Here is a 1,153,433-nt window from a genome sequence, read left to right on the forward strand (position 1 = left end):
CCCATAATTTAACCAATATCAGAAATACTTTATATTTAATGGATGATGTGTTTTTAATTATATTTATGTTCAATGACCGCAAGATTACGCTACACTCAAAAGTGGTCTCAAGTGGTCGGTGGCCTCAAGCTTAAATTGCATGTGGGCAAAATGCACGACCGGAAAACAGCATATACGCTAGAATTGCTTTTTTCTTTTTTAGCAAAAGAAAAGTTTTCATTGACAAAATAAAATTTTCTTTTAAATTTTAATTCCGCTTAATAAATTTTATCAAAACCTGCAGAAAACTGTGATATCGCAAACGAAAAAAAAAAAAAAAAAAAAAAAAATCATGTTCGCATTTCTTTTTTGTCTTAAAGCTAAAGTTTGGTAGCGATCAGATATTTTTATTGGTCACACGTTGTAATTCAAATATATTGACAGCTAAAGATTAAATTTTTAGACTGACATTTATTTCAAATAATTCCAACATGTTTAATTAAACATTAACTAATTTAATTTTAATTAAAACTAAAAAATTCTGAAACCTTTTTGAACTTTCGGAAAAAAAAAAAAAAAAAAAAAGAAATTTCAAGTGGGAGAAAACTCGAAAATAAATATTGAAACCTAGTCTCTTTCTCTTAGTTATTAAATTTTTCTTTTGATACACAAACAAAAATACATATCAAGGCCATGCTTAGATATTTTTCAGCTGAGGCAATGAGATAAATTTGCGCCCTCCCCATGATAAATTCCTTATATATATACAGGGTGTTTCAGCAATTCAGTTACAAACTTCTAGAAAAGATAGAGTATACTTAGACGATGAAAAATCACATAGCAAAGCATGGTCGAAAAGGCTTTCCTGGCGCAGAAGTGACGACACAAAACACAAGAAACGATGTACACGAACAGGGTGAGAAAACATGTTTATTATGTTCAGTGCGGCCAAAATGTTGGGAATGTTAAATTTTTGCACACCTTAACAGCCTTGAAGGACATCTCCACCTGAATGCAACGTATCCTTAACACTAGATCAGGGTAAACAGATAAACGTTTCGATGTTATTAGAAATAACATTGGATCTGCAGGGTGGTTCGGTGTGTTGGCCAGCAATATCGGTACTCCTCACTTGCATTGACAATGGTCTCTGGGGGTACGTCAGGACACTGGGGTACAAAACTGCACGCATGGTTGCAGCCGCTGGGGAAGTCCAGGAACGCCAGGTATTTTTCAGAGCATTTGATCTGCCATGCGTAGGAGGTGTGAGGCCCTGCATCATGGTCGAGGTCGTAATTTTGATGTCATAAAATTTAATTCTTTTTTGATGACAATTATCGTTTTCTATTTTCATTTCTTTGTTTCTGCTGTACTAAACATAATAATAAACATGTTTTCTCACCCTGTTCATGTCATTCGTTTCTTGTGTTTTGTGTCCTCGCTCTAAGAAAGCATTTCCAACTATGCATTGCTGTGTGATTTTCTATCATCCAAGTGTACTCTATCTCTCCGAAAGTTCGTAACCAAATTGCTGAAACACGCTGTGTATAGTAACGATTTTGAATCACTAGTTACTTAATACTTACTTAAAATACTTGAAATCGCAATTTTATATCTTCATAAAAATTATTAGTTTTTAAATGAAAAAGCTAAAATAATAGCTTTGTGGTAAATGCCAAATACCCAAGCAGTATAAATAGTCATATCTGAAGAGTTTTACTCTAACATTCAGACATTTTCTTATAAGGGAATTTTTCTTGCTTTTAATGGAGAAAAATAATCAATAATTCTTTTTTCAACCTCTTTCAAAACTCACTTGATTCCTTCATTAATTTTCTATAAGGCAAATTGCCATGTCTGAAAGTTTTTCTTGATCAGTGAAGATATTACATATTTTTTTATAATTTGTGTTTTAATTAAAACTTCTCTCACCGTTAACAAATAGTACAGTAGGTTGGTTTATTTAAATATGGCAAAGCACATGAGTGGTTTCTTCAACAGAGATTGGTGTTTTTGCTATCTTAATATTAGCCTCTGAATCAGTCCGGAAGTTTACTGTAACGCTTTCACAAAATAAATTCCAAATTCTAATTTTTTTTAAATTTATTTTATAAAGCCGGTATGTTAATTCACAGTTAAATACCTTTGCTGCTTATTTATGTTGACATTACGCTGCGTCAAACGTAAACCCAGAAGCACCATCTTGTCCAAGAAGATTATCCAGAAAATGGGCCACGAAAAGCACAGATATTGAAAGAATTATTAAGAATGTAATACTTTGAAATTGCCACGAAGAGTGTTAATAAAATTTTGTTACTTTAAAAATATAATATGTTGAAAACAGTGATTCTTGATGCGTTCTGCTTAAAGCTGAAAATTAACAATCTTAATTCCTTTTTTAAATGAACTTCTAAACTTCCGTAACTAATATGGCACCCTTTCTAGTTATTCATCTGAGAGGATAAGGATGGGATGGGCCAGGATAAGGATGAGGCCTTACTTGCCGTATCCTTATCCTGGCTCTGTTATATATAGTTGTATGTAAATAATTATTAACTTATGGGGTATTTTCTCTCGCCTTTCAGCATGCCTTTGTGGTGTAACGGTAGCACACTCGACGCGTATTCCACAGGTCTAGGTTCGAGTTCCGGCGAAGATATTGCCCGTTTTTCACGTCTCGTGCTTAAAAAAAATAACTAATGACTTTACAGTAGCACTCAAACTAAAAAGTGTTGGGCAATAATTCGTCACCACCAGGATAGGACAACTTGGTTTCCAAGCCCCCAGTCACCCTTTAAAAAGGGAAGTACATAAGCTATTTCCTCCTTCCTTCCAACACGGCTTCGTGGTGTACCGGTAGCACACTCGACGTGTATTCGAGAGGTCAAGGTTCGAGTCTCAGCGAGGGCATTGCACATTTTTCATGACTCCAGCTTCAACAAAACCTAATGATTCTAAAACCGTTTTTATTTCTTACTACAGTTGGATACTTGATGGCGTTTCAATTCTGAAGTTTGTAGCCTTAAAGACTAGTTACTAGAAATTATCTTCATTGCTGACTGCACCTGTCAATCGGAGGTTTTTCTTATTAATTTTCAGCATTGAAAAAAAAGCGGTTCCTTTATAAATGTATTTCCAAAGAAAGCGATTATTTTCAGTATTAAAATTCATTATTGAGTTTATTTATTTTCTTACTGGCATGTAAGACTAAAAGTTGATAAAATCTGTATCTTCAAATCTTTGAATAATATTTATGCCATACTGTATATAAATGAACATCATTTATAGATTTTCTGATACGCTATTAGTTCGTTTTTAATGGCAATAAAAATATTGTAAATTCAGTCTTCAAAATCTTCAAATCTTGAAATATTTGCGACATCGCATTTGCAGCAAATACTTATTCGAATTGCATTCGCAGGCCACATAAAATCGCTTTTGAGGCAGCTGTTTGAGACCACTGGTATAGGTGTGATAACTCAGCACGTCACCTCTCTGGAACTGCGCTGCGCCGTGCATTGCACAACGCAATCCCAGACTGTTTGTGTACTGATGTGGTGTTCATAAAATCTTTTTCAAACTGAGGATTAGTTTCGTTAGGTTTATGATAAAGCACTCGAAGGCTATCTGCCTAAGGGAAAGAATGCCTTCGTGGAGGGCTATTTAAGTGGAACTGGCAGCCATAAAGGAATGATCATTGCTAGCATGTGAGATAGTTCATCATCATTTCACTCACAATCATTTTCAAATTTGTCATGAAGGTCCGGAATGGTCACATGCCTTATTAATAAATATTTTGTTTGTATTTAGCTTTAAATATCAAATTGTTTACAGTTTAAATGTGACGTCATGTTATAGTTTATGAAAATAAAATATCCTTTTCAACTTGTATAATGGTTGTTTTCTTTCACGCACAAACATATTTTTTATTTTCACGTGCAATCGGATACTTTCCATATTAATGGAATTAATTACAATTCCATATCAAAGCTATACAAGCTATACTTTTCCATATTAATTAAATTTTACTGTAGCCTTTTGGAAGCCAGTGGAAAAATTAAAAATTTTCGAACCCTTTAAGAAGAAACTGGGATTAAAGACAAATAATATAACATGTGATTATTATTATAATTTTTGCTTTTAATTACTGCCGCGCTTAATTATTGTCGCCTGTTATTGTTGCCGCGTGTAATTATTGCCGCTTTTAGCGTTAATTACGTAAAATTTCTTAAGAGTTTAAAAATTTTATAATTTGTTTTTTTCACGTACATTATATGTATGTGTGCGTATGCTTTTTATGCCATATATTTGACTCTAAAGAAAGCATTCATTCAAAGTGTGATTGAAATTATTTAGCTTCGTTTCCTTTAATTTTATTACTCATGACGAGAAGATCGTTATAGATCTAAATGTGAGTTCAGAGTTTTCCAAAATATGTAAGCACATTTTCAATGTGAATGAAAGTTAAAAAAACATGCTTCCATGAAAATGAAAATATGGAAATGTTTAATCTAATATTTTACAGGTAACGTATGTATTTAATGTATCATAACTTATTTTGTATCACAAGCTAGGAAATGTTAAATAAAATTATACTATTTAATATATATTAGCAACCATATTACATAATTAGAAACTACAATGTCAAAATAATTCTTATCCTTAATATTCTGTTACCTCTGAATAGAAATTATCAAAAGACATTTGCTGACCTTCACCTCAATGGATGGAGTAAGCTGAACTCACTCCTATCTGGTCAGTATGCACGGACATTAAGTCATTACAAACTCTGCAATCGGATAATGGAATTACGCTTTCGTATATGAAAATTCCGTGGGAAATATATTTTTAGGTACCTTATAGTCTCCTGCCTTTTTGCAAATTTCATGCATAAAATCTCAAAAACCGTAAATCTTCTGAGATTAGTTTATTCTCCTTATGCTAACAACCAAAATTTTATACGGAATAGCGTAATGTTTCATCGCATATCGCCAACTACCCAAATATGTGAGGCTGGTTTTCCGTCAAAAGTTAATAACAAGATTATACACCAGAGTATTTCAAAGTTTATCGGTTAATTCGAAAGCTCGTTACAAAGGGAATGGCCAAGACATAATCCTTTATCGAACAAATTTTTGCTGAGGGGAATTGGATCAAAGTTATGGCATATATTTTAAAGGAACTATTGCTTCTAACTTCATTGCGGTTGAATATTAAAATTCTGGATCCAGAGAAAGAATATTATTAGATTTACAAAATGAAAGAATTTGCTGAATTTCTTCGGGAGAAGTCTTCAGATATTTTCCTTATTGAAGTCTATTACAGAGCCAAACGAGAGTTCGTTTTGGTTCCAAATATTTACTATCAAGAAACTTTATGAGGGCTATTTTAAACAGGCCTACTTTTATACTATTTCTTTTATTATAATTTACCAGTTCTTTTACTTTAGCACATTAGCACCTATATTTGAACGTACTGTACCTTTATTTGAACTTGGATTTAAAGAACTTATAAATATGTTTTGTTTATGATTAGGTATGTGTTGTTATTAATTAAAAAAAAATTAGGGAAAACAAAATTTATATAAAAATTTGAATTTTACGAAAAGTATACTATTTTCAATATTATCACTTATTTTTCTGTGGAAAAATTCGTAAATGCTCCATGGTAGAAATAAAGGATTACATTAATATGATCATGGATAAATATTTTATGACAGTTGACGTACCAGGCGGCCATCTGCTATTAAAGATGAACTTTGATATAGCATCAAATGCTGATGAATTGACATTTCCTAAGTTTGCATTCGACGCACACTTACCAGAGTTATACAAGGATATTAAGGGGCTTCATACACCTTAAATCCCTTATGATCGTCGAATATGTGACTGTTGCAGAAGTGAGCTATTTTATTTATTTTAAAAGCAATTACTTCCAACTTTTTACAACCGACTACATAATATAGCTGATTTGGAAACTAGTAGCCAAAACGTTTGTGCTGCTACAAATATTTTTGTAACTTAATCCGCTTTGTGACAAAATTGTTCGTCATGTTTCCACCTTGTGCGCATGATATTTTAAAAAATGGCTGAAGGTACATACTTGAAATTTGATGGAATGCTTTATATGGGCACTATTTTCTAACTGAACCAAAAATCTGATGAATATTTTAATATGAAAAACTTTTATGAACGAAAACATTACAGATTTTTTTAATAAAATACATTTTATAAACTCAATTCCAAATAATATAAAAATTTAACATGAAATTCTTAGAATTTTTGGTTCACAGTAGTTTCCAAAAGTTATAAAAGCTATATATTAAATATGGAATTAAATTATGCAACAGAATGTTTTAAACTGTGCGCACAAGGTGGAAACATGAAGAAAAATTTTGTCACAAAGCGGATTAAATTATAAAAATATTTGTGGCAACATAAACTTTCTAATTATTTCTAACTATTTCAGAAAGCAGATATGTTATGTAGTCAGCTGTAAAAGGTTGGAAGTAATTGCTTTTAAAATAAATATGTTATAAGAATTCTTGCAACAGTTACATATTCGAAGATCTTATGGGTTTTAAGATGTTCGAGTCCCCTTAATAAATTTGCAGCTGTAATATCTAGTAGATAAGAAGTATCTATATTTAGTAAACATATTTTTAACACAGCATGTAAGAAAGGACCCAAAGTTATAATTTGATCATATGTTTATTCCCTGTTTCAATAATTTTAAGTAGTATTCTGATAAATAACACCAATAATCGATTTATATTTGTACTAATTTCCAAAATCTAGGTGTCGAACGTAGTCGAATACCTAAAAGAGAACAAGTTGTTTTAACGTACAAACTGGACCTTACCCGACATCGAACAGACTGCTACCCTTGAAAGAGAATAGTTGGCAATAGCTATAATTTTCTCTCATTTCTCATTGAAATTAAATTTACACAGATGTTTCCTATTATCATAGATGCTACTGCGCGAATAGTTAATTCCAGTAGAGCTAATGGGTGTAAGACAAAAATGTCTTTTTTTTCCCAAAGCAACGGAAATTAAGTAAAATGTGTGTAATCTTTATTTGCTTGAAGTTTAAATGGGTGAAGGATCCATCGATGAATCACGTTTTCTCTGATTACGTGAAGGTAATCACGATTATTATTTTCCGGATGTAATATCCTACAGTGATCTCCTAACTGGATCACAGATGAGAATACAGTATTACCTTTTTGAAAAATATGGCCACGTGAATGATTAAAAAAAACTTGTTGAAGCAATTATTTCAGCAAAAAACGTGCGTTAAAATTATCACGAAATTTGAATAATAATAGTATAAGATATAATCTTGATAAGATTTATGTAATAATAACTGGATCTGTATAAATAATAATAAGACGTAATGCAATAAGATAAACCTCAAAGTTAAAAGATCTCTTTTTTCCCCACAATGAAACGCTGGAAATGTCAGGAAAGCGTATTAATAATTCTAATATTTTGTAATTAACGTGAAAGATAAAGTATAGATAAAATCAAGGAAAATTTGCTATCTAACTGATACGAAGAAGATAAATAAAGTAATAAAATAAAAGTTTTACTTGGCTTCTCTACACTTAGTCATTCCTTAAGTAATGCAAGATATGCATGGTTGATAAGGTCACACTGGATAAGAAATTAAAAGTAGATTCTACTTTTAATTTCTTTAGCCAGTGTTACCTTATTAGTATTACAAGCGTTTCGTTTCATTACGAATTAGAAAGTTCGTTAAATATATATTTAGATACTAATTAATGAAAACGGAAACTGGCATCTTAATTATGCATTGGATTCCTCAATTGTGCAAGCTAATTTTCAACAATGGGTTTACAGCTTAACAGACATTTTCTTTCAGAATAACGGTGTAGTTAAATAAGATAATGTAAAATAAGTGAATAGATAATGCTTTGACTGAAGTGCGTTTAACATAAGTCTGCGTGGAATGTACATATTGTAATATACTTTGCAGCGTAAATGAAGAGAAAGGAAAGGAAAAAGGTATTATTGTACTATAACATAGAGCCGAGGCTATATGCAAATAATTCTTCCTTTCCTTTTTGCGACAATGAGAGAAGTTTGGGAATGAAATGCTTACTTACATACCTTAAGTAGCTCGTATTTCAGAAGAGGTCATTTTTTGCACTGACTTCCTTTTCCTTGCCGCTTTGCTTGGCTACAGACAACAGACTGCCAACTTTCTGTTTTCTTCATCTCTATCTCGAAGGTCGCTGACTGCTGTCGGTTGCAAAAATATGCAGGAATTTCGGGATATACGTTGGGCGCTTTTTGAAGTAAGAAAATAAGCAGTGGTAGTGAAAGAAGTGTGTATGTATGTCAGGAAAGTTTCAATCAGTAGTTCTCTGTTCAAAACCTGTGTTGTTGACTGAATATCTGCTGTATGTATTGACTGTATTATGTAAAAAAGAAGAGGGAGAGTGAGTATTGAAAATTTCTTTTCAGAATTCAAGCTTGGTGAAATGGTTGAGGCGAGTGTTTTCTGAGATCTAGTTCTAGACATGTTTTTTCATTTTAAAGTGATGAAAGAAGTTAAGAGCTTTATGAGGCATTAATTCCACCGATTTTAATAATTTAATTAATTACACAGTGCCAAGTGGCTTAAAATATTGTTAAATATTAGTCTAGGTATAAATTATCCCTATTGTTATAACAGACATGGCTAATTACTGAGCCATTAACTACGTTATTAAATAAAGATATAAGGGGATTCTGCATTTTTAATTTGCTTGAGAAAGTATAAAACATTTGATTATAAAATAACATGAGGTGTTTCGGGAACGAAATTAAATTGCATGAATATCATATGTTGGAGTAAAACTGAGCGTGTTACCTTTTGATGTAAAATTTAAGATATGTACATAAAATAGGTTAACGTATTTTAAAGTGTTTGATAATATATATATGTTTTTGTTATTGGCTCATTATTCTGCTTGGTGTATAAGGAATTGTTATATGATCAATAATAAATTAACATTTTTCTTCAAAGTATAACAGGCTGGAATTTCATCTCTTAAAATTAACGCGTTGCCCCAAGTACAGGACAGCTTCTTCTCGAAATTGTTCTTTTGAAAAACATATGTGTCTTACATAATACTAAAGTATGATTACTCTCAGTATTTGGTATTGTGCGAAATATATAGCGATCTGTAATTATTATAATATTATGTGTTTGTCACTGGCAGTTTGATTAGCATCTCACATTTTTTGGGGGGGTTACAGGGGAAAACATATCAGTCGAAAACGATGCGTAAAAAACAACGCAAGGCGAAAACGTTGTCGTACAAAACAGCGTAGGAGAAAACAAAGCAATGAAAAATAAACATCACAGATGTAAAACAGCATTGTCGAAAATAAACTTCGCAGTTTTAAAAACATCATAGTCTAAAATATCGCGGTAAAAAATAAAGCACCTACAAATCATCGCACGACAATAACATCGCAGTCATGTGTTTAAGTTGTAAATACCTGCATAAGATTTGTGAGGGCAAGAAGGAATGAGGAATATTTGTGATTTATATTTTTGCAGAAAACTTAAGAAGGAAACTGAAGCATTCAGTAACCGAACATGAGTAGGAAACTAATGCTACTTATAACGTGTGACAAAATTGTATAATTTGATAATTATACAATTATAATTTAGCAATTTTAATATAGGTAACCACATGTAGTTACTCACCTTCCATTATTTTTTAATCTTTTTCAGACTACATTTTGCACGAAAAACTAATAAATAAATAATAAAACTTTACAAAAGAGATTAATTAATTAATGACTTTTATTAGTTAACCATATTAACCGTTAACCGTACAGTTTTATTAACTGCTACACCCAAAATTACTTTTCTACTTCTTTTGAGCTTTTGAACTTGTTTCTTATTTTTTCAACTTGTTTCTTATATTTATTAGTTAATTAAAAAACATGAAATACAAAAATAAAAATATTCGTCATTCGTTCTTGAGCTCATAAATAACTATGGGAATATACAAACTCTTAAAGCCTAAATGACGCATTTTCGCAATGTTATTGTCATGATTTGTAGGTGTTTTAATTTTTACCATGATATTTTCGAAGGCGATGTTTTTAAAATGAGAAGTTTTAAACCGATTTATTTTTTATAACGATGTTTCAGAATTGCGATGTTTTCTCCTTGCTTTGTATTCTCCCACAATGTTTTATACAACGACGTTTTCGCCTTGTGTTGCTTTCCCCGCCACGTTTTCGTTGACGATGTTTTCGGTGGACACGTTTTTGCCCATAACTAATCAAAAGACTTTTATTTCAAGTAACTTTACTTTTTCATGACTCCACGTTTATGAACTGAAATTCACAAATATTAACGTTTGTGAAATCAAATTGAATTAATTTCTATATATTGTATAAAAAATTAAAAGAATGGTTTTTAAAAGAATAATTCAGTAACTTCCTATAATATAACAAAAAAACATTAAATGATTCCACAGTTTATTATTTATATTAAAGCGTGCTCGGATGAAATTGTGAGAATAAAAATTTTTATAAAATTCATTCATTGCCGAATTAGGGGAAATATTGTAGTAGTGGTTATTTCTTTTCCTAATCTGTCATATAATTTGGTTCAGTTCTCGCATTGTTGTACGTTAACACTGGGAAACAGTGAACACAATGTTTTGGAAATGGATTGTATTTGAAATAGATGATAATTACATTCTGGAATGAAACTACAGGCAATGCAAATTTACTGAGAAATACTTGAATTTCTGTTGCACTTCCAATTTCGGTTACTTTGATCAGAATAATTTTAGCTGCTACTGCAGTAAATCCAGATGTAGGTGCAGGGAGTTTTACGGGTCCCTGATTATTAAATCTTTGAAATAATGCTAGATTTGGAATACTTGTTGGAACTTTAAATAGATATTTGACAACTGAAATTTGCCTTCATAAGTGTTTGCCACATTTACGACTTCAAGTTGAATACAATGTGTAGGTAAATAATTCCTCAAATATAACCTTTTAAGAAATGTTTTCAGAAAATCATGAAGCATTATTAAACAGAAAACGACACAAGTGTGGATAATAATTTTTCATCTTATATAACTTTATTTTAAAGACTTGGCTACTAGTACCAATCCTCAACAGCATATTTTTTTGATTACTTGGGTATGAAAATTGATGCAACCTAAATTTGTCAGAATCTGGGAAACTATACATCCGTATACTCCTTGAGTTGTGAAACGTGACTATCCCAAAATGAATATATTTTGTGCTATATCAGTGTGTACGGTCCATTCTTCTTTAAAGTATAAAAATTAGACATGAAAGTTACTTAACATCGCTACGCGACTGGTTGATTCGCAACTTACTACAGAGAGAGAGAGAGAGAGATGACTACATTCTACAACAAGAAAAAGGCGTTCCCACACTAGCATCATGCTGCACACAGGTTTCTAATCGAGAACCTCCCAAACCGATGGATAGGCTGCGAGGATTCACTTATCAAGTTGTCACCCATGATCACCGGACATAACTGTTTGCGACTTTTTTCTGAGGTGGTTTGTGAAGAACCAAGTGTATGTAATCTACTAGCCACAAATCTAATCTTCAGGAATGCATCAGTGTTGCTGTCAACTCCTTCACACAGGATACGCTTCACAACGTATGATTGAACAGGGATTACCGCATTGATATTTCCATCATACTAAATGGAGGGCACATTTAGTCTTTGATGCAAATGAATACCACCTAAAAATTTTTAACTTCATGTAACTAGTTAAAAATTCGGACAAAATAGTCCTTTCGGTATTAAAAGTATACCCTTTCGAAACCGGGAAGTGTTTTTGTGCTCACAGTTCATATATTGGGTTATATAAAATGTCTCCGCGGTTTTTTGCCTCTAGATGGTATTGATGCCTATATATTCGACAACACTCACCCGATTGTCTCAAACGAACATATGCTTAAAAGGTGACATTCAGCTTCCATTGTTTGTGAAGATAGTTTTCTAATTCGTTGCTCGTGTAAAACGTCATATTGATTTGAAAATTGGTGAAGTAACGTAAGAAATACGCTATGTGATGCTTCTTTTACTATAGAAAAAGATAACAAACGCTGCAAACACATACCTCAAAATTTGTGAAGTGTACGGTGAGAGTGCTGTGAGTAAACGAAGGATACAGGAGTGGTTTGCTCGATTCCTTTCCAGAAATTTCGATGTCAAAGATGCACCTTGCTCTGGTCGGCCAATGACTGAAAATGCAATTTTGCAACTGGACGTTTTGAAATTTTGGAGTAAAACTGGCATGCAAGCTGCAAGAAATAGCGGAGGCACTAAACATCAACCATATGACAGTTTGGATCATTTCAAAAGAGCAGGCTACAAAAAGAAGCTCGATGTTTGGGTTCCACGTGAGGAATTCTTCATTATAAGCTGCTGCAACCTGGCGAAACTATCAATTTGGCCCTGTACTGTGTATAACTCGAACGTTTGAACGATTTAATCCAGAAAGAGCGACCAGAATTGGCTAATAGAAAGGAAGTTGTGTTCCATCTTGACAATGCGAGGTCACACAGATCATTGACGACTCGGAACAAATTGATGGAACTTAGTTGAAAAGTTTTGATGCATCCACCGTGTAACCCGGACCTTGCGCCGTCTGACTACCATTTGATTCAGTCTCTGCAAAACTCTCTTTATGGTAAAAAATTGGCCGACCGAATTGCCGCTGAAAATCACTTGGCCAAGTTTTTCGATGATAAACCATAGAAGTTCTACACCGAAGGAATTATGAAGCTACCCAAAAAATGACAGTTATAGATCATAATGGTCAATATGTACTTGATTGAAATTTATTTCTCAAAAATGCATAAAAGAACACGGAGAGTTTTTATATGGCCCAATATATATACAATAGTTTAGAGAGGTAAATTTAAGATTATTAAGCACTAAAGTATAATTTTGAGTTGTTTTGCTTTTGTTTTAGTTTCAGTGTTCTTCTCGCTAGATTGTTAGTCACTTTAGTTTGATTTTAATTATTATTTTTAATTATATATTTATGTATATAGAATTTAAGAAAAAAACTGTTATTAATATTTCGAAATACTTGGTCAGCAATTTTAAACTTGTTCAGTTTCTTCCTGCATGCTGATTAAGATTAGACATACGTTCTTGAAACTGAAGCAATCATAATAATTTCCCAAATCAATATTTTTGTTTTCATTTCTTGCAATCTGTCGTAGATTATACACGTATAATACTGAGTTTGAAAATAATGCAGCATTTTCATTTTAAAGTAATAATGGCAAATATATTTAAATTAATTTCTTAAGAAATCAGGTATTTTTTAGAAAGCTGAAAGCAGTCTACGTATAGAAAAATGCATTAAATTATTTTAATATCTGCTGGAAACAAATCTGGTAGAAAAATCAGAGTTAATGATGAGAAATTATGATCGGTCAAATTATCTGTGATTAAGATGATCTTAAAATTAACCACGACCTTAAATTAGTAATTTATGAGAATTAAATTGTATGGAATAATGCGAAAATCTGAAGAAAATATAATTAAAAAGCACAATACTTTTATTGTCTACTTTAAAAAAAAAGGTTTTGAATCTCACATAAAATAAACTGAAAGTCTTTGTATCCATTAAAATAATGGAATAAACATTGCACACCAAATTTCAAGACATATTTATTCATCCATTTAGTACAAAAATACACAGAATTTGAATGTCATAAAAACATTCAAGTTCCATAAACATAAGGTATATACATTTATATTATCCAAGATAATAGTGACATAAAATTTGTATTCTAATCTGTAATTATTACACTTCTTTTAAAAAATGTACGTATTATAAGAAACGTTTTCCTGCATGTAATGTATGAACAGGTTATTAAACAGGACATTAGAAATTCAAATATATACATGATTTTACGCTACACTATTTAAGCTAACTTCTAAAAAATATGGTAACACTTAACAAGATGAATTCTTTCGACTTCACAATAAATGAGATGTAACTTGTTTGACCGTACAGATTTCTCCTTTATTTGGTTAAACAATAACTAGATGAAGATGAACACGAAGTTTCTTGTCTAGTTTCATAAATGTTTTCATTTGAAACAAAGCCGCCACTTCTAGTTAACGAGGAAAAGCAAATTTTTAGATATCAGACAATTTTTAAGTATTCCAAAATGAAAAGCAGAAAATTCAAAAGAATATGGTGAATCAAAGTAAACATTTTGACTCAAATGTAAGCATTAGAAGTACTGTGATTAAATGTTAATTCAGTCTTGATGTGAATGTTTGCGGGTATATTTTATATTGTCCTACGTCTGCAAAGCATACAGCAAATGATTAAAATTATTTTATTGAAGGAAAAAAGCTTTATGAAAAGATCCAAACTCGTTTTACGTTGCCATTAATAAATAATACTTGTCTGGAATACTGAGAATATCAAATTAGAATAAATACACGTATATCTCGTAGTTTAAGAACTTAAAAAATATATTTTCAGTACGTTTATCTGTATCATGTTACAGTTCTAAAATGGTAAAGTAGGAACGTGTCGAAAAGGTTTAATGTCGGGCAAAATTACTAAAGCTATTAAATGGTTAAACGTTTTCTCAGAAAAATCAGCCAAGTATACGTTATTTTTAATTTATAATGTCAGATATGGACAGAAAAAAAGGAAAAATTCTAGAACTAGAATTTTTGAAGCAGTGTAACTAAATTATCAAATGAGACGCATGCTTGACTTCACTGATTTGTTTAATGGATGAAATTAGATCCTCACGACTTTAGGTCATACTGTACCATATATTAGCCAGGTCCAGAGGCATCAGTAAAGAGCATCTTTCTCTAAAAAAAGAGCGAAAAACATTGAGGAAAGAGTGAAAGTGAGGCACCTCTTGAAGACAGTGAACAAAAAAAAAAATCATGAAAAGGAAGTTATTTATTCTATCGCAAATCCTTAGACATTTTGATTTACTGATTAATTACTGATCAACTGATTATTTACTGATTGCTGATTTTTTTAGATTATTGATTACTGATTGCTTATTTTTTTATTATTGATTACTGATTGCTGATTTTTTATTATTGATTACTTATTGCTGATTTTTATATCATAATTTTAGTATTGACTTCTTCAAATATCATTGATTATGTGCTGAAACCTTATTACTTCTTCCATAATTCCAGCGTATTGGACTGGGAAGTTTACAATAAATAGATATTCCAAATCTTCGTTTGACAAATTTATATCAAAAACTGAATACTTTCAGTTATATTTTCTGCAAATGCCAAACTTATATTATAGACCCAACAGTTTTAAAGTTCATAAATTTATAAAATTATGTGTCAATGCGAATCGATGCTTATTAATAATGTCCCATTGATTATCACAAAAAATCATGAATAATTCTCAAATTTCATTTATAATCTGTAATCGAAATTTCTTTGCAATAAATGCAAAAGATAATAATAAAATGATGCAAGGAATTTCATGTTAAACTATTTTAATGCCATTAATTACAGCGAGACTCTTGTCTTTACAGAAGAAATAAACATTGCATTGCTGAGTAACTTGCAATGGCTCGCACTTCTTCAGAAAACAAATATGTCAAATTCTATAATCTCTCTCTAATGCGATTACTTTCAGCCTTTCAAAGATAACAGATATACTTGAGCCATCTTTCTGTTTGATTATTCCATTGATCATACTGAAAATACGAAATACAAAGTTTCGTCCTCCGTTCTTTTGCATCTCTCTATTTGGAATGATCTCTAGAACAGCAAAAATGGAATTTACGAAGAAGAAACCGAATAGGAGCTGTCACTTCAAATTCTCTACAACGCATGCGTGACAATTTCCTGTCTCTTAGACGAAGCATAGTACATAAATACTTTCAACTGTAAACTTTTAGAGCATTCTCTCTTTATGAGGGTAAGATCTGTGATTATCACGTAAAATGTGCACACAGGCGATAAAAAATTAAGAGCAAAACGTATACTGATATTTTTTGGATAAATCTCCCTTAACATTCGAGTACGCCCGAAGCTCGATTTTGATAGATCTCACACATTTACATGCCGTGGTTGGTGCTAAATAGTGTGTATGCGTTTCTTACAACATCGTATAAATCACCATTGAAACCATTACACAATATTAATACCTTTTGTATTTTTTTAAGATTGAATTAAAAAGTAATGACACCGCCTCGATAATTATGCAAATACTGTATTGTTGCAGGTTACAAACATAGTCCCTCAATGTTATCAACAACTGTGTCTACCATCTTCTGTCAAATTACTGGAAGGAAATTACTGGTATGTCATCAATGCGTCCATTTCTGTTGATGATCCGCTGCAATCGTCTATAGCACGGATAACCGATTCTTTGTTGCTAATAACTAACTCTGTACTTCTATAACCAACTCTGCTGTATTGGAAATTTCGTAACGGTTCTTTCAAGAGGTGATAGTCACACAAAGTCACATCAAATGATTACGACAAACACGGTCTGATAGAAAGGTTGGTAAGGCAGGTGTTTCAGTACACGCCATCGCCACCGACCGGAAGATCTAGAACATCGCTCATGCTAAGACATCGCACATTGTCGTGGAGGATGATAAGACCTAAACAATCAGCGTGTTGTAACTATCAGGTTGTCACCTGTAACAATCAGCGTTCAGCTCTTAGGAGCAAACGGCGACATTTGTTGGTGGCAAATCCCGTCTTCCTATATCACAGTGCGTGGTCTATTATGTAAACGATGCCACGAAACTATTGCAACGTTAGCGATGAAAGATAATGAAGCATCCGCCATATGCATCTGATATGTGTCCGTGTGGCTAGGATCCCTTCGCAGTAAGGAAAGAACTACTGTGAGATATTCATTACAAAAGTATGGAGGGTGTTATCCTTACATTAGGATGGTCGCTGCAAGGCATAAGCAGAGGTGAGCGTGCTGATAGTATCCTCCACCTTCCAGTAATTTAGTAGAAAGTGGTAGACATGGCAGGTGAATATATTGACAAATTGTGAGTGTTTGATAATAAAGTGATATCGGCAGAACGTTTGACCCAAACTTTATATCTAGTGGTAAGAAGAGAACTATGAAAAGAAAATGTATCACGCTTGTCAGATCCGAATTTCGTAAGTGCACATCCGTGTCGCAATCAAGGAAGAAGTTTCCACATTGGACAAAGAAGCTTGTAGTAGCAAGATCTGTAATGCCATGAGAATTCCGTGACCAATTTCGCTATCAAGAAAATTATTTTGCCTTATTTGTTTTTCAAAAAAGTAATTAAAATTAGTCAGATATTGTGGAAAATCTTCAGTGTACGTTCAAGTCATATCTAATGATCTCGCATCATGTAAGTGGTAAAACGAATCTAAAAGGGGCAGGAATACATATTAGAAAATTAATTCTTATTCTCTCACACTGCGAAATTTAATTTGAAGATTTTTCATCTCTTAAATTAGAAAATTTTTGCATATAAGGGCATTTGATTACAAAATAGTACTAGTCGCTAACAATAATTAAAAACCGTTCCAATGATTAGTCAGAAAATGTGTTTCTCTGCATATTTGGAATAAGGAAAAGTATAGTTGTCTAAATGTATTGAATGTATTTTAATTGTGCAGTTTTAAATGTATTATATTTTACGATCTGATGAGAAATATCATAAAGATAAATTTAATGGTCATAAACCTATATTGTCTGTGGGCGTTCACACGAAATTTATTATTCGAATTTATTACTTGGTATGAAATTTAAGTTTAATTGAGTCTGATATATGATAGACTGATATTCTGATACTCAAATAAATCTAGTATGTTATTTTAAGCTTTAATGGGTAAATGTTCTTTCTTGTTACTAAATTAAACATTTAGTTATTTAATTTTGAATTTTACTTTTTGACTGTAGAACTTTAGATATTGAATAAATGAATGGAACTATCTCTGATGATATTGGTAACCGTAAAGGCTTCAAAAGCTGACTTGGCTGAATAAAAAAAATTAATTTTTTTAGCATTACAAAGAACATTAGAATTTGGACATGTTTATGTACATTAAACTCACAATAAAATTACGTACTCTAGATTATATACACTGTTTATATCCATTAAACACAGTTATAACCATGATATTTTAATATAATCAATTATAAAAGTTTTCCATGTTTAAAATTCATGCTACAGTTAGATTTTGTATTGTTCAGATTGAACTTACTTTATAATATAAAGGTATACTTTTGCTTTGAAGTAACAATTTCCAATTTTATTTTGAAATAAAAACCTGTATTACCTATTGTCATGTTTTATCTATGAATATAATTTTTAATTTTTTTCCCAATTTTCAATTTTCATTTCCACGGTTATGATATTAGCGTACACTTATGAAATTGGAATATTTAATATTTTTGTGTTCTTTGAAAGTAATTAAAATTGATATAATCTGCATCTTCCTGCCCTTTCAATGTAATATTTATTAGCCCAGAAGTTTTATTAGTCTCGAAACACGATTTTGCGTTCATTCACTTTCTCTTCCACTGTAAATGCATTTTTTCACTTTTCTTTCAATTATATGTCCATTCGGCAAAATGTAAGATATTTATTTTTTAAATTGAATCTGTCTATTATTGATTAACAAACTGAGATATTTAAAAGCAGTAGATGCAGCTCTTAAGAATATTATTTTTTGTAACTTTTCAATCTGATTAATTAAAAAATTCATTTAATATATAATATGGTTAATCAAATGCATTAAATATATTTATAAAATTATGTTATATATTTGTTCACTTTCAAATATATATTCAGATGATATATAACGTTCCCATGTTTATCTATATTCATATTCATCTTGTATCCTATAAAATGTTTCGCTATGTCACCCGGGTCATGTATTGATGAATCATATTAAGATTTAAAAGAGCCCATTAGGGTGACAGTTAAAACATGAACAGATGCAAATTTTTTTCTCCAGTGATTTGTTTTTTTCTGCTGCATACATGATATAAGAAAGTTGAAGATATTTCTCTATAAAATACAGTGAAACTCCGTTTAAGTGGAACTCAATTAATCGATATTCAGTTTAACCGAAACGGTGAAGAAAGGTAACGTTAGATGAGTGCCTCCAAAAAAAAAAGGCATATCGAACATTTTTATAATCATTTTCTCTCATTATCTTGCATAGACATTAGGTTATTTCGAAGCAGGAGAGGTGCAAAATGAGCAGCGCCCACGCTGGGGTTCGAATTACGGACCTTTCGAATACGCGCCGAGCGTGCTGACCATTACACTACAAAGGCATGCTAAGAAGGCGGAAGAAATACCTTACATTACCCTTTAAAGGCGACTGGGAATTAAGGGACCCAATCGCCAAATCCTGGTGGTTGAGAATCATCATCCACCCCCTTTTTTTTAGTTCGGACGCCACTGTTATTTCGAAACAGGAGAGATGAAAAATGAGCAATGCCCTCACTCGAACTCTCGAATACGCGCACGGACCTCTCGAATACGCGCCGAGCGTGCTGACCATTACACCCCGAAGGCATGCTAAGAAGGCGAGAGAAATACCTTATTAATAAGCCGTTGCATAAAATAAGCAAAAGGTCTTTGTCTGTTGCATGCAAAACTAGCAGTCCATGAAGTCATTGTCTTCGAAATGATAGCCACGCATTTACTTTCGCTGGGCTCGCACAACTAGCCAAACGAAAAATAATGCCTAATAGTAGAATTTCGATCTGGGTTTTTCGAATTTCGGCAAATGGACCGGTTGCATGAGAGACTTCGTCGTTTTAAGCATGAGTAAAGCAAATACGAGAGAGTTTCTTTTCTAAGTCCTTCACTAAGACATCCATCTTTTTACGCAGATATCCCTTTATGTAGTTTGTTTTAAAAAATTAACCTAAACTCATCTACTTTCTTTGATTGATTCCTTCAACTAAATTATGATCGCAAGATGCTAAAAGTGTTCTGCCAATATGAATAAGTTAAGAAAAGGAAAATTAAAGGTTTCAATAAATGAAATGAAATTTTGGAGTAAAACGCAAGTGAATAATTTTACGCTGTAAAAGAAAATTTGATGTTAAACTGTTTATGATGTTGACACTTGAACAGTTCATGATTTCTGAAACTAGAGACTTTGGTATTTTATATGGAATATTATGATGATGCATTATTTCAACGTCATCAGGAATTTAATATGTAAAAATAATAATGTTCATAATAATGAAAATTACATTAATTATTTTTATAATTGCAGGTCTACTGTACTGCCTTTATGAGATTTTATTGAATATTTAAAGTTTAAAAGTAAAATTTTGCAGTTAATTTTACGAAATTCTGTTAAAAATTAACCTTACTATCTGACAAATAAAAAAACTAGTCACTTTCTTTTCTCTATGGAAGACAGCGTGACTATATATCATCGAAAAAAGAAGTAATTTCGAAAATAGCTCTCACTTTAGTTCCGTAAAAGGACAGTTGTACGGCACAGAAACGCTAAAACTTTGAGTTATCAAAATTGATTTTCTTCTTTTGCTGACTTTCAAAGTTAAGAATTTTTACTTTTTCATTTCGCTGCAAATGTTTTGAGCTGAGAACGCACAACAGCCTTCCTATCACCACTTATTCAATATGTCATTCAAATGTTAAAAAATTAATAACGGTTTACGTAACCTTGTATATGAATATTGTTGTTTTTGTATTCTCTCTTATCAAAATCGTAGATCGGGAATTTAGAATATACTGAATACAAGATTGTATTGCATCGCTAGATATAGTGTGCTACAAAAACTGAGCTAGCAATTAAATAATATGCAGTCGTGTTTAAAATAATAAAAATATGAGGAAATTATTACTTTTCTCAGAATTATTTGTACGTTTTATTCTTAGCAAGGATATTGATACCTTCTATTGCTTCCAGCTTAAAACTAACTTCTAGCTGAAATCTCTTTTCGAACTGATTTTCTATTAAGTATTTTAGCAGCAGGACTTTGCATTTAGAATTACTGCAATGCATTCACATAAAATCTACTCATTACAGACTATGTTTTTAACAGCATCATCTAGGTTCTGTTTTAACCCACTGCTATCAGAAAAAAAAAGTCTTAATGCAGCTATTAATTCTAACATCTAGCGACAGTTCAGATGCAATTAATCTTTGGAATTACTACATAGAGATTTGTTTCAGGAACGAGGAAACAATTTACGCTCTTGTTTGCCGATCCAATAATTCCTTGGCAACGTTCATTTCGCGTTCGTGAGCAAGAACAAATCGGATTCTAATAATGAAATGAACAAAAAAAAAAAAAAAAAAAGTCTGGAATAAATCTGGTTCTAATAATGAAATCTTTGGGAACGAAAATACGAGAGCAAACTAAAATTAATTAGGACACCATTGTTTTACAACACTTTCAGATTCAAAACAACGCCTGGAAATTGTCATTTATTCTATCTTTCAACAGCAACAAAATTATTACAAACTCCTCTTTTCCCTTAAAGGAAAAAAAAAAACCCTCTTCCCCAATTTTCTTTTTAGGGAAAAAAGTTATCTTATGAACTCAGCTTCTGCTGGGTTTTTCGTATCTCAACAGAGAGCTCTAGAAGTCTGTATAATGAGAAATTAACTCTTAAATCAATTAGAAACAGTTCATTTAAATGTAAGTAATGTGAAATAAAGAGAACAAGAAACGATTTTAAACAAGGTTCAGAGCTAAGTATACTTTGTAGTGAGTCTCTGACTGCTTCTAGTTATGTTTTTGGCATTTATTCCACCTTTAAAAGTTGCGCTAGCATGATGGAAAAGACATTTTTGAAGTTTTGAATTCGGCATTTTTTTTTTTTTTTTTTTTTTTTTCCCTCTGTGACATTTATTGAAATGTGCATTGGAATGCTCCCTTCTCTTTTAGCGGACGCTTGGAGTAACTAAAATGTGCAAAGGTGCCTTAATTTAAGAGTGTACTAAAGAACATGTGAGGACTCTAATTTATTGTAATTAAGTTTTACATTTTATTGCTGTCATCGCATTTGATGTCGCAGATCACAAATTATTTCATGTATGTACTGCTACGGTGGCTTTTCTTTCGAAGACCTTAAGATCTTCGAACTACATTCAGAAGTTTTTAATATAATGTAACGAAATGCCAAGCTGCGGTACGATAGCTTGTTAGCAAGTTTGGATACTTTAAAGCTATATGACCTGAGTTCTCAGTATTGTTACGAAATGCCCAGGTGCGGTAAGATAGCTTCCCCGCAAAGCGGGGTTAGGGTTGTCATAAAGTGACAAGGAAATGCAGGGTTGCCAGATTTGGCTAGAAATCGCCCGTTTGGCGACACAAATCAGCAATATGCCATAGATAGGGCTAGAACATTCTGGAACGAATTCTTACCTGTTTTCCCGAGAATATTCTCGAAGGCAGGGTAAAAGCTATATATTCTCTGGCTGCATGCGTAGTAAGAGAGTATCGAAAGTATGTTGAGTTCAGAAATTAGCTTGAGAACGACCGAATCGAGTCGGGAGCTGTACTTTAGTGCTTTGCCGTGAAGTTGTCTTCCCTGTTGTAGCCCGAAGGCTGTGTTGTTGATTGTTTCAACGTGTTAATGGTAGTTTTTCGACTACTGAAACGTGTCTTCGGAACTCTCCAGTGTAATACTGGCGAATAGATTTTGTTTTGATTCTTCATTGTTATCATCAATTACTCCAAATCCACGAACCCGAAGAACGCAACAAAAATATTTTTTGCATTTGTGTCCTTGAAGTTTATGGATCTCTTGAATTACTTACTGAAAGTGTTGCCTGTGATTCGCTGCCAAGATATTGCTATCCTATGGATTATGAGCAGTCATCACATTGGTATCATAGGTATCAATGTAAAATGTTTGTGGAGAATAGTTTGTTTCGTGCACTGAATACCTCGAAAATACACGAAAATTATAACTTCATTTCAGATACCAGGAAAAAAGCGTATACCTAGTATGTTTTATAACTGTCTTCAAAAGTGTTCAATATTTTACTGCAAAGAAGTCATCTTGAAGCTAATGACTGCATTAGTACAAGAGGACAGACACCTCCTTTAAAAATGTTAATAGATGTAGCAGAGTAAAAAGGTGTGACATTTTGATGATTTAAAACGCCTGTCTAATCCAAAATTACTCATAAAATGAATGCAGAGGACTGCATGAATAACTTTGAAAATATAGAAGATATTCAGGTAATATATTACAAAATTTCTTATTAAACGTAATGCACTATGAATTTATAAAATTATAAATAATTCACTTGCTCATATTTCATGATAGAAGAGAGACAGTTCAATACATTATTAATCAACCAAATAATACTAAATATATTTCATTCGTTGTAGATGCTGCGAGAACATATTATACTAATCGAAGATATTACAGCATTGAAACTAAATTAGATATTTAGATATTTAAATGTTTAATCTTTTAGACAGCATTAGAAACTTTTAAAGAAACTAATTTTCAGTAAATATACGCATAAAAAATATTTGTCATTGTATACTGCGTAATATCTAAACGACCACAATATAAGTAAAGAAACAAATATTTAGTAGCAATAACTAGGATCCGACAAACAAATTAATATTTACTTAATCATTTCTGGAGCACGAATTGCAGATACTACGTACTACTAATATTTAATAAGGGTATAAAAACTTTAATGCAATATTAATTGCAGTTTTTGTACTAATAAATAAAGTTATCATGTTTTAATCTCATCAGCATGCAATTTTTTATACAAAGAAATTCCAAACGTAAACACGCCCTATATGTATATGCTCCTAAAATTACTGCGGAAAACCTTCATCTTCCTGGAATTCAAACAGTTCAAGAAATGGTATCTTCTACATCTTTCATCATCTAGGACATATCACATAATTTATCACATCAAGCAAACCAACTTTAACTCATTCTTCAAAGAGTCTCTTAAGTTAAGACAGTTATTTCTCTCAGAATACTTTCTGTCCTTTCCAGTTCTGACCTTCAGTCTGAAAAAAAGTACAAATTTATATTTATACATGTATATCTATTATATATATATATATATATATATATATATATACATATATACAGAGAGAGAGAGAGAGAGATTAAATATATATGTGTAGTAAATGTATATTACGTAAATATGTATTTAAGTAAATAAATCAAATATTTATATATATGTATAGTGTGTATATAAAGAGGGCCAGTGGCACAGTGGCTATACGATGGCTGCATTAAACCTCAAAATTAACTATTCTAGATTTTATGTTATCCACCCTAACTTCATCCCTTTTCCCAAATTCGAGATCCTTCTATGTAACATAACAACCTAAAATTAATAGCAGCTTAGATATTCTTAGGCATCTACTCAGTATAAATACTGATTAGATTGCAAACAAGTACGTCATTCCTTTTCGTAACTTCTACCCTGCAAACAACTCTACACCGCTTATGTTGTCCTGTCTGAAATGCTTAAGTCATACTTTTCAAACCAGTATAAATATAAATTATCGTATTTAAATATTATTGGATAAATTCCTTGTCTTTAAAAATGATCTGATGTGAATTATAATGGAATAAAATCATGTTTTGAAACAGCCACGTCTGGAAGTTACCGGTTTTTGCATCTATCTCTCTAACTGCACACAGAAAATACTATATATATATATATGTGATATTTCGGCATCAAAGTTCAGGCATGGTTTTTGCAGAGTGGTAAGGCTCATCCAAATAAAGAGGAAGTTGATTTAGCTTTTAATGGTACATCTTTATTCCGAAAGATAGATCAGGCAGCAGCGAGATGTATAGCACAGAAGGAAAGGCGAGCTTCTTACGCAAAATGGTGCGCATTCGTTATTTATAGTAGCGGTTACGTAATAGGCTAGCAAATTCTAGAAGGTACCGGTCTAGAGGGAAGATTCTAAATTGCAGAAAGTTAATTAAAGGTTGCGTGTTTGCAAAAATCAAAGCCATCGTATTTTTTATATTTTACATATATATATATATATATATATATATATAGTATATAAAATACATACATTAAGTAAACTTATATATATGTATATGTATATGTAATATTGTGGTAGTCAGGCACATTAATGATGAAGCTTGGCATCAGACCGAAATGAAGACACTGAAGAATTTAATTTTAAAGCCCCATAAGCCCCATATCTTTATTCAATTCAAACGGCAGATGAGTATTCTTTTAGATTAAATTCTCCAAAATTACATATTCAGTAGTGATTTACTAAATAAGACCACTCTCATGGAAGATCTTCCAGCGGAAAGCGCAACTTAACGAACTACCCCCGAGAGCGGCGATCATTTGTTGTAATCCACAATGGTCCCCACTCATTATCAAGCAGGCACGAGATCATGTTGCAATTCTTCTGAATTATAATAACTCCCAGATTATCCTATCATCCGTCTACAGCTCTCCACCAGAAGACATCAGCAATGCAGTAGATAGTATATCAGAAATACACAGAAAACATACTACCATTCCTCACGTAATAAGTGGAGACCTAAATGCGCACAACGTCATTTGGGGATACCCAAATACCTCACCGAAAGGAACAGCGTTAGAAGAATTTATAATGACAGCCAATCTACAGTTAATAAATACTCAGAACGCCCCACCGACGTTCGACAACTCATACAACAAAGGATGGCCTGATTTAACAATAGCTACAAGTAACATAGCCAACAATATAACAGATTGGAGGGTCATAGACGACGAGAGTTGCTCTGATCATAAATATATCCACTTTGCAATTAATACCGACACAAGCATCACTATCCTTAAGCGCTACAAGATCCCAGGCAATAAACTGCGTGCATTAACAAAGGCTTTCTCGGATACCCTACAGAGTGAAGAAGAAGTAATAGACCAAATAAATAGCCCAGAGGGATTAGACACTTATACAGATCATCTCCTCAATACATTGCGATGTATTTGCGACAAGCTCCTGAAGACTCGCACTGCTAAACGCATACAAGGCATATGCTGGTGGAATAAAGAACTACGCCAATTACGGCAAAAGTGCAGAGCCCTAAGACAGCGTCTCCGAGGTGTAATGGACGAAGCCACCAAAATGGCATTGCTGACCACATTCCGCAGGGAAAGGGCGCATTATAAAAAATGCATACTACGAGCCAAAGTCAATAGCTGGCGGAAATTTTGCACAGCTAATACCAACGTCTATGGAATCCTGCATAAACTAGCTACAAATAAAGTTTACAAGCCTGACCAGCTTTATGCCCAAGCAGCCAATAACTCAGACACCACCAATCTTGCAGAAACCACAGCATCTGCTATCCTTAATGCAGTTTTCCCAGCAGATAACCCGGATGATGATTCAACAGAACAACAGAAGATACGGGACAACCATTCCATTCCTAACACACCAGACGACATTCCCTTCGACTCAGCTGAAATACAGCAAATCTTCCGTTTTCTTCACATAAAAAAGGCTCCGGGACCAGACGGTCTAGACTATGCTATAATAAAGGTGGCTTACACATCCCGCCCTACCTTCTTCGAGAAATATTTCAGCAAGCTCTTAAAATACCAGATCTTCCCAACTGCTTTCAAAAAAGGAGAAGTGGTCCTGTTCCTGAAGAAGCAGAGATCCCCAGATGACCCAAGCTCGTTTCGGCCAATTTGCCTACTTTCGTCTCTGGGAAAAATTTATGAAAAATTACTGGTAAACAGACTTAAATTCCATCTCGAGCAGACCAACTTCCTCAGCCCACGGCAATACGGGTTCCGAACTGGCTTGTCAACCACGCATGCCCTGAGTCATCTTAAAGATAGCATAGAACAAAATAGAGGCAAAAATCTTCACACGGCATTCATATCACTGGACCTGCAAAGCGCCTTTGACACCCTCTGGTGGCCTGCTATAAAGCAAGCACTTAGAGAGGCACAATGTCCTAAAAACATCTTTAACATCATCACGGACTATCTACATGCACGTAGCCTCATAGTAGCCAACAACAATGGCCTCACTATCAAGCGGCAGGAAAGAGGGTGTCCACAAGGCTCTTGCGCCGGTCCGTTGCTCTGGATAATCACCTTTAACTCCATACTACAACATGAATGGCCTTTGCACACAGATATTATAGCATACGCCGACGATGTAGCCCTTCTGGTGTCTGGCCGCACAAGAGATGAACTGGAACGGAATGCCACAGAAACCTGCTCGATATTCACGGACCTATGCAATAAACTTAAGTTAACCATCTCTCGGCAAAAGTCCGCAGCCATCGTAATTCCACGTCCTGGCACAAATCCCACAAGACGTCCATGTATAAAGCTACTGGGCAAGAACTTAAAAATAACGAAGACGATTAAATATCTAGGAGTCACTTGGGATCAAAGACTCACCTGGTTACCGCACCTCCAAGAAATACGTACAAAAACATCGACCATCGCAAGGAAAGCCAGGCAATTTCAAGGGAGAAATTGGGGACAAAACCCCCATATCAGGAAACTATTATATCTGACAGTGGCAGAGAGAATAATTCTCTACGCAGCAGTCATATGGGCACAACCAATGAACAGCCGAAAGACCAAGCTACTGACCACAATTCAACGGCCGTTTGCATTAAACATCTGCGGAGGTTATCGCACAACAGCGTCCAGCGCCGCCACGATACTTGCAGGCCTGCTGCCATTACACATAAAGGCAGAGGCAGAGGCTACCTATGTACGAATCACTCATCACAGACAAAAAGCCACATATGCAGGAATTACTTTCAGAACAACAGACTATGAACTCCCTGGCAGTGTGCAACACATCCACCCTGCCATCAAAGGTAGAGGGATCCATGTCAAAATCCAACATCAGCCATCGCACTCCAGACAACGCACTTCCTGTGCGATTACACAACTGTTCACTGATGGATCAAAACATGATCAGGGAGTGGGCTGCGCGTTTGCTCACTACGAACATGGCACACTAGTAAAGGAATGGAAAGGACATCTCACTAACAGCAATAGTATTTTCCAAGCAGAGGCACTAGCAATATTGAATGCGCTACGACATGCCCTCAACCTTTCCCTTACCAATGCGACTTTTATAACAGATAGCATGTCAGTGCTACACGCACTCAGGGATCATCACCACACTTCACCCATCATCATAGATATACAGCAACTTTTACGCAATAATCATCAAGCCCGCTTTAACATGGTATGGGTAAAAGGACACTCCGACAACGAAGGGAATGACGTCGCAGACCGACTGGCTAATGAGGCTGCCAACAACATCCACGCTCAAACTATAAGTGCCCCTACCCCCGTCTCACACCTCAAGAAAACTCTGCGTAACATCTGTAAAGAAAAGTGGCAAGAAGAATGGAATAGTGGCGACACAGGGAGAAGGACGTATAACTTCCTACCAAAGGTAGACACGGAACGTCTTATAACAATAGCCCCACTGACACAGTACATAACGGGTCATGGCCCATTTCCATCTTATTTTATGCGTCATGGCATCTCAGCATCTGACAATTGTGTCTGTGGCATGCTAGGTTCTCCCGAGCACTATCTATTTGACTGCAGTCTAACAACAAACCACCACTTACCACATCCAACGAATGATAGAACACTTTACTATCGTTTCATAATCAAACACCCACCAGCTATAAGGAGCATCTGCGCAGTTGTACAGCAAATCAACGCCCTAGGGCAAGACATTTGCGAGCCACAGTAACATGGTACTGCAGACAATGTACTCAACTATTAGATATTCGCAGTATGTACACATTCTGTAATACACATTCCACATTCAATTTCGAGCCTCGTGTTAACATCTGCTTTCAATAGCCACCAACTTGCAGATATAATGTTACTGACATGTTTATCAGTGTGAAGCACTGGGCACCCAATGGAATGATGTGTTATCGTAAATCGAAATATATAATATCCGTACAATGCACGAATGTAGTGTATGCAACGAAATATGTAATTCATGCAACAGAAGCCCCTAATGAAAGTATGTACATTATGTATTATGGGAACTGAGCATATTTCCGCACAGCACTACTGCTTTACGCACACCTTACTATGTCTTATATGTTTCCTCTGAGTGTAATATTTGCATTTATGTGCTCTACGTGTTTCCATATGTATTCTATGTGTCATGATATGTATTTTCGTGTGTGTTTCTATGTCTTTATGTTACGTAATTACGAGTGTGTTTTTATGCTTTTACGTTTAATTTTGTATATCTATGTGTTTCAGCTTATATGAGTGTTTTAGTGTTTTAATGCTATCCTTTATATTCTTTCTAAGTTACTTTGTGTTATTAACAACGTCCTATGTAAAAACTACCCGACATCTAGCCCCTGTATGGCCATGTAAACTCCTGGTGCAGCCTCACGGGGCTCCAGCGAGTTGCTTCTTCGAGATAGTGGAGGACGTGGGACATATGCCTGTTTACCTATGTTATACGTCAGGCGTCCCCGTCCTCCGTCACCTGTCACCTGTCATACCATTCGAACAAAGGGATACAGATGGGAAGAGTGGCAGCAAAGGTCTGCCAGCAGCAGGAGGAGAAAGCAGTCTCTGACGCAAAATGGCGCGAATTTCTCATTTATAGGAGCGGTTACGTAATATGCGCGAATGTTCTCGAAAATATTGGTCTAGGGGGAAACATCCTGAAATTGCGGAAAGTTAATTAGAGGTTGCCTGTTCGCGTAGAGCAAAGCCATTGTACTTTTTTATATTTTACATCCTCCCCCCCCCCTCAAAACGAAAGGCCTGTTAGAGTAGAGCAAAGCCATCGTACTTTTTTTATATTTTACATATATATGTATTAAGTGAATAAGGTAAGTATACATACATATTTACATTTAAATATACATATGTAAGATAATACATAATAATAAGGGTATATATATATAATTAATATGTAATAATAAATAAAATATTCGAGAAAGTACTAGATATTTAGCAGGAAAAGATAACAACAATTATTCGTAAAAGTACATTTTGAATTTTTCTCATAAATTTGATTTAAGTTTTGCATTTACAGGATACAGAATTCAGAAGTCATTTTATTGCTTTATCATTAAGAATAATTGCAGACAGTGTCAAGATAAAGATTGATATTGTATCCTCAAAGAGAACGTATACAGCCAGAAAAATCCTTACATTGTTCTTTGAATGATACATTCACATCCAAAAATGACTCGATCTATCTTTTCTTATGCTTCGATTTTCGAATAGATATGTATGTATGTTCTTTACAAGTCATTATTCACAATATACATTTTTTGTTGCCGCCAATAATCTTCATAAAACTTCACCTAAATTTGAAACCACGTTTTTCTTCCCGTGAAGAAGAATATTCTTTCTCGCTAAAGTACTTAATCCAAAATGAAACGTTTTAACGCAAACCAATGAAGCAATAAAATATTGAATCGCATGACTGAGAATTTGAAATGTAAAATCACATGATAAACAAACTTCTTGAGTTAAAAGCGATATATTTTTTATGATAATTCTCAATATATTGTAGTTTTTTCCCTCTATAATTATAATACAAAATTATTACTATTTCAAGTGCTTTGTGTTCTGCTTGCAACTTCTGGTATCTGGAAATAGGTGCACGTTATATCTATAACGCAAGAAGATATTAAACTAGTATAAAATTAGCATTAGATCTAAAATATTGTTACTTTGCTTGCACAGTGCGTAAAAAAATCCCCCCTTCGTATCAATACATAATAAAATATCCATGCATTCAAATTGAAAAATATATTTCTGAATAGGAAAAAAGAATAAGATTGCAGGAAGGAAATCACAAGAAATTTAATAATATGCAAGAATGAGTTTGATTTTAGGGTTCTTGCTCATGAATAAAATTCGCTGGGCGCACTTTTTTTAAAAATAGGAGTGGAGTACGTATATGTATGATATTCTTGCATTTGTATAAATATATATTCATTTTTATTATTTATAAAAAATCATCTGAACAGGAGAAACGGTGTACAATAAAACAAAATAAAACTAAATACCTAGGAAATCGACAGAAGATATAATCAGAAAGCTCAAGATAAACATTGCTACATGTGCAAAATACAAAGAGAAAGATGATCACTTACATAGACAGAATCTGAAGCATTTGTAGTCGTATAACAACAAATCCTAAAATGCGTAAAAACACGAATCCTTGAAATTCAGTAGGTAAAAGAACTGAGCTGAAATGCAGAAACGTAACTGTTGATATGCGCAGGAAAAAAGAAAAAATGTATGCGTTAACATGAAAAGAAAATACATTTCTGCACAGTTATGAATATTTGCAGTAGAGGATATTTAAATGTACTCAAACGAAGCAATTCAGCCTAAAAAATGTAATTTGCAACAATTCTGAAGATTCTACTTACAGCAATATAAATCAGAAAAGAGGAAATGATTAAGAAACGAGTCACCAGATCTCAAATCGAATTTCATTTTTCATCTCAGAATATTGTTCCAGAAAAATATGCCACTTACCGAAAACTGAAATGACACAAATGATTACTTTTGCGACAATACCTCAATTTTGCTGTCCTTTTTCTTCTTACAAACCTTCTGTAAACCCCCGACGAGTAAGAAAGGACGACGAATAAGAAACTTTCATCGTCACATATAGTTGATTCTACAGGAAGCAAATTGCTCTTTCGCTCGCGGCGACAGCAATAGGGTATTGAAAAGTACTCCGTTTAGGCAATTCCCAAAAGACTGCGCCAACAGATCCAACAACTCGAAAATATGTAGTAGTTGATCTTGGTATTCATAGCCAAATCTGCATATAACGACGGGTTTTACAGTTTTATTTGTGTCCTGCAGGGTTCTGCATTCTTTGAAGATGGCCCATTTTTTCGAAAACCTCTTTTTTCCTTCTTTTCACAGCATGAAGTTTTAAATTGTTATGCAAGAAAGTATCCAATTTAAACTTTGCATTTTTCTTTCTAGTTCTGAGCAAGAAATAAAAGTGGCAAATAAAAAAAGTATTTTGGCGTTCTTTTGCAATAATACATTGCCAGGTACAAAATTGATTTCAACCTCTGCATTCTTTTGCATTTCCTGTTCAGGAAAAGGTTTTTCTTATTTTGCAAACGTAATAATCCGTGACTCCACTTCCATTCCGAAAAGGATTTTTCTGCGTAATTCTTTTGATATTTCCATTTTTTGGTCGACAAACTTTGGAAAAGTTTCCTCGCAGTTGTTTTTTTGGAAAAAAAAAAAAAAAAAAAAGAAAAGAAAAGAAAAAAGAAAGAAAAAGAAAAAAAAGCGGGGGGGGGAAGAACTATTACAAATTTTCGTAAGATAGATTATTTTCATTGCCGCCATATTTTCATCCAAGCTGCATTCTAAAAAAGCACGCTCTTTAAATATAAAAATTTACTTCTAAATTGCTATGTTTTTTTTTTCTTTTTGTAAATCGAAAATGTACTTCCGCATTTAAGAAAGCGGGAATTCTAATATATATATATATTTATATTTCAAAACCCTTTTATTCAAAGAACAATAATAGATTCGTATTTACTGAGACATATTAAAATAGTTTAATAACTTAAAAGGTGAAGATCTTTATTCGACAATTATTCTCTGCTCTTATATTGCCTTCCCATGTTCTTTAAGTGCTTGTATTTTGAAACTGCGTATTATATCAAAGTATTCTATTACCATGTTTTTGTACTTAACCATTATAACAAGTTGTTACCATTATAACATAAATCATTGGAACCGAAAAAATACCTGTTTCTTTGATTTTTTTCAGAAAGTGGAAATATTTTAAGAAAGAAAAGACAAATTTCACCGTATGTTGAAGAAAGGAAATTTCCAAGATTCCTGATTTAGCAGAAAGCAAAATTGACGCTGTATTTAACGTGGTTCAGGCAGCTTAATAACTTTACTTATAAAATAGATGGTACAGGTTATTTCGAAATATATGAATACCCAGTGATTATATACGAAATTTGTTTTCCATCTTTCTTTCAATTTTGAAAACACAATATTCAGCTTAGAAAAATTCCTCCTTTTCTCATCTTAAGAAAGAAATTTGAAATCGATACACGTCTTCGAATCAAGCTACAAATTTTAAAATTTTTTCAAAAGCTGTTTACCAAACTCGTTAAAACGTTTTAGCTTAAAGACATGGGGAGGCATATAAATGCAATTTCTTCATATTTTACTCTAAAGATAAGGATTCTTTAGCATCACATAGAGCAGCGTTTCTTAAAGTGTCAGTTGTGACCCCAGATTGAGGCTGCAAAGCGAATTGTTGATATTGCGGAAATTGAATTCAGATATATGAATTTAAAGAAATATTAGTCTCAATCCCTTCATCATCTTAAATTTAATACATTGCATTGTCTGTACAGTGCAATTATAAAATCGCAATGCGTACATGGTGAGCTGCAAATTCTATTAACATGTTAAAAAATATCATTAAGATCATCATAGTAATGGTGTTGCATTGTCATTTCAGCACATAAGTTATTTCAGAATCAAAATATGGCACAATTATATAGTAAGTAACCTCCTGTGCAAGATAGATATGCGGATAATAAGGCCGGCACCGCTGCGACTAGTGCAGTGGTAACATTTTTCAGTTGTAGTTCAGTTGCTTCTGTTTCCTGGCAATAAGTGTGTACGTCACAAGAGGAATACAATATTATATCTTACTGTTTTATTCGACTAATCGTATTGCTATTGTATTTATATTTTAGAATGAAAACCATTTTGGGCCATGGATAAGTGGCTGAACTTGAGTACCAAAAGTAGCGACGCGGCTGGTAATACTATAAAGATTCACCATGTACGCATTGCGATTTTATAATTGCACTGTACAGACAATGAAATGTATTAAATTTAAGATAATGAAGGGATTGAGACTAATATTTCTTTAAATTCATATATCTGAATTCAATTTCCGCAATATCAACACTTCGCTTTGCAGCCTCAATCTGGGGTCGCAACTGACACTTTAAGAAACGCTGCTCTATGTGATGCTAAAGAATCCTTATCTTTAGAGTAAAATATGAAGAAATTGCATTTATATGCCTCCCCATGTCTTTAAGCTAAAACGTTTTAACGAGTTTGGTAAACAGCTTTGAAAAGTCTTTGAAAAAATTTTAAAATTTGTAACTTGATTCGAAGACGTGTATTGATTTCAAATTTCTTTCTTAAGATGAGAAAAGGAGGAATTTTTCTAAGCTGAATATTGTGTTTTCAAAATTGAAAGAAAGATGGCAAACAAATTTCGTATATAATCACTGGATATTCATATATTTCGAAATAATCTGTAAATTAGGATCTAGTAACTAGAATAAAGCATTAATATGTACGAAAGAAAATATGATGAGACTTCTTCAATTTGGCTTTGCATTTTTGTTTCAAAAACTGTAATGATAATGAATAACGTCTTTGTTTAATTTGTAAATTAGATTTTGTCTACAGAGAGTATGAAACCATCAAAACTGAAAACATATTTTAAATCCAAGTTTCCTTTGCACGCCAATAAACTAAATATTTTGAAACTGTGTAAAAACTGCAAATAAAACAAATATGTATTATGACAAATTTATGACTTTTAGCGAAAAATATATACCCGCTTAGTACGAAGTTTCATTTCTGAGAGCTAAAAATATAAATCCATATACCATTGGGGAATATATTTTATTATCTGATTAAAATGGTAGAAAAATTATTAAAATGGTAGAAATATTTCACATAATAGAAATGTAGTGATGAAATTATTGGGAAATTGTTTTGTCAAGAGATATTTTCGCCAATGGAATTTCTGAAACAAGAAATGATCTATTCTTAGAACTTAGCACTCGATCTTAAAAAAAACCAAACTTTACAATTCAGTTGGACGAAATAACTGCTATTTCAAAAATAGTTGTTAAAATATGTCATATATATTTATAAATATATGTTGATGAAATATTTTTCTTTTGTTGTCCTTAGGAAGAATACATTTAAAAAAAAAATCTATATTAAGGCTGACGATGTTTTTAAAACTGAAGGTTTAAATCGTAAAAATTGCATTCGAGTGTGCACAAATGGTGCAAAAGTGACGAAGGTGACGTATATTCTGTGTATTGGTTTTAAATCATTTATTTAAACGACTGGTAATGATCAAGTAGCTTTTATACACTCATCGAAAGGCCCTTGGAACAGACTCTGACTCATGAAGAAGCCCTTGCAACAAACCAGTTAGCAATTAGTTCAACGATGTGCTTCAGGATGCTATGAAAATTATCAGCTATATTAAAATCTATACATTTAACAACCGTATATATTCAAATATCTGTAAATATATGGGATACGAATGAAAAAATTCATTATTACAGACGGAAGTAAAATGGATATCAAGAGAACGAAGTTTAAGAAGATTATTTTATCAAAAGACGAAATTATTATATGTATATCCGTTAAGCAAACAACAATCTGATATTGCTGCTTTTTTTCAAAACGAATTATGGCCATCAAAGCCGTGTAGTCAAAGCTCTCATTAGAACGTTTTGAGAAACTGAATGATCTCCATTTGTCTCTTCAAGGAGAAAATAGCAATACATTTAATTCGAATGATTTGCAATTTTACTTGAAAAAATCAACATTTGGAACAAGTAATTTTACTTAAAAGGATGGAAAATTATTCATTCGAAATGTGTTTAAGTTAATAATCAAATTTATAATTGCAAACAATAACTATACAATAACTATAAACAATAACTTCAGTTGCAAAATTTATTATAGAAAATTGTAGAAGTGAGATTTTGCAAACACATTATATTGAGTTTTGATTTCAAAAATCATTATGTTTGATATTAATGAGATTATCAACCTGTCCTACATAGCCCAATAGGAATTTGTTGGGCTATCAAGCCACTTAAACCTAAAACATGAGTTTCCTTACAAAACGTTCACTGAATTCTGGATCGGGTATAGAACTCAATTTTCCCCAATTTTTGAAATGGTATTAAACGTTTTTCTACCCTTCAGCACTACGCACTTACGATAAGTTGCCGTCATAGGCAAGTGCCCGCCATAAACATACCATATTACAAGTCTTCTTAAAACAGATGATCTAAATCCATGACTGGGCACTCGCCATCATAATGCAGACGTTTTGCAACATAAACATAATATCAAAATTAATCCTTTGCACTTTTTTTTTTTCTGTTGTAAATTGCTGGCTGTAAATATGGAACCCGAAATGCTACTCTCTTCAGAATGTCTACTGCATCACTGCGAACAAATGCATTTACGTAGATACAACAACGAATATCCTCCAGACGTTTTTCTTCACAGTTTAAATAGCTTTTATTTTAGGGAATCTTTTTTGTTTTTTTAACCTTTGACGGACAAAAGGCATGAAATGGCCTTTCATTCAAACGACCACAACCGCTTGAAATAGCCGAGATTGTGATGTTGATTTCTTCCCTCCTCCTAACGTATGCAGTGGAAGGTGCAGTTTCCCCAAACTAAATGTATTACACTGGTGGGCAAAACTTAAACAGCAGGTGTTTTATTTTGATATAAATCCACGAGATATCATCTGAGAGACATGAAATTCAGAAATAAGAGACAGCATTTTGTATTTAAACGATGACGAAAGCATAATTGCGCAAAAATGAATACAATGCATACAGTATGGAATTAAACAAAAACAGGCTTTATTGAACTCATCGTTACACATGATTGTCTGTATAAGAGGAAGAACAACAAGCAGATGTTCCTTAGTACGGGATATGCTCTCCCCTTACTACAATGGTTGCTTCCCACACTCAGCACCAGATAGTCCAACAGATCTTGAGGTGAGAGTGCCCATTCCTCAATCAGCATCTGTTTCAGTTGTTGGGTGCTCGCCGGAGGATGTAACCATGCCTCAGGGCGTTTCCCCAAAGCATCTCATACATGTTCTATGGGATTTAAATCGGGGAGTACGCTGGCCAATCCATTCGAGTGATATCTTCACTTTTCAGTAGCTTCTGAACAGCAGGAGTCCGGTGTAGCCATGCATTGTCATCCATAAAAACGAAGTCTGGTCCAATTGCACCTCGGAACAGACGCACATATGGAAGGATCACCTCCTGACAATAGCGATCTCCGGTTACAGAACTTCTGTCGAAAGCGTGGAGCTCTGTCCGCCCGTTCAGCATAAGTCCTCCCCAGACGAGATCTTCAGGACACCGTAATGATCTCTTTCCGTGATTAAACCGTGATTTGAGATTAAACCATGTCCTTACCTCTCTCCAAATAAGTTGGCATTGAGAATCGCTTGGGGCACTAAAACGACTCTCATCCGAAGGAGGACACGACTCCATTGATGAGATGCCTAGTTTTTGCGCGCCTTGCACCACTCGAAACGGTGGCGCCGATGGCCAACTTCCAAGGGATGCAGCATTCAGGACAGCGGGCGAATAGGCCATCTTTTTAGAAGGTGTCTGGACACAGTAAACCACGACAATTGTCGCCGGTTGCTGCACACAGTTGCTGAGCTGTGGAGCTTGCTGACTGGTTTTGGGCTCTTTTCACCTGTAGGACGATATATCGGTTATCTGCTGCAGTTGTTGTCCTGGAATGGCCACCACCAACCTTTCTAATAGCTATACCTATGGTTCGGAAGGCTTTCCAAGCCCGCGAAATGACACTTTTGTCGACTTCGAAATCTTCAGCCACACTGGTCACACTACGCCCCTCCTCCAGCTTTCCCATCATTCTTCCACTTGTGAAGTCATCCAGATGATTTCTTCTAGCCATATTTCACGAAAGATGTCACTTGTACTTGCAGCGAATGTCTTTAATTGCGTCTTTAATATAATAATAGTTTAATAGTCGTTCCTTTTATGGTAGTCTCGAATGGAGCGCACGCGTTTTGCGTACGATCACGTAGCCTGTGATGTTTTTTTCCAGACATTTGCATCTGCATGACCTTTATATTGAGTAGCGTGTTCACTGTACCGATAGCAAGAACCCCTTTTCTGCAACTGCATGGTTATCTGATTAAAATTTGCATTGTTGCTTAAGTTTTGCACACCAGTGTATTTTATTGTAGACAGCTTATCTTAAAAGGCTAATCAAAGCTTCTTTGTTAGGAAGTAGAAAGGATGTCATGTGAAATCTTCAAACCTCTTTGTGCCTTAATGGACGGGGTCGGGGAAGAAACAGAGGGGATGGGTAATGGACGAAGACGGGCATTTCGATATTTTAAGCATACAGGATACCGAAAGCTTCTGTTTTCTAAAGTTAAATACAGCATTATATACATAATATAAAACAAGCAGGCATCATATACATTTGCTCGGAAAATGCACAGTTCACTAACATCGAAAAATATTACAACAAATTTATTCTCATGCATAAATTTTCATGCAAATGTATTTTTAGTTTTTGATTTTATCTCATACGGTTGCTATAAAGCGAAAAATCCTTTTAAGTAACTGGATAAACGCGTACTTAATTAAACCAAAGTCTGCAGATAGCTGTTAACCTGTCATTCTTGCTGTAGTTTAATGAAAAACCTTTGTAATAAATTATTTATATAAAACAGCTTTCTCTTAATCTTAATATATCCGAAATATTAAGTGTAATATATACGTTGATATACCGATTCGTGCTGTATTTGAAAATTAGAAGTATGTGAATTTATTAGAAATACGAAAAACTATTTTTAATTTCTTCTTGCGCATAACTTACTTATATTGCAATAATGTTTTGTTATTTTATTTCAGTAATTAACAATGGATAAATGGGCCCAAATATTAAAAAAGTGTGCTTAGTGGAAGATTTTACAAAAGAATCCAATTCATGAGCTTACATTAACTAGGGGAAATAAAAACCATTCCAGTAACAGGAATCCATTTCGAAATAAATTTAATAAAACGGCATTATTTTTTTATCATTGGACATTTCAGAATGTGATAAAATATCTTCGTTTACATTAACTGATAAACATAAATGAGTTGATTTCATAGTTTCAAAGATTTTCCCATATATATATATATATATATATATATATATATGGGAAAATCTTTGAAACTATATATATATATATATATATATATCCCATACATACGTATGTCGAAAAAGGCTGAAAAATTATTTTAAATATATTTTAAGAGAAAAATAGAGATTCTAAAGCCAAATTTTACTTGCCAAGTCAAACATCTGTTTGTTTTGCAGTGCTTGCCGACTGCTGCGCAGAAAAACTGCTGGATGAAGTTCCCATCATTGATGTCCTTTCAGGGATGGTAGATAATGTCTGTAGTGGCAATGATTGCCTCTCATACATTTTACTTTCTTCAGCGGCTGCTGTGGGCCTATGAAACTGCAAAGTAACCATTTCCACAGGTTGTTGAGGTATTACCCAGTCGGCAGTCGACCATGGAGGCGTGGAATCAATATTCTATGTGATGAAAAATTGCCTTTAACAATGCTAACGTGCTAGTATATAAAAGTGTCAGCAAAAGCAAAAACATAAATTCCTAACAGATATATGCCTCGATTTAACATAAACATACACCTCAAGTCAGTGTGTGCATTCATTCTTGATTCAGTATAAGATAACTGCTGAATCAAAATTCCTTCCTCAGTACAGAGTGCAACTTCTAAGGAAATTCCTACACACAATTTTGGATAAATTAATTTGAATTTGAATAAAATGGAAAACTACGTATATTATTGTGTTTTTAGAATAATGAAAGTATGAGCAATATAATAACTTATTTATACAAAATTTCAAATTATTTATTTAAAATACAAAAGTGTAACATAGAAGTACCAATAATTCTGAAGCTTTTCCGAGAAAGGATACAGAAGCTGAATACAGCTAAAAAATGTTTCCTCATTTAAAATAAAAAGCTTTTGAGGTATTTTTCAGCAGGCCTTCGTGTTGTAACTGAAAGCACTTTCGACTCGCATTCTGTAGGTCTGGACTTCCAATCCCAACGAGGGCAGTGTAGATTGCTTCAGCTTCCTATATCGAAAACCTAATGACTCTACAAGTGGCAGTCGAACTAAAATGTTGTGGACAGTAAGTCATCACCACCAGGATTTGGGGACTGGGTTTCCTTATTTCCAGTCGCCCTTTAAAGAAGGGGGAATATATAAAGAATTTTCTCCTTTTCCGCATACCTTCGTGGTGTAACTGGAAATACACTTCTTCTTTTTCGCATACCTTCGTGGTGAACCTGGAAATACACGCAGAGGTATGGAAGTGGAGTACCGGCGAGAACATTGCGGATTTCTTCAGAATCTCGCATCGTAAAATCTAATGACTCTGCAAGCTAAAGTTACATTAATAATCTTAGCGCAATTGTAATTGTCACATGAAATGAGAAAGGCATCTTATAGGACGAAGGATGTAGCATTTGATTAATGATTAGAAGAAAAGATTATGCTGAGACTACATCAGACTGAAAAAGATATTATTGTCAAAGCCTGCAAACGCTACTCAGTGAGTATAATACACTGATATGGATTATGTACTTAATTCATACTGCTTATATGAAAGCTGGCATTGAGAGAATGTTACTATACGCAGGATGTTTCGAAATCGTAGTTACACGTATAATTGCCTCTACTAATGATTCAAGATACATGTTTTAATAAAATAGAGGTTTCTCAAAGAAATATTAAGAATTTTTACATGGTCTCAATAGAAGAAAACATTGGAATACCAAAAATATTTATTATGCTCAAGTAAGCTAGATTCAAAATGTTTTGTGTGTATATGGGCAAAATTTGCAGAGATCACTTTAATTAATATTTGGGGCCAGCTACATGTTTAAGAGCAAATATTGTTATTCCCACACCTTTTCTGAATATTTCAAAAATTCTTAGCAAATACTTTCCTCCTTTCCTTGCGTAAGAGCTGAGAAATTTGAACAAATTACGAATGAATTTTGGGGATCGGCTTTTGGCTATTGAAGAGATCAAAATAGATATTAAATGTAAAATAAAAAAAATATTATTTTGATTTTATAAAATTTTAATGTACTTCAAACGGATTCTGAATATCGGTATCGACTCAGATGTTTCTAACAATTATCCATGGCCTCTCTGCTAGAGACGAGTCTGACTGGATATTTTCATCCGAAATTTGGCTGGGCTTCTTTCACTAAGGAGCAGACACGAAAAAAAAAAAACGTTTTACTTTTGATTTTGATTTGCAAAGACTTTTGATTGTTTGAGAATGGTTAACCTGAATAAGAATGAGAGTAAAATTCTCTACGTAACTGTCGAAGCCCTAAATGAGGCACGTATCTTACAGTCAAGGTAATTAAGAAAGAGAAAAGTTTATTACTAAAAGTGTTCTTTTTTTACGATACGTGGAGAACACGACGTGGAGACAAACTGGCTTAAATGACAGGAACGGGCAAATCATTTCGTGATGCTTTAAGTCTATGCCATACTTCATCAACCGTATAAGCTGAAGAGGTGTGGCGGGCCAGTCTCTCAGCAACCCATGACCAAATGTTTACAATGGGTGACATATATGGTCACCCGGCAAGCCAGCGACTATGTGATGATTAATAGGTTACTGATTTTATGTGCTTATCATGTGTATCGAAGAAGGTCAGAACACCACGTGCAACATGTGATCTTGCATTATCTTGTTGGAAGATGGCGTCTGAGGGTTTCGAAGATAGGACACAACCACTGGAAGTAAGATGTCAGAAATGTACTGATTTGCATTGAAATTTCCGTCTATCTGAACTATAGATATGCGTCTCGTGTACCCAGTGGATGCCCAGATCATCACACCAGGTGCAGGGCATCTATGCCGATATCGAATGCAAGCAGCCGACGTGCGGTATCCACGGACACTCCGGACACGTATATAGCCATCAGAATACTGCACGCAGAGCCTGGACGCATCTGAAAAGGCGACAGTGTGCCCTTTCTATATCCAGCTTTGTCGTTTGGCGCACCAGAGTTGCCGTCTGTCTCTCTATGCTGCATTGTCACAGGAAGACGAAGTAATGGTCGCCGTGCTGACAGTCTATACTGCTGCAAATGTCGACGCACCATAGGAGCTGATACTGGGCATGTTGCAAACATGCCCATTTCCTGACTAATTGTCCTTGATGGGGTCGTACAGTTTTGTACGGCTCACGACACAATATCTCTGTCCTCTCCAGCGTTAATCATGGGAGGACGTTGAGATCATGCATGTCGTTCATTATGACCCCCAGCAACCTATTCATTCCATATTCACATGACAGTGGTTGGATGTCAACCAGTGCGATGGGCGATATCACGGAACAATAATCCACACTCTCAATAGGCAACGATCCTGCCTCTATCGAATTGCTTCCTCTTTTTATTCGAGGCATAACACGATATTCTGAGCAAACTCCAACCTTACAAAGCATTTTCCAAATGCGAAATCGTTAGGCTTAGACTAGATATTATACCGAACTACTGCTGAATACAATGTTGCCGGTTCCTGAAATGAAGCCCGAAGGCACATGTCATAATGAGCACAGGATGTGGAGAAAATCTCTGGAGAGAAATCTGATGCAAGGGAAAAAGAAACACGAGGGCGACCAAAAGGTCCAAAAGCCAAACAGAGAGAATCAGACAAGTACCTCAGAGCCTGACCAGACTGAGAAAGAATAATTAAAAGTTATCCAAGGATCAAAATGTAGAATGATATGTACAAGATACTGTTAAGATACAATATACAAAATGCAACTTACAAGAATAAATACAAGTACAAGATGCCAGACAAGAATTACAATAAATACAAACAGCAGAATTACAAATGTAGAGACGAATTCTATATTGAAGAAAAATCAACAAGAGTTGAAATCAGATAAGTGGAATGAAAAATTCACAGCACAACTTTTCTCTTTTCTTTTATGCAGTTCATTTCAGATGTCGTTTATCCCTCCTGCGTCGTCTAAAATGAGCTGAAATACTAAAAATTTGCATATCCCAATCCCAACTTCTTCCTTTCATGTGATTTTGACTTCGTAAGATTATTCCTTCCTGGTGTTGCAATTTTAATGAGTCTTTAATTTTCAATATCCGTTTCATTTCAACAGACAGAGAAGCATGAAATAGTTTTTCGGATACGGTAACAGTTAAAGTAAACTTATCTAGTTTTATATCAATATATGTTTTCAAATAAAATATCGAATCTTTTCCAAAAGGGCTGGTAGTCCTCTAATTTAATTAAGCGAAACATTTAATTAATGCATACAGTAACCACAATTGAAACATTTTAGATGACTTAAGAACCGAAGTAGCTTAATATTCTTAGGTTTTTAGATGACTGTAAAACAACAAAGAGCTATTTGCTTTAGAAAAATATTAGAACTTTAGTAGCAATGAAATTAAATGCATTCAAAAAGTTAAAATATATAACAAAACGTATTTTGACTTAATATTTGAAACATATTTTAAAAAAATAATTTATGATCAATCTGAAGCACTTAGTGCATATTTTCGGCAAAGCAGTTAAAACTAAAACATCATACTCAGTGCGTCCACAAAATATCAGATTTTATTCTAAAACTATAAGAAATAACTGCAGTTTCAATTTGTTTAATGACGCGTAGTTTTTGAATATAAAATCTGCAGATGCTCGGATTCTGTTCATTTCATCTGACAGCCAAATCTTTCTTTAAATTCAAGCTTTCCTTAGTATGAAAGTGAATACTAAAGGATGAATAAGAGCTCTTAGAAACATGCCTTCATCTTTGCTTGAGGTAACATTTCTTGCTCTGAGCTTAAAGTGATTGGATTCCAGTATGAGCTCTTGGGAGAATAAGATGCTTTCATCCTGTCTTCTTCTTCAGATTTTGCCTTTTCACTGAAGACAACCACATCTAAATGAAAAAAAAAATATCTTATTACAGAATTTTAATCATAACTACTCTAAAATGGATTTCCTTTCCCATGATTAAAATTGATACTCAAGATAGATGAAAGTTTTTTATTGCTAGCATATACTATTGCAATATGTATATCAGGCGTCCGCAACCCTTTTTAGCTGCGGATCAAAATCAACTAAAACATAAAGAAGAAGTTTCCTCCAGCCTACAGATCAGTGGTATTTTCACGGTTTTTATTCTAGCCCTTGCCTTTTTATTTTAAAAATGTTTTTCATTGAAATCTAAATTATAATTTCGATTTTTTTTAAATGGTGGTGGTTACCAATATACGCTTAAAAGTTATTAGACACTCGACAGACACGTAAGTACATACTCTTCTATTACTTTGTATATGTATATTTAATTTTTTCTACAAAAAATTAATACACTATTTTCAACAATGGCTACGTTTTATTGCCACAGATGTTTCACACTTAAACACATGTATTACATAAAATTACTTTATTTTGAAGTGTTTCAATTCAAAAATATTTTAAGCTTATTAAACGTTGGAGGAATGTTTTTATTCTCTATATTTGCTATAAAAGTAATAATTTAACTTATTTTACCATTTTATTTAATATTAGTAAATGTACTTATTTACAATCGCATGCTATCTCGAAAAGCGACGTTTTCAATAAAAAATTATTACACTATTTTCAACGATATCGCGTATTTTTAAAGTTTAGAATATTTTGCTATGATTAATGGTGTTCTTGAAGATGGCAGACGACTGCAAAGACCCTCTAACAATTGCGCCACAAAAAGTCGCTGTTAACTGTAAAAATACTGCTAACAGTTGCGTCCGTCTACTAAACTAGCACCTAAATATAAGTTATAAGTATTCTTGATCATTGATGAATTATGTCACTCGACTGGATTGGTAATCAAAATCCTCTCTAAATTTTGCAAAGCTATCCAAACTGAAAGCATCAAATCTCTGAATACATAATAAAAGTATTTAGAAATACACCTAAAATTTATTTATTAATTCCATATTTTACTTAAATAATGTATGCCTTGTTTACAGGAAAATATTGCGTTGCTTTTTCGAAATGCTTTATTTATTTCATTCAACAAAGCGACGTATCTTAGCCCGTTCATATTATTGTAAGTATCTGTATTTACTTCCCGTTTCATTGTATCGTTGCTTTTGTGCACTGTTATGAATATGGCATTTTTTTCAGTTATTTGTATGTTTGTTATTTTAGGATAATTGTTTTAGGATTTATTTTGTATTTGAATTTGTGGCCGTATATTTGGTATATAACTATTTATTTCATTTACAGAAATATGGATCTTTCAGTTCTGAGTCCCACAAGTTTTAAATTCCAAAGATAGCACAAAGCAAAAACCAAAATATCAGCAAATATGCGCCTTGGTGACAATTTTCATCGCCACATTGGCGATATTTGCCTATTTTTCGAGATCCGAGAAACTCATTTCCGAATCTCTGCGCGCTTTTTTTTCCGAAGCTTCCAGAAGCTTGCACTATACCATATCTGTTCTCGTGCAACACTACATAAATATGGCTCCCAGAGCTATAACGAGTTAGTTGACTCTGAGAGTTAGCGATTTAATTAGAGTTAGTTGAATTTCTTTTTAGATTTCTTGACGAGAGATTTTTGAGAATTTACGTTAATTTTCGTGAGAAAGGGAGAAATTGCTTAATATACACATTCGCCTTAAGCTATTTAAAAATACATCAACGTATCTGTAGCTGGGAACAATGTGCTGTTCATTAAATGACAGATAATAGAAATGTGTCTTCCTATTTAGTTACGATAAACGAGATACTGTGGTAAGCATGTACTACAGAAGATAATTTATTTGCTTATCCTATATTACACAGAGATGAAAAATGATAAAATTGAACTCTGTGCAAGAAATATAACGCATGATATAAGAAATATACTTTACTTGTGAAGCTAGTCTGTGAAACTTTACTAGAAAAGAAAAAAACAGAAAAATAGCTTCTACTGCTAGACCTTTGTCAGCATTTGAACACGAGTCAAACGATCGGTGTTCAACAACCTTATCCATGAGGTTACTTGTGGAACAATACGTGAAAATTGATTGGAGGAAATTAGAAAATAAATTCAGTAATTGAGAAGGGCAAGTATTTCTAAAGTCTGTTAAAATTTTAATATTTTGTTTGTGTGTATGCTAAGCTTCAGGGAAAGTTTCTTTAATGTCAAGATTTAAATTCTTAGTGTTTTAATGTCCAGTTTAAAGTTTTAATAAAAGTAAAGAATTTTTGTAATGCTAATTACAGTGAGCCAAAATGAGCCAAAAAGGTACTGCGGCAGAATAAGCTTTCAGATATTTTTTGAAAAGAAAAATATTTAATTTAGACGAAATACTTTCATTTCGTGCCATATCTTAGAGCTAAGGGAAATCGAATTAAAAATTAAAATAAAATAAATGTTAAATTTTACACTTGTGGTCTACATGGGAACGAGGAAATAATGGTAAAAAATAAATACTAAGGAACACAAACACATTACCCTCCCCCTCCCCCAAAAAACTAAAAAAACTATATAAAATTTGCTGTAATAAGGTGATGGATTCATTTTCTTTTCATGAATTCAATGAGTCTTGTAAGAGTCTGAATGAGTTTATGTATTACATAAGATTTTAATTCAGATTTGCTTCATTTTCTCCCATTTTTTGATGGGTTTTGTTTGAAGTACATTTCTGTTAGAAATTCTGACTTCATTAATTTCATTAATTTTGTCACGGAAGTGAACCTAATTATGCTCAGAAGGACTTAAGCATGGACTAAATCGAAGCTTTTTGATTGCATGGGGATAGGCATACAAAGTCCACCAGTTGTAAATATGAACATCATGCTTCGGTTGTTCATCTTGATAATGTTTTAATTCGAAAATATGTCCATATTTTTAGTTCTACTTGTATATTTCATATTTTGTTTTAAAATATTCAGCTGCATAAAATTACCAATTTTGCCTTCACTAAAATGTCGAATTGAAACGCCACAAGCACCACCATATAGCCCAAGACCATTTGGTTACCTGTACTATGTTATATTGAAGAAATAAGATTTTTCATTTAAAACTAACTATTGGTTTTTTTTTGTCATGTTTGGTTTTCCATTGGTTTTTGTTTACTACTATTTTTTTTTCTTTTGATCAAAAGCAAAACATTAAATTTACTTTCACCTACAAGTACAGCCTGAATTCCAAAACATTGTAAGGCTTTTATTATTTATTCTTAGTGAACTGTAATCATGCTCTTCGATGCGCTTTATTAAGAAATGATTTTCTTCTAGCTATTTAGTCATAAAAGCTGTATCTTTTAAAAATATTTCTAACAGTTTCCACATTACTAGATTTGCTGAATAGTCTTTGGCTTATATAGTCAAATTAACTTTAATATTTCTAAATAAAAATAATATTTGGAATTATAAGTAGTATTTCGTAATATATAATTCTTATGATCCATGTTTCTTCGCATTTAGTGAACATTCTTAGATGCTTTGTTTGTGGTTTCATTTTAAAAAATGTTTTATAAGATGCAGTCGATTTGCAGTATTTCAAAAGTAACTTGAACCATTGATTTTATTTTGAACTCAATAGCTCAGCTATTTTCTTTAGCGATTTTACACTATTCCAACTAAAACTGTAAGTTTGCTTGCAACAAAAGAATCTGTTGCTTCGACCCATGTTGACAAAGCAGCTTCTAAATTTTAATTATATCTTTTACACATTTAAATCCTTGTTCTAATGTTTTACAAGAAATGTCTACTAGAATTCTTTCTTTTTAACATTTGAACTGCAGTGTCCCAATACATTTTTTACCTTAATTTCGTATTTAAGGGAAATGTGTTTAAAATATCTCATTTATACATGAGTGCTATTTAATATTATTACTCGTAATAGATTTAGCTTGATACTTCGAAAACATTGAAAAATATTTCGCTTTGTAGCTCAACTTCTGTCAGTAAATATTTGAAAGTTCCTTATGTCTCAATACATTTGCTCAGTCGCTCTACCTTAGTTTAATTCTGAAGAATACATCTCACATTTTATGTATATGTATATTCTGTATTTTTATTATTTGTATTAGGGCAGCTTTATCCTTCGAGGGCCTAATGTTTCCTCATCTGTATCTTCAATTTGTGTCTATTTTTAACCAGAAACATTTAAAAAAACATAAAAAATGCAGTATCAATAATATAATTTTTTGCCGTTCAGAAACTTCAAAGTAATATCAAGGGAATTAATGGCTCATTAGATGCAATAATAAATAATACACTATTAAAAACACAGAGTGAAAATGCAACAATAACATGTCAATTATTGGTATTATAATTTCATTAATTTTTGACTTCTTTTTTCTGAAACGATGAAATTGTGATGGTAATTTTATGATATATATTTTACACATAAAAGTCATATTTAAAACAAAACGCATATTTTTAATACTGATACGCATTCCATATAATCAATATTTTTAAAAGTATCAGTCTGAATATTATATGAACTTCAATGAAGTACCATCTGATAATCTTTAAACGTGCATGTGAAATAAATTCGTAACTTCATTATGTGCCCAAATTACAACAAACTTTTTCTGTCGTTACAGTGTTCTATTTTAGGAAAAGAAAAATGTTAAATTTGCATTAAAATTCGTTTGTAAAACTCCTGTTTTAAACAAAATTTGGATTTAATATTCCTCGAAATATCCGGGATAGATAAAAGCGAACCCAAGAGAGGTATCATGTAGTGGTGGTACCAAGAAAGGTAGCTCTTTAAATTTCTTAAAAGTAAGCAAAGTTTCGCTTTTATAGCCTAATTTAGAATAATTTAGAATTAAAATACATACTTATCTTTCGCTTTCAAATAGCTAATAATTATTATTCAAAATAATTAATAACTGAAATGATAGCCGAATGAAGCACAAAAATATCGCAAACCAGATATATGCAATTTTGTTTCAAAATTCTTTTCAGAAACATATATAAAACGAAACCATTTTCAAATTCTGTCCATTTATTTAATTTTAATTCTTGTTGGCCCTTCTAAATTTTATGTTCTGATTCATTCACTGAAGGATGTAACACGAAATTGCATTTAACATTCTTCTAATGCACTTACTTCGTAAATATTATTAGAGTTTCATCTGAAATTGGATTAAAAATGCAACTACTAAGTATTAGAAATCTAATTCCAAAAGTCCTAAGACGTATTCCCCTTCTATGCTTTTAAATTAGGGTTTCATTTCATTTCAGTTTGCTTTGCTTGGTTTCTTTTCTCAGTGCGGTTATAAATTTATTCTGTCTGCAGTTTCATAAATATATGGATGAAAGCAGTACATGAGCATTTTAGAATTACTTAGAATTAGCAGATTGGATATATTAGAAAATACTGTAATGCATTTTATTGTAATTTATTTTTCTCTATAAGACATCAAATGTTGTTTTTCTTCTTGAATTTTCAACATCGTATATAATTTCGCTGAGCACATGAAAATAATAAACTACCAACTAAATTCAGGTAATGTTTTTTGTTCTTCAGGAATTCCAAATAGCTGATGTTTCCAGACTTCAACATATAAATATTTTAAAGGGCTAAAATAATTGCGTTTGTACAAAAAAGAACTCAAGCATTCATTAGAATTTACTTTCCAATTATACAATAAAAGTGCTTTTGATGAATGCTCTAGCTGGAGATATTCCTTTTATTTCGGTTTCATAAGGGAAAAGAACAAAATAAAACACAGCAAAACAAAACAAAAACCACCCTCTGTACTAAGAAAATTTTTTATTTAAATTACAAAGAAGACACCTTTCAACAGACTCGTTAAAGTAAATCTGCAATCATATCTAGTATCTACAAGCTTTAATGTAAAATAAAATATTCATAGGATGTGATAAATTTATCGTGGGAGATGTTGCTTAAATTTGCATAAAAGGGAAATTATTTATTAATTTGAATTTATAAAGGATTGTCATTTTGAATCAGAAAGTTATTCTGAAACTTAAGTTGTTTTTATTAAAACAAGACGCTGTTTAATACTAAATGGGCTTAGATTTTGATTCTGAGACATAAAGATTTATCGAAATGGACCGTATATTAGAGAACAAGTTTCCATAACTGCTTTTCTGAAAACCGTATCTTTTTGGTACACTCGTATTAATACTTAAAAATATATTTAGGTGTTATATTAAATATTCATTTATATACACATTCAAAATTTACGTTTACGTAGTTTGACTTCTATGTTCGATACGCAGACCATTTGGTTACGAAGTGAATTAGAAAGAGGTGGCGATGTAAGATGCACGGTGAACGCAAAATGGGGAGTTGCGCAATGCACCATTCTATCATAAGATGATGGTTTATCTTGACCAAACACATCTGTTTATTGTTCATTGGAGTAGCAGGCAGCAATACAGTCAGTCATATGGATGTTCGTCACGTTTACACAATCTATAAGTAATGTGTCTACGAGTAGGTATAAAGGTTTAAAGCAGCAAAAATTGTAACTAGAGAAAAAACAGATATGATCAGCCATCAGTATCGTGTTATGCTTGCAAATTTAGTACCTTGATCACAGAAAACTGACTTATTCTTCCGTTTTATCATTATCAGTCAAGGCGTTATCAGAATTGGCTTGACATTTTTAAATTTGCTGTGAATCTATATAAGCCATAATAAGCGATGTTTGTGTGTCATAAAGATCATGCAAATTCGTTCCCAAAGCCGATTTGCATAAAATCGGTGCAAAACTGATTTCGGGAAGCAGAAGGAAAACTTCTTTTCCGAATTAAGTTACTAGTGGACCGATTCATAAGATGCCTAAACGTATGTCGAGTACTGTGTGGGAGAGTTATTTGCACACTTTTTTCTACATAGACCTTGTATAGAAAACTATGTATGTAGAAAATTACATTTTAATTTGTTATTAAAATTTATGGTACTACATAAAAAGTTCAGTTGTCCCACACAACTAAAAATAATTACGTTAAAAGAAATATGGCTTTTTACGCTTCGTTTTCGTATGTCTTTTGTAATAATATTCAGCATACCTAACTTATGTATAGGGGGGATGGAGATCTGTCTTCCAAGCTTAAATACCATATCCTTTGCAATTAATAGGTAAAACATCAAGAAATCTGCTAGTACATTGCGGCCATTAAAGCACTTGTATTTCAAGAAATTTTCATTTTATTTTTACATACGAAAAATGGCCTCCTGTTCTATTCTATAGCAGCATTTGATATCAAATTTGGACTGAACAGGCACACAATAAAGAGTGAAGAAATTTTAAAAGGCAGGCTCATTGCCAAGTGATAGTTTTCAATGGTGCATATCTTCAGCAATAAAACCCATAATGATTATGTTCTTTAATTAAAAGAAGAAAAGCATATGGGAACTATTTGCCTAAGAGGAGAAATGCCTTCACAAGGACATTCTAAGAGAGACTGAATGGTATTTATTTTTAAATTAACTACATCCCATATCTTAAGCTTGGAGATATTTCTTACGAAATCGATTGTGGTTACTGCCTCTGATAACCACTGGTCATTAAACGCACGCAAAGGAATTTTTAAAGTTTTTTTATTATTTCCTGACCGAAAGAAAAGCATTAAGTAATTCGGAAGATCAATACATAGAAAGAAAATAACACTAAGCTATTCAATACTTTTTGAAAAGCAAAAACGATCAATTTCATTTTCCATCGTACCATGGATTTTGAAAACGTTCACTTAAGCAAAAGTATTAGTTATTAAAACGTTTCTAAAAGCTATGCATTTTGCTGATAAGAGGAAAAATTTATCAACCCCCCTTTTTTATACTTTACGCTTTTTCCAAACCTCTTACTTTGATATTTGCTTGTTTCCTCGCGAGAGGCTTGGAAAAAAGTCAAACGGGACTTTATTTGCGGGAATACCGCAAATTGCTTTTTGTATTTTTGGCAAGAACGTACTAAAATGAAATTTCATGGCCTACCTTTCGAAAGATGCTGAATCCTGAAAAACCCTTTATTCAGATAAAATATTTTATAAATATTTTCCTTGGATTATATATTTGCGAAAAGAAAAAAAGGGAAGTAAAAAAGTAGAATATATTTAAATTCTAGAACTTGATTTACTACTATTTCAGAAGTAGGTTTTTTTTAATAGTAACAGCCTTACATTTAAAGATAGCAATACCGTTTTGGTGGTTACTATTAACATGGGTTATAGCAATTCAAATTTAATTTTGCATGAATAGAAAAAAAATATGAAAACTACTTTTAAAATGGACTTGTTTTCCCCTTGACATCGCACAAGATAACAACGTACCCGGACTAATAATTACTACAGATTTTGTAAATGATTGCAGTATATTAATAACTGTTTACCAACTGTAAATCTGTCAATATCTACAGAGCGATGACTATCTATTCTCACGCAGCCTTGCTTAATTAACTAATTAACAATTGCCGTTACTTGATAATTATGCCGTTATACAAAGTCCACGGAAGTTTTCGAAGAGCCATATTTCCTTAAATATTAATCCTAGACGTAGATTCTCAAAATAAGGTAGAAAATGGGTGATATGAAAATACTTTTAATATTGTATCTGTGAAAGTTATGTAAAAAAAAAAAAAAAAAAAAAATCTGAAATTTTTCAGATTTTAAATTACGTCCAAAGGGGCGTTTTTTTAACGTTTTGAGTGTTACCTTTATTTATTAAATATCATGTTCTTTGCACTTAAACCATAAAATTCAGTTCAAGAGCAATATCGCAAAATAATGTTAAATTAAGCATATCTTTAGAATTTCCGATATACACAGTCTCGCGAGCTGGAGATAAAAGTATTTTTTTTTCTATATAACGTTGCCATTTCTCGCTTTTAAAGCATTGAGTTTGTAAATCAAAAATTCGTTAAAGTTTTACAAAATATAAAATCTATAATAAAACAAATTCCAAATTTGGGATTTCAGATGCCCATATTCGCAGTAGGATTTCGTCATTCAAAATTCGATGGCTCTACCATTGTTTTATCACAATGCGAGAAATAGACAATCATTTATGCAGATTTTTCATTATTTAATTTCTTCAAATATAATGCAGGACTCTAACATTTTGTGGCAACAGTTTGAAAAGTGAACCGACGTTTATAGGAGTCCGACGCAAAATCGCAAAACGAAAACAATAGTCCTTCAGGGACAAAAGGCCCTTTGGACTAAAAAATTTTGAGTGTACCGAATTAAGCCACTATTCCACATATTTTGTAGACGAAATGCATGATTTTGTAGCTCATACTTAAGAAGCTATAAAAATAAAGGCTGCGTTTTAGTGGTAACCAGTTCTGCATTGAGTGAAATGATATCCTTTATAAAATTTGAAGCTGACTCCTTAAAAATGCGTAATGAACATAACAATGTGAATTCGAATCATGAAGATATGAAACGGTTTAGTTTTTAAGTATTTAAACTTGCATTGGATATTTTATAGGAAAGCATATAAACTGTCAGAAATGCTAAATCTATATAACTGTATACTCTTTCAACCTCGGTGCTGAATCTGTAGTTTAAAATTCTCAGTTTTTTCGTAAGAAATATTTTAATTACATAACAAATATCAACATTTAAGGAATGAAAATGACTGTTGTGACCTTTATTAACTACTCTTCTTCAAAACTTCCATTTTAAAGAAAGGGCAGCAGATCCCCCCCCCACAAAAAAGACTCTTGGAATATGTGTCGCAGTAGCAATAAGACAAAAATAAAATTCATGCTAAGTCACTGTCTTTTCTTTTTATTAGCCCAAAGAAGCGTTAGTCCACAAGGGCTATTAATCTCAAAACGCGATTTTGCGTTGAATTCACTATAAAACTCCGAATCACTTTTCAAATTGTTGCCACCAAATATTATTGCGATGTTTTACATTTAAACAAATTAAATGATGAAGAATTTGTATGAATGTATGCATGTTTTTTGCACTGTGAAAATGCAACGGTATCTAGAGCCATCAAATTTTGAATAAGTTCGGGTGAATGACTACCATGTTCGGGTATATCTGGAATTCAGAATTTGGAATTTGTTTTATTGTACATTTTCTATATTTCATATTTTGTAAACTTTTAACGAATTTTCTATTAAAAAACTCAATAATTTCAAAGCCAGCAATGGTAAAACGTATAGTGTCATTTTTTTTTTTTATTTCAGCTTGCAAAACTGTCTCTCGGGAATTCTAAAGATAGGCTGTTTTTAATTATTTTATTGTGTATTTCAAATTTTGTAAAACTTCAACAAGTCTTTGAATTTATTCGAATATGGAAGCCCGAATTTTGAATTTCCAATTTTATTAACAAATTCAAAGATTTTAAAACAGGCAATAGCAGTACTGTAAGGAAAAACACTTTTTTTTTTTTAATCTCCAGCGTGCGAGATACAAAAAACGCCCCTTTGAGCGTAATATAAAATCTGAAAGCTTTCAGATTTTTTAACATTATTTTTCTAAGATTTGCTTTTATTATACCGTTTTGAATTATAAAAAAACGAATGATACTTTTGTTTCCTTCTTTGAAACGAGAAACGACTGCAGAAAAGAGCAATTGAGATATTAACTATTAGCGAAAAATACAATACATGAAATCTTACGAACTATAAGTCAATGATAGTGTTAAGATTAATGAGAATACTAGTTTTAATCCTGGAATTTCATTTAGAAAGGTATACATGTTATATTTTGCAGCAATTGCGAATCTATATTAGTTATGTATTGAAATATTTCATACGGTATAAATCAAAGTACTGCAAGTCATTAAATCGTATTTAAATGTTGTAACTTCATACCTCAATATTGTTCCGTTCTCGGTAAATTAAACGAAAGTACATTTAAATGTCTTATGGATACAAGATATATTTTCTTTTACACTTTTTAAAGTTGCACTTTGTTTACTTTAAAAGGATACAAATTTCTTAAACTGCAACCAAGGACAATTGAAATAAGACGATAAGAAAGTTATAGTGCTTTTCCAGCGTTCTGTACCTTTTATTAAAAGAAATTTTAGTATAGAAATACAACTGCTCGTATACGCAAAGCTTTAAAAGAAAGTGCAGCGTTCAGATCTCCTAAATCTAGTTTCCTACCTTCCTCATATCAAAAACAGCAGAAAAAAACTGTTTTAGGGTCCAGGTACGTTTTATCAAGCGTAGAGAAGTGTTCTTTCGAAAGATTCTTCTTTCTCAACGTGTTCATAGATTTCTCTCTGCAATCTACGTTAGAAATTTTGATCAATATCTTTGTGCTTTTCCTTATTTTTTATATTTTTAAGCCTCACTCGGGTATTTTTAATTTTTTTTTTTTTTTTTGTTTTTCTCCTTTTTATGTATTGAAATTTATTTTGCTGGGGAAAGCATGCATTCACAATATACTTTCTGCATTGAATTTATCTACTAGTAACAAAGAAAATAAGTTAATTCGCACTCTGTTATTGAATCTACGCTAAGTATTAATTTATATATTCATCACCTCATGCTTGCTTTTTCATACTCATTCATTCAATAATATTTTTATTCAGAAGAAAGTAAGAAAAAAAAAACTTGCACTAAAATTGAATTTTCAGTAACCTTCTAAAATAAGACAAGAGATAATAATAAAAATAGCAGAAGCGCTGTAAGTTTCATTTTAACCAACACGCTCTTTTGTTAACATTCTACAAAGGAGAAAAACACCAACTAGGGAAAATGATGTTCAAAATTGCGGGCAACCAAGATGAGTATTTTATTTGTACAATGGCGGGCGTTACCATTTCGTGTTCTTTCGTTTAATGTTCTTACCTTATTTAAAACGCCTCTCATTTATATATTCTGGTAGGACAGCCGACATAATAGGTGTACATGTTAGATTTTATATTGTCAAAAATAGGTTGATTAGAAACATTTACAGTATAAATTAAAATCACACGGTTAAAAAAAAATGTATGATTTCTTCTTTAAAAATTTTGTTTATGCATACTGCAGGGGATGAGAAAAGGAAAATACAATTTAAAAATATTTAAACATTTAGGATCATATTGCTTATATAAAGATAACGGTTTCAAACAGGTTATTTAAGCCAAGAATCCATCTTGGTTATTTAACACCAAGAATGCAGAATTTTTTTTTTTTTGAAAACTAAAACACACTGATATTTAAGTTTTAAAATAGTGCTTTTCTCTTGCTTAAAAATTGCAGGTCATGCACCTACAGAAATACCTAGGAACAAATGCTTAGTCTGCTGAAACATAAAGAATTTTATTATTTATTTACTTATGATTATTTTAACAGCCGGCAAGATGCTGACTGGTAATTCGCTGGGAATCATAACCGACCTCACTGGTCTATTAGCTGTCTCATTAGCTGCCGATACTCAGGATACAGCACACAAGTGGACAGATATTATTTATGTAATCGAAAACCCTGTATATACATACTCATAGTATCCAAATTCATTTTTAACATAAGTTAAGCACAAACTATGAAGTCTTATATATGACGTGAATTTTGTTTCAGATTGCAGTAATCATCTTCCGCTCACAGTCATACAAGTTTGATTGACAGTGAAAAATACCTCTAGATGTGCACGCTTACCTGTATAAGCATTATTCAGCTGAAGATCAACAGCTTACTGGAGATGAAAGATTTGTGAGAATCTCTAGAACCGCATATAGCGTATATCTTACTTTTTATGGATAACTTAGCATTAATTTTGCTTAAACGTACATATCTAAAAAATGTAAAATTTTGACAAAAGTGTAATTTTAAAATTTAAGATCTTTATAATTAAATGGTGTACGATTATGAAATTTTAAATATGTATTTTAATAACATTGATATTATATTTCGCTTTTATATCACAATCCAGTCATTAGAAAGTTTTCGTTCCTTTTTTAATAATTGACTGATCTCTTATTTTTGATTATGCTCAGTTGATTTTCTTAAATCCATCTCCAAAGAAGACACTGTTTTTCATAATATGGAATAAAATATTTCATATATTGTCTTTTAAAATATAGGTTATGTTTTCTAGGTGTATTGTTCTTGCTATTAATAAAAGGCAGTGATTTAATATTAGAAAAACATATTGATGTTTCACATTTAAATTAAATAAATAAAAAACTGCTTTTTAACTTTGTAAACAGTTGCAAATATTTGAATTAACAAAACACTTAAGGATTTAGAATTCTTGTGTCCTAATGCATTTCCTGAGCTCAAAAGTAAATTTTAGTGTTTATTTAAACTGGTTCTTAATAATACAATTTTCAATAATTCTCAATGATTGCATTAAACTAAGAACGCAGTTAAGAGCTAAAATATTGCGCAATTTGTGAGTAGCGTAGATCACAAATAACTTGCATAAATTTGTTGAAAAATATTCACATTGTATTTCGTTTCTAATAGCTTTCTCGTTCCATGGGGAGAGCTTTAAGGGGAAGCAGATAGTTCCGTACGTACCACTTACCCTAAATGCTGCACTTCTCCCTACCGGCTTAATAAGGATTCAGCATATCTCAGTGTCATTCAGACATGATCTGTATTGTATGAGCTGCTAATATGAAATAAAAAATAATACTCTTTCAAAATAAAAACTTTCCAAATAGCATATATACATTTGGCAACGAAGAGTTAATAAAAATCCTGTTCTGTGAAGAATTTCATTGGTAGTTGCAGTGCTTCGTAAATTTTAAAACAGTGCATAAACACCATCTTTGTTATCTAAAATACATATTTTAAACAGAGACTTTAAGTAGTAGATAAAGTCGTAAAAAAAACTGTAAACCATTTGCGAAATTAAATATATAGGGTGTCCCTTAAATGTTGCGACAAACTTCTGGGGGAAGTAGGGCGTATCATAAGGATTAAGAATTGTATAAGAACCCATACCCGGAAATGTTAGGGGTAAGTGGTAGCAGAGGTAGAAGATGGGAAAGAAAAAAAGAGAGTGATTAATTTGAAACATTTATTGTACATGGCTACAGATGGTGTACGACAGCTTGAATAATAGAACAGATGCTCAAAGTTTGCATCATCAGACGGCAAACATGCCTGACACCGATGGACCGTTGATTGCCGGACATGTTCAAACGCACCGGGAGTTTCTGTTTCTTTGATTGTAGCTGCTGCGCAGGCGAGTCTTGCCACGAGATCCATTTCAGACACAACAGGATCGTGATACATAATATTTCTGATGGTTATTTACAGAAATAAATCAAGGCTGGATAAATCCGGTGAAAATGAGGACCAGGGAATCGGTCCACCAAGCCCAATCCATCTATACGGGAATGATCTGTTCAAATGGCTACAAACATCCAGTCCAAAATGAACAGGCACCCGATCACGTTGGAACCACAGGTTCACAAGCTTCGTATAGCGTTCCATGCGTTTCGTACCGCTCGAATGAGGCAACCCTCACTTTCCTAACTCTCCTGTACAACACCTCCTGGCGGCGTGCAATGACGTTTTTGGGCTGTGCAATTCTTAATCCTTATGATGTGCCCTACCTCCCACAGAAGTTTGTCGCAACATTTACGGGACACCCTGTATATACATACCCATAGTATCCACATTCATTTTTAACATTTGGAACAATGACACAATACCATTAGGATTTCAACGCGAAGGTTAAAAGAAATTTTGATATCAAGATGATAACTGAATACAAAGAAACCAAGTATTGAATACAAAGAAACCAAGTATTGAATACAAAAGAAACCAAGAATACAAAGAAACCAAGTATTGAATACAAAGAAACCAAGTATTGAATACAAAAGAAACCAAGAATACAAAGAAACCAAGTATTGAATACAAAAGAATACAAAGAAACCAAGTATTGCATGAAACGTTCCAAATAAATTATCAAGAATAAAAATAAAGAAGGAAAGGAAAAGTCATACGATTTAGTAGTTTTGAGTTTAAAGTCAGTTGAGTGTAAATATCCAAATAAATAATAATAAGAATAGAAATAGGAGATTTCTCTGAGAACGCACGATATTCCCTAAAAATGTTTTATTTCTTATTCAGACTAAATTAAAATGAAATTTGAAAGAATATTTACTTAGCGGTGGTAGCGTTTTAGATTCTTATAATGGAATTCCCAGAAAAACATGAATATACCTGTGAATATATTCAATAAACTGATAAATATATTAAATGACATAGAATCATAAGATAAATCCCTTTTCTTTAATAAATGTTTTGCATATTATTTGGTAAAACTTCATTAGAAGTTCTGATACAGCTTACGCTTATAATCAAAAATACTTTTAATTAATAAAGTAAAAAATTATATAGTTTTTACAATAATTTAAATGGAGGATTTTCGTTTATAGATTTACTTGAATGTTAAAGAGTGACACAGTATAAATATTTTTTTCAAATTTTCTACCCTAAAGCAATTTGCCTTGCTTATTTGTGCTTATTTGTGAAGATTGCACTGATATCTCTATGGGATGCTTATATATAAATTAATTCAAGTTTTATTATGCATATATCTGCAGTACATTATTTTCGTTTGGATAATGAACGATCTTTGTTTAGCTTTGAGAAAACTTAATCTTTTGAGGCTTTTAAGAGCTCTTTTACAGCATATTTTAGGTTGAGCTACGCTTTCGGGACATCAGCTTGAGTCGGGTTTCTTTCTCGAAAGGAAATTTGCACGAAAAATGAAATTTCGAAATATATGAAAGATGTGTTTTTCAATGCAGAAGAGCATTTCAATGACATATATCTGAAATGTTTTAGAGGCATTCTTTTCCAGAAGATTAAAAAATATTCCAAATTAGAATTGTCTTGAAGTCTTCGAACATTCTAGGAATATGCCTCAAAAGTCATAAATTATTTCCTGTGATATGTCAGGAATATTCCACATCATTTGGAAATTTTCCAGGAATGTTGAAGGAAGGTACTGAATACAAATGGAATATTCTGAGCTGCATGAGGCGAAAATATAAATGCAAAAATATGTGGATAATTTGATTGCCATTATTTAAAAATAAATATTAATATTTTTCAGTTTCCTTAAATTTCTTACTTAAATTAATTCTGGAGACTTTAGTGATTTATATTCTCACTAATATACCTTCTGGCAATAGTAAGAGAAGTGGCGTGGTTTTTCGTTTTTACCGTTCAGTTATTTAGTCAGACTTAAGATAATTGTCTCAGTTTGTCAGTCAGTAAAAGTAATAAACATTGGTAGACACATTAAACAAAAAAATTAAGACATTCACTAAAGTCTAAAATTCCCTGTTTCATTTCTTCCTGCTGTTAAACTATAACATTTGTTTTCTTTTCTTACAATTCTTTTACATCTGTCTACTTCAAACTACAGTGCGTCCCTTAATGCACAGTTATGACTTTAACACTTCTCTTCTTTGGTACGAATTCTGAAGCTTCCGGGTTATTTGCTGCCTCTTCAATTTTGAAAAGTTATAAATGCCTTGGATCTGCATTATTTCTAAAATATGCACTCTATTCATTCATCAGGAGATTCTTTAATTTAGTATAAAGAAGCCCTTTTTTATCCTTTATGCGTTGTTTATTATTATGATTTAGCAGTTTTGAGATTAAAGTCAGTTTAATTTCCCCGTTACAAATCAATAATCATCGGTTCTTCGGTTTAAGCCATTTTGCTCACGAAAGTTTTCATAGGAATATGTACTTTATGATAGCAAGGGAATCTTACATTCTGAGAGTAACCCATGAGATTATTTATGTCTTTCGGTCTTGAACATTGCGTGAGCTGAAAACAACAGCCTTTGAATAAACATATTGCACGTATGCTTTATTGAGTAGAATCTTCTTCCCCTAACTCCTGTTATTGTTGTTTTCGAGTTCATATTTCATGAAGAATGATTGCCAGAGTCTCATATATGTTGGACATCTACTTTCTACCCCAATTTCGAGGGAGAGCACTCCAAAGGTGATCCGATGTTCTCCCACCAAATCCCACAAGCGGACTTTCGGCTCGCCGTATATTTAGAGCGTCCTCATTCCGCAAAGACACTATACCAGGGGTGGCCAAAGTGCGGCTCGTGCATATAAAATATATGTATGAAATATGGAAACTAAAACTATTCAGTGTCCAAAAAGAAGTAATTAATTAGTTTAGACGCTTTTTACAAATTTATCAGGGATTTCTTTCTATTTAAAATCTCCTCTACTACTTCTATAATGATGTAAATATGAACTTGTTGGCTTTTAGAAAATCTAGATGCGACTCTCGAACATTCCTGAATTTAAACGTGCGGCTCTTGCTGACATGAAATTTGGCCAACTCTGCAGTATACATTTACAAACATCGATCGATATCTTCACCGGCATGAAAAATATTGTTTTTTCCATAATGATGTAACTACACTGGCCTAAAACTTGATTAATTTATATATGTTATATTTAGAAATATATGGCCAATATTTATTTTTTAATGATCATTCCATTATTTTGTTGTAATTTTTACAAACACGAGCGTCATAATTATTCTCAAAATAATGCTACTGATTTCATTATATTAGTCATTATATTATTTTGTTTTAAAGCCAAGAAAACTCATGTATCAAATACCGCTTGCAATACTTTTAGAACACGGTAATTTTAAGAAGCAATTAGATGCTTATAATATTTCACTGTAAAGTAAATTAAATTTAGCAAAAGTGCAAAAATCACTAGCATGTATTATAAAGGGGTATTTCCAAGTTATATATATATACTATATATATCATAGAAAAATTGAAGCGTTAGTGGAAAAGGAATGAAACAGAACGTACCTGGAATATTTTCTCTGATTTTTTCCTCTTCTCTTGAACATGTACAGCCTTCAGAACAAGAGTCGCCAGATTTCTCAGAATTATGAGCAGATCTGAAAAAAAAAAAGAAGTACTAGCCTAGTAAACAACCCTGACTTCTGGTAGATATAAAAAATTTGGAAATCTAAACCTTAAAAATACAGTGTGTTTCCTCAAATGCGACTTGTTGACAATTCATAACACTAATCAATCCCAATATTATTTAGGTATTCGCACTTGTAACTCATAAAAATTAAATTGGGATTAAAATTAAAAATAGTGCATTTCTACTATCACGCAAGTAATTTCGTTTCTTTAAAAACTAATTACTAATTCTTTTAGAACCAACAAGGCGTATTTTTAATTTTGTAAACCATCACTATTAAAAGGTATCAAGAACAAAAGAAACATCGATATTTAGTTGCGAACAGTTCAAATGATTTTAACTATGGAAGAATGAAATTTATGATCCCACATTTCGAAATCTGCAGAATAATTGTTCTATGAAAACAAAAACTTATAACTATTTTGTTAACAGAATTTAAATTATAAAATTTAAAATTCCTCTGAAATTTGAGACCTGGGTTAATAATATTTATTTTTATCCCGAATGGGCGTTAATCCAGAAGGGCTATTAATCTGGAAACGGCATTTTACTTCGAATCATTCTACACGGCTGTAGCACTTTCCAAGTTGTTACCATCAAATATTATCCCCTTGCATTGTATTTAAAGCAATTAAAAAATGAAGAATCTGCATGAATGTACATATGTTTCTCGCAATGTGAAAAAAATAGCGATACCTAGAGCCATCAAATTTTGAATAGCGTAGTCTTCCAGACGAATGTAGGCACCTGGAAGCCTGAATTTTGAATTTCGAATTTGTTTTATTACATTGTAGAGACATTAGGATTTTTTTGGAAGTAGAAGGCATGAAAAATGAGCAAATGCCCTCGCCGGGATTCAAACCACGAACTTCTCGAATACGCGCCGAGCGTACTGACCACTACACCACGAAAGTATGCTAAGAAGGCGGGAGAAATATCTCATAATCTATTTCATATTTTTTAAACGTTAACGAATTTTAGATTAAAATTTCAACTATTTCCAACCTAGCAGTGGCAACGCATTGTACGAAATGAAATATTTTTCTTTCCAGGTGTGAGACAGTCTATTGGAAATTCTAAAAATATGGTGTTTTTTATATATTTTTAGCCCAAAAGAGCATTAGCCGTAATGCTCTCGAAACGTGATGTATGTGTAAATGAAATTTGTCTTGTTTTTTATTTCTTTGCTCCTGTTGTTTATATTTTATTTTTAGTGAGAATAGCTTCTAGTGTGAATGTTTTTATTTTTTAAAAAGTAAAAAATAACGGTCGCAACCGGTATTAATCTAATTAAACAATTAAGCAGAATACGTAGAATTCACGTTTGATTTTGGACTAGAACAGATAATACAAAATGTTTTAAAAATATTTCAGCAAAAGAAAATAGACTTCCTTGCATTTCGCCCAATAAGTTCATGCATGCTTCACGAGATGCTTTCCAGTAAAAATATTTTTATTTCTTTAAATTTGAGACTTAGATATATGTAATATATTTACTTTAAATTTTCGTGAAAACTACATAATAAAATTAGTAAAAGGAAATAACATTTGAGAAAAAACAATAATTTCTAATTATTATAACAATTTATCAGGTTTACAGAACCTCAGAATGAAATAAGTAGATACAGAAAAAAATCTCTTTTATTCCTCTGGTTAAGAATCTCTGATTAAGAATACGTAGTATACTTACTGGGCTCCGTGAAGATTATTTCGTATCAAATTAAGTTCAAAGTGTACCACAATTACTTTCTCTTATTATGCAGATTTTTAGTAATACAGAATATCCTTCTACCACATGTATTCTTATGGTATAAGAGTTAGCAAATTGCTCGTCCAGCTTGCAATTGCTTGTTCAGATCTGTGACTTAAATCTAGGCATTAATTTAAAATTTAATTTTTTACGTTTCCTTTGCTCTGTTATACCTTATGCTGTCTGCAGCGGCCCCATATTGAAACGCACGTCCAGGTGGCAAGTGAAAGACTCTTGGCAACAATCACGGCGAGTGCACAATTTTCCATTCATATGTTTCGGTAGGAAATATCTAATTGTTTCTGAGAAGGGTCTCGAACTAATGTGAGATGTATAATAACTCATCACTGCATAGATTAGATCAACTAGGGTCTCGTTTCTGTCACTTGTTGCATTGTCGAAGTCTAGAATAGTGCCTTCAAGTTGATTTAGTCCTGTAAGAATATGAGCTGAGAGCAACAATAACTTCGTTAACAGTTTTCGCAATATAGAACTTTAATACACCACATTTACTACGAATTAATAAAATTTTCTTAGTCTGAAAATGATCATAAATTGTGCAAAAAGTTGTAATAGATTAGCACGTACTCAAGCAATGTTTCGACAGTAATTGTCTTTTTTCGTGTATTTTCAAATACTGTTTTATTGATTATTTTATATAACATGAGTGAAAAATATTTTGTTCTCTGGAGATGCTTCCGAGGTTGTTAAATATTCCTTTATGCTTTGCTTCACTGGTATTACTTTATATTAGACAAATTTAATTAAACATACAAATGATTCATTGTTACACAATTCTTATGCATTGTGTTTTATAAAAACGCAATAGCTCGTCTTCTGAGTTCCTGAAATGCTGAAAAGCGCAAATACGCTTTTGCAGCTGAGGGTGATGGTTCGATAAAACCATCGAAACTAGTCCTCTGAAAATTTGAAAATGTACCACTGATTTTTGTTGTTTGACTTCTAAATTCATACAAGGTAGACTTTAAAAGAAGAACTATCGGGAAATTATCTTTTAGCCTTGTGAAACAAAACAGAAATCAGAAGAAGGGTGTCTAAGATCCTTTTATTCAAACTTAAAATTAACAAATGGCCCAACTTGGGTTACAATAAGACAAGCACTTCTGGCTTTACAGAAGTATGTAACAAACAGTAATTTCACGGTGTGGTGGAATAGCCTAACGGCTCACAGGATAGTTTAATGGGCAGGCAAGACTTTGGTTTGTAGAAAATCGGAGAGACAAAGCTAAATGGCTAGAAGCACTCAACGTCACAGCGTCAAATCGCTAATAATCACAGCACAACGAAGCCTGGAATAGGCAGACAAGCCCTCAAACTAACTTCTGAAACTCTTGCTTAAATAGCACTTCTTTCTACCTTAATTCGGAATACATTCTCGCTATCTCATTCACATTCTGGCATAAAAAACGTGGGTGAAAAGAGAGTAATAGGAAAGTTCTTTCAACTTAAATGAACTATTAGTTAAAAATAAATAGATAGATCTCACAAACTAAGGCTTAGCATTATCTCTAATCATGTAAACGTCTGTCAATATTCGTATAATTCATCAGGAAGGGCATAACATCATATACGTTATCTCATTAAATACATGATTTGGCGTCATCAGGCTGATATTTGTATTAAACGACAGAGGAAAGCATCTGCACACCTCTGCACATTCAATATGTAAAGTCAATATCAGTAATTTATGTTCGATTATTCAACGTTATTTTAATATTCATGAAAAGGCATTAACTGTGATCTTTGATATTTGTTAAGCAAGAAATTTTAATTTACTATAATGTCACCCTCAAGTGCAAAATCAATTTTCGTGATAATTTAATACTCATATTTAGAAACAATTTTTATACTCACATATCAGTAACAAATGATCAGTTCTAATAATTAACATTTTATGCGAAATTAATTTCGTGTTTTGTATTTCTTATGTCAAAGCCTTTCATGTAATTAAATAAGATATCAAATGTATTAAATCTGTATTAAAGAAATAGACAAATTTTCTAGTTTTCTTGAAAAATGAAAGTTCTTCCACATTTAGTATTTTGGTAGGTAAGACAGACTTCGTAATACAGCAAGTTTTTACATGATTCAACATATATGTATACTTCAACAACTGAACTTCAAAATCTCAGTTTCGTTCATTTACGATTCCGTTTGGTTAAGAGATACATTGACTGTAACAAAACACTTGAAGGTTGTCCATATATGTATAGGTACAGGTAAAAGTATGGGGGACACCAGCGATGTACCATGGGTCAGTTAATAATTCCTTCCCATACTAACTAATTATTTAAAAAAAGGAAGAAAAAAGGAAAGAAAAAAAGAACAATATTGCGAGCTTTATAAAAATTTACAAAGAAAGGTTGAGGAAATGAGCAATTGAAGCTTTCCAAAGGATCTACAGTTCACCTACTATAGTACATCTTGCAATCTCATCGTACCCCCGTATCCAGTATTTATTAAAAATAATGATTTAGGACATAATGAGATAACAATATAGATTCAATATAGTTTTAAATTCATAAATTAAATAACATCTGTTTTGGTGTATTAATAATGACATATAAATATAATTTATATACGGATATACATAGTAAGATAAATAGGATAAATACAGAAACACCATGTTATAATTAGCTGTAATAATAATACTAAAGAGGTGTCCATGGGATTATTACGGCTATAAAAGGTTACTGCAGTTTATAAATTTCACAAGTGGAGTCATTTTTTACATATTCATAGTATGCCCATTAATCAAAAATCCAACTCCGGACGAACAGCTAATATCGAATTCACGCGACCAATTGGGGGCTTTATGATCCTGGATTTTTCATTCCTCGTGTTGCTTAAATCTTTCTATACTATTAAAATATGCGAGCGTCTGTCTGTCTGTTTGTTTGTGGTATCATTGAATAGAGGTATCCCCGTATTCCAAAAATTCTTGGGAAGCCATTTCCACCAATCTAAGCTTTGTACGACTTTAATCAGCCGATATATTAATTAAAACTCTGAAAGTGCTAAATTTCGACCTCAAATGCTCCATTTTAAATCACAGAGTTTCTTAATTAAAAAATTCGTCAATTTTACAAAAAATGAATTAAAAACAACATTGCCAAACGTTAAATATACTATTATTATATAAGGTCAAGTTCTGACATTGAAAAAAGCACGCGATTTCATGTGACGACATTATATGTCAAAAAGTTTTCGTTAATGTCAGCATTTTAAATAAACAGCTGCTGCTGGCGAATGTTTTTGTTTTAAATTAAGAAAATTGGCAAGTATGTTGCCACGTTAATCCTTTCATTAATATTGAGAAAAAGTTGTTATATTACATTAAGTTCATATTATGACGTCACACGTTTACCTATTAACCTGAAATATCCAAAGTTTTGTTTCCTGGTTTGGCAACAAAAAATTTATTTACGAACTGGTTATGGCTTGGAAAGAATGAATTTATTTAACTCATATTGAAATGCTTCTTTGCACTTTATTTTCAGGTGTACACAGAACTTATAAATTTTGCTTTGGTCTCAGCTCAGGTCAACTTTGTATACAATACATTAAATTAAGACTTCATTTTATTTTCAGTTTTTGAGAACATAGAACTTATACATTTTGCTTTGGCCAAGGCTCGCTTATATGTCGAGCTTTAAATTCTATCATCTCCAAATCATCAATAATATTCAGCTTTTAAAATGGGGATTTCAGCGAGTATATTGCCTAACTGTGTCAACACCTAAATTAGCCTAATGTAATTTTACTGACTTAAACCATAAACTTTTTTTACATATCTAACGCAAAATATGAAAAATAAATTAACTTCCTTTTTATTACCCTTTATTTGAAAATTCCAGACGTGTAAATCTTTTTCCGTATATTTGTTTTCACGCCGAACACATATTTATCCAAATATGTCCATTTCAGAAATGCTAATCATACCTAAGTTTAGCTTCCTGAAAAAAAAAAAAAAAAAAAAAAAAAAAAAGACTAAGACGTTAAAGTTTCGCAAAACAAAAGTGGAATGTAGCGGAAATTAATAAAGCTCTCCCGCAGAGCGTGACTATGAAATTATTAGCAAGAATAAAATGACAGTAAAGTAATCTGCCTCAGCATGATATTACGTTACGTGAGTGACATAGGAATGAAGTTGCACGAAACGAAAACTTTTCCCTAAACTCCGTGAGGACGAAAAAAATAATTTTTCGCTGTTTATTATTCTCGAGTAATAGTAGAATGTCAAAATACGTAAGTGAGAAAATGCACCTAGAAGGAAGCCTTCGTTAGTTTTCTTAAAATTGCTGGAAATAAAACTATCTCTAGGAATTTAAGGAGCCGAGTACGAGAAGAAACTGAGAATTATCTAGCCGCCGAGAAGCTTTCTCAGAGGACGAATGTGTACACCGTTAAAATTAATAGAAAAAGTCTGTTTGCTTATGCATTTCTACCACATTATTTTCATACTACATTGGTTATTTGAATTGGCTGCTTTGTTCTGCATATAAGTCTTTGGATTGTGCTAGGAATATATTACATATCGTCTTCTTGGGCAAAGGTTTGCTCTTTTAATATTTTCCTGGAAATATTTTCTTTTTCCCCAAATGCGTTTCAGCGTAAGACGATTCAAATGCTTTCTTGAAAATTCTCTTTTGAAGTTTTACTTTTTAATGCTAGGGTGGTATTATTTTTAGAAGTTTTTCTTTTTCTTTTTTTTTTTTTTTTTTTTTTTTTGGCTAAAGATAATGAAGTTCTTTTTTCTTTCTCGATGTCTTCCCTCACGAAAACCGTCACGAACAGGAAACCGAGTTAAAAGATAAAAATAATGGAAAATAAATTCTTTTAATGCAAAAATATTTATGGAATGTGACAAGTAATAAAAATTTAAAAGAAGTTTATTTTTTAGGATTTCAGAAATAAAGCTTAAAAAAGGTAATCTTATGAAATTTGTAGCTGTAATTCTATTAATTCTTTACACAAATTTTGTGGAAATTAAATTGAATGTGCGGAAATTAAATTAAATTGAATTTAATTGATTAAATGTGTGGTCTAGCAGCATTTCAAAAATATATGATTTGAAATCAGAATTATGAATTTAATTAAACACTTTTACACTAGTTATGCAAATATTAGTTTCACATGTTCTAACGCCAGCGTCTTCACTAGCTTTCGTTTTAGAAAAGGCAAATTTCAGAAAGGGCCAAATGTCCAAACAAAAGAGTTCTATAACAAAATTTATAATTATTCCTTCTCTGTCTGATACATGTGGGGTAAAGAAAATTTTTAAAATGCTAAGCTATCTTTGACATTAAATTTGCTAAAATTAAATACGACAAAAACGAAAGTAATTAATACATTTTACTTAACGTACTGACTAAGGATACTGCCAAATCAATATGAAAGCTTTGAGTGCGAATCTCGGCAAACGCGCTAACAGCATGAAAGTTTTCGTGTTTTTCTCCATGAACGTGTAATGTGTATTCGATCCAGTTTGCCTTAGAAAGCCCTATATGATGGTATCCCTTCCCTTAGGTGGATAATCCTTAAATGCTTTGTCATAGTCAAATAAACTAAACAGAATACCAATTAATGACTACGGAAGCCAACTCGCTAGAGAATCGCATGTCTTACAACGAAACGTTATATATAGATTGTTATAAAAAGTGCATACAGAATTTTGGAAATAAACAAAAAAAGCTGCTAATTATATAGGAATGAGAAAACGTTTGAGGAGAATAAACGTAAATAACACTGATTACGTTTCTTTTATAATTTCTGAAACAAGTTTATTTTAAAAAAAATCCAATGAAAATTTCATTTTCCGATCACAAAGTATATATTACTAAGCATATATAATTACTAAGTAGGCAAGCCCAGCAGATGAGCGGGCTGCGACCAAAGCAAAATTTCAAAGTTCTGTGTAAAGAAAATAATTTATAAAATCATTTCTCTATGAATAAAACCAATTCATTCTTCCCAAGAAATAACCAATTCATACAAAAATTTTTTGTTGCCAAACCAGGAAACAAAAAACTGACACTTCAAGTTAATACGTAAAGGTATGACGTCATGATTTAAATTTAATTTTAAAAGTTTTTCTCAATAAAAATAGTGAATAGTGGCAATAACGTAGTGTGTCAAGTATCCTAACCTGAAAATAAAGCTCACAACAACTGCTATTTATTTAAAATGCTTACATTAACGAAACATTTCCGACATACAATGACGTCGTATGCAAACGTGTGCTATTTTCAGCATCAAAATATTAACTTATAATAATATCTACTATCAAATATTAACTTATAATAATATCTTATAATAATGCTACTTGCATTTCATATTTTGTAAAACTTACAAATTTTTGATTAACAAACTCTGTGATTTAAAAACGAGCAGTGGCAACACTTTTCGAAATAAAGCATTTTTATATCCAGCGTGCGAGACTGTTACTACTCGAAAAATGATGCGAAAATGAGTGTTTTCAGAGTTTTTAATTAGTATTTTGGCTGATTAAAGTCGTACGAAGATGAGAATGGTCGAAATGGCTTCCCACGAATTTTTGGAATCCGGGAGTACCTTTCTCGAAACTCAGCTCCCCGCGATTCCCGAAGACGTGATGTTAGAAACAAACAAACAAACACACAAACGCGCACAGATTTTAATAGTATAGATTGCGGTTTGTATTGAATTATGATTAATTGAAAAATTTTCAGTTAACTGGGGATTATAAAGTGTGTAAAACATTAGTAAAATTTTCAGTACGATTTTTAAGTATCACAAATAACGTACAATATTTATAATCTTCTTTATGATGGTAAGCAAAGTATTTTTGCATCACACAAGGACGTGTTTTAAATCTAAATGAGTCTTAAAATTTCAGCACTCGTGAAACTCATATTTACGATTAACTGGATTTGTACTTTCATGAAGGTTTCATGAAGCTTTGGATTAAGTAAATTATGGGTCGCATGCATATTTTTCATAAATTAATGTTGCAAACGTCTGAAGGAGATAAAAAATTAGATAACATTTTGATAGCAAATACTATTTTCGTTACCAATAATATTAATAATTCCTGACCTGAGAATACAGCTTTCCTAGCACATAAATGTACTCTCTCTTCACCTAATTTTATTTCAGAGCACACAATTGAAGCATTCTGTTGGATAAGGTGTAACAGACACTCAAGATATGTGCAAAAATATGTTTTCCTCATAAAAACCGCCTTCGTTTAACTAATGAATTTTACGCCTAAAGGTGGAAAAGAAGTTAAATAAAAAAGCAGTAAAACTGTTTACAGAGAAACTATCTTTCCTATCTTCCGAAGATATAAGAAATGCTTCTCTTAGCCCTTTAAACAAATTCTATTCTATGTTTATTCCTTGGAGAATTCAAACTTCAGAAATGCATTAAAAGAGAAATGTTGACTTAAAAGATAGCATTCTAAACGAGCAGGTATTGTTTTTCGAATATTGTAAAAATTCTTAAATAAATTTACCTTTAATTATAGTTTATGAGGCTATTTTTTATTCTCGAATGAATTTAACAATATAATATAATATTTTAAATATAACATTGGCTAGTTTAGTGTTAATTACAAATACATCAGACGAATTTAGTAAGTAATTTTAAATTAAAAATATTCGTTATCCAATATTTGGATCAAATTTAAGTCCAAGTACTTAAATTTAAGACAAATTAAAGTCAAAGAAAGGAAGAATTGAAGTTCAATGCATTGATTAAACACTACAATGTAGAAATAAATACTTAAATAAGTACTACTCAAAAAAATGAAAAAACATTTTATAAGTGGCACTTTGGTGATAAATGGAAGGAAAACATTAACTTAAAAATTACAAGAATAGAAAACTAATTTTGTTATTCACTTCTATAAACTTTGAAGCTAAAATGTGAGGTGAATTTAAGTCATTTGTATGGATGAAATGCAACAGCAGTTTGAATTGCATTCAAAGAAAATTAAAGAGACAGGGACTAATATTCTATTCGTTTAATTCAATATATGAAATCGAGCAAATATGTTTAACTATAAACATTTTGTGAAATATATGGTACTTAAAATATTAATATAAAATAGAATCATTTTAATAAAAAATACTCGAATTTAGGGGACTTTATAATGATCTTTTAGAGCAAATCACTGTTTTATTTAACCACAATGCATACTGATCAGAATATACCTATTTACGGTATGCAACTGTGGTAGGTTTTTAGAATTTTTTTTATAGAACGTTTTCACTCGTGATTCAGTTGAAACTTGAATCCTGAAAATTTATTTTTTAACTTAATTTTTACTTAAAATTTTGCCAATGAATTGCATATATTGGGTTGAAACATAAGCAATGGCCGCTTATGTTGTGTTTAAAATTTTGTCTCAGCTAATGTTTTTTGAGAATCTTTCCCTCTACAAGATGACGTATTTAAGGTTTTTGTCTCAGCTAATTTTTTTGAGAATCTTTCCCTCTACAAGATGATGTATTTAAGGTTTTTGTCTCAGCTAATTTTTTTGAGAATCTTTCCCTCTACAAGATGATGTATTTAAGGTTTTTATCTCAGCTAATTTTTTTTATTTTTTAAGTCATTAAAATGGAGTGTCAAGTAGACAATAGGCATTGTCGACACCTTCTTCTTTTGCGTTTAATCGAGGCGCCAATGCTGCAGAAGCTGGCCGAGAGATTTGGGAAGTGTTTGGAGAAGGTGCAATGCCTAAACGAACTGCAAGAAATTGATTTTTCAAATTCAAAAATGGAAATTTTGACCTCGAAGACGCTGCTCGTTCCGGACGACCAAAGAGCGTTTGAATCAACTTATGCACGAAGACGCACGTCAAACCACTCGAGAATTAGCCGAACGAATGGGTTGTTAGCAAATGACTATAGTTCGACATCTTGGGTTTATGGGGAAAGTCCAAACACTCGGATATTATTGACTAATTTATTGTTTTTTGTTTTGTTAAAAAAATTAATTAAAAAGCGACCATTGCTTATGTTTCAACCCAATATTTTCGTAATTTATGAGATTACTATTAAAAAATTCACATATACGGCAACCATTTCTCTTTACTAAATTCTTTTAGCACTAAATGTCTTCTTGAAACTTTCATGTGTCATAATTTATCCCAGGTGTTGTTTTCTACAGAAAGATAAAGCCCATAAAACCCATAAAAAGAAACAGAAATTCACCAGATTTTTATTTACGCATTACAAATGTATATGCAATATGTCTTACATTATTCAATAAACATACTTCCAAGCATTAGCCTAGTTTAGTCCTGAAATTTTGAAAGACGGTATCAAGAGTTTTTAGATTTAACAACGCATGATTTCTTTCGTTGAATATACTTCAAATACTTTTTTTTGATATATACGTTTATTAACATTAACAGTGGTGGAGTTCAGGGAATGCATCAGTACTGTTGTTATGATCATTCACAGGGTTGCTCGATTTTCAAGTCTACAGCATCAAATTAATCTAATGACTCTACATGGTATCATAAAAATACTACATTATCCATCAACAGCAGAAGGGAAATTTGTAGAAGGGACTCAATCCTTCAAACGTTAACAGCAACAGGAATTGGCACTAAATGTTTTAAATAAAATGAAGCATTGGTGATTCTGGCCACTATTGACGAATGTATGCTTTTACATATATTTATTGCTATGGACTTAGATCAGATATATTTGTTTACGACATGATAAGTCATTTAAATCTAATCTTACGTGCAATGTTTGAAGATCATTACTGAAACTGCGCTTTCTTTCATATGTTAAAAGAAGAAGAATGAAACTCAGGGCTACTATAAATGTTTCATTTAATTTCAAAACACTGTATTTTTAGATTTATTTCACATATAATATTAAGAAATTCACCTTGTAAATATACTATGTGTATCGCCTACTTGGCACAAATCCAAGAAGACGAAAGCCTACTATGAGTGATGAGACTGCGAACAGCGTTCATGTATTGGGGCAGAAGGCCTATTTCAACGACCAAGTTTTTCCTACGCCACTTCGTGATACTGATACAGTCTAGAGCAGGGGTCAGTAACGTAATGCAGCTCCCGAAAAACAAGTTTAAAATTGTCCTTTGTTGAAATACCTAAATTTTAAATTTCAGATATTTGGGCGATAAATATTTGTAATTGTAATGAAAAATTTTACTAAAAATTCTTATTTTATCTTAGCCATTTTAATAATCTTACTTATGGTAGGTTACAGAACTTCTGAAAAAAATATTAATCTTGGAGACATCTAAATAAAAATATATGTCAAGAGGAATCACTTTTCGACTACTAAGATGCATCTAATTCTGCATACAAGTAAACAATCCGTTATTTCCATTTTATTCATATAGTGTGCCCAACCACAGTGTGCTGCAATTTACACCTTTACATTTACATTTTCCGTAACCTTTGTTTACACATAACCTGTCATAAACAACAAAAAGATGAAGAAAATATTGCTTTTGCAATGATTGGCACTAAGAAAATAATATTATTTAGTTGATTATTGTATTTTAATAACTTATTTTTAGCTCTTACATGCTCTGCAACAATTAAAATAATTCAAAGCAGTTTATATCATCAGTCTGTTTATGTAACGTGAATATGAAGCAAATTCGCTTAGAAATATCCTCCACAAAGGCATCACTCTCCTTAGATAGATAGTCCTTGTGTGCTTTGACATATCCCAAGAATAACGTAAACTAACCCAACCTTATCAGTCTATATATCTGTTTGCCTTTCTCTTTATCAATATATGCCTGTTTGTGCGTCAGGCAGTATACTTTTTGTTAAATTTTTAACATTTTTCCTGTTTTCAAAATTTCTATCATAAATTACCAGTTTATCACTGACCCTGTATATGCTGATAAAAGCTTGAAATGAAATATTTGTAAAGCACCGTGTTATTTTTTTAACAGAGAAGCTTGCTAATCTCCAAATAGTGCTATGTTAAATGGAAAGTATAAATTTTACCTATTCGCGGTTACATAAATTTGTATGCAGAATTTACATATCCAGAATTCAGAAGTTCCGGACTTCATGACTTAAAAGTCTAGAATAACAGATTTAATACAGAAAGAAGTTATGCTTCTAAAATTAAGAACTGAAAAAATATGTAAGCAGTCAAAACTTTTAACTTGTTCATCTCAAACTAATACTCCCGCCAAAATATTAAATTCATCATGTCGATTTTAGCAAAAAATGTGTTAACATTTCGTTCGAAGTTTGTAAAGCAAATTTTAAATTAAATTGCTCTTTGGCAAAGGAAATGCTTACGCAGATCAAAATGTATGGGAAAATATAAGGAGGAAAAAAAATTATCCTATCATATGAACAGACTCTTTATCCGAAAAATGATATGGCGTATAAAAATTTTCATGTCACTAAAATAAAGTGGTTTTCTCCTCCTTTTAAAAAGAGTAAATGATCGCTTGTTGCACGGATTACATTACGCTTTTGCTAGAACGCTAGCTGTTGCTTAAGAAAAATATCCCACTTTGGAAATTTTATGGTAAGGCTACTGACATTAACACTATTTTCAACAAGAGTACTGACATTCCATGAAATAACTAGATTAAACATGTACAGAAATTAATGTATAAAGATAGCGATAAGGAAAAAATATTTGTATAAAATTATCTTTTATTCATAGCACTAACATTTAACTTTTTTTAATGTATTACCTTCAAGCTGTCACTCGATTTCGGCATGTTTAAACAACATTTTTCATTTGCTTGTGCTACAGATCTAAATCCATTAATGGCTTATCATCTCTGTTAGTGACATACTTATTTTTATGTAGATAATCCAAGTTATAGACATGAGTTGCCTATTACTATTGTAGAACGCTAAAAGAAAGATACAAAAGGTCGAAATGTGAGTTTGAATAATTTCACTTCTTAAAGTAATTACAATTTTTAGTTCATGATCCATTAAGCAATAAACTATTATCTTAATACTTTGCGTTACTTCAATAAAAGCCGATATGGTTCTCTCCTCGAAGATCATCAAGCGAAGAACAATTTGAAGAGGCCATTTGAAGTAATATCTTAATTATCAAGGCTTACGTCAGTTCACCTTTCAGCAAAAATCTCATTACACTTTAACGTAAGTGATTGTGCTTTGTTAAAAATTGAAAATTTCTCACCGCGTTTAAGCGTTACTTGGAAAATCATTCGGGTTTAGAGCTATACGAATTTCTTTGGAAGCGTTTGCCTCGTGTGAAACATGATTTAATGCTGTATAATAAAATATAAAAAATAAAAATGAAAAAAACAAAATTCTGATAGCTTTCAGATTTTATATTACGCCCAAAGGGGCATTTTTTTAACGTTTTGTGTGTTACCTTTATTTAATAAATATCATGTTCTTCGCATTTAAACTGTAAAATTTAATTTAATAGAATATCACAAAATAATTTAAGAAGAGCATATCTTTAGAATTTCCGATACACGGTCTCGCGCGCTGGACATAGAAATGTTTTTTTTTTCCTTACAGTGTTACCATTGCTTGTTTGAAATCGTTGAGCTTGTTAATTAAAAAATTCGTTAAAGTTTTACAAAATATGAAATGGATAATAAAATAAATTCCGCATTCCAAATTTGGGCTTCCAGATGCCCATATTCGAGCGGAGGACTATTTATTTAAAATTTGATGTCTTTAGGTACCGATATTTTTTCACAATGCGAGAGATATACATGCATACATGCATATTCATCATTATTTAAATTCTTTAAATATAATGCAGGATGATAATATTCGGTGGCAACAATTTGAAAAGTGAAACACCGTTTATAGATAAACGCCACAAAATACCAAATCGAAATTAATAACTCTTCTGAGCTAACGGCCTTTGGGCTAAAATTTCAAATATAAAAATAAAATTAAAAGTTAAGACTTCTGAACTTTGTGAGCTCGATTCTATGCAAAAGGTTTGGCTACATGATTGGTGTTTATGTTAAATCTCTATATGTTACGCGAATAAAGTTACTTAGCCTTAGAAAGCTCTCCATGAAACCATCCATCCAGTTATTTAAACAGCTTAAGTTTCCTTTGACATATATAGATAACAAAAACTAACGAAATTAAAAAAAAATTCTAAGAGATAAGCTGCTTCAAATATATGAGTCGAAACTCTGCATTGTTTCCTTTGAATTAAGTTAATTGTCAAATTTTTGCATATTCTTAAACTCACACTGGAAAGCTTCGATAATTGTTTCTTCGCAGTGATCCCTTTTTAAGAAATATTTAATATCGCATCTCGGTATTTGTCGATGTATTTAATACCATATCTCGGTAAGTGACAAAATCATGTACTACCACTTTTTAATCTTCCAGAAACATCTCGGCTTCTGTCCTATTAGAGTAGATTCGATTATTAGCTTTTAACCGCAGAGTTTAAATAAAGGTGAAGCATGTTTCTCAGAAGTAAAACCCGTAGTTTTTAAATAAGTTTATTTATACAACCTCTTACATTGCTTATTTTAAATAAATTTATCCATTATTCACTTATTGTTTAAATTATTTCATGTAAATGAGACAGACTGAAATTTGTTGGCACATAAGCAGAATTTATTTCCCAAAATTTATTTTTCCTTCTTCAGTTATGGAAATAAAATCATGCAAATTTCCGTTTTGAAGAAGGTAAAGACGAAAGTTGATGAATCGCTTGCAATATCAGTCAAATTATTGCCGTTTAGAGACTCATTATCTGGCATTTTCTTTTGTTACTTAAACATTCTTGCACTAGGAAATAAAAATTCGGACAATAAGAAGGGAAATGTAGGACTTCGTGTTATAAAAAGAAAAGTAAAGAAGGAAAACAAAACAATTTCAGGAAGTAATAATTATTTATGAATTATTTACACACAGTTTTAAATAATATGTAAGCCATATTAAAAGAGCTAAATGTATAATGCACATTTTAAAGAATAAAAGCACAGTGATATGGGCATTTGATCAATGGAGCACGTAGGTTTTATAATTTATCGTTTTCTTGAAACAGACCATATTTACAACTATTTTAGATCAATTTATTCATACAAAATGCGTTTCTAAAATGAAGTGTGCAGTTTTTGCCTTCGAACATTTAAACAAATTAGATCTAATTTTTACCTATAAGAAAATAAATGTTATATCCCTAGCACTCTGCTACACTACTTCATCGTTAGAAATACGTTCCAAATATCAAACGCTAATATTTTTATTTGGAAGTATAAGATATTACTCCCACCTACTTGGCATGCCTTCGTGGTGTAGTGGTTCTGCACGCTGGGCCGGTATTCCAGAGGTCCGTGGTTCAATTCCTGGCGAAGGCACTGTTAATTTTTCATCTCTCCAGCTTTTACAATTACTTAATGTCTCTACAGAAGAATGAAATTAAATTTAAGCAAACAGAAAAATTAGTTTTGCACTTACTTTTCATTCCCTTGAGCAGAAAGTGAATCTAGGAATAAAACATAAAAGATGATTTTGTTATCGTATGCATAACATTATCGTACACATTTATAAATTGTACAGTAACGAAACGAAAATTAATTGAGCAGAAAGGCATTCTAGAATTAAAAAAAGGATAATTTTAACACCATACCTATATTCATAAACGCATGTATGTCAATTAAAAAAAAATCATATTTGTTCGATTCTATTCAAAACTGATTTACAGCTTTTAATGCAATTTTATATTATCGTAAATTGATATAATATAAAATAGTGTATTATATAACAAGCGTGACCATATAACACATGCATGGTGGTACATAAAGGTTATCGGAGCAAGAAGGCCTATAACAGAAGTGAGAAGATCGAATAAAGGAGACTGTTAAAAGGGGTATGGATCCTTCTAACAGTCACACAGCTCTAACAACGTGATTTTATACTAGAAATGAGGCCATTTATAAGATCCTGTGACATTCATTTCCATTCAGGCGGCAACGCTGTCTTTTGGTCTTTGACGTCTGAGGGAAGGGAAAGGTCAGATGCAATTGTGTTTACAAAGGCGACCGAGAAATGCTCTCTATGGTGTAAGTCAGGAGATCTGGCTGGTCATTCCATCGGAAAAATACCCTTATTCTCCAGAAAATCATCCTCTAGATTAGCCCTACGTCGACGAGCGTTGTAATATTCATTTGAAACAAGCTGAGGCTCAACTTCATCCTGGGAAAGATGAACATAGGGCTTCATGGTCTTTTATGTTTACAAGAACTGCTATTTATGTGCTGCTGTTTTCTGCGCACCAGGGAGGTTGATTACAACATTATCGAATTCGGATCAATCATCACTAGGGCCTGTTCCCTTCACAGAGGAATTCCGATTCAGCCTAACCCAGTAATTCTTGATATACTGTCATTTGGGTAGGCGTACCTTTATTAAACTCCAGTTTTACAGATAATACGAGAATTCTCTTGAATTTCAACAATAATATATTAATAAAATTTTCTGTTTAAAAGAAAAATTCCTATTCTTTTAATAATATGAGAAAACTTGTTGAAAAGAAACGAAAGAACTATTGGCTAAGTTTGCCTTCGTGTTCCAAAAATGAAATACTTCATTTTAATTGTTTAATGGTTAAAAATAAAACGTAAAATAAATTAGTCGTTAAACAGAAGGAAATATGAGAACAAATTTTAAAGAGGGACATAAAATTTAAGAAGACTAAATTTTATGTCCCTCTTTAAGTCAATGAATAAGTAGTAAGTCAATGAATTTTTCTTTTTTGTATAATAGGTTTTTTACAGCAAACGTATTTTACGGTCATTATTATATGCATGTAAAGTTTATCAAATGAAGTTTTTTGAGAGATATTAAACCCATAACTTGCACTTCACCAAATCTGAAATATTATTGTAATCAGAATTCAACTTGTATATAATCCATTTTGAGAACCGCTTTGCTTTTGACTATTTAAGGTTCCAAAGTAAAGCTTTTAATCCAAATTATCAGGTTAATTTTTATAAGCATGTGATTACAATATGTTTACTATAATTTACAAAATGTATAAAATATACGTCAAATAAGAGTGATCGTTAAATGCACGTATATATATATATATATATATATATATACATGTGTGTAGGTGTATATGTATGCAACAAAGAGATAAAAATCATATCGAAAGTATATTATTTAAGAATGGTAAGCTATTGAAAAGAAAGGCATAAAGTAAAAATCATATGAAGCAAAAACTTAGGGGGGATTAAATAAGAATAATTTGGTACAAAAACAAAACAACAACAAAAAAAAAAAAATCATATGATATCGGTAATGTTAATTCAGAAGTCAAACAGGTACAGGTAGAAGCTAGGCCAGCACCTCCGTAGTACTACAGGTAATTGAGGTATTGCTGAACCTAGCTAATCAGCGTTATATTTTCAGCGTTATTTGAAACTATAACGCCGATTTTTGTTGTTTGACTTCTGAATTAGTATTTGTTCGGCGTGTTATTGTGTCTTAATCAGTAATATTGACAAATTCTTGGTCTTTTTCAAGCAACAGCAGAAACAATTGTTAGCAGCACAGCATTTCTGAATTATATCTCAATCAATTGCAAAAGAAAAATAACTAAATGAAATTATCTTTTAAATTTAAAACAAAAATAATTAAATCAGAACATATTTTTAAAAAATTTAAAGATTTTTTTTTAAAAAAAAGTTTAATTATTTTTTTCCCAGAAAGCATTTGTCGAGGTATAACCTACCCCAACATGACAGGAAAGAAAATATACACCTAATACAAGTAAAATTAGATATAATTTAAACAAAAAAAAAAATAGTAAGAAAATAACTGAAGGAAAACAATAAATTACTTATTCATTGTCTTTCTCCAATTATTTTCCTAACATTCTTAGTTTCTTAGTATTAAATGAATAATTTAAATTACTTTTTTGTGTGCTTCTGAAATGATTAAAATAACTCAGAAACGTAGCTCTGTTGATAATATTATGGCTGCTTTTTGAAAAAAAAATATGAAAGAATTATCAACTTTTATTTAATTTTTTGCTTCTTTGCTTTCATATTAACTTATTTCTATTAAAAGTTTCATTCCATGATACTTCTTTAAACAATTTTTCATTTACCCCTCCTTACGATTCTGAGATATATATTTTGTCCCTTTATTACTTACTTTATAAATTTCGCAAGATTTTGAGTGTCATTAATAGGATGCGTTTAATTAAATACGCTTCAATGCCCTTATTTTTAATACAAATTTGGAAAATGGATCTAGTACTCAATTACCGCAAATTCTGACGCATCAATAATAATAATTTTCTTTTCCGATGTGATATTTTTTAAACTTATCAAAATGTTCTTTTTGGTTATATGGTGCACTTTCATAGAAGCACGGCACTAAGATCTTCAGATTTTTGGTCAAAAGTTATCAGTTCTTTCAAAGTTATCTGAAACATTTACGTTTTTCTTTTATAATTAATATTTATTTCCTTCCCATCTAACTTCATTTAGACATTTTCAAGATTTTGAATGCTGTAAAACAGAAATGCATTAACAAGAAGACATTAATTATGTTATAAATCAACTTAAAGGTCTTCGAATATTTGAAAGACACAATAATAACATATGAAATAATTATCGTAAGAACAAATATGTTTAAGGAAAGACGTAGAAGTTAATTTAAGTTTTTAACAGTTATTTTAAGTTTAAACATACTTTACTGTCTATTCTCGCTTCCCATCTATTACTCTTTGCCAGATTAAGTTTTTGGTGTCGCATTGTATGCAAATGAGTTAGAAGAAGTATTTAAGGAAGGTTCACCTTACTTCGAGAGAGAGAGCTTGGAAGGGTCTGGGACTTTTCGTCACACAACTCTATTATATCTTGTCGTATTATTTATTCTCTGGCCGATATTTCGGTCGGAGCCGTTTTTTGAGGTACTGCAATTTTGAACAATTTTTCGACCACCGTTTTTGAAGCGTTAATGACCTAATGCTTTTATTGTAACACTATTATATGCATACAATACACCTAATTATAAAACCGAGAAAAATCCTTCCAAATAAATTCTTTTCCGGCAGAAAAGTCATTAATTCTAAGTAATATTTTAGTAATTCTAGAAGAGGTGTTTAATTGCAAAAGGTTTTTTTTTCTTTTAAAATTTAAGACAGCCAGAGGCATACAATAGGTAAACAAAATTATTAAATTAAATAGACTTAATAATATAATATGGCAATATATAATATAGGCATATAAAAAGGTATTTCTTAAATATATGATAGGTAAACAGAATTGGTAAACTAAATCAACTTAATACAATAAGTTGAGTTAGTTTACTAATTCTTATTACGAGTTTACTACTTAATATAATAAGGCAAGATATAGTACAGTCATGTAAAGAACAATATGTATTGACGGCGAAACGTCCCGACGTCGAAACGGCCATGTCGAAACGGTCACGACAAAACGGCCACGGCGAATAGTCCCATTCCCAGCTTCAGCTTGGAATTGCTTAGTGGCGTGTGTTTGCCTTCAGACTACTTCCTTATTTAATCTCCTAAGCTCGGCCGCATTGTACGTGCCTGTTGATAATTTACGGCTAGGTTAAATTAAGGGCCAACTAAGCTAGGTATTTGTGTCTAGCTTCGGCTAAGTAAGTTTAGTTTAGTATTAGATTAATTTCTTATTTTTCGTATCTTGATTTGAAGCCCAAATGGAGACTTTCCTGTACGCCTGAGAAGGAGCCGTCTGCAAATATTTCGTTGAGTGAATAAAGGGTATTTTAACCCATCTCTGGACTAACTACTCGTACGTTATCTACTAGGAACTCGGAGATAAGTCACTCCAAACTTCAGACAGTTCCTCTACGTTCAGCACAGACCAAAAAGAGAGAAATATTATAAAGACATCAGACAGAAAGTACAGACTAACAGTTAAAAGCAGGGGAATAATACTATTTTGTGTGAGACGTTCGCAGTTTAGTAGCATCAACGAAAATAGAACACATGAAATATCTATTGTTCCTCTCTCGCTTCAGTTTTCATGCACAATTTGCTAATTAATACGTTTTCATAGGAAAACATGTAACTGTTTAAGCATTGTGACATATAGTTTCATTAAAAAAAGCTCAAAAACAAAATAGGTACCTAAGAGTTTTGCTGCTAAATGAATCCTCTTTGCAATGATTACAATAACTTACTTTCTTTATTACACTAATTTGCATTAACTATTACATTATACCAATAAATTTACTGAAAGCAACTGAGAAAAAATTGTATTTAATGAAATTACACATTTACAGATAATCCTTATGACAAAATAGACGCGTTTCAGATATGTCATTAATATTATTCATAACATAAAGTTAATAAAATGTTTTAAACACAAATTGTAAAAGTTGGCTTGGCCATATGAAGAACTGGCATACCTTTACTGCTTCTCCTTGATAGACGTAACTTGAGCACAAGTGTGATTATTAAGCCAACTAGAATTACACTACCCGCAACAGCAATTGCAGTGAAGATGATAGGGCTAGAGTCTATGTCCCATACATCTCCTAGAATATATTAAACATCACTGTTTCGAAAGCTTTTGTTTACATATGAAAAATATTAAACAACTTAATTTTGCAGATAGCACAAACATCGTGGATGTGCTATTTACAGTAGCATTATTAGAATAGCTAGCCGAAACAAAGTGACAGCGTAAAATGTCTTTATGTCGAATTTGTATATTTATCCTCTTTCATTATGCGAGAAAACAAGAAAGTGATTAAGAAAAAAAAATATATTAAAACTTTAAATAAAATTTCGAGTTTTTTTTTTTTTACATTCATGGATAATTCCAATTTACACAGGGGTAATTCCAGTGTTATTTGCGAACACAGTGTAGATAAAAATGTTTAAGCATTCATTAATGCTTTTTCTATAGTACTGGAAATGAGCAATCAAGGCTCTCAATAATAAACTAACAAAATAACTACAGCAAATATTGACCACAGTTAGGGATTATGGAAAATTCTCATTTTATTTCACTAATGATGAGAAATAATTTCTTTTTGACAAAATTTGACTTATTAATCGCACTCAAAATTTTATCTGAAATTTATTCAAAACTGCGTATGTTTTGACGTTAGGACGTACTCGTGCTTCTAAAGTAAGAAATTTCGAATGCAAATAATTAAAAAAACTACAAATATGCAGAAGAATATTATAACTGTTACATATTCCTCAAAACTTAAATTTCAGTACATTGCCATGTAGACTAGAATTTTCTAATGGTTATTGACGCATTAATCACTAATGTTTTATTTTTGTCAAAATAAATTCTGGATTATATATAAATTTAAACACAGGATTATATTTGATGCATCTGCAATCGCAAACAAATCTTGAAAAATTAATTTTTTTAACGTTTAGATATAATACCTTCATCACACGTTCTGAAATAACTCTTTAGAAAATAATAAAGTAATTTCAAGAATCACAATTTTTAAAACTTAATAAAGCTATGAGGAAGTTATACAACTTGTATTAATTAGTTACAATTTCATCGTCAGTGTATTAGTGCTAAAAAAGAAACGAACCAAAATAAATTTAAAGAATGAATTAAGAAAAAAAAAAGAAGATTATTTTTAAGAATGAAATACAGAAAAAAATAGCCTTTTTTAATAATAAGCTTTATTAAAAATAATTTAGAAGAATGAATACTAACGATAAGCACAGGGTCTAGCACTAGTCAAAACCTCTTTTCGGTTAATTCCGTTACATATGTCATCAAATGAAGTATTTTGCTTTTAAAATGAATCATATGAGCCAATTAACACATTCTCTCTCTCTCTCTCTCTCTCTCTATATATATATATATATTATCGGCAAAGTTTGAAATCCGGCATTCTTTAGAAGGCATAAGCACTGCATATAATGCCTATGCATTGTATATATGGGCATTGTATATAATATCTAAATCTAGTCGGCAATATATGAAACGCTTCATATTTCACACACTTCTTAGGCATTCTATGCAATGCCAAATAAGAAACCGGGAAAGTATGAAATACATCTCTGACTCGTATATAAATACAGAGAAGCAGCTAGGAAAAGTAATGGAAAGCACTTAGGCAATGGAAAAAGGTGAAACTAAATCAGATTATGCAAGAAAAAGAGCCTGTTGCAAAAAACATGAATGAAATTATAAATGTTAGTGGATTAAGACAACATGATGAAGACATGCTTAGCGAAGAGATTTCCGTTTCTGATACCTATTTGTGTATTTAAAGGAAACGAGTCATGCATTTGCATACAAAAAGTGTTATAGAAATATTCAAACCTTCTGTGATCATGCTAGTAAAATGATGAAATGGATATTTTGTGCACCATTTGTTTCAAAACTGAAAATGCTATTGAAAGTAAAATAAATTCTAATATAAATCTGAAAACAAAAACCAAAAATAAAAAAATAATTCGGAAAAAAAATCGCACTGCTTCTTTGGGGACTACTGAAGGAGTTCCTGTTCCTGACGAAGAAAAGGGGCGGGGGGATTCGAGCAATATATTTGTAGTCGCAATGAATGTGACAGAGGATAGTTTCTACTTACTTGGAACTTCTGAAGGAATTTTAAAACAAATGCATGTGAGATCACAATTCACTTTAGAAATTGCTTAGAATCGAAGATATTCCTCAACACGAAATTCCTCTCCGGTCAGTTGCAAGTGTTCAGTCCAGTGGAAGCCGCGATGATTCGTCAAATGTATGTGTAAAAATACGAAATGTCCTTGCGGGGAAAATGTAAGGAAATATAATTCAACATACGTATTTTGAATATTTTTAATGGCACTCTCATTATTTTTTTATAATAACATTCGTATTTTTGGGTAATGCATGTCATTTATATGATAGCCTTATCAGGACCTTTTTCGTACTTTGCCTAAGTAGCCTTTGTCATTCTATTTCGTACTTTGCCTACGAAGCCTTTGTCATTCCGATGGAAGGTATGTAATAATTATCATGTTTCATACTTTGGCTAAAAACACCCGGTATTTTATACAATGCCTAGGCATTTTACAGAACGTTTTAAACTTTGCCGTGAAAGACCGAAATTGAAGAATGTCAACTTTCACCGGAGAATGTTAACATTCACCAAATACGTTGGTGAAAGATCGGATATTGCACTACATTCTTGTATATTCGGACCCTCACCGGTGTATGTCGACAATCACAGATATGCTCTGGTGTAAGTCGAAAAGAGAGGTCACAAAGAGTCATAATAGTTTAAGTTATTGCAATAAATAAGATTTGAATCACATAATTTAGTAAGATTTTTATTACTGTTATTTTATTTTATCATTTAGAATGTACTGTATAATTAAGTAAGTTTTTAACTTCTATTATTTTCCTTTCTCATGCTGAATGTATTGTGTGTTTTAGGTTCTCATGTTCTTAAGTTCTTATTTCAAGTCTCAAGTGCGTTTATTCGCGACTGAATTACGGAGAAGAAAATATAATATTGTTGCGTGCGTACGGGTTCGTTATGAAATGAATGCACAAGTCCGATGAAAAATGAACAAAAATTTATTATTATCACAACAAAAATGCTTAAATTTTCTCAAATTATCATGCAGTATTACAATATCTCACACTAGTTATCTTTTAACTACTCAAATGTACAATAGAACGTAATTCAAAACAGCTAAAGAACGCTAATCCGCGAATTCGCTACAATCAACAACAGCAGTTTTCTAAACAACAACAAACTAAGCAACTCCTACAAACTGAGATGTTTTCCTCCTTTTATAAGATTTTAAAATCACGCGCTAGAATTTTCCAGTACTTTCTCGAAATCAAAAAGAGATATTTATTTATTTAATGCACGCGCTCTTGTATTTTCAATTTTCCGGCTTAGCTTTCTTTTAATATTCGTCACGCGCTGCACTGCGCGAGAAATAAAACCATTTAATTTATAATTGAACTAACATTAGCTTTTTAAATACCAAATTCGTAACACTGCCCCCTTCCCAAGGACTGCACGTCCCGGGCAGTACAATCCCTGGACAGGAAGCTAAACTTACAACTGTGGCATAAATGCATTAATAAGCATTACATTACAATAATAAACAACATGAACAATAAATGCAATACATAAAACAAATCAAATGCTATCAAATACAAATCAAATACACATTTAAAAACAAAATGGACCATGGTCTTATACTATTTACAATTATTTACATTATGTACTATGGCCATAGTAATGAGCTAACCTGTCGTAATGAACGACTTTAGGTTTAGAGTTCGAAGACTTACGAATTCGAACCACGACGTCATTCAGCCTGTTTAGGACTGTGTACGGCCCATCCCAAGGTGACTGTAATTTCGGACAAAGTCCTTTCCGTCGAGTCGGATTCCACAACCACACCTTGTCTCCTTCGTGGAATTGATGTTCAGTAGCTCTTGTGTCGTATCGGGTCTTCATCTTCTCCGTCGCCAAGTTGACTCGCTCTCGTGCAAAATTGTGCATCACTTCAAACCGGGCCTGGAGATCTTGAATATATTCCTCAGACGATGAAGGAGCATCCGGAGGGCGGCCAAACAATAGATCACAAGGCAGACGAAGGTCACGACCGAAGAGCATCTGTGATGGAGAATAGCCGGTAGTCTCGTGGACAGCACTGCGGTAAGCCAGTAAAAAGAGTGGTAATTTCTTGTCCCAGTCCTGTTGGTTTCTGAAAACCACTAATGAGAGGTTATTAAGGATGGTTCGATTGAACCTCTCTACCATGCCGTCCGACTGGGGATGCAATGGCGTCGTTTGAGTTTTGTCAATGCCAAGTAGTTTGCATAGTTCTTTGATTACTGCTGAGGCAAAATTCATTCTCTGATCGGAATGTAACTGAAGAGGCACTCCGAACCTGGAAATCCAGTGCTGTATCATTACCTCAGCTACTGTGACTGCCTCTTGATCAGGAATACGATAAGCTTCAGGCCACTTGGTGAAGTAATCAATGACAACGAGTATGTATTTGTTGCCATCAGCAGTTCGTGGCAGAAGTCCCAGGATGTCAAAGGCGATACGTTCAAAAGGCGCCCCTACGTTGTAACGTTGCAGTCTGCCTCGGCTGCGTTTCCTCTGTCCTTTCCGACCTGCACAGGCATCGCAAGATCGGCACCACTTTTGCACGTCATTCTTTGCATTATTCCAGTAAAAGCGCTCACGAACTCTCTGTAAGGTCTTCATAATTCCAAAGTGACCACCTGTAGGGCTGTTATGTAGTTCTTTGAGGACATCAGGAATGCGGGATCTTGGAAGTATCAGTTGCCATCGGAACGTCTTCCCATCATCCGACTCGAATTTCCGGTATAAGACGCCGTTTCGAATGTGAAGTGAATCCCAGAGTGCCCAGTATTGTTTTGTTGTAGGACTACAGATAGAAATGTCCTGCCATGTAGGTTTTCTGCTTGATGACTCTATTAAATCAAGTATGGGTTTAATGTCGCGGTCTTCCAGCTGGTCTTTCCTGACTTCATCATCACTCCACGGGTCTCGATCAGCCGATGTTGATGTTGTAATTTGTCTTGCGACCGGAGTCAGCAGCTCGTATTTCGCTTCCACCCTGGAACAATATCCGCAGCTTCCTTGGCAAGGTCTTCTAGACAGGGCGTCGGCGTTTCCGTGTGATGATCCCTTACGATGACGGATAGTGATGTCATATTCTTGGAGTCTCTGTATCCACCTGGCTATTTGACCCTCAGGATTTTTGAAATTTAAAAGCCAGGCCAATGAGGCATGGTCCGTGCGGAGGAGGAATTTTCTCCCGTATAGATAATGATGGAAATGTTTTACAGCTTTGACTATGGCAAGCAACTCTTTCCTTGTGACACAGTAATTCCTCTCCGGTTTAGACAGGCACTTGCTCCAGTAAACTACTACACGTTTTTGGCCGTCTATTTCTTGGGACAAAACATCACCGACACTTTCATTGCTCGCGTCGGTGTCGAGAATAAATGGTCTGTCGAGCTGAGGATACGTCAGGATTGGAGCAGATATTAAAGCTTCCTTTAAGTTGTTAAATGCATCCTCGCATTCCTTTGTCCACAAGAATCTTTGCTTGCTCTCTGTCAGCTTGTGAAGTGGTCTTGCGATGGAAGAAAAGTTCTTCACGAATCTCCTATAGTAGGTGCAAAGCCCTAGGAAGCTTCTCAGCTGATGGACATTTTCGGGACGCGTCCAGGATTTAACCACTGATACCTTTTCAGGATCCGTGCGCACACCTTCTGCAGAGATGACATGTCCCAGGTAAGTCACTTCCTTTCGAAACAACTTGCATTTAGCGGGAGTCAGCTTCAGATTGGCCTCTTTCAGTTTCTGAAGCACCTTTCTAAGATTTTCTAGATGCTCTTCAAAACTCTTTCCGACGATGATGATATCGTCCAGGTATATCAGACAGGCTTCGTAGGAAAGGCCTTTCAAAACAGTTTCCATAAGACGTTCGAATGTTGCCGGCGCATTACACAGTCCAAACGGCATCACTTTGAACTGCCAAAGTCCTTGTCCCGTAGTAAATGCCGTCTTTTCTCGGTCATCAGGATGGATTTCTACCTGCCAATACCCACTCTTTAAATCAAGTGTTGAGAACCACTTGCTTCCAGAAAGTGTGTCTAGAATGTCATCAATTCTAGGAAGAGGGTAACTGTCTTTCTTCGTAACCTCATTCAACCGGCGATAGTCAACGCAAAATCTTGTTGAGCCGTCTTTCTTTCTGACGAGAACGATGGGAGATGCCCATGGACTCGCTGAAGGCTCGATGACATCGCCTTCTTCCATATCTTTTAACAGTGTTCGCACCTCTTCCTGTTTAGCAAACGGTAGACGTCTTGGATGTTGCTTGATCGGGGGATGATCGCCAGTATCTATTCTATGTTATGTCAAACTAGTTCGACCCACGTCAGAAGACGAGCGGGAGAAAACAACTTGAAGATCTTTAATGACGCGATCGGCAGCATTTTTCACTTTATCGTTTAATTGTGCATTCTGCAATAACTCCGATGTAATGCTCTCTGAGGACGCGGATTCTGGGATGTTACTCTTTCTTTCAACGCTGGTTACTGGAGTACATGTTGCAACCACTTCACCTTTCTTAATAACTCTCGACTTTTCAGTTACATTGGCGACTCTCACCAATGAACGGGATAACCGTTCTGGATAGGTCGACGAGTGTTGAGGCTACTAGTACTCCTTTTGGGATATTACAGTTATTGGGATATTCTATGATGCCGTAGCGGAAATTTCTATTTTCGGCTATGGATCCAGGAAGTAAAATTTCTGTTCTTGCCGGTATTGTGATATAGTCTTGTGCTATGATTTTATGGACAGATTTAACTACTTCATCATTAACGAGAAATAACGCTATGTCCTCAGATGTAGAATGCAATTCGTTATTTTTAAAATCCAAGGAAAAATTGTATTTCCTTAGAAAGTCCAATCCGAGTATGCAAGAATCAGTGATCTCTGCTACATATGCCGTGTGATGGTAAGCGGCACTTCCAAACGTGATGTTAACATATTTTTCCGTCGATGTCGATCTTCTCACCGGACACAGCCTGGAGGGTAACGCAGGGCGGCGTCCAGATAAGTTTTTTTCCTAGTTGTTGAGCCAAATCTTTTCGGATGATGGTGACGTTGGCTCCTGTATGTATAGTCATATTGCACGGAACTCCATTAATATGTCCTATTATGAAAAGTCCATTACTGCCGCCTCTCACTGCAGAAATCTGAAGCGCTTTAAACGGGGGCTTTTCATTATCTGGCAACCTCCGCCCCGCGAGATGGCGACTAATTAGTTTCCCTGCTGCTTGTTAGAAGCGGTCTTAACATCAGTACCCTGGGGTGTTTTGCAGTTTCGTCGTATGTGTCCTTCAGCACCGCAGTTCCAGCACGTTAAATCGTCAAGTCGAGCGGTGACTTGATCCCCTGGCTCCTGGACTTGAGCAGCTCTGACTGGGTGGCGGTCTCGAAGAGTGGCTTGCTGGGCTGCCTCAAATTTCATGGCGTACACTAGAGCACTTTTTAAATCTTTTAAATCCGCCATTCGTAGAGCTTTCTGTATTTCAGTATCTCGGATGCCGTCGATAAAGTATTGCAAGGACAGGATTTCCCTTGTTTCTGTCGGGCATTCCGAAAAGGCGAGATGGGACAGCGTTTCAACATCCGCGGCGAGCTCCTGAAGTGTTTCGGTAGGCTTCTGTTGACGAGATTTTAATTGGAGCCTGCTGTAGTCTTTTAAACACTTCTTCCCAAAGCGCAACTCCAAGGCGCTGGACAGAGCTTCGAAATCTAACCTTTTGTTTTCGGGAAGAGTCTGAAGGATATCCGCTGCGTCGGCTCTTAGAGAAGCGGCGAGATGACAGGCCTTAGCTTGAGAAAACCCATCCATTCGCATCCGCCACGATAGAAAATTGTGTCTTATACACCTGCCAGGAGGTTTTCCCATCATATGTGGATAGCTTCAGAGGTGGACGAGCAGGCATTGGTAAGAATTTAAAATCATCACTCCTGCTCCCTGCCGACGCTACGAATTTCTTTAAAGTATCCATTTCTTTGGCAACTGCAGAAACTCTCTCATCAATTTGTTGTTCGATTTGGTGTTGGACGGCACAAACTCTTCCTTCAATTCGTTCCTCTACAGCAGAAACTCTCCCTTCTATATGTTCTTTTACAGAAGAAACTCTTTCTTCTATTTCTTCTTTCACCGAAGAAACTCTTTCTTCAATATGATCTTTTACAGAAGAAACTTTTTCTTCAATATGTCCAACTTTATTTTCAACTGCGTCAATTCTGCCTTCCATAGCTTCAAATTTATTTTCTATTATGCAAGTAATTTCTCTTTTCATTTCTTCTTGTCCAGCTTGAACGGCTTTCATTTCGTCCTGAACGGATTCCTGGCCCAATTTCATTTCCTCTTTAATTTCTTCTTTAAATGAGGCAAAGGCTGATATTAACTGCCTGAATTGCTCTTCCATCGCTCTTGTTATTGGCATTCAAATCCCACCGCTGCCACCAAAAATTGTTGCGTGCGTACGGGTTCGTTATGAAATGAATGCACAAGTCCGATGAAAAATGAACAAAAATTTATTATTATCACAACAAAAATGCTTAAATTTTCTCAAATTATCATGCAGTATTACAATATCTCACACTAGTTATCTTTTAACTACTCAAATGTACAATAGAACGTAATTCAAAACAGCTAAAGAACGCTAATCCGCGAATTCGCTACAATCAACAACAGCAGTTTTCTAAACAACAACAAACTAAGCAACTCCTACAAACTGAGATGTTTTCCTCCTTTTATAAGATTTTAAAATCACGCGCTAGAATTTTCCAGTACTTTCTCGAAATCAAAAAGAGATATTTATTTATTTAATGCACGCGCTCTTGTATTTTCAATTTTCCGGCTTAGCTTTCTTTTAATATTCGTCACGCGCTGCACTGCGCCAAAAATAAAACCATTTAATTTATAATTGAACTAACATTAGCTTTTTAAATACCAAATTCGTAACAATATTGTTATATGTTCAACATTCACCATTAGTACATGGTGAATGTCGACATTGACCGGTGTAAGTCAAAAATAAGAGTATTTGGAAAATATTTCGGACATACACCAAGAGACTATGTGAATGTTGACATTCGCCGGTGAAAGTCGACATTCTACAGATTTCGGTCTTTCACCGTAACATATATATAAACCAGATTTTGCTGTTCTTAAGAAGGCTTCGTTTATGAAAGAAAATTACAATTATTCTTTCAGTTTTATGTATTAAATGTGACTTTATTAATAGCAATGAAAGTGAAATTTATGCAATTTTACAATTATTCTTTTAATTAATTTCACAGATCGTCTAAGCTTTATTAAAACTATATTAGCATTTTTTATGATTTCTTTATTCATTCTAGAAGTGAGAGTACGGAGACTGAGAATAATGTCAGTAGGAAGTTGAACTTTCGAATTGACTTCTTTTCCATAGTTTTCATAGTCCTAAATTGAAAACGATTAAGTATTCTATTAAACTTTTTTTTTTTTGCTCTACTGAATCATTTTCAGTTCATGTAATGGTAGTTCGATCATGAAATGCTTAAAGATTTCATATTACCTTAAGCATTAACTTAAGCAAAATCGGAATCCCATTAAATTCTAAGCGTAATATTAGAAGTGTGCAGAAAGGATTTTAAATTAGTACTTACGTGTGATGAATTTGAAATTGCTCACAGAATATATCAATGATTTATTTAATACCATTTTAAATTACACCATTTTTTACTTACAGTACAATATCTATATTGCTTTTTAACGATTTCTTTAAAATATATAAAATGTTTAAATTTATTCATTGTGTAATAATAATTATTATGAATCATTTTACTCATCGCAGAAGTAATTACTATTATCTTTTATCATAGTGCAATGATTATTATTGTGCTAGAACAATAATCGATTGATTTGGTTTCCCTGCCACCAAAATTTGACGTTGTAGTAGCTATATTATTTTAGCTTCATTTTTTGCTTTAACTATTTGCTGCAAAAGAGAACAGCCTGGTTTACGGGAATTTAAAATAAAAATTATTTTTCATGAGCAAGAAAAATATTAATTGAAATTACGACAAAAATAAAAAAACACATAGTAAACATTATAATCCATATAGTATATTAACGTCCTACTACATGATGCACCAATGCTTGCAAGCTTGCTAAAATAATGGAAAGTTTGACATTAGCTGAGAACAACCAAAGTAGTTGTCCAAATTAAAGTATACACGAAGAAGAGAGGTGAACAGGTTTCAGATTTTCTGTGTATTGGCCATGAGAAAAATGCGAGATATTAGGAAGTTCTGGAACGGCTGTCGGTATGGAACATACATCTCAAAGAATGCATTGTATAGCTTAGTTAAGTGAACAACTAAAGACGGCATATGCTAGGATAAAGCTCAATACAAGATAATAGTAGAAAAGAAACTGTGCATCAGGGTTGGCTCCATAATGAGTTAGAAAAGATATCTTCTTATAAAAATTTTCACATTTTTGGGGCGTTGATATTTGATTATAATAAGGATTAAATTATTTAAGCAGTTTCTATTTTTTAATTTATTAAATATAATAAGAATAATTTTTTATTCTTATTCGTGTGACTGCAAATACATTTCAGAACTGTAATCGCTATAAAGTATGGCTTCAGTTGTTTTATCGAAACAACTAGTTGTTCCGAATGATATATTGGTTTCCCAGAAGAAATTACAAAACAAATATGATACAAGATATACAAAACAAATAGTATATCTTGATACTAAAATTACAAGAAGGGGAAGCCACTTGAATCGATACAGGGACATTCTATATTTTAAACGTTATTTATTCATCTTTGAAGACTTGATATTATTTCTAGGTTAATCCAATTTCTTAAAATACACTAAAATCGTACTGCAAATTATTTTACTCGCCGTGTTCTCTTAACTGAAATGTAACTCAAAAACGCGTTCTTGTTCTAAATTGGAGACCTCATTTTTTCGCTAAAATATTGTTTTAAAATTTGGTAGGTAGTTATAAACATGTATTTCGATAGATGAAACTTAGAATGAGAAAATTGAGTTCAATTGTGTTTCTACATAGAATAATTAAACTGTTTAAGTACTAAATGAATCACAATATTGTTGTTGTGACTCTCCTCGCTTGTTTATATCCGAGTAAGCCAACGAAATGCGTTGCGTCAAGGAGGCGAGTTTGCTTCTGTCGTTGGCAAAAGCTCTGGGTGAAATCACGACTTTGTTCAGTTTCTCCTCTCAATTTCGAAGCCGAGCACCTACGGCAGACGGCTCTGAGAGGAGAGGACTTTCGGCTCACTGCAATTTTAGAGTGCTCCCATGCCTCGCAGACACTATACATTTACAACCATGCCTTCTCTGGGATGGAAACTCGGGCCCATAGGTGCGGCAGTCAGAAGGCGGCTCTACACTAGTAAATACCATGTATATGAACTGCGTAACTATTATTCATCGCGTATAACTGAGCGATTTCTGTTTAAGCCTACATCCACTACAGTAATCACTGGTGTGTCGGAAAACATATAGGTGACAACTGATCTCAAATTTCTTCTAATTTTTCTTTTTATGTAGTAAAAAAATATCGAATTTAATTAGGAAGCTCAGCTTTTAATATAAGCAGAGTTAAAGGAATTCGGATAAAACACATGCTCTCGTATAACATTTACTTACAAGTTAAAAGTTTTTGCTAAAATGTGAGCAGGGATTTATGACCAAGGGGAGGCCTTATTTTTGAGTAAAACGATATTAAAAATTTAGCTTTACTTGATTATTTTATGTTAAGTAACATATCATGAGTGATTAAAGTATCAAATTTAATCGTTCATTAAAGAGATCAAATGCTTAGAATGTAAATTAATTTAATTAATTTCTTTATTTAATTAAAATATGATATTAAACTTCAGCAATTCCTAGTGTATGATTAGTTTGATATTTATGGGTGTTTAAAACACTAATATTCATATTTCCTATATATTTTCAGTTCAAACGTATATAAGGTAATTGTACTGCATCTCTAAAACTATACCCAACATAGCAAAACTGATTCCCAGCTTGAAAAAGATGTCACAAGTATATACAAATATGTACATGCAGATATGTATAAGTATATATAAATATATACCTGCAGATATATATATATATGTAAAGTATAAAAAATAGAATGGCTTTGCTCTACGCGAACAGGCAACCTCTAATTAACTTTCCGCAATTTAAGATCTCCCCCTAGACCAGTACCTTCGAGAACATTCTAGCTTATTACGTAACAGCTAGTATAAATAACGAATGCGCGCCATTTTGCGAACAGAAGCTTCCCTCTCCCTGTGCTGTTCGAACCTACGCTGCTGCTCCCATCTTCCTCTCCTCTAAGACGCAATAAATTTAAAGTAATTTTATTTAGTAACGAATATTGATCTGCTTCTGAAATTGAAATAAAGATATGGAATAGTAAAAGTGAAATCCTGTGTCTTCTCTGGATACCGCCTTAACACTCTGCTACAGAAATTCCTGGACTTTGATGCCAAGCCTCGTCATTCATGTGCCACGACTGCCGTATCATCACAGAAAAGATTACATACGCTATTATATTCTGTTATTGACAAATACTTAATAACTCTCCATGTAAACGCACAACAGTTGATGGTAAATCAGAAAAGAAACACCCTGAAAGTTAAACTTAAAATTAATAAAGACGCAACCTTGTATTTGAAGTAGATTTAGACAAGAAAACGCAATCGATTTCGAGAGCAAACAGTTCCCTCTTTGTCAGGAGCAAAGACATTTGCAAAACAGAAAATAGTTCTATATATGCCCTATTGCAGTAAAGCGAACAGGAAGGTAGCGCCATCTGTCGATAAAAATTCTAATTTGCCAATCGATTAGCCAACTGAAGTTTCGTATCAAGGAACATGATTCTTATCTCCGAAACATCGAAATTAACAAATTTTCCATAGCTACCCAGAGTTGCCAATTAAATCCTAAATTTGATTTTGGATCAGCAAGAGTTATCCAAAAAACTTCTTTCATTGAAATGCATTTACATTTTTTTGAAGCTTTTCACATTCACAAAGGTTTAGCTTGTTTAATTAATCTAATCCAGTCCTACCTAAGGCTTTTAAAATCCTATTCAATTAATTTTTAAATTTTCAGTACGCATTTCGCCGCAGAAGGCGCAACCTTTCTGTTCGCTTTGCAATAAATATGACTAGGACCGTTATGTCCCTTGCTTTTCGACCGCGTCTGGCATGAGAGGCTTATTTTTAAGCTCATTTCTGCCGATTTGGACAGAGACCTCATCTTGCTGATCTACTTCTTTATTAAGGACAGAAACGTTTTTGTCAGTATTGGAAGCGACAAGTCTGAATGTCAACGTTTAAATGCTGGAGTGGCCAAGGGTCAATCTTAGGTCCAATCCTCTATTTACTTTACGTCGCCGATTTTTCAAAGTATAGTATGGGCAATAACGACTTTCATGGATGCTATGCAGATGATACTGTGTTAGCTGCTACTTCTCTTAGAGCCAAAATTGCTATTTCTAAATTACAGAGCATCATCCCTGCGGTAAAGCATTGGTGCACGAAACAACGAATTGCAATCAATGCACAAAAAATCGCAATTACTCATCATTCGAAAGAAAATTCCTAGGACTTTTTTAAATATGACTTTAAAACTTTTTGATATTGATATGCCTATTGTGAGAAAGGCCGTTTATCTTGGTGTCGTCATTAACAATGAATTCAGCTGGAAAGATCATGCGACTAAGGCAAGAAGCAAAGCTATGACCGCACTTACTAGTATTTCTTTTATTATGGGAAAAATCTCCAAGTTAAACTTGTCCAAAAAGACGCATTTATATACGGCGGTTATCCGTCCTATCTTCTCGTACGCGTCTTTGGCTTGGGCGGCGGATACTCAAAGAGATCTTCAAAAATTGCAAGTTCTCCAAAACAAGGCCCTGCTTTTGATGACAAGCGCACATTATTTTGTCTCAGAGGACACACTTTACAGACTTAAAAATTGAACGCGTCGAAGAACTTCTTCATCGCACTAACAGCAGTTTTTTTGATAGAGCCATTAACTGCTAATATCTTTCTCATTTTAATATGTTCGATTATATCCCACTGCAAGAGGATTGTAAACTTAGACCGTACGCAGCACACATTACGAGGAATGCTAATTTCCACACTTAATTACATCTGAACATGAGCGCCTTGTATTTGTATGTATATATTTATTTTGTCTGTTTTGTATCTTATTATGTACCTTTCTTATTGTATTTTTATGTATTCTGTAAATAGCTTTTATATTTTCTGTGTACTGTTTCCTTTTTACATGTACATGTCATGAACATACACTCACTCGTTAGACTGCGCGATACCAGCCTCCCCTTGGGCTTTCTCTTCCTCTGTGACGCATGGTCACCCCCTTTTACCTACCTCCGACGCCCCTTTACTTCGGCCGGTTTCTACTGTCATGTGCCCATGCGGCATATAAGTCATTTGGCAGGACACATCGCGCTTCGCGCGATGTCCCTGACATAACTGCACTGATTGATTAATTGATTGGTGCCCTCTGCTATTCAGCCTTGCAAATTATTTTGTTGTTGGTGAAGAAGGATCTGTTTGCCCTCGAAATCGATTGAGTTTTTTTTGTCTAAATCTACTCCAAATACAAGTTTGCGTCTTTACTAATTTTAAATTGAAGGTAGTTTAAATACATAAATTTATTTATGTGTCATAAAAATGTTTGAGATTTAACCTTGATGTCTTCTAATTTTAAGTGTTTTGATTAAAAAGAAATGTAACTAACAAGAAATGTAACTAACTCAGATATTTTACGATGGAAGTTTTTATAACGATGTAAATTAATCTAAAAAATATAAAATGTGGTGTTGTAAATGATGTTACTTTGGGCATACTAATCTAAAAATAAAAATATGGTATTCTAAATGATGTGAGTTTGGACGTACTCCACTATACTTTTGAAAATTCTTATACATCGTTTCTCGCAGAAAGGCATAAATATTGTTTTAGTTTCTTTGCTGAGAAAATCAAGAAAGTAACCGCTCTAAATTCCTCCCCCCCCTCCTATTTTGACTTTGCAACTTGTGTTGCCACAGAAATGGAAGAAAAACAATTATTCTTCGCTCACTTTCATAATTGATGCTTGAACAAATTCCATGCTTATTCTTTTATTAACTGCAGTTTTTCTAGTAGCATCATTTATCAAACTAAATGATTACCTGTCACATATCATAAGAAAAGGGAAAAAAGTTGTAACTGATTTAAAAGACTAAAATGCGTAAAGTTTCAGCATGTTATAAATTTTTGACTCAATGGCAATAATTTTAAATCAAAAACGTGAATGAGTTTTTACACTATTTTTTTAACAGTAAGAACCACCACCATCGTGTGGTAAAAAATTAACTTTCATTGTCAAAAAAAAAAAAAAAAAGAATTGAAATTAATTTTTTTTAAATACAGAATTATGTTTTCGTAGTCATTCATATAAACCTGGTGCCTGAATGCATCTTTAAATCAGGTTTAACTGATGAAGTCAAACTTTCAAGAACATGTATAAAGTGCAGACATGGCGCCAGAGTCAGTGAAGATAAATATGAAATAGAATAGCTTGATTTTTTTCCATTTTTGAAAAGACGCGATTTTTTTGTCGAGATGAATTTCATACATGGTGAAAATAGCAGCAGGTACTCTTTAATTGCTAAAGTTTGTTTGAATCTCTAAATACGAAAACGGGAATGATTTTTTACACAGACTTTACAAGTGGCACAACATCTCAAGAGCTCTTCATTGCGTTTGTCTTAACTCATTACAAAAAACAACCTAATGCGATCACAGGAACAGCGTGCCTTTCGCAAATGTATACTAGTAACATGTGCAAGATATCGGTTTTCAGCCCAGGGAGCTTCTGTAGATAACTTTAAAAAATGAATTCGATTTTCATACTGTAGCAGTGGATTTCAGGCTGTGCGAAATTGTCTTTCTCGAGATATATTAGCTATATTTAAATTAAGGCGACATATTGCAGCGCTGTCTGTCTAAGGGAAGGGGTTCCTTCTTTGGAGTGTCTAAAAGACATTTTCTCTTTTTTACATTACGCATGGAAAAACAGCGAAAACCGCATTATTCGCAACTATACAACAAATACCCACGGTTCAAGCCATATATTAATAATTTGAGCCGCATTTTTCAGTTCTTAGATGACATAATACTTTGGACCTACTTTTTTATTTTTAAATTTCTTAGGCTCTTTCAGCAAGCTTTTATATTAAATAGCATTTTCCGTGTCCCAGCTTTTTTTATAAATTCCAGAGCTATACTGTATTTTCTGACAGTTCCCAGTTTTATTTAAAACATTTTTTGGTCATTATCCCACACTTGTCTTTGACAATGGCTATTAGTTCAAGTAGCATCATAAAATATAAAGTAAAGTTTTAATTTTTAATCGCACTTCAATTAGAAATGATATTTCCAAAATATTTTATAAGTACAGAATATTTCATACGTATGAAACTCCGCAATGTACATAATCTTTTAATAATTATTATATCGATGCTATTAAAACATTGCTGCCGGCTCTCAGCGTGGTGGTTAATCGAAGCTGATTCCGGATCGGTAGACTGAGATATGAATCAGGATGAGGCATGCACTTTTACGATTGTATTATCTTTGTGAGCCGGAGGCGCGTTTAATCAATTCACGTGAATGCCCTCTTTCAGTATCTGTAGTAAGTGAAGAGAAGTATGACCACGAGACCGTCATAGACATAGAATTAAGAGCAATGTTGGCTAAGATTTAGAGTTTTCTCATATTATTGGATTATCATGGAATGTTTAACTCGTAATACTAGTAAAATATTGGTAAAGAATTTTACAGAATACGTGGTTAAAATGGTTCATTTGTTCTGCCTGAAATAGTTGATGTTTACATTCATAATCAAAGCTGTATTTATTGAATGTTCTTGATATCGTATTGACGGCTAAAATCAAATGCATCAATCCATATCTAAGGCATATATAAGTAATCCGTTTCTTCTTTAAATTAAGTTATTCTTAAATACATTGATGTAATGTAAAGTTATATAATGCTCCCAGTTTAAATTCGAAACCAAGAAAGTGTTACCAGAATATTTACTAAAAATATTTGTTTTCTGAATTCGCTTCCATATTAAAACATACCATCTTCTCTTTAGGAAACTTTTCTCACACATATTAGGCAATTAGATCCGTTGGACTCGCGTAAAGTAATTTTTTTCGTAATTTCCTGCACTTTCAATCTTCTTTTTGTTCCAAACATTATCTACTTAATTTATAGAAAATTTTTAATTTATCATTGCATTTAAAGGTCGTTTATGAACTGCATATTATGCAAATGCATCTATATTATCCTTTCTATTGCCTTTCCCTGTTTTAAACCAATGTAAAGGGCTCCCTAAAATTCTTAATGTCATAAATTATTATTTTTCTGCACCTATAACAATAATATTTGCTATGAAATTTTCTGAAATCCCTGCAAGGTACTGTTTTTACATTACAACTGTTATTTTATAAATTAATAATGATTTTTTTAATTCTGTCCATGTTGTTTATACACATTCACCTTGAAAACAGAGACTGTTATGAATTTTTTTGCCAACACAATACTGTACAAATAGAGACTTTCTTTTTGATAACCTGTTACAGCAACAAAAGGGAACGTGAAATATGACTGTTCTTGTCTGTAAACTCATTTTTACTCAACAAGTCGAAAGTATTGAGTATGAAACAACTTTTTGTATTTGTATATGAATTTAGTTTACTTGCTGAAAAACCTACATACACCAAACAAAAGATGAAATGTGATGCGTTATAAGAAGTAAAAAATAAAGGACAGAAGTTTAAAATTCTCTTTAAAATATAACATTTTAAGTGGATTTCCAAATTTTCCTTTCTTTTGTTTAAATACTTCAAAGTTTTTCAGGAGAAACAAATTTTATTTTTTTGGCAGGTGTTTATAAAAATTCTCGAATATAAACATTAGAGATTATGTTATAGCCTTATTACATGCAGCGACGCAAGGCGCAATAAGAAAGTTTTCTAGCCTCAACATTTGCGTTCAGCAATTGATTTCGCGTACACAGTTGCAACATTTTACTACGTTGGGAAACAATTATTAACATTAAGTCGGCAGTTACCTTTCGCGTAAATTAGAAAAGACAGCAACCAATCATAGAAAGATTATGTGTTAGCATACTTGTATTATATTTCTGAGAATTCGCTTGCATTTCTGACAAGAATATTTTTTTTTTCCAGAAAGTTTCTTATACAGTCCCGCGTCTATAGATCTAACAACCATTTTACGAATTTTTTGGTGAACTATAAAGATATTTGCGATGCAGCATTATTTGCGGTTTTTTAGAATTTCAAATTGCAATTTTTCACATTCCAGATGGTCGATTCTCAAGATGAAAATTTAAAAATAATAAATGAATAGGCATGTGAAAAACCTATATTTACATGCTTCTATCCACGTATGAGTTTAATTTATATACATAGGTTTCATTTAGAACTCGATGAAAAAAATCACATAACATATACCATATTTTATTGACTGGAAAAGAAGGAAACTGAAACATTTCTTAAGTATATTTCCTAGATGATCAAAGTTCAATGACGAAGTTGTCATTCTAACAACAAATCATTTTGCCCCGCGTACATGAGAGTATGTAGTCATCAACTACAGCCACAACATCGTTGATACAACTGTAAAATTCTTGGAAGTAGAGAAAGAGAGTGGAGACACAAAGATATTATCTTTGATAATTTCGTATAACATAAGCATATTTCCTAGATGATCAGAGTCCACAGACCAAGTGGTCATTCCAACAATGAACGATTTCGTCGAGCGTATAAGAGGTTATCTAGTCATCAACTACAGCCACAACATCGTTAACACCATTGCGAAAATCTTGAAAGTAGAGAGAGAGTGGAGGTATAAAGATATTATCTTTGATAATGTCACATAGCATAAGCATATTTCCTAGATGATCAGAGCCCACAGACGAAGTGGTCGGTCCAAGAATAAATGATTTCGTCTCGCGTAACATGAGAGTATATAGTCATCAACTACAGCCACAACACCGTTGACGCCATTGTGAAAAATCTTGGAGGTGGAAAGAGAGAGTGCAGAGACACAGATATTACCTTTGATAAATTGTTCTCCTGCCGAAAAAGGAATACATGGTATTTAAACCAAAAATTCCTGTTGTCACAGAATTAAAGCATTAAGCCAGCATGTCGTCGTCCCTCAGTCGCAAGATTTGGCGCCGCCCATTCCAGATAGTGGTCAGCGACGCTGATTGCCGTGCTGAAAGGCCCGGGTTCGAATCTCGGAAGAAACATGGACGGTCGTAAATGTATAGTGTCTGTACGGCATCTTGGCATTCTAAATTAGCGGACAGCCGAAAGACCTTTAGAGATGTTGGTGGTAAGAAAAGAGGTGTGGGAGTTCTTCGGAGCCGCCTCTGGATTACTCATCTTCAAAATTGGGGTGGAACTGAACAAAGTCGAAGTGTCATTTGTATGGTGCTCAAATCTGCTGTCAACGACAGGCGCAATCTTACATTCTTTGCCACGATGCTTTTGTGGACTTGTTCTGATATTACTGTCAGACATGTGAAATAAGTCGCAACAGCAACAAGATTTAGTTGAGAAACTTCCACAAGTAGTCTTTACATTTGTGGGAGATTTAGACTGAGATACTTTCGCAAGTGATCTCGGTGATAGTCTCTGTTAGTGAGACGGACATCTGTCCTTAAAGAGGTTATTATCACGAATTTCATTCAACCGTGGCGTCAGGCAGTTTTCTATGTCCAGGTATATATTATCAACTATAGATCTTTATTAAATATAGATACTGAAATTTTGTGAAATATGTAGCGTATGCAACTTTACCCTACCTACTACACTTTGTACACTTACCTACACACTACTTCACCTTATCTACTTATTACACTTTACCCTACCATAAAATGCATTTAATATTTTTCGACTGTAACTATCAATACCCTGATCATGAATTAAATGTTTAGCATATATGTGGCAAAGTAAATGACGGAAACAATAATAATCTGTTATAACAGTTACATATATCCAGTTGAATTAACGTACCGAAGATAGTGAAAAGTTGCGATTTTTGTTTCAGACGCCTTAAAAAAGCGCAAACAGCTTTATTATTTTATTTTAAAGTTGCAAATTTTATAAAATATTGGAGCAATAATTTTAACAAAACATCAATTAGCATATTTTGAATTGGATCAAAATTTCATAAACGCACAATAATTACAAACGATTTGCTTATTCAGAAATATACAATATTAAAAAGTTAGCTGCAAACCTGATGCTAACTGAAGGTTGAAAACATGCATGTGTACTTGATGGCGCAGCTCTGCTTTTATGTCTTTACAAAATTTTAAAATGCTTTCAAATTTTCCAAAAAGTTTTCTTTTGGAAATAAAAATTTCAGGAGTAATATTTTTTTTTTTTTGGATCATGTATGGGAGTTTAACAGCTATTTTAACTGACATCATTCATTTTGAACGTACGGAATAAGTAGTAGTTCTCTCAAACCAGTCTGGAAATTTCAAGATTGGTAAACATTTCTTGTAAATAAATGTGCTTCCTCATAGCATGAAAGTTGCGTAGAAATGAGTTATAATAGCATATTGTTTAAATTCTTGGTAGTATTTATAAGACAGGTATGGTTTTTAGAGGGTAATTTGAAAAAAAATAATCTTATATTCTAAAAAAAATATTACATTTTATTTTTCTTAAAAGGCTGGAAACTGTAGGTAGAATACATGCTTCCCTGCATAAAATAAGTCACATTAATAACACAGTCATGTGCATCGTTAAACTCTTATACAAGCTATATGCGTTTATCAATAGATCTTCGAACTGAACTGAAACTACCTCGGATAATAAGCTTCGATTTGGCGTCTACACCATGCACATTTTTGAAGACTACTCATTTCAATTAATCTTCAAATTTCAAAATGATAAGTGTCTTCAAAGGCAAGCATAGATATCTAATGTATTTTATCAAAACTAAATAAACCCAATTTAATCTAATTAAATAAATAAATTCAATTTACAGAACAGTTAGTTCCTTAACGGTTTCCAAATTGGATGAAAGAATTAATACCATTATCAAAATGTTAAATTTGGGGAAACTATGCACTAAAAAAATACATTTGAGACATTTTACATCTTTTTTATCAGAAAATGATCTTCAATTGAAAAATTATATCAAAGAGCATATAATAACCCTCTTAAAGAGAGTCCAGGGTTGTTTAAAGAATACGTTCCAAAGCGAAGTGAGATGAACAACTGAATTCCATATGCTTTCAATGAAATGTTCTTTAGCATGCTAAAAGATTATCATTCTCTGACAAGTAACAACTTAGTGATTATATTTTTTTAACTTGATTATTTGCTGTTTATTAAAAATATGGTATAAAAATAAAGTAGTAAAATATATTGCGGGTGTACTGGAGAGGGGAATGGAGGGTCATAGGGTTTGAAGGGGTACGTTAGAGGTACTGTTTGTTTAACATGTCTAATTATTTACAAGCATATAAAAGATAAAATGTTAGAAGACGTTGAATGTGGGAAATACTACAATATTCTATATAGCTTTTGAAACTTCTTTTTATATAGCTGTCTGGATATATTCTAGCAAGCGAAGATGATTATTATATTACATATGCAGCATAACTTTACCCATAATATAACATTTAACAGTTTCACTTGAGCCCAATTGCTTTTACTAATATCATTACATCACCACGGAAAATATAAACATACCTGTTTAAGAACACACTACAGCAGAAGAAATATGTTGCGCATTTTTCAGAAAAAAAAGCGTATAGATACATGCATGCATAAAATATTTCTTTCTAGTAATATTTACCTTCAACTGTCGAGATATTTTGTGAAACATTTGTTTGGACTTCAATGATCACAGGTTTGCTCCTACCGGCGTCATTGCTGACATAAATGAAAGCTGAATACGTCGTTCCCGGGTTTAGTCCTTTTACTGTGAACTCAGGAATATCGGAGCTGAAGTTCTGCAGAAGTTCCCCGCTCGATGTGATTTCAATGTAGAAGTACTCCATAAGTCCTGCACTGTCTTCAGTAGATGCGTTGCAAAGGATTTTTATAGAGCGATCCATTTGATCAGTGACAGAACAGTTGTATACTGGATTCGGAGGTTCTGAAAAGAGTGCCGCCAAACTTTCTTACAGGTGAGTCTTGGTAATTCATTACATAATTTAATACATAAAATAATCTCATTCATAATTTCTATAATAGTAACTGCTAGTTAAATAGAACTGAAATTGTATTATTTTGTAAATAATAGGTGCATACTGTGATGTTACAGCTAAATACACTGATCATCAAAATTAAAGTATAATGAGAAAAAATATGATTAATGTTGCAACCAATGCCCAATACTTAAATTATTTATGTTAACTAAATACAATTGAACACAAAATTGCACTCCGCGCGTACGTTAGCGCCGGAAATTTGCAATTTCGGTAACTGACAATGTGGTGCGCAATCGACGTATGTTGGAATTTCGGTCTGTAGCAATAAAACTGTATCAGATAATATGATGCTATGTATAATAGCAATAAAACGATATCGGAAATCACATTCACTATGGTTTAAAGTGAATGTGGTTTCTGGGAGTGAATAGTATTCAGTAGTTATGGCCCAAAGGCATCATTTAAGTGAAAGACAAAAGTAGTGAATAACTGTAGAATAGAGAGAGCTCAAACTCAAATGGAGTTCGCACAAGACTCTTGAATATATCTCAATAGTCTGTGTCATATAGCAGGAGTTTGCACTAATCAGTAACTTTTAAGCACTAATCAGTTGATAGACAGCTTGGTCAAGGGCCAGCAAGAGCAACAACTGCATCAGAAGACCATTTTCTGTCGTTGTTGGCTACAAGAAACCGTGAAGGGACTACATGGGAATTGGGTACCTTCAGACAGGAAATTCGAATTAGCCGTTCTACTGCTGCACGAAAGCTTAACGAGGTTAGACTGCATGCGAAAAAAATCAATGACCTGTGCCTCACTTGCACCAACATCCAGTGGGGACCGTTACAACTGTGCTGTTGTCATGTTCAATGAAGCTGAGACGACAGGCTTGGATATTGTTATTATCCTTTATTCGTGATGACCAGTGTAGAAAGAAAGGCATGGTCATCCAAAAGGCAAATAAGAAATTTAGATTTTGGTATCCGGGAGCTGAATCGACCTGGGTATCATGTGAGAAATCAAATCGTTTAATATACCTAATTTTTATTCAAAATTATTAACTGTATTTGTTCCCAATTAAGGAAGATTACGAAATGTACGAAATATCATTCTTGCAATTTAAGGATATGTCGTCATCGTATTTATTATTTTGAAGTTATACTGTATTCCGATACTTATGTTATAAATATTATCGTAATTTAGCAAATGACTGGCGAAGTAAACTGAGGATTTCTTCAGTTTCTTGATAGTAAAAAAAAATATTATCACTACAACAGGCGCTCAATATAAAAGGTGGTGGTGTATAATTCGCTTACAGTGCTCGCGTCTTCCGTCAATGGAATGGTGTATAATTCGTCACCATTATAATTTAACGACTGGGTAACCTAACCCCCAATCGCCTTTTAAAAAGGGGAGTATACGGGGAGATTTGTCCCTTCTTTCGGCCTGTTTTTGTGGTGTAACTCAAAGCACTCTCTAAGCGTATTCGAGAGGTCCAGAGTTCGAATCGTTTAACGGCGGATTTCTTCACTTTCCTGGAATCGAAAAAATTTTAAACGACTTTACAAATGCTGCTAGATATCTAACATTAGTATCGATTTCAAAGTCGTAAGATATCGGCTGTTTACATAAAAGTGCTTTCAACTGCTTGTTCAAAGCGGTATCCATCCACTTCGATATTTTGATTTAAGGTTAACAGATGATGTTTGCCTATAATACAGATCGATAATTATTTTCTTTCAATATAATTTCTTGAAATTATATTTACGCTCGTGATACACAATTCAGAAATAAAAAAACAAATTTAAAGCAAAATTTAAAAGCATAAAAAATTATCGTTGATAGAAATAAAGCTTAATAATTTAATATTTTCTTTAAAAGATTTTGCGTTGATAAATTTCGTGATTACGCTTAATTTCATTATTTTGCCAATAATGCATATTTTAATTTTTTAATTAATATGAAGTTAGCAATATATTAATTAATTATTATAATTCTGAATTAAATATGTAATGATGTTTTCCTTACTAAATTAGATTTTAGAAATGTTACAATATTTTATGAGAATATGAGATTAAAATTTTACGGTATCAGAAATTTGAATTTTAATAATATGATATTATAAAGCAAGTAACCAATTTTAAGATTTTAAAATTATTTTATTTAGGGAAGGTTATTAACAAATACTATGGTAATAATTAAAAATTTGTGTTAGTTTAAAAATTTGAATTAGTTCTATGAATTTTGCAGTTATTTTGAGAATGATAAGAACATATAAAGTAAATGAAATAAGATTAAAAAATTTGTACAAAATATGGTAAATAATGTTAAAAACTGAGGAATGATTTTATGCAAAATTTGAATATGTCAAGATAAATTTTAAAGGCTCCCACCTCATAAAAAATATTAGGTATTTCATACATAATTTTTATTAAGATTTTTATATGTAATGGAATAAGGTTTAAATCTTTTTTAATATAATGGAATAGTTAAAGCAGTTAAAAAAGGCCACTTGCATTTATAAGGAAAGGGTTCCTTTGTATGTTACTACCAGATCACTCGCTTAAACACTTGTGAATTATTACATCAATTAGTTAATGTGGATTTGCACAAACTGGTGGATATGTTTGTATCTGCAGAAAGCTGTAGGGTCTTCCAGTTTTGTGTAAAATAAAAAAAATAGAAATATAATAATAGCAATAATACTATGATTTCAGTAATAGTATGAAAAATTATTAAAATGCAATTTATAATAATGAATATTTGTTACGTTATAAAACTTAATTCAAAAATAAGTAATGGATGGAGTAATGATTATGGATATTCCAAACTTAATTTGGACAAATTACTTTCATAATTCACTCTCTGTCAATTTCAAATAGATACATGTTTGGAATATCACTTTATATATCAAATTGAAATATATCCATTTTTCAAAATGAATATACTTAAAAGTTATAGAAAATGCCAATAAAGAAAGCTGAGTTAAAATTAAGATAATTAAAGTGTTTTATATCTGCAACAAAGTAAATTTCTAAAAAACGTGAAATTTATTAGCCATCAAGATATAATTTGCTCTAACATGATCAAAAAAATCTTGAGTTAAAAACCGGAAAAAATTGTTAAATCAAAAGTAATCTGTCAGCAATTTGCAAAATTAATAAGTAATTTAATAAATGTTTTGGCAAATAAATCTAAAGAAATGTATTTTATATATATAAACATAAAAAAACTTTTGCTCCGGGGAAAAAATCAAGAGCAATGTGCTAAGCAAATAAAACTTAACAGCACTGTGTTAAATAAATATTACGTAAATTTTAAACAAATGAAAAAGCAGAACAGCTAAAAAATTTTATAAATAAAAGGCAACTGTTTTGAAAGGAAAGTTATATGCCTTAAATATAATACGTTGGAAACTGAGAAAAATGACAATGAAATATTCAATTTAAATAAATTAATTTGAAAAGAAAAGTGAAATTTGAAGGGGAAAATAGTGTACATAGTTGCCAGAAACATGTGGTTTAATCCAAAGGTGTAACTCTTGAGAATTGTCTCAGAATAGATTTTAGTTGCAGTTGTGAAGCTACAGAAAAAGAAACATAAAATACAATGCTAGAACTGAATGGAGTTGCAATAATTTTAAGTTTCAAAAATCAAAATGTGGTGTTCAAATTGGAAGTCGAATGAACATTAATTTCGTAAAGATAAATAATTTAAACAAGTATGAAAATAGAAAAGTAAATTAGAAAAACATTTTAAAATATATTTATTTGGAAAAAACCTGATAGTATATGGCTTAAAAATGTGAAGGGAAAGCTATTAAATTTCAAAATAAAAAGATGTTAATGAATTTATTTTTCAGTGTATAAAATGTATGAAAAAATCTTTGGGCAAATAATATAGGAGTGGATAAAGTTTTGGAAACGGAAAAAAAAGTAAAACGTTTTCCCTGTTTAGCGTATAATAGGACTGGAATGGAGATGGCCATTTGTTAGTAACAGAGATATAGAGGCTCTAAATTCCTCTATCTCTGTTATTACCAAGTACAAATCTCTGTTATCATTTACTACATACTATACGCTGCGTATAGACACTATACGTTGCATAGACTATATGTATAGACGTGTACTTATAAACGTACGTATAGACATATGTATAGACTATACGTATAGACACTATACGTTCTATAGAATGTACGCGTATATATATATTAAGGATAATTAAAAGAATATTATGATATGTATTATGCAGGATATTATTGCTCTCGAATTTGAAACCTGAATATAATGTACTAGCATATGTCACCTAAAAGTAGTGTGTCGTTTTAACATAAGCAACGCAAATGCTGTACATCGTTTGTTACTCTAATTCTCCAGCAGTGAAAATTTAAAAAAAAAAAATGTTTTCTAGCTCTAACACAAAAATGAAACTTATATTAAACAGAAGCACTTGAAAAAGATTTCTGAATAAATGAAAAACTTACTTAAAATAACTATTTTGTTTTATATGAAGAAGTACTCTGAAGATTTAAATTTCATAAAAGGAACGCAGTATATTTCAGCGAAAATTTTCTTTTAGTCCTTTAACTATGCAAAATAAAGTACGTTGTCAAAAATTTAATATTGGCATTTTAAAACATAAAATTTTATCATAAATGGTTTACGAGTTTTCGATCTTCGTGAAAGAATTTATACTTTCTCTCAAATATTGAAAAATCAAAACTCAAAAATATTTACTTTTCATCTACCATATTCAAAACACGGGTACTTACGAGAAAACTAAAAAGCAGAGCTAACATACTATAGATCCTGAATTTACTCTTATTCCAACAACAAGTTAATCCGATAACATAAAAAATAAGCTTCGACCAACCAAAAATTCTACGGCTTATGTATTAACAACAACGTTTTGCAAATCTGACGGGAAAGAAAAATTGTAGAAGTATTTGTCGAAAGCATATTTCAAAATATGTTTGTTGAATAAAAACGTATCAAAGGCCGAATCAAATGAAAGTTTTCATAGTACTCTATTGATACCGATGCAGTTAATATGATTTCTGGTAGAGGCTTTGGTTAATGTGATCATGATGAAAGCAGAGTTATATAGTGAACACACACACACACACAAAAAAAAAAAAAAAAAAAAAAAAAAGTAACCTGTGATTTTAAATTAAATTATTATACAATAAAAACTAAAGATACGAGCTAAAATATCAAGTTTTCCCTAAAGACTTTTTTAATAAACAGTACAGTAGAAACTTAGATCACCAATGCCTCTGATAGCAAACAAATTATCTAAACAGAAAACGTTACGAACGGTTCCGTTTGCTTCGGCTCGAGTATTCGCCTCCTGTTGCGAGTGGTAAAAAATGAAGACATGGAAAAGTTATTAGAGGCGCATAAAAATAAGTTCAACAAGAAAGAAATAGAACACTTCAGAAACAGCAACACAAGACATGTGAAAAATGTATCTTCATAGAAAGAGGAAGGAAAAAAAAGATGAAATTTATGTTTCTTGAAATTTGTTCAAAAGGTATAAGATGCAAAGTTTCATTCAATACTACCACACTAATAAAGCAGCTGCAATACCATGTGCACTTTATACTGTGTTAGACGAGTGATCTCAAATTGGCAGTCCGTCTGATGTATTCGGCTCCCGAAGCAACTTTACGTGGCCTGCAAATGCATTTCTGCTATGAATTTGTTTTAAATACGGTGCTTACAATTTTACAGACACAGAGATATGGATTGAGCTTATGCGCGCGACTACTGTTGAAAACAAAAGAGATAAGAATGAATAAAGTCTGCGCCACTAAATATTTGTATGCTAAGCCACGTGCCTGGGTGAGGTAAAGTGGAAGGACTCCCATGTCGTTACAATCAAAAAATATAGCTCGCCATGCGACACTTTGTTGAGCATCAATATTCTGCTACTTCCAGTTTTATTCCTTTAAAATTGTACTTCGGTTATACAGGTTCTTTTTTTTTAAACTGACACTGCTCAAAGCATCTGTAGTTCGATCTACTACTTTGAATGCCACCAGATCTGCCATGGGAACTAATGGCGAAGAAAAAAAGGATTCCGTGAAAATTTTTATCTCCAATAGTTGCCGGCAGGAGAAATTGCCGAGCAGTTCTAACTGAATATTTGCATGAACGAAGGTAAAATTCAAAACTACAAATGCTCGGTTATGTAAACAACAACAGCGACAGTAATTTTGCTTACAAAGATAATGGAAAAACACTCAAGGACATTCAGAATGTAATTGAGTTCCACATGCGTCTCACTCTACTTCAGACCGCGTTATTTGTAAAGTTGTTTCATTTTCATCAATCTAACGCAACCGGCGCCCTTCATGAGATTAGAAGTTTTAAGAACCCTCTACCAATTCATGACTCAGAAGTTTGAAGAAACAGTATCCTTAGCAGTTCGCTTTCGTACAGAGCGGAAACTGGTATCAGAACGTATAGCTACTGATGTCACGTTTGGAATCATTGAACGGCACTCATGAGACCATTGCCTGTAGTTGCAGTGCCCGGGGAATGGCGCGACAATTGAATTTGAATGATTCAGCGGTACAGCAAGTCTTCCACGAAGTTCTTTACTTCTACCCAGAAAAGAAACGATTAATGTAGGAATTATGATAAACTGATAGCATTTGCACTGACATTTCTTTCCAGGATGGAAACGATGCTTGGACGTGGAAAATTCTGTGAAGAAATGAGGCCCATTTTCACCTAAGTAGGACTGTTAACACTCATATTTTTTTTTTTAATTTTGGCATCCGAATAATTCCATGCGACTCAAGAAATCTCACTGCATTCTTCAAATGTTACTTTTTGGTGCGGCTTCACAGCCTACTTCATCAGAGGATCTCTCCTTTTTTACAATATCACTGTAACAAGACCACAACCTGTACATCACCACGTAAAGTAGTCATGATATACTAAATAGTTTGTCATTCCTCGTCTTCAGCAGAAGTAGTTGCTGTAGCAGGTAACTACATGGAAATGTTTATAACTTGTGAATGTCACTTTCATACGAAATTTCATCTATCAGAAGTTACAAATAAAATTGTAGTAGATATTTTAGTTAAGCGATTGATTCGTGTCAGAAGAGTAAAAAATGGTCGAGGAAGGGCATAATTGTCAAGATAGATGGGAAAGTATGTACTTTTATGATATTTTGGGCAATAATGTTCAGGTACGGTAATGTCGAATAAAATTTTGTCAATTTAATCCGTTTGGAATTATGATAAACCTTTTTGTTTTAGACTCAGTGAATTACATAGATTTTGTGTTACAAAATTTTCGCGATGGATTGTTGTAAAGTTTGAATAAGCACTCATCTGTGGTTTAGGAATAGAATAATCAGTGTTATGTTAATTCCTACGAGAGAAAAACGGTTTCGGTTTGGAACATTTCAAATGACAAACAGTCTTCAGAAATGAATTAATTTCCTGATCCGATATTTCACTGCATTAATAAAGCGAAACGCAAATGTAAGAAGTACTATAGGTTTGAGTGTGGAATGGCATAATCTGAGAACAATGAATCAAGATGAAGCACCGTCATGATTTTTACTGATGATGAAAAATAGCTATATTTCTAATAAGTAAAATTTACTTTTATTTTTCTCACCAGTATCCAGGTAAATTATCTATTTTTTCAGCATCTTACGGGTTCTTAAAATGATTCATGAAGTATAAAAACACTATATTTTATAAAGTAAGGTGAAAATATTTCTTGAAACGAATTAAAAATATAATCATACAATTAAAAATATTTGATGTGAGATACTCTTATGACACGACACATATTCAAACGCTTCTCAAATTTTGCCCACGCTTGCTGGAAGATTTCACTGTTGGTGGTTACAAAAGCAGCTGTAATACGACCACAGAGCTCACTTAATCTTGGTATCAAAAGATACACAGAAACATTATTTAATATACCTTCGAAATAAAAATTGATTTGGTGAAAGATCCGGAGACTTTGGTCGTTATTTTAACAGTATTCCTTCACTTGCCCAATTCGGAAAAAACCATTTAATAACATGCGAGTTTGTCACTAAGGCAGAATTGTACCTCACTGTGCCAATAACGTACAGTTTTTCTTTACTGGAATATGCAATTTTATGAATAATCTTTCTTTCGAGGGGAAAAAAACACAACAGACACAATATCAAAATGTTAAGTATCATTCATAGTATACTCTCTAAAAAAAGTTCATATAGTTTTATTTGTGAAACAGCCCAGAAGAAATTAACTTCGGTGAATTCCTTTCCTATTCAACAGCAGTATGACATATTTCCTTTCACCAAATCTTTACCATTGTGACCATTTACCATTTCGCACAAAAGAAATTCGTTTCATCTGTAAATATTAAATAGGTGGCAAGATCATTATGTTGCAGTGGCTCTTGCATGTAATTATAAATTCATATCACTCTATATAAAAATTTGTCTCTAAATGTTGCAATATCTGCAAGCGGTAGTATTTTAGTTGCAATTTCCGTCGCAAAGTCTTCCAAACTGTAAACTGCGTGATGCAATGTTCACGGCTAATGCGATCAATATGTTTCTGTGGATCACATGCCAGACATTTCCTATTTTTCCCACAGTTTCATTAGAAATATTCTGCCTTCCAGCGTCCTTACATGGGAGTCGACGTGGAGAACTCTGCGAAGCTACTGGCTAAGGATTTGTACGTCAGCAGTTTCAGCAGACCACGGGGGAATATCATTCATGAATATAGTGGTTCCAGAACTCTGGGTTAAATGGTTTATATGGTTTTACTTTGGATTAACGTAAGATCTAGAAATGATAATTTTGTAGCTCGGTGTGGGATGGCACCGAATTTGCTAGGTAATGCCCTAAAGTGACGGGTAGTCAGTGTAATACTGGCAGGCAGCATATTGCCGGCCAGTCATATTTCTAGGTCGGAAAACTCCCACCACTGTGAAACCTGAGAACCAAGAGTGGTGACCCCACGTGCTCACGAGGTAGTGGATGGGAGCATTGATTGATGACCCGCCCCTTGCCGAATATGGGGGTTATTCAGTTGGGATTGATCCTTGTAGTGCCTTATGATGACGGAACACGTAATCAATATTATTATTCTTACCTTTACAAGGCAATTAGTATCCTTGAACTACTGATACCAACGTAGAAAGCTGTAGTGGATTAGTGAATCTATATTGCACTGATCATATTTGCGAACAGTAAATAAAAATGTAAAACACGGGAAAATTCATGAACACTCCGACTTTTCTAAAATATAAAACGATTTCTGCCATAAATTAGCCGATTTGAAAAGGTAACTCATATCTGCGACACGTTGAGTTGCAAGAAGGTTCGTAAAATACAAGTCAACATTTCAACATATCAGAGAATTAAATAATTAACTTTGTAGAATAGAAAACTAATTTATAATTATCTTTCTAATATGTCACATAAAATACTGAAAAATACATAGCAGTAACTGACAGTTATTTCCGAGGAAAGAGGCGATAATGAGAAATACCGGATTGTAATGAAACTTATCGTTGCAAGATTAATGAAAAAAGTAGAATAAATGTGATCATAGAAAATATTCAAATAAATATTGATCACATTTGGACGATACTATTTAATATGAATATTTACATAGTAAGAGCTATATTAGGCTTATTTGTGGAATTATAGCATTGACAGTTACGGAGCTGTGATATTTGGTTTCAATGTATGCCTTTTATAAAAGTCTGTTAGATAAGTTTATGTTAATTAATATAAAACGTCTCCCGTAAGTGGCTCGATTCTTTGGAAGTTATTCAAGGTTATTAAAGGTTTTTTAATACACCTCTTATCGAAACATTTCATATAACAAAGCATTATATCAAAATTGTTTGAACTACAGTGTTAATATAAAGAAGGAATATAAATGATATAGCTGCTTCAATATTTTTAAATTATGATATAATTATGAGGGTAGTTTTAGCATTGCCATTGAAAGTTATCAATCAACAGATATTATACGAATAAATTACAAACTTAATTTATCAAAGTTGAATTCCATATTCGTAAATTTTGGAATACTTATTTTACCTTTTTTGAATTACGTTACATAGATCTGAAACTTCGCATTGGATTTTGTTCCTTCTTTGATTATAAATATATTAAATAACAGATCTTTGTTGTATTTTTCAACAAATTCCATTCATTATGCTTTGTATGAACTTTCTTTCTGCATTTATTAATATTTTATATCTACGTATGAAGCTGAATTGTAATACAGAGAGAAAAACAGCATTATGTATATTAAAAAAGGCTCTGCTTGCTTTTAAAATCATTATAAAATTATTCATATTATACAAAATTTGCATGTAAGGCACTGAACGCTTTATTTTAAACTCATTAAAATATCTCGTTGATGTGGTTTTTTGCTGTGAATGAAAAGAAATGATATCTTTATTTTAACAGAATTCTCTCACTATTCTCATAAAATTTAATATTTTATTTTGCAAATCTACCGTTAGCATTATATTTAGGATCGATATTTTAAGAAACAAGTTCTATATCTGCTTTTATCCAATATTCTCTTTAAATATATAGGCAAATTTCATCTTCAAATAGGCTACAGAAATATTTTTCTCCATTATCGCAGATCCGTCATTTGCCAGCTTTCATGTACATGGAAATCAGTTTTTTTCCCTGTAAGAAGCCCAACATGGTCATTTTCTGTCTAGCTAAGAAGAATGATATCGATATCACTAGTCTTTCGCCTGGAATATCGAGAATTTCTAAAATCGGTTTCTAAAGAAAATCGGAATTCATTTGAGAAAAAGAATGCGCTTCAAACATTCTCAGTGGCTGCATTTAAGATTCAACTGAAAATACTGTGAATAGTCCATTTTCTGAGGAGGAGTAATTGGTAAGGAAATATTTTTCCAAACTTGCATGGACTTCTGAAACTGGTAGAAAGACACATGAGAAGAATTTGTCTCTTCCGAAGCTATAATAATTTCTGATGAAAGGAACAAAAAGGTTTTCTCTGTTACATTTAGTTATTGTAAATATCTTTTTTTCCTTGTATCTATAGTATAATTCCATTTATCCAGGCTTTCAGGCTTTACATAAACCACAATTGTAGTGACTTGGATGTAGGATATCTTGACTGCTGTTCCCAGAATAAGCAATATTAAGCTTTTTTGTACTTTATTTTAGGTGCATTTTAAAATTTCGTTCGATCTGAATACTGTAAAATGAAAAAGGACTATGATTTATGCTTTTAAAAAGTATTCCTATTTGTAAGGGTTATTGACTATCAATTTATTTCGTATTTTTAAATCTTCCTTGCATTTTTACATCTTTATATACTCCACCAGGGAATGGAAATTGACAGAGTTTAAATGATGACAGAGACAGAGAGTTTGGCAACATATGTCATGAGCCCTACAATCCCGATTCAACTAGTTGATTATTGGTGAATTAACTTTCATTTATTGTAAGTGAGAAGACACTAGAAGCCAAGTTTTTTTTTTAAATCTGAGTTCTAGTTAATTAAACTACTATTGTATTCTCGAACTCCAAGCAGTATGAGTTAAGTTTTTGTTAGTAACCTTAGTTGTAACTTCAAGCCGAAGTCTCAGTAAATATTTTGGTAAATTCTGGTACTTGTTATGAATTTGTACTGCAAGAGAGTTCAAATTCATAACAAGTACCAGAATTTACCAAAATATTTACTGAGACTTCGGCTTGAAGTTACAACTAAGGTTACTAACAAAAACTTACCTCATACTGCTTGGAGTTCGAGAATACAATAGTAGTTTAATTAACTAGAACTCAGATTTAAAAAAAAAAAACTTGGCTTCTAGTGTCTTCTCACTTACATAAATGAAAGTTAATTCACCAATAATCAACTAGTTGAATCGGGATTGTAGGGCTCAGATTCATAACAAGTACCAGAATTTACCAAAATATTTACTGAGACTTCGGCTTGAAGTTACAACTAAGGTTACTTCTTCAACTAAGGTTACAAATTCATAACAAGTACCAGAAGTTACCAAAATATTTAATGAGAATTCGGCTTGAAGTTACAACTAAGGTTACTACTTCAACTAAGGTTACTTCAGCTTGAAGTTACAACTTAGTCTTAAAATGAAACGAAAATTTGCCTGGAAGGGGTTATTAGGTTTTAGAATGGTTTTATTATGTAATTAAAATAAGTCAAATTTGAATACTCGCTTCTAAATTATTTAAATGAATATACATACTGGGAGCAGAACGGCCTACAGTTAGATGCGAGTTCTGTAAACGTTAATGTAAAAATATTCACTTTTTTTAACAAGGTGACTCTAATGTTTAGTAATGGTTAGATCCCGTCGAGCAATGACAGGATTATGGGTAGCGAAATGAGATGGTGCCACTTGAAAGTCAAATGTTCAAAAGGAAGAACAATACACAAGCCAGACTCACTTTACTGCTTCAAACTGCTTCCCGTTTCGAATACACGCAATCTTATCGATGTTGCTGCATTAAAACTATTAAAAGTACGTTTACGAAATTTTTTGGATGGTACCTTTTGTACTCCAACGCTTCGGCGGCAACAATGCTATACTGAAGTCATATCTCATTCTGGCAATCATCAGTTATTCCAGCTGTCAATAAGCATTTGCAGCATTGGAGAGTGCAAAGCAAACAACAGAATTGCAATTGCGACTGGTAGCTACACAGTTAGAGTTATCTTTGTTAATGACATACACTAAGACGCATGACTCTTATTTGAAATGAAAAATTTCAAATTTCAGATCAAATTCGAAAGTTTCAGGTTTAATACATTATTCTTCATTTCTCTATAGAATGTACAGCACCCACTGCATTTACTTATAACGTTTAACCTTAAAACATCTTTTTTTCATTATTTTATTAAAGTTGAAATAGAAATTTCATATGTGTTTAGACAAACAAAATACAATTTTATAACTTAATTTTGATGACTCTGAAGATATGTTTTGAATTTTATTTTAAGAAACTGTAAACATTTCAGAAAAATATATAAATTGTGTTTGCAAAAGAATACTTAAAACGAACGTTATGCCCTTAGTTGCGTCTCAGTAAATCTTAGCTTTCAGGCATGAAAAATATAATTATCTGGAAATTTTTGTTATGAGTTCGGATTTCAGTTAGCCTGGAGATTTGGAGTTCTATTGCAGTTTGTGTATGCTCATTTTTATCTTGTCGTTTATCTTCTGTTCTCTTGCTTTATCTTGTTTTTCAATTCTTTGTCATACTATTAGTAATTTAAATTAAAACAGATAAATGAAACTTTTAGTTAGGAAATAAATGTCCAAAATTTAATATCTGTAACAATCCACTTAGAAAGTAAAACGTAGAGCAAATTAAATTAGTTTCATTAAGACATAAAGTGCTTTAAATTATTTAAGTAAACTCTTTTACTTATTGGCAAACTCTTAAAAACAAAATGCTCTTATAAGTTTGTTCTGTGCTTCACAAAATACTACTAAACAGAACATGTAATGTGAAAATATGCTGACCATACAGAAAATGTCAGATACGCTGCTAAAGCCTCTATAAAGTAATTTTTTTTTCTGGTACATGAAGCAGATTTATATGTACCCTTCACTTATACCGTATATGATACAAATTGCTAATGTTGTATACGATAATGTGAAAATAAAAGTCATGCCAATTTTCGTACTCAGCGATTTGACGTTTAACTTGAGAAAAGTATTTTAAGCAACACTGGAAAGAAAAGTAGTAAGTCGTTAAAAAGGCTAACGAATATTTGTTTTATTCTCTCCAGTTATGTAATTAAGAGTGCAGTAAATAGTCCAGCAACTAAAGGCGCAGCGAATTTAACCAGAAGATTTCAATTTTCCTCATCTCATTAATCTTTCTTGAAATGACTACAGATTAGGATTGTGATTTATATTTTAGATTCCAATGTTTAGGATTCTGCATTATTACTATATCCAAACAATTAAAATATAGTAGTAAAATTATTCTGAAAATCTAAACATTTCAAGGCAATTTTATTACCTTCAAACCATTCAGCATTATTCACAAGTCGAAGAAATCAAAAATCTAATACTAAAGTAAGTAAGTCTTCATCAAGCTGACTTAAGACAGAAAATTCTACATCCGTTTCTGACTCTCATATTAAGAACTGAAAAAACTTCCAATTCAGTTAAGTTTTTGAATGCCCTCTTTACTGAATCTTCAAAGTGACGAATGTAAACATCTAAACGTAAACAACGTACTCAGCGAAATCGCTTACTGCAAGAATTTTAGAGTTGCTTCGAACCAGGTGGACATCCAACCCCATATAGTGAACATATTAATACTAGAAATAATTGCCAGTGACAGAACATAAGTGGCCATACAGAGTGAGACCATTGAAACAAAACTGCTGGAAAAAGAATTAAATGTTCTCCTGACTAATAGTATAACTGAAGAATGCAAATGTCCATATTCCAGTTCTGTTGTGTTGGTGCCTAAACCAAACGGTAGCATAAAACTTTGCTTCGACTATTGCAAATTGAATGCCACTAATGTTGTAGAGAAGCATCTTTTACTGCACATGGACGATCTTCTCACAGATGGGAAGTCCATGCTCCCTAGTCAAACAAAAAAGTGATGCTTTAAAGAAAAAGAATCATCCTGATTCTGCGCAGTTAATTGAATCATCTCGATTCAGTAAAGTTTGATTCGAATCCACCTGATTCTACGTAATTTTGAGTGAATCATCCCGCTTCAGCGAAGTTTTAAACAATCATCCTGATTCTGTGCTGTTGGATGAATCATCCTGATTCACTAACGTTTGAGCAAAATCGCTGTATTTCAATGCAGGTTTAGACGAAACATCCCGATTCAATGAAGTTTTGGAGAATCATCCTGATTCTGTCCACTTAGATGAATCATTCTAATTCAATGAAGTTTGAATGGAATCACCCTGATTCTATGCAGTTTTAAATTAATCATTGCGATTTAATAAAGATTTCAAGAGTTATTAAGACACCGCGCTGTTTTAATAGAATTTGTGCAATTTTGTGCAGTTTGGCGGAGAGATAAGAAAACCGGATGATGTTACCCACGACCTGAGAGCACAAATCGAGAAAGATAACTTCGTAACTGAGATAACCTTATATCACAAAAGATCTGCACATTTCAAGAGACAATGGCACTGTAACACCTCTCCGAAGACAAGGCAGATCAAAGAACTACATTGCTGGCTGTTTGCCGAAAAGTCATACAAACCGGGGGGTTCTGTAATCCAAAGGTTTTCAAGAGCGTAGTCATGGCAAGACAGAATCAAAAAATAGTAAACGACAGCAATAAAAAAAATTAAAAGAAAAAAAAGATTTTTAGAATAACAGTAACTGACAAAATATATGAGGATAAGCAACGTTTTAAAAGATATTGAAGAGGAGACACGGAAATAACGTTTCAAAAGGTACTGAAGAGGACAGACGGTGATGGAGAAGTGTCAAAGTTGGAACAGGAGCTCTGTGGGTGTCTCCTCTGACTTTAGGCTTTTACACGATTGGTAATTCTTTCTTTTTATAATGTGATTAATAAAATATGAATGAATTTTAGCAATAAAGTCTTCTCTTACAATACTACCTTCAGCGTAATATTAGTATTAAAACAGAAGAATAAAATGTTTAAGAAACTAATTATTTATGGTATTTTGGCTATAACAATGTGTATTCTTTTATTTGGTGCTTATTTCATTCTTTATTGTCTTGTTCATTAATTTTTCATGTTATTTCGCGAAAACGTTCAGTTACAGATTTCATTAGTGTAATCAAGTATTCCAGTTCATACGTAGAAATTATTTTTCATTTTTATTTCGTTTCATTAAAAAGTTCAAGGTTTTAGTTCATCACAATTAAAATTTAAATTTGCCTGTAAAATCAGACTCATTTAAATTAATTGGATGATACGTCTTGACTTCATACAAGAAATTACTTTTGTCAAAACATCTGCTTACGTGACAATGAGATACGCATAAATTCGTGGATAGTGTCAGGGCAATTCCCCTAGAGGTAAAGCGCGATTTCTCAAAAAATTCAAATAATCACCAATATAATTTATTTTATATCTATTCTAGTGTGTGTCATGAGTGTAGTCTCTGCGATAAGCCAGAAGAGGTGAACGTGTAAAACATTTCTTAAATTTTGCAAGGAATCGATCTGCACATATAGTTTTTAAAGCGAGCGTTTATATTAAGTTGTCGGAGGAGAATAACAACATATAAAAATGTAATGTGAACATCACTTACCTTCTCTAACGGCTTATTAAATTAAGCACAGTTTTTGCTGCAGTTCATTTAAACGTATTTTCCTGAATTCCATTAAATATACATTTCTCAGTCAATCAGTTCAGTTCTCGCTTCGCGGCAAGGAGAAAATACGTAAATTCATAAAAATACGAAACAATATGTAAATCAACGCTTCATTAAAAAAATGTAATTACAGAAAAACCTAAAACATCAAAATAGAATTAAAAAAAGTTAAAACACTTTTAAAATTTAAATTATCGTTTAAATTAAATAAAATTAGCCAGACAGATTTTTCTGTGCACAACGGTTTCGGCCCCACTCGGTAAAAAGACACTGAAGTTGGTACAGAAATTAAATTCACTTTGCTACTAAGTTTCAAATATAAACAAATGACAGCATCATTAGGCTTAGCGGAATTTAAACAACTTTAATATTGTTAATAGTTCTTCAACTACTGCATGCAGAATAAAAAAAGGCATAAAAACCTTAATCGGAATATATGAACAATGTAATTCAATCACTTTAAAAGAAAAATTGCGCAATTCACCAGCATATAAGACCAAAGGTTAACTTAGCTCACTTACCAGGTAACAGATTGGGTATATATATATAGATATATATATATATCTATTTATAGTTTTGGGTATATATACGTTTTGGGGCGGCTGATTGCAACTAAAAATGGAGGTGCACATCTACATATTATAGCAGTCCTATATACAAAGTTTCAACGTTCTGAGGCTACTCGTTTTTGAGTTATGCGAGATACATACATATGCACGTACAGATGCCACGAAAAATTCTCTTCTGAATCCATTTTAAATCAATTTCACAATCTGTTTTGGAAAAAAGAGTCCTTTATTCTATCCCGTATGTGCATATGTAACGCAAAACCATCCTTCAAATGGAATCGAGAGCGGTCAAAATGGATACTTTCGTTTAAATACAATACCCGAAAGTTTTCACGATTACAGTACTTCTTTTACTTCGCACAAAGAAGTAAAAGGCTAAATGAAACTGACTTTCAAGTATTTTAATTTAGTTTTATATTTAAATTACAAGCAAATTTGAATTTGAGTGTCATAGCTAGAATAGTAGCAGAACACCTGCTCTCCCCCTCCCAGTCTTCCACAATTTGAATTTGTACTAAAATCTGTGCCGTCCGATTTGATCTGAATGCAGTTTCAATTTAAAGTCATGTTTACCTTTTAATGACTGATATGTTATAAAACCACTAATCTCACAAGTTTCATGGATCAATGAATGTTAACGTTGCAAAGCTATGATTTTTCGCAAAATAATTTGTGCGTAAGCGAACTAGCGTAACAAGTCCTCGATTTGAAACCTAAAAAAAAATGAAAAGTAAAGAATTATTCGTAGAAATATTTATTTGTGTTGCTTCTTTATTACTTAAAATATACCCTTCATGAAATTAAATACCTCCAAGAAAGGAGCTTAGTGCATTAAAGAAGAAAAAAAAATATAATTTTGAAACTCTTGAATCGACCCCTCTTTTCGGTGGATAAATCCTATCTTCTGGAGATCGGACTTGCTAAACCTTGACGCCTGTAATAAATGGGTCTTCCGGACGACGAAATGTTACCGGAGAGAGTTGGGGTGCTCATAAATAACCATAGGGTACACACCTGTTATTAATGTGCATGCTATTCATAACGACGCTCGTTTTCTAAGCGATTTATAATGAATAGTCGCAACAATATTAACCCGTTATTTGAAGATACGAGCAATTGTTAATTTGCGTCAAACTGGAGCAAACAAAGCTAATTTTCTGTGGAGATGTTCAACAGAGAAAAACATTTATATGATTTCTTTCACTTAATTTTAGTATTCTTCCGTTTTTGTACTAGGAAAATAAGTCCTAGTTTTGTTAAGTTGTAAGATAGAGTTAGTTTTTCTGGAGTAATTTTTTATCTCCGTATATCAGAAGGGGGAGGGAGCATAAATTATTTAATTTTCTCTCCATCTTAATTGACTGATTTTGCATTACGTTCGCTTTTTCTTCTTACATATCACGATGTAATTATGATTTGGACATCGAGTGGAAAATAACACATATTACATTTTTTTGCCAGGCAAACGCTTTCTTTTCAACATAAAAGTGATCTTAATTTGCTTGATTACTCATTCTGTCGTTTTATTTATATTAAATTATATTTAACAGCCTGATGATGATTTACATACTAAATACACAATAAAAATCATGGAGAAGGGGAACAACTGCTTTTTTATTTCTTTATAAATAAGCAACATTTTATTTTTTACTTTGCTTTTATGTACAATAGATGCAAATTGCTCGCAACAAAACAGTTTATTTTCTTTCATTTCCAGTCACGAATAAAAATAATTATTATAAGGTAAAATAAGTGAACAAGTAAAGAAAAACTACAGCTCAGTTCTAATTTAAATAAACTAGTTAAACGTTATTAAAATGTTAAAAATGCTTTTCGAATAATTCGGGAAGAAAATTGCTATTCTCAATTCACAGAAGAAAAAAAAAAGTGAAATTCCTTTTTGACAACAGACCTGTAATCTAAGGATATAGTAACAATCTAAAATTATGGAGATAATGAGTGTATAAAATGGAAGGTATATCCAGTTGCAAATATGATTAAAAAATAATGTATTTTGGAAAACCTCTGTACTACTTCTCATAAAGAAAATGTAACAAAGGTAATTTGGAATGCTTCTTCAGAAACATAACAGAATTTTAGGGAAAAAATTCTTTTTTCTAAAGTGGAAGCCAAGATGTCTAGCAGAAAAAGCGGTATTACAAATTATTGAACAAAGTTATGCTGCTTGAAAAATTAGGTATCGTGGATCATGAAGTTCGATTATGAAAGTCTTGTAAATCCCTTACGATAACGTTAAATATTGAAATTCGAATCAGCATAAAGCATCAGCTAAATTAGAGCAGTGGTGTCCAACTTTCAACTTAGCGAGCAAATTTTGAATTTAGAAACATTTTACAGAGCCACAATTATGTATTGAAATTTTAATATTTCAATTATAAATTTATGTACTCTTTATATTACGTTTTTATAATTTCCGTAAGATGCAAATTAATTACAGGAAAAGCATATTTTAAAGTGAAACGTGTTACAGCACATCTTCTGCGAATTTAGTTTACAGTTATGCGGTATTATGACTTAATTCATGCAATCATTCGAGTGTTCGTTTTTTATCCTGAATCTGAACTTTGAGTTTAAATATTTTATTGTTGAAAAAACTTGTTCGAAACGGTAAGTTGATCCAAAGCAGGAATTTAATCTTTGAAAATTTATTCTTTTTTTTCTTTTTATCTACATAATTTTTTTAAAAAAATTTAAAAAATCATAAATCTACCAGTTAAGTTAGTTTATTAAATTAGTTAAGTTTTTGTTTCTAATTGTAGATCAGACTGAAAATTAGTTATTTCCATTTCTAGATCAGTAGAAGTTCTCTTGCCATATTTCGGAAATATTAGAATCAACAAATGGATTTGAAATGAATAAAGCAATAGCTTTATTCATTTTTTTTTGCAAAAATCAGAAAAATCTAACTTCAAAATCATTATTAGGCTTGGGGTACATAAGTAAAAGCTATAATTAATTGAAACATATTGATAAAAGCCCTGATTTGGATTGTCTGATCACGGTAAATCATACTATCATACTACGGCTATTTGATTAAGAAAAGAGATGCCTTCTTCTAGAATTTTCTGAAGGAAATTGCCTAATTTTAATGTTATGCATGGTGAGAGTAATAAAATCACCCAGTAGTCAGCCTGTTGACCGGAAATAGAGATTATAAATATCAGTTTTCAAGTGTCTTAACTGTTCAATTATTGAAGAGATGGAAAAGAGCTTAGAAACCTAGAATGGAATGGTTGTTGCTTTTACACTGAATATATTCCATATGGATTCTATAGGATAAGTATCAGGGTGAACTTACTTAATTTAACGATATTAATCACTCCATAACATTTAAAACATGGAAACAACTAGCAGTAGCAGTTATGCTAAGATTTAGTGGAAACTCAGAATAAAATATTATATTTGTTTTCTATTTACATGAAATGTTTGAGAAAATCTTAGCATATTTATTGAATTATAACAATGAAAAAATTGTTACGCTCTGCGGGTATGTGAATTTTTAGTAATTGATGGTAACAGTTGATGGAGAATCCAAACACAATTTATTCGCTAGTAAGCATTATTACAGAGTTCCAACGACACGTTTACAGTCGTCGAAAAACTACGATAAACACGCTAAGAAAATCAGCAACACAGCGTTCAGGCTAACGGTAAAAACAGCTTCACGGCAAAGCACTAAAGTACAACTCCTAAGCTAATCTCAACTCAAAATACTACTACTCTCTGGACTCAAGATACTCCTACTCTGCGTACAGGCAACGTATATATAGCTTTAACATTCCTTCGAGAACATTCTCTAGACAGCCGTTACGAATGCGTTTTAGAATGTTCTCGCTCCTTCTGTCACATCGCCAAGTAGATGATTTCGCACCAAATCTGGCAACCCCTCTTTTCTTTAAACTTTCTTGCAACCCCAACCTAGCTTTGCGGGGAAGCTATCTCACACCAGCTGAGCCTCTGGCAGCAATATGAAGCTTAGTTCAAATATCCGTGTCTTCATTACTATATAAATTGTAAAATAATATTTCAGAAACGTTATAAAATGCGTTTAGCTATTATTTTAACATTTTCAGGTCTATTTAATTGCTTAAATATAAGATTTTTTTATTAATTAGCAAACTTGGCAGTGTCGTTATTAGAATGACTGCAGACATCGTTTACATTTCATATAAAATTCGACATTTTGAGTGAGAACTCTAATACACAGTGTGTACCTACTAGTTTGACAAATATATATTAAATCTCAGTTTGAAAAAGCCCGCCAGTGGCCATGAGCTAATGTCTTTGATCCTTGATAGTTCGACCCGGAATCAAATCTGGGTAAACAGACCGCATAGCGCTTTCATAATTTTTTCTATATGTAACGCGAATACAAACTAGACTTACTTGGAAAGATGTCTACAAAGGCATTCTACACTTAGGTAGATAGACCTGGAGTACCTTGCCATAATTTAAATAATCTAAAAGCATGACTCAGTAAAAAATATATTTTCTCTTCTCTTACTGAAGAACACATAAATGGACACATTTATATAGCCTTTAAGCAATGCAAAGGTGTTTCGTTTAACCTTTTCAGTAAATCCTAAGCGTACTTGAGATGCTAAAGTTTATTGCTTGCAGATTATTCTGATAGCTTTTCGATTTGGAAATAAAATATAAAAAACTATATTAAATCCTTTAGTTATGTCAAACCGATTCGAAATTCAAAGTTTTAAATATACTCGAAATAAACTAAAGTGATAATTTTCCTGTAAGAAATCACAATAGTTTGTAAAACCTTTTTAAGCCACCAAATTTATCAACCTTATTCAATTAATAGTTTTAAGTCTTTAAATCAAACAACACTGATGATTGCTAAATTGGTTTACTAAATATTACCATTTTTTTAAAGTTTAGAAACAGTAACTGATGGCGATACTATACGATGCACAGAAAAAAAGAATCTTTTCTTTTGATATATGACAAATGCCATAAGCCATTATTCTATTTCCTGCACTTATTCCCCTTGGGCTACGTGAAATATGACCTCCTTTTTGCCTGTTCTTACCTGAAGGAATAAGCAGTATATATTACGCAGCCTCATGCCCTATCTATATAGTTATTTTGGAATATCTTATTTATTTGCGTTATTTACTGCAGCTTGAAACAGGAAAACATATTTATTTCCAACTATGTTTAGAGACGAGCTATATGATGCTTCGTTTTGCTCCAGATTTCGGAGAAAAATTGAGCATTTTTTTAAGAACAAAACAATAATTTTAGTTAAAGCATTTAAATATTATTATTTATGCGCGTCATAAATGTACTGTAATGTTCAAAAAGCTGTATTTTACTGCAGATAAAGCCACATACACGCGTAATTTTATTTGGAGAACGCAAATGAATCACACTAGACAGATCATATTCTCTTCTGTAAATTAGTTAAATGTTTTTGATAAAATATATATTTGATAAAATCTAACACGTTTTGCTATCTGTTACAACGTGTATTTCGTATTTGTAATATTGTTTTGGAATTTTCTGGATTCTTTTCTAGCTCTTCTATTATATAAGAAATTTCAACCCTGGTGTACACTGAGTTCAGTTAGTATTGCTTCAGTCATCATTTATCACTTAGTTTAGATATTATACATTGCTACACTTTAGAGTAGGTATTGATTTATTTTAGGGAGATATTTTCAAGTGAAATTGTCCTCCGTGTTCTTGATTTTTATGGTGTAATTTAGATAAAAGAGGATAAATTTACATATGAATTCAAACTTTTGCGAGGGATACCTACTGTAATAGTAGTGATGCAAGCCTTTCTACTTACTGATTACCATTACAGAGCCTCTGCAACATATCGTAGGCATTTGCTTTGTAGGGTATTATAGTGCATAAGTCTTCTTCAATTTTCGTGGTTTTCCCCATGTGTAACATGTATACGAGACAGTTTCCCTTAGAAAGTCCTCCACGAAGTCATCCCTCGCCTTCGGCAGATAGCCCTCGAGGCTTTGCCATAATTACACACACATAATACACAGGTCTTCTTCAAAGTTCGTTAACCTTATTTAAACTGACAAACTAGTTATCTCTCTGTTTTTGAAATCATTATACAGTCCTAAGAAGTTTTCGCCCACCAGCGGCTGAGCGGTAAAGTCATTGAACACTGGTAGTTCGGTCCGAGCTTCGAATCCCGCGAACGGGATGGCTGCATGGGCGTTTTGTTTTCGTTGTTTTCCCCATGTGTAACGTGTATACGAGTCAGTTTCCCTTAGAAAGTCCTCCATGAAGGCATTCCTCCCCCTTAAGCAGATAGCCCTAGTGTGCTTTGCCGTAATTAAATAAACCAAACCAAACCAAACCTAAGAAGTTTTCTAAGTAACCGTTTTACTTAAAACTTTGCTTTAACAACTCCACATCTTGTGCCTACAATTTGAACCTCACTACTGAAACAGAAACAGGGCATTAAATAACAGAAAACTGAACACTCTAATTTAAACCGTTCTGTGGCCGGTGACTACAGTAAAACGGTCCTAACTAAGCACTGGGTTCAAAATTTCAAGTTCACGATCTAACTTCGGCTAGAAAAATGGCTAATGCCGGAATGTTATCTGAACAGAGCTGGGTGGTGGAAAGTACAATTGCGAGCGTAGTTTTCAAATGCTCTTCATGTAAAATTTTCAATAACTCCGCTTTAAATAGTCTAAACTCATTTGCATCCTGGCTAATGAAAAAGAGAAGCTATAGCATAGATCCAAATCATTAACTTGAACATCAGAATTTAAAGTAGAGATATTGGTGTCATTTACTCAGAGATTAGTTTGGAATCCGAAAGCGCAACATCTCGCGGCACAGTGATGCAAAATTATAAAGTGAAAATAAAGGAATGAAATTTCATGATTACAATACGCCTTACACAACATACATGAATACCGAATTCTACTGAACAGACATATGCTATTACTTTGATACATGTTATTCCACAGGAGAAAGACCAAGATTAAGAACGCCTAGTTTAATCGTTCAGACTCCAAATAAATGACCTCATTGACTTTAAGTAAACACTTAAGACGTGCTACGGTGGCATTGAAATTGCAATCGTAAGGCAAAATCCACGAAATGCAACTACTTGTTTATTTAATTTGTGCCTGATTTATTTAAATTCCCATAATTAGAAATATGAACAAGCTGTGCTTCATGGAAAAAGATTGGTAAAGATTTCTGATTAGAAAATTTCGAATATACTTGTATTTTCATTAGTGATTTTTCTCTTTTACTTTCTGTTATGAGTCAATTTTTATAAGGAAATACAGACATTTCTCAAACGTGCTTCTGTCATGCTTTGCTTATTCGACCGGTACACCGAAGAAATTGCTTTCGAATGCAGATGATGGCACGGGACACTTTCCAATAATAATTTTTTCCTTAATTTATAATGTTGCAAGCAGAACCATGGATGAACTTGTACAGAAACCGTGCACATTTTACACATTAAACCTGTAGAATGATAAATATTTGCTTAGTTTTCAAAAATAAATGTTTTTCTTTAAATCTTTATTGATTTGGGGGGATATCGGATATACAGAAGTAAACCTTTGGTAATATTATATAGTTTTAACGTTAGTTTCATGATATGCTATGATACATAGTATTATAATATTAAATATAACGATTTTTTTCTCAGTAATAATGAACTGTATTCTAATGCATAATAAGAAGAGTTTTCAGAATTTTTAATATATTTTGATTGACACCATTTTAAATCGTGGTTAGAACATAAAAATATAATTTAAGATTTCAGAAATTCAAATAAAATTTAGGTAAATTTGATGAAGCTGAAGAAAGTAAGTTTTTACAAGTAATTTAATCTTAAGTCATAAAAACAAATAATAATTTTTTAAAAGTCAATTCCTACTTAGATCAACAAAGAAAAATTAAAGAAAAAATTAAAACCACCCAAAAATTTAAAAATTTTTAATATGTAAAATACTGTATTAACATCAAATGTCATCCACTACAAGTTTTAAAAAATTATTTGAACTTGAGTGGATGAATAAAAAATATTTTATTAACGATTGAAAATTTGAACAAGATATAGAAAGAGTGTGAGCTAATAATAGGATTTTAATAATAAGATGAAGTTCAACTATATTAACCTCCTGAATTTGCAATTAAAATTTATTTATTTGCTGCGAAAACACAATCAACAGTAGTATGTTTAAACTAGGAAAGCGAAAACGTAGTATTGTTTATGAAATATAATTTTCTTTGTTTCGTGTTATAATAATTACATAACGGGTTAAATCACTTATATTTCTCGCACTATCTTTCTAATTAAAATACATTTCTTAAGACGCACACATCTCAGTAACTTATAAATGCAAATATCCAATAACCTTATAAATGCAAAACTTTAGCATTCCTTTTCATCAATGAAAAATCAAATGCCGTTTTAGTAGCAGAATTGCCCACATAAAACCTAGGGACTGTTTTACGTAATGACGATTCTGATGGATTGTATGCAAATGTTGCATATATAAGGTGGTTTAACTGTGTATAAACTATACGAAACATTTTATATTAGCGAGTTTTTAATTCATTCTTAATCAATTTGTTATGTAATGTATAAGATTTTTTAAAGGCATTTCATTATGTGCCAGTCGACGCGTTTTCCCTAAAGCAATATGAAATACCTCAATTAATGATGAGCGGAATATGGAAAGCAGAAAAAAAACATTTCTGTAGGAAATTGATACTGTACCCCTCAGTTATCACGTGATTCCTCTACGCATGTTATATAAGATAGCCCCACAATTTAAAAGAAGTTTAGATTTCAGATTTAGAGATTCAAATGACAATTGATATTGGAAATTACAACTTATCATTAGGGTTATAAATTTTTCGTGCTCTACTAAATTTACGTTTACCCAAGAGTTCTTAGAGAATTCTGCCAAGGACAGGTTTGAAGTTTGAAATAGTCACATTTAAGTTCGCAAGTTATCACCAAATTGTACAATTTGTAGCAATTCAACATGGTTCTAAAAAATAAACAGTTTTTGTACACCTTCATGCAAAATCAGATTAGAAGTGAAAAACTAAATTTTAAAGCTAAGGTTTGAAATGTGTTCTCCGTTTCTAAGTGTGTGCTTAATCAATCATCACAATAATGGCATTTTTTTAAGTAAGGAACTAGATAATTGATTTTTGGTGAAGTGAGAAGTTATGGAGATGAAAAATAAGAAAATATTACTTTGTTTAACCAAGCTTTTGTGTCTTATCTTTTAATTTTTAATGCGTAACATATTTTATAAAAAAAAACTAAAATAAATATAATTATTTTTAAGATAACCACTCGCGGTTCAGACAATTTTAATTTTCTGGAGGAAAATTTGCTTTAAGGAAGTGACTTCAGTATCGATTATTTTATAATGTTTATTGTTAAATAATGTTTATTGCTTAGAAGTGTCATGCAAAATTTCACGATTGGTTGGTTCATCAAGCTGCTCATTTTTAACATATTTCCATTCACTAATTTCGAATTTTTTGCCAAATTCCGAATTATCTTACTATCAATGTTTAGCGCCTGTGAAACAGCAAGTAAGATCCAGACAAAACATCTCAGACCTACTTACTTACTTTACTTTCAAATGTTACATTTGGCTAACCCTGAAAATTTCAGGGCGTATTTAAATGGAAAAACCACGCAAAGTGTTACCATGCCTATTCAGACACGTTATCTCGAAGGATGACAGAAAGGAAAATCTAGTCAGTTAATCTAACTGTTAGATTCTAACATTTGAAACATTCTACAAAATACGGAAATTACCTCTTTTATGCTGTTTTCTTCCAAAGGAGAAAGATAAGAAGTAATACTGAGCTTAGACTATATATATAATAGGTAAACTGAATTTAAAATAGAAGTTTTTACTGAAAGTTGTATAAGCAGGCGTAAGGCGGAATTTTCCTTACCTAGAATTTTAGCAGGAACTTTGATACCTGGAGACATTTTGGATCAAATTTAGAGACAGTCGTTGAAAGAAGGAAAGGTGAACCGTTGTACGTGGCTTAAAGTGACAAAACGAGTATCGCATCACATAAATTATGCATTTCACATTAGACACTTTCAGCCGCACATCCACAGCTGACTACATTCTGTGAGGTATATGTGTATATGAGGAATGCACAATATTTATAACGTAATGTTCATAAATCGGATGACGCAAGTTTGCGATCACTCCACCCTTTGTAATCATTACCGCTTACATCAAACTGTCATTATCAATAGTTGCAGTAATGAATGGTCGCACTAGAATTGCATGTGGTGACTATAAAGGCAAAATTTAGTGCAGAATGTTTACTTCGACTCTGTCTTAGCAAGAATGCTCACAGACTGAGAATACGGATTCGAATCCATTTATCCCTACTGAATTTCCACAGTTCATCTGCCGCTACTCGATATCCATAACCGTGGTTTGGGATGCCATTAGCATCAACAGCCTTTGTACATAATATGTGCAACAGCACGACACGACAACAGCACGACATTTTGGCTGAGACTGTACTACATGTTCTGATACATTTTCATCTGTATCCAGAATATTAAGTAAATTTTTTCAGCAGGATAAAACAAGATCATACTTAGTTAATATCAAAATGGATTCAATGTTTCGAGATGATTTCTTAGCGGCACTATGCTCAGAACTCATGACAATCGAGAATGAATCAAACATTGACCAGAGGCGATCGTGAATCTTTGAGACCTAATTTGTTAACATGTTCTCCTACACTCTAACAATTTTGAAAAACAAAATTTTGAATATTTGTTAACGTTGCATACGTAGTATCCAGGATATTCTCCGAGTACTCGCTAAACCAATGTCTCGCATTTCTGAAAACTGTATGACCCAAAATTGTTTCCCTCTTTTGTACAATGAATATTACAAGAATATGTAATTGCTTGAAATCAAAGTGATTTTAGAGCTTATTTCTACAGCTGTATGACACTGATAAACGCATTCGAAGCACTTTAATCTTGTTACACTTGCTCTTTGAAGCAATGTAAATATTCATCTTTAAAGATAGTAAGCTCACATCTTACCGAATAGAATACATGTATAATCAAAATGTGATTCAGAATTTAATTTTTGCACAGTATTTTATTCCAATAAATGGACAGAAAACATACTAAGATTTTTAAGTAAGCATAATCATAACACTAATACGTTTTAATGTGCTATCGCTGTTTTCGAGATGCATACAATCTCCATTTATTTTTATCCAAATACATCTGCGTCCAATTACGCAAAAACACCTGCCACAAAAACTTTACTTCTAGATGTAATCTAGAAGAACGTCGCTGAAAAAAGGAGGTGGAAAAGCCTTAAATTGAGTCTGCTTCAAAAGGGATTCGCAATCTAAGGACACTGCCAGTGGAAAATTGAACTTGTATTTTGCTTTATAGAGTAGCGTCTTGAAGGTTCTCAGTTTTTTCAATATAAAATTATTTAATTTGTCGGTTTCCTCATTCTTTTTGTTTAAGCGGCACATCGAGGAGCCTAGTGAACTAAGTAGCGACTTATCGCTGAGTTGAAACAACTAAAAACGTAAACTCGAAAAGAGTTAAAATAGCCTTTATTTTATTCAAATAAGAATAACAGTCGGCCCTTTCTCGGGATTACAGGAAGCCTCTACTCGGGCTTTAACTCAAAATCAGGAATAAGAAACTAAACTATAAACAACTAGACGAAATTTAGCCGAAGCTAAACACAATTATCTAACATAGTTGGCCCTTTAATTTAAACTAGCCGGCGAATATCAAAAGACACGTAATAATACGGCCGAACGTAACAGCTTCAAATGAGGCTTAGCTTGAAGTCAAACACATGCTACTGAGGATTCCTAGCACTCTCTAACGAAGCAACCTGAACCTTCCTTAAATACTTCTAACTCATTTGCATTCAACGCTGTTCTAAAATCTCATTCTAGTAAGGAGTTGTAAGTGGAAACAACAATTGATCGGAAAGGTTTTCCAAATAAAAATAACTATTATGATATTAAAATATACCTTACAAATTAATTCAACATGAAGTTTTAATATTTATTTATTTTTAGGAGAAATAGATGTCCTTCTAACCTTTATTTACTACATATAATTAGCCCAATATTGCTAGCAAAATAACATTATCTGTACTAATGATTTTTTAAACAACATTTCATTTTAGGAAATTAATACCTAGAATTAAACGAGTATAAAAGACTTTACATGAGCATCCAGATAGCCGTTTTGATGATAAATCTAACTAACATTTACAGGTTAATCCTACTGAAATAGAGAACAAAATTGGGAGTAAGTCTGTCTAAATGAATTCTAATCTTTAATTCTGTAACAGCTGGCAAGGGAACGAGACTGGATTCATTAGCATTTAAAAGAACGTCGTAGAATGAGTTTAGATCTTACTATTAACAAAAGCAATAACATTTGTAAAAGCATCAAAGAATTTGTTGATGCATTTGCATTTAACCCAAAGTCTCCAATATGAGCACGTTTATTAACCACGCACGCATACCGCAATCTCATTCAGCTTCAGTAAAAGTCTTCGAATTGAGATTTAATCTCTTTTAAAAACCTAAACCGAGAATCAAGACTTACTGCCAAGGATTGCTTTTTACTCTTTGAGGAAAACTGAGCGATTTACTTAAGAGCTACCTAGGGAAATAGTATTTAATTTGAATAACAGAGGAAGACCATATATCGTTCAAATTACAGTAGCTGTTTCTTAAAAATGAAGGGAACAAAAGAAAAGAGAAATTACATTTTACGAAGAGGATTTTGAAGAATCATTTTCTTCAGAAATTCTTTATCATTTTGAAGAATTCTTTAAAATTTTAAACCAACTCATGTGAATAAACTACTGGAGGTTTGCATAACAGCAATGATGAAATTAATAAATATATGGTTACAATTGAATAAATGAACATGAACAAATATATCGTACGGAAAAAATATGTGTTTCAGTCTTTTTAAAAAATGGTCATAATGAGTTTTTAATTATGAGTCAGGGCCTTTGTTCCCTGAGGGAACTATTGTTTTCGTTTTGCGATTTTGTGTCGAATCATTCTGAATGTCCGTTTCACTTTTCAAACTGCTGCCAACAGATATTATCGCCCTGTCTTATATCTGAAGAAATTAAATAATGAAGAATCTGCATAAATCTATGTATGTTTCTCCCATTTTGATAAAACAACGTAACCTAGAGCCATCCAATTTTGAATAACGTAATCCTATTGCGAGTACGAGCATCTGGAAGCCCAAATTTGAAATTTGGAACTTGTTTTATTATTGATTTCATATTTTGTAAAACTTTAACGAATTTTTGATTAACAAACTTAAGGATTTCAAAGCGAGGAATGGCAACGTTGAACAGAAAAAAAAAAAAACATTTTTATCTCCAGCGCGTGGGAGTGTGTATCGGAAATTCTAAAGATATGCTCAATTTAAAATTATTCTGCGATATTGCTCTTGAACTGAATTTTATGGTTTAAGTGCGAAGCAAATGATATTTAATAAATAAAAGTAACACACAAAATATTATAGAAACGCCCCTTTGGACGTAATTTAAAATCTGAATTTTTTCAGATTTTCCTTTTTAGAAATGTTCTTTTAAGAAATCATAACATTCCTCTTATTTAAATGTTAAAATTATTTTGCTTTTCATTACAAAATCCTCAGTAATTTCATTACGTAGCTTAAACTTTTATTAGAAATTTATTATGTCCCTACTTCTCCTTGTTCTCTCTTTTTCTTCCTTCTTTCTTTAACCTTGCTCCTGGTTAAAGAGTAAGCCAGAAAAAGAGGAAAGTTTCCCATGGCAAATTTTTTGGCTATCTACGAGTCAGAAAACAGTCAGCAGTGACAGACAGACACAGGAAGTAAGCGTCTTGCCAGTGATTGATACCCTTTTCGTCTACCTTTTCAACCCAGCTGTTCTGAGTGTTACAATTTCTGTGATCTCTCATATATATATATATATATATATATATATATATATAGAAGTGACTGTGGAAGTTTTATCCCGGAAAAATCAATGGATGAAATACATAGTATGATTTGATAGCTGTTAGCGTCACAAACTCGAAAGCAAACCTATGTGAATCCTTTGGTTAGATCTAGTATAGTTCAGTCTGTAATTAATTGCTAGAGTTTTATTTATTTTTTCTTCGTATTGCAAATAGCGGCCTGATTGATATCCCTTTTGTTAAGTTACATGTATCCTATCATTTTTCAGGGATCTAGTTTTTAAAATCAGTATTCATTGCTTGAGGTAAGAAAACGGAATAAATCACAACTTACGTCATTTTGTGTAGAGCACCGTTAAAGTAAAGAATCAGTAGCTCAAATATACAGATAATTAAAAAGAAATAATAATAAGAAGAAATCAATAAGAAGCATACTTAAAAGATATTTTTGACGAACATATAGCTGTACAGTTTTGGATTATTGGCTGTAACATATTTTTATCTTAAAACTGATGTTTTATCTAATACTGCTTTTTATTTGAATCGTTGTGAGCTGCCTGTGATACCGTTTTATTACTTCAAAAAAGCTTTAGTTTTTAACACATTTGTTCGTGGCTATAGTAATTTCCTCAAAGAAGATTCATTACGAAACAGAAACATATATGTATTAAGCATTTAACGTACTAAGTAAAGATTAAGGAGATATTCCAAAATACTTTGTACTGTTCTATGGAAAACCTCTACAGCATCAAAATATTTCACTAATTTTTAACTTTGAGAGTTTATGTATTATGATTAAATATATCTTCACATAATTAAGTATATATAAAGTGATGCATTTTCGATTAATAATTTAAAAAGTAACGTTATGAACTCCAAATATTTCATATTACGTGTTTACCTAAACTTGTCCCTTTACACACGTGACACATACATTTTAATAGTGCCCTTTGTGTGCATGTGTGATAGTTATTTGGGCAACACAATGTCTGGCAAATGACAACTTTTTAGTAATAACCTGCTCACGACGATTAACGACACTTTGCATGATATGGTCATCCATGAATATATGCTTAATTCGTTCTTTCAGCTCATGCAGCCTTGCCCCTCTGGTTGCATAAACTTTATCCATTAAATGTCCTCAAAAGCATAATTCTGAAGCACTTAAGTCGGGAGATCTGGCGGTCTATTGAATGTTACCGAAATACAAAAGTATGTTTGCAGTAGACTTCCATCATCTTCCGTCCTTGCAGTTTTATCAACTCTAATTTTCCAAGAATTTCCGACAAGTATCCATTTGACAGACACAATACTTCATGCAAAGTAACAAAGGCACAGAAATGCAGTTGTAAATTCTAAGGGGCATGTATGTATATGAATAAGTGTAGCAAATAAGATGATATAAAATATTTGCAATTTCATTATCTCTAACGCCGAGGAAATTATCTTCAAAGTAGGTATTAGAAAATGTTCCCCACTTTATAAAAAATGAAATAAGTTTATATTTTACTTAAAAAGATAGTTATTAAAATCATATTTTAAAATAAAATAAATAAAAAGCATCAGACACACAAAATTAAAATTTTGTCTCTGTCATATTACATTGAAAATGATATATTACAATAATGTTCGTTGTTCGAGAATACATATATATAGTATATGTTAATGCATCAGAAATTATGAAAAAACATATAAAAAATTTCAGGACCTAAAAACTGCCAGGAATTTAATAAAAACAAATTAATAATTCGATATAGAGAAGCCAGCCAAACTACCTGAAGGTAACTGAAGCCAATGATTTAGATATACATATCTCCTAAATTTTACCCTGCATTAGTGTACAATAAAGGGAGTTACTTATCTTACATTTCATCATGTATTAGTTTATCTTAAAGTTGTAGAGACATTTGGTTATTTTGAAGCAGATGACATAAATTTGAGCAATGCCCTCGCCGGGACTCCAACCCAGGCCTCTTGAATACAAGTCGAGAGTGTTACTGTTACACCACGAAGGCGTGTAGAAAGGAAGGGGAAACAACCCTATATACTCCCTCCTCAAAGGACGACTGGGCATTAAAGGACCCTGTCGCCAAATCCTGGTGGTGAAGAATCATCATTCACCACATTTTAGTTCGGGCGCCATTGTGATCTATTGCAATTAGGCCATAAGAATTTTTCGAAGCAAGGAGACATGAAAAATAAGCAAAGTCTTCCCCAGAACTCGAATCGAACATGGACCTCTCGAATACACGCCGAGTGTGCATTTGTTACACGGCATGCAAAAGGAGGGAGGAAATATTTTATAAAGTTAGTCAACTAAATTTCAGATCCTAAATTTTATCATGTATTAGTTTTGTTCTTTAAAGACTGCCCATATCATAAAATATATCATTTAAAAATATAGACACAATCGTATTATATTAAGAATTTCACTACATTTTGCTTTGTGCAATATTTATTATCCTTTGCTTTACGTGCTTAAATTTTGCATGGGAAAGTTACTTATGCAAAAGCCATTTCACGGTTCGTATACAAAGAAGTAAAGATAATATTTCTTTACGAAAGAGCGTAGCAGTGTTTCACAAAGTCTCAAATGCATCTCGCATATTTTACATTCCGCATGCAGGTACTTATCAAAATGTTTTCTCTAAAGGCTACTGAAAAGTTTGAATTCCGAAAATTTCTTGTGCTGTGAGTAGAAGTGCTGTGCCATTTCTTATGCGAGGTGATAGGAATATGTAATTTTTCTTGCACAAATAGTAAAATAAATAAATTAGAAAATGTTATTTTGATATTCGTATGAAAATAGAATTTAACACTAATTACTTTTTGCTAGTTATTGAACATTTTACTTTAGTCATATTTATCTATCTATTTAACTATATATCTCTAACTAAATATATATATATATATATATATATATATAAAGAAGAAAGTCTGTGCGATTGATTGTCCTCTAATAACTAAGTCACTACTATAGCTATTGGCGCCAAACTTTCTAGGATTTTTTCTGGGTCGTGGAAAAGGTCGACGTCCACTTTTTTTCAAAAAAAAAAAAAAAAAAAAAAAGTAGCTAAAATCAGACATATTAATTAAAAACTCGGAGAAATGATAATTTGGCTCTCATTTTTCCGAGTGGCAACAGTCTCACAAGCTGGAGTTGAAAATTCTATTTATTTTGAAAGTTGTTGCCACTGCTCGCTTTCAAATACTAGATAATAGTTTCTTAATAAAAATTTCAAAGTTTTACGATGAAATAAAAATAACATTGCCAAACATTAAATACCTTATTTCCGATTCCAAAAATTCGTGGGAAACCATTTCGATTATTCCCATCGTCGTACGACTAAAATCAGCAGAAATATTAATTATAAACTATGAAAGCGCTAATTTTCGCACTCATTTTACAAAATGGCAACAGTATCGCGCGTTGGAGATAAAAATGCTTTATTTCGAAAAGTGTTGCTACTAACCACTTACAAATCGTAGAGTTTGTTAATGAAAAATTTGTAAGTTTTACAAAATCTATACATATAAAGAACAATGTATGTTTGCGTGTTTGTTTGTTCGCGTTATTGATTTCTGATCCATTATGATCAATGTTTCGTCGCATTTAATCGACTAAAATTGAATATAGGTGAAATATTGGACGGAACTTGAGATTTTACGACCATTTGATTAGAAAGACAAAAATCATTAAAAACTGTGTGCCATTGTTGCTGATATAATGCGAAAGAATTAGCTTATTTTTTTATCGAAATTTTTATGTGAGTTCCATATCCCATCATACTGAAAAATGTATGACTACAAATCGTATTTTTTTGCATCGTTATTAGAGAGGATAACAGCGATATCGTTTTCTCTGTTATTAGATGCATTATACTCTAACTTAACTGGCATCGGGTACTTCTGCTAGTATATAATATATATGTAATATGCATACGACAAAGCCTCAAGGGATATCTGCTTAAGGGTAGGGATGCGTTCCTGGAGGAGACAGTGAGGGAAGCTGGCTCGTATACATATTACACATGGGAAAGAACTTATACCTTCCTGAGTGAAAGTGAGTGGGATTATGGCAAAGCATCGAGAGCTATCTGCCTAAGGGGAGGGATGCCTTCGCGGAGGACTTTCTAACGGAAACTGGCTCGTATACACGTTACACATGCGAAAAAACGGAAAACCACGAAAACGCCCATGCAGCCAGTCTGTTCGCAGGATTCGAACCTCGGACCGAACTACCAGTGCTCAGCGACGTTACCGCTCGGCCGCTGATGGGCTATACCTTCCTGAAAAAAGAAACTATACCTTTCTCACGTGTCATCGGGGGGGGGTGCAACGAAACTAGTAAATAAATTAGCCTGTTATTTTTGAAAATATACGGCAGGAGTACAAATAATAATAAAAATAATAATAAGTGCATTCAAATCATTAGCCAGTAAAAAAGCATAAAAATATAATAATTGTTTTCAACTTAAGTGGATCAAGTCCAAAAACAAAATTTATAAAACCATAAGCAATCCAACATGTGAATAAAATAATAATCTATGAAAATTTTATCTAAAAAAATATGAAATAAAAAAAGAAGAGTTATTTCTTAAAATCTGTAACTTTAGAGCAACAAGCGTTTTAATTCGACTAAGTTGAAATATTATTAATTCGACTTGGCCAGTAGAATACTATTACTAAGCTAACATGTGCTAAGTAATGAAATTACATAAGCTAAGAATTTTAAACTGATTATTAACAATAAAAAAAAATTATATTGTAACATTAATTAAGGTGTAATGAAAATGAATAATCTGTTAATGGAAGAAATCGAATTACCTTAATTATAAATCCTAAAGGAACTCAATTAACAGCCAAAAAAATTGGAATTCTTTTAGGATTTATAATCTTATTATTTCTAATCTAAATTCATTTTAATCTGCACATATATTTAAGTGTCTGTAAGCAATGCTCATTAGTTTTTGAAATTAGAGCTGAATATTGATTACTATGCATTTCGGGATTGCTAAGTAAAGCAATAGATTTTTCTGATTTGTTGTTTGCTTTTGTGCTTCTCGTAAAAGATGCAAACACATTTTTTGCTTTCTAATTTGCTCATTTGGTAACATGCCAGCATGATAAGAGCTTTGAAGTTCTGCAAATAAAGCGCTGTTATAAAAATAATTGTCTTCTACGATTTGATATAAATAAATATCATGGCTAGATATAACAGAAAAAAGTTTTTATATGCGTTGTATTATTTTAGATAAAACTCTTATTATAGTGATCACTTGACTGACTAGTCACTGAGCTGAGAAGCGGCGCAAAGGCAAATTAATTAGGTTTTTATGCGCGTTAGTTGGAAGTTACGGGAGTTTCAACCGCGAAGATGTTTCGTCGTATGCTATGAATTAGCACGATGGAATTCGAATTTTTCACTGTATTTGGCGAGTTGAAGTTCTCAGCCCACGTGACGTATGTAAGAATCTCACTCAAGATAAATGGTTTGAGATTTCTCTAAGTTCTATTGAAGGTGTACGACACTAAGTCAAACAGAATACACTAAGTTTTAACGACGAAACATATACTGAATCTATAGTTTTCCTCGAAAATCTGTTCCAAGTACGCTTACGGTTTATAATATACAGTCAAAATTTAAAATGCTGTACTCAATCCTGATTGTATACGTATCGTGTATACATATACAAATTTTAAATATCAAATTTAAAAGGTGTAGGAATTATATCATAATATATCTTTTCATGAAAATTTATTCAGAATTTTAAGTTCCGGTTCATCAATTTTAAACGAAGTGTAATATGTTGTTCCCATTAATATAAAAATATTAAATATTAAAAGTGAAAAGTTTGAAAGTTTTGAAGTTTTAGACTGTATGTCAATTCTAGCGGAAGTACCCGATGCCAGTTAAGTTAGATTGAGAGTAATGTCTCTAACAACAGAGAGAACGATACCGCTAAAATCCTTCTTAAAATCGAAGCAAAAAGTGCGACTGATAGTCATACATTTTTCAGGCTGATGCAATATGGAACCCATATAAAAATTTCGATAGAAAAATAAACTAATTCTCTCTCACCTTATCAGCAGTAATGTCAAGTAGTTTTTAACGATTTTCGTCTTTCTATTCAAATGGCCGTAAAAGCTCAAGTTCCATCCAATATTTCACCTATATTCAATTTTAGTCGATTAAATGTGGAAAACAAATCGATCATAATGGATCAGAAATCAATAACGCGAACAAACAAACAAACATACGAACAGACATTCTTCTTTATATGTATAGATTTGCTAAAACTTACAAGTACTTATTCAGAGGTCAAACAACAAAAATCAGCGTTATATTTACAAAATTTTCACAGGACTAGTTTTCAGGATGGTGGTTCGGTAAAACCATCGAAACTAGTACTGTGAAAATTTTGTAAATATAACGCTAATTTTTGTTGTTTGACTTATGAATTAGTATTTATTCGGCGTGTTATTCTGTCTTAATTACAAGTACTTGATTAACAAACTCTACGGTTTCAAAGCGAGAAGTAGCAACACTTTTCGAAAAAAGCATTTTTATCTTCAACGCGTGAGACTGTTGTCACTCGAAAAAATGAGTGCGAAAATTAGCGTTTTTAGAGTTTTTAATAAATATTTCGGCTGATTAAATTCGTACGGAGATGGGAATATTCGAATTGGCTTCCCACGAATTTTTGGAATCGGAAATAATGCATTTAATGTTTGGCAGTGCTATTTTTATTTCATTGTAAAACTTGGAAATTTTTTATTAATAAACTTTAGGATTTGAAAGCGAGTAGTGGCAACAACTTTCGAAATAAATAAGATTTTCATTTCCAGCTTGCGAGATTGTTGCCACTCGGAAAATGAGGGCGAAAATGATCGTTTTTCTAAGTTTTTTATTAATCTCTGAGTTTAGTTATTTTATTTTAGAAAAACGGTGAACGGCGACCCAGAAAAGAATTGTAGAAAGTTTGGTGACGATAGCTATAGTACTGACTGAGTTATTAGAGGACAAACAAACAGACCGTCTTCTTTATATATATAGATAGTTTCTCATTAAGAGCTGCATGAGCTTCAAGTAAAGTTCAACTTCTGGTTGTGTAATTTTATCCCGTATCTAATCAACTCTTTATATGAATGGAAAAAAAAAACCTAAATGCGGGAAATAAAAAAAACTTTGAAGGTTTCTTATAAGAGTTATCGTCGACGAAAAATCATGACAGACAGACGTTATCGCAATAACTGTAAAAGCTTGTTGTGGGGAGCTTAAATCGTGTTTATTAGCTAAAAATTCTCTCTCAAATTACCCTTTTCTCGTATATGTATACAGGTTGGCGGGAGGTAACAAAGTAGTCTGAGATATGTTATCATTTTTCAAGCCAGCACTTAGGGTATGACATGAGTTACACCGAGTAACATACTTTGGAATAGAAGAGTTGATATATATACACGCGATGAAAGATATCTCTAGAAAGAATATAGATCAGGATATATATCCTCATATATATTGATTCCGCTTTTTCCTGAATAAAAGATCAATATTTTTTCGGATAGCTCTGGAAATGCTTCACGCTTTTATGAGGTAAATATTTTTATGGGCATGGTTCACGACAAATTTCTATAATAAAACATATTTAAATTATATTAGTAATGTAACAGTTATATATAATAATATTTTTCGATGCAATTACTTAAAATCATCAGAATATTTTTAAAAAAAAGCTTAGATGTTAAAACAGTCAGTTCATTGCTAAATTTTATCTAAAATTCCTGTTTTAATTTATATAAATGAGAAAAAACATGTTTAAAAATGAATATAATGAGAAAGGTAATAGAAACATTTTAAGACAAGATCAAAATTTTCAGATGCACTTACGAATCATATAATAAAATTCTATTTTGTTCTACAAATATCAACATAATACCTGTTTTACGAGTAATTATACTCGCCGAATCTTATTAATAGAAAGTGTATAGATACTTGTAAAGTACAGTCTGTCTATAAGAAAAGCTCGGAGAAACGAGTCTTGACCCATTTTTTGTAGGGGTGTCTTGAAGACGAATGATAAATTCTTCCCCCTCAGCAAACAGTCGCCAAAAACAAAATAACAATAAAGCAAGCCTTGATTCGCTCCTATTTGAAATAACTCTGTTGCTATAGCGACCACCACCCACCAGACACTGTGGCGGGGCTCTTCTCGTAGACAGACAGTAGTAGCATACGGATTTTAACAGCTCGGTGTTATTACTGGCTTATCAGGCGTACATATACAGTAATATATATATGTATGTAACTGAACAAATATTTTTGTTATATTTATACCTTCATATACTTTGAAATTCATTGATTAATGTAATTAATTTTTTTATTAAATATATATTTTGTTCGTTTCTCAGAGCATCGTGACGTAAAGCGTAACTGTATTCTTTTTGGTAATCTGCCAACATTAGCTCTGAACATCTGTAGCTGAATGCAATGAATACCGTAAAGCATATTCTTGCTTTTCTATTGTCTTAAAAATGATATGTAATTGTAATCAACCACGCATGAAGTTATTTGCTACGTATTTCACTTGTGAGATAAGATGAACATCCGCTTTTCCGGGTGAGAATTAAAATGAGCACTTGTGATAATTTATCTCTAATTACTTACAATGTATTTTTTTAATTTATACACTGATTAATGTGGCTCATCAGCGGCCAAGTGGATATAACAGCTGATAGTTATACTTGAGTTCAAATCCTGGAAAATGAGCTGTTGATGTGTTTTAGTGGTGTGTTTTTCATGCGTAACGTGAATACGAGGCATTTTTTCCCGCAGAAAGCTTCCCACTACAACATTCTTTTTTTTTACGCAGATAGCTCTCCTGCGCTTTCGCTTTAAATTTTACTTTCCTGCGTTTTTCAAACTGCCTTCACGTTAACTGTGATTTTGATCTAACTGTAAGCATTTCGGTATTATACCCATAAATTAGGAGAAGATCAGCGTACCGTATTGGCATAATTTGTGCTAGAGACGAAACTTCCACTACTCATGTATTATAAATTAACAAAATTAAATTAAAACGTAGAATTATAATCTAAGACTACACATAAGATGTACTAATTTAAGCTGGCTGAAATATTTTACCGGCGTGGATTTTAAAACATTGACTAGCGAGATGTTAAACCCGAATATAACAATAACATAGAGCTGGCTAAAAATACTAATAAAAAGATGCGATAGCCTGAAACTCGAAAGATCCAAAGGTTGCAAATTCTCAGCTTAAGTACACAAAAACCTAATTTGCATTCTAGTGAAAAACACAGAAAAAAGAAGCTATAGTAAATACTTAAACCATAATAACTGGTTAACTACATAAGATTACTTATAAGTGTAAAATTTGAAAACAAAAATAAAGGAACAATTGCTTTATTTTCTACTAACTAGTTTACAACGACAAAAATAATTGATTAATTTTCAAGAATATTCTTCAAATGTGCGTTAAGTGATGCATAAATATAAAGAAGTAAATTTTCTTAGAAATAGAATATAAGAAACACCATGTATAATTTAAAAAACTAACAAAATTCAGAGATTAAATCATGCAAAGCTTGTAAAACATTTTGTGCAAGCAATCAGGACTCTTAATTTAAACTTTGTTTAAGTTTTTAATTTCTTTAGCTAGAATGCATAAACAACCTCAGATATTAATGCAAGCATTGAATAACATTATGTGTAAATAATTTGTAGTTCAAAATTTCAATGTGGGTACGAATTTCATACTTAGTATGAAAATCTATTTACAATGTTGAACTATGAGGTTTTAAGAAATAAACTGAAACCCTCTTTCATTACTGCCATTTTAATGATTTAATTAAAGAAATCAAGACCAAATTAATCTTCCTTTAATTAGTCTTCCTTTATCCGTTTTTTAAATTTATCCTTAGAAATAAAGTGAATATTGCTGCTTCTGAAAATTAGGTTTGAAGCATCAACCACTAGTAACTTACGTTAAAATAGACTCTATAACATGCGATGCGAAAACAAAATGAGTTATCAGAATGGGACGAAACTGCGTATCCGCATACCTTATGATAGGATGTGCACACGATTAACTTTTGGTGCCCAATGATTGACTATTTAGAGTTCCAACGCATTGCAATAGTTGTATTGATAGTTGCAGGTGGTATTGGTAGTACATATGTATTCTGCTATTTTAAATCAAACACTACACGCGCTGGGCCCAACTGAGAAGCCACCGTATTAGGCCATTGTATACAGTTGAAGATCCTGGAGAGGTAGGAAATTTGCTAATCATGCTACCGCTCCAGGCATTCTAAACCTGAGACTACAGGCTTTAAAGGGCTTCTCCCTAGAAACTGATTAACTGAGCAAGAGGGGTCCTCTCTCGCAGCGCTCGGAGACCACGGTAATGGCAACATTGAAAACATAGAAGTTTGACAAGAATGCTGGTTGTCAAGCTGCTACCACTAACTAATGCTGCTACCACTAACTACGCGGGCTAGGATCGATCTCCTGTAGACCAACTACATCAGAAGGAGTACAGAGTTATCTTTCTCCTCACAGGTTCCGAGTCTTCGCCAATACCACTTAGTCCAGTCGTATGATCCTATTGGATTCAGGAGCCGCCAAGGTCATAACTCTTATTTCTTTGTGCCAAGACTGCCAAGATACAGTTCCGATCCAGTAAAGCAAACAGCTGCCGAGAAGGCAACCGAATGGTTTGCAAAACAAAGGGCATTCTAATGTTAAGACATAACGTCCATGCAAATGCGGTTTCTGTCGACACACGTGGACTGAACCAGTGTCTTACAGACGAGTTGGCAAAATCTGTGAGCAAATGTCATCATATGATAGAGGATGTGCAATTGAGCTAAAGGGTGGGCTAACTGATCAGATATTTGGGTCGAAGCAATGCTTTGATTCGATGATGTTAGCTGAAATGGGTTAACCTTGAGCGTTAAGAAGGTAGCGGTCGACTGACTGCGATGACAGAACGTCAGGGCAGAGTTCGGCCCTCACAGTCTCTGACGTGTCCTTATCAGTGATATGACCTGTAACCGGGATATCAGTAACTGCAATGACCATTGACAGTCGACTCCACGAAAGGGTGCTGAAATCACAAAGGCCATTGCGCCAACTGTCCTTTACTGTTGCACACCGCCAGGTACATTCCAGTGGTGCCAGATGCATTCGACCTGGGATCTCACGGACTGGTGTATTGTTTTCAGTGTTACGTCCCGCTTCGAATTTAGCCTAGTGGACCACTGAACACCTGTCTGTCTAGGACAGCGGTGGAATAATCATTTGACTGTCAGCCACCACACAAGCCAACATTAAGAGCTATGGATGCATTTTCTCTTGACAGTTGTCGCTTATTTTTCACTTTGAAATTTTGATACCATGCGTTTCACAACATTTTAAATTATGAAATAGATATATTTCTCTTCAGAAAGCACAAATGTAATCCTTCAATCTACGGCTTGTTTACACGACACGTTTTGAAAAAAGAATATATTTAATAGCAGTAGAAGATATTTCTCATTTAAAGTAATAGGCTGTTGGCAGAAATTTTTATTCCGACATTTTCTTTTTCAAATTTCTTATCGGGATATTTCCAAAAATGTATAAACACCTTCTGTACGTCGACGCATTACAATTGTAACACTTCCTTGGCTGGCGGAATCGCCAGATCTCTTTCTAATAAAGCACGATTGGGCTCTTATGTGAAGGCGTCTCAGACTGATCGCGCATATCAGTCTCGCCAATTATAGCGTGCATGGCAAGCAATCTCGCAAGAAAACATCCACCAACTCAGCAACTCTGCCCAATGGGATGACAGCTTGCATCAGGTCCAGAAATGGACTAACGCAACATTATTTGTTTTACTGCTCTGGTAGCTGTATTTCCTAAATAAACCATTCAATTTCCATGATATTGACAACGCTTCGTTTTTATTACATGCAATGCATCACATCAACCAATTTTCGTTCCACTCCGATAACTCCTTTTTGGTGCGTCCCTTTTTATGTTATAGAGTGTATATTGTTACCGTGAAAGACCGAAATTGGAGAATGTCGACTTTCACCGGAGAATGTCAACATTCATCAAATACATCAGTGAAAGATCGAATATTGCATTACATTCTTGTACATTCGGACCCTCACCGGTGTAGGTCGAAAAGAGAGGAGTATATGTACACGCTGTCATTGCAAAAGGAAGTGTTCCACAAATAAATGCAGTTGTAAGAGCAAGGGCCTCTTGTACAATTCAAAGTGTCATAATAGTTTAAGTTGTTGCAATAAATAAGATTTGAATCACATAACTTAGTAAGTTTTTAACTTCTATTATTTTTCTTTCTCATTTTGAATGTACTATGTGTTTTAAGTTCTTATATTCTTATTTTAAGTATGAAGTAAATGTTTTTGGAATTGAATTACGGAGAAGAAAATATAATATTCTTATATGTTCAACATTCACCATTAGTACATGGCGAATGTCGACATTTACCATTGTAAGTCAAAAATAAGAGTATTTGGAAAATATTTCGGACATACACCAAGCGACTATGTTAATGTTGCCATTCACCGGTGAAAGTCAACATTCTCCAGATTTCGGTGTTTCACCGTAATATATATATATGAACTCATATAACTACAGTTCCTTTCCTTTAAAATTTTGAAAATGTTTATTATAGTTGTCGATTGAGATGTATGAATATTTTTTGTAATTATTCCCCATTTATCTGAACAGTATTATGCAGAAGAATAGCTATTTAAAATCAGGTCTGTTAACAACAAAGGTACTTTTAAGAGATCTGAGTTCGAAAGGAAGCTTACTTGTATGTATACATGGTTGACCCTAATTCCTAAAATTACATTTGTTGGTAAAATACGTCAAAAGCTACAACGGTGAATGAAATTACAGTAATATTCAAGAATTCCGTGCGAAATACTTTATGTAAATATTTTCATAACTTGGTTTTATTTAGATCGATTTTATAAATCTCCCAAATTTAAATTCATAAAAGCTACAATATTTATTATTATGTAGTAACAATATTGTAAATTTTGTCATACGCTTTTTACTTGCAGTCACAATTTATGCACTTGCTGCTTCACCCTTGACGTTTGGCTCTGTAGATACACACACTTCTAGGAATCGTCCGAACCCTGCACTAGCTTCAAATACAAGCCCTGTGCCTGTGATTCTCTACGTAATTCTTTATAAAGACCTAACACCTTCGCCTGGATAGCTACAAACTCAACAACGTCCTCTTCTGTATCAGACCCTCTATCCAGTGGGAGAAGAGTTGCTTTATCTCTTAAATCCAGCCCCGTCTCTTGTGCTGGTAATGTTTGTGCAAGTCAACGTTATCGTAACTTTCTTGTTTTCAGCAATGTGAAATTTATCTTTTAATTTTATATTCACTGTTAAATACTATATATCTTGATATATCGCTTTCATGCACACACATTATTTTGAAGTTTCTTTCTAATATCATTGAATGACATTTATTTTAAAATTTTTATTACCAGAGCATACGATTCTTTGTGTCTAATTCATTTTAAAGGGAAATAAACGATGAATACTAATGGTGATGAATATGTGACTAAACTTTCCACGAGAATATTATTTGAGTGCAAGAAATAGGGACTGCAGAAGCAAGATAATTGCATATAGAATCCGTATTTTAACTAGTTTAAATCTGAATGTTACGGCACTTGTTAACGTAACGTAACTGCGAATGAGCTTCAGTCGCGGCAGATGGGGTTAATACATATTTTAAAAGAGATATTTTTGTCGAATTGAATAACGTTGAAATTTTCAGGATTTAACCCAGGCAACTGTACTTGTTAGAAGTCTCCGAATATTGAGACAATGTATTTTTCAAATTGAAAACAACTGTTTATAAAATCCCTCAGAAAGCAAAAAATGAAAGAAACATGAAGCTGCACAGTATTCAATATGTTTTTTAATGTTTAAGTTTATTTTCATAACATTCTATAAACTAGACAATCCCCAAATTTTTTGTAACACTAAATTAATTTAAATTTATCCGCAGGTAAAATTTAAATATTGAAGCGTTGATTTTATTTAAAAATAAAATAAATTTCTTGAATTTAAAGTTTATATTCCATTACGAAAAGCTTCTAAAATTTTATTTCATAGGTGATACAATAAAAATAAGCTCACCTGAATTCCTAAATGCATTTTTAATAGAAATTTAAATTGCTCCTATGAAACAAGAATTCTGTGTGTAACTACATGTGATCGTTGATCTGAAATTTATCGTTTCAGAAATATATTTCTGAGATTAAAAATATAATTTGTTCCTTATATAATAATAATGTTGTGAAATTTCTTTAAATAATGTATTAAAACATATTTTAACTGTGCAAAAATGTTTTAATTGGAAAATGGCTAAATAATTTTAAAATCGGATGTGGAAGTCACACGACTTCCTTGTACGGCCTATAAAATTATGCATATTTTTCGCTGCATTTCACTTGATCATAGTTCCTCGAATTTCGTTAGAGACATGTTTCTCATTCAATCAATTCAGATCTCACTTTGCCGAAAGTCAAATATACATAAAACTCGAAGCATTTACATTAAAAACTGTCAAATACAGCCAAACATAAACCAATAAATACAATTAAAAACAGTGAAAAAAAAAACAATTTTTCCAATTAAAATTAGAGTTTCTGCGCAATAGAAAGCAGTTCGGACAACGGGCAGGGAGCGAAAATTGTCGGTGCATAAAACAAAGATAATTTTGGATTCCACTTGGTATAACGCTCTGAAGTTAGTGCACCAACTGACGTAATTTACTAGTCTACAAAGAATTTCAAATGTAATCAAATTCCGACTTTGTTAGGCTAATAACTCACCACTAAAACTTTAGAATTGTTGATAATTATACAACTGCTGCATGCAGATTAACGAAAGACGTAAAACTCATAAACGGAACATAAGAACAAAGTAATTCAATCACAAAAATGCTCAATTTGCCAACATATAAGAATAAAAAAACTAAGCTCACCGAGCCGGGTAACGAAGTAAGGATATACGTATATATGTATATACGCTTGTTGCGGCTGGTTGCAACTGAAAGGGAGGTGAATAACTACATGTTATACCATTCCCATAAAATTTCAACGTTCTAATTGTTATTCGTTTTTGAGTTATGCAAGATACATACAAACATACGTACAGACGTCAAGAAATTGCTTCTGAATCCATTTTAAATTCATTTTACAATCTTGTTTTGGCAAAAACAGTCTTTTATTCTATGTGTACTTACAGATGTGACGCAGAAACATAGCTCAAATGGATTAAAGAGCGGTCAAGATGAATATTTTCGTTGAAATTCGACACTCAAAAGTTTTTGCGATTACAATGCTTCCTTTACTTTGTACAAGGAATTAAAAATTAAAAATATTGTGCGTGTTGTTGACAACGTTTATTTTGAATTCAGCTGACGAAACCCACAATTATCCACCCCCTTTTTCATTTTGATACAATTAAATTAATTAATAAAATTTTGATTCTATCAACAAATTAAATTTGTATACTCTTTATAAATATGAATGTACTGAGTTCTGCAAAACATTCTTCTTATACTGCTTGTTCGTTATCAGTAATTTATTTAAATAATGCATAAGCGATTGACAAAAAAAGAACGTTTTAGAAAACCTCTAAATAACAAACGTATTCTACTAATTACGGTAATGTTTTTCGTATAAGAACATAATTTTTATCAATTAATTACGATATTGTTAAAAATTAAGAAAATAATAAAATAAAAATCTAATGATGCTATTTCTATTTGTTGAAACGCTAATTGTTTCCTCTGGGAGTTTATTACGCAGCTTGATGTTAACTGAGCTTACATTTCAGAATTTTACTCGCATTTTTAATAACTTAGAGTTTCGAAAACCTATCTTTTAAAAAATATCAGAGTGAAATCAGTTTGGATTATTTAATTCGAGCAAATCTTATCTCGTATAAATTAAATGGAAGGTAAAGAATATTTTCAGTTTAAAAGGTTTAATTAATTTGTGAATATATCGAACAGTGCATAATGTTTTTTTTTTTCTAAATTAAAATCTCAATTCTTACTTTTAATACTCTTCGTTATATAAAACTTAATTACCGATAATTATTTTGTGTTTTAGCTTCATAAATTTCAAATATTTATTATAATACATTTTGTTTCCTTAAAGGAAAAAAGAGAAACTTTGACTCTAAAAAATGAGAGTGAAAGTAATTTTTGCGTACACGACAGTAATGTGAAGAATTTTAGGTTTAATTAAGAACTTTTGTTTCAGACGGCTATTTTTTCAAGTGAATCTATCTTCTGATAATGATTATGGCAAAAGGCCTTTGGGAAAAGCCTGTAATGCAACGTATATTTAAGTAAATGCATGGAAACTATGGAGATTTTGTAATAGATACGTCTTGAGAACAGAAAACAACAGCAGCTAGAACAAGCGATGGATATTTTCTGAGTTCTGCAATCTGAATGAATGGTAAACTTTAACGTTTCCAGCATTTAAATACAATATCATAGAAAATTATAAAATACAAACTACTCTTCAGAATATATTTTTCTCAATGCATTAGTTTAACAGATGAGAATCCATCCAAATATTGCATATTAAATAGTAATGCAGAATATTCCAAACATGAATTTAAATTTAACGCAAACGTAAAATGGGTTATAACCGACGGAAAATTTAATATTGAAGCAAACACAAATGATTCGTTATTTACCATAGCATTTAATTATTAACGCTAAAAATTAGAAAAATTTAAATTATGGCAGTTAATTACATGAAAGATGAAAAAGACTAAAAAAATCTTGATCACTTTTAGTCTCTTTCACGTAGAACACAAAGCTCCAAAATCTCTTTCACGTAGCAACTTTAAATAGAAGATAGAACTTAGCCTTTTATGACCAGCATAAATAGTAAAGTATCTGATGTGGACACCACATGAATTCCTTCTACCGCCTATTAAATTACACACATTTTCTTCCTGCACTTCATTTAAACGTATTTACTGAATTTTCGTTACAGATATATTTCTCATTCAATAAATTCGCTTCTCACTTTGTGGCAAGATAGAAATACGTAAAAACTGAAAACATATTCATGAAAAATTGTAAAATATGGAAAACCTTAAAACGCCAAATATAGTTAAAACAGTTAAGAAACAATTTTCACAACAGAAATTAGAGTTTGTAGGCCAAAACTAGCAATTTGAACAGCGGGTAGGAAGACAAAATTGTTCGGTGCACAAAATTTAATGTTAACTTTATGTCCCTCTGAGCAAAAAGAGCACTGATGTTGGTGCACCAACTGACTGGTAAATTTTACATTACATTAAGAGTTGCAAAGGCAAACAAATTGCTGCCTCATAGCCGCAGCGCCTCTTAAACTTTTAAATTGTTCATAATTCTATAATTATTGCATGCAGATTAACTAAAAGCATCAGAATCTTAACCGAGACATAAGAATAGCATAAGTGAATTAATTTTAAATCAAAAAACGCACAATTTACAATTATATAAGAATAAAAGCAGAGCCACCGAGCGGGTAACAGAGTGGGAATATATATATGCTTTGGGTGCGGCCGATTGCGACGGAAAAATGAGATGCACAATTATATCATAGCAGTCCCATATACAAAATTTGTTCTCAGGGTATTACTTTTTGAGTTATGTGAGATACATACATGCGTAGTTCATAACAGACGCCACAAAAAATTTTCTTTTGAATCCATTTATTTTACATTTTGGAGAAAAGTGTCCCTTATTATGTCAGTACGTACAGATGCCACGCAAAAACATCAGTCAGATGGACTGATGATGGATGTATGGGTCAGTCAAATGGAAGCGGTTAAAATTTCGGGTATCTTATTTCAACAAAATTATTTTCGTTGAAATATTATACCCAAAATGTTTCGGGACTACAATGCTTCCTTTTCTTCGGGCAATGAAGTAAAAATAATACTTCTAGCTATTAATTTGTTTCAGCTACTAAAGAATAATATTAAACACGAAAAGTTTCCTTTTCCAATCATATGATAGAGTTAAACAAACAGACACATAAAAAACAGAATACCAGATAGTATAAATAAATGGTAAGCAAATTACGCTTATTACGATTGAAACCCAAATTCCCAATCTTTTCTAAAGACCCTGCATTTACAAAACAGTTAATTTATATGCTTACGAAACCATATTTTATTAAGTTGAATACGCGATAAATGACAAATGAGAAATAAGTCCATGGAAATGAGAATAAATACATAGAAATAAGAATAAATGCATGGAAGGATTATTGACAGAAACCCTCAAAATCTATTTTTAATTGAGTACTCTTGCAGCTGCTCTTAGTTTTACTGCTTTTTCCATTAAAATGTTTTGATTTTAATGCTTTATTTATTATTATCTCATTTCTAACGGGAGTGTGTTATAAAATAGTTCAAATAAATAATAAAATGTCTTTTCATAAAATCAAATTAACATATTTAAAAATTTCCACCTGTTTTCCTATTTTTTTTTTCTATTTTCTATTTCCTTTCCTATTTTCATTTTATACTACAAGAAACTTTCGCATCTGACCAGATTCTATTTTTCGTTTCTTGTTTCTCATTAACCATAGTGAGTGTTGCATTACAAGCATCCCTAAATTTAATAGGAGCGGAAGTGATATAATAAAGGGTCCCGTGAGATAATAAGGGTCATATTTCCAATTAAAGAGGAAATATTTCGTTCAGTTTCCTGAACAACATGTTTGCATGACGCATCCCTGCGAAATTCGATTTCACAGCCTTTGTTTGAGTATCACATGTTCTCATTTCCCTGACATAGGATATCCCTTTCAATTCGCCTTCATTACGGATCTAGAAGTCTAGATGTTCAATTTGGAAAATTCTACATAAATAAAAATGAGTTACCCACAAAGTTAAAAAGCTATTTCTGGCTACTTAGAATGCCTACTTTAATGTTAAGAAAATTCTATGTTTTTTACTTATAATTTTTTGAATTCAAGAATGATAAGATGGCGAAATCAGAAGAATCTTGAATTATAAGATAACCTAAGATTTTATCTTGCATTATCCTATAATCCTAGCAACTTTGGCAGGCCTGAATACCGGAAGAGATCTGCCATAACTCCGCGTAAATGTTCAGTCTTGCCCATTCGGCCGACACCTGTATTAAATTAATTTACTATACCACTGCATTACACATGCATATTACGAATATATGAAATATCAAATTATCATTATTTAACCCTTAGGCTCTCGCGCGCGTTTCTGAAACATTAAGACACTCGATAAGTAAATATAAATGTCGTAAAATCCCACAATGATTTTGTTGCAAGTAGGAAGGACAGAATTTAACAAGCATCAGAGGAATAAATTTGAGGTTTTAAAATATAAATGTATTTCCTATGACCTTGAATGTTTGTAACAACCCGTTCTCATTTTAACTTTTGACAATTTTTACGTGAATTCCCTTCCAAACATATTTTTCACAAAACAATAAATATGTTTGAGCAAAAATACCTTTTCTATTGCGTGCAGAGTATTTTGAAAAGTACAATGGTGCCATCGTTTATGTTTAAAAATATTGAGCGCTAGATAAAATTTCTCCCATACCTATAAATTACTCCCAGAAAGGCCAGATAAGAAAGAGATCATGAGATATATATTTTTCATTTTCACATCTGATAAATAACTTTATACATTAGAAAAAGGCACTGGATAATGTGTGTTTGTTTCTTCATTCTTCTTGTTATACATTGAAATTCTTTCGGCCTGAGCATAGTTTATATCACGATGCCGAGCTTAGGAGTTAACAGAAGAGAAATAGTTGTAGGAAATTTTTAGACATTTTACGTGTTATTGCTTTTATGAGTAAAAAAAATAATTATGACAGCACATGTTTGTAGACAGGGACCTAATTTTTAAACAACATGTTACCCTAATTATTGTTTTAAACTACGTGTTACCCTAATTATTGTTTTAAACTGCATGTTACCCTAATTATTGCATATTGCCCTAATTATTGAAAAATGCTTGCAATTTTTCTGAAAAAAAAAACTGTTTCTATGGTACCCAAAGAGAAGGATTATGAATAAGTACCCCTTTTTCGACTTTAATGTTAAAGAAACTCTGGCTTTTTAATTAGATTTTGAAATCCATTTCGAGAGTAATCAGACATGGGTCTCTACATTTCGGTTTGGTTTGCTTTTTTTGATTATGACAAAGCACTTGAGGGCTATCTATCTAAGGGTAGGGGTGCTGTCGTGGAGGACTTTCTAGGGAAACTGACTCTTATACTTATTACGGAAGGCTAAAGCCTCGAAAACCTTCATACAACCAGCCCGTCCGCCAGGATTCGAATGGCCTGTCGAACTACCAGTGCTCAGCGACTTTACCACTCGGTTGTTTTGGGCCTCGTTCTCTGTATTTCAGAAGTGGGATAGAAAGTTTTAGCAGTTGGAAGAGCGTTTATCAGGAATTCAAAATTTATTCGGATTACGCCAAGAAGGTACGTAATTTAATAGACAAAAGAAACATATCAAAACATATACATTCAAGACTGTAATAAATCTGGCTTACTTAAAATTTACAAAATCATGTTCATAGAAAAAATGAAGCATATCATTCAAAGTATTCCCCAATCGCCAGCGACTCGATTATCTTTCTCTTACTTTAGAATGTAGTACAACTTAAGTCTTTTTTAAACGACTACGAGAAGAATTCCCAATATATCAATCGGCATTAGTGTCAGGCCCCTTGCGTGATCTATCACTAATTGCATGTCCTCTTCGTGAACTCTTAGAGACATTTGATAACACGAGAGACCCTCTATAATTCATGATGCTTCATTTGCATTCCCAGAAACAGGATTTAAAGGGATCTAGACCTCAGATTGTGTCTTGAAGTGTTGAATAATTAATAACCAACGTAAGTTTAGCTCACAGTTTCCGAAGCAGCATGCAATTACATCAAAATTTCCTCGCGATGAAACTGGGAAATAATTCAGTGGTACAAGTTCTGCGTGTCCCGAAGAAGTTTTACATATTTATGAGGCTGATAATCCGAATCACCAGCCGTGAGTGAGCATTCCTTTAGAAGTCATTTGACATTATATAAATGTTTTCATTTACCTTAGATTTGTATCATTCTCTACATGAGGAACAGATGGCCTACTTTATATTCCTTATAATCTCAATTTCAACATGCATTTAAATAATGTAGAGACATTTTAATTTATTAATTATAAAGTATCTAATAAAAAATAAATTCGCAGCGTTCTGTTAAGATTTTAATAGTAAATTTAAGTTTTTAAATATAATTAAAGAACTTATAAGATTTCTAATATCGTTCTCTAGTTAAATATAATCAACAATCCGAACACTTAGTATGGATAAACAATATTTTGCATTAGAGGTGAAAATAATCAACAATATGCCATAGATATTATGGACAAACTCTATTTTCGAAATTATTGATATTTATACAATACACGATAATCATTACGGAATGAAAAAATGTAGAAATGCAAAATAAGCTGTGATATTTTACTTAAAAGATGAAACTAAGATTGTAGGTTACTCAACTGAATGATAATTCTGAAGGTTTAATTAAATCATTTTGCTTTATGAGAATATGCCATGTTATGGGAAAATGAAATCTCAAGATAAATAATGATTTCTTTCATTAATTCAAAGCTCGAGAAAATATGCGCAATTTATATATATATAAAGAAGAAAATCTCTGTGTTTGTCCTCTAATAATTCACTCACAACTATAACTATCGTCGCCAAACTTTCTACGAATCTTTTCTGGGTCCTGGAAAAGATCGACGTTCACTTTGAAAATCTGCTTTATTTCGAAAGTTGTTGCCACTGCTGGCTTTTAAATCCTAGAGTTTTGTTAATAAAAAATTTCTTAGTTTCACGATGAAACTAACTAAAAATAGCATTGCCAAACATTAAATATTTCCAAAAATTCGTGTGAAGCCATTTCCGCGATTCCCATCTTCGTACGACTTTAATCAGTCGAAATACTAATTTAAAACTCTGAAAGCACTAATTTTCGAAATCATCTTTCCGAGTGGCAACAGTCTCAAAAAGACAAAAATGCTTTATTTCGAAAAGCTTTGCTCCTGCTCGCTTTCAAATCGTAGAGTTTGTTAATCAAAAATTTGTAACTTTTACAAAATCTATACTTTTAAAGAAAAATGTATGTTTGCTTGTTTGTTTGTTCGCGTCATTGATTTCTGATTCATAATGATAAATATTTTGCCACATTTAATCGACTAAAATTGAATATAGGTGAAATAGTGGATGGAACTTGAGCTTTAACGACCATTTGATTAGAAAAACGAAAATCATTAAAAAGTGCATGCATTGTTGCTGATATAATGAGACAGAGTTAGTTTATTTTTCCATTGAAATTTTTTATGCGGGTTCCATATCACTTCAGACTGAAAAATGTATGACTATGAATCGTATTTTTTTGCATCGTTATTAGAGAAGGATTACAGAGGTATCGTTTTCCCTATTGTTAGATGCATTACTCTTAATCTAATTTAATTGGAATTGAGTACTTCCGCTAGTTTTAAATATTCAAACATAAGTTAAATATCAAAATATCAAATATACTGCTGTTGATGAATATTTTATACCTCATAGAGTATTTTGAAATAAATATGTCCACAAGGAATAAGATAAAAACGATATGTTTAATTAAAATATTGCCTTCACAACACATAATTTTGTATGGGCAAATTTTCGTCATAAATTTGTCAGAATGTATTGTACACACAGCATAAATTATACGAAAACAATGATATTGGTCTTAATAACTATTGTACTTGTCTAGATCTACACGTCGCTTTTCAATCGGAATACATTTTTATTTTCAGTAATCCTATTTGTCGTTTACGATTATTGGTACTAAGAATCATGGACTATGAAAGCATTGTTTTGAAAATGTGAGTAATTGGCCAAAAATTAATTTCAAATTTCAGTTGGATTGTGCAAATTTTACGACTAAATTCTCCATGAGAGATAGTACTATGACATCTAAATTAAACGTATGATTACATTTCATTTCGCATCACCTTTTTCTTATCGTTTTCTTATCAGTCACCAAAATGACATTTTTTGGATTGAATTGAAGTAGCTAGAAAGGTTTTAGAAATTATAATTAGTTTGTCTGTATCGCATGCGTCAGCATTTCTTATGCGATCGCTCTCTGCAAAGCAGCTGGCTAGTTAGTGAGCTGAAATAATCTCAACCTAGTAAACCTTTTTTCTTGATGGGAATTTATTATTATTTAACGCGTTCCTTAAAACCAGATATACACAAAACATGATACTATATATCGACAAACGGTATCTTTAATAACGTAAAAAACAGTGTAACCAGATATCTCTCAAGTTAACCTGAAAACTGAAACACTATACTTAAAAATATTTTAAAATATTTTAACATTATTCTTTTAACAATGGTCGTTATAATTACAAGATTTTTGCTGTTATCAAGAAGTAAAGATTTAACTTTAATAAATTTTAATGCTAGTGAACCTAACAAAGATAGGACAATTTCTAAATTTAGGTTTTATTTACTGTTTAAAATATTCTTTACTAAACCGTTTGAAGTGTATTTTTTTTTTTTTTTTTTTTTTTCAGAATTGTATTTTAAAGCGTAAAAGTGAAACATTTTTGCATGGATGCCATGTAAATTTTGGAACACTTTTAGCACAATTGTAAAAATCTAAGCAACATTATTTTATAATTTATAAGCTAAGCTAATTAAATTAATAATTTTCTATACCTATGTTGCATTTCAAGTAATAGAAGAAACAAGTAATATAAACACAAATGAAAGTCAATTCCTACTTCAGTCAAGAAAGAAAAATTTTATTTTAGTTACTTTTTATTAATATTATTAACATTTTTTCGTTTCTAATTTATGAAGCTGATGGCGGTCTATAATTTCTCATGCTATCCATGTCTTGTAATGCTTCATTACTGCAAGGAATCATTACGAAAGCTATGCGATAAGTTATGTGTTTAATTATTATATATTTATTACATTACTTATATTACATTACTGACAAGGCCATCTTGTTAACTGACAAGTAACAGTTACACGACAAATTACAATTACCTTCACTATTGCAAGGAACCATTAATACTGGCCATTTAATGTTGAGCTAAGTAGAATTGACTTTAATTTTTTTATATTACTTGTCAATTAACAAGTAACAAGATGGTCCTTGTAAGTAATATAATTTTTTTATTCGAGCAGTTCAATATAGAGTTTTAAAAAAATCCACTACAAGTTATAAGGTATTTCTCCCGCCTTCTTAGTAGTTTTCTTTCGTAGTGTAGTGGTCTGCAAGCTGGGGAGCGTATTCCAGAGGTCCGTGGTTCAATTCCCGGTAAAGGCGTAGCTCATTTTTCATCTTTCATGCTTCTAAAAATACCTAATGTCTCTACAGGGACTCCCGAACTAAAATGGTGGTGGATGATGAATCTCCACACCCAGGATTTGGCGAATGAGTCCTCTAAAAACGCCAGTCGCCCTTTAAGAGGGGGAGTATGTAAGATATTTCTCCCGCCTTTTTAGCGTGCCTTTGTGGTGTTGTGGTCTACACGCTGGCCGCATGTTCCAGAGGTCCGTGGTTCGAATCCCGGCGAAGGCGTTGCTCATTTTTCATCTTTCATGTTTCCAAAAAATATCTAATGTCTCTACAAAGTATCCACTACAAGTTTAAAAAAGTGTATTTGAACCTGAGTGGATGAATAAGAAGTATTTTATTAACGATTGAAAATTTGAACAAGATATAGGTAGAGTGAAAGCTAATAGTAGGAATTTAATAAAAAAACGGAAGGGTGAGAGAAAACAAAGTGTACTACAGCAGTAAGCGCCCAATCTGTCCTCTGTCATAGCCGTTAAATCCATAACTCGAAAGAATATCACTAATAACTTTTTTATTGAGCGAGCAGTGAACCATTTCAATTAAATCCAAGGGTCTCGAAGTAATCATGCGACATGACCTGAGCCAAAAACACAAAGAAGAATCGGAGATAAGCCCCTTTCTGTCGAGCTGATGCCTGCTCTTTAGAAGAATTCTTTGGCTTCCGACTTTCCCGCGTTTATCAGGCTCAGTCTTCTTTATGTGTGGCTATTTAATTGAAAGGGTTGGCGTGGCATACTGAGAGAAACTGCTGGACGGGGAAAAAAGCTAGAAGCTTTGAGATAAATAACATTAATCTTGACTTTTTCTATTGTATTATGGAGGAAAGGAGTTACTTGTTGGCATTAAAGCGTAATGAATTGAAAATAATCGCTAGGGAATGGCACAGTGAAATTTTTACGCATTGTAAATATTTCCCAACTTCATAGTAGCAAAGAAACGCTGTTAAGTAATACACTGTTCATTTTACGCGTAACTTCAATAAATCTATACAGGACTGGCTAAGTTTAATTCTTAACTTCCCATCTTTGTAAAGTTTTGTACTAAAGAGTACTAAAACTAAAGAGTTTTGTACAGATAAGGATCAAAGCTAAACGTGCAACGTTTTCTAGCAAACAACTTAATTTTAATTCTCACTTGAGTTCACATACTGAAAGCAACCAGTTCTGATTCAACATCCTAAAAAAAGAGTTCAGAATCTGCCACCTTTCGCGGTCCAGACACAATGGTCAGTTTTTTTTAAATTTCTCCACCGAGATCTTCACCAACATCATTTGATTCTCGAGGAGTCTGAAAACAAAGCAGCATATAATTTATCAAGAAATATCTCCAAATGATTGATTAATATTTTTGTTCAATCTTCTAATACTAATTGTAAGCAATTAGGTATATAATATCAAATTACAATTTTGTGGAGACCTCATTGCAACTCTTGAGTTTCTTCCTAACACTAAACCAAGCTCCATCGGAACAAAATCCAATTTAGTAATTTGCCGAATAGTTTAAAAATATTCATATACATTTAAACGATTAATTATAGATACAGGTAGAAGCGGGCGAGAGACAAAAAATTCTCTATTGGTTATACAGGTATAATAATACCTCCTCAATTATAGTACAGCCTCGCCCTAACTTTGAAGTTATACCCTGGCCAATAAATGTAAAGAAGGAAAGCTTCCATAGATATACAAGTTTGACTTCTGTTCCGCTAAATCATAAAGGGAAGAATTTTCGTCGCCAAATCGTTAGGTGTACAAGAAATAGCGGAATATCAAAGAGCTCACAGGAAAACCAAAGAACGTATAAGATTCTTTTTTTTGACAAAACGTTTCGTGTTAATGTAAACTCGGATTTTCGTAGATGATTTTAATCAAAATAAAAAATCCTTTAATTAACGTCGATATGGCGGGGAGGGGGGACTTTAAACTAACTTTTATTATATATAGAAAAACCTATGCTCTTATTTTTTCAAAAACGAAAATTGCTAAAAAATGTCTGAAAAATATCCCTAATACTGTAAGTATAGGAGATTCAGTTGCTGTATTTTCTTCACGCTTTTCTCCATTTCAAATAATGAAGAAAATTTTTAATAAACGAAAGAAAGGAATACAATTATGCTTCAGTATTGAAGAGATTTTGATGAATAATTCTAAAAGTAAAAATGGAATAACATATTTAAAATAATAAATGCTCACGAAGATATATATGAAATTACAAAATAAGATACGTATTACTGCCAATGATTACGATAATGTTAGCCTTCCATAAGTTGCAATGGAAAACTGAAAATATCAAGATATTTTTTAAGATTCTTCATATATAGCAAGAACAACACTAAAACTTTTTCCCGAAGAAACCCAGCCTATTCTCCATCATACACACCGAGTCACTGAGCATTATGAAATGATGCTGAGTGACTCGGTGTGAATCGTTTTCTACATTATAAAAATCTGATGTGTACACCACATGACTTCCTTGTACGGAATATTAAATTATACGCATTTTTCCTTGCATTTCATTTAAACTTATTAGATTGAATTAAACCTACTTCGCCGACAGCGCATGAACCACAATAGAATAAATGACTTCTTTAAAATTCACTTTATTTACCATAGCGACACTCTGGCGCTAGGTATACTAAACAGTATTATATTTCGTTCATATTATAACTCATAATGCACAAAATTTATACCATTTAAAGAATTATCTAATCGTTGCCACATGTTCTATTCAAATACTATAATAAAGCTAGAACTATGTATAAAAGGAATTAAGCAAACAAAACAAAAAAGAAACAGTTTTTGACAGACGATTGAGTATTTCTCATTCAATTAATTCAGTTTTCACTTCGCGACAAGGCAAAAGTACATAAAAACTCAAAATATTGTATTAAAAATTACGAAGTAAATCTTAAATGCTTATTTCCTCGAAAAAATTCCAGAAAGGATTAAGCATGATTTAAATAATAAATGAAGGCGTTATCTTTGTTGTTGCGAAGCTAAGTTTCTCTAGATTGGCAACAAATCCGCTATCCTGCTGTTTCAAATATAAACAAGAGCAACGGCCGCCATCAAAAACATTTTTAGGCTTAGCGGCACTTAAACAATTTTAAAATTGTTGATAATTCTAAAAATATTGCATGCTATTTACTAAAAGCATAAAAACCTTAACCGGAAGATAAAAACAACATAATTCAATCATTTTTAAAGCAAAAAATGTACAATTTACAAATATATAAGAGTAAAGAAACGGAGATCACTGAGCCGGGTAACAGAGTGGATATATATATAAATATATTTATATACGTTCGGTGCAACCGATTGCAACCAAAATACGAGGTGCATATCTACATGTTATAGCAGTCCTATATACAAAATTTCAACGTTCTGAGGCTATTCGTTTTTGAGTTATGCGAGATACGTACGTAAGTACGTACGCACGTACGTACATACGTTCGTACAGACGCCACGAAAAATTCTCTCCAGAATTCATTTTAAAGCAATTTTATAATTTTTTTGGAGGAAAAGAGTGTTTTATTCTGTCGTTACATACAGATATCACGGAAATACATCGTTAATTTGCATTTGAAAGAGGTCAAAATGGGATATTATCGTTGAAATATGCTGCCTGTAACTTTTCGCGATTACAATACATCCTTTTTACTTCGTACGAAATGAAATTGTGATTCGTTTTTTAATGTAATTTAGTAACTGAAACATTAGATGGTCCCATAGGAGTGACATAAAATGTTACTTTGGTAATATTATTGCCACATCAGTAAATCTAAAAGCGAATTTCTAAATTTTCTAGAGTTCATTTTCTTAAAACTGGCTGTGCTAAAGAGCGGAAGATTTGAACGATGATCATTATATCCATTGTTGAAAAGTAAGTGTCCTCCTCTAATATGCTATTTTTTTAAGTGAGCATATCTTATTGATTATCAATACCTGAAGATGTTTCTGTATTAATGCGAATTTAAAACATATGATAAGAGTGGTTAATCTGTAATTGATCTTTCTCCTATATCTGAAAATATAGGTGCTAATATCTATATTATTCCGTTTCTTAGTATTTTTAACCATTCTCTAAAATCGAAAGAAAGGGATACTGAGTAAGAAGTCATATAATTGATTTTACATATCTAAAACATGAAAACGAGTCGCATTTCCAAGTACGTATCTATTTCATGTACCTAAACTGAATCATTTAAATCCTTAAAGGAACTTCCTCAAATGTATATTCATAATGTATGTCTTCATTGCTTACTAGATTAAAGAATATTTTGTTGTGGACAACACGTGACTTCCTTGCACGGACTATTAAATTAAACACAATTTTTGCTGAATTTCATTTGAACTTACTTTCTCGAATTTCATTTAGAGATGCATTTCTCGTTCAATTAATTCAGCTCTAACTTCGAAGCAAAGCGATAAAATACATAAAAATTCGACACATTTTTATTCAAAAGTGTAATATACAGAACATTCCAGAACACTAGGCACAGTTAAAAAAATTCGCGATTAAAGTCAGAATTTTCTACGCAGAAACATGCAAGTTGGCTAGCGGTCAGGAATACAAAATTTTCGATACAAACAAATTGAAAGCTAACGTTTGGTCCTAATGGGAAAGAAGACACTGAAGTTGGTGCATCAACTGGCTTAATTTAATACTCTACTAAGAATTTCAAATGTAAGCAAATGACGGCCTCGTTAGGCCTAGTACCACTTAACTTTTAAATTGTTGATAACTCCACAACTTTTGTATACAGATTAAATAAAGGCATAAAACCTTAATTAGAATTTAACCTTAATAAGAACAACAAAATTCAATCACTTCAATCTTAAATTACATTTTAAAGCAAAAATCTCAGGTTTCAAATTCATATTAATTAGTCAAATAATTCATTTTACAAACGGGTTTGGTAAAAAGATTCCCTTATTCTGTTCGTATGTAGAGACGTCAAAAAAAAAACATCCTTCAGATGGATTCAAGATTGGTCAAAATGGCGTTTTCCGTTTAAATATGATACCCGACATTTTTCGCGATTACAATACTTGCTTTACTTCGTGCAAAGAAGTAAAAAAAAGAAATTTGTAAGAAAGTAAAGATATTTCATTCAGCAGAAGGATTCCAGGAAATTAAAAAGCAGGCAAGCGAATACATATCAGCCTGTTTTCTTGTTCCTCTGTACGGAAATCTAGTAAATTCTTGTGTAGCTGGTAACATTGCCGTTAGACATCAATATCTCATAACTAGTACCTCCACTGGAATTTTGTTTTCATACAGCAAATACCTTTATAAGCGACACGAAAAGGAAAATATGGTTCAGCATTTCTTTTTTGTGTCTTTCAAAGGATAAAAACAAAATAGGACAGAATATTTTCCCAATCTGATAGTTAATGGAAATATATTTTTACTCTTTCTGAATTTAGCTTGTAGCTTTAAATGAAAATGGCTGAACTCAAATTGTTTGCATTAGGAAATGTATAACAAATTGATAAAGGGGATAACTTCAATCATGCGATTTGAAGAAGATGCATATTATTAATCTCTCCTGTTTAGGTTATTACCATTAGTAAAGACATTTAAACTCACAGTGGTTCGTTTTTGGAAATACATAACAAAATATAGGACGTTATAACAACAGTTTTATTCAAAATATTACAACAAATGTATATTATCACTTCCCTTAGAGAATTTAATTTACAACCTTTAATGAGGGTCTAAGGTGTATGGGTGTTTTAATGGCTTTTCCTTAAGTGTAACGTGGATACCTGCCAATTTTCCTTAGAAAGACCTCCACAGCGCATCCCTCCCTTTCCATATAATGCCTAAGGCAAAGCATGTATTAAGTTAAGACACAATAACACGCCGAATAAATACTAACTCATAAGTCAAACAACAAAAATCAGCGTTAATTTACAAAATTTTCACAGGACTAGTTTCGATGGTTTTACCGAACCTCCATCCTCAGCTGCAAAACCGCAAATGAATGATTTTTGAACGCTGATTTTTGTTGTTTGACTTCTGAATTAGTATGTATTAAGTTAAAAAAAAAGAAAAAAACTTTGATGAGGTAATTGGTACTGGCATTGTTTACGTTTGATAATGCGTAAAAAATTGTCAAATATTGGCAATATCTTCAATTTACGCTTGAAAAATTAAAAATTTAAAATGCGATATTTTCAAAAATAAATTAAAAGCTTTGAGTATTTAAGAGTTAAATTTGGTTATCTGTTGCAAAGTTCGTATGAAAAAAGGCACAATAAACTACTAAATAAATTTAAAAATTTCAATTTAAAACACATGAATTTAAAAACAAATTTGAAACTATAATGCTTAATCTTAAACAAATCATTAACTTCACTGAATGACTATCGACATTAAAAATATTAAATTTTCTCTTTTTGCATTTTAATCTAATTCTAACCTTACTACCGTATTCTTTAATAATATTAACTCCCAGTATATTATATAGAGTGCCGGAATGAATCAAATACACAAATATTTTTTTAAATAACTCTCACATGTTTCTAATTTTTATAAGTCCTTTTCGACTCACCTAATGTTAAAAACGTTAAAATGGAATAAACTTTGTTTGGTAAATCGCCTTCAGGTTTAATTTATATTTATTTAAGGAACAGTTTCTTATCCTGCAGTTGAAGTGCGTCTACTTCACAAGATGGTTTCTTCGATGTACTTTGACGCATTTTCCTGAACGATAATAAACCTGGCTAGACATTTCAGAAATGCTGCTTCGTTTAGATTATTCGTTATGTTTTTGCTAGTTTCTGAGTTTATAAAATAGTTTTCATTTATGATACGAATATGAAGTTTCATGTTTGGAACATTTCATCTATAAAATCTATTAGGTTAATAATTATCTGACGTAAAGCAACTTTTTAGCCCCGAAACTGTAAATATAATCAACTCCCAATTAACAGAGAACGGATAAACAAGTCCTTCCCTAAAACAGAAAACGTTATGTGTTTATAAAGGTAAACTGAAAAAAAAAAAAAAAAAAAAAAAAAAATAGTATCGCAAACTATCAGAACAAAGCAAATTTTCCAAGAGAAGTGCAAGAAGGAGAAGAAAATGCTTTGCATAATAGCAGTGATACTTGATGATGTCACAACATTTAGCAACTGTTTTTATTCACAACAGTATGTTAACTATATACAGGGTAATCAGCGAATAAGCCCTGATTTCAAAATTAAATATCTCTACAACAAAGATCGATAGAATTATGCGGTAAACTGTACGTTTATTAGCAAAACTGTAAAAATGGTATAGAAAAGTTTAGAAAATTTAGTTATGAAAATCGTTAACAGATGGCGCTCTAATCGCAATGACCTATCAATAGCCTTTAAAAATGTGCTTTGAATTCGATCAGTACGACTGTTGGCTAGTGAAAAAAGGCTAGCGTAGAAAGTGAAATAATATATTCCATTGAACAACGTGTTTTTTTGGTTCTGGAATTTCACCGATTAGAACACAGTTCTACGGTAACACGTCGCAGGTTTCAAACCCGATTCAATGTTCCAGTTGGACCCGATGCGGAAACCATTCGCATGCTCTTCGCGAAATTTGAACGGACTGGGAGCGTGGCTGATGATCGAAAGGGAAATGTTGGGCCTAGGCAAACTATAGTCACTCCTGAAAATGCAGCCAAAGTTTCTGGAATTGTTCAGCAAAATCCTAGGAAAAGCATCCGATGGATGGCATCAGAGACAGGTTTGAAGTACACGAGCAGGCAAAAAATATTGAAGAATAGCCTACGGCTGTTTCCATACAAAATCCAAAGTTATCAGGCCATACCCATGAAAGCTGTGCAACAAAAGGTTGACTTTGCGAATCAGATTCTAACAATGGTCGACAACGACAGATTTGATGAGAGCTGCATCTGGTTCACAGATAAGGCACATTTTCATTTGAATGGAATCGTTAATAAACAAAACTGGAGATTTTCGGGTACCGAAAATCCTCATTTGTGTGAAGAGAAAGCACTGCATCCGCCTAAAGTTACTGCAAGGGCTGCGGTATGCGCCAGAGGCATTATCAGACCATTTTTCGTACGCGAAACGATAACTACTGAAAGTTACATTACAATTTTGGAACAATTTGTCAGCACTCAACTAGCGTTGGAGGATCGACCAGGTACTGACTGGTTCATGCAAGATGGGGCTCGACCGCATCGAACAGATAAAGTTTTTCGCTTTCTTCATGAATACTTTGGAAATAGAGTAATTGAGTTAGATTATCCGCAATTTACTGACACAGGAATAGCTTGGCTTCCATATTCTCCCGATCTGAGTCCTTGTGACTTCTTTCTGTGGAGCGCATTGAAAGACACTGTCTATCGAAAAATTCCCGCTACTCTAGATGAGCTTAAATCGTTGATTGGTGTTGCATGTGATTCCATTTCCGTCGAGACATTGCAAGACGTGATGTCAAATTTCATTGTTCGTTTAAGCCCCCTCATTGTTTTGAATGGTGAACATTTTGAAAAAATTTTATTTTGATTGCAAAGGCTGCTTCATTTTATTTTTTTTTTTTTTTACTCCTTTCAGAGAGTTAATCTCCATCTGTTAAGAATTTTCGTAACTAAATTTTCTAAACTTTTGTACACCATTTTTACACTTTTGCTAATGAACGTACAGTTTACCGCATAATTCTATCGATCTTTGTTGTATAGATATTTCATTTTGAAATCAGGGCTTATTCGCTGATCACCCTGTATAATCGTGAATATATACATATTGTTACGAATTTTGTACTTAGATAGGTAATTTTAATAGAATTAGTAGTAAAATTGGTTTATTTTTCTGTGTAATGAAGCTCGAAACAAATTTTAAGAGATAGCTATGCCGGAAGAGTAAGAACACAGGTACAAGTGCATTTAACATTGAGTAAATGGGTATCTCGGTAATTCGGCGAGATATCGTCAAGTTGTCATTCTGTTGCCAAATTTGGCCATAAATCCCAAAAAGTTGCCAAATTTGGCGAACATTTGGCGACAATTTCGTGCAGTCCCTGTATCATCGTAATAAGTATTGTAACTGAATGCATGTAAATGACCACTATATTAGCTGTAACCGTAATTCTACACACTTATTGCTGTAGAAGATTGGTGCACCAATTGGCGAGTAAAAACTAATGCTAGCAAATCGCAACTTTTAATCCTCAGCAAAACCAAGTAACACATTGTTTTTAATGAACTCTTCCTTTTCCCAAAACCTGTTCCTTTGGTCAAAAAGGCTAAATATTTAGGCATCATTTTTAATCAAAGACTCACTTGGTCCAACCACCAGTGTCAAAAAGCAAGGGCGTTGGTATCATGTGCAGATTTCTCCCTGTCATTGGAAAATACTCTTATCTTAGCTTGCGTACTAAGAGGCATATCTACACCACCTGCATTCGACCGATACTATTCTATGCTGCTTCTGCTTGGAATATAGTTACTCAAACTCAACTTCATCAACTGCAAGTTGTACAGAAAAAATTTTTGCGTATTATATCTGACTCCCACTATCTTATTCGTAATGAACCTTTGCACAGAGATTTAAAGCTTGAGATAATTCCAGGATATATCAAAAAATCCAATAAAAAATTCTTTACCAAAGCCGTGCAATGTGACTTCGTAAATTATTCTCAAGTTTTTAATTATGAAATTTTCTTTGAAGATCGTAGCATCCGTCCACTGGCAGCGCACACCTTCATGGGCGAAGATGACAACTTTATCACTTAGCTCCTCATTTGGTAGCTGTTTATACTTCTAACGCATCTGATTTTGCTTGTTGTTTTTCCGCTGTTTGAAGATACTTCTTTGGAAATTGAGGTAGCTGATGTTGTGTTGTATTATGCGTATTCGTGTTGAAATTGTTGTGTTGTAACTTTGTAGTTGTATTATTGGTTGTTGTAAGTATTGTTGTGTTGTAACTTTGTAGTCCAGGTTTCTATTTAGTTGTATTGATTGAGGTAGTATTGAAGATTTTGAGTTTGTCATTGAAGCCAGTATTGTATATTATACTTCTCTTATTATTGTCATTGAACCTACATTGTCTTGGATCCTCCTGGAAACCTCTGCTCGCTCTTCACGTTTTGAGAACTTGTCTGATAATGATTGTCTTCCTCCTTTTAGTATTTCTCTCCTTCCCCCCTTACTCCGTTTACTCTTCTGAGATTGCTTCTACGTCCGGAATTTATTATATCATGTGCCCTAGGGCTTTATTTCAAGAACTGGCAATATTGCTTTTCGCAATAGTTCGGTATAATATTGAGTCTAAGTCCACACTCTTCTTGCTTTCCACTAATTTTAAGAAGCAGAAAGTACTATAAATATCTCGTTGCCCGGAGAGAGAACATATGAGTCCAGCTGCTTAGTTATTGTTGTTTCGAGTTGTTTAGTTCTACGGAAGCTGAGATATACGAATTAGCTATCTGTTACAATGCGTTTTACATTGCGTTGCTTTTAACGTTGCTAGTAGTTTGAAGTGTAATTACTGATTATTTTGTCTGCTACTGTGAACACTAATACGAATATTTCTGTGGAAAATTTCAGAGTTATGAAATATTCCTTTTGATAAAAATAAATTTTTATTAACCTATTATCGAACGTGTAAATTCAATCTATTAGGAACCCGTACGCATGCAACAATATTGTTAACTCATCCTTTAAAAATAAATTCTTAAGTTAAGTGTGCAACTATTAGTCTTTTGTTTCTCATCGATTCTTATCGAAATACAAAAGTAATATAAATAAAAGCGTTCGGATTACGTGGTTTTCGTGGGTTTACCATGGGCATCGTCCCAGGTTAATCGGTATTTTATTATTCCATGAGCTAGGATCGTGAATCTAAAATATGAGTCTTACTTTCATTGTTGGTGTGGAAGCATTTCAAGAACTGAACATATACACGACTCCGTTGAAGTATTAATTTAGAACTCATGTACATATACAGTGTTAACCCATTAACCGCCTAAACTACAAGGAATGTTTCTTTTCTCATGGAAATAATAACAAATATTAAATTAAGCATTTATAACATAAATTTACATTGAAAATAAAAAAAAATGCTCTTACCTGTGGAAAAATCGAGTGTTGCGTTCGCGCAACGTCAGCGGAATAAGACTAGTGTTTAGTGAGTAGGATTGTACTCGTGTGATGTTTTTTTGAGTCGAGCGCAGGGTTACTTTTTAGCTGTGTAACGTTTTATAAATCTACAAATCACTTTACTTGTAATTAATTTAATATAAAAATATACATTGTATTTCTTTTACAAATACAGATTATTTCAATTGAAAGATTCAAGCATGAAAAGCTTGATTACAACCATGATGTAAAGCTACTTTACATACTTTGCATCTATAAACAGTCTGGCTATGGTACTCTTTACAACAAAGTCTTTTGTTATCAACGGACTTTATTATAAAATGTCTACCATCTTCATGCAATGGTTTTTGAATGCTGAATTTACTAGGTCTTCCTGTTGCTGATCTATTTCTGGCTAATTCTACATTCTCAATAGGAGTTTTCAAAAGGAATAATGCATTCTCGCGTCTGAAATCTAAAGATTATTATTCCAGTATTATTATATAATATTTGCAGTAGTAAAAAGTGGTGATATTCAGTAAGTTTAGATACGGTCTCACCTCATATAATTTATCAGTATTGTCAAATGTCAAAGGCAAGTTCTGCTTCATATTCCTGTACTGCAAAAGATTCTCGATTCTCGTACAACAGGAACAGAAATGTCCTCATCAAAAGACCAATACATTTTTTTCTTGAGGTAAAGATTGATATCCTGTAAGCAATAATATTCCAATAAATCTTCTCATGTAGGCTGCAGAGGCAATAAATTCTGGGATTTTTTTTTTTTTTTTTTTTTTGCTGAGCGTATATATTTGTCTGTTCAACGAGAAGAGAGTAAATGTCTAAACCAAAAAGAAAATCGAAAATCTTTGCACTAGTTTTGCCTTATATTTTGTCTTTTATAGTTTCTCTTTTAAATTTTTCTTCATGTTCTTACTGAGACATAACTAACAATTCCTTTTTTTATCCACTTCAAGATTTCAATCTTCTGCTTTTTAAACTTTTTAGTATGACTATAACTGCTTTTAGAAGGCTGAAACTTACTTCTTACATGAATTTCAACTTCCCCAGCAGTATCATTTGGTAAAATATCATTATCATTATTTAAAACATTGCCATTCCTTTCTTCTTCGTCAGTAGTTTCTGCAATTTCTGGGGAACAACAACACTATCAGTTTCATTCTGGTCATTATTAACATTATTATCATCTGTTTCTTCATCAAAAAACCTTTGAAGGGTTTCTTCTAATGTAAGATACCTCGTTCTAGGCATTTTTAAACAACCAGAACATCGAAAGGAATGAGTGAAAAATGAGATTGACTACCCGTTTCCTGCTGACGTTGCGTCAGCGCAACACCTGTTTTTCCTTCCTTCCCAACATAAATATAAACATCTTACTGATGTAATGTTCTGAAAAACGGTGACCTTGACTAAAAATAGATCATTCATAAAGACGGCGATTCTTTGGTTAAATATTTTCCGCAAAAATACCCGGTCGAAAATTTTGCTTAAAGTATGAGGTTAATTACTATAAACAAAATGATTGATGAAGGCAAATATTTTTTTACAGAAATAATCTTCATAATATTCCCTACACAAAATCATCTGCTGGTATAAAATATCTTAGGTAGTATACGCATTTATTTTGACCGTTGCGTCAACGCAACACCAGCGGCTAATGGGTTAAGGCATTCTTAGCTTAACCGTTAGTTGTAACAACCGTTGTAATAACCGTTAGTTGTAAACATATACCTGTAATTTAGGAAAACAAAAAGTTTTAAATAACATAAATATTTAAATTTGCATTTTAAATATTAAACAATGTGTAAAAATTACAATATCTAATTTTTTTTTAACAATAATAGACTTTTAAAGCAACTTGCATATTCCTTCCTTGTTAGGGTATAATAAGATCGGACACCGAAACCAATTAAAAATTCAAAATAACTGAATGTAATCTGACTTTATATTAGAAAGAACGATGTCTACATTCAAAGGCAGTGGCTTTCTTTCTTTCTTATTTGTCCGTGTTTTCTGTGGAATAAAACATGTAAATATAGTAAATTTTATATTACATACAAAACTTTTGAGTTACACTCTTTGAATCACATGTACCAAGAATTTAAAAATTACATTTTTAGTCCAAAGGGCGTTAGCCCAGAAAGGCTATTAATTTTCTTTTGGCATTTTGCGTTGATTCACTATAAACGGCGAATCACTTTTTAAATTGTTGCAACCAAATATTAGAGCCATCTATCATATTTGAAGAAATTAAATAATAAAGAATCTGCATAAATGCATGTTTGATTCTCGAGTTGTTATAAAACAACGGTAGCTAGGGCCATCAAGTTTTGAATAACGTACGTCTCAACCCGAATATTGGCATCAAGCCCAAAGCAGGAATTTGTTTTATTAACTATTTCGTATTTTGTAAAGCATTTGTGAGTCTTTGATTAAAAAACCCAACAATTTCAAAGCTAGACATGGCAGAAGTGTACGTAAAAAAAATTTATCTCCAGCGCTCGAGACTGTGTATCGGAAATTCTAAAGACATGGTCTTTTTAAATTATTTTGTGATATTGCTGTTGAATTGAGTTTTACGCTTTAAGTGCAAAAAATTACATTTAATAAATAAAGGCAATACACAAAACGTTAAGAAAATACCTTTGGGCATAATATAAAGTCTGAAAAATTTCACATTTTGTTAATTGATTATAATAATATCCTTAATTAGTTGTATATAAAATTAAAATCGTTTGACTCGCATGCAAGAACTATATTAGGAGATTAACAAAGTTTCAAACAACAAAAGCGATAACATTGAAATAACAAATATAATTATTATATCCAGTTTGGTATGGTTATATCCAAGTGTGACAATTTTGTTTCAAAATTTGCTACATTTAGCAGTTTTGTAATTTATTTTTAATCGCATTTCATCAAAAATTTTATGATCGTTAAAACAATATTTTAAAATAATTTATATATTTGATTAAAACGGGATAATATAGAAAGTTTTCATATGTTTAATTTTATATTAAACTAGCTGTTACTCGACATGCGTTGCAGTGGTACTTAAGTAAGTGTTTGTGTTTTAATTCTGTTACGAAATTTTTTCTTTATGCGTAATTTGTATGTTTCGATTGTCTTGTGTCACTTGATGCCAAGGTTGATAATGGTTCGGGTGATGAATTTAATTCTGGCAATTTCCCTTTTCCACCTGCGCAGCACATTCCTGGTGCTTCATTCTTAAATTTGATAGCTCTGCAATACATGCATATTTTATCCCAGATGGATAAAATATGTTCCAAAGTTCCAACGTTCAAGTGTTCAAGTGTTCAAGTGTTCCAACGTTATGGATAAAATATGTTCCAACGTTTCAACGTCCAAATGTTCCAACGTTCACACTTGGATAAAGGCTCGTAACGGAATGCACCAAGATTTAAATAAGTGCGCAGTTCTCGTTTGTATCGAGCGCTGCATATAATAACGTTTTCAGGTCTTGCTTTCCGTTGCGCGTCTGTTTCAGACGAACAGGCCTTGAACACTGCGTTCTCGAACGATTTCCAGTCCCTTTGCTTATTCGTTTCTAAAGCTCATGACCCTTTTTTCTTTCATGCTTCAGGTGTAGATCGAGCAATCCATGTTCGTTTTGGTAGCATAATTAATTTCGCAGCGAAAGTAATGCTTTGTGATTACTATTACACATTGAAATTCAAAAAGCGAAGAAAATGCGTGTAATGCGTGAAAAATTAAATATTTTGCGCTTTGCTGAATGATAACACATTTTAAAATATTTTTATTTGGACAGTGGCAACACATTTCTCTTAAATAGTCGAGTTTGTTTATTAAATTGGATACAAATTAATTTAATTGCCTTTTTCCCAATGACAACGCAATATTTTTACTCCGCCGAGTTTTCTGATTAAATTTGAAACATATACATCTTACGCTATGCAGAGTGCCAACGCAAAGTATTTAAATCACTGAATTTTTAATCAAAAGTTCCTTAAATTAACATAAAATATACGTTCATAGAATGCGGAAATGAATGCAGATCCCATGGTCTGGATTTTTAGAAAGTTTACACAGACAGTGAGTGACCTGCTTCTTGTTCTGAAGGTCGAGTGTAGCAAGTTTCATAGAGATCGGAATTAAACTGTAGATTTGAGTAAAGGACAAAACAAACAGATATTCGATTTTTACTTTTTTCATTTCAGATTTTCATTGCTTTCATTTTACTATTCTTAAGCAATAAATACATTTGAAACGTATAACCTCCAGCTATATTTGCAATTAATAATTCCTACTAATAACTGATTATTATCGTTTGCTGAAGTAAATCATTTTAAATTCCACACCATTAAAAATACAACGTACAGAAAAAATATTTTCAATGACGAGGAAAACAATTTTCAATACTCGTTTTTAAATTGATAACATTTATCACTATAAAAAAAGAAAAATGAAAATAAAATTCTCTCATCAATACCTGCAGATTCAAAGTTTTTCAATTTAGATTTTAATGATCTGCGTATAAAAAGATTGCAGAAAAACGTCATTCCCTCTCCAATTAAAATGAATATTTTTATCCAACATGTATTAAAAGTATATTCCGAATAAATAATCTTATTTAAATTTTAAATTCAGAATGCATGAAAAAACATTCAGAAATTAGTTTATTTTGTTAAGTCGAGTGAAGAATCGAATGAAAGTTTCGGAAAGGAATTCAGGACATAATTCAAGCATATAAATATTTTATGAGTTTTAATTCAATGGGTGAAAAAAGTACTAATGAATAAAAAGTTTAAAAAATTTATTTTGATAAAACTCAAGTTAAAACATTTTCAATTTTTATTCAGCACATTATTTCACAGAAGTTTTTTTTTAATTTAATTTAACTTTTTGAAGCTATTGTATGTTATGAAAAATTTTAATAATATTTTAAGTATGTAAGCTCAAAATTTACTCTATTGAAACGTTTTTGAGAAAAAATATGAAAATATTATAAGTATTGCATTGAATGTTTAGCTGACAAAATTCAGAAGAAAATAGAAAATTTTCCACTACAAAATCATAAATTAATAATTATTAATAATTATTAATTATCAATTATTAATAATTGGGCATAATGCACTTCTAATCCATAAGCTATTTTAAACATATAGTTATTCAAGTATATATATATGACTTAGGTGTAATGGTATATATATATATATATATATATATATATAGGACTTAGGTGTAATGATATATATATATATATATATAGGACTTAGGTGTAATGGTATATATATATAAAAGACTTAGGTGTAATGGTGTAGTAGAAATATTGATAGATGTTGATCCATAATGAACAGCCACTTGGCAGGTGAGGAAGATGAAATATTCATTTTTATTTCTTTTAGCATTTATCACTACAATTTATTTAGTACTCTAATCGTACTTATTCCCTGAATATTTACATTTTTAGCATAGGAAGAAATCAACGCAGTAGCGTCTTAGTGGCAACATATATATAAGCGAAATATATATAAAGGTTAACTATGCCATATTAGCGCCAATATGGCAGCTTATTATGAGAAAGTTTTCGATTCAGGAAATTTTAAGTTCTGAATTACCTTCGTCATCGTCGTTATATAAATGTCATATGATATAAATTAATCTAGAACTGACGCAGAAATGTTTTCACCGTCCAGAAATGTTATCATTATTTTTAGAATAGACAGGAAAAATACTCAAGTTAAAATGAAGAATTGACGGACTATTGCTAATTTAAGTTATAATTTTAATTTAGATATTTTTAGTTCACATATGTATCTATGAACCCGCTTGGTGTCGATAACAATTAAACATTGAAAAGTGACCCAAGTATTAAATTATTTATTGAGGATTTCCATGTATTTTCAGTAAGATAATATGAAATGTTTTGCATTGACTTAGAATCCCCCATATCGAAAACGGAGATTTTTCATAAAATTGTCTACGTGTTTAGGATCAACATTAAGAAAATGGAATCTAGCACATTCCAGACAAAAGTACGTATCTAAATATACACAAAGCATGGGTCCAGCCGTTTAAGAAGCATAGAATTTGTAGTTACGAAATACAATTGTCATTATTATTTGTAATATGCTGACCATTTGCCTATGGCAATACTAATCCTCCTCTATTAGCTACACAAATGACTCTCCCAAAACATGCAAGTATTCAAGATCTTGATAAATGTTCATTGGCGTTTAGTAGAATCCTGCAATATCCTTCAACTGGCATGAAATCCTCAATGGATGATGCTGTTCATAATGTTTTGTCAAAGTTCAAATGAGATCGCATTGTTTGTGAGTCCGTACTACAAAGGAAATTCCTTGTAGTATTGCTATTCAACACTAGTCAAGAGAAGGTATTGTATAGTCAGAATGTATTGTATTTAGTTAGAGTTAGCCACAACGTTTACATAGATTTTAAGCATCGAACACTATTTCTGTATGTGCCCTGGGTTGAAACGCATCCAACAGAAATTTCTCAGGCTATCGCACACGCGTAGCACATTTATTGTGCACATGGGATAAAAATAATCCTTCGGTTGAAAAAAACAAATAAATAAATAATAATAATAATAGTAATAAAAATCTCAAAGATCCTGCACGGACTTATTTTTATACTTACATTATTGAATGACTTTGTCATTATTGGTCTTTTCGCCTTCGGGTGAAATAAAGTAAAGGTATTTAATAAATAAAGGTAACACACAAAACGTTAAAAAAAGCCCCTTTGGGTGTAATTAATTTTTTTATATAAATTTATCTATTTATTTGCAGTTGCAACTCTTCTCTAACATCCGTGAATGTTTTTGATTTCCGATTGGAAGAGGATTACTTTCCAGAGCCAGATATTCCATTTATAAAACCAGAAAAATCAGTCTCCTGACGACTGTACGAGTTGAGATTATGGAAGATTTCGTGATTTTCTTGATGATTAAGAAAAGATTCACCAGCTTTCCAAAACGTCAACCGTAATGGCGTATATCGATTCAGAGGTAGACCTCAATCCCAGCTACAAATAAATATCTAACATAAACCAATTTATATATGGCAAAACAGGAAAATGGAGAAACAATCTTCGCCTACTGTCATGCGACAAATGTTAATGGTCTTGAGTCCAAATAGCTATATCGCGGTTCACATATTCATATTCATTTCGCGGAAATAATATCGATGAATTACGACGCCCACAAACTAACTAGAAATTTCAGCAGTAAATTAATTTTCAGTTACCGAGCGCTTACAGATGAGCCTTTTCATTAAACAAATAAATCCTGCGTTTACGAGCGAAAAGTGGCTGAGATTAAATGTTATCTTTTCTCCAGCGGCACAGAACTGCTTTTTTTTGGAGGGAAACACTTTCGTTGATTATTGGAAGACTCTGGTAAAATTAATCCTTGGGAATTTAATGCTTCCAGGGAATCAAGTGAGAGATTCGTTAGTGATTTACACCTGCAGTTCTCAGATAAACAACCGGAGAATATGCAATTTATAAATGAGAGTTTTCTAATTACTTTATCAAAATTACTTTCAATTTACCATTCATTAAAAGGACATAAATATTAGTATCATCAGATTTAACTCATATCTTAAAATACCATAAGTTATAATTTCGATTTTTGATTTATACAGGCTGGCTTTTTATTTGCGAATTAAAATGATTTTCGTACTTACATCACATTTGTATATATTATTGTACTTTCATAATATAACTGCAAATAATGCTTATAAAATACTGAACAAGTTTGCTACTCTTTTGTTATCGGGACCGGATTCAGAAGTGTATGTATGTATGTGCATATATGTGTATGTGTATACACGCACATATATCTATACATGTACACCTACATCCATACATACACATATGGATGCGTACGTAAACGATATACATGCACACATGAACACATAGATCCATACACACATGCATACATACATACAATTCTGAATGCAGGCCCGATAACAGAAGAGTACCAAAATTTCTCGTAATTCCCATTAACCGTTCATGAAAATAAGCAACAGATCTAAATCAACAAATCAGAAATGGGCGGAACCATTTCAGACAATAATTCGTATTTCGAACAAACCACACTAAATATTTCTAGTCTTATTTAGTGAGATTATAAGATTGAAATTACAGAATTTGAAAACCTAGAGGGATTTAAAAATTCTAGTTGAACATGGGAATTTCCAGTTTGATAAATCATGTATGCTGTAGACGTTTTACACGACAAAAAACTGAAGAAATTCGCAATACCTTCGCGAGATTTAATTTCCGAACATCCCCAATACGTGTCAAGCGTATTTCCAGTTACACCACAAAGGCACGAGGGAACAAGGGAGAAAATTCCTGTTTTATTTCCCCTTTTAAAGGCTAAACTGGAGATTCGAAGACCAAATCGCCAAATTCTGATGATGAATTATCGTCCACCACCTTGGGCGCTGCGGTAGACATTTTAGAATTTTTCAAAAGCAAGAAACTGAAGAAATCTGCAATTGCCTTCGCCGGGGTTCGAATTCTGGATCTTTCGAATACACTTCGAGCGTCCTACAGGTGAGACCATAAAGGCATGCTGAAAGGAAGGAGAGAATACTTTATAATGTTTAAAGGATCTAAAGAAGAATAGTTAAACAAAGGCTATTGTGGCAAAATGAAGGAGTCAATAACTATGTGAAGATTTGCTGTTGCAATAAAAACATTAACTGACTGAGGACGCCATTATGAGAACATGGGATCTTCTAGTAAAGAAAATTTCTTAAAGACTTTAAAGGTAATTACTGAATTCTAAAATTTGAGTTGAGTATTTCTTTCTTTCATTGGAAGCAGCTCAAAATATACAACGCCTTTCTAATCTCACCAAATTGGCAGAATAACCTTTTTCTGATGCAATTAGCTATCGATACGATTTGTGCCGATTCATCATGACTAGACCATGAAATGTTTCTATTAATCTTGTTGTAGATAGTCAATTTTTCATTACAAGTGGTGATTCATATCAAAAAACGGTTGCATTACTTTTTTAATGGGTGTCGCAAATATTGATTCGTTGCGTTAGGTTAATTTCTTTCAGTTCATGAGGAATTCAAATATCGCGCATCTTGACGAGTCCAAGTTAGCTTAGTTACTTTCAGTTCTTATGAGTGATACATTTCTGATAAATTTTAACTTTTGGCAATCCCCTGCATAGTTATTTAACTGTTTGATTAAATTATAGCTTTAATTTTATAATTACCAAATTCAGACGGTCGGCTAGAAAGGTGATCATCATCATAATGAACTCCCAGAATGAAAGGTTTTAAATCAATTCTGACCCATGCGTTTTGTTAAGCAATCAACACTATGAACTTAACATATATGTTTGTGAGTTTCAGCCGCTTTCTTGCCTTTATGAAAATAAAAAGTAAAATATATCAAAGATGTTTATTTTTGCACTCCATGTTAAAACTAACCGTAAACTAACAGTTGTAAGCAAAAATACAAGGAATTTGTTTCTATAGCAAATTAAATGTTTCAGCTGCCAAATTTCAAAAGACAAAACATATAAGATTGATAAAAGAATAACTAAACGAAGATTAAATATATGTATTTCTGCACACAGAAATCACTTTTCTTGTCAACCCAATAGTTATAGCAATGCATGTTAGGTTATTAATAGAAATTTTAAAAGCTTATCGATAGGCTGGTCTTCAAAGAATGATGATCATCGAAGTTTAATAAAATTACGGAAAGAAATAATTAATACTTTACAAAACATCAAAATGACGGCATTTAATAACTTATAGCTTCACATGCTGGAATTTCTAGCGATTCTACTGTATTTATTCTTAAAAGTAATTCTACTGTATTTATTCTTCTCCCATTTTTCCCTTGACATTTAGTCTGAAACGTACAAGAAATAATTCGTGTTTTTAAAAGTAGTTCGAATTTTGAATCATATATAGCATTTCTAACCTCAGATTAAAATGCTCTAAATATGACTTTAAATAGCAAGGTTATCTGTACAGTATCATATGAATCCCGTGAAGAGATTTAAATGACCTACTACGACTGAGGGGAAATTACAAGACCTATGCCTGTTGCATAAGAATAACCCACCCGTTGATACCTGCAGGGTTGACGTAGAAAACACATGGATTCCTCTGAGGTCCAACAGTGTTCTTGCCCCAGCAGAAGATTATGCCGAAGTCCAGTTCAGATCGAGGGATATAATTAAGTACGCTCCGGGTAGTTGATCCATGAATAGGTATCACTTGTTGATCACCACCTGCAGAAGTGCCATTGAATTCCCATCGAAAGTTGACATCATCTGGATCCGCTTCAATTTCACATGGTATTTCGACAGGATGGCTTAGGAGTGCCGAATAGTTAGACTCTTGATCAGGTTTGCACACAGGAGAATCTGTAAATAGAAGGAAAAGACCTTTTATATAGGAAACTGTGTAATAATTTCACTATTTATCAACAATCGGAAATCTGCAGTTTCTGTATAACAGGTTAAACTGGTAACATGCTAAATTGATGTTTACACGTTATAACACGTTAAACTAATATTTAAGTACATTCCTGGTAATGAAGTTTGTACTGAATAGAGCCTCTTCATGAGTCCTCTCTCGATGCGGGAGGAAGGGGAGGCAACGTGAGAGTGAGCTATCCATGAAGGTAAGAATAAACTTACTTCCTACGTCCATGGAGCTACTAAATTTAGTATATTAAAGAACCTTACCAATGTCGCGGCTAAACGGGCCCGATCTTCCCACCCTGAGCTGGTAACTCGCTACGTCCCTATGTTGGGAGTGGACAGTATGGAGGAGATCAGCTGCTTTCACAGAAACCAGAATCATCCTCTACACAATGATCCTTTAGGCTCGTCAGGGACTGTAAAGGTACTGTCAAGTCTGCCTCGGGCGATGTGATTGCTACATGTCACTATAGCTAACAATGGTCCTTGAGGGCTTAGGCTTCTAAGAAGCGGCTTTTAGTGCGACACGCTATAAAACCTATGCATAGGCTGCTTTTCCTGGGTCAAGGTGGATCTCGTTACCAGTGCACTTTAATAAATAGAAGTACGCCCGAAGGCAAATTGTAGAGCATTAAATAATCTGCTTCAGCTATAAAAGGAAGGAATGGTGAGACCGGATGCAAAGGAATTAATAGAAAATATTAAAGTAAGACGATGCTGCTACTGCCAGCAATCTGCATTAGTTTAAACTGACTGTATTTATTTAATTTACTAGATATTTCTTCCGTAGATCAATTTCATCCAGAACGATAAAGACGCGATAACATTTAAACATAAAGTAGGAGGAAATAAGCTATTCGTCTTGTGAGGTAAACAAGTGTGAATGAAATAGGGCATTTTTACTAAAACATTCAGGCAAGCTGGTATTAAAATGAGGTCATATGAAACATGTTTTACTAATGTAAATATGGAAATAAAGTTAGGATTATTGAGAAAATATTTTTCGGTGATAAGTATTAAGAGAGAGAAAAAAGATACGGCGAAAGAATAGAAAATGGAAGTATAAAAACACATTTTAGATTTTACTGCATATTCTTACACAAAATATCGAAGAAAACATCAATCGACATTCGAATTTCTTTCTACAATATATATATATATTAAAAAAAAAATAAGCTAAATGAATCGACAATTGATTGAATAGGGAACTGCAAGTATGTAATTTTGAAGGAAATTGATATCATTCCCGTTGCTTAATGATAAAACGTTCTTTTATTAAGCAAGGAAACATACATAATATCACTGCGATGAGACTCATTACTTTAATACGATTTAGCATTCAATTTTAATGATCTAACCTTCAATAAAATGATGCAGCCAGTATTTTTTTCCGAAATTCATCCGAATGCTAAAATATTGATACTATAAAAATAATACAAAATGCAATGTATGATTGTCCTAAAGGCCGATTGTGAATGCCAGTTTGTTACACTTTTGAACGTGCAGAATTTAGGTTTTTGATGAAGATAAATTCATTGGTGGAATTCATTAGCTGTACCTAGCACAAAGTTCTTTTGGAACGCGAAGGGTACACACAGTTAACGTTTTAAGTCACTCAATGCATGTGCAACCCTGTAGTATATTTGATTGGGGACCTCCAACACTTCCTCAGTCATTTAAGAAAGAGGCCCACCAGCGGCCGAGCGGTAAAGTCGCTGAACACTGGTAGTTCGGTCCGAGGTTCGAATCCCGCGAAGGGGCTGCTGCATGGGTGTTTTCGTGGTTTTCCCCATGTGCAAAGTGTATACGAGCCAGTTTCCCTTAGAAAGTCCTCCACGAAAGGCATCCCTCCTCTTAGGCAGATAGCCCTAGTGTGCTTTGCCATAATTAAATACACCATACCACACCACCATTTAAGAAATCAAAGTATGGTTGGATATCGCACAGAGTCGAAATGCAGAAGCTATCATTGTTTGGCTAGGAAATTAATTTTTCCTTCAAAATATATGAATAACCGAGCAAAATAAGTGTAAAAGCTAAACTGTTCAGATTACGGCTAAAAACGTAATTACATCGGAATTAAAAAAAATGTGCGTAAATTTAAAAATTAGGGAAATTGACTGGAAGGAGAGCTCACTGGAAAGCAGATGTACATTTAAAATGATGCGTTTAGGGTCACCTTTAAAGAAATGAAGAAAAAATTGAGTTTCATATTATTAGTAATTGATTTTCTCTAAAACATGAATAGCAAAATTTTTCAGATAAATGAAATGCTTTGAAAAAAATATAGCAGAAAAAAATCAAGAAATTCTAAGCATCGATCCATAAAGATAAACACGTATATTGCAATAAAAGTCCAATTAACGAGAAAAATAACTTATAGAATTGAACAAATACCAAGAGCAATTATTTGTTAAAATATAAGTATGCTTGATTTATCAATGCTATAAACGTTTTTAAATACAAAGATAAGGAAGAGCACGAAAACTTTTCTGTAATTTAAATGTAATCTAAAGAACATTATTGCACGTAATTCTGAAAATATACTCTCAGTTTCCTTGTTTAAAGTAGGATATAATAAAACAGAGAATTCAGATACCATTTTTCAAATTCATTAACAGTTAAACAAAAAACTTTTATTGCACATGATAATCCAAAATATTAAATTCGACAAAGCAATTTCAAGTATAGTGCACATCAGGATAATTTAGATCTTCAATATACATAATTACACAGGTAATTAAACGAAGCACAACACAGCGAATTATTATTTTAAAATTATAAATAGAATTTCAAAACCAACTGAAATATCTTTTTTTAAAACATTTTTAAACATACCGAAATAAGTATATAAAATTATACAATTATTTTATTTTCAAGAGGTTAAATTTATCATTTGTTATAGAATATATTCTTAATTCAATAGTATCTATATATTCTTTTAGTAATTCCTCCAACCGAAATCAAGCTACTTTGGGGAACCAAAAAGTATTGCAAAATTAACCTCATAATAACCTTAGGGAGGAATCATAAGTAGCGGTTATATCAGTTCTTTGTGCTTAAACTCAGGTTTTGGGTTATTTACACCACGTTGTGACTGCTGATTAAATATTTTTAATATTTAAGCATTGCATTTAGAAATAGCTTGTGCTGATCTTTTTAAACAAAGTACCGGCAACAAACTTATCACACCTCTACGCACACTACTGCAATTAAAGTAAACGTTCTGAAAGGATATGTTTGCTTGGAAATGAATCGCAAGTATAGTACAACTCTAACTATCCGAACCCCTTCTATCCGAATTGCTTTCAGAATTTAAGGAAAAAATTAAGAAGGAAAGGTTGTGCTGGACAATCCACGATTTCAGACATTAAATGGACCAAACCTACACTTTTAAACTTCTAGTCACTGCTTGAAAACGAAGCCGAAAGTACTTATAATTCAATGCAGAATTCAATTAAAGAAATTCAATGCAGCAACAAACAAAATTTTAGATGTCGTTTTCAAGTGGCTTTTGCAGCAACGTTCTATGGAAAACCCAATTTCGGGTCCGATTCTTTGTGAAAATAGCTCAGAAGCTTGGTTGTTCATCCTTTAAAGCAAGTAACGGCTGGCTACGAAATTTTAAGTGCAGGCGCGGTATCCGTCAAACAGCTTACTTTGACGAAGATGTTCAGCAAGCAATGACTTTCAGCACTTTGAAGAACTGTACAGTACGCTATAAAACATGTTACGCAGAAGTGTTGCCTGCTCATATAAATTAATTAAAACGTCTTTTTCTTGAAATTGTGAAGAAAAATATTGTTTTCTTATCCCATTTTCAACATACAGTACATACAGTAATTATTTAAAGTGTATGTAGACCCTTTCTTCAGAAAAAATCTAATTATCCGATTTTTTTTATTATCCGAATAGGGTCCGGTCTTAACTGATTAGGATAATTGGAGTTCTACTGTATATGGGATGGTTAAATAACGTCTTTAAATTGCACAATCGAATGCATTTGCTTCCTTGGAAAGGTTGCAGTTAAATACAGATCTTTTAAAAGTATACGTGATTGTTTACCATTAAATTAAAATAAAAGAGCAAAGTAAATTATTCCGTGATAAGAAAGTTTTCTTATTACAACATAACCTGGAGTCTTCCACTTAAAAAGCATTAAAAATCATAGCAAGTTTTAATAGCACACTAAAAATCTTTCGTAATTTAGGCTTTGTGATTTAAATTAATTTGGCGACTTAACGATGCGTAGCACGAAAGCGTTCGTGTCGCAGTATTAGTTAGTTTCAGAGACCCGCTTTCACAATTTCCAGTCTTGTGGGACCGGTCACATATTTCAAGCTGTAACATGTGAATGCGTTATTGAGATGTTCACCTTTCTCAATCTGTGGCGCTAAATGAACTAGAGGTAAATTTAACATCATTGAAAAAATTCTGACGTGTACACCACATGACTTCCTTGTACGGAATATTATACGCAATTCTCTTGAATTTCATTTAAACATATTGAATTAACAGTTAACGAATTTTGAATTAAATCTACTTCGTCGATAGCGCATAAACCACAAGAGAATAAATGCACTCTTTTAAAGTTCACCATATTTATTTACCATAGCGACACTTCAGCGTTATGTTCACTTAACAGCATTAACATTCATTTTATAACTCAGAATACACAAAAAATATATCATCTGAAGAATTACCACAAGTTCTATTCAAATACTGTAATAAATCTAAAACGATGTATAAAGAAATTAAACAATAAAAAGGAAACAGTTTTTCACAGACGATTCAGCGCCGCTTACCTATTGCGCATGCGCTACTAATTAATTCAGTTCTCATACTTGGCGGCAAGCCAAAAATACATAAAAATTCAAAATATTTTCATTAAAATTTGAAAGCTATAGAAAAACAAAAAAACACCAAGTACAGTTAAAAGAAAATTAAAACAAAAATTTTACAAATAAAATTACAATTTCAACTACAAGCTAATAACTTAAATGTTATTTCCAGAATTAATTAAGCAATTAATTAATTAATTCGCAATAATAAAAGAAGACGTTACTTTGTTGTTTCGAAGTATAGTTTCTTTAGATTGGCAACAAATCTACTATTCTCCTGTGCTTCAAATGTAAACAAACATGGCTGCCATAGTAATTAGAAATTAGGCTTAGCCGCACTTAAAAAACTTTTAAATTGTTGATAATTCTAAAAATATTGCATACAGATTTACTAAAGGCATAAAATCATTAATAGGAAGACGAGAACAGCATAATTCAATCATTTTAAAGCAAAAAATGCACAACATATAAGAATAAAGAAACTGAGCTCATTGAGCTGAGGAACAGAGTGGAAATATATATATATTTATATGAAATGTAATTTCTCATACATTATTTGCTTTGTGCAGCCGGGACAACAGGAATGAGACAAATTTTGGAATATAAAGTGGTAGGTTTATTTTAGCATCAATCTCATAAGCGTTTCTTTTCGTACCTTGAGCAAAAGCCCTATTTAACCCTATGTGTGCGTCACAAGGCTCATCCAATCAGCGATATTAATTGAAATCACGAGGTGACGCTATCTTCTCATCAGGAGTGTTCTTAAGGACTTTATGTAATATGACAGATTTATGAGTTTGGCGATTTGGCGGGCGCCAACAGGTTAATATATTTTATACTAAAGAAAGGATTTCACCAAAATTTAGGAACAGGGATGCAATTTAGGTAGAGAATCGCCAACACATTATTAAGCAATATTATTAGAATTTAATTTAATCAATTGATTTAAAAATATCATTATATATATATATATATATATATATATATATATATACTTTCGGTGCGGCCGATTGCAACCAAAATGGGAGGTGCACATTTACATGTTATAGCAGTCCTATGTACAAAATTCCAACGTTCTGAGGTTATTCGTTTTTGAGTTATTCAAGATACGTACGTACAGACGCCACGAAAAAAATCTTTTCAGAGTTCATTTTAAATCAGTTTTATAATTTTTTTGTTACGGGAAAAGAGTCCTTTATTCTGTGCCTTACGTACAGCTGTCACTCAAAAACATCGTTAAATTGCATTCGATAGCGGTCAAAATGGATATTTTCGTTGAAATATGATACCCGAAATTTTTGCGATTACAGTGATTCCTTTTTACTTCGTACAGGAAAGTAAAAATAATAAGTGCATAGCCACAGCAAAAATAACAGTAAAATGTTTCGCATACCGATTTCGTCTTGTAAATTGAAGCAAGAGCTAAAAAAAAGGTAATACTCTAGATTAGAGATAAGTTACGCAAATGCCGCATTTAAGCTTGGAAAGAATTTCCACTAATAAGGATTTCCATTACATCATTAGTAAAAGACTGGGTAAAGCTGTTTTAGAAATAAGATGATTCTTAAAAAGAAATCTTCCCTTAAGCATTCTGTTTAATCATCATTAAGTGGTATATCGTGATTCACGTGAAATATCATTACAAAATAACACACGAAGAGCTATTAAACTGTACAGAGCTCTTTTGATATGTTACACACACTTGTTTGAAATCCTTTTTATTTAATGAAATGAACAATCCTAAAGCTCACTAAAGTCTGTATATATTTAATTAATACGAGTAATTATTGCGCTATATCCTAAATTTACGAAAAAATAACATTTATTGGTGCTTTCTTAATTAAGATTTTATTCAAAAGCACTATTTAAGCGTTGCGTCGATTCTAACTGAAAGGAAGTTTCTAATATGGGCTTGCAATTCAGCTATCTGTAAATATAATTGCTCTGCATCTAAGACGATTGATTTGTGTCCGGAAGAATAACAGTTTATTTTACAACCACTGCTGTTTTAAATGTTCAGATAATAATTCTTGAAGGTTTTCTGTAGGTTTGAACTTGTAACGGTCCATTCATTGGTATGTTATTTTTTTCTGTCACTAGAATGAATACATTTACGAGCATTTTCAGAGTGATAAGCATACTCAGTGTTAGTATTTGCTGCAAATGTGTCTCATCAAAATGAATTCAAAACTTGGTTTGAGACGCGATCAAGCTAGAGAATGCCTATACGAATGCCTGTAAATCACAAAATACAACGTCTTGAACGCAGACGTAAATATATTTGGATCCCTTTAGAAAAAAAGATTAACAGTTTTGAATTTAATTAAAAATTTTACTTCAATTTGCTAGGATTGTTTTATTTGATTACAGCAAAACACTCAAAGGCTATCTATCGAAGTAGAGAGATACTTTCGTAGAGGATTTTCTGAGGGAAACTGACTCTTATACACGGTACACATGGGTAAAATATAAAAGTGCCCATGCAGCTAGGCATTCATCGGATTCGAACACTTGACCGAACTGCCAGTATTCAGAGACTTTATTGTTCGGCCGAAAAACTCATTTCTAGAACACTCAAGAAAAAATTTGTGAAATACCAATGTGCACTGCGAAAAAAAAAAAAAAAAAAAAAAAGGGGGGGGGGTAGTTCTTTATCTTCCTTCCTCCTAGGCCGAATGACGAAATTCAGCTTGCATTTTTCATGTCTCGAAAGCGTGACTTAGGATATGTATTAGATTATATATAGCATTGTTTTAATATAGGTATTTTGACACAAAATCGAACTTTTTCTGAAATGACATGCCAATCTTTTATCCATCTTTCGATTCTACGACCCAAATTCTGCCGAGTTTTATATATATCGCACGATTACCTTTTTAAAGTTTAGATCTCAAAGTTTTAGCTCCTCAGTGTTAATGGAATTTGATATGTATTTATTAATATCTCTTTTTTATTAAATTTACTTGATTTCTTCTTCCAGAATTCGAAATTTAGGTTTAATCCAAATATAATTCACACATAAAAATGTGTATTTTTTAATATTTAAAAAAAAATTTTCGAAAACGATTTGTACTAAAGCCTATAAAATTTTTAACATCTTCTTAAAGTAGATATAATTCTAAGCATATCTACAAAAAATTAGAGTTTTGTATTCAAAATTTCCTAAGATATACGTGAATTTACATTTTGTCGTATTTTGGAATTTAGCTTATTTAATATAAGCGATAATAACAAAAACGTGGTTTACGCACTTTGTCAAAATTATTTGAAAGAATGAATGATGGACCTTTTTTCCTTTGGTGCATCAATGAAAAAAAAGAAAAGTAAGTAGGTTACTATAAACTAAGTGAATTAATCTAGGCGCAAACTGAAAAATGCGCCAAGATAATTTTTTTAATTTCTCCATAATATTCTCACCAAAAATTACAAAATTTAATATTTAGGCATAATTTGAGTCGTAAAATCGAAATATGGAAAAACAATTATATGTTATTTCAGAAAAAGTCAAAATAAATATGTTAGAATAATGCTATATATCAATCTAATATATATCCTAAGTCGAACTTTCGAGATATCAAAAACGCAATTTGAATTTCGTCAATCGTCCCAGTAGAATTTAAGATACAGAACTGTCCCCCCTTTTCCCCCGCAGAGTACCATATGAGGTATGTACTCAGCAATTAAATAATGTTTCTTAGAAATTTATGACTGATAAGCGCTAAAATTTCAAATAATTCTCATAAGATGAAATCATTCTCCGTAACCGTACAATATATATATATATATATATATATTTTTTTTTAGATTTAGCCCGTTAAGTATTTATCAAATGCAATTTTCGACCTCAAAGGTTGGCAAAGGTAACAATTGTACATTCACACTCAAAAATTTGAAAGACCGAAGAGAAATATTATAGTTCATAGAAATGTTTAGATGATAGCCCAGCACGCAGTATTTCATTATCCATATTAATTATTATTTTATAACAAAACATGCAATACCTATAAATCATGAATCGGCAGAAAGTCTCATACTTCTAGATCATAGGATTTCTAAAATGATTCCTTTTAACCCTAATAATAGGGGCACGGTGGTGAATTTTTAATCACCAAAGTATCCTTTCGCTCTTAGGCTCCATGTGCTTCTTGGTTACAACGATACAATAAATAAATAACACAAAATTTGCATTTTAAAAGTATAACATAATTTTGAATTGAGAAGAAGTTAAGATTTATAATATAACTTTGTAAGGTATACCCTAATTTTATAATAGTTATTTTAAGTTTATACCACTTTCCTATCTCTTCTAGCTTCAGCTTGCCATTCCTTACCAGAATGAGTTTTTCGCGCGTTTATCGCGTTAAATGCAAATGAGAAGTAGGAAGTGTTGAGGTCAAGGTTCCACTGACTTCGAGAGAGAGAGAGTTAGGATTTCTGAATAGCGCGCGTTTGCCTTATAGCTATGCCTCACTAACGTTAGGTTCGCCGGCAACAACGGCGAAACTGATGATTATATCCATATTCGTTTCAAAAGCGATATTCGTAGTTTAAACACGAGAGATCCGGGGATCTTGGTTGCCAAGCTATGCGAATGCCTCGACCAGTCGCGGCGGTGGAAATTTCGTCGTTCGTATAACCAGCCATCGACTCGGCAATCCAAGATAGAAAATATCATTGGATGCGAGGGCCGACCCTTTCAATACTATATACAATGTCCCCTTTTGCGTTCGAATATTGATGAATATTGCTTATATAGCTGCGTTTTAGCACTCCTTAAAGTTTTGCACACTTGTTCACAGATTCACTCACACAGATTCCCCCTATGTAATGGATCTGCGAATAGGTGCGCAAGCAAAACCAACACTCATCAATGCGTCTCTTGAAGTGAAAGTTTAAAAATACAAAAATAACCATAAAAAATTAAGGAACAAAATGTAGTACACTGTTAATATACAAAATGTTAATATACAAAATCTAAAGACGTGGTCATCTAAACTTCTCAACGCTGTGCCAACTCCTTATTGTAAGTGATAATAAATACATTTAACAATGGTATCAACAACGCTCACACTGCCACCACGTTATTACAATCTGACCGCAATGTAGCTTCACATTGGTGCGTTTGCCCATAGTGTCAATGCTCATTATATCATATGCATTTGGAAGAGTATTGTGATGTGCATGCACCATCCTACCTACGGGGAATTCTGTGCGATACGGAGGGACATGAAATAAGGGGAACTAGGCCATACAGAACTAGCCATACTTTTTATAATATTTAAGGCTACAATTCATTTAGAGGTTGAAAATTGGAATGTACAAGAACGTATATTCGCACATTATTGAAATGTAGAGAATGACGTTTGGTCTTGTGCTAAATACGCCTGTATAATCATCCATACCGCTCATGAAAGACAATTCGTATTAACAGCAGAGTCACAACAAAAATTTCTGTACTTTTTTATGCATCTACAAATTACAATATACAATAGAAAAACGAAAATACGTTTCGAAGCATTTTCCACGAGAAATCACCCTTTATGATTATTTGTATGACGGATTATGCTCTCCATATTCCTGTGTCTAAGTATAGGTGCATGTGCATGCATACATACAAAGCTATGAGTAATATAGAGTTATTCATTATTCTTTCTGTGTATAATTTCTAACAAATCATTACTATTAGCCCAAAAGGGCAATTTGCCTAGGAATATAAATTTCGTTTTGGCATTTTACGTCGTCCACTATAAAATGACGTTTCATTTTTCAAGTTACCATCACCAAATATTAGAGCCTGCATCATATTTTAAAAAATTAAATAATGAAGAACCTGCATGAATATATGCAAGTATGCGCCGCGCATAGTGAATAAACATCGGCAGGTACCGATGTTTATTCGCAATGTGAGAAATGTTAAATAATGTAGTCCTGAACTTGAATATGTGCATCTGGAAGCCAAAATTTGGAATTTGTTTTATTATCTATTTCATATTTTGTAAAACTTTAAGGAATTTTTGATTAACAAACTCAACGATTTCAAAGCGAGCAATGGCAACACTGTAGGAAAAAAAAACATTTTAGTTTCGGTGAGAGAGACTGTGTATTCGAAATTCTAAACATATGCTTTTTTTATATTTTGTGATATTGCCTTTGATTTGAATTTTATATTTTAAGTGCGAAGAACATGATATTTAATAAATAAATGTAACACAGAAACCGTTAAAATAGGCTTGTTTGGGCGTAATATAAAATCTAACTTTCATATTTTTTTCCTAAATTATTATTATTGTTAGCTAGTTTTAAGTAGCCTTTCATGTCCTGGCTTGCTCTGTCAGCAGGAGAAAATTAGTTTTAGAATAAAATAAAACCAAATTACCTATTTTTAGGTACCGGTAGGGTGACAAAAGAATACTTCAGTAGAAGAATCGAGGTTAGATCGTATAAGATTAGAAATTGATAAATAACTATGTAGAATTATTAACTCATATCTTGTATATCACCATGGTCAAAATATGATTAATAATACCGCGTCTTCATAGCCTTGCTCGAGGAAGTGTCCCAAACCTTTCACTCGATGAGTGTGAGATTTATTAGACTTGCCACTTGATTTGCTAACTTAGATGAGAAAGTTGTCTAAATTAGAGACTCAGTTTGTTAGTTAAGTCTATTAATATCATGATGCTACTTCTTATTGGTGTAATTTATTATTTCTTTGACTATTAGCAAGGGATTTACATTTATGCCATGTTTAACATACAAACAGTTTTCTTTTTAACTTTTACTATTTAACTAATTTTTGGTTTTAAAATCTTGTAACTGTTGCAGCGAAAGTGCTACATCTGTCAATGCATTTTCTCTTTTCCTTTCTTTCTGTATATTTATAATTTATTTACTAAAGTAATATTGATTATATTATCTCCTAAGATAAAGTTAGTAGAACGTATCTGAATGAAGTAACGTAGAAGTATGAAATTTAATCCCTAAAATAATATTTTTAAAGGAACTTGAATTTAAATCATGAAAAATAGAAATGGAAACTTTTAATATGAAAATTAATAAACCAAGTAATTATCGTCATTGATCGGAAATTTGTTAGTACGCTCCCCTACTCCGCCAAGTTTGTCCCACGATCTATGAAACACTTTGTATATTTTTTTAAATAAAAGCAATACTTACAAAAACTAATAATGAAAATATGCATTAATCATTTTTGACAAACTTCAAAATGATTTCTCATGAATTACTTGCCGATGTTGGCCGCCAAGACTGAAAGTCACTTTGCCAGAAAATTCTAAATTGACTTCTTGTCTTAAATCTCGTATGTCTCATTTTTGAGATGATATATACTCACATAAATATGAACTTCCTAACACACTTTATTCAACTGTACCAGAGAAGATTATGGAATGCATCCTTCGATATATAGTCTTATAAGGATTTATATTATTTTCACTAATAGTTATTTTAATTTGTTAGCTATTTTTATAACTTCTTGTTTCCCTTGCGTTTCCTGGCCAGAATGTAAACCAGTTAGGGTGAATGAAAGCGCATTTAAACTGAAATAGCGAAAAGGTTAGTCAGAGCTTGTGTTCACTATTGAGTGCGCACGCTGTTATTTCTACCAGCTGTTTGAATTCTGAATCTCGGATTCGCATTCTTGTCGACGAAGCTTAATATCACGCCGGTGTAGGTTTCTGAGTCACTATGCTAGGCTAAGTTAATTTGTGTAGTATTACAAAGGCTACACTCAGGCGCATTTCGCAGCCGGAGCTATTGGAGCACTACTCATGAGTTTCCTTCCATGTAGCCTATTACTCACGGTGTATCTGAATGGCCCAGCTCTTATAGCTGCAATGATCTCCTTTGACTACACGCGTTTTCTCTTTCTTTTAGTAATCATTCACAAATAACGGCTCTAAAGAGCCTGTTGTGGCACATTTTGGGCCTTGACCACGTTTTTGGTCTTGTCGGTATATGTCACCAGATTCTTGATATGAACATTTAGCTACTTTTAAGTCTTTACATGTCTGTGTCAATAGCTGTCTTATTTCTTCTACTCAGTCAAATGCCGTCTCAATGATATGTTTAATTTCCACACGTGAAACTTTTATGCAACCAATTGTGTAATCCTTGAAATTAAAAATTTCATAAAGCTCCTTGCCCGTTGTTTCAAATGTGCAATTGCGTTTCGTGGGCAAAAGAATGAGCTCAATAATTTGCAAATTTTTGTATATTACGTATTCTGTGCATCACGACTTTTGTGTATCTGTGTATCACTGTGTATTTCTATTTTTCATGGACTTACGTATTTACTACGTAATAACGATGATCTTGCGGCAGCAGGCAACTGCATTTTCTTGGTCTTCGCTTAATATAACTGACACAGAGTACCTTTTTATAGTTTCTCCTTGAACTGTTCTCGCCAACTTACTTCTAGACTGAATCGTAACAGAAAGTATTCCTTCTATTATCAGTGATTTTCATCCACTAAATAGGTCTCCGGCTAATAAGCATAAATTCTCTAAATGTAAAACAATAATAATCTGTGGAGGTACGACGAAACTGATTGCTCCTACAGACTACTGATTAACGATTGATGGACTAAGTTCCGATGAAATTCTCATTTATTTATCTAAAAATAGCAAACCATCAACAGATTTCGAATTGTATGGAAGAAACTGGACAAGCAGTCAAAAGAGCTACTTCCGACTCAGTTTACCTAACTGTAAGCTTTATATATACTAATTAGTATATATAAAGTATATACTTTTGTAGCTTTATATATACTAATTAGTACTTTAAGATGGCAATTTTTATGTGCAGTTAGATCGGAGAATTTTTTCAAATTTCATTATCGCGATACGAATTAGTGGCCCGAGATAATCACTAGATTCCTTTAAATCGCATACGCTGTCTAACGGCTTGAAGACCTCTGTCTAGAGTAAGACATGTTTCGTGCTATATTTGCAGCCGCTTTATTAATTTCAGTTGCTTTTATTTTATTTTTATTTTGAGCGCAAACGGGTGGTAGCCCTGAAGGTGTATTAGTCTCAGAACTGCATTTTATGGCGTTTCACTATAAACGTTGAATTAATTTCTAAATTGTTGCCACCAAATATTATATTTAAATAATTAAATAATGAAGAATCTGCAGGAATATATGTATGTTTCTCGCATTGTGATTAAACAACGCATTGTGATTAACTAGAGCTATCAAATTTTAAATAACATAATTCTCCACTCGAACATGAAACCTGGAAGCTCGAAATTGTTTATTATCTGTTTCATATTTTGTAAAACTTTACGAAATTTTGATTAAGAAACTTAACGGTTTCAAAGCGAGCAATGGCAACACTGCCCGAAAAAAAGAACATTTTTATCTCCAGCGTGCGAGACTGTTTATCAGAAATTCTAAAGGTATGTTGTTTTTAAATACTTTGTGATATTGCTGTTGAATTGAGTTTCATGTGGTTTAAGTGCGAAGAACATGATATTTAAGAAATAAAAGTAACACTAAAAACCTTAAAGAACGTCCCTTTGGAAATAATATAAAATCTGTAATCTTTCAGGCTTTTTTTTACATTTTCCTTTTTCCTTTTTTTATTTTGTTTGATTTTATTTTTATATTACATATTTATTTTATTTATAAAAAGCATATCAGTAGGTATTGTATATAAATGTAAGAAATTTCGATTTCAGTTTATGAATATTTACGTTAATGATAATTTATTATTTATTAGGGCAACATAAAAATTAGATTTGATAAAACTATTAGTTTTATTTCTGCACCTTTTTTAAAGAAATATTGTAATCGGAAGCATATGTTTAATATGCGGCTGAAGATCGATAGATATTTAGTAACACAAATTCTGTTACACTTTTTTTTCATGAACGTTGCATTCTGATTTAGTGATTCACGGATGCTGATTATTTTCCTGTTTTAATAAAACACATTTTAGGAAATATATAATTTCATTTTTATTCTGATAACTGCAAACGTTGATTAAAATAAGTATTGCTGAGTATATAGGAAAACAAGTGATTTGTTTCCCTCTACATAACTACTTATTTCTATTAAAATCCAATTTTGGTAATCTTATGAATACCTCGATGAGTAAAGCGATTAGATTCTGAAATTTATTATGATATTTACAAAACGTATCGTTCCGAAAAAAAAAAAAAAAAAAAAAAAAAAAAAAAAACTGCTGTAATTTAGCTCAACGCTAAGTAAATAATTACACTGTAGTCTACGTTATTCATTACCTCTATCCTAAATTTGCTTAGAAGCAACGAAAATTTATCTCCATATAATTAGCTTAATGCAATAAGTAATTGAAGCCCAATCATTGAATTAATATGATTAAATATGAGTTTCGTGCATTACAATTAAATATACGAAACTTTATAAGATCTAAATTAATGCATAAAAGGCATTTTAAAAGGCATACATAGCATTTTAAAGGATTTCTATTTTGGTTGTTAAATTCTTAAATAAATACTATTCATGCTATTCAGTGTCCGAAGTTATTTACGTTGATAAAATTCAGCAAGGAGGTAAACAGTGGAATTAAATATTTTAGCAGTTCATTCTAAACGGTATAATCACGGCAAAGTTAAATGCACTTAATTTATTTTATAATGCATAGCAGGATGCCCTAAATTCATAGCTCACTTTGCTTAGTGGGAAGATTTTAAATTTAAATACCTCTTAATAAATTAGGAAAATTTAAATACCTCTTAATAAATTAGGAAAATTTAAATACCTCTTAATAAATTAGGAACAACGTGAAATGAATATGGTAATATTTATTACTGGTACCCGAAAGTAATATCCTGTATTTAAACAACACTTATATGAAACCTTCAGAGCTCTATGTATAGGATCATTCAAGTGGATACTGACAAAGAACGAACACAAGCTGAATTTTGTGAACGAGGTTTTGGAGGCATTAGGTTTTTTTGGGGGAGGGGGGAAGCAGGAGAGATGAAAAATGAGCAACGCCTTCGCCGGGAATCGAACCATGGAGTTCTGGAATACGCGCCCACCGTGCAGACACCACATCACGAAGGCATGCTAGGAAGGCGGGAGAAATACCTTATAAGGTTTTATTTCCAAAGGACATGAATTTAAGAAAGAACTGAGTGAGCTTATTCGTGTAAGAAATCGATATATTCATAGACCATCTTTACGGATGAAATTTTTAACGTAAAGAAAAGAAATAAAATCATTTTATCTGATAATGCGGCACATGGTTGTTCAAACAAGGTTCCTTTGGGTAACCCGAGAGTGACGGTCTATTTCTCTTCCAGTTGAAAAGAAGTACCACCTGAAATTGTATCACAAATGACTCGAAATATCGTAAACAGGTGTGTCCAGTTCAAGAAAGCTTCTATGCATTCCTCGGACTAGCTAGAGAGGTGGTAAAAAATGAACATAAGCCCTTCTCCTAGACTTCTGGGCTGATTTTGGGCTGAGTAGATTTGTTATGTTGAGAAATTATCTGATAGCGTTATAAAAAATTAGGTGAATGATTTTATGATTTATGGAAAATCTTAATTTTTATTTGATTATGAATTACTTATTTTAAGGCTTTAATTTTGGGGAAAAACAGATGCTTCTGGGAATATTATTTAGTTTAAAAGATTATTATTTATTTTCCTCTATTTGCAAATCTTGTACAAACTTTTATTCATTGTGAAAGAAGCAGGAAAGGGAGGCAATTTTTGCCAAGTCATGATTTCGCGCGCCTTGTCCTTTAGAATGTTCGAGAAAGAATTTTCATTGTTAGTTGACCTTAAGAGAGGAAAGTACGTGACGGAAAGGTCAAAGGTTGCTACTTGTCTTTCAATGTAAGTCATTCAGGTTTTTGGCGATTGAGGGTCCGGTTGTTGGCTAAGTGAAGAAGGGCGCGCATGCGCGATCACCCTTATTTCCGCATTCAGGAGTTGAAAACGAAGATTTTGCCATAATTAAGGGGGCGATAAGTGAAGCCATAGTGGGAGCCCGTTTTGTGAAGGAGATGAAGGAAATTCGAGTTGGATACACACTTACTCTGGACTGACTCACTCTTGGACTCGCTGACTTTCGGGTTTGCTGGACTTGTGGACGTTGCTCTTGAAAACTGGCTTGAAGGAAATTCGAGTTGGATTCTCTCTCTTACTGACTGGCGGGTGGAACTTACTTGGGACGTTACTCGTGAAGCTTGCTCTTGGGATGAGTAAGAACAGGCGAGCCGTAATTGCACCTGAGGCTGAAAACCCTCTTCCTTGCGGCGTGCTGGTAAAGAGGCGAAATTTGAACGAGTTACCTGCGTGTTGACATAGGACTTTCAGGACCAAGCGGACAACCGTCCTGGGCAGCAGTGCTCCTGTTTCTGTTCTACAGTGAAAAAAATAAAGTACCAGTGTCAAGATGAGTCCGGCCGACATCAACGCTTGATAAGATACTAGTCTTCCACTTCAAGATGTCCCCTCAAGATAAGTTTTATTTCTTTGGTGTGTTTGAACTTTAGGCAAGCTTTTCAAAAACGTCCTTAGCAGTAAAAAAAACGTCGAATCTAAAATTTAACTCTCAGGCCTTAAATTGTTTCCCTTTCCTTTCATTTAAATTACCAGACAAACCTTAAGTTTTTTTATGAATTTAAATGAAAAGACTCTCAGATGAGGTTAAGATTTTTCTTATTGTGATGTAATTGAATAAACTGATATTTAATCTGGAACCTCTTACAGTATGTTTTCTTTATAGATTTAATATGAACTTTTCCTTTATTTCTTGTATATGTTTTTCTTATGTTTTCGATCCTCTCACGGCGCGGTCCCGGGATGCATTTTTCTCACAACGCAAAAATGCTGTACACGGTTCACTATACGATCACTACCTTTCACGGCAATTAGTTTCACATTTAACATTTAACATAATATGAATTTAAGATATGACATTGGTCAAGATGTCTTTACCAGATAAGTAATTTTTTTTTGGATTGAATTCTCACGGCAACTTCTATATAACAGATTAAGCCAATGTGTCATATTACACCATGCTGTGCATTATGTTTGATGAAAACTGAGATGATTCATTAGGTAATGTTACTCTGCTATCGTAGGGCTCAAATTTCTCTAATAAAAGATTGAGGACTTTATCTGCCTGCCAGGGTTCTTGATACACTTCATCCAGTTAATGGGCAAAGGGTAAAAAAAGAAAGAGATAAATGGTAACGTAACTCGAGCACCAACCAGCCGCTTTTGAGGTTACTGAAACTCCCAAACCATGATCCTCTTATGATAAGAAAACTCGAATAAACAAATAATCCTTAATTATGTTGTAAGCTGAAAATGGTATTCAGAATTAATCGCTAAATTTAATAAACACTCTTCAATACATAATCTGATTGAGTTAAAAGATAGGAAACTGTAAAATTAATGGAAATTATTCTCGATGACAATAAAGAACACTTTGATAAGGATAGGCAAACTTTTCCCTTAATGTTGAATTTAGAGGTAATTATGTTTCATTTAGTTAATTATTCATACAAATAGCTTGCAGCTTATCTCCTGCGCTCGATATTTAGATTCAAATATTCCATTTTTAATTACTCTAGGGAGAAATTTGATTAACATGGATATATATTAGAAGAGTGTATCCCACATAACGTTATATGTAGTGAAATGAAGCTGTTTAAGCTTTACAGATTTTAATCAAATTATTCTCCTGCTATCTCCCTCGGCTACAATATTTTATTCAGCATGTGTTTCTACATAATTTGAATCTCTCATATTGATTTTAGCTGCTTTACAGGCCTTATTCAGTTTTGTTTTTATGCTGGCGTTAATAATAGAATACAGTCAGATGTCTTTCTGGCACTTTACCGGATAAAAACCTGCCACAGATTTGCTGTTTTTCGAGTGAATTTTATTTACATTTAGTGACTTTCAGCAAGTTTAGAATTTTAAATTGTCACCAGTTTTCATACAAAAACACAAAATGCATAAATTGAAATTGAAGGTTTTATATAGTAGATTTAGTAGAAACCAGTAAGGATGCCAAGTCGATGCCTACGAATGATAATTTTGAAGACCAATAAATGATATGTTAAAGAGCATATTTATTTAATTACTTGTAATAATATAAGGGAAAATTAGCTATTTGAAGGGTTTTTTGCAAGATGGTTGATTTAAAATTTATATTTCATGTATTTTTACTAAAAGATAAAGTATGATCAAATCTGTGAATCTCTTAAACTTAGTTTATATTGTTAAGTGCTTAGTTTAAACTTTACGGCCTATGATTTATATTTATCGTAAGATTTTCGCTTTTATATAAAGCGAATAATCAATCCAAATATCGCTATGTTTCAAAAAGCCAAAACTGAAAGAACACATCCCTAAATAAACAAATTTTAAAAATTAGACTTTAAATCAATATCAGTTTAGAATACTATGTTTCAATATTCACTTTGTCATATCTTCAAATTTCTAATTGTGACAATCACTCTGACTAAATGAAGATATATTTTTTTAGACTGACATTAAATTTTGAATTCTGAAAGAAGGTTTTTTTTTGGCTTGTTTAATTGTGGCAAAGCACTCGAGGGGAGAGTTGCCTTCGTGGAGAACTTTCTAACGGAAGCTGGCTCGTATACACGTTAACATGGGAAAAACCACGAAAACATCCATGCAGCCAATTTAGCAATGAATCGGTAGGAGAAGTTCAGCGCGCAATAATACCTTTCACTGAATAAGAATTACGTGAGCAAAGTTGAGAAAGGTTAGGATAGGAGAAAGTGTGAAATTTCTTGTGCAAAGACTGTTACACTCTGCAAAATTTAAACACTACTGTGGCGACTTGGGGTGTAGGAACAACGTCAGGCATGCATTCGGCGCTGAACTTCAGAGGTTGGTGTGAGCCGACTATATGACCCCATTAACATTTGAGGGTTTCTGATGATAATGGTGGACGTGGTGCTATACTGATTAACCATTATGGTTAAGGGAACGTCCCCCGCCCATGTTCCCCGTTCCTTGTCCTTGTGAAGCTAACACTTTGAGACCTAATTTTTTAAAAAATTACTTGAGTCACGTTTCCGAAACTTGAAATTTTGGCATCATTTGAGGCGTATGATCGCAATGTGGAAAACAATCGGTGTCTTATTTCAGAAAAAGTGTGATTTTATGTCAAAATAACTATGTTAGAATAATTCTATATACATAAATCTGATATATACAGGGTGCGGCAACGTTCATAGCGTAATTTGACTTGCATAGTACAGTAACGTACGCAGCGTCTATCTCGGCAACATTTCAACTTGGTAAAGTTCCAGATGGAACATGGTAAAGTTCCAGATGGACGGACTAATACGACAGAGATTTCCAGGTGGAGTAATTTCCCGTTTTGGTGACATTTCCTGGCCGCTTCTCTCACCTGATCTTTCATGTGCAGACTTTTTCCTTTGGGGTCGCCTAAAGCAAGAAGTTTTCCTAACACGTTGTGCCACTATTCCTGAGTTGAAGGATCGCATCAGAACCGCCGTCGGCAATGTCCCAGGGAATACGTTACGCCGAGTAAGCTTCCAACGCCGCCTAGATGAATGTGTTGTGCAGAGGGGGCATCATATTCAAAAAGTAATCCAAGCAAAGGACAATGACTTACACATTAGTAAACTGCATACTTTTAACTATTAATTGACATTTGAGGTAATAAATAAATTATATTTACTGCCTTATGGTGTGTTTTTACTATCCTACTATGAACGCTGCCGCACCTTGTATTATAAGTAGTGCTTTCGGGACAGGAAGACATAAAATAAATTTTGTCAATCGTCCCAGCACAACGAAATATATGTAAAGACATTAGAATTATTTGAGAGACCTCACATACTCCCCCTTTTAAAGGGCGACTGGGATATTTAAGGGACCCAATCGCCAAATCCTGGGTGAGGAGAATCATCATCCAACACCCTTTTAGTTCGGGCGCCACTGTTTAGACATATTTTAGAAGCAGGCAAGATGAAAAATTAGCAAACCGCCTTCGCCGGGAATCGAACCACGGACCTCTGAAATACCGGCCCAGCGTGCCGAACCACTACACCACGATGGCACGCTAGGAAGCTGGGAGAAATACCTTATAGACACATAGCTCTCCAATTTGTTTTTGACAGAATGTACATTTTATTAAATTTGTAACAAACTTAAATCCTTACGTAAAATTCTAAGCCAATAATAAATATGATTTTCGTTGCCGATAATTTTTTAAAAATGTTTTCAAGATAGCCCTGATTAAAATGTTTTTAGAACTTATAAAAGTATTGTTTAAGTTCGGTGCATATAGGCGCAGATTCTGATCGCTGTTTATAAGTACGTTTTGCATCACAGAAGCCGAGATGCAGAAGCAATGTTAATAATTTCTATAGCATCATCTATAGAAATGTTAAAACACTAAAATATTTTATGTAAAGAAATTTAATTATTTTATGACACTTGAACGTCTCGCTCTTCCCCATTGAATGAAAGCGGTTTAGTTATGTATTAATTCCGGCAGGTATTCTTTTTTTTAGGGGGGGACAGGTTTAGATATTATAAAGCCATATAAAAATGTTTTACAGGGCATACATAAAGGTTTAAGGTCATATATAAATATATCTATAAATATAAATACTAAATGGTAACTAAAAAGCCGTAACTTAGTTTACAGTTCACGGTATTAAACAGAAAGCGCCAATAATCTTGAATTTGAAGTGATCTATGAATTCTGTGAAAAGAATGCAGCAGCTGAAGGAAGATCTGGGGATGTAATTTGGATACATCCAACGACATTTGCATCTACACAGCCACGGAAACAAATCTTGTGTGTGTGCAGTGTCATGCGGCCGTGCATTCTTTTGTAAATAATATTTTTCCTCTCTCTGTGTGTTCGCAAATCTCTTTCCTGATAATAACGAGAACCCGCAAAACGTAACTGCATTTCTCAATGGACTGGTGCCAGAAGTATAAAACCCAAATGCACAAAATCATGTTACTCGCATAACTGTTTTAATGCGAAGGTTTCCCTATGGCAGAACAGTTTAAGGTAAATACATTAAAAAAGTTTTGTTTAGCCAAATTCTTTCTCTTTTACTAATTTATTTTGGTTTAATATTACAAAACGGTTACTGCTTTATGGACGTACATCGTGTCATTTACTTGCACGTTACTTTCACGGAGAACCACTGATTCGTTAAAATACAGTAACACAGATTTCAGAATAATTCTTGATCTACTTAATTAATCAAATTCGTTTAATCTCCCCTTGAAATCTGCATATCAGTTCAGCAATAAGAAAGCACCTAGCGGAATATTATTTAAAAATGATCACCGTTTCACTTCACAGCCGCCATATTTTAAATCCGATAAAGAAAGGAATGTTAAGGGGTTAATATTCCAGTTTCCATTAGACTATATTAGCCTAATTTACTTTTTAATGTTTATAAAAAGTTTAGAGTCACAAAATTAAATATTTTGAAACTGGTATTATCATGTAAGGTAGGGGTTCCCAACCCTGTGCCTCCGAGCACCATGTCGCCCGCTGATCGCTTAACATGTACTCGCCGCTGTGCAATGGAATTAAAAGTGTTTAGTTTTCAATAAAATTTTATGTGGAAGATTTTTCACTTTTAATGAAATATAAATTGCTTCCAAAGCAGATACTAGCACAAAGCGAAATGCGACCGATATCTTTTTATGTGCATATGTTATTAACTCTATCCAAGTATAAATTCACCATGAAAAGTAAATAGTTCCCGCCATCCAACAGATAATCCAGAATTTGCTCTCAGCAACAAAAGGTTGGGGACCCCTGATATAAAGTATTATCACTTTCCCTCTTGCGTTCTGTCGAAATGTTTACTGGTAACGCATTTGGTTATTTCTAAGGAAAGCCGTATTTCGAATCCTAGCAAAAGCATACCTGATTTCTCACGTCTTTTACTCAGAATAACCTAATAGCTCTACAGTTATGCTGATTAAAACGATACGTCGATGCTTCGTAAAGCATTAAATTACCACAAAATATATTCATCAACAGTTTTATACCAATTCTGTTTATTTAATTTTTATTGTTATATTTATTTGTGGAAATCAAAAAGAGTGTCAATCAAGAAGAGATATATTTTTACAAAATATATGGTAATATGATTAGCTCTTAATGCGAACTCTCAAAATGCTAAATTATTATGCTTATTCAATGCTTTTATAAGAATTATTTATTTACTAAGTCACTTAATGTGTGATAGTAGTTCAAATTATGCATGATTTAAATAATAATCCTTATTATAATTTACTAACATTTCCCTCGTGACAACTTACTATACGATGCAAAATTTTATATCCGATTCAAAACGATTCACATATCAAACAGTTTCTGAAAGTCAACCCCTGAAATGAGCATATATAAAGGGAAATGAATAATAAAAGTAAAATACAAGTGACATTCATCGAAAACTAAGTATGATGGAATATTTATTGCCATTCCCAAACAAATCTAATTAAACACAACTCGAAAGAATCGATAAGAAGTAAAATTATTCTCTAGATGAATCCAACTAATTAAAAGTAGAGCTCCCCGGAGAGAACAAAGGGGTGATGGTCATTATTTGATCGAAGATACAGTCACTGCCCCTGCATGCACTGGCGCACTTGGGAAACTTGATTTTAGCCGACAGACGTCGAATAAGGATGGTGGTAACGTTAATTTAGAGTCATCCAAATAAAATACTCGGGAAATTTCATAAAAGGGAATGAATGCGAACTTTGTATTTGCTTTACATTTTCAATTAAGGCAGTAAATATTAGAAAGACCGCTTTTAATTTTATGGCATATTTTGGTCTATTCAGAATGTCAGAAATGGTTAACAGGACTTAATATTAAAATCTGAAGGTGAAACTAAAGAAAGAGTTAGTCTTGGAATCTTTATCTATACATATAATAAAAGAAAGAGTCTGTCTGTGTGTGTGTCTTTCCTTGGCGCTACGCGTAAGCTAATAGACCCACGGCTACGAAATTTGGTACATACATGCATCTAGACAAGAGCCAGTGCACCTCGAAGCGAGGTTTTCGAAATTCGAATTCGAATTTTTTCTATTTTATATTTTGTGACGAAATCGCGTCATTTTGAGACATAATGAGCTATAGGAAAGCGAGATTTTACTCTACACGCTCCATTTTCACATCGTCACGAAACGTAGGCACTTAGCTATTTTACGAACTTAAAATAAATAATTTCAATGTTTCAATAAATCGATTCAATACGAATCTGTTTAACAAAGTGAGCTTAATACCTTTTCAACAGCATTTTTTTCTAAAAAAAGTTTATTTTTAAAAACATACAGTTTATTTTTCTTTGATTTTTAGACACGTTAAACTTTCATCCTTGCGACTGCTTTTACAAACAGAATTTTGGAAAAATTATAATATTTTGTATTTAAAAAAAAAGTTAAATGAATCTTCCGAGTACACCTCTCACATCTCACATCTTTAAAAATGTGATTTTGGCAACAACTTTCCTTTCTTATCGTTGTTGATAGATTTTTGATAAAATCGCATCATTTTAAATAGTTTCAATCTTTTAGAAACATAGGTCTGGCAACAATTTTTCATCGTACTTCTTATGTCATTGTTTTTAAGAAATTGGGATATTTCATTGTCATTTTTTTATATATATAATACATTTTTACTGAATTTTTTTTTTTTTTTTTTTTTTGATAAAGTTGTTCAGCGGAGTAAAATTCTGCGCGGAATTTTTTATTTTTTGAGTTTCTTTCATGTTATTTTTTGCTTATTTCACTGTTTGTAAGATATTGAAAAGTTTTGCATGACTTTCTTTTCTTCAACGGAAATATGGTTAATTTTTTATTAGGATAATTAATATTTGTATTAAGGGATATATCTTAATTCATTGTAATTTTTTTCTCTCGAAAATATCACTAATTATACTTTGTTTTCCAGAATGTTTTGTATTCTTTTATGCTATTTATCGCTCATTTCACTGTTTTTAAGATATTGACAATTTTGAGTGATTTTTTTAGGAAACAAAGTTCTTAACCTCCTTTGTACCATTTGAGTTCTTAAGATTTTGCAAAGGGAAGTTGGTTAATTTATTTATTAGGATAATTAAAATTTGTATTAAAGGATATTGCTTATTTCATCGTAATTTTGTTATACGTACGAGGGCAATCCCAAAAAAAAGGTCTCCTATTTTTGGGGGACGTGGAGAAAGTTTTAATACGGTTGTTGGCAACACTGTTGTGAGTGGTGCCTTCTCCACTACCACATAAGCACGCAGGCGCTTCGCTCGGATGCTCAGTCTTGGCTTGGCAGCCATTCGAAATGGAGCTTCCGATAAACGTTACCGCCAAGTGCAAAGTGCGCGCAATTATTCGATTTTTGAACGCAAAAGGCGTTAAACCAGTTGAAATTCACTCAGAAGGGCAATTCAGAACCGGAGAAGAGGGATGTTGAGCAAGGGTGTAAGCATTCTCCACGACAACGCCCGTCAAACCGTCGATCTCCTGCAAAATTTTGGTGAGAACGTCGTCACACACCCACTCTACAGTCCGGACTTGGCACCCAGCGATTTCTACCTGTTCCCCTAAGTTGAAGGAACATTTGTCTGGACGGCGGTTCTGCTCCGATGATGAGGTGAAAGATAAGGTTCAACGCTTCCTGAAGGGCATGGCGGCAAGCTGGTATGACATGGGCATTGTAAAACTGCCACAGCGTCTGCAAAAATGCATCGACCGAAAGGGCGATTATGTTGAAAAATAAAGCATTCTTCAATCTTTAAAGTGATGTAGGAATTATAGAAAATAAACGGTTCTTTGTATACTAAAAATATAGGAGACCTTTTTTTTGGGATTGCCCTCGTAATAACTTTTTTTTTATGAAGTTGTTCTACGGAGTAAAATTCTACCCAGTTTTTAAATTTAACGTTTGGTGTTCCCTTCAGCCATTTTTCCGGTATATTTAAAAGCCAGACGAAGGGTGGCAGCGAAGCTGCTAGTATATGATAAAGTTATGATGTATTTCTCCCTCCTTTCAGCATGCCTTCTGGTATAACGGCAGCATATACGGCGTACATTCGAGAGATCCATGACTCGAACCTGTTCATTTTTGCTGTCTCTTGGTTCAAATAATCTAATGACTCCACAAAATTAGCAAAACGAAAACAAAAATTCTGCTTCAGACATTTTAATAAAAATGTACATAAAAGAAATTAAGCTTGCTATGTTTTGAATCTAAAAGTGTACTTTGAACAATATTCTTTACATACTGGCCTTTTAATAGCAATACAAATATGCAGTAAATCACTCAACTTAACGCTTCTCTGAGTAACGGTGAGATCTGAGTAACGGTCTCTGAGTAACGGTAACTCACTAAAGATAGGCTTTCACAAGCCATAAATAAACGCAAAATTCACAATAATTCGTTAAATAGTGATTATATTAAAACGCCTAACGTTGATTAAATTCTAACGAATTCCAAAAATTTTGACAATCAGCAATAAAAAGTGGATGGTTTGAATAATCGAAGTGTTTTTCCAGCTATCACAATGCGTAATTGGATATAATAAATCATATCCTTACACTTGATTCAAAGAAAATTTCACCGCAAAGCCAAAGGTAATAACGGTGAGCAAATACTTAAAAATGTATCCCGAAAGAATATTTTAGCGGAAAAGCTTCAGTTATTGTAAATCGCTTAAAAGGAATTCTAATAATTCGAAACGACGAATAAATTGATATTTAAATTATATTTATTCTATTTAACAGATATTTTAATTAAAGCTTAATCTGAGGCCAGAGAATTAGCTAGTAAACTTGTTTTAGATTAAGTAATGAATTTAGCAATTGATATACTTTATGCTAGAATAAATTAGTGTCACTTTTGCATTATGAAACACGGCAGCGTCAAAAACAAACGATATATTGGCGAGATAGGATTCTACTTATGTTCAGATGCAGAAGTCTTACAAAAATTTTGTGCTAAACTTGTACTTGTGCTTCATTATTTTTCAGCATGTTATAAGGTATTTCTCCCGCCTTTCAAGCGTGCCTTGGTGGTGCGGTGGTTTGCACACTGGGCCGGTATTCCAGAGGACCTCGTTTCGTTTCCCGGCGAAGACATTGATAATTTTTCATCTTTTCTGCTTCCAAAAAATACCTAATGTCTCTACAGTGGTAGAATTAAAAAGGGTGTTGGATGATGATTCTCCTCACCAAGGATTTAGCGATTGGGTCCCCTAAAAAACCCAAGTCGACCTTTAAAACGAGGAGTATCTAAGGTATTTCTCCCGCCTTTCTAGCGTACCTTCGTGGTGTGGAAGTCTGCACACTGGGCCGGTATTCCAAAGGTCCGCGGTTCGATTTCCGGCGAAGGTGTTGTTAATTTCCTGCTTCCGAAAAATACCTAATGTCTCTACAATGTTACCTTCTTTTATGGAATCTATTCCTGATAATATTGCCTAATAGGTAAGATTGAAGATACTTAAAACTTATAAATGAGTATCTTGTAAGTTCTTTATTTTAACATTTCGATTTCAGTGTTGGTAAAGACGGTTAACTTTGATGTGTGTTATATTTAAGAAAACTCTCTAAGTTGTTAAATAAATATTTCATAGTTATTCTAACTTTTGATTCTTTAATAAAACTGTGCTAAATAGAAGATACTGTACTCAAACGCCTAAACTGTGTTAAATGCACAAACTATCAGCTTAGCAAAGCTACGATAAAGGGGAAAAACCTTTTTTCTCTTTATTGTAGCGTTAGAATTCTAATCGAATACTCATTCGTTGGAATTTGATTCCTAATATTTTCCAAATATTTAATGTTTTATTGATAAAGAATGTGTCAAAATTGATATTTTAATTATTTTAATTTGATTCCTAATATTCGAAAAATTTCTTTGATAAATAACCATCTGTCCAAATTTACTGCATTTGATTTTTTTCAGATTTACAGTAAATACAGTCAGTAAGATACATTTAATAATTTGCAGTAACATAAAATTCGATATTCATCGACGAGCTTCGTATATTCATCGACGAGCGTCGTTCTAATCATATTTATTAAATGCTGAAATGATAGTGTTTTACGCTGCTTTCTTAAGCGTTTATGGACGCATCGTGAACAGGAAACAAGTTTTTTACCTCGTAGAGACTTTAGGTTATTTTGAAATAGGAGACATGAAAAATAAGCAATGCCCTCGCCGGGACTCGAACCGCGGACCTCTCGAATTGCTGACCACTACTCCAGGATGACGTGCTAAGAAAGTGGGAGAAACACCTTATATACTCCCCCTTTTAGAAGGCGACTGAAGATTAGAGGATCCAATCGCCAAATCCTGGTGGTGGAGCATCATCAACCACCACCGTTTTCAGTTTGAGCGCCACTGTAGAGATATTAGGTTACTTCGAAGTAGGAGACATGAAAAGTGAGCAATGTCTTCGCCGGGACCTCTCGAATACACGCCGAGTGTGCTGACCATTACACCCCGAAGGCATGCTCAGAAGGTGGAAGAGATATCTTACAACCTTTATTAGAGAATTTAGAGAGATTTCTTAGCAGTATGCTTACCTGTCTTTTTTTAGCTCTATAGCTTTACTTCAGAATTTTAACAACCACAGTTTTTCAGTCATGCTTGGGAAAAAATATGAACTGAATTTAAAAAACATTGAAGAAACGGTATATTGGCTACACACGAGTTTATAAATAATTTGAGACAGCGCCTTTAGAGAAAAAAAAGTAAGTTTAGATTCCCTTGGTAAAAGTTGGAGTAATGTAATAAAAAGAACAATTTAATGTCTGTTGTGAACTAACGGTTACGAGCGTCCATCTGTAGTGAGAAAAATTCTGTTTCAAGGAAAAGGACAATACTGTAGCTTACCTCTTGTTTTTATATCAATAATAAAAAGGAACGTGCTTTTTTATATACTAACATCGTTTATCTTAATATACCTTTTTTATTTCTCAAATATTGGAAAAGCAGGAACATGAGTTTCCGGATTGTACTTCTTCATTATATCTATGTTACAGCACTTTCCTTTTAGAGGTCATTACAGAAGTTACAAAAACAACATAAAATAAAAAAACGAAGGAATCATATAAGTAAAATAAAACACTGTTTTTTGAAAATTCTTCATGCTTGTACATGTTTAAAAGGCAGAGACATGAAAAGAATTTAGTGTATCTGGATTTACTGCATTAAACTCATATCAGAGCTTATTTTTCAGTTTACACAAACTTCACGTGTGTGTTGGAATAATCAGCTGTTTAAAATCAGACGACTGGATTGGCCAATTCATATTATCTATGACCCGATCATGGTCATGAAACAAAAAAAAAAAAAAGCCTGTCACTTGAATGTCCAGTGAAAATTCTATGTGTTATTTCTCTCAGAGCTATTTCTTCTCGAGCTATTTCTCTCAGAATGTCATCACAAAGGCATAACTTTATTTGGCAGATGCTATCGAAGGTTTTGCCTTTATCAATAAATCAAACAGCCAAACCAAGCCTGATATCTTGGACTGAAAGTATATTAAATTTAGAATAATGCATTAAAATATTAAAGGTGTTTTTTCAGTTCAGCTCCGAAGGTCAAGTATTCAGTTCTCTACGATTTCACTCTGACAACGAAACTGTCTATGATTCTGAACAGGCACTCTTTAAAATTTGAATAGCAAATTTTTCTCTAGTTTCTAGACAGAATTTGCAAACCTGTACTTCGTTTCGTATAGATGAGTACCTCTCAGTGTTACCGGTGTTTAATTTGTTGCTTTCTTTGTCTCCTTTTAACTTGTTATCTTTTAGGTTAAAATAACAAGCCGAATAATGATTACTGGAGAACCCAAACAAGAATTAGTGTAGTATTTGTAAATTTTGCAGTCCTAGTTTCGGTAGTTTAACTAAAAAACCGTCTTCTTTAGCTGCCTAGGTGCAAATTAACGCAATAAGATATGCTGATATTAAAAGATAAAAATTGGCTGGACAGAAGGTAAGCTACTAGCGCCATCTATTGATGTAACAAGCACATTAAACAAAATTTTCTTAAATGCTGAATGTAAAGATAGATTGGAATTAGGATCGTTATGTAGAACAGAAAGATTTTCTTGAATGAAATCCTCTAGAAAATCTAATTCACCAGGGAAAGATGTTTTTTGAATAATTTTGGCTGCAGAAAAATGGAAAGTGTGACTTTGGAACCAACAGTGCTGGACAACATAAGACTTCTGTGTTTCCTTTTTCCTAACATATGCTTCATGTTCTTGAACGCGGTATTTTAGGATTCTCTTAGTTTGACCAATGTAAATGAAACCACTCTGTCAAAGAATATTGTATATACCCCATTCCATATCGGTTTTGAAATGTCTTTAAGGTTTCAAATCTTAAAACTTATATCCAGTAATGATGTATTCATTCTACGCGAATTTATTTCTTTATCGAAGAAAACAATTTATATATAAAATTACAAAAGGAAATTTAATCTTCTCTTAAAAGTTTCTGACAATTATACTTTAATACGCAACAAGAAACACGGATTTACAAGTACTTGATATATTTATTGTTTATAATTTAATGTAAATAATTCTAGTAAAAAAACATCATGCATGCTAATTTGAACGTACTGGAAAATATTATCAGCATATGTGTAGATCTAAAGTCACACTGCAGTCTTCCTAGATTTCTTCCCTTGGCATATGCGATGCAGAAAAATCAAACGGCTTGTAATTAAGAACAGAAATTCCGTAATTAATGCATTAATTTACAAATTCTCGTTTGCTCAGAGCGGAATGTAGAAACAGCAGATAAAGTTAATGAAATCATTTGAAACACTTCTGATTTGGGATGAAAATCTAAGAGATAACGGTTGCCGTGTAATTGAATGAATATAATTTTGGATAATTGTATTCTTCAAGCGTTGGAAAAACGCAGCTGAAAGTAAACATGTCTATTCATAGGGTATTTGTCTTCTTAATGTATTACACTATAATTTTTAGCTTATAAGATGTTAAAAAAATTCCTTTTATCCGATAAATTAATTCGATAATTATAATTAACAGATCTTCCCAAAATGCTTATGGAAATTCCATAAAATGATTATAAAGTGCATACTGTTAAAATTATTTTATCTACTCATAAGTCATTAAAACAGGCTATATCTGAAATAAATGAGTTAAAGTCAATAAAGTTATTTGAAAGACTAATCTGTATTCATTTATGGAATGAAGAAGACATAAAATTTTGATCTTAGCCGAAATTCGACTACAGATGTTTGCGCTTTTTTTTTCCTTTTAATGGTTTTATTTAATTTAATGGATAAATTAACCATTTCACCTTTCCCCGAGACAAACTAATTGATTTGAAAAGTGCCGTTTAATATCAGTAATGGCACTTTCTCATTGGGGTTGATAGTGGCTTGGATCGTTACCTTCGACAGAGACTTGTCCCTTCGTGTTTTTCAACAGCCCGCAAAGCAGGAAAAATGAGAAGCGACTGATGACTTCACTGGTCACACTCTCTCAATGTCAAGTCTGTATTAGGATCACACAAAAAAAGTTCACTTAAAAAGACGGGAAATAGAAACACTCTTCATCTCTTCTTCAGCTGACATTGCAAAGAAAGTACTGCTCATTTGTAATCGTGCGTTTAGAGAATCGTCTTTACTTATTTTCAGATAAGAAATTAGAGAACACAAAAAACATTTTTTCTCGTGCATAAGGAGACGATATTCAACATCCTAGACTGTGGCAAATAGGTGGTTTTGTAAATAGGTTTGACAGTTAGTGAAAGGGGCGAAGAAACGTTTCTAAGGCCTGTTTGAGATGCAAACGGTTTATCTTTGTAAAGGTTTATCTTTTAGGATAAAGAAGGAAATGTTTGAATTTCGTAGGACGGTGAAGTGGTTAATTGGAGTTCTTCAGTTAGCAGTATTATTAATATATTATGGCTTTAGTTCTAACATGGCGACATCCAGCTTCATTGTCCTGCATACAAAGACTTACATGGTTATGCATAGAGCAGAATTAGTTGAAAAAAAATGAGATTGGACTTTGAAAGTTTTTAAATAGTTAAAATTAGGATGAATTCTTCAATTAGAGTACAGGTTGTAAAAAATGTGGAAGTTTTCAAAGAAATCAAATTCACCAGATAAAAAAGTCTAGTGAATTTTCGATAGAAACATAATTGAACGACTGGCTGCTGCCGAAACATGCTTAACGATGGAACGATTTTGTACATTTCCTTTCAGAGAAAGATATTACTTTTTCCTCCACTTAACTCTTTGAAGACCAAAGCGGCCTTTCAATCAGACGATAACAACCGCCCCAAACGGCTGAAATTCCGATGTTGTTTTCTTCTCTTCCCTAAGGTATGCAGTAGCAGGTGTAGTTTCCCCAAATGCATTCTATAAGTTTACTGCAGACAGCTTGCCCCAAACAGATTTATTTATCGCTTATTATCTTATTTGTTAGAAGTACAAAGGATGTCATTTGAAATGTTCACTCTTCTTTATGCGCTAATGGATGCAGTGGAAAGGAAATTGCTGTGACTCTCGAAAACCGTTTCAGTTGGTTTGGTATTTTAACATGCGAGTTAGCGAAGGCTTTGGTTTTCAAAGAGTCAAAAGAAACTGAAAGCTTTCAGATTTTATATTACAGCCAAAGGGGCGTTTTTTAACGTTTTATGTGCTGCCTTTTATTTATTAAATATCAAGTTCTTCGTACCTAAATCGTAAAATTCAGTTCAACTGCAATATCACAAAAATGAGCATATCTTTAGAATTTCACATACAGTCTCGCGCGCTTGAGATAAAAACATTTTTTTTTTTCTGTATAATGTTACCATTGCTCGCTTTGAATTCGTTGAGTTTCCTAAATTCATTATAGTTTTGAAAAATCTGAAATAGATAATGAAACAAATTCCACATTCCAAAGTTGGGCTTTCAGATGCCCATATTCGAGTGGGAGGACTACTTATTAAAAATTTGTTTTCTCTAGGTAGCCCCGTTTTTTTTTTTTTTTTTTTTACAATGCGAGAAACATACATACATTCACGCATATTACTCGTTATTAAATTTATTTAAATATAATACAGGACTCTAATATTTAGCAGGAACAATTTGAAAAGTAAAACGCCGTTTATAATGAAGGGCCACAAAATGCCAAAACGAAATTTACAGCCCTTCTGTGCTTACTCCCTTCGGACTAAAAAAAATAATAACTTGACTAATATGTTTCCAAGAATTTAAACTTGTTTTATAATATTTAAATTTGACTCTCGAATTTAATTAAAAGAAATGGAAGCAACATGGAAATTGAATAAACGCCTAATGTGACATATTTTCGAAGTTCCCAAAATTAAAACCGCGCAGATAACAAAGATATCGCACAAAAGAGATGACTTTAACGTGAAAATGTCATTTAGGTTGAAATAAGATTTTAATAAAACCTTTTTTTATTAATTAATCAGAGAGAAGGTTCTTCAAATGCTGAATTTCAGAAAACTATGTCCTTGAGTAAGATCATATTATGAAGAGACAAGAAACAGAAAATTAAACCAGACACATTTTATCTAACAATTTAGAACATATAAAAATTCTAAACTATAGAGAAAAAAGGATAGAGATAAGAAATGTAATTCAGGAATAAATTAATGAATGAGGAGATATTTGCTGAATTCTCTGAAATATTAATATCGTTGGTTTATTTTCCCGTCTCATTTTTAAAAAAATGTATTTAAAAATATTTATCAGTAGAATTTATTAAATACATTTTATGACAGCAAGAAAGACACATTTATTAAAAATTATTTTAAGTTTAATATTCCAGTAATTCAGAAAACACCTTTAATTTGGTTTTCTTCTTTCTTTATATCTTGTCATTTTGATTAATAAATTAATAACAAAAACAAGTACTCCTTTTACAGTTTTTGTTCACATTACAAGCGTTTAGTCACTAAAGTTATTATTACTAACAATGGTTTCTTTCACGATTGTTAAAAAAAAATAATAATATAATGAATATAATTTAATAGCTAATGAATATAATTTTTAATTTTATAATTTTTATTTTAATTTCTATTAACTTCTATTTTCTAACGTACTGATGTCATATTGACACCGATGTTGTTTATATTCTGTACACATTTGGTATATTTGATTTAAATTTTTTTTTACAATAGCACGATAGAGACTAGCTTCACTAGTTTCTTAGACAACGCATGTAAAGATAATTAGAATTAGAAAAAAGTATAAGATCAATTACTCTGAGATACCCATATATCTTGAGAACTCACGCTGTTGATAATATGGCATTTTTAAAATATTAGATGTAAGTTCTAATGAAAATGAAAAAAAAAGCATGTTTTATTTTTAACTGCGCTAATTTATATTTTAAATTTAGGTATCATATAAAATAGGTACAGATAAAATATAGAGTTATCACTTCCATCAGGTTATAAATACATTTCTCCATAAACGGAACTTTTTTTTGGAATTAATTTCGATATTAAACTATAAATAGGCATATAAAACTAAACAAAAATTTGGATTGCTTTATTATTGCTGTCAAAGAAATTAAAAAGCTACATTCTGTAGCTACTCTAATGAAAACTAAAACTGAAAAATATCTTATTCTTGAGGTTAAGGACGAAAATAAATTGAAGTTTGCTTCTAGCGTCGGAGACAGAAAGGGGTTTTCCCCGTTGAACAAGGCATTGAGTAAATATGTCTTGAACTAAAAAATATTGCCAGCAATTTAGTCAAAAACCAAGCGTGACCCCAATTCCAAGCTCTCTTCTGATCATTCTTTTGTCACGGCTTGGATTTTGCGTCTTTTTGATATGATGGATGAAGATGAAGAGGACAGGAGAGCCATTTGCATTATTAAATATGCATTACATCTCTGTCAAGAAATATTGGCATCTCGATTCTCTTAATTTGCATTAATAGAACGTATCGAACAACCTAAAATACTTCAAAAGAATGCTGTCTTTAAACTGTCGATTAATAAGTGACGCAGAATAAAGCAATATAAAGTAATATAAATCAACGTTATAATTTTACTGAAAGCAATATTTTTTAATGCAGCATATCGTACTTTGAACAGCGAATTTTAACTTTTGGAGGGAATTAAATTTTTTACTCAAATTATATTCTAAAGGAATATTCTTATTCTTACAAGATAAAAATTAACATTTCTTCAGATTTATATATTTTAATTTGTAGACCCTGAATAATGAGCATGAATTAAAGTTATAATAATATTAAAATATACATTTTTATGAAACTTGAATTAATAACCAATTTTTAGAGTGCTTTCTTAATTAAAGTTAATTTAGTACACCAAATACTTAAAACATAATATCCTAAATGTTTCATATAAACTGGAAATAGAAATAAATTTTAACTAATTAAACGGAATTATGAGCATAAATGTCTTTTTTTTTATTTTTTTAAAGTCAAAACATGCTTTGGTTAGATTAGGTTATTTAATTACGGCAAAGCCTCGCGGGTTATCTGCCTAAGGGGAGGGATGCCTTCGTGGAGAACTTTCTAAGGGAACAGGCTCATGTACACGTTACACATAGGGAAAACCACGAAAACGCCCATGCAACCAGCCCTTTCGCGGTATTCGAACCTCGGGGCCGAATTACCAGTGTTCAGCGACTTTACCGACTTTACCGCTGGTGGGCTGTCCCTGAAGGACTATTATTTTCGTTTTGAGATTTTGTGTAGGTTCAATATAAATGTTCGTTTCACTTTTCACACTGTTGCCACCAAATGTTAGAGTCCTGCATTATATTTGAAGAAATTAAATAATGAAAAAATCTGCATAAATGTATGTACATTTCTCGCATTGTGATAAAACAATGGTACCTAGAGCCATCGAATTTTGAATGACATAATCCTACAACAAATATGGGCATCTGGAAGCCCAAATTTGGATAATTTTTATTATAGATTTCATATTTTGTGAAACTTTAATGAATTTTTGATTAACAACCTCAAGTATTTCAAAGCGAGCGATGGAAACGTTGTATTGAAAAAACATTTTTATCTCCAGCGCGCGAGACTCTGTATCGGAAATTCTAAAGATATGCTCAATTTAAAACTATTTTATAATATTGGTCTTGAACTGAAATTTATGGCTAAAACATGATATTTAATAAGTAGATTTTTTTTTCTATGTGTTAGGTTTTTAGTACTTTCTAAAAATTTAGTTAAGATAAAAAGAGTAATAGATGTGGAGAAAATGGTAGCTTTTTAAGAAATTGTAAAGTAAAAGTGGATGAAAGAAAGAATTTTACCATACGTTAGGTTTATAATAGGAGTTTGAAGAGACGATTTATGCATGAATGCGTTGTTTTTAATCCACTCCTCTTTAGCCCCCTTCAGTGCGGAATGCTTTAATAATAAAAATTCTTATTTTTATTAAAATACGTAATTTTTATACTTTTATTATTTTAAAGCACATTTTGAATATATTATTAGTTTAATCAAATCAAATTAATCCGAAACTTATGTACATTGTATAACTGGATTTTTAATTAAAAGTAATTAGTTATAATAATTAGTCTATAGTTATAATTTTAGTGTAAACAAGTACTAAGCCATATTCGTTTTTTGAATGCCATATACCATTATTAAACGTTTATCAATCTCTCTTCTACTCGGGTGTTAATATATTTATATATATATTTTTTTCTTCCCAAAAGGGTAACATATTGTAATGACAAGGTGTCTGTTGTTTGTAAATCATATATCATTCTTTAAATCTTCATATTAATACTAATTCGGAAGTCAAACAACAAAAATTCGGTATGTTATTGTGTCTTCATATTAATGTTTACAGTTTTTCTGTATTATATTTATATGTGTAAAAATAAATGCAGCTGCCTTTGATCTCCTTCTAAATGTGTAAAAATCATGTACACAGTCACATATTGAAAATAAGCGGAAGTTGCACATCAATAGAAAAATGACACAGCACTACGAAATCCTATTAATTTTTCAAAGAGAGTATTTGACACAATAGTGAGAGTTACATGGTGAAAATGGCAGACCTCACTGACTTTCAAAGAAGTCTCATCAATCATAGATTGTAGGCTGTATGGTGTATTGCACACGAAAAAATTTGAAAATAAAAACATATCCTTGGAAGAAAAAGTGTGAAAGGGATGAAAGCAGCTTTGAAGAATAGGAAGGAACCTATTTACTTTAACGATAAAACGAAAAATATGAATAGTTGAAGCTTATCAAATTAATAAAGATAACATCTTGCAGACTTATAATAGTTTGCTGAAGAATAATGATTAACCCGTAAAAGGGGGAGGTGAAAAAGTTGAACATAACAAGGGACGTGCGGTCTCAAAGACCGAGCATTATAATAAATTTTTAAAAATCGTCTTATTAAAATATCATCATGATATTTCACTTAGATGTTCTTTGAACATTTTACTCTGAAAAGAAAATATGTTTTTACACTTTAAAGTGAAATTAAAGTTTTCCCAGAAAATTTCCCCATAGCCTCAAATTTTTCGATGAAAATCATATGCTGCACTAAATTCTATAAAACTAAAAATAAGAATACATCTATTTTGAATTAACTATTTTATCTATATTAGTTAATATTCAAAGCAAATTTTAACTGCAGAAAATTGTATGTAGCACAATACAGAAAAATTTTGACAGTACCTAAAATATCAGTATTTCACTGATTTTCTGATAGTAAACAATTTAGTTTTCGTCTTCTTTAGCACATTCATTGCATAACTTTTGCGTGCATTCCAAGCAAACAGGGTCTTGGCAAGATAAACATAAATATACTGTCTTTCATTTCTTGCTTGGGGGGCACAGACGACATATTTTCCTTGATTTTAATTTTGCTTCTTTTGTGTACTGCTCCACATCCTTAGACTCAGCTTCTTTTCCTAAAATCCGCTTTATCGTCAGGCGCAATTCTCGGTTTATTCTTGGATTTTTCCCTCTCGTGTGTAGTAGCGGTTGGACTAATTCTCCCGCTAATTCTTTCGAAAACACCATTCTGGTCATAACAGGGTTTTGGTTATAACCTTGGTGTAAAATGTATGCGTTTACTGTACTCATATCTACTATCCGGTAGAAAAGAGCCATAGGCCAACGCGTTGTTCTCCTATTACAGGAATGGACAGAACATTTTTCATCTAAAGCATCAACACTACCTTTGGTTCTGTTATAAAAACCAATTAGTTCAGATTTCTGTGTTTCCGAGTCTGTTTCTATCGAATGATGCAATGATGACATCAAAACCACTGCTCGCCTTTTTTTTTTTTTTTTTTTTTCGAAGAAATTTTCTTCACAGTCATCTTCTTCACTAAAATCACTTCCAACTTCGTCTAGAATTTTTTACAGTTCTTCTGCATAACGTGGATCAGAAGGATAAATGAATCTCCGCGGACCTAACTTCAGAGCCATGTGGTCACTACTGCCGAAAATTGTAACACTGAGAGGGAGGAGAGGTCTCACAGACCTCTCTAGAAGAATTTCAACAGATACACTTGCCAAAGCATTCCGATAAGAAGGGGTCAGAAAGAAGGTCAGGAAACGTGAAGCTAGGGGAAGAATCCATTTACTTGGACAAAGCATGCAATTGGGGTGATGGGAGGAACATGTGGCGCGGTCCGTCAGACCGCACGTCCCCTGTTACGGGTTAAAAGTAATTAATCATTATTAAAACTATTTAATGCAATTAATCTTGAAGCACAGCTGTGACAAAGTTTAGATTTTAAATCGGCACAGTGACTGGAAATTTTTACATATCCAGACTTTCCTTAGTATTGCAACAACTAATTTCATCGTTTCTGATCATATATAATCACAATAATTTTATACAATTTATTAACATAACGGAATACTTTACTTATTTCAACTTATCACACGATTAAGTGTATATAAAGCAGAAAAAAATTCCCATGTTTAAGGATCTAATAGCTTTAAATATGCGCTTTGCTATGAGGAGATTTTAACGTCCTATAAATTATTGCAGCAGTTTTGGGTTGAAAATTAAGATTTCATTCTAATGAAAATTTATAACAAATATTTTAAACAGTGTACAAGTTAATGAAGATCTTAAATACCAAAACGTCATATTTAAATTATGCATATACAGTTTATAACTTTCAAAACACTGCTGATGAAAAGGCTCAAACAATATGGAACAAATTATAACATTTATTTTTGTGAGAAAACCTGAACAATGATAAGCTACTCTCTTCTGCCATAGGGCTAATAATCTCAGGGGTTGTTTCCTAACTAACCAACTATCTCAATTTATCACTCACCCTCAAGCATTAACTTTACTGTGGTAGCGAGTTATCACCCTGAACTTAAACCGAAAAACTTAAACTATCTGTCGAAACGACAGATGCCTAAATTGCAAATATTCATTTTTCTTAGCACTTGCGGGTGACTTTAAATAAGAGAAAAACAAGGTGGCCTCAACTTACTTTTACTTCTGAAAGAATAACAATTTAACTGGATGCAACACCAGTACACCTAATTGAAGCTGCAATTATCAACACAGAAAGCAAGGAGAAAACATCGCAGTTCTAAGAAATTGGGGGATAAGACATGGTCGTAGTAAAACAAAGCCGTTTAAAAGCATCTCAATTTACAGAATTTTAAAAATTTAAACGCATATTTGCATAATGATTTGTGCGCACAAGAAAGAATGGACAATATTTTTATTTATGTAGCTCATATTTTGACATTAACTAATACGTTTTTACCGAACAAGCGGGAAGAAAATTTAAGCATTCAAAATCTGAAAAAAGTAGAAAATTTATGCTACATATAGCTGTTAACAGAAATTAAAACATATACAGTTAATTATTAAAGGTGGTTATTTAATTAATTTCTTTTATAAATTTGGATTGGTTATGCGAATATGCATTTAACATTTAAAGTCTAAACACATATCTACGATGTGATCATCGTCATGCTATGATTTGTAAATTCTTTATATTACTACGTTATATTTTTACTACGATATATTTTTCTACTTCCATATTTTAAAACTACGATATTTTTAAACCGCTTTATTTTCGACAATTGTATTTCATAACCTTATGCAGCGATGTTTTCCTCTTGCTTTCTTTTCTGCACGACGATGCGTTGTTTCTCTGCGACTTTCCATCAGCGATGTTTTTAGTGGGAACTGAGCCAGACACTCTGCATCCTACGTTCACGCTCACCAAAACCGTGCCTAATGTCGGGCAATTGCTTTTAATCTAACAATAGCTTCTGTGATAATGCAAGCCAAGTAGGTATATCCAAATGTGTGTACTGAAAATTATGCCGGCTACAATTCTTACTCTCAATTTAAACTACGCCGTTTGCCCTAAAACCTACATAAACCTCTGAACTAAATGAGTACAAGACGAAACGAGGCATAAAGAAAAAACTTAAAAAACAAATATTAACTTTTAGTTAACTCTTTCGCGTCGAGAGAGGGCACAATCTCAATTCCCCAAACATCGAAAACGCCCGTATCTAAGAATTTCTCCTGGAATGCTTTTCCTGCCCCCATGACAAGTTGAATACTACAGCGCTAACAATAGCCTTACTTAAGTAAAGCAAGAACTTCTTTCTTCGACGCTTTGACACTGTGTGAAGTTCCCCCTTGGAACAGGATTGCAACTTCGGGCATCAAAAGCTAAACACTGACAGTAAACAAAGGAAAGGAAGGAACAAAGGAAACAAGGAAGCTACTTTTAGTAGCTTCCTTGTTCAAAAGAATGATTCCTTCAAAAGAATGATTGACATGTGATTTAACAACACCTGAAAGCAATGAGTAATGCAGTAACGTGATGGGGGAAAGCACTGGGTAGGAAATTATTCAGACGTTTCGGGCGTCCAGCCGATGTCTCAACGCTCGGGCGTTTGGGGCGACTTCGATGCGAAAGAGTTAAGGGAAGTGTTAGGACGGCTTGGACTTCGATAAGAAATCATTTTCTTACTCAATCAGATTGCCGAGAATAGAATTAAATTTATTGATCTAGATTTAAAAGTTCTGTTCTACAAGGTGATGCAGATAGTGTGGCGAGTTATATTGTTTCGTTGCATAAGATTATAACAAATAATTTCCTTTTGTATGCCGTTTAGATAGGTAGTTTAGTTAGTACACAATTAGGTTGTTTAAAAAGCATGCAATGTGCAAGTTCTGCGTTATAACAACAGTGAAATACGTAAAGTAGACAATTAAAGTGACAAAACACACATGTAAGTCTCGCCGCCAATAAATGATATACGATGTCTTAAGCTTTTAATATACCATTCCGTTTATAAATTGTTTCACACATTTCTGAATTTAATCAAATACAGTCTCATATAGGAAGCACTGACTAATATTTTGGCATTCTTAACCGTGGCTAAGAAAAAGGTATGAAAAAGAAATCATTTTACTAATTTTGGTCAGATACCTGAAAAGCAGTTCTTTTAATTAATTCCATGACTCGTGAAAATGTTAATCACCTTTTTTCGGAGATGCTTAATTCTATAACCGGCAAGGCCCTATATATATACGGCCTAGAGTATGTTTTGTGATATCTCTAAGAACGTATATATACGTGCATATTAAAATATGGCAAAGAAACTAAGGCAATATATTGAAGGTACATGGCGATAGCGACGGAAACATTACAGGATAACATAAACTCGGAACATTAGCCCCGATGTTTCAAGATTTTGAAGTTTTCGCGGAGAAAGGCATTTTTCAACATGTGCCTACAAAATCATCATGTGACTTTATTTTCTAGAAAGAAACTTTTTAATTAGACATACAATTAATTTTCTAGAAGCAAAAAAGAAATCTCCGTATACAATTGCGGAGTATATTATTAAAATGCGGAAAATTCTTATTACTAATTCAGATTAAAATTTGCTGCTCAAAATTTAATATAATAGAAAATCTTAGACAAGATTTTTGAAAAAGAAACGAAGCTCACGAAAGTTTTTTTTTTTTTTTTTCCTTTTATGTAGAATTTGATAAACCTATGCATTGCTAGCTGCCATCTATAGAATAGTTTATTAAATTTATGTATTAAATGTTTACAATTGAAATTTTCTTATATTCTGGCCTTATTTAGATGTTTTGACTTAGCATATGCACCAGTAAATAAGGACTTTTACAGGACGCATATAATCAAAGGCCACACACTGTAAAATATTCGATTAGAAATATACGAAAAATATTAATTTAATTTCTTTGAAAATATTATTTTGCCCTTGAATTTCACAAAATTCATTCATGAGCTAAATAGTAATACAAGCACGACTTTTCCTAAAATATTTAAAAATGTTTTTTAAATGAAGAATGACGTGATCAATTTAAAGAAAGTTTTTATACAGAAGATGATCAAATAGCTTTACAGCCAGGAAAATGTCCTCCAGTAACTAATGTTTGACAGTAAATGTTAATCAAACAAACTATATGGAAAAAACCTTCGTTTGATTTTATCTACTATCAAACCTTCACAGGAAAGCTTCTATTTAATACTTGCAGAATTACATAAAAAAAAAAAAAAAAAAAAAAAAAAAAAAACTAAAACCAAAATTAAGTTCTCTATTTTTTATTTAAATGTTTGAAGACCCTATTTAACGCTACAAAAATTAACACTGATTTATATATTCCTGAAGATCTTTAAAAGCACTCGGTTTAAAATGTTTTAAAATAGTCGATAAATGCATAAGTAATTGTTTTTGACTCACCAATGATTACGTTTCGATTCATTATGTTAGGTTAAGATAAAATACTTTAAGCCTATGTGCTAAGGAAAAGATGACTATACACGGAGGACATGTTCAGTCGTCGAGCAGATAACACCATTTGAAACTAGTAGTTCAACCGGGGATCATGTTCTGGCAGCATATCTATTTCAGTGATTTTGTTTTTAAACGTAGGACGTGAAATCCATTTCCCTTAAAACATTCTCCGTGAAAGTGGTCCACCATCCTTCCCTTCCCTAAGGCAGGTAGCGTTCTTGGCCTTTGCCACAAACAAATAAATTCGCGGCTTCCCTCCTCTTCGGCAGACAACAATCCTGCGGATTCCTTTAATTTAATAAAAATTTAAATCCTTAAATTGGTAAACTAACATCTGAGTTGCGATGTAAATACTGCTCGTATTTCGTAAAGATCTCCATGCAATTAACTCCTCACCGGGATTATTCTTGTGGCAACAACATATGTGACTGTGACACGAAGGCATCTCTACATTAGCCACATCCGATCTTTATAAATTATCATAATCTAATACATAAAAATGTCTCGTAGATCAGATTCTTAGGAAAGCTGGCTCATATTAAGATCTACCTCAAGTAAAAAGCTAGAAAGTATTAAGTTCTACTTTAGGTAAAATACTATTGCGTGCGTAGGGGTTCATAATAGATTCAATGCACACAGGTCCGATGATAGGAATCAAAAACACTTCAGAGTTATGGAACTTTCCTCATAAATACTATTCACAATAACACAGAATAGTGATACTTCAAACTACTAAGTCCATTAAACACAGCGCAATGGAAAGCGCAGTTAATAGTGAAGCTAACTGGAGATAGTACTCGGAATTTACGCTGAGCTAACAGCTAATAGCAACAACTGAGAGCAGATTTCCTCTTCGGCCTTATATAGATTTCACTCGGCCGCCGAGATATTTCTAGTATTTTCTTCTTCTCAAAATTACTGGAGGGCAATATGAAGGTCGCATTACGGTTACAACTAAGATCAATTACATTTATATAATTACAATGCTTATTATGGTGATACATGTACCCGAGCAAAATTTCACAAAATGGGTGCCAAGTTTGGCGACTCTGGGAGATTTTTCGCCAAATTTGGCGACAAAAATTAGTTTGGCAAATCGTCGCCTGCTTGGCGATATCTCGGCAAATTTACTCAATGTTAAATAGACTTGCCCCTGCATTCGTACATTTCTGGCATAGGTTATCTGTCCAGATGTTTTCATGTTACATTATACACAAATATACAATAATTCCACATATAACTGCAGTAAATTCATCTATCTAGGTACAAAATTCGTAACAATAACAATACAAAAACGTTCATATAGCCAGCCCTTTCGCTAGGATTCGTCTTTTGGCGCAAATACTAAAAAAACGGTACAAAGCCGTTGGAAGGATTCAAAGCATGTTGCTGCCACAAAATGACAGCATCTTTTCTATCATTCCTGCCCCAAAAGCTTTTGTACAAATAAATTAATTTTATATTTATTTCTTCTGGATCTTGTAAAATATAATTTTAAAGAAAAGCTAATAGGAACCAGATTTTAACCATTATCTATTCTCTAAATTATCATAATATCTATTGAAAATTATCAGTAGTAAAATAAAGTAGGACTTTATAAGACAAAATCTAATTTTTTAAATGTTCACTTCAATAAAATTTAAAACAAAACTTCCTTAAACATTATGTATTGGTTTCCTAGAAACGTAAATGGTCGTACCAACTATAATTAACAGATAAATTTGATTTCAATACTTAATAAAAAAAGATATTAAGAATGTTATGCGTATTGAGGTGTTATCTACTACGCTGTTTGCTGAAACTGCTTGGGAAGATCAATAGCAGAGGACTCTGGATTGGTGTTAAAGATTTCTGCTGTTCTTTACTCAGAACTATTTATTTTCTCGCGATCGATTACTCCATTCAAAGCTACTACTGCTGCCGTAGCGAGAAGTGCTTTAAAATAAACATGTAGTTTCTATTCAGTTTCTTAACCAAATTAAGTAACTAGTAAATGGAAGGAACATATAAAATAAAACTAAATAAAAATCTCCTTATTTTATCTACGACCCCACAGACTTGTAATAAATGTGTTTACTTACATTCTTACTTCTTGGTGTACCTACTCTAATAATTTACTTATTATGTTTTAGAGTTACTTCAGTTGTTAAAAACGAAATTTCTGATAGAATAATAAATGATACGTTTTGCTGTTGCAGGAAATTGAAAATAGATTTAATGCTAGCTAAAAGAAAATAGAGAATTGCTATAGCAAAGTATCAACAGCGATTCTTTCTCGGCAAATTTCTATTAAAAACATCAAATTGCTTTGCAAGATCATGAATTGAACAGAATCTTTGTGAATGGGCTCGCTAGAGAGTTTTCTCATGTGTAATGTGAATGAGAGTCAAGCACCCTCATAAAATGCCTTCAATAAAGGCATCTGTCTCTTAACGGATAGTCTTCGCGTGCTTTGACTTAACTATATAAATCAGCCGGCAAATGAGAAATCAGTTGTTTAACGAAAAATCGAGCATCATATATATTTTCCCACTAGTCAAGGCAAGGTATAAAGGAACATGAACATTTGTATATGCATTTCCTAGGGATTCTGTTTCCTAGGGCAAGGAACACTTATACATGCATTTCCTAAGGATTCTGTAGATTACAAACTTCGCTCTGTCTCTGAAACAAAATGTATGCAGTGAAAAAGGTGTAGTTTTAGATTTAATCCTTATAAAGGAACAAACTATTAAAGTAATGGAACTGACAATAAATTATTCCAAGCGGGGGATAGGCTATAGACTATTTAGTTTTCCTTTTCAAGAGCTACATAGATTATAAATACGTTTGCAAAATTTTAGTCCAGACGATTTTGATTAGCGGAGCTTGTCACAAGGAGTTTTGAAACACATTTTCCTGAGATCGCACTTTTGTATCCTACAGAAGCCTTTCTTTTAATGCCATATCGGCGATAAATAGATATCATTCAAATCAGCTACAAATCCACAATGTATATAAACTGTATCAAGATTTGTTAACAGTATGGATAAGACAAAGTATCAGATAAAGCTATGTATTTACGCCAAAAAAAACACACTATTTAATTTAAAATATAATTCACGTTCAGTCTCCTGCAATAAGTAGAATACTATGATATTGAGATATTTTAACTCCAGATTGTTAATAAATTTTCTTATGTCTGTTTTTTAGTATAATATAATATATTAGTATGTTGATTTATATAGTATAAGTTTCTGCTTTTCAGATCGTTAATTAATTATTCAATGCCTTTTATTCATTATATTACATTTTAGTTAAAAAGAGATGCAAACGACATGAAAATAGGTATGAAAAAGAATAAAAAATTACTAGCTATAAATAAATAAATGTGGTCAAAATGAAAAGTACGCGTAATAACATATTTACTAAATTCTAATAAGAATTTCTTAGAATGTCTAAACATTACACATCATTCCTGAGTTTCTGTCAATGGTCACTGCAACGATTAAATAATTGCCATCAAACAGTTAAAAGATTTCTGTACACAAATAATCGTTGCAGTTTTGTTTATAATAGGTACATAATAAAGCTAGCACATTTGTAATTGAGCTGTGATTTTCTGAAACAGAACACAAAATCAGACTGAGCTATGCCCAAAGAACAAGGATGAAAATAGGAAACGTTAAGGAATATTTTTGTCAAAATATCTCGAACAATGACAACCTTGTGACTAAGGGCATAACTATGAAGACGAAAGCGGGTGCACTGTACTCGGTACTCTGACTTCCCGAAGAATTCTTTCACACCAAGCATTTCCAATCAAATATAGTAAAGTAGTATTTTGGCGGTTCTTTATAAAAGGTTTAAATGAAATTTATTCTAACCATTTTTCTTGCCATCGTATCCATTGCTTCACTTTTGATTTCAAATAATGTATATTTTTGGCTTTCGGAAAATAGACTGATTTAAATTCAGTTCTTTTCCGTTTCATTTGGGAATCATACTGATATACTTAAGACCAGTGCTCTGTTTGTCCTTCAGAATAATTTCCGTTCTTAGATTAGCAACAATTAATAGGGGAACATAAAATATGTAAAATTTTTATTGGCTATAAAATGGGAAATAAATTATGTAAACGGGACCAAAAAGGCTCTGGAAGAAAATCATTCAGTCTTCATTTTTAAATTTAATTTATCTTCCCCATATTTCTCTCATAATTTATAAGAGTATCATTTTACAATATATATTTCCAATAAATGATTGCAGAAATGGGTATTAAGAAACTGACTGAGCTGATTGTACAGCATGATCACGTTAGGACAGTGTAGGAAACGTGCAATCATATGACGATATGCATCAGACAAACTTTCCCTTTTAATTTGCAGGGTAACGTTTTACGTCACTTGTATGATCTGTCTTAAGGATACAAATCTTACTATAATTTTGAGAAGGCTTTTAAAATATATCATCAGTTTTTTTGTACAACTTTTAATAATGCTATTTATAAAATAAATAAGTTATACGGTTTCATCGTTACAAAATAAAATGCTATAGTTTCAAAGACTCGTCCTGCCTTACAAGCTAAATGCTAATGTTAATACGTAATGCTAAATAAAAGATTGGTACTTGCATCGGCAAAGTTAATGCCACCTTAAGCTTCTGAATTATTTTACTAGTCGTATTTACATTCATCTCTAATTCAAAAGACAAATTTTATTCGAGGAAATTTAGCTCTGTAAATCAATTATAGAAAGTTTAATGTCTTTCTTCAAAGTTTTAGAGCGAAGATGGTAAGAGTCTTTAGAACACACAAAACCAGACAAGTTCAAAGCCATACAAGTTAATTAAAATCTATTATTATTCACAAAGAATGATCAAATGAAAATCTTTTAATATATTGGCACGTAAGGAAATGAGCTACGAATAAATTCTTAGACTATTTGAATAGAACATATTATGCTTCATTTTAAAGAAGACATAAGCTATTTTGGAATAGATAGAGATTATTCTATTGAACATATTCTTCACAGTAAATTGAAACAGATTGAAGTAAATTAATTGAAACAGATTGAAGTAAGATTCAAGTAAATGGTATGCTTTTCCTTTGCTTTTATCCCTTTTCGATTTACGGCCTTTTGGAAGCTAAGTTATTTTGCTTTAAAGTTCCAAGTGATAAATTATCTCATAGAAAATCGCAAGAGCGTAGAAAAGGTGCATTTCTAGAAACAATAGATAATGATGTCGACAAAGATCCAAACAACTTCTTTCACAAACAGTTATATTAGAAGTGTCTTTACATATTCTAGTACGAAGCTGTTTTATTGGACTCATTTAATGCAGATATCTCTTTTCTCAGTAACCTTTGGACTCATTAGTCTCATGGATGATTTTTCTTCGTATCAATGACAGTTGTCAACATCCTCTGAGGAATTTTTGTCGCCCAAGTACTGTAACTGTTGTACCCAGTTTGAGGCAGATCATTAATCATTTTAAACATTCATTGGGTGGACTCTCACACAGTCAGCAATAATTTATGAATTAAACTGCTTCACAAATCACATTTTAAGCCTGTTTTGCACTCCATAATTATTTTAACATTACTCCTTCTTACGAGATCAGTTACTGTGAATTAAATTTCAACAAATTACGGTGTTCACTGGCGAGTTGCCGTAATTTAAAAGAAAACGTTAACATCCTAATGGAAGAAAATATGACTTCTGCAAATTATATAGATTTGCTATAGAGATTAGATAGAATAGATATATTTAATATAAAATATTAAATTGCAAGATTGCATTCATGAGTTATGTACAAACAACTATCATAAATATTTAAAACGAAGAAACACTATTATTGTGATATACATAAAATTAGTTCTTAAACGTTCTTTGTGAAAAAGAATAATAAACCAAGTAGTTAGTAAATACTACAATAATTTCGAAATGTAACTCCTACCAATGTTACTTTTAGCCAGGCATGTAAATGAACGGAAAACCATATAGTAGTTTTAAATATTAAATTGCAAGATTGCATTCATGAGTTATGTACAAACAAATATCATAAATATTTAAAACGAAGAAACACTATTATTGTGATATACATAAAATTAGTTGTTAAACGTTCTCTGTGAAAAAGAATAATAGACTAAGTAGCTAGTAAATACTACAATAATTTCGAAATGTAACTCCTACCAATGTTACTTTTAGCCAGGCATGTAAATGAACGAAAAACCACAGAGTAGGTGAAAACGCAAGTCTAAGCGACAACCCGCAAAATAAATATAAGATATATTTCTTATCCACTATATCAATTTGAATTCTCTATAATGGTAGCGCTGTTTTCTACGCAAAAGACGATACCTAGAATGTTCATTCGACTGCGGTACAATGATTTTAGTTTGTTTGACAGACGTCCATTCACCATCTTCAAGGAAACGAGCCAGCTCTACGGAAGAATTGTCCGGCAGAAGAATGGGATAAATTAACACTATTGTTGCCTGGGGCTTTAAAAGGGCGTCCATAATCACCAAGAGACCATTACAAAACTAATATAACTACGTCGAAGGAGGATCATATGATTCATCTTTTTGCTTCACTATCCGCCATTCAAATTAACTTATAAACGCCTTTTAGATGTGCGGTGTCACCACATATCGATAAAAGTGGGTAGAAAATGCTGAAATTCATTGTCAGTTAACATTGTGAATACTACAAATGAATTCTGAGCATCAAATTCACCGCTTATCTTGGTTTCATAGTCATGAATATTGGACTTGAACGTTTATGGCCCAACACTTCTCATCCATTACGAACTCACTAATTTATAACCACTATCACTCTTGGCGTTACTGTTTAGAAAAGCACTGTACGATACCCCTCACCTTCAGTAGCCTTTCTCAGCATTTTAACAGTTCATTGATATTTCAGTAAAACTCTAACCATATTGTACTGACAGCACTGTCACATCTATCTTCTTGCAGCAAGAATCTCGCAGCGAGGTAATGTCATCTAAACACGATGAACGTCTCCAGAAATGTTAGTAGTAGAAAAGTAGCTTTACAATACTTCCTCTGCCTGCTAGACTTCTAGATGTCTTCTGAATCGAACATTAGAGAGATAATACAGAACAACGTTTACAGTTATTTCGCAAGATACGTGAACATAATGAGCAGTTATACAACTGCAACACCAAGAAGGTGTGGTCAGCAAATAACGTTAGCAGATTTCCTTGTCATTGTCCATTTCAAATTTGGTCATGATAAAAAAAGTGCTTTATGTACGCGTAAATTTTTAAACAAAATATATTTAAATAATTTCATTTAAGAAAAATATTTGTAATTTATATTCACACCACTTTTAAATCTCCCATAACATGTGTGCATTATGTAACTTATTATGCGCAGATCAACAAGATAAATTACAGTTTCTGCCCCTTTTGTCATGTCCACATTTAGTGAGTATTAAAAGAAATTTCGTTTTCATTTAGAATTCTTAGAAAAACAGAGCTGGAATAATAGAAGGTTGTAGTAATAAATTGCACTGCAGGACGTATCTCAAAGTATTTTACTCAGCTGTTTCTTCATAAATAATAAACCTCTGCCATATGTACAACAGGAATATATGACATTTAAATATGTCAAGCTCGATAAATTATAAAGATTTCAGCATTAATTTTCACGATATTCAATTAAATATAAGACTGGCATGCATTTATCAAATCAGGTAAGCACGCCAAAAAAGACATAATTGTTTTAAACGTAGACTGTTTTAAACCGTAATGATACGTACATTCAGTACTATATCAATTGCTGGCCATAATACTTGCACCTTATTGTAATAAAAATGTCATTGATGATTTGTGGGCCTGTGTGTGTCTGTTCATGTGATAGACGTTATTAAAAATTCCTTTTGTGATCAAAGGAATTCAGATGTAAGCAAGGAACGTTTTAGGGCAGAAATTGTCCAGTTTTGTACCAAAGATTACGTTTTAAATATCGGTGTGGCCGCGGGCATATTTTTTTCAAGTAAATTTATAGGTTGACATAATTTGTATTACACATAATATACAAAAATATTCAAAACTATAATATTTTAAACTATAAAAACCTTCCAAAATAAATAATACAGACCAAAGTTTACAAATTCTTCAGTTTACAGTACGTTGGCGTAAAATAAAGTCAATATGATATTCGGCGTTGCATTAAATTGGTTATTGCGCCATAATAAGGGTAGTATAATAATATTCTTCCCCGTAAGCAATCATCAAGATGTTTATCCAGACGTCGAGATCAGTACTTTGATTTTCATTGTTGAAAACAGTGAATGTCACAAAATCCAACACATACTTGATTGACTCAAGTATCTGGAAACCGTGTCTCGCATAATGCTCTTTTCAAGACTGGAAATTTGTCTCTGTCAACTATATTCCGGAAGTTTTCATCATCAGATGCACTGGATTTTAGGACAACATCATTTTGAAGATACACAATTTCTAGCTCTAGTTCTTCCGTACTTGTTTGAATAAACTCGGCAATGTATGCAGTTATTTCAGTTGCATTTATTTGGCAAGTGAGAGGATTGATGAAAAAATGAACATTGCTCAATAACATTAAGCTCTTGAAATCTTGTTTTCAAACTGATCTTGAAGTAATTGACGATTGAAGCCAAGTCAGTTGTCTTCATTTTTGATATAACTAGTTCAGCAACAATATACACTGCTCGACATTGAAAATGCAACACCAAGAAGGTGTGGTCAGAAATTTATGCAAATTTTAGAGTAGATGCACGTCACTGAGTAATGCGAATGGTGTGAAATGCGCAGCTCTCGGACGCACGTGAAGTAAGATATAAGGAAAGGAACGTGCAGAGTGGGTAATATTCATGTCGTTATTTCTGCCAGACGAATTATCAAAGAAAGTTAGTTTTTGTCCCGGAGGATACGTGTCATAGGAGAGAATGCCAGGCCGCCGTCAACGAAGGCATTTCAAGCAGATAGAGGATTTTACGAGGGGTATGGTAATCGGACTGAGAAGAGCGGGTTGGTCCTTACGTCAAATCGTAGCTGATACCCACATCGATGCGAGCACTGTGCATCGGCCATGGCCAACATGGTTGGAACAAGGAAATGTGGGAAGAAGAAGGGGTGCAGGTGCAGCCAGAGTGACGTCAGCACGCGTGGATCGACGCATCCGCCGGCAAGCTGTGGCGGTCCCGCAAGTCACTTCTACCGCGATTCTGCAGCATGTGCAAGATACCCTGGATATTCCCGTGTCGACTAGAACCATTTCCCGTCGATTGGTTGAACGCGGCCTGCACTCACGGCGTCCATTAAGAAGACTGCCATTGATCCCACAGCTTTGACGCTAACGTCTATAATGGTGCCGAACTGGAGCGATGTGTATGACAGAACGGCGAAACGTCGTGTTCGTCGTGCCATACGTTTGTGGCGTCGACGTGGGGACAGATCTAATCCGGCGCTAAATGTGGAACGCCCCACCGCGCGAAAACGTGGCATAATGGTTTGGGACGCTGTTGCCTATGATTCCAGGTCACCTCTAGTTCTTATTCAGGACATTATGACGACCCAACGATACTTGGATAATGTATTGCGGCCGGTGACAATCGCCTACCTTCAGGGGCTGCCTAATGCAAATTTTCAGCAGGATAACCCCCGACCATACAGTGCTCGCATCTGGCAACATGCTATGCAAGGTATAGAGATGCTTCCCTGGCCACCGTACTCTCCTGACCTGTCACCAATCGAACATGTGTGGGATGTGATTGGACGCCTTTTGCAAACTCTGCCCCTGTCTCGTTCAGAAGACGAACTGTGGCAAATGGTTGAAAGGGAATGGAGAGCCATCCCTCACGACGCCATCCGCACTCTTATTGACTCTATGCCTAGACGTGTTTCTTCGTGCATCGCTGTTCGCGGTGGTCCTACTTCCTACTGAGCCGTATAGTATAGTATTGTATAGTATCTACTGTATCGTATTGTATTGTGGTATTGTATCTACTGTATCGTATTGTATTGTGGTATTGTATCTACTGTATCGTATTGTATTGTGGTATTGTATCTACTGTATCGTATTGTACTGTGGTATTGTATAGTATTGTGGTATTGTATAGTATTGTATAGTATCTTATATCAGTTGGCTTTTAGTACAGGTTAAATATGTTAATTTTTATTCATTCTAATCTTTTAATTAGCTTTTGTATTGTATTGTATTGTAATATTGTATAGTATTGTATGGTATCTTATATTCGTTAACTTTTATTCAGGTTAAATATGTTATTTTTATACGTCATAATCGTATAATTATCCTTATAGCATGTTTTTACCACAATACCACGGGATCAATTGTATTGTACTGTTATTGCATTCTATTACTAAGTGTGGTACGAGTCCTGTACCATAATTGGTAGTAACCAATGTATCGACCTTTGTATATCTTAAACACAGTTGCATGCTAAATATATTTTGTAAAACATATTCCTTTTTCCTAACTATTGTTGTACTATAGGGATTGAATGCGTACCGAGATCAAATTATATTGTACGCTACCTACCTCTTCTGTTTCATATCACTACCTGCGGTATTGTAGCATGACTTTGTCATAGCGAATATCTAATTTATTACACTGACTTTCAATATGTTGCTTTGTCAAAAATATGTACTTGACTATGCAATGTATCCCGAAGATTTGCTTAAAAGAGCTGTCATATGGAACGGTTATTTTGTAAAATCTTGGAGAAGGCTGTGGTATTTTTAATTAATCAGTGTAAGCATAATATATGCCATAGCCTGTCTATTGCTTGGAGATTATTGGAATAGTATCCGTTAAGTTTCTATTAATAGGGTTAACTATATTATCAACAACCGCACAGCAGTAAACAATACAATTAACCATCCTTTCTGCATCTACCCGAAGTATTTTGATTCTTAGACTATGACAGATAAAATAGAAGCCTAAAAATATGGTAGACAGTTATTTCTATGCTTCATTATTTAACCACAAGCTTGGAACTTGTTTGACAGACTGTTGCTCCTCCTTAGTTATGGTGAACTGAGAATATATTGTAACTATTATTACTACAGTAATAAGCTGTTTTATATATTCGTTGATTTTTTTTTTTTTTTTGTTTGTTTAATATTGGAAAAATTTTTTTAATTCGAGGAAAATGATAAAATGTGTTATTTTTAACGTCCTATTGAAAAAGTTGTAATTTAGTTTGAAAACTAAATATACACTGTGAGAGGTCCCATATTATTTTATCTTTCTCCTGCAATTGTAAATTCAGAGTTTGCAAATGTTCCATGACATAAGTCAAAAACATTAAGTCTTGTAACCACTCTTCATCGTCAAATTCTGAATAGGTTATTTCCTTTTCTTTTAGAAATGCAATTATCGGATCAAACAAATCTACAAAACGATTTAATGTGTTACCATCTAACAATGGAAAAGAAATTAATGTCATTTGTAAGTTCTTCGACCGTTAATTCTTCAAGGAAATTTTTGAATCGTCGATGATTTTTTTGCATTGGTGCGAATTTAATTTACAATGTGTAACACTGTTTTCATAACATCACGATAATTTTAATATTTTGTAACGAGATGTTCTCGGTGATTTATGCAGTGAATCGGTATGAATTGTGGAATTTGAGAATCATCTCTTAAAAGCCCAATCAGACCGATTTCTTTTACCCAACATTGCCGGAGCTCCATCAATTGCAATGCTTAGAAGTTTATTAAGAGACACATCAAAAATGTTTATTATAGAATCTAATGCTGTAAAATCCTAGTATACGGTGCAGCCTTGGCGCGAGTTTGAAAATTATCGCCAACACCAAAAATGATCCAATGAACGTCTATATATATATATCCTATATACACACATAGTATATGTATATACTCGTATATGTACCGTTTATACTGCTCATCATAAAGTCGCCAAATCCCTTGTGCACCGGATACTAGGATTAAACCTCTAATACATTTTTAATATCTACACCGCGGGTTGATTCTTGAAGTGCTACTAAATAAAATAATAATAATTCTTCCTTAACAACGAAGTCAGGTGAAACAAAATGTATGAAAACTGCCAATTGCGGAAGATCTGTGATATCTGTCGATTCGTCAAGTGCTAAGCTGAATGCAATATAGTTCTTCAAATCATTTTAAAAATTATATTCAAGAGATGTGTTCATTGCAGTTATGTGTCGTTCGGTTGTGTTTTTCGAGATGGGAATTTGCGAAACAACTTTCTGCAATGCTGCATTATTCGGATCTAAATCTTTAAGTACATCTTCCAAGTTTTTTTTAATAAACTCTCCCTCTCCATACGGGCGTTTTGCACGAGCAATATTCCAGCCACATTATTAGCTTGATTGCTAAAGGTCATCAAAATTGAGTGTCGTATATTTAAATTTGATTTTAAATAAGCAAGTTTATCTGATCTTAATTTGAAATTTGGTGGATACTGATTAAAAAACTGAGGATGATTAGTTTCATAATGCCAACGTAAATTGCTAGCTTTAAAATATTTGACCTTAGAATTATAAATAACACATAATGCTTTTCCGTTATTGTCAATAAAAAAGAAATTCTCCTCCCACTCATTATTAAAACTTGAGACAATATATTTTCTTGCTCGTATTTTCTTTGTTTTTTTTTTTTTTTATTTTTTATTTTCGTTCTCTCTCGTCATTTTTTTAAAAGAACTGGAAATAAATAAAGAAATTTAGAAAATACGAGTTTTGCGTTATTAAAACAATAACAACACGTGTTACACACTAGGAAACAAATTATAGTTAACTTACCAAAAATCTCAGATTACAAATTATATCTGTAGCAAGAGTGATACAAATTGTTTACTCCAGAGCACAATGTCAACTATCCGTTGCAATGAAAGTTTACAAATTCAAAATCAGTCTAAGTCGGTCGATTACGTAGATCGTAGTTTGTCATTCATTGAGAAGCAATCGGCCGGACAAGGCCTTGACTCCCATATGTTTCTCATAATTCACGAGGCAGTCGAAGGGGAAGAAAATCCGACGAACGGAACTGTTACGCCTTTGTTTATGTTCGTTCGCGCAGTTTTCGTCATTCTTAACTTGGAAGGAAATGGAAGGTCATTCTTAACTTGGAAGCATGTCATTCTTAACTTGGAAGGAAATGAAGTTTGTTACAACGTTGCACTTAGTCTTTCATATTGGTTGTCAGTGATTTAAAAGACATTTTAAAACACATACGGAACGACACAAAAATGAAAAGGGAACTCGGGTACATTTATCGAGAGCCCCAAATAAGGCATCAAAGAGCCGCAGGTTGGCCACCCTTAGCATATATAATGAGTTTTTGCTAAAGTTGTTTTCTTAAAATAACAAAATTATTTTTAAGATTATCATGTTTTTCCTACGAAATATTAAGAAATGAATTAAGACACAATTTTGGGAGTTGTGCACCGTTAGCTTTCTGTTTTTATTCCTGTCACATACCTGTTTGTTAAAATTTCAAAACTATGAAGGAATCATGCAAACAAAGACTAATGTAAATGGAATTTAAAGCTGATTATAATAGGGAAATGATTCTTATTTCAGAATGAGGATGCATATACATGGTCTGAGCAGTTTCTCAAAAATGTAATGTTAGCCGTGTAAATAGACGGGCATAGAGAAATGTTAAAAACGCGTTGGATTATGTGACATTAGTAAACGTTTCATAAAAGGTTTCGTTGCCTCTTCGACGACAAAGTGTGCGATATAAGCAAGTTACACGGCCTGAAGCTTTAGCTTGCATGAAGCATAATGCTTCATTGATGCTCGTGTAGAAGCAATTAACTCAAAAGTACCGAGTAAGTCGTATATCTAGCAATCAATGGACCCCAAAATATTACGTCAGCAGGGATTTATGACAATTATCCCGCATGATAGTTACGGACGAATTGCACTTTGATTTCCAAAGTTGGCAAAGTTTTAGAGCATTGCTACATGCATGACATTCCCAGCTTCAATTGATCCCTGGCGTCTATTGCACCATGGACTGCACGCATGCAGTTCTTTGCGCAGAACTGCGACTGCATCAAAACCACAGATTCTGCTACTACTGTAGGTTCAGTAACACAATCAATGGCATGCCAGTATGCAAGAGATAATTGGTCCTGTTTAATTCTGGTGCAAAATAGTTGAATAAATGTTAGATGATCCAATACATGTTAGAAGGTCTAGGCAAAAATGCTGCATTATCAAGCGTCATGACCGTCAGATGTGATGATCTGGGGCACTACTGGATATAATGGGCGACTTCATCGAAGAACTGAAAGTACTTTCATCATCAGCAGCTCCATTAGGGTAATGGAACTTGAAGTCGTACTTTTTATCCAGTGCATTCCTCGAGGTATGTTTAAAAACAGGATAATATCCGTGCGCATATTGCTATTACTGTTTATGATTTCTCAAACATGGTTGACACCAATACTTCATTATTTTATACATTCACCAGATATCTCGCCATTTGATCACGTTTAGGACTTCATTCAAAGGCAATGTGCTTGCGACACATGTCTTGCAACCAGTACGCATCAATTTTGCGGTCGGTTAGAACAATGCAGAATGCTATTTCTCAGGTCATCATTGCAAACCTATTTGAGTCAATACCACGAGCAATAGGAACACTTATTGCAGAGTTGGCAACTTCATCAAATACTGATGTGGAGTCTTTGATATTTTTATATTACTTTTTAAATTTATTCCTATTCTTCTATCACTTCATGTTAGTACATAATATAAATTTCATTTAATTCTGATGACGCTATTGTTATATGCCAAATTTCGGCACCAAATTTCGAGGGTCACGGTACCAAATGTTATATTTGGGTTTGTTGATAAATGTTATATTTGTTTGTTAGTTGTTGTACCGCAATTGCTATTGTGTCGCAATAACCCGTAGTATTCTAGCAAAGAACTGAGGGTAAGATGCGTGAACTAGGAAATAAAATATAAAATTTAACTTACCCCAAAATGACAACATTGACTCGTTGAAACAATTCACAATTTATTAATTAGCCAGACTGTAAAAGATATATATAAAAAAATATCGCATTGCCAGACATAAAACAACTGATACAAGGCGCACATGAAGCTGCTCGTGAGTAACAGATGAAGTCCAGACAAATCGTATTTCATCCGCGAAAATAATGTCCTTACGGGAATAGCACATTTCAGTAGAGTTATCTACATTAAAGTTGCTTACGTTTTTGATGAAATTAATTCAAATGCAGTTACAGTTCTAAGTCTTAGACCACGAGAATTAGCACGTGGCTCTGTGACTTCTTGAAACGAACAAAAGTCTGATGAAATTTCGCGCAAAATATCTTTTCGTCACAAAACATTATCAGAAGAAAACATCATTCTCGAGAAGCTGCCTTCCAGGCAATTGACCAAATAAGTTCCTTTAATATGGATTTAATTCGATGAGACTGCAAAGATGAAAAATAGAGCGAGAAACTGGTTTCGTCCTTCAAACTCGCCTCGTGGTCAGTCCCGGTTGCAGTTAACATCTCATGTGGAGGCTTGCCTTCACAGCTATCATTGTGTTACAGTTTTATAATCTCAGGAGTATATTTAGGTTATTTTTTTTATTTTATAACACAAATAATGACCTGGCGTACTAGATGTGAATTATAATCTGATAGGATAAATTACATTTCATTTTTGGTTTCTCTTTAAAGAGATTTCATTTTCATTTTCTTTACCTTCAATAAATTCAAATATTCGTCTCTTTAAAGAGAAACCAAAAATGAAATATAATTTATTATGATATTTCTCTTGAATTGCAGGATATACATAGCATTTTTTCTAGAATAGAAAGCCTGAAACATGAAATAACAATTCAAAGATGTATGATTTAAGGATTAAAAAAATGAAAAAAATACTGTTTCAATCTTAAACAGAAAAAGTAGAATGATCATTAATTTCATTTCTAGACTAGCAAGAAATCATTTACTGGAATAGGGGAGAAAAGGAAGGTAAAGAAAATGAAATGTTGAGTTGTTACTCCATTTTTTTTTCAAATGAATTCAGTGTGAAAATAATTTAATTTCTCAGAAATATTTTCGAAATACAAAGCTGTGTTGTTACGATAGCTGGTGTGTTATATGCATATATAAACCATAAAATGAGCAAGAAAACTATTATTATTAACAACGTAGTTGATCTAAATGCTAAGTAAAATCTGAGTTTATGTCTATAAATGACCAAAAAGCCATTTGCTACATTTTTAGGCGTTTAACACATTCATCGCTGCAATGACGCTCTTTTGTTTTGTTGTTGTTAAATTTCGGGAAAACGGAATAGTTTGGACTGGGATGACGCTGAAACGTAAGTTAATAAATCGCTAGAACACCCAATAATGTTAAAAGAAACTTTGCCTAAAGAACGAGTTATCCCTTTGCTAGCACTTTAGGAATATTATTGGAAGACGAGATATCTCGTCCGTAACAGTGAAAGTGTTAACACTTCTGTATTTATTATTCTAGCTTTATTTAATCATAATGTCCAAATCATATATTTTAAAGCATCAGGATTAATTTCATTTTTATACCAAATTTAATAATGAATAGCATTCTTTATCTAAAAATTCCAAAAATTAAGGATGGCTCTGGCTTAGTCTTATGACAATTTTCAGCACACTTCGTTCCTTACATATTCAATTTTGTAACTCAAATTTGTACAACAAAGAGCAATTTAATTTTTTTAATTTGATCCGAAAGATGCTGGTAATATTAAAAAAAGAGTACAGAGGAAAGAAGTTACTAGACAAAACACATGACTCTGTTGTTGCAATAAAATTAATTACGCTGTTCTGCCTTAGGACTTAACTTTTATTGAGCTAATAATAAGACCATATAAATATTCAAATGAATCGCGCTCAAATTGGTTCATTGTGTGTAAACAAAGAAAACATATTAGTAAGAATTAAAGAATTAAGAGCTACAGGATCCTTATACGAAACAATATAATTGAAAGAAACTCTTTACGAATTGGGAAATGTTTGATTTAGTAATAAAGTTACACTAAATATATCTCATGTGTTGTAATGTTTAACTAAATAGGTAGAAGAAGGATGTTAGAAATAAGTATAATGAAGACTTTTTCTTGAACTTCTTTCAGCTGTTTCAGAATGACATAGCAGTTTCTCATCGAAAACAAATGTCTTCTGAAAATGTAACGATTAGCACCGCACTTCCTATTTCTGATGAGCATGGATGGCGTTGAAATGGAAAATAAAGCCCTAAGACTATTGAATAAAATTCTTTAGAAGCATGTTTACAACACGAGTTGAATAAAATTCTTTAGAAGCATGTTTACAACACGAGTGTCTTCTTCCTAATGGCTATACGCACGCATGTTTCCCAGATCTCACCTTACTGAGCACGAACTAGAGAAAAAAAAATTCTCATTTAAATATTTGTCTAGTTCTACTGAGCTGGAAGCTTTCAAATTAGTATCTAAATAGATATTTCAATTAATATTGTTGCATACTACAGGTTCGTGAATTTGAAGAAATTGATTATAACAACTTGATGAAGAACCAACACACAATTTATTCGCCAGTATTACACAGGACAGTTCCAAAGACACGTTTGCAGTCATCGAAAAACCCGCTAAAGCAATCATTAACACAGCATTCGGGATATAACGGTGAAGAAAGCTTCAAAGCAAAGCACTAGCATCACAGCATCACAGTTCTCGACTCTGTATCTCTATTGCTGGAGTCGATTGCTCTCAAGCTAATCTCTTAACTCAAGGCACTCAAGATACTCCGCGTTCAGGCAGAATATATATTGAACCTACCTAAATTACGTTGGTAGGTTGGTAATTTTCAAGAATATTCTTGAGAACGCGTTCTAGAATGTTCTCGCTCCGTGTATGGTATATCGTCAATTTTGTAGCCAAATATCGACAAATGGGCGATTTTGCGCCAAATCCTGCAATTCTGCCTTTTCCTTCAACTTCCTGGTAACCTAAACTAAGGGGGGGACTATCTTACCGCATGTGTGCATTTCTCAACAATATATTTATATACATACTTGAACATTCCCTTAAAAAAGAAGTCGTTCTTCGTATATGACTGGATTTATTTCAAAAATTCCCTTAAATTATAGTTGAGGATTAAAAATCATATAATAATATTGAATATCCAAGAACACTTTGCGATAAAAGAAAAATTTCGTAAAATTATTTTGAATAAAAAATATAATTTTTGTATTAATTATTTGAAGAAAAAAACTTCCTACTCAGTGAACTGATTTCTTGTTTCGTCATATCAGAACATAATTATACAGACTATTTTAATGAGTGCACTTCACGACTAAATATTAATTCAACAAACAAAAGATTGCAACAATTTCACACGAAATCTCTTCACTCACATTTACATATTAAATACTACAATACTATATTTCATTATGGAATTTCAGTAATTTGCTATTTGATGTTACGTACGAATCCATAAATTTATTAGTTTAACTCACATACAGTAGAAAACAAAAATGCCTATGTCACGTGCTGTCTACTGTTTTTAAATAGCAGTAATCCTATCGTTTTGAAAAAACAGTCTTTCGTGCTTCAGAAAATTCATTTAAGAATACTAAAGGAAAGCAATACATAATTCAAAACTAATTTTCGGTATTCATTAGTTTTGAATTTTGTTGATGTTGTTTGAGTTATGTATTTCACGAAACACGTAACTATATTTAGGATATTACGTAACTATATTTTGAAATATTTAGGTTAATAAGTCTCTTTATAGTTTTTGGACCATGCGAAATTTGGATGAACAGAATTTGGTTCATTGCAAAATGTTTAGATAATCACTTTTTGAAAAGTAGAATCAAATTATTTAATAGGATAGGAGGCAATTCCTAAAATTGAGGTGTCTTAAGTACTTCTCAATGCACATTTAATATAAGTTATAAACATCAAAAGTTAGCAAATATATTCGCTTGCTTAAAATTAAGTTAATTAAAAATAAAAGCTTAATTTCCTTATACGTTTTCATTAAATGCAAATGTTTCTACAAAATTAATAATTTCTCTATGAATGCATTATTAAATCAGATCTTATGTATAATATTCATGACAAAACTGATAACTTCGAAGAATAGTATATTAAGGAAAGCGTAAGCAAAATGCTATACCAGGTTTTGCGGATAATATTTACTTATTGTATTGAAGGCTTATTATATGTGATTGAATTAAATCTGTATAAATCATGGAATCACATAGAAAGCGAAAATTGGTACTCACATTGTACTCTCAGATACACATGGTTGCTTTCACCCTGGCCTTCACTGTTAGTTGCAGTGCAGCTGTATCTTCCTCGATTATTCCTATTGACCTTTTGAAGGACTAAAGATTGATTACTGATGACCACACCAGCTGTCAAATTGTTCTGCAAATCGTATCCCTCGAATCGCCAGCCAGTTTCGGAAACCCAGGGATTAGCTCGAATATTACATTCGAAATAAACATCCATGTCTTCCAATATATTAGAATGACGAAGTTTACTTCCCAGTCGTAAGTTTAGCTGCGGCACATCTACAAAAAAGGAATCAAATAAAAAGGCTTTATAGTACCAAATAACGGAAATGTTAATGATGTCAATGTCTTTTGATTAATAACATACACAATTAAACTCGCAACTGATTTTTATTATTTTATAAGACTTCTTCAGCCATATTAAATTATTGTAGTATTCAGATATAATCAATAATAGTAGTATTCAGATGAGTAAATATTCTTCTGATTATAGAGACATGCTTAATTAGATATTATACCAATCCACAAGTACACACTGATGTTAAAAAGATAGGTCTGCGAAACACTGACAGTTTCGTAGAAAATTTGATGTCCTCTGGCAGGAAAAGTGTTTCTAGAAAATGACTTAAGTGTTTTCTCCATTAGTAATAAACATATTTGAAGTTTTCTATGAAAGTATTGGGTCATTCCAAAAATTAATGCAGTTATTTTTAAATATTGAAGCTAAAAGCTGGAGGTCGCTTGTATAAATTACCTGCTTCAACGTACTATAAAAGCAGGTAGTAATTTTATCTTCTAATCTTAGTGAAGATTTTTGAAGAGTGCAATTCGATTTTAAACTTATGTTTTCAAAACTAAATGGGAATGGAAAAGGGCATATTTTACTTTCCGAGTTAAATTAGATAATTATTAGCAGAATTATAAATACAGTACACGTATATTGGACAATAAGTTTAAATGTCAGCGGTGGCCCCCTACAAATTTTGAACGAAAACCTACAGCCCTAGAGGCCAACATGCCCCTTCGTAAAAGATGTATGTAGTTCGAGAAGCACGCCCCAGAAATCCTAGTGGAGCAAATTTCCTTTGTAACTATTAAAAACTAATATAGAATTTAAAAAAGTGCATTTTAGGTTATTGTTTTTTGTTGTTTTTTCCACAGCTTTAGCTGCCATTTGCCATACAGTTGGTAAAAGTTTTCCTGGAAATTATAATTAACCTCTAACGGTATAATGTGCTTTTTATTGATTGCCAAAATTATTACAGTATGCTGTTTATTAGTGCAAAAAGTTAGTTAAGGTTCTTAACGAACGTTGTGACACTTTTTGCTGATAATCTATTCTTAATTACATAATTATTACTATATAAACCGCTGGCTATATTCAGAAGTATTCGTAAAAAGCATGAAATTCTTGCCAAGAGCTTTCGCAATTATGCTTGTTAATATAATCATCATTATTAGTATAATTGCAAAAAGATGTTCTCAACAACAAATGTCATGCACTTAAAGCTACAGATGTTTTCTTTAATATGGCTTCCCCTTTTTTTTCTATCTACATACAAGTATAACATTTATGAGAGAGAATAATGACACATCATTCTATTTTTTTGTTACGTGAAGCTGCAATGACAAAATCAAGATTTAATTAAATATAAAAATTAAGATCTTTACTTATGTGTTTGCTAAAAGTAAAATCCAATAACTGAGTATCAATGTAATTAAGTATATGAATTATATGCAACGGATCTGTAATAGGCAATCAACGGTAACGATAATGCTTGTAGTTATATATATGATCATAAAAAAATAAACAGCTGAGAATGATGATATTACAAAGATGAAAGAATATGGATACATAAAAAATTATAAAATCGAATATAATTTACTTCGATCTTTCTTTCCTTCCTTTAAAAACTTACACAGAATAAAGGAGATCCTTGTCAACAAAATTATGTACTCATGCTATGATATTATATTACCTTTAGTACTCTTGCATAATATCTCATTCGTTTTCTACGCCCGATTTATGCAAAGTGGCATTATAGTTTCTTTTGAGATAACAGTTTAATGGCAAAGCGACATGATTAGTTTTGATCATGTGATGTTGGGTTAGAAGTAATAGATGAAGCCTGTTATGACTTTTTTCCCTCTGCATTAAAAGAAAAGGATACTTTCAACCAGTAAAAACCATCCCTCTGGCGTCTTGTTTTAGTGTGGAGAAATTAGTCTCAGTACGTTTTGATTAACTTTTGTAATAAATGAACACAAAAATTAAAATAAACCATATCTTTTGCGATATTAGAAACTGAAATATTATCTCTGTTCTTATACGCCTGAAAGAATAAGTATATAATGAAGAGGAAACTAATAGTTAAATTTGATTACTTTATTATGTAAAAATTTATACTTGTCTTAGTAAAATAATGTACACTCATCTCCATAAATTAAGGATAATTCGGAGTCACGTGGAAATCGAACTCTAAAATAAATATATCACCTGTAAAATCACTACACACATCTTCAAGAATCATATGGAAATTTCAGGAAATTACCAGATGACACCTATGGTACGTCACAATGACGAGAGTGTAAGAGAGTGATATATAAGGAATACAGGCAAAGAAGTCAAATTGTTCGCAGGCGCTTTATAAGCATTTCAGTGCAATAACCGAATAGTTATGTCACAGAGGACGCATTTGGATGATTTTTTACGTGGTAGAATTATCGGCCGTCTGGAATGTGGGCGTACCCAACTGGAAGTATCAGACGAACTTGGAATTGCCCAGAGTGTCATCTCCAGGCTTTGGCAACGGTTCCAAGATGATGGAAATGTGAGTAGACGTTACAGCACTTGTCGCCCCAGAGTTACAACGCCGAATGAGAACCGGTATTTGGCATTTACTGCCAAAAGAAACAGGCGGAGCACAGCAGCTTTCTTCAGCCACTGGTACAATTTCAAGGCAGACCGTGTACAGACGCTTAGGGCAGATTGGTCTATATGCTCGTAGACCTGTCCGATGCGTTCCACTTACTGCAACTCACTGTCGCCTGCGGTTAGCCTGGAGTAGAGAGCATGCATTGTGGACACCGCAACAGTGGGCTTGTGTGATGTTTTCCGACGAGTCTAGGTTTAGCTTGCAGTCTGATTCTCACCGGACTTTCATATGGAGAGCTCCAGGTACCCGTTACCACCAAAAAACATCACTGAACGACACCGTTACGGTGGTGCAGGAGTGCTCGTTTGAGGTGGAATTATTCTGTGTTCCAGAACTGACCTGCATGCTCAAATTGGAACCATGACAAGCCAAATCTATCGGGACGTCATTCTGGAACAATATGTACGTTTGTTTCGGGGCCGCATGGGCACACAATTTGTGTTTTATGGATGACACCGCCCGTTCTCACCGTGCAAACATCGTAAGCGAATGCCTTCAATCGGAGGATCTCACCCGTATGGACTGGCCAGCATTCTCACCGGACATGAATCCAGTAGAGCACGTGTGGGACATACTTGACCGACGAGTTGCAGCCCGTCAACCTCCTCCTACATGTCTACCGGAACTTCGGAGAGCATTGCTTTTTGAGTGGTGTAATATCCCCCAAGATCAGATCGATAATTTGATACTCAGCATGCCTAGGCGTTGTACGGACTGTTTTACATTGTCTGGGAAACATACAATGTATTGACAATCATGTATGTACTTATTGACATTGAATGTATTGACTTATATTTCGACTTGATTGAGGCATGTGCAAGGAATAAATGAATTGTTTGATTTACTACGCAATGAACAAATGGGACAGAACATTGAGCTTTCATTTATATTATAAAATTCATACAAGAGACTCCCATCTCAAATTATTGCCTATATTTTATTTAACGTATGTATTTAGAGAACATTTATCGGAATATTTTAAAATTTGTCATTTTGAGTGGTTTGTAAGGTTTAGATTTCAACACTCAGATTTAAAATAGACTATTTATTAAATAATTATTCTTTTTCATCGCAGCGTTAAAATAACACTTCATACGATAAGCTTCAACTATTTCATGAACGTTATTGGACATTAACAACGTTTTCAAATGGTTGAGGTTAACGACAGGATAATTATATAGCGCAGAACAAGAAAGTAGCTCGTCTTAGGATGTATAAGAATTTTTAAAAATTTGAATACTCTGAAATTGAGAAAATAGTTGCAAATTATGCAAATTAATATTCTTTATTAAGTAAAGAGTGATATATTAAATGTGCTTGTTTACAGAATCTAATGACCGAAACTATTTTGAAGTACGAATTTGCAGGAATAATATTTACAACTCAAATATATTGGGTCAGTCCAATAAATTCTTGCGCATTTTTTGGTAAATTTTTAAATAATATAAAAACGCAATTTAACATTTTAATCAATTATATATTTTTCTTCATTATCTACAATGCCTCGCCATCTTACGGGCAAATGTTTTGTGCCATTGCTGTAGAAAGACTCTGGTTTTGATGCAAAATAAACTTGAAAGTTCATTTTATACATCCTGTTTAGGATTTAATATTTTTACCAGTAAAAAAGAATTGTAAGGCAAGAAATAAGTGGAAAATCACTTGGGTCAATATATGGGGAGTAAGCAGGATGTGGCAAAAGCTGTCAATTAAATTCACTAATTTTTTGTAGCGTTGTTCGAGCCGTATGCGGTCTAGCGTCATCATGATGAAACAACACTTTCTTGATATTCACCAATTCTGGGCGTTTTTAGATCAATTTGGAGTTTTGACGGCAAAGTTGTTCACTATAAACTTCTGAATTGATGGTTTGATTTGTTCTAACAGTTCAAAACGTCCTGAACGGGTTTCATCATAATTGCTGCTTTTTCTAGCTCTAAATTTTTAAAATCATTCCTGGGCTGTCCTTACACTAATAGTGTGTTCAACATGTACACTATTAATTTTTATCGCTGCAAACCTGGCAGATTCACCACACGAAAATAAAAAATGTAGCACATCACGTTTGTACTGATTATCTATATTCATCTTCTATGGGTACTAAAATGCGTTCGATATTTACGAAAGTTGGTGATGAACTGAATAATATGTTATTCAAACGATAACAAGTTTCAACACTTTCAAAATTGTATTCTTTTAGTAAATGCGTCATAGTGATTTCCACGCATACTCTTAATGCGCACGAACTTATGGACTGACCCAATAAATAACACATTTTGCACAAGTTCTTGCACAGAAGTTTCCAGAAGACTAAATATCGTTTTAATAGTCGCTGATGGTATAGCTTGCTCTATGGTTTCATAATTTCCTCCAGAATTTCGGAAGTTGTGTTTAAATAACTTCCACATTAAATAAATGAAACAAGACTTCAAATGTTACTCGACTGCTTACATATGGTTAATCATTCCAATTGTTCTTTCAAAAGTTTGTCGTCACTGCTTTTAATTACCATTTATTAGTCTATTTTAACTTGCCTCAATTAATTATCCAATCCCAATCATAATATCAGTCCTGCCTTAACTATGCCATATTCGAATTAAAAGTTTATTTAACAGCAATAGGTGTCACATACATTCAATATTATATAAATATATAGAATATATGTCACATGCATACAATATTTACATAATATAATAAATATTTATAATAATCAAAAAATAAAAATCTGCTCACATTACCAGATTAATGATGTAACGCTGCTAGCCATACCTGACTAGAAAAAAGCGTATGTATCAAGCTCAAATTCGATCATATACTTAGAAAATCTATTGTGTAAAGCTCCAGGTTAGGTAATTATTACAGCTCTATTTTATCCTCCCTTCTACGAAATAAAGGAAGTATATCAATCGCGAAAAATTTCGGGTATCATATTTCAATGAAAAATTAACTTCAACCGCTCTCGAAACTATCTGAACGACGTTTTTGCTTAACATATGTACGTGTGTACGTACGAACAGACTAAAGGGCTGTTTTTGCTAAAAGGGATTGTAAAATGGATTTAAAATTAATTCAGAAGATATTTTTTCTTGACGTCTGTACGTATGTATATATCTCGCATAACTTAAGCACAAGTAGCCGAATAACGTTGAAATTTTGTATATGGGACTACTATAACATGTAGTTGTGCACCTACCTTTGTCGTTGCAATCGGCTGCACCAGTCGAACATAAATATATATTGTAATCATGAAAAATTCCGGGTATGGTATTTCAATGAAAATTTCCATTTTGATTGCTATCGAATGCAATTTAACGTTTCTGCACGTAAGGACTGAATAAAGACTCCTTCCCCCCAAACGGATTACGAAATTGATTAAAATGGATTCAGAAGAGATTTTTTCGTAACGTCTGTATGTACGTACGTATGTATGTATGTATGTATCTCGGTTAAGTTTTTTATGTCTTTAGTTAATCTCATGCAATAGTTGTAGAATTATGAAAAATCTGAAAGTTGTTTAAGTGCGGCTAAGCCTGATTTTTGGGTACCATAGCAGTCACATCTGTTTACATTTGAAACTTAGCAGAATAGTGAATTAAGTCAGTTTCTGCCGCTTCACTTTTTTTGCCAAGTGGGACCAAAAGTAAACTTTCACTTTTGTGCATCGAAAAATTTACTTTTTTGCCTGCTGGCCGAATTGCTTCTTTTTGCTTGAGAACTCTAATTTTAATTGTAGAATTTTTTAAAACTGTTTTAACAGTATTTGGTGTTTTATTTTTTTCAACTTTTAATGAAGATATTTTGAGGTTTTATGCATTTTTGCCTTACTGTGAAGTGAAAACTGAATTAATTAAATGAGAAATCTATCTCTAATGAAATTCTAGAAAATACGTTTAAATGAAATGCAGCAAAAAAAGAGTATAATTTAATGTTCCGTACAAGGAAGCTATGTGGTGTCCGCATCAAATTTCTAACTTAGCTAACATGCTAAGAAAATTACGCGGCTCTGTTAAAAGGAATTCGTATGTAAAATTTCGTATGTATGCATTTATTGCAAAAAGCAAATACATAGCCTAACTGCTAATTTATTAAATTTTTTTTTACAAGAGTCAAGTATATCCTCAACACATGAAACTAATTCCGTTAAAATCTACCTCGTGTTTGGCGCATTATACTTATTTTTGGTTTTGCGCCAATAATCTTACTCTCACTCACACTCAATTCCGATAAAAATTCTTTAAGTTGAGCCGTTAGATTCGCTCGCGATTCTTGGGCTCGGGGTTTCCCTGATGTAAATTATTCATTTAGTAATGTTTATCAATTTGGTTATACATAGACATGCCTCTAATGTTTGTGAACAGAGGGAAAATACAAATAAAATTATTTTCAGTTTTACGAAAATATATGCTTGTTTATATAAGTGAGTCTTTTGGAGTATAAGGTATTTTCTGCTTCGTTCCTGCATGCCTTCATAGTGTAGTTGAAAGCCTACTCGAAGAGTATGAGGGAGGTCCAGGGTCAAGTCCTGGCGAAGACATTGCACATTTTTCACGTCTTCAGCTTCATCAAAAATCCTAACGTCTCTCCAAGTGCCGACCTAACTAAAAGTTGGTGGACGATAATTCGACACCACCATGGTTTGGCGAATGGATCACCTCATCACCAGTACCCCTTTAAAAGAGAAAGTATATAAATTATTTTCTTCCTCCTTCTCTCCCCAAAGAATGTTGTCAAAAGTAAGAAGCATGCATGAGGAGGAAACGCAGCTTGCATTTAAATTTTAAAATAATAGAACATTTACAGCACTCCAAAGTATAGCATGATTTCGGTAAACGTTTCCTGCTAAAGAATACTTTTAAGAAGATAAATTCCCATTTCGGTCGTCCCGTATTTTTTGATACCTTGAAACAAGCTGCAGGGAATACGTGGATTACCTGTAATCAGGAATCCAAAGCAAAATTACTTGGATAAACAAATGAACTTCAGAAACATCGCTGTTTAAAAAGAAGGCCAATAGAAAAAAAAAAAAATAAATAAATAAATAAATAAAAAAAATAAAAATAAAAAAAATAAAAAAAATAATAAAAAAAATAACTAGATAAAAAATTAAAAATAAAATAAAATAAAATAAAATAAAATAAAATAAAATAAAAAAAAATAAAAAACAAAATTTGAAATGTTTCAGATTTTAAATTACGTCCAAAGGGGCGTTTTTTTAACATTTTGTGTGTTACCTTTCTTTATTAAATATCATGTTCCTCGCACTTAAACCACAAGATCCAGTGCAACAACAATATCGCAAAATAGTTTTAAAACGAGCATATCTTTAGAATTTCCGATACAGAGACTCACGCGCTGGAGATAAAAATGTTTTTTCTGCACAACGTTGCCATTGCTCGCTTTGAAATCCTTGAGTTTGTTAATCAAAAATTCGTCAAAGTTTTAAAAAATAGGAAATCGATCATAAAACAAATTTCAAATTTCAAATTTGGTCTTCCACATGCTCATATTCGTTGGAGGATTACGTTATTCAAAATTCGATGACTCTATGTACCGTTGTTTTATCACAATACGAGAAATATACATACATTTATGCAGATTTATCATTAATTAATTTCTTCAAATATAATGCAGGACTCTAACATTTTGTGGCAACAGTTTGAAAAGTGAACCGACATTTATGAGTCCGACGCAAAATGCCAAAACGAAACTAATAGTCCTTCGGGATTCAAATCCCTTTGGACTAAAAATGCTTGAAACACATTATGAGGAAACGGCGAAAGACAGTTTAAAACCATCTTAATATTATATCCGAAACTGCATAGATTTAGCACTAGATTTCTGCAATAAGCTAATGCTGTATATAAAAAATGTATACATGAGATGCTTACATCATAATTAGAAATCTTTTTCTCATCAAAATGAGGGTTTGTAATCCAAAATCCTTATTCTGCAATAATTATAAATTATAATTTTAGACTAAAGAAATTTTAGATCTATAAAAGTATGTCTTTCAAACAAAGAGATGCGTAAGAAATTCATTAATTTATGTTCCAAACTATATTTTTCACTGAAGAAAAATAATGCTGTCATATTGTGGCATCTAAGTTTATGCTTTATTAAAGAAACGTTAATTTAATTTAATTCCTTTTTTATGTCTCTTTTCACTACGATGTTCGGTTTTTCCAGAATTTATGAAGAGTTCGAGTGGCAAGCAGTTTTATTATAAAATGTCGAATTTTACTATAAGAGTGTAAGAGTTTTAGCCTGCTTCTGTTGTTCTGATGATGGGAGAAAAGCCTGTTCTTTGCTGGGATTATTTTAGGCTGTAGTTCGATCGTACTTGGAAAGTGCGTGTTTGAAATTCTCTCACGTATTTTATAGTATCTGCATACGTTAGATTCCTACCCCTGAATTTATGTCCTTCGTGAAAAGAAGTTTTCTGTTAATACAAGGACCAGGTTGGCTGGTAATTTTATTATGAACAGTTTAATTTAATAACACACAAGAGGTGAAGTAGAATAAACTTAAAGTGTTTAAATATATGTCTTTATATTTGATGATATAATTTACGTAGTGATAATTCGATACTCAGAACAAACGTAACACCTTGGTTTTATAGTATTGGACATCGCAAAATTAGTTTAAACTCATACCAGGTGTTACAATATATGCATATATGTCTGAGTGTGTATGAGTGTGATATTATAGTTTTGGCGGAAGTTGAAATCAATTCAGTAGCAGTCGTGGTGGAGACAGAGATAGGAGATAGTCTGAAGATGTTGGGTACTTGGAATGATGGAGTTAAAGCTAAAGTGGAGAATTGAGCACATAATTTATTAATTTCCTAGGACATATTCTTGATTGATTCAACATTGTGGGTGCTATAAGCACAGCACAAGTTCTATATATGCAGCTTACATATTAAATAGCAAAATACTGGTAAGCGAGAGACCTGGCCCTTTTAGGCATAAGCAAGCAGGAAAAAAGGATGCGCAGTTGGTTGCAGTGGTATATATAGCTCGAAAAGTCTTTATCTGAATCCCGAACAGCGATTGGGCAACAGTTCACAACAATGCGGATTACTGCAGATAAGAGATGCACAACAGAGACCTTGAAGGGGGTTGTATTTAAATTGAAATTGGAAATCAAAAGGGCTTTTATTATGAATTTTTTTTTTAATATCTAACGGCGAAAACTTCTGGATCTGCCTACGTAGTTACCCTACTGAGACAAAATTTCAAGTGTGAAATAAAATTACCAAAATCGAAAACAAATTAGAACATATAAATAAAAGCGAAATCACGAATCTTCTGAATAAAAAAAAAATCAGAAGAAAGAAATATAATATTTTTGATGACGTGATGTAATTATTAACTGCAAATTTTATTCATATATATGGCAAAGATCGACCCAATGTAAAAGTATTCCCACATCTATTGCATCGCAAAGCAATATCCTGTGATTGATTTTTTGTTTTATTTGTTTTTTTTTTTGTACTGAATTTTAAAAATACATTCGCTGTTCATTGTTTTAATCCATTATTGACTAATGGAGTTTCGCTTAATTTATTTGGCATCAGGAAATGAAAGCAATAAACCTAAAGTCATACCAGACTTTGTTGAAAAAATCGATAGAGATAACATTTTTAGAGCGAGGGGGATATACATTTGAACAAAAAGGGTAAATTAATTTTATTCTTCGCGTTTTTTTTTTTTTTTTCAAATGTTATAGCATTAATTTTTTTTTCAGTGTTTTTCCAATTGATGAGCCATCCTTTTCAATAAAACTGAGCCATAAAACCTCCTTGCTGTTAGGACAAATGCTTTGGCAAAATTTCAATTCTATATCCTTTTGAAACCCAGAAGAAACTAGCTGAAATTAATATTTATTTATACTGTGCTCGTCAGATAAATTTTCATATTAACAATCAAAATAAGAAATTTTGTTTATATTAATATTAAACACTTTAAAGCGTTGATGTTCAACGGCTTCCACTGACTTTTTTTTTTTTCTAAATGTATAATGTATTTTCTCCGATTTCTTGGCATGCCTTAATAGTATGGGTGTCCAGAAGTCCTCGGTTCGATTCCCGGTGAAGGCGTTGCTAATTTTGCATGTCTATGGCTTCGAAAAATATCCTAATGTGTCTAAAGTGGCGCCCGAACTAAAAGTGTGTTGGATGATGATTCTCCTCACCCAGGATTTGGCGATTGGGTCCCCTAAAAACCACAGTCGCCCTTTAAAAGGGGGAGTACATAGGTATTTCTCCCGCCTTCTTGGCATGCTTTCGTGGTGTGGTGGTCTGCATGCTGGGCACGTATTCCAGAGGTCAGCGGTTCGATTCCCGGTGAAGGCGTTGCTAATTTTTCATCATCTTCGAAAATAAATCCTGATGGCTCTACAAGTGAATAAATTTTCTTTACAATGTCTTCAGAACAAGCATAATTTTATTTTAATATAAACACCATTAATGTATATTTCAACCACGCATACGTCTTACATCTTTTTATAGTTTTGTAAAGACCTTATTTTATTCTAACCAATAATTTTCAGTTTTGCTTTCCTTTCCCTTCTGATTTCAGTTTCTTGCCGTAATGTAAAATTTTATGACGTAGTATACAAAATCTAAACCAGTTCCAGAAGCAGCATTTAAGCTGCGTTTCAAGACTCCGAAAAGAGTATAGTAGCGGAATAAGTTCCGAGATTATGCTGCGAGTTTGAAATTAGTCGATATTAGACACCTATCAGTTTATACTGATATTCCAGGCTCGGCTTTGCTGTGTGCAGCCGATTTAGCAGTTTATATAAGTTAGTAAGGAACCAGTCATTAGCCATTTAAATTTATTGTGATTCGTTACATTTTTATTTTCTCTTAAAATTAAGTTAGCCACAAGTGGTGGTAAATTATCAGCACAGAGTGCATACATCTATTTATTTTAGTTCAAGAAAATGTTATTTAAAAACAAAAAGTTATTAAAAAGGTTAATAAAAATTTATCTGCTGCAGTAATTATTCTTCAAAGATGTAGCCAGTATTCGCTACTTCGTCTGCTACGTAGGGTCTACATTGTATGCTTCGAAAAAGTACACATAGACTCTGTTATTGCAACATCATAATTTAAATAAAAAATGTGATCCGTATAAGCAATTAAAGCACAACTTCAAATCTTTAGAACAACCATTTTTCTTTACTTTTAACAATACCAACGTTAAAGAAAAAACTGGTAGCTATGGTAACGCTTTGTGACTGCGCAGATAGTCTCGCAGACGATTCTCAGAAACGATGTGCTAACACATCGCAGCGAAAATACAAAAATTTTAAACATAATTTCTGAAAAAAAAAAAAAAAAAAAAAAAAAAAAAAGCTTGTTCTCTTTTTTTATTTTACATATTGAATATTCTTGTTCTATAGAATTGTGCTTACTATCTGTCAAAAATAGTTTTTCAGCCATCAATAAATGAACAACATATGGAACGGATCTTGACACTTTACAGATATTTTAACACATTTAATTTTCGTTTCAGCTTTGCATTTCCGGCTCTTTCTAAAGTAAATTACAGCTGTGTAATCACGAACAGTCTGAGCTTCACTTATCTGAGTAATTGTTCTACTAAAAGTTATTACAATTTGTCTTATCTTGACCGCTTAGGAAAGTTTGCTGTCGAGATATATTTTCACATGATTAGTCCATTTACGTTAGTCACAAGTCACATTATTTTCACATTATTAGTCCAAGGGGCAATTTGCCCTGAAGGACTATTAATTTCGTTTTCTCATTTTGCGTTGAAATCTATAAACGGCGAATTACTTTTCAAATTGTTGCCACCAAATATTATCGCCCTGTTTTATATTTAAAGAAATTAAATAATGAAGAATCTTCATAAACGTATGTATGTTTCTCGCATTGTGATAAAATAAAGACATCTAGAGACATAAAAATTTGAATAACGTAATCTTTCATAGAATATGGGCATGTGGAAGCCCTAATTTGAATTTCAAATTTGTTTTATTATCGATTTCATATTTTGTAACACATTAACGAATCCTTAGTTAAAAAACTAAGCGATTTCAAAGCGAGCAATGGCAACACTGTACAAAAAAAAAAAAAAAAAAAAAAAAAATCTCCATCGCGCGAGTCTCTGTATCGGAAATTCTAAAAGTATGCTCATTTTAAGAATATTTTGTGATATTGCTTTTGAAATGAATTTTATGGTTTGAGTACGTAGAGCATTATATTTAATAAATCAAGGTAACACATAAAAAGTTAAAAAACTCCCATTTAGATGTAATTTAAATTCTGAAACTTTTCAGATTTTTTATTTTTTGTTAAATGTTTTATTCATTTATTTTGATTCGCTAATTAGCAAACGTACATTATTTTATTGTTTTCTAATGTGTTATGATAGAGAATTGATATTGCAATATTACCAATATTGTGTATAAACGCTGAAAATTTTTACGATAGTGAATTACCGCTCTTTCAGCTTTAAAAAAATGGATAAGATTTTAACATTCGCTTAATGGTTATGTTTAGTAATAGAAAAATGCGCCAGCTTTCTTTTGATATAAGCGGTTGAATCACTGCAGAAAGTTAGATTTGGTTACCTCAATATAGAAAAGCTCCGACTTGGACTGCCTACTTTAGGGAAGGGATACCATCGTGGAGGACTTTCTAAGAGAAACAAGCTCGTATACATAAAGAATAACCACTAAAACCAACTCTGAAGCCAGCCCGATCTAACAGTATTCAACAGTCCTAACTATTCAGGCACTGATAGGACAATCATTACAGAAGAGGATATAAATGACAATATTCTTATTTAAAACTAAGGAAAAACCTTTAATTTGACGTAGAGTAAAACTGTATTGAGGGCGATCAGACACAGGTTATAGAGTTTTATCTAACATACAGGCAAAATTGAAGTCGCTTTTATTTTATTTTATTCCTTAATTTAAAATTTTATGTTATGTCTCTTTCAAGTAAGTATACTGATGCTTGTAGAATTACCAAAAAAAATTAATTTTTCCTATGAGGTTTACTAACAGTTAAAATAGAGAAAAACCGTTTAGGCTACAGTAGCTATAAAACCTATTGCAATCGAAATGTTCTAAAATGAAAATAATTAATTAAAAACTCAAAAATTAAAACGGCATAAGTTTTGAAAATGATGAAAATGAAAATATCTGCATTAAATTAAATTAAATAATAAAATAAATAATAATAATAAAATAAATTTAAAATAAAATTAACTTTCTTAATAGCAATTTTTATTTCTTGTTGTTGTGACCGCACATTCTAATTAAATTTTTAAATCTGTATTTTTTTAAAATTGTATATATACAATGCTTTAATTGGAAATTGCTCAAAGTGGTAGAATTTTTTTTTCTTTTCTCTGTTGAATGATTTCTTTAACATATTATTTCACAAAGTCAAAATGTGGAAAAGAGTAGTTTTAATCAATTATTGTTTCGAATGAACCGAATATATATAAACTGCGTACTATATCCTAGAAAGGAGACGTTAGCAATATATGCTTTAATAAATTTAAAACTAATCTTAGTAACTGCAATTACATGAGAATTTCTTCTTTTACTACGCTGAAGAAAATGGTTTATAATTCTGTTCCTTTATTTCAATTCTGATTAAGAAATAAAAAATATAAATATTAAATCAGATTCGAATATTTTCAAAGGAATGTTTTTAAATTAAAATGCGGTACATCTAAGTAATTAATATATACATTAGTAACATTTTTATCAGGTATACTTTAGGTTTAAAGGTTTCTAAAATTACCAATTAGATGAAATTATATCAACCAGATATATTTATTTATTTCTCAAATGCCAGTTACATTGGCCGTTAAACTCCTTGCTTGACAATAGTGCTGAAATCTACAAGAAAAATTTGTCAGTGCTTCACACTCGTCCAAATGTTCCGTCATTGGCCGTCCACTATTACATAAAACACATAACGGCGAATAAGCTAGTCCAATGCGAAATAAATGATGTTGTAGACATTCATGTCCCGTCAATAGTCTAAAAGATGCACCCGCAACTGTTAGCCGGGTGGTCAGAAACAAATGCTGGGTTTGTTGAGAGAACACTCCAACGCTTGCCCTCACAAAGCCTGAGTGGCAAAATCTCTAAAAGGCTTTTGATATGGTAGCGATGTAAGAAGCTTAGCCCCTTTTTCGCAAGCATATCAGCCATCTCATTCCCATAAATACCGCAGTTTGAAGATACCCATTGAAAAGATATCTTTGGGAAAGTTCTTCTATGACTTCCTGACACTGTTGAACGCATATGTTCTTACACGTTTGGTAAGAGGAGATGGCCTGTATTGCTCAAGTCGAATCAGACAGTAAAACAGGCCTCCTGAGCGAGCTCTGTCTCAATGATAATTGTTGGAGAGCTACATGAATGGCTTTATGTTTTCCATAAAAGTGAGTGGAGTAAGCCCCTACAGATATGTAGAAACCGAAGAGCTTGCTAAAAACTCCAGCTCCAGCCCCCTGAACCCTATCGGTTAAAGAGCCATCCGTATATGCATGTACCCATTCCTCAGCCGGAAAAGGTTGCTCAATTGTTTCCAAAGTTATAGTTCTTATTTGCTCTGGACTCATTTCCTTCTTATCTACTTTCATTTCGGTCCAATCGCACATCAAGGAAGCTATAATCCAAAGGATTTAGCAAAAACAGCAGTGCCGGTTTCAGTGTTCTTATATGATTGCATTGTTCTAGGCGAGAGACACACTGCAGAAAGCCATTTTGTGTCTTCAGATTTCGTTGCTTATTATAAACATAAGTCCTCCAATGAGGGTTACTTGGTAGACGAATAAGTCTCTGGAAAAGGATGAAAGCATTTTTTTTTAATAAGGTTTGTCATTGATTGGTTTCAACCAGATATACTGCGAATTAAGTCAGTTAGATATAGAGGGTAAATCTGAAAAAGACGGGCAGAACTTTACGGAATGATAGAACGCAGCTACACAAGCAATATTCGCCACAGAATGTCTCGGCGGAACGCAAAAGTGCCTGGTGTTTTCGTAAATACAGGTCAGACCCTGTCGCGCAGGTGTGAAGCCTGCATTACAGTTGGCAGAATGTCTTTTGAGCAGTTTCAGAAGCATCTCCTTTCATTCTTATGCTAATTTTTGACACATTTTTTTTCCAATGGCGGGTACTTGCCTATAACGACATTGGCCACTACTAAGGCCAGAAGGGGTGGCCATTTTATCGTGGAGGCACCTAATAGTCAGCCACCGTTACCTTCTATGAAGGGACAGACAAATTTACATCCATGCCTCCTCCGGCATTTTTAAAGGTGACAGTGCAAAACTACGTTTCAGCTTTCCACCGATTGCACTCTGACCATACATTCTGTGACGATTATTGCTCATATAGCTGCGTTTTATGCCTCCGGTAATGTTTCGCTCACTTTTTCAAATTCACCCTGTATTATTAGAAATTATGTAGACTATTAAGAAATAATATACCGATTTTAAATTTCTGACTTTGTTAAGCACTGCACATTTTGAATTTTAATGCAAAGTTAAAAAGTCGAGTAAAACTGCAAAAACTCTGAGATCGGCAGTTTTCTCGACCAACTGAATAATACATTAAATATTTCATACGGCGCAGAATAGCTACATTTCGCAGAACTGGCAATTCGTGAGGATAAGTGTGGGTAATAAATATTTTGATAGCAGAAGTTAATATTTTAAATAGAAGTAAAACAGTTTGATAGTGAAACGTAAGGGAAGAATATTTGAAGATTTAGGATACAGCCATTTTAACGTCAATAATGAAAATTAACTTAGGCGCAAATTTTGCCTTTAAAAGTTAAATTTAAAAGAGTTCGAAGAAGAAGAATTATATTATCAGTGTCTCTTTTCTTCAAATTCTTCTTAAACTTTACTATCGGATATGAATCACTGGCACGCAAGTAGAATTTATATTAAACTTTTAAAAGTTTTCTTTTTATCGGCCTCGGAGGCGTATGGCACCGATAAATCGAAGTTTACTTCATCGGTTTATGGGCTGTTGAAGAACCCGATAAAATTTTATCGCGACAATCGCAGAACAATTACTGAATCCATCCCGTTATCTAGGTAACAAGAAAGTTGATATTGGCAATAAAACGATACATAATAGCTCAACTCAAAGTTACTGGGAAAGATTTCCTTTATTGTCGATTTTCAGTGCGGAGTTGTAAAATGAGAAATAGATGGATTTGTCACGTTCACATTCCTCATTCTTTCAGTAGGAGGGCCATGAGATGTTTTCGGATTTCTTAGAAAATCATTAAAAATATCAGTCCTGTACGTATACAAATGTATTATGACAATACATTTGCATATGTACAGCAGAAATAGCGCTACTAAAACTAATTCAGCGTAAAATATTCTTTCTTTGAGTAAAAAATAAATTTGTGCTAGTTTTTATTACCCTAGCTAATAATCGTTTCCCTTATTTGTGATACACATACTATTTCAACTATAGTTCTAGAAATTTCGTAGAGTTACTAATTAGACTAGATTTAGTTATTACTAAAATATTTCTTTCTGACTGCAAAAGATCATATAGCTTAGATCTGCAGTTTTTCAAAGATGTCATTTTAACAAAGTTTGTATTGGAAGGAACACTAAAGAATCCTATTTTGATTTGAAAAATCAATAAAATTTTAAAATGTGATATATAATCATAACGGAGTACATTTAGTTGAACACTTCAACATCCGTAGTTAGTCACGAAAAATTCATTTTTGAATGTAAAATAAGGAGACATGAGTAGTTTATATACGATGCATTTATGCCATTACTTCGTTATTTACTTAGGTATGATTTTTCTCTGTTTTAAATCGATTCACAGTTGAGCTGTAAAAATTTAGATTTATATTTAGAATGTAAGGTTGTACCTAATTTTCAGTTAAACTATAACTCATTTGATCTTCTTATGCTGCAGAAGTCTTTACACATTAAATTTAGAGAATTCAATTAATGAATGTAAAAGAGAAGAAGTAGGATTTAAAATTTACATATACTATATATACATATAGAATTTCTGTAGATACATTACGATTTTTTTTTGGAAGAAAGAGAGATTGAAAAATTAGCAACGCCTTCGCCGGGAATCGAACCGCAGGCCTCTGGAATATGCGCCCAGCATGCAGACCACTACATCACAAAGGTACTCCAAGAAGGTGGGAGAAATACCTTATATTTCTTGTAGACATAAACTTAAATTATACCAATCTAACCAAAGCTCTTTATGTGGTCTTCAACTAAAAGTTCATATTTGTACAGAACAAATAAATAGATTAAATGCCTACTACATCGGAATCTAAGCATGTGCAACCTCTGTCATAAGTACTATCAAAAAGCTAGAAAATATTTACTGAAATCAGGGTTCATGATAGGTGGATGTACCATGAAAATATGTTATTAACATTATTGGTCAATTTGCCGAGCTTGTTTTCACTGATTTACTCTTTCATTCTCAACTTAAAACGACTTAATTTGCATTTCCAGTGCGGCTGACGGAAGAAATATAAGTTCAGGATGGATTTAACATAACGATTATGAGTTCATTAAAATAAATATTACAACAAGATCTAATATAGCGATATGTTTAATGTTAAACACGGTAATGAAGAAACTTCTGCCTTGGGATAAAGTGTATTTTCTTATTAGACACTCAAAAAAGATATCCCTCATTAAGTATGAGGAACACTTTAAAGAGAAAAATGAAACACTTACAAAATTGTAAAGTGTAAAGCCAAATAAATTCTTTTGTAAAGAGAAAATGAATGTACTGATTTCCGTTTTCATATACACTCATTTAAAGCAATAATAAAGAGATTATTAAAATTTTAGGTAATCTGTAACTTGTACGTTTGACCATAAATTCCATTATTTATTTTTAATGCTTGAAAATCGCATTTCTTATATAGATGTTTTTCATATAGCGCATTTGTAGTCTGATGTATACAAAATATGTTTTATTATCTGTAACAATTGTGAATTTATGTTCATTTTTACTTTCGAAAACCTTAAGTGTTGCTTAAATGCAATGAAACGTAATGTTCTGTTTAATAGACGCATTAGCTAGTTTATCAATCAGCTAGAAAACTTATCTGATCACATAAATCAGGAACCATATATTATACGCATTAATTGTACTCTTGGAATTCTACCAAATGCAGTGGGAGTAATCTGATTATCAAGATCAGGTCTCGTGATGAAGTAATTAAATGTATTAGCCTAAAACTATATTTCGTTTCATTCTTGTGTAGAATCACTTTTCAAATAAAAAGACGCTACCGCCAAATGTTACCGTTGTTTTTAAAGAAATAATTTAGCAAATATAAATAGTACAGCAAATATTAAAAAAAAACTGTATCACAACGTTTAACATTAGATAGGTTAATTTTTTAAATTTTGTGATTTTGTTGTTAAATTCTGTGTGGCAAAACGAAAGAAGTCGAATGTAATAAATAAAGCTAAAAGAACAAATAAAAAGTTATAATTTCATTATGAAAACTGAACATTGTTTTTTGAACTGGTAAAAGATTTGAAAAAAGTGCATGACAAAACCTAACGCTCTATCTGGAATCTTCGAGATTTGCTGCTATTAAAATTTTTGTTATCATTAAATCATTGACTTCTCAATCCAAAATATTCTATGAGGATGTACTATGATCGATGAGATATTTTTATATGAAAGCATGAGAAAGGATGTGCACAACCAAGAACACCCATAGTTACCATTTTGTGCTGTTTGGGAGAACAGAATAATGAAAACCGAGTATTAATAAAGGCCAAAATAGGTTTTGAACACTATGCTGCATGAATTGCACGAATATTTCTCAAATGAATAAGCAGAATGTAAATTAATCGATTGATAAGAATAAATAAAGTAATTGTTTCCTTTCTAGTTATGTAATGTACTATTTTGAGAAATGATAGATATTAACAGTATCTCCTCATTTTAGGAAGATTAAAAATGAATTCTTTAGCAACATGCAAAAATAAGCAAATAGTGGAATTACAAAAAGTATATTAAAAACGCTAAAACTGGTAATAGTGGACATGAATCTAACTTCGAAGCCATATATTTCGTTTAAATTTGCCCTTCGAAGTTTTCATTAATATGAAAAATATTTGACATTTATTACACTTTTAATGAACAAACTAAAACGTAAAATAAGCTTATCAGCATATTGAAACTAAATGTTGTACCAGTCCTTAAGCAACAGACAAATTTGAACAACTGCTAAATTATAGGTCATAAATGAAGCTGGGTTTGTGTGTTTGTTGGAAACAGCCAACTCGTGAATAAATAAACAACAAAATAATCGTTTTAGTAAAGATAATCAAGGATCATACAACACTGCAACAAATGCCAAATGCATGTCTGCTCTTTGAGAAGAGAATTTTATGTCATAAAATAAAAAATTAAGTAGTCCATGAAGTGCGTTTGAACTTCACTCCCCCCCTAAAAAATTCAGAAATTCGACCTTTGAAATAAATTGGGAGGCTAAATTTTAAAAACAGAAACATTTTATATTAAGAACCTTGTAAATACGATTATTATTAGAAATGAAAAGATAGCCTATTATATGTAAAATATTGAAGTGGACAAATGTAAGGTAATTGTTATTTTTGACCTTTGGTTATCTGTGGTCGAGACTTTCTAAAGTCACTTTACTGAATTACTCATAGACCACAACCTGTGTTTGTTACTCATAAACCATAACCATTTATATCAGGTGTAATGGATCAATTTTTTCATCACCTTGGCAAGTATTGAACTTTCATCATAATTGCCAATTTAGTAGTTTAGAATATCTTTAATTTGTATTATGGCAAACTACCATTTCTAAGCATGGTATTAATCTTAGAGAGTTTAGTTGATTTTTCAAACTATAGAATTCATTCGAATAAAGGAAGATTATATCGACTATTTTTAAACATATATATATTTCTTAATTATTTTACTTCATTTTGAATGATGTATTCAATTGATATAAATAATAAGGTATCTAAGAGATAACACAGATTATGAATAATCTTGTTACAATAAAAAAAAAATAGCGATTCGATGCATTTTACAGATGCATCAAAACGATGCATTTTACAGAGCTGATCTTTTTGTTTCTCAATCTCGACATAAAATTCACCAGTTAATTTTGCTTAAATCTTTTTTTTTCTGCTACTTTCACTTGCCAGAAAATCAGGCAGTGATGTTAGCAACAAATTTTAAAGAGATGGAACAATTAAGAAAAGAGCCAGACATATTTTAAGTTTATCACAGGAAGTAAGAGTAAATTTTAAAGCAGTGATTACGTAATAAGGTGATTACATAATAAGATAACAATTTCCAAAAGCATGAGTAAATTAGTAGTTTTTATGTATATATGTCAGGAAACAACAAATTACAAACTACGAAACTTATGTGAATGTTTCCAAAAAATATTTAGTATGAAACCGATGTTTTAGTGCAGTTTCAATTTCATTATGCAATTTTATGCAATTACATTCTACGCATGTAATCGAAAAACCATATTTATTTTAGAAAATTAAAAGAAACTAAAAGGTAAGTTATAATTCATTCAACCGTATAACTATTAACTACCCAAATCTCGTTTCCATTTTTTTAAAAATTTATTCTATTTTTCAGCTTATACGTGTTTAAAAGTAGTCTACATTTAAACATTCGAAATTTAAGTATTCATCTAACCCTTCTATTCTATTTTGCATTTTGATGTAGAAATAGAGTTATGAATTAGAAATTTAATCCTTTGAGGTTCAAAGCTTTCGCTCACTTGTTTGCTTGCACAACTCAAATTCCATATCAGATTTGCAACAATTTCTTTCTACCGTTCATTAACGAATAAAGAAGTATGAAAGTTTCAAATTATATCATTTCTACGTGCAAACAAAAGACCTGTCTTTAGCCGCTGAATGTATACAAAGCCACGCGAAAAGTTCCTTTTACAACGCGTCAGTCCACAATAAAGATGAACTGATACAATGCATTCGGGAAAACTGCGCCTTACGTTATTCTGTACTTTAAGAAAGGGTTAGAAATAAAGCATGAGATCGTTCGGACGGCCGTTAGTCGTTTGAACGAAATGCCATCCTGGACGCTGTAGTCGTGGAAGAGTTTAACTACAATCCAGAAAAGCTCGTAAATATACTCTTGAATTAAAAACTTCTCACCGAAATTCTTTTTAAAACGTGTTATTAATATTCTGCTCGTCAACTAATATTTTATGTTTCTTCTTAAATTTGAGAAATTAAAAATTTAAAAATCTAAATCTCTATGCTACTTTCCAAAACAATTAGTCCTCATTAAATATACAATTAGTTCTCATTAATTATAGCGCTGGAATATTTTTACGTGATACGTATGCTCATGTCTACCAGATAGGAGTGAAGATTCCAAGTTAAAACTGTTAAACTTATGTTTGATGTTTGAAACAATAAGTCGTATGGTTATCATTAAAATTGGTAACATTTAGATTTACTTTGATGTTAAAGATACTTTTCCAAATTTGGTCGATTATTTCTAGAGCTGATGAATAAAGTTTAATAAAAATCTGTGGTGAGTTTAGCTAATATAATAAAAAATCATATATCATGTAAATGTCAGCATAATCATGCGTAAAACTCAACGGATAGGATGGCATAAAATAGAGGTTTGAAGGTCGAATATAGAAGGACAGTAAAAGGTGATATAGCCTTCTATGACAATCAAAATTCCACAAAATGTGACTTCGTATTGGAAATGATGCAATTTATGAGACCTTGTGGCAGTCCATCCCAATTCTGCAGCATCACTGTTTTCAATCCTAGAGGAATCTGGGAGGGAGTTAAGCGAGTTCAGATTGTACTTACAAAAAACGTTAAAATCATTTTTTTATAAGGTTTAGGTCTTATTTGCTAATCCATACGGCTAATAGCATTACTTCATAGTGTAAGGATCCTAAGTTTTACTAACGTTTATTTTATTTTAAATCTTTACTATCACTTCTTATTTTCTACTTCCGGCTAGAATTAAAAGCTTTAACTTATTTATGCAAATTTGTCTTGCTAACGCCAAGTACTTAAGTTGTGGCTTTTTGCCAAGCAAGAGAGAGAGAGGAAGGAGTTATTAGAAGCAGGCCACTTGCCATAGTAGTTTTACTCGGTTGATGGTTGCCTTCAAGGCCAGAGGTTTAGTCCTCTTGAAAATTTCAAACGTATCGTAGTTTTAGCAGCTCTCTGTACTACATACGGATTTTGTTAAATAACGGCCAATCTTAAAATTAGGCACTTGTATATTAATCCAAAGTTAGTTTTAGTTAAAGTTTTAGTTAGTAGTTTTATATTCTTACGTTCAGACCACAAGTGGTTGGTCTCTGTATTCCGAAGTTCCGGAAATCGCTGTAAATATAGAAAAATAAAGGGTTTTGTATACCCTTCCTGTGTGTATTGTCTACTTCACAATTTATTGAACATAGCTTGAGTAAGCTCCCTGTTCCGAGTCAAGACAGTTCATGTTTCCAAAGCAAGTAAAGAGGAACACAAGTCCTCATAATAGAAACCCGTCCACTAAATTAGCCATAGGTATCCAAATCAAAGCGTAGCCGTCTATAAATACAAAATTAATGCTAAATGCATTTCTTAAAGGCGAACATAATGCTGTCACATTTGTTCTGTTTGTAGAACCCTTGCTGTTTGCGTTCAAGAATAAGAAAGTTCATTTATCATGGCACTTTTGGGAGGGCAATTGAAATCCCAGATCCGTCTAGGACAGGAAAATAGTCCGAGTACTCGAATAAGTCCTGAAATTCCTCTAGTTCAAGAAATAATGGTCCATATGTCAAAGACAATTTTACAACAGGACGATTAAAACACCTATATTCCTAAAGAGGCAATAACTAGGATAAAAATAAAGTCAATTAGTGATATAAACATGCTAGGCAATGAGCTTATGATGCTTTCAGATAATACCAGGCAATGAGCTACCAGATTTCTGAATGAACACATCTTGTCCTAATTAATTAATTTAATCCATAAGTGGCATAACCATCTGCAATCAATTTAAGGAACACAAGTGAGTGTGCAATGATTTGTAACTGTTTATGTAAAGACTTTCTTTTTGTTTTCGTAATATAACTTTTTGACCTACTATGGTTAAATATATTTTGAATCTTCAAAAATGAAGTTGCAATGGCTTAATATGATTGTTGTGTTAAGGCAGTAACTTCTGATTTGTCTTTGTCACTTACGTAAATTGGTGTGAATATATGTTATTTTCTGATTTATTTTAGATAATAACTTTAATTGTAATAAAATTAGAAATTAACTTTAATTGTAAATATGCTTTGTAATATCTTAACGGAGTTTCAGAAAGCAAACATCAATCCTTTCAACTCAGCATGATTTTAGAATTAAAATTTCATTGCAAGAGTCAAAACTGCTAAAAGCTTATTGCATGAGTCGAAAACAGTGGGAGGCAAGATAACGATTATTGAAGGCTCATGATAAGGAATTTTCTCAAGGTTTCAGTTTTATTTTTTCAAAAATATTTGAGATAAATGAAATTTCTACTAACGCAATATAAGAAATCTAAAGCAACATTTACTTCTTTAGCGCTATTTACTAATACTATTATTTACTTATTATTATTATTTACGTGTTCCGCCCTAAAGCACTACACGAAAGGGAGGGATGTCTTAGTGGAGGACATTATAAGGGGAACTGGCTCGTATTAACACGTTACACATGGGAAAAACAACCATGCAGTCAGCCCGTTTCCGGGATTCGAACCTAGGACCGAATTACCAGAAGTCAGGGACTTTACTGGTCGGCCGCTGGTGGGCATTCTTTAGCACTATTATGTCACTGGTTAAATTTAGTTTAACACAAAAACACCTATGATAAGACTTTAAAACGCAATAGTAATGCAACAATTCATATTTACAAGCAGTATGATAAACAGATTAAACTTTGTAAGTTAAATTAAAATCGTGTATACGGTTGAACCATATGCACAAAAGCAGCATCTGCTTCCTATAATTTAATTCTGTAGGATGCCAAATACATTATTTTAAAGAATAGGAAATTAAAGAACGCTTTCTGAAGTATCAACACACTTTATTGGCATCCATCACTTGAAATCACACGAAGTGCTACACATAGTGTTAAACACATCAAAGTATATTTTTATATCATAACACCGGGATCAACTTAGGCAGAAGAGCTATTTAAGTCAGTTCTTTAAGTAATTTGTTTGGCTGGATTTACAACCAGTGAATCCTTCCAGTGAGCAGCATGCACGCTCAGAATTTCCTTTTGAAAGTTAGTAAGCATAAAATTGAAAGGAGAGTTACTATTCAAAGATTTATCTCCTTTGATTGAGTATACCAGTCACTGAATATAGGTTTAGGCTGCAGCCATTTTTCATTCTTTTTGATTTACTTGTATTACTTGTTCTTTTTCATTTACTTGTATAGAAGATGGGGAGTCACATTCTCAAAATATAGGATCCTCTGCTGCTGAAAGGAAATACTGCAGAAATGAAAACGCGCAAAATAATTTAATAAAACTAGATATTAGTAGTTTACCTAACATATTTACGCTTCCAGAAAATAAAAACCACGAAGCTGTAAATATCAAGCAGAACAGACAAATAGTATTGTTTTGTATTTAAAAAACGTTTTAACCTCTTTGCAATTGCTTGATGTTTTCTAACATATTTCAGCGTGATGAATTCAAATAGGACATCATGTAAGTTTAAGACAACAAAGGATAAAAGCTTATTTTTCGAAACTATTGCTTTTGAAACTATAATTTTGTTTTTATAGCTTTAAGAAGCAAATGCCCTGTTTGTAAAGAATTAATGGAAAAGAGATATTTTTGTTTCGCACTAAGATTTCGCATGCTTTATTTTTCTTATCAGGCATATCATTTTCACAGGAAATATCATTTCCATGATGTAATGGTTAGCATGCATTCAAATATTCCATTTGCATAAAATAAACAACATTTACACGGTCAAACGTTTTTGCTACAAATTTCACTGAAGATTTCACTGATGATCTTCATAGTATTTTGAAATAACATTCCGCTGCATCTTCAGACATTTTAACTTTTACAGTATAATCTAAAGAAGTAAAAGGAAATTCATTTACAAAAAAAATGCTTTTAAACGTATTTCGGACAAAGCGACTTGTTACTTACAATATCAGCTGTATTTAGTAATCCCTCCTTGACCATCGCGTTAAATATCACAGATAGCACAACTTCTTATTTCATATACATACTTTGCTTTATGATGCTCTTATACATAATTTTATCAACATATTTATAATTGCCCTATCAGAAAAATCTCCTACTTCAGTCGCAAAGAATTATCGTATTTACCCTGCGTCTTGTAAGTGATAACCATGCTCAACTGAGAACTGGAAGATGTATGATCTGAATGTTGGCGAAATCATATGGGATTTTTTGTTTCCTGTCTTCGAAACATATAATGGTCTCTATGCCGTAACATAGAGTTTCTGTTTAACCCTTTCCGGCACACTACCTTTTAAAGTTGGAGTTTTGATTAAAAAAAAAAAAAAAAAAAAAAAAAAAAAAAAAAAAAAAAAAGGTAGGCAGTCTAATTAGGCCTAGAGAAATACACAAGTAAAGTTTTGTGAATTTATCGTTTTAATTATGTGGGTGCGCCTAAAGTGGGCACACTGATTGAATAGAGCTTCGAAGAGAGTGCTAAAACGAGCATTGTTGCCAATGAACTGACCGATGAGATGGGCAGAAACAAAGAATACAGACTCTCAGTTGTCCTAGATTATCGGTGAGAACGATCTGTATACATTTAGGGTTCGCCGTTTGATTTTAGGCAAGATTTCAAGGTAAAAATTTAAAACTAATATAGAATAAGGAGATTAGCATACAGCTAAGAAATAACATTGAAATTCCTTTTCAAACAATTCCTTTTATACCCTAAAAAAATCCGAAAGATTTCTTCGAAAAATGAGGGTGTTAAAAAACTAAACATGGCCAAAATACATGGACTGGTTTGTGTTGAGCTGCCATCTACTATAAATAAAGAAGGTTCAGAGTAACCTATAGTAACCTAAAAATCCTTTTTCATTAAATTTTTCTGTGCGTACAGAAGGAAAGTTTTAGGTGCGACCAGACCACACACATTGTGCCACAAAGGGTTAAAGAGAAATGTGTTGCACTGCTGGATACAAAATATTTTTATATTCTATATGCACGTTCGTCGCCATTCTGCGAAACGTAAGATGTTTCATTTTTATTTTACATTTTATATCTCTGTTACTGGTTAAATCTCTCTGTTCCTGGTGATTTTTGTAGCTGCAGATGCAAAAATACTCCTATGAGCCTGAATATTCCGCACACAATGAAGCAAAATTCGGGAGCGAAATTCATGCACGTCCACTACGTTCAGCGTCGAGTTCTGAAGTATGCCTTCAGACAACTGTAAACATTGCAACCCGGATTCCAGTCGCAACATTCATCTCACATGTGAGCTGTGATACTGTAGCAGCCGTGTGTCGCCAGGCGGAATGTGCCAAGTAACGATCCTCATTCTTTGTTATGGATCTTAGTCGACCATGGCCAGGTCTTCGCAATATAGTTCTAGTGTCCTGAAAATGCTTCCACAGATTTTAGATGGCACTGGGCATTACACTGAGTTCTATAGCCAACACGTTCGTGGCGACTCATTTTACCTAATACCTTATAAAATTGATCCAAATTTTGGGTGAAACACAAGAGACGTCGCGAAGGAGTACGAGAACACAAACCGGCGAAAACACCCTGTCACATTCACAGATTCGCACGCCTACGTTTACGGATTCGACTTTGAATATCTGCATAATTTTTCGGCGACGTAATTATTATGCTTGGCTTAATACTTTTCTCAAAGTAGACATAATTTGCATATTCTGTTAACTTTGCCCACGAGTTTATATGAAACATTAATTAATATGAATAAAATCTCATCAAAAATATAAGAAAGTTTTGTGGAGTGAAAGAAGTTTGCGTGACGCACTTTCGTTTCCCTCTTGTTTATCAGAGAAAGTTTAATACAAATTCTAAAGCTTAAAATAATAGGATTTAGTGAAACAATAGAATAATCTACTGCAGATTTATGAAAATGCTTCCCTTTGCCACTTTTTCGAGCTACTTTTATAAATTTGGCTATGTGCTTTTAATTTGAACTTAAACTGTTTCAAACTGCTCGACTTTACATTCAAGTCTGCTTTTTCTTTCTGTTCCATCTTTTTTATAAGAATATATTCATAAATCATAAAATATTAAACATTCAGATATTTTTATTACTTTGTTAGTTATTTTATCTTACCATCTGTAGTTGACAAATAAATTAAATGGGGTAAAAATAGGGAAAACTTTAAAAAAGATAATATAAAATTATATTTATAAATTATTAGTAAATATTATACTTAATTTACCTTTTACCTAGGTGGAAAATTGAATCTTAAAGCTAGGCGAAACATAAACTTTCATATGCAAAGGAGGATATTTCATGTAGCATAATTTAGAAAGACTTCTTTTCATCTGTAAACTCTTATTATCCCCATTTCTATACAGAATGAATTTAGTTCTGAACTGAATCTGGTGATTAATTTGAAATGTATTACGATATTTATGGTCTCTCTTTTTATATTTTTAAACATTTATATGTTTTTGTTTATCCAAATAGAATGAAAGTATTGCCGATTGCAGAATGTACCATTAGTCATCACAACAAATAGTTCTTGCGTTTCTATAAAAGAGTTCTTAGAAAGGTATCAGTTTATAAAAGGAATAGAAATCTAAGGGGGGGAACTTCCAAAATGAACATGCGGAAATTTTAATATTAGCTTCTGGAACTGTTTGTTACCTACAGTGTACATCTAACTTCCAACCATCTTCTATTGCACTTCCTGGTATCGCTGGATTATCTGCTTGACAGTATAAGAACTTCCCATTGTCGTCACTCGTCGGAGTAATGGTCAGTGTACTAGTTGTGATATTTCCTTGCGCCAATACTCTGGAAACCGCACTTTTCAGTTTATAACTTCCTTTTCTCCAAGAGATGACAGAAGGTGGTCTTGAACCTTTCGCTTCGCATTCAAACTGAACAGTTTTCTTGGCTGATAGTTTCTTGCGCTTCCCCTTCACATGGACCGACTGTGGCCTGACTGAAAAACATATGATTATGTTATAATTGCAATGCACGTTAGATGACGAACAAATAAAAACTTTGAAATTACTTCTAAAACATATCAAAGATATTAAGTACAAGAACATAATCAAATTAAAAGTTATTAAAACGATAGTTGAAGGAAATAATAGCAAAATTTGTTTCCAAAGTAATATAAAACATAATCTTTTAAAGAAGCTGGCTTCGCACACGAAAACCACTGTATATATTTTGCAGATATAAAGTATTTTCTCCTTTCTGCATGCTCTCATGGTGTAACGGTAGCACACCAGGTGCATATTCGAGAGCCTAGACTTGAGTCCCGGTGAGGGCATTGTTCAATTTTCAAGTCTCGAATATTGAAAAACCTAGAGACTCTTTAGTGGTCTCCGAGCTAAAAAAGGATGATTTTTCTTCACCACCAGGATTTAGCAATCGAGTTCCCTAATGCCCAGTCGATTTTCTCCCACCTTTCTGCATATCTTCGTTATATAATTGGAAGCATACTCGCCGCGCATTTGAGAGGTTCAGGCTAGATTCCCGGCGAGGGCATTGCACATTTTTCAAAATGTACCAAATACGATTTTGCAAGGGCCTAGCAAAGTATATTAAATTCTTTTACATTAATATCTTTATAAAGTACATTAATATCTTTATAAACTTCTATCCATTATAGTAGCTTTCGTCCGACATTCCTGAGGGGGGATAATCCTGCCGAAATTCGAAGCCTGCCGAAACGTCTCAGTCATCATGAACATTAAAACGGTCATGTTCAACCAGAATTTTTAGTGTTCGTCATTACAAACACAGACGAACGTGCTACACTACACAACTGACAGTTGTTGAATTTCAGTAAATTTTGAATTCTGTTTCACTAGAAATTTCCTGATTATACAATGTATTTTCATAATAGTTTATTGGTTAGATTTGATCTTGAATAACACATTTTAACACATCTCCGGTGAACAGCTCATATTTGCAGCTTCCACTATTATATGTAAGACATACTTTATTTAATTTGTAATACACGGTGGGCCAAGCAAGACCTACCAATGTTAAACACAAATAACTTTTTTATTTTTTGATATAATTATTTTTTTCTTTTTGTAGGTTATAATTGAATTTCTGGAAATTTATTATGGAACCAATGCAGTACAAAACAACGTGTTAAATTATCGAGTTTTTCTATTCTTGTCAACGATCAATTTTATGACGCAGCGTATCGGCAATATTTTAATTCAGGGGATGGAATGCCGGAAATGATTTCAGCAGCTTATAACAGAACAATGATTGAAAACATTTTGAGGTCAATAGCAGTGCAGAATCCTTTTTTTTTATGGGGATATTTAAAAACCAAAGCGTATGTTAATTAATCAAAGACTGTAAGACAGCTGAAGCAGAATATTCGAGACGAAATACTGAGCTTTCAACCAGAAACTTTACGTAGTGTAATGGAAAACGCTTTAAAAAGAGCCAATCCCTGTACTGAGATAAATGGTGGACATTTGTCTGATGTCATATTTTATACATAATTTCCATTAAGTATATTTAATGTATAAAAATAATCAAAATAAATGATTGTTACAAGAGTTATCCGTGTTTAACATTTAGTAAGTCTTATTTGGCGCACCCTAAATTAATTAAAATAAATTATTTTTACAAGAGTTATCCGTATTTAACATTAGTAAATCTTATTTGGCGCACCCTGTAGTTAGGAAAATCTGGCACACCCTGTAGTTAAGAAAATCAGCAATTTTTATGTTCGGGTAATTAAGTAAGAAAATTTATATATTTGTTGTTATATACTCGTATTTACTGGGCGTCCTTCCAGCAGTCAGATTTTGCAGACACAATTCGTTTAGAATTTAAATTGATTACACAAATTTAAAGGAAATATAAATTCCAGTTTAGTTCTTAGTTCCATTCTTAGGCATTATCCAGTTTAGTTCCATTCTTAGGCATTATCCAGTTTAGTTCCATTCTTAGGTATAAGTCGCAATTAATGATTTCTGTCATACATGTAAAATATTTTAAAAATATCCTTTAATGATTTTAATGATTCTATCATATTTCACTTTATATCTGCAATTTTTTTAATCGTAAGCACTACATATACTTAATAAATATCAATCAATGCGAATGTTAGCAATAATTAAAATAAACATCTTGTGGTTTTTTACGATATTCTCTAATGGATTTTAGCTTAATATTAAGCTAGCTAAAAATTAATACATGAAAAAGTTTTTATTTTAATTACGAACCACGCTGGTGGTCGGTCATAAATGTAACAAAGTAACCATACCTTTTAATCTCGAGTTAAGTAAAAAACTCGAAAGTTTCGTGGCCTTTCTGAGTGTGACTGAAAAAATTGGAAAGGCAGAGTTTTTTCTCCAAGTTTTTTTAATCGATATTTTCCCGGTCGCTATTTTTGTAGCGGATAATTATTTTATAATGAACTTTTTTTTTTTTTTTTTTTTTTTTTTTGCAGGCAGTTATATCTTACGGATTTAGAATGATGGCATTTATATAGGTGTTATGGAAGATTTATAAAAAATGAAATTTATTGTTACATATCTTAGCATTTTTCAAGTTTTATATTTTTTAAATTTACTATTTTTTACTCCCTGTTTCTCTACTCGCAAGAAATTAAATCTGTCTAGCATATTTCTGGAGAAATAGATGTTGGCTTTTTTCAGCTATATTAAAAAAAGCTGGAATAATAAAAAAAAAAAAAAAAAAAAAAAAAAAAAAAAAGTATCTTTTGAATTTTAAAATTAAATCCAAGGATTTTTATTCATACAAGAACTTGAGAGTATTATGCAACTTCCCTTGCAACCTTCACCAACTGAATTCACTCTAAATAAACGTACAACATAATAGTCTTTATTTCTGTAACAGCGAACTGAGGGCTTGATTAGAGCTAATCAATTATGGGAAAGCACACGAGGAGTATCAGCCTAAGTCGAGATATGCATTCATGGAGGACTTTTGAAGGAAAACTGGTTTCTATTCTCACGTTACACACAGAGAAACCCACAAAATCAACAATGCAGGAGAATTTTCCAAGTAATCTGGCTCATATCAGTCTTGCGTATGGATAAAAACTCAAACCTACTCATGTAGATATTAATCCGGATATGAGCATCTGTTGAACTAGTAATATTTTATCGACCTTACTTAGTCCACTGATGTGTAATGAATTCATATTCGACTTTCATTAAAAATTTACTGCTGCTTTACAGCCTTCTAGAAACTGACTATTCTCTACGTCCCATACTCTTGTACTGACATTACTACTCACAGGGCCTGGAATGTTTTGAATTATTCTCCGGAATGTTATTGAAGCAAGCTTTATTAAAAAGATCTGTAAAAATGTTATTTTTTTTACTTTAAAAAAGTTTAAGTTTTATTTGAAAGAAAAGTTAAATTACTACTACCACTGGGCTATCTGTCTTAAATCGGCATTTTGTTGTACTAATCGTTTCACTATGAAGCGCAAATCACTTTTTAAATTGTTACCACAAAATATGATCGATCTGCATTATATTTACAGAAATTAAATAATGAAGAATCTGCATGAATGTATGTATGTATGTTTCTTGCACTGTGAAAAAGCGACAGTACCCAGTGCCATTAAATTTTGAATAACTCAATCTTCTACCCGAACATGTGCACCTGAAAGCCCGAATTTTGAATTTCGAATTTGTTTTATAATCTATTTCATATTTTGTAAAATTTTCACGAATTTTTGATTAACAAACTCAACGATTTCAAAGCGAGCATTGAGCACCTTATGGAGGGGGGGAAAAACATTTTTATCTCCAACGCGCGCGTGACGCTTTGTCGAAAATTTTCAAGGTATGCTGTTTTAAATATTTTGTGATATTGGTGTTGATCTGAATTTTATGCGGTTTAAGTGCGAAGAACATAATACGTAACGGACAAGTTAACTCACAAAACGTTAGAAAAGTCCCTTTGGGACTTTTTTAACGTTAAAGTCCCTTTAGTAATATAAAATTTGAAATATTTCGGATTTTGCTATTTTGTTGTTAAAACTTATTTCTAAAATATTCCAAATTGAAAATGGCTCTTAAAGCCTTTTCTAGAAAAGTGCCACAAACGCGCATGCCTTATGCTTTAGTGTAAAATTATCAGAACGCATTTTATATAAGTAGCTATTTATACTCGTAAAAGTACTATTGAACTCGTAAAAGGAACGGTTTCGTCTTCTAAGTTCTGATCAAGCTGATTTGTTTAAACCTAAACATTACGTTAAGAAGCAACTTCATTCTGAATTAAAATTTAAAGAACCTATCGTTGGTTATTAATATATTTTTTTTAATTTTCTTCATTTTTGCGCTTTACAAAACAGTGGTAAATAATTAAGGTCTGCAAAAAAAATGATGCACAGTTTATAACACAGTTTATAACAAAATAGTTTATTCCCTGGAATCGCGAAACATCGTGACTAAGTAATCTAGCGTGTGAAAAGAAAGTTTAAGTCAACGCTGTAATAAGATTATATCTTATTACAGCTTTATTCTAAAATAAAGCGACGGCTGTCACGAACACAGAGCGTTTTCATATATTTTAACAATTTTTATTACAGCTTAAAAGAAAATAATTGTTTATGTATTCTAAGAATAAGGAATATTAATTTTCTTCTTTTTTTTAAAGAATTCCCCTGGATTTATTTATGTTACTGTGAAAGAAAATACTGTCGACATTCACCGGCGAGTGTCAACATTCACATAGTCGTTTAGTGTATGCCCAAAATATTTGCCAAATATCTTTGTGGCGACATCATTTGCGTTAATGAAGCACCAGATGTGAAACTGCTCGCCTGCAATTTTCTTTTCGCCAGAGTGGCCTCCGACCAGAAAAAGAACAATGACTTGATTTCTGTTTGTATTATTCTATATCCAAAAAATGTAAATAAATATTAATTTTCTTGGAGTGAGAACGATTTTTAACATTTCCTATGTTCCAAACTTCCACACTGGTGACCCGGACGTGATCCAATTCAACTTATGAAGTGTAAGATGGAAAAAGAATGTACGATATTTCTGTAATATAACGAGATGTCATTAACATTGTACGCACTTTATAAAGAGTCACATGTTGTCGAATATATATTACAGACAGCGTCGTAAGCAGCTAATACTTACCCAATGTTCCGCAGTTTGTTTTCTAAGTTTGACAGTGGACTGAGTGATAGTTTCGATTTCGAAGTGCTTCTGGTGCACATGGATTACATCAAGAATTCATGGTTTGATTGTTTCTTTATACGTTTGCGAAATATAAATTCCGAGCGTACGTGGGACGGAAATACTTCTGAAATGTCAACTTTAAAAACTAAGTCAACTTTAAAAATTTTAATTTTGTTCTATATTGTAATATATCTTCAGCGGTAGTGAACGCAATTAGAATTTTCAGAATGCATCAATTGTGTTAAGAATAAATGAACTAGTTTTTACTAAGCAAACTTTAGTCGGAAAAGCTTAAGCTATAAATAAAATTAAAAATTGGATAAAAGTAGGTGTACTTCCGTTAAGCCTAATTCTACTATGGCTGAAGGAGATGAAAGTAAACAAACCGAAACTAATGCAATATCTGCGACTGCTGCCAAGATCAGCATCCAAATTCCCCCTTTTTGGAAACCTGACCACAAAATATGGTTTCTTCAGATTGAAGCCCAATCCCGAAATGCTGGAAGTACTGCTGATCAAGCAAAATACGGTTATGTACTCAGTTCTATTGAAACAGAAACATTGTCACAAATCTCTGATATTCTCACAAACCACCAGACAACGGCAAAAAGAGACTTACTGAAATGTTTGCCGACTCTGAAACACAGAAAACCCAGAAACTTCTGACCGAATTAGAATTGGGTGATAAGAAACCATCCCAACTTCTTTACGAAATGCGTAACTTGAGGCTGAGAAAGTACCAGATGAATTTTTGAAAACATTGTGGATGCAACGACTATCACTTAATAGCGTAACAACTATCAATAGAGAATAAGTCAGTATAATATACTTTTGCAAGTAAAATGTGAATTTGAATTGATATAATGCATCAGTTAATTCAGATACTTAAATGCTCATTTCCATGACAGACAATTTGAATTTCATTGGTTTTTGTGTACAGTAAATTGATATTATTGTTGCGTGCGGACGGGTTCGTTATGAAATGAATGCACAAGTCCGATGAAAAATGAACAAAAATTTATTATTATCACAACAGAAATGCTTAAATTTTCTGAAATTATCATGCAGTATCACAATATCTCACAGTAGTTATCTTTTAACTACTCAAATGTACAATAGAACGTAATTCAAAACAGCTAAAGAACGCTAATCCGCGAATTCGCTATAATCAACAACGGCAGTTTTCTAAACAACAACAAACTAAGCAACTACTACAAACTGAGATGTTTTCCTCCTTTTATAAGATTTTAATATCACGCGCTAGAATTTTCCAGCACTTTCTCGAAATCAAAAAGAGATATTTATTTATTTAACGCACGCGCTCTTGTATTTTTAATTTTTCCGGCTTAGCTTTCTTTTAATATTCGTCACGCGCTGCACTGCGCGAGAAATAAAACCATTTAATTTATAATTGAACCAACATTAGCTTTTTAAATACCAAATTCGTAACATTATTTATTTCGATATAAAACATTTGTTTAAATGTAAAGCAATGACAATTCAAATCTATGCTGTTAAAATCTATGCTGTTTGGTCTTCCACATGCTCATATTCGTTGGAGGATTACGTTATTCAAAATTCGATGACTCTATGTACCGTTGTTTTATCACAATACGAGAAATATACATACATTTATGCAGATTTTTCATTATTTAATTTCTTCAAATATAATGCAGGACTCTAACATTTTGTGGCAACAGTTTGAAAAGTGAACCGACATTTATGAGTCCGACGCAAAATGCCACAACGAAACTAATAGTTCTTCGGGATTCAAATCCTTTTGGACTAAAAAAACATTTGAAAGGTTTTAGATTTTAAATTTCGTCCAAAGGGGCGTTTGTTAACATTTTAAGTGTTACCTTTATTTATTAAATATCACGTTTTTCGCACTTAAACCATAAAATTCAGTTCAACCGCAATATCGCAAAATAATTTTAAATTGAGCATATGCTTTGGAATTTCCGATACACAGTCTTCCATGCAGGAGATAAATTTCTTTTCTGTACAACGTTGCCATTACTCGCTTTGAAATCCTTGAGTTTGTTAATCAGAAATTCGTTAAAGTTTTACAAAATATGAATCGATAATAAAACAAATACCAAATTTCAAATTTGGGCTTCCAGATGCCCATATTCGCAGTAGGATTACGTCATTCAAAATCGGATAGCTCTAGGTACCGTTGTTTTATTAGAAATATTCACACATTTATGCAGATTCTTCATTATTTAGTTTCTTCAAATGCAATACAGGGCGATAATATTTGGCGGCAACACTTTGAAAAGTGATACAGCTTTTAAAGATTTCACCGCAAAATGCCAAAACGAAAACAGTAGTCTGTCATGGACAAAGCCCCTTTGCACTAAAAATAGCATTGCCAAACATTCAACATATTATTAAATTTAATATTATACGTCAGGCTAAAATAATTAAGACAGCACGTTATTGCCTCGTTCATTCCTTTATTGATATTGGTGTTGGTGTATTTAATTATGGCAAAGCACACTAGGGCTATCTGCCTAAGGGGAGGGATGCCTTCGTGGAGGACTTTCTAAGGGAAACTGGCTCGTATACATGTTACACATGGGGAAAACCACGAAAACACCCATGCAGCCAGCCCGTTCGCGGGATTCGAACCTCGGACCGAACTACCAGTGTTCAGCGAATTTACCGCTCGGCCACTGGTGGGCACCCTTTATTGATATTGAGAAAAAGTTTTATATTACATTAAATTTAAATCATGACATCATACGTATTAACCTGATGTATTACATGACATCTGTACATAAGGGCAAAATAAAAGACTCTTTTTCCCCAAACGAGTTATAAAACTGATTTAAAATGGATTCAGAAAACATTTATTCGTGTCGTACATACGTGTGTATGTGTCTCGCATAACTCAAAAACGCGTAGCCTCAGAAAGTTCAAATTTTGTATATATGACTGCCATGACATGTTGTTCTGAACCTCCCGTTTTGGCTATAATCGGCCACACCAAAAGTGTATAAATATATATAATTTATATATATAATACATATTATAATTTATATATAAAGATATATAATAGTATATATAAATAAATATAATACAGAGTGGGTACTCTGTTACTCGGCTCAGTGAGCTCAATTTTTTTATTTTTATATATCGGTAAATTGTGCCTTTTTTGCTTTAAAAATGATTGAATTACGTTGTTTTTATCTTCCAGTTAAGGCTTTTATGTTTTAGTTAATCTGCAAGCAATAATTGTAGTGTTGTCAACAATCTAGAAATTGTTTAATTTCGGCTAAGCCTAATTTTTTACCATAGCAGCCATATCTGTTTACATTTGAAACTTAGCTGAATAGTAAAATAGTTTTCCTGAACCTACTGTATATTTTTGCAGAACGGAAACAAAAGTAAACTTTCAGTTTCATGCAACGAAAAATCTACTTTCTTCCGTGTTGGTGAATTGCTTGCTTTTACGTAAAAACTGCAATTGCAGAAATTGTTTTTTAATTGTTTTAACTGTATTTGCTGTTTTATGTTTTTCTATACCTTTCAATTTTTAATATAGATATTTTGAGTTTTTGTGCATTTTTGCCTTGTCTCTAAGTGGGAACTGAATTAATTGAATGAGAAATATATCTCTAATGAAATTGGAGGGAAAAAGTTTAAATGAAATGCAGCAATACGTCTAATTTAATATTCCGTACAAGGAAGTCATGTGGTGTACACATCAGATTTTTTCTATATATTAACTTGCAATACTTCATAGAAAAACCCAACAGAGGAAACATATTGGCAATAAAACTATTAATTCCAATAACTAATAGGAATATTTAAGTAAACTATCTACTAAATATTGACACAAGAATTGTAGATAACATTATGGAATACGAGGTATATGATGTTCAGATATGTAGCTGAAGAAATATTACCTCAGCAGCAGTCCGTACTTTTACAAAACTAAAACTAAATAAAATCTCGTAGTTCTTTTGACAGACTTCATTTACTATCGGTCTCTGCTTATTGTTTACCCCAGATTTCTTTTTGAATGCTATTTTATTTCCGAGGTATTTCTTGCTTCTCTCTCTGTCAGAGGAGTTTTAACAGAAAAATAAAATTTGCTTCAATCGGAAATAAGATATTTGTTTTCAAGCAGAAATGACAAAGTACTTCAACTTAAAAAAAAAGGGAATTTGGAACGACAATCCGCTTAGCTGAGTTTGTAATTCCAACCTAAAGCAAAATTTTTAATATATTATTTTCTGTTTGAAATACTTATTAATAGCTAATACTTTTGAAAGTGTAGTAAACCTATATATGTCTTTCCTATTCGACTGCCATGATCCTTTTGCGCATTAGACTCTGCAATGTAAGTTTTCAGAATTTGGATATTATAGCTTAATCCGAGCTCAGATGCGTAACGCTGATGAGCTGTCTACGTGTCAGTTTAAAGACCTAATTAGCCGTCCTAAAATGACGTTGATGTTGCAGTGATACCATAATCCTGATGAGAGTTCTAGTGTGCCATGGCACGATTCTAAATTATAGTTGGATCAATTATATTATATATTGTTACAGAAATTGTTATGCCGTAAATGTGCTATTCCGAGTTACAGAGTACCTAATTCCCTGTCTATGTCGAATGTCATTATAACATTCGAAATGGATGTGTTTCATAAGTCTGTTCAACACACAGCATTTGCCATAATATTTAATATGTACTTCCTTTATGTTTATCGACAAGCAAAACATAATGAAGATCATAAGTCTCTTTTTACTTCCTTGTACGAAGTAAAAAAGAAGTATTGTAATCACGAAAAGTTTCAGGCATCATATTGTTGCGTGCGTACGGGTTCGTTACGAAATAAATGCACAAGTCCGATGAAAAATGAACAAAAATTTATTATTATCACAACAAAAATGGTTAAACCTTCTCAAATTATCATGCAGTATTACAATATCTCACGGTAGTAATCTTTTAACTACTCAAATGTCCAATAGAACGTAATTCAAAACAGCTAAAGAAAGCTAATCCGCGAATTCGCTACAATCAACAAGAGCAGTTTTCTAAACAACAACAAACTAAGCAACTACTACAAACTGAGATGTTTTCCTCCTTTTATAAGATTTTAAAATCACGCGCTAGAATTTTCCAGTACTTTCTAGAAATCAAAAAGAGATATTTATTTATTTAATGCACGCGCTCTTGTATTTTCAATTTTCCGGCTTAGCTTTCTTTTAATATTCGTCACGCGCTGCACTGCGCGAGAAATAAAACCATTTAATTTATAATTGAACTAACATTAGCTTTTTAAATACCAAATTCGTAACACTGCCCCCTTCACAAGGACTGCACGTCCCGGGCAGTACAATCCCTGGACAGGAAGCTAAACTTACAACTGTGGCATAAATGCAACTGAGGCATAAACATTACATTACAATATCAAACAACATGAACAATAAATGCAATAACTAACTTAAACAAATCAAATGCTATCAAATACTAAATACAAATCAAATCAAATACTAAATACAAATCAAATACTAAATACAAATCAAATCAAATACTAAATACAAATCAAATACTAAATACAAATCAAATCAAATACACATTTAAAAACATAAAGGACCATGGTCTGATACTATTTATAATTATTTACATTACGCACTATGGCTATAGTAATGAGCTAACCTGTCGTAATGAACGACTTTAGGTTTAGAGTTCGAAGACTTACGGATCCGAACCACGACGTCATTCAGTCTGTTTAGGACCGTGTACGGACCATCCCAAGGTGACTGTAATTTAGGACTCAGTCCTTTTCGTTGAATCGGGTTCCACAACCACACCTTGTTTCCTTTGTTGGATCTATGTCTAGTAGCTCGCGTGTTGTATCCAACGACTTCATATAACAGGTAGACGGCTCACCGACAGAGAATTCGTCTGCTAGGGTGTCTCCAACATATACCACGTGACTAATGCTCTTGGCGCTCTTGGGGAGTGATAGCTTAAGCTGTTCATCGCCAGTTTGGCCCGCTTTTGATTTGGCAGGTAGTACTTTTTATTTCCGTCTGCTAGCAGTCAGCAGACAACGGCCTCGAATTAGGTTGTTCGATTTTTTACAATTATATTTAGATACTAGGTGTACCCGCCCGGCGTTGCCCGTGCATTTAGAAAATGCAGATAAGTGAATAGCGCAGGAATAGTAGTGTAGGACATGTAGACTGTCTCTCTCTCTTCCCCCCCCCCCACAAGCTACAAAAAAGAAATGAATTGTAATTAATCGATTTAATGTATCGTCAAAACAGCAAACTAACGCTAGAATAAAGAAATCAATTGTTACAATCGAACGTTATTTGAAAACAAATAATAATATCAGTGAGTCAAAAAAACCGTGATTAATTAATTATAAATAATTTTTTTAAAATTTTTCTAATTCAAAAATCGAAAATCGGGCTTCGAGGTCTGGTGGCCAGCCCCTTTGTGCTTCCGTATAAAAAATTCCAGGTCCCTGCGTGCGATAGATTTGGCTGGAGAGCTCGGTCAGACAGACAGACAGACACATTACACTTGCTTTTATTATTATAGATAACTTAACCCCTTTTTTCCTGAATATTTTATCTATATTTTTAATAATTGCTTTAAAATATTTGCACCATTGTTTAAGATGTTTAGGTTAAATAATTTTAGGAAGAAAATCTAAAATAAATAATAAAAAATTGAGATGGGAACTTTAATTTTTAATAACGTTAAAAAATTAATTGCACTACTGTTATAATATTTGAGAAGGTAAAAAAAATCTCTTTTAATTTTAATGCATTGCATCCTAAAGAGAAAAAGAAAATCACATTGTATTATATGTATTTATGCCATTGATTGCCTTTCTTTTCTTGAGATTATATTACTGGAACAAAATAATGCAATCTTAATTACTGATTTCCACACTCATGTGTATGTCAAGGGGGGGATCAATACATCTTATTAACTATAAAAAATATTTTATATTGAATATGTATCAAACGGTAACAAACTTCAACTCAGTATTTATTATTAGGATGAAAACGATATTACAGTTAAAAATTCTCTCACTCTCCTTTTTTTTTAAATACTATCTAAAATATGGTAAGTTTTTCACATCGCATTTTTTCAATTACAATAAATTTCTAACATCATCGTAGATGAGACAGAATTATAATCCAGATTATTTTTATTTTAATTGATTTTATAGAAAATAATGATAAAGCATTGAGCTTTATAAAAGTAATCTGATTTTTAAAATAATGCTGTTTTACTGTTTATGTTCAATGTTGCATGAATCAAGATCTTTAGCTTTTTTTTTAACAAAGTAAACATATCGCACAATCTTTTCTCAATAATTTAATGCTAATAATAGCGTTTTTCTTTTTTTATCGCAGGCAGTAGTTGTTTATGAAATCAAAACGCGTACGACTTGGCGAAAAAAGGTTAACGCCAATTGGCGCAGCTTTCTATTTCAACGGAATACACGGAAAAAAACATATAAAATTCAATTATTTGTAAAGGGTGATTCCAGTAAATAGTGTCACAGTATTTAATACATTTTGATGCTAATAATACATGCTGAAAATGTCATATACGGAGGCAATTTTCTTATACAATATGGCTGAAACTTTCCAACCAATTCAACAGAGATAGTAAAATGACAAAAATACTGAAAATAAAATAATAAATCATGCAGTTTTAACTTACCTATGAAAGGTTACAAGTCCTCCTTTCACGAAATTTTCTTTACATCCGTAGGCGCTGCAGCGAATAACCATTTTTACTTAAATTTTATGTGACCAAGCAGAGCAGCAGTCTTTCGTCCCATAGAAAGCAATGTAAAGTATTTCCGCACTTTCGGAATTCGCGCAGCAGTCACGTGACACTAATGTTGGAACCGGTTGAAGGTTGCAATACGCTCTCTACCAGTATATTATCTCGTTGGTTGTATCTGGTCTTCACTTTCTCCGTTGCCAAGTTGACTCGCTTTCGTGCAGAACGGTGCATCCCCTCAAACCGGCCCTGGACATTTTGGATGTGTTCCTCAGGCGATGAAGGCGCATCCGTACGGCGAGCAAACAGGCGGTCACAAGGCAGACGAAGGTCTCGACCGAAGAGCTTCTGAGATGGAGAATAGCTGGTAGTCTTGCGTTTCTTTTCGACCGTAGCATGATTTCGGCGGCTTCCCGAGCTGGGTCTTTCGGACAAGGCGTCGGCATTTCCAAGTGAGGATCTCTTCTGAGGATGGATAGTCATGTCACCAGATGCTGAAAGCAGTTTGTTGTTTTTCAAGTCTAAGGAAAAATTGTATTTCCTTAAAAAGTCCAATCCGAGTATGCATGGATCTGTGATATCCGCCACATAAGCCGTGTGATGGTAGGCGGCACTTCCAAACGTGATGTTTACGTTTAACTTCCCAGTTATGTCGATCTTATCACCAGACGCAGTCTGAAGGGTAACACAAGATGTCGTCCAAATAAGTTTATCTTTAAACTGTTCAGCTAAATCTTTCCTAATGATGGTAACATTAGCTGTGTCAATGATCATATCGGAAGGAACTCCATCGATATTCCCATTAATGGACATTCCGTTACTGTTGCCACTCACTGTATAAATTTTAAGCGCTTTAAAACAAGGTTTTTCATTATCTGACAACCTCCGTTCCTCGATATGGTCACTAATTTGTTTACTGCGTCGTTGCTGGGAAATGGTCTTATTTTCCGTACCTCGGGATGTTCTGCAATTTCTTCGTATGTGGCCTTCAACTCCGCAGTTCCAGCATTTTAGAATTAGTTTCTTTTCACTTATGTTCCGTCTCAAGCCACTGACTTGTCTGGTAAAATCATCTGCTTTATATTCCGTACCCTGGGGTGTTCTGCAATTCCGCCTTAGGTGACCTTCACTACCACATCTCCAACACCTTAGAGCCACTTTCTTCTCCCTCCTACTCCGTATCAAAGCGTCGACTTGTCTGGCTAAATCATCTAAACGAGCCATCAGTTGATCCACTGGCTCATGGACTCGCACAGCTCTAACTGGGTAGCGATCTCTATTAGTTGCTTGCTGGGCTGCCTCGAACTTCATGGCGTACAACAGAGCGCTTTTTATTTCCTTTACATCTGCCATTCGAAGAGCTTTCTGTATTTCAGGATCCCGGATGCCGTCGATGGAATATTGCAGCGACAGGATTTCTCTTGTTTCTGTCGGGCATTCCGAAAGGCGAGGTGGGACAGCCTTTCAACATCCGCGGCGAGCTCCTGAAGTGTTTCGGTAGGCTTCTGTTGACGAGATTTTAATTGGAGCCTGCTGTAGTGTTTTAAACACTTCTCCCCAAAGCGCAGCTCCAAGGCGCCGGACAGAGCTTCGAAATCTAACCTTTTGCTTTCGGGAAGAGTCTGAAGCATATCCGCTGCGTCGGCTCTTAAAGAAGCGGCGAGATGACAGGCCTTCGCTTGGGAATCCCATCCATTCGCATCCGCCACGATAGAAAATTGTGTTTTATACACTTGCCAGGATGTCTTCCCATCATATGTGGATAGCTTCAGAGATGGACGAGCAAGCATCGGTAAGAATTTAAAACCATCACTATTATTCCCTGCCGTCGCTACGAATTTCTTTAAAATATCCACTTCTTTGGCTACTGCAGAAACTCTATCATCAATTTGTTGTTCGATTTGGTGTTGGACGGCACAAACTCTTCCTTCAATTCGTTCCTCCACAGCAGAAACTGTCCCTTCTATATGTTCTTTTACAGAAGAAACTCTTTTTTCTATTTTTTCTTTCACCGAAGAAACTCTTTCTTCAATATGATCTTTTACGGAAGAAACTTTTTCTTCAATATGTCCAACTTTATTTTCAACTGCGTCAATTCTGCCTTCCATAGCTTCAAATTTATTTTCTATTATGCAAGTAATTTCTCTTTTTCATTTCTTCTTGACCAGCTTGAACGGCTTTCATTTCGTCCTTAATGGATTCCTGGCCCAATTTCATTTCTTCCTTAACGGATTCCTGGCCCAATTTCATTTCTTCCTTAACGGATTCCTGGCCCAATTTCATTTCCTCTTTAATTTCTTCTTTAAATGAGGCAAAGGCTGATATTAACTGCCTCAATTGCTCTTCCATCGCTCTTGTTATTGGCATTCAAACCCCACTCCTGACACCAAAAATTGTTGCGTGCGTACGGGTTCGTTACGAAATGAATGCACAAGTCCGATGAAAAATGAACAAAAATTTATTATTATCACAACAAAAATGGTTAAACCTTCTCAAATTATCATGCAGTATTACAATATCTCACGGTAGTAATCTTTTAACTACTCAAATGTCCAATAGAACGTAATTCAAAACAGCTAAAGAACGCTAATCCGCGAATTCGCTACAATCAACAAGAGCAGTTTTCTAAACAACAACAAACTAAGCAACTACTACAAACTGAGATGTTTTCCTCCTTTTATAAGATTTTAAAATCACGCGCTAGAATTTTCCAGTACTTTCTCGAAATCAAAAAGAGGTATTTATTTATTTAATGCACGCGCTGTTGTATTTTCAATTTTCCGGCTTAGCTTTCTTTTAATATTCGTCACGCGCTGCACTGCGCGAGAAATGAAACCATTTAATTTATAATTGAACTAACATTAGCTTTTTAAATACCAAATTCGTAACAATATTTTAACGCAAATATCCATTTCCATCGCTATCAAATGCCATTTAACGATGTTTTTGCTTGATATCTGTACGTAAGGACAGAATAAAGGACTCTTTTCCCCAAAAAAATTGTAAAACTAATTTAAAATGAATTCTGAAGAGAATTTTTCGTTGCGTCTGTGCGTACGTACGCATTTATCTCGCATAACTCAAAAACGATTAGCCTCAGAACTTTGAAATTTTCTATGTAGGACTGCTATAAACATGTAGATGTGCACCTTGTATTTTGGTTACAGTGGGCAGCACCAAAATTATATAAGTATGTGTTTATATATATCCATTCTGCTACTCGGCTCAGTGATCTCAGTTTCTTTATTCTTATATGTTTGTAAATTGTACATTTTTTGCTTTAAAAATGGTTGAATTATGCTGTTCTTATCTTCCGGTTAAGTGTTTTATGCCTTTAGTAAATCTGCAAGCAATATTTGTACAATTATCAACAATTTAAAAGTTGTTTAATTGCCGCTAAGCCTAATAATTTTTATCACGTCGGCGAGAAAGTAAGCATCGCAATAACAAAGATAACGCCTTCTTTTATTCTTTCTTAATACATTCTGGAATTTATTACAGGAAATTAGTGTTTAAGATTTATTTCATAATTTTCAACACAGACATTTTAAGTTTTTTTGTATTTTTGCCTTGTCAGTGAGAACTGATTTAGTTAATGAGAAATACTGAATCGTCTGCGAAAACTGACTTTTTTGAACCTAGGGCTAGAGTATCGCTATGATAAACAAATATAGTGAATTTTAAAGAGTGCATTTATTCTATTGAGGTTTGCGTGCTATCGCCGAAGTAGATTTAATTCAATCCAATAAGTTTAAATGAAATGCAAGAAAAAATGTGTATAATCTAATATTTCGTACAAGGATGTCATGCGGTGCACACATCATATTTTTTTAAGTTAAGTCTCTTCTCTTAACTAAGCATTTTAACTTCCTTGTACGAAGTAAAAGAAGTACTGTAATCGGGAACCGTTTTGAGTATCATATTCAAACGAAAATATCAATTTTGACCGCTCTCGAATGCATTTAAACCATGTTTTTGGGTGACATCTGTACGTACGGACAGAATAAATGTCTCTTTGCCCCCAAACGTATTGAAAAATAAATTTAAAGTGGATTAAGAATTAATTTTTTTCGTCACGTCTGTAGGTATGTACGTATGTATGTGCCTCGCATAACTCAAAAACGAATAACCTCAGAACGGTGAAATTTTCTATATGGGACGGCTAGTCCATATCGTTGTGCACTTCCCTTTTAGGTTGCAATCAGCCGCACTATATATATATATATATATATATATACACCCACTGTATTTGCCGCCTCTTGCTCAGGCCTTTTTATTCTTACATGTTAATAAACTGTGCCTTTTTGGCTTTGAAAGCTAATGAATTATGTTGTTCAGGTTCCGGTTAAGATTTTTTTATGCCTTTAGTTAATCTGCAAGCAATTGTTACAGAATCATCAAGAATTTAAAAGTTGTTTAAGAAGTATTAAGCCTAACGTAGCTCCCATTTATTTGCATTTGAAGAATCTTAGTAGAACAGTAAATTAAGCCAGTTTTTGCACCTTCAGTGTCTTTTTGCCGAGTGAGAACCAACAGTAAACTTGTACGAAATTTTTTAACTAGCTTAACTGTATTTAGCGTTTTATGTTTTTCTGTATCTTACAATTTTTAATGAAGATGTTCTGAGTTTTATGTATTTTTGATTTGATGTGAAGTGAGAACTGAATTGATTGAATGAGAAATTTATCTCTAATGAATTAAATCTAGTTCGCCGACAGCGCATAAGCCACAACAGAATAAATGCATTCTTTAAAATTCCCTCTATTTGTTTATCATAGCGACATTCTGGCGCTAGGTTCACTTAACAGTATTATATTTCGTTCATATTATAACTTAAAATGCACAAAATTTATATTATTTAAAGAATTATCTAATCGTTGCAACATGTTCTATTCAAATACTATAAATAAAGCTAGAACGATGTATAAAAGAAATTAAGCAAACAAAACTAAAAAGAAACAATTTTTCACAGACAATTGAGTACTTCTCATTCAATTAATTCATTTCTCACTTTGCGACAAGGCAAAAATACATAAAAAGTCAAAATATCTGCATTAAAAATTACGAAGTAAATTTTAAACACTTATTTTTAGGTTTATTTCTTTCTTTATTTTTTTAACTGAGAAGATATGGATTCAGGTTAATTAATTTATGCGGAGAAAGTTTAAATACAATGCAAAACTAACACAGCATGCATGTATTAATGCTCTATTAACATATTTTATTTCTTTTTCAGTTATGATAAGTTATTTTTAGAGAAATCTTTAGTTATGATAATATCGGGCGATAAATAATGCTTAAGATTTCTCTTGTCATCCAAACTGAGTCTTAGGGAAACTGTTTAGCTCATAAAATTTGAAATAGTATTTTTAATGTTGACATGAAAATAAATTATTTAAACTGGGTTATTCTTATTTGCCTCCATGCAAGTTTAAATTTGAAAAAAAAACAATTCTCAAATTTTGACAAAATGACTGGAGAAAAGTTGTTTTAGATTTCGTAAATCTCAAAGTTTATTGAAAAAGTTATGTTTCTGATGCTAAATAATTATAGCATCTAACTTGCGAAAGGAAAAATACGTTTTCCTGATAATGAAAAGGCAAAAGGATGCACTTAAAATACATTTTGTTGAAACATGCTAAGTGTTAACAATATTTGTATTATCTTCGGTAAATATATAAGTTTAACATATATTTAGAGTAACGCTTGTCAACTATTATTGATTTATTATTGGCATGAATGTTTCTTCTCGATACAAAATTGATTAATCTTAGACCGTTTGTTAATAGTTAAGGATATGTAGATCTTGTAATGGAATGCATAATTAGATGCCATTTAGCTACGTGTTCCACAAATCACTCAGTTTTTCAAGAGAACATTTTAGGTACCTATACTTAAATAAGGTACAAGTGTTTCGCTACCAACATTATGGTATGATTAGACCAATGTTGCGATCATCCGAAGAAACTCAGTTCGGGGGGTTAAGAAAGTTCAGTAAAAAAGAAAAATCCAAGAGTTAAAGAGTTTTCTCACTTTCAAAAACTGTATATTTCATTATGAATAATAATATAAATATATAATTAACTAACTAAATAAGTAAAAATAAAAACAAATAATGATAAATTCTTTGACAGCTAAGCAACTTGTTCCAGAATTGGATGTGTACATTGTTTTCTGTAGCTATTTTTATGCTTCTATTCTGAATATTCGATTCTTTTTCTATCAGAAAATTTCGGGAAAGTATTATGATATTTTGACTCTATAAAATATTTTATAACTGTATAAAATGTAACTCTATAAAATACTTTATAACTGTTTACTTTTACCTAATTGCGGAAAGAAATAAAATTAATTTATTATAAAATGTTGGCAATCTAGTTTTAAGCTTTCATTTACGCTAAAGTATTTATAATGAAAGGTTAAAAAAGAAATTCGATGTGAATGGACAGTTTTTCATTCGTGTATTTGTTAAAATGCTTATGAGTGAAATTTGTGCTAAAAATATCAATGTACTAATTCCTTTAAGCTGAATTGTAATAATTTATTATAGAAATCCATTTTCTGTACCTCGATCAGTTTAAATCACAGAATTCTGCTCATGTGTATCTGTTTAACTATTATTTAACTTAAAGTTTTTGAAGCATGATTTTGTTTTATGTATGAGCAACAGGATATATTTTCAGAAGTTAATAAGCTTAAAATCATATGTTATATATTTGTTTGGTTTATTTTTACGGTACTTTATATTGTAAGTTGCCTTTTAGTTTTATAAAACAGGATATCTCTTTAATTAATATTGTACTTCGAAAGTCACCTTTTCTAAGTTAATGCAGTGTAGAGTCATTAGGTTACTTTGATGCGTAGGAAACGTGAAAAATGTGCAGTGCCCTCCCTGGGACTCAAACTACGGATCTCTGGATACGCGCCGAGTGTGTTAACCATTACACAACGAAGGCATGTAGAAAGGAGGGAGAAAATACCTTATAGTAGTGATTATCGTAATAACTGTTCATCTTAGCTTTGGTAACTTAAACAGAGTATCAGCTCAGATATGATAAATACTTTTTTGCATTATAATTGTGGATTATCTGGCTAAAATAAGCTTGATCGAAGGAAAGATGGGCACAAATTCAGCAAAGGTTTTCTAAAAGAAATCATTCTTAATTTTCAGACACACACACACAATAATAATAATAAAATAAAATAAAATTAAAATTAAAATAATAAATCACAAATTTTTTCTTTTACAAAGAGTAATAAATTGTGAAAACTAACCGCCTGTAAGACTGAAGCGAATTAATGTACTTACAGTTGATATCCAGTGTCACAGAGGCTTCCACATGAGGTGAGATGTTGTTATTAGCTGCTTGACATGTCAGAGTTGCCATCAAATCCCGACGCTGTAGTTTTTCTATGTAAAGCTCATTTCGAGTTGTACCAAGAGATGGCGTTTCATAACTATCATCAATGATTCTTCGACCCCTCCACCACATCAGAGAGGGGGGAGGCTTACCTAAAATGAACAAAAAAGGAAAAATGAATTTGCAAAATTATTCCAAGTCAGTATAATTATAAGTCAGGTCAGCTTCAGATCTGCATATTTGTTTACAGCGACATGTAACTTACGTGAATCATATTTTTATTTATATAAATTCATGTGAAGATGTTGGAATAAAAACAAAAATTCATTTGAACTGATCTTAGCCAACGCTGTTGCATATTCGCCACATTTATATTAAACGGGAAGTTCTTACCTGCTTTTGGAGTGCTGGTGATTTCAAGGTATGTTAAAAAACTTGTACAGCATGTCACTGCACTAAATTTAATTGCTATTTAAATTAATTAATCTAAGAAATGTATTTCATATGTTTAAGAAATTTTTAACGCAGTGGTATTTTGTACAGCGCAAAAGACCTAATGTTAATCTTTCCGAATGAAAAATCTTGACTTTGAATATAAATGTCTAAAGATGCGCAATAAGCCAGCAAGCTCCTGACAATAGCTGAGTACCATAGCTTCTGACATGGCAATATAAAGCCATAAAGTATTGCATACTCTAACGGAGGAGAGTATCTAAAAAGAATCTAGCCATCACACAGTCCTTGTCATACTTGACAATACCGTCTCGCGTCCCTGCCGCTCCTGAACAGACCTCCGCAGAAACGGTGGTTCTATAGTCCTGTAAATCAGCTGTTTTCCTCTATACAGTCCACTCTCAACGTACGGACAGAGCGAGTGACCAGGTCGAAAAGCTGAGGGAGGGATGTCCGGCCTAATTATCCGCATAAGCAGGACAGCTCACTCATGCATTGTGAGACCCTTCTCCCACGTTGAGAGAGGGTCTATGGAGAGGTGTATAGATGCTCAAATAACAGCACTCACTTTAATCGGATAATGCAATATAATAGACCATCGCAAATTTGTGCTTTGTGAATTAGATGACTCTCTCTAAAACTAATCAATAGTTCTCAATACATATATAAATATCGTTACTGAATGTCATTTCTCTATGGAAGCCGCCTCCAAAAAAGTGTCTGTAATCGTGAATGGTTTTTCAAGGAAACCTCACTGCAGTTTTATATCCCAAGTTATTAAAAACTGAAGTTATTTGCAGCGGAATTTCTTTCTTAAATTATACTTACTCCAGGCAGAAAATTATTTAGTAAAACTTCGCGAAATAGCATATAATCTATATAAAGCAGAAACAGAAATTGTTTCTCCATCTTCAATTCCTTAAACCGAGAGAAATGCACTCTGCTCTAGGATGTCTGGTGTCATTGTTCGTTTCTCCCCTAAATCCTCAGTATATATATATTTAGAAAACGAGTGTCAGCTCTTATATAAGATAGGGGAGAAAACAAACCCGACAGTTTTCAAAAATGAATAGTACAGTAAATAAAATGAACTCGTTTTTATTCATGTTAATTTGAATTATAAACTGCAGTTTAATTAATAAAAAAAATACTAAAATAACTAAATAAACAACAACAACAACAACAACAACAAAAAAAAAACTTAAAGTCTTTAGATTTTATATTACGCTCATCGAGTTTTTGTTTGGTGTTTGTGTTACCTTTATTTATTAAATATTGTTGCGTGCGTACGGTTTCGTTATAGATTAAACGCACAGATCCGATAAAAAGTTATAAAATTTGTTCTTAGCACAAGAAATAAAAACAAATTGCTGGAATTTTTCCTCAGAGGTATTCGTACAACATCACGCAATATAATCAGTAGCTATATTTTAAACTACTAAAACGAAAAATAGAACGCAAACCAAAGCACAGGGAAAGCTAATTAACCTCACCGCGAATTAGCTACAATCAACAACAACTAAGTAAACAATTGAAATCAGATGTTTCTTTCCGGCAATTTTAGAGCTTTTTAATCGGGCACGAGAAGGTTCTGGTAATTTCTGTTTTATCGCGGTTTCTGGAAAGCAAAAGAGTAGAATTACGGTTACAGCTAACACAGTGGTCAATTACATTTATTTAAATTTAAATATTAATTAAGATATATCTATCGCGTGCTCTTGTATTTTTACTTTCCCGGCGTAGCTTTCTGCTAAAAATATGACTCGTGCTGCATTGCACGGGGATATAAAACAATTAAAATTATAATTCTACTAAAAATAGCTAACTAAATACGAAATCCGTAATAATATCATGTACTTCGCACTTCAAACATAAAAGTCAATTCAACAGTAATATCATAAATTAATTTAAGAACTTCCGATACACAATCTCGCGCTCTGGAGATAAAAAATGTTTTTTTTCGTACAGTTTGCCATTGCTCGCTTTGAAATCGTTGAGTTTGTTAATCGAAAATTCGTTAAAGTTTTACAAAATATGAAGTAGATATTCAAATTCGAAATTAGGGCTTCCAGATGACCATATTCAGATTGAGGATTACGCTATTAAAAAATTGATGGCTCTAATGGCTCTAGATACCGTTGTTTACAGTGCCTGGAGCATAGAAACATTTATGCAAATTCTTCATTATTTAATTTCTTTACATACAACACAAGGAGATAATATTTGAAGGCAACAATTTGTAAAGTGATATAGCTTTTTAAAGGTTTCAAAGCAAAATGCCAAAACGAAATTAATAGCCCGTCTAAGCTAACGCGCTTTGGGCTAAAGCTAATTGTAGTACAGAAATGTAATTTCAAACTAAATGTTAAAAAAGACAGAAAATCTGAGAGGTTTCAGATTTTTAACGTCGGATCAGAAGATTTGTTAATGCATTTCATGCTTCGCTGAGTATCACGATTAGAAGAGTTCTCCTGGACTCACTCCTGCTAACACAATGTTCTTCGTACTTCAGCTTTATTATTAAACATCGCTTACTCCAGATAAAATACAAAAGCAAGACAGAAATTATGATAGAAAAAGTATGTTATTGTTGTAATTGACATAATTGTGTTTAGATTAAATAAAAGCATGCTTGCTCTGAAAATAGTACAAAGAAACTTTACTCAGAAAAATGCTTTTTAATGGTAGCCGTTACTTACTATCTCTTTAAAAAATTCTAATATTAATATAAATATGAATTTTATTTATTTCTGATTGGTTACTATGAAATTTTATCAGACCACAGTATAAAGAAATATCCATTTAAACTAGCCTTTTTCTTGTATTTCCAACTTTAAAGCTTTAAGAATTGAAATTTTGCCAAAACTTTTCTATTAACAGTTTTATAGTTCAATGTTATGAAAACGGATGGGCTCATCAGATGGTCTGGAAAAAAATTAACGCTATAACGTTTGCTAAATATAAAAAACATAAAGCATAAAATGTATTTATCCTTTTTGTTCAAATGCATACCCCCTTCAAACTGAAAAGGTACTATCTTTATCGATTTTTAAAGCAAAGTATGGTACGACTTTAGGGTTAATTCCCTCAGTTCCTGATGTCAAAGAAAATGAGCGAAATTCCATTAGTCAATGACAGATTAAAACAATGAACAGCGAAAGTATTTTTAAAATTCAGTATGAAGAAGTATTACTTTTAAATCAGAGCATATTGCTATGCGATATACATGTAGTATGTTTGTGAATGGATCATTTGCTAAAGGTACGGAGAAAAATTTGCAATGAATAGCTTCATTCTGTTATTAAAAGTATTAAATTTATTTCTTATGAATTTTCTTTATTCAGAAGATTAGTAATTTCGCTTTTATTTTAATGTTCAGATTCGTTTCTGATTTTCGTGATTATTCAGCCCTAGAAATTTTGTTCCAGCATTTTAATTATGTAGGTAGGTCCAGGATTTTCCGTCTTAGATAACAAAAAATGTTTCGCAATAAATTACGCTTACATGTACATAAAGGCAGTACTAAGTAAACAAATTTAAAAATTTTGTTGGGGCAACAGCACGCGTTTTTTAACTGTTTCCTCTGATCAGTTTTTTGACTAAAGACGATCTTAATCTCTAAGAAATAAAACAACTCTTGGATAATGTGTGTGCTGACTCTTCTCCTTCCAATGTGAAAGAATGAGTACAACAATTTCGCATGGGCCGAGAATCTCTAGAAGATATTTTTTTTTTTTTTTTTTTTTTTTTTGTTTAAAGTCATCCTGCGGGGACAATGCTCTCGCATTGATGTATTGAAATCCGGGTGCATATTAAGTACAAAACCAAAACATCAAACAATTTTTGCTAAAACAAATATATATTCATAAACGTATATAAGCATTCAAGAAGTATATGTGCGCTGTGTGTGTGAGTGTGAATGTAATGAAAATGATGTAGGAATGTTGGAAAGCGAACTGCATAATTACGTCTAACTGTTTTGTGCTATCTACATGTAGATCTTCACATAAACAAAATCTCAACAAAATGGGTACCCCGCCTTGTAAACTAACTCAGCTATTCAATAAGAATTAAAGGCTCACTGTAATTCAAAGGCAACAATGCGAGTTTAAGGAGCTTGTTCACTTACAACTCACATTTATCTCCAAGTGAATATTACTTGTTCTCGAAACCGAAATCTGATCCTCGCGAAAAGAGATTTAATGATGAAAATGGCGTGAAAAATGCAGTTATGGAACACTCTGACGACAAACATTCAGATAACTCTTGCAGGAGTATGGATTTGTTTATCAAACGAAACAATTTGACTATTTCTTTTAAAAGTACATCAAGCTGTATATTTGTGGATGTAGTTCGTATGTGCCATTAATGTTCTATGTACATGCGTACATAAAACATTGTTGGCATATCATTTTGCCAGTCCACTGGATTTTTTTCTTATAATTTAGTAACGAAATCTGGCAAAACGTTTGTTCAAGCAGATCATGCAAAAATGTCTCCCTTGCAAAATTTATTTACAAAAATATATATGCACGGTTTACATTTAATTACTCTTATGTATGTACAACATATATACGTACGCAAAAATTTCAAATTTGCAATTTTTATAACATCAACAGGTGTAAGAAATATCATCATTGACAGTAATAATGTCATTCGGTATTATAATTTTGAGCTGAAATCCAGGTGTATATTAAGTACAAAACCAAAACATGAAACATATTTGCTAGGACAAAATATATTCATAAAAGTATATACGTATTTAAAAAATATATATGTGCGAGTGTGTATCTGTGTGTGAGTGTGAATGTAAAATGAAAATGATGTAGAAATGTTGTAAAGCTAATTACATAATTACGTAAAACGTAAATGTTGAATTCGTAATGATCAGCAAACTTGGCAGCCGGGTCTGATTAAATAATCATTTTTATTTCACTTGACATTGCGGCTAAAATTCACTTGGAACTCTAATCGTGCCTATTTAAGAACAATAGTATTTTTGATACTATTGCGATAGGAAGAAAAGCAGAAAGCCAGCGTCTTAATGGCAAGAGAGCTAGAAGGAAAAGTGCGCAGTATCCAATATGGCAGCTTATTAAGAGAAAGTTTTGGTTTAAGTTCCAAATTAGTTATGCAATCAGCGTTACTAAGCCATATTTACGGGTAGGTCTAGACATGACGTACTAGAGAGAAATTTGTATGCGTAGTAGATGCTAAGAGAGAAAAATGTAAATATCTAAAAAAGAAACTAAAACATTGCTAATTTAGCGGTTTATTAGAAATTTATTTTCTTAATTTATGTTTAATACATATATATATATATAGATAAAAAAAACACAAAGATTTCAGATTTTAGCGATCACCCGAAAGGCTTTGTTAATGTTTTTTGCGTTTTCGCTGAGCTCAGAGTCTACCAGCTTGCTGTAGCAATCATTCGTACTACTATTTTTTTTTGTCTTTTTAATTTCTTGCACGAAGTAAAGAAAGTAGCGTAATCGCGAAGAATTTAGGGTATCATATTAGAATGAAAATATCAATTTCGTTTTTTCTCGAAACCATTTGAACAATGCTTTTGTCTGACATATGTACGTGCGAACAGAATGAAGGACTGGTTTTGTAAAAAAGGACTGCAAAATTGACTTAAAATGGATTCTAAAGAGATTTTGCCTTGACGACTGTACGTGCACTGTGCCAAAAAAAGGGGGGGCTGTTTTATATCTCCCGTTCTACTGGGCCGATTGACAAAATTCAAATTGCGCTTTCTATGTCTCAAAACGCGACATAGGATACAGATTAGACTTATATATAGCTTTGTTCTCACATAGATATTTTCACACAAAATCGGACTTTTACTGAAATGACATACCAATTTTTTCATTTTTCGATTCTACGACTCAATGTCCGCCAAACTGTCAAGTTTTTTAAAATTCGCACGAATTTAAAAACTTAGCTCGCAAAATTTTAGCTCCTCCATGTTAATTGAATTTGATATGTATTTATTAATGTCTCTTTTTTTATTAAACTTACTTTTTTCTTCCTTTCATATTTCGAAATTTACGTTCATTCCTAATACAATTCGTCTATTTTTGTAATTTGTTTTTAAAAGTTGTATTTATAAATAATTTTTATAAATTTTTCGAAAAAAATTTTGAATTTTAACCAATGAAATTATGGCGACATCTTAACGTAGATGTATTTTTCAGCATATATGCAAAAGGTTAGATATTTTTATTCAAAATTTACTAAGATATGCGTGAATTTGCATTTTGGCTCGTTTTGAAATTTGGCGTATGTATTATAAGCGATAATAATGAAAATGTGGTTTACAAACTTTGTTAAAATTATCTGAAAGTATGAAAGATTACTTTTTCCGATCGTACAAATGAAGAAATAGGAAAGAAAAATAGGTTGCTATTAATTGAGAAGTTCGTCAAGTGAATTATTCTTGGCGCAAGCTGAAAAAAATTCGTTAAGATAAATTTTCAAATTTCTCACCTAAATTTAGAATATTTAACATCTAGGCATAATTTGAGTCGTGGAATAGTAATATGGAAAAAATGGTATGTTATTTCAGGAAAAGTCCGATTTTGTATACAAATTCCTATGTTAGAACAAAGCCATATATAAATCTAATATATATCCTAAGTCAGACTTTCGAGACATGGAAAAAGCAATTTCAATTCGTGAATCGCCCAAGTAAAACAGCAGATGTAGAACTGTGTTTTTTTTTCCCCGCAGTATCCCGCAGTAAATATGAATGTATCTTCTATAACTCAAGAACTAGTAGCCATAGAACGTTAAAATTTTGTATATGGGACTTCTATAACATGTAGTTAGGCACATCAGTTTTTCGTTGCAACCGCTGCAACAATCCTATATCTATATATATAATGCAAGGGCATCTATATATATAATGCAAGGGAAGGCAAGGGTTTCTAAATTACTTTGGATTTATACTCTTAATTACTTTAGCAATAGAATGAATAATTTTGTTTTTTAGTCGATTTGCTTACTAAATTTCTCGAAATTCTTTTATAGTTAAATTTCCTTTTTAAGCAATTCAATACTTTTGGTTTTGAATAATTCTTTACACATGTCAATATGGATGACGAAACACGAGTTGAGTGATTAAAAAGTTAAGTTTGGAGGCAACTTTTCCTTGAGAAGGTCTGTCTCCTGCCTGCCCAACAATTATTCACTTTATGCAAATTAATTTAGTCTTAAAAGTTTTTTAGGATTAATTTTTTGGATTATTAAATATTTTTTCATATTTTTAGATACTCGCTCGTAATTTACATATGCTTTCTGAATTTGGATGATATTGCAAATTAATTCGCAACAATAATGAATATTTTATTTGTATACAGTTGAATTTTCATAATTTAAAATTTAAGTTATCTTTATATATATATATATATATATATATATATATTCCCACTCTCTTACTTGGCTCGGGAAGCTTAGTTTCTTATTCTTATATGTTGGTAATCGTGCATTTTTTTTGCTTAAAATGTGATTAAAATATGTAGCTTATCTTCGGTTAAGGTTTTTATGCAATTAGTTAATCTGCATGCAATAGTTGTAGTATTATCAACAATTTAAAAGTTGTTTAAGTGCGGCTAAGTCTAATTTCTTTTTAACCATAGAAACCATATTTGTCTACATTTGAAACTTATCATAATAGCGAATTAAGTCAGTTTCTGCACCTTCAGAGTCTTTTTGCCTAGTGGGACTGTTTTGTGCACCGAAAAATCGGCCTTGTTGTCCGCTAACGGAAATGGATGTTTTTGCGTAGAAACTCTAATTTAAATTGTAAAAAACATTTTTAATGTATTTGTTTTAAATGTATTTGGTGTTGTATGTTTTTCAGTATTTTACAATTTTTAATGAAAATATTTTGAAAGATATTATGAGTTTTTATGAAATTTCGTTTTGTTCTCAAGTGAGAACTGAATTAATTGAATGAGAAATATATGTAATAAATACAGAAAAAATATGTAAATTTAATAGATCATACAAGAAAAAGATGTGCTATCCGCATTAATTTTTTTAGCTTATTGTTTTAAGTATCATTTTCTTTGCCCTTACACCTTACACTATTCAACAGCAAAATTATACAAATTTTAAAACAGTACAGAAGGATATGTTTATGATTCCAGATGCAATGTTCAGTGTTGGCAAATATTTTTCTCATTTTTCAGTATTTTATCTGTTCATAATATCAATGATAAGTTTTTTAGTAAGATGGAATATAAAACTTTTTTTTTATTCTTTTTATTATCAACGTTTTGTGTGCTAACTTTATTTATTAAATAACACATTCTTCGCACTCAGCAGCAAAATTATAAAATATTTAAAACTAGCATATGTTAAGAAATTCCCTTGGATAGTTTCGCAGAGGTAAAATTCATACCATGTTGCCAATGCTCTGTACAAAAAATGAGACAACCGATAAAAATATATAACGTCATTCTATGGAACTATTGAATATTTTTAATTAGATAGATCGTGAATTAAATGTATTTTATTAATTAAATCAATCCGATACAAAAGTAAAAAATGAATATTCTCAAGAGCTGCATTTATTGCTTTGAAATAGCTTAGTTTGTTAATCCACTAGAGACTGATTTAATTTGAAAGGTAAATATCTTACATTTTGCCGAATGGCACCAAACTGGAATGAAAAGTGAAACGAAGCATTTATAGTAATACCATGCAAAATTGTGTTTCAAGACTAATAGCCCTTTTGAGATGGTAATAGTATTAATATTCTAAAATGTCAAAACTTTCCGTAAACATGAATTATTATTAGGCCGCAACACTTTGCTTAAATTATGTTTTCCCAATATTTAATGCTGTAATGTATCAATTAAGTTAACAGCTCATAATATAATATAAAATATTGATTTACCATTATTTAAGAATATAATCTGAAGGGAAGTTTCAATAAATTACCAAAGAATTAATTTTAATCAGTTAATATACGAATTATGTTTTCTGAAATCTTCTATACCCATAAAGCTAGTAATTACCCTTAAGAACACTAATTGTGTGACCTTTAGTGCAGCATACACTGAAACTTTGACACAGAACATAAGTGCTCATGTAGATTTATATTGTAGCTTTCACGCAAAGCGGTGCAAAACTTGAGTTGCTAAATATTTTTGCTTTACAAATTAATTCATTTAAATCAATAACAATAATAGTTATTAATTAACCAAAATGCTCTGAATAAAAGAACACGTGCTGGTTATGAATATCTCAGCTTTGTAAGGTGTTTGCTAAAGATTGGTATTTATCGAATATAAATGAATTTAAAATTAACAAAACGTTTTATCACTTCCATTATATAGGATGTAGAATGGGATATTTTATGAACACTGAATGCAATCTAATTCAGTTGTTCATACATCGCTAATAGTCAGATTAACCCTTTCGCCGTCCTCTCCTGTCCGCGAAAATCCCCCCCCCCGCCCAGCAACCGTCTGTTTTTCATAGCGTGTAATGTTGTTTTCTCTGTACATCATAACTTTCCATACATGACTTTCGTAGTGGATGAATGTCAATGAATGTTAAGTACAATTATAAGGAAATAAAGCATAAGGGAAAAATAATAATTTCTCTGCTTATCTCTAATAGCAGGATAATTTGATAACATCTGATCCAGGCAGTCCACTCCTCCCATTTTGTTGTAAATTTTACAATTATTGGCTTTTTTACAGTTCTTTTCCGTGTTCCAACATCAATCATCGAGTTATTATGGACTGTACTCATCAAACGTATATCTTTCTTGTCTTTCCAATTCACAATCAAATTTTTCTCTTTTCTGCTGCGTAGACGTTGGAGCTATCACTGTCTTGTATCTTATGTAAAATGGTTCGAATATTCATAAAACCCGGGGCAAATTCAATTAGAAATAGAATACCTGATTAGTGCTACCCTCTAGGAGGTATTAAAACAAACAAAAATAAAAATTCAAACAAGTAAACATTTAGAAAGCGTTTTAAACGTTTAAAAGTTTTAAAATGTTGAAGAACGCTTGAGGCGCGTTACGGCCGTCCTGTGGAAGTTCCACTTGAACGCGCTAGACGTGTTACGGACGACGAAGAGGGTAACGAAGAAAATGGTCTATCAGATTTGAAGCTGACCTATAACGTTTGCTCTCAAATAACCAGATAAAATAAGTTAAGCAACGTTGTTTTCAGCTGGGACGAGCAGAGAACATCTTCCTCACTGGTTGAATCCACTACTTCTACCGCATTAAAAAGCGTTCCTAAAATGTACACATTAAATATCTCAGTAACCCAACGGTGGACGAGCGGTAAAAGCCGCTGAACAGTGATAGTTCAGTCCCGGCGTTTCGTGGTTTTTCTCATAAGTAACGTGGATATGTGCCAGTTTTCCTTAAAAAAACCTCCACGGGGCATCTCACCCTTTCCGTGTAATGCCTAAGGGCGGAGCACGTAATAAGTAAAAAAAAATTCCAAGTAAATTTTGCATTTATCCCGTTTAATTAAAATTGGATAGGTACCCTTTTAACATCAAAGCTCTGTTTAGTCATATGGAGTCCTGCTTCAAGCTGCTCTAAAAAACCATACCTTCTTCATCAAAAAATAAGAGCGGCACCAAAATGCTAACCTATAACAATGCCTATTATTAATGACATCATCTACTGAATGTCTCATAAGCTGATGATTTAAAATGATAGCTAATGAAGAAGAAATTTGTTTTAAAAGTGATTGTTGAAAACAAAATGATCATGTGATCTTTGGCGATCGTCCGTTTGCAATCGTCTCTTTTCTTTTTTCCCAGCAGGCCTTGCGAGAAAAGTTTATGTTAAAAATCTTTAGAATTCTAAATGTAACGTAGACTTTTTTGCTTACTAGGTTAGTGTATTCTTTATTCTTTTCATCAGATTACCTGATTAATTATGCTTGGCTTATAATTCACTCTAATATGTTTATGTATGAGATATGTTATGAATTAAGATTAGAAAAACTTGAACAGCACGGTTTTCATGCGAGAATCTCGTTTGAAGACCATCGTTTTCTTCAGTGTAATGCAACATTATTTTTTCAGTGATTAATAAATCAAAATTATAATACAAAAAATTGAAAAAGAAATAAAAAAGAGAAAATAATGAAAAAAGATATCTGAAAGCTTTCAGATTTTATATTAGGCCCAAAGAGGCGTTAATTTAACCTTTTGTGCGTTAGCTTTATTCATTAAATATCATGTTCTTCGCACCCATAAAATTAATTTCATCAGCAATATAACAAAAAGTTTAAAAGAGCATATCTTTAGAATTTCCGAAACACAGTCTCGCGAGCTGGAGATAAAACTGTTTTCTTTTTCGTACAGTGTTGCCATTGCTCGCTTTAAAATCGCTGAGTTTCTGATTCAAAAACTCATAAACGTTTTACAAAATATAAAATAAATAATAAACAAATTCCAGATCCTAAATTTGGGCTTCCAGATGCCCATATTCGGGAGGAGACGTACGTTATTCAAAATTTGAGAGTTGTAGGTATCGTTGTTTTATCACAGTGCGAGAAACGTATATACATTTATGCAGATTCTTTATATTTGATTTCTTTAAATGTAATACAGGGCGATAATATTTAGTGGCAACAATTTAAAATGTGATTTGCCGTTTATAGAGAACAACGCAAAATCCCAAAACGATATTTATAGCCCTTCTGGGTAAACTGCCCCTTTAGGCTAATAATGTAAGATAACTGGCTAATAAATAAACTCTGTTAAAATGCAACATGCAAAATCATAAGAGTCTTTCAAATTGGCCAAAAACCGAAATAAAGCTGAGTAAATTTGCGACAAAATTTATAGAAATTACAAAATAATCTGGTTGACTAGTCTTTGCTTATTTCCATTTTACGTAAATGGTGCATTAGCGTTTAAAAACACAGAAGAACAAAAGCGTTGTAACTCAAAGTACACAAATTCAAATTGTAAAACTCAATATACAATTTTATATGTTAATAAAATGTTGGTTTCACTTTCATTTCTAAAGTGTACATAAAATAATCACAGACAATACATTTCTATTAATTTAGATCAAAAGAGAATTATTCTGAGAAAACGTACATAGTGGGACAAATGCTTGGCTATTCAAATTTGAGATATGATATAATATAAAGTTAATTATCTATTTATTAATACATTAAATTTATTGATGTAATTACTGATTTAATCGTAGATTAATAAACAGTTGTAATATTTGCGTGTACATCGGGATACTGAATGATTTGTGCCTCTTTATGTTCCTAAATGGCGCAGTTTGCTTCAAAAATGTTTACTTTATTATCTATTCCAAACATCATTATGAAATAAGGAACAATGTCTTTATTAGTAATAAATTCGTTTTAATGTACTAAGTTTTCAAACACAATTAACATGAATAAATATATACCATCGTAAAGTTTATGATACTTAAGTAAAAATGCATTTTCTTCCCGACATTAATGTGTTGTGATTTATTAACATTTCATTTTGACACAGAATGTGTTGCATTTCTTTTCAACAGAATATACTTGTTCAGAAGTCAAACAACAAAAATCAGCGTTACATTTTCAGAATATAACGCTGATTTTTGTTGTTTGACTTCTGAATTAGTATTTGTTCGGCGTGTTATTGTGTCTTAAGAAAACTTTAGTATTATTTACTTGGTCAAAACTTTAGTATTTTATTCCAACATATAACACTCTTATATTGCATTGTCCCCATTTCTTCATTCTATCGCCTAAAAGAAGACATATTATGCTCTAATCATTCACATAGATGTGTGTAAACGAATTTCTAAAGATACTGAAATTCAGATCATTAAGATAACTCAGAGATGTTTCTTAAAATATTTTGTAATCGTTTTTGGTAACTCAGATTTTTGCAGATGTTTTCCGAATTTAATCCTTCGCGTAGGTTTCAAATTTCAGAAAGACTCTAAAACTTTTTATGGGTTACGTTATTTGAAAATGACAAACTTCATTAGGTCTGCATACAAAAGAGAACGGTTTTCAAGGAGGATGTTCTAAGAAAAACGTTTCCGTTATCAAGTTACATATGACGAAAATCCCACAACCACCCATGTAACTAGTCTTTAGCCTGCGATCAAACTACCAGTTTGCAGGGTCTTAATAACACGACTGGAGAGTTACAAATTGCGAAAAAAACGATACCTATAGTCCAAGTTTTGAATAACATAGTCTTCTACCCGAGCATGGCCAACTGCAAGCCCGAACTTGGAATTTATTTCATTGATTATTTCATGTTTTGTAAAACTTTATAAAGTTTTTGATTAAAAATCTCAACAATTTCAAAGCGAGCAGTGACAACACTGAATAACACATTTTTATGTGCAGCGCGCGAGTAAGTCTATCGGAAATTTTAATGATATGCTGTTAGGTATTTTTAGCCCAAAGTGGCGTTAGCTCAAATGTCTCGAAAAGTGTATGTGTCTATAAATGAAAGGAAAACGCACCTTTGGGCATGATATAAAGCTGGAAGTTTCAGATTTATTTTTTTAATTTTTATTGATTTCAAATCTATTTCTTTAATTGCGGATATAAGTACTCTCTACTTACCCGGATACTCTTAGAACTTATACAGGGTGATTCGCTACCAGACCGACAAACTTTCAGGGTGCATAGGGAGTACAGAGACGACTCAGAATCACATAGGGATGCAAGGTCGCAAATGCCGTAGTTTCGATCTATGGTGCAAAGAGGCAAAGACAAATAACAGAAAGAGCATCTCATTAATGGGACAGGAAACATTTTATTGAAAAGTTGTGCTACAACAGATGCTCAAAATTATGGCCAAAAATCGTCAGCCAGCATGACAGTAGCACTGCATGAAATTACTTACATTCTGAAAGATTCCTCCCGGCAATCTTGGGGTAGGTGGCGTTGAACGGACGGTTGCGTGAACAGCGATCTTGCTGGAAATCGTTATTTGTTATCCGTTTTCCGAGGTAGTAGGATGAACGCGTATTCAAACGATGGACTGGTCGACATGCTGATCGTGTATGGAGATGCGGATTGTAACGGGCTAAAATGCCGCTTGGCTGTTGTACCAGGAACGTTACCCGAACAGGCATGCTCCGCATCACAAGGCCTTCGCAAGTGTGAATAGAAGGTTACGTGAGATTCGTTGTTTAACGAGAGCTACAATGAATCAACAGCAAACGACAAGGACACCTGACAATGAGGAGGCGGTATAATGCACAGAAGACGTCTGCCAGAAGACAATCCAAGTACGAGTACTCGAGCGATAGCTCAACAAGTGGGTTTGTCTCAATCCATTACCTGAAGGATACTCGCAGGAAAACAAATGAGCGCATACCATCTTTATCGCACCCAGTCATTATATCCTGAGGATTATCCACTCCGGAGGATGTTTGTTACATAGTTCCTGCAACAGTGTTACAGGCAGCGCATTTGCTGCGTCCTTATTGTTGACGGATGAAGCATACTTCACACATGATGGAGCCTTCATTCAGTATAACGCCCATGTGTGGGCTTTGGAGAATCCTCTTCGTACGCAACCATGTGCATCTCAAGAGCGTTTCTCGATCACTGTTTGGGCCAGCATTCTTGAAGATTAACTCATTGGACCATACCTTATGCCCAGTCCATTATTAGACGGTAGGGCATACCTGATCTTCATGCAACATGGTCTTGCCCGAACGTCTTGACACAGCACATGTTCCTCCATCGTTGTGCCGGCACGACGGGGCTCCTTCACGTTACACGACTGACGCCCACCGACACCTCGACGTAACCTTTGGACAGAGAGGGATAGGTTGTGGTCCGGTTCATTGTCCTTCTAGATCACCGGGCCTATCATGTATGGACTTCTTCTTCTGGGGTCACATGAAGAGTTTGGTGTACGAGACGCCCGTTCCTTCAGTTGAAGACCTCGCCGCTCGTATATCTGTAGCTGCCGGAAGGATACGTTACATGTCAGGAATCTTCCAGAACGTAAGGAATTCCATGCAGCTCTGCTGTCAGGCCTGCCTGACGACTTCTGGGAGTAATTTCGAACATCTGTTGCAGTACAACCTTTTAATAAAATGTTTTCTGTCTCATTTACGTGTTGCTGTTTCTGTTCGTTTTCCCTGCTTCTTTGTACCGTTCACAACTACGGCATTTGCGACCCTGCATTCTATTGTGATTGCGAGTCGTCCTCTATCTCTTACACACCTTGCATGTTTGTCGGTCTGATAGCAAATCACTCTGTATATAAATGATTCCCGCTCATTCAGTAGCCGTTACTAATCAACGAAACGTCAGTTCTGCTTCAAGATCCGGACTTATTCGCAGATCATTAATGATGAATTTTTCCTACTTGCATTTCTGTTTATGAGTCTTATCTAAGCGGTCACTTGTGGGACGTAAATTGCAAAGAAATAACACAGTAGTTAATAGCCATGAAGTTTTTCTAAGCCTTCATTTTTAGAACATTTGGAGAGTCTAATTTTTACTATATAGTTGGGCTCTTTTAATTTTCCCGCTTGTAATGTGTTTCCTTGGATATGAAATTAGGAAATCAAGCACCAGTGTAAACTAACAGATCCAACCAATGATGTAAAATGATCCTAAAACTTGAAAAAGATTTGTGATTTTACTGTAAGAAAACTAAGTAACTAGTATTAGTTTATTATTAAGATTTTAACAATTCGTTTTATATCCGAGTTTCTAAATTAAGGTTTAGAGTTAAGAACTTTAAAATCTTCCTCATTTATATTTTGCAAAATGAATATTGTTTTACTATCATCTTCACAGTCAAATGTTGCTTTGAAGGGGAAATAGCATTATAGAAGCATTTATAAAGATACTGCTGTGTAATTTACTTTATTTGCCACTGCATTTTACGAATAAATAAGCATGAAAGAATATAACAGAAACAAATACTTAAATCCAGATTTTTAGTGAAAACATTTTTGCTCATATGAAGATTGATTATGTACTTACATGCTTGAGAATACATTTGTGAATTACTGCATAACTATGTGTAATATTTATCAGAATTACTAGCAGTAGCACTGCATTATTAGTATTGTAATGTATAGTATTATAATGTATAATAATTGTATAATTGGTAATGTAATTAGTATTGTAATGTATAATAATTGTATAATTGATAATGTAATTAGTATTGTAATGTATAATAATTGTATAATTGGTAATGTTTCTATTATTCATCGTAACATACACTGTAAAGTCTATGTGTGTACTGTTTCAATACATTATAATACTAATTAGTATTATAATGTATTGAAATTGCATAATTAGTACTCTAATGAATAATTGGTAATGTATGAATTGTATAAATCAGTATCGTAATATATAGTGCATGCTGCAAAATTAGTTTTTAAATGTATTATAATTGAATCATTAGTATCGTAACGTATTGTAAAAGTAGCATGTTAAAAAAGCCCCTGTATGGCCATGTATTTATATTTTTCTCAGATATCAACAAGCACTGGGACCCGGGTAGTTGGACGGCAGCGAACCCCATTGGCGGCTCTGGATAATGGCGGACGTGGTACTGTACTGATTAACCATTAAGGTAAAGGGACAGTGCCCACGTCCTCCGTTACTTATCACTTATCATATGAAGATTAACCGGTTTCTTATGAAGGAAGTTATTTCTTTAATTATGTGATGAATTCACATAAAAGCTTTTATATAAGTTCAATTTACATTCAAAAACTTACGCCGTCAGATTTATTCTTTTTATTTCAAACGTGCATTTATAAAACTGTCCAATATTGAATCTTAAATATGGAATTTAGTTTATATCTCTCATGTAATTATCTGAAGTTATAAAGTTGAATAATTACGAAAATTCAAAAATTCGGCTCAGCTATTAATTTGCCTGATTTAAATAGATGATATTATTAACAAAAGGATTTTTGGTTTTTCAAAGAGATCTCAAATTTAGTAACATGTTCCTATTATTAAGTAACTTTCCATCCGGCTTTATTCGCAGATCATTGATAATGAATTTTTCATACTCATATTAAAATAATTTAATTTACATTACAGTGACTAGCATTAAATGAAATCCTAAACCAAAAATATTCAAGAAAAATTAGCAGCAATCGAAGTTGAGTTAGTCATAAATCGAAGAAATTAGATTCAAATTTATTATAAATAGTTTTATCTATGAGAAAACACCAAATCTATATATATAAAAAAGAAAGTCTGTGTGTTTGTTCGCTAATAACCCAGTCACTGCCATAGCTATCGTCACCAAGCTGGAGATGACAATCTGCTTTATTTCGAAATTTGTTTCCACTGCTCGCTTTCAAATCTTAGAGTTTGTTTATTAAAAAAAAATTGAGTTTTACGATGAAATAAAAATAGCATTGCCAAACATTAAATACATTATTCTCGATTACATAAATTCGTGGAAAGCCATTTCGACTGCGTACGAGTTTAATCAGCCAAGATATTAATTAAAAACTCCGAAAACATTAATTTTCACACTCATGTTTTTGAGTGGCAACAGCCTCGCCCGCTGGAGATAAAAATTGCTTTATTTCGAAAAGCGTTTCTATTGCTCACTTTCAAATCGTAGAGTTTGTTAATAAAATAGTTGTAAGTTTTAAAAAATCTATATATATACATGTAAGGAAGAATCTGGAAGAGAGAATATATATTAGGAAGAAGGTCTGTTTGTGTGTTTGTTTGTTCGAATTATTGATTTCTGATCAATTATGATCAATGTGTTTGCACATTTAATCGACTAAAATTGAACACAAGTAAAAGTGAGGTATTTTATAGAACTTGAGCTTTTACGGCCATTTGATTAGAAAGACGAAAATCATTAAAAACTGCATGCCATTGTGAGAGAGAATTAGTTTATTTTTTTATCGACATTTTTATGTGGTTTCCATATCGCATCAGACTGAAAAATGTATGACTACGAATCGTATTTTCTGCATCGTTATTAGAGAGTGATTACAGCACTATCTTTCTCTTTGTTGTTAGATGCATTACTCTCAATCTAACTTACTGGCATCGGGTACTTCCGCTAGTACAAAAATAAATAATAACAGGTGATTAATGCAATGCAGCAGCCCCTTCTGATATGAAACTAGAGAATCTAAGAAATTGAGTATTTCATGCATTTTAGGATTTAAAAAGGGTCATTTTTAGTCCCAAAACAGACATAGCTGCGGTCATTACTAATAACGAAACATTAGAATATTATTTTTTAAAAAACGGTTCATATGTTAAGTCATTGAATAAACCTAGAACATTGAGAAAAAGAATATTCATTGTTCGTACATCATGAATGTGTTTTAAATTCACTCCCTACTAACAGCTTCTTACAAAAATTATTCTTTCAATTCATATTTCAAGTTACTAGAGAAAATGATATGGAAATGTCAAAGTATGCAAAGTATGTCAAAGTTTGTAGAGTGGTGTGTGTTAATTTTAAATTCAGTAGGGGCACGATCCCGATTTTCGCGTGATTACATCAAGAAATTCAGAAATGTTCGAAAGTTTAGCGGAAATATCATCTCTCATAACAAAACTTGAAATACAGAAATTGGGCGTTATCGTGTTAGAATATAAGTGGAATGAGATAATGTTTTATGTAAAATAGCTGCTATCACAACAGTATAAAACAGCTGCAGAAAAGGATGCCTGTAATGTCACAATAAATTTACTAATCATATCTCTTACTTTGTGATAATTGGCTATTTTTTTGTAAAGATGGAATACAGTTTTTCAATAATATAAGCTGTCCAAGACAGCACGGTGGCTCGTCTAAAATGCATATGAAGAAAGACATTATTCAGATGCTTTTAAGAATGGTAGAAACGCTGGAGCAAGGATATGTGCTCGTTAGAGTCAGTTTAGAAAAGATTAGTAACTATCCTTTAATATAGATTTTAGTTGAAACGTGACAAGTCGTTAATTCTTATTGTGTCAAATAAAATAGCAATAAAATATGTTAAAAAGGCCATTTTGAAAAAAAAAGACTATTTATAAATTTAATGATACGGAACAAAATTACATTAAACGAGACGTCTTTCAATTTTTTGGCTTAACAGTTATAATGTATTTTAAATTTCGATTTGGTAATGTCAAGATGTTTTATCAAAAGGAGTTAATATACATTAAACTAACAAAATTCAGTTCTAGTTTAACGAAAATATTTCGGCTACTTGCAATTGTAAGATGAGATCAAAATTAGAAGTGAACAAAATAATTTTAGCTTTTTCTTAAGACATTTACAAAGCGAGAGAGTAACAGATGATGAATAGACTGAAAGTATATCAGAATATAGGATTTAATACCTTCTCCTCCATTTCTATGTAAATAGATATAAAGAATTTTCTGTCCACTGAGGGAAATCTGAAAGATACATATAAGGGTGAAACGAAACCATAATGGAGATTCTAGCGTATTGTTTCTCAAATCGATGCATCTTATATTCTCAAAATGTTAAAGGTATGAATAGGAACGGAGCTAGTTAAAACACACCGAAGATTTTTTTTATTATCTCCAGAACTGACCTTTAAATCCTGAAAATTCTACCAGTTTCAGGTAGAAGGAAAATGCAATTGTTTTATTCTTGAGTACTTACAATGAACATACCATCAAGCCATATCGATCATATCTACATGTGTATTCGAAGGAAAATTTCTTACACCACCACGTATGATAAACTAGTCATTAACGGTATATGTGCGGATGGTTGCACGTAAGAGATCGTAAGAATCGTTTTGACAGATGCTTTCTTTTGTAAGCTCTAGTTAATGAGGAAAGAGACAATTTCGGGGATCTCTATCGAAACATTTATTTTGAAAAAAGGCTAGAAGCAAGATAAAAAAATTACCAACCCTAAGGCTGTGACAATACTGATTTTGAATAATTTACTCCAGCTTTTAAATTCAGTTGTTTATTTAAAGCTTGTCTAAAATTATGTTCTCTATAATTACCCCAAGAAGAATATTTTTCACTTCAAGTATTTTAAACTATGTCCAATAACAAAAAGAAGTTTCATAAAGATCTGAATCTGAGAGGTATGAAAACTGCAAGATTACATAAATGTCATTGAATAAAGAATATCTAGCTTATTTAATTAAAATTTAACAACAGAATAAAGCAACAACTGGAAATAGATAAGAGTTCTTAAGATTCAAACAACTATCTAATTAGTTCCAAAAATAAGTTTATTTTAATTTAAGAATTAAAATGTAATATATTTTATTAATTCCAATTAAGTGCTAAAATTTTAGCAGATGCGTTACGATTTCATTAACCTATCGCAAAATAATTGTAATGTTATATAAATAATGATTTATTTCGAATCTCGAAACTTCTATTTGATTAATATTCAAATGTTTCATTTATATTCAGATATAAAGCGAAAAAATATTATTATTCCGACGCCAAATGAAGCGCTCTCTGATAAATTTTAATACTAGGTATAACGAATTTTCTTTGCATAAAAACTTGAAAGACCCAATTAAAATTGGATCACTGATGGAGGATTTTGGGAACTCGCATCATCACGAGATACAGTTTCCTCATAATTTAATTAAATATTTCTGCTTAGAACTAAATTGCATTTCGATATTATTTTATTTTAGTAACTCGAGCATTCGAAATAAAGCAACAGAGTATAATTCAGTAGTCATATGTAATCAAACAAGGAATTAAGTTACGCTCTGAGGAATAAATAGAAAACTTCTCCAAATACGAATTAAGATTATTATTGGAATTGTATGCGTCTCGCGAACTGATTCTAATAAATATGCGGAGTAAAGGATAAATGTGTGCAAAGAAAACAAACATGTTAATTACGAAAAACAGAGAATTTTATTCACAGAAGATAAACAATAAATATTTCTCGTATTTCTCAGAAGCGGTTTATTTTATGCCTATATTACGAAGATTTCTACTCTCTTTTAAGAATATGCACAGGAAAAAGAAAGGAAATAATATTTCATTTTTACCAAAGATAGAAACGAGTAAAAAAATATAAAGCAGATTTAGTAGTATCAAAATCATATAAGATGGCTAGAGTTTTAAACTGCATTTAATTTAATGATCTCTAATGAAATGACATAGATACAACACAAAATTCTTTAGGCAATTATTCTATGGCCCTAGTTTGAAGCAACAACCAAAAGATACAGAGAAATCTTAGGTTAAGTTATTTGAACATGAGAAGCTGCATGAGGGATATATAACTAAAGGAGAAGGGAAGTTCCTTGGAAGTCTTTCTGAGGAAAATTGGCTGGTATTCATGTAAAACGTGCGCTAACCTACGAAAAGCACCCATGCAGTCAGCCTATTCGCTAGGTTTCGAGCTTCAGTCGAATACCAGTATTCAGCTGCAGAGCCAAGCCAAGAAAGAGGCAAATTTAAACGATTAAGAGGGGCGCCAAATTAGCTGCGAAATGTTTTTAATAAATTAAAAAATAAATTATTGTCGTTAGCATTAAATATTCAACTTAGCATGTTTGCAAGTGGAAATGTTCTTCACTTGCAAACATGATTTTTTCTTAGTCGATTAACCAAACCAAATCAAAAACTTCATTAACTATTGATGGTTAAGTATTTAAAATTAAACAGAAGAATCGTTGTGATGTATTTTATGCAATTTTCAGTTCGTTATCATTACTTTATATTTATACAAATTTGAGTTTGATTTAATGCATCAGTCAAGTCATTAGAATCAATCAAGTCAATGCATCAATCATGTCAATCTAGTCGTTAGAAGGGTTGAAACTTATAACGTCTTCAACCGAAATTTTACATGTCTTCGGGAAATTTAATACTGCAAAAATAAAACAGATAAATAAAGCCTTCAATAAAAAGTTCTAAAAATATAAAAATTGCAAGCTCAAGAGAGGGATCAAATTCCGGCGAATATTTTGGTTGCACTGGTTTTTCTGTGGTTTTTCCATATTGGTATCTAAATGCGAGCCATTTTCACATAAAAATGTGCGGCCACCAGCGGCCGAGTTTAAAGTAGCTGAACGCTAGTAGTTCGGTTCAAGGTTCATATCTCGGCAAACAGGCTAGTTGCATGGACATTTTTGGTGTTTTGCCCATGTGTAACATGAATACAAGACAATTTCCCTTCGAAAGGCCTCCATGAAGGCATACCTTCCTTTAAGCAGATAGCTCTTGATTGCTTTGCCATAATTAAATAAACCAAACCACAGAAAAGTCCTTATCAAAAGGATCCCTTTCTCCTCAGACAAATAGTCCTCCTATGTTTTGCATATTAAATTGAGCAAACAAACGTAATAAAAGGACTGCTTTTTCTTTACGAAAATGAGGGAAAATATTCTTGAGAAATCTGAAAATTTACGATTAATTGACGAAAGAAATAATTTTATCAGAAAAATATTTTTTTCTCAGCCGAAATGAGAGATATTTTAGTATCAGAACTAAATGAGATATCAAAGATTAAACGAGATAGCTTCTGATTTTCAGATTAATACTGATGAAAAATAATTGCGATTGGATTCAAGGACTTAAAAAAGGAAAAGAAGCTTTTAATCTAGCATCTGAATATTCAAATGATATAAATGCTTCAGAGATATTTTATCAAAAGTATCTAGTTTTGCTATTTGAATAATTTCACGCTATTTCAAAGAAACCATGCTATTTTAATAATTCTGGTCGCTAAAGCAAAACTAGATATTTTAAAGATAATTAAGCCACTAAAAGCAGTTTAATTCATAAAAGTAGTTTTGAATAAAAGCAGTTTAATTCAGCCACTTCTGGATTCGGAAATTACGTTAAGAATATTTTCAACATTGCCAAAAACTAGCGTTAGAGTCAAAAAAATGCAAAATCTTCTCTTGGCCTTTAAAAATTTCAAACATCCGCTGTGTACCACATAAATTTAATAATCAAGTCCATTTTATTTCATTAAAAGAAAAAAAAAACACGACGGAGGGAAGAAAAGGAAAACATAACAGAAAGCTTGCATATTAATGTAACGCTTTTTACTTCCTTGTACGAAGTAAAAAGGAAGTGTTGTAATCGCGAAAAATTTCGGGCATCATATTTCAACGCTATCCAATAAATTTAATGATGTTTTTGCGTGACATCCGCAAGTAAGGACAGAATAAAGGACAAAAAAATTATAAAACTTATTTAAAATGAATTCTAAAGAGAATTGAACAATATTTTGACTCTAATATTTTTGTTTATATTTTTTTGTAACTGCAGCTTCTGAGTAATATTGCACGAGCTTCAAGCAGATGTAATCGTTTTCTTTACTCTATAGGTTTTTTTTATTCATTATCTATTCATATTATTATTATCTATGTTTTGTAACAGTTTATGTTTTCAGAGAATGGCAACATACAATGATGTTCTTTTTTAGAGAGTTAAGTGTAACTTTTGTTTTCATCATTTGAGAGTATGAATAAAAGAACTATTTAATTTTTGTAGAGTCTTAAATAACTAAAGAGTTATAGATAGTTATTTCCGAGTAATAAATAGTTCTTGAGGTAACAAATTTGGTGAGGACGCCAAATTTTTGAACATTTGGCGTCCGCTGACAGGACTGTTATCTGTAAGTAGAATTCTTTCGTTTATTTATAATGGATGTTTTGAAGTGCAAACGATCTCAATTTAGGAGATTGTTTACAAAAGCTGTAAATGATTTTGAGAAGAATGAAAATGATTTATCTTTAGACGGAAAAATTTCGAAACTTAAATTAGTTGAGGAGAAAGCAAAACCTATGATTGAAATAGAACAGACTTATAGAGAAGAATTGATTAAAATTGAAAAAGATGAAACCGTGCTAAATAACGAGTTTGATGAGTCGGAATGCTATATTGATAAGTGGAGAATGGTAGAAAGTAGATTAGTTTCGTTTTTAGCTGAAAAGGAAAACGGTTCTGTTGTTAATGAAAGTTTAACTCAAAATGCTACTATTCGTTATCTTAAGCTTAAACTTCCGATTTTTGATGGGAATATTAAAAGCTGGTTGGGATTTTGGGGCCAGTTTAAAAAGATCGATAATGATCCCAATTTAGATGATCATGATAAATTTGCATATTTATTGCAGTCCATGGAAAAAGGGTCATCTGCTGAAGAGTTAATCAAAAGCTTTCCGCCCGGTGGCGAAAGTTATAGTAAAGCTTTAGAACAACTGCAATCGCGTTTTGGGAAAGAAGACCTTCTTATAGAAGTCTATGTTAGAGATCTACTTTCGTTAGTATTATTAAAAAACTCTCAGCAGAAATTTTTATTACGAAATCTCTATGATAACTTAGAACGGAAACTAAGAGCGTTAGAAGTTCTGGGTGTTGCTAGAGATAAATATGCGGCGATGTTATATCCTTTAGTCGAATCGTCATTGCCGGATGATACATTAAGAGCATGGCAAAGATTCCGAGTTATTAAACGCAGTCAGAGAGAATCTGAAAGTAGTGAGCAAAAAGAGAAAAGTGCGTCAACACATCGCATGGATTTAGATGGTTTGCTTTCATTTTTGCTCGATGAAATTGAAAGTGAAGAGAGAGTATCTATAGCTACTCAGTGCTTTACTAAATATCAGACACATAAGCCTGGGAATGCTAAACACTTTGGTTTCAAAAACCGTTGAGAGATTTTCCAAAACACCTTCTGCTTCTACTCTAATAGCAACATCTGAACAAAATTCAACTGGATGTATTTTTTGTGCTGGAAATCATGCATCTGGTGATTGCGTTAAAGCAAGAAAGATGACTTCTGAGGAAAGGCAAAAAGCAGTTCTAAATAGTCGCAGTTGCTTTTTATGTTTAGACAGAAAACATGTAATAGCTAAATGTAAAAAACGAACATCGTGTGTGATTTGTGGGATAAAACACCACATACTTTTATGTAGAAATATCCAAGCTGAATCAAAATCTCCAGTTCCTGTTAGCATGAATAAGGATGAAAATACGGATGCAGTACCTGAACGAGATGAAACCCTCGCCAATTTGGCGAGAACAACAAATGTGCTTTTGCAAACTTTAACGGTTACATTGAAAGGGCGAGATAGAAAGCGCCAGGCCCGTGCTATTATCGATTCAGCTTCACAGAGATCTTATATTTTAAAAAGCACTGCAGATGAAATGAAATTTGAGAGTACATCTAAAGAAAGATTGAGCCATTCATTATTTGGCGGGTCATGTACTGATGTCATAAACCACGATGTTTTTACAGTGTTCTTGTCTAAAACGGATGGAACTTATCATTGTAACTTCAAAGCTCTTAGCCAAGATATTATTTGTGGAAGTATACCACCAGTTGCTAATGGGGAGTGGATTCAATAGCTTAAAGAGAACAATATATCCGTATGCGACGATAGTAATGGACCAATAGAAATACTTATTGGCGCTGACATTGCAGGGAAGTTGATGACCGGAGGATTTATATTGCTTCAGGCCTTGCTGCTATAGAAACAAAACTTGGTTGGACTCTTTTCGGGAAAAATGGTATGCGTGAGATCTCGGACAATTCCGCACTGCTCGTCACATCCATGTTGAATAAGGAAATATTGATATCCGATCTATGGTCTCTAGATTCTCTTGGAATTCTAGATCCATCAGAGAAGAAAAGTAAACTGGAACTTCAAGAAGAAGCAAGAGATCATTTCTTGTCTTCTGTAAAGGTGAACGAAGAGGGGCGTTTTCAAGTCAGCTTGCCATGGCTTGATAACCATCTACCGTTAAAAGATAACTATGACTTAGCTGTAAAGAGATTAGCTTCTACAGTAAAACGACTAAAAGCTGAGAAACTTTATGATGCTTATGGAGAAGGTTTTAGTGAATGGGAACAAGAAGGCATCATAGAAGAAAAACCAAAAAGCGAAATTGATGTAACATGCCATTATCTACCACATCGACACGTAGTAAAAGAAAACAGTACTACACGAATCAGGCCAGTGTTTGATGCCTCGGCCAAACAAAAAGCATCCCCTAGTCTCAGTGATTGTCTCGAAAAAGGTCAGAACCTTATCGAACTGATTCCTTCAATTCTTCATAGATTCCGAATGAACAGAATAGGAGTTTCTGTAGATATACGAAAAACATTCTTACAAATAAGTCTCAACCCTAAGGATAAAGACTATCTAAGATTCTTATGGTATAGAACTGATGGAAAACTGAAGTATTACAGGCATTGTAGTGTAGTATTTGGAGTTACAAGCAGCCCTTTCTTGCTAGTTTCTGAAATTCACCATCTTCTAGAATCCACTTTGAAACAACTAAATGGAAACCCAAAGTATAAAGTGGATATTATTGAGCAATTCAAGAAGAGCTTTTATGTAGATAATTGTTTAGCGAGTGTGAAAAATGATTTAGAATTCCAACAATTCATACAAGTTGCATCAGATACTTTAGCTACAAGAAAGCTAGAATTACGTGGTTGGGAATATAGTGACCCAACAGATAATTCCTCTAGTACCACAAATGTATTAGGAATGATTTGGGAACGATGTGGAGATTACCTTTGCCTTAATATTACTAACATCACCTACAATCTACCAGAAATTTTGTCTAAAAGAGAGATTTTAGTTACTATACACAAAATATTCGACCCTTTAGGAATAGCTTGCCCCGTAACTCTTGTCCCGAAACTTTTACTTCAGCACCTATGGGAAGTTAAGTTATCTTGGGACCAAGAAGTTGATTCAAATTCAAAATCACAATTTTTTAAATGGTTGAATGATTTGCAGTGTCTGGAAAGAATGAGAATACCAAGATGGTTAAACTGTGATCGTGAGATTGAAAATATCTCACTTCATTTCTTCAGTGATGCGAGCAAACTTGCATATTCAGCTGTGGCTTTTGTTCGAGTACAAACAAGAGATTCGGTTCAAGTTCATTTGGTGCAAGCTAAAGCGAGAGTTGCACCCAGCGGAAGGAAAAAGACAACAATAGATCGATTGGAACTTCTTGGAGCTACAATATGTGCACGTTTAGCATCCAGCATAATACCTGAATTTCAAGCTGATGATATTTATTTTTGGACAGATTCGTCTACTGTGCTAGCTTGGATACAGAGAAATGAAGTATGGGACGTATTTGTTCACAACAGAATTAAGGAAATAAAGCAACTGACTTCTGTTGAATCCTGGAGGCACGTACCAGGATCACTGAATCCTGCTGATTTGCCCAGTAGAGGATGCTCTGCTTCTTATTTAATTAAATCCAGATGGTGGGAAGGACCTAAATGGCTATATTTATCACCTGAAAAGTGGCCAAAAGAAGATTTTAGTGCTGATGAAGAAGAAATAGCTCTTGAGAAAAAGAAAAGGATTATTTCGTCCTTAATAAATCTTAATGCTAGTGAAATAGTTGCTACTAGATTCTCAAGTTATCGTAAGACAATCAGACTGGTAGCGTGGATGTGTCGTTTTGTTTACAACTGTAAACATCAAAACAAGAAAAAGGATGAACTTACTGTATCTGAGTTAAATGAAGCAGAGAATATCTTGATTCGTTTAATACAAAATGAATCCTTTAATGGAACAGAAGATAAACGGATTTTAAGTCTTAATCCATTCATTGATTGTGGGATCATCAGAACTAAAACAGCAATATTTCAAAAAGAAGATACATCTGAGTTCAGAACTCCTGCTATTTTGCCAAGTGATCATCCTCTTATAAAAAGTTTAACAATGGAAGAACATAAGTTGAAAGGACATGTTGGAGTTTCTCACGTCCTAAATTCCTTAAGAGAAAGATTTTGGATATTAGCTGGAAGAAGAGTCGTGGCATCCGTTTTGAAAACTTGTATAACATGTAAGCGTTATTCAAACAAAAATGTTAACCCACCAGCGCCACCACTTCCTAGAGATCGGGTACAGGATGCCTCAGTATTTCAAATAACTGGCATAAATTATGCTGGACCTATATTTCTAAGAGACTACAAGAAGGCATGGATTTGCCTATTCACTTGCGCAGTGTACCGTTGTGCTCATTTGGAACTGGTTACATCTTTAACGACAGATACATTTCTACAGGTGACAGGTGACGGAGGACGGGGACGCCTGAAGTTTAACAGAGGTTAACAGGCATATGTCTCGCGTCCTTCCCTGGAGTTTATTTAACAGTTATAAGTGTGGATACATGGCCATACAGGGGCAACTGTTTAACATCTGGCATTTGAAGTACATTTGAATTAACATACAGGCACGGTAAAAAAAAGAAAAAAAAAACTTAATAGGTTATAACAAAAGAAGAAAATTAAAAACCTAAAAATGCTGTTCAATTTTCTTCTGCTCCCTATGCAGTCAGAGATTAGATGGTAGAGCATTAAAGTGCATATGTCAGCGCGCAAGTAATGCATGTAAGCCCTATTACTCTGGTTGACAGAGGTCTTGGCCATATGCTGCAATGGTGGTTATTATTTTGCAGATTTTATTTATGGCCGCTCTGTTTTTGGCTAGGAACTTGTGAAATGCTGAGATATTGGCTGGTATCGGGAAGTGGAACTGTTCCGTGAGTGGGCACTGAAAGATGTAATGATCCGGTGACCCCTCACCCCCGCAAACACAGCGATCCGTGGTTGAGATGGTGCGGCGGTAGAAGTAATCCGGGAAGGGACCATGACCAGTAAGGAAGTTGGTAAGGGGAGCAATTGCCATAAGGCGCTCCGTGGTTACTTTTGGCAAGAAGCTATGCGCTCTTCTTCCCGTGTCGCCCTGATCCCATTCTCTTTGCCACCACTGGATAGCGGCATTTCGCAGTTGACTTTTGAGGAAAGATGGTGGTGCTGATACTGATATCGGTCTGGCATTTTGGTTCGAAGCAGCCTCTTTAGCGAGTTCATCCGCTGTCTCATTACCCATGTTACCTGCATGGGCTTTAATCCATACTAGGTCAACATGTGCGTGCCGATTATCTTTTAGGATATGCTGCAGTCGTATGATCAGTGGGGAGGCGTGACTATGTTTGTCAAGAGCGAGCAGTGTCGACATACTGTCTGTATAAAGCTGCACATGTGTGATGTTGTTGAGCGCCACGTATTCAATGGCAGCTGTTATGGCAACTGCTTCTGCTTGAAAAATGCTATTATTTGGTTTGAGGTACCCTTTCCAATGGTGTGCAGCATGGCCTTGCCTGTAGTATATAAAGGCACTACCTACACCCTCAGCAGTTTTCGAGCCATCTGTGTAGAACGCGTGCATATTAGGGTTTCCTTCTGGTTGACTTCGTGACGGTTTGAGGATAGTGTGAATGCCTAGTCCCTTGTGTGCTGGATGCGTGTGGAGAGGAGTACATGGATGTTCGTAATTTGCAGGGCTATGTAAGGTGCCTGCAAAGGTTGCGTCTTTCTGTAGATGTATTATTTTAGTATATGTGGCCTCTAGCTCCGCTTGGATATGAAGTGGTATAATGCCTGCCAAGGTGAGTGCTGCATAAGTTGCAGTGGTGCGGTAGGCTCTGCATAAGCCTATGGCGAATGGGCGCTGTAGTGATAGGAGTTGCTTAACCTTGCGTGCGGTCATGGGTTGTGCCCATATAGCTGCCGCATAGAGTGCCACCTTCTCAGCTACAGTTTTATAAAGTACCTTTTGAATGTGGGGATTCCGTCCCCAGTTCCGGCCTTGGAACTGTCGTGATCTGGCAATTGCAGATGTTTTAATTTTTTGTGCCTGGATATGCGGAAGCCAAGTCAGACCTGGGTCACATATTACCCCAAGGTATCTTAAAGTTTTTACGACCTTAATATTCCGGCCTTGTAGTTTGATACATGGGCTACGTGTTGGATTTGTACCCTTTCTTGGAAAGATGATAGCAGTGGACTTTGTGGTGGATATTTTGAGTTTTAGATCTTTGCAGAGGTTGGCAAAGATAGTGCATGACTCACTGCCATGGGCTTCAAGCTCAGCGCGTGTGCGGCCTCTGACCAGTAATGCCGCGTCGTCCGCGTATGCAACTAACACAGTATGTTGTGGCCACCTTTCCTCTAAGACTTTATTAAAGGTGAGGTTCCATAGCAGAGGCCCTGCACAGGACCCCTGTGGACATCCTCTCACTTGTGTTATTGAAACAGTACTACTGTTGTTAGAGATCATCAGTTGCCGGTTTGCCAGATAGTTGTACAGAACTTGATAGATATTTCTTGGGCATCTTGCCTCTCTGAGGGCCTGCCTGATGGCAAGCCACCAGAGGGTATCGAACGCACTTTGCAAATCTATCGATATAAAAGCCGTCTGATAGCCCTGCGATTTGTTCTGAATTATGACTTCATGGATTCGCTGCAGGGCATGAATGGTAGAACTGCCTTGTTTGAAGCCAAATTGTCTTGGGCTAATGCTACAAGCGTTTCATCGTTTTTCTGCTAGACGTGGGAAGCCATCCATAATTTATACTGATAATGGAACAAATTTTGTTGGAGCATGCAATGCACTTGCTTCAATCGATTTCAATGAATCAATGAAATTGCAAAGAAAGGAGCTAATGAACGTATTATTTGGAAGTTCATTCCCCCAGGCGCTCTATGGTGGGGTCCTGGTGGGAACGCTTCATAGGAATGATGAAAAGAATATTAAGAAAAGTTCTTGGGAGAGCCTGCCTTAGTTATGAGGAAATGTGTACTGTTTTGTGTAACTGTGAAGCTATCTTAAATGATAGACCTTTAACAGTTGCATCGGCTGATTCAAGTCTCACTTCCATAACACCTGGAAATTTTTTACGAGAAATACAAAACTATTCAGTGCCAATTGTGAAACATGACTTCAATTGTAGCTTTTATAAACGTAGATTGCGTTATATCCAAAATGTTAACCAGGTTTTCAAGAAAAGATTTCGCCAGGAATATCTAGGAACTTTGAAAACAACAAGCAAAAAATTCGCTAGAAGTTGTAAATTAAAAGAAGGAGACATTGTCTTAATTGGAAGCGATGACAAAAGGAGATTAAATTGGCCTCTTGGTAAAATCATACAATTATTTCCAGGTACCGACGATGAAAGTCGACGAGCCAGAATTAAAGTGCAAAATGAAGAAGTCATAAGAGCTGTACAAAATATTTATCCTTTGGAATTATCAACTGCCGAGGAACTTCCATCGAAATTCAGCGGAAGTGAACGATGCGAAAATATTTCGGTAAAGCAAACTCCAATTGATGATGTACCTGTAGAAACAAATAGAATAATCCATACCCATTTAAAATCGCCCACGATAACCAAATCAGGAAGGATAATTAGAGTTCCTCATCGATTGGACTTGTGAGAACAATGTTTAATTTTTTATTATTTTGCAATATTCAATCCCGAATTTCATACTGCAAGGTGGGAGGATGAACAATATTTTGACTCTAATATTTTTGTTTATATTTTTTGTAACTGCAGCTTCTGAGTAATATTGCACGAGCTTCAAGCAGATGTATTCGTTTTCTTTACTCTATAGGTTTTTTTTATTCATTATCTATTCATATTATTATTATCTATGTTTTGTAACAGTTTATGTCTTCAGAGAATGGCAACATACAATGATGTTCTTTTTTAGAGAGTTAAGTGTAACTTTTGTTTTCATCATTTGAGAGTATGAATAAAAGAACTATTTAATTATTGTAGAGTCTTAAATAACTAAAGAGTTATAGATAGTTATTTCCGAGTAATAAATAGTTCTTGAGGTAACAAATTTGGTGAGAATTTTTAAAAAAGAATTTTTTTTTTGGCGTCTGCGCGTACGTATACGTACATATCTCGCATAACTCAAAAACGAGTCGTCTCAGAACGTTGAAATTTTGTATGTAGGACACGATTAGAGAATTCTTCAAATGATATAAATGTATATGCAGTCTGAGTTAAATATGGACGAAATGTAACGCTGTTAAGTGAAGCTAGCGCCAGAGTGTCGCTATAGTAAACAAATATAGTGAATTTTAAAGAGTGCATTTATTCTTTTGTGGTTCATGCGCTATCGGCGAAGTAGATTTAATTCAATCCAATAAGATGAAATGAAATACAAAAAATTGCGTATAATTTAATATTCCGTGCAAGGAAGTCATGTGGTGTACACATCTGAATTTTTGTATTAATCGTAATATACTATTCAAATAACTTGAGTGTAATTTTTTGAAATTTTTATTTTTATGTATCGAAAAGGTACTTTTTAATGTTTTCGTTTAAAAATTATAAATTATTATATGTACTAATTTTCTGAATGAATAAAGTTATGATTTCAAAGTATTCTATGAGTTAAGGTACGATTTTGTATAATTATCTCTGTTGAACATATATATATATATATAATTTAAAGTAAAGTAGAAAGAACAAACGATAAAAGACCTATGTAGTCAAAACGTTTGCGCACTGTGCTGAAAAATTAAGGAAATTAAAGGATAAATTCTAGTGCTCACGCTAATATATATATATGCTAGAAATTTTATCCAGGTTTAAATAATACGTTTTTGTGTTAATCAATATTCAGTGTTAAAGGAATTGTTAATGACAACTTTGCTCAAAGGACTTCAAATGAAGAATGTATCGTCATACTCGTACCATGTTTTAGAGACGAGGAAATTTGAGGATCGGGGAAATGTGGAAAAATATACCATTTTCTTCCAAAACCGACCTTGACTATTTACGTCTTTTGATAGAAATTTTACACCACAAAAACATGAAAGGGGCATACTTTGAAATTCCGATTCACTCTCAGAGAAGACTAGGGAGAGCAGACACGAAACGCAGTGGCTATAACAACATATTGGGATGAATTATCGCTTACCATTCTTGTCCGGGGGACCAGATATGAAGACTGGATCAGTCAGAAAGGGCACGTCTTTCATCACTTAGAAATCTGTATTTGCGACTTATTGGGTCGATGTACTGAACCATTGTACGAAAACTACACATGTTGAAATTTCGTTAATTACTTGTATTCTGACCACAAAAACTCGATTGGGAGAAAAATTAGATAATAAAGCGTTTAATTTTCCTTAAATGGCTAATATTGCCCATTATTTTTAATTTGTGCTCCAGCTGTATACACGAATTTAGCAAAACGTTTCTGAGAAAATTATCTCTAGCTGCATTCTATCCGGATAGCTGAATTACCAGATCAATGTGTTCATCGTTTCATTACCAAAAAACATTTTTAAAAATAAAACGAGATAAATGTCTTCTCATTTCATGGATGCTACAAAAATAATTTTTAAATTGAGACTTCCCGTAACATCGTGTAAAGAATGAATAGGTGTTCGGGAAACTGAACTAGCGTATAGTCTCAATCCAACATGAATTAGTTCTATAATCTGAATCTAATAAAAGTGAGTCGTTCATGTGGGTTGGAACAATATCTAATCCAGGTTTAGCCGCATTCGGTAAGCTCTCAAAACGCTGGAAGCATAAGCTTTTACAGAGAAAAGTATTCTGGAGCTGCTGCGGTTATACTTGATTTAAACGTTTGCTGAGTTCATTGGATATTTTCGACATTACAGGTCGTTTGGAGATAGAAAACCTAATAAAATAAAGATGAGTGAATTTTAAGTGTTCAGATAGCATGTGACGCAAGGTTTCGAAATGTTCAGTGAGAGCATGCGATGTTTTGTTCCATTGTGGCAAAATGAGTTCTGCTACAAAGAAAATGACATTTCGCGAGATCTGAAGTAGCATCTGTGGTATATGTATGACATCTAATAGATCTGGAATAGCACCTAATTGCACATGCTTTCTTAACCCTTGAATAAGTTCATGCTTCGAAGGGCTTGTGATGTTTTTATCCATTATGAACAGGGGTTCTACTATAATAAGAATAAGTCACAATACCGCAGTAAATATCTGAATGAAACAAGTCTACATATTTTATAAGATTTAAACTAAGAGGTATCGCTTTTATCGAGCAAAGCTACAGACAGAACGAAGGTGAAATTATTCATGAGATTGGTGATTAATATTTTAACGGTCAAATAAGGACAGTGACAGCATTCATCAAGTCTTCCCTTTGGCAGTGGAAATCCTCCTTGGATTCCAAGACTGATTTTGAATAATTGCAATATTAGCAACATAATTTAAAGCACCAATGAAGATTTAATCAAGAACTGAACGCATATTCAATATGCTATTTTCATTTTCACAAGTGAAGAACGTTTTCAGAGAATATCTCAGAAACATAAAGTTTACAATCGATTGTTAGTCAACAAATAGATAAATAAATGGAGCAAGGCACTCCTGTTAACCAAGTATACCTAAAACTTCAGTATTCGTTTCTTAGAAGGAAGGAAAAGTTTTTTTTATTTAACTGTCCGATTTATTCTTCCGCTATTACATTTATTTCGAACTGTTGATGAGAGCCAAGCAATTTTCAACTGTGAATTCACTCGATGAATTAGAAGCTGTTATCTCGAGAAGTCAATTATTCTTGTCTAAGATTTGTTTTCCAGAGAAATAGACATTTGAGAGAGTTTTCAACCATATTGTATGAAATGACAATGATACTTCCAATTTCCATTCCATCCTCACTTATTAAAAAGATTACTTTTGAAAGCAGACTTTGCGATATTCTTCGAAAAACTTATAGATAAAATACCGAACTTCACGGCATAACGTAAATTATAAATCTATTTTTATTTAGTCAAAATTCTTAAATAAGCTTTAGCATATACAGATTCGATACTGTCTTCAATTCCTAACATACAGGGTGGCATAAAAATAGCACAAAGTTAAAAATTATATGATTCGAAAGCTATACATAGTAGCACGATGCAGAATTCTCAGAAATTAATGAAATTTTTTCATAACAGAAAATTTTACTGCCAGAATATTTACATATTTCTTTGAAGTCAATGTAAAGATACAAGCCGGTATGTTTGGTCGTATTAAAAGATTTTATTCGCCATAACGTGACGGGAATTGAGGTGAACACTCTTCGATAATGCACAGTGTCGTACCACGCCTGACGGCCATTCTCAACATTTTATCCGTAACTGCGTTGCAATCTTTGCTCTGAAATTAAAACTTTTTTGGAGCTGAATCACAACCATTGGTGAAAAATATAACAATTATGCGCAGTAAAATATTTTGTTATTAAAACATATCCCACGATTTCTGTGCTTTTCTGTGAAACCTGCATAGTAATAGTGTGTATAATTTCCGAGGTATTGAATTTCTTTCTCTGTTACTTTTGAATCACCTAATATATCAAATTAACCATCCATATATTACCAGTTTTAAGAAAACGAATGCCTTGCGCGTATTGACACATTTTTCTATTCTGAACATTAAAAAAAAAAAAAAAAAAAAGATGGAATATCTTAATATTTAATTTAGCAATTTAGCAATAGAGACACATTTTCTATTCTGAACATGAAAAGTAAATAAATATATGCAATATCTTAATATTTAATTTGGAAGTATTAAATATTTTGTCACGCTAAGTTCTGAACCATTCAACGTAAAAACTATTTAAATTTTATCACAGAAAAATGTGAAATTTATGAATTTATTCAGAACGTGTTTTTTTACTGTAGTAAGAATATTTCGGGAAAGCTCTTTCTTCTAACAAAAAAGCATATCTAGTCAATTTAACATTTTAAAATTTATGCTTTCCATAGTAAAAGTGATTTAGTATTACTGAGCATCTATGAGTATTTTCCATAATAAATTTTGTTCAATTTGTTGACAGCTTTCTTTAGGGCTAAAAGCAATCCTCTAGACGAGGCAAACGTTCAAAAAGTAAAAAAAAAAAAAGTGAGACTTGTAACGAATTAAATATAAAACGGAACACTGATACGAAAATACTTCATAAAATTTCTATTTATGTGGCATAGCCAGATTTTATATATTCAATTAACTTACTCGGAGAAGAAATCATTTATTCAAATTCGCTCTCGAAGTTCTTTATATCAAATAAAAACCATCGTTTCTGAAAATATAATAAAGAACGTATCAAAAGCAAGTAAAATTTCTATTTTGAAATCTTTTGGATAAAAGATTATGTAATTTTCCTAGCAAGAGTTTATTTTCAGCGTCATATTTTATGTACAAAACTATTTATTATTATTATTATTATTATTATTACTATGAAGATGATTCTCCATCATTGTAAGCGAGTCTAAAGAATACTGGCAGTCTGTCATGCGTTCGAACCCAGGAAAACAACTCAACGCACGGTTGGATTTCGTAGGCTTCTCGATGTGCAGCATGAATGCCAGTCATTTTCTCTTAGAACGTCCTTCAGGTAGGCACTCCTCCAGTTATGCATATTCAAATAACCTATCCTTATTTTTTTAACAAGAGGAATGGAAATGTATTCAAAATATCAGAACACTTTGGTGATATAGGCATAGGCTCGAATGTGTTCCTGTTTGTATTTATATAAATAAAGTGGATAAGCATCCATAAAAGAAACATGTGCACACTTCTGATTTATATCTATTTTCATGGTCTACGATATTATCAGTGTGTGTCTGTATACATATACACACTATGTGTCTACGACATTATGTGTTTGTATGTGTGTAAATAGGTGATTTCCAATGGCAGAGAACTTGACAAAATGAGTAAAAAATAAACACAAATAATGAAATACTAAAAAGAAAGTAGTTGTCTAATTCGATTTCTTGCCTTCATGTACCGCTCGACCAACGTAGCCAAACAAAGAGCTTTTCAGTAAAAATATGGTGGCCATCCATAAGAACATGGTCACCGCAAATGGTACAATAACGATTCTAAAAGAGGTCAATTTTAAAGAGGCGTTCAGCCAAACAGTCTACTGCATTAAGAGTCTAAAAATGGCAATGGCCTCACGGCGGGGCCAGTCAGGTATGATATTTGGAAGCAGTTCGTGCCCTCAATTTCTTATGATGTTAGTGAGAAAAAGAATTCTTGATAAGATTTTTTATGGTGCAAAATGAGACATTGCTACGTGTGAGTGTAATATATCCTATCTTCGCCAGCACGTTGAACCTATTCATTGCCAATTAGTCCACAGTGACCCGGGTTCCACTGAATAAAATGGAGACAATGGAGTTTTCCGTCTGTTCCATTTTTGTATGGTTAGCTGACGATCCAAAACGTACCAGGAGCAAGCATCGTGAGTAAAGCTAGAATCGGAGAGAATGACGGCCTTTAGAAATTTTTCTCAGCGATTACCAGTTGTTTCAGAGCTATGCGTGTAGCGGAAACCTTTCCAACAAAGGCTGTTCGAAAACTTCCAGTAGGGGAATAAAATGCTAGCAAGTCACAAAAGATTCTCTTCGCCAGTAGGTCAATAGAAAACGAGCCGTCAATATAAACTCTTAGCCAGTCATTCTCAGAGTACCTGTTGTTTAAAATCTGCACAGCGAGGATGCAAAGAACTTCAGGAACAGTATCGTTATTTAGAACGAAGTATTGAAAATTCTAGCCACATACATAGATGTGTGTATTTGAATATACTTCAAACAAAAGCTTTTATGTACGCTCCCTTTCTTACTTAAAATAAAAACTTATAATCAGAGGTTTACTGATAACACACTGGAAAATGTTAAGATGACTAATGATCTTTAAATGACTTTTATCTTCAGATGACTGATTGTAGTAACCTGCTTTTAAATCTGTTCCTCTCATCAAAAACCATGTAGGATATATAGCGTATAGTCAGGTTGTACATATTTCGTGTAGGACTTTCTATCGCTTAGAATCATAAAAAATACAACTGAAATTATACTGCGTTTTATGAATTTGAATTTCATTGGCACTTATACCACTCTCACGCTGGGAAAGTACAATACAGGTAACCTCCAGATATGTAGTGAATTAAGCTACGAAATATATTTTTTAAAGTAATGGAAATGAAATAAATCGCTATTAAACACTGTTAAAAACGCATTTTATTATAATACACACATATATGCATACATACAAACATCACATAGACGGTTTATCACTCCAGCTGACAGCTAAGAGTTTTGAGAGAAATCTCAGCAATGTTCTACATTATGTTTTGCAATTTGTATGAGAAAAATGCCGAAATCGAATGACAACTAGAGGAAAAGATCTATTCAGACGGATAGTCGAACTATAGAAATAATGGTTAGTGGTCATACTAAAATCATCACAAGATGCTTGTACAATACTGCACCAGAAAGCAGATGGCCAACAACAATACAGTTCAATTGATCTAAAGTTTCTGCTTTGAAAGCTATCATGGTGAATATATCAGCAGTAATATAGGCCATACGACTATTCTCTTCAAAGATGTGTCTAACTGTTTTAGAAGCAGTGACAGATGGAGGTTGCTGCTTTTTAGAATGAAGTTAAGCGGCTGTGCTATGTATGGTAGGATGACCCCTCTAATCTTTATGTCTAATACACTTGTGTTAATTTGGTCGTAGATCCAATTATACAGCTGTTTCTAATGAAAGCGTCCAAGAGCCGTTTTTCTATGCGATACCAGTAATTTGAAAGCTACACACACTATGAAATGCCTACGTGGTTTTGATATACTACCTCGGTCTGATGTATCTCCCAACGTGCACGTGTAACATATCATTGATCGGTTGCCAGCTGTCATCGTGACATAATTCCTATATTTCTGAGACAATGATTTGTCACTTCATTGATAGTATTCCAGAAAATATAAGCGCGTGTATTTCCGTGTGTGGTAATCATATTCCGTGCTGAACAAGGAAAGAGTTTCCAAATTTTGATCATTTGCGTATTATTAGTCCGCTTATCAATTCCAATAATTCCGTATTTCTATATTCTTTTTTCTTGGGGTTGTACGATTTCCACAAATAAAATTTCGAATTTTAAGGGCTTACCGAGATCTTAAAAATAGTGCATTTTTTTAATCTTTTACAAAATAAAGTTGTAAATTAAAACTATTTCAATATTATTTTATAAATTCTGGCATAAGTTGTTAGATAACACGTAGATAATTCAGAACATTACACTTATATTAGCAGCTTGCAGGAAATTAGCCCTCAACTAAGCAGCTGCGAAACGAATTTTATCCACTCGGATATTATCCTATCCTCTTAAATAAAAATGTGATAATAATATATAATATATAAGAATAACTTTTAAAATAAACGCATGAAATTCATTACCAAGTAGCAAATTTCTTCAAAGCATGTAAACTGACTGAGTTCAAAAATTAGTCTCAACATGCAATAATTTAAGCATATTTAAATCGCTTATTTCATTGTTCTTCCATTTTGTGAATTCCGTGCTTGTATTGCTATTATTATGCACTTAAAATTAATACGCCATTACTATTATTCTTTGAATTTTACTTTAATTAATTTGGAATTCTGAAAATGTTTTTAGATTGAAATGCTTTTGAATCTTTATAGGGATTTACATACAATACATAATTAAAATTATTACTGCTTTATATTATGCATTTAAAACAATTTAGATTGTATGCACAGAGGTTCGATGATGGGTTGATAAAATTTATTTTACCAAAAGAAACTTTTAGCGGTTTCGGAACTTTCTAAAAAATAGTCGTACAATGTTTCACAGTATCACAGTGTGCAATCACTTCAAACTACTAAGAAAGACAGAACAACGCAATGCATAGCGCGTCTAAAGAGGAAGCTCACACAGAGATAATCTCAATACTCCAAACTTACGCTAAACTAAACGCTAACAACAACTGAGAGCAGATGCTATCTCGGATCCTATATCTTATACTTTTCGCCCGGCAGCTGAGATATTTCTAGTGCTTTCTGCTTCGCGAGATTACTGGAAAAGCATATGAGGGCCGAAACGAGTTACAGTTAAATCAATTACAATAGCTAGTACAGTTATACAGAGATCGGACCAAAATTTCACTTAACGGTTATCACGTTTGGCGACATTTGGCGATATCTCGCCAGATTTGGCGACAAAAATTAGTTACCAAAATCGTCAGTTTAGTGAGATAGCCATTTATCTCAATGTTCAACAGACTTATCCCTGTATTCTTATGTCCGGCAAAGCTTCGTTGCCTGCAGACTTTTGATGTTACATTATACGGAAAATACTACAATTTTAAATATAACTTCACTAAATTTATTGACATACATATAAAACTCGTAACAACGTTTTAGCATTTTCAGATCCCGCAGATTACATTCTCATGGACATTTAATCACTTCAGCAAGTTGAGAAATTGAATCTAATGCCTTTAATCTCCATTTCCGTTTCTTAAAATTTTCCTTATCCCACTTAGATAAAAAGCAAAAACCTATTTTCCAATATAATGGAAAGAAAAACTTTTCCTGTTTTCAAAAGCAGTTAGCTGTAGTAATCACACGGGAAAAAGAAGAATTAAACGAAAGCACTTTTGATTGAGATGAAATATCTTAAGAAGTATTTTTTCTCGGTACTTTCTTTAGAGAGGCTTTTGTATTATTTCCTTAATTATGGAGTGGAAGAAAATCTTTATTAAATGATATATTTCTTATAAAATGATTAAGGAAAATAAACTGCAGAATGATAGGCTAGATGTTTTTCAGACAAAATAACAGCAGAATCTGTAGCTTTATTTCCTTACTTTGGCATTCAGTTAAGCCTAATGGAAAGTAATGCAAAATGCCATTTTACATTTGCTATGCTTTAAATCGATTTTTATTCCTTTATTGTATTCAAATATTCATACAAACACTAACTACATTTTACAGCATTCGCGAATATATTTTTATCTTATTGATGAAATGGAAAAATTTTATTTCTGATTTATCTTGCAAACTAGTGTTTTTAAAAATAATTTTTTTTTTTTTTTTTTTTTTTTTTTTTTTTTTTTACATTTGCTGATTGGTTTCAATGTAATTCACAAACCGCCTAAGTAATGTTTTTCTTAAGCTATAGTTTTTAAAATAAAAAAGTGGAATTAGAAATTTCATTTTATATTTGAAAATGCTGCTTTACAGTCAAGATGCAATATTTATTTTTCTCTGAGTCTCATATATATACGGTTGGTAATTGACATTTTTAGAAGCATTAATTTATAAATGTTTATGAGTTCGATCGAAATTCTATCGAAAATTTGAAATCATTTCATTACATTCGTTAAAATTTTAATTTTTACATGATTACGTAAAAATAAACTGGTGAACAAAATTTAGAGATAGAACACTTTACCCCATATATCTTGAGAAATACTGGATAGAAATAAATGAAACTAGGTATGGTTATAGTTTATTGCATGAAAATAATGGGTGAAAAACAACAATGAAAATGTCATTCATTAGCATGAGTTATGGCCAAGAGTCCAATGTGGTCCAAACTTGAGGTTGAAAGATGGCAGTGAAAATGTGGTTAGTATGATGCGGGGTCGTCTCTGACAGACAAACAACACGCACAATGAGTAGTCATGCTGATAATTAAAGGGTTTAGGAGTGCTCTGTGGAAGTCGCACTTATTTCTCCAGTAGAGCAGTTTTTAACTTCTGAATGGTTCTGGATGGGGGTTGGAATATTGCAATCCCCTCCCAAGAGCATCTCATGCAAGTTCAGTATGAGTAAGGTCAGAAGATTTGGCTGGCCAATTCAATCGGTGAGTTCCAGATGGTCATCAACCAGGTGGGCCGTATGTGGTCGTGCATGATCGTCCATAAAAATGAACTCAGGGCAAACAGTAGCTCTGTAAAGTCGCACATAGGGTTATAAGATCACCTGCCTGTACCTCTGGTCACTCACGGAACCAGTGTCAAACACATGAAGTTGTGTGCGGGCATTTTGCACATGATCTCTACCCAGACCAACACTCCCCCACCACCATACTGATCCGTTTCCATGATGTTGCTGGGATGGTATCGGGTCCCAGGTTTCCTCCATATCAATAATTCCCGAGAATCAGGTTGTCGACTGAATCTGGATAATTATCGATGAAGAGGCGTTAGCGCAATAAAGATGTGGTCAGTGTTGGTGTTTTATGCACCATTGTAAAAGCTCGTTTTGTGGAAGGAGTGAATGGGATGCAAATAGCGAGCTTTCTGTCATACAGTCCTGTTTCAGGAGCCTTCTGGCAACTGTCTTCCTTGAAACTGATATTCTTGAGTCAGAAGCGAGGTAACGAGACAGTTGTGTGACTGTAGACTTCATCTGGTGTTTGGCTGAAAGTACCAAATACCGGTAGTCATTGGTCATTGTGGCTCTCGGGCAAACTTGTAGTGGTTTTCTGTATACTGTCCCGTTGTTTTTAGACTGATTCCACAAATTAGAGATGACACTTGGCCAGTTCTCATGCAACCTGACCTTGGGACTGGCCCTGCTTTAAGCCTACCCACGATGCTCCATCTCATACCTTCGTCTAAGCGATGATATGTACTCATTTAATCTGAAAAACAGCAGAAAAAAAAATTATTCAAGAAAGACTATAAAAATCTCTTCTGTGTATCAGCGCGTAATGAGCTGTGCAGCTGGTTGTGGAATTTTATACTTTCTGCTGGCGTAGCGCCACCAGCGCCACAGTGACATTTTATGCCAATCAAATATCCAGGTTTTGTGTTGTATTTTAAATGTGAGCAAATGTTTTCCATCTTTTAATTTTGTCCACCAGTGCAGATTAAAACAAAACAAAATCGTATTTTTATGTAATACAAATTGAATCGTCATGAAATTCCCCCTTTTTTTTAAATTTTTTAAAACCTCAACATAGTTAAGGCTGTAATATAAAAGCAACACATAAATATCTGTATTTTTTAGCTTTCAGTGTTCTCTATTTTGAAATAATATTTTGAGTTAGTATTAGAAAACATAATAAACCATTAAAATACTTTTTTTCTGAATGAATGAAGGTTATTTATTTCAGGTTTTAATTTTGATAATTTTCTAAGAAATTATGAAACTTTTGTGGGCCTGTTCTCGGTTCGTAAGTGTTTAACGCTTTCAGCTGGCATTTAAATGCGTGTTCTTAATCTAGTCCAAGCACAATGGATTCTTAAATACTACTGGCTTCGAAAAATATGACAGTGTCTGTACTTTCAGTTTTGAAGTCACATTAGAAGTTATAATAAATACTTGTAAAGTACTTTAATAATAAATTGTAAAGTACTGTAATGTAGCTTTCTTTGAGACGTTAATTATTTCATTTTACCTCAATTTTTGCGTATTTATATCAACATAATTTATCGACTGTAAATTTTCGCTTGAACTTCCTTTTCACATTTGCATAGTTTTGCTCTGTTCTGTTCACAAAAATATATGGATAAAAATGATTCATATAGTGACTTGAATTACAGATTTTATTAAACCAAACTTAAGCACTTATGTGTTTTATAAGAAAATAATGGATGACTAGTAAATGAGCCTAAACAGTTCTTCGATTTTTTTCAGATGAAATCCACCCTTTCCACTAATAACAACATAACCTGCAAATTTTCACACAGATTTGATGTTACGCCCTCAGTGCCAGCAAAGGAAAAGTAAAAGTACTCAATGAAAAATAATTTAATGCAAATATGCTAGAAAGTGCCGACTTTTTAGCTTTTAGTATTGAACGCTTTTATGAAAAATTACTCCCCGCCTAAATGTATAAGTTTAATTCATTGAACGTTTGCAGAACATATGACAGGATTACAGCATAAATGAAGATGATGATTTCTAGTAAAGGGGATACTAATCCATTTACTCCATGTGTTCGTCAAACGTTCAAACGCAGAACGAAATTCTGTTTTGATATGTAAACTAATAACCATTACGAATAATACACAGTTAAAATGATAGAATTACATGCAAACAACGTATTAATGATAGATTTTATGCGCAGTATATGTCCGAATGGTTATCAACTAACAATTAGATTAGGGAATGGGGCCAGTCACTAAGGCGTTCCGATTGCCTTTTTTCTTCTAGAATTGGGTTCTTAACCGGGGAGGGATTCTCCCACAGTAGGGAATTTCAGAGTTTCAGAGGTGGGGAAACGCGTAAAGCCTTTATTTAGCTGTTAGGTATTTAGCTTCAGTTTATGAATATATATTAAAAAAAGCTGATGTGTACACCACATGACTTCCTTGTACGGAATATTAAATTATACGCACTTTTCCTGCATTTCATTTAAACTTGTTAAATTCACGTGAATCTACTTCGACGATAGCGCATAAACCACAATAGAATAAATGCACTCTTTAAAATTCGCTATATTTGTTTACCATAGCGATACTCTTAACAGCTAGCTTCACTTAACAGAGTTACACTTCATGCATTTTATAACTCAGAATGCACTCAATTTACATAATTTAAAGAGTTATCAAATCGTTGCCACATGTTCTACTCAAATACTATAATAAATCTAAAACGATGTATAAAAGAAATTAAGGAAACGCACACAAAAAATAAGGAACAGTTTTTCACGGACGATTCAGTACAGTAGTACCTCGGGATACGATGGGTTCACGATACGATGTGTTCAAGATACGAAGTGGAATATCGCAAATATTCGTGCTCGCGAAACGATACGCTTTTCGCGATGCGATCCCAATATCTCTTGCCGCTTGAAATTGTTTTGAAATTGGCGCGCTACGGGCAAACCTCACGCGTCACTAAGCAAGCCTCAGTAAGCCTCAATACGTCACTATTCAAGCTGTTCTGGTATTGGTCGACGTGACGTCATCTTCCTTTCTCTATAAATCCTGTTCTCCTATTGGTCGGCATCACGGCATCGTAGGATACCGAGTCCACACAAAGCGTCGATGTGATATCGTTCTCTCCTTCTCGAGACCGCGTGGCGTTCGTACAGTTCATACGATATTCTTGTGATTGTGTGATCGCAATATTATTTTGTGATAAACTTTATTCGCCATGGGTCCTAAATGTGCTTCTAGTGCTGGTGGTGATAAGGGGAAAAGAAAGTCATTGATAACCATGGAAGCGAAGTTGGAAATTATAAAAAAATACGAAAGTGGCATGCGCATCATGGCTATTGCTAATGCATATGGACAAAAAAAATCGACGATTAGTACCATTATAAAAAATAAAGAAGCCATTAAAGCTAGCAAGTCTGCAAAGGGCGTTACCACCTTCTCATACAATAGAACTGCCCTTAATGACGAGATGGAGACTCTTCTGATTTGGATAAAAGAGAAGGAAATTGCTGGTGATACGATAACACAAGCTGCTATATGCCATAAAGCCATTGCGATCTTTGAAGACCTCACAAAAGCCCAGAGAGACGAAGGAGGCGAAGGGACATCAACACAAGAGGCCCCAACGTTCAAAGCATCTCATGGGTGGTTTGAACGATTCAAGAAGAGATCGGGGATACATAACGTGGTCAGGCATGGGGAAGCTGCCAGCGCCGATGAAAACGCAGCGCAAGAATTTATCGACGCCTTCAAAAAGTTAATCCTCGATGAAGGCTACATCCCTCAACAAGTCTTCAACTGTGATGAAACGGGGCTTTTCTGGAAGAAAATGCCCCGTCGTACATACATCACAGAAGAAGAAAAGAAACTTCCTGGACACAAACCCATGAAAGATAGGCTTACACTTGCCCTATGTGCGAATGCCAGTGGGGATTTAAAAATAAAACCCCTACTGGTATACCACTCAGAAAATCCTCGTGCCTTCAAGGCACATAATGTGTCGAAGGATAATCTCGCCATCTTCTGGAGGTCCAACGGCAAAGCCTGGGTCACGAGGCTTTTATTTGTTGAGTGGGTTAATTGCTGCTTCGGACCTGCAGTGAAAAAATATTTAGAGGAGAATGGTCTTCCTCTAAAATGCCTCCTTGTGCTCGACAATGCCCCTGCTCATCCTCCTGGCCTTGAAGAACAGATACATCCCGACTTCGACTTCATCCCTACTGAAGAAGAAACTGTGGATGATCCTGCTCCATTGGAGGAGATTATTTCTCTGTCAAAGTCTTTGGGGCTTGTTGTCGATGAGACTGACATTGACAACCTACTCGACGAGCACAAGGAGGAGCTCAACACTGACGACTTTCAAGTCGTCAGTGTTGCCAATGCCAAGGAGGAGCTCCTCCTCCTCCTTGGCATTGGAGGCGATGCAAAATCAGCGATCTTTAAGAGGAACATCATTCGAGTGTTGAGGAGGAGGTGGAGGTGGCACTGACATCTACGGAAATAGGGGAAGCCATCGGTTGGTTTGAAAACTTAAACAGTTTTATTGAAAAAAAGCACCCAGAAAAAATGCGTACAGCTCGTGCAATGGACAATGTGAATGACATTTGTATGAGTCATTTTCGAAACATTTTGAGGAGTCGTCAGAAACAGGCTTCTTTAGATTTCGAAGAGAAGTGCCCCAGAAAGTGAAGAAGCGAGTGTTTCTAGTAAGAAAACTGGAAAGGAAAGTGAAGACGATGATGTAGACGATGATGTATCACCTCAAATTTAAGTTCAGTTAGTTAAAAAAAATAGAAAAGCGAAAAAAAAATTACAAAATTTTACATAAGAAATTTAATTTTAAAAGAAATTTAATTTAATTTTAAGTTTACATTACTGTGTCTAAGTTTTATAAACGTTGTGCGCAATTTATCAGTGTCGTAATAAAAACAATCCCTCGCTGACTGTACAGTACTTTACGGTAAGTGAAATTAATTTTTCTTTTTCTTTTTTATTTACTTATAAGGTTATTTAAATTTATAAATGTGGTATAAATGTTTATTGTGTGTATGTGGTACTTAATATACTATTTTGTGACTAATTATTATTACGTATAGACGATTTTGGTGTTTATATATGGGGCGTTGCACGAATTAATTAAATTACATAAGATTACATTGTTCATTATACGATTTTTTACGATACGATCCCTGTCCAGGAACGGATTAAGATCGTATCGCGAGGTACCACTGTATTTCTCATTCCACTAATTCAGTTCTCACTTCGCGACAAGGCAAAAATACGTAAAAACTCATAATATCTATAAAAAAAATTACGAAGTAAATCTTAAAGCACTTATTTTCTAGAATAAATTCCAGCATGGATTAAGTATGATTTAATTCGCAGTAATAAAGTGTGCAATTACGGAGCGTACATTTACGAGATATCTATTTATGAAATGCGCGTGCTCCTGTGTTTTTAATTTTTCGGAGTAGCTTTTTCTTCAGATAAGTCTCGTGCTGCATTGCACAGGGAAATAAAACAATTTTAATTAAAAATTCTACTAAAGTAGCAAAATGAGTAGAAAAATCGTAACAATAATATAAAATACATTAAAGATAATCTGCTAAATAAATATATATGTATTTTTCGAGTCTTGAAAAGGAGCAGTGGGGAAGAATATTCTACGAATGGTCAAAGGGGTGCATAGCTTCAGGTAGAGTTATTGATAACATATTTTAAGCAATTTTTATAGAAATGAGAAGATATTTTATGTGTGTATATGTCAAATTCTGATTCCATATTTTACAAAAGCGTTAATTATATTCATTTCTTGTTTGACGTTCTTTGAATGCAGATTTGAATGCTAAACTTAAAAAGCGAGATATGAGTCTCCTTAAAACCATTCCAGTTAAAAAGGTTAGAATATTAGAAGTGGCCCTACCATTGTGTTGTATTAATATCAATTGCCTGGGCACGTGAAATAACCAAAAAACGGTAGTGTAGCAAAATGTAACGCGCAGCACAAGAATTTGACCAAATTTCTCTGTAGATGTTTATTGCGTTTAAAAAATGGTATTAATAATACTAGATCATTTAAAACAATTTTATGAGCGCATAAAAATGTTTCGTATATTTAATCAAAAACATCTGTATAAAAGTTAATCAGCTTTAAATGATTTAAATGCCAGAGCTAAAAAGCTTAAATTTAAAAACTAATAACTATAATATATTTAGGAGCTAAAATAATTCAAATAAATATGTTGAAAAGCTAATAGCTAAGAAATGAAAATGAGTTGGCAACATCGTATGCATTTCGAAGTGCTTAATAAAACGGCTTTTAAGTTCTATTTTAATTCCGTGACGTGAAATTTTATTTTATTAAAAATGCTATGTAAAATTAAAACCTTCTTTTATAAAACGATTCCTTTTCAGAATTCAGTTAATATTATATCTATTTCTGGAAACTAAGCTTTTTAGACACATTCTGTTTGTGAAAGAAACATTGCAGCAGCCATACTCAAGTGAACGTTTCTTGATGAATAAAAGTGACTTTACATTACAAGCTGCCGATTCAGACGGAAAGCGTGTTATTAATATACCTGAAAAATGCATCCAACGCATAATATAATTTTTTTTTCACTTTGAAGAGCGTTTACATCCCTAATTTTCTTGAAAGTTTCAGCATGTTTAGACAAAACTTCACTTCTATGATAAACCTCTTAGCATCATGATCAAGAAATTGTTGGAAGTCTTAAAGAAAAGGTGATGACATCGTAATAACATTCGCCTTTATTTTTCACCGTCTTCAACTCAGTTCTATATCTTATTAAGCAAGTGAGCCAATAAAAATATGGATATATTTACAGTGTCTGTAAAATCATCTTTTTCGAAAATTAACTTTTTAACATACTTTAAAATTAAGGTTAGAAGGAAAGTATTAATATGCATTTTGTTTTTCGTTGAATTTCATCCTGAAAGTTGCCTTGGAGAAGACAATCAATATGCAAAACAAAATCCAAGCGCAAAAGATGTAGCTATACATGAATTTCATAAACTAAATTAATGCACAAATTCGGAAAATAATTTGCTTGAACAAGCTGCTCACAGAATTTATCCCCAAGCCCGATTTAATCTTCTGCTCAAGTTTTGAATCAAATCTGAAATTACTTGAAATGTTCATAAGATATATTAAGTAGCTTAACATTTTATCCAAAAGAATATTTTCTCATAGAATTTAAACATTTTCAAAGAGGTTTTTTTTTTTTTTTAATTGGAATTAAATTTAATCACAGGATTTATCAATTCTTATACTTCTAAATAATGATATGATATCCTTCCTTTTTTTTCAATCCATACTTTTACATTTTAAATAACATCGGATTTTCATTATCTAACACTTTTTGTTTTATTTTTACTTCCTTGTACGAAGTAAAAATGATATATTGTAATCGCGAAAAATCTCAAGTATCATATTTCAAAGAAAATATCCATTTTGACCGCTTTCGAATGCAATTTAACGATAATTTATGTGAATGAAGGACTCTTTTTCCTCCCAAAAAATTATAAAACTGTTTTAACATGAATTCTGAAGAGAACTTTTTGTGGCGTCTGTGTGTACGTACTTATCTGGCATAACTCAGAAACGAGCAACCTCAGAACGTTGAAATTTTGTACGTTAAAATTTTCTAACATGTAGCTGTGCACCTCGTATTTTGATTGCAATCGGCAGCACAAAAAGTACATAAATATATGTATAATTTAACAAACATTCTCTTTTCGTAAAAAGCAAATTTAAAGTTAATAAATTTAAATGAAATTTAATGTAAACAAATCAATGATTAATTAATTATTGTTGTGAATTAATCTACAATATCATTTAAATTCTGAGAGCATATGTAAATCAAGTGCAAGTATCAAAATCCATGAATAAATATAAAATTAATATTCAAAAAATTATTTAATCCTAAAAAAATTATTTATAAAAATTCATAAGTGAATGAATGTTGAGCAGGCAGGAGACAGACTTATCAAGGGGAAGTTGCTTCCAAACCTAACTCTTCAATCATTCAATTCGTGTTTCTTCATCCATGTAGACAAAGGTAAAAGTCAAATCCAAAAGTAATACCAAATGAGGTAAATTACTAACAAGAAATTTAACAAGTGGAATTTAGAGAAATTAGCAATCAAAAAACTAGAATTAAGATCAAAAGGTTAATAAATAAGAGTACAAAACCAATTTTTAAGAAAACCAAAGTAATTTAGAAACTGTTGCCTACAGAAACTTCCCCGACACGAATTACGCATATAAATAAAAAAGAAACTAGATATTATATATAAAAATAACACATAAATTATACTTAAATAATACCAAATAGGTAAGTAAATAGTAAGTTTTAATTTAACTTACCAACTATATTTGTTGTTGTACATATATACAACAACAAATATAGTTAAAATGGTTGAATTATGTTGCTCTCATCTTCCAGTTAAGGTTTTTTTATGCCTTTAGTACATCTGCATGCAATATTTTTAGAATTATCAACAATTTAAAAGTTGTTTAAGTGCCGCTAAGCCTAATTATTTTTGCTGTGGCGGCCATGTTTGTTTAGATTTGAAACAGCAGAATAGTAGATTTGTTGTCAATCTGGAAAAAGTAAGCTTCGCAATAACAAAGATAACGTCTTCTTTTATTATTGCGAATTAATAATTGAATGAGAAGTACTGAATCGTCTGTGAAAAACTGTTTTTTTTTTTCCGGGGGGGGGTTGCTCATTTTCTTTTATACATCGTTTTAGATTTATTATATTATTTGAATGGCAACTATTTCATAATTCTTAAAATGATATAAATTTTGTGCATTCTAAGTTAAAAAATGAATGAAATATAACGCTGCTAAGTGAACCTAGGGGCCAGAGTGTCGCTATTGTAAACAAATATAATGAATTTTAAAGAGTGCATTTATTCCATTGTGGGGTATGCGCTATCGACGAAGTAAATTTAATTAAATCCAAAAAGTTTAAATGAAATGCAAGAAAAAATGCGTATAATTTAATATTCTATATAAGGAAGTCATGTGGTGTACACATCAGATTTTTTTAAATATAAGAACTGAACATAAGACTTTACCTTTCATTCAAAATTTGTTGTTTTACTCTGAGAACTAAATTATTCATTTTATTGTAACGGGAATTAATTTTAGTTTGACTTTGTTACCTAACCATTAACTTAATGAATTAACTTAAATAATGGATGATTTTTAGTATGCTTAAAAATTTTAAATAAAACATATTCAAGGAATATAACTTTTATTTCACAATAATTTGTTAAAAATGATTTATTTACCTTTGCAGGCTTTTGAATGAGCATGTGGTTAATTGCCACAAGAGAATTTAGGATAGCTTGTTATTTATTTTTTGGTTTTACCAAATTCTCGTACTACAAAGCAGTTCAAATATCAGAATTAGCGCTCGAGTGCTCTTGTTAGGTTAGAGGTACAGTGCTCGACTGCCCCGCCACAGACCCAGGATCAGATCCCAAGGTCGTTTATCATCTTTAAAGGCACACAAATCTCGTGTGTTACAGCATTTCTCATTGTCGCTAAGAGATGGCGACATTACAAGCCACTACATTCGAGTAACACCAAGAGAGCGTATTACCTCGTGATTACTATAACTGCTTGTAAATTGTATTGTGGTGAGGGGGAAAGCAGTAAGAAGAGTAGTAATTTATTTTTACTTGTTACCTGCTCCACCCTTAGGCTTCACACGGAAAAGGAAGGATGTTCGTGGAGGTCTTTTTAAGAGAAGCTGCATCTTATCCAGGTTAAAACGGGGAAAACCACGAAAACAATCATGCAGCCAGCCTGTTCGCCGTCACTCGAACCGGAATTACCAGTGTTCAGCGGCTTTCACCGTTCGGCCGTTAGTGGGCGAAGAGTAGTAACGAAATACACTCTTAATGCCTTTTATATGGCATTTCTCTGTTTGATATGATAATTTTTGTTTAAGGGCAGAGAAGTCCACTTTGATTAGCCTTATTAAATATTTTAGCATTTGTATCTTATCAAATAATGCTTTAAGTTTGTGTTTTGTCCAAAGCTCAGCTATTGACTGAAAAAAGTTACAGAATGGACGAATCCTAACATGACTTAATCAGCTCATGAAAGAGAACATATTTCAAGGACGATCTGTAATTCAAGGAGAGGAAAGAGATATCACAAGCTGTCAATACTCTGCCGAAGACTGAATAATTATATTATAGTGATAATCAGCTTTTATTAAATTTTCTATGGAACGCAATAAAAAGCATTTCCAAAATAAGCACTCTCCGGTTTTAAGTATCTATTCGAGAATTAAACTAACAGTGTTTTACGCTATTCTTCCATTCTAGGGTGAATTTAATAAAAAGTTGGGAAATGCAATTTAAAATATTTAATAAAATTGGCTAAGCAGATTTAATGGTTATAAAAAATTGTATTCAATTCAGAAATGTATTAGAAATTATATGTGCGCAATTGAATTCAAATATGTTTTAAACTTAGCATTGTGACGACAATAATATTAATCAAACATAATTAGAAGTCGACTTCCGTTCATTTCTTGAAAGTTTTTTTCCAAGCTTCCTGTTTATTCCTTGAAGGCATGCTCAAACGATGCTTAAGAAATATACTCAGATTTTCTCACTTAGTCTGTTATTGGCTCAGTTATTGTTTCATACCTTGTCGCTTGTATTATCCATCATCTCGAACAATTTATCTGATTTATCTTGACAACAGTTGACAGGTGAAAGAGAAACTTATATATCTACTGCGTGGTGGTTAGTAGATGTCACATAATGCTAACACAAGATGGCAACATAGATGGGCATTTCAACAGCTAAATAACAAACAACAACAAAAAAATGCTTATTTAACGTTATTATTGAAAACTTGGCATTACGAGAATTAATCATTATATAAAATAAAAATTAAATAACACAAAATGATTTTTCATGTATGAAATGATGATTTTGAATGTGTATGTATAAGATACTAAATCTTCAGAATCTGGAATAATTTCCTCCTAAACTGATCAAGTAAAAACACAAGCTTAACTTTTATATTTTATGTATAATATTGGAAAAATAAGGAAGCAATTAAAAGCAGTTAACTCTATTATTAACGGATCATAGATGATCTAATATTCATAGGAAGGGAAAATATAAAGATTCGATGCTTTGAGGGAAAATGCTATCGAATTTTTTAAAAGAAACGGATGATCAGTAGAATGAATACAGAAAGAATTCAAATCTTAAACTTATCCATGCTCTAGGTGAGGCAATATTCTGTGCATGATGAAGAAAGTCTAAATATTGGAGACATCGTTTTTATCTTAAGATGACGAATAATCCAAATGCTGAATACTGGTTATTCAGTACGAGGTTCGAATTCCTCCAACGGGCTAGCTGCATACGAATTTTCGTGACTTTCCTCATGTGTAAAGAGCATAAGCGACAGTTTTACTTAGAAAGTTCCCCTTGAAGGCATTCTTCCCTTAGTTGGATAGCTCTCGTGCTTCTCCATAATCAACTAAAGCAACTAATGCTAGACAACATTCGATTTTTGATCAGTATTGCTTTAGAAGAACTGTATACTTTCAAAGGAATCTCTCATGCGTTCTTCTACTGCCTTAATTAAATACTACATATAATTTCAGTAAGTATGTAAATGAAGTGTACTTAAACCGGTATCCATTTTAAAAGGTATTCTTAGTAATATCAAATATAATAGAATATCTCTATTAAGAAAACGAGTATGCTTCTGATGTCAGACAGCTACAAACATTAGAATTAAGAGAAAATTGTGTTCGTTTACATCATACAAGAGACAAGCATAGAAATTTCAATTCTATATCCCAGTTAGTAGACCAAAATTTGGAGTCCTTCACAACGATAGCTTATTTAATTTCCCGTTGGTCTTCGCTAGTAGAAAAATTGATGAAAAATTGCTTTTCATCCATTAATCATCCTGAATAATTATTAAGCGCATTAAGACTTTCAACAATAAAGATTTAGAAGACTTTCCTTTATATAATTCCAGTAAGAAATTAAAATGCAGTGTTTATACGCAAGCGGATACAATGCATAAAATATATTCCTTATCTTCATACAGAAATAATCAGACATAATGTTGTTAACTATTTGCTTATGACTAAAATGTCTTTATTTTCTATGTATGTTAAATTCTTAATATGATTGAATTATTAATTATTCATTAATTTAAAATGCATCGTAAAATAATCTATTTGTTTTTAAAATGCAGTTTAAATTTCAGTGCAATCGTACTATAATAGTTTAAACTAATTTTCTTATAAAAAGTACCCTAAAATATAACATGGAAATTAAAATGAGAAATTTTAACTGAACTTTTCTTGGAGCATATTTAAAGATTTTATTAATGGAATAGTTTTTCACTTTGAAAACTTAAAATTATTAGTCAATTTGTAATAGAAGTAATATCCTCTCATTTAACAACAGAATTGTCATATTTCCTGAAAGAGCTTAATTTATGTTGGTCGGCTGATAAACATTTAAGCATTTCAAACAAATTTACAGAAACTTCCAACTCCTAGCAATAGAAATCAGTGGATACCTATATTAAGGAATAGATGACTATACAGGGTGTTTCGTAGATCATACAGGGTGTTCATAGCACTTGGACTATACAGGGTGTTTCATAGATCATACAGGGTGTTCATAGCACTTGGACTATACAGGGTATTCATAGCACTTGGAGGGGTGGTGGTACTAAAACATGCATTTTTTATAGGAATGTAGGGTCTAAAGTGACAGGTTAAGGCAGGAACGCAATAAAACGACACGAGAGGAAAATGTGTTTATGTACAAAATCAACGCAAAGTGCTTCTTGTGGCAATACATTCTTCACAATAAATGTTCAAAATTGAGACCACCAGCAGTAATACATGCTTGGTAACGTCGCAGAAGGAATTGACGACCATTTGAAAAACGACAGGCATTTCGCGAACGCTTGCAGCCTCAACGGATAGTCGTGCAACGGTCCTCCAGTGAGTCAACGGGAGTCTCGTAAATGATGCTCTTCAGATGGCTCCATAAAAAAAATCCAAGCTGCATAAATCTGGCGAACGAGATGGCCATCGAACGGGTCCACCATGGCCAATCCATCGGCCCGGAAATGTCCCATCCAAGTAATTGCGGACCTGCACGTGGTTATACGCTGGTGCACCATCATGCTGATCACGAACGACAGCCGGAACATCCTGCAGGAATTCCGGTAGAACCTCTTGAAGAAAAATATGATAACGCAAGCCATTTTTACGTGCAGGTAAGAGGTATGGGCCTATGAGGTAGTCGTTAACAATACCCGCCTACACATTCACGGAGAAGCGAGTTTGGAATGCATGTGGCTGTGAGCCGTGTGGATTATGAGTTGCCCACACGTGCATGCTGTGGCTATTGAAGATGCCGTCCTGTGAGAAAGTTGCCTCGTCCGTGAATAGCACATTAAGGAGTATATATTATAAACAGAACTTCATTGTCTTGTTATATTTTCATTTAAAATTACAATTGAGGAGGTACAAATTATAACAGTTTCTATAGCAAATCCGTTATGCGAGAAAAGCTGTTATTTATGTACTTCAACTTAATTGAATAATTTTATACCTGTCTCTACATATATTAGTTATATCTGCTTCCAGAAAACTTCAAGGCCATACGCTAAACACACTTATTTCCTTTTCCAACGCATTTGTATTTTTGTTGCTGGTGTACTGTTAAGTCTATTTATAGCCACTTATTTGCAAAAATAAATAATAGCTCACATAAAATAATGCATTATTACATATACTCTCATTTAAAAGACACTGAGTCTACTCTTCCAGCTCCTTCTCTATCGCTTTACCAAATAAGGAGAAACACTTTTCGCATTCTTCTAACATGGAAATAAACCAAGAGTGCTGATCACAGTTTATTCAATAACTACATTAAGATGATGAGATTTATTTTCCGCAATTCCACCAAATCATCATTTTCTTTCATTATAAGCGCAGTACTCGAATGCATAACAATAACTCCTCATTTAAGAAAACTATTATTACTTTCCATGATGTTTATACTTGATGATGGAAGAGTTTGCGAAATGGTGGCTGAAAATGCTTCCATTCCTTACTTCTTTATTGAAGATAACGAGTAAGATATTTTATGCTGCATATCAGAAACCGCTACTTAGAGAAGAAAGGCTGAAATTCTTAATGTGCTGCTTCTGATTCTGTTTTGAATTGAAAATGTGATTTACGTTTCGTTTCAGAAGAATTGTCCAAAGTGATGCCATGAAAATTATTTACCCGCACTGAAGCCTTGTTATTAAAGCACAAATTGCTCATTATAAATTACATAATGACTTCCCCAAAAGAATTCGTTGAAAATTTTATATGATATATTCCTGTTGTAGTGTTTTCTATTTTATCTAATCTTATAATATTCTTTAAAGTGAAGTGTTTTAGTAAACCTTCCAATAATTAACTCATTTTATGTAAATACGGATTTCATTTATTTGTATGCCAAACATTTAGCCATTAAAATAATTTAATAATAAAGGCTTCCCTTTCTTACAGTTGCAAGCTTGTTTCTCCCTGGTGAAATGCCAATGTTTTAGTCCAAGAGTAAAGGATAAGAAATAATTAGCTTCGAAATCCGTAAACATTTTTCACATACATAGGCAAAGCGTAAGCTTTTTCACATAAGTATTTGGTTTGGCTCCTTTAAACTCTTGTTTCCTGACGTCTTGAGGTTCTAACGTATACTAAAGATTCAAGCTGGCAACAATACTTTAATAACACCATTATTAAAGTTCTGAATGCAAGTTGACACCAAAATGGAATTAAAAGAACAACTTAAATAATCCTTTATTATTAAGAAAGTCATTGTCAGAGTATTTTCTGTTAAACAAAATCACAAAATTCATAGCCTTAATATAACTTTAACTACTTATATAATTGAATCATTTATTTTTATTTCATTCTTTGGCATAATGTTCATCTAGTCTCAAAACGGCATTCTGCATCGGTTCACTATAAACGGCGTATTACGTTTTAAATTGCTGCCACAAAATATTACCACGCTGTATTACATTTAAAGAAATAAAATAATGAAGAATCTGCATAAACGTATGTATGTTTCTCGCACTGTGAAAAAAACGACGGTACCTATAGCTATCAAATTTTAAATAACGGAATCCTCCGTCCGAACATGGGCACCTGGAAACCCAAATTTTGAAAGTAAAATTTTTTTATGTATTTCATATTTAGTACCTAAAGTAATGGGTACTGATATTTGGTTAACAAATAATAAAAATTAATCAGCCAAACAAAATTATAAAACCATATGTTTACACTTTCTGTCCTGTACATGATCTGTGTCAAAAACACAAAACGATTGTTACACGAATGAATTCTTCACTGTTTTCGTGGAAATTTAAGAATCGCCATGGCTCTTATAATTACTTTAAATACAGTTATTATTTACGCAAAAATACTTATTCACCCGGATATTTTTTTCAAATATTTAATTACTATCCATAGTTAGAAACACGAGATAAATTTTAAAATATTAATACATTGTTTCGTATATTTTTACGAAATATGTTTCTATTCAACTACCAGCTTAGTTTACGATTTTGTGAAGAGCGATTTTTCAAATTAGAAATCATTGTTCAGAAAATGGCTTTTATCATATCTAAACTAAATGTTAAAATGAATTGTTTGTTCACTGGTAGTGAGTCGTTTTCAAGAGTTTGATTGAATATCTTATAATAAGCGGGTAATACGTATTGAAATCAAGCTATAGAAATTTCCATTAAATATAAGGGAAATTTTCAGTTTGGTGAAACATGTTTCAGAAGTTCAAGTAAACAAATCATTGAAATGGGGGAATTATAACTTAAATGCTGCCATTTTGAAGTCCCCTTATATATTTTGCAGCATTTTAAAACATCGTACAATCACATTTACTGTTAAAAAGTAATATTAGAATAAAAATTTTAATAAAATATTTAAAAATATTATATTACACCTAGAAGTGCGTTTTTTCACGGGCGACTCCAAAAAGGATTTGAAAAGTGATACAGACATTCGACGCAAAATACTGTTAGACATTTTAACTCTTTGTGTTGCTACGCTACTAGCATAGTACCAAAAAGAAACGAAAAAAAAAAAAAAAAAACTCCTGCATAAAATATACGTTCCTAAAGATGGAATCGATGTTAATGTTAATGGAACGCTTTGAAATCTTTAAGTTAGTTAATAAACATTCTTTAAAGGTTTACAAAATATGAAAAAGATAATAAAACAAATTCAAAATTCCCAATTTGCGCTTCCAGATGCCCATATTCGAGTGGAGGACTACGTTATTGAAAATTTGATGCTTCTAGGTACTGTTCTTTTTCACAGTGCTAGAAACTTACATACATTCCTGAAAATTCTTAATTGTTTAATTTTTTTAAATATAATGCAGGGCCTGGCAACAATATGAAAAGTGATTCAGACTTTTATAGCGAACCAACGCAAAATATCAAAACGAAATTAATAGCCCTTCTGGACAAATTGCTTCTTTGGGCTAACAAATTGTCATAACATGTTCATCATGAAAAACCATCAGCATTTGATGAAGAAATGTCGTATGTGATGTGTGCGGTATAGTAATTTTAGGATCACCATTCATTGACGAAATATCTGCAGTTATGTGCTGATTTAATATAAATTAAATCATTGCGAAGTAAACAGCTTAGAAATGCCAGGATAGGTTAAGTAATATTTCAGCTTTTCTGGTTGTCATTTACGAGCAACGATACGTCCCTTTCGATGTAGTAATTTGTCTTCATATTCTATTTCCCAGAGTTACTGGTTACGAATATGTAGGAAACTCCCTCATCCCCTCACAAAATCTATTACCCAGATGTTGTCAGTTAATATTTCGTCGGTTGAAATGATAAATGAATATAAACATCCCGTGGAAAATGAATTAGATTAAAATTTAATTTCCGATGCTTCATTAGTGGAAATGATCGAGGTGTATTTTATGAGGTACATCGGAAAATCTCCCTAATATAATCTCACATAAATAAGCCAAAAATACTTTTCTACATAAATAGTTTTGACTGTTCAAGTGGAACAGTTATTAAACTGTTTCATCAAGGGACTGTGATATATTCAAAATGCGAAAGTACAGTTATGTATTATATGATTACAAAGTACCAAATTTAATATCTTTTGTGTGTGTTTGAGACTCATCACACTTTTCTGACATTAACATCAGAGGAGCCAACGAAATTCACCGTGGCCAGAATTGTGCCTGTTTCTTGGCACGAGCCTTGAGCACCATGCAGATGACAATGGAATTTTGATCAGTTCCGCCGACCCTATTTTGATGGATAGCACACTGGGGGATGGGTCCGAGGATCTCCCACCCCTCTTCGTTTGCCATCAACCTCTCGAGAGGACGTTTGGCTCGCCGCATATTTAGTATGCCACCATGCTGCCCAGACACTATACATGCAGACGTCCATGCCTTCTTAGGGATTTGAAACCAGGCCCTTCAGTACGGCTGTCAGCGTAGCCTAACCGCTATTCCGGTTGGGCGGCTTAATATCTTATAATTTCTATAAATAATTTATATTCTTTAACGAAATAAATTTACAGCAGAATAAGTCGAAATGTCTGGCTATAAATGTTGCTATTTATATTTGGTATTTTCAGTGTTAATGATACTTCAATCGTAATGCTGTTATTCAAATCTCATAAAAGCTACATTTAGTGCAACGGCTAAATGTAGCTTTTATGAGACACACGATCATTTTTGACACACGATCATAAGCTAATAGTGTGGGTGACCAGAAGAAAAAGCTGCATCTTTTGCTAAGTGTACGGATGTAACAGCTTAAACAATAACAGGGCTACTGAAGTAACAGCTCTACTGGAGCAAGAGCTTTAAATAATAAGAGCGCATGTGTCTTCCAGGTACTTATTACTTAAATAGCTACAATAGTGTTACAGACATTTATAATTTGTTAATTAATACTTAAAGCACTGTCTGTGAACTGGCATGTTTTGATACTCTACCGAAGACTGTCGACATTTTCTGATAATTTTTACGTTATTCATAATGTGGACTTGAGAATTCTTTTTGAACTTGAATCAGACTGAGTTTTCATTGGCTGCGATTTGCACATATTTCCCTTCTAAGACGAAGGAACGAGCAACAGTCCTTTTTGTTGTTCTTTTAAGTGGCCGGACACTTGCAACGTAATGCATTCTTCGGGAATAGGCAATACTCATCGGTCATACAGCCGTCTCATGTTGCTCATGGTGCATTATATATGGCGATCCACTGTACAGAAGAGAGAAAAATGAAGTTCTGGTCCAATTTTGTTGAATAATAACTCCACTGAAAGGATTTAAGAATATCTTACTCCTCTTTCTCTAACACAAACCTTTTGAGAGGACTTTCGGCTAGACAATATTTTAAGTTTCCGTTGCTTAACAGATAAAATGCACTTACAAGCATGTAAACATTCTTCCTGATTTCGGATTCCAGCCCAATGATATGACATTCAAAGCGCTAACCATTATACCGATCGGGGCGAAGCGCGAAGGATAATAGTTTTATTTGGGTAAAGTTACTTCGCCTTTGACTGTGAGTCGAGCAGAGGAAGTCTCCAAACGTAAAAGGCACTTTGCTTCTGTGTTACTGAAATCACATCAAACTTCAGAAAGAATTAGTTTGAAATTAAGGGTTTTAGACTTCAGCGTTTATTCCCGAATCTCAGGGCATTCTGTATAGTACACTTTGAAAGGTATCGAACAAAGGAAGGCCTCACTGTCAACCAGATTAAAGCTTGCTGCATTGCAGAAATCATAACTAGCTTTTTGAAAAATTTGCTTGAAATTATGCTTCAGAGCTGACTGTTTATACCTAAATTTTCAGTGATAACTGAATTGCAGTACTTACCATAGATATCCTGTTCTATGTAAGCGCCTCCTGCAGCCAAGCAGTAAAATCGCTGAATACAGGTAATTCGGTCCAAGGTTGGAATCCCCGTTTTCATGGTATTCCCCATGTGTAACGGGTATACGAGCCAGAGTTTCGTTAGAGAGATTTCCACAAAGGCATCCATCGCCTTAGGCGGATAGCCTTCGAGTTCTTGCCATAATCAAGTAAACAAAACAAAACAAAAACACCTGTTTTATGTAATTTTGTTCTAATGTTTGCGTGCTAAACGCTAAAGAAACGGAGCAGAATATACTGATATATTTGAGGTGAAATCTTTAATTAAAGCACTGGATATGAGATGTGTGATTATTTTTGTCAGAAATTCAGAAAATAATTTAAAATTTCATTGGAATATATATAGCAGTCTTGATTTATCCAAATAAAACTGCTTGTCATGATACATGTAAATATTTTGTGTAAAATGTCCCACTCACCATACCAGTGAATCTGAGTGAAATTAAATATAAAGAATAACTCTTTTATCAAATACTGCTGGACTATTTGACAAAAACAGGAACTCTAGTATAGTGAGTTAAGATTAGCATAGACCAAAAATATCAAAAATTTGCTGCATTTCGTTTGTGTGTTCAAACATCCGGCTGTCTTTTAATTTTTATAAATTTTGGCATTAAAAATGAGAAAGTAGTAAAAAAAGGCGTTCATTAAAATTATAAGAGAGCAAATAGCTTTATTTCAACACGGAAGAAATTTCCTTCAGGTGCTTAACATTGAATTAATACATAGCAAAATTTTCTTGCACAACAATGCACAGATGAAACTAATAAAGCTAGAGCGAAGCTTTATAATAATATTTAGAATTTCTACCAGAAGAGTAATTTAGCTGTGATTCTAAGTAGATTAAGCAACGCTTCCTGCAAAATGATGCTTTTGTGTGCAAAAATTAACTGAATCACTTCATTTTGGGGCAAATTTCTAGGAAAGATTTTCCTTCTTCATATAAACTAATTTTGAACCTAACGTTATTTCCATGAAAAAAGCTCTGTTTAATCTGTTTTTCTCAACAAGTGTAAAAATTGTAAGTCTTCTTCTGTGACTAAAAATGAAGGCTTTCATTGCGAACATTATTATATGATTTCCAGTAAATTTCCGCAAATTAACATGGCAGTGTTTAACTTTAAGTAATCATTGCACAGCCGGTTCTTCTGTTTAATTGGCTCACCAGCGGCCTAGCGGTAAAGTCGCTGAACACAGGTAGTTCGGTCCGAGGTTCGAATCTCGCGAACGGGCTGGCTGCATGGGTGGTTTCGTAGATTTCCCCATGTGTAACGTGTATACGAGCCAGTTCCCCTTAGAAAGTCCTCCACGAAGGCATCCCACACATTAGGCAGATAGCCCTCGAGGCTTTGCCGTAATCACACACAGACTTCTGTTTAATTAGACAGCAATCTGGTTTTGGTTTGGTTTGTGTGATTATGACAAAGCCTCGAGGGATAAGAGAGGAATTTTTTCGTGGAATACTTTCTAAGAGAAACAGGCTCGTATACACGTTACACACAGGAAATCTCGGATAGAACTACCAGTGTTCAGTGAAAACCGCTTGGTCGCTGGTGGGACACACAGCGATGCGCGAATAGGTAATATGTTTGGTGCGTATTAACCGTACTCAGACCGAGTGATCAAAGATTTTTATCAAATTTTATTAAAGCTACCATGTAGACAATGTTTATCTCAGAGCTTTTGTAAGCTGTTTGTGCTCTGACTAAAAAAGTCTCTATTTTAAGTTATTTTCTAATTTTTCATTTTTCGATGCTGCCGTTTTCTTATGATTTCAAATTCCAGTCTATTAACTTAAAGAATAATAACTTAATCTAATAGCATTTATTTATTTAAATTATTAATTATATTTCATATAAACATGGCGAAAGGAATAGGGATTTTAGTGCTGCTCATTAATGAATGAAGCAATATTTTTGGAATATTGTAACTAATTAAAGGAAACGAAACGCCTCTGTTATAATGCTGATCGATTTAGCATTGTTCCGAACACAACGTTGTTTTTATATTGAATTGCAGATATCATGGTTGTAGAATAACACATTTTTATTAAGCATATTATATATTTTTGTTGTAAACATATTATGCAATTCTCCATAAGTATTAAAATATTCTAGCCATTTAAGCTATGTGTATGTTCTTAACAACATGTCCTCCGAAATCTTAAAAGAAATATACATGCACGCATCCTCAAATGGGCCCAAAATTTTAAATAGGAAAATTTCGAGGAAAAGAGATAGGCTAAAAGCCCCAGGAGTAGTAGTTAAAGCCATAATCTCCGAAATGCGCCTTTCCTCATAAGTATTTTGTTAATTACGGGACTGTTTTTGGAGGTAAGCATTATTTTTTAAAAGAGGTGAAGAAATGCAATGTATGATTTTATTATGCATAGGCAGTATTCGACTGTTATGAAATAATTTGTTACATACTTTTGCCTTTCAAATTTGTTGCCGTTTACTTAAAAAATACATAAAGAAAATTTCTAAAATGTACTATGGAAGAAACGTGTTGTTATATTATGTAAATATTTGGCATTTTCACTAAACAACCTTACACAACACAGCTATCATTTCACGAGGTAACTATCAGTATAAAGCTGTTTCATTTGGATTGCAGCAATTCTCATATTAGATTGAAAGAAAGCCGTATAAGTAAATCTTAGCATTAATTAAAAGTTACAATTTCTACTAAACCGAAAAGCTTTCGTAAGCAGGTAAAAACATTAAAATACCTTAATATAAAATTTGAAAAAAAAAATCTGAACTCTTTCAGATTTTGTATTACCCCCAATGGGCATTTTTTAACGTTTTGATATGTTACCTTTATTTATTATATATCAAGTTCTTCCCACTTAAACCATAAAATTCAATTCAATAGCAGTATCACAGAATATTTAAAGGAGCATACCTTTAGAATTTCCGATACACAGTCTTGTGCGCTCGAGATAAAAATGTTTTTTTTTTCGTACAGTGTTGCCATTGCTCGCTTCGAAATCGTCGAGTTTGTTAATCAAAAATTCATTAACGTCACAAAATATGAAATAGATAATAAAACAAATTCCTGATTTCAAATTTGGACTTCCAAATGGGTGTCGTTGTTTTTGCCTAGGGAGAAAAACATTGAGACATTCATGCAGATTCTCCATTATTTAATTAATTTCTTTAAATATAATGCACGGCTCTAACATTCGGTGGCAGCAGTTTGAAATGTGAAACGGCGTTTATAATGAACCAATGCAAAATTGCAAAACAAAATTAATAACCCTTCTTGGAAAATTGTCCTTTGGGCTAAAACTACTTGCTCTGGCTTTTCGGGTTTATGTTATATGATGGACCAAAAGAACAATTTTGCATGTGTATGTTTTAATTAAACGGATACAACTTGTTATTCCAAAATGCATTTAAAGCCATAGTTGATTTTATACGAAACTTAGACAAAGATTTGTGAAGGAACTGGAAACTTTGCTTTTACAAATTTTAAAACTTAACTGATATAAACACAAGAAATGTTATACTATCAACTCTATAATAATTCTTATATACATGTGTCACTTAAAGAGCATTTCTGAAATTCCATGACTGTTTCAGTGCAGACATTAGTATTCTAGTATCGTAAGTATCTTAGATTTGGTGACATACTAAAACCGAAATCCCATATCTGCAAACTGATCACGATCAATAGTTAAGATATTTGGGCGGCAGATACAAATGCGGCTAAGTCTCTATATGGAAGATATTTTTATCTGTACTACGGAAACTAAAATCACACGAGGAATGGTATTTGCGTCAAAGAAAATAGGGTAGCAAAATGTGGGATGCATTTTGTATACTTTTAGTGTCTTCCAGCATATGTAAGGGAAAATAGAAGCTCAGAAAACCATAACAGCATTGTCCCAGAAATACGTACTATGAGTTTTTTTTCCACGAAAGTTGGTATGAAATTTCTCACGAGCAAGGTCTCAATAAAATGTGATATTCGTAAATATTTTGCCGATATCACGACTAAATTTTGAAAACATAATTAGAATGAAATTATATTTACAGGTACATGAAATAGGTATTTTATATAAAATAAAGAGTACATTTTTACATAAGTTCTGATATAGTAATTTTTTCCGAGTGCCCACCGGCGACAGAAAGATAGATAAAGTCTCTCAATATAGATTGGTCGATCTAGGTTCGATTCCAGACGAACCTGGTAATTCAACCTACGTTCGATTTCTGGCTGTACGGCGTTTTCGTAGCTTTACACATATGTAACTTAGAATTAGATGACAGCGAATGTTTCTTAGTAAGTCTTTTATGAAGGTCTTAGGCTGATAGACCTCGAGTACGTTGTCATAATCAAATAAACCAAACGAAATATTCTTTTTCTGGCAACATTTACAAAATTTACAAACAGTTAAGAAAGTTTTGAAATATTTTTTAAAGCAGGTATTTCAACAACTGCTTCAAAAAGTCTCCAAAAGCAAAGGGACTCATTTTTGCCATCGATCCGTATACGGACAAGAGCAGTTTCATACTGAGGAATATTTGTGTATGTAATATAAAATGGGTAAGACGTGTATGAGATAATTTTGTAGATAATGATGATTTGAAGATAGCAACATTTTAGTGTGCGTAGGAGAGGAGACACTAATTATATTTAGTCTGACCGATATGGTTATAGATGTTACCAGCATACATATACGATGCGTAACCAATGGGTTGAATGTGGACACCAAAAATAGTTGTACACTCACGACATAATTCTAATACTTGATGAATAAGTTTCAGGACACGTATTCTCTTTTACACATCACTATGAGTGCAAAAGCACCCTATATTTCTATATACAAATCATCAACTTTCAAGACAATAGAGAGTGCAAAGAAGCAAGGAGACACTCAGACCTACAGAGAGTAGAAAAAGCAGGTGAATAATTCAGCTACTGGGGTATTTATAAAATTGGATCCTTTGTTTAAAGTTTGGACTGCGACTGGAGAAGAGCTTACCGCATTGCAAAATTATAGATGATATAATGCCGATGAGCTTTCAGATATGACGCAGTTTAAATTCCATGGAGGAGACGGGGCCAAATTAAAGTTAGTAATAGTCTTTCGTATTTTACAGCTTACATATATATGCACATTTATGTACTCGCTAAAAATATCAACAATTAATATTCTGTGGTTTGATTCCATTGAAAACATATTACAAATCATTTGTGAAACATATTAAGCTTTATGAAAAGAATTGGCAAAGGAACGATTAACTGTTTCAAAACTACTGAAAGCCAAATTTCAAATAAGGTAGAGTATTATTTACCAATGATTGAGAGCTTTGTTGAAATATGAAGTCGTGTGATGGAAAATAGGTTTACTAGTTATGTTATAGTAAAAATTATTTTTTTTAAGCTTGATAGGCTATTATCTGCAAACTTTGTCTTAGACAGTAAACGTTAAATTTCAGAAATCGGATTTTTTCTCATACTGACTGAATTAATTTTTATCTATACAGCATTAACTTGCTAATTAATTTTACTTTCACATTTATTAACTAAAGTTCATATATTTTAAGCCCTTAGGAAAAATATAGTTTACTAAAGTAAATAAAAACGTTTTTTTAAAAAATGAATGAATAATATATTTAAAATTTGTATGCCGTTGTTTTCAATTTTTTTTTTCACTTTACGAATTTGCGTAAGTAAATTAAAAAGATATTTTTAATATTGCGCATATTTAAAATAAGCAAAGCTTTAATGACTTTATTGTATATCCTAGAGGAAACATTATAGCAGGTGAATCTCGCTTTAATTTTGTTAAAAAAAGACGGTATTCTAATATTTAAGACTAAAACTTTTACATAGTTTAATTCATTCTGATTCATTGTTCAAAGGAATTTATGCTGAAAAATTATAAAATTGTTTAAAACTGCATTAGCAATAATAATATCGTTTGAAAAATAGTTAAATATATTTTGACAATAAAACATATTATCATGCCATTGAAAATCATGTACTTTTCTAACCTTTATTTTTTCTTTAAATCTTGCATCCAGATTTTCGCAAATTGATAATCTCACTTCTCGCAGAATTTATCGAATATCATCCACGAACATTTTGGGAGATATAGTTTTAATTTACGTAACTCAATATTTTTTGTCAATAACGGACCCTCAGCTGACTTCGGTTTGGCTACTACTAAGGCCAGAAGTGTTGATCACTTTATTACGGACGCGCCTACTAGGTGGGCCCCGTTTGCCTCCTTTAAAAAGGACGGACAGTTACAACCATGCATTCTCCGGGATTAAAATCCGGGCCTTTTGGTATAGTAGCCGGCTTCCCTAACCACTATACCATCTGGGTGGCTTAAGTAACTCAATTTAATCTACGCTTATCTGGGTTTTTACTTTCTTGTACAAAATAAAGGAAGTATCGTAATAGTGAGAAATTTCGGGTATCTTATTTCAACGACAGCTCTGGAATCAAACTGAATGATTTCTTTGCGTGACGTCTCTACATACCCTGCTAAAACTGCCCCATAGAAACCAGTAAAACTTTTTATGGGTACCCAAAACTTTTATGGGTTTCTATTGACTTTTACTGGTCTCTGTGGGTTTTTCTTACTGGTTTCAAAATGTCCCATAGAAACCAGGAAAGCGTTCTACTGGTACCTATACAATTTGACTTTTACTGGTTCCTATTGATCTCTGTGGGTTTTTCTTACTGGTATAAATTGACACCCATACAAACAATATCAAGTCAAAACATTCTACTGGTTTGTATTGGTTTATATTGACTTTTACTGGTTTTCTTACTGGTATCAATAAAAAAATAAATCTTCTGTTGGTTTATATGGGTCTATGCTAATTTTCTATCTGACGTTAATAGACTTCTTGTAAACAATAAAATTAATAGAATGAAAATATGATCTCTTTAACACCATCAGAGTAACCTGGAAACACAGGTGCTCGTTTTAGAGAGGGCTTTTACTAAATATGCTTATTTATTTGATAAATAATTTTTTTGGAAACAATAACAGTAATCATATACACCACACACAACGAGGTACTCGAACTGTATACGGACTCAACTAAGGATTCTTTTTCCAAAATGAATTGTAGAATGGATTTTAAATCGACTTCAAAGAGATTTTTGATGATATCTGTACGTATGTATGTATGTATTTATCCAGCATAACTTAAAAGTTAGATAATTATAAATTAAAGTGGCCATAAGCAGTATACAATATATTTATTACAGTTGGATTATTATACATATATATAAATGATTACTTACCCCCTTCTGCCTGACAAATTAGGTGCAAACTATCGCCTTCATTATAAGGTCCAATAACAGCACTTAATACTTTTCCATTATAGTCTTTTATGATGGGAGCACCCGGTGGAACTGGAAAAAGAATATTGAATTATTCGTTTTTAAGGCACGTACATAGATTTACGAAATCATACTAGTACAGAAAACAGCAAAAATGAATACAATGATTTCGGTTATTAAATTTTCATGGACATGCAGTTAGATAATTATAAATTAAAGTGCCCATTGTTTATTTGCCCCATTTGTGTGCTTAGGTCAATATTTTTTAACTGCCCTAATAATCTAAAAATGCTACACAAAAATTCAGGATATCTTTTGAATTTATTTCTTTAGTCTACGGGGCAAAATGAAATTGAATTCAAAAGGAAATGTTGGAACGACAAATATTCTGTATTGAAGACTAAGCGACTGTCATGATAAAAGGGACTAAATAAAGTCTTTTCAGGTAATCTTTTCTGAGTTTACTTCCATACCGATGCCTTCCCTCCCAGATGAAAAAAAAAATGTCAGTTTTTCTGTTAAACGTTTAGAGATGGGTAATAATATCTTCATTAAGAACTTGCGAGAAACTCCAAGAGTATCAGAACATTATTATCGTACCGCGATATATCATCTGATAATTATAGTTATAATGAGCTTCGGCAATCCAATTCCAATACAATGAACATGACGTTTTTTTTACTTCATTATATGAAGTAAAGAAAGTATAGTAATCGCGAAAAATTTCGGGTAGCATATTTAAAAAAACATCCATTTTGACCGCTCTCGAATCCATCTGAGCGATATTTTTGCGTGATATATATTTGTACGGACAGAATAAAGGATATTGTTTCCCCAAAACGGATTGTAAAATGGATTTAAATTGGATTCAGAAGAGATTTTTTCGTGATGTCTGTACTTACGTATCTCCCATACCTCAAAAATTCGGAGAGCTCAGTTTTTTTTAAAATTCTTATATGTTTGTAAATTGAATTATCAGCAATTTAAAAGTTGTTTAAGTACTACTAAGCCTAACGAAGCCGCTGTTTGTTTACATTTGAAACTCTCAGTAGAATAGTGAATTAAGTCAGTTTCTGTACCAACTTCAGTGTTATTTTGCCGAGTGGTACCAAAAGTAAACTTTCAGTTTTGTGCACTGCAAAATCCGCTTACCTGCCCGCTGGCCGAATTGTCTGTTTTTGTGTAGAAGCTCTACTTTTAGTTGCAAAAAATGTTTTTAAAATGCATTTGATGCTTTATGTTTTCCTGTATTTTAAAATTTCTAATAAAGTTCAAAGTATTTTTGAATTGCCGCGAAAGGATAATTGAATTGATTGAATGTGAAATATATCTGTAATGAAACTCGAAGAAATAAGTTTAAATGAAATGCAGTCAAAATTGCGTATAATTAAATGGACCGTTTAAGGAAGTCACGTGGTGTCCTCATCAGATTTTTTACTTATAAAATCTGACGGTAGGCTCTCTCTTTTAGTTTAAAGAGCGTCTGGTGTTTAGAGAGTAGTATTACTAACGTAATTGTGAAGATGTTATAGAACAAATAAAACAAAAAAATGATTTTACACACACATACATTATAGCCGACAGTTTAATTACATATAATTATAACTGTAATACAACATTATAACTGGCTAGTAAAAAATAATGATAATATAATCTACAAATTGACAAAACGATTTTATATTATATATGGAGTTTATTCACGATAGGAATTTTATACGTTTACAATTGACAGCAGTATAAATGAAAGCTGAAACAGCAATATTTTATTAATTCGGTTTTATTCAATTAAGACATCAAAAAATGCTGAATAGTTTTCTTAATATATATAATGAACTAATACGCATTACCTTCAATTTTTCGTTTCGAATTATTTCAAATATTACATGGTTAAGTCAAGTAAGTGAATTTCATTTCAAAAATACAGATGAACAAAGCTTATTGTAAGTCGGGAAACTTCACCAGTTCGTAACATACTGCGCAAATTTAATCATCTGAGTTTGAAATTTCTCATAAATATACATATCTGTGTATATGAGTTGAGAAATTTCAATATACCATACTTACATATATGCATGAGCTGTAGGTCGATGTTATGTTGGATGGGTATGTTTGTATTCTCATATTCTTATTCTAGCTTTTCAGCACAGGATTTAGAAACTTCCGATATGTGGTATGAACACAATATGTGAATGCACATTTTTGTAAGTATAATGAATTATACTGAAATTCATTAATTTAATTCCTTGAAAAATATAATATAGCTTAAATTGTACCGCTTTTCATCTGTTCTTTTTTATGTGATATGTATCGCAGTTAAAACACTCTCAGAAATGTTATTAATGCATCACATATCTTTCTCCTCTCCATCTTCAAGGAGGAAAATTGATAAAAACAAGGGGAATAAATGAATATACACAGTATATGAAAGCTTCAGTTTTATAAGTATGCATTTAACGACGCTCAGAGAAACAAAACTGAGCAAAAAGGGATAATGACTTATTTCGTTTCATCTTATTTCAAAATTTTAATCTTTATATTACTTATTTTGTTGAAAAAATACGGCAGAAAGAAAACATAATCACTTCGCTGTAAATCTAAGAAAACAAATTGCATCAATTATTTCACATTTAATTGAAACAATAATTAATCACGAAGGAAATAATTTTCATCCTTTTAAAACTACATTAGCGATGCGTCGCACCATTAGAATGAAAGCGCATGAAGTGAATGATGTCATGTTTGCTTCCAATTAGTTTTGTTTATGGATTTGTAATTTATTGCCTTACTTATGTTTTAACTTTTACTTTTCTGTACATATTTATAGCTCTTTCTAACTGAACCCACATGATTCATGTTAACAGATGTTTAGTAAATTCGTAGATTATTTTGATATATTTCATACGACTAAAAAGTCCTAAAGAACTTATTATAGCTTCGTTTTGAAGTAGGTAACGCTAATAACCCTTTTCCAGTCGGAAATGGAGATAATGAATGACGCGAGGATAACTACGGTCTTTCAGAAAGTTTCATATTAAATCTGAAACACTAGTATTTTCCAAACCACAGGTTAGTTAATTCAATTTACCTGCGCATTACTGTTTACGCTAATGCTCTTCGAATTCAACATCCCGAAATCGACTTCATTTCGGCACTTACTCAACCGAGGAGTTTGTATGGCATCTGAAATCCGATCATGACCGACTAAAGGCATCTGCACTCGAAAGAACTGCTGGCAGAGCAGTTTTGATGGGCTAAATGACATCCCCAGCTCTAATCCCTAAAGCTTTCTTGGCCATTTAAAAGGATGATTTTGGCGGAAGTTTTGGACTTCGGTTCTTTTCGCTCCGTTAATCACAGGGAAGAAAAATGTGGGCTGAAAAGGAAAATATTAACGCCTATCTGTACTTTCTCTCCTTACTACGTATATTCCCTCAGAAATTCCTTCCTTGACATTGCTATTACAAAACAAATATTAAAGTTATTAAGTAATTAATTTTTTTCCAGCTAAACAACTATATTATTATTTATCACTTTGATATGTGTTCATAATTAAGATATTTCTGAACGTATATTTATAGGTCAAACATACGGTGTTAACATTTTCATTAATGAGAGTTTTTTTAATGAACATTAGATAGATACTAAATCTTATTTCATACTAATAGCTGTTACTTTTAGGATAATTTTGCCTGCAAATTTACCAATGTTCATTTAACATAATGTTCAATTTTCTTTTTTTATCATCTATTCTTTGTTTTTATATTTTTCTTTTCCTTTATGTATTCATATTGCATTAATATACACGCAAGTATTCCTATTTTTAGACTGTCTATCTGTCAGTTACATATATAGCTGTCTAGGAGCCTATGTACGATTTATTTATCTAAATATCAGTAAATTCTGTACATATGCAATGAGACTGTGCCATTACTTTAATAGTATGACTTGGTGAAACAGAGTTGTAGCGGATTGACGACGGCTTTCTGAATTATAGCTTGAAGAGACTTCTTTGCATAGTAAAAAAGATGACACTAGAAAGGTGACTTGGCGGTAAATTCCACACATAATTTATTCCTTGATAATGCACATCATCACTGTGGGTGCGCTATGCGGCCCCAATTTTGTACAGCTTACATTTCTTAAACAATAAAAAAAAAATGGGGGGGGGAGTAAACTATGCGTGGCTAGCGGCAATGCGACGGAGCGGATTGAAAAGCAGAATCTGAGCAAAGGAGAGGGAGTTGCAACTCAGTTACCATTTTATACCAAATTCCACTCAGATCACATGTCCAGATGTTGAGTTACGGTTTCATCGATAAGTGCGCATCAGAACTGCAGTGAGTTCAATTAAAAAAACTATTGCTCTTTTACTTTTAGAATGAAAACGGGAGTAAAAGGGCTATTATTAATTTATTATTTGAAAGATAGATATTTTATATTTTACATATAAATATATATATATATATATATATATGTACTATGTATCTATCTCTCTGTCGTCCAACCGGTATAGTGGTTAGCGTCGCTGACTGCCGTTCCCGGGTTCGAATCCCGGAGAAGGCATGGATGTTTGTAATTGTATAGAGTCCGTTCGGCATTTGGGCACTCAAAATATGCGGCTAGCAAAAAGTCTTCTCGAGAGGTTGGTGGTTGAGAAGGAGTGATGGGAGATTCTCGGACCCGCCCTCCCGGGGTGTTCTCCCCGGGGGGGGGGAGCTGAGCTAAATCGCACTGTCACCTGTAAGGTGCTAAAGGCTGTTGCCAACGGCAGAGGTATCTTGCGCTTCTTGTCACGAGGTATTTCGTGGCCTTGGGTCAGACAAGTGAGCATTAGTCAACAACAACATATGTCTCTCTATGTAAAGTGGACCTCGGTCAATGGGCCAACGTCCTATGGATTTCTTTCCCTCGAGAATAAATTATGTTTCTCGTTTGAAACGAATGGCGTGTAAGGACGCAAATTCATTAATTTCCTTTAAAAAAAGGGCATTTTTTAAAGAAAATAAACACTTCATTTATAATTTTGTTTGAAGAGAATACTTTAATTTTTTTCTTGAAAGGAGCCTCACAAAAAATTTCGCTCTTTTTTGAACTCTTGACAAGTAATGGGTGTGTATGGCTATAGGTTCAGAGTTATAAGGAGCTGGAAATTTGTGCATGGGCTTGGGAGTTCACAGAGGGTGAGAAACCACAACCAGAGCATATTATACAGGAAAATATCTATCATAGCAATCGAGCTTTCTAATTTGTGTAGCCGAGGATTTTAATTTTGTAACCTTAATGTGAAGTATATTTTAGACGAAAGAATTGATTATTTGTTAGAAAGAAGAGTAAAATTATTGAATTCATTAATAATAGACGAAATTATGTCGATGTTGGCAAGGCATTTGGATTTCGGCGACTTTATGACGTGCTGTGAATTCTTTATAGACATGAGGAGCAAAATGACTTTTATATATACTTGAAATAAGTGAGACTTCGCAATCACGAACAAATATCGAGAGTAAGAAGATCCAGTCTTTAAATCTGCATGCACGTCAGCGGGAAGAAACACTTTGGATAGACCTGAAGTAGGCGAGACCTCCGAGGTCAATAAATTGTATTGACAGTTAGAAGACTCAGTCTTTAACCACCATTACAATGACATATTCGTGGAGATTTACAAGAATGAATCCATTCATGTAAGTAACTTTGTAACCCGCATCATACTGCAGATCTAAATACTTTTCACTTACTTTTAGGAGGAAAGTACAAAATGCTGCTCGGTTAAAAGGTTAATAGCTTCATATTACATAATATAAAAATTTCAATTTACGTTGCAGCTGAATGCAGGGAAATATCGGTAGCAGATATACTTCAAATTGTATACTTAACAAAATATGCATATTTTACTAATTCGGCATATGTTCTACACATACAATATAAAATCTTAAATTTTGATTTAATAAAACCTTCATTACTATGCTGAAAGTTTTATCACACAGTCTCATCTTTCTAATCTTGAAGAAATTTGTAAAAGGAAGTAATTTGAAATCCATGAACATCATGAAATAAGGCCATAAAAGTCTAAAAACGTAGAAAAAATACACTCCAGATGTGCAAAAATCAATATCTTGCAGTTACCTGGGATAGAATAAATGAAACGTTGTGGTGGATATTGAAGCTTATCTTAAAATGCCACATCTTCAAAATTCAGTTTTTGTTTTTATCTAAAATACAATAAAAGCTATCTGAGTAAATATGGTGGAGGCGTTTCATATAAAAACATCTTTTAACTTCGGTGAGAGCATTTATAAGCAGTCACAGCAAAGCAAAAACTTTATGCCCGGGAATATTTATATTCTCCACTTTAAATCACTAATACGTAAATTTAGGCAAAATCATTCATTCGAAATTCACTTAACCAGATATGGGAGTAGTTTTAAATAGAAGAAAATAGAAGTATTGAATTAATTAAGCGCAATATATTCGATTTGCATCAATAACCTATATCATAATAAATTAACAATTCCCTTGTAAAAATTAGCGCAAATAAAGATAAAAATTATTGTTTATGAAGAACAAAAGTATGATGTATATTGATTCCAGTTTATACTTTTCCCATCCTTCTTGTGTTTATTATCACAGTGTACAAAATTATCTTTCTCATAATAACAACCTAAGTTAGTTGAGAGGCCTAAAGTCAATTCCCGCACACTGCACCCCAACAGTGTGGCCCGCCACTCAAAACCTAATCGTTTGCGTATCTTTGTCCTCTACGCTATTGCAACAGTATCGTCCTCAGTGTTGGAATGGACTAAATGACCGATATGTTCGGTTTTATTTTCCAATTTATTCAGCATGTACCCGGCAGAAAAAAAAGAAGAACATCTATATTTAATAAAAAATAATAACTTCCTTATAGTGGTTCAGATTCACAGCCTAGAAAGTCACTTGCATGCTTATTACATAAAGATAGCGTTCAGCTAGTATTTACAATCACAGAATTACAGTATTTACAAACAAAGCTTAAATAAACTTGCAGGGAAATGTCTGCCTGATTTTTTCCCTATCATCAGTTAACGAAACGGAAAAAATTACAAGATGAGGTTTAAACCCTTTAGTCAAATTACAATGACTGGAGCTCAAAAAACACGTGATAAAGGCATGAGAATAGCGGATGCCCATTTGAGAAATAGTAAGGTTTAGCCTACTTTTGCTTATGATCAATCAGTCCTAATTGTACATCTTCATGAGCAATCTGATATTTAATTTCTTATTGCAATGCTATTACTCACAGCTTCTTAAGTGCTCTTACATGTAATTGTTTTGAATTCAAATCTTCTGTTATGCTGAAATGATGTAAGGAATAAGGAAATTGTAATTATATTGCATTTATTTAATTCAAATGAAAATGAGACAGATGATGAGAAAATGTACAAGAATAAATTTTCCACAGTAAATTGGTAAAACGTGATACGTGAAAGGGTACTATTACATTATTGGAACCGGTTTCAGAAATGCAAGTATGTATGGATGGATGTTTTCATGTTTTTAAATGTATATATGTACATACACGCACATACTGACATACATACGTGTATACGTAGATACATTTTTAAATCCGGTCCTGATAAAGAGAGTACCCGTAGAAGTTAAGAATATATATTAACTAATATACATAATACCAAACAGTGCCAGATTTACGTATAAGCTGCAGAAGCTATAGCGTAGGACCCCACTTTCTTGGGGCCACCTTTAAAAGTTGTACTATATCCTATATTAAAAAGAAAAATATCTCATATCCATCATAAAGGGCCCCAAATCTCAAATAGCTTAGGATGTCAACAAATTTAAATCCGTCAATGATACCAAACAAAGAAATCATAAATCTCTTGTTTTGCTCTTAAGGTCTGATAAATAAATTTAGGGGCATCCTTTAAACTTATTTTCGGACAATTATTTTCTTAAAGAACCGATTTCATGCAAAAATATAGAATTAAAATCCAGTAGAAATTTTCAGTCATGTATATGTAAATGCATGATTATTATCATTATTTTTATTTTATTACTTTATTTTTTCTGATTTATTTATCTTTCAAATATTGAATATATTAAATAAATTGAAAGCAGTTCAGGGCAAGGCGCACATGTCACGCCAAAGAGGCGAAAAGCGGCTGCTTGCTACAAAAATTCCAGTCTCAAGTCATCACAGTTGTCTGGATGTAAGAGGGGAGAATGGAAGAATTCTGTAGGTAGGAAACAGAACAAATTGCGAAACTACTAATATTTCTCGATAGGAGGATATAATATAACATTATGTTTATTAATTACTAAACATTTTGTGGTATAAATACCATCGAATATAGTTTACTCATATGATGACAACAAGTTCTTGAGTTAGCAGCATTAAGTTACATCATACGACAACTGAAAATTTAAGAAGAGCGCATTGGAGAAAAATTAATCATAAGCATGGTACTCTTTGGCACAAAATGGGGACCTATCAAGTTAAAAATAATATTTCAAGGACTGATATTTTTTAAACTTACTATTTTATTACGTGTATTCAGACATTATATATGCATTCGATTGAAGGTTACATATATCGCAGGCAACTTTGAAAAATTATGATTAATAATTACCTGATTATACCATATATCTTCCATGTGAAACTGAATTAGATATGAAAAATGAAACTAGGAAATGTAACTAACGTTGAAAATCTGAATTTCTAAAAATGTGGAATCAAGTTATAAAGAGAAACTAGCTACTGTTGTTAAATTTTTTGTATCAGGAATCAGTGAAATAATATATGAAAATAGTGATGTCAGAAACAACAGCTAAATCAACGTGAACCAAATCATTTCTGTACTCAATGTGTGCAAACACAATCCCTTTCAGCTAAACCATAATGCCAAAATTCCCTAACAGTTATTTTTATTATTGCTACCCTGGAAATTTTGTATTTATTCGCTGTGTGAAAAACTATTGGACTTTTAACTATTCCCTGCTTTATTTTTACTGTGGATTTCTGAAGCTCGGGCGACTTTGCTCTAGCTCTCTAGCTTGGATATTGTTATACTTCTAGTGAAAACAGGTAAAACGTTTGTGAACGAGAAAGCGACAATTAAACATAAATTATTACTTTTGTCATGTTTTTTGGCGCCCATCTGGTGCTATAACCTCCTTTTTATGACCTATCTGTTTCTCGCTATGTATCGCTAATGAAGAAAGTGATAAAAAATTAGTTCATGTTTTGGTAAAATTTCTAGAATGTTTTTGATTTGACTGATTAGTGGCCCAAAAAAGTTTGTCTCAAGTAATGAAACTTTTTTGTAACGTCTTATCTATATTATTAATATTTTAATGTTTTCAAATGGTAATGCGTGATAACGGAATTCATAACTAAGAAATTATTATTCGATTCTATAATAAGAAGCGTTAACTTGAAATAATACCATTTTTTATTTCATAATGGCAATTATCTACAAAAGAAACAACAGATCTACCAACAAGAAGTAAATACTGCTTTTTCACTATATGCTAATCATAGAACAGTTTTCTTTATAAAAACATTATTTTATCAGAGAGAGGAAGATTTTACTGAAAGTATTTACCATGCAACGTACTCAAAATATTATCCCAAACAAATTGAAGTCAAAATTTCATGTTAAATCCAATATTAATATCAAAATGCCAAGGAATGCGAAACCATAATTAATTTTTATACTTGATGTGTAGGCATAACTTATACTTGATAACTTGATGTACATTAAAGGCATAACTTATAATAAAATAATGGCACTTCGTTAAATCACAAACGTGCACAATAGGTTCTTATCTAGTTTGCAGTTATATATCTAGTTAAAATATTTATCAGAAATGAATAATTACAAAAAAAAAAAAAAAAAAAAAAAAAAGAGACGAGTTTTTGAAGATCTTTCCTCAGAATATTCCTTTTCTATAAAATTTGCTGTAAAACATAACATTTAAGTATGCCCGCGCTTAAGATGAAAATAAAAGCAATATTTATTCTTCAGAACTGAAAAGTACACCTGAACCGGAAACGAATTGGGAAAATAAAACTAGAAAACTTGGAAAGAAATAGCACATCTCTGGAGTCGTTGGATACCAATTCAATTGATTATTCTAATGAATATAACTGTATTTGCTACATCTCGATTTAATACATCATTTGTCCGTTTTTCATTCGAATGTTTTGCCATAGTTCAAGTCCACGCCAGCCCCCCCTTGCTTCCAAAGGTTTTTCTGCAGGTTTCTACAGAATACAGGTATTTGAAATACGATGAATTATATTTAAATTCTCTATCATAGAATTATTATGGAGTAAAAATGAAATATATTTTTATGTTTTCGAAATAATTTATTTCACTTATTCAATCACACAACCCCTTTATTCAATCACACAGAAAGATATCCATCTATGTCATCATTCCATGCATTATTAATACCATTGATACCATATCAATACATACATCTGTAATCATTTCCTACATTATTAATACCATTGATACCATATCAATAAATAAAATATTAATACCATTAATACCATATCAATATATACATCGATAACTCCTAGTATTCGGTACTGCCTTGGCGCGAGTTTGAAAATTGTCGTCAACACCAAAAAGGCGTGTTTACTGTTCAACATACTATAACCAAAAAAAGTCAGCAAATACCGTAAGCTAGGATTAAACCTTAAAGGTAAAGCAAAAGTTTCTGAAAAATAATTTATAAAAGAAAATCAATATTTCTCTGAGCTTGGAAACATCTCTTGAAACACACTTGAAACACTAGTTTAATTTATTAGACGGTATTTGACTGCAACTAGAATAGTACCCATGAAACTGCGTGAAGAAAAATATGATGTTCTGCAGTTTTGTCAGAGCATTTATCAAGAAAACTTACTCAGTTTCTTTCAAGAGTCAACCCTCTTTGTCTGCTACATCTCTTACATAAGAAATAAGAGACATTTTCAGGCAAGAACTTTACATGTAAGGTATGTTGTATATATTACCGATCCAAAGCACTGAAAGAAAACCCATTTATGTACAGATTCGTTTAGTAAATACATTCCAACTGCAAAAAATGAATCCATATTGAGATGATGGCACGTATATTTTATCTGCACGCATCCGTTTTCCTAGGTTCGCGTAGTATATGACATGATCAAATGGCTTGCTGGAAAGGCTATAAAAAACAAACATCAAACCCCCGCAGTTTTATAGCAGCAGCATTTGTGCGTAAAATAAATAGGTAGTGTAAACGAAGAAGTTACTCACTTGCGTGACCTTCACGTGACTGATTACTTAAAGGATTTTAATTTGAGTAAAAACAGGAAATGGGATTAAAATTCAAATTTGATTTTGTACTAATGCAGAAACTTCAAATAAAGTTCCAAAATTTTTAGCATTTGCTATGTGCTATATCCTTGAGACAGGGATCCTCGCCATACCTTTAGACGACTTGAACAAAAAGCTTCATTTATATTTTCAAAATTAACACTACATTATGCAGTGGTTCGTTTTTTCCAAATTGGTTACGAAAATTCCTTAGTTTATTTTCATGGTATTTCAATATTTGCAATGCATTTTAAGAACAAAACTAATATATATATGTATGAAAGTTTTCATGAATTTCGTTTTAAATTAACTGCGCTGGTCATCAAATGTCACTGGTCAATTTGAAAAAGAAAATTTCGAAAAACGCATAGCTAATGAACATCCAGTGTATAGAGCGGTTATAAAATAACTTGGCCGACTAATGAGAATCCCTGGAGCACTGGAAATCTATCCATCCATTGCAACTTTTGCAGGAACATTTAGGATGTATTGTGGTGATGGGCCAAATGTTATGGCAAAGGTTATGTTTGCTATATAAGATAAAATTTCCAAGATTAATTGCTTAATAAAGGTTATTGAATGTGTCCAATAAGCAAGTGAAATCCAATTAAAATCTAAATCTGTTGCGTTGTGCCGTTAGAGAAGGCATTAAACTTTTAAAAGCAGGGAAGAAATTGAATCTCAGAAATAAAATCCTGAAGCTAAATCCTTTCCTTGATACAGAAGAAATTCTCAGAGTCGGTGGTAGAATGAGAAATTCGAATCTTTTGGAAAACAGAAAGTATTCAATCATTCTTCCTAACAAACATCAGGTTACTGAATTGATCATCAGACACTTTCACGAAGTGAACTAACATGGAGAAGCTACATTGTCAGCTCTATGACAAAACTATTGAATCCTTAACGGCCGAGAAATTGTAAGGAAAATAATTTGGAAATGTATAAAGTGTTTTAGAAACAACTACTGCCAGTCAGATAATGACCGATCTCCCGGCTTCTCGTGTAGTGCCGGATAGGGCATTCTCGAACAAAGGTCTCGATTTTGCAGGTCCATTCCTGATTAAGAATAGAAAGGGAAGAGGTGGAAAGACACATAAATGCTACGTTTGTATTTAGACATGCTTCACCACAAAAACCATTCATCTAGAAGCAGTCAGCGATCTAGCAGGGGCATTTATAGCGTCTCTCAAATGATTTGACAGACATCGGAAAACACAAGAAAATCTTTTCAGACAGAGGAAGCAACTTTGTTGGCTCTGAACATGAGTTGAAGAGATACTTGACTAAACTTTATTCAGACGAAGCATTTCAAAACTACCTGACTAATGAAAATGTTCAGTGGACCTTCAATCCTCCTGCAGCGCCTCACTTTGGCGGCCTCTGGGAGGCTGTTGTTAAGTAAATGAAGAAAATGAAGATTCTCTTAAAGAGGACTGTTGGAACACAGATTTTAACTTACGAATAATTCTACACTCTAATTACTCAAGTTGATGCATGTTTGAATTCCAGGCTAGTAGTTTCTATCTCCTCTGATTCTGAAGACTTTAGTTCCTTAGTACCTGAACATTTCCTAATTGGAACTACTTTAACAGCAATTCCTGGGCCTTATCTTACTAATAATGGATTAACTCCTGCTGAAAGATGGAAATTGACTCAACAAAATTTCCTGAGCTTCTGGCAACGCTGGTCTAACGACTACCTATCCCAGTCTCAAGGATGTACCACATGGTTGGAGGATAAACCAAATTTAACCATCAATGACTTAGTCTAAATAAAAGATGACAATGTGCCTCCTCCTTGGACGAATAGGGTGCCGATGGAAAAGTTCGTGTCGTGAAACTAAAAACTTTATCGGGCGAAATGAAGCGTCCTATACATAAACTTTCCTTGCTACCATTAAATGACTAAGACTTTAAAATTATGTATTCATTTTTTTTTGTTTTACTATTATTAATCCAGTATTGTGTTTCAGATTTAGAACATGGGTAACTACAGATTTACGGTAATTCAGCAGTTTCATATTAATTTAACTGTTTGTCTTGCACTCTGGAGAATTGTAAGTATCTTTTACTTGTAATTTCTTGTACTAAATTTAGTACTATTATCTGAATTTAAATTTGTTTATATGTGCTTGTTATTCTACATGATTTCATTAGTGAACATTTTGATATACTTGTTTAAATCTAAATTAAAAGGTTTGATATTAATGTTATGATGAACCAATTGTTAATCGAGGCAGAGTGTGTTCTGCTTTTAATAGATTAATAGATGGCGCTATCATCGCGCCAAAAGTGTATGAGTTAATTCTTGTAACTCAACGTATTAAGAAGTGTATATACAAGCGTCGAAAGGACTAAACTCCTGTAGCCCCACTCTTGAGTATGTATCTATATAGTGCTGTGTATTGTGTTTAACATCGTAATAAATGTTGTGTGCGAACTTTGCTCAACCCTTGGAATAACGTACCGACCACATATAGTCAGCACCCTGTAACCACACCTCTAGATTCTTGAAGCTAATGCATATGACCGCTCACCATGTTTCACAATGTTACAACACTCTGCATCATGGTTCTAATTCTTTATGTTTTGGCGGTGTGTGTAAAAAAAAACTGAAAACATATTGTTAAATAGGAGACATTTTGAAATTGACACGGCGTGGCCGTGAGAAGAAAAACGAAGTCGAGCAAAAAAATGAAAACGCAATTAAAGGTGGACTATACCTTCGTGTATCGGCAGGAATTATCTGTACTTGCTTCTTGATGCTTTTTTAATTCTCAGTATATGACACTACATCAATTTTCGGTGAAATCAAAATTTCATGCTTGCTTTATATTTGCCTTTAGTTATCACTAAAGCTCATCTTTCGACCAAATAACAAAATATCAAGTTAATTCTAGTTAAACCGCTTTCATCAGTTCAAAATATTATTGCTATAACTCATTTGTATTTTTAAAGACTAAGCTTCGTAAAAACCAACAGAATAGTTAAACTGTTTTGCATCACTTGTATACATTTTCCGACTGCTGTTAATTTATGAAAATGATTTTTAAGAAAGTGCGAAAATCGACAAATTTATGCAAACATATTCGGAGCTATAATTCCAGATTACATATTAATGAAAACGGCGTAAAAATAGTTTTGCGAAGCTATTAAATTTGATTATAGTGTTAGTGTTTTTAAACCTCCTTAAACTCATAGTTAGCACAATGTTAAGAAAAATATTTTTCAGTAGATATTTAATATTGTTACTGGCAAAAACTTACTTGAAAGCACTGCCAAAAGTATTATTTACAACTAAAGAAAAAAAAAAAAAAAAAAAAAAAACGATTTATCTAATGAATTACATGCACTTGAATAAAAGTTATTTTTAGCAATGTCTTTCTTCAACAGATTATTGAGTTAGCAAGCAGTGCTTCTATTTTACGGTAAACTGGCATAAAGCGCTGCCATCAAAGAATATAAAGACAGTAAGCATTATTCTTTTTTCTTACGTATTTATAATCTTAAGAGCAGATGGCTTTTAAATCTTGTAAGATGTCTTGTATGTTGGTTAACCTGTTATTGTGATTTAAGTCCTTACTATTAACTTATTACCATCTTCTTCAAAAGAATGTAAATTAGGTTTCTGCGTATTTAAGGTGAAGATGAGGTTTAAAGGTGAAGACTATCTTTAGCTTTAGAGCTTCTGGCAACCGCGTCTTGTTAATATTCTTGCCAGCTCTGCTTGAAAGTTAAATTCTAGCTTAGCATTTCGCTAGACGATGTTTTAAAATTTATGCCGATAAAAGGTGTTTGAGACAGTTTAAATTAGTTTACTTTATGTGTAGACTTAGACTACGTTTTTACATTTGAACTTTTTTACGTAATTTCAAATGTTTCAGACGTAGTGGAAGTTTTGTCTGTAGTGCAACTTGTGCCTATTATGGTTCATTTAAGATTAAATAAAAATGTTATTCTAACCTTGTTGAGGATTTTATGAGTTGTTTAAGACGTATCGATAATTCGCTATTAACCTAGTAAGACAAGAACGAGTCTATCTTCTAGTTATCATAAAAATTCTACAATATAAATACTTTATTACCGGTATGAAACAGGAAAAGAGGTGCATTAAAATTTAGTAACAAGAGAATTTAATTTTTAATTCCAATTTAATTATTATAAGAGAAATTAATCTTGAAGGTATAAGAAAAAAAATAATTTAAAAATGAAATTCTATTTCCAGGAAAATATATATTATAATATTCTGCGAGTTCAATTTTGTACGAAATGAATAACTGCAAGGAAAGAGGAAAGAAAAGAGAAAAATGTAAATGATTTAAATACTGTTACAAATTTTGTACTTAGGTAACATTTTTAGTAGAAGTATAAGTCAAATTGTTATATTTCTTACGTAACATGAAAAATCTAAAGAGAAGCTATGCCGGAAAAGTAAGAACACAGCGGCAAGTGCATTTAACTTTGAGTATCTCTGTAATTTGGCGAGAAACAGCCAAAACTCACAAAATTTGGCGGCATTTTGGTCCGGTCCCTGTATTACCTAATATGTATTGAAATTGAATAAATGTAATTAGCCACTATGTTAGCTGAAACCGTAATTCCATCCTCGTATTGCTTTCCACTAATTTCGAGAAGAAGAAAGTACTAGAATTATCTCGGCGGCCGGTTGAAAACTATTTAAGGCCGAAGAGAGAGCATCTGCTTTCAGTTGCTTAGTTATTGTTGTTGCGAGTTGTCAGTTCCGCGTGAACTCAGATATACCAATGAGCTTTGTCTTTAGACTCGCTTTGCATTGATTTGTGTTTAACGTTCTTAGTAGTTTAATTTGTAACTTGTACTTTGTGATACTGTGAACACCTGCACGAGTATTTCTGAAGAAAATTCAGGAACTTTGAAGTGTTTCTGTTGATAAATTAAATTTTATTAACCTATCAGTAGACTTGTACGCATTGAATCGATTACGAACCCGTACGCACGCAATAATATTTTTTTATTCTTATTTTCTGACTGAAAATTCGTAAAGCTTTACTTAGTAGCTTCAGAAATTTTATTTTGCATTTCTTTTCGAAAATCGGATTTTATACTAATAACTGCAGCCTGGCAGTTGTACTTAAACGTTTTAATTTCTAAATGTAACGAAAACGCATAGTTGAAAAGGATAATTAGAATAATTTGTTACACGTAGAGATTAATAGCAAACAAGAATAGAATTACTCTCCTTTACTCTAAGGCAAAATAAATTCTAATATTCTCCATAAATATTGTTAATATTTCTTGTTCTTAAAGTACTTCAAACTTCCTTGCTAAAAATTTAATTAATTTTTGTGTAGCGGGAATTGTGCCAAAGCACGTTTCATTCATTCTACATCACCCCATTCTGAATCCAAATTCTGTGCATATTGATTTTTATGTATGTGTGTTTTGCATAAATATATTGACTTTTCTGAATTTTGCCTATGTATGTAAGTATGCGTAAATATCATAATATTTTCACAACTCTTTGACACATTTTTTTAAAAAAATAATAACGAGAGGATTGTTTTATGCAGTTTTATTTATGCAGGTAATAAAGTTCAGTCAAACTAACTATACAAAATAAGCAGTTTAATGGTTGTATAAAAACAGGAATCCACAGTTTAAAAACATAGCGCATTATAAGCGCAAACTAATGTATTATATTGTAATAATGCAATAAATATAAGGATCTAGCGAGGAAGCCAGCCAGATGATCGGGCTATGGCCGAAGCAATATTTATAAAAATTCATGTACTGAAAAACAGAAAATAAAAAGAACTAATAATTTAATGTGATGCGTACAAAGTTGCTAGCTGTGATGAAAACAAAATGTATGAGTTCTATGTGCACTGAAAAGAAAGTAGAAAGTGCATAAAAACATTTCAGTATGAATGGAATCAGTTCATTCTTCCCAAGCAACAAACAATTCGTAAATAATTTTTTGTTGCAAACCAGGAAACAAAAACTTTGGAAACTTCAGGTTAATACGTATAGGTAGGATGTCATGGTTTAAATTTAATGTAACATAACACCTTTTTCTGAACATCAATAAGAGAATTAACATGATCATAACATACCATATTAATTACGTTAATATGAAACAAAAAAGTTGCTAACAGCAGCTATTTATTTAAAATGCTAACGTTAACAAAACATTTTCGACGTACAACGACGTCACATGAAATCACGTGCTTTCCTCAACGTCAGAACACGACATTTTAAAATAATAATACCAGCGGGCAAGCTCGCCAGCCTAGCGGGCTGAAGCCCGCTTTCGTTGGCCTTTATTCGAAAATTGGACCGAACTACCAGTGTTTAGCGCCCGCTTTATTCACGTATGCATCCACAATTTCTATACAGTAGATTATTAGCAGTAACAGATTTATGTGCATTGTTTCTCTTGAAGTTTACCACGGGCTGCGCCCGCTTTATTCACTTACGCATCCACAAGATACTGCATACACATTGGACATGCGGAAAATCGTGAAAACAGCCATCCAGCCAGCCCGTTCACCGGGATTCGAAAGTTGGACCGAACTACCAGTATTCAGCGATTTTATTAATGCTGCGCTCACTTTATTCCCGTGTGATTCCACAAAATACTGCATACACGTCACACATGTGAAAAATCACGAACATATATTTAATGTTTGTCAATGTTATTTTTATTTCATATTTTGTAAAACTTACAAATTTTTTATCAACAAATTCTACATACGATTTGAAAGCGAGCAGTGGCAACACTTTTCAAAATAAAACAGATTTTTTATCTGCAGCGTGCGAGACTGTCGCAACTCGGAAAACGAGTGTGAAAATTAGCGTTTTCAAAGTTTTATTTACTAATATGTCGGCTGATTAAAGTCGTACCAAGTTGAGAATGGTTGAGATGGCTTCCCACTAATTTTTTGCTTTACAGGCGTACTTCTCTTGAAACTCTACTCCCCACCGTTCTGGAGGAGATGATGCCACAAGAAAAAAGAAAAAAACAGACGGAAGTTCTGAGATATATTAATTTAAAATATCTGGCTTTTAATCTTTTTTTACGGTTTTTATTTCGCATTCAAGAAATAGGCAAAATCTCAGCCTACCATTATGTAAAATTTTATTGCTTTTGAATGTGGTCTGACATAGATCCCTCTTTAAGTTAGGTAACTTAATTCAAAAGAAGGATAACTAACAACCTTTCAGTCACAATAAATAGTCACATAAACCTCAGTGTTTTTTCAGTGCATTAACGAATGTTGATATTTTCAGCTCCGAAGTGAAATTCTATCATATCATTCGCACTGTCATGCTATTAACGAACTTAATCCATTTGATTAACATCATCCATTATGCAACCATTGTGCAAATGACGCTTCGAAAGAAATATCTCAACTAATACTTAATCACCTAGGTACACGTCCATTCATTTTTCTTCTGCCTCATAGTTTACACTGAGTTTCAAGGCCTCTCAAAGGAACTCATTGTTTAAAGATATTTTGCAAAATAAACCTGAAGCTCTCATCTTTTGAGAAAATGTTTTTATATTCTCACAACTAGGTAAAGACAATGAGAATCAACAATAATGGAGGCCTCTTTTCTCTGAAGATGTTTACGCTGCATCCAATAGAGAAATTATTTTGTGTGTATATTGTTCAGATGTTTCAGAGCCACTTTCATGGTTATTTGTTTAGTGAACTAATTCTCTGCTTACAAAGATTACCATTTTTTTTTTCAGAAATTACAATTTTGTTTTTCAAATTAGGAGTAACATTTTTAAAACAATACAAAAGCAAGTTTCTTTCCTGTCTTTGTTCATAGCTATTATACTTATCAAATATAAAATGAAGATATATAAATAAATTCCTTTTTTTTTTTTTTCTTTACATTTAGTTCCTGTGCTAGACATTTTCATCTATATAACTTGGAAGATATTTTAAGAAATTCAACAAAGACTTGAGAAAAGTTAGTGAAATTTTAGGAAACATTCAGTTCTGATCAAAGATTTATTCATAATTATAGTCGCATGCTATTAAATATAGGGAAAAATAAAATTACATCCAGGTAAAACAGAAGTTGTATCCAGTGGAAAATCGATTACGTGCCAGACGTCTCAGTTATTTAAATTCTGGATCTCGTGTATTTCTACTCTTAGGTATTAACTACTTGAGGTGTTGCAAATATATACGAGGGTTGGAACTTTAATAGTGGCAACTATTTATTTACATGGAATACAAAAGTGATTCATGTCACCATGTTTTACAGTCCTTCAATATAGTCGCCAGCATTGTGTACAACCCGTTTCCAACGATGTGGAAGTCGCAGAATACCTGTAGCAGTGCCTGTTTTGTTGATAGTTTGAATGGACCGGTCTACTGCCGCAAGAATCTCGGGAACAGTTTGGAAGCGAGTGCCACGAAGTGGTTTCTTCATCTTAGGAATTAAGTCATAGACACAAGGGCTTAGATCTGGGGAGTATGGTGGATGGTAAAGCACTTCCCAGCCCCATCGCTTGAACAAATCAGTCACAACTTGCGCTGCATGCGGCCGAGTATTGTCATGCAAAATGAGAGGAGTGTTCTGCAGAAAGTGTCGCCGTTTTTTTTCTCAAAGTTGGTCGGAGATTGTGCTTCAAAAATGAGCAGTAACACTGCGCAGTGACGGTCTGCTGTGGGGAACGGTATGCGTTAGGATGACACCACCACAGTCGTACACGAGAATCACCATAACTTTCACATTGCTGGGGATCTGACGAAATTTCGAACGTCATGGTGACCCGTGATGACGTAATTCGTTTGATTGGCGTTTCAGTTCTGGCTGGTACAATCGGGCCCAAGTCTCATCCAGCGTAATGATACGGCGTAAAAAAGCATTTCTTTCGCGCTCATAGCGCTCCAGGTGGGTTCGGGCAGCATCGTATCGTAGCCATTTCTGCATTTCCGTCAATTGATGTGGAACCCATCGTGAAGCAATTTTTCTCATGGACAGGCGTTCCTTCAGAATGTGCAGGACAGTCGTATGCGCTAATCCTGTTTGTCCGGCCAGCTGATAAATCGTTTGGCGGCGATCACTATCCATTAGTGCGGCAACAGCTTGCACGTCTGCATCGCTGACACTCGGACGACCAGGCCGCAGCATGTCTGCCACGTTTTGGCGTCTTTCATTGAATGCTTTCACCCATCTTGCTACGGTTCTGTAAGGCAATGCAGATTCCCCGCAAGCCTCTTGAAGCCCTTGATGACACTGTCGTGCTGTACGATCTCTGGCACATTCAATTTTATCCAAAATTGTTGTTCTTGTTTTGAAAACATCCTGACAACACTTACTTTAGACCGCGGGCTAATACAAGGATTCGTTCTTCACGTCACTCCGCATGCGCGTGACGTAGGCAGGACGAGTCTTTTTGCTGAGAGGTAATGTAGGTATGTAGTTTACGTGTGGTATACGCGATATTCTTTGGTTTTGTTGCGTAGCGTTTTTTGAGCTGTGTTGCCACTATTAAAGTTGCAACCCTCGTATAATATATTCAGGAGCAGGAATTTTGATGGCGTAAAAGTGTTGATCCATAGTGACTAGGAAATTGGAGGCGAAGGCAGATTAAATCTTCAGTTTAATTTTCAGCAACATGTTGCGTCTACACTCAAGTCGGCATATTAAATGTGCCTGTTCCAGAAGGCTTACATTTTTGATCGATTTGCAACAAAAAGAAGAAGCAGACAGACTGCAGTCCAGCTAAGGCAAAGCGTAGAAAAGAAAGTGCGTAATGTTCAGGATGAAATCTTAAGTCAAACTGAGTTAGTTTTGGCTCTCAAAACATTTTGATTGCATAGTTAATATTGCTGTAAACTTATTATTGGCTGCTTGAGTTTTAGTTCAATTTACATCACCAGAATTACCTGAGAGTCATATGACATAGATTTTTCTCGAAATGACGCAGTGCAAATGCAAATAGGTGTTGCTATTTTTAGAATGGAGAATGGAAATTAATTTACGCTGCTAATTTAATCTTTTAAATATTCTTTATTTTTCTTACATATTCCCGCCCCTCAAGAAGAAAATGGCGCAGGGACAGAGAAACATTTTTAAAGAAAAGGCGTTAATGCACTAGCAAATGAAATAAAACATTAAATCCTAAAATTTTGATCCTGTAAAGTATAATTTATAAATATCAATTTTTTTAAATAAATTTTTCAATTTTAGAGTCCTATTGAATTTTTCAGCATTTCAGTCCAAAAGTCTGCTTGTTTGAGAGCTCAAATAGTCATAATTCTTCAGGTAAGGTTCTTGTTATCATAGAATATCACAGAATGAAACTTTTACATAATCATTACTTATAATTAAATGTAATGCACATAAATATTTATGATACTAATTTCCATAATGACAAATTATATCCTAACACCATAAATATAATAGAAGTAACAGTTTCAGAAATTATGGTTTCACCGTTATTATCTTTAATTTACAATTCCTGATTTTACCAAACTGGAAGGCCTCGCAATGCTTCGAAATAAACATATCCATCAATAGGGCTGTCCTCTTGAGCTAACCAGTGTGTTCTTTGCATTGGTGACCCGGGGTGCCTAGGCAGTTACTTTAAAAGGCCTCCGTTCCTTGCGTAAGGTAACTGGCCTTTGAGAACTGCACTAATACATTCCACAATAAAAAAAGTATAATAATATGAAAAAATTACACACACTCATAAAATGAGAGCCTTCAGAGGATAAAAGGAACAACTGTAGAGAAGTAATTATAAGCCTCTGTTTAGGAACCAGTACTCCCTCAACATACTCTATACTTAACCTTTAAGAGACGGGGCAGTTTGGAGAGGTTTCACTTAAAAAGACGGGAAATCAAAATGCATTTCTACCCCCTTTTAGCCTGCCATTGTAAATGGAATCTAGTACTCTTTTGCAACTTTTCCTGTAGGTCGCCTTTGTTAATTTTCAGATAAGGGATTAGGGAATAATATAAAAGAATTTGTTGAATTTGTTCTTTTTTCTGCTGTTTCTTTTCCCTAAAGTAGGGAAACAAATTATAATGAGATTTTGTAGCTAAATAATTGTCCTATGTTGGAATATTAACTTTTGACATTGCGTTCATAATGAAAATACGCCTTAGCAGCAAATGCACGCCTATAATGTTTCTAGTTTATTCCGTTTTTATTTGTTTCATAACTGAATTTAGTTTAGAATTTCATGTATTAATTAACATTTTTAATTTATGCTCGAAAATGATGTTTAACTATTTGTTTCTCGTATAAATCGGCAGTTCGCTTTTATTTGTTTCCAAGCATTATGTAACAGCTTATATTTATATATCAAACAAATCCCGTTGTATTTTTCTTATATTCGTTTAATTTACCTTTTTCATTAGTATTCTTTCTTATTCAGTTTAATTTATTGATTCCCCCCCCCCATTGTATCGTAAGTTATTTCATCTTTAAACTACATTATTGTTCATTGTTCTTTTTTGCAGTTTTGTGATAAAAGCTTTTTTTTCCTTCAGCATTTTTTTTTTTTTGAAATTATTTTCCTTTACTTTAAAAACAGATTGTATTGATTATATTTTCATTGCATTGCACTCCATTGCATTTTGCATGTTTCAAACAGCAATATTAAATAAATAAGACACAATAAAAATTATTTTTGTTGTTTGACTTCTGAATTAGCAATACAAAAATTATAAAAAGAGGAAATATAAAGAAAAAAATACATTTTTAATGACACTGAAAAGTTGGTGAAATTATTACTAATGTCAAATTGCTAAGATTTCACTGCTGAGGGAAACGAAAGAGAATTTACGAAACCCAACAGTTGGGAGACGCGAAGGTTATCTCGCATAAGTGGCAAGGGAGGTTATTCGGACAATGACTATATCCGCACCCTGAAGGCTGGGGAAGGGGAATTCGCTGGCCGACATTTCGGCCACAGCCGTCTTTTTGAGACAGTGCAGCTATGGCCGACATTTAGGCCACCCGTCTTTTAAAGGTTAACACATCACCCATAAACTTTAACATACATTTACCATAATTTAATGTTACTTATCTGTACTAATTTCACTTATTTTTTACATCTACTTATTTTTTAGAATAATTATAAAATTCGTGTTAAAAATTTTCAACAAAATTTCAAAAATATAAAAACTTATCTTCTTAAAAATATAGCCTTCCCTAAAATAATTAAAAATCTAAGAATTCTTTACTTGCTTTACTAAATTATTAGAATTTAAATTTCTAATATTATTAATCATATTTTTTATGTCACAGTATTCTTTTTTAATGTCCAATTTATTAAGGGAAAAATATTATTTCGAAATGTAGATTCAGTTACGCAATAGCAGAAGCGAAAATAATTTTCTGGCACCAAATTTAAGTGTAAATTTAATCCCATAATTGGAAACTTATTCGCATAAGAGCCGGATCAAGATATGCAGTTCGATGACCTTGAAAGCACTGGAATGATTTGCTTTTGAATTACGTTACACGTATTAAATAACCGCATATGCTGGATTAATATTCGATGCATGGATTTTGTCTTCAAATACACTTGATTTGGCACGATTCGGTGTAGTTGATTTGCTGATACCAGGTTGAGCACATAGATTGACGGAGCCGTACATATATTGGAGATTAGAACATGAAGGCATTAATTAACTAATTCGCTTTCACAGTCGTAGCCACAATTTGGATGATAACACTTCTCTGAAGAACAGGCACACTTTGATGATTTAAAACAATTTTTTTTCCTAAATACACTGCTCGATATTGAAAATGCAACACCAAGAAGGAGTGGTCAGAAATTTATGCAAATTTTAGAGTAGACGCACGTCACTGAGTTATGCGAATGATGTGAAATGCGCATCTCTCCGACGCACGTGAAGTAAGATATAAGGGAAGGAACGTGCAGAATGGGCAATATTCATGTCGTTATTTCTGCCAGACAAATTATCGAAGAAAGTTGGTTTTTGTGCCGGAGGATACGTGTAATAGGAGAGAATGCCAGGCCGCCGTCAACGAAGGCACTTCCAGTCCCAGACAGACGATTTTACAAGGGGTATGGTGACCGGACTGAGAAGGGCGGGTACGGATAGCTTTTCATCTCTTTTTGCAATTAAAAATCCAAGGCATTCTTCGCCTATTATCTCTGCCATTCAGCAGGAATTGCACATGTCCGGAAATTCTAAAATACTGATGGCCTGGACAAAAGGTCATGCAGATAACATTGGCAATATCCAAGCAGACTTCTTTGCAAAAATAGCTGCCCAAAAAAGTATTGATCATATTGGTGAAATTGAAAACCTAATGGTAAAACGGCCAATTTCGTATTTTAAAAAGGAAATTTTACTCAAGACTATTTCTGCGTGGCAAACAAACTGGGATGACTCCGACACAGGTCGTCGTACTTATTTTCATATTTCATATGTTGATATACATAGACAGGTTACCAATCATCATTTGGTACGTTATATTACAGGGCATGGACCCTATCCAGTTTACTATTATCGACATGGGATTTCAAATACTGATATGTGTGTATGTGGTGAACTTGGAAATCCTGAACATTATGTGACTCAGTGTCCTATTACACAAGATTATCACATTCCCATACCAAATACTAACACTCGTGCATTTTGTAAGTTTTTAATTAAACAAAAATACTTAATTAAAAAACTGATCAAAATTATGGAAATACTTCATTCCTATGGTACTGACTTGTGCTTGGTAACATAATTTACAATTTTATTATATTGTACGCATACATGTTAGTGTTAATCTACTATTCCCATATGTCAACTTATCACATGCTTGGATTGGTATTTGTCTCATTGAATCTTCGTTGAATTTTGTTCAATAAGAATGTTTACACACACACACATATATATATATATATATATATATTATTTATCTTTGTTAGAAGTACCATTTGATATATGCATTTACTTTTCTATTAATATCTGGATTATTTTAGTATTTGAATTTGTATTGTATAGATCTTATCGATTGTATTGGGTTGTTTTCTCGATATGTCTTTAACTTGTTATGCATTTATAATTATATCAGTATATATCTACTGACTGTATTTGAATATGCATTGCATAGATATTTTAAGAATAACATTTTGCTTTTGTATTGGTCATATGTTCGGATTTGAGTTTATTATTATAATTATATTTTAATACTGGTGGTATTTAAATTGCAATACCATTCTGTTGTACGAATATGACTTTCTTTTGTATAGTATATCTATATCTAACATTGTATACTACTACTCTTTAACTTTATGTTTTGCATTGATATGCATAGTCCTTTAACTTAGTATTGTTTTGCACTGATGGTTCATGAAATATTAACATTTGTAATTACATACTCGTGTTTGCATTATATTGTACTGTTGGACTTGTATTGTATTATACAGTCTATTTATATTTACAATCTCATTATGTACCAATTAATCACTGTATTATAACTGACAGAGAATTTCAGTATTTTTATCATATGTACTAATATTTGAAGCAGTAGTCCTTTAATTTACTATTATTTTGCACTTATGGTTCACGAAATATTTGCATTTGTAATTGTATCTTACTTTTTACATTGATATTGTACTGTTGGACTTGTATTATGTAGTATATTAATAATTGCAATTTCATTATGTACCAGTTGCACATTGTATTATAATCGTCAGAGAATCTCAGTATTTGCTATCATATGTACTAATGCCTGGACGGTTGGGTGAGCGTTGTATGGAGGGCGCTTTTGGTCATTTTAACTGCCCTCTGGATGGTCCGAGCGTTGGGCCTCGGCTTTTGGTGCTGGGCGCAAATGTGGCTTTGGCTCTAGACACTGGTGGGCACGGTGCAATACCGATTAACCATTATGGTAAAGGGACAGTGCCCGTGCTCCCCGTTACCTACCTACCTACCTACCTCACATCGCAGCTGATACCGACATGGATGCGAGAATTGTGCATCGGCCGACAAGCTGTGGCGGTCCCGCAAGTCACTTGTACCGTACTTGTAAATCAGTAGAAAAATGTTTAGATTAATGCATTATTTTAGATTAAAATATAGCCATTTAACTTTCCAGCACGCGCGCTATACACAAAATTTACGACAAATTCGGTTTTTAATGCAAAATTTTCGCATATCGCAGCTGAGACGTCTGAATGTCATTTCTATTCCTCCTTTCAACCCTTCCCCACATCATGGAATGTGCCGAAACGAAATCATATGACATTTTTTGTCTTTTTACTGGACTTTTGCGTTTCGTGGCAGCTTCTTCGTAAAAGTTACGACACGCGTGGTCGTGGAAGAAAACATATTTTCTCAAATATTTTGTAATTTTCTTTTCTTAATTGACGTGTATTATTTTAATTTGTATACATTCGAGTCTATAATTTTCATATCGGTTTTCATAGTAAAAAAAAAAGAAAAATATGTGCAACCAGCTGATTTTGCTCGCATTTTTCAAGAATAAGCTGATGAAGAAAAAGAAGACAAGGAAACTTTTGGATGTGAGAACAATAGCACTATTACGTGAATGGAAATGATGGCCTAATTTGAATTGTTATATATGATAGAAATAAAAAAAAGGCAACGTGTAAATGCAAAAGAATTGTTCTGAAGTGATGGCACTGGAATTGAAATAACAAGAACTGTGATGATCTACAAGAGATTTTTATTTCTGATAAGTTGTCTTCGTTTCGATGATAAGTCAACATAACAGAACAGATGAATATTAAAACTAGCTTGGAATTTAAGATATAATTATTAAATAATAAATTTCTTAATTTGTATAATGAAATACATCATTGATTTTCCACTTTACTGATTTAAACGTTTAAAAATAATTTACTATCAGTTAAATGTGACATTAATTGTATTTTGCAGTAATGAAGTTAATATTTTATGTAACATGTTTTTAACAAATTTATTATCAATATTCACTCATTTCTGTCATTTTTCTCGCCAAAAACGATAAAATAACACATATCGTGAAAAATAAGACAAGCGCATGCTCATGTAAAATTCCCAAGCGCGCATGCTGGAAGGTTAATATCAATTAATGTATTCTTTTAGATCCAAACGCAAAATCAAAAGTAAAGCTCTTAAATACAAATTTATACATTTTTACTTCCTTGTACGAAGTAAAAGGAAAGTATTGTAATCGCGAAAAATTTGACGCAGCATATTTCAACGAAAATATCCATTTTCACCGCTATCAAATGCAATAATGATGTTTTTGCCTGACATCTGTACGTAAGGACAGAATAAAAGTGTATATATATAAAACTGCTTTAAAATTAATTCTGAGGAGAATATCTGTACGTACAGACACCACGAAACTCAAAAACGAGAAGCCTCCGAACGTTGAAAATTTGTTATGTAGGACTTCTATAACATGTAGGTGTGCACCTCGTATTTTGCACCTCGCAATCGGCCGCACCAAACGTATATAAATATATTTATATATATATCCACTCTGTTACCCGGCTCAGTGATCTCAGTTTCTTTACTCTTATATATTTATAAATTGTGCATTTTTTGATTTAAAAATGTTTGAATTATGTTGTTCTTATCTTTCGGTTAAGGTTCTTAGTCCTTTAGGAAATCTACAAGCAATATTTGTAAAATTATCCACAATTTAAAAGCTGCTTAAGTGCGGTTAAGCCTAATTTTTAAATAACATGGCTGACGTGTTTGTTTACATTTGAAACAGCAGAATAGTAGATTTGTTGCCATTCTAGAGAGACTAAGCTTCGCAACAACAAAGATAACGCCTTCATTTATTATTGCCAATTAAATCATGCTTAATCCTTTCTGGAATTTTTTCGAGGAAATAAGTGCTTAAGATTTACTTCGTAATTTTTAATATAGATATTTTGAGTTTTTATGTATTTTTGCCTTGTCGGGACGTGAGACCTGAATTAATTTGAATGAGAAATACTAAATCGTCTGTGAAAAACTGTTTCTTTTTTTGTTTTGTTTGCTTAATTTCTTTTATACATCGTTTTAGATTTATTACAGTATTTGAATAGAACATATGGCAATGACCATTCTTCAAATGATATAAATTTTGTGTATTCTGAGTTATAATATGAACGAAATATAATGCTATTAAGTGAACCTAGCGCCAGAGTATCGCTATAGTAAAAAAATAGAGTGAATGTTAAAGAGTGCATTTATTCTATTGTGGTTTATGCGCTGTCGGCGACATAGATTTAATTCAATCCAATAAGTTTAAATGAAGTACAAGAAAAAATACGTATAATTTAATATTGCGTACAAGGAAGTCATGTGGTGTATATATCCGATTTTTTATATTAACATGTTTAATTGAAAATGGTGATTTATATACAATTTTATGTTTAATGCCAAAAAGGAAATTTAAAATTAAATTTAATTAATTACTTTTTCAAAATTTGAAACCAATATATTTATATAAAATATATTATGTTTATTATTTTTCCGGTTTTTGTATTTCCTTTTTAGATTTTAGTATTTCACATTTCTTTTACTCTTCTGACTTTTGGTTAATTTCAGATATTTTAGGGAATTTTGAAATTTTTCATCTTTGTGGAAATGGTTCGAAATTTCTTACTTTTCGTCTATGTATACATCAGTTTTAAGTAATAAGTTTATTATTTTATATTCTTAATTATTTATATATATAAGAAAAGCAAAATAGATTATATATTATATAAGATTATATAAGATTTAGGTAATAAGATTAGGCTATTATATTTTTAAATTCTTAATTATAATTCAATTTATGTATATAACATATACTATGTAGGTATATTTTAAGCATGTTAAAATAATTAGTGTAATAATATTAAGATTTTTTTCTTTTGTTTGGAAAGTCCTAATTTCACCTAATACTAATTTTATATGAAATTATATATATATGAATTATTACATTTCTTGAATATAGCACTAAATTGTTTTTGGTCCTTTAACATTATTTGCAGCAATCTTGTGTGCTTAAAATAGCCAATACAATGCACGAACATAAAATAGAATTTTCGTATGTTTTTATTCTCGCGCAGTTAGGTACATTTTCTTCATATATCAGAACTAACCTTTCTAGATCCTACAGACAATTTGTTTAATGCTAAGCTATGCATTTACTGCATCCTGCATTTCTTCAGTGAGAGATGAACAAATATAAATATTTTTAACGGTTTTCGATATCGTTTCACGAACCAGCAAAACTATTCTTTACTTAAATTATACTTCCCATTCTTCATTTAACTTTGGTTAGCTTCTTTTACTTAGCTAACAAGGGAACTATTTTTACAAATTGATTATTGATGTTTTCTTAAATGTTAAAAATAAGCAAAATTTCCTAACCTGAAACAACAGAAATACGGTTAAACAAAATTTATCCCTGTTCTGACAAAATAAAATCCTCGGAACTTTTGAAGGGCAGGAAAATGCAATTAATTTTTTCAGCAAAACTCTTGTTTTATTTACTATATCAGGTATTACAATGAAATTATTTGCGACAATTACACATATTTTGTCCAAGACGCGTGGGAAAAAAATGACCACTTCTGGTGGTTAGTGTCAGTGACTACTGTCCACAGTACACATCCCTACAAATCAGTCATGGAAACAGTTTTTCCTTTCAAGCAGAGTGCCACTTTGCATGTGTTGCCTTCTCACACTGTTCTTAGAGGTTGTTTCTTTGTGCTGCAGAGTGCCCATTGTCGTGATGTTGTCTTCGATGGCTGATGCTTATTTTCTTGAAGACGAATTGTTGCATCTATTTACTGGCTTCTGTTTCTTGATTGCCATCTAGTGAGCTACAAGGGAACTTCAGAAACGGTAAGTCTTAAAAACCACTTACACGAGTAAGTAAGACGTTCAATAGAAAAGTGGTTACTGTACGTAACCACCGCATGTCAAAGGGTTAAAGGATGAAAAGAACGTAATTGATTTAAAAACAGTCCTCAGTATTTCCACTATGCGAAACATAAAATCTTAGCTTCGATACCTAATATTCTTCGCTATCCCTCACGTAATGAATTCTCATGTCGCCATTTGGCAAAGAATCAGATCTCTAATTTATTTCATGATTATGTTACGTAAGATCCATATGACATAAATAAATTTGACATAATAAGTGACGCATTTTAGATATTTATTATAAGCAGTTTGTAAAGGACAGAGAGTGAAAACATCCAAATTTAAATGGAACATAAAGGGACTTTTATAAATTAAAATTAGAATTTCCCTTTATATATGTTTGTCTTACATATATGTATCTACAGCCAAGACGTTTTGCAAATGAATTATATTTAGTAATTAGTATATTACAATCATAAAATGTCACATTTAAGATAATTAGATATCAGTATACCATGGGAAAATAAAGGAAAATTTATTCATCTTTTAATTGAATATTATAAGTAGTTAGAGAACTTCAAATGGGTATGTTTAGCTTTCTTGATAAATTCGTTTCGTTAGTATCCGCAAGGTGAATTGAGCAAAATATATTTTCAGTGATTAGTTTTTAAAGATGCGTATTAATTTTCACTTAATCGGAGCCGTTGATAATATTCCTAGCTCTGAAATTCTGATGGAATAAATAAACTAAATTTTAATGATTTAGAAGATAAGCGGACTTCGTATAGTTTGATTATTACAATATTCTTGATATGGAATACAAAATTCATAGAGACCGTTTTGAAGCATTTAATCTATTCCTCCTTCAGATTTATTACATGCTTTGTTTCGTACATGTAAATCAAACTAAAAGTTCATTCATAAATGTTTATTTTGAAAACAGATCACTGTTCAAACAGCACCTGCTCTGAATTTGTTAGAGCAATTTTGCAAATCTCAGCAAACAAAACTGCTTTTAAAGATATTTCTACGCAGCCAGATGAATAAATAAACTATTATTCTCATCCAAACGGAAGTTCCACATTTTCTCAACAAATGTTAAATGAGTTTGAAGTTTTATTTCGAAATACAGTCTAGTAGATATTTTTGATTGATAGCGGTTCGAAATGATAACTGAAAGACAAAACTAATGTCCTTGTTTTTCATCTCAAGCTTATAAAAATCATTATGAAGTAGGAAAATATGTTATAAAATAGAAAGGGAGAAAATATATTATAAAACGCCTTCTTATCACATACATTTTTAAATAGCACTTCAGGACATTTTTTAAAAAGATACTTTAGAAATGTAGCTGCAAAGAAAAAAGAAATTAGATTAAATATTCTACGGGTTTCGAAAACATTTGGTCTAACGCCCCTTTGGGCTAAAAGTGTTTCAAAACAGCATATCTTAGAATTCCCTTTAGACAGTCTCGCGCGTTGGAAATAAAAATGTATTTTATTCCTACAGTGTGTTGCTAGTACTTGCTTTGAAATTGCTGAGTTTCTTAATCAAAAATATCAAACATATAATATAACAATTTCGAAATTAAAGAATGGGGCTAACAGGTGCCTATATCGGGGTGAAGAGCTACGTTATTCAAAATTTGATGAGTCTAGGGATCGTCCTTTATTCACAATGCAAGAAAAATGCATACATTCATGCAGATTCCTCATTATTTAATTTCTTTAAATATAATATATGGCGATAATATTTGGCGGCAACAATTTGAAAAGTGATACAGTAACTTATAGTGATTCGACGTAAAATGACATTTCGAGACTAATAGCCCGTTGGTTTTTCACAATGTGTGAGAAACATAAATATTTAAAAGAAGAGTCTTCATTATTTAGTTTTTTAGTAAATATACAGTGCGATAGTAGTTTGTGGCAGCAATATGAAAAGTGATACACCCTTTTATAGTGCATTTTAATATCTCTTCCACTTTATTTTGGTAAAATTTGCCAAACAAATACAATTCTTTTTTTTTTTTTTTTTTTTTTTTTTTTTCAGGGCTATTCCACGATATGAAAGCTCAACGCATTTAACACAATTACGTACACTTTCTCATTTACAGGAACAAATTACACTCATATCCATAAATTAAGGATAATTCGGAGTCACGCAGAAATCGAACTCTAAAATAAATATATCACCTGTAAAATCACTACACACATCTTCAAGAATCATATGCAAATTTCAAGAAATAGACAAATGACACCCATGATACGTCACAATGACGAGAGTGTAAGAGAATGATATATAAGGAATACAGGCAAAGAAGTAAAATTGTTCGCAGGCGCTTTATAAGCATTTAAGTGCAATAACCGAATAGTTATGACACAAAGGACGCATTTGGAGGATTTTTTACGTGGTAGAATTATCGGCCATCTGGAATGTGGGCGTACCCAACTGGAAGTATCAGGCGAACTTGGAATTGCCCAGAGTGTCATCTCCAGGCTTAGGCAACGATTCCAAGGTGATGGTAATGTGAGTAGACGTTACAGCACAGGTCACCCAGAGTTACAACGCCGAATGAGGACCGGTATTTGGCAGTTACTGCGAAAAAAAACAGGCGGAGCACAGCCTCAGACCTGTCTCGTCAGCTCTCTTCAGCCACTGGTACGACAATTTCAAGGCAAACCTTGTACAGACGCTTAGGGCAGATTGGTCTATATGCTCGTAGACCTGTCAGATGCGTTCCACTTACTGCAACTCACTGTCGCCTGCGGTTCGCCTGGAGTAGAGAGCATGCATTGTGGACACCGGAACAGTGGGCTTGTGTGATGTTTTCCGACGAGTCCAGGTTTAACTTGCAGTCTGATTCTCGTCGAACTTTCATATCAAGAGCTCCAGGTACCCGTTACCACCAAGAAAACATCATTGAACAACACCGTTACGGTGGCGCAGGAGTGCTCGTTTGGGGTGGAATTATTCTGGGTTCCAGAACTGACTTGCATGTTCAAATTGGAACCATGACAAGCCAAATCTATCGGGACGTCATTCTGGCACAACATGTATGTTTGTTTCGGGGCGCCATGGGCGCACAATTTGTGTTTATGGATGACAGCGCCCGTCCTCACCGTGCAAACATCGTAAGCGAATGCCTTCAATCGGAGGATATCACCCGTATGGACTGGCCAGCATTCTCACCGGACTTGAATCCAGTATAGCACATGTGGGACATGCTTGGCCGACGAGTTGCAGCCCGTCAACCTCCTCCTACATGTCTACCGGAACTTAGGAGAGCATTGCTTTTTGAGTGGTGTAATATCCACTAAGATCAGATCGATAATTTGATACTCAGCATGCCTAGGCGTTATACGGACTGTATTGCATCGTCTGAGAGACATAAAATGTATTAGCAGTCATACCAAACATGTAATATTGGTTTTTTGTAACTAATTTGGTTTTTGTAATTTGCTCCAGGGAGAAAAAATCGCTAATTTTTTAAATAATATGAAACATAAAGCATCTTTTTTTGCTCTTTACCTTTTGTTTAATAAATAAGCTTTACAAATAAGTCAAATTTGTTTTGCTTCTAACTCTTTCTTTGCCTGATTATGCATTATTCTTAATTTATGGACATAAGTGTATTTTACTGATATACTTTACAGACCTCCATTAATGGCAATGGATATGCAGTTTCTCAATTGAAGAAATATAATAAAATGTGAAACAAGGCGTGCAATGGTGAATCTAAGAGATAAGACGCTTTGTAATTTTCTAAAACATTTACATGTAGTGCAGGGTCCTTAAGAACTTAATTAGGAATCTGAGAGGAATTTACGAAATTGCATATATTCTCCGTAAGTTATAATTCTATTTTTTCCCTTTACTATGAATGGGAACTTTATTTCAGATACAAAGTTCTCATAAAAACATAAGAATCTCGTGCCATATCTGAATTATTCAAAATTTGCAGTATTGAATTTCAATGCAATTACATATAGACTAATAAAACGAAAAGATAAGGGATGTTATATTTTGAAGGTATAGTTCTTTCTTCGGGCAAAGATACAGTCTTCTTTCCGTTCAGAACTTTATCGTTATTTACCTTTGACCACTGTTTCCATTTTCTTCGGTTAAAATAATTTGTAAACCTCTTTCAAAAGATAAATTATTATTAATTTTATACGAAGCTTCCTACATTTAATATAAAGTATCAGTTTTAGTTAATGAATATAAATTAAATCACAATAATTATTACTCTGTCACCGTAGACTTGAAATATTGAGATTAGGAATTTATTTGTGTTTTAAAACTTCCTTTTATTCAAAAGAGTATATACATGATCTTATGACTATATGATCTTATTCATATTTGAAATGAGCGCAGTTATTCACAACGGCAGAATATTTGCTCTAAATAACTGTTTTCTTTTTTTGCATAGGGAAATTAAGAATGTTTTCAGCGGTAAGGTTTACATGCAGTTTTGTTTCTATTAATTGCAACAAACAATAATACAACTTACCAGATGTTCGTGGATGTTTCCATGCAAGTAAAATTCATGCGACATACAAACAATATACCGGGAGCGGCCAAATTTCATGTCGGTCAGAGCCGCGTGTTTGAATTCAAGTATGTTCCAGCTTCGAGTAGATTTTCCAAAAGGCAGAAGTCCATATTTAGATAATTTAAATGTATTTAAACAAATTTCAAATGGAAAGAAACGGCTGATTCTAAACAATCATTCATTGAGAGTTTGCCTTCATATGATGGTGAATCGAAGACAACGCGAAATTTTGTGGTGACTTTGTTTTCTCTAATTACAGCTTGATGCGGTAAAAAGTACTCTTTTTCAGTTTTTAATTCTTCAGCGACATTTAAAAAAATATTAACCTGTCTCAGCTTTGTATGATCGTGAAACTTCGGATTCCTCTAAAATATGCGCCACACCTATCCTAATTGTTTTTTTAGCTACTTCAAAATCATCCTGCAATTCCCCTTATGATTATTCCATCAACCGCAAGCCGTATATCTGTTGTACTCAAATATAACGAATTCTCGAAAATTTTTTAAGGTAGTATCAACTTCTATGTTATGACTGTCATTAGATTTGTTAGAAATTGTTTCGAATTGCCATAAATTTGTCATCAATTTGGATGTCAAATAAGTAACTATATTATTTTTAACTTTGATTTAGTTGAAAACCATAAAGGTTTGCTTTGCAGTGGGTACCGACACACTGTGGATTCCGGGATAATGAAATAGGTGAGTTCCTGGCAAGGAAGGCAACCAAAATTGCTCATATAACATATAAACCAGATCCGTTTTATACCATCAAAAGGTTAATTAAAAACTCGTTCAGATGGAACTATTGGAAAAGCATCAAAGATGCAAACAAAGACAAGAAATGGATTGAGAGAATCACAAATATTCTGCTATGGCCAAGGGGACAGGTTTGTTGCGACTTTCTGGCTTGCTACTGGGCATGATTGCCTCTCCAAGCATCTATATCGCATAAAAATTCTGCCAAGTCCTCTTTGCCTATTGTGCAATATTCGCGAGGAAATGGACGTAAACCATTTGAGTCAAAAAATGCCCTGCACTGGGCTCGGGACACTTGTGGGAGAAAAACTGGAGAGTTCGGCACAAGATGAACAATTTATAGTGAAGAGACATTAGGGTTTTTTTTTTCGGGGTGGGAAAGCAGGAGTTGTGAAAAATGAGCAACGACTTCGCCAGGAATCGAACTGCGGACCTCTGGAATACGCGCCCAGCATGCAGACCACTACGCCACGAAGGCTCGCTAAGATGGAGGGAGAAATACCTTATAATAGACTTACTGTAGTTTTAATAGACTTTAGTTTATTACCTGTTCCTTCTGTTTGTATTTTTGACTACAGTTTTCTTCTAATCTGCCACTGGAAAAAAAAAATAACCTTGTGTCAAATTGTCGTGACCGTTGATTGTGGATTATAGTCATCCGTTATTTGGCATGAATCATCAAGTAAACTTGTATTTTTTAAAACGTTTTTATACAGAGTAATAAAACACAATAATTACATGTCACATATACTGCTCACAAATCTCTTAAGATTTTCTTTTTTAAAGAAAAACTTCAGCGAGTTCCGTTGAAGTTTCCGTTTTGCTGTTTTTGGCGCCCTCGCTCTCTATTAAAGGGCACCAGTGCCTCACACAAATTCTATTGAATATTAATTGTTTCTGATGAATTCCATGTGTTTTGTATTCCGCTCACCGACCACCCCAATCTATTTTCTATTGCTAATAATGATTCGGAAATTCGGGAGACCCTTCATGTAAAGCATCCGCAAGCATCCATCCCTCCATTCGTAGAGCATCCACGAGCAATTCTAATTTCTTAAAATTTTCTTTACAAAATTGTTTGATACAACCAGTGTAATATTTGTTTTTTTATTTTTGAATAACGTTATAAAGAATAACAAGAAATGAAATAATTACGTTTGGACATAGAAAAGTTTGAGTTTACTGACCTACGTTATATTATTATTTCTGTAAATATGGCTTCAGTATTTTTGTTCTTTATGACGTTGCGTTTGGGATGGCCCAGCAGCGTAGTTAGCCGCTGCATTTCCCCTTTACTATTTTAGGTGTTTTATGCGTGATGCGTGACACATGACTAACAGCTACTCTCTGACTATAAATACTTGTTCGAAACCCGGTCACTCTGCTGACGAATATTCATGCTTCTTCTTTAGTTTACAGTTCGTTTCTGCACTTCAGCGGTTTTAATTTGCTCTATTACTTTCTTGGTCAACGCTAGAAATTTTCCCATCAAGCAATGTATTTTTACGGGGAAGTCTCCTCTACATAATTAATAAATCACATTTTTCTTTGATAGAGACATAATAATAACATACAACTATTTGACATCTCTGCTTTTGAAGTAAAAATTAAATAAATATACACATTTTTAAAGTGTTAAACTTCTGGATTTTGTTACTAGTTTTCTCTTTTCAGGTTCCTCGCGAACCAGGAACCTGATTATTATTCGAATGAATGCGCAACTTTACATCAGTTTGCTTGAATACCATTACCTATCTGATAAAAGAAAAGCTTTTAGTCTTAAAGTTTAGTATTGTACTTCATTTTGTAAATTTCTTTCCATTTGCCCTTTTTGTTGTACCATGAAATTGAATCAATCGTTACAAAACTTCTGAATTAAATTAACCTAAAAACCAGAAACATGTAGTTGCACTAAGCTATTTTTAAAATAAAATCTAAGTGCAAGTGTTTCTCTTCGAAACTGCGCTATAAAAAAGAAAGTAGATCCCACTCTTTCTCTAGTTACTTTCGAGGATGCATTCTCTTTATTCTTTTATACTTACGCCTACTCAGGTCAGCTAAGAGATTATTTTATTTCTAGATCCCCTAAGGGCAGTTTTCGATAAAAACAAAACTAGATAGCGGAAGCTCGGATATTGTCGCATGAAGGAAAACAAAGGCTGATACGTGGAAACCAATTTTTATTTTCTTTACACTGGGCTATCTTTGTACAAAAGAATGTTAAGATATTTAATTCTTAACAAAGAGGATTCTTCTTCTTAAAGTAGAATTTGTAAAATACATAAAAGGGAAAACGTGGTGTCTCAGCGGGATTTAGCGGCATTCAAATGTACACGCACAACACATATATATTCTTTCTGATTACGTTAACAGTATTTTAACAGTTTAGAGTTATTGAGAAAAAGAGGCATCTGATTTTCAAAATTCGTGAATGTAAGAAATATGAACTAGAATAAATTTTAAAATTAAGTAAATTTCAAGCTTAACGTGTGTCCATTTCAAAGGGAATTCAAAAGCATAATTTTAGATTGGTTATTTTAAAAGTGAAATGCATTTCAAGAGTAAAAAAAAAGCATCGCTTTTTCGCGATACAAATGTTTTTGGATATATGTCTTAGCGCAAACTATGTAAATATAATGAATATATACCGCCTTTTATTGAAATATCGATAGTTTCAAGCAGAGTTTATTAAACTGTGGGTCAAAACGCTAACGGGAACCCAATTGGGGTCGCCAAAAATTTAAAAAATTTTTATATTTATTTAATTTATAATAATAATTTTAGTTACCAAATATTTTTACATAATGAATCTGAAAATGGATAAGACAATACAGACAAAGGAAACACGAAAAAGTTTCGAGACCATTTTTTTACCATAGAAACGTTCATTTTACTTTCAAAATTAAAGTTATTGACCTAAAACTGTTATAGTATATTACAGTACAAGTAAAGAAACTGATAGTTTCTCTCACGCATGCGTCCGATTTGCACAATCCTTATGGGGTCCCATAAAAATTTCCTAACTATTATAAGACACCAACAAATTTAAGAAACCCTGATATAAAGGAAGAATTGTGGAAAAAAATAAACGAGAGCTAGAAGACTGTGGGAAGAATTATCATCAAGTCTTAAAAATAACAAGTCCAAAGAAGGGTATTAATAATCTTTTCACTCAGTATAAATCTACAGATGAACAGACGTGGATATACACAAAAGCCAACACTTCTGACTTAACTCAAGCAGGTAAAAATTTGCCGTTAATGTCGAATAATTCAAGACAACAGCGTGGCGTTCAAGCAGCCATAACACGCTCAGAAATCGCCTTCCAAAACCTTCCCTTAAATACTACTATTTTCTACAACATTTGCATGCACGCACGCTAGCTTTTTAATATTCTGGCAAAAAAGCGTGAATGAAAATGAGACTCAAAGGAAAGTTGTTTTAAGATAAAAATTATCTGTCACATAAATTAAATGAATCTCCACAAACTGTCGAAATAATTTTTACACAAATAATGTATAAGTTTTGAAATATTGGAAATGCGTTATTTATATCTTCATATAGTTTTTACTACTTTAAAATAGTTTTTGCTACTAAAAATACGCCAGAAAAGCATTAAACTAGAAATACTTTTAATTTTTTATTTAAGCAAGTAACTTTACAAGTTGACGAAAGGGGAATCCTAAAGTTTGCAAGTAGATTTCTAGAACACGAACTTATAAGATTCCGTGAATAAAATATTTTTTTTTTCCAAAAGAAACTGTTGTTGTTCAACGGTTTTCGTAATAATATACATAGAATTGCTGATCATTTAATCTGCTAACATCAGGTTGCTTTTCCTAAACCATAATGTTTATGTTTAGTTAAATTAAAAAAGCAAATTCTCTCTCTTCAATTTATGTACTACTCCTACATTATGATTTCCAATTTTAAAACTAAATAATTCGGTTTAATTATTTTAGTATGAGAGTCATGATGTTTAGATTGTGCTTTTTATAATGAGTATAATATATTTCATGAAAATAAGCAAAGGAAATGAGCCAAAGTAAACTATATGTTTCGTAATTTTTACAATTTTTTCATTTTTACTTTTTTTTTCAATTTGAAAGTTCTTAACTATGAATATTTTCATCGAGCAAAATAATTTCATAATTGGAAGTACCCATTAGCGACCAAGGCTTCGAAACAAAGGCTGAGTAATAACTTTTTGTGTATGTTTCATATTGTTACGTTTTCTTTTCTTCTGACACCATATGTTACGTTATTTTCTTCCTTCACGTTCGTACGGGGTTTGTAGATTTGGAGTGAATAACGACGACACTTGATGAAGTATCGAAACACACTTTATTTACCAATATTATCAGGACAGCTCCAAAGCACGTTTTACAGTCGTCGATGAACTACTATAAACACGCTGACACGATCAGCGACACAGCCTTCATGTTATCAGGCTATCACGGTGGAGACAGCTTTACTGCAAAGCACCGGAGTACAGCTCCCGACTCTGCTTGGTCGTTCTCGTAACTCCATGTACTCTCTAGACTTGCAATGCACTCGACGATACACAAGAGTATAGCTAATATTCAGCAGTCTAAGACAAAACTCGACGATGCATTAACTCGCGATACACTAAAAGACTCTCTCGATGCACTCGACGACCAACTCGGCGCTAGACTTCGAGACATTCGCTCAATGACTGGCTATCAGCTCGCTAGACGAGGCACACACACACATACAATCCCTCTCGACGCAGCAGACTCTCGATACTAACTGACTGCGGACCAGCAATGTTTATACAGCTTTCGGCTTGTGTTCGAGAACATTCTGGGCTAAACCGGTAAGAATTCGTTCCAGAAGGTTCTCCATCCGTCCATGGTATATCGCCAATTTTGTCGCCAAATGAACAATTTCTCGCCAAATGTGGCAACCCTGCTTTTCCTTGCCATTTTATGGCAACCCTAAATCTGCTTTGCGGGGAAGCCATCTTACCGCGCCTGTACATTTCGTAATAATATAAAACGTTGTATATTTTAATCGGATTCTTGTACAAAAATGTCTAATTTATAAGCATAACTGTTGAAAAATCTTATGTAAACAGTTAAAATAAAGAGGAAGGCATAAAATTTTGAAGAATAATTATACAGTCATAGTTAAATCCATCTCTATGCGCTTCCAAGGATTCATTTATGATATCAAACTGAAATTTTCTACTGAATGTGGTGGTAGCCCCCTACATGTAAACCTTCACTGTCATCTGGCTTTCATTACTTTTCTACGCATTGATTTCGAGACGAACTGATACCCATGTTTCAAGAACGAAATAAGGTACAATACCAATGAAATAAGGCAACTCTCTATTGCTATGTAGATTAATCACAATGATTTAAATAGAGCAGTTACAGACTGCGCTATCCAAAGCAGCGCATTTGCCATAGACTCTCACACGCAAATTCTGGAAACTGTTAACAGGCATAAGAGGAATTAAGACACCTAATTGTAAAAGATACGCCTAGCCGTCATAGTCCACGGCAAATCTTGTATTTGAGTTAAAGGGTGTTAGAAGCTTCAAAATCTTCAAAAAAATGGTGATATGGGATTTTTGAATTTTCAAATTCTCTACACGTTTAGCTCTCTAAAAATACTATACTTAAATCTATATGAAAATTACTACTGAAAAAAAAATCTAGTTTTAATTTATCATTGAATGCTTTGATAAATGATAATTTTGACATAAAAAACGCGTTTCTCTCCAAATGTGATTTTTTAAACTCGACGAACCATTTCTCAGAAACTACTGTTCACACGTATGTAAATGTTTTTGGATTATTTATTATGTTTCCTAATATTTACTGAAATGAGCTTTTTTAGATAAACTAAGAAAACAAATTTTTACAATTAATTTTGTGAGAAAAGTGCTAAATATTACTATGCCTAATACAATATTCTATAAATTCGTCTGAAACTCAAAATGTTTCAAAAGCTCATTTAGGTATAATCAGATAGGTGTACTTTAATTACAGAAAAAATTGCAAACTCGTATCTATAGCAGATTTTGAGGAACGGTGCATCGAAAATGGCCATTTTAACATTGTCGGTATAAGAGGTTCCGACTCCCCTTTAACTACATGACATCATGGAGAGGTGCCTACCAAGCAATTCGCTACTGTGCTTAACTGTTAGATAGTATTGTTAGTAGCTAGTAATAGCATTTTAAATGGTAATCTCGAATCAAACATTTCCTATCCCTTTTACGTTTTAGATTCACAGCAACTGGCCTATAAGTTAAATGTCAGTAAACGTTCGAAAGGCTTCACGAGAAGTAGACTCAGTCTAATATAGAATTATGATCTACAAAACTGAACTTTCAATCAATAAAAAATATACGCTTTGCTGTTAAATGCGGATTCCGATAACTTCTCGAAACGTTTACGATACTAATGAGAAAAGAGGAATGTCCGACTGTAGCCACTTGACTAGTTAGCTTGCTGTAGGTAACTAAGATGGCGAATTGGCACGCTGAGCAATCCATCTTCATAAAACTATCAAAAACGCCAAGATACTAAGAATCAGATCATCATACCGACACTATATACTGTTCAATAAATAATTACAAAAATCCATTATACAGGCTCTCATGAATTTTCAAAAACTTGCGAAATTTTGAAATAAAAATTCACGCATGGAATTTAAAAATCACTAGTATTAAAAAAAAACATTTTTTTTTCAAAATTTATTTACGTATTTACATTAAAACAATCATTTAACCAAAATATACCTAAAATGAATTAAAACTATTTCTGTTAGAGAAATGCCAGTTATTTAAACATACTAGCAATGCACAAAGCTTTTATTAATTTAACAGCTTCAAACAGGGGTTCCCAGGGGGTCGGTATTGATCCTCTGAGGCTCAATAGGAATTTAAAGGAGCTCATTGATAATCAAGGGTTTGTCTGTAGGTTGATAGAGTACATATCGGCAATTAATCGGTATAATCAAGATCGCACTAATTACGAAACAATTTACGAATAAAATTGATAATTATTTTTTATTAACACCAAAGTATAACATGTGGTAAAGAATTAATCATGTAAAGTAAATATAAGGGAAATAATGCACTAAAAAATTTAATGTTCGCTTCCAAGACAATGAAATTTTGCCAGCACGCCTGACAGAACTGTTAAACCACAATATAGCTTATCTTGATATTATGGTGCATCAAGAGTTGATTGCGTTGAAGGAAAATGTTCAAACACATGTCTTATTCAAAACACATGAGAACACTAGGTTTTGGAATTCAAGTCATTCAATAAAAGTATTCTTAAATAAACTTGGAACAGAATCAACATTAGTGAGTTCTCCCTCTTCTTATCAGTACAAGCAGGTAATATTCAAGTCAATAATTTACTATGCAAAAGAAGAAAAATGTTGAATATTTTTGATCGAAAGGGTTTGAAAATTAAATAAAATACTTTTATGCCAAATATTTAAAAAAAATGTTTCTATACATCAAGCGCAGCCGTCACATTGATTAAAATCGAAATTTCCTCGAATTAGAATTTGCGATTTTATTTTTAATTTTGTTTTTTATTTTTCAAATTAAAAATAATAATAATGTTAACAGATAACAAAAGTTAAATCCAAAATATGATTTTTCAAACGTTTTATTCACACCTTTGTTTAATTGTTACCTTTGAGTTTTTAATATGCAATTATATGTTATGATAATGTTGTATACTCTGCAGATTATAGAGAAAAATGTGAAGGAGGCGATTGGGGGAAAAATCAGTCTCTAAAAAAAAAAAAAAAACGGTTACATACAATATAATGATAAACAGAAAAGGTAGCATTGCTTAGTTTCAAATAAATTGTGGTGAAAACAACGGTCTAAATATCATGTATTTATACTCCCACCATACATTCTTCATTTCAAAAATTAAACCTTTCTCACTCCAAAACACTTTGCGATCATTAACAGAAGTTTAAATACCAGGCATATTTAATTCTTCCTTTATACTCATTGTAACAGAATGTTATATTAAGAAATCTATTTAGTTTATTTAGTTTCTGTATTCTTCATGCTCCTATTTTTCGAAATCTTAACGAATGCAAACTGAATATGTCTAAGAGATGAGATGCAGTTAGGTAAGAGATAATAATAATTTGATTAGCTTGAACATACTTTCGTGTATCCTTCTTAAGTGAATTTTCCTTATCTGGTGGCACGAATAATAATCATTTCTAATTAGAGTTTGGGAAATTATAATTAAACTCTTTATAACTAGTGTGGCACACATTGCAAAGTTCATGTGGTTAACTAGTGGCTACTCGAATATCCTTTCCCACTTGGATTATTTTAATGGTTATTGCTTTTAGTTGTTAATTTGTGGGTTTATTTGTGTATTTAAGTTGTATATATATATATGCAGCAGTATAATAATAATAATAGATAATTAGCAAATTGAAATCCAAGCAGTCAGTATCGAAATTTTTAATAGCCAATGAGAGGGATTTCAAATCCAAATCACTTTTATTTTCCATTAATTTTCTAATATTTTGGAATACGAAACGTTCCCCTTTTGCTTTCCTTGTTAGCTAGCCTGCTGCTTCGTCTTTATTCAAATTATATTTTCCGACATGCAATGGTATCGATTTAGTACTTCAAGTTATTTTGTGCTGACCTGAAGAAAAATATATGTCAAGTATATGTATATGTGTGCGGGTGTGTGTGTAAATAAAAGTTTTCTAATTAAGTAGAAACTGTATCAATTAATTTCTCATATTTCTAATATTCAATTGGGTCTCATTAATAATCACAGAACATCAGTTTTGATTTAAATGTTTATCGCAAACTGTCACTCTAAGCCAAAGGCTGTTCACAACTCTGTTTCACAGTACCATTTCATTTTCAGTTTATAACGAAGTGAAAATAAAAAATTAACCAAACTTTCATTTAAAAATTACGCAATCCCTTCCTTGTTTTTCTCTACTCAACTTGCTGACACCAGCTGCTGTTTTCTCCATCCAAAATTAGTGGTCATAAAGGTGTAGAAAAAGTATAAATGTGATCAAGAATGGTCTTGCTTTTTTTGCTCCCGTTTAGCTAAACCTCTGTCAAAAATATTTTACTGAGAATGAAAGGTTTTTAAACAGCTACAACTGCATCTAGTTCTTCTTAAATCAACTTCTATCGCTTATAACTACGCCATCGACTATTTTTTACGTATTGATAAGAATATGAGGCTATGACTTGTCAAACGACGTCAACAAAATAGGTGGTTTCGTCAACATGAAATTTGTTCATAAACATTGAAATGATCTAGAAGTTGATGTTCTAAATTAGTGAGTCGTAAAGAACTCGATGCAGTTGTAGTTACTTTTTTTACTCTTGCTAAAACATTTTCTATACACATTCATGTAGGGTGGGCAAAACTTTAGCTCTACCTTGATCACATTTTTTCTTTTTCTACATCTTTAGAACAGCTAATTTCCGCTGGAGGAAACAGCAGCAGATGTCAGTATGTTGACAGAGAAAAAGCGAAAGAGAGAAAATCTGAAGGTTTTTAAAATTTTTATTTTCACTCCGTTTTGGTTGATCTTCTAAATTCCAGTACCAGAATTTAAATCTATCATAGACTGAAGTGTTGTGTAAGTGCTTGTGCCATTAGGGTTACATGAGACAGATGAGAGAAGGAGTAACTTTGGAATGATGCAATTCAGAACGATTTATTCTAAGAAGTTGTGGGGTTCCAAACTTCTATCTCTAACAGCTAAGTGTAGGAACCTCCTGGAAAGGTAAGCGAATAATCGCTTAAGTTCGGAAGACAGAAACGTAAAACTCAAGAACGATTAATTACCTTTCATTTCTCAAAATAAGAACTTAGCAGATGGCTCCTTCAGAGCGTACAGCAAAGCCTCCACTTGGGCTTAAACTTAAAGTATAATAAGAAGTAAAACTTAACTAAAACGATATAGCCGAAGTTATCAAGATTTCTAAGTAGTTGGCCCCTAAATATCAACTAAGCTGGTGGAGCTCTCAAGAGCTTGAAATATGGCCGAGTTTAGCAACAGCTTAGAGAGAGTGTAGCCAAGAGGCGAACAGCAAAGCCTAGTCAGTAGCACTAGTCAGTAGCTCTGGCTCTCTAACGAAGTCAGTGGAACTTCGACCTAAATACCGCTCTTACACATTTGAATTAAACGCGATGCTAAAAGCACATTCTGGTAGGAAATTGTAAGCTGAAATTAGGAGGGAGAGGAAAGTAGTTTTAACTAAAGGCAACTGTTAAAAACATAGGATAAACGTTACACAGTTACTAAATTTTTAAGTTGGAAATAGAAAATAATGAAATTAAAAAGGAACATTAAGCGTTACTGCACATTTGCATCAAATCTGTTTGCCTTTACATATATTAGGTTGCTATGTAATATAATTTTCCCTTAAATGTTTTTAATGGTTCATAAATCATTCGTATAATGCGAATGCTCTCAAATCAAATATAATAATGAACTATTGAGTAAATAAAGAAAATAAATGTCAAGTAAAGATGAAACTTTGAAAGATGTACTAAGCACGATATTTAAATTAAAGAAATGTAAATGAAATACATCGCCATTTGATTTCGTACGACTGATTTAAGTCAGAATTTACCTGAAACTCTATAAATCCTCCCTTTATAATAGGAAATGCATTTAATATTACTAATGAAGAATGAACTATGCAAGTTTAAAGTTTTGTTAGATAAATTTTACGATTTCGGAAAAATATTCAAACAATATCGCCAAAGTTTTAAAGAAATGAAAAATGAGTGCAAAATCATTGTATATCATATTTCATAAGATAGTTTTCTTTTATTCATGTGAAAGTTAATGTTCGCCCAAGAAAGGAAACTGAACTATATTCGAAGAAGAACCTATAAATTTTTCCCAGCATCAGCTATACCTAAGAATAAATGTCCGAACCGTCTTAGAAAGCGAAAATAAAAGTCAATAGCAGTCGAAGCTGAATGACATTTATTGCAAAACGTATTGCGCGCAACCTCGAGGGAAAACCTTGGCGATTTCAATAAAACAAATGCAGATTGCTACAGCTTGCAGTAAAAGAAAAAGACTGGGCCATGAATCTTCCATAGTTATATTGCTTATCTGCTATTAGAAATCCTCTCGACAACAGATAGACGGATTATTGAGAAAAGACAAAAATCACATTAAGTATCACGAATGAATTGATAAATAACGCAAGCGATCAGTTTCGAAGACAGAAAATGCTATTCTTTCATCAACCGAATAATAATAATGCCATCAATCGCTCTCGGAAACCATTTATAGATGTCATGAAAGACGTCAAATACCCAAAATAAACAAAACTATTTGGAAGTTCCATCGCTAGTGCATTCAAAATGGTCTTCAGGTCCAAATAACGAAAAATAAGCCTTCTGCATGGTTACTTTATAAAGGATAGTGTGAATTCAATTCATCGATGCAGGCTAATTTTGTGTGAATAGAAATAGTACGAATCATAGTGAAACTTCTATACGTCAGTCCCACGATGACCATGTAGTTCAAGATCGCTTAATACTACGAGTTCGACCGGATTTTGAACTCAGGCGAACGGGTTGGCTGCAAGGGTGGTTTGCGTGGTTATTCCCTTAGAAAGTCCTCCACGAAGTCATTCATTTCTTAGGCAGATAACCTCATTTGCTTTGTCATATTCAAATAACCTAACCTCGATAAACTAAACTCTAAGAGAGCAGGAAACAGTCTGTATAATTCTAAATTTCGAACTATCGAGATTTAGTGCCAAATACGTTTAAACACCTGTATACATAAAAATATCTTAAGAGGAAAGAAAAAAAAAAGATTTTTACATTGTTTGACGACGAAAATTATTTTGATACATGCGAAGTGTTGAAATACAATGAAATCAAGAGATTTAATTTTGAATCACATATACAGATTGGAAGAAATAGATATAATGCGTCAGACATTTCATCTTTCCGGTGGAGAGTTGGATGGTATTTATTTATCCATTCTAAAGTTACAGCGAGATTTCATTTTTCCTTGTATTTAGCTATAATCCTTTTTCTTTAAGAACATGAATAATACGATTATATTACATCAAAACATCAATACCATTAGAGTAGCAGAAGCAATATTTTAATTTTCTAGACAGTCTAACCTCTTTTATCAGGCCATCAAACGTATATTAGCTTGTTTAAAATATTTTCCTGCCTTATTTCTTTTAATTACCTACTGTTTCCATTAATGATATGATGATAAAAACGATAACGTTAAAGAAAATAATTACGCAAATTTAGCTGAAAGATGCTGCTTATCTGTGAGAGCAACTACATAAAAATTGAAACCTTGAAAACGCCAACTGCATCGTTTTTCAGGATTCTACAAATGCAGTTTAGGAAAACACTACCAGGATCCTTTGAGACCGTTTATTGCATGCTTATGCAGAATGAAGTATGCTGGTTTCGTAGAACAAAAGTTTAGACAGAGGCCCATAATCTAAGTCGTCATATATGCATTTTAACTATTGTTAGATTATGTATTTTTTTAACAAAATTAGAAGTTATTTTAAGTAAACAATGTCTACTTACAGTAGACATTGTTTACTTAAAATAGTTTTACTGTTTACTTAAAACTCTGTAGAGATATTAGGCGCTTTTTGAAAGCAGGAGAGATTAAAAATTTAACGACGTAGTTGTCGGCTACTAAGTTCATATGCCGATTTTATATTTGCTTGTGTGATGCTAATTTTGCAATAAAACATATGTTTTTAATTTGTATTATTTCTTATATACCATGAACTTGCCCCTTATTGAGATATACCGAAGTATAGAGCAACAATATGAAAATTCGTAAAGACATAAGAGAATACTTGCATTCAAAATGATGACTACTAGCTACAATACAATCCTTTAGTCTATTATTGTAAAGATTGTTGAAAACTTTGAGGCATTTCAGCCGAAATTTAATTACTAGCAGCTGTAATATATCATAATATATTGTAGAGAAATTAGGCATTTTTTGAAAGCAGAAGAGATGAAAAATGAGCAATGCCCTCACCAGGACTCGAATACGCGCCGAGTGTGCCGACCATTACACCACGAAGGCATGCTAAGAAGGTAAGAGAAGTACCTTATATACTCCCCCTTTTAAAAGGCGACAGGAGATTAGGGAACACAATTGCCAAATCCTGGTGGGGCAGAATTATCATTCACCACCGCTTTTAGTTCGGGCGCCACTGTAGAGATATTAGGCGCTTTTTGAAAGCAGGAGAGATTAAAAATGAGCGATGCACTCGCCGAGACTCGAGCCACGGAGCCCGCGAATACGTGCCGATTGTGCTGACCATTACACCCCACATGCATGCTAAGAAGGAGGGAGAAATACCTTATAATATTAGAACGTAGAAAAAATGTTACGTCATAACCTTAAATCTTGAACTAAATACACAATATTCCCAAACGTCTGTACAAGAAGTCACAAAAACCTTTCATTGAAGTACTATTTAAAAAAAAATCTGAAAGCTTTTAAATTTTTTATTACGTCCAAATGGACATTTTTAAAAAGAATTATACGTTTAAACGTTTCGAGGGCGTTTGTGCTAACGCACCTTTGGGCTAAAAATATTTTAAAACTGCCTATCTGTAGAATTTCAGATAGACAGTCTCGCACGCTAGAGATTAAAAATGCTTTATTCCGTTCAGTGTTGCCATTGCTCATATCATAGTTTTTAATAAAAAATTCTTTAAAGTTTTACAAAATATGAAATAGTTAATAACCAAATTCAAATTACAAAATTCGGACTTCCAGGTGCCCATGTTTGGGGGAAGGACTATGTTATTCAAAATGTGATGACTCTAGGCACTGTTGGTTTTTCACAGGGCAAAAAGCGTACGTACATTCACGTAGATTCCTCATTATTTAGTTTTTTTAACTACAATACATGGCGATAATATTTGGCGGCAACAATTCGGAAAGTTATTCGGACATTTAAAGTGATTCGATGCAAAATGCCGTATTTAGAATAATAACCCTTGTAAGCTAACGCCCATTTGGGCTAATAATGGAATCTTGCGTTATCTATATTTTGTTTTCCTTATCTGTTATGGGGATAAATTCTTTTATAGGTTGTAAGAATTATGTTAATTTTATTAACAGTTAATTTTTAAGTTCCTTTCCTGTTAAATTCTTAACTTCAACTTACTACTTCCGGCCAAAATGTGGTTTTGGAATCACTCTGAATACTTAATGAGGAGGAGCGGTATTTAAACAGCGAAGTCTACTTGCAGAATTAGAGAGAATCAGAGTTTCTGATTTGCGCGCGTCTGCCTTTTGGCTACTCTCTCACTCAAAGCTGTTATTACGCTCGGCCGTATTCAGGCCCTTTTGAGCTTTGTAGTCAAATAGAGTTAAGGGGGCCAACTCAATTAGAATTTTGATAGCTTCGGCTATATTTCTTTAGATAATCTTAGTTTTAGTTTATTTCTTAGCCTCTTAAGTTCAAGCCCAAATGTCGGCTTTCATTGTACACTCCAAGACGGAATTTTGTTAAATCTTATTGGAATAATAAAGGGTTAGTTACCCTTCCATCTTTTTGTTTCTTGTCACACAAACTCAAGCGATAATTCGCTAACTAGTTCTTAAGATTCGTCACTTTCTACAGTGACTGAGAAATAGACTAGTGAGAATTTTACAAGATAAATAATTAACGCTGTCACAATGATTACATTTTTTCCCCTCTAACTATACTTCTACTTCCAAAACTCTTCAAAATCATCTGCCATTTAAACTCTCATTAGCAACAGTTATTCACTGATACATTTAATTTTCTAAAAGTAACACGTCGTTATAGAAAAAAAGCTTGAACAAGTCTAAAATTTGCTGTTTCCGGAAAATAAATATTTCTTTAAATAAATACACCCTCTATGAACTGGTCTTTAATAATATTAGGGAAGAAATCCAACTATTATTTGAAAAATAAAATGAAAAAAAAAGAAATATATATGTGGAAAGCACACTCATCGACGACTGCTGTAGCAAATTCCCAGAGGTGTGACGTCAGCTGATGCCAGCATAGCGCAGCTTGTAAAGCAGCGGAGACGACCACTGGGCCTTCTGAGAACAAGATGTGTTCCCGTGAGCAGGGCTAAGGATCCAGAAAATGATTCTGAACAGAAGGTTCCCTGTAAGCCAAGCTGACGATGCTTGTCTATAGCTATCCATGCATGAGGGCAGACGTGCCTTGACTGTATTGAGGATTTCCAGTTATGTCCTGGCAAGTGATAGTTCTGCGAGATTTAATCATTATGTGAACTGTAACTGCGTCGAGTTTACCGCATTGTGGGGTTACGCTTATCTAAATCAATTTCATCTACCACCAATCATATGTTCATTTTAATCATTTTATTATACTTCCATTCAGATTAGTAAAACAAAGTAGTATAGTTATGTTTAACTCGTGCTCAATGTGCGTTCTTCATTTTTGGATAGCCCCACATATATATGGGAAACATGTAACATGAAAGACACTTAATTGACAATAAATCTTTAAATTTTTTATCTAAATATAATTACAAGCCTCTTTACACGCATGCTTTAAATTTACCCCATTGTCATTTATAACTTAAACAAAGAAATTTGAGTATAAATGGTTCACCTTCCTTGTGCGCACTCACTTTCGCTGCTTACTTATGGCTAAATAAGTCACAAGTCTCGTTTTGCTATATTTCTTTGTTGTTAAAAATTGTTACTGCGTAGTTCAGAGCTGTAGGGCGCAGATTGGCCCCATTGTGCGGTGCCATGTAATGAGATATGCAAAGAGACATGTTTATAAGAATCAAGAAGTAATCAAGCGATGTTCGGATTATAAAATGATTAGTGATTCTTTAGAAGTTACATCTATTAGGACGCTCCTAGAATGCTCACCATTTCCAGTTAGCTACAATGCAGCAGCTATTTACTATCTGCTTCCATCTGTCTACCTATCTATTTATTTAGCTATATGTCATATTCTGTCAGTAGGGCACACACACAAAGCTTAGAAAAATGGCGTGAACTCTTCATTTAATAGCAGCGGTTACGTAACATGCCCGAATGTTCTCGAAAGTACTGGTCTTGGAGTAAGATCTTGAAATTGTGGAAAGTTAATTAGAGGTTGCCTCAATCAAAATCGTAAAAAACAACCTTATATTTAGCGTAGGTATAATGAAACACTCAATCGATTTCGAGGGCAGCTAAAGGTCCCTCCTCATCAGGAGAAAGAAATACATAGAAAGAAGAAAATAGGAATCACAGAAACACGTGGTGCTTATCAGCACTGCACGTGGTTATAACTAGATTTTTAATCAGAGTTGCACTGGCCGCCTACTTTTACTGAGCCAGGCTGTCTGATCAAGCATAAAGAAATATTAGCGAAGTTAAAATAGGGAGCGAGGGGCAAATGCACCTTACGCTCAAAATCTGAACTTCAAATAATCGATTGAGTGTTTCATTATACCTACGCTAAATATAAGGTTGTTTTTTACGATTTTGATTGTCACATTAGCGTGTTTCTCTTCTAGTCTAGAGGTTGCCTGTTCGCGTAGAGCAAAGCCATCCTATTTTTTATATTTTGCATCTTCTATCCTGTCAACTTTTTAATTTGTCATATTTTGGCAGTAGGGCACACACATAAAGCTTGGCATGAAATGATGACACAGAAGAGGTTAGCCGTTTTGGTTCCACATGTTTATTCAATTCAAATGTTAAATCATTATTCTTTTAGATTCCTCAAGATTACATATGTGATAGTAATTTAGTCTGAGTACGATTAACTTTAGATTTACTGCGTCATATTATTCAAACAAAGAAAGATAGAGCGGCGGCAAACAGATGGTACAGCGGCAGGCGGAGAAAAGTAATCTGACGAAAAATGGCGTGAACCCTTCATTTATAGCAGCGGTTACGAAACATGCCGGAATGTTCTCGAAAGTACTGGTCTAGGAGGAAGATCCTGAAATTGCAAGAGGTTAATTAGAGGTTGTTCGCGTAGAGCAAAGCCATCGTATTTTTTATATTTTACACATATATATATATATGTAATAATAAATTGGCACGATGAGAGAATTTAGGAGAACCATTCATTAATAATCTTGGCTGGAGTGGGATCTTTTGGCTGGCTTGGGAGAGGGATAGAAGACAGAAGGAAATATATTTGTATACGTTATCGTGAAAGACCGAAATTGGAGAAAGTCGACTTTCACCGGAGAATGTCAACATTCACCAAATACGTCGGTGAAAGATCGAATATTTCTTTACATTCTTGTACATTCGGACCCTCACCGGTGTATGTTGATCACAGATATGCTGTGGTGTAGGTTGAAAAGAGAGGAGTATATGTACACGCTGCCATTCCAAAAGGAAGTGTTCCACAAATAAATGCAGTTGTAAAAGCAAGGGCCTCTTGTGCAATTCAAAGTGTCATAATAGATTAAGTTGTTGCAATAAATAAGATTTGAATCACATAATTTTGTAAGTTTATAACTTCTGTTATTTTCCTTTTTCATTTTGAATGTACTGTGTGTTTTAAGTTCTTATATACTTAAGTTTTTATTCTGAGTCTCAAGTGCGTTTTTTCGCGAATGAATTACGGAGAAGGAAATATAATATTCCTATATGTTCAACATTCACCATTAGTACATGGTGAATGTCGACATTGACCGGTGTAAGTCAAAAATAAGAGTATTTGGAAAATATTTCGGACATACACCAAGAGACTATGTGAATGTTGACATTCGCCGGTGAAAGTCGACATTCTCCAGATTTCGGTCTTTCACCGTAACATATATATTAAAAAAGCGTTTAGAAAGGCGCGATATAGTTTACTGTTAATGTTTATTTTACTGATATATTTTACTGTTAATATAAAAAGTGGATTCTTATGGTGTTAATTTCGAATAATTAAGTTGACATGTTTTATATTATATATAAAATATGTACTTGAAAATGAAGGAAAGTTACTTTTTTAGAAGAATAGAAGAAATAAAGTTTTTTATGAGAACTAATATTTCTCTTTGTTAAAAAAAATGAATCCTTCCCAACGTTAAGAAATAAAATTTCCATAAAATATTACTCCACATTCGGCGCAAATCCTTCCACAAATCCTATTTACTAGAACCATGATCTACCTGCGTTATAAAAACATAATCCCTTGGAAGATCTGCATAAAAACGTATTTTGACGGGAAAACGTTTTTCAATAATGTGTTTAGAATCATTCAATGATAAGAAATAAATCCATTTAAAAGTATAGTGTAAATTATTCAGGAGTAATTTGTTAAGTATTAAAATTTTACTTAGATTTAAAAGCAAAACGAGTATTTATACGCGTATTAGTAAATAACACAGAGAAATTCTTTTTTTCTGAAAATTAGTCAGTAGCATCAGACATTCTTTAATGCTTTTAATCATGGAAATTTTATTCTTTCTAACCTTGGAACTTTCTGACTGTATTTGAATTTTTTTTTCAAGGGTATAATTCTTTGATTTTTTTTATTACTGCCTTCTAACAGTTACACATTTGTTTGTATTATAGATTGATGGTATACTTAAACATCTCGAAGGATTGATTGTTTTTCAGTTTGCGATCTTGCTTCTTGACAAAATAAATAAATAAATGCTTCTTTAGGAAAATATTTGTTTTAAAACTTTTGTGCAAGCGATTATGTGCGAAAGCGATGACATAAATACGCAGCTATTTCTTTAATTAAATAATAGAGCATTTCTCCCCATGGATGGTGGTAATTTACGATAGAGTAATATCGCAGCACTTTTTTCCTATAATCTAATTTTTAACCAGCTTACCGTATTTATTCGGGTAAAAGTCGCACTGTTTTTTCCAATTTTTACATTGTGAAAGTCTAAATGTAACTATTATGCGGAGAAATCTACTATACAATACTGTACACTATAATGCTAAAACATAACTGGTATAAAATATACATTATAATAAAATTAGTAATTTACCAAATGTTTCCAGATTATGCGCAGTTTATTAAATAATATTTTCGTCAGTTGCATACAAAAAAGAGGCATTTTTATGAAAATATTTTTATAGATATAAAATTCAAAAATAATCTTTGAGGAAATTTTGATAAAAATTTATATTAACGTAATACATAATAAATAATTTTCACTGAAGGTATCAGTATTTCTGTTGTAATGTGAATTGGTGTCTGAAAAATGAACGAATTCATTAAATTTCAAATGCTGGTGTCTCAGACACTAATAATATATTTACGAATTTTTAAATGTAAAAAAGGTACACTTTAATTGTTAATTCTTCACGGCGTTAGACTGTAATTTGAAGTCGTATTTGCAATTTAATAATAAGCATTTTTAATAGTCTATTTTATACACTTTTACACACTGAAGAGAAAAATTTTAAGACAACACATATTGTTAATATTTCAGTTCCGATAATGTTTCCAATATGATCAGTATATCTAGGCAAGTCCTGTTTCTTTTTCAGGAAACAGCGAAAGAAGAGAACCTAACTCGTGCGCAAACTATTCGTAAATCGTCAGTTTTAATATTTTTTACCCATTTTTTCTTTAGTAGCATATTTTTATTATAAACGTTCTATGAAGGAAAACGAAAATGTCATCTCCAAAAAGCATCTTGTAAATAATTATCAATAAAAAGGGAAAATAACCTGTTAACCTCTTTGGTGAGCCCCCAAAAGCAAAAGAATTAAATATATTTATAGTTAGTATATAATGTACAGTTAATATGCTATATATATATATATATATATATTCAAATAAAAAATAAATGTAATTCTTATGCACCAGCGAGAACATCAGCGGTAGAGCGGTAAAGTCGCTGAACACTGGTATTCGATTCCAGACAAACCATTGACGTTTTTGTGTTTTTTCCCATGTGTAAGATGGATACGAACCTGTTTCTCTTAACAAATCCTCCAAAAATATCTTCCTCCCTTTAGGTAGATAGCCCTAGTGTTCTTTGCCATTATTAAGTAAGTCAAATCAAACTAATAAATCTGTAGGTAAATCACGCGCTGTGATTCTATGTTAATAATTAAAAATTATAATTAAATATTAAAAAAATTCAAAAATTATATTCAGATACAGCAAATTAGAACAAAAACAAAAACGTTTAATAAAAAGTAGAAAAATTACATTTCTTAAGTCATCTCAACGAAGATAAGTGCCTAGAGAAATGCTATATATATATATATATATATATATATATAAATAAGAAAAATAAAGAATATGTAAAAGATTAAATTAGCAGCGAAAATTAATTCCCTTCTGATTCTAAAAATAGTAACCTCTATTTGCACTGCGTCATTTCGAGAAAAATTTACGTCATATGACTCTTACTTAATTCTGATGATGTAAATGAAACTAACAGCCAATAGTAATTTTACAGCAATATTAACCATCCAATCAAAATGCATTGAGAACCAAAACTAACTCAGTCTGAATTAAGATTTCACTCTGAACATAACGGACTTGCATTCCACGCTTCAGCCTAGCTAGACTGCTGCCTGTCTGCTGCTGCTTTCTTGCTACAGAGTTATAAAAAATGTAAGCCTTTTGGAATAGGCACATTTAATATTCTGACTTGTGTGTAGCCGCAATATGTTACTGAAAATAAAACTGAAGATTTAATCTGCCTTCGCCTCCAATTTCCTAATCATTATGAATCAACATTTCTACGCCATCAAAATTCCCTTCCTGCTCCTGAATTTATTACATATATATTAACAGATTGCAAAAAAAATTCTGCTGTATTGAAAGAAAAAATATTATATGCGTGAAAGCTACGGCATCTGCAGAGCGACTCAAAGCTCGCAAATTTGAGTGAGTCTGAATTCTTGAATGTTGTTCACAATAGGTCTTTTGCCATAGCGGTACATAATTCTGATCACATGTCACGGCGTCAAGTTCTAGTCCTGAAGCCATGAGACTTCTCATCGCACTTCTGATTCTTACCATAGACGTCGCAACAAGCAAAATTTCGCTCAAACTACCTACAGCGTCGCTTAGCTGCGAGATATAATCATCACGGCACTGCGGCTGCCAAAATGGCAAAAATCTGGGTTTCCTTATGAACTTATTATTTAAGGTAGTGATATTGTCCAACAATTCACTTTTTACTAACTGTTAGAAGTGTTTCTTTCAAAGAATTCGCTCAGAACCAGGAAATTATGCAAGTTTAATGGCTGTAAGGTAAAAATGTTAATCTTAACTGTAGGATTGTTTAAGTTTTCGCCATGTCACCTGCTGTGCCTCAATAAGCATTATTTTCTGCTGTATTCATAAACCTGAATTAATTGCTCTTCCCCGGCAAGTGTTATGTTTTTGTATTGAATCATTTCGAAAGTTCCGCATGTTTTTCAATTTAATTAAATTTCATTAATTATTTTCATTTAATTATTTTCTTATTACTGTTACAGAATGATTTTGATCAAAACAGATGTTTAAATATGTTTTTTCTGTTTAAGTTTTATAATTATAGAATGTGTAGTGGCATAATTTTTCATTTAGTGCAATGTTAAAAATAGAGAACCTAAAAATTCCTTTTCGTCATGCGATGCTCTGAATTTCAGATGGGGGAAAAGGATATTAATCAGGCTACTAGTAATATTTTCGCTGGTTATAAACAAAGTGATATTTAATACTGCTTTCAAATGTTATCATGGAAATACCAGCCCCGAAGATAATACCTTCTCTGTATGACCGTCTTCTGCAAACAAGGACCTATTAAAAGAAGCTTTGGCTAAAAATTCAAGTTATAAAGTTCAGGAACTATTAAAAAGTAAATATTCCAAAAAATAAATTATACGATTATTTGAAGAACAGTGCGTAAGCTCCGATGACGTATAGGTACCCGATGTTTTAATATAGCAGAATAAGCTTTCTTGAGTTTTGGCACCTGCTTTTTTGCTGAAAATAATCAAAAAGCGTACTTTTAAAAGCGTTGATTATTGCGGATGAGAAGCAGCCACTATACAATAATGTTACAGGAAAAAGGATTACGGCATAAGCCAAAAGAACCTCCTTTAGTAACACTGAGATGAAGACTACATCCTCAAAAAATAAAGCTTTCTATATGGTGATTGATGACATAATATCAGACAAGAATTCCCAAAAATACTGCTCCGAAATGGCAGTTTTGAAAGCAGAAATCGAAGCAAAATTCCCAGAAATGCCCATCTTCGAGGTGTCTTCTTCCACCATGATCATGCTAAGCCCCGCGTTTCGATGAATGGCAAACAGAGTGTGTGTGTGTGATTATGGCAAAGCCTCGAGGGCTATTTGCCTAAGAGGAGGGATGCCTTCGTGGAGGATTTTCTAAGGGAAACTGGCTCATATACACGTTACACATGGAGAAAACCACGAAAACGCCCATGCAGCCAGCCCGTTCGCGGGATTCGAACCTCGGACCGAACTACCAGTGTTCAGCGATTTTACCGCTCGACCGCTGGTGGGCCAGTGGCAAACAGAAACTGCCTGAGATGTTTAGTGTCAATTCTTACATTCACTAGAACTTGCCGCCTTGAATTTTCATCTCTTCAGATCACTCTTAATGCATGGTCCCTCAGGACATTTGTCCTAGGGCTCAACGACTATACAGTCTCTATGCTAATCCATTTACAACTAATTTACGTATCACTTTTTGTGTTTCTCGTAGGAACTCGAACACACTGATTTACCCAGGGGCCCATAGTGCCGTTAAGATGGCACTGCTTCATACTACTTAAAAATTCTCTGAGTAGCCTACAGTTCACGTTTTTGGAGACTATTAGGCAGCACGAGATAATATCTTTACCAATAAACCAACAGACTCTGAGTGATGGTAAAAAATCATATAAGAAAATGGTGTTGATGGATACGAAGAACGTTTCTTATGTTTTAATACTGTTTCATTAGTATTTATCATAAAAAAAGAACGTTTCAAGTGAGCCGAAATTTAAGATGATGTAGGCGAGCAGATGTTTAGTTTTGAACGTAAAATCCTTTTGTAAATAATTTGAATCTTAGTGACTAGGAGAAATAGCTTGATCTTGTCATATTTGTTATTTTATGTTATTATTTAATTGTAAACAGTCAGGAGTGGATAAATAAGTATATATTTTATTTTATGCTGACTTTTGTCTTGACAGTTAAATACCCGTTTATTAAATAATAGTTAAATAACTGTCAAGGGCAACGACTGGCTAACATAACAATATAACTGTTGTTATCCGTTAGATTGAATATTTAGCTTAAGTTTAATTTCACATCACGGAAACTCTAAGCCTCTGGCTTAAGTTTCAAATTCTTATACGGAATCTACATATAGCGTTACGTCTAGCCATACACATATCCTGGAAAATTCGATTTCTGTTTTCCTGTATAGTATATGTAATCAAGTAGGAATATCATAAGATTTCACGCCCCAATACCATAAGTTTGAATTTTAATTGAGGCATAGTTATGCAGACTCTTTAATTAGAATTTTGAATAGGAATTAACTACAAGAATTAAAGCACAGAAAATGTAATATGGCAATACATGTTTCCTAAATTCGTACATTTGCATTCCTTGAATTTGAAACTAAATCAAGTCCTTGTAACAAATCATACATTTCCTAATTTCGGTTGAGTCCAATTACAGGTTAATCCTATGAATAATTTCTATTTACATTACAGAACTTGCAAACTGAAAAACCATTTGAAACTTTAATTAGTTTATGTTTTCTTGCATAACATAAAATTAATGGGGTAACAAAAGTCTATACAAAATTTATGCTGTTTTATAGAATAATTCATGAATTCATGAATGCATGAAAACTGTCAAAAGGATTTAAGAAAAATTTTAAAATGATTTTATTTAATTTGATTGATCAAAGTGTAGAGACATTAGGATTTTTTCGGAAGCAAGAGAGATGAAAAATTAGCAACGCCTTCGCCGGGAATCGAACCACGGACCTCTGGAATACCAGCCCAGGGTGCAGAACACTACACTACGAAGACACGCTAGGAAAGCGGGAGAAATACCTTATGCAAGATAATATTTAGCAGAAAATCCTGCACAAAAGCATTACTATAGCACTTTTAGAACTCTTTTGATTGATTCTTATTTGATATGAACATCAGGTTTCTGAGTTACATAATTTTACATGCATACGTCTTCAAGATTTAATCTCGTTTTCTTTGACATTTAATTTTCAGAAAAAAAATGAAAGTATATTTCTTGAAAATGCAAGGACAAAATGTTTGGTCTGCTACTATTGTTTTTACACAGCAACAATTTTATTGTATGAAGTACGCTCTTCTAAATGATACATTTATTATGCATTTACCAAAATACACAGTTGTAAGATGAGATGAAAAGTAAATTGCTGCAGATATGCTTTTATAGATCAGTACCATTTATTAGAGAAATAAAAGTATATTAATTCTGGACAAACATTACGTACCAAAAAATAAGCAAAATGTTTCTGTAAAAAGATATACATTCGAAGGAACATCAGATAAATTGAATGCGCAATACATACGTTTAGAAGTTACTTTTCTCTTCTTAATTTACATAGCAATTTCTAATTCTAGCTAGAGAACTATGTCTTTAAAACCAAATAGCTTTTAACTATAGGACACAGATGTATACGGATAATAGTTATTTTTTTTCACAAACGTGATAAAGAAACTCTAATAATTGTACATTTGTAAGAATTTTCATGCTCATCATAACTAGTTAGCCTAGAAGGCAAAGAAGAAGAAGAGATGAAAACTATATTAGCTATATGGAAGATACGAAACGAATGGAGTGATCATGATGGTTTTACGAGGCGCTGTGTTTTTGTCCAAATTGTCCCCATGATGCCATTTTTTTTGTTTTGGTAGTCTTTATAATGTTTATACCGATATTAAGCACTAAATTTGTATATGTAGTAGTTATGGTTAATTTTAATCAAGGTTTAAATAATGGCATTTTTTTTTTTTTTTCAAGAATATCGTTTTCTGTTTTCCACTCTTTTTGTTTTCTAAGACTCATATTTTATAAGCTTTTTATACCTGATTTTGTTTATTTTTTCTGTATTTTGTAATTTCAGTTAGAAGTTAAATGTTCTTTTGATGTCCACTTCAGAGTGGATTTGATTTCTAAGGAGGGAAATGTGTATATATATATGTATGCAAGGCTTTTTAATTTTTAAATATAATCCTTGAAGGTATTTAAAAAATGTTATTTTTTTTAATTCGGCTAAGCAATTATTAAGATATTTCGGGAATTAAGGAACAAAATCGCGTCTCTGTAGAAAAGCAGAGATTTTCTACCATCATTCCATTTCTTTCATTATGGATATTTTTCTAATTAAGAATTTCCCTTCCTTATTATTCATTGCCTTCAAGGCTTGCCAGTCATGAAGGAAGCAAAACGTTCAGACAAATCTGCTTACTTTCACACCCCGTCATACACACACACACACACACATATATATATATATATATATATATATTGTAGAGACATTAGGTATTTTGTGGAAGCATATACGTCATGAAAAATTAGCAATCGCCTTCACCGGGAATCGAACCGCGGACCTCTCAATTACGCGCTGAGTGTGCTGACTTATACACCACGAAGGCACGCTAGGAAGGCGAGAGAAATACCTTATATATATATATATATATATATAGCAGTGCGACTAAATTAGGGTTAGTAAGTCAATTAGGTAATGGGCAGTGGCTGCCACAGAACGAGCATCGATTCAATACGTTTGCGGAAGCAATTCTACGAGAATTGCTTGCCAAACATCGGATAGAGCCGTCCGTAATTCAGGAAAGGTCTCTAGTATTGTGTGATGAGGTTTAACACCATTCTCCAAATCATATGGAAGGTTCTCAGCAGCTTTCAAGTCAAGACTTCTAGGTAGCCAATTCATGACAGAGAAGTCAGAGCTCATCAACCAGACAGTAGCGAACCGAGACCTATGAGAGGTGCAGTTATCGTGTTAGAATACTCCATTTCCGTGTGAATGACAGGAAAACATAAAAAGATGGAGCTGATCACCCAGTAACCCTACGTACCGAGCCATATTGAGAGAGGTTGATACACGTACCAAAGATCCCAAATACTACGAAAAGCAAACACCCCAGACCATTATTGAGCCGCCATGGCCTTATGCAAGTCCAACCTGGAATGCAGGATCTATGGCTTAATGAATCTGGCGCCATATTCTCAGTCTTCTATCGGAGTTAAGTAGTCCGAACCGAGACTCATCACGCCACGTTACTCGTTTCCAGTTCTCTAGAGTCCGTTCTGTGTGTTCTCTTGCCCAGGCAAGACGTGCAGCTCGATAGCATGCACCGAGCAATGGTACTCTCGTAGGTATACGGCTTCCGAAGTACATATGGTGAAGGGAACGTTGTACGATCTGTTTACTGACTATACGACCGGCGCCCTGATTCAGATGGGTGGTAATTTGAGCTAATTTTTGTCTTCGCTGCTTACCTATAATACGCCTCAACCGTATCACAAAACGCTCGTTCAAGGTTAATTGTCCTTTGCAATTAACTGGATTGTTAGTTTCATTTCCCACTGCCCGCGTATTCTCGGTATAGTCTTGGCACTGCCGACCTCTGATGATTTCGGAAACTGAATTGCCCATGCATCAAGAGCCTAGTGTCTCTTTGCGATCGAAGGTGGCTTAATCAGAATTATTACTCATACTTACAGTTGAAACGACTGATAAATAACATACATCGTACTAGCTATATATGCAGTTACAACAACGCCCTCTAACGTAAGCATAAATGCGGTGCAGCGCTATAAACTTTATATAACCATATCTATCCCTAATTCATTTTCAAAACAATGTCCTGCGCAAATGCTGTAAGACTGACATAAAATATTTATTTAATTACGTTAAATTATGACTAAACAGGGAAAGAATAATTAAAACTTTTAAATTTTACAATTATTAAAAATGTTAATAAAAATTAAGTTAGTGTATTCTAATAAATTATCCTTGATTGAGTTGAAAAAGTAATTAAGTAAATATATAAAAATGCACAAAATACGAAATATAAATACAAATTGAAAAAAGCTGTTAGTCATTGTCAGACTCAAACGTTTTCAAGAGGTGGAAGAATTTGCTCACAGATACTACTGATTTTGCTGGCATTACTAGTTATGTTTCTGTTGGCTGTCAATTAGCTGAGGCACCGAAATTAATTATTTTAAATCATTTAAAATAATTAATTTCGTTTTTAAAAATTAAAAACGCGACATCTACAAAACCAGTATGCCGAAATAAAAGTAAACCAGTTGTATATTTTCAAATGCAGAATAAGTCCAATAACCCGATTTTCAGTAGTATGCAAAAGAATGTCTCAATTTCCCCCCAAAAATATTCCATACATAAAGAATGTATGGAACTTTTTTGAACAACAATGGCACAATTTTTTATTATCAACAATGACACAATGTTGGAATTGATACAGTCTGAAATAAATTAAATTAAACTTTCAGCTAATTCAATTATTTTCGTATCAATGTACAAAAAGAAGTTTTGAAATAAACTAAACTGAAATCCAAGCTGTAATCTAAGGAAAAAAGAAACGGACCGTTGCAAACAGTTGGTTGAAAAAATCAATAAAATTGTAATACAAGGTTACTGTTGGGAACTTTTAATCTCGTCAAGAAATATCGGCGAAAGAGTTTCAAACACTTTTAAAGAATAGCTGTCATTTTCAAATGGGAAAAGTAATTAAATTCTGGCAAAAGCTACGAAAAATGAAAGGCTATTTTTTAGTCAAAGTAAGAGCTAGAATGTGAGAAAAGAATTAATAAGGCAAATTTGTCGAAAATTACAAAATTTACATTTTATACAGACCACTATACTTTCTCACACATTCTTCCTAATTCCTCCTGTTTAACACTTTAATAATTAGCCCACAACTGTGCGAGGACGAGAGAGAATGAAGCAGTGGTGACTGAAATTATGATACCCGGGAACTGTTTCGAGACACTAGGTCCGCTTAGCTATTCGGGACATACGTCGGTTTTGGTGTCAGCAAGATGCAGCAATTGAACATGTAGAGATATCGATTAACTACCTAGATTTAACCAATGTTCTTTGTGTATTCGGTTCCAGTTTAAGTATTCGACGCGTTTAGTGTATAAACCACGATTGGGGGAAAGCTTGATAAATAATTCTCATCGGCCTTTGAGAAATGTAAATTCATAATCAATTGCCTTGTAATCATACTTGTTTTTCGTTAACGAAATTTAAACACCTGCCATTTTATAATATTAAAGGCGTTTTTCGGCTACTAAAAATAAAAAAAAAAAGATGAGTAAATAATAAATAAAACAATTAATAAAGTTAATTTAAAAATTCAAATAAAAGGTCTGAAAGGTTTTCAGATTTTAAATTACGTCCGAAGGGGCGTTTTTTTAACATTTCTGTGTTACATTTATTTATTCAATATCAAGTTCTTCGCACTTAAACCGTAAAATTCAGTTCAAGAGCAATATCGCAAAATAATTTTAAAATGAGCATATCCTTTACAATTTCCGATACAGAGACGTGGGCGCTGGAGATAAAAATGTTTCTTTCTGTACAACGTTGCCATTGCTCGCTTTGAAATCCTTGAATTTGTTAATCGAATGTTTTTAATGTTTTATAAAATATGAAATCGATAATAAAACAAATTCCAAATTTGAAATTTGGGGTTCCACATGCCATATTCGCAGTAGGATTACGTCATTCAATATTCGATGGCTCTATGTACCGTTGTTTAATCACAGTGCGAGAAATATACATACATTTATGCAGATTTTTCATTATTTAATTTCTTCAAATATAATGGAGGCTTCTAACATTTGATGGCAACAGTTTGAAAAGTGAAACGGACATTTATAGTGAATCAACACAAAATCGCGAAACGAAAAAAAATAGTCTTGCAGGAACCAAGACCCTTTGGACTAATAAAATAAAAAGCGGAAAATAAGTATATGAAATAAAACTGTATCACAGTTTGTAATTGTTTTCGTAAAAAGCATAAAAGTGACAAAAATGAAGAAATGTCGATTGAAAGTAGTGGCAACCATTTTATTAAAAATAATAGGGATGCATATTATTTTAAGCATTTAATAACATACGTTTTAAAATAGCACTATTAACTAATTGCTCTCATTATGAGATAAAAATATAACGAGAAAACCCATATTTTTAAATGAATATTCATTTAAATTAACAATAATGATGCTGTCTATAATATTGTTTTAATTAAAATCACTAACTTGAGTTTGATCCTAATAATTTGTTGCTGACGTCTGTATAGCACATCATTAAAGTATCTTCACCTAATGCTGCAACCGTTTAGAGTAGACCTGAATTAAAATTACCATATCATTTTGTTATTACCAGTTGTTATTCTTGATTTCTTTGTGAAGTTTGCATATAAATAGATAACTGATAAACTGAATTATTCAGACTGGAAATATATTTAAATTTTGGAGATTAAAGCTTTCCGTTGCAAAGCTGTTGAGTGCCTTTCGCTAACAATATAAACAGATGATGAAGATCTCTTTGTAGGATGTTTTAAGTTAGTTCCATAGCTTACACTGTCTCGGAATGAATCGCTACCATCGGGGAGATAATTGATTTAAATGAGGTTTCTTAACATGCTATTTGCATACAAATTAATCCGCTAGGTTGTTATATTAAAAGGAGGGTTTGAAATATTTGATGCGTAGACTGCTCGAAAAAGGTACGTAAAGGCTAGGTTTCCTTATTCATTGATTCTAAATACGTAAGAGCAATTACAATGTATCTTAAATTAATTGTAAGAAATTTATGAAGACAATTTCAACATTATATCCGGAGGACGCTGTTGAAATGAGAACTCCTGTTCATATAGTAGTTTACGAGAATTAAAATAACGTTTAGTAAAATATTCAAATATTTTAATTAGTTAAAACCATAGTATTTCGTATTTTTAAGTGCAGAATACTTCGTAAAGGTATTCTGAACACGAAGGACAGCTACATATGTAATGATAAATATTGTTTTATCCAAAAATACTATTAATTGCCGGATCGGGCAGATTTAGGTTTGCTTTTGCTACCTAAATTTGTTCTCAGAAGCTTTGAATTTAAGATAAAGAAATACGCTTATCAATTCAGTAAATTCAGTCTCAAATATCTCCAAGTGTTTCGGAGTTGTATTTATCGCTAATGAAAATATAGTGAATATATACTTAATTGCAAATGGTAGTCTTCGCAGTCAATTGTTTCGGAGATAGAATGAAATCGGATGTTTCACAGTTAAAGATGATAACATCAGATATTTTGATGATACTACCATAAAATTCCGAATATTACATTAAGAATTATAGAAGAATACTGTGTATTGAACGTTTTTAGATATTTTAGTTTATTCAGTTATAGTATACCATATACTTCCGAAGACACATGCAGTGGTTGAAACACCTAATTAGGCAAATAAGTAAATGAGGAAATGGCGCATCAAAGATATAAACCATGCATAGAAAAAAAAATTAAAACTGTAATCCCATTACTTAAAATAACTGCAAAACCTGGAATTACTCCAGTGGCGAGAAAAATTAAAACATAATCAATGGAATTGAGTCTGGTTCTACTTTAGAAACTCGCGAAATGAAAACTAAATGTAATGAAATTTTTAAATAAACACCGATATTTGAAGCAAAAAACACACAAAAAAGTCGTATATCGTGGATAAATCGTGAATCAATGTATGTGAAAAAACTTTACCAAGTAAAAGATAAAAATCTGAAAGAAAAAAAAATCAGTTCTTAATTTCTAATTACAGTCTAACAACACCTAGAAAAATTTACAAATAAAGTTTGAAAAAGTTAGTAAAATATAAAAAGTATAAAAGTCAATATTTTTGAAAAACTGCAATCTAATCTTTCTATGCTAATCCAATTATAACATCGAAATAATTCCAAAGAAATTAGCATTAAAAGACTTAATTATGCAAGATGTAGTTGCTCATTTATTTCATTGGATCGCCTGAGCCCGAGGCTTGCAAAAAGTTTATGTCTCAGCTTATGTGTGGAAAATCCTCGAATTCAAGACTACAAGCAAGTGGAAAATATTTATTTTGAGTTCTTTAACAAAGGTAAAGACAGAAGCGCAAATTTGATAACGACTGCTCGCGTTGTTTATACAAATTTGGGTAAAATATTTACAGTAGTAAGTTCCATTCATCTTAAGCGTATGTAACTTCTTGTATTGTCCCAATTAAACAAATGGACTTAAAAAAGCTCTCAGGCTCCTAAAAGTGTTCAGTGTAATTTACATCCAGGAATTCTGATTAAGGTCTAATCTCTGGTTATCCTTCCTTTTCCAAACCACAAATCATTTAAAAGATATAGCGAAATACTTTCTATTAAATTTAAAGCCCTACTATGGACTTTAGTTTTCTGTATGCATCTATTATGTTTCTCTGTTACCGAGCATTTAAGGAACTACCCTGAAAGACATGCAAGTCTGGACAGCGTCTTGACTTTATTTCTCTGCAAACCGCGAATATTCTCCACTCTAAACAGGTATTTTCCTAGCATTCTGCTGCGAGTGTGTCTTGTCATTGGCTTTCTCCATATAATTAAACGTTTAGGGTCGATCTATAGATGGTAACATCCAGTTCAATTCTTACGACTATGTTGCCCACAAGTGTTAACTTCTTCGCTTTGCTAACAAACAGAATATATTCTCCTTAAACACTTCAAACGCCCGATCTGATGAATTTTTTATTTGAATAAAATGTTGCTGAGAAGTAAATTACCTGAAAAATTAGCAGGTGCTTATTTAACTGAAATGAATATTTTTACGTTATATCTTTTGTTATTGAATTACCGCTCTCCAGTTTCGTCCCTTGGTCGATTCATATCAATAACAGCAACACCATAATGCAGAGCAGCAGCAAGGGTTGAAGTGCTTATGCTTAATTAAAGATGGACAAAAGTTTTCTAAGGTAAATTTAATACTTAGACAACGAGAGCGATTAAAAACTCATTCAGCAAGTCCATAAACGAATGAGCCATAAATTAAAGTGATGCGGGATAAAACGGAAGTCTCGGAACGCTGGACAATCGTTCTGGGCGATTTCATAATAGTTAAGCTGAAGTTTAAAGAACAAAAATGGTGAATCTTCTCCGTCTAGTGGCTTCTTTCATATTAAACGTTGTTATGTACATCTCTGTAAATGCCAAAAATAAAAAAAAAAAAGAACAAAAATGAAAAAAAAAAAAAAAAAAGAACAGAAATGAAAAGAAAAAAAAAGAACAGAAATAAAATGAAGAAAAGAAAGAACAGAAATGAAAAGAAAAAAATAATCGCTGAAGCTTATTTTGCTGTCATTCGTCTATTACTCTTCCCTTCGAAGAGATGCAATTGTCCTTCGACACTGATGCACCTCGGGGACGACTTTCTTCTAGATGACGGAAAACGTCTATTGCCTCTCTGAGCTGTTTTTGGATAAGATATTCTGGGGCACACTTAGCGCTTACGAGCGATTTTGTCCGGATTCCATTCTTGTCATAACGAATATGTAAATATTTTCTTGTTATAAGCAATACAGCGATAAAAATTTACTCTGACTGAGAATACATAGGGTGCTACTTTGGTAGACGGTTGCATCCAGTTCAATTCTTACGTTCAATTGCACAGATTTTGGCGATTTTTTTTGGCGAGCGATACGACTTATGATAAACCCATTGCTGGGCAAGTTATTTATGGTAATCGATACTTTGTTGTCATTTTAAAAAAATAAGGCGTTTTATTATGCATAAATTCCGTGTTTTAAATATTATTTATGGATTCTAAATATTAAAAATAAATTTAATTTTGCCTTTTTATTTGAAATAAAAATTTTATTGTTTATAATATTTTAAATAATTTTATGTTGTGGATGATGTAATCAATGACGTCACCTTCCTTTAAAAGTAATTGGTTTTAATATCTATAAATTTAATATAATGTTTTAAACATTATTTATGGCTGTTAACTATTAAAATACATTTTAATTTTGCATTTTTTTAAAATGATTTTATTATGTATAATTATTTAAATAATTTTAATTCTATTCTTGATGTAATTAGCTTCCTGATTGATTACAGAATATTTTTGCATTACCGCGCCATTTAAAAATTTTATTAGATTAATTCCTTAGATTAGATTAATTCCTTAGATTACATTTTAAAAGTTATATTACATTTTTCAAATTTTTTTCATTGATATCTTAATTATGATTCCGATTTTTTGTGGTACTTATCAATGTATGGAAGGTTAAATACTCAAAAAATTTAAGTACATATTTTCCTTTTACTTTTATACCTCAAATTTTATTAAAAATTAACACACTATTTTAAAAAATTGCCGAGATATTTATTGCTACATATGTTTTACTGTTAAATAATAATATCCTATAAAACTTACTTTAAAGAATTTGGATTTAAGTACTACTTTAATTCTTTTAAACGTTGGTATGATGATTTTAATTCGATATTCAATTTAAGTAATATGTTAATTCTCTTAAAAGTTGGTATGATGTTTTTAATTCGATATCCAATTTAAGTAATATTTTAATCCAATTAAACATTGGTGCAATGTTTTTATAACTGTGTTTTTATTCTATTTCTTTGCTATATGAAAGTAACAATTTAACCTTACTTTAGTATTTTGTACTCATAGTAAATGCATTTATTTACATTTGCCTGCTATCTTAAAAAACAACATTTTCAACAAAAAATTAATCCATTATTTTTAACGATATCTATTTTTTTAAAGTTTGAATACTTTACTATGCAAAAAATACGTAAAAACAGCGTTTTTCAAGATGGCTAACGATTGTAAAACCCGCGCCAACAATTGCGCCAACGTAAATCGCCAAAAATCCGTGCAACCGTCTACCAAAGTAGCACCATACATAACTAGTACCTGTTACGTATAAGGTACTTTTTGCCTCTTTCCTGCGTCTGGTGTAATTCGAAGCATACTCGACGCTTATTCGAAAGGCACTGCACATTTTTCGACTAGTGTATTCCGAGTACGCGGGACTTCATGCAAAAATTTGAATAAAGGAACTCGAACTTGGCACTTTTTACAAATTTGCTAATTTGTCCTTAGGAAAATTAAAAATTCATTTTTTTTCAGACTGTTCTTTCATGCTTTGTTCTAGATGAGATTTCTTGGATTTTAACAGTAATAAAAACCAGTTAAAACATCATCAATTTAATACTATAATAAAATTTAACACTTGTGAGGACATTCTTCATGACTATAATTACACTCTACATATGTCTCAAACATTTTATTTTAGCAAAATATTTTTATAAAAGAAATGAAAATCAAGAAAATCAGAAAAAAAAAGCTACTAAGAGAATAAACTATGTCTTACGCCGTTTTCTGAAATTGCGAATTTATTTCAAGTAAGTAGTTCGCATCCTAATGGAAAACCCTGCTTTGAAAATACAGCAATTTTTTAGCACACTAGAATCATGCTCTGGCTTTCTTCATACTGATGTCCCGTGGGATGGAAATTCTTATTCATATTTAAGAGAGGGGGGTATGTGGACAGAACAGTCATATTGGAAGAAAGTTTATACCGTGGACGGAAAGCTTCTTTTCCTTAAATGACTGTTTCTAACAAAATTGTTTGCATCTATACATGACAAATATATATTAAATTTAAAACGTTGCTTGAAAATATGAATATATATTTTCATTTTTATGCTATAATGATATTTTTCAGCATAATTTAATATTTTTTATTATGAATAAACCATAAAAGTTTTTAGAGAACGCAATAGTAATAAAATTATTACCTTGCAGAGACAGTAGGTTATTTTGAAGTAGGAGACATGAAACTTGAGCTATACCCTCGCTGGATCTCGAACCTCGGACCTCTCGAATACGCGCCGAATGTGCTGACCATTAAACTACGAAGGCATGCTAAGAAGGTGGGAGAAATACCTTATATACTCCCCCTTTTAGAGGGCGACTGAGTATTAGAGGACTGAATCGGCAGATCCTGCTAGTGGAGAATCATCATCCACCACCTCTTTTTTTTTAGTTCGGGTGGCACTGTAGAGATATTTGCAAATCATTTATTTAATTTGTTTTAATTTACGATTTAATTTTTTAAATTTTATTAATTTATATTAGTAAAATATATAATTGTTTTTATTTACTGTGTAAGATTAATTTATATTAAAAGTTAAAAAAAATGGAAAAATTGCTGTTGCTTCCCCATAGGCTTATTATTCTTTGAACTTACGAAAACAACAACTTTCCTCTTTTTTGTAGAAGCAAAAAATTAAATATATAAATAATGGGAATAAAAATATAAAGGAATCCATGCATCGAGGTATCTAGAAAATTTTAAATATTTCTAAAAACAGATATATGCAATTTTACACCACGAAGGCTCGCTAAGAAGGCGGGAGAAATACCTGATAAAGTAAAGCGCCATATATTGATAAAATTTTGTATTATTATTTTTTTTTTGTTTGTTTCGCCAGAAAAATCACCCCTTTTTCATATATATCCATAGTCACATTCCGGGTCATTATTTTGACCAGTGGTTCTTTCTTTGCAGCCTTTTGAAAGTGGGACTTTAGTTATAAACACCCTATCTATAAGTAAAACGGAAAGTCCTGAAAACTAAAATGTATAGTATTTGAAAGTAGTTTGAATTATTATTATTATTTGAAATTTTATCTTAAAATAGTACAGTTTTCTGAGTTTGCTGTTAACTTTATAGCAGCTTTTTACATTCTTAAATATTGTTCATAACTCAAAGAACTCCTTCATAAGAATTACACAGGATTAGTCAATTACGAATTACTTCTGTGGAGCTTCTAGCAATTTTACGTGAAACACTCTGAATTCCGCACAGAACCAGCTGAAAAGCAATCCTATAAAAGACTTAACTCTTAAACTTCAGTTAAACAAAATAGAGTTTACCATAGCGTTTTATCCAGTAAATGTAAACACACCAGCTATCAAATTAACTAACTTTATTAAACAGGCTATCTGAACACGTGTTTGAAAATTTAATCACTAGTCAAGGAAATTTTCGTCTGTTTTCCCTTCTGTACTATTTTGAAATTAGCGGCTTATATGATTTGAAAGTCGTGTCAGGTTGAACTTAAATTCCATAACTCTTTAGAAAATTAATAAACTTAACCACATGATACGGAATATGTTCTACAAGCGCTCGAGGAAACGCCGGAATAATTCAAAGTACCGAGCCTGAGTCAAGGTTAAAAAATTACTAGCAATTAAATTTTATTTTCCCCTTAATCATAAATGCTAACTTTGTTATTAATTTGGCCACGAATTGGTATTATATGTATCAAGAAGTATTCTTATACGTAAATATTTTGAAGAAAAACTTTCAGAGATGTTTACTGTCTTCATTTTGCGGATTTCCCGTCCTAACAAAATGGGAAATTCTGCACATTAAGGAAAGATTTGTTTCAAGCCTCGCGCGCAAGCGATCAGGTAAAACAAATGTACAGCTATATCTTCAAAAATGAAGTTAGTGCTTTGTTAAATAGCTGGATAAGTCACCGAGTGGAGTTAATTTATGATAAAAAAATGTTCGATTTTTCATTTTGTTTTACCACCGAATACGAACACTTCATTTTAAATATGATTTAATGTTTCATATATTTAATATCTTGATAGATTAATTTCTTATTTTTGTATGCCGTGATTACCTTGCAGTTTGCTTTTATTCCTATTCATGTGTATATGAAATTTTCTTAAGTGCACATCTTAAAACTTTATGAAATTTTATTGGTAAACGGTTCAAGGTAACAGACCGCAATCTGAAACATAAAGCCTACAGTTTTAAATATTTTATTTTGCTATAAAATTACGTGTTTAAAAAAGGAGTATAAAATATAAGTGTTTAATGAAAATATATATTTAAAAATAAGTTTTTAATTGTTCACAATTCTATTTATTCCTTTAAAATTGCTAGAATTATGTGGCTTTGGTTTAAAAAAGAACAAATGGAAAAAATATGTCTTAAATGTTTTTAAAAACATCTCTTTCAGAAAGATAAAATTATTTCATGATATTTCAGCTTATGCATATTTTAATGCTTACATATTTTAATGCTAAAGTTTTTCCAGTACTGGGGAATGGTTGCTGGATGACTCTTTTATTACTCTGTTTGGTTCTGTAAAATTTATTTTTACAGAAAGGTGAAGGACGAAAAGTTATTGAGATTCTTTTGAAAACTTTATTAATTATTTTCCATTATTTCATATGCAGTGCACACTTTCTTGTGCATTTTTATTGGAATTTATCTAATAATAACTTAATTCCACAGTTACTTTTACAATAATTAGTAAGTAAATCTATTTCAAAACCTATCAGTTGTTAGTGTCTTCAGTATTTTGCACAAAATTCAAAATACCTTCAAAATTTTCATTTCGACATTTATATAAAATCTTATTTCAGCTAATAGAATGTGTCCTTTGTGAAAAAACAGGATGTAAATACCAGAACTAAGGAATAATATGGAAGTAAGAATCATCAAGTTTCGAACTACAATGAAGTCCATCAGTTTGACTCATTGAGTACTGTTACTCAAAGATGTAATATGTAATATTTATACTATGCACACTCGGTCGCAAAAGTAAATTCGGAAGTATTCTAAGATGATGGTTTTATTACCTTCTTTACATTTTAAATCAAAATAAGTATTAGAAGGCATTTAATTTGTGAGATTGCTCTGACTGTTAGTGAAAATTACTGCCTGGAGTTTTAAAATGAATATTTCTCTGTGAATAAATAAATATATGAAAATCAGTTTCTCAATTAACTTACCGACAACGGTCACGGATAGAGCAGAATGTTGAGTTCTAGCTTTCCTGAAGTCTACTCTACATCTATACAATCCTTCATCTTCCAGTGATACTTTGTCTATTTGTAGAACGGCTGGCTGAGGAACTGAGCTGAAGTAAGCCCTTCCTGTTAAAGTTTCACTTGTAGCATGCCTAGCTTGACCCAGTTGGCCTCTTCGTGCATCTAAACTGTAAATAGGTGTAGCTACCTCATCCTTATACCAAAGTACTAAATATACCTCATCGTCAGAAATCGGAGATGTAATGTCACATGGCAGAGACAGGCGCCCTCCCGATACAGCTTGCATTGGGACAGGTATTTCTGGAAGAAACGAATTTGTTAGAAAATCAGTAGTAAAACGTTAAAAATTTTAAAGTTGAAATCTTCGAAATTTCACTTCATGCAGAGATTTTAAATAGTAGCAACACCAGTAAAATACTTTGCTAAATAATATTATTAAGGGATTATTTTGATTTATACTAAAATTAATTTATGATAGCATTAAAACTTGAAATTTAATCGTTTACAGAAAATTACCTTAAGAAAAATAATCCTTATTTTGTTTAGACGGTGAAAAATTACAACATTACATATATTATGCAAAGAAACACATTTATGCAGTTTTACAGCAGCCTGTAACTGTCGTAAATGGTTTCAATGTAACATTCACTTACATGAAAATAAGATTTGATGCTTTGAAAGAATATATTAACGAAATAGAAAGCATATTAAAATTCCATGTTAGAAATTTTAGTTCCAGATAGTTTTAAAATAAAAATATACTTGCAAAACGAATACACAATGCATTTTTACTTTGGTTGCCTTAGTGGAAGAAGGATAGTGTCTGCTTCTACTAGATGTGCTAAATACTGTCTAAGATAAGTGCCACGTTTTAAAATGTTAACAGATGAGCAAATTCAACCTTGAATTTTCCCGTCTTATTTATTGAATTAAAAAATAAATACTTCATTTATATAGAAAAAAAATCGTTGTAATCAGTCGGGGTTTGAGTAAAAGAATTAACCCTTTGAAAGCCAAAACGCCCGAAAAGCCTTTCATTCAAACGACCACGACCGCCCGAAAGAACCGAGATTGCGATGTTGTTTTCTTCCCTCTTTCTAAGGCATGCAGTAGCAGATGCAATTTCTTCGAATGCATTGTATCAGTTTATTGCAAACAACGTGCCCTAAAAGGGTAATGGAAGCTTTCTTTCTAGGAAGTAGAAAGGATGTCATTTGAAATCTTCACATCTCTTTGTGCGTTAATGGACGGTAATGGAGAGGGACGAGAGTTTCTGTATTCTAAGCATACATGTTAACGAATGGTTTGGTTTTTCCAAGAGTTAAACATTCTTAAGGACATCTATTTTTATTTATTTCGATTACATATTTCATACTGTAAAACCCACTGTTCACTGCCATTGCATAGTATTTCTTCCCTGATGTTTTCAATACTTTACTGTAATTTCAGGAATGGTTTTTAATTCCATGTAGTCACCAAATGAATGTAAATATTCAACTAAAATATAGTTCGGATGGTTATAATAATAAACCAACGGATTCCGGACCCTACAGATATATCTAAATTCCTAAGAGTTTCGAATTTTTTTATTCTTTTAGGCATTAGATCTGAAATAAAACCTACTTTTAAACCTTTTTCTTTCACTTTTTTAATATCTTCGATTATTTTGTTGGAAATTTTACTTTTGAAATACCTCCTTTCCAGGAATATTTTAAGGCTAATCCTCTTGCTGTTCATTTATCATATTTTGTAAAGCCCATATAAAGTCAAGATTAAGCATTTTTGAGAAGGTTCCGAATCCAGAAGTTTTTTAACGTACCTGCCGTTGCGCCTATGGCACCTAATGTTTCAACTTTTGCAGTCACTATTTAGGCAAGAATTAAAAGAGGCGAAATCCTTCGTCTTTGTTCTGATTGTTCCTTGTCTTTGTTCCGTAGCTCATCTCTGCTTTATTAAGTTATTCTTTCTCCATTTTGAATTTTTTTTTGTATGAGTTTTGTTAAAAATATACAAAAATTAGGTGGCTCGTCATGTGTGAATTTTAAAGAAGCACCTTTTTCATTTTCATATGCTGTTCTCATATTTTCTCCTTGATAATCAAAAAGATAAATGCTCATTTTAAAATCATGTTTTATTAATATGGAAAGAAATTTATTATAATGTTCTTCCACAAAATCATTATCCACTTTTCCATTTCTTAACAAGTTGTTATCTGATTATTCTTTGCATTCAAAACCTTTGCAAATTTTTTGAATTACCTTCTTTAAAAGATCTAATCTATTTTCTAAGCCCTTACCGATCAGCAGTTTTGAAGAACCTCTTATTTTATGTAAGCTTTCCAAACACATCTCAAAAACATTTTCTTTTTTACCATTATCTTCTGTAGTAGATCTCTTTCCTGAATTTCAGCTTGAGTCAAATTTTTAGCCAGAGAAATTTGGCTATTCAGTCGGCTTCTTTCTTTACCTAATCTTGTTTTTAAGTTACTGTCTTCCATCATTTGATCAAATATTTTCATCATTAAGAATAGTAAACAATTCTGAAAGTAGATTTAAATTATACTCTTCTAAAGAACCAATATCTAATTCTTTATTAAAAATCAAGTTTCAATTCGTACATTTTATGGCTTCTAAAATCTTTTTCATGCTTTACTTTCTTTCTTCTTTTTAAGTATCAGCCCACCAGCGGCCGAGCGGTAAAGACGCTGAACACTGGTAGTTCGGTCCGAGGTTCGAATCCCGCGAACGGGCTGGCTGCATGGGCGTTTTCGTGGTTTTCCCCATGTGTAACGTGTATACGAGCCAGTTTCCCTTAGAAAGTCCTCCACGAAAGGCATCCCTCCCCTCAGGCAGATAGCCCTAGCGTGCTTTGCCATAATTAAATACACACACCAAATACACACTTTTTAAGTATCATTAGTTTATAACAAAAATAAATTTACTTTATTCTAACATTCCTTTCTATACAAACGTATACCGAAAGAACAGATCAAAAAGATAAATAACAAAAAAACATACAAATGATATCTGTATAATCTCTATATATAATAAAAGAAAGAGTCTGTGTGTATTTCGTTCGTGCTGCGCGTAAGCTAATAGACCCAACGCTACGAAATGTGGTATATAGTAGGTGCATCTAGACAAGAGCCAGTGCGTCTCGAAGCGATTTTTTCAAAATTGGAATCAGATTTTTTTTTTAATTTTATCTTTTCGATTTTATTACTTCATTTTGAATATTTCCATTCTTATAGAAATATGGTTTTAAGAACAGCTTTTCATTCAATTGTATGCTGCTGGCTGTTGAAAATCAGAACTGTTGCCATTTGGAAGAAATGAGGGCGATAATTCTCTGCAGTTTTTAAATTTAATGTTTCTCTTGGATACTGGACGTTTGTCGAGAGAAGGCAACGGGAAGTTGGTTAACTTATTTATTAGGATAATTAATATATGTATTAATGGATATTACTTATTTCATTGTAATTTTGTTATATGTTATATGTTTTGTTATATGTAATACATTTTTTAAAATTTTTATTTTTAAAAATATGTTTTATGTTGTGCTGTAGAGTAAAATTCTGCGCAGTTCTTAAATTTAACGTTTGGTGTTCCCTTCAGGCATTTTTTCGGTACATTTAAAAACCAGACAAAAGCTGGCAGCGTAGCTGCTAGTAGATCAAATAAGACATTATGATAAAGAGGAAAACATTACAAGTCCGAATCATACCCTCTCATGTCTATCCGCCTATTCAAGCTTGTTTTTGTAGGGGAATTTATATCGGGAAAAACTAATGCTTTAATGAATTCACTTCGGAAAATTTTAAATTACGATTAACAACGCTGAAAATGTACATGGAGAAAAATATTTAGATTTAGTTTAAAAGTTTAGAAGTTTTAAGGATATTGAAAGAGAAGATATCGTATATTTAACAACCGGAAAAAAGTTACAAAAAATTGTTAGGAAAATATTAAAACCATTTTTTAACAACAGATGTCTTCTGTACAATTAGCAGATTTAGATACGTATAATTAGATAGTATAATTGTATATGATTATTTCCTTGCTGAAGATCAGACAAATTGAATAATGCATAAAAATTAGACACAAAAAATACGTCCATCAATTATCTAGTGCAAGCTTATTACGTTTTCCCTAAACAAATAAGGCTGCACTATAATTACAGATATTTTATACTTTTTGACAATCAAAAGAAATGCAGTAGGTCATGCAAGAAATCGATGGGAAATTAGGAAGAGAAAAATTTACTGAAATGTACAATAAGCATATGAGGAAATCTATAAATTATTCATGTTTGATTTTAAAAATCCTAAGATGAGACGCAGAAAAAATGTTCATACTTAATTTTTAAAATTTTTTATTGGAAAATTAGAATCTCTCACAAAATTTTCTAGCTCAATTATTGATGGCTTTTAATGTATAATTTGTAAATAAAGTCATCTGTAATTAAAAAGTCAATACGAAAGCTTTTGGAATTGCTAATTCAGGTAAGTATTTTAATTCTTTGTTTGTTTTATATGTTTCATACTTTGTTTGTTTCATACTAGAAAAATTATATTACGTTTGTGCAACGCTCAAGGTGTTCCCACTCATCATTTATTATCGCAACATAGTTGTTCAATATTCTAGCTTACAAGAAACTGTGCTTCAGCCAGTATATCACAGGTTAATTGTACAATGTTGAAATTTTGTGTATGGGAGTGTTATACACAAAACTTCAATCCGCTTTTTTAATGCAATAGGCAGAACCAAACATGTATATATACCCACTCTCTTACCCGGCTTAAAATATTCCTCATCCGGCCTTTAGTTTCGCAATCATTGGTCATAATAATGTGCTTCCAAGTACAAAAAATATTTGAAATCACGAAAATATTTATGTTTCGGCAATATCAAATTAAAAAAAAAAAAAAAGCTGACAAACAGCGAAATCTACTTTTTAATGCGACCTCCCGGTTTCTGAAATTTGGAAAATTTTACTATCGTTACAAAAAATAAAATTGTAAGAAGTTCACCTTGTTTTGAGGAATTGGTTAATAAGGTTAGAATAATTCGAGGAAACAAGTTTAGCAAAAATTTTATAGTATAAAATAAAATAAAAAAGTAGGCGTTCAAGGAAGTTGTGTTTTGTCCACATCTCATTTTTTAAATTTAGATCATTATCTCATAATTTATTTTGGAATTTAAGTTTCAGGTTCTACCGGAAAAAAAACGTCGTATCCAAACACTTCTCGACAAAGGTCCAGTATCCAAAAGAAACATTAAATTTAAAAACTGCACAGAATTATCGCTTTAATTTTTCCGAGTGGCAACAGTGCTGATATCAGCAACAATGGCTGCGTGCCATTGTTGCTGTTATAATAAGAAAGAATTATCGATTTGATGCGATTTCATCAAAAAACATAAAATTTAAAAAATCTCATTCGAATTTTGAGAAAATTGCTTCGAGGTGCATTGTATCTTGTCTAGATGCCACCCTATGTACCAAATTTCGTAGTACTGGGTCAATTGGCTTACGCGTAGCACGCATGAAAGACACACCCCATACACAGAGAGACAGACACACCATTCCTTTTATTATATGTATACATATATTGTAATTCTTATGAATTTCGTAGCATTTTACGCATCTTTAACGGTTGTAATTAATTAGTTTTCAATTATATCTCTCAATACATATATACACATAGTGATTTGTACAAAATTAATAAAATAAATGGTTGCATATTAAGAAAATTAAATTTAATATAAATAGAAAACTTTATCGTTAATATTACCTTACGTTTTTGATAAAGTATTCTTAATGCGATATTCACAGAACTTAAAATTTTTAAATTATGGGAAGTTCAACTTAATATTCGACTCGGAATTTAAACCTTTACTAATTACACTTACACTTTCTATTTGAAACTAACGCAGAATTGCATTAATTTAAAATACAATGGTTTAATTTCAAAAGACCTGAAATTGAAGGTCAAATCCATTAACACCATTTGTAAATATGTCGAAACTATTTGACGAAGCATAGTGTATTCGAAAGATAAACTGAAGCACTTCGACACCGCCTGGAGCGAAAATTCTGCCTAAACAGAATGCTACATATTCCAAATAAATATTAAAATATAAAGCAGTATGTTTCTTATTTTAAAAATATGGAAAATCATTCACATATTTCTATCCGTTCAAGTAAATGTTTTCATACTTTTCTGTTTTTAGAAAATTATGTTTATTCTCGTAAAGGAGAGAAATATTGTTAAAGTTTATATTTTTAATTTTTATATTGTTTTTACAAAGAAAATGTAACGTTTTTATTACTATTAGCATTTCCAGGTGAACTTATTCTTATCGCTCTTCCAGTTCTCTGCATTTCATGTCTTGGGGTGAAAGAATAAGCATACCGAAGAAGGTGTTAGTACGAAATAAGTTATTCAGGCGTTAATAAGAACATATTTTCGCTAAGTTGATTCTTTCTCCTCTCCCTAGTTGTTAGATATTTCTTAATTTCATATGAATATTCAGAGTTATCTAATGGTTAGAGATAAATTTCAAAATCGTGCTAGTGAAAGTTCGGGTTAGAAAGGGAATAGATGATTTATGTATTTCTCTGCATTTCTTACAAAATTAGCTTTCAGATAAGCTAAAATAGTCAAGAACTAATAGCCTGTCTCCTATTTCTAAAACGAATATGAGTTAATATCGGTGTTGCCGTACAGCATAATTAAATATAAGAAGCATGACTATTATATTACAAATTACAGATTCAAAGCTGTACATATAGACTCAATTTTTCAATTACAGTGCTCGAGAATGAAAATGCAACACCAAGAAGGAGTGATCAGAAAGTGATGAAATTTGGAAAAAAGGCAGAGACAGCAAGCAGCAATAAGTGATCTTTATTTCAAAATGATAGTCAGAATACAGAGCGAGAACGGCATTGGCTCAGTAGGATTAGGATTAGGAACGGGGAGCGTAGGCACCACCCCTTTACCGTTATGGTTAATTGGTTTAGCGCCACGTCCTCCAATATCCAGAGCAAGGCCAGAATTAGGCCACACGTGAGACTCGCACCAGACGCCCAGACCCAGCACCCTATTCATCCGGGTAGCAGTCCAGCCGACCAAGTGCTCCCGAGGAATACTCTAAGCCAAAATGCCGGGTCCACTCTTAATTTGTTTCCAGGAATAGAAGGTACAGTGCAAAACAAGGGCAGAATCTTTACATAGGTTAACATACAATTACATATTTGATCACAATAAGATTATAGAATTATGATATAAAAGATACCTGGTTATCCGCCAAACAGTATGTCTATTACAATAACATACATATGCAAAATTTGGTTAAGAGTAGTAACAATTTGTGCGGCTACTCGTATTTGACAAATTACCTTTTAAATATAAATCTTACAATTGCACTTATATGTGTCATGTTGTTTAGATATAGATTACAAAATATAAATATGCAGACATTGAATATGAGTTATAACAATTAATAAATTATTCTGCAAATTAAGCGCTATTCACTTTGTACATATTACTGTTTGAAATTTAAATCCTACAAGTACGCTTATGCGTTATGTATTCAAATCATACATGATGCTGCAAGGATACATTACTAATATTTAACTTACCATTACATATACATAAACACATGCACATGTAAACTCCTGTTAAGAGTATTGACAATTTGTACAGATTATGGGCTACACGTGTTTGGCGTATTACCTATTTTTAAAAATAAATCTTACAATTACACTTAATTATGTCATACAAAATGGTAAAAGATTACAAAATACAAATTGCAATTATTGATAATGAGTAGCAGCAGTTTTATGCATTATTCTGCTGATTATGGGCTACTCATTTTTACATGTTACCGTTTTAAGTTTAAATCCTTCAAGTACATTCATGCTTTGTAAATTCAAAACGCACAAAATGCTACATAGAAATATTACAATTACTTAATCAGTCACTGCATATACATATACCAAATCATATGTTAACCTATTACTAAGTATAGGGACAATGTACAGATAATGGGCTATTAGTATTTGACATTTTACCTTACAGGACACTTACAAGTCTTACAAGGACACTAATTTGTGTCATACAAATTAATTAAGGAAATATTATACAAATATGTAAACATTGATAATGAATAACGACATAATCAGTCATTGTATATGCATATACCAATACATATGTTAACGTTTTGCTAAGTAGAACAAGAGAGTGCTTTGTGATACTTCATAGCACCACCGCCACATGGCAATATTACATTATAAACACTGAAAAAACGAAATACCACTCATATATACCGCACACATTGAAATGGACTTTTGTAATTGGGCTAAGACGATGTGCTTACTCATAAATTTTCAAATCTTTTGACAGATACAATTATTTATATACTTGCATGCTATACCATACAGAGCTTTTTCATTAATTGAGTATACATATATACTTAATCGTAACATGAATTTGCATAGAAACATTGGACATACGAAAACATAGAACATTGGCTATACACAAAAATTGCACGTTAAATCTTTATAAAACATGATACTTAATCATTACCTCTTAATATAATGCGCAAGGTTATTCATGCACCATACCAGTTACTACTTAAAAGGAACATAATACTCAAGCAAAACATAGTTGAAATATTGATACACATATTATTCTCAATTGCAACATTACTTTCCTAAAAGCAAAACACTTACTTTTGTTTCATTATATTACTGCTAATAGAAATTGTTACTGTTAAAAAATACTGTACCATAAAATACTACATAGTTATATTAAGCAATTAGAACGTAATATCGCATAACTTAAATACATTACATTGATTCCACATTACAATTTTTCTTTTGAACTCAATTAGAACATAATAGAAAATGTTACTGTTAAGGAGAGAGATGCGTCTGTAGAGGATTTAGGGGACAATGCAGTATGTTTCTTATTTTAAAAATATGCAAAATATTTTTAAAATATGCAAAATATGCACATCTTCCTATTCGTTTAAGTAACTATTTTCATATATTGCAGGTTTAAAAAATGTTGTTTGTTCTCGTAAAGGAGAGAAACGTTGTTTAAGATTTAAAACAAAAATTAATTTTTATATTCTTTTGACAAAAGAAAATGTAAGGTGTGTCATACCCCATGTGTCATGTTGATATATTTTCCAATGTGTCATATCAACATGACAAATGGGGAAAACCATGAAACATCCTATGAAGCCTGTCTATTCGCCGAGGGATATATCCCCTGTTGAACTATCAGTGATCAGCTGTTTTACCACTCAATTTCTAGTGATATGTCTGTTTAAAGAATAAGCGCTGACTAGAATTAATGCAAACTCACATCCAACCCTAAAATTATTCGGTTTCTGAATACCGTCATATCAAAGTATTTTTCTGATTAAATTATACGTGTTTCAAATACTTAATAAACTGATACGAAATAAATTAGGTAATCTGTACCAAATTTGATTATATTAAAATAAAGATCCATTGAAAAAATTAAAACATGTTTTGTTGCTGATGCGATAGAAACATCTAGCCATCATTGAGGAGATTTATTTAGATATTCTGGGAAGCTATTGAATGCCCCAGTTGACTAACGCTTGTGGAATAAATAACTCTTTCAACATTTCCAATAGTTGAATAACAAGTGATGAATACTTCTTTCAACTATTTTCAAATCACTAAAATACAGATAATCTGAATTAAAATTAGCAAGAAAAATAGGCAATATTTAAGAGTGTATGTCGATTTAATTTTGTTACTAAGTTGAATATGACTCAAAACATGAAAATATGATACAATATTTACAGTAGTTATCAAATTTAATTCCATGAACTTTTTGTAACTGATGCTGCGGAAATATGTGAAAAATATTATCTCTATCTCCATTTTTTTGCTCCTCTCCGTGATCTCTGCAACTGTAGGATGCGGTCGGTATCACTGATGCTATGATTGGTCAATTTTGATACACTATCACCCTTGTGGAACGAAATGGGGTATCATATGAATGTCTTCTACGTCAGGAAATCTGGAAATTTGGAATATTGGTGAAACACCTAATAAAACTAATTATCTGCTATTCCACGAAAACATAATTTGGGATCGGTTACATAATTTATTTGTCTTGAAATTTTAAATATTTCACGGAATTATCCATAACCCTGTATGTATAGTATCGCAAAGATTTATTTGAAACTATAATTATCTCAGCTTATTCCCATGGGGTAAGCTGCTGAAAGTAGTATAGACAAAAAGTGAAAGATTTAGAAACAATTCCACAAAGTCCCAAAAAAAAGCGAAATTCAAGACCAGTAAATTTCAAAATTCTCTATAAATATGTGAAATTAACCAATGTCAGAAGAATTAAAGAATGTGAAATGCTAAACCCTCTAAAAATACAAAAACACACTAAGAAAAAATAAATAAAAATACATTTCAAATTCAGTAATATGTATCTAATTAATTTCATTTTGCTTCATTTTACATTTACAATTTTTACTAGTGGAAATTACACTGCATCGGGGAGGAATTCGATATTTTCAGTGAACTATTATAGTTAAATAATTTTGAATGGCTAATCAGCTAATTTCGGATAACAGAACCGCAGTGGGTTTCAACAAAGGGGGGGGGTTTAAGTTGAATCTAATGTACCTCCTCTTGAAAACGTTATATCGGATTTGATTGCATTCTTCTTCCACTGTATGTCTTTGTATTTATTTTTTGTGTTTTTTATATTTTTCGAGGTTTTATTATTTCACATTTCTTTAATTCTTCTGACTTGGTTAATTTTACATATTAACAGGGAATTTTGAAATTTACGGGTATTGAATTTCACTTCTTTTGGGTCTTTGCGGAGTTGGTTCTAAATGTCTTAAATTTTCTCTCTCTCTCTCTTTCTCTCTCTCTCTCTCTATATATATATATATATATATGAAGCAAGGTAGTAATTACAATTTGGAGCAGCAGCTCTTGGTAACTTTTAGGCGAGCTTACTACATTTATATATATATATATATATATATATATATAGTGTAATTTTTGTCTGACTCAAAATGTTTCGAAGTAAGTATGCATAATACTGATATTTTCAGAATAAGGAAGAAAGATCTCTGCATATTACTCAGTTTAATACCTCATCCATTTATGTCTTCCCTTCCATAGAAATATATCCTTTTCATAACAAAATCTGCCCCAAAACTGCATTCATTTAATTGGCTTTAGTTATAACTAAAAACCTTTCCAAAGAAGTTATAAATCTTTCAAGAAGTATGATTCTAATACTTCAGTTCCTAAGAATTAGTCCGAAAGATCTTCATATAAATGAAATTCCCTGCTTTCCTTGAGATATGAATATTCATTCTTCAGGAAGTTCCCAGCGCTATTAATCTTTCGAAGTTGAATTAAGCAGCAAATAAATATGGATCTTTTCTCTAATTCCAAGCTACTGCTTGCAAAAATAACTCAGCGATGCAATGTGTTTAATGAATCTTTTACACCAAGATCAATACCACAACAATTTCTGTATAGGATTTAGTATTTGTCAATTAAGCGCTACGGCAACGCTTCCTGAATAGGCCGATAAAAATAACCCACTTGCAGCAAAGCTCAATACATGGCATAAAACACAATTAATTTGTACGGTGGAGGTTTCGCTTTTAACGTAAAGTTGTTATCGACGTCAGCTATAAATAATTCTGCTTTCTATCGATTGAATTCCTAGGAGCTTGTTCAGTCACTCGTTCCGATTGAATATAAACTTTATATTTGCTCTAGAGAGAATATCGAATGTTATTTCTTTCTGAAGGATCAGGGTTGGATGGTTAGATTTAGCGAAGTGTGTCTTCTCATTTGGAAAGAAAGCACTGAACGCTATTGAATGTTTGCAGAATGGAAAACATTCTGATAACAATTGCTAATCTCTTTAAATCAGAAAGAATTCCTTTAAGGGAAAGAACAATTCCTTAGAATATTTTAGCCACGGTAAGAATTAGTTTTCATAAAAAACACGGTCTCTTCTACCCATGAATAAATAAAGAAACGAAATTAAATTGAATAAAATATAAAAAATCAAAAGTTTAAATAAAACATTCATTAAAAAAGCCGTTAAGAAAACTGAATAAATAAATATGTTATAGCAAAATAAAAGGAAATAAAATCATCTGTTCTGTAGGAATCATACCTCATGACAATCATATATCACGAGCTTAATAAGCATGATTTTTCTATTGTTGTATTAGCACTTCTAGTGCTGATATATGACGACATGTTATATTCATTAGCAAGCAAAGAGATCATTGAAAGTAATATAAGGAAAAGAAGAATCCGTAATAAATTGATTGAATACGAAAATGAGAGCGGGGGGAATTATGCACATAGAAAGAGAGATACATCCTCGCTATAGAAAGTGGTTCATCAGTGGACCAAAGGTTTCATTAGCTACATCCAGTCCTATAAGACAAATTGATTATCTCTAGAAAACTGTAAAATTTGATAAATTGGTCGCAAAATAATTAATTTACACTGTCACATCTACAAAAGGAGGTGAATAAAAAATTTCATTGTTTTAAATAAAGTTCACATTAAGAGTTAGCTAAATAATTTTACAGGGTAAAATTGCTTAGTATAAAGATAAATTTAAGATTTTTCCTTTGAATTTCTACTGTTACTCAAATTTGTAAAAATACTTTCTTTGTATGTACCTAGACTACATAATATACTTGCAGCAAAGCTCAATACGTGGCATTGAGCTTTGCTGCAAGTACTTATTCATGTCTAAATAATATTTATATAAATGAGTATTTATATGTGTTTATATGCCTACCGTCTGTACTTCTAATGTTCATCTAATGTTCTTTTAATGCTATAATTTTATTAGATACAGAATACATCCGCAGAGTTAGCAGCGATTCCTTATTAGGTTAACGCTAGGGCAAGAACCTATTCCGGGTTTCTATTCTGTTCTGTATTTTCAAAACAAATTTTATTTTCCTAAAACCGAATGTTTTAGTACAGACTTATTGATTTCTTAAAGACAGAAGCTTCTAACGTTGTTTATTTAATTATATATAATACGTGCATCACTATTCTAAACAATCTAGGTTTTTTTTGTGGTAGTGGTTGTCTCAATGATGATGACTATCTGAGATGGAGATTATTGATTTTTCTATCTTAAATAATTCTGATCAAGATTCTTGGTGCCTGTTGGAGAAATGTACCTAAATTACACAGAAACATACCTGAAGTAGAAGTGAAATATATTCGTGCATTTGTAGTCTTTGAATCTTTAAAATCTTTTCTCAGTGATTTATAATCAGTTTTGGTTCTCCTTAAATTTACGATGTTGTTTACACTTTATGTGATTATTTATTATTGACTGCTTATTAGAGTTATTTTTAACTTATAAGGTATTTTCTCCCTTTTTCCAGTATGCCTTCGCTGTGTAACGGTAGCACACTCAGGCGTGTGTTCAAGAGGCCAAGGTTCGAGTCTCAGCGAGGGAATTACTCATTTTTCATGTCTCCTGCTTTAATCAAAATGCTAATGACTCTACGAGTGGCGCCCGAACTAAAATATGGTGGACAATAATTCGTCACTATCAGGATTTGGTGATTCAGTTCCCTAATCCCTCGTCGCTTTTTAAAAAAGAGGGAGTATATTTTAAGGTGATATATATTTTCTCCCTCCTTTGTAGCACGCCTTTATGGTGTGATGCTAGCCCACTTGGAGAGTATTCGAGGGATCAAGGTTCGAGTCTTGGCGACGGCATTGCACATCACGTCTTTTGCATCGAAACATCTTATGTCTCTGCAAACTGTTTATTTAGAATATTTTCAAGCCTTCAGTTTGTGGTTTTCATATTTTTTCTTTAATAATGCGTTCGAATATTTACTACACATCACTTTATTACTTCAAAAATTTATTTTTGATTTCATTTAAAGCAAATATATCTATTCAATTTTTCAAGTTTACTAACCTGTTATTAAACGAAATTAATTAGCCTTTTACCGTCTTTGTTCCCAGCGCATCGTATGTTATTATGCTTCAGTCTGTCTTCGAGAGTTCACCGACCCGAATGTGATACAGAACTGAAATATCACTGCATCTGCAAAGGAAAATTTTTTAAAAATTTTAAATGCGCATAAAAAACTTTGAATGCCTTGTAGATTAAGTGAGTGGAGTGTCTTGAATGTTAAACTTTCTGTTGTGATCGTTATTCCCTATTGCATTCCAAAGAAAAATGTGCTTTATTACAACGCAGGTAAAATGTTCAGAAATGTTTACACAGTGCAAGCGGCTTAACATTTTGCATGTATGACAAGAGGATATAATAAGGTCTGTTACCAAAATTCTTAAATTTTCTATTTCAGTATTCTGTGAAAGTAATTAAGTATGCAGATATACACAACAGCAATAAGCCACGGTTCTCAGGAGCCCAGGATGCCTGCCGCTCCGAACGTCATTACGTCATAGATGGCATAAGAAGAAAATAAAACGGCCGCTTGATGTGTTGCCGGTACTGTCTTGGATCACGTGAAACCCGGATGTGATGTAGCCATCTTGGATCTAACCTGATATATAATATAGACCAGGACGCTAGGCGTGACAATTTTACTGTTTGTGACAAGGATAATATGGTTTCAAAGTTTTATTTTTGTGGCAACGACGAATTTTTTTCGGCTTGTGGCATCGACCTCTTGAATCACATGCATAGGATGGCATTAATTTTAATTTATATTCCTTTGTTATTTTTAATTTTTTAATATATCATTATTTTTAACTATTTAATCTGTAATTATTTGCAACTGAGAATCTCAATATTTAGTATGTAGAGATATTAGGTTATTTCGAAGCAGGAGAGATGAAAAATGAGCAATGGCTTCGCCGGGATTCGAGCCACGGACCTTTCGATACGCGCCGAGTGTGCTGACCACTACACCACGAAGGCATGCTAAGAAGACGTGAGAAATACCTTATGTACTCCGCCTTTTAAAGGCAGACGGGATTAGGGGACACAGTCGCCAAACTCTAGTGGCGGAGAATCATCACCCACCACCTTTTTTAGTTCGGACGCCACTGTAGAGACATTAGGTATTTTTGAAGTAGGAGGCAAGAAAAATGAGCAATGCCCTCGCCGGGACTCGAACCATGGACCTCTGCTGACCACTACACCATGAATGCATGCTAAGAAGGTGGGAGAAATACCTTATAAGTACTTAGTCATTTTTACTCAATTTCGCTTTTTATTTTAACTAATAACAACAACTCTTTCATAAATTTTATAAAGCTAGGTTTCGAACTGAGAACATCTCTCATGAGAGACGCTTAAAATAATTTAAGCTCATTTTGTTTCATTTGACTTTGCAAAAAGGTAAACCTAAATAATTTAAATTACCTTCTGAGGATTCAGGAGTTAAAATTTTCATCGTAGAATAATTTCAATTTCTAGGAAAATGATTTATTCAAGCTAACCTTACGCTTATGACACTGATATAATTATTTGCTAAAATGTTTCAAATGCTCTAATCTCTGAAAAACTACAAGTACTATAACCTGTATCTTGTAATATAAGCTCATCATATCTTATTATAAACATATATTAAGAGATACTTATGAATGTAACATGAGATAACCTTCGAGCACCTGGAAAATGTGTTTCATTGAACGAACAGAGCACTTACACCTTCTTAATTTTAAAGAGATATTATCCGTAAGTGCACAGGAAATATTCAACGCGCGTGAATAATTAGAGGACATGTGTTCGGATTAATGTGTAATATAAGGGCGAAATTTATCTGCACGTGAATTTAAAAGACACTAACTGCTTATCATTTTAACGCAATTTAAATGATGTGCGCAGTAAATGTAAATTAAAGCAGTACTGAACAATACGTTATTAGGAATACATTTCAATCATGCTAATACATATTAATTAAATCTACGTTTTTAAATGTTATTTATTAACATAATTCTAGCACTTGATGCTAAATGAAAGCCCAAAGATTCTTTTTCTTTAATTGATCAATTTCTTTTTAACTTTAAGCGAGACGGACTTTATTAAATTCCTCTCGCTTAAAGTTATAGAAGTATATTTATTAAGTTCTTTACTTTATTAAGTTCAAGAATAAAATATCTTCAAATCCGAAACTTAAATACTTATTCTTTATGCATATTTAATGGTTCTTTGATGCACGGTATTTAATGGTTCTTCTGATGTTCCGTAAATAAATGATGCACGATTTCTTAAACAAAAGAAACAACGAAGTTTTAAAATTAAACGGCTAAGACACAAGAACTAAAGCCTTTCACTAATCAACTAAAAAATACATTTATTCCCATAGTAAGAGTATTTCATTCTGAGAAAGAAACTCATTTTTCTTAGAGAGAGATTTCATTTTTAGGGTACTACAAACTCATTTTGGAATATGAAGTGAAGAATTAGTTCTCCTGCTTCCTTTACGCTCCTGTACTTTTTTTACAAGGAGGAAAGTTTTAAAATGAGATTAAAATCATGTTTACCAGCTTCTTAATAATAATGTCAAACAAACAGATTCAGTAGCAATTTTATTATGAAAAATGAAAATACAAGTTTCTGGTTTCGTTGCCTAAACACACGCTTACTACGCCATGAAATGTTGTTTACTCCCCTTTCTGTTGAGCATTTCTTAATAAATTCTCTTTCTTGAGTCAGCTTATAAGACAGCGTAGAATCAAATATACGTGGTTTCCAGAAACTAGCATCTAATTTAATTATGATTCCTAGGCTGGAGGTGCTGTTAAAAATCTTAAAAAAAGAAATTTAATTTACATAGAGGAAATTGCTGGTGGATGTACGTTTTCGTTATAGAAAGTGCCAATATCTCTATCAGCACAGGGCTCTGTGTGCATGTGATGCTGCAAGTTTCTTCCATTAGTCTTATTACGAACACATTTTTATGTATGTATCTTCGGATTATGAAGAGTGTTCCTAACAAAATGTTTAAAAGAAATTTTATTTCATCATTTATCTCATTTAAATTTAATAATGTATACAATGTATAACTGAGGCCCACGTTTCATTAGTCAAAGATTTCTTATCTTCTTTCTTAAGAAATAGGACTTAACGTTTTAACAATAAGTGAGAGAACAAATTTCACTGATAGATATAAGACTTGATGCTTGAGTAGTAACATGTATTATGCCTGAAATCCAACTTTCAATCGTACACAAGTTTATATAATAATCATGAATGTGACTTTAACTTATAAGGTAGTTTTTTCTCTACTTCCAGCATGCCTTAGTGGTAATGTATTGCATAATGTACGTATTCGAGAGGTCCAAGTTTGAGTCCTGACGGGAGCATTGCACATATTTTATGTCTCCTGCTACAATAAAACCTAAAGACTCTACAGTGGCGCCCGAACTAGAAAGTTGGTGGACGGAAATTCGTCACTACCAGGACTTGGTCGTCACGTGATTTGTCACGTCTCCTTCATTAAAACAACCTATTGACTTTACAAAAATATATAAATTGATTTTGAATTCGTAAGCTGCAAAATGATATATTTTAATCTTAATTACTTAATGATGATTTAAAGAGTGATCTTATTAAACTATAACCCGGTTACCAATGCAGTAGTCTCGACCTACATCTTGCTATATAACACTTGAAATATGTAGGCTGAAATGGAGGGCTATGATGTAAATATTTAGTTTTTGAAGGGCGCTAGTTATGAAAGTATATTTGCTTAAAAAATTTACTATAATTTTATTAGTTTTAAAAATTTAATATTCCAGATATTAAATTATTTTTAGGCGTCGAACTTCTATAAAATGTTTGATAATAATTATGTAATATTAAGAATTAAAATTTTTAGATCATATTTTTTCGGGAGGTTTAAGTTTGAGTATTTTAAAGATCCTGACAAAAAAGGATCATTATTTTTCTTTTAAAGAATTAAGTATTGTCCTTTTCAGTAAAAGTATAATTTCGAGCCAAAGGTAATGTAATAAATATTTTTTATTAAATTCAATAATAAGAATTATTATTATTTCATTTAATAAAAATGGTAATCAATTGAAATTTGTTCAGTTTATGAAAGTAAATGACACTTAGTGTATTCGTAATTTTGATATTTGAATATTAACTGTGTTTCTCATGAAATGTCAAGTTTTTAATTCAAATGAATTCTTGTTGGGTTTATAAAGAATAAATATTTTGCCACTCTGATTACTACAGTGGTTAGTGTTGCTATCAGCCGTATTTTTCGGCCTGGATTCAAGTACGGAAGAGACTTGGATGTTTGTAAGTGTATGGTAGCTTTGCGGTATGAGGGCACTTAAAACAAACGGCAAGCCAAAAATCCTCTCGAGGGGTCTGATGGTAGCGGAAGAGGTGTGGGAGACCTTTGATCAGCCCTCTAGTGAAATTCGTGGTGAAATGATCTTAAAGGATTAAGAAGAAACTGGGGAAAATCGTAATCTGAAATAAAATCTCCCCAACACCCATACCAACCGGAGACGCAGTCTTTGCTCTCACCACAATAATGTTTGTGGACTTGTTCTGATGTTATTCGCAGGCATCTGAGATAAGTCACAAGTCACAACGAACATTTTTTACCACATACATAATTTTGAAATTTAATAATTATCTGCTTTTCTCAAGAAATGCTGAGGATAATTTTACTTTAAATTTAATTGAGCTTATTCAAAATAAAAACATTTCATACAAGTATAGTTTTGATATCAGACCATTATCTGCTTTGCTCATGAAATGTGTTACTCCTTTTTGAGCTAACTCAAATTGAAGTTTCGTTCGAATCCTGTCCAATTATATAAATGATATTTTCAGCAGAGAAAGTTGTTAAATTAAAATACAAACTTGATATTACTCAAGAAAATTTGAAATCTGAGATCAGATGTGCAGGTAGGATAATATTGGAATAGCAATAAATAGAATGAATCAGAAACAAAAGTTTCAATATATCCCATATATATGTTTCAAAGATCATAAGTGTTTTTCCAAATAATTACGAATATTGTTGATATAACATGTGGGTTGGAATTTTAATAGTAGCAGCTATTTAAATACTATTGACGAAAAATAAACACCTTTGTGAAACATTTACTCTATTTCGATAAGGAGTCATTAGGAGTCATTTCTCAAGTCATTAGAAGCTGTATATAATTTTGTATCAATGTATTTAGCCTCTGCAAAACACTTGTGACAAAATGTGTTCTTTTAAGAGTTTGGACGGTTTCTTATGTTAAAAATGTTTGAAAAAACTCAGAAACGAATGCCTGTAACTGATTTCTTAAGATCTTAGAGCTTTAACCAAGGATGGATAACTAGAATTATGGAATTAGGATGAATAACATAGTATTTCTCAGTGTCCAGCGAACACATCGTGGCAAAAACATCGCAAACTAAAACTTCGCAGCGAAAACAACGCAGAAATTAATGACGTGGCGCAAGGGTTGATGATATGTAAACAACTAATGATATGGCGTAAAAGCATGACTTCTTTCCCATAGAGCTACAAGTATATTTGAAGATCACCTGATCTTAGACATATATATATATATAGTTCTTAGACATATATATATGCATAGTAGAGTTGTATTATTTAAGTGTAACCCCACGTATTTGTAGGCCCACCAGCGGCCGAGCGGTAAAGACGCTGAACACTGGTAGTTCGGTCTGAGGTTCGAATCCCGCGAACGGGCTGGCTGCATGGGCGTTTTCGTGGTTTTCCCCATGTGTAACGTGTATACGAGCCAGTTTCCCTTAGAAAGTCCTCCACGAAAGGCATCCCTGAAAGAAATGAAATGGCCATCATTTCTGCCCTTGTAGTGGCGCAAGGCTAATGGCTCCAGGAAGCATAAAGACCCCGGCCGTTCAAAAAACAGTGCTTGCTGCTATAAACAGATTAACTTTGAGTACAAAATAAAATATATTTACAGTTAAATTATTTGTTTATTTACATTTTATTAATGTTCCCACGGTTATAGAAAACGGTTATAGAAACCGTGGGAACATTTTATTAATGTTCCCACGGTTATAGAAATTTCAAAGCGTTTAATTGGCTATCAAATATACCATATATTCTTATTCGGCAATGCTGTATAAAATAGCTTGCTATATAAACTAGACAATAATTTTAAAGGCAGCTCAGGGAATAAAGGATGTATTGCATGTAAGACAATACCAAAATATCAGGAAAGCAGCAGAGAGCAACATGTAGGTATAATGTAAAATGCAAGCTAAGTACGCAATGTTGGATTCAAATCCAGGAAGCATGCCTCTCACTCTATACGCTCTAATGCTTCATCTTCAAACCTTTGGCTCACAAGAATAGATTGACAAGATCGAGCGTTACCACCCACTGGAAGGCACGAGCAAAAGTCTAAGATTTCATTTCAGCATAAAAGGAGGTATTCTGGCTGTCATTAAGTTAACTTAGTTCATTTAAAGGTTAAACGTTAAAAAACTTGTACCGCTTCCAGCAGAATGAGATCTTATTGGGACATTCCAGGTTCAGCGTAATCTCCAGTTCAAAAGTCCAAACGCGTAAATGAGTGTCTTCAAATTGTATACATCGTTCTCTTTCCGACTGTCGCTAAATTTCGGAGATATATATGGAAGATATTGCTTCACCTGTTATTGATAAATATAGGTTATTATCAGAAATCGTAGATCATGACCTTTTCGACCAGAGAATTTTTGAACATTTTTCATCTCTTAGACAAGTAGGAAGAAATGTATGTAATTACGCTTCTAATCAATCCAGTGATGAAACAATGATTTATTAATTTTGACGAGCTTCCAATCTCCTTGCAGTTTATCATGCGATCTTTCTGTTTAAATCGTGAAACTGAATCAATGATTTAACAAACCAACCTGAAGTGGATGCAGCAAAGGTTTCCTGAACAATTATTAGAACAGTACAACTCCAAAGAAAATCCAGGTTCATGCGATTGACATAGACTTATGTTTTGACGTCATTTTTGTTCTCTCATTTCACGTGACACGTGATTGTCATCTATGCAAGTTTTGACTGTTAATTTGTGTTTCAAAATGATTTCTACAATTGTTTTCCCTTGTCATTCTTTGAACAGATCTTTTGAGAACTGAATAATATATCCTCTTTCTTTAAAGTAAAATATTTTAACAAAAGCGCTTGTCAAATTTTAGGTAATGTTGTAATAGTTTGATATTTTTGAACTGTTTTACAAGAAAGGTTATCAAATAACATAATTATGTTACCTGTAAAATACTTCCAACAAATCTAAATGACATACTATGGGATAAAAATATGAATACAAAAATATCATAATCTTTCTCAAGAGAGATTGTGAAAAGCAATCTTAATGTATGACATTACAGATTATGCTTATTGATTTGGATATAGTTTCTGAGAAAGCATATAGTTCGACATATAAAAGTCGCTAATCTGAGAGGAAGAAAATAGAAAATTTCTGTGGCAATAAGTAACAATCATAAACAAGAAATACTTACATCAAAAATTCTGATTTAAAGAAAACTGTATATTAAAGAAACATCAATCTTAAGTGTATTTCCTCTGAAGAAAATAAAGAGGAAATCAATAAAAAATTTAGAAACGTACTTCAAGATCAACTGAATGAAAAAAAATTAAATATATTTGCAGTAAGCAGTTGTGCGAAACGTTTTTTCTTCAGGGCATCGAAAGTAATAAACAACACTTGAAATAAAAGACTTTGTTTTCATGATATAGAATAAAAAAACAAAGTATTTTAAACAATGATAAGGATACATTTAAAACATATTAATTCCGTACAAATATTTTTCCGTGTGTAACAAAATGGCACAAAATCATAGAGAGTTCAGCCCGAAAGAAGCAAATATTCGATGGTTTCCTTCTGTTTGCTTCATTGCTCTCTTAATTTGTTAACTTAGATCGACATTTTAGTTTTCCCTCCCTGATGTTTTACATAATAATCTATCATTTGTTTATTATTTGACAATGAAAGGCATACTGAAGAAGCGTAATTTATTAAATCCATAAAATTAGATTATTGAAAACGAAAAAGGGAAATGTACCTCAAATGTAAACTAAGTATTACATTATACTTCTTCTTAGTTAGAAATAAAAGTCGTGATATCGTAAGGTTGCTTCTGACGTTAGCTTTTAGCTGGACGTTAGCTTTTTAGCTGGATGAAGTAATTAAGTTAAGTAACTGGGATAAAAAAAAAAAACTTTTTATCTATGTAAATAGAGTCTTGAAACGATTTCTTTTCCGTACAAACAATTCAAGAGGCATTTGTATATAAACCATTCCCGTGAAAGTCTTTATCTGGTTTTTGCTTTCGGAAACATTGATCTTAGAAGTGTATCTTCAGTTACAAAAGTGCTTTAATTGACGCTATGATAGATGTTTTCATAATTTTAAACTGAAAAATAAAAATATATAAAATGAGAGATCTAACTTTTATACGGTTTCTGGTCCGTACGCTTAAATTTAGGAAAATATTAAACTCATTATTAAAAAACGTAAATCCCGTACGACGAAAATTTACCCAGATAGTTGATATTATAATCGTAATCTAAATCAGGTGTCATACACAAACTAAAGTGTAAGGTGTTTGTATCTGTACGTAACCTAAAAACCAAATTTAAATTTAGAAAAAGATTTCCTTTGTTAAAAGTTGAAGTGCTGTGCATTTTTAGGAAGATTATTGCGAGAAATATTGATCAATAGTTTTTTTTTTCCCTAGATTCAAAATGGAGATCTTGTTTGAAGAATCTTCCAGAATCCCTGCTCTAGAATACACTGGTAGAATTCAGTATTTTCACATAACCAACTTGTAATATTATTTGGATTGATTAGGAAATAAAAACTAGTTTATTTCTATAAAATAAGAGGCATGTTTTTAAAGTTAAGAACTTTTTTGAAATTCCTGCGTGGCAGCGCTTGTGTCGACATTCTGCGCATGCGTGCTGGCGCCATTAAAAAAACTTTCGACCGCGTTTACGGTATTTTTTCAAAATTAAAAATGGCTCCGCTGATTAAAAAAATTCTGTCGACTGTTAAATACGTTCCCGTGATTCGTTTCCTTAGTGCTAAAATCGTGAAAGCGGCTGAAATACAGTTTAGTGAAGTGTACTGAGAAACCTTATGAATGATAACATCGTACGGAAAGGGGTTAGAGCTTTTAAAGATGTTCATGATGATGAAAGAAGTGATCGAACTTCTGCCGCTACTGAAGATTATATAAAGAAAGTTGACGGACGTGTGAAACATAGCAGACGCTTTACGATTTAGTCATTATTTGATAACTTCCCTCGGGATTTACGCACGCTCGGTATGTCACGCTGCGAACAAAAATGTTGATTCTATTGTGGTTTATGCGCTGTCGGCGAAGTAGATTTAATTCAATCCAATAAGTTTAAATGAAATGCAAGTAAAAATGCGTATAATTTAATATTCTGTACAAGGAAGTCATGTGGTGTATACATCAGATTTTTTTTTTAAAGAGTTAGTATGGGAAGGCATTACCAGTTGACCTATGGTACATCGCTGGTGTCCCTTTACCTTTACCTTATAAAGTTTTATTTACAAAGAATTTATTTCTTTTTATAGTAGTGCAATTACCAAAGTAATACGTAAACGCCATTCAGTTATATAAACAGTAAAATTATTTCATGAATAAACTTAATAAAAACTGACAAGACCACTACATCCGTGGCCATTCTTTCAATGCAGTAAAACTATTAAGCTCTACAACTCTTGAGAAAATATTTTGTTCACGCTTTATATATGCATTTTTCAAAGCAAGAAGGAAACTAAGAATTTATCACATTCTTCTCAGATGTTTGAAGTTGAAAGCGACTGCGACTTATAAACTGCATAAAACTGCGTAGATTAAGTTTGACAGCTCCTTTTATGGACTTCATATATTTTTGAATAAAAATGTTTTTTTAAGTTTCAATTTAAAATGTAATAAATATTTACAATATGGAATGTTTATTTATGTGCTGGGAGTGTAGAAATCAAAAGAGTGTATCATTCGATTGGAACCTCATGAAAATAAATCGATTTCCCCTCAAACGAAAAAAATACTGAGCTTAAAAGAATTAACTTCTCCAACGTAGGAGGCACTTTTGGTACGGAGATTATAAATAATGTCTGATATCACCGTCTTATTTAATTCAGGAATGAGGATTTTCTTTATTGGAAAATTCTATAGAACAGAAATAAAATACCAACTGCATTCAACCTTATTTTAGTCATCAAAGGCCGCCTTCTATATTCATACATTATTTATTGAAGTTTTAGATTGAACAAGTTATAAATAAAAGATGTGTATGCTACAGGGTATAGTTCCTTCGCCTGCTTACGGCAACATTGTTATCATCCGAAGTACGTATGATTTCATAACTTTTCTTTATTTACTTGAGACGATATTTGAGAAACAAATAAACAGCTCGATTACAGTTAATAATATATTAACTACAAACAAAAATAATATCTAATGCCACGCCGAAATAAACCCTTAATATGAAATATTTACCTGATAAAGAAATATTGATAAACAGTCATATAAAATGCCTTATATTTATTTTATTTAATACGCTATATGGTAGGTTGAATCTTTCCTATGCTTCTTCTATGTAGTTTAAAATTGTCGTTGGAGGAAAAGCAAATCAAATGAATTTAAATAGCGTGAAACTATCTAATTTAAAAAGGTAACTTTTAGCATGTGAAGACATTAGGTATTTTTTTGGAAGCAGGAAAGATGAAACATTAGCAATACCTTCGCCGGAAATCGAACCGCGGAACTCTGGAATATGCGCCCAGCGTGCAGGACACCACACCATTAAGGCATGCGCAGAAGTAGGGAGAAATACCTTATATACTCCCCCTTTTAAAGGCGACCGAAGTTTTTAGGGGACCCAATCGCCAAATAGTGGGTGGGCAGAATCATCATCCACCACCCTTTTAGTTCGTGCGTCACTGTAGAGCCATTAGGTATTTTTTGGCAACAGGCAAGTGTAGAGACATCAGATATTTCTTGGAAGCAGGAAGGATAAAAAATTAGCAAACGCCTTCGCCGGGAATCCAACCACGGTCCTCTGGAATATCGGCCCTGCTTGCAGAACCACTACACCACGAAGGCACGCTAGGAAGGCGTGAGAAATACCTTATATACTCCCCCTTTTAAAGGGAGGCTGGGGTTTTTAGGGGAACTAGTCGCCAAATCCTGGGTGAGGAGAACCATCATCCAACAACCTTTTAGTTCGGGCACCAATGTAGAGGGATTAGGTAATTTTTGGAAGGAGAAAAGATAAAAAATTAGCACACGCCTTCTCCGGGAATCGAACCACGGACCTCTGGAATACCGGCCCAGCGTGTAGAACTACTACACCACGACGGCACGCTAGAAAGGCGGAAGAAATACCTCATACAAAATAAAAAATTAGCAAAGCCTTCGCTGGTAATCCAAACGCGGACCTCTGGATTACGCGCCCGGCGTGCAGACCACCACAGCGCGAAGGCATGCGAAGAAGGCGGGAGAAATACCTTATGTACTCCCTCTTTTAGAGAGCGACTGGGGTTTTTAGGGGACCCAATCGCCAAACCATCATCATGTGGAGAACCATCATCCAACACCCATTTAGTTCGGGAGCTACTGTAGAGACATTAGCTTTAATTAGATGCAGCAGAGATGAAAAATATGCAACACCTTCGCTGGAAATCAAACCGCAGACCTCTGGAATATACGCCCAGCTGTAGATCACCACACCACGAACCTATGCCAAGAAGACGTGAGAAATACCTGATAAGCAATTTAGATCTCAAACACCATCACCCTGATAAATAACCGTCAGAATATGAGAGTTATTGCTTTATAGTCTGACGCTTATCTTATTGTTGACCAACATAATAAAATTTACGTAGTAGTTTTAATATTAATTACCAGCAACGTAAAGTTCAACAGAAATCTAATTTTCACGACTTTTTGTATTATTTTGACATTAATCTAACATTTATTTCTATAATGCTACTTATACAGGATATCATTTTATTAAATTCGTTCATTAGCTTAACTTTGTAAGGGGTGTTGAAACCCAAAATCTTCAAAAAATTGTAATTTCGGATTTTGGCATTTGCAAATTTTCCACATCTTTATCTTTTTAAAAACACCATTTTTTAATCTCTATAAAAATTAGACCTATAAAAAATTTATTTAACATTGTCAGCATAGGGGTTGCTGATACCCTTAAGTATATAATGAACGAAGTGATCCTAGAACGTAGCAATGCAAAGTCATTGGAAGAATTTCTGGGATTATTATGCATATTGCCTCGGATATTATGCATACAGCTCTCGTTTATCACTTTGTAATATACTCATCTGTGATATCATCTAAATCATCATCTATAAAATGAAATTTCTCGCGATGGACAACGATAGTCTCCAGATATCGTTGTACATATGTAGAGTCATTAGATTATTTCGAAGCAGGAGAGAGGAAAAATGAACAACGCCTTCGCCGGGACTCGAACTACGGACCTCTCGAATACGCATCGAGCGTACTGACCACTACACTATGAAGGCATGCTAAGAAGGTGGAAGAAATCCCTTATGCATCTTTGAAACTTATAAATGTTTTAAGATCATCCTTACTGAAGTTGAGCTCTGTCGCATGTAATTATCTCGATGATTAGTGTGCCTGGAATACACCCACATTTCTAATGGTTAAACAATGGATATCCACCAGACTTCGCAACATCCACATGGTATAACGGCATAAATTTATTTCTAAAAATCTAACTTGATGAGTACTCGAAAATCAAATAGGATAGATATGGCCATCTATTTTATTTCTATTCTATCTTTCCTACTTTATATAACGTTTATATAACAGACATCTATGCATAAATTTATCAATTAGCGTGATGTTTGCCAATAATTTCTGCCTCATATATGGTCTCGTAAATATGCTTATGAACCACTAATTAGATGAATATTTGTCATTAAGAGGAGTTACATATTAGACTTCGTACAACTTGCACACCTTGTTAATGGATTTGTTTACAATGTGCAGAACAATTACTTAATGGATTTATAGTGGAGTTTAGCCTACGACCGAGAATCATGAAGATTCGAGATAATTTTACATTGATATATTTGATTAATGATTTCTTAAATGTTACTAAAATCACAATGCATTATACAATCTCTATTTTCATAATGTCTCCTTACAATTCAGACACATGTATTCAGCTACAAATATGCATGTAATTTAGCATTTTTTAAATATGTAATTCATATAAAGAAGATTGTTTCTCTCTCTTTACACACACACACACACACACACACACACATATATATATATATATATATAACATCAGATTTATATTAATTTACCTTAATTGAAAGTCTGATGTAATTCCTAAAGAGCTTCTTAAATTTGAACACACTTATTAATGACATTATGACTTTCAACAATTTTATCTCATCCAAAACAGCAACATTACCTAAATTATCTAAAACTAAATAAGACCATTTTTTTAAATTTTTCTACTAATAAACTTATAAATTGGAACTCCAACATAACCAAAAAAGGTATTGCAAATACTGTTATTAACCAAATTAACAGATTAAAAACGTTTATACTGAAATACAAACACAAAAGAAGAAATTCTAATTCACACAAAAATTTTAAAAGATAATGAAATTCCTTTGAAGTTTGTTAATAGTCTTTTAAAGAAAACTGGAGTAGTCTACACCCTATAATACTTTTTAAAATATGAATTTTTTATCTGAAAGCTCCAAAACAGAAGGATGTTTTAAAGGGTTTATAGGATTTTGTTTATTTTTTATTTATTGTTTTCTAATTTTTTCTCTTAATTACCATTCTATTACGAAATAAACACCTTATGTATTCAAGATCGTCATGATAAGCTCATGATGTGAAGACTTTTTATTTTTCTAATTTTCTAATAATAGTTCCTTTACTTCCTTTTTTGACCTTTTTCTCTAATTTTAAATAACAATTTTAAAAAATCTAAAATTCAAATTTATGGATTATTCTACTCATATATATAAAATAATTACTAAAAACTTTTTGAGCACTGTTTTGGCACCTTTTGAGTTTATTTTTTAAAGAATAATTGACTTTAAAATTTAATTATTTTAAAGTCAATTACAATAAGTTTTACATATTCTATATTCCCATTATGTGTTTTAAAAGAGTCAGAATTTACTTAAATTCCAATCAATTTGTAAAGTTCAGAGCTTCGTGTTTTTCATACATGAGCGAGAAGAAAGGAAATACTACAATAGTTTACGCAAAGTACACTTCATTATTATTTCATTTGATATCAGCAATTCAATTTAATGTTATACATTACGTAAGTTATTAAGTCCATTTTACTATATATGTGTTATCCAAAAATCGCATTACAGCTCTGAGGTTTTGCTTCATTAATGGTTTAAGATAAATATGGTAGAGTATATTACATGTGTTCTGTAGAGTTTAATTGCGGATAGGTGGTAGAAGCCCTACTGTAATTTAGTGCTATACTCTAATCTGCGAAGAAATAAATGCCTTAAGTAGATTTGTTTTAGTGATTCTGAATCTGTTAATTTTTTAAATGATCGAGATCAATTTCAACTCTTTCACTTGAGAAAATGGTTGCAGATGGTGACAAGCAAAATAAATTTTTGGGCAAATGTTATATGAAAATTTTTAAAAATTTTTATTTAATTATCTTTTATATAAACATATTTAAAACGTCTGCAAACATTCTGCAACACATCTATGCAGCCTAAATTCACATCTGATAATATAATTATTGATACACTGAAAGGTGCCCCCCTCTGGCTGTAACTCTTAAAAGAACCCAAACTCAAGATACGCTAGTATACAGTTATTTCATATTTAATTATTCCTGCACAGTAGACAGAAATATTGACCTCACACATGTTTATTGCTTTCTGAGTTGAGGTAATTACACGTCGATTCTACTATTATAGTAATTTATATAATGCTTTCAGCGGGTGCGGCAACATGGCACAGAAGAAGACTCCAGACATTCATATGAAACACTGGGACCCATTCATTTGACCCACTTTTATGCGTAACTATAGGATGATCTATACCAAAGAAAACAGCACAAAGCATAATCTTTATAATTGACTAATCTTTCTTCAAGCCTACTGGCAGCACTACCAATAGGCTACCAATAGCACGTCACTGAAATTCATTCAGTCTTCTTCATTTAGTCATAATTTATTTTAGCTAATCAAAGAACACATAGAGTCGCCTTTCAATTGTTTTATTAGCATTTAAAGCAAATCTACTCAAAGGCATCAGCTTCAACCAAAACATGATCAGGATATCTGTACAGAGTAAATATCCTAATTGATCTTATCGTATCACATTGGCACATTTTTATCTACACCCGCAAAGAACTTGACCAAAAGAACATGAAACACACACATCCAATTCCAGAACTTGCATCTACTGGGCTTTTGAAAAGTAACATACTGTTATTAAGTTAAGTAGTTTATATCACCTCAGGTAATTTCTGTAAACTAATCTATCATTAAGTCATTCTAGTTATAAATAGCAAAAGGGCTAATAGATTACTAGCAAATAAAATTCTGCATTTATTCACAAAGTCCAGTTATGGAACACAAATTCTAAGAAGTATGTTGGAAAAAATCAAAAAATTATGAAAAATGACTATTTTGCAAAAATACAGTATAGTAACTAACTGTATAAATAATACTGACTTTGGATATTAAAGAAATGAAACGTTACGTTTACATAACGTATACGTAACGTTTACGTAACGTACGATTACGTTACATATTGTTGCGTTTTTCTTTTCCTTCTGACACCAGTTGCTACGTTATTTTTTTTTTCTTCACGTTCATACGGAGTTCGTAGATTTGGAGTGAATAACGACGACACTTGGTGAAGTATCGAAACACAATTTATTGGACAGTATTGTCAGGACAGCTCCAAAACACGTTTTACAGTCGTCGATGAACTACTATAAACCCGCTGACACGATCAGCGACACAGCCTTCAGGTTATCAGGCAAACACGATGGAGACAGCTTCCTGGAAAGCACCCGATTCTGCTTTCCGAAGTACGGCTCCCGACTCTGCTTGGTCGTTCTCGGAACTTCACGTACTGTCGAGACTCTCCACGCTGCAACTCGCGATGCACTCGACGACACACGAGCACAGCTTTCGACTCTTCGGTTCAATCGTTTTCGGAGCTCAACACGCTCTCTCGACGATGCACTAACCGCGATGCACTAAGAGACTTCTTCGGTGCACTCAACGACCTACTGGGCACTCGCTGGCCGGCTATCAACTCAATTGTCTCCGCACGGACTAACTAGATGAGACACTCGCACTCTAGAGAAGACACACTCACTCGCCCTCTCAACGAGGTAAACTCCTGACTGCGGACTAGCAGGGTGTATATAGCTTTCGATTTGTGTTCGGGAACATTCTGCGCTAAACCGGTAAGAATTCGTTCCCGAAGGTTCTCCAACCGTCCGTGGTATATCGCCAATTCTGTCGCCAAATGTGCGATTTCTCGCCAAATATGCAACACTGCCTTCCCTTGCCATTTTATGGCAACCCTAAAACTGCTTTGCGGGGAAGCTATCTTACCGCGCCTTTACATTTCGTAACAATATATATGTGGCGTTCTGACAGATACTTCAACTTCTATTCATGAGTACTTAATATATTCTTTCGTTATAGGATTTTGTCTACTCTTATTTTCTTTAATTATATCCTGCATTAAGCACACGACCACCAAGAGTGGTGACCTTTTGACTGAGCACGCTACTGACAATGGATTTTCAACGACCCTAAGTCACGTGCATCCAAGGCATTCTGAAGAACTGATTAAAAATAACAACGAACATGGACATTAAACGTATGTTACAACGTACCCCTTCAATTATTTCTAGAAGTATTGATATATATTGCTTGTGTTTTTTTTCATAGTCGTGCATATCATCGCAAGGAGCTTCAGCAAATCATCAATGTGATCTGTTCCGTTCCGCTGACTTCGCCAGTCGTGCAATAATTCTTCGATCATTCAACTTTTGTGACAAATGTGATACAATAGTGATTTTCGCTAAATGTGATACATCAGTAATTTTTCTGCAACGTGCTACGGCAAAATTCTTCCCTCAGTGTTCGAAAGTAGTGAATTTTTTTCCTATGTGCTACAGGAGTGATTTCCTTTTTCCTTCGAAAGTGCCTTAGCAGTGTGAAATGGTGATTTTGTGTGTGCGCAATACAAAATGAACGCATCATTTTTTATCTCAAATAGGGGTTTCTTTTCAAATGCATTTCGGTAAAATATTATTTGTGTGTGTAATTGCTGACCCTGTCTTATTTGTGTGTGTATCGTTACGTAAATTTTTTCTGCATGGTTAAAATATTTATTGTTATCATGGTAAAATATCAATAGTGTATCCTCATGCTACAATATTTGTGCTGTTAAGTGTTTATTAATTAAAGTGAAAATTATCTATCAGTATGTCCGACGATATTCCACCAGGGCCATAAATCACACGCGTTGCGGTGAAGCCACAGCCTTTTTGGAAAAATAATCCTTCATTGTGGTTCACTCAGATCGAAGCACAATTTTCTAGCGCTCGCATTAATGAGGATTCTACAAAATTCAACCATGTAGTTGCAGCAATTGAGTCTGATATTCTGAGTTCAGTGCATGACTTAATTCTCAAACCACCTGATTGTGATAAATATTCCAAACTGAAACAGCGGCTCATTGAAATCCATTCAGAAAGTGAATCTTCAAAAATACGTACTTTACTACAAGGACTTGAACTTGGAGAACAGCGACCTTCATAATTGCTGTCACGAATGCATTATCTGGCAGGAAGCCATTTTAGTGACGACTTGTTGAAGTCACTATGGCTTTCGCGTCTCCCTAATAACATACAAATAATTCATGCTGCTTCCAATGAAGATCTAACCCGTTTAGCCGCAATGGCTGACAAAATTAATGAACTTGTTACTCCAGCTTATACCAGTGCTGCTAATGCTGCACCTTCCAGTTCATCCCTCGAACAACAAGTGGCTGAATTGACCAAAAAAGTATCTGAACTCTCTACAAGTCTTTATGCTTCACGGAGATACAATCGATCAAATCAGGGCCCACGTAATAAATTTCGTGCCCGAAGCAGGATTCGATCTCGTCACAATACTCGAACGCAGTACAAAGAACCCACAAGTGGCATATGTTTTTATCATATGAATTTTGGCGCTCAAGCTCGCAAGTGTGCCCCTCCATGCACTTTTGAACAAGCGGGAAACTAAATGGGCGGTCTTCTGCTGGCCAACAGAATGTCCGCCACATCGACAGAATAGTATTGGCTGATCGTTCCACTCAGTTATGTTTTCTAGTAGATACTGGAGCTGACATATCAGTGCTCCCGAGAACTAAAACAAATGCTCACCAACTTAATAAACTTGTACTGTATGCAGCCAATGGTACCCAAACTGCAACCTACGGCACTAAACTATTGACACTTGATTTAAACTTGCGCCGGACTTTCAACTGGCCTTTTATTATTGCGGATGTAACTCAAGCAATTATTGGTGTCGACTTCTTGACACATTTCCACCTTCTAGTGGATGTCAAGAATAATTGCTTAATTGATGCTACAACTCAGCTGACATCACAGGGCCAAGCTTCTCACATATCGAACGTACCTACCAACATAAGTGTTGTATCGGGCAGCACACGGTTTCATCGGTTATTAGCAGAATTCCCTGACAGTTTAAACCCATCCAAATCAGGGCAGCATACTCATCAGCCAGAAGTGTATCATCACATTGAAACACATGGCCCACCTGTATTTTCCAAACCTCGTCGTCTTTCTCCAGAGATGCTAAAAGCTGCTCGCAAAGAATTTGAATTCATGCTAGAACAGGGAACCATTCGCCCATCTAAAAGTCCATGGGCCAGTCCACTTCATATGGTTAAACAGTCTAATGGTGACTGACGGCCTTGTGGAGATTATCGTCGACTTAATGCCGTCACAGTCCCTGACAGATATTCAGTCTCACATATCCAAGACTGTACCCATCTTTTTCATGGAACAAACATATTTTCTACCCTCGATCTTGCCAGAGCATATCATCAGATCCCAGTGCATGCTGAAGATGTGCCCAAGACCGCAGTGACTACACCATTTGGTCTCTTTGAGTACTTATATATGCCATTTGGCCTTCGCAATGCTGGCCAAACATTTCAGCGTTTCATATACCAAGTACTGTCTGGCCTCGATTTCTGCATCCCATATTTTGATGATATCCTGGTTGCATCTACAGATGCGGAAGAACATTTTCAACATCTTCGTCAGATTTTCACTTGCCTTAAAGATCATGGATTAAAACTAAATCCATCCAAATGTGTACTTGGTCAACGCTCAGTTTCCTTTCTTGGATGTCTTATCACTCAGAATGGAGTCAAACCTTTACCGGAAAGAGTCAAAGCAATTAACGACCTACCTCAGCCCAAAACCATCTCTGAACTGAAGCGTTTTCTAGCAATGTTAAATTTCTACCGACGCTTTCTGCCAAATGCCGCAAAAACAGAAGCCTGCCTACATGAATTTCTGAAAAATAGCAAAAAAAAAAACGATCAACGATCTGTCCCTTGGACTGAATCTGCATCTGCAGCATTCGTGCAATGCAAACACGATCTGGCAATTGCAGCCACACTTTCTCATCACTCACCTAGTGATCAGCTCTCTATAATGGCAGATGCATCTGACACGGCCATAGGAGCAGTGCTTCAAGCCCATACCACTAAAGGACTTTCCTCAATGGCATTCTTCTCCAGAAAACTTACTACTGGAGAAAGGAAATACAGCACATATGACAGGGAGCTACTTGCCGTGTACTGTGCTGTTAAATACTTCCGGCACAACTTGGAAGGACACGACTTCATCATTTTCACCGATCATCGACCATTAACCTTCGCTTTTAGAAAAAACTCTGACTCATGTTCTCCTCGTCAGCTTCGACATCTGAATTTCATCGCCCAGTTTAGTACATATATCAGATATGTCTCTGGTACTGATAATTGTGTCGCTGATGCCTTGTCTCGGGTAAACAATATCAACCTCACTACCCCAGATTTCTCTGAAATTGCTAAAGCTCAATTGCTTGATGAGGAACTCTAGAACCTAATCTCTAATTAACAAACCTCCCTTCAGTTACAAACGCTGCACATTGATCCAACGCTTAAAATTTACTGTGACATAGAGAACAATAGAAAACGTCCCTATATTCCTGTCAATTTTAGACGTGAAGTGTTTAATGCCTTGCACAATTTGGCACATCCTGGAATCCGTGCCACCAAAAAGCTGATCGCAGACAGATTTGTCTGGCCAGCAATGAATCAAGACATCACAGAATGGACTCGTTCATGTATTAGTGTCAACGGTGTAAAGTATCCCGTAATACTCACAGCCCCATTCAACAATGTAACCTTCCAGCAAGACGCTTTGATCATGTGCACTTAGACTTGGTTGGCCCATTGCCTCCTTCTAATGGTTACACTTACCTCCTCACTTGTATTGATCGGTACACAAGATGGCCTGAAGCCATTCCTATTGAAAATATATCCTTTGAAACTGTAGTTCGAGCATTCATCTCCCAGTGGCTTTCAAGATTTGGCATGCCTACCACAATCACTACTCACCAAGGCCGACAATTTCAATGTCATTTGTTCGCATCCCTCACCTCTCTTCTTGGCATTCGCCATATTCGCACAACACCATACCATCCATCTGGAAATGGGATGGTGGAACGCCGATCTCTCAACAAGGTCTGAAGTGCCACAGTAGCACACACTGGACAGAAGCCTTACCCCTAGTCTTGCTTGGTCGCACAGCATTCAAAGAAGACATTGGTAGCACTTGTGCTGAAATGTTATATGGTGCAACCCTCCGTCTGCCAGGTGGAGCAATATCTCGCCAACCCCAGCATCTTCGCATAACCAGCCAAGCTATTTTGTACATCCTGCGCTTGAGACATCTTCGCACGTATTCGTGCGCAACGATGCAATTAAGCCAACTTTAACACCTTCATATGATGGTCCATTCAAAGTTGTCAAACGAACACCGAAACATTTCACCATCATCTGCAATGGCAAACAATCAGTGATTGGAATCGATCGTCTCAAACCAGCATTTCTAATGCAAGATCTAACAACTTCCTCATCAACATCACTCCCGGAAGAAAGCTTACATCCCGTTAAAGAGCAACCTAAAACTACCAGATCTGGAAGAAAGGTTAAGTTTAACCCAAAGTACTTATAACGTACCGATGGTACTTGGGGGGGGTACTGTGGCGTTCCGACAGATACTTCAACTTCTATTCATGAGATGGCGCCACGTGTAAAATCCAGTTCTTAATCGGAGCAGCAAAGCGACGTCATTACTCACTCAGACTTCTCGTTAGACAACTGTACGCGACGGTAGCATGAACTGTGTTCCGAGCTCTGCGTTGATCTCTGCAATGTAATTTAAATTGTAATTTAGTACTTAATATATTCTTTTGTTATGGGAGATTGTCTACTCTTATTTTCTTTAATTATATCCTGCATTAAGCACACGACCACCAAGTATATATAGCACTTGCCATGAGTAATGTCGATATTGAACACCTGTTGTTTAGATGCTCTTCTATGAAAAATATTGTTCTAAGATTTATTCCAGATATTGCTAAATTTAATACTCTAAAGGATCTAAGTAAAAATATAGTGACTAAATTGAAATTGTCAGATTTCATAAATTATGTATCTGTAAATGAAATGAATTTATATATTTATTGTGTTTAAAATTTCCCTGTCTGTTTAAAGGAAAACTAGAATGTTTATGATATTCTGTTATTTTATTTCTTTGTATATGTAAGTAACATATTTTTATGCATGCAAGTAACATGTGTTAAATTTTACAAAGTATGTAATAATGTGCTTTTGTGTGTGTAGCTAGTAAATCTCACCAGCTCCTAGACTTTAAGTTCATATTTTAGTTGTTTATTCTATTCTAAGTTATTTCAGGTAGTAAGGTGGTAATTCTACTGCTTAATGAGCCTGATTTAGGCCTTGTTTTAGATCTCAATGTTTCTTTAATTAAATAGCTCCACTAAGCCCTGTTAAGCCTCTGTTGGCGGTACAGTTCAACCAGTCATATATAGCACTTATAAAAGTATGAACACAATTAAGGGAATTTTGTCAAGTTACTTAACAATTAATTCTATTTTGAAGCGACCTTTCCGATTACTCTCGCTTTCAAGCCACAATTTTTTTTCCCAGAATGTAAATGAGTTAGCGCGCGTGTTTTCACACGATGGAGAAAGAAGTCAGTATTTAAGGGGATGTTTTGGAAGATGAATTCAGAACGTGTTCTGCCTGCCTGAAAGCAATAAAGTTATCTTTGGTTTATTAGTGATTACATTTCTGTGGCATTGAGTGCTTTTAGCCATTAAGCTTGTTTACGCTGACTTTTACGTATCACAGACTACTTCCTAGTTAAGTAACCCGTGAAAAGCCGCTAGGCTAACTTAAATCTATTCTACTTTAAGTTACTTGTTACTTTTTGAGTAAAGCCAAAAGTGCTGCTTTTTGTAAGTAAGAGTCGGTGTCATTTGTGTATATTGAGTTAATAAGGGGGGCTTTAAATCCATTCTCTGGACTTTTCTTTATACAATTCTTCATATAATTAATAATAATATTTTATATAATATTAATAATATAATGTTATATAATTCTTTTATAATATTTCTTTAATTCTTTATACAATCCGTTAACGTCTACTTAGTTTATGCTCGCTAAGAATAAAAGACGTTGTACGTTTATCTTTCATTTTTATGCGTTGTGCTCATCTATCTCTTTATATATTCCCATGTGTTAACATAGTAACGACAAAATGCGTCTTACAGTTACGTAAACTACGTATATGTTCTTTGGGGTTCAAAGCATCTCTAAATAATTTTAAACTAGAATGGAATCTAACGGTGAAACTTAAACTATTATTTTTATGCTTGTGTAAAGGCTCTCGTTTTCAAACTACAAATTTTCAAACAAATTTAATATTAATCGCATAATTTCATTTTCTTTTATTGCTTACACTTGATGCCTATGAGGCCCAGAATTAGTTGAGTATCAAGCAATGTTTTAAATGCTATCATTTAATTATGAACAGCGGAGTAACAGAAGTGATGAACTGTTGAAACTTTCCAACACGGAATCAAATTCTTTCTTCGGGTCACATCACATAGTAATAACTTTTAGTCGATTATTTCCAGAAGCGTTCTCAATTATACCATCCGTGTGGAGGTATAATTGAGAACGCTTCTGGAAATAATCGACTAAAAGTTATTACTATCAAAGACGATAAACTGGTTAAATTCCGAATGCCTCCAAAATGCATTAATGTTTACCGGTATATGGAGCGCGAAAATGGTCTTAAATTTTCTACGATTATTAAGCAGAACTATATTTATGAGACTGGACTTCAAGGACATCGATCAGTGAGAATTACGCTAAGGATGTAACGCCCAGAATATATTAAATTAAAGAATATCTAAAATGGGTCCCGGAAAGGTGACGTTTATAATTTTTGACAAAATATTTTGATCTATTACAGTGATGCCATTCATTATGTCAAATAGCCTAGAACTTAATTTCATCCAACAATGTCGTAACGTGTCAAAGAAACAAAGGAGAAGACATTAATGTTCTGTGTATGCTTTCCTATGTACAGAACCTTGCTTGTGAGGTTATAAGGTTTTCTTCCCTCGCCTTCTAAGAGTTTGCGATTGGGACCCTTAAAACTCCAGTCTCCCTTTAAAAGGCGAAGTATATAAGATATTTCTGTCGCCATCTTAGCATGCCTGCGTGGTGTGGTGGTCTGCACACTGGACGCGTATTTCAGAGGTCCTGGTTCGATTCCCGGCGAAGGCGTTGTTCATTTTTCTTCTTCTCTGCTTCCAAAAGAAATCCTAATGACTCTACAAGGTAGCTTAAAAATGATATTTAAAAAACAAAATACTGCCCAACCTTTGTTCAACTACTGGGTGTTATTTTATTCTACAGAATAACCACCAAATACAGAATTAAGCGTTTAGAATGCCACAAAGTAACGGCAGTGGATAGCTTAAGCAACTGCCAGATTTAACTATGACTGAGCATATGTCAATCGGATTCTAGACACCTAAGCACCTGCATTTAAATTTGCAGATGAAAAATTGAAATGCTTACGAAATTTCTAAAATAACGAGCTTCCAACTTTAATCTAACAGTGGTGACCTTCGTTCAAAACATCTCAAATATGTCAAAGTATAATTAATGAAAAAAGAAAGGTGCAATACTTGTTTATTCAGTACAAGGGTGTTTCACTTAAATTCTTAACCTAAATTCTATTTCATATATATTTCTTTAATTTTCAGTTTAATTTTCCTTATTTTGCATACCTCGTATTATTACTTCCTTGTACGAAGTAAAAAGGAAGTATTGTAATCGCGAAATATTTTGTGTATCATATTTCAACGAAAATATCAATTTTGACCGCTATCCGAATACAATTTAACGATATTTCTGCGAGACATCTGTACATAAGGACAGAATAAAGGACCCTTTTTCGGCAAAAAAATTATAAAACTGATTTAAAATGAATTCTGAAATGATTTTTCTTTTCGTAGCGTCTGTACGTACGTATCTCGCGTAACTTAAAAAATGAGTAGCCTCAGAACTTTGAAATTTTGTATATAGGACTGCTGTAATATGTAGATGTGTAGCTTCCCTTTTGGTCGCAATTAACACCGTTACTCGGCTCAGTGAGCTCAGTTTCTTTACTGTTAATTGTTTGTAAATTGTGCACTTTTTTCTTTACAATTTGATTGAAATATGCTGTTCTGGTTACGATTTTATGCCTTTAGTTAACCTGCATCCAATAATTGTGGAATTATCAACAATTTAAAACTTGTTTAAGCCCAATTACGTCCTTGTTCCTTGTTCTGGGACAGTTCTATATCTCCCGTTCTACTAGACCGATTGACAAAATTCAAATTGCATTTTTCATTTCTCGAAAGCGCGACCTAAGGTATGTATTAGATTTATATAATGCATTTTTATAACATAGGTATTTTGATACAAAATCAGGCTTTCTCTGAAATAACATACCATTTTTTCCATAATCGATTCTACGACTCAAATTGTGCCTAGAAATTAAATTTTATAAATTTGGTGCGAAATTTACGGAGACATTCAATAATTTATCTTGGCGCAATTTCTTCAGTTTGCGCCAAGAATAATTCACTTGGCGAACTTCTTAATATGTGGCAACTATTATTGCCGTGGCCGGTAATATGTGGCAACTTTCCCTTCCATTATACCGGAGCGGAAAAAAAGGGCACCTCGTTCCTTCAGAAAAAGTCCAAATTTGTGTCAAAATCAAATCTAATACATATCCTAAGTTGCGCTGTTGAGACATGGAAAACGCAAATTGAATTTCGTCAATCGGCCCAGTAGAACGGGAGATATAGAACTGTTCCCTTTCTATTTTTTTCGGAGTGTACCTATACATATCGAATTCAAATTTAAAAAATATTCAGAATAAAAGAAGTTAATTTATTTTAATAAAACGTAGAGCTAATTTTTATTCCAATTTGTTAAAAAATATTCTATCTTAGTTTATTTTCTTTCCAATGCGGCCCCGCAATTTTTTTTCCTTTGCAATGCGGCCTTCAAACGGTCATAGTTTAGACAACCATGTTCTAAAACCTTCCCTTAAATACTACTTCTTTCTGCCTCATTTGAGTACACGCACGTTGTCTTACTAACATTCTGGCAAAAGAGCATGGGTGAAAATGAGAGACAATTTTTTTTAAAATAAAAGTTAACTGTTAAAGTAATTAAATGAATCTCCGCAAGTTTATTGCAGTTGATTTCGCGAGTCTGCAGCGTAAATCATGGGAATCTCTTTCAGAACTGGGAAAACCCTGTGGAAAATTTTGATGAAGATTGACAAAATAACACTTAACAAGTTTAGCCAAACTTCCATTTCGCCAGTTAGCTCCTATCTGTATTATAGGGTTTTTAAGTGTGTTGTTTCGTTTACATTTTAGTTTGTAACAGCCATAAATCTGGATTAATAATGTTTATTCTAGATTTTTGCATTTGAATGTTATTTTATGTAAACTATAAATCTCAAAGATTTAGGTTTTTAGGCCACGTAATGCCAAATAGTTTACACTGCAAAAGTTACCTTCTTTCTTTTCAAAAATATGTTACTTATGGTTCTCCAGTAACAAGTATTTTACTAAAATTATCTCATTTCAATAAAAATACACATAAGTTTCGAATGTGCAAATTACATTTGTCTGAAAGGTTTTTCATGCTAATCTAATAATAATTAATATATTAATTATTATTAGATTAACACCACAGTGTATTTTTTATGTAATTAAATTGTTTTCAGATTTGCACGCGTCTTTCAGAAGTGCATATAGATTACATAATAACATCTCATTAGCTATCACCTTCAGGGAAAGAGCGTTTTCCGAAACAATTTTGTGAAAAAATTATGCTGTACTTGGAGAAAATTACTGTGATGATATAGACTGTCACGGCGAACGCGATAGTATACGATATAATTTCTAAAGTTAGCCCACGATATGAAATTAGCTGCTTAAAAAGAATATGTTATAAAGTTTAACACATTAAGGTAACCTAAATTCATTAACAGGCAGCTTAAAATCTTAAACTGAAATGTAAACATGGTTTATATTTTCCACTAAAAATAACTGTAACGCGTCACTTACTAAAAATGGAAGTTACAACTAGTAAAAAATCTTTGTATTATTAGGAAAAGAAGAGAAAACGATTTTCTATTTTCTGCGGAGTTTCTTCTGTTTTCAAATATCAAGTTTATCGACTTTCAAATAAATTTTTTCAAACATAATTTTTTATTGAGATAATTTCTTTCCAAGAGAACGCATTTTTAAATTACTTTTGCAATGGCTGGCATTTTTTATTTGTCACCCTCTTTGCAACGCAGCGATTTACACGAGGAAAAAGAAGTAATTTAATTAGAAGCAAACAGATATTACAAATTGTTGCGCCATTGTTTCGGGAAATCTCATTCACTTTTAGAGTGTATTATCAAAGGCAATAGCGAAAGGAAGATTAAAATAGTACGAAGAGAACATCATTAAAAGTTGGACGAAGAGGGAAAAGAAAAAAAAAAAAAGTTATAAATGGATGACGCCTGAAAAGTAACACCGCAATGTTCATTAAAAATAGAAGGCAATCCGCAAAAAATCCTCGATCAGGAATAGTATGCATGAGCAAGTCTCATTTAAGTTGAATAAATTGCTAAAGCATTTTCCTTATTATCATTTTTATTGGTTGCAGCGAAACTGAATAAAAAATTACGACTCCGATTTTAGCTTCTCTTTGGAGGGAGAAAAAAATTGCTGTCCGTTGAAAGAATAAAAAACTGAATGACTGCCTTTTACTCCATGGAAAGGCAAATATCAAGTTCTGTTTTATTTGCTATATAAGTAATGCGATTTGAAACGAAGCACATTTTGGAGCATAAGCTTCAATTGCTCTGTCAAATGGAAAAGAAGCCTGCAAATTATTAATCGTTTATAAACTTCCGCGAGATTTAAGATTTTAGCTGTTATTGCCAAATAAAAAGAAAACAAAAAATGCTTTTCTCCACATCCGCATATAATGAAATTCGTTGACAAGGTACACGTAAAAAAAGCGTTACCTGCCTATTCACTTGGGTTTTCAAGTTAGATAATGAGAATATGTTTTGCTTGCGCAAATTTCTAGACGAACATTATGAAATCATTTCCCATGAATAAAAGATTAATTAGTTTAAACTGAATAATAAATTAAATCTTTTCAAAACCACAATATTTCCCAATTTCTGCCTCGTCTTTGGGGGAATTTAATTTGCGTTTTTGCTTACGTATTTAACATACAAATCTTTATAGTAAAACTTTATTTGCCAAATTTCAAATAGCTGGATAGTAATGTTAATAGAAGAAGCTGAAAATTTCATTGATTTATATTAATTTTGTTCTTAAACTTAAACAAAAGTTCAGAAAATGTTGCAATTAAAATTATGAATCACTAGTTGCAGTGACGAGTGTTAAGTAATAAACCTTTAATATATCTTAACTCTTTGAAGGCCAGAACACACGAAACGGCCTTTCATTCAAAGGACGACAACCACCTGAAACGGCGGAGATTGCAATGCTGTTTTCATTCCTTTCCCTAAGGTATGCAACAGCAAGTTCAGTTTTCTCAAATGCATTGTATCAGTTTATTGCAGACAGCTTGTTCTAAAAGGCTAAAGGAAGCATCTTTGTTATTAAGTAGAAAGGATGCACTTTTAAATCTTCACACCTCTTTGTGCGTTAATGGACGGAAAAGGGAGGAAACGCACGGGACGGTAATGGACGGGGGTGGGCGTTTCGGTATTTTAAGCATTCAAGTTACCGAAGTTTTCGGTTTTCTAAGGGTTAAAACGTATCAGTAGAATACATACAGCAGATGTTAAATCCAATTTTAAAATATTGCCAATAAGACATGAAAAGTAGTGTTCTGTTTCCTGAATAGGATATTAAGTAATAAACACAAAAGCTGTCCGTGAATCGATATTATTAGCATTTAATGGCTGACTTTCTCTTGATCGTAAATGAAATTTCAAATTTTCCTATTATAATATAATAATATTTAAGAACAAAATGTTTTTAGTTAAAGAAACGTGTCATTATAAAAGCTAACACGTCAGAACAAGTACATTTTAAAATTAAGCACCCTGAGAAAGTTTCTCATTATTATTTATCCATCAGCTTTAAGCGTTTTCATTTCTACAAGAGCATGCTATTAAACACACAGAAATAATAGCATCAAGTTCCAAGTAAAGGATATTATCTTATCAATCATATTAAACCTCAGATTACCAAGTTTTAAAAGTAATCTCTCCTGTACAAGATGAGATATATTCGCATACAATTTTGACACAAAATTAACTAACTCGAGTGACTGCGAAACCGGTTATCAAATTATATACCGATAAATTAAATGTGAAATTAAACGTGCAGTAAAAGCTGCACTTCAGGATAGTATTCAGATCAGGAAAATAAAGAAATATAATGCTACCGTCATTCAGTAAGGTATTAAATAGAGAATATCCTATTATTGATTAACAATGTGGGAAATTCAACTTAGAATGTTTATCACATGGTGACGGTATAATTAACATATGCATAATACCATGTCCTCCCATATTTTGTCAGGAGAAAGAGACCTTAGGTTAATAATCCTCAATTTTAGCAATTCCTAAATTCCGCTGAAGGGCCGCTTAGCAACTAACTGTTAATGAATTCTTGGGAACTTTTCTTTGTTTTGACCTGTAAAACGAACTCAAAATAGAAAGTAAAGGCACTGATAGTCATATAATTAAACAGTTTTTAATTTAAATTGGAATACGTTAAGTTAGATAAAAAGTAAATTCGTATTTATATCTATCAGAAACCACTTTCTGGGAAGAGGCTTCGAATAGAATTCTTAAAACAACTTATCAAAACAGGATGTAAATGTTCTACACATGCTAAGATTTTGATAAAGCGGAGGAAGCCAATAGCAATATGTTATTACGTTATTCAATGAAATTAATATTATAAATCCAGTTATTTACGTAGAACTTTTGCCAAATTAATCATATATGGAAATAAACGCAGAAATGTAAAACATTGTCAAGAATCCACTATATAACAGAAAATTTATATATAAAATTTAATATGGGCAAATAAGCTTTCGGAGGAAATAAAAAGTTCACAGCGTGGTGGAATGAAAATCAAAGGAAGAATTTACACAACACCATGAATTTCACTTTACGTTTATCAAGTAAGTAGTAAAATAAGATTAAATAAAGGAATTTGTGGAAAGGTAATATATGACCCTAACCAAAAGCATAAATTTCCGCAGTCAAGTGCAATTCGAAAAATGATATTTCTAGAAAATTCATCCTGTAATAATACGGAAGTCGAAAATTAAAGAATCATTTTAATGACTCCTTTTTCAAATCCTTAATGTAATCGTGCCTTTAGTACAAAAGAGATTGGTATAAAATGGTTAAGATCGAGTAGATATCGTATATTTTGATATGAAGGAAAGTTGCAATAAGTTTGTCTTTTACTAAGAAAATTATAATTTGTCTATTACTTATTTTCATCCTTACGGCTTTTCATCTTGAATGATGATTTTAGCCTAACAATCTAGTCCACGAGTAAAGATTCAGTTTTGAAGTTCCTCAACACACAGTAAAAGGTATTAGGGAACCCTCACCCACCTCGGTCCTTTCTCGCTTTCATTGATAATGTATGCATTCTTTTTACCTGATTTTTCAAAAAAAAAAAAAAAAAAAAAAAAAAAAAAAAAAAACTAGCGTTATGTTAAAGAGAAGAACACAGACAGACATATTGCGAACATGCTAAAAAACAAAATTCCCATAAGTAGTCCCTATGCTAGCTCTGTAAAACTATGCCGGAAAAAAAAAAAAAAAAAAAAACAGAAAAAAAAAACACCGATCGGTTTTAAAGCATCGCTTTTGGCTATTGATTACACTAAGACACAATTGAAAGAAGCTCTTATCTAAAGATTCAAAACACTACCCTCATCTTAAACGCGCACAAAACTAATTTACATTCTGATGAGATATACAAGAAGTTGAAGTGGTAGTAAACATTTAAATCGAAACAAATGGTAAATTAATTTAAACGCATTACACAGTTAATGAAGTTATGCTGCTAGTGATGCGTTCATATACGCTGGTCTATCGCATAATAATTCCACACCCTCCAACAATTTTAATTGGTTTACTTTTTAAGCTGTCATTATTACACAGAAGCTAGGTAATTAATGATATTTCTGTAAACATACAGAATGAGTACCTTATAATGAACCTAAAAAGAACAAAATTGATGAAAAGCGTAAAAAAAGCATAATTCCCTTCTCATATTACTCACTACAACAGGGTTATAAATCAAATGGAAGGATCTGACATTATATGCGATGAGAAATGTGAAAAAGCTTTATGCACTGACTTCGAATTCAGAGGAAAGAAAACTTTTCGAATAAATAACCATCAATTTTAACACATATTTAAAAGCTTCAGTTAACGTTAAAGACAGAAACAGTAAACTGAAGTTCACTTTTGCCTTTTAGAGGAAGCTATTCAAATGAAGTATTAGTCGCATATTTCATTCAGTTAAAGGCATTAATTAAGTATTCAGTAGCAGTGTGTGCTAAGTTTGAATTTAGACATTCCTTAGAGAGTTGTCTGAAACATTAATAAGGCATTTAGTTAGGGCTAGACAGATATAACATATTTAAAATTACTACTCTGGTTCTTTTCTTTAGAGTCTTAAAGCACTGCAAAAGCTTTAACTTTGTTATAAAACAAAATAGTGCATTTTGTTTCTAATTTTAGATTGGGATTTAGCGTTTTAAATGTCTTATATACTTAAGAAATGTATTTTTGTTTAAGTCTTCATCTAAAATCTTACTTATTTTTAGGAATTGCTTAGAATATATATATTCAACTGGCATTTTCTACAACCTGTTGATACAGCCATCGTCGTTTATCAGAAAAAACGAAGAAAAGTGAGAGATTAATGATAAATGATTTAAAGAATGAGATAATAATGATTAAAGTGGCCAATTTGACTGCTTCCTTTAGAACTGTATATGTGTGTTTAAGGGAAGCTTCAAATAAGAAAAGCATCTGAAATAAAACTGAAATTGAAACAAATCTCATTGAAGGCAAAAATGTGATTCGATCTGAAATTTCGCCTGGGGATAGATATGTTAAAAAGAAAAAGAAATGTGACATTGCTTTCTGCATTACAGAATTTTGAAAATAGATTTTGAAGACTTCAGTTTATAAGGTATTTATTTTATCCTTCCTACTAACATGCCTTCGGGGTGTAACGATAGCCCGCTCGGCGCGTAATCCAGAGGCCCAGGTTCCAGTTCCAGCGAAGACATTGCATATTTTTCATATCTCCGGCACCAAAACCCGAAATGACTCAACAAGGTAACTCTTTGCGTTTATAATATATCTTCTACTACATCATCAGTTATTATCCATGTTACCTGAGAGCTTGCGAGAGAAATAGACGCTATAAAAACAAAAACAAAAAAAAAAAAAAAATCGACGCACCAAGAAGGAGTTGTCCGATGGAGACGAAAATTTGTGGATAGGAAGATTATGTACAGAATAGAAAATGATTAAATTTTCAGAACAAAATAATGGTTTATTTCAGAGTTATAGTTACAACGCAACGAACTTAATAAGATGTTGACCCACCTCTATACTGGACACAAGCTGCCACACGGCTTGGCATAGACTGATAAAGCTCTTGGATGGTCTCATGCGGTGTTTCTTGCCAAATTTGCTCCAGTTGTCGGGCTAGGTTATCAACATTCCCTGGTAGATGCAGTCTTTTTCCCATTATATCCCAAACATGCTCGACGGGAGACAGATCTGGCGATCTGGTTGGCCAAGGAAGTGTTTGACAAGCTGTAAGATAGTTTATAGCAACACATGCCGTATGTGGTCTGACATTATCTTGCTGAAAATAAGGACAGGGTACTGCAAAAGGAACGGTAGCAAAACAGGTCTCAGAACGTCGTTGATGTACCGCTGTGTTGTAAGTGTGCCTCTAATGACGACCAAAAATGTCCGGCTATCAAGGGAAATGGTACCCCAGATAATACCTCTCGGCTGAGGGCCTATGTGGCATGCAATAGGGAAAGCAGGACCGTACGCTGCTCTGAGCTTCTGCAGACACGCGTTCGATGATCGTCACAACACATTTGGAAGCGGGATTCTTCGCTAAAGGGTATACGTCCTCAGTAAGCATCATTCCAACTTAATAGAATCAAACACCACTGTAATCTGGCTCGACAGCGGTCAGGCATGAGTGGCAGGTGGCGTAACAGTTGGTATGAGCGTAGATTTCTCTCTATCAACCGTCTGTGAATGGCCATGGTGGACACTCGTGTGCGGGTCGCATGTCTGATGGTTGATAACGATGAATCAGACGCTTGAGAGCTGATCTGACAATCACTCTGTCCTCCCGATCTGTTGTGGCTCTAGGTCGACAGTTACCATCATGACGCTGAAATCTGCCATTGTCCACCCATTCTTGCCAAAATCTGCTAATCACAGCAGCGCTTTGACCCATATGACGAGCGATTATCCGATGTGCCCAACCTGCTTCTTTCAATCCAATGATATGACCTCTTTCACACTCTGACAGTTGCTCGTATTGAGCTCGAAACCTGAGGCGAGGTATTTTTTCAGTCATTGAAAGATATCCTAAATCGCAATGCAACAGAAATTTACAACATCAGTTCAAGAACAGCTCCTTATATACATCTACTGGATGCGCAGTTCCGCTGCGCAGGAGATCGCACTATTCATTTATTGGACACCAAATTTTAATCATTTGAATTTTTGATCAAAACATTTATGCGTACGAAATTTCAAAGTAACCGTATGATTCATTCTTGGTTCCTCGATATTTTTGCTATAGAGAGTATATAGAGTTACATTATTTAATGAAAATATTTTTAAATGGACTTTAAACTCTTACCTAGCTGAAATATCCTCAAGATACAATAGCCTGTTCATGACGTATTTTTTGGAAGAATATGGACACTCTGTTTTCGGGCATGAACCACACAAGAAGTAAAATGCGAATAAACGTCCTAATTGAACATCTTGAATACATTCTCCACAAGTGATTTCCTGTCTCTCAAACAACGTATACAAGTAAAATGATGCTCAAAATGATGTTCAGTTTTTCAAGTTAAATATATCATGTTCTGGTATCTTTTAAAGTACTTTTTGCAATAAAAAGTAAATGCAATTTTATCTGACGCAATAATGAACCATATAATGAGGCAATTAATTGTATTAATTTCTCTACACAATCTTTATGCCATGTGTTGAATCACTAAGATTATGGCGACGTATATTAGGGCTATGTGCCTAAGAAAAACTATGCTATCGTGGAAGACATTCTAAGGAAACTGCTAGTATTCCTGTTGTGCGTGAGCAAAGCCCTGGAAGCTCCCATGCAGTCCTGACGTTAGCCAGCATTTGAACTCAGTTAAAACTACCATTATTATATAATACTATCTTTCGACAGCTGTTGGGCCTTCTATATGCATGTACTTCGATACATCGTTTCTGTGCCGTGATGTCGAAAAGCTCACGATATGGAAGCCCAATATGGACGGCAAGAGGAAGCATGGACACCCATGATTTTTGCTTTAATTTAATCGTTGCGATTTATTGTTGATTTAAACATTTTTTAGAAAGAGAATGCATTTTATGTTATCTTAATTCTGTAGGTATTAGGTTCATCGCAATATGGAACATGAAACATGTACAATTCGTCACCGGAATTCAAATTCCAGATCTTCCGATTGCTAGCCGAACGCGTTTCTTATTACACCAGGAAAACAGCCAGTAAGGAGGGAGAAAATACCTTACATAATAATGTACAAAAATATGGTAAAAAATTCTGGAGAGAAAATTATTTAATAAATTCAAACTCCATTGGATCTAACTGGAATCGACAGATTTATCGTATATAATTGTCGTTTTTGTATTCAAAGTCAGTTTGTTTCCTTTCGCAACGCTAAAGTAATAATGAAGACTGGCCTCCTTAAAAATGAAGCTTATTATCGACAAGCATGTGAAAAATGTTTCGTTAACGACCATATATTCAATTTCAATTTATTATCTCAAACCGTCTAGTTTCATTCACGTTAAGTTCACATCTTTATATCAACAACTGCTCCAGAATGTTTCAGTGACAACACTTTTTAGAATGACTTTACATACACTTAGTGTTTGTGAAAAATGCAATACCATGAATGAACTGTCGGAAATGAATGAAATTTATTCCACATATTACTGAGAGCGGTACAAATAAACGATGAAATTTACAAGACCCCCCCCCCGAAAAAAAAACCCGTCGGAAATTAGTACTTTGTGTGTCCGCCATGCTGAGCAATGACAGTCTGTACACGTCGTAGCTTTGAATCATACAAGTTCTGAATGTAATCCTGGGAAACAACATTTCACATGGCTTCGACTTAACGCCAAAGTTCAGCTTTAGAGTGTGCCTCACAGGATGTACGAGCGAGTGTGTCGAAGAAAGAAGAGGACCTCTGATTCCACAATTTTCCTTACGTAGCGATCATTGTTGAGGTTGCCAGCAATTTGCACTAGATGGTACCGAGAATTATACCCTATAACACCGTATGCCATGATGCTGGGCGTTTGTACGGTATGACGCTGGCTTACACACGGAGGGAGCAGACGTTCCATTGAAATCGGAGGAGTTTGTGTTTCAGCGACAGGGGAGTCCCGCTTAGAGGGACCTTTTCACGCAGTTGATGCTGCAGTATTCTGCGAATAACTGTGGAGATAGACAATACAACACGTGTAGCCGTGCCCCAAAGTTGTGCCAATACTCTAAAGGACGCTGTACGATCCGCACAGCCATGCGGATGAGATGTCTGTCATCTCGTGCCGTAGAGTTATTGCGCGGCCAACTGCCAGGATTTTGCCTTGCTTGTTTCCCTGCTGGCCATTTCTTCCAAACACCCATCACTGTTGGTTGTTGTCACATCATCATTATGCTGCGATTCGAAAATCCAAATTCTCGCATATCGACGATGCGGTCTCGTTCGAACTCCGTTGGTTGTTGGACTAGCACCCTCCACTGTTAACGAGGCATACTGACTGCTAATTAAATGTTCACCGCAGACAGAGAAGGATGAACAGATTTCAAAGCAACTTTACAGATTCTTAATATACATGGAACAAGCAGTTGTGTCTCATTCCAGGCATGCGCAATCGCTTTGTAATTGTAATAATTTGCATGTCTTAACTCACTTTACTACAATTTACATAATTCCTTCATGGTGTTGTAATTTTCAAAAACATTAGTGCATATTTGTGCTGTACTGAATCAATAAATCTAGCCACAGATATCTGCCAAAGTTAAATTTTCTGCTTCTTTTCCTAGTATATCCTGAAATGTATGCTTTCTTTAAAAGTGGATTCATTTATAAAATGGAATATATCTGTTGTGGCGTAAGCCAGAATATTAGCTGCTTTTGATCCCTGCCATTAATTACATCCATGTTGCGCTGATTGACATTGCTTGAACCAATTTAGCTCTTTTTCATAGCTCCAGTTTATATTATTTTGTCTATTTATTTTTTGTGATTTTCAATATGATCCAATTCATAATTAGAACAGTCAAAGAAACTAAATCAATAATCGCAGATTTTTTATCCGGAAAATTCGGTGGAACATTGATAAATTGAAATGTAAAAGACCAGAAAAATATTGATTATTCAAAATTTTAATTTATTGAGAAAATTTGACATCGGTTTTTAATTATACCTTTAGGCATTCTATTCGACCTGTCATTTTGTGTCATCATTGTTTAACGACTTATCATTGCTTAACATTTTACTCTCACTTGAGGTTGAAGGTGACTATGAAAACTATCTTTGCGCCTTTGTATCGTGTAGTTTGAAACCGTTGTGAATCGTATAGGCCTTGTTCTCTATCAACAAAGTTTTGTGTATTGAAAACTTTGACCATCGCTTAAAGAATTCCAAAATACTGGTACTATTACCATCGGGAACAGGGTAGTAACAAGCACAGTAAAGAAAGCCGTAAAAACCTGAAATTATGTGAACGAAACTATCATAAGACATTTTAAAGTAATTTAATACCATAAGATAAAAATATATTTTTTTATCATAGTACTAATTGTAGTAGTAGTGGTCGATTTTATGGCGCATAAGCTGAAAGGCTATTATGCGCCAAACACACATTAAATACGTTTCCTATTTTTTGATTGTAGGTCTCTATAAGGTTTTCTGTTCTAATAATAGCTGTTTTTACATTTTCAATTAGACATTTGATGAAGGTCTGTTGCAGAGGAACTTATGGTTATTTTGACACAGTCTAGCTCAAAATGATTGTAACGCACGGTTTTAGAGTAAAACTTTCTTTAGTACAGTTACTGAAGAATTTATTTATTACTTTTAATCAAATGTACACAGATGAATGCCGATTCTGAAGTATCCCTTTTTTACTATTTATCTCTTGCATAATAATTCATAGGTGCATCAAATGTATGAAAGTGTGTTTTTTTGTGAACATCAAATATCCATAAATAATGTGCTTAGAGCCTCCTTTTTATTCATGCTTTGATCTGATTTGGACGAAAAGATAGAGAGTCTGTAAACGTTTATCGTAAGGCAGAGCATTTTTCATGTAATTTGGAATACGTTCCCGATATACGCCTTCTTTACGTGAACTTTGCGAAAAGAACAGATGCGTTATTGCTGCGTAAATGAAAGAAAAGGTATATCATACTTTTCTCTACAATTTATCAGGGAATGGGCTGTTTTTATTTCTTTCCTCTCAACTTTCCGATGTCGCTAGGAAATAACTTTTCTCGTTTGCATATTTTCGTGCCAGTTCATATTTTTAGAAAATCCATTTGTAAGAGGAAAACATGTATCTTCGAACAGCGCCATTTTCATTTCTTGTTTTTTAATATATAGAAACTGCTTTTTGAACCCTAAATTTTAGTTTTACTCCTTTCTTCCGTTTGCAGTTTTGGTTTACTTTAGCTCGAAGGTATTTTTGTTTGGTGTCTTTTTTTGCTAAAGTTAAGGTTCCTCGCTTTTGAAGAATATGTATATACCTTAAAATGTATTTACTGCCTCAGGTATTTCAAACAATATTCTCCAGTGTGAAAGGGAAAAAAAAGCTTAGATAAAGCGGAGATGAAATATTTTGTGCGATTTGCTTTAAGAAAAGTATTATCTAAGAATACGCAACATTCTTATCATAGCAAAAAATAGCAGACTTGCTATGTAACCATTATGCGTAATTTTTAAAAGCAGTTCCAGTTAACTATTGAGCTCATACTTTTACTAATAATTTAGTTTTATAATGAATGCCTTCCACACATTCATTACATATGTGCAGTCTAAAATTAATTATTGGAATAAAGATGGATTCTATAATAATCATTAGTTCACAAGATTCCCATTTACTTTTCTGTTATAAAATAATTAATTATACTTTACGTAGAATGCTATTTTATGCACTAGAAAATTTATAAATCTAAAATATGCCTTTCTGAAAATACGTTTCAAGAAGATAAAAACACTTTGTATGTTTTTCAGTATGCTCTATTTGTAAATTTTCGTCACTTTAAAAAAATTTACATGGCTAAGCCTGCGAGGAGAAATTTCGTTAGTATGTAGTCATGTTTCAAGTGTTTCGAAATATGTAGCATTTGAAATGGAATGTGAGGCTGTATAAAGAAAATGTTTAAAAATAATTTTGAAAACATTTCGTCACTCATGCATTTATGTTGACGGCATAGAATACTGTAAGTTATTGTATCTTTGTTTTGCTATCTCTTCAGATTAGTGGATTTCAAAAGTGAGAATTCCAGCATTAACGCGGTTGCTAATTTTTAAATGCGAAATTTATTTGTGATCGTTTCTCGTTGTTTGAAGCTCTAAAATAATGGTAAATTGACCCTTGCTCAAAGTTTGCCTTTCTTTCTAAAATAAAATTATAAATTATACAGCATATAAGAAATATAAAGCATATAAGAATTACGCAAGAATTAAAATGAAATGAAATTCAATAACATGCTGGAAATTCGAGAACAAAGAGCTACTTAAAGTGAAGTACAGAGATGTCTCTTTTTTTACCATTATACCTAAAACATATTTCATTAAAAATAAACTACACTGACATATTAGTGTATATCGGCTCAGATTATTACAAGTACTAGAGCTTCTTACTGGTATTTGCCGCGGAGCACACGAACACAACAGCATAGAAGCATAAACACAGAGATTTCGTATAAAAACTGTAGAATCCCAAGGCGTATCAAGGCGATAAATTATTTCGCTGACAGGCGTTTCGTACGCCAGGCCATAAATTGCGGTTTGGTCTCAAACCCAAAAGTTCTGCAGGAAAGCTTGAGGTACTGAAGAATTGTTTCCGAGCGATGGATGGTTAGGTGTTCCCCTTGCCACCAAAACTTCTGTTTCCACGTTTTCTAGTCATGATTCCTATGCTTTGCGATCACGGACTCTGCATATCTGGATGGTCTAAAGTCAGAATTTTCATTCTTTATATTCTTTTACTTATTTATTTTTCGTGCAATTATGAGATAACTTTGTATTAAAATATGCTCACGTTCTGTTCAAAAAAGTTCTAAATTTATGTTTTGTCAGAATTTCTGAAACAAAGTCTATAAAGATGTAAATTTTAGCTACCAGTTAACACTCAAACATCTGCCTGAGTTTACTTTGAAATCTGAACTTTAGATTTGAGGTTCCAGAGACAATTTTGCGTTCCCTTATATTGTATTGTATTTGTTTACTTAAATATCCGAATTTAAATTTTAAGAAAGTTAAGAAAGCTTAAATTGTTAGAAGGAAATAAAATATTTAGTAAACCATTCTATCTAGAAGTTATAGCAAGCAAAATATTATAAAACATATCCAATTCTTCTTGCCCATGTCAACTTAAATCGTGAAGCCGACTTTCTTTTATACAAATAAATCAATTTTGCTGAAGGCTCAAATGATAAGATCATTAATTGTCAATTTATCAGTCTTGTTGATAATTGAAAATTGGAGATATGTAGCCAAAATTACCTAGTCGCAGGCAAGTGAGAAGAAAAGAGTAGAAACGTAATCCTTTTCTCACTTTACCTTACGTGTGCCGACCCCGAATACCTTATTCTCAAATTTTAATCTTTCGGTGGCCTGAAATGAAAAGAAAAATATGGTACAGAAATGTTTAACAAAGCGTGCTGGATGCTAAAGCATTTCAATTTGCTATTAATTAAGAAGCATTTTATTTATTCAATCGTCGTCTTAAAAGTTTGAAAAGCAAACAGAGAAAGAAGAAATAAAGGATATTAATAATGTCATATAGTAATTGCCTCGGGAAAGAAGTGATAACATTTTTAAAGTATATGATTGCATTCTGTGATTTGTGCACTTTTCCTATTTTATGAACTTGACTTTTTTAGTGCTACATCTAGCTAATTTAACCGCATTCCAAAAAAGGTTTTGTAATAATTTTTTGTGAAAAATTTACAAAGGATTCAGTTATTTTCATGGCAAACTTCCACGTGGCAATTGCTCAGTAATTGTTATTTTATGATAACTAATACATAACTTACTGCTAATTAATCATGATATTATAGTTATCGATTTTTCCAATACAGAGGCAAATGAAAACATTTGGTAAACTAAACGGTGCTTCTGAATCGAATATTATATTCAGGATGATGTATGTTTTCGACTAATGCCTTTAACTCTCTGAATCTACTACTATATTAGAAACGATGTTTGATTGAAGACCCTAACAAAGAAATGGGAAATGAAATAACCTCACTTGAATTTAAATTAGCCGTTAGTGCATTTAACTCCTTCACATCCAATCCGCCCGACACGGCCCTACATTGAAACAACCAGAACCGCCCGAAAACGGCCGAGATTGTAATCTTCTTTTCTTCCCTCCCCCTAAAGTATGCAGTAGCAGGTGCACTTTTTCCAAATGCATTGTATCTGTTTACTACAGACAGCTTGTCCTAAGAGGTTTTTTTTTAATCTTTTGTTTGATTGCGACATTTCGTTGTTGATTCTTTTGTGGTACAGTGTGCTTTTAAGCTTTAAACAGCAATAAAAGAACAGTTTAAAAATTTAAGGATTATATTTATTTTTAAACAATTTATTCCTTCCTATAAAAATAACGGAAATAAAATCTCAGTCGTGATCCTAACAAAGCCGGAAAGGCTTGTTGATCTGACCTTCAGAATAGTTTTATAAAGGACGGGGTCAAAGGCTAATGGAATCTTTGTTAGAAAGTACAAAGGATGTCATTGGAAGTCTTCACGACTATTTTCTGCTTTAATGGACGGGGAGGGGAGGAAATTGCTGTGAAACTGGAAAAGTATTTCGGGCGGTTCGGGTATTTTGAGGATACAGCTTTGCAAAGGGTCTGGATTTCAAATAGTTAAGCTGAGGGTTTTGAATTTTAGTAGAGAGAGCTTCTGGCAATCGCGTTTACTGTCAGTATATTTTCGCGAGCTCTGATTAAAAGTGATATATCGGTGTTAGCATTTTCGCTAGCAGATGCTATAAGTTGTGCCCCGGTAAAATGCTTTATCCGGCTCATTCTAATGAATGTATAGGCTTAGGCTATGTTACCAGCGTTTGGATTAATTAACTGTTGTTTCTTAATATAAATCTGAATATGATTGAATGAATATATGGAAAAAATTATAACTTTAAATCATGAACTAATAGCTGTAAAATATAAAATAACAATGCAGTCATAACAAAGCAATGTAATTTATTTTACACTTATATATTCCTTTACATGAATATTTTTCTGGTTTATGTTTATACTCATGTTTATGTTGTATATAATTTCTATGTATAAATTGTAAATTTATATTGAATGCTATGCATAGTTTATAATATATATACTGTATATAGATGTTACGTTTATTATATATATAAACATATGCGTTTGGTATATATATATATATATAACAAACGGATTTAAGTCTCAAATAGTGCAGAGGAACGAAATATGTATTCGAGACTTCCCTTGGTAAATTCTTTTTGAAACGGTAAACCGAGAAGATTAATATTTTAATTTTTTTCACTTTTCTCTACTAAATTTCATATGCTTATTTTTCTCTGATGCTTACATGGATTTTTAACATTTATTTTAATCTTAATTTCATAATTAGGATTTGACGGATTGAAGATTCACGTCCACAATATTTACTTGTTATTACTATTTTTTCTACTTTTGGACTATTATTGTTATTACTATTTTTACTATTTTTACTACTACTATTTGGACCGATGTTGATTTGATGCAACTATATATTCGAGAAAGTACTATTTGTAATGGATTGAGTGATCACCCTATATATCTGGGTGCTTTATCGTTGCATATTTTTGGAAATTAAATCATTTGATAAATCTTTTGAGTTGACGCTGACAACATTTTGTGGTGTGACACGTTTTCGGCAGACAGTGCATAAAATTAGGCTTATGAAAAAAAAAATGACAGGGAAAATAATGTTAGAAATATACATTTCTTTCTTCATTTCTTGCACCACAAAATTTGCTAATTTTGACATAACATCGACCTGAAAAATAGTCTTGGTAGAGATAAGCTGCTACCTTTCTTTTATCTCTAGCCTTAAACTTTCGGCACAGCAGAATGGCTTTTCCTAATCTATCTCAATTTAACCGGGATCCCTGAGATCCCCTGAGATAATTATAAACACAGATCTTCCCTTAGCACAAACTTATAGACAAGAATTCGCAACCGTATTGTGATGGGAAGGCAGAGAAAACGCTTCAAGGTTCAAATCCGTAAAACGGTAAGACGTTTTGAATATTTTGAAATATTTTAAAATTTTAATTGGCTATGTACTCTTGCAATGCATGAGTTTGAGCTGTTTCATGCCCGTGTACTTGTGCTTTACATTTTAAGCAAATTTCAACGCAAGTTAAACTCTCTTTGGCCAATATTTTTGCAAGATGTGTACTTGGTTTTAACTTTTCATTCAACATTCAAACTGAAAGTTTAGCTGCCTCTTTCTACAAATACTTTATTTACATATGCTAGTATCTTTTTCGGTATTCAGACACCAAGGCTAAAGACCAAGACACCATTAATATCGGCTAAAAATGTGCTGCAATTACACAATAAATAAAAATGTTTTTGAAGGGTAGCAACAACGTTAGTAACAATGCTAGTAAAATAGCCTTCAGTTAGCTTTCTGACTTTCGGTGACATAGTAAGCATGTACACTAAAAAATTTAAATAAATTAATCTTGTTTATGTTTAAATGATGGAATCTTTGTACTGGTCTTCTAATGGAGCTGAAGGAAACAATTCTTGCATACTTCGCTAAGTTTAATTAATTAACCCTAATTTTTTTGCCCTTGAATTCCTCATCGTCATTAATTAACATAAACGTATGCTCTAAGAATCAGCGCTCATTTATTTACGAACTATATTTCTTACTATGAGAAACAGGAAAGGAATTTTAAAACAAATCGAAAAAGAAAATGATTTTGATTAAATAAATAATCTGTATTGTTAGTTAATTTATTCTATTTATTTATTTATTAGCAACATAAACACAAATTAAGAAAACAAGGAGAGAGAAAACTATATAAAAATCGGATAAACATTGCTTTGGAGAAAGAAGTCTCTGTTTCTGCAAAATATCAGCGACATACATGTTTTAAAAACAGTCATACGTGATTCAAATTAGATATATTAAATTAAATTACAGTTTTCAAGTTATAATGTTTAGTTTAATTTTTAAGGCTTGTAAAAGGATAGGAAAAAAGTATAAAATATTATAGAATTATATGGAGGGAATACTATCAGGAAACTAATGTTATCTGTAAGTTGAATTGTTACAAATTTTCGAGTCATAAATTAGAACACTTTCCTGCCTCCATATTAAGAAAAAAAATTACATTATAGTTGACTGTATCTTCTTAATCTTTAACTGATATAGTGAAATATGTATGTTTAATAGGCATGTTTGTATCTGTGAAAATTAAACGAAATTAATCGTATAAATAGTTTAAGATTTTATATTAAGATAAAATATAATCAGTATTGTAACTGAAAGTAAGGAAGATACTGATATATGACGTTATAAAAAAAGGGTATATCATTAAAGTAAAATTTAATGCTCGTTCCCGGGGACATGCACAGTAATATTCGTGGGTATGTTTCATTATTTATCTTCAGGAATTTTGAAATTTTTCTCATTTAATTTCATAAACATCAGATATCGAAATACCTCTGCCTCGCATCAGTGGGAAAATCTCCAGAGAGACTTAGCTTGTAAGTTCAAAATTTTGAGTCACTCAAGCAGCAATGAAATCTGTATCCTCTATTAGAAGAAATCAGCTAGTGTATTTGCTAATTACTTAACGTATTTTAATTGGATTAATTAGCATATACACTCTTTTACAAAAATATAGAAGCGCCAAGGACTTTTGCGAAATTTGGAATGCAAAAACATTTTGATCGAACATGCAAATGATCAAAGTTTCAAGGCAAATGAACAGGAATTGCGATCATAGCGCGCACTTCTATTGCGCAATTCGCAAAGTATATTGGTTATTTCAAGTTATTGCTTTATAAACTGAATGTCTTAAAAACCTATCCTTATACATCCGTGGAATAATCTTCAGACTGTCAAAAGTAGTTTAGCTTCGGCGTAAAAAAGAGCCTAGCTAGTGTATGAGAATTCGTGAGAAAGGAAATTTGGAAGAATGATAGAAAACAAATTGTGGGAAATATGTATCATAAATTTTATTATTTTTGGCATTGATTTTTTAATTTATTCGCTTAAAAGATTAATCAGACATGATATTTTGCAACGTATAATAATACATGCTGTTATTTTTACTTAAAATTTCAATGCATTTTATTTCAGTTTACATATACAATACGTTTATTAAGTATATAACGCTATTACTACTTACGTATATAATACGATTATTACCTCCGTATGTAATACGATTGTTAAATTATTCCTGTATTTATACTGCATAATTCTGCCTGCGTAAATTTTACACTTTGTTAAAAATATAGGTTTTATTAACATTTCATGTTAATAATAATTACAAATTAATCGAAAAATTGTATTTTAATTAAAGATTACATGAGAAAACTTAGGTATTGCAGATTGGGATGCTCCCATTATGATAACCATTTTGCTTCTCAAAGTCAGCTTCACTCAATTCTCAGTTTCAGTACATTGCTGTTACGGGAAAGCAACTTATACGGTGTATCAAGATTCAGTTGTTAAGTGCATCAGGATTTCTCTACCAATGCCTACATTCAAGCAAATCTCATCATTGTTTTTTATACCGAAGTAAATCATCTGGTATATTAACAAATATGTCATCGTCATTTATAGTCGTTGAAATGTTTCATTGGAAAATCATTTAGCAAAAATAATTTCGTTATATATATATAATAGACAAATTTCAACAGAAAGAAATATAGAAAAAAATTTACATTATTTCAGTGGCTAAAATAGACAAGTTATTATTATTATTATTATTATTATTATTATTATTTTATCAAAGACGTTAAAAAAAGGAGAGAGAGAAACTGCAGATAATGAATAGTTGCAATGTGATCGAAATTTCGTTGATTAGTTCAAGCGCATAAAATGTGTTCCTAAAACATTTTAAAGGAATTTCCTCAATAAGTAGACTGGGAGAATAATATGGAATAATATAATAATATGGAATATAATATGGAATACTCAATAATATGGAAGTACTGAAGCAATTTAATCAATAGATAATGGAATTTTAAATAACGATCTATGAAATAAGTTTGAATTTAAGTCTAGTGATATGAAAAATTATCACTGTATATAATTCTAACTTCTTTTAATGTGTTTCGATTTGAATGTTTAGGGCAGTAGATTACAGTAATAGTATTAACATCGTGATAATAACAGCTAAATACAACGTAAGCTATGCAACCGTCATGTACTCTCAGTCCTCGTTAACACGAATCCTAAGGAGACAAACAATTAGGTATTCTTATTGAAAAAATTCGTGAAATTCGTGTTCGCTGGCGTATTTGGTGTCAAATTTTATTTTTGGAATAATATTTTTCTATATTATTAACCATTGACAGTATTACATACGTACTACAGTACATTATATACGTCGTCATAGAAAACACTACTGTGCTACGTTAATTACTATACTGTAACTTGAAAGAAAATGTACTCCCAGATAATTTTCCTATGAAACATTTCTGCATTTTTGCGCTGTCGCAGACGGGAAAGGAATGCTTCGTAAGTAACTGTACGCGTGACTTCTGCGAAACTAGCGGTCAATTCGGATGTTGCCGGAAAGCATTCGAAAGTGCCTTAGGCTTCTAACACTTCCTGGCGGATGGGCGAAATAATACTGTCACCTTCATTTTCTTCTGATGGCATTTCGTTTACCTCAAACACAACTGCTTTTACATCAGATTCCACATAAGCCCACACGGAAACATCGTCATCTGTACAAACAAACTCTTCAAAACTAACACCTGGATTCGCAATAACTTGTACAATATTCCTTTTCTCTGGTGAAGTAATACCGTTATAACCACCTAACTCGTCAGCAGCATTAGCGTCCTTATGTCTCCAGACTCTGCGAAAACAGATATGTATGTGTTGTGATGACACGGATTTCCAAGACACGATGCAGTGATTCCTTTTATTGCATCAAACACATTCCAAGTTAGCGTTTCCGTCACTTTTTAAGCAGCGCAAACAAGAGCTATCGGAGGTCGTTTGCGAATGCCTTGATTCACAGGCTGAAGATAGCTTGTTGCATTTGGGGGGACAGTGAATTTTTGCATTGGTTAAGTTCAAATTATGTTTGTTTCGGGCTGTGCACATATCTAGTGTTATAAGAATGTGTCTATCCTGAGCCACCATTCGACTCTCCCTCCCAAATGCAAGAACAAAGTAGCCACTTAAATGATGAGTTATCGATCCAATTTTTCTTATAGTGAAGGTAAAACACTGTATATGCCCTTAAAATAACGTGGTTTCTAGGACTTACTGACCACCACAGTACGGTGGTCAGCTCTGCCATCTGCAGTAAATACAATGATAATTGTAAAACAGTGTTTACTGAATGCTCCACTATGGAACTTATCAAGTTTCATTCCGAGGGTACGACTTACTAAAAGTTTGTAAAATAGTCCCGTTCCATTCGTATTTGCGAGCATACATTTTCCTCTTAGTTAAATTTATATAACCAGTTGTTTGCTCCTTCTACATCAACAGCCTATGCTACACCATAAAACTACTAATGCTGAAACTGTCTCTTTTTCAACCGTTACAGCCAATCAGTGGAACACCTGAAATATTGGATGTCTAAATTTTGACATAATTACAGATTTACTAAAAGTACACTGGAAGCGTGCGTATGGTTGAATCATTCTAGAAATAAAGTTTTGACACTCTTGTACTTAGCACTGCGAGGTTTTTAAAATTTGTTACCGGAACTCAATGCAGAAGAATTAATAATTTTTCCACGATCTTTAAACTCTGTAGATAAGACCAGTTTTACCAATTCCATATTTTTCTCCGATAGTACTTTTCTTCAGTATACCACGGTATACTTTCTCTTGAACTTTAAGTTTTGTTTGAAGTTCTACGCCTGTCTGCTTCCTCTTGGCTACACATTATTTAAATTTTAACTGGAAGAAAAAAAAACATAAAAAAAATTTTTTTTGAAAAACATTGACATTTCATGCTGAATGAGAAATTCCAATGACGCAATGGTCGTTTGGAACAGTTGTTGTGATCTAACTAAAATAGAGTTTTTAACTGCCAGAACCTAGTAGAAGGGCGTAGTAGCTATTCACTAAGTTCTTGTTGCATAAATAACGACACCAAAAAGGGTTAAAATACCATTTTATTTGAACTCAGGTTATTTCCAAACAGCCCCTCTTGGGCGTACAGGAAGCTTACTATTTTGGCTTGAAATTAAAATAGAGTGTGTGTGTGTATTTAATTATGGCAAAGCACACTAGGGCTATCTGCCTAAGGGGAGGGATGCCTTCATGGAGGACTTTCTAAGGGAAACTGAAATTAAAATAGAAAATGCAAAATTAAACCACAGCTAAGTAGACTAAACAGCCTAAGCTGCACAAAGTTGTTACGGCGCAGTTGGCTGTTATCTAAAAACCACCTAGGTAATACACACACACTCTCCCTCTAGCTGTCTAACTGATCTACCTCAGACCTCAGCTTAAATATTAATTTCTCCCCTATTTTGCATAAAGCGTAGAACTGAAAACTCATTATGGTAGGAAGCCATAGGTAGGAAAATAAGAACGTATAGGAAAGGCTGTCTTAAAATAAAAATAACTATAAAAAATAAAATAAAACGCTACACAGTTAAGGTCCATTTGCCATGTCAGAGTTTCCGGTAACTACATATAGAATGAACATTCACATACATTAGTAATAATTGAAGTAGGTGTGAACCCTATAATATGCATTGGTGCTTAATGCTCCAAACATAATGTATCTTACTAGTCCGAATAAAAATGTAACTTTCTTTTTAAATACTCTCTTAAAACCTACCCCTTGTATGTAAAACATTAATCAGATGAGTGGGTCAACGCCTGGTACATATTTTTATCTTCATCTCTTCTTTTTATCTTCGCCTTTCTGAGTCATATTAAAGAAGAATCTGATGTCACTATAAATACTGAAAATACAGCTAATTATTTAACGATTAAAAATAAACACTGAAATTATTAGCTAATTTAACGATTAAATATAAGCACTGCAAATATTAACTAATTTAAAAATTAAGAATAATTAAGTACACAACTCATGCATTAAAGCTCATTCATTTACTATTATCTTAAAGATAACATCAAAGAAGCTCTCAGAATACAAATCATAAAATTATATCATAATAATAAGGCCTATAACATCCTATGGATTGTATTGTTGGAATGACAAAGGTCACAGTTTTAAGTATATATAGATAACAACTTACCTGCCTTCCAAAATAAATTTTTAAAACTTGGGATTCCATTTTAAATTCTTTACACAGTTTTGCCATCTACAGCTTCAATCAATTAAACATTTTAATATTTCCAATTTTTCTAAATACCTAAATAGCATTAAAAGTATGTTAACAGCTCGTATGAACTTCGTGAATAAACATGCTCGAACAGCCAAAAAAGTTAACATTTGGAAAATTTTTACAGATACAGATACACGGACTTTTGTGATATTATCATCAATTTTAGGAACACTTTTTACTATATTAATTTCCAAAATTAATTACATGCATCTGTAAAAACAGTTCCCTCTCAGGAACAATTTATACAGATATAGATACCTGGATTAGGGGGCTACTTTCTTCGGTTTATAGCCTCAATTTCAATAATGTAGCGAATATAAGGGAAAAAAAGTACCGCAACACTTAACACTCTGTATATGTCAGCAATTATCTCCTGACTGCGTCAGTGACACACATATTTGTGTTATGTCGAGAATTTCAATTATTAATATGTGTTTCAAATTATTATTATTCTAATATTTTTATTTGTATTCATGTGTATTTTAATCTGGAAAAAAAAGTATTCTTAAGCTCTTAAGGTTTTATTTAACTCATTATTCTTGAGTAGGAATTGTAACAAGGGCGAGAGACGGTTGCGAACACACACATCTGGTTTATGGCCTTTCCAACAATGAAGGTAGTAGGATCTTTTCAGCTAATGCGTGGGAAACGGAAATCGCTTTGTTTAAAGTTTGCAGTTTTCTTACTTCAAGACAGTGGGTGTGGCTAATAATTGGATACTCGTAAAAGTTAGTTTCGCTTGTTAGTTGGGGGGGGGGTCTATTTCTTTTCTCACGTTATATGTGCAGATGTTTTCGGATTTCATTGTCAGATTTTCTGGTGTTTGATTCGTCATGGGTGTGTCATTTTCTCATTTTAGATAACTTAAAATTCCTTGATTGGTAAGATTTAATTTTATGATTTTTTTTAAAGCCTATGAACTCACAGAGGCGGAGAAACCGAGTTTTCCTGGGTGCTTGCACCCGGCTAGAGTTCAATATTCCGATTCTGATTTTCAAGAAGAGTAAGAGGAGAAAAAGTGGGAGCTTGACCCTTCGGGTCTTGCTTCTCGCGAGCCGCGTGAACAGCCGGCAGAGGGTATGATTTTTCTCTCGGCTTTTAGCTGGCGAGAATTTGCGTTGGTATAAGGCATAGAGCTCAGCAGAAGAATTTCGATTTCTCTTATCCCAAGAATTGTTCGGCAGATTCTCTTGGTGATCCTGACATCCTGATGCGGTATTCTTGTTTTTACCGGCTTTGACTTCCTAATTAGATTTTGTTCCAAAGGTGCTCTACGCTTATGGTGAGTTTCGGGGCTTCCAGAATGAAAGAGACTCGTGTAGGACCCTTCTAAGGTGTGCATTGCTGTTTATTCTGCCTGTGCCAGCTGCGTCGTTTTTTTTTTTCATCATTCCATGCTCTGGAATTTATTTATTGTAAGGACAGCTTCAATGGTGTTGCAACCAAGTCATCTTTAAAATTCGCAAGAACTGTCTGCCTCAATTAACGATGATTTTGTGAATAAAGGACAGCAGTAATAATGTGGTGCTCGAGTAAACTTTGGACGCGGGACGATCTGTTGAACTCTCTAAAACTCCGATTAATCTGTCGATGATGGCATTCTCGATCTCTTCGAATGGTCAACGCAATGAGTAGGACGATCTGTTGACCTATCAGCACTCCATATTAATCAGTCGATGATGGCGTAGGAGTTGAATGTATGAACTTCACCCTGTGAGTGAATTTTTTTTTCTGTCTTTTGTTTTTAAATTGTAACCGAGTAATGATACTATATTAATATACGGTACAACCGCCTAAATTGTGAGTTATGTAATGTTAAAAAAAAAAATTTAGTACACCTAACATGAGTATAAGATTTAAAATGATATATATGTTAATTTACATCTTAAGGTTAATTTGTAGGGGACTGATCAGTTTACCTAGTTATCATATGTTTGAATATTCTAGAAATTAATAAATGTGTTTGATATGTATTTTATGTTTCATTTGTTTAATTTAGTGTAGTTTCTGTGGTCTGTCATGTCCCTCCATTTGTTTGAGCCGTGGGGCTTTTAAGAAACATGGAGTTTACTTGAATTTGGAGTTATTGATTTTCCCTTTACATAGGTTACTCACAACGCAAACCTAAAAAGTTAAATTGTACTATACCACTATACGATTGATTGATTGATAGATATGATATACGATTAATTGATAGATTTACTATACGAATGTTGATAAGAATGTCGATATGATATATGAATATTATGAAATAGTATTTGATATTTAATTTTTGATTTTTTTTTTTTTTTTTTTTTTTTTTTTGTTAATTTATCTGGCACCACAGTGAGTCAGTTAAGTATAAATTATAATGGAATAAAGTATTTAAAATAGAAACATAATTTTTTTTGGATATAACAATGGTGCCGTGACCTCGCGACTGGCAAACCACTATAAAATTTTTTGCGTATATTATTTGAGTATTATTTTATATTTGATTTCTATTTTGTGTTTATGTGTATGAATATTACAGTTTTGATCATAAATGATGAAAATTTTTTTGCGCTCAGCTAGATGTTTGATCCATTTATCTTTTAGTTTAAAGTTTTGGTGAGAATTGCATTTGTGTTAATGTGTTGATTTTGCTAATTGCACTTTAAATAATTGCTTTGTAGATTTCTAATTTTAATTAATTGATTTAATGTCAGAGCAGTATTTTTTTTTTTTTTTTTGTGTGTTCGAGAAATAGTATTTTTTTTTAACTTCATGAAATGTGTTAATAGATTTTATGAAATTTGTGCCTAATAGAATTGAGTTAAAAATTTGATTTTGAATTTATTTTTGGAAAAATCTGAAATGTTTGTTTCTTAAAGTTAATTTTGGTGAGATTTGTAAAGTTGCGCGGGACAGTGATTGTTTATTTAGGGATTGATTGAATTTTTTTTTTTTTTTTTTGGAAGTTAGTTTTCAGCGGGAGTGAAGTTTCTTGTTTAGCTTTTCTGAGTTTGAGTAATTGAATTTCTACTTAGTTTGTGAATTTTGTGAACATTTATTGCTGTCTGAGAAATCTGTAAAAAAACAGTAGAATAGAGAGTTTTGCATTCTACAGCAAAAATTTTTTTTTGAATTGTGAATTTTGGAAAAACAAAGATTTTTTTTTTTGGAAAGGTAGAGTTGGTTTTGTTTGAAGTTTTGGAAATGTAGTTAAAAGCTATTATTCTTACTCATAGTTTTGGATTTCGAGTAGTTTTAAAGGTTGATTCATAGTGAGGTTATTTGTGAGTGGTCTAACATTGGTTTTAACAGTGATTTTTTTTTGTTTGTCAATTTTTGAGCTTAATAGCTTATTGTTTTGATTTTGAATTTAAATTTTTTTTCTTTGGCTGAACTTGTTGCAGTGTTGCAGTAAATTTAAAAGTGGATGTGAAATTCGTTTGGAAATTTAAACATTGATACTAGTGGAAGTGAAATTTGTTTTGAGAAGTTAAACTTGATTTTGTGGAAGGAGAAATTACTTATGTGAGTTTAGTGTTGTGAAGATTTGAGAAGTATTTTGATTCGATTTTGAGATTTTTAAGAGTGATTAACTCCACGGAGTTTTGTACTGAGTTTCTGTTTTCAAGTTGGTTGTCTTTCAAAAACTTTTTCTTTTCTGGTTTCTGGTTATACTGTGTGGTTACTGAAAAATTTGTGATTGCTCTTGAGGCTTAGTGTATTTCAAGGAGTTTTGTTTTGAAGTGGTTTAAGGAGAAGTATAGAATTGGGTTTTGTGAGATTTATGGATTTTGTGATTTTGAGTTAAGATTTTTCTGTGTAAACACTTCCCTCTTGTCTGCTTTTGCATTTTTGTGCCTGCAGTTTTGTGGTTTTGATGTGAAGTTGTCATGCTTACGATTGCTACCTAGAGTGCAATGTATACTCTTCTTTTCTTTAATTACTCTCCAGGATCTAGACTTTGAGAACATTGGGGCAGCATTGTTTTCTTTAAAAATTGTGGCAAACCCTTTTGTTGGACACTTTCTTGTTTACGTGTAAATTCTGTTTGTAACCTGCTTCAGTTCTGTCTGTTGAATTCATTTTGGCTATTTTCAGAATTTGATTTTTTTTTTTTTTTTTTTTTTTTTTTTTGGTTTGAGCTTGAATGGTTTATGAATTTGATTTTTTTTTTTTTTTTTTTGAAGAGTGTTGGTTTTGTTTTCATGAAAAGAATAGTTAAATGTTTTTCTCAGTATTTTACAACTGGTTTGGTCTAGGAGTTGTTTGCATTTGGTGAATTTCTTTGAGTTTTCAGTTTCGAGTTCTTGACACAATAGTGCATTGTTTTTAAGGATTTTTTCGGCTGGTCCGAATTTTAATTTCCTTGTTTCAAGTAAGATTGTCTAAATTTTTTTTCCCTTTTTGCTTCTAGGTGCACACTAGATTCTTTCGGCTTAATTTGTTTTTTGGTCAAGTTTCTCTTTTCCGTTCCTAGGGGTGTTCTCCGTTTGTTTCAACATCTAGTTCAGCTCAGTGTTTAATTCATTTAGGATTTTTTTTTGTCACTGTTGGTTGAATGAATTATTAAGGTGTAATTTTCCCTCGCTGGTGATTTTTTTTTTTTTTTTTTTGTTTGTGTAATTTTATTAACTGGTTTTGCAAATGGATTTTTTTTTATGACACTTCACTCTTGTTGCTGTTTCATTGGTTATATGAGTTGCATTTAGATTTTGAATTTAATTTGTTAAACTTAATGCTTTGTTAGTAAATTTTTTAATTTTTTTTTATCACTGCTCTCCGTGACAACTAGTTTTGAGTTGATTATTTGTATGGCACTTAACTTGGTACTAGTTTGAAATGCTGTTCTGATTTGTTTTGAAAAAAAAAATTTGTTCCTCAAATTTTTTTTTTTCCCTGGTGTGTGGGGGAATATGTTATGTCGAGAATTTCAATTATTAATATGTGTTTCAAATTATTATTATTCTAATATTTTTATTTGTATTCATGTGTATTTTAATCTGGAAAAAAAAGTATTCTTAAGCTCTTAAGGTTTTATTTAACTCATTATTCTTGAGTAGGAATTGTAACAAGGGCGAGAGACGGTTGCGAACACACACATCTGGTTTATGGCCTTTCCAACAATGAAGGTAGTAGGATCTTTTCAGCTAATGCGTGGGAAACGGAAATCGCTTTGTTTAAAGTTTGCAGTTTTCTTACTTCAAGACAGTGGGGGTGGCTAATAATTGGATACTCGTAAAAGCTAGTTTCGCTTGTTAGTTGGGGGGGTCTATTTCTTTTCTCACGTTATATGTGCAGATGTTTTCGGATTTCATTGTCAGATTTTCTGGTGTTTGATTCGTCATGGGTGTGTCATTTTCTCATTTTAGATAACTTAAAATTCCTTGATTGGTAAGATTTAATTTTATGATTTTTTTTAAAGCCTATGAACTCACAGAGGCGGAGAAACCGAGTTTTCCTGGGTGCTTGCACCCGGCTAGAGTTCAATATTCCGATTCTGATTTTCAAGAAGAGTAAGAGGAGAAAAAGTGGGAGCTTGACCCTTCGGGTCTTGCTTCTCGCGAGCCGCGTGAACAGCCGGCAGAGGGTATGATTTTTCTCTCGGCTTTTAGCTGGCGAGAATTTGCGTTGGTATAAGGCATAGAGCTCAGCAGAAGAATTTCGATTTCTCTTATCCCAAGAATTGTTCGGCAGATTCTCTTGGTGATCCTGACATCCTGATGCGGTATTCCTGTTTTTACCGGCTTTGACTTCCTAATTAGATTTTGTTCCAAAGGTGCTCTACGCTTATGGTGAGTTTCGGGGCTTCCAGAATGAAAGAGACTCGTGTAGGACCCTTCTAAGGTGTGCATTGCTGTTTATTCTGCCTGTGCCAGCTGCGTCGTTTTTTTTTTTCATCATTCCATGCTCTGGAATTTATTTATTGTAAGGACAGCTTCAATGGTGTTGCAACCAAGTCATCTTTAAAATTCGCAAGAACTGTCTGCCTCCATTAAAGATGATTTTGTGAATAAAGGACAGCAGGAATAATGTGGTGCTCGAGTAAACTTTGGACGCGGGACGATCTGTTGAACTCTCTAAAACTCCGTATTAATCTGTCGATGATGGCATTCTCGATCTCTTCGAATGGTCAACGCAATGAGTAGGACGATCTGTTGACCTATCAGCACTCCATATTAATCAGTCGATGATGGCGTAGGAGTTGAATGTATAAACTTCACCCTGTGAGTGAATTTTTTTTTCTGTCTTTTGTTTTTAAATTGTAACCGAGTAATGATACTATATTAATATACGGTACAACCGCCTAAATTGTGAGTTATGTAATGTTAAAAAAAAAAAAATTAGTACACCTAACATGAGTATAAGATTTAAAATGATATATATGTTAATTTACATCTTAAGGTTAATTTGTAGGGGACTGATCAGTTTACCTAGTTATCATATGTTTGAATATTCTAGAAATTAATAAATGTGTTTGATATGTATTTTATGTTTCATTTGTTTAATTTAGTGTAGTTTCTGTGGTCTGTCATGTCCCTCCATTTGTTTGAGCCGGGGGGCTTTTAAGAAACACGGAGTTTACTTGAATTTGGAGTTATTGATTTTCCCTTTACATAGGTTACTCACAACGCAAACCTAAAAAGTTAAATTGTACTATACCACTATACGATTGATTGATTGATAGATATGATATACGATTAATTGATAGATTTACTATACGAATGTTTATAAGAATGTCGATATGATATATGAATATTATGAAATAGTATTTGATATTTAATTTTTGATTTTTTTTTTTTTTTTTTTTTTTTTTGTTAATTTATCTGGCACCACAGTGAGTCAGTTAAGTTTAAGTTATAATGGAATAAAGTATTTAAAAATAGAAATATAATTTTTTTTTGGATATAACAATATCCTGGTCACGGCACCATAGATATATCCAAAAAAAATTATGTTTCTATTTTTAAATACTTTATTCCATTATAACTTAAACTTAACTGACTCACTGTGGTGCCAGATAAATTAACAAAAAAAAAATCAAAAATTAAATATCAAATACTATTTCATAATATTCATATATCATATCGACATTCTTATAAACATTCGTATAGTAAATCTATCAATTAATCGTATATCATATCTATCAATCAATCATTCGTATAGTGGTATAGTACAATTTAACTTTTTAGGTTTGCGTTGTGAGTAACCTACGTAAAGGGAAAATCAATAACTCCAAATTCAAGTAAACTCCATGTTTCTTAAAAGCCCCCCGGCTCAAACAAATGGAGGGACATGACAGACCACAGAAACTACACTAAATTAAACAAATGAAACATAAAATACATATCAAACACATTTATTAATTTCTAGAATATTCAAACATATGATAACTAGGTAAACTGATCAGTCCCCTACAAATTAACCTTAAGATGTAAATTAACATATATATCATTTTAAATCTTATACTCATGTTAGGTGTACTAAATTTTTTTTAACATTACATAACTCACAATTTAGGCGGTTGTACCGTATATTAATATAGTATCATTACTCGGTTACAATTTAAAAACAAAAGACAGAAAAAAAAATTCACTCACAGGGTGAAGTTCATACATTCAACTCCTACGCCATCATCGACTGATTAATATGGAGTGCTGATAGTTCAACAGATCGTCCTACTCATTGCGTTGACCATTCGAAGAGATCGAGAATGCCATCATCGACGGATTAATACGGAGTTTTAGAGAGTTCAACAGATCGTCCCGCGTCCAAAGTTTACTCGAGCACCACATTATTCCTGCTGTCCTTTATTCACAAAATCATCGTTAATGGAGGCAGACAGTTCTTGCGAATTTTAAAGATGACTTGGTTGCAAAACCATTGAAGCTGTCCTTACAATAAATAAATTCCAGAGCATGGAATGATGAAAAAAAAAAACGACGCAGCTGGCACAGGCAGAATAAACAGCAATGCACACCTTAGAAGGGTCCTACACGAGTCTCTTTCATTCTGGAAGCCCCGAAACTCACCATAAGCGTAGAGCACCTTTGGAACAAAATCTAATTAGGAAGTCAAAGCCGGTAAAAACAGGAATACCGCATCAGGATGTCAGGATCACCAAGAGAATCTGCCGAACAATTCTTGGGATAAGAGAAATCGAAATTCTTCTGCTGAGCTCTATGCCTTATACCAACGCAAATTCTCGCCAGCTAAAAGCCGAGAGAAAAATCATACCCTCTGCCGGCTGTTCACGCGGCTCGCGAGAAGCAAGACCCGAAGGGTCAAGCTCCCACTTTTTCTCCTCTTACTCTTCTTGAAAATCAGAATCGGAATATTGAACTCTAGCCGGGTGCAAGCACCCAGGAAAACTCGGTTTCTCCGCCTCTGTGAGTTCATAGGCTTTAAAAAAAATCATAAAATTAAATCTTACCAATCAAGGAATTTTAAGTTATCTAAAATGAGAAAATGACACACCCATGACGAATCAAACACCAGAAAATCTGACAATGAAATCCGAAAACATCTGCACATATAACGTGAGAAAAGAAATAGACCCCCCCAACTAACAAGCGAAACTAGCTTTTACGAGTATCCAATTATTAGCCACACCCACTGTCTTGAAGTAAGAAAACTGCAAACTTTAAACAAAGCGATTTCCGTTTCCCACGCATTAGCTGAAAAGATCCTACTACCTTCATTGTTGGAAAGGCCATAAACCAGATGTGTGTGTTCGCAACCGTCTCTCGCCCTTGTTACAATTCCTACTCAAGAATAATGAGTTAAATAAAACCTTAAGAGCTTAAGAATACTTTTTTTCCAGATTAAAATACACATGAATACAAATAAAAATATTAGAATAATAATAATTTGAAACACATATTAATAATTGAAATTCTCGACATAACATTTGTTTTTCTTCATTTTTATAGCTTAAGCTGTTTAACAATGTTTAACTACATTTTCACTAAAATATTGTGTACAATGAAGATTTTGATTAATTTCGTGAGTTTGTTTAATTTGTTAATATTGCTGCTCATTGCTGTGCAAAAATATTTTAAATAAAGCAATAAAATAATTGAACTCTTTTCGTTTACTTTTTATTTAATATTATTCATTTATTATTGAACTAGCTTCGTCTGGCTTTTAAATGTACCGGAAAACAGACGCCCTCTCGACAAACTTGACAAACATCGTGTCCAAGTACCTCTCGACAAACGTCCAGTATCCAAGAGAAACGTTAAATTAAAAAATTGCACAGAATTATCGCTCTCATTTTTCCGAAAGGCAACAGTGCTGATATCAGCAACAATGACAACAGTGATATATCAACAACAATGGCTGCAAGCCATCGACTTGATGCGATTTCTCAAAAAACATAAAAAAAAAAAAAAAAAAAAAAAAAAAAAATGGTTCGAACTTTGAAAAATTTGCTTTGAGGTGCATTAGCTCTTGTCTAGATGCACCTATATGTACCAAGTAGCGTAGCCCTGGGTCTATTAGCTTACCCGCAGCACGAACGAAAGACACACACACAGAGAGACAAACAGAATCTTCCTTTTATTATACGTAGATATTTCTTTTAATCTTTGCTTAAGCTTCCTCTAAGGTCCAAAATGTACATACGACTTTAACTGCTAACTGTACTAAGGCGAAGCGTTTCCCGTGAGCGGCGTGCAGCCGGAGAATAACTGACCAAATATACGACATTTCATTTTTTTTCTCGTTGCTAAGCAACGAATGAGGTGTGAGGTTTCTGCAAGTGTTGGACTTATACGATAGAAATAGTTTCCGAAGCCAGCCAAAGCCTTCGCTTATCGCGCATTTACGTCTATAGTCTACAGTGATAGCTTGCGTCGGATACACATATGTGCTCATAAGACCACACAGACGGGTTTTGATGGACGTATAGATGCGAAAGTTGGATTTATTTTTATTTTTAGTTCTCCCATTCTCATTACCATACAATTCATACCGCAGCGAATTTCACGCGTTCACTGCTTATTTTATTCGATAGATAACTGGGGGCTTACCAGTTAACATCAGAAACATTTTTCTAAATTTATATTTAGTTTTCAGTTACAATATCAAATATCTGTGTCAATGTTCATCACGCGAGAGTAAAATATTTTGTGTTTGTTTACCATAATGAGTAGAAGATATTCCTAAATATAAGTAGTATATAGACCGAAGGAATGTATCCAAAATTAGAATCCGTAATTTACACAAAACTAATTTCTTTAAATTTAAAAATACCAAAACATGAGTATTTGAGTGATTTAAGACATTTTTGTAACTAAATGTATAAGACCAATGTTGGCGAAAATAAAGGCGGCGTAAAGACTTTTTAATCATTCATTTGCCAATTCTGTCCATAATTAAAAATTTAATTTAATTTTGTAGTTTAAATTTTCGTCGCGCAAAGTTTAGCCAAATATTTGCCTTTCCAGGTAAAATCGTGAAAGAGTTAGGAAACGGAGCATTAAAAGTCTTTGTCTGGACATCAAAAACACGCTCGGTACCACAGTGCTTTCCATTTCTAATACATAAAAATTAAGAAAACGACAACATATAGCAATAATTGCAGCCTCAAATGAAAATAAATAGACTGACAGGTTGTAGAGTCAACAGGTTATTTTGAAGCAGGAGGTGTGTAAAATATACAGTGCTCTCAAACCTTGGAGTTCTCGAATACTCGCAGACTGCGCTACCGTTACACCCGAAGCCATGCTCGAAGAAGGGAGAAAATAACTTATATAACCCCCTTTAAAGGGGGTTCCGTAAAATATATACAAATCAATTTACGTGCTTAAGAAAAATGATAGTGCTTTCTCACAAACAATTAATTCTTTAAAAGGAAACTTTCGCAAAGAAAATTCTATCAATAAAGTTAAATCTTAAATATAGCATTTTCTAACTAATAAATCATATCCTAGATATCTAAGCATTACTATAAAATTATGATTCTCCAACAGCTAAGACGAAATGATCAATTATCAAGTAAAATCTAAAGATTTAATAATAAGCGACTCTAAATTAGCACTTAAATGGTAATCAGCGAAAATTGTTGGACATGTAAAGTTTTATCCTGTTTTCTAGAAAAGGCTTGGGATTCACGCCTCTCGTACTCTATAACATCCTCCCAAATTAGATGCAGTTATGTACTACTGGTTGTACAGATGTTGAATCAAAGCATTCAGTGCCCTGTTCTCAGAACTACAGAATAACTAAATCCTCTACCTATGAAATCGAGCCGCCGTCTAATCCGATACCAAGTGCCTCAAATAAGATTGAATGGAAACATTTCGGTATCCAGCGGAATAAAGTGATGTTCCACCCCAGAACACATGTCAGTGGAACTAATTTATTCTACCGAGTAGCGCGAATAGACAGGTCTCAATTAATTCTCAAACTCCTGCCAATTGAAGAGTATAAGAGTAGACAGCGACTCTCTTGTTTCAACAGCGAAACACCATCAAGACTCGCTCTGATAAGTTTGAGAGCTTCGAAATTTCGAGAATGTGGCAATTTTAGTGTCTGTCAACGCGTTTGGAGAATAGTCTGGAAATTAGCATCATTTTTAGTAAATCTGATAGAAAACCATTTACTAAGAATATTTTCAAAGAAAATTGTAATAGCTAGGAGATCAAAGTAATTTAAAATTGCTTAAAAATCTATATGTGATTTGATTACCACAGATGTGTCAAAATTAGGAAGTAGATGCATTTTTCTGGTCTTCTAGACAATTAATTAATTTACGAAAAGATGATACTAAAATTGCTGTCGCTCTAACGTAAGTTAACATTACGCGTACTTGTTTTGCTACGAACTCGGATTGGGATTCAGTATTAATATATGCAAAATGAAGTATTTGCATGTGCTTGCTTCATAATATATGTAGTTTATTTACTTCTTTAATTTGCTCTGGATGAGAAATTAAACATAACGAATTATGATTCATTGAAAGGAGAAAATTATTCAAGTAAACATTTATTGATGCATATTGATCACAATTGTGTCAGGTATGATCAATTACTATTAAAATTTAAATATTCTAGTTAATGTTACTTTCTCTTCGTTTTTTATTTTCAAGAAGAAATTAAAACTGATGATTGCATTAAGTATTTTCTCCCTCCCTTCTCTATGCCTTTGCGGTGTAACGGTAGCACACTTGGCACGTATTCGAGAGTTCCAGGTTCGATTCCCGGTGAGGGCATTGATTATGTTTTCCATTTCCTACTTTAAAAAATCCTAATGACTCTTTTTTTCACTTCTCCAGCGTCGGAAGAAACCTTATGACTCTACAGTGGCGCCTGAACTAAAAAAGGTGGTAGATGATAATTCTTCCTCACCAGGATATTGCGATTGGATTCGCTAGTCCCAAATCGTCTTTAAAAGGGGAAGCATATAAGGTATTTTCTCCCTCCCTTCTGCATGCCTTCGTCGTGTAACGGTAGCATACTCGGCACGTATTCGAGGGGTCCAAATTCGAGCCTCGGAGATGGTATTCCTCATTTTTCCTATTTCCTACTTACAAAAGTTCTAATGACTTTACAATTGTACCATATATTTAAAAGCAGGTGACCTTAATCCTCAATCCTAACTTGAAAAATATTATATAGTGTTTCTCTGTTAAGAAAAGTTTTCAAACTACGAAGAGATGGGGTTCAAGTGCTTTCAAAATATATAAAACTATTTGAAATGCCTGAAACGTATACGCAGTTTCATTATCACAAGAAATTTAATCATTTCAGTATCGCCATTTCCCCACTGAAAATACACATGAATTTCACACAATCGCATCTTCTCTCTCGTAGATTTTTCAGATATATATATTATGTATAATTTAATTTGCTCTTACGTCAAAACCATAATTACGCAAATAACTCACATATTCTAAAATCCTAGTTGTGTTGTCAAAATAGTCAAAGTAGATTAAGATATGTGAAAATAAATTCAAATGTGTCTTTGTATCGTAATTCCTAATACAGAGGTCATTCCTAGCACGTTCTATAACTGAATATTATAAGACTTCGGATAAATAGGTGGAGGTCTTAGATAGGATTATATACATAACAAATAAAAACTTTTGCATAGATTTCAAGGAATGTGCTAAAAACGTTTCTGAGAGATCATCAGGGGCGATAAATACAGTTTGCTCTTAAACAACCTATGCAGTCTACTTTAAGATAGAAATGCCTCATTTAAAAGATTAAACGTTGAAATCCTCGTGTATCGCAATAAATTATAGTAAATATAAAGCTGATTCAACGTGCGCCTTAAAGAAAGCCCTGCTAATATTTTTATCTCTGAAAGAAATGTAATTTTGCAAATACAAATTGGTTCGTAGTGCGGAATTTTTTTTCTTTTTTTCTAATTGTAACAAACTAAAGTTTTAAATGTCGCACTTTCCACAACATAAGACGATAAATTTTTCCTGTTTTCGATGAATTGCCTTATTGGAAACATGCTTGTCTTACACGCCCGGAAGAAAATAGTCACAAGATGTTAAGGTTCGTATCATTAATCTCTCAAACTTATGTATCCTTTTTTTATATTTGTTTAATATCTAAACTTAGCATCTTTAATTATTAACATTTTTGATGGATGTTAACATTTTCATAATTAAAACTTGAAATGCGTGTTTTTGTTTTCTCTTGGCAATTTTTTTTCAATAGAATGTAAAGTTGGTGCCATGTCAGAAGGCTTTATTTATCATTTGTATTATAAAAGAGCACTGCTCATCAGTGAAAAAAAAAAAAACTCATTCATTTAATTAATAAATTCATCTGTACTCTTGAACCCAAATTTAAAAGAACAGTTTTTTTTTATTTCAATGTGTATATGTATGTATATTCATACATATTTATTGTAAAAAGAACAAACGATAAGGCCTTTCAGCGTCCGAACTAAGATTTTTCTTTTAACCTTTATATATATATATATATATATATATATATATATATATTATACTGATACGAAATGTACAAGCGCGGTAAGATAGCTTCCCCGCAAAGCAGTTTTAGAGTTACCATAAAATGGTAGGAGAGGTTGAGGGTTGCCACATTTGGCTAGAAATCGCCCATTTGACGACATTTGGCGACAAAATAGGCGATATACCATATACGGATGGAGAACCTTCTGGAACGAATTCTTACCGGTTTATCCCGGAATGTTCCCGAACACAAGCCGACAGCTATACAAACCCTGCTTGTCCGCAGTCAGTGTGCTTCATCGAGAGGGAGAGTGTGCGTCTCTCATCGAGTGAGTATGTCTCGTCTAGCGAGTCAATCCCTGCGGAGTCGATCGCGTTGACAGCCTGCCAGCGAGTGCCGAGTGGGTCGTCGAGTGCACCGAAAGAGTCTCGTAGAGTATCGCGGTTAGTGCATCGTCGAGAGAGCGTGTTGAGCTCCGGAAACGACTGAACCGAGAGTCAGGAGCTGTGCTATGTGTGTCGTCGAGTGCATCGCGAGTTGTAGCGTGAAGAGTCTCGAGAGTACGTGGAGTTCCGAGAACGACCAAGCAGAGTCGGGAGCTGTACTCCGGAAAGCAGAGTCGGGTGCTTTGCAGGAAGCTTGTGTCCACCGTTATTACCTGACAGTGTGAAGGCTGTGTCGCTGATTGTTCCAGCGTGTTTATAGTAGCTCACAGACGACTGTAAAACGTGTTTTGGAGCTGTCCTGACAATACTGACTAATAAAGTGTGTTTGGATACTTCATCAAGTGTCGTCGTTATTCACTCCAAATCTACAAACCCCGTACGAGCGTGAAGGAAGAAAATAACGTAACAACTGATTTCAGAAGAGGAAGTGAAAAAAAAGTAACAATATGTATATATATATATAAACACTTTTAGGTACTGCCGATTCCAATAAAAGTAAATTTGCACAACTGGATGTTATAGCAGTTCCGTATACAAAATTTCAACATTCTAAGCCTTCGTTTTTGACTTGTGTAAGATACATACGTCATGAAAAATTCATTTTGAATCCGATTTACAATCCATTTTGGAATAAAGAGTTCTTGTTCTAATCGTAAGTTCAGACGTTACGCAAAAATACGTAAGAATGTGTCATACGAAAATAGAAATATTTCGCTATTATTACAATACTTTCTTTATTTCGTACAAAGAAGTAAAATACCTTTCTTTGCCTTATGTAACTTAAATCTCGCAGGGCTGTTAATAATGATGTAATTTAGAATATAATTATTAAAGGTGAATTTATATTATATATGTTATTTCTATTCTAGCTTTTATGTTCCGGTTTTAATCACCTGATTTAAAAATTTCACACTCTTAGCAGCCGTACGATAACTGCTTTTGAAAAAATCACCAAAGTTCCGTAAATTAAATTTGATATTCTGAAAATTATTTATCGATCTTTGCAACTGCGTAAAGATCAAAATTTTGCGAAGACATGTTTTATTCTTGAGCCAAAAATCTGAGCGAAAAATCCAGAGGAAGGCAAAAATCAATATAAATAAAATTTAAAGTGAAAAGTTGTGTTATATGCTTGAAAAATGTTAAATAAATACGTTAAATAAAATGGCGTCAAAAATTAATTCCGATTGTGAACTAAAAATTTAAAATCGCGAATAAGCAAACAGAGAAATTAAATTACATCGTTTAACTACATGTTTTTAGAATAGCCTAATGCATGCGAGTGTAAACTATATATTTAATAAAACTATGTGTGAACTTTTATTTACTTTAAAAATTAATTCTAAGGGATGGAATTTTGCTTAGGTATGTAAATTGCAGCCTACTACAAGTATTTATTTTCAAAATTTATTGAATACTGAATACTGCTAGTTCGAGACAGGTTCCGATCCCTTGAACACGCTGGATATATAGGATTCCTAATGGATTTCCCATTAACAGAGTACGACATATTAACGAGATATTTTCCGTAAGTCATTTATGAAGGCATTTCACTTAGGTAGGCAATCTAAATAATTTAATTATTCTTTTTCCTGCAAGCGTGAGATTCTGTTCAATATATTTAAAACTGATATGTATACTATTTTATTTTACAAAAGGGAAACTAAAAAAAAAAAAAAAAAGAAAAGAAAAGAAACGATAGTTTTAGTATTTTATTTTTATTCTTAGTAGTTTCATTTCCATTTCAGTTTGTTCCTTCATTTCCATTTCATTTCTTCTAATTCTATCTCTTTCTTTATTGCCCTCTTATTCTTAGTTAAATTTCGTTTTAATTTAAAAGTAAAGATTTAGCTTTCTGTTTGGCGACACAATGAATCGCTTTTCTTTATTTGATGTGTAATCCTCATTGATGTGATAAACTGTAATTTATAATTTTTAGAGTGCGAGGTCTCTTTACTTTTTCGTTTCATTAATTTTTTTTATAGAAGTGCATAAAGGAATTCTAATTCTGACAGCCTAATCATAATTGAGTAAAATAACCACCGTCGTAATAGCTTCATAAGAATTAAAACTTTAATTTCTAGTATAGTAGAATTAATGTATTATTTTTTGATGGTAAAATTGGTTACTTGTCTTCTGCAGCAGAACTGCCGACCAAGTCCATCGCTCTTCTCTATTGGTGAAGAATAAATAGTAATCGAAAGGCATACTAGCGAGAAACCAATGTTTTACGATCTCACTTACCTTGTATTAATACATCGAATTTTTCCGGCAAAATATTCATTATGCTATTTCCTATATTTCATCAACGGAGAAAGTAGCTATAGTTTATGTTTGACGTGTTATTAGTTGCAACTGGTGATTTGTGGTCACCCAAAAGAGTTTGTTCCCTGGCAGTGGGTCGATAAAATGAGTGCCAAGTTCGCTTGGGGACTACACACCAGGGGTCCTGCGACAAGCCGACCACTTGTCCAGGCAAGATGCACAAGCACTCCGGAGCCTACAGTCTAGAAAGGAGATATCAGGGAAGTGGCCGACCATGTCTCTCTAAGGGCTGTTTCTGCCGCCGAGTTTAGTTTTTCAGTTTAGAAAGTGTTTGTAAAAAATGGATTTTCTAGTACATTACGAATTGCTAGCAAAATCTTATTACGTAATAAAAATAGAACAATTCGGTATATTTAGTAATAAATAGGATTTTCCCGAACGTTTACAAATATTGCTATTTTAAATAAACTGCGTGTAAAATTGCAATAGTTAATATATCTGTACATATATTAAATAAGTTCTATTATGTTATTTTCTGAAATAAATTGCTGATAAAATTCTATTAAATACTATAATAAAATATCTATATAATTAAATAATTTGCGTTTTAATGCTATTGAATGAACTATCTATTTATGGTTGTTTACCGTATTCAATTCCGTTTTCGTGGAATTTTACATTTTTCAACAAATCTCACATTCCTGAGGCTGATTTGCGCCAACGCAAATTCCGATCACCAAAGCCGCTACAGAAGATACGCATCGAATATTGTAATTTCATTTTAACTTTAAACATTTCTTTGATTTATATTCAAATTTCCCTTTTAGTGGGGAATATATTCATCTCATTTAAAATGTCTAGCGCAGTAACAAGAAAGATCAAAGGCATTTCAGACCGGAAAAATTGTACTTCAAAAAAGAGAGAGAGAGAGAACGTTTTGCACAAAATGGATTTGTTTAGACTATTTAATATCGATATGAACTCTTTTGGAAAACAAATGCAATACGTAGAGATATACATAGGAATATGCAAATATATTTAATATCGGCACATTTTATTGCGTACTAGAAACTTTAAATTATGCACAAAATTTATATATTTCAAATATTTTCTTTTTAATATTGAGAAAAAATAAATATTTGACTGTAAATCCTTCGTAAACTAAAATCACAATTTTGACAATATTCGTGGTTTCTTTGGAATATTTTATCTTATCAATGGTGTGTGTATTGAGAATACGGCAAAGCACACTAGGGCTATCTGCCTAAGGGGAGGAATGCCTTCGTGGAGGACTTTCTAAGAGAAACTTGCTCGTATACACCTTACAAAGGGGAAAACCACGAAAACGCCCATGCAGCCAGCCCGTTCGCGGGATTCGAACCTTGGACCGAACTGCCAGTGTTCAGCGATTTTACCTCTCAGCCGCTTTACCTTATGAATGCTATTGCTTTAAATAATTAAATTCTGCTGTAGAGTACTCATAGATAAGTGATTCATAGATAAGTAAATAAAGTGATATTACCTGGGACAGCTTAGTCTCTTAACCAAATAAGTCTGCATTTCTAGACTAGAAGAGAAACACGCTAATGTGACAATCAAAATGGTAAAAACAACCTTGTATTTAGCGTAAGTATATTGAAACACTCAACCGATTTCGAGGGCAGCTAAAGGTCCCTCCTCATCAGAAGAAAGAAATACCTGGAAAGAATAAAATAAAGGGAAAGGAGTCTCAGAAACACGTGGTCCTTATCAGCACTGCACGTAGTTATAACTGGATTTTTAATCAGAGTTGCACTGGCCGCCTACTTTTACTGAGCCAGGCTATCTGATCAAGCATAAAGGACAAGAAAAATTAGCGAAGTTAAAAATAGGGGGCAAGGGGCAAATGCACCTTCACGCTCAAAATATGAACTTCAAATAATGGAAAGCAACCACTGAACAGATTTTTATACCCTCTGGTAGTACCAAACGCGAGGAGGTAACGCCATCTATCGGCAAAAATAACTGAATTAAGATAGTAGAATTTTAAAGGCATTAGGAAGGACTGGACTGGACTTCAAATCATTAACTAAACCTGCTAAATCTTTGTGAATATGAAAAGCCTCAAGAAAATCCAATTCACCTATGGAAGAAGCCTTTTGGATAATTTTTGCAGACCCAAAGTCAAAATTATGGTTAAATGTCCAACTATGATACGCTATTGAAGAATTGTTAATTTCGCCTTTTCTGACATAAGATTCATGTTCCTTGATACGAAACTTCAACGCTCTTTTTGTTTGGCCAATATATTTTAAACCACACTGACACGATATACCATAAATTCCCCAAGAATTTAAGACAGAAACGCAATCTTTTAGAATCGAAGGATGAATTGTATTAAAAGGGGAGAAACCGACTTGAAAATTGAATTTCTGGAGAATCCGTGCAATTTTATAGCTAACAGAAGGATAAAATGGAAGCACGACAAGGTCATTGATATTATTTCTAACAGTGGAATGTCTTCTTTGGGAATCTGAAAATGTTTTAACGGCTTTAACATTCTGAACATATAAACGTGCATTTTTAATTTTTGTAAATATTTTAAGTTCATTTGATTTTTTTGTTTGTGAAATGTATAATGGTTTGAAATGGTTTTACTATTTTTATGCCTCATTTTTACGTAACTGTTTTGATTCCCCTTTTTCATCCTATTACATTTTTGGCCATGTATTTTGAACATGAATGCTTATTTCTTTTATGAAGTTTTAGAATTTGTGATTATGAATCCAGTGTTGCAGGTATGAAAATAGTTCAAGCAGAAGCTTAGATATCGGCAGAAACTGGCCTTGGGGGTAATTTCTGACGCTAGGTTGGGACGTTTGGAAATGTTTTCCATATCTAGCCTACTAGTCTCAGTCATGAAGCCTTTTTATAAATTGAAAATGCTATTACAAAATTATTTAGATCTCAGCAAACTACAGTGAAAAGGAAACAGAAGCTACCGTAGCTGTTTCCACTTTAGCTTTAAAAAATACTTCAGGTGTACATAAATATATATTTGAGGTTCAAAACAACTTATTACCTTTTTTAATTCTAATAATGAGTTATCAATTCCAAATTCAAACCGTCTTCCTCTTTCTTCTAGGTTTATCTATATCAGAAATGTGTAGTAGAGTATAATCTTCTGATGCCAAAAATTCCACATCATTGCTTGCTTCTTCAAACAAACCAGTGATTTCCTTTTCCCTTAATGCGTTTATTATACGGATAGCTTTCTGACAGTGTGTTCAAACATTTTTGTCATTTGTGCGCTGCAAAAAAAGAAAACGTTGTTTGCCGAGAAGGCAGAAAAAAGTTAAAGCAGAGCATCCGATCAAATCAGAAACATCTGCCATTACAATAGCAAACGAGAAGGAAACGCCGAAACATGTCTTCGCGGTAGAAATAGGTTTTCTTTCTCTTGGCGATTGCTTTGATATGATATATCTCCTGTATTGTTGGTATGATAACTGGAAAAACGTATTTGAGTTATATATATATATATATACAGAGAGAGAGAGAAATTAGCTGTATTTTTCTGCATAGCTACAGGCACTAACTTGCTGTGAAATGCATATTGTTCTAGAAGTCATTAATATTTACTTGTTTTACAGTGTTTTTTATTGCTAAGCTACCTGATGTTTAATGAAATTTTTTAAAATACGTGACACAAATTTTTGGTAACTTTTTAGATCAATATCTTTTTTTATATAGCATTTTAATACAATACGTATTTCAACACAGATTTCAATGTGGATGCATATTTTGAAGAAATTAAAATATATGAATATATGAATCAAACGTATATTTCAAAAGTTTGTAATAAGAAACTTTAATAAATGCATCGAATGGTTTCACAAAATGAAATAGTAGCAAAAATCAGTTCTTTTAGTAATTCGTGATATGAGAATTGCATTATTTAAATGAAATCTGGTTTGATATTAAAAATCAAGTTTAATTCCTTCACGAAAGATATGTGACGAAAAGAAGTGTTTAATATTAATAATATATAAAATAACAAAAAAAAAAAATTCTGAAAGCTTTCAAATTTTATATTGCTCCCAAACAGGTCTTTTTTTTAGCGTTTCGTGTGTTACTATGATTTATTAAATCTTCTTCGCACCTAAACCATAAAATTCAATTCAAAAGCAATATCACAATCTCGCACGCTGGAGATAATTTTTTTTTTCCGGTACATTTTTGCCATTGCTCGCTTTGAAATCTTTGAGTTTGTTAATCAACAATTCGTTAAATTTTTACAAAATATAAAATAAATAATAACACAAATACCATATTTGGGCTTCCAGATACTTATATTCGGGTGGACACGTGCGTTAATTAAAATTTGATAGCACTACGTACCGTTGTTTTATCATAACACGAGGAAAATACATACATAAAATACTTCCCGCTTAGTTTCTTCATCTATATATGTAAAGATGAATGTTTTTGTATTTGTCCTCTAATAACTCTGTCACTACTATAGTTATTGTCGCCAAACTTTATACGATTCTTTTCTGGATCCTGGAAAAGGTCGATGTCCACATTTTTCAAAAAAATAAATAAATAAATAAATAAAATAAGCTGCAATCAGATTGTATTAATTAAAAACTCGGAAAAACGAAATTTTCATCTTCATTTTTTCGAGTGGAAACAGTCTCGTAAGCTAGAGATGAGAATCTGCTTTATTTCGAAAGCTGTTGCCACTACTCGCTTTAAAATCCTAGAGCTTGTTAATAAAAAATTTCTAAGTTTTACGATAAAATAAAAATAGCATTGCCAAACATTAAATACCTTATTCCCGATTCCAAAAATTCATAGGAAGCCATTTCGACAGCGCATGGCTTTACTCAGCCGAGATATTAATTAAAAACTCCTAAAACATTAATTTTCGCACTCATTTTTCCACGTGGCAACAGTCTCACGCTTTGGAGATACACTTTATTTCCAAAAGTGTTGCTACCGCTCGCTATCAAATCGTACAGTATTTTAATCAAAAATGTTTTAATTTTACAAAATCTATCTATTTATATATATATGGAAGAATGTCTGTGTGTTTGTTTGTTCACATTATTGATTTCTGATCCATTATGATAAATGTTTTGCCACATTTTTTCGACTAAAATTGAATATGAGTGAAATATTGGATGGAACCTGAGCTTTTACGACCATTTGATTAGAAAAACGAAAATCATTAAAAACTGCGTGCCATTGTTGCTGATATAATGAGACAGAATTTATTTTTCTATCGACATTTTTTATGTGGATTCCATATCGCATCAGACTGGAAAATATATGACTATGAATATCGTATTTTCCGTATCGTTATTAGAGAAGGATTACAGCGGCAAAGTTCTCTCTGTTGTTAGATGCATTACTCTGAATGTAACTTAACTGGCATTGGGTACTACCGCTAGTATATTTATACAGGAAAAACGGTTATTTCAACTAGGCTGTAAATTGATATCAGAGAATATGAAATTATAAATAGGCTTGCGAATTATTGCTGCATGTTAAGGATAAGAAGGACAGAGGCATTAGAGAAAAAGTGCAGTTTTATCAACATAATTAGATGCAGACACAGAATATTTTTGTCTCAGCAATGTTATTGTATTGTCTTTTGTAAATACATGCATTATATTTTACTTTAATCTGCATTAAATTTCATATATCTGTTTATCCTTAGCTATGTAACAATCTCTCTTTCTCTGCATATGTATAATTTTTATCGAAGACGTTTTATTTGATTCGTCCATTCCATTATTCATTTTAACAGGCTACGTAAGTATTTCGTTTAATAATCAAGAAATTATTGAAATATACTGAGAGGAAATTATGTAGGGTGGAAAAAAATTAAGAACATTTTAGTATTCAGCATCTCCCATCTCCCGAAGCTTTAATGCTGTAAAAATGTTTTTAAAGTGTTAAATTACGTTGTTAGTAACAAACAGTTAAACCTTTAATCTTAAAAAAATTCAGCTACATATTTCAATACTATCTGTACAGTGACTGCAACGTCAAATAATTAATTTTACATGTGCATCAGTTTGTGCTATTTATTATAAAGAAATGCTATATTTTGCTAGAAGCTATTATATTTATGCCATCATAAACAAAAACAAAAAAAAAAACTTCACAGATTTATTTTAAGCATTTGACAATTATAATACTTTAAGAATAGCTTATTGAAAAATTCCTTAAATTATAATTATCAGCCTTAAACGTTTATATAGTAAAAAAAATGACAGACTCTGCAGACAATTATTCAAAACTACTTCAGCCTTCTTACATGTGCATTTCATTTAAAATGCAGAAACCTAATTTGCAGACTCAGAAAAGCCAAAATAATTTTCTAAATTTTAAATATTCATTGTCTTTCAGAATAAATAGAGCCATACATTTTGTATTTACACATACAGTAAGCTACTTTTAAAACGTCTGTCCATTGTTCTTAAGTTCTTGATTCTGCCAGAATGATAACCGCTTCAAGGTTTAGGGTAAATACTAGGTGGCCCCTTTACTTCTACATAACATAACATGACATAATCGCTTGAAGGCCCTCAAATCACTTCGATCCTCAATAAATTTCAACATTTAAAGCATTGATAAACAAATAATTTCAAAACAACATATGTTTAGTATTCTATAATAGCTCTGTGAAAACAATTATAGTACCGTGTTTGAAATTTAATGTAAATGTTTACAACTCTTATTAAATGAAAGCTCGAAATATTCAAGATCACATTAATACTGTAGAGCCTGCAGTTCAGCTCGGATTGGATGAGACACAATGATATTTCATATCCATCCGGTTGCCTTAATAAACACCAAGGATACCAGCTATTTATAATGGAGATCATTTAATCGCTCCAGAGATATCACGATATGATTAAATTCTACATAGTGCATTATATAGAATGTATGAGGTTATTATACAGATACAACATGACATTATCTGAGTTGGTACCATGCATTATCACGGAATTCAAGACAATTTAAATCGAAAGTAGGTGCATTTACTGTGAATTCTGGAAGTACTGTGTTCATTATTCTGGCTTTAAGTATACATACGTAGATATTTATGAATGTGTTTCTGTGAATATGTGTGTTTATAGTATATACATTTGATTCTCACCATTTCAATAATAAAATAGCGCTTTGAATAAATTTTAGAAGAGCAATGATTGAAATGTTGCTATGTTTGCCAGTACTAAATACTTTCCAGCAATTGCGTTGTCATATAAGAGCAAAGGTTAGATAAATGTATCACTAATGTAAGAAATAGTGTGGCCTAAAACGGCTGAATGAAGGTATGAAGGAAAATTGAATTTCAGCATAATTAAGAAAGAAACGGAGGTTTATAAAATAAATCTCAAATATTTTATTTTGTATTATTTTAAAAATACATTAATTTTTATTTTACATTTATGGCATCTGCCAAATAACAAAATTAAAATGAAATGACAAAGCACCAAGAAAAAAATTACTATAACTTCTTCCAATAAATTATACATATTGTGCATAATGGAAATTGACTTAGTGCTTTTCAAAACAATTACGAAATCCAATATTCCTTCATTGACTGGTTGAAAATTTATGGCTATAAATTAAGAAATTATTATGTAAGTTTGAATTCTAGAATATAGTAAATTTAGTGCTGACAATTTAGTAAAAATATATGAAAATACACTTTTATATATAGGCCCTATACAAAACATTGTCCATAAAAAATCATTTATACGCAGCAAAATTAGACAAACAGAGATAAAATTCAATTTCAATGCACAAAATATTCAAGATATACGTAATTTATCCCAGTTTTGGGGAATATTGGATTACAAGAAACCAGGATTTATATAATAGTGCTAAGCGAAGGTATGCATGTTATATGCTCCGCAAACGTTTGCATAAATGGTACTGTTGCGTGCGAACGTGTTCGTAACAGATTGAATGTACACAGTTCCAATGATAGGTTAAAATTTATTTTATCAAAATACACACTTCAAAGTTCTAAAATTTTCCGCAGAAATACTCGGAGTTCACAGTATCACAGAGTACAATCGATAGTTACGCATCCAACTACTAAGAGCGTTAAACCCAACGCAATGCAAAACGCATCTAAAGAAAAAGCTAACTCGGATATCTCAGTTCACGCGGAACTAACAACTCGCAGCAACGGCTAAGCAACTGAGAGCAGATGCTCTTACTTCGCCCTTAAGTAGCTTTCAACCGGCCGCCGAGATATTTCGAGTAGTTTCTGCTTCTCGAAATTACTGGAAAATATTACAAGGGTGGAATTACGGTTACAGCTAACACAGTGGTCAATTACATTTATTCAATTTCATTACATACAAAGGTGATACACAAACCAAACCTAGATGTCGCCAATTGGTCGCCAAATTTGGCGACGTTTAGTGATTTCTCGCCAAATAACCAAGATACACACTTATGCAGTGCCTCTGAATTCTTACTTTTCCGACTTAGCTTCTCTTCTGAGTTTTCCTGTTACAAAAGAAATACAACAATTTTACTTATAATTCTATTAAAGTTATCTATCTAAGTGAAAAATTCATAAAAATATATTACGAAGTTCTGGATATGTTGAAATTTATATTGTATATTGTCACCAAAATCTGTTTCTTTGCAACGGGCAAATGTGGCTAAACAAATACAATTTTTACACGTTTTTTGCAGACTACAAAACTAGATTTTTTAAATACCTTTTGCAGGATATGGAAAAGTTTTAGAAACACTTTTATACGAAGAGCTATTTTCTCCACCTTAATGCTGTAACTGAATGCATGAAGCTACGTTATGCAATAACATGCATACGTCACACTATACTTCATTTAAAACAAGGCTTAACATTTTTTTGCCTTTTCATCTCTCTCGGACCTTGAATGCAGCGAAGTAATCGCAGTGTACGCCAGAAATGTATACCATCTCATATAAAATAAATTAAAGTTTAAGATTCTAGTTCAGAAATCATTAAGATGCCAGGTCCAGTCGTTGAACTAATACTGCACACAGATTTTCTCGGAAAACTGCGCTATCTTGTATGGAAAGATTTGAAAACATGTCTATTATAAACTGTAATGTTTCTGTTTCTGCTTCTTTAAATATTTACAAACAAATCTTTAATATTATGCAATTATTTATTACTATAATATATAAATAAATATAGATATTTAAAAACTATTTAGGACAAATTTTGAAGATCCATAATTATGCCTTTTAAACTGAGATTTCGCGTTTTGACTTATAAAGCAGAGCTACCGCTAAAAATTGAAACCGAAAAGGAAACCTTTCATAAACTTAGAGTGACTGGTTTCCAAAAAAATGAATGCTGTATTTATTCATTTTGATTAAGAGAAGAATTTTATTCCTATTAGAGGATATGATTGGAAACATAGATTTGTTACATTTTAGTAAATTCTATCGGATGACCAAAGTATCGTTACTTGACATTCTTTATCTATAGAATTTATATGTTGAAGATTTTTGCCAAGCATTTACACAAATTTTCACAACAATTACTCCTGGTGATAGAAAACTAGTAGATGGTTTGGTTTGATTTGTTTGATTAAGGGTAAAGCACTTAAGGGCTACCTACCTAAGCGAATGAATGCGTTCCTGGAGGACGTTCTAAAGGAAACACTTTACATATGGGAAAAACACGAAAATGCCCCTGCTGCCAGCCCGTTCGCCAGGAATCGAATTCCTGACCGAACTACCAGCATTCAGCGAATTTATCGCTAAGCCACTAGTGGGTCCTGGAAACTATCAGAACTCGCGAAGTCAAACTTAAGATTTGCACTGAAAATTATTATTATTATTATTATTTTTTTGGTGTAAAAACATTTTGACTTACTTTATTCAGATTCTTTTGAAATTTATTTATTTTTTCTGTTTTTTCTGATTTTATAATGCACTAGCTTTATTCATGAAATGAGGGGATTGCAGACGATTTTCACAGAAATAGCAACTGATGAAGGTTTACCTTTTCGAGGGATTTTATGATCGTAACAGCTGCAACCATAGGATATTACGGTGTCCGCCGATAACATCGCGGCAAAAACATCGCGGACGAAAACATCGCGGAGAAAACAACGCAAGACGTAAACGTCGTGCTACAAAACATCGTGGGAGAAAACATCGCAAAAAGAAAACATGGCAGTTCTAAAACATCGTGGTACAAAACATCGTCGTCGAAAATAAAGCGGTTCAAAAACTTCGCAGTTTGAAAACATCGTCGTCGAAAATATCGTGGTAAAAAATAAAGTATCTACAAATCATCGCATGACGATAACATCGCAGACATGCTTTTTTTCAGGTTTTAATAATTGTAAATAGATATTCCCATAATGATTTGTGAGCGCAATGTATAAAGAAGGACAATTTTTACTTTCACATTTTTTATTAACTAGAAAATTTTTTGCTGAAAAAGTAAGAAGGAAACTTAAGCATAGAAAATTAAATGCGTTTTATAGATTATACTTTTCATGAAAAATGACCAGTAAAAACTTCATAAAAATTATTTATTAATGGCCTTTGTTAGTTAACTATGCCGGTTTAAAATTCTATTAAGTGCTATAAGTTGCATTAATTTTCTATGCTTAAGTTTCCTTTTTATTTTCTCAGCAGAAATTTATTAATTAATAAAAAATATGAAAGTAAAAGTTATCCTTCTTTCCATCTTGTGCTCACAAGTCATTATGGAAATATCCATTTACAGTTACTAAAGCATGTCTGCGATGTTATCGTCATGCGATGATTTGTAGATACTTTATTTTTTACCCCGATATTTTCAACGACGATGTTTTCAAACTGCGAAGTTTTTGAACCGCTTTAATTTCGACGACGATGTTTTGTACCACGATGTTTTAGAACTGCCATGTTTTCTCTTTGCGATATTTTCTCCCACGATGTTTTGTAGCACGACGTTTTCGCCTTGCATTGTTTTCTCCGCGACGTTTTCGTCTGCGATGTTTTCGGCTGTAACCGGATATTACGGAATGGAAAGTAGATAGATTTAGACTGGATATTCGAAATCATGCGCGCAGCCTTTTCCAGAATTTAGAGATCAAGCAACAGATTTTACAGTCCTTAAAAAAATTTCTAATCCTATGTGCATAAAACATTCATATGCTGCTACTTATTCTGCATAGCGCAGAATTGCCATTTACACTGTTTTACTACTGCTTATGCATATAAGTGTAGAATAATGAAACTTATGCAATCTGAAAACTTAACGAATTTTCCCTCTCAAAAATAAGAAAGTTGTTGATGTTGTAACTCGTACTTCCAAAGGATTCTAATATATTTTGCGACTTACAGAACGTTTTCCATCTGAACTTCACTTAGTTACGGGCAAGCGACGGAAATTGTATTAGCATTTTTCAGAGCAAGAAATATATCTAAGAATTTTTTTTCTTTCGTTATTATTTAATAATATTTTTTTAAATTTATGTATCAAATAAACTTACTATTACTAAATTTCTCTTTATTCTTATATTCTGTGTGTGGGGAGTAAACACTTCACGATTTAGTAGTCTAGATTTGTATTAGGTACATAATAATTGAGCCGTTATATTTCTGATAACACAAAAGTCTCAGATTGTCTGATTGTAATGCATAGACGAACAGATGATACCGCAAATCTCAATCTGCAGAATAGGATATCCTATTCATTTAAATAAGCGTTATCTCAATTTGAATTTTAATCTACGGTTGAAAAATCTGAGCTTACGCTAGAGGGCAACGAGGTCACATTGTAGAGTTCTGTTTATTTTTACTGTTAGTTATCTTACTTTATGAGCCTTTCCGGAATTTTCTTATCTCCTCTCCCGTCTTCTCACCAGGGTGTAAATTAAGTAGCGTGAACAAGAGTATTTAAACTGTTTAAGCGCAAAGATTAAACAGAGCGCAATTTCGGTATTGTGAGCTCACGTTTGTTATTTTCTATCGGTTTTAATTTTCATAGAGGCTACGCATTCTTGCCATCGAGTTAGTATCCTGCCGGTGCATACATTCTGAGACAACCTGTTAGTTTAAATTGAATTGTGCAGTCTAGCGCTACTCTTCACCTTTATATATATATATCGTGTTACATTATCGTTTAAGTTCTTTCCGCAAGTGGTCGGTGATTTGTTTGTGAGCCCTTAAGTAAATGACATGTGTTAACTAATTTGTATAAAATGATATTTTAAGCTCTCACCCTGGTTGTGTTCATCTTCACGCCTGTGCGAGAATTCTCAAGGTACAGCACTTCAGTAGATCTGGTTACAATTTTGTGATAGCGAAACATAGTAGACCCTGCAAGATGAATTGTAGGTTTTGCCGTTCTGATTCATTCAAAGATTACAAACAATTACCAAGTATGGCACTATGTAGGAGAATGTGACTTCGATAACATAGACCACTTAGGTCATTCCAATTGTGACCGTATGGAATGCGTGCCTCCCTATACGGCATATCCAATTCCTTATGGATCTAACAAAGATCCTTTAAAATCTGCATGCTACTGCAATGTATTAAACTTAGGTTTACTTGGAAACTTGCAACCTCGTCTAGGATCTAATGAGCCATCGATTATTTCCGCATACCCTTGCAGAGCCTTTCTGATTACTAAGGGCCAGATATTGTTGAAAATATACTCTTATTAAGACAGTTTTATTGAGAGCTGTTTCTGTGAGTTTCAGACCATCAACTACACTCGAATTCCCTTATAGTTTTACTCGAGTTTAACTGAATCTCAGGAACATCTGGGGAAAATATGGTATTGAAGAATCAGGGTCTGACTTCTAGCTTGCACTTCTCTGGGGCTTGATGCAGTTGTTCGTCGATATTTACAATGTATCATTTTCGTTAATAAAGTTCTACTACTAAAGAAAAGTACCTGATCATTTCATTATCGGCAGCACGTGTATGTTTAACGATAAATCAAATTGCATATATATATAAACCGAAAAATAGATTCCTGAATGTAAAAAATAGAAGTCCCTTCCCCCGCTGTACCAAAAGGATTGCAGTATACAGATATCAAAATAATATTTTAAACGTTTTAATGCAAAATCAAAAGTGTGTTCTTAATATCTTCCACTGAGATTTTATTTAGCAAAATGTTATCAATGGACGGAAAATGAAATTCAGGAGCTGTAATAAAAGCGTTTTCTTTTTTATGCATTACGAAAAAACACAGTTTTGCTTAAGGCTACATCGCATTACTCAGGATTTATCGATGACAAAAAATCGATTTACCTGAAGCCTTATAAACGAGATACTCGATGCCTTATAAACTTATCATACTCGATGCCTTATAAACGAGAAAGGAAAAGATATCTTTTGTCTATATTACTTCTACGGCAGCATTCATTCCATGATATTCATGGTGTATAATATCCCATTTTCGAACAGATCCATTTCCTCATATGTTATCATTATACTGATGCTTCCATTTCTGATTCGTTACGATGTTTTGTACTTGGTTAAAACCTTCTGGCTTTTGTTTCTCATGTTTTGTTATAAATCTTGCAAAATACTACTCAAAGACATATTTCATTAGGACTTCCCTTAACTTTGAACCCTTTTTATACTTTAGGTAAAGTAAAAACTTTTTATATAATATTTATACAAACCTTTATTTTATCAAGTGATTTTCTGAGGTGCCAGTTAGCCAGTTTTGCTAACACGGAGTAATGACTATATTTGGAGTAATCACTCCGAATTACTTCGAATATCGGACTCCTGAGTCGGATATTATTCGGAGTTACATGATTAATTCGGAGTGATGACTTAATTATGTAATTCGGAGTAATGACTTTTAAATTTGTTTTTTAAGAAAATGTTTCGAGTGATAATGGCTGACTACACAGAATAGTGCAAATTCACTTCAGACCAATACAACCGTACCATTAGAGACATGCTCTGTGTATTAAAATATTGATATTATAAACAGTTATATATTCTGAACCATTTAGTAACTTTCCGTTTTCATGATTTGATACAGTCGGATTTATATTTCCAAAAGGCGTACGTTGAAAAGTAGAAATACAGATATCTGAGTGTCTTAAGTTGAAAAGCGACTGAAGATGAGCTAGGGATGACTGAAGAATGAATTAGAGTGTCGAATTTGGTTTGGCGTAAGGTTCTATGAAAATAATTGAAACACATTTATGCAGAAATGTGGTTAATTATTATAGATGCACGGAAAGAATAGGAAAAGAGATAAAGGGATATAATGCGAGTGAAATTCAGACCTAATAATAAATTAAGTTTTTAAAGTTAGCTTAGCTGTTAATCATCGCTCCTGTTTATTAACGACAAAGAACCAATTTTAAGTAAAAACATAAAGACAGGATTTTTTGGGAAAGCATGACGTTAAACGGATATAGAAAAACACTAGAGAGCATTTTTCTAATCTCCTGCGATATTGCGTAGTTTCAGAAATTGGAAAAAGAATGAAACTCATAATAGTCAATAAGTATTAATATGAGGTTTACAGTAATGAGAATAATAATCAATAAAATTATAGACTAAGTCTTCCTGAATCCCTTCCCTCCTCTTCCTCCGAAAAAGTTCTTAAATTATTATCAGATCTGATTGCTATGAGCTGCACTGGTATTTTCCAAAATTTTCAAGAGGCGCTTGAGCACCCGAGTACTAAGACCTCTAAACACTGGTAGCTTGATCCGAATTCGAATCCCCGCGAAAGAACTGGCTGAACGGACGTTTCTGTGCTTTTTCACATGTTTAACGTGAATATATGCCAATTCCTCTAAGAACGTTTTTACGCAAAGGCATAGAGGCAGAATTCCTGCGAGTTGCTTTATCTTAATAATTAATCTAACGGCTGGATTTCGAATTTAGGAAGTTAAAAAATTTCTTCTCATTCTCCACTATTGTGTAGAATTATACTCGGCATTCTGTAAGGATCCTAAATTTTACCAACGTTTATTTTATTTTAAAACTGTACTATCACTTCTTATTTTCTACTTCCGGCCAGAATTAAATGCTTTAACTTCTTTATGCAAATTGTCTTGCTAACGCCCAAGTACTTAAGTTGTGGCTTTTTGCCAAGAGGGAGAGAGAAGGAGTTTTAGGAAGTAAACCGCTTGCCACTGCAGTTTTACGATTTTTCACTCGGTTGCTGGTTGCCTTCTTGATAATTGATAATATTCTTGATAATTTTTGATAAAGGCCAGAGGTTTAGCCTTCTTGATAATTGCAAACGTATTGTAGTTTCAGCAGCTCGGTGTACTACATACGTATCTTTTTTAAATAAAGGCCAGTCTTAGTGCTAGGCATTTGTATACTAATTCAAAGTTAGCTTTTATTTAGAGTTTTAGTTAGTAGTTTTATATTCTTACGTTCAGACCACAAGTGGTTGGTCTCTGTATTCCGAAGTTCGGAAGTGCCTGTAAAGTATTGAAAATAAAGGTTTTCGTATAGCCTTTCTGCTTGTGTCGTCTGTTATACATAAATCTTGAACATACTAGCTTGAGTAAGCTCCCTGTTCTTATTCGGGGCATTCCATATTTCCAAAGCAAATCAAGAGAAACACAAATCCTGACAATTCAAGAGTGTTTTAGAAAATTTAATTTAGATTTCATGTTTTTAATCCATCCACCTTATATGATGACGCTAAACGTGATATGTGCCAATATTTTAAATGCATTTGCATAGGGAATATGACATAATATTCAAGAAGCGTGGAAATTTATTGAAAAACAAATTTTAAAAGTAACACAATATTGCAGATAGTTAATTGTTCTGAGGAAAAAACAATAATATCTTGGGAAATAAGTAATTAAATTTAAACAGTATTAAGACATAAACATTATGAAGACGGTATCCTTTTCCTTTCTATGGTTTAAAATGATTAACGAAGAAAATACGATCAAACGAAAGAACTTCCAAACGAATCTCTTCAAGGACTACAATGACTAAGACTGCCAAATATGCTGATAATATTATCGAGTGCACCACAGTATAGTAGAACTGAAAAGATTTTAAATTAAGAATCTATCGATACGGGAATGTAGGGAAATAAATGGTAACCGAGAGTCTGAAACTGTTTTTAAAGAACTCCCGAATTACAAAGGCCGCGTAAAAGAACACGTTTATAAGATGGAAGTGAAATGCATTTCGTTGTTTCATTAAACACCTGCTTAGAATTTATTCAGTCCTAATCAAACACACTGATGCATGACGCTGAGAAAAAAGAAAGAGCTTATTTGATTACTAATGTTTAAGAATCAAATAGCTGTCTTGTATTACTTTAGTTTGCTTTTGAGAGGAGTAGCCTGATGATTTTACTGTCTTAAGCATACTTGAAAATGGAGTTATATATCGGCAGTCAAGGGAATATATGAATGAAATGTCATTATTTTAATAAGGAGAAGTAAACGTGATTTTAATTTTTAACAATTAATTTTCCCCTTCAATGCACAATGCAGTTAAATGCACAGTTTTGTAAGATGCAGTGCCTGCTTTTGCTTAATTTAATTCTAAAATAAAAAAAACAGTATTTTATTTAACCATTTAATTAGATCTAAATATTATGTTTTCCATTTGTCTTGGTGATAAAAAATGCTTGATCCTAACATAGGAGGAAAAGAATCTCAATCTCGCAATTACGAAAAATATTAAATCATCGACATCCATTATCCTAAGGAACTATGGCATTTCTAATAAATAGACTAAATTACTTATTTTTCAGACTTAAAATAATAAATTATATCTTTCTATTGTGAAATAAATGTATTACTATATGTACAGCGCAACATAATCATTCAGGTTTGGTGCGCCTCAAAAAAGCATTCAACCAAATCATTGTTTTAAATAAATTTGGTTACTTATCTGGAATACATATTTCAAATCGCATTTGATAACTTTCATCATGTACAGGCCTAATAATAAAACAGAAAGTAAATAATTATATAGAAATTGCAATCTGGTCGTATCATATTATAAGCTCACACCTCATTATTACATTAAACATTTGTTATTATAATTTAAAAATCGTTAGTACGAAAGTATAACAGGTACACATATATTTTGACCTAATATATATACATATATATATGTATATGTATATATACATATGGCCACATTATAGGTTGACCTACTAATTTCAAAAATTAGTCCCCCGGAAAGATATAAAACGTTGAAATTTATATTAATTTATACTTAAAATGCGGTGTTCAAGATGTTAGAAAAATATCTTTGGTATTCAATTATTGTAAATTAACATAATGTGCAGATATATTACGTCATTTCATAAAGAAAAGCTTGCTTATTTAATACATGATTACGCATTTATTTCTCTGATCGCTTGTGCCCGAAATTTGCAACAATTATTTCTCTGAAACGCTAGTTCTTTCTATTTTGTTAAGATCCAAAATCCGTAGTTTGGACAGCGCAAGGGTATTTGCGAAGACGTGTTTCAGAATTAATTGTGCGAAATAAAATTACATGGTAATTCATTATGAGAATTCTGTTGAATGTACTTTATAAATAAAATACAAAATATATTGATTAGTTGTTTGGTTTGTTTTAATTTATGTGATTACGGCAGTGCCTCGATGGATATCTGCCTAATCGGAGAGATACCTTCCTGGAGAACTTTGTAAGGGATACTGGCTCATATACATGTTACATGTGAGGAAAACCACGAAAACGCCCCATGCAAAGTCAGCTCGTTCGAGGGCTTCGAATCTCGGAAAGAAATACCAACGCTCAGCGATTTTATCCCTCGAACGCTGCTGGATTATATTGATTGATGAAATCGTATGAATGGAACAGATGAATGATATTTGCAAACAGGAATACGTCAGAAAGACTATACAGATATTTATATTTTTTATTACCTCCTGTTTACTGTGTCTGGATAATAATAAAATAAAAACATATTAAAAACATTCCTAAAATTCTGCTCTTAAACGATGTTTAAATTTATTATTCAGTGTGGAAAGACTTATTTGGCTCGGTAGCCTATAACTTTGGCATAATAAAGTTAATCATTAATACAAGTTATTCGGTTTTGGTTTTCACACACTGAGCACATTAACTCGGCTGAATGCATTAATCTGCTACATAAATGACGCGTGCATGTTTAGTTAACGGATTCGGGGAGAAAATGGAGAAACGAACGCTGAGTAAAGAGAAATTTTCATCTTAAACTTTAGTCCGCTAGTTAACGTTGAAAGTATTTATACTTAATGGAATGTCAATATCTCAGAATATTACCAAAAGCACGCTTTGTTGAAACCCTTACGAAGGAAGAGGTCGGGTAAAGTTTGCTTGATTTATCCGCCTCATTAACAAGCTGTTCTATTTTAAGTCATCCAGCTTTCTGAAATACTTTGCACGCAGTTTCGTTGCGTCTAAGCAGCGCGAAGCTAGTTGTGTAATTTTGGGACAAAAGACAATAGATGAAAGACCATCACAAAATTGGGGAAAGAAAAAAGTTCCATGCTTTGCATTTTGGTGATCACGCGATTATGCTTAGCAGTATCAATCCTTGTCACAGGTTAGATGCGAATTTGCCTTGTATACTCTATTCTGAATAAATGTTTCTTGAAAATTAAGGAATGTAATGAAGAAGTTTGTTGTTAATATGACTAAATTAAATTACAACGTATTATTTATTTAACTCGAATTACAACGAGAATGTGATTTATAGATTTAATTGCTAATAATTCACATAGTTAATGTTAATAATTCACTGAGATAATGTTCATTAATCTTACAAACTAAATGCATAATATAATACAAGCTGGCTGCGGTCAAAGTAAATTTTATAAGTTCTATGTACACCTGAACAGGAACTGTATAAAAACATTTCAATATGAATGAAATAGGTTCATTCTTTCCATGCAACAGCCAATTCGTAACATTTTGTTGTTGTTGTTGTTGCCAAACCAGCAAAAAAAAAAAATTGAATTAAATCAACTTCGTCGGTAGCGCATAAACCACAATAGAAAAAATGCACTCTTTAAAATTCACTATATTTGTGTACCATAGCCACACTCTGGCACTAGGTTCACTTAACAGAGTTATATTTCGTTCATATTATAACTCAGAATGCACAAAATTTATATCATTTGAAGAATTATCTAATCATGGCCACATGTTCTATTCAATTATAGTAATAAAACTAGAACGATGTATGAAAGAAAATAAGAAAACAAAAGAATAAAGAAACAGATTTTCACAGACGATTCAGTATTTCTTATTCAATTAATTAAGTTCTCACTTCGCGACAAGGCAAAAATACATAAAAACACAAAATATATGTATTAAAAATTACGAAATAAATCTTAATAAACACTTATTTCCTCGAAAAAATTCCAGAAAGGTTTAAGCATGATTTAATTCGCAATAATAAATGAAGGCGTTATCTTGGTTGTTGCGAAGCATAGTCTCTCTAGATTGGCAACAAATTTACTATTCTGCTGTTTCAAATGTAAACAAATATGTCAGCCATGTTATTTAAAACTTAAGGCTTAACCGCACTTAAACAGCTTTCAAATTGTTGATAATTGTACAAATATTGCTTGCAGATTTAATAAAGGCATAAAAACCTTAACTGGAAGATAAGAACAACATAATTCAATAATTGTTAAAGCTAAAAATGCACAATTTACAAATATATAAGAGTAAAGAAACTGAAATCGTTGAGTCGGGTAACAGAGTGGATATATATATATATATATAGATTTATATACGTTTAAGTGCGGCCGATTGCAACCAAAATACGAAGTGCACATCGTTTTTGAGTTATGCGAGATACATAAGTACGTACGTACAAACACCATGAAAACTTCTCTTCAGAATTAATTTTAAAGCAGTTTTATAATTTTTTTGAGGTCTTTTATTCTGCCCTTACGTACAGATGTTACGCAAAAACATCGTTAAATTGCGTTCGATAGCGGTCAAAATGGATATTTTCGTTGAAATATCCTGCCTGAAACTTTTCGCGATTACAATACTTCCTTTTTACTTCCTACAAGGAGGTAAAATGAATTAATGTGGCAAAACATAACGTCAATTATCCTAACCTGAAACAAAAAATTTGCCAACAGCAGCTATTGATTTAAAACGCTGACATTAATGAAAATGTTTCGATATACGATGACGTCACGTGAAATCGCGTGCTTTTTTCAACGTCAGAATATGACAATAAATTTAGTGTTTAGGAATGCTATTTTTGTGTTATACTAGCTTATACCTGCCCGCTTTGCTGAGGGCACTATATTTGAATGTGAACCTAGACTTCTTATAAAGACGAAATGACTAATTTCGAATTCAAATTTAAGTCGGGAAATATAGTGCCAGTCAGTGAATCTGTCATACAGATTTCCACATCACCCATGTGTCTCCATTATTAAATTATTAAATTATCGGGATGCTTTCCCATTATTTAACGTGGTGGGATCCCAGTATGCCTACACTACGAAAAATTGCCAACATAAAACTGAGGTTTATATATATTTAACTGTCATCGTAAGTTTCAAGAAAATAAATACTGTTATCTTTTTTACCAATTATAATTATCTGTTCTTGATTTTTTATGTATGGCCATTTTTATAAATAACAACAACATTTTTATTTTTCATCACAATAATTTATTTCTCTTAATAATAACACTTATTTTCATTAAACTTATGATAACAGTTAAATAAAAATGTTATTAATAAACTTATCATTTAAATGTTGTTTGTATTCATTGGATAGATAAAAGTTATTTACCAATTTAATAATTTTAAAGGAAAATGCATACATTGGCAACATTATATTCCATATCTAGTTTTGGCAACAATAAAAGGAAATTCTGAACTAGGATTTGAAAACCAAATGCATGAGAAACTTCTATTGTGTAACAAAAATCCGTTTTGGACAGGATTTACGTAAAATCCATTTTTAGTGCTCGTCTACATCGTTGAATGAGTAACTATGCAAAATTCCAAGTCAATTGGATGTATAGTTTTCGAGATCTCCTGATGAGTCAGTGGAATTTCGCTTATATATATATATATATATATATATATATATATATCTGTAAAACTTATAAATTTTTATTAACGAATTCTCCACTTTGAAAGTGAGGAGTGGCAACATTTTCCAAAATAAAGCAGGTTTTAAGTGCAAGCGGGAGAGACTGTTGAAACTCGGAAAAAATGACTACGAAAATGAACGTTTTAAGGCTTTTTAATTAATATATCGGCTGATTAAAGTCGTACGAAGATGAGAATGGTCGAAATGGCTTCCCACGAATTTTTGGAATCCGGGTATACCTCTCTCGAAACTCAATTCGCCATCGTTCGGTAGGAGATGATGTCAGAAACAAAGAAACAAACAAACAGACTCCCATGGGTTTTAATAGTATAGGTTAGTTCTTTCATGCTTGCATGCTAAGGAAGCAAGAGCATGCGTAAATAAGGAAAAATGTACACAAAGAATTCTGCATTAAAATTTATGTTATTTAAAAGCATATGAAAATCTTAACTGTTATAAATTGGTTAATCTTGTCAATTATGTAACACTAGCAGTTTTGTATCATGCTTCTCATATAGCTTTAAATATGCAATCACGTAACTGATTATATATGTGCGCATACTAACTAATCATATGATTAGTAAAACATATGTTTTTTCATAAAACTCAAACAAATCATAAAGGGAATTTCAACGGAAATGAATAACTTTTATTAATTTCGGTAATATTGACAATAATTTAAAGGTTATTGCCAATTTAACTTCGAAAAATCTTTTGTCTAATACATACGTCGAAAAATAACAAGGAAAGTCCACAATGATCAGTTTTGACGGCTATCGCAGCAGGTCTTTTGATCTAGTATTACAAACACAAGTTCTTCTTAGTGATTTAAATAAGCCTTAAAATCTACTTACTCATAGCGAGTAAGAAATGTAGAGCTGCAATGTCTGCATCTTTGTAAAGCGCTGAAAGTAAAGAGATTCATTGTAAAGGGGCGTTTACATTGAAATTGTGCACGATTTACTGTTAAATATTGACGTGAGGCGTAGATAGAGATTTTGAATCATTTCTAAACAGTAAAGAAGCTATTATGACAAACTGAGTGAGTTTGTTCCAATAATAACTAAAATAATTACTGTAAAAAAGTAAGAAAAAAATGCATTTTATGATTTTGATGAATCCAGGTCATATAATTTATGGTCCATCTAGAAATTAATAATAACTAAAATGAACCTATTTGTATAAACTTTAAATTACTTGGTTTGTTAATTAATAACAGAATAAGTTTTGAAGAAAAACTAAATGTAATCTTACGGTTTGTTGAACTGCAGAGCAATGTTGCATGGAAATTAAAAATATTTTAATTCAGGCAATGGCAATACAATTCGTTAAAAATATTTTAATGGAATATACATAAAGAAATGAAGATTTAAAAAATTATTCTTTCAATTGGACAAGAGTAAGGCGTATTTAAAATATCTGATGTGGACGCTACATGACTTGTTTATACGGCCCATTAAATTGTACACACTTTTTCATGCGCTTCCTTTAAATTTATTTCCTCGAATTTCATTAGAGATATATCTCTCATTTAGTCAATTCAGCTTTCATTGAGTTAAAAATACATAAAAATTTAAACGTCAGTTAAAATTCTGTTACAAATGAATAAAAATTCAAAATACCTTCATTAAAGATTTCGAAATAAAAAAAAATTAAAGCACCAATATAGTTGTAACATTTAAAAAACAAATTTTATAATTAAAATTAAAATTCATATGCCAATATAAGGAGTTCGGACAGCGGTCAGGAAGACAAAAATTTTGGCGTAGAAAATTGTTCGAAGTTAAATTTTGATCTCACTGGGCAAAGAGATACTGAATTTGTTGCACCAATTGACTTAATTAACTATTCCACTAAGTGATTCAAATGTAAACAAATGGCATCCTCTGAATCACTGAACCACTGATATCAGAACCACTGAAATTCTAAACAATTCTACAACAATGGTATGCAGATTAACTAAAGGCATAAAAACCTTAAACCGGAACATAAGAACAACATATTTCAATCACTTTTAAAGCAAAAATTATACAATTTAATAACATATAAGAATAAAAAACTGGGCTGAACGAGGTGGCAAACAGAGTGGAAATATGTAGGTATATATATATACCTACATATATATTATTATTATTATTATTATTATTATACGTTTGATGCGACTGATTGCAACGGAAAAAGCAGCTGCATAACTAAATATTATAGTAGTCCTATATACAAAATTTTAAAGTTCTACAAATATTTGTTTTTGTGCTAGGCAAGATACATAACTACGTACGTAGATACAGAGGTCACGAAAATATTCCTTCTAAATCACTTTTGCAGTCCGTTTTGGAAAAGAGTCATTTATTCAGTGCATTCTTACAAATATCGTTAAAATTGATTAGAAAGCGGTAAAAATGGATATTTTCATTGAAATATGATACCAGAAATTTTTCTCGATTGCAATATTTCCTCTAATTATATAAGGAAGGAAAAAAATGCATAACTGTTCATTGACATGTCTGTAATATTTAAATGAGTTTGAAATAAAAGAACGCGTTTTGCTTCATATCTTACTGCCAAATCAAAACTGCTCTGCATCTTTAATAAATCATGTCTTGATTAAAGGCAAGAATAAATTTATTATTTTCCCTTTAAAAGGAGAAAGTAATGAATTTTGTACTTTTAACAAGGCATCAAATTCTAACTTAAAATATTAATCATAAAACACTTATTTTATTTGCTTTTTATAAAAGTTTAAAGTTAAGAGGCTTACTAACTTACCTTTAAAAATTATTTATTTTCACTTAACTTTATTTTCCTGACTTTCGATATTATTACTAAAATGATTCTTCAAACGTTATCCAAATTAAAAATTTCTAGCGTCAATAATATGCTAATTAGTTGTGTTAAAAATATCTACTAGCTTTAATATTTGTAAACGTATATTATACTTCTAAAGCATTTTCCTTACATTTCATTTCCTCTTTTGATGGTTTATTTTATAATGGGTTTTACTGTTTATTAATTTCAAGAATTAGATTGTTTACTACAGTTTACTTATTTTAATGATCCCTTGCAATCTAATGATAAAAGGAATAATAAGAATCATAAGTATATGTTAAACATTTTTAAATATATTTTGACTTTAATATTTTCTTTCTGATTAAACATTGGAAAGTTACACTTTTACATAAAAAAGTAGTTATTATTATGTTAAAGTAGTTATTATAATGTATTTTAATTAATAAAATATAATAGAAATATTTCACTACAGCTTTATTCATTTAGGAATGAAATTTGCAGAAAGAGAAATTTGCATTAAGACATTTTAACGTTCCCTCTTCATACTGCCTGTTTACAGTTTTTAAATTCATTTGCATATCTTCTCAGATATAAAATTTTGTTTTATTCAATCATATTTGTTTATCTGCTGTTGCATTTCAGCATTCTAACCGTTTTATACAGTGCTTGAATCTCACCAGACATTGTAGATTTCTATTTCCTAGGCAAAATAGAATGTAAATATGCGAATCTCCTCAATGGAACTCATTTGTGTTGCAATGAGACGTCATATTTCTCAAATATTGTATTGCTATTTCGCATTAATCCAATACCGTATTGCACTAGCTGATTTGTTGCACGAATTTGCAAAAGAAATTAAATTTTAAATGGCCTTCTAGTTTGCATTTTGTGTTACCTTGTAGAGGTTATTTCAGTTTAAAACAGTTATTTTAATTTTTAAACATGGTTTTTGTCTATTCTCGTTTCTCATGTATTATTCCTTGACAGAATAAGTTTTTGGTATCTCGTTCCATGTAAACAAAGTAGGAAGAGTATTTAAAGGCAGGTTTTGCGTACTTCAACAAAGCACCTTAGGAATCCTTAGTGGACCATGTTTGCTGTCAGGCTGCTTCGTTGTTTAAAGCTAACTACCTTATATTCATCTGTTTATAATAAAAGGCCAACTACGTTAGATAATTGTATAAAGTTTCCTATTTTCTTATTCTGATTTAAAGCGCAAGTGGAAGCTTTTCGTTAAGCCTCGAAAAAAGGGCCACCTGTATTATTAGTTTGAGATAATAAAGAGTGAGTTTAACCCTTCTCTGGACATTTCATTTACACACTTAGACCCAGAGATTAGTCGCTACATAGTTGGACAAGGTTTCTACTAAGTTAAACATAGATGAAGTAGACTAGAAGAGAAACACGCTGATGTGACACTCAAAACCGTAAAAACAACCTTGTATTTAGCGTAAGTATATTGAAACATACAATCGATTTCGAGGGCAGCTAAAGGTCCCTCCTCATCAGGAGAAAGAAATACCTAGAAAGAAGAAAATAAAGGGGAAGGAGTCTCAGAAACACGTGGTCCTTATCAGCACTGCACGTGGTTATAACTGGATTTTTAATCAGAGTTGCACTGGCCGCCTACTTTTACTGAGCCAGGCTATCTGATCAAGCAAAAAGGACAAGAAAAATTAGCGAAAAATAAGGAGCAAGGAGCAAATGCACCTTCACGCTCAAAATCTGGATTTCAAATAATGGAAAGCAACCACTGAACGGATTTTTAACCCTCTGGTAGTACCAAACGCGAGAAGGTAACGCCATCTATCGGCAAAAATAACTAAATTAAGATAGTAGAATTTTAAAGGCATTAGGAAGGACTGGATTGGACTTCAAATCATTAACTAAACTTGCTAAATCTTTGTGAATATGAAACGCCTCAAGAAAATGCAATTCACCTATGCAAGAAGCCTTTTGGATAATTTTTTCAGACACAAAGTCAAAATTATGGTTAAATATCCAACTATGATACGCTATTGAAGACTTGTTAATTTCGCCTTTTCTGACATACGATTCATGTTCCTTGATACGAAACTTCAACGCTCTTTTTGTTTGGCCAATATATCTTAAACCACACTGACACGATATACTATAAATTCCCCAAGAATTCAAGACAGAAACGCAATCTTTTAGAATCGAAGGATGACTTTTTTTAATAGGGGAAAAACCGACTTGGAAATTGAATTTCTGGAGAATCCGTGAAATTTTATAGCTAACAGAAGGATAAAATGGAAGCACGACAAGGTCATTAATATTATTTCTAACAGTGGAATGTCTTCTTTGATGGGAATCTGATTTTTTTTTTTTTTTTTTTTTTTTTTTTTGATAAAGCCGTTAAAAAATGTCGTCATCGGACTTTTAAACCTAAACCGTTTTCATTGAAAAGAAAGTCTGTAAGACTATTTGTGACATATAAACATATTTCTGCCATCGTATATTGCCCTGAATAATTAGCTCATTGTGTCTGTTTTTGGAAGAACCTGTAGCTTGAGAAATTTTGAATATGAGTGGCTTTTTGGCTAGCAAAGTACTTTCTTTTTCCTCACCTGTTTCACAACTTGCTCTTAATGATAAAGGAAAGCGGAGAGCTGCCCTTGGTCGGTCCGGTTATTTTTCTTTGCTTAGCATTTCGTCTCTTATCAGAAAGAAAGAGAAATACTATTAGATTTAATATATTTTAATATTTTCGAATGTTATTCTTCTGTCATGCACCTTCCGTGCTCTTTCCTACATAGAGGAGGCATGAGTATTTACGTTACTCTAATAACGAGTAAATCAGAAATAATGAATTAAATGTATGTAATTGAAATGCAATAAGAGCAGTTGTTAAGCAAATAATTCATGTACTATTTGAGGAACTTTCTGCTCCATGGATAATGGCACTTTAAGCATTTGCTTCCGGAAATTATACTGAGACGTAGCATATTTATATCGATTGCTTTCTTCGCTCACATTGAAATAACATAAATTTTGTATTTAACCATCTCCTTCGTAATGAAACAAATATTCCGCCTTTTTGTGAGTACATTATTCTTAAACACAACAGTGAGAAAAAAGATACTTAAAAACGTATATTTTGCTTATTCACACGCTTACAGAAATGGGCTAAAAAGTTATTTTTATTTTGTAAATGTTTCTAAATAAATAAGAGGTTAATATGTGTTTGGAATGTTATCCCGGAGGTGGCACTTATCATAAATGAAAATCCCTTAATATCAATTAAAATTCTTAATATAACATTATTGCTTACCATAAAATATCTGAAAGTTTAATCTTGCACCAGTAAATCAGTAGACAAAGCTGTTGTCGCTTGCAATGTCCTATTTTACAATTATTTAAACGGCAAAAAAAAGGCAAGAATCAATTTTTTCGTATTGTAACATCTTTATTATGCTTTCTAGCGCTCGGTAACTCCTTGCTGATTTCAGTCATGACAACACTTCATGCTAAGCGATGAATGAAGTAAAAGTATTAGTAGTTATTAGCTAGTAGTAGTAGTTGCAGTTATTGTGACCAATAATAATTGTTGCCTACAAAGCGATTAAGTGCTATGTTAACCGCTAATGATTTAAGTTCTCGTTGAGCATGTTATGTCTCTATAGAAGTCAGCTTTCTAAGCGTAAATATTGTAATTTTACCTTTAATTGAAGGAATTCAGAAAGGTCAGTAAAAGATCAGTTGCTTTAAATAAAAATATCTCCAATGTCTTATATTATTAAATATTTCATTTCTGATTCCCAAGAATCAGTCAATCAGTAATTTGTTTGTAGAGGCATGTATATATCTCCCATATCTCAAAAACGAGAAGTCTCAGAACACTGAAATTTTGTATATACGACTGTTATAACATGTAGCTGTGCAACTTGTTTTTTGGTAGCAATCGGTAAGCAATAGGTAGCAAAAGCATACATACATATACTTTTGCTACCTATTGCAGAATATATATATATTCTGTTAATCGTCTCGGTTAGCTCAGGTTTTATATTTTCATATGCTGGTTAATTGTGCATTTTTTTGTTTTAAAAGGGATTAAATTGCGTTGTTCTTGTGTTCCGGTTAAGGCATTTATGCCTTTAGTTAGCCTCCATGCAGTAGTTGTAGAATTATCAACAATTTTAAAGTTTTTTAAGTGCTGTTAAGCATAATGAATTCAGTTCTGCACCTTTAGTGTCTTTTTGCCGAGTGAGACAAAAAGTAAACTTTCAATTTTGTGTACCGAAAAATCTGCCTTCTTTCCCACAGGCCGAACTGCTTGTTTTTGCATAGAAATTCTAATTTGAATTGTAAAAATGTTTTTAACTATTTTAACTACATTTTGTGTTTTATGCTTTTATGTATTTTACAATTTTTAATGAAGATATTTTGAGTTTTGTGTATTGCTAAGAATTGAGAACTGAATTAATTAAATGAGGAATGTATCTATAAAGAAATTCCAGGAAATAACTTTAAATGAAATGCACCCAAAATGTGTTTAATTCAATAGACCGTACAAGAAACTCATACGGTGTACACACCAGACTTTTCCCTAATATGTTATTAAAAGAGATATTTTAACAGAGGAAATTAAAACAATATTATTAAATTAATAATGGCTGTTTTTCAGTATAATTATTGCGTGTGTAATGTATTTAGAACTTTGTTCCCTGTTAACAGTAATGAGCGGTCAGGAAGCAGCTAATAGAACACTATGGTGTGAAAGATTGCTATGGGGAAAAATATCACTAAGAATGGGCTCTTAAGCCTTGCATCTGTCAAGATATTATTTCTAGACAGAACAGCTCCCTGGCTGCATTCCTAACATACACAACGTACATCGATCAGCACTTCGGAACAATCCCCAAGTATTTTTCTTCCATTCTATTCTTATCTGAGTGAAGAAAACAGTAGAAATCCCTAAATTATATAATTTATTAAGTTGGGATGGAAACACTTGAAGCGAACCCTCTTTTAATGTTTTGTAGTAAATACTTCGATCGATCGATTTAAAAACTTTGCTGCAAAATATCCCTGATAACAGAGTTTAAATTATCCATTTCCGATAAAGGCTATTTCACTTGACATTGATCTACAATCTCCACACTTGAAAAAAAATCACAAAGAAAGCTTTTCCTAATTTTCCTTTCGCAATATATTTTACACAATTTACACTGATTGTGAGATTAAATTAGATGTTGAAGTAAATTGGAGATATTGATCCCGAATACATGAGGGAAAATATCCAAACTGAAGAATGTTACCAATGTAATTTGATTTTAGGTAAGCAAAACAAATTGAGCAATTTTATATCACGATATATTTACATTAGAGCACATCGTCAGAGCTACTAATGATATTTTGAAGCTAAGCTAACCACCATCGTTTAAGGCACGTTGAAAATAAAAGTAAAAATAACTGATGTATAAAAAGTTATGTTTTATTTCCTTTAATTATGTTCCACAGTAACAGGTATAGGTAAAGTATAGGGGCACTAGTGATGCACCATGTGTCAACCAGTAATGCTTTCCCATACGAAAAGGTGTACAAGTTGACATATGGAACGTCGCTGATGTCCCCCCCCCTTCTGAATAGCATGAACAAAGTGTTTCATCTCGAATACAATTATTTCTACATCGCCCTTGCATGTTTTTTGTGTACGAAAAGAAGTTTTTAACAGCGCAGAAATTAAGAATGAAGAAGGCTAAAATAAAGATTAAAACAGATGATATTTTACATCGGTTGATGCAGTATCATTTAATTATTGTGCAACCTGATTGCATGGCTGAAATGGAATGCACGAAATATTAGGGTGATTAAATTTTTTTGTTTAAGATTCCTCCTCACTCAGTCAAAGAAACCAGAATCAAACAAATGAAGTTATGCATATTCGAATTAATGTGAAGATAATCTAAGAAACATAAGAGTTATTGCTTTACCAAATAATTCCTTTGAATAAAGATAAAATTGTAATTTTTTTTAAATTTCAGGTTATGCAAAACTATTTGACGACAATTACTTTATAATATTGACACTTTTGGTGAACATATTCTATGACGTACTGGCTTATAATTATTATTCTACGTGCAAAAAGCCAGTAACACCACAAACAACCATTCCATCTAGCTACTTGTCACAATAGATGAAACAAGACACACATTATTCAAGCTCAGTTATTTGAAATCAAATAGGCGTTTGTAAATTAATGAAAAAACAGGAAGTTATACAGTCATTCGACATTTGCGAAACTGTTTGATGCGTGTTACCCGTAGAGTATTCGTAAGATTATTTTGCGTATTCTTTTGAGGGTCTTACGCAATGTCAATATTCATTTGCCTTTAGGTAAGCAGGAGCTAATATCGTTCCTAGAATCTGCGAAAATTTTTGTTCGCTTTTCTAAGCAACACTAGTGTTTGATTTCCAAGAGATAATATTTTGAACTACATAAACGTAGTTGCCAGGCGGATAGTAATGCACGATGGAATTTAGTTCCCATGGTGCCAATCATATAATTGTTGAGAAATATATTCCGACTTAGTGATTTTTTTTATTGTGAAACAAGTAGGATTTGTATTTTACAGTTTTTCTGATCGATGCGTCTAGTTAAGCGATTTAAAGTTTTGAACATAATACGATACGGAAACACATTAACATATTTTTTCGGTATTACATCAATACCCATTCCGATATGTACATTCATATCAATGATTAGTATATTAGTGAAAAAAATAATAAAAATAGTAGTAGAATATGTACGAGGTCTTCTGAGCAAAGTTATGAATACAGTTTGAAGTAAATTAAAATTAATACCTCAACCATCTCAAGAAATGGTCAGGGAGCGATCGAAATAAAAACAGTGATTTGGAATTCAAGGGTGTAAACCTTAACCTTTTGAACGTTTATGAGCCAACTGGACTTATTACTGAAAGTTTTGCTTGATATTCATCTCTGGTGGTAATACTGACATGTATTATTTTAGAAATTTTTAAAATAGTTATATATCTTCAATTTAAACTTTAACTTTTTAAACTTCTGTATATCAAACGGACTTATAGTTGAAGGTTTTGCTTGATATTAATACTAACCTGTAATATTTTAGAAGTTTTTAAAAGTGTTGTATGTATTCATCTTATAATACTTAAGGACGCTTAAAATTAACCAGAAATTTACCCAAGAAGAAAATGCGAGATTGCTTAAGTGCTTTTAACTAGCAGTTATCGCCAACATGCAGAAAAATTCACAGAAAAATATTATATCTAACTATTTTTGAAACATTATAAATTGCCGGTATCTGTATATGTTAGAAATATAGTCATTTTTGAGATGTTTGCTGGTTTTTTGCACATTCTAACTGCTCATGCATATGTGAATATAGTGCCAAATCTCTTTTCTGATCTGGTGTCAAATGCACACTTGGAAAATATTTCCCATCAAACACAAAAAGAGTACGCAATATTAAATTTTGATTTATATCTAATATAAAACAAATCTTAGGACTTTCGCACTGAAATACTGGCTGGAAATCGTTCAACTAAAAGCAAAGCACGGATTATTACTATTGCCAGCCTTTTTAACTTAATATGTATTTGCTATAATATCCTAAGAAAACAGGCTAACTATTGCCGAAACGATAATATAAATCCTATATTTATTTTAAATGTGAAATACCTGAAAACGAACGCTATTTTGATTGCATATCCGGGTTTCAGCGATTTTATTTCTTAACCTTTTAACTGTCATGCCCGAGATTATCTCGGGCACAGCACTGGTGTTCGAAAATGTCACGCCCGAGTATTTCTCGGGGTAATTTTTTTTTTTTTTTTGAGTGCATCGTATTGTCATACCCGAATATATATCGGGAGATGTTTATTTCGGCTGCATTTGGTTTTTCCAATAAAACAATTTGACAATTTCTGTACCCAAATCATCAAAATAACTTGCCAGTTAAAGGGTTAATTAATTCATTTCAGGTTTTAGCACTTTGCATTGAATATTTTGTGCCTAAAAGGGATCATGTTCTGGTATTCTTATGACATTACAATTCTATTAACTTATCACATGACAGTTCTCTTATTCTTATTACATGTCATGAGTTTAATATACAGTTTAGAATTTGCTCGGATCGAAGAAAAGGAAAACATTAATTCCTATATAGTTAAAAGATCTTCTTAGTTTCATCTTTACTTCGGATTTATGAATCAGTTCACAAATTTGCTTTCATGATTTAGATTTAGAATTAGTTTCGAACCAGGACACTTGGCAAGCGAGTTTAAAATAACAAAGTTCTTTGAAGTTATAAAAAAATTATCAAACTCTATTAACAGAAATCATAATTGCATAAAATGAATTAAATGCAAAATAATAATAGATCCCTTGGATGCCTACAAACAAAGCTGGCAGAATATAAATTATTCAAGTAAAGCATATTCACAGATACATTTACTATTAAAATACAGCTCATTGTGTGGTTAACCAAGTATAATTTAACCATGGTTCGAGCAGAAAAGAATAAGCTAAATGCAGGGATTTTTCGTGCTTTATGCCATGTGTTATATAAATGAAAGACACTTTTCTGTAGAATATCTTCTCCGATCTGCAACCTTTCTTTTAGTAGATAACCCTTATACATTTTGTCGTATCAAGCATGCAGAAACACATAATTTTTTGTAATACAGTGAATGACCCGAGATGAAGTAAGGAGGCGCTAAGACAAGAAACACTAACAAGTGGAAAAAGAAATTGTTCAGTTCAGTTTGCAATGAATACAAAAAAAATTTAACTAACTGTAATACAATGTCGATGCATTGTTATCGTAAGTCCTCGATGATACCAGACATAACGTTGAGTGCAGTATGACACAAAGTCTGAGAGGTGATCCTTAGCGAAATCAGATTGAGTCTTGTGCATACCCATTTAAGATGCCCCTTTAAGAAGATTTTTAGCAGTCAAATCCAGCGACAAGCCAAATCCCATGATCAGGATGAATAAGCGATAAGTCCATCTCAGCTAATCCATTGGCCTTCACAACCGACGTTCAATTAATTACGCACATTTTCCAAATTGATCTGGAACCCCATTATGCTTAAGCTGCACTAACGTTGGGGTATGAACCCGGAAAACACATTTACTAAAGGATTCGAAAAAGTTGATAAAAAATAAGAGACCATACCTCAGGACAAAGGAACTGATGCTTATCTTTTATTTAGTAAACGGTAATCTATTTTCTAAAACAATTCAGTTGTTATTAATCTCATATGGATGATGATAGTGAGGAAGGCTTGATCAAACTTTTCTGCCTAGTGCGAAACGCTCTCTTTTTAGATTGTTGTATCAAAAACTTATGTTTGAATAGTCTCTTCAGCATTTTTTTTGTTATAACTGACTCTTTTGTTATAACTGATTCCTCCAATTTTAGAATACTTCCAAAAAGTTAATTTATGATCATATTTATTGCGATTTATAAAAAGGCTCTCTTTTGTCTTGCAAAATTAGAATTTCCTTTAGGAAAATCCTTTAGGAAGATTGATATTCTTTCTTAATATGACAAATATGTAAAATAAACGTAGCAGGAAAAGAGTCGCAATTCATTAATTAAACGAATCTAAAAATAAACGATTTAGACATTCCTTTTGTAACGTTAACGTTCCTAAATTTGTAACGTTTGATTTAATTCTGGGTTGGTTATGTTAAAAAATATAAATGAGCATATCTTTAAAATTTCCGATACACAATCTCGTGCGCTGGAGATAAAAATATTATTTCTCCGTAGAGCGTTGCCATTCCTCGCTTTGAAATCGTTGAGTTTTTTAATCAAAAATTCTTTGTTTCACAAAATATGAAAATGTCTCACAAAATATGAAATAAATAATAAAACAAATTCCAAATTAGGGCTTCCAGATGCCCATATTAGCTGGAGAATTATGCTATTCAAAATTTGATGGCTCTGGGCATCCTTGTTTTATCACGATGCTAGAAACATGCATACATTTATGTAGATTTTTAATTATTTAATTTCTTTAAATATAATACAGGGCTGTAGTAGTTCGTGGCAACAGTATGAAAAGTGAATCAACGCAGAAAGTGAATCGACGCAAAATGCCAGAAAGAAATTGATAGCCCTTCTGGGCTAACGCCGTTTGGGCTTAAAGAAAAAAAAACCGCAAGACGCAGATTAATGACTAGACGACTTAGTTTCTGATCTAAATTAGTTAAATAAAACAGACAAAAGTTAACGCATTTACATAAACAGGTTTGTCACTGATAAGAAAGAAAATACAAAAAATTACAATTTATTTGCTTAATGATCGCTCAACATTAAATTTCACGAACAACTTGGAATCATTGTAATTCAAGGTAAAATCTAATTAAAGAGATAAAATTATTATCATTTTTGGTTAATAGAGAAAAGAAGACATGTACTGGCATGAAGACATTCCTCGAAACCTTTTTTGTAATAAGTTATTCATTCAGTATTATCCTTAAATGTTTTCACTGATTATTCAGTTGCTTTAGCAACTATATAGCTTGTAATATCCTAGCTTATTTGGAAGTTTTCGAGGACTAGAATATTGAAGAACTGTGTAGCGATTTATCGCAGAGTTCTTATATGCAAATGACAAGTCCAAGGAGCGGTTAATTTACCCTTTATTCCAACTCAAAATAAAATGAACAAATGGATCCTTTCTGGCTTAAAATAAGCATCCTTGGGCTTTAGATCAAAATAGAAAATAAGAAACAAATCTAATATTAACTAAACTAAAAACAGCCGAAGCTACACAGAATTAACTACCAATGCTGGCCCTTATTTAAGTTCACCGGCTGATAGTAGCAGGTCCGTAACAGTACGTCCGAATAATAGTAAGTTTAGACTACAGTGCAACCTAGAGATACGAGTTTAATTCGTTTCAACATTAAGCTCGTATAGCGAATTTCTCGAATCTAGAGACAAACTTCCCCATTGAAAAAAAATGGAAATCCAGCTAATTCGCTCCGCACCCCAAAAAATATCAACATAAAAGTAATTTTTTCTAATAAAAAACAGTGGTAAATAATATAACCATAGTTTACCTTTATGGCAGATTCTGACAAATGATAGCTTCCTACACCGACCTTTGAACTGCTTCTCGTTAATCCACACCAACACCTGCTTCTCAACATCTTCTAGGAGTTTGGGACGGTGCTTTGAAGCAACGGTAACTCCTTTGGCCTACATCAAGTTTCTTAATTTCTTCCTTCTTCTTCAGAATAGCGCAAATAGTCGATGTCGAAAAGCTGCAAGTTTTCGTCAATTCCGTCATTCTTACACCACGCTTGTTTATCTATTTCTTTTTTAATTTCAATAGCCACGGCTTCCTTATTTTTCTTTGCAGCACTATCCGAGGCAACATTCTTCTTGGGAGGCATCGTGAAATAATTATTTTCACGTTAAATATAATCAACAATTGAAACACAAGCGCACAATAAAGGCAAAGACACCGAGATCAAAGAAAAAGAGATCGAAGACACGGAGTGATCTGGCGAGGGGATTCCCCGAGTGGAGCTGGATCGGGAAATGGCGTCACACATACCAACAGCTTGGTTCATTGCTCGTTACTCGAGTCAATGCTCGTATTTAGAGACAAATGTTTCGCTCATACTTTTCTTGTATCTCGAATTTCTCATATATAGAGGTGCTCGTATCTCGAAGTTCCACTGTATTAGCAACAACGTGGCCTGAAGGCAGAACATGCTCTCCTAATGTTCCAATAGGCTCTTCTATTGAAGGGGCGTAGACTTCAACTTAAATATTGGTTTCTATCTCATTTACATAAAACCTAATTCTTAAAACTCATTCTGTAAGAGTAAAAACTCAATCAGGATGTTGGAGTTTTCATTTTTGAATTTAATAGTTAAAAACACGTTGCTTCTTTGCATACCGCCTATTTTTCTCTTGCGTACCACCGTTTGAGAACCCTGCTCTATGGTATTTATTAGTGTAGAAGAATGTGTGCGATTAATTGAGCATATTAAATGAAATACGTTTTCACGAATAGTATAAATACTTGATTTTGATGCTAGAAATTATGTTTGCATAAATGGCATTAATATTATGATTGGTAAATCTTCAATAAAACGACAAGATACCGAGCTGGCGGTAGAGCTCACAGACATGTGGCCAGAGTTTAGCTAATTTTACAGTTCCTTGTATGATGAGTTACATACATTAACACCTACATTCCTGCTAGAGATATAAACATTAAACAGAGTTTGCTTCACTATGCATGATTTTAGTTAATAGTAAGCCTCTGTTGATAAATATTTTTATTAGAAACAACTTTTAGAAGGTTTCTATTTGTTGAATATAAAAAAGCGTCCCATAACAAGCATTAAATGCGTTTAATGCTGTAGCAAAAGTACTAATACACTATATTTTTTACCTTTATCAGAATTTCAATTTCCTGCTGCATTTAGAAGAAAAGTAACTGTAATTTGCTAATTTTTTTTCTAGATAAAGATTTTAAATTCAAACATTTGGACCAAAGAATGATCATGAAGTATTTACGTTAATTTTCAAGTAAAATAGTCTTGATTCAGAAGTCAAACAACAAAAATCAGCGTTAATTCACAAAATTTTCACAGGACTAGTTTCGATGGTTTTACCGAACCATCATCTTCAGCTGCAAAACCGCAAATGGGCCTTCAGGTCCCGATATTCGGGTGGAGAACTACGTTATTTAAAACTTGATGGCTCTAGCTACCGTTGTTTTTACACAACACTCAAAGAAATCAAATTTGGTGGAAATAATTTGAAAACTGAAGCGGACATTTATAGTGAACCTACGCAAAGGGCCGTTTTGACACTAAAACCCTTTCTGGACTAACACCCGTTTGGACTAAGACTAACAGTTAATCTTTAGTTTTTGAAAAGCCGTATTTATTTAATTATAGTACTGTGCAAGGAAAAAGATAAAGGAAGTTCGATAAATTTACACTTATGAGTCGTACTTTGAGCAAAAGACGCCAGTTATTTTCGGGAGTTCAGAATTTGTCCCGAGTTTTGAAACTCCTGCTTATTTATTAACTGAAAAATCTTAAACTGCCACTAGTTATTTTTATTGCCTTAATTTCTAAAGAAGTAAAATGATATTTGAGCATATCAGATTTGTAATTTTGGCGTTCTCTTATAATTTTGGTGAATTAGTTTGCTTAAGAAAGCCATAAAGTTTAAAGCCATTCCCATATCAATTGTCTAGGCAAGCACAAATTCAGTGGATTGAGGTATAAAATCTTTTTCTTATAACTATAAATGCAATATAGAAACTTTACATAATTCTAAAAGTGAGTCCTAAACCTTGAAATAGTTCTGCAGAGTTTGCTTTTGTGCGAATACAGTTAATGCATAGCCAAAATATTCTGCTGAATACTGCGAGTGAAGTTTTCCTTAATATTTTAAGTAAAACGCATCAGTTGCATATAGGTATAAGAAAAAACAGAAAACTGAATGAGAAAATATTTTTGGATGTGTTAAAAATAAAAATATTAGATGCAAAAAAAAACATATCTTACCTTAAACAAAACCCTTATCATACAAACGCATGAATAATAGTTCTGCGATGTTTGTAAAAAAAAATGTTGGAAACGTATAATGATTGAGTTCCTCCCCCCTTGGAGGTAATGGAAATTCCATTACAGAAATCTGAAGTAAGGAAAAATAATAATTTATCGTTATTACGTTTTTCTAGAGAAAAAGAAGTTCCATCCGCAAAAAATCTCTTTCAATGATTTTAACTGCGAAATATCTTAGTATAGTTATATTTCTTAGCAGGAGGAATATTTTGGTAAAGAAATTGCTCTAAACCACCTTTCAGTGCAACCGCAATTTAAATAAGCCATCTTCTTCCTGTTAGAAATGCATCCAATTCTCCCTTGCACTTAATGGAGTAAATATCCATTACAAACTCCATTTTTATACCCTAGAGATATTTCTTAAGCCTTCGTTTAAAGCGAGATCTGTTAATCAAGTGCACTGATCTAGTAGTACTCTCGCTTTATCCCTTCTGCCTTGAATAAATCTTTAATTACAATCATGCTCCTTCAGAACAAAATACGATAATTGAAAAGCGCTCAAAAGCTTTTTCGTGAAGAGTAGTAAGTATCAAAGTGTAAATTATTAGACGTAAATAGATAACCTAAGAATATATTATCTAAAATTGGCAATGAAATTACATTAATTCATTTTATACATTTATTATGACTTTCACAGTGTCAAAAACAGCGGTTGAAAGCCATCCCAATGTAAACTAGTTATTTGTGTAAAAAATAGTTGCATCTGGAAATATAGCATCCCAATGTAAACTAGTTATTTGGCATTAGATTTTAATTTTGAACTTTCCGTTAAAATAGATATGATAAAGGTTCATATCAGTAAAAATAGCATTATTCAAGTGCCACAAATAGAGGCTATTCGCACATTTTTAGTCCAAAGACGCTTCGTCCCTGAGGCACTATTGTTTTCATTTAGCGATTTTGCGTCGAATCACTCTGAATGTCCGTTTAACTTTTCAAGCTGTTGCCACCAAATATTATCGCCCTGTATTATATTTGAAGAAATTAAATAATGAAGAATCTACATAAATGTGTGTATGTTTCTCGCATTGTGATAAAACAACGGTACCTAGACCCATCCAATTCTAAATGACGTAATCCTACTGCGAATATGGTCATCTGGAAGCCCAAATTTGAAATTTGAATTTGGTTTATTATCCATTTCATATTTTGTAGAAATTTAACGAATATTGGATTAATAAATTCAACGATTTTAAAGCGAGCAATGGCAACATTGTACAGAAAACATTTTTACATCCAGTGCGTGAGACAGTGTGTAGGAATAGATATTCTCAATTTAAAATTATTTTGCGATATTGCTCTTCAACTGAATTTTGTGGTTTAATTGCGAAGAACGTGATATTTAATAAATAAAGGTAACGGACAAAATGTTAAAAAAACGCCCATTTGGACGTAATTTAAAATCTGAAACTTTTCAAATTTACTTTTTTTTAGACCATTTTCATTTTATTTACAGAAATATTTTTACTTTTATGTTCTAAATCTTCTATCTGATAATGCTTATTCTTAGCTATCTTTATACACCTTGATTTCCAAGACAATAAAACCTTTTATAGTATCGGAAGAATTATTTTATCCCATTGCTCTCAAACAGTTTTGCAAAGTCTGACGTTTTTCCTTTGTAGTTGACAGCATTACCTATCGCAGCTTTAGATGTCGAAAACAAATGGCTTTCACAACGTTTTTAATAATCAGACACGAATACGTTTCTTCCGAAAGAGCACAAACGTAGCTGTCCATTCATTCCTTCTTTAAAAGTAATATTTTGCATGAAAACAGAACTGTCAAGTAGAAGACGATACTTTATACTGTCACAAATATAGCTATAGTTAAAAACAAATTCTAATCAGATGTTTTTAAAGCAAAGCAAAATCGTGTAAAAATGTGGGAACAGCTTTTGTAACTTTTTATATCGTTATACGTTTTATTGAAATTCACAAACATTTCGGACTTAATTGTGGCTTCATATTGTTCTTCCTTTGCTTAAAACGAGTTTTAAACGGAGATTTCGACACTCTTTTTCCAGAAAAATGTATATCCATTCTGTTACAAATGTCAATGGATTTTAATTGAAGAAAACTTAAAATTAAAGTATATGTATTAGTTTTATGGTAGAAATGAAATTACTTATCTATTGTTCCTTAGTTAAAACAACATATATTAATAAGTTTAAAACAAGTTAAAATTATTTAACCTGAAATATAATTAAAATATTAAATCACTGGTTGATAAAACTGCGTTCTATGATATAATAGAACCTTCAAATTATATTTGAAAAAATAAAAATCTGAAACCTTTCAGATTAACGTTTTGTGTTACCTTTATTTATCTTTATTTATTAAATATCATGTTCTTTGCACTTAAACCATAAAATTCAGTTCAATAGCAATATAGGAAATTAATTTTAAAATGAGCATATATTTAGAATTTACAATACACAGTGTCGCGCGTTAAAGATAAAATATGTTTTTTTTTTTTTTTTTTTTTTTTTTTTTTTTTTTTTTTCGTACGGTGTTGCTATTTTTCGCTTTTAATTCATTAAAGTTTTACAAAATACAAAATAGATAATAAAATAATTTCAAAATTTAGGCTTCCAGATGTCCATATTCGGGTAAAAAGAGACGTTATTCAAAATTGGATAGCTCTAGGTATTGTTTTATCACAATGCGAGAAACATACACACATTTTTGCAGATTCTTCGTTACTTAATTTCTTTTAATATATTTGGTAATAACAATTTGATAACTGAACCGACATTTATATTGAATCAACGTAAAATTCCAAAACGAAATGAATAGTCCTTTAGGGTAAATTGCACATTTGGACTAAAATTAAAACTCTTTTTCGTGAAATATAAAGCTACAATTAAGAAAACAAAGCACATCAGTTTCGCCATGCCTGTTGTAAGGATCTTAAGTTTTACTAACGTTTATTTTATTTTAAATCTTTACTATCACTTCTTATTTTCTACTTCCGGCCAGAAATATAAGCGTTAAGGTTTTTATGCAAAGTTTGTCTGGCGAACGCCAAGTATTTAAGTTTTGGCTTTTTGCCAAGCGAAAGAGAGGAAGCAGTGAGTCGAAGCAGGCCGCTTACCTTAGAAGTTACGCAGTTGCTGTTTGCCTTCCAGGCCAGAGGTTTTAATCCTCTTGATAAATTTAAACGTATTGTAGTGTTCACAGTTCTCTGTACTACATACGCTTCCTGTTAATATAAGGCCAATCTTCCACGTTTATTATTCTAAAGTTACATTAGAGTTTAGTTTTATTTTTATACTTTTGCGTTTTGACCCCAAGTAGCAGGTCGGTGTATTCCGAAGTACGGAAGTCATTGTAAATAGAGAAAAATAAAGGGTTTTGTATACCCTTCTTGTGTATCCTGTTCTTGTGTATCCACAGTTCTGAACATAGCTTTAGTAAGCTCTCTGTTCCGAGTCAGGTCCTTGCATGTTCCCGAAGAAGGTTAGAAGGAACATTAAACCTGATACTGTTACAAACGAAAATAATGTGATCTGGACAAAACAAGGCTTCCTTATTCTGCCTATTAATTATACACGTTGTTTTCTACACTTCGTTTAAACGTATTCCCTCAAATGATTATAGATAAATTAACCACTACATCAAGGGAAGTTGAATGTGACATAAAAACTACATATTTTGAAATTAAATAACTTGGTAAATTTTTGACATTCTGGAGCCAAATTACCTGCATTTTAATTTTTTCATGACAAGTGTAACATTTTCCCAAATAATATAGGTGTCATAAGTAGAAACCAGGAGACCATATTAAAATTGAGGTTTCAATATTTCTCCATATTTTTTTTTTAAATTTGACATTGCAAAAAATATGACTTTTTTAGCATTTAAAAGACTTCTGTAGTTGGAAGTATATGACTACAACCAACGATTGCGAAAATAAAGGCTCGGTCATGATTTTTAACCTGGGTAAGGAATTGGACATATATGTGCATGTATATATATATAAATATATATTTTTAACAAATTTGTATGACAATTTTATGCATATCCATTACTATTGTCCATTGCTAGTAAAGTAATTTTTCCGTACCAATTTGACTTATATTTAATACTTTTAAAAATACTGTACAAAGTCCGAGATCCGGACTCGTCTGGATTTCGGCGATCTCGGATTTGGGATTTTTCCGGATATTAAATCATCAGTTTAAATCTAGTAAGATGAAATGTAGAAATTAAAAAAAATTAAAAATTTGAAATCATCATTTATGAAATAATAAAGCATTTATGATGTAAAGGGTAACAAATTTTACAAGAAAAGAGCTTCATATTTATTTGTTTACTTTAAAAAACATTTCTTTTCGATGTAAGTTGTTTAAGTTGCTTTGCTTTTTGTGCTAATACTTTCTCTTTACTTCTATAAACAGATATAATTTCTTGTTCAGTTATTAAGTTCTATTGTTCAAATCTTGTAACTTCTGTGTTGAGAATTCCACTCACTTGTCAATCGAGTTTTTTTTTATTTTTCATTAACTTCTCTGTCATATTCTTCTCTATCGGTAGCAGTATTTTCTGCATCTAGAACCATACTACAAATTCCGCAGTTCGTTAATTGATTGATGATTGGAACATTGTCATCGCAATGGAAAACTTCTGTTAACTCATCCTCATTCCTAAATTTTGCCGCCCGATGCGGCCATGAATGTTCTGGCGCGTGGCTTCATGTTTCCTCGCCAACATTTCTTAGCGCATTTAACTTGAATCTTTAATTAGATAATACTCTTTGTTATTCAATTACTAATATAAAAAATTCTTTAGGCATCACTGCATGAGTTATCATGTGTTGATAAACAGGCGGTGATTAAAGAAAAATATAATAAATAATGATCCGCCAGGTTGTCGTCAAGAGTATAAAATATTAGTTGGTGTAAAATCGACGATATTTCTATGTAGAATGTTTTGGTTTGAGATGTATGTCAAGCAGATGCGCAGCTACGGAGTCAAATTATTGATCATACAAATTTACTCTAAAATATTTATTTCTTCAATAACGAGGTATTTCCTTTCCTGCCGAAGTGAGATTAAGACTCGGGACTCTCCGCATGTTTTATTATGAGGAGGAAGAAAAATCAAATGCGCATGCGTAAAGCATTACCCTTCCCCCGAAAAATCCTCAAAATAAATGGTTAGCGGTGTGCTTGAGGTCCGGATTTTAGATCATTCCGGATATTGGACGTCCGGATCTCGGTCTTTGTACTGCATTTAATACTAGCGGATCTATCCGATGCCAGTTAAATTATATTGAGAGTAATGTATCTAACAACAAAGAGAACGATACCGCTATAATCCTTCTCTAATAACAATGCAAAAAATACAATATGGAACCCATACAAAAAATTTCGATAGGAAAACAAACTAAATCTCTTTAATTATATCAGCAACAGTTTTTAATGCATGCAGTTATTAATTATTTTCCTCTTTCTAATCAAATGGTCGTAAAAGCTCAAGTTCCATCCAATTATTTCACCTACATTCAATATAAATTGATTAAATTGGCAAAAAATGGGATCATAATTGAGCAGAAATCAATAACGCGAACAAACGCACAAACAGGAGTTCTTCTTTATATATATATATATATATATTGTAAAACTTACAAATTTTTATTAACAAACTTTACGATTTGAAAGCGAGCAGTAGCAACACTTCGAAAAAGAGCATTTTTTCCTCCATCGCGCGAGACTACAGCCACAGGGAAAAATTAGTTTTTTCAGAGTTTTTAATTTATATATCGGCTGCTTAAAGCCGTACGAAGATGGGAACAGTCGAAATGGCTTCCCGCGAATTTTTGGAATCGGGAATGATGGCAATGGTATTTTTATTTGTTTAAATGAATGTTTGGCAGTGCTATTTTTATTTTATTGGGAAAGTTAGAATTTTTTATTAACAAACTCTGCAATTTGAAATCGAGTAGTGGCAACACTTCTCGAAACAAAGCAGGTTTTTATCTCCAGCGTGCAAGATTGTTGCCACTTTGAAAAACGAGGCCGAAAATTAGCGTTTCTAGTGTTTTTAATTAATATCGCTGATTTAAGCTATTTTTGGTTTTGGAACAAGTGGAATATACTGAATCAATCCTGTTCATTCGGAATAAGCAAGCAACTTGTTTGATCTGCTGTTGGATGACGAATTTCAAACGGATATCTACAGTTCCTTGGTCGAGGAATTTTAATTTATTTATATTAAATATTAAATATAATTTAAATGGAAAATATACTATTTCGCTTTAGGTTAATTAAAAAAAACTTAAAAACAACTAAAGTAAATATTTTGAAACATGACTTGAATTCAAAATGCCTTCGAAAAGTCTGATAATTTAGGAAAACACTTACTGATTAACTATGAAACCGTCAGCTAAAGTTCCAGTCTCACTCGTAGTGCATCGTTTCCTATCTTTGCGATGCTCTGAAATTATTAGCTTTGCAGATTTTGATATGCATTTTGTTTCAAAGCCTAAGCCATAGAATAACGTATTTACTACTGATCATAAATACCGTATTTACTCTCCTATTTTTTTCATTTGCGTACTTTTCCGTTTAGCTTTCAGCACGAAGTTCTGGAAGAATCTTAAGTAAGTAACTTTCCCTTTCGTTAAGGGGTTCAAAAATTCAACTTCCCGAAATTTTAATCCTTTGAAAGCCAAAGTGCTCAAAACAATCTTTCATTCAAACGACCACAAGCGCCCAAAACTACCGAGATTGCGATGTTTTCTTACCTCCCCCTAAGGCATTCAGTAGTAGGTGCAGTTTCTCCAAATCATTTTTGCATCAGTTTTTGTACACAGCTTGTCCTAAAAGGCTAATGAAGTCTTCTTTGTTAGGAAGTAGAAATTATGTCATTTGAAATCTTCACGCCTCTTTGTGCGTTAATGGACGGGGAGAGGAGGAAAGGGACGAGACAGGTAATGGACGAGGACGAGCCTTTCGATATTTTAAGCAAAAGTATTAGTGAAGGTTTTCTAAGGGTTAAAGTGGATTCGTTATCATAGTATCATAGTTTTAGTTTTACTTATTAAGTGATCCAGGTTTTTTTTGGTGTATAGGCTCTGATTAATGAAACAATAACATTAATAAAATGCTTGAAAAATGTGAGGATAACTAACAGCTATGATGGAGTAAAGATCAGTGAAGACAGATGTAATGGTGAGGAACACGATAACAATGGTGACAATGGTGACAAAGTGCAGACTGGAGCAAACAACACAGATAGCAGTTCCAGTGACATTAAAGGATTTAAGATGTAGAGATTGGCAATGGACAATAGTAAGACACAGGGTGTTGAAATGTAGATATCTTATAATTAGATATTTACATTTCAAATCAATCAAATATAGATGTTTCATAAGATATTGATTATATAAATATTACTATGTACTTTTATAGGAATGTATTTTCTTAAATAAATAATAAAGGGACACTTATTGGTAGTTTATGCATGGCACATTCTATATGTTACGTTCTTACCATAACCGCCTTCTCTAGGAATTAAATTATTCGCATAATTTCCCCCCTCTCGATTTTAGTATGATGCAATTTGTAAGAAAAGAAAGGAAAAGTAAATATGGTAGCACAATTCCTCAATGATTATCGATCATATTCGATTTTGTACGTCTTAGCCTAAATACGTAGTGTATCCAATAAATATTCCCAGTGAGGTCATGAAAACTATATTTTACAAATTTTAGGCTACATTAGTCTTACTCCCCTACAAAATAATTTACATTGGCACCTATATATTTATTCCATCTCTATTTCCATTATTCAAAATATCTACGGAAATACCCAGGCTTTTTATTTATCCTTGTGGCTTCACGTTTTTTATCTTATCCGAAACTATCCCAGTGCTGCCATCGCATGACTAGGTTACATTCCAGGAGCGAAAAGAAACTGCAGGAAGTCTCGTAAGAAGGGAATGTAATCGAGTGAGATGCTCGGGCCAAAAATCTCTCAGAAAGAAACTACTAAATATGTAAATACATGTCATGATGCAGCAGCCAACCTTCATTAACGTACCAGTTTGGCCGCACACGATGGTCAGAATTCATCAGGAGCTTGAAAACATTCACTTAGAATGCAGCATTTACTCTTTGTTCTTCAGGATAAAAAATCATAGTGGATAACTTCGTGAATGTAAAAAAAAAAAAAAAGAAAAAGAAAAAAAAAAAACCTTTGATTGGCTTTATTGACAATTTTTTTTTTCGTTCGTAGTTTGTTCTTATTTCCTTTAGTGAGTTATCTCCTTAAAGTCGTCATTTCTTAAATTTCTTTCCACGGTTCATCAAAGCTTTAAAGTTAATTAGTAGTTTCATCCATTTACAAATATCCACCATTGAAAAGGGTGCTATACAACGTCTAACTGTATATTTTCTTTGGTTGATCTGACGGTTACTGGCAATTCAGTGCTTCAGTTCGCATATTTATTGTACATATTATGAAGATGCGTAGCATCGGTAACCTTTTACGTACTATCAGGTGTGAAACACTTAAATATCATTTTTCCAAAAAGATACACAATACTTGTTCCATATATATAATAGAAATTCCATAGAAAATTATACATTCTGAAATAAATTCTGCTACAGAACTCTGATTGGTGTGAGTCGTACATTGCAAATTCGGAAAGCATTTTTTTAACTCCAGTTAGAAAGAAATAATAGCAACTTTTCAAAGCCATTTTATCCATAAATTATTTGTTCTAACATCAAACTAATTTTCCCGTTCTTATGTGGATTGCACACATTTCAACTGTACATAATAGCGATGAAGGACTAAGCTATAATCCATGGTTAGTCTTAACATTTTTATGAAACTTCAAGCGGAACGATTTTAAGCCTTTTCCTCAATAGTTTTCCCTATATTTTGGCGAAAGAATTGTTCCACCCAGACAGCCGTTTTTCAGCTTGATACAATTTTCAGATATGAAGTTTCTGAAAATTGTATCAAGAAGCTAGTAAAGACTTCAACGACTTACGGGATTAGCAAACCTGAGGAATCAAATATCATCTACCGGAGTTTTGGTACACGAAATGTCCAATACACTAGCATGATATTATAACTACATATAAAAGAAAAACTTCTAAAGGAAAATTCGAAAAATCGCCCACTTATAAAACTTATAAATATAAAGGTAAGATATTTTGTCGAGCAACCCTAGCCGGTGATGGAATATTATTAGCCATATTTTTAGATAATTATTTACAATGTGAGAAATGTGCTTTTAAGTATTTATATTTGAACTGCACTTCTTATAGTTCACGATATTCATACCTATAGCTTTCACCTATGTCAAAATTCAGTTATTAAATAAATTTGGTAAGTTTCTCTTATGTTCTGTCTTAGAAAAAAATCTTTACTATGCAAATTACCTTTTCCATTTATCAGAGACAATACATTTCATAACATTAAATATTAAGGAACTAATACAATACAAAAATTTCAAATAATTAAATATAATTAGCTATCGATGATGTGAAATATTGACACTAAAGATAGTCTTCAAAATCAGAATAAGGATTTTCACGCCATCCTGATATTCAAGCCAAGATTTACGAAAGAACAATCGATTCTGAGGCAATTGCAGACGTCCGCGCTAATTAACTGTTTGAGCGAAAGCTCGTCGAGTAACAAATAACTAAAGTAGAATTCAGTCGAAAAGTGTACCTTTTTTGTACTAATACTTTCGAAAATGAATAGATTTTTCTCCAAGATACATCAAGTGAAAACAAAAGCCTTGAGGACCAGTAATTAGGAGAGTCCTATAATAATAAGGAAGGTTGAACGCAAAGAATTGAGTTTGTTTGTTAGAGTGTCGCTAATAATGTGAGGTAGTGAGAGTTTATACGAAATCGAATTCTGGAAAGATAGTTTTTTTCTCTACCTTTTGTATTTTGCAATTATTGAAAACAGATTAAATTCTGGAACTAAATTACTCAGTAAAATGGCTTAAGGATTTAATTTGCTTAAAAATGTTCAAAGTATGAGGCAAAATTGAGACATTTAAGTTCATTTCTAGTTGAACTGTATCGCTATTGTAAAATAACAGGAAAAACGTGGAATCTTAAGGTCAGATCTGAAGTTAGATTTTTAAGTATTTCATATTTACACAGAGCACAGTTATAAATTTTAAACCGTGGCAGTAAGTGTTCTTTAAAGACAAAAATGGAATCAGTTTTCTGAAGTATTTAACTAAAAGAATGTTTTTGAATACCTCGCAAAGAAAAAGGCAATTCAATTACAATAAATTGCATATTTCGACGGAAATGCTTTAAACAGAGACAGACTGGAACTACATCAATATTACTTCACTTTTTCATCTGTGGAGATACGTTATACTTAATTTAGCGTACCCTGTCAGCCATTTAAATTGTTACGAAGCAAAGTGTCTTCAAAGAGTTAAATAATATTATCTCTCTATTTACTATCTATTGTCAATAATACTATCTGATGATTCCTTAAACATAAAATAGAGTAATTATTTTGTGACAGGGCCTGCAACCGCCGGGGAAAAAATTCCGCACCCGTTTTTACCAGTCACACAAACTTTACAGCAATTATCCATGCTTTCAGTGAGGTGATTAACCATTGCAAATGCTAGCAATGGGCATTCTTTTATTAGGGCAGTTCCTAGCTCTCTGATACTGGTTGAAGGAGGTAAACGTGCTGATAAAGCATGTTCAAGATCAGAATACCATGGATATTTCGTATGAGAAAGTAATTGTTCACGATATTGGATTCATGCTAAAGGGCATTATTATGCATACGAAGGAAAGAGGGACCAACTGTTGCAGCGTTGAGTCTCCCAATGGGGTACAGGTCCTCATGATGATACCGCCCATAACGAAACCATCTTTAGAAATAAATGTTCATTGGGTGATATATCCTATCCCGAGGACCTTCCACTCTACACTATGATGCTGCCACCTCTGAAACTTGATTTTCCATATATCCTGGGCCTGGGTCTCTGTGCTTGCTCTTTTCCGACCATTAGAGGTTTATCATCTGATTCCAAGGCAGATCTGGACTCGGCTATGAATAGGATGTTGCGCCAATCTGAGACAGTCCAAGTGAGATGTAGACGACACCAGTTTAATCTTGGCTATATGAACTGGGCGGTCCGTGCAGCACAAACACTTCATATTCGAGCGTACAGTCTCTTCATTGTGACGCTGGTAGATATTCCTTTTTCATGGGATACTTGATGTAACATTTGTAGAAGTCGCTTGTTGAATCCGCTTGGCTACTGTAGTAGTACACCGATCTTCAAAAGGAGTAGAAACCCTTAGTCAGCTGGGAACTGGTCTCTGGACATTTTTTTTTGACTTGTTTGCTATTATTTACGCAGTCGATAAATTGACGAATGTACGACTTCAAAGAAATGAGCAACATGTTTGATTGACTGACCTGCTTCATTGCCTCTGACGGCAGGCCAGTCCATAGAAACAGGAATATTTTCAAAGTTAATCTTAGGAAATTTATAAACACTTTATGTCAGCATTTAAATGAAACTCTCCTCAAACATTTTCAGACTGTTGGCATTGACAACGACTGCCTAGTTAGCATATGTTTGGTCAATTAATTGTAACATATTCTATTTGCGTGCTTCCATTTGCATCTGTAGTGAATTTTAGCTACTCAGATATAATTATGCTTTCGATAATTGCTCATTTGAGTTGCGTACTTACGTTTTGGAAGCCAGTGTACTATAATGCAGAATTACTCAATTTTCCTTAAGATGCATATCCCTTTAGCAAGACAAGAGCTCAAATTTTATTGCTCGTGATCAAGCGTGATTGGTAACTTAGGAACAAAATATATTATTACATCTAACAATAAGACTGAAATGAAAGACAAAAATGACTTTAAATTAGAAATATAAGAAAGAGTACAATGATTTTTGATTTTGGTGCATTAAAAACATGCAAAAAAAGGTGGTAATTTCTTAGAACGGAATACTTTTTACTCAGTTAAATTTAAATTATTCTACAATTCAAAATTCGTTCTATAATAAAAATTCCCAGATAGAATGTTTTTATCAACATTTTAAATATCTGCCATTCGTAACGAAATTATGTTCCAATGATAATAGCTCTGCCGCAATAGGAATTAAATAATTCAATTTTTTAAATGGGAATATTAATTTTTACTAAATTATACAACAGAAAAAATATTTACGCCTTTCCCAAAGCTTACAGAAATTGAATTTACAATATTCGAAACAAAAAAATGCATTTTGAGACAAAACTTAGTCTTTAATGAGAAAATATTAGTCAGGAAATGCTTTTGAAGTTTATATAAAAGTGTGTCGTTTTTTAGTACTGTTTTTAGTAATTATAATTATATTTTCTAGGGTTACATGGAATAGATAAAATATTTTATGAATGTTTGTTAATCAGCCGCTGAATATGTGAAATATACTTTACTACTGTTTCATTTCTTAAGAGATTTAAGAGTAATTTTAATTATTTCCTTTGACTTCAACTGCCGTGACATTTATTTTCGGTATAATTCTCACAGACCGCTTTAAAGAAACGCGTAAAAATACATATTTTATGACTTTTTAAGGAATGTTATAGATACTTTATGCATATTTATGGAATTCTAGTTCATTTAAATCAATATATTTTAATCATATATCATTTAATTTTACGCAGTTAAATTCATATGAAAAATGACTATTTTCTTCGTTTTAAGGAACAAAGATTTTTTAGTCATGTATGAAAATATGTGACTTTATTAAGTATTACTGTCAATTAAACCATGATTCTATAACAAAGAATTTAATTATTAATAAATAGTAGATTAGAATATCTTTGTCTACAAGGATGAATCATAAGATGCTACACAGTCAAAACACATTTTTGAGACAACTGGTTCCTTGCATTCTAAACATTTGTATGATGTTTTTCTCTTCTTACAAGGTGAGCAAAGACTACATGTTTTTCTTTCTTTTAATTTTTCTTGATTTGATAGATCCAAGTTACCTTAATTTCCAAGGATTCTTCTAATTGTTACTTTCAGTTCCCTTGGCAAAAAAAGTGGAAGTTATCCCAGCTTTCAGATGCGGTTTAATAAGTTGATTAGCTAATAAAAGCATAATTTTTTCTTTTAAGATTTGTAGCATCAAGATATGATTGGAACAGCTAAATTCCAAGTATCTTTGAGCTCTACTGTAGAGCTTATTTTTGCAGCATGTTTCAGATCAAGGAGCTGCATTATTGTGTTATACTTTGGTATCGTACTGCCCGATTTAGTTTTTTTTTTTTTTTTTTTTTTTTTTTTTTTTTTTTTTTTTTTTTTTTTTTGCAACATTTGAAGTGCTTTTTTCCATAAAAATTATCATTTTGTTCACAGTCATTAGAAAAATTATGATATTCATCTGCATAAAGCTCAGATTCACTTTTGCTTTCGCTGTGAATATTACGTGATTCTTCAGAATCAGATTATTCTAAATAAAAAATATTGTTGACAGGATACTCAATTTCTTTTCAGTGAGATATACGGGACGTTTTCTTGTCAAATATGAAGCCATACCGAAAACAAGCATCCAACAAATAAAGTCTATCGTGCACTAAAACTGGTACGTATCTTCTATAAGCGGTCTCCGAGACTGCTTAAAAAGTAAAAAAAACATGTACAAGGACCATTATCCGTTTTTAGGAGTGGAAACGACAGTTAGAGAATCCTCAGCGGTGTCTTAGACCTCTCACAGCATTTAAAGGTTAAACAAAGCAGTTATAACGAAGCGAAACATGAAGCTTGAAATTCTTTTATTTCCATAGTTCAGAAAGTAATATGCCTGGTAAAGTATCACCAAATGGTATGCCTTAAAAATACATAAATTTATTAAATTTAGGACTATTATCATTGAAGTAGTTTGAATATTCATAATTTTCTAGGTTTTATAATGCATTTGTAAAGGTTTCTAACCAAGAAAAGTGTGATAGTCTTGTTAAAGTGTTGATATGAAAACTTTTACTTTTATGTGTAGTTCGAATAAACTTTAGATAAGTACTTCATTCAGATTCTTCTGTTAAGAGCACACATTACACATCAATGTTTAATTTTGAAGCTCAACTTTTAAAATTCTCCTTTCATTAAAATTAATAAAAAGGAGCAATAATTTTTTTTATATATTCTATCACAGATTTGTTATGGTATGTAAATGCCTGAGAGTGTACAGAAAATTCTGTAGAGGAAATGTATACGCAAGCACAAAATGGTGAATAAATGAACGCTAAATCCATTATTGCACTCAGAAAATGTTTGCGATATCTCCAATATCGACATGACTCGAATACTATCTTGTGGAGGTGATAAAACTGCAAATTATACATAACAGGATTTGCAGGCATTTTCTGAATAGGCTGTTAAAATGTTTTGGCTATATGAGAATCTGGAAAATTATTTTTGTATCAATACGTGCTGGAGTATTGAAAAGGGAAATTTGGGCAACATAAAAGTGAAACAAAAAAATGCACATCTTCAAATCCCTAATTCAAGAATGTTTGTTTACAGCTAATAATTTAGATTCAATGTTTACAAATTCAACTGTTGTGTGAAAAAGGATCCAACAGCAGATTGCAACGTGATAGTGATTAAGAATGCAAGAGCAGGTAACATACATACTTGTAACTGTGCATGAAAGTGATCCTACAAGGACATTAGAAACCACACCGACAAATGGCCAGATTCCATGGTCACATTGTTTGAGAAATATAGCTTCTACGTCTACATGAACGAAGTAAAACGAACGTGAAGCATGATCTAATAACGCAGGAAAAATGCAAGATTTTTAATAATGGCTTTTGGAATGTGCTTTAACCATTCTATCTATTTTAATATAATTCTCGGACTGCTCGCAGCAGTGCCACCTAATTCAGTCCTTTTCTTTCTTTCTGTACATTTCGCAGGTAGCTTGGCTTGGTAGCTTGCTATGCAGTTTTCTATATATATATATATATGAAACACATATTTTCCCCTAATAAAATATCTTTAACCTACCGGTAAATGGCAACAGTCAGAGAAGATTTTAAAAGAGGATGATTTAGAAAATTAAAGAAAAAAAAAAATAAGAACCCAACCTTCGGTAGTTAGAGATTCGGCGGATTTTTTATGGACAAAATTTTTCCTCTTGTTCCAGAGTCAATTTTTATGTTACTTTTTATTTATTTTGGCATGTAATTCTTTTATGTAGTGCTTGTATTTTAATTAAATTTACGTTGTTAAATGTTCAAGTTTATTTTTAAATTTAAATTGCATAACTTACAATTCTCAGCTAGCCAGTAAAACAACGCTCTATATGTACATTTACAGAGCCATGTTGTCTGAGTTCTTGGACCTTTCTTTCAAATTTAATTAGTATATTATGCATATACAGAGAGAGAGATGGAGGCATTTCTAATGCATTTTATCATTTTAATTTATGTAAATATTTTAATAGTCCCAGGTATATTTAAATCTTGTTATTGCATTAATTTATTTTCTTCGCATATACAGCATACTTCCGAATTTGATTATTTTCTGAGCCTGATTTCATTAATGACGTCTTAGCAAATTACGTGAATAAAATGTTCTCAAGTCACAAATATCTCATGAATACTGACTGGATTATTCTATGCATCTCTGAAGGAATCTGTATTGAATGGTTTTAAAATTTAATACACATGTTCGGAAAAGTATGATTTGCTGAATAATTTGCTGTAATATAAATGAGCATGATTTTTTGGGTTATTCGTTCTTCGTCTCTCAAATGAGCAAAATAATATATAACCATTAAGTACTTTAAACTTCCCAATTAACTGCATCTAGAACATTTATAGAAAGAAATTAGTGACTCTTTATATTTTCCCATTGAACTCAATGCAGAATGGGAAAATTTCCGATACTTTCAAATGATAAAAAAAACGAACTATACTAAATAATACAAACTAAAATAATACAAAATAAAAAAGTCGAACTATACTAAATAATACATTACACACATTAAATTGGAATTCTGTATCTTGTACCTTTTTCTGTCTGGTTAATATTTGCGTTTCTCATTGTAACGTTTTTAATAAAAACATATAAATTAAGCAGAAAATATATAATTAAATTAATTTCAGAGAAGTTTGTTTTTATTTTTTGTTTAATGTCTTGTCTGGCAAAAAAACCAGACACTTTAAACGGTATATATTTTCTTGGAAAGATATTTGAGGGCACACAAAATATATTAAAAAAAAAATGTTTAACTTTTTTCTCTCCTCAGTTGTAATATTTTTTCATCTTATTTCTCCAATACTCTGGACAAATTTCCTTCCTTTTCCTTAACAGTCATTCATTAACAGAATGAGAGATAAACAAAACCATGGAACATGGTGCATTATATCATTGTACCCACAACAAATCTATCCAAATAATTCGTCATTTATCAGAGCACTACTCTCAGATAAAATAAAGATATTTTTAAAAAAGGAAAATAAACACCCAGACAGCATTTACAATAACATTGTTAATCTGATTCACGAGAAAAATGCGTGCCTTCACTCATATCATTTAAATAAGTGCCTTATATTTTACACATTCTCTGAAAGCCTGAGGATTAGGATAAACATTACAAATATTGCTATACTCTCCTGCTTTATTTGAGTTCACACATTGAATCAAAAAGCTGATTTTCTCACCAGAGTGGCTGAGAAGAATGAAGTAAAACTTCCTTTCGCGAAAGGTGCATGAAAAACATGTAATTAATTCTTCTCAAAAGGATTTACCTTAAAACGAGCGGGGCAATATATATCAAGAGACACGATTCCATAAACATTTTCCCGTTTTAATATTTTTTCCAAATCCTTCATTAATACTCGTATCAACGTTAACATTTCAGATTATGATTGCTTCTCCACATATCTCTGAACAAAATCAAAATGAGAGAAATATATCAATGAGTAAAGAGAGGGTCTTGAGTACTCATATGTCCAGTATGAGGGCATTATACCATTCCATAACAGAAAGAAATCTTAGCCTATAGAAATATATTTAAGGGCAGGTCCCTTCAAGATGTAAATCGCAATCATCATTAGACAAATTACCGCCCTAGAAAAGGATACTGTGAGATTGTACAAACATTAGGTTAATTGGAAAAGCTGGAGAAATGAAAAATTAGCAACCGCCTTCGCCGGGAATCGAACCACAGACCTGTGGAATACCGGCCCAGCGTCAAGAACCACTACACTACGAAGGCACGCTAGGAAAGCGGGAGAAATATCTTATAAGATAACAAAAACAGTAAAAAAAAATCTATGACTGAGCGCTTTTTTTTAATAACCATTAGCGTTCTGCCAATACCAGGGCAGAAATTGGTGACCATTTCATTACGGAAGCAGCTAATAGACGACCGGTGTTGCCTCCTATGAACGTAAGAACAGTTACAACCATGTTTTCTCCAGGGTTCGAACCCGGGCTCATAGCTACTGCAGTCAGGTTCACTAACCGCTACACCGAGTAAGCGCAAACAATAAAATATTATCGAATATATATATAATATCATCACCAGTCAATTATCACACAAATAAGCATCGCAGTTCAGTATACTCAATAGATTCACTCTGCCTCAAAACAACATAATAGTGGCTAAATTCATATAACGATATACATATATCATATTCAGGAAAAATACTGTTATTAAAGAAGAATTTTGTTTGATATTATGCCATGATTCCTTAGCTTCCTAAAATAATTCTTAGAGCAATACACCTCCAGTTAGGTATCATATGAGGAATATATATTCAACCACCATCAGAATGGAAACAGTACCTTCGTACAAATACCCAGCACTATATTCTTATTTTATAATCTTTAACTTAGATAACACTCTGAACTTAGTTATTAACGTTGCTATAACAATAGATATTCTAAACAAACATCTCATGATAGGCAGTCTGCCATCACGTTTTATTAATTCTTGATTTTAATTTTTTATTTCCTCGGAATGCATAACGTGGATGAATTCTGAAGGGAGAAATTTATTCGCTAGGGAGATGTTTTCCTAAAATTGTGAATAATAATAACATAATTAGACTGAATTTTACTCACTTAAAATCGCATTTGACGGTTAAAAATAAAGAATGGAAGAAAGCATCGTTAGGGAAATATTATGAAATATAATCTTACACCAGCGTTTCCAAAAAAGAGATAATAATAAAATAAAATGTGAACACTTTCAACCAGGATGGAAAAGTTTACAGCTTTTTGAAGTTAGTAGAATAGATATTGTCTTGTAGCTGGGGGAAAAAAAGGAAACAACATGTTTGTTTTCTCTGGTTGTAGAACATCTTTTATCGACTGCGGTTAATTAACCGGTGTTTTGAAAAAAAAAAAAAAAAAAGTAACTTTTCTTTTATTTAGTAACTTAGCGGCTTTATCCTTCGAGAATAAAGAAAATATGCAAGGGATTAAATTAAAGTTTTATTTTTATGATTTGTATTATTTCCAAAGTTGAGTACATTTTGCAACATAAATGTGATATTTTATTATCGTAGGTGACCTGTAATTGGGATTAATATTGTTAAGTGTTCAGCTTTAGAAACACTGAGTATTATTAACGCATTATTTTACATACTTCACAAATCAATATACATAGTTTTAATGAGCATACTAAATAAAAATAATGAAGTTTTTCTTAAGAAAATGTTGAGTATTATATAAGTTGTATGATAGGTGCTTAATTCTAATTTTAAGCAATGAATATAAGCATTGATAATGTGACAGATTTGGTTACATGAAACATATTAATAAAAATATTCGAAATTTAAATTTTCTATCAACCCTATACAAAAAATGAAAATAGGAAAAAAAAAGATTACATAACATTTCCTTATAAAGAAATAAATCAAAAAATAATATTTTATATGAATGAAGTTACCTAAGTTATCATTAATTATAAATATTCGACTATAGTGTTCTCATATGTTTCTGAAATCGTCTTCACCCTTTAGAGGCCGAAACATCGGATACGGCTTTCTTCCGCAACCGTCCGAACCACCCGAAACTGCGATGTTGCTTTCTTCCCTCCCCCTGAGGTACGCAGTAGCAGGTGCAGTTTCTCAAATGCATTGTATCAGTTTATTGGATCAGTTATTATTGTATGAGTTTAAAGGATTTATTTGTGGTTTCTTATCTTTAGGTTGCGCGTGACATTTGAAATCTTCACACCTCTTTGTTAATGGACGGGGAGAGGAGGAAATTGCTGCGAAGTTCAAAAGGCATTTTGGTATTTTAAGCATACAGGTTTCCGAAGACTTCAGATTTCTAAGGATTATTTCCAGTGCCAATATCTAAGGGATGACTTACTGTGTGTCCAAAAATTATTTAATTGGTAGCATGTATTTCTAATTCCCCGTAGAAAGCATTAACATCTGTGAGTTCAGCCGCTCTTTCTTTACGAATATTTTTATGTAACAAAATTTTTACACAGCAAGTTTTATAACTTATTTTCTGCCGTTAAAAATGTTTTTAAGTAACAAAGTTCCGTTTTTTATAGAAGTTATATTACTAACCGCTTTTTATGATGAATTATTTTTGTTACGATATTTTTGTAATGGAGTTTTATAAAACAAATTACATTCCGCATCTTAACCTTAACAATAAGCACTTCTTCAAATTTCTATTCAACATTTAAAAAAAAAATCAGTTTTAATATGTTGTCTTGCTTTTGTCAATTTGATAAAATATTAACTTTTGTTGAACAGAACTTTCCTTAGGATCATTGGTTTTATGGAGAATAGATTGCTTTATATATGCAACCACATCAACATTTCTTACTCGATGTTAAACAGAAGTAGAAAAGAATAGAAATTCCAGAATTAAACACAATAGCAATAATGCAAAGATATATATTTCAAATGTATCGCATACAAGGAGATAACAAAAACTAAATAAATCTGCAGCAAAGCATTTTAATAGAATGAAATCTTTTGAAGGAAACGAGAATTTTTATAAAAATGAAAAGTTTGACATTTCTATCACCTCGATATATGTCGCGAGTATTTACTTTCTTAGAAACAATAATGTAAGATTTTTTATGTTCCTTCTCTTGTTCAAGTACTTCCAAAATGAAATTTGGAATCTTCCATTCTTTCTTCCTTGATATTAAATCTGTGGCATGTTTTAAATTTAAGCAGTTGCTCATGGTTCACTAAATTTTAAAACTGTGTTCGAATTGATTTGATAATATAATATTACAGAAACATGATCTTACTGAAACAGATAATCAGATTATAAAATTCATCTCGATTCAAAAGGAGTTCGAAATTTCTGTATACACTATTTTAGACTTGGATGTGAATAAATCTATACTGTAAGATTATTTAAGTTAGGAAATACTTGAATCGTGTGTGTGTGTGTGTGATTATGGCAAACCCTCGAGGGCTATCTGCCTAAGAGGAGGGATGCCTTCGTGGAGGACTTTCTAAGGGAAACTGGCTCATATACACGTTACACATGGGGAAAACCACGAAAACGCTCATGCAGCCAGCCCGTTCGCGGGATTCGAACCTCGGACCGAACTACCAGTGTTCAGCGACTTTACCTCTCGGCCGCTGGTGGGCACGGAAATACTTGAAATTAATTTATTAAGAGCAATTCGTGCGCTTTTTTATTTAGGCTTTTTATGTGCCTTTTTGTTCCATAATTCAAACTGCCATGTGTTTCATTAGATTGTTGTAATTATTTACCAATATCGCGGACACTAAAATGATCAAAAGTCAGTAGTAAAATAACAGTATGATTAATTTTTAGAATCTGACGTGGCCACGAGATGACTTTCTTGAAAGGCCTATTTAATTGTCCACATTTTTTTCTCGACTTCATTTAAACTTATTTGTCCGAGTTCCATTACATCTCGAATTCCTTTTATCAATTCAATTATCGGTTGGCGGCAACGAAAAACACATAAAATCTCAAAATATGTTCGTTAAAAATTGTAAAATATAGAAAAACCAAAACACCAAATACAGTTAAAACAGTTTTTAAAAACATTTTGCAGTTAAAATTATTGTACACAGAAGCAATCAATTAATCTAACGAACGGAAAGACAAGATTTTCGGTGCATAAATATTTAAAGTTAATTTTGGGCCACATTAGATAAAAATACAAGGAGTTGGAGCACCAGCTGACTTTATTTACTATATTACTTAGAGTTTCAAATGTAAACAAATAGCTGGCACGTTAGGGCTAGCATAACTTACATTTTTAAACTGTTGATTATTCTACAGCAATTGCATGCAGATTAAATAAAGACATAAAAATCTTAACTGTAACATAATAGCAATATGATTCAATCACGTTTAAGGTGAAAAATGCACAATTTACGAAAATATAAGAATAAAAATGCAGAGCTCACCCAGCCGGGTAAGTGTGTGTGTGTGTGTATATATATAATGAAACTGTCGTTCGATGAAACTACATGAATAATTTGATTGAGAATGCGGCACGAACTTGCATTGAAATCTTCGGTGAAACAGGACTTTTCCCATGACTCGCTGTGAAGTGTTCACAAACCCGTGTAGATTTCTTCATAATTAGAATTTCCCGAAGAATGTAATGACAGAACCATTTTGGAGGCATCAAAATACGAACGCTGAGACATAGTTGCGGAGGAATACTATTTGCGTAGATACCTGATGCTTAGAGCGAACATCCATTATAAAGAATAAGCAGTCGAGATGGATTTAATTTCTTTTTTTTTATTAAAATTCTCATTTTGTGGCCACAATTCACTTGACACTCTACTTGTGCCTATTAAAGAACATTTACAATTTTGACATTATTGCCATAGAATCGAATATAGCAACACACACATGATTGCAGAAAGACAAGCACAAGCAAAAGTGACGCATCAGTTCTTGGAAAGAAGGCAGGGAGGAAAGAAAGTTTTAGTTTTTAGTTTTGGTTTACAATTTGGTGATTGGTCAAGAGGCATCTGCGCTAAGGGTTACGTAAGATCGCATGATTAATTTGAATGAGGCAGTTTAGATTTACAGCGCTACTTTTAGGACAGAACGATGATGTTCCCAAATGAAATAAAAAAATAAAAGAGGTTATAGTGAATTAAATTTAAAAGTTTGCTTTCCTATTTTTATATTACATATATATATGTAATATATTATATGTAATACTTACATATATATATGTAATATATTGAGGAGCAAGAATTTTGATGGCGTAGAAGTGTTGATCCATAATGACTAGGAAATTGATGGAGAAGGCAGATTAAATCTTCAGTTTTATTTTCAGTAACATGTTCCGGCTACACACAAGTCGGCACATTAAATGTGCCTGTTCCACAGGGCTTACATTTTTGATAGATTTGTAGCAGAAAGGAAGAAGCAGATAGATTGCAGTGCAGCTAAGGCAAAGCGTAGAAAGAAAGTGCGTAATGTTCAGGATGAAATCTTAAGTCAAACTGAGTTTGTGTTGGTTCTCAAAGCATTTTGATTGGATAGTTAATATTGCTGTAAAATTATTATTGGCTGCTTGAGTTTTAGTTCAATTTACATCACCAGAATTACGTGAGAGTTATATGACATAGATTTTGCTCAAAATGACGCAGTGAAAATAGATGTTGCTATTTTTAGAATAGAGAGGGAAAATTAATTTACGCTGATAATTTAATCTTTTGCATATTCTTTACTTTTTTTACATATATATATATGTTTGGTGCTGCCAATTGCAACAAAAACAGAAGGTACATAAATAGATAGTAGACTAGAAGAGAAACACGCTAATGTGACAATAAAAATCGTAAAAAGAACCTTGTATTTAGCGTAAGTATATTGAAACATTCAATCGATTTCGAGGGCAGCTAAAGGTCCCTCCTCATCAGGAGAAAGAAATACCTAGAAAGAAGAAAAATAAAGGGGAAGGAGTCTCAGAAACACGTGGTCCTTATCAGCACTGTACGTGGTTATAACCGGATTTTTAATCAGAGTTACACTGGCCGCCTACTTTTACTGAGCCAGGCTATCTGATCAAACATGTAACACAAAGGACAAGAAAATTAGAGAAGTTAAAAATAAGGAGCGAGGGGCAACTGCACCTTCACTCTCAAAATCTGAACTTCGAATAATGGAAAGCAACCACTGAACGGATTTTTATACCCTCTGGTAGTACCAAACACGAGGAGGTAACGCCCTCTATCGGCAAAAATAACTGAATTAATATAGTAGAATTTTAAAGTCATTAGGAAGGAGACTGGATTAGACTTCAAATCATTAACTAAACATGCTAAATATTTGTGAATATGAAAAGCCTCAAGAAAATCCACTTCACCTATGGAAAGAAGCCTTTTGGATAATTTTTGCAAAATCAAAGTCAAAATTATGGTTAAATGTCCCACTTCGTTTTCCAAAATGCATATTTTCGTCAAGTTGAAGGATTGGCTATGGGTAATCCTCTCAGTCCGGTACTTGCTGACATTTATATGCACTATTTTGAGATGAAATTATTTGATAAATCATCTTTTCGTCTTTGGATTCGGTATGTTGACGACACTTTCGCACTTTTTGACGGTTATAAAGAGGATTTATCCGATATTCTACCTATTATGAATTCAATTGATCCAGCCATCCAATTCAATCTTGAAATTGAATCCAACAATGCCCTCCCCTTCCTCGATATTCTTATAATCCGCAATGAAACTGATTTTAGCACCACTGTGTACCGTAAACCCTTTGCAGTTTGTTTACCACCCCATGCCAAGTCATGCCACCCTGTTAAGCAAAAAATGGCTTCTTTTTACTATTATGTATTCCGCGCGCTTAAAGTTTGTTCCTCTGAATCTTTGCCTACCAATGAACTTAATTATTTGAGAGCAGTTGCGACTGACCGTGGATTTTCTCCCGTGATTATTGATAAAGCCGTTAAAAAATTTTCAGATTCCCATCAAAGAAGACATTCCACTGTTAGAAATAATATTAATGACCTTGTCGTGCTTCCATTTTATCGTTGTGTTAGCTATAAAATTGCACGCATTCTCCAGAAATTCAATTTTCAAGTCGGTTTCTCCCCTATTAATAAAATTCACCTTTCGATTCTAAAAGATTGCGTTTCTGTCTTGAATTCTTGGGGAATTTATAGTATATCGTGTCAATGTGGTTTAAGATATATTGGCCAAACAAAAAGAGCGTTGAAGTTTCGTATCAAGGAACATGAATCTTATGTCAGAAAAGGCGAAATTAACAATTCTTCAATAGCGTATCATAGTTGGACTTTTAACCATGATTTTGATTTTGGGTCTGCAAAAATTATCCAAAAGGCTTCTTCCATAGGCGAATTGGATTTTCTTGAGGCTTTTCACATTCACAAAGATTTAGCAGGTTTAGTTAATGATTTGAAGTCCAATCCAGTCCTTCCTAATGCCTTTAATATTCTACTATCTTAATTCAGTTATTTTTGCCGATAGATGGCGTTACCTCCTCGCGTTTGGTACTACCAGAGGGTATAAAAATCCGTTCAGTGGTTGCTTTCCATTATTTGAAGTTCAGATTTTGAGCGTAAGGTGCATTTGCCCCTCGCTCCGTATTTTAACTTCACTAATTTTTTCTTGTCCTGTATGCTTGATCAGATAGCCTGGCTTAGTAAAAGTAGGCGGCCAGTACAAATCTGATTAAAAATCTAGTTATAACCACGTGCAGTGCTGATAAGGACCACGTGTTTCTGTGACTCCTTTATTTTTCTTCTTTCTAGGTATTTCTTTCTCCTGATGAGGAGGGACCGTCTAGCTGCCCTCGAAATCGATTGAGTGTTTTAATATACTTACGCTAAATACAAGGTTGTTTTTACGATTTTGAACATAAATAGATGTTATAACAATTCCATTTACAAAATTTCATAATTCTTTGACTAATCGTTTCTGAGTTATACGAGGTAGGCACATACAAACGTCAAGAAACATTCTGATCTGTTTCCATTTTCAATCTATTTTACAATCAGTTTGGGCAAAGAGTCATTTATACTGTCCGTGCATAAATATGTCACGAAAAAATTTCTTAATAAACTACAATAAAACACTTTCATCATATTAAGCTCTAATGAGCTAGTGTTTCTGATGTGAAGTTTACAAATACAGTTTATACATAAACACCTTCAAAATTTCAGAAAGATCTTATGCATGCAACGATCTTAATAACTCGGTCCACTACTATGGCCCAAATAAATACAAACAGAGACCTGACACATACCTATATATGGTTCATTAGTAAGTCTCGTTAATCATTTTTTTAATAAATCGTTAACGGGCAGAGCTAGTTTCGCCTAATTTTCTACACTTGCGTAGAGGCCTAGTTTCGCCTAATTTTGTACGCTTGCGCGCAGGCCAAAAGAAAACTTTAAGGAAAGTTTTTATTTTGGTCAATGTTTTGGTTTCAATAAAAATCAGTTACACTGAATCGAAGAGCATACACCTTTAGTCCAAACTGTTTATCTTTGGGATTAGAGACCAAATAAAATTCTCAGAATTGGTACAGTCCGAAACAATCATAAGAGAAATGGGCTTTTATTGGCAAGTTTGATTGAACAAGTTGAATGTCCTAAAATTAATATGACATGCAGAGTAATGAAAGACTGAAACGATGTAATTGCAACAGGTGATGAATTGAGCTTCCTCAGAAGTCGCTACGAGGATCTTGTCATCGCTAGAGGCTTCTCAAATGGCTTTCTTGGGATGAACTTACTTAGTTCTTTCTCAACATGGCCCTGATTTACTGGCTCTCGACGTCTTCTTAAAGTTCTTAAAAATAAAGTCCACGGACAAAAATGACAGAAAAGTTGAAAAATAGTTGTATCAGGTTTGATAGGGCAGGTTTCAATATACCTACTAAAGAGAGTAATCGAAAACTTCAAACTCAGTTTTTCACTCCCTGATCTTTTCAAATGGCAAAGTTGGGCTACTTTATGTTTTTTTTTCCTTTATTCTCAAGTGTGAAACATAAAACGTTTGAATCGAATATACATTCTTAGAGAAGAAAAAAAAAAAAAAAAAAAAACGACGCACCACGAACGCAACGCACCGAGAAGGTGTAAAGCAAATTGGACACAAATTGATATGCATATAGGTTTCAACCGAAAATGCAAAATTTTACATTTTGGTTGCCAATGAATGAACGGTTGTAGCTGCAGCGCATATTATCTCTGCAACTGGCAGGATATTAAGGAAGAGAAATTACGATTCCAAGTCATAAATTCTTCACGAATTTCATTCCGCGTACTCTGGTAGACAGTAACTATGCCTCGCATACAGGTGAACGAACGATATTTTGAGAGAGGTCGTGTAGTTGGGTTCAAAGAACCCGGTTGGTCTTATCGGCGAATAGCTCAACATTTGAGCAGGAGCGATGCCACTGTTAGACAGTGTTGGCAGGAATGGGTGAACCATGGCGGCACACAGCGTCAAGAAGGAAGTGGCAGGCTTAGAGAAACGACATAATGTGAAGACCGAGCAATTGTCAGAGTGGCACTTACAGCCCCAGATGCATCATTATCATCGATTGTATGTGCAAATAGTGCTTCAGTGACCATTCATAAACAGCTCACAGAAAAAGCGCCCCTTGCGCCGACTACCATTGACCTCTGTACAACGTCAAGCCCGTTTGCAGTGGTGTTGGGCTCATTCGCACTTGGAATGTCACTGACTGGAGTACAATAGCTTTCAGTGATGAGTCACGCTTTGAATTGAGCCGCGATGACCAGCGAAGGCGAGTCTGGAGACTCCCCGGACATCGGTGTAATACCAACCTGACTGTCTTCTGGCAGACAGGCCGACAACGAGGAGTGATGGTCTGGGGTGCCATTTCATTTCATAGTAGGACCCCTTTGATTGTCATCCGTCGCAACCTTACAGCACAGCGGTACGTGGACGATGTTCTAAAGCCCGTTGTGTTACCCTTCATGTCACGCCACTCTGGGCTTACATTTCAGCAAGATAATGCCCGCCCCCACACTGCACATGTTTCTACTGCATGCCTTAATGCTTGCCGAACATTACCTTGGCCAGTAAGGTCGCCGGATCTCTCTCCTAGTGAGTACGTTGTTTGGAGCATTAGGGGCAAGGTCTCCAATCAGTTTGGGATGTTGACGATCTAACGCGCCAGTTGGATAGAATTTGGCACGATATCCCTCAGAAGGACATCCGCAACCTCTATCAATGGATGCCAAGCCGAATAACTGCTTGCACAAGGGCCAGATGTGGACAACCGCGTTACTGACTTTTTTACTTTGTGGAGCTCTATCCCTTCAAAAAATCATCCAACATTTCTCAAACTGTAATCATTTGTTTTTCTGTACATGTATATCACTTCTACCGATTTTCGTCCCATTCGGATAACTCCTTCTTGGTGCGTCTTGTTTTTTTTTTTTTTTTTTTTTTTTTTTTTTTGTCTAAGAGTGTATTTTTCTGTTCCAATGCTATTAAATTCTTTTTTGTTTTTCGTTGTCAAGACCCTCAAACTCCCAGGAAACAAAAATTCTGATGCGTAGCGCTTTGTATTTAATACTCTAATTGCATACATAACTCGAATAAAAAGTGCAGTTATAACTAATATTAAAAGTGGTATAAATTGTTACACGCCATTTAAATCAACATGCGTAAATAATACTTCAAAAATGTTTTAAGTAAATAAATTTAATATGCGTAGCATTTATTTAAAAAATATTACCTCGTTAAAGCCAATCCGAGAGAATAATTTGAATCATTTATCCTTTCGTAATTTATGAAAGATTTGGAAATAAAGATAATAATAAATACTATTTACAATTCTTTAAAGAAATAAATGCTAGATATATTTGTCGAATGAAATAATTGCAGATCCCAAAACTCTTGAATTAATCAAATACTTAATTACAATCTATAATTTTTTGAATAAGTAAATAAAAGAAATATTTTTCTATGGAGTAAAATAATAATTGTTATACTAATACTGGATTAGAAAAAAATACTCAGTAAGACAAAAAATACTCGTTAATAAGCAAATTTCATTAAGATTCAATATACTTGATTAGTTCTGACGCATTAATTAATTTTTCGATTAATAATCACAGACAAATACTGCATACTTTGTGCAAAAGTTATTTACATTGATTTTTACATTTTACCGACAGTTCAGTTAAAGAAATTAATAGAAAATTTCTTGTAGATGATTTCTTTTATTTTCATTAACTCAAGATTCTGCTAAAGTACATTTGACAGACTCTGCCTTTTTCAGATGAATCTTATATGTCTAAGTATCTCCTTATATTCTATTACTTCCTCATTATTGGATTAAAAAAAAATGAACATTTAATTAGATTTTCGTAGAAGTGTCTTTAACTCAAAGAGTGAAGGAAATAATTTTAATGCTTTATTCCAGATTTATTGAAATATTTTATTCTTGGTTTGTTTAATTAAGTAATGAAACATCACTAAGATTTCCTTTTTTACGTGCTTTTTCTCCCACTATTGATTCGAAATTTACAACTCCACCGTTTCTATTATGATACTAAATCTGATTTGATTTTTGAGGTTGGCTTATTATGTGTTCTTCATGTGATCAATTGCTGGCCAGGGAATCGTCAAAAATTGAATTTATATATTTTCGATTCTATTAAATGAATGACTTGTTAGCTATTATAAGATAGTAACAAAGCTTTTAGAGTTAGGACATTCTAACAATCAAATGAGATGAGTAACACAGGATAACAATTAAAAAAATTAAAAAATAAAAAAATCCAGAGCAATACAATTCATTTGCGAGAAAATAACGCAAGGGTATTGTATTTAAGCAGATATACGACGAAAGCTTCAATCAACAAAATCAGGAGGGGATAGAAGAATGGCCTTTGTTGCAATCCCATGGTATACCAAAAGACCAGAAGACATACTTATGTTCTTCTATATAAGGTAGTACCGTTAGTTATTACTTTTGCAAGCAATGGGAAAGACTGTTGATCTAAGCGAATTTGATCGAGGGCAGATTGTAATGGCCCGAAGATTAGGAAGGAGTATCTCCGAAACTGCACGACTGATGTTGTTCACGATCTACCGTTATTAGTATTTATGCAAAGTGGATAATTTACGGTGAGTTGATTGCCAAGATTTGGACGTCTACGCGCCGTCAAAGAAAAAGACGTGTGAGACTGTTCCGCTCGGTACAGCAAAATAGTGTCCAGACAGTGACTCAGCTAAGAGCCGAATATGATGCACGTTGAAGTGCAAGTGTTTCTGAACACACAAAGTTCACTGGACACTGTTTCATATGGGACTGAGCAGCAGATGTCCTACTCATGAGCCATTGTTGACCAAGAATCACTGTCAACTACCCCTGCAGTGTGCCGGGGAACATCGAGGCTAGAACATGGGTAAGAGGAAGACAGTTGTCTGGTCGGATGAATCACAAATATCTCATTCATCATGTCGATGGTTGTGACAGGATTCGCCGTCTTCCAGCCGAACAGTTGCTCCGACCCTGTACAGCAGGTCATACACAGACTGGTGGTGGTGGTATTATGCTTTGGGGGACGCTTTCACGAGGGCTTTGGCCCTTTTATTTGTAGTAGAAAAAGCCATGAAAGTTGCGGACTATCTGAACATAATTGCTGATCCGTTGCACCACTGCCTGGAGTCTGTCTTTCCAACTGGAAATGGAATCTTTCAGTAGGATAACGCCCCATATTAACTCACCAGTTCTTAACCCGATAAAGCATATTTGAAATGTCATGGAGCGAAAGCTCACAGCTCAAACTCCACCATGTCGGAATATATCGATTTTCCGTCACCGCTGCTTAAATATTTGACATAACTCGTCTCCAGTCATCTCCCGAGAACTTGTTGCATCCATGTCATGGCTAGGTACAGCTGTTTTACAGGCCAAAGATCGCACAGCCCGTTATTGAGTACGTGTTCAATAACGTACTCAATAATAATGTTTTGGCTCTTCAGTTTATATTTCTTCAGAAGTTTACTGCACACACGGTACATATAAGTGGGGTGTTAAGTATGGTTATTTTCCACACAGTTATGCGAAGTATCACACTGTAATTTAATAGTTTAGCTACTCGGAAGCAGATCGCTTCCAGATGTAGATTATACCATTCAATATTGGAGCAACATCGCAACTTAAGACCGTGCGATATCTCCTAATATTTTCTAGCGTTTGAACTTTTTGAACAGTTTTTTTTATATAAGTAACAGCACTGAAGGTTTATTTCGTGTGTGGATGGAGATGTAATTTGAGCTCTCTTTTAGTGTTCCTGTATGTAGAACATAACATACACTGGTGTGCAAAAATTAAGGACGAGACGGTTTTTTCAATATAACTTTGTAAAAAGCTTTCCAAATCAACACATTTAATACCGTAAGATCCCCAATACTTAAGGACATGAGTAATGTAAGCAACACTTACTAAAAGAGATATCAGAGGGATGAAAAGAAGCTTTATTGAAAAAGTAGCATGGAGCGCAATGCGACTGAAGGCCGAAACATCCCTGTGATGGGTGTCCAGCAAGAAACATCCGGTCTTTAATAGGGGATACGATCTCCCCTGACTGCTAGGCAGGTTTCACAGCGTCTGCCCATGCTGAGAATGAGGGTGTCAATGAGTTGTTGAGGCATTGCTGCCCATTCGTCGTGCAGCGCCAATCGAAGCTCCGGAATCGTAACTGGTGGTAAGGTACGAGCTGCCAAGCGTCTGCCTAGAAAACCGCATACATGCTCGATGGGATTGAGATCCGGAGATCGTGCCGGCCAATCCATACGTTCAATATCCTCACTCTCTAAGAGCTGTTCGGCAGCTACTGTGCGATGATATGGTGCATTGTCGTCCATGAAAAGGAACTGCGGACCCATAGCGCCTCTAAAAAGACGCACATATGGAAGAAGAATCTCGTTACAATAACGGGTCCCGTTGACTGAACCTGCGTCGAAGATGTGAAGGTCTGTACGACTACCAAGCATGATGCCTCCCCAAACGAGAACACTGCCACCTCCATACCTGTCCCTTTCAATGATGTTCGAGGGATGATTGTGGCTTCCCCGCTCTCTCCAGATGAGTATGCGATGAGAATCGCTACTCAGACTGAATTTGCTCTCATCTGTAAAGAGTACTCGTCCCCATTCATTGTCTCTCCAATTCCGGTGTTCCCCGCACCACAGAGAATGCCTTCTCCGATGGGCAGGCGTTAGAGGTACACACCGTAAGGGCGTCGTGCAAACATACAACCACCATGCAGTCTTGTGGCCACGGTAAAACGCGATATCGGTCGTCCAGTCGCCTGTGTCGTGTATCTAGCGATTTCTCCCGCTGTCTACCGCCTGTTTCTTCTGGCCTGTAAGGCAATATACCGGTCATCTGCGGGTGTGGTTCCTCGTGGACGACCACTACTAATTCCCCGGATAGCTGTTCCTGTAGTTTGAAATTGTCTCCAAAGTCTTGAAATGATGTTGTGAGCAATTCCGAACTCTGCAGACATACGTGTCACACTGCGGCCTTCCTCCAACTTCCCAAGGATTCGATCTGGGGTAAAAGCATCCAGATGTCGTCTAACAGATTGATTATTCGCCATTTCTTGCTGAGGCAGCAACTCGGTGTGATTTTAACTGCTATACGGCGTGCAATCTCTTTGCCAGAAATACTGATCTTACACCGACAACATGCTTTATACTACTCAGACACTCCCCCATTACGTCTACCTGCATATCTGCGCATGTGCTACCGTACATCACTTTACTTAATCTCCTGATTGGTCTTTCTGTCCGCTCTGCCTCTTCGTTCAGCTGATATGCTAATTTTTAGACTTCGTCCTTAATTTTTACACACCAGTGTATATTACTGTATAGAAATAGGTCATTTAAATAGGAAAATGTTATATTTCAGTAAAATTAAATCTATCTTAACTTCATTTCACTCCTTCACTTTTTTTTTTTTTTTGTCAGGGTGTTAATCTACTCATTATTTTTTGCTAAATACACCGAAGCTCATCCACTACTGAAGCACTCATATATAACGTTATCAATCGGTTCGATGATGCGTTATTTTGATGACGAGTAAACTAAACAGAAACTTTCGAAATTTAGTAAATGTAATAATTTTAATTATACGCTGAAATATTTACATAGTTTCAAGAATATATTCTGAGATTTACATAGATAAATTACAAATGTTCTATATGTGATCCGTTCGGAACACGATGGATATCATTATAACCGTGAATTTCGTGCCAAACAAGTTTCTACAAGCCAAATTTAAAGCACGTTTGTGAAGCATTCTTTAACATTGTTCATAATGAGAAGCAAACGCTAGATCCTTAATGTTTCTCTAAAATGTAACACATATTGTTCGATCCACTTAGTTGGCTAATATGAGACAGAAATGTATAATGGTCTCTTAAAAGATCAATCCAACATCAAGGTAGATTTGGGTCTGTATTGGATTCTAAAGCGACGCATCGTCACAGTAACAATATTTAGCTCTGCATAGCCAAGCACACAGAAAGCTTTATCTGTTTGACACAGACAGCATTACTTGATTGACGTAAAACATGTAATGTTGAATCTCCAAAACAACAAAAGAGTTGCAAACTCCAAGACTTTCTTACTAAAATAGCTCTGAATGTCTCCTTGTAAAAACAAACGGTTTTCGGTTTATACGAATTTAATCTGTCTATTTCTTTTGGTTAATCCTATATAAACAGTAAAAATACGACCAAGATCAAAATGAAATATAAGGCACAAAAATAAATTATAACTATTTTAATTTATTGAAGCATTTTTAATCAATGAAAATAGTTAGAACAAATTTCTAAACGGTTCAGTTCTTGAAACACATTACATTATTAAAAAAAAGAATATATACCTCTTAAACGCAAATATAATAGTGAAAGATCTATTAATGGCATACTGAAAAGAATCATTTGTTTTTCTCAGTAGAAAGTATTAGTTAATAAGAAAATGAGCAATATTTGCTTAACCTAAATGTTTCCTTTTGCTCCGAAGTTTTGATCTAACTTCTTTTGATTACCCAGAATTTGATGGCTTATTCTTAGGCACTACATGCATTATTTTATACAAAATGGCCCATCCAGTAATGTACTATAATATTTATATCCATGATAGGTGTTTGAGTAAGTAAATAAAGTGGTTCAAATCAAAATATATAGATTCACATTATTTTATTAACTCAAAAGTGCTATGACTCTCGAAACGCGATTTTGCATTGTTTCAATTTTAATTCAAGTCTGTTTTAATTCTGAAACATGTAATATAGTTACATTTTAAATTTAATCTGTCTGTTACTGATGGACAAACTAACCTATTTAAGCCTTTGCGGCACAGTCTGAACACACCTAAAAATTTCCTTCTGTATGCATAGAAAAAATGAATGAAAAAGGATTTACAGGTTACTATAGGTTACTCTGAACCTTCTTTATTTATAGTAGATGGCAGCTCAAGACAAACCAGTCCATATAATTTAGCCATGTTTAGTTTTTTAAGACCCTCATTTTTCAAAGAAATCTTCCAGATTTTTTAGGGTATAAAAGGAATTGTTTGAAAAGAAATTTCTATGTTATTTTTTGGCTGTATGCTAATCTCCTTATTCTAGTTTAAAATTTTTTCCTTGAAATTTTGCCTAAAATCAAAAGGCGAACCCTAAGTATGCCCAGACCGGGCTCACCGATAATCTAGGACAAATGAGAGTCTGTATTCTTAGTTTCTCCGCATCTCACCTGCCAGTTCATTGACAACAATGCTCGTTTCAGCATTCTTTTCGAAGCTCTATTCAATCAGTGTGCCACTTTGGGCACACCCACAGAATTAAAACGATAAGTGCTATCTTCACAAAATTTTACTTGTGTACTCCTCTAAGCTTAATTAGATTGCCTACCATTTTTTTAATAAAAACTTCGATTTTAAAAGGTAGCGTGCGGGAAAGGGTTAAAAGCAATAGACGCAGTTTTTAAGAATATTATTTGTTTTTAGTTTTGAATCTCATTCAATAAAATAAAAATTTATTTAGTTGCTGTTCGATTATTCCACATGATGTAGCCGCAGGCTAGACCAAGTCCAAAAGCCCAAGAACCTTCAAAAAATCATAACCAAGAAGAGGACTGATAAAAAGCTCGATCCTATAAATACCTGAACAGTTCAATATGTGATCGGGACAGAACTGCTCTGAGCTGCAGTTGGTGCACGTCAGATAGCTCTTGTTCAAATGAGAGACACCTGATATGCTCATTTGCGAGCCTGCTAATGGTAGACTTTCTTTCCTTCCACCGACAGCGAGGCAGCCGATCCACTGGGACAGTTAGCATATCCGGCAGATAGCCCCGCTGACGGAATTAACATGGTCCACAAATGGTAGACTGAATAATTACTAATGGTAGACTGAATGAGTATCAGCCTTGACGGCAAGGGTACCTCCTGGAGCTTACCTATTATACCAAGGCTGAATCAGAGAGATTTTCCATAGCTGCTGACTTGAGATTTCTATCTTGGAGCAAGTCTCAGAGAAGGTCAAAGAAAGATTTGAAACCGACGAGTCAAAAGCTCCATCCTTGGTCAAAAAGGTCTGCAATTTCATTGCCCACAGATCGCCTCATCGCGGCGAGGAGATGGCACTGGGGGGAATGGGTGAAGTACGTGTCGGGTGAGCATTCTCCTGGGAGAGCCATCCAAGGCATCAGAGGCATTACTTTATGCTCAGCTAAGATCTGGTAGTAAAGGAGCCAATTCAAACTTCTGCCTTTCGGTGCTCCTGATCCTTGATCTACAGAGGTTGTCTCAACTTTCCTTTTAAAATGAGCTTTAAAATGTATTTAATTCATGATATAGCTAATTAAAAATACTAAATATTTTATGGGATTAAGTTATAACAAATATTCTCTGTTCGTAGAAAGCAAATATAAAGTATGTCTCCTGCCTGCTCAACAATTATCCACTTAAGCAATTTTAAGGAATGATAAATTCAATTTTTTACAATAATATATTTTTCATTGTTTTAGATAAGTGCAATTAATTTACATATTCTCTTAGAATTTAAATGATAATGTAAATTAGTTCGCAGCAATAATAACTATTTTTATTTTTTTTCCCTTCGCAATTAAAATTTCTCAATTAAATTTTAAATTTTAGCTTTGTATTTGCTTTATACGAATAGAGAACTTTATATTCGCTTTTTACAAATAAAAAATATTTGTTAAATTCAAATTTCATTCCTTGTAGCAATGGCGAAAGAAATTTATTTAATTTTAATTTAACTTTACTATTTTCTTGTGAAACATATATATATATATTGCTTCAAAAGAAAAGTAATGTTAAGTTTAATTTTATTTTAAATTTTAAATAATTCTCTTACGCCATTGCTGCAAGGAATGAAATTTGAATTTAACAAACGTAAATTTTAATTTCGTAAAAAACAAATTAAAATTAAAATTTAATTTAAATGAAATTTAATGCAAACAAATAAATGATTAATTATTATTTCGAACTAATCTACAATATCATGTAAATTCTGAGAGCAATATGTAAATCAAGTGCAAGTATCAAAATCCATGAATAACTATAAAATTTCAAAAATTATTTAATCCTAAAAATTTTATTTGAAAAAATGCGTAAGTGAATGATTGTTGAGAAGGCAGGAGACAGACTTATCAATTGATCACAGACAGCAGCTTTACACTCAACTTAACCTTACATTAGCGCCCTCTATTTAAAGTTTGCAGAACACAATACTTACATCACTTAGTTTGGCAAAGCTTCTCCACCTCCCATGTTAAATTAAAACTTACTATTTTCTTGCCTTTTTAGTATTATTTAAGAATAATTTATGTAAGTTTTTTTATAGATTTATATGCATAATTCGTGTAAGGGAAGTTTCTGTAGGTTTCTGGTTTTCTAAAAATTTTGTTTTCTAGTCTTATTTTTTAATTCTTTTAAATTTTTAATTTTAATTCTTGTCTTTTAATTGATAATTTCTCAAAATTCCACTTTTTAAATTTCTTTTTAGTAATTAACTCATTTGGTATTACTTTTGGTGTTGACTTTTACCCTTGTCTACATGGATGACGAAACAGAAATTGAATGATTAAAGAGTTAGGTTTGGAGGCAACTTCCTCTTGATAAGTCTGTCTTCTGCCTGCTCAAAAATCATTCACTTATGCATTTTTCTAAATAAGGTTTTTAGGATTAAATAATTTTTGGAATTTTATATTTATTCATGGATTTTAATACTTCCACTTGATTTACATATGTTCTTAGAATTTAAATGATATTGTAGATTAGTTCGAAATAATAATTAATCATTTATTTGTTTGCATTAAATTTCATTTAAATTAACTTTAAATTTTAATTTGCTTTTTACGAATAGAGAACGTTTGTTAAATTCAATATATATATATAATTTTTTAAATGTACAGACGCTATATAACGTTCCCTAATTATTCTAAATGTATATTTATCAAGTATTCTATAAAATGTTCCGCTTTTCTCCGCTGATAAACCATATTAAACATTAAAGAGCCATTTTGGGCGAACGTTAAGATCTGAACACATTGAAATTTTTTTCAAGCATTATTGGTATTTTTTAAATTTAAATTAAACAGAGATTTTTTTCTGTCAAGTCAGTGTCCAAATTAAAATTTTAAATTAACTGTCCCAATATATAAGGAAGGTACCTAAATGGATAAGAAACTTTTTTTGAAAATTTCATTTTGATTTATTAGTCATTGGTGAAAATATTAAAAAACTTAGTAATTAAAAGGAAAATGCACGTATAAATGATTTTTGAATATAAAAGTCAGTTGCAGTAATCTAATTCGTACCCTAAGGGCTTCAATAATTTACTGGTTATAATGTTAAACTATCTCTGATGCACAATTTTTAGGATTTAATTAATCATATCTCGACTACTAAATGTTTCATTTAAAAATGTTTCTAGAATAGTAAAAATGCATGAAATCACAAATTTCTTCCATGAACTTACTGTAAAATAATTATAAATCCTCTTCGAAATTTAGCACAAAATTAACAGTTGATCATATGCTGTGCTATTGCTGTTATAATCTTCAGCTGATACATTTGATTAAAAATATACTTCAACGGATAATATTGATAGATAAAAGATTAAAAATTCAATTACTGCAACCTGATGTGGGCACGAAATTCGAAGCTGAACGATGCATGCGCTAAGAAATTATTGCGGACTTTAGGTTTTAAAAATTCTTTATAGAATCATGAAGTAAAGTAATAAAAAAGATATTTCAGAATTCAGTGAATGGAAGTGAATTCAGCGAACACGAAAGTGTTTAGCTACGACGATGCCGTGAAGGGCCTGAGTTCGAATCCCGAAAAAGGCATGGTTGTTTGTAAATGTATTTTGTCTGTGCGGCATACAAGCACTCATATAAGGCGAGCCGGATGTTTTTTCTAAAGGGGGATACCCTCGGACCTGTGCCCCCTCCGGGTGCTTTTCTTCAAAATTGGGACAGAACTGAGTCTGACTGTCACTTGCATAATGCTCAAGGCTCTAGCCAACGACAGGTCCAGTCTGGTACTCTTTTTCACGATAATAGTTCGTGGACTTGTTCTGATTCAGACAAGTGAGATTAGTAACAACAGCGACAAAAACAATTTTTTCTGACAATGAAATAATCTTATTTACCAGCCAATATATAAAATATTATATATTTATCTCTCTCTCCCTCTCTCTCTCTCTATATATATATTATATTAAATCTACATTTCTCTGTGTTGTGCTGCAAAAGATAAGTATCTATGTTCCATGCAATATTTTCCATTCGGAAATATTTACATTTTATACCTTGGATTGGCAAATGATGTCAAGTGATAATAAGAGTTGTGACTGCTGTATCACATGAACCGTAAATCAGCAGAATCTACATCGTAATCTGCATGTTATCTTTACAGCAGGTAGAAATAAGAACAAGACACCAAGTTAGGCCCTTCTTAATTAAAATTTAGTATAATTATTAATTAGAATAAAACCATTGATGGTAGAGGAACTAAATAGTATAAATTTGGCAGTTTAATCTCTATCAACGTAAGTTAATCATAGCTAAAGAAACGCAATTACCAATTTCAGTATTACATTTTACATGATCTTTTCCATTTCGTAATAAACGATACAAATGCTTTCTGTAGCTTTTTCATTTTCTTTCATTTATTTTAATTGTGTTTTAGTGCGTTCATATGCCCACTTCAGGAATGAAACTCCACATTTTCTATGTAATAAAATTGCTGAAGCTTTAAATTAAATGTAAACACTAGAAAAACGAGTACAACCCTTGTATATTTATAGTATAAAGTTGAAAACTTTATGAAAACCTGGTTCTTATATTGCAGACAAATTTAATCTATCTCGAAAGTTAGATATTTTATAGAGCTCATATTTAAATTTCTAACCAGTTATTTTATGTTAATCTCGCATGATATTAAAATTTGATAGAAAGAATAGACTATTTAAAGGAAGCTTTCAGAGGGTAAATCCGGAGTGTGTTCCGCCTGCTTGAAGCCCACGTTGCTAATTTAATTCTCTTGAGAATTGTATTCTGTAGCGTTGACTTAGTTCTAGCCATTACGCGTGTTACACCGACTTTAGGTCAAAGCCAGATTGATCGTTATTCCAATTGTACATTCTTTAGACTAAACATGTTGTCATTCGTTTTAGTTAATCCATTATCTTTAAGCATAACTGTTGGCTCCTGCAAGCACGAGCTGGGGCCGTCTGTTAATCTTTATTTGAGTTAAGAAAAGGGTCCCTTACACCCTTCCCTGTCTCTGTGGTACTTACAAGACAAAACAATAATTTACCACCAGTCTCTACAAGAGTTAGTCCAGTTTATGCTACCTAAGAAGCCGAAACTATAACATAAATTCTTATATTCAGGTTCAAATGGTCTATTTTCAGTTACAATATTTGGCATCAAGCATCTAATACACTACAAATTCTTGTAATGGATAGCTTCAAACGTAGCTCTGTGTAATGCAACCTTATTTGCTATTCATAAACACGTCAGAATCTGCGTTCTGCCTACATACTAAGTGGTTGTTTGGATCGAGGAAATTAAATGCCTTTGTTCAAAATGGCGTAATACATTAGCCATCCTCTAATGTATTTGAAATTAAGTTCTGGAACGATCAGCGACGCAGTTAACAAATTTGTCTAGTTAGAATGATACATGAACTACTTTTATCCGGATTTTAAATAACATGTATTATATTATGGGATGAATTAACATAAATTTATAGGTGGTATTTTTTATGTGTTGTTTGAATTAATTTATTAATTAATATATTTTTAGGGATTTATAGAATACAATAAGACTGGAGTTGCTACCATAATTATCATTTTATTCCTAGCTTATCTTTAACACCTGTTAATCTGTCTACCTCACTGAGATTTCATACCCATAGTAAGTGATGATGTAATTAGGTTACTGCATGGTTTATTTTCGGGAAAAATTGGCATTTTGTCTGATAGTTGCGAAGAATGATCGTACCAATGCAGACCATTTTAACCGAGATTATAATTAAAATTAAGGAAGCATAAAATTCCATCTAGTATTTACACCGAAAAATAAATTTGTATTTTCCAGCAATTAAATATTTTATAAGCTCAAAAGGGCTCGTGTATATAAATTAAATATAAAGCTGCGTTTTGTACTTATCGAAGGTTATGTTCGGGGTTCGAATCCCGGCGAAAGGGTTGGCTGCATGAGCGTTTTTGTTGTTATCCCCAAGTGTAACCTGCATAGGAGCCAATGTCCCTTAGAAAGTCCTCCACGAACACATCCCTACTTTTAGGCAGATTGCTCTAGTGTGAGTCAAAAATGTAGAACATTGCAGTAGTTAGAGCCGTAGAGTGAAGAAAGCTAAGTGAGCAAAAAAAAAAAAAAAAAAAAAAAAAAAAAATTACTAGTATCTATTTTATGGCAATATGTTCCAATGGACAATCATTATATTTCGAATGTGTTCTGGTACAAAATAAGTGATTATGCAGAAAATATAACATACTGCTGCCGAACGGGTTGCTGATGTTATCAAATAATAAATAATTCTTGTAACTTCACAACCAAGCTGATGCTATATTTTACTTTCTGTCATATTTAGAAATCTAAAATGTTAAATTATCCATTGTGGTATATTATCCACACATTACCTATCATGTAAATCTACGGAGGTGTGTCACGTCTCAGCGATGACGCGCTACGAACGTTCTGGCTGATAAGCCAAAATTCATCCGCGTCTGACAATAATTATTCCCGTGCTTGAGTTCAGAACTATACGATTAAGGGGGTCCATGCATAAAACTAGATTTTGCATTCAAAATACACTGAAATACTATCTTAAAACTGTTTCAAAATTTTTTCTTCCCAAATTTATAAAGTATCACTTAAATTTCTATATTTCTAACAATCTATTTTATGTTAATTTACTATCAGCCTCATTTTATTTCTCTATGCCAGAATGTAAATTTATAGTGGGCGCGGTATTCAAATGAGGTAGAAAATAAAGAGGATTTAAATGAGGTACAAATTAAAGAGTACTTTTTAAGGGAGAGCATTTCAGAGCATGTTCTGCCTGCTTGGAAACCACGTTGTTGATGTCTCGATTTAGTAGTATGCGGCGATGAATTATACTTGCCTTTGGGCTTCTTTACGCACATTCTTTACCAGCGGTCAGAGCCAAATTGCGCGCTAGTTGTACTGTAAAGCTGCTATTTATTCTTAAATTTCCTTAATTTTAAGGGGACTCATTCACCTTAAAACCCATAAGATCTTTGAATATGTGACTGTTGCAAGAATTGGGATAACTTATTGATTTTAAAAGCAATTACTCCGAACTTTTTACAGCTGATAACATAATATAGCTGCTTTCTGAAATAGTAATCAGAACGCTTGTGTTGCCCCAAATATTTTTATGATTTAATCCGCTTTGGGACAAAATGTTTCGTCATGTTTCCCCCTTGCGAGCACAGTTTAAAACATTCTGTTGCATAATTTAATTCCATATTTAATATATAGCTTTTATAACATTTGGAAACTACTGTGAACCAAAAATTCTAAGAATTTCATGTTAAATTTTTATTTTATTTGGATTTGAGTTTATAAAAAGTATTTTATTATTAAAAAATCTGTAATGATTTCGTGCATAAAATTTTTTAAAATTAAAATATTCATCATATTTTTGGTTCCATTAGAAAATAGTGCCCATATAAAGAATTTCATCAAATTTCAAGTATGTACCATTAGCTATTTTGCGCGCAAGGTAGAAACATGACGAAAACGTTTGTCAAGAAGTGGATAAAATTTTAAAAAATATTTGAGCCAACACAAGCTTTCTGGTTATTAGTTTCTAAAGCAGCTATATTATATAGTCAGCTCTAAAAAGTTGGAAGTAAATGCTTTTAAAATAAAAAAAATAAATAAAAAAATCCCAATTCTTGTAACAGTCACATATTGGAAGATCATAACAGGTTTAAGGAGTATGAGCCCCCTTAATTCATCCATTATCTTTGATTTAAAGCCAGAACTATTTGTCTCTGTAAGCAAGAGTTTGTGCCGTCTGTTAAACGTTAAGTGGGACTAATAAAGGGTCGTTTTCACCCTTTTGTAGTCTCTGTGGTGCTTACAAGACACAGTGAAAATTCGCTACGTGTATTTTACAGTTTTGGTCTAATTTTATGCTGCCTAAGAAGGCCAGAGAAATTCAGAAATTTGAAATAAACTTAGGGCCATATATTCAGATATGCAGTATATATATAAATGTACCTATATATATTAACATATTGAAATATAAGAAATATGCATATATATATATATATATATATATATCCATACATCGATAGGAATGCAAAAAGATGCTTCGGCAATGAATAAATGCACTACAGCTACACTGAAATGTATAATAATCAAAATATACGGCAATTCTAGTGAACTCTCCGGCTTGTATGCTAATTTATGCGTTTATTAAATAAATAATTAAATACGTAATAGACATGATCGTAATAATTCGACCTAGGCAATATGTCCATTAGATCATATTGCCTAGGTCGCCTTTTTCAGTATGAAAAAAAGATGTTGCATCGTGTATTTATGCATATCGACGTAAACTGCATGTACACTTTTAGTGTTTTCCATGTTCATTATATTTTCTAAAGAAAAAAAGTATTATTTCAGTAGAAAACTTACCAAACGGGAAGAAAACTTGAAAAGTAAGAACTTACCTGTAAAGATATAAAAAAAATACTGGAGTTAATTATATTCAAAAGGTGTATTACAGAACAGAAAATTTTTATATAAAGTATCAAATGAAAAAAATGTCAATGATTTTTTATGTGAAACTGATAGCGGAAAAAGTAAAATTTTACTACGCAATTTTTGTGCCAATTTTTTTAAATTTATTTCTGTTGCATTTCTTAAGTCAATATAAAAATTCTATAATTTAAAAATATCTCTGCTTAATTGAAAAGCTCGTTAATCAATTATTGACTAAAATGATTTCTATTCATAAATATATAAAAATGCTCTTTATCATAGTTAAATACCTGTTACGTAAAAGAACATAAACTTGAGTTTTGAATTTATAAATAAACATAAGGAGACGAAAAGCGTTTTTCATCAAGAAAAAATTCCTCTTGTATTATGGGGCCTTTGAATAGCGATCTCACGCTGTTGACTATTAATTCGTAGGTGTGCACATGAGAAATACCTTTTACGTTTGTAAAATAAGCAGGAGGAATTCATATCTGTTCCTGAACACGAAATGATAAATACGATACCATTCTCTTTAGTTCGGGCACCAAATAAAGAAACAGGTGGAAATTGGGAACTAGCAGTCTTGAAACACTTATTGTGCTTTTAACAGAGGCAAACACAGGACGTTCGAATAACCAACTTGAGTACTGCCATTTAACGGACCATTACGTATTATTAATTACTCTCAAAAATTTGTTCTTTAGGAATGGGAAAGGGTTGACATTTCAACAAAGCCAAGTTAGAATTTTTCTACACCTTCTGAAACACTGAGGATGAGAGATTCGCCACCATTGTTGTATAGTTCTTCCACGAAGATTTTATCAGACATTGAAGCGAGCTATCTTTAACTGAATATCATCATCAAAATAGATTTTATCAGCGTATTCAAAATGTAGTTAGTTGCCAGTACATTAAAAACTAAATACGCTAAAATTTCAGAATGCATTCTTGGCGATGGTGCAAGCAACACCTCAAGAAATCCTGCTCCCAGGCTCATATATCTACGACGGGTCCAAAAACAAAATACCATACACAACAACTAGTTACCAGCTTAAGCTAACTGATTAGAGGATAATTTGCTGCTTTTAGTACCTCTTGGAGAATGCAAGAAATTAAACTAAATCCTTTTCATATGCTTCTTCTAGTCAATGACAGCAAGATAATTTGTAGAACCAAGTTCGAGTCTCTGTTAGGTTACTTGAATATTTGAAGAAATCCTGATCCCAAATTCATAGATATTTTATAGAAGTTTTCTTATGGTTAAAGTATGCTGAAATTTAACTTTTATTATGAGGATAACTTAATATGAATCTCAAGGTGTATTTCAGTCCTTTTAAAACGTCATAAATATATCTGCAACGGTGTTTCTGCAAAACACAATTAAGGTACCCTTTACAACTTTAAGAGTGGCTAATTAATAACACGTTTGAGTAGGATTAGCCATTAAATACACTTTAAAATTTATATTTTTATATATATAAAATTAATATTTTTAAAGCTAGTATTTACGCTCCATGTTACAATAAATACATTTTGAATATCCCAGTCCTATATAAATATTGGTAAAGTGAATAAAAATTATAATAATTATTATTTATACAATAATAAAGCACTTTACTTTTTTGTACAAGGGAAAATATGTTTGCAGTTGCAAAAATTAAATACTCAATAGCATGTCATCATTTGTTAAGAGATGAAAAATAAATAATATAAATCGAATCACAAATGAGCAGTTTTTAAGATCAAGTTTCAAACACTTACGCAGATTATGAAATATTCAATATATGAGTTATTTTATCCCTCCTCTCTGCATGCCTTCGTGGTGTAACGGTTAGAACACTCGGCGCGTATTGGAGAGGCCCAGATAAGAGTACCGGAGAGGACATTGCTCATTTTTCATGTCTCCGGATTCAAAAATAACCTAATGACTCTACAGTGGCGCCCAAAATAAAAGAGTGAGGATAATGATTCTTCTCCACCAGAATTTTGTGTTTGGGTCCCCTAATATTCAGTCCCCATTTAAAAGTGGGAGTATATAGTATTTTTGCCCTCCTTTCTGTATGCCTTCGTGGTGTAATGGTTAGCACACTCGGCGTATATTTCAGAGGTCTAAGTTCGAGTCTCTGTGAGGGCACTGCCCATTTCTTGAATTTCTTGACATCAGAAAACTCTAATGACTCTACAAATTATGCAGAAATCTTAATATAAAGCAGCTTATTCTATATACACACGAATCTTAATTTTTCACGCATTTAACAATTGACATTTTTCAAAGAAACGAAAATTTATTTTGCATTTTATTGATTATGGATATAAGTAAATACGTAAAGTTCTGTAACTCGCTGCCTGTTTCGGATAAAAAGGGAAAGTTAATTCATTTTAGATCAAAAGTGGTTATTTCAAAAAAAAAAAAAAAAAATGCGCCGTTTGTCATTCAAAACACGCTTTCTACTCTCATTATGCCCCGCACAACCTGAAATCACACTAATACAACACTCAACGTTTGCGAAGAAGGAAGAAAAAGTTCACATTTACTCTTCCTGCACTTTTAACGACCAGCATCCAAGAGTGCTTCATTGAATCGAAGAAGTCCCAAGGGCAAATAGTTCTTAAATTACTTTTCGTTCGTCAAGCATGTTTTCCACTGTACCTCCCCAAAGTGAGATCTGTCATTCCTCCCGGCATCATTCCTCATTCATTCATTTGGTGAAATGAAAAGGGGACTTACCATAAATTAAAAATGAGTTTGCATAATAAAAAAAAAATAGGAATATCCTTAAAATTAAGCCAAAAGTTATCGAATGCATTGTTAGTAGCAATGAAAACACAAGTAAATGGACTTCCAGCTATTGACCTATAAATTAAAATTTTGTTATACACATTTGGTTAAAAAAAGTGATTCTAAACCAATTTCAGGAGTGCAACAGCACGATTATTGGCTTAGTGCATAAGACCTCTTAAAATGTTCCTAGTAAAGGTGTAGAGACATTAGGTATTTTGGAAGCAGGAGATGTGAAAAATGAGCAATGCCCTCGGCGGGAATCGAACCACGGACTTCTGGATTACGCGCCTAGCGTTCTGACCACTACGAAGGCGGGAGAAATGCCTTATAAAGCATCTTTTCCAAGGGAATTAGACTCTGAAATTATATGCTACGAATCACAAAGAGTTCCTTTGCAAGAGTAAAGACTTTATTGTAAACAGTGTCACACCGAGGTAGTCGAGACTACATGTTTTAGGACTTCACAATTCGCTTTACGTACTAACACAAGTGAAAAAAATATTATCATGAAGAACTATTGTATAAATTTTAGGGACCCCTAAAAATAGATGTTATATGACCATGTTTTTTTCAATGGCTGGAATCAGAGCAAAATAATACAATGTGTTCTTAGAATTACGCAACCTTTGAGTATACCACATAAATTACCAATATACCGAGTTACATTCACAGTGTTTTAAATGTAATACTGTATAATATCGTAAGAATTATTTGAGTGCATTTTCTGAATGAGATACTTCTTTGCGACCTGTATGCTTAAGGTAAATTAAATTAACCATAGAAAAAAAAGGAAATGCTTTTTTTAATGCAAAAAATAGCTGCCAAATCTTATTTTTGACCCTTAATCGTTTGATCATTTTTTAACCCATTGATATTTTTAAAGAAATTCATTTGTTGCTTATTTTCTTATCGTTTGTTTTTGTAATTTTTTTATCTAGTTAGTATTTTGCTATTAAGCAAAATTTGCTTTTTTCATGCACGGAACTAAAAGAAAACATACTTTACTAATTTGCCTTATTTTAACAAAATTAAAAATAGCATGATAAAATGTTCCAAGCATTCTTTTCCTCTGGGTTCTTTTCTGATACGTATGCTTTTTCCTATTATTTTTATAATTTTGGAGATGAAAGTTACGAGATATTTCTTCATAGCTTTGTAAGTTTAAAAAAGAATGATTTTAGTTTTGAGCTGTGCATTTCCAAACTTACAGGAGTGGCGCATTACTGTTCCAAATATGTATTTATAATAAAATGTCAGAAAATTATTTTAAATGTTTTTAAAATTTAAGCAACTCCTTCTAAATATTCTTACTGTATTAGTAAGCTAAAACAACAGATGAAGTAAAATAAAGTCTAACCATAAAAACAAACAAAATACTGCTTTCATTTATTATTCTTTACGTCAAATAGCAATGCTATTTATCCATCTTTGTATTTATATGACTGACAAGTGATGGGCCCTATGCATAAATAAGATAGAGATTGTAACTGTCAACAGCAGAAGTTATCGAAAGAAATACAGATGCCGAAAATGAAGAGCATGTTACAGAAATGTTGCTACCTGAATAATTATACTACTAGAAGATTTTAATATAACATAAACTCAGCGCTATGAGGATTTCTTTGTTTTTATCTTGAAGTATGTTTTAATTTTTAACAATGTGAGTCTATGTGTATGAATTATGTGTATATCTAATTGTGTGTGCGCGTGTATGAAATATGTGTATCTATTTAATTAGAGTGTGTTTTTATTTTGAGCATTTGTTTTCAATAATAATTGCATTGCTTCTCATTTTAATGAAAACATACAGTTTTTTAATAATATTAATAATATAATCTCTAAAATAATTGTGCTTCTTTCTCTATTTTCTCTTTCTTCTTTCCTTCTTTTTTGTGAAATTTTTTTCTTTTTATTAAAAGATCTACTGCAATTAACTGTACACAGCTTGAAAAGGACAACAGTGTTTAATTACAGTAAGTTATCAGCAAATTAAAATAGTATAATTAGGGAGCCAACTAGTCAAATTTGATTACATGATCAAAAGAAAAATATATTAAATGGTTCTAGGAAAAACAAATGTTGGGTGATAAAAAAATAAAATTTCAGGTTTTAGGATAATTAACAAAATAAATATTGTTAAAAACAGCTGCATATGTTAGATTCTTCTCTGTCGTAAATATTTATAGCTTTTAATTTGAAAACACCAGTGTAGGGAATTTCACATTATCATTATAGAAACTCCAAAATTTAAAATTTTGCAGTTAACAAAATTCAGTATTATACAACCTTTAAAGAGTTCTTTTCGTCCGATGAATATGATTTTAAGTGATAAGAATTATGAATGTTATTGTATTATTAAGTTTTAAAGATTATGAAAAGAATTCGTTGCCAGCTCTGCTTCTTATGTTTTATGAAAAATAGAAATTTAGTAGACATTAAACTAAAAATTTAATATTCGCATATTTTGAATAAAAGAAGTTACAAATGACCAAAGTTTTCATTCATGAAAAGTATGTCTTATTTCATTCAAGTTTTACATTTTCTTGTATCCTAGTAGATTTTATTAACAAACATTTTTAATATTCCTGTTTACAATAACTTATCGGAACATATGACAAAAGATTTGCTTTCTACATCTTTGGCAAAATCTCTGTGTAATAAAAATCAGTACATTACGAGAAATCCGCTGCTTTTCGAAATAACTTCTAGTGAAAAGAATCAAAGAATTCTTTATCCAACAGGAGTTAGCTTTATCAGCAAAGCAAATTTTCACTCTTAAATCAAGTATAAATCGGAAGGAAATATTTCACTTTGTTAAAAATCTGCAGGAATGAAACTTTCAGCTTCAAGAAGAAGTAACTGCAAATCAAAGGCAAAGTGGAAACAAGAATGTAATCTGTTCCTATCTAGGGCTAAATAATCAGCAAGTTGGGGTTTTGAAACATAATCCTATAGAAATTGTAATACTGAGTCTGAAAGCTAGAAAAGTCATGAAAATCAAAAGAAGTTGCAATATGGTCCTCTTATGATAACTTTGAGCTTATCATTTGGGATAGGCCTTAAAATGTAAGAATGAATGCTCTTGGAAGAATTGAGCATAAAAGTTTATGTTAAAATGAGTTGTTTAAATAGGTACAGGTAAATGACAGAAAGAAAATTGATACGCTTGCAGGCTAAAATTAAATGCAGATTTTTGAATTTATCTAAGAGGTTTTTGAACTTATTTTAACTCTACTTTACATTTATTTCACAGGAACTCTTGCAACAAATATTTTCTTCAAGAGATTCATTCTATTTTGCCAGGATACCAAATCCGAGGTGAAGAAGAGGTTTCTTTGGACTTGTTTCAAAATACAGATATTTGCGTTCAAGTAAAAATCAAACCCTTATAAAACCGAAGCCTTCGCTAGCCTGTATGCTTAAAATACCGAAACGCTCGTCTTCGCTCATTACCTGTCCCACCCGTTTTCTACCCTTCCCACCATGAACTCAAAAAAAGGTGTGAAGATTTCATATGACATCAATTCTACTTCCTAACAAAGAAGCTCCAGTAGCCTTTTAGAACAAGCTATCTGCATTAGACTGATAAATGCATTTGGAGAAACTGCACCTGCTACTGCATACCTTTGGGGTGGGAAGAAAAAAAAATGGCAGTCTTTGCAGTTTGAGATGGTCGTGGTTGTTTGAATGAAAGGCCATCTCGTGCGTTTTGGCCTTCAAAGGGTTAAATACAATTTCATAAACCTAAAGCAAAGGAGATAATACAAAACAGTCTGACAGACTTGGTTCTATAAAAAGAAAGTAACAAGTTAACATTGAGAGTAACAAGAGAATGCCTTTCCAATTAAAGTTCGGAGCACATTAACAAGAAAAGGGTAAAAATGCTTTTAATTTTTTTTCTTTTAATAATTTACACAATTCCATGAACTGAATCTTGTACAAAATTATGTATATGTTTTTCCGTTGAAAACTCTGAACAATAATTTTTTCTTCTTTTTGTCGTGCCAATGCTTTATTATATGTTATGCTACGACATTCAGTCAATTATGAGTTCCGATTGGCAATACATGCATTTGGCGGAGCCCTTAACTTTTCATCGAGTGGTTTGGAAAATTTCCAGTTTTCAGTGGTGTTTTCAATCGATGCGTATGATCTTCATCACTTTTATTAAAACATGTATCTATTATTACGTAAATACAGAGCAACATAGAAATGGCATAGGTATAAGTCGTATTATATCTTTATATTTTTTAATAATATTTCTGTTTCATGCAATTTATAATATAGCAAATCCAAATAATTTATAACATTTCAAAACATTCTTTAAAAATGTTCATCCTTTTTCAGTTAATATTAAAACATATTTCTAACTCCACATATTACGTATTTCGACTCACTGACATAATTTCCTTATTTAGAAAAACATCTTCTAAGTCTAGTTTAACTTTGACAGAATTGCACAGTATTTCTAAATGTATATAATTTGCTCAATCGCACTAAGTTTTCTTTAATTCTGATGCTATTTTTTTATTATGATAAATATAGCACAATAGCATCCATCAGTGTAATAAATACGTAGCACTGGAACTGTGTTAAAAACCCAGAAAAGCAACTTAATATGCAAACGAGATATTTTTATTATATTCTTCCGCCTTTTTCAGATCCAAACCAGCATTAGTCACTTTGTTTACAGTTGCAACCAAGCATTTCAATGATTTTGCAACTGTCGTTTGATTTGGCGGAATTAACATTAAAAGTCTTACCCTTTGCAACATTCGAAACAGTTCGTGTTTACCTTATATGTGTATTTGAAACAATTTCCCCACTTGAAGCCAAACATCCACCTTTTTTTTTCATTTTTGTTGACAAAATTACCTATTGCAGCTTTAGATATCAAACAGCTCCTTTTTAATAACTAGATGAGAATACTTTTTTCGGAAAGAGCACAAACATAGCTTTCCACCCATTGCTTCTTTAAAAGCGCCATTTTGCATGAAAACAAAACTGTCAAGTAACGCACGATAATTTATATTTCCCAAAATATAGTTACAGTTAAAAAAATGATTTCTAAGAAGACGATGTTTTTATAGCAAAGAAAAATCGGCTAAACATGTTTGAACAGCCTCTGTAATTTTCTTTTTAAAAGTAAACTTTTGTTAAAATGGTTATCAGAAAAATAAAAATTTATAATATATAATTTAAGAACTCCAAAAATTCCTATATCCTTTAACTGAAATGTGATTAAATAAACTTTTCTTTAATTCTGTCCTTTTCCGCTTGTTTGCAATTAATACACGGATACAATAGAATGCATAGTAACATATTGAGGTATACAACTGTACAACATTTGTAGTTATTCCTGAGATGTAAATTTTACTCAGTTAATAATTATAGTTTAGTAAGAAAATTTGAGTTCCCAAATCTTGGTTACGAAGCTTATTATTAATTTTCATTATTAGAAGCGTCCTTTTCACAGTCTCTAATTTGAATGCTAAACATAATAATGGATGAATAATAGTTGCAAAATTTGCGGTAGGATTATAGTTAAATAATCTTAAATAATATTATAGTTAAATAATATTCATGAGTTGAAAGTTTAGTGCTACTGATTTTTTGTGATTGTTTAATTTCTGAATCACATTTAATTTCATTACTAATTCTTTTTAACCATAAAAATGGTTTTCAAAACGTACAAATTTAGTTAATCCTAGAAAATCAGACAATGATATTGGCTTTAAATTAAATATTTAAAAAATGTTAAAATTGATAATTTTAAAATTAATAAATACCAGTCGCATTTTAAGGTGAAATACGGGAAAAAAGTATTTTTTAAAACTTATTAATGAAACTAATTCAGAAGTGAAACAACAAAAATCAGCGTTATATTTACAAAATTTTCACAGGACTAGTTTCGATGGTTTTACCGAACCATCATCCTCAGCTGCTTTTGGCAGGACATGAAATTCATTTACCGAATGCAGTTATTCTCCTCGAGATATTAAAAAGATACTTAATTACATATTTAATAATTATCTATATTTAAACTGTTGGAAATAGAAGAAAATATTTCATATTGCAGAATTGCAAAATATAAACAAAATACACAAAAGATATAAAATTTCGAAACTCGTGATGATTAATGAATGTCATGAATTCGAAATTATGAAGATCTATGCAAATATAACAGTAAAAGTAAATTTTAATGCTTATTTGAGTAGGGTGTCGTTTTATTGTTATCTGGTAGTGTCCAGGTTTCTGTTTTCTGTGTTATGTTTAGAAATAACAATTTTTAATTTTGAAATTTCTCGTTTGATTTGAATTTAACTTCAAAGTAAATCTGAAATAACTTTATTAAGATCAAAATGTTGGAAATGTATTTTCAAAGACAATCAAATTGGGCAGATAAAAGATATGCGCGCTTTTAAGGATCAATCAATAACCAGCGAACGGAAAGCTATTTTTAATAACTATGGAGCAGGTAATACTGCCAACTAGAGAGAATGCAGTCACAAACTGAGATAAAATGAGTATATCTGCCCTTTTTCAATTATCGTACTAAATGCGAACTGCTTCGTCTTCACGATTGCCTAAAACCAAGATATGCCTGTCCTCTGCTTAGAAAAAGTTATGCTCTACATTTCACGCAATACATACAGGGTAGGGCGATTCCCATAATCCTGCATCCTCGATTTTGTTACCTGAAACGATCGCTTCATCAGAGTAAGCGGTGGGCTAACATTCGTTTTGATCATGCCATGCCTTCTTCTTTTGGGTTTACATACGCATGTTTATAACCTAGCTTACGGTTACAGCAATTTCCCTAGCAAAGCTTGTTACATTAAACTTCACTTCCTTGTATGATGTCTAGGGAAATACTTGCAGCTCCGTTAAACATAGTTTGAAATTTTGTTGCAATATCTCAAACTTAAAGTTAAAAAACTAATAGGAATTTCTTACGAACAATGTAATTCTCCCATTAGTAGTTATTTATTTAAGTTTTAAGCAATTCTTTACATTTTATGTTTTAGGCCACTAATGCACTAGTTAACTGTGTGGAGACATTAGGTTTTTTTGCAAGCAGGAGACTTGAAAAAAGAGCAACACCTTCACCGGGAATTCAACCATGGACCTCTGGAATACGCGCCCAGCGTACAGACCACTACACTAGGAAGGCATGCTAAGAAGGCGGAAGAAATACCTTATATACTCCTATTTTTAAAGGACGACTGGGGTTTTAAGGAGACCCAATCCTGGGTGTGGAGAATCATCAACCACCACACTTTTAGTTCGGGGGCCACTGTAGAGACATTGGGTTAGTTTTTGAAACAGGAAAAAATGAAAAATGAGTAACGTCTTCGCCGGAAATCGAACCACGGACCTCTGAAATACGCGCCCAGAGTTCTGACCACTATTCTACGAAGGCATGCTAAGATGGAAATAGATTATAACTGCAAGATATGATTTAATCCTACATAGATTTACATGATTTATTGATATTTATCACCTATACTTATGGTCATTATGAGGAGATTACAGTTATAACTGTGTTGGTAGGAATAAAAATAAAAGTGGATTTAGAATTTTAAATAATTCTAATGGGCAGTAAATACAGATGTTAAATAAATGAGGAATGTACGTTTAACTCATGCATAAACTCTTGAAATTGGCTTTAAGGACTGCATTTCTTCATAAAATGATAAAATAACTATTACTTTCTACCCATCCTATCTCAGATTAAAAAATATATGAAGTGATTTAATTAACTGACTCTCAAAAACTAAAAAGATGTAACAAAATCTATAAAACTTAATTTAAATTTTAATGCAAGCATTTAACTTGTATTTCACCTTTATTTTAAAATTTGTAGGATGTTATAAAACTTATCTTGAAAAGTATTCTTCCATGGCAGTATAATGACGGGTATTTAGCCCTTGTATTGCAAAATAAAACTATAAATTTATAGTTTTTTTTAGAGTTTTAAAGGGAAGATTTCTGTTATAAAATGTTTTTCACATGTAAGAAATTGTTCTTACATTAAATACGTTTAAGCATCTTAAAAACGTTCTATTTCTCAGTTAACTGCTTTTACATAATGTTATGGTCAACACTACCCAAAAAAGAATAAAAATGTAACTGATGATAGGAACAAATGCAGGAGCAGTGAAAACAATCTGAAATACCTGTGAAATAAAAATTTTTGATTGCCTTATTACTGAAATTTGTTAACATTTCTGTTTTAAAGTGTTTCACTTGTATATCTAAATAATACATAAAAATGAGACATCATATGGAGTTTTGCTACTTAACCACAAAAGCACCAGTTGACAGCTCAGTTTTATGGTTGGCATGCAGACAATTAATGCACTGGATTAGGTCTCAACCTATTAAGATATACGATATGTCGTGTTTCCAAAATATGCTTTAAGACTGCGCAGTGGATCATACAGAGAAATATCATTTCTGATAGCACCCAAAAAATCAGAACACTTGCCGAAGAAATCAGAACTTAAAAAATCTAGGAAACTAAAACTTTGAATGTAAATAACTGATATGTCTACTACCGTAGTATAACGGTATGATCAAAATTCCAATCATATAAGAAAATTTCAAATTGAAAACTTCGAAATTCGAAGAATCAGAGAATCCCAAATTTTGAACTTCATGGACTTCGATATAGGAATGAATTTTGAATTTCGAATCAAAATTCATTCCTATGTCGAAGGCTTTACTGTAAAATAAGACTTTCTATGAATTCTAAGTTAGCGCATGCTGCTATGTGATGTGTAAATTTATACGAATTTCAATCCACATGTTTTATATATTGTAAGAAGCATTTCTGATTCAGAAAATGACTACACAGCTTTTACCCATTTTTTTAACTTAATTAACTAAACATATTCCTGCTGAGCATAGCGCACTGTAAGAAATTATTATTGTTCTGTTTGTAACAGGCAGTATTATTAGAAGATTTTTGCTTGATATCTTTGCCAGTCTTCTATATGACAATCCTCTCAGTCCGGTACTTGCTGACATTTATATGCACTATTTTGAGATGAAATTATTTGATAAACTATCTTTGGATTCGGTATGTTGACGACACTTTCGCACTTTTTGACGGTTATAAAGAGGATTTATCCGAGATTCTATTTATTATGAATTCAATTGATCCAGCCATCCAATTCACTCTTGAAATTGAATCCAACAATGCCCTCCCCTTCCTCGATATTCTTATAATCCGCAATGAAACTGATTTTAGCACCACTGTGTACCGTAAACCCTTTGCAGTTTGTTTACCACCCCATGCCAAGTCATGCCACCCTGTTAAGCAAAAAATGGCTTTTTTTACTATTATGTATTCCGCGCGCTTAAAGTTTGTTCCTCTGAATCTTTGCTTACCAATGAACTTAATTATTTGAGAGCAGTTGCGATTGACCGTGGATTTTCTCCCGTGATTATTGATAAAGCCGTTAAAAAATTTTCGGATTCCCATCAAAGAAGACCTTCCACTGTTAGAAATAATATTAATGACCTTGTCGTGCTTCCATTTTATCCTTGTGTTAGCTATAAAATTGCACAGATTCTCCAGAAATTCAATTTTCAAGTCGTTCTCTCCCTATTAATAAAATTCACCTTTCGATTCTAAAAGATTGCGTTTCTGTCTTGAATTCTTGGGGAATTTATAGTATATCGTGTCAATGTGGTTTAAGATATATTGGCCAAACAAAAAGAGCGTTGAAGTTTCGTATCAAGGAACATGAATCTTATGTCAGAAAAGGCGAAATTAACAAGTCTTCAATAGCGTATCATAGTTGGACTTTTAACCATAATTTTGATTTTGGGTCTGCAAAAATTATCCAAAAGGCTTCTTCCATAGGTGAATTGGATTTTCTTGAGGCTTTTCACATTCACAAAGATTTAGCAGGTTTAGTTAATGATTTGAAGTCCAATCCAGTCCTTCCTAATGCCTTTAAAATTCTACTATCTTAATTCAGTTATTTTTGCCGATAGATGGCGTTACCTCCTCGCGTTTGGTACTACCAGAGGGTATAAAAATCCGTTCAGTGGTTCCGGCTGAGAAAACGTTCTCTGATCGGGTAGTGTATAATAAAACTTATGCACAAGCTTTAAACACCGGCCTCGCTCCTGAATTTCTAACTGAAGCAAAACAAGTTGCAGCTGAGCTACGTATGCTTGTCTCTGCTCTAAAAGAAACTGGATTTACTCTGATGGCAAAATCAAACGTATCTCAAGATCATACTCATGCAGCCCCTGTTAATGGCTAATTACATGAAAAAGTGTACTCCCGTACAAATAATGATATGGAATGCCTGCGGGCTACCCACCAAAATTACTGAACTCCACCATTTCTTAAGTGAGCATGATATTGACATTGCAATCATATCAGAAACTCATGCAAAACCATGCCAACGCCTGAGAATTGCAAATTATAATTCATACCGCTGTGATAGACTTTCACACAGAGCTGGTGGTGTGGCAATATATGTGAAACGTAATTATGCATCTTGTCTTATATCTGATTCAAGAAATTTTAATTGTGAGCAAACTACTGTGTGTGTCACTCTTCCTGTGTTTAATAACATCAATTTTTGTGCTGTGTATAACCCTCCAACGAATAGACTATGTGATAATTTTCTAAATAGCATTCTACCGGATGACATACCTACCCTTGCTGCCGGGGACTTTAATGCTAAGCATATAGACTGGAACTGTCGTCGAACAAACCTAAATGGTAAAATTCTCCATGAATATATTTTACAGCATCCGGTGGCGCTACATGCCCCACCAGAATACACGCGGCTTCATAATAGAATTGAATTTTCTGATATACTAGACATTGCAGTCACTACAACGACTATCCCCGTTGCAATGGAAGTATTTCATAAATTGTCCTCTGACCACCTCCCAGTAATCGCAACATTAGGAGTGACAAAAACTTCTGAGTTCTCTACTAAGCGAATTACGAATTGGAATCTCTTCAGCAATATCATGAAAAATTCACCTCCTCGACTGCAAAATCTCAATACCAAACAAGGCATAAACACCGTAATTAATGCTTTAAGTGAAAGCATTCAAGGTGCAATTAAGGAAGCCAGTACTGAAATTACTAATTGTGATAAGGCTTTCAGACTGCCCCTTAATATACGACAGCTTATGAGAGAGCGAAATAGACTCAGGAAATGTTATCATTTAACGTGGGACCCGGCTCTTAAACGTGAAATAAATCGTAAAAATAAGCAAATTCAGAAGGCCATTAAAACCTTCAAAGAAGAACTATGGGATGATAAAATGTTAAATCTGGATTCTAGAGAAGGTACATTCTGGTCTTTAATCAAAAATTTTAAAACTTCCTTCACAAGTAATCGACCCCTCTATGACAGAGGTAATATTGCCATCTCCAATCAGGAAAAGGCAGAAATCTTCGCAGCACACCTCCAAGAACAGTTCTCGCCAAATGATTGGCCAAATGACTCTGATTTCGAATTAAAGACCCTCCTACGAGTGAGGGATTGGCTCAACGCCCCTTCAGTCAGACTTTCAATTAAATATGCCACTCCTACTGTAACGACTAATATTATCAAACACCTGAGACAAAAGAAATCTCCAGGAATTGATGAAATCAGCAATACGGCAATTAAAAATTTGCCGCCTAACATCATCTGCAGCCTGACAAGTATTTTTAATGCTTGTCTTGCTCTTTCTTACTTTCCAACACCTTGTAAAATTGCTAAAATTATTTTACTACCTAAACCGGCTAAAGATCACACCCGACCAGACGGATATCGTCCTATTAGTCTACTGCCGGGCTTAAGCAAAATTTTTGAGAGAATTATCCTGAATAGACTGAAACCATATTTTCAGCATCTTCCGCCGGAACAATTTGGGTTCCGTGCTCACCTGTCAACAAAGAAGCAACTTGTCCGAATAACCGAATTCGCTGGTGCAGCTCTGCACTGCAAACTTAATGTTGCTATACTCATGCTAGACGTGGCGAAAGCATTCGACCGCGTCTGGCATGAGGGCTTAATTGCTAAATTAATTGACCTTCAACTGGACAGAGAACTCATTCTGCTAATCCATTCTTTTATCAGGGATCGGACATTCAGAGTCTCGGTAAAAAATGAATTATCCAGCACTAAAATAATGACTAGCAGTGTTCCACAGGGTTCTGTGACTGGCCCTATACTCTATCTATTCTACGTTTCAGACTTTCCGAGATTGCATTTAAATCATAATTCTATGCTAGCCTGTTATGCAGACGACACTGCCCTGGCAGTGAAGTCTGCTAACATCAATCATGCTATTCGGAAACTCCAAGACACTATTCCCTCCATAGAACAATGGTGTGGATATTGGAAGATACGAATTAACGCTCAAAAATCGCAGCTCCTACTCATAAGGAAAAGGAAGAAAAATGTTCCGATCAGGCAAAGTGTTTATCTTTTTAACGAGGCTGTGCCTATCGTGAAACAAGCCAAATATCTGGGCATCACCATCAACGACAAGCTCACATGGCAGCATCGCATCCAACAAATCAGGGATAAAGCGATTAAAGTCATGAAATGTTTATATCCTATGATAGGGAAATATTCAAAACTTTCGTTGGACAAGAAACGACTTATTTATCTAGCCACAATCCGACCCATCATGACGTACGCTTCGCCAGCATGGACTACCGCTACGAAGGGTGAAATCCAAAAATTACAAGTTGTGCAAAACCAATTTTTAAGAATTATCACAAATGCACACCCATATGTGAAGAACAAACGTCTCCATGAAGATTTAAAAATGGATACAATAGTGGAATATTTAAGAAGAACTAACACGGCATTTTATGACGCCGCTAAGGAGTGCCAACATATGGACATTTTCAACCTATTTCACTATGAAATTTTACACGAGGACAGGCACCTCCGTCCATATGCCGCTTTTCTACTCAGTGGAAACCAGGATTTTCCAACATAATTTGTGTTTTTAAGTATGTAGTACTCTGAAAAACTTATTTGACTTGTAAATAATGATGTTTAGAAATATTAGCCGGATGATCATGTGATACACACAGCCACGCCCACAAGATATTACTTATATTTTTCCTGTATATACTATTTTACTTTTTGGAATCGTATTTTATTTTCTGCATTTATGACTGCAACACACACCTTTTATGAACTGATTTAGTACTATTTTATGTATAACTATTGTAAAACTTCAGATTTACAGCGCTACGATGCCTGGATACCTCATCGCCAACCAGATGTCTTATCGCTCATCACGTGACATTGGTCACACCCCCTGCATCTGCTGTCCTGTCTCCACGAGAACTACGTTCGGCATTTCCTTACCTGCAGCGCTCCTAGAAGCACCAAAGTTCGATAGCCGGAACACAACGTGCGATTTCGCAGGTTAATCGCGGCAAATAAAGCAAGTTGGAGTTGAAGCTTTCCATTATTTGAAGTTCAGATTTTGAGCGTAAGGTGCATTTGCCCCTCGCTCCCTATTTTAACTTCGCTAATTTTTTCTTGTCCTTTATGCTTGATCAGATAGCCTGGCTCAGTAAAAGTAGGCGGTCAGTGCAACTCTGATTAAAAATCTAGTTATAACCACGTGCAGTGCTGATAAGGACCACGTGTTTCTGTGACTTCTTTCTAAGTATTTCTTTCTCCTGATGAGGAGGGACCTTTAGCTGCCCTCGAAATCGATTGAGTGTTTCATTATACTTACGCTAAATACAAGGTTGTTTTTACGATTTTGATTGTCACATTAGCGTGTTTCTCTTCTAGTCTAAGTGTTAAACTGTTGGAAAGTTGAGCACCATTTCAGCCTTCTCTGGCGAGGCAGTCGGCCTGCTCATTGAAAGAAATATTGACTTGCGCTTGAATCTACTCTATGGTGCAGGCTTTGGGGGCAGCTAATTTATTTTGCTTATGAGCACAACAATGCTCTGGGCGAGTTGAGAGTTTCCCTTCTGGATTCCCTGGGGCGCGGATCTAGAATCATGCCTCCAAGGTTATAGTGTAAAATCTTCCCCATTACAAATCAGTAACTTCTCCACGAAGACCATTTTTGTTAAAACGTCATATTGATTAATGTATTTTTCTGAACTGTCGGATTTCGAAATGGCAAAGCGATTTATTTCGGAATTGCATTACTCGCAGTAAAATCTTTTGGATTTTTGATGAAATGTTATTTTATAGTTCGTAGCATTAGACGATCTAATTATTTAGAGATTTTAAGTAAGACCCGCTTAATGTTCTAAGTGATATATCGAGACAAAGAACAAAAAGAGAAAAAAAGGTAAAAAAGAAAAAATATTATATAATCATATCGTAATTTCATATCAACATGTTAGTAATTCATTTTAATTTCATTTTGGTGTTACACTACAAACAAGCACCAAGGTATTTCTTGAAATAAAGGTTTTGGTTATTTTTTCTTCGCTAGTGTATTTACTATAATTATATTCTGATTTAAGGCATGTTTTTTATCAAAACGTACTGAATTTTATATTAAATTTACATTTTTGTATGGTCAAAGAGAAAAAAGTATTAAAATATAAAATAATAAATAAATATTTTGTTACCATAGCACACTTTATATTACATAATGATAATTTATTTTAATTTCCTTTTTGAAATTACAGCACAAATGAGTACTAAGGTATATGTTCAGGTAAAAGCCTTGCTTATTATTTCTTAACTAGTCTATTCAGTATAAATTAATTATGATTCAAGACATGTTTTTAATAAAACTTACTAAACTTTATATTAAATTTGCATTTTTGCACGGTCCCAAAATAGCTGAGAATGAAAGCTTTTCCCCTCCTGCTATCGAAAACCCAGGGGCGGCGTAATTAAGGATTTCTCCTGTGATCAATTGGAGGCCCCATCTTTTTCCTCCGTCCTTCCCAGTAAAAAGTTTTTATTTATCCTCTCTTCTCGTGTCATGCTCCACCTTTCAGTGATCGAATGTTTTTGTTAGAGAGGAACTAAGTTTTGATTATTTTCGCCACTTGTTCCAGACTTTTCCTCACTTAAGGAGAGCATAGCGAACAAATTAGTTTTCGGGCCGATGTTTTTGCTGCCCGCCGAACATCGTTTTTTCATCGATATAGAATGTCAAAATGCGTGTATCGGTATTTCCTTTGAATTTCAAAAATGCATTAAATGCGGTTCCTTACCTTGTTACTTCGCTATCATTTAAAACTTAAACCACTATGTTTGGAATATGAATGCCATACCGCTTATGTTTGCAATAAAATAATAAAATGCAAAAAAATGCCAAAGCAAATGTGTTATTAATTTTTTGAATAAAATCAATACTTATCTAAAACCTGGAGTGCCAAATAACAAATTTTAAAATTAGAGTTCTGAATTTAATTCTCATTAAATAACTTTTTCAACGCGGCTATAAATTAACTTTAATTGCCTTCTCATATGTAGTTTAGAATTTTCCGTTACACTACATTTAAAAACATACATCTAAAAAACAAATATTCCTCTTCTTCAGAAGCAAACTATTTTGCTTCTGACGAAGAGAAACACATGTCCAACCACTATCAAAATCGGCATAGCTTTATTCAAAATCTACGTCAAACTAAGTTAATTTTTACCCCAAAGGAGAGCCCAGAATGAATATTAGTCTCGAAACGACATTTTGCGTCGAATCACTGTAAAAGGCTGTATCACTTTTCAGATTGTTGCCACTAAATATTATCGCCTTGCACTACATTTAATTCGGAATTTTTTTGATAGTCTATTACATATTCTGTAAAATTTTAACGAATTTTTGATTAAAAAACTCAACAGTTTCAAAGCGAGCAGCGGCGGTACTGTAAGGTATAAAATATTTTTATCTCCAGCGTGCGAGATTGTCTATTGGAAATTCTAAAAATATGCTGTTTTTAAATATTAAATCCAAAGCAGTGTTAACCCAAATGCTTTCGAAATGTGTATTTGTCTGTAAATGAAAAAAAGCCCGTTTGGGCGTAATATAAAATATAAAAATTTCCGGTTTTTTACCTTTTATTTTTTACCGTTACCATGCGAAGTCTACATAAAGTTGCAGAAACAAAGATTACATGTTTTTGCAGAGGTTATAGTTTTCCGTACGAATATTTGCACCTCGAAGTTCGAATCTATTTCGAACTGAATGAAATCTTGATTAATAAATTCATTATTTGAATGAAAGCACTAGCAACGTTGTTCGAAATAAAACATTACCTCCAGCGTGCTAAATTGCTGTCATTCGACAAAATGTGAGTAATTATCTGAATTTTAATCGGCAAACTCCACTATTTATAAACAATGTGAGACCTGAAATAAAATACTTCTTCCACGAGCGAATATGTTTATGTTCAATAAAGCGTATGAGATATTTAACTGCTGTTGAGCAGCAAATTGAGAGCAAAAGCAATAAACGCAGTTCTTACTTTTTCTACTTTTTAATCTAATTGATGTAAACGAAAATGCTTTAAATCATGGACTACCTATTTAGGAATCCCTAATATGTTTATGAAATTACACTAGCATTGAAATCATAGATATATACATAGAAAGTATTTTTTATGACAATTCTTTCAGGCGACTGGCCTCGCATGTGGCTACTTTATTAAATAATGAAGCATCTGTAAATATGTTAGTTTAATTTCTAAAATTAAAAGTACTGGAGCCCTATGAAAGACAGTCAGGAAAAAAGAATTAATAATCAAAATTAAAACTGATTAAATTGCGAAGAGATATATAAAAATTTAAAAAATATTAAATCAATAATAAGCAGTTAAAAATAGAATAAAATAAGGGACATTGTCTTCTTTAGGGCTCCAGCTGGAATTATAATTTCCCTCAAAAGTTAAAAAATAACTCAATAAGACTTCGCTTAATTTAAGCCCTGAATATGAAGTATAATGTGCTTTAAAGAATGAATAGAAACAAAAGTCATTCTTTTTTCCTGCACACGAATGAAAAATGCTAAAATGGTTTATTATAACATTTTCCAAATGAAAAATGTTAAAACCGTTTATTTATTACTAACGATAATAGAGAGAATTCTAGAAATAGTATAACAGTATGGAAGGATATTTTAGAGGAGATGTGTAGGTATGAAAACAAATAAAGAAGATTCCAAAACTTTCAAACCACGTTCCCCTGCTGATAATTCTAACCATTAAGTATAATATGTTGCGGGGAAAACACTAGATTTTTAAGGGTAATTTATATCCAAAATAAAATTTACTAAATCAAAAAATACTTTTAGATGAAAATTAGAATTCATTTGCATTCTGTATATATGCATGCATGTGTGTATATGTGTATGAAGTACGTGTGTATGTATGCATGCATGTATGTGTGCCAGTTTTGCCTTATTTTAGCTTTGACCTGTAAGTTATTTCTCTTTCACACGATATAGGGTTAAATGGCGCAAAGTTGCATGCTCATCCCTCCATATTTACATATGTACATGTTCACAGATTTATAACAATGTATTTTAAGTTAGACACATAAACGACAGACTGCATGTTAGTAAAACTGAGGAAAAAATGCTTAAATTGTTATTGCTTATATAGTTGTAATTTTAGCTTCATGTTCTAGACTTCCACGTAAAAAATTAACGATTTTCAATTTACGAAAGTAATAACTGCATATGGTCCAACTGAAAGCTGATGTTTTTATTACCATACGATATATTTAGCTTTGCTCTTCTTAAATTCTTTATTTACTGTTAAGTAAAGCTAGAGCGAAACAAGGGGTTAAAGAAAGATGCATAGTGGCTCATGGCATGGTTTGTTGTGCTGAAAGCTCTAGCCCCTTCGAGCCGGGTAGCGAAAACGCGCGCTTATCGCGGTGGCCGGCAGTGTCTTCCGCGAGCGTCTCTCCAGGGCCGAGGGCTTTCTTGTTACTAAGCCTAAATCCATGAAATTTCCGAAGTATCAACGCATTGTTTAATAATGCTCTATAGAGTATTTAAACGGCTTATGCTTTATAGATATTTATATATATATTTACTTTAATTACCTTATTTCTTGTTTAAATGCATGTTTTACACATTTTATTTTAATTACTCACCATTTTAAGACTTTTAACATTATACATCTGAAAACTAAATATATTACTTAAAATTCTCTTTTCGTATGAAAAATTTTAAAACAGGGATCTACACACAGTCCTACGTTACATTCCTTGAACTCGTAATAACTCATTTGCCGTTTTGGAGGATTTTTCCGGGAATGTGAACAAACGAAGCATCATCGTCTCATTTTCTTATCAGTCTCTTCTGAACAAAATTTTGGAAAATGTCTTTCAGTTAATCTTTCGGAATCAATATCAGAATATCAGAATTTCAGAATCAATATCTGAAATATTTTGCATCATTTCTGCTATGTCATGCTCTGTTAAACATTTTCGACGCTTCGACATTGAAACGGTAAAAACAGAAAGAATTCACGTCTAACAAGATCTAATTATTTTCTAAAAACTGAACTGTAAACCGAAATACTCAACGCTTTAGCGCATATAAAACTTCTACTTACAATAAACAACTACCACGTGCGAATACAGTGCGATTTAAAGAGACGTCATAAATCACGCCATTCGGAAACATTTAGTTCCCCGTTTGTTTATATAATCAAAAACACGTGTATGTGAGTCATGCTTCTCTCATTTCGAGTAGAAGGTCTAATGTACATGTATCGGAAACCATATGGACATACAGTACCGTCTTGTGAACAGAATCTTCTTGTGATACAGAAATTATAGTTTGAAAAACGTTCCAAGGTACTGGCACAAATACGTGACAGTCGGTAGTAAACGCAACAATGGCACGCCTGCGTGTCGGCCGGTAGATAAGTGTGTTCGTTGCTGGCACGTATACGTGACAGTCGGCGCGAAGATGCTAGAAATCAGTAGTCAGTGAAGATTTTGTCTTCAAAATCATTACTCATTGTGCCATCTGATTTAAAATAAATCAGTTTGCCGTTTCGAATTTTTCTCCTGATCTGCAAGATAAAAAAGGATTTCGAATCCATTGCATTTACAGTTCCGAACTCAAAAAATAAGTAGGAGAAATATTTTTCACTTTTTTCTTAACGTCATTTTTCTACGTCTAACACCTAAAAAGGAATGCATTTGCTGAAAAAAACGGCATCATTCTCTGTACCGAATAACCACAAAGAAAAATGGTACAGAGAATCTTCTGTACCAGATAAACACAAGGAAAAATTTTTTATGAAACGTAAAATCCATTTACCGTTGTCTAAAGTACTATAAATAGTTTTGCCAGATTTTCCGTCGAAGTGTTAGATTAAATTAATGATATTTCATCGAATTAAAAGAAATTTTTAATATGTAAAAATCAACTCTACCATAACTACATTTTAAACTAATTGAAATTTTGAATGTACTAAATAACTGGTTTTGGGATTCTAATTTAATATATTAAACAATGGGAACAATTTGGATTACCCAACGGGTGGAGAATGGGATATATGTAGTCATTCATATGATTGCTTCAAAAGTCACTTTAGAAATCTTTTTTTGTTTTGTTTTGTTGCTGTTGTTTTTTAATTACCTATGTTAACTTTCATCTTTTCTAATTATATGCGTGACATGTAAAATGCGTCTCTGGAATTTAGATTTTAATATGTTTTTTTTGGAAACCCTTCGTATTGCTGAGATGATAAACCTTTTTTCTATGTACTATCATCTAGAAATGTTTAATTAGTGCTAGCATAAACTCTTATGGCTTCTTTTTAGATGGTATTTAGATTTTATATGTCATACAATTGACATTTTTATTTGCTATATGCATATAAGAGGCTATCTAAAAATTATGCAGTCTTTTTATGGAGAAAATATATTAATTATGTGACGGAATTGGGAACTTATTCCTCTTTAAAATAGTCCCCTTGAAACTCCACCTATTCTTCCATTGACTAAAACAATTTCTGAAATGTTTCGCTTCGAATGATGCTCATCTGTGCCTTCGAGTTTTGCATTAGCTCTTCTCTACTCTCAAAGCAGGATAATTTCAATGCCATCTTCAATTTTGGAAACAACCAGAAATTACAAGGAGCCATGCATGGTAAAAGAAAGTTTGGTGAAATAATAAAATTTCATGTGTCGCCAAGAAAGTCTCGATCAAGTGTGATGAATGTGGTGGAGGACTGTCATGATGCAACTGCCATTTTTTCGCTGTTCAGAGGTCTGGTCTTTTGCTCCAAACTACGGCACGGAATTCGGCGGAGAACTTGTTGATAGCACTCTTCTTTCCTCCCTGTGCGTATTTGTGATGCATAGTTCCACGGATATCAAACAAGACAGTTAGCATCTGACTCATCTCCAGTATCACTGTGTTCAGAAATTCAGGATCAGTGCTGTGAGTGTTCGGCTGATCCTGCGTAAGCTCAAGACGGAGTTCTTCGAGTTCCGCTGTTTGCGCACAAATTTTACAGACATTCTTCGCATGTTCAAATTAGTCCGTAAAATTTTATGTGTAGGATCTTTACTGATCCCAACCTCTTTTACAATTTCTCCATACGGTCAAACGACGATCTTTCTGCACCAGATTCCCCACCCTCTCAGTGGTTTGTACCCTTCCAGAACGCTGGTATTCAACAGTGATGTGCGGCCATTTTCGAATCATTTGAACTGCTCCTTAATTTGTGTAACCCCCTAAAATCGTCTTCAAACACCTGGTGAATCTCATGAGTTATTTTACTTTGAGAATCTCCAAATCTTTGACAAAATCTCATGCAGTATCTTTTCTCAACTCATTCAGTCATCTTAAGAAAAATAAAAAAAAAAAAAAAAAAAAGAACGCGGCAACCAAGCACCCAATGGCCGATTCGAACATGCGCATTAAGCTGTCTCCTTACACTTTGCGCAGCGTCGCCACCCTACTTTGGGCAGGAAGTTTAAGGTCGGATACCTTTTAGATAGACCTTGTAAATGTAATTTAATGACATCTAATTCAATATACTAACGCAAAAACAGTGAAAATATCCATATTCCGTATTTTCTAAAGCTCTACTTTATAATGGTATTATATGCTGAATGAATATTACAGCATTTTCCTAAACGAAACATACATATATTCTTAAATGGAGAAATACAATAATTTATTAAAACATAAACTGGTATTTTATTTATTAAAGTATCTTATCCTTTCCCGTACACCATTCGTATTTTAAGGCCATCCATCTTATAACTTTTATATTAATACTTATATGTATACACACATATATTTAATGCTATAATTAAACTTCGTATAACAGCTACGTTTAAATTTTGAGAAATTTCTTAACAGAAAAACCTTTCGCCATTTTTATGCAAAACGACTGAAAGCAAATCAGAGGATCCTTACATTTCTTTCAGTTCGTATAAAATACAATGTGCTGCTAATGCAACCAGAAAACTAAAGAATAGCCCTTGCTTCGATATTTTTTCAGAGAAAGTTTAATTAACTCGATGATCTCATAAGGTTATACTCGATCTAGTACTGGAAATTTAGTCTTGTAATCCTAAAAGACATGCAGCGAAGTATCGCTATGTCTGAGATAGTACGACAAAATTTTACGAATGTATTAAAATAACCATTTTATTAAACTCAAATTTTAACAAAAATGAGCCTGCCTCATGCTACAGATAACTAGAGCTTGTGGAATACAAATAATTAAAAACAGTCAGATAAATTTTAAACGTTTATTACTAGTCTGCTATTGCACAATTAAATACTAAGCTATTAACTGAACAATTTAACGGTGCGTAAGTTTAAATTAGCGACAGTGAGAGAATACGAAGCCTAGGTATTTACAACTAACTAAAGCTGGCAGAATCTAACTGTGGAGCGAAAAAGCCTGAAACAACTTCACCTTAAACCTTTGAAAACCGAAATATATGTGACGGCTTTCATTCAAAGGACGACAATCGCCCGAAACGGCGGAGATTGCGATACTGTTTTTTTCCCTTTCTCTAAGGTATGCAGTGGCATGTGCAATTTTCTTAAATGCATTCTATCAGTTTTTTTGCAGACAGCTTATCCTATAAGGAAGCTTTTTTGCGAGGAAGTAGAAAGGACGTCATTTGCAATCTTTACACTTGTTCCTGCTTTAATGGAGGGAGGGGAAGCAACGGATGGGACGGGTTATGGACGGGGACAGGTGCTTCTGTGTTTTAAGCTTACAGGTTAGCAAAGGCTTTGGTTTTCTAAGGGTTAAGTACACTACCAACTAATTTGCATTGGGGTTTGCAATACAGAGACAAGTAGTGGAAGTAAAAATCGAAATCATAACAACTGGATAGTTTAAAATAAGAGCCTTACAAACTGGGAAACAAAATCTTTGCTATGATCTTCTGTATCATTACTATAAAAAGGAAATATTTTCTTTAAATCAAATATATTGCAGTATCTGAAATTTATTGTAAAGTTATTAATGCATATCTGCTTTTAAAGAAAGCAGATCGATCGACTTACAAAACATGTCGCATGCAAAAGAAACAAGACACTGTATTAACTGAAGTACAATAAAATTCACACAAGTATTTTTAATTGCATTTAAGTGTTGTTGATAAATTTTAAAAACATAATAACTACACTCTTAAAATTCTATGCAAATTTTAAACATAACTGGATTCATTAAAAAATCTTCTATACGAAACCATTAAAAATATTTGCATTTGAAACAGATTCTAATATGTGTCTGCATCATTACAAAATTTATTACTTCTATGTCTTAATACCTAATTTCCCTTCTCATTTTATTTCGGTTTTATAATTAGTATTTGGAGCTTCGTGATTTTTCACCTGTTTTTTATCTGAAAATAAATCTATAGTTTCTCAAATGCATTTCTAGATTATTCCGGAAATTTTCCAGCAACTTAAACATATTTGTATGTTTAAGATATTTGCAATACCTATAATTTATAGTAAAGCAAACTTCTCGGCGTCCTTACGGGGACTTATTTTGCTTATTCACAGTATCGTGTTTGAGAACTGTCTACCTAATGAAAAGATATGCAGCACTTTAAGCAAATATTTCCCTAAGGAAACCTTATATGCATTTAACACAAAAACAAGCAAGTTTATGTGCAAAGTATATACCAATAATTTTACCCTGGAAAGAAAGAGTAGAACACACAGTAGCCTTCGCTCGCCTTGGATACAGCCCAAGAAAAACTAGCAGTATTTTGTAAGGTTTAGTTATATGGCACTGCTCAGCTTGTAGCTTTTAACTTGAGCGCAATACCTGCCAGATTATAAAAGTAATTATTTTATCTCGCAGTCTATATTTATAACCTAAGGTCTTCAGTAATATCACATATAAGTTAATTCAAGTTCGTAATAAACGTAATAAATTTGATAAACTAGGCAACTGTTAAGTTATCAACATAGCATATCAAAAAGGAAATTTGCGGTTGCGAAATTTAGAATGAAATTTATTCGCACCCTATACCTACAGTTCCTGAAGCATTTCTAAAATATCTCCTACATTTTCTCCCGCCAACCGAGAATATCTGTGAAATGTAGCAGCTGTGAATTATCATCCCCCCATTTCATCGCACCCGGACTTAAAATGGTTGAACATTTCGTTCAACCACTTTAATATGATTAAAGGTTTGCATGACCATATTTCTCGTTTCAGCTGCCCTCCAAATAGGCTAACTGAATAGCAAGAATATAATTTCTTTGAATAGAAAAATGATTACACGCTATTTCATTCGGAGATTTTTTATTTTTGGAAAGTTTGACGAAAATTCTTTTGTTTACGCGTCGTAAAGTTTAAACTGTTTTTGTTTCTCTACTTTTTTAACTCTGTTGATCATGTAAACGGTTAACCGTTAGATCTAAATAAATATGTAGTTTAAATGTGTCAGTCCTCTTCAAATTTGTTTGCTTGTTTTATTTCCTTTGTTCGGCCTCTAAATCTTGCCACTAATGTGGCGCAAAGTTTCGCTGTTGTTTTAAATAAGACCTTTAATGTGAGATGGTTGCATTTTAAAAGTACTTACGGTATATATACATATATATTGTTATAATCTTTATTATTATTAATTTATTTACTTATTATATATTTTTATACATTTATTTATCGTAAAATGTATTTGCATACAAGAATGAGCCTGAATATATATATATATGGTACTGGTAGACATCTGTACTTTAGCATTCTCCCATCTGAAGGCATACTATATTTCTATGGGGTTTCTACTTTTGTCTGAGATGTGTCGCAAATTAGTCTGATTAGATGTTGGTTTGTGTACTTTAATCTCTTGCGTGCTGAAGGTTAAGGGGAACATTATTCCTCTTCCCCTAAAGCAACTTCGGGCCTGAGTATGATTCGCCCCTAAGGGGGATAAAACTCTCCTACAGTATGCCATATCAGGGGATGACATATAGATTTTATCATACATATGACGAAATGGGGGAACCATTATTAAAGATAATTTTTATTATCCCAGAGGAAAAATTTGCCCTAAGGGCTATTAATTTCGTTCTGTCATTTTGCACTGATTCAGTATAAACGGCGAATTGCTTGTTGCCACCACATATTAAAGCCCTGGATTATATTTGAAGAAAACAGCGGTACCTAGAGATATCAAATTTTGAATAACATAACTCTCCACTCGAATATGGGTATCTGAAAGCCCTAATTTGGAATTTGTTTTACCATCTATTTCACATTTTGTAAACCTTTAACGAAATTTCGATTATCAAATTCAACGATTTCAAAGCGAGCAATGGCAACACCATACGGAAAGAAAATACATTCTTCTCTCGAGCGCAGGAGACTGTGTATCGGAAATTCTAAAGATATGCCCTTTTTAAATATTTTGTGATAGTGACGTCGAACTGAATTTTATGGTTTAAGTGAGAAGAACATGATATTTAATAAATAAAGGTAGCACATAAAACGTTAAATAAAACGCCTCTTTGAGCGTAATATAAAATTTGAAAGCTTTCAGATATATATATATATATATTAATTGTTTATTTATCGTAAAATATATTTGCATGCACGAATGAACTGAATATAAGAGCAGCTCACGTATATGAATTTGGTACAAACAGCTACTTAAATAATCTAAAAGCTTTGATATTAAAATGTGCGTTAAATATGTTTCTCTTAAAGTAAACATTCAGCAATAATTGACAATATAAGTCAATACATAGGGTCACTGTAAATTCTTTCCGAATTTATAGTATAATATTTATAATAAATGCATTATGTTATTGCATTTATCATAAATTCAAGTGCTATGTTATATTTGTTATGCTTGGCGTTAATATAAATCAGGTAGGGCATTTACTGATGCATGCAATGCTTATTACAGCTTAACATTCGACAATATAAACCGATTGTAAGGATTATTATTAGAAAGGGAAATTATCAAACAAGAACCTTTACAGATGTGGTGAAACAGATGCTAGGAAAATGACTTCGTTTGTGAGGGGAAGCAAGAGGTCATTCGAGATAGTCGCTTGAGAGCGAAGTTGCGGACATACCGAGCACATATGGGGTGCATAAAAACTTGGATTAATTCTATACGTAATGATGTGCAATTGTTTGGATAATAATTTTAGTTTTTGTAATGTGAGTTTTGATACTGCGTTAAGTAATTATAAATCACCGCACATTTTCTTAATTCGTTAGTATACAAGAAGTATATTTAGTAAAAGGGTTTTAGTCAAAATGATTCCAGGAATTATATTGAAAAGTATTGCGATAAGGAAAATATATAACCGTATTTTCAATAAATGATATATTTTTCTTTATTTCTATCATTTAATATAGAAGAAAAAGTGGTTAATCATTTCTGTCTTTCATATGCGCAACGTATCTAGGGAGTAAAATAGTTTTGGCATTGAATTTGAAACAAATCAAGAGGTTGAACTAAACACTTTTATCTCTGTTTAGACTTCTACGAATATTAATTTTAATACCTATTGTATTATTCTAAAGTATATTATGTGTCTAACTATTTATATACTTTATTATATAGAACTGCAGGACACTTTCGCAGAAATTATTTGTTGGAACAAGCTTTTATTCCTTTCTTGCAGGTCCTTGAGTTTCTGAAATGATCTCAGAAAGTGACCTTTATTATCAGATTTCGCGCAAGCTAATGGAGGATAAACAGCAGTTATTCTGTCTGGTGAATAAATGGATATTAATGAAGAGTCACACTTGTCTTCCCAGCAAACTGCTAGATGATAGTTGACAGAGTAAAAAAAAATAATTTTGATTCTAATCTTTGGATCTGTTATAGTGTATCCCTATTCTATGAAACCAAAGAAAAATATGCCCGTTTAAATTTAGACGATATTTAATTGAAAATAATCATAGGTTTGTTTTAATTTAACGCCGTTTAACATTTGACAGTTGCGTCGGATTTAGTAGAAAAAGATCAGTCCCTAAAGTTTTAACGCTTACCGTATCTTAATTTAATTGTGGTTATAATTATAATATATTGGAATTTTCGGTTTAATCCTAGTATACGGTACACACGGGATTTGACGACATTATGATGAGCAATAAACGAATCATTTTGGTGTTTGCGAGAATTTCCAAAATCGCGTCAAGGGCGTACCGTATACTAGCAGTTTACCGAATTTCCTTTTTAATATATATTGGAAAACATTATTTTGACATTTATTTCAAAATTTTATATTTCACTCGAAAAGCTTTACGTGCAAGTGTAGGGATAACTTCGCAGAGAGTTTTTCAAGAGAACGTTTCAAGGGTTCGTACTCTTTTCGAAAATCGCAAAAACTCTCATTTAACCAATAAAAACGCAGCTCAGGGGGAGCTACGAAAGTCATACCATATTCCTCACCCCTTCCTACATTCACAAATCATAACACGAATATGTACTTACAATTTTTAAAGCCTTTTTTCCCTGTTTATTCCTTATTATGATTTTCTATTCCATTCCTATCTCTTCCCTATTTTTATTATTTTCCTTCCCCAATGGAGGGCCTTCAGCCGACATCAGCTTGGCCACTACTAAGGTCAGAAATGATGTTATTTCATCATGGAGGCACATAGGTGGGCCACCGTTGCCTTCTATGAAGGGACGGACAGTTACAGCCATGCCTTCACCAGGATTCGAACCCTGGCTCTTTGGTATCTCAGTCGGCTCCCTTAACACTATACAGTCTGAGCGGTCTATTCCCTATTATATGTATTCCTATATATCTCCTATTATATTTCTTCCCTAATCAGCGCTTGATTGGAATCGAGGATGGAAATAGAACTGAACCAAATTCATCTGGAGAGAAATTACTTTTCAACAAATCTTAGGTATAAGTATGGTATAAGTAGTATCACATGCTTAGCTGCATGTGATACTACTTATACCATGTCAGCATGCACCAGGGAATGAACGAATTTCTTATAAGTCCAGTTGAAATCAAAAATTTAATCTCCTTGAGTTCTGTGTAGTCGCGGATTTTAACCAGAGGTGAATAATGTTTCCTTATTTAGTGGATGATTGTCTGAAGTCCTGGAAGTTTTTACCTATTCAGCGCTTGATTTGAATTGCTTTTGATATCATAACCCTCGATCTTTTACTGGCTACAAATATTTACTACAAATCGTTCAAATAATCCATATACAAATCAAATACTTTACAAATCATTCAGAAGACTTACACAGCTATTTTTTCGCTTAATGTTTTTAACCTTCAGAATACTTAGTAGCGACGGCTTGTGATCGTTTTTAAATATTACAAAGTTGTCTGAATTTTACTTCTTAATTTACCATAAAATTTTATTGATGTTTAAACTTTAAAATGAATTCTCAAATTTTATAGATGAAGTGAGAATTAGCATTAAATTGGTATAGTTAGCTCATACAAATCCATCATGAAAATAGTATGGACATTTTGAAATGTATAGAATCACTTACTCATACTGATTATTTCATTTTATAGTAATGTATTTTAGTGAAGAATAATAAAACTGCGAAACTTTGCATAGCAAACAAAAATTGCCTTAAGGTAAAATTTCATAGTGAGAAAGTATCCAAGACCCATGCTTACGCATCAGAAAATTATTAAAATAATATGTTTCTTGAGATTATTTTGTGTCAGTTTTTATTAAACACGCAAATATATACTAGTGGGCCAAAGAAAATGTATAAGTTCTACATACACCTGAAAAGAAAATGCATAGAAGCATTTCAATATGAATGAAATCAGTTCATTCTTCACAAGCAACAACCAATTTGTAAATAATTTGTTTGATGAAAAACCAGGAAACAAAACTATTGGACTCTTCAGATTAATATACGTATGAAGTCATGATTCAAATTTAATGTAATATAGCAACCTTTCCTCAATACTAATAAAAGAATTAACCTGGCGTTAACACAGAGTGTCAATTATTCTAATCTAAAACAAAAAGGTGCCAAAAGGAGGTATTGATTTAAAATCCTGACATTAACGACAAAGTTCGACATACAGTGACGTCACATGCAATCACGTGCTTTCATTAAAATCAAAATATGACATTATATAATAACATATGCTTAACAAAGCTATTTGTATTTCACGTTTTGTAAAACTTACAATTTTTATTAACAATTTCAACGATTTAAAAGCGAGAATTGGTAAAACTTTTCGAAATAAAGCATTTTTATCTCGAGACATCTGCCACTCGGAAAAAGGAGTGCGAAAATGTTTTCAAAGTTTTTAATTAATATCTCGGGTAACTAAAGTTGTATGTAGATGAGAATTTTCGAAATATCTTTTCACGAATTTTTAAATTTCCGCGGTTACCTCTCTGAAACTCAACTTCCCGGCGTTCTGCAGTAAATGATGCCCAAACAAACAGAAGATAGAAGACTCTCAATAGAGAAACCGCATAATCATTTAGACTTATGTATGTATGCTCTATTGATAGGTACTATCGACCTTCTGCAGGTCAGCGGCATTTATTATAACAATAATTATAACAATTTAGAGTACATGTTACATTACAATTGACTAATATACAAAACATAAGTAATTAGAAATGTTTAATACATAATGTAACGTTAAACTTAGATAATTTAAAAATAAAAATAAATTTTAAAAGTTTAAAAAATCTATATATAAAGTCTATGTAGAAATAAACATATATATGTGAAAAATCCATATGTAGAAGTCCATATCTTGTAGAATGTATAAGAATGTTCATATGTAAAATATTTATATTGTTACGATATGTACAGGCGCGGTGAGATAGCTTCCTCGCAAAGCAGTTTTAAGGCTGCCATAAAATGGCAAAGGAAGGCCGGGTTGCCACATTTGGCGAGAAATCGCCCATTTGGAGACAAAATTGGCGATAATCCATGGACGAATGGAGAAACTTCTGGAACGAATTCTTAGCGGTTTAGCCCAGAATGTTCTCTGGAATATCAGTCAAAAGCTATATAAATCCTGCTGGTACGCGGAGAGTTAATTAGTATCGAGTGTGCCTCGTCGAGAGGGCGAGAGTGTGTGCCTCGCATAGAGTGCGAGCTAGTTAGTATCGAGTTGGTGTCTCCTCTAAGGAGTCAATCCCTGCGCTGTCGACAGCCAGGCAGCGAGTGCCGAGTGGGTCGTCGAGTGCACCGAAAGAGTTTCGTAGTGTATCGCGGTTAGAACATCGTCGAGAGAGCGTATTGAGCTCGAGAACGACTGAACCGAAAAGTCGGGAGCTGTGCTCTGTGTGTCGTCGAGTGCATCCCGAGTTGTAGCGGGGAGAGTCTCGAGAGTTCGTGGAGTTCCGAGAACGACCAAGCAGAGTCGGGAGATGTACTCTAGTGGTTTGCCGTGAAGCTGTCTTCATCGTGATAGCCTGTTAACATGGAGGCTGTGACGCTGATCGTGTCAGCGTGTTTATAGTAGTTCATCAACGACCGTAAATACGTGTTTTGGAGCTATCTTGACAATACTGGCCAATAAAGTGTGTTTCGATACTTCATCAAGTAGTATTGTTATTATTCACTCCAAATCTACGATCCCCGTACGAACGTGAAGGAGGAAAATAACGTAACAACTGGTGTCAGAAGAATAGAAAAACGTAACAATATGTGGTAAAATTAATAAAGTAATAAAACAAACAGACAGTTGAGCACAAAATTTAATATAGATACTTCCCTGTGTATAATTGTATGAAATTAATTTCTAACAATTATCTGAAAGCGCGGATGTTTTTCATTTTAGGAGACTCTTTCTGTTTCTTTTATTCTTAATTATTTGAAATTCCGCATGTAATATAAAATACTTATGTAATTATATAGAAAATTTAAATCGCTAATTTCCAGTTTTCACTCACCATCAAATTACGGAAAATATTGTTAACCAACTATTAATTACTTTTGGCTAAAGTTACATTTGGCCAACAAGATAACATTATTTCTTATTTAGAACTAAATTAAGATTCTTGTCAAATCCAAATCATTGAGAAATGAAAGTGAAAAGTAGTCAGGACTATATTTGAAAGTAATGCTTCAATTGACTTTGCTTGATACTGGAACATGATGAATCTTCCTTAATCTGTTGCAGGAGATGAGGCAAAGTTACGTGAGTGGAAATTGTGTGAAGGTCGAATAGGCAGTTAGTGTCATAATCCAGACAGCCAAAGATTTATCAGCTTATAACACTCTCCGATTAATTTTGTAGTTTTAGGCTCTTCTATTGCCACTTGCTTATATATTTGGAATGTCACCTTTAAAATGTCGTAGGAAATGACTTTGGGTTCTCTGGAATGTTTAATTTCATATCAATTTATTCACAAATAAAGATGCACTTTTAAAAGCTTAATAAATTATTTCATAACTTTTCAATTTGGCAGATCGATATATCCATCTACATACTATGCTGTTACATCTACATCTACGTTTTTTAACTTACATGCGGTTAGTCACAGGTGGACCTGCTATTTTCCTCCTCTGAGTTGAATTTAATTTCGAATAACTATCACGAGTTCCTCTACTTAACACTGGGACTTCAGACCTGTGGAGCCAATAATCTTAAATAAAAATTCGAGATTCGAAAATTCGAATCTTCGCACCTTTCTCATACTTTGAATCTTTAATTTCTAGGCTTAATCCACTAAATGTATTAGCTCTTTGGAAGAATTTGTTTTATTTAATACTAGTAAAATATTAATTTAGAAAAATGACGTGATATTTTTCCAGGTTCATTACCTAAATCGTGTTAAGGTTATTGCGACACTAAATTCTACACTCCAACACAGACTGCTTTTTACTGAATATTTAAAACAAATATATTTCTGATTTTTCGCAATATCTAAAAAAATTAGCATTAATACGCGTTTATAATTTTTATTTTAACTCTTAAAATAATCCCCCCTTTCAACGCATCTTTTGATTTAAAAGAGTCTGGAAAGTTATGAGCAATTTGAATTATTATTCGAATCTATTTAAATATTATATTGGGTAAATAATTAAGGCTTTGTAATTTTGTACATTCATTTTGTAAATTTCATTTTTATCTACTTAGAAGACTATACACAAGTTTAGCTCTAAATTTGTTTATCATTAAACACAATGTTCAAAATGTATTATAATTAAAAACATTTAATCTTAGAGAGCAAAATCAGAGCAAAATCATTTAACATTTTTTTTTCTTTTTCGTGTTGGTCGCATATGAATGATTAGAAAGTTTCAAAACTTAAAAGATCCGAAAGGCTCCAAAAACTTTCAGAATTCGCATTCGAGAAAATACAGGATCCGGGCCAGCTGTAGTTTTATTGATTTTATTGCTAGTATTATACCTCGATTTATTCTACTCTGCTTGTACCGCATCATTGATGGTATTCAAGACAGAATGTAGTTTAGAGGAAAAACAGTGACCTTAATAATGGTTACGAGATTCGCTAGTTCCTTAGCCGTGTGATAACAGCAATCATATTACCTTTGCAATGAATTGTTTTCGTTGTTTAAGGTAACCGACCTTGTTCGAAGGGCTTATTTTCAAAATTTTTGTTATATTTCTGAATTTATGCGGCTTTTTATAGGATTGCACTCACACTTAAATTTACGCACTAGAAAAGTGTTAAAAAGTTCATTATTTTGCAAACTTTATACAAAAAAACTTAAAATTTTACATCTAACAAAAAACATCAACCATCACTGACCAGAAAATAATGATGATAAAAACATATTTTTGACGTTATGTATATTAACCATAAGCATACAGCGAAGTAGAATAACTAGAAAATATTGATTCACTAATAATTTATGGATAAATCTGTTAGCCAACATACAAAAATTTAAAAAGAATACAGACACTATTAAAGGAATAATTATATAGTTTAATTTCTCTAAGATTAATTTTTTTTATTTTTAGTCTGCATAACGTATAATAATATATTAACTCTGTATACAGAATTTAAAGTGGTTCTTTAAGGAACTTTTAGAGTTATGATGGTTGTGTGAACATAAATCATAAAAAACAATTATCAAAAATCTCATTTTAAGGTTTCACATTAACACTACGTGACATATTTACACAAGTACTCATGTTGCTAAAGGAAAATGAGAAAATTTATAATAAAAATACTTTACGAGATTCTCTAGACTAATTTAAATGCTTAAACATATTTGTTTAATAAATAACATAAAAAAGGGCGAAAACTACATTGTAATTCGCCCCTTGCACTTCCGCTATGGCAAGGAATAACTTCCGGTTCGCCCTCTCTCAGAAAAACTTGTATATCTCCAGATCTAATAGGCATATCAAGAAAAGAAAAGTTGTTTTCAATAGCTACAAATGTGACCTCTAAAAATTTGAAATTATAAAAAATTAGATTATTAGCCGAAATCGCCTTTTGATCGACTGTCGGTTGGTTACCGTTAATATTTCAGCTTTTTCAACTCTTTTAGAAGATTCAAGCTCTGAAATATCAAACAGTTAAAATTACATCTGCAGAATAATCAAAATAGTATCAGCTTAAATTTACAGCAAATATTTCTGATTTAATGATTGAACGGTCTACCAGTAAACTTATGAAAACTTTAAGTAGCAGTATTATTAAAATTAAGAGCAATCACAACTGCAAAGATGAGTTACATTTTACTCTTTTAAATTAACATAGATATACATTCTGACAAATGGCAATTCATATTTTTAAACGTAGGAATACGTTCGTCAATGACGGTCTCAGGGTCAAAACACATTTAAAGACGCAAAACATGTATTAGTAGAGCGTTTAGATCCAAAACCCCCAAAAGCTATAGTTTTCGTTTATAGATTATTTGATAGCGAAACGAGACAACAACACAGCATAATCAAAATTTAGTGAAATAATTATTGAGCCTCAGTAGTATCTAAAATGTAGGCAAAAATACACAATATTTTGATGATATTACAAGTATACAGTCACGAGTTGGGCTATAGCACCTTTCAGTTCTCTGTTGGAGTCGATGGCAAGCAGATGTGGGAGCAACATACTGATTTTTGTTGAGCAAAAATAAATGTAAAATACCAAAAAAATAAAGGCGCGCTAAGAATACATTGCAAGAGACGAGCAGAAAAAATAATAAATGATTTATCGAAATAAGATGATAAGGAACATTTAGCTGTAAAAAGGAAAGCTCGTAACAAACGATGTTATAAAAACAAGAAAATAAAATCGACTTAAATTATTAGTTTTCAACTAAATCAAGGTCCTTCAGCTTCTTCGACTGTTACCAATAATTAATTGTCAAGTCTGGGTGCACTTCTTCCAGATGCTTGAAGAGAGATTCTTCAACGATGTCTGTCAAAGTTGATCAACTTCGGACACGATGTTTTAAAATCTTTGGATCAAATGAAATCAAATGAATAAAACTACGAGTAATACAACAGTAGTACTACTAGATGACAATAAGCATTGCATATTGGTGGTAATCCATTGCCAAGTTATGATACAATGTTACTTGTTAACTTAAAATGTAATATTGTGCAACCTTTATGTGACACCATGATAAAACACTACGTAAAAATGTCTGATAATACGCTAAAATATTGTTAGTACGAAGTATAAATCTATACTTTCAACGCATGCACTAACGTGTTATGAATAAGGAACTCTGTTATAAGTTGAAAGGAACTAAATACCATGCTCTTCACATGAGCCATTCTGGTATTGCGGCCGTCATATCCAGGTAACCACTAGAAGATCTTGGGTTCTGTTCTCTGCAATTAAAGGGATTGATTTTTATTACTGCTGCTTACATACGGAATGATTCCTAAATTTTATTGCACCAAAAATGTTCAAATCATGTCTTTTAGTTTGTTAAGTGATTAAGAAAATCGAGTATAAAGTATTCTTTACAAAAACAGCCATGCACTAAAGACTGAAAAATGTGTAGAGCCGGGGTCCGCCGATAACATCGCGGCAAAAACGCCGCGGACGAAAACGTCGCGGAGAAAACAACGCAAGGCGAAAACGTCGTGCTACAAAACATCGTGGGAGAAAACTTCGCAAAGAGAAAACATCGCAGTTCTAAAACATCGTAGTACAAAATATCGTCGTCGAAAATAACGCGGTTCAAAAACTTCGCAGTTTAAAAACATCGCGGTCGAAAATATCGTGGTAAAAAATAAAGTATCTACAAATCATCGCATAACCATAACATCGCAGACACACTTTTTTCAAGCTTTAATAATTGTAAATGGGTATTCTCATGATGATTTGTGGGCGCAAGATGGAAAGAAGAATAATTTTTACTTCCATATTTTTTATTCACTAATAATTTTTTGCTGGTAAAGTAAGAAGGAAACTTAAGCATAGAAAATTAATGCAACTTATAGCACTTAATAGAATTTTAAACCCACATAGTTAACTAACAAAGATCATTAATAAATCATTTTTTAGAAAGTTTTTACTGGTAATTTTTCATGAAAAGTATAATCTAAGAAAGATTAGAAAAAGGAAAGTAACTGCATGATCTTAGATATAAGAAAATTGCTAACTTAATTATGAGATTATATTCTTCACTTTTGTTTTAATCTAATATTCTTATTGTAAAAAATATTTCTTGTTTTGTTTTACTTTATTCGTAAAGTGACATTAAAATTTTCATGCACAGTATGCAGTCAGTTAAATTAATGTCGATTTGCTAGTTATGATGAAAGTCAGCTATATAACATTTCAGTAGTGTTTGGATTTATTAGATTATGCCAAAGCACACTACGGCTATCTGCTCAAGGGCTGGGATTCCTTTGTGGAGTACATTCTCAGAAACTAGTTCATATGCACATTATACTTCAGGAAAATCACGAAAATCTTCACGCAGCTTTTTTTTTTTTTTTTTTTTTTCGTGTGTGTGTGTGTGTTTAGTTTTTGTTTTTTAGAAACAATGTATATTTGCAGTGAACCTTCTTGGTGACTATCTCCCTAAGACGAACAATGTTTTTGAGAATAATAAACATAGGTTTTAATCATTACGCAATTCACCACATCCACACAAGATTAAAAAGATATGGAATTTTGAGTTGTCGCTTTAAATTGGATTGCTTACATTTATTTTTAGATTTAGACTTTTCTTATTAGCACTTTAAAAGTATTATTTAATTTTTCATATACATTTTATTCGAAAATTTAGTTATTGAACTTACAGTGACCAACTTCTTAAGACAATTTTTAATGTTTTTTTTTTTCGTGTTTCTTAATTTTCAGAATATTTTAATTTATGCACTCCAGAAATCTGTAGCGAAATAAAAATTAATATTTCTTGATTAATTTTATATTTCCTGATTATTTGTTGTCGGAATTCTTTGCGTAGCAACTTTGAAGCGACTAATTTTTCTTGTAAATTTTTAATTAAAGATAAAATTTAATCAAATAAAAATTTAATCAAATTTCCTTTATATAATTTTCAAGGATGAAAACTGCACATATTTTACATTGACTTATTATCAGTTATTTTCAGTGACTGAAACGTTTCAAGTACAATTTTTTGTACTTATATGGCAAACTGTTTGGAATAAGAAAATGTAACATTATTATGCATCATTTTAAATGCTTTAGAAACATATGATTTTGAATATCAATCATAACTAAAATTTAAAATCCGGGTTTGCTTCGTTGTATGATTATTTTTTAATTAAAGTAACCAGAAAGAATATTTTTTTAATAAATTGAAAGTATTTAGTGCTTCTACGCATTAAAATATTGGAAAAAGGTGTCTTGAAAAAAAGGCATGTTAATTTCCGTATTTTACGTTTTAAATCAAACAAAACTATCTTTTTGTTTTAATAATTTTTCAAATCTTATAGTTTTTCTTCATCTGTAATTAACTGTAGTTTTAGTTTCACAGCTCATAATAATAAACAAAGATATACTGTGAATTAGCTAAATCAATGAGAGGTGTGTTATTAGGTAAATGTAGAATGCAGTTTATCCATGTACACCACTAATAAATAACAAATCTACTAATTGCTCGTCTGATTTCTTTACCTCAAGGTTAAACATTTTCTTCATCTTTCACTTCAAAGGGAGGAAAAAAGGCTTCTCTATCTCTTTTTCCAGCCATACAAACTCTACTACAATGCTCATTATTGCATCTGCATGAAACAAAAGGAACAAAATGTTGCATATAAGTTTACAACTTCATGGAGTTAACCGTTTTTTATATGGGATATGCGTTGTTTTTAATATTCATGTAAAGCTTAATTAGCATGTTGGTTGCGATTCATACTATGTATTTATACTTGTACTCTATTCGAATCACATGCTTTTTTGAGTGCTAGATTGCTTTAAATTTTTTTTCTTTTCATTTTATTATTGCAACATGGCTAATTTTTATATAAAGATTAGTGGTGATGATGCGTATATAAGAGGACTACATATAGTCCTTATTCATTTTTGTATAGTGTCCGTATTTAATAGTCCTTATTATAATACATATTATAATAATGCATTTTAGTAATATTTACGAAGTCTCATTGATCCTGTGACACAATCACTTTCTCCTTGAACGTTACTTTTGCAATAAATTTCGAATGTTTCAGTTTCATCATAGAAGGGGAATGTTTTTCATACTGAATTATTTTTTATGGATATTTAGCGCTAAGATTTTGGTACGAAAAATGTGAACTGAATTTTGTGCTCTAATTTTCCATTAAGTTGGACCAAAAATTCTGGGAAATCCTCTGGTTATTGAAAACTAATACATATAAAAGCAGAAGATAGTAGTTTCTCTAAATTGTTTTAAATTTCTTTTAAACGAATGTCAAATGCTTCTGCGATTAATATATGCTTAAGTGTAATGGTTAAGAGTTGCTATAAAATTATAGCTCATAGGAAATGTAGAATTATAAAGCAATCAGATAATTATGAATTTTCTCATCTGTAATTGAATTTTCTCAGAATTCTTGAATCTTTTTTTAGTATTGAGTCATCTATGATTGTTTCACTAATGACCTAGCTAACTACAGTGTTATCAAATGAGTCTTACAAAAATGCATGATATTATGATGCTTAAAATCATTTTAACAATATAGATAATGGATATCTGGTTACATCTTTGTGTAAGGTCTTTCTGATTTGTATATAAAAACATTTGCGTTATATTTATTTTATTGACAAATCTTTGGAAAGCAGACGTAAAAATCTGATTGACTTAAGGCCTTTACATTTATGACTTAAATGAATGTAGGTCTTTATACCGAAAATAGTGCTAGTTTCATAACTCCCTACAATTAAACATAATATGAATTTCTTGCTTATGTATGAATTTGCCCTTTCAACGACACACACGTAATTTGAGTTTTTAATTTTCTTTCTCCAATCAAAGAACAAATCTCATCAAAGAACAAATAAATTCAGCAACTTTAACGAACAAGATTTCTAATTTTTCTACAATATTCATTTATTACCAATTATGTATAGAGCTTAATTGCAAGAGAGAAGACTAGAAATGTTACTCTTTTGTTTGCTCGCTTACCTGCTGTAAAAATATCTGAAAGTGGCATTTGAGGGTAATTTGAAGTTTTTACTTAACATTAATATAATACACTTAAACAAAATCAAGTAATGTGATATACATTATAGAAGATATAATTTTACCAAATAATTACAATATTATTTTTAAAAAATACTGGTGTAAATAACTTATTTTTCTTTCATGTCTTTATTTATTTATTTATTTTGTATCAAATTACTAAACAAACTGCGTACTCTTGACTGATCTTACGATAAAAGGTGTGATTCCTGGACTAATCATCCAAAAAATTTTATAAATCATTTAAATTATGAAAAAGGTTAGACAGGAGGCAGGCAGCTGAAGAGCATTCGATATTCCCGTTTGAAAAGTAAAGAAAATATGTATCATTTCTCATTTTTGATCTTTTTTTTTTTTTTTTTTTTTTTACATGAACCAACCTTTTCACATATAAAATAAATAAAGCTTTGAAAGCTGCAGATCTCAGTAAGTTCAATCTCAGTGCAGATTTCAAAAGTTCTCTTGATGCCCCTCAAGTTCCATAACAGACATAAAATTTCCTGTCAAAGGCATTTCTCGTGAATAAAAAATGCATTTTTATTTTAACTAAATATGTTTACTTTTTGTTTATTTGTATTTTTCTATTGATTAGTTCTTAAATGTTAATGTTTTTTAAAGAAATCGAAAGTTGATTAAAGAAATCGATATATTCATATGCTGAAAAATTTTTTCCTATGCTATTCACATACTCATATGGTTTTTTATATTGAAATAAGTACTGAATACACAGTGAAATAGGTTTTTTACATTCATATACAGAAAAATTCCTCGGGCTGTTCCTCGGGCCAAACTTAAGCAGAAACTTCGTCTGTAACATTAAACCACCAACGTTTTATAAGACTCCCATCATAAGTCATCTATTTTATGAAGCAGTATAGAGATTATTTGTTGAATTATATAATCACCTTATATTAGTACTTATTTCTCAGATCAATTTATATCCAAAATTGCATCCTGAAAAGTTCGTTTAAAATAATCTGTGCTACTTTCAGATTTTGCAGTGCGTCAGGAAATAATATTTTGACTCTATATTTTAAGCAAAAGTTGCCATTCTTAATTTTATACTAATTTTATTCAACACACTGCTTTATAATCCACTCTTTTTACGATTTTGAAGTAATTATCAAAATTAGGTGTTATTGAATAATGAAAAATATTTATGGCACCCTTATAAAATTTAGCGTAGATATTTCAGCCTTTTGTTTAAAATTTGTAGCTTAAGAATAAACAATAATATTACTTTCCTTCATTTCGTTAAAAGGTGATATCATGTCAAAACTTTGCAAATAATGCACCATCTATTGATGCAGTTATAAAAATTAATTAAAAATTAATAAATACTTCATTATATACATTTAAAAAAATTAGGAGAGCGAGAAAACTGCAAACATAGTAGAAATTTCCGCCTAAGTTAGAACTAATATTTAATATTGCTTCAAAAATATTTGCGATTAAGCTATGCATCGCAAACCCTAATATTGTGAGAATATATTTCTGTAACAAAAGACCGATGTTTATAGTGTTACCCATTACAGAAAGACAGGAAACTCTCTAAATGCCTTTCATATTTATCAAATTAAACTTCCATTTATATATTATTTTATAGCGGCCGAGCGGTAAAGTCGCTGAACACTGGTAGTTCGGTCCGAGGTTCGAATCCCGCGAACGGGCTGGCTGCATGGGCGTTTTCGTGGTTTTCCCCATGTATACGAGCCAGTTCCCTTAGAAAGTCCTCCACGAAGGCATCCCTCCCCTTAGGCAGATAGCCCTAGTGTGCTTTGCCATAATTAAATACCCACACACACTATACCATTTTATATTTAACAAATAAAAAACTGCTGTTAAGAATTTTTAACGTTAAATTTACATTATTGTCATATAATAAATTATTTTTAAAATTATGTTATATATCAGTATTGATCAAAATTGAAAGGACTAAGGATTTAAAAGCAAATCGCTTACTCAGTTTTCAAATTTTCTTCCTTTTAAATATGCAGAGATACGTAATAAAATACCGTATTTTCTCAAAACATAATGGTGTCATATATAAGCAAGTTTTGTCTTTTAAAAATGTTTCAGAAAGACCAAAGGGGCTTGCATATAAGATGTACTCGCGTATATAAATTTGATATATCAAAGTAAGTTACAAGAACAGCCATTAAAAGTCTAATCTTATTATTTGAGATAAAATTAAGTAAATATATCTCCCATGGTTTTACGAGTTAAAAAAAAGAAAGAAGTACTCAGCTAGGATAAATAACATAGAAGGGAACTGCACGGGAAAAAATAACATGAAAGACAGTGTTATTTAAACCTGAATGAATTAATATGTGTTATTTTCTGTCCTGATAAATATTTTATGTAGGTTTGCAGTAATTAAGTCTTTTAATTAAGTTTTGCTTAATTAGGTTTTCGTTACATTGTGTGGAATTCGACCATTTAAGGTAATGTGGATTACCTCAGGTAACAGGAAGTGAGAATAAATGGGCAACTGTAATTATTTCATAAAAAAATATTAATACGAAAATCTATTGCAACTGGCATTGTTATGGTGTTCAAAAAAAATTATCCTGGAGAAAGTTAAACATGTTTCCAGAAAAAAATAAATATTTCTGGAAACTGTATGTTTATTTTCTTATTTTTCCAAAATTTATAGCAAATTATTTAGTATCATATCATAAATATCACCGCAAGTTTATATAACTTTTAAAATAAATTAACATTATTTATCTTTTACATAAGAAAGTTGCCTTACATTTAATAAAATATGTTATACAGATATACTAAATGTGAAATATTCTATAAAAGATATTTAAATTTAATAGAATTAATCATGCGATTGTGTTATGTGGATAATCAGATATAAATTTAAACTAGGTTTTTGGAAAATTGTGCAATATGTATATCAATGTAGAGGTTACGTCGATTATTTTTTTAACCGTTTTCGTCGTAAAGGCCAAATAATATTTCTAATTCGTAAAGGCAAAATAATATTCCCAATTCGTAAAGCCGTATATCATACTCCTAATTAATAATAATCCGTAAAATCATATTCCCAGTTCGTAAAGCTGTAGATGCTGTTTTAAGGCCGTAGATGTTAGATATATCATCATTTATTCTTTAAGGGACTGTGTATAATTCTAAATTTCATTTTGTATAAATTAAATTTTTTAAAGATTTCCTTTTAATTTAGAATTAAGATTAATTAGATAATTAAGATTACATTTTAATTTAGAATTACTTGGTCCTGTTATTATATAGATTTAATCATACAGGAACAGACATTGTGAACACGAGAAACACAAAGAAAGACAGTCGCGTGGGCGTTTGTTGAGCAATCGAAAGCTTAAATACATTAAACCGTGAAAGCAAATTTTATAATGTTTGTGAGTAAAGAACGGAAACCAAATTTTTAAAGTTATTTTGACAGATTAAAACATGTTTCAGGAAAATCTGTATATTTCTGTTATTGGTCTGAAGAAGTATTTAATAATAAAGAAATAAATGCATATTGCACAATTCTGAAAACACACTGCTTAAAATTTATATAATTAAAAAAAAATATTTAATTTTGGAAAATCTTGTTCCTCAGATTCTAAACATTTTCCATTCTCAGCGACAAAGTTTAAATTTATGTTTTTATCATACGTATAATCGGGAAGTTTCACCTCCTTAATCGAACTACATGGATATCCCATTTTATTGAAAAGAGATTAAAATGTTGTATTGTTAATTATTCGTAATGCTGAAGCTTGGCCAAAAAAGAAAGAAAAAGGAAAAATGTCAATTAAATCTATATTTTAATATAATTCATTCATGAAATTATATATCAATTAAATAAATCTGTATGTATGAATACATGTATGCAAGAGAGGCAAAGGGCTTTATCAAAAACAATGAAGGAAGGACGATCTAAACATGTTTGGTAAACTCTAAACTAAACTTTTCTGGGTTCTCTTTTTAAACTGCATGATAGCTGAAAAACAAACAAATACTAAGTTAAGAAATGCTATTTCTGTCTGTACGTGAAGCATCATCATTATTGACCGCAATTTTCAGCTGTCTTTTATTAACCAAATAGTCTTATGCGCCAAGAGGGGACAGATCCCCAGGAGTTAAGCTTGATCGAAACACCCACTCCCACGGTTGACTCTCCCGATAGTAAAATTAGCCGTAACTCGTCCCTCCCGCCCCCATGGAGACAGCCATGGAGGTAAGAAAGGCCATGGAGTTCCTACCTCCATGAGTTCAGCCGCTTAGCTTGTTTTTCAGTTCAATACTCAGAACTAAAAGCTTCAGGCTTTAGTTTCCCGAAAATTTCCTAATTGCTTTCATCTTGCATACAGATTGCTGCAGTTTCCAGCCAAACCCTGATTCTCACGTCTCTTTCGAAACAAATATATACTACTCTAGATGAAAGAAAAATTTCATTTTATGAATAAAATAAGTTAATATAAAAAGCGAAGCTAAATCATTTACTAAAAAATGAACTTTTGTAAAAAACTCATAAATCAATATTCTGAAAATTTTAAGTGCGGTGAAATATAGCATTTAATTCTCTGCCTTAACTTTTCAGTGACAATGGGTTATATAAGTCTCAGTAGATGTTTAAAGAAGCCTAGAGGGAATTACACGCATCAATTTACTACATAGTTAATGTCCCACTGGTAGTAGGCATCATTTCTAACATACCCACTACAAAATTGTCGTGCGCCTCTTCTTATAGAGGTTTAGTTACAGACTGTCAATTTCTGTCAATGTCATTTGTTTCATTTAAGATAATTACCAAGAATACATAAAAAAATCAAGTCAGTTGAAACAAACAAATAAATTGGGACTAAAAGGGTTAAACTATTTAACTCCTCAAAAAAAAAGTATTTTTCCTTTCATTTAAATATTTTATATTTTTACAACTTGTACATCCTTGTTTTTGAGATTCTGCACTATATCATACGTAAAATTATAAATTTTTGCTCATAAAAAATTCATAGATGAGTCTATTTGAATTAATTGTGTTTCTTACATCCAAAAGCTGTTTAATATGAAGACGTATATTAATAGAGTTTTATAATATATTTCAGTGGGAAATATGCACTAACATATAACAAGCATTAAAATAATTGAGTCACAGGATCAGTAAGAAACCACGGTTATTACCAAAATAAATAAGGACAATATACGATATAATAAAGACTACAAAAATGAATGAGGACAATATTTAAAATAAATAATGACTATATACAACTTCTCACACTCCCACACCATCGCCACTATATAAAAATTAAACATGTTGCAGCAATTAAAGGAACAAAAAAGGGGGAGTCTGAGCAAACCAGTGCTCCAATAAAAGCATGTGATTCTAGTATATACAAGTATTAATATATAGTATGAATCACAACCAACATACTAATTAAGCCTTGCATGTATATTAAAGAGAACGCATATCAAAGTATAAGAAATGGCTACTCCATGAAGTATAAAGATCAAAAAGATATTTCTGTTTGATTTAAAACGTAAACTATGGAAAACATGCCTTCTTTAAAGATACCATTTTCCAAAATGTGTTAGATATTTTAGTTGAATGCGTAGAACACTAAATACTTTCATTTTATTGAAAAAATATTTTTTCTGATTATTTTAATTAAAAAATAATCATGCACGAAGCGAACTCGGATTTTAAAATTTAGTTATGGTTGATATTCAAAATCATATGTTTATAACACATTTAAAGTAACACATAAAAAAGTTACATCTTCTTCTTATTCCAAACAAATTGTCATTTAAGTAAAAAAAAATTGTACGTGAAACGTTTCAGTCACTAAAAAAAAGTCAATGTAAAATAGGTGTAGTTTTTATGCTTGAAAATTATATAAGGGAAATTTGATTAAATTTTTATTTCGTTAGATTTTATCTTTAATTAAAAATTTACAAGAAAAAATAATCGCTTCAGAGTTGCTAGGCAAAGAATTCCGACGACAAAGAATCGCCACAAAATAGATTCTCACTCAGAAATAGTAATTTTAATTTGGCTATAGATTTCAGGAGTGCATAAATTAAAATGTTTTGAAAATTAAGAAACATGGAAGAAAAACATCAAAAATCGCCTTAGGAAGTTGGTCACTATAAGTTCAATCAGTAACTGCGAAATTTTCGAATAAAATGTATATGAAAAATTAAATAAAATACTTTTAAGTGCTTAATAAGAAATGCTTAAATCTGATTTTTTTTTTAAACCAATGGCGGGCCCTTTTACCAATGGTGGCCGACTTCATTTCGGCCACTTATAAGAAGTGATGGTCACTCAATTATGGAGGCACCAAATAGGTGGGTTACCTTTGCCTCCTATGAAGGGACGGACAGTTACAACCATGCCTTCTCCGAGATTTGAGCCCGGGACCTTTGCTATCGCAGCCCGGCTTCCTATACCGTCTGGGTGGCCTAAATCTAAAAGTAAATGTAAACAATCCAATTTAAAGCGACCACTAAAAATTTCACATCTTTGGTGAACTTGCATAATAATTAAAATCTGTGTTTATTGTTCTCAAAAACATTGTTCGTCTTAGAGAGATAGTCACCAAAAAGGTTCACTGCAAGTATACATTATTTCTAAAAAACAAAAAACAAAAAAACAAAGAAAGCTGTGTGAAGATTTTCGTGATTTTCCTGAAGTATAATGGGCATATGAACTAGTTCCTGAGAATGTACTCCACAAAGGACTCCCACCCCTTAAGCATATAGCCGTAGTGTGCTTTGACATAACCTAATCAATCCAAAGACTACTGAAATATTATTAGCTAACTTTCGTCATAACTAGCAAATCGACATTCATTTAACTGACTGCATGCTGTGCATGAAAATTTTAATGACACTTTAAGAATAAACTGAAACAAAACAAGAAATAATTTTCACTATAAGAGTATTAAATTAAAACAAAAGTGAAGAATATAATCTCATAATTAAGTTAGCAATTTTCTTATATTTAAGGTCATGCAGTTACTTACCTTCCTTTTTCTAATCTTTTTTAGAATATTTTTTTCATGAAAAATTACCAGTAAAAACTTTATAAAAATGATTTATTAATGGCCTTTGTTAGTTAACAATGTCGGTTTAAAATTCTATTATGTGCTATAAGTTGCATTAATTTTCTATGCTTAAATTTCTTTCTTACTTTATTAGCAAAAATTACTGAGTAAAAAATATGAAAATAAAAATTATCTTTCTTTCCATCTTTCCCTCACAAATCATCATGAGAACACCCATTTACAATTATTAAAGCCTGAATAAAGCATGTCTGCGATGTTATCATCATGCGATGATTTCTAGATACTTTATTTTTTACCACGATATTTTCGACGGCGATGTTTTTAAACTGCGAAGTTTTTGAACCGCTTTATTTTTGACGACGATATTTTGTATTACGATGTTTTAGAACTGCGATGTTTTCTCCCACGATGTTTTGTAGCACGACATTTTCGCCTTGCGTTGTTTTCTCCGCGACGTTTTCGTCCGCGGTGTTTTCGCCGCGATGTTTTCGGCTGTAACCGTAGAGCCTTACATTTTACAAAACCAGCATAAAACATGTTTCTGAAAATTTATAAGCCACTCATTGCGCTGTTTTCTTTTATATGAATACTAATTACTAAACATTACGAACTGAAACAAGAATAAAACTGGATAGAATCTGAAGCTAGAAATCTTGGATTTTTTAAAAATTTGAAAATAGTTTAAAAATACACACAGTAATATGTGTTAGCGTATAAATTATGAAAAATGTAAACTATTACTAAAGCATTCCTTTTTTTTTCGAAAAAGACGGATGACCACTTCAGTTCAATAGTATATATCCGTATGTCAGTTTCTCAGTTGTAGTAGTTATATTACAAGGCACATTAAATTATTGTTAACAGAAGTTTTACGAAGGCCATAAATAGTTTTTTCGAGAGAGTGTCTTGAAGAACCTACAAGACGTTTTACCGGAGGAGACGGAAAAATCTAGAAAGACTTTTAATATGATTATTTTCCAATAACTGCTCCGGGATCTAGGGTTTGTTTTCAGAAAAGCCATCTTCCGCTTTATCTTATCATTGTCTTTCGAACACTGGTATGCCAAGGCGAATTCCAGTTCTACGTGATGTGTTTCCAATAATCAACAAAATTTTGTCCGCGAGTTAATTTAAAATATCGCCAGAGAAATATTTATTCGGAGTTAAAAATAAATGAAAAGATGCCATTTTTATTTTCCCCATATAACGTAATAAATTGTGTGAAATATAGATGAAATAAATGTGTTGACTTTTATAAATAATCATATGCCACATACTCCTAAATATGCGTGTAGATATGTATTTTATATATACATATAATGATATAAAAATAAATGTAACGCCTTTTAAATTGCGCATATTATACAAAAGTTAAGACTTTCAAAGAGAAATTCAAAGTTAAACCTGATTATCATTGTAATTTATGCCCCAGCTCCATTAAAGGTGAATACAGAATTACATTTAATCTAATTTTTAAATTGTAGATCATCAGAATAATTAAATTAAAATATATTGAAGAAGAGAAGTAAATTTGGTAAAAACAATCTTCTGTTTGTCAAACATGATCTAGCAGTTAAAGTAAACACTAAATAAAATTACATCCAATATGAGTTAAGAATTTTTAGTAAGATTTTAAATTGTATTTACTTTAAATGCTAGCTCATATTCGATAGACAGGTGATGGAGGGAGATCTGAATCAAATTTTAACCTTGTTTCAAACCAAACAAGTTTGGCAGAATCTTTTTTGATCTCTTCTGACGTGTAGTAAATCCAGACTGACAAGTTTCATTAAAAACCGTGACCACAGGCTTTCATTGAGCATTCATTCTGGAAACAAATTACTTTTAGGTGGCTACAGGATTTATATTAAAGTGTAATGGTTTGTGAAAACGGAATTATTTCTAGCTGCTTTCAGTGGTGAAACACATGTCACCTGTGGACTCAAGAGCAATGGAAGAACATCATTTGAAACGACAAATTACGTTTTATGGTGTAGCATTAAGTGAACACTATTGATTAGATTTAGTTATTCCCATTGCGAAATGCGAAGAAGGGGGGAACTATGAAGGGCGCTTTACTTATCTTAATTTTCATGCACTAGCGTTTGGATTCTAACCCTAAATGCTAAAGTCCCTGGCATAGTTTTGGACAAATTTGTTTTACCCACTCTGAGACTACAATGTGGAACTGGCTCTTAGGATTTTCAGTTCAGATATTCGTAAATACGAAAAAGCGGTATCTACATTTTTGTGGACATAGGAGTAAATGAACTCGTCTGACAGGACCAAAGTTGTGATATCACTCTAATCGAGCATCGCTGGATGAGTTCCGCTTAATATTTAGTTCATACAGCTTCTCCAAATGATGCTATTCGCCATATTCAAGGCGAAATGGAAGGCTTCTGATATCTCACAACATTTAGTGAAAGGTTACTCGAAGGCTATGATAAGTGAATGTCGGATCTACGACATACTAATATTTTACAAGCTCTGGTTATTCCAAGAGATTCTAATCATTATTGTCAACTTAATTATGCCATTCGTAAACTGAGGATCGCGTCCTCAAACGTGATTGCAGAGCGTAATTTGGGATCGCAAAAATTCAATTCAGAGACCAAGATATTTATGAGTTGTTTCACTGACTATCTGCTCACGGCAAAGTACTACGGTATTATCTGTCCAATTAGAGGAACACATTCGTAGACGATGTTGTAAAAGAAATGGGCCCGTATTCAGCGGTTAGTAATTGGTATATATCATAGTTTGTAATTACATGAATTGTGCTGTAAGGCAACAATTTATAATAGTATTATGTTTATCATACTTGTGCAGTCAAAGTTAATGTCATAATAAATTTAAGTTTAATTTAAACCTGTGCATTTATTTAGGTTTTTTGGATTTAATTAAACTGTATCTGTTGTGATGTCTCTTAAAGATAATCTGAGGCTTGATAAATATAAAGAAGAAAAAAAACCTTTACACCACTACATTTCTAAAATGCTAAGAATTTCGCTATGAAGTCTAATAAAAATAATTCTGAGAGCTGTAAATGAACAGCCGTAGCTGCTTAGAAAAATTTATATTGCATATGGTTTCGTAGATGAATAACTAGGTTAAATTATTCAATCTGTAATTTTCTCTTGTGTAATAATTCATAACGAATTCAACATTTTATCAATAACAAGCAATTTTTTTCGAAATGTGTTACTTTTCTTAAAATGCTAAGGAAAAGTATAGTATAGCTAGAAGGGGATGATTTGGCCCATACAACCACTTACTCGTAGTCAAACGTCCGCGCGGATAGCTATAAATTCCCCTTTAACTTTCAACACTGAGTACGTATTTCTGTCTAAGGAAGATGCAAGAAATTTCGTCTTCGTCTGAATTGTAAACTCTTCTGAACTGCTTATTACTGCCGATATCTCAGCCGTCATGAACCTTAACGTTGCTTAAAATTTTGCGTGACTACAAATTTTGACACTTTTGGATATGTGAGACTTCTTTTCGAGGAAAACATGACTGTACTTTATAGTCTTTTCTTCGTTAGTTGAAGGGAGCTCAAGAAAGGATTTGAATAAATAGAGATTATTATATAACTAACTTGAGCGAATTATGTATTTAGAGGCGGCCTTCATTTTTTAAAGTTAAAAATTTTTTGTACGTGAGGCAGAAAGAAGATTTTTTCATATTTTTCAAATTCGGAATGAAAAAATACAGCTCCCCCGTGGCTTACGAACTACTAGCTCCAAGTTTCGGAGTTCTTCTCGTCTCTTGAACGGAAAGCTCTATATTGGGTATTGAAAAGAAAAAAAAGAAAAAAAAACGCGCTAAAGAGAGAAAAAATAAAGAATTTAGATTTTGTCTTATTTGAGGTTTGAGAAGTCCTGTGTCCCGTTGAGAAACTCTTTTTTTGTCCTCTACCCATTTGGTTTCGCCGTGGCTCATTAAGATTCGGTGCATAGACAAATCTTTGTTCTCTGGTACTTTTTGCATTCATATTTTTCGAATAATCTACTATTTTAGATATAAATTATGTTTGTATTAAAAAGGATCTATAATGTTGTGTAACCAGTGGATGAAGGGATAGTCTGTCCAGCTATTTCTACATAACTTGACAGAAAATTAATAATTTTCTTTTTTAACTATATATCCTGACCTTATGTTTATTTTAATAGTGGTCGATCCCATGTGATCCGTAGTGGGGGGGGGGATCTAAAGAATCTGAGAAACATATTGCGTTTAGTCACGAACTTGATTAATTATGTGCATCTGAAATCACGACCTGAATTATAATAATTGTACTTGAACTAGTGATTGAATTATTTCATGTGTGGATTATTCTTGTTTGGTGTCTTGAGGGGTTTTATATTTGTATTTCAATGAAATGCGTTTGCGACTATATCTAGAGTTTAGGAATAATTATGTATTAGCATTGTTATTATTATTAATTTATGAGATTTACGCGTTTCTAGTAAAGTCGGAAATTTATAACATTTTTAAAGGGAGATGGCATATTTAGAATTTTGAAAGGAATTGCATTTTACTTCCTATAAAGAATATGTGTTGATTTTTTACGAAGGCACCAGAGAAGAAATTACCTCACTTTATTCTAAGTTATACTGAATTTGAATTTTTAATTAATTTAATTAATTTTACAACATGGATTAGTTTATGAAATTTAGTTTAAATACAATAACTAGTTTCTAAGTTTTAGATTATAAGTGAGATTAATATTTTTTCCAATTAATATTGAAACCATAATATTCTTTTCTCGATTTCTGGCTTCATCGCACTAAAAGTATTATAGTTACAACGGATGTTGTAAACTGTAAATAACTGTAATTCATGTTTTAGTTATCGGATGCACAATTTTCATGTTCTTTTTCATTTAAGCAAAATATAATTATAAAATATTTTCTCCTTCCTTCCAGCATGCTTTCGTGGTGTAACGATATCATAATCATCACGTATTCTAGAGCTGCAGATTCGTGTCCCCAAGAGGGCAATGCTCATTTTTCATGTCTCCTGCTTCAAAATAAACTAATGACTCTACAGTCGCTCCTGAACTAAAAGGTGGTGGACAATAATTCGTTAATATCAGGATTTGACGATCAGCCCCCTAATCATCATTAGCCCTTTAAAAGGAGAAGTATATAAGGTATTTTCTTCCTCCTTACAGCATTTTTTCCTAGTGTAACGGTAGCACACTCGGCCCGTAGTCTAGTGGACCAAGTTCGAGTCCCGAGCAAGGCACTGTACATTTTTCCCTTCCCTGCCTCAAAAATCCCTAATGACTCTATGTTCATGCATACGATGAAATCTGTGTAATTTACATTACTCTGTGTAATTTTGAAGTTCTAGACTAGCGGACATTCAGATAACAAAGATGTTGCAATCAAACTCGTACGTCTTACTTAGGTAACTAATGAAAATAGAAGATGACTTTTCGATGATTCCGAGAACTCTTTGTTTAGGAGCAACCACTTAGTTTCTTCTCTTAAAACGATCTTCGATGTAGAAACGCAAATAAGTACGAGTGTTTCCTCCGGTATACAACTAAGATATATCGTTGAGCGGTTTCAACCTTTTTAAATTTTTTGCTCCACCTACTTTAAAAAATATTTTTAAAGGTTTTCCATCATCTCGTTTAATACTCGTTTAAAAGCACAAACATGTCTTTGGTCACAAGTTGACAGATAGGATTTAATGGATGACGGTCAAACACAGGCCACTCTAAACGCATCACAAGATTTATGGCTTCTATACCTACTAACCTTCATGCATAAGAGATGTCGCAAAATGTTTCCCTGCGTTTTAACTGCAAAATGCACATTACTTTATTAGCATAAATCCACAGGTTGCACAGAGGTAGCACTTACTCTCCCAATACTTATCTCCTTCAACATTGTTAGCGGTTTTCAAACGTTACGTTTTGACTACTTACGTCTTTAAAAATGTTGCACTTTAATGAACAATGATTAACGAAACATCATGGAAAAGCACCGCTAATCAATTAAATTAGTATTATAAAATTCCATGCTTGAAATTTTAAAACTTTTTTAAATAATAAAGCTTAATGTTCTAACTACTCGTTAATTTATACCGAATTCAAGAGAGGAATTTAATACTATTTTCTAAAACGTGTGTGACAGGCATTTCAAAAATACATTCGATTTCAAATGCCGGTTGTGAGTTTTCAGAAGCAAGAACATAAATTAGGGCTGAAACTGTAAGTAAAATTTCTGAAATTTATATTCATGTATTTGCCTTAATCACCCATAACTTACTTCGTAAATGACGACGTTTTAATTTAGGAGTTTTCGAGTTCATGTCAGTCGGACGTAGCGCATTTTTGGCAGCTACATTTATTTACATCTGAGACTTAGCAGAATAGTGAATTAAGTCAGTTTCTGCATCTTTAGTATCTTTTTTCCGAGAGGGACCAAAAGTAAACTTTCAGTTTTGTGCACCGAAAAATCTGCGTTCTTGCATACTGACCGAATTGCTTGTTTTTGCGTAGGAACACTCATTTTAATTGTAGAATTTTTTAATTGTTTTAACAGTATTTTTTTTTTTTAATGTTTTTCTACATTTTTAAAATTTTAATGAAGATGTTTTGATGTTTTGAGGTTTTATTTATTTTTGTCCTGCCAGGAAGTGAGAACTGAATTAACTGAATAAGAGAATGAATCTCTAATGAAATTGAAGCAAATAATTTAAAATAAATTGCAGCAAAAATGCGTATAATTTAATATTTCATAAAGGGAAGTCATGTGTCCTTTTTAAATAGAGAGATACTCTCAAATACAACTCCAAATTAATACCGGGATAGAAATATGTTGGAAGTAAAAAAGATAAAGAAATATCTCTCGTTATGTTAAGATATAAATTTCGATTCTTTTTACTGCTGTTTATCGTTGACATTTGAAATTCCTTTTCCAATATTTTTCATACTACAAATATTAATATCTCTTCCAAATCTCAATTACACTTCTCTTTCATCTCTAGCTTTTTAAACTCCCATTTATCATCCACTTTATCTAAACGCGGGAAAACTTAATTAAAGAAAGGATTATGCTCTTCTTTATGTTTTACACCAAGTTCAGCTTTCTTTTACCAAACTTGTTCAAAAGAATTTGGCAGCTTAATAACCGAATACAAGAAGCAGTGGTTTTGTCATCTTTATAGTTTTTCTTATATAGCTCACAATTTTTAACGGGAGTACTGTTTAAAGTGTCGCTGGATTTTAATCTATTGGATTAATAACTTAATTATGCTTTTGAGTTTTCACAGGTGATTTATTATTTTGCACATCAAAGGAAACCATTTGAATGAAAAAAGTTCGAATGATTGATAATCGTTACTCAAAAAAATTTTCCAAAAGGAAGAATATTTTTTCTGTAATATTGAAGCTAATTATTTTTACTATTATTAGTTTTGTTAATAGATTTAATAATTAGAATTTTTCTTATTTCGCAACTATTGATTCTTTTATTGTAGTAGAAGCTAACTCAGAATTTTTTGTGTTAACCAATTATGGTTGATGTAATGAAATCAGTCATTGGAGTATCAAAGATGACTTAATGGTTTATTAAAAAGTGTCTTTTATTTGAAACTATACGTTTAGAAAGCTACTCTTATGCAAAACCCGACAAATGGAAATCAGTTATTGAGCTTTGGGACCTCAGCGAAAAATGCCGTGCCCAAAATAACATTGTAAGCAGGTTCAATAAACATTATTTAACCTATTTTACATAAAATAATTCGAAGTTATAGCTAGAAATTTTATTTGAGATTATTTCAATCTTCCTTTAAAATTATTTATCACTAAATGACATAACTCTGCATTTCTTGTGACAGCCAACTGGGAGCTTGAAGAAAAAGTGTGACCATAAGTTTCGGTTAGTCTATATTTTAGAGTGTCTCTTGAATTATCGCCAAGTTGTTTCATTTATCGGTAAATTGTTGTTTCATTTACGGTAACCTGAATAGTTGAATGTTATGGAAACCCTATTATGACGTGATTGGTTGCGTAATTGCGGTGAATTTGACTGATGGGAAAATATTTGGAAGGGATTATTTCTGCGTTGGATGTCAGTTAGGAAGTACGTTGCTTATTCTGTGCTGTACACAGTAAAATTGCTGCATTTGAAGCCTTTAATGTGAAATTTCTGTACGATTTGGAATGAAAGGGAAAAAGCCTTAATTGACTAGTGTGTAAATGAAGGTTTACTTAGTAGTCATTATAAGTGTCCTATTTGTGCGAAGGAAATGCTTATGGTCGAACGTAAAGATCTTTCAGATGGCTTTGAATGGGTTTGTCGCAAGAAACGTTCATGCAGAAATGCCACCGACAGTCCGGCACTATGGAGCGGAGGATATTTTTGACTCTTATTTATGTGGTGACAGCAGTACGCATATTCTAGTTCAGATAATGTTTTTTAAGTTTCTGGCTGCTGTTTTGTGTGCCACAGACTGAAGACAATAAATTTCTAAATATGGTAAGTCGATATTTCCATTTTGTAGTGCGTTTAAGGATAAGATCTAAACCCTTTTTCATGTTATTCCATTGTGTTTTAAAATGCAGTTTATTGAGTTAATGTTCAAATTTGGTCATGAGTAGCTTTATTTTAACATTATATGACGTAATCATTCTCCTAAATTTTTAAGTGAAAATAGATGGATGTGTACATGAACAAATTCAAGGAAGTGCACAATGCCGAGTTTGGGCAATTCTCCGATGTTTTCTTAAGTTCAAATATATCGATGTGTACATAGACACTGAGTCTGTGCTAATCTTGAAATCTGCCTTGTAATTTGAATTGATTGTTGAATTTGGTGAATTTGGCATTGAAAATTGCCATTGGCATTGAAAAACTGAAAATTGGCCAATCGCCAAATTCACCAATTTTCGCCAAGGGATACCCTTAAATGTATTTTTAACCTAAGTATCTTTTTTGCAGCGCTCTGAAAGGCTCGTAAAAGATTATTATTACTTTTTGAGGATTTAAGACGCATTTGATGATTTTTTCTACGTATGAGCACCCACAGTATACTAATTAAGTGACACAATTTATTTATTTCAAAGGCATTGATTTCAAAGGCATTGATATTGCGTAGAAAACGTATTCAAAGCGACTTACAAATTGTTATGAGCTGATTATTTATTTATAAAAAAATTTTGAAAATATAGCGTTTTTTGTTTGCTGTTGTATATCCAGTAAAACTGCCACCAAGCCGGTATAATTGTTAGTGACACTAACTGCGTAACATGGCGCGGGTTTGTATCCAGGAAAAAATATGGTTGTTCTTGACCGTCCGTTCATACGAAGCAGCTGTGGTCACCTATTAGGTACTTCCGCAATGAAATGGTCACCACTTCCCGTCCTTATAGTGGCGCAACGCTAATGGCTGTTAAATAAAGCGCCCGGCTATTAAAAATATCCAGTAAAAAGCGTTCTGCATTTATTTTTCTTAGAAATTTCAGTTTATACGTTCTCTGTTTTTCTTGAATGTTATCGAAAATAACTTTTGGTATCCCCAATCATCGTTTTACTATATAATTATTGTCGCAAGCTCATTTAAAATAACATTAGTTACTAATTTCCTAAACTGGCAAACACTATTTTCTTAAAATGGGAAAGAAAATCTCCTATAAGAATCTAACTCACCTGAGCCAAGGAGGCTAGGAAAGTCACCTTACAAACAATTTAAAATTAAAATTAGACGGAAAATTATCATTCACACGAGCTTTGGAAAATATTTGTATTGTTACGAATTTGGTATTTAAAAAGCTAATGTTAGTTCAATTATAAATTAAATGGTTTTATTTCTCGCGCAGTGCAGCGCGTGACGAATATTAAAAGAAAGCTAAGCCGGAAAATTGAAAATACAACAGCGCGTGCATTAAATAAATAAATATCTCTATTTGATTTCGAGAAAGTACTGGAAAATTCTAGCGCGTGATTTTAAAATCTTATAAAAGGAGGAAAACATCTCAGTTTGTAGTAGTTGCTTAGTTTGTTGTTGTTTAGAAAACTACTGTTGTTGATTGTAGCGAATTCGCGGATTAGCGTTCTTTAGCTGTTTTGAATTACGTTCTATTGGACATTTGAGTAGTTAAAAGAAAACTACTGTGAGATATTGTAATACTGCATGATAATTTGAGAAAATTTAAGCATTTTTGTTGTGATAATAATAAATTTTTGTTCATTTTTCATCGGACTTGTGCATTCATTTCATAACGAACCCGTACGCACGCAACAATTTTTGGTGTCAGAAGTGGGATTTGAATGCCAATAACAAGAGCGATGGAAGAACAATTGAGACAGCTCATTAGTGCTTTTGCTGCATTCCAAGAAAAGATGGAAGCTGGCCAAGCATCATTTAAAGAAGAGATGAAAGACTCTGTTACAGCAGAGATTAGATCCGTTAAAGCAGAAATGAAATTGGGCCAGGAATCCGTTAAGGACGAAATGAAAGCCGTTCAAGCTGGTCAAGAAGAAATGAAAAGAGAAATTACTTGCATAATAGAAAATAAATTTGAAGCTATTGAAGGTAGAATTGACGCAGTTGAAAATAAAGTTGGACATATTGAAGAAAGAGTTTCTTCGGTGAAAGAAGAAATAGAAGAAAGAGTTTCTTCTGTAAAAGAACATATAGAAGGGAGAGTTTCTGCTGTGGAGGAACGAATTGAAGGAAGAGTTTGTGCCGTCCAACACAAAATCGAACAACAAATTGATGAGAGAGTTTCTGCAGTTGCCAAAGAAATGGATACTTTAAAGAAATTCGTAGCGTCGGCAGGGAGCAGGAGTGATGATTTTAAATTCTTACCAATGCCTGCTCGTCCACCTCTGAAGCTATCCACATATGATGGGAAGACCTCCTGGCAGGTGTATAAGACACAATTTTCTATCGTGGCGGATGCGAATCCCAAACTAAGGCCTGTCATCTCGTCGCTTCTCTGAGAGCAGACGCAGCGGATATCCTGCAGACGCTTCCAGAAAACCAAAGACTTGACTTCGAAGCTCTATCCGGCGCATTGGAGCTGCGCTTTGGCGAGAAGTGTTTAAAAGACTACAGCAGGCTTCAATTAAAATCCCGTCAACAGAAGCCCACCGAATCACTCCAGGAACTCGCCACGGATGTTGAAAGGCTATCCTACCTCGCCTTTATGGAGTGCCCGAGAGAAACGAGGGAAATCCTGTCCCTGCAGTACTTTATCGATGGCATCCGTGATCCCGAAATACAGAAGGCTCTCCGAATGGCGGATGTTAAAGATTTAAAAGGCGCTGTAGTGTACGCCATGAAATTCGAGGCAGCCCAGCAAGCAACTACTAGTAGAGATCGCTACCCAGTTAGAGCTGTGCGAGTCCATGAGCCAGTGGAACAACTGATGGCTCGTTTAGATGATTTGCCAGACAATTCGACGCTTTCATACAGAGTAGGAGCGAGAAGAAAGTGGCTCTAAGGTGTTGGAGATGTGGTAGTGAAGGTCACCTAAGACGGAATTGCAGAACGCCCCAGGGTACGGAATATAAAGCAGATGATTTTACCAGACAAGTCAGTGGCTTGAGACGGAACAGAAGTGAAAAGAAACTAGTTCTAAAGTGCTGGAACTGCGGAGTTGAAGGCCACATACGAAGAAACTGCAAAACACCCCGAGGTACGGAAAATAAGACCATTTCCCAGCAACGACGCAGTAAACAAATTAGTGACCAAATCGAAAAACCGAGGTTGCCAGATAGGGAAAAACCTCGTTTTAAAGCGCTTAAAATTTATACAGTGAGTGGCAACAGTAACGGAATGTCCATTAATGGGAATATCAATGGAGTTCCTTGCAATATGATCATTGACACAGGAGCTAATGTTACCATCATTAGGAAAGATTTAGCTGAACAGTTTAAAGATAAACTTATTTGGACGCCATCCTGTGTTACCCTTCAGACTGCGTCTGGTGATAAAATCGACATAACTGGGAAGTTAAACGTGAACATCACGTTTGGAAGTGCCACCTACCATCACACGGCATATGTGGCGGATATCACAGATCCATGCATACTCGGATTGGACTTTTTAAGGAAATACAATTTTTCCTTAGACTTGAAAAACAACAAACTGCTTTCAGCATCTGGTGACATGACTATCCATCCTCAGAAGAGATCCTCACTTGGAAATGCCGACGCCTTGTCCGAAAGACCCAGCTCGGGAAGCCGCCGAAATCATGCTAGGGTCGAAAAGAAACGCAAGACTACCAGCTATTCTCCATCTCAGAAGCTCTTCGGTCGAGACCTTCGTCTGCCTTGTGACCGCCTGTTTGCTCGCGGTACGGATGCGCCTTCATCGCCTGAGGAACACATCCAAAATGTCCAGGCCCGGTTTGAGGGGATGCACCGTTCTGCACGAAAGCGAGTCAACTTGGCGACGGAGAAAGTGAAGACCAGATACGACACGCGAGCTACTAGACATAGATCCAACAAAGGAAACAAGATGTGGTTGTGGAACCCGATTCAACGAAAAGGACTGAGTCCTAAATTACAGTCACCTTCGGATGATCCGTATACAGTGCTGAACAGACTAAATGACGTAATGGTTCGGATTCGTAAGTCTTCGAACTCTAAACCTAAAGTCGTTCATTACGACAGGTTAGCTCATTACTATGGCCATAGTACATAATGTAAATAATTGTAAATTGTATAAGACCATGGTCCATTTTGTTTTTAAATGTGTATTTGATTTGTATTTGATAGCATTTCATTTGTTTTATGTATTGCATTCATTGTTCATGTTGTTTATTATTGTAATGTAATGCTTATTAATGCATTTATGCCACAGTTGTAAGTTTAGCTTCCTGTCCAGGGATTGTACTGCCCGGGACGTGCAGTCCTTGGGAAGGGGGCAGTGTTACGAATTTGTTATTTAAAACGCTAATGTTAGTTCAATTATAAATTAAATGGTTTTATTTCTCGCGCAGTGCAGCGCGTGACGAATATTAAAAGAAAGCTAAGCCGGAAAATTGAAAATACAACAGCGCGTGCATTAAATAAATAAATATCTCTTTTTGATTTCGAGAAAGTACTGGAAAATTCTAGCGCGTGATTTTAAAATCTTATAAAACGAGGAAAACATCTCAGTTTGTAGTAGTTGCTTAGTTTGTTCTTGTTTAGAAAACTACTGTTGTTGATTGTAGCGAATTCGCGGATTAGCGTTCTTTAGCTGTTTTGAATTACGTTCTATTGGACATTTGAGTAGTTAAAAGAAAACTACTGTGAGATATTGTAATACTGCATGATAATTTGAGAAAATTTAAGCATTTTTGTTGTGATAATAATAAATTTTTGTTCATTTTTCATCGGACTTGTGCATTCATTTCATAACGAACCCGTACGCACGCAACAGTATTTTTATTAGACGATTGGTTTTCAAATCTGTAGATTAATCTTGCCATATTACGTCGGATAATAAAACGTTATATTTCCTGAAGGATTTCAAAATATTTCCTGTAACATTTTAATATTGCTTTCACGGTGGGACAAAAAAAGCTACTAATAAAAAGAAGATTTAAAAAAATTCTGTAGGCCATGGCTTCTTATTTCCTAACATCTCGTTTCTTCAATAAGTAGAACTGCGAAAAGAAAAATCAACGGCACATTTCAAATATCATAATACTTCCTTGCCGTAAGTATACGAAGGCTCCCTTCTCTGTTATTACTCCATCTTCGCATTTTCCTTAATTTCACTCATTTCCTTTTCGCCCATGCGAAATTGTAATGTGACTGTCATTTCCTAGTGACAGAAGCGAATGAAGCAAAAAGCAGCCCGTTTAAAAAAATAAATAACTCTTCCAAATCAGTGTTCGTTTTCACATGGAGTTGCTGTGATCAACTGCCAAGGAAATTCTCTAGGGAACATGGATGGGCGGAAAGGAAAAGGATGCATTCAGGAGGAAGGAGGTGGTGGGGGAAGGGAGAGATTGAATTCCCGCCGGTGATAGGTAATAATTCAGGAAATCATTGATGCGAAAGTAACGGACAAATTACGCTACTAATTTGGAAAATAAGCGCCTAAGGTGAACGCAAATGTAAGTTACTGCGATGTTTTGAAGGATGAGAAAGTTTTTATATTTCCTTTTCTTATTAAATTTATTCAACGCGTTCTTCGTAAGAGAGACGAGGGATTCGAAAATAAAAATGAAATACGTGCGTGTAATTGCAATGATATGCAGCGAATAGAAATTTGAATATTTCATCTGAATTACGTTTAAGTGCCTCGGCATACATCTAGAGCTAGACAGAAGAGAATGAAATATGAAACTAAATTTCACAAGCGGCAAATTAGATTTAATAAATTTATGACATCAAAAAAAATATTAGTTTTATTTTTCTACAGTCTAATGAAATTAAACAGCAAAATGTAATACAAGCACATACATTTATTTCTTCAACGGTAGAAACTGTTCGATTTTCCTCATTTGCATTTCTCTTATATGATCATATTGATTTGACACTTCTTGGAGAGTTTCTATTCCCATTTATTATAAGAAATTTTCTTGTATAGCGCTTTTCTTCCAATTTATTGTAAATATGGAAGAATATATTATCATATCTTTAAAAGTCTGAAATAATAGTAAGCTTATGCTAGATTTGTTTCACGTTTTTCTGAGAGTAGCGATACATTATAGTTTTGAGAAATTTCTAGTTTTACTCACATTTAACGTTTTATTGTAGAACTCTTTATTATTGCCTGTAATTACAGAAAAGTGACATCAAGCATGTGCTTCTAAGAGTGTTCAGTTCAGTGAAATATATGTATATATATTAGTCTGTGCATATTTTAGTATATAAATGTGGGCATATATATATATAAATGTGTATATGGTAATGAAACAGACTTAGAATCATCGATGTTGTGGAAAAACTGATGGCACAGATAAGTAGAAATATTGATGATGTAGGAACGTCGACTGCATATCCACAGTGAATAGGAAGAAGCTGATTATACTCGTACTTTCATTTTTATTTCAGTGAGCATGTTGAGGCCACAAACACCTTGAAACATTACTTATACCTATTCAAAATATTTACATTTTTGAAAGCTTTGTTGTAAGAGAAAAGCAGCAGGTAGCAGTTCAGATTGGCCGAAGCATAGAAAGCAAGTGCCGTTGTGTTTAGCATAAAATTTTAATTTAGAATCAGTTAGTTTTCGTTCACAGGGCATTTTGATTGGATAATTAATACTACTGTAAAACTGTTATTGGTTGTTTTAGTAGTTCTATTTTCAATGTCAGTGTTATATAAGAATCATATGACATAGAATGGTCTCGAAATGAGGCAGCGCAGAAGAAGATTTTTATTTTTAAAACAGAGAGGGTAAATTAATTTAAGCATTGAGAGCCTATTGTTAATTTAAATAATAAGTTATCTTTTACATATTTTTAATTTTCTTACATATATATCATAAAATAAATTAAGAATTTAAAAATTTAATCTACTCTTTGTATACTGATTCTATTTTAAAGACTAATGCTATTTTAAGCTGAAAAGTTTTGATTAGTCACATAGTTTAAAATTTAATTCCAAAATAATTTAAAGTATAGAACATAAACATACGTTTAATACTATCTTGATAAAATCATTAATGAATAACGTTAGGAAAACTGCTTTGAAGTTATTTAAATATAAATTAATTCTACGTAGAGAACCACGTTTTTTTTATCAGAAAGAACAGACTTATTTATTTGAAATTTATTGAAAATGTAATTGAACTTTTCTTTTACTGGATTGCTTCCACAAAAGCCTTCTCAACATATTTTGCTCTTAATTGACAGTACGTTAAGTCCTAAGCCACGAAATACTTTAGCTAAAAAAAGGGAAAAAATTAATAAACAAATCTGAAAGCTTTCAGATTTTACATTACGCCCAAAAGGCGTTTTTTAACGTTCTGTGTGTTACTGTTATTTATTAAATATCATGTTCTTTGTGCTTAAACCACAAAATTCAGTTCAACAGCAATATCGCAAAATAATTTTAAAATGAACATATATTTAGAATTTCCGAAACAGTCTCGAGCGCTGGAGATAAAACATAATTTTTTTTTTTTTTTTTTTTTTTTTTAACATAGAGTATTGCCATTTATCGCTTCCATATCGTTGAGTTTCTTAATTAAATGTTCTTTAATGTCTGAAAAAATATGAACTACATTATAAAACAAATTTCATGTTCCAAATTAGCGCTTCCAGATGCCCATATTGGCTGGAGGATTACGCTATTCAAAATTGGATGGCTCTCGGTACCGTTATTTTATCACAATGCGAAAAAATACATACATTTATGTAGGTTCTTCATTATTTAATTTCTTCAAATATAATACAGGGCTTTAATACTTGGTCGCAGCAGTTTGAAAACTGAATCAACGCAGAAAGGGAATCGACGCAAAATGCCAAAACGAAATTAATAGCCCTTCTGGGCTAACGCCTTTTGGGCTAAAAACCCCCCTTGAGGCATTATAATACAATGAACGATTTTCTGATTAAACATTAGAGCAAGTTTAATTCAGAGTTTCTGCTATAAATCTGCTGCTAATTTTAGTACTTACGTTTTAAAAATAGTGCTCCTTACAAAGGAGCAGGAGGCATTACATTTAAATTCTGATCCGAGACACAAAGTTTCAATAACAATTTTTGTCATTGCTCTAAAATTAATCTGCTAGTGAGAGTTCCGTAAATATCAAGTCTGTATATTCATATGAGTCATACAAAGAGGGAAAACTCAATTTTTTAAAATATCCATTACACTTTCATAATTCAAAAACAAAACATAATAGTTTCATCGCAAAATTCATTAAGAGATGCGTAATTTTATCCCATTCATAGTCATTCATCGCCAGAAGGAGCAGTTTCTAAATTTCTGCTTGAACGTTTGACAGATGCATACTAAGGTGATTCATGAAACGTTATTTAAGACAGAAATTCATTTTTTAATATCTCTACAAGTGTTACACGTAGCATTTTGTATTTTTTTAAGTTAGTGTGCTGTTGTGACTTATCTCACTTGTCTGACAGTGTCATCAAACCAAACCGACGAATTCATCGTGGAAAGGAGCGCAAGATTGCGCCTGTCGTTAGCAAAGCCTTGAGCACCATACAGGGGACAGAACGAATTCGCTCAGTCTCGCCCTCCCCCCCCCCCAGTTTTGAAGGAGAGCACCTCGGGAGGACGAGCCCGAGTGTCTCCCACCTCTCTTTCCCTACCACAACCTCTCGAAAGGATTTTTGACATAGACCAAAGGACTTGTTAAGTTTCATTACACTCTCGCTGAGCTGGCAGTTCACCAATGTCTGCTACTGCAATTACTCCTATTAACATATTTTTGACATAGACCAAAGGACTTGTTAAGTTTCATTACACTCTCGCTGAGCTGGCAGTTCACCAATGTCTGCTACTGCAATTACTCCTATTAACATATTTTTGTCTTTTTAGCTTTATTATTAAGCATCATTTTCTTCGAACTTACACCTAGTACAATTTGACAGCAAAATTCTAAAAATCTTAACAGAAGCATGGCTGGATATGCTTAGAAATTTTTAGACGCAGTGTTTTGGCATTCCTTTTTGTATTTTTTGTTCACTCTTTACTCAATTTATCATAACCGTGTTCATTTCTCTCAGTAAACACATTTGCAAAACTCGATTTTTGGCTTTTATCGTTAATTTTTTGGATGTTAACTTTCTTTATTAAATATCCTGCTCTACGCACTTACGCAACATAAAATTTATTTCAACAGAAAAATCAAATAATATTTAGAAACATCATGAACTCCCGGTAGACGCAGTCGGTCACTGGGGATAAAAATGTTTTATTACGAACATGTTGCCATTGCTCGCTTTTCAAATCATTGAGTTTGTTAATAAAAATTCATTAATGTTTTACAAAATATGAAACATAGAATTCAAAATTCGGGCTTCTCAGGTGCACATGCTCGAGTGGAGTACTACATTACACAAAATTTGGATGCTCTAGGTACCACCCTTTCTTAACAATACGAGGAAAATACATATACAGATGCATGAAGGTACTTAATTATTTTATTTTTTTAAAATAATGCTAGGTGATAATATTGTTGGCAACAAACGTGGTTCGCTGTTTATAGTACGTGAGGTGATGTAAACTCTCTTTTCGAGAGCAAATAGCACTTTCTGGGCTTTAAAACCAAAGAAAAAAAAGAAATTTGAATCATGCTATATTATTTCCAGTCACTAGAACAACCTAGAATAAAATAAGTCTTCTAGGACCTTTTTTTTAACACCATACATTTATATTTAAATTTATTATGCCTCTGAAACAGGACCCGCTGGAGAGTCAAGAAGATCTATATTCATCAAATATAGAACAGTTGATACATTATTTTTTAACAGAACGATCATGAAATAAAACCAGTGGAATCTGAGGTTACTAAAACAAAAGTTTTCTCTTAAACTCAGAAAACTCTACAATAAGAAAAGAGAAGAAAATACAACTTCAATAATACAAAGAAGTCTGGATTCCTTTAAGTGTTATAGAGCAAAACAATGTAGCTTTGAAAAAAAATGGTGAAAATTCAACTGGTGAAATGGTCTAGTCGTTTGAAAATGAAGAATCACCCTTGAACAGCACAATGAAGTTGCAATAGATATAATCTTTGGCAGATAAAACAGAAGGAGAAAGCATGTAGAAAAATTGTTGTTTTAAAATATGCCAAAGGACACTACTTCGGATTTTATTTTAGGCGTATTATACAATTGATTAACCACAATAGATATCTGAAGTTTTTTTTTCACATTTTGGTTTTCCTTTAATAATAGGAACATACACGTTAGTATGACTTAAGTCATCCCTACGTTTTTGGGTGCTAATTGGATTCAGATTTTTTTTATAGACAAAATTAAGCACTTTTGTTTAGAGTATTAAATTTTAAAAAAATGTAGATTTTTATTTGGAAAATTACTAATATGAAAACTTTTACTGATTAGTCTTGCAGTTTCTATGATGTTACTGAATTTGTTTTATACATGAAACTATTTGTAATTTTTTTACATGTAAAGAATCTGAAAAATGTTTTACATGTGAGGATTTGGAGGTACATTTCTTTTGTATTTTGCTTTTAAATTTAAATAATCATAGAATATATTTCATCGTAATACGAAGGTAATAATGGGCTGTTACGCAGGTATACAAGATAATATTTGATAAAAAAAAACACCTGATCCGAGATTATGCAACTCTTTATTTCGAAGAGAAAAAAGTGCTAGTACACAGTATAAAGTACTCCTGATGGACCGTATAAAAATGCTATTTATGAGTATATAATTGTTATTCACCTGAACTTCTGTATAGGTTTATGTTTCAATATATATCCAACATTTTAGTTGACATCATATAACCCTTTGATCAGCTTGCTTTAAAAAAATGCAAACGTAGCTTTACTAACCACTTGAATATTTCGAAATTCCTATAATAGCAAACTATTTTTAGTTTTGAAGCATTAAATATGAAACAAGTCGTTTTAGTAAAATTAAAATGTGTTTTTAAAATAAAAAGTTAGTTTTTAGTATATATTAGCGGTAGTAATTATATATTAGTGGCTAGTATTAGTTAATTAATATTATCAGGTTCAGTGTTCCTCCTTACTTGCTTTGGGAACATTCAAAAACCTGACTCGGAACAGGGAGCTTACTAAAGCTATGTTCAATAACTGTGGAAAGTAGACAAGATACACAGGAAGGGTATACGAAACCCTTTATTTTTCACTCTTTACAATGATTTCCGGACTTCGGAATAGACCAACCACTTGTGGTCTGAACGTAAGAATATAAAAATATTAACTAAACTCTAACTTAACTTTGGAATAACAAACAAGGGCCTCTGAGAAGATTGGCCGTATATTAACAGGAAGCCGTATGTAGTACAGAGAACTGTTAACACTACAATACGTTTAAAATTATCAAGAGGATTAAACTTCTGGCCTGGAAGGCAACCAGCAACCGAGTAAAACTGCTAAGGCAAGCGGCCTGCTTCTACTAACTCCTTCCTCTCCCTCGCTTGGCAAAAAGCCACAACTTAAGTACTTGGCGTTCGCCAAACAAATTTGCATAAATAAGTTAAAGCTTTTAATTCTGGCCGGAAGTAGAAAATAAGAAGTGATAGTAAAGATTTAAAATAAAATAAACGTTAGTAAAACTTAAGATCCTTACAATATTAGTGGCTCTTTAGTAATTATATCTTAGTGGCTACGTACCTACAGATAAAACACATAAGAAGGAATAAATATGTGATTAACATTAGAAAGTATCAAGGAAGACCTTGGAGCTAGGAATCTTGAACAATATACGATACTGTATCAGGAGAGGAATATCGGAGTCTTTGAGGAAGCAGTTTTATGTGCTGACCTGTGTATTTTAAAATCACGTAGAGGAAAGGTATTTAAATCCTTCCGGTCCTCTCAGAAACTCCAGAATCCAGCCGCAAAATTCCGTATCATTACCTCGAAATATTGGAACTTGGAACCCCACACATTTTCTCCTACAGCAGTGTGATGAGTGGCTGAGCCAATTAGAAGGAAAACAGAGGGTGATTGGCATCAGTTGTCGAGTGTGTGTGATGATTAATTTGTAGTTGATCTTAGAATTAAGCCATCGACTGAAAACAGTAATTTAACGATTCTAGGTGGATTTTAATATGTATTGCTTAAGACTCCAATTTATAGCAGATTTTTCTGAATTTGATAGCTGCTTTACATCTTTCTAATCTAAAGAGAATCGAATACAGATTGGTGGATCGCAAATTTAATGTGCCATGAATTATGTATAACTTATATGCCAGATGTAGAAAGAAGAAGATTTGAAACAAAAACTTCTAAAATTTTTTTTTATGATTTTAGTTAGAGTTGAACAAAATAATTTGAAATGTTCAGCTTGATTAGCTTAAACATTGCGATGATGAGGAATCGGTTTACTAGTTTTCTGTAAGTTCAAACATTAATCTAAAACATTACCAATAAACCGACAATTTTCCAGTAATTTGGTCAATAATATACTGCAATATGATCATTATACTATATCCTTTTAATTTTTCTTAATGTGTACTACAAAACCTCTTGTAATGTAAAAACTAAAATAAATAATCTACAATCAGTGACCTTATACTTTTTCCGAAGAAATGTAGCATTAAAGACGATAAAAGCGTGCTTCTGAAGCATTTATTACAATTTATATATCGTTGTTGTTACACTGAAATTCATGCACATAAAACCAACAAAACAAAAATTAGCCTTATATAAAGATTTAGAGTCATTAGATTATTTTTGATGCTGGAAAAGTGAAAAATGTGCAATGCCTTTGCCAGAACTCGAATCTGGACCTCTCGAATACGCGCCGAGTGTGTTACACCACGAATACATACTGGTAAAATCCTTATATACTCCTCCTTTTAATTGTGACTGAAGATTAGGGGACCTAGACGCCCAATCCTGGTTCCACCACCGTTTTTAGTTTGGGTGTCACGTAGCGTCATTAGGTAATTTCTAAGCATGAGACGTGAAAAATGTACAGCACCCTCATCGGGGCTCGAACCTGGACCTTTTCGATTACGCGCCGAGTGTGTTACTGTTACATCACGGATGCATGATGGACAGAGGAAGAAAGTACCTTAAAATGTTAAAAAATATTTGAAGCTTCATTAAAAGGAAAAACTATCAATATTTTGAGTTATCGGTTTTATTGTGCTCTCAAAAGAATTGAAATTATGAAAACATCGAATTTTTAATTAATCTTTCTGGTTTGCACTTGTGAAGAAATTCAGATAAATAACTGAACAACAGATGATCCTGATTTACAAGAAACAACCGGTCTGAAGAACCTGTTATTTCAAATTATATCGACATCAATTTCTGTGTTATCAATGAAATGTAATAGAGTTGATTTTAAGGTACCCCTTGTGTTATCGCGAAGTTTTTTTTCATTTATCGCAAGTTGTCGTTTCGTTCATCGCCAAGTTGTTCTATCATTTATGGTAACGTCAGTAGTTGAATGTTATGGAAACCCTATTATGACGTAATCGCTTGCATTATTCTGGGAAATTTTGAATCATGTGGTGTTTTGCAAGGGTCTTTGTGGTGTGTGTTGCTTAGGAAGTACATTGCTTGTTTCATTGTTTAGATGATACAATGGCTGAATGTAGTAAGATTAATTTGCAGTTACTGTACGATTTGGAACAAAAGGGGAAAAGTGCATTAATTTATTATATTAATAGTGTAAATGAAGATTTACTTAGTAGCCATAGTCCGGAACTGCGTAGTATATTTTTGAATCTTTTATTTTTGTGAATTTCTGTGGCGACGCCGATATACGAATTGTAGTTCAGATAAATTTAGGAAGTTTTTGGATGCTGTTAAGGAATTTTGTGTGCGACAGACTGAAGATGAACGAATTTCTAAATAATGTAAGGGAATTTTTGCTATGTGAAGTGTTAACATACATAACAGGTTTTTCCTTTTTGTGTTATCTTATTGTTTGGTTTAAAATGTAGTTTATTGAGATTATGTATTTTTTGTTAGCCACTACTGTAGAATTGGGTACTCCTTTGACTTTTTAAGTGAAAATAAATCAACGTGAACATGGAGAAGCTCAATGGAGTGCGTAAAGCATAGTTTTTTCAATTCTCTGATGTGTTTTTAAGTGAAAATAGGTCGATGTGTACATGGATAAAGTCAAGGGAGTGCACAATGCCATTTTTGTGCAATTCGGGGATTTTTTTTAAGTAGATCGATGTGCACATGGATACCGAGTTTGTGCAATTCTTTCACTTGTTATTTTGGCTTGCGGCAATTTTTGCGCCAAAAATCGCCGCTACGCAGGCCAAAATAACAAGTCAAAGATATGCACAAACTCGGTATCCATGTACCGCCAAAAATTGCCAAGTTTCGCCAAGGGGTGCCCTAAAATATAGAACTTTTACCAATATAGTGATTTGATATTTATACAACTGTTGCGATGAGTAAGTTTTTACTAGGAAAAGAATAAAATAATTCTTTAAAGAATTATTTTATTCTTTTCCTGGTAAGTTCCTAGAAACAACCAAAGTTGTTATATACCTTCAGGAACAAACTATGGCAAATATATAAATGCATAAATAAAAAAAAAATAAATCACATTTTTAGAGAAAAAGTACATTAGCAAGAAAAAATAAAGGACAAATATATTAAAATAGCATTTGATTTTAATATGACTACAAGAACAAAAAATATTATTACCAGAGACAGCATTATCGTAGGCTGGCGTATTGTGCAAAGAAATTAGATTTTAGACCAAATAAATATAATTTTGAAAACTTATGATTCCGTGGACTTAGATTTTATGAAAAGTTTTTAAATTTATAAAAAAGCTTTTAAGAATATAAAGAAGAATTTCTTAGTGTATTGATGCTGTTATGCAACAAATTGCATGCATATTATACTTCATAATTTGACATTTTATTTTCAGAATGTAATTAATTTTGACAAACTTTAGTTTCTCTTTATAAGTTTTAAAGAAGATATCTCTTTTGTTTCATTTACTGTTATGTTTTTAATACATATGTTGGAGGAAAACGGCAAACCGGTTTAAAAACCCAATTTTAACAAATTAATTATAAGTGAAATAACCGGCAAATTTAGAATGCCTAGATGAGATGATTGACAAAACTGAGGATTGTTAGTGAATTTTTGACTGAATATCTGAATTCAGTTTAAAGATAGCGTTAGAAATTGAACTGACATTTGAGGTGCCCAAAAGTCTGCTTCTAAGTGTAAAAAGACGCATATTTATCTGCAGCTATTTTGAAGCTCCCAGCGTTCAGCTATTAGTGATTCAGATATGCCGAAGATGAAATATTTTCTTCCAATAAAGCATGTGGGTTTTGCCAAACACCCATTAAGATAATCTAATATGCAGTTCTTTTCGTTATATCTGCGTAATGTAAGCTTCTGTGAGGAAAATGTTATTATTCTTGGAGCGCTTTAACCTTACGTTTTCACTGAAAGGATAATCTGTGAAAGTTAATTCTTTTAATGGAAACTGAATAAATAATGTTCCCAAAGTTTTCCGAATTTTGATGAAAGTATGAGATAATATTTTTATTTTTATTTAGCTCACCAGTTAACTATACACATAGAGTTTTCGGAAAATTCCTCTGTCTTGATAATAAGAACCAAAATTAAATATTTTCGTTATTTAATGGTCAGTTAAACAGAGGAAACGAAGTAATTTTAACGAACGCTGAAATCATTTATCAGAAGGAATTTACAGATATATTAGAGATTATTCAAAAGTATAGTGCAGCAAAATTCCATCACTACTGTAAAAACGCAAGTGAAGATATACATGAATTTAACCTATGGCGATTAAAATTGAATAGATGAAAAAGGCTGTATATATATATATATATATTATATATATATATACAGCCTTTTTATTATATATATAGAATATATATAATTATATATATATATAGAAATATGAATATATATATATATATATATATTCATATTTCTAGGAAGCATAGAAGAAGAATCAACTTGCAGTCGTCGTAGCTGAGAATGAAGATTTACAAATGAAGATCATGAACTTGAAGGATTTCCACTTTCACGCATATAAAATCATCTGCACAGATGTTTTTTCAATCATAATGAAATCCGAAACAATGATTCAAACATAACGAAATACGACAAATTTCTATGTACATTGATTCTTAAAATTAAGACACAAGCAGTTTAGATGAATAAGCAAAATGTGGAGCTTTTAAGAAGGTGGAAGCTAGGAAAAACGTGACGCAATTTATTTCCGAGCGGTACTTGTACAAAGTACATGCGAAAAGTACTCTAAGCTGTGATTGGTTAATTTGAGGTTGTTATATAATCATCGAAGATTCTCGAATTCTGGAGAACAGATGAATTTAGTGGGGAGAGCACCAGATTTAGAATGTTAATTTTGAGATCGCCAATTATTTTCTTTTAAGCAGCCATCGTATTTATTATAACTTACATACACACACACACACATATATATCTATATAAGCAAAAGCAACGTATGACTTAGAGTGTTTAATTTTGGCAAAAATTTTAATTATAAGTATGTAGGTAAGACTTATATGTATATATTGTATTATATGTATGTAGGAAAGAATTTAATTATAAGTATGTAGGTTATGATACGTTTCATATGGTAATGGTTTTAGTCCAATAATCCTAACAGATGCGAAGCGAATTATTGCTATGCCTAAAATAACGACGAAGTTGTGAGAAAGTTCAAATAACGTTTTAATGAAACATAATATAAGATACAGTTGTGTGCCCTTGGCTGTTATATAACCACAACTCGTGGGGACGAAACTAAACAGAACAGTCATATTTTAAGTTAAACCCCGAAAGTAGACAGAAATTACGATCCTAGAAGCTGGTTCCTTTTTCTACGGAAGCATCAGAATTAAAATGTCAGCAGCGACAAAAAGTAAAGCCGTATAATTCCAACTAACAGAGCTGGCAGGAAGCGCTCATTCGATGCCAAAAGCATGCTATATTTTAAAATGTAGAAATATCAGTTTAAATACTGACTACTCATTTGCATTCTGGTGAGTCATAAGAAAAGGAAAAGTTATAGTAAAGGCTGAAATTATAAATATCTGGTTTTTTTAACATAAAGTTCGATACAAGTAATCCATAATAAATAAATACTGAATAATAAAAAAGGAGAATTTCTAAACGATTCTTTCACTTGAGTTTGTTTTAACTGACTTTGTTCAGGGTTCTTTGAGCATAATATAATCGTTTATGTCATTTATGACTTAGTTATATTTTCTGATACCTTAGTAATTTCTCTTAATTACTAATGGTGTTTATTTTTTCGTTATTTTTGTTTTGGATATGAATTCTATATACTTAATCAAATGAAATTTTTCGTTAAGTTGAACTTCTTTAAAATCAAGCTAAAATGTTAGTATATTTTCCTGTTAATTTTTTACAGCTTATTCCCCTTTCATATGTTCTTACATTTTCTCGGAGTAAACGTGAATTTGAGATAACAGTCCTTGGTAGGTTAATCGTTTTTGGCTAGTTGGATGTATAATAAATTCATTATCAAGAGATATTAATGAATTTTTTTATTAGTTAAGAAGTTCATATATTATAGCTTTCAATAACTCATTTTTTTAAAAAAGATACTGCTTTAAATTGAAACATAAATTAAATATATTATGGCCAAATGGCAACAGAGCAGAGAACGTATAATATCATGAACCGTGAGGACGTTAACAATTAAAGAAATAATTTTCTTTGAATGATATTAATTGCCAGTCAGCATAAAAAGTAAATATGTTGATAGCACATGAAAGGTTACGCCTTCTAAAACTATGAGGTGCCGCTGCGAAGATTTGTTACGTTAAAATCGGAACGAATCTTGAAATATGTTGACTAATTTTAACTCCGTTGAATGAAACCATATTTCAAAGATGCTGTTTAATAAATAAATATCCTAAATTCTCTAGATCCATTAGAGCAGTGGTTCTCAACCTTTTAACTAACGCGTATCATCTAAACAAAAATTGAAAACCATTACATTTTACAATGATTATTTTTCAATTTCTCAATAAAAGTACTTAAACGAATATTTTGCCAATTGCACAGCCTATTGGATATTTATACTAAATATGCACACATAAAAATATTAGACTGAAAAATGGTAATCTAAATTTCACACTAAATTTTAATTTTAAAATTTAGTGTGAAATTTAGATTACCATTTTTCAGTCTAATATTTTAATTTTAAATTTCTAATTAATTCTAAAATTTTAATTTTAAAATTTAGTGTGAAATCTGGACATTTTTAAGTGAGATCAATTTGTTTTATATCTGGTCTTAGTACCCTTAGTTTTAATCGTAAATTAGGATCCACTTTAATATTATTCTGTACTTATTTTTCAAGTATAACATGGAAGAAAATCCTTGTTTACCCAAATAGGTTGTGAAAAAAGGCATGAAAATGTAATAACTTTATTTGAAATGCCTTTAAATAATTTATTTTTGGTTCAGCCAAAGGTTAACAAGTGTGTTATTTTTGAAACAGTTAGTTAAATTTCGATCACAGAAAATTTCTTTCAGTTTTCCTTTTTCTTCACGAGATTTTTAAATATAAGAATTAAAAATAATTTGTCTCTTTGCGTACCACCTATTTTGCTCTTGCGTACCACTAGTGGTACGCGTACCACCGGTTGAGAATCGCTGCGTTAGAGGTAGCCTTCATAGTATAACGGTAGCACACTCGGCGAATATTCGAGAAGTCTAGGTTCGAGTCCCGGCGAAGACATTGCACAGATCTCTTGCTTCAAAATAACCTAAAACATCTACAGTGGAGCCCGAACTAAAAGTGTGCTGGATGATGATTTTTCACTATCAGGATTTGGCAATTGGGTCCCCTAATCACCAGTCCCCGGGGAGTATATAATGTATTTTCTCTTTGTTTCCAGCATGCCTTCGTGGTGTAGTGGTAGCACACTCGATGCGAATTTGAGAGGTCCAGGTTCGAGCCCCAGAGAGAGAGCATTGCCCATTTTTTTTTCATAACTCCTGCTTCAAAAAAAAAAAAAAAAAAAAAAAAACTCTTGACTCTACGAAGCTAAATCTCTGTATCTGACTCAGAAAAATCTGGAACAGCATTCATGAATCAGAGTTTCAGTTCATTATAATGCTACCTTTCTCATTAGTTTTATGTTCTGATGATTCATTATGAATCCAATAAATTCCAAATCAGACACATAACAGTTCCACTTCTTCTCTCTCTCTCATTCTATATAAGTCATGTTGTCTTGACTGTTTTATTTGTCAGCCGTAATTAAATGAGGCACTTCCGTATGTAATATGCACAAAGTATTTAGAACTCTAGGAACAAATAATCCAAGTCTGAAAGGACTGAGCAATAACTAAGAACCGAATCCTACTGTGAGCTTCTTTTAGCTTTCCACTCGTAGTGAGTGGAGAGGAAAAATGCTTTTAGCGAATTAGTTGCGCCAGTTGCTCCAATGTTTGCGGTCCGTTAGTGACACGTCTCCTCTCCAGTGTTCATCTTTTTCCCATTATGCAATTTATTCCCATTCTTATGGTTCACTGCCTTCTGTGTGTGGCGATGTGGACCCCTTGAAAGGAAAACCGCAAACTGAATAGTGCGATTTGTTTGCCTAATTGATTTATCGGCAGAAACTGAATGTGAAACTTGCCGCATCTGGTTTCCGTCTTTCAAGTAATTCACTTCTTTATTTCTTTAAAGCCACTTGAAATAGCCTATTGATTACTATTACGTATATATAAGAACTGAAGTAGCTTTTCAACGTTTTGAGTGTTTTTGAAGTCTCGGTAGTAGAATCCTAAGTGAAAAAGGTTAAAATAAAAACAGAGGAAAGGAGGAACAATTTTCTATTTTCTGAACTGTAATTGCTTTACTTTCAATGGTTATTTATTTTTGGTCGTACGATTTACCTTTTTATAGGAAAAAAGTAATTTTATGGGAATGAAAGCTATTGCTGCTTTTGTTACTTGACTAAAGATGCATATTAGAGGATATATATAAATGAGAAGAATTCAATTAATTTTTATTAGAATACAAGTACTTCTTTGAAATATTATTATAAGGCAAATGTATTCTTGTATACCGAAATAAATAATCATAAAAGGAATTACAATCTCATTGTAGTTTATTGCAGAATTCTTTGAAAAAAGGGAATGGAATTTATAATATAAATTAAACATTAGAAAATTATTAAAGAAATTAAAAAGAGAGAAAAAATCCTTAAAATTTCAAATCAATTTCCAAAAAATTACGGAAAGAAAATAAACAAAAATATCATACATTTGAATGCATTTGAAGATAGACAGGACAATAGACCTTTTGCAAAATATCAGAGTGACAATGACTTTAAAATTGCTATATAACACTAAATTTATCAAACATGAGTAACTGACTAGTATAATATATTTTTAATAATAATAAATTTTTGTAAAGACTACTAGATTATGCCCACTAGCGGCCGAGCGGTAAAGTCGCTGAACACTGGTAGTTCGGTCTGAGGTTCGAATCACGCGAACGGGCTGCCTGCATGGGTGCTTTAGTGGTTTTCCCCATGTGTAATGTGTATACGAGCCAGTTTCCCTTAGAGAGTCCTCTACGAAGGCATCTCTCCCCTTAGGCAGATAGCCCTCGAGGCTTTGCCGTAATTAAATAACCTAACCTACCAGACTATTCCGTATCGTATTCAAGATTGCTGTGCTATAACTCATATGAAATTTTAATTTTTTAATTTAAATTTTAACAAACACGTATAAAAGTAAAAAAGGAAATTTAAAGCCAAAATTAAAGAAGCAAATTTAAGGCCAAAAAAATTTTAAAAAAAATATTTAAAAAATGTGTAAACATATAAAAGATTTAATTCTCGAACTAATCTACAATATCATTTAAATTCAGAAGCATAAGCAAATCAAGTGCAAAACCAATGCATGAAAATAAATTCACTAATTTAGCAAATTAAAATTAATCCAAACAATTTTTTTAAAAATGCATAAGCGAATGACTGTTTAGGAGGCAGGAGACAGACTTATCAAGGGGAAGTTGCCTCCAAACCTAAGTCTCCAATCATTCAATTCGTGATTAGTCATCCATGTAGGCAAGGGTAAAAGTCAACGTCAAAAGTAATACCAAATGAGTTAATTACTAAAAAGAAATTTAAACAAGTGGAATTTTGAGAAATTATCAATTAAAAGACAAGAATGTAAATTAAAAAATTTAAAAAATTAAAAAATAAGAGTAGAAAACCAAATTTTTAGAAAACCAAAGTTGTTTAGAAACTCTTGCCTACAGAAACTTCCCCTACAAGAATTATGCATATAAATCTATAAAAAAACTTATATAAATTATACTTAAATAATACTAAAAAGGCAAGTAAATAGTAAGTTTTAATTTAGCTTACCAACTAGTTTGTTTTGGGGGGCTGAAGAAGCATTGCCAAACTAAGTGATGTAAGTAGTGTGTTTCGCAAACTTTAAATACAGGACACTAATGTAAGGTTAATTTGAATGTAAAGCTGCTGTCTGTGATCAATTGATAAATCGGTCTCCTGCCTTCTCAGTCATTCACTTATGCATTTTTTCAGATAAAATGTTTGGATTAAATAATTTTTGGAATTTTATAGTTATTCATGGATTTTGATAATTGCACTTGATTTACATATGCTCTCTGAATTTAAATGATATTGTAGATTAGTTCAAAATAATAATTAATCATTTATTTGTTTGTATTAAATTTCATTTAAATTAAATTAAAAATTTAATTTGCTTTTTACGAATAGAGAACGTTTGTTAAATTGAAATTTCATTCTTTGCAGCAATGGCGTAAAAGAATTATTTAAAATTAAATTTAACATTACTTTTCTTTTGAAGCAATATATATATATATATATCCACATCAGTATATATATATATATATATATATATATATATACTGATGTGGAAAACCTAAGCAACAGGTGTTCTTTTTGGCATAACTCCGCGGCAAAACATCTGAGAGACATGAAATTCAGAATTAAGAGACAGCATTTTGTATTTAAACGATGACGAAAGCATAATTGCTCTAAAAATTAATACAATGCATATAGTATGGAATAAAAAAACAGGCTTTATTGAACTCATGTTATCGTTAGACATGATTGTCTGTACAAGAGGAAAAACACCAAGCAGGTGTTCCTTAGTATGGGATATGCCCTCCCTCTTATTGCAATGGTTCCTTCGAATGGTCTCTCCATATTCAGCACCAGATTGTCCAACAGATCTTGAGGTAAGAGTGCCCATTCCTCAATCAGCATCTGTTTCAGTTGTTGAGTGTTCCCCAGAGGATGTAATCGTGTCACAAGCGTATCCCCAAAGCATCCCACATATGTTCTATGGGGTTTAAATCAGGGGAGCACGCTGGCCAATCCATTCGAGTGATATTTTTAGTTGTCAGTAGCTTCTGAACAGCTAGAGTCCGGTGTGGCCGTGCATTGTCATCCATAAAAATGAAGTCTGCTCCAATGGCACCTCGGAAAAGAAGCACATGGGGAAGGATCACCTCCTGTTACAGACACCTCCTCGATATCGGTTACAGAACTTCTGTCGAAAACGTGGAGCTCTGTCCGCTCGTTCAACATAATGCCTCTCCAGACGACATCTTAAAAACACCGTAACGGTCTCTTTCCCTAATGTTACTGAGATTAGACGTGTCCCGACCTCTTTCCAAATCAATTTGTGTTGAGGATCGCTTGTGGCACTAAAACGATTCTCATCCGTAAGGAGGATACGATTCTATTGATGAGATGCCCAGTTTTTCCGCCCCTTGCACCACTGTAAACGGTGATGCCGATGGCAAACTTTCAAAGGGATGCAGTGTTCAGGACGGCAGGCTCATAGGCCACCTTTGTGAAGGTGTTTGGACACAGTAAACCACGATAATTGTCGCCCGTTTCTGTTCACAGTTGTTGAGCTGTGGCGCTTGTTGACTGGTTTCTGGCTCTTTTCGTCTGCAGGACTATATATTATTATTATTACGGTTATTTGCTGCAGTTGTTTTCCTGGGATTGCCACCATCAACCTTTCTAATAGCTGTACCTATTGTTTGGAAAGGCTTTCTAAAAGCGCGAAAAGCCACTTTTTTGATTCCAAACTCTTCAGCTATACTGGTCACACTTCACCCCTACTCCAGGTTTTCGATCATTCATCCACGTGTCAAGTCATCCAGATCATTTCTTCTAGCCAATATTTCACGAAAGAACTTCCTGTACTTGCAGCGAATGTCTTTAATTGCATCTCCATCTTTCTTTTTTTTGGTAATTTCGAGTTGAGCGCGCCGACCGTACGCGTTCTGCGTACGCTCACGTAGTCTGTGACGTTTTTTTCTTGATATTTGCATACGCATGTCCTTTCTACTGTCTTCTGTAACTTTCTACTGTACTTCTTTCTGTAAAAGTCGAAACCAAAAGTAAAAAGTGAAGAATGTCCAAAAAGAAATACCAATAAAGTGGTACCCTTAGAAATTAGCATTTAAGAATTAAAGTTCTAAAAGGAAAATACTAATGAAGTCTTTTGAGAAACAAGCAAGTAAAGTCAAGTATTAAATTAAACTTTTTTTCAAAAAAATTAAGTTAAAAAAATTATAAAAAATAAAGGTAAAATCCAACCATAGATACATGCAGAAATTAAATACAAATGTTATACAACTCCAAAATTCTGTTTATTCATTTTTAAAAATATTGATTAATAAAAAAAATTAAGTTCACTTATATTTTAATCCTCAAAGGAAAAAAAAAATGTATCTATTTCTTTCCTAATTCATGTTGACATACGAAAAACGTCTACGCACCAGCTTTTATTTAAGGTTATGTTATTCACAGTTTTATATCAAAAAAAAAAAAAAAAATCGGTAAATTGGTTTATTTTTCCTCTGCATATTATTCCCGATATTTCTAAATCGACATTATTACATTTTTCCCTATCATTTTGTTACGTAGGAAATGCTGACATTCATTAAGCGTAAAATAAACAAATTATACATTCATAATGCTTGAAATACTTTTCGATTTACTCTAAGAAAATTCATAAGCTTTCATAAATACTAGCTTATAACTTATGAGCCAATATTAATGCGAAATGGGAAAATTGCAATATTAATTCTCTTTATACCGAAAACTCATTATAGTTTATTTAGTTTTTTATTTTTTTTTTTTCGAAGTTTTACTTTAGTCTAATATTTTACGCTAAACAAGAACATTACTTGAGAATCTTGTTTTGATTTTAGCGCCGTGTATAATGTTCATAATATTTATAATATATACACTCAAGAATTGTTGCATAGTTGGACTTTACATGAAGTTAAATAATTAAATTAATTAAATTTAAATAATTATGGAATTCATACACAGAGAAATTCAGAAGACCTTTACGCTTTCTGATACTATGTACTGCAGTTTAAATTTTTAAATAAAGCTTAATAAATATCATGGAATCATAATTGTTCAAACAATTTAATAATTTATCAATTTACTATGTGCAAACAAAAATGTGAATAATAAAGATTACAGTATTATTAGAATTAAGTCAAAGTTCTTGCACATCAACCGTTACAAATGTTCTAATGAATGCTAATTATGGGCAGTAGAAACGCTATCTCATGGCACTATCCTAAAGTTTGGCACACTGTATTGATATTCTCACATGTACACTATTTAAATACCACATGTATACAGTCACTTCTACTCGATATACTCTGCCTACAGGCAGGGTTTATATAGCTTTTGGCTCCCCTTCGAGAACATTCTGAGGTAAACCGGTATGGAATAGTTCGAGAATGTTCTCTCTCCGTCTATGATATATTGTAAATTTTGTCGCCAAATGGGGAAGTTCGCCCCACATCTGGCCACCCTTCTTTTCCTTGTCATTTTCTGGAAACTCTAAAGTCGCTTTGAGGGTATGCTTTTTTACCGCAGCTGAGTATTTCGTAACAGTATGATAGTGTCCAATCGTGCAGTTGTTTAGACATTTGTTAGACACTGAGTTTATTAACAAACTCTTCAAAAGCATCCAAAATTCACATTTTCAACAAAATTAAACATGAATCGTATTACAAAAGACCAGAATATCAATCATTTATAATTACATGCAATGTAATTTGATAACATTTTAAATAATGCTTCTCGAACAAAAATAAATTCAGATTTAGGATCAATCTTTTTCTGCTCATTCTTTGCTTTTAAGGAACAAATTACATTCCGATTTAAAATTAGTCATTTTGAGCTTATTCTCTACTGACGCATACATGAATAACAGCAAAGTGAATGAATCCAAACAAAACTGAGAAACTTCGGAAATAAGAATGGCTATTAAATGTGAAAGCAGTACACATAATTAGGAGCAGTTCATGCTCAGTGATATGCTTCACTTAGTTTCCTGTATAACGTATTTCACTGTCACAACATAAACCTCGCAGAGAAACACTGCATAGGGTAGCTAATGGCCTGTTAAACTGTGGACCGGAGACATAAACAAGAATGTCGTACACGATCGGGTAGGATTCCATTTCTTCAGTGCATTCATGCAAAGATCGTTAAGATGGCTTTCCTTCACAACCAGAATCCTGTCGTATGGCACAAGGTGAATTTCAGACTTTCGTACTTAATGATCACTGTTTTCCACTCCAGAACTTTTCAACTGGCTTTGAAATGAATTATAGTTCTAGTTTAAAATTAAACCCCAAGATAACCGAGGAAGGAAGAAACTGCTCGAAGAAGAGAATATATTTCGACCGATGCATATCAAGAGCGATTTAAATGTAATTTTGTAGATTTCTTTTTATTTCAAATTTCATCACATTGTAGATTATGTAAATAATATAACGTTATCCCCACACATGTAGAACATCATTCACATACACTAATTGGATGGAATTAATTTATGTAAAACATTTCTCCCTTGTTTTCAACAAAACACAAACTCTCAATAATTTTCAATAATAAATAACTTTCTTGCAGCAAATTTTTAAGTTTTTATTAACACGCGTAAATTATTAACCCAATAGCCCATGGAATATTTAAAAAAATATATAAACATTAACTGAAGTAGAATAGATTAACTGCATAAGTATTTATAAGGAAGATGCATTTACAGAAAAAACTCTGTAAATAGCTACACATTGCCAGTTTTAAAATCCTTTTCTGGAATCGTTTCAAAATCATTTTTAAGAAATGTTTGTTGTTTCTACAATTGGTTTTTCCTTTATTTTCAAACGATCATTTTAGCATAAAACAATATAAATTAAAAAAGAAATATTCAAAAAATTCTGAAAGGTTTCAGATTGTAAATTACGTCCAAAGAGGCGATTTTTTAACGTTTTGTGTGTTACCTTTATTTATAAAATATCCTGTTCTTTGCACTTAAACAGCAAAATTCAGTTCAACAGGAATGTCGCAAAATAATTTTAAAATGAGCATATTTTTAGAATTTCCGATACACAGTTCCGCGCGCTGGAGATAAAAAAGTTCCCCCCCCCCGCAGAGTGTTGCCATTGCTCACTTTTAAATCATCGAGTTTATTAATAAAAAATTCGTTAAAATTTTACAAAAGATGGAATCGATAATAAAACAAATTCCAAATTTCGAATTTGGGCTTTCAGATGCCCATATTCGCAGTAGGATAACGTTATTCAAAATTGGATGGCTCTAGGTACCGCTGTTTTATCACAATGCGAGAAACATATATACATTTATGCAGATTTTTCATTATTTAATTTCTTCAAATATAATACAGGGCGATAGTATTTGGTGACAACGATTTGAAAAGTGATACAGCCTTTTATAGTTTTCAAAGCAAAATCGAAAAATTAAAACAAAAGTTCTTCAGGACAAAGCCTCTTTGGATTAATTAATGGATATAGATAATAAATTAGCTCTTAAGCACAGGTTTCATAGTCTGCTATTTCTTTGATTTCATCACAAACCATGCACGTTAAAAAACGTAAAAGTCCCTAATAAATCAGACTGGATAGAATTTAAAGCAATAAACAGAGAGTGTTATTCTGTACAACGTTCATTCACGAACAATAATGAACTTACATCTATACAAATATAAAATCACAGTTTCTTTTGCAAATAAACACTACCGCCATCTATTGGAAAGCTATATATAATCATAAACGTACGTATACTATCATAAACTTATATACTCGTACTTATCTTCAAACAACAAAATAATAAAAACCGATTAAAATAAAAGAAAAAATCAAACAAGGTATGGGAGATAATGTTTGTACTTCAAGCTGTCAGATCCTATATTATTTTTGTTGCCTCTTCTTTAGTTAAACTAATTTCGACCAAGGGATGATAAGATAAGAAGCTTTTATAGCATGTTGGAAAAACTATGAAAGACGTATAGTTTTCGAAATTTTAACATTTTGTTCAAAAACGTTGAATGTTAAAATAATCATAAAGAACTTTTCGAACAATGACACTAAAATAACTGTTGAAATATAAACTTTCTTTTTATAATGCATAGAAAAAATTCATTGTAAACCGATAAAAGTATGAAATTGATTTTGTGGTTCGTAATGCACGAACGAATACGTGAAAGAAACTCATCCCTCTCTGAGAACAGATTATTTTAACACCAGTTTATTTAATAACTAAAATTCTGATTTTTACATTATTACTAAACTACTTCCTTAAAAATATGTATGCCAGTCTAGCTATTTTACAAGAAAGCAAATAATACGTATAACAGGTCCACGCATGAAATATATAAACACGTGTGTATAAGCTACATATTACATATAATTCAAAATTTACGTAACTCACTAATGATTACTAAGGAAAGTTATTTTGCTTGATTTTTAAGTCTTGAATTTGCTACACATGTTTTAAATCATGACTAAATGCGGCATCAGGAAATAATGCACAAGAAAAATATAAGAAAACTACATTAACATATAAGTCATATTTCAGTTTGGGTTTAAATGAATTTCTGCATTTCAATATTGTAAACTTAGTTTTCTATTAACTTGCAACTAATAATAAAAACAGAACACATCATAGGAATTAGCCCATCCTGATGAATATGCTACCTAATATACTTCAAATAAATTCATAATATAATTCAGAAAATAAAAATTTGATTTAGATTTAATATTTTATTTTTTTATCCTTTACTGCCTTTGAAATGAAAATTGAAAACAATATTTCGGCAGCTACCTAAAGCTTTAAAATTTAGAAAGATATTTTTGCACAATGATCTTCTCTATGCTTTCGAATATCTTAAATGAATTATAATATCAGATAATATAGTTTTATTAGTTACAAATAATTACATACTTTTATGTATTAGATTGTTGGAGATAAACACGAAATTTTTTCCAGACTTTCAATACTCATTTATTCAATTAATTGTATTAAATATTCATTTAGACATCTGCTTTCCTATTTATAACGTACAATGGGCTTTATTTTCCTTTAGTACGAGAGCGGAATCACGTTTAACACGGGAACAAAGCGTCTATGACAATCCGTTGCCTTATATTTATATGCTGAAGTAGATTATTCTGTATGAAATTTTAAGTACCAACACACAACATTTGAGTACTGTATAGGAAATTTAATGAAATCGTCTTTATTGTTGACTTTGATGCTGCAAACCTTACATTCTAAAGACTGGGTCGTATTGAATATCACTGATGTCCATAAACACGTATGTTGAGCATTGCATAAGCTGTAAGCTTTTTATATAATCTTGAATGCGACAGAAATTTATTGGAGAAAATTTATCATTGACTTAGCATGTTATAAATCTTTTCACGTTTTCAACATTTTCTAACTGGAATTACTTTATTAATTTACAGAATATTCTAAGCTCTCTTAAGAATTAGTGATTATACTTCAACATCTAACGTGGCAAATAAGAATATATTAAATATTAGAATTAGATTACTGTACATTAATATTATAATTAAAAAATTAAAAATATATATATTTTGAAATATATATATCACATATACTCGTAAAACTCGACTATAAAATGAACATCGTAATAATGGTGTTGTCATAACTTCTCGATCCTCTTCTCTCTTTACATTATTAAACATCATTGTAACAACACTAAACAGTCAGAAATTTCCTTCAGAAAAGATATAAAGTCCATTACGTACCTTTTTGAATGGTTCTGATTTAATTTTTATTATAATATTCTCGTACCCCAAACCGAGAAAAATATATCACTTCAGTAATGTTTTGCTTCATATCATTAAATGAAGATTGAGTACCGAATTAGTAAGAAAGATTAAATCGCAAGGAATGATGTCTTCCATTAAACTAAGCAATTGATAGTTTCGTTTTTCCAATTTTATCGTATTGGAAATAATACACAATAACTTTAACCTGCACGTCTTTTGCAACAGGTCAGATGTTTCATTCTAAATTAATCATTTGCAGTTATTGAATCAAAAACATGTAATGTAATCGATGAAATGTACTGTGAAGCAGCCACTAATAAAAATATTCGTTCATAAAATTTAAACATAAATAAAATATGCCTACTTATAATGTCTTCCCAAAATCGTTATTTTTTACCATTAACGCTTTGTAGCTCTGAGTAAATTATCAACTGTGTATTGCTCCAGACGTTTAAGGAAGAAGTGTAAGTTCTTGTGACTTTTATTTTAATTAAATATAATATTACGCTAAACATTATTGCAAAATGATATTACAGGTATTACATTCAGCCGATAACATGGATTTGATTTCTGGAGCTGTTGTAAATAGGATGAATATTCTTCAAAAATACCTTATCATTCATTGGCTGTGCTTAAACTACTGAACATTGGGCTGTGTATGGAACTGGATCTAAATGCCCAAGTTAATTAATATACTTTCATCCGGCTCAGTTGGAACAAAAATACATACATTTGTTTTATTTTGGATAATTTGGAACACCTTTTTAATAAAAAAGTTGTGTCTTGTGTGTTTTGTGGTAGCAAATTCGATTTATGCTTACAAATATTTTCTTTGGTACAAAACCTGATTGGCGTGTGTTAGTCAACAATCAAATAGTTTACAAAGAGCTCTTAACCAGACATTGTTAATTTACATATAAGAAAAAATAACGCAACCGTACGTATAATTTTCGTTTAACTTGTATCCAAGGTAGCTACCGATGATTTACGCGTCTTAAGCCCCTGCACACAAAGAAAGGGACGTGTCTCTATCTTCCGTTCTAATAGGCCGATTGACGAAATTTAACTTGCATTTCTTATATCTAATCTTCTTCATTTATCAAACTTAGGACGCATGTTATATTTATATATAGAATTTTTCTAACATAGTTATTTTGATAGAAATTTGGACTCTTTCTGAAATGATATACCTATTTTGTTATTCAAATTTCGACTCTACAACTTAAATTATGCCAAGGTTTGTAAAAATCGCAAATGTAGTTTTAAAAAATTAGCTCTTAAAATTTTAGCTCCTCAGTATTAATTGAATATCGTAAGTATTTATTAATATCTCTTTTCTTATTAAATTTACCAGATTCCATGTTTCCCATATCGAAATTTAGGTTCAATCATAATAAAATCCGCAGTTGTTTCCTGATTTGCTTTTAAAATTTGTATTTTTTAGTAATTCTTAATATAAATTTTAAATAAATTTTTGGAAAGATATTTTGAATTATAACCTCTAGTTTGTAAAACAAATTAGAATTTGTATTCAAAATTTCCGAAGATATATGTTAATTTATATATTAACGCGTTTTGAAATTTGACATACTTGTTAGAAGTGATAATAACGCCAAATATGGTTACGCGCTTTGTTAAAATTATTTGAAAGATTCCACGATGCACCTTTCAGTTCCATACGTGTACAGTGAAAGGGAAAGAAAAATCGGTTACTATAAATTAAGAATTTCGCCTAGCGAAATATTCTTGGCGCAAACAGAAAAAAGTTCTACAAGACATATTTTAAAATTGCTCGTTAATTTTCTCATCACATTTTACCAAATTTAATATTCAGGCATAATTTGAGGCGTAGAATAAAAATATGGAGAAAATATAGTTACGTCATTTCAGAAATATCCGATATTTTGTCCAAAATCCTGTGTTAGAACAGTGCTTTCTATAAATTTAATATATGTCCTAAGACGCGCTTTTGTGACATGAAAAATGCAAGTTAAATTTCGTCAATCGACACAGTAGAATGGGAGATATAGAACTGTCTCTTTTTTACTTCCTTGTACGAAACAAAAAGGAAATTATTGTAAACGCAAAACGTTTCAAGCAGCGTATTTCAACGAAAATATGCACTTTTACAATGTTTTTGGGTGACATATGTACGTAAGGACAGAATAAAGACTCTTTTCATCCAAAAAATTATAAAACTGCTTTAATATGTACTCTGAAGAAAATTTTTCTTGGTGTCTGTACGTACGTGTACGTATGTATCTCGCATAACTCAAAAACGAGTAGCCTCAGAACGTTGCAATTTTGTATATAGGGCTGCTATAACATGTAGATGTGCACCTCGTATTTTGGTTGTAATCGGCCACACCAAACGTGTATAAATATATATATATATATATATATATATATATATATATATATATGTCCACTCTGTAGGGTTTATATTTATTTTAACTAACATTTATTTTAAGTTTAAACTATCTTTCCTGTCAAGCCTTACTTTCCCCTGGAACTGCCAATGCCAGAATATGTAAATAATTTTAGTAGAACGCGCAAGGATTCAAATTATCAGCGGAAGTAGTATGATTTAAATAGAGAGGAAACAAGTTCGGTGTGTGATATTCCTACTTAGCGAGCGCGGAGGTAGTTAGCGAGAATTGAAGAACCCCGCGTTGCGGCCTATGTGCTTGGCGGGAAGTAGTGGTAATCGTTCCAGTGAGCTTCAAGTCTGCTGAATTAGCAGCGGTATTGTAAAACGCGGTGAGTTAGTTATTTTAGAGAACCTCGTAGTTAGAATCTTGTCTTTAGTTTCTTTTCAGGTTATTATTTTTATTTGACTGCCGAGTTGGCACCGTCTGTAAGCGTCAAGAGAACGCAATTGTAATTTATTACGTTGAATAAAAAGGGACTTAAACCCTTCACAAGGCTCTATCTTTTATAAAAGTTTTCACAGTCACCTCTTGGTTGCGTGCAAGTTGGAGGCGCGCAACGTTATATTGGCGCCCGAACACTTATCGAACTGAAATGGCCGAAAACTGGATGGAAGCCGCTGGACAACACCAAGAAATGACAAGTCAGTTTGGATACCTGGTCCAGACTTTGAGAGCGTCAATCAAGCCAAACGTCTATTTCGACGGAAAATATTCGGTGTCCGTATTTTTAGAAGGTCTAGAAAACCACTTTCAGCTCTACCCTGTGCTTGAAAGACAAAAAGTTGCCATCGCCACATCAGCACTAAGAGGACAGGCCGCGCTATGGTGGAAAAACATAGGAAAATTTCTACTAGGTGAATTTGGAAGCCCGGCATATATATTTGACAATTTCAAAAAATCGTTAGTAAAGGCCTTCCCCATAGTGAAAGGATCGCGCACGGCTGGAAGCCGAACTATATAGTTTCTATCAACGGGATACAGCACAATTGACGGACTTTATTTTACGAAACATCAAGCTAACGGATATGCTGTATGGAAAAAAAACACGATGCGGAGATAATTGAAATAATATTACCAAGATTGTTACCCGCTGTCCAAGACTACTTTGAAATTAGAAACCCAAGCACATTGCAGGAACTTTTCGAATTGGCGGTGAAATTTCAAAATCGCAGAATAGCGGAAAGAGCGAGAGGGGAAACATATTCTCAAAGTACCCGAAGGAAGGAGGAAACCAGAAATGGAAATCGCTCGTATGGGGGAAAGAACTATCAAGCTAACGCATCGAAACTCGAAGGTCAAGGCCCAAAAAGAAAATTTGAAAATAAGCATCCGCGTACCCAGAAGACACAGATTGAAAGGAAAGCTTTAAACGACTAGAGGGGCCTGTGAAAGGGAGGGTCCAGACCCCGGAAGTTTTAAAAAAACCCTCAAATAGACATTTAAACACGGTCATCGTAAAAAATTCACAGCTACCAATTATACAAGTCCTGGTTGGCGATGTACCAGTAGAAGCCCTCATCGATACAGGAGCAGAAGGAAATTTTATGAGTGAAAATTTCTTTAAAAAGAATTTTTATAGGATACGGTTATTTAAAACCAGAAATACGGAAATTATAGCGGCGCAAGGAAAAACATGTCACTGCATCGGGAAATTATCATTAAACTTACAGGTAAAAGAGGAAAATCTCAAAGTATTAATTTTTGTGGTGAAAGACCTACAACACTCTCTTATTTTAGGTATGGACTTTTTAAGGGCCGCTAGGGCCAAATTAAATTTTCAAGATAGTTCCGTGGTGTTGGAGATGGACCAGAGGGTGGTGGAACCTGTAGAGACACCTGAAGTGGACCTTAGCCATCTGAATGACCATGAAAGTAAAGCAATACAGCAAGTGGTGAGTAATTTTTCTCATTTGTTTTCAGAAAAACCAGGAAACTGCCAAATCGTGACTCACAAGATTCAATTAAATGCCGAAAAACCTTGTAGGACTAAACCGTATCGTTATGATAAACAAAAAGACCTAATCATCGAAGAACATATTCAGGAGATGTTAAAGAATAAAATAATAACGCCCATAAATAGTGAGTACGCGAGTCCAGTCGTACTATGTAGGAAAAAGAACGAGTTTTCTCCTTCGGATAAAAGGGCTTGGAGGTTTGCAATCGATTACAGAAAACTAAATAGTATTACTAAATTTCCAGTTTACCCTTTGCCGGTTATAGACAAGATCATTAGACAGATCAAATCGACAAGATATATGTCTACTTTGGACTTAACGTCTGGCTACTATCAAATAGCTATGAGACCCGAAGATATACATAAAACCGCGTTTATAACAAAATCGGGCACTTATGCATTTTTACGCATGCCCTTTGGGTTGTGTGGGGCCCCATCAACATTCCAGAGAGCTATGGACATTGTTCTAAAGCCTGTCCTAGGAAAATCAACTTTAATTTATCTAGATGATATAATTATAATGAGTAGTACGTTGGAACAACACATTAATGACCTCGAACAAGTTTTTAAATTATTAAAAGAGGCCGGTCTTACAATTAACGCCTCAAAATGCAAGTTCGCAACTAAAGAACTTAAATATCTCGGTTATAAAATTTCGCAAAAGGGTATAGAAACGCAATATTCAAAAATAAAAGCTATTAAGAATTTCCCACCGCCCAACACCGCCAAGAAACTTTCTTCTTTCCTTGGATTATGTTCTTACTATCGATCTTTCATAAAAGATTTCGCTAATATTGTTGAACCACTCTTAGTAATCAAAAGAAAAAAGAGTAAGTTTACGTGAACAGCGGAAGCTAACACAGCTTTTGAAAGATTAAAAGAAGCGCTTATTAATGCCCCTGTTTTAAAATTCCCTGAGGGGGAAGAAAACCTGGAAATTGCAGCAGATGCGTCAGACTATGCGGTGGGTGCGGTTCTTATGCAAAATAACCATCCGCTGGCATTTTTTAGTAAAACATTGAATCAGACACAAAGGAATTATACAGCTACAGAAAGAGAAACATTAGCCGTATTAATGGCTGTACACAAATTTCGAGTTTATTTCGGCAAATCGCCAGTAACAGTCTTTTCGGATCATGCGGCTGTTGGTAGACTTTACTCGGGAAAAAACCTAACGCCCAGGTTAATAAGATGGGCTTTAAAACTCCAAGAATATAATATCACAATAAAATATAAACCGGGTAAGGAAAACAATGTAGCTGACGCACTTTCTCGTATAAAACTGGACGAGGAAGGTAATGAACTTAAATGCGCTGTGTTGACTTCAAAAATTTTAGATTCTAGAGATACGGTTATTACTGAACTGAAAGCTGATCCTGAATTTGGAAATATGTATGCTTATTTGAAAGACCCCGAAAGCTTTGAGCATATAGATATCGATGCGATAAGAAATAGAGCAAAAAACTATGAAATAATAGATAATTTATTATTTTATACGAAAACAACAAACGAAAATCTTGGGTATAAGCCAGTCATCCCAGCCTCGCTTCGATTAAGCATTTTGAAGGAGTTGCACGAAGAAAAAACAGCGGGCCACCTCGGGGTCAGAAAGACTATAAAAAGGGTACGCGAGGCGGTATATTTCCCGCAATTATACAAAATAGTAACGGCGTATGTCAGGTCCTGCAATCAATGTCAGTTAATAAATGATATTAATTACAGCCCGGCCGGGTACTTAAATAGCATTCGCGCTACATTTCCGAATGAAATTTTAGGCATAGATCTTCTTGGTCCCTTCCCCCAGAGCGAGTTAAATAAAAATCGTTTTCTTTTAGTAATAGTAGATCATTTTTCAAAATGGATAGAAATTGTTCCACTTAAACGCGCGTCAGCGAAAACAGTCGCAAATGCATTCTTACACAGATACATTTTAAAATACGGTGCACCGATAAAAGTCATTAGCGATAACGGAAAACAATTCATTAGTCAAATATTTGAAAACATATGCAATGGACTTGGCATACGCCATATCAAAATGGTTCCGTATAGACCACAGGCTAACATAGCAGAAAGAGTTAATAAAAACATAGTAAAAATAATTCGCAGTTACGTGAGCACACATCACAAGCGCTGGGATGGCTACATAAATGAATTAGCTTATGCTTTAAGAACGGCACATCATGATACTACGGGAAAAACTCCAGCAGAATTATTCTTAGGCCGAAAATTAATTACGCCTTTAGATAAATTATTCTTTGTGCAACAAAGAGAGCAGGAGTTTAAACAAAAAGACGTGCAAAAGCTAATTGATCAGGCACTTAAAACCTCGGATACGGCAAGAAATAGGCAAAAACTATATTACGATAGAAAACGCCGTGAAGCAGATTTTAAAGTTGGGGATAAAGTATTGAAGCGGAAATTTTCTTTATCAAGTGCCCCAGACAATTTTATGGCAAAGCTAGCTCCAAAGTTTGAAGGCCCCTATGTAATTCAGGAAATCAAAGGAGTAGTCTTATATCTTAAGAACGAGAGAGGGGAAATCTATAAAGCAAGTCCCGACCAGGTGAAAAAATACTATAATCCAAATGATTTTGAAATCCTTAAAAGTTTCTTGCAGGACTCAAGTCTAAACGAAGTAGAAGAATCAGAGACTACAACAACTATTCCACCACCCAAGAAACAGAGAACTGAAGAGAGACCTAGCACTTCTACAACCCGGACGTCGGTATCAAAAAGAAAAAATAATTTTCAAACTCCAGCGTTTAAGAAAAACAAAAATACAGATACACCGGGTAAAGAAACCGTGGTAAAGAGAAAAACACCACCTACAAAGGATAGCAGGAGAAATTACACATCAAGGAGAACGCGCACACGGCCACAGAGTCAGATGCCAGCAAGGTCGCCGTTCCGGAAACTGAAACGCCAACAGGCGGCACAAAAATACGAGGAACAGAAGAAATTCAAGAAAGACTCCAGACCGGAGGACGTCAAGACCAGCCGTCCCAGGCAGAAACGGAAAGGCCAGCAACCAGACGATTACTCCGTCAAGAGGCCAGCATGTAGAGGACGCAAAAGAAAAAGCAACGTGGACGACACTCGGAGATCAATAAGGAGAAGATTGACATCCATGAAACCTCTAACTTGGGATCAATTTTGCCAAAAACGGATGACGGAGTTTCAAGCATCGAAAACTCAAAGATAAGTTAAAACCTTCTATAAATTTTTTTCTCTTTTGTTCCGAAATGTTATGCATAAGTACGAAGTTCTATGTTTTGACGTCAATATGTCTCGGTTGAGACTTAATTTTGTTTTACTTTATTTAGCTAAGGCAAAAGTATTATTTTCTTTAAGTGTAAAAGCTAAAAACAAGCATTTTCTGTTGGTCGAAAGACTAATTCTGTTATGTTAAAGCCAAAATTTGGCCGAAGATAAAAATAACTTCGTATTCTTGTATTAATAAGAATTTTAGTTTCAGTGCCGTCAGCTTGGCGAAGAATGAGTAAAGTAAAAATTTATTTTCTCTTATTCATTTTATGGTAAATTGTAAAAAGCATATGTATTAAAATTTTGTAAATGTACGTAAAACCTTGAAGGTTATGTAAAAGTAGAATTTAGTCTAGAAGCATAAAATTGTAGATGCTAAAAGTGAATGCTTAAAAGCAATGAAGTCAAAATTTAAGTAGTAAACTGTAGATAAAGTCATGCTTTAGAGCGAAAGCCTGCATGTTTAAAGATGAATGAGGGGGAAGTTAGAATGAATGTGTTTTGTAGGGTTCTCCACCTACATTTGAATTTTTAAGAATATTAAAGTAGCTCATTGAGTTGTAGAATGTCGAGTAAGGTGTGTCTATTTGGTCGTTGAATTCTAAGAAATCATGGTGGTTAGGGGAAGTGTTGTAAGACTAAAACACGAATATTCCCGTTTGACACCACACACGGTGGAGAGCCAGGGTAAAGTTAAATTAATGCTTGAAAAATTGAATGAATGTGAAGTAAGCAATAACTAAGAAAAACGAATCGTTTAAAAAAAAATTTATTGTGTCAAGAAAGTGTAAATTATAATGTATGTAGAAAGATACTGATACTTATTCCTTCCAGATGCTGGAAGGAAAGACCAAGATTGATTGATGAAGTCCAGGAAAACTTGCTGTAAGAAGAAAGCTTTGTAACGATCAACAGAATTTTAGTATACAAATGGTTACATAAGATATTTTTTTTTTTTGTGTGTAAACGAGGTTCTCGCCAGTTAGTTCAGAATTAGATAAACTTACAACAGGTCGTTTGTAGGACCTGCTTCCAAGTTTTCCAAATTCTGGCAGCGGCAAATGTAGGGTTTATATTTATTTTAACTAACATTTATTTTAAGTTTAAACTATCTTTCCTGTCAAGCCTTACTTTCCCCTGGAACTGCCAATGCCAGAATATGTAAATTTTAGTAGAACGCGCAAGGATTCAAATTATCAGCGGAAGTAGTATGATTTAAATAGAGAGGAAACAAGTTCGGTGTGTGATATTCCTACTTAGCGAGCGCGGAGGTAGTTAGCGAGAATTGAAGAACCCCGCGTTGCGGCCTATGTGCTTGGCGGGAAGTAGTGGTAATCGTTCCAGTGAGCTTCAAGTCTGCTGAATTAGCAGCGGTATTGTAAAACGCGGTGAGTTAGTTATTTTAGAGAACCTCGTAGTTAGAATCTTGTCTTTAGTTTCTTTTCAGGTTATTATTTTTATTTGACTGCCGAGTTGGCACCGTCTGTAAGCGTCAAGAGAACGCAATTGTAATTTATTACGTTGAATAAAAAGGGACTTAAACCCTTCACAAGGCTCTATCTTTTATACAAGTTTTCACAGTCACCTCTTGGTTGCGTGCAAGTTGGAGGCGCGCAACGTTATAACTCTGTTACCCGGCTCAGTGATCTCAGTTTCTTTACTCTTATATGCTTGTAAATTGTGCATTTTGTGCTTTAGAAATAACTGAATTATGTTGTTCTTATCTTCCGATTAAGGTTTTTATGACTTTAGTAAATCTGCAAGCAATATTTGTAGAATTATCAACGATTTAAAAGCTTTTTAAGTGAGGTTAAGCTTAATTTATAATAACATGGCGGAGATGTTTGTTTACATTTTAAACTTGGCAAAATATCGGATATATATATACATCATTCGTTTATACATGGTTCTAGATTTATTACAGTACTTGAATAGAACATGTGGCAAAGATTAGATAATTCTTCAAATGATATACAATTTGTGCCTTCTGAGTTATAATATGAACGAAATATAACGCTGTTAAGTGAACCTAGCGCCAGAGTGTCGCTATGCTAAACAAATATAGTGATTTTTAAAGAGTGTATTTGTTCTGTGGTTTATGCGCTATCGACGATGTAGATTTACAATCCAATAAGTTTAAATGAAATGCAAGAAAAAAATGGGTATAAATTAGTATTCCGTACTAGGAAGTCATGTGGTGCACAACATCAGATTTTTTTTTCCTTTTTTTTTTGGGGGGGGGAGGTGCAAGGTAAAAAAAAACTGATTGGAACCCCACGTAAAGAATCAAACAAATGGTCAGTAAAATAAGCACATCTAACTAAATATGCTTTACAATTCTTTAGTAAGAAATAATATTTCTTTGTTGTTATGTGTTACATTTTTTAAAAATTCTTGCTAATCAGTTTAAATCAATATTAATTCTTCAGCGTTGCTGTTTATTGTCACAATTTGAATCGAAAATGTGTGAAGGGTATAGTTTAATTTAAGTAAGCAGATTAGTGTTTGATTCGAATTTCAAAGCAAGAATTATCTTCTCCTGTCCACAAAAGTACTGGGATGAACACTCATGTACTCCCTACCTGCAGCGTAAAAAAGCAACTTCTGTTAATTAGCCCAATTTCAAAGGCGCGAGCTTCTGTAAATTAGCCTTCTATGCTTTATACCTTCGGTTCGGTTTATAACACTAAATATATTTTTAAAAGTTTATTCATTTTTCAAAACTGAAATCATTGATAAGCCGTTTTGAAGCTACTGAAAATGACACAAGGGTATAAAAATAAATTATAATACTTTTGCATAATTACTTGAATATCTGAAAATAATAAAATCCAGCTCGCTCTTGATAAATAGAAAATAAAAATGTAAAATCAATTTTCTCTCATAAACCTGACAGAAAAAACATAACAGAATATCAAATCCTTTAAAAATTTGCTTCCTCAACATAATAAGCAATTTATGTATTCGGTTTAAAATTATTTAAATTTGCCTCAAAATCCGCAGAGAGATTTTCAAAATGTACATTTTGCATACGAAAGAGAAGAGAAATGTAAAATTCCTAGTTCTGCATTCGATTGCTGAATCCTTTCATGTCCTTACTACTATCCCCCAAAACGCTTGAAATTTCGAGTTTCGAGACATGTTATTCAACGGCACGTTTGGGAAGAGGATTTACATTTGGTTCCATTCATTTAGACACAAGCGTTTCTTTTGAATTTACATATACTTCCCATCTTGTAACATTCGAGGAATTTCGGAACTAAAACAAGTACATATATTTTGACATATACTCAAACATCGTTACATATACCGGTACATTTTTATATGTACCGGCTAAATATCCTATCGATTAAATGCCCGCGACAAATTTCGATCTCTCCTTTATTTAAACGAGCACACAAATCGTCTTTCTCATCCCTATGATTTTCTGTATGTATTTGTGTAGACAACAAATATTTGTTACGGCTGAACTGAGTTTCAAATAAATCTCTACAGTTTGTAGACATTAGGATTTTTTTGACGCGGAGAGACATGAAAAATAAGCAATGCCCTCGCCGGGACTCGAACCTCTGGCCTCTCGAATACACGCCGAGTGGGCCGGCTATTACACAATGAAGGCATGCTAAGAAGGCGGCAGAAATATCTTATATACCCCTCATTTTAAAAGGCGACTGGGGATTAGCAGACCCATTCGCCAAATCCTGGTGGTGCAGAATCATCATCCACCACCGTTTTTAGCTCGGGTGCCACTATAGAGTCACTAGGAGTATTTTGAAGCTGGGAGACGTGAAAAATGAGCAATGCTCTCGCCGAGACTCGAATCTCGGACCTCTCGAATAAGCGCCGAGTGTGCTGGCCATTGCACCACGAAAGCATGCAAAGAAGACGGGAGAAATATTTTATAGTTTAACAAATAAATGTAATTCCTATTTATTCTAAGACTGTGAGAGCTATTATGTTTTGCTATCATGAAATGTTAACTAGATCTACTGGATCTACTTACGTTTATACCTTACAAATTCTTGCACAGTCGTGAACATGAAACCAACAGGGAAAGGGTATAAAAGACCCTTTTATTTTTCACAAACTAGTTAACAGACGGCACGGACTCAAGTGCTTGCAATCAAAGCACAGTCCATTTGCAGTGAGAACTTAAACAATAATGTAACAATAAATTAAAACGTTAAAGGTGTAGTGCTATACTACACAATTCAATTTAATCTAACAGGCCGAATCAGAAACGTATACCGGCAATATACTAACTAGATGGCCAAAATGCGCAGCTGCTACTCAAATTAACAGTTGAGGAACAAAATAGCAAACGTGTGCTTTCATTAACGAATTCACTACCTCTGCATAACATATTCGTCCCAACGGTTTAAATACTCTTGTTCACCTACTTCATTTGCATCCTGACAAGGAAGGCGAGGGGAAAATAAGAAAATTCAGCAAAAACCATAAAATTAAAATAACTATTGGTAAAATTAAGTAAGACCCTACAAGATCTTCACCAAAATTCTTCATTTGTTTATCATTTGTATATCAATTCTTCATTTGTTTATCATTACAAAGGCAAAATCTCTGTAGTGATAATTCTATTGTTTAGACTTTTACTAGAATTATAATTTTGAGATGAAACCAACAGGGAGAGGGTTTGTCCCGTTCGCTTTATTACTTTCATAACAATTATAACTATCTTATATAAAATAAATCTGTTATTCTTCTCCTGTTTGATAATTTATCACCAAGTATACCTCTCATTTGAAAAACTATTTTTCACAATAATAAAGTCCATAATAATTCATAAAATGTGCAACATCAAATTCACAGCAAAATTAAGTTTGAATATTTCCTATTTCAACGGAAAATTCTGCGTTTTTCTCTCCCACATTTACTATCAGATGTTCCATAAAATAATTAATTTTCTTTAAAATTGATCATTACGAAGAGTAACATTTCAAATTATTTGTAGTATTCCCTATATCTTGCTAGATAGTTACTTAATTAGGTTGCCTTCATATCTTCTTCCACATTTTCCTAATTAGGAAAATCGAGAAGGTTATTGGCTAGTCATTCTTATCCAACCAATTATCAATAGTGTAGCAGATATAAGTTTCTGACCGGCATTATTGACACTTAAATCTTGATCTCAATGCAAACTTGTCCGGTAAAGGGCAAAGTGTAGCATATCTGATTAGTTATCTTCTCAGGTTTGTACATGGATGATTCTGTCCTCCGGAAGATATGTCAATCAGATTCTTGTGGAAAGACATTTGACAATGTTAACTAATAACACATGCGAAAATCAGCTGCAATAAATATCTTATAATGGCATTTATCTACGCGTTACTCATATGAGCTGACAGTCCCGTTTTCCAGAAATGACTCTTCTTCTTAAAGTTCTGCATATGCTGCAAAACATTTGGAGTATGTTAAGTTTAATTAAGGGGTGTTGGAACTCCAAAATCTTCAAAAAGTTGTGATTTCGGATTTTTGCATTTTGAAATTCTCTACACTTTGATCTTTCTAAAAATACCATTCTTTAATCTCTATGAAAATTAGAACTATAAAAAAATCTAGTTTTAATTTGTCATCTACTGCTTTGATCAATGAGGATTTTTACATAAAAACGCGTTTTTCTCCAAACGTGATTTTTTTATACTCGATATATCTTTCCTCAGGAACTACTGCTCACATGTATCTAAACATTTTATGGCTTATTTATTAGGTTCCCTAATATTTACTGAAATTAGCTTTTTGTGATAAACTTAGAAAAATTTTTTTAAAATTTTTTTGTGTGAGAAAAGTGCTAAATTTTACTACGCCTAACAAAATATTCTGTAATTTACTCTAAAATTCGAAATGCTTCAAAAGCTCATTTCAGTGTAATCAGATAGGTATACTTTAATTACAGAAAAAATTTCAAGTTTGTATCTACAGCAGATTTTGAGAAAAGGTACATTGAAAATGACTAATTTAACATTGTCGGTATAGGGGTTTCTGATACCCCTTAAAAGTCTATGTTTCATTGCACAATTGAGAGATAAAAAAGAGTTTTGAAATTATGAAAACTGCTTCACATTAACAGCTTTATTAATTTAGAAGTCAAACAACAAAAATCAGCGTAATATTTGCAAATTTAACGCTGATTTTTGCTGTTTGACTTCTAAATTAATATCTATTTGGCTTGGAATTTTAACTTAAATTAATAGCTAATAGCTTCTTTAATTAATTATCTGGATACCTTTATTTAAGATATTATTTAATGTTTATTTGGATTTCATATTTGGTCTAGATGATGCATGAGCAATTGGCTGCTTTAAGTGATTAATACACTGAAGTGACAAAAGTCATGGGATAGCAATATGCAAATATACAGATGGCAGTAGTATCGCGTAGAAAATGTATAGATGCGAAGTGCTTTGGCAGGGCTTTCATTTGTGTTCAAGTTATTTATGTAAAGAGGCTTTGACGTGATTATGGCCGCACGACGAGAATTAACAGAGTTTGAACGCGGAATGGTAGTTGGAGCTAGACGCATGGGTCATTTCATTTCAGATAGCGTTAGGGAATTCAACATTCCGAAATGCACAGCGTCAAGAGTGTGCCGAGTGTATCTAATTTCAGGCATAACATCCCACCATGGACAGCGCAGTGGCTGACCACCTGCACTTAACGACCGAGACGAGCGACGTCTGCGTAGAGTTGTCAATGTTCACAGACAAGCAACACTGCATCAAATAACCGCAGAAATCAATATGGAACGTACGAGGGACGTGTCCGATAGGACAGTGCGGCGAAATTTGTCTTCCTTAGGCTATGCCAGCAGAAGACCAACTCGAGTGCCTATACTGACAGTACGACATCGCCTGCAGCGACTCTCGTGAGCTCGTGAGCATATCGGTTGTCCCTAAATGAATGGAAAACCGTGGCTTGGTCAGATGAGTCATGATTTCAGTTGGTAAGAGCCTGGTAGGGTTCGAGTGTGGCGCAGACCTCACGAAGCCATGGACCCAAGTTGTCAACAAGGCACTGTTCAAGCTGGTGGTGGTTCCATAATGGTCTGGGCTGCTTTTACATGGCATGGACTCGGTCCTCCCCTGCAAATGAACCGATCATTGACTGGAAATGGATACCTTTAGCTACTTGGAGATTACTTACAGCCATTCATGGACATCACGTACTCAAACAACGATGGGATTTTTATGGATGACAATGCGCCATGTCACCGGGACACAATTGTTCGCGATTGGTTAGAAGAACATTCTGGACAATTCCAGCGAATGATCTGGCCACCTAGATCGCCCGACATGAATCCCATCGAACATTTATGGGACATCATCGAGAGGTCAGTTCGTGCCCAAAACCCTGCACTGTCAACACTTTCACAATTATGGACGTCTATAGAGGCAGCTTGGCTCAATATTCCTGCAGGAGACTTCCAACGACTCGTTGAGTCCATGCCACGTCGAGTTGCTGCACTTCGCCGGGCAGAAGGAGGACCGACAAAATATTAGAAGGTATCCCATGACTTTTGTCACTTCAGTGTATATTGCATCATATTGACATTTTCGATTTTCCTTCTTTGTTATATACCAATAAAATTAACTTTTGTTAAAGAATATATTTGAATTCACAGATATAATTCGTAATGAATTTAAAAAAGAAATAAATATAATTTTGCACAAAAACATCTTTTTTATGATTAAATTAATTGGTTTCACTGATATATATTACATAATATAAGTTCTAGTAAATATAACTTATTCATCTCCAACCATCTCAGTTCTAGTAAATATAACTTATTCATCTCCAAGCAGCTGAATGTAAACACCAAAATAAACTATTAAACCTTACTTTTATCATTTACTGAACACCAACCATTGCATGATATTATCAAATCTCATAGAAATTTAATTCTCTTCATATAAAGGTATTATAATTTTTATTAAATGCATTTGGGAAAGGGGACATATTATGGAGCTACAGGTAGTCAGGTAGAAGTAACCTATTTGAACAAAACCTTCCATTCTTAATGTAACAATTTAGAGGAAACCAATAACTTTTAAAAATTTTCAAATTGATTATAGTGTATTTTGATCATTTCCTGAACAAACTACGTATGACTACGAGACTAAAACATGACTATGAGAATATTATTGCACACTTACATTAAGAAGAATATACTAGACTACTCAAATGAAACATAAACCAGTTTTGTATTATAATTAATAAATGCAATCGAATTTAAATAATAACAAAATAAGCTTATATTTATAACTAAGCCTGAGTGATTTTTCTGACGCAGCTTATACATGCAGGACTATAAAAGCTACGAATCACTAAATTCTTTTTACTTCCTTGTACGAAGTAAAAAAGAAGTATTATAAACGTTTCAGGCAGCATATTTCAACGAAGATATCCATTTTGACCGCTATCGAATGCAATTTAACGATTTTTTTGCATGATATCTGTACGTAAGGACAGAATAAAATACTCTTTTCCTTCAAAAAAATTATAAAACTGCTTTAAAATTAATTCTGAAGAGAATTTTTCGTGGCGTCTGTACGAACGTATGTACGTACGTGCGTACGTATCTCGCATAACTCAAAAACGAGTGCACCTCGTATTTTGGTTGCAATCGGCCGCACCAAACGTATATAAATATATTTATATATATATCCACTCTGTTACCCTGCTCAGTGATCTCAGTTTCTTTACTCTTATATGTTTGTAAATTGTACATTTTTTGCTTTAAAATGATTGAATTATGTTGTTTTTATCTTCCGGTTAAGGATTTTATGCCTTTAGTAAATCTGTGTGCAATATGTTTAGAATTATCAGCAATTTTAAAGTTGTTTAATTGCCGCTAAGCCTTTTTTAATGGCGGCCATTGATGTTTACATTTGAAACAGGAGACTAGTGGATTTGTTGCCAATCTAGAGAAACTTAGCTTCGCAACAACAAAGATAACGCATTCATTTATTATTGCCAATTAAATCATGCTTAATTCTTTCTGGAATTTTTTCGAGAAAACAAGTGTTTGAGATTTACTTCGTAATTTTTAATATAGATATTTTGTGTTTTTATGTATTTTTGCCTTCTCGCGAAGTGAGAACTGAATTAATTAAATGATAAATACTCAATCGTCTGTGAAAAACTATTTTTTTTATTTTATTTATTTATTTATTTTTTTTTTTTTGGCTAATTTCTTTTATACATCATTCTAGCTTTATTATAGTATTTGAATAGAACATGTGGCAACGATTAGATAATTCTGTTCTTTAAATGATATAAATTTTGTGCATTATGAGTTATAATGTGAACGAAATATAATACTGAAGGGGAGTCAACAGTTTTGCGCAAAACAAAAAGTGAGAATTTTACCTGATTTTCGAGTTTTAATAAGTCAAATTGTTTTTGTCTTACATATATGAAATTTTAAAATTTGTCATCTTTACACATAGATGATTATCTTTCTTGATTTATTTTACTTAATAGTGTATAAGAATTTGTTTTATAAAGAAAAAATTAACTGTATTTTCCGAAAATTTAAAATTTGTACTGAAGCACTGCGTGCAAACTAACAGTAATACAAATTTAGTTACAGTAATAATTTTTAAGTGAATCTAGCGCCAGAGCGTCGCTATGGTAAACAAATACTAGAGTGAATTTTAAAGAATGCATTTATTCTATTGTGGTTTATGCGCTGTCGGCGAAGTAGACTTAATTCAATCCAATAATTTAAAGGAAATGCAAGAAAAATGCGTATAATTTAATATTCCGTACAAGGAAGTCATGTGGTGTACACATCAGATTTTTTTATAAAAGTTATCAAGAAATTATCAAAAAAATCGTGCTTAGCACTAGAATATTTTTTGCATTAATAATTTAAATTGCTTGCTTTTTAAAACGAAGCCTGCTTTTGCATTCGTTCTTAAAGATAATAGAATACGATTCTGAGGTATTTTGGAAATCACGTAATAAACTACACGTAGTGAGGCTGAAACGTAGTTTTTTAGTTACGCATGTTTGTTTCTTTATCCCATAGCATTGACTTTCATTGCTTCTATTTCTCGGAGAGAAACGATAACATTGAGAAAAGTCTGCAGTTTCACCCGAACTCAGATATCAGTATACTTGTTTTTTTGTTCGCCATCGGATTTGTTAAAATAAAAAGTATATTTGAAATCAATTTAGAAGAACAGGATAAGACAGGAAGAAGTGCGCTAACTCTAGAACATAGAAAATACATGTATATTCTCATTGCACTTACTGTACAGCTCCATCCGAATTTGAAAGGAAGACCCCTAAGGGATGATTCCGAAGATTATCACCTCTTTATCCGATCATTAAACATCTCCAAAGGACTTTAAGTACTTTAAGGCATTCATACTAAAAGTTAATATCCATTTGCAAACACTTGAGCCATCACCTATATTCGAACCTTGGCCCAAAGTTTCGGCGCCTTACTTACCAACTATACCAATAACGGCTGATCATCAAAATGGCAGACGAATTGACGTTCGCAACTGCTGTTTCGGTATAAACCGATTTATGTAGTACCCTTAACCTAAATGTTTCTTCTTATTATGAAGAAATCTACAGGAACTTAGCACGATGATAGAGAGCAGCGTTCCTCAATCTGTGATTACTTAAACCAAAAGTGTCAAACCAAAGCCTGCCTTTTGGTCCTTCTGCATTTCCAAAAAACAAAATAAATTTTTAATTAGTTGTGTACATCACGGTGTAGCTAAACATCTCAGAGTCTGGAAATTATGCACGATAATCGTCCGTCACTCTTACTTCCAAGCCTGAGTTTTATGAAATTTATTATCGGTTACCCTGGCTACGGACTTCCCACTCAAGCCATGGCAAAAAAAAGAGATAACTGTAAGACAATATGACTGTAGTTCTTCTTACCAGAATACTACATCCAAACAAAGAATAGGTATGAAAAAATCAGTAGGTTCATCAAAATCGTTAATGTGAGAACCAATATTAATTTTATGTTTAGTTAATAAATTGAGGGTTATCCAAACTCTAACAGCCTTGCATTATTAAAAACAAATCAAAATGTTTTTATATTATGTTAATTAATACCAATATACAATTGAATGAAATTTAATTAATTGTATTTTAGAAATATACGTCTGCTGGTAACAAAAAAGTGCTAAAAAACTGGTTTTCGAATGAGGCAAAAGTAAAGTGGTCCTCGCAATATTTTAACTTATAAAAAGCGGTTGCCACTTGAAAAGAAATTTTAGAAACACTGATGTAAGAGCTAAGTTGCGACAAAAAGATAATTACTCAATATTTCGAGAGTATTTAATATAGGTCAAAGCTGTTTTAATTCTCGTACCGTAGTTATAAACTTGTCACCTTTCCGTCTCAATCTAAAACATGAAATGGTTAATTAATACGTGTGGTTTTCCATTAAATATATACCACATTTAAATAATTTAAATTTCTAGCATTGAGTAAATATTTTAAATATAAAACAATCTTGATAAAGAAATTAAATGATGATAAAGAAACTCGTGGAACTTATTTTTATTTTTGAGACTTATCTCTTGTGGTTTTCAGTATTTTAGATGATTTCCTTTTTTACTTCCTTGTACAAAATGAAAAGGAAATATTGTAATCAGGAAAAGTTTCACGCATTATATTTTAACGCACATGTCTATTTTCACTGCTATCAAATGAAATTTAACGATGTTTTTGCCTCACATCCGTGCGTAAGGACAGAATAAAGAACTCTTTTTTCCCCAAAAAAATTGTAAAACAAATTTAAAACGAATTCTCAAGAGAATTTTTCATGGCGTCTGTGCGTACGTACGTACGTAATGTATCTCGCATGACTCAAAAACGAGTAGTCTCAGAACATTGAAATTTTGTATATAGAACTGCTATAACATGTAGATGTGCACTTCGTATTTTGGTTGCAACCGGCCGCACCAAAAGTATATAAATATATGTATATATATATCCACTCAGGTTTTTAATTCTTATATGCTTGTAAATTGTCAATTTTTTGCTTTAAAATGATTGAATTATGTTGTTCTTATCTTCCGGCCTTTAGTAAATCTGTATGCAATATTTTTAAAATTATCAACAATTTAAAAGTTGTTTCAGTGCAGCTAAGTCTAATAATTTTTTCGATGGCGGGCATTGCTTGTTTACATTTGAAACAGCAGAATAGTAGATTTGTTGCCAATCTAGAGAAAGTAAGCTTCGCAACAACAAAAATAACGCCTTCTTTTAATTTTGCGAATTAGATCATGTTTAATCTATTCTGGAATTTATTCTAGAAAATAAATGTTTAAGATTTACTTCATAATTTTCGATACAGACATTTTGAGTTTTTATGTATTTTTGCCTTTCGCGAAGTGAGAACTGAAATAAATGAATGAGAAATACTGAATCGTCTGTGAAAAACTGTTTCTTTTCTTTTCTCTCTTTTTTTTTCTTTATTTAATTTCTTTTGTATTTTAGATTTATTATAGTATTTGAATCAGATTTATTTGTTTTAGATTTATTATAGTATTTGTATTAGATTTACCTGTTTTAGATTTATTATAGTATTTGAATAGAACATGTGGCAATGATTAGATAATTCTTAAGATGATACAAATTTTGTGCATTCTGAGTTAAAGAATGCCATAATAGTCGGTGGTAATGTATATATTTTAGCTTTTTTCTTATTTAGCCAAGATTTTACTTCATTTTCTTTAATTATAGATTTACTTATTACAATGCGGTATGAACTTTGTTCCTGCCAAAGCAGGGGGAACTTTGTATGTAAATAGTTTTTACGCTTCTGAAACGTTTCAATGTACAGCAAATTGTGTTTTTCATCATTCCACTTTCCAATTATTGCTTATCAGAAGAATAATTTTTATGAAATTTTAAAAATGCCTTACAATACATCCTGCAAGAGATGGCGCAACCAGAGCTCCAGTCACCTAAACTGCTTTTCATCCCTACTAATAGATGGCGCCACACGACGCCTCATTTGTTCAAAGTTTACTTATTCTACGGACGGTGCCACAGGAGCCGCTAGTAATCTCTGAGTTCTAGCACAGCATGTGCACAAATACTTTCATATTATTGGATACAACTTACTCGAATCCTCAAGCATTTAAAAGTCAAGTATAATATATTGGTAAAGGCCGTTATAGGTCGATTGCCTCTTACTATGTGATGAGGCATAGATATAGACATAGTTAAAAAATGATTAAAATGTAGCGCTGTTAAGTGAACCTAGGGCCAGAGTGTCGCTATGGTAAAAAAATAATGAATTTTAAAGAACGCATTTATTCTATCGTGGTTTATGTGCTATCGATGAAATAGATTTAATGGTAAGAAATTTAGTGAATTTCAAAGAGTGCATTTATTCTATTAAGATTATTTATGCGTTATCGACGAAGTAGATTTAATTCAATCCAATAATTTAAATGAAATGCAAGAAAAAATACGTATACTTTAATATTCCGTACAAGATAGTCGTGTAGTGCACACATCAGATTTTTACTTCCTCTACGAAGTAAAAAGGAAGTATTACAATCGCGAAAAGTTTCAAGCAGCATATTTCAACGAAAATATCCATTTTCGCCGCTATCGAATTCAATTTAACGATGTTTTTGCGTGACATCTGTACGTAAGGACAGAATAAAAGACTCATTTCCTCCAAAAAAAAAATATAACTGCTTTAAAATGAATTCTGAAGAGAATATTTCATGGCGTCTGTACGAACGTATGTACATACATATCTCGCATACCTTAAAAACGAGTAGCCTCAGAATGTTGAAATTTTGTATATAGGAATACTATAACATGTGTGCACCTCGTATTTTGGTTGCAATCGGCCGCGTTAAACGTATATAAATATATTTATATATATATATATATATATCCAATCTGTTACCGGGCTCAGTGATATCAATTTCTTTACTCTTATATGTTTGTAAATTGTGCATTTTTTGTTTTAAAAATGATTCAATTATATTGTTCTTAACTTCCGATTAAGGTTTTTATGCCTTTCGTAAATCTGGAAGCAATATTTGTACAATTATCAACAATTTAAAACTGTTTAAGTGCGGTTAAGTTTTAAATAACATGGCGGACATATTTGTTTACATTTGAAACATCAGAATAGTAGATTTGTTGCCAATCTAGAGATACTAAGCTTCGCAACAACAAAGATAACGCCTTCATTTATTATTACGAATTAAATCATGCTTAATACTTTCTGGAAGTTTTTCGAGGAAATAAGTGTTTAAGATTTACGTCGTAATTTTTAATACAGATATGAGTTTTTATGTATGCCTTTTCGCGAAGTGAGAACTGAATTAATTGAATGAGAAATACTAAATCATCTGTGAAAAACTGTTTCTTTTTTGCTTAATATATTTTATATATTGTTCCAGATATATTACAGTATTTGAATAGAACATGTGGCAACAATTAGCTAATTCTTCAGATGATACACATTTTGTGCATTGTGAGTTATAATATGAACGAAATATAATACTGTTAAGTGAACCTAGCGCCAGAGTGTTGCTATTGTAAACAAATATAGTGAATTTTAAAGAGTGAATTTATTCCATTGTGGTGTATGCGCTGTCGACGAAGTAGATTTACTTCATTTCAATAAGTTTAAATGAAATGCAAGAAAAAATGCGTATAATTTAATATTCGGTACAAGGATGTCATGTGGTATACACATCAGATTTTTTCGAACTTGTAATACAGAAATCTGATGAAAACTGTGGCTTCTAGGTAATACAAACTTGGTGTTTCTTGCTTTCTATAATAGAACTAAAGTGATATCCCAAAGTTAAGACGCTAAATATTATACATCACGCAGTTAAGGTACTAAATACCACTTATCTGGAATACTTAAATAACGGGAGGATTTTAGTTAATATGTAAGATTTGAAATTCATATCGTTATTAGAAGCAAATATTTGATTTGTAGAATATTATAATACAAAAGTCTGATCTGTTATTTCACATTATGCTTTTCTCCCCGATCCAAACTAAAATTTTACAAATTCGTACGAATTTGTTCGGAAACTAAGCGAGCCGATAAATAATTTATCCACAGGTTATGATATTTGTATGTTTTACAAAATGCCGTTAACTATTCATTTTAATTCTAATGAAAACTCGTGTTAATATAATGGCAGGAGAATACAAACGTATTTTATAATATCTGGAAATTGCCGTATGGCAAAACTCACTCGCATGCTTCTTATTTGTTCTTTTTTGAAATGTGATTAATTTGATATTAATATCTATCATGCATTTTTATATTTCGTCTGAAAACCGTAAGATTTCATGCATCAACCGCACATAATCGATTAATATTACAAATGTTTCATTAATATAAGAGACAGTCCTGTGGTTGTAAATATACCATACAATAGCCCCTTAGCGATAATTAATATCTGTCAGTCTATAATACATTTCTCCTTCAGTATCCTGAACACAATGTTTCGTGAGAATTCGTCAGACATGGATTCTGCCATTTGCATAAAGCAATTGGAAACTTCCATTTATCAGAGAACACTATTTCGCGTACAGGTATTCAATTTTGCCGCAGTATTATATAATACAATAAGTTATTGGTGCGCTGTTAGTAGTTGAATTTGGATAAAACTAAAGTTTCCCACACCAAAGAGACAAAGAGGACATAGTGAAGTCCTTGTGCTATTGTCAGGGAACTATTCGAAGTTCCTATACCACAGCATTTGATCTATCAATACTCGGTCTATTTGCCTCCAAGGATGCGTATTATTACACAAAATTCACACTGCTGTAATTTACTGAAAATTATCGAAGGTCTTTGTCATACGATGCAAAAAGTAATTTTTAAAATTTTGAGGGAGAGTGAAATTGATTTATTTTCATATTCTTTTAAATCAAAATTTATTCACATTCTTCCGTTTAATGTGAACGATTTCATATTTTTATGCTTCTAAGCTCAAGAGGGATAAGGTAAACACTAACATTATAACATTATACTGATGAGAAGAGACATATTTCTTTTGTATGAGAAGACTTCCGTGTATATATATCTATACATGGAAGTCCTCTCACATGTTGTCCTTCAAAATCTCAGAAATAAATTATTTTCTCACATAACATTATATAGGCAACGTTGTTGTTGTTTTTAATAATATTGCTTGACTGAATCAGATCAAGTCCACGAAATTCATCGTGACAAAGAGTCACGATTGCGTCTGTTGTTGGCAACAGACTTCTATAGGTGACAGTAAGATTTTGCTCAGTTCCGCCCCCCCCCCCACTTTTGAAGGAGAGCACCAGGCGAGGGAACGGGTCCAAAGGTCTCTCACCCAACTAAACCACCAACCTATCGAGAGGACTTTCGGCTCGCCACATATTTAGAGTGCTCCGACGCCGCAGAGACAGTATACATTTACAAACATCCGTGCGCTCTCCGGGATTCGAATCCGTCCTCTACTGCAACGTTGCTAACCACTATCCCGTTTGGGCAGTTAAAGTCAACGTATAATTATGAAAGGCGGTATTGCTATTAGATGTACAGAAATATTTGTAACGACGCTATATGCAAATATTATTATAATGTTTGTAACATAATAATGGTATTGCTGATTTAAAAAGCAACAATGTTTGTAATGATTTCTTTTATTCTCGAACAGCAATTTAAAACATTTTTCAAGCGTAGGGCAATCTAAATGATAATTTATGAAATTTATTCATTTATTATTATTAGTTTTAGTCATTTATGCCCATTGCCAATTTATGCAAGGAGTGCACTAGAGGTTTCCGAACTTAACCATTAATAATCCGAGTTCACTGCCTATGATATTTGTCGAGGACATACAAAATGGAATATATTTTCACGTAATATAAATTTATTTTAATGAAAAAATAACTGAATGAAACTTATACAAATATATTTAGTATTTCATATACTAAATTGTAAAATTGTGGTATACATGAAAAATTATTAAGTTTAACTTCAATGTTCTTTAACATAAATAAGAGTAGAATTCGTCCTGTTTGATTAATATATTTGCAAGAAGATTCCTCAAATCATACTGTTTAATAAGAGTATGCCACCTAACAATAATAAATAATAATAGTTCATCCTGGGTTCGTTCACCGACAACTGAGTTATTCCATTGCATAAATCCTTTGGCTTTATGCAATGGAAAATCTAAAGCCTAAATACTTCGATCTAAAGCCGAAATGCTTCGATTGTTTTATTTTACTAGATAATCTAACATAGCATGGATTAGGTAAAATGCAAATGACAAGCGAAATTGAATAACCCTAAGGAATTGCCGCAAATAGTTTTCAAACTTCGAGAAGGAGAGAAGAGACAGAAGGCAGTTTCGAATTATATAACTTTAATTAGCTGTGTATTTAGGATAACCTTTTGTTATTTGACACATTTTTGTCCTCCGAAGCATACAATTAATAAATATAAATTTACAAATTTTGCAAATTTTGTAATACGAAAATCGAAATTAATGTATAATTTATCAGTAGAATATTAGGTGAATTCTAGGTGTCTACCGCAAACATCGCGAAAGAGAACGTCGCGGAGAAAACAACGCAAGGCGAAACAGACGTCGTATAGAACAGGGTTTCTTGAACTGTGGGTTGCCAAACATTTTAGCAGTTTCGATATTTCTTTAACTTATTATAATAACTTTACAATTAAAAAATATTTTTAAACAATGTATCTGAAAATAGATATAGAGGAGAGAATACAGACAAAGTAAAAACCGAAAACGTTTCGGCGCATTCTCTTTTTAATATAAACGTTTATTTTCCTTGCTTTGCACGTGGCGCTGTCATTTCGTCTGTTACTTATTTAAAATTTCCACATTGTTCTAAGTTTTAAAATTAAAGTTATTGACCTAAAACTGCAATAGTCTATTACAGTAAAAGTGAAAAAAATTGACAGTTTCACTCACGCATGTGTCGGATTTGCGTAATACGTATTGGGTCCCACAAACTATTTATGGGGTCCTGGGGGTCGCGAAAAAATCTCAGTGATATAAAGGGGTCGCGACTCAAAAATGTTTAAGAAACCATAGTATAGAACATAGTAGGAAAACCAAAAGCAAAGAGCATCGTGGTTAAAATATTGTCGCCGGAAATAAAGCGGTTCAAAAACTTATGAGTTTAAAGCATTGTCGAAAATATCGAGGAAAGAATAAAGCACTTACAAATCATCGCGTGATGATAATATATATGCGTTTTCGAATCTTTAAAAGTTCTAAATGAATATTTACTCATTTGTGATCTTACTTTTTCTAATTTACGTTAGACTATATTTTTCATGAAAAATTACCAGCTAAAACTTGATAAGAAAGATTAATTTATTAATGACCTTTGTTAGTTAACTATGTAAGTTTAAAATTCATTAAGGGGACGGTAGACTTTAAAAATTAATTTATTTAAGTTTTCGTGTTTTCAACAAGATATTTTACACATATACATATTATAACATCAGTTTATAAAATATATGTTCAAAATTTCAATTTATTTTAAATTAAAAAAATTAAAACAAATAATTCATTACTTTAATTGAAGATTAAAAATGCTCCTTCCACTCTAATTTTCAATAGTTTTTCCTTTGAGTTAGTTATAAAGACCTAACAAGAGTTTTTGTGTATCCGTTATTGAATATAATGGGTAAAACATTTCTTTAAAAGTATAAAAAAGCCCAGTTTTCGGAAAAAAATTTAATAAGTTTTGTTAAACATTATCACAAATTTAAACTTCATAATAACAGCATATCCAAAAATGCATACATAGTTCAATTGTAACATATAACAAGATAGTTTCTTCCAAATATAATGCATTTCGAACTGCAAATGAGTCGCATGGAGCATTTCATTTCATACGAACAGCGAAAAAAATGTGTTTCTAAAAACCAAATTTAAAGTCCTTCTTCAAACTTACCTTTAATACATGGTCATGAGAAACAGCAAATTAACTTCAAATATGAATTTGTAAACACTAGATAACATTTTCTTATCATTTAATATTTTTAATCTCATAATATTAAATATGACAACTATAAGCATATCGCAAGTTGGTATGTGATTAAAAGTTATAGCGAGAAACAATTTATGCATTATATCCCATGAAACTTTTAAAATTCACCCGCACCACATGTTTTACCTTCATTTGTCACGTTTACATTGTCTTTTAATGCCTTACAATATTTTTTACTATTTCTGTTTTTCTCTAAGTAGGTAAACTCCTCTTTTTGCTTTGGTTCAAGCGACGTTGATTCCCCTTTTTTGCAACAAATAGGGAAAACGAGTTTGTTTCCCCCTGCTCTACGTGTATAGCATTTACATAACCAAAGTTAAATTCATTAATAGTTGTCAATACCTGACATTTTTCTAGCCTTTTTTTTAGAAATAAACACTTATATAAATTATAACTGTTGAAATACATTTTCTCCGAAATTTAAAGGACAAAGTTTACATTTTTTACACATTTTAAATGTTTATAACTTATTTAAAAATTAGAATGTTTGAATTCGGTATTTTGCATACGATGTAGTTACATATGTGGAATATTACTAGAGTAAAAAACCAAATTCAATATTTTGGTTGATTTTTTTAGCTATAATTTGTCCTCATTTCCAATTTTTAAATGCTTAAGTTTCTTTATTACTTTTTAAGCAAAAGTTTATTAGTTAATTCAGAAATATTAAATATAAAAGTAAACACATTTCTCTTTACTTCATTTGGTAATTTACGACTTTTAAATCATGGAAAAGACATGTCTGCAATGTTATCGTCGTGGAATAATTTGTAAGTGCTTTACCTTTTACTAAGATCCTTTCGACGACGATGATTTCCCAAGCTGCGAGAAGTTCTTGAACTGCTTTATTTTGAAAAATGATATTTTGCGCCCTGATGTTTTAGACCTGCGATGTTTTTCTCTTTGCTTTCTTTTCTCCCATGATGTTTTGTAAGATTGCGTTTCCGCCTTGTTATTTTTTCCGCGATGTTTACATCTGCAATGACTTTGATGTTATGCTTTCAGCTGTAACCAAATTCTAGAGTGATTGACTGCGAATATTACTTGTTATTGCAATACAAATTACATTAATGTTAAAATATTTAATATGGAAATTAGTTAGCTTAACATTTTGTCCGCAAGTTAACTGCTAAAATGCTTGAAACTGATGTACCGTTTCATTTATATAATTGCACAGCGCTGTCAGAAGTCCTTAAGCTCCCAGGAATATTATGATTAATTAGTTGTTATAATAGAAGTTATAAGATATTTCTCCTTTGCTCCAGCATGCCTTCGTGGTATGAAGGTTGTAAGGATTATGTTAATTTTATTGACAATTAAATTTTAATTTAAAGTTCCTTTCCTGTCAAATTCTTAACTTCAACTTACTACTTCCGACCAGAACATAGTTTTAGAATCATTCTGAATACATAATAAGGAAGAGCGGTATTTAACCGCGAAGTTCTATTTGCTGAGTTAGAGAGAATCAGAGTTTCTGATTTGCGCGCATCTGCCTTTTGGCTACTCTCTCCCAAAGCTGTTATTACGCTCGGCCGTACTCAGGCCCTTGATAGCTTCGCAGTCATCTCGTGTTTAAGGGGCCAACTGTATTATAGCTTTTGTAGCTTTGGCTATATTTCTCTGGTTTAAAATTACTGTTAGTTTATTTCTTAGTCTCATAAGTTCAAGCCCAAGTGTCGGCTTTTATTGTACACTCCAAGACGGAGTTCTGTTAAATCTTATTGAAATAATAAAAGGTTAGTTACTCTTCCATGTTGTTGTTTCTTGTCACACGAACTTAAGCGATTATTCGCTTAGCAGTTCTTAAGATTCTTCACTTTATACAGTAACTGAGAAATACACAAGTGAGAATCCCACAAGGTAGCAAACTTGTTCCGTATTCGAGAGGTCCAGGTTCAAACCCCGGGGACGGCATCTTACATTTTTTACGTCTCCTCTTCAGAAACGCCTTATGAGTCTACAGTGGTGCCAGAAATAAATGGTGGTGAGTAATAATTCGTCACCACCAGAATTTGGCAATTGGGTCTCCAAATCCCCAGTCACTCTTTAAAAGAGAAAGTATATGCAGTATTTTCCTCCTCTATCCCGCATGCCTTCGTGGTGTAACGGTAGCACATTCGGCGCATATTCGACAGGTCCGAGTCTCGGGGAAGTCATTGTATATTTCTCACGTCTCCTGGTTCAAAAATCTTAATGACTCTTCAATGTATAAGAAAAAAAGCCAGCCTAAACTTAAAATGAATCAAAGTTAATCTTAAGAAAATTAAATCTTTTAGACTTAATTATTTCTGTATTTTATACAAAATATCTACGCATATCAAAAGAATTCCCAAATATTCAGAATAATTTTTCTACTTGAGACCTATATTATATGCTCTAGAAATGTATCCAAGCTTTTCTTTTGTTGAATGTTTCCTATCTTAAGAATTTTGTTTTGTTTTGATTAATAATGTAGGATTATTATCATTTAATCTAGTATAAAAAACAGTGTGTTGAAAGTTAAATATAATGCAAGGTACGTAACTAATAAATAAATAAAATCCAATTTTGAGAGAAAATCTTTTGTGAAACATATTGTTTCCTATGTCGACTTTTAAGTTATTTTGTCTTCGCTTGTGTACACATTAAATTGCTCTTGGGGATTCTCATGGTAACATTTTAAACCATTTAAATTACGTTCCTACAAACTATTTTTTTATTTCCCTTAATCTCTCGTCTGTTGTAAGAGTCAAAGTGCTTTGCAACACCAATAAAATTTCCTAGTACAATGTTATATTTTTTAAGTTAAGATTAGTGAACGTTGAGCCTTTGTTATTTAATATTTTAGGGACAACTTTCATTTGATGAGGAATCCAATTTAGAAGAAAACGCTGAATTTCTTTTATTCAGGCAATTTGAGCAAAAGAATATTTATGAAAAGGAATGAAAAATAGTGCACTTTTACAGTTTCATATAGTAAAATAGAAATTATTTTGAGCATTGTATGGATGGAATCCAAGGATAAAAACGCTTACATTTTTCATAGGCTGTATTTGTAATTAATTTTATTTGAATTTCATTTTATGAGATTTGTTTAACGTGTATTAAGCTTACGGGAGGTCATTAAATTAATTTACATCAAAACATTAAATGCCTCTCTTTAGTATTTTTACTTATGACTCTTTTTTGCTTAGTACTTTTAAAAAGACCCTCCATTAATTAAACCTTGTAGGGTTCCTTACATTTTTTTTTTTTGTTTACGATGAACGCCGAGGAACCTAGCGAACTGCTTGGCGACTTATCGCTGAGTCCGAATAACTAAAGATGCAGACCCAAGACGGGTTAAACTACCCTTTATTTCACTCAAAGTGAGATCGGCCCCTCTCTCGAGCTTACAACAAAGCCTCCACTCAGGCTTAAACTCAGAATAAGAAATAAGAACTAAACTATAATTAAGTAAGAGAGACTTAGCGGAAGCTAAACACAAGTACCTAACGTAGTTGGCACTTGAATTTAAACTAGCCGGAGAATATCAAAAAGCGCGTAAAAATACGGTCTAGCTTACCAGCTTCAAGACTGACTTAGCCCGAAGGCAAACACGCGCTAATCAGGATTCCTAGCTCTCTCTCACGAAGGAAGTTGAACCTTCCTTAAATACTTCTTCGAACTCATTTTCATTCAAAGCGATTTAAAAACTTATTCTTGTAGGGAATTGTAAATGGAAACAAGAATTAATAGGAATAGAACTTTAAAAGTAAAATAACTATTATAAAATTAAAATATACCTCACAACCTATACGAGATTTTCATCAGCTCTGTAACTAATGTAAATTGTTTTTAATGCTGTAATTGTTGTTTAATACGGTTACGGTAAAAGAGCTTAGGACCTCATGAATTGAAATTTTAGGGCAAACTTCATTTTTAGTTCATTTTCATAGTAAAACGAATTTCATATCAAATTGTCTGTTTAAAAAACAAACATAACAAAGCACTGCTTAAAAAATGAAACCGTGTGCTGTCGGAAATTTTCTGTGGAACACAAAATATAAAATCCACCTTTACCTCCCCAAGTTTCGATCGACGATGTTAATCACCTGCACCAATAAGAATATTCATGTAGAAATGCAATAATAGCTCATATTCACACCAATTTAAACAGCGAATCAGAAAGGCATGAAATCTGCTTGACCAAATCCTAATGTTAACGAGTTATCGACTCCCTTCATTTACGTTCGGGTGCTATTGTAAAGAATGTATATGTTTCCCATGGAACAGGAAACAAGAAAAAAAAAATCACTGTGTCCTCCCAGTGTTAAAAATTACAGATCTCTCAATTTCAACTTGGACGTATTAAACACTTACACAAAATGACAGCTCAAGTGAGAATAATATACTTTCATACAGTCAAGTAAGTAATGAATTAAACAATAAATATATTCCAGTTATTATCATGATATTTTTCATTCAATTCATCAAGAACTTCCTTCTACTGATTAATGAAATTTTCGCGTTTCGTGTATTGTAGGAATTGTATATTTAGTTACGAAAACTTACATGAAAACTTAAATGCTAGATAATTAGACTTGAATGCAATGCACCAGGATTTAAGGAAAATTTCAAGATTTATTCAAAAATGTATATATATAGCCCAGGGGTCTCAGAGCTCAAAAACCACCATGTCAAAATATCTCGACATTGTGTAATCGCCGCTGCTTAGATATTTCGTACAATCTGTCTCCAGTTATCTTCCAAGTACTTGCTGCATCTATGGCAAGGTGAGTTGTAGCTGTTTTGTATGCCAAATTTCGCGCAACGCGTTTTTGAGTAGGTGGTCATAATATTTGGGCTCTTCTGTGTATATCTTATTTTAATTTTCGTAATCAGCTCGATGCGCATTCCGTAATGCACCACGATAATTAACTGATTAATTGTTTTAACTGATCGATAATTATTCAATACAAAGAAATCGCTTAGGATTTAATGAATATTTGTATTATTATTGTTCTGTTTGCGAGACCAATGCCATATGCTGTCCATAAAGGATTTACCATTGAATGAGACTATTTTCGAAATACATTGTATGTGGAGTAAACCAGAGATAGCTTTAATTTCATTACATTCGATTATTAAACGCTTTGTTCTTTTGCTTTTTTCTTTTGTTGTTGTTGTTGTCGATTAAATGTTTCCACACAATGTTTCGTGTTTCTTTCGTCCAGTAAAAAGTACTTCACGTTTTCAAAATTTATAATAATTCTTTCATTTTCCAAATTTCTGAGTATTTTTAACGTATAATTTCTTTCAATCTATGTATTGAAATTAAATTTCTTATTCAATCCTCTTGATTTTTTTTGTTTTTTACATGCGATGTCATCGAACAGTAACGCCTTAATAGAAAGTATTATAGTCACATGTGCTATAAAGAACATTTTTGAACACTGCTTATTTCTGCAAAATTCATCAATATCTCACCTTTGGACACATTAAATAAATTTAAATTTTACCGAGACCTCCGTAAGCAAAATTTACTGACTTGCCTTTCTTTTTCTCACATCGGATAATGAAATGGGCATCTCTGACTTAACCTACTACTACTTCCGGTCAAATGAAGAACAAATTTCAGAACGTCCAGGGAGCTATGCGTAAATGCAAGTCCATTTTCACTGTACGTTAAGAAACTATTTACAGTAACCTTTCACTTTTAAAGAATATGGATATACAAAACTGCTATAGGTACGGTGCATGTGCAAATGGCCAGAATTTCATCATTGGTTGTATAATCCCACAGCATGAATTGTGCAGCTCCGTGCCAAGTCTGTAGTAGGAAACCCCATGTTCGAAATTCGAGAGTCTCCCACGCTCTTCTCTTATTACCAAACAGATCCACTGAACTTCCGACTCGCATGTATTTTGAATGCCTCCGTTATCGCACAGGTGCAATGCACTTACAAATATGCATGTATTCCCTGTATTCAAACCTTGGCCTATAGGTACGGCATAAAAGATAGGTACAGTTTGAAGCAAGGACGGCCCTTACGTATTTTTGTAGGTATGTTAGGTATCGCTGAGGTTTCCAAACAGTTGACCTTCTATTCCAGTTCCATAACATGACGTCCCAGGGGTCGGTCCCAGGCTCTCCTAACTCTCTTTTCCTCCCACCAATCTCTCCAACGGATTTTCGGCTTTTGAGTGCCCCCTTGCCCTACTAAAACTACACACGTACAAAATCTAGGCCTTTTCCGGAATTCAAAACCAGACCCATTAGTATGGTAGTCACCGTCAATAACTACTATACAGGTTAGATGTCAGTTTTTTTTTTCTGTTTTGAATAACAGAGCGTTTCTGTAAAATCTTCGTGGTTTGAAATTTCTTCTCGGAGGTAAGGGTACTTGACAGTATCTTGATGCAATAATACTTTAATTGATATATGTAAAGAAAATCTAATTCGCATGGTTTGGAATATATTTACATATAAATACTTGCACCATTACTGTAATTGTGAAAAGATGTTAAGAAGATTATATACGTAACTTAATCGAGAATATTATTTTCAGTGTTATGCAACAATGAGTTATGGATATATTTTGAGGTTTCAATCAAATGTGGTTTTTCAAAAATTATAAAATCTATTTAAAGTTTTAAATTTTAATTTATTTTAAAGGCATTAAGGGGACTCGTACACCTTAAAACCCATAAGATCTTCGAATATGTGACTGTTGCAAAAATTGGGATAACTTATTTATTTTAAAAGCAATTACTTCCAACATTTTACAGCTGCCTACATAATATAGCTGCTTTCTGAAATAGTAATCAGAAAGTCTGTGTTGCCTCAAATATTTTTATAATTTAATCCGCTTTGTGACGAAAGGTTTCGTCATGTTTCCACATTGCGCGCACAGTTTAAAACTTTCTTTTGCGTAATTTAATTCCATATTTAATATATAGCTTTTATAACATTTGGAAACTACTGTAAACCAAAAATTATAAGAATTTCATGTTAAATTTTTATTTTATTTGGAGTTTAGTTTATAAAATGTATTTTATTAAAAAAATCTGTCATGTTTTCGTCCATAAATTTTTTTAATATTAAAATATTCATCAGATTTTCTGTTCAGTTAAAAAATAGGGCCCATATAAAGAATTCCATCAAATTTCAAGTATGTACCATTAGCCATTTTTAAAATATCATGCGCGCAATGTGGAAACATGACGAAACATTTTGTCACAAAGCAGATTAAATTACAAAAATGCTTGTGGAAACACAAACTTTCTGGTTACTAGTTTCCAAAGCAGCTATATTATGTAGTCAACTATAAAAAGTTCGAAGTAATTGCTTTTAAAATAAATAAAATATCCCAATTCTTGCAACAGTCACATATTTGAAGAGTGTTAAGGGGTTTAAGGTGTATGAGCCCCCTTAACAATTATAAGCAAGTTTCATAACCTTGACATATCCGCTCTAAAAAGCGGAACTGAAACATGTTCTCTATGCATATTCAGATAATATAAATTACGGAAATACATAACGGGAGGAATATGTATATGCTGAGAATCGCCTTTCTACTCACCCCTGTTACGAGCGTTTGTACCGAAACTATCACGTATCTTCTAAAGGCATATTCCTTGACGCAACCTCGTGCATTCTACATGGAAGTCATTCCACTCTTAAATGAGATACATAAATGTCCCGTAAAGTAATAGGAATCCATATCCTCCTTCAAGTCTTTTCCCCTTTACTTCGGACCCCCCTAAACGGGAAATTTCCCAGAGCTGTTAATCGGTCCGCAGATCATCCCGTCTCCAGATATAGCTTAGATGGGAATGCATCATCTTCTACCTTAATCACCACGATGGGAATTCTGGGGATCATTTACGGTAGGGGAACATTAAACGAGTCATCTCTGGTCACGTGGGCATGTAAGTTCCAGATATCTTAGCGAGAATAACACGTTTGAACAAGCTGCATCCCATAAAATAGTTATGGGTGTAGAAAATGGAAAAATAAAAAAAAAGTCACTTAAATTGAGTTCAAGAAAAGCGTGTTCTTTCCATTTTTTAACTTTCTTTTTACATGATTTTGATTTCGATTAGAAATGCAGGAAATGAAACGAGAATGGAGCGGAGGTAAGTAAATTAAAATCCTATACTTTTGACATTTCGAAGGAAAGTTTTATTTCGTAATCTAACAGAAGTATGCCACCGTTCAATATCTTAGTTTTTTAATATAGCACCGCCAAGCTTCGTAAGATATGAGAGCTTCTTGAATGAAAACGACCATTATTTGTATCATAAAAATTTTTGTAATTACATTTCTGCTGCATCGAATATCAAGAAATCAATTTTTTAAATCTCAAAGAAAGAAGGCAATGAAATCCAGATAAATAATCTTTACTGAATCGTAATTTGCCCTGCATTCTCAGAATAAATGAATTTAAAATTTCACGAATGTATAAAAAGTACTAAATCAAAAATGCAAAACAGTGCATATCACTCACTAAATTCAGTAAACATAATCAAATTATACATTAGAATCGAATAGAAATTAAATTTAAAGACAAATGTCTAATTACCTGAAAGCTGATAACAATATACCAATAAGCCAATAGGCATATGTGATATAATTCAAGATTGTAATTAAGTAACTGGTTGAAATTTAACACTAAATTTAGAACTTTTAAATTCTAGAGTTTTAAAATTGTTTAAATAGAAGTCGGGCGTATACCAATTATATGGCTGTTTCATATATAATTCTAAAAATGGACTGTAAAATCTCTTATTATTCAAGTAAACTGTTATAATTGATAGTGGGATTAAAATAGTAATTGTAAACGAAGAATATAACCACTGATAAAGAATAAGCGATACTTCTTTGCTAAATGCTTGTCCAATAAGGTTAAAATATCCGCCTCACAGAAAAATTTATCAGCATGTTCAAAAATGATTATATTTTTTCTCATTACAGTGTGAGGATTTATTAAGTTACTTATAAGTTAATTTTATTTTGAAACAACTTTCTTAATACTGTCGCTTTCAGCTCATGCTTTCTTGCCAGAATGTAAATTAGGTAGCATGTGTGTATTCTAATGAGACAGAAAGAACTTATGGGAAGGTTTTTTAAGGTGAATTTAGAGAGAGAGAGAAAGAGAGCGTGTTATACCTGCCAGAAAGACAGGCTGGTATCTTTTATTTACTTATCTTATCTTAAAATTCTGCGGCGTAGAGCGGTTATAGTCCTTATGCTTATTTACGCCGAGGAGCCAGAGCCAGCCTGTGAGTTAGATGACATGTGAAAAGCCGTTAGGCTAATTTAATTCAATTCTATTTCAAGTTATTGTTACTTTTGTCTTAAGCCAAAAGTGTTGTCTATGTAAATATAAGTCAGTGCCATCTGTAAATAAAATTGTGTAAATAAAGAGTCCTTCACACCCTTTCTTTGGACTTGTCATACTTAAGACTTATGGATAATTCCTTACACAATCGATTGACGTCTAGTCAGTTTATGTTCGCTAAGAGCACTAGACTTTGCAATACATTACTTGAAGTTCAGATGATTATTTATTCAAAAAAAATTGAAGGACTTACGTTTCACATGTATAATACCACATGTAATCTTATAAGAAATATTAAGCACAGAGTTTTACGAAAATACTTTGAATGGGAAGAACCTTTCATGAACAACTAAATAAGCTAAGTAACTAAATAAGTTAAGTTAAACAGCTTTAACTGCGACTTATTAGGTTTTTTAATTATGAATTTCCTTTACATATTGCATCCGTAGTCGTTATATAATCTCCGTTTTTGTTTTCGGTTGTATAATCTCTCCTGGAAAATCGTAGACCCCTGTGACGTAGGCGGGAAGGAATAGTGTGAAGTACTACCGTAATTAAATATTTTTACCTATTCTAATACCGTATAATAATCTGAAAATATCATTTTCGTAATACAAGTGTAAATTTACCTCGTAATAAGTATAATATTCATACTTTGTACGAACGGTATACTAGGTAATTATCTTGATATTTCTCATTTCCATAAGTGTAAATCGTTATGCAAGTAAATAAGCACGTTGTCTAAATGTAATTTCGTGTAATAAGACCAAAAGGTGATTTTGATGGCTTTAGAGACATACGCAAAAGTGACAATGAGATTTATATGCACTAAATGTATTTCAGCTTTTAATCCATTCTTAAATCCACAAGTTACATTTTATGTGTAATTAACACTTCAAAGTCTTCAGAATTAGTTTATACAAATCATACAATTTTTATGTGATACTTTTATGCCGCTTTATTACTTTGCATTAATTTATTGCATAATATTCTACTAATGCTTAATATTATTTAAATTTTGGTATTTCTTGCAGAATACAAATAAGTTTCATGATATTTTGTTGAGTAATTCATTTGAATAAAACCTCATTCACGATTTATCTCAGATAAGTATGCTCAACGATTGAAAATTATTTAAATTTGATTTATGTGATTTAATCTTGATTTAAAATCGGTATCATACTTTGTCAAGTTTTATAAAAGATAGTAATTACTTTTATTAAATAACTAGCAGCTTCGCTGCCAGCCTTCGTCTGGCTTTTAAATGTACCAGAAAAATGGCTGAAGGGAACACCGAAAGTTAAATTTAAAATTTTACTTTGCAGAACAACTTCATAAAACAGTTATTACGTATAACAAAATTACAATGAAATAAGCAATATCCTTAATACAAATATTAATTATCCTAATAAATAACTTAACCAACTTCCTTTTGTAAAATCATAACTAAAATGGTATAAAGGAGGTTAAGAAATTTGTTTCCTAAGAAAATCACTCAAACCTTTTCAATATCTTAAAGACAGTGAAATGAGCAATAAATAACATAAAAGAATACAAAAAACCAAAAATTCTGAAACGCAAACTATAATTAATGATATTTTATCTTATATTTTCAAGAGAAAAAAATTACAATAAAATAAGCTATATCCCTTAATACAAATATTAATTATCCTAATAAAAAATTAACCAACTTTCCGTTGAAGGAAAAAAATCATGCAAAACTTTTCAATATCTTAGAAATAGTGAAATAAGCAAAAACTAACATGAAAGAAACTCAAAAAACAAAACATTCCGCGCAGAATTTTACTCTGCAGAACAACTTTATCAAAAAAAAAAATAAAAAAAATGTATTATAAATATATAAAAATGACAATGAAATATGTTAATCTCTTAAAAACAGGTGACATAAGAAATACAACTGTTGCCAAACCCATATTTCTAAAAGAATGAAACTATTCAAAATGATGCTATTCATCGAAAATCTATCAACAACGATAAGAAAGGAAAATTGTTGCCAAAATCACATTTTTAAAGATGTGAGATGTGAGAAGTGTACTCGGAAGCTTCATTTAAATTTTGTTTTCCAAAATACAAAATATTATCATTTTTCCAATTTTTTTTCTTTGTAAAAGCAGTCGCAAGGATGAAAGTTTAACGTGTCCAAAAATGAAAGAAAAATAAACTGTACATTTTAAAAAATAAACGTTTTTAGAAAAAACCCCGTTGAAAAGGTGTTAAGCTCATTTTGTTAAATAAATTCGTATTTAATCGATTTATTGAAACACGAAATTTATTTTAAGTTCGTAAAATAGCTATAAGTGCCTACGTTTCATAACGATGTGAAAATGGGGTGTGTAGAGTAAAATCTCGCTTTCCTATAACCCATTATCTCTCAAAATCTCGCGATTTCGTCACAAAATATAAAATTAAAAAAATTCTAATTCGAATTTCGAAAAACTCGCTTCGAGGCGCACTGGCCCTTGCCTAGATGCACCTGTGTACCAAATTTCGTAGCCGTGGGTCTATTAGCGTACGCGCAAAGCGAACGAAAGACACACGCACACACAGAGACAGACTGTTTCTTTTATTATATGTAGAGATTACACTTATATGTAGAGATTACACTTATATGTAGAGATTACACTTAGAAGAAGCATTAAAGATTTTACGATGTCATCTATTACTCTTTAGTCAGTTAAATTTTGCAAACAGTTAATCTCCAAGTGAACTAAAGACAATTTAAAATTTACTAACATTTCTGGAAACAATTTTGAACAGGATTAGGCTTGAGATTAGTTTACATTTGCTTTGTATATTTGCTTATTCATGTTAAAGCTCTAAGTGATTAGAAAACAATTTTAATAATAGCAAAAATCCTTATCTATGCTCTCTAATTTAAGAGACATATTAAGGAATACTTCCATTTTCAGTTTAAAGATTAATTTTATGCCAGTTGAACAAAAAGGAGTTTTCTAATTTTATTTCTTACCACTGAATGTAAATTTCCTCTTACGCGTTTTTAAACTTTTGTATGGATAAAAATATGGAATGATTTGCGAAAACACATCAGATTTGCCTTCAAAATTTGTGTTAAGGAAAGATAATTCTTAATGTCTTCCTTTTCACAAATCAAAACAGAAGATTGAGATAAATATCTCTTTACTCTCAACTGTTGCTTTGAAGAAATATTTCTGCTACATCAGAGCAATGTCATTTCATAATACCAGATGTAATCGTAGGGAATAAAATAAATCCAAGATTACTGTTATAAGCAGGAGAAGAAATTGAAGTGCCGTAAAATGTATTTGTAACCATGCATTTGTGCTATTTCGGCATTTACATAAGTAGTCAGAACTTACGACAGAAAGCGATATTAAGATCTCATTTGAGTAAATGTGTGATTTCGAGTAGGATCATTATTACCGTCTTTAAATGACAATTTTAAATAAGATTTTGAAATATTTAAATAATTCCAATATAAAAGTAACAAAGTTTTGCATAATCAGTGCTTAACATTAGCGCCGAATTAGCGAATAAAATGTATCACGTGCATTAAGATATCCGAATACCTGCAACACCCAAATTTAGGAAAATAATACAAATAAATCTATTATTGGTGTTATTTATCAGAGTACTACTTAAAATGATAGAAACAGATGATAAACATATTATCAAAATATACTTTTTTGTTTTATTCTTACATTTTGTATTAAAAATGTTTCAAATTTCAAGATTACTAGAAATGTTCCCACGAATTATTTATCAATATTTTACTTTTGTTTTTCACTTATTCGTGTTAAATTACTGTACTAGTACTTTAAGTTAACGATTTTTTCGTGATAGAAAAAAAAACAAAAAATAAAGTTTTTCAAAAAATAGGTATAGTGTTATGCGAACACAAAGAGAAAGGGAAAAAAAGTGTTATCGAGCAAGACGACTTAACTATAAAATTAGTCTGGTCGCCGTCACTTAATAACAAATAGAAAAGCTTAAAATCACCTTTTCAACATGACCAAAAGTATCCGAATAAAATATTTCCATTTTAAAGTTGTAGAGTCATTAGGTTTTCTTGAAGCGGGAGACGAGAAAAATTTGCAGTGCCTCTCGGGAATCGAATCTGAACCTCTCGAATACGCACTGAGTGTGCTACTGTTACATCACGAAGACATGCTGGCCCGAAAATGATGTTGACGAGGCCCGCCTGCGACAACCTGTGGAAGAAGATCAGTATGCAACCGCTCTAGAGCTTGCTAAGGAGTTAGACATTAGTGTCATGTCCATTTGTTATGCTTCGCATAAACTTGACGTACTAATTTAATCGCTGGGTGGCGCATAAGCTGACATAAGCAGATAAAGACATACGTGTTAGGACTTGCACTAGTCTGCTCGAATATCAATACAAGGACACAGTTCTGAGCCGCACCATCACTTGAGATGAAAACTGAATTTAGCGTAACAACACAAGCCGAAAAGGGGGTTGGTCTGCTCCAGGGAAGCCCGTCGGAAGCGTCGCATGTGATTGACTAACAAAAAGATCATTCTTTGTATCTGGTGGGATTGCCGTGGTATTTATCCACAAAGAGTATTTGGAAAAAGAGAAAACCCTTGACAGTAAGGTGTACAGCGAGATGCTAGTCTGTGTTAACGCTGCTATCAAGGAAAAACGCCGAACTGAGTTCCGGCGCAAAAAGATCCGTCAAGATAATGCAAGACCACATGTATCTGCATTCATCGGCTAGACTCTAAACGGACTCGAATGGGATATTTTGCCACACCCACCATATAGCTTCGACATCGCTCCTTTCGGTATATACCTTTCTTCACACCTGCAGCTACATCTTGGTGGTGCTATTATCTATTCTGCACAGGACATCCAACATGAGTTTGATCTGTTTTTGGACTCGCGGCCACTCAGTTTGTGGGTCAAAGGCTTTGATAAACTACCAAAACTTCGACAGAAAATCATAGATTCGGCTGGTGATTACTACTCGCACTAAAGTTACTACTTCATGTCCTTTTTTAAACTTTATAAAGAACGTTTTGTGGCGAAAAATGTTCATTACAACCAGATAAAATGTAATAACAATTATTGTTGATTTCGTGGAAGAAAGCTGACTTTTCAAAAGGAATAAATGTTGTTCCATAAAAGTTCACAATAACTGGTAATGATTGTATTTTGTCCCTTTACTATATTTGAATAAATCCTTTTTTTCGCAAGCTTAAAGAATTCATTCAAATGTGGAAAGAAAACGAAACCCGATCATCGCCAAAAATGGCTATTCAACTGTTAAGATAAAGTACCTTAGATTAACTCTCAGTAATTGTTCATGTAAATGATCTTAAATTAACACTTAGCAAGTGTTTATGTAAACGGTTTTTCTCATCATTCAATCATCTTAAAAAATATCAATTTAAGTACATCATAATATAAACCTCTTCTAAAAGTTCAGAGAAATAAAGTACATTTTCTGTTTTCTTTTACAAAGTTGTGATATTAAAATGGCCTGGAAATTAAAAAAAGAGATGGGAAAATTTATATATTGGAAGTATGCAATAAGTGATGTTAAAAACGTCTTTTTATTCATTATATTAATTATATAAGCGTTAAGAAAAACAAAGCCTGTAGCATAAGAAATTGAATACGGAAGACGAAAAGATCACATATTATGAATGTCACGGAATATTTAAGAGTGTCATTGACATGAGCCCCCGATGGGAAGAAGCCAAGAAGGAGACCAAAGAAGAGGAATACGGAAGATGAGACAGAAAAGGCTGGGCAAATGAAGAAATGCTAGGTAATTGACATTAACCAAGGAGAGCAAGAAGGATAAAACTGAAGGACTGGCACTTATTTCCATATGTGGAAAAAATAATAATAATAAGGATTATGATAAACGTAAAAGATCATTAAGAGTTAGTTACATTATTTTGAAATTATTGTATTAATTTTGTTAATACTCATTACGTTGATGTAAAGATAAAACTAATATATTACATGTTATTATGATAAATGGGCAAGAAGCAAATGTTATAACTGGCAACTTCACGCGCCACATGGCTAATAATTTAATAAAAAAAGTATGTGGCGGTTTAAAATGGCGCTAAACCTAGAAAATATAATTTGTAGATGAACCTGTAATCAAATCAAATAAAATCCAGTAATTCAACTCCAGTAGTACTTAAGCTACCTGACATTTCATCTTTAAAATGAATTGTGAAAGTTGCACTACATAATTTTGTTCGACAACAGAGTTTCGAAACATCAGATTCTAGTGGCACACATAAATTGATTTATATGCTTTGTCTGGCTCCTTATGAATCAATCTTTTCTAAAAAGAAAATCCTCTGGCTTATTAGCGAAGCAGCTGATATATTTTAAACTATGATCATTTGGAATGTTCCAGGAGAATCTATTAGTAAGTGAATAGAATTATTAATATTTATCAGCCTTGCTAAAAGAAAAGAAGTTAGTATAAGTAAAAGAAAAAAGTAAACATCCAGAATTTTGCAATATAATTAATATACATGACTAATTTGTTAAGTTTTCAATATGCGTATTTTTAATTGTGTCATTAAGTATTCTTTAAAATTAGTAAAAATTTGAAACGGTAATAATAATTCTTCGATAAACGGACACCGTGTGCACTTCGTTTTATCAATAATTAAAAAGTCTGATGTGTACACCACATGACTTCCTTGTACGTAATATTAAATTATACGCAGTTTTTCTTGCATTTCATTTGAACTTATTTCCTCGAATTTCATTATATTTCTCATCCATTTATTTTAGTTCTTACCTCGCGACAACGCAAAAGTACATAAAACCTTAATATATATTTATTAAAAATTAAATATTATAGATAATTATAAAACACAAAATACAGTTAAAACAATTAAAAAATATTTGCAAAATTCAAATTAGACTTTCTACGCAAAAACAATCACTTCAGCCAGCGGGCAAGACGGCAGATATTTCCGTGCACAAAACTGGAAGTTTTCTTTTGGTTCTATTCGGCAAGATGACACTGAAGTTGACGCAGAAGTTGACTTAATTCACTATTCTGCTAAGTCTCAAATGTAATTAAATATGGCTGCTATTGTTAAAAAATTAGGCTTAGCCGTACCTGAACAAATTTTAAATTGTTTATAAAACTAAAACTATTGCATGCAGACTACACAAGCTGTTTTAAAGCTGTCAAACATTTTACAGCGAACTCTCGATTTCTAAGTTGACATTTTAGTATTCCGTACTGAATTCAATTTAATTATCCTTAGTCTACAAAAAGAAGGTAGGTTTTGTTATTACTTGATAGTATAAATGTTGTTTTGATAACGCTAAACCTTTAAGCACAAATAGAGCGGATTACAATCTGGAAAAACAACAGATTTCGTTCTGAAAACTAGTCATGGAATAAACTCAATAACGTTTTATACATATGTTATGCATAGTAATCAAGACAACAATGGATAGTTTCAAAATAGCAGCATTAGAATCAGCTTTCAGTTTCAGAGTATGGAATTCAGATAATTGACAGATAAAGGTGCGAGCTTTCACGTTTTGTACTTTACATTTACTTACATTGTCTTATTTTCAACGTTTTCAGTAATTTAAAGTGTTTTTAATTGTGATCTGTCCTACTGAGAAGAACTGTAAGAGCACTTTTGCGCAGAGTGATCCAGAACTTTTAGGAGTTATTTTTAGCCCAAAGGAACGTTAGCCCAGAGGAGCTATAGTCTCGAAACGGCATTTTGCGTCTAATCACTCACTATAAATGGCTGTATCACTTTTCAAATTGTGGCCACCAAATATTATTGCCCTGTTTTATATTTAAAGACATTAAATATGAAGAATGTGCATGAATGTATGTATGTTTCTCGCATTGTGGAAGAACGACGGTACACAGAGCCATCAAATTTTGAATAACATAGTCCTTTACTCGAATATGGGCACCTGGAAGCCTAAATTTGGAATTTGGAACTTGTTTTATTATCTATTCATATTTTTTAAACTTTAACGAATTTAAGAAACTTTGCTATTCCAAAGCGAGCAATTGCATCACACTGTATGGAAAAAAATATTTCTCCTCCAGCACGCGACACTGTCTATCGGAAATTCTAAGGATATGCTGCTTTTAAATACTTTCATCCCAAAGCGGTGTTAGTCCAAATGCTCTTGAAACGTGTACATATGTGTAATTAAAATAACACCCCCTTAAGTGTACCGTAAAATTTGAATCTTTCAGATTTTATTATAACTTTAATCTAGTTTAATAACTTATTTAAATGATGTAAATTTTTTTGTGAAAAATAAACTTTCTTTCGGCTTTTATTAGTTCGGTATGCATCCAATCGGTATGCATTCCGTAGTACATAGAAGTAACAATATTATTACTGGCATGAAAAATTAAATACTTTGAACACAGGATAATTTTTTATCTGCATCACGAGGAAACTTATTATAAAATTTCTGTTTGGGTTAACTGTAATTAAATACACAGTTACTACTTTCATGCAGCATATATTTTAATAAAAAGAAGTAAACACTTTGTAATTATAAATGGCTTGAAATATCCTTTCTCTTAAGTGCAATGTAAGATGCTTGAAAAAAGCAAACATTAAAGAATAAAATGCAATTATTTTTATTTAACATTTAAAATGAAAACAAAAATTGATTCTGTTCGTTGTTAGACTTAAGTAGTAACTCTGTCCATGCATATTCTGTTACCGGCAAAAAACTTAATAAAGAAAGGTTTTTATTAATTAATGAAGTGGGTGAATATTTTTTTTTCCTCTAAACAGAAGTGGATGAAAAGACAAAACGTCATAAGAAACATCAACTTTCCAGACTTTGGCAGCACAAACCCGAGAAATAGAAATCTGAAAATTATGAAAAAATTAAATTTAATCTACAAAAAAGGAGAAGTGAGTTAATTAAACAAACTTGTATATAATAAAATGAAAATCTATGCCCTCACTTCTTAAAAGGAGACTTAAGTTCAAGAATATTGTTACGAATTTGGTATTTAAAAAGCTAATGTTAGTTCAATTATAAATTAAATGATTTTATTTCTCGCGCAGTGCAGCGCGTGACGAATATTAAAAGAAAGCTAAGCCGGAAAAATTAAAAAATACAAGAGCGCGTGCGTTAAATAAATAAATATCTCTTTTTGATTTCAAGAAAGTGCTGGAAAATTCTAGCGCGTGATTTCAAAATCTTATAAAAGGAGGAAAACATCTCAGTTTGTAGCAGTTGCTTAGTTTGTTGTTGTTTAGAAAACTACTGTTGTTGATTGTAGCGAATTCGCGGATTAGCGTTCTTTAGCTGTTTTGAATTACGTTCTATTGGACATTTGAGTAGTTAAAAGATAACTACTGTGAGATATTGTAATACTGCATGATAATTTGAGAAAATTTAAGCATTTTTGTTGTGATAATAATAAATTTTTGTTCATTTTTCATCGGATGCATTCATTTCATAACGAACCCGTACGCACGCAACAATTTTTGGTGTCAGAAGTGGGATTTGAATGCCAATAACAAGAGCGATGGAAGAACAATTCAGGCAAATGATGACTGCATTTGCTGCTTTCCAAGAAAAGATGGAAGGGCCCGTCAACTCCGTTAAGGAAGAAATGAAATTGGGCCAGGAATCCGTTAAGGAAGAAATGAAATTGGGCCAAGATTCCGTTAAAGGAGAGATGAGATCCGTTAAAAAGGAAATGGAAGCCGTTCACGAAAAGTTGGAAGCTGGTCAAGTAACTTTTAAAGAAGACATAAAAGCTGTACAAGAAAAGATTGAAGCAGGTCAAGACGAAATGAAAAGAGAAATAACCTGCGTAATAGAAAGTAAATTTTAGGCTATGGAAGACAGAATAGGAGCTGTCGAAAATAAAGTCGGGCAAATTGAAGAAAAGGTTTCTTCTGTCAAAGATGAAATAGAAGATAGAGTGTCGGCTGTGGAGCAACGAGTCGAAGGAAGAGTTTCGGCCTTCCAACAACAAATTGAAGAAAGAGTTTCTGCCGTCGAACAACAAATTGATGATAGGGTTTCTGCTGCCGTCGCCAAAGAAGTTGACAGCCTAAAGAAGTGCATAGCGACGGTAGGAAACAATTCTGAAGGTTTCAAATTTTTATCGATGTCTGCTCGTCCATCTCTGAAACTATCCACATATGATGGGAAGACATCCTGGCAAGTGTATAAGACCCAGTTTTCTATCGTTGCGGATGCGAATGGATGGGATTCCCAAGCTAAGGCCTGTCATCTCCCCGCTTCTCTGAGAGCAGACGCAGCGGATATCCTGCAGACGCTTCCCGAAAATCAAGGGCTAGATTTCGAAGCTCTATCCGGCGCTTTGGAGCTGCGCTTCGGCGAGAAATGTTTAAAAGACTACAGCAGGCTCCAATTAAAATCTCGTCAACAGAAGCCCACCGAATCACTCCAGGAACTCGCCAAGGATGTTGAAAGGCTGTCCCACCTCGCATTTACGGAGTGCCCGAGAGAAACGAGGGAAATTCTGTCGCTGCAATATTTCATCGATGGCATCCGGGACCCTGAAATACAGAAAGCACTGCGAATGGCAGATGTAAAGGATGTAAAAAGCGCTCTGTTGTACGCCGTGAAATTGGAGGCAGCCCGGCAAGCAACTCTTAGGGATCGCTACCCAGTCAGAGCTGTGCGAGTCCACGACCCAGGGGACCAATTGATGGCTCGTTTAGATGATTTATCCAGACAAGTCGATGCTTTGATACGGAGTAGCAGTGAGAACAAAGTGGCTGTAAGATGTTGGAGATGTGGTTCTGAAGGTCACCTACGACGGCATTGCAGAACACCCCAGGGCACGAATAATGAAACGGATGAGTTGACAAGACCAGTGAATGCTTTAAGACGGAATAGTGGTGAAACAAAACCGACCTTAAAGTGCTGGAATTGCGGCGTTGAAGGCCACCTACGAAGGAACTGCAGAACTCCCCAGAGCACGGAAAATAAGGCATACGATTTAAACAGACAATTAAATGCCACGGGAAGGAAAAGGACTGACAAGAAGCCAAAGTGCTGGAACTGTGGAGCTGAAGGCCACGTACGAAAGAATTGCAGAACACCCCAGGGTACGAAAATTGAGACAATTTCTGAGCAACGACGCAGGAAACAAATTAATGACTATATCAAGGAACGGAGGTTTCCAGATAATGAAAAACCCTGTTTTAAAGCGCTTAAGATCTCTATAGTGAGTGGCAACAATAACGGACTGTCCATCAATGGGAATATCGATGGAGTTCCTTGCAATATGATCATTGACACAGGAGCTAATGTTACCATCATTAGGAAAGATTTAGCTGAACAGTTTAAAGATAAACTTATTTGGACGCCATCCTGTGTTACCCTTCAGACTGCGTCTGGTGACAAGATCGACATAACTGGGAAGTTAAACGTAAACATCACGTTTGGAAGTGCCGCCTACCATCACACGGCATATGTGGCGGATATTACAGATCCATGCATACTCGGATTGGCCTTTTTAAGGAAATACAATTTTTCCTTAGATTTCAAAAACAATAAGCTGCTTTCAGCATCTGATGGCATAACTATCCATCCTGAAAAGGGATCCTCGCCTGGAAATGTCGACGCCTTGTCCGAAAGATCGAGCTCGGGAAGCTGCCGAAATCATACCAGGGTCGAAAAGAAACTCAAGACTACCAGCTATCCTCCATCCCAGAAGCTCTTCGGTCGAGACCTTCGTCTACCTTGTGACCGCCTGTAGTCGCCCTACGGATGCGCCTTCATCGCATGAGGAACACATCCAAGATGCCCAGGCCCGGTTTGAGGGGATGCACCGTTCTGCACGAAAGCGAGTCTACTTGGCGACGGAGAAAATGAAGACCAGATGCGACACAAGAGCTACTAGACATAGATACAACAAAGGAAACAAGGTATGGTTGTGGAACCTAATTCAACGAAAAGGACTGAGTTCTAAATTACAGTCACCTTCGGATGGTCCATATACAGTGCTGAACACGAATGACGTCGTGGTTCGGATCCGTGAGTCTTCGAACTCTTACGACAGGTTAGCTTATTACTATGGCCATAGTACATGATGTAAATAATTGTAAATAGTATCAGACCATGGTCCTTTTTGTTTATAAATGTGTATTTGATTTGATTTGTATTTAGTATTTGTTTTGTATTTAGTATTTGATAGCATTTGATTTGTTTAAGTTAGTTATTGCATTTATTGTTTATATTGTTTGATATTGTAATGTAATGTTTATGCCACAGTTGTAAGTTTAGCTTCCTGTCCAGGGATTGTACTGCCCGGGACGTGCAGTCCTTGGGAAGGGGGCAGTGTTACGAATTTGGTATTTAAAAAGCTAATGTTAGTTCAATTATAAATTAAATGATTTTATTTCTCGCGCAGTGCAGCGCGTGACGAATATTAAAAGAAAGCTAAGCCGGAAAAATTAAAAAATACAAGAGCGCGTGCGTTAAATAAATAAATATCTCTTTTTGATTTCGAGAAAGTGCTGGAAAATTCTAGCGCGTGATTTCAAAATCTTATAAAAGGAGGAAAACATCTCAGTTTGTAGCAGTTGCTTAGTTTGTTGTTGTTTAGAAAACTACTGTTGTTGATTGTAGCGAATTCGCGGATTAGCGTTCTTTAGCTGTTTTGAATTACGTTCTATTGGACATTTGAGTAGTTAAAAGATAACTACTGTGAGATATTGTAATACTGCATGATAATTTGAGAAAATTTAAGCATTTTTGTTGTGATTATAATAAATTTTTGTTCATTTTTCATCGGACTTGTGCATTCATTTCATAACGAACCCGTACGCACGCAACAATATTAAATTTTACGTATTCCTCTTCAGCTGTGGATATAAAGCATATGTATGCATGTATATATATATATACGTAAAATATAACAAAAAATACGATGGCTTTGCTCTTTGCGAACCAGCAACCTTTAATTAATTTTATGCAATTCAGGATCGTCCCCTAACCCAGTACCTGCTAGAACATTCACGCCTATTACATAACCTCCTCATATAAATGCTGCGTCATAAGTTTTCTACATTTTTCTAGAAGCTACTCTGTTACATAACCATTCATATAAATGCTGAGTCATAAGTTCTCCTAGACAGATGCCTTCTCGCCTTCGTCCTGCTAACGCTTCCGCTATGTTCCTCTTTATTTGTTAGAACGTTATGATGTATTAAAGTTTAAAGTCAGTCGTATCTAATAGTTCAATTACTGAATAAGTTATTTGATTAACTTCATCTGGAAAAAGTCATCTGCTATAAATTAAAATAAAGATATGCTTTCTGTTAAAAGTGAAAAGTCCTGAGTCGTCATTTTTCTCCGTACCTCAATCATCCTAGCTTCGTCAACCATCTGCAGAACGTATAATGGAATAGCCTCACCATTCGCCCACGATGTGATGGAATAACGGAAAACATTACAGTTATTAATTAGCCGGCAGGATTTATCCTCTACGTGGGAAAAAAGCTCCTGGATTTATTTACAACGCGCTTCTAAATTCAACAGTGGGTCAAGGACAGTGTGTGATCGTCTTATGCTTTTGCTTCTTTTCCGGCGGTGCTTAAGTGTTTTACTTCGGCTCCAAAGTTATGCGTTTTATCAAGTGCTTCTAAATTGATTTATTTAGTGTTCAAATTGATGTGTATGCGAAGTCTTAAATTCAAGATTTTGTGATTGGAATGTTAACACGCTCAAAAACGGCAAAAATGTCAACTGATAAGAAAGAATCCGTAGCTATTGTGGATACAATAAAATTCCAATTTCCTATTTTTGATGGCACAAGTACAAATGTTCCAATAGACAAATATCTTCTATTGTTTGAAGAGAAATGTGCCGCAAAGAACATTCCAGAAAAGGAAAAGAAATTTGTTTTCTCAGAGTGTATTAGAGGAGAGGCTTTAGCCCTCTATTTACGTGATTGTTTAGATAAAGACTGGGACAACATAAAGGTTATTTTCGAGACATACTTCACAACATCGGAATCTGTTACTTTTAGTGATTTTGTGTCTTTAAAATACGAGAAATTTAATAATATTGATGTTTATTTTCGTAATAAGTTGAAATTAGGAGCCAGCTTGAAACTAACAGATTCCACAATGGTGGAAGCACTTACGGAAGGACTTCCTGAGCCTCAAAGAATGCTGTTAACAGTGCAAAAAATAGACACACCGAAAGACTGGATTACTCTTGCTAGGAAACTGTTTCCAGTTAAGATGCCGTTAGATAGTCTAGAAAATAGTAATTACCAATTTGTTTCTCCAAGGCAAACTGTTCCGAAGTGCTATTATCCTAGACCAGTGCAAGCCACTCCTTATCAAAGTTTTCGTAGTGTGAGACCTTTTAATTATCAACAAGTGCAATACCGACCTCTACAGTATGCGTATCGGCCAATTCGATATCCACAATTACCTGCTATTAATTATAACACGGTTCCTAAAAGAGAAGTTAAAAAATGATATTACTTTAAAGTGAATGTCCAAATTGGACAGGAAAAAATTCCCAGTATTATTGATACGGGATCCCAAATTAACGTTTTACCGTTAAAATATTTTAACAAAATTGGTGATAAATTTAGAGAAATTTCATTGAAATCTCATGATAAAATATTTTCAATATCTAGTCAAGTTCATATAGAGAAAATAATCAAAGTAAAGTGTAAAGTAGGTAAAATAGAAAATAATGTGATATTTTATGTAGTAGATTCAAATTTGAATTATTTATTGCTTTCATCACCATGTGTTTCATTATTTAAATTACAATTGAATTTTCATAATTATGAAGTGTATCAGCTTGGAAAACAGGTAAGTAAAAATGTTAAAGTAGACAAGTTTTTCCAAAATAATTATATATGTAAAAATGATATCAGTGCTGAACAATCTAGTAAATATTTTGATAATAGCGAAAATTTTGTATGTAAAAATGATCTTAGTTCTAAAAATTGTGGTCATTATTTTGAAAATAGTAAAAATTCTGATAGTAAATTACAGAAATTGTTGAATGATTATAACCATATATTTGCAAAAAGTAAATATGATGTTGGTTGTATAAGGGTTGAACCTCCCAGAGTTATATTAACTTCTGAATTACCAATAGCCTATAGACCATATAGAGCATCTCCTAAAGATAATAGTGAAATTAAAAAACAAATAGATGAATTGTTAAAAGCTGGAATTATTAAACCTTCTTATAGTCCTTATGCTGCTCCTGTAACTTTAGCTTATAAGCAAGACAAGCAGTCCAGAAGCAGATTGTGTATTGATTTCAGGAAGCTTAACCAAATTACTAAAAGTGATTCTGAACCTATTCCTAGAATTGATGCTGTATTAGATCGATTAACAAATGCAAAAATCTTTTCTACATTGGATTTGGCATCAGGCTATTGGCATATAAAATTAAATGAAAAGGATACTGAAAAATTGGCATTCACTACAAATTTTGGACTGTATGAGTTTACTAGATTACCTTTTGGTTGGAAAAATTCCCCAGCTGTTTTCCAACGAGCTCTTAGAGAAATTTTAAACAAATATCAGATTCAATTTGCTTTAAATTATTTTGATGATATTATAGTATTCTCTCCAAATTTTAATAACATTTAAATCATCTTAAAATAATATTTGATATATGTGAGAAAGAGAATATAAAATTAAAACAATCTAAATGTAATTTTGCTAAAGAAAAAATAAATTTTCTAGGATATGAAATTCAAGCAGGTAAATACCAACCCAGTAATGCAAATATAGAGGTTATTAAGAAATTGCAACCCCCTAAAAATATCAAAGAATTACAAAGATTTTTAGGAAGTATTAATGTTTATCATAAATTTATTCAAAATTATGCTAAAATTAGAGCCCCATTAACAAATTTACTTAAGAAAGATACTCCTTATAATTGGACTGATGAATGTCAAAAAGCTTTTCAAAAATTAAAAGATGCATTGATTTCTAGACCTATTTTAACTTTGTTTAATCCTAAATATCCCTGTCATGTATTTGTTGATGCGTCCAAAGAAGCTGTTGGTGCTGTTTTAAAACAAGAACATCCTGATGGTATTTTACATCCAATTGCTTTTCATTCTAGAAAAATGTAGAAAACTTATGACGCAGCATTTATATGAGGAGGTTATGTAATAGGCGTGAATGTTCTAGCAGGTACTGGGTTAGGGGACGATCCTGAATTGCATAAAATTAATTAAAGGTTGCTGGTTCGCAAAGAGCAAAGCCATCGTATTTTTGTTATATTTTACATCTTGTATTTATATTTAGAATTTAAAATGCATTATTATTTAGTATTTTTAATTGTTTATTTGATAGTGTGTATAGCTCGTATCTCACAACCATCGTTAGAAGATAATACCGTAGCTAATATAATAACATTTACACACAAATTCAAGGTACGAACTGTCGTTCGGAACATAACCCGTTCGTAAGGTGGGAAGGGTATCCGTACAGGCAAGAAGAGTTCATACAATTTAATTTGATTTAATTTTTTAAACGAACTTATAATTTGTTTTAAGAATAGTAACATGTATATAAATTTAAAAGGAAGAAACATGGAATACTATGGTTATGGAGACAATGGCAAAAAACAGTGATTGAAAAATTGCTAAAATATAAATTCTAATTGCTAAAAGATAATAAACTGTAAAATACCGACAATAAAAAGTTATAAATAATCGTAGGACACATTTAAACCTAAAAACGAATTTTATACCTAATGCCTAATATTTGCATATATGTAAATATGCTCACAATTAACCCTGTTATTAACAAAGGTCTTCTTATCTCCAGTCTTATTATGCGCCTATAGAAATACACCTCATATTAACTTGCTTTCTTTCTTTTTTGAATTTCAACCCGAAATCCTTTTTGAGAATAGTTTTGCAGTATTTTTAAAAAATGATTAACAATTTTATCTTAAAACTTAGCGAAATCTTAATTAATCGTTTATAAAAATAATAATAAAATTATTTTAACTTTCATACTTTTTTTTGCTAGTGAAGCAGCACTCTTTCCGCTTTATTTGTTGGAACTTTTAAATTTAAAAACGTTCAACAAACTACATTTCAATTGTATATAATCTGTTGTTGAAAACTTGCAATTTCAATTTACAATTATATCTAAATCTAGTCAGTCACGTCAGGGAATAGGACTATAAGGATATTCGTTGATGTGGTGACCTTCAAAGTTCCATTTTTAATAAAATTTAATGTTGGGCAATTACTTATTTGCATTTTAAGTATTTATCCCTTTCATTTTAGATAGGATTTGGTGCTTACTATATAACAACATATTAATTACCAAAACACAATCAATCCACTGGTAATTAAGGTGTACACATTTTTTTCAGTCCAACAATATTTTACAATTTCTGCTCTTTTTTAATCTTTAGAACCTGTTATGTTTTTTGTCATTACCTTAGATGCGCCGTTCTGTAAAAGGATTTATTTCTTTGGCATTCCATATTATTAATTTTTAGGATTTAAATGTTTAATTTGTATTGCATAATAAAATTTCCTTCATTAAGAAATTTTTCTCTTCACTTTTATTTAAAATTGAGATGAAATATCTTTCCACAGATAGTTTCCTATTGCACATTATAAATTAAATATAATTGCAAAATAAGAGATGCACGTGTTTTTTCGCTTCAGGGCAGTCACGTTTTGATGAATGTTTTAAAATTTATTTCATAATAATATATGTTTTTACTTCCTTGTACGAAGTAAAAAGGAAGTATTGTAATCGCGAAAAGTTTCCGGCAGCATATTTCAATAAAAATATCCATTTTGACCGCTTTCGAATGCAATTTAAGGATGTTTTTTGCATGATATCTGTACGTAAGGACAGAATAAAAGACTCGTTTCCTCCAAAAAAATTACAAAACTGCTTTAAAATGAATTCTGAAGAGAAGTTTTCGTGGCGTCTGTACGAACGTATGTACGTACGTACGTATCTCGCATAACTCAAAAACGAGTAGCCTCAGAACGTTTAAATTTTGTATATAGGACTACTATAACATGTAGATGCGCATCTCGTATTTTGGTTGCAATCGGCCGCGCCAAACGTATATAAATATATTTATATATATATCCACTCTGTTACCCGGCTCAGTGATTTCAGTTTCTTTACTCTTATATGTGCGTAAATTGTACCTTTTTTGCTTTAAAAATTATTGAATATGTTGTTCGTATCTTCCGGTTGAGGGTTTTATGCGTTTAGTATATCTGTATGCAATATTTTTAGAATTATCAACAATTTTAAAGTTCAAAATCGTAAAAAACAACCTTATATTTAGCGTAGGTATAATGAAACACTCAATCGATTTCGAGGGCAGCTAAAGGTACCTCCTCATCAGGAGAAAGAAATACATAGAAAGAAGAAAATAGGAATCATAGAAACACGTGGTGCTTATCAGTACTGCACGTGGTTATAACTAGATTTTTAATCAGAGTTGCACTGGCCGCCTACTTTTACTGAGCCAGGCTGTCTGATCAAGCATAAAGAAATATTAGCGAAGTTAAAATAGGGAGCGAGGGCAAATGCACATTACGCTCAAAATCTGAACTTCAAATAATGGAAAGCAACCACTGAACGGATTTTTATACCCTCTGGTAGTACCAAGTGCGAGGAGGTAACGCCATCTATCGGCAAAAATAATTGAATTAAGACAGTAGAATTTTAAAGGCATTAGGAAGGACTGGATTGGACTTCAAATCATTAACTAAACTTTTTAAATCTTTGTGAATGTGAAAAGACTCAAGAAAATCCAATTCGCCTATGGAAGAAGCCTTTTGGATGATTTTTGCAGACCCAAAATCAAAATTATGGTTAAAAGTCCAGCTATGATACGCTATTGAAGACTTGTTAATTTCCCCTTTTTTGACATAAGATTCATGTTCCTTGATACGAAACTTCAACGCTCTTTTTGTTTGGCCAATATATCTTAAACCACACTGACATGATATACTATAAATTCCCCAAGAATTCAAGACAGAAACGCAATCTTTTAGAATCGAAGGGTGAATTTTATTAATAGGGGAGAAACCGACTTGAAAATTGAATTTCTGGAGAATCTGTGCAATTTTATAGCTAACAGAAGGATAAAATGGAAGCACGACAAGGTCATTGATATTATTTCTAACAGTGGAATGTCTTCTTTGATGGGAATCTGAAAATGTTTTGACGGCTTTATCAATAATCACGGGAGAAAATCCACGGTCAATCGACTGTTTACATTTGAAACAGCAGAGTAGTGGATTTGTTGCCAATCTAGAAAAACGTAGCTTCGCAACAACAAAGATAACGCCTTAATTTATTATAGCGAATTAAATCATGCTTAATCCTTTCTGGAATTTTTTAGAGGAAATAAGTGCTTAAGATTTACTTCGTAATTTTTCATACAGATATTTTGAGTTTTTATGCATTTTTGCCATCTCGCGAAGTGAGAACTGAATTAATGGAATGAGAAATACTCAATCGTCTGTGAAAAACTGTTTCTTTTTTGATTTGTCTGCTTAATTTCTTTTATACATCGTTCTAGCTTTGTTATAGTATTTGAATAGAACATGTGGCAACGATTTGATAATTCTTTAAATTATATAAATTTTGAGCATTCTGAGTTATAATATGAACGAAATATAATACTGTTAAGTGAACCTAGCGCCAGAGTGTCGCTATGGTAAATAAATAATGTGATTTTTAATGAATGCATTTATTATATTGTGGTTTATGTGCTGTCGGCGAGGTAGGTTTAATTCAATCCAATAAGTTTAAACGAAATGCAAGAAAAATGCGTATAATTTAATATTCGGTACAAGGAAGTCATGTGGTGTACACATCAGATTTTTTGAATTAAATTTTAGCTTCGTGTTAATCGCTTGATAGTATTTCCGCAACTGCATTTTGTCGATTTGTAATTCAGAAACGCCATACTATTCATAAATCTCTTAGTTGCTTTTCCTTTATAAAGAATAAACAATATTCAGATTTTGTTATTTAATTGTTTCGTTTTTGCTTTAATTTGCATTCATTTACAACACTGATTTCCAAGGTTATCCTTGTTTTTGTTGTTGTTGTGACTTATCTTGCTTGTCTGCCAGTAACTTCAGAACAAGCCCAGCATCAGAACGAAATTCATCTTGGCAAGGAGTGCAAGATTGCGCCTGTCGTTTGCAAGAGCCCTGACCGCCATACTGGTGACAGTATTACTCTGCTCTGTTCCTCCCCAATTTTGACGAAGGGCATATTTAGAGTTCCCTCATGCCGCACAGACACTATACAATTACAAACATCCATGGCTTTTCCGGGATTGGAACCTGGGCCCTTCCGTACGGCAGTCAGCGTCGCTAACCACTATCTTGGTGGGGTGGCTTATATTTTCTTTAGGTGTAGGCGGCGAGTGCAACTCTGATTAAAAATCCAGTTATAACCACGTGCAGTGCTGATAAGGACCACGTGTTTCTGAGACTCCTTCTCCTTTATTTCCTTCTTTCTAGGTATTTCTTTCTCCTGATGAGGAGGGACCTTTAGCTGCCCTCGAAATCGATTGAGTGTTTCATTATACTTACGCTGAATACAAGGTTGTTTTTACGATTTTGATTAAATTTTCTTTCTTTATTTTAAGTAATTTGCCATTTTTTGTAGAATCACAATTCCCTATTTAATTTTATTCACAAAGATTTCGTAACATTTTGAGCTACATGATCAAAAATCAGCTGAAAAATTTGTTTTGTTTAATAAAACAATACTTTCTATTTTTGGGAAAAAAGTGTTAGGCCCGTCATCTGCTTTTAGAAAGTGCTTTCGTTTCACATGCAGTATGCGTTCGAGATCGTTGTCGTTGAGGACACATGTAAAATGTTAAATTTAGATGATTTTATTTAGAGATATCAAGTTGTGTAATTAAGTAATTGTTTTTGTTTTATTACGAATAATACGTTCGACTTCGCTAAATGTTGATATTTGCAAAGACGTGAACATTAAATCAAATAAAACTAACTTGCATATGATGCTGATAAGTCACGTTATCACTCACTACTCTAAATATACCCAAAAGTACCATAACTAAGCATATGAAAACAAAAATAATAGAGCAGTATATGCCTAATTAAATAAAAATCTATGATCTATAGTTCACAGATTAGTTAATAAAAAATATAAAAGCTTATTTCAAAACACAGCATCCAAAACAGGAATTCTAAAACTTTCCTAACAGCAAAAGGAAGTATAAGCGCAAATATAAAGCTAAATTAATGTTAAAAAATTAAAATGAATAAAAAACACGTGAACATAATAGTGGACACAGTTTAGATAAAATTAAGTTATTCCGTTTTTAAAGGTAAAATTTCTCCGTTATAAAATTAATTGACGAATCCAAAATTTAGTTATTTTTAAAATAAAAACATTACTAAATAAAAAAAAGCTTCAGATATTATATTACTCCCAAAGGGGCGCTTTTTAACGGTTTATGTGTTCCCTTTATTTATTAAATATCGTGTTCTTTGCACTTAAAACATAAAATTCAATGCAACAGCAATATCATATATTTATAAGCACATATCCTTAAAATTCCTTTACATAGTCTCTCGCGCTGGAGATAATTTCTTTTTGTACTGTGTTGCCATTGCTCGCCTTGAAATCGTTGATTTTCTTAATCAAAAGCTCATAAATGCTTTACAAAATATGTAATAGATAATAAAACAAATTTCAAATTTGGGCTTTCAGATGCCCATATTCGAGTGGAGACGTACGTTATTCAAAATTTGAAGGCTCGAGGTACCGTTGTTTTATTACAATCCGAGAAACATACATACATTTATGCAGATTCTTCATTATTTATTTTCTTTAAATATAATATAGGGATCTAATATTTGGTGGCAATAATTTAAAAAGTGATTCGTCGTTTGTAGTAAATCAACGCAAAATGCCAAAATGAAAACTAATAGCTCTTCTGGGCAAGTTGTCCCTTTGGGTTAATTAGGTAGTTTGAAATATATGTATAATGTCGTGGGAAGAAGAAAGCAAGAATTATAACCTTAATTGTAAAAGACCCATGTAATTCAGCAATGCCTTTAAAAAATTAATTTACAAAATCGAACGAACAGTGACACACGATCTAAGAAGAATACAAATAAAAACAAACCATATATGCTAATGAAAGTTTGAACTGGAAAAAAAGTACAAAGTTATGTGGAGAGAGAAATCAAGTAATATTTTGAATAATCTTACATAACAGAATATATTTTTCACAGCAGAACTGTGGCAGGTATCATTCAAAGCATTGAATATATCAAATAACTCCGCTAACTATGACTGAACATAAAAGATAATTCATATTTCTGTTAGTCATTAGAAAGATATTATGGAACGGATGTCAAATTTGATTTAAATAAAATTAAGAAAAATTCTCCAAGGGTTTGTTTAACGTATTTCACCGATGTTCGGTTTGTCTACCATTGCTGAAACAATGGGGATTTTTGTGATAAACTATTTCTTCTCAACCAAGCCTCGCTTCATAATGATCGGTCATAGCCAAATCATGAATAATACAGCTGAGAAGTTCTTGTAGTTCAGAAAGCAGTGGAAGCAAATATACAAATCTGTCACAAATTTCTGAAAGAAAACTTTCTTCTGGATTTAAATTCAACATCTGCAGTTGCTAGCATTAATATTATATGTACACTATTAGCCTTTCTGATAAATTATAACTGAAATACTCTCACAAACCATCTCCAAATTTGAGACAGTTTCGATTGAGATATTCTTTATTTTCATTCAGTTGTGGCTTCAGCCTAGTTTTAAATATCGCAAGATATGTCCTTCAAATGACAGACAGATGGCGACTGTACCAGGAAAGGTGAGTAGCGTTCGAATGTATACAATACATAGAATAGTGTTTGAAAATATTCACTTTCACTTCAGTGAAACATAACTTGAGTTTGTATGAATGACTATAAGAATTTTAATTTTCACAGAGTTATAGAGAAACACCTATATGCGGTTTGTTCTAAGAGATGGAGTACGATCCCAAAATAAAAATCCAGCACATATCTCTGAATTCCTTTTCTATTTCTGAACATGCTGGCTGTAAGGCGATTAAACAGTTTTTTCTATGTGTAGTATTAACATAGCTAACCCTCTTCAGAAAGTCGTCTACAAAGATATTCTCTTTGAGAGATATAACCCTCGAATGATTTGCCATTATAAATATAGATTAACCGGAAAAGCATTCAAAGCAGCATTATCTTTACGGTTACCAAAGGAATCGACCTAATCTTTTGTTGCTATGCGAGATTTGAATTCATGTAAATAAAGCAAACAAAATTAATACAGTAGCTTGGAACTCTTGTAATGCGTAAGAATATTCGGTTAAACTATCGAAATTCTGGAAATGAATGAAACATTAATCCAAAATGTCAAGGAAATAATTAATCTAACGAAAGTACAGAATATATACCTTAGGAAATTTAACGTACTTTTGTTTAATTTCATACTACAATAGTAGGACAACAATTACATAATCTTGTTCCCTTGTATACCAGAAACGTGGAGTGACATAAGTTAATTAGCAAATGGGATACTAGAGTGGAAAATAAACGTCCTACAACTTAAGTTTTAACTAAATTAAATTTACGCCGAACCAGAAAGCATATCCAGACGGCAAAAAATAATTCCTCCTGTAACCTAGTTTCGGGAGGCTACTATGCAGGAGGTAATGGGGACTGGAATGTCAGTGGAGTGTATTATATATGTACAAGAGTTTGAAATGTGAAGGGAAATTTTTAAAATGTTTAATTAACTATTACAACTCCTCATTCAATGCATTTAATATATCTAGTAAGTTATATTTGTTCTTTTCGGATAAATTGTTCAAAGGAATCCACGTTCTCTTTGTTAAAATGCATTAAGATTTAAAATAGAATACATTTTACAAGAAAATAATCATAGAAAATAATCTTGTATACTTTATGCTAAGTTTTTATTCAAAATAAGTTATTTAATCAAAGAACATAGCAAAAGTATATACGTCACTATAAATGGTCTTTATTATTTTTCAGAATGAGTCTCATTACACCATAAAATCATAGTACACCAATCATCCCAAATACTTTAAAGGTAATAAGTTTAATTTCTACACATGCTGACAAATTTAACATCGCCTCATATTATGGCATGTAATTATGATTGATTACATATCCTATATTGAAGTCCAGAAAAATATGTAACACAAACTTTTTATGAACATAAATACAAACTGGAAGTGCGAGGTATTTAATATAAGATAAATATCTACATTTGAAGCACTCTTTATGGTTAGTGATTTTTCACTCATAACACTTAAGAGCTTTGAACAAAGATGAAACACATTTGTGCAGAAGTATGTTCAGTATACAGCTTGTTGACATACGTTACCCTTCTCTCAAAGCACTCCTTAAAGAAGTGGTTCCACATGGTGGAGCACCCTTTCCAACATCCTGCATAAAGGACGCAACTATATCATCGGGGATAGGAAATGACAGTTCGCGCGAGTGTTTCGCAGCTTTAGGGAATAAACAGTCACAGAGGCAAGCTCTATAGTGTAAGGCGGATAAGTCATTTCTCAATGAAATGAAACTTTAGAAAATTCCATTGCCATTACTGTGATGTTCACTAAGTCTTTTTCGTAATGGACAATGATTTGACTTGTGATCATTATTCCTGAAACTTCATATCACGACCGTTATACAAACGTTTACTACCATTCAGCAGCATGTTACGACGGCCCGCTAGCGATGCTGTTACAATGTATCCTGCTCAGATGGAGAATATAGCAACCAATTGTTCTTCTTAATTCCGTTCTGTCATGACTTGTGTTGATAGACTGTCGTCTTAAAAGACCAATTTGACAGACTTCTCTTTCTTCAGGGGTTCATAACAAAGCCTGAGCATTTTTTAGCTTATTGCGTTATAGTAATGAGTTGTAGCGACCATCACTTGTTAAAAGATTGCAAGCATATTCTTTTATCAGTGAACACTTTTGTCTGCATTTGCTTCGTTACCATTACGTAGGAGATTTGTATATTGGGTCATATAAAACGTTTCCGAGCTTTTCTGCCACTAGATGGTATTAATGCCTCTATATCCGGCAACGCTTACCGATTGTCTCATGTGCTTAAAAGCTGACATTCAGCTCCCATTGTTTGTAAGGATAGTTTTCTAATTCGTTGCTCGTGTAAAAAGTTATATTGATTTGGAAATGGGTGAAATATCGGATGAAATACGCTATGTGATTCTTTTTTACTATAAAAAAAGTAAAATGCTGCAAAACCATGCCGAAAACTTCGTGAAGTGTACGGTGAGAATGCTGTGAATGAACGAAGGATCCAGGAGTTGTTTGCTCGATTCCGTTCCCTAAATTTCGTTGTCGAGATTGATAGGAAAATGTCCATTATGAGCTGCTGAAACATAATGAAACCATCAATTCGACCCTACAGTGTGAACACCTCGACGATTTGAACGGAGCAGTTCAAAAAAGGTGACCAGAATTGGCCTACAGAAGGAGAGTTGTGTTACTTCATGACAATGCTCGGCTACATACATTTTTGATGACTCGGAACAAATTGATGGAACTTGGTTGGGAAGTTTCGATGCACCCCCAGTATAGCCAGCACCATCTGACTACCATTTGTTTGGGTCTCTACAAAACTCTCTTGATGGTAAAAAATTGGCCGTCCGAAGCGTTGCTGAAAATCACTTGACCAAGGTTTTCGACAATAAACCACAGCAGTTCTACACCGTTGGAATTATAAAGCTATCCGAAAAATGGCCAAAGGTGATAGATAATAATGGTCAATACGTAGTTGATTAAAACTAATTTTCAATAAAGAAATCTTTTGTTAAAAAATGTACCAAAGAAACGCGGAGACATTTTTATGACCCAATATAAGGTTTTTCGAGCAGTTGACTGCAACAAAGACATCATTTAGGCTTGTCTCATAGCAATAAAAATGGCAATTTTATTTTCGCCATTAACTGTGTTAATATAAGAAACCAGCGGACTGTGCCTGGGCAAAGTGGGCGTCTAACACACTCAAAATTATAGTAATTCTTGGTACAAGAGAGAAAATCTCAAGACATTACGTGAGCAGAAACCATCGTGAATAATATTATGTTTGGAACGATCAGAATGTAAATCCTATAATTAGAATAATGCTTAAAGTCTGCAGGTATCAAGCTAAAAAATCCCCTAACTACTGGTAAGTTTATCATAGCATTATTTATTTTCACAGCATTATTTATGATAGAATATTAAGACTTGTTTTCATTCAGCAAGAAGTATAAATCTGAGCAATGTTCTCAGGCTCTCAGAACAATTATTAATATGAACTAATTTTGGATAAGACAGGCCTTTGTAAAATATAGAAACTGATATTAGTACATAGTATTCAATATTGTAACTTTGCAGATTTCCCCACTGTGATTGTATATAATTCCGTTTGGTTCACCTCTATAGTCGGAAGCCATTTTTGCGGTGCACTCGCTCACTCACCATATAGGAAACGCTGTGACTCATTTTTGCCACATTTTGAAGCATAAACAAAGACAAATTTGTTTTTGACTGCACTTAAGAAAGTATAAATGTTTCGCCGCTACTATTGCCGTTGGGGCTAAGGATGTATTTATCTGTCGCTAAATATCAACGTACATTCTGTATGAAAAGTAACTAATCAAATAACAAATTATTTTGATACATTCTTGCTATTATCCTAATCTCTGGAGTAATTTTGTAACATCGGCAAGGGTGTGTCCTAATTTTATATGCAACAAAAAGAAGCCGGTGAAGAAAATCTTCTTATGCCGGTGAAGAAAATCTTTAACTGCTTTCTCAAAAACTTTTATTCAACGGATTTTCCAATCATAAGAACACACCTCTTAAATGAAATTTATTACTATAAAACCCATAACATTCAATGGAAAGTTTAAAAATATTAATTTTCTTTCATCGAAAAAACGTGTTGATAATGGCTGGCAATTATTAAAAATCAATAACAACGTAACAACGTAATTTAATAACAACGTGAAAGTGAAATTGCAACTTGTGCTTCGAATGAGTTTAAGTTAAATTACGCTTTAATGATTTATCAATAACAAGAAAATAAACTAACATTTCATGAAAACAATTGTATGGAATTTTTAAGAGAAAAAGATTTTTATTATATTTAAGCCTTATATTTTACATTTTATAGCAAAATCATGGAGTAAAATAAAACAGAAATGCAGTTATTACAAAGAATGCATTATGGAACCTACATACAATTATTTAAGAGCATTATTTAGTAACGGAATTAAAATGCGTGGTTTTCTATTCACGTTAAAAAAACGAATAACAAAAAATAAATAAATAAAAGGAAAATAGCCTTGCTGTAAAAATACGAAAACTTGATTTTGTTACTACATTTTAGGTGATTTATGAAGAAAAATTCATATGTTTATTTATATTCATTTCAGTGTGAATAATTTTTAAATCCATTATAATCAGAAAAAGAATCATCTCTTCTTTCAACTAATTTTGGCATGTGCAGGGTTGTTAAGTATGCTTAATGCTGGTAGTTTAGCTTTGGTTTAATTTCAGGCACACAGGCTGGGTGCATGCATTACCTTGCATGCCCCCATATGCAACATGAATAGGAAATAGTTGCTCTTAGAAGATTTTAAACGAAGGCCTCTCTCTTCTTGCAAGAAAAACTTCTCTCCTTTAATACCGGTTTTTCGGAAACCCATATATTTTCTGAAACCTTATATCACAAGTTAGAAAACCTGTGTAGTTTTAAGGGCAGATGGACATGAGTTTAAGACCTACAGAACCCACAAAGTATCACTGAATAATGTATGGATGGACATATTTCCGTAATCCCGTCTCTATTTCTTGTATGTTCATGCATTGTCTACTTCCGAAGTACCTGATGTTAAAGTACTACCAAAAAAAAAAAAAAAAAAAAAAAAACTGGTACCTGAAGGATTTACGGGAAAGATCTAGCCTCTGGATATTCATTTTTTCATACACTACAAATCTTTTGTTTGCTAAATAAGGACACAATCATTATCGAGACACAGGAACACATTTGGCATCGCGATATTTTTATAGCCCTGCAGTCCTTTTCACTATATCATTTCAGCGCTCTTTGCTTTAAGAACTTGATTAAGTATGCTTTATATAAGGGCAGATTACTTGGACGACGAACCTGGAATGTATGCCAATGGATTATTGCTTCGATTCATTGACAAATGATGAGTGTGCAAAGTGTGAGTCTAACGCTTTTGTAAAATGTGCCCATTGTGAACTGTCTTTCTGCCCGTCTCACTGTTTATGTTATGAATTGCACTGTTTATTTTATAAATTGTCTTTTGTAATAGATTTTGTCTGAAGTCAATAATAAGTCACATATTCAACATACCAACGTATAATGTTTCTTTTCAACGAGTTATTTCTTCTTTTATATAGAGATCCTCACCTTCTTACCTGATACTTTATGGTCTTATAGCTCCTAAACGCTTGTCCCTCTGCAACTAAGATTTCACAGTTTTCCTACCTGTGACATAAGCTTTCAAAAAATCTATGGGTTTTCGGGAAATCGGTATCAAAGGAAAGAAGGTTTGCTGTTTAGGCACAGAGCTTTCGTGAGCATTGCTGTATCCATAGAGTTATTAATCATTAATCAAGAAATTAAACCAAATATCATACCCCAAAGAATCATGACATTGTCATATCTCTCTCATTATTCTTAAAACTACTACAAGTGTAAAAATAGTCTAAGCAAAAACTGTAGTATCGAGTATAAACGTTTCGGCAATTAAAAAATAGCTAAAATTAAAATACATTAAAAAAGCACCGATACTCTAATTTACTACAGCTTCAGAATGGCTACTACAATGGCTTCAGTACGTTCACGAAAAACCTTCCGTCGAGTTGATCTGATATTCACAAAACTGAACTGTAAATTTGTTTGCAGTATTATGAAATCCATTCTTAACACTAAAAACATAATGAGTCAAAGGTTTAGGATGAAAATTAATTATTTGGCAAAGTATTTAATTATCTCGATGGGAACTTACTTTTGCAATTCCAAGAAATAAATAAATACGAAATGCTACCATTTTATAAGTAAGAAAGAAAACTGTTTCTTCTTTAACATAATGTATATTGTGTGAGCATAATGTGTGCATACATTACCTAAAATAATAAAGGTGGATTTATTTTAGAAAATAGAGGTAATCCGAAACTTCTGGGATGTTATCCGTAAATGTACCGTATTTATCCGTAATGCGTGAACTTCCTAACATTTCATACAAAAATTAGTTGTATAATGTACCGAGATCACAGAAACACCGCGCACGGTTTCTCGCGCATATTCTCGAAATATCATTGCGTGTTTGTTTAATCGAATACTGCAAACTTATTTAATCGAATGTGCGATCTGCCTAGGGAAAACTTCCTAAATGAGTTAAAATATGTTAAAAGGATTTACTTTTGCTACAATTTACCGTTATATATTCAGTTTCATTGCGAGCTGAATTATTCATATCGAAATATAGCTCAGGGATACACGCTTTTACACTTTCCCTTACGCATGAACTGTTAAATAAATGATTTAACACAAAAATAAGTTCATTTTGACAGGACACTTAAAAATGCATTCCAATATATGATTTAGCCATCTGCTTTATAAAGGTAATTTTGTCAACTTTACATAGGCTCCCATTTGGACCCTGGTTTCACTTGTCTGCAATATCATGCGTGAAAATGTCTTCGAAGAATGATGATTCATTCACGAAAACATGTTTCTAAATTGCAAGCAAATAGTTTACTTTTACTGAATATTTTATGAATAATTAGATAGATTATTAAATAAATCGAAAGACTTAATAACGGTAACACGCTTGTTTAGCCCTAAAATAGAGAGCTGTAAACCGTTGATCACAAGCTACTGATAATTCGTGATCTCATGGATTCACAGAAAAATTGTTTTCTTTTATAGAAAGAATGACTCATACTTCATATTGCTGTTCCGAATAAGGATATTTTCAGATGGGGTGACTGCTCTTCTTCGGAAGTAGATTTGACAGAATTCTAATGCGAGCCATCCTGAAGGGTATCCTCTCAACTACACAAGGTATATAACATTTTACCTTAACAGAAAAATATTAGATTTTTGTTTCGAATATCATTTCGAGAAGAAGTATTTCTCCTTCTCATGTCAGTCCTCACTTTTGATATTAGAACTTGTTTAAAAACAGCAATGTACTTAAAAATATCTATTTTTCTATATTATATATTTCTATATTATATATATTTCTATATTATATATTTCTATACTATATCTATTTCTATATTATATAGATTAAAAATATTTATATAATATAGAAAGACTTAAATATATCTTAATGACTGCATGTAGTTCGGAACATAATGCATAAAACATTCAATTATGTAAATTAGGCTATTTTAAGCTATTTGATACTTCAGTGCGTTGCTTAAATTATGATAATTAATTGAAGTAGTATATGCTGTATGTTTTACAGGAAATCGGATGTTATAGTTTAATTTAAGTTTATACATTACCTATTTGTACACGCAATAATTATTGTCCATAATAATATTTCAAACCAAAAGGTGCATTTAAAGTATCCTAATGAGTTAATTAAGGCTCATCTGAAAACGAATTAAGAATGCCTCCCTCATCGTTATATTGATAACAACGCTAGCTGCTGCGTCACTGGGCCTTCATTCGAAACCCAGAGAAGGCATGATGTGTGTAAGTTTCTAGTGTCTGTATGCATGTCACATGTATAGTGTTTGTTTACTTAAATTATTGGATGAGAGAAAGTACTCTTAAGCGTTTTATGGTAGAAGAAGACGGTTTGGAGACACTGGAATTTGTCTAACGGCGTTTTCTCACTGAAACTTAGGGGTAACTGTACAGAATGCGAGGAACAACTGTGAAATTACGGTTCAAACAACTGTGAAACAACTGTGAAAACAACAACTATTCAAAAAACTGTGAAATTACGGTTTACCGACCACTTCTTCCTGCCTTTCCCCTGCTAGACAAGGCTATTTAACGAACGTAAAGGTGATAAAAAATTTTCATTCAAATGAGTAGTTTGTATTTCTTTAATAAAACATGATACGTGCAGTTGGAAAAAATGAAAATATATGTACACATGGTTTCGTTCCAGCTGATCGATTGGCCAGAAACAGAATCCAAATTTACAGCTTCTCGATGTTTCTTGCAAAAAGGGTATTTTTTTAACATTATTTTAAAGACAAAGAGAATACCAAAAAAGAACAAAATCTGCTTGTGGAAAAAAAAAAAAAAAAACTGTGGCTGATTTACTTTTCTCCATTCGTAGTCTACTTTGATTCGAGAAGATGAAGAAACAACTTTTAAATAGAGGTTTTAATCTATCTAACTATGCAGTCACATCTCATTTCTACACATTCACGAAGGAAATTAGCTAAATTCTGCAGATAAATTGCTAAGGAATTTTGTTTATGATGTAAAGAAATTTATAGCAGTCCCTTTTGAAAGACATTAGAACCTATTTTTTTCATAAAGGGAACTTACACAACAAAAATATAAAGCTTTGTCTCCAACATTATCTCGCTTTCTTTTCTAAATTTATATTTTAGTATGAACATGCATAAGAGCCATTGGTGAAATCTTCTTACATAAATTAGAAGGCTGCACTTTCGTGATCAGTAAAAAGAAACTGAACGCGGAATACTTTAATATTGCCTTGATTAATTTCCTTGGGAGAAACATTTTAATCTCTAATTGTTTTCTAAGCGCACTACTTTTTATCTTCACGAAATGCAACATTGTTTAGCCAAACTGGAATATTATACTCATAAGATATATATTAAAGCGATTTTTAATTAAAAACAGTGGTTTATCGTTTTCTCTCATTATTACGAAATTCGTGAATTATTAGATTACTTTTATTAAACTGTTTTATTCACTTGCTTGTTGCTGGTACCCAAAGCTCATAAATAACTTGGCTGAAGATTATATAAACCAGTAATATAAGAACAAATTTTAAAGTCAATTCTTCTTAGATCAACAAAGAAAATCTTAAAAATACCAAAAAAATTAAATAAAAATCATTAAATTAAAAATTTTACAAATTTTGAATATATTTTAAAAATGCGAAAAAACTGTATTAACATCAAGTGTAATCCACTACAAGTGTAAAAAATATATTTGAACTTGAGTGGATGAATAAAAAGTATTTTATTAACGATTGAAAATTTGAACAAGATATAGAAAGTGTTTGAGCTAATAGTAGGAATTTAATAAAATGGAATATTATTATCGATCACATATTACCGAACATTGTAATATGTGCAGTAATTTCCGCATTCAATAACTACCTGTTTATTTTAAAACAGGGTTACTTTTTCCTGAGAGGTATTATACGAATCGTTATTGACTATTATTCTGAATTTCACTGAAATTATGAAAGAAGTCAAATAAGAAAAATTTTTCAGAGGAAATATTGTAACCATGTGACATCTTTTAGCAAACATGCATGAAATTAAAACATTTTACATGGGACATTTATAATGAATGTCGAGATCAATAAAAGCCTCTGTATGTACTATCACTAAAGAGATTTTTAAGATGAAAAATATATGCAATCATAACGTTAAACATTTTCCTGAAAGTAATGTAAATTTAGCCACTTTTAGATGATGTGAAAGACGAAAGGCATCGATTTCAATTGGAATAAAACTTGACTTAAAATACCAGATTTCGAATTACAGCTATTTTACAAAAAAACTAATATTACTAAATTATTTGATTTTTCAAAGTAGAAACTAACCTTTAAAAATTTGCGTTACAAACGTTAAAATGCCAGTTTTCTATAAAGCTACAGATTGCTTTCCTTGAACTTCGCCCTTCATTTATACTGGGTTGCTAGGAAATAGATAGCGGTATGTTTGTTTTGGTATCTGTCAATCTTACATTTTTTTCCTTTGAGATTTAGCAGTTTACACGTTTAATGTGCTACAGAAACAAATTCTGAGCATTTTTATATTAGTTTGTGCAGAATTCGTCATCAAAGTTAGATGACTGATTAGAGTTATTTTTTTGCGTAAAATTAAATTTTATTGCCCATTAAAAACCCGAAATTTCTTTCTTGACGACCCGATATTCTGATAGTTTATAAACTAATAATTATTTATTTCTTGACTGTACTAATTTTTTTTTCCTCGTAGCCTCGTGATTTTAAAAATATTTTATGGTAAAATACTTCATGCTTTAATAAAGAAAGAAGAAATAAAACTTAAGAATAAGATGATCAAGGCGATTGATGATTGCAAGATGATAATAGAAGTTATTGGGTTGTTTTATTCCCTTTTTGTAAAACTTAAGCGCCTGAATGATATTGAAAATTCATAGAATTATTTATAATTACTACCATTTTACATTGAAATTCCTTTTGACCGCACATAACACTCCTAAACAAGTTTCCTAAATAATTCTTCTGAATGACTTGTTATGAGCTAACTTTCCCCAGAAAGGAGAAAAAATTGTGTTTATGCTAGTCGTTATTTTTATGAAAATTAGTGTGTATTTTCTGTATTTCAGAGTTCAACGATAGTTTTCTTAATACTCTAGTAGCTGCAAAAGCGAAGACCTGTGGCCTTTAACAAAATCATCCAGCTGAACAGACAAAACAAAAATTGGATCGATATATTTTTGAAAGTTTATCGTAGATCTGAAAAAACGTTTCAGCCTTAAACAGTCTATCTTCTTCATAATTCTGTGCAATGGGATGAGTAATTCAGCTCACGTTAGATTACACGTTGCTATCAAATTCTTGCTTTTACAGTAAAACCCTGTCATGTTTGATGCCATTTCAAACCAGGAATATATAAAAAATCGCCGTATGAATATCAAAAGTCACCCCATGATGTGTAATTGGGTTTAAATGCTGCAAACTGTGATTTGCTTCCAAAACATTTGAAAGTGTTTTGATATTCCAGTTTAATTGAAGACGTTATCATCATAACTTAAGAAACAGTTCACTTCCTCGTATCGATTTAAAAAATAATACTTAGATTTAGAAAATCATTATTCGCTACATAAATGAAAATGGTTTTTATAATTATTCCATATTCATAGAAATTTTATTAAGAATCGGGAATTCTGACCTATAAGAGCCCGTCTTTCTAAATACAGAAAGGCAAGAGATTTTTATGAGTTTAAAATTTCTTCGTGATGGGATTTTGCAGTACTATCATTAACATTAGAAATAGGAGTATACTAATAAAGAAAAGGACTTTTTTAGTCATTTTTCACGATACAGACAGAGAGAAAAATTTAAACTCCGCATATGTTTATGTCATAACATATCACATAAATAAAATTTCTGTAGTTTAAAGTACAATTTTTATTCATACGTAAAAGTAGAATCACGGATATATGAATAATCATTAAAGAGAACGTGCAGTTCAATCAGTACTCAATTTTTCCAGTCCGATAGGAAAAAAAAAGAAAGAAAGGAACAGTTCTATATCTTCTGCTTTTACTGGGTGGGCCGTTTGACGAAATTCAGTTCGCGGCAACCTGTTTTAATATCCTTTACATTCTGCACGAAAGCAGCAGCGAAAAAGAAGGTATCTTTTTTAATTTTCTGCATATATTTTTACTTTAGGTTATATTTTTAACCACAGTTGTTATTTTTAGGCATTTTTTTCCTTTTCTGAATTTCATTTTTAATATTTGAGCTGCGTGATGCCATTATAGTTCTTCAAATTAAAAAACAATTCTATTTATTCATTCGCATGTGTGTGGAAATAAAAAAGACGCCCTTTGAACGTAATACAAAATCTGAAAGGTTTCAGATTATTTTTATTCTTTTTTATTATTTATTTATTTTATTTTGTATTCTGACTCTGCATAAAATGGATCCGCTTGATCTAAACCCGAAGTTATATTCCATTCCATAGAATTAATAGTTAACAAGCAATTAATAATTAAACCATTAATATGTTACTAACCTTTAACAAACACACTAACCCAATACATGTGACATTTCATTAGAATGAGGAGCCAAAATGGAGTGAATTCAAATGTGATAGGGGATGCTAAAATTAGTAATACGTAGGTGTTTCTAGAAAAGTCTATGTTTTAAATAATAGAACTTATGCACGGCCAAAAAAGGATGAAACCTACAATCTTGCAAAAGCAAATATACACAAGACAAATATATTCCCTTTTATACTATTTGTATTATTTTTTTTTTTGTTCTTCTTTAGCTTACATACTTTTAGAACAATAATCCAAAGTAACCACGTAAATCGATTTTAATATTTCTGTTAACACATTTTCTTCAATATTCTCAGAAAGTAACCAGATTAAAAATCTTTCATCTGCTACCATTAGGATCATGCGGATGCTGTGGGAGAATACAATCCTAAATTATCTCTTCCGCCCATGTTCACGAAACTTTTGGGTGCTTTTATTTGTGTTAAATATTGACGAAGCATATATTCTTTCACAGAAAAACTGCGTTATTTTGTGGAAAGAAATCCTATGGAATTTAGAAGAATTGAGTTTTAATTGAATAAATTCCTAGACAAGCTGACAGACACTCTATGATATATCTATGATATATCTATGACTCAAACATAAAATTTGATGTGCAACAAACATATTTCAGGCAGCGATTTTTAGTGAACGCAGAATAATTTCTTGCATTTCTGAATGATCATTCAACACTTTTAAGCGCTAACTGTTCAAGCTTGGTAAAAATGATCAAAATTATTGAAAGAATGTTACATATAATGGCATTATCAGCTACTTTCTGCCAAATATTTGCATACTGAGGGGTGGTCTCTTCGAAAAGGTTGTCGGTGTGCAATATTTCAAGGATTAAAAAAAAAGAGATTTCTGAAATATGTCTGTAAAATGTGAAGCAAACGTTTTTGCATACAAACCATGTGCCACGTAGTTCCTGATTGGATTCGTAATAAGCTTTGGCTGTTCCAGTTTGAATAGATACTTTTTTCGCTGGCTCTGAATGGCAACACGGAAGTCAGTAGCCGTGGATTGTTTTAGCGAATGCTAAGTGGCAACAGTCTGAATTTTGGAATTTGCTTTCGATTTGTTTGATGCAACTTGATAAGATATTAAACAGATTCTAGATTTGATTAATTTGTTTCGGTATTCTATTAAATTACATCTTAAACCAGATTGAGTGTTGATTTAGAGAGAAATATAGCTGAACCACATATGTAGAAATTTAGATGCGGCATTTAAATTCATCGTAAAGCATTGTTAGTACGCAGCGCCATTATTGTGTATTTAAGGATGATCTTTGTTCCAAGCTTTTCTTTATGCTGCAATGGTGAGCACGATTTGCTAGCAGCTCCAGCATCTGTAGTCTAATTGAGGGCATAGGTGATGTTTCACACTATGAAGATCTTAACACATCTGTCCGAACAACAAAACCTTTACTTTCACAAGAGATAACACGGCTACCAAGAAATAATCTTGAACCATTAAGAGATTCAATCAACTCCATTTACAGGCATACATCATCCTAGAATGTTGCTTTATGTATGTAAAACATATGTTGTGTTCCATTCTTTAACATACGGTACTTTTCAAGATTAGAGCACAGTCAGGCTAAAGAAGAATTTGTTTCACTGTAAATTTAAAGGAAATCTTTACAATGTTTTGCTCTCTTACGATTCTCAGCTGAAAGTAACGGCAGAAATGGCATTATATGCAAACAACGTTTGGTCTTTATTGCGGTTTTAGTTCATTTTAAGATGAAATAATACTGCAATTCAATTCTTTTCTCAGATTGCCAAAAGAGAAAATTTATAAAATAACATTTAATGTCAGATTAGTGTGACACATTTAGTTTCTCTCTGCTTCTTTTGTATGCTTTATTCAGTCGACATTATCCCTTTTTGTATTAATCCGATGCGCAAAAACACTCAGCTTCTAAATTAAAATTTTAAATTCCTAAATAACTAAAAACATTAATTGTACACCACAGTACAGACATTTTTGGAGCTAAGTGCAGAAATGTGAAGGTTTTAAAGAATGTGTACAATTAATTCCATTCTTCCATGAAATTCGCTCTTAGCATATGACGAGTTACTAACCTGAGATTAACATACTGCATCCTGCCTTCCTAAACATGCTTATATAAAGTCCGATTTTGGCGGGACAGTCCCGCTGTTGGAGGACTGCCCCGCTTTTTAGAAAGCATCTGCATTTCTTTTTTTAAATGTACTGTAAAAATATATTAACTATTATTTATTATTTATTATACTAAGTATAAAGAAATAAAAAATACATAAATAAGAAAATACATAAAATGCATGCAGAGTAAACTAAATTAGGCGATATAACGAGTTAGATTTACTCGGTGGTGTTCGATCATTGTCGTTACATCTCGTCGAGGAATATGTATTGTTAACGGAGGAGCAGCTAGCATTAGCTGAAGGGCTATTTGCTTTCCACACCATAAACCATAATCAAAATTTTAGATCAATTGATTGTACGTCGCAAATGATCCAAAACATTGTACGACAAAAAATTTGCATTCGCGAAGACAAAACCGAGGCAAATATTTGTAATGTTTTTTCACTATATTCGTTTTCACAACTGCAGAAAGAATTAGATTAATTCACATTTATATTCATATATTATGATGCTTCCAACCACAAATATTTAAAATTATTTCCTACATGCAAATGTTAGACTTTTTAATTCAGAAACAGGAATTAAAATTATAATTTTATTTTATTGCCGGGTGAAACTTCATAAATAATTCCTGATTCAATAAGTACTATTTAAAAATATTGAACAATAAAATTATTGCCTATGGTGAGTATAGCACTAACAAAAATTTTGGTGGAAAAGCTAGAAAGAGGCATCAATAACGTTTTTACGAAATTTAACGAACATTTGAATCAAAAAATTATTGGAGTACGTTGTGCTGCTCACATTCTACACAAAACTATTCAAACAGCATCTGACTTACTTCCAGTGGATCTTGAAAATATTATTGCAAACATTTATTCGTATTTTTATATATGTATTGTGCGTGTTGAAAGTTTGAAGGATTTATGTGAAAGCGCAGAAATCAAATATAAAGAATTGTGGGACATTAAAAGCGGAGATGTTATGGGAATATGTGGTAAAACCTTTTTAATATATTAGTAACCATTTTCCGAAAAATAATATTTGCGAAAATGATCTTTTTGTTAAGATGCCATTGGTAAAAAATACGTTACTGAAGAAAACATTAAATGTTGGTTGTCTGCAAATGTGGAAACAGACAAAAAATGGACGGAGTTATTCCTCTATTTTAAACAGAATAATATTCCTTAGGAAAATATTTTGAAAACTGTAGAACACGCGCTCTCGCTTCCAGGAACAAAGGCAGCAACAGGACTTTTTTTTTCTAGCATCAATAAAATATAGACAATTGAAAAAAAACGCAGTTGAATATTAAAACTTAAAAATCTGTATTAAGGGTAAAATATAATTTGATCAATTCATGTGAGAAATTTTACGACATTTTAATACATGATCCGAATCTTTTGCAAAGTGTTCACTCGGATAAAAAATATGACAGTGAAAGAAAATCTTAAATGTTTTAGGTAAAATTTTAAATTAATTAAAAAGCATAATATTCAAATTATAGTTTTTACAAATATTTTATAGTTATCAATTGTTCATAATAAATATATTTTTGTATATTTATAGACAAGTATATGAATGTATACAATAAAATACATTCTTTTTTGAATTATTGGTCTGCTTTCATAACTAAATTACAATTCTCATTTCATTCCATTTGTCCCGCTTTGTCTCAATGAAAATGTGGTCACTTTATGCTTATAGCTATCAGTTTAAGTTAAATTATCTCTGCTCTGCATAACTTTGCACTGCATGTTTTTTTCGAATCTTACCCAACATTTTTCTAACAGATTTTTAGTAGCGGAGGCATAGCTCAAAATTCTCGCCCCTAAATACTAAATAATTTTTATCACCTTGATGCTAACGTCTATATTTTTGCTTTTCATTTTTGTGCCTTTTCTAATCTTTTATCAAATAAAAATTGCCATAATTACCACATCCTCTGCAACAGCACCACTGAAGAACACTAGTTCGATCCCAGTCCACACGGCTTAACAATTTGTGCGTATGAGGTTTCTTTATATGCACTGATCTGATTCTAACTGATTTCAATGAATTAGATTTATTAAACGAAACCGAGGAAACTGATGTCGTAAAATTTAAGGTGGTATGTGGCGATTTAAAATAATGAGAGCTTTCACCGTAGGTCCCCACTTCGAAAACATTTACTTCTCGATCGTGCGAAAGGCAAACATTTTAAAACTGATTATGGATTGATGTCTTAAAAGAATGTGAATTATTCTTTCTGACTGCAGAATTTAAACACAACGTTTTTGCTCAGAAATGTTTCCAGCTCACAAATGGCTGACTGAGGAAGGCATCTGAACACTAGTAACTTAACATTGATTCGAATTTCGGCCAACATGATTGTTTCCGTAGTTTTCGTCAAGTTGATGTTACCGTGAGCTAGTCACTAATAGAGAATCATTCACGAAGACTACATTCTCTTCAAGTAGACAGCCCTCGCAGCATACTTTGTGCCTAATTGATTAAACAATGAAAAATAGATTGTGGGATAGACTGAAAGGATACAAATCATTTTTCACCTAGCATAAAAGCCCAACATTAGGAAACGTCTCGCATTTCGTTGTTTTGTGCCAAAATCACGATTCTGCAACTTCTGTTTCTCCTTGCATCATCCCTCGTGTTATTGTTCAATGTTTAAGTTAATTACCCGTGCTTACCTTTCTCGTTTCAATGCAAAGAGAAAAAGGAAGGGACTTTTCTGAATAAATGAGAATGAAATGGGTACTGTACAATTTAATTGATATGTATTCCATTTTAAATATCGAAAAGAATATTGAATAAGGACTAAGATTTTCTGTAATATTTCTCTCTATGCAAATTATTAGCTTATAATATGAGGAAGTTTAAAGCAGTGGTATATTTACAAAAACCACATCATACGAATTATTACTTCATAATCTATTCAAAATCAACATTAAATCCTGTACATTTCCGCTAAATATCATCGGCATTGTTTGAAAAGTTTTCTACTAAAATATTAATAGCTGCTTTAGGGATGATATTTTATTTTAATCGCTTGCTGAACTGTGATTATTTAACTGAATGCACCTAAAATTCTAACTTTGTTCTGAGTAAATGCATTAATTTTACATTTACAGTCACTTTGACAGAGCTTTATTTGATAAATGGATTATGCCTGTGTATGTAAACAATTTAATGCTCTAATAGCATTCTTATCAAGTATGTTTACTATGTTAGTTGGCTTTCACAGTAACAAGAAAAAAGAAATTATTTTATTTATCGACGAAAAAATTAAGAATAGTGCTTACAAATAAAACAAATACAAAAATACAAAACGCAAGGATGTTTTGCATTAGTCTTGCTTTACATCCTAAATTAAGAAACTTCTGTTAAGTCATCACTTTAGCAAACATTATTCAGGCCTTTTAGAGGCTGATAAAGCAGAAAATTATGTATCTTCGTCAGGATTCTCAAACTCTTGCTGTTTGCTATAATAATCTGATACTTGCGAATATGTCTTATGGTTAAGATGTGGTTAAATGTTTCCATTAAATCAGTTATATTAAAATAAGTTAGGAACATCTGACTGTAATAGTCACCACAAAGGCATGAAGAAAGGAGGGAGAAAATATGCTCCTCCTTTTAAAGGACGACTGGGAATTAGGGGACCCAATCGCCAAATTCTGGTGGTAAAGAATTATCATCCACCACCTTTTAGTTAGGGCGCCACTGGAGAGTCATTAAGATTTTAAGCAGGAGGCGTGAAACATGTGCAAAGCCTTTAACTGGACTCGAACCTGGATCTCTTAAATACACACCGAGAGTGCTACCCTTACATTACGAAGGAATGCAGAAAAAAATATATAATATTGTTCCCTTTTTAAAGGGAATCTGGTTTAAAAGAACCCAGTCACCAAATCCTGGTGGTGATGAATTATTGTCTACCACCTTTTGATTCGGGCGCCACTGTAGAGACATTAGGTTATTTTGAATCAGAATTTATGAAAAATGTGCAATGTCCTTGTAGGGACTCGAACCCTGGACCTCTCAAATACGCGTCAAGTATGCTTCCAGTTACACCACGAAGGCATGCGGAAAGGAGAGAATAAATACCTTATAAGATATAAAAATAAATTACAGAAAGCTATATCTATTTTTATTTCAGTTTATGAATTATTTGCACACTAATGTGTGAGTTCATTATCTTCTTAACTAACATTCGAGATGAGCTAAACAGATTGCTGTTTATTTAATGGCTGCCCATCATGGGAAGGGAGGTCTCACTTCTCCTTTCTCTCCTCACTTCTCACTTTTCTACCAATCACAGCTATCTGTACTTTTGCAAAACAACACGTCGATGTTTCAAGCGTTTCTCTTTATGGATTACAATGATTAATATATATTTTTTAAGAGCGTCCGTTCCGAGCCATACCTCTGTAATTGACACAAAGCATTTATTTTCTTTGTTTATAAATTTTTCTTTGCAGTATGCTTTACTATTAAAGGAAGGCACTCCGTTATTATTTTTGTTTTACGCTCCTAGACGTCCTAGTTGGCTATTCTGAGAGTCTTAGAATTTCAGCCATTTGCAGAGAACACATGAACGCACTATTCTTCTTGTCAGTACACATGCATAACTAAAATTACTTTTCTATTTTCTAAGCAGTTTTCTTCGTGATTTTTATTTCATTTTACTTATGAGCATATTATCGAACATAAAAGCCAGAATCATTAGACCGTGTTATTTAAATGGTTATGTCTTTGTATCCATTCATTGTCGCTCTATGTATTGGCCTTCAAATGATTGCTTTAGTCACTAGGTACTGAAAATTACAACATTTTTATCAAATCTAATGTTATTTGAATATCATTCTAAAATAATCTATCAGTTAAAATACGACAAATATTCTCTCAATCTTCAGCTTTTAAGTAATATCTTACTTATCTCCTTTCTTTAGAATAACCACAATGCACATACCTTTAATGTTTTTCAATATTTACTGACGAATATGCTTTTTAAACACTGGAATTTCACTTCCAGTGAGCTTTAAAATTAGCAATGAATCAGCCTTGTATTTAGTATAGATTTAGACTAAAACCTGAATCGATTTCAAGGGCAAACACGTCTTTCTTCACCAGGACCAAAGAAATTTAAAGAGGGATAGGTTTGCCCTCAAAATGGATTGAAGTTTTTTTTTTTTTTTTTTTTTTTTTTTTTTCAGAATCTACGCTAAATACGAGGCTGTTTCTCTACTATATTTTCTAAATTTCACTTTGGCGTGTTTCTCTTAATAAGCCATGTTTATGAATAAGAATAAAAGCATAATTTTGTGATATAATGTTTTCTAAATCGATGAAATAGAATTGTTTCATTCGTAAATAACATCTATGCTTAAATAGCCATATTCGTCGTTATACATTTCTCCTAATTTATATTTATGTTCTAAATCATAATTGTTGTACAGAAAAAATTATTGATAGAAGGTATTCAACATCTGTAACTAAATTATGATCACAATGTTTTTCAAAAACGGTTGAATATTCTACCCTAGTCAGATGTTGTGGAACAAGTTACATAATTCAAAAAGGATCATTTTAATATCAAAATGCGTGGTTGTTCTTGTTTTCATAAATCTTTAGACGAGTTGCTTATCTGAAATTTCAAGGGCTATTCTTTTCTACTTTTTGCACGGTTTTGATACAATATTCATACATTCTGTAATTTTAAATAAGCATGAAAATTTAGAATATTCAGTAATTTATACTACACAGGTATGACATTTTTTTAATTTTAATTAATCCCAGTCGTACTTTTAATTATTTTTTTCATTTGCATAAAAGAAATATATTGCCAAGTATATTTCAGTGTAATTTTGCCAAATATTCATTTTAATATTAATTAAGACAAAACCGTTTTTTCGAAGAGGTAAAAAACTTGCTGTTTCCTCAAGAAGTGATGAGATTACTTTTCTCCGAAGATCCACTTATCAAGCTCATCCTCTTACGTTATCAGTATCAGCTGCTACTTTATTTATCGGAAAACTTATGTGGGCAGACCGCCAGTTTTCTTCTGGTTAATGTAGGTTATCTGATGGACGTTGGCCGAAATAGTTCCTTTGCTCAGATATCCATTAAAGCGTTTAGCAACTTGCAAGTAAACAGAAACGCTATCTTCTGCTCTGACATATGATACATTTATGGAAGAAACTTTAATCCAGTTAGCTACATTTTGAAGTTAATCGAAATAAAAAGAAATCATGCATTCGGATCATATTAATCGGAAAAGTATTAAATTATCAGTAATTATTACATCAGTAAAATATTATATATTACATATATTCAATTCTATTTTCTCTCCTTTCTTTAAGCATTATAACTTGGAAATCGGACATTACTGAATTTTATTACGGGGTTTTATTTAAGCACCTCTCTGACGGTTTCGGAAGAATATACTACAAGTTTTTCCTATTCAGGGAGTAAATTTATGCTGTCCTTGAAGAAGCGAGACATATGATGAAATTATTCTGAAATGCAGAAGCAGTGTTATTTAAATGATTAACAGTGTAATGTTGAAATTGGCTTTATTTTAAATTTTAAACTATATTGCGTGCAGCAATAATTTCAATTTTTAATGCTAAGCCATTAGAAATATTTAAATCGTAATTAGCGTCAAGGCACATTGATTGATAATATACAATACAGAACGTATTAATAATGGTAAACGACCGGACGTTTTCTGGTTAATATACATTACCTAATCAAAGTTAGTCGAAGCTGTTACTTTTCACAGATCTGATGAAAGCTTCTAGATACACGCAAGTAACAGAAAAAATTCTTTTAGATGTATTCTTTTATATATATTTTCTTTCTGACTGCTGTACCTTCTTAAATTTTATCTCTATTTCTTGTACATAAAATACTTAGCTTAAAAAGGATGACAATATATTTTTGTCACGGTGTAGAGACATTAGGTATTTTTTGGAAGCAGGAAAGATGAAAAATTAGCAACGCCTTCGCCGGAAATCGAACCACGGACCTCTGGAATACCGGCCCAGCGTGCAGAACCACTACACCACGAAGGCACGCTAGGAAAGTGGGAGAAATACCTTATAACGGAAAGCTTAAAATATAAAAGACTGGTGCTAGAAATCGATGAGTCATTACGAGCCACGTTATATCTCGTTTGTCTTACATATTATTTATAGATTTGCCAAGCGAGTCAGTATGTCTCTTTGTGTGCCAATATGATTTTTAGGTTCCATATTTTTCAACGGCAACTAAACTGCTAATAATACGCTAACCGTCTGAACAGCAACTTGCATATAACAGCTGCAGTGTTATTTACAAGTTAGATATTTGCTTCAATATAAACGGACACATATATAAATTTATCCTCCATTTCTAAGGGAGTTATACGAACAAAATTCAAGAAACGAAACGGAAAATGAACTAAGAAAAGAAAACACTATTTGCATAATGAAAGGTATATCATGATATTATTCTTATGCCATGCCACTTTGCATATTAGATAAGTGTCCCTGGATGATGTATAACTAAAATTCGAAATGAAAGTGGAAGAAAGAAATTTATGAAAAAACAGCACGCCAAAAATACAATTAATAAAGACTTGTCTATCTGCTGCAAAAAGAGGGGATATTCTAGATTGTTCAATAATCTTCTTAAAGATGTAGATTCATTCGGTTATAAAAATGCAGGAATGTGAAAAACATGCAATGCCCTCGACGGAATTCGAACTCCTGACCTCCCAAATACACGTGGAGAATGCTTCCAGTTACACCACGAAGGCATGCAAAAATGAGAGAGAAAATACTTTAATAAGATAATGGTTTTACCCGCGGCTTCGCTCGCGGTGATGCCCTTAAATAATTTTCTACTCCGCGTGGATTTTTAAAATACACTCCATGTAAAATTTCAAAATAAAGAACATTCGAGCGCCTTAAAATGACAAACAAAATTTTTTATCGCACGCAGTAAAATATAACGAATATAAAATGTAAATGCAATTTTACAAGCAACAATAACAGAAATATATAACACTAATGAATAGATTTAAAAAAAAAATACGAACATCAAATATATCATAAAAGTCGAAATGTTGATAATAGTTCCAAGTCGGTTAGTTAATTAGAAGTTATTAATTTAAAAATGATTTTCCACATGTAAATCCGTGAATTTTAACTTTTCGCTAACGGTCGACCAGATATCACCCCTCCCCTCCGTCGCTTTCGAATCGCAGCCTGTCAACAAAGAGTTAACAATAGCAAGCGGAGTATTGTTTCCTGTGTAATTAAGTTGGAAATAATTAAGCGACAAAAAAAAACAGTTAGAGCACCATTGTTCCTAACATTCATAGAGCGACACAAGGCTCTAAATTTCGAGAAATTAGGATAACTAGATCGAAAGTTATAATTTTTATCACCAATTTATTTTGCCCAAACGGAAAGACTTAAGAAAAAATCCCTAATGTCGCTACTGAGTTGCATTCAAATTAGCGTTTTAAGAGTTTTTAATTAATATTTCAGCTGATTAAAGTCGTACGAAGTTAAGCATGGTATCGACGGATTCCGACGAATTTTTGGAATCAGCGGATATGTGTCTCGAACTTCAACTAATCGCCATTCCATAGATATTTGTGAAAGCATAAATTGGCGCGTAGCCAAATCCCTTTAATAGGAGAAAAACCTAACAAAGTAAGTGAAAAAAGTAGGGAAAACATAGTTTTTAATTAATATCTTGGTTTATTCGTCGAAGTCGTACGAAGACATTTTATAGCCTGTAACCGTTTTTAATATATCAAAAATATTTGTTGAAAATTTCATGATGATCGGTTGAGTCATTAAGGCGTGAAAGCGTAAGTGTAACAAACACACAAACAATTACGAAACGATCTGTAACACCATTATTAGTAAACAAAGTAAATCCGTTTGATTTATTTTGTTTGATTATATCCATGATAATGAACCCCGTATACACCGAGTCTTAATTTCACTACCGAACTTCCTTCTGCACGAAATCAAGCAATAAGCCTTGACACATTTTGACCGTTGTTTTAGGCTTAACTACCAATTAAGTTTAATTTAAACAATCTACTATCTTCCACGTCACTTATATTCATTCACAGTAGAGGTTTATGCAAACTAAAGCAAGCGCAAGAGAGTTTGAAAGCCAACAACGTTTTGCTCATGCTTTGTTCAGGAACAAAATATTTTGCTGTTCGCGAGAGGTATTGTCGATCAGGATTAGAATGTATCGGAAGCCGCATCGATTTCAGTTAACCCTTGAAGATGGTAAGTTCATCGTCAAAATGATAACTTGAATACAAATCTAAGTGACTTTCCTTTCAGAATTTGATTTTGCAATTATAATTTTCAAGGTTGGCTACCTAAGTTAAAAGTTATTGTTGAAACGTAACTCGTTCTTTAGGATTAATCCATTAGGAGTGTAAAGGTAAAGTTCATTCGATTTTTAAACTTGTAATTATGTTAGGTATTTGTTGCCAGGACGATAATACCGAGATCTGGAAAGGAATTCTGTGACAATTAATAAAAATTTTATTAAAAATAAGATTAAACAATGTTTTATCTTTTCTTTAATTTATGCCACAAATATTCGCTCAGTTTAGAAAGTCATGCAAATAACAATCATACGAAACAGAGTATAAAAGGGGGATCCGTCGCTCACACCACATTGCGTAATACTCATACAACGACTACAACTGATAGCACGTTGCGTAAATGCTTTTCTTGCTGTAGCGTAGAATTTAATGCCAATGCGTATTTGTAGGAGGTGTTTCTGTTTCCTGTTCGTGTATGGAGAGTGTGATTTTACGTGATTTTTCAGAGGAAAAATTAGGTGCATTTTTTGAAAAAATTCATTGTAGGGTATGTAATACTACGATGCAGGTAACTTCATTCTTAGCACAATCGTTTCGAAATTCTGCAATCATATCTTTAGATGTAATCTACCTGGTGTGGTCAAATAATATTTTGTCGAAATATTGGCTCGAATTTGGCTTTTTCGAAATTTGGTCGAAATTTGGTCGAAATTTGGCTTTATGCGAAAGTTGACTTTAATTAGATCGATAATTCGCCGGTAGCAAAAGAAATAACGTTGGGGCGAATAACGTTAGGAAGGTATATTTGTAAGACAGGTTTAGGTAGGTATATTTGCAAGACTTTCAACATCTTGGTTGATATGATTTAGAAAGACGAAGAGGAAAAAAAATATCTGAAAAAAAAAGAGTATAAGAGAAAAAAATATATGTGACTTGGGAGCATTCAGTTGATCAATGTTTACAAGTAACGTTTTGAAAAAACAGTAATCAAAAAGGATAATCGATAAAAATCAAAAGGATAATTAGATAATCGTGGGCTTACTACTTTTAAGATATTATGCAATTATAAATGTCCATCATATATCTCAATTAGAGGTTTTAAAAATTTTTAATGCACTATACATAATTGATCAAGTAAAATTTATATTTCATTTGCAGAGATTATGAAATTTAAAATAAACAGATTTTAATTTATGCTTTCTGCAAAAGACTAAAGGTATAAAACAAATAGAAATAAATAACATGCTATATCTTTCAACAATGTGGGAAAATAAGATCTAAAGACCATTAATTGCTCTAATTCTCTGAGGAGTTTATTGGCAGCTAACAAATGTCCAAAGATTAACCCAAAGAGGTGGAACAAAATCTCTAATAGGGATTTGTATCTGCCTTTCTAATGAGGCGCATATTTTAAGTGGATCCATTAAAGGGGGGCTAGCAACATGCCTCATTACTAGAACTCTGTTCATAATTAGAAGCTTGTAGCAATGCATTTAAGGTAAATTACTGCTTCTGATAATCAAAATCCCCTAAAGATTTGTTGCGTTAGGTAAGAATTTGTTTACTCAAAAGTAACCTTTCATGCTATTTAAAAGTAAAAATTAGTGTATTAGAAGTTCCGGCTAAGAGTTAGGTTATACAAAGTCTTTTATAAGGGAATGTGAATAATTATAAACGGAATATTTTAGCTTCTTTTCTGAGATAATTATTAAAAACGGCACATACACGCTCCAATCTCAAGCTTTAATTTCTCATACGATTATTCATACGTGCTTACAGGGTATGCATTATTAATTTCCAACTAACGTTTTGATCTGAATTGATTATTTGCTTGCATTTAGAGTAATTTATTTATTTATCATTTTGACGTCCTGAAATTTACTATCACGAAACACCCTTGGGAAATCTTTGTATAAATCTTTTTAATTAACATAATATTAGTTCATTTTTCGTTAAGACATTAATCCTAACAGAAATATAATTATTTATTTTGTGTTAAAAATATGTATTTCTTATATTTCAGCAAATTTTTGCATGAACGAAGATGCAACCCTTTTGATGTTGCTTATTAAAACGTAAGGAATATTCATTAAACTTGCATTTTTATGTTAGAAACATTCAAAAAAGCCTGTTTAAACTACAGAATAAATCTGCAAATAATTACACCAAAAATGTGGGAAGATGTGATTTAATGAATGGAGATTATATTTGAAAAAAAAAAAAAGAGCGTATACGACTGGAAGTATCTATGAGAAATCATTATCTTTTAAAACCTACTCGCCTGCATGGTCAGTGGCCTAATATTGTTAAAAAAAAAGAGAACAAAGACATGCATAGATTTTAATAAGTGCCATTAGTTTAATTTTATGGGTAAAGCAAATAATTAGCAATAATAGAGGTGAAGGATTGCGTTTATTGCTTTGTTATCACTCTTTCTTTTTTAATGACTAAGAGGCAGAACAAGAAAAAAAGAAAAAGAAATAGGAAGTAGGAAACCTGTGAATTTCCCCGTTGTAATTATTCGATATGATGTCGAAATCTCTCAATCGAGGGACGATTTTGAGACTTCTTTAACCAATCTGATCTCGACTCTAATAATTGTTTTTTTTTTCCTTTTTTTATTATTATTTACAATGTCGGAACTTATTATTCTAGGCGTTAGGCGTTGGGCATTACTAAAGCCGGAAGGAGTAAACACATTTATGGAGGCTCCTAATAGGAGCGACACGGTTGCCTCCTATGTAGGGACAGGCAGTTTACATCCATGCCTTCTGCGGGATTCGCATCTCGGACCTTCGATATGACAGTCAGTGTCGCTACCCACTTTCCGTTTGTGCGGCATTCAGACAATCTGAAGTGACGCGAGAGAATACGTAACTTAGAAAAAGTGGAATAATTGCTTTAGGCATGAAAAAAAGGAACTTTTGGAATTCTGGTTTAGGTTGCTCTGTGCAGAAAGAAGCGAACAGAGGCTGCGAAATGAGAAAGACTTGAAAATGTGGTGGATTAATAATCTCTTTTTACTTTCTTGTACGAAGTAAAGGAGGTATTGTAGTAAATAAAATTTCGGGTATCATATTTCCACGAAAATATTTCCTTTGACCGCAATCGAATGCAATTTAACGATAATTTTGCGTGAGATGTGTATGTGAGGACAGAATAAAGGACTTTTCCCAAAACGGATCGCAAAATGGATTTAAAATGGATTCAGATGAGATTTTTTTCGTGACGTCTGTACGTACGTACGTATGTATCTCGCATAACTCAAAAACGATTATCCTCAGAACGTTGAAATTTTGATATAGGACTGCTGGAATATGCAGTTGTGCACCTTCATTTTGGTTGCAATCGGCCGAACCAAAAGTATATAAATATATGTGGATAGATAGATATGTAGCTACTCTGTTACTCGGCTCGGTAAATTCAGTTTTTTTTATTCTTATGTAGGTAAATTGTTCATTTTTTGCTTTAAAAATGATTGAAATATGTTGTTCTTAAGTTTCGGTTAAGTTTTTTATGCCTTTAATTAATCTGCATGCAATAGTTGTAGAATAATCAATAATTTAAATGTTGTTCAAGTTCCGCTAACCCTAGCTTAGAAGCCCTAATTGTTTACATTTTAAACTTAGCAGATATGTGAATTAAGGATGTTTCTGCATTTTCAGTGTCTTTTTGCGAAGTGAGAACAAAAGTAAACTTTCAGTTTTTTGCACTGAAAAATTTGCTTTCTTCCCCGTTGGCCCGAATTGCCTGTTTTTGCGTAGGAACTCTAATTGTAATTCTAAAAATATTTTTTAATATTGTTTTAACTGTATGTGGTATTTTATGTTTTTCTATATTTTCCAAATTTTAATGATATTTTCAGATTTTATGTATTTTTGCCTCACCGGGAAGTGAAACCTGAATTGGTTCAATTATAAATATATCTATAATGAAATTCGAGGAGGTAAGTTTAAATGAAATATATCGAAATATGTGCATAATTTAATAGGCCGTAGAAGGAAGTCATGTGATGTCTGCATCAGATTTTTTATGAATATTTATGACATGTTCAATGTTTCTAAAGTAATATGTACTAAATGCATGTAAAATGAAAAGAATTCATGCCTAAGATTATCACTTCATCTTTGTCTTCTCCAGAAAATGAACCATTTCTCAAGAGCGCAAGATCACGATTTAAGTACAAAACTTTAAACCAGCTCTAGTTCAAAGTCAGATGTTCAGCTTTTGTCAAATGCTCGTTTTAACTATGTTGTCATTTGATTCTTCAAAGGAAATAACGTTCCGGGTTTCCTACAATGTGACTAAGAAATATCATCACACATATGATGTAAAAGCTGTATCATACTGTATACCCTAGAAAGAAATGTTCAGTGCCATGTTAAACTTAAAATAATTCACGCTCCTGAGCTAATTTAATTTGTCATAATGATGAACATGGAACATGTTAACTACAATTTAGCTGAATTATAGTTAACATGGCAAAATTATTGTGTGGCCATGCTGCAGGAGAGACCTGATTTGAATATAAGCATGGTAGTATAATCGAACTGTGGAACATTAGAGGTTCGAAATTATCCATCTGGATAGGAAAACCTCCTTAAAGAACATACTGTAGAGAGGACGTCACAACTTTGGTAAAATTATGAAACCGTTTGGAACAGTTTAAGGCAAGGAAATTTGATTGCTATTGCTGTTCAGTTTGAAGACTTCTAATGACACTATCATTACGAAGCCATAATTTTAACTCACATTTCTTTCAATGTGGCATATATTTACTCATTTTGTACCAACTTATTTTAACAGCTCAATTAGCGGGCAGTCACATTTTTAAGAATACAGTAAACATCTCAGGAAAAGAATAGCATTTCTATGATCACGATTTCAAACGAATGGAATTTACAGAATAAAGTGCCGGTACAAGAAAATACGTTATGGAATGACATGAAATATAGCATCAACCAGTAAATTTTCTAATAAAAATCCAGGTGTGCACTTTTAGAGTTTGAAATATTAGAAACAGCAGTGATTTTCTCAAAGGATTCAACAGCTGTGTTTAGGTAGGAAATTCAGATGCCTTAACCACCTAATATTTTGAACGATAACAGAAGGAGAAATATACTTTTGCACTGATTATTATTTTTCAGAAAGAAAGTAAATGTCTAATGTAGCTCGGGAAACATTTCAACAGTTACATTCGTAAGGAAAGCTCTCAGTTGAAACATAATGAGCAAAGTGTAAGGAGCCAAATATACCATTTTCATTTACTTGATGGACCTTTCGAAAATGAAAGGGAACTGCAATCAGCAATGAACTTTATGTTCTTCTTTCCTTGAAAAGTGAAAAGTACACTGCTTGTAAATATAAAAGTAACTCCCACAGTCATTTGAAACTACATGTTTAAATTGATTTTCTACATTTGTGCTTCCTGGGCAATAAAAACACAGCTGACAGTTTAATGTTTTATTTTCCTCTCCACTGTATTATTGCCAGTTCTTAGAGAATTCCATTGGTATTTTGTGAGTGACTAGAGCTGTCAAATAAGTACTCATAGTTTCAGAACAAATTTAGTAACACTTTTTAAACTGAACTACATTATTTTTAATTTTATATCCAGTTCCTTTAGTTCTTATTAGTGTATAGTTGTGCTTGAAGAAAATAGCTGCTCAAATTTTACTAAACTCAAATACTTTGGGAATATTTCATAATATTTAGCTAATATATCCAAATAATAGAAAATTGTAAAATAGATAGTTGTAGTTATAAGGTATATCTCCCACCTTCTTAGAGTGTCTTCGTGTTGTAGTGGTTCTGATCACTGGGTCGGTATTACAGAGGTCCGCAGTTGTATTCCTGGCGAAGGCGTTGTTCATTTCTCATCAATCCTGCTTTAAAAAAATGCAAAAAATACCTAATGTCTCTGCAGTAGCGCCCGAACTAAAAGGGTGTTGGATGAGGATTCTCCACACCCAGGATTTGGTGACTAGGTCCAATAAAACCCTAGTCGCCGTTTAAAAAGGGAAGTATATAAGGTATTCTTCCCGCCTTTCTAGCGTGCCTTCGTGATGTAGTGGTCAATACATTGAGCCGGTATTTCAGAGGTCCATGGTTCGATTCCCGTCGAAGGCTTTGCTAATTTTTCAACTTGCCTGCTTCCGAATAAATCCTAATGTTTCTGCACTGGCGCCCGAACTAAAAGTGTTGTCGGGTGATGATTCTCCGCACCCAGATTTGACGATTGGGTCCCCTAAAAACCCCAGTCGCCCTTTAAAAGGGGGAGTATATAAGGTATATCTCCCAACTTCTTGGCGTGCCTTCGTGGTGTAGTGGTTCTTCCGCGGTTTGATTCCCGGTGAAGCCGTTGTTAATTTTTCATCACTCCTGCTTTTAAAAAACTACCTAATGTTTCTACATAGTAATTTTAAAAAGAAAAAAAATCTGCTTGGTTTGAATTAAATAATGCTGTTTCCATTGAGTTCATCTATTTGCTTACAAAACTGTGAAGTATAGCTCTAAAAACATAAAAGTTGCATTAATTTTAGCTTTTTAATTTTAGCGCTGTTGAAACATAAGTTAAGAACATAAATAAACATACTACATTATAATATTAATTTAAAATGAGGCAATTATCTCTCCTTGAAACTTAATTGCTTACAATTTCTCCTCTGGAATAGGCCGAAAAATAAAACGAAACTCATCATGATCATGATATATAAGTTTCTCTACTCTCAAAGAATAGAAAACTTCATTACCAGTAATCGAGGTTGAACAAATCTTTTTGATAATCTTCGAACGCTTATGTCTCTCTTTCGAGATATTTCACAAATTTTGTCAAGTTGATTAAAACTTGCTTCAGTTTAGTAAATTTGATAAAGAGATTGTACATAAAACAACGTTACAAATAAAAATCTTTTGGAATGGAAGTTTAAAATCATTGAAATCGGCTGTAATTCAAGATTCTATGAGGAATGAAAATTACCTATGAATTAGGAAATACTTAATGTTCAGGATTAAAATTAGTTCAAAGGAATCTCAAAATAACCAGGAATTATTAGCCCAAAGGGGTGTTAGCCCAGAAGAGCTGCAGTCTTGAAACGGCATTTTGCGTCGAATCACTATAAACGGCTGTATCACGTTTCAAATTTCTTCCATGAAATATTATAGTCCTCTATTACTTTTAAAAAATTAAACGAATGAATTAAAAATTAAATGAAGAATCTGCATAATTGTATGAAAGTTTCTCGCACTGTGATAAATCAACGATATCTAGAGCCTCCACCACCCGAACCTAAGCATCTGGAAGCCCGAATTTTGAATTTTTTTTATTATCTATTTCATATTTTTACCCTTTAACGAATTTGTTATTAAGAAACTCAACGATTTCAAAGCGAGCAGTGGCCACAGACTGCGGAATTATTTTTATCTCCAGCGTACAAGACTGTAAATTCTAAAGATATGTTGTTTTTTAAATAATTTTAGCTTAAAGGAGAGTTAGCCCAAATGCCCCCGAAACTCGTATGTATATGTAAATGAAAGAAGTGCCCCTTTGGGCGTAATATAAAATCTGAAAGCTTTCACAATTAAAATTATATACTATTCAAATTTATTTATAGATGTTTTATTTACCTCAGCTCCCACAAATTTTAACAGCAAAATCGAGATTACTTCAAATATGCCATAGCTACAACGTTGAAGCTTTGGAAATATAAGAGAAAGTCAGTTCAAACAAAGAACTTAAGACTCAGAAATTTTAAGGTTTACAAAAATGCAGCGGCTAATTCAAAGATTTCAAATTCGGTAAAATTGCTGGCTTTTAATTTAAAAATATGAGATCAATTTAAAAATAATCATATTTCTCTTTGGAAGCAGAAAAAGAGCTTATAATAACTTGGAAAAATGGAGTAAAAGAGTTAAAATACGGAAAGAGCACTAAACTGGAAAGCGAAACAGATTTTTCAGAAACGTTAAACAGCCATGTGAATGCGGATATATAAGCGGATTAATTCTATAAAAGATATTCAGTTGCTACATTGAAATTTCTGAATAAGAGTATTAAAGCCTGTGATAACCGTCTATGTGTATCACTGGAAAATTTCAAGTCTGCAGTTATAATTATTAAAATAACATATTATGCAGACTGTGACACTGATAATACTTTCGCATTTTTACGAAATGAAAATCATGTCTTCTTTTTTATGTACTATAAGTGGATTAATACTAGATAATACTCAATTACTACTAAAGTTTGTAACACCCACAATGTATAACTCTGTAAATTTTCAGGTCGGCAGTTATAATAATCAAACCAACATATTATACATTCTATGGATTTTTTATCTGTTAATAATACTCGTAATATTTTAGCGTTTTTCGCATTTTGGACGAAACGGTAATTATGCGCGTTTTTGCGATGAAACATTACACAAACAGAGCAAGATAATCATCAAATACTTCTCCAGATAAGAATTTAAATACAATCAATGCGCATATTGCTTCAGGCTTTATAATAATAACTATTAATTTTAAATAAATAATCGTATATAACAAACAAAAAGGCAACAATTTTTAAACCAGTGATTCTAAACAGATATCGGTACAGTGCAACTTAGTAATTATATTTCAAATTTACTTAAATTATATAAATAATGCATTTTAAGATTTGCACATTGCTTTGTGAGAAATATGACCAATTGTTAGCAATTTTAATGAAATCTACGCAAAGCGTTTTCAAAATTCATCGGTGAAAGAGGCAATAAAAAATACAGGAAAAGCTCTTGACGTGTTTTTTCTAGGAATGCTATGGGTTCCTTAAAGACTTCCCCAATGCCATTTAAGACAAACTAATAATTTTCATTACACGCACACACATAATACTTTAATAAAGTACATACGTTTTAAGGCATTGTCTTAAAAAATTTGTTTCAGTAACTGATCGATCACTATCGCTTTTTTTCTGCAACTGCAAAATATAAAATTAATTAAAACTGAATTTTCTCTTTATGAATTTGCTTTTTTTCTTCATTCGAAAACAGTGATTAACTAATTAACTAAGTAGCTCAAATCAGCTTAATTTCTGTTATTTCTTATTCAGAATCTAATCATAATTTAGATAAGAGCCTTATATTGCAAAGCTGTTTGTTGATCAACAAAAAAAAATAAAGAAATAATACTTCGAAAATGCTCAGTAATTACCCTAAATAGGGAATTTCCAAAATTGAATCGGGATTCGCGAAATTAGCTGGCACTCTGACAAAGGTCTTCTACGACTTATTCCTAACTTAGCAGCTCACTAAATGCATTTAATGGCAAGAAAGTTAAATCAATTCCCCCCGAACTGGAAATCACAGTAATTATCCCTATGTTTCTTCCCTACTGAGCTAGTGGAGCCACTAATGCATGGGTTGGATGTAGAAACAGCTCTTCCTCAATGCCCTGTTAATGAGCATGAACCCTCGGAAAAAGCTATTTCTGATACTTGCACTCCATAGCTTTTGCAATTAAGGACAGACATTGATTTTGTGTTCTGAATCCAGAATCAGAAATAAAGCTCCAAGATAAGCTATAATAAGGCTTCAGGGTAAAGCATGTTTTTTTCTTTCGAATTTTCATTCTAACTGTTAAGTTTGCCCATACTCGTTTCCATTACAGACAAGAAAATAACATTAAAAATTTGCTAAACTATTTGTAGAAAAGGATTTAAAAGCATCTTCAGTTGTTTACGAACAGACAATTATTTTAATACACTGAGAAAAAATAGATATTTATATATAATATCAATAAATTTTTTCGTATTTTGAGCTAAATACACTAAGATTAATACCATTATTTCTTAAATTGTCATTTATGTATTAATTAATTATTATTTAAATTAAATATTTAATTTTTGTGTAGTTGAATGTCTGTATAATGCCTCAATGTTTACTGAGTTTTGTATAACCCCATGCGAAATAAACTGGCTGAATAATTTGCATTTTATTCTCTCATCATTGGATTTATTTTATATTTTGCACCATTCCAGGATTTAATTTATTAATGACCACTTTAATTTCATTTCTTGCTCTAAAATATGTTTTTATTGGAAAATTAATTTTCATGAATTCATTATTTTTTCAATTTTTATACTCAACTACTTAGATTTTGATTCATTACTTGATAAAAGGCATTTAAAAAAATTAATTATATCACAAATGTTTCCTATATATATATATATGTATACATACTTTAAATTTGCTTTTTACGAAACGAGAATGTTTGTTAAATTCATATATATATATACATACACAAATTTAACAAACATTCTCGTTTCGTAAAAAGCAAAATTGTGTTATCAATTTATACTATATTAAACTTAATGTATCGAGTCCTTGCTTTAGTTTCAGAGCGTCGTTTTTCTTTTTTACATTCATACAACAAATTCTAGATATTTTGGCAGGAATTTATATGTGTATATAAAATCCTCTATTATATATATATATATATATATATATCTTATACATATCACGCGCATAAAATATTCCTCGGTAAGTTTCCTCATTTCCGTAATAGAGGATTTTATATACACATATAAATTCCTGCCAAAATATCTACAAATCTTGCCAAAATATCTCGAATTTGTTGTATGAATGTAAAAAAGAAAAACAACGCTCTGAAACTAAAGCAAGGACTCGATACATTAAGTTTAATATAGTATAAATTGATAACACAATTTTTAAAGTAAAACGAAATGCTGTATATCTTGTAACATCTCATAAAGAAATTAGTTCCTTTATAGTCCGTGAACTGGTTTGAGCTTACTTGATATATTCTTTACTTTAGCACACGTAAGTGCGCACATACACGCACGCACACACGCACATCTATACATTTGCGTCCGCAATTATCTTTACATGCATGAAATCAAGGATTTCGCAGACACTGTGAACTATGATTTGATGAATTTGTGTGGAATGATGCATAGTATCACAACATATAAATTCAAAGCAAAAAAATTAAGAGCACTACATATGTTATAAAACTGTAGTATGAAAATTCAAAAACAGTAATAATGTATTAACAGGAAAGTTCAGAAATCTCAGAAAAAATAAAGCTTGTGAATTTAATATGGATTGTGCCATCCCCTAACTTGCACGCATATATCGGAATGTGCTTTTATGTTGTTGGAATAAATTAGAAAAGCCTATCTTCAGTATATTTTCTACTTCAGCAGTTAATTGTAAAACCCATAAATTAATAAAAAACCTACGCATCATATCGAGATGCTCTCGAGACACGCGTAAATGATCATTGTGTTGAAACGTCATCGAACAAAATACGCGTTACTTCATCAATCTAATTATATGCTTAACTTTACCTAATTATATGCAAAAAGAATCTTTTGATTTCAATTAAGAAGATTTTTATTAATTAGGATATGTTTAAAACCCACAAAATAATAAAGTAATTTTAAGGAATGCATATAATTCTGTATCTATGAAAATGCAAATTGATGTTAATATACAATTATTTGCGGAATACCTAAATAGGCTCTGCTATCTCCATAAAGGAGAGGTGCTGTATTTGGCGCTAATCCTATAAAGACGACAATTGAAATTACTGCTAAAAGGATTGACAGAAGGCAATAAAAAAAAAAAAAAAAAAAAAAAAAAAAAACAAGGGAAAAAGGCGCTTTCTTCTTCAACGTACATTTAATCGATCTTCTATGTCTGAAAACGTACGTTAAAACTTGTGTCCATATAAATGCAAACTTTAGGTGCTGTATTGAAAACTATGATTTTTATGGAGAAAGTTTCAGTAAAAGACCAGCTCATTTTCAGTATGCACCTTTCTGGTTTTCCTGATATCGCTGCACCCAGGAGTTTTAAAACAAATATAAATATTTTAATTATCAGAAAAAATTAATAAAGAAACTAATCATAAATTCATCTTTTAACATAAAGAACTGAAATAAATATATAGGAAGAAATATGTATTATACCTGGAAGCTTGAAAACTTTTAAACATTGGTTTATGTTTATTAGTTGCACGCAAGGGAGAGTAAAACTTTTGATGAGGGAATGGAAGTCCTATTTAAATGTTTCTCATATAAATGTGTGGGTGTATGCAGTGGAGACCTCCATGGTGTATGCTTATTTTCCGGTAACATATGATACACAGTGCAGTTAAACTCTAAATGAGTAACGCCCAAAACTGTTTATGTAAATATTTACTCCCCATGGAATTGACAGTAACTCTAAAAATAAAAAGATACTCTTACTTATTTAATTTATAGGCATTATGCTACTCGAAATAAATACTGAATGTCAGTCCAGAAAGTTTCAATTTTTTCTCATGCAAAATATTTACTCTTTGGATTTTGAAGTGCAAAATTTTAAACTATTCGTTTATAGTTCTACAGTACGTAAATACTGGTGTTTGAAGTTATGTAAATATTGACACTAGCAAAATTGTTTAAGAAAGTTACATAGTATAATTTGATATTTTTTATTATGAAATGTAGAGGTAAGTCAGGATACCTTAATGGTAGTCTGAAAAAAAAAGGGATACTTTATGATCGTTAACCAATCCACTTATGAAGAAATTTCAAGTTAACCTTTCAAAATTGTGTTCAGAGGTAAAATTCTTAGTGGCAAAAATGGTATCTGACAATAGAAACTGGATAGCTTCTGTGCTACATGGACTAAACTGCCGAGTTGTTAGCTGTAATTAAATCGAAAGGACTGAAAAAAGTATTAAGTATCTACCTAAAAAGAAACTAATAATTTCTGAGAAGATTTAGGATGAAAAACTGCGACCTAAATTTAGTATACTCGACTCAGATAAAGTATTTAAAGTAACATAAAAAGAACTTAGTTTTAATTTTAAATATGGTTGATGATCTATCTTAGTGCGGTCATATATATCAACGACTTCTATTGGGAGGCTTCAAGGTTTTAATAAAAAATATAGACATAGAATGGGTCCAAGAAATTTCTCCTCCGCATTATTCGTGCTTGCCGGACTGTTAGTTTTGAGGCAGCATTCTTTATTTCTAATCTTCCGCCTATTGATTTAATGATTTTAAATGATCTGGATGTTAGAGATAGACTTCTTAATGACAATCCTTGCAATCCCTTAAATGGAATGCTTTCATTTTCAGATTTACCTCATCCTTCAGACAGAAACCCTCTCACAGTTGTTACTATGATAATGGTGTTTTCACAGAATATAGTATTATTTGTTTCTCAGATGGTAGTAAGTGAAATGGAAAGGTTGGCCTTGTCTGTGTTATTTATGAAGATGGCAGTGAGAATGTTAGTGTCCAATATAGGATCGTTAAATGAATACAAAACTTTTGTCGTAAGAATGAGACTTAAATATTTTATTTGCACATATTCACTTTTTTCTCTCTATCTCTTCTACTTGATATACTATTGACTCAAAAACTGGTCGTGGAAATTCATTCTTTATTACACGCGGTTGGACTTACTGCAGATATACATTTTACTACGTTGGAGGCCACAGTGGTATTCTCGGCAATGAGAGGGCTGACCATTTGGCTAAGCAACCAACTTATCGTGATATTGATTTAATATTATCTGCTCTTAAGTCTTATTGGAAGCATGTGTCTTGGAAGAAAACTGTGGTTTATTGGAATGCTGAATATCTTGCTTTTTCGAAGGCCCAGTGGACTAAGAGTTTTTTTCCAAGTGTTCTTCGACGACTTAAGTGTAGGCGGATTATAATCTTACTCAGATTTTGACCGGTTATGGGAAATTTGAAACTTACTTTTCTTCAATATTGTTACTAGCGGATTCTATGCTTGCAGCAATGCAGTGAAAGATGTGGAACATTATTTTATTGCGTTGCAGGTTGCATGAGACTGCCAGAAGTGCATTTAAAGGGACTTTAGAACAGCTTTCTATTTGCTGGTCTCCTATTCATGACATTGTTAGGAGTTCAGAGGCATTTGCAGTCTTGCGCGACTTTACTTGGTTTTTGAACTTTTACTATTATTATTTATATGATTAGATTTTTATCTTATATTTGCCATTGTATTATTTTGCGTATTGTCTATGTATGGATTTTACGTTATATATTGATGTTTTATAGTGTTGATGTATCAGGTTTCCTTTCTATCAGCATTATTTTAAAGTATTATTTCATCTTCATTATTATTGTCTTATGTAAAGTTGTTTCTTTTTCTTTTAAAGGAATATTAAGTACATAGGTTAATTATTTATGATATATTTTAGTATATTTATTATAATAGTACTTGTAGTTTATATTGTTTTATTCTCTCTCTCCAGGCCTAGGTTTAATGCTGTTATTGTTTAATGTCTTGTACTGTGAGTTATTTATTTACATCTATAAGCTTCGTGGAATACTTCGTGGAACACGAAGAGATTTGTATTTGCTTTCTTAAATTAAAAAAGGGTATATTGAATCCTTTTGATATCATATTTGAATGCAAGCTTAAACAAATTCTGTATAACATGCAGTGGATAGTTTCAACGTGGTATTAAGCTGACGCATTCAACTGAATTTGTTAGAACGCAATTCTTACGAACCGTGTCTCAAAAGCTAAAACTAATCCGCAGTCCGCAAACTTCAAGCAATTAAGTACTCGTGATTCCATAGCGATAGCGAATGTGAAAACATGAAGCAGCTTAAACATATTTTACATATTTTGTTATGAAAGTGACGTGGATAAAAATTCAGGAGATATGGCAATATGAATGTTGTTAATGTCAAAACCACTCAGAGAGATTATTAATTGTAATATTTACAACCAAATATCAATATATAAGATTATAATGATAATGTTCATTTATTATTTTATGCAAATCATTTTATAGACATAATTTTGTATGACATTTCAATTTAATAATTTTGGATAACATTACAGCCGGATCTAAAATTTTGCATGTTTGGGCCAAAATTAATATATTTTGGCGTTGTTAGCACATAAGTTGTATAATTTAAAGTTTGATTATTTTTCATTGATTCACGCTTTTGTCATATATTTGTGCATGGACATTTATATGAATCATACTAAAATTATAATTTAAGAGATCTGCACTTTAGAAAGATTAATAAGTTACAAATATTTTACTACTTGGTAAATAAAAAATCTGATGCCTACACCACATGACTTGCTTGTAAGGAATACTAAATTATATGTACTTTTCGCTGCATTTCATTTAAACTTATTTCCTAGAATTTCATTACATGTATATTTCTCATTCAATTATTATGTTTTCAGTTCGCGGGAAGACCAAAAATACATAAAACCTCAAAATAGCTTCATTAAAAACTAAAAATTATAGAAAAAACATAAAACATGAAATACACTTAAAACAAAAAAAAAAAAAAAAAAAAAAAAAAAAACATTTTTACAATTAAAATTAGAGTTTCTACGCAAAAACAAGCAAATCTACCATTAGGCAAAAAGGCAGATTTTTTAGTATACAAAAAATGAAAGTTTTGGTTCCACTCGGCAAAAAGACACTGAAGGTGCTGAAACTCAATTCACTGTTCTGCTAAGTTTCAAATGTAAACAAATATGCCTGCTACGGTAAACAAAAATTAAGCTTAGCCGCACTTAACAACCATTAAATTGTAGATAATTTTACAACTATCGCATGCAGATTAAATAAAGTCATGAAAACCTTACCAGAAAGATAAGAACAACATTATTCAATCATTTTTAAAGCAAATAATGCGCAATTTACCAACCCATAAGAATTTAACAAAAATGAATTAATTGAGCCGAGTAACAGATTCGGTATATATATATATACTTATTAATGTACTTTTGGTGAGGCCTATTGCAACGAAATAGGTAGGTGCACAATTGCATATTATAGAGTCCTTAATACAGAATTTCAGCATTCTAAGACTACTCGTTTTTGAGTTATGCGAGATGCATACATACATACGTACGTATGTACAGACGCAACGAAAAAATATCTTCTGAGTCCATTTTAAATCAGTTTTGTAATTCGTTTGGGGAAAATGAAACCTTTATTCTCTGCTTACGTACAGATATCACGCAAAAACATCGTTAAATTGCATTCGATAGCTGTCAAGATAGATATTTTCGTTGAAATATGATACCCGGAATTTTTCGTGTTTACTATACCTCCTTTACTTCGTACAGGTAAAAAGAAAAATATTAGGTCTATTACAAATTAAATCTGTAAAGTTTTCTTAAAAATATAATATGAAATTAAAATATTATATATTACAAGGCTTTTTCATTAAAAATCAAGGACTGTACCATGTAGGAGGATTTAATCAAACGAGTCTTGGCTTTATATCAAACGGTAACAGGAATCTAATATTAATCTGAATCATACCTGATACATAAAACCCAGCTGCATACTAACCCAAAGTTAAACTGTAAAATATGCTATCACGTTTTTATTTGAATGTAATTTTTCGAGGAAAATATTATATTATGTTTTAGGCCCGCAAGCATTCAAAGTTAACGAGCTTTTAAATTACATGTTTATATAGCTAGTTTGCATATGTTCCTTTTTATAAATCACAAACTGGCCTGAATTTTTAATACTCTACAAAATAAATATTAGAAGTTTCTGTTGCATTAAACGAAGAAATGTGGGAAAAAATCAATATACTGAGTCATTTTAATCAATGTAAATAAACAGGACCAATCGCTAAACGAATAAAATGAAAATATTATTTTTATTAAATTAACACATTTTCTGTTTGTTTGCTTAGAATATTGTGAAGTAAGTGAACAAATACCAAGATCCCAAAAAGAAATGGGATAACATCTTTGAAACCTGCTGTTCTCTTTTGGAAATCTCATGCCTCATTTTAGAAATCCCATGCCCAAGAATAAATGCAGTGGCGAAAGAAAAATAACTCCTATATATTGAGAAATCATCACCATTTATAACCAGGAGCCATCGGTAGCAACTCCTTCGCGCGATAAGTTTCATCCATCAAATGCATCTGAAAATTCGACCCTTTCGCATGGTAGGAGGAACTTCGAATCACTTCTTTCGTTGCATCATCCACACCCAAACCATTTTTCAACACCAAATGCACACCACAGAAAGACAATAAAGTTTTGGAATACCTGCAGACGAATTTCACCACGAAGACGAAGCGAGAGAACACTAAGTTAAGTCATTTTCTTGGAATAGTTTTGTGAAGCTTTTCCTATTTGGGCCTCATCCCTCTTTCCTCTCTTCTTCTCCTCTTTTAAATTTAGAATTCTTGGTAAATGAGATTTCTTTCTTTATTCATTAGTTCTGTTCAGGTTCTGGCTAATATTTTCATTGTATTCGCACTTGTGTTTACTAAAGTTTGTCTTTCTGTTACGCATGCATGTGCTTTATCTCTTCAAACAGAGTTTCGGAATTTTTCAGAAAGCGATTTCGAAGTATAAAAGGGTGTTGATTATTTAGTTAAAAAATTTTTAATTTTTTCCAATATTCTTCTATGTGCTTTTTCATTCCGTTTAGATGCATGTTGTTTGACATATAACAGCTTTATTTATTAAATTCTCTGCGGTTTATTTATTAAATTCAGAGGTTTGGTTGTGGTATATTCTAAAATATTCTTTATTTTTATCACTTATGATTATGGCGTTATCATTAATGTAAGAATTAGAATTAAATGATAGCATTATAGAAACTATAAAGAGTAATATATTTTTGTTGGACTCCATTATCCTACACGGGTTCCACAACGATCAAATGTTTTGCTATAATCAAGTAACCAAAGTGTATAAGTTACTGCGGTAACAATGATAATAATTCCAGTACAATAAGAAGAGTTCAATAATGGTAAGGCAAAAGCAATAGGATATTAAAACAAGGTCAAAACTGTGTTTCAGTAACGAGTCTAAAGCAGTAGCCTAATAAGAACACTATTTCAGTAACGAAATGTCCAAGCATACTAATACCCTAAAAGCTCAATAATAAAAGTATAAAGCAGTAGACTTGTGAGGATTTATTTAAGTTATTTAATAGTTAATTTTAGTTTGAAACAAATGATTACTCTTGCTTTCAACCCCGTTTTCTTGCCAGAATGTAAATGAGGTAGGGCATGTTTGTTCAAATGATGTAGGTTTTGGAAGAGTAAGGGAATGTTTTGGAAGCTGGGTTTAGAGAGAGAGAGAGAGCGCGTATTCTGTCTACCAGAAGGCCACCTTGTTATATTTAATTTGCTTGCGATTAGATGTCCGTGGCATTAAGTGCATCTAACCATTATGCTTCTTTACGTCGACTTTCACGAGTCAGAGCCTGCCTGCGCTTTAAGGGATATGTGTAAAGTCATTAGGCTAATTTAATTCTATTCTAATTTAAGCTACTCTTACCTTTTGAGTAAAGCCAAAAGAGTTGGCTCTTTTAGGTACGAATTGGTACCATCTGTGAATATATTGAGTTAATAAATAGTAATTAACACCCTTTCTCTGGACCTTTTCGTACTTAAGGATAATTTCTTACACAGTCTATTGACATCTAGTCAGTTTATGCTGTCAAAGGTACGAGGCGTTACAGCCTAATAAGAACACTGTAATAAGAATAGACTACTAAGAGAAGTCCAAAAATTATAATCTCATCTAAAGGCAGAAAACATGCTGTCTGAGGTTTCATGTACCTGGTTAGGAAATAAAGTAAAGATTTAGTATTGTTTAAATGATGTAACAACATATCTTCGACGATTAGTGATGTAGATAACACTTTTGTAGATACTTTTTAACTTTGTATATCATGACTGTATTCCTATTCTGTTCAGTTAATGTATTGATACTATTGTATGAACCCTAATGTTATGAAAAACGCTAAAGGAGGCTGAGAAAGTTAGAGAAATCAATAAGCAGTATAAATCGGCACATGCACTAAAAATTAACTTAATGTTGCTCTTCATACTTCTTGCTTATTATTGGCTTCTTTAGCATTTATTAAGGCTTTATTTTAGGGGAAATTTTTGCTTCTATGCATGAAATAACTTGTTGTGTTGTAAATATGCATTAAGCTTCTGTTACAAACAGACTATACAAGCTGTAATTAATACATTTAAATAACACATCAAAATTAGAAATACATTCTAACATAAAATGACGTTCTGAACAGTGAAAAATCTAAACCTAAAATAAATTTTTTCACGGAGACGAATCAAAGAATATATAAATGTCGGATAAACAACTGATGTAAGGAACATACTTTGTTTTATATACTTCAGCCGACAACAGATTGATCATCCATCCTAATATAGTGATTATTGCATTTTAATAGCATTTATTGAACTAATTTTTCGACTGCATCCAGCCTTCACGAAGGAGACGCACTTCAAAATTGAAACTTCATTGTTAACTGGAATGAAATTCCTAATATTATTGCTGGCAACTGTAAAATCTGAAGCAGGGGACGTTTGTGATTTGAGCAGTTTAAAATTCAGAATGTTTCCATTTATCTTATTTGCTACTCAACATCGACGTAACATTACGAGTTAATCAAAAACACGTTCTTTTTTTTCACAAAATAAATTACAAGATGCATAATTTTATAAAGAAAGTTTTGGAACTTCATTTGTTACCAAAACACATAACTACACATGATAATGCACTCTTCTTCTGAAACAATTTCAGTTGTGAAATATTAGATTATTTCTAGCGCAGATTTCATATCCGGCTACTAAAACTTTCTAAAAGGCAATACATTTAAGATCACCTCTTTCTCTTTAATCATTCTCTTTTACACAATGAGGCAAAAACTATTCAAATTAGTGATAGTCACCCTAAAAAATAAGAATATTGCTTATTTATTTTTCGTACATCTAGTAAATCTTATTTAAGAGTATAATAGTAGTTGATGACAATCTTAGAAATTTATATTCTTTTATATCATGTTTCCATCTTGGAAACATCCAGCTGAAAATATTATTTATTAAAAGACGTTTTGAAGTAATTATCATTTTTCATTCGCAAAATATCGAATAAAAAACAAAGTTTGCAATATAAAATAAATTATTATTTTTTATTGTGCACAGGCTTCCTTAGCATTAAATTACGAAGAAATAATATCGAAGCAAGTAAATTTTCTACCATTCATTCTTACCAAATTTAACAGCTTATATTAAAAATATGAAACTTTTACGTTCAATAAATTTGATACTCGGTTACCAGTTCTTAAACTCTTATATATTTAGCCACTTCTTAGCTCAAAAGTTAAGATGGTAATTTTTTTAATCTTGTGATTTAAAAGATATATATATATATATGTATGTTACACACACATACATGTGTGTGTGTGTGTGTTATAAGAATTAATTAGTCACTGCGAAACAGCGAGGAATTAATACTGAAAAGTATGAATGATAACGATTATCAAAGAAACATTGTTTCTACTCTCGTAATGTCTCATAAGGATGGTGCTGTGGCAATTGAAACAAAGTACAGTTTTGACTCGCAGTACATATTGTTACGAAATGTACAGGTACGGTAAGATAGCTTCCCTAAAAAGCAGGTTTAGGGTTGCCATTGCAATAAACTGGCAAAAAAGGCAGAGTTGCAACATTTGGCGAGAAATCGCCCATTTGGGGACAAAATTGGCGATATGCCATGGACGGATGGAGAACCTTCTGGAAAGAATTCGTACCGGTTTAGCCCAGAATGTTCTCGAACACAAGCCGAAAGCTATATAAACCCTGCTGGGAGTGCGAGATAGTTAGTCAGTCCGTGCGGAAGCGATCGAATTTACAGTCGGGCAAAGCGAGTGCCGAGTGGGTCGTCAAGTGCATCGAAGTGTTTCTTCGTGTATCGCAGTTTATGCCTCGTCGACAGAAAGTATTGAGCTCCGGGGGGGAACGACTGAACCGAAGAGTCAGGAGCTATGTTCTGCCTGTCCTCGAGTGCATCCCGAGTTGTAGCGTGAAGAGTCTCGAGAGTACGTGGAGTTTCGAGAACGACCGAGCAGAGTCGGGAGCTGTACTCTGGCGCTTTGCAATGAAGCTGTCTCCACCGTTATAGCCTGATAGGTCAAAGGCTGTAACGCTGATTATGTCATTGTGTTTATAGTAGTTCTTCGACGACTGTAACGTGATTTTGGAGTTGTCCTGATAAATATTGGTTAATAAAATGTGTTTCGATATTCCATCAAGTAGTGTTGGCATTATTCACTCCATATCCGCACGAACACCGCATATACGTAACGTAAGAACTGGTGTCAGCAAGAAAATAACGCAACAATATACTATGTAAATGTGAGAAGAATAAAGAAGCTATAACATTGACAATCAGTGTGAGTTGCGTAATATATGAGTCACGGAATAACAACAGAGAAACAATTTGAGAAATTTCCAAGTAAGGAAGAGAAAACCAAAGTGGCTGGTCTATTGAGAAAAAGTGAAAGGAGATATCAAGTATGTTCATTAAAATCTGGAAGTTTTTAAAGAATTGCTTGCTTTTTTATAGCTTAGGCGCGTGCTTTCTTTTCGTCATTTTCACTTCTGTAAGCGAAGGAGAATGTTCAACTTAATTTTAGAAACTTATCATTGAAATAAAATATGTTTCGAAACTTGTCATGGAAACTTAATTTTCGAAACCTGTCATGGTCTCTAAGTGACTGTGAGCTGAAGTTTTATGATTGTAACTTCTTTTTAAATTTGCCCACATTAATTGCTTTATGAAAAGGAATACTTAAAATTGGAATTTTAAATATTATAATGAATAGACATTTAGTTAGCATTGTAAACGACTTCCTCGTTTCATACCGATTGCCTAAATTAGAAGCACGCCCGATCAATAATCGGTAAGTGCGGAGTTAGAATCCTGAAGAAGGCACCTCTGGTTTCTTTAAGTCATCTCGCTCCCAGAATTTCTAAATGACTCTACAAATAGGTCTAAAAAGCGATGAACGGTAATTCTTCAGCTTCTGGATTTAGCGACTATTTCTCTTTTACCTAGCTGTCATTTAATGGGGTAATATAAGGATATTTTTCTTTTCCTTCCTTTCCTTTTTATGTTATAATTAGAACCAAATCGCCTGACAAATGAAACTCTGGGAACGGCAGTACTCATTTTCTCTTTTATCATCTGGAATAACCTAATAAATAAATAGAGTAAGTTATGTAATAATTCAAACATTTATTTGAAATACAGTGATAAAATTTGCTTTCATATTGTTTAGTAAGTAAAACAGAATTTATTTGCTAGCTGACATACAGATTTATAAATTACTTTACTTTACTTACACTATCTATAACAACTTTTCTTATTAGGAACATTTCCTGAAATTCCTTAGGTTTTAGTTAATAAGAATTTTCGACGTTGTTTGTTGATTTCATCTGATATATGAATGTAATAACCGGCCATAACTGGCCTCTTGTTCAGAGTCTTCAGAAAGCGGTTGAATCGATGTGAAGGACCATTTATTTATCCTTCCGCATCTGCCATACAGCTTCTTTCTCTTTTCATCCACGTGTCTTGGAATACTTATCCTATCTTAAAATAGCATTTTTCATCTTCTCGTCACCGTTGGTTGTCAGTTGCTTCCTGAGTTTCAGCTAGATTTCTTGTTTGCGATCTTTTACATCAATAGATCTGATACTTCTGTCATATATCTCCGATAAACCAGAATTTCTTACCTGACAGAAAGGCTCGAATCTTTAAAAGTTGCAAAAAGTATTTTTATCGCTATTTAGGTTTTCGTTGAAACATACGCGGTAAAAAAAGGATTTCAGATATATAAAACATTTCGCTCTTTCGATGCGATTAAATGCCTTTTAAACAAATAGTATATTTGATACCTTTATGTTAATTCAACCACATGAGCTTATTTTTTTATATGCGATGCATTCTCAGATTTTGCTCAACAGCAGAAATTTAACGATGTTAAACCTGCCAAGAAAAGCAGGTATTGGAAGAAAATATTTCTAAATCAAGTATCAGCATAGCAACAGGTAAATGACAATGCGTTTTTTTTTTCTTAAAACAAATGTATGGTATACGAACAAATGTGAAAACATAAAGGGCTATAGTCGCTTATGTGGTGTTGTGAGTAAATCACTAACTAAATATTTCCAAGTATCACATCAAAGTTACGTGTGCCCAATATTTACTGGCTTAAAAAAAGATATTTCGTACATTGCGTTGTAACTCTAAAATAGAGAATAATAAAATTACTTCACTTACCCACAAGCACATATGCATGAGACTTGCGGAGAAACATTTCTTTTCTCAATCTCTCTTTATGCAATTAATCAAACGTTATCTGGATTAAATATATCAATTTGATAACATAGCACACAAAAACAAAACACAAGAATATAAGAACGCCGCCGTCTAGTGAAGATCGAAAGCAACATTTATATCTTATTTGATCGTTCACTTTACATACTGGAAATATTTCCACGGTATTCTACACACATTGCAGATGCTGCTTTATATACGCTTAGATTATTCTTTTTCATATACATTCTTCTGGTCAGCACAAGGTATCGACCATGAGGAGACGAGCCGATGACAATAGCAGCACTTTCTTGATGCGAAATACACATTAACAAGTTACTCGTATTTCAAGACGGGTTAAATTTTAGCATAAATATTTCATAGCTGGATTAATTTTCAACATAATCTTTCAGGATAATTTGTGCAATTCTCATGCTGCTTCGCTCCTTCTCCATGAAAAAGACATCATTCCATGAGAGTGAGATATGAGAGGGCCACAGCCCCGCATACTTGTTCGAGACTTAGTCATCAAAGAGAGAGAGCTGTTTGGCGAGTATTATCGCATGACGATAACATCGCACACATGCGTTTTCAGGTTTTGAAAATTGTAAATGCATGTTCATATAAATATCATACAGCGCAAGAAGAAAAGTGGCATTCGTATATTTGAACGAACTAATAAATTTCTGCTGAAAAAATAAGAAGGAAACTTGAGCATTTAAAAACTGAAAATGGGTGGAAAATTAATGCAACTTAAAAAGCTTAATATAATGTTACATTTATATAGTTAATTAACAAAGGTCATTAATAAACTAGGCTTTTTTCTAAAGTTTAGCTGATAATTTTTCATGAAAAATACCCACTAAAAATGCTTAGAAAAAGGGAGATAAATAACTCGATGAAGTTACCTGTATAAGAATTGCTTAGTTGATAATCAAATTATTTTCTTTCAAATTTCTTAATTTGATATTGTTTGAATGAAAATTACGTATTGTTTTGTTTCCGTTTATTCGTAAAGTGTCATTAACAATTTCATGTATAGCGTGCAATCAATTGTTTGGATGTCGATTTGTTAGTTATGTTACACAGTTACATAATATGTCACTACGCGATTTGAAGAACGCATGTCTGCGATGATTTGTAGGTACTTTTTTTACCACGATATTTTCGACGACGATATTTTTAAACTGCGAAGTTTTTTAACCGCTTTATTTTCGACCACGATATTTTAGAACTGCGACCTTTTCTCTTTGCTATGTTTTCTTCCACGATGTTTTGTAACACGATGTTTTCTCCTTGCGTTGTTTTCTCCGCGATGTTTTTGCCGCGATGGTTTCGGCTGTAACCCTTTGTTGAATGCTTTCTAAGAGAACATGCTCATGTCGCGTTAAACAAAAAGTACCACAAGGAAACATCCATACAGCTAGCCTGTTCACCTAGATTCGAAGTTTGGTCAATGTACTTGAGTTCAGTGGTCTTAGTCATTCAATTTAAAACTATAGTGAAATACACTAATTTGAAATTGAAGCCTTGTTGAGAAACACAAGGTAAAAGCAAAGATACGTTTCATGGTAAAACCATCAAATCAAAATGAAAAATGTTTTTAACATCAAGATGTTTCAATAAACAACATCAAGCTGTCCCTTAATAGTCAATCCCAGAGAAATAAAATAGTGTAAATAAGCAATAAAAACGACCTTGATGTCCGATAACCGTCTACAGAAGAATTAAAAAGGAGGACAGTCTCATTATAATTCTGCTAATTTTAGATATCAGCGTAACATTTTAAAGCATATTTAACCTTCGAAGAGCAACTTTAAATATAAAGCTCTAAAAAATATAAATCACCATAAAAATATGTCGAAGGTTTTCTTAAATACAAATAATATCTGCATCTAACACATCTCGAAGCTTAATATTTAGTGTTAAGTAAAATTAAAATTATCGTTAAAAATAATTTCAATTTTAGAAACTTCATTAGTTTTTGTATTTTTGTGTTGGAACTTTAAAAAAAAATTATAAATGTAAAGATACAAACTATATTCATCAAGAAAGTATTTTATTTTTTGAAACTTATATTTCTGCTACAAAATTTCCTCACAAAAAGATTTGATTTTGGATGCAGACAATAGTGGAGATCAGAGTTTTTTTAACTTTTTTTCAGTCGCAACCCCTTTTCATCACTGAGATTTTTTCGCGACCCCCAGGAACCCATAATATTTACACAAGAATTGCGCAAATCCGACACACGCGTGAGTGAAACCGTCAATTTTTTTTCACTTGTAAGGTCATTAACTTTAATTTCTAATTTTAAGACATAGAGCAATGTGAAAATTTTAAATAAGTAACAGACGAGATGACAGACTCACGTCCAAAGCAAGGAAAATGAACGTCTCTTTTATAAAAAGAATGCGTCGAAACGTTTTCGATTTTTTTATTTTTTTTCTTATATATGTATTGTCTTATCTTTATCTATTTTCAGATACATTGTGTGAAAATATTTGGTAATTGTAAAATTATAATAAGTTAAAGAAATATCAAAATTGCTAAAAGTTTTGGCGACTCCCTGAGGGGCTCGCGACCCACAGTTTAAGAAATCAATTAGCTTAAAAAATTATCTTATTTTATTTACAGCTATTGGATGTTTTAAAATTTAGTCAAATCGTAATATTATTTACATATATATATATATTTCTTTCTTGCTGAAATTCAGAATAAATAAATAAAATTATATTTTAGACAAATGATTTAATAGCCTAATGAACAATGTTCGTTCAAATGACATGTAGACTTTTTAATCTCCTCCTAATTTATATACACAGATAAGAGAGGTAATTCTGCTATTCTGAAATCTCAATATCGAGTTTTCTCTGCGAAAAAGCATAAATTATGATCCCCAAGAGACGCTTTTATTACTTTTATAATAAAGTGTGACTGTATGTGTGTGAGGATATTTTCGTCCAAAGTAACTCTTATGTCAATCTTATAAAACCAATCTTCCGCATTTAAACGCTTTCTGCATCCATGTATGTTTTTAACAGTTTTTAACGAATGTCGATATTCACAATAAAAATCTGAAAGTTTTTCATTTGTATACACATACAGGTTCTGAAAGTGTTTGAGCTAAATGTTCCTTTGTGCTAAAATATTTAAATACAGCATGCCCTTAGAATTTCCGATAGAAAGTCTCGCGCGTTGGAGATAAAAAAAAGGTTTTCTCGTACAGTGTTGCCATTGTTAACTTTGAAATCATTGAGTTTGTCAATACAATATTTGTTAAAAGTTTACAAAATATTAAATACGCAATAAAACAAATTCGAAATCCAAAGTTACGGCTTTCAGGTATCCACATTCGGGTGGAAGACTACGTTATTCAAGATATGATGGCTGTAGGTACCAGTGTTTTACACAGTGAGAAAAAGATGCATACATTCATGCAAATTCTTCCTCATTTAATTTGGTGGATAAAACTTAAAAAGTGATTTAGAATTTTATAGTGATTCAACGCAAAATCCCGTTTTGTTTAAGAGCACTTCTGGGCTAACACTCCTTTTGGCTAAAATCATTTCAGTTTTAGTATTTGAAACGTTTATACTAATGCAAACAACAATTGCATTTTAGTGAAAATATATAGACCGAAAGTGATACTTTACTTGAAGCTTTGAATAAACTTTCATGAATAATTGTAACGTAATCCCAAACTTCCCAGATTTGGTATTCAAAACTCATATATGCATATATGATTCATATTCAGCTGTGATCGAGAGCAACATATTCGAATTTGACTATATATATGATAAACCGGGTGTGGTACTTTATTTGGAACTCTTAACAAATTTTCATGGAAAAATATAGAATCAATATAATAATTTCCACTAAAATAATACAGCTATTTCTATTCCATTTAGATATGATATTTGTCTAAGTTAAGCCATAGAAGAGAATGATTTTATAATAATGTTTCATTTGAATAGCCGCAAGTCTCTTTCTATGTAGATATGTATGTTACCAGAAAGTAAGCTTGTTATTCTGCTGTACTGTTGATGACGTCGAGGCACAAGAGCAAATAGCAAATTCGAAAACACCTTGTTCCTTTGCTTCATACTCAATACATATTACTCATTATTCAGCTTAATTTCAAAAATTAAAAAAAAAAAATCTGAAATCTTTCAGATTTTATGTTTTTATTTACACACACGTACTTATTTTGACATCGTTTTGGACTAACGCCCCTTTGGTGTAAAAATATTTAAAAACATCATAGCTTTAGGATTTCCAACAGACAATCTCGCTGGAGGTTATAATATTTTATTTCGCACAGGGTGTTGCCACTGCTCGCTCTGAAATTGTTGAATTTTTAATTAAAATTAAGTTTAAAAAATATGAAATAGATAATAAAGCAAACAACAAACTCCAAATTTGGACTTCCACATGCCCATATTCGAGTGGAGGATTACGTTATTCAAAATTTGATAGTTCTAGGTAACATTGTTTTTTCACAGTGCGAGAAACATACATACATTCATGCAGATTCTTTTTTATTTAATTGTTTTAAATATAATACAGGGTGATAATATTTGGTGGCAACATTTTGAAAAATGATACAGGCGTATATAGTGATTCGATGCAAAATGCCGTTTCGAGCTAATAGCCTTTCTGGGCTAACACTCCTTTGGGCTAATTATGTAATTTATTTCAAAGTTGTGTAAATATATTAATTTCAAAGATTTATAAACATATTATAAACACTTAATTTTCTCTAATCGAAAACCACTTAAATAGGCAATTATTCAAATTCCCGATAAAATACACTTTAAAAAAGCATAATAAAGGGTCATTTGATTATGTTGATATGTATTTAAAAAACATGCATATGGCCATTAATTCCCTATATATTCGCATTACAGAAAGTTTTGTTTATCGAGCAAAAAATGAGATTTTGTTTATAATCGGAAGTGACACTTTACTTAAAATTCCTATATTTAAAAACATGGAACTGGCGGGAAATTGTGTGTTGGCATCATCAGATCTTTTCACTTCTTTACGTCTTTCACCTTTCATGAAATATTTGTTCTTCAGTTGCATCATTAATTTCCCTACAATAAATCAATATATTAACGAAATGCAATGTAATTTTAGTTTACATCCCTCTAGAGTTTCCTCTAATTAACTAACGAACTAACGAAATTTAATCAGACTTAAGTAGCAATGAATAGTTTAATGATTTGTATATATAATCAATCATTTATTAATTAAATATTCCCTGTGGTTCAAACATCATTAGCTGTAATTTTAACTAAACTGGAAACTTGTTAAAAGAACGGAAAATTTCAGGGGGCAGCGGGCGATGGAGGGGAGCTATCCATTAAATTTATTGAACCAGTCATACCTTTCGATTATATTGCAGTTTATTTCGGTTTTCATAGCAGTTCGTTTTATAGAAATAAATGTGCTACTGTGTTCCTTATGGTGGTTAGAGGAGTTGATCGCCATATCGGTGAAGAAGGATTCCTATCCCATAGGAAGCAATGATGTTTGAAAATGTGAGCGTGTTTTGTAGCATTGTGGTACTTAAAAGCCTTCAAGCAGAAATTTCCTCGAAAAGCTGGTAGTAGAAAAGAAAATTATAAGACCTTTTGGGAATCACCTTCTCAATCCATTTTTAAAACTTTTATTCTGTCCGCAAAAACAGATATCAAGTAAAAACATCGTTCAGATGGATTCGAGAGTGGTCGAAATAGATATTTTTGTTGAAATATGATACGCACATTTTTTCGTGATTACAATTATTTCTTTACTTCGTAAAAGGAAGTAATACAGAATTAGCTATGTCAAATGTAAAAAAAATATCGTTTGTATTAACGCATATTTATCACAAACACATATTGTAGAGACATTAGGTTATTTTGAAGCAGAAGGGATGAAAAATGAGCAACGCTTTCGACGGGAATCGAACCGTGAACCTTTGGAATACGCACCCAGGGTGCTGGCCACTACACTACGAAGGGATGCTAAGAAGGCGGGAGAAATACCTAATAATATTCATGAAGAATTAAAAACATTGAACTTGTAGACGAAGGTTGTTAAAATTAAAATTCAAAATTATACTCAAACAAGCATCATAAAAAATCTCAATAAACTTGGCAGCTAAGCAGAATTTGTGAGAAAATTTAAAGACTAAAATTTATCACTAAGGAATTTTGATTAAGAAATGTTGTGGATTTCTGTGTTCTCATCGCAAATGTATAACTATGAAAATATTTATGTTTCTAGAAAGAGGTAAAAAGTTTATTTCAAGCTGGATCCAATTAAGAAAATCGACGAATAAGCGAAGTTATATAACTTACGTAACAAAGAAACAGAATTATCAATCACGAGGAAAAATATGCATATATAATATTCAAAAAGTAGTTAAAGTAATACCGTTTTCGTAGCAGTACTTTAATTTAAACTCTTTTCCTAAAAATTTCTGTGCAGTTTGTTTTAAAACCAAACTAGAAACAGTAAAAGTATTCGGTTTGTTTCTGAATGTTTTTGAATTGACTGCTGTCTCTAAAAAACTAAAAACTAAAAAAAAAAAAAAAAAAAAAAAAAAAAAAAGGAAAAGAAACCATGAAAGTGAACTAGTGTTTCAAAGAAACTATAAATATATCTTTTATAAAAATTTATATTTATTTTTGTCGATTGCAAATGTTCCAGAATAATAGCAAAAAATGCAGATTGTTTTCAATTATAAATGTTTCCGAAGCTAAGTAAAAATATAATATTTTCAGTGTTTTATTTTCCGTAAATACACTCTTTTGAAAAAAAAAATCGGAGCACCAAGAAGGAATTTTGCGATCGTGACGAATTTCGTATGCAAAGACATTTTGATCAAAGTTTCAAAGCAAATGAACAGGAACTGCGATCATAGCGCGCATTTCTAGTGCGCAATTTGCAAAGTATAAAACCAGTAACAGAGGCGGAATTTTTTTTTTTTGTTGCTGCCATTGTAATTCCATAAAGAAACAACTAAAGACGCCATTACGACGATATCGAAAAAACCTTACAGACAACTAAACGACTCTGAACGTGGTCGCATTGTAGGGTTCCGTGAAGCTGGGTGATCATATCGAGCATAGGCCGCCACCTGCAGCGTGCAGACACTGCTGTGCAAAGATGTTGGCAGCAATGGTTGCTAAAAGAAAACTGCCGCCAAAATGAAGGCTCTGTAAGACTAAGGATCACAAATGCAAGGCAAGATAGGATGATTGTTCCCCAGGCCCGAACCGCTCCAACGGTATCATTGTCGACTATTCAACACACTACAGCCACATCTATACCTCCCGTGGTACCGTCCACCATCTCACGGCGCTTGTCTGAAGCGCCGTGAGACGCTCACAAATACCTTTAAGACGTTTACCTTTGACCCCACAACATCGGCAGAGTCATCTGGAGTGGTGTCGTAGCCGATTATCATGGCTGCCATCAGAGTGGCATCGTACAGTTTTCAGCGATGAATCCCGCTTTCCTCTTGAAGCAGATAACCACCGTGTTCGTGACTGGAGAGGACGGGGCCAGCAGTTCCATGTTTCACAAATGCATACAGCCATAACTCCTGGTGTGATGGTGTAGGACGCTATTTCTTATGAAAGCAGGCGATCTTTAGTCATTCTCCTAAAAACTTTAACAGCTCAACGATCTAAAAACGTTAACAGCTGAAACTTTAACAGCTCAACGCTATGTTGATACCCATCCTGCGATCGGTTGCATTACCCTGCTCATACTAGGGCCATTTTCCAACAATATTATGCCAGGCCACATACAGCTCGCATATCTGTGGACTGTCTCCGTGCGGTTGATACTCTTCCTTGGACAGCAAGGTCACCAGACCTTTCACCAATCGAGCATATCTGGGACATAGTAAACAGCCAGATTCTTGCACCATAAAATATCGCAGATCTGGAGCGACAACTGATGCATGCCTGGCAAAATGTGTCCCAGGATGTCATAAGGAACCTCTACCACTCCTTGCCTCGACGAATTCAAGCAAAAATTGCCGCCAGGGGCGATTCGACCAATTACTAATTTGAACAATCAATGAGTGATTGTGAGCCGTGAAAGGTATTATGACTTTGATTTTTAATCATTTTATTATCTGTCTATAAATTCTACACACAATTGCATCAAAAACAACCATTTCCTTCATGGTGCTTCGATTTTTTTTTTTTTTTTTCAAAAGAGGGGCGTATTTAAAAAGTTTCTTTTATCTTAACCGTTTGCAATGATTGTATATTTTACTGGTTTGTCATGCCTACGGCTGTTGAACTGTTCAAGTTCTAAAATGCTATTTTTAGTTCGGGAAGAAAGATCTTTTCGAAGAGATAAACGTGAAAATTTCCATTATGAATCATCTTATTAGAATAAAATCAAAACTTATTACAGATTCACAACATTTTTATTACATAAAATACACATTATTATTATTTTGTTAAAGAAAATTTTAATTTTTACACTCAGTATTATGTTTTCGTGAAATAATCTTGACAGGATGTCGAAATTAAGATATCTTGAATTTCTGATACACAATCGCACTTAGATATACATAAAAACTTAAAACGTTTGTGTGGTTTGTTTTATTTGACCATGGGCGCTCATGGGCTATCTGCCTAAGGAGCGGGATGCTTTCGCGGAAGATTTTCGTTGGTTAATTGACTCGAATGCACGTCAAACACGATGAAAACCACGAAAACGCCCGTGCAGCCAGGTTGTTCGTGGGATTCGAATCTCAGACCGAGCTACCAGTGTTCAGCGACTTTACCATTTGAGAACTGGTGGGTACTTTTAATATTCCTAGAATCACTTCGAATTTGCATTGATATTTGTGGATGATTTCAGAAATGTAAGTGATTCTACTTATCAAGTCAATCTAATAATTCAATCTAATAAGGAGAGTTAAAAAGTTTGCAAACATTTTTGAATTTTAAGAAATTTTATTCTTAAAATATGTAGCACATTTTTAAGAAAATTAGAATTTCAATTATTCATATATTCTTTGAGATGGATTTAAATAGGTTCACTCAATGTATTTAGGGAAGCGGCATTATGAAATAAAATTTAAGGTTTATTTAATGGGCAGAATTTTAGAAAAATGTACCTAAATATTAAAAAACTCATCTTGAGATAAACGTAAAAATGAGAATCATCGGTCGTTCAATATATTTTCTTCTGATTTTTTTTTAACTTTTGCTCTGTAATCCTGTAGTAATGATGGCTGTGCATTTTCACGATTCCTTTTATTTTGTCATTTAAAGAATCTTGTTCCCCGAGTCATTTCATAAATCATTGTTTCGACTTTGTTATATCCTCTCTTCCAATTTTGAACGATTTTACATTAAGAAACCTATTTTTAAAAGCATTGATCCAGGATATGCTTAATTTAATGATTCTTCAAACTCAGATTTCTGATTTTTTTTCCCAGCTAAAAGCCTTAGTTCTGAGCAGAAATTTTTACACGTAATATTTTTGACATAAGCAGAGAATAATAATTAGAAAAATATTGATAAGTTTGAATTAAATGCTGTTTAAAAGGCACTTCTTAAAAATGTTTCTTTAAAAAACAGGTATATCTGTCTTAATTTACATCGTTTACCTTGATTAACAAGCGTCACGTACTTCAAACGTAAACATCTCGTATATTTTTAAAATCAAATATATTACCTCTATTTTTAAAAAGAAAATTTAAAAATTGACTTTTTGCAACCAAAAATGTCATACTCCCCTTCAATATACTACTTTAAATTTGCATCATTACGTGCCTTTCAGTGGTAGAACGAATAACACCGCTTAACACTGATAGTCTGACCGTGACTTAAATCTTGGCTAACGGGCTTGCTATATGAGCGTTTTCATATTTTTCCCATATTTAAAGTAAATATGAGTCAGCTTTCATTAGAAAAGTTCTCCACGAAATTGTCTTCGTTCTTGAACAGCTGGCTTATAGGGAGCTTCACCGTAATTAAATAACCCACCTCATAATTAAGTTTCATCAGCATGCTTGACTGAATTCATATAAAAGCACTAATTTCAAATTGCATATTGTACTTGTCGGTACTGTATTATTATGAGGTAATACGTTTAAAAATCTCCCGCAATAAACGAGTGATAAACTCTCGAAAAATTATTAGTTGAGATACAGGTTTATTTTTTGCACAGAAAAAAACTGTTTGCCTTTATGTTATTTAGTGTAACACAGATCTCCGATTATGTTTCTCAAATCGAAGGCAAAGATCCAGGTTTTATCAAAAATTCATCTATGAAATCTGCTGTCCTCTTTTAAAACCAACTCTGATTATTTAACCCTCACTGGTTAGACAGAACAGACAAACTCGATAGGAAGTATTTTACTAACTGTTTATATATCGAAGAAACGAAATAATGTATATTCGTATCTCTACACAATCGTAAAATGTAAACACATTAAAAAGTATAAATTAGGCTCTAACAAATCGACAGAAATGTTTGCTGAAGCATTATACAAGCGAAATCAAGTACAAAATCTATGTATATGGTATTCAACGTTTTGAAGCATATTTTGCATATATGAACAATATCTGAACTTTTTATCAATCTAATTAGATTTAGGCTGCATTTTTCCTAATTTGTACAATTAGCTATATTCATTAAATTCAAAGGATTTAATACAATACTGAATACAGCTTAATACCGAATACGAAACATTATACACTATACAGAACTAACTAACCTATCTCCTTATTTAAAGTTGGAATTCTATTTTAATTTAAAACCATAATTCTTAGTGGAATAACGTTTAAATTAAAGAATTTCAAAATCGTAATGTTATCAAAAATCAAAAGAATTTTAATTTCTCTTTTTAATTGTATACACTGTATACATACATAGCTGTATGCAAACATACACACATATATGTGTACACAGTTATTTTCAACAAAATGTTACAATCGAAGTTCATCGAAAGGAACGTGATCTAGTAAAACTGCATAAATCGTTTGTGTAACGATAGAAATATTATCCAAGCTATAGCCTTTTTACTTCCTTGTACGAAGTAAAAAGGAAGTATTTTAATCGCGAAAGGTTTCAGGCATCACATTTCAACGCAAATATCCATTTTCACTACTATCGAATGCAATTTGACGATGTTTTTGCGTGACATCTGTACCTAAGGACAGAATAAAGGAATCTTTTCTCCCCCCAAAATTGTAAAACTACAAATGAATTCTGAAGACAATTTTTCGTGGCGTCTGTGCGTACGTATGTATGTATCTCGCATAACTCAAAAACGAGTAGCCTCAGGACGTTGAAATTTTGTATATAGGACTGCTATAACATGTAAATGTGCACCTCGTATTTTGGTTGCAATCGGCCGCACCAAACGTATATAAATATATTCACCCTGTTACCCGGCTCAGTCATCTCAGATTCTTTACTATTATATATTTGTAAATTGTACATTTTTTGCTTTCAAAAATGATTGAATTATGTTCTTCTTTTCTTCCGGTTAAGGTTTTTATGCGCTTTTCTGGTTAAGGTTTTTATACTGTTTTGCGGTTAAGGTAACCTTCGCGTAAGGTTGTTTTTTTCTGATGTTCCGGGTATGATTCCGACCTAATTGGCTTATATTAGGGCTAAATGGCCGAGTTTGTGTCGATTTCTTTCTTTCAATTGGATACGTCGCAAAAGTGTCTTTAATAAATTTGAGCAAAAAGTTGATACGCGATAATGTTCCATTATTTTTTTATATATAATATGAATGCATTCAGACACATAATGTCTAAGAAATGGAGAAATATCTTTTTGTAGTACTTTTTGAGTCGTTTTCGTGTTGTGGAGTACGCTATGATAAATCCATCGCTCATATCCTTTCCACCCATTTTTTTATTATAATCAATCACTAGCTCCGGTTTCTTTATTATTTTCCTTTTCTCTGTTTCTATTACGTTGTCATTATTTACAGTACTTAATAAGTAAACCTCCCTCTTATCTTTCCCTTTCATTAACATAATATATGCATGACGAGTCTACTCGTCAATACACAAAATCGAGCCGTTTCTCCATAACGAGTATACTCGTCAATCACAGTTAACTGGTTAATAGAGATTTGATTTTGCGGCGTGGAATGCTTCTAGCCATCAGGCTTGTTTCGCCAGTTTTCTACAAACCAGGGCCTTTCCTTTTCCTTTCCAATTTTATCCTGGGAGAAATTAGGATAATCTTACTACATTTGATTTTGGTTCACCATTACTTATTTAAGTCAGAAGTGTTGGCGTGTGTAAAGCCAAGTTGAGTCATTGTTACTTCTTTTTGTTCAAATAAAATGGTCTTACACACCCTTCTTCTAAAATTTTTATGTCATACGTATTGAAGGTAATTCTTCTATAGTCTTTTTAGAGTTCGGTAGAATGTGTTTCCTAAGAACACCAGACTTAATAAACATTTGTGCCTAAAATTAGTTGATACATATAATAAAGTAAATTATGTTATAAGTTTGTGGTTAATCACATTCACATAGTAATCGAACATATTAATAATGTAAAACTATACTCTTTCATCTAATAAAATATCGGGTACGTTCAAATTATTTGTTTAAATATAAAAACAAAATACTATATACGCATTGCTAAATATATGCTGAAATTTAATTATAAAAATTTTGTTATATATCAAAAGATATTCAGTGTATTAATTCTTTCCAAATTTCAGTAATATTTAAAACTACTTTAAAACCTCTTGTTACTGATAATAACAATAATTTCAAGGTTTAGATAATTTTTTCATGAGATACGCAGTGAATAATTTATTTTTAACTACAGCATTTAATTATTTTAACGTTTACTCATGAATTTGTTAAAATTATCCTTTAAATAATTCAATCACATATCCTTAGACCGAAACTCTTCAACACCAATTTTATAGTTTTTCACATATCAATTAGCAATAACCTAGTAGATATTAAGTTTACATTAACACTTACATTTACATAAAAAATCACATATAGTATGTTTCAACCTAAAATCGGCTATCACTCTTTACGAATATATAGCTAAACACGAAAAACATTCAATCGGTTTATTGTCCTAAGAGTCAGTAAAAGGTTTCCAACATTTGCAGATGCCCAGTAAAAGAAACTCAATAATATATTGATGAGAAAATGAACAAAGCTGTATGTAGATTACTTTTTTTCTTCAAAGCATGTATAAACTAATCAGAAAATGCATTTGCATTAAAAGAAACGTATGTAGAAAAGTTATACATCTACGGTAAGGAGAAAGCAAATAAGTGTTACATTATTTACTTAAAAGTGTTACATTAATTACTTCAACTAGATAAGCAAGAGGAGGTAATTACCCTTTTGTGATTTTGTATTGGTGTAAAAAAGGTGAAATTTATCTCTCTCCCTTCAAAACTTTCGTTGAGAATAATACTTAACGAACGTGCACAGTTTTAGCGAAATAGTGTTTCCTAAAATAAGACACCTATATGAAAATGGTAGTCTCAAGGAAAAATCAAGTAAATAATATACACAAGTATATTTCTGTTATTGCATTATTTAAAGGTATTAAGAGTTCTATGATTTCTAGAATTCGAATGATAATAATGGCGTTTAACATAATCATGAGATAGGAATTGTGAATTCACAAAAGAAAAACTGGAATAATATTAAAGAAGAAAATTCTAATTTTTAAATAAAATGCGATCACAAAGAAACGATTCTGCACACTTTTTTACAATTTTCTTGTGATAATCCTAATGGTAGCCATTACACATTCGTAAATTTGAATAGGCAGCATTTATCCGGCAATGATAGAATGAATACTTTCGGCTGCAACAGTGTAATTATTGCCTTCCTGATATTTTAACTTAATACGTTATCGCAAATTATGAATATGAAATATTAAGATACATGTTTACAGAAATTGTCGCCGGAAATGTAATAGTTTTCAGTACTTGTACGTTATAACAAAGTTAACGGGGAATACAATTCAGAACATTCATTTTAAAATAAGTTTAAAAGGGATCCAGATTTGGTATTCCTGCATTCTCCGTGAAACTTGGTGTTTGCCACCGACTCTGACTAAGGACTATTCAACAGAATTGTGCCGTATTATTTTGGATTTGAAATTTGTTGGAAAAACGTTTCTGTACATGGGCCTTGGTGGTGAAATCTTTTCACCACCAAGGCACATTTACTAAACGACTTTTCACCTTAAAGGTGAAATCTTTTCACCGTCAAGAAGCATTGTTTATGTTCACCTAAATATATTGTTGCATGAATGCCAATAAATTTATGTAATAATACTGAAAACAATTATAAACACTACTTAATACGTAAAAATAAATAATAACGGAAACGAAACCAACAGCTTGCTGCAGTAAAATGGAAAATGGCTGCAGTAAATGCTTCATTGGTTAATCCATGAGAAAATATCTTTTCAAATTCGTTAAAAAATTTTCTTTTATTTAATATTTAAAGATGAATTGTAAATAATTAGTGTGCAGGAAGCTTACTCACTTTATAATGGGCTATTGTTCATTGCCTACTGTTCATTCATCAACATTACATGTATCGAAAACTTGTATTTAGGTTGGCAATGCTCTTTTTATTACATTAGATGTGATAATGATTTTTTTGTTTCTCAAAATTCTCAAGCATTGTACGAATTCTGCAGCACGAATACTCATCATCAACTACTCATAAGAGAAAAAATACTAAAGGAAAGTACAGAAGTTAGGCTCTCTGAAAACAGGAGAATTTAATTCAATGATGAAGACGCTTTTATCAACAATGCATTAAAATATTGTCTATTCCCATAAATATACTTACGAGTATACAAACGATACGTTGAAGGCCGTTCAGACTGGGTTTTATCTGAGCTATCTCAGTCTGAATGGGAACACATGTTCATGTGTTCACGTGTACACATGTTCAGTTCCATGTGTCAACAAGCTCCAATATGCGTGCAGTTCAGATTTTGAACAGAAAAATTTTACGACAATATCGTACGAAAGCAAAGTATTCAGAAACAGATTATATCCGATGATGGATAACTAATAACTACTACACATAATATATTCATGTTATATCAAGTTTACTAGATTTGACAACAGCCTAATATTCCATCAGGAAGGACTAAAATTATTTCAGTCAATCGGGTACATCAAGTTTACTGTATTTAATGTATACAGTGTATCATATTTTATTTGCAAGTAAAAGGTGATTTTTTTCAACCCTATAGAAAAACCTAGTATTTTACTCGAGTGGACTTCCTTCTTTCTAGATAAATAAGCGAGAAAAAATTGCTTAGCTTCGTTTGAAAAGAAAAACACGTTAGCAATATATAAGAATTTCTGTTTTCGTTTCCTCGTAACCTTATCCGAAAAGGATCGCCAGCATCGTTTACAATTCTTTATTTTATTTTAATCAGAAGAGTAAAAAATGTAAAATAAAATCAATTTAAAAATTCATGCAACATTTGTTAGTTTTGTTGTTCATATTCTGCTTCTGAGATATCTTTGAAACTTTTTAAGGATAAAATAATCCGTATTTTGTTTTAAGGTTGATTAGCTTTCAGTTTTCCTTTGGTAAAAAAGACACTTTTTTATTAAAAGGCTTTTTTTCCTTTTTGTACATTTATATGAACAATATTAAAAAAATAAATGAAACTTTCAGGATTTCAGGCTTATTTCTAAAATAAAGTTTTAATCTAAACCGTAAATTTATTAAAAACATAAACAAAATTATGTAAAAGAAAGAGAAAAATTTAGTGAACATCATTCAGTTTCATCTCTTAGAATGAATTCATATGTGGTACGTTTTGAAAGAAGCATGATTTTGCAATTTATAGTTTTTGCTTACTACGTTTTAATAATTTGTAGCGACAGTTAGTAATAAATTTCTTCATATTTTTGTGTCATCATGAAAACACTTGTGAATGGAAACAATAAATGATACATTAGTAAAGCGTTTACGAAATGTGATCCTTAGATTTAGCATGCTCAGATGAACTGCAAATACTCTTTCAATGCAGATACGTGCATGAGGCTGGAATTGAAAAGATATGCTCTGTTGAAAACTTTAACATTTAATCTCCAGTAAACCGTCTACAGCTTATTTCATTCAGCTACATAAAATACTTGTAAACGAAGCAATTCTGTATCATAATTTGCGTCTTTGTTTCGCCTGGTTAATATATGATCCAGTCAATTAGCTGCTATCGCGATAAGCGGATTATTTGTTTTCAAACTTACAAGGCTTATACTTGCAGTGGCAAAAGGGAAATTAATTACTTTGACTTACGTTTCGCCCCCGTTTTACATTTTTAGTACATTTACTGCTCTTTGACCCTCCGTTCTTTCAAAAAGTTTCAGCAACTTCTATTACTGCTTTAAAATAAAAATAAGCAAAATATTAATTAAATAAAAACAACAGGACTCACAAATCAGTATATGATTTAAAAATTGGTTTTTCAATAAGATTTCTACATATACTAATGCAGCTTGAATAAAATCCTGAGCGTTTTTCTAGAGAAATTTTATCCAGTTTTTAAATTGCATTTATGTTTGACAATCGCTTTTTTTTTCATAAATGAACTCGAACTACTCAACAATGAATATTGAATGCAATAAACGTTATTACTGTACTCTACCTGAAGACGAGTTAAGATACAGCGTTTCTAAAAGAGTCACAGTTATATGATGTCACATAACGTCTTTTAAGACTTTCATCGACATTGGATGATCTTTTTATATACTCATGAATTCTGGCCGTTTTATAGTCATGTACCACAGACTTTCAGATCTAAAGTTTCGTTTCACCTAGGCCTTTGATAGACGCAGAACTGAGTAATGATCCGTTTCGCAGAAATTCATCAAAATATAACGATTGCTTCCATCTTAAGAACAGCACTGTTCTGTAAAAGAGCCATTAAAATAATGACTATGCACAGTCATAGTGTGATAATTCAAATAACTCCAATGGCAAAGGCCATGTATTAATAGTTACAGGTACAGCAACCATGTAGTGACCAAAACTGCAAATAAATTATCTGCATAATTATTTGTTTTAAATTGTCTTTCGCAAATGCATACACTTTTGCAGAACTGTACGTTTAAGTACAAAAATAAAACTTCTATGTATTTTTAATCGCTCTGGCTATATCACCATACAGCACATTTACTTTTATGTGTGCACTTTAATAACAATGAGCCACGCATAATGCTATTCTTTCGTGTAGTATACGGAAATTTTATTTTCAGGTTTCACACGTAATTAATATATATAATAGAAAAGTGAAAAGGACAAAGCAGTGTTTATGGCGTAGAACGTAGCTCCACATTGAAGAGGAAGAATTCTGATTCCAGAGAATGCTAAAATGTCAAATCTGTAATGACTATGAAACTTGGCAGCCGAGTAAAATTAAATCCTCATTTTTATTCCAATTGACATTTACGGTCACAATGCACTTGGCACTCAAATCATTCCTATTTCAAGAATATTTACATTTTTGATATTATTGCGATAGAAAGAGAACACACCTAAATAGCGTCTTTATAGGAAGAGAGGGAATAGCTAAACAGCGCATTAACCCAATATGGAAGCTTACCAAGAGAAGGTTTTGTTTTAGGTTAGAAAAGTTTCACTTCTTAAAAGTTTGAGTTAAAAGTCTTAAAGTCCATTTCCGAATTAGCAACGCCTCCAGGCTTTACACTTTTCATCAAGCTACTTTGATATCTTCTACTGCTTATAGAAAAGCATCGGATTGATCATAAGCTAATCTTGCTGTAAGAATATAACTTATCTAAGAAATGATTCTACATCTACTGAAGCGGTTGTCACCCATTAAAATACATACAGTGTCATATCGACTTTTAGCAGTGAAAGAGCAACATCGCAAGCTCTTTTTATTTTGATTCCCCAAAAAGGATAAAAGTACAAAAATCCTCATATGTCGCTTAGCACAAATATTTTGGCAGCAGCTTGAAAACAGAAAACTTCGCGAATTATCTTGAAAAAGTTAAATTCCCGTAGACGCAGGGCAATTACCGATAACACGAGAGTTATTTCAAATGTGGAAAAAATATTACAATTCTCGTTGTTTCAGAACAATTTACAAATGTACTATTTCTTCTTAAGAATAGTGTTTCAACATATAACATATTCAGAGCTGCAGTATAAAATTGTAAAATAAATTATCCATTTCCTTGAGTATGAGAATTAATTCTTAGTCTAACTTAATTTCTAATTCCGCATGTAAAACGTCTTTGCTTTTTCTGCTATATATTGTAAAATTTAAAGAAAACCGTTTAAAAAAAGTTTAAAACATTTTTAAAAAAAAGTATTGATATTTTGGCTGCTTGAATCCATATAGTGGAAGCATAAATTTTATCTCTGCATTGAAACAAATATCTTCATGTTTCCAAATTTTATATCTTCACTTATATAGTACATATTTATATCGGATTATTTACAACATTGATAAAAGATAACATCAAAGAAATACTAGATGGTTAATAATGATTAATAACTAAAATTTTATTATCTGTTCAGAAAACCGCTTCGATAATTTAAAGTCAAAATTGTTTATAATTGAAATTTAAATAGTTTGAAAGAAAACAGAGCCTACTTCACAACATTGTAAAGTTTACATTATTGTTAAAGTTACATAATAAACATGTTTCGCGTATGTTAAAATATGTCTTGTATACTCCTTTTTTTCGTCTACTTTCCCAAATACGTCAAAGAGAGGTAGGATTAAGAATCTAAATTTAAAGAAGTAGTACGCGGTAAAGATATATTTCTATTTGTATTCGATTGAAACAATATTTCCATCAGTTGGCGAGTTTATCCTTTGTTTTGAATATTAAATAATTTTTCTTAAAATTATTCGAGCTAAACATTAGAATATAATTTGAATATATGAACAGTGAAACGTGCATTCTATACCGTGTGTTATTTCCGGGAGAATTTTAAGTCAATCTGCATTTGTTATTGCAGTTCTGTACTTCAAGCTGAAGCCATAAAAAATTTTAACTTTCTTTTTATGTTGTGTTTGGTGTTCTGTTGCATTTTTTCAAATATTGTCAGTTAAAACCGGTGCGAAAATTCGTTTGGCAGGCTAGACGGTTAGACTACTAGTACTTAAAATTAACCAAAGTGACTATAACCTTGCAACATAAGTTCAAGTAACAGATAAATGAATAATACAAAGTACATCCCCAATTCTCACAAATTATAAAAAAAAAATAAAAAATCGCTGTAAATATCTAATGTAAAAATAATGGCAAATTGAAGAATCGCTGCAAGTAATTGTTGTAATTTTATCTACCATTAAGTATCAGTTCTGACTATTAGCAATTACTCTATATTTTTATTGGAAATACATTTTACACATTTTGACTTTATTGGAAACGGATACCCTTCCACAGAAGCAAGAAAGATCTTACAGTGTATAAAATATAGCACATCGCGATTTTATTATTCTTTGGAACTCTACTCAAGACGTTAATGATCTACATTAATAATCGCAAGACAAAGAGACCTGTACCAATAAATCAAGCGGAATCATTTTTTAATTACGTTACTTAAATTCCTAACAGATTAAATTTTAATCACTATGATAAAAAAAATACAGAGTGACAAACAAAATAACTAAGCTAGGAGAAGCCGTATGACACTGGTTTACCAACATTTCCCTACTGTGCGACTAGTCTGATATTTTACGAGCGGTTATGAATAATTTTTTATCAAATTCTAAAACATAGATTCTTCAAAATATACCTAGAGAATCAGAGGCTTTGATATTTATGTACAAAATGTGTTTCTTTCAAAATCGCTAGGGGTCATTCGAGACAGCATTAAAGTAGCTAGTTTGTATTGTATTTTATGTATGTACGAGCGGCAGGGTAATCAAGATACCTAAGAGACTGGGCTATTGAACATTCGAACTTTGTTGATTTACCTCGAATGTGGCAAATCAAGGTGGGAGGGTGTTACGTAATGCCATCAATAAACTTCGGAAGATATCCACGAGACAGTTTTATGAATACCTTTATTGAATCGACACGAGACTATTAATGTTTTAATGACGCGAGTTTTATGTATCCTTTTTTGGGGGGATGGCATCAGTTTTGGCGTTGCCATCCACGTTCTAATCCGTGTTTGCTTAGTGATAGAAGTGTTCTATGAATTTAATGTTGATATGAATTGAATTGAATTATTATATTATATTTGTGTTCTGTTTATTGAATAATATCCTAGTTCCTGCTTTACTTCAAAGAAAACTATGAAAATGCTGATGTCGAGTATTAATAAAAGTGTTTATTCGTCAAGAAGCATGTGCAGAATTCAAGTAGATAAGATTTATTTCTTTTTCTATAAATATTGAAATTGTAAACGGATATTCTAATAGTAGACTCACTGTGTCTAATTATTATTAAGGTTTATATACGTATATATTAAGAACCTGTGCAGAACAACCGTTGACGGGTAGTCTCGGCGTAGTTCTGATATTTTTTGGTATTTTCGTTGCACTATCATAACTGCTTAACTTTTCATTAATTCACATCTTAAACTGAAACTTGCATGCAAATATCATACCATAATTTTATTATGATATATATCATATCATAATAAATGATAAATATAATAATAAAATTATGAACGCTTATGGAATCTATTTATTCCTTATTTGAAGTATTTAAATTCATTTTATAAAATTTTAATTAGCATTCGTGTAACATTGTTCAAGGTTTTAAACTTAAATTTGAAAATTTCAGTTAATCTTTTCGTTGTTATCAAAGTAACTATTATTAAAAGTATGGCATACGTACCTTTTAAAGTCAATTAAAGAACGTATTAAATTTTTCTGACTTCAAGGAAATACCAAATAAAACTAAATAAAAATGTTTGCTCAATACACATTGCTTTCAACTGCAGCTGTTGTAACAACTTATATCTGCTTTTCCCAACTCATTGAGACATGTTCATATTTTACATCCATCTTTTGACATCAAATATAGTATTCTTTTATCCAATTCCAACTCTTTCATCTCTATTGATAATTCTGAATGTCCAGAAATTCTGTGTCCGATTCAATGGGCAGAACTTTTGAGACAATTCCATTAGGCTTATCGTCAACTGATTCGAAAGTTTGGGAAGTTTATTCGCCTGAAAATTTATATTCTTTGTTTCCTTCTCTTCGTTATATCTCAGTTTCGTTTGATATCTCTTAGCTGGGGTAGACGTTTCCTGGAGAGTTTACGAAATCTTAAGTCATAGCTTATGAAACAGAAATTCAAAGAATTGCTGTGATTATGTCGGAATGTTACCGTTCGATTTTAAGGTTTAATGCCAAATTTCTTTATAGCTTTTATTTCTCGCTAAAGCTAGTTTCTATGAAAAATACAACGTGATTACTTTCCTGGAGAATTATATTTTACTACTAAAATTTTTTGACAGACCGTGTGGGAATTACATAATTTACTTAACAAGTTATTTTATATTTAAGCAAAATTCCTACCGCTCGTGGTTTCAACTCAAACTTTCTTGCCAGAATGCAAATTCTGCAGAGCTCGAGTATTGCAATGACGTTAGTATTTAAGGGATGGTTTTGGAATGTGAAATCAGAGTGTGCTCTGCTTGCCTGAAGGCTACACGGGGCTATTATGATTTTCTAGTGACTAGATTTCTGTGGCGTTGAGCCATTCAATCTTGCCATTCATCCTTTCTTGCCTTTCAGCTTGTTTACCCCGCTTTTACGGGTCAGACCTGTCTGCGATTTAAGTTACCTGTGAAAAGTTCTTAAGCTAATTTAATTCTATTCTATTTTGAATTACTTGTTATGTTAGCTTTCAAAAGCACCAGACGGAGCCATCTGTTAATATATTGAGTTAAATATTCTTTACCGAATTGCTTGCGCGATATTAAAACTGCGAAGCCATCAGGCTAACTGTCAGGCTAACTTAATTTTAAGTTATTCATTACGTTTGAGTTAAGCGCAAATTGTTAGCTTTTGTAAGCACTAGTTGGTGCCATATGTAAACTTCATTTTTGTTAATCAGTTGTTCTTTACATCCTTTCTCTGGCTTCGTCATACTTTTACACTTAGGAATTAGTCTCTGACCAAGGAATTCTCAACCGGTGGTGGCACGCAAGAGAAAAATAGTTGGTGCGCAACGAAGAAAAGTATTTTTAATTATTAAATTCAAAAATTAAAAACCTATTGCATCCTGATTGATGTTGATAAATTTACGAGTGTCTCTAACACTCGTAAATTTATGCGATCTGAGCATTGTTCAAGAGTGGTTGTGATAGTACTTTGTAGTGGTGGTACTAAAGGTTTTCAGTTTTTGTTTAGATCGTACGCGCTAGTCTCAACCACTAGAGCAACGGTTGAGAACCGCTGCTCTAAACAGTCTTCCAACGTCGAGCATAGTTTATGATAGCAAAGATTATGAGACGTTATAACCATAAAGATTTGAAATCATTATAGGAGTTCATATATAATTCGAACAATAATGTTGCGCTTTTCTTTTCTTCTGACACCAGTTGTTACGTTATTTTCTTCCTTCACGTTCGTACGGGGTTCGTATGGATTTGGAGTGAATGATGACGACATAACCTAATGAAATATTGAAACACAACTTATTGGACAGTATTGTCAGGACAGCTCCGAAACACGTTTCTACAGTCGTCGATGAACTACTATAAACACGCTGACACGATCAGCAACTCAGCCTCCAGGTCATCCGGCTATCACGGTGGAGACAGCTTCACGGCAAAACATTAGAGTACTGCTCCCGACTCTGCTGGTGTTCCTCGGAACTCCACGTACTCTCGAGACGCTCCACGCTACAACTCGCGATGAACTCGACGGCACACAGAGCACAGCTCTCGGAGCTCAAACCGCTCTCTCGACGATGCACTGCGAGACTCTTTCGGTGCACTCGACGACCCACTCGGCCCTCGCTTCCCGGCTGTCAACTCGATCGACTCGCTAGACAAGATACCAACTCGATACTAACTATCTCGCACTCTATGCGAGGCACACACACTGACTGCGGACCAGCAGGGTTTATTTAGCTTTCGGCTTGTGTTCGAGGATATTCTAGGCTAAACCGGTAAGAATTCGTTCCAGAAGGTTCTCCATCCGACCATGGCATATCGTCAATTTTGTCGCCAAATGGGCGATTTCTTGCCAAATGTGGCAACCCTGCCTTCCTTGCTATTTTATGGCAATCCTAAAACGGCTTTGCGGGAAAGCCGTGTTACTGCACCAGGACATTTCGTAACAATAATAACAGTTTTAGTCCAGTTAATTTGTTTTCGATTTACTCATTGCGTTTAAATAATTGTAAAAATGCAGCGCATCTTTTTAATTCTTTCATATCCTTGCTATTATCACTCATGGATTCTACAACATCTGAGTAATTTTTTATTTCTCAGTTTGTTAGGTGTGGTGATACGGGCGTGATCGCCAAAAGTGTCGATATTAAGAATATCAAGTGCAAATTAATTTTGCGTAAATACTTAAACTAAAATTTGGTGTTTAGTACATTGCTTAATCATTACTAAATAGATTAACAAGACTTACCCACTGATGCATGCATGAGCCGATTATTTTCTTTTTCCAATCTCATATTTATTTCAATACACATACTTTCTGGATTAAATAAGACACATTTATCACACATATATATAAATACTCAAATATCATAACTTAGATACACGCAATGCGATAACTCAAATGGAATGTCCGTGGAGTGCCGAGGCGTGACTATTCGCGCAATCCTGTTCCATCGAATAATTTTGCGGTTGAAACGTGGTCAATTTTATCTTCGTATTATCGCGCTGTCTGGTTACACACTTATAAGCTCTTCTTTTTTTCTTTTTACATTCATATTATTTTTACACACGTCATCACGTTTGACACATTGCTGGTCCAGCACATCTTGAAGTCGAACAGTTACTTATATTCTGCTTGCGCGTTTATTTTATGTTATTCGCGTCAGCCGGACTTAGTGAGTCTCAAATCAAACATCTACTTTAAGTACTGGATTTCTTCATTCTGCTTCTTTCTCGGCAAAATTAGACAGGAACAAATGGTGACTGCTGAGTGTGTGTGGCCCGAAGGCCCACACACTCGCTAAGCTCGACGTCAGGCAGCAAGAGGGGAAAAAGGAAAAAGAGAGAGACAAACCAGTCCTTCCAGTTTTTATACCTTTCGACGCACGTGCTCGCGCGTGATAACGATACAAGAATCGATGTAGCCACAATGTTCTCACATTCCCTCCGGCCGAAGAAAAAAAAATTGTCCCATCACTGGACAAATGAAATCCCTCTCTGCTGGACACACTTGAACTTTCGTCTGCATTACATACACATTTCACACCAATCTTTACGTCATTTGCAAAGGCACTGCACTTTATCATTTCGTTGGCACTCCATACATTCCTCATTCTATGAACACAGTTGAGCTTTCGTATGCACTATCACACATATTTCACGTTAATATTTCACATTGCTTGAAAAAAAAACACAGCACTTTAAACATTCTGTGATATATATTTTTACATTAGTATTAAAATTTTACGTACTCATGCATGTCTACTCTTACCTAAAATATCACCACAGATGCGATTCCAGGCAATGAAAATTTGGCACTTACGACACATAATTTACAATTCACATATGATTAAATATCCAATAAATCACTTAAACTAAGAACATTTGCATTATCAATTTTGATGGAACTCCTCTTAACCATTGTTTACCTTATTTCATTCTTTACATTTTAGAATCACATTCACTATTTCATTACATAGCTACTTTTATCATTTGATCATATTCATTTTACATATACATTTCATATACCAATATGTCATGACATTGTTACAAGCTACATTTGTATTAGATCCACTACTAAATTACATACCTTCAATTTGATTCAGCAGTAAGACAAGGAGATTTGAACCACACTTTTTTTTTTTTGAATCTGCTACTTAGTAATCAATGAGACCCTGCATAGTACAATTCAATTCTTCTGGTATATGGACCAGCCAACTCTACCAAAATCGTGCAATTAGCGCTTTATTACACTAAATTGACCCATACCACACATGATCATCATTCATTATCTAGCTTGTACACATACTACATTCTTATCATAATCACAATGTCTTTACATTTTTTTTTTTTTTTTTTTTTTTTTTTTTTGATTTGCTGATCTACAATTAACAATTGTGTTACACTCCTAATCCTCATTTTGTGTTGAATCTACTCTTGAAGGCTTTTGTAAAAACAATTTACTTACGTGAACTTTAGTGGTTTTATTATCTAATTGTATTATATAATTATCATTTCGTAGCTTTTTAATGATCTCATATGGCCCCTTGTATTTTGGATGTAGCACCCTTCGATCAGTAAATTCCTGCATAAAAACTTTATCTCCTGATTTCAATTCTGGAATTTTTCTCCCTTTCAAATATTTTTTTGCACAATTAAAGTATTCATCCTCATTTAATTTTACTTGTTGCTTATCTCTACTCAATTGTTCCTTTATTCTTTTGGAATATTCCTGGAAATCTTCTGCTAATTTAAGAGGATCATTGCTATCTATGGGAGTATTTAATGTTCTACCGAAAAATAGTTCTGCTGGTGAAAATTGAGTTACAGAATGTTTAGCATTATTATAATACAGTTTAAACATCAGTACTTTTTGTGGCCATTCAAATATTTTGTTTGATATTGCTGCAACTGATTCTTTCATTACCCTGTGAACTCTTTCAATCAACCCATTGGACTGTGGATAATAAATTGAACTTTTTATGTGTTCTATTTTAAGCGATTTTAAAAATTGAGTAATTCTGTGGAACAAAAATAGGAACCGTTGTCTGATAACAAAATTTTTGGAATGCCAAATCTGGCAAAATAATCATTTAAAGATTTTATGATGGATTGAGAAGTGCAGTTGTTTAACGGAACTGTTTCCAAATATCTGGAATAATGATCAATGATAGTGAGTACATAAAACTTATTATCTATGGATCTTGGCAGTTTACCAACTATGTCTATAGCTATCATCTCTCCAGGAGCAAGATCTTTCTTAGGAATTAGACGTGGCAGAGTGTTGTGAGGTCTAGACTTATTTTGTAAGCAATCTGAACAATTTTCTACAAAACTTTTCGTATCGCTGTACATACCTTTCCAATAATACTTTGCCTTTACAAACTCATATGTCTTTTGAATACCAAAGTGAGGCGCATGAACTGTCTGTAATACATCTTTAATTAATGCCTTAGGAATTAGAATTTTATTCTGGATACTTCTGTCTTTCTTTCTCATATTTACAGGTTTTAATTTTATCATTACTACATCTGTATGACTATCAATAAAATATTGTTCTACACTTTCTTTTTGGTTATCCTGTATTTTTTTTATAATTGATTTTATGTCTGGATCACTTTACTGTTTACTAATTATGTTTTGAATAGACAAATTATCATTGGTCTTAAATATATTTACATTGTTTACCATTACATCCTCTGAAACTCTTGAGAAGTAGTCTGCTGGGTTTTTTTAAACCAGGAATATGCTCCATCGTGTATTGAAATTCCTGTAAATATAACAACCAACGTGCTACAATATCTGGCTGTTTGTCAAGAATAATATGGAAAGTCAGAGGTTTAGCATCCGTTAATATTATAATTTTTTTCCCATACAGATGTTCGTGAAATTGCTTTACTGATCTGAAGATTGCATAAAGTTCTCTCCTAATTGAAGGATATCTAGCCTCAGCAGGTGTTAAAATTTTTGAGTAAAATTGTACTGGGAAAAACTTTTCATCAGTTTTTTGCATTAATATGCCACAAATGGCTGATCTAGAAGCATCGGTTACTAAATATAAAGGTTTATCATTTTCTATGTTTTTTATTGTGGGTTTTTCTAAAATTAATTCTTGTATTTTATCTAATGCATTTTGGCATCTCTCGTTCCACACGAATGGTATATTCTTTCTTGTTAAATTTACTATTGGCTTGACAATTTCTGCATAATTAAAAATTAAGTGTCGAAAATAATTTACCATGCCTATGAATGTTTGAACCTCTTTCACATTTCTTGGCCTAGGAAATTTGGATACTTTCTGAATATTCTCCTCTGAAGGAGCAAAACCATTCTTATTAACCGAAAAACCTAAATACGTAATCTCTTGTTTACATAACTGCAATTTGGCTGGGTCTAATGTTAAATTAAATTTTTTTAACTTCTCAAACACCTTTTGTAAAATAATTACTAGTTCATTTATACTGTTAGCTGCAACAATTATGTCATCTAGAAAATATTGTAAATTTGGACCCTGCAATTCACCTAAACATTTTGATATTAGAGTATGGAAATAAGCAGATGAATTTTTTGCACCAAAAGGTAACCGAGTTGGTTGAAAATTGCCAAGTTCCGTGCAAAAGGCTAATTTTTCTTTATCTTTCTGATCTAACTTTATTTGAAAAAATGCTGACTTAAGATCTAGCACACAATAATAACTTTTACCTGCTATATTATGCAAAATATCTGAAATCTTAGGTAGACATATTTGATATGATTCAGTTATGCAATTTAACAATCTATAATCTACTGCCATTCTAAATTTTAATTTGCTAGGATCAGTATTAGGTGGTGCTTTCTTTTTGACAAAAACTACTTGAAAACTGTAACTCGATGTCGATGGCTCTATAATACCTGCTTCTAACAATTTGGCTATCTCCTCTTGGGCATATTTTTTAGCAATGCCAGGAATAGTGTATGGTCTAGTTTGAATTGGAAAGTTATGTAATAAATTAAATTGTGGCACGACATCATCAGTCTCACCCAGAGTGGTGTAAGATTTTGAAAACACAGCTGAATTTTTCATGAGCATTTCAATCATCTTATTTTTTTGTTCTGCTTCTAAATGACTTAAATCAAAATCATCTGGGCTTAATTCCTCCTTTCTTAATTGTTTAATTTCTTTTAAAGTTATATGGTTAATCTGCAAATTTTGTTGCTCTCTAGGTTTTTCAAATTGTTTTTCTTCGACTTTATATACCTTACCAATCTTTTCACCCTTTCTTAGAATAATTGCGGCATTGGAATTGTTTTCAATTATGGTGAATATATATTGCCTGTCACTTATCTCATGAATTGAATCAGTCACACCTATCTTGCCCACTTTTCGCCTGTCTGGTGAGAACATTATTTGCTTTTCTTTCTGCATATTAATTGGAATGCTTAACTTTACTATCTCTGCTGTATTTGGCGCAATTCTGGTATTCAATACTACTCTTACAATACCCGACTCCTCTGGTCTACTATTCTTGTCTACCTTTTTTGCATTAATATTAGTACAGTTTTTTCTTTTGTCCAAAAGATCAAAATATGTGTTATCAATGATTAACTGACTTTTATCTGCATCTATAAGTATCTTATTTTTTGAATGAAATCATACCCTAAAATCATTTGATAATTTGTGTTCCAATTATGTTGTGTAACAAAAAATTGGTTGGCAAGCCATTTATTTCCTAAACGAAATTTTAAGTTTACAGCAGATACATATGGGATAGTAGCATTATTTAGCGTATGTATTCTTACAGATCTGCTTAAGTAATGAATCTTTGTGTAATTTTTTATTACTTGCAAGGTGTCTGGCTGTATTAAGCTTAAATTTGCACCTGTATCAAGTAATGCTTCTACCACAAAGTTGCCAAATTTGATTTCTATTACTGGTAATTCTGTGATACTATTAGTCTGGCAAGAAGCTACCAATTTTTGTTCATTACTTTCTTTAATTTTGTGTCGGAATCTTTCATGTGTATTTGGCCTATTTGAGTTCCTTATTTTTTTATGGGCACTTGAGTAATACTTTGTGTATCTGGGAGATCTGCAAGTACCCTTCATTAGTTTAAATTATTTGTACGAGTATTGTATCTTCTGTATTGTGGCCTATTTCTATTACTGTTCTGTAGTCTATTACCTTGCGTGAAAGCATACCGACTATTATATCTATTCCTTCTATTGATAAAGTTACCCCTATAAAATTTTCTTCTCTGGTTGTTTCTAGCCTGTCTATAATATTGAAAATTATTGTTTGAAGGAAAATAAGGACACTCTGTAGTCCAATGATTCTGTTGGTAAATATGACAAGACTCTCTATTACTACTACTTTGTGTAGCATTATTTTCTAGGCTAGTTACATTGTTTACACTACCATTAGGTAAAATTTCATTGATTTTTTTTGACAAATCCTCAATGGCTCTATTATTTTGCATTTGTTGCATAATTAATGTATTTAATTCAGGTGAAAAATCATGTGTCTGTGAGCTATTACCAGAATCCTCCAATGCTTTTTCTATGTTCTTTGCCTGTTTAACAACAGTAGCAAAATCAATAGGTCCTAGTTTTTTAACCTCCAGTCTTAAATCTGGTCTGAGAGCTTCTAAGAATTTTGAAAGCATTGCTTTTTGAGTGAGGTTATGTACCTCTTCACTCGAACTAGGATAGCACCCAAAATATTTTGTGGCATAAGTATTCACTTTCTCCGCTAAGTCCTCGACTGACTGATCTGGGGTCTGTCTAATTGAGTTAAAGTTATTTTGAATTGTGTCAAATGACCGAGATTTTGCAAATTTTTTACTTAGTAATGCTTTTAAATCATCAAATGACATATCTTTACACGATTCATTATCAATTACAAATTTTAATGCTTTACCCCTCAATTGAATTTTTAACAGCAAACTTTTTCTGTTCTCATTCCAGTTCTCTAAATTTGCCATTTGGCATAACTGATCTAAAAAAAACGTTATATTTTCGTCATGCTCCCCTGAAAACGTAGGCAGAGCAGTAGCCAGACTCATATTCATTACATTATTTTTCTTAGCCATTCTGAATCAATTTACTATACTTTAGTACCACTCTAAATTACTATTATTATTACTTCTAATGTATAGTACATTCATAAATACACTATTGTAACTTATCGAAATTTTTCACATGGATACAAGTTATTATATACTCCTTACCACACAATATGATAAACATTCAGGAATAATTTCTTAAATACCGACCAATTTTGAATTGATATTACCATTTTCACATATCTATTTTTTATCATTAAATTATTTCACATTAGCAGGAAACAGTCATATGGAATTCTATATATATATATTTTTTTTTTACATATGCAATTTTCAACTTTTTCTTAATGATTCATATCAGATAAACACAAAATTTAAAATTTTATCCAATCATTACTAATATTCACCTATTTGATATCAGACATCATCACAAAATTCAAAATATTTAAGCAATTATCAAACTGGAATCACATGTGTAGTTATATTTTCAGGCATAAGCATAAAATGGTTCTCTACCTGAAATGAAACAGTTAAAACTTAATTTCTCATTTTTCTTTTTTTTTTTTTTTTTGTCACGGCACCATAAATGTGCCTTTATTATTATAATCCTGGTCACGGCACCATAAATGTGGTGTTACGGGCGTGATCGCTAAAAGTGTCGATACTAAGAATATCAAGTACAAATTAATTTTGCGTAAATACTTAAACTAAAATTTGGTGTTTAGTACATTGCTTAATCATTACTAAATAGATTAACAAGACTTATCCACTGATGCATGCATGAGCCGATTATTTTCTTTTTCCAATCTCATATTTATTTCAATACACATACTTTCTGGATTAAATAAGACACATTTATCACACATATATATAAATACTCAAATATCATAACTTAGATACACGCAATGCGATAACTCAAATGGAATGTCCGTGGAGTGCCGAGGCGTGACTATTCGCGCAATCCTGTCCCATCGAATAATTTTGCGGTTGAAACGTAGTCAATTTTATCTTCGTATTATCGCGCTGTCTGGTTACACACTTATAAGCTCTTCTTTTTTTTCTTTTTACATTCATATTATTTTTACACACGTCATCACGTTTGACACATTGCTGGTCCAGCACATCTTGAAGTCGAACAGTTACTTATATTCTGCTTGCGCGTTTATTTTATGTTATTCGCGTCAGCCGGACTTAGTGAGTCTCAAATCAAACACCTACTTTAAGTACTGGATTTCTTCATTCTGCTTCTTTCTCGGCAAAATTAGAGAGGAACAAATGGCGACTGCTGAGTGTGTGTGGCCCGAAGGCCCACACACTCGCTAAGCTCGACGTCAGGCAGCAAGAGGGGAAAAAGGAGAAAGAGAGAGACCAATGCCAATGATTTGAAAATTACGGAGTTCCTATGGTTCAAAACCATTTACCTCCTCATCAGAATTAATAAAAGCGAGCAGAAATGGGAAAAAATTTTGCATAAGTGAGTTACTTGATGCACACTAGAGGGAGCCACTGGCTCAAGAAAGTTTAGGGATAGAGATGAGATAATAAAAACTTAATAATCATAATATTTTTTATAAGCTTTTAGGTTTTATAATTTTTTTGTATTTAATATTTTATACTTTTTTTGGTTTTTATAAATTTTTGTACACAATACAACACTAAAGCAGAAAGCGGAGAGGAAAGATTTTAAGATTAATAGGCTCATTGGCATGTGGCTTGTGTAGGATAGTGCAAATAATAAATATGAACGCGTTGAAAATATTCATGGGCAGATTTTAAAAATCTGCGGGAGATGTGATTCTATGCGAACAGATTGATAACTTTGCTTGAGGATCTTGGTTGCAGGTAAAGATGGTAATAAGCAATTATATGGCAGCTCGCTGAAGAGACTTCCTTCCTTCATGGCGCGGGAGCTGGTACTGATGTAGAGAGGGCGTGTCTTGCCCTTTTAGATGGAGGGTAGATGCCGAACTCTCGGCCAATCACGGCTCTTGGTCTCTTCTGTGAGCTGCGAATAGCAGGATCGTAGGCTGGCATCTGCTGAAGTGCTCGGTTATCAATCTGTTCAATTTTGAGGAATAAATTTTGACTATGTTTTTTGATAAGGTAATCAACAGGTTTAATGTTAAGGTCCGAGTGAATCACATCTGTACGGACGTACCAAGCTGCGTTTAGGGCCATACGTAAGGTTTTACTTTGAAAAGATTGAAGTTTTTTCACATGAGTTTTTGCAGCAGTACCCCAGATTGTACATGCATACATAAAGACAGGTCTTATTATGGAAGTATAGAGAAGGATTTTGTTTTTAATTGACAGATTGCTCTTTCGAGCTAAAAATGGGTAAAGTTGGGCTCTGGCACCTTTTGCTTTGTTGAGAACATTTTCAATGTGAAGGCGCCAGGTTAATTTTGAATCAAGTACAACTCCTAGGTACTTGTAAGAGTTTGACCAGGGAACATAGTCGTCAAGGAATTTAATATTAATGGAAGGGTACGGGAGGGGGCTACGTTTGAATATCATAGCAGCACATTTGGCAACATTAATTTTTATTTTCCAAGTGATGAGCCAGTGCTCAAGGCTAGAGAGATAACTCTGAATGTTTTGGACTAAGTTTTCCAGGCGTTTGTGTTGAGCTAGGATGGCCGTATCATCTGCATAAAGTGCAAGAGTGATACTTGGTGATTTTGGTATGTCATTTATGAAAATGTTGAACAAAATTGGGCCTAAAAGTGACCCTTGGGGGACGCCGCTTAGTATAGGACGGGGTGTCGAAATGATAGAATTAACTCGTACAGAAAAAGATCTATTAGTGAGGTACGAATTAATTATATGAATTAAATGGGCCGAAACGTCAAGTCGTATGAGCTTGATAATAATTCCTATATGCCAAGTCCTATCAAATGCTTTGGCTATGTCAAGAAATAAAGCTCCAGTAAGCATTTTGTTACGAAACCCTTCGTGAATGAACTCCACTGTCCTCAGCAGCTGGTGCGTGGTGCAGTGTTTTGCTCGAAATCCAAATTGTTCATCAATCAGAACGTTGTGATTTCGGAGAAAATCATTCAGGCGTTTAAGTAACACAAACTCGTATATCTTGGATAACGAGGATAGGAGGCTGATAGGTCTATAATTTTGAGGGTTAGAAAGGCTTTGGCCTGGTTTTGGAATAGGCACAATAAGTGCTTGTTTCCAGCTTTGAGGAAAATAGCAATGCTGTATCATAAAATTTATAAGCATTACTAAGAAAAATAGATAGTGGGTGGGTAAATTTTTAATCATACGATTAGAAATAGAGTCCATACCAGGGCCTTTTTTGGGTTTGAGCTTGGTAATGTATTCACTTACCTCGCTCATGGATGTGTATTGTATTTCTCTCGCAAAAGGCGAGGAGAGGAAACGTTCAATATCTTGTGGGAAAGAACTTGCGCTATTCGCAAAAATTCCTTCATTATGTGGTGTAAATTGAGTTTGAAGAGAATCCGCAATTAATTCGGATTTCTCAGCGTCTGTGTGAGCCACCACTGCGTCCTTAGCTAAGGACGGAATGTTAGATTTGTGTTTGCGTAGGCGGGCTGATGCGCGCCAAAGACTGTTATCATTGGTCGTTAGGGACTGAATGTAATTCGTGTACTGTGATTGGAAGAAATGGTCACATGATGCCTTGATCTCATTTTGGAGAGCACGGAGTTGAATTTTTAAGCCAGGATTTCTATTTCTTTGCCAAAGTCTCCGTACTTTATTCTTTTCTTTAATTTTGAGTTTAATTTCTTGAGGTATTTTACGAAAATTGGGTCTGAGGGTGGGTTTTGATACTTCCTTATAAGTATCTGTTAAAATGGTCGTTAAGTGATCAACTGCCGAGTCTATATCATGGCTGGATTTAATTTCAAGGGAGGGCAAACTTTTACTTTTAAGTTTGAAACTAAAATTGTCCCAGTTTGTAGAGACGAGTGCCGGAGAATTTTGATTAAAGATAGTGCAGTTAAGGTCTATGATTACGGGGTTGTGATCTGAGGATAAACAGTTTTCCACAGTCACGTGATATCCAAAGGGGATGTTTCGAAAAAGTGCCAAATCGATGAATGAAGGGGCACCCCGTGAACCATATCTAGTAGGGGAATCCGGCGCAATAATTTTAACTTGGGCGCACTGAGCCCATTTTAGAAGGCCACGACCAGCAGGGTTTGATCTATGGCAACGCCAATGCTGGTGGTGACAATTTAAATCACCAGCTATGATTAGATTGTTGGAAAAGGTGAGCAATTTGTTAAAATCAACCACAGGTAAATTTCCACCTGGTGGAAGATAGGCAGAGATCATTACAAGGGAGGGCGAATTTTGAATGAAAATTTCGATGATTGTTGCCTCGAGTTTACTCATACTCGGAGTGTCAATTCTTTTGTGTGGTATTGAATTTTTAATATAGACACATGTGCCACCATGATAGACATCACGAGTATTAGAAGCTTGTCTGTCATTTTTATATAATGCATAATTTGCAAGCTTGGGAGCTCTCCCTGGCTGGAGTTTGGTCTCTTGGACAAAAATAATGTCAAAATCCTTCTCTTCCACATAGTCTCGAAACTCATGGAATTTGGATAGAATGCCATTTGCATTCCAAGTGCATAGTTTTAAGTTTTTCAATCCTTTCAAGGTATTGAATTTTACTGTCTGGGGATATCAGAGAATTGGAGAGTAATATAACTCTCAAAGATGTAGTAAGCCGCGTCAGCACCAGATGGAGCCACTCTGAGCTGCGGTAAGGCGTTTTTGAATGCCAAAAGAAGTCTAAAGAGAGAGACAAACCAGTCCTTCCAGTTTTTATACCTTTCGACGCACGTGCTCGCGCGTGATAACGATACAAGAATCGATGTAGCCACAATGTTCTCACATTAGGTTAGTTTTCGAAACACATGTTGCAATGAAATCGACAGAAATTATGTTTGCATAATTTTGTATTTTCAGCAGTTCCATGTATTATGATATTCTTCATAAGAACGACTACGTTTTTCACGAGAATCACAGAAGTTATAATTGCTAAGATTTTGTTTTAAAATTTTAAAGAGCTGTAAAATATTTTTGCTCTCAGAAATTTTCGAATTTTTCTTTTCGAAGTCAGTTGTTTTATGCGTATTTTAATCTAATCTAATGATTACCTTCGTTGATAATTTCTAATAGAATTGCCAATTAATCTTTGCATAATTAAACAATAAAAAAGTTAACGTAGTGTTATAATACAGCTGACGCCGCAATTTTGTGAGAATTTGATTTAGGAAATGCATTTATTCTTGTAATGCCAGTATTTAAAACTAATTATAATTAAAAAGATTTATTAAAGGCAATTTATTTATTGTGTTTGTTTATAAAATATTGCGCAATTTTAATAAAATGAATTAATAAATGTTTTTTAGCCTAAAGGGGCAATTTGCCCAGAAGGGCTATTAATTTCCTTTTGGCATTTTGCGCTGATTCAATAAAAGCGGCGAATCACTTTTTAAATTGTTGCCAGCAAACATTAGACCCCTGTATTATATTTAAAGATAATAATGAAGAATCTACATAAATGTATGTATGTTTCTCGCATTGTGATAAAATAACGGTACCTAGAGCCTTCAAATTGTTAGTAACATACGTCTCCATCTAAATATGCGCATTTGGAAGCACACATTTTGAATTTGTTTTATTATCAGTTTCATATTTTGTAAACATTTATGAGTTTTCAATTAAGAAACTCAACGATTTCAAAGCCAGCAATGGCAACACTGTATAGAAAAAAAAAAAAAAAAAAAAAAAAAAAAAAAAAAAACCATTTGTAGCTTTAGCACGAGAGACTATGTAAGGGAATTTTAAGGATATGCTCTTTTAAATATTTTGTGATACTGCTGTTGAATTGAATTCTATGGTTTAAGTGCGAAGAACATAATATTTAATAAATGAAGGTAACACACAAAACGTTAAAAAACACCCCTTTGGATTTAATATAAAATCTGAAAACTTTCAGATTTTTCTTAAAGAATTAATATTATAAAACTTTGTTTTATTTCCCATGGACAGTAATCCTTAAAGTAACTAATAAACAAAATCAAAACAAGTTGTGAATTGTGAAAATTAATTGTAAACCAATACATCTTGTAGGGCGAGACTGATGGTGCTATTTTAATTCTTATTTTCATTTTAGACAAAAATAATTACATCGATTAAATGTTTCTTTCATTCTAACTGCTATTTTCTTTCTTATTTCTATTCTAACTTCTATGTTTTGTTTTCTTTTCTTTCGTTTTTTAGGAGTCTAAAAATATTTTATTAGTGTTTAATAAGTTAGTTTATTAAACTGTAGGCTTGCGATTTTAAGACACACTGAAATACGAGTATTAAATAGTTAGAAAAACACAGATATTAATGTAATGTGGGTTTCGAGAAATATGTGGTTTCGAGAGACACTGGTGATTGTGGAGCACAAAGCCGATAACAGCCACAAAAAGACAATGGATATTATTTTAGGAGTGCTAGCCATAAGGAGCCTAACATGAGTTTTTTAACATTAAATAATTTACTTTATTAAACCATATGAGTGCGTGTAACAGGGACGTAAATATTTCAAAAAAATATAGGCATTAGCGCAATGTTGGTTTCTCAGAAATGTACAGAGAGACACGGAGTTTCAACAACGAAATATTCGCTTGCCAAAATGATTACATCCTTCACCGGCAAATGGTGCTGTAGTTCTCCTGTAAATTTGTATACACTCGTCACCTGTTTTAAATAATAACAACAAAACTCAAAATTTAATAACGTAACTGAAAATGGAAGACCTCACAGCTTTCTCTGAATACAAATATATCCATCAATTGGTCATAACTGACTGATGTATTAATTCACCAATGACTAAGAGGTACTCCAGTAATTACTTATAAAGTCCTCAGTTTATTGCATAAGATAACTGGCCTTTTTGAACTCCACTAAACATTCCATTATATTAAAAAAAGACTTAACACTACACTTAATTACATATATTTATGTATAAAATAAATTCAAAAATTAAACAAAAATCTGAAAGCTTTCAGATTTTGCATTACTTTCTGCCCACGAAACATGGTTTAAACAATACCATATTACTCAAAACGTAGTCCTTCGTTCCTTGGTGCATTTTATATCAGGCTGCATCATGTTGCCAACAGTATCGGAACTCTATGACGTATACGCACTCATTTATCCGCATGATACAAAAAAAAATATATATATATATATATATGATTTAACTGAGGTGGCAAATTTCTTCCTATTTTTCAGACTCCAGTTCTGATTCTTGTGTGCTCATAGCAAATGTTCTAACGAATAACTGAGGTGAAGTCGCATATTTTATCAATATCCGAGTACACACTTTCGTAAAATTAAATCTGATAAGTTCATTTTAACGGCGGGCCCAAGCAGTCCACAGACGTCGGCCACTACTAAGGCCGAAAGCGATGGTCACTTTTTTATGAAGGCACCTAATAAGTTGACCAACATTGCTTCCTCCGACGATTACGTGTTACCATTATTCTTCATCTATCCTATAATGTATAAGTGCCATTTTCAGTATTTCATTTCCATTAACGTATAAGTGTTTAAGTGTATCATTTGTACTAATATATATGTATAGCCAAGTAAGGTAATACACGAATATTTAATTGTCATCATTCACACTGATACACAATTTTCATTCTCAGTGTATCATTTCTGTCAACGTATAGGTGTGTATGTATCATTTTATTGATGTGTGTATAGTCCAGTAGAATAATGTATGATTATGTGTTTTCATTTATCGCCATCATTTGTATGTGTTTATGCATATCATTTCTAGTAGTTTATGTATAGTCATATAGGATGACACACGATTACATGTATTCATGAATTGTCATCTTCTGCATTATTGCACCAGTTGCGTCAGTGTTTCATTTCTTTTTAATATATAAGTGTTTATTGTTTGCCTATCTCATTAACCACTTAGACCAATATACATTTGTATCCAATGTACACTGCCACCTATCCCAAGCATTCAATATTACACTGATGGATCTAAAATAGATCAACAGACAGGCTGTGCCCTTGTAGCCTTTCATAATGGTCAGTCAATTTATCAGTGGCTGGGTCATCTCCATGGAAATAATAGTGTATTTCAAGCGGAGGCCCTAGCCATCCTCAAAGCAGTTCAACACTGTAAAACAAGTGGTGCTATGGAGGCAATAATTATCACTGATAGTCTTTCGTCGCTTCAAGCGATTCAAAACCCCAGACATTCTTCTTCGCTTATCTCGGACATCCAATGTGAACTTCGTAATCAAGTGGGAAATAACATCACGCTAGCTTGGACTAAGGGCCATGCTGGGGATCACGGTAATACTTTGGCAGATAAGTTAGCCAAATCAGCTGCCGAAAATACCGATGCCGAGGCCGAAGAAGTGATTCTTAAGTGGCCAACATCTCACTTAAAACGAGCTCTTCTTTTAAAAGTTATATCCCAATGGCAACTAGAATGGGATACTGATGAAACTGGTCGACGAACGTACAATCATATTACGTATGTGGATGAATGTCGTCAGATAACAAATCATCAACTAGTAAGATATATCTCGGGGCATGGTCCATTTCCAAGCTACTTTTACAAGCATGGAATTGCAAATAGTGAATATTGTGTCTGCGGAACTCTAGGCATACCTGAACATTATATTACTACATGCCCGTTAACGGAGGAATTTCACATTCCTTTCCCTGTGGATAATCAACTAGCATTTAGTAAATTTTTAATTAAGCAGAAGTACCTTATCAGAAAACTCTCAAAAATTATAGACATTCTCCACAGTTATGGATCTGATCTATGTCAGGTTGTCTAATGTTAATGGTTTTTTCCTGTTTTCATAATACAACTGTATTCTTGTACACTCCAGTTGCATTCTTGTCTGTTTACATAGTGTTTTCATAATACAATTGTATTTTTGTACACTCCAGTTGCATTCTTGTCTATTTACATATTATAACTATATTCTTTCTTTTTAATAGTCCCAGTATTGTTACAAATATTATTAAAAATTGTATTGTATTTTAAATGCACTATAAGATATTGCACAATAAGTATTATACTCGCAACCTCAAACTATACATATGGTATTACTATCTTACTGAATTACAAGCTACATATTAAGTATTCTAATCTGGTTATATATCAAAAATATTGTATCGGGCATTGTAATAACTATTGTATCAAACTATTAGCATTGTATCATATTTCATTATAATTACAATATACAATATTTGCACTCTAAGTACTGCATTATATTCTAACTAGTCTATTAACTTAATTTACTTATTATTTTAATTCTTGCATTAATTATTGTATTAAGTTGGTAGTTATGTAATATTATGTTGAGTTACAAGCTCTACCCTAAGAATAAGTGATGCAACATATTGAAATTATGAACATCGTATCGCTATGTATGCTTTAGTATGGAACTGTAAATTAAATTCTTTGCAATACAGAAACTGGATTATTAGCATAACGTTATAAGTAGTCTTGATTCAACTTGGCGTTAACTATTTTATTGAATTACATGCAGAATTTTAGACTTTAGATTTCAGATTTAGTTTATTGATTATATTGAATTATATGTCGTGTTTTGCATATTGCACAGAATTATTAATATTGAATTGATCATAAGTATTTTTATACATTATATTGGTATAACTATATTGTTGCATTGTATCGCATATTGCACAGAATTAATAATATTGAATTGATCATAGGTATTTTTATACATTGCATTTGTATATATATACTATTGCAAAATATGTCTTTTTATCCTCAGTATTGTACTGAAGTGTTGATTTTGTGTATTGTATACAAAGTATTGCATTTAATTCGCTTTAGTTATTAAGAACATTGTCTTATAGGCATCATACTATTAAGAATAAATATATTGTACTTCTTTTTATACCCTGAGGTACGTATTGAATTAAATATTGTATTAATTATTTTACTGAACTAGCAATTATGTTAAAATACTGTATGAAAGTTAAAGTAGTATTTTGGTCTCTTTTTGCTTTAAATATTCCATTAAATTATAAATAGTATCATAGACGTAGCTTATCGATTTTATACTGTATCATATGTCTTGTATTGCATATTGCATAGAATTATTACCAATTACTTGACAATATGTATTTTTCTACATTGCATTTGTCTATATACTGTCACATACTCTATTTATTTACTCTTAGTATTGTATTGTACCTATTGTTGTGTCTTGTATGCTAACCCTGTAAGCATGTTAATTTACCTATTGTATCACATATCTTACGTATTTGCAGTACATTATATTATATCGTATAACCGTATTGTATAATATATATATTAAATTGTGAGCTATGTATGGATGTGTATCATCTTATATGAAATTGCAATGTTGTGAGCATCGTATACATAATAAAATTGCACTATAAGTCCCCTGCAATACAGGAAATGTGTAGTTGGTATCGTAATATAAATAATTTTGCATTAACTTTTGTAATTGAATGATATAGCATCCATTATCTTACGTATTAGTTGTAAATCATATTGTACTGTATAATGTATTATATAATATATACATTAAATTGTGAGCATAGTATAGATATGTATCATCTTGTATAAAATTGAATTATAAGTTCCCTGCAATACAGTACTGTGTAATATATATTAAATTGTGAGCATCGTATAGATATGCGTCGTATAAAATTGCACTAATATAGGAAATATACAGTTGGTATAGTAATATAAATAGTGTTTTATTAACTTTGCATTAACTATTGTATTGAACAATATGGCTTATTGATCTTATATTGAATTATCTATCTTGTCTTGCATCTCGTACAGAATCATTAGTATCGTTTTACCTTGTATTAGTATATATCTGTATATGTGTATGTATGTATATATGTGTGTATGCGTGTATATATAGTTGTATAATGTATCCTCTTTACCTTGCATTGGTATTTATATAGTTGCATAATGTATTTATGTATTGTATCCTTGCTTTGTACACTAACTATTGTATTGAACTTACCATCAGTATTAAGATCATTACATCATCGATATCATGCTATCAGCATTATTATCAGCCTAGTATGTAGCAGCAGTAGCAGTTTTGTAATATTTAGCATTGTATCAGTTTGTAGTACTGTTTGTAAGTATTCTAGTAGTAGTTTTGTAGTATTGTAGTATGTAGCAGTAGTAGTTTTGTAATGGTGTTTACTCCTTTGGTTTTCTATTGTTATCGCTATCTGTATGTGTTTTGTTCTAATTATGTCTATGTGATTCTAGTATTTATTCAAAACTGGCACTTGCACCTTTGTAATCTTATGCTTTGTCAAAACTTCAAATGTACCCTTTATTTATCTATTTATTTTTTTTTTTGAGCCCTTGTCTGGCCATGTATTTGTTGAACTTTGACTCAATAAATACTAGGCCCGGGCGGTTGGTGTGAACATGCTTCTGGGGGCTTCTTTGGTCTTTTGGACTGCCACCTGGATGGCCTGGTCGCTGGGTTTCGGTGTATGGTGCGAGGCGCCTGTGTGGTCCATCTGGCTCAAGATAGAGGTGGACGTGTTGCATATGCCAATTAACCATTACGGTAAAGGGATGGTGCACACGTCCCCCGTCAACTATTAACTATCAACTGTATCCAATGTACCTATACCATCAATGTACCTATGTATGAAACTTTTTATTAATTGTATACTGAAGCATATATATGCGCACGCCCTTGTTTGGCCACGTCAATACCACATATTCTCCATTAATATATTCCCGATGCAGCCCTTTCAGAAAGTCGCCAGGGTTGTGTTGTTCTAAATAGGTGCGGGTACCTGACGACACCCGATTTGTCATATTAAGCCGTCCGGGTGTCCGGGCCCTGCATTCACCTGTCACCTGTCCAGGATTCAAAGCTGGGCTCTTCGGTATGGCAGTCAGAGTCATTTACCACTTTTCCGTCTAAGCGCCAAACATAGACGCTGGCCACTACTGAGACCGGAAGCGATGACCATTTTACTATGGAGGCACTAATAAGTAAACCACCGCTGCTACTTATGAAGGAACAGACAATTTGCATCCATCCTTTCTCCGGGATTCGAACTCGGACCCTTCGTTATGATAGTCAAAATCCCTAATCACCTTTTCGTCTGAGCGTCAAATCTGATAAGTACTGTGATATATAACTCACTAAAACTGAATTTACAAGCAAATGGATCTGGCACGTACTATATAGAACAGCTTTTGCTAGATTATATGAAAACCTAGATTTATTCCACTATGTATGAAAACAAATTGTATGCTCAAGCTATCAACTATTGTGATTAGAACTTTAACGAAAGTGGAAAAGTTGCAGGTTTAGGAGACGACGTAAAACAGCGCTGCGAAAAAATCAAACAAAATAACTTTTCAGCAGACCTAAGCTGATGTCAGTTGAATGACGTAACGAAAAACACTACTTGTAGGAAAATAACCCCCGCAAATTCATAGCTAAGTGTCCTCGAAAAATCTGTGTAGTTCATCAGTTTAGCAGAAAAAGTTTATTGTAGTTAGAACTACATACAATTCATTTCCGAGTAACTGCACAAAGCAAAAGTTAAAATTCGTTCCAAAACTTCGGATAGGCAATTATAACTTTTCTAATAGACCACGGGACGCCAGATGCCAAAGTCGTATTCCGTTAGTTAAAAAACACCCTTCCCGAGTGCTTGAGAATTCTGAATAATTATAATGACATAAAATAATTACTTTCTGAGGAAGCTAATTGATTTTCTTCCCCTGAATTTCTAAGCAATTTTAAAAAACTATAATTAATGAAACTCATTACAAAACATAGAAAACTAATATCGATAGGTTTTCTTACTTCGGAAAAAAAGTAAAGTGCCATGAATTTATATAAATTATTTCGATTATTCTCGTTCATGCATAAAATTTATATAAAAATAATAATTTAATATTCATCAAAATTCTGCAGTTATTTAATTTCAATAAAATTGGTATGCATTTCAAAAACAACATGCTGACCATTAAGAAAAGCAACAAAGGGGATATTATGTGTCCGAAACAAAGTGATGTTTCGGACATCACTTTGTTTTGCATTTTTCCCCTAAATTTTTTAAAATCGAGGTTTTGCATTTTTCCCCTAAATTTATATTTAATTTATCGCTAATAATAGTATTTAAAATTGCACTCTTTATATTTTACGTTAATTTCGAATTTGATATATTTTAATGCTCGCAGAATGTTGGCATAGTTTTAAGGAGTGTAAAACTGTACCGCCTGCACACACTTTTTTTCCTGTCTTACATTTTTAATATCAAAGCATAACATTTTAAGAAATTAAATAACTGCGAATGTAAAAAAAAATTCGGTAAGTTAACAAATTTTAATCCCTTGCTAATAAATTAAGAAATCTTGCGTATATCATGATTTTATAATACTAATACTTTGTAAATAAAAATCAGTAAAGTAAATATATTGTATACAGAAAACAAGGGTGATAATAAAAGTTTGGGAACATTTAATCAAAAAAAAAAATAAAAAAAAATAAAAGCCACCTGAACAATTACCAAGCAGTACCTGGTATATTACATGATCGTCGTTGAAAGATTTATCTTGGTGTATGGCATCGTGAACATGTAGCATATTGTACATATCGGGAATCGCTCTCCAAGTTGAAATTTGAGTCGCTCATAAGAAGTATAATGTTTTATTAAGGTATGGTTTCAAGTAAATTCTCAGTACAGTTTAGGCTTGACGTGAATCAGCCCTGAACTGCATAGAAGCTGTTCGTATATAACCAGCGATAAATCTTTTGTTTAGATATCGTGAACCTTTAGTTTTGTACTTACTGCATTTTGCTAAGAAAATTGATGTCAGTTTAAACAGCTAGAGCAGAATGCTTCTAATTCCAAATGATAGAAGCTTTTTTTGGGGGGGGGGGGTGCTTTGTAATATGAATGTTGTGTTCTTCCCTTTTATAACCCCCAAAACGACATTATTATACAGCACATTTCACACAAAGAAACTATGATGATGGAATTCTGGGGGATTCTGCAGGCAGGATGTATTCAGCTATAAGTGCCTCAAGAGCTCAATATTCTTCCAAGTATCATCTTACACATTAACGGTGGCTTCCAACTTACTATGCGGGATATCAACATTGCTCATCTGTCACCATTTCACGCTAAGATTTGCATATGGAAATAAATCCCCTATGGCAACCGTGTCATCGTGTATTTAACAAGCTAAGAAAGCGGACTTCTGCTACGTATTCCCTGAACTAATATGCAGCTAGCTTGTGAGTCGTTTCGTTCGAGCTACAATGTACGAAAGCACTCACATAGCACAAAAGAACAAAAGGTTACTGAGGTCATGCTTATGTCCACCACATTGGTCATTTGTAGCGTGCATAGAGCTTGCCATGTTTACTGATAACAATGATGGAGAACTCCAAATGAAAAGACAACATACGTGTCATTTGTCGAAGTTAATCTGAAAATGGCGATGGAAATAAAAAACAAAAGCTATGTATTTCTGTACAAAACCCCAAGGCATACTCATCAGCCCTTGAAAACGTACGTAAGGAAATCGATATAAATGTCAATGGGAGAAATGTACATAGAAACAATGAAGTCCCTTAAATGCACAAGCCATCTCCTAGATAATTCAGTGTAATGGTAATTACACATCAATCAAATTCTTCAGAGAAAGAATGCATCAAATCTGTAATACAATAAGGAAAGCAACGGCTACCTAATGGCTGGTATTCTCGTGGAGGTTTACGATCTGATCACAAACAGTGGTCCAGCTTAGCTCTCTGCACAGGATTCGTAGCACGGGTTTGCCAAGCAAAGTAATCTTTTTGTTCAAGCTTATTTCTCATCTTAGTAGACAAGAGTCTAGTAACCTTGCTTCTAAAACGCATCGAAACTTCGAAGGTTGTGTGTGTAATCGGTGATGAATTCACACATGTTAAATACTAACATTTGTTTTGTCTTTTAAAGACAGTAACAGTCTCATTGTTTAAATGCGAAAGAAAACAAAGTATCACTTTTCAATTTGCAATCAAACGCATTACTACGATTAAATTTTGATTGAATTTACAAGAAAATGTTGACTAGTAAAGTTCCTTTTAAACATATTGAAAAAATGCATTTCCAACAGAATTAAATGATGAATGAAATGCTGATTTAAGCAATTCTGATATTGTAATACAAATTACATATTGTAACAATTGTAATCATTTCCGATAACTATGAAATATAAAATATCAAGAAGGAAACATATTTAACAAAATATCTTTGGACATAATATGTAGTTAAAAGCTGCGTGGCTATAATCTAACGACAAAAATAAATTTTGTCTGAAATTGGAATGGATTAAAATTAACTAAGTCGAAATTCATGAAGACCATTTGCATCTCCACATGCCAGTTTTCAGCGCGATAACCCAGAAGATGTTATTTTACTTCTTTTTCTCTAAAGCTTTTCTCTTTGGAGAGAATTGGTGGATTTAAGCGATGGGATTTTCCAAAATCACTATAGTCATGATAGTATGTATACCTATTTACTTATGCTCCTAACAGTTGCTCTATCTAGCTCTTAATGAGTATAATATCGAATGAGCTCGTTAAAAATAAATTAGATTGGTTGAAGGAGCAGTCAGTGATTTGCCAGAAACTCCAGCCCAAATGTTTTCATTTCAGAAACGTGGTGTTATCAATTACGATAGACGGAACTCAAACTTTTAACGTTATTATAACATTACTTTTAATGTCAAAAATAAAGTTTAATTTATTGTCAGAATTAAGGCAAAAGTTAAAATATTTTTCTATTATTAATTAATTGGAAGAATATAAGGTGCTAATGAAGCATTTTTCTTCATTGCCTAGCAGAAAGGTAAGAAAACAAACTATTCGAAGATATAACCATACCTGCGGAAGATTTACTCAGAAAGACATTAAAGAGCAGGCAATTAATCGAAGTCAATGAAGTAGAAATTTCAGGCAAACACAATTTCGGGGAAATAAAATGTAATCTGCTTTTATATTAATGATCCCAGATTTGTCTTTCCTTGAGGTTGTATAAATATATTTTGATAAAAGTTTCTACTAGAGAAACTACTTTCCTGACTTCAGTCACTACTGGACTAATGAAACCCATCTTGATCTGAAGAATTCCTTTAGACAATAGTTACTCTCTGGATGAGGGGGATATTATGTAAATGAGAGCAGAAACATTAGTAAGAAATGATGGATGACTTGGGGTGTCGGTATTTCTCCGCTGGAGTCATTCTTCTCTCCTAGATGTAGAAGTGTGGAGTTGTTTATTAAAGATAAAATTCACTTCTTCGGAAAACAACTTACGAGCCGACGGAGCATTACTGATGCACCGTTTTCTTTGTTTCTTTGTCTCTCTTTCTGGCAGTATCCGCTTTTCTTATGCCTTGGATCGTTATGCTTTGAAACCTTCCCATTCCTAGATGGCACCCCAAATCCCAGCTACTTATGCCTGTTATGATTTATATTGACTGAAAGTCTTTTAATGAAAGAAGCTCTACACTTAATTGATATGTCCTGCAGAAAATTTCACGTTTCAATTGTATTGCAGTCTTTTATGATCCTCTACTGGAATTTTATCGAATTAAATAGAGATATAGATGCACAGTTAAAGTTTAAATCATTTTATGATGAAAAACTTTTCAATGAAATACACCACTTCTTACGATGTGCTTTGTCACATCAAAATTGTTGTTCTCTGTTCAGTTTCTTTTTTGTACCTTATTTATTGTTTCATTTAGAAATCAAGAATGAAATTCAGTAGATTCAAAACTAACGCAATTACATCCTGAAATATTATTTAACAAATTTAATTATTTCTATTTTTTTTCTAATTCTGAAGCTCTTTTAATTTTTAAGCTACAGATTCCTTTCCAAGACCATGTGTCTGTTTATCGATTCATTAATGACCTCTTAATCAACGTCGTGACTTAGTTTGCTTTAGTCGCACATTTTAAAACACTTAGCTGTGCATCATTATCTCTTGTTAATAAATTATAAAGTTAATAAAATAATTTTCTTAATTTGTTACTCATACGGTACTGAGCTAAATTTAATTGCAACTATTTTCGACACAATTAGTCCTTTTGTGTCGGAATGAATATTAAGTTTTCAAACAAAAGAATAATTTTATTTAATATTATATTAAGCCATAATTACGTATTATTTATTTTAGTACTTTCATTTCATCCAAGATTTAATCTAATAATGTTAAACTATTGATTATCAAAAAAAAAAAAAAAAAAGACTTTATTGCACTTTTCGCAAGTCCGATCCGTTTTCCATATTTAAGGCCTGTGGACAATGTTCAGCGAAAATGAGTAATTTGGCAAGTCTGACTTTAAGTCTGATGTCAGTTTGATGAAAATAGCAAGTATTTTTCACATTTCAAAAATAGCATTTATAATTTTATTTTTTTATTTAGCTAAAAACATTTTACATTTATAAATATGTGTTTCATCTTCTAAATGTCACTGCAATTCATAAATTTAACTTTTTAATTCTAATTATATGTAAAAATATTGTATGTGTTATGTGTTAGTGTTAGAACGTTTTAATGCGATGCTAAACATTACTAAAAATCTTAAGCATTGTATAAAAAGTGACAGTGAAGATTAAAGTTTTGAACAGGTATAATTGAACTTTAAAGTAATCCAAAATTATTTGAAAAAAGTAAACATTTATGATGTGTGTATCTTCGCCTCATGTGAAGAGGTTGTATGATAGTACTGGTTACATATTCATTTATTTCTTAAATGTTTACTTTTCAGTTTTATACGTATTTGTTTCTTCTGAATTCAGTGAAAGATTCAGTGGTTTTTTAAAGAATAACTATAATCTCCTTATGTTTATCTATAACTTCTAGCTCGCCCCTTATATTGGAATACAACAAAATATTTTAGTTAAAAATCAAAAATCAAAAGTTAAATATTTTTAATCTCAATTTTATTAAAAAACGAGCGATACCTAAGCCTTGAATATAAAGCATTTATATCCTAGCCATTATATTTTCCACTCATGAATGACGCTTTGATATTTATGATGCTGAGTAAAAAGAAAAATGTCGTTGAAAATGTTCCGATTATCCATATCATTTTTTCATTTTCAGACTTTAAATTTTTTGCTTAAATTAAAATTAATTAAAATTAAAATTTTTGCTTTGACAAATAAGTACGATTTTTATGCTATAATGCAGTAATCTTATTTATTTATTTTCTGCTGGTGACTACTATTTATCTGAATTAAAAATAAAAAAAAAATTAAATTCGTGAAAGAAGACGCACTCGCTTAGATAATCGCTTCAGTATCTTCAGATTTCTTTCGTATCTGAATGAGAAAGCAAAACGGTAAAGACACTTAACATTTTGGTAACATACAGGAAAGCTCACTGATGCTAAAAGGACTTGAAAAGGAAAAAAAAAAAAAAAGAACTATACTTTCACCCAACGTTTCTTATCCGTACGCTTAAATTTAGCGTGCATCTTAAGCGCTTACAATTCGAATTCATGAGTGAAATTTCATATGGTTTATTGGTTCGATTATAAGTTGGTTTGTTATGGCAAAGCACGTTAGGAATATCTGCTTAAGATAATAAATACCTTCGTGGAGAGCTTTCTGAGGGAAATAGGCTCCTAGCTAGTTTACCCACGCTGAAAGCGACGAAAGCGCCCATGCAAGTAGTCCTTTCACCTGGAATCGAACTCAGATCCAACTACCAGCGTTCAGCGACTTTACCGCTCGGCTGCTGGTAGGCAAGGTAAAAATTCAGAAAGGTAATTATGTTTAAACGGTTTTTTCATCTCTCTTATTTCGCAATTATGTTGATTATGCAATTATTTGATTTTTAATTCTTTATTATTAATTAACTGGTTGAGAATGTTTAATAAATTATATGCACTCAATATTCTCTGCTTCTTTGTTCTATTTGATGTTCTCTGTTCCTCCATTATATCAAATATATTCTTACAGAAAACCAACTGTTTATGTAAGTCTTTATCTTGGCTTTTTACAAACTCTCAACAATCCTAATTTATTATAGGACTTTTTAGTGTCTCCTACAGAAGAAACATTTAATCAGAATAAATTTTAATATTTTTTCCGCCTAGTATTCAAGAATAATTTTGAAATAATAAGAGATGCGTAAATTAAAACAGCAAATTAATTGCTTTGTGATTCTTCGTAACTTTAATTTCATAAAAAGCTAAAAATTGTAGCACAGTTACTCAAATTTGCAGCAGTAGCTTTTCGAGTTAGATTTAAAAAAAGCTTTTTAATGAGAGTTTTATATAGCATATTGCAGTTCTTAGTATAGTTTTTGTCAGTACTTAAAGTTGAGTTGGAAAAAAAAATATGTCTGAAACTGAATGATTGTAATTAATTTGAACCACTTTTAAACCATTCAGAGATCTAAAGTAGAACATAAAAGATTATTTTGTACTTAACATTAGCTTGAAATAACATACAAAACGTTTACGAACCTCTTTAATTGAAAACTACTAAACGTATTTTTAATAATGTAATTGAATAGCTATGTATGTATTTGTTATACCTAGTGGGTATATAAAATTGCATTCTTGTAAACTTAGGCATAAACCATGCGTTCCAATCCTAGAGTTACATTATTAACACCTGAAGCCGTGTACTATCGTTTCCGCAAGATGGATTTTATGTTTTGGCCAAACATAAATGCTTACCACTTCAACAGCAGGAAATATTGTTTGCCAGTTTCATGTGTAAGTGATCTAAAGAACAAAAGGACAGGTATGCCTCTAATATCAATCTTTTCTTCCTTATGTGAGCGAAAATTCATTAACGTAGTATTCCTTTATGGCAGAATAATTTCACAGCATCTTTCCTCCGCCAATATTCACAGCAGTTTTGAAATGTATGATTTTATATTTTTTATCTTGAACTTCCGCTGATCCTCGCTTAAACTAGCAGATCTATTATATTATTTAGCTTAAACAGTCTTTATGCGTTAAATCAGAGTCTGAATACGAGGTTCAGATTACAGATTTTAAATATTAAAATGTCTGTAATATATTTCAATGGGAAGTATCTACAATAGCCGTGAACGGAACTGAAAGCAGTAATTTAAAATTTAAAGTAGTTTAGTTTACAAATCTCTACAAAGAAGCTCTGTTTACTTCATTTTACGTGGCCTGAATATTTTATTTCAGTAACAATATTTTTAATCGTATACATACTTTCTTCACGTTTTTAATCTTTTAACATTTGAGCTTCTGATGACGAAAGGTAAAATAACAACTTCACTTTTTAAATAATCCTACAATCGTTCTCTGGGAACATTTCACCGAAACTTTCAGAACTGCTGGCAGAACATACTAGTATCGTCTACCGGTAACGATAACTACCGAAGACCGAACGGAGCTGTCATTAATTGACCGTTGACATTGCCAGACGACAGCCTGACAGCTTCGTTTTAGCCGACCACTGCCTCTAGAGCAATTTTATCGAGATAAATAGCCTATACTCGTTTAGCAAAGAAGATGCTCTATGCCCTATAATATATGTGACACACTTCAGTAATACCGGAGTGTATATTGGCTATAAGCATTTAATCAGCTATTGACCGTTGCTTAACTAAGAGGCAATTAACATACAGTATATCTATCGTTTTTATTCTCTATTATATGGCTGTAAGGTATTTTATCTCTTCTTACTAGATAGCTTCATGATGTAATTGGAAGCTCGTCCGGGTAGCATCAGGAGGTCAGGAATTCAAATCCTAGTATTAGAACTGCATATTGTTCATGTCTCTTGCTAAAGAGGTTTGTACAGTGTAGTTCTGTTTTGTTTGTATTCTGAGCAAAATTACTCGACACAATAACCCAGAATCTCAATTATTTTCTCTTTTTTAGTATACAAACTGATTATCATTTCCCCCTATCGAGTAAAACTATTGGTCACAGTAAGGGCAATTATTTCTACATCGATAGGCACAGTGAAGTACATCATCTTAGTATAGGGTGCCATGATACTAAATAAGCATTCGCTAAGGTATGATTTTATGGAAGAGTATAACAACGCAAAGCTATACGAATACACTACAGCCTTGATGTCTTAAATCCTATGTCAGGCTGTTCGCTATGTATAGCTAGCTCCGTAAAGATAAGTATATTTTTGGGTAGTTAAACGCATCATATATTTTTCTTAGTAATATAAATATATTTTCAAAGTCATAGGGCTTGGGACTGCTTTAGAATTTTATTGAAAATTAGGTTAATCACAGGTTGGGATAGTAAACGATATCTTAACACATTGACTGCAGCTAAATCAGATAAAATATTCTGGGCTATTTTTTAATTCTAGTGTTTTCTTATCCCATTTACCCCAAAAATCAATCTAGTGCCTAGTTATCGTTTGAGCTCGTTTTTTTCGTTTTGCTTTCTTTATTTTCACATTTCCTTTTAAGTGTATCATTCTAAACCTCTACATATTTTGTATTTATAAACAGATTACATCTTAATTCATCGTAAAGTAGCACAAGAGTTCCTTGTCTTGACAATAAAAATTATTAAAATTAGACAAATAGTACGTTACAGTACTAATAGTAAAACAGCAACAAAAATCAAAAATGAACAACTGAAAAAGTGAATATATAAATATATTAAAACATGCCACTGGTCTTGTACTCTTCCAATAAACAACGCAACTATTTTTAATTTTAACTGCGTTATCATACTCAAACATAAATAATAACTACTTAAAATTTACAGCAGTAAAATATGTATTAAATATGTGTATGTTATAACAACTCGAAAATCAACAAAGCAACTTTCTAATGCCGAAGAAATAATTTTAACAGCTCGAATAAATATCTGTGTTTGTGAAGCAGCGGCAACTCACACGGCTTCAAGCAAGGAAAACTTGGGAATCACATTCGAGGCACATGGTTCCGAAAAGTAAGGCCACTGCGAATCATGCGCAAGACAGTCAAGGTGTTTATGACTGTAGTACGTGTGGGATTCTCCCGGGAAGAGCTGCTCGAGCACATAAGCAGCTATGTATATCTTCCATGACATGAAATTATCGGTATTGATGTAATATCGCTTTTATTTAGTTATTTTTCAGAACATGTCACTAAAAAGCTGTTTTTAAATATGAAAATAGATCTAACTAATTAAGAGTACATCAATAAAAATGTTTTCGTTAAAAAGATATTGAATCTAATAACCTACTAAAATTTTAATCCCATAAATAAGTTTCTCCAGCTTTACAAAACGGAAGTAGTAGGGCCCCTTAAAAGTCATGTTCTTATTGTAGTACCGTCTGTAGGACTTTAAAGTTCATTTAGTGGTTCGGATAATTGTAGAATACGATCGCAAAGTGGTAGATCGCGTATTTCATTAATACCGAATCATCGTTTATTGAAATAATGGATTTTTAACAAGACAACTGATCAGTCATATTAGCATCATGATACATTGCGAGGATAACTGGAGAGCTTTCGAGATAGACATGATCATTTTCAGTATCACCTTTTTCAGAAATCTTGAACTTCAGAGACTGAATGTGTTTGATAAATTTTGCATATAATAAGAATTTAATGTTTGTTTATTACAGATATCCTTCCCTGTATGATATACATTTGAATCATGTTACATTCAAATTCGCTATATTTTTTTGGGGGGGGAAGTTCCTTTTTACTTTTTACTGCTACAGTATCCTTTTTACTTTTTACTGCTACAGTAATTTAATATGATAACCTACAATTAATATGAAAATATTTTTTGAATTCCATTCGCTTTCAGCTTTTGCTACAAAAAAGGTAAGTAATTTTGTAGAATAATCTGTTTTAAGATGATGATCACTTTTTTTTTGTTTTGTTTTTAGAAATATGATAACCAAAGCATAATTTTTAGAAAATGTGCTCCATTATTTTAAACTACTTCACACAAGAGTCTACGTCAAACAATGAGCTCTTAACACGAGAAAAAGCTATTCTTAAGACAGATTTTTTTTTCCTGTTGGCCGTTAAAAAGTAAAACAAATAAATATAAAAAAACAAAAAAAAAGCATAAAGGAGAGGAAAAAGTTTGATTTTTTTTAAAAATTTTATTCGGGAAATATGCTTTTCCTTTGCGTTCACTTATTGGTAGCTATTTAATTTTCATTATGTTCTTTTTTGTAGCCTTTCGAAGTTTTTTTTTATCAGTGCCTTCGGAAACTTCTAAGTTTAGAAGATTTAGGATGAAAAACCATTTGCTTTGATGTACTTTTTATACGCAATTTTTACAATTAATTTCATGTCCAAACGTTTTCTCTATCATAAACGCAAATTTTTTTCTGATTCTCTTCGAACTGCAAGTGCACACTAAAAAATCATTACAAAAAGGTATATTTGGAAGTAATATTCTATAACAACCATGCTCATTTATTATTTTGTGATTTTACAGAATTGAAATTGTCCTGTATAACTGCAAGAGAGAGATATTAACTTATTGTCGCATTATTTTTTCTGATATGATTTAATTTTGCATTGAAGGAAATATATCCATAGGGTAGTGTATTATTATAATTCATTTTCCCTGGAAAAATATGAACAAATATCCATTTATATATATAAAATGCTGAATCATAAAAATATACTTAAAGGAACAGAATTCTTTACTGGCTTAGATTTATGAACCATAACTGAAGTTTAGAAACGACCTGCCCTTTTTTCCTACAAAAGGGTTTTCTTTCTAAACACCAAAATAAAACATATTAGTTTTAAAATTATTTTGTTTTATTGATAAAATATGGGCAAGCAAAGTCATTTTATTACGCTTTCAAATATCCGAAAGTTTGATGTGCTATTAATCAAGTAGCGTTTCAGTTCAAGCTCCAAATATTGCTATCAGGAGAAAACATATTTTAAAAAGTTAGAAGTAATTCTAGCGAACAAAACAAATGTGCCTGAGTAATACAAAAAGGGGTGTTTTTTCTTACTAAATATCAGGTTATTAATTGATTTTCTGATAATTAATGTTATGAAATAAAAACTGATTTAACCTTCTTTTCTTTTTTTAAACCACGAATTTATTGATTCGGCTACAAATACAAACAGCAAGTAACGATGTGTCGATATTTAGATTTTCGCGCCAGCGAGGAGCAGGGAACTTTGTCTCGAATGTCAGAGTTTTTTTGCTATCTGTTTGCATGCTCCTTAAAAGCTCATTACGAATTTTAAGAAAATCGATTGCACTGTTAATAGCTACAATAAATTAAAATGAGCTAATTAATTTTTATTGTGAGCACTTCTTGCACAATCACATAAGAAAAAACTTTAAACATGGTACTGAAGAAATTATTCTAGGAAATTTCTACATGTCTTCTGCGTTTACAATCATCCAAGAAGGAATGATGACAATGCAAATAAAGCAGTAATACAAAATGTGTTCAGAAATTATTTGAGCTTTAAAATCTAGCAAAACAAAATTAAGAATTTGAGGTCGTAAAACAAAGATGTGAATCATGAGACAAACGACAACGCACAATCAACGCCTGGACTGAGAAGGTTAGAGCAATTACGTATTGGACACTGACAGTCCTCCATCTTACAGAACACAAGGTCTGTATCTTGTAGATCACAAACATGTGTCATTGAGATGAGTTTCATATGTGTAAAGAACTTTAGTAAAAATTTAAACTCTTGCATTTTCCAACAGCTACTGTAAAGAATTTTAGCAGACATCGCAACTGCTATTTCCACAATTCACCGATTTGTAAATACCTTCTCATAGGTGTTGACTTTTAACGAGATGAAACTTTCTCATAGGTGTTGACTTTTAACGAATTTTTAAAACTACAAATTACAAATGGCGAAAATGAACAATACGCTAATAAACATGGGATATTTCATGGAACATGAGATATTAGTATTTCAGCATTTGATTCATTATAATATGTTAAAATGTTTCCTCTGCATTATTTTTTGCTGAATCTTTACGATAAGCCTAAGCCACACAGCGCCGAAAATGCATCTGTTTTACTAATACATATTTTAATCAAATACACACGAAAAAAAGCGTATGATACAGGCATATATTTAGTAGATAAGCTCATATATTGCCAAAATAATATAATAATATTTTCAGAGCAATTCTGCCTGAAAATGTTTTAATGTTGCAATAACCTTCACGATGATGATTCACTGAATGATATATTTTCTCTTTTATGTAAAATATTTACTTACTAGAAATAAACTTCCTTTCAGAAACAGATTTTAATCGGTTAATTTGATTATGACAAAGCCCTCAAGGGCTATCAGCATTATGCTTTCGTCTTTCGTGCGGACACCTTCGGGAGGGCTTTCTGACAGAAACTGGTTCGTATGTACGCAACACATGTGGAATACACCGAAAACACCCATGCATCCAGCACGTTCGCAAGAATTCGGATCTACCTTTCCGAATACACCAAACATATACCTATCAGCCACACATTGTATTTACTCCAGTATTACTTATATATACGAACTGTGATTTACCAGTGTGCATCTACCACCTGTTACTTGCTCTACAAATTTAGAAATTTGATATTTTGAAACGATGTTTTCGCTTCTTTAATAAATATCTTGAGAGTTAAAAGATTAAAGATAAAATACGCCTGGCTAGGTTGTTTACGAACACTCAAGTGGCGACATTTTACAATGAAGTTCTGACAATTATAAATACTTCAACTATTAACATAATAAAAAGAAATTTGTTTAACTCGAAATTAATTCCATGTACTAGAGAAAGAGTTTTGCTAGAGGAATAAGAACTTGTAAGTGATAACATATATTCTTATAATACACATGTCTTAATTTTTTTCTTGAAATTCTTACTTTTAGATGAAGGATAATTGGTATTCAAAGGAAGCCGAAACAAATTATACTTCGATGTTTTCGCATTATAATTTTAAATTTTTAAGTTAAAATTTCAGAAACATTAAAAAAATAAACAAATCATAAAGCCAAAATGTGCCATTAAAAGAAACTGGATTCTTCTCTGGGTACACAAATTTCAATCTAAAAGCTGAAATAAAGCCAAGGTAAGAGTTACAACTGGGGTGCCAGTTTAAGAAATAATCTTCCAGAATAAAAATTTTTAGAACTTAAAATCTTTTATTGAAAATGAGGTTTTCAAAATGGCAAAGGCAAATTATTAAATACAACTACTGTTGCATACATAAATTAATCTCATTTGGAAATTTACGCACTGACTTAATAAAAGGAAGGACTTAATTTTTCAATACGTAGCTGTGCATCTATTTCATTAAAACACTTCTGCACGACAGTTTGTAACAAATATACTTCTCAAATTTCTATGTGCTTTATCTGGCAGGGCGTGAAATCCGCAAAATGTAAGCAAAGAAGTCCAAAGCGCTTATCATATTAGTTTTAATGTATACTATTTCAGAAAAAAAAATATCCGCACATATAAGGAATTATAGCATAAACTTATGCCACCTATAGCTTTCCGCAATGCATTTATTTCTCTCAATGATTTCGACTGCAATGCATTAAAACATTCCTAAAACAAATATGTTGCAGATATGTTTAATACATACGTAACAGATTTAATTTCAATATTCCTTAAAACTCACTTGAAGTATTATAAAACTATTCCGTGTTTAAATTATACGTTCTGATAACTGCGTTTTTAAAATAACGGGTAAAGAGAAAGCAAATCTCAATGAATGACATTAGAGTATAATGTAAATCCTATTGGACTCCAGAATATTTGGCGCAGATTTTAAAACATTTTGAAATGCCTGATCAGTTTCAAGTTTGCTTTTGTAATCTGAATTTGATTGAAGAGAATCTGCGCTTCTTCCACGAGTGCTTTGTTGTTGTATTTCAAATGCAACTTGTATAGCTGTAACCAAGCAGAAAATAGATCGTCAACCATTCACAGCAGCTTTCGTCAATGGTTATCCTTAGTGTAATTTGCATGGCGTGAACTAAAAACTAAAAAAAAAGTGTTTTATGTATTACACTACAGAAGGCATTAAAATACTATATTAAAAATATATTTTATTATTATTATAAATTTCATGTTGGCATATTTGTCTTACATCTTTTAAAATTATTTTCTATTTAGTAAAATGTATATTTTATATTATTAATTTTGCAGAACAGCGGAGAACTGATCTTGTAATAAATTGTATTAGAGTTAAAAGATTAAAGATAAAATACGCCTGGCTAGGTTGTTTACGAACACTCAAGTGGCGACATTTTACAATGAAGTTCTGACAATTATAAATACTTCAACTATTAAAATAATAAAAATAAATTTGTTTAACTCGAGATTAATTCCATGTACTAGAGAAAGAGTTTTGAAAATGAGGAATGCATCTCACAAATGCACATGATGAATGCATCTCACAAATTAATAGAATTTGTTCAATACATGCTTTCAGTATCTTTCAAGGCTTTCATTTATTTATTTGGCAGCAAACACCAGCAATATTTGCAGAGGGAGAAAATGAACCTCAGGTTCACATGCAAGGATTAATTATATGTTATGCAACTTTATTTTATTAACGTCTTTTAATACAGATGCATGCAACTTTTTTTTTTTTTTTTATTTTTGAAACTCGTCTACAGCAGCTTATAGTGTGTATTTGAAAAAGAAACATTCCTGTCCAAACTAGGCTGTTTAAAAATAGCGAGTGCAACGGGTATTCAGAGAGAATGGATTGACAACACTTGAGCTCTATTTCCATAGCTTTGCAGCAAATCCTAGAAAACGCGCGTTGCTAACTTTTGTACTTCTGGAAATTGATGAGTAACCTGGTTTACCACTTAACGAAGATGCTAAGAAGGTGTTTTGTAGGCGTGGTTTTAATTTTAAACGTATAAGCTTACATGCTTTGCAGTATATTCCTACGGCAGCACACCACTTTTTTTAACTAATGCTTTGGTTTTGTAGCCTACGTATAATGCAACAAATATTCAGTTGAGTGTTATCTTTTTGTTATTAATCTATATTGTAGCAATAAACGCGAATAGAAAGAAGTAGTAATAGAAGAAGCTCAAAAAAGCTCTTTGAGAATCTTTCTTTGCACGTACTTAAACTCCTCTATTTCTGCAGATCTCTAGGTAAAGTACATCATAGTGTATTCCACGTTCGTGTAGCAATGCACACCGTTAGAAAATCGCACGGGGAATAATGAATTCCGCTGTCAGAACACTTAATTCTGTGTTCAAAATTTGATGGCTCTGGGTTATCCCATTTTTCTACAATGCGACTAAATTTTAAAGATACAGATATTGCGTTTTGCTAAGTGGCAACATTTTTTTTTTATATGACTGAGTTCCTAATTAAATTGAAAACTTAAATATATTTCTTTTTGTAGAATGGCAACACAAACCTTTTAAATAGCTGAGCTTTTAATGAAAAGTTTATTAAATTCGAACAAAGTGCGAAATAAATTTTTAAAAAAAAATTGAAATTCAGATTTCGAATTGTACGTGTTCGGTTGAAAACCTATATGTGTTCAAAATATTATGGCTTTAGATGCAGTTGTTTCCCCACTATGTGAGGAATATACATACATAAAGACTTTTCATTATTTAATAGCGGGCCCACCAGCGGCCGAGCGGTAAAGTCGCTGAACACTGGTAGTTCGGTCCGAGGTTCGAATCCCGCGAACGGGCTGGCTGCATGGGCGTTTTCGTGGTTTTCCCCATGTGTAACGTGTATACGAGCCAGTTTCTCTTAGAAAGTCCTCCACGAAGGCATCCCTCCCCTTAGGCAGATAGCCCTCGAGGCTTTGCCATAATCACACACACACACATTATTTAATAGCATAGGATATTATGACAAAATTAGGACAACTCTGATTAATGAAGCAAGTTAAGGATGGGATTCTGAAAGAAGTTTGATAGTTGGTAACTTCTGATAGAGGCAAAATATACAATATTCATTATGTTATCACCATATTCTTTGTGTTATCACCATATTCTTTATGTTATCTTTATGTTGATTGGAAGCGATGTACTTTCAGGGGGACTTTTACGGGACTAAAAATGGAGAAAACGAGCTTGTGAGAGATTTGGACCGTAGGGACACTCTCTCCAATAGACTTCCAACAATGAATTCAATGTCTAAACATTTTGTCGTAATTGTATATCGTAGCTCGAAAATTAGAAAAGATAAAACTCCAAAGTTCCACCGGTGAAACCTTCCGTATCTGAAATATGAAAGCCGCATACTGCTCTGCTTTAAGCATACGCGTCACTAGCGGTATTAATATATGTACCTGATGTTCCATTCTCCATTCAAAATTAAAAACCTACATGTTTACCTTACCGCCCAGTAAGGTTTCTGATCTTTCTACATACAATATATTTCCTATTTATATTCTCAATGCCATCCAAAGAATTTTATACGCCCTAATTAATACCTACTTTTAATAACAGAAGCAATAAAAACAGAACAACCAAATATTAATAAAAGTTTCATAAATTATTTAAATGTCTAAAGAAATATTCGCAAACAGAATGATGAGATTAATAAGTGAAAATATTAAAACTTAATTTCAACAGCATTTTAAATCAGAGAGTTCCAAACTCAAGTCTTAAGTACCCCCCTTCATCGATATAGTTGATGCTTTGAATATTGAAACTGAGCAATGTTCAGATTGGTTATTTTATTTGCATTAGTTTAATAACATAGTTTATTTTTTCATATTCCCTTTCTCATTGAAATTTCCGTTATTAATTCCTTATCTCTAATCTCCTTATCAGATCTCCAACTATGAATATGAGAAAATATATTGACGGGTTTCAAATGCAATCAGTTTTGAGTAAAACTGAAATTATTACTGCTTCTTTCTAGCGTTTCAACCATTGTGAGCATATTGAAGCAGTATTATAATTGCCATGCACAGGCTATCAGATAGTTATTAATGTCAGCGGAATGGTTTGCGAAATATCATTAATGGCCGACACAACGATCATTTAAATCATCATGTTTCTAAATTATTCTCTAAATAGGTCACAAAGATTAGCGTTGTTGAAGCCCAGAGTTCATGGCAAATCTGCATTTTTACGACCAATCTATCAAAAGTCATTAGCTACATTTAACAGCGCTTTCTAATGGCTGTGAAATTTTCGAAACAACGTAAAGTTACAAAAAATTAGCATTTAAAATTTGCACTTAGAACTTTTGCATCAAAATGAAATATAATGATTGGATATAATCGTTGTACAATTATACTGGTTGAATAGTTCGTGATACATTTAAAAAAGAGACTTTAGTCCTTTAGTGAAATGCAAATGAGTTCACTTCAATTTTCTCAACTTCTGAACATTACCGTTTACAAAGTGAAGGAGTTTTTGCTATGTGTGTGTGGGTGGGGGGGTTAAATAATATTGTTAAGAAGTTCAGAAAATGTCCTTTTTCGTAAGTGTAGTTAATGAAAAGGAAGGATTATTTGAATTTTATTCAGAAATGCTTCAAAATAAATTTTATATTTTTATGCTCCAATACATTTTTAAATAAGAAGATTAGGTAAAATGTAGTAGCAAAAAAAACTTAGATTCACTGTAAAACTACGTACTTTTATAATGTCCTCGCTCATGTCATATTTGAACTTTGCCTTTTGAAAAAGAAAAAATATTAACCGGTATAATCTATGTACAAGTTGTTTTGTCTTTTATATCCTACGTTTAGCAGTACAAAATATGAAAAATGCCAGTGTTTTTCTGCTATGACATAAACAGTGTCTTTTACTTAAGATACTATACCCATGCTTTTGTAATCTGCAATATACTCATGTTTTCGAAATCACCAAACGTCATTTATTTTGTCAAATTAAACACTTCGACTCAACCTGTATGTGTACTTGGCATAAGACATTAAAGGCAGCTTTAACACCATATTATACTTCACGTGATGCAGAGGGATTTACACATTTTTAGAACGGTTTCGATAAGGAATTTAAAAAAAATATGAATGTTTTGGAATAAACATTTCTGTTTATTCTTTCATCATTTGAAATGAAAAATATCGTCTGCTACTTTTTATTCTTCTTTGTAAATTTCCCATGCAATAAAGTAGTGGATTGATGTATATGTTTACGAACTTTCTGAACAGTAATATTTCTATTCTTTAACACGAAAACATTATGAAAGGTATGGTTTTGAAATTTCTAAATAAAAAATAAGCAATATTATTGATCCGAAAAGGGAAAACGGTCATTCATTACTTCTATATTGAAATAAGGCTCCAAACGAATACCTGAAAAACGTGTGTACTCTTTCTGATATTTCTGATGTGAATTTGTTGGCAACAAGAGAAAATCAGCGGATGCATAAATTAGTTGCAGTGTTATTAAATACATCTGTAGCAAAGGTAAATAAAATAATAAGCTAATATTTAAAACTTCAAAAAGATAAAAACCATAATGTTGACCAGCGTTTGCCCAGGGGTGTGGTTTAATGCAAAACAGTTTGTAGAACCCTGTATGAAAACTATTTAGCAGGAGATAAAGGTAGACACATTACGATCCTTGAGGAAGCATGAATTTACGTAAATGACTGCGAGAAGATAATTGACTTAACTATTATTAAACACAAAGAGGAACATATGTGCACTGCGAAAACAAATGAGACACTTCTATATCTCCCGTTCTCCTGGGCCAATTGACGAAATTCAACTTGCGTTTATCACGCCTCGAAAGCGGAACTTAGGATCTATATTAGATTTATATATAGCAGTGATCTAATATAAGTACTTTGACATGAAATCCGGATTTTTTACTGAAATGACATGCTAATTGTTTTCCATAGAATTCCGAAGAAACAAAATTGATTCTTCGACTCAAATTATGCAAAAGTGCCATGTTTTGTAAAAATCACACGAGTAGTTTTTAAATAATTAGCTCTCAAAATTTTAGCTCCTCTATGTTGATTGAATTTGGTATAAAGTTATTATCTCTTTTTTATTAATATTATTTTATTCTTCCTTTCACATTTCAAAATTTAAGTTCATTCCAAATAAAATTAGCCCATTTTTATGATTTGTTATTAAATTTTGTAATTTAAAATAATTTTGATATGTTTTTCAAAAAATGTATGAATTATGATCTATGACATTTTTACCATCATCTGAGAGTAGATATATTTCTAAGCACACCTGCAAACAATTAGAATTTTCTATTCCAAATTTCCGAAGATATACGTGAATTTATTTATTGGTGAGTTTTAAAATTTGGCATATTTGCTGAAAGCGATAATAACATCAAATGTGGTTTAGGCACTTTCTTAAAATTATTTGAAAGTAGGAACGATGAGACTTCTTTCCCACTTCAAAAGGAAGACGTATCCAGGTATTGCATATATAACTTTTCAGCGTGTTCTTGCGAAGTCCTCTGACATTTCATTTACTATTACTGTTCACTTAGGCTCTTGGAAAGAGCTCTTTCTAAGCTCAAACCCACCACGACTGATAGACTTTGTAAAGTAGTGCGAGAGGAATAGAAATAAATATCCTTGGAAATTTTGGAAGCCCTTCTATCATGAAAATCACAATGAAGACTTATAAATCCGAAAAAAACGCAATGAGAACGAACATTTAAAAGGAATTCTTCAAATTTTAAAAACTGATTAAATAGCCCTACAATAGTTCTAAAAATGTGTAAACACACTCTGTGCAAAAATAATCTATCTCCCTGGGAAAGAGTTTGTCAGAAAAGCAATTTTATCACCTATCGTATTAGAGTTGTAAGTTTTTTTAGATAGGAATACTGTCCTAATGGGGAAAGAATATCAACCATGGCTAATTTCATGATGTCATTTTTTACACGTGACAGCTGATAACCTTAAATCGCTTCCACGTCTTCCTTTTATTTTGTTAATTTTAACACAGAAATCTACCTAATGTTTAGCTATGGGAACAGCACATTTCTTTTTCTTGTAGAGCATATATAAGACAATGGATATTTAGAATTCATCAATACGTTTACTTGCTAAGATGTAGAATTACACAGTTAGAAGTCTCGGTAAAAATATCCTTGAATGATTACCTGCAGCTGAAGTCATAAATACCCAGAGCATTTGCCAACGATTCTAATATGCTTAGTAACTATAATTGGGATGTTATTAATAACTAAACAATAGTATTCGAAATCTAAATTTGCATATTTTACACTTCAGATTTAGGTTAACGTATAAAGGCATGGTCTATAATCAACGAAGGAATGAGAGAAAGTTTTTCCCCAGCAAAAAACGAAGAAAAGCTATTAATATATTTAAATAATTTCATTTTAAAGGGGAAATGCTGGTAAGTGAAAATATGGCACTTTATCCTTTTGCACTCCAGCCTAATGACTCAATATATTACGCCAACAATTGCGTTCAATTTCCTCAATCGGCTCAGTAGAACCGGAGATATAGAACTTTCCTTTTTAATTCAAAGGAGCTTTGTCCCTGAAGGACTGCTGTTTTCGTTTTGAGATTTTGCGTTGAAAACTTTAAAAATTTGTATCACTTTTCAAATCTTTGCCGCCAAATGCTATCACCCTGTGTTATATTTGAAGAAATTAAATAATGAAGAATCTGAATAAATGTATGTATGCTTCTCGCATTGTGTTAAAACAACGGAACCTAGAGCCATCCAATTTTGAATGACGTAATCCTACTGCGAATATGGGCATCTGAAAACTCAAATGTGAAATTTGGAATTTGATTTATTATCGATTTAATATTTTGCAAAACTTGAACGAATTTTTGAATAAGAAACTCAAAGATTTAAAAGCGAGCAATGGCAACACTGTACGGTGAGGGAAAAAAAACCTTTTTATCTTCAGCGGCCGCGGAACTGTGTATCGGAAAGTCTAAAGATATGCTCATTTTAAAATTATTTTGGCGACATTGCTGCTGAACTTAATTTTATGGTTAAGTGGAAAGAACATGATATTTATTAAATAAAGATAACATATAAAACGTTTAAAAAACGCCCCTTTGTTCGTAATTTAATATCTGAAACCTTTCAGATTTTTATTTTCGCAGTGTACATATATAATATAAAAACTAAGGTTGAAACAATAAAACAAAAATATTTTTCCCTTAACTACATTCCATATAATACGTTTTAATCATCAGCAAAATGAAAATTTTATGTTTTGTAATTGGACATACTGTGATATTTCTGGAAATAATCTTGTACTCGAGATTCGCCGGAGAAACTATGACGAAATTCACTAGTTTTATGTTTTTCTCATTTTCCGATCTGTTACAGAATATGACAAAAACGCTCAAGTAAGCGTAGCAAGCGTGTCACCTTAGTGGCGACATTTGATTTAAAATTTACATTTTAAATATCACATTGTCTGTGTCAACGTATAACAATGTGTTAAAATAATTTCGCACGCAGGATTTTGGTTAATTTTAAACATTTATTCTTTTAGTTAAGTAGTCCTATTTCTTTAAAAACCAAAACAGATTTAGAAATGTTCAGAAATTAAATTATGCTATATGTTATAAACACATACATACATATTTATTGCATTAAATCATGATAAAATCCATTTAGGTAAAAGTAATTTGTAGCTACATGTAAACCGAATTAAAAAAAGAAAGACTATCAGAATTACTCTTACTTCCCTGGCAGAGAATTACTCGTTCCATGACTAAATTATAATCACGAGAATAATCTCATGATCCCCTCATGACTCTTCGAAAGAAGTTTTAAACTTACCCCATAAAGTTTTCTGCACGAAAGCTATCCAACTGATTATAAATGGAGCATGCAGAAACTAGAAAAATGTGAGCAGGCGTCGCATAACGAAACGTTCAATATTTAATCTCTTCTATTATTTTACCCTGATTTGTAAAATCCCCTTGTTCTTCTTCTTTTACTCTGTTTTGTTTAATCGTTTCTTCCATTCTTTTATCCCTATTAAAAATACCTATAACAGAAAGAGATTTGTTCATTTCCTGCTCTTAGTTAGCTAAGCTTCTTCCATATGTTTCTTAACTCACATGATCATTTTTATTAGCGTTGCCAAATGTGTTACCAGTGGTTTCTACATTTGGGAATTATGCGCTTAACTTACTGCATTCAAGCGTCACAGAATATATTTAAGTGCATTAACACGGGCAAATGCTATTAAAGTGCATGCATGATTTAATAATTTAATTTTATTGAAATATTCAAAATTATGCAACTATGAAATATTTTCATCACTTCCTATTGCCTGGGCGAGAGCCACAGTAACTTACCGAAAGACTTTACTAACGAACTAAATTTTCAGAAGCATAATATTTTTGCTTAATATTACATTGCTTTGGTTTATTTAATTAAAGCAAAGCACTCGAAGGCTATCTGCCTAAGGGAAGGATTGCATTCGATGAGGACTTTCTAAGGGAAACTAGCTCGTAAAGACGTTATAAATGGGAAAATATATGAAAAATGCCCAAGTAGCCAGTCCGTTCGCTGGATTCGAACCTCAGACCGAACTATCAGTGTTCAGCGACTTTACCGCTCGGCCGCATGGTGAGCGCTTAATATTTAGAAGGAACGCTGTTGTTTTCGGTGATGTGGACACTGGGACTTCAGTTGGAATGTCTAACTATCTCCCAAGGTGTATTTTTGGCTGGATATGCTCGCCCCGTGCCTAATATCGGGAGTTTAAGTTGGGTCAGATCGCGTAATGTCATTCAGTTGACGAGGCGCTCATAAACTACGTTACGTTACCAGGGGAAAGTGATAATTTATTTCTTTATTACTTAAAATAAACAAATGCTTTTTAAAGTATTCCTTTTATTTTAATTTCAATAACATTATACTTTTGTTAAATTTTTAAACCAACTCTAGCGTTTGTCCCTGCATTTCTAAGGTAATATAGTATAAATGGAGAAGTATTAAAATTTTAAAAATATATATTATTGTGTGAATAAGATTAACAATGATTGAATGTATGGCAAATTGTGTGTTACAATGAATTATCGTAACTATTATTTATTCTTTTTTATTAAATAGGTAATTTATAAAATACTTCCAGCAATACATTTGGAAATCAACACATTTTATAATGTCAAAAACATATGCAAATGAATTAAAATAACCAGCATTTCCAAATCTTATTAACCCATTAACCGCCAAAACTATAAGGAACGGTTATTTTCTCATGAAAATAATAACAAATATTAAATTAAGCATTTACAACATAAATTTACATTGAAAATAAAAAAAATGCGCTTACCTGTGGAAAAAGCGAGTGTTGCGTTCGCGCAACGTCAGCAGAATAAGACTACGGATGTTTAGTGAATAGGATTGTACTCGTGCGATGTTTCCTTTGAGTGCAGCACTGGATTACTTTTTAGCTGTATAACGTTTTATAAATCTACAAAGCACTTTACTCTTAATTAATTTAATATTAAAATATACAGTATATTTCTTTTACAAATACAGATTATTTCAATAGAAGGATTCAAGCTTGAAAAGCTTCACTACAAACATGATGTAAAGCTGCATTACATACTTTGCATCTATAAACAGTCTGGCTATGGCACTCTTAACTATGAAGTCTTTTGTTATCATCGGACTTTACAATAAAATGTCTACCATCTCCATGCAGTGGTTTTTGAATGCTGAATTTACTAGGTCTTCCTGTTGCTGTTCTATTTCTGGCTAATTCTACAATATCAATAGGAGTTTGCAAAAGGAATAATGCAATCTCGCGCCTGAAATCTAACAGAGACTTTATTTCCAGTAGTAGAAAGTCGTGATATTTAGTAAGTTTAGATACGGTCTCACCTTATGTAATTTATCAGTATTGTCAATTTGACTATTGTCAGCTAAAGGCGAATTCTGCTTCATATTCCTGTACTGCAAACGTGGTATCAATTCTCGTACAATAGGAAGAAATGTCCTTATCAAGAGACAAATAGATTTCTTCTTGGGGTAAAGAAGGATATCCCATTAGCAATAATATTGCAATAAATCTTCCCATGTAGGCTTCAGATGCAATAAATTCTGGAAGATTTTTTTTTTGTTGAGCGTATATATTTGTTTGTTCAACGAGAAGAGAGTAAATGTCTAGACTAAAAAGAAGATCGAAAATTTCTCCAATAGTTTTACCTTGTATTTTGTCTTTTGTAGTTTTTGTTCTATCTCTTTCTTTATTTTCTTCCTGAGACATAACTGACAGTTCCTTTTCTATCCATTTCAAGTTTTCAGTTTTCTGGTTTTAAAATTTTCGTATGACTACCACTGCTTTTAGAAGGCTGAAACTTACTTCTTACGTGAATTTCAACTTTCCAGCAATATCATTTGGTAAAATATCATTATCATTATTTAAAACGTTGTCATTCCCTTCTTCTTCATCACTAACTTCTGCAATTTCTGGGAGAACGACAACAACATCGCTGTCATTCTGGTCATTATTAACATTATCATCATCTGTTTCTTCATAAAAAACCTTTGAGGAGCTTCTTCTAATGTAAAATACCTCGCTATATAGGCATTTTTAAAGTAGCCAGAACATGAACCAGAACATCGAAAAGAAGGAGTAAAAAAGGAGATTACCCGTTTCCTGCTGACGTTGCATCAGCGCAACACCTGTTTTCCCTTCCTTTCCATCACAAATATAAACAACTGATCGATGTAATGTTCTGATATACGGTGACCTTGACTAAAAATAGATCACTCATAAAGACGGCGATTCTCGGCAAGAATAACAGGTCGAAAATTTTGTTTAAATTTTGCTTAAAGTATGAGATTAATTATTATAAATAAAATAATTGTTGACGGCAAATATTTTTTAGAGAAATAATCTTCATAATATTCCCTACACAAAATCATCTGCTGGTATAAAATATCTTACGTAGTTATATTTATATACGCATTTATTTTGACCGTTGCGTCAAGGCAACACCGGCTAGTGAGTTAAAAACACAAAAAAATTTTTAACACTTCACTTTGTCATTTCGATGACCAGCTCAGTTATATAATATGTGTTAAGTTTCAATATGTTTTTATGCCTTATGCCTTATGCCTTATTTTATCCTTCTCTATAGGTGGCGCTGTCCTCGCGCTAGATGTATGTACACTCTTTAAAAAAAAAAAAAAAAAAAAAAAAAAAAAGAGCCACCACGAAGCACTGAGAAGATATAAAGCAAATTGGACACAAATTGATATGCATACAGGTTTCGACGGAAAATGCAAAATTTTACATTTTGGCTGCTAATGAATGAACAGTTGTCGCTACATCGCATCTGACTGCGCAACTGGCAGGATATTTAAAAGGAGAAATTAGAATTCCAAGTCATAAATTCTTCACGAATTTTATTCCGTGTACTCTGGTAAATAGTAACTATGCCTGTCTGGTAAGACAGTAACTATGTGTACCCCGTGCGTAAACCTTCATGGCAGAAACATATAATTCGTGAGACATTTCCTCTACTTGAGTGTGATTATAGACGACAGATTCTCCTGGCTCTCTCACATGAAGGATCTTAAAGAAAGGCTACATAAATTGTCTAATACAATGCGGAGAACAGCTGCTGCTAACTGGGATGTCTCCTCACAGATGCTCAAAATATGGTATGTCACCGTCGCTGAGGGCATAGTTCTTCATGGCGTTTCCATAAGGGGCGTCAATGTCACGATTAACATGCAACATGCATTGAAGTCCGTGCAAAAACCATTTCTTCTAGGCATCTGCAGAGGATTCCGTACCTCTCCTACAACTGCATTAAATGTATTGGCTGGACTTCCACCCCTGCACTTGATAGTACAGAGCGAGAGTGTTGTGGTGATAGTGATCAGACTAAAACAAGACGTTACTATTTGGAGTAAGACTTATGTATCCTCGGACTACGAGAATCACATTGCCCACTCTCCTTGCCACCCTGCAGATTTCGATATAGAAGCAAACTGTAATCCTCCAAGTGCATTACAATCATTAGCCGTATATACTGATGGCTCCAAAGAAGAACTCGGGACTGGCAGTGCCTGGTGTGCAATGGATGGTGACCACATATTTCATTCCTGGGCTAAGAAGCTTCATCCCAGTAACTCGGTGTTTCAGGCAGAACTTACAGCCCTAAAGGCAGCTCTGGACTTTACTGCTAACAACGGCAGGTATAAAGTAATTTACACAGACTGAATGTCAAGCTTGCAGGCCATGGAAGGCGGCCGCCGTAGACATCCCATTGTCAGAGACATACAAAAACTATTAATTTTGATTCCTGCAAGTCTGAGGCCCCAGCTACAATGGGTTCTGGCCCATACAATTATTAAAGGAAATGAAGCAGTGGATATGACTGCGAATGGACCCTACGTGAGTAGCATTGGTGTGCTCGTTCCGCATTCGTACCTGAAAAGTACTCTCAAATGTAAACTAATGAAGCAGTGGCAAAACTACTGGGAGACAAGCACCACAGGCAGAAGACTGTATGATTTCCAACCAAAAGTTAACCACAATTTAAATAGCAGTTCTTCGCACCTCACACAGTATCTGACAGGGCATGGCCCATATATCTTCTATCTTCACAGATTTCGCCTAAGAGACAGTGACCAATGTATTTGTGGCAGTACTGGTGACCCAGATCACTATCTGTTTGACTGCTCGCACACAGGGAAATCACATTTGAAAAGACCAACTGCAATCAATATGCCAGCATGGTTCAAGAACACAATTAAGAATAAATATGCGCTCAGCCGCATTAGAGACTGCACTACCATTGCTAAAAGCATTGCTGACAACCTGGAGTGACTTCTTTCCTTGGACACCATGCCGTCAGCAGCCTGCTCTGTACATATATTAATTTACTTAATGTCTTGTGTTTTCTTTAGTTTGTTTTGCTGTTTTTAATTATATTTAATATTATGACTAATCCAGAACTCATTTAATGTATTCCACAATTTGTAATGTATTTGGTCATCTTTACATCTGTACCTGATTTTTATAGCACATCCTTAATATAACTGTATTCCTAACATGTACGATAATAGTGAAAAGTGTTCCGCTTAGTCTAAGCAGTGCCCACCATGCACCTTCTTTCATGTTCTGGTCCTTACTTCAATGATCCTCGTTTCGTGGCCAATCCACGGAGGACACAGTACTAAGCTCTTTATTTATATTTATTCATGTATTTTTTTAATTCCATCGACGAGATCCAACAGGCTGAAAAGCACCTAACCCAGTGGGCCAGCTGTTCTGTCGATGGTGAAAAGAAAGTAACTATGCCTCGCATACAGATGCTCAAACGATATGCGCAGATGTTAGAATTTGAGAGAGGTCGTGTAGTAGGACTCAAAGAAGAAGAAGCGGGTTGGTCTTATCGGCGAATAGCTCGACATTTGAGCAGACGATGTTGGCAGGAATGGGTGAAAATGGTCGCAGACAGCGTCAAGAAGGAAACGGTGGGCCTAGAGAAACGACAGAATGTGGAGACCGAGCAATCGTCCGAGCGGCACTCACAGTACCAGATGCATCATTATCATCGATTGTACGTGCAACTAGTGCTTCAGTGACCGCAAGGTCCATTCCTAGACGGCTCACACAAAGGGGGCTGAGGTCGCGGGACCTTTGCGCCGACTAACATTGAACTCTGTACAACGTCAAGCCCGTTTGCAGTGGTGTTGGGCTCATTCGCACTGGAATGTCACTGACTGGAGTAAAATAGTCTTCAGTGATGAATCCGGCTTTAAACTGAGCCCCGATGACCAGCGAAGGTGAGTCTGAAGAAGCCCCAGACAGCGGTGTGATACCAACCTTACTCTCTTCCGGCAGATAGGCCGACAACCAGGAGTGAGGGTCTGGGGTGCCATTTCATTTCATAGTAGGACCCCTTTGGTTGTCGTCCGTCGCAACCTTACATCACAGCTGTACGTCGACGACGTTCTAAGGCCCGTTGTCTTACCCTTTATGTCACGCCACCCTGGGCTTACATTTCAACAAGATAACGCCCGCTCCTCACTGCACATGTTTCTACTGCCTGCCTTAATGCTTGCCGACCATTAGATTGGGCGGAAATGTCGCCGGATCCCTCTCCTATTGAATACGTTTGCAGCATTATGGACAGGGCCCTCCAACCAGCTCAAGATGTTAACGATCTAACGCGCCATTTGGATAGAATGTGGCACGATATCCCTCAGGAAGAAATCCGCAACCTCTGTCAATCGATGCCATGTCCAATAACTGCTTGCATAAGGTCCAGAGGTGGACAAAAGCGTTACTGATTTTTCACTTTGTGAAGCACTTCAACAAATCATCTAATTTTTCTCAAACTATAATCATTTGTTTTTCTGTACATGTACACGTTTTAATTTCGTTTTTCTTTTTGGCAACAAATGTAAAAGCCCAAGAGACGCAAGAATTCAGAATTCCATGAAAATTCCAATATATAAAAAATGCTACTCGTGCATGATAAAATCTAAACATTATTTAATTTGTACCCTTATTTATTTCCATCAAATTAAGTGTTTCTTGGTAGCTATAAGTATATAATTCAGTATAAATCTCATTTTTTTAAATCAAGTCATTACAGGTAGCTAAACGTATAATTCAATATATCCTCAAGGTAAGCGTTTTAATAATTATTCACTTTTAAACTTACTGCCAAACAATATGAAAGTTTAAGCTAAAGATGTTAAGCCGCAGCAATATGTAAAATGTTCTTCTATTGTTTTCGACTTTTATTGTAATTTGCAGACTAGTCTGATAAATAATTATAATAACAACCCATTGAAGTTTTAATATAATATGAATGTTGTCTAAGAATTGATTAATTAAAATAATTTCTCAAACGATATATTATGAAATCCACATAGAAAATATCTAAATTGCTTTAAAAAATTAGATAGTTCCTATTTCGCATCACGATTACTAAAATGCAAACATGCGAAGCATTCCGCAACACTGCAATAGTATCTCTTATGAACCTAACAAATGCAATATTATACTTGAAATATTATGTTATTTGTTACATAAGAACACTAATAAATAAAATTTTATAATAACTTAGAATTACATGTTTTGTGATTCATTTTCATGTCTGCCATGATAATATTCGTAAAATGTAGGAATCGGTTAAAAATATTCAAGCACTAATTTGTAGGGTGAAAGAATAACAGCAATTCACCATCCTGTGTGCCTCATTACCCTTTATTTATTTAATATCATGCTTTTAACAATTTCGTTAATATTTTTACATTATTCGGCATCTGATGAAAGCATTTTTATTCCTCTTGAGACATTAATCACATTGTATGATATATGAAAGAATCTCATACCTAATCCTTACGTCAAATTCTTTGACCTCCCCATATTTAACTTTGGCCTCATGGTGAAAGACGGTAAATACCGCAGCTCCTGTAATAAAACTTCGCAGAAAATAGAGCAAAGGCTCATGGGATTGATTGAAGAAAATTCCACCTTTCAAAGAAGCTCAGAATGCTTCTACATTTCCTTCTTAAGTAACTCAGGATTACAGAAGAGACTTGTCAAGATAGTTTAAAAAGACATCTTCTTGTCTGCTTGCAGACGCTATTTACTTCGATGTTTTAGAAGAATAATTAATGTTAATTCAGAAGAAGCTGAATGCGATATATTAAATTTGCTATGCTGTCAGCATTTTAAAAATTGCTATAAAATACACTTGTTTTTAAAAATGTCTCTAATAGTCGCTAAAATTGTTTTTCTACAATTAATTCTTGTATATTTTCATTCTTTGAAAGGAAATTTCGCCTCGCGTTTTAAGAATATTGAAAAACAATTCAAGCTGAATTTATCATGCACATTTCTTTTATTCTAATACGATCTGAGCTTTTGAAATCAAATATACGAATAGAAATGTTCTACTTAAATAGCGATATCATTATTTCTGTAACTAAAAGCATGTCACAAAGAGTTTGGCAGACCAAGAAAAAGCAGAAAAGATGACATCTGAATTTGTAGTTTTTTCCATTCCGCAAAAATATTTTGTAATTGTATTTAATAGTATCCCTACACATATTTCGAATACATGCTAAAATTAACTCTTTTTTTGCCCAGAGGATCTCTTTTTACCATGCAAAGAAACTTAAAATTAAGATGTAGTTTTTCTTTTCTTATTTAAATTATAATCTTTGTTTTCTAATGTTTTATTGAAATAGAATTCCTTACATTCTGCAGCGATTTAAGAAGCATTTTAACCAGTTTTGAAGGAACAAAAAAGAGGCGAAGAAACCAAAAGAAGATGAATAAAATCGAAATCAGAAAACTTGAAATTACTGTCTAGCGTATCAAACAAGAATTTACCACAAGGTTAAAAGCTAAATTGAAAACTAAAAATAAATAAATAAATAAAGAATATAAAATACCATAAAAATGAGTGTGGTGTGATATACCAGCCTAATACATGACGTCAGATAGCTGCGTAACACAGCTGCAGATATGAAAACTATTTTAAGTTGCATAAATTATAAAATAATTGTATTTTTTATTTATAGCAATTATATGATTATTTAGAAAATAAAATAAGAATTTGAAATGGAAAATTTATTGCTCTTAAATCAATCTGTTTGTATGTCAGTAATACATTGATTAGATTTGGAAAATGAATCAAAGATTTGTCCAATGTAAAAAACCTCAAGACTCAGCTATGCGCGAGGGTCCATGAAAGATAAAGTATTTTGAGCAGAAACGTTTTATACCAAAATTGAGAAGATTTATTTGCTATGCATATGATTTCGTTTTTAAATTTTCAAATATAAAGACATACAACAGATGACATTTTAAAAAATACTTTAAGAATGATTTCTAACACAAAATATCTCGATTACGTAAAACCCTTTGGTTACAAACACGAAATACGGGAGCTTAATGAATCTTAGAATGCTATTTAAATTTTTGTGGTCCAATGTACTCGAAAGTTGTTTCACAGTGATAAAATGGTATTCAGAATTTTGTACGGAACACGAAGTGTGAAAGTATTTCACATAACCATGAGCATGCTGCAGCAGTTTTGTTAAGCAATTTAAATTAGCTAACTTCTCTTCAGCATATGGTAACGCTAGCTATCAAAAATGAGTTTTGAACAGAAAAGATCCTAATATGTCTGATCACGTATGCATGCATTGCTCATTCGAACTTTTCACTATATCGCTTTCTATTGTTCGTGATAAAATACCGCGGATGCAATTTTTTGGTAACATAGATAAGTAGATTTGTTTATGCGAGGATGCCTTAGTAAACTTCTAGTTTTCTAAAACATTATATTTTTATAAAGTAATAAGATATTTTCTCCCAACTTGCCACTTGCGATCTTGTTTTAACTGGAAGCCTGTCCGACGCACAGTCGGGAGATCAACAGAGCAAAGGCTCATGGGTTCTGATACTGGCAAAGGCACTGAGGATTTCTTAAGTTTCCCAACATCGAAATATTCTAAATGATTGTATACGTTCACTGTAAGTGGCGCCCGAACTGGAAAAAAAAATATTGGTGGATAATAATTCGTCACCAGGAAGATTTGGCGATTTGCCTTGCTTTGAAAAAATTATAAAAGGCTCTACAAAATACTAATTGACCTCGACTTCTGCATTCTGCATTATAATAATTTCGAAAAGCTTTTGCTTGCATTTTCATGCTTTGATAAAGCGTTTTATCAATAAGGGATTACCTTTAATAAAAGCATCACATCAAAAGATATAAATGTTTCCTTGTAGATAGTAATTTTTTTAACTATTTCCGTATTCCGTATTTAACTATATCCGTATTATACCTGTTTTTTTTTTTTAATATTTTCTATAAACTGAGTCCAAATGTATGAAATTACTTACTCTTTGGAAATTTTTACCTTATAAACTTTCAAGGTTTTCTTATGTAATCGCTCGCTGACTTTAAATCTTCAATATAATATGCGCTCTCTTGTTAATGTACGGTGTCACTAATATGAGTACACACAGTGCGCTTTGCTCAGTTAAAAAAAAAACGCGGTCAACATTCATGAGTCCTTTTTCATTGCTGTCTTTTAAAGTACATGCTGTTAAAGTTGCAGTTTTAAGCTGGCAGATCTTGGGATTATTACTGTGATAACATTCGAGTATATAACTGAGAGTTTCGGTTTATTAATTACAGATAAAGATATATGACTATTAACATAATTTATATACATATTAACCTAATATATATATATATATATATATTCTATTAACATAATCTTTGAAATTCGGATAAAATAGTTTCTGAAAAATCAAACAAATTTGCCGCTTGAAAAATAAAGCAGAATAACGACAATTTATGCTAATTATGGTTTGAAATACGGATATCAGGTTTTACATAGGGAAATAACAATGAATCTGTTCTATGTGTTCTGTTCTAGCAGCCTTACAAAGACAAAATCTTTGAAACACTATTAAACACTGCAGTACGTTTTTATGGCTGTTTAAATTATGTTTTACTGAAGTATATCAATGCAGTATGTATAGAAATACTGAAAATTAATTACAGAAAAAAGAAATATTTTATAAAACATTTTACCTTAAATCTGAATGAAATAAAGTAAACTGATTATTACATGTTGCTTTTTTTCTAAGTGGTTATTATTTTAATTACCATTCTGTGCCTCATTCATGCCCATTAAGCTAGCTTGCTCAAAAATATATGAATGACAAACTAAACAAAAGAATGTTAAAAAATGAGAATATCTATGAAAAATTCAATAAATTTATTAAGATTTAATGTGGTTTTAGTTATTTTAGTTACATCCCTTTATGATGAAATGATTTGTTGAGAAGCATTTAATTAATCTCTTATGAAAGATTTGCTTTCAAACTCCACGAGAAGTGAAGTGAACTTAATAGCGTAGAAGTTTCGTAAAGGAACATGAATCTTATGTCCCAGAAGGGGAAATTAACGAGTCTTCGACAGCCAATCATAGTTGCTAATTGAATCACAATTTTAACTTCGGGTCTGCAAAAATTACCCAAAAATCTTCTTCCATTGAGGAACTAGATTTACTTGAAGCGTTTAATATTCACAAAGATTTACCTTATTTAGGTAATGACGTTAAGTTAATCCAACCCTTAGTAAAACAGTTAGAGTTTCTTTAACTTAATTTTTCAGTTTTCATTACTTATTATGCCGACAGATGGCGCGACCTTCATGTTCGCTTTACTGCAGTAGGGTATAAATAGGAGCATTATTCTTCCTGCTTTCGAGGCAGATGGCAATTTTGTCCTCGGAATTGATTATGATTTTTGTCTAAATCTACCCCAAATATAAGGTTGTTTTTTAACTAGTTTTAAGTTTCCCTTTGGCATGTTTCTCTTCTGTTTTAAGTGCAGGCTTTGTTTGACGTAGTTTAACGAATTACGTGTGTGCTTTCAGCGTGTTATGCTATTCACTGAAGAGGAGGTGAAGCTTAAAATCTCATTTTGAAGAAGTAACCAAACTAATTATAGTAGTAGGGTTTTGAATTTTCCAGGCTTTGAAATTGAAATTTAATAGTTTGAGTACACTTCTTAGGATGTGCATTCATAGAACAGGTATTTTTTTAATAAATTATGTATGTATAAGTGTACTTGCGCTCGATAGAGATGGATGGCGAAATATAAGGCGAACTATTTGGGATTTTCGTATATTTTCGAAAGACTGAAATCGAACTTATTTAATGAGCGTTGCGTTTAATTCTAAAAGTAATGTTTAATTTTTGTTAGGGTAAAGTTCCAATGTTTTTAATTATAAATAAATTATTTTAATTTGAAAAAAATAATGTTAGCAATATTTTATATAATGTGGAAATTAATTAAAATGTCCAGTCTTAATATATGATGTTACAAAAGTTCAACCTAAAGCAAAATGTTTACTGCCTAATTTCTCTATAAGGCTAAATTAGTAAAATATTTAAAACTATTGTACGTACACCATTTTCTCAGGCATCAGGACATTCTTTTACAGGTAATTAAACGCATACTAAGATGTTACAAATTCTTGCATGTTTGTCAGAGGTTACGCATACGGAATTAACCTGGTCTTAATTTAGTTTCTACTTTCCCGGACATTAAATTTTAGTCATCAGTGTAAATGCATTTGAATTTGCCCGTGAGATTTTCATAACGTCTCTTAAATCTTGCGGACTGGGCTTATTCTGTTTTATTCACAGAGCATGAAATTCGAAAAGTTCAGCCTCAAGTAAAATTAATTATCTCTTTTCAACATTCTATCGCCTTTAATTCCATCCCATCCTTTGCAGGCGTATTTCGGTAATGACAGATTAATATAAGTGCTTATAAACTGATTAAAGTACGTGCGTTTTCTCTAAACTGCACGATAGTATCAAACTATAGTATGTTTTGCATTATTTTAAATGTGCTACTATACAGCAATAATGTAATCCTTCTCTATTTTGCCTCAAGCTGACACAAAATTTACTATGTGTGTCAGTTTGCTAACTTAAAATCAATAATTAAGAACTCAGAGAATTATTTAATATTGGCTAAGCGTATTGGATTCTATTTAATTTTACTAGTAGTTATTTTATTTTGTGGGCCTTTCCTGGATTCTCTTATTCCCCTCGCTATGATGTAAAGGAGTTAAGATGAACGAGAGTATTTAAATTGTTGGAGCGAAAAGGTTAGACAGAGCGTGATTTCACTGTTTTGAACACACGTTGTTAGTTTCTAACAGCTGTTAACCTTAATATTAACTATGCATTCTTGCCGCCAAGACATTATCCTGTCGATGCAGGTTTCTGAGTCAACCTGCTAGCTTAAATTGCATTGTGTAGTTTCTCACTACTCTTTACCTTTAAGTTTAGTGTTACATTATCTTTTAAGTTCTCGCCGCAAGTCCGTACCATCTATTAAATATTTTGTGTTCAATAAAAGGGTCTTTCACTTCCTTTCCTGAATGGTTTGTTCATCTTCACGCCTTTGCCAGAATTCGCAAGAATCACACTTAGGTAGATCTAGTTAAATTTTATGATAGCTAAAACAACTAGATCTTTCAAGCTTGTAGAGACATTAGGTTAATTGGAAAAGCCGGAGAGATGAAAAATTAGCAACCGCCTTCGCAGGGAATTGAACCAAGGACCTCTGGAATATCGGCCTAGCGTGCAGAACCACTAAACCACGAAGGCACGCTAGGAAGGCGGTTGAAATACCTTATATACTCCCCCTTTTAAAGGCGACTGGGGTATTTTAGGAAACCCAATCGCCAAATCCTGGGTGAGGAGAATCATCAGCCAACACCGTTTTAGTTCGAGTGCCACTGTAGAGAAATTAGGTTAATTGGAAACCCCGGAGAGATGAAAAATTAGCAACCGCCTTCGCCGGGAATCGAACCATGGACAAAGAACGTCTAGGTAGAAAAGGAAAGGCTCCATAGACGAAATGTAAACCAGTTTGTCTTTTACGCCGCTAGAAAGAAGAGGGAAAATTCGCCAAGTGATTTGGCGACGGAAAGTGTTGGCGAGAATTTCCCCCTCTGTGATGTACTGGATCTGGCCAAGATTTTCCTCCTTCGCGACGTGTACAGGAAATTGAGGAACAGGGTTAAGATGAATAACAAAATTAGTGGAAGTTTCACTTTCACTGGCTGTTGAACTTGCATTATCCATATTGCAGTTTGATGTCTGATTTTATATCCGTCAATATGAAGGGGAAAAAAAATGGAGTCGCACAACTTTAAACTCTTCATAAACGTGACTGTCGAACCTGTTCGAACTTCGACATCAGCTTCGAGCTTTGGCGCCTTTTGGCCGCAGATATTTCATGAATGCGTAGCTTTTTTTTCTTTTCGTTCGAAGGGAGCCATTCCTGCTGCTGCGAAGTTTCCCTTCTTTAACAATATTTATATTATATTAATATAACAATTTAACAAATTCTTTGCCACGGATCTCTGGAAGCGTGCAGAATCACTACACCACAAAGGCAAGCTAGGAAGGCGGGAGAAATACCATATAAGCTTTCGCAGTCTCTGCTCAGGAAGCATAACTTCGTGCGATACTTACTACAGGAAATTGGCTAGTAATTTTACCACCTCGTGTTTGGTTTGCTAGGATTTATTTAATCTTTCATGGGTTTCATAGCCTTAATGATCAGTACGTCCAGCCTGCGATTTAAAAATTCATGCTTCGAATTCTGACATTTTGACTTTTCACATTCCTACTCTAAAATTCTTAGTACTGTTTGTACTACAAATTCATCTAAAAATGCTGAATTCATCAGTTTCGTAAATGGGAAAAGATATCTCACACTACAATTAGCATATGGTAAGTTCTGGTCATCAATAAGTAGCTCTTTTTATAAGACTGCTGATACCTATCTGAGGGCTGAAACTTTTGAAAAATCATAGTTCTGCTTAAATTTAACTTATACAATACGAGATCGCTATCTTTTTTAGAATTTCAGAGATCTGTTTAAATACTATTTGATTTGATACAGAAGACTCTGATTAGCTTTTACGATCTGCACATATTGAGGTAAACCGAACTACAAAGCAGACTTGATTTGTCAAAGATTGAGGATGAGACCGTATTTTAGCTAATGTGCTACAGAAGTATCTAATAATTTAACTGTAACGTGAATTTCAGTCAGGGAACAGATACAAATCAAATAAAACATTTTAAAAGTGCTGTCTGTTAGAAAAAAAAAAAAACTAAGCATTAAGCAGGAAATTACAAATAAATGTTACAAATAAGTAGAAAATAAATTACAAATAAATATCAGTATCTCTGTGGATCATAGCGATCACAATTTGAGATTCTTTTCATCTAAATATTGAATCTCTGCCAATCAGTAAAATAATTTTAATCAGCGCAATTAATTAATAATTAATAAGAAATCAAAAATATAAAACAAAACGAAATCACGAATCAAAATCAAATATGGGATGTTATATGCTTTTATATCGCATAAATATAGTTTATACGTAAAACTTGAAATTTACACTATAAACTCTATTATAATATATATGCTATATGTATTTATACTATAAACTAAAATTGTTTGGAAAACGTTTATAAAAAAACAGAATTACCCCATTATTCCATTGTTATTTCGAGTCAAAACTTCTTTAGAAATTATCAAACATCCGTATCAGTTTTAAAGCTAATTTTTAAAGATAACACTGGCTTCAAAATACGAAAGAAAAACATCCTCTAGCAGTATGGTGAAGTCTAAGTGAAAATTGTTATCCAATATTATCTCAAAAAGTGTATCATTACAGTTAAATTATTTACACTGGTCAATAGAATTTTTTTTCTTTTTGCCTTAGAACAAGTGAGATTTTTTTTCTATGTACTCTTTTATGCTGATTTTATATACGCACTTAAAGTTTCGCTATCAACTACTTTTTTCAGAGCGTTACTGGATATTATGTGAACATTTCCAAAAATGTGAGGATGAGCTCACGTTTCCATTTTGCCTATCTATAAAGAGAAGTTAAAAATCGAAAGAGGTATTACGTTTTGCCAATAAATGTCACTGAACACTTAGAGAATATATTCCAAATATTATTCTTGTATTCATTCGAATAACTACTGAAAAACTTTGAGATAATCTGCGAATTTACAAATAGAGAACCAATGCTCCGAAACGAGCTAATGAAAATGATATCGGCGCTGATTGGTCGCTCATCTCGATATAGGATAACAATATAATTTAAATTTGTAAGAAATGGGAAATATTCAAGCAAAGTATATATCATGAATGGGTAAACAATTTTAATCACAGGCCAAATTTAGTGCAACAAGCAGTCATGAGGGGCAATAACGCTTGTCTGACGATCTGTTGCGGTGATCTTGTTGTTTGCCAGAATGTTATAGAGTGGGAGGAAAAGACTCCCTGTACATATTTTAAAACATATACAATTTAAAATAGGGTTTTATGCGCTTAATTTTTAAATAAGTCCCAGACAGCGGTTCACATTCTGGAGTACTGATGGGTTAATGGCAATCGCTGTTGCGCTACCACGTGATATGCTCCTATTGGTCATTAAACGATTAACATGCATACTGTTTCATCTTTAAACAAAATTTTAAGTGTTAAATAATCTTTCCTTATGTTCCCTTTTCTGATAATTTTTAACCTCAGTATTTATACTTCATTACTTAATTATCAAACTAATGCTACTGTAATTGATAGAAGTAGGAGAGAATGCACATGCTTTCTTGCATATCTAGCGTTCTCAGCTTAGAGCAGCAATAAATAAGTACCCTAGCTGCGTATTTTTGTACTTAAGAGTACAAATAACTGTCGTTGAACAGGCTTTCTTAACGGGGTGGGTTAAGCAATTAAAAAAGTCGCATTCGCCCCCAGGGTCGACTTTTGCTCTTCTTTTATATATGCAAATGACACTGTATCTTCTTTTAAAGTATATGCAAAGGCACACAGATAAAAATCCGAATCTAGGAAGTCGTGCCACAGCAGAATGAAACCATTCCTAAGATTCGTAACATTTTCCTCTACACGATATTATATTGCATGTAAAAATGTAAGTGTACTTATTGCATCATTTTGCCGGCACATATGGCCGACCAGCGGCAGAGCGGTAAAATCGCTGAACATTAGTAGTTCGGTATGAGGTTGGAATCCCTCGAATGGGCTGGATTCATAGGCATTTTCATGATTTTCTCCATGTGTAAAGTGCGTACGAGTCAATTTCCTTTAGAAAGTCCTAAACGAAGGCATCACTCCTCCTAATCTGATAGCGCTTTGCCTTAATCACATAATTCTTTCTGCCATATACGATGGGGAATTTATGTCACTCATTCATTGTTTATGATATCAGAGTCCGTGGATTTCGTATTTGTTGACTAGAACATAATAATGTGTAACAATGAACTGTGAAAAGAGAAAATGTTGGTTTTCGAACTGAAGAAGAAAATATTAGATTTGATGGAATTCTTTGAATATTGTGAAAATTAGAGGAATATGGCTCCGAAATACTGAAAATCATATGGTCCTTAAACTAACGCGTGATGAAGGATAGTCTGCTTGTAAATTAAAGCAGTTATTCTGAAACGCAATAAAATAAGACATGGCTATATTTAATTTGGAATGCATGCCATTTTGTCATTTTTTCTGAAGTCTCATAACATAAACATACTTCTTTCCAGTTGAAGTCTAAAAGTTTTATTTATTTGTTCCAAAGTTTAATATTTGTTTATTCGTAGGCTTAGTAGGAAGAATTCTTACTTCAGTTTTATCCGCGTACAGAAATTAAATGTTCTGTAGTTAATCCAATTGAATTGTCGAAGAAAAATGTAGCAGAGGATTTACCAAATCGGAAATATAATAATTTACCTACTTTCTCTTACATATTAGGGGATTTCATGAATTTCTTAATTAACTGAAAAAAAAGCATCGACTAACATTTTGGCTCCCCTCTTCCAGAAAAAAAAAAAAAAAAAAAAAAGAAAAGAAAGAAAGAAAAGAAACACGCAGTATTACAATGATATTGCGTTTGAAACTGTTGCATAAAGCGATTAAAAGTAATATAACAGCATATTACAGAAAAATATTCTTATCATTCTTTAACAACAAACTTAATTAAACAGAAGATTTAATGCATAGACGTTGATTTTACTCCTCACACATTACACTACATTCTTAGTTAGGCAGTATTACACAATACTTTGGTAAACTGCTAAGGAAATACTTTGGTAAACTGTTTTTAATACAATAAAACGCAAAACGTCAAGTAAAAGACATCTGGAATTACACAAGACACAGAAAAATTAGTTTTTGAAATTTTGAATTTTAATTAAGGAGAAAGCATATTTGCATATAAGAAAAACAGAAATGTGCTGACATTTGAGAACATTTTGATTACGTATGAAAACGAAGTAAACGCCAAGTACTGCTCATAGCAGTTCTTTTCATTAATTCTGTACACAAACAAACTAGGAACCTTTTTTATCCTCTAAAATGAAATTTCAGGTTGCGGTTGGCTATTAATATTCAAAACTAATTAAAACATTAAATATTTACTCAAAAGCTTCAAATTGTACCTTTATGTATGTACAGCATTTATCAAATATTTACTCAGAAATTCTTTACGAAGATACTTTACCATCACATGAATATAAAATGTAATAGGTTTTAATTTTTACCTTAAATTATGTTTAATAATAGTTATGAAATGTAACATGGAGGAGCACTGAAGTTATTTTAAACTGAATTGAATTGCTTGACGTAGAGAAATTTAGTACTTCACTTCAAAATAGTGTGCAATTATTATACTAAAATGAAAGTTCAGATTACTTACTAATAATTAATTCCAGAATTTTAAAATTTACTTTCAAGCTTACCAAAAATAAATTTTCATATGTTTCTACCGTATCTAACATTGCATTAAAGGCCTAAGAAATAAGAGTTTGTTAATGGTGTTTTCTGGTTTTTCTGGTTTGTTAATGGTGTTGTCTTTTTTGAGCCCAAAGGCCGAGCCAGGGGCTGAGCGGTAAAGTCGCTGAACACTGGTAGTTCGGTCCGAGGTTCGAATCCCGCGAACGGGCTGGCTGCATGGGCGTTTTCGTGGTTTTCCCCCTTAGACAAACAGCCCTCGAGGCTTTGCCATAATCACACACACAAACGTTTAACCCAAGGGAGCGTTAGCCCAGAAGGTCTATTAGTCTCGAAACGAAGTTTTGCTTCGGTGTTCATTATAAACGGCGTATTACTCTACAAATCATTGCTACTAAGTATTATCGACTTGCATTATGTTTAAAGAAATTGAATAATGAATGTCTCTCGCATTGTGTAATAACGGCGGCAGCTACAGCCCTCAAATTTTGAATAACATAGTGCTCCACCCGAACATCGGCCATTGGAAGCCCGAATTTTGAATTTGCTTTATTGTCTATTTCATATTTTAAAAACTTTAAAAAGAATTTATGAATAACAAATTCAAAGATTTCTAAGCGAGCAATGGCAACACTGTACGAAAAAAAAGAAATGAAAAATAAAGCATTTTTATCTCTAGCGCGGGAGACTGTCTATCGGAAATTCTAACGATATGCTATTTTCAAATATTTTTAGTCTGAAGATATGTTAGCTGAAATGCTCTCGAAACGTGTATGTGTGTAAATTTAAAAAACGCCCCTTTGGGCGGAATATAATATCTGAAATCTCTCAGATTTTTTTTTTTTTTTATTATTATTATTTCCTTACAATCTGTAAAATAATAGACTTAAACTGGACAAAACAATAAGTAAATTTTTGAGTTCTAAATTATCAAGCTCACACTTTGATGATCTTGAGCAGAATTTTAATTTCTTATTTTAAAATGAACCTTTTGGTGATTTTAAAATTCCCGTTTTTCTTCAATATCAAAAACTTTAAAATTATAATTTCAATCGTCTCGAAGTATAGAAAAGTGGTATTCTGATATGATGCGTAATTTTGAATTTGCGAGGAATAAACGTTATTTACCTGGTTTTGCTTTAGAGTAGTGACTGCATCGAATTGGCAATACTAAGGTTTCAGTTTCCGTTCATGGGTGAAAGATGAATTCCTCTATTTATTTTTCTGGAGAAACTGGAGATTTTACACTGGGAGCTTAACTAAAAAAATGGTTCAGAAGATAACTCGTCATTCGAAATGAAGGATAAATCTTCACTCTTTCAATTAGGCCTTATTTCTTCTTTTAAGTCCCCATTTAAATGCAAAAAGTAATAGTGGAATTTGAAAGTACTCATTTGTCATTGAAAGTAGTCGTTTGACCCGTGTTAGCAAGCATATCCGCTTAGTAAACAGAAAATCGTTGGGAATTCAAATTTGCCGCCAAATGGCGATTAATTTTCAGCATTCTTTCTCAGTTTCACGTTAAAATTCAGTACTCTATAAACTTTTGATGCAATACACGTATCGGAATTGTAAAGTAAATTTAAATTTTAAAATTCTGAAAAAATTTACCTTTCAAAAAAAAAAGAAAATGGAGATTTTATACGCTATTTTTTATAACTGATGAAATAATATAAATGGATTAATTTTTGCTTACGAAGCTTTAAAAACTAAGTTTTACTTCCCGCAGCTGTGATGTTTGCAGCAAGTATGAGATTTAATAAGAATTAATGCTTTAGAAATCGGAAGCATGCTTTAAATGTTAAGAAGGAAAGCTATAGCAGTTCAGGTAATGTATGTACGACCAAATGGGTAGTACGTGTAAATATTTAGCATGAGAGAAAAATAAGGATGAAGTTTAAAAGGTAGTATAAATAATTGAAATGTTTAACTTTTATCCCGGAAGATGAAAAAATTAACTTGTATAATGCATTTTAAGGCCTAAAAATGTTCCTTTGCACTCCTTTAAGAACTGAAAATAACTATTATCCATTGCAAAATTCTTTATTGGTTTATAAATATGAGAAAAAAATTATTTCCTTTAAAATGTTATAATTGTAGTCAAAGAACTATAAATGCTAATCCTGTCTTTTAAGAAAATGCAATACGCATCACTTATTATTTCTTTTAATTTTATAGTATCATGATTTTAAATATTCAATATACATATATATGTCAAATTTCAGCGTATATTTTATGATATTGATAGTTATATAAAAAAAAAAAACATGAATCACTTTCAAATGTATAACTTGAATAAAAGATCACTGAAGCATAGATATTCCTGATCCCAAAACGTTATTTGCATATACGAATAGGTATAGGAACCCACAGTATAAAGGTACCTAGTTTTCGATTCCTGTAGTAAATAGGTTCAGATGAGAAAAGTATATTGCTCAAACTCTGAAGAGTACTTTGCAAGTTTTCCTCCGAGGAGACACGTTTACTACTGGATATACTGCCGAAAGAAGATATTGACTCAATCTACTTTAATGAGGAGATGAAAAAGTGCTTGAAATCCTTCGAAAGAGCGAATTCTCTAGGGCCTGATAATGCCTGTTCAGGAGTCTTAGTTGAGATCGAAAACGAAAGAGAAACTGACCTAGATGCGTTCCTACCTTTCTTAGGCTCTGGAGACGTGTTTTGACTTGCAGACTAGCTTAAACGTAGGGATACTAAAGAGAGGATATTTTGAAGATGGATATGTCTTTGGAGATGAAGCGTTATAGCAAGTTTCAAAAGATGTTAGTTAAAATACATTTTGAGATAAAATTATAGAAAAGCAAATTCAGAGTTTTAACCTGCTATATTCTACAGCAAGTTTATACTGTATAATTCAGTAAAAATGTCATATATTTTCGAACCTTTCAATTAAAATTAGGAAGTTCTAAATTAACTAAATATTTATGTACATAATAATTAATTCACAAAATTTGTATAAATTAAGTTTTAGAAATACTGCAGAAAAGGTCCCAGAAATCATAACTCTATTTAATAAAATTTCTAATACTCTTGACATATTTTTTAATAATACTTTTTATATTTCGAATTCAAACTTTTACTGTGAACGTAGAGTAATGACTGGATTGCTGAGCAAAATTATCGGCTATCCTTCCGGCCATCTGAGAGAGAAGAAAAATTGCAGGTAATTTCTATCCAGGAAAAATTATAAGTTTGATGTTAGCATGTAATATGTTTTGATTTGCAAATAAAGGAAGTACGACACGTTCTACAGATCTCTGGAATATCGAAAGATAAGTTTATATAGATAAAAATTTTACAAATATCTAATTTTGATTGTGAAAATGAGAAGTAGAAAGATGTAGTCAATTCGTTGATCATGTTTTTTAACTTTCATGAGTTAACTTTAATATTTGCTACAAGAACTAAGGGATTAAATATATTAAAACAGAATTCTAAGCTAAGGTTGAGATTAAATTGACTCGCAATTTACTGGAATTCTTCAGTTATGTGTCACAATATATTAACTAAATCTGAAGCTTTAAGATAAAATATAATTGTTTAAATTCAAGCTTGAGTTGGCTCAAGTATATTGGAAGACGGAAGATAATACGAAGCTAAAATGTTGCTTAGTTTTTTTTTTTTTTTTTTTTTTTTTTTTTTTTTTTTTTTTTTTTTACGTACGCATTTTCTTATAATAAATATTTTTCCATAGGAATTCCTCTAAACCTTTTTTAAGCATGCTATTTAGGTTTTTCACTAAATGAAAGAGTGTATTGAGTTAGAAGAAGGATTTCAGTAACAAAAAGTTGTTGAAGTTCAAAACACCAATGAATCTAGTCATAGGCCTAAACTGCTGTAATCAGAATACTAAAAACGTAATTATTATGAAAGTTCAGTTTAAACAAAGCGTATGTTTCGCGAAATTTGGTAACTATATAGATTTTAATACTTCCATAATATTAAACGCCAGCAGTTTTAAAGAGAATGCATTAAGTATGAAGGGAAAATTAAGGTGTTACGCATTTTCGAGTATTGATATTAAGAAATTGTCTGAAGCGAGAATACAGGGTTTTTAAGTAACAGTTTGACTATTTTTTTGGATTATGCCTTTTAATGCGTTATATTGCCATAGAGCGCTAGCTCGCTCTTTTTTGTGTAACTTCAAAGAATTCCTAAGACAATCTCCCAGATTGGTTTGGTTTATTTGATTACTACAAAGCACTAGATGCCTATCTGCCTAAGGGAAGTGGTGCTTATGTGGAGAACTTTCTAAGAAAAACTTGCTCATGAACATGCTTATGTTTCGTTATATATGAGGGAAACGGTGAGAACGCCCATGCAGCAAGCCCTTTCGCCAGGATTGGAACCTCGCCACCGAACTAGTAGCAGTATTCAGTGCTGGTGAGTTTTCTCTTAGACTGAGCACAGCAGTCAGAAAATAGTCACATTAAAGTGCCAGAAGCATTTATATGTTCTATTTATCTTAATTTATCCAACTGTCTAGAAAAAAATTAAAAATGTAGAGGGGGAAGAGTAAGCAAAATCACGCATAAATCTGGACATGATTGAGGTATTCCTTAAATAACGTATTGCTTTTATTGTGAAAACAAGTACAGAAAACAAATGAAAATTACCGAATACAAATGCGCAAAAAATTAGAATTCAGAATTTAATGTCATAATAATATTGTTGAATCAATGTAATATTCTATTTCATGTGTTATTATTCAATGTTTAACCAGACTCTGTTTCCGTGACGTCGACAACGTCTAGAATCACGGGTAAATGCGTTGCTTTAACCGAAGTTTTAATTTTGAGTATTTATTTCTTTTAGATTAAAAACGAATGTATATAACTTCAGATCGCTTGCAAAATTACAAAATCACGAGATAATTTGTAACAGTATCTTGTTCATTAATATTCTTAAGAGACCTATTAAATCTCATAACACACACCTCAAAGAAAATCTAATAATATTCTCCTCAGAAAGAACGTCAGCAAAGTAAAAATAATGCAAATCGAAATGTCTCAGAATTCAATAAAAACAATTTCTAAGAAGAAAAAAAACTTCAATTTCAGTGCAATGTGCATGAAAATCGCTCTGCTGAACAAAGCTCTTAGGTTTCGATCTTTTAGCAATGAATAAAATATTTCTCATGCAACTCTGCCATTTTATCTTCTTTCTTCTAAGCTTCTGTCTGCTTCTTCCAACTATGAAGATTCTGGATATGCTGAAATAAGCAATTTTTTAATATAGCTTAGATTCTCAATAATAATGAAGTGCGTTTCTGATGTATTTAACCGCTAGCACCCAACAAATCATCGTAAATCAGGAAAAAAATATTCATCGTATATGAGTTACAAATGCATTGTTAAATTACAAAACATTATGGAAGTAATTTGAGAACCATACTACTTTATATAGCATGCATATTAAGTGATTTTAAAATATTACCCGCAGCGTCTTTATTAAGTAATAATATTACGATGAACCATATTACATTGCTTACACATTTTCTAATAGTAAAAAAAAAAAAACATGTGTTATTTATCATGAAAGGTGTGTCTTTTGAAGTATTTTGAAAAAGCAGAATCAATTATAGACAATTTAATTTTCAGTTGTTCCCAAATTACAATTTAAAACTGGATAATTACGAAGTAAAATTTCTTTAGCTCTTCAAATTCAAATATTAAAATATTTGATGAATTAAAAATACGCTTTAGGTATATTTGAAATATTGTTTTAAACTATCTTTCGAATAAAAGCAGCAAAAACTTTGGACAAAATAAAACGTTTCCTATTATCTTCTCTCATGCTGACTGTTAATCATGTAAGTAAGGTTAAAGTTTTGAAATATTAAAGAACTTTTCAGGGCTTCAACTGAGCTATTGTGATCTGAATTTTGATTTTGGATTTATATACGTTAAATGTAGGATGATGAAATGATTATTTTTGCTACGTTTACAACAAATAAACATTCCTCTATCTAAATATAACAAATGTTACTTCTAAGCAAAGGCACTTAATCTTAGAGAGATGTTACCTTAGTTATTTTATTACTTAATAGCAAATATGTTTATTTCTATATTAGTTTTTAAGCTTTCGATTGAAAATAAATCCTTTAAAAGAAATAATTAGCTATCTAAAACCGCATTAAATTACATTTATCTTAATGTTAATTATGTTTCAAAAAACTTGTTTAATTAGTTTTTGTTCTTCATAGCTTGACTAACTTAAAAAATTGCTTACCCATTTCAGTTGGCAAGTGATCATTACCATCTACCAAGGCTTCAAGAGCTGCCAGCTGAGATTTTGTCATTGATGCACACAGTACAAATAAGAAGAACATTTTACTACCCTGGAAATCACCCATATCAATCAGAACCACAATCTAAAAGTTTTTCTCACTTATTATTATATAATGTTAAAAATTGCGCTCTCTTTAAAAATTCAAAACAAACTTTCCGCAAGCGATTTTATGAAAGTTGTGATTGACGAAAAATATTAGAGCACACTGAAAAAGTATTTCTCGCATTTAATAGCTACTGTCGTCCAAGTTTTCCGGAACAGTTGTGGCAGCAGTCCTCTCACTTACTCTAACAGAGTGCGATGTGACAGAAATTGCATGTTGGAGAAAAGGGTTGCAGGGAAAATAATTTCCCGGCGCCAACAACGGGCAATAGCTCGCCAATTTTGGTCGGTGAGCAGATGTGCAAAGATGACTTCTCTGTCTCTTCTAAATTTCTCGTTTCATCTCTTTCGGAAAAACTGTTCCTTATTTTGTTGTTTTCATACAGTTTTAACCGTCTAGACATGAATGTAATGGCATTTGTGCAATTTCAACTGGTATGTAGTGTTAGGATGCAGTACAATTGGGAAAATAAAATGTTCTGTCTGAACCATGTTTACTTAAAAAGAAGATTCCAAACAATGAAACTCGGACATATTTTTGATCATGAATCAGTTCTATTTCCACACGCTTCGGTTCACGAACCAAGATATTTGCTTGGACGTTACGACCGAGGGTTATATAAAAATATAAGTTCCACATTTCTAAGAAAGATAATTTTTCTTTATCGTCATATAAATTTTATTTTAAACTTATTTTTTCAACTTCGTAAAAGCTAATGCATACGTAAATATTAGTAATCTCCTTAAAATTAAAATAATTACGTGAAGAGAATTTTAAAACATTTAGTTAGACGAAGAAGCCTTTAAAAAAACAATGTCTTGCAGTTTATGCTTCTCTTCAGTTTTTATAGGTGTAGGTAATGAAAGCAAAATGTATGATATCACAGTGGTTTGTAAATCTTTCGAGTAATGAATTTTTTTACAGCATTGAACTTTCTTTTATTGTTACACATTATTCATTAATTCTATATTCAAATTAATATCTGGCGTTCACACTTTTATTATTTATAATCATAATAAGAATGTGTACGCTGCTATGACTTAGCGGTTTCCATTAATTTAGTTCTTTCTTAATACTCCAAATTGATTACAAGGTATAGTATATCATTTCATATTTTCATGTTTTTACTTTGCAAGCTCATTTTATGACGGATTAAAAGTTTTCTGTAAATTTTAATATATGAATTTGTTCCACCATTGAAGATCATAAATTTTATTTTCTTGCAGAAACATTAAATCATGATTTTAGCAATATGTCAGAAATATGTGGGAATAGATTTAACCCTCTTTAAGACATGCTATGTTTCCTTCATGCATCAGTTATCCCAGAACTTAGCACCTTCGAGTCTCGTAAATAAATTTTATAAATTTTAACATAACTGGCGTTTGCTAGTGTTTTGAGTTCCATTCACCTGAGACCTTTTGCCTGCTGCCGAGATGTATGATCCGCCACGTGTCAGAGAAATAAGGATATAAAACTACTGTTTCTTTAGTCATTGTGTAGAGACATTAGGTTACTTGGAAGGAGACATGAAAAATGAGTAATGCATCGCGGGGACTCGAACCACGGATCTCTAGAATACGCGCCGAGCGTGCTGACCATTACATCACGAAAGCATGTAAAGCAGGTGGGAGAAATACCTTATATACTCCCCCTTTTAAAGGGCGACTGAGGATTAGGAGACCCAGTCGCCAAATCTTGGTTGTCGAGAATCATCATCCACCACGTTTCTTAGTCCGGGCGCCACTGTAGAGACATTAGGTTATTAAATGAGCTATGGCCTCGCCTGGACTCGAGCCAGGCATCTCTTGATTACGCTCCGAGCGTGCTAATCATTAAACCACGAAAGCACGCTAAGAAAGCGGGAGAAATACTTTATAATTGTTAAGAACAAACTGTGTAATGTTTATTAGTTCTGACTCCTTCAGCATTTGGATAGCTGTTTTTTCAGTCTTCCTATGGCAGTTTTCTTGCTCGAACATCATACTATATTTCAAGATAAATGTACAACTGTTTGGTAACCATCTCAATCTTCCAAAAATATGTATATAGCTATATATTCTGTTAGCACGGTTTGGCTATAGATATATTCTTTTTTTAATGGAATCTAGAAATTCCCGCCCCCCCCCGATAAGGCTATTGCTTTACATACATTTAAACTAAATACGTAAATAAATAAAAACGCTTTCATGGTATTCAACAGAATAATGCAAAACACTCGACGTCTATCTGCTTAAGAACACAAATGCCTTTTTGGAGGACTTCCTACGGGAAATGGTCTCACAATTATGTCGCATATGAGAAAAACCGCGAGAACCAGACTGTTCATCTTAATGCGAATCTGGGTTGAGCAACCATTATACAGCGGACGTAACCATTCCATGACCAACTATGACTGGAATGTTCTCATTACTCCTTCTTAAAATATACAGCTAGGTTTCTCTTTCTTAATATCTCATAAATTTCGGAATAAAAGTATGCCTAGCTTCCAGTCCTTATTTTGTGATTTTGCCCAAATTCCTTTCGTACGGTATCTAAGAAATAGCTCCTACCATGCATTCAGTGCACATAATTTACTACAAAAGTACTCATTATTCTAACATTGCAGTTCCCATTCCAGAAACATCCTATTATGACCATAAATTTTCTTCAGAATGTTATATTTCCGACTGTATAAAGGTAGTTGATGCTGGTTTTTGCTCTCCTGGCGCATGGGATATGTTATTGGGTTCATTCTGTGCAATAAGGTATTCGTCAGAAAGTTTTCACTCTCTCCATGTGGCAATGTTGATAGCTTTCCTTATCGACACTTGTTCAATAGCAAAACTATTGCCCATTTCCAAAAATCATTTACATCAAATATATTTTGTATTTAGCTATATTCTTCTGCATGAAAATAAAACGTTTTCTTGTTACTCCTAACAAAATCTTCCATAACAGAGCTTTGAATATCATCCAAGAATATATACAGGCAATATTAATTTTCTGAAAATAATCGCTCATTTCGTTAGGATATGTATATATGCCCTGGCATGTAGCTCATCCAAGGTTCTACAGTTTACTAACTTTTATATTTCTATATTCATAAGGAAAAATAAGATTGGACTCCTTTTCTAAAGCACATGCAAAGATAACCTGTCCGTAAAATATCACATAATTCGGTTCTTTGCTCATTTCCTAAGTACGAGCGTTTCCACTCCAAAGGCAGAATAATTAACAGCAAAAAATGCATTTTTGTTAGTTCTCAAGATGTTCATCACTGCCAGTTGCTATCTTATTATCATCTCGAGATGTGTTTGTAGTTAAGGCAATAATAATATAACTCTTATCTATAAAATAACAAATACAGTGAGACGGTAAACTGAGAACAGAAGAGATGTATCCCTAAAGGCCCGTTTCCACCATTGCGTATGCGTTTCTCCAATCAGTGAGCGAATTTACTTTGATTGACATCTGCAATCCGGTCGATGTTCGATGACGGATGACGGACGGAAAAAGTTCAACAATGTTCAACTTCTATCCGTATGTCTGCGGACCCCCCCCCCCGGGAATCGACGCAGAGCACTCTGTGCAGTACTAGCTAAGACCTGTATCTAGGAAGTCTCGGCCACGGGGGTATAAAATTTATGAACTTGGCGGTTCCCGATGGTCCATGGGTTAGGTCCTATACTCACTCTTCATGGGCCGGGAGGTGCAAGTCCTCATCCACCAGGGTATTGGTACCCAAATAGCAAACTGGACCGTTGAGAGTCTGGTCACTGCTGTCCTTGGTATTCCATGTAAAGCCTAAGGAGAGGGAAGCACATCTCGCGTAGTGCTGACAAGTAGCCAATATGAACGGCCAGTCATCGCTCCAAGTTGTCATTAGCCCACCCCATCATGGTCTCGGCCTGTCCAGGACGGTGGTTCTGACTGGCCCGTGTTTAGCGGTGGGTTTTGCTAAACTTGAGTGTTTAGCTGAATGGAGCCTAAAATCGTTGGTGTCTCGGGGATGTGAAACCCCGGGCCCAGCAGGTGTGTTTAAAGTCATCTCATTGACTCTTAGTAGTATTCTGTGCCAGTCCCCGAATGTGATTAAGTTCACGGGCGGTGGTATAGATATTAGTTAGTATGTCTGCGGAAAAGTTGGGGTCACGTGGTAAAAAGGGAGCAATCAATTGTTGTCATCAAAAATTAATGGCGGCTGAAGAAGCGATGAAGCTGGATCAGGGAAAGAATGTTTTGCTAAAAAAGTATTTATTTACAGCAATCTACTAAATTTAGTAAAAAAAAAAAGAAACGAAAAGAAAGAAAAAACTGCAACTACAGTACTAGTCCGTATACAACAGTGATAACTGTGAAGAAAATCAGGGATAAACGACATAATTCCAAGTCCAGGAAATAACACAATTTGTCCTGACAATTATTTTCCAATCCTACTTCTGCATATACAATTACTTCTAATGAAAATGAACGTCTGACTATATCAAAATGCTATAACAAATCAGATGAAGCATTAAACGATCTTTTTTTTCTTTTGAAACAGGTAAAAAACTAATAATGTGATTTATACATTAAATCTGATAGCCTTTTAAAGCATTCTACTCCATTAAAAAGTATGTTAAAATTGTATTTCTCTATTTATAAATATACCTTTTTCGCTAACATATGTTTGTAAGCACATCTTTGACTCGGAATATATTTTTAGCAGTCCCTCTGACTTCATTTGCAACGCCATTTTAAAATTATATTTTTGTACGAAATGCCCTATAAGCTGAAGAACAAACCCTGCTAAATATTTTAGACGATAGCACACTGAAATAAGATTAAAATAAAACGTAGTTTTAAGAATTCACTTACTTGATAAAGTATATAAGCTAAAATTGCTAACCAAGTTCGTGTGATGGAAGCTTAGTGGTAAAGCTGACAGTAGTGGGGGGTGACTTTTTGGGGTCGTGAGTTCGAATTCCATACTTTTTTTCCCGACCTGTCTGCAATTTTCTTGGCTCCGTGGTCCAATTTAATCTATATTTGTGTTTTGTAATTTATTTCTTTATTATGTACATTTAATATAATGTTTTATTCATGCTCTTATTTACTTAAATTTTCCCCGCAAGAATTTATCTTAAAAGTTATAATGTAACACGAATTTAAAGCATACTCCCTCTCTCTATATATTTTCTTTCGGTTCACTTTAATGTGACTGTACATACATGTGCTTAAACTTTGGGATGTTTCCAGCTCTACTGCGCAAATATATATAACTGCATATAACTGCGCACAGTGCATTTTTAAATAAACGAGGTTTCTAATAAATTATCCAGCTATGACATTGAAGAAATTGATGCTAAAATTTTATATATTACCTGTTTTCTCTCGAAATTTGGGTATATTTAAAAAATATACGATCTCATATGGCAGTCAGCGGTACACAAGCAGAGCAAATTTTGTGAACCTTTCTTTACAGTTTCTGTGTATTTTTAAAATGTCAACTATTTTTAAAGGCATTTAACTTTTCTATTTGTTTTGCAGTAACAGTACATTTTAGTTTTAATTATATATTATTTCATTAATATTTAAGGTTTCTAGAAACGCAAAGAATATTTTTTTAATTACTTCAGCTTCTATGCAGTTAGTAATGTTCATAATATGCATTATAACCTTACTTATCTAAAAATTACTAGCGTACGTACTTAACTTTCACAGTTCATAAACAGAAATAAAATGTTTCCAATAACATGGAATTTTAGTATTTAAGAGTCCGAATCTTGTAAGTTAAGTACAGAGACATCTGGTGGCAATAAATGCAATGGACCACCGAACTTCCGTTCGCTTAAATCCAACGCAAATAGTGTAAACGGTCTTCCGTCTGCGTATGCGTTTTTCTCAATGACGTTACGCGTTCGCAACGCACTAATGGAAACGGGCCTTAATGTTTAAACCGGGCGGATACGCTTACAAATTATAAATATTTTATGTTTCGAATGTGCTGTATTTTTTATCATCTAATCCGACATTACCTTAAATTTTGACAACAAAAATTTGTCAGTGCACTAATTATCCCTTTGGAGTCCAAGCTTAACATGTACACTTGTACAAATTGACAGAAATATCCTAACGAAATATGTTAACCAAAAACCTCCTCCATCACGACTTTTTAACCCTTTGATGGTCGCAAACGAGGTGATCTCGCTTTTAAAATACGCATCGCAGTGGGCGAAAACGAACAAGCTCGAGCTACAAATTTATGACTGACAGGTATCGCGCGTATGTGAGAAGAAAGAATTGCCTGAATTGTTAAAAAAGCAAGCACTGGTGTATTTTTGCCAAATTCTCGCAGCATTTTTTCCCGCTCAAATTTTAGCTAATGTTTAAACATTTTCGCTACTTTTTGCCGCTGAAAACACATATTTTAGCGAATATCAAATAATTTATGCACATTAAATAAATTTTGTAATTATATCAAAACTTTGAACTTATTTTAAAAGGAATAAATTGAAACGAAAAGAGCACATAGCATTCTCTACAGTAATACTAAATGCCTCTCAGTCGTTCTTCTCGGCAAGTGAGGCGGTAACAAATTCCATTTGTTGACCTTCTAAATTCATGTAGTGAAAATAATTAAATCTACTTTTATGTGTTAATTTAAAAAAAAATAAAAATTTTACTCATTCCATTGTTTTCCTTCCAAACGTTGTAGTTTAAATACAGTATAGGATATTATTTTTACCGACTTTTCAATCACCATCTATGTGAAATTTGTAAATTTTGTTACAACATTCTAGTTTTTACTCTAAGCTGAATTCGATCAAATTGTAGAAATTTAAATTCCGTTAAAAATTTTATTAGACACTATGTTTTTAGAAAGCATTAAATTTAGAGAGTTATCACGGCAAGCAGAAAAATTATTTATAAAAATGCTGCAGCATGTCTTTCATTCCGTTCTGTTTATGTAATGTAGTTTTATATAGAGAGATCAAGAATAAACGTTATTTACTTCATTAAAATGAGCACAAAATAAGGAGGTTCGAAGGTACCTCTAGAAAGTGATCATGCTCTCATATACATAACTTTCACGTCAAAAGCTATGTAATTGTTCGTAGCCATACTAATAAGACATTTTCTCCCTTCTTTCTGCTTACCTTCCTGATATAACGCGCATTAACGGGCGCATTCGAGAGGTCCAGGTTCGAGTCCCGGGGAGGACACTGCTCCTTTCTCATATTTCCTGCATTAAAAATATCCTAATGATTCTACCGTGGCCCCCGAACTAAATGCTGATGGAGGATGATTCTTCACCACCAGGATTTGTCGACCGGCTCCCCTAATCCCCAGCCACCCTTTAAAAAAGGAAGTATATAAGGTATTTTCTCCCTCCTTTCTGAGTGGCCTTTGTGGTGTAACGTAGCACACTCGGTTCGTATTCATTCATACATTTTTCATGTTTTCTGCATCCAAAAATATCCGAATGACTCTATAATGTAATTTTTAAGCATTTCTGGAAAGATTAAGCAATCATTTTGCCGAAAACCAATTTCCGACCAAGAAAATGAAGATTTTAGAATAAAATGTTTTAAAAAATTCAAAAAAAAGTTATTAAATAAAATGATGCATATGTATGTGTGCTTGCATATATTATACACACACACACATATTTGCATAAACTACTGACTACCGACTGTTTTTCTTTTCTTAAAAAGGATAAAAATATCAGTGTAAGGACAAAATGATGGAAAATATATATATCATCGAATGACGTGATATGATTTTGAAATTTTTTATTTAATTTTATGCTGATTTTGCTTCTTTTTTCAGCTGCTGCAAATAAATAAAATGATGCCACGCGCATTAACGGGCGCTAACTGCTGCTAATACTGCTAACTGCTGCAAATAAAATATTTAACCTTCATATAGCAATTCATTTAAAAAATTATCTTAAAACAAAGAAAATGAATTTATTGATACTTTTGGGGGGGTGAACTCCGAAAAACATACATTGGGGTAAAATTTGTCCCTCGCGTGTACGAACGTAGCGCAGCGATGCGCGTGTGCTGAAGGGTTAAAGCACTTGTTGCTAAATTGATGTACCTTTCAGAGTCATAACATTTTCTTACGCTATTTACCAAGTTATAACAAATTAGTTTTTCTCAGGTACGTAATATCATTGTATTTCTGTCTGATAATGATATGTAACTTGCTATCAATAAATATATATATAAAGATTAGTTATTTATATGATTCAAAAACATGTAAAACTAGCAAAAACGAGTTAGAGAACAAAAATGAAGAACTCATATTTAAATGCCGGTCACATTTGCATCCACATAACTAGTAACAAATTTCTTGGTTCAAAAAATCTAAAATGTTATTCAAATAAATCCAGAATTATTTAAATAACAAAAATATTTTCATTTCAATTTTATTAAATCCAATTCAATTTTATTAAAGCCCGTAAAGTTGATTAATATATTAAAACTTTGAGTGACAGCCTTTTTAATTCAATTAAATTTTCAAGATTAGTTTAACGAAACTAACAGTCTTCTTTGCAATAATATTTTCTGAGAAAATGATTCCATAAACTGAAGCTATGATAATGGACGTTTTGAAAGTAATTGGGCAGCTTGAATTCACCTAGCAAATATTTATACATTCCAGTTTTATTACAAAGTCAAATTGATAAAGTTACTTAATTAAGTTTTAACATGACTGAAAAACCCGATATTAAATAAATTAAAAAAAGAGAAAACCTCTTTGATCTTAGTGTTCTGTTCTTTCATCACAGGAAAAAATAAAAGAAACTAAACAAGGTTTCGAATTTCTGTTTCAAAAACAATGGTTGAAAAGGAGATTATATTTTATAGAAAGCAACTGATTGACAAGCACGGGGCAAACTGGCAGAAACAACAAAAGTAGAGAATATTTGGGATTGAAAAATCTCTAAAACCAATTACTTAAAAATGGGAAAGGGGAAAAATTGCTTTTGGGAAATGAAAACTGAGTGGGTGTAATTATAGAATGCAGTTTTCAATCTTTTAGAGTTAGTCTGCATTTCTATTAAGTTGCAATAATATAGTTTCAATCAGTTGGAAATCTATCAGTTGGAAATCTTACACTTAATGATTTAATTTAGCCAATATATCATTAATTACCACATATTTCCGATTCACTTCATCTAGTTTTGCTAAAGCTATCCAAAGCATAGGCAAACTTAACAGTTACACAGAACAGTTAATGTTGCAGATTGTTTAATAAAAATGAAATGCATTTCTCACATTCAGGAACAATTACCTGAAACGGTGTAAATACATACGCATTTTAAATAATCGTTCTATTGAAAAAAGGAATAATAATTAAGGTATAGCTATTTTAAAACTGTACATCTTGTAAAATAGGCAATCAGAATGAACATAGCCTCGTCGTTGCTTGTTACGCACAAAATTGTTTCTTATGATACGTCCTTTTATCCCTATGACGCAGAGTAGGTCAAAAGATCGCACTCGGACTCGGGCTTTTTCATTTGTTAGAAAAGTCCTTGGATTTTGAATTCGGACTGTTTCTCGCCTAAAGCTTCCAGCAGCTCGGCCTTTTTTTTTTTTTTTCTATATCTGGTTATGTTACATGTGATGTATTTGAAATCAATTAACTATTTGAAGGTAAAACTGAATATTTGGCCATAGAAATAAACTTACGTTTGAAACTCTCTTGACGAATTTTTTTGCACATCGTCCACAGGCATATTTTCCATAATGTAGGTTAAAATAATATGCCGAATAATGAATTTTGGAGAAGTTAAACAAAATCAAAGTAATGTTTCTAATTTCCCAATGCTTGATTCGATGGTTTAAATACAGAACCATCTTTTCTCTTGTCTAAATGCGAATGATCATTTGCACTCAGGCAGTTGAAGAAGATGGTTCTTTAAGAAAAGAAGATGGTTCTTTAAGAAAAGAAGATGGGTTATTGTTTAACTTCTCCAATAATAGTTCCCGTATTCTTTATGACAGCAATAAATGCTTTCATTTCCTCTAATGCTACATATTTCCAATTTTTAAAGGTAGAATGGTCAGGAAGAGTTTTTGTACTAATAGCACGTTGTGCATATAAAATTGCCTGCCAAATTGTCTACCAAATAACTTATAAAAAATAAACTAGAGTACTCAAAGGAGGTTCAGTTAAATTATATATCTATGGGCCACATGTTTTGTATCCAGTTGAAAAATCAAATCGTTCAGGAGTAATGTCTTCCTCAATGATTTGTTGTCAATTACTTGTAGAGGTTATTTTAAGTTTCTAATACTTATTTTAATTTTTAAACATGCTTTACTATCTTTTCTCCCTTCCCACCTACTATTCCGTAAGAGAATATGTTTTTAGTATCGCGTTACATGTAAATGAGGTAAGAATTAGTATTTAAAGGAAGGTTTTGCTTACTTCAGCAGAAGAACTTTGGAGCCGTTAGGCTGCTGTTTTGTTTAAAGCTAACTACGCTCGGTCGTATTGAACGTGCCTGCTGATATTCTCCAGTTAACTTAATTAAGGGCCAACTAAGTTAGATAATTTTGTACAGCTTCGTCTAAGTTCATTTTAGTTAAGCATTAGATTAGTTTTTTATCTTGAAGTTTAAGCCCGAGTTTAAGCTTTCTCTGAAAGCTCGAGAAAGGGACCATCCGTGATCTGTGTTCTTTAGTTTGAGATGATAAACGGTGATCTTATCCTTTCTTTGGACTTTCTCAAATCTTTCTCTCGATTCTCTCAAAATCGTAGTTAATGGAATTAAAATGATTTAAATGATACTTTTATAAATAAAAGCGAATAACATATTTAGAGAACTTAATTATATATAAAACACATTTTTACAAAATGTATAAAATAGAAGTTATCCGAGAAAAAGTCATTTATTCATCTTCAGTAGCAACATAAACAAAAGTTTAACATCATAGGAAAAAAAATCATAGAAAAAAAATTACTTAGAATAGCGCAATAGAATTTTATCCGTAAAAATATTATCCCTCCTTATCATCACCGTCTTTATTGTCATCCTTGGTACTTATCATATAGTGATGTAGGTACCAAGAATGTCATTGCTTTAAAGGCGAAGTCTTCCAAGCAGAGAAGGAGAAAATAATAAACTTGAAAAATCTACATTCAAGCGCATGCAGTTTGAACTTGCTATGCTATTAGGACCGGAAACAAATGCCTTAGTGTAAGAGTTTTAATTTGTGGAGCACTAACTATTTAAATTTATATCTGAAAACGTCTTGGGCAAACCCTTTCATTTTTAGAATGTCTGCTAAAATGGATTCAGAGATTTAGAAAATGTGAGATAAGCTTTCTTCTGCTTTAAAGAATCCGCTTTTAACTCTTGGTATTGTCACTGAAAACTAACATTAGTAAGAAGACAACGAATGAAGTATTAATGGAAAAATTCATCCCTTTTCGACAAATTTGGAACTTAATTTCATCTTTTGTCGTTTTCATTTAATTCGTAACATATATTTATCGTCTACGTTACATAAGAATTATGGGCTGCAGAATGAAGACATCACGTGATGCAAAGGTTTTCCACAATGATCATTAAAAACCAATTTGCTTTTGTGTTCTTTTATTTTATTTGACGTAATTTCTTCTGCGTTTTCTAAGTGTTTTTAAGGAAACAAGAGCTCTGATTTGAATAATAATTTTATCTCGGCACGCAATTTAGTGGACTATTTAGGAATTTTCTAATAACCATTTCACGTAAATATCATATAAATCTACCAATTTCAGACTAATTTTTATTTATTTTAATATTTGGCGTATGCTTGCACTTATGAAGTTTGATAAATAGTGCAAATATAATGAAAAACATTATTCTACTCTATATTCTAAATCAAATTATCTTCAGCGACTTATCATTTTCGTTATATCTTTAGACTCCAAATTTTAGTTACACCTCGATATTAATTCAGGTCTTTGTCCAGAAGTAGAATATCTGTTATGAGTATTCAATAAAAAAGGCAAAGGACTATATCCACATCCACTTTTATCCAAATATTCTGCCATCTACAGCTGGATAAAGTTTACAGAATGCCCCATAAAAAGGTTAAATTGCGATAAATATTTGAACCGAATCAGTTCTTTTCTACATAAATAACTATAGGTTGAATTGAAATAACTATAGGTTGTCCGAGAAAAAAAAACAGACGCGACGATGTTTTAAGGCGTATTCGGGGCATTAGAAAAAAGTGCTGGGACATTGATCTGTTTAGGATATACCGAATCCAAAGTTCTGTAAAGTCATCTTGAAAAAACAGAATCTGGAGCAAAAGTTATTCAAAGTGTGTGGAGCAAAGAGGATGTGGAACAAACAGCTCACAGTGTGAAGTAAAAGGGAAATTAAGTACAGATTAAGAATATACCTACTGCGTACACATAAACGAAGCTCACAGATTCGATATAAATCGAGACAAACAAACAACAATCAGAGTGTGAGGGATATTACTTTCATGAAATTCCGACTCATGGACTAAATCACTGTCACACAATAAGTAAACAAAATTCTTGCAAAAACAAGTTAAAGTAACATGCGCATATATCAGACTTTATTCTTTACGATGTACAATGAAGATGAAATACGTGTTACGTTATTACAAAACATATTGCTTAACATTATTGAAGGATGTAGACAACAGTGCATAAGTACCACGTATGTCGTTCCTGCATAATATATCGTATAAAATAGTTAAATAGACGATACTTTTGCATCCTTTTGTTATGGATTGTAATACATGATGTCGTTCGAATGTTTTCAAAGATAATTTGCGAAGTGAACTTTCTCGCAGTTTTCAAGGGCTCCTTTTATACAACTCATTTTACATGGGCACATAAGAAGAAATCGATGAGCTGTCAGACGATTTCATACGATATATAGACAGATGTTAACCCTTAACTTCCCAATTTTTAAAATTTCTATGAAAAAATTATATCAGCTACTTCTTAAGTAATAATAAAAGGAAAAATATTTAAAAAAAACTAAGCAGTTTTAAATTGAATTTCAGTGATTTTTTTGTTTGTTGCAGAAGTGCAACATTGCGCAGTAGTGCTGTAAAATTACAAAACTTTTTTTTATATGAGGATTTTATTATTCATTGTTATAAATTGCTTTAGCCTTACATACAATGAAAACTTTTAAAGCAGTTATTGACTTTGTTGTAAAACGTCCCCTACTTTACACTTTTCGCACTCAGTTTGAGTGTAGCTCTTGCAGTTTGGAAACTTGCACCGTATTCTTTTCTGACCATTTTGGCCAATGATTTATACCATCTCTACGAATGTCCTTACATGGAACGGATTGGGCAGTCCCTTTGCATCTTTTAGTCTGAGACATTTGTTCTATTGAAGTATTACCAGGTCTTCCTCTTTTAGCATTTCGATCGTACCCCATTTTGCATAAGCATGATGCAACTTCAGATTTGAATTTTTGTAAATTCATTAGATTTTTTTATTATTATTTTTATTTTTTTCAGATTTCTTCATTGTTTCTTTAATTTGATCAAATCCAAGCTCTTCTGACCAGTATGCTCTATAGTTTGGCAGGTGAACTAGAGATGCATAAATGTAAATACTCAAACATTGATTTATTTCATTCTCTGATATAGTCAAAGGATTACTTGGAATCTTTTGAATAGCATATCGTTTGCTGTCTTCATAAATGTTACTTATGATCTCTTCAGTCCATAAATATTTAAAAAATTGGTACGTAGTGTCCAAATCCATAATTTCTCTTGGGAGCGTGTCATCTCCATATAATTTTATTACTTCTCCAATCAATGAAATGTTTTGATTTTTCCATAAAATATTCTTTGAAAATGTTTTATTATTCTTAACAGTTAAATTTAAAAAAGGTTCTCTGACTGAAATACAGTCATGAATGGTAGTTTGTTTTCGTGGTTTTTCCCATGTGTAACTTGTATACAAACCAGTTTCCCTTAGGAAATCCTCCATGAAGGCATCCCTCCCCGTAGGCAGATAGCTCTCGAGGCTTTGCCATAATCACAGACACACACACTGGCTGAAATATTTCTATCAAATTTATTATCATCATCATTGGATGTTTTTATATTCTGAATTGTATTTTGTGAAACAACACTATTTCACAGTCGCTATCCGAATCATCATTAGATAACACACAATCAGGTAAAAAATGAACATCACCAGCAGAATTTTCAAGACTATCCTCACTTAAATCACTCAATTCGCCCAAATTATTCATATATCTAGCAATTTCATCTTGGGTTAGTATACGCTTTTTGGCCATGTCAAAATGGTAACCAAAGACTAATGTTGCAGACGTGCAACATATAATTAAAATCAAATTTCTTTCAAAATTTTTCTATTAGAAAATCAAAATTTCTTTTAAATGAACATAAAATGTTTAAACTTCTTACCTGGTAATCTTTTTCGTCAATAAACAAGAGGAAGCATCAAATATAATGGATTCTTTTTACAGCAAAAACACAGTTCTTGAGGAATCAGAGATTTTTTAATTGTTGCGATTTCTGGGGAAAATGTGCTGCTATCTAGTGAAAAATTTAGCATGTATTTCGTTGCAGTAACCTTTTTTTCTTAGATAAGTGATTTGTAGGTAATTAAAAAAATATTGAGTCTGTTAAATTAAAATAAATCATATGTTGCAGAAATGCAACAGTGGGAAGTTAAGGGTTAAGATGGTTAAGAATATGTTATGGACATCCCTACATTTCTGTAGCTACAGAATGACGGTACAGGATTTTTGTAGTCGCATATCTTCTGTCTGAAGCTCTGTGCTGAAAATATTCCAAGATCATTTTATTCCTCCAAACCACCTGAAGACAATATGTAACATTCCTGCGCTTATTTATGGAAACCATATATCGTTTGCTTTTAATAATTATAAGAATAATTTTAGTATAAGGTTAGATAGTACTTTTCCATGAGATGCAAAAAATGTTTGAAATGCTGTTTGTTTTACTATGTAGTTATGTCTATATATCTATAATTACTAACTGATTCTTGATATTTATATGTATTTGTTTACTATTACTGCATTACTACATTATATTCTTCAGCAAATTTCCTTCCATCCGTTTCCGTTAGAGTACTATGCACGTGATTTGCAATTAAGTGCATGTGGATCGCGAGATTTGAACATGGCAACTAATGCTGACGCTCGGAAAAAATGCAATAATAATCGGGTTGTAAGGATTATGTTCATTTTCCTAACAGCTAAATTTTGCGTTAAAGTTCTTTTCCTATCGCTTCTTAATTTCTACTTACAACTTCCGGTCAGAACGTAGTTTTAAAATCACGTATGAATGCAAACTGAAGAAGAGCGGTATTTAACCGCGAAGTTCTACTGTCTTAGTCAGAGAGAATCAGAGATTCTGGCTAGCACGCGTCCGCCTTTTTAGGCTACTCTCTCTTAAACTATTATTACGCTCGGCCGTACTTTAGGCCCTTGATAGCTTCGCAGTAATTAGCGTAAAGGGGCCAACTCCGTTACAAGTTCAATAGCTTCGGCTACATCTTTTTAGTTAAGATTAGTTTAGTTTAGTTCTTAGTCTCTTAAGTTGAAGCCCGAGTGTCAGCTTCATTATACAACTCTAAGACCGAGTTCTGTTACATCTTATAATAAATAAAATAATAAAGGGTTATTTCACCCTTCTTACTTGTTGTTTTCTATCCCACGAACTGAACCGATTATTCGCTTCTTAGTTCTTAAGATTCTTCACACTCAGCTGTAACTTAAAAGTACACAGTGCAGAATCTTACGGGGTTATAAAACATAAGATGTTCCCTAATAAGAATTTCTTGTCTAATATGTAAAAGTATTAAATCGCTTTCTTTCTTCATAAAATTTTGTTTTTAAGCATTTAGCATTGATAAATGTTTTGGTCTTAAATATTCAAAATTTATTCGGAACTAAATGAAGGCGATTTCAGTTATTTTCAACTCAAAGAAGGACGGCATTCATTCCGTTGAAAGAATAAGAGAAATATGTCCTTTACCATGAGTAATGCAGCTCTAAGCCCGGCTACTTTAAAAAATTCTAGAAAGTCTTTCTCTGAAAGCAGCGAATCCTTATGCATTTTGTAAGTTAAGAGCATAGAAATATTGTTATACTCTTTTGTACAATAAGTCTCGGATAAGGGAAAAATCGAATATTCTCTGAAGACATTCAAAATGTGAAGTTAGGTTCTATAATATATCTTTTAGAAGAGTCAATACACTCTGTTTTCTACTGTTTATAATTTATTTTGCATTTATGTCAAAACGTTTTATTTTTGCATGAACAATGTAGACCACTGATCTTTACGTAAATAAATAAATTTATTATAAATTCAATCTAAAGAAGCATAATCAATTTATGCAGTATTTTTTCTTTCGATGAATGGAACACCACAATTTTTCGATTCCCTGCAACGAAACTGCCATTTGCTTTCCATTTCTACGATAAAGATTTTATTCAGACAAAGTAAATATAAATCCTTAAAAAAGAAACAAATCCTTAAAGAAATCTTTTCATTGATCTGAGCACAATGGTCTCAAAGAGAGAGAATGAAGATAAAAGGAAAGCGAATCTTACTAGTTGTATTCATAGACTTGATGTTGCATCTTCTGTTTGATAAAACCGAGGAAATGTTTTGAATTGTTTCTTTTATAGATATCATGTCCTACTCAATTTTTGTTTCTTTTATAATCACCTCATATCAGTATATTTGAATAACTTAAATAATCTGATGTTCAAGAAAAACTTATTCAAACAGAAGGTATAGTTTGTCAGGAAATTTCATCAGAACAGTAATTAATATTAGATGTCATAAATAATTCCATACGAAGCAGTTATCAGAACTCAATAACTGAAGAGAAAGAACGGGCAATATGTGAACTTCAGATTATAATGTAAGACTTTAAAATATATTTCAAAATTAAAGTTAATAAAAAAAATTAAAGCCTGAAAATTCATAATTTTTTCTGCTTTTTACTTGAAATAAGAATACTATGACCAAAGGCGAACAAGCATGATAAAATCTTCATTACTGGTTCAGGTAAAATACTGATTATGGTACCTGGTACCTTAAGAACCGCTTCCTAATTTATCATGATAGGGGCAACTTTAAACGTCTCTGAGATTTAACAGAAATAAATGTCATAATGTTGTTATCAGAAACGCTCTATTTTTTACCCACATATATATCTTCACTTTTATTTGTGTCTAATTAAGTTTTATTTATTTAAAACCTACTATTAATGTTATATATTTATAATAACCACTTTCATAATTACTCTCACTTAAGGGGAAAATGATTAAATCTTAAATAATTGTAACTTAGAATTTAAGTTATTTAAAAAAATGTAGTTTTAAGTTACTGAAAATAATTAAGGCTATTATTAATTACGCATATGTCGTCTAAAGAGAAAAAAATGTATGATCTTGTGGTTTTCAGGAAATATTTAAACTTTAGAAAAATACAAGGAATATAAAAGTTTAAAAAAAGAAGAAAAATATAATAATTATCAAGCTTATTTTTCTGCATAATTCAATATGTAACACAAGGACATAATAACGACATTTTCACAACTGTTGTAAAAAGGTGGAATTTGACGAACATTTAGGCGTCGTTAAAACGCCGTGATACGATGCTTTCACAATTAAAATATCACCCACAAAAGACGCAATAACGACGTCTATGCGACAAAAACCTCATCTGCAAACGTTTGGTTACAAAACAGTGGAGTTTCGCGAACATCTGGGCGTCTTAAACACGACATATTGCAACGTTTTTGCAACACGACTCGCGACCAGTTTGCAGAGTCGTTACGACGTTGCCGTTATACTTGGGAATGGATTGCAAACTTTTTCGCACTGTCAACCGAGGAAGGTCACGTGACACCTCTTGAGCACTTGTCAAAGATTATTCGGAAACGGACGCTGTTTCGACCACGGCAAAAGCGACTTCTTTCACAGGTTCATCTGATATCCTTTTGTGTCCGCTTCCGCGCAGCTCAGACAACTCCCCATTCCCTTCAAAGTTAGTAATCATTTTTTTTCAAATTCTGCCACGTTATACACCGTTTTGTAAGCAATAAAGTCATTTCAGATGTGCATAAGCCTACTGCATTGCAATATTCTCGTAGTGCAGTTTGAAAATTACTGCCTTTCTAATAAAACGATTTGATCAATAAGGCTCGATCAGTAAGGTTCTTTAGAATGGTTTTACAGCACTTACTACTGGCTTATTAAAACGCTCCAAAGTTCCATAATGTCCTTACGACACAGTATAAAAAGAGCCATCTATCTGTCGAAATTTAAACTATTAGTTTTAATTGCAGATTTTTTCCTATAGTCCTTATAACGTATATACTAAGTTTCAGTGAACTAGAACGGAATCTATATAGGTCTAAAAAGGATATCTTTAATTACATTCCCTGTGCTTTTGAGGTGAAAATGTTTCATTAAACGTCTTACAAACCAAAATAAATCCGTATTTTCTAATGTCTGAATAGGCAGTTGAAACAATGGATAATCTCGCTAAAAGTTGATATTTTTCATCCATATCTAGCATGTTAAGAAGAATTGCTCTAAATGAATGAAATGAGCAAGAATAACAATTACAATTCGTGTATCATAGTAAATTTGGGTATAACTTACATATTTAGAGGAAGGAAACTTGTCACGATTTGGATTTAGCTGTCCAAGTTTCGTAAGTCTCACTATTTAGATTTAGTTGTCCAAAGTCTCGTACGTCTCTCCACTCGCTCTCTCAGTGGAAGGGAATGTAGGACATTATTTCATTCCCCCTACGTATATACTAATGATTTAAATGGTTACCATGACGCTATTCAAATTGAGAGATCTGTATTTAGATTTCCGATAAAGACATAGTTGATATGTGATGTTTAGTGCTGCGAAAATCTGTTTTGTTCCTACAATTTTGCTTTTCCGGTGTTCTTGTTAAATCCATGATTATCTCTTCTTTAAACTTTTATTTAGCTCATTCATGGTGTTTGTCGATGAGATCAAAATTTGCCATTTAATTTTTAACTACAGTGAAAATCGTTTAACACGAAACTGAGGGGACTGAAATATTTTTTCGTGTTAAAGGATATTGAAAATAAAACATATATTCAACACAATTAGGCTTATTAGAGTGAATATGTTTACATAGATAGATATATATGCATGTATTTAATAAAAAATCAATGAAACAAAAACATTCACAAGGACGTAATGGCATTTAATAGAATATTTTCAAGGTTTTTGTAAAAAGAAACATTTACTCAGTTTCTCCAAAATAATCTGATTATGTTTCTTTTCTAGCATCAAATTGTGAAAAATGCGTTCAATGTCGCCCATTTTGTTATTAATTTCACCATTGGACTGTGCGTCTGAATAACTGCGCATTCGTTTTATGATGTTACTCATTTCGGATGACGTGGGAAAAGGAGATGCAATATTCATTTCATTTTTATAGTTGGAATCTGCATCAATGATTTTTAGTTCTGAACAAAATCCAATATGTCTTGTCAATCCACAATTGGGTCTTCACACACATTATCATCAACTACTGCAACGAATTCTTCCCAAAATACAGTAGTAGGACAGTCAAATAATTCAGAAACTTTCTCGAACACTTCATAAAATGTAGACAGAGATTTAATATCTTCCTTCTCCATTTCTTTTGGCGCCGAAGAATCTGATACTTTCGAGAATCGTGTGTGACGAAAAAAATTTTCATTCGCGCTTGGAGTCACTGAATTCCATGCAGAGTGCAACATGAACCATACTCACAGATTTTCACTCACACTGCGATATACTCGTCACCGAATTTCAAAGCCAACTGATTACAGATGAGTTATTTGTGTGGCGTTTGTAGGGGTGGAAGGTGAAAGTAGCTTAAATAAACAAAATTGGCTCGCGTCACAGGCTATTCCGAGGGTATTTCAAAGCCATGTTAGCCTCCTTTCTACGAAAAATATGTGAAACCACCTCTCTTTCATTTCACACACCTCTGAAATCTCGCCTGCGAGGCCGGTGTTTCCGTATTTGTTTCATTCATGGGAAGGATATCTTTTCGTGTAAAGCGATTTTTGTTTCGTGTTAAGAGAAACAAAATGCATGAAAATATATAGTAGTTTGTTGGAACCTTTGTATTATTTCGTGTTAACCGATACTTCATCTTAAGCGTTTTCGCGTTAATGCATTTCACTGTACTTTCTGATAAATAAAAAAGCTCTAACTATATAGACACATTGCTCGTGATTGACAATAAAATATAGTGAGGCAAGTGTTTTCAAAATTTGATTTAGAGGTTTTAATTTAGTATTAAAACGTAGTTTTGCCCATATCTTTGTAGAAAAAATAAACTAAAAGTCTCAGAATTTTACTATTTGTCTGATCGGATAGAAAAGAAGAAAATCTTTTAACGAAATTTCGACTATTTCACATCTATTCTTTTATGATTTAAGCATCTAAAAATATATCTGATATCACGTTTTAACATTTTCACAGATTCTAAACCCCACTTTTCGTCCTCTTTTCAAACAAGAATGATGAAAAGTATATTGAACTAGGCGATTTTTTAGACTTTTTTTAATATACCTTGGACGTTTAATCAGAAGGAAAAGTTACTCTGTAGTTCTTTCTGTCTTTGCCATCACGTGATTCGGTCAGACGTTTGAAGTTGTGACGGTTATACACCATACTTTTTCTTTGCTTCTGTATTGATTTCTATAATGCAGTACTATTTATTTATTTATTACCTTCCTCTTTGTTTAAAAACTAATTGCAAAGAAATTAAACTAGCTATAAAAGTCTTCATTCGTCTTTATATACATAGATAGTATACATTCTTCTTTATATATATAGATAATAAAACTCTTCTTGGATATACAATATCCCAATTTAATGTTTATAATCTCAAAGCAATTATTTTAGTTTATTTTACAGCAATTACTGATGTTCTTTAGCGGTGACTGTCTTAGAAACATTACCGTCATGAGATTTGTATTGCATGTACGCCCCGTCCTTAAAGTCTTCCTCGGCCTTCACTTTCCTCGTATACTTTCGTCATATTTCCGTTTTGTCATAGACATATACTAGGCTATTTCGGTCGTAGATATATAATTTCAGCTGCAGAATTATTTTAAATGATGCGAAGATTCATGTTTTGGCCTTTTTGAATTAAAAGTAATTGGATTTAATAAAAATTTCTAATTCTTATTTTCTTTGCGTTTCTCTGGTCTCTATTCTTACATTTAGAAAATTTTAGTATTCGTCATAAGAAAGGAAACACAAAAGCTTTGATTCTTATGCCACGAAAATTGAGATATTAAGTTCTAAAATTTGCAACATTTTGGACGTTATTTCTAATTTAAATGGAGGTGTGGTTTGATAAATAAATAAAAATAATTCGTTGATTAATTTTCCCTCAAATTCCATTCATTGATAGTTTTTTGTGACATACTAAGTCCCTCATTTATAATTTTCTTACATTTAGTATCCCGAAAAAGATTTACGCTGAAGTAATTTATAAGTTTTAAAAGCGAAGAATTCGTTATTAATTTGTCTCATGAATTTTTATTATTTTAAAATAATAATATGCTAATCATAAAAATATATAACTATGTTTTAAATAAAACTATGTTACATATTTATTAAATGGAAAAAAAATGCGAGTTTGGCTACGTGCCAATGCTGAACCCTGCCATTTGTTTTCTAGAGCACGTTTCTGAGAATAAATACTCCTTTAAAAAAAATATATTGATCAGTACTTTTCCCAATAATCTGCGTAGAAATGTTCATCAACTCTTAACTTGAAAAAAATTAACTCAACTCTTGTTCATCGTGCTCTTAACTTAAAAAAAGTTTTTTGGACGATATTTACTTTTAATTGCGTACGAATGTAGCCATTTTCACTCTTCTCCTTATGTACGGCCCCTGAATATGCTTCCCGAATTTTTCTATCAAAGATCTTGTCCAAACTTTTATGGTGCGAGATGTTTTGCGGAATGCTTTGCGTTTCATTTCTTATAACGATTGCAAAACTTTTCTAAATATAAATATATAGGCAGGAAAAAGATGTAAAATGTTAGATTTTCTAATTTTTAAAAATTTGCTTTCTTTGCATTTAAAAGTGCAAAAACATAAATATTTTTGTTATTTAAAATATTTTTGTCCCTGAAAGTAAATGTCTATGCGATACGTTTTTCAAAATTAAAGGGCAAGTAAGGACATTTGTCGACACTGTGGCTTTTTTATATTTTACCTTGCGTTATTTTCTTGAATAAGTCAATAAAGCCTTTGTTGAAAACTCTTAAAATTTAAGATATAAAGTTTAAAGAAAATGTTTAATGAATTATTATTTCGCTTATTTAATTAAGATTACATCTTTTCCTATGCTATCCTCAGCTGATAGGCTTTATCAAACACTAAATTCAAATTCATCTTTGTGTGGACAATTCTAAATACAAAATTTCTTTCGCAAATAAATCTGATTTCATAAAAAAATATTTTATTATATAACCCTCTAATTATTTTTTTAATATATCAGCTAGTTTCAAAAAGTGTTCTTAAAACATTAGCCGTTTTCTGAAAATGGCAAAATTGAGTGTAAATGCAGAGTTAAAAATCTTAATTGAATGCATCTGACAGAATCATCAAAAGTTCATTTATTGAAGAATTAGTCAAAAACCACGGTTAAAGTAAATTAGACAAGTTCACCGCAGGATTTTTTTAGCTTCATGTTGAAATTCAGTATCAGGTTTTAATTATAAATAAATGCTATTCTTCTTGTACATTGTTTTATTTTTTGTAGCAAATTTTAGCAATTAGACATAATTTGAGGGGTGCAATTGGAGCACAGTTTTAGTGCTCTGATTGGCACTTCATTTGCTCTTCATTACATCCATGTGTGTCAGGATACTTATAGTAGAACATTTGCAGTATATATGTTACCGTGAAAGACCGAAATTGGAGAATGTCGACTTATGTTAACCGGGGAATGTTAACATTCGCCAAATACGTTGGTTAAAGATCGAATATTGCACTACATTCTTGTATATTCGGACCCTCACCGGTGTATGTCGACAATCCAAGATATGCTCTGGTGTAAGTCGAAAACAGAGGTCATAAAGTGCCATAATAGTTGAAGTTGTTGCAGTAAATAAGATTTGAATCACATAATTTAGTAAGTTTTTCATTTAGAACGTACTGTATAATTAAGTAAGTTTTTAACTTCTATTATTTTCCTTTCTCATTTTGAATATATTGTGTGTTTTAGGTTCAAATGTTCTTAAGTTCTTATTTCACGTCTCAAGTGCGTTTATTCGCGACTGAATTACGGAGAAGAAAATATAATATTGTTATATGTTCAACATTCACCTTTAGTACATGGTGAATGTCGACATTGACCGGTGTAAGTCAGAAATAAGAGTATTTGGAAAAATATTTCGGACATACACCAAGAGACTATGTGAATGTTGACATTCACCGGTGAAAGTCGATATTCTCCAGATTTCGGTGTTCTAAAATTTCGGTGTTCTAAGATTTCGGTGAACTAAATAAAGTAGTAGAATAACTCAATTTCGCACTAAGTGAATTTAAAATTATATATATATATATATATATACTTAATATATACACCCCTTTTCCGACACGAGAAATGAATGCATGAATTTTATTGATTAGTAAACTAGAATGGAATATATATGGAATCATAATGATTATTATCATCATCTATTTAAACAGCAAAGCTATCAAATGGGCAATTTACAAAATATACATGACAGTTAATACTAACCGAAATCAAAAATTCAGGATAGAACGCTATGCATTATCATTTTCAAATCCGACATCGAAATTCGTTAATATTACTCTTCCTTTTCGTGCAGAAGTACAGAAAACATTAGCTAGAGAAATCTGCGAACACATTTAAGTGGACATAACTGAAATACTTCTATTTCTCTGAAACACTAATTTAATCTAACGCGTTGAAAAATTTTTTTATCGAATTCAGCGAAGTCTAAAACGAGATTCTTAACTCTGTTGAAATGCAAGCCTTAAATTACCTTCCAGAAATGTATGATTTTGCAAAATTGATGAATTACTCCCTGCATAATTCATGAATTCGCAAAGAGAATTTGGATAAACTTATGATCTTGCAGAAGGACGTAAATTCGCAGCCTCTAAACTCCATATTTCCAAATATAATCTAAGTAGTGAATGAATACTTTTAATGCTTATGTAGGAACCGTTTTCTCTTCCTCAAAATATACCAGTGTACTCGCAGATTAAAATACATTCAATTCACCCGTATCTTCCAAAAAGTGAACAATATATGATTTAAAATAACATGAATATAGAAGAACGTTAAAATAAAACATTATACAGTAGTTGTTCATAGATTTTGAAAATGTAATGTCTATATATTATTATTATCATATTGGACAATCGAATTATCACTTTTACCTTTATAATTTCTTTTTCATAATCATTGTTATTATGAGTAAGATTCAAACACTTCAGCTCCCCCTGTTTGCTATTATTGCTAAGAGTAGTGTGACGACACCTTACTTCCGGGAAGGAAGATCTGAGACAGGTTGGCTTTTTAGGATTTATAATGAAACTTCACAATTGAATTTCATGTTAAAACAGGATCAGAATTAATGTCCAAAGGAGCAATATCATAGCATTGTTTAACAGAGAAAAATCTCCATAGACGAGAGGATGCATCTCCTTCTCAGCATCTCAGAACATACCTATTTCAGATTCTTTTTCTCATTAACGAATATAGGAAATACCGCAGGGAAGATGCCCCACATCCTTTCTATGTGTACTTTCCCCTTTCCCTTTTAGACAACCTGCCCACCGGGTTACAAACAGATGCAGTTTTTTTTCTCATGAGAAAAAATCCATTGGTCCCACACATGGTGTAAGAGCACATATAAATTCATCTCCTTTCCGGAAGAAGGCCTATCGAAAAACTGTAGATAAAATTTTAACTTTTTGGCTCATATAAATGTCAATAATGTAACCAACACAAAAATATAACTAATCAAAACAGTTCTGGATTTGCACTAAAGCAAATGGAAAACATAATATAAAACCTGAACCCAAATCAGTTGGCAAATGGGTAACTAGATACATTATCGATAGATTTGAAAGACTGTCTATTGCTATTAGATAATAAAACAGTGCTGATACTTATTTACACACTAATGAAAGTCTTGGGGATATTTATTTATCAGTTTTTTGAACTGATCCGTTTGCGAATGTCCTAATTTTGTTTCTGAATTACTGCATTTAATGACAAACGTTTGAAATGACAAGTGCATAGGAAAGAACCATTACATTATCAGTCTGATTAAAATCCTTTGAAATACAGGATTCATAGTTATTTCCTTTAGGTCTCGATGAAGAAGACGTTAACATATAAGATTATTTGATCAAATTTGGCATCTCGGTTTCACCCCTGATAAAGTTATAATGCATTTCTTTCGGAGAATTTAATTTCGATTTTCCAGGCCTTGTCTAAGGGATAGAAAGAGTTTTTGGTTTGGAAAGGACCAGAATTGACAGAAGTGTACTTCCCTTAATTTATGCATTTATGGTATTATCGCACCTATTTTCCTTTTGATTCCAACAACCTAGTCATGTCACTTTTTGCTTGGATTTGTAAGTGTGAAAACGTAATCTGATATAGAATATTTCTTCTTCGTATCAGAAAAAATGTTCGTATAACAATGTCTCCTCACGATGGCTAAAAATGCTGAAGATTGTTTCTTATCGGAAACGATTTTTCCAACCAAAAGCTCGCATTTTTTAGGGTAGGGAGAAAATTCTCACTGCATTGAATCAGGGATAGTGTACAGAATTATGACTAATTTTAATTAGGAAACGCTAAATAAATTCGGTAGTGAAAACTATTTTTCTTAAAGTTCCTTGATCATACTGATTTTTTTCAGGAAATCCCATTTTGATAAACAGGTATAGTAATGCATCCACTAAAGTAACTGATTAAGTAACTGATTAACTAAAGTAACATTGTCTATGCGGGAGCAAAACCCGTAAGCTGGAAAGATAAACAAAGTGATGTTTTATTCATATTTTGATTTGCTATGCTGACGATCCTTGAACGCTGACTGTCCACGTTTTAACAGATAAATATTTTACACTTGTCTATATGGAAATATCTGTCCACATGGAAATGTCCAACAAAGCATTACAATGCAGGATGATCCTCGGACATCTACTCTCCACATCTTAAGAGATGAAAATTTTGTACTTCTATACAAGGAGATACGGACACGCAAAACGCTTAAAACGCAATAACTACCTAGACAAATTATACCAGGATGCATCAATAATGTTTCGGAACTGAGAACCGCTGAGCAAGCATTGTTCATTCCTGCAAAAGTTTGCACTTGAAGAGTTTTTAGATTTTCTTATATGTGTCTATATGTTTGGCTCTTTTAAAATATTGATTTTAAAGGAACATTGCTAACCATTGTTGATTTTTCTGACTTAATCTGAATACGCCCGTGAGTTTTTATCGTACTGTAATATTGGCTGTAATATTTTCTTATTTTTATACATATTTATGTCCTTAATATTGGAGTGGCAACGCCACATTTGATATCGTTTGTATTTTGTATCTTGTAGCCGTTGCCAAGCAACGTCAGAAAATGTTTAAAAATTGATTATTCTAAAAGTTTTACAAGTTAGTAGATGATCGAAAATTTATCAAGAAATATAGTAAAAGTAAGCTAGAGTGTGATGCTGTAACAGATAGAACTATATTTTAAATTATCTACCCACGTTAACTAAAAGTAAAATTTATGTTTACTAAGAAGATCATCTATTATTTTGTTAAATACGTTACAATCTTATAAAATTGGAGATTCCACCGATGTCCTGGAAATTAGCAATGCAATTATCAATTTCGATGGCGCTGGTCTGCTAATCCCAGAACGTTGCTAAAATTTTGAGAACAAGTTTGCTAGTACAAATTGTCGAGTTAGTTTATTTCAAGAAGGAACGGATGTCAGAAGTCTGCCGTTTTAATGCCAGTTATTGAAGCTGATCATTCTAAGGTTATCGTCTGTGTTTCTATAACTTGCATCCGAGCAAAGAATTATCAGAACAGGATATTGCTGATCTCCGAGGATAAAATTAACTTTTGGTTTCCATAAAAAAGTTATTATTTAGTTTTAATATTTCATTTCAGAATTATATTTAAATAGTATAAGTTTTTGTTTAAAGTTACTGATACAAAAAATATTAGGCGTAAATTATAATTGCTATTTGTGGTAAAGAAGTATTTAAAAATTATTATTCAGGCTTTACTGTTATTAGTATTCAATTTTTATGTTGATAATTGATGTGCGTTAGCCATTTAGCCATCCCGGCATTTATAAAAAGAGGAACTGCTAACTGTATTTTTGAATTTGTTGCGAAGCAGGCGTGTGTAAATAAGTAGTAACATCAAACTGACGTAATGTGATTTTATTGTTTTGCCAAACTGGCAAAAGTCTTTTCTTAGTTCTCAACATCCAGGTGTGTGGTAGATAGTAACGTTATCCCGACGTACTACAGCTAAATTGTATTGTCAAACTAGCAAAAATTGTTTTTCTTATCGTCAGCCAGCGTGGAGATAAATAGTAAAATCGTCAAACTGACCGGGGTAAAAATCCATTAACCTGAATTTAAGATTGCTCAGTTACATAAATTGATTACTGAAAGTTCCGGTTATGATGAGGAATTTACTCGAGAATAACTGGCTGCAATTAGAGAAGGGGGAAAAGGAACGCGAAAGAGAAGATAGAGGAAAAGGAATGCGAAAGAGAAGAAAGGAAAAAAGAACGCGCAAAAGAGAAGAAAGGGAAAAAGAACGTGAAAGAGAAGAAAGGGGAAAAGAACGCGAAACGGAAGAGCGAATTAGAGCTTTTGAGCTACAGAAAGTTCAGTTGGAAGCAAACAGCCGCATTTACACAGTAGAAATTACACAGTTACCTGAGCCTTTAAAAATCAGAACTTACGATGTAGTGCCCCGTTTCCACTCTAAAAAATATGAAATAAATTTATTTTTGGTGTCATTTAAGAATCAAGCTAAAATTATGAATATACCTCCTGAAAATACATTGGCTCAACTTATTTCATTGCTGCCTCCTGATATTGTTCAGCTTATTGCTAAACGAGAAGAGGACTCGAAAAAGTATGAATATGTAAAAGCTCTACTTCTACATCGATTTAAATTGAGTGCGGAAAAATTTTGGCAACTATTTAATAAACACCAAAAATCTGCTGAAAGTACCTGGTATGAATTGTACTATGAATTAAAGAATTATTTGGAAAGATGGCTTAAGGGATTAAACATTAAAACTTTTGAACGGCTGAAAGGTCACATGCAGATTGATCAAATTAAAAAGCGTGCTTCTCCTGATTTCAAAGATCTTTTTACGGATGAATGGACTACCATCATTTCACATACTGAGACGTTTAAGAAAATTTAAGATTCTGAAGATGTGATAAAAAGGCACAGCTTTAGTATAGCCCACCTGGAATTTTAAACAAAAGAAATATCGCTAAGAGCGACGATAAATGATATGATCTGGTAACCCAAAACGCAATGTAAACAAGAGGATGGAATTACGGTTACAGCTAATTTAGTAGTCAGTTACATTTATTCAATTTCAATACAAATTACCGACATATCCGTTTACTCAAAGTTTAGTGCACGTGCCCTGTATTCTTACTTTTCCGGTATATATTTCTCTTAAAATTTGTCTCACGCTGCGTTGCAGGAGGAAATACAACATTTTAAATTAGAATTCTACTAAAATTAATATCTTAAATACACAATTCGTAACACTGTTATTGGCGATTGTTTAACGCTCAGATACCGTGAATACTATTTTGTATATATATTTTTGGCTACTTGAGGTGATATTTTTGCGTTTAGTTATTGCTTGCTCTAAAACTGCTGTTAGTGATGTTGTAATTAAATATCAGGAGATTATAAAGGAAAATTTAAGGTGGGAGTTTTCAAACAAGCGTAAAATTTTGGAAACAGATATTTTATGTATGAATTAACATGAGTATGAACTTTTTAGAGGATTTTTGATGGATTGTCGATTATTGAAGGATAACGTTTTCTGCAAAAAATGTAAGATACCATGCTGGTTAGTTAGTCAGAAAAAGTCATCGAATGGTAGTATTTGCAAGAAATGTATGGCTGAGAAATCAATTAGGCTAGGATCTTGATTCGCCTGTAGTAAGCTCAATTTTTCTAGAAACTTTTTTTTTTTCCAACGCGAATCAATGGAGTTGCTTATGCGCGAATTTCTGCAATTCTCCGATTTCTTTTAAGTGCAAGCAGATTTCTTAGTGTATGAGGAATGCAGAGTTTATTCAATTTCTGATGTTTAAGTAAAAAGAGATCGCTATATACATGGGCAAAGCCAATGCAGTGCGCATAGCCGAGGTTGCGCGCGGTGCCTAGTTTGTGCATTTCTAGGATGTTTTTAAGTGAAAATAGATCGATGTGTACATGGGCAGAGCCAATGTAGTGCGCAATGCTGAGGTTGTGCGCGATGCCTAGTTTCTGCAATTCTAGGATGCTTTTTTAAGTGGAAATAGATCGATGTGTACACGGGCAGAGCCAATGTAGTGCGCAATGCCGAGGTTGTGCACAGTGCCTAGTTTGTGCAGTTCTAGGATGTTTTTTAGGTGAAAATAGATCGATGTGTACATGGGCAGAGCCAATGTAGTGCGCAATGCCGAGGTCGTGCGCGGTGCCTAGTTTGTGCAATTCTAGGATGTTTTTTTAAGTGAAAATAGATCGATGTGTACATGGGCAAAGCCAATATAGTGCGCGGTGCCTAGTTTGCGCAATTCTAGGATGTTTTTTTAAGTGAAAATAAATGGATGTGTACATGGACAAATCCAATGTAGTGTGCGGTGCCTAGTTTGTGCAATTCTAGGATTTTTTTTTGAAGTGAAAATAGATTGATGTGTACATGGGCACAGCCAATGTAGTGCGCAATGCCGAGGTTGTGGGCGGTGCCTTGTTTGCGCAATTCTAGGATTTTTTTTAAGTGAAAATAGATCGATGTGTACATGGGCAAAGCCAATGTAGTGCGCTATGCCGAGGTTGTGCGCGGTGCTTAGTTTGCGCAATTCTAGGATGTTTTTTTAAGTGAAAATTGATCGATGTGTACATGGGAAAGCCAATGTAGTGCGCGGTGCCTAGTATGTGCAATTCTAGGATTTTTTTGAAGTGAAAATAGATCGATGTGTAGATGGGCAAAGCCAATGTAGTGCGCTATGCCGAGGTTGTGCGCGGTGCCTAGTTTGCGCAATTCTAGGATGTTTTTTTAAGTGAAAATAGATCGATGCGTACATGGGCAAAGCCAATGTAGTTCGCGGTGCCTAGTTTGTGCAATTCTAGGATATTTTTTTAAGTTCAAATAGATCGATGTGTACATGGGCAGAGCCAATGTAGTGCGCAATGCCGAGGTTGTGCGCGATGCCTAGTTTGTGCAATTCTAGGATGTTTTTTTAAGTGGAAATAGATCGATGTGTACATGGGCAAAGCACTACAGACCAGGCTTCCGGCCTCAGGTATAACCAATCGGAATGAGCCAATGTAGTGCGTAATGCCGAGGTTGTGCGCGGTGCCTATTTTGTGCAATTCTCGGATGTTTTTTTAAGTGAAAATAGATCGATGTGTACATGGGCACAGCCAATATAGTGCGCAATGCCGTGGTTGTGCGCGGTGCCTAGTTTGCGCAATTCTATGATGATTTTTAAGTGAAAATAGATCGATGTGTACATGGGCACAGCCAATGTAGTCATAATAGTCATAATACAGGGAAGACCCAATCCTCCTAGTCCCACTGGACCATATGACCATAAAGGGTCGACCCCCTCAAGACCACAAAAGGAAAGAAGAGAGAAAAAGAAGCTAATTAACCAAAAACAATTGGAGGTTAATTAACAAACTAAAAATAAGGAAGAGACATACAAACAATGAAGCACAGCACGAAACATTCAAAATCCAAAAACAATTAAAAACCCCACGGGCAAACAGAGTGGCGGAAACTCTCAAGAAGCATTCATTCACATGAATTTTCGGAACAGGCACAGGCGGTCCAAAGCCATCGAGGAATTCCGAGTTTGAATAACCTGTAGAAGGTCAAACCGAATTCCCTACAATATTACTTTAATAGCATATTATTTGTATAATCATAATTCTATTTAAAATATTTATTTATTTTAAAAATTTACTTTAATAGTCCTACCACTATCTGAATTCAAATGTATTAATTATCTTTAATAATCATAGAAAAGAAGCTCCAAGACTGCCAATAACCAAAAACCAACCAAAACCAAAACTGGAAAAAATTAAGATTGCCATGTATCATATTAAAACTGTAGCAATTACTCCATTAAGAACAGAATATAAGAAAAATTTTAAAACTTTAAAATTTCAGAACATTTTTAAATCAAAAAATACAATTTAAAATTTAAGAAAAAATATAAAAATTCCATAAAATTTAAAATTTAAAAATCAAAATCCTGAAACTCGAAACCACCATTAATTTCGATAATTTAAATCTGGTAATCCATCAGGATTCTCAACATCTGCAAGGCCATATCTATGCAACAATCAACTGTATCTCCTCGAAATATTATATGCACAAAACATCTACAATGCATTAAATAAAACAATATATAGAAAAATTTCAAAATTTTCGTAGTAAACATATAAATACTCATAACTGAGAATATAATACATATAATCAAAAGATAAATATACACAATACTAGACAAATATTTCAAATTCAACTGTATTAGAATTAATCAAATTCATTGCACATTTAGAATATGTTTTTAAGATTTCTAAGTTCCATGACTTATTTCCCAAACATTTCTTTCTCAAATTTTCCAATAAGGAACAATGATTCAAGAAGTGATCTGCATTACCAACTTGATGGCAATGACCACGTAAGTCTGAATTTTGTAAATTAAATCTCGAGAGGTACGCGGGAAATCTTCCATGCCCAGTTAAAAACTGGTTTAAATCAATATTACTAATTGGTCGCATACCATTTTGAATTTTAATAGACTTCAAAAGACCCACGCACCTCTCTGATTCATTCCATCTAATATTCCAAATATCATCTTTAAAATGTTTCATGTTTCTAATTGCATAACTTCACGAACCACAAATTTCTATACAGCCAATGTAGTGCGCAATGCCGAGGTTGTACGCGGCGCCTAGTTTGTGCAATTATAGGATGTTTTTTTAAGTGAAAATAGATCGATGTGTACATGGGCAAAGCCAGTGTAGTGCGCAGTGCCTAGTTTGCGCAATACTAGGATGTTTTTAAGTGAAAATAGATCGATGTGTACATGGGCAAAGCCAATGTAGAGCGCGGTGCCTAGTTTGTGCAATTCTAGGATGTTTTTTAAGTGAAAATAGATCGATGTGTACATGGGCAGAGCCAATGTAGTGCGCAATGCCGAGGTTGTGCAATTCTCTGATATTTTTAAGGTGGAAATAGATGGATGTGTACATGGACACCGAGCTTTGATGTTTTTCGGGCAAATACGGATCGTTTTGTACAAAGGAAAACGAGATAATGTGTGATGATGAGCTGTAATGTAACGTATTTTGTATGCAATGTTTAACATATCGTTTGTGTATTTTAAATTTGTATTGTTGTTTTAATTGTGAATTATATTTAAGACATCATTTTTCATTTAAATTGTATTTTTAATTTTTTGGTTTTGATATGTTTATAATGCTTTCCGACTTACGATATATATCGATAGCCCGACGATCTACTCAACAGTAGCAAAACTGTAAACTTTGACCCTATAAGTAACTTTTACCTCATTATTATAATACGTAGTGTTTGCAATCGTAATCGCACTTGATAATATGAGTTCTTTGATAATACAGTGTCTCACAAAAGTGATGGGACACTTGTGCTTTACAAAAGGAAACTGCAATAAAATTAATTAAAAAGCATGTAAAAATTTTTGTGGGTGTGTTTCATACTTAAATTTAGTAACAATTATTACATCACATACATTTTCTCAAAATATTAATTTAATAAAAATACAATTGTTTAGAACGGAGCAAAAAATGGTTCACATAAGTGATGGGACACCATTAGATACTTCTACGTATTATGCAACAAAAATCGTCTGAAGTAAGCAATAAAAATATTTTTTGGGGTTTTTATTTTTACTCAAAAGCAATTGGCAATAATTTATCGCAATCGTCTGCAGTATTTCTCTCCAGTTTGTTTTGGAATTTTTGTGTTTTTTATCTCTGTGCAGCCATGAATGCTAAACGAAAAGAAACTTTGCCTGAAATTCGAAAATTAGTTATTAATTTGCATATTTAAAGTGGAAATTCTATTAGAAAAACTGCTGAAACCGTTAACCTGAGTCATTCAACAGTTTTGAATATCATTAAACGATATAAAAAGAACCATATGATTCAGGATAAAGAAGACGTGGCCGACCATCAAAGCTATCCAATGGACTAAAGCGAATTATCGTTCGAAATATTAAAAAAAAATCCAAGAATGAGTGCTCCCAAAGTTGCTGCTGATTTATAAGCATTATATGGAGTAATTAATCCTGAGACTATTGGAAGAGTAATTCGATTTGCTGGATATCACGGTAGAGCAGCTAGGAAAAAGTTCTTCGTGAGTGAAAAGAATAGAAACCTCAGACTGGCTTTCGCAAAATCCAACATAAATAAGAATTCTGATTACTGGAATGAAGTTATATTTGCTGATGAGAGTAAATTTAATATATTTGATTCTGACGGTAGGATATTGGCGTGGAGAAAAACCAGGAAAGAATTTCGCAAACACACCATTTCTTCAAAACAACAATTAAAATCGGTGCTTCAAGAAGAATGGGGTAAAATCACTCCAGAAATCGCAAAAAAATTAGTCGAATCCATCCCAAGAAAATTAAATCATGTTTTAAAAGTAAATGGAAATCCAACAAAATATTAAAACCTTTCATAAAGTAAAATTTTTGGATAAATATTTGATGGAAAAGTAAGTGTCCCATCACTTATGTGAGCCATTTTTTGCTCCGTTCTAAACAATTGTATTTTTATTAAACTGATATTTTAATATTTTGAGAAAATGTATGTTATGTAGTAATTGTTACTAAATTTAAGTATGAAACACACCCACAAAAATTTTTTACATGTTTTTTAAATTTATTTTACTACAGTTTCCTTTTGTAAAGCACAAGTGTCCCATCACTTTTGTGAGACACTGTATGTGTGTGTGTATGTGAAGTATTGCTTAGTGTTCCTAATTTGTAGTATTTATTTTCTTATAATATTTTCTTTCATTGCGAGAAAAATAAATTTTTTATTTATTTATGTGTAGAATTCTAGTATGCCTGCCTACAGAGAATATAATGTGATTTAGAAATTTAAGAACCTGTTTTTCATTAATGTGAAGTTTAAAATTTTTAGAAAATAATGAAAATTGTCTACTTACTGGTATATAAGGGATTATGTTGTTACGTAGCAAAACGTTAATTTGTAAATATGATAAAATTGATATGTTCCAGAGTATTAATTTTAAAAAAACTTTTTTATTTGTATAAATGCTAAAGCTTAAAAATCTTTGAAAATATGGAAGCTGTATGAAATACAAGTATGAGAGACTGCGACGTTCTTTATCGTTGAACTGGTAGAATTCGCTTACTGTATCATGATAATTTTAAATATAAACAATTTATTATACTTATTTTCAGTTACGCCTAAGCTCAGAAATGTAAATTTAAAGAATTTGATGTTAATTTACAATAATAAACAATTCATTATTTTTTTTAAAGAGAAAATACAAATTACGCGTAGCATGGAGAATACATTGTGACGTCACACCAAATTATTTATTAAAGGTGAAATAGCTAAAGGTTTCCGGTATTGTTTTTAAAATTACTTCCTTTTAATCTTAATCATTTTTATTAATCATTTCTTAATATTTCTTTCTCTTAAAATCGTGTATAATATTCATAAACTTATTTCTATTATCCACGATTTCTGGTGAAATCAAGATGGCCACCATTTTTTGAAACACGGAGTTTCGTCGAAAATCTGGATGGCAACCATTTTTCAAAACAACGTATTTCATGTGCTTTGGCGCCAAACCAAATTCGCCAAACTTTGAAGGTGGGCTATACTAAAGCTGTTCCGATAAAAACAATAAAACCGAAAGTTTTTGCTAAGAAATTAAGAGAATTAACAAAGGATTTAAACCTCGTTACGAAACGTTTGTGAAAAAAAAATAGCATCTGCCTTATTTTAAGCCTTCTGATAAATGGGATAATTCAAAATACCAGAAAGATCACAGACAAACAGAAGATGTCCGACAAAGAAGTCAGTTCCAGAACAAGAAAAAAAATTTATATGACAAAAAAGGGAAAAGGACCACGTTGTTTCGAATGCGGGTCATACAAACAATTGAAGCCTCAGTGCTCTCGCTTAAAACAAAATGAAAAGGTAAACTGCGTATTTTCGAATAATAATTTATTAGAGACATATACAGTTAAGGGTTTAGTTAATGCCTATTCTTCGAGACACAGGACCCACAGAAGATGTTATTTCCCGAAAATGCATAGATAACACAAAAATGACTGGAGAACAGAACATATCTGGGTACAATGTCTTAAAAGTGTGCCTTATACGCAAAAGATTTTCTCCTTGTAAGTATGTGGCACTATTTATGTGTAAGGTTATTTTATATTCCTGTTAAAATGCTGTATCCGTATCATAAAACGAGTAAAATGAAATTACTTTTATGAAAACCTATTACGTGAACGAAAACTTCAAATAGATTAATCAGTTTAAATTTTTTATCTAAAAATGGAATAGACATCTTACTTTACCTATGAAAATTACAGGTATGTTTTTAAATGCATGGATTTGTTCATAAGATAAAGAGAAATAAAATAAAAACTTGATTAAAAAAATGCTTAGATTTTTAACATAATGACACAAATTCACACTAAATTTTTAGATGTAATTTAGTGTCCAAAGTTCGCTACTTTTTGCATAAACCTTGTTGCATAAACAACGCCGTTATCGCTGCGAAAGTGTGCATAAAATTACTTCATTTTTTTCAATAATTTTTAGGAAGTCTTTAATAAGTGACACAGTCAACTTAAAAAAATATGAATTTTGGATAAAGTCTGGAACTGTAAAATTTTGATTACTTTCAGCAAATTCCTATATAGAAGATGAAGTAACAAATACATATCGAAACCTAAGTTTAAGAGAGAAGAAAATAAATTACAATCACAAGAAAGATTAATAGTTCAAAGAAAATAACTAATGGTTTTAGGCAGGTTTTAATTCCCTACAGGAAAAATATTCGAATATCCAGAAGCGAGAAGACCTGCCAAAACTCAATAGACTGCAGTCTCGTAATTCTTCAATGTCCCCTTACCTGATCGATAGATATGCAAGGCGACTTTAAAAGTTTTTGAAATTCCTATCCTTTGTTTGTAAAGACAGCTGACTTTACAATACTCGGCTGGATAAAATATGCAGCGTCTTCCGTATGTTTCTGAAATGCCACTTTCCGCTGGGATCTTCAGAAGAATAAAGCTTGGGTGCTCTAGCGAAAAGGGATTATTAATCTTTCCCTTTCGAGCAGCGGTTGAAAGTTCCTCGGCAGAAAATTTGCAAGTTCTAATCGGCTTTGCTTTGTATCCCAAGAATCTCTATGAAATATATTAAATGAAATTTTTCGCATCGTTTATCACAACAGATCAAAATTTGCAAATTCATCGGGAATTTTCAGATTTCCCATTCTCCGTGATCGAACAGCATGAATTTTAAAAATGGTTTCTAGTTTTAACCCCTGAATGGGTTTTCAGCAGCTATGTTAACCCAAGAATGCCTCAATAATTATCAGATATCAGAGGGTGTATGCATCCATAATCCATGATTCTAGATCCCATAGCGTATCTTTAGCTGAAGATTTGATAAATATAGGCCTAATTGAATGTTTAATATGCATTTTTATTTATTATATAACGACAGGAAATTGCATAAGGCATATCTTCATGCAGCCTAGGAAACCTCCATCTGTTTTCCGTTTTTAGTAATCTCTTTATGCTTAAACATTCTGCAGTTCTAATTTTGTTGATGTAGGTGTAAAATTAATTAAGAAACCAAATTGGCTGTAATAAATTTTAAATTAATTAATAACTGTATGCTAGAAATATAGTGTTCTTTTCTATAATTAAAAAAAAGGAAAGGTGCTACTTTGGCAGACGGTTGCACAGATTTTGGCCATTTTTTGGCGATTTCTTTTTGGCGAGCGATACGACTTATGGTAAACCCATTGCTAGACAAGTTATTTATGGTAACCGATACTTTGTTGTCATTTTATTTAAAAAATAATGCGTTTTATTATGCATAAATTCCGTGTTTTAAATATTATTTATGACTTCTAAATAATAAAAATGAATTTAATTTTGCATTTTTATTTGAAATAAAAATTTTATTGTTTATGATATTTTATGGAATTTTATGTTGTGAGTGATGTAATGAATGACGTCACATTATTTTAAAAGTAATTGGTTTTAATATCTATAAATTTAATCTAATGTTTTACACATTATTTATGACTGTTAAATATTAAAACACAATTTAATTTTGCATTTTTTAAGTATGATTTTATTATGAATGATTATTTAAATAATTTTAATTCTAGGCGTGATGTAATCAGCTCCCTGATTGGTTACTGAATTAAGACACAATAACACGCCGAATAAATACTAATTCAGAAGTCAAACAACAAAAATCAGCGTTATATTTAAAAAATTTTCACAGGACTAGTTTCGATGGTTTTACCGAACCATCATCTTCAGCTGCAAAACCGCAAATGAACAAGATAGGACATAATGATTAGATAAGATAAGAAAGCCTGGACAAGAATAAGCAAGTGGCGCCATCTGTTGGCGAAACCATCTGTTGGCAAATTTGCCTTCGGCTTTTAGAGAAATTATGTTTTAGTTCTGGTTTCGCCAACAGATGGCGCCACTTGCTTATTCTTGTCCAGGCTTTCTTATCTTATCTAATCATTATGTCCTATCTTGTTCATTTGCAGTTTTGCAGCTGAAGATGATGGTTCGGTAAAACCATCGAAACTAGTCCTGTGAAAATTTTGTAAATATAACGCTGATTTTTGTTGTTTGACTTCTGAATTGGTTACTGAATATTTGTGCATTACCGCGCCATTTTAAAATTTTATTATTCATCTCTTCGAATTCCTCAGATTTCAAAGCGAATGATGTCTCCGTTTCGAAGATGAATGTTGTTAGTGGTAATTACCAAGAATTATTAGTATCGGCATAAAAAAATTGCCGTTTGAGACCTTATTTTGGCCAACCTGGATTTCCTAATCAAAGATTTATTTATTGTTACAAGGGTCAGAGGAAATTTATTTAAAATATTTGAAGGAAACCTCGCTAATTGCTTCTTCAATGAAATGCGAGAAATGTGGATAACAGATGAAGATTTTTTTTTCCTGGTGCTTATCAATATGCGTATAGTAAAATGCTTAAAAAAAATGTAAGTACATATTTTTCTTTTACTTTTTATTGTATACTTGAATTTTTATTAAAAATTTAATACATATTTTTTAAAATTTCCTGAGATATTTATTGCCACATGTTTTAATGTTAAATAATTATATACTATAAAACTTATTTTAAAGGATTTGAATTTAAGTAGTTGAAAAATTTTAATTCTTTTAAACGTTGGTATGATGTTTTCAATTCAATATTCAATTTAAGTAATATTTTATTCCAATTAAATGTTGGCGCAATGTTTTTATTCTATTATATGAAAGTAATAATTTAACCTTACTTTAGCATTTTATACTCTTAGTAAATGTATTTATTTACATTTGTCAGCCATTTTAATGAAAACAACGTTTTCAACAAAAAATTAATCCATTATTTTTAACGATATTTATTTTTTTAAAGTTTCGAATACTTTACTATGCGTGAAATACGTAAAAACAGCATTTTTCAAGATGGCTGACGACTGTAAAAACCGCGCCAACAATTGCGCCAATGTAAATCGCCAAAATTCCGTGCAAACGTCTACCAAAGTAGCACCAAAGTAAAGACACAAGAAACATTTTTATTTGTTCCCAACTTTTTTTCTTTTAATAAAATATATTCTTGTTATAAGAAATAAAGATGCTACTTTGGTAGACGGTTCCACGGATTTTCGCGATTTTTTGGCGATTTTTTTTGGCGAGCGATACGACTTATGGTAAACCCATTGCTAGACAAGTTGTTTATGGTAACGGATACTTTGTTGTCATTTTATTTTTAAAATAATGCGTTTTATTATGCATAAATTCCGCGTTTTAAATATTATTTATGACTTCAGAATAATAAAAATGAATTTAATTTTGCATTTTTATTCTTTATGATATTTTATGGAATTTTTTTTGTGAATGATGTAATGAATGACGTCACATTATTTTTAAAGTAATTGGTTTTAATATCGATAAATTTAATCTAATGTTTTAAACATTATTTATGGGTGTTAAATATTAAAATACAATTTAATTTTTCCTTTTTTTAAAATATGATTTTATTATGAATGATTATTTAAATAATTTTAATTCTATGCATGATGTAATCAGCTTCCTGATTGGTTACTGAATATTTTTGCATGACCGCGCCATTTTAAAATTTTATTATTCATCTCTTCGAATTCCTCAGATTTCAAAGCGAATGGATGTATCCGTTTCGAATATGAATGTTGTTATTGGTAATTACCAAGAATTATTGGTATCGGAATAAAAAAATTGCCGTTTGAGGCCTTATTTTGGCCAACCTTGCTTTCCTAATCAAAGATTTATTTATAAATTGTTAATAGCGTCAGAGGAAATTTATTTTAAATTTTAGGAGAAAACCTGGCTAATGGCTTCTTCAATGAAGTGTGAGAGATGTGGATCACACAGATGAAGATCGTTAGCGGACTTTTTTTTTTTTTTGTTGTTGTTGTTGTTCTTATCAATATACGACAGGTTAAAAAATGTGAGTACATAATTTTCTTTAACTTCGTAATTGTATACTTCAATTTTTATTAAAATATTAAAGCAATGTTTTAAAAAATTCCTGAGATATTGCCGCATATATTTTAATGTTAAATAATTAAATCCTATAAAACGTATTTTAAAGTATTTAAGTAATATTTTAATTCTCTTAAAAGTTGGTATGATGTTTTTACTTCGATATTCAATTTAAGTAATATTTAATCCAATTAAATGTTGCCAATGTTTTATAGCGGTGTGTTTATTCTATTATATGAAAGTAATAATTTAACCTTACTTTAGCATTTCACAGTCTTAGTAAATGTATTTATTTACATCTGCCAGCCATCTTAAAAAACAACGTTTTCAACAAAAAATTAATCCATTATTTTTAACGATATTTATTTTTTTAAGGTTTCGAATACTTTACTATATGCGTAAAATACGTAAAAACAGCATTTTTCAAGATGGCTGACGACTGTAAAAACCGCGACAACAATTGCGCCAATGTAAATCGCCAAAAATGCGTGCAACCGTCTACCAAAGTAGCACCTAAGTGGTAACTCTACCAAAGTAGTTTTTAATTATGGAAAATATAGTGTTCTTTTCTATAATTAAAAAAAGAGTAAAGACACAAAAACATTTTTATTTATTCCCAACTTTTTTTTCTTTTAATAAAATATATTCTTGTTATAAAAAAATAAAAATTTCAGATTTGTTAAGGAGAGTCGGAAACCCCTATACCGACAATGTTAAATTGTCCATATTCAATGTACCTTTTCTTAAAATTTGCTGTAGGTATACGCTTGAATTTTTTTGTGTAATTAAAGTATATTTATCTAATCATACTAAAATGAACTTTTGAATCATTTTGAATTTTAGGGTAATTTACAGAATGTTTTTTTAGGCATAGTAAAATTTAGCACTTTCTCACAAAAAAAATTTTTTTTAGTTTATCACAAAAGACTCATTTCAGTAAAATTAGGAAACATAATAAAGTAACCTTAAAAACTGTAGATACCTGTGAGGAGTAGTTCCTGAGACAAGGTTCATCGAGTATAAAAAAAATCACGTTTGGAGAAAAACCCGTTTTTATGTAAAAATCCTCGTTTATCAAAGCATTCGATGACAAATTAAAACTAGATTTTTTTACAGTTCTAATTTTCAAAGAGATTAAAGAATAATACCTTTAGAAAGCTGCATACTTCTAGCTGTATAAAAAGCTGTATACCGCTAGCTGTATAAAAAGCTGTTTAATGCTAGTTTATAGTTGCATACTGCTAGCACATTTATAAATGGTCTACTGCTTAACGAGTACATTAAGAAAACAAAGAGAAGGTCGTAAACAACAGCATATTTTATTTACCATAACACTTCAAACTAGCAATAAACTACTGTAACCGCTGCAGTTATAAATAATATTGGATTAACCCTATCAACGAGGAGGCCGTCTGATGAGTAGCCAGCGAAAGACTTCAGTAAAGGCCAGGTGATGAGCCTATTAAGTTGTATCAGACAGTTGCTGTGTAAGATTCTTAAAATTATAATTGTTGTCCGTGTGTAACTTAAACCTATTAATAAATTATTGCTACACTATAAAGGACTCATTTATGAACGCATCCAACAAGACCCCCCATACTGCTACATTTAAAAATAATATTTTTACACACTTCTCTCAATAATTTCAAACACTGTTTCTAGTCAGAAAAATTGCAGTAACTACAGGTAAAATAATAGTAAAACTACAGGTATTTGTAAACGTAAAAGCTTTTCGTTTCTTCAACACCTTTTATCATTAAAGATTCATTTCGGAGTCTTCTCCTACGTCAGTATAAATATCTGACCTCTCGCTCTTTCTTTGAGTTATTAACAGATGCGAAATTGATGTGTCTATGAATTTGAGAACAGTTATGTTTCAACTTTCTCTTTCTTTATAAATGCTGTTAGCAAATGGAAGGAATTTTGTAAAACTGTGTTTCTCTAAGAGATTATAATAAAAATATTATAGAAGTTTTAAGGAATTAATTATCGCCCTGATGTCAATCATATTGTATATGTTGTACAAAAATTGACGAAAATGCGAAAGGTTAATTGAATACGCTTTTCGCTATAAAATTAATGGAAATAAATCTTTAGGATAATTATGTATGAAACATAATACAGGATTACAAAGGAAACAATATGAGTATATATTTATAAGCTTGAAAGGCAAAATTGTAATTAAAAGGGAAAGTAAAGCAAATGTTAATTGAACGGATTTCTATTACTGCTTAATAAGTAGGCATATGTGATGCAAATTTATTTTTAAATAGCTGGTCATTTTTCCTTGCGACAATGTCTGAAGCATCTCATTAAAGTGTCGCGGTTAGGAGTGCAAAGTTTCTCAGTACCTCTTCAATTTCAATTGCAAAATTTTTTAATACCATAAAGTATCATCTTCTTTCTTTCGGATCAATCTCCAGTACAAAATCAGACAATTCCTGGGGCTTCTTTAAATCTTCGTTAACTTCTTGTTCGTTAAAGACTGTTTCTGTTCTTCATTATAGCTGCTTTTACCGTCTAGTATTACAAGATCATCCAAGTCCTCATTTGTCACTTCACGATCGCATTTTCGACTAATTCTTTGATTTCTTCTCCCTCCGATACGAATGTCTTCGCCGCCTATTGCTTTTTCAGATTTTACGATTTCCTTTGCTTAACTTTCAATCTCTGGAAATTCTTCAAAATGCTTGACTACTGCTGGCCAGAATTAATGGCAGCAAATATTCATTGGGCATGAATTCACTTATTCCTATATCAGTTTAATCATTTCTATGTAGTGTCATCTGTTGAATTGCTTCCAAAATGCCGTCAGTGTATCATACTTTCAGTATTTTATTTTCAGAGATATCAAAAGGCCTCAATTAACATGCTTTTTATGTTTTTATGATTTATTGCTTCATTAGCTAGATAAAGTAAGTCTTCGGTGGAAGGAAAAAAACCTCTACATTTGGATACATTGTTGTGAGGGGTTCGGCACCATGTCCTGGAGCATTATCAAGATTTAGAAGAAATTTAAAGCTCGGATTTTACTATTCTAAGTAACGTTTTGCTTCTTTAATGCGGGAATTTGAAAGCCAATCATTAAACAAATATCGCAACGTGGCCGACGCTCTGCAGCTTATCGCATATAACTGATAGTCTCGCGTCGGACAAATTAAATGAAGATAATTAAGATAACGCGTATACACAAAATTGTGTTTTGCAAGTCCACGTTCGGAAAGGTTTTAATGCACTAAAACACATTTACTAGTGTATCCAGAACACAGTTTATAATTAAGATATTATTACAGTGAATTATACAGAAAATCATGCAGGATTTCAAAGAATAATCTAGTATTTCTCTTCCTTTTTTAAAGCACAGCACAAATATTACGACTCAACACCTCATACCAAATACTGCGATGCTCACAAGTACCGTGGCTCAATGTTAACCCACACACTATAATATAAATTATTTCTTGTAATCATCTATTTTTGAAGACTTTATTTACTGCAGAAGAATTTCACCTAAGTATAAATTCAAAATAAGATAAAACAGGAATATTGAAACCGTTATTTATATATTGTATCTTAATATTTAAAGACTAGACACAATTCAAAGAAAATATGGATCCTCTTCAGAAATATAATCGGTTTTGTGAAACTATAAACGCAACACATGCTTATCTGTAAAGCATAGTCTACATTGTTTATCTAAATGCGTCTCGCTTTCTTTTCTATTAATACCAGTATAATATTCGCCATCTTTATTTAGAAGCATTTGAGGATCAGACATGCATTTGTTAAATTATTATTGTGTTACTCTTTTGTTTTCGTTTTTTTTTTTTTTTTTTTTTTTTTTCAGAATCCTTCGAAAGCACTTTATATTATAACGTTAGCAAATAAAATAAAATTTTTTTAGAAGTTTATTTCATCCATTCTTAATAGCGTTAAAATTCCTTTAGAATATAAGTAATCTAATTGAATATAACATAATAAAATTTTATTTCGGGCTCACCTTCTTGATATTTGAGTTTAAATGTATTTGCAAAATGTAATTCTCATTTATGCTTAAGAAATGTCGGTAATCATTATTATAATAACAGAACTGCCCAGGCAAATGAAAGTGGTTAAATATTTTGGAAACTTTTCCAAAATATGGTAAAAAGGGGCGTATCAGAATGTTGTTTACAAGCGTTATCACGGGAGCGCATTTTTGACATAGTGTTTCTGAATTCTTCATCCATAGATTCACCCTCTGTTATTACCATGTTATAAGAATTTAATGAGAGAAACCAGTAATTTTTTTTTCCTTTGCGTATCAGAACCTTTACAATGCTATTAATAATGTAGCATTCCACAATAGCATTCCAAATCTCAATAGCACTTCCTTTTCTTCTTATATCTTAGTCCTTCTTTTTTCTTATTTTCTTCTGTAAGGTTTATGTCATTACTTCGAAAACGCGAGTAAGATCGTAAATGTGCAATCTTACCCAGACTAAAATTATATACGATATTTATTCGATGTCCCTCACCGAAGGTAGTATTTAGGCATCCAATTAAATAAATATTTGCTTGGACTGTAAAATAGCCATGGATGAAATCAGAAGAAAGGAGAAGACACTTTTGTGGCTGACAAAACTTACCCGAACGCAGGAATTAATCCTTAAAAAGTTGAATTGTACGTAGAAATGCTGCTTTAGATGTGAAGAGCATTTTGCCTTCAGCCTTTCCGAACTGGGATGTATGTTTCAGAAATCTTGAGTGGTTAAGACAACCTTCAACTTAAGATAAGTTTAAATAAGAGGTCCCGAGTATTCCAAAAGAAGAATTACAAGACGAAAGCAATTCTGTAAGAAGAGTAACCGGAATCATTGAAACTGACATCATAATCATCAGATATTTACCTTTTAGCAAGGCTGACATGCAGAAAAAAAACGTACAGTCAGATTAGACAAAAAACGGGCAATTGGTATAGAAATATAGAGTTTTGGAAATAATCTTAAACGCAATTTAGACTTGGATTGGCTTGTGTAAAACGTCACCGAGGGTGGGGTGAGCGGGAGGAGGAGGATTGGTTTAAAGATCCTTTTTTAATTTTTGACTTACACCTCGGACACTAAGTAAATTTCTTAATTTCATATTCCAGCGTTCAAAATCCTTCCAAATTAATTTAATTTGTAACCGTAAACGTTTATATGGATATAGTGTCTGTAGAAATCCAATTTGTAATTTTAGAGAGGAGATGAATGATTGGATTTTGCGACAGCGAAGAAGAGGTCTCAGACACGTCCCCCAACTGGAGGGCGTTTTTAATTCACTCTTTTGTTGTTCAAGGCCGGTAACTCAGTGTAGTGTATGTTACTATACTTTCATGCAAGTGCCGCCTGCAATATGCAAAATGCGTTCATTTATACCTTCAAGGCACGCGTTCTCTTCGCAATACTTATCCACAGAACTTTGAACATTCACCAAATACTTCACGGTAAGCAGATTAGATCCACCTGGATCTGGAAACTGATTTAATATGATAATGAAGCTCACTTTAATGCGCAACATGAGGGCCCATGGAGAGCTAGCAAGTGGGCAAGGGATAAAAGAATCAGTTTAAGTTAGATGGATAGATCTTCATTTTTCGTTCTTCCACGATTCCATAATCACGAACATTAGTTTTCCTTGCAACAGATGTCGTTGCTAAACGGGACGTAAATTGCCACAAAGCCTTACGAAAATGCAAGGTTACAATGAAGAAAATGACAGGTTAAAGGTTTGGGGAAATCAAACAGGCTCGAAAGGATATGTCTCATCATTGGCCTTCATGGATGGATTACTCAATTATGGCAAAGCACATGAGGGCTATCTGCCTAAAGGGAGGGATGCCTTCGTGGAGGACTTTCTAAGGGAAACTGGCTCGTATACACGTTACACATGGGGAAAACCACGAAAACGCCCATGCAGCCAGCCCGTTCGCGGGATTCGAACCTCGGGCCGAACTACCAGTGTTCAGCGTCTTTACCGCTCGGCCGCTGGTGGGCTCATTGGCCTTCATGAGCAGTACTATCAAAATTGGCAGCGTTGAGGTGGTTGATCCTCTTCTAATACTTCAACGAGAGTTATTTCCAAGAAGAATGACGATGATCTAAAAGACTTGCTCCGCTACGAACTCCCGCCTTATCCTAATTAATGAAAACAAGGGATGAGAAAGCCAAAAAATGTCTGCATTATATGATATTTTCCTTGCTCAACCCGATTTTTCAGACCTTACATAAAAAGAACTTGCAATCCTGAAAATGCAGGTCAACGACTGTTTAAACTCCAGAACGCTTTGTGCTTTGTCCGACGCTCCTAATGACCTCTCTGTTTTCATTCCTAAAACTTTATTATAGGCAAGACAGGAACTTAGTTCCTGAACAAAGTCTCCTCCACTATAAGGTCTATAAACTGAACAAATGTACAATAAGTGTTAGAACACTCTTTTTTACTTCCTTTTACGAAGTAAAAAAGAAGTATTGTAATCGCGAAAAGTTTCAGGCAGCATATTTCAATCAAAATATCCATTTTGACCGCTATCGAATGCAATTTAACGATATTTTTGCGTACCATCTGTACGTAAGGACAGAATAAAAGACTCCTTTCCTCCAAAAAATTATAAAACTGCTTTAAAATAAATTCTGAAAAGAATTCTTCGTGGTGTCTGCACGTACGTACATATATATGTATCTCGTATAACACAAAAACGAGTAGTCTCACAATAATGAAATTTTGTATATAGGACTGTATGTAATATGTAGATGTGCACCTCGTATTTTGGTCGCAATCGGCTGTACCAAACGTATATAAATATACTTATATATATATATATATATCCACTCTATTACCCGGCTCAGTGATCGCAGCTTCTTTACTCTTATATATATTTGTAAATTGTGCATTTTTATTACTTCCTTGTACGAAGTAAAAAGGAAGTATTGTAATCGCCAAAAGTTTTAGGCAGCATATTTCAACGAAAATATCCATTTTGACCGCTTTCGAATGCAATGTAACGATGTTTTTGCGTGATATCTCTACGTAACGACAGAATAAAAGACTCTTTTCCTCCAAAAAAATTATAAAATGAATTCTGAAGAGAATTTTTCGTGGCGTCTGTACGAACGTATGTACGCACGTATCTCGCACAGCTCAAAAACGAGTAGCCTCAGAATGTTGAAATTTTGTATATAGGAATACTATATAACATGTGTGTACCTCATATTTCGGTTGCAATCGGCCGCGTTAAACGTATATAAATATATTTATATATATATCCACTCTGTTACCCGGCTCAGTGAGTGATCTCAGTTTCTTTACTCTTATATGTTTGTAAATTGTACATTTTTTTTGCTTTAAAAATGATTAAATTATGTTGTTCTTATCTTCCGATTAAGGTTTTTATGGTTCAATACGTCTTTTATGTGCCGCTAAGACTAATAATTTTTTTGACGGTGGCCATTACTTGTTTACATTTGAAACAACAGAGTAGTGGATTTGTTGCCAATCTAGAGAAACGTAGCTTCGCAACAACAAAGGTAACGCCTTCATTTATTATTGCGAATTAAATCATGTTTAATCCTTTCTGTAATTTTTTCGAGGAAATAAGTGTGTAAGATTTACTTCGTAATTTTTAATACAGATATTTTGAGTTTTATGTATTTTTGCCTTGTTGCGAAGTGAGAACTGAATTAATTGAATGAAAAATACTGAATCGTCTGTGCAAAACTGTTTTTTTTTTTTTTTTTTTTTTTTTTTTTGTTTGTTTGCTTAATTTCTTTTATACATCGTTTTAGCTTTATTATAGTATTTGAATAGAACATGTGGCAACGATTAGATAATTCTATTCTTTAAATGATATAAATTTTGTGCATTATCAGTTATAATACTATTAAGTGAACCTAGCGCCAGAGCGTCGCTATGGTAAACAAATAGAGTGAATTTTAAAGAATTCTATTCTATTATTCTATTGTGGTTTATGCGGTGTCGGCGAAGTAGATTTAATTCAATCCAATAAGTTTAAACGAAATGCAAGAAAAAATGGGTATGATTTAATATTCCGTACAAGGAAGTCATGTGGTGTACACATCAGATTTTTTGCTTTAAAAATGATTGAATTATGTTGATTTTATCTTCCGGTTAACATATTGTTACGAATTTGGTATTTAAAAAAGCTAATGTTAGTTCAATTACAAATTAAATGGTTTTATTTCTCGCGCAGTGCAGCGCGTGACGAATATTAAAAGAAAGCTAAGCCGGAAAATCGAAAATACAAGAGCGCGTGCATTAAATAAATAAATATCTCTTTTTGATTTCGAGAAAGTACTGGAAAATTCTAGCACGTGATTTTAAAAGCTTATAAAAGGAGGAAAACATCTCAGTTTGTAGTAGTTGCTTAGTTTGTTGTTGTTTAGAAAACTGCTCTTGTTGATTATAGCGAATTCGCGGATTAGCGTTCTTTAGCTGTTTTGAATTACGTTCTATTGTACATTTAAGTAGTTAAAAGATAACTACTGTGAGATATTGTGATACTACATGATAATTTGAGAAAATTTAAGCATTTCTGTTGTGATAATAATAAATTTGTGTTCATTTTTCATCGGACTTGTGCATTCATTTCATAACAAACCCGTACGCACGCAACAATTTTTGGTGTCAGAAGTGGGATTTGAATGCCAATAACAAGAGCGATGGAAGAGCAATTAAGGCAGTTAATATCAGCCTTTGCCTCATTTAAAGAAGAAATGAAATTGGGCCAGGAATCCGTTAAGGACGAAATGAAAGCCGTTCAAGCTGGTCAAGAAGAAATGAAAAGAGAAATTACCTGCATAATAGAAAATAAATTTGAAGCTATGGAAGGCAGAATTGACACAGTTGAAAATAAAGTTGGACAAATTGAAGAAAAAGTTTCTTTCGTAAAAGATCAAATTGAAGAAAGAGTTTCTTCGGTGAAAGAAGAAATAGAAAAAAAAGTTTCTTCTGTAAAAGAACATATAGAAGGGAGAGTTTCGGCTGTGGAGGAACGAATTGAAGGAAGAGTTTGTGCCGTCCAACACCAAGTCGAACAACAAATTGATGAGAGAGTTTCTGCAGTTGCCAAAGAAATGGAAACGTTAAAGAAATTCGTAGCGACGGCAGGGAGCAAGAATGATGATTTTAAATTCTTACCGATGCCTGCTCGTCCATTTCTGAAGCTATCCACATCTGATGGGAAGACATCCTGGCAAGTGTACAAGACCCAGTTTTCTATCGTTGCGGATGCGAATGGATGGGATTCCCAAGCTAAGGCCTGTCATCTCGCCGCTTCTTTAATAGCCGACGCAGCGGATATCCTTCAGACTCTTCCCGAAAACAAAAGGTTAGATTTCGAAGCTCTGTCCGGCGCCTTGGAGCTGCGCTTTGGAGAGAAGTGTTTAAAAGACTACAGCAGGCTCCAATTAAAATCTCGTCAACAAAAGCCTACCGAAACACTTCAGGAGCTCGCCACGGATGTTGAAAGGCTGTCCCATCTCGCCTATTCGGAATGCCCGATAGAAACAAGGGAAATCCTGTCCTTGCAATACTTTATCGACGGCATCCGGGATACTGAAATACAAAAAGCTCTACGAATGGCAGATGTAAAGGATGTAAAAAGCGCTCTGTTGTACGCCGTGAAATTGGAGGCAGCCCAGCAAGCAACTCTTAGAGATCGCTACCCAGTCAGAGCTGTGCGAGTCCACGACCCAGGGGACCAATTGCTGGCTCGTTTAGATGATTTATCCAGACAAGTCGATGCTTTGATACGGAGTAGCAGTGAGAACAAAGTGGCTGTAAGATGTTGGAGATGTGGTTCTGAAGGTCACCTACGACGGCATTGCAGAACACCCCAGGGCACGGATAATAAATCGGATGAGTTGACAAGACCAGTGAATGCTTTAAGACGGAATAGTGGTGAAACAAAACCGACCCTAAAGTGCTGGAATTGCGGTGTTGAAGGCCACCTACGAAGGAACTGCAGAACTCCCCAGAGCACGGAAAGTAAGGCATACGATTTAAACAGACAATTAAATGCCACGGGAAGGAAAAGGACTGACAAGAAACCAAAGTGCTGGAACTGTGGAGCTGAAGGCCACGTACGAAAGAATTGCAAAACACCCCAGGGTACGAAAATTGAGACAATTTCTGAGCAACGACGCAGGAAACAAATTAATGACCATATCAAGGAACGGAGGTTGCCAGATAATGAAAAACCCTGTTTTAAAGCGCTTAAGATCTCTATAGTGAGTGGCAACAATAACGGACTGTCCATCAATGGGAATATCGATGGAGTTCCTTGCAATATGATCATTGACACAGGAGCTAGTGTTACCATCATTAGGAAAGATTTAGCTGAACAGTTTAAAGATAAACTTATTTGGACGCCATCCTGTGTTACCCTTCAGACTGCGTCTGGTGACAAGATCGACATAACTGGGAAGTTAAACGTAAACATCACGTTTGGAAGTGCCGCCTACCATCACACGGCATATGTGGCGGATATTACAGATCCATGCATACTCGGATTGGCCTTTTTAAGGAAATACAATTTTTCCTTAGATTTCAAAAACAATAAGCTGCTTTCAGCATCTGATGGCATGATTATCCATCCTCAAAAGGGATCCTTGCCTGGAAATGTCGACGCCTTGTCCGAAAGATCGAGCTCGGGAAGCTGCCGAAATCATACCAGGGTCGAAAAGAAACGCAAGACTACCAGCTATTCTCCATCTCAGAAGCTCTTCGGTCAAGACCTTCGTCTGCCTTCTGACCGCCTGTTTAGTTGCCCTGCGGATGCGCCTTCATCGCCTGAGGAACACATCCAAGATGCCCAGCCCCGGTTTGAGAGGATGCATCGTTCTGCACGAAAGCGAGTCAACTTGGCGACGGAGAAAATGAAGACCAGATGCGACACAAGAGCAACTAGACAGAGATCCAACAAAGGAGACAAGGTGTGGTTGTGGAACCCAATTCAACGAAAAGGACTGAGTCCTAAATTACAGTCACCTTCGGATGGTCCATATACAGTGCTGAACACGAATGACGTCGTGGTTCGGATCCGTGAGTCTTCGAACTCTTACGACAGGTTAGCTTATTACTATAGCCATAGTACATAATGTAAATAATTGTAAATAGTATAAGACCATGGTCCATTTTGTTTTTAAATGTGTCTTTGATTTGATTTGTATTTAGTATTTGATTTGCATTTAGTATTTGATTTGAATTTGATAGCATTTGATTTGTTTTATGTATTGCATTTATTGTTCATGTTGTTTATTATTGTAATGTATTGCTTATTAATGCATTTATGCCACAGTTGTAAATTTAGCTTCCTGTCCAGGGATTGTACTGCCCGGGACGTGCAGTCCTTGGGAAGGGGGCAGTGTTACGAATTTGGTATTTAAAAAAGCTAATGTTAGTTCAATTACAAATTAAATGGTTTTATTTCTCGCGCAGTGCAGCGCGTGACGAATATTAAAAGAAAGCTAAGCCGGAAAATGGAAAATACAAGAGCGCGTGCATTAAATAAATAAATATCTCTTTTTGATTTCGAGAAAGTACTGGAAAATTCTAGCACGTGATTTTAAAAGCTTATAAAAGGAGGAAAACATCTCAGTTTGTAGTAGTTGCTTAGTTTGTTGTTGTTTAGAAAACTGCTCTTGTTGATTATAGCGAATTCGCGGATTAGCGTTCTTTAGCTGTTTTGAATTACGTTCTATTGTACATTTAAGTAGTTAAAAGATAACTACTGTGAGTTATTGTGATACTACATGATAATTTGAGAAAATTTAAGCATTTCTGTTGTGATAATAATAAATTTGTGTTCATTTTTCATCGGACTTGTGCATTCATTTCATAACGAACCCGTACGCACGCAACAATATTTATGCCTTCAGGAAATCCGCAAGCAATATTTCTAGAATTATCAACAATTTAAAAGCTGATTAAATGCGGTTAACTCTAATTTTTAAATAACATGGCGGACATATTTGTTTACATTTGAAACAGCAGAATAGGGCATTTGTTGCCAATCTAGAGAGACTAAGCTTCGCAACAACAAAGATAACGCCTTCATTTATTTCTGCGAATTAAATCATGCTTAATCCTTTCTGGAATTTTTTTCGAGGAAATAAGTGTTTAAGATTTACTTCGTAATTTTTAATACATATATTTTGAGTTTTATGTATTTTTGCCTTGTCGCGAAGTGAGAACTGAATTAATTGAATGAGAAATACTGAATCGTCTGTGCAAAACTGTTTCTTTTTTGTTTTGTTTGCTTAATTTCTTTTATACATCGTTCTAGATTTATTATAGAATTTGAATAGAATACGTGGCAACGATTAGATAATTCTTCCAATGATATAATTTTTTTTCATTCTGAGTTATAATATGAACGAAATATAACGCTGATAAGTGAACCTAGCGCCAGAGTGTCGCGATGGTAAACAAACATAGTGAATTTTAAAGAATGCATTTATTCTATTGTGGTTTATGCGCTATCGACGAAGTAGATTTAATTCAATCTAATAAGTTTATATGAAATGCAAGAAAAAATGCGTATAATTTAATATTCCGTACAAGGAAGTCATGTGGTTTACACATCAGATTTTTTACTTCGTACAAGGAAATAAAAAGGAAAGAAAAATAGGTGTCTGCAAATTAAGAAGTTCACTAATTAAATTATTCTTATCGAAAACTGAAGAAAATATGCCAAGATAAAGTTTATAAGTTCTCCGTAAATTCCGCACCAAATGTTACAAAATTTAATATCAGGGCATAATTTGAGTCGTAGAGTCGCAATATGGAAAACAATTGGCATGTCCTTTCAGAGTGTCCGTGCGATTTTGTGTCAAAATCCCTGTATTAGAACAATGTTATATATAAATCTAATATATATCCTAAGTCGCGTTTTCGAGACATGAAAAGTTACTTTAATTTCGTCAATCGACCCAGTAGAACGGGATATATAGAGCTGTCAGTTTTTTTTCCTCCGCAATGTACGTGTAGTTGACATAAAAACTGAAAACGTAATGTTGAAATAGCAAAATTTTGCCTTTTACTAACAGTTTATTTCAGAATTATTATAAACTCTTTAAGCTACGTGCAACTGAACTTATAAGTTTTACTACTTAGAAACTAAATTTTGTCTGGATTTAGTTTCCAGTTACTAAAGTTAAAAACTATAATTATTTTGTCATGAATTTTTCATTATGAACTTTTAGACTATGGATTTTGATTGATTGATTTTTTTTAAATTAAAAGAAACATTTTTGTTTTATTTAGTGCCTTTTTATGTCATTTTCATATATTTACTAATGTGAGTTTTGAAATTTCTTTGGTTGTTCAAAGGCAGTAGTGCATTACGGACGGAAGTTCTTCATCCGTATCATTTTACTGCCAGAATTGTTTTATCTCAACGTATAATTAAAATTGTTTTATCTCCACGTACAATGCAGCACGAGACATATTTTAAGAGAAAGCTACGGCGTAAAAGTAAAACGTATAGGAACACGTGCATTTAACATTTAAATAAACAGATATCTCGTAATTGCATTTAAGCTGAATAAATGTAATTGACTGCTATGTTAGCTATAAATGTAATTCTTCTCTTGTTGGTTTCCAGAAATCTCGAGAAGCACAAAAATGACTAGAACTCTTTCGCGACCGATTGAAACTTTAAAAGCCAGAGAGAGACATCTCAGCTCAGTTGCTTAGTTACTGTTAATGCGACTTGTTTAGTTCCGCCAGAACTGAGATATCTGAACTAGTAAGATTAGGGAAATAGCACGCAGTACCATGAACTAAATATCGTTTTATTTAATACTCTAAATAAATACCTGTATCTACTGTTATACAAATTTAAAACCATTGCTTTAGCATCAAGCGGAGCAATCTCTCTTCCTCTCCGCAGTCTAAGATAAACTAGCTTTCTCTTTCTCTTTGATTTGCGTTGTATTTTTAGTAGTTTAAAGTATAGCTACTGATATATTGCGTATATTGCGTGATATTTTGAACAACTGTACCGATATCTACGAGGAAAATTTCAGCATTTTGTTATATTTCTTTTGATAAGAATCCAATTTATTAAACTTTAATCGGACTTTAGCATTCAATCTATTACGAACCCGTTCACAAGCAATAATATTTAAATTTTAGGTTCCCTTAAAAAGAAAACTTTGAGTTATTGTTTTCTTTGGTTTATATTAACTACTGTGAGTCACCATGCCCTTGCAACCGCAGATAAAACATTCTTCGACACTAGGATAGCATCTTAGACTGCGGAGAGGAAGAGAGATTGCTCCGCTTGATGCTAAAGCAATGGTTTTAAATTTGTATAACAGTAAATACAGGTATTTATTTAGAGTATTAAATAAAATGATATTTAGTTCATGGTACTGCATGCTATTTCCCTAATCTTACTAGTACAGTGGCATCTATATATGAACTTTTGACTGAAATGTATCTTATATTTTTATTTTCTTTTGTAACTACTGTTTTTCTTCACATTTAACTAGTTGGTAATTCTTTCTTTTAGGAAGCGAGACATATTGCCGTTATCAAGAATGGGGCCAACTGGAAATCTTTTTTCTTCTTCAAAATTACAAACATACACTATTACAGTGGCCAATAACATTCTTTTTCCGTGTCAAAAGACAACGTGATTGATTTTTGTGAGAAATATCTGGATTCATGTTTACAATCTCGTTATTCGATGTTACCGTTTTGTTTTGTCTAACTGTTGATCGATGACGCCATTGCTGAGTAGGCAATGGTTTAACGAATTCGATTCCATTGCTGAGCAGGCAATGGTTTAGCGATGTTCGGAACATCTGAACTTGGAATTACATTTTGCGATAAAAAGTTCCTTACTAAGAACAGTTTAAACATAATTTAACGTTTTGAAATGTTTCATAGCTTCGATTTTTGATTTAATTTTAAAAATGACTCACATTTATGTCGTGGATCATTACTATTTTTACATATCACACAGGTCGCAGCACTATACGTTTAAACCATCGGAGCCTTAGATTCTGATTTTTTTCTCTAACGGGTATTTCACTTTACTAGTGCTACAGTTATTGTTTTCTAATAAGTGACAGCTTTTTTCTAAATAGGAAATTAATTCATCATACGTGAATTCTTTAAATAATAGAGCTCCTGTTCTTTTTAATTGAGTATTATTCAAAATTATGTTTCGAATAAGAACCTACAATTATTCCTTTGGGCATATTTATCAGAAAATTTAATACTTGGTAATTCTGACAACAGTGTTTGTACTTCAGACACCTTCAAGTCCAGAGAGTACAGGAGATGATAGAATTTCCATAATTCTTACCTCCCAAACTCCCGTTCTTTCTTCCATTAGGCGATTTCTTCGTCCATCATTCTGACATTTTCTTTTTCATCAACACGTTCGAAATATCCATCACTTAATTACCTGATGTCTATTTGAGTATTTTGAAGCGATCTATATTTTATTTGGAATTTGTTTGTTCATACTCATATTATATACCTTAACTATGGTTTCTAATCGAGTAATTTTTTCATTCAAGGATGTTTTATTTCTATCCAGTTCCAGCATTTTGTTTTCTACTCCGGTTCTAATGGCCAATGTACTATGTTTCTATAATTCTAGACTGAGTAGTATGTATAGTAAAAGAACACTAGCAATTTTATTAACAATAATCACTACTAACATACAAGCACTACTTGCATTTTGCCTTTTGTATCTTTTGCAAATACATTACTACTTGCATTTTGCCTTTTGTATCTTTTGCAAATACATTACTACTTGCATTTTGCCTTAGCAGAATCCAGATGGCCAAGTGAATATTTCTTTCTCTCTACAACTAGTAGCGCTGTATTCTAACTTAACAATGTTAATTAAATGCACTTATCCTTTAACGTGTGTTAACTCTTCGCAAATGTGTTCAATTTCCTCCCCCTGTACGGTAAGTGATATCAGTTTATTATTGCACCAAAACAATGTGCCTTTAAATTTGGAAATCAATGGAAAACCAATAACCAGGTTTAAGTATGTTCTAATTTCAAATTTTATAATGTTAATATTGTCATACTTTAATACACTCTAGTAGCGATTTGATGGGGAAGTTAAGAATTTGTTATTTAAAAGGTTTTCTGTCAGTCAAATCTTCTGAGAGATTGTCTTTATATTTCTCTGGGACAGATATTTCAAGTCACAGAAAAGGCGCCTGAAAGCCTTCTGAAGGCACCTGAAATGATGTCCCATGCCTAAGATCTGCTTCAAAATGTATGTTCATGATGTTACATTTGTTAATGTATGATGAATATTACATTAAAAAAAATGAAAATCTCGAAATAGTAGCGTTATCAGAGGTTTTCCAGCTGGTTTCATAAAATCGTTTGTCTTCATATCTTGGAATAAAAGAGATTCCTTAATACAGTACCACAGAATTCATAAGCCGCTGCGGAATGTTTCATAATCTCAAGTGGGAACACATGAATGTTCTCCAGACGTCCTAATTCAACCTTTACATATCTAATTGGGCTTAATGCAGCAGTTCGCCAAAGCTGTAGACCTGAATTAAAGCTTTATATTTGAGTGAAGGTATAATATCCTAATGTTTTCTGACAGGTGTTTAGATTGCATAAGATTTGTTTTAAAACTGCTTGCCAGCAGACACGCTGTAGAATTTCAAGAGAGGTCTAACTTTAAGAAAGTATTTTAACAGCTTCAATTAATTGAAAAAAAAACTACTCATCGAATAATTTTGTAAGCATACGAACGTTGCATTGAGCTACTTATAAATGAGAAAAATCGTTTAACTGTCTAATCTAGTATTATTTCCTAATAACAAAAAGTGGTTTTAACACTAGAACAGCCGAATTTCAGACTAACCGGAAGCCGCCATTGCAGGTCAATTTGACTCTCATAAGAAATGTAAGTAGAAACACAATAAATGATTGAAATGATGCTGAAATGACCACATAAAAGAGTTTTTAGAGGTTTTTATTTATTTTTTATGCTTTAGAAGTTTTTTCGTGCAATTAGTGCAAATTAGCACACAATATCTTTCAATGTAAGGTAACAAAAACAAAATCTATGAAAACAAACAAAAGATACAAATGCAAAAAGTGGAAAATAGAACATATGCAAAAAATTACAAAAAAACATAAATTGGAAATAAACACACAATGTTTTCCAAAGTTTGTTATACATTACCGCAGGTGATACAATATGAACGCTTGACAGTGACAGCAAAACATTTACCACAAATTGGTTTCTGGCATCCCTCACAGCTGACAGTCTTGTTTTGTCCCTTGCAACTTTGAAATGCACATTTCTTTCGTTTAAGTGTCTGTATTTGAGCAATCGGGGGGCATCTATTGCGTAGTGCACCAACTCGTAGTTCTTTCACGAGTGCAAGAATAAATTCTCGACAGGAAATAGAGGTGCCCAAGGATTATTTGAATAAAATCCAAGCATTGAGTGCAGCAATGTCAAGGACGTTGTAAAAAACATGTACAGGCCATCTGCGACTTCCACTACTTGTACTATATTTCCTCAGTATCTGATCTGCTACATCAACGCCACATTTTGTACTGTTGTAGTAAGTGACAGTGTTCGGTTTTTTCTTTATGCTGTCATCAACAAACACATTATTGTGCATCGTGCTCAGAATCACGACATTCCTTTTGCTCTTGCACCTATATATTGTGAGTGTTTTGTCTCCATTTTTCAGTGCAAAAGATGAATATCGTGCCAAAGAAGTGTCATGAGCAATAGGTGGTGATTCTCGCTTATTCAGACTCATCGTCCCGACAACTGTGGTTTTTTTCGCAGAAAGTTCATCTGCAAGTTTCTCAGAAGCAAAGTTGAGTCCGGAGTTTAGATGTGGTTGCAGTAATTTGAGAACTAGTCTTTCCCCAAGTTGTAAATTAGTCGGTCGTTCTTCATCCTTGCGCAGATAAGGATACCCATTTAAAACATATTTGGATTTTACAGCAGTTGCTAGCAAGAATTTCATGCCAAACTTATCCGGTTTATTCGCCATGTACTGCATAAATCTACATCTTAATTTACAAGGCAACAGTTGTTCATCAACGGTTATTTCTGGTCCAGGATTATAGCATAAATAACAGTTTTCCATTAGCTTGTACCAGGTTTCAGACTCTTGTGTACTCAATCCTCTTCCTCTCGGCATTGCAATGGAGAGAGAATATGCTCCGTTCTGGATTTTATTTTTCTCCCCTGAGTCATCGCGATAAGAGCTGCGTGTTTCCCAATGCGCAGAAAACCAAAACGTGGCATCGGGAATTCGAAAACGGACATTCGCTTAAAAATATGTCGTTTTACTTATGAGGGTCAAAATGACCCCAGTTGGCTGTTTTAGGTATATCTGTGATTATTTATTTAAATAATTAACGTAGAAATATGAAAAATTGGCATAGTATACTTGGAAACATTTTAGAAAATGTAAAAAAATATCAACTTCGAAGCTCAGCTGTACGTTAAAAAAAACGCGGAAAATTGATTTACTTCCAGAAATAAAACAATCATAGTTAACATTAAAAATTCTCATTATTTTCAAAGGCTATTAATGTAAAATTTGGTATGAAATACCCAAAAGAGTTCTTTTCCAAATTACATACTTGATATCGTTAAATATTCTCGTACGATAGTCAACAAAGTCGATATCCAACGATCGATATTCGTCGAAGCAGAAGACCAGGTACGACCGTTTGGAGCTTTATTTTCTGCTGTTTGGTGTCATAAGTATTATAAGGTCCTATACAATTTTTTCGTAAAAATATTTGATTCACTTCTTTTATTTCATTAATAAAATCCAAGTTAATTTATTAGAGTTATTAGTTTTCCTTTTATTCCCTTATCAACGTTTTTATTAATTTCAGAAACATTTTAGGTAACTAAGGGTAGCAAACGATATTTAAAAGATAAACGCGCAAATTTCAACCAACGAGGAATTTAAAATGGTAAAATGACTTGAAGAAAATACAGAACCTTTACAAAATCCTAATAACGCTGAAAGAAAGGGAGTGCCGAATTATCAGCTAGGTTCAGCTGTTGGTTGCCAGGTTATTGGACGTTTACCGTATAGCGTTGGAGTGTAATATAGTATTTATTTTTATATGTAGTACCAATGACATCAACTCTTCTTCATTTCAAGGTTACTTCATGGTTTCTGTTTTGTAATGGTATTTTAGAATTGATCCATTTAAGTATTTATTCGATTTGATTTTCCCTAGCACTTTGTTTCCTATTTTGTTTGCATGTTAATCTGCTTAGTTGATTATGATAAGCTTCGTGAGGTATCACAAAATTACCCGAATGTATCTCTAAACGTAAAGGATGTCTTCGTGAAGTACTTTCTGCGGGAAACCTAGGGGACTTTCTTCGCTTCACGCTACATTAGAAGAAACTTTGGCTTTAGCATTAAACTGCCTTATAGATCACTCGCTCGTCAGGATACGATCACCAAGTAAACTAGCAGTGTTGAGCGGTTTTTATTCACTCAGCCGTTGAGGATCTAATACTTAGTACCTTTTCAGGACTTTAATACTTAGTATCTTTTCAGGACGAAGAAAATTTACCCCAAATATTATTTAACCCCGTATTTAATACGTATTATCCTCCTTATTTCAGGGAAACTTTATTTTATAGGTATTTCTCGTGTCAAGTTTAGCACAGCAGCCAAAAGATTGAAAATACAGACAAGGTAAGCAGTTATAAATTTTAGAAGTGATTAATTTTTCTTAGCTTTGGATTTCTAACTTTATTCCATGCAATTCAAAACAAAATTTTAAAAATAACATAAACACTTTCAGCAATTTTTTCTACCGGCGTCTGATGGGCACTTTCCCAGCTAAATCTAATTTGCCCTCTTCCAAAAAGGTATGTGATTTATCATTCGTATGTCTAGCTCTAGAGCAAATATCGTCATGTTAACTTCCTTAATTAAAATGAATGCATCAATATTGTCTGCAATATAGGCAGCGCAATGCCTAAGAGATTAGTTCTCGGGGAAAGGAAAAATGTCAACATTCAATCACAAAATAGAATTAGTGGCTTAGCGTCAGAATTGCCGGGAGCAAATAGTATCCTCAGCAGTTTATTTTACCTCTCGGTATGTTACGATTGACAGATTTCTTATTCCTTAGGATCTTGGGGTTGATATAAATGTTTTAATATATTGTGTTGTACTTTGGAACTCAAACATTTTATGGGAGGTAGATTTGAAGTATTTAATTTTTTTTTATTTATGTTATTACTTAATCATAGAGATTAATCACTTTGGTTTCTATCCTACTATTAGTAAGATTTGTTTTAGTATATACTATATATATATATTTTTTTTGCTCTCAAAGATGCTTCTTTAACTACCTCAAAATTACATTTTCAAATATTGCAATGAATGTAAGGATTCTTTAAATCTTCCCAGTCTTAAATCGTTTCATTTCGCAAAGAACGTTGAAGAAAGTATGAATTTTTAATGCATGCTGAAGCAATCTGCATAAATTATGTATCTTATGATTTCTAATCATAGAGTGCATTTTTTCAATTTATTAATATTGAATTAAAACTTTCCTCGAGCATGTTTAGTAAGTTTATGAATTAAAACAGAAGTTTAGAGTCTTCCCAGGGCCACTGCCTCCATTACAAGAATAAAAAAATCTGATGTGTACACCACATGACTTCCTTGTATTGGAATATTAAATTGGAATATTAAATGATACGCATTTTTTCTTGCATTTCATTTAAACTTATTGGATTAAATTAAATCTACTTCGCCGACAGCGCATAAACAACAATATAATAAACGCATTCTTTAAAATTCACTCTAGTATTTTTTTACCATAGCGACACTCTGGCGCTAGATTCACTTAACAGTATTAATAATTATATAACAGTTAACTTATATAAAACTTACATAACGGAAACTAAGTTAACTGTCCAATAATTATATAACAGTTAACTTATATATTTCTTTCATATTATAATTAAGAATGCACAAAATTTATACCATTTAAAGAATAGAACTATTTAATCGTTGCCACATGTTCTATTCAAAAACCATAATAAAGCTAGAATGATGTATAAAAGAAATTAAGCAAACAAAACAAAAAAGAAACAGTTTTGCACAGACGATTCAGTATTTTTCATTCAATTAATTCAGTTCTCACTTCGCAACAAGGCAAAAATACATAAAATTCAATATATATATATTAAAAATTACGAAGTAAATCTTAAGCACTTATTTCCTCGAAAAAAATTCCAGAAAGGATTAAGCATGATTTAATTCGCAGAAATAAATGAAAGTGTTATCTTTGTTGTTGCGAAGCTAAGTTTCTCTAGATTGGCAACAAATCCACTAGTCTCCCGTTTCAAATGTTAACATCAATGGCCGCCATTAAAAAAAGGCTTAGCGGCACTTAGACAACTTTGTGCTTAAAATTGTTGATAATTCTAAACATATTGCACACAGATTTACTAAAGGCATAAAACCCTTAACCGGAAGATAACAACAACATAATTCAATCATTTTTAAAGCAAAAAATGTACAATTTACAAACATATAAGAGTAAAGAAACTGAGATCACTGAGCCGGGTAACACAGTGGATATATATATAAATATATTTATATACGTTTGGTTCGGCCGATTGCAACCAAAATACGAGGTGCACATCTACATGTTATAGCAGTCCTATATACAAAATTTCAACATTCTGAGGCTACTCGTTTTTGAGTTATGCGAGATACGTGCGTACGTACATACGTTCGTACAGACGCCACGAAAAATTCTCTTCAGAATTAATTTTAAAGCAGTTTTATAATTTTTTTGAAGGAAAAGAGTATTTTATTCTGTCCTTACGTACAGATATCACGCAAAAACATCGTTAAATTGCATTCGATAGCGGTCAAAATGGATATTTTCGTTGAAATATGCTGCCTGAAACTTTTCGCGATTACAATACTTCCTTTTTACTTCGTACAAGGAAGAAAAAACCGAAATCCCCCCTTTTTTGTAATATTTCATTTTACAAATCTGTACTCCTTTTATTCTTTACCTAAGCTTTAAGAATCCCAAGTCAGAAAATAATTAAATAAACCATCAAGAGTAATAAACTATAGTTTATTAAAATTTTAAAAATAGAATACAAAATGAATAAGAAATTTAAAAAATAATCAGATGGTTGAAATTGGAAGAATTATAAAAAGTCATTAATGACGAGTTTCAATTTTATTACCATCCGTCGCAAATTGCCACGTTCAGTATTATGCAGTGTGTTCCTTTTCTTAAAGAGAAAATTAGCTACTGCTCTGAGCCAGGCTATGAAGGAAAAAGTTAAAAATTTCTATATTCTTGCCTACAAATCAGGGTAGAGATTTTGTATTGAATTTTTTAGTAGAACTCTTGGTAATCTTTTCTGAATCTTTCGTTTAGTTCTACGAGATCTTTTCTAAATGTGATTACACTGTTCTATCCGCATTTGCGAAAGGATCTAAAATCCAACTTGGCATATTTATTTTAAAAATATCATGAAATCGCTCCGTAAAATCATCAAAAAGAATGTCTAAGTTATGGCAGTAAGTTAGTCAATCTTACTGCTTTACAGAAACTGCTGCTAATGTCGGAAAATGGCTATATTCAACTCTACCTAGGTATCGTTTGAACAGAAGACGTTTTTTCCACAAAAGCAGCCATGAATTTTTGTTTCAAGTAATTCAGCTCATCACCTTGAAATTCTAAACTGGCTTTATTAAATATTTTTAATATGCCTGTCAAATGACATTTTTCGATGTTTCGTCCTTATTTTCAAAGAAATTCAATACTAAGCCGAATTAGGTATACACATAACTAATGCAAATTTAAATTATTTAATGCTTATTTACGCAATAATATAAAAATTTTAGGTAGCTAGATAAAATGTTTATTTATATAAGACAGTAGGAATTTCAGATTAACTTATTATATTAATATCCTAAATCCCCAATTCGCCTCTGGACCCGTTACCGTCCGCATGGAAGGTTTCAGCGCCTACTAGGGTGGGGTGGTACCACCCCATTCCCATCGAGAACCTATGATGCAGGAGGAAAACAAAAACATGATTTTTTTTTTTTTTTTTTTTTTTTTTTTTTTTAATTTTACGTTATTTTCTCTGAATAAACCTATAACAGTTTTCTAAATGACTGAACATTATTTATCAAAATGCAAAATAAAATAAAGCTGCACACTTTGTTTTCCAGTTAAACATCCTAAATACGCCGCCATGGCCGTTTGATAAAACATGAAAGTTACAATTTGCTATGAAATCTTACGTGCAATTGGTTCAGGAAGATGGAAATCTAGCATAATATGAATTATCATTGGTAACTTCGCTAAATTACTTACTCTTTTTTTTTTTTTTTTTTTTTTTTTTTTTTTTTTTTACATTTCGATTCTATGACTCAAATTATGCCAAACTACCAAGTTTTGTAAAAATCGCACGATCAGGTTTTAAAAACTTAGCTCTCAAAATTTTAGCTCATTAATGTTAATTGAATTTGATAAATATTTATTAATCTCTGTTTTTATTAAACTTGCTTGTTTCTTTCTTCCAGAATTCAAAAATTCGCACATTTTTTTATGATTTATTTTTTAAATTTATATTTTTTCTAAATTTTTCCAAAAAAAACTTGTGTATTATAACCTAAAATATTTTTAACATCGTCTTAAAGAAGATGTATTTCTAGGCACAACTGCAAAAAATTAGAGTTTACTATTCAAACTTTTCTAAGGTATACATGAATTTACATATTGGAGCGTTTTGAAATTTGGCATCTTGTTTTCGAGTAATAATAGCGCCAAATGTGGTTTACGCACTTTGTTAAAATCATTTGAAAGTATGAACGATGACTTTTTTTCCGCTCGTCAGCAATGAAAAAAGGAAAAGTAAAATAGGTTGCTACAAATGGAAAAGTTCGCCAAGTAAATTAGTCTTGGCGAAAATAAATCTCGCACCAAATTTTACAAAATTTAATATTTAGGCATAATTTCAGTCGGAGAATCGAAATATGGAAAAAAATTGGCATAGCATATCAGAAAAATTCCGATTTTGTGTCAAAATACCTAAGATAGAATAATGCTACATATAAATCTAATATATATCCTAAGGCGCGCTTTCGAGACATGGAAAACGCAATTTGAATTTTGTCAATTGGTCCAGTAGAACGGGAAATATAAAACTGTCCCTTTTTAGTCCAAAGGGACAAAGTCCTGAAGGTCTATTGTTTTCGTTTTGCGATTTTGCATCGAATGACTATAAACGGTGTATCACTTTTCAAGTTCTTGCCACCAAATGTTAGAGTCCTGCATTATATTTGATGAAATTAAATAATGAAGAATCTGTATAAATATATGTATGTTTCTTGCATTGTGATAAAACAACGGTACCTACAGCCTCCAAATTTTGAATGAGATAATGCTGCCGCGAATATGGGCATCTGAAAGGCCAAATTTGAAATTTGGAATTAGTTTTATTATCGATTGCATATTTTGTAAACCTTTAACGAATTTTCGATTAACAAACTCAATGATTTAAAAGCAAGTAATAGCGACATTCTACGGGGAAAAAAACCTTTTTATCTTCAGCTCGCGGAATTGTGTATAGGAAATTCTAAAGATATGCTCATTTTAAAATTATTTTGCAACATTTCTGTTGAACTGAATTTTATGGTTTAAGTGCAAAGAACATGATATTTAATAAATAAAGGTAACACACAAAACTTTCAAAAAACGCTGCTTCTGGACGTAATATAAAATCTGAAGCCTTTCAGATCTTTTTTTCGCAGTGTAACTTCTTTCTGTATTGTTATTGGAACTTGACAATGCTCTTCTTTGCAAATGTTTTATGCTGGCAATTTGTGTCCTACGTGTATCGTTCCCGCGCCATTTACGGTATTTGAATGCGCGGATCAATTTGTCCTTTAAAAAGTGACTGTTGCAATTTGAAATATCCGAAAAGTTTTCCTTGTAATCATGAGAACTCAGCTATTTTTAATCTTCACAATTTCGATCACATACCTCCAAAAAACAATATCAGAAATTTCATTTCGATTAGTTTGGTAGAAAGATCGCTAGGAGTTCTAATACCGGATAAGTTTTCTTTGTGATCACCCTGTATATATGTGTTTGTTTGTTTGTGTGTGTGTTTTTGTGTACGTACGTATTTGCATTGTTCTAAATATTTTAACATTACTGCAGTGGTAAATGATGTGTACCTTAGTTCAGTTTCGCTTGTAATTTTTCCTTTGCCCTATTTTTTTAGCATTTCACGAAATAGATTGTGCTTTTAACTGTTGTGTAGAGAATTTGTTTGATAGCGTTTTAAAAACTAGGTGAATGATTTTCTGATTTATGGCAATCTTAATTTTATTTGATTCTGAATTATTTATTTTAATGCTTTAATTTTGGGGAAAAACAGATGCTTCTGGGAATATTATTTAGTTTAAAAGAATATTATTTATTTTTCTTTTATTTTCAATTTTTGTACAAGCTTTGATTCATTGTGAAAAGAAGCAGGGAAAGGGAGGCAATTTTTGCTAAGTCATGATTTCGCGCGCTTTGTCCTTTAGAATGTTCTAGAAGGAATTTCATTGTGTAGTTGACCTTAAGACAGGAAGTACGTGACAGAAGGGTCAGAGGTTGCTACTTGACTTTCGATGTAAGTCATTCAGGTTTTTGGCGATTGAGGGTCCGGTTGTTGGCTAAGTGAAGAAGGGCGCGCATGCGCGATCACCCTTATTTCCGCATTCAGGGGTTGAAAACGCAAATTTTGAAAACATTAAGGGGGCGATAATTGAAGCCATAGTGGGAGCCCACGTTTGTGAAGGAGAGGAAGAAAATTCGAGTTTGAATCACTTTTTTCGTGTGACTTTTTCGTGCGAGACTTGGCGAGAGGGAGTTGCTTGCTGAACTTACTTTTGGGCGTTACTTTTTGCCCGACTTTGGACTAGTTTGTTGAAGGATTTAAGACTTTCAGGATTAAGACTTTTTGCCGGACTTCCAAGGCTGAAGGATTTGTTATGCTTCTCTTGTTGAATAGGTGGTGATTAAGGCGGATCGTGGCGGACACTATCCGGCCGTCGCTTTGCTGTCGAAAAGAAAGAAAAAATGATCCAGCGAATTTCCAAAATTATTGGCCAAGTTCCACCCCGGCCAACGTCAGATTTTATACTCGACATCCTGACTGCGATCTTGAAGATTCTGCTCGGGTGCTGGTTCGAGGGCTTGTTTTTCTGCAAGGCTGTGCGAGCGGATTGTGTTGCCGAAAAAGGAATGGAGTGGGTTATTAGGAATTGCGGCTAGTGGCACCGAAAAGCGTGAGACTCCTTAGACGCCTGTGTTCCCCTTACGGAATTAATTTCTTAGAAATTATGGTGGAATTATAACCCTTTGAATTTTCTCCCAGAATGCAAGGCCAGCCCAATACCTTTCCGGGTGCGTTTCAAGTCGTCATAATCACAGATAAGTGCTTTATCAATTTTCCTTAGAACTTTTGGAAATTGGAACTTTACCTAAAATTGAATCTTAAATTTAGTCTACTGAAACTGAATTGCTTCCTTTTTCCCTTCTTAATTTACTGAGACAAACCTTAAGGTCTTTATATGAATGAGAATGTAATAATTTAAGTTGTATGTGTAATCTTCCTTAGAACAGATGTGAATTGCAAATAATATGTTTTCCTTAACCTCTTAGAAATTAAAGATCGGGTACCCGTTAAATTAAAAGAGTCATTTAATAGATTTGCAAATTATGAGAATTTAAATGTAACAAAAAGTAAATGACAAATTGAAGAATTCCCCTGTGTCTAAAATAAGTAAATTAAAAGATAACACAATTAAGAACTTAGACTAGGATAAGATTAATTTTTATTGTGAGGAATTTGAATAAACTGATATTTAATCTGGAAACCTATCACTTATGTGTTTCTTTATATCTTTTACATGTTTTCCTATATATATATATTGTATTTTGTATTTACATTTTGTGTTTATTCGACTCTTGTCGCGGCACGGTCGTGAATTTAACATTGGTGCCGTGACCTCTGCTTAGTGAAGGATCGAATCAGTGACTGATTTTTGAATTTATTTATTTTGTATAACTTACTGTTTTAAGAAGGTGTTAAATTTTATGTGTGAGGACTAATTAAGGTTTTGATTTGAATTATGTTTGCTTACTGGTTACTGCAGGATATTAATTCTCTAATTTAATTTAAGAATTGAATTTAAGGTTAGGTAAACTGTTTTGGTATAATATTAACTAAAAAGATAGTGTTTTAGTACGTGTGATTCGATGATTTCATACTGTGCATGTTAGGTTGTTTACTAGTACAAAAGTATTAGGTTTTAAGAAGGTTTGTGAATTTCAAATTTTGAGGCTTTCGAAATACTCAATATGTTTTTAGATATAATGATCGATACTTATGTTTTTTGTAAAAGTACCGGAGTTGTCAATGAGTGGAGTTTTTTTTTTAAAGTTTTGCGCGTAACTGGCAGCTGATTAAATTAGCTTGACAATTTGGAAACTTTTTGAATGATTCAAAACTATTAGAGGGCGATATGTCGAAGAAAACGCGCCGTTCTGCTAGACAGCCTGACCCATCAGTAGAGATGTTGGAAGAGACAGCCCCGGGGCGTAAAGGGTACTTCAGTTTTTGGCTTGGACCCACTGGAGTCAGTTCCTATTTTTACGGGAGGAGAAAATAGCATTAGCCTAGCTGATTTTTAGATAGACTCGAACTGATAGCATCACATGCAGGATGGACGGAGTCAGATAAAGTTACGGTAATTCGGGTTAAACTTGGGGGGGGGGAGGCCGCGGAATTTGTTAGGAATAATCCGCGTTTGAGGAGCGAAGCTGGCTTTTCCTACCTGGTAGGTGCCTTGAAGGACAGGTTTACAACAGTTCAAAGTCTACATTCCCATATTCGCTCCCTTATACAGGCATTTCAAAAGCCGCGGGAGTCAGTCAGACAATTCGCTGCGCGTATCGAGTGTTTATCTTATAAAACAGTGCCAGTAGAAAGGATGGGCGATCCGGCAGCAGAGACTCAGAGACAGGAATTGCTATTATCTGTTTTTCTAGGAGGATTGCATTTGCACCTTAGACGTCTGCTCTTGCCCCATAATCATAAATCATTTCTAGCAGCGAAAAACCACGCAGTTTTGGAGGAAGAGATGTGGATAAAAAACCATTCTGAGGCAGATTTTCAGTCAGCTGAAGTTAAGGCGGTCCATACTACGGGTACGGTAAATTCCAAGGACACTCTTTGCGTTTCAGGTGAAAATGTAGAGCTTGTAGAGGCTATTAGATTGTAACAACAGAACTTAACCCAGTTGACACAGAGGATGAATACTTTGCAGAGCCAAATGCAATCTTTGATGGTGCATAATCCTCGGTCGAGATCCTTACAGCCTAGATGTTTCCGTTGTAACCGTGTAGGACACATAAGCAGAAATTGTTATGTAAATGGCAGGTCTAATAAGGAGCAGGGCAGATCAGATCACAGATTTCGACAAAGAGAGGCAGGAACGGCGAATAGACTTAATTCTCATATGGCACCCGAACATTTGGCGGTAGCATCTCAGGATCGAGATGCAACTGGTAGCAAATTGAATCACCAAGCTCAGACATTTAATTTAAACTAGAGAAGGGTGGGGAGAAACACACTTCCATTTCATCCTCGAATGCCCTTTTGGAGGTGCCATCCGTCTTTGTAGTCACTACAGGAGAGTCTATATTACCAATAGTAGAGGGTTCTATATTAGACACTGAAAATAAATTTTTGATAGATTCGGGAACAACGGTTAATATTATAGAGGAAAAAATTATTGCAGGGTTAGGGGATAAAGTTTCATTTTCTCCTTGTAAACTTTATTTAAAAGGAATTTCTAATCAGAATGTTCTAATCACACGAAAAGTTTCACTTCCCGTAGTATTGCAAGGCACGATTTTTCCTGTTGAATTTCTCATTAAGGACAAGGATTTTTCTTTGCACTATGGTGCCATTTTAGGAACACAGTTTTTACTTGATAATGCACTCATTCTGGATTTTAACACTAAACAATTACTTGGGCAAAATTTTGCTTTACGTTGGTGTGACAGTTCAAATTGTCTCTTTCCGAGACCGATAGATTCCTTGGATTATTGCTATGCAGTTCGTAAACATAAACTTTTGCCGTTTTCAGAGAATATAGTAAAGGTAATTGCTCCTACGTTTAATGATTCGCATGACACAGTCCTATTAGAGCCGATTGATAAAAACTCTCATAGTAAATTCTCTGTGGCAAGATCAGTTAATTTAAATAATGATTCTAAGACTTTTAACGTTAAGGTAGCAAATTTTACTCCACAGACTATTCATATTAACAAAAGAACTAAGTTAGCATCTATTCTTCCTGTTACTGTGTCTTCAATAGAAACTGCTTGCGTGAATAACACGACGACCATGGAGAAAGGAGAGGATTTTGAGTCGTGGGGGGGGAGAATTTGACCTTTTCATCTTCGCGAGGAATTAGACAAATAACAGAATTATTGGATTCCAATATTATTCAAGAAAGCGATAGTCCGTATAGTGCGCCGGTTCCTTTTGTAAAGAAAGCTGATAATACTTATAGACTAGTGACGGATTTTCGGAAACTTAATGAAAAAACTGTTGAAGATTCATTTCCTCTTCCTAATATGCTTGAGCTTGTGGAACAATTGGGTGATGCGAATTTGTTTTCTACGTTGGACTTAACTTCTTGGTTTTTCCAAATGAAGATCCACCCGGATGACACCTTTAAAAGTGGTTTTTCGACCCCCTCCGGGCATTACGAATGGCTTCGGACACCTTTCGGTATGCGCAATGCACCCAGTTCCTTCCAAAGGCTCATGTCTGTTGTCTTAGCCAATCTGTCCCCGTTAAAAATAGGCATATATATAGATGACATTGTGATAGCTTCGAGTACTTTTGACGAGCACCTTGAAAAGCTTAAAATAGTTTTTGATAGACTCAGAAATCATAATCTTAAGTTGAAACCGTCCAAGTGTCATTTTCTTAAAAGCCAAATAACTTATCTAGGATTTAAAGTATCAAAAGGTATCTTACAACCAGATGACAGAAATTTAAAGGTTGTACAAGCATTTGTTCCTCCTCGGAATAGAAAAGAAGTTAGAAGGTTTCTCGGGCTTGTAGGTTTTTATAGAAGATTTATACCTAATTTCGCACAGAAGGCTCTTCCTCTTACACAGCTGACAAAAGAAAAAATTGTATTTAAATGTACCAATGAAGCTCAAAATTCCTTTGACACTCTTAAAAATGAACTTTTAAAGGAACCTATTTTAACTCTACCTAATTTTTCCAAACCGTTTTCGCTTTGTACGGACGCTTCCAATTTAGCCTTAGGAGCTGTTCTTTGTCAGGAAGATGATACTGGGTTCTTGCATCCAATTTGTTACGCAAGCCGGAAGTTAAAAGATCCGGAGACCAGATACAGTACAGTTGAAAGGGAAGTTTTAGCAGTAGTTTGGGCAACTGCCTTTTTTCGCCAGTACCTTTTAGGGAAACGGTTCACAATTTATTCAGATCAAGCGTCGCTGCCCCACGTACTAAAATTGAAGGATCCCACTTCCCGGATAGCTAGGTGGATTATGGGCTTGTCCCAGTTTGACTATACAATAATACATAAACCAGGGAAATTGAACGTAACAGCTGATTTCTTGTCTAGAGCAGTAAATGTAACGCATCTTGTTCAAAATTCTGTCAGTCCAGACTTATTACAAACGTTCAAAGAAGAGCAGGGTTCAGATATTCAGTGTAAGCAGATTATTTCAGATATAAAAAAAATTTGACTCCTAGTCCTCGTTTTTTGAAATTTTTTATGAGTAATGGCATTTTATATTGTGAATATGCTAAGCAACGTACCCGTTGGCAAAAACTGCACAGTTTGGTTGTTCCACGATCTTTAGTTTCACGTATTCTGCAAGAGCACCACGATTCGCCGGTGGCGGCGCATTCCGGGTTCCATCGCACACTGCAACGTATTCAAAAATCCTTTTATTGGAAAGGCATGCATAGGGACATTCATAATTATGTAAAATCTTGTCATTCCTGTATCGGAAGGAGGAGTCACTGGCCTTCTCACAAGGCTCCTCTTCTGAGACTGCCTGTGGCTTCTTGTCCGATAGAAAGAATAGCGATGGACATTGTTGGTCCCTTACCCATTACTTTACAGGGAAATAAATACATCTTAGTTATCACTGATTATTTTACGAGGTGGCCCGAGGCTTATCCTTTGAAAGACTTTACTTCTGAATCTATCATAGAAAAACTGGAACTTTTTATTTCGGCTCATGGTGTGCCTTTACACGTAGTTACTGACAGGGGCTCGAATTTTATTTCACATGCAATAAAAGAAGAATATCAGAAATTAGGCATCACTAAGCACACCACCACCAGTTGCCACCCGCAGTCTGACGGAGTCGTTGAACGCTTAAATGCTACTCTAATAAATTCTCTCAGCCACCTTGTGAGTGAGACACAGGAAGATTGGGACAGACATTTGCCTTTCGCACTTTTAGCGCACAGAACTGGACGGCATAGCGCATTACTGGACTGCCAAGCATTTTTTCTTTATGGAAGAGCTTTAAATTTACCTATTGATTTGTTGACACAATCAGACTTTAAGACTCATCGTGACACAGACACTTATTCAAGGGATTTAATTTTAAGACTCTGCAGGGTTTTCTCTTTAGTAAATAAAAACTTAACGGAGGCGGCTGAAAGACAGGAAAAGATTAGAAACTAGGTTGTTTTTTCAAAAAATATTAAAATAGGGGATATGGTGTATCTTTATACTCCTGTGTTGCGGCCTGGATTGACTAAGAAATTTGCGAAGTTTAATAAGGGTCCATTTAGAGTGGTCGAACAGGTCACCAAAGGGAATTTTAAAATTGAGTCAATTACGAGCCCACAGCAGTCGCAGGTAGTACATGTGGATAGATTGACAAAGGTACCTGAACGTATAAACTTTCCTTCATTACAGGCGTGCAACTCTGATGATCCAGAGAGAATTCATAATCAATGTGCTGATATTCCTTATAACCTGAGACGTAGGGATTCGCAGGGTTTTGTTGCTTGCTAATGTAGGGCTTTGGAAACATTTATTTTTGGACTCAGTAAATCAGAATTTAGTGAAATATATATATATATATTGTATATATATATATATATATATATATATATATATTGTATATAGTTTGATTTTTTTTTTCGTTTGGCCAAACGGTATTTTGTATATACATTAGGTTGTATTAGTATTATTTTTGTATGTCTTGGATAAAATTCTAATTGGTATTTGCACAGCGTATTCGTTATGTTAATTTTCGGAATTGATTTTGGTTGGATTGAATTTTTGGACAATCACGTTTTCCATCTTTCTGATTTTTTATGCGGGGTATTTTCGGCTGGTTCCGAGGTTCCTTGTGTTGTAACGTTCTTTTCTTTTCTAATGCTGGGCCCAGATCAGGCCGCTTCTGTTCTTAGACGTGATTGTTTGGTATTCATTCCTGGAAGTTATTCAATTTCGTAGTACTTAGGGGCGTCTTTACTCTTTGTTTGAATACGTTCATGTGACATATTTTATTTGGAATTGTTTGAATTATTAGTTTGTTTATTTTCTCAGGAATGTATTTTATGTATCTGCGGCGCGTTAATTATCTTATTTTTATTTATTTCATTTTTTGGTGTGAACTATTGGATTAGATTATTTCTTTCTTCGGGTGTGAGTATCCGAACACATTCAGTGGCTTATCTATCGTCAGGGAAAAATTGAGAGATAAAGTCTGCTTCAACTTTCAAGAGGGATTGTTCTTCCTTGGTCGAAGGTGAGACGTAGGGGGGTGAAATCTGGTTTCTTTTTAGGTCAAGTTTCTTGGCTTGTATTCTACTAAACGGTCAGTCAGCTGTTTGTTTTTCGAGCATTGTGATCCTCTACTAAGGGGTATTGTGCTGAGTTCACATTACGGGGTTGTTGCTTTCACTTTCTTGCGTTGAAGGCTGCAGGGGGGAGTTGCTAACACAATGATTTCTAACTACAGGGTTTTCCCTCGCTCGCATTGACAACTCCGTACTCATTTAATGTACTCCATGATTGTGCTCAGCAGAAATTGTCACAATAGTAAAATGTTCGACCTCAGGTGAAATTGTTTACATTAATGGACTGAAAGAAAAAAATGAATGGATAAATAAACTTTCAGAAATGTGGCCACACAGAGACGGCAACACTAGTGTGATGTAATGAACTGAGAAAAAGAAAAAAAAAAAAAAGGAGAAATTCTTTTTGTCATAAAATTCTTGAATTCTTGATCTTAGACATATTTTGTTTGTGATTAACGTCTTATTTTTTTTATTTTTATTTTTGTATGTGTTCTGAATATTTCTAGGTTTAATTAATTAAGTGATTTAATTGATGTTTTTGGATTAATTGTTTTTGATGATCTTCCTTGAGTATTTTAATTAGTAATTGCTTTGATTAATCTTGTTGTTTTCCTTGCACATTTTGGACTTGAAATTTAATATGTCAGTAACGTCACTGTTACCAAGGAGTCGCGTGAAATATTGGTACATTATGTTATCCTTTAGCCTTATTGCACAATATGAGTCATGGTATTTCAAGAAGTGTCTGTCTTCTAAATTTTGGTACACCAAAATTTAATTCCTTAGGGGAAAGGAATGTTGTGTAGAGAATTTGTCTGATAGCGTTTTAAATACTAGGTGAATGATTTTCTGATTTATGGAAATCTTAATTTTATTTGATTCTGAATTATTTATTTTAATGCTTTAATTTTGGGGAAAAACAGATGCTTCTGGGAATATTATTTAGTTTAAAAGAATATTATTTATTTTTCTTTTATTTTAAATTTTTGTACAAGCTTCGATTCATTGTGAAAAGAAGCAAGGAAAGGGAGGCAATTTTTGCTAAGTCATGATTTCGCGCCCTTTGTCCTTTAAATGTTCTAGAAGGAATTTCATTGTGTAGTTGACCTTAAGAAAGGAAGTACGTGACAGAAGGGTCAGAGGTTGCTACTTGACTTTCGATGTAAGTCATTCAGGTTTTTGGCGATTGAGGGTCCGGTTGTTGGCTAAGTGAAGAAGGCTAAGTGTTGGCTAAGTGTTGACACTATCCGGCCGTCGCTTTGCTGTCGAAAAGAAAGAAAAAATGATCCAGCGAATTTCCAAAATTATTGGCCAAGTTCCACCCCGGCCAACGTCAGATTTTATACTCGACATCCTGACTGCGATCTTGAAGATTCTGCTCGGGTGCTGGTTCGAGGGCTTGTTTTTCTGCAAGGCTGTGCGAGCGGATTGTGTTGCCGAAAAAGGAATGGAGTGGGTTATTAGGAATTGCGGCTAGTGGCACCGAAAAGCGTGAGACTCCTTAGACGCCTGTGTTCCCCTTACGGAATTAATTTCTTAGAAATTATGGTGGAATTATAACCCTTTGAATTTTCTCCCAGAATGCAAGGCCAGCCCAATACCTTTCCGGGTGCGTTTCAAGTCGTCATAATCACAGATAAGTGCTTTATCAATTTTCTTTAGAACTTTTGGAAATTGGAACTTTACCTAAAATTGAATCTTAAATTCAGTCTACTGAAACTGAATTCTTCCTTTTTTCCCTTCTTAATTTACTGAGACAAACCTTAACGTCTTTATATGAATAAGAATGTAATAATTTAAGTTGTATGTGTAATCTTCCTTAGAACAGATGTGAATTGCAAATAATATGTTTTCCTTAACCTCTTAGAAATTATAGATCGGGTACCCGTTAAATTAAAAGAGTCATTTAATAGATTTGCAAATCATGAATTTAAATGTAACAAAAAGTAAATGACAAATTGAAGAATTCCCCTGTGTCTAAAATAAGTACATTAAAAGGTAACACAATTAAGAACTTAGACTCTCTGATGAGGATAAGATTAATTTTTATTGTGAGGAATTTGAATAAACTGATATTTAATCTGGAAACCTATTACTTATGTGTTCTTTATATCTGTTATGTGTTTTTCTTATATAAATATTGATTTTACATGTTGTTTATTCGATCCTCTCACGGCGCGGTCCCGGATGCGTTTTCACAACGCAATGCATTAAAAATTCACTTATACGATCACTAAAAGTTTGTTTATTAGCAAACCCTTAAGAGTTTAGTTTCGCAGTTGATATTTAGCTAGTTACGGTTTCACCTGTCTGTTTCTGCATTAGTTTCCTCCCTAAGAGGAAGTAGTAACACTGCATTGGTGCCCATGATTTTTTCGGCAAAGTAAAGAAACAGAACATAACTCTAATTTCAAAGCAATAATAAAATAAATTATTAAGCAGGAAGAAATTTCATGTTGATAAAATTGAAAAAGAAAAATGCTTTTTCTTAAAATACTGCTTTTTAGCACAAGCATGATATTTCAAATCTACTTAAAACACACCCTCAAAAGTTAAATAATTGTAAAAATCGACGTAATTAGTAGTATTAATTATTAGAATTTTATATATGTTGCTTGTAAAGACATTGATATATTAATTTCTTTTTCTCTAGGAACGTACGTACAATTTCAGGTGAAATGATTTCTGAATTATTAATGCTTAATTATTTTTAAAATAATCGAACTAATTGAACGATGCTAGTTCTGACTATAAAACAGAACATTATATTCAAGTTAATATGAGATGCTCTCTGCCACATTCAGTCTACATGAAACAGCTTGAGTAAAACGAAACAATATAATTCAAGAACGAGAAAAAAAAAGTGTTTTTCAACAATGATAAATTCTTTCAACTCCATTAAATGGTTTTCGTCCATTTCAAAGGTGTATCTTTTTTGCAACTCAATGCAACGATTATTATTTTTTTTTTTTGCATTAATTAAATCTGTACTGAAATTTAAACAAAAACAATTCACTTAAATATTAAAATATGTAGTTGAAATAAATAAGTTACAAGTAATTTTATTAAATTAGTAAACTAGTTAATTAAATTATGAAATCAATTACATTAATTTTGCCTAAATTTATCTACGTTTTTTACCAAGGAACTAACAGGGATATTTAATGGGTATATTCATGACTTAAAATGAGCGCATCCGCAGCCGAATTCTCTTTACTATATGCATATTAAATTCAGAGAAATATTTATTCGAAACAAATTTCATTCCACGAGCAATGCTGTTAAACTGGAATCTCGAACATGCAAATCATTTTCTTTGTGGATAAATAAATCTGCTTGTTCTGTTAGCGTAGCAGTACATCCATTTATATTAAACGACAGTATTATTAGAGATAAGACAAGCTGTCGGACTGATCTTGAGCTTTCATTCCTCCAGAGATTATTTGGAGCCCAGGTACTCATAAGAACATTTCGAAAGAGTGACATGGAAATCAAATGATTTAGGCAAATTCTAGTCGTGCACTTAAAATTCAAGCTGTTATTTAATATTTTGCTACTTAACTATTCTCTTTGTCTGACGTTGCCTGTGAACGGTATAAAGAATTATGATCTCTACTTAAAAAAGGACTGTACAGTCCATTTAAACAACTTTTATGGTTGCGGAAATATCACCGAATCAGCCTTTATCTAAACACTATTATGTACTGTAAATAAATTCTTCCACCTGAATATGGGTTACTTGAAGCCCGCTTTTGGAATTTGGAATTTGTTTTATTGTCTATTTCCTATTTTTTAAAACTTTAACGAATTTCTGATTAACAAACTCAACGATTCTAAAGCAAGCAATGGAAATACTGTACGGGGAAAAAATTAACTCTAGCGCGTGAGACTCTCTATGGCAAATTCTAAAGACATGCTATATTAAAATATTATTATCCCGAAGGGAGATTAGATCAAATGCTCTCGAAACCTGTATGTGTATGTAAATAAAAAAAGTCCTTCGGGCGTAATATAAAATCTGAAAGCTTTCAGATTTTTTTTAATACTGTCTACTGCAAATCATTCGGTTGAATCCTGCATTATTTTTACTTAGATTATTAGCATTTTTGTAGCTGCAAAATGGATAACTGAATTTCTACTTACGTTAGAAACTCATTTTAAGTTTTTCTTCAAGAATTTTAATTGAAATATACATTTATTTCATTTATTAAGCTCCTTCTTTTAAGTAAATGAAAATGTGAAAAAATAGCTTTGCCATTGCTAGGAATAATTCTGTCAATGAATGGTATTTATTGATATAAATAAATGTAGTCATATGTTATACCAACCTTTTTTCTAAAGTTTGTAATGTTGGAATGCATTTTAGATTCGTTTCAATTTTATTCACAGTTTTATTCTCGTAACTGGCCATGTTGGAATGAACAAAGGTAACATATTTTTTTCAAAATAGTTTATATATTGGATGCCACAAAGAAAATGTAATTAGGATTACCGCCAGTTGTTTTACAATTAAATACAAATCCTGTATTTTACTTGCAAGTAAAGTTTTTTATAATCTCGCTTCATGATAGATCAACTCCATATCCTTGTTTGTTTATTGTACACTGCGGGGAGAAAATGTACAGTTCTATATCTCCCGTTCTACTGGGCCGATTGACGAAATTCAAATTGGTGTTTTCATGTCTCGAAAGCGCGACTTAGGATATGTATCAGATTTATATATATCGCTGTTCTAATATATATAGATATAATGTTGACACAAAATCGGAGTTTTCTGAAATGGCATGCCAATTTTTTCCCTCTTTCGATACGACGACTCAAATTGTGCCTAAATATTAAATTCTGTAAAATTTGGTGCGAAATTCAAAAATTTATCTTCGAATTTTTTTTAGTTTGCGCCAAGAATAATTCACCTGGCGAACTTGTTAATTTAGAGCAACCTGTTTTACTTTCCCTTTTTTCACTGTAAATGAGCAGAAAAAAAGTCATCCTTCACATTTTCAAACAATTTTAACAAGGTGCGTGAAACACATCTGGCGCGATTATCGCTTATAACAAATATTCCAAATTTCAAAACGCGCCAATATGTAAATTCATGTTTATATTAGAAAATTTTGAATAAAAACTCTGATGCAGATGAAGCTAGAAATACATCTACTTTATGATAATTTTAAAGTTTTATAGGTTATAATACAAAAATGTTTTACAAAAACGATTATGTAATGTTTGAAGCATTCAATGTAATGTATGAACCGAAAATTTGTTTTCAGTCTTCTCTCAGTGCATCATAGCAATGTCCATTTTTCTTACTAACACAGCTTACAAACCTTTTGCTTGATTTTTTTATTATTAAAGATTTGAATGTTTAATGATATATTTCTTAAATATTAAACTAATGTACTGATTTATGTTCTTCGTACTTACCCCACATAAAGTTCGAAGCTAGTTCACAAAATATTTAAAAACAGCATATCTTTAGAATTTCCAATAGACTATTACAATAGCATTTCAAATAAACTATTAAAATATAATTTCCAATATACTATTCCAATACACTGTTGCCATATTTTTTTTAATATTGGTTATAGAATTTCTCTAAACGAACCCTTCGTACGACCATCCCACTAAAACAGTTATCATAAAGAAGAAAAAATAGTGTATAAGATTTAAACGAGTCCAGCGAATGTAATTCTGCAAAAACAGTTAATATTTCTAATTAGATATCTTATGATTTTAATGCACCTTATTAAAATCAATCCTATTAAAGATTAGAAAAATTATTCCTAATAACTGCGTTCATTGATTAAATAGCTTAGTTTGCTACTCAATAGCCTTCCAGATTATATTTAAAGATTGATATTTGGATTATGGTAAATTGGCGATTTTTTGGCGAAAATTTGGCGACCAACTGTGCTACAGCAACCCTCTATTTTTTTTCCGCCGCCATTTTGTCTTCACGAAGTAAAGACATGTTTCTTTTCTTTTTATTTACTGAACACTTTTTCCAACAATCTACTAGCCAAATTACACTTATAATAGAAATTTTATCTAACAAAACTGCTTAATCATGACAAATATTCACTGCAAAATTGGGTGTGGTGTGGTGGTGTATTTAATTGCGGCAAAGCACACTAGGGCTATCTGCCAAAGGGGAGGGATGCCTTTCGTGGAGGACTTTCTAAGGGAAACTGGCTCGTATACACGTTACACATGGGGAAAACCACGAAAACACCCATGCAGCCAGCCCGTTCGCGGGATTCGAACCTCGGACCGAACTACCAGTGTTCAGCGACTTTACCGCTCGGCCGCTGCTGCAAAATTGGGAAAAAGTGCACAATCGGAAACTCCTTGCGCTTTTTTCACAATACACATAAACCATGTACATAAACCATAACACATACACATAAACCATCACATACACATAAACCATGTACACGTCAACTTATTTTTACTTAAAAAAACATCCCAGAATTGCACAAAAATGGAATTGTGCACACTCTTCACTATATCCATGTACACTGCTTTTTTCTCATAAATTAGAAAAATTTCACGAAAATGCATGACAATTTTCTGAATCTTTAAACCCGGTAAAAAGAACATATATGAAATTACCTTATCGCGAAAAAGTATATACCCTTTCCAAATATGAACATTTCCACGTATAAAATAAATAAAATATCTAAAAACTTTTAGCTCTAAATTATCTATTATATTATAAACGTCACCAACGAATTCATACCGCAAACATTACAAATACTTAGTGTCAAATATTTAAATTATTTCCATGCACGTTTACTTCAACTAAAACGTATACCAAATTCCTACAAACATAAAATTCACAAAATAACTATCATTTAATTAAAATATCACTAAACCATGTACACGTCGACTTATTTTTTCTTAAAAAAACATCCCAGAATTGCACAAAAATGGCATTGCGCACACTCTTCACTATATCCATGTACACTGTTTTTTTCTCATAAATTAGAAAAATTTCACGAAAATGCATAAAAATACTCAACGTATACTACTCAAACATATTCCAAAATACTACAAACATATAACTCACAAAATCACGATCATTAAATTAAAATATAATTAAATTAAAAACACTACTTAAAATATAAATAAGAACATACATTAAATTAATAAAAATTAGATTACAATCCTAATTACTTTAAACTAAATCATTGCTAATAACAATTTTCAAATAATACCATTTTAATTTATTTACTCCTTACATTTAGAACAATGCATAAAAATAATATCCTCAAATTAATAAAAATACTAACTTACCTAATCTTCTTCAGAATCTTTATTACGTCGCTGCAGTACTACTGCTAATTTATAAATCCTAAATCCAGTAGTCAACTGGAAGTCTATTCACCAAGTAATAAGAAATTAATAAAATTTCACCTATACTCAAACTACTTTCAGCAAATCACGTATCCTGCCTTACACTCCTTTTCACAAAATGTCCATTTTCAGCATATTTCTTGCACAGCCATTTAAACTTCTAATATCCTTCCTTTCACACAATCTCAACTTATTATTATTATCAGATAAACGCATTAAAAATTTACAATTCACTTTACATAGCGCCATGCAATCCGAAAATTAATCAACACTATTTCACACAACACACAATGAAGCTTTTCCAAATTAACCCTCTTTTCCGATTAAAGAACTGTAATTCGTCCATTAATGTCACGTTTCACACAACACTAAATATAGCTAAATACGAAATTTCCAGATTTCCCCCCTTTTCCGATTAAACAACTGTAATTCGTCCATTAATGTCACATAACATATCTCATGATCTCTCATTTCCCTCACACAAAATAATACGTAATTGGAACTGAGTGCTTCTCACATTATTACCAAAGTCCTAGGTAGTAACCTTTATCGCCTCCAAGATGTCGCCAAACTACCAGTTACCATATTCCAAAGATCAGCCTATTTAAATCTTAAATATCTTAGGCTTTATTAAATTACAACGACCTGGTTTGTGGAAGATTAAAATATTTTATTTCCCGCACTGGCAACACATTGCTTTCAAATAACCGAGTGTGTTAATTAAAATTGAAAAATTAATATTGTAATTTTTTCCAAATGGCAATAATCTCGAGCGCTGGAGATAAAATATTGCCACTACTCGCTTTCAAATTGCTGAGTTTGTTAAGAAAAATTAATTTCGTGCTTAAAGTCAGAATGGTTTTTGAATTAAATTCTTTATTCGGCTTTTGGGCAGGGAGGAGTTCGACCCTTGGACCTAAATATATTAAATTTGCACTCCTCAGCGAATACAATATTGTATCGGTAGGATACATTTTTACCTATCTGGAATTTCTGGGAACGCCAGGCATATTTTTCTTGTTTGCTTACAGAAGAAGATTGTCTTTCTTGTCACTCATACATCGTATTCATGTACCCTCAGGCCTTAATGTTCCGAATCCTTCATTAAATTGCTCTATAACAGGACACGGACCCTCCCCACGTATTTATACCCAAGAAATATGGCGAACGCCAACATCTGCATATATGGGGAACATAGAACTTCTCATCATTATACTTTCTGATGACTTTTAACTGAGGATAATCACATAAAATCCCCAAACGTTGATCTCCTGGCATTCCAGAGGTTTCTAGTTAAACATCAGTACCCGCAATTTCAAAGCAATGTGCAATGACTCTCTACCTAGCGCCTAGATTTTTGTCAAGTATAAGTTCTCTTACTGCTTAAATTTAATGAACTTTTACATCCTGTGAAGATATACAACAGGATTCCACTTATCAACTTAATAAACTGTAATAACCTTTTATAATTGTAATACCCTCTGGACACATCTTTAATGCTATTATTGCAGTTCATTATAATAACGTGTTCCTAATACTTTATCTTATTATGTTTAGGTGTTATTTTGGTTACGCCAAAATAGATGTTCAATTTAATTTGTGAATTTCAAATTGTATTCAAACTACTAATGTGTAAATTCACATATATCTTAGGAAATTTTGAATAAAAAATCTGATATGTACACCACATGATTTCCTTGTACGGAATATTAAATTGTACGCACTTTTCCTGCATTTCATTTAAACTTATTTCCTTGAATTTCATTAGAGATATATTTCTCATTCAATTAATTCAGTTCTCACACTTCATGACAAGGCAAAAAAACATAAAAACTTAAAATATCTATATATTATATAGAAAATATTATATTGAAAGATATAGAAAAACATAAAATACTATATACTATTAACACTAGAAGCGCCAAGCTTTCTCCCTAACTAGAAGCGCCAAAGGCAGTCAAATTGACTGCTCAACGAATTAATGTATATATTTAAATATAAATCCTTTATAATGCTTTTAAGAATATTAAAAGTTGTTGAAGAACTTTAAAGAATAACATATTATTTTAATAAAAAATAGAGGATATTTTATTTTAAATTTCAGCCTACCCTTAATAAAACACATTTTACAGCTTTTCGCAATTCTTACAAAACACAACTTTTTCAATATTGGAAGTGCATTTTCCACACACATAATATGAAAATTTTTTACACACATCACTTGTTTTGTTGTTCTTACAATGTCCAATCTGACATTGATGTCTTTTCTTCGAGAGTCTATTGCTAGATTTGGAAATTTAGGGCAATTTTGCGGTTTTTCTTCCGTTTAAATAAAGCTCTCTTAATTCCTCTGCAAATTGAAATAGGAAGTCGTGCCTTGTAATATTTTTATCACTCAATTTATGGTAGATAATGTAGTTCGTCCCTGATAAATCCAGCATATTATAGAAAACATGCACAGGCCATCTATGTGAAGCAGCGCGAACAGGATATTTACGTGTCATCTTGTCAACGATATCAACTTCACATTTGGTTTTGTTGTAGAACTCTACTATTTCTGGAAGCTTTTTCTTATTTTGTGAGTCTATAATTACACTTTTGGATGTAAGGTACTTAGTAGTAGGACATTTTTATTCCTTTTTCCCTGATAGACAGTGAGCGTAGTTTCACCATTCTTTAGCAAAACTGTTTCAAGTAGCCGGGTTTTTGATTTCCTTACTTCATGCGGAATTTCTTGTCGATGTCTTCTTACTGTGCCGACAAAACTTGTGTTTTTCATTTTAAGTCTTCTAGCTAATGATAGTGAGGAAAAATAATTGTCCGTTGTCAAATTTCGACCTGAATTCAGATAATGGCTTAGAAGACGCATTACTACATTTTCAGGAAGACTTTCAGTTTCACTTTTCGATGTATGTTTTCCAAGATATGGAAAAGCATTGCACATATACTTCGAGTCTACATCGACTAACATCCAAAATTTGATACCGAATTTATCCGGTTTATTCGGCATATACTATATAAACTTACACCTGGCTTTTTATGTAAATAACGGCTCATCCACAACTAGATTTTCTCCTGGTTTATAGGAAAGTGCACAGTTCTGTATAAATTTATTCCAAATATCGGAAAAAAGTGCAAAATTACTTTCTATACGCTGAGTCCTAGTTGACTTCAAGTCAAATCTTAGATATTTCATAATGTCTCGAAAACGATTGCGAGACATTGTTTCTCGGGAAAATAATGTAATTGTTCTGTAAAATAATGTAATTCCTTTTGTAAATAATCAGTGAATGAAAGGAATGTATATGTACGCCAGATGTTTTTCAAAGAAAAATATTTTCTGAGCGAGAATACCATATAAATCTACTCAGTATTACTAGCAGTCATTATGACTGTTCGTTGCGCTTTTAGGTATAACTGATAATATCTCCGTTAATTTTAATTTCATTCGATTTATATTTGGTACCAATAATTTTCGACATATTTTAGGAAAATACCAAAATTTGTGACTTCTTTAGATAAAGGGTTTTTAAGGAATCCAAGGTCAAATGACGAAAGCAGTCAAAATGACTGCTCTGGCGCTTCTAGTGTTATAACAACTAAAAGAATTTTTTTTTAAATTAAAATTACAGTTTCTAAGCAAAAACAAGCAATTTGGCCAGCAGGCAAGAAGGCAGATTTTTCGGTGCACAACACTAAAAGTTTACTTTTTGTCTCTCTCGGCAAAAAGACACTGATGGATCAGAAACTGAATTTATTGTGGACACTATGCTGTGGCAATATATGGGATAGTTTAATAACTTAAAGGATTATTTTTCTTACATTAATTGAAAAATGTGTCGCGTACAGTTTCAATTTTCTGTTTCGGCGAAACGCGTGATGGAGTTACCTTAGTTCGAAGTTCATTAAAGAAAACCTTTCCCCTTGCGTGCCTTAATAAACTTCTAATTGGGCTAATCTGCCCTTTACCACTTCTTAATTTTTATTTTTAACTCGAATAATTAGTTAATACTTTTACTATGTTTTAACTATACCTTAATTAGTTTAGCATATTGCTTACTATTAGTAATGATTTTTAGTTGTAAATAAACAAATGTTTTATTTTTCTCTTTTAAAACATTTTATTGCAACTTATTTTGCTTATGTTAAAGTTTTCACGGAACTACAGTATTTCCGCTGCTTTTTAGCGTTCGTACTAGGATTTTTCTCTTAATTTATATATATATATCCGTGATTCGAGTCCCGGGGAGAGTACTGCTCATTTTTTATCTCTCCTGCTTTCTAAAAATACCTAATGTCTCTACAACTAGATAAATGTAATCCAAATCTAACTGCTGTTTAGTTCTTGAGTGGCCACTCACCTATATTAGTTATTACGGAAAAGGAAAAAATATGTTATTTTAACGAGTCTAGCTAGAGTAATATCATAAAAACAATTAATCCTGATTAGATATCACATTTAACATCTTCTTAAAAGTAAGGATATGTATAGTATTTTGAAGTTATTGAAAGTAGCTCTTTCTATTCTTTTGCAGGTAGCGTTGCAGAGTCGGGTGCGTTAATAAGCAGTGGAATGTACTTCAAAAACATTTAAATTTATCTTTGAGAGACAGCAAAATGCCCTCATGAAATGATTCTATTTGTTACAAAAGAAGAGTATTAGCTAGGTGCATCTGATTTTTTTTGTGGTTGTGGTTCCTGAATTTGAATTGGAATTATAGTGCTCTCATGATGTTTAAGGTCATAATTATGTTACGAAATATACAGGCAGGGTGAGATAGCTTCCGCACAAAGCAGTTTTAGGGTTGCCATAATATGGAAAAATAAGGGATGGTTGCCACATTTGGCGAGGAATCGCCCATTTGGTGAGAAAATTGGCGATATTCCATGGACGGATGGAGAACCTTCTGGAACGAATTCTTACCGGTTTAGCCCAAAATGTTCTCGAACACCAGCCTAAAGCTATATAAAACCTGTTGGTACGCGGAGAGTTAGGTAGTATCGAGTTGGTGTCTCGTCTAGTGAATCAATCCCTGCGGAGTCGATCGAGTTGACAGCCAGGCAGCGAGTGCCAAGTGGGTCGTCGAGTGCACCGAAAGTATCTTAGTGTATCGCGGTAAGTGCATCGTCGAGAGAGTTAGTGCATCGGTTAGTGCATCCGGGGACGACTGAACCGAAGAGTCGGGAGCTGTGCTCTATGTGTCGTCGATTGCATCGAGAGTTGCAGTGTGCAGAGTCTCGAGAGTACGTGAAGTTCCGAGAACGACTAAGCAGAGTCAGCAGCTGTACTCTGGTGCTTTGCAGTGAAGCTGTCTCCACCGTGATAGCCTGATAACCTAAAGGCTGTGTCGCTATTGTGTCAGCTTGTTTATAGTAGTTCTTCGACGACTGTAACGTGATTTTGGAGCTGTCCTGATTAGTACTGGCTAAATAAAGTGCGTTTCGAATTCATCAAGTGTCGTCGTTATTCACCCCAAATCCACACGAACCCCGTACGCACGTGAAGAAAGAAAATAACGTAACAACAGATGTCAAAAAAGAAAAACGTAACAATAAAAATCGTGAGCAGTTTTCGAAATGTATTTTTTTATGTTTTCGATTTATAAATCGGAATGTAATATACTATTCCTTATAAAGCAAGAAAAATTGACTATTTCCCTAAAGGATTTATTTTGCAGAATTTTAAATGGGTAGAAATTTGTTTTTGCAGCATGTCCCTGTATGAGAGAGGCGTAAAATAAAACCGGACGAATTATTATTTTATGTAATATAATTTTACTTTAAAGTGAAAGACTGCTAATTTTTACGAGAAGAGGACTTGACTATGGCAGTATTAAATTTATTTTTGAGTTATGCAAAATGAAGCCTAAAAGTGAGTTTTTTGTCAAGTATGACTGATGCCTAGGTATGAGATCCAGTGTATTTCTTCTTCAAATAATGTAGTAGATGGTGAAATGAGAGAATAACTTTGTGAAATCGAATCGCATTTGATTTGTTAACATTAATTGAAATTCTCCAAGTTGTAAGTCGTTCCTCTAGTAAATCAAAATAATGTCGAAGCTTTTTTTTATTTATTTATCAAATGCCAGCCGTTAGGCCATCAAACTCCTTGCTTGCCAATAGCAGTGAAATCTGCAAGAAAAATTTTTCAGTGCTTCACACTCGTCCAAATGTTCCGCCATCATTGGCCGTCCACTATTACATAAAACATACAACAGCGAATCAGCTAGTCCAATGTGAAATAAATATTCTGTAGACAGTCATGCCCCGACAGTGGTCTAAAAGATAATGCCGAAGTTGACAGTAAATATCTTGAAGTGTCCGGACTGTGTCAGTATAGCTCTATATTCCGCAAAGTCTACTAATTGAATTGTAGGGTATGAATAGTACACTAACTACCAATAAGTATTTGGACACCTGTGATAGAAAAGAAAAACTACGGCATTCAAAATCAATAGTTGGTAGAGTCTCCACGAGAGGTAATTACAGCGTGTACCTTCCGGGGCATACTTTCCACAAGTCTTTGTATGACAGCTAGTTGTATTTTCTTCCACTCGGCTTGTAGAAGACATAGAAGTTTCTTCACAGATTTTGCACGGGTAGTGCAGCCCTGAATTCGGCGATGCAACTCGTCCCAGAGGTTCTCGATAGGGTTCAGGTATGGACTTTCGGCAGGCCTGTCCATTCGATGAACTCCATTGGTACCATACCAAGCCTTGGTTAACGGTGAAACATGACAACTGGCATTGTCGTCCTGAAAATAACAGGGGTCCAACCCGTAAAACTGCCACAACGTAGGAAGCACATTGTCATCCAAAATAGTGCAGTAGGCATCGGAGTTGAGCTTACCATGAATGGGGACTAAGGGTCCCAGCCCATACCAGAAGAAACACCCCCAGACCGTAATTCCACCTCCGCCGAACTTGACTGTTGACACAATGCATTCTGACAGGAGACGTTCTCCAGGTAGACACCAGACCCAGACCCTGCCATCCGAACGGTAAAGGGTGAACCTTGATTCGTCACTCCAAAGAACCCGTTTCCACTGATCTACGGTCCAATTTCGATGTTCTTTGCACCACATTATCCGAGCAGCGCGATTGGACTTTGTGATCAAAGGCTTATGGGCAGCAGCACGACCATGAAAACCAAGCAGATGTGCTTCCTTACGAATGGTATTCATTGAAACCATACTCCCGGATGCCTGTTGAAACTCCTCGCGGATGAGGGCCATCGGTTGGGTGCGGTTCTTCCGAATTTCTCTGGATAGCACTCGTCGGTCTCTATCTCCCAGTTTCGTTGGGCTGCTGACTCGGGGCACATTCCGACAATCACCGCTCACCTTCAACTTCTTAATCACATAGGCCACCGTCGATTTTGGGAGTTCAGATCGTTAGATATGTCCCTTAAGGATCGGCCACATTTGTGATACCCGATAATTATACCTTTCTCGAAATCAGAGAGCTCCGAACTGCGAGGCATCTTGCATGCGACTAAAGCCGATGCTGTTTCCTACACGTTATATACCGGCGGAGTCCGTGATGTACCTTAGGACCACAGATATCGTCATTTGCATAGGTGTCCAAATACTTATTGGTAGTCAGTGTATATAGGTATGAATATTATATAATTATAAGGTATTGTCTCCCCCCTTCAGCATGCCTTTGTTGTGCAACAGTAGCACACTCAGCACGTATTCTAAAGGTCCACGTTCGAGTCCCGGCGGCGGCATTGCACATTTTGCTCTTCTCCTGATTCAAAAAAAAACGTAATGTTTCTACAGTGGTGCCCTAACTGTGGACACTGGATGATCTCTTATGGAATACAAAGCTATAATTCAAATTAAATTATCTGGAAAATGAAGTTTCATTATAAGGCCATAATGCCAGACGCGGTAAATATAATCTTAATATCTACAAGTACTTTTTCCAATCCTTTGGTTTGTGATACTACAGTAGACATATTATATTATAAATCCTAATATCTTACGCTTTACTGAATGTCGCATAGGCGGTAAAAGCATTTTATTCAGGCAGTAGTAGCACACTGTTTATAGATAGCCGACTTTGGGGCTTAAAATTAAAAAGTCTTACAGTAGATTGCATTACATACATATATAGCATCCTACATCCTATGACGAATGTCACCAGGCCAGTCCCTTGGAGACCAAAAATGCATTATTTTGAGAAGCGTTGCTCCTGCTAGCTTTAAATAATAGTTTTAATAGCTTTTTTATAAAATTTTCATCGATTTCATACAAAATATGAAATAAAGGAAAAATAAACTCTAAACATTTAATTATGGCTTGGAGATACACATTCTTGGGGGGGGGAGGGGAAGATTACGTATGTTCGAAATTTGGTAGCTGTAAATGCCGGCGTTTTTCCGCATTGCGAGGGTCATTTATGTATACATAAGATTCTTCATTGTATAATAGAAGGGATTTGGGGGAATTTAATGAGCAATGAACAATTTTCCACTATATTTACCTTATCTAATAATGTATTAATTATTTTTTGTCTAAAATTCTCGGAAGCACATATAATTAGAATACTTGAAAAAATATTAATTTGTCTTTAATTATCTTATTAAGATAAAATTAGTTTATATAACTTATAATAAAAGGTCAAAAACGATTTCTTTACTAATGCAACGTACATAATATATAGCTTTAAAACAAGTTTGATTAATGACAATAATGATGCGTTTTTATTAGATATCTTAAACGACATCAAATGGCAACATTATGGAAAATATACCTGCTACGCCACGTGAAAGACAAATTCAAGATGACATTTCTCTTCCAGTGGCTTAATTAATAGTCATTTAAAGACATTTTTCCTGTGCAGAGAGCACACCGTACGCTTAAAATAATATTCCATCTGAAGTGAGCACTTAATTATCTTTGTTGTGCTTTGTTCAGTTAAGAAACCTGTAGATAGCAAATCACCACACAAAGGAAATCCAGCAAGCAGGTGTCGAAGCCTTTCTTTCACTAATAAGTATAAACGTTTTCAACTAAATGCAGAACTGAAATCTATTGAAAAATTTGGTTATTCTTTCAGCCACGAGGAGTTCAGCGTTTCCTCTTACATATCGCGTAAAATATTTTAATTTGAATTATAGAAAAACATGTTCTTCCCTCTCTAGTACAAAAGGTAAAAAATCTGAAATATTCCCACACTGCTGCCTTTTCAAAATGCATCTGCTATTATAATAAATCCTTTAACATTTTCTGAAACTAACTTTTGTTTTTCTTTCAAAATAGTAATGATGCAGAGTAGGAATGCAGTGCAGGAATCAGTGATGTTCTAATAACATTGTGTTCTAACAGCTCTTCTATTCATTAAGTGGCTTTGGTGAGATGCATGTATGAAAGACTAGATTGTATTCACAACACATGCATGAATGAGAGAATTTTGAAACCACAAATGCAAGCACTTTCTTTCATCAGAAACCAACCCAGATCTACATTAATTTCAGTAAAATTATCCACTTCCCTAGCTGGTCTCCTTTTCTTAAGTTGATGACCAAATGGTGCTTGATTTAGAAGAGACGAATAACAAGACATGCTAGCTTTGGCATACAGATTACTTTCTGCCTATTTTTGTGATTTCAAGCATTAAACTGCATTTAGATCAATGTTTTCTACATTTGATATACCTTTATCGAAGCAGATTTAAACTATGTATTGCGACAATATTGTACAAACAAATGAGCTAATTCACATCAGATTTTAATATTTACTATTTTATAGTAAAACAGTAACTATTGAATAAAATGTTTGCATCGTATTTTATAATTATTACCTTATTATAGATGCATTTTATTTATAATAGTACATGAAGAGGAACATTAATGAGTGTTTTACGTTTAAAATGCAAAGTTCAAAAACTAAACATGCCACGAAACAAACCTTCCCTATTCTGCTAAAATTATATTAGTCTTTTTAGTCTAAAATTCTATTATATTAGTCCAATTTTTTCCACATCATTTTTCTCCCGCTATGAATCACGTGTTTTCCCCCCTCTCTTGGGTATTTTAAAAGAAGTCTCTTTTGAGAAAAACATTCGTGCTTTTTCCCTCAAGAGGGTTATTATGAGAGTAGAATAATGGTTTTCATTCGAACTGTCTGTTCTGTTGGTGTTTTGTCATACACACTTGGCTTTTGTACTGTGTTTAATCGTTACAGTTACGTTTTCTTTCAAACAGAAAATAAATAAATCTAGAAAAATCTGTGAGCAATAATTTCTTATCAGGAAGCAAAGAGTTGTCATTTTTTAACAGCAAAAGCTATTTTTTTTCAGACAAAGATTTTTTTAAGCATTGCCTGTATCTTTTTTAACAATTTAATGGGTAACAGACTCACAGTTATATTGTAAATATTGTTTTTGATCCCATTTCGAAGTAAATTACTTTTGTTAGTTATGGGTTACTTTAGCATTTATTTTAATTCTGTTTAACATGATATATAATCTTAGAGAAATGAATGCTATACAAGGGTAAATTGTGCATTCAAATTAAAATACAGGGTGTTTATAAATGGATGGTGAGGTTTTAAAAATTAGTAATAAATCGATGCATCACCTGTGTAAAACCTACACCGTAAGTACTGGCAGCTGTTCAAGTTTCTCTTGTGCTACCTGCTGTTTGCTTGTCATGTTTACTGCGAAGCGGTGTAACTTTCCAAGATGGCGCCGCAACAAAAATAGAATTTTTGTATGCTCCGTTTTCAAGATGTCCAGATCTGTGATTTCAGTGCAATGTGAGTTTCGTGCTCGTTTTCTGTGCAGTACTCCGAGAGAAAGTGAGAGGCTAATTTTTCTTCGAATAAGGAACTGTGATCGGTGACTCATTTTCAGACATGTCGGAAACCTGGTTGTTACCACAGCTGAACACCAATTATGATGCTCACATTATGCAATTGGACGGCGTTCTGCCGTATTTTTCATAGGAACGTAAGACAGCTTCTTAATCGTGCTCTTCACCAACGCTGCATTGGACGTGCTGCAACAAAAGACAACAATCTTCTGCCTTGGCCACCCCATTCGTCGGATTTAGCATCATGCAATTTTTGTCTTCGAGTATTTGTTAAAAACTGAATTTATGTACCGCCAATGCCCGTGTCTCTTGAGGAAGTTTGTGGTCGGATAAAGCATGCCTTGCAGGTCATCACGGCGGACATGCCACACCGAGTCTGGGTAGAATTTGATTAGCGTGAGGATGTGTACCGTGTGACCAAGGGTGCGCATCCTGAGGGGCTGTGATTGATTAATGCATTAGTAACTTGGACAGTTGACGCTGCGTATGCTGTAGGGTTTGGCCATATAAAATAATACATCGATTCATTATTAATTTGTAAAACCGCACCATTCCTTTATAACCATCCTGTATGTTGCAATTCAGTTTACTACATTGATTTTGCCGTTACAGAACATTTTGTAACACATATTTCTAAAAACGTTTGAACATACAGTTGATTACAGAATATGTTTTGTTATAAACGAAGAAATGAATGTTACTCAGATCAAATCTTATAAAGATACAGGAAATACCAGCATCGTAATATATAGAAAAAGAACTGTTCTACTAGCGTGATATTAAATGCAGTATGTTCGGCTGATGTTTAAGCACGGATTATTCCAAAGAATAAAATCAAATTTTTGCCCTGTGCTTTCACGCCAGGAAACATTTATAACCTAATCTTTCGCAATCTCGTGTCATTTTATGGTACAGTACTCTGCAGCAGGGATTCTCAACTAGGTAAGGAACCCAGCCGAGGGATTGCAATTTCACGGTTTCAAAGGGAGAATTCAGTTTACTAAACTTTCATAACTGTGACAAGAGACTGGCGAGAATGCAAATTTTAATACAAGCGTGATATAATCGCAACGAATTCGTCGAAAATATTTCGCTTGTAAAATAACCAAGACATAAAAGAAATACTTACCTCATAAAAACAGACTCCTTACCTCCACCATAAAAGATACATTTCATAAGTCCAATAACAATTTGTCTTTGGTATACACTCCTTTCTTATTAATCACTTGATTATTTTATTTGCACCCTTTGCTATAATAATACTAACGTTGCCGCAACCTTTCTCACTACCCCATTTTGTCTTTCCTCAAAGTGTTGTGGTATGATTAATATCGCTCCTGCATTCAATTTTTGACTCTGTACTTACCATTAAATCTAGGATTTTTGTCTCATCCATCGATTTTTCTTATTTTTTTACTCCTACAAAATGTTTAGACGCTGAAGCAGAACTTTTAGTCACTTTTTTGCGGAAAGAAAATATTTATTTAATATGTACTATTCCTATGGATGGACCGAACAAAGTTGCCGAGAAAAAGGGAATTTATGGTCCATTTTGTGAACAAAAGAGATTCAAATTAAATTCATTTGGAACGAGTAGAAAGAATTGTAAGACTTCTTACCTTGTTTCTTCGCTCGCACATCCATATTGACGCTGGTAAGACTGCTTTTTGTTTTAAATCGAAAATGCTAAAAGGTTACACACATCATTTATTAATTATTTTAACACACACTCAGAATCAATATAAGAGACACTTAAATGAACAACATAGTAACACATTCAAAACGAAGTTAGGGTCATCCAAGTTTCTAGGCATGATCAGATGCCCGAAGTTTAATCGGAAGCACTCCACTCTATACTGTGCGGGTTGCGACAGTCCATATATTCGATATGGTTTGGCATCTTTGGCCATCAATACACTCATGTCCATAAACTAAGGATAATTCGGAGTCACGCGGAAATCGAACTCTAAAATAGATATATCACCTATAAAATCACTACACACATCTTCAAGAATCATATGCAAATTTCAGGAAGTAACCATATGACACCGATCGTACGTCACAATGACGAGAGTGTAAGAGAGGGATATATAAGGAATACATGCAAAGAAGAAAAATTGTTCGCAGGCGCTTTATAAGATTTCAGTGCAATAACCGAATAGTTAAGACACAAAGGACGCATTTGGATGATTTTTTACGTGGTAGAATTATCGGCCGTCTGGAATGTGGGCGTACCCAACTGGAAGTATCAGACGAACTTGGAACTGCCCAGAGTGTCATCTCCAGGCTTTGGCAACGATTCCAAGATGATGGTAATGTGAGTAGACGTTACAATGCCGAATGAGGACCGGTATTTGGCAGTTACTGCCAAAAGAAACAGGCGGAGCACAGCCTCAGACCTGTCTCGTCAGCTCTCTTCAGCCACCGGTACAACAATTTCAAGGCAGACCGTGTACAGACGCTTAGGGCAGATTGGTCTATATACTCGTAAACCTGTCAGACGCGTTTCACTTACTACAACTCACTGTCGCCTGTGGTTAGCCTGGAGTAGAAAGCAATGCATTGTGGATACCGCTACAGTGGGCTTGTGTGATGTTTTCCGACGAGTCCAGGTTTAGTTTGCAGTCTGATTCTCGCCGGACTTTCATATGGAGAGCTCCAGGTACCCGTTACCACCAAGAAAACATCATATAACGACTCCGTTACGGTGATGCAGGAAGGCTCGTTTGGGGTGGAATTATTCTGGGTTCCAGAACTGACCTGCATGTTCAAGACAAGCCAAAAACTATCGGGACCATGACAAGCGAAATCTATCGGGACGTCATTCTGGAACGACATGTACGTTTGTTTCGGGGCGCCATGGGCGCACAATTTGTGTTTATGGATGACAAAGCCCGTCCTCACCGTTCAAACATCGTAAGCGAATGCCTTCAATCGGAGGTTATCCCCCGTATGGACTGGCCAGCATTCTCACCGGACTTGAATTCAGTAGAGCACGTGTGGGATATGCTTGGCCGACGAGTTGCAGCCCATCAACCTCCTCCTACATGTCTACCGGAACTTCGGAGAGCATTGCTTTTTGAGTGGTGTAATATACCCCAAGATCAGATCGATAATTTGATACTCAGCATGCCTAGGCGTTATACGGACTGTATTGCATCGTCTGGGAGACGTACAATGTATTAACAGTCATATCAACGATGTAATATTTTTTTTTTTTTTTTTTTTTGTAAATAGTTTTTTTGTAATTTGCTCCAGGGAGAAAAAATCGCTCATTTTTTTTAATAATATCAAACATATAGCATCTTTTTTTCCCCTCTTTACCTTTTTTTTTTTTAATAAACAAGCTTTACGAATAAGTCAAATTTGTTTTTCTTCTAACTCTTCCTTTGCCTGATTTTGCATTATTCATAATTTATGGACATGAGTGTAGTATAGGAAAGACTCAGTATGCTATTTGTTGAAACGTTCCGATGAATGGTTTTATGAAACTAATTAAATTGAAACATCATTTTCATAATTTTCACTCTCAGCTCAAAGAATGTTTTGAATAGTATGAGGGTTTATAGAGTTTGACTGAGTTTATAGGGAGCATACACAAGACCAAAACTCTGAAAGACGTGTGGCGAATCATCGCTATGACTTGTAAGTACCACAGAAGTAGAGAAAGGAGTAAATGACACTTTTATTAATCCAGATAGAGTTGAACAGATGGCACTAACTCATGCTTATAGAAGTCAATCCTTTTGGCTTTGAATTAAAAAAGTGGATAAACTAAAGTTAATGAATTTCAAATCTAGTGCACAAGCTGGCTCTGATCGAAGTAGGCATAAATAAGCGTAATGGCAATATTAACTTTACGCTACAGAATTCTAATCGCTAGAGAAACAAAATTAGCAGCATGACCTTTAATCAGGCTGAAACACATTCTGATTTATCCTTCCATAACCTTCCTTGAATTACTTCCTTTTTTTCTACTTAATTTGACTACCGCGCGCGCTGTAAATTTGTATTTTGTCATGGAAATAAAACGAGTCTTGAAAGGAAAGGGAGTTAACATAAAATAATGGGTTATACAATTAAAATAAGCCTTATAAGTTCTTTATAAATGCTGAAGCTGGATTTATCTTCCATGAACCGACCCATGAGCGTTTAGGAGATTCTTATATTATATCATTTGAAATAAAAAAGCGGAATAAGACAGTTGAGCAAATTTAAATCAAACCGCGCACTTTCAGAATTATATGAATTGTAATGGTAATCAATTTGGAAAAATGACTGGCAGGAATTTCGTTAGTTAGCGATATTACGGTTGGTCACAGGGATAACGATTTACAGGGAGAGAAAATCTTTATAACATGTTTAATTTTCAAACTCGTTCGATGAATCAATTCATGCATCGTGGTGTTTTAAGTGGCTAACATTTACAAGGTATTTTCTTTCAGTTTTATTTTAAGAGACGCTTCTACTCTGTCAAACGCTGATTTATTTTAAGAGACGCTTCTACTCTGTCAAACGCTGAAAATCAATAACAATATCTTAGATAATTTTAAAATTATTTCAGATTTCTCTGAATCAAAATGTGTCATGAAAGAGTGTCTGGAGATGTAGCACAGCTGGAGTTCAATTACGTTGGTGACTCAGGATTTCAAACATGTATAAGAAATATTCTGCAAAGATAGGTAAAAGATGACTGAGTAATAATGGAAATCAACTGCCTCAAAAAAACCATTTTAGCTTTAAGAAAATGTAATTATGTACTTATTCCTTATTATTAAGAAATCACGATTTAACTTGAAATTATTACATGGAAATAAGTTACTTCAAATGATTTTGGGTGAAATTAAAGAAACTGTGGCTATCTAGCATATTTGAAAGACTGTTAAAATTCAAATAAACGATTAGAGAGATCTGACGTATTTTTTTTTTTTTTTTTTTTTTTTTTTTTTTTTTTTTTGTTTACGTCAAAAGATTGTACAGTGATGAATAATTTAAAACTTCATAAAATTTTAAAAAGATGTGTAGTAGGTAAAGTTAGTTCCTGAAACTTGTAGTTTTGAAAAATTGAGTCATTAGCATCTTTTTTTTTTTTTTCTTTTCAGCCCAAAACAGTGTTAGCTCAGAAGGGCTATTATTCTAGAACATTTTGCGTCGAATCACAGTCCGAATGGCTTTTCAGATTGTTGTCACCAAATATTATCACCCTGCATTATATTTAAAGAAAATAAATAATGAAGAATTTACATGAATTTTTCTCGGATTGCGAAAATTATGTGGTACCTAGAATCATTAAATTTTGTATAACATAGCCCTCTGCCCGGACATGCGCACTCGGAAGCCCGAATCTGGACTGCGTTTTATTTCATACTTTGTAAAACTTTAACGAATTCTTGATTAGAAAATACAACACTTTCAAAGCGGGCAGTGGAAAATAAAACATTCTTTTCTCCAGCGCGCGAGATTCTTTATTGAAAATTCGGAGGATAAGCTGTTTGTAAATATTTTTAGCCCAATGTGGTGTTGGCGCAAATGCTACCGAAACGTGTATGTGTTTATAAATGAAAACCCAAACACCCGGGCGTAATATAAAATCTGAAAGCTTTCAGACTTTGTTTATTTATTTTTATGCTGGAGACCTGAAAAACGAACTCCGGCCTCACCGGGATTCGAACTCCGGACGTCACAAATACGCGTTGTGTGTGCTTCCGGTTATACCAGGTAGGCATACTGAAAGGAGGGAGAAAGTAACTTATTAAAAAGTTAACTTAAGTAGGCGAAGCCATTGACTCACATTGTAAATCATGATCATTTTATGAACGCCCTGGAGCTGGCCTTCTGTTGCATTCATTCGAGCTTGATTTTAACTTTCTAATAAAACCATACAAAAACTCCTACTAAATAAGATTAGCTAAGACTTTATGAAATGTTTACTTTAACTAAATTTTCTTAAATCTCGGGAAAGAAAAATGTATTACTGAAATCAATAAAAATCTAATCAAATACCATAATACTCGGAGTAATTATATTTACAATTTTGAAACATCTCTATTTTTGAAAAAGGAAACTCTTAGTTTCAAGATTTTTTTAATTAAAATATTTAAAATATCACACTAATAAAAGTCTGCAAAAATTCCATTTGTGAATGAAGCCTAATTAAAAAATACAGATTGAATTATATCTGAAATTAAAGCACCCCGACTCTTAGATGCAGCAGTGTTACTGCTTTGAGTCTTTTGCAACGTATTTAATTTTCTTTCCAAAGGTTTTCTAGTTAAACAGAAATATCCTCCAGTGACGAATAAATCGTTGACATTTATTGAAAAATCGATGTATAAGAATATCTAATCAGATGTTGTGAATTACTTTAAAATGAATGTTATAGATGTTATGAATTATTTTAAAAGCACAAGCCAAATGTTTCTAGAAAGAAAAAAAAAACGCTTAATATTTAAAACTTACATTAAAAAAATAAATAATAAAAATCTCAGACATTAATTTGGATGAAGCCTAAATTTCACACGATATTGAAATTTAGGTAATATAAGAATACAAAATATAAATCAAATTCATGCATCGTTATTGAAATAAAGGTTTTAATGCGTCCTTTGAAAATTCGGCTCTTTAGACATTAATATTACATTCAGACATTATTAAGTATTGATGTACAATTTGAAGCGCATTACAAGGGTGAAACATCAGTATAGCATTTAAAAAACACAGTTTTATACTCAAATATATTTTATATCTTATGTCTTCCTTTCGAGATATAAAAAGGCACGTTGAATTTGTCCTGACCGCGGAGTAGAATGGAAAACTGAGACATCATTTTTTTATGGCTCGAAGATGTGTTATCTGTTATTGCTTTCATTTATCACTAATAAAAGTCTTGTCCGTTACACAGAAAGATCAAGAATTTTACGAGGACGCTGGTACCACTCGATGATGTTTATTTTTATCGTTGGCAATTGTTTATTTTTATCTTTGGCAAGTGCATTCTTGTTTTGACTTAAAACGTAAATCATTTAAAAAAAAATTTTACTTTCTCTATACTTTCTAATAACATCTGACTGTAATCTTTAGTTTATACTATTATTACGATAAGTACACGCATTATATGCTTACAATATTATTTGATGTATCGAAAGATTTCAAAATCACATCGTCGTGCAAAATAAAAATTAATTTTGGTGCTGAAACAAGATTCTTTCTCTGCATATTGCTGCGGTCTACGGGTTAGTGGATTTGGAGCAATTGATGACAACATTTGATGAAGAATCAAAGCACAAGTTATTCGCCAGTATTATACACGACTGTTCCAAAGATACCTTTATAGTCGTCGAAAAATTACAATAAATACGCTGAAACGCAAACAACAATCAGCAGCATAGCCTTGAGGCTATGACAGTGAAGAGAGCTTCACGGCAAAGCATTAAAGTAACCTCCCGAGTTGGTCGATCGCTCTCAAACTAATGTTTTAACTTAAGACGCATACTACTAAACTCAAAATACTCCTACTCCACGTACAGGCAGGGTATGTATAGCATTACCCTACCTTCGAGAATATTCTAGAGAAACTTGCTAAGAATTTGTTAATTTTGGGTATTTTCTGTTGATAGCAGATTTGCTTCTGATGATTGACTTCAGTTTAAATTTTATTAAGGATATAAATTTATTTCTATAAGTATGCAATAGGAGAGATTATTTTTTTCTTAAGATTAGACGCAAAATATTTGTATGTTTTTCATTTGTTAAATTTTTTTCTTTCCTTTTAAACCATTTAATGCTGATGTTTGGATCGATACTTTATATTATAACTTCAAGTTTTCAAATTTTAAATACATTTTTTGTCGGATTGCAAAGGGAACGATTCTGGGTACGAATGCATTGAAAAAAATCCTTGTTCTCTACACTCTACGTTGGCATTATGATATTGAACTTGCGCTTGGTGATAAAAACTTTAGAAGCTGACATCATTTCTTTTCGATAATGCTAATTTAAAACACCACTTCATTGTAATAATATCAAATTGTAAAAATCACAATGAAATATTTGCACACTCAGGAATTAACCCTGTTTTAACGCATTTCTCAAATATTCAGTATAAGTTCAAATTCTTGTTTTAAATATCATAAAATGTTTTTACTTGTTAAACGGAATATTTAAGAGGTTACAATTTCAGGTCATACTTTTTATCCTTCGTCATACAAATAAAATATGTTCCACACTTCATACCTTAGCAAAGCAAACCGATTAACAAAATAATAACACAAACAATAATAATTTGAAAATTCCAGTTATTTTTATAAATCAATACACAAGCAATATTTCAACTTACAATACGTTTATGCTTAATATGAGAATGCGATGCATTATTCTTACGCTTATAAACATTTATTTTCAGTCTTTGTATGGTTATATGAATAGAAGAAATTTTCATTCGCAGTTTTTAAGATTAAAAACAGACGAAAATATTTAATCCATTTGTTGCCACATTTCTTCACGGTAACACGCATAAAAACAAAATGATTTGGGAAATATTTGAATCTTGAAAAAATTTAATATTTCAGGGAGAAAAGAATTATTCATTTTTATTTCATTACTACATATAGCACCATATTGATATATCTCTGACTTGCATACTAAATGGTAACACAATTCCTATAGCACTAACAAGCTGCAAAAATGTGAATACGCACGTTTTTGTTTTGTTTAAACTTATTTTATAACGGCACTTATCTTCCATTTTTCTAAAATTCGCATTTATCGTTTACGAAAGCTGAAATTTTCTATTTTTGTTATATTTACCTTTTGAATCTTTTTCCCCCCTTGTCAGCGCTAGAAATAAAAAATAAGCATAAATTTCCCAGGTTTGCGATAAAAAGTCCTTTTTAAAGATACTAGTGCTCTTAGTGCTTCAAAATGCTGAATTGAAATTAAATAGAATTAAAAAATGGTTCTTAAGGATAATCTTTTATTTAAAATGGAAATTCTAAGTAATGAACTAAAAGAAGAAATGTAATCTATCATATAGTTATATGGGAATAATAGATAAAATAATTTTATTTACAGGATTCCTCTACAATTGTATAACCTGAATAATATATAAACGTGAGGAGCCTAAATACGGAAATTTATTAACACTGTCAAATACATATGTCATTATTCTTTTTAGTTTACCATGAGCGCTTCACGCTTTTATTATTCGTGATACAAGATGCAGATGAATTATGTAAACAGAATTATTTAATATATTAAACTGTATGAAAAAAATATTTCCCCTTTTGTTTTATTAATTATTATAAGGATTTTAAACAAAAGCCTATTGCATAAAATTTTGTATTTTTAACGTGTATTCTGTTTTCAGCTTTTTAGTCTGAACGACATGCTGTCAATAAAAATAGAAAAATTTTAATTAATAAAAAGGCAATAATTTTTCAACAGTCTGCTATGATTCTTCTACTTCCGTGAAATTTAGTGATTATTTTCCACAGTACGCTAAAACGTCTATGCATATCATCTATAAAAAAACGCAACGTATTTGATTATGGACTATAATGAACGTTGTATCCACATTTTGTATATTTCCACTAATGTATTAGTACTACATAGTTATTTCCAATTAAATTTCTGCTATCCAGTTCCTTAACTTTAAGCTCTTTCAGTGATTTTATTATGCTCATAGCAACGTATATTTCAACTTCTGCAAATAACTTTTTTAAAGTAAATCCTAGTGTCATTTGCCATAATCAAAATAATCTATAGTGCTTCTTATATCTTGCATATTGCTGTAGCCTATGACTATATTATAGAAAGCATTCTTCTTTCAACAATACCATAACTATATCTAGCAGGGAATTGTTTTGATATTGCCTGAATAATTTTTAAGCCAACCTCACCAAAGTCTATGTGACGTAATAGTAAGATTGTTTCAAACATTTGATACATCCAAAAGTAAGCCCATTTAAGCTCTGATAAAAACACAGCAACTCCATTAACTAGTGCTTTGCTAACATCTATAACGTATTTTCCCCGCTTTCTTAGCGTGCCTTCGTGGTGTAGTGGTCAGCACACTCGCTGCGTATTTAAGAAGTCAGTAGTTCGAGTCCCGGCGAAGGCGAATCTCATTTTTCATGACTCCTGCTTTGAAATAGCCTATTGTCTCTATAGCGACCGAACTATAAAGGGTGGTGGATGATGATTCTCCACCACCAGGATTTGGCGATTGGGTCCCCTAATCCCCAGTCCCCCTTTAAAAGTGTTAGTATACAAGGCATTTCTCCCATCTCCTTAGCATGTCTTAGGGGCGTAGTGGTCAGCACATTCAGCGCATATTCGAGAGGTCAGTAGTTCGAATCCCAGCGAAGGCGTTGCTAATTTTTCACGTCTCCTGCTTCGAAATAACTAATGTCTCTATACATCTAAGTCAGATCGCAAAATCTATAACGCTGTTGGTATATATGATGTTTCATTAATATGAGTTGATAAGATTTCATCAAAATTAATATCGTTACAAATTTTGTATATATATGTCAATAATTTTAGAAGAATTATCTTTAAAAATTTCAGTATCTCTTGTGTAATGCAACATGGAAGGCCTTAAAAGAGCGAAGCTCCGAAGGAAAAATAATGTTACATAGGGAAGTCCATTTAACATTGAGGTAAATGGCCATCTCGCTAATTTGGAGAGATAACGCCAAGCTGGCGGTGGTTTTGGCGGTGGTCTCTTAAAGTCGCCAATGGGTAACCATTTAGCTACATGTTGGCTCAATTCCTGTATAACTGTAACTGTTCCGATCTTTTTATGTAATTGTAACTGTATCTGGTAATTGTATTATGTATTTGTAACTGTAGTATACTGTAGTACTTTCCAGGAATTTCGAGAAATCGAAGGTACAGGAAATTTCTCCCGGCCTGGAGAAAGCTGTGCAAGACCTGACAGAGCATCAGTTCTCAGTTCTTAGTTTAGAGTTGAACTCAGAGAATTGAAAGATCTCCATCCGTAACAATGTCATTCTCTTTAGATTCTCTTTAGATGCGCGTTGGTTGTCTGTAACGTTCTTAGTAGTTTGAAGTGGTAATTGTGCCTGCCATACTGAAAAGAAATGAACTAGAACTTTTGTTTAAAGTTCCACAAATGAAATGTACTTCATTTTACAAAATAAATTCTGTCAAGTTGCTGAAGAAAGTGAATGCTTAATTTTTAATACTTCATCTCCTACTTTATAAGTTACTTCCCGTCGTTTCATATTATAATAAAGTTTTTGTTTTCTTTGTGCTACTTCAGTGTTCTTTTTTGCTTCTTTAATTAATTTTTCTATATCGCCCATTTTAAATTCTGGGGATCTTTGTTGAACATAAAATAATTTATCTAACGGCGTTATAATCTTTCTGCCTAAAAATAACTCAGCAGGAGTTTTGCCCATCGTATCATGTTTTGCGGTCCTAAGGGCGAAAGCTAATTCATTGGCATCGTTATCCCAGCTTTTATGAAAATTTTTAACATAACTACGGATAATTTTCACTATATTTCTATTAACCCGTTCCGCTATATTTGATTGCGGCCGATACGGGTCCATTTTTAAATGACGTATGCCCAGTTTTTGGCACATGTCTTCAAATATATTACTTACAAATTGAGGACCATTATCCGATATAACTTTTAGGGGACCCCGTATTTTAAGATATATTTATTTAAAATAGAATCAGTAACTAATTTCGCGGAGGATCGTTTTAAGGGAACAATTTCGGTCCACTTACTAAAGTGATCAACCATAACAAGGAGATACCGACTTTTATTTAACTGACTTTTTGGGACAGGGCGCTATAAATCGATGCCAATTATTTCATTTGGAAATTCGGATTTAATGCTATTTAGAAACCCGGCCGGGCGGAAATTAATATAATTAACTGCTTGACATGTTGGGCAGGACTGGACATACGCCCTTGTTAACTTTTGCAGTTCAGGAAAATAAACTGCTTCGCGTACGCGTTGGATGGTTTTTCAAATACCAGCATGAGAAGCTAATGGGCAGTCGTGTAACTCCTGCAGTATATTTAATCTAAGACTAGCTGGGATAACAGGTCGAAATTCGTTGTGGAATTCGTAGTTTTTGTATAAAATAATAGACCATCTATTAGTTCGTAATGGGCCGCCCTATTTCTTAGGGCCACTATATTTTGGTGGCTAAAATTTTCAGGATCCTTTAAATACTCACAAATGTTTGTAAATTCAGGATCCTTACCCAGTTCGGTTATTACAGTTTCTCGGGAATATATTGTACATGCTGTGAGCATTGCCACCTTTACAGTATTACCTTCTTCATCTATTTTTATTCTGGATAGGGCATCTGCTACGATATTTTCCTTTCCGGGAGTGTGCTTGATTACCAGATTATACTCTTGTAACTTAAGTGCCCATCTTATTAACCTTGGGGATAAATTTTTCCCTGAGTACAATCTAGTTACCGCCGCATGATCAGAATACACTATTATTGGCGCCCTTCCAAAATAGACTCGGAACTTTTGCACTGCTAACAGAACTGCAAGTGCCTCTCTCTCAGTCGCGGAATAATTTCTTTGTGTTTGATTTAAAGTTTGACTAAAAAATGCCACGGGCTGCTGATTTTGCGAAAGTACTGCTGCTACCGCATAATCCGAAGCATCCGCTGAAATTTCTAAATACTCATCATTTTCATGAAATTTAAAAACAGGGGCTTGCGTTAATGCTTGGTTTAATTTTTCGAAAGCACTATTGGCTTCGGCCGTCCACGAGAATCTTGCCTTTTTCCTTTTTAATTTTAACAATGGTTCAGCAATAGCTGCAAAATCTTTTATAAAGGACCTATAATATGAACAATGTCCTAGAAAAGAAGAGGGCTTCTTCGCTGTATTTGGCGGCGGATACTTTTGCGCAGCGATTATTTTTGATTCGTCTGTCTCGATTCCTTTCTGAGATATTTTGTAACCTAAGTATTTTAATTCAGGGGCTGCAAATTTGCACTTTTCGACATTAACTTTTAGACCGGCCTCATTTAATAATGAAAACACCTGTCTTAAATCCTGTACATGTTGGTCATGTTGGTACATGTTGGTCCAGATTATCACTAGTAATAATGATACCGTCTAAATAGATAAATGTGGACTTTCCAAGAACAGGCCTTAGCACAATGTCCATACATCGCTGAAACGTTGTCGGTGCCCCTGAAAGGCCAAACGGCATACGCAGCAATGCATAAGTGCCAGACTTGGTTATAAAAGCAGTCTTAGGCACATCTTCTGGTTTAACACCTATTTGAAAATAACCAGTTGTTATGTCTAAAGTAGTCATGTATTTGGTAGAAGTTATGTTCCTTAGAATTTCTTCGATAATAGGTAACGGATATACCGGAGATTTAGTCATGGAGTTTAATTTACGATAGTCAATTGCAAAACGCCACCTTTTTGGATGTATTACCGGATAGTCATTATTTTTCTTACATAACACAACCGGGCTAGCATAACTACTTGAGATCGGCGTTATGATCTTTTTACGTAACATATCTCGAATGTGCCACTCTATAATTTCTTCTTTATTCTTATCATATCGGTATGGTTTGTGGCGGACTGGCAATGAATCTCCGGTGTCGATACTATGGTTAGTAACTTGAGTAAATCCGGGAATATCACTAAATAACGAAGCAAATTCACTTACCACTTGTCGAATTTTTTGTTGCTCTTCCTTAGGCAGGTGGTCGAGATTTAACGTTGGTGGTTCTGTTTTTTCCTCTCGAACTGGTGTCATCGTCAGCTTAAGGGACGCTTCGTTAAAATCCAGCGTTGCTTCTGCCTCTGAAAGGAAATCTATCCCTAAGATGACATGTGCTTGCAAATTCTTTACGATAAAAAACATAATCTTTACTTGCTCGTTCTTGATACGAATGTATAACGGTAATTTACCTATGGACTTGCATCTTTCTCCCTGCGCAGCTGACACTGTCGTATTATCCGAAATATATATGCGGTATTTACGGAAATACTTTCTAAAAAAATCTTCTGCCACACAGGAACACTGCGCGCCTGTATCCAGGAGTGCGGTGGCTGGGATGTTATTCACCAACACTTCAATCTTTGGAAGAGTCAAATTTTTCACCATCACTGTATTTAACTTGAAGTAATAGGGGTTTTCTTGGCCTTCGGATTTCCGCACCCTCCCGTCAGCAGAAATCCGTTTTAGTTTAAATCTTGTTTCTTCCTTTACATGCTTTCCTTCTCTTTCCACTGGCCTTCAGACTTTTTTTGTGGCTTACTATTCAATTGTCGACGGTCGCCGGTTGCTTTTGGATACTCGGGTTTCCTTGCCCACTGATTCGCTTTGCTTCCGTAGCCGTGTTCTTGACTTTTCTGTGGTCTTGGCGCACCAAATTGGCTTCGTTGCTCATACTGGCGTCTTCTTTCAATGTCCGCCGTTCTTCTACTTTCAAACTGGATTGCTAGCTAAAAATAATATTTCCACTGTAGTCGGATTCCTTAATTCAATAAAGTCTTGTAATTGGGGAAGTAACCTCGGCAAAATCACTTGAATTATCTCAGGATCCGGACGGTTTCCATACAAGAGTTTAAAGACGTGAATTCTTCTTATATAAAGCTTGAGACGTTTTCAATTCGTTTCTGGTATATGCTGAAGTGTTCCGTTTCTAATCTTGCACGATCTCTTACGACAGGGAAGTCTTTTACTAAGGAAGTCTTAAAATTTTCGTAAGTATAGGTGGGACGTCCCGCTTGACTCAAGAGGCTTCTGCCTATCATTTGAACCAATTAAGCGCTTGGCGCCTCAAAGCGCTGGTAGCTAAGGTGACTTTCTGGAACTCATGTACTGGATACAGCATGAAGTGGTCATCCAATTTTTCCAAAAAAACTGTTTACCGGTGAGTTTCCATTAAATATTGCTTCTGGTTTCATCGATGCGCGCATGATCTGGACGATGTAACCAAATCCTTCCAGGGCGGCAGCTGGCATTTCTGGATTCTGAGCCGCTTCTGCAGGCAGCACAGGTTCTTCTTGAAACTCGGCCATGGTTATTCTTCTTCGTCGGGCGCCGCTATCAGGTTCTGTGTTCCTCCTTACTTGCTTAGGGAACATTAACTGTCCTGACTCGGAACAGGGAGCTTACTAAAGCTATGTTCAATAAATTTGGGAAGTAGACAATACACACAGGAAGGGTATACGAAACCCTTTATTTTTCTCTCTTTACAATGATTTCCGGACTTCGGAATACAGAGACCAACCACTTGTGGTCTGAACGTAAGAATATAAAAATATTAACTAAACTAACTAAACTAACTTTGGATTAATCAAACAAGTGCCTAACTCCAAGATTGGCCGTATATTAACAAAAAGCCGTATGTAGTACAGAGAACTGCTAACACTACGATACGTTTAAAATTATCAAGAGGATTAAACCTCTGTCCTTGAAGGCAACTAGCAACCGAGTAAAATTACTATGGCAAGCGGCCTGCTTCTATTAACTCTTTCCTCTCTCTTGCTTGGCAAAAAGCCACAACTTAAGTACTTGGCGTTAGCAAGACAAATTTGCATAAATAAGTTAAAGCTTTTAATTCTGGCCGGAAGTAGAAAATAAGAAGTGATAGTAAAGATTGAAAACAAAATAAACGTTAGTAAAAGGATCCTTAAAACTCCATCTGACAGGTGGCAATTGCGAAACACCGTCAAATAGTATCCCTAAGAGCTCATCAGACGTTTTGAACTCCTTTACTCTTGAATCAATCAGCATTTCCTATAACATCATTCACAGTTCATCTATGAAATCGATTTCATTAGTTCTCCTGTAAACGTATTTAAATAAATTCAAATCAGTAAAGTCATTTGAATAATTCTCCCATCTTTCAGAATTGGTTACTTACGAAGAAAGTACGAAGTGAAGTGCTGTGTGTTATAGAAGCCATCATCATCTAGCCTCCACTCCTGTTAATGCAGTCACCTTCACAGCATTTATTATCAAAACGACGATTAACCTGTTCTTAGAATTTGTAACTTAAAATATTTTCAAACAGTGTGAGTAGAAATTTTAAACTGGCTTCATTCTCCTTTCAGCAATTTCTTTGCCTCCTAGAAGAATAATTTTGAAAGTTTTAATCAGTTTTCACGTTGTTCACTTTCTTCTGTTGCTTTATTATCTTATCTGTTCTTCAATCGTGCTTATTTATCATCAGAATTCTCGTTACGAATCCTATCTAGTCCTTTCCTTAGCGTTTTTCCACTCGTTTCTTGGGCCATGTAGCAATTCCTATTATAGACATAATTTGTGTTCCTTTCCTCTGTGTCACGTTTTTGAAGAGAACGTTGCTGATGAGATATGTTGTTCATAAATTTGTAAGAATTTAGAATATTTGTTAATCACAAAAAACTGAAGAGGCTGCAAAAAATCACGAAAAATATAATCCTGTTGAACATGTGTAAATAATAAAGTTCGAGCCAATTCTCAGATTGTGTTATAGTTTGAGTACAGGCAGCCCAACGATCATTACAAACATGACCGTCAATTTTGGACGATTTATTTAGTAAATAGGATGAGTTTCACGCAATGAATAAATAAAAACATTATGTTTTTACAATTCTTGTGTTTAAAGAGGAAGTATTTGCTTTATGATACTTGAAAATTTCAAAATTTTATAACGGATACATTTTTGGACGTTAGAATTTTAAAGTCCCAGATAAGAATAAAATATTAAAACTAAATGCAATACAATTAAGAAAATCAAATTTTAAAGTGAAATGCTGCAAAATATATATAAATTTATGAAATGGGAAAAATTAAATACTACCTGGTAGATTTCATTGCAAATAATAATCAACGCTAATCAATCCTTAAACTCTTTTGTTTCTGAAATTAATAAAATGAAATGAATTGTATATGAACAGATATCTTTAGATCAGCAATAAAAATCGCGTGACATTTTGTTTCTAAACAATGGCTGCGAGAACGGATTTTTCTCCCATCAGCTTCGGACTCCAATATAATCAAATAAATATTTTCATAAAATAAGCTTCTGTTTAAAATGAATATGATAAAATAAAAGCACTAAAATGAGAAAAGATAATTTATTGTACAGAGAAAAGATAATTTATTGTAATTGTATTTAATGGGAATAACAGATTAAATAATTTTATTTACAGAATTCAGCCGGGCAGCCGGTGTAGTGGTAAGTGACCCTGACTGCTGTAGCGTTGGGTCCGGGTTACAATCCCGGAGAAAACATGGCTCTAATTGGGTCATAGGAGACAACGGTTGCCACCTATTAGGTGCTTCTATAATGAAATGGCCACCACTCCCGGCCCTTGTAGTGGCGCAAGGCTAATGGCTATTAAATAAAGCGCACTGCCATTAAAGAATTACAGAATTCATCTATAATTTTATATCACGAATGAAAGCGTCGGGGGTCCATGATAAATTAAAAAGGATAAGGTTTTATAAATTTGACTATGCAATTAAATTAACAGAAAATTTAGAAAGATAATGGCTTGTTTATTTTTTACTGGAATTAAATTAAAAAATTTAAAATGATAAGGGTTATGTATTTGACAATGAAATGAAATTAATAGATTTATTTATTGAGGGGCCGCCGCTTTTATTATTGGCGATATGAAATTGTAGATGAATTCTGTAAATAAAATTATTTAATATATTATCCCCATTAAACTATAAGATAAATTATTTTCTTTTTTTAGTGCATTAATTTGGATATCCGTTTTAAATAAATCTTACTGTATTAATTGTTTTTAACTCGCATTTTATTGCCTGTTTTTAGTCTCAAATGTCTGTTATTAGTGATGACATTTTAGTCACAATTAAAATACAAGCAATAAACTATAAGAAGATTATGTAATGAAAAATGTAACTGAACGTTCAGAGAATTAAGAAATTTCTTTGAATATAATAGCATTGTTACTTAACCATTACTTTACTTGAAATTAAAATGAGGAAACGAATATCGGCAATTAGTCTTTAAGTTCCCCTAGAAAGAGAGAGACAGTCAGTTGCTTATACTTGCTAATGATTTAGAGGAATATAGTATCTTCGTTCTTTAAAACTTATGGCACAATAGATCCATTTCCAAGAAGTCGGAAAAAAGTGTCAAATTTTTATTCTTTATTTTTGTATCTCACTGCATCCTGAAAATAAGATATGTAATCAAATTATACTTTTATTATTGCTACTTTAAAATAAAAATTACTGTATTATTATTTCTTTATACACTGTTCATATATTTTTACAAATACCACTTATATCGCAAAATAAAGCAAGATTTTAAAGACAAACGAAAAATGTATTTCCAATTTTCAATAACTTTCAGAAATTTTAATATCTTTTAATTCAGTATCAGCAATTTCATTGGCGAGAAAATGATAACATATTGCAGACAGCCAGAGAGTCATCTTCGCACATGGAACTATTTGAGTAGACTTTATCATAGGCACATCAAAAACAACAATGACATTGTCTAGAAAACATTACTGAATGGTTGACAATTACATTTGGAAAAGAAACTTACTATAATTATTATCACACATCTATCGTTATTGTAAATTTCAAAAAGCGTATTCAGAGGTCTAAATTAGTAATCAGTTAAATAATTTTATCAAATCTTGTAAATCCTCCCAGCACGAAAACGATTTTAATAAATTTAAGCATTATTTAAATTTCTAAATTTATTAACAGAAAAAAACATTTTTCATTGCAAATAAATTTTACTCTCTATTCACGTCTCTGTATCACTTTACTATGTTTCAAGAAATCCTAGCTTCTCCTTCCTATAATATCTTCTTACTATCCCAGCTGTAGTCGTTATAAGCTATTGAGACAGCATCTGATACTCTGAACATCATTCTGAATGGTCCTCCATCCCTGCAAATTGCGAGTTTGGACTTAATAGACACCATTACCCTTTCGCCTTTCCTTGAAGAACTTTAACGCTTCATTCTTTTCCTTTCTCGAGAAGTGTGTCGTTTATGACATGTTCTTTGCACCCAAATAAACATTTGTCGTAGACAGTCTATTCCCTTTTTTCGTCGCGAAGCAGCACCCATTTACTGCTAGAAATCATTTTTTCCTAAAACCATCCTCTGACATCTAAACTTAAATCGAATGCGAAAACAATTCCCTTGTTTTGCGCCATTTCTCTAGCGCTAGGGACATTTTGCTTTTCTTCTAAGTTTGGAGTTTGTTGGTTGTACATGTGAAAGAAATCCATAAATTTCTTCTCCCCCACAGGGCCCACAGAGGCAATAGGTCTTCTATAAACCTGATCCACCGAACATATATCAGCATGGTTCCAAAGAAGAAGTTCCAGAAATTCATACGAAAAGAAAGTATTTCAAATCACGTTCGAGATGTTCTTTAAGTAAATGGCCGAAACGGATTTGCTTTTAAATTTATTTACGGTCTGCGGAAACGTTTTACTTTTACTCGCATTTTAAACTATATTGGAGTTTTAGTCTATCTTATTGCAACATTCACGAATTAATTTTTACTTTTATGCAAATCATTTCGGTGTATTTCATGCAAACGGATTAATTATTCTCTGGAATTAATAGTTAACAACGTAAAATATGTCAATGCCTTTTAGTGAAACTTTCCTGATTTTACTCTAATGTAATAGATTAAATGGAGTGGAATTAAAAAGATATAATTGTTAAATGCGCGTGATAATATACTACAAATTTCAAAATTGTTTTCTGATATCCTTTCTTTTTAGTTGCATCTTAGGTTTCATTAAATACAAAGCAAATTTAGATAGTAATTTATTACCTATTAAATGCAGTCTGTTTCTGGTTCATTGGTTGTAGTTGTTCAATCAAAATCTGAGTTGCAAGAGTACCTTAAGTAAATTTCATTTGCAAATGCTAAATAAATTAAAATTAACACAATTTAAGTCACTAATGTAAACTATGTTTTCTTTATTACCTTCTTTATTGATTTTAATTCAGATTTTTAAAAAAATTAATGTGTCTTACATTTAATAAAACTTAAATATTCCCACTACAGCTGCTTTTCTCCATAATATATAATGTCTTCGTAAATCATAAGCAAAGAATTCAAATTTATTTTCAGACTTGAATTGCAAGAGCACGTGTTTACATTAAGTAAATTTGATTTCCAAATGCTAAATAAAATTAAAATATAATTTATGTTACTATTGTAAACTACTTTTTCTTTATTATCTCCTTTACTGAGTTTAATTCAAATTTTAAAATAAATTAACGCATATTTATCATCACTTAACACATAAATGTTATGGAATATCCTAGATGGTTAGATTAATCAGTTATATGATGATGAATTATAAAAATAATAAAATCTCCAAACATAATCTTTAATTAAACCACGGGGAAAATGGAACGAAATAAATGGATACGAAATGCTCATAAACTAATATATCCTGTCTTGTAACGATGCAAATACTCTAACACTAAAATTATACAGAAAGGATACTACCCGTTCGTGGTACATATACACGATTGTAGTAATTTAATAAAACAAAACTTTTATCCCCAGAAGAGCTATTAATTTCGTTTCGGCATTTTGCGTTAATTCACTATAAACGGCGAATCACATTTTAAATTTATGCCACCAAATATTAGAGGCCTGCATTATATTTAAAGAAATTAAATAATGAAGAATATGCTTAAATGTATGTTTCTCGCATTGTTATAAAACAACGGTACGTAGAGCAACCCAGTTTTGAATAACGCACGTCTCCACTCGAGTATGGACATCTGAATTTGGAATCGGGTTTATTATCTATTTCATATTTTGTAAAGCATTGGCAAAGTTGTACGAAAAAAAAAAAACATTTTTATCTACAGTATTCGAGACTGTTTATGGTAAATTCTAAAGATTATGCTCTTTTAAATATTTTGCGATATTGCTGTTGAATTGAATTTTATGGTTTAAGTGCGAAGAATATGATATTTCATAAATAAAGGTAACACACAAAACGTTATATTACGCCCCTTCGGTCGTAATATAAAATCTGAAAGCTTTCAGATTTTTGTTGATTCAAAATTATCTTCCTTCTCTTGTTTAAATTTCCGCTGCTTACGCAGTTCGTGTGTGGCCTCTGAACACTTATTCACAAGCGTTTTGTGCTAATCTATGTTATTAAAATCTATTTGCGTCTGTCTTTTTCTTTTTTCAATTCATACTAGTTCTAAAATCCTTTCTTAATTTAGTAATTACTCTTTGATCATGAAAACTGGATTTAGATTACAATTAATCGTTCTTGTTAAATGTATGAGATAAGATTTTACCTTGTATTTTTTATGTTATTCTTATATTACTCTTAAGGCATCTAATTTCATATTTAATAAATAAAGGCTCTGAATTGTGATTTACAGCAGTGAAATGCTAATCCTCCACCACCAGTTCTCAGCCTCTTTGGTAAAACATTCTGTTATTTTAAATTTTCTTCTCTATCATACTTTATTATGATCTACTGGCTTTCCCATGCCAGAAGTATCTGAAAAATTAAAAGTATTAACAAAAACAATGTAAGCTTTCGTCTTATCACATGCTCATATTAGTAATAGTTGATAACTTAATTTTATAAGAGGGAAACCTCTGAAGAAAACTCTTAGAATCTTTAATAAATTTCATGTACCTGAGTTGGAATCGTTATTTTCTGTGTTTTGCTCTTCAGTAATGAAGATGTGAAACTTCGACCCTTAATTTAAAATATCCAGCAAATTAATCTCCAAGCTTGCATTAATTTAATTTACTTACTAAGCGAGCATTCAGCTAATTGTACTGAAAATCAAAGTGATAGAGAAGCCCGAATCTCCTGTTTCGTATTAAAATGTATTCATCGCAATAATATATATTATATTTTCTTCCTTGGTATATAACAGAAGATGCGAAGAATTCTATGATTAGACTTATAATAATTATCAGCGTGTTAATTTGATAGATTATTAGTGATATGTTTTCTTATTTTTGGCCATTATTCACTTTTGCTGTACTTAAAAGTTCAGTGAAAGTTAATCATTGCAGTTTATACATGCGCATGCACACTAGTATATATAACGCATGTTAGAGCGTAACTTAAATGTTATATCAGCAAAAAATTAAATTTTTCCCAATTTACAATATATATATACACGACTTATAAAAATGATGTATTCACAAATATGAATCATTTACAAAAGTTAAAAGTAATATTAATACTCACAGAAAATTATAAAATATTTCAAATACAAATTACTCTTCTTGCTGCCAAAGCAAATGTATCAACTTCACAAAACAAACAGTCAGATAGAAAAATGTAGAACTCTCCAACCGACATCACAAAGAAATATCTTTACAGATCTGCCTGCATTATGGGTAAATCTGGCATTCTTTTGATTTAGTGAGCAAAGAATGTATTTAAATATTGACATTCCCCGAGTAATAAATCCTTGGAAAGGCGATACTGTTTTGTTTGCAGAAGGTTAATGACTAACTTATGCTCTTGGTCTGACGCCAGAAATTTTGACAAGACTCCGAAAGATATGTAGCGAATTATTAATTTCTAGAAAATGTGCAACGAAATCAATATAATGTTTGGAACAATTTCTACAATTTTCCGTTTGTTGGGAACGAATGTAAGATTAGGGGATTTGTTACGAATGTCATACTGTTTTCAATAAATAGTCAAAGATGGCTTTTACCAAGTTTCACATTTTCAAGTTTAAAAATACTTAAGAAATGCTTCTCTTAAATTTTAAAATATATGTTTTTATTCACCCCAACCAGTCTTTCTTCGCAGGGCATTTTAAAAAATGAATCCAGTTTTAGAACACGAGTTAATTAAGCTCTTTAGGAGTTAGTTGGTTCACTTCTGTTATCGTACCGGATGTAGAAAATGTACGTATGTATATTTGTGCATATATTATGTATATGTGTGTGGGTATACTCACATATGCATATGTGCTAACACATATACATACATGAACACATATATCCACACATGCATTAATATATGCAAAATATAAAATACCTTCCTTACAAATAATTAATTAACGATAGCTCTTTAACTCCCCTCTTCATTCTAAAAATAACAAAGCAATAATTTTTCTAACATAATCTTTACTCCCTGTATTCCGAAAAATATCCGTCATCTCTATTGCGCATTTATCGATGAAATCTTTACTCAAAATCTAGATATTAATCTATAATGTGATCTGAAATGCAATCTAGTATAAAGGGATTTTGCTGCGCTATCTCTAGGTTCGACTGGTTTGTTTCGACTGTACCTCTAGGTGCATTTTGATTTATCCCCATCTTTTGCTTTGTCTTGCTGCTAACTACGCCGTTATCTAAAAGTTGATATTCTGTATAAAATCATGGAGTGCGTATTGCGCCCATGACTATGTGTATTGAAAAGTATGTTTTATGTGTATTGAAAAATATGTTTTGGGTAATTAGTTCTTGTCCTGCAGTAACAATTATGTTCAGTTCGGCCATGTCTGTCTGCAAGTCTCCTTCCTTATGCATTATAAAACTACACAGCTAAATCATTGCCCAAATCTGTTACAGCTATCAACCAGTTATCAAGATAATTGCAATTATTAATATTATTACATACACACATACGTTCCTGAATCCCATCCCGATATCAGAAGAAGTAGTGTTATGTTTAACTCATTAAGCACATTTTGCGGTATTCAGACTATTAAATAACATGCGTCCGGTGGCTACACAGAAATTAAATATACGAGGGATATTTTTTTTCAACCTCCGATGGGCTATAAAGAAAAGACGGGTGAATATACAAAAAATATTTTATTACCAAAAGTAATGTACAATACAGGTTATTTCTCTACATTATCACCTTGATGATTGAGGCATTTGTCTGTGAACAATATCTGTGAACAAGCTTTGGAGCACCCTCTTCATAAAATGTCCCCGTCAATGATTGGAAGTGTGTTGTGACGGTTTCTTTCAGCTCCACGTCATTTTGGAAGCGCTTCCCGCCAACCCACTGCTTCAGTTCAGGGAACAGATGAAAGTCACTCGGCGCTAGGTCGGGACTATATGGTGAATGTTCGAAAATGCCCCATTGAAATTGCTGAAGGAGCCGTTGGGTTACACGATGCTGTGAGGACGGGCATTGTCGTGGATCAGAACAATTCCAGAAGTCAGCATGCCTCTTCGTTTGTTTCGAATAGCTCTCGGTAAGCGTCGCAAAGTTTCACAATATGAATCTGCATTAATTGTTGTTCCAGGCTGCATAAACTCCACAAGCAAAACACCCTTTTGGTCTCAAAAATCAGTTGCCATAACCTTATGGTTGTTATAGGTTCGTTTGAATTTTGTGGGTCACTTTGGAGAGTTTGTGTGCATCCACAGTTGTGATTGTAGTTTCGTTTCGGGAGTGTCATATTGAACCCATGTCTCATCACCTGTCACAATGGATTTCAAAAACTCTTCTCCGTCAGTATTGTAACGGTCAAGAAACTCAAACGCTGCAACAATTCGGTGAGTTTTGTGGTCGTCAGTCAACATCTGTGGGACCCAGCAAGCGCAAACTTTTCTGTAGCACAACTGTTCAGTAACGATAGAGTACAGGGAAGATCTTGAAACTTCCGGAAATTTCATCGATAATTCACTTATGGTGAACCTTCGATTTTGCTTAACCGCTTGGTCAACTCGTTGAACAATGTAGTCTGTAGCGGCAGACTTGCGTCCTTGACCACCTTCATGATGCACATCAGTTCGACCATCTTTAAACTTTCGACACCATCCACGAGCAACGCCATCACTCATAAAGCTGTTTCCATACACTCGACTCATTTTTCGATGAATTTCCGCTGAACTTTTCTCATTTGCCTGCAAGATACGAATAACAGCTCGTAATTCACACTTGGCGGGAGAATCAATAGCGACAGCCATGTTTACGTGACTGCAACTCAACAGAAAATGACGTTTTGAATACGCCAGTGACAGAGCGTGTGGAGGGGAAGATGCGCAGTCGCCTACTACGCACACCAACCACCTTTTGCATACCTGGCCATCATACTGTGCGATCGGAGATTGAAAAAAACAACCTAGGTACATAACTTTAGTTTCTGTAATTGGCAGTACTAGGGTTTAACTGGTAACATTCTATAATATAACGTGTAGGTACAGTGTGTCATCGGGCATCGGTTAGAAAAATTTTACGCTAAGAAAAGTTTTCATGCTTCAAACTTATTCAGGAAACTCGGAGGTATAAAAGAATTGCGTTGTCAATTAAAAAACGCAATATGTTGGTCTTTTGGATTTAAAAAACAAATTCAGCGATTTAAAAGAAATGTTTTACCACAGCCTGAATTAAAATATTTTTATCTTCTACAAGGCAGTGCGTTGCATAAGATACTTTTGTCGATCAGCAAATTCGATTTGTCGTTCAGCACAGCGTAAGATAGTTAATAAGAAACACAGAGATTAATCTAAATTCCTCTCAACATGCAAAAAATATCGTACATCTCAAAATAGTAGCTAATATCGTACAGTACTAATATCACAGTAATAAAGTAGTACTAATATCGTACAGTCAGTAACTAATATCGTAAAAAATTGTTAACAGAGTGATGTGTAAAGCAATAATCATTGAGCTCAAGTTAGCAACTAATATTGTACATCTCACAATTGTGTGTACAGCAATAGTCACGACGCTCAGGTCAGCAGCGCACCTTTGTCTAACATGTTAAGCAACAGGCGGAAGAAAACTAACTAGTTCTGAAATATTGCTCTTAGAACCTCCAAACAGCGACTTCTAGAAACTTCCTAATATCTCCAGGTCCACAAGAGATTTCTAATTTCTGCCATCTTGGAGATAGAGACTGTTGCTGAATCTCAAAAAGAGAATGTTCTATTCATACCCCCCCCTTACATATCCATGTATTCCTTCTATCTATGCAATACACGGTAAATTTTTACAATTCATACTTCGGTTGACCAAGAATTAAAATTTGCATAAAACAATCCATAGTCTTTAAACAAATGTGAACTACAAAATAACAGAGGGAGGGGGGGAATTTTAATATAAAATAAAATGCACGTTAATTAACCATAAAATATGTATTAAACCAGTAAACATTTAAGCAACTTATAGCAATAAAAAGACTAAAAGAAAATTTTAATTCAGGGAAAAACTTAAATAACAAACATCTTTATAATATACAATCAGCCCTGATGTTAAGTGTGGAGTTAATTCGTCTTCAAACAATAAATGTGAACAACAACAGGCCGGTTAGAATGGAGAATCAAATGGCCGAATAACCAATTGGATTAAATTTTAAATGCGTTCGTCAAATCAAAAGGAGGCCTAAAAGAAATAGATACAATAGTAAGATAAGAAAAGCATTTGCCTAGAAAATCAATATTTCGAAATCACACAAAAAATATATTGAATCATCAAAGTGGAACACACTTCTTAAAGAAAACACTAGAAGAATGAGTTTCCAATGATGGTAAAATTTAGTCTTTCGAAATAAAAAATAGCATTCACTCATTGCTCGCAAATATTACATTTTAAGTAGAAAAACGTAGCTTTCTTTTGCAAATTAAAAGTATTAATGCATAGAAAAGCTGTATGTGACACCTGCTTATAAACTTGGACATTATAAAATATTTAACAGTGCCATATGTATTTTGGGTAAAAAACTTACCATGTGAAGTTTCTGATGCATAAAATTTGTTCCTGCATAATTTTAAAAATTAATTTGTTTTCTAAGAGGGGAAATTACTGTACTTAATTTATTAAAAAGGAACATAAAGCAAACAAGAAATAAATAAATAAAAGAGAAAAATATATAAATAATTGTAAAACTTAAAAAGCTAAATAAAATTTAAAGATACTTTGAAGCAAGTTTTCTTTGAGCTTTCTCTGTGTTTCATTTATGTTTGCTATAATAGGATATTAAATATTGCTACGAATTTTCTAGATATATAGATTATTTTAGTGCAACTGTATGTGAACTTGTTCTATATATCTGTATAACGTAACATGTAAGTCTAGAGGGACGAAGCTTGCGGGAAAGGTAAGAATACAGGGGCAAGACTATTTAACATTCAGTAAATGGCCATCTCGCCAATTTGGCGAGATATCACGTAGCTAACAAAAGTTTTGGCGACTATTTTTTATCGCCAAATTTGGCGAGAAAGCCTAAAAAGTCGCCGAAGTTAGCGACCATTTGGCGATATTTGGGTTCAGAGCTTACATAACTGTAATGGATATTGCAATTGAATGACTGTAATTGATGCTCTATGCAGCTGTTACCCTAATTCGGCACTCATATGCCTTACAGCAATTTTGAGAAGCAGAAAGTACTAGAAAGATCTCGGCTGCCGGGTTAAAAGTGTATAATGCCGGTGAAAGCATCTGCTCTCGCCTATTAGTTGTTAGTTCATCGCCCAACCGGTATAGTGGTTTGACTGCCATGCCGAAGAGGACGGATTCGAAACCCGCAGAAGGCATCTATGTTTGTAAATTTATAGTGTCGGTTCGGCATGGTAGCACTCTTATTATGCGGCAAGACGGAAGTCCTCTCGTGTGGTTTGATGGAAAGGGAGAGGAGTGGGAGACTTTCGGACCCGTAATCCCGGAGTGCTCTCCATCAAAATCAGAGGCGGAACCGAGCTAAATCGCGCAATCACCTGTATGGTGCTCAAGGCTGTTGCGAACGACAGGCGTATCTTGCTCTCCTTGCCACGAGGAATTTCGTCGGCTTGGGCTGATATTACTGTCAGACAAATGAGCATACGTAACAACAACCGCCACATAGCAGTTGTTAGTTCAGCATGAGTTGCGAATACCGAGATATCTCCGGGTTAGCTACGCTATTTAGATGCGCATTGCATTACATTATGTTGAACGGTTTTAGTAGTTTGATGTGTAACTACCGATTGGACTCTGTGATACTGGGAAGAATTGTACTAATATTTTTATGGAAAGTTCCAGAACTCTTAAGCATTTCTTGTGATAAAAATAAATTGTGTCAACCTATCATCGGAGTTGTTTACATTCTATCACGAACCCGTACGCTGGCTAAAGTACGCATCAATGTTAAAGTGTCTGCGAATTTACTTAAATTCTGATTTATTATTTGAATACGGTATAGAGCAGGTACTTGAACTTGACAAACCATTTGAGTTTCTTTATATATTATCACTAGCTGACTTTCTATACTGCTTTATGTATTGATTGTCACAAATATGTCCTTACTCAGGACGGAAAAAAACAATTCACTGCGATCATGAATGTAAAACAAACAGAGTCACCTCTGTCTCATTGATCCTGTAATTATTTTCACATGCTCAAAAAGAAACTTTTTGTACAAATTTAGCAAATTATTATCTGTTCCAACATGAAAAATTCGAGAGATCAAGAGATTATCATTTTGTAATATATTAAAATTTGTATCCTCTATTTGCATAGATATGGTTATTTTTTGTTGGAAAAAAAATTAAAAATTAGGTAAAGTGATAGCCAATTCACTGCAACTCTTCTTGTCAACACGGGCTAACTGTATAAAAGTGTAATGTGTTACGATAGGAAAATATTTAGATAATGTCCGTTGCTATGCTATTTGGATAATGGTATAATAATTCGAAGATCATGTCATAGCTTCAAATGCGCAATTTCTAACCTTGGCATAATCATCTGCTCTTTCTCACTTAGCAGATGATTATGTCACAAAATGATGAAGTATTTTCTGCAAAAGAAAAATCGCCACTATTAAAACGGTATCTGATTATTTTAGAATAAATGTTTAACGACATGTTCTTTCTAGATATTGAAGTTAAAAAACCATAATAATCAAGGATAGAAGATCATGGTAAACAAATATCTACATAAGTATTTTTACTGAAATTTGCTGATAATATGGATATCTTATCACCAGATTTAGAATACTCAATGCTTTATGAGCATATATCATACAAAATATAGTTTTCATCAGGAAAATAGGATATGGAATAACATTTTAAAAAATGATGTGCCGAAATACAATTAAGAAATTGCTTCACAGTGAAGTGTAATAGCTGTTTACAGCAACCAATATCCATGAGCTAGTAGTTTTAGAAGGTGATGTCACATTTCTGCCAGTGATATTTTCGCGCTGAGGAATTACATGAAATTTTTTAACGGCCAAAACCCTTAAACGGTTGATATCCATGGTGCTGGTATGGTTTTAGATTTTCGGTGCTTTATTTCACCAATTATTGCAGCGTCTGGAGGGAAACTATCGATATCGGCAATTTTGTGTTAATGCAAATAACTAAAATACTGCTTGGAGATGTAATGAAATTGAAAGTGCAAGACGCAAAGGGTAGTTGATGCAAAATTAAACAATTTGGAAAGTTGTAGAACATATTTATAAATATAACGCACTAGAAATAAAAGTTAAAGCTCAGTTATCAAATGCCTGTAAAAGTGTTTAAGAAAATACCTCGATAACAAAATTTTTAATGTTGATATCAGTAAGTTGTTTAACGCTGTTTATAGAATTGCTATCAACTCACATTCATTTCAAAATCTGAAGTCATCTCTTAGGAAAATATGAGAGAAAGCTCAAGATCTACACTGATCTCAAATACTATTGATATTTTAATTGCGTTCAGAAGGCCTTTGGGGATCTGCGAGCAAAATTAGGTAATTTACAGAGCACTATGTCTCCAGATTCTTTAGAAACGTTTAGTGTCAAAAGTTTCGCTTTAAGCAGGCAACCAGTATTCAACTGCTCATTTCATTGCTAAATGCCAGTACGTGGTGGCTTGTGAATCATTTTTGCATTGCTTTTAAAATTTTGCAAGCATTTTATGTATTCTAAAACTAAAACTACTTTCTGTTTTAAATTGCGTTTTGAAAACATATCTCATAACTGTTGCGCGATATATCACAAAAACGTTTGCATACGTAAATTCAAAAAGATTAAGGTATGAAGTGGTGTTTTTTTTTTTTGTGTGTGTATGTGAATATCAAGAGTACGTGATTCATAATATGGAAATTATAAAATTTGAGAACCCGACAAATTATTTGTAACAAACTTGTAATTCGAAATCATCAGTAGATTGAATATCTACTGCCCGACTAGAGATTATTTTTTTTTTTTTTTTGTTTCTTGTGTTACTAAAATCTAGTGATGTGAATAAGTGTATGTTGCATTGTATATGCAAACTCCTTCTGATTTTAGAATCTGAAAACTTTAAAATTAGAATAGGGATAATGTTAGGGTAAGTTGTAATTAGAACTCAGAAAATAACAGGTTACAACATTCATGAACAGCCACGTAAAAACTTCATGTTTTGACTGAAGAAAAGTGGAATTGCACAAAACTATACTACTGTGTTAGGTATTCGAGATGAAATGTCAAATAAAATCTGAGAATCTTTAATCCGGTTTCAAGATCAAGCACTTTTGTGGTTGCCTTCAGTGCGTTGAGAAAGCTTTCACTAAGGCGACAAAATTAAGCCTCCCATTACATAGTTTTTTTTAACAAAAAAAGCGTAAATTAGTCATGGTCTTATTCTAAACTTATTAAAATGAGAAATCGGAAACATCAAAACGATTTATTCAAACACTCACTATCGTTATTACAATTTATGATTCTTTTCCTTCTGTATATTTAAGTGTAAATTTATAAATAGTGGAATTTATCGATCACACGTCAGTATTAAACAAGGTATAATTATTATTTAAAAAGTATATGTAAAATAGAAAACTACTCATAGACATACGAATAGAACACATGTGAATTGTTAAACATGTCTTAATTCTATTATCAGATTTAGAAATTTATTACGGCCATTACCTCAATGTACATGGATAATCCTTATTAATATGAATGCACCTCAAAATTAGTTAATTTTATATTTCAGTGGCCATATCGAGTGATTTTATAATTTATATTTCCGTGTTTCTGAAAAGCAAATGGATGCATCCGTAATAAGAATGAGGATCTGCAATTTTCTCAACCAAAATACAAGAAACCCCATTTATTCATTAAATAGAAATTGGAGTTACGTTTTACCAGTTATTAAATTTAAATGCATCTCTCGCTATTTTTATTTAAGCTGCATTTATTAAAATTTAAATACTACCAATAACTTAACGCGTTTATGCTTTTACGCTGGTTCTATGACAGGATCCGGTCTAAAGAATTCCATCGGAAATCTAGAGTTTAGAATGGGGAAAAAAATGCAAAAGAGTTTTAGATCTCTGAGCACCATGCCAGATTTCAGGCGCATATTCTGGCCACAGTATTGAGTGGAAGGAAAAGAAACTTACATTTTCCAGGGACATAAGAATTTAGCTTTCGAAACGTGTTTGTGAATACTAAAACTTTCTTTACCCTTTTAGAGAGATTTATTGCCTTCCGCGTTGTTCGTATGAGACGTTTACTGTTCATCTAAAACAATATGCGCTCGTTCAGATATAAATGCAATTCAAATAGTATTATCTTTCAATTCTTGTTTTCGTAAATGCTTTCTAAAAGCGTTTTGTATGATTTGGATAAAATTTTTCTATGGCATTTATTTTTATTTTCCACCTAAGTGCTTCCATATTGCGTTTCTTTAGAAGGGAAAAGCGTTTGCGAAAGAACAAAAAACATATTCAGCTCCTTCTTAAAATGTCAAATTATTACTGAAATTAAATTTAAACGCAGTTTAATTTCACAGATATCTTAAAATGTAGTTAGGTTTTCTGACATAACATGAAGAGAAAGTTTTGAATTTTGAATCGGAATTATCTCAGAATTAATGTCTCTACCATTTGTATATATATATTTTCTGTGTTTGTGGTTATAAATTTTTCCCAATTAGCTTGCACTGCAAATGTGAGGGCGTTTCATATTTCTTCAAAAAGAATTGGGATGAGAATCTTCTAATTATGATGCACTGACCAGAACGCAAAAATATGAACTTAAATTACTTAGTAATATATTTCAAACTTCTACAAATTGCTGTCATATTGAATAAGGGCTATAAAAGATGCTGGATATATTTTAGAAATGTTATGGACAGGGAATTAACTCTATACATTTTTATAATACTAAGCATCTTCATCCAGGATTCTGCATAAACACATGGCTACCTTATATCGACCATGGTAAAATGTTTCTAAGCATAAACATATCTTATTTTAACTATCTGAGCAAGTAAGAAGCAAAATAAAATGACCCACCTAAAACATCTTTTTACTAATAATACTTTGAAAACGTAAAGAGAACACAAAAGATAAAAATATCGTATTTGGTATATCATTTGTTAATACACACGCAGAGTCAATGCCGCCTAATGTGAATCATGTTTATATTATTCGGATACAGTTTTCAAATTGCTGAAATCCGCCCATTTTGAAAAAATAGAAACTTCGCCTCTTTTAGGAGCTACACGTTTGGTTAATATAATTAAAATGTTAGGAATAAAGTTTTAAACTGCTGTAAAGTATCAATCAAGGTCAAAATAGGCAATAAAATTGCCAAGGGACAGCGAAATATAGCCAAGTAAGAGATAAAGTTACCAAAAGGCTTTGTCTCATTTTCAATCGGCCATTTAGAATCGAGCAAAAATCGTTTTAGCTTGGCTTAGATTTTGAATAACTCTATCGGTTTTTAAGCGATCAGACACAGGATCGTCTTCTTCAGGAGCAAAAAAACAATTATGGAGAACGTTTTCCTTGCTAATGGGGGACATGGGAGAAATTATGAAAACACCTATTAAGAATGGCTTTTTTTGGCCTAATTTTCAATTAGCATATTTTCTTTCAATATGGGATGAAGTCCAGGTACTAATATTAGGGGTACAGCATCGATCAACTAAGTTTTAGAAATGGTATGAACAGTTCATAAATGAGCTTTTGCAAAAATGGCATTGCCAATAGTTCATAAATTGATTTTTGCCTTTCCTTGATTAAAATGCTTTGAAAGTACCTTGATTTATGTTTCTCATCCTCTTTACATTAAATCAGTTAAGTTCCATCGCTATTTTGGACAGCATATTTTTTGCAACGTAGAACTTTATAATCTGATTAATTTTACCAAAATAGTTGTGGGTAAACGTGATCACATTAGGCGCCGTCTGCTGTATATCCTTTCTGCAGAAACCCCTTTTTAGCGCATATCTCCTATAATGGAAAATTTCTTTTACTTTAATACGAGCTATGAATTCTTTATATGATATCTTCAATAAGTTGCTGCATAAATAATTTATTAATGACTTAAAATCCATAACAAATTTTAGTTTACGCTTATAATTCTATGCATAAAACTGATCTAAACGGAATATAAATTTGACGAGGAAACAGTTCGAATTTCTAAAAAATATCTAAGCATGTTTCCTTCTGTGGGAATATTGTTTATCCACTGATTCGATGTCAATTAAAAGCAATAAATTCCACAGCTTCTTCACTTTCCTTTCCTTCATCCTTAATATAGATCACGAAATAATCCCTTTCAATATGTTTAAATGAAACGTGCAGCATTCATTTTAACAGATATTTCTGGCTCAAAAATTTTACTTACGAAATATTAAAGTTCTACGCTCTTGATTCTTCGTTAATATTCGTGTTCACAGGATTGAGTTGGCCGTGTACAACTTTTGAACATTTCTGAATATGAAACTGTTTCAGAAATTTATAATGTTCATTAATTATAATTTAAATATGGGCAATAGATCTGCTGTCAACTAAATTTTTATAAGATATCGTACTCATCATATCCCTATAACGTAAGTACAAATTTGATATTAATGAGATTTAATGATGCTTCATGCTTTATATTTGCCTTTTTGATTAGTTCAGAAAACTTCAATGTATTGAATTTCAAATCTAATACTTACTATGGATTCAGCCACCCAACGGTATAGTGGTTAGCGTCGCCGACTGCCGTGACGTAGGGTCCGGATTCAAATCCCAGAGAAGGCATGGATGTTTGTAAATGTATAGAGTCGATGCGACATGGCAGCACTCTAAATATGCGGCGAGCGGAAAATCCATCCATTTGACTTGGTGGAAGGGGAGAGAGGGGTAGAAAACCCTCGGTCCCGTCTCCTCGAGATGCTCTCCATTAAAAGTGGGAGCGGAATTGAGCCAAATCGCACTGTCACTTGTTAGGTGTTCGAGGCTGTTGCCAATGGCAGGCGTAATATTGCGATCCTTGCCACGAGGAATTTCGTGAGCTTGGACTGACTAGGTCAGACAAGTGAGCATAAGCAACAACAATACTACGGATTCAATTTTATTCTTTATATGAACTTGTTTGTCCACCTTGTCGCACTACTTTTGATGTTTTAATTTCAGTTTTTTTATATTTTATTTAAATTTTAATCAACATGTTTATTGCCTTCAATTATTTCTCTTTCTTCACGTTTCAGTCTTCCGAAATTTGTTTCTTAAAGTTTGTTTTATAAGAACTGTATTTTATCGAGGAACAAATTTACATCAATTATCTTAGAATCAATGGAATGTAACTACTCTTTGTTACTTTGCATTAGCATCTTTGTTCTTTTACATCAGCATCAATAACACTAAAATTAGCTAAAAGGACTTCTATTAAAAATTAAGAATTTTAAACCTCTATTCTTATTTCTTTCGTATTGAGAAATTCATTTTATTGTTTCATTACAAACAGCAGAACAACTTAAGAAACTTTTTTACCTTATATGTTTGTATCTCAGCCTTAAAAAAGAAGGAGGCAGATTAATATGCCGATTCGATTAATCTATCGGGGAAACAAATAACCGTAAATGAAACAAGCTGTACGGTTCCGCTGCAGATAACTATAGATAAAACAACATCAATTCTCGATTCATGCACCTAATGGCAAATTTTACACACAAATTATAAAAATTATTATACTTGCACAACTAAATTATACAAAAAATTGATAATACGGCATATTTAATTTTCAGACATAATTACTTTTACTCCTGATGCTATTCCAGTGGATCTTTACAGATTAGTTCTGCTACAAATAACTGTAAACACTTACATCACCATCCGTGTCCAATTACTGGATTTTGGAAAACTAATTACAGCGAAATAAAAGCAGCAAGAACTAACTGACAGTAATAATTTTTCTCTTAATTCATCTGAATAGTTTAGAACACAAATTCTTTCGATACTTCTGAGTTCTTTGGATACTTTCGTGTTCCAAATTTGGAAGTTAATGATCATAATCTCTTTTTAAAATTGATTTCTAAATTTTCTTAGCGAATTTGGCTAATTTCTAATTGTTAAACTGTGGCAAATGCCTCACCTTCTCGCCCTTTCCGTCCTCTGTAAGCCATAGTCTTCAGTTTTACCACATAAGCCACAGTTGTACCTTATTGCAGGGAAATGAGTTTCTAAGACACCTTAAATAAATTAGTAACGTCAGACGAAATGTCAGTCTGGAAAAAGGAATTTTGAAAAGATCCGGAAATACTAGAGTGCAGGTTATAAGAAGTGTACATAAGGTCTCGAAAAACAAGCGTACAATACGATAACACAACAATAAATTTGCATTAAGTTATTTCAATTGGATAATAAAAAATATATAAAAAATGCGTACTAAATGAAGGGATTTAATACATAAATGGTGAAATATCACAATTACTTTAAAGTTCACATAAATTGCAGTGCGATATGTTACATTAAATCTTAAATTTATAACAAAACTTAGAAACTGTTCTGAAATAAAAGATTATCGAAGGAAAGAGTAATATAATATTTATTTCAAGAAAGGTAAGAATCCGTTCGCTTATATCTTCAGATAATGTGTGGTTGACAACCTCCAGTGAGGGTGCAACTGTTAGGCAGAATCGTAAATCCGATTAACATCGTTATAACGATGTTAAAACTCGATAACATCCGAAAGAAATGTATAATGAAATATTTTAAAAGTATGTTGAATTGACTTAATCTTAAGGATTAGTAGAATGAGCTTTTACCAATAAAGAAAATAATACTTTTATAATAGAAATAAATTTTAAATTTCTCTCCAATAATTTACGAAAAATAAACTATCCAATTAGCAACGGTCTTGTGATGGATATACATTTTGAATTCGTTAGAGACAGAAATAAAGTTCTTTGAAGACTTACATAATCATAGTTGTTTATGTGATATGGTAAAAGCAGAATATTTCATTTATCAAGCAGGAATAAAACGACATAATTAGCCAATTTATCACCGTAAATGCTCCTAAAACAACATTTACAGTATACTTAAATCAAAGAATTCTGGTATTAAATACGAATCAAGTCTGAATCTCCAATCAGCTAAAACAGGGTTTATTAAACTGCGGGTCGCGAGGGGCTCGCCACAAATTTTAGCAGTTTTGATATTTCTTTAACTTATTCTAATAATTTTACAATTACCAAATACATTTATACAATGTATCTGGAAATAGATAAAGTTAAAACAATGCAGACAAAGAAAAAAACGAAAACGTTTCGACGCATTCTTTTTATAATATAAACGTTCAATTTCCTTGCTTTGCACGTGACGCTGTCATTTCGTGGGTTAGTTAGTTAAAATTTTTACATTGTTCTATGTCTCAAAATTAGAAATTAAAGTTAATGAACCTAAAACTGCAATAGCATATTACAGTACAAGTGAAAACATTGACAGTGTTGCGTGCGTACGGGTTCGTTATGAAATGAATGCACAAGTCCGATAAAAAACGAACAAAAATTTATTATTATCACAACAAAAAAATGCTTAAATTTTCTCAAATTATCATGCAGTATTACAATATCTCACAGTAGTTATCTTTTAACTACTCAAATGTCTAATAGAACGTAATTCAAAACAGCTAAAGAACGCTAATCCGCAAATTCGCTACAATCAACAAGAGCAGTTTTTCTAAACAACAACAAACTAAGCAACTACTACAAACTGAGATGTTTTCCTCCTTTTATAACATTTTAAAATCACGCGCTAGAATTTTCCAGTACTTTCTCGAAATGAAAAAAAAAGAGATATTTATTTATTTAATGCACGCGCTCTTGTATTTTCAGTTCTCCGGCTTAGCTTTCTTTTAATATTCGTCACGCGCTGCACTGCGCGAGAAATAAAACCATTTAATTTATAATTGAAATAACATTAACTTTTTAAATACGAAATTCGTAACACTGCCCCCTTCCCAAGGACTGCAGGTCCCGGGCAGTACAATCCCTGGACAGGAAGCTAAACTTACAACTGTAGCATAAATGCATTAATAAGCATTACATTACAATAATAAACAACATGAACAATAAATGCAATACATAAAGCAAATCAAATGCTATCAAATACAAGTCAAATACAAATCAAATACTAAATACAAATCAAATCAAATACACATTTAAAAACAAAAAGGACCATGGTTTTATACTATTTACAATTATTTACATTACGTACTATGGCCATAGTAATGAGCTAACCTGTCGTAATGAACGACTTTAGGTTTAGAGTTCGAAGACTTACGGATCCGAACCACGACGTCATTCAGCCTGTTTAGGACCGTGTACGGACCATCCCAAGGTGCTTGTGATTTCTTACAGAGTCCCTTCCGTCGAATCGGATTCCACAACCACACCTTGTCTCCTTCGTGAAATTGATGTTCAGTAGCTCTTGTGTCGTATCGGTTCTTCATCTTCTCCGTCGCCAAGTTGACTCGCTCTCGTGCAAAGTTGTGCATCACTTCAAACCGGGCCTGTAGATCTTGAATATATTCCTCAGGCGATGAAGGAGCATCCGGAGGGCGACCAAACAAGAGATCACAAGGCAGACGAAGGTCACGACCGAAGAGCATCTGTGATGGAGAATAGCCGGTAGTCTCGTGGACAGCACTCTGGTAAGCCAGTAAAAAGAGTGGTAATTTCTTGGCCCAGTCCTGTTGGTTTCTGGAAACCACTAATGAGAGGTTATTAAGGATGGTTCAATTGAACCTCTCTACCATGCCGTCCGACTGGGGATGCAATGGCGTCGTTTGAGTTTGTCAATGCCGAGTAGTTTGCATAGTTCTTTGATTACTGCCGAGGCAAAATTCCTTCCCTGATCGGAATGTAACTGAAGAGGGACTCCGAACCTGGAAATCCAGTGCTGTATCATTACCTCAGCTACTGTGACAGCCTCTTGATCAGGAATAGGAATAGGATAAGCTTCAGGTCACTTGGTGAAGTAATCAATGACAACGAGTATGTATTTGTTGTCATCAGCAGTTCGTGGCAGAGATTCCAAGATGTCAAAGGCGATACGTTCAAACGACGCACCTACGTTGTAACGTTGCAGCTTGCCTCGGCTGCGTTTCCTCGGTCCTTTCCGACCTGCACAGGCATCGCAAGATCGGCACCACTTTTGCACGTCATCCTTTGCATTATTCCAGTAAAAGCGCTCACGAACTCTCTGTAAGGTCTTCATAATTCCAAAGTGACCTCCTGTAGGGCTGTTATGTAGTTCTTTAAGGACATCAGGATTCCGGGATCTTGGAAGTATCAGTTGCCATCGGAACGTCTTCCCATCATCCGATTTGAATTTCCGGTATAAGACGCCGTTTCGAATGTGAAGTGAATCCCAGAGTGCCCAGTATTGTTTTGTTGTAGGACTACAGATAGAAATGTCCTGCCAAGTAGGTTTTCTGTTTGATGACTCCATTAAATCAATTATGGGTTTAATGTCGCGGTCTTCCAGTTGGTCTTTCCTGACTTCATCATCACTCCACGGGTCTCGATCAGCCGATGTTGATGTTGTAATTTGTCTTGCAACCGGAGTCAGCAGCTCGTATTTCGCTTCCACCCTGGAACAATATCGGCAGCTTTCTGGGCAAGGTCGTCTAGACAGGGCGTCGGCGTTCCCGTGTGATGATCCCTTACGATGACGGATAGTGATGTCATATTCTTGGAGTCTCTGTATCCACCTGGCTATTTGACCCTCAGAATTCTTGAAATTTAAAAGCCAGGCCAATGAGACATGGTCCGTGCGGAGGAGGAATTTTCTGCCGTATAGATAATGATGGAAATGTTCTACAGCTTTGACTATGGCGAGCAATTCTTTCCTGGTGACACAGTAATTCCTCTCCGGTTTAGACAGGCATTTGCTCCAGTACGCTATTACACGTTCTTGTCCGTCTATTTCTTGGGACAAAACCGCACCGACACTTTCATTGCTCGCGTCCGTGTCGAGAATAAATGGTCTGTCGAGCTGAGGATACGTCAGGATTGGAGCAGATGTCAAAGATTCCTTTAAGTTGTTAAATGCATCCTCGCATTCTTTTGTCCACAAAAACGTTTGCTTGCTCTCTGTCAGCTTGTGAAGGGGTCTTGCGATGGAAGAAAAGTCCTTCACGAATCTCCTATAGTAGGTGCAAAGCTCTAGGAAGCTTCTCAGCTGATGGACATTTTCGGGGCGTTTCCAGGATTTAACCGCTGATACCTTTTCAGGATCCATGCGTACACCTTCTGCAGAGATGACATGTCCCAGGTAAGTCACTTCCTTTCGGAACAATTTGCATGTAGCGGGACTCAGCTTCAGATTGGCTTCTCTCAGTTTCTGAAGCACCTTCCTAAGATTTTCTAAATGTTCTTCAAAACTCTTTCCGACGATGATGATGTCGTCCAGGTATATCAGGCAGGCTTCGTAGGTAAAAACAGTCTCCATGAGCCTTTCAAAACAGTCTCCATGAGGCGTTCGAATGTTGCCGGCGCATTACACAGTCCAAACGGCATCACCTTGAATTGCCAAAGCCCTTGTCCCGTAGTAAATGCCGTCTTTTCTCGATCATCAGGATGGATTTCTACCTGCCAATACCCACTCTTTAAATCAAGTGTTGAGAACCACTTCCTTCCAGAAAGAGTGTCTAGAATGTCATCAATTCTAGGAAGAGGGTAACTGTCTTTCTTCGTAACCTCATTCAACCGGCGATAGTCAACGCAAAATCTTGTTGAGCCGTCTTTCTTTTTGACGAGAACGATGGGAGATGCCCATGGACTCGCTGAAGGCTCGATGACATCGCCTTCTTCCATATCTTTTAACAGTGTTCGCACCTCTTCCTGTTTAGCAAACGGTAGACGTCTTGGATGTTGCTTGATCGGGGGATGATCGCCGGTATCGATTCTATGTTGTGTCAAACTAGTTCGACCCACGTCAGAAGACGAGCGGGAGAAAACAACTTGAAGATCTTTAATGAGGCGATCGGCAACATTTCTTTCTTTATCGTTTAATTGTGCATTCTGCAATAACTCCGATGTAATGCTCTCAGAGGACACGGGTTCTGGGATGTTACTCTTTCTTTCAACGCTGGTTATTGGAGTACATGCTGCAACCACTTCACCTTTCTTAATAATTCTCACCTTCTCAGTTACATTGGCGACTCTCACCGGGATAACCGTTCTGGATAGGTCGACGAGTGTTGAGGCTACTAGTACTCCTTTTGGGCTATTACAGTTATTGGGATATTCTATGATGCCGTAGCGGAAATTTCTGTTTTCGGCTATGGATCCAAGAAGTAAAATTTCTGTTCTTGCCGGTATTGTGATATTGTCCTGTGCTATGATTTTATGGACAGATTTAACTTCTTCATCATTATCTAGAAATAACGCTATGTCCTCAGATGTAGAATGCAATTCGTTATTTTTAAAATCCAAGGAAAAATTGTATTTACTTAGAAAGTCCAATCCGAGTATGCAAGAATCAGTGATCTCTGCTACATATGCCATTTGATGGTAAGCGGTACTTCCAAACGTGATGTTAACATTTACTTTTCCGTCGATGTCGATCTTCTCACCGGACACAGTCTGGAGGGTAACGCAGGGCGGCGTCCAGATAAGTTTGTTTCCTAGTTGTTGAGCCAAATCTTTTCGGATGATGGTAACGTTGGCTCCTGTATCTATAGTCATATTGCACGGAATTCCATTAATATGTCCTATTATGAAAAGTCCATTACTGCCGCCTCTCACTGCAGAAATCTGAAGCGCTTTAAACGGGGGCTTTTCATTATCTGGCAACCTCCGCCCCGCGAGATGGCCAATAATTAGTTTCCCTGCTGCTTGTTAGAAGCGGTCTTAACATCCGTACCCTGGGTTATTCTGCAGTTTCGTCGTATGTGTCCTTCAGCACCGCAGTTCCAGCACTTAACGGTCGGTTTCTTCTCACCAATATTCCGTCTCAAGGCGTTCAGTTGTCTAGTTAAATCGTCTAGACGAGCGGTGACTTGATCCCCTGGCTCTTGGACTTGAGCAGCTCTGACTGGGTGGCGGTCTCGACGAGTGGCTTGTTGGGCTGCCTCGAATTTCATGGCGTATACTAGAGCGCTTTTTAAATCTTTTACATCCGCCATTCGTAGAGCTTTCTGTATTTCAGTATCCCGGATGCCGTCGATAAAGTATTGCAAGGACAGGATTTCCCTTGTTTCTGTCGGGCATTCCGAAAAGGCGAGATGGGACAGCCTTTCAACATCCGTGGCGAGCTCCTGAAGTGATTCGGTAGGCTTCTGTTGACGAGATTTTAATTGGAACCTGCTGTAGTCTTTTAAACACTTCTCCCCAAAGCGCAACTAAAAGGCGCCGGACAGAGCTTCGAAATCTGACCTTTTGTTTTCGGGAAGAGTCTGAAGGATATCCGCTGCGTCTGCTCTCAAAGAAGCGGCTAGATGACAGGTCTTAGTTTGGGAATCTCATCCATTCGCATCCGCCACTATAGCAAATTGTGTTTTATACACTATGTCCCATCAAAAACCATGATCTTTTCTCATATAAGTATAAAGTTTTCGAATTTTACTATGATTTATAAATAAACATATAACAAAAGTTTATATGGAATAATAATAATAAATAAAGTAAAAACATAAAAGTCCTGAAATTTTCTCAAAATGTCCATTAAACAGTCCTTTCATAAAAATACTTGAAATTGAATGAAATACTTTTTAAAAGTGTCTTGAGGCTAGTAAAGTCGGTTCATTTTCACCTTGTGGACTAATTAGTTCACAAATATTATGAACTTTTTCCAATAAATATGATCCAATAATAAATTTTGAATAGAAGGTATTTAAAATTTTCTTTTCATATAAAACTAAGAAGATATACAGTTTATAAATAATGTATTATGTGCATTCATTCTTCTCATAGAAAGGTAATTAATAATACATTGATATATTTTAAAGTACACCAGTAAAATTTTGGTGCCTAAAATAAAATACGAAATACATTATTATATTACTTTCCAGCTATAGATGAAATACTGTGAGCCTCCAAAAGTAGTGTTACATTTTGGTGGAAATAACTGTTTTGAGGTTTCCAAGTTGAAAGAGAGGTTTTTACAAAATGTCTATCAGTATGTGTATGAACACTCTGAAATAACAAACGTAACCACAGCAACTATATATGTAAAATGCACCACAAGGTAACTTATATGTGTGTATTTCTCTCTCTCTCTCTATATATATATATATATATGTAAAATATAAAAAATACGATGGCTTTGCTCTTCGCGAACAGGCAACCTATAATTAACTTTCCGCTCGAGCATGTTCTCTTTCATAGATTATAAATTTTGGTTAAAACAGCGGGCGATTAAATCTTCATCATTTTCAATTCAGTTTTCAAACAATCTGTCATGCAAAGAATTATTTATGATTTTATTTACTGTGAGCTATGTAATCGTTCACTCAAATTTTTCACTGCTAAATATGGCCTATGAATAACATAGTTGCTTGTCAAACATATTTTGTATCTCTACTTTCATACGTACCATAAAACCATTGTGACATTCAGCTACTATTAGTATCAAATGTTAATATTTTATTCATGGGAATTTCTTGTTGTTAAAATGCTTTTACTAAAAAGAGGAAAATACTCATAAAGAAGCAAAATGTCATAAAAAAGAACCTTTCGTAACGTGAAATGAAGTTTTCTTTTAGTATACGTTTGCGAAGTTCGAGCGGGTAATAACTTTTGGCAGATTTCTTAATCCTTTAAGAGACGCATATGAGCGAGAAATAAGAGTTCATGAAGTGGCAATGTTGACTTGTGAAGATGTATTGGAAAATAAGATTTTTTTAAAAGGTTACATTGTTTCCAATATTTTCAGCCACGTCATCGATTAGTCTTCGGACGGCAGCGAGGGACTTATTCGATGGTCTTGGTTGATGATTTATATAGTATGCTAAAATAAAATATGTAATACCGCCTCCGTGGCTATCAGAATAAGTTCTTACCTAAGAGTATCCATTTTGCGTTGTAGGGATTTATTTGATTTACTTAACAATTATTTTATGTTTAAACGAATTTCCTATGGCTCTTAGTTTCAGCTCATATTTTCTTGCCAGAATGCAAATTATCTAGCTCGCGTGTATTCAGTTGAGATAGAAAGAAGTTAATATATAAGGGAAAGTTTTGAAAGATAAAATCAGAGCATGTACGGCCTGTCTAAAGGCCACATGTCTATCTTTGAATTCCTAGTGATTAGATTTCTGTGGTACTGAGGTTTCTTGTCATTAGGATTGTTTACCCCAATGTTTCGAGTCAGAGCCAACTTGCACGATATTTTAGCTGTGAAGCCGTTAAAAGGCTTATATTTGATATTTTAGCTGTGAAGCCGTTAAATGTCAAAAGTTAATGAGTAACGTAAATTATATTAATTTAAGTTACTCATTAACTTTTGACATAAGCCAAAATTGCTGGCCTTCGTAAGCACGAGTTGATGCAATCTGGGAACTTCATTTGAGTTAATAAAGGTCCTTTACATCCTTTCCCTGACTTTTTCGTACTTCAAGACTTGGGGATACTTCTCTAAACTGTCTTCCAAAGACGAACTTAATGTAGGATATCAAAGCATACCAGACTTTATACCATGATCATGCTAAAATGTAAAGCAATATTATAAGAAACATTCAACACATCTTCATCTTGTTTATATGCTATTTAAAACAGATTAGTCAATATGAGATGTTTTAGAAATTTCAGATAGAATTTGTGAAAATAATGCAAACCTTTATCATTTTTATCTTTGTGGAGTTTTGATTTTAGATGAATTTAAAAGCTATATTTTAAGTAATTAACATTGCACTACCTCTCTAGGTTCTATCTACTCTCTCTATAGTACCTTAATCTCTGCTGTGTTAATAACTAAAAGAAAACGAAAAGAATGAAGAACATTTAGGAACTTTAAGGAAAAAGGAACTTACTGCATTAATATGAGAATATTCAAGCTAAATATTTTTCTAGGTTCAAATCCCGCAAACGGACTGATTACATGAGCGTTTTCATCAAGTCTAACGTGCATACGAGCCAGTTCCTCTTAGAAAGTCATCCACGAAAGCATCCTTACCCTTAGGCAAATCGTCCTCGAGGCTTTGCCGTAATCACATAAACTTAAATAACTAAATATTTTTCAAAAGAGAAAACACTTTAACATTTTTCTATTATTCGATTACTCATCATATTTTTACGCAAAAGCATTCGAACTAAAATTCTTAGATTCTTTAAAGCGTCAAAAAATTTCGTATAGTAATTTTCTTTTCTAATTATTATTTTTAAATAGCCAGCTCATTTTTTCGGTTAAATTTAGAAAAATAAATAAAATAAAACAAATAAATAAAAAACTTGAAAGGTTTCAAATTTTAAATTGCGTCCAAAGGGGCGTTTTTTAACGATTTGTGTGTTACCTTTATTTATTAAATATCATGTTCTTTGCACTTAAACCATAAAATTCAGTTCAAGAGCAATGTCGCAAAATAATTTTAAAATGAGCATATCTTTAGAGTTTCCGATACACAGTTACGCGCGCTGGAGATAAAAAGGTATTTTTCCCCCGTAGAATGTTGCCATGCTCGCTATTAAATCGGTGAGTTTATTACTCAAAAATTCGTTAAAGGTTTACAAAATATGAAATCGATAATAAAACTAATTCCAAATTTGGTCTTCCACACGCCCATATTCGTAGGAGGATTACGTCATTCAAAATTCGATGTCTCTATGTACCGTTGTTTTATCACAATGCGAGATATATAAATACATTTATGCATATTTTTCATTATTTAATTTCTTCATATATAATGCAGGACTCTAACATTTGGTGGCAGCAGTTTGAAAAGCGAAACAGACATTTATAGTGATTCAATGCAAAATCACAAAACGAAAACAATAGTCCATCAGGGACTAGGCACCTTTGGACTAAAAATACTTTTTATGCAAAAAATTGCATATTTTTTAATAAATTTCTTATTAAAATTAACTCGAGCTTTTATATTTAAAAATATAGTTACATTATTTCAAAGTTCAATACTTTGTTTAGGATATTTTATAAATATCTTTCTTGTAAAAATAATCTTGATTGTTTTGTGTATGACAGTGACAAAAACAGTGAAAATTGATAACATTTCTTTTTTTCCCGATCAATAAATCCATAAAAATAAACACATTTAAAAAGCACTCAAATATTTAAGTTTTTTCGTTCTTTAACCAAATCTCCATTCAATATGTAGCTTGTGTATATATATAAAGAAGAAAGTCTGTTTGTTTGTTCTCTAATAATTACTCACTACTATAGCTATCGTCACAAAGCTCTCTAAAATTCTTTTCTATGTCCTGGAGAAGGTCGACGTCCACGTTTTTCCAAAAAATAATAGCTAAAATCAGAGATGTTATTAAAAAACTAGTAAAAACTATACTTTTCGGCCTCGTTTTTCCGAGTTACAACAGTCGCGCAAGCTGGAGAAGAAAATATGCTTTATTTAGAAAGTTTTTGCCACTACTCGCTTTCAAATACTATCGTTTGTTAATAAAAGATTTCTAAATTTTACAACGAAATACAAATAGCATTGCTAAACATTAAATACATTATTTCCGATTCTAAAAATAAGTGGAAAGCCGCTTCGACTGTTGCCATCTTCGTACGACTTTAATCAGCCGAGATAGTAATTAAAAACTCTGAAAACACTCATTTTCGCATTCATTTTCCCAGTGGCAAAAGTCTCGCGCGTTGGAGATAAAAATGCTTTATTTCGAAAAGTGCTGCTACTACTCGCTTTCAAATCGTAGAATTTGTTAATCAAAAATTAGTAAGTTTTACAAAAATCTGTATATATAAAGAAGATCTGTTTAGATATCTGTTTGTGTGTTTGTTCGTGTTATCGATTTCTGATTAATTATGATTAACTTTTTTCCCGCATTTAATCGACTAAAATTGAATATAGGGGAAATATTAGAAGGAATTTGAGTTTTTACGACTTTTTGATCAGAAAGACGAAAATTTTTGAAAACTGCGTGGCTCTGTTGCTGATACAATGAGAGAGAATTAGTTTATTATTCTATAGAAATTTTGTATATGGGTTCCATATCGCATTAAACGAAAAATGTATGACTACGAATCGTATTTTTTTGCATCGTTATTAGAGTAGAATTACAGCGGTATCTTTCCGTTGTTAATCTAATTTACCTAGCATCGGGTACTTCCGCTAGTGTTATATATAAATAGCTTGATAAAAAAGTAAGTAAAAACGAACAATGCTTTTTTTTTTCATTATTGTTAAAAATAACCTATTAGTAAAAGTTTGATTCTTGTCTTAGATTTGCACTGCTAATCAATTTTCCGGCAGATCTTGAGCCTTCATCTCGAGATAAATATTACTTTTCTTTTAGACTTTAGTACTGCATGCAAAAATTGCAAAAATTGCGTTCCGGACTACCGCGACGTGGGTTTATGCTCTTTGATAATTGGTTTATCTAAGATTAAGTGTAAAACACAATTTCATGCATCCATAATTAAGGTAATTATAAGACAGTGAATATTTATAAACATTCTTCATACATAAAATATACCATCATTTAAAAAATTAAAAACTTTGTTGAATACGTTTGATATCGTCAAACGATTTTAAGATTTCTAATAATTGAAACACTTTTAATCAGTAGCTGTGTATCGCCGATGATAATAAAAGTTAGTAGTAGTTAAAGGTAATGTCTTTCTCTTCTTATGCAGTCATGAGGTTGGTCTCAAAATATACATAAAATCGATGCTTTTTCTTTTCAGACTTTGCTATCAGTGAACAGCATTTAAAAAAGCCAGGAAATTAATCAAAACAAAAAATAATCATATTATGACTGCATATGTAGTGTCGCGAAACGGAAGTTCCAAAAATGAAACAAAAGGTAAACATTTTCCCTTACCCTAGCTCTTCGATTTTAGATGCCAGCGCGCGTAAATACAAACAACTTCGATAACGGAAAAGGTACACATATATTATTTTAATATCCAAAATGACAGAATAATTAAACATTTTATGAATAGGGAACTAGCATCATATCATCGCCATTTTTCAATCTGGCTGTTCTTAGTTCACACCAATTTGTAATTTTTTAGGTCCGTATTGAAATCACGTGAGTCAATAATTCAAAGTATTTGGCTGAGATAACCGAGGTCACCTTTAAACGATGTGTTCCTGGAAATTCAAACATCTTTGTCGGAAAATTATAAATTTTCAGTCCGTTAAGGATCATTCAATATTTTGGTTAAAAAAATTATTAACTTTACTCAATTATTGTAAAGATTGTTCAAATATGAAATCGCACTATTACGGAATTTTTGGAGAAAAAAAATTTTCAGGAACGCTTTGTTTCGTAATATGATTCGCGATTAATAAATAAAGGTTCGCTATTGAACTGCGATAGTACCGAGTTTTGAATACAGCATGATGTGATCTGTTAAACCTTTCTGAAAATGTTAAGCTATGATCTTCCTTCTAACTAAATTCAAATATAAGTTTAATTATTTGAAAACAGTAATTATAGTATGACCTATTCTTGGAATGAGAATATGTATAGTTTCGACTATTATTCTTCTATCGTTTCCAGTTTAGGGCTTTTCAACTTCGAAAATTATCTCTCGTTGTTTCTCTTTCCTTAGCTTACAATTCCGTTTTATATTCTTCTCTTCCGTATTAAATATACTCTCTTTTCCTGCATTCAGCTTAGTTTTCCATTTCCTTTATTTCTTTCCCGTTTCCTGTTCTTTTAAAGATTGAATATATTCTTCATTATAAAAAAGACTAATACAATATAAAATTTTGAACCCTATTATTCTGAAACCAGGTGTTGTTAACTCAACTAATTATTTAACGAAAATCTGAAGAAAATATTAAAAAAGATCATATAGGTATTCTTATTCTTAATAATATGATATTCACTAACAATTTGCGCATTCTGAAAATTATATCTTTATTCTTAATTTTCGTACAAATATTTACAACCTATTCCTTATTTTTTAGTTCCGTACTTTATAAGGTATTTTCTCCCTCCTTTCTGCATGCCTTCCAGGTGTAACGGTAATACACTTTACACGTATTCGAGAGGTCCAGATTCGAGCCTCGGCGAGGCCATTGCTCATTTTTCACGTTTCCAGAGTCAAAATTACCTAAAATATTTACAATTTGAGCAGCTAAATTGCATTAAAAATGAACACTCGCCTTTTGCTATTTTTTCTTTTAATTTTCACTTGCTACGTCCCTGATGACTGACCCAGTCAAATGTTTTACACTAAGACCACTTTGGGAAAGAAAAAACAAAATTCTCAAAACAAATACAGTTTAATAAAGTAATAAAACAAAATTAAAGAAAGTTGCATTAACTTAGTTTCATGACCATAAATATCAAGCAGTTCCTCAATAATGTTTTACTCTTCAATGGCTTGAATACTGAATCTCTTCAATGTCTTGAATTCAAATCTTGAGTTCAGATTCTTGATCTCGGTCCTTCAATGTCTTGAATAATTTTGCTTAAGCAGACATTTAATAATATGCAATTTCTGACAAATGATTCTTAAGTTTTACTAACAGTCAAATTTTAAATTATATCACATCCTCTTCATATCGATTCGTAACGATACTCTCTTGGTTGAAGGAATATCGTAAGTTTTCGCAAATTGAATGGCAATTGGTACAGTTTAGTAGTAGGATGTTAATCTTAACACTGAGCCTACGACGTTTGGGTCGCAGTAGTGCCACTTCTCCAACTTGCATAACTTTTCCCCAGCTTCAGTAATTGCGAAGGAGAGACTAAGAATTGTCAATTGTGCTTAGTCTGTTGTTTAAGAAGTTAATTATACTCATTTCTATCCCAGACGTTATAGATTTAAGCTTGAAGCTCTTGTTATAAATATTGGAGCCTTAGCGTGGGGGCAAGTAGCGTGTTTTTGAAGTTTGTACTACAGAACCTTTTTAGTTTAAATTATTATTTTAAATTCTGAAAAACGATCAGAAGCGGACAGCAAACTTCTGTTTGAATTTTACATTTACTCTGTATATTGTGTTTATGTTTAAGAGACAGTAGAACAGATAACTGGTCGAGATTTCATGGTATTGCTATGAATAACGGTTAGGTGGTAAAGCTAAGTAATTTCGGATCACATGACGTTTAACTGCAGAAATTATTTTAGACTTTCTCAATAACTTATTCTCACTTTGTTTATGCTCGTCAAATACAGTTGCAAATGGCGTTTATTTATTCTCATCATATATTTCACTTCTTAAGTTCGAATTACATCGATTTCGCGACGGCTAAGGAACTATCAGTGATTTATTTATCAAATACCCGAGAATTATGAGTTTTGAATAGAACATATAATCCTCTTGTAAAAGAATCGAAAGCTAAAAATCGGAAAGCAAATGCAGTCATCTATAAAAGAACAAAAACAACATAACGCTGCAAGTGTGTCATAGAATTAAAAAATGAGATGGGATACCACAGATTTGACTTCAGAGCTATTTGATGTATATAAACGTCTAAGATATTTTCTCCCACCTTATCGCTCGCCTCAGTGATGTAATCGTGAAGAACGTCCGGCTAAATACCGCGAGGTCTGGAGTTCGAATATCGGAAAGTGCACAATTTTTATATTTCTTCCTTCAAAAAGTATCTAACAATTCTCATTTGGCTACTGGGTAACCCTCTTAACAGTCTATTTTAAAAGTGAGAAAGAATATAAGATAGTTTTCCTGTGCTTACAGTATGCATTCTTGATGTAACTGGGAAATAAGTCCGGCTAGCAAACGGGACATCCAGAGTTCGAATCCCGGCAAGGTCACTGATATTTCATGTTTCTGGGTCCGATAAATACCTAATCTCTTTGCAAACGTGCTACAAATATTTCATGATCTTTAGAAATAACTTCTATTTAGAGTTTAGAAAGGTATCTTGGTAGCAACATTTCTTCAGATCAACGAAATTCTCCAGAACTACCAGCTGGTGTGTGTAGGAAACCTAAAACGCTCAAAATCAGTTTAATAACAATTAAATAAATTGCAATTTTCATGCATTGACCTATAGCATGTCTTAAAAGGTTAGGTTATTAAAATATGGCAAAGCACATGAGGGCTATATGTCTAAGTGGAAGGAATATGCTCGTGGAGGACTTTCTAAGGCAAACTCTAGAATTTATGCAACACATGGGGAAAACACGAAAGCGTCCACGCAGCCAGCCTGTTCACCTGGAATCAAATCTAGGTCAAATCTAGGTCAATCTTAACCGCTCAGCAGGCAGTGCGATGAAATCATCTCCTGAACAGAGATTTGTTTCAAAATTTACTATTTTTGCATACAGTGTCTGATGTTACTTGTTTCTCTATAAAATATGTATATTTACTTAATAATCAACCAGCAGGCTGTTGACCCGCGATCTAACCTGGTCGAACTCTTAGTATTCAGCGGTTTTATCCACTTGGCTACTGGTGAGGTCATATTTTGAAAGACACGCATTGCTGTATTTGCCGGAATGCATTGCTCTATTTACAGTTTATTCATGTAGGGTTGCAAATATCGAATGTTTTTCTCTGGGAAATTTCTTTGTATCGTTTCGAAAGCATACAAAACTCGACATGATCTCAAATGAGAGTAGCCTTTCATACAGACACAAAAGATAACTAAGTAATATTGTAAAAAATTACATCAGAGTAAGATTACAAGGGAATCAAAATAAAAACAGCTTATTTGCGATTAAATAATATGCTTTCATTTTGAAATTCATTGAATTCTATAATACGCCATTGTATACAAGATTTTTAATTCAATAAAAGTGTCTCATATTATTTTCGAAAACCAATTTCGAAGTATCGAAATAGAAAACAGGGAATATTAAGTTGCAAACTGCGTTAAATTCCTTCATGATAAGATGTCCAATAATGTTATAATAACAGAGATATATATTTAAAGAGAAATTAGTTTACGTTGTCGAAATTGCACACATTTTGAAGCAGTCTGTATTTGAATAAATACTAATGAATAAAGCAGACTTTACATATTTTAAGCGGAATGTTTGGAAATTTTGCAACAGATTATCATAAATTTAAAAATAAACTTTGATCAATATATAACTTCTCTGTTTTTGTAAACATGTTATTTTCAAGATATGGTTCAAGTAAACAGTAAATATAGGAGTTTATTATCCACGACTACGTTTTATGTAAAATCAAGGAAAATATAATAATAGCACGAACGAAATACTTTATTTTTTCCTTCATATCGAGCAAATTGTTTTTTAGAAAACACTATACTTTGTAAATATTTATGTATTTTAGATTAAGTGCATGTATTTGTGTTTTATCGCTTATACAAACGTATTTATATAAGCTCCTAAAGTAATAAAACTTTATGGGGATCTCAATATTGAAATTGAGGAAAACGGATTCAAATATGATTATGTGTTTCAGAAAACGAAGGTGAGAGTTTCAGCTTCATAAAAAAAAAAAGATTATTTTTATGCAACTTGTTTTGCTTACAGGATTCGCTACGCATTATATTTCAATGACAAACATCTAAAGTTACCGATTAGGTAGGCTTCAATTAAAAATCTTAGATGATTTTAAGCACTCAGATTCTCCTCTGACAACTGTGTTCTTTTAAAGTTGATAACATTTCTAACTTCTCCATTGCTTTTATTGTAAAAGCTTTACTCATTTCGTTCACAAAGACTAATTTCTTAAACGATTAGCTGTAAAACGGCATGTATTACACCCATGTCCATAAATAAAGGATAATGCAAAATCAGGCAAAGGAAGAGTTAGAAGCAAAACAAATTTGACTTATTTGTAAAGCTTATTTATTAAACAAAATGTAAAGAGCAAAAAAAGGTGTTATATGTTTGATATTATTCAAAGAATTAGCGATTTTTTCTCCCTGGAGCAAATTACAAAAAAAACCTATTTACAAAAAACCAATATTACATGGTTGGTATGATTGTTAATACATTGTATGTCTCCCAGACGATGCAATACAGTCCGTACAACGCCTAGGCATGCTGAGTATCAAATTATCGATCTGATCTTGGGGGATATTACACCACTCAAAAAGCAATGCTCTCCGAAGTGCCGGTAGACATGTAAGAGGAGGTTGACGGGCTGCAACTCATCGGCCAACGTGTCCCACACGTGCTCTACTGGATTCAAGTCCGGTGAGAATGCTGGCGAGTCCATACGGGTGATATCCTCCGATTGAAGGCATTCGCTTACGATGTTTGCACGGTGAGGACGGCCGTTGTCATTCATAAACACAAATTGTGCGCCCATGGCGCCCCGAAACAAACGTACATGTTGTTCCAGAATGACGTCCCGATAGATTTGGCTTGTCATGGTTCCAATTTGTACATGCAGGTCAGTTCTGGAACCCAGAATAATTCCACCCCAAACGAGCACTCCTGCACCACCGTAACGGTGTCGTTCAATGATGTTTTCTTGGTGGTAACGGGTACCTGGAGCTCTCCATATGAAAGTCCGGCGAAAATCAGATTGCAAGCTAAACCTGGACTCGTCGGAAAACATCACACAAGCCCACTGTTTCGGTGTCCACAATGCATGCTCTCTACTCCAGGCTAACCGCAGACGACAGTGAGTTGCAGTAAGTGGAACGCATCTGATAGGTCTACGAGCATATAGACCAATCTGCTCTAAGCGTCTGTACACGATCTGCCCTGAAACTATCGTACCAGTGGCTGAAGAGAGCTGACGAGACAGGTCTGAGGCTGTGCTCCGCCTGTTTCTTTTGGCAGTAACTGCCAAATACCGGTCCTCATTCGGCGTTGTAACTCTGGGGCGACCTGTGCTGTAACGTCTACTCACATTACCATCATCTTGGAATCGTTGCCAAAGCCTGGAGATGACACTATGGGCAATTCTAAGTTCGTCTGATACTTCTAGTTGGGTACGCTCACATCCCAGACGGCCGATAATTCTACCACGTAAAAAATCATCCAAATGCATCCTTTGTGTCATAACTATTCGGTTATTGTACTGAAATGCTTATAAAGCGCCTGTACAGATCATGACTTGTAAAGATCATGACTTGTAAAGATCATGACTTGTAAAGATCGTGACTTAAAGAGAACGTGAAATATAAATAATAGGGCAAGAACTTGCATTTTACGGTGTGGCAACAAGAAGAGGATTCGTAAGATTTTTATATATTTTGTTTAGAGAGTTTAAGATTTTAATATTTTAATGGTGGTAAGAGTTTTAACTGTAGTAGTTAAGAGTTTAAAATTTTGATAGTTAAGAGCTGCAGTATTTATTTATTTATTTTTTTTTTTTTTGGTTCTGTTTTAAAATTCAAATAAAAGTATTTAGTTCATTCTGAAAGTTTAGCTTTGTTCTTCCTACAAGATTCAATATCCATTATATTGAAATAAGGAAAGAATTTTTACTGCACCTGCGAATAATTTTACTTCTTTGCTTGTATTCCTTATATATCACTTTCTTACACTCTCGTCATTGTGACGTACCATCGGTGTCATCTGGTTACTTCCTGAAATTTGCATATATTTCTTGAAGATGTGTGTAGTGATTTTACAGGTGATATATTTATTCGATTTCCGATTCGATAATTGATATATTAGTTCGATTTCCGCGTGACTCCGAATTATCCTTAATTTACGGACATGAGTGTAAAACACATTACAACACCTTCAAATACAACATATTTAACTATCAAACGGAAAAGTGTTTCTCCAATAATTTCTCATACGCAGAAATTAATGCATCTTGTCATACCTAAGGCTTATGTGTGATGGTGAATTCGTTAAAAATTGTTTAATTAAATCTCCTGAGTTCCTTTCCCTTGGCAAACAACAGTTATTTAAAAATATCAGTTTGTCAGGCAACAAAGTTACCGAAATCGATAGTGACTTATGATGTCAGTTAAATTAAAAATAAATTATAAATTTTGCAGCATTCTCAATAGCAGTTGATAAGAGTACTCACATCGCAGTATAGCCCAGCCATTTTGGTACTGATGAACTTAAAGTGACTGAGGAATAACTGGAAATAGTTGCTATGAAAGGAAATGTGTCGTAGAAAATATTTTTCTGAAATAAAAACTATAACAGATTAATATATATTAGGGTGGGGAAAAATGGTTGGATTTGCCAATGATTTTGCAACTGCTATGGTTGGTAAAAATGTGGAGTAGCTGTAAAATTAAGAAATGTAGTGAAAGAACAAAACTTTCAGGATAGGTTATGCACTATATATTGCATTAATCGTCAAGAAGTATTTTGGGCCAAAAGTTTGCCGGTAGATATTATTATTGAAAGGATAATTAAAACAGTAAATTTTATCCATGGACGACCGTGGAATTATCGAGAATCTTTTGTATTACTTAGATAATTGAAAGTGAGCGCGTGAAAAAGGCTTATTACCTCAAGGTAAAGGGATTAAGTTGAGGACGAGTATTAAAACGATTTTTAATTTAATACACGAGATCAACATTTTCATGAAAATAAAAATAAATAAATAAATTTTAAAAAAATGCACGAACTATATAATGATACATTGATTTCTTGTTATTTTTGTCATCATGATACATAGAGTTAGCATCTCATGTTGACTTATCTGATCATTTAAATATTTTCAAAAAAGTGCTGAAAATAAAGGACAAGGAGTAACTATTTTCCTTCAACTAAAAGTTTAAAAGTTCAATCGCAAAGATGGTAAACCCAACTAAATCTAAATTTCGCACATTTTCTATACTTTACTGGCGCCCTTTTATTTGAAATAAAAGTCTCAGTAATACGCAAGAAAACAACATTTTCACGACAAGAATTTGAAAGTAGATTTGTAGAGTCATTAGTTTTTTTTTTTTTTTTTTTTTTTTTTTTCCAGAGTGAGAGACATTCTCTCGCCGGGACTCGAACCTGGACCTCACGAATACGCGTCGAGTGATCCACCGTTATATCATGAAGGCATGCTGGAAGGAGGGAGAAAATACCTTATATACTCCTCCTTTTAAAGAGCGACTGGAGATTAAGGGACCCAATCGCCAAATCCTGATTGTGACGAATTATTGTTCATTATCTTTTAGCTCGGGCACCATTGTGAGTGATTAGGGTTTTTTAATAACAGAAGATGTGAAAAATGTGCACTGCCCTCTCCAGGACTCGAACCTGCACCTCTCGAATACGCGTTGAGTGTACTACCGTTACACTCCGAACGCATACTGGAAGGAGGGAGCAACTGCCTTATGTTGTATATTAAACGAATTTAATAGGCTTAATAGGGTTTTACCTATTACGTTGGGTATTATTACGTTGACTTGCATATATATATATATATATATATATAGTGTTACGTATTTGTATTAAATAAGTTAATGTTAGTAGAATTATAAATAAAATTGTGTATATTCCCCGTGCAGTGCAGCGCGTGACGAATATTAAAGGAAAGCTAAGCTGGAAAATTAAAAATACAAGGGCACGTGCATTTAACATTTAATAAATAAATATCTCTTTTTGATTTCGAGAAAGTTCCAGAAAATTCTCGCTCGCGGTTTAAAATCTTATAAAAGGAGGAAAACCTCTCAATTCGTAGTTGTTAGTCAGTTTGTTGTTGTTTTAAGAGTTTGTTTAGAAAACTGCTTTTGTTGATTGTAGCGAATTCGCGGATTATCTTTCCGCAGCTGTTTTGAGTTACGTTCTGTTGAACGTTTGAGTAGTTAAAAGATATCTACTGTGAGATATTGTAATACTGTACGAATATCTAAGAAAATTGAAGTATTGTGTTTCATTTATTTGTGATAATAATAAATCTTATTCATTTTTCATCGGACTTGTGCATTCAATTCCAAACGAACTCTTACGCACGCAGCAATATATATATATATATATATATATGGATTATTATATAGTATATATTTTATATATATTTTAAAAGGAGGAGTATATTATATTTATATTAATAAATTGATAAATTTTCCAATTTCAGCTCCTTTCGGCCAGATAAGCACTTTCTTAGAAGTTAGCCATTTTGATTTCAGCTTCAATTTTTTTTTAGACTAAGTTTTAAACAAGACGCCATCTTGGTCAAAATGGCCAACGTCAATCTCCTTCTTACCTTTTTCTTAAAAATACAAGTTTTATCGCCTTTGATCGTTGCTTACCATTGGCTATTGCTTCTTTACGTCAGTTTCCCCTTCTACAAAGCTCCACCGTATTAGGTTAGAGGGGCATCCCTTGTGTAATTTTTGGACTTATAACTTTTTAGCTACTTATTTTAATTGTACATTTGCCTAACTAGGCTTTCTTGTATAGCTTTTACTTAATTAATAGTTACTTTTACATTTACAATTTAAATTACAGCGCGCCCATAGCTTTTTAGCTAGTTTATTTTCATTGTACGTTTGCCTAAATAGGCTCTCTGGTAAAGCCTTTCCTTGTTAAATATTAAGTTTTTCATTTGCACTTTAAATTACTGCGCTTCGAGAAAAAGAGCGATGTACGTAATTGAGACTTGCTAAACTTTTTAACATTTTTAGATTTTTGAGCTGGATTATTCTGTTAGTGAAATTACGTTTGTAGTCTCAATTATTATAGTCTGATGAAACGCGCTGTAGGTATTGATAAGATTCGAGTTTTGAGCTCTTTTCCCTTGAAAAATCCGGCTCAAACCTCGAGTTGAGCTATTTACCATTTATTGCAAAGATTTTTGTGTATACATATTTACTGTGTATTTGAACTGTATTTAATTTTTACAAGATTTTTTTTAATTCTTTGTACGTTAAAATTTCTTTATTTTTTTTTCACTCATTGTTGATTTTGAAGTCATCTCGATTTGTAAATTTTACATTTAGTGTTTACGAGACAGCTTTTATTAGTTTAATATTTATAATTGTGACATGATTTTACTTTTTAGTTAAGGAACTATAGTGTCAAATGTATTGTTTTTAGCATTAGCTTTTAAACATTTCTCTTGCTTATTAAATTAAACAAATTTTGCAGCTCAATGCGCAAAATTCTTGACCACTAAGGTCTCTCCGATACATATATATATATATATACCTTTCTTAGCTAGATTTATGTCACTTTTCTGATTCTTTCCTACGTTCTAGATTGTGTCTATTTAAAAATTTTTCAATTTGCCAGTTTTCTCCGAAAAACATTTCGAAGTAAAATTTATGAAATCACATTCAATTTTCAAGCATTTGAACTTAATAGCACAAAAACACCGATTTTATATACATGTATAAATTAAACAAAACCGTACTACAAATTATAGATTTGCCTGTTTAATAGCAAACGTAAAAACGTCGCTACACAGAAATTTTATCTTTCACTGGTTTATTTTAATTTAGTCTTTTATGTAATAACTACGTGAAAAGGCAGTTTAATAGAATTATGTCTTCCTGAGTGTTGTGTCTTTGTTAAGCTCTTACATTTTCTTTTCTTCCTTTTCTTTTTTTTCCTTTATTTTTTTAAAAGTACAATTATCTTCAAATCTTTTAGCGCAAAAGTGGTAGTTAATGGATAAACTACTTTCATCTTCTTCCTTTCGTGATTACTAATCTCTGAATCTCAAGAAAACATTTACGTTAACGATAAAAAAGGATTTTTCGTTTTTAAATCTTTAGTGGAACATAAGCGACAGTTTTATCTGTGAAAATGGATGCATTTATACTCACTTTTGGCATTGCGTTAATAAAAGCATACTGTTGCTAAGTATTTCAAATAAAAGTTCCAGAGACACATACTTTAATAATTGTGGGATGGCATCGTTCATTATAATCGGATAACGCGACAAGCTGTGAGAATAAATCTTTTACTTTCTCGATGATAGAAGGCAGACGATTCCGCCATTAAGACGATGACGCGATTCAAAGATGTTTGCTTATAAAATACGATTCCTTTTCTTCATTTATAAATAATTTCATCTATTTCCTTCTACGTATGTAATTACTTTGTAGTTTGTAGCAACTATTCATGTTTCATTAAATATTCAAGTTTTACATAAATCGGACTATTTATTAGCCCCTAGACAGCCACCTAAGAAGTAAGTTTACGAACATCATATTCCTAGACAGTAAGTACCGATTCTACAGATTTGGGCGCTCAGGCCGCGATGAGCCTAGGAAGAAGCATTATGAATATTACAAAATAAGAGAAGTAAGTTTTGTTTCGATTATTTCCACATTGTTACTTCTAAGAATAGTGTTCTATGATATTGTGAATTAAGATGACTACCTTAAATTCTATTTCTAGAATTTCAAATTCTTTAAAGACTGGGCCTACTAAGTCAATTAAACTTTTACATCAAATTGTGTTTGGAACATTGTGTGATCGAAAAAATAGAGCTAGATTGCGTAACTTTTGTGGTTTTCCATCTGATTTTAATATTGAAGAAACAAAACACAAATTACTTAAAACTCTTACTGCAAATGATTTTATTTCTGTGTGTAATTTGTTACATCTTAATTATGATTCAAATCCTGATAAAAATTCTGATTTAATATTGAATAGTCTTTGTGATTTTAAGCTTCTAAAATCCGAAAGTGATGACGATGATGAGTTATCTGAAAACGAAAGTGTGTACCCCCATAGCACAAAACATCCTCAGGATGTCCTATTTAAGTCGCAATATCCCGGGACATACTTAGGATGTCCTAAGGAGGTTGATTCTCAGATGTCCTGAGGAGATCGTAATTTAACATCCTGAGGATGTCTTATTTAAGTCGCTATGTCCCGGGATATGACAGGATGTCCTGAAGATGTTGATTCTCAGATGTCCTGAGGAGTTCACCAATTTCACATCCTGAGGACATTCATTCTGCATTGTCCGGAGGACTTTCGTTGTCAAACATTTTGAGGATATTTGTTCTCAAATTTACCAGTTTTAATTTTTTGACATTGCACATCTGAAACTTGCACATTATTTTATTTTTCATATGTATTTTACTAAGTTGTTTCTAAATGCTGTACATTAAAAATATTGATATGATTGATGATTTATTCTTGTTATTTTGTTATTAATTTTAAATGCTATTTTTTCTGACGTTTTTAAAGATTTATTTAGTTATGGAAAAGATTTTTTTCAATGGATTAGCATTTTCTAGAATATTTGCAAAATTCTAAATAACATATTTTTTTTATAAAAAATGTATAAATTACATGTATAATTACTTACAGATTACAAACCCTACTACAAATATAGGTAAAATTAGATATATATATATATATTTAATTACGGAAACGATTTTTTTTTTAAATTTGGGTATAGAGACATTAGGTATTTTTTTGGAAGCAGGAAACATGAAAAATTAGCAACTGCCTTCGCCGGGAATCGAAGAACGGACCTCTGGAATACCGGCCCAGTGTGTAGAACCACTACACCACGAAGACACGCTAGGTGTGGTGGTGGTGTATTTAATTATGGCAAAGCACACTAGGGCTATCTGCCTAAGGGGAGGAATGTCTTCGTGGAAGACTTTCTAAGGGAAAGTGGCTCGTATACACGTTACACGTGGGGAAAACCACGAAAACACCCATGCAGCCAGCCCATTCGCGGGATTCGAACCTCGGATCGCACTACCAGGGTTCAGCGACTTTACCGCTCAGCCGCTGGTGAGCCGAAGACACGCTAGGAAAGCGGGAGAAATACCTTATATTACTTCTCTTTTTAAAGGCCGACTTTTTTTTAAGGGGATCCAATCACTAAATCCTGGGTGTGGATATACCTCATCCAACACCTTTTTAGTTCGGGCGCCACTGTAGAGACATTAGGATTTTTTTGGGAAGCCGTAGAGATGAAAAATTAGCAACCGCCTTCGCCGTGAATCGAACCACGGACCTCTGAAATACCGGCCTAGCGTGCAGAACTATTACACCACGAAGGCACGCTAGGAAAGCGGGAGAAATACCTCATAAGGAATTTTTTTTTTCCTCTAATTACAGGACAGAAAATGTTTTTCAATCGCGCGATCTGTTATTGATATTGAATTACAGTCGTGCGATAATTTCGCAGTAAAGATACATCTCTGATGACTATCCAAGATTCTAGAAACTTTGGTCTTATATAGAGATGGTCGTCTTATAGAAATAATGCTTAATATCAATATTTATTTATAATCTCAGGACTATTGGTCACTTTCAGAAGTGGTCGTTTGAGAGGCGATATTCTATATATTTATTTACTGATACTCTCAGATTCCAAAATTTGTTTATATTCTCAGAAACATTGGATGGAAGATGGTCGTCCCATACATGCAAAATTTTACATTTCATTAAAAATGAATTCGGCGTTATTTAACTATTTCCCTATTAATTAATTAATTAGATAAAGAAAAAATTAGGAAATAGTACTGTTTATTACGGAATAATGTAGGAAGTTCTACAGAACTATATTCTTTCGCGTCATTTCACATTGTATCCGGCAAACTACTAGTTCCTCGTATTCTTCCGCAAATCCGTAAACATCTGTCTGATTTGAAACGAAATCCAAAATGGCTGCGCCATGAGGTTAACTTGTATGGATATTTTTTGTTGCATGAAAGGTAAGTTCAATTGCAATACTTGTATGTTTACTTTTTTTGCTTTTCGAATTTATGTCATTTTGACAGTTAAATGTTTCACAGCTTTATGAATTGTTACCATTCTGTCGTGAATTACGTGTATCTCAATGGCTGGCTGTCTTTTCAAATATCTAATTTGCCCTGCTATCCAAATGTTTATGACTGAATTTTTTTTAGTCTAGTTTATGCATTCAGTTTCAAAATAATATGTGTGATCAGATTGCTTATTATTTTATTGCAGCAATAAATTTATGTTAAATAGTTTGAACAATTGTATAAAAATAAGAGTTTGCATTGTTTTGTCCAAAATATGTATGGTTGAAACATTATCTTAATCTAGTTTGTAATTCAAGTTTTTTGGGGGTACTGTTCTGTTATTGGGACCAGAATCGGAAATGTATGAACCTGTGTTCGTAAGTATGTGCATAGATGTGTATATGTAGACACACAAACATACAAATATACAAGCATACATAAATACATTTCTGAACCCGGTCCTGATAACAGAACAGTACCTTTTTTTAATCTTTTTTGAATATTTTATAAAAGGATTAAGCATTTTTCAAACTGCATATCATTTTAAGATTCGACTTGCAGGAAGACAAAATATGGTCATTCAATCAAATGCTTATGAATGCTTTTATCATTTTCTCATAAATATTGTTTGCATTTTTATTGTATTTTAGATACTTAAGTTATGTAAAGTGAACATGAGAATATTAGGAAAGCTGAAGAATATGAATAGCTACCATAATACATGTATTTTTCATCAAGCCCATTGTTTTAGAAACCAATGCACCATTATTATATGCTGGCTTATTTTACAGTTATATGCAGTTTAATTTTATGTTCATGTTACTGTAGTATTGTCATTATAGTAAAAGTATTGATAATTTTTGTTGAATAATGCAAGTTGCCTAACATTCAGAATTATTACTACAGAATTTTACTGCTAAAAGTTTTTTCGAGTTGACATAATCTGTCTGATAAATAAAATAAACTGGTGTTTAAATTATATGCATTTCTCTTAATGTTTCATTGAAAGTGAGATGGAAATATAAATGCTATCCAGAAAAGTGAATTCTTTTTGCCTGAAATAACAAATTGTGCTAAATGATTAATGTTTATATCATTTTAGAAATGTCAATATTAAAGTTTCTCCTCCTTCTCTTCTTTGATTTTGAAATAATTTATAATAAAATAATATATGCATAAGTGTAATTAATGTAAAGTGTCATTCAATAATACAATTTATTTTTACTGATATTTTTATATTTCTTTTGGTGTTAGAAGGAGGAAAAGACTGTAATGTTTTAATTAAGGAAATAATTAAAACATTACAGTTTTTTAAATAACACAGTTACAGTAATGTTTATTGAAGCAATCAGTACTGTGTGATTGCCAGTGATTGAATAATGTTAAAATGCATTGTTCATAAGGAAATCTTTGTGTTATAGATTTTATTTTGACACAAGCTGAAATTTGAATTATTGGAAGCACTTTGAAAACCCGAATTATTTCCTGAATCATTAATCAGGCCAATATATAACATACAAATTTTCATACAAAATTATTTGAGTATATTATAAAGAGCTCATTTAATTTTATTATTTGTGCAAATTTTAGACAAAAGTAGCATGTAACAGTTAAAGATTTATTGAAGCCTACTTGTTACTTGTGGTAACAAAGAAGTGTGAAAGATATTGCCACATTAGCGAACATGACGATCATTGATGCTTAGTTTAGAAATTTAATGATATACTGAGAAATGCTGGGAACTTTCAGAAGTAGACATTTCGGAAATGATGGGCTTGATAAGAAATTTACATGGTTTTATTATTTATTCTTTAGTTAAGAATGGATTTTAGATGTTCATGTGAAAGAATTCTCTTTAATTATATGTGAAAGAATTGTTAAAGTTTGGCATTTAAAAAAAATGAATTAATAATATGCAATTATCTTTTTATTATACATATATTACTATATATTTCTAATGCGCTATGTAAATGTCAGTGCTAAACAATTGAGATACTATTTTCAGGGCAATCTTTTCTTATACATGAAAAATTCTGATACTTTCTTATCATCTGCCCTCACAGCTTCAACTTATACTAAAACAGCAAGAGTATGCACACAATAATAGCAAACTATGAATATGCATACTACACACATGTATTTACATGTTTTATATTTAATCTTTATTTCTGAATAGTATTCCATTGGATGAAAAAATATGTGAATATTGACCCAATATATATATTTTTGTGTGTGTGCATCCTAAAATTTCTTGTTTCTTATAAAGTGCTTATTTGAATTACTACTTGTGAACAGAGCAGTAGATATGAACCGTAAACTAACCATTTTGCCAATTTTCACAGCTTTGCAGATAGTCAGAAAGCACCAAAATTTGTAATAATGTTAAGTTTAAATGATGTTCTATACTTTTGTGTTAATTTTTCTATTCTATTAATTCTATTACTGTGTTATCAAACTTTCTGCAGGAATTTCAACTGGTTAAGATGTTATTACCATGTGGAGAAGAATTTGGTTTTCAAGCTAGAAAAAATTGCAGCTGAAGGATTTTGTAGAAGGTCAGTCAAACTGGTTTTAGTTAATTATAATTTAACTTTGGGTGAAGAATTCTCAAATTTATTTATCATAAGTGTCTAAAGGTCTTCTAAATTAAATTCTGCTTGTTTTTGAAATTTTTCATGACATTCATTCTTTGATTATTATTTTTTTTTTTTTTAAATTTACTAACTTATATCCAGGCACATAATGTTGCATTTAATGCCATACCTTAAATATTGTAAAATGTTAAAATAATACATTTCACTTAAAAATGTGGTTGTGACAGTAAATTTTCTGTTACATTTAATCATATCTATAAACATTGGTATACATCATTTTTCAATAATCTGTATATTATTTTGTGCATTTCTTTTACATCCAAGATCTGGCATATGACTTGCTTTTCAAACTGATAACATGGTGTAATAATGTAATCTAATGGTTAAAGTTTACTATGGAACGGGCCAAATTTAATAAATTATTCTTTGATAGAAATTTATTCATGTGTTCAGTGTGTCTCATCTCTTTAAATTGTAAATTTTATGTACTTGCATTTAGGAATTTTGACTGTATCAGAGTAATTTTGTTTCAGTTATTATAACATGCAAGGGAAAAAATTCATTCATAGCTCTGTATTTAAAATTAGTTAATTAAAGTCCTTAATAAAGAGGGACGTTTTGTTGTTTTTAATGTCGATAGAGTTTAATTCAAAAATATGCCACATTAAGGGTTACTTTTTAACCTAATTTAAAATTTTCATTACTTTAACATGTCCAATAATTGTTATTTTAACTCCAATATTGTAATAATATCAAAATTCCTTACTTTTTGATAGGTAATCCAAATGTAAAACAAGAAAAGAAAAAATTAAAATCTAGAAGTATATTTATTTCATACCTCTAACAAATAAAAACAACGCAAGCACTTTTTACTGTCTATCTGCATAGTGTGGCATGTCCCGTAAGACTGAGATTTGTATGGTCAAATCCATGTTTCAGTTAAAGGAAAATGCATGCACAGTCTTCTGATTTTCCCTTCGATTAAGGATTCTGTATATACTAGCATAAGAAACATATTAGTTAATGCAGTGTTATACATCAATATTTATAGGCAATTATTGTGGCTATGTTTATTATAATTTTGTTCACTGTAATGGCTGGAGTGCCTAAACCATCATGCTGTGTAAACAAAACTGAAATCTTCATCTCTGCATACTGCTCCACTAGTGTTTAAACAACTGAAATGGTGATTATGGTACATCTTTGGTAAAAATTTACTCTACTGTAACCCTTGGCAAATCGTTTCTTTTTTTTATATCAAGATCGTCACCTGAGAGGATCGGCACCAATTTCAAGGTGGCCGCTACACAAAACCAAAATAAGAAGTCAAAGACATACACAAACTCTGTGTCCATGTACACATCGACCTATTAAAACGAACTGCACAAACTGGGCTTGTGCACTGCCTTAACTTTGTCCATGTACACATTGATTTATTTTCACTTTAAGAAAATCAGAAAGTTAAAAATATCATAATTAAAAGAAAAAATTCACCACTGTCTTAACATACAGACAACCAAAAATACACTAACAGAGAGGAATAAGTTACCAAAAATACATATTTCCGAACATAAAAACATTAAACAACAAATCTTCTAACAAAAATTAACACACAGAGACAAAAAAATAAATGAAACGTCAATTTTTTCACATGCATATGTTTAGGCTTCCCACCACCATCCTCCAGGTAAGCAATTCAATTCAATTTTTCGTCTCTTAGTCACCTCAGACATACTCAAACGATGGTACCCACACCAAAATAATAAATAGCATGTTCAAAATACAAAACCATACCACTTCCGTACAACCAAACACAGCAATTGAAAAGAATGGTAAGAACCAAAAACCTGGGACCGTACAAAAGGTTTACTATTAAAAAAAGTAGCTCAAAACTAAATTTATCACAACACGTTGGCAATATTTGAAATAACTCCTTTTTATTGACAAAAAAAAAAGTTTTTTTTTTTTCCTAAAGGCTACTTTTGCCAACATTATCAACATTAGGGTTACCAAAAAACTTATTTGACACAATGGGCTTCCGCATTTCACAAACAACCACTTTGCGATTTTTTTCAGACAGAAACCAAGGTGTACCATACAGTAAAGATTAGCCACATTTTCATTTACTACTGTTACAAGTATTCTTTGGTAAATTTCTGCAGTTAAATTCAAAAGTTTAAAATTGCATTAACATGATCAGATTCAGAGTCATAGCTAGGGTTTTCAGTGCTCAGGGACAACTGAAGATTTCGTGCCCCCTACTGCTTGCCAAGGATGGAAAACATTTAATTCTAAAATGTTCTAACATCAGTTTGGCGCCCCTTGGATTCTGTGCCCGGGGACAGATGCCCCTCCTTCCCCCCTCTAGCTACGCCCCTGATCAGATTTTATTTTCTGCACGTAGCTAACAATTACTTATGTGTTGTCAGATAAATGTTACCAGATGCAGTTAATTATTTTTTACTTGCCAATCTCATGAGACAAGTTTTTTTTGCTCCTGAAAGACATTACTTTGTGTTGCAAAATAAATTCATTCTCACTCTTTTTGGACTTGCCTACACATTAAATTTAAAATAGTTTTATGAATAGGTAAGATGTAATTATCATAATTTTGTTTCTCTCTTTATCTTGGCAACTTTATATGTTGATTCAGTATCCAGGTTACCTACCAGTGGCTGATTGATAAAACTGCTCATATGTTCAGCTGGTGGTTTGAGTTTATTTTCTGACATAAAAAATTTTAAAAGGCATCCCCCATGTTTATTTTACTATAATCGAAAAATCAAATAATTGCTACTCTGTTTATAGGTATTAAATGTTAAAATATTTTAAATGCTTCCTTTAATTTGCAATGTAATAGTCATTTGTTTAAATTTAATTATGAATTATATTCACATATAGTAATTGTGAGTGTTTTTTTTATTTTAGGTGCTGTGAAAGGCAATGACAGAGATCCAATTTATCAAGAGTTCTTATATACATAAGAATACATGGATATAAGATTGTTTTTCATGAATTCAAATAAAATGTGATAAATTGGATTAATAAAAACTATTTTGAATTTTGAAAAGTGTTTTTCCTCTGTTAATCATAATATAGTGCCATAAATTTCTGAATGTGTTTATTTTTCATTCAAATAAATAGCTTTACAAAAATTTGTCATATTAATAGATATTGCATAATTTAGCATTATTATAAATATTTATTATAGCAGATTTAGCTGAACTGGTTTTTTTAGTCTCTGCAGATGAAGTCACAAGGGTAAGTGGTTAGATATTTTTCTGTATTCCCCATTAAGTAATTTTATCTGGTAAATTACCATTACTTATATACTAAAGGTGAAAGAATAAGCTTTCCTTGAAGATACAAAAATTTGCAGATATTTCAAAAAATTGGTATACGTAAAAAAGTTCTTAAATTGCCACATATGCGAAACTGAAAATGTTATATATGAAATAGTTCAGAAATATAAATATTTTCACTATTTTTTAACTATAATTCACTGCATTTGTTATATATAATCACAATTTAAGGTAGCAGTGCTTTTCTCACTGTGATTTCTCATGTATTTTGATTCATAAATACACATACATAAATCCACGTATTTTGATTTCTCTTTTGAGACCGAATAAAAAATGAACTAAACATTGTCGTTGACATTGAGAGTTGAATAAAAGCTCACCTCAAAATAAAATGAATTAATAAATTTATGGAAAATTTTACATAGCATATATTGAGCAGAAAGAGTAAACTTAATATACTTAATGGAATTAATAATTGGTAGAGTTGATTGCAGAATAAAATGCCTTAATTGCATGGTAAACAGTAGATCTTTTGAAGTTTTTCTATGTTGCGTAAAATGCAGATTTAAATTTTTGATATTGATTGTCATATAAACGGTAATTACTGTTTTATTTTGCTCTGAAATGAATAGTTAGTAATAAAATTCTGGATGAGACAACCTTTAACATGCGCTAGAATTTACAAAGTTTAATTTGGTGCTGATTTCAACGGGTAAATTTCATTTGACTGAATTTTGCGTAAAATAATACCAATGAACCATTGATAATTATTTTCAGAACTTTTTTCTTTAATCTAAAAGGGCTATTAGTTTTGAAATGTGACTTCATATCGTCAGTCGTAAACTTGTTTCGCTTTTCATTCAAGTCTTGCCATTTGGCAAAATTTAACATATTTATCTTTAAAATCTAATATATTATTGACTAACAAGCCAAGCTATTTAAAAGCATTACACACAGTTCTTAACAATGCTTTTTTTAATTTTTAATCTGATTGATTTAAAATGCATTTAATTCATGATATATCTAATTGAAAACATTTTAATATTTCTACATAATTACATGATATATTTCTTCATTTTTCAAATATATAGAAGATATATAACTTTCTGGTGTCAGTATCTTATGAAATGTTTTGCTATTTCCACTGCCCCATCTGTATTGATAATCTATGCATTCATAAACTTTTAGCCTCTTTGAGTGACTGCTAAAATCTGAGGCCTTTCAGAATTTTTTTTTTTAATTGTGTGAGCAGAAAGATAGAATTTTAGAAGAGCTTCTTGAGTTACCTTTTGAATGATATAAAGAATTGTTAACATAATGTCGAATTTTTACAACTAAATATTAAATATATAAAAAAGCCTGCAGCATTCTCATGTTACGAAAACATATTTATTTATTCTGAGGCTAGGAATTGATTTAGTTTTAAAAATACAATTTCCTTTTAACAATTTCCCAACAGTGTCATCAAAACACTATAAATTCCTTACATGTTTTAAAGAAAGATGATTCATTTATGTAAAGATTATTAAATGGCTAATTTTATTATTCAATTTTTAATACAAATTAACTGAAATTAGAAACTGATTTTGTAAAACAATTTAATTATGAATAATTCAATTTGGGGGCTATTGGATGTTTGAAAATGATCAAAAGATTTTTAATATCTTAAAAATAAAAGCAAAATTTTCAGTTTTAATATTTTGTATTAATAATTCATTTTAATTTCCTTGCTCAGTTTTAATATATTCACAAATTCAGATTTAAAAACAAAATAAGTTGTATAAATATTTTCAACATTTCTGATTTTTCCATAGTAACCATAGGAGAAGGATTTGAGACTATCTGTGTAAAAAAAGTAGGTTTTAGATCATCACACCTTCACATACTTTCACTGGAATTTTCCTCTGTATATATACTGGGAAGTGACACTAAACAGTTGAGAGTATGTATTTAAGAGGTTAAAGGGATATTGTAACTAGTGTTTCAAATCCTGATAACATCCCATACGCTGTCGGTGGGACGTAGATAGGATGTCCTAAGGATATACTGGGATGTGACATTAAGCGCTCAGGAGGATGAGTTTAGGAGGAAATTGGGATATTACGGGATGTCCTGAGGATGTAAGTAGGACTTTAAATCCTAATAACATCCCATATGCTGTCGATGGGACATAGATAGGATGTTTTTAGGATATAATGGGATGTGCTTAAGAGGTTTGTGGGATGTCCTGAGGATATCCCGGGATGTGACATTAAGCACTCGGGAGGAGGTGTTTAGGAGGTTCGCGGGATATTGCGGGATGTCCTGAGGATGTGCGCATATCCCGCGAGCAACATCCTTGGGATATCCCAAGGATGTTTTTGTGCTATGTGGGTATGATTCTGATAAAAATGATGATATTAATTCTGTTCGGTCAGAATCACCTCCCATAAATAACTCAGTGGATGAAAATATTATAGTGCCTAGCAATATTTCTGATATCCTAGAAACTGTTTCTGAATTTAATGGCACTGATACATATCCAGTTGAATCCTTCATTGGTGATTTAGAAGAATCTTTTAAATTATTTAAGATTTCGGAATTACAGAAAATTGTGTTTGCTAAAAAATTGCTTACTGGTTCTGCTAAAGTATTTATTAGGTCTTTGAAGGGTATAATATCATGGGACAAATTAAAAGAAAATCTTTTATCTGAATTTGGTTCTAAAATAAACAGAGCACAACTTCATAATTTGTTACAGAAACGACACTTAAAACCTGGTGAATCACTTTCCGAATATTTAATTGCCATGCGTGAAATAGCCAGTCGCGGTTCTGTTGATAATTCATCAATTCTTGATTATGTAATCAATGGGATACCAGATCAGAGTAGTAATAAAATTGTTTTGTACGGGTGTAAAACTATTTCTGAATTCAAAGAGAAATTAAAAATTTATGAGAAAATTCGCGTTGCAGATACGAAAAATAAGGGTTATTCAAGTACTAACACACAAAATAAAACACGCGCTGTACCTAGTAAGATTAAAGAGCCAAGGTGTTATAATTGTGGAAGTTTAGGCCATAAATCGAATTTCTATAACAATAAGAGTAAAGGATTTAAGTGTTTTAAATGCGATTTGTTTGGACACAAAGCCGTAGATTGTTCGAAACCATCATCTAAAAATATCCAAGTTGCCAAAGCTGTTACTCCAGTAACTCAGACTTGTCAGAAAGAAATGTATAAAACTGTTAATTTAGGTAATTTGCAAATTGATGCTTTAATAGACACTGGTAGTCAAGTAACGCTAATCCGAGAAGGTATACATAAGAGGATAGGTTCTCCTGAACTTAAGTCGACAGATCTACAGTTAACGAGGTTTGGTAATGGGAAAATTAAGCCTATAGGAAGATTTGAAGGTGAATTCGAAATTAATGGTTCTTCATTTAGATCAAATATTTGTGTTATCGCAGAAAACAAGAAATCTGAGAATGATTTTGAAGAGCAAAAAAACTGCTTATTGCAATGGAAATGGTTCTGAAGAAGGATTTGAAAAAGTTGTTAATTATGGTTTTTTACATCAAAAACCAGAAACTGATCCTGTTAATATAGTTCCTGATACAGTACAGAATGTGATCAAACTGGATACTTCATTTACAATCAAAGCAAGTGGCAATGATTCCCTGACTGTGAATTCTGACGACATTCCGAGTGATGTAAATTCTGATATAAATGAAAATGATGCTTTTAAAGATGAATTGGTGCAAAAAGGAAACTCAAGCACAATACAATTAACTCTGAAGCCAACGAGGAGAAACGCCACTGCAGAAGGAGATTCTGAAGAGAAGCATTTTCCCAAACAAGAATCATTTGCTAAAGATGATGAATCAAATCCGAATTCTACTAGAACAATTTCAGTAAAATACCTTGCAATAGAGAAGCAAAAGAAGCCACTGGAGACTAAGAAACTACAGAGACCAACGAAGAGGAGAAGATTGAAAAGGAGAAGTCGATCAGAAAACCTGGCGACAACGACGCTGATACAGAAAGCAAAGACGAAACAAAAGAAACTAAGGTGAGAAAAAAGAAGTGAAAAAGCAGATTCAGAAGATATAGAAGAAACCCGAAAGGCTTTGACAATGAAATACCGATTTTGATGATTTTTGATTATAGACTTTTCCCCAAGTTGACAGATTTCTCCCGATTTGACTAATGGACTATTATTTTAAAGACGTGAACTAATTTAAGAAGACTGAAGATGATATCTAAAGATGAAATGCATGAAGGAAGACGGCTTAAAGAAGATGATTTTGAGAAGACGCATTCGAATGACGAATCTTGAAGATATCTAATACGTATCCAGACTGTATCTAAGAAGACGCATTCAGAAGACGTATCCATATGATGTTTAAGAAGACGTAAATACGAAGATGAATTGTTCCAGACAACATCAAAGGAAGACGTGTTTGTAAAATAAATGTATTCAGATAGACTGTTCAAGATGAACGAACACTGAAAGAGCATTTAAGAAGAGCTAACGCCGTTACTTCTGAGGATGTTAAGATGATAAGGGAAGATGGCTGAAATAAACCATTTAGGACGACTTTTCCCTCAATTTTTTTAAATTTTATTTTTCAGATCCCCAGATGAGATGATGGTGCTACGAGAATGCGAGGCCGCATTCCATCAGGATGGACGAGCAGTTGTGGGATGGCATTGTTCATTATAATCGGATAACGCGACAAGCTGTGAGAATAAATCTTTTACTTTCTCGATGATAGAAGGCAGACGATTCCGCCATTAAGACGATGACGCGATTCAAAGATGTTTGCTTATAAAATACGATTCCTTTTCTTCATTTGTAAATAATCTCATCTATTTCCTTCTACGTATGTAATTACTTTGTAGTTTGTAGCAACTATTCGTGTTTCATTAAATATTCAAGTGTTACATAAATCGGACTAGTTTATTAGCCCCTAGACAGCCACCTAAGAAGTAAGTTTACGAACATCATATTCCTAGACAGTAAGTACCGATTCTACATAATTCATAGATGGCAACAATATTCTACAGAAAATTCATAGGAAAATTTAATATTGCGTTAATCAATGCATAAAGAATTTTGATGCTTGTATTATAAATGTAAATCCTTATGCACTTACTTTGAATACAGACATGACCATATATATAAAACCGTGTCAAATAAATGGCTTGCAATAATTTGCAAAAACATTGTTCCACTGGGAACTGGAAGAAAAAGGATGAGATTAAAGTTATATTTTATAGTATTTGCCAGCGAATTGCGTTTGTTTCAGTTGTAGAGACATTAGGATAATTAAAAATTTCGGAGAGAGGAAAAATGAGCAATCCCCTTCGGAGGGAATCGAACCACAGACCTCTGAAATACCGACTCAGTGTGCTGACCACTGCAACCACGAAGGCACGCAAGGAAGACGGGAGAAATACATTATACAATCAAGGCAGATCTTAAAGAAATTTGATGACGAAAGTCTCAAGTCATAAGAGCACGCATCCAGAGCTCATTCTTTAAACACATAAGTTACATTCAAACACAACAGACAGTTGAGAATAACTCAAAACTTTAATGATGTTATATTAGAATTTCCATTAAGATTAATCTGAATGCATATCTTATCATGTGTTTGAAAATACATGATTGTTAAGGGTTCATTCTTTCCGAAATTTATAATTTTGATAGCAACATGAAGCAGAGAATTTACAGAGGGTGCTCACACATTTTTTAACGATTTTGTAAAGATGTATGTAAATACGAACGTTTAGAATTTTATTTTCTAATATGTTCATCTAACAGCCCTTTCGTTGAGCTATCATATACCATCTTGATTTCCAAGATAAAAGTCCTAACATCAAGGTCAATTTTATTTCACTCCCCTTTCACAATCTTCCAGAGTCCATTCAATGCTTTGGGATGCTACTCATAAAGAGCCGGTTTTAAAACTCCATATACACAGTAATCCATAGCAGACACATCAGGGAACTTGACTGGGATGCATTTAAAGGGAATAGCTTCAATTCCGGTTTCATTTCTCATTCCCTCCCCCCAAAAAAAATAGCAGTATATTAAGAGTATGTTTAAGAGCTTTTATTCTGATGGAACTTAACATAGCGAAAATTGTTTGGATAAAGAGGTAATTTTTTTCTTTAAAAATCAGTTTTAAAACATATTTCAGATAGCAATATGAATTCATTTTGACATTTTGTTTTCTACTTTCCGTATTTTAAGTTTTCCGTTATAAGAGAAACCAGTAATAACAGTGAAGCCTTTAGAAAACCTTTGCTTGTTTTCTCTGAACCAACATACTAAGTATTTGTCTCCTCTCTTTCGGTAGTAAATCTGTCTTTTTCTATTGCAATCAGATAAGTATATATAAGCTTCATCAAATATAACTATATATTTCCATTTTTCACCTGCTAAATAATTTTCAAACTGCAATCGGCAAATAGACTTATGCTGAGAGACATGTTTTGGAGTTAGGCGATGAACATCATGTTTTTTGCTGTTATTGTTGTTGTTTTGTTTTGTTTCGATTAGCTTAAATCAGATTTTATAATTTTGTCCACATTTTCTAGAGAGATATTTAAAGGTTTTGCAATAGCTCTTTTGGGGGGCTGTATTTTTTTTTTTTTTGAAACATAAGCTGATTTATTAAGAACTGTACGTAGCTTTGTTGAGTATGCATTTCCTTGCCTTTTTCCCAGTCAGATGTAAATTTTGATGTTTATTTCCTTTCATATTAATTTTTTTACTTATTTTACGTGTAGAGATATTAAAACCACACTTTTATAATCTTCTTTTAATAATTGAATAAGAGTATTTCTCTTCAAACAGCGATCGAAGATCCCCTCCCCCCCTATTATCTAACAGAGGAACTGCGCGACTTTTTCCTGTTCTCTCTTTCTAAGAACTTGATTTTCCAAGAAGATTGAGTGCTACAAAAAGTCATTTATCGCCATTAATGGTTCATTTTATTGAGACTCCAAGCCTCTATTTTCTTATATCAATATTGTAAAAAAATGTGCATGAAGAACAAATATTAATTTAAAGTCTGGCGTCTGCTAAAGTAAAAATTAATTTCTTTTACGCTCATTTTAAAGTTCTATGATGCTTAAAAGAATGATGAGCCAGATGTTTTTTATTCTCTGTAAGAATTAAAAACTTTCCAAGTTGTAGATTTTAGTCGCTGATATATACATCAGTTTTGAATATTTAAATTGATAGGTTAATGACATACACAAAACATAACATAATCAAGCTATCAAATATCGGATTTGTAGCGCACCTTAAACAAATTTCTTGTCTTAATAAATATTAACAAATCTTCTTACATAGCAGAATGTTTTTAACTTTCAAATTCATCATTTTAGGTAAACAGTTCTAATTTAATTTAAACAATTCTTTTTATTAAATCTAAAATTAGATTTTATAAGTGGTTCTAAATTCACACTAGTATTATTGCAATACATTGCCGTATTAAGTTTTCCATTTTTAGTCATTGAAGTTATTTTAAGATTATTTAACTTTCTTACAAAGTCCATATTTTAATACTAGAAGCGTTTAAATATTTATTCTGTTTTCCAGTTACTACCTGATGTAGTTTAGAATACATTTAATTTCTAATACACATTTAATTAATAAATTGATAATTATGAGTGGGTGCAGAATTTTTATAATTAACAAAAAAAAAAAAAAAAAAAAAAAATTCAACTTCCTTATAGTCATAGCTTGGGATTTTCAGTTCCCTTTTTATCCGTTCCTTTTTCACATATTGTTGCACTGTATTCAAGTTTTCATGTATGTAGAATGTATATAATTTGTATTGTATTTATGACAATTTATATTTAAATGATAATTTTTACAAATTCTTGTATCATAACTCAAGATTCTCATTTAAATAACTCATAACTCATTCTGTTAACTAACTAATTAACAGAAGATATTTCAAACACCTTGGTAAAGCTTAATCTTCAGCATGCAGCTTATTTTCTAACCTAGTTTCAGGCTGAATTATTTTTAAAATTAATTATTTGAAATTATTTAACAAAGATGGTCGCTAAATCACGCTAATAATATTTCTAACTGCTGTACTTTATAATGCAACATGTTCATGTAATTTATAATAGAATTCATTTCTAATTTTTTCAACAGTATTGAAATTAATAGCAGATGTTAATAGATTTATACATTTAGATTACAATGATTTAGATTGTCATTGCCTTCTTCACTGATGCTTTTATTCTACGTTCCTAATATTTCAAAATGGTATACAGATAAGTTTAACTCACTCACCAAACTTGTAAATCTCTAATTCAGCGCACTTTTGTTCTTATGTGTGATGTATCTTCTATTTTCTTTAATATATTGTTCAGCCTAATTTAAAAAGGTCTTATGATCAAGCGGAAAATTTCACTAAACTTTTATAGTTCGACCCGAGTCTCTAATCTCAGAGATCCCACAGGTCTTTCTTTTTTTTGTACTTATTTATTGTGTAAAAATGTATCGTAAAAATTTCAGTTCATGAAGTAAAAATACTTTTTTAATTTATTCTTTAAAAATATTTCAAAAATTGTCTCTTTACCTTAGCATATCATTTTACAAATCCCTATAATAAGAAAAATTAAGGAAAGAAATTAACTCGGTTTAGGTGATTGATAGCTCGGTGCAAATTATAGTATGTAACCTTTTCCAAAAGCATAGAGTTTATATTTTATATCAATAACTTAAGGATTATTCCTCCATCTAATTTTCTTAACGTGTATATTTCAGAATTTCCTTTTCATACCGTAGCGCTTAACTTTATGAGTTTTCTATAATCATTCAATTTCTCTAGCTATGGCAACTTAGCTTACCGTCTGACAAGAAGTTATATTTTTAACCACTGTATTTTAATTCCTGTTGACTATTAGTACATTATTCACTTGTTTCACATGTGCAGATATTTATTTTATACGGAAATCTACGTAAAATAGCAATTAAACTTCAGTTATGCGGAGCTCCTGATCGATTGCTTGTTTTAGTTTGAATGAATGAATGAAATTAAGCTTAATATTGCTTTAACCAGCTTGTTATTAATTTAATTATACGCTTTTGATTAATTATATGATCAGATATTTCTAAGTATATTGCACAAACTTTTGCATCCCAATTTTTAATTTTTGCTTTAAAAAAAAAGTTTTTATTTATTGAGAAGTCTGATTGATCATATTAATTTGCAGTGTTGTTTATCTAATTCTTTTCTTCTAGATAAATTTTAGAAAAAACTTCTTAGCATAATAATTTAAATTTATTTACATTTTATACGTCAGAGTTCCAAACTCATAGTTATGTTGTTATAATAGATTTCACGCTAAGCTTTTTTTAAATTTAACTATTAATTTCTGCAAATAGTTACATGATTACTTTAATTAACAAAAAATATTTCTAGCACATTTTAACACACTTTGATACGGAATAATCTTTTGCACGCCAGTAAACTATATTAAATTTTCCAGTCTAGTTCAGACATCTTGACTATTTCTGATGCAATTTATAAAAAATATAATTGGTATGCTTTACAATTATTTGATTCACGATATTACTGTAATAATGTTTCGTCTAATATTGTAATTAATGAAAAATGTGTGTAATGCTAATATGTTATGTTTAGCAATACCTTTTATTTTCTTTGTTACCTCTCGCATTTATTACTGTTATTCAAATAATTATCCTGCTTGTTAGATATTCTTTACGTGTTATTGTGATAAGTCATTCTATTTCTTTATTTTTATTTTCCTCTTGGCTACAATTGGCTTCGAAAAGTAAAATTGTAACCCTGTAGGCAAGGGGGGGAGAAATTTTGATTGTGATTCGTGCAGTTGGGCTATACCAGGAAGAGGGGGATTTACATTCGCGCAGTTGGGCTATACCAGGACGAGGGGGGTTCATTCGAGCAGATGGGCTGGCTATACCAGGACGAGAGGGGGATTTTCATTCGCGCAGTTGGAGTACACCCGTTTATTTTTTAGCGACATTTTAAAGAAAAGAATATTTTTAATGCTGCAGACGATAAGTAACTTGAGTTACGTGACTTGCGTGACGATAAGTAACTTGCGTAACGTAGTTTGTATTTTAAAAATAATATTTAAATTCGTGGAGAAAATCAACATCGTGTTGTGTATCGAATTTAATTAAATTAAGTGATTCGTAAAAATCAAAATTTTAATTTGTAATTATTCAAAATTTGAGCTACACATATTTGGTTATATTCTTTTTTGGCTTATTAATTCTAGTGCAATCTATTTTGGCTATTCGAGTTTACGCGAACTGCGTCTTCAATCTTGTACACGCAGACAATGGATTTAGGTGAATTTTTCGTGTAATAAACTCAGTTTTTCATGCCAAAAATTAATTTGATTTCTTAGTATTTAATATCATTAGTTGCAGAAAAATTAGCTCTCTAATTTGACATAACTTTCGTTTTTCTAACTTTAATTGCATTTCAGTTATGAGCTTTAATTAGTAGATTTTTTCCGTTTTGCATTGTGATTTCTCTTGTGGGGGATGAAATGCCCTTTTCCGGTAGAAATAGTCACTTTTTTCGAGTTTCAGAGTTCTTTCGTTGGGATTGCTTACAGGGTTGTTGAAATTCCAAGTTTCCCCTTCCACGAGGCGTGGTTATTTTGGCGGCGGCTTGGCGACTTCGAATTTCCGTTGGGGTTTCAAAGTGGTGGATTTGGCGAGTTTGCTAACATGAGGGAATGCTGTAGTTGCAATTGCTTTAACTTTTGGCGAAGAGTGAGTGGTGCCAACTTGGCAGTCCGGCGCCCTCCTTTTTAACGGGATGTTTTGGGGGACGAGGTCACTTCTGACACCTTCTGATTTTTCGCTTATCACACTTTTGAGCGCGAATTAAGCTGAGGCGCGTGCTCTGAAAGCCGGCTAATAGGAAGAAATGGCGGAGTTTCTCCAGCGTCATCTACGGGGCTTTTGCCCGCGAAAGAAAAGGGCTACAGCAGATTAATCTCATCATCCCTATTTTTCATCTGCATTAAATTTCTTTTTCTCCTCGGCGTTTATATTCAGTAAGTTTCGAAATGTTCTATCGGCTGAGAATACTCATTTGAAATAGTTAACAAAGGCTTAGTGATCTTCAGACAAAAAAAAAAAAAAAAAATCTCGTCAAAACTGATGACCTGCCGCAGAGCCATCTTCAAGGATGTCAGTTGCGGAAAATTATGTATAACATGCTACCGTCCTAGTCCTTATGGAGTCAAGAATGCATCCAACTAAAATTTTCTACAAGCCATTTGGGTATGGTTTCATGGAACTTTTCTTCAAAACTTCAATAGATTCCATAGATTTTCTACGAGCATCTGGGTATAGTTTCTTGGAACCTTTTTTCTTCTACAAAACTTCAATAGATTCCATAGAATTTCTACAAGCCATCTGGGTATAGTTTCATGGAACTTTTTCTACAAGACTTCAGGGTATTTAATTGTGACCTGTTAAATTAGGAAATTCTTATTTGACCACCTCGCCAACCAGGCCTTCTAGAAGCCCCAGATAAGTGAATTATATTTTTTTATAGCTAATGGTTGATTTACAGTGGATGGACAAAAATATGGAAACACCTTGTGAAATGCATGTTTGAAAAGAAAGATTAATTTTAATGAAATATGTAGGTGGCGCTGGCGTTTTTGACTACTGACGCCACCTATACAACTTCGTAAATGTGTTGAACAGTTCAGTTGTCGGACTACTGTTATGTGAGGTTGTCATTGCATTATGTCAGAGTTAACAGACTTCGAACGTGGGTAAATTGTTGGAGCACGTGTGGTAGGTGCTTCCGTAAGCAAGGTAGCCGAGGTGTTTAGTGTTTCAAGAGGTACTGTATCGAAGATTTATTCCGCATATTTGAAAAGCGGGAAAACATCATCTGCTAAATCACAGCGTGGACGAAAGTGTGTCCTGAGTGATCATGACAGACGATCATTAAGGGCAATTGTGACGAAAAATAAGAAGACCACAGCTGCAAAAGTTACCGCTGAAATGAATGTTGTGTTACCGAACCCTGTGAGTACCAAAACAATTAGAAGGGAGCTTCATAAACAGGGAATTGCTGGCCGTGCTGCAATTGAGAAGCCACTCATCAGTGATGCTAATGCCCGTAACAGGAAAAGGTGGTGTTTAAGTCATAAAGCCTGGACTATAGAGCAGTGGAATCGAGTAATATGGTCTGACGAGTCTTCTTTCACATTGTTTCCCACTTCTGGCCGAGTTTACGTCTGGAGAACGCCATCTCAAGCCTATAATACAGACTGCTTGTTGCCAAGAGTGAAACATGGCGGGGGTTCTGTTATGGTTTGGGTAGCCATTTCGTGGTTCTCTGCTAGCCCCTTGATAACTGTGTCTGGGCGCATGACTGCCAAGACTTATGTGAACATTTTGGCCGATCAAGTTCATCCCATGGTACAAACTTTGTTCCCCGATGGTGATGGTGTCTTCCAAGACGACAAAGCCCCTGTTCACACAGCTCACATTGTCCAGGACTGGTTTTTCTGAGCACAAGGATGAGTTGTCCCATCTCCCCTGGCCACCACAGTCACCAGACCTGAATATTATCGAACCTTTGTGGTCTACATTGGAACGGAAAGTGCGTTCTCGTTATCCACCGCCAACATCGTTATCTGAACTTGCCACCGTTTTGCAGGAAGAATGGTATAATTTTCCCTTGGCAAACATACAGGAACTGTATTTATCCATTCCGAGAAGACTGCAAGCTGTTTTGTATACCAAAGTGTTTCCTACACCATATTAAGCAAAGAAACATGTTTTTCTAAAGGTGTTTCCATATTTTTGTCCAATCCCTGTATCTCTTCTGTACTTAAGAAATATTTTTCTTGCTATAGATAACTTGATTAGAACGGCTAGGGAAATGTATTATTAGTTAAATAATTTAATTAAAGCAGTAAAATTTTTTTATCGTTAATATTTTATATCCGGTGCAATTAACTGGGTTTCATCACTACGCAGTTGGAATACGTTGTCTGTTAAATTGTAAAGCCTGATTTTATTTTTAAATATTTTACCCGGTTTATTTTCTCATCTCATAACTCAAAAAAAAAAAAAAACTTATAATGTGCAATTAGAAATTAGTATCATTCCGGTTTATTTTCTTATCTCTTAGCTTAAAAAATTATAATGTGCAATTAGAAATTAGTTTCATTTTGTTTTTGGTAATTAAGTTCATATATGCTTATTCTGTGTGGAATGCTCTTGCAAATTGTAAAGTGTTAAATATTATTATTTCTTTTTCTCCTCGGGGAGGGTTGTTATTCTCACATACCAAGAAAATGATTATGCTTACCAGTATGAATTCAATATAATGTTTGATATTGCAGAATGTTTTGAAGGAAAATTGTGAGTTTATGTTGTTAAAGTATACCTTTTATTTTATTCAATTATTTCTCCCTAACTGGATAGAATTTTCTAAAATATAAATTGCTTAAGAGTTAAAATAAATAAGTTTTTATAGATCAACCAATGGTTAAATTTATTTTGTGTGCTCATGATTTTTACCAGTCTTTTACTCAAATTGATTTCAGAGTTACTCCGGAATAAACACAACGCAAATGAAAGGTTTTATTGGTACTAGTATCTTATTCCTGAATTGAGTCTTTATTTAATTTGTTATGGTCAATTAGTAGGGTACCTTTAGGTAAATTTGGGTATTTCCAAAACTACCATAACAATCGTTACAAAAATGTGTTACATACTCTGTAAATCACTTGATACTTACTTTCTTTAGCTAAGAATGTTTTCCAGTGAACCAGCAGTAAGTAAAAAATATGTTGTAATAAAATGATTAATTGTCATCAATTTTAACGTTTTGAAGGAAATACAATATCATTACTCAACATTGCCCTAGCATCCTCTGTACAGACACCGATGCAACTACGCCATTATAAACCAGCCTCACTAGCGGTCGACAGGAAAATTATTAAACATTGGTAATTTGACCCTTGAGTTCAAATATCGGCGAACGGGCTGGCTAGGTTTTTTCTAGTCATTTTCTCCTCGTGTAACATGAATCAGACACCGAAAACTTTAATGCGATTTTCCCCTAAAAAGTTCCCCGCGAAGGTATCATTTACCTTATGCAAATAGCTGAGAACTTGTCATAATCCACTGTAAATCTTCCTTTGTGAGAAATTAATCGGACTTAGGGATGAATATAATTCCTTTATTGTATATACTCGGGTGAAAGACATCAGAATGATAATTTTGCTTGAATGCTTCCTTTACACTCATACCTTAGTTATAAACAATTTTTCAACATTAGAAATATCATTTGCTTTTCCCAACATAACTGCAAATCTTAGGCCTAGTAATAAGCTGCAACTGATCATTTTTAATTTCAGATTTGTTTCTAAAAGCAGTTGAAACATTTCAACAGTAACTGAAGAAAACAAAAACAAATTTCATGAGGTAAAGGAATTTTGTGAATTTTATTTCCATATTGTTTCATATATTATTTCAGACTTTTCCATTGCAGCAGGCAAATACGTAAATTTCTTTTCTAATGTAGGTTTTTCTCAGCCCAAAGGACCGTTAGACCAGAAGAGCTATTAGTCTCAAAACGGCATTTTGCGTCATATCAGTACAAATGTCCGTTTCTCTTTTGAAATTGTTGCTACCAATCATTATCGCCCTGTATTATGTATAAAGAAATCATATAATGAAGAATCTGCATGAATATATATTTCTTGTATTGAAAAAAGAATTTAGCGTCATCAAAGTTTGAATGACACAGTCCTCTACCCGAAGATGGGCACCTGGAAGCCTGAACTTGGAATTTGTTTTATTGTTTATTAAATATTTTCTAAAACTTTAAGAATATTTGATTAACAAACTCAAATATTTCAAAGCGAGCGATGGCAACAATGAGAGGGAAAAAAATGCATTTTTATTTCCAGCGCGAGAGACAGTCTATCGGAAATTCTAAAGATATGCTGTTTTTAAATATTTTCAACTCAAAGGGATATGAGAACGGATACTCTTGTTGCAGCCAAATATTATGGACCTGTATTATATTTAAAGAAATTCAATAATGAAGAATCTGCATGAATGTACATATGTTTCTCGCAATGTGAAAGAACAAACTACCTAGATCCGTCAAAGTTTGAATAACGTAGTCTTCCGCCCAAACGTAGGCACCTGGAAGCCCGAACTTAGATTTCGAATTTATTTTAATATCTTTTCCATATTTTATAAAAATTTAACGAAATTCTTATTAACAAACTAACTCGATGATATGAAAGCAAACAATGGCAACAATGTACGGAAAAAAAAAAAATTTCCTCAAGCGCACGAAATTGTCTATCGGAAATTCTAACAATATGCTGTTTTAATTTTTTTTTGTGTGTGTGTGTGATTTGGCTGTTGAATCGCATTTTATGTGGCGTAATCATCAAGAACCTGATATTTAATAAATCTATTAAGCACACCCAACGCTAATAATAAAGAGAGAAGAGTGTTGTAAAGCAATGTTAGTAAGAAAACTGAACATTGATAAGAGAAACTGAGGAAAAAAAAATAAATAAATAAAATAAAAAATAAAAATATATATATATGCTTAACACTTAATGCTGCATCGTAAATTCTAAACGTATAATGCTATAGACTAGTAGACTGCGAGCTCAGCGACAGCGTAAGAAAGCTTAACAAATCTTCTTTGGGCGATCGGATTAAATCTCAAACCTTTCAGATTTTTTACCTTAATATATTTTTAATTAAGTGACAGTTTTTATGAAATGCAAATAACGTTGTCTATTGTTAACATCTTTAAACATTGTTTTTTCATACATTTGACGATTATATAAATCATTCAAAATATTTATTTGGTTTGCTGCAATACGTTTTATTCTTAGTAGTAAGTTTTCATTTTAATTTCAAATATTTCATGATATCAGCATCCAAATCTTCATTACACATTTCATTAGTGTGAACATAACCCAAATGACAAAAAAAAAAAAACTAATATTTGTATTTTATTTTCCTTGTTGCGTTAAGTCCACTATATGTGTGCTATAGACTTTTTCATCATAATTTTATTCAATCGATTTAACGAATAATCCAAAATAAAAAATAATTTCTCTCTGAAAAGTAAAACTCATAATTAAATATATAGTATACATATATACAGCTCTTTTATCTTTTGATTAGGGATTGTAATAGATCTCGATCTTTCTGAATATGTTAAAAAATGAAATACATACGCCTTGCCGGACAGAGGGTTAAAAAATATTTTCCCCCTACAAAACAAAAAGACGATCGATATGTTCATCGAAATAAATTCTGGCCAGAAAGTACAGTAGGTTTACTCTCACTTCTTGTCGATAAAAAACATCAGATATATACAATTCATCCAAAGAAGTACTCATAAGAAGCCAGTTGCAGGTGTAGTATTTACTTTCAAAACACACACGGTAGAGCACATTAAAGCATAATTACTGCTTTATTTTACTAATATTAAATAGAATGAATAAAATAAAAGATAAAAAGTAAGCATTAAAAGTTAAGCTGGAAATTTCATGGTGAAATGAAGTCCGACAATCCAATCCTATGGGGATCATGTAACGATGACTAATACTCAGTCCTAAGAAATACATTCAAGGGCTCGTCTGCCCTCTCGACTACTATGCGCAAACATCCTGATAGACCTGCGGACCGTCTGTCCGCTTCCATTCCATCTCGGAATATCCACTTCTCTGGAATGCGTCTCATCTCCAGCACTTCCGATGCTCGTCTGTTGATCTGCAACCTACACTACACCTCGTTACGGCTTTGCTAAGTTGAAGTAGAAGTAAATGTTGTGGAAGGATTTACCGCTACACAGGCATCCTGTTTTCAAATGCTAAATCAGCAGAAATAGTGATTAATCACAGCTGGTGAGTTGAAGCAAAAGTTTTCAGTATCATAAACACACATACATGGTTTATGTTAATGCTGTTAAACTGATTTTTAATTAATTTTTGGCTGTTGCTCGTGCAGAAATTTTTTTAATAATTTAACTAAAGTGTTGAGATCCTTAAATGTAGTTACGCAATACCATACGAAGACGGAATCTTTTATAATCTCTGGTAAACAGTACTCGTTCGTAACACAAGATTTATGGCTGCATACTGTGAAGATTCTCGTAGTTATGAACGAGAAGAGCAACGTTAGAAATGATACGGTGCAAGATAATGCAAATCAAGCTCACTAAAGACAAAGGATTAACTTCAGTATGAATTGGATTTAGTAGTTAAAGTCTTAGAAATACCTAGAATCAGTTGAAAATAATTGAGGAACACCAAAGTAAAAGAATTTAAACTCATTCTTAAGGTTTTCCAAGTGAAGCGAGAACAGTTCAATACGTCTAATATCGGTTTAACATTTTCGTGTTCATGATCTACATTTAATATTCGCAAATCATTTTTAAATTAGTAATAAATTAAGGATGTTGGAAAGATTTTCTGCAATACCTGCAGTTTTGGTAACTGAAGAGCACATTAAAGCATAATTACTGTTGAAGCATAATAAAGCATTAAAGCATAATATTGAAATGTTTTATACATTTGGTATAACATATAAAGATATCGGTACAGTATTTAGAAATGCTCTCATAGCTGTTAGGAAATATTTATATCATGGAAATATTTATGACACATCATTTTAAAAAAAAAGTTCATTCAAAACACAGAAATGTTACTAATTAAATATTTAAAATGTGTTGAATTATCAGTAGCCGGCCAAAATAGTATACGCAAAATTAAAGAATGTAAGATATTTATCCTACGATAAAAAAATTGCATTTATTACATGCCAGCATAAATTTGCTAAGATGATCTATTGCTAATATCAAATGCATGGTTTAAAATTTAAGGGTAATTGAATTCGGTTCAATATTAAGAACTCTTTCATTCATAGTGTAAGGATCCTAAGTTTTACTAACGTTTATTTTGTTTTAAATCTTTACTATCACTTCTTATTTTCTACTTCCGGCCAGAATTAAAAGCTTTAACTTATTTATGCAAATTTGTCTTGCTAACGCCAAGTACTTAAGTTGTGGCTTTTTGCCAAGCAAGAGAGAGGAAAGAGTTATTGCAAGCCGCTTGCCATAGTAGTTTTACTCGGTTGCTGGTTGCCTTCAAGGCCAGAGGTTTAGTCCTCTTGATAATTTTAAACGTATCGTAATTTTAGCAGCTCTCTGTACTACATACGGATTTTGTTAAATAGTGGTCAATCTTAAAGCTAGGCACTTGTATATTAATCCAAAGTTAGTTTTAGTTAGAGTTTTAGTTAGTAGTTTTATATTCTTACGTTCAGACCACAAGTGGTTGGTCTCTGTATTCCGAAGTTCCGAAATCTCTGTAAAGATAGAAAAATAAAGGGTTTCGTATACCCTTCCTGTGTGTATTGTCTACTTCAAAATTTATTGAGCATAGCTTGAGTAAGCTCCCTGTTCCGAGTCAGGACAGTTCATGTTTCCAAAGCAAGTGAAGAGGAATAGAAGTCCTGATAATAGTAGCTCATTTCAATACAAATAAATTATGTTTAGTATTAATCGTATTGTAGTTTACATTAGAATGTTAAAACAATTGTTATACATCTAAGCAGTTAAAATGCAGTTACATTTTTCATTTTAAAACTTTTAACATATTGGTAAAAATAGAGATAACTGAACCTAGAAGTTTAATTAGATTTATCGCTTACATATTGTATAGTCATTAGGCTATATCGATGCAGGATCATGAAAAATGTGCAGTGCCCTCGCAGGGATTCGAACACGGGATCTACAGCCCGGACGTTCACCATAAACGCACGTGATAAGGAGGAAGAAAATACTTTATATTCACCTCTCGGCGACTGCGAAGAGTGTAATCCTAATCGCCAAATCCTGATGGCGAGAAATTATCGTCCATTACCTTCTTTTGTCCCGAGAGCCACTTTTATAGTCATTAGATTATACCGATACAGGAATTTGAAAAACGTGCAGTAAGCCTTACCGGTATCTGAAAGCCGGACCTCAGGATTTACTAACCGGAAGTCATTTACAACATACCTTATAATTTAAAGCAATTTTAGAACGAAGAAAACTTTTTTTCGTTTTCCTGAATCCTGAAGTTTCCTGAATCACGTTATGTTCGTTTACAAATGCTTAACAGACAAATAAACTTTAGGAAGAAACTAAAATTAGTAACTACTATTTATCTATATTTAAATTATTGCATATAGTATCTGTTTGAAACGATATTCAAATAAGCATCGAGCATCTTCTTATTCACGCTGTCATGCGTGAATAAGTTTACAAAGATAAACTAAATCTTCTTTATATTACATAAAGATTGTGAATACAAATATGAGATTTAAATATAAAATAAATGAAAAAAAAATTTGACTTCAAGTGTAAAAATAATTTTTTCACGCTGTTACTTAAAATATACCGTAAAGGATATAACCACTTAGTTATCCTAGTTGAAACAAGCAATATATAAAAGCGTGATGAAAAGAAGAAACTCGTATGTAATGTACTTTAAACAAGATATCTTTATTTTATTTTGTTCATAAATAGAAATTACGACTTTGGATGATTATTTTCCTAGCCAAGTCGATTTAATGGCAATGAAATTAAATATTCAAAGAGTAGTAATAAAATAAAAGGAATGGTCGATAAACAAATGTTAGCACAGATGATCAGTATGCATTTGGTGGCTAAAATGGAGATGAAATTTTATTTAATGAACGTAGTCCAATTAAAGAGAGATTTTATGGCTTAGGGTAATCTCCAGACTGTCAGTTTCGGCTTCTTGAATTCAATTTATGATCATTGTGACTTTATTCACATTTTAGTTTAGTGTTCGTATAGTGGGTTAGGATGTAAGTATCACATAAATTTCTTTTAACTCAGTACAGAGAGAATATTGGAAAGGAAATTAGTCACTGACATTTGAAATTTTAGCTGTCACATGGGAATGCGTACCACTGTGCTTCATTTTCGACTATTAACATTCTAATCTCTGATTTTAAACAACCAAGAGACTTGGCAATTCAAATGTTGAAACTTCTCTTCTGTACCAGTAATACAAGAGTTTGAGAATTTAAAGCTTACTAAATTGTTCTTAGATTTCAAATACCAGATACCAAGTGAAATTTTAAGATTTTTTAACCCTTTCCTCTCTAATGTGCAAGTCTAACTGATTAGATGTTATCGATGATACAGATATAAATAAAGTTCTACTTGTACTACTTGGCGAATTACTCTACCAGTGCTACGCTTTGGAAAGGGGTCGTAAAAAGTGTTGATTAGTCAGGGGAAAAAAACTGCAGTTTCTAGCACTATAATTGCGAAGATACTCTAGTTTAGCACCTTTTTCTTTCTTAGAGCTTGTAAAAAAGTGCTTTCAATGGATTCTGATTTGAGCAGCTTTGTTAATATGACTTCCTATAAGTAAAGGCTTGTAACGTTTCCGATACGTAAAGGCAAAATTTTGCTCCGGAGGCATCATTCTACTTAGTCACAGAGTCCTGGCATGCTTTAAAATAACCAGTTAAGAGACAAACAATGCCTTCATTCTGTCTCTAATGTCACATTTAGCATTTGGTGAGTAGAAGGCCTAAGTAATGAGATAATTCTGTATAGCAAATTTTACATATTTTGACTTTAAATACTTTTAGAAAGGTGTAACGATTCTGTACAGTTTTATGTTATGTTTACCATGCATTTGTTATCTCCACTCTTTCGCAAATGTTGCCACTGAGCGACAAACGAGGTCTTCAACTTACGTACGCCGCAACCTATCGATAGCGTTTATTGGACTGGCTGTACATTTATCAAAATATATGATAAAATGTGACATCCAAATGTAAGGTTAATGGTAAGGTACAGTATAAGGTCCAAATGTAAGGTCCAGTAATAAGAACAACTTCTTTCCACAGTACCCTACAAAACAAATTGATGTCTTGATTATGTTTTAGATTTTTTAGTGCCTCCTTCGTTTCATTGCCTCATCAATCAGAATAATAGTACGAAGTGATAAAATAAAACCAAAGGCTTGCTTTTTACCTATATCAAACTACACTGATTAGCGCTACGACAAACAAACTAGCGCTTTGTTATTCCAAGGAGTTGTCCGTTTACTTATATAAAGTGTTCTACTTATATTAGAACTTAAAGTAAAAGGGAAAAATTTAAGTTCGTATTGTAAGTTGAGTCAGCTACCGCCGCTATAGATCTTATTCAGATATAAGACAATAACTTCACACAGTACACATAATAATTACGCATAAGATAAATATTATCTATTACGCACGGAATAAAATAATTACATACCTTAATTTTTGCAACTGTAGAAAGACAGTTCCGTTTATTAACCTATTTAAGAGTACAGAAATCTCTAACATACATTTGGACTAACAACGAATACAATACGCTCATCCTGAAGTGATAATTTCCAATTTAAACATCTTACTATTTAATTAGAATTAGAAATGATAATTCAAAATTCAGTTACCATAGAGACTAAGTATGTCTCCAAATGGATCTACTGGTACGTACAGTTTCCCCCACTCCGTAATCGGTAACAGTTCAACAACATACTGAGCAATCGCGCAAAATTTAAGGTCCTTCGATGTGGCAACTACAATTCTATGTTTTAAATGGCACTGGGTTTAGTTTTTGTACCACTGGTAGTATTTTCACTTTTTAAGTCTTAATAACTAGAAGCTTCTCGGAACCTTCCTACACTGTAAAGTTAAATAGCGTAACTGACAAAATTAAACGTTGTTTTAAAATATGTTGGTTTAGATAATTGTGCATGAAGGAAGAATATTTTGTTCTCATAAGAATATATATGCAAAAGGAAAGAAGCAACTTGCATGTTATTTAGATTTAGACTTTAAAAACCTTACTAATTAAAGTATGTTCTTACTATAAGAAAATACAATACTTATTTTCAATGATTCTTAGCCACACGTGGCAATTTATTTAAATACCAAAATAAATTATTCTATTATACATTAAATCAATTTTACAATTAAACTATTATACAATTAAGCAATTTGACAGTTAAACTATTAAACAGTTAAGCAATTTTACAATTAAAACTATTATACATTTAACTAGTTTTTGAATAATTCTTTGACGTTGTTTCGTGTACAACAGTCAAATACTAGTTTAATACTGTATAAGAAGAGTTGTGAAATTCAGATGAAATAGTTTTGATATTCCGTCAAGAAATCATGTAACCCATATCTAACGGTTTTATGAGTTGGAGTGTTTCCAAAATTTAGTAACAGAATTTTCTTAGAGCTTAGTTCTCCCAATTATTTTAGGTACTTACTTTCAGTTGTAAAAGTATTAAGAGCAGGGTAGAGTTTTTTTTTTTTTTTTTTTTTTTTTTTTTTTTTTTTTTTTTTTTTAGTTAGCTTCACAAATATGCGGTTCGGTGAAAACATGCATTAACAATTTATATATAATGGGAGTTTGAAAACAGTTCCAATTAATCAAATGACAGTTGTGATTTCATTAAGCAGAAATCTGCCCTTATATAGGTCTTTAAGGTACTTACCGTATATACCCGCGTATAAGTCGATACGGTGTATAAGTCGACACCCCCCCCCACTTCGACATAAAAAATTCATAGAAAATAAGAAACCCGCGTATAAGTCGACCCCCCACTTCCGAAATCGATCTTGAAACTTCGAAAAAAATTTTTTAAGTACTACATTTATTCAAAATCATCTGAGAAAAAAAAGTAAATATACGATAAAAATACCTTGGTAAATAAACAAAATCAAAATCCTTCAACGTCCGATTCATGGTCAGATTCGCCAAACATTTCATAGAACTCTTCTGTCGTCATTGGCTCGTCATCATACATATTTTCAGTCTCGAACTCTGTATTGTTACAATCACTACTAGAGCCTTCGTCTCTGTGATTAGTTTGTCGCATAATTTAAGTCATGAAATTACTTCAAGTAAGTGACTTATTTGATAAGTCGTCCAATTTGAGTGTGGGAAGAAAACAACTGCATTATATAAAGAAATTTTTGAACTTCCGATTCTTTGTCGACCCCCCCCCCACTTTGGAGTCTTTTTTTTTTTTTTTTTTTGTCCAAAATATCTCGACTTATACGCGGGTACATACGGTAAGTCTTTTTAAGTTTAGGGTACAATGTTTATTAAATATTTTCAGCAACAATTTAACACCGACTGTAGTTTCGTTAAATTGGAACGTTGGTTTACTAATACAAAGAAAAACGTTACTCAAAAAGCTGCATTTCTCTAAAATCTGTTCAATAGTGTATTGATTTTCCTTGGTAATACTCATAGAAAAAGGATAAATACCAGTAAACTTTTCCTTAATTACGTCTATAAGGATTAGTCATAGAAAAATTATATCTTACTTTTATTGTACCCATGATGATAAGTTTCTTTCAGGAAATTCTATACTTGTAACCGCTTTTGTTAATATAACTATGGAGTCATTCTAGCAATGAGGGTGCCCTTTAGTGAGTAGCCAGAGAAAGACTTCAGTACACACCAGCTGATGAACCTATTAGGTTTTATGAGACACTTGCTCTGCGAGATTCTTAAAATTATATGTGATGTCCTTGTGTAACTTAAACCTGTTAATAAATTACTGTTACGCTATGAAGGACTCATTTATGAACCCATCCTACACGACCCCCCCTATATACTTTATTTCTAGAAACATATTCTATAAATATTGGAAAATATGGCAAGAATGTTCCAAAAAGTGCTGCGAACTGCTTCCTTATAGCCCATGAGTCTAAGATGACACTTTTTAGAGAATATTCATTTTCAGAACATTAATAAATATAGTTAATGATGATCATATTTTTTTCTGAAAGACGGCCATTCCCTCCTACCTACTAAACCAAGACCACTAAACATATAATAAAGACACCACCAGAATATTAATTGTGATATTAAACTAAAAGTTTTTACTAAAACATAAAGAAATCACATTTTAAATTATTACTATAACTACTAAATTTAATGAGAAACGGTAAGTAATAATTTCTGAATTTTATTTTTTTGTTTCAGAATCGTGTAATTTATAATACAATCTTGATTCTGTGGTTATTATACAGCATTATGTAAATGATGTGGAACATTTCTAGAATTTTTAAACTTATAATAACTTTAACTTCTTATTTTCTCTGCATAGTTGGCCCAAAAAGGCAAATTTCAAGACGTGCAAAGGAAGTTATTTGATGTTTTTTTTATTTTCTGAAATTTAGTAGCATTTATTTTGAAATTGACTCTTTTGAAATTGACATCTTTTATTTCTATTTGGAATTTCATAAATTTCAAGTGATTTATGAAATCTAATTTACCTTGGTACGATAAGCTAATAGTCGTAAATTTACGATGCCTTTAAAACAGAAAAATAAAATCTCCAAATTTTAAAGAAATATAAACTTTATTGATGAATTTGCTGGCGGTTAATAGCTGTAATAATTAGTTTTTTAATAGTATTTAATAGTGTTTGCATTACCAAATGTTTCACATAAAGTATTATGTGACATCACAACAGTTTTAAAATAATAGAGCCATAATTAGCTGAGTAAAATAAAGTATACTAACCCCACTTCAAAAAAACATTTTTCTGAAGAGCAATCAAATAATACTTTTTTTAATTCAAAGAATAATCCTTTTTCATGTAATGAATTAAATCGTTTGATCATGAGAATAAATTAGTATAGAATATACTTTCAAGGTGGGAGGGAATCAGTCAATCGTAAAAGCGAGAGAAATTTCATTTGAATTATTTCATTTAAAAAACGGTTTAAATGTATTCATTATATAAAGAACGTTTTCATACGCACAAAGTTGCATAAAATTAAATTTATCAAGACTCCTAGTAAAGTAAAGTAAAAAAAAAGTTTTAAATTTTGTTTGAGGAGATAAATTATATAACCTTATCCATATATATCGTATAATTTTTCTATATTTTTGAACTTACAGAGTTTAATGGGAGTGAACAAAAGCTCAAAAATTAGCAAAACCAACTGAGTAAATAAACTAGTAAGAGTCTTAAGTTCGCAATAACTACAATCAAATTTGGGTTTAGATTTCCAGGAGCTTATTTTGTAATAACATTCATAGCTTTCCTTCGTCTACACTGAAGATAAATGTAATCTAAATACATAAAGAAAATAACCTTTGTGCAGCTTAAAATAAACAAAATTAGTTAAATAAAAATTGGGACAAAATAATGATGAACACATCATTTATCTGAGTTCCTTTTAACGTAATCCAGCATTACCGCTATAAAGACAGTGAGCGTTGTAGTGACTCACGTTCAAGCTGGAAGATGGAATTCGGAATATTTGTTCATGCCAGTGGACGTTTTAGATCTTCCACCTTGCACCTGACGTTCTCACTATTTGCGAGTTTTCAACCTTGAACGTGAAACACTCAAAATGTCAGCTGTGTTTGTTGTCAAAATAACGCTTTAACAATGTTAGATTAGTTCCAAAAAAACTGTATTCGGAGATATTTTCATCTGTATATGTACTAACTTTTAATTTGAACTACTTTTAAAATTAAATGCAATCTAGTTACCAGTGGATATTTGCTTCAGAATCAAAGGAAACTCACTCATTTGTTTCTTCCAAATTTGTATTTGACTGGAGCTCCGACAATGACAAATATAAATAAAGTTAAGCTCGCATTAGTTACGTAATTGCTTTAATTGTTTACAAATATTCTGTAAATGCAGGTTTTATAGCTTTCAAACCTAAAGTGCATCATATCTCTCCTACAAGTTTTTGATGACCTTATCTTTGTTACTGATTATGAAGGCAATGTTTGCTTACTCAAGTATTTAAACTAACCTCAGGTTCTGAATTTGATTGCAATAATTGCTTACTCAGCGACTGCTTTCTCAGCATCACTTCCCATTTGACTGAATAGCTTTGCGTTAGAATAACAGTTAACGTATGAGGAATCTACTCTATTTCTCTGTCAAACTGCACCAAAACTACTTGACCAGTTTTTAAGATATTCAAAGATGATTGAATTTTTCCCAAGCGAACACCATCTGGACGTATACTGACTGAATTTAATGTACATCCGCCGACTTAAGATATTACACTGATTTTCCATTAAAACGATCATCAGTTTAAAAATTATATTAATTTGGAAAAAATGTTGCCTTATGAAAAAACAAATTAATACTTTTCCCTTTATAACTAATACCGTTTATTTAAGTATTGGGGAATTCGTTGGAGCTCTTTCAAGGCCTTATTCAGGTTACCAAAATTCATTATGTTTATAAAGCTCTAAATAAGCACTTCAGTTAAGATTAATAATTCAAAATTTAATGTCAGTCGACTGACGGTGATATTCACACCCTTCGCACTCAATAGGCGACTACCAACTGCCGTTTAATGTACTACTGGCACTCGAATAGCGAGCGAAAGGAACCAATAAGAACGACCAAGGAATGGTTGTATTACGGGGCTCTTAGGCATGTAGCCTTTATCCCCACATCGATTCTTTTTGTTAGTGGATTTTAACTTGTCAAAGATAATCTAAATATCGCCTTCTCAAAGAGGAAAAATTTCGAATATCCGATACCGTATTTGACGGCGTATAAGACGCACTTTTTTTCCTAAATTTGGTCTCAAAAAAGTAACCTGCGTCTTATACGTGAATGACACAGGTTAACTTTCAATACGGAATGCTATTTTTAGCCCGGATAAAGGTCTAGACACACATAACTTTTTCTACATCTGCCATAATTATTTTGCGCATACGTGAAATATCTGTCGCCAAAACGCCCAAAGTTCGAAGCTGATGTCGAAGTTCGAACAGGTTCGACGGTCACATTATGTTTATGGAGCCTTTCCTTCTTTACATTTGACTTTCTTTGACTCAGCCGACACAAGTGTCGGTATCGATGCTTAAAACTATTTGTTTTAAAAAAATGCCCTGGAAAATATGACTACAGGAAACAAGAGATTAAGCTATACCATTCAGTATAAACTAGGAATGTTAAACTACGCCAAAGTTCATGGAAACAGAGCAGCAGCAAGGCATTTCGGTCCACCACTTACCGAAAAAATTATACGTACTTGGCGACTGCAGCAAGATCGACTGAAGACTGCTAAAAAACAAAAACATAACCTTCGATGCCCAGCTTCATCTTGGCCTGAACTTGAAAATGCCGTAAAAATGTGGGTGATAGATAAGAGGAAATCTGGGATAAATGTTTCAACCAAAATGATAATCAATGAGGCCAAAGGATTTGCAGAAAAACATGAGAATCAGAACTTTTCAGGGTCTGAGGGCTGGTGCTACAGGTTCATGAAAAGGCAAGGCTTATCATTGCGCACGAAAACAACTATTGCTTAGAAAATGCCAGCAGATTATGAAGAAAAAATACTATCATTTCATAGGTTTGTTATAAATGCACGCAAGAAAACTTCTTTTGAGCTCGGTCAAATAGGAAATATGGATGAAATTTCAATCACATTTGATGTACCATCCAACAAGACTGTGAGTATTAAAGGGTCTAAATCAATAACCGTAAAAACCACAGGTCATGAAGAAACCCGATGTTAAAAAATTTTATCAACTTTGCACTATTAAAATTTTTTGATCATTAAATAGATAAGTGAAAGTTCACTTACCTTCTAAATAGGGCTGCCCTGAACTGCCTTCTTTCCTTCTTGTCGGTATCCGTCTCTATAATGAATTTCGATTCACTGCGCAATACAGCTATAAACTTTTTAAGAAATTTTAATTCATATGAAAGATATCTACAAAATATTTACAAGTTATAATGATTACAAGCATAATTTATACGGAGACGGTCTATCGTTATACATCTGTTAGACGCGTCAGCCGTTCAACTGATTACTTTTAGTCTCTTTCGCCAGAGGGCGTTCGTGGAAGTAAAGTTCTAGTAAGCAAACGCGACACTCCCACCTTGAGGTCCAGTATCAACAGAGGATGGACCTCAACTGACCTGTAGTTCAAGTCTTTTGAGATTTCGTCATACGTCGAGTTCTGTACCTCACTTGCATATCTGACTCAGGTGTAAAGTTGAGTTCAAGAGGTATGAGGTTCTTAGTAGGTCTTATAATCTCCCCTTGTGCAGTTTTCAGTTTCACTAATCTTATGTGTCCGTCGTGGGATGGAAAAATTTCCAGGATTCTAGCTAAGGGCCAGTTTATCCTTTTTTCGTTGTTGGACACAATTACAAGATCACCAACTTTCACAGAATATGGTTCGCGGATGAATTTTGAGCTTTGTTCAAGTTGCCCTAAATATTCTGATCGAAATCTTTTTCGTAAATCTTTTCTCAATTTGGCTCTGTAAAGGTATCTTTTATTGATGGATTTAGAATCCAAAAAATCTAATTCAGGAACTCCAGTCTCTGGAATTTCTGTTAGAAACATTGCTGGGGTGAGAGCTCTTAAATCCTTTACGTCTTCTGACAAATACGTGAGAGGACGGTTGTTCATAATGCTCTCGCAGTCACAAATGATTGTCAACAATTCTTCGTAGTTCAGAGAAGATTTTCCTAGTACCTTTCGAAGAATTCTCTTTAGTACACCTATTAATCTTTCCCACCATCCTCCCCACCATGGTGAGTAAGGGGGTATAAATTTCCATTCAATTTTCTTAACTGTTGCATTTTCTAAGGTAGAATTCCAATTTATGGTCTTAAACAAATTATTTGATCCAACAAAATTGGTTCCATTGTCAGAGTATACAGTGACAGGTCTACCCCTTCGAGCGATGAATCGCCTGAACGCGTGCAGGAAACTTTCGGTTGATAGAGATGAGACTAGCTCTATATATTGCGCAAGTAAAAATGACCATCCATGTTTTTTGGCCTCCTTTTAAAATTAAGGGACCCGTCAGATCAACACCAATAATCTCAAAAATTAAAGCATCTCTTATTCTGTCTTCAGGTAGTGGCGCTTGAGGAATCTTATATGAATCAGAGTCGAACCTTCGACATCGTACACAGTTTTGGATAACCTTGCGTACGGTCTTCCTACTCTTTATGATCCAATATTTTTCACGCAAAGCGCACATAACGAATTGTACTCCAGCGTGACTTAGCCTTTCATGTTCAGATTTGATCAGTTTTAATACTAATGGATGTTCTGAGGGAAGTAAAACTGGGTAACGAAAGTCAGCATCATCGTCTCTCTGAAAGATACGTGTCTTCACTTTTATAAGGCCATTGGAGTCCATGGTAGGTTCTAGAGCACGTATTCTTTTATCTTTCAATCCTTCGAAAGATTCTCGTTGGATGAGTCGGAAAACCACTGTTTCAGCTCCTTTTAGTTCTTCGACTGAAATTCTCCCATGAGTTCTTTCAGATGGTGGTGTTGTAGCATTTTTAATGAATCTAAAGATCCAAGATACGACCTTTATGATCTTTTCGTATTTTGAAATATTGTCAAAAAGTTTACATTTATTTGTATTCGTGTTATTGCTGGCTGAAACCACAGTTCGTTTTCTCTCTCCATTTACTATATCGAAGTCAGGATGTTCTCCATCTCCGTAAACATTGACAATTAAAGTTTGCAAGATTACACTTTCATAGGATGAATTATTCGTTAAGGCCTTATTTTCAATTTTTTCTTCCTTAATTTCTCCGTTTTCGTTTTTAAAACACATTATAGTGGCATGTCGTTGTTTACATAATCCACACCTTATTCTAGAAGTGCAATTAAAACTAAGATGCCGTGGGTGTAAACAGCGATAACAGATCCCTTTCGCTTTGCATTTCTCCCTTTTTTTCTCAGTAGACCATAAAGATGCTTGTTTACACGTTATAGACTCGTGATCAGAAGAATCGCAGAAAACACATGGTGTTTGTCCCCCCCCGCAAACTTGCGTTCGTCAACTCCGCAGCTGTGTGTTTCGCAATAGGTCTGGTTTCACTCAGTTTGTTATGCTTTTGCGGCGCCGCCTTTGGCTGGACCGTCTGGAATGTGCGTTCCCGCGCAACTAACTGTTCAGAAAGAAATTCCACTAGGTGATTCAAATCGTAATTTGATTTCCGAACTGTTTTATTATACTCCAAAACCAAATCTGCGGGCAATGTTTTAAGCAAAATAGGTGTTAATAAAGCTCCATATGTTTCTGAGGTCATATTTAATGATTCAAGACATCGAATATGTTTCTGTATATAATTGAATAACTTACGGAAATTTTGAATGTCATGGAATCTTTTAGAGGTCTTATTTTCAGTAATTTATCTATATGGGTGTTTATCAGTAGATCTTTATTTCCAAATCTTTCTGTGAGGAGTTTAACTGAAGTTTCGTAATTTTCTTCGGTTAAATCGAAACCGTCAATGGTGTTATAAGCAGTACCTCCCAAAAAGGATTTTAAATAATTAAATTTGCTTATAGCGTCAAGCGTTTTATTTTGGTGTATGGCTGATGAAAAAGTGTTCCAAAATATCAGCCATTCGCAGCTCTCGCCATAAAACTTCGGAATCGTAAGTTTAGGAAGCTTCACATTATGACTTTCGATTTTAACGTTTTCTATAATACTTTCACTTAACTGTTCATTGCTTCTTAACACACTAAATGTTTGTTGTTCTATATTAATTTCTTTCAATTTTTTGTTAGCTTTGTATTTAAATGTAGTTATTTATTCACGATATTCGTCAACACCTTTTAATTCCTGGTCAAGATAATTTATGTCTATTAATTTTTCTATATCGGCATCTATTTGTTTTAACTCGTTCGATTTTTCATTTAAGAGTTCTAAGGAAATTTCTAGTTCCTCTGCATTCACTTCGGTTTTTGGTAATTCAGTTTCGATTCGGCCAATTAATTTTGTAACGGCAGCCCTTATGTGGTCGCGTTTCCTTTTCAATGTATCGATGAATTCTGTCATTATTTAATATTCAATAATTCAACAACTATCAGCAATCACTAATTATTTATGCTTATGTATTATCTATATCAATGACATTAATTTAGACAGTTTCAATAGTTAGGAAATCCGCAGTTACTGGCAGTCCCTGTTCGTGCGCCATGTTAAAACATTTTATCAACTTTGTACTATTAAAATTTTTTGATCATTAAATAGATAAGTGAAAGTTCACTTACCTTCTAAATAGGGCTGCCCTGAACTGCCTTCTTTCCTTCTTGTCGGTATCCGTCTCTATAATGAACTTCGATTCACTACGCAACACAGCTATAAACTTTTTAAGAAATTTTAATTCATATGAAAGATATCTACAAAATATTTACAAGTTATAATGATTACAAGCATAATTTATACGGAGACGGTCTATCGTTATACATCTGTTAGACGCGTCAGCCGTTCAACTGATTACTTTTAGTCTCTTTCGCCAGAGGGCGTTCGTGGAAGTAAAGTTCTAGTAAGCAAACGCGACACCCGATTACAATAGTTCTAACATGTTAAGGTGATGGCACAAAACTACCGCCGTTTTTCATATTCAAAAGAAAACCTCATCCGAAAGAAAACTTCCAACGGGTGTAATTGTTCATGTTTCATCCGAAAGGCTGGATAGACGAAGCTGGAATGTGGTTACAGAACGTATGGGCGAGGCGACCTGGTGGACTCTTAAGAAAACCCTCTCTTTTGGTTTTGGATCAGTTTAGTGCTCATAGAACTGAAACCATAAAGAATAAAGCGAGAGAATTAAAAACCCAGATAGCTGTCATTCCTGGTGGAGTGACTAGCCAATTGCAGCCTTTCAATGTATCGGTGAATCATCCATTTAAGGAAAAAGTGCGAGAACGATGGAACAAGTGGATAGGAGAGCCACATCACGCCCTCCCACCCTCAGGTAGAATGAAGCGGCCCTCTATTTCACGATTGTGCCATTGAGTAAAAAGATCTTGGGAGGACGTAAAGGCTGAAGTAATTGTTAAGTCCTTTAAGAAGTGCGGAATCAGTAATGCTCTTGACGGAACAGAAGACGACGCATTATTCGAAGGAAGTGATACTAGCGACGACGGAAATAGTAGTGATGACGATATTCTCGTTTTCGATGATGATGATAGTGAAAAGGATGTTTATGGTTTCGAAAGTGATTCAAGTCTAATTCCATGATAGGCAACGTTTTTCTTGAATCTGTGTTTTTTGTTGTTTCTGCTTTATTTTGTATTATGTTTGATTGCTTGCCGTTCATTCATTTATTCATTATTGAAATTTACATATCGTGTTCAAAATAGCTTGCCGTTTGTTAATTTTCCTTAATAAAAATATGTTTGGTAATTGCATTCAATGATTGTTTATTTGGCTTTTACGAAACTTGAGAACTAAAAGAAACCACATTTTAAGTTATTGTGGTACCGCGCTTTCGCGCGGACTATTGAAACTTTTTTTCTTTGTGTGTGGCCTTCTAAATAAAAGTGCGTCTTATATACCAGGGCGTCTTATATGCCGTCAAATACGGTACTTAAGAGGGGGCGCGTAATGTAAAATCGAATTTTTTAATACTATATGTATTGCTTATAATTTTATTTAACATCTGAAGAATGTATTTTTAATGCTGTAAACCCAAACTAGAGCGTACGGAATTATCAAATAGATGCACTCTGAATGGACACCTCGAAAACAGATATTAACAGCTCAAAATGGACGATTTCGTAGAGCAAGAAGATATTATATAACTCTTCCGTTTAAAAGATTACACCTATATTACCACGTCTGCTTAACCACTTCTTGAGTTCTATTTTTCCTATCGAAAACTTTAAACTCGTTTTTCTCAAGATAGTCTCAGAAATTAATTGACCGAATGACTTCAAATTTCACATAGTTATTTTTTAACTTATTGACTACACCTGGAATTTTAAAACAATTAACACCAATAACAAATATTGTTTGCAAAAATCTACATCGACTTTTTAAAGTGTCCTTAATTTTTAATTTTGTTTTAAGTTTAGGTTTAACATATGTACAATATCATATTTTAAAGAAACATTTTGGATTTTCGACTGAATTTTCATGATTAGAAAATTTCTTACAACATTTGCTATCAGTACTACTATATTCTTTACTAAGCTTTAATAAAAATCTTTTTTTCAGATGAATTCATAAAAAAAGACTGTTTACATGACCCTTCTCCTCATTAATGGGGGTAATACATATTGTTGTATGATGGTACTACAACTTTATGTATTGTATTATATTTTAAAAAAACTTGGTTTTTGTTAATATTTTTTCAAATACTCATATTAAAAAAATGCAAATTTAACTGCATACGAAGTGATATGAAGTATATTGAAAATATATGAGCAGAAGTTCTTGTTTCTAAACTTCCTAGCAAACATTATTAAAAACTAAAACGTCGTCATACTTAAGCTATATCAGTAATCCTTAAACTCTATTCTGTGGAATCCTGATATTTCGCCAAACTCCTTTCGTTGTCGGCTAGCCAAAATTAAAGTTCGAAAACAATTTTAACGTCATAACAAAACGAAATATTTACAATATGTATCGTTTCCACACGCAATCAATATTGAAATTTCGGAGACATTTGAATGGCAATATGTTTTATCTAACTGAGAGTATAAAATGCCTCGCGCACTTGACGTATTTACTTGCAATTCATATATTGAATTTAACTGGTATTTCAACATTCTGGATATTAAGAAATAAATTCCAATAAGAAACACATTTGAAGCTTTGATTAAAATGTCATACGTAATATTCTAAAATTTGTAACAAGGACGTAAGACTCCTAATGTCCTTCACTACTTTATTTCAGCGGCAATTCATTTACATTCTATTTAAGAACAAAAAAAAAAAAAAAAAGTACAAAAATAGACTGATTAGTGGATGTTAGCTATTTTCATATCTAACGTCGGTACATTCAGACCTCGATTGTACAAAACACATTGCACGTGCAACCTAGCTACTAAACGTAACGTAGTAGTAATCAATAAATTAATAACCACTCATAAGAAACTTGGGTTAAAATTTTGAAACAAATACTAAAATAATTATAATTTCAGGCTCTCTTGCTTATATTCTACGTTACTAGTATGCAATATGGACAGAAGAATTTCAGTGGTTTTTTTTTTTTTTCTTCAACATTTATTTCCCTGAGGATTATAAAGTATTTCTTCTTCCTTGCCGCATTCCTTCGTACTACAACTGGATGCATACTCGACGCGTGTTAGAGATGTCCAGGATTCGAGCCCCAGCGAGGGAATTCTACATCTTTCACGTCTTCTGCTTCAGTATAACCCAATGACTCACCAAGATTAACAGCGATATTAAAAAATAGAAATAATAGTTTTATGGGTTCCTTAAGCTGACACTTTGAAGACACGTCAGCTAGATGAGCTGCATAAGAAGAATTCTTGGGCGAGCTGTTTGTTAGTATTCGAAATATTAGCTTTCATTTTTTAATTCATAGAAAGCATACTTATATCTAAGCAAGTTATAAATAAATTAGGTGCATCAAACAAAAAGGCAAGTGTTTTCGAATGACCCGAGCTGTTTCGAGAGCATCATACTGTTTGGCTTGCTCGAGAGTTCCCTATCGTACTTGTATTGTAATAAAAATATGAGCTTTTCCAGTAGCGTAATTTAACGGTGAATTGAGCAGGCTTCATTAAACATTCAAACAAGATTTATCATTTAAAGACATCTATGATTTATCACGTACACTATATCTATGCATACTTTATCATACACTAATAGATTTACCATGTATACTTTATAACCACAGTAATATAGGTAACAATATTTGCTCCTTTAATTTGCAACAGTGCACTTTTACCAAAATGCACTTTTGCGCAAAGTGCACTGAAAAACCTTTCAGGAAAGCAGTTAGGTTTTCAACATTTTAATAATAGAATTAAATGTTAGTATTTGTTACCTATATTACTATTAGTCATTTGTGGAAATAATGTTAAAACACCATTATTTCTGCAGGACCAGACATGAATATTTATGTCTCTAGAAATATTTTCAAGTCTTTTAGCAAATTTTAATTTCCTGTCGAAGAAATTTTTGGTTGGTATATGTAGCTGAACATACTAAGAATACTTGCCTCATAACTTTAGACAAGCGGAAGAAATTGTCATGCCAGAACACATCTGAACTTATTTCAATTAATTTTCTTCAAAGCAACAGAAGTTTCACAACCTTTCAAAAACAATTTATAACCGTCGTTCCATATATTCACCGCAGGCAATGTATTTTCTATTTTCTTGCAATTTCCTGGCACACTTTTCAGCAATTTCAAACCTCATCAATCATCTTAACTTTCATCGATTTTCCCACCTGTACAATCATCATGGATTTAGTAGTAATGTCTTTATCATAGCTGAAGCGAAAACGTATGATGAAACCACATTGGCTCTTTTATAAAAGTTAAAGCTTCAGTACATTGCGTCTTAATAATTTTCCTTTTAAATCTGTTCCTGGTAGTACTTTTCCTTCCTGAAACTTTCTTGTATGTTTTAGTATGTTTCTTGTTAAAATGCTTTCGTATGTTTCAAGTGTACTTGTCACTGAGTTTTTTGGAAACACTTTATACACTGACAAATGTATAATGTTATTTTTAGATAAGAAAATTATATGAAGAGCTACAAATTTACTTATAATTGTAAATGAGAATATTTTTAAATCTACATTTTTTGTCTGTTTGGATATTAAGAGCTTTCTACAGATAAATCATACTGTGCTTGTGTTATGCAATATTTTTACAGCTTAAATTAAAACTTTCCAATCTATGTGTGTTCTGATTCTTTTTTCCAATAATCTTAAAGTTTCAAATTGTAATAAATCTGCGTAATGAATTTTATTTCAGAATGAAACTGCAGAAATTATTTGAGAGCGAAAGAAGGAAATATTTCACAAAATATTTTTACTTAATATATTTCGCATACTTAATAGCTTTGCTAATTTATAGAATTTACATTTGCGTAATAGAGCAAGGTTTCCTTTAAGAAAATTAAGTGACTGATAGAATTATATTTTTAGTGTTGCATGATAAATTGTGCACGTCAAATTGTGATCGAACAGACATTTTCACAAAATGTTTTAAAATCATTGATAAATTTTAGCATCGTCTGAACATGTAAGTAATTTAAATACTAATAAATAAATTAGAAGTTTATAGCAATTAATCTGCAACTGCACTCTTAGTTACATATTATGAACTAAAGCATGGAGTAAAATAAATATAAAAGTTTAAACTCGGCCCAACTCCAGCATTTTCGACCATCAAATCAGTGAGAACAGTTGACACCCCATATCATATTAATAAATATGCGCCCTAAATGTCCAGCCTTAAAAGATCCCTAATCTAAACTTTAAATTAATAACTATAAAGGACACAGGCTTCTTGCAATTATGTGTATAGTATCTTATAATGGTTTCATAAAATGGACAGTAGCTCTCAACTTTATTTTGCAGCTGTGTGGATTAAAGCTCACACAGGAGCAAAAGCAATGAATCACACAAAGTAATACTCACACAAAGCAATGAATAAACAAACTCACAAACGAAACATCCCAGAATATCAGTGCCACAGCCCTACATATAAAATTACCAAAGTCATATGTTACCAGTGTTATTGTAAAGCACGAATTACGAGCATTTTTTCTGCCCATAGTTGAAAATAATGAAGGGTTATTTTCACCCTTCTTCTCTGCTGGTATTACTTTACGCCTGTGCGAGAAGTCGCCAGGGCTATTAGTAGGATTTAGATTAGATTATGGGGCAAGGCGAGATAGATCATATAATGTTAATAAATTTTGAACAAAATTATATAAAAATTATATCACATAAAAAAGTACATTTCGTTTCACCAATGGTCAGGAAAATAAAGGCCAAATAAGAACTTAATGAATACTTTGCATAAAACTGAGTACTACTGCATATTAGTTGTTGAAACAGGTGATGCTTGTAAGAATCGCCGAATTTCTATAACTTATGTATAAAACATCTCTCTGAAACATGCAATCTTTTTGCTTACTAGTTTTGGATTCTTTGGCATCGCACGTTCTCTAGAAGCCAGAATGCAAAACCAAAAATGAATTTTATATGAATATTAAGATAAGAAATGGTAAAAACATGGCAATACGCTTAACAGCTGAATATGACTGTACGAAAAAATGTAACTTATTTTCATTAGCAACTTCTATTACTTGGGGAGAATAACAAATACGTTAAGTGCATTATTTAAAATTCATGGGAGCAATAAAAGTCAGCTAAATCATCATACACTTTATTTAAAGAATGTTAAAATATAAAGTTTTGGAAAACAGCTTATGCGATTATTTTGACTCTTTCAACTCTTAATCAAACACTGCATTATTTTCACATCATGGCGAAAGGAACTTATTATATTTTAGATCACAATCCTGCAAGAAAAATTTCCCGATTAGTTTCCAGAGTGAGAGAGATGGGGATTATCTTGTCTGACAGTTTATTAACGCCGTGTTATCTCTTTCAAAAAAGTGAATTTGGCACCTGGTTGAGGAGTTTTCTAATTTAAACGACCTACAGCGTAAACTGACAACAAGCTTTTATTATTTTTTCCCAGAAACATGTGGAAGATATTTGCAAAACGTTTAAAGGGAATATTTTGTAGATGGTATTTTTAACTTAATTTAGTTTTACGTTCACAGAGAGAATAAAGTTTGCCAATAATAGTACCGAGTCCATATAGGAGACATAATATAGCAATAATCTCAAAGAACCTTTATATCTGGAATAGAGATGAGTTCATAGAAGCCTCTGAACATAATTTTTGGAATGCCACTTTATTAAAGAAACTGCTATATAAGGAAATGACAATGTGCCAAAAGGCAATGAAGTAGTTATATGACTTGAGCTGACGGTAAAATCTCAAATAAAAAACGTTCTCAGAATGATATGATAATAGAACTCGTGGGCGACAAATTGAACTCACAATATAATCCTTCTGTTGCCTTTTAACATAATAATATTACCAACAAAGTGTATGTCATTTACAAAATTACATTGGGGTGTGCAAGTTTCATTCAAAATCATTAACAATTCAAGATAATTTGAGACGCAATGTTTCTATGTAGTAAGTTGTAATATATTAGAGCACTGTTTCAATCCTTTTGTAAATACATGGAACGTTATATTTCCTGTCTGCTATTCCTCTGTCTTTCCGGGGCCACAAAAAAACTGTAAAATATAATCTAACTACGTAATACAGAAACAGCTCGTGATTAACTCAAACATAAGCCTTAATTTACCAACAGTTCTCGACAGCTCTTGGAATCTTCAGTCGACTAAATAACTAGATGGCATCCTGCTACAGCTAAAGGTATCAAAAAGAAATGCCCAAAAACTTGAAAATGAATAATATGCATACTTGTTTTAAATCTTAGTATATCAGCGAAGAACATAAGAATCGCTAGTAAAGCTTGAAGAGTCTGATCAGCACCCTCCAAGTGAACCAGCTGCTCTGTCGGTGGAATAAAGTAAAGTTTCCCATCAATCGGTTGGGTATACCTTCTGTATGGTTCAGGTTTATAAATAGCCTTCACAGCCTCTATACAATACATATACTACATTACCTTTTGAAGTGTTAAATACAGTAATCAATGAATAAAAACATTTGCATAAGAGAATATGGAAGAAAAACATTAATTATCGATACCGCTACAGCATGAAACCATACAGAAAGAAGGGAGATAACACCTTAACTACGTCAAGGCGTGGCCTGTTATGACCATGAGAACAACTTGTTTCATTAGGGGGATCGGTCTGAGCACACTTCTAATACCTTATATACGTCTGCTTTGAAAGAATGACTGGGCATTAAGGGAGCCAAATCCTGAGGGTGAAGAATCACCATCCACCACCTTTTAGTTCGGGGGCCGCTGTAGAGACATTGGTTTATTTTGAAGCCAGAGATATGAAAAATTTGCAATGCCCTCGCCGGGACTCGAACCTGGAGGTCTGGAATACACGCCGACTGCAATGCGTTACCCAAAGTCATGCAGGAAGGAGGCAGAAAAGACCCTTTAAGATTAACGTAAGAATTATCATCTGTATATAAAATTTTAAGTTCATATACACCCCAAAGCTGTGTTTAGAACAAATCACTTCTAATAACAGAGTATATGTGATCTCATATTGCCTAAAAAATTAGATATTAAGGAAATACGTAAAAGTTCAGGTTTAAAATTTTATAATAGTTTGATAAATATATCTTCGTTATCTTCTTCGATACGAAATCAATCGACTGTTTTATTGACTGCAACTTAAAACGATTTTACCAAGAAAGTAACGAACCAAACATAATCTAATATGCTACAACAAAGCTACAATGTACGTGAGTGTAACAGATGCGAGTAAACTTAAAAAAAGTTATAAATAAAAAACTGCTAGAAACAAAGACAAATATTTTATCTTTTACTGCTCCGTGGAAGTCAAAGAAACGTGACCGTCTGGAGTATTGATATTGTACTGGTTTTAGTATAAGTATACATCTGTGCTGCTGACTCCACATAAAAGAAACACATTTCAATCTTGTAAAATATTTATTCAGTTTTAGCAGAAGCAAAGGCGACTGCAGAAACCATTTATGGGTGACCACAGGAGCAACAAAAAGTTATGGCTGGAAATAAAATCCGAGCCGATTACTTCAGCAAGCAATTCTTCACGCTTCTTTCATAGAACAAACATACGATGATGAAAGGAAGAGACTGAAAAAAGATACATGTACATATGGACAGGAATGATTTACTAAACTTATGCAGATATGCAAGGTAGGAGAAAAAGATGCTTTCCTTAGCGAACCTTAAATTCTTCAGTATTAAATAAAGAAAGCAGCAGCACAATCTTCGATAATATCTAAAGAAAAAGTTTCAGGTTAAAAACTTTCCTTTCAAATTCGTTATCAAAACCAAGACAACATAATCTTTCGAAATTTTACAACTTCTTTACCATCTGTAGGTATTATAAAATATAATATTCATTAAAGGGTAAATATTTTAATAAAAAAATCTGCAGATTTCAGATATTATATTACGTCCAAAGGGGCGTTTTTTTAACGTTTTGTGTGTTATCTTTATTTATTAAATACCATGTTCTTTGCACTTAAACCATAAAATTCAGTTCAGTAACAATGTCGCAAAATAATTTTAAAATGAGCCTATCTTTAGAATTTCCGATACACAGTTCCGCGCCCCGCTGGGGATAAAAAGGTTTTTCTTCTCCGCCGTAGAGTGTTGCCATTGCTCCCTTTTAAATCGTTGAGTTTGTTGCTCAAAAATTCGTTAAAGTTTTACAAAATATCAAATCGATCATAAAACAAATTCCAAATTTCAAATTTGGTCTTCCACATGCCCATATTCGTAGGAGGATTACGTCATTTGAAATTGGATGGCTCTATGTGCCGTTATTTTTATCACTATATCACGAGAAATAAACATACATTTATGCAGATTTTTCTTTATTTAATTTCTTCAAATAAAATGCCAGACTCTAACATTTGGTGGCAACGGTTTGAAAAGTGAAATGGACATTTATAGTGATCCAACGCAAAATCGCAAAACGAAAACAATAGTCCTTCAGGAGCAAAGCCCCTTTGGACTAAAAATAGCATAGCCAAACTTTAAATATATTATTATAATTATATTAGGTTATATTCTGGCTTTGAAGAAAGCACGCGATTGAATGTGGCATCGTTGTATGTCGAACATTTTTCATTAATGTGAGCCTTTTAAGTGACGTCATTGTATGTCGAACATTTTTCATTACTGTGAGCCTTTTAAATAAGTAGCTGCTTTTGGCAACTTTTTTGTTCCAGGTTAGTATAAGTGACATGATATATTAATGCCATGTTAATTCTTTTATTGATATTGAGAAAATGTTATGTTACATTAAATTTAAATTATGATGTCATACCTATTAACCTGAAGTGTCAATTTTTTTCTTTCCTGGTTTGGCAATAAAACAATAATTTACGAACTGGTTGTTGCTTGGAAAGAATGAACTGATTTCATTCATACTGAAGTGTTTTCATTCATTTGCTTTTCAGGGGTGCATACAACTTATAAAATTTGCTTTGGCTGCAGCTCGCTGATCTGGCGAGCTTGCCCGCTAGTAATAATCATATAATTGCTCAATTTCGATGTTTAAAACCATTTTGATAGAATAGCATGTAGGCGGCATCAATGTTTAGTCCAAACATGTTCACAACTGATTGTGTAGCAGTATCAGCTTTTACATTGCATAATTACTTGCACTTACTGAGTTATTTAATGTTTATCGTAAAGCAAACCATATTAAAACATCCTAGCACAAGTCTCATATTATATCTTTATATTACTTATATTTCTGCTAATGCCATATAGATTTATGAAAAATTAAACACTTCAAGTAATTAATTAATTACTCATATACTCTTTAATCGACCTACTAATTTTGCAATTGATGTCCATTGTATGTGATTTTACATTTAATTATTGATTTTGTTAATTTTATAAGATTTTTTTTATAAATGCTATTTATATTGTGCGATTTAAAACTAGAGAAACTTCTAAGATGGGTAGGTTACATTTAGACAACTCGGAATCTCATAGGAATGCAGGATCTGAAATGTAACCCAAAGTGATAGAGGAATAGTGGAAGCTGTCGCAACAAATTCGTCGCAGGATTATGATGGAAAATATGAATTCATCGTGATCGTAAATTAACATTTAAAGACTAAAAACTTAAAATAAGTCATAAGCTTCTTGATAAGGAAGTTGCTTAAAGTTTTCTGACTATTTGCTATGGCTTTCTGCTATTTATTTTCTGGCTCTTATTATCTGCACTTTTGCGCTGGTTATCTACTTGAGGACGCTGTTTGCCAGAGATGTAGCTAGAATGCAGCGTTCATTATTTCAATTTCCAATTGCGTACAAAGAGCATGGGTGTGTGTGTGTGTGATTATGGCAAAGCCTCGAGCGCTATCTGCCTAAGGGGAGGGATGCCTTCGTGGAGGACTTTCTAAGGGAAACTGGCTCGTATACACGTTACACATGGGGAAAACCACGAAAACGCCCATGCAGCCAGCCCGTTCGCGGGATTCGAACCTCGGACCGAACTACCAGTGTTCAGCGACTTTACCGCTCGGCCGCTGGTGGGCCTCACAAAGAGCATGGAGCACGAGGAAACATCGGATATGAGCATTATGTATTGTAAGAATTACCATAACGGAAGATCTGAAGCACACTTGTATGTCGAATTGTACTCGAACAAACATGCACTAAATTACCGAATGCTTTATACCCTAACGTGTGTGAATACAGATTATTCTGTAAGAGCAAGCACCTGCCTTGAAAGGCGAGAAGAAGACATAGAAGACGAGTTATTGCGTCGAATAAGAAGAAGGTCTTGTTACAAAAGAAACTAACATTTGTCTATAATATTGTAGAATCTCAATCCAGTGTATGGAGCACAATACACAGGGAGGATTTACATCTACATCATTTGTAACCGGTCTAATCATTAAAGCCTGAGGATTATCCTCCACGCTGGAAATTCGCAAGCTGGTATATGGAAAAATGCAGCCAGAACCTGGCGTTTCCGTTCTACATTCGTTTCACGGATGAAGCCGTGAAAGAATTTTCAATCAACACATGTTCATGTATTGACAGGACAACTCGCAACATATGCACCCACATGCTGCGTAACGACGGTTTACCTTGAACGTATGGGCGAGTATTATTGGTTATTACTTTAATTCTGTCCATAACTGCATATCTGTTACCATCCATACTGGATGGTCCAAAATATCGCATTGTTCTGCCATAATTACTCGTTAATGCTTTTAGTTGTTCTACTAATATTTTATGAAAGAAAATTACTTTCAAAGAATTTCAAATAGCTAATTTATCAAATGTTTTTTTAAATTGTATTTATTAATTTAGTGAATACAGATAGCATATTTTCCGTCAGGATTTCTCGACTCTAAACTGACGACTCTACAAATGCTACAGCTTAAAAAACGACAGGAATGTTATTAGAATATAAATATCATTTCGACGATGTCTTCGCGTAAACGGAAATACAGGTGCAGCCGGAAGCAATTAAATAAAAATAAAATATCAAGCTACATAAATTGCAATATATCTAAAGTACGAAGCGTATAAAATGAAATTTCTACAGTCAAATCAATCACACGCTTTACCGTTTACTTCTGTTCTCTTTTTATAAGACTCGGAAATGCACTGCCAGCCGTTGGAGATTTCATCGTAAAGAAATAAATAACTGAAAATATATTCTTGATTATAAGTGACGGCTTCACTTTCTGCCGACATCATGCTTTCATTTATTAACGCCATCTGCCGGTGGCTATGTCTAGGTCTTCTCTGTTTGGCTTGGAAAGAAAAATTAAGGCAATAACTATCTTACTGCAGCTTTAATATATAAAAGCACGCTCCTTCCGGAAGGATGAGAAGATGAAATTAATTTTATACACTTCTTCCTGCCTTTCTTCCTGAATACATCGAAGGAAATGGAATTGCTGCATCTTCTGCTGAACATGGAGTGAAAAAGAATACAAAATGCAACACAGTTAAAACATAGCGGAATGCAAACATTTTACTTTGTGAAGAAATGTGTTTGTTTCCAACAAGTAATGATTGGACGAATAAGAAACAAAATTAAGAATTGTAACAGAAAAAAAAGCTAAAACGAAGTTCTCAGTTATTAAATTTTAGATCTCTGCATTTAATTCAATTATTAAATATATCTTGTAAATGCAAATATTTTCTCCATATTTTTAAACGCATACCTTACACACTTGTACACTTTGCTGATCTAGTTGGTATTAAATTATAGCCGATCTTTAAAGCGAAATTAAATTTATAGGATCGTTTTATTGGTCCTTCTTGTATTTGAGATTATTAATAAATATTTTCTTTCAAATAGAATCTCCCAGTGAGGTGAATCTAAGCCTAACATTTAACTACAAATTTGTCTTTTAAACCAAAGCGATTCATTGTATCTCATGTCGCACAATTTTCAGCAATTTCTACTGTTTAAATTAGATCAGATTATAGCAGTTGACTATGGTAACGCAACATCCTTACTTTTCTACTGCTATAATGGTTATTGTGTTTAAGAAATTCAGAGATATATTAAATCTTTCAGCAGGCTTACTGTAAAAAATATTTGATAGACTATTTTTCACTTTTTTCGCACATAAAGAAATTTACCACAGTTGCTTTATTCTTTGCTTCCTCCATCCCTTCATTAGATTCAGATGCCCAAGAAAAGCTGAACGATACTTCAATGACCAAAGACTGCTGATGGAAAGCTGATGAAATGATCCAAACACAGACGTCTGCGCGAAACAGATGAGTAATTAATACCTACAGTAGATGACTAATCCATAAAACTCTCCATTTCCCAAGTATAATTGCTTGATTTTCTTTTAAACGCGTATTTTATTTCAAAATTAGCACTTATATTTATGTAGAAGCTTTTCAATCTAAAGGGATAAAGAGAAACTTTTAAGGCACTTTAAAAACAAAACTTTGAATGGATAAAGATCAAATTTCCGCATTTAAAGAAAATTTTTACAGGAAAAATTCACACCATGTTTTATTACATTTTCAGTGATTACTTGGCCAAACTGCAACTTTTCATCTTTAGATATAATATGTGAGTTTCTTATGCGGGGTTTCGTTTTCTTTGATACAGATACTTCTTTTTGTAACAATTATCTAAGTTTAGTAATTGTTTTCAAAGCAATGGCTGATAAAAAAATCCACATAAACAATAATCCTTTCATTTGATACTTAAATTAGGTTTCTAAATTTAAATTACTTTGAATTGTTAAAAATACTGAATAATTGTGAAACATGCCCGTGTTTTCAAATCGACTTTAACCGTAATTTCAGAATTCGAACTTATCCGCAATTGGAGAACTCGAAGTTATCCGCAATAATTCATATTTAAATATTAAACTAAAAATAAATAAATAAAATTCACCATTTTTAAAGCTCATCGAAAGATAACAAAATTATACATATTAATCTCAATAGTCTCTCAGTAATTCAACAGTTGTATCAAAGAGGTGATATAGAGTATCAGGAATGAAGGAATCAGAAAAAAATCAGCAAAGAAGAGTTCGCGTTTCGAAGAATTTCAGAGAATGGCTTAGCATATTTAAATTTGAGTCATATTTAAGCAAAATATGTTTAGACTTCTGCATTATGTTAATCCATTTTAGAGACAGAAAGTGAAAACTGAGTTTATATCCATTAACTCTCTTGTCAAATAGCTTACCCCATTTGAATACTTTGTATTTTATATAAGTGCTTGCTAAGGAATGAAATTTAGTTCATGCATTGACATGGCATGTATATTTATTTTTCTGTAAACTATGGTAAGATAATTGTTTTGAATAACGCAACGTATACGATTTTTTCAAATACTTTGTATTTATTGAGGTATACATTTAGAAACGTTTCAGTATTTCATGAAAGCTAGATTCAAGTTTTCATATCTAGTTTTAAGAAATTATCACTTTGGAGATTAAAAAATTATAATGTGATGTGATGTATTTAATTACGACAAAGCACACTAGGGCTATCTGCCTAAGGGGAGGGGTGCCTTCGTGGAGGACTTTCTAAGGGAAACTGGCTCGTATACACGTTACACATGGGGAAAACCACGAAAACACCCTATGCAGCCAGCTCGTTCGCGGGATTCGAACCTCGGACCGAACTACCAGTGTTCAGCGACTTTACCGCTCGGCCGCTGGTGGGCCCTAAAGAATTATGAATTCATTGTTATAGCAATATATAACAGCAGTTCAAAGATATGAATAATTAATTTCAGAAAAGTAAAAATTTAGTGAAAACATTTAACCTTTGATTATAAATTATGTTATCCCTTTTGTTTTAATTATATTTCTTTATGAATCAAAACAGATTTAAAATAATCTCCAAGCTGGAAACAAACAGATATCTTTACTTTATTTTCTCTTCAGTCATGCTAAGAGAACCTTGTTATAAAGGTCCGTTAGGATTAGACGAGTTTTGACTGAGCATTAGTTACGTCTATTTAACTAAGTTTTGTTAAGCATTTCAATAGTAATCTCTCGTCTTTGATGTTTATATTGATTCCTGCTGCTTTTCAGCACGTATTACAATGAGCGGTCCAGCTTTACTAAAAAGTCATTTAAAGCAACTAAATTCCTTTTGGTTTCTGATGAGCTTTCCTCATAACAATGTAATATAGTGACTAATGAAACGCTTAGTGAACGAATATGACATCATAACATACTACCACCAGTAGCTGCAGTGAATGCCAACTTAACGCATACCATTTATTTATACATATACAAATTCGAGCTATATGTGTATTATTATGCATTATAAACGGCGTTTAGATAAAAGGCCACTGGATTGAAACGCAAACGATGATAGCCCACAAAAAGACCAATCTGTGATGATTACCCACTCAACAAATATCCATGCAAATGAAAGAGCACATAGGTAAAATCATAGATAAAATCACATAGATAAAATCTCACACTGATAAAAGTCCACATTCATGTAAGCTACCATTGATAAATCCTCAGACTGATAAAAGCCCACATGACTAAAGGGACACGTGATTTTTATCAATATAAAATGTACTTATGGTTATTGTTATTGTAATAAGTAGAATACACTCTTTTGCAAGAAAATCGAAGCACCATGAAGGAAGTGGTTGTTTTTGATGAAACGGAATATGTGTATAGCTCATACACTGATAATAAAACGATTAAAAAATCAAGTTCATAGTACCTGTTCACAACTCACAATCACTCATTGAGTGTTCAAATTATTAGTTGATCGGATCGCCCCTGGCGGCAAAGCATGCTTAAATTCGTCATGGAAAGGAGTGGTAGAGGTTCCTAATATCATCCTGCGACACATTCTGTCAGGCATTCATCAGTTATCGCTCCAGATCTGCGATATTTTGTGCTGCCCGAATCTGGCAGCCATGTTCTACTATGCCTGGCCGAATCCACCATGTCCCAGACATGTTCGATTGGTGAAAGGATCTCGTGACCTTGCTGGTCAAGGAAGAGTATCAACCGCATGTGTTGTTGTGGTGAGAAATTTCTATTCTCACACCGCACAGGGACAGTCCAGAGATATGCGAGCGGTATATGGCCTGGCATTATCTTGTTGGAAAATGGCCCAAGGATGACGTGCCATGAAAGGTAATGCAACCGGCCGCAGGATGGTATCAACATATCATTGAGCTGTTAAAATGTACGGAGGATGACTGAAGATGACCTGCGATCATAAGAAATAGCGTCCACAGCATCACACCAGGGGTTATAACTATATGTCTTTGTAAAACAAAGGCGGATTGGTACAGCTGGCCCCGTCCTCTCCAGACACGAACACGGTGGTCATCTGCTTCAAGAGTGAAGCAGGATTCATCGCTGAACACTATACAATGCCAGTCTGATGGCAGCCTGGATGATCGGCTGCGACACCACTCCAGATGATTCCTCCGATGTTTTGGGGTCAAAGGCAAACGTTTTAAGGGCCTCTGTGAATCCCGCCACAGACAAACGATATGATTTCCTTAATCAGCCGCAACAAGCGCCGTGAGATGGTGGACGGAACCACGGGAGGTATAGACGTGGCTGTAGTGCGCTGAATAGTAGACAATGATACCGTTGGGGCGATTCGGGGCCTGGCGAACAATCATCCTATCTTGCCTCGCATTTGTGCTCCTTGGCCTTCCAGAGCACTTCATTTCGTCGGCAATTTTCTTTAAGCAACCATTGCTGCCAACTTCTTTGCACAGCAATATCTGTACCCTTGCGGGTCTTGCTCTCGCTAGCGGCGTGTACCAGCGGCTCCGGTTATGGTTTTTCCTTTGGAGTCTGATATGGAATGATTTTGAGCAGCGGCGATGTGAAAGAGAAAAAAAAAAAAAAAACGAGGGGTGTTTTGCCCTGCTGCGGATTTCCTGAGCAAGAGGGCTTGAGTTGCGTTTTTTTTCCCTTGCTCTAGTGGATTCTTTTCTGCGAGATGTTTAAAAGTTTTGTGGAGAGATGCAAGGAACATTTTCCTGCGAGATGTCTAGAAAAACATGCGCTAGCTGCAAAGAGCATTTTACTGAGAGCTGTTTATTACTTTATTGCAAGATGTAAAGAGCAATTTACCAAAAATATTTACCACAGATTTTCCCTCTTCACCCGAATCTCCAGATAACTTCACCGAAACCCAAAATTTGACATTCCCGAAGTGAATTAGTCTGACAATTGGAAGTTTCAAACAGAAGTATTGTTATTAATATCTGGCACCTGAGGTTCCAAACACATAAACATTCCCAGGTAGAGGAAAGAGACTTTTCCCTGTGAGTAGAAGGATTGTAATGTTTTTAAGAAACCTAAGAGATGAATCCATGAAAAACGAAAGAGACGTTTCTCTATGAGTAGAAGGATTGTAATGTTCCTAAGTAACCTAAGATGAATCCAGGAAAAGGAAAGAGACTTTTCCCTGTGAGTAGAAGGATTGTATGGTGCGGAAGAATCAGTGAGTAATGATTTTGTCATTTTTTATTTTATTTTGAATTACCTTAATGATTATTCTCAATAACCAGGCTGGAGTTTTCAGTTTAATTTTTGCTGAAATTAGATTATGATATCGTAGGGTTAAATTGCCTTAAAAAATTCATTAATCGTTACCTTGCAAATTTATTTATTCTTATAGGAAATTACTGATTAACACTTTATGTCAAAAACAAAATGAGTAAAATATTAGTGTTACAATTATGATACTGTAGGATTTGAGAATGTTAATTTAATTAATGTGTAACCTGTGATTGGGTGTGATATTCAATGTTATTTTGCATAGTATTATTAAGGTAGGGAACTGATAAGTTTACTTAGTTATCTTACGTTTGAATACTCTAGAAATTAATAAATGTGTCTGATGATGTTTCATTTGTTTAATTTAGTGTGGTCTGTCATGTTCCTCCATTTGTTTGAGCCGGGAGGCTTTTACGAAACATGGAGTTTTAATGAATTTGGGGTTACTAATTTTTCCCTAGTGGGCTTCACAACGCGCCTACTAACTAATGTACTAAACCAATACCACTATACGATTGATTGTTCGATATGATATGTGAATGTTATGAATAATGAATATGATGATTATATTTTTGGAGTATTTTGTCCGGCATCACAGTTGAGTCAAAGTTTTAAAAAGTATAAAACACCTAATTTTCTGAGATATAATATCATAAATCAGACTAAAATATTCTATTTATTATATTAACAGTCATAAATACATTTTATATTGATAAAAACCATCTGTCTATTTATTCGTTTTGGCTTTTAACAGCGTGGACGTTAATCAGGGTAATCTAGTATTCAATGTAGGCATTCTTCATTGTGAACTTTTATCTATATGGGGTTTTATTCGCATAGGAATTTGTTGTATAGGCAGTTATCACAGGGGGTTATTTTTATGGTTTTTGTTGCGTTTTCAACATCAGGGAAAACATTATAAACGTGCTACATGAAACACAATAATTGAGCCTCAAATCATCCAGTTACTGATGACATTAAAATAACCCTTTATCGGGCCCTGGCCATATCTTTTCAAAATTCATATTTTATGCAACTATTAGGGAAAAGTAGCTCGTTTATGACCAAAAATACTATTTTTGGTATTCTGTTATTGTTGTTGCTGTTTATAATAGGGGTGGTAACATATTTACACCGCCCGGTATAAGCAATGGCATTTTACTGAGTTGTGCAAAAGAAAAAAATCATAATTACAAAAATATCACAAATAAACATGTATTTTTGATGAAAACTATTTAAATATACATATAATATAAAATCGATGATTAATATAAAATTGATTACAGATATAAATATAAGCAAATGCACTACTTCTACTGATTTTAATTTTAATTTATTTTATAACATGGAGCAGCACAGAATGGTACATGACATGTTGAACATAACACCTTGGTACGTTTCTGATTTACTTTTGTGCTGCAATATTTGCACCTTCTGTAACTTTCTCTTCTGACTGGCATATCTAACATTAGTTGTTCGGTTTCCCCTTGGAATAGCATTTTCCTTTTTCGCTGATACCCAATTTGATTGCAGTTTTCGATTTTTACTAGAGAAGCCTCCAGTTAGGCTGCGAGCTACTCTCAACCTAAATTCAAGTCTTTTTCCCAGTGTAAACTTCAGACTGATATAGGTAACCAATTGATGCGTTTGATCTAGCCCAAATCTTATAAACTCTTTTTACAGGCTTCCCTGGCATATATTGCTTCATTGTGGACCTTTCTTTGAATTTTACCATTTTTTCATCAATAGATTGAAGTCTGAATATTTTTCTTGAATTTTTATCTGAATGGGTGATCAAAGAACGCACTTACTGTGATTTGTCAAATTCTGGCTCATTTCAAGGGACAGCCTTTTGATTGGCATTGATATGCAAATTTGAAAGGATATTTTTTTAATCTCTTTGCTGGCATAATTGACGAGATTTCTTGATTATTGAAAAAAAGAGTCAGAAGACCAGTACAAATCTAAGGTAATTTATTGATCCCCTTCATAATTAGGATTTCCCCAAAAGCCTTCAGTTCTTCTTGCGTGAGGGAGTCCTTTTTCGGAATCTTCAGGATCTGAAGGCAGTGCAAAATAAAGCTCTACAGCGTCCTCGGTGATTAATTTTTTTTCTTTTTCTTCAATGCGTTTACCTAAAATAATATTCATTACATTTAATTAGTTACATTTTGAAATCACTTGAACATACTGATCAAAATATTACCTTTATAGCATTCTAAAGTAATATTTTAATTCTAATTTCTAAATACATAAATATGTATGTAATCCTAAATAAACGCTAAAATATTTTCCATAATATTTATAATAATTAATATTAGAAATAATTAATTACTGAAATGCTAATATAAAAGTATTAGATATACAAAGAAATCAAGTACCATGCCAAACAAATGCTATTTCTAAAGCGGAACATATTAGTAAAACTGTGTTTCGATCAGTCAGTGGTAAATTATTTACCACCTCTAAAATCACTAAGCATGCCGTGGTAAATATTTTACCACCAAATTCAAATATGTATAAAACAAAATATTTCGCTATATTTTTTAAATGCCTAATACAATTTAGCTATCAAACCTTTAAGATACAAATATATGAATATATAGCTTTTAACGTATTTTTATATATCATTACACAATAAAATAAGAAAAGAGTGCGTGCTTACCCTCTCCATTTTGCTTGAAAACTGGATGAATGCAGAAATGTTGCGGTTTACGTGGCCTCTACAGCCACCTGTTACAGAAAATGTGAAGCTCTGGTTCCAGAGGAAAATTCCTAATATCGGGCGCTGGTAAATAATTTTTCGTATGTTGCTAGTGTAGTAAAAATAATATATGTAGTGAAAATATTTGTATGTAGTAAAAATACTTATATATTTTAATTTCTTATGTAAAGAAAAATGTGTTAATTTCTGTAGGCTATGAGCAATATTTAATATAATTATTCAGGTGTATAAGTGATAACCAAAATTTTGAATATCAATTTTATCAGCGATGAAATTATAACAGTGATTAAGAGTACATCACGTTGTTTCCGCAATAACCCGAATGATAGGGATAAAATATGTGACTTACAGAGGATAGCAAAATAAAGTACTTACCCCAGACGTTGTGATAGTTGAAGAAGAAAATACAAGTTATTCGTCTATAATTTACTCTATTTATCTTTCCTATCAAAAATTTTATTGCTGAGCTCACACAAATAAACAAGAAAATTAAATAATCAGATCATAACTATAGTCCTACTATAAATACAGAGCGTCCACTCGTTTATCGATACACTACAGAGCACTATCCATTTGCATCACTTTCTATAAATCCCGAAAAACCTGGAATCGAAGATATATGTAGACCAGGAATATACTTATCTTGAAATTTCTTTTGATTTTGAAGCTTCTACCAGTGAATTAATTTGGAGCAGTGCACCACGTGGCGATAGACAATGGATGAGTCTTAAATTGCACAATGAGATCGTTCATGATTCTTGCTTAAAAAACATCATTCCACCCAGGATGAATTTTCAGCAACTGCATATAGAATGAATATATTCAATAAAAAACTACAGTTGGCTTTCTATAAATCAGAATCCATATCATCGGACTTTTCAGGAAAGTTAAACATGCATCATGAAACGAGGTCGTAGGTGAAGAGACAGTCAGTGAAGAGACAGGCCGAAGGCCGTCCTTCACCCTTGAACTCCCATCAGCGAAGAGAAGGAAACCGGTCCAACAACTGCCACCAAGGGCTTGGACGAAACGATGACGATTCTTGAAGCGATAGTTTGATGATAGATGCCGGCTTGCTAGCACAGCTAGAAAACAAATTTCTTAGTGGTAAGATATTTACCACCGCCTGTAAAAGGGATAACATATCCAAATATTTCCATAATAGACAATATCCGATGCCCTCAGTTTAAGCGAACTGGAAATAAAAATTCGCTCACTATCCCATGTTATTCGTATGATGCTTTAAAGAAGGATAAGTATAAGATAAAAGATAAGATAAGTATTCAAAGGATACGAACAGAGGTAATTCAATAGCAAAATCTCTAAATGCTTGAGAAAATCAAGGAAAAACCAAATGATTTAACGTAGATTTGCGAATATTCTGAACTCAGTATTTACATTTCTTAGGGTGCGAAATATTATGATTAACTAGAAGCTTTATAAACAAATGTGGAATTTAGTATTCATGTTTTTCATCCATAGAACACTTTTCTATGCTTTATAACTTTATTTTCCTTTTCCCATGTACAGTGGAAACACGACGCCTTTTACTTTACAAAGTTCTCTATCAAAGCATTCATCCTGTTAGGTAGATAGTCCTCAATTTCTTTGTCACGTTAAATTAAATTAACGTTACAACTATATTTTTCTTTTGTAAAATAATAATTTTATCTTTTATGTCCAAATAATTGTGAGTAACAAATACCTTTGGAACATTTCGCACATATACTTGTATTTATTTTAACAAGTTCTCTTCTTTAGTCTAAATTACACATTCATTTTCTTCATAAGTTTTTAATCACTCCGCATGCAGAGTAATTTTTGTCATTCCATACGGAGCTTCCGTAATTAAGTGCAGATAAACTTTTTTAGCCCAAAGAGGCAGTTTGCCCAGAAGGTCTATTAATTTCGTTTTGGTATTTTGCGTTAGTTCACTATTAACGACATTTCACTTTTCAAATTGTTGCCCCAAATATTAGAGCCCTGCGTTGTATGTAAAGAAATTAATAATGAAAAACCACTATAAATGTATATATGTTTCTCGCACTGTAAAAGACAAGGGTACGTAGATACATCAAAGTTTGAAAACGTAGTCCTCCAGTCGAATATGGGCATCTGGAAGCCCAAATTTGGAATTTGGAGTTATTATCTATTTCATATTTTGTAAAACTCTAAGGAATGTTTGATTAAAGATCTCAACGATTTCAGAGGGAGTAATGGCGACACTGTACGAACAAAACAAAACAAAACAAAACAAAAAACATTTTTATCTCCAGCGTGAGAAATTGTGTATCGGAAATTCTAAAGACATGCTTTTTTTAAATTATTTTGTGATATTACTGTTGAATTGAATTTTATGGTTTAAGTGCGAAGAACATGATATTTAATAAATAAAAGTAACACAGAAAACGAAAAACGCTTGGACGTAATATAACATCTGAAACCTTTCAGAATTTTTTAATAATATAAATATTTTCATTTAAAAGATGAATAAATTGTTTCGATGGTTAAGGTATATTTACACAAACGGAAAGTAACTAATGGATTTTCATTTATTCGTATGTAATTTTATCGTTTATTTGTACGAACCATTTCAGTTTCATCATCACTGTCATAGAAAGCGAAGAAAAGTATCTCCATGACTTTTGAATACAAAAAGGGTATTTTTGTTACGAGCATTTTTAGAAATTTCACTCTGATGAACCATATTTTCTAACTAAGCAAAAGTATATTCATGATAAAGTACAGGTCAGAAGAGTCAAAATAATGCTTATTTATAAGTTCAGGATGGACATTTCTCCCCAATATTGAAGAATTGCACTTCTTGAGACCACAATTTAAATATAAAATTTCTTTTTCTTTTTCTGCTTGGGTCTCGGGGGCAAGAATATGTTGACTTTTCGCAAACTTTATATTTTCTTCGTTCTCCACGGTTCTTACTTTAAAAGCGGTCTTCGCTGATTTCCGATTTCATTCTTAAGCCTAGAGCAAATTCCGCCTTGAAAGTAAGAAGGAAGTGGAGAACTTTATCAAGTCGGAAATGAAAAGAGACGTTTACTATTCCTCCATGAGAATAAGACGGAAGAGTATTAGCAATTTCTAAAGTCGTCTTGCGTTACAGAAATAGATGGAAATATGAATGTTTTCTAAAACTTGCAGGATTTTGTTCCTTCGAAAATGTGCACAATCTACGAAATTTGTGTTCTTTTTTATTCCGCGAATTTCACTTTTGATATTACAGGAAATTTTATACAGTTTTAACTGTGATGAATTCGTTCTTTAGATTTTTCGAATGTTCGATTAAAAATATGTTTTCGATACTGTAATACATTCAAAATGCATAAGCATTCAAGTTCTAAAAATTATGCCAAATTAATTTAAGTTTCTTAATCATCAAAGACTGTGGATAACTTTCACGAGTGGTCAAAGCAACTTGATTATTTTTTCAAAAATCTCAGAAAAAAAAGAGGGATTCTATGTTAATACAGGTAGCATTTACATATGTAATAACATTAAAATCTTTAGGGACTGAAGATATATTTTGATGATTGGTAAAACAAAGATATTTCACATCCAACTAACTTCAACCGACTTTCCCAATTGAGCAACTTTGCAAATTTCCACAGTATTTTTGCAAACTGTATTTCCCAGTAAAAGAAATTTATCACTTGTTCGATGCTTTTATCTCTGGAAGAAGATGCATGCCCCAAGATAGGTCTGGAAGTACTTGCTTGGGAGCGAAGGCCAACTCGTAATAACTTGTTACTTGTGCAGGTTACTTCGCAGTCAGAAAACTGCCAAATAGCAATCTGTGTTCATTGGTATGCATTATTATTTATGCAGAGAAACATTTCATCACCATTAGGTGTGCTTTACAGAATTCTTCCTTTATCTGAGATGTTTAGAGGCATCTATAACCAGTTTATGCTACAGGTGATAAAGAAATTTTAACGTTATACTTTTGTTGTAATTTTATGCAAAATCAATGGCTGACATTGTAGAAATGTCAAAGATATTACTAAAGTCATTACATCAGTTATGGACGTTAGATGAAAATACGGTTAAAGAGACAGGATTTCTGTTAGAATATATTGCTCAAACTCAAAACATGCTGCATAATCATTTGCTAAAGATGATTCCAAAGTAATCTAAACTGACTGACTAGCGATCTTATGAGTATATTTCAAGTGGACTTAAAGATGTTATGATTTTTTTTAAAAATATATATAAAACGAAATTGGAAATTCAGCATTAGAAAGGAAAATTTGGAGCTACTCCGTATAGCAAACAGAAAAAGAGCATTCTGCAGATATTAGAAGGCATTTAAAGTAATTTACTAATTAGAAATGCATTTAAAATATGATTATAAAGCATCAGGAATAACTGAAGCAATAAATGATGAAATATGTTCGTCTGAAATTCGCGAGTTTCAATACTTAAGCGTTGAAAACGGCGAGAATGGTTCGGGTTTATGTGATTATGGCAAAGTCTCGAGGGATATCTGCCTAAGGGCAAGGATGCCTTTGTGGAGGATTTTCTAAGTGGCTCCTGGTGGGGCCGACGAGAATGTGATCTGCTGTTTAGTTAATATCTATTTAAAGGTGTTTTATGAACTGTCCCTTTTTTACGAAAATAAAGAGAAAATATCCTTTGATTTGGTCATTTCTGGGTTCAGGGGAATTTCCAAAAACATTAAATTTAAAAATAAGCTATTTTTTACGCAGTCACTGAATGGGGGCTCGAATCTTAGCTCATTTTTTATGAAAGAAATGCTTACAGCGAAATCCTGGAATACGTTTCAGCAAAAATTACATATTATTTTTAACTTTAGGAGAAAGATTTATCTACTACTGACAATTCACAGGGTGTGAGAAGGAAACACTTCAAGAATATTTGCAGACGACATGCAAGGTATTCTGCATTTTAACAAAAGAAATTTTACAATTCTTACTTATTTTACAAAGAAAATTAGAAGCATTTATGTTTGAAGTTCAAAAATACATTGCACTTGAGATCAAACGTTTCATTACAACAATTTGAACGGAAACTCTGGTATTATAAATAATTGTTTTAAAATTCCCATGCAAAGTCTTTGGTTTACAATTCGTTCGTATAAAAATTCTTTATAAAATTTTCAAGTGTTGAAAATTAAAGTTAGTGTGATATTTGGCATCGCATTTCATTGCCATTGCTTCGTAATTAGGAGAGTATGATGATACTGCTTCTCATAAGCTATCATCATAATGTTCATCTGTAACTTAATTTTGTGATATTCATTGTTAATCGTAAAGATTCACACGAGTAAGTGGAACCAAATAAAAGCTTTTTCTTCTTGTAGGGTGCTCTCTTCGAAAAGGTATTTCAAAAAGGAAGTCTCGAAACGGAATTTAGCGTTAAATCCCTTTAAACGGCATATCACTTCTGAAACTGTTGTCACTAATTCTTACCGCCCTGCATTATAGTTAAAGAAATTAAATAAACGTAATGAAGAGTTCGCATGAATTTATGCAAGTTTATCTCATTATGGAAAATGAGCATATTATGAATAACGTAGTCCTCCACCCTAACATGGGCACCTGAAAGCCAGAATTTAGAATCAGTGTTTGATTTAAGACTCAACGATTTCAAAGAGAGCAGAGGCGACACTATACGAAAAAAATACACTCATGTCCAAAATTATGTTTACATGCATAAATTCACGGATTTCTCAGAGACTATGACTTATAATTTAATGAATTTTCGTGGAATCATACATAACATGATAACACATAAATGCAAAAGAAAAAATTGAAGATCATCTCATGTGATATAAAATTGTAGCATGAAACAATAAAAATGGTAATAAAGGGTGACAAAGAGAGTTAAGAAAAAAAGGAATGATTCAGAAAAAGAATTAAGTCTTATGAATTTAATATGGAATATGATCTCTCCTGACTTGTACACACATATCACAACGTGTTTTAAGGCTGGAAATAACGTTGTTAACCACAGTTTGGGGAATTAATCTCCACTCTTCCAGCAATGCCGGCTTCAGAGCATTTACATCTCTAGGAGGAGGATGTATACATGCAATTGCTCTTCCAAGGTAGTCCCATAAGTTCTCTATCGGGTTAAGGTCAGGAGAGTTTGGTGGCCAAGGTATTCGCTTAATGTCTTCACTTTCAAGGAATTCATCAACGAGGTTTGCTCGATGTGGACGGGCATTATCATCCATAAATAAAAAGTCAGGTCCATATGCACCCCTGAAAAGTCTTACATTAGGATCTAAGACCTCATCCCGATATATCTGGCCTGTCACAGATCCGCTGCTGAACACGTGTAGGGGCAAACATCCATCGATCATTATTCCACCCCATACCATCACACCTCCACAACCGAAACGGTCACGTTCCACAATGTTCGAGGGATCATTTCGTGTTCCTGACTCCCTCCAGATGTAAACACATTTAGAATCACCAGTTAAACTAAACCACGATTCATTAGTAAAGAGAACATGGGACCACTGATGTTCAGTCCAGTTTTGATGTTCTTTACACCAATTAAAGCGATCCCTCTTTTTCTGTGAAGACAGTAAAACACATACCCTTGGCTTTCTGGCATAAAGGCCTTTTTCATTAAGCCTTCTGTATATTGTTTGCCGTCATGCAACAGTTCCAGTGGCGGCTGCAAGCTCTGAACTTAACTGGCGAGCAGTAGCCTTTCTGTTACGATGGGCAGTTAATGCCAGATACTGATCTTCAGAAGCAGTTGTCATTCATTTCCGACCTTGTCCAGGCCTCCTTACAACACTTCCATCATTTTGAAACTGTTTCCATAGCTTAGAGACTGTCTGTCTTGAAATATTCAGACATGTGGCTGTTTCCATGATTGACTGCCCTGCTTCTAAACGGCCGATAATTCGCCACTTTACAGATTCTTCCAAATGATACTTCGAAGCCATAACAAACCGCTTTGAGTCCCTACACACTGAAATCAAACACTATATTGCAGAAATTCACTCAAATATTCAGTTTGCGCAAAGCGCTTGATTCACCCTTGGATGACGTAACGCCTAGATTTGCATATCACAAACCATTTGATTACTTTTGATTGGATAATGCTAATTAGGCTTGGTTTTCACACATTCCCTGCAAATACGGATCACATTGATTCGATATTTCATTGAATAGCATCATTTTTGGGTATGTAAAGATAATTTTGGACATGAGTGTATTTTAATCTTCAGAGCGCTAGACTCTTTATCGAAATTTCTAAAGATATACTGTTTTTAATTACTTTTTAGTGTTACTGTTGAATCGAATTTCATATGACATAAGTGCCAAGAATGTGATATTTAATAAATAAAAGGTAAACACAAAAAGCATTAGTAATGAAAGAGATTAAAAGTTTTTTAAAGCCATCTTAGGAAGAAAGCTGAACATTGATATAAAGAACTAAGAAAAGACTGAAGAAAAGAAACATAAAATATATGCCAACACTTAAGCTGGTTCAGGATTTCTAAATATATACTGCTATGCTGCTGTTAAAATTTGTGTGATTTTGCTGTTGAATGGTTATTGTGATAGTCGATAAATACGAATTTTCACACCTCATTTATAATAACACATTCACAAAAAGATCAAAAGACCGTTTAATTAATATCTGTGTACATTTTATGTAATGATCATGATTTTCAAACAAAGAACAAGAAGATATTATTTTTTTTATTGGGACTTTTATGCATAATATAGCTTCCCCCAACCGGGATACTAGTTAGCCACGCGGACTGCCGTACCGAAGGGCCCGGGTTCTTATCCCGGAGAAGGCTTGGATATTTGTAAATGTATAGTGTCTGTGCGGCATGTGGGCACTCTAAGTATGCGACGAGCCGGAGTACTGTCGAGAGGTTAGTGGTAGGGGAAGAGGGGTGGAATATCATAGGAACCGTCCCCTAGGGTGCTCTTCATCCAAATTGGGGGTCGGAAGTGAGCAACGTCGTACTATCACTTGCATAATGCTGAAAGCTCTTGCCAACGACAAGCGCAATCTTGCACTCTTTGCCACGGTGAATTTTGTGGGATTGCGATGATGTTACTGTCAGAAAAGTGAGATAAATCACAACAACAACATGTATAATACATCTGAAACATTAAATTAGAGGATTAACTACGTACTCCATAAAAGGGAAGAAAACAAATTGCAAGAAGCGTAAATCTACTCGAAAAGAGATAAACTATTTAACTAAAAAAGGGAATGAATTATGTTCCCAACTGCGGTTAAATATTTACACTGTTTAATATCTACGTTTTATTATACTACTTGAAGTTATGTGAAGTGCTTAAAATGTTAAAGTAAGAGGTGCATACTCATTTTTATTGCCTTTGTTTTATGTAATACAGAAAACAAAACACTTATCGTTCTTTTACCATTTTTACGGATTCAGATCCTATCCTTAATATATTTATAAACAAAGTAATTCTTACTCTGTGTTCCTGTCCGCATTCTTTAATTAAATGTTATCATTCACAGAATGCGTCGTATTGTTAATTCCAGTTTATAAATTGAGATATGTTGAGGCCTTTTATGTTTTAAGAAAAGCAATCAATCTTTTATACCAATTAGTTTTCTGTTTGAAATTTTTTAGATTGGAAATTTGAGTAAAATACTTACGAGCAAATTTATTCAAAAGCAAAAACCTATTACTATCCTGCCTTACTTTATTATGAACGTCTTTCTGGGATACTGTAGAAAAGTTTGAAAAATGAAACTTAAGTTCAAGAAATGTAATTACCTAGACAACATTATTTCAGCTCCAGGAATGGAAAGTAAGTAACTTAGATTTTTCGAACACAACAATCTAAAGAATTTGCTTCTTTTTTAAATTTAACTGATTTGCTAGAAATTAATATTTTAGATCCAGAAGTTTTTTTTTTTTTTTTTTTTTTTTTTTTTTTTCTATTTTTAAATTAACTACCGATTCCACAAACAATATTTATTTTCTAAATATATTTTTCGTTAGAAAAATGAATACCTAGAAATCTTATAATATTTTAGCTCCCATTTATTATGTGATAATAACAGCTATCATTCCATGGTAAAGTAATAAATTAAAATATTACGATTTGTGTAAAGTTTGTTAACTAATTATTGTCATGATATGCAATTAAATTACGACACAGGCTTTTATGATTTTATAATTATTTGATTATAAGTTACCTTTTAAAGTAACTACTAAGAAAATTGCCATATTTGTACCGGAAACTCAAAAGATTTCATAATTTATAAAGAACGTTTTTAAATTGAAGTTCTCCGAATATCATAATAGTTTACTGAATACGCATTCGTAAGCTAATTATTTACAAATAATAATTTCAGTTACTAACTTTTGCTGCATAATTAATATTTCTGTTCTATGTTAATAGGGCTTATGCGTTTAATTATGAAAGCTGCATTATTACGCAGATCAGTTAGCGACAAAGCCCTAAATTCTTCTCCATTCTTCCAAACTTTCGTTTATATGCATTAATAATTACATTGTCTAAAGAATTCCTAGAATGTAAAGCAGTTCTATCACAATTAGAAATGAGGATCCAAATTAAAACAATTAGCATTGAATCTGATAAAGTTTAATTAAATTAATTTGTATAAGTAATAATAACTAGCAGCTGAATATTTACATAAAAATATAATTCTGCGTATTAACTAAAAATATGTGAAATGCGAATCTAGAGGCATATATGTGTTCTTCATAATAAACGTAGCAATCATTTCTTTTATATAAGGGATTGTATGATAGATGCCTGTTTAGGAAACAAGATTCCTTTCAAGCTATTTTAACTAAAATTTATTAATTATTTAAAGTGAGCAACTAAACATTGATTGGGCTATCAGAGAGAGATGATGCTTTCCCTGGAGACCTTATAAAAAAAAGGAAGACATTCTAAATAAAATTAGTATATAGGAAATTATCGAGAATTATACACCAAAACGAGAAATTGAGTTGCCATTTTTAATTGTTCAAAGCATGTTTGAGAGTAAATCTAGTACGAAATTATTGGGTTATCTAAATAAATAACGCGGTTTATTTATACTTTGTTTAGTTTCCAAATTTAAGACACATAAAACTCTTTTTTAATTAAATATATATACTTTATTCTCTGATACCTATTCAACAGTTCATAAGATATTTTCTGCCTCCTTTCTAATTGCCTTTGTGGTGTTACAGTAACACACTCGGCCCGTATTCGAGAGGTCCAGGTTCGAGTCCTGACGAAGGCATTGCACCTATTTCATGTTTTCCAGCTTCAAAATAGCCGAATGTCTCTATAGTGGCGCCAGAACTAACGATTCTATACCATTGGGAGTTGCCGATCGATTTCCCTAGTCCCCAGTCGCCCTCTTTCTCTTTTCTCCATGCCTTTATGGTGTAACGGTAGCACACTCGGGGCGTATTTGGGAAGCCAGGTTCGAGTCCTGGCATGGGTATTGCCCATTTTGTTCGTCTTCGGGGTTCAAAATAACCTAATGAATCTACAAATTACATAAGATTTTATCCGACCAGAGCATGTAGGATATCCTCGTCGAGCTCTACAGATCTAGGAATACTCTTGTCTTCAAAGTTGCAGATTATGGAACCACCAATGATAAATCCAATGCAATTTTTGATCATATTCGACGGAATAATCGTATACCCTCTAATGTGTCTCAGTGTGTAAGTGAATTTCACGTTTGTGGGTATTTGCTCAATCTTCATATTTATTGTCACTAGACTGTGCAGGCTGCTAACCCGCGAGACCACCGTCGGTAAATCATCAGGATAAGCTATCAGGCGAGTGTGTTCATTTTCCCTATAAAAAAGGAATGCTGAGACAATATTCCACGTTGTAGGCCCAAGACTTGAGAACACCTTTTCGTTGTGTCTCTCTATGGTTTAATCTTTAAGTCATCTGACCGTTTCTTTGGCTGAAGTAGATTTTCAGTTAAGTCAATTAATGCCTCTGAGCAACAGGTCATTGCGAGGCTGCTGATTGTATCCAGCCAACACGGTGAATCAAATGCACCCTGAATATTAACTGATATATTAATTGTGTACCTATTATTTTGACCATTATCATACATTGTCTTAACACATCTTTCACTGCATGATGTGTAGTACAAATGACCCTACACATATATTGATTGAGATGCATACTGCCACCGATTTCCAGATAGCGATGTTTACTGTCTTTGTATAAAATCATAATGTCCAACATAAATTTGAATTCAATCAGATTTTAAAAACCGATATTGTCTTTAAACTAATAAGTTGTAAACTTGATTTGTTTTATCTTCTTAAGATGTTTAATGAAATTTTCAGTGCTTACGTGTTTATGTCTAATATCTTAACTATGTTACTTGCGAACACAGCGTAAAATTAACAAATGTTTTTAAGTGTCGATACTAACTTTTATTGATTATCATGAATTTATGAGCATATATTAATGAATTCATGAAACAGCATATAAGTTTACATATTTTTTCAAGTAAACGTTTCAACACCAACCTGGTTGTATCGCACGTGAAAATCAGTGCCAGCATTCGTCGGTTTATTTGAAAAACTTCCAGAGAAATATCGTGTTTGAAAGCATAAGCAATTCATTTATATTAAAATTTCGATTATCTTAAACTGCCAAGAGATGTTCTGTGTTTCTAATTTATATTCTTACAGTTGTTTTGAGTCTAATCACAATGACTTTAAGTCAAATAAAACATATGTACGCTAATTGTTACTCATTAGGCGACGTTCGAGTTAATAGTATGCGAAAATAAAATCAGTGCATTTGCATGAAATGAAGTAAATTAGTTTAATTTAATGGAAATGGAAAACTAGCGTTAAAATGTCCCTAGTTTTTCGAAAGAAAAAAAAGCAAATATTCGGAAAGGAAAAGCGAGTATCGTAATTTGTTTCGGCTAACACAGAAAAAAAAATATTACATTTTCAGTTAATTAGAAATAAATTCTTTAATTTGAAGATCATAATCTTTAAGTAAATGCAGTTTCATTAAGACATTAAATTATTATAATATAGAAGAGGATTTAAAGATACTTTTTCTAGATTAAAAAAAAGGTTAAAACGAACGTTAACGTTTTAAATCGTTACGGCAGTTTAATCTTTATTTAACACCAAACTAAATGCAAAATGTAACATATTTATACTTATAACGAAATTTTTAATTCAAATTTATTCAATTCATTCATAACTTGCTAGTTTCATCAAATGTTTTATTTTGTATCTCCCTTCAAATAACACACTATTTTCAAACTGAATAATAAATCATCTTTAAAATATGGCACATTAGAATTTACCTTTCGACCAGAAAATCCTAGTTGTTGAAGATCGGCAGAATTGACCAAATAGTTGGTATTATTTATTCTAATTTCCTGTGGATATTATAAGCATATTAATACTAATTTCATTAGCACACTAATATACTAGCATATTATTCTATATTCATATATTAGCATATTATTCTATATTCATATATTAGCATATTATTCTAATTAGCATATTACTCTAATTTCCAGTGGATCTACTTCAAAATTATTGTGTGGTTAAACGCACTCACAACTTTGTGTCCAATTATAATACCAAACATGAAAGAGAGAACCTTATTGAGTGGCTCGAATGACATCTAAACCTTATATCTGCAGAATTAAATAAATATAGGATATCCGTTTGAGTAGCCGTAAGTTTATTGTGCAGGATGATGATATACAAATATTAAGTATAAAATTCAATAACAGAAGAGTTAATAACAGAAGAGTAACTAAAATAATTAATCAAAGAAAAGCCTGAAAAGTAATAGAACAGTAGCATGCAAGGAAACGTAACAAAATTTAAATGCAATAATGATACACAGTTATACGTAAATCCCTCTGGCATTTTTAAGATACTCGCAGAACTATAAGTGGCAGGAAAAACTTAAAGGTTAGAATTGAAAATATAAATTATTTTAGCCTAGTAGACTGTTTTTTGCTAGTCAATCGCAAGTAGTTTTGCTTAGAATAAATTTTAGGCAGAAGGAAAAATGGAGTTGACGCGAGAACATTATCGGGCTATAATTTTCCATAATTTTAAATTGGTATTAAATAAAGAAGAATGCGTTTAACGCTTACAGTTAGAAACTGGAAATGAAACTCCATCTCGTGCTGCTCTGTTCAGATTGTTTACAAGTATCTTCAGGATGAAGAACACTCAAGAAGAGAATTGTCAGCAATAATCCTGCATAATGTGTCTGCCCTACGAAAAATGTTAATAGATGATAATCGCTGCACCTACCAAACGATACAGAAGGAGATAGACATTGCATCCCCGGTCATACATGAAATTATTCATGAAGAACTGCATAGGAAAAAAACTAGTTTGCCGTTGGGTTCCCCGTCATTTAACTGAGCAGCAAAAAAGGGAGCGTGTGATCAGTAAAGAAACCCTTAAATCACTTAAAGATTGTGGCCACCGCATTATTTCTAAAATCGTTTCTGGTGATGAAACGTAATAAGACATTTACCAACATATATTTATATAACGCTTTTACCAACAAACATATATAAAGCTTTTAACAGCGACAGGAGTAATCTAGCAATCATTGACACGAGGTAACATGTACGTAAAGTCTCGCCTTTTCATTTTACTTTATTAAAACCTTTTTTCTTTAAAACAGTTTTTTCTCATATTTTTCAACATACAGTATGTACAATAATTAATTAAAATGCACGTAAACTCTTTCTTCGAGAAAAATCCAATTATCCAAATTATCCAAATTTTTGATTATACCAATGGGGTCCTGTCCAACTGATTCAGATAAATGATGTTCTACTGTACATTATTTTTCATGGCACAATTTCTTTTCACCACTGTGGGCGTGAGATTAATTTCAAAGACACATATTCAGTTCTTGACGTTTTGGAACGTCAAAAAATGGTATGTACGAGTATATTGTGTCACTCTGTCATAAGTAGTTATGACCCAATGCTTGCATTTTTAACATAATGTTTTTGCAAAAAAATCCAGATAAAAATCACAAAAATGTAAAATACGATAAAAATGATGCATGCTGATTCAATAAAAATTACAAGTTTATGTTCTTCAGTCTTAATACTTAAATGAATTTTCTGATACATTTAAAACTTTTCCCTTTGTAACTAAGGCGTAGAGTGATTTTTTTTTTTTTTTTTTACTTTTAACTGAAGCTAAATATGTACTCCATTTCGTGAAATGACATTTCATATACGCAAACATGTGCATATGCGTTAAAATATTGAATTTATTGGCAAAACAGACAGAGGTAAAAAAAGTTTTGCAGTTCATACAACGTGAGTGACTTAATCAAGAGCGAAATATGAGATTAGAAAATGCTTTTAATATGTGATGTTATTTGCGGCAAGATAAAGCAAGCGAGAAAATTCGATTTCAGAGCAAACCAAAGCGTAATTAATGGAAGATGGTTTCCATTGGAAATTACTCGTTTCTGCTGAATAAAAGGACCGATCTCAGGTGCAAAATTGGAAAAATGTCACGAATGTTATTGTGAAAGGAAAATCTCAAAATCCATATACATCTTTCTAAGACATATTTGATTATTTACCGCAATTTCATGAATGCTGTATCAGGATGCGAAGATAATAAAATCCTTAACTGATACACATGTACTATTCCTTGAGCTAAAACAAATACGTGTGAGAGAACAAAGCAAAGTTATATGTTATGAAATTTGGTTTCTACAGCAAAAAATCAAATGACACGTATCAAAGCGGCTTATAACTTAAAAATTAAAATAAAGAAAAAGCATTCATTAACGGATATGATGTCACTAAAGAATAGGTGAAGCCGAAAAAGAAAATTGTAATTTTAATGTAAGTATAATTTAATATAATTAAGACACAATAACACGCCGAATAAATTTTAATTCAGAATTCAAACAACAAAAATCAGCGTTATATTTACAAAACTTTCACAGGACTTGTTTCGATGGTTTTACCGAACCACCATCCTCAGCTACAAAACCGCAAATGAACAAGATAGGAAATAATGATTAGATAAGATAAGAAAGCCTGGACAAGAATAAGCAAGTGGCGCCATCTGTTGGTAAAAGCAGAACTAAAACATAATTTCTTTAAAGGCCGAAGGCAAATTTGGATTCGAATTAGGATCGTTAATTAGAACAGAAAGATTTTTATGAATGTGAAATGCCTCTAGAAAATCCAGTTCTCCAATGGAAGATGTTTTTTGAATAATTTTGGCAGCAGAAAAATTGAAAGTGGGATTTTCGGACCAACAATGTTGAGCAACAGAAGACTTCTGTGTTTCCTTTTTTCTAACATATGCTTCATGTTCCTTAACGCGAAATTTTAAGGCTCTCTTAGTTTGGCCAACGTAAATTAAACCACACTGGCAAGGAATCCTATAAATACCCCAGGAATTCATATCCGGAATGGGGTCCTTGAGTATGGAACTCGGAATTTTATTGATGGGAGAATAAACAACCCAAAAGTTAAATTTCTGCAAAATATGTGCAACTTTATAGCTAATTGATGGAAAGAAGGGAATGACAACAGAATTTCTATAATGTCCTAAAACAAGAGTGTACCTTTTAGTGTTTTGTTTGATTTTTTAACTGTTTGATTAATATTGTTGGGTGAAAAGCCCCTGTCAATAGCTATTGCTTTTAAATAATTTAGTTCTTCATCAAGGGCTAGTTTGGAGGAGCAAACTTGAAGAGCACGGAAAACATAGGAATAAAATGAAGCTTACTTTTGTTTAGTCGGAGATTAACCCTCTGGCTGCTTATCCCGCGATTTCCACGGGCAACTCAAATGTAGCAAAATCTGCTTAGTTAGATGCGTAGGCAGCGACATTCGTGATTCCAATAGTGTACATTAGTGCGTACATAAACATTTTTAACCTTGGTTGCGAATATTTCATTCATGATATTTAAAGCCCACTGCTCATCCCGCGATTTCCGCGGGCGTGTGTTTTTCTTCCTTTATTGATGAGCGCATCCCGTTTTTTCCCCATTTGACCACTGAAATAAATTATATACAGTATTAGACGTTTAGTTTACGTTTTGGACAACAAATATCGTTAGTTGTCCGCTAAATTAGGGCGTTTGAAGGCACGTGGTATTACCGCTCAAACACGACATTTTGCCACTTTTTTTCTTACAGAAATGGCCGCTCGAAAACATTCAGCGATTATCTTGATTATTTAATTAAGTTATTGAATTATTAATTAGATTTTTGATTAGATTAATAATTAAATTGATTCTTAATTAGATTTATTGATTCTCGTGCAAAAACTGTCAAGTTGGACTTTGCCTTGAACCCCGTTTTCAACTCTATCATACTAAACTGCATTTTTAATGTATTTTTTCCTCAGTGCTTTACATTTTCTTAAATTTTATAATTCTACCTTTTATATTATGCAATAAATAGAAATTAACTGTAATTCGACTGAAATTTACTTAAAAAATTTTTTTGGGTGATAACATTTAAAAATTGGTATTTCTGGTAACTTAGATTCTCATGATAAAAATCTATATAAAAAATATTTTCTAGAAAGAAAAAATGCATTTTTAAATTCTCCAATATATATAGATTTAAAATTTGAAAAAAAAAAAAAAATTACACAATTTTTGAAGTGATTTCGGTCCACAAAATTGTGCAGTCAGAGGGTTAAGATATCTAGAAACCAGACTTCGCGAATTTCATTTCTCTTGCATCGAAATTGATGAGCTAATTTCTCTCACTCAATTTTGTTTGAAACAAACACATTTTGTTTTCCAAAATAAATATTACAAGCAAACTGAGGGTTTAGCCATGGGAAGCCCCCTCAGTCCCATCCTGGCTGATATCTACATGTATTATTATGAATCAAAATTCTTTGAAACTTTAAACATCCCGGCATGGTTCCGCTACGTAGACGATACTTTTACCCTGTTTGAAGGTAATAAAGATGATTTAAATGAAGTTCATTCAACAGTGAATTCTATTGATCCTGCTATTCAGTTCACTTTTGAACTTGAGACTTGCAATTCTCTTCCGTTTCTCGACATTCTGGTCACACGTGGCACATCCAACTTCAGTACTACGGTTTACCGTAAACCTTCATCGGTTTGCCTTCCACCACAATTTAAATCATGTCATCCGACTAAACAAACGTTAGCTTCATTTTATTCCTATGTTTTCCGTGCTCTTCAAGTTTGCTTCTCCAAACTAGCCCTTGATGAAGAACTAAATTATTTAAAAGCAATAGCTATTGACAGGGGCTTTTCACCCAACATTATTAATCAAGCAGTTAAAAAATTCTCATCTCAACACACTAAAAGGCACACTCTTGTTTTAGCTTATAAAAATTCTGTTGTCATTCCTTCTTTCTATCAATTAGCTATAAAGTTGCACATATTTTTCAGAAATCTAACTTTCGGGTTGTTTATTCTCCCATCAATAAAATTCCGAGTTCCATACTCAAGGACCCCATTCCGGATATGAATTCCTGGGGTATTTATAGGATTCCTTGCCAGTGTGGTTTAATTTACATTGGACAAACTAAGAGAGCCTTAAAATTTCGCGTCAAGGAACATGAGGCATATGTTAGAAAAAAGGAAACACAGAAGTCTTCTGTTGCTCAACATTGTTGGTCCGAAAACCACACTTTCAATTTTTCTGCTGCCAAAATTATTCAAGAAACATCTTCCATTGGAGAACTGGATTTTCTAGAGGCATTTAACATTCATAAAAATCTTTCTGTTCTAGTTAACGATCCTAATTCGAATCCAAATTTGCCTTCGGCCTTTAAAGAAATTATGTTTTAGTTCTGCTTTCACCAACAGACGGCGCCACTTGCTTATTCTTGTCCAGGCTTTCTTATCTTATCTAATCATTATTTTCTATCTTGTTCATTTGCGGTTTCGCAGCTGAGGATGGTGGTTCTGTAAAACCATCGAAACTAGTCCTGTGAAAATTTTGTAAATATGACGCTGATTTTTGTTGATTGACTTCTGAATTAGTATAATTTAATATGATAATATTTTAATAAATACTCAAGCATATGAGGCTTCACTAGTCATACCTACATTAGCCTAAAATACAGAATCTGTGTTGAGGGCTGATGAAAATGCAGTATCCGTTTTCGATGTTGTTCTCCATATGTTTAATCTCCAGAACCTTCAGAAACAAAATAAGACTGCTGAAAATATGTCCTTCATTGTGCTTTCACAACTGAATTTTTTTAATATTATGGGAAATCAAAATTTCTGCGTAGTTTACTAACCTCAAAATAAGGCAGTAAACTGCAGGTAAAGTAATGTGATCTAATAATGTAGTCTGATTGTGTTTCTTGGAAAATTAACGAAACACCGTTGCTCTCTTCTCTGGAAGATGTGAAAGCACAGGTTTTATTCTTGTAGAAATAGACCATTTCAACTTGCTAACATTTACGTAGTTGTAACGTTACTTTGTGAAATAGCAACTGCAGGTAGTATAAGATTATAGTACTATGTTGTAATATGTTGTACACTTGATAAGTGGAATGATGAGATGTAATGAGAAAGTGAAATGAAAAGCTGCCGAAACGAAAATGTTATTTGGCTGCAGTACTATTGGAAGAAATGTTCCAATAATCAACCTGATGATTATTCTTGCAATTAACAGATATGCTTACACTCATGTCAACTGCTTATTATATTTTTTAAATTAGCGGTTCGGCGAAACATTTTAACACTTATTGAGAAACATCATCTATAACAAACTTAATTCTAAATATAATAGAAATGCTAGAGAATAATTTGTAGCATAATTTTCATGTTTAAAGGTTATTTTGCTCTTATTTCATAATTTTCTGAAACATACGGGGGAAAATATATTTTCCCAATTATACAGAATCAGAGAATAATGCATGCTTTGTGAACAGACGTTCTTGCTTAATGTAAAGGCAAGCAATGCCGTATTTGTTTAAGCATTTTGATTTTACATTTTCCGCTGAAAGTTCAGTACATATGAAAAATTATCTAATCATGCTTTGTTACAAAAAAGAAGTAAAACATTAAACACTGAGTCCATAAAATGCTTTTGAAAAACTGTAGACGGCCTAAAGCACTGCGTGAAACATTTGCTGTTTCACAATTTATAAAACATTCTTGTTGACTTGTTATTCCATCATATCTTGTGAAATATATGCTCATACATCAATAATGGCTTTTAAAGTCTCCTGCATTATGAAGTGTTACCCATAAATGTGCATCATTTTGCTTTTAATGCACTTCTCTATGTTGATCCGGAAATACCATCTCAGGTCCACACTGCTCTTCATCGCGTAGAAATTATACTATGCGCTTTTACGAATGAAATTCCTTTTCTAAAAAACGCACAAAGAATCCCGTAGTCTACTATGCAAATTTTCATGCAGACTAGTATCTATTCTTGTAGATTTCAGTCTTCATATATGCTTAATTGAAGATCTATTTGGCCGTGTTGTGAAAGAACTAGAAATTACGTAAAAATCTTTATGTTTCTACTTACAAATTTTAGCATTAAGGAGAAGTTTATTTGGAATATAGAAATATATTTCCTCTTGGTTACTTATTATGATGGATTTTACATACGCTATAGTTATCTGAACTTTAGCCATTTCTATTTCTGCTTTTTGAATAGTTGCATTTGTCACTTCATAATCTAAGAAATATATGCTCATACATCATTCTCGATGTATCGATATTCTACCTGATTGATCTAGGTGGGTTTAAATTATGAGTAGTGTTGGTAGAGTGATGAGCTAAAATTTATAGTCTCCCAGCTTAAAATTTACGAACTATTTATCTGCCTTAAAAATACTATCAAGCATATTATTTTTTCTAGTAGTTATTTTAATTTCATAGCGTTTTCTATCGCTTCTGATTTTTCTCAGGTTTTCTCGAAGGATGTAAATTAATTAGAGTGAACGACAGTTTGTAAACTAAATTAGCGAGAAATTTAGTCACAGAGCGAATTTCGCTATTGTGAGCGCACCTTGCTATTTCTTCCAGCCGTTAACCTTAAATATCGGCTGCGCATTCTTGCCGCCGAATTATAATCCTGCAAGTGTTGGTTCTGAGTCAACTTGTTAGATTAAATTCAATTTTGTAGTATTGTACCTTTCTTATCTTTAAGTTTAGTATTGTGTATTTCTCATCACAAGTGAATGGTGTTTGTAAGCACGTAACTCCGTGCCGTCTGTAAATTATATATAGTGTTGAAATAGTCTTTTACACGTTTTCTAGGTCCTTTACATCTTTGACCTGATTATCTTTGATCTGAGTAAATGATTACCTGATTATGGTCATCTTCAAGCATGTGCCAGAATTTGTAAGGATTAACACTTAGGTAGATCTAGTTGCATTTTATGAAAGCAAAAGGAACTAGATCATGCCATAAAATTTTTGCTCATTGTGCTTTCCATTTCCATGATTCACTCTGTTTAAATTACTTATCGACTGCTTCAAGAAGTCCTTGCTTAACAATTGTAATATAATGTTAAATTCAAATGTAAGTAACGTAATCAGAGATAACACATAAAATAGGCTACTTAAGTTGCCGTGAGAAAATTAGCGTCATGTGTTTTAAACCTCGGCTAGCAAGATGCTTTAAAACCGGAAATAGGTAGAGCTGGCGATAGTAAGTAACAGCAAGACCAGGCTGTCATAAACTCTAGCTCTAAGAAATTAAATGCACAGCTCAAGACTACGGAAGGAAAATGTTATAGCAAAAGTTTAACTCATAGTAACTGGTTGACTAATATAAAATCTTACAGCCTAAATCTTCACACGAATAAATGTAGGCACGAAATATTGTTTAAAACTGAAAACTATCGCAAATCGTACTGCTTACTGGGATGTACTGCACTTTATATTACTGTTCTTCTATTGTAAACACATAAATGATTACCTGAGTTATCATCACGTATCTTTTATTTGCTAACAGCACTTCAAAAAAATTCTTGATTTTATAGATTTCGTCAGTATCTGCCATTACATTTGATAATCAGCATTTTCTGCGAATAACATTCGTTAATTATATTAATATTCTCACAATATTCTCTATTATTAAATAAAGAAGAATGTGTATATATGAATGTGTATGTATGAATGTGTAAATGTATGTATGTATGTGTCTGTATGGGTATTATTCGTATGTATGTATGTGTGTGTTCCTCTCATTGTTCAAAAAAGACAGCCAAAAACTAAATAATGAAGTATTTTAATATATTAATAAACAAATAACTACAGGTCTCAAAATATCTTCCGCTTATCCTCGAAAGCTTTGCAAAGAAAGGTCTTTCAATTTTTATGTATTCGAATCGGGAGCTTTCTTGCTTAGCCGTATTAATTAGCCCCTATAAATTAATTAACGTATTTTTACAAAAGTTACTTTACCTCCATTTATGAATACTTTTTTCTTTAATATTACCCTTAAATAAACTTTCTAAAGAACTTAATGCGGTCATTTCTTTGTAAAGTTCTTTCCAACATTAATATGCTATACTTGAACTATTGCCATGAGTGCAAAATAAATGACTAAAATCTACTTGAAGCACAGCTACCCCACTTGAGAATATTTAACTGGGAATCAGAAATCGCTTAAGAAACAAAGTGATATATAATATACTGACAAATTACTAACTAGATCGTTAAGCTTTATTTCGTGAGACATACCATGCTTGACACTATAACAGAAAATAGCTGTTCGTGGGAATGTATATGGTGATAACTTGCAACATTTCAAATTAACAGCGCTGAAGTCTTTGAAAGATAACAGAATTACGGAAAGTGATAATACCGTCAATGTTTATTTCACAAATTTCATTTCTGCCAGCTATGAAAGTTATCGCCAAAATTCTAAAAGTCAGAATTAGGTATTTTTCTTTTGGAATATATATATTATTCGTAAGAATATGACAAAGTAAAATGTTTGGACCAGTGCAATTAAGTTGAATTTAGATATATACATTTGGAACGCTTTTCATTAAATAATTAAACTACACTGATTGATTAAATGAATGGTGTTTTGCGAAGTGGTTGTTTCTTCTAGTGACACTAAGGTCAGTGGTGCAAGTCATGGAAGTAAATTTTCATACATTATTAGGTAATTAGGTTAGTATTAAATAGCAAGTAGCCAGTAATCAACAGGCTGGTGGCCACTGGCGGTCAACTTACAGATTATCTATGGAGAGCAGTGTAGTAAATTTTGAGGGAGTAGATAACTTATAGATAATTAGTGTAGGTGAAGCCAGAGATTATTAGCGTGGAATCGTGAAGTAAATTTAAATATATTTACTTCACACTAATAAGTGAAATTTCGTTTATCTTCTTCGAATTATCTTCACGCTATAAGCAAATAAATGATATATATATGATTTAAAGAAATTTGAGGCTATAAAGGATTTTTTTAAAGAACCCATTAAGGACGTTTCTGACACAAGAAAATTACACATTTGAGCCGAAAACCAGAGAGCATCAAGACTTATCACTAGCCCTGTATTACGCAATTTGTATATCTTTGAGAAATACTTTGTAAGTTTTTCATTGAATAATAAAACTATAACTTATTTACACCAACGTTCCTCCACCAAAGATATCACTTTCATGAAAAAGTTTAAAAGATGAAAAATAATATCTTTTCTTACTACTTTCTTCGGCGTATCCTAAAAGCGATCGCCCAGGAACCGAATTAATGATAATTACTAATGAACCAAAGATTAAAATGTTCAGTGTTTGAACTGGCTGTACTTCAGTATTTGGGACGTAACATATATGTAGCACATATGAATCATGTAATTCAAAAGGCAATACAAATTCCAGACGTGAGAATATTTCATACATGACTTATCAATGCTTTTTCTTCGGAAAATGGTATTTTATGCATTATTAATTTGTATTTTTCACGATTAAGTTATCTTGAAAAACTTATCTACAAGATTAGAACAACGGTTTTAGATCCACACCTAAAATCGTTGTCCTAATCTTCTCTCAAAACACTTTTGTAAGATTATCTTTAATAAAGTACTAGTTGTCTTTAGTTTCCTGTTCGCTATCATCTTAGTTCACCATATTCTAAATTCATTTTCATTGTTATGCTGTTTTGAAAAACTGTTCTGAACTTTGCTCTTTTAGTATCTCTAAAATTGCATTAATCGAAAGACCACTCTTTTGATTAACCTAATCAAATAACACACAACAACTAACTAATAAACTATATGCTCAATTAATTAAATATACCGTAATAACTATCTTATAAACTAACTGCTGGAAAGCTAAAGCCGGCCAATGATGCAGGAACGAAGATACATAAATAGATTTGAGCAAATCCAGAAAAAATGAAATTGGTAATTTATGTTTTTAAATAATGGTAATTTTTGAAGTTAATCCCGGCATTTGAGAAAATATTTCACATGATTTGAATTATATGAAATGATTGGTTAAATATTTCATGATCTCTGCTGCTTCGCTAAACTTATTTTTTGTCAAACTTATTTTATGACCCTTGACAGCTGGAACACGCTTTGTTAACTATTACTTTAAATTAAATTTTAGTTTTTTTCTGTATGTGGAGGGTATGAGGAATTTAATTGTTTCCGAATAGAACTTCTTATCATAAAATTCGTAAAATTTCATATCGATAAAACAAATGCCGATGGTTCTGGAAAAATAAAACCGAAAAAAGGAAAAAGAGGAATTTCGTGAAGTTGGATTTCTAGTGTCGCTATTTATTTATGAGCTATTTTCCGTTGTCGATTCTATTCACAGTACATAGGGATATTTCCGGTACATCGGGGTAAAACGAGATTTTCGCTTCTTTAACATCTCATAAGATTACTTCATTAAAAAAATATATTTACTCCTTTTGAAATAGTCATTCTAAAGGTTAATTTAGTTTATTTCAATAATTAACTAAGTTTAAAATTAAATTTTATTACATCAGATTATGTTACACAATTACGGAGCTTTCACTAGAAAATTGAAATTGAAATGATCAAATGTAACATAATTCATTCAGTGAATAATATAAAGGATAAAATTACTATTGACCCCAAAAATGAAAATGTAATAAATTAAAAAATTTAAAAACAATAATATAATTTTGTATCGAAAAGAATTGAAAAACATTATGATAAGCACCGAAAAGAAACAACCATCTAGTGCATTTAAGATGTAGGTAGTTAATAATAGGACGAATAATTAAATAAATTTAATCCTTTCGCAGATGGATTTCGCAGATGGATTATGCAATTTTTTTTGACAGGAGAGCTTTTAATGTGATAAAGAATAAAACATTCATAAAAAAATAAAGAATGTAGGAACTTATTCGGGATTTTATTAATTCATCATATATTTTTAATCGCTTGAAACAAACACTTGTACTTATGTTGGTTACATTAAAAAGAGCCAAATCATTTGCTATTAATGGAAATTGATGCAAAGTATAATGCGATGCTATTTGAATGAGAGAGGCGATTTGATTTTTATTTTGCACCGAATGACAAATATGGAGGATATAATATAGATTTAATTGATACAGTTCTTTAAGTTAGCTAAATTATAAATATCTCATTTTTATGATACATGAAAAATAAATTAATCTTTGCATTAGAAATTAAAACAATTTCAGTCTTAGATTGGCTATGGTAGTCCGACTTAAGCACAAGACAATTGAGAACAGAAGTGTAACTGCAGCTTGACGCTATTCCAGAAGACATGTTCAGACTTGGCATGGAAACCTTTCGCATCACCTTGAACAGTGTGTACAAGGAGGCGAATATCATTTAGCGCATATTATATTCAGGGCTCACTGATGTCTGTATTGCCTGTACTATACATTTTGTGCCTATATGTATAATGTTATTTCACAATCACACAAGGTCTCTTCACACAAATTTCTTTTAGATGTAATTTAAAGCTAATAGACACAGTATGCTGTATCCTAGATATACGAACAATTAAATTCAAAGCTTCTTTTTGGAAATTTTGATACAAAATATTTCATTGTCAACAAACTCAAGAATTTATTTTTACTCACATATGATCAAGAAACTAAAAAAAAAAATACTTTTTACTATTTTGTTCGAGCATCTTAAGTAGTGTAAGACAAAAACTGCTTCATAACTACTTTTTTTTCAGGATTAATATTTCTCCTGGTACTTATGTGAGTTTTTCCAGTATTTTATGTTTCATGCAGATATCCCGAGAGAAGAACTGGCATATTGCTGGTAACTACATAATAGCACAGCATGCAGAAAACTCAGCGCAATATGCATTAAAGAAAACATTTGGGAAAACATCCCCATTTCCCCAACAAGACAATAATGTTAAAGATCTTCTATGGAAATATTAAGTAAAATAGTTTACATACTTATCTCAAATTCGCCTGTCCAATAACCAAAGAAACAGTCTTCATATTTAAAAATCGTTTTCTGTTTATATTTTAGTTACTTGTTTCACTGTGTAACAGATAGAATAAAATACATACAATCCAACATGTATTTCACACATGATGTAATGCTGTGTATATTCTTTTCCTGTTATGTATAGCAGCAATCAGTCGCTACATTTCGTGTATAATTAATTTACTTCACATGTTTCCATTTTCTATTTCTCTCGTTTCAGTATTTAGTGTAAACTGCAGTTTACATAAAGGAAGTTTTGTTTTCTTTCGTCTGATTGACAACGGTATTCAACTGTAGCAATATTATATCCAGAGTCAAAAAGTAATAAATTAAGTAATAAATTAAAGACATCACGGACGATTTTAATGAAGATGCAATTTCGTTTGTGGAATTGTTGGACCTACGGAAGATTATATGGGTCTCCATATAATCTCCATACGGAAGATTTCGTATGGGTCTCCATAAAAAGATATTTGCATCTTTTTATGGAGACCCATACGTAAATTTAAGATTTCTTCATTTGAGCTGTTTTAGTAGTTCATTTTTTGGAGCTACTGAATCGGACACCCTAATAAATGGATGAATGCAATCCTTAGTAATTAACACATAAAATCCATAATATTGTGTTCGGAAATGTCATTTATTATTCGGTCGAAGTGATTATTTTGGAAAAATCTGATCTTGCAATATTAATATAAATAATGAGCCTGTTTTCTGAATGCCAGGGAGTACTTACATATAGATTGATGAATTAGTGATTACCAGAGGTTCCGATAAAATACAATCAATTCTCAAAAACTTATTTTTTACGATTTTTTCAACACATAGTTCTTGAATGAATTACGTTCTTGCTTATTTAGTGCGAGCTTGCGGTAATTATAATCTAACTTCGCATCTGCCAGTGTTTAAAGCATCATTTATTAGTTGCTTCTGGTCTTAAGATACATTTTTTATCTGTGAATAATGCAGTTATATGCACCCAACGAGTTTTTGTTTTAAAAAGCAATTTCGCTTGCATTCATATGTAGACACAATTATAACACTTTTTTTCGTAAATAGATGATTAAAACCTAAACATAGGTTTTCGAAAAGAAGGTGAACTTCACTCGATAAGTAACAAAATTAAAGTGTAAATCTGTATCATAACTTAAATGATAAAGTGATAGTGTATCACACCATATCAAGAAACAATGAGTGATTTGCTAAAAAAATCAAAGGCATGAAAAATCAGAACGAAAAGCTTACAAAATGGAAGAGACGGAAAAAAGTCATAGGAAGTCATAGGACTGTTTCTTCGGCATTAACGACATGAAAAGGCGGAAAGGAACTGCTGCGGTAACACCAGTTAAGAATTTGATGTAATAAGGAACCCTGGCTTGAGAAATGAAAGAAAATACTTGGATAAATTATATTAGAAAATGGGAAAAGCAGGGAGGGTTACGCAACGTATCAGGAAGTTAAACTTTAGAGATTTAGTAAACCGTTGTCAATCAGCGTCTGATTGCGTAACCATCCCTGCTTTTCCCATTTTCTAATATAATTTATCCAAGTATTTTCTTTCATTTCTCAAGCCAGGGTTCCTTATTACATCAAATTCTCAACTGGTGTTACCGCAGCAGTTCCTTTCCGCCTTTTCAAGTCGTTAGTGCCGAAGAGACAGTCCTATGACTTCCTATGACTTTTTTCCGTCTCTTCCATTTTGTAAGCTTTTCGTTCTGATTTTTCTTCCCATTGATTTTTTTAGCAAATCACTCATTGTTTCTTGATATGGTGTGATACACTATCACTTTATCATTTAAGTTATGATACAGATTTACACTTTAATTTTGTTTTTTATCGAGGGAGGTTCATGTTCTTTTCGAAAACCTATGTTTAGGTTTTAATCTACGAAAAAAAGTGTTATAATTGTGGCTACATATGAATGCAAGCGAAATTGCTTTTTAAAACAAAAACTCGTTGGGTGCATATAACTGCATTATTCACAGATAAAAAAAAATGTATCTTAAGACCAGAAGCAACTAATAAATGATGCTTTAAACACTGGCAGATGCGAAGTTAGATTATAATTACCGCAAGCTCGCACTAAATAAGCAAGAACTTAATTCATTCAAGAACTATGTGTTGAAAAAATCGTAAAAAATAAGTTTTTGAGAATTGATTGTATTTTATCGGAACCTCTGGTAATCACTAATTCATCAATCTATATGTAAGTACTCCCTGGCATTCAGAAAACAGGCTCATTATTTATATTAATATTGCAAGATCAGATTTTTCCAAAATAATCACTTCGACCGAGTAATAAATGACATTTCCGAACACAATATTATGGATTTTATGTGTTAATTACTAAGGATTGCATTCATCCATTTATTAGGGTGTCCGATTCAGTATCTCCAAAAAATGAACTACTAAAACAGCTCAAATGAAGAAATCTTAAATTTACGTATGGGTCTCCATAAAATGATGCAAATATGAAAAATCTTCCGTAGGTCCAACAATTCCACAAACGAAATTGCATCTTCATTAAAATCGTCCGTGATGTCCTTAATTTATTACTTTTTGACTCTGGATATAATATTGCTACAGTTGACCATTCCTGATAAGGTTTAAAGAGAATTTAATCACTGTATATCCTGGTGTTTAATAAATTCATTATTTATTTTACATCTGAAAATTTTATCATTGCCATTCCACCTCAGAGAACTATTCTCAGACGACTGAAATTGAATAAAGTACTTTTATACCAACTGAAAATCTAGTTGATTCTGATTCAGCCATTTCTGATTACTGAAACAAAGTATTTGTTACCAATATCACATTTCTTAAAAACAGATTTAATTCTTATCAGTGATTGTTTAAGCTAAGTTTGGTCACTAAGCTGTACGAAATAAAATTTATGCTTCCTATGTTTCTCTAAAGAAGACGTAAATAAAGAGAACAGCATTCAAATAATTTCTAACTTTAAGTTAATTTAAGAAACGGCCTAAATTTGAGCTATTTGAAATGTTTAATCTCTATATATTAGCATCTTTTATTCGACTTTTATATGTGGGCTAAAATGAAAAAAAGAAACAAACTTTTCAAATGTGACTTTTCATTTCCTGTTGTAATGATGTAATCTCTTATACCTGGTAATATATTTCTTCAAGAGTTTAACGCAAAAGAGATACAATGTCCCTAACACCACTTTATATCGTAAATGCAATTCACTATCCACTAATCTAGTAAGCAATCTACGCTATGAAGCATTACAAAACCCGACGGAGAGATTACCATCGATTTTTTAGAAAATGAAATAAGATAAACCTTGATTCAATGAGTACAGTTCTGAAGAACGATAACACTAATGTATTTTTAATGCATGTTTTTAACACTGGTATAGTTGGAGGAAAATGGGGGACAATGGTTAATACAATAAAATACTAAGTTGAGATATGAAAAAAGAAACTTGCTAGACTAATTACCTAATTTATTTCTCGTCTTTAAGCCCATTTTATTTCTGACAGTCGCAAGGAGTTTTGTGAATGGAACAGGAGGTGAATGATGATTTCACCTCTCAGTTCTCAATACAGATGAGGAATTTAAAGACTTTCTCTGTAATTTATTCTGATTTAAACATATAAAAGAATTTCCTATGGAAAGAAATAATGCCCAATTCCTGTTGACACGCTCTTTGTCAATCTTCAATGACCGTGAAAAAGATTGTCAACTGAAAATAAAATTAGCGTCACTTTTATTACGAATTGTTGAACTTTTCTGTAAGTAATGGGAGTTACTTTCGAAATTTAAGCACGCAGTTAGCTCAAAAGGGAAGGTGGCATATGATTACGTGAGTTTATGCTAATATGATTTCGGAAAAAAGGCAATTCTTACATTATAACTAGTATTATTTTAGTTTTAAACTAACCAGTTATTCAGTAACTTTTATTTTCTCTCTTCACTCATCTTCTGGAAAAATGATATTTCAGTTTCGTGTGATATGCAGAGTGGGGTAGAAAGATACTGTGTAAAAATTTGAAGGTCAAAATGCCCAAGACGGTCTTGTATTCAAACTACCACTGCCGCCAGAAGCGGCCGAGATTGCGATGTTTTCTTCCTTGCTCCTGTTATGCAGTAGCAATGCAGTTCCCCCCAAAATGCATTGAATCAGTTTATTGCAGACACCTTGTCCTAAAAGGCTAATGGAAGCTTCTTTGTTAGGAAGTAGAAAGGACATCATTCGAAATCTTCGCACCTCTTTGTGTTTTAATGTTTTTAGTTGAGGTGAGGAAACCGTCGGGAGTAGTAATGGATAGGAACGGGCGATTAGGTATTTTAAGTATACATGTTAGCGAAGGTTTCGGTTTTCTAAAGGTTAAGCTAGTGTCTGAGTTGCTTCACTGGCTGAGACTGTGTTCTGCCGTTCGGTCACGTTGTTTCGCTGATATTTAAGCTTGCTGCTTTACTACCGTAAATTTATCTTAATTGCAGGTTTGCGTACTTCGGTTAGCCAACTCGAGTTAATTATCTCTGAGTAGCTTCGGCTGATTACAAAACTTTCCTTTAATTTTATATTTTCTATTTTAAGTTGTTTGCCAAACGTATTGTCTCTTGTAAGCATCATGAGTGCCATCTGTATATTACTTCTTGAGAAGAATAAACGAGCATTTTCACTCTTCTTACATTTTGTCAAAAATGCAAATTAAACTTAACGAATAATCGCCTTACAGTAAAAGTAATGATCTAGCCAACAAAGTAAAGCAAGTTAGAATCTTACAACTTAAAGACTTTTTTATCACTCTTAAACGACGCAAATGTATATGAGCCAGTTTTATTCAGTTCAGAAAGTTAGGCGGAAATTGTCGTCCACATTTAAATAAAAAAGAATGCTATATAGGTGCTGAAAATTATTTCTTGGAACAGCTTCTTTCGAACAAATGTAGATGTGCATTATAATTCCACTAGCTGTTCCTTGCCCATGATGTTACATTCTACAGTTGATGCCTATAATGCCATTTTTTTTTCCACAGTACTATGTGAATATTTTCTACTTAGTTCCAATTTCTGGACTCTGGTTCATTATCTAAAAAAATATAGCAAGGTTGTCAGGTTCATTCGAGAATATTCGAACGCTTGGATTGCATCCATATAAGCTAAACTCTACCTCAGACTTTATAATAACTGCCTCGCTTTTGTTATGTACATGTAACTTAGGTAATTATGTAAAATTTTTAAGCAGTTGAGTTTATTAATTATTATGTAAGTAACGCTTGGAAAATATATTTCAAGAACAGCTTAACCCTGACCAATATATATCCAGTATGTTAATATAAACATATCGAATTTAAACCGACAACTGACGAATCCGCATGACCAACAATAAAGCACGCACAGAAGAAATCACATCAAAGAATTTTTATTTAAAACCCCACACATATAAGTAACACGCAAACACGTAAAAAGGAGATAAAACTGCTGCAAACAAGATTCCTTTTTCATCTGTATCATGGTTCGCATTCAATATGAGAAAGGTAAAATTAAAAGGAATGTAAATACTTTTCGTGAATTTAGGTAAACCAAAATACACTCACTTCCAAAAGTTAAGCACGAAGATGTAAAATGCGAAACAATCAACAAATACTGCTTTGATTGGCACAACATTCGGCACGAAAGTAGTATATATATTTATGCATAAACAAAATCAATAATTATATACAGAAATGAAAGCAATTTTAAATTTTTGTAAGTTATCAGATAATGACATACTGGAGACTTAAACAGAATTATGTATAAAGTGAAAATAAACAGCATAAAATGAAAAAAAGGACATTAATAGGGTATGTGATCCCCCCCCTCCACGCCATACACGCAATCCCTTCACTCTCCAGGTAGTCATTGACGATCTGAGCTCTTTGGGAACATGCGTTATCGTCCATTACAACAAACGTAGGGCCAACTGCTGCAGCGTACAATCTCACACTGGGTTCTAGGACTTCATCTCGATACCGGACAGCCGTCAAAGAACCTCATTTAAAGATGTGCGGGTCGGTGCGGTATCTTAATTAAATCCCTGCCCACACCATAATGCTTTCGCCTCGGAATGCGTGATGTTGGTGCTGTTTTGGGACTGATTACGTGTTCGTTGTTAACGCCATATCTTTTATACACTTGTCATCTGGCTCCAGAGCAAATCTTGACTATCAGTAAACATGACATTGCCCCAGTCAGACACATTCCAGGAACCACTGTAATCGTGCACCTCTTGATTGGACGGATAGAGGAACATAAACTCGGGGTACCGGCGTACTGTCTACTCATATGTAATCTTCGGCGTACAATAGCTGCAGATATCGCCTTACCAATGGACGCTGTAACCATAGATGCCACACGTATGGAGGTCGCTCTGCGATTTCGCTTGGCTACAATAGCAATATATCGATCTTCCGCGGGGTTTGTAACCCTTGGGCGACCGGCTACGGGCCTTCGGACAACTGTCTGTGTGGTTTGGAACTGTTTTCATAAACGTAAAATTACAGAATGGCGAACGCCGAAGTAAAGAGCAACATCTGTTATCGACTGTCCTACTTCAATGCACACCCCACAGCATGCCAGCACTCAGAATCTTCCATTTGTCTTCTGGAAGTCATAGAAACACGTATGTCTTGAAAACAAATTGTACGAAAGTTTTAAACACCTTCTATCAGCACTTACAATCAACATCTGTAACTCTTTTTAAAGCTGGCTTCTTATAAGACTTCCTTTTTTTGCATATTTCTTGACAGGAAAGCGCGATTGGCTGCTACCTTACATGTTTGCATACTTCCATCTACCACTGCAGCGAATTGCATCCTCTTCAATTCTGAGTGGCTTCCAGAAATTAGCATTTTCCTCTCCGTGCTTAACTTTTGGAAGTGAGTGTATAATTAACAAATGACAGGGCTCGTGTACAATGTGCTCTTTATTTTAACTTCATATTAGTAATTTTAAAAGAAATAATTTTATTGATTAGTAAGTCAAAAATTTAATAATCGAGTTCTCCTTAAGTAAATATAGGGATCTCAAAACGTTAGACAACCCCCCAAAAAATTACTTAAATTTCCGTTATTTAGCAAGAGAACGGGACGGAAAAAAGAAAGACGGAAGTTCTCACGGATGTCTACTTTTATTTCAACGTAACACATTTAAAAACACACATGTTTACTCTAAGGAAGTAAAAATAAAAGAAATTTCTCTTCGAAATTCTCAAATTATTCCTTAACTTCAATTCAAAATTAAGCGCGTATCTACAATAGCATTTTTTCATGCATTTATTAAGTTTAAGCTCTACGATATCGACCAAATTAATTACGCCATGCTACATTTTGCTCTTTAACACTCATTTACTAATATTACTCTGACAAATAAATTTAATTTTGGAAATTCTATTTTATCGTATAATATATATATAGATTCTGTGCATATTATTTCTAAACTTTTGTAGACTTTGTAAAATACACACACACACATATACATATATCAACAAAAGTTTAGAAATTTTAAATTAAGATTATAAATTATTAAAGTCGTGCAGTATGCTGCGAAATTAATTCAATAATTAAGTAAATTACTTAAGTCCTGTTGCAAATTCTTCGGCTACTCTTTGAAAAAGACAAAGAATTAATAAAATAATAAATGTTGCTAAAATAATTAATAACTAAGCACTATTACTATTAAAGGCCTGTTGAAAATTCTTCAGCTTCTTTTTGAAAACAACCAGGTAATTTTCAAAGCTTTCTTCTTTTATGTTTATCATGTTGCTTTATTATACTGTTTTTTTTTTTTTTTTTTTTTTTTTTTTTTATTATTATTATTATTATTATTATTTTTGATGAATGTACTTTTGCGATATTTATCCCGTTTCTGATTTAATTTTTGATTCAAATATTCAGATATATATGTATACATATTCTCTTAATTATACATGTAAATGCCGGAAATCCGGAAGCTTAAAATGTTATGTTAACTTAATTTCCACTAATTCGGCTGCAAATCTTGTGATTGTCATCGTATCATATATACTGTAAGGTATGCGATTTATATAAGTAACGTACAGTTTAAAATTTACTAAATTTCTGAAAATAATGAGAAAAAAACAGTTTAACTTTCACATCTTCGGGAAAACTGGACTTTTCCAATTAATCAAGAAAAACTTACTCGATTTATATGAAGTACTTCAACTTTCTACTCACTCACTGTGAATTTTGAAGAATATGACTACTGATGGAAGTGACCACCCAACTCATATGACCTGGAAGTGATACAATACGCATTTTTACGAAGAGTAACTTAAAGTTATATATGTGAGAATAGTGAATCAAAAGTGGACCAGAATAAGATAGAATGAAATATACTAATACAGTGATCTAAAATCTTGATGTAAAATATAATTGCTTTAATTGGACGGAAAGGCACAGAATCAGCCAAATACTACACTCATGTCTATAAATTAAGGATAATTCGGAGTCACGCGGCTTTGAAAAATACATTTTCCAGATCATTGAAATTTTCTTTTCCTCTCTATTCTAAGCACGAATTTAGACAAAAATGAGTTCATTTCGAGTGTTACGTATCAAATGTCTTCCTTAATTTGATTTGTCATGAGCCCACGAGTCCTCAGATACCTCTAGTTCAAATATTATATTTTACCAGCGTTTGTCCAGAAACACTTTCGTTCTATTTCTTGGGAAATTTAAGATTTCATAGTGTTTCTCAAGCTACTTCATTTAAATTTTCTACTAAATAATTAGAACTATTTACAATATCTATATTACTTCCTGTTTCTGTAACCAAAGTTTTAGAGGCGCAGTAAATAATTTTGTGTCCGCTAAGGAATCACTTGCCAATCTTAGAAATAATTTCCCTCTGGATGTCAGGCAATTTTCTAGCTTTCCTTAAAACAGTAAATTTAGCGCCGCAGTCGATAACTCATTTGAATTGCGAGTTACCAGCTACTAAATCTCCTTTAATCTCCATCTGTTTCCCTCCTCTGAGTGAATGTTAATATTTTCATACAAGAGATTTTACTCAAATTCAACCTTTAAGTTTTAACCTATCTCGAGGTCCTCTCTTTCGTGTTTCGATATTACACTTATGGTTGAGCAAAAATATCCTTATTTGTTCTGCTCTTGATACTGAGAACATATTTTTAAATCTTCTAGAGGATGGATTTGCATTTTTGATGTTTTGAGATTTTGTTTGTTTTTTTACTGAAAATACTTCATATATACAAATATATATACAAACACTATTACATATGTACATATATTTATACAAATACTGTTATTGTTATCTATTGTAGAGATTATTGGATATTTATACAAACACTATTACATATGTACTACTACGTATGTATTGCATATTTACAATATTTATGCAAACATTACTCTATATGTACAAATATTTTACAAGACAATAGTGAAGTTAAATTAAATTTAAATAATTTTCTTGCGCCATTGCTGCAAGGAATGAAATTTGAATTTAACAAATATTTTCTATTCGTATAAAGCAAATATAATATAATTTTATATTTGCTTTCTACGAATAGAGAATATTTGTTAAATTCAAATATGTACAAATATTTGTACAAACACAGTTATTGTTATCTAGTGCAGCTAACATATTGGATATTCTTGTAAATCACTGATGTCTTATACAATTTACAACAACAGCCATTTACTGTATTATTAAATATAGGGTACCTTTCACGTACTCTTGTAAATCAGTGTGAGATCAGAAATGAGCTTTAATCAGACAGCCTTCAGCAGTATACATTTTCCAACAAACCGCCAAACACTAGTAGACCTTTCTAAATTTGTTTCCTGTCAAGGGGTTAGCTAAATGAGATTTCCGTGTTTTATCTATGTGTAACGAGAATGTAATCAGTTTTTCTCTTAGAAAATGGTCCACGGAAGCAATCCTGCATAGGGAAACCATATCTCGCATATCTTTGCTTTATTCAGTTATCCAACCAATTTTCTCTAATTTTCTCCGCAAAATACAAGACCTGTATTTTTCTCCAAACCAATGGTCATAGAGAAAACATTTTCCAGTACATATTTGACAGCTGAAAAATAATTGGAATCTTTTCTTCCTTTGCGTCGCTGCGTTTACAACTTATAATTTCTGCTGAATATTGAACTTTAAAAACTAACTTAACTAAAACTAAAATTTTAACGAATTTTTTTTCTTGTGAAATAAATTTGTTTTGAGGCATTCAAAATTTTCATTACGTTATACTATTTGGAAATTCTGAAGTCATTACGAAGAGTAGATAATTTATTTCATGCTATATTATGTTTTATGGAAAAGGCACTACAAGAAATTAACAAACTCACATCAGTTTATACCGCGCAATATAAAACAGTGCGTAAAAATATGCTTGAAATATCTGCTATAATATTTCGAAAATATTTATAAGCACTTAAATATATTAAAGATTTTAATATGAAATGAATTAAGCTATTTAAATAAAATAATAATAATTAATTTGGAAGTACTGAATAAGCCGGAGAATACTAGGGATGAAATCTCCGGATATAAGAAACATGCATTTCGACCGCTCAATAAATGAGACTTAATATTTTAATATATTATGATATTAATTGTGAATATTGCATTGTTCTAAGCATAATGTACCTGCATTTCTTTGTAAACATTTAACGATATTCAAACCTTGAGATATTTTAGTAAACTGCTTTAGCTAAGATTGCTGGAATGCAGTATTCCGTATTTTCAATGACATTCCGTAGATCTCTCTAGTATGTATACAGCCCACCAGCGGTCGAGCGGCAACACTGGTAATTCCTATACGGTTTTGATTCCAGGTGAACTGGCTGGTTGCATGTACAATTTCGTGGTTTTGAATACGAGCCGGTTTCTCTTCGAAAGCCGTCCTCGATGATACCCCTCTCTTAGGCAGACAGAGTGCTTGGACATTATCAACTAAATCAAACCATACCAACCCTAATATGCTTACAATTGCAAAGCAAAAAATGCGAAAATCTATAATTACAGATCTCATTTTAAATATATATTAAGTTAATAGTAATTAAACTTTTCGTACGTTTGCGTGTCTTACCAAAAATACGGAATGGTGTATGGAGTATTAAATCCACGGTGGAACCAGAAGAGTTTTATTAGAGCATTCCACAGAACCAAAAGAATATTATTGCCACCTGAGATACTGCGGTACAGAAAACCCCGATCAATACAAAAGTATCTGCGCTGTAAAAAATTGAATTGTTTCAGAGCGAAGAAACAGAAGAAATGAAATATTTAACTAGAAGCACGAAACAATTCTTTAAAAAAACGTAAACGTAAGCGGTCTTCTGAAATCAATTTCACTGCCGTCTTATGTATTCACTTCGGTACCTTATTTCCAGTGTGTCTAAATTTACCAATTACTAAAGGGAAGATTGCCTATCCTCGCCAACATTTTATATTGCATTATATATGGAAATGAAACAAAAGCCGAATCGTTAGATCGAGAAATGCTCTGAACAAGTTTCTTATATACAGTGGTTTTAAAAGAGACTTGGAACGGAAGAAATTTAAACCAAGTTTCAATCTTGATAGTGCTTAATTCTGGATAGGCACCCGCCGCAACCTGTTCTTTCGCCGGCGATTAATTATTATGTTATTGTGTTTTCAACTTGCCGTCTGCTTCAGAAACTTTTATATTTTGGCTTGTTTTAATAATTTTTTTAAGTTCCAAAAATCCATATTCGCATTAAACTTTCTTCTTTCTAAATTTAATAAGAGTCTACTATGTTAATCTTTAACGAATGTTCTTCCATACGAGCTCAAAAGCCAAACCTCATGTTAATTTTTTTGCTGTGTCGGGAAGGGTCAATGTTTAATCACAAGTTATTTTAATTTTTGATATCGATTCCACGCTCTGATATTTTATATCCCAGGTACCAAAGTCCTTTGGTCTCGAATTTATATTTTACTAAATATCATTTAAACTTGTTTGCTTTGGAAGCGCATAAATTTTGTGCAAATCCTCAGTGTCCTCAAAATCGGGAGGTTGTTGTAGGAAGCACTTGAAATTCTACAACTGGCTATAGTAAAATATCTGTTTTTCAGCTTTCTGTAAAGGTCCACAACAAACTTCTACCATAGAAACTGCTCGATGTTTCATCGGCACTTTCAAAGTATCTAAAAAATATTTAAAAAATTGCATAGGGCTTATTGGTGTTGTATATTCCATGGTAATTTTTTATTTTTATTTTCCATGGTAAAATTTGACCCATAGTCTAACATGGTGCTGGACATTTGTGCGTCAGTTATACTACTCCAGATGTCTCAATTGCGTAGTATTAACCCATATAATCCTAACTACTTAGTGTTAACACATAGAATCCTAATCTCATAGTATTAACCCAAAGCATACACCTTATTACACTAAGAAGAGAATTATCTCTCCGACTCATCAGTTGTATTACCCGTGGCTATTAGGTTATCTAACTCTATGAAAGTTGATTGCGAAGTACGGTTCTCAAGATTACGTCCTGTGCCCCTTGAAAAGCAGCATGAGATTCGCACAGACCAAATGGCATTCTAAGGAATGCATAAACCTACAATTTGGTAATAAATGGCATTTTTGGAACGTTTTCAGGTTTCGACCAAATCTGAAAATATCCAGACGTGAATACAGATGCTGTTCGCACATTTTTTAGACGAGTTCGGTAAGCGGTAATAAAAATTCATTTGCTGCAAAAGAAATAATTTCTATTGTACTATGATTTTAAAAGTCAAAATTATCGTCTGTGGCTTAAAAGTTTTGTTTTTATTCAACATGGCGAATTTAACAAAGCAGTGGTTCGAAGGCTACATTTACGCTCTTTCCGAAGAGAAATATGCATACTCTGTTATCCAAAAACGATGTGAGAGTCATGGTTTTGTGATATCTAAAGCGTCGATATGTAATATCATCAACAAGAAAGGTAAAAAACCTCAAATTGGAGCCTCAAGTTGGACAAAAATTCCAAACAAGTATCCAAGGAAAAAAACGGACATCTTCGACTATTGCAAAGGTACGTTGTTTAATGTTAAAAGAAAATCCCCTAGTCAAAAAACAGTTGCAAAATCATTAAAATGCTCGGTGTCCAATGTAAAAAAAATGATAAACGTTGATTTAAATCGTAAGAAAGCGAAAAAACGCAATGTGCATCGTCTTCTTCCAAAGCATATTGCTCAACGCAGGACACGCTGCAGAATTCTATATGAGAAACACTTATCCAAAGAAAAATGGAAAACAATTGTCACAATAAATGAAGCATGGGTGTATTTAAATGATTGTAACAAAAAAGAGCCATTTATTATCATAAAAGGGGAGAAAAAAATTAAGTACATGGTTCAAAGAATCGAAAGAAAGTTTTTCTAAGGGATTCATGATTGTTGCTGGTTTTCCTTACTTTCGGGGGGATTATTATTCTGTTTTCAACATTTTATTTAACATTTTAGAAATATACCTTTCTGTGTTCTATTGTAGCGGTAAGGTGTCGCTTACATAGACGGTTCCGTTTTGGTCTCACTAATCACCACCTGAGTTTACCTTGAGCTCGCAAGAAATAAGTTTGAAAATTTTCTTACCAACACTTCCACCTTATTCTCTCCTTCGGTGAAAGTTCTTACAAATCCAAAACTCTTTTTCTTTCAATCTGTTCAGGTCCATTTCCACCGAATTTTCCTAAGCCTCAATTTCACGTACTAGCTGTTTTCATGTCCATTCCACAAATATGCTTTCCTGCGACATAAAAAAATACTACCTTATTTGTCTCATTTTTAATAATTCGCAACTTCAAAGCCCACGCCGTATGCATTCAAAGGGTTTTGCTTGTCCTTTTATGACCTTAGTTTTTGTTAACTAAAAGCAATCTATATTTTCTAAAATTTCATTAAATAACGTTCTACGCCAAAAAGCTACACTGCACATTTATATCTATCAGTTCCACTGACGAGATCCTATTCATGACGATTTGGATGATTAGAAGCTGGAACCTTTTGATTAAACCGTATTGAATTGAATCTGACGGGCTTTTCTTTCCTTGGACATGACTAACCTCTGTAACTCACTGCATTCTTACTAGCCTATAAGCTTCTTATCAATCTTTTATCGAAACTCTATTTTATCTCATTGAAAAATTCTCCTAACACCAAATTTCTCATGACAATTATCACCTCTTTCGGCTACAGGCTTTCCAAAGCTCGCGCGCTAATCTCCCACTGTATTCTTACGCATAAAAATTTGCTGACACACACTATATTTTAAAACTTCTCAACTAACTCAAATAATTATTTTTACAAACAAAGCTTTTCACTTCTTCCAAATCATGGTTATGAGGAAAGCAAACCTGCGCAATATCATTTAAAAGATTTCTGCATTGGATTTTGACCAATAAAACAATTTCACCACCTGGACGTTTCTTAGAATAAACACCGTAAACTCATACCCATTCCCATGATATTTTCTTTACAGTTCTGATTCCAGTTTAGCTGTCTCTGACCTCGAGAATGCTCTTGCTAGTACAGCCTTATATGCATTGAATTTATAATTCTTACTACCCGATTCCCTTAGCAGACGCTTTTGAATTTCTTTGTACCATTGGAATGCTTGATCTCTCAAACGGGAGGTTGTTGTAGCAAGCACTTGAAATTCTACAACTGGCTATAGTAAAATATCTGTTTCTCAGCTTTCTGTAAAGGTCCACAACAAACTTCTACCATAGAAACAGCTCGATGTTTCATCGGCCCTTTCAAAGTATCTACAAAATATTTAAAAAATTGCATAGGGCTTATTGGTGTTGTATATTGGGTAGAGCCATGGTAAAATTTGACCCATAGTCTAACATGGTGCTGGACATTTGTGCGTCAGTTATACTACTCCAGATGTCTCAATTGCGTAGTATTAACCCATATAATCCTAACTACTTAGTGTTAACACATAGAATCCTAATCGCATAGTATTAACCCAAAGCATACACCTTATTACACTAAGAAGAGAATTATCTCTCCGACTGAAGTATTATAAGAAAGACTTAATAAGATTTTGAATAATTTTTATTAACTGTTAAAATCGAAAACTATATAATCCGTTCTACTTCTACTTAAATTGGTTAAAAAAATATCGGTTAACAAAATGGCTAAAGCCGAAATACTCACTGACAGAACTGGGAAGCGGAACATAAACTGCAAGCGCCGTTGACAAGAGCTCCACATCTGAAACATTCAAAATCCACGGCTTAAATTCATATCAATATAATTTACATCCTGGTGGGGGCTACCAGAAAAAAGTGATAGTAAAGGTTTAAATTATAATAATTATTTAATTAATATAAAATGCCTGACAAGGTTTCTTAAAAGAACTTAAAATAAAAGCAAAAGTATTTTTGAATTCCCTTTCTCCGAAATTTCTCCGAAGGTTCCTCCGAAATTAATAAAAGTGTCCTTATCGAAGAAAAGACCGAAAATTAACCGTGTATGTATATATATATATATTTATATTTCATTCTGAAAGCAAAAATTCCCTCATTAACCTCTGAAAATTTCATTTCTAGAAGGTAATTTTCAACATTCTCAACGTAATTTGAATTTTATATAAAAAACTGTTACTTTTGTATTCAACTGTTTGCCAAACAGAAGAATTATTTATGAAATCTAATATACGTACTGCAAAGCTATTGTTTAAGATAAGTATTAAAGCAATTGCAATCGAAAGATATAAGTATTACAAGATAAACTTAAAATATAAACAGAAATAAGTCATCGATTCAGTCATCTTAAATTGTTCATAGAAAACTTATTTGATGCTAAAATTGCTGCTACCGAAACTTACTTGAGTCAAGGGCAGAAAATAAAATACATTTATATTATATTTAAATTGTTTTTTCACACAGCAAGTTAAAAGTTAAAGGAATAGCTTAAAACGGATTGAAAAGACATATTCTCAGTTCTTTTGTCGACTGCTATGAGCTTAGAATTTAAAATGGGCCTCCTGAGAAAGTAAAATGAAATTCCTATTCTATTCTTAAAAAAAAGGAAAAAATACTTATCGTATTACTAAGGAATGAGTGCCTATGCGAGCACAAAAGGTGTCGTCTAAACATGCTTAAGCTCTTAAATATATGCTATGACCTTTGGGCATTTCTTATATGCGAACATGAATCATTTATACATGCATGCAGTTGTTGAAACTCTTTCACAGGTTCTTTTCTCAGAGCTTCAAGGAAAAAATGTTAAAGAATGTATGAAGCACTCTGAGATAAAAGTAGCACGCATCTACATATTAAGGAAAGCACCATATGTAAATAAGGAAAGTTTTCTTAAATGCTCAAGAAAGTGAGTTTTAAAAAATAAATAAATAAATGAAATTTGAAAGCTTTCAGATTTTATATTACGCCCAATGGGGCTTTTCTTAACGTTTTGTGTGTGACCTTTATTTATCAAATATCATGTTCTTCGCACTTAAACCGTAAAATTCAATTCAACAGCAATATCACAAATTATTTAAAGAATAATATCTTTAGAATTTCCGATACACAATCACGTGCGCTCTCGAGGTAATTTTTTTTCGTACAGTGTTGCCATTGTTCGCCAATCGTTGAGTTTCTTAATCAAAAATTCATAAATGCTTTAGAATATATGAAATAGATATTAAAACAAATTCCAAATTTGGGCAACCATATGCCCATATTCGGATAGAGATGTACTTAATTCAAAATTTGATGGCTCGCATTGTGATAGAAATATACATATATTTATGCAGATTCTTCATTATGCAATTTCTTTGAATATAATGCTAGTGATTTGAATAGTGCTCTAATATTTGGCGGCAACAATTTAAAAGAGGATTCACCGTTTATAGTGAATCAACGCGAAATGTCAAAATGAAATTAATAACCCTTCTGGGCTAACGCTCTTGCGGATAAAGAAAGATTTTTTTCAACATTGCATAAATGACAACTTCGGATCAAGTAAAAATAGAATACTTAAAATGTGTTCAGCAAAATTTTAATTAACCTTTTACTTATAAAAGCAATCAAATTATACACACATTCCTATATTTAAGTATATGCACACTGAAATATAAGTACGAAATTATAATGTTTTTTTTAATTCATGGCATTTTTCTAATTTAATGACACACTCAATATGTAATTTTGAGGTAATAGGATGAAATATGGAGAAGGGACATTTGAGATATAAGCTTTTAAAAATGTCCATTATGTTCTCAGAAATTATTACCAAGTTTCATTATGTACTTGTTAGATGTAATCTAACAGGAGACAGTAACATGGATAGGTTTCACATTTATCACGCACATTTTTCTTTTTATTGGATCAACAGAATATTAGAAAATAAAATTGAGTACAATCTGTTTTACGATTAGATATCTACTCATTTTGTGCTACTCATTTTGTGTATATATGAAAGTTTTAATCAGTTTCCGTTTTTCGAAACATATGCTCTAATTAGAAAGAGAAAATAGTTAAAAACTTATATGTAAAAGTTTCTTCCTTTAAGGAATAAAGAGAGTATATTTTAAGCAGTTACGTTTCTTAAATTTGCTATTAAATGTATTAGCTTTTAACATTATTAAAAGAAAAATGTGTACGTTATACATAATTCAATATTTTTTTACGAAATATAAATAAAAACTTTGAAAAATCCTATCCTTACTATACACTGTGTTTCAGAATAGGTGAGAAAAGATTTAACGCACAGAAATGAAATTTTGTTACCATACAATGCATGATCCAAAAAGAAGCATGAACCAAAAGCCATCCAGCAATGCTTATGGTCTAGAATAATGCAGCTTTTTGACGAGACGTATAAAACTGTCTCCATGTTACCTTATAAAGGCTGTAATTTATTCTGGTGATCCTATATGCAGGCCATTACTATTATCCGATCTGCTTACCCACTTTTTTTTAAACCTTTTAAATCTTTTATTCAGAATATTTCTTTTGAGTTGTTTTTTCTTCCAAATAATACCAGTCGGCAGTTTACCCTTTTTCCGAATCATTTGCAAATACAACTAGTGAGTACGATGGGCCGTTAGTTTAATGGTTTCTTCTAGTTTTCCTCTTGTTCAGCTGTGGGAATGACAACAGCTTATTTCCATGCATAGAAAATGTATTTCTGGGGAAATATGCTTCTTTGACATTCGGTTGTGAAGAGTGCAACTAAGTTCTTCTGAGCTCAAGAATGGTAAATTATGGATTATATATCTCAGATTTGGTAGAGGTGAGCGCAATGGAAGCTGTTTCAGAACGTCGCTTGTCAAAAACCAAAAATCCTACTGGTAGCTGCTGCTACTAGAAACGGCAGCAAAAGTCTCACTAATCGTATCCACTATTTCTTCTGTTGTGCTGATCACTTGCCCATCTTTCTCCAGAAAGTAGAGCGAGTGATCTTTATACATGATTTTCTAACTCTTTCACAAACTGGCTTACTTGACGTAGACGATTTTATTCCAGAACAACGAATATCCACGAGCCTCTTTCTATTTTGCGCCTAACTCTTCCTGAAAGCTTATCAACTTGATTGGATTTTTTTATATTATAGCAAAGTACATAGGGACTACCTGCCTCAATAGAAGGGATTATTAAGCAAACTGCTCGTTTCTAAATTACACATGAGAATAACAGCGAAAACGTTGTGCCGCTAGGCCGTTGGTGGACCAACAAATTGTTTTAAGAAGGAAATATAATTTATCTAAAAAAGGAAGCAAGCAGAGTCATTCGGCGGACTGTTAGTTATATGAGTTAATGGAAGGTAACCAATCAACCAGCTAATGAGGATCCTTTGATGATTCTAGAGTTGCAGTGTGTTTAACATCTCATCTATTTTCTTCATTTCATGTTTTAGAAAGCAATGCTACCTATAATGAAAAGCGACATAAGTATTAGAAATGACAATAACTTTTCATTAGCATAAATATGAAAAAACTGTAGAGCTAAATAGTTCCAAAAATAACAAAACTATTACGAATGACACATAATTTGACTAAGATACATCATCCTAATGTAACGGTCAACATTAATCCGTTTCTTGAATAGAAATATTCTTAAGTGCAACATTAAAATATGGATATATACGTCTTCACAGTTAAGATTCATGCAGAGTTCTTATTTAATAAACATTATAATTAAATAGAATTATCGTTTTTAATAATGCTACTTTCATGGATGGTAATATAAACTGGTTATAATTTATATTTGACATCAGTAAAACTGTAATACGGCGTTCATGCCTTAATACAATACAGTTCATCATCCTAATCACACCAAAAGATAAGAGATCTAAACTGCAGAATTTAGTTTCCTTTCGAATTCGGTTTCTTCGATTCTCTGAATCAATTTCTCGTGCTGCTGAAGCGACATTAGTGAAGTTGCAGTAGGTAATATGTATAACCACCGAAGCACAATCAACGATATACAAAGGCTTAGAGCGACTTTGAAAACAATGTCCTTTGCATCAAAAAACACAATTAAATACCGTTGATTTGCTGTGACTAATATCGCTTGTCTGATATCAGAACAAGTCCACGAAATTCATTGTGGAAAAGAGGCAAGATGTTGACTTTCGTTGACAAGAACCCTGGGTACCATACAGGTAGCAGTAAGACTTTACTCAGTTCCTCCACCCGATTTTGAAGGGCAGCACTCCAGGGGGGACGGGCCGGAGGTCTTTCACCCCTCTTCCCCTACTACCAACCTATCGAGAGGACATTCGGCTCGCCACATATTTTGAGTGCAACAGACTTACTCGCAAAAAGAGGCGCCAGCTTACTACAACATCCTAATATAGCCATTTTACATTGGAGGATTAATCTGTTTTTAAAAAAGTTCATTTACATCTAATATCTTACGAAATCTTCAGACTCGTACAGCGTTAAAAAGTTTTAGGATGATAAGTCCTTCTCTTATTCCCGTTAGTCCAAGACGCAATGCAGTTGCGGCTTTCCGTTTGCTACAGGACATGATTGCCTTGCCGCCCACCTGAATCGCATTGGCATTTCAAGCGATCCTGTTTGCCTACTTTGTGATTCTGGAGAAGAAATGGACAGGAACTACCTGCTTCGATATGAGGCTTTTCTTAGTCTTACAGAGGAGTCGATACACTGGGAGGCAAGAGCGTCCTTAATAAGCAATGACTTCGATCTTTTTGTTCTGAGTTCTGTTGTTTGTAAGATTTTAGTTCTTTGAAACTTTTTGCTTTGTCATTGGAAATAAAAAATAAAATTGAGGGTATCCATGCCCCACAGACAGGTTGGGCAACACAGTTACATATAAGTTAACTGAAAGCTAAAGCTAAGAGGTTTCATAATTCTTTCAACTTTTTATTTGTTTTCGAAAATTAAGAGGTTACTTTCCCCGAAATGTTTTATGGAGTTACGTAATTCATGGCATTTTGCTACACAAAATCTTTTACTTATTTTCGCAGCTGATGTCGGAAATATAAGGTGAAATTGTTTAGTAAAATAAAACTGCTGTCTGTAAAATTTTACTGAATGTGAAAATACCTTTCGTTCGTTCAACTGTATTATATCTATAATAAAATAATGTTTTATTTGTGCATAGTTCAGCTACAAAGGTATTATTTTTTTTTAGTGAGAGTAAATTGTTTAATAACTTGCGAAGGATATATAAATTTTTACTTATAGATATAGTGTTTATATATTCGCAAAAATAGTAATATAGATTTCTTTAATTCTACAATATCAGTCTCGACAGCATTTTTCATCACATAGTTAAGAGATAACTGTTAACATCGCAAATGAAAGGTTGTAGGCTCTGTTTACTATGTGAGATTGTTGATGACATTATATTGTTGAAAATAAAATGAGACCCGTTTCTGTTTCATGAAATGGTATAAGTCCAAAATTACCATTAGTAATATAAAATATAACATCAATGGAAACAATAAATAGGGTTTCATTTCATATAGTATAAAAAGTGTTTAAAACTTTACCGAAATACTATTTAAATGAATTTTACTTGTTCTTTTATTAAATACAGAATTTTCAGCAGAAGAGGAGAAGAATGCTCCTATTTCGAGAACGAAAAATACTGTTGAATGTAATGTAAGAAATGTTGCTGTTTAATTAGCGTGAGTTGCAAAGAAGTGTTTTACTTAGAAAGTTGATTTACAATTATCTAGTTTCAATGCTCATGTAAACATTAAACACTAACTCTCTTCAAAATCTTTTAAATTACCTAGCTTTAGGAAGTTCTGCAGTGCTATGTTAAGTAAATGATCTAATCGACATACTTTGAAGACAATGCTTCGTTTAACTACATTTGGCAGCACACAGTTAACTATTTGCTTCCAATTAACAGAAGGAATTCGCAGTTAGTACTGGCGTAATAGGGTGTGCTATTATCTGTTGAAATCGTATTAAGACCAACTACGCAGGTATTAAGTACCTTATATTGCTTCGATATTTCTGCCCCTTTTAAGGCTCTATCCACATACAATCTCGTCACATGAGATGAGAGAAAACATCAGTGTGTCTGTTTCAGATATAACTTAAAGCTGACAACCTTACTTGAGTTAGTACGAGTTAGTTGAACAAATTAAAATTAAACGATTAGAATAATGTGGCATTTATGTATTCTCAGAAAATAGAGCATTACGTTTCACTGCAGAATATTTATTTGAATGAGGCAATTTTATTACGAGTTTTCGCACCTTGACATCTTATGAAAATATTGAACGTGTTTTATATTAAAATAAAATTACTGTTCATAATTTAATAACTAAGACTTTATTAAAAGAACATTTATAGGAATTTCAATTGTTGTTGTTTAGTTAAGCATAGAACTTGAAACAATAAGAGTAGATGCATGTTGCTATTTAAAACAATCTGAGGTGGAGATCACATGATTTCCTTGTATGGTCTAAATACGTAACATATACACGTATTTTTGCTGCATTTCATTTAAACTTATTTCCTCGAATTTCATTACAGATAAATTTCTCATTCAATTAGTTCAGTTCTCACTTCGCGGCAAAGCAAAAGTGCATAAAAACTCAAAACATCTCCATTAAAAATTGTAAAATACAGAAAAACATAAAACACCAAACAGAGTTAAAACTGTTAAAAGCGCAATTTTTACAATTGAAATTAGAGTTTCTATGCAAAAACAAGCAATTTGGAGAGCGGGCAAGAAGGCAGATTTTCCGGTGCACAAAGCTGAAAGTTTACCTTTAGTCACGCTGGGTGAAAGGACATTAAGGGTGCAGAAAAGGACTCAATTCACTATTGTACTGAGTTTCAAATGTAAAGAAATGGCGGTTTATTAGGCTTAACTCGCCATTTAAACTTTCAAAATGTTGACAAATCTACAGCTGTTGTATGCAGATTAACTAACGACATACAAACCTTAACCGGAACATAAAAAATTCCACATAATTCAATTTCTTTTAAAGCAAAAAAAAAAAAAAAAAAAAAAGCACAATATATAAGAATAAAAAAATTAAGCTCGGCCAGGTAACGGGGTGGGAATATATATATATACGATTAGCTCAGCCGATTGGAATGAAAAAGGGAGCTGCACAATTACATGTTATATCCAGTTCCATATACAAAATTTCAACATTCTACATCTACTCATTCTTCAGTTATGAGAGTAGCATACGTACGTAAGTACAGACTTCAAGAAAAAAATCTCCGCTGAATCCATTTCAAATCCACTCTGCAATCCTTTTTGGCAAAAGCTGTCTTTTATTCTGTTCGTACGTACAGATGTCACGCTACAATATTGTTCAAATGGTTTCGAGAGCGGTCAAAATTGATATTTTATTGAAACATGACATGTAAATCTTTTCGCGATTACAATACTTCCTTTACTTCATATAAGGAAGTAAATTTTTACTTATAGATATAGTGTTTATATATTCGCAAAAATAGTAATATAGATTTCTTTAATTCTACAATATCAGTCTCGACAGCATTTTTCATCACATAGTTAAGAGATAACTGTTAACATCGCAAATGAAAGGTTGTAGGCTCCGTTTACTATGTGAGATTGTTGATGACATTATATTGTTGAAAATAAAATGAGACCCGTTTCTGTTTCATGAAATGGTATAAGTTTACCAAAATAACCATTAGTAATATAAAATATAACATCAATGGAAACAATAAATAGGGTTTCATTTCATATAGCATAAAAAGTCTTTAAAACATTACTGAAATGCTATTTAAATGAATGTTCTTTTATAAAATACAGAATTTTCAGCAGAAGAGAAGAAGAATTTCGAGAACGAAAAATACTGTTGAATGTAATGTAAGAAATGTTGCTGTTTAATTAGCGTGAGTTGCAAAGAAGTGTTTTTCTTTTTTTTTAATATTATAAAGTATCTATTAACAAATGTTTTAAGTTTACCGCTTGAAATTAATTAATTGAACTAACTTTTGATTATAACTATCTGCTATTAGTTTAAATAATTAAATAAGTATCTGCTATTAGTATTAATTTTGTGTTGTTAAATTTCTTAACCATAAATATCTTAACAAGGATTCACTTGTCATTTACTAACTACCTGTATATATAAAGATTGTTAGTCTTAAATTTAGTGTTCAATAAATATTCAATTACATTTAAAAATCTATCATAACTGATCTACAATCTAAGACCTTTTCATTTAATATAAAAGTACACTCAACTGGCTCGGCGCTGAAGCAGCAATTTCGCAAACCTAAATTAAAGACTATGAACGCGTATAATTCAGGATTATAAGTCCTATAAACTTACCACGCATGCCTGGAAGGCTTGCGTGTAGATAAATTTCCCCGACTATCTGTAGTTCAGACAAATATTACTAATAAGGGAACCTTTGTTTATCTTTCTGTGAAAACAATATCAGATATGAACGACGCATTTGTTATGAGAAAGAATTATTCTCTGCAAGAAAAGAATAAACTGGCTTCTACATGTTAGAATTATATATGTATTTCTAATACTTTGCTTATGATTAAAGGACTTCGTTATGAATCTGAATTATTTGCTACTGATGAACAGGATTTAAAGCTTATAAAGAAGAAGTTAATGATATTTCGAAAGGATATTAATTTAGAACATTTGATGTTAACCCATTAACGACCGCACTGCTTTTTGCTTGAAGGAAATGAACAAAGGTAATTTTTTGGGACGTATTAGAATCTTTAAGAGAAAAATGCAACAAGAAAAAAATATTTACTTTTGTTGAAGATATAAAATGCTGCCAAAAAACAACGTCTGTCGAAACCGATTACTTTGGAGATATATAAAAATCATGAAACATTTGCTATACGAAAGCACGTAACATTTATAACAAAAAGTTATCGCGTGACTACCACAGTATTTGCATCTTTTAATTTTGTTCGTTGAGTTCTTCTCCATAATGTGGTTTGTGGGATCCTTTTTCATTTTACTTGAGGTGAATTCAGAAAGAAAGCTGGTCGGCAGACACAATCAGTATATAAATATGAATGCTGCCAATTTTCAGTATATTCTTTCCTTGCTTTCAGCAATCCCGTCGTAACACTTCTTTGGGCTCTACAGCAATCTTATAAATTTACCATGCATTTTATTTAACTACATAAATAAAATTCATAAATATCGGCTGCCACCATTCTTTACTTTATACTTGTACTCTATATACACAGCAGTAAAATTGTCCAGAAGGTCCACACCATCTATATATTTGTTATAATTTCCGATGTGTTAAGTTATGGATTCAGATTTGTTTTCTTAAGAACCTCTTGGTTACTAAAGGTGCATAAACTGTATCAAAGTTAGTTTTATTGTTATGACGGAACAACTGTCGTTCCTTCGAGTTACTGCAATGTCATGCTCTTTGTCGAACGCAATGTCATATGTTCCACATTCTTTTTTATTCATTTTGTTTACAGGTATAATAGAACCATTTCTCAATCTGTACTCAAGAACTGCTTCAGCCACATAAATTCATTCAATTCTGATAACAACAGGTATGACGTAAAAACGTTGCTGAAATACACGTAATGATTTGAAGAAACTTCCACTGCTCTTAAAAGATCTTTTATATCATCTCTACCTAGTCCAAAATCCGTCAACGTGTTTGAAGATTTTCCTGAAATTCTTGTATCATTTCTTCTGAATTATATAAATACTCTTCATAGGAATGTAAAGTACTAAACTTTTTATTCAAAACGAAATGCTTGTCCTTTGAGAAATAGTTTGCTTAAATGTCTACTAAAATACGGCATCATTTGCTCATCTATAGAAAGATGTTTAACAAAGAAGATGAAAACAACCTCATATAGCAAAAAAACTGGGATTTAAAATATTTATAAAAACCGTTGTCTATATTCGTTATTTTGGAACAATTGTTTTGTGGCAGGTGTAAAAGGAAGTACCACTATCTCTGAAAATCTGAATATACTCACAAAGACACTGCTTTGAACTGACTTTGCGTTTTTCCAGCAATTAAAAGATACATACTTATACCAACAAAAATAAAGTAATAACCTTACCTTTTGACTCCAATGTACAGTCTTATGTTTCTAAAAGACTGGCGTATCTTCATAAAATAATTTGATTAGCTGTGATTTCTATGAGATTTACTCAAAATTAAAAGAAACATTTTGCAAAAAAAGAAACAAAACGATCATTGGTTTTTATTAAATCTTTTAGTGGAGAGAAAAAGGCTTTTTTGCCCAGAAACAGTGAAGTTTCATCTGCAATATACAAAAAAATAAATAAATAAATAAAGTTAAAAATACTATACGGAAGACGAAGAAAAATGTTTTGAAAAATGTTGCAAAAACGCAATGTCAGTCGTTAATGAACTAAGATTTTTATTTCTTTGGTTAACTTGTTTAATAACAAAAATAATTTTTTACGTAGACATTAACTCTTATTTTTCATGAAAGTGCACAGAAATTCGAAACTTAGTAAAAAATTCACCGAAGTTCAAAAGGTGACGGAAATTTATTTCGGAATAAGCACTAAAAATGTGCAAATCTTTCATTAGAATGTCATTCCTTTCTGTTTTGATAAAGATCCATTAGTTGGAAATAAAGAAATACGGGTGGATACTTTTGCCATTCGATGATGCCAAAAAGCTTTTATTTAATATTAGAAAAATGCGTTCGTTGCTCATCTGTGAATTATTTAAAAAGATATTTTGAGTTTTTTAACACAAATTTCAAACAAATGTTAATGTATACAGTAAATATAACAAATAACATATATTCCTAATACTTCATGATATAGCGTATTCAAAACTTTGACTTCTACATTTTCAGTAGAATATCGTCTGCATCCAGGATAGAATAGATATGAATATATTTAGATAACTGATATGAATATACTCTCATTGCATGAATTTCTTTATAATTTATTAATAAGATTTGATTTAACATTTTTAATATGTTATTATTTACAAGTCCATGCAAATTTACATAGGAAGAAAGATGCTGAGAAAACATAAAATTTTAATTTTATTAGGTGAATTTTAATTTTACACAAACAGAATTCACTTCACAAATTACGATGGTCTTTTTATTCAGTAAAAACTGACTATTCGTATTTTAATTTTTTCCCGCAAAGGAATCATTACCCCCGAAGGGCTATTAGTCTCGAAACGTCATTTTGCATCGTTTCATTATTCAAATTGTTGCCACCAAATAATTTTGCCCTACATTATATTTAAAGAAATTAAGTAATGAAAACTCTGCATGAATGTATGTATATTCTCGCATTGTGAAAAATCAAACATACCTAGAACCATCAAATTTTTAATAAAGTAGTCCTCCACGCAAATATGGGCACCTGGAACCCCGAATTTGTTTTATCGTATATTTCATATTTTGTAAACGTTTAGCAAATTTTTGATTAACAATCTCAACTGTGCCAAAGCGAGCAATTGCAGCATTACACAGATAATACCTTGAGTTATTTGACCGTAATCTAAAATTTCTAGGTGCAAGACCTTTTCTCATTTGCTTATTATTATTTTCTACTTATGTGCTTGTAAAAATTTAAGAACAGAGAATGAGATTATTAAAGCTTAAGAATGTCGATTTCATACATCGCTTTTTTTTATTTTATGGGAAAAAAAAAACTGTAAAAAAAGTGTATATTATCAACGTACAAATTTTGTTATTGTGAAAATATTATTTGGAAAACACACCTTTCTAGTTGCAGAAAGGCTAATAAAAGTTATATTAATATAAATACCTTGACTTAAAATTTTAAATATGAAAAATTGCTTTTATTAATAACTCGTAAATTAGTGACTCATAAATTACAAGATCTTGTAATTTACGAGTCACTAATTTATCTTATTTATTTTAGAAATCCAAACTAATTAGTATTTAAATAAAATCACTCAATTATTAAAAATCGTTATTAATTAAAGCTTTAGAGGGAAAAAATTTTACGAATCTAAAGCTGAGTATTTTTGCTTACCGGTAAGCATTCACTTCCGAAATTTGGAGAATGTTTCGATAAAATTAAAGGCAGCTTTAAAAATGAATTTTACGTAACTGAAAACTGTGTTTCTTTTTGCATTACATATCGCTTACAAGTATGAAGACCTGCTTTTGTAATTATTACAGATAAATGGAAAACTGTAGGTTGTTTAATAAAATAAATTTTAGAAATTTAAACGATTCATATCTTTGAGTAATAAAACAAATTTCTCAAGCTCAGTAGAATTCAATAAAATAATAAATTTTTCATTCTCAGCAATTTCTATGGATTTAAGCAGGAAAACGCACATAATCAATATTTTCGAAATTCACAGCATATCAAAACTCCATTAAACAGCCATTTTTCTATGAAATTTTTAGATAGCGCTTTTGAACATATTTAAAAGTAAAATAGGAAAAAAAAAGAATTATTAACTCCATGGCAAAGTATTTCCTTCAGAATGCAGGAAAGATGTTTTTTTCTCTCAATTTCCGCTTGTAGTTTTCTTTTTTATTTAATCCTTTCCACTTCAGACAGTTCTAGAATCAATATTCCAAGCCACTCTCACTTGCTTTGTTAAAAAAAAAATGCATGTAAAATTCATGCGTCCAACAATAAAGGACCAAAGACCAAAAAATCGAACTTTATATTCTTCTTTAGCGGAAAAAACCAATTTCAGAGATAGGAAGTAAGCAATATAACTTTTTTTTCTCTTTCCCTCTTTTCCATGTGATTTACTTCCATCAAATCTGCGAAATCAATTATTATAAATTACTTATCCAGTGAACAGAGTATGTATTGATTTTTAAATTATGTAAAAATTTCTCTGAAGACTAAAATTGTCTAATTTTGATTACAACTCTAAATTTTTTTCATAATTATGTTAATGAAAGGTAATGCTATATATATAGTATATATTTATTGCATCCGCATTATTATCAGCAAAGTTAGACTGCCGATGAAACCGAAACATTTTCAATCATTCGAACAAATCATTAACGGTTGATTGCAGCGAAACAGAACATTAAAATCAGGTGTATATTCCATCCAGCTTATACCCAATTTATTTACGTAAGCGTTAAAATTTCAGTTTCCTTATTTTAAAACTTTTTGCACCTTATATAGTTTTGAGAATACAACTATCAATATTTATTTATTAACTGTTAATATATTTTCTTTTTGGAAGATTTTGTCTGAGTAAAGTCTGACACCATTTCTAGGTTGATAATGATGATTACTTTGGACATTTTCAATAAAAGATAAAATGATCTTAATTTTTTTTTTCTGCAAGTATAAGAAATATATCTCTTAGGTTAGTTATTGTAATGAATTTAAATGTAAAATCGAACGGTATACTTTTGAATTTAAAACTTTTAATAACAGTATTTACTCTGGAAACAAGATTTTGGTTAGGTTGCTTGAATATGGTCAAACCTACGAGAGGTCTAACTGCCACCTCCTAAGGGTAAGGATGCCTTGTGGAGGATATTTTTTTTTAAAGCAAACTGGCTCAAATTCATGAGAATAAAGCCAGAGAAGTTAACCATGCAGTGAGACATTGACCTGGACTTAACTCGGCTGAACTCTGAACATGCAGATTTCTCCACTTGTATAGTACAATATTGTTTTTTATTTTAGAAGATTTATTTTATGAGATTACGGCAAAGTCTTAACGGCTACTTGCCTAGAGGGAGAGATGCTTTCGTTGAGTACTTTCTAAGGCAAACTGGCTCTTATACACGTTACACATGGGGAAAAAACGAAAACGCCCATGTATGTAGCCCTTCACGGGATTCGAACCTCGGACCGAACTACCAGTGTTCAACGACTTTACCTGTCGGCCGCTGGTGGGCCTATTATGTTAGAAAAGAACCGTATATTTAATTTAAAGTTGACCAATAGGCAGCAAAAAAAGAGACGCTAAATATATGTTCCAGTTGAATGTTATCTTTATTACTCTACTTCCAATGTCTTCAAGTAAATAAGAATCAAATAAAGACGGCTAATACCTATAATCTCCCCTTTTAAAAAAAATAGTTTTATTTTGTCATTTTTATTTGCTTATTTTATCGATCCGTGTATCTTTTACTAGAAAATTGTGTCACGTGTTATTCTGCAACATAACCTTCCGCCTTTTTTGCTTGTTTTGTCTAGACTTGTTTAGCCAAGCTAATTCGTCTGGTGTTTGCCCAATTTGTGTTGTATACGTCAGTCGCAGTTTGTGTGTTTAATATAGACTTATCAAACTTTTAATGCATCAGAGTTTCTAAGAACACTCAGTCTGTTATTTTGTTTTATGATGGCTTTAGAAAGGGTTTTATGGATTTTCTTCTTTAATATTAGTTTATTTTGCCAACAAAGCTATTGAATCTTGATCTCCTTTCTAATCTCGTGAAATTTCTTTAAAATCTTTCTATATATATGACGAAAATTTACCAGGTTATCAAATTTATATGCATCCCTTCTAAAAGCCAGTACTGAAAATATTCTCTAAAATATAAATTTGAAACATATTTTCAATTTAAAAAATTAGTATAAGTTAAAGCTTAAATTACACTTATTTAATGAGAGATACTAAACGTGATTGCTAGTAAAATAAGCATTAAATTAGAGTAGAATCAAACAGTCAAATAAACAATCATCGTTTTTCTCGGATTAACATACATCCACTTTTATACAGAAATTTATACCCTAGTTAAGTGTTAGAGAGTTAGGCTAATTACTATTAAAATGAGGAATAAATTAAAGCAGATGTTAAAACCTTTTGCAGCTTAATATTTACAGCTCTCATTAGCTTCAGAAATCGAATAAGATATATTTACTTCCTTCAAAATATTTCCATATTTTAAGGTTATTATATTTTTAGTAATTAAAAATAAAATGTTAGGTTGTTGATATATTGAAGTATCATTTTGAATGTGCCAAAAAACATTACTGTTGCTAAGTGTCTGTTTCTGTTTTTGTAGGAACTGCATTTTATCCACGCTGATTTTGGCTATACAGGTCTTGGTATGAAAACTTAACTCACAGTCAGTATCGGCGCTGAACTCATTATAGGTCGCCGTATATTTTTGCTACCTGTCTGTCGATTTTCCATTTGTTCAGTAAATTAATATCTGTATATAAAGCAGTGCACAAGCTTTTTGTTGTTATATATACTATGCTACGCACATTGCGTTAGAAGGTCTATTACCGGTGAATTAATGTCACTATATAAAGCAGTGCGCGAGCTTTATTTTGCTTTTACACACATTGCTACGCACATTGCGAATTGAATCATTTTTCCAACTATATTGACTACGATGGGACTTCATCCGTTTTAACAATTGTGCCTTTCTGCAGATTTCTTATTATTATTTGAGAAGACTTACAGAATTAAATTTAAAGCACAAATGTTACGTACGTACGAGTTCGTAATAGATTGAATGTACACAGGTCCGATGAAAGATTAATCAAATTCATTTTTACCAAAAGAAACTCTTCAAATTTCTGGAATATTCCACAGAAATACTCGTACCGGTGTTCACATTATCACCAAACACAATTATTTTTTACAATTCAGACTACTAAGAACGTTAAACACAAGGCAATATAAGGCGCATCTAAAGAAAAAGCTAACCCAGAGATACCTGAGTTCATGCTGAACTAACAACTAGCAACAACAATAACTACAACTCAGAAAAGATGCTCTCTCAGGTCGTATTTAGTTTACATCCGGCCGCCGATGTATTTCTAGTACTTTCTGCTTTTTGAAATTACTGGAAAGCAATATGAGGGTCGAATTATGGTTGCAGCTAATACAGTGATTAATTAGATTAATTTGATTACGATACATACTACGATGATACAGGGACCGAACCCAAATGTCGCCAGACATGCGACGGAGGACGTGGGCACCACCCCTTTTACCAATACGGTTAATCGGTATAGCCCAACGTCCACCTTTATCTAGATAACCATACGTGGTCATTATGCTGATACACTAATACATAACCATACATACAAATTTGGTACTTAATACAGTGGCGTTAAAGCTAATTAATGTTAGACACTGGATAATACATTGCCGTATTACAAGTGTGTATGCAAAAGCATGGGTACGATAGCATATATACATAACGTGTTTAGCCATATGTTGAGTACACTATGATCCTTTGAAGCATTATCATTAGATACACAAGAGATGTGCATACTGAAATATTAGGTGCGCAATGTTATGCTGGAATAAGTACTTAGTACAGTGAATTAAAAGTTAAACCCTAGATTAGTACTGTGTGGTACAATGTCTTGCTACTGGATTATTTATGCTGTTTCCTAAGTAGATTAACCAATGTACAAAGATATTAAAACACGTGTATTATGTACACAGTAATTAGTAGGTACCCAAGAGTTAGGTAAGTGCTACTTTAACATACATTAACAATAGGTACTTAATACAATGCTGAACAGATAATTGGTGCAATTAATTTTAGAGTGGGACTCTAGTTTGATTTTTGCGATACGGTGCCGTGTTACAGGATAAAATGTGCAGATGCATAGTTACATTATTATATATACAGAACATGAATTCATATACATATTATACGCTTATATTTGGTACATAATATTCATTGGTGGCATAAACATTTGGTACTTACTTCATATATTTACAAAAACTCTAGATCCATAAAATAATGTTATAATTAGTAATAGTGCTTATTAATTTCATAATAGGACATTAGGTTGATATTTTGCCTTACTGTATCACGTTACGTAGAAATACATTCGGGTGCATGGGTACAGCTTCTTATTTACAATGCTACACTGTACTACATTTATACAATACTTTTATCATTCGATTTCATAATTAATAGGTACATGGCTCATTTATATACATGAGCAGATGGTACATTTTAGAGTGCCTTTGAGGATAATTGATGCAATTAATTTTATAGTATTTTAAAAATAATGCATTTATACGCAATTATAAGGTGCATAATTGTCATTCGGTACATATACATATTCATATATTAGTTTCTTAATATAGTCTAGGGCAAGTAATTGGTGCTGTTAGTTTTACATGTTACATGATGCTGTAGGCGATTGGATGGATAAACTAATATATATACTAATATACATATGCACAACTTTTAGGAACATAATAGTCACTAGATTCTGAGACATTAGGTACATTGTATACATATACATATATATATATATATATATAAACAGATGGTTCATAATACAGTGCTATAGAAAGTAATAAATGCTGTTAATTTTATAATAAGATTCTAGTTTAACAGTGCGAAACGGCTTCATGTTACACAATGTTAAATACTGACGCATGAATACAGTAATATTTCTACTTGTTAATACTATATATATATATATATATATATATATATATAGTATTAACAAGTAGAAATTTTTGTATATATATATATATATATATACACAAAAATATACAAATATTAGGTGCATAATTAACATAAGATACATAATTATTAGGTGCATTATGCATATACGTTCATAATACATAAGATACTCAGTACAATGCTAGAGAACAATTCATTGATGCTGTTAGTTTTAGTGTAAGATCCTAGTTTAACGCTGTGTGGTACAGTGCCATGCTACAGGATGATATGCGCGGAGCCATGGATTCAGTTATATATACATCCTAAAACACGTATACACATTATTGGGCACGCAGTAATCATTCGATTTATAAGCATTATATACATGGTACATATACAGACGATACATAATATATATACATATATATATATATATATATATATATATATATATATATATATATATATAATGCAGTTAGATATATATATAATGCAATGGATTTTTTAGATCCAAGACTCTAGATTAACACTATGCGATAAAGTGTCATGATGCGTGATGTTATATTCGGATGCATGGTTACATTATCATATATACGAGGATATACATATATACATAGTATTAGGCACATAGTAATCATTGGGCTCACAGTGTTAATGCACACAGTACCTTAGTCTCGTAAGCATTATACATAAATGTACTTAGACTTGAAAGTACGTAAGAAGATTGCAATTGATGCTATTAATTTACTGATGCTAAATAATATTAATACAATAATGCAGCAATGATTAACACAGTTAATGATCAATACTGTAACATTTATACTAGAGCTTATATATACAAATACAAGGCGCATAATTAACATTGAGTATAGAATCATTGGATGCATTATACATATACATACATAAAACATAACTACATGGTAATGGCACTTAAGATACATTTATAAACAGGTACAGATGGTTCTTATTTACATATTGCGGTACAGGTAATAGACATAATTCGGTTGGTTGGCATAATGCAAATTGATTAATTAGTAGCTTCTTGCTATATTACTAGGAGTGTTGGATACACCTTACGATAATTCACAGTAATCTGTGGTGTTGGTAGTTGGTGCTAGACACTGAAATACTATTCGTCTATATGGCTGACTAAGTATGCCACAGGTCTGTGGCAACAAGGTCGGCCAGTTTATCCATTAAAAGCCCTATTTTTCTAACCAAGTGCCTCTGTTTTATCAAAAACTTACAGAAAGCTAGTCGATTGGTCGATGGAAGGTTGATGTGTAGCCCTTCTGTAAGTTAGTTAATGCTCCTGAGAGCCCGTCTGTCCACAGGCGCACTGGCTAGTGTGACTTATTCCGCGCGCCAAATGGTGACCAAGTTTGGCTACCTTTGGGAACTTCTTGTCAGATTTGAGGACAAAATAAATCGTCCAAAACCATTGTCACCTTGGCGCCAAATTACGAGATATTCGTTTACTCAATATTAAATGGACTTGGCCCTGCATTCTTTACATTACACAGAAAAATGCAACAGTTCCGCATGTAATTGCACTAAAATCATGTATCTATGTACAAATTTATAATAAGATTTATTGAATAGAAATTGGCATAGAATTGTATGTTTTTCCTCCTCTCTTCCCGCGTTTTCCTTTTCTCATTTTTTTAAAATCCATATTAATTTGCTCTTAGTTTCTAGTGCAAGTTTCTAATACAAAATATTCTTCTTGACTCTGTCATTGCATAATTGATTAAGTATTAGCCTTAATATTTAAGATACAATATAATTAAAAATCGTTTTAAAACACGCAAATGATAAAGATTTGCCACTTTGAGAATTCACAGTTAAACCAGATTGCTAATGAAGTACATGTTTGCTTATAACAGGAATTCACTCGTCAATTACGCACAGGAAATGATGCAGCTGGAAACAGGAAATTAGTATGCTAATTGAGTAAATAAGAGTTTGCTTATCGATAGGAAATTCATTAAGCGTGGTTAGATAAATCTGTAAAATTCCGGAGTCTGAACAGAAGTAATCACATTTAATATTTTCAATCAAATTGAAGCTAGCAACAAAGGGTTGCATTATAAATTCAACTTGGCTTTGAATTAGTTTAGTGCGATTTTTTAGCTGATGCACCTATTCGAAAAATGTAACGTAAAATAACTATAATATATGTAAAATGATCAAACGAACTTCTAATGAAATGAAAATAAAAAATGATTTCAATAAATTTTGAATAATAAATAAATAGTAATAATTTCAAAAAATCTTACATTATCGTACTGCTTTTTGTTTTGGTATTTCAGTACGCGCTAATAATGTTCACATTTCTATTATTTGTTTCATAAAATGCGGCAAAATCCTCAAGGACTATCTGCCTGATAGGACGAGATGCAACTACGGAAGCCATTCTGAAGAAGATGAACTAGTGCTTCCGATGCACATGCAGAAATCACAAAAGTATCCCTGTAGCAAGACCATTCCCCTGAATTAGGATCTAGACTGCACTACCAGTGTTCAGCAGTCACTACAAACTGGTCTTACGTGTAATTTTTTAAATGTTCAAACAAAAGTTTACTTAAAAAATCAGGCTAAAAACTAATTTCAAATAGAAATTACATGCAGAACATTTAACATTTTTTTCCGTTTTACCCAAGTTGCCTTCTTTCTGTGAGAACGTTCTGTACAGACATTAGGTTGTTTTCGAGGCAGGAAACATGAAAGGTTATCTGTGCCTTAACTGGGTTTTGAACCACCGGTCATCCAACTGCTAAGTCCACGTATTACCACTTAACTAAGAGCGCAAGCATGGAGGAATATAATAAATAACTCTCCATTCTCTTCCAATTAAATGGTGACGAAGGTTAGACACGAGACCCAATCGATCAAATCCTAGCATGGAAGAATTACTCTCAAGCCCATTTTATTTACAGTGTCACTGTACGCATATCAGAACAAGAAAATTGGAGAATCAGATTTAGCCTCAATGATATTCAAAACACTGATACTTCAACTGCTAGATAGATGTGCTACAACTAAAGTCACGACAACATGTGCGAAGAAATACGATAATTCTTTATAAAGCCTTAGATAATTGTAGGTGAGTTCAGTTTAACATTTTAGTACTTTTTTCGATTGCAATTTTAAGTAGACTTCCATAGCTCATTTAAGAGCCGTCACTTACAAACAACAGAAAAATACTGTATATTTTATTTAGAAATATTACGGCATTTTTTGCATTTCATTTCGTAAACGAATGGCTAGAGATATCAGCATAACTTTGAAACTTAGTAAACTTTATTTAAAATGATTAAAAGGGCGGATCTTAAAGATAAGTGTAATTAATTGGTTTTTTTCTTATATATATATAGTTTTATCATTTATGGCAAATAAAGCAAAAATTCAATGGCCAATTGTAGAAAGCAAAAGATTTTAATTTCCCAAGTTATTATATCAACAAATTAAATTTTATAAGGATTTCATGCATTGGTTTGCCAATTATGAACATTCAGTGTATATATGATCTTCTAGAAAATAAAACGTCGTTTGCAATAAATAAAAGCATGTGAGACACATTTTTAGCCAGTTCATATATTTTCAGTTCGTTGTACAAAGTAATTGTACAAAGTTCGTTGTACAAAGTAATTGTACAAAGTTCGTTGTACAAAGTACTTTGCCATTGTTGCTGATATAATGAGTAAGAATAGTTTATTTTTCTATCTAAATTTTTTATGTGGGTTCCATATCGCATCAGAGTGAAAAATGTATGACTATGAATCGTATTTTATTGCATCATTATTAGAGAAGGATTACAGCGGTATCGTTCTTGCGTTATTAAATACATTACTCTCAATCTAACTTAATTGGCATCGGTTACTTCCGCTAGTATAATATATTTTGCGTACTACCTGAAATACCTGAAATACCCAAACCTAGAATATTGATCATTTTCTTTGGATTTATATCGTCGTATTAACAAGTAAAATGTTAAAAATAAAAGCTTAGAATCTCTCTTGAGTAATAAAAATGTCCAAAGTACACTTTCGCAGTTTCTTTGAAAAGAATTCTTTACCTCCACTCAAAATTGCACTGAAGGTCAAAATATTTATTTATAATAATAACAATGATTCACATGGCAACGTCGTTGAACCAACAAAATATCGAGAATCTAGTAATTACGTAAGCATTCGAGTACTGAAAAAACAGATAGCCGGTTTGGAAAATGTGGAATCCTCCTTCATGGATACAATATAAGTCTATTGATATATAGTACTGGTATTCAAAATTTGTGTCTACAAAAGAATCCGTAAAACTGCAATTTCTTAATATTTATCGGGCGGCCGCGCTTATTTTCAGGAAAGTAAATATTAAATAAATTTTAAAAATATGTCACTATTGTTTGAATTTTATGTAAAAAGTAAAAGTAAAATCGTTATTTCCTTAGAATTTTTATTCAACGATTTCAGTACAATTTTCAAAGTGTAATTTTAATGTATTATGTACTACTGATTTCGAAGTTCAAAGGCTGAAAATTTTTTGAATACGTTTTATAAAAAATATCGAAGTCCTGTTCTATTTAAAGTATTTGTAAGGCAACTTTTTTATTCGGTATTCAGTATGCAAGGTTTTTCTGTATTTTGTTAACTGGTTTAAAATATTAGGTCTCAAACAAATTGTGGTGTAGGGGAATTGAACCTTCATCTAAATTTCTGGATATTCTGAGGTGCATGTAAAACCAAAATTCAAAGAGTTTTTATAGGTATTATTTTTAACGCCGACATCAATTACAACTTAATTGCGAGTTCTACATAAATAATTCGAAAGTGAGCTACAATTGACGTTCACAGTTAAATAAAACCAATTGTCGGTCAAATGTTTTCGATATATGTATACAATAAAACAGATGAATTTCTACGGTACTAGACTGAATTCGCAGTTTCATAAATTGCTTATGCCTGACTGAATCGGCTCCGACTCATATAAACAAAATTCGTCACGTAGCAACAGCAGTGGAAATAAAGATATACTAATTTAACTATTAAAACTTCCATCCTATACGATCCTCAAGATACCACCAACTAATATAAAGGCTGTTTGCACACGTTTTAGACGATTTTGCTTTGCTGTAAAAAGAAATCTTATGCTTAGACCTTTTTAATTGCAAAAGTATTTTTGACAGTATAAATTATCGTATGCTACGACAGGTAATGTTATCAACTAAAAAAAAAAAAAAAAAAAAAAAAAGGAAAAAAGGTTAAAATTTAGCTTAAAGTTGAAAAATTCTTTCAAATGCGCATCCAAGGAAAGACCGGAATATTTAGACTGTTGCAAACGTAAAATATTGAATGTTAAAAGAAAATCCGCCAATTCAAAGGACAGTTGCAAATTCATTAGAATGCTCATTTTCAACTTCGAACAAAGTGATTAATACTGATCTGAAACTTAAAAGGCGTAAAAGTGTAATGTCCATCATTTTCTCCACGATATATCGCCGAACGCAGAACGCGCTGCAGAATTCATTTTGAAAAACATTTATCCGATTTGATGTATGTATTTATTAGACAGTGTTTTAATATACTGCTGACTAACTGTTAGCATGACTCTTCAAGACAATCTGTTAAATACAAAATAAAGAGTTTGCGACGTAGTATATTACTTATTCCCACTAAATAATTTCATGTATAAATTGCATATACTATTATAACAAAATGATCACTCACTATTACAGAAATTTTTATATAACCCTTTTAGCTAGCCTTTCTGCTTGATGTGTGTAGGAGTTCAATTTCACGAAGCAGAAGCTTTTCCGATGGCATCCGATATTTCAATATTGAATTCAAATGAGGAGATTTGGCTGGATAAGTTTATTCATGCAAGCTCTTCAGTTTCAAGAAAATAATCAATTGAACCGAATGCGAATACGTAAAAACCGAATTACCGAATGCGTAAAAAAGCTAGATCCTCTTGCACCTCAAAAATACATAACTTACGTGTAGCTATGAGACTTATTTCGATCAGATCCAGATTTTCTGTCGAAATTTTTATCATAAAGAGTCTGTCGTCTGCTGCTGGGAAATACGTCAACTGAATTTTATTCTTCGGCATATTATTTCACTCACATCACCGTAATGATTCTAGTCTCTAATATTAATAGAAATATTTTGTATTCCTGATGTGAACAAATTATCGCGATATATAAGTTTCGATGATCTTAAGAATCAGTTTTTGTTTCTTTTGCCTTTATAGCCTTTTAGCAGGAAATTTCAGTATTTAAATCGTTTCAAGACAACTGAAACTCTTTGCTGCAAAACATAAGACATCTTTCACTTTCTTTAAGTGTCTGCTCAAACGGCCGACATATTTTCACCACAAAGATTCTTCTGAAATATACTTTAGCTCAAAAATATTATGCTAATTTGATAAACTCTGAAATAATATCCTGAAATGCATAAATTCGAGGTGAAACGTACTTTGAAAAAACTGTTTGCCGTGCCTTGTTGTGACCTCATTATAATTTGTGCTTTTGAAAAAAGTTTCCGAAAGTTAATGAGATGCTTTCCGCAAGAGAAGAGGTAGAAGAATGATTTGTTCGTTTACATTACCTATATATAAATCACGTGATCTTCTGAGGTCATCTATATTAATTACAATTCCACTGTCACGTGAACTCTGAGATCATCGAAATATATCTCATTGGTTAACGGCAATTAGGTTAGCTCTTTTCATTAAAATTTTAATCACAATTAGATTACTTCTAGAAATATTATTTTTTATGTGTACAAGGAATGTTAGGCACTGGTGCATATAAATAATTAAAATTAACTATGTCTTTTATTGTCATCATAATTTTTTACTTATCAAATGTGCTGGCTTAATCCTTTAACAAAATTGTTAACATATTTAATCGATATTTTTAAAGTCCTTTTCCCCACGTTTTGCAAAAGTCTTAAATGAAATATAGAGAAATTTCAAATTAAATGTAGGGATGTGTATTAGAATAAGAAAGGTGACTTACAACACTGAACTGCATGATAAATTTAGATTGCGAAACGTAACAGCTCAGAACAAAGTAACTGCTTAAGAGCAGGGCAAAGTAATCATTTATAATAAATAAAAGCTGAATTTTGTTATAAATTAGTCATTCGGATAAGAGCGAACAGGGAAACGGGGCATATTGCTAAATGTTTGTTGTATCAATCTGCTTGGCGTCAGGAACTGTCCAATTATAATATAACAGGTATCTTTCAAAAGAACGATTAATCCATATAGCACATTTACCTTGCTTACTGACTCGGAAAACTCTGGTTCTCCTGCTATTTCATTATTTACGTCTAAGGAGTAGTGAATGTGGCAGCTGTGAAGGAGGGACGCTGTTGTGGGCAGAAACAAGTAAAAACAAGAAAGACACTTTTGGTGTTTAGTTTCGTGAAGCTGTGAGGCAAAAAATTTTAATTCGCAAAGGAACAGGAAAGAAATAAACACATGTCAGTGCTAAAGAAATAATACTCGATGAAAAAGGTCACTGTTTATGGTCCGAAATAAAATGTAAGAAGTCACGGCTATTTAGAAATGCAACTTCTTTCACATACATGATGCTCGTTTGTTAAACATTAAATTAGCTACTTACTGACTTCCGGAAACAGAATGCCAACAATCATTGAAGTTTTCTTAGAACGGTTTATTATTATTATTATTATGTACGTGCTCCGCCCTAAGGCACTAGACGGAAGGGAGGGATGCCTTCGTGGAGGATTTTCTAAGGGAAACTGGATCGTATTAACACCTTACACATGGGAAAAGCCACAAAAACACTCGTGCAGCCAGCCCGTCCTTGAACGGTTGGTGGCAAGGAATGAGGAACAGCAGACCCGTCAAAGGAGAACGGGTCTGCTATTTCTTACATTTTATTTCGTTCTTACATTTTATTATTTTACATTTTATTTCTTACATTAAATTCTTACATTTTATTTCGGACCATAAACAGTGACCTTTTTCATCGAGTATTATTTCTTAAGGATAAGGAGGAGTTCTTTATAAAACTGGAAAAGAGCTGGAAAATTTTACAAGCACTTAAAAGGTGCCCAAGTTCAGCTGTCTTTCCCCCCTTGGCCGCAAAAAATTTGTACACCTGTTCAGGAGTTTGATCTTCTATCAGGATATTGGAATCGGCACTAACAGCAGTGAATTAAACTTCAAAATTAAGACATTGAATGGCACTTTACAGTAGCAACCTTGTAAGAGCTGTTTATACTGTGGAAAACTGAGATCAGGAAACGAGCACGAAACTTGAAGGCTTCATTTAATGGCTTTTTAACGGAATTAGTTTAATAGCTTGACGAAATGCTGAATAATAACATTATCGTTTTAGTTGTTCATTTGTTTTATGCAATAAATGCGTAGATATTTAATTATGTTTCGAAGAAAGTAAGTGCCTTTTCTTTTTCTTTTAACACAGCCATCAAATTACCGCGCGTTTCTTGAAATTAGAGCTCTGCTGGAGAGAAAAGACTTTACTTGTGTATGCCTTCTTAAGAAATCACTTAATAAGAGGTGAACGGTAAAATCACTGAACACTGTTTATTTCACTTAGGTTCAAAGCATTTCAAAAGGGCTGGCTGCGTGGAAGTTTCCACTGTTTTCTCCATATGAAAATTAACATGAGTGTGTTTCTATTAACATGGGTTCCCATTACAAATGTATTCATACTTTGCCATATATCCAATAAATAATAATACAAACTCTCATAAAATACCTATTCGAGTAGAACTTTCGAGTCCGACTGTAATATCAAGACAGTCGTTCAAAGTTGATTGTGTGCTCAACAGAGCGGCCGAGCGGTAAAGACGCTAATATTGGTAGTTCGGTCCGAGGTGAGAATCCCGAGAACGGGCTGGCTGCATGGACGGTTTCGTGGTTTTCCTAATGTGTAACGTGTATACGATCCACTTCCCTTAGAATTCCTCCACGAAGGCATCACTCCCCTTAGGCAGATAGAGTTCGAGGCTTTGCCGTAGTCACATAAAACCAAAACAAACTATCCTCAACACAGCATATTTTATGAGTAAGGAACGCAAAAGTTAGTTTCTCAATTGAATAGTGCTATGAAAATAATGGTGAATATGTTTAATATTTTGTTTTGTACATGTCAATAACTCTTCTTTCTCATACTATTCTATAAATATTTATCCTAAGTCTGCATTTACCTATGATATACATACGATGCGTCGAGGCACACGGATTCGAGAGCTTCAAAAATAATTTATAGAATGTACATCTTCCAATAAAATTATTTCAAGCCAAAGTCATCAACATCCCTTTTACAATGGAGGTGTTTATAGACTCAAAAAAGAAAAAAAAAACCTTCGTTTTTACAAAATATTCCTCAGAGCCTTCCTAATTGCAGATGTTTATTTTTATTTTGTTAGATTTTGCTTAATGAGCAATATGCTGAAAACGTATTACTCAACATCAAAAACTCAAATGCATATCATAAATGACAACTAATGAAGTTGCACTGGAAAAATTTTATAGTCGATCTTCTAGAAAAAATTTCTGAAATTTCTGATGGTCAGAAGAAAAAGTTTCCTTTCGGAGTATATAACTGTTTTCTGTTGTAGCTTGCTCAAGGTCCTTTAAGATGACCAATGTTTC

General features: G+C 32.8%; 2 protein-coding genes across 2 annotated transcripts; both read right to left on the minus strand.

Moving 5' to 3' along the window:
* Positions 1-43,515: 43,515 nt before the first annotated feature.
* On the minus strand, positions 43,516-876,328 carry LOC118181355 (kin of IRRE-like protein 3). The gene is made up of 12 exons (XM_085813987.1): positions 875,993-876,328; positions 435,705-436,043; positions 362,269-362,379; positions 293,940-294,143; positions 273,348-273,644; positions 244,470-244,760; positions 182,164-182,457; positions 105,105-105,407; positions 82,975-83,103; positions 78,019-78,046; positions 61,687-61,778; positions 43,516-43,876 (listed from the first exon to the last, which is right to left on the minus strand). The coding sequence occupies exons 1-12, from the start codon at positions 876,114-876,116 to the stop codon at positions 43,728-43,730; spliced, it is 2,361 nt and encodes a 786-aa protein (XP_085670113.1). The 5' UTR covers positions 876,117-876,328; the 3' UTR covers positions 43,516-43,727.
* Positions 876,329-991,822: 115,494 nt separating this feature from the next.
* On the minus strand, positions 991,823-992,395 carry LOC146998307 (protein GVQW3-like). The gene has a single exon (XM_085812492.1). It carries the CDS (start codon positions 992,393-992,395, stop codon positions 991,823-991,825), a length of 573 nt encoding a protein of 190 aa, XP_085668618.1.
* Between the last annotated feature and the right edge of the window lie 161,038 nt (positions 992,396-1,153,433).

Source organism: Stegodyphus dumicola, chromosome 3, assembly GCF_044657685.1.
Source record: "Stegodyphus dumicola isolate Sdum_Otavi_A_Nest chromosome 3, ASM4465768v1".
Classification (NCBI taxonomy): domain Eukaryota; kingdom Metazoa; phylum Arthropoda; class Arachnida; order Araneae; family Eresidae; genus Stegodyphus; species Stegodyphus dumicola.

Excerpts from the sequence above, each read along its gene's own strand:
- LOC146998307 (XM_085812492.1), bottom strand. The coding sequence starts at position 992,395 with ATGGCTGTCGCTATTGATTCTCCCGCCAAGTGTGAATTACGAGCTGTT.
- LOC118181355 (XM_085813987.1), bottom strand. The coding sequence starts at position 876,116 with ATGGGTGATTTCCAGGGTAGTAAAATGTTCTTCTTATTTGTACTGTGT. Across the intron at positions 436,044-875,992 it reads TCACTTGCCAACTGAAATGG|AAATACCTGTCCCAATGCAA; the intron begins GTAAGCAATTTT and ends CGTTTCTTCCAG. Across the intron at positions 273,645-293,939 it reads TGTGACACTGGATATCAACT|TCAGGCCACAGTCGGTCCAT; the intron begins GTAAGTACATTA and ends TATGTTTTTCAG.